Source organism: Podarcis raffonei, chromosome 5 (genome assembly GCF_027172205.1).
Source record: "Podarcis raffonei isolate rPodRaf1 chromosome 5, rPodRaf1.pri, whole genome shotgun sequence".
Lineage (NCBI taxonomy): Eukaryota > Metazoa > Chordata > Lepidosauria > Squamata > Lacertidae > Podarcis > Podarcis raffonei.
In genome coordinates this window covers 18799497-19952929 of record NC_070606.1, presented here as the reverse complement: position 1 = coordinate 19952929, position 1153433 = coordinate 18799497, and the positions used below count along the sequence as shown (strand labels likewise).

The 1153433-nt window shown below is 42.8% G+C and overlaps 7 protein-coding genes and 6 long non-coding RNA genes across 49 annotated transcripts in view; 7 read left to right on the top strand and 6 right to left on the bottom strand.

Moving 5' to 3' along the window:
• The first annotated feature begins 13456 nt into the window (after positions 1–13456).
• Positions 13457–26197, top strand: LOC128413746 (uncharacterized). Its single transcript, XR_008330429.1, has 3 exons — positions 13457–13668; positions 24722–24825; positions 25785–26197. It is a non-coding gene; the product is annotated as an uncharacterized LOC128413746 (long non-coding RNA).
• Positions 26198–37124: 10927 nt separating this feature from the next.
• On the bottom strand, positions 37125–44423 carry RPS24 (ribosomal protein S24). 2 transcript variants are annotated; one of them, XM_053388145.1, is made up of 7 exons: positions 44338–44423; positions 43652–43717; positions 42119–42328; positions 40347–40457; positions 39647–39664; positions 37733–37756; positions 37125–37295 (listed from the first exon to the last, which is right to left on the bottom strand). In XM_053388145.1, exons 1-5 carry the CDS (start codon positions 44338–44340, stop codon positions 39659–39661), a joined length of 396 nt encoding a protein of 131 aa, XP_053244120.1. In that variant the 5' UTR covers positions 44341–44423; the 3' UTR covers positions 37125–37295; positions 37733–37756; positions 39647–39658. The 2 variants fall into 2 exon arrangements, with proteins under 2 accessions (XP_053244120.1, XP_053244121.1); XM_053388146.1 differs by lacking the exon at positions 39647–39664.
• A 966-nt stretch (positions 44424–45389) lies between these two features.
• On the top strand, positions 45390–96657 carry POLR3A (RNA polymerase III subunit A). 2 transcript variants are annotated; one of them, XM_053388143.1, is made up of 32 exons: positions 45390–45561; positions 46462–46597; positions 47390–47527; positions 48113–48284; positions 48921–49075; positions 51582–51821; positions 52647–52809; positions 53924–54060; positions 54844–54947; positions 55867–56008; positions 57856–57996; positions 58647–58716; positions 59715–59842; positions 60731–60869; positions 63662–63826; positions 65134–65306; positions 65951–66062; positions 67179–67297; positions 70361–70498; positions 71805–71975; positions 72965–73078; positions 73509–73544; positions 81180–81266; positions 81771–81853; positions 85867–86037; positions 87456–87549; positions 87662–87754; positions 91325–91489; positions 93297–93461; positions 94588–94719; positions 95590–95722; positions 96045–96657. In XM_053388143.1, the coding sequence occupies exons 1-32, from the start codon at positions 45518–45520 to the stop codon at positions 96191–96193; spliced, it is 4209 nt and encodes a 1402-aa protein (XP_053244118.1). In that variant the 5' UTR covers positions 45390–45517; the 3' UTR covers positions 96194–96657. The 2 variants fall into 2 exon arrangements, with proteins under 2 accessions (XP_053244118.1, XP_053244119.1); XM_053388144.1 differs by lacking the exon at positions 73509–73544.
• Positions 96658–104115: 7458 nt separating this feature from the next.
• On the bottom strand, positions 104116–109117 carry LOC128413740 (uncharacterized). The gene is made up of 3 exons (XR_008330425.1): positions 106496–109117; positions 105722–106140; positions 104116–105343 (listed from the first exon to the last, which is right to left on the bottom strand). It is a non-coding gene; the product is annotated as an uncharacterized LOC128413740 (long non-coding RNA).
• Positions 109118–109261: 144 nt separating this feature from the next.
• Positions 109262–226516, top strand: LOC128413724 (disks large homolog 5-like). Of its 12 annotated transcripts, XR_008330414.1 has the most exons (34): positions 109262–109785; positions 153739–153807; positions 158847–159015; positions 159496–159639; positions 160490–160673; positions 172435–172694; positions 173527–173839; positions 174276–174506; positions 176215–176399; positions 177751–177921; positions 179374–179506; positions 179725–179852; positions 182014–182189; positions 182362–182465; positions 183455–183547; positions 183757–184782; positions 187334–187472; positions 187625–187769; positions 188439–188560; positions 189657–189749; positions 190756–190924; positions 193904–194066; positions 195253–195386; positions 196152–196316; positions 196918–197101; positions 197834–197982; positions 200109–200279; positions 201812–202008; positions 203164–203307; positions 204631–204758; positions 206976–207085; positions 208947–209056; positions 212068–212327; positions 212594–212737. XR_008330414.1 is itself a non-coding variant. In XM_053388102.1 (33 exons), the coding sequence occupies exons 1-33, from the start codon at positions 109431–109433 to the stop codon at positions 226205–226207; spliced, it is 6168 nt and encodes a 2055-aa protein (XP_053244077.1). In that variant the 5' UTR covers positions 109262–109430; the 3' UTR covers positions 226208–226516. The 12 variants fall into 12 exon arrangements, 10 of the variants coding, with proteins under 10 accessions (XP_053244077.1, XP_053244078.1, XP_053244076.1 ...); XR_008330415.1 differs by lacking the exon at positions 206976–207085; XM_053388102.1 differs by lacking the exons at positions 212068–212327; positions 212594–212737 and adding an exon at positions 226104–226516.
• LOC128413733 (uncharacterized) lies at positions 217150–221308 on the top strand. Of its 2 annotated transcripts, none has more exons than XR_008330417.1 (3): positions 217150–217174; positions 220272–220448; positions 221198–221308. It is a non-coding gene; the product is annotated as an uncharacterized LOC128413733 (long non-coding RNA). The 2 variants fall into 2 exon arrangements; XR_008330416.1 differs by lacking the exon at positions 217150–217174 and adding an exon at positions 218375–218470.
• A 10636-nt stretch (positions 226517–237152) lies between the features above and the next one.
• Positions 237153–254576, top strand: LOC128413730 (disks large homolog 5-like). Of its 3 annotated transcripts, none has more exons than XM_053388133.1 (9): positions 237153–237631; positions 238951–239229; positions 245252–245411; positions 246032–246208; positions 247035–247218; positions 251074–251282; positions 252004–252316; positions 252750–252815; positions 253749–254576. In XM_053388133.1, the coding sequence occupies exons 2-9, from the start codon at positions 239022–239024 to the stop codon at positions 253800–253802; spliced, it is 1371 nt and encodes a 456-aa protein (XP_053244108.1). In that variant the 5' UTR covers positions 237153–237631; positions 238951–239021; the 3' UTR covers positions 253803–254576. The 3 variants fall into 3 exon arrangements, with proteins under 3 accessions (XP_053244108.1, XP_053244109.1, XP_053244111.1); XM_053388134.1 differs by having other exon boundaries at positions 237154–237551; XM_053388136.1 differs by having other exon boundaries at positions 237159–237631; positions 253746–254576.
• Positions 254094–271537, top strand: LOC128413731 (disks large homolog 5-like). Its single transcript, XM_053388137.1, has 11 exons — positions 254094–254201; positions 254839–254932; positions 255625–255748; positions 256339–256503; positions 257936–258106; positions 259767–259963; positions 261764–261907; positions 263919–264046; positions 265990–266099; positions 267474–267583; positions 271091–271537. Exons 2-11 carry the CDS (start codon positions 254893–254895, stop codon positions 271186–271188), a joined length of 1287 nt encoding a protein of 428 aa, XP_053244112.1. The 5' UTR covers positions 254094–254201; positions 254839–254892; the 3' UTR covers positions 271189–271537.
• An 86325-nt stretch (positions 271538–357862) lies between these two features.
• KCNMA1 (potassium calcium-activated channel subfamily M alpha 1) lies at positions 357863–894536 on the top strand. Of its 19 annotated transcripts, XM_053388129.1 has the most exons (32): positions 357867–359357; positions 500125–500289; positions 598535–598596; positions 662835–662928; positions 667138–667249; positions 691305–691380; positions 698833–698908; positions 701152–701322; positions 703000–703091; positions 726042–726152; positions 729523–729628; positions 731176–731258; positions 735130–735199; positions 736384–736539; positions 745608–745717; positions 756253–756321; positions 760179–760190; positions 769157–769243; positions 770956–771032; positions 775798–775806; positions 784367–784540; positions 818609–818705; positions 838562–838685; positions 843239–843463; positions 845460–845652; positions 867801–867914; positions 870782–870912; positions 875081–875275; positions 879701–879819; positions 882086–882310; positions 884936–884964; positions 894152–894536. In XM_053388129.1, exons 1-32 carry the CDS (start codon positions 359001–359003, stop codon positions 894301–894303), a joined length of 3873 nt encoding a protein of 1290 aa, XP_053244104.1. In that variant the 5' UTR covers positions 357867–359000; the 3' UTR covers positions 894304–894536. The 19 variants fall into 19 exon arrangements, with proteins under 19 accessions (XP_053244105.1, XP_053244088.1, XP_053244091.1 ...); XM_053388113.1 differs by lacking the exons at positions 703000–703091; positions 775798–775806; positions 784367–784540 and adding exons at positions 703185–703276; positions 868911–868994 and having other exon boundaries at positions 357866–359357; positions 894149–894536; XM_053388114.1 differs by lacking the exons at positions 775798–775806; positions 784367–784540 and adding an exon at positions 868911–868994.
• LOC128413743 (uncharacterized) lies at positions 760913–763043 on the bottom strand. Its single transcript, XR_008330428.1, has 2 exons — positions 762715–763043; positions 760913–761364 (listed from the first exon to the last, which is right to left on the bottom strand). It is a non-coding gene; the product is annotated as an uncharacterized LOC128413743 (long non-coding RNA).
• Positions 837187–850612, bottom strand: LOC128413736 (uncharacterized). The gene is made up of 3 exons (XR_008330422.1): positions 850270–850612; positions 849165–849242; positions 837187–837333 (listed from the first exon to the last, which is right to left on the bottom strand). It is a non-coding gene; the product is annotated as an uncharacterized LOC128413736 (long non-coding RNA).
• LOC128413734 (uncharacterized) lies at positions 889879–948089 on the bottom strand. Its single transcript, XR_008330419.1, has 5 exons — positions 947701–948089; positions 916921–917004; positions 914429–914530; positions 910799–910873; positions 889879–890571 (listed from the first exon to the last, which is right to left on the bottom strand). It is a non-coding gene; the product is annotated as an uncharacterized LOC128413734 (long non-coding RNA).
• An 86358-nt stretch (positions 948090–1034447) lies between these two features.
• Positions 1034448–1153433, bottom strand: part of LRMDA (leucine rich melanocyte differentiation associated) — a 738096-nt gene continuing 619110 nt past the window's right edge. For 2 of the 3 annotated variants that reach the window (XM_053388138.1, XM_053388141.1), the window contains one exon: positions 1034448–1037036. In XM_053388138.1, coding sequence (XP_053244113.1) covers positions 1036957–1037036 — 80 coding nt within the window. In that variant the 3' untranslated portion in view covers positions 1034448–1036956. Of the gene's footprint in view, positions 1037037–1086339; positions 1086420–1153433 lie in introns of all 3 variants that reach the window. The other variant, XM_053388139.1, reaches the window with a different exon arrangement.

Below are 1153433 nucleotides of genomic sequence, written 5' to 3'. Positions count from 1 at the left end.
ATCTGGACGTGAACTGTTTCCCTCTGTCGGAGACCACCCTCAAGGGGGTGCCATGCAGCCTAAAAATATGTTCTACAAACAATTTCGCTGTCTCTTCCGCCGTGACTGCATGTGAGCAAGCTACAAAGTGACCCATCTTAGTTAACAAGTCTACTACGACTAGTATGGCGGTTTTCCCCTGGGATTTAGGCAGATCAGTCATAAAATCTATCGATACCGCCTCCCACGGTCGTTCTGGTGTGGGTAACGGTTCTAATAACCCCGCTAGCGCCCGCCTTTCTCCCTTGGCTCTCTGGCATTGGTCACACCCTCTCACATACTCCCGTACATCCTCCCTCACCTTGGGCCACCAAAACTCCCTGGTCACCAACCACATGGTCTTGTGTTGCCCAAAATGCCCCGCTGTGGGGTTGTCGTGCAGCTGTTTGAGTACTCTCCCCCTCAATTCCCCTTCGGGTATATATAGTGCCCCTTTGTAATACAATGCCCCGTTTCTTTCTTCAAAACCTCCGGGGTCTTCTCCCTCTCCCCTTAAACCTCTGAGCTTATTCTGGGCGTATTCATCATTTACCGTTCCCTCTACCAGTTCCCTTTGCCCCACCCAGGCTGCCCCACACACCCAGTGGTCCTCTGGGATAATATGTCTCTCTTCAGGCGCTCCCTCCCCCTCCAAATATTCAGGTTTGCGCGAGAGAGCGTCCGCTCTGATGTTTTCTGGACCTGGCACATAGCAAATTTCAAAATGGAATTTGGAGAACTCCTGGGCCCACCTCACTTGTCGTTGGTTGAGCACTCGTGCCGTTCTCCAATACTCCAGATTCTTGTGGTCAGTACACACTTGCACCTTATGCTGTGCGCCAATTAGTAAATGTCTCCATCTCCGGAACGCTTCGTGAATGGCGAGTAGTTCTCGATCATATACGGTGTAGTTCCTCTCGGATTTGTTCAGCTTACGCGAAAAGAAGGCACACGGTCTCCATTCCGCCTTATTACTCCCTGGCTGAAGCAGCACCGCCCCCACCGCCCGGTCTGAGGCATCAGTTTCCACTCTCATGGGTTTTTGTAAATCCACATGCAGGAGCTGTTCTTCCGAAGCGAATGCCCTTTTCAATTCCTCAAATGCTTGCTCCGCCTCCGCCGTCCAAACGAATTTCTTCTTGCTGCTTAGACAGTCCGTGATGGGAGCCATTAAGTGGGCAAAGTTCTTGATGAATTTACGGTAAAAGTTCCCAAACCCTAAGAACCTTTGCACATCCTTTTTCGTTTTCGGTGGCTTCCATTCCAGCACCGCCTGGACCTTGCCTGGATCCATAGCTAATCCCTTGTCTGATAAGCGGTACCCCAGGAATTCCACCTCCTTGGTGTGAAACTGACACTTCTCCAATTTCACCCACCGCTGGTTTGCTTGCAGTTGGCTCAGCACTTCCCTGACATCCTTTACATGCTGCTCCTCATTCTCTGAATATATCAGCACGTCATCGAGGAAGGCCACGCAATTCTTGTAGAGCAGAGGTCCCAGGACATGGTTCATGAGCGATTGAAAACATGCGGAGCCTGATTGCAATCCGAATGGCATAACGAGATATTCAAAAGCCCCCAAAGGGGTGAACATGGTGGTTTTCCATTCATCCCCTTTCCTCATTCGTATCAGGTTGTATGCCCCTCTCAGGTCCAATTTCGTGAATATCTTTCCCTTCCTCACCCTGGTCAAAATGTCATCAATCCTGGGCATGGGGAAAGTCACTGGTTCTGACACGGCATTTAGCCTCCGGTAGTCCACTACAAGCCTGGGTTTATCCGTGTTTTTTTTGTCCACAAAAAACACTGGGCTCCCCCCCACCGCTCTGGACTCTCTGATGAAGCCCCTCTTCAGGTTTTTATCAATAAACTCCCTTAACTCCTGCATTTCCCTGTCTGACATGGCGTACAGCTTGCCCACGGGGAGCTGGGCCCCAGGGACCAGGTTAATTTGGCAGTCAAAGGCTCTATGCGGTGGTAGTTTATCTGCTTCCATTTCGCTGAAGACTTTGCTCAGGTCAGCGTATTGTTTGGGCACCTTCCCTTTGTCCGCCACTTCCGTCCCTGCTAGAAAGGCTTTTGCCCCTTCTGGGACCTTTCCCTCCCTGCAGTGTTCCAGGCAATGTGCTGACCCAAAGGAAACCACTCTCTGATGCCAGCCCACTAGCGGATCATGCAACGCTAGCCAGCTCATTCCCAAAATGATGGGAGCCCCTCCCAGGGTGGCCACATTGAACGCTATCCTTTCTGTGTGCCTGGCCACCCTCATAACCATTGGGACGGTCTGTAGGCTAACTTCTCCTCCCAACAGCTCCCTCCCATCGATCGTGGTCACCTGCAGGGGGTTGCTTAAAGGGAGTATCTGTATCTGGTGTTCAGCTGCAAACTCCTTACTCATAAAATTACAGGAGCTGCCTGAGTCCAACAGCGCCTTTGTCTTTAGTGGGTATCCGTTTGCCAGCTCTAGCAACACCTCTATTACCAGGGCTGGCCTTGGAGGTTCCGGAGTGGGCACTTTTACTGCTCCTTGGCCTGGCTGCAGTGCCCTGACGGTGGCAGCCAGGCGTTGGCTTTTACTGGCTCCTGGACTCCCTCCTCCTTCCCCCCAACAGCTCCTGCCATCCCTTGCCATTCCTTTCTTTGCGGGCAGACTCTGGCAAAGTGACCTGGCTGCTGGCAGAGATAACATTTCTTGGCGCTCTTTCCCTCCTTCTTCCTCCCTTCACTGAGATTTGAAACTGCGCGCGCGCGCGCTGTTCCAACTTCCATCGGCTCTCCTGGCGGGAGATTTGGCTCCGGAATCTCTGGAATGCGGAAATCCCTCCAACGCTCTCCTTTCCCCTCCCGCTTCTCCAAGGCTCTTGCCTCCTGGCGCGCTCCAATGGTCAGCGCTGATTTGGTCAGCTGGTCCATAGACTCCGCCCTGGGCGCCCAGGAAAGTTCGTCTTTCACCGCCGAAGAAAGCCCCTCTTCAAAGAGCATTTGAATGGGTTCCGCCGATAGGTCCCAGCCCAATTTATGTATCAACATTGTAAACTCAGTCCAGTACTCACGCACCGATCGGCTACCCTGTTTACAAGCCATCAATTGTCTGCGCACCAGTCCTTGTTCAATCTCGCTGGAAAACATCAAATCCATGGCGCGAAAAAACTTCCTCGTGTCCTTCAGCATTTCACTATTCCCTGCCATCAGGGGTCTGACCCAGTCTCTCGCCCCCCCTTCAAGATGGCCAATCACAAACGCCACTCGCGATGCCTCGTCGGGAAAGTCATTAAACTGCAGCTCGAGAGCATACTGCATCTCTGTCCTAAAGGCTTGGTAGTTCCTGGGGTCCCCCCCAAACTTCTGCACCAATCCTGGCATCTTTCTTGCTAGTGTAGCGCCTTTTGCCTTTTCTGCATCCTGCGCCCTCCTTTCCTCTAGCCTCGCCGTTTGCAGTGCTAGCTGGACTTCCAACACCCTGTACCTTTCTTCCAGGCTTGGACCCTCTCCAGCTCCTCCTGCTCCCCCGGCTCCAGCTGGGTTGCTCATGATGCCTCTCTGCACAAGCTGCTTTCAGAGACTGTCCGATTGCTGTGAGGGGATGGTGAGCTGCTTGTGCGTAAAATCCTAGTCCCTCAGAGTTTGGCTAAGTCCACAAACCTCTGTCTGTGACGGAGCTCCTTAAGCATGGCTCCATCAGTCGCTCGTTGAATCGGACAGTGGGCGTTTACGGAACTTCTTCCAGCATAAAAGCTCCTTAACGGAAACGCGTCTTCTGGACTCTCGGCGTGACAGTTTCCGGCGAGGAGTGGGTGTCCCTATAGGAGGTCCTGAAACCTCCCCACTGTTCTCGCTTGAAGTGTCTCTGAGCCCTCCCTCCGACTCACTTTCCCTTGGAAATCCACTTCTCCCCCTGCTGGTTCCCTCCTCAGCTGAATGGTCTCTCTCACCCTCCGTGAGCCCTTTCACCTCCTGCGCCTCAGATGGCAGTTCCCTGACAATTATATATCATTTCCCAAAATGCTTTTATTGCCTTACATGACCACCACATATGATAAAAGGTACCTTCTTTTTCTTTACATTTCCAGCAGGTATTTGTACTTGTTTTATACATTTTTGCTAGCTTACTATGAGTCAAATACCACCGGTACATCATTTTCATATAATTTTCTTTCAGCGTACAACAACACATGTTCATTTATTTCAATGTGTATGTAAAACTTAGTTGAATACCACCCACTTTTTCCCAGAGGTGTAAATGGTGATTATTTACTTATTTAGAGGAAAGAAAAAGGATTCGTAGAAAATTGGGAGCTCAGAAAATAAATATAGATGTGTTTTAGTGCGGCTACTAAGGGGGAATTAAAAAAACATCAAGAAAGGAGGGACGGGAAATCAAGAAAAAAATGTTTAACAAAAAAAGAGAGGTGTGTGATTGGAGTTATGCAATAATTTGGAAGATTTAATAAAAATCATTACAAAAAAGAGAGACTACATTAAGATGGAAGCTGAGCCCACTTACTGCGCTTTTTGGCTCCAGGCACTGAAAATGAATCTTGTTCATATCTGCACACTCCTCCATTGTCTCCTGAGACAGACAGATGGCAACAACTAACCTACATAGCTCCATCCAAGGTTCTGTTTCTTGGTTATGCTAGAGTACAATGGAAAGCTGGGAGCTCACCCTTTTCCTTTTTATTTTGCAAGAGAGAGAGATTATATAGTTAAAGGGTTTAATTTGCCTCTTAAAGCAGGAATGGTTTTGAGTTATTGGCTGGGATCTGAAGAACTAACCCCTTGTTCAAAAACGGCTTTGGGTAGATCCATCACATGTTGCTTTTGAAGCTGAGTGAACTCTCCAAAGCTGCTTTTGATATACAGCAGTACCTCGGGTTACAAACACCTCGGGTTACAAACACCTCGGGTTACAAACTCCGCTAACCCGGAAGTAGTACCTCGGGTGAAGAACTTTACCTCAGGATGAGAACAGAAATTGTGCGCCAGCAGCACGGCGGCAGCAGGAGGCCCCATTAGCTAAAGTGGTAGCTCAGGTTAAGAACGGTTTCAGGTTAAGAACGGACCGCCGGAACGAATTAAGTTCGTAACCAGAGGTACCACTGTATAACATGTGGGTGACTGTTTTATAAGGGGAGATGGGTAAAAAACCCACCATGCCTGCAAGAGTCCCACGGTGCTGCTCAAGTAGCTTTTTGAATCCCAGCATCTGTGTATGTTCAATACCAATAGCAACGTAAGTCAAGAAAGTGGCAGGGACTTCTGATGCTGAGAACGTACACAGGGATCTGACTGAGACAACAGAAGCATCATTTGGAACAAATCCTCAAAATTTCCATTTTCCAGTAGCTGGGAAAGCAGGAAATTCACATGTTGAAGGGGGTGGGGGGAAGAACAGCTCTGGCCAAGCTTTCCTTGTGTTTGAGGAAAGCAGAATTGACTGGGTGGGAGGGCAGGAAGGGTTGCCAGCAGTGACATCTGTTGCCCATTGGTGCTCATTGGGTTTGGTAGGATGGAAGGCAAGGAGCCTGCCAGTAGGTGGAGCCAGAGCCAACTAATTCTGGTTTTGCCCCCATCCGCCTCCCTGACAGTTAGTGGGCCAAGATCCTATTCACCCTAACGGACAAGGCTCCATTAGTTGCCCACTTCCAACCCCAATAAAGCACTTGTGCCTTTGACAGTAGGTATTTGTGCTCAGGCGCAGACAGAATCGTAGCTCCAAAACTGCAGAGACGTTTTAATGCAATTACTGGCTGACCAAATGATTTAGCCCCTGTGAAGGCCGGGCAGGCTTTAATGCTCTCGCATGCATTCAAATCAGTCACTTCCTGGCTGTAATTTTTGCTTGTTATCCCTTGGCACTGGCCAAGTCAATCAATTCTTACATTCAGAGCCCACCACTGCCATTGCCGCTGCTGCTGCTGCCGCTGCTGCAGGATACAAAATAATGAAGAAAAATAGGTGGGGTGTTGAAGGAGGTGAACCTGACTGAAGACACCGTGATGTGGAATGAAAGTAAAAGCCGGATGAGTTGAAACCCCTCAGGGGTTTGCAAGTTAGAATGGCACAGCAATGTTCAAATCTGGATTCACATCCAAGTGTGTGTGTGTGTGTGTGTGGAGTTGGGGGAGGGTGGCAGTAGTTTTCTAACATTTACAGTAAATATGAAAAGAGGGTTATCAAGGGGTGTTTCATTTAGACTACACTAGCCAGCAAGGCTATGGGCTCCATATATGAACTGCTTTTCTGTGGAAGCACTGAGAAAGTGTGATGTGGTAAAATATCAAATTTCAGCACCGCAGAATTTATGGGCAAGATCCATTGCAAGAAGCACTCAAGTTAATCCCAAGAGGAAAGTAAAGCAGTGACATAGCGGGTGGGGGGGCACACAGGGATGGTTGCTGCAGGCACAAAATTTTAACACTCAGTGCTTCCTCAGTACAGCTGCATGCTGGGCTCTGTTGAAAAGGGTTTCTCCATGCAAACCAGGAAATGACCACTCCAGACAACAAAATGACTCTTCTTTTATTATCTCTGAGGCTGTGAATTTTGGGGTGATGTGGACACTGTTAGGCAGTTGAATGCACATGTGTGCTCTGTTTGTTTCCTTCCCCCTTCATGTGGCCCTGGGCCCTGGCAACCCATGTTCTGCCACTGTAGTTAAGCACATGATAGGCAAGGCAATCCTAGTAGCAGACAGTGTGGTGCTCACCCAGCCTCTGGTCAGTCATGGCTCTGCTGTTTACCAGAAGGTTGAAGGGGAAGGTGTGGCAGTGGTGAGTTTGATGCACTGCAGACACTTGGATGAAGCCAATCCAGGACTCCCGCTGGTGTGTTTGCACTGTACCAACCTTGCTGCAGCCTCACTCCCTCACCCTCCTCGTAAGCAGCAGCAATGCGACTGACTGGAGGTCAGGTGGGCACTGCTGTCCCACCATGTCATCCACCACTGGGCAATCCCATTGTCCCATTATGCTGGCAGCTGCCAATGTCACCAGAACAATAGCATAATGCAGTTGGGATCCTGGGCAGTCCCAGCAGCAAAGGTGGCAGCAAAATGGCACCGCTGCAAACCATGATGCAGCAAACCTTACAAACACTTTCCCAGCTTCCATGGCAATTGTCAGGAATAAGCCAGCTCCTAGTGGAATTTTACAGCCTGCTACAGAACAGAGAGGCTTAGAATTGATGCAGGCTGAGCAAAGAACACCACAGTCAGTGGTGAATCCTCTGGACATTGGAATGCCGGTTGCCAAGGGAACAAATGAGAGTGGGCTGGAACACAGCCAAAGTTCTCAGGAAGCTCAAACAGCAGCAAACAGACACAGAGACAGTCTGTCAGAACAGGAAGAGGCTGGAGCTAATCCAATAAGTCTGAAGAGTCAGCGAATGGGAGGGATGCTAGATAGGAAGCAAAACAAGAGACGTAAGGGGCAATGGTTCAATATATTCTGTAGAAAGCGGAAGGAATCTTCAGAAGGGTCATCTGGAGTGATAATGCCGGTGGCTGCGTTAGAGCCGTCTGGAGCTATATGTTTGTTTTTGCAATAAATCCTCCTTTTTAATTAACTAAGCTTACTGTGTTATCAAGCTGGGAACCTGGACTCCTGACAGCAATGCTGTTGGCTCCCACCGGTCATACTGTCCTGTGCCGAAAACATTCCCATATGGATCCCTGATACTAGAGCTCCACTGGTGCAAAGAGTCAGTCAATATCCTATCCTTATTCAACCAGTCCACATGGAGAATAGATTTGCACGGCAAGTACTTCCTGTTGTCACCAATGAGGGTTAAAGGTGCTTAAAATTGCCTGGGTTGTGCCCTTTGTGACCAAAACTGGAATTGTGGAATTTGTGTTTGTGAAATGCATCCTTTGCAGGAAACAACAACACACTACAAAATCCAAAATAGATAATTTAAAAGTTGGTAAATGGGTTGAATATTTTGTGTGATTGTCTTCGATTTATTTGTAGCTATTCAACAGACTTGTAGCAAAGCCACTGACCCCCAAATAAACACCAGGCTCAGACAGGAGCAGAGCCAGCCCAACACATTTCGCTGCCTGAAGCAAAAGAGAAGATGGAGCAATGCAACAATATTATCCACCACAGCTGGAATAATGGGGCAGCTTATGAAGTGCAGAACTGGCTAGCTAGCCCACCGGGGCAATAATAGGAACACTGTTGCCACATCACAGCCTCTGACACATGAGGCCTTCTGCTTAATGGTCGCACTGGAGGGAAGAAGAGGCCACTTGGTTTTATTCTGAGGAAGGTGCTTTTCAAGGGCTGCGGAGAGCAGCATCATTCAAAAGAGGAGCCTGAAGTATCAGTCACTTCTTTCAGAATGAGGAGAATAATGAAGAAAGAAGGGGAGGCAGATGGGGAAATGCCAGTATGAAGATTTATGCAACTCTAAGGTGATTAAGTAGCAATTATGAAAGCTGACTTGCAAATATTAGCATAAAATGTCCTTCCTGAAGTACTTAAATGCCTAAATGCACAAATCTCTTTGTGCATTCCACATTGGCCACAATATGTACACACATCTCAAATCCCAAATGTAAAATGTGGTCCCACTGCTGGTTTATAAGGACTGTCAGTCAGCCATGTTTATCTATTGGTAAGCAGATCCCTGCTCCAGCCCATTTCATAAATAATTGGGAGTAGTCAGGTCGATTTCCTGCATGCCCTCTAAATGTCGGGAAAGCAAATCTGAACGCCATATTAGTGACGACATCATTCTTGCACATCAGAGCTTGGAAGCCACAACCTTTCCTAGGCCTTAATGCCAATGTGGCTCCCTCCTTATTGCCCCATTGTGTTCCTTCTATTTTCATGGATAGCCTGTGTACTCTTGGCTCCATGTATCCTTTGGAAGGACCTCTAAAGCCACAGCTTCCCACTTCAGATGTCATGGGAAATGGCAGTATAAGAAATGGATTGTTATTATTTTTGCTGAAGCTGGATGCACAAGGAGAGGACAGGAGGGGTGAAGAGGAAACATGCAGGAATCGAGCTTGTTCCCAATGCAACAGAACAGGGTTTACTGTACTGAAATGGTTACATTTGGATTGGGCCTAGGACCGCCATAAATTATTGCTGCTTTTGCCACAGGTTGTGCCACCCATGCAGCAAGTATTCTGCTCCTATTTTGATGTCATTGCAATTGATGAGATGGATATTCCCTAACAGAAAAGCAGGGGAAATCCCACTGTAACAACATCCATGCAAAGCCCTCTGTTCACCACCTGCCTATGCACACCTGTAAGATCAAGATGTTAGGTGATGATTCTAACCACACTTATCTGGTAGCAAATTCTCTGTACAATTCAATGCTGTTCAATGTGCCGGTTCCCGTAACCAAAGTCCTTGAAGTGGCAGGGTTACTGGAAAGGATTCTCGTGGTTCGTCTCTTCAGGGAGCTGAGGGGGAGAGCTAGTAGCTCTCTCTTCCTTCCCTCGCTGAGCATTCAACAAGGAACAAAAATGAGTGGGGATGAGGAGCAGCTTCTTCCTGCTGGGCTGTACTGTGGGGAGTTGCGGTCGAACTAATCGGATCCATTGCTTGTTTGACCTACTCACGATGTGGCACATCCCAAAGCAGAAAGTGTGGGATCTGGCAGAAGCAAGCCTGTTTGGAAGCTGGAATATGAATGGTCCAAGAATACTACCTTTCCCAGGGTTCAGACTTTCTCTGAAGACGTTGTGCATGTTTGTGGGTGGGTGGGTGGCAAATGACTCTCTTCTTATGTTCCGAGAACCCATGAAGGTAACAGATGTGTCCATCTCTGGACCTTCTTGCATGTTCCTCAAGAGCATGGAGAGGGCTGTCTGATCCTCTTACAGGTAAGCTTTAGCTTCATGCATAGGTGCCAATTCTAACCAGGTCCCTTCAGGGCCGCCAATAAAATATTTGCCCCCTCCCAATGCTGAGGACAAACAAGAGCAGAGGTGGTCGAACGAGGAGCCAAGTGTGGTGTGGCCTGGCTTCCATGGCTCCTTCTCCTGCCACAAAGGGCGGGAGAAGCATCCACAGGCCAGTGGCAGGAGGAGGAGGAAGACAAGTGCCCGAGAAGAGGAGCCATCAGCCACTGAAGTTGTGCCCCCACAGCATTTGGTACCACCCCCTGACTCCTCCTAGCATCCCGACATCACATGCATCATCAGCACCCCTAATCTTCTGCTCAAATCGGTGCCTCTGGCGCATGGTTCATTCTGACTTATTCTAAGGAACCCAAATCCTAATGAATCTATTGCATGGCTTTCTGCGAGTTACAGTTCATAGCTCAAAAAACGGAGCGATCCATTGTCAATTAGAAAATTAATCCATATGGCTTTGCCGTTGATACATTAATACTGTCAAATCCCAGCGCCATATTGATCTGCATGCTTAATTATCTTTTGTAAACAGAGCATCCAGTACCGACTTTTGAGTAAAGGATTATTGGAAAAGGTGAGAGATTTGTTGATACATTCTGAAATCTGGAGCTCAGGGGCGGTCTTTAAGACATATGTCAAGCTCAAGGCATAGCTGGTCCCTAAATGTCGGGTTAGCACAACCTTTGACTGAGCATGCTGGACACAACATCCGAGCCATGAACTGAAGCCGATTTGGTGTTTCTCAGCATCCCTGTTTGTATATTAGTCTGCTGAGTGGCACTTTGGCTTAGCTGGTCCCAACTTATATTAAGACAGTTCTTAATTCTCAGTTTTATTATTCTTCTGTCATTGCTAGCGAAAGGGGACTAACATTCTTTGGAATAATCAAAACAAAAATGCAGCTGAAAATGCTTTTTTTAAAAAAAAAACCTGCATTTTGTGATCTGTTTACATTAATATTTAATTTAAAGTAGTTTGAAGATTAATGCCTGCACATCTTTCCCTTTCTTTTCTTTTTTAAGCTTTATTAACCAAAGGTGCTAGAGGATAGCATTTTGCCCGTTGCACTGCAGAAAACCGCGCCGAGGAGGAAAATGTGTTTGTGGCTGAAATCCTACAAAACCATCCCTTTCTCATCCTCCGCCCCTCTCCTCCTTCCTAAATAATAATAATAACAAAACACCAATCCATGGGGTACTAACAGGGCTCTGATTAAATATTCTGTGTCATAATTTATGCAAAAGCAAATCCCAACAGGAATCAGGAGCTCTGAAAAATCTGTTGTGAAATAATTATCCTGAATGACATTGTAGAAATGGTCCACAAGGATGTTGTCAATAATACATTACACAAAATCGGTTGGAAATAAACCTTGAAAATTACATGATATTCCTGGAACCTTGAAAGAATTATCTGTAAACAAATTTAATCAGTTTGATGTTATGCATCCCACTCAACCTCTTATTATCTGATCATCTAGGTTTTAGAACACTATGGGGAGTTGAATGACAATGAGCAGCATCTTGTGAGAGATGACTTGCCGATGCTTGTGTGTGCTGGTTACTGAGCTACCTGATCACCTTCCTGACCTGCTTTTAATTTGCATTCCTGCCTTGTTGCTTGGATGCCTTTGGTGACACCCACTAATGGGGACATGGCTGTTTGTTTTACTCCCCTGACAAGAAGGTAGCTTGTTAGCCAAGGTGTGAACTTGCTCCTTTGCCTATGATTTGCAAAAGTGGTTACCTGATTTTGTCTGTTTGGCATTCTCTCTTTGTTTGTTTGCTTGCTTGCTTGAAACATGATGTCTCCCATGATTAGTGATAGATGCTATATGGGAATGAAATTTGGTATACATGGTCAGGACTGGGGCTGGGCGATATCTGTTTTTCAACATTGCAATATACTGACATATCACAATGTCTGAAATAAGGATAGAGCTGTGTAGAGGCATTGACTGGCTTTACAGTTTTTCCTGCATCATGATTTTTGCCAGAGCCTGCTATGGTGATTCTCTGCCCCCTGCAGAGGAGAGCTAAGCCAGCAGAGTTAACAGGGGCTGCAGGAATCGAAAGCAGCATTTTCCCACATTGTGATTTTTGCATAGCATGCACACACACAAATGCATCCTGATTCACAATATATTGACAGGTCAAAAATTATGAAACTGATTATCACGATATGGAATTCAGATCAGTTTTGGATGATATATCGCCCAGCCCTAGCCAGGACCCAAATTCTACATTTCAGATTTAAATACCAGCACAACTCACCCAGCTGTTTTCAAAGGGTGGAGCAAAGTCAAGATATTGTTATAGATCTTGGGGGGGGGTAACAGAGTTTGGGGGTGCAGGGGCACTTATAATATGGTTACCAGATGTCCCCATTTCCTGGGGACAGTCCCCGGATTTACAAATCAGTCCCCTATCATTTCCACTATCATTCCGACTGAAGTTGAAAAGTGTCCCTGGATTCATTGAAAAAAATCTGGTAACCTTAACTTAAAACTGCTAGAGCAAGTGAGTGTTAGAAATTAATAAGTGGTAGAATTTGGATATTTGACGTATTGAAGGGAAGATGCTAGGCCAGGCATCTGAGGTAGAAATGGCTAAGAATGACAAAAGATTCTGGAAGCAAGTCTTTAACACATCAGTGAAAACCATAATGGGGACGAGATTCTTTGCCAGTGGACAGAATCGGGGGGGGGGGGAGTTCCCATGGTGGATGGAGAAAGTTTAGGATTTCGGCTTCTAGGACTTGGAAAACAGGGGAGGGGGCAGGCTGTGCCCAAAGAAGGTGAAAGTGTTATGTTACACAAGGCTTGGAGGCGGGGGGGTGTTGGGGTTGGGCAATGGTTCTTGAGAAGGAGAAAGGTGGAGCCAGAACTCCAGGCAAAGGCCATGCAAGGCAGAACCATATTGGCAGGCTGCGACAGACACGAAGATTGTAATGCTCTGAACTCTCTCCAAAGTAGACCCAGGTGTGGAACAATATGGAATAGTATGGGATGCGGGTGGCGCTGTGGTCTAAACCACTGAGCCTCTTGGGCTTGCCGATCAGAAGGTCGGCGGTTTGAATCTCCACGACTGGGTGAGCTCCCGTTGCTCTGTCCCAGCTCCTGCCAACCTAGAAGTTCAAAAGCATGCCAGTGCAAGTAGGTAAATAGGTACCACTGTGGCGGGAAGGTAAATGGCGTTTCCATCCGCTCTGGTTTTCATCACGTCCCGTTGCACCAGAAGTGGTTTAGTCCTGCTGGCCACATGACCCGGAAAGCTGTCTGTGCACTAACACCGGCTCCCTCATCCTGAAAATGAGATAAGCGCCGCAACCCCATAGTCACCTTTGACTGGAATTAACCATCCAGGGGTCCTTTACCTTTTTTTACCTATGTGAACAATAAACCATTTCTCTTAAAGAAACCAGTCTCCGCTGTGCCTTGATTTCCCAGTGGAAACATGACCAATCAGGGTGCCAGCTCTACTCTAGGAAGCTGCCTGTGTGACTTAGAGCCCTGATTGTGACATCACGTCAAAAACATCAGCAAGTAAAGGAGGCTTTCTACGTCAGACCTTTGCCATCACATTCATGCCAGCTGTAAACTGGGTAAAGCTCACATGCCAGAGGGGGTGGGGCTTGGCAGCACACTGCTGTTTACCCTCACATGTTTACTTACACATAAGTAAAAGGAAGACCCCAATAGGGCTCTGTGTGTATGGTGTTCCCTCTTGGGTTGCTTACCAGGCCTCCTGAGATCCCAGGAATATTTTTAGAAGGTGCGCAAAGTAAAACATGTTTTGCTCTTTTTATTTTAACTACTTCTTTAGGTGTTTATCTTGTGAACCACCCTGAGATCTTTCGAGGAAGGGTGATATATCGATCTAAATAAAATTTAAAATAATAAGTAATAAAGGAGGGCAGGGAGTGAGGAGGCAGGCTACTTTCTCAGAAAAATTAGGAGAGCAGTGCCTGTTTGCCTCATGTCTCAAGTTCTATAAACGCTAGAAACTGGCTCTTTTTAGAAGGAAAAAAAGGAAAGCTGATGATTATGATTCCATACCCTCAAACATTTCTACGATGAAAATAATTCCATTCCAGAATGATGATAATAATAATTTATTATTTATATCCTGCCCATCTGACTGGGTTGCCCCAGCCACTCTGAGTGGCTTCCAACATATATAAAAACATAATAAAACTATACAGGGCTGCCTTCAGATGTCTTCTAAAGGTTGTATCTCCTTGGCTCGGGGGTCACATAACTCCATACCCTCCAACATTTCTCTGATGAAAATAGTGACGTCCTAAGGAAAAGCGGGACATCCCGGGATCAAATCAGAAACTGGGATGGCTTCTGTAGATCTGGGACTGTCCTTGGAAAATAGGGACACTTCGGGGGGTGTCTGTGGTTCATGGGGGTGCAAGGAGGACTGCCTCCCCCATAGGTGCCCATTGGGCTGGGGAAACCCACTGAAATCCTGAAATGTCAGGTCAGTCCTAAGTCTGGCTCTCAGTCCTTTCCGTCTTCAAATGTAAGCCCCCCCCCCCAACATGGCTGTTTCGTTCAGTAGATTTGTGAGATGGGAAAGGAGTTGGGCATGCAATCATTTCTACATCAGCAGGCAGACTTGCTAATCCTTTTCTGAATATAAACTGGGGAGTTCCGCTGCAAAAAAAAAAATGCACGCATCTTAATTTAGATTTGGAGGAAATGGTGAAACACTTTCGTTGGTGGTAGGGCTGGGAAGGAATTTGGAATGGGAAGGAAAATTCCTTGTGGAATGGGCAGATACCCTCTCATACCAGGATATCTTTCAAGCGTGGGTGGCTTTTGGTAATGGGTGTTTTCACCTTTAGGCCTGGGGGCCATGTGGTGACCTCCCTAACCAGCATGATGGTGTGCCAGTGAGATAGCAGCCATCATTTAGATGTTGGCCCTGATGAGATGGGAGCTGTAGTTGTGTGGTCCTTGAACCAAAAAATTGGTTGCTGGGTTTCAAGGTGACTTTTTGTGAAATGCTACCTGTTCCAAGCCCTAGATAGGCACACCTGTGTAGCCTCAATGTGTGGGTGAGATGGTGGCATTAGGAGGAGGGTTTGAGATCTGGTTCCTTCTCTAAGGGCAACACTTGCTTTGAGTCAAGAGCAGGAGAAGTCTCTTGTCTTCATGTCCTGCTTATGGGCTTCTCATGGATATCTGGTTGGCTGCTTTGAAAACAGGATGCTAGACCAGACAGACCTTTGATCAGATCCAACAGGTTGAGTGGCAAGTTTCTGCCACCCCCCAGCAGAAATAAAGACACATGATGCAATTATTTAGGTTAATGGGCTAAAATGGCCACAACTTTATTGGTTACAGGTAATGAGCGGTATTGGCTTAGGCATTGGTCCTAATCGACTATCCAGCTTCAGCCTGTCTGCTCAAAGTCTGGGAACAGTTAACCACCAGTAGGGGGAGTCCTGCTGATGCACATCAACTAGGAACTCCCCCGAGGTCACCGCTCAGGGGTGTGCCTTAGGCCCTCACCTCCATAGGCTTCGGACAGGGCCATGCCCCCCAGAATCCTTTATCAGGCTACCCTTCAATATGTTGAGGAGGTGATAGCGCTTCCTCCCCCCCTTCCATCTACATAACAATACCCCTACCAATGCCTAACCGCCAATGCCAAGAAAGTTGTGACGCTACGAGGTAGGCGAAAAACCAAATGGCTGGTGCCAATTTGCCAAGTGGAAAAAATTCCTACCAGGCCCCTTAACGGCGACCAACCGAGGTCCATAGCAAGGTCAAAGGGAACCTTAAAGGGAGGGAGGGAGGGTGGGAAACCGGAGCAGCTGAAGCAGTCGAAAGAGGGAGATCCCCGGCCACACCAGCGCTAAATAGGGCAGGCCACACACCCCAAGCCAGCCGATTGGCTGGCCAAGGGGTGACGCGCCCGGGGATTCCCTCAATCATGCGGAGGCTGAGAGCCAGCCCCTGCGCACGTGGAGGGGGCATGAAGCCCGCAACCCCACCTCCTCTCTAGCTCGGAAGTGGCTTTCCTTTTTATGGTCTTATGTATTGAGACACAAGCCCCAGTGAGTCCCAAGGGATGCTTATAAGGCTACAGTGCAGATGCAAATCCCATTTGAAATGCAGTTCCATTCCACTGAATAATCCTTATATCTTCCATGTTTTCTATAGCGCAGTCTCCTACTTAATGTTACGGAGAAATACATCTTTCAGTTTTCTGGGGTGCTTTTTCTTTGTTTAAGGACAAAATTGCAGTTATTTGCTGGGCCACTGCCTGGTTTTGTGGTTAAAAAGAGGTCTGCAAGGGGCGCCGATATCAGATGAAGGACACTCATTATAAGGAAGGGCGACGCTGGGGCTAATTCTCATGTCATCTAGATAATGAAGGCAACTCGGCAGGCTCTGCCCTTTGCCTGCCGCATCTCCATCCCCAAGACCATGCTAGATAAAGGCAATAAAGCAAGATAATAACCCAGGAACCCGTTTGCCAACCTGCGGTCACCTACGGATTTAAGAAGAGGGAGGATGAAAGCTGGGCTAACATCAGAGGATAATGGACAAATGAAGCAGGGACATTGGTTTCCTTTCTTTCTTTTCGACATCTTTTATTACCTTTATTGGCACACACCTTTCTAACATCTGCATACACGCTGAGCCCACGAGCCCAAAGGTTAGAGGAAAAGAGTCGCGTCCATGAAACAGATTGCTGCTAGTCCTTGGGTCAGTCATGGAGTTGGGTGAATCAACTCCTTTCCAGGTGGAACCAGATGTTGGGAGTCTGGTAAATACGTTGCAGAGATGTGCGGAAAGAAAGAGTCTGATAAGACTGCTGGTTGGAAGGATGAAGAAAGCTTAAAGTGTATCACTCATAGCTGGGGGAGAAAAGCCATTCCAAGTGTAGGTTTTGCCTGCTTCTTGGGAGAAAAGCAATGACAAACCTAGACAGCATCTTAAAAAGCAGAGACATCACCTTGCCAACAAAGGTCCGTATAGTTAAAGCTATGGTTTTCCCAGTAGTGATGTATGGAGGTGAGAGCTGGACCATAAAGAAGGCTGATCGCCGAAGAATTGATGCTTTTGAATTATGGTGCTGAAGGAGACTCTTGAGAGTCCCATGGACTGCAAGAAGATCAAACCTATCCATTCTTAAGGAAATCAGCCCTGAGTGCTCACTGGAAGGACAGATCCTGAAGCTGAGACTCCGGTACTTTGGCCACCTCATGAGAAGAGAAGACTCCCTGGAAAAGACCCTGATGTTGGGAAAGATTGAGGGCACAAGGAGAAGGGGACGACAGAGGACGAGATGGTTGGACAGTGTTCTCGAAGCTATGAACATGAGTTTGACCAAGCTGTGGGAGGCAGTGGAAGACAGGAGTGCCTGGCGTGCTCTGGTCCATGGGGTCACGAAGAGTCGGACACGACTAAACAACTAAACAACAACAACAACAAGCTGGAGCAAAGAAGCCAGCACAGTTGCATGGAAACTCACACTTGGACTAACTTGGAGGGGAAGCAGGAAGGAACAGAGAAAGAATAAGAGGGGAAAATAGGTTTGAACTTTCATAAAATCATAGAGTTGGAAGAGACCACAAGGGTCATCTCATCCAACTCCCTGCAATGCAGGAATCTCTTTGCCCAACATGGGGCTTGAACCCAAGATCCTGAGATTAAGAGTCCATTGCTCTACTGACTGACCCTCTTTTATCACTGCTGCCGCTCTTGGGGGAGCTGCTTCACTGCTGGTCCCATTCATTCGTAGAGGAGATTGACAAGGACACCCTGAGCCGTAGCAATGCCTCAGTCCCTGTCACTGAGATCTTTCTGGGAGGGGTGCCCGACATGTCTCTCTTTTGCTCTGCGCTGGTGGCAGAAGGGAGGCTACGCCTTGTCATCATCGTACCCTATTTTTGAGCCTTTTCCTCTCGGCCTAATCTCACACTCACACAGCAGGAAGAACGGGAGGCGAAGTGGCTCCTTCCCTAGGAATGCAGCTCGGTTTCAAGTTGCTGATTTGGTTCTTTTCTTCTCCTTCTCAGAGTTCATGCTGAGGCTGTGCCGGTAGCACCCGCCATAGCCGTTCGAGCTCGCTGGCCCAGTGGGACTAATTACTGCATTTACAGTAAAACATGCAAGGAAATGTATCTCCCTATCTCTGCATAGCCAAGATTACTGGAGGATAACCTACTACATTACACAGATTAATACTCCAGTGAGTAAATTAATCCTCAGAATTTCACTCACTCCTTGTGGCTTATAAATTTTAATTGGCTCTAAACTGCCACATGAATTTATGTGAATGTCTATTGATGCAGTGGAAGAGATCAGAAATTACTCTATCAGCCTTCAAACCTTCAGGATAAGAGAGCAGGCTACGCTGAGACCAATTTACAAACATATATTAAATGTCCGTAAGGTGGGGATTCAAAACTTTTACATATTACATAAATCTCAGAATTAAGAGGAACAAAAGCACTGCAGAGAGGAAGACAAAGGCTGCAATTTAAATGGACATATTTGCTCATTGTAGCTATGCACGGGTGTCTCCCATCAGCACATCGCCACAACTGAGTCAATGATCTCAATTACCTCTTGATTGCTTAGATGGCTTTAAAAAAAATTAAATCAATACAGGATAAGTTTACCAACAGATATTAGTCAGGATAGCTAAACAGAGTATCTCTGTTCAGAGGCAGCATCTGGATGAGCTGAGTGAAATTTAGGGATAGAGAACTCGTGGTCCTCCAGAGCTGGCCAATGTTAGGGGTGGGGGAGCCAACAGCATGTGAGGGGCCACCAGTTCCCCATTCCTAGTGCAGTTTATCTCTCTCCAGTGGGGGCAGGTAGCTCAGATGGCCAATGCAGAGCCACACTCTCTTTTCTCTCTGGGAGAAGGGAGTGTTGTCCCATACCCAAAGGCCTGGCTGTTAAGTTGTGGGTGAACATATCAGACGACACAGCAATTCTTCAAACAGCTCTTGTTTATTCACAGGCCAGAACAGAACTGAACTGAAGGGTTCAGCCAGCCTGCTTATATAGAGCTCCAGAACAATGTAATTGTAACAACTTTCTGTAACTATCCAATCACTGAACGTCACTTTCGATCCCTTATTTGCATATGTGGACCTGAACTATCTACAGTATCCCCCTGCTGGCCCAGGGTGAGAACTTCAGTACATAACACTGGCCCTGGCACAGCTTGTCTCCCCGCAGGGCATCTATCATGGGGGCACCTGGTTGTGCCCTCTTGTGCCCTCGGAATCACGTGCCCAGGGCTGCCACCCCCACAGCCTCAGGCATGCTATGCCAGTGCTCAGAGAATCTCACTATTCCAACAAAAGAAAGTTCTTAGACTTGACGTCAGGGAGAACAGTTTGGAAACCATTCATTTCTGTTGAACATATAGGAGTCATGGTTCTCTGTACACTCTCCAAATCCATGATTTCCTTTTCCTCTCTTCATCCTCATTCTACAACTGCTCATCCGATGGCCCACCAAGCCAAACACAGTCAACCAGCTTTCTATGGTGCCCTGTCAGGTGCTCGACAATCCCCTATTCTTGCAATTCCAGGCAGACAGCAAAACCAGCAGGTTTCACAAGACCCCTGGGGGCCGCCAAAGAGCATATGGCCAGAGAACCACATTCAGCTTGAAGGGCCAGGTGTTGCGAAAGCCCATTGGAAGAGGTGAAATGCAATGGGTTGTTGTCACTGGATTTTGTGCCAAGATCTCCCTTGGAATCTATGGGGGAAGATTTCAGTTGCTACTCATCAGCTTGCTTGAGGTGTGGGGTTTTTTTATTATTTAAAAAAGCTGCTAAATTAGGGTGATTTTATGGGAAGGAGGCAGTCAGCACAGTGAAAGGAAGAAGAAGGCTCTTGGATCTGAACAATGTAACTGCTTTGGACTTTGGAAGAGAAGGAAAAGAGTGATGATGTTGATGCTTGTGTTTACTGGAATTGTGCAGACAACCAAGATTATTTGGTTCATTTCTAACTTTAAAAGCTGAGGGTCTTAATTAGTTAGATTAGAATGGCTCATTGACTCTGGTGAGCTTAAGATAGGCTATCAAGCAAACTGCTGGAGACCTTCAATTGCAAGAAAGGGGTCTTGCTTTTTCTTCTCTGCACCACTTTTCTCATCCACTCTAGAAAGATCACCCAGTGCCATCTGTCGGGGCTTGCAACAGGTTCAGATGAAATAGCCAATGCCTTGTGCGGTCATATCATGAAGGATGCCAGCTGGAAGAATGAAGAAAGCATAGCATCATTTGGGCAAGACTAACCTTTGAACGAGACCTTTGGGATACTTGATCTCATCTCATGTTTAACTAGCCCCACTCCATCCTGAGCGGTCCCCCTTTTCTCAATAAGTGTCTACCCCCATCACTGCCATGGTTTCTAGCTGCCAGGCCTACCATTGCTGCCTTTAGAGCACATCTGAAGCACACTCTTCCCTCAAACTGTAATTTGTTAAGGGTTGCAGGGAACTGTAATTCTGTCAGGGGTAAATTACAATGCCTGAAATTCATCAAGGGAGTTTGTGGTTCACCTCAGGTGTCAAAATGTCTCGGGCCGGTCCTGACTCTCACTGTCGCTGCTGGATGGATTGGTGGGAGTTAGGAGTCCCACAACCTCTGGAGGGCTGCAACCCTGCTCTAAAACATACACAAAAGGCCCTTGAACTTCAGGAGAAGTTTTAACTTTCTGTGGTTCACTGGGCGTTACAAATATGTGTAATTGAGCCTTTGTTTCCTTGTGAGTAAAATAAAATAAAATAAAAAAGCTTTGGGAAGTGGGACTTTGAGTATGAAAGTGTCAGGGGAAGAAGAAGAAGAAGAAGAAGAGTTTGGATTTGATATCCCGCCTTTCACTCCCCTTCAGGAGTCTCAAAGCGGCTAACAATCTCCTTTCCCTTCCTCCCCCACAACAAACACTCTGTGAGGTGAGTGGGGCTGAGAGACTTCAGAGAAGTGTGACTGGCCCAAGGTCACCCAGCAGCTGCATGTGGAGGAGCGGAGATGCGAACCCGGTTCCCTAGATTACATGACTACCACTCTTAACCTCTACACCACACTGGCTCCAGGGGAGGTGGTGCGTTACACTTTTCTCATACCAAAAAGGTTTCCCCAACTCAGTTAATCCAAGCACTTCTGTACTACAGACAAATGTTGTGGTCTTCAGGTTTTGATGCCAGCCAATAGAAGCTCCCAGTGCCTTGTTTTGCAGGCCTTGCATTTATTGCTTCCAAAGCAAGTAAGAACGTTTTTTACTTTTTAGTCAGAGATATATAGTCTGAACTCTTAATGTCACCTTAATGTTATTTGTCTGGGCCTAAAGAGCTGAACTCTGAATTGATGGGGTTTTCATTTCCTCTTACTGAGATATAATTAATGCTTCCTGAAACCAGTCAGGCTCAGGACATTTTAATTCAATTGTAACTATGCAAGGCTCTCTACAATTAACTCCACGAAGCAAGACCAGCCAAGTGGGTGCATTACTGCTCCATTTTGAAGTAAAGGTGCAGAGTTACTATAAAAGAGGGAGCTGCACAGACAGAACGGGTGGTGCCAGTTGACCTAGGGAAGACATGCTTAAGAAAAGCTGGGAGCCTCACAACACCACCTATCTTTACAGCTCTAGCAGTGATTAGAGATAAATGAATCTGCCAATTTTGGTTTCTCCTGGTTTCTCTTTTTTTTCCAACCATAAACTCAATTTGCCACATTTCCACATCAGTTTGCTTGAAAAAGAAAGCTGTGATGAGAAAAATTGTCAGCATTTTCTCATCCTAATACATGCAATTGTTTTCTTACTCCATGTATTTTTACCTAATACGTGCATGTTTGCAAGCTGTTTTCCCATATGTAATGCACTTCTGCATATTATTTTCACAAAGGTATGCATTTGATAAGTTTTTAAATGGTCTTCTTGCAAACTCTCCAAAGGTCAGGTTCACGTGCTTTCCCATACACCAGTCAGAAAAGTTGCATGGGCAGTAAAATTTAGCTTTGTGATAAAAATGCCTAGCTTATTGGTATAGGCGCTCAAGAATGGCTGGTGAGAGCCATGCGGCTGAGGTGGAGCAAGTAGCTCAGACCTGTTCACACGCTGAATTATAAAGTAAACTGAATACAACAATAGGCTTGATTACGTATATCCTCCCAAGGCAAGGAAAAGTGACAAAGCTAAGCCTGGTAGAACAGCTTACTCTATGGTGTTAACCCCTTCATGCATTAATTAGACTTATGTAGGTTATATGAGGCTGGTTGTCCACAGGAAGAGCGAGTGACTAGGCAGTGGCAAGAGGAAGAATGTAAGATCATAAGAATAGCCTTCTCGCTTTGGCCAATGACCCATCTAGTCTAGCATCCTGTTCTCACAGTGGCCAACCAGATGCCTGTGGAAAAGCAAGGAGCAGGAAGAAGTGGACCCACCCAGGTTTGGGGGTCCACCAAGATCATTTTGCCCAAACACCTTCACAAAAGATCCTGAAACTAACACTGACTATACATAAGCAGACCAAAGTGAGCAGGAGTCCCACCCATCCATCTGGGGGGACGGAAGTATCCTGGGCTGCTTCTGTTTCCTGCTTGACTGGTTGACCAACTCCCAGTCCATCCCTGGTGGGAGAAGAAAGCTAACATTTTTACTGGGAGGGTTTCTCACTTTCTTCCATTTTTGTGACTTATGAGGCACACAGCCGTGCGATAGAAATCTCATCGCTTACCCTTATCTAAAGGATATCCTCTAATTTGATAGGAAAGTGCAGGAGTGTTTTGAAAAATAGATCTCAGCACAATTTACTGCAGATGCCCTTCAAGCCTCTGCCGGAGGAATCATTTATCAAATATGCGAGAACATGTCACAGCAAGGATTTCTGAGCCTTATCCTAAATTGCGCTTCATATATGGATTAATGAATGAAGTAATAAATCAGGAAAGATTGCTGGTAGCTCTTGGTTCACCGGCTCTTGTGGCTTCCTTTCGCAGCATCCTCTCCTGCAAGGCAGCGAGGCAGAGGGTGCTGGGAGTGAGAGGACTGAAATGGATCGGGTTTCCTCTTTGTACTGAAGATCGCCAGTCCTGTTGGTCTTTTCTCTTTGGCTGAAGATCAAGGTAACACTTGAGAAGCCGTGAGACTGGTCAGGAGCAGGGCCGGATTTAGGTTTTATAAAGTTTTTATCCTTTTTTATCTTTTTATCCTCCAGTCAGCTTTGCCATCTCGGCACAGTCCATCAGCTTGGGTTGACATTCTTCTCTGGTAGGGACTTTGTCTTTTTTCCAGCTCTGGGCTAATAACATCTGGGCGACAGTTGTTCCATACATAGAGAGTCTTTTCTGCTCCTTTGGTATGTCAGTACCTGCAATTCCTAATAAAAAAGGCTTCTTGTTTCTTAACAAAGGTTATTTTAAGTTTTTTTTTTTTCATTTCATCATGTATGATCTCCCGGAAAGCTTTTATTACCTTACAAGTCCACACCACATATGATAAAATGTACCTTCTTTTTCTTTACCTTTCCAGCAGATATTTGAACTTGTCTTATACATTTTTACTAACTTAAAGGTAAAGGGACCCCTGACCATTAGGTCCAGTCACAGATGACTCTGGGGTTGTGGCGCTCATCTCACTTTATTGCCCGAGGGAGCTGGTGTACAGCTTCCAGGTCATGTGGCCAGAATGACCAGAGCAGCGCATGGAAACGCCGTTTACCTTCCCACCGGAGCCGTACCTATTTATCTACTTGCACTTTGATGTGCTTTCGAACTTCTAGGTTGGCAGGAGCTGGGACTGAACAACGGGAGCTCACCCCATCACGGGGATTCGAACCGCCAACCTTCTGATCGGCAAGCCCTAGGCTCTGTGGTTTAGACCACAGCGCCACCCGCGTCCCTTTTTTGCTAACTTAGTAGGAGTCAAATACCACCAGTACATTATTTTCATATAATTTTCCTTCAATGCCATAAATTCAAAGCCATAAATTTCAAATCTGATTTCCATAACCTTTCCCAATCTGCCGTCTGAACATTATGTCCCAAATCCTTTGCCCAGTGTAGCATTACCGACTTGATCTGATCAAGACGCAGTTTACTTCTGAGTGAGCAACTGGGTAGAAAACGGCCTTGACGCTTTCCCATATAAGTAAACGTGATCGCAACTTACCTTCACGAAATTGGGGAGGAGGACAGGTTCCCTTTGGCTATGGACCTGAAAAGCAGGCATCACACCGGAAGCATGAGGGTGAAGCAAGATGGACGGCTGACCCAGTGTTCGACTTCACAAATGTTATATTAATTTTGAAGATGGGGAGGAGTCAGAAGCATCCTAAGCAAAGTGGCTGCCTCAGGCAGCAATTTTCTCGACACCAAAATCTATATATGCATAAAATCACAATAATATTACCCTGCATCTAAGGTGTTCAGTGCAATTTCCTTTTTTATTTTTTTATTTTATTCTTACCATGCACCTATGTGGCAGCTTTGGTTGAGCATAGGGATGAGGTGGGAATTTGAACCGGTTTGCACTGAAAGGCAAACCTCCCTAATTCACACTTCCCAAAAGGATATGAGAACCTAAAGACAGCTGTCCCTCAAAATTTGCACTTTTCTGAATTTTGCACTGGAGTTCTCTAGCTAAGTAATACATACAAAAATACATATGTACTGCAGTGAAGTGTGCATAAAATATTGCTGAAAATATTGCACAATATCATTGTTTTGCAAAAATGTTTGTGTTGGGCAGAATTGCACACGTGTATTAGGAGAAATTCACACTGAAAAAAGCTGATTTATTGGCATGATCTTTATCTTTTCTTTTTTAAAGACTCTCAAGCTGTTGTGGAAATGTGAAGGACTGAACTTAAGTGAGGAAAAACGAGGAACTGAAGAAAACTGAGACAGAGATTCACACATTCCTAGCTGCCTGAGGTAAACTTGATGGCTGAACAGAGATACATCATTTTTATTCACTACACCACACTTTCTCAGACAATGCAGAATGACAGCTTATGCTCCAAAGGATAGGTGCCTGATTCCACTATCATACGGAATGGAACTGCTGATAAGATATTATCTGCTGGAGGCCCAGGAAGGCAGCCATGATCCAAACCCCCAGCCAGCGGTTCTCAACCTCTAGGTCCCCCGATGTTGTTGGACTACAACTCCCATCATCCCTGAGCTCTGGCCTTGCTAGCTAGGGATGATGGGAGTTGTAGTCCAACAACATCTGGGGACCCACAGGTTGAGAACCGCTGCGGGCCTTAGCCAAAACCAGGAGCCATACAAAGGAGTTTGGAAGCACTTGATGTCTCAAGAAGTTAAAACCAAAGCAGCTAAATTACTTTGATTTACTCCTCTGTGTTTATGTGGCCCCTCTTTGCGTGCAGTAATTTAGCCCTTGGAAGGAAGCAAAGGCAATGCTACAACCATAAAAAAAAATACACTGGACTTGGTAGTTGTCTGGGACTTAACTATTCCTGAGTCTAAAAACCAGTGCTTTTGTCTAAAGTTAGCTTTGCTGGTGTGGCATTGATCAAGCTGTCTAGAAATAGTAAGAACATGGAAGTCATGATGTTTTATTTATTAATTATTATTTTACCCTTCCCTTCCTCTCAAAAGAGCCCAGGGCAAAATATCATCATCATCATCATCATCATGTGGTTATTTTGAAGATGGAGAGCACTGTGGAGGCATTTCCAATAGTCAATATCAGGGGACCATATGCTGTTTCTATGGAAATTGCTTGTGAGTTGGCGGGTGGATCATTACCTAGCTGCTAGGGGTGTGCAAAATCCCACAACTCTGCCCCAAGCACCAGACAGGTTTTGTTTTCGTCTCTCCCTCTCTCTCTCATTTGCATCCCTTCTCTTTTATCCGCATGTAAACAGGAGCGCTGTGTTCTGACAGGTTGTCACCAGCCTCATCTTTATCCTGAGGGCTACTACTGTGAAGTACAACTGCTCCCGACAGTCCCTTTCATCTTGTCTACACAGAGTTAAGGAAGAGGCTGAAAGATTTCACCGCGAGAAGCATGTAAAGCCCACTTTAGCATTAATGCGACAACCCTGGAAGAAGCGGAATGAGAAAGCCCCCAAGTGTGGCATCCGTCGCGGGAGCCTTAAGTTTGTCACAAAACAGGCTGCCTCCACACTTAATGCCGCACGTCTCCAAAGGGCTTGGTTATCATATCAAGTGTTTGTTTTGTTCCCTCAGCTCGTCTGTGTTTGTTGTGAGGGAAGGAAAGGTGAAGAAGAAAACTCCTCGAACGGCAGAGGAGCCAAATAAACATCCTTTTAAAGTATTCCCACCCACCCCGCCTTGCATCGTCGAAGCTTCATAATCTGGGCTCAGGAAGGCTAGAAATCAGGATTGCCAGAGTTCCCCCACATCGGTTGCCTCCCGCAGAAGGAACACAGCTTGGTCATAATTTAAAATCAGAGATAGCATAGGTTTAGCTGCCTGGCATTTGTTCCAGGGTTGCTTTGTTAACATTATGAGAGTTCCTAGTCCTCATTGTCGTTGTGGAGCATCTGAGTATGTTTCCATCCTGGTTGTGGGCTTTCTGTCCCCAACTAGCTCGGGGCATTTTCAGAAGCGACAATGGGAGCACTTACTGTCACAGAGCGTTTGTAAAGGTGGTTAATGGCAAGATGGCACGCGAGAGAAATCCATAAATCAAATCATTCCAGTCCAGTGCGTGGCCTGAAGGACCCATGAAGCATTACCTCCTGCTGAACCTGGAGAGGAGACCAGCTTGGATCATTCATGCTCCCTGCCTTGAGCTCGATTAAGGAAAGGTGGGCTAGAATCGATAAAAAGAATAGCCAAAGTAGCTTTTTGTTTTAACCATCACATTAAATTGCTTCAGAGGAGGTTGTTGGCGGTGGGGGTCAAACCAAGGCACATTTAGCTTAGCTGGATCAACCACGAAAGGAATAAGATTATAGGAGGATCTGGAATGCAAAGGGCAACCAGACAAGGACTGTTAATAATCTGTGCATACTATCAGTGTGTAGAAGGAGACTCACACTCCCAGTGGCCCTGCACCTCCACATGCAGGTGTTACCTTCAGACAGTCTTCCATGTGTTCAGAGTAAGTGCAGAGGACGGAGTGGGTCCAGGCTTCTTCATCCCAACCCCGATATCCAGCCCTATCCATGCATTCCATGTGACATCTGCAAAGGGTTTCACACATAGGACAGGACACACACATAAACTCCTCTCTTTGCAGTGTTGTACCCAAGCAGGGCCAGATTTAGATCTAATGTGGCCCTAAGCTACTGAGGATAATGGGGCCCTTTATATGTCCAGCTGTCCTTTGTCAACAACAAATTGTCACTGTTTTTTGTGTTGGATATATGCTATATGGTAATTTATGGACCTAATCGGCATCTAAAGCCATTTGCACTTAACAAACTATGTACAGTATTTTATCAAAGCAGTTGTTGAAAAGTCCATGCAGAATGTAGGCGCCCTATATATAGAAATGAGCAAACCAGTGATATTTTAGGGAGCAGGCTAGCAGGTGGGACACATTTCTTACATCATAGGAACCTACGCAACACAAAACACGGGTGCTGTATGTAGGTTTCGTTTTATTTGTTTTTTATCTTATATTTTGGAAATGTACATCCAGGGTTTTTTCCCTTAATTTTTTAGGGGGGACTCAAGGGAGTGGGGCCCTAAGTTATAGCTTGTTTAGCTTATACATAAATCCGTCACTGTACCCAAGCATGGATGGTGAAGGGCAAGGCAGGCAGAGCTGATGGGAAGGGTAGGGGAGACGTGTTTGCATCATGTTATGTTGCTTTGCCCGACCCAAATCCAATAGATGAACCACAACACAGCAATCTTTCAAACCTAGTGCTTCTCTGGATTTCGCAAAGCAGTTCTCCATCCAAAAGATGTGAACTGGGGGGGGGGAGCACATGTAAGGTGAAAGCGCACATTAAAATGCACCTGTTAGCAAAAAGAATGAACCAAAACGAATTCCATTTAGAGAAAATTGCTTGCCAAATGTATACATTAGGCCAAGTTCACATATTATGATACACGTGGAGAAAAACGCATTTGCATTTTCCTACAGCCTTTTTTTAAAAAAAGAATTGCAAATGTATGTGGAAGTGAGGCAGACTGAATTTAAGATAGGAAAAATCTGAAACTCTTTAATACGGCTGTCCCTAGCTGAGGGTGAGGCAAGGAGACATGGTCCTTCTCCCCTATCTATAGGCATGGAAGACTGTCTGAAGTAGACTTTTGCGTGCCCAGAATCTAGGTGTCTACAAGTAGCTCACAAGTACATAAATTGTGTGTGCCTGGGGGCCCTTTTCTGGGCTGAGAGCTGAGAATGGAGAGCTAACAGATGCAATGACTGGGCACATGGAGCCAATCAATGCATAGTGACTGGGGACAGCAGGCAAGTTCTCAATCTCCACTCTATGGGTATTTCCAGACTGTCAGGGTGTTCAGGTGGGATTTGATTACATAACGCCAAATGCATGTTGTGTGCCATTCTAGTTGCTTGGAAGGCCTCACACAACAAACCTGCTTCATCCAAACATCAGACTTTTTTCAATAATGAAAGGGTTGGACGATACACTGGAAAGTGCAGGATATGACCCTCGCTTAGACACATTATCCAACTTCCCCACAAACAAATCAGAACAAATCAAATAGCCTACTGCTGTCTAATGTCCCTGCAAGCAAATCAGGATGTATGCTCAATTAGAAGGTCACAGGGATGCACCTTTTCATGTTGATAGTGTGTTGATGTATCGCACAATCGTCCTGGAGGAACAGCCCAAACACCCTAGGTGCAACTCAGGATAGGTAACCTTCTGAAAGGGTTAAAGGTAAAAGACCCCTGGACAGTTAAGTCCAGTCAAAGGTGCCTATGGGTTGCGGCGCTCATCTTGCTTTCAGGTCGAGGGAGCTGGCATTTATCCACAGACATGTTTCTGGGTCATGTGGTCAGCATGACTAAACCACTTCTGGCACAACGGGACACCGTGATGAAAACCAGAGCGCATAGAAATGCCGGTTACCTTCCCGCCACAGTGGTACCTCTTTATCTACTTGCACTGGCATGCTTTCAAACTGCTAGGTTGGCAGGAGCTGGGACATAGGATTTTAACCACTGTGGCGGGGATTTGAACCACCAACCAGCAGAAAGCACAGGGTGTTAAGGTATGGCAAAGGAACTCTGCTGTGGTGATAGCGCCAAGAATATTTCTCTGCTTTAAATGGTGGTTGGGGCCTGTTAAAATAAGCTCCTCTCAGCCTTAATGACAAATCAAAACAAAGAAAAGAAAAAAGGGACACTAGACTCTCACTGAATGCCTTTATTTACTCTCTCATCTGCCCTAGCATTTGCATATCGCAAGTTTCAGGGAGGAAGCACCGTGTGTGTGTGTGTGTGTGTGTGTGTGTGTGTGTGTGTGATAACACCCTGGTTCTAATGGCTTAATCCTCTAGGTAAGGATGGGAAAACGTGATGGTTGGGTAGGAGAGACGAGAAAACCACATATGCACATACAACTTCCGAGCAAATGGGCTTGAATATTCATTAAACAACATTTAAATTAAAAACCCCAAACTCTGAAAAGCAGCAGCATATGGCCTGCTTTATTTCGCATAAACCGAAGAGGAGGTTGTGCCATTAGTTTCTGCAGACATAACGTTCATTACAAATGAAGTATGTTTTCCTTTAGGGACTGCGCCTCCATTTCAATAAGCTACTATTCCCTGCAAAGGGAGCTCAGTAGACTTTGCATGTGAAGTACTCTCAACAAAGCTCTTCAAAATGTAAACAAAATTCCCATCAATCTGCTGCTGCCCGAGGGGGGGGGGAGAGATGGGGGAGGGGGGAAATGAACAAATGAAACTCTTTTAATAGCATTTTTTTTAATATAAAAAAGAAAGGCTTTCAATTGGCAATATTTCATCATGGATTGGTAGGTTCTGTTATCCTTCTGCTAGGCCCTCTCTCCCCAAACACACATACATCCTCCCATTGGATATTTTAGAAGCAATCGTTCCTTGTTGCAGAGTTATGGAGTCCCCTGCTGGATATATACCTGCTTTGCTCCCGCTGAAAATGTATTTTAGTCCCTTTTGTAAATCTCACAACATTTTGAGGGTACCCAGGGGCCTGAAATTTGGCATGCAAGTAGTCCAACATCAGAAGACTCCTGCTGGATCAATCCAAAGACCAATCTAGTCCAGCATCCTCTTCTCCCAGTGGCCAGCCAGAAGCCCCAGTGGGGGAAAACACAAGCAGCACTCTCCCTACCTGCAATAGCCAGCCGTCGGTATGCAGAGATAGACTGCCTCTGACAGTGGAGTCCCGATATTAAAAAGGTAAAGGGACCCCTGACCATTAGGTCCAGTCGTGAACGACTCTGGGGTTGCGGCTCTCATCTCACTTTATTGGCCGAGGGAGCCGGCGTACAGCTTCCGGGTCATGTGGCCAGCATGACTAAGCCGCTTCTGGCGAACCAGAGCAGCGCACGGAAACACTGTTTACCTTCCCGCTGGAGTGGTACCTATTTATCTACTTGCACTCTGACATGCTTTCGAGAACTGTCTAAAAATTGGGACATGTTTCATATCAGTTGATAGGTGGCCATGGCCCACAAGACCGAATGCTCCATCATGCAAAGAAAGTATGACCCTTCCTTGGTTCATGTTTGCTCCTTGAAAGGAAGCATAACTTCACACCGAGTCATTGCATTGCTTTTTAAGAGTGCTGGGGCCCTCTCAAAGCATGGGGGGAAGAAAAGGAATGCAGACAGGTCTGAAACTAGGTTTGTACTTTGCCAAGTTGGGTTTGTTGCTTGCTCTGCTGAGTGCACGCATCTCAACAAGCTAAGCTAAAATTTCCGTTGCCTCAAGCCTGTAAGCAGCACCAGGACATAATTTGCTTTCTTTACATTTTTTCTTTTCTTTTCTAGTAATCCATGTCATTTCTGTAAAATGATTGTAAATACGAAACGGACAGTGAAGATGCAGTTAACAAAGTTAAAAAAAGGTAAAGGACCCCGACAGTTAGGTCCAGTCACGAACAACTCTGGGGTTGCAGCACTCATCTTGGTCTATAGGCCAAGGGAGCCGGCGTTTGTCCACAGTTTTTCTGGGTCATGTGGCCAGCATGACTAAGCCGCTTCTGGCGAAACCCAAGCAGCGCACAGAAATGCTGTTTACTTTCCCGCTGGAGCGGTACCTATTTATCTACTTGCACTGGCATGCTTTCAAACTGCTAGGTTGGCAGGAGCTGAGACAGAGCAATGGGAGCTCACCCTGTCGCGGGGATTCAAACAGCTGACCTTCCGATCGGCAAGCCCTAGGCTCAGTGGTTTAGACCACAGCGTCACCTGCGTCCCGGAACAAAGTTAGCTGCAGGAATATTGACCACCTCGCCGTTTCTAATTGCGCTTCCTCTACAGATAATAGTCCGAAAGGAAACCTGACGTTCAAAGGCAGTCTATTAAAAATAGTAAAACGTGAAAAACAACCTTATAAGATGATAGCAAGGCCCGGCCTTAACAAAGAAGCCTGAAGTAGGGCAGCTATCACTAAGATTGCAGCCTCTGCAGATGACAGATGTAGCAAGGTCAGCAGGAGATATGAAGGTGTCTTCAACACACAGTAGGAACAGCATTAAAAGCCTCCAATTCATCAATACCTTCCACATAATTGCTTCACCTCCCACAGGAAAAAGGGTTACCCACAGTATCATCACAGCACGAAGCTTGCAAAACTCAGCATGGTTTTTGGGTTGTTGTGGGGTTTTTAAATCCAGGTTATGAAAGGCTGATACTTATTTGGGCTGTGCTTTAAACACACATTTGTTCTGAAGAACACATTTGATTTTCAAACTGGGAGAATGTGAAAAGGAGATACATAGAATTGTTTGTAATACTTTGATTTTTCCATTTCATTCTTAAAAATCTTCAAACCAAGTCCTTGGCGAACCTTTAAAAAAGTCTGTAAGGCAGGCCAGGATGAGAGGCATCCCAGAGGTTTATGGGTGAGCTGACATTTGAACCTCATAATTTACATTCCTAACCACTACACCACAACATTTCTATCCCCATAGCCACAAAATGGTTCTTAACTTGCAGATATGGGGCATCTCCAGACTGTCGCCATTTTGCAGGAGAGATTAAAGTGCACACTTGGAAATTTAGCTTTGCACTCTGGCACCCAGGCACAACAAACCCACCTTTGAATCCAACCTCTGTGTAAATTTTGTGTGAGCAAATCAGGATGAATGTTCAATAAATAAGTTCTCTTAGAGAACCCATCATCTCAGCATATAACAGTCTCTTTGGCTCATAATAGCAATCCTTTCTGATACCATTTAGAACAGCCTTCCCCAACCTGGTGCTCTCCATCTGTATTAGACTACAAATCCCATCATGTTCAGTTAGCATGGGGTAAAATCAGAATGATTTGCCTAATGGATCTTGCAGCACCATAAATTCCTCTGGTTGTTTAAAAATCAGAAAGGATGAAAGCACAAGTCTGTGCCTCACTAAGTTTACCAACTCCTCATCTGGAGAGATCATCTGGTTCTTTAACATCTCCAAGACAGGAAGGGTTTCCACAGGGGTGGCCATATTCCATTTCTTGAAATACTTCATCCTTTATTGTGAAACTCCGCTGTTAAACAGGATCATAAGGCCCATGCCTGGAGAGGACTCCTTATGTGGGAAGAATTGTGCCAGATGAAGCCCTTCCTCTTACAGTACTGAGAATGGAAAAGGCACACTGCTAGACCTCTTCACAGCAAACAGTGCACCTCAAGCATCCTCTTCAGGCATTGGTTGAATGCGGCAGAGCTATTTTGCCTGTCCTCCCAAGCTCACCCTCTCTCATGAGAGCCCTTTGCATCCAAGGAGGCTTCTCAACCACATTGGGAGCCTCCATGGCTGCAAAACACCACCCACTGCAAAAGTTCACCCTCATCGCAATAGGAGCAGGGGTTGTACCCCTCTTGACTTTTCCCTCAGATTAGGCTCAAACAGGGATTAGGTTCCACAATGCAAATGGTTATTTCTCAGGTATCTGAAGCCAAACTGCCCTTCCTTCTACCAACCAGGATAGTGGGAGAGCTCTATACTACTGGTTGTACCACAACTCTCCTCCTGTCCTAGGCCCTGTGCAAGTTTTCCCCGATCTTCAGTCTGTCTTTTAGCTCTCTGCACAGAAGCTGTGCCTGTGGGGGAATACTGCTTGCTACACTAGTACATTCCTCTGAATTGGCAGGTGCCAATAACTTATTTTCTCTACACAGCGACCAATTTGACTTTGCACCAAATCCATTGGCCCCTTTTAAATATGTTTATTCAAGCCATTAATACTGTGGAATAAGGATGAAACATTAATACATTATTTTTTTAAGAATACAACCAAGAGACCCCTCTGCTTTATTTAATACAGTGGTACCTCAGGTTACAAACACCTCAGGTTACAAACACTTCGGGTTTCAGACTCTGCTAACCCGGAAGTAGTACCTCGGGTTAAGAACTTTACCTCAGGATGGGAACAGAAATCGTGTGCCGGCGGCAGTGGGAGGCCCCATTAACTAAAGTGGTACCTCAGGTTAAGAACGGTTTCAGGTTAAGAACGGACCTCCGGAACGAATTAAGTACTTACGGTAACCCGAGATACCACTGTAGAGATTGAGAATTTGGGAGCCTCCCAGTGTTGTTGGACGGCTCTCATCATCCCTGCCCATTGGTCATGCTGGCAGGAGCTGGAATTCAGCAACATAAATTGCTGGAGAACGTGCCTTCTGCAGTATTGTTTAAAGAGAGACTGCATCTTTGGTTTCAGCTGCTGCTGTGGGGTTACACTTCCCTCTAGTGACAACTAGCAGAATACAAAATGCTACTTTTAAGTAGAACCAGCGGCGTAGCGTGGGTTGTCAGCACCTGGGGCAAGGCAAGTAATTTGCGCCCCCTAACCCTACAAATCTATGCCTATGAATGATGGTCCCTCTCTCTCTCTCTTTCTCATATTCCAATTGATTCCCATTTCCGCCGATCGATCCCCGAAGCTCTCACCCAGCGAAATTCGTGCGTAATTACGCTTCGCCATCCCTAATCCTGCCGCTTCCACCGGGAAATCATGATGGTGCGTTTCTCCTCTCCAAACTTTCCCCGGCCCTTTGCCGGCCGGCGCAGCCCTTTTGGCTACGAGCTCCCCTCCTTCTCTGCCCGCTTCCGACCCCACCTCCCCGTCCAGCCTCCCTACTTCCTGAAAAAAGGCGCCGGCGCCGAGCAGGACACCCCCGCGGCCATCGGAGAGAGGCGGGGCCGAGGGAGGCAAGCCAATGGGCGAGGCGAGGGTAGGTGGCCACGGGGGCGGGCGCTGCCGCAGTCCTCGGGTGGGCAAGGTAGGAGCAGGCGGAGGCTGGCCGGCCGCTCTGACAATAGGGGTGGGCCGAGGGCACGACGCGGCTGGGCCCTCTGGACTTGCGCCCCCCCCAGATGTTGCGCCCGGTGCGGCGGCACCCCTGGCATCCCCCACGCTACGCCACTGAGTAGAACTACATTTTACTGGATGTATGGAAGTGAGAGCTGGACCATAAAAAAGGCTGATCGCCGAAGAATTGATGCTTTTGAATTATGGTGCTGCAGGAGTCTTTTGAGAGTCCCATGGACTGCAAGATTAAACCTATCCATTCTTAAGGAAATCAGCCCTGAGTGCTCACTGGAAGGACAGATCCTGAAGCTAAGGCTCCAATACTTTGGCCACCTCATGAGAAGAGAAGCCTCCCTGGAAAAGATCCTGATGTTGGGAAAGATGGAGGGCACAAGGAGAAGGGGACGACAGAGGACGAGATGGTTGGGCAGTGTTCTCGAAGCTACCAGCATGAGTTTGACCAAACTGCAGGAGGCAGTGGAAGACAGGAGTGCCTGGAGTGCTCTGGTCCATGGGGTCATGAAGAGTTGGACATGACTAAACAGCATTTTACTGTCTTTTAAACTTTTCCTGCCTTATTCTCCAATACAGCTATTCCAAGCTGGCTTATAAATTTCATAGAAAGCTTACGAATGTGAAGTTGAGCAATGTTTCACCAAGAGCAAGTCAAAGTTTGTTTTTAATATTACTGCTAGTGGAAGCGAGTATTGGGACTCTGAACTGCATAAGAAAGACTAATCAGCCTGTCCTCATGCAATTATTCTGTGCAGTGTTACTGCTGGCATACAGTACTACTAAATGTTTACCAAGAGCACATCAAAAGGTCTTTTTTGGTGTGCAGGGGAGAAAGAGGTTAGCATCCTTGCCTCAGGAGAGAATGAACGAGGGCACCCTTGCAGGGGTAATAAACTGAATTTCCTTTTTTTTAAATCAACATCTTCCAACACTATTGCTTTGATCCCTCCTTTGGATCTTGCAAGAGGTGTAACTTGTAAGAAGTCATTTGCTGTACCAAAGGTTCCCCACAGTAGCCGTAGACCTCAGAACATCACACATCAGCAACCTTCTTGAGACCTAACCTGACAGGCCATGTTAACCCATATACAGATGCAGTAACAAGAGCAAACTTTTTTTTACGTGCGAGAAGTTGGAAACCTTTCTAAGCTGCTCTCACGGCAACATATTAAACCCAAAGCATTGTTTGACAGGAAACATGACACTACTAAATCTAGTAATTCCTGAACTCAGGAGCAAGACACCTCCATTTATGTGAACTCACAAAGTACATTGGCTTCAACAAATTTAAAACCTAAAAATACACCGGCCACATGTCAAAAAGAAGCAGTTTCTTCTATAAATAACTATTCAGTCTTTTTTTTTTTTTGCCGTTTCCTTCTCAGCAGAAAAGCTACCCCAAATATGTTGACACAAGTGAGTGAGAAACTTCAAGAGGTAGCACATTGGGAAAATCTGGTGTGAAGGGCTAATTGCCATTTTCCTAGTAATTAGGTCCCAGAGGCATCATTACCACATCAGACCCATCAACTGAAAAGCAATTTCAAAAAAAGAATGTGAAGACTCTTGCAGCTGCTGAAGAGATTGCTCCAATGCTGAGGAAGTTATAGGTTGAGTTCCCTATCGAGAATGTTTTGCTTCATGTTCCATAGGATTTTAAAAATATCCTTTCAGAAGACCCCTTTTGTATCAGCTCATCTGCAAAGGAGCACCTGAGCGTCAGCCTGAGAAACTCACTGCAGCATAGAATTTTTAAAGGCATGTTCTGTGACAGTTCAAGTTGGAGGCACTGACAAGTCTCTAGTCCTCATTGCTATAACCAAAGAATGAGACCCAGAACACACCACTCTCTTGGAATTGCACACTGCAGAAAGGTCTGCAGTACAGTGGAACCTCGGAAGCCGAACGTCTTTGGACTCTTAACATTCTGGCTCCTGAATAATTGAAAACCAGAAGTGATTTTTCCGGTTTTCGAATGGTTTTCAGAAGCCAAATGTCTGGTGTGGCTTCCGATCGGCTGCAGGAGGCTCCTGCTGCCAATCGGAAGCTGCGCCTTGGTTTTCAAACTGCTCCGGGAGTCAAACAGACTCCTGGAACGGATTAAATTCAAAAACCAAGGTACGTCTGTAGTGTGGAGGAATCTTTCAATGAAGCATGTGTACCTACCATGGATCTCTCAAAAGAACCCTGGGGTTCCTCAAACTGCTTGAAAACCACTTCTCTGCACTATCACAAAGCATTGTGGGAAACTTTTGAGGCAGGGCGAGAAGAAAAAAAAATAAGAGCATTGCCATTTATACCAGTAGTTCCTTATTATGCAGCTTACATAACTTTGAGGCTAAGGAAACTTCACAGTACTAAAGATGAGAGGAGCTGTATATTATGGGTGGGAAGGAATACTAGGAAAGCTGATTAAGAGACAAAAGTAGCAAGCAGAAACAGAACAAAATAGGGAGTTCCCTGAAAAACTAGGTCTCAGGCAGAACTACATGCAGAGTTGACACAGGTAGGGTTGTGCAGGAGATATTTGGGGGTGCAGGGCAGACAGGGAAATTCTGATGTCTTGTTGCTTGTACTGTCAATTGTACCACTGTGACCTATAAAATCTAATGAAAGCAGCATACAAGGTCAGAATTTCACATTGAGTTTTGATTCAACAAGCCAATTCTCTGGCTATATATTTCTAAGGCTAGTGTAACCGTCTTATGCATAAGGCCTAATTCCCCACTCAATCCTTACTCAAGGTACAAGACCTTCCAATCTGATTAACCGCCAGGGTAACATTAAGAGATATTTTTCTTTCTTTTCTTTTTTTAACCTACAGATCTGAATTATGCTACATTTATCAAGTAAATTCTAGGAGCCCATCATTTGAGTTTTTACAGAATTTATTTGACCGGAATGCAACACAACAGTACAATCTCCATATATTTTCTGCCAGGATAATTTAATTTCTGTAAAGGAAAGGGAAGAGAATGTCAGTCAATATCGTGCACTAAATATACATTCGTTCTATAAAGCTAAGGAATTCTCCCACCAACTGTAAGTAAATAAATTTTGACATGCATGTCTAAAAGGGATTTTTCAATTGTGTGGCAATTTCAATCCAGCCAGTTGCCCCAACTGTTAAGAAGACTCTGCAGATAATGTGGGAGGAGTTAGGCTGTGCTGAGGAGCCAGATCACTCCCCACAATACCCTTCAAGGAAGAACTACTCCCTGCTGCAGATATTTATGATAGTTACTGTGACATGCACCTAAAGGAGATTTTTAAAGAACTGCAATGAAGCAAGTTAACCATCAGTTATCAGACAGCCTTCAGGAGGAATGAACTTCTGAAGAGACTAGCAATAAGCAGATCCCTCAGCAACGAAGTATGGATGTACTTTTACCTGTTAAAATCCACTGCTGGCTCACTGTAAGAAAGGGAGAAAAAGATGTCAGTACATCTTTAATCACATCATTTTCATTTAAAAGACAAGACAACCCCTTTAGGCTATGTACCACTGTTTTTACACTACTGGATCGCACCCATTTCCATACCTTACATGTATACAGAATTAATTTTAGTTGTAGCCTTGGGCTAACTAAAGAATCAGGCCCAGAATCTTATTAGCAGGCTTCCTGTTTCAGTTATGTCAAGATCCAAGTTTGAAGCATAAATAGTACAGCGATGAAACACAAAGGATTAGGTGAGAAAAAGTCAAGTTGCAGGACGATTTTGAAGGTGAGAGAAAATAGCCACAGGTAGCTTAGGAGCCGGCTGCTTGGCAAGTGAATAGCTTAAGAAGCAGTTTGCCACGGTGAAGGGTAAGTTGTTCGCAACTTAAGGGGGATTATTGCAAACTAGACAAAAGGCGAACAATTCCTTGCCTCCCACTACTAAAAAAAAGCTTCTCACAGAAAACCAGGAGACTTACTAGATAAACACACAACAATGTACAAGCCTAAGTGGTATGATAAGATCTACTATACAAGGATTCAAATACTTTGTGTGCATTTGCAATTATATTTAGAATATGCAATTGCTAATATGCAGCAGTGAGCCACACTATGTGAGCTATGTAACAGCATCAGGCCATATTCCTTTCTACAGTGGCACCTCTGGATGCGAACGGGATCCGTTCCAGAGCCCCGTTCGCATCCTGAGTAGAACGTAACACATGTCTGCGCATGTCACCGCTTCCACACATGCGCGTGACATCATTTTGAGCATCTGTGCATACGGCGAAACCCGGAAGTAACGCGCTCCATTACTTCCAGGTCGCCACGGAGTGTAACTTGAAAACGCTCAACCTGAAGCACATTTAACCCGAGGTATGACTGTACTCCATAGCTCAGCAGCCACTAGAATACAGGAAAGTATAGATAAACTGAGGGATTTGTGGTCCTGATCCCCACTCAGTTTTCCACCTTTACAGGCACATCAGCAGCGTTCTTAAGTTTCACTTTAAGTTATACATGAATGGAACAGTTCCAAGGAAGACTTTACAAACTATGAGATAGGGAAAGTGCCTTGTGAAGGTATTGTGATGCCTAAACCTGTTATTTGTTCTCATATGGTTGTAAGCCAATATTGAAGCAGGCAAGTTCATGATGTAGCATCACAGAAAAGGAGAAACAAGGATGCTGGTGTGAAGAGCTCCAGAAGCAGATGCAGTCTTGCGCCTGAACCAGTGTGGGGGACACCTAGATAATGGGACTGTTCTGTGCTTGTGGTGAAGCAGGAGGTACATTTAACTATTTGAAAGTCTCAGATAAAAGTTAAAGCCGAGAACAATATGATTTTTTATAGTGTATGCCACTTGCATTAAAAAAAGAAAAAAGGACTAAATCCTCACCATTCAACAGAAGGGAACAGGATTTCGAGTGTTTTAGTTACCAACTTGTTCAGCTATAAGCAGTTCTCACATGTAAATTCAGCCCGCAATGTAGTGTTTTTATAAGCAGAATATTTGCCTTGGTGTGTGGTTAGCCTGAAGCATGAAACTTCATCACGCTTTCAAGAAGGTTGTTGCACACTAAGTGAGAACATGCAACATATATTTTAGACATCTAGGGCCACACTTGTTCTTAATATGGGGGATGCTACTCAATTTATACATGTTGTATATTAACTACAGCACATTTAAGCTTACAAACCTGCCTGATACTACAGCAAAGTATTTCCTACTGGAAACTAAAATCTACAGAGGCAGGAAAACTTTGTTCCAAAGCAAAAACACACAGACAAAGCAAGGGAGCATTAGGAAGTCAAGCAAGTGATGCATAATACACGCAATCACATCCATGCTTATTCTCGGTACCTGCTAGGCACTTCATTTCTGATCAACAAGAATCCCAAGAAAGTAGGAAAAAAGGTGAAAGTAAAGGATTACTACTAATCAAAAGATTGAATTTACAGTAAGTCAGTCATTTAATGAAAAGTTTGAACTCAAGGCTATTTAAAATCCAAATTTAAACCATGCTTATGTTAAAAATGCCTACTGTGTTTAAGTCTGATTTCTGCACTGTTATATGTTAAGCAAAACTTGTATTCAACTTGAATGCTCCACGTTTCAACTCCATTAAATGGCAGCAAGTGTTTTTCTATTTACCTGTACCCACTTTACTGAGGGACATTTAAAGTCTCATTTAGTTGCCATTAGTATGTGCTAATTTGGAGGGTAAGGCAGGAAAGGATGGGGTCAGGCAAGATCTACTTTAGCTACGCAAAAGGGAAAGGGTGGGAAAAAGACACTCCAAAACACTCCATCTTCAGATGAAGACTTTGGAGACTAGGTCCTGTTACCTTTTTACTTTGTTATCTACTAAGTAATGAGAGATGCACAAAAGCTAAACTACTTGAGAAGCTAAGAACTACGCAGCATCTCAGCGTTACCTTCTGCAATCCAGAAGTAAAAGTTGAAATTTGAAAGAAAAGGAAAAGGTTATTTTTGTCATGAAACATCCAATATAGTTACAACAATGACTGCGCTTATATGAGCACTGATGGGTTGAACTTACCTTCTTGCCAGCCCCAACATTTGCTTTAGCTGTTCCTCTGACTTTCTTCATCCTGTTCTTACGTTCTTTACGCTGTTTCCTTGAAGTCTTTTTCTTTTCATACAAACCATGCTGGTAAAAGAAAAGCAAAGTAAGTCACTCAAAGTACACACTGGCATTTAACCTTGGACAGTCATAGCATTGGAAAGGATCTCAAAAGACATCCAGTCCAATCCTGCTGCCAGTGCAGGAAATCCACTACAGTGGTACCTCAGGTTACAAACTTAATTCATTCCGGAAGTCCATTCTTAACCTGAAGTGTGCATTCCCTACATAGGCCTCCCGTGGCCCCGGAAGCGGATTGCGTTCATATCCCAGGGCAAAGTTCGCAACCCAGGACACCTACTTCTGGGTTTGTGGAGTTCGTAACCCGAAGCGTTCATAAGCAGGACTGCTCGTAACCTGAGGTACCACCGTAAAACATCCCTGATAGGTGGATGTTCAGCCTCTACTTAGAAAGTGTAACAAAGCAGAGCCCACCAGCTTCCTAGGCAGTTGACTCCACTACTGAACTGCTTGCAAAATGCTTTTTCTTCTCATTTGAACCCAATACAGTTGTACCTTGGTTTTTGAACAGCTTAGTTCTCGAACATTCTGGCTCCCGAACGCCACAAACCCAGAAGTGACTGTTCCGGTTTGTGAACTATTTTTGGAAGCCGAACGTCCAATGGGGCTTCCGCGGCTTCCTGCAGCCATTCAGAAGCTGCATTTTGGTTTCTGAACGTTTTGGAAATTGAACGGACTTCTGGAATGGATACTGTTCAACTTCCAAGGTATGACTGTAATTCAAGTTGTGGCCTCTGACGCGACATAAGGCAAATTCACTCTCTCATTTATATGACAACCCTTCAAAAGTTGAAGATGGCTCTCATTGTTATGTTCTAAACTCTAATCCAGGCTCAACACACCCAGATCATTTGGAGCTTTCCTCACAAGACTTGGTAGCCAGGCCTCTTATGATGTATGTAGGCACACTAAAAAGTGGCGATGTTGGCAATTTCAGTAGAAGAAGAGTTTGGATTTGATATCCCGCTTTATAACTACCCGAAGGATTCTCAAAGCGGCTAACATTCTCCTTTCCCTTCTTCCCCCACAACACTCTGTGATGTGAGTGGGGCTGAGAGACTTCAAAGAAGTGTAACTAGCCCAAGGTCACCCAGCAGCTGCATGTGGAGGAGCGGAGACGCGAACCTGGTTCACCAGATTACGAGTCTACCACTCTTAACCACTACACCACACTGGCTCCTAGTAGACTGTAATGGCAAGCATTTATAGGAACAGGAAGTTGTTACAAGTTAAACATGGGAGAATCGTGGAATTGTACACAGCTGGAAGGAATTACAAGGGTCTTCTAGTCCAATCCCCTGCAATGCAGGAATCTTTTGCCCAATGTAGAGCTCAAACCAACAGCCCTGAGATTAAGAGTCTGATGCTCAACCAACTGAGCCATCCCAACTGAGCACAGCATCTGCTTTGCATGAAAAGATTCACTGCAATGAGGGGACGGACAAGATACACATAGATATAAATAAAATACTGATGTAATTAATATCAACCTTCTTAATACCACTAAGTACAACAATAGTTTAAGATACCATTTTAAAATCAAAAATTCAACAGGAAGAGTGCAATTTTAACAGAACAAACGCTTCAAAAGGTCCCAGAAAGAGAAAACCCATTTAGCACGACCACCCCAGTCTGTCCAAACAATGTAAACAACCGAAGAAGCCTACCCTGGCTAGTCTGTGCTTTGGTTCATTTTTCTTTGCATAGTCAAGGGAATCGTAGATCATGCCAAAGCCTGTTGTCTTCCCACCTCCAAAATGAGTCCTGAAGCCAAAGACGAAAATGACATCTGGGGTTGTCTTGTACATTTTGGCCAACTTTTCACGGATTTCAGTTTTGGGAACAGTGGCCTTTCCAGGATGAAGAACATCTATCACCTATAAATGCAGAATTGGCAAAACATTAAACATTTTTAATGTATTGGGGGGGGTAAGAGACCTATGAATGCAAAGAGCTTCACAAAAGCTACTATTCGTGAGCTACTTTACTTTGTCACACACACATAGGCCCTAAACATCCTCTACGGAAATCCAGCTGTCCCCCAGCACTGATGTTATTCAGGTAGCAATAAAAAAACCTGTTTATATTTACATACTTTTTGCACATAGTGCAGATGGCAGTCCTGCAAAAATCTACTGGGTAGGTTTTACCTAATGTCAGTGGAAGAACTTTAAAAGGGCTTCTTTAATAGAGCTTTCCTCCCCTCCCCTCCCCTCAAAATTTGTTCCAAGGGGTTGGGAGAAGCCCCAAACAGCATGTGCGGCAAAATGTTCTCTCTGGCAAACCAATGTGCTGGTGCAGAGGAAACATCTAAAATAGCAAAATGAATGAATTCCACCAACTGATTGTGCTATACTGGTTTTCTTTATATGCAATGCACTTTAAGGGCTTTTCTGTCATTTAAGACTGCTTCAGTATCACAAGAAGTGTAAACCACAAGGCAAAACATGAACATCAGAGTACAAGTTGCTCCTAGCACAGTGGTAGCAATGTCCTGTGTGGGACATATATATTAGGATGCAATATAAACTTTTGAACATGGGAACGAAAAGCAGTACGGAAGCATTTGTTAGGGGAAAATTCAGGTTTCACTGCCACATTCTGGAAATAGCCAGTAATTTCTTTAGCTTCTAGTCTTCCTGTACAAAACATTCTTAAGTTCAGAGTCTATTACAGCTAGCTTCAGTTGGAAGGCGAGATCACTGGTGTTCAAATATATATTAACTTATGAACTAGAAAGTTAATACATTCAACATATAAATGAATAAAAGATTGATAAATCTGAGTAGCCCTTGTTTACCCTCACACAGAAAGATTGACAAACCGGCTGGACCATTCCAGCTTTCCAATGCACTCCTTGCTATACCACAGTATGTTATCATGCCAAAAAATAACATTAACAGTGGGGGGAGCATGACAATTTATCAGATACTTTAGTAATCTAAAAGAAAACTTCTCGATAACCATTCAAGAAACTTTGCTTATAACTGCAAATCAAGATATTAACACAGTAACAAAAACAGATCAACACACTGTAGCGTCCCAAAATATAATGCTATATTACTAGTTAATCCAGGAAAAACACTGCAGTCACTAAATTTACCAACCTCAGCTTTAACACAGACATAGACTTTATGTATGTGAAAATTAGGCTACGATTATGAATGAATCAAATAAAAGTATTAACACATCTGCCTCACCATCTGCTTACGCTGAAGCAGCCTGTTGGTCATGAACTTCCTTGTTCGGATGGTGACGGTGTCGTTCTGCAACAAAAAAACAAAATTCAGACACCGTGTGTATTAAAGTCTGCCAATGCAACGATTTGAACCTACCTTAACGTGCCAAATTTCAACTATTTTTCAAGGGAGGGGTATAAACTGCTACCTACCCCCACCCTGCCTCTGAAGTTTAGGCAGATATGAAATAAAACAATAAGATAAAATAGCGATTCATTGAACTAGCAGCCCTTCCATAAATCCGGCGCCGTCCAAGTGGTTGAGATTCCCAAATCTCACCAGCCCCGGCCAGCACGGCAAGGGATGATGGAAATTGGGGATACAGAAACAACAGCAGCAGCTTGGGAAAAAGCTGATACAGGAGAGGGCATTTTGATAACACACTCCGCCATCCCCGTTTATTGGTAGACCAGGCCGCACACTAAGCCCGAAAGCAGAGCGGTGGAGGGGGGGGTGCGCCGTTCAGAGCGCGAGCCGGACCCCTAAAACTCCTTCCTCCCGCCCAATAACCGACCCAGCACAACAAGAAAGCCCCGCTGAAGGGAGTGCAGTCACTCCGAAGGCCAGCGGGCAAAGGATGGCGCGGGGCTAATTCGGATTGAAGCCGCCTTTCCCAGGGAACTCGAGGGAGCCCGACGAGAACTCACCATGTTGGCGGCGTCTCCGGCAAAAGGAAGGAAGGAACTTTCGGCAGCCAATCATATAGCGGCGCTCGCGCGGAGGAAAAGGAGGCGGGCCTTCGCGTCCAAAGGGGAGGGCACAGAAAACGCGTCGACGGAAATCGACGGGGGACCATAGAGACTTCCGAGTGTCGGTACGGATGCCTGAGTGGCCTGTTTACTAAGAAAGAAAAGAAAACTCAATTCCAAATCGCTGACCTGCGTGTCGGCTTTTCTTTGTATCGTGAGGACAAACAGCGTCAGGCTAAGGTTGGCTGTCATAAGGCACCGCTCGCCTGCCAGCTAATCTCACAGCTTCACTAATAGATGACTGTTATATATTGAATATCTATGCCGCCTTTCGTCCGAAGAAACACAGGACGGTTTACAGTAGAAAAAGACAAAAAGTGCAGCTTGCTGTAAGAATGGACTATTAAAAGATGACATGGATATTAAACAAGATGCGGCAATAGGAAGAAGAGATGGACGTATGCTCGCAATGGGAGTGGGAAACCTGATTTTAAGAAATTGCATTAAACTAAAGTCATTTGGACGTATTTGTAATTTGGAAAACTAATAAAAATATTATTAAAAAGAAAAACACAAAAATACATACCATAAGAACAAACGAAAGCAATAAACACCTTCCCCCTGCCCAACAATGCACACACTTTAAAAGGCCACAATAGATGGTTTAATCGGCAAAGGGCTAATTAATGAAAAGGTAGGGAAGCAAAAAAATATTTTGCAATACGAAAGTACCAAAATGCGCAACATAGTTGTGGTTGCAAACCGCCCTGCGATCCTCGGGTGTTGGGAGCCGTAGAAATTCAATAATAATAATAATAATAATAATAATAATAATAATAATAATAATAATAATAATAATAATAATAATACAACTTTCTCTGATCTGGGCGGCTGGCAGGTGGGTCCTTTCCTTTTCGTTGCACCTCCGGCCATTAGGTGGCGCTGGGACGCCGGGTGGCTTCGGCTCCGAACGACCCTTCGCCGTTGGCGGCGACGCACGACGCACGCGCCCGATGCCCGTCTGCCGGCTCCGGTGTGCAGCTCGCTCAGGGGAAAGAGGAGGCGGCGGCGGCGTTGGCTCCGCACTGCTCCGCTCTCTTTTCCTGCGCCGTCCCCGGGCGAGAGGGGAACCGCCGCCATGGTGAAGGAGCAGTTCCGCGAGACGGACGTGGCCAAGAAGATGTAAGCGGGACTCGGGGGGGCGGCGAAGAACAAGCTTGCCAAGTTTGGGGGGCGAGAAAAGCGGTCCATTGAGTGGTGTGGAGGGCAATAGTCCAGCAGCACGGGAGGTACCTTACGGAGAGCCCTTTTGGAGAGCAGGAGGGATAAATCTTTTTATTTCATTTTTTATTATTTTTTTGCAAATGATTTTTATTTGATTTTACAAGCGTAGAGTTATAACAATACCAAATAAATATCCACATTTAGAGATTTCTCCGAATCTCCAGACTTCCTACCATCCCCTCCTTGGAACTAACTTAGTTGGTCTTTAAGGTGCTACTGGAAGGGAAAAATTTTTTTGTTTTGACTATGGCAGACCAACACGGCTACTTTACTACAGTGAAACGTAGAGTGAGCTCCCACCGCTTGCTTCTTGCCTCACTTCACGTTATGACAGATAGACTATAGAAGGGAAGAGGATAAGATCCAGCTATTAAACTCAAGCATCCTCGCTGTCTGTGTACATGAGCGCTTGTTTATGGTGTCGGGGTATGTGCAATACTCGGGAAAATATGTGTTTTTAATTCACTTTTTGGCTTAGTCTTGAGCTAGCCAAATAAGGCTTCGTGTCTTATGTGAATCGTACATTTAAGGGAGACTCTTGACCAATATTGGAGATTACAGTGGGATGCATAGAAAGTGGTGTTCTGTTGGGGCCAGGCCAACAGCTTTATATGCTAAAGTCAGCACACTGAATTGTGCTTAGAAGGCTGCAAGATATAAATACAGAAGTCTGGTGTGCTGGAGTCTTGGTATTGCTTACTTGTCAGAGGCAAGTCACATTCTGTATAAGCAGACTTCAAAATAGTCATCCAGGGTATCTGCATTTTGTGATATATCTGGTGCTGTTTTCTGTTCTAGAAGCCACATCTGCTTTGGGATGAAGTCTCCAGAAGAGATGCGACAGCAGGCTCACATCCAGGTGGTTAGTAAAAACCTATACAGTCAAGACAACAATCATTCACCTCTGCAGTATGGTGTACTGGACCATCGAATGGTAAGACCTTTTGTTGTTCAATCATATCCCACAATGCATCAGAAGTAGTATAAAGTATCTCTAGTTAGAAAGGATCTGGGTTGCAGGACTTTGAAAAAACTCAACCTGTGGAACTGCTGTCAGGCAGAGGAGATAGGAGAGAGATGGGTGACTTGACAATATAAAACAGCTTTGGATGCTTACATTCCAAACACGTTTCTTTACGCACCCATTACTTTCAGATCATATCAGTCTTTTCTAGTGTGCAAAATGTATGTCGACGAAAAACTTACTTGAGGTCTAGAATTGTAGGCTAAAATAAAGCTTGATTTCTGTAGTCTGGTTTTCTTTTACTGAAAAGAAGAGCACTTGGTATGCACACTTGTTTGTGGATAGATAATTGTGTATGGATGCATGTGTGTGTGGACTTGCGAGAACTAAGATCCTTGTGAGTTCTAAAATTACAAAGGAGTAATAAAGCCATATACTGCCCATGACGCATAATTAGTAGTGGGGTGTCTTAATTCATCAGAGAGCAGCTTGACAATATCTTATCTATTTAATTTGATTTATTAAATTTCTGTACTGCCCTTCATCTGAGAACCACAGTGCAGTTTACAATATAAAAACCCAAAAAATACATAACGTAGTAGCAAACAAAAATAATACACACAGAGAAAGAGTGTGTGTGTGTGTTTAAAAGATGGTTTAATTAGTCAAAGTCCTGGGAGAAGAGGAATATTTTTGCCTGCCACCTAAAGATACGTAGAGAAGGCCCCACTGTTAATTGTTTTATGCATTTCTACTCCCAAGGGTACAAGTGAGAAGGATCGTCCATGTGAAACTTGTGGAAAGAATCTGGCGGAGTGTTTGGGTCATTATGGCTACATTGACCTGGAGTTGCCTTGTTTCCATGTGGGGTACTTCAAAGCCGTGATAGGCATTTTGCAGGTAAAGTTGCATTTAATGTCAAGGACTGGAGATGACAGAGATTGAGGGACACTTGACATGCTGTTCCTGTTGTGGGCCATTGCCTGTGATGATGTCCTCTGATAGGAGACCAGGGTTCAAATTCCCACTCAGCCATGAAGATCACTGGGTGACTTTGGGTCAGTCATTCTCTCTCAGCCTATCCTACCTATCAGGGTTGTTGTCAGGGTAAAATGGAGAGGAAGAGAACTATGTATGCTGCCTTGAGCTTACTGGAGGAACGGTGGACTAGAAATTAATTACAGTACTGTGCTTACCTGATGTTCAATATATAAAGTTTCTGAGTAGTTATTATTAATGAAGTACTCAGTAGAATAGACCCCCCCCCAAAGCATTCATATAGATATTGGGGCTTTTGCCATTTCCTTAGATTTACTGCATAGCATAGCTTTGAAGAAGAATACATGAAGAAGAAGAAGAAGAATACATGAAAGGAAGCTCAACGGCTTCAACCTTCCACAGTGTCCCTGTATGTGCTTATAAACTTATGGAGTGTTCAAAGGTGTATTGGTTGATGGCAAATTGTTTTTTCCCCTTCTGCTCTAGATGATTTGTAAGACCTGTTGCCGTATCATGCTGACCTTCGAAGAACAGAAACAGTTTTTGGATTATCTGAAGAGACCTGGCTTGACCTACCTCCAGAAACGGGGTTTGAAAAAGAAGATCTCCGAAAAGTGCAGAAAAAAGAACACCTGCCCATATTGTGGGGCTTTTAATGGTGAGTGCATTAATCTGCCCTTTGGTCCTTAAGCAACTTGAGTCTGGAACCGCTTAAGAACTTGAGAGCCTTACGGATCAGGCAGGGGACCACCTGGTCTAGCATCCTGTTTTCACAGTGGCCAGCTAGATGCCTATGTGTAGCTCGCAAGCAGGGATCCAAGAGCTCTCTCTGCTCCTGCAGTCTCCAGCAGCTGGTATTCAGAAGGGTTCAGAAATACTTCATGGAGGGATAGGCAGTATAAGACTGCCTCATATTATCACGGGTATTTGATTATAGATAGTGTCTTATTTTTGTTGTTGTTGAGATTTACTATGTGCTTGTCACTCTCAGCTTTTAAAATGGTTGCTTGACTTTTAAGAGTCGCTGCAATTTCTTGGTTGCTGTTTTATAACCAAGATTATGTAATGCCTGAAAAAACAAATCTGAACCAAACATCCGTAGTCTTAGTGACTAAACCACAATACAGTAACCTTACTCTACTGAGGGTGTGGGTCGGTGTGTCTCCTGTGCTCATTTTTTCTTCTTTTTTTCTAATTCTGTTTGTAAAACATTGAGCATGACTCTGGAGTGCTGACCAATGTAAATTATTAAAATTCCAAAATGCGTGTGAAAATTTTCTGTATCTTCTTGTAGGTACTGTAAAGAAGTGTGGCTTACTGAAGATAATCCATGAGAAATACAAGACGACGAAGAAGATAGTGGACCCCATTGTGTCTAACTTCATACAGTCCTTTGACACTGCTATAGAACATAATAAAGAGATTGAATCCCTACTGGGGAAAGCCCAGGTAAATAATAAGAAACCTGTGCAGTCTTGTATTGTTTCAGTTCTCTCTTCCTTTGGGAATGGGGATTTCTCTTAGGTTGAAACAAACCAAGGATTTTTTTTGCAAAAGCATTTCTTGATGCTTAGTGCCTAGAGGATGGTAGCCTATCGTAGTCATGTTTTTGCTCTGCAGCAGGGTGGATTTGATTTAAATTGATTTAAACATTATAGCATATGTATACACTTTTGTTAACTGATAATAATATAATAAAAAAAAAATTATTTATATCCCGCCCTCCCCAGTCAAAGCTGGGCTCAGAGTGGCTAACAGCAATAAAAGTAACACAGCATTCTAAAATCAATATTCTAAAATCAATTCAAAATCAAATGGCAAGCACTGGGCCAGAGTTCTACGAGGATCGCCAAAGGAGGAGGTCAGACTGTGCCTTGGTCAAAGGCCTGGTGGAACAGCTCTGTCTGTGGTAAAACAATTTTTTTTAAATTAGCACACATGAAATTCTTAAAACAAATCCTTATTTCCTGATGGATAGCCTTTGGACTATAATGTAACTTAAATAGAAAACTATATTTAGAAAGATTTTTTCTCAAAAAGCATTGTATATTAAAAAATCCGATTTAAATTAAAAAAAATATCCAGTTATTATTTTATAAATTATTGATTTCTATCCACCCTGCTCTGCAGTGTTCAGTAGCAGACAGCACAGCAGGGTTTTGCCTTTTATTCAATCTCCCTCCCACCTAGACACTGCTGCATACAGGGAGGGATACGTTCGGTATGGAGCACACATGCCAGCAGAGCCAATCTGGTTCTTCTGCCACCAAATTTGCACCATATTAACCTCACCACTTCCCTGCCCCTCTCCACCCTATATGCAACAGTGATTTGGAGGGAGGGAGGTCAGGTAAGTGACGCAGCCCCCTCTGCCATCCGCTACTCGTAGCATTTATAAAACCAGTGAAGTGCCTTCTCTTGTCTACCCAACCTACAGATGGTTCACAACACCTTGAAAGAAGTTGGAGAGATTGTAGCGTAGCAGCTGAGTGCGTGGCTTTCTTGCAAAACCCTAGATTAAGAGCATTTCCAATTTAGTATGCAATCTTACACTTACCTGGGAGCAAGTCCCATTGAACTTACTTCTGACAGTTGCTGTGTTGCAGGGGTTTTTTAGCAGCAAGCCTGTAAGAGCTTGACTGCGTGTGATCCTTGAGAATTTGGTGTGAGATGGTCAGAGTTGGGATTCTCAGGCTCTAGGAATCACTAGTCTAAGGAGGTCCCTTATCGTTTCTGTCATCAAACTCTAATAATGGTTATTTGCCATGTGTGAGAGATGATGAGTAGGTGGTGACGAAAAGCCAGACATTCTTATTTTCTTGTCATGGAGGGAGGAAATGTAGCACAGGAGTCCGTGAAAGTACATGTGTTGTTGTACCAAAATCACTGAGTTATTGTGTGGGCTGAATCACTATAAATCTTGGCTGCCACTCTGAATGTTCACTTTGCACAGTCTCCCAACTGCTGTAATCGGCTGCCTTGAATTTTGTCAAGAAAAGTGTCTAGCCTTGTGTGTCCCCTGGTAACAGCCTGCGGTTCCATTAGATGCCCTGCCTCATACTCTTAAAACAATTGTGTCTGGGCAGCAAGTGTACTTGGCCTTCATAAGCAAATACGCAGTCTAGACTCTGGGTTCTGTCTGTGTATGAAGCCACATATATTTGAAGTGTGTGGATGCAGTAGTTCAGGGGTCAGCAAACTTTTTCAGCAGGGGGCCGGTCTACTGTCCCTCAGACCTTCTGGGGGGCCAGACTATATTTTGGAAAAAAAATATGAATGCATTCCTATGCCCTACAAATAACCCAGAGATGCATTTTAAATAAAAGCACACATTCTACTCATAGAAAAACACCAGGCAAGCCCCACAAATAATCCAGAGATGCATTTTAAATAAAAGGACACATTAAATAAAAGGACACATAATGTAAAAACACGCTGGTTCCTGGACCGTCCATGGGCTGGATTTAGAAGGCAATTGGGCCGGATCCGGCCCCTGGGCCTTAGTTTGCCTACCCATGCAGTTGTTAGCATGTTCTTTCAGCTGACTGGAATGTGCCCTTGGACTATGAGAATGCTATTCCTTGCCTGGAAGGTTCATTTGCATGTGTGTAGAAACCTCTTATTTATGTGTGGCTAGCTTATAGCCTACTGTACAAAGTACAGTACTTTATACCCTTGCTCTACCCACTTTTTTTGTATAGGGGATGGCCCAATAACTTTAGGAAATAGGCAAAGTTTGAGAAATGTCTTTTTAAGCCTTTGTGTTCTAAAGAAAGTAAAGAACACATTTGTGATCCTTAAAACATGAAATGCTGGCACGACATTTCGCCCTTCCTTGTGGTTTTAAAGCTACTTGACAAATCAGTGGACAAGGCACAGCTTGAGTCTTAGCCAAAAACTGAGTTTCCCGCTCTGCAATGATAAAAGTGTGATTGTGACCTTTTACGTTTTGTAGGAGAACTTGAATCCTTTAGTGGTTTTAAATATCCTAAAGAGAATTCCCGCAGAAGACATCCCTCTGCTTTTGATGAACCCCGAATCCGGCAAGCCTTCGGACTTGATCCTGACACGACTCTTGGTCCCCCCGCTCTGCATTAGGCCATCTGTGGTGAGCGACTTAAAATCTGGCACCAACGAGGATGACTTAACGATGAAGCTGACAGAAATAATTTTCCTCAATGATGTGATCAAAAAGGTGAGTTGCCCTTTAATTTTATATTTGTGGGTAAAGTAGGTATGGATTGTGCTTCTTAACAGTGCTTTTTAGAATGCCCTCCTAAATACAGATGCTATTAGCTTTTGAATTTGTAGTAAAATGCATGGCTAGTGTCCATAGGAGACACCTTATTTTAGGCCCTCTTCAAACTGTGAGTGCCTGAGTTTTGTTGCATTCTTATTCTAAGCATACATATTTGAGGTTGGTCTGGGCCTGGGGTTGCCATAAAGTTCCTGACCTCTTAACTCCTTTCCTACCATGCAAATCTCCTATCCCTTCTGCTTATATCTATGGTGTAATGTTATGTCTGCATCAGCCATCCTTAATGAGCTTGTGGCTGAGGCAGGGATTGAATCAGGCTCTTCCAGAATCAGCAAATTCACAAAGATATTTTTTTTTACACAGGAGTAAAACACAGCTGAGACCAGGGACAAAGCCATTTCTCAGCCCCAGAGAATTCTCTTTTTAGGCAACCTTGCAGGGGTGATTATTTTCAAGTGCAATATGTTCCTGATCAAAGATCACAACTGCAGCTATAATACATTTGGTCTGGTAAAAGTTCTTAGTTCTCAGATCTTGAGTTCACATCTGGAAATCCATATTCGGAATTGCTCAGAAATGGTTACTACCCTGGTTATTTTTGTTTCCTTGTTTTGCAATAAAACTTTGTGAAAGAAATTTGATTTGTGATTCTCATAAGAACATCGTTACATCCTTGCAGAACTTGCCGAATGTTCCCTAGAACTATGGAGTTCCTTTTGTTGAAATTTCCTTTATTTAATTGGCTGTTTTGTTGTTGGGCAGCATAGAATATCAGGAGCCAAAACTCAGATGATAATGGAGGACTGGGACTTCCTGCAGCTGCAGTGCGCTCTGTACATCAATAGTGAACTCTCTGGCATTCCTCTCAACATGGCACCCAAGAAGTGGACACGAGGCTTTGTTCAAAGACTGAAGGGAAAACAGGGTAGGTGTTTCAGCATAATCTCTGGCTCCTGCTACTATCACATTTGAACATGTGAAGTCCCCTTACGTCATGTCCATATAGCCCCAGTATTGGCTAGTCTGACAGAAGCTCTTTCTGGAGTCTGGTGGCAGAACCTTTTCCAAACGCTGTTCAGGTTTACATTTATTTCTTGGATTTTTATCTTGCTTCCCAAAGCAGTTTTCAGGGGGAAGTAATGAGAGCAAACTCATTTGTGTGTTGAGCTCTGTTACCAACTGCTGAAAGTGGGAGATAGACTATCCCTCTGGGGTCATGTATTGCAAACGGTGCTTTGTAGCTTTTGTTTGTTGGGCTTGCCAGGCAGACTCTGCAACTGATTGTCAAGGATCTTGGCAGCAGGCTACTAGTGTATTTGTGCACATTAACACTTGCTAGTGAGTTTTAACCCTTTTATTTCCTGATGTAATTGGTAAATCTAAATGAGCCTGCTATATTTTGTTCTATAGAGGCTGCTGTGCATTATACCTAATGTCCTCCGTGGTTTTGCACCCACCTTAATTTCGCATCTTTCCTATACCAATACATCTCTGCCTATGCCATTAAATCTTCCAGCTCAATCCTTAGTCATCCAAAGGTCTGTTACTTGCTAGCTTAGATAACTCCACCTTTGTTATCCGTTATACCTGTGTAAAACTCTCTTCTACGAACATCTGCACAACAACACTTCTCTCTCTCTCTCTCTCTCTCTCTCTCTCTCTCTCTCGTCCTTCAAATACCTTCTTAAAATTCACTTTCTCCATGAAGCCTTTGGTTTAACCCTCTTGCCATCATCACTTACTGAAACGGAACTGAAATATATTCAACAGAATTGAATGCATATTCTCCTGCTTCCTTCGTCCCCAGCTACCCCATTGCTTATTCCTGGGTTACATTTTCAGACTCTATCCTCCTTGCAGCAGGAACACATTGTTTTGTTTTTTAAACTGCATAAAGCACTCTGTACATTGATAACACCAAATAACAATAATAAAGAATAATAACTTTAGTTTATTTTCTCTGTGGAAGATCAGAGGTGTTTTTTTCTTGACCAGCTTCAACTTTCTCTCTTTTCTCGCCTCCCTCCACTTCCTTTAAGGTCGGTTTAGAGGAAACTTGTCTGGAAAGCGAGTGGACTTCTCAGGCAGAACAGTGATCTCGCCTGACCCAAACCTGCGCATTGATGAAGTGGCTGTGCCTGTTCATGTTGCAAAAATACTAACATTTCCTGAGAAGGTAATTGGGAGAAAATGAAATCTTCTGTTGTGTGGTGCAGTCCCTTGCTGTAGTAGCTTCCAGAGAGTCTGCACATGGTTCTATCAAGATCAGATCTCAAGCTTTGTTTGAATCACCAAGTGGAATTAAATACCCTTTTGACTTAGGCTTTACTTGGGAAAGAGATGGATGTCAGACTTGCTCCTGGTATCATTCCATGTAAGGGACAGGCCCATGTCCTGCTGACAGAAATTTAGCTGTATGTTGTCTGTTCCTTAAATTCAGAAGCTAATCTGGTATCTTCACAATAGCATCCCCCCTCCCCCCTGCTCCTTGCACTCTTACCAAGCTGAAAAGTCATTTAATATGTATATTTTTATAGATGACATCCAATAATCTTGAAAAGAGTTGTAGTATGTGCACAAGAATAGGGCTAGCCCAAACATGGAACTTAGCAAGTTCTCTAGTGCTAAAATTCCAGAAGTGTCCCCTTCTGTTTTCAAAATGCCTTGAAGAGACCACCAAGCGGAAGAAGAGAACAGAGGCATCTTGTCAGTTGTGTGATGTAAAGGGATATCCCAGGGTATTGGGGTATTATCTCTGTTACAAAGGAGTGACAGGCATTTAAAATAACAGCGAGAAAATGCTATCTTAACTCTTGATCGTTTAATATGTTGTTGTTTGTGCTGCCTAGTATATAATACAGAGAAGACTGATTTACCCAGGGCAGCAAAAATTATTGGCAAAGCTCTACACAAGAATTGTGTGAGTTTTTCACTTTTAACTAGAGCATTCCTATTACAGGTGAATAAAGCTAACATCGACTTTATGAGGAAACTTGTTCGGAATGGTCCAGAGCTTCATCCTGGTGCCAACTTCATTCAGCAGAGGCACACACAGATGAAAAGGTGCGGCCTTGTATCTGAAATAGACTCATTTTACTTCAGTCACTTGATTTGAAAGTTTAGGGCTTGTTTTAAACATACCGAGATACTACCTGGATTCCCCACCCCCCTTTTCAGTTTCACTGATTCTTGCCTAAGATGCTAGTCTTGTTTGTGTAAACATTCAAAATTTGCTCCTTATACAATTCACTAAGTACTTGCCTTGATAAGCAGTAGCACATCTGGTGGACAAAACTTAATTTTGATCTGGTTGCTGTGTGCAAAATAGGCCTTCTGCAAAAGTGTTTTGAGGGTAAGCTAAGTGCCCTGCTTTTCTCCCATGAACTGCTGATAATCATAATTATTAGCACTAGGGTCTGCAGCCTTTCAGTGGATAGGTGAAGTGTTTAAAAACACTGAATTAAAAAGGCACAAAGGAACACACCCCAAGTTAACTGAGCAACATAGGTTCAAAAGTCAAGAGTTGGATAATGTGAGTCATTATAAAACTGCAGCTAACAAGTACTGTCTTAAGATATATTCCTTCTCACACAAGAGGGAATGCCCTTTCTGAGAGTGCACATGTATGGGTTGTAGTAGGCAGCATCTAAAAATGGATGCTTTCCCCCCTTCCAAAAATCTTTATTCATACATGTGTCTTAAGCGTTCTTTAATGATCATAACTTTTGTAAATTGTTGGTGTTTTCTGCAGCCGTTTGCACAAGTAGATTCTCACCCTCCCTCTAACTTTAAAAAGTTACCTTCACTATTGTAAAATGGTACAGAAAAGCTTTCAGCTGTGATTTCCTTTCTTATCACTGAAGAAGCTCAGCAGTCCTCTGGAAGAGCAGCTGTATAACTGGAAGACAATCATTTCCTCTAAGACTGATTATTTCTTATGATAGATTTCCTTTCTTTCTCTCTTCCCCCTCCCTCCCACCAGGTTTTTGAAATACGGAAACCGTGAGAAGATGGCTCAGGAACTGAAGTATGGGGACATTGTGGAGAGACACCTCATAGATGGCGATATAGTCCTGTTCAATCGACAACCCTCTTTGCACAAGCTCAGCATCATGGCTCATATAGTAAGCATATCACTGCTGTGGTTCCCTAGGGCGTATTTATTTTTATTACCGTTCATCATCATAATTGGTCACCTAACACATACATTCTTTAGTTCTTAAGGCTTTCGTGCAAGAGTATTATTATTCTGAGAGAGAAAAGTAGCACGATCACTGATTTCTGCCTGCCAGGCTTTGGGTGTGATCTGTGTGATTTTTACATGATCCAAATAGTACATGTGGCCTGCTACCTTCTCCAACTTGAGTAGCTATTCCACAGTGTGATGGGATGATGAGCTGCTTGTGCGTAAAATCCTAATCCCTCAGAGTTTGGCTAAGTCCCCAAACCTCTGTCTGTGATGGAGCTCCTTAAACATGACTCCATCAATCGCTCGTTGAATCGGACAGTGGGCGTTTACGGAACTTCTTCCAGCATAAAAGCTCCTTAACGGAAACGCGTCTTCTGGACTCTCGGCGTGACAGTTTCCGCCGAGGAGTGGGTGTCCCTACAGGAGGTCCTGAAATCTCCCCGCTGCTCCCGCTTGAAGTGTCTCTGAGCCCTCCCTCCGACTCACTTTCCCTTGGAACTCCACTTCTCCCCCTGCTGGTCCCCTCCTCCGCTGAATGGTCTCTCTCACCCTCCATGAGCCCTTTCACCTCCTTAGTCTCAGATGGCAGTTCCCTGACACACAGCTTCTGTGTGGTATGGCTACCATTGCCCCAGATCCAAGCTAAGTAGAACATTATTCAAGCCAGATATGGCAATGATCATGACTTGGCTGCTATTGAGAGATTCAGAGGGCAACAACATGAGAACAGGCCTTTTCTGTGGTGGCTCCCCATCTGGAATGCTCTCCCCAGAAAGGCTCACCTAGCGCCATATTACATGTCTTTAGGCACCAGGTGAAAAGACTCATCTTACCCAGGCTTTTGGCCATTAAATAATCTATGGCCTGTTAGTTTGGGGGGGGGGCTGTTATTATTATTTTATTATTATGTTGTGCATTATGTTCTTAATATTGCACACTGCCTTGAGGTTTTGACTAAATAAATAAAATAACCCTAGGATCTTCTCCATTTCGCAGGAGAAGAGTTGTCATTCACAGAGGAGTTCCTTCTGTGATCACACCTCTCTTTCTGGACCATGTTAGCCAGTTAAATCTAAAATTCAAAGCTGGCTCTGTGTATGCAGCAAAGTGAGATAGTAAAATCGCCTTTGGGTTGCAGAGGAGCAGGGAGTACATTTTTAATGCTTCTCTGGTTCAGACGCCCAAACCTGTCTGCATGTATAAAACTAGCATTTTGGTAGGAGTGGGGGATGTCTCTAGGCCAGTCTGTTTTACCTTTCTACTTGCAAGAAGCCCTTTGCATAGGGGGAACATTCAAATATGTAATTCCCCACTTGCAGTCTGATGTGGTACAGCATTTTCTACCACCTCAATCTGCTGCATGTGTACACCCACCATATGCTTTACATTATTAAGATAATGCATATAGTGGGTCTTTGCTAGACTTTCCCTATACCTGATAGACGGAAGGGTGTGAGCCCAGATGTGTGCTGTAGGTACAAGCCCAGATATCCTAATGCCATCATGTTTTCTCCTGTCTAAGAGTTGGGAAAAGTTATGGCTCACAATGCCTACATCATTACATTATCTTAACCCTCCAGCAGTGCCGGGCAAAAATGAAACAAACTTGTCATTTGATGCAGCAAGTCCTCTCTCTTTTTTTGTAAAACTGAAATTATGTAAAGGCAAAAGCACAAATTTTCCAAGCGTTTTCCAAATACTGTTGATACGTTCTGAATTCCTTGTATGTTTTACACAGTATTTTTTTCTTCTGGATTTTTTCTTCTGATATGTTTTTTCCAGGCTAGAGTAAAACCGCACCGGACTTTCAGATTTAATGAATGTGTCTGTACACCATACAATGCTGACTTTGATGGTGATGAGATGAATCTTCATCTTCCTCAAACCGAAGAAGCAAAAGCAGAAGCCCTTGTTCTGATGGGGGTAAGCAAAGTATTATTACATACTACTGTCTGTTGAGATGGGGCAGGTTCACTGCCCGCTGCCTGATTTCTTTTACTGGTTGAAACCTTTTAAGAACTGCACAAAGTCTGCATTTTGCTAACTGCTTTCCTTCATGCTTCCACTTGGTGAGGGAGGGGAAGGAGTCGGCAGTGGCGTAGCGTGGGTTGTCAGCACCCGGGGCAAGGCAAGTAATTTGCGCCCCCTAACCCGTGGATTTGCGCACCCTAACCCCAACCCCCAGATGTTGCGCCCGGTGCGGCCGGCCCCCCCTGCACCCCCACGCTACGCCACTGGGAGTTGGAGATAAGTACAGAGGAAAGTTACTTAAAAGAAAACAGCAGAGAAACTGCTGAGGGCCAGATTTGGCCTGTGGGCCACAATTTGGCCCCATGCCTTTTGTAGAACAATCTCGTCAGGATGGAATCATGTCTACACTGACTAGGCAGTAAAGCCCTATCAAACCCTAAACAGATTTATTGCATTAAGAAAATGCACTGGAATCTAACTTGTGTTTATATATGTCGCAGGGAGGAGTAGAAAGATCTTGTAGTAGTATGATCATGTACATAATAAGAGTTTTTGAAATATTGTGCCGTGTTTCCCTAGTTAATATATCTTCCTTCCTCTAGACTAAAGCAAACTTGGTAACACCAAGAAATGGAGAGCCCCTTATTGCTGCAATTCAGGATTTCCTTACAGGTCTGTATTTGAAGTCAAGTATGTGTTTACCTGTGTTATGAGACTCTCATTTGTTTTCAAAATGTCTTAGATCTTCCTTCCTCATCCATGATAGAATAATACCTCCTTGCAAAAAAAGAATTATTAACATGGCATCATTGACATGGTGGTGCCTCTTCTGAAGAGCACTTTCCCTGCTGGGCATGCCACCGAGATGCATGGGTGTTGAGGTGACCAACGTTCTGCAAAGGAGGGTTCTGTATGGACTGCAAGATTGCATCAGTATTGGAACTTCTTCACTGAAGACCTGGGCCTAAGTGTGGCCACTGCTGAGATATTCTTAATCTTTGCCTTGTTGTCTCTAGGATGTGTACAAGGAGAGCCATGTGGTAAAATATTTGCCTTCATTGTTCTCTTTTTAAACACCTTTTGGCCTTTCTAGTGTCCAAAATGCAACCTGCATTTTGTATACCTGAAGGAGCGTCTCCACCCCCATCATTCTGCCCAGACGCTGAGGTCCAGCGCTGAGGGCCTTCTGGCGGTTCCCTCATTGCGAGAAGCAAAGCTACAGGGAACCAGGCAGAGGGCCTTCTCGGTAGTGGCGCCCGCCCTGTGGAACGCCCTTCCAGCAGATGTCAAAGCGATAAACAACTACCTGACATTCAGAAGACATCTTAAGGCAGCCGTGTTCAGGGAAGTTTTTAACGTGTGATATTTTACTGTATTTTTGGTTTTTATGGAAGCAGCCCAGAGTGGCTGGGGAGGCCCAGCCAGATGGGCGGGGTATAAATAATAAATTATTATTATTATTATTATTATTATTATTATTATTATTATTATTATTTTATTTATATTAATACAGATAATTAAGATGCATTTTTCTTTCACGCCACTGCAGTTCCATGTGATCCGATTACGTTTAAATGTATTGCCAGTATAGCGTATGTTACTCAATGCCCTTTCTAGCTTATCCTCTTATACGGAAGTGTTTGCGTTGTGTTCTGTATTTCTCGTTTTAGGGGCTTACCTCCTCACCCTCAAAGACACTTTCTTCGATCGAGCTAAAGCTTGTCAGATTATCGCTTCTATTCTGGTTGGCAAGGATGAGAAAATAAAAGTTCGCCTCCCGCCGCCAGCAATTCTCAAGGTATGGAATGTCTTGGAGAAAGAGTGCACACTTGAGTTTAGTCAGTAATAAATTGGTGAGGTTCTTTTGCCTGGACGTGGAGCGGGCCTCCCTGGTGTTGTGCAGTGTATCAAAAGGCAAGCTCTGAGGAAGGGCAAGAGGCCTTTCTGGAGGGTGGCAAAATCTCAAACTGGACAATAGCTGAACACATCTGTCTCCCCTGTGACACTAAATGTGTTACACTGCAGTTAATACACCATGTTGGGCTTCAAAAATGAATGTTGCCATGTCTGTTGCAGAAGAATCAGATAAAAATTTCTGTTGACTTCAGCTGAGCACACGCTGCTTCAGTTATCGATGTAATTCTTACTGGTGAAAGGATAACCATAAGGGTTTCCCCATTAAATGAACCATCTCTGCAGTGCTTGGTTGCAAATTCTGATTACAAAGAGACGGGTCTTCTTCCATTTGGTGGAAGGGAGCAGACATATTTGTGTGGCTGTATCTTTGGACCTCTGCCTCATGGATTGAACAAAGGGCAGGTTTTAATCTGTGATTAAAGCTTCAGTTGATTGGTTCAATCAATTTAATTGGTAGAGATTGAAACCGTGGCACCATCCCATTGCTTAGAATCATAGAATTGAAGAACTGGAAAGGGACCACAAAGGTCATCTATCCCAACCCGTTGCAGGGCAGGAATCTTTTGCCCAATGGGGCTCGAACCCACAACCCTGTGATTAAGAGTCTCGTCCTCTACTGGCTGAGCTACATGTTGCTCCTTGAGCTGGAATAGTTGAAAAGAAGTGGAAGAGTGGTTGGGAGTCCTAACGTATGTTTTTGCATGTTTTAGTTCTATAACTTTAGTGGAAGCTTTTCTGCTTGTCTTCATAATCCTTTGTCCTCTTCCAGCCTGTAACCCTGTGGACAGGAAAGCAGGTCTTCGGTATCATTCTGAAGCCTAGTGACAGTTGTCCTGTCAAAGCCAACCTTCGAACCAAGGGCAAGCAGTATTGTGGCAAGGGAGAAGACTTGTGCAGCAACGATTCCTGTAAGTGGAGGAGTGGGGAAGCCTGAGACTTGGCAACTGTAACTTCTGACATACTTACTGGCCACTGGGTTTATTGGAGATTTGTGCTTTCTTCTTCTTCTTCTTCAAATCTTAATAATAATAATAATAATAATAATAATAATAATAATAATAATAATTTTATTTCTACCCCGCCCTCCCCAGCCAAGACCGGGCTCAGGGCGGCTAACAACCAATAATAAAAACAAGTTGATTAAAATACAATTTAAAAAGTTTAAAATACAACATTAAAACATTAGGATGCAGCCTCTTCACAGGAGGAGAAAGGAAAAAGAAAGAGGGGGAGGGAATCAAACTGATTTTAAGCCAAAGGCCAGATGGAAAAACTCTGTCTTACAAGCCCTGCAGAAAGAAATCAGATCCTGCAGGGCCCTGGTGTCATGAGACAAAGCGTTCCACCAGGCCAGAGCCAGTGTTGAGAAGGCCCTGGCTCTGGTTGAGGCTAATCTAACTTCCTTAGGGCCCGGGACCTCTAGAGTGTTGCTCTTTATGGACCTTAAGGTCCTCCATGGGGCATATCAGGAGAGGCGGTCCCGTAGGTACGAGGGTCCTAGGCCGTGAAGGGCTTTAAAGTTCAAAACCAGCACCTTAAATCTGAGGAGCCTTAAATCTCCCTGTGAGGAGCCTCGCTGCAGCATTCTGTACCCGCTGGAGTTTCTGGGACAGCTTCAAGGGCAGCCCCGCATAGAGCAAATTACAGTAGTCAAGCCTGGAGTTGACCGAAAATACTTTTCAGATTTATACATTTCACTAATTTTACTATCATTTTGACGTTTCAAAACTTGGCTTCCTTCTCCCTGTTTCTGCGATTCCTTAAATTTATTTAATATCTCCTGCATATCCAAATTAACTTGCTCATTTATTCATCTTCTTTAAATATATACTGTTATGAAACTGCAGGTTATTACAATAATCCTGCCAGTGTTTTTATCTGTTTACAGTTTATCTGTAAATATTCAATAAACCATTTCCATTCTTTTATAAAAAGTTTGTTATCTTGATTTCTTATTCTTCTGGTAGGTTTTGCCATTTCTGCATATTCCATAAGTTGTTGTATCCATTCTTCCTTTGCTGGGATTTCTGCTTCTTTCCATTTTGGGGCAAGTAACATTCTTGCTGCTGTAGTCACATACATGAATAAATTTCTATACAGTTTGGGTAGTGCTGTCTCCATAATTCCCAAGAGAAAAGCTTCTGGGTTGGTTTCTTTGTTTGTTTTAACAAATGTTATTTTAAACATCCTTTTCCTTTCATTGTATATCATTTCCCAGTAAGCCTTAACCTTACCACAAGACCACCACATATGATAAGAAAAAAGAAAGAAGAATTGTGCTTTTAAGGTAGCAAGTGATAGTATATCTTCAAAGGACCTTTTAAAATTATTATTTTATTCGGGACAGGTGAGATGTTTTCAGCAGACCAAAGAAAGTAACTTTGTGTACATAACACAACTTAAGGAATTCGCTGGCTGATAGAGGGAAATGGATCAAACTCTTTCTGTACCACGTCAGTTTCCAAGCGTTCACAAGCCTCTGCCGTTTTGGTTTCTGCAGTTAAAAAAGAGAGAATAGTTTGCACCAAAGTGGCTCCCATACATAGTGAACGAATGGTCCTCAAGTGGTACAAGTATCTTTTGGCCTGCCTTGAAGCATCTGCAACTAGAAAAGAAATTACTTGAGAGCTGTCATTTCTAAGGAAAATTATCACTGGCAAGTGCAGTGCAGAATGTTCCTTTCATAGGAGCTGAACATTGGGCAAAACTTGAGCAATCTGACTTTGTGGGGAGGGTTGTTTTAATTTCTGAAACTAACTTAACCTCAAACCATTGTTCTAGTTGAAATCAAACTGTTAAACAGTTCCTAGATTATTTTTGGAATGAGAACAGTGTTTATGAGGTTAACTCGATTTGGGCAAATGCTTGCAGCATGTTCTACAAGGAGAGGTTTACTTGATTGGCCTTTTGTTGTAGAAAATACTGCTTAGACTCGCTTTGAAAGTCTTCTTGCTGCCCAAAAGCAGATGTTCCCAAGGAAGGTGTGGACGCCCACAGCTCAATATTGTTTGTGGCTGAAGCAGAAAGTCCTTTGAAGGATGCTGTAGACCCCAGGCGAAAATGCACATCCATCTTATAGGTGTATGTTGAATGAAGAGACAGTCCTGCTTGTCTTGTCTATTAAATTAGCAAAGCTAGCTTTAGCTTTGCAGTCCTTGACATGTCAGAGTAAGAAAAGGAATCCCCTTGTTTGAGAATTATGGCTCCCATACAGAAAGCCAGGCTCTTGTTTGACTGTGCTCAGTTATGTCTCTGTCCTTGTTTCAGTTTCTGGATTTATTCTTGTAGCTAGTTTTAATTGTAAGAGGTCCCATGACCTTCGTGGTTGAGAATTTGTGTTTGTTTATATGCCCTGGTGGCCTTAAACTGTTACAAAATATGAAATGACTGAAATATGCTTGGATTCTACCACCCACCCTCCCCGTCTTACAACTTGAGTTCTCAGCATTTCTGCATCTACCGTATAGGTTTCTGGGTGTGTTAAAGCACTGTTTTTCCCATTTGCAAACCAGGAACCACAACCAGGTAATGCCCTAATGTACACTGGGCTACATAAGTAGCCCTGCCACCATTATTTTGAGAAGAGTATCTTTAAGAGAAGGGATGAAATGTTGCTATGTTGGGGCTAAAAGTGGTCGTGAGTCTGAAAAAGCTGAAAACGGGAAGCTTAGGTTGACAAGCTTCTGCCGTTTTTTCCCAGACGTTGCAATCCACAATAGTGAGTTGATGGCTGGCAGCATGGACAAAGGAACTTTAGGGTCTGGATCCAAGAATAATATCTTCTACATTTTGCTGAGAGATTGGGGACAAGTGGAGGCAGCTGATGCGATGTCACGGCTAGCCAGACTTGCTCCCGTCTACCTCTGTAAGTACCTTGAAAAGTGGCTTTCTGGTAATTTCATTCATTTTTTATTGCACTGTGTTTCTATCCCTCACTCCTTCTGTTATGCCTATCAGTGTGGTTGCTCGAGAGCGATCAGGCAAGATCCCTCACTGGTCTTTTCAAAGGCTTTATTATTGGTGCAAAAACATTTACAATGCAGAACGCCTCTATTCCATGTCTTGCTCAATCACTAGCAGAATCTGAGAGTGGGCGGTCCTTAAACTTTCCCCAGCAGAGTAGTTTCTTGACCCCCAGCCGAAGCCTCCCCTCTCTGCGCGAAAGCCTACTGTGCAAGGAAGGCTTGGGTAAAGGGGGACCTCCCTCAGCCCCGCTTTGCTCAGGCAAGGTGTCCTGGCACTGTCTTGCATCCTCCGAGCCCTGCAGCTCTTCCCCACTAGAGGCATGGCTTCCTTCCTCCGCTGAGGAAGTGCTGCTTCCCACAATTTTTGGAGGCTCTCTGTAATCCATCTGCCCTCTCGCCTCTGAGCCGATGGCAGTTCCCTGGCACCTTCCAAAGAGCTCAGGGCAATGTGGTGCACAGTTCTTCCCCACCCTGCTTATCTATGCTCACAACAACCCAGAGAGGAAGATTAGCTGAGAAATATCGACTGAGCTATCCTCTGAGTTTTATGCCTGAATGAGGAATTGAACCCAGATCGTCCTAATTTTGACACTGTAACCAGTATACCACAATAGTTCTAAGAAGAGCCTCCACAGATGACACTTCCTAGTCAAAACTGGAGTCAATACTAAGGTCTGGAATTTGTGTCTCCCTCTTCACTGAATTCACTGGGACCATGGCATGGTGGAGCTTAGGGCTGGGTAACTTTTTTTTAAAGTGTCATTAAACGGCACAGGCATTGTGCAAAGAAGGTAGTTGTTGTTCGTCCCTAGTGATGCCACAGGCGCGTTCCAATAGATGCCACTTGTCACACACCCACACCCCAGTGACACGATAATCAATTTGAGTGCAGGAAAAGTACTGGCCTTGCAACAACAAAAATTGTCTGGGTCCTGTGCAGTGAGCACATAAGCCATAACCATGCCTGTCAATTTATTCTCTGGAAAGGCCCAAAGAGAACACACAATGTCAAAATGTACCACAAACCAGCAAGACCATTTACTAAAAAGCTTTTTAAAGCTAGTTCTGCTAGTTTTAGGAAAATCTAAACATATCTTGCATGGATAAGAAGTTAAACCCTGAGTACAAAAGCAACCTCGGATAAAATTTTCTGTGTGGCACGCAGTGAGCTGATGTGTACATTTGGCTGTTGTTTCCAAACACTTAGCTAATCGAGGATTTTCAATTGGAATTGGCGATGTGACTCCAGGACAGGGGCTGCTGAAGGCAAAGTATGAACTTCTGAATGCTGGGTACAAGAAATGTGATGAATATATTGACGCTTTGAAGACTGGCAAACTGCAGCAGCAACCTGGCTGTACAGCAGAAGAGACATTAGAGGTGAGTTGTATACCATCTGATAGAGAATTACTCATTCTTAGTAATGAATCAGAAGTCATGTTGTGTGCTGTTTGCTTATTTACCCTCTCAAGGGTGAAGCATAACTATTAAGATTCTGATTCAGCAAATTGATTTGCTGTGATTTGGCCAAACAGTCCCAAAATGTGAAGACGGGCCACATTTCAAGTGGCCAAATCACAGTAAATCAATTTGCTGAATCAGAATCTTAATCTTCCCAAGGTTGTCCCCAGGGAAAGATTGCCACTTATTCTTCTCGCTTCACTATAGGTGAACCCTCCTATCTCCTGATGGTTGAATATAGGGTTCCCCCTACCCAGGGAACAGGCACCTCCCAACAGCAATAAGTGCAAGAAAAAGAAAGAGGCAATTTCTGGCCTCCCTGAATTCTGTGTCTTCTGAGGCACCAAAGGGGCCAGGCTAGGACAAACCCCCACAGAAAGCCAGCATGTTCGTCAGTTTGACAAAATTCTTGGTCTTGTGTCTGTTGTTGCAATGATCAGCCTACAGACCTTTCATTTGGGACACTCTGCTTTTTCTTGGTCGTTAGAATTTGCTAAGATGCAACAGTCTCTTTAGGTGAATTCTTGAAATGGTCAGCTTATTAATTGTAAGTCTCCTCCCAGGCGCTGATTCTGAAAGAGCTGTCTGTGATCAGAGATCATGCTGGCAGTGCCTGCCTTCGAGAACTAGACAAGAGTAACAGCCCCCTCGTCATGGCTCTTTGTGGTTCAAAAGGTAAGCTCATAAGGACTTTAGAAAACAAATGGCTGCTGCCCACTCATTCTAATTTTTCTGTTGCCAATAAATAAAGAAGGTGGCAAAAGGTTATGGTTGTGGTTCAGACAACACTTGGATCTAGTACAGGAAGCTCAGGTTTAGATGTAATTCCAAGTGCATGCAGATGGTCTTTGAACCTGAGACAGCCCATATGACCAGCATCTATTTGAATCTGAGTTGCATTGCCTGTTGGTGCAACCAAAGATCAGTGGCGTGGGCAAAGATCGTACTGGCATGCCAATGTTAGTGCATTGTGGAGGCTGGCTTAAATGGCATGCTAGCAGCATGAACACTACACAGGTAAGTTTTGCTTCTGGTTTTTACATGGCAGCACCACATTTTAAATTGGAAACTTTCCCACGTCATTTCTGTACCTCCTACATAGCACAGTTGCTTAAAGACCAAGCAGCTGCATCTTAATTTTCCCTTCAGTTGTTTGCTCTCTGTCCAACTCTAGATAGATTGTTCTTAATTCATTGGGCTGTCATGTATGAGTGGGAATTGTGTCTGCTTTTTTTTTTGCCCATGCAACATTGCAAACTGGTTCTCCAGCTCTGGTTGAACTGGCGAGTGCCAGCCCTTCCTATGTGAGGATTCAATCAAACCCAATGCTCCCTGTTGGCATTCTGATAGGGTAAGAATTCCATTTTGGGCACTTCGTGTGTGTTTTTTTTAAAAGGTAATGAATACTAAAGCTTTTTGCACAGATCTACATTAAATGCAAGCCCAACGTGATTCATAAATAATGGGGCACTTCTACAGTGGGTTGTATCCAGTGCTGCCACTTCAATTGTGCCACAGAAATTTTGTGCGCTCTCTTGCACACCCTCGTAATCCGCTCCAGATTTTGAAAATGTGCATGCACATTCTCTTTTCTCTTTTATTTTTTTAACCAGTTTTGGTTTAGATTAGTTTGTCTTTTTTGTTGTAACATGAAAAGTTTTAATAGAACTTTGTTTTTTTAAAAAGCGAATTTGCACATACAAATAAAGTAGAGTGGGGCAGATCTCCATCACAGTATGCTGCTTTGGAACATGAGGCAAGATGTGACCTACCTCTTCTTTGTCTTTTTAGGCTCCTTCATTAACATCTCCCAGATGATTGCTTGCGTAGGACAGCAGGCTATCAGTGGCTCACGCGTGCCTGACGGCTTTGAGAACCGATCCTTGCCTCATTTTAAGAAGCATTCCAAGGTGAATAGCATTCCGGGACCTAAACAACCTTATGAAATGGGGAGGTGTGGGTTTGAATACTAAATGAAGACGGAATTTCTGGTGCGATGTAATGTCTGAACCGTTCAAATCTTGACTGCTGCGAACTCACAGACTAGTTGGCCTTGAGAAAACCTCCCTCTCTGCTCCTCCCTCCCTCCTTGCCCTTTGAGGATAATACAAATGACCTACCCCATAGGGTTGCTACAAGGACCAAGACATGATAATGTGAAATAATTTGCTCTTAATTCAATTGAACAAGCTGAGTCGTTTGCTTTAGACCACTGGAGTTTAATTCCATAAGGATGTAACAGTTCCAGTGGGCAACTTGCCCAGATCTTGGTCTTTTCTCCCTCTCGCTCCTCTTCCTTCTCCCCAGCCGCAAGTTGGCAGGCATCAAATTTAGAGCATTCTCCTCCTCTGTGTTGCCTATTATAGCTAGTTCTCTTTCCCACTCCCGGGAAGCAGAGAGGCCTGTGGCTTCTTGTACAGTGGTACCCTGCAAGACGAACGCCTCGGAAGACGAAAAACTCGCTAGACGAAGGAGTTTTTCGTTTTCTTAGCCGCTTCGCAAGACGCATTTCCCTATGGGCTTGCTTCGCAAAACGAAGCTTGCCCCGCAAGCTCCGGGGATAGCGGGGAAGCGCAGCGCGTCTTCCCCGCTGTCCCCGGACCTCTTTTGAAGCAAGGGGCGGCGGGGAGAAGATCGCTTCTCCCCGTTGCCAGCCCCGCAATCTCCGGGGACAGAGGGGAAGGCACGCGCGCCTTCCCCTCTCTCCCCGGACCCCTTTTGAACCAAGGGGCGGCAACGGGGAGAAGCGATTCTCCCCGCTGCCCCTTCCCTTGCTTTAAAACAGGTCCGGGGACAGAGGGGAAGGCGCGCGTGCCTTCCCCTCTGTCCCCGGAGATTGCGGGGCAGGCAATGGGGAGAAGCAATCTTCTCCCCGCTGCCCCTTGCTTTAAAACAGGTCCGGGGACAGAGGGGAAGGCGCGCGGCGCTTCCCCTCTGTCCCCGGACGGTCTCCATAGGAACGCATTGATTGATTTTCAATGCATTCCTGTGGGAAACCGTGCTTCGCAAGACGAAAAACTCGCAAGAAGAAAAAACTTGCGGAACGAATTAATTTCGTCTTGCGAGGCACCACTGTACTGGAATAGGAATCCTCTAGAGACAACCAGGAATTGGTGAACTAAAAGCAAGGAAGTTGGAGGGGGAGGTACTGCCAGATATTCTGGAATCCATTCATCCTTCACCCTTGGCCATGCTGGCTTGGACCGATGAGAGCTGGAATCCAGCAACATTTGGAGCGCCATCAGTTCTCCACCCTTGGTGTAAGGAGTAAATACAGGACGTAAATGTTGGGAATTGGCCTGTGGCGAAGGAATTCCAAGAAGTTCAGCAATCACGCTGGATCGTTTCTATGGAAAGCAATTCTGTGAACAACTGTTAACCTGTAGGAAATATTTTGGTAAGAGTGGAGCTTTTACTATAGGATATTTTACTGTGTGCAAAAGGGCCACCCCTCCATCCTTTCTTGACCTCGCTGGCCCTCCTAGGAGATGAGTTCTCACATTTTCTAGAGCTCATAATTTCATTTGTTCATGCAGCACTTCTTGAAGAGGTACAGATAATAGCTGTAAAGATAATAGCTATTATTATCGTACCTGTAATACTGTATTTTTCCATGTATAAGATGTTTTTTGTTTTGTTTTTTTGCTTAAAAACATTAGTCAAAAATTGGAGGTTGTCTTATACACAGATTGTGATTGCACAGGGGTTTGGGCTCTGGTGCAGGTAGTTCTGGCTCTGGCCTGATTTTTAAATTTTGGATTAAAAAAAATTAGGTAAAAGGGTAAAGGACCCCTAGACGGTTTAGTCCAGTCAAAGGCGACTACGGGGTTGTGGCGCTCAACTCGCTTCAGGCCAAGGGAGCCAGGCGTTTGTCCACAGACAGCTTTCTGGGAAACGCCGCCGAGACCATATAACACTGGTCTTGAAAGACCTACACTGGCTCCCAGTACGTTTCCGAGCACAATTCAAAGTGTTGGTGCTGACCTTTAAAGCCCTAAACAGCCTCGGTCCAGTATATCTGAAGGAGCGTCTCCACCCCCATCATTCTGCCCGGACACTGAAGTCCAGCACTGAGGGCCTTCTGGCAGTTCCCTCACTACGAGAAGCCAAGTTACAGGGAACCAGGCAGAGGGCCTTCTCAATAGTGGCACCTGCCCTATGGAACGCCCTCCCACCAGATGTGAAAGAGAAAAATAACTACCAAACTTTTAGAAGACATCTGAAGGCAGCCCTGTTTAGGGAAGCTTTTAATGTTTAATAGGTTATTGTATTTTAGTGTTCAATTGGAAGCCGCCCAGAGTGGCTGGGGAAACCCAGCAAGAAGGGCGGGGTAAAAATAATAAATTGTTGTGTTGTTGTTGTTATTCCGGGTCATGTGGCCAGCATGACTAAACCGCTTCTGGCGCAACGGAACACCATGATGGAAACCAGAGTGCACGGAAACACTGTTTACCTTCCCTGCTGCAGCAGCACCTATTTATCTACTTGCACTGGTATGCTTTCAACGTGCCAGGTTGGCAGAAGCTGGGATAGAGCAACGGGAGCTCACTCCATCGCAGGGATTCAAACCACCGACCTTCCGATGAGCAAGCCCATGAGGCTCAGTGGTTTAGACCACAACGCCACACACATCTCCCAAAAAATAGGGGTTGCCTTATACATGGAAAAATACGGTATATGAAGTCTGAAGTCAGTGTTCTCATGGTCTGCATGTTTCTTTATTATAATTTCTATATAATTAACAAGGAGCTAAAGGTGGCATGTATGGTTGTCCAGCTCTTGCTTTATTCTCACAGCAACCCTGAGAGGTAGGTTGGAGTGAGAGACTGGCCCAACATCACCCGGGATGCTTCATAGTTTTGTATCTTGGGTCTCCCTGGTCCTACTTGGACATTATTGGCTACTGCACCTCACTGACTCTGAGTGCATTTTCTACTGCAGCACATTTCAGGTCTTTTTCTCCCCTCTTGTAGCTTCCAGCAGCGAAAGGTTTTGTTGCCAACAGCTTCTATTCTGGCTTGACGCCCACGGAGTTTTTCTTCCACACCATGGCTGGTCGAGAAGGCCTGGTTGATACTGCTGTAAAAACAGCTGAAACGGGATACATGCAGGTAACCTGAGGATACTTTGCTGTGGGAGGAGACCGTGTTAGTGTAGCAGAACACTCATGAGCAATTCCTATCCGTTACATGTAAAGGTTCGTTTACCTTACCGAAGTCAAGAAAATAACTAGCATTCCTCTCCCAGTTTGTGGCCTCATTCTTCCTTGAGGTTCAATTCTGATGATGAAGAAGGAATTCTGTATCTCTAGAAATGTCTATACTACATCTATAGAAAGATTCCTGTATCTGTAGATGTATATTGCAATTGTAGGAAATTTTGTGGGTCTTCCCTTTACAGTGGTACCTCGGGTTAAGAACTTAATTCTTTCCAGAGGTCTGTTCTTAACCTGAAACTGTTCTTAACCTGAAGCACCACTTTAGCTAATGGGGCCTCCTGCTGCCGCCACGCCGCCGCTGCACGATTTCTGTTCTCATCCTGAAGCAAAGTTCTTAACCCGAGGTACTATTTCTGGGTTAGCGGAGTCTTTAACCTGAAGCGTATGTAACCTGAAGCGTATGTAACCCGAGTTACCACTGTATGTCCGATTTGTCTTTTTACCATGAGGGGGAGCCTTGCAAAAACAGCAAACATTTATTCCAAGCTGTCTACATTCACCAGTGTTAATACACATGTAACGTGTTCATGACTAGAAAGAAAGAGACCACACTCCTTTCATTTTATCCATTTTTTCTGTCTGGTTGCTTGGAGTCAATTCTTTCTATTTGCAGCTAACCAGCTAAGTGGTCATTTCAAAACCTGTGTGAGCCTGTTTCATATGAGAGGATTTTTGTCTCATCAGCTGAATTCTACATAGCAAAGGAGCTCAAAACTCCAGATTATCCCCCCCCCCCCAAAAAAACCCATCATACTTTAAAATATGACTTGTTTCTGCCTTCATCCCTTCTACAGGCTTCAATGCTTAGAAATATGGGATGGAATGCATTTTTTTCAAATAATCTGCTTTTTAAAAATTGAGACTTTGATAAAGAACATATAATGAGATTTATCCAAGCCAAACCAGGCAGTAAGACCTCAAGAATTGTACCTTGAATGCCTTTAATGCAATATTAAGTGTTTGAAATGTTCCCTTAAAAGATTCAAATGGAGGGGGACTTTCAGTGTACTGGACTGCAATGGTTCCTATTTATTACACCACGGGTTATATTTCCAGACCTGTAATGACTCTCAAAATGCAGCACAGTTGCTCATCCTGCGTTTGATAGTGCGAATTGGCCACCCCACCCACATTTTAGAAGTTTTGTAAACTGCATTACTAGATTGGTCCTGAAGGAGTTGTCTTCCCTTGCTTCCCAGAGACGGCTGGTAAAATCGCTTGAAGATCTGTGCTCACAGTATGACCTGACTGTCAGGAGTTCTACCGGTGACATCATACAGTTCATTTATGGCGGAGATGGCTTAGATCCTGCAGCTATGGAGGGAAAAGATGAACCTCTGGAGTTCAAGCGTGTCCTGGACAACATCAGAGTAAGTTTAAAATGATATCAATAAATGTCAACATACTACTGTAGCCTTATTAGACTTTACCGATTGGTGGGCTCTGCGTTGCTCCCGGACGGGAGGAAGGAAGTCAAATGACACCAAGGGTTGGTTCAGAGAAAGAGTTCTTTATTTCTGCTCTCCGGAGCAGCAGAAAGGCACTTGCATGGTCAGTCTGCAGCAAGTCCAAAGAAATGAGAAATTTCATGCAGTATATATATCCTCCAGGCACCCTCTCCCCCTTCCCCTGGAATCCAGCCACGTCAGCTTGTACACGCAGGTTGACATCACAGATGTTCCTGCTCCGGCACTCTTAACCATAAAAGGGATTTCCTTCCTGTACTCCTGACCATAAAAGGGTTTTCCTTCCTACACTCTTATCTTGGAGCAAGAGGTCACCATCTCCAGGAACACACTCTGGCCCTGTCCCCGGACTAGGTCTGTGCGTCAGAGTGTGGTCAGGACGTAAGATAAGACCTAGACATGTCATCCCTACTCCACTGGAACAGCCAAGGTCATTCCTTCACTACAAAGCTTGAAGGAAATCTTCCTGTTGGATTTTAGTGAATGGACCTTCCAGTCCTCGTTTCAGCATCTACCAATTAAATATGCTACAGAATTCTTAATCTTGTATCTGTTTTCTTCCATCTGTCTTTGAGCTTGGATGACTCAGTTGGTTAGAGTGTGGGTCTACTGACACCAGTGTTGCAGGTTCGATTCCCTGTGTAGGACGGCTGCATATTTCTGCATTTCAGGGGGGCTGATCCTCAGGGTCCCTTCCAGCTGTACAATTATACGATTCTAATGGAGACTGGGGGTCTTTGTAAGAATTGGGCTTTTTGCCCTAAATGATAGGATTTGATTAAAAAGCGGGAGGGGAGTTGGGCACATCCAGTTTGAAAGCATATTAAATTGTCTGAAGGAATTAAATTGAAAAGGCCCTTGTAATGTGTCTGTGTACTACTTTGTTGTTTAAGGCAGTGTATCCAAGCCGAAGTGAGCCAGCACTTAGTAAAAATGAATTGGTGTTAACTGCTGAATCCATCATGAAGAAGAACGAATTCCTTTGCTGCCAGGACAGCTTCCTACAGGTGATGTCTTTGCATCGTTTTCTTTTTCTCACGATCATTAGTCCTTTACAAACTGCTCTCCCCAGAACACAAAGCAGCACGATTCAGTAATCTTACCTGTTTTCTGCTTCAGTAGCACCATCTCAGTTGTTAAATAGACAGATTTTGGGTTAAAATGCAGGTGTTTGTGCACTGCCTTCTGAGGAATTGTTTTTATTTGCCAGTTAGGAACTGATGAGGTGCCTAAATATTCACTTTTAAAGGCAGCACTTTCTTGTAAATATGAGCCAGGACTCTGTTGCTTTGATTTTCCATGACTGGTATAATTATTGGTTTGCAGTAGCAGGGATTTGGTTCAGAAAGTGCATTAACGTGTGCTATCCTATGAATAGTTTATTTCAATAACAGCAAAATACCTATTACTTTGTTTTTTTCCTGTTCTTTCTTGAAGGCGTTTACTGAAACAGGTTATGCAGTGTACAATGAGGTAATTGTAGCATGTGTGTGCACTATGTAGAACTTTATAGTGGCAACGCTTCTGGAATTGAAACTGTTTTGTATTACTAACCCCCAGTTAGTAATTGTTCATTGGTGCTGGAACTTCCATCCACCACCTCCCTCTTGCCACCGTTCTTGGACAGCCCTTTGTTTTTTGTTTTTTTTTATAAAATATTTATTAAAGTTTTTTAAAGTACAAAAAGAAACATCAAAAAAAACATCCTTTTAAACAAAAAAAGATGAAATAAAAAAAGAAAAAAGATCAAAAAGAAAAAACAAAGAATTAAAATCCATTAAACAAAAAGAAAAATCAAGGAAAAAATACGGCAACTCTTCCCATTTGTTTTCTTTCATTAGCTTATTTCCCTGACCTCCTCACACCTCCCTTTTTGTATTCTAAGTCAGTTATCCATTTCAGCAAGTCCTTTCCCTCTTTTCAAATTTTTGTCCTGTAAATTTATCTTGATATTAATATAAGTTTACTTTCCCTCCTTTCACCAATTAACAGTCTGTTTTTTCTAAATCTTTGTGACATTTCTGCTAAAATCACATGAATTCATTCCAACATCATTCTAACATTCATTAATCTTATAATGCTTCTGTAAATAAACTTTGAATTTCTTCCAATCTTCCTCCACCGACTCTTCTCCCTGGTCTCGGATTCTGCGAGTCATTTCCGCCAGTTCCATATAGTCCATCACCTTCATCTGCCATTCTTCCAGCGTGGGTAAATCTTGTGTCTTCCAATGCTTTGCAATAAGTATTCTTGCTGCTGTTGTAGCATACATAAAGAAAGTTCTGTCCTTCTTTAGCACCAATTGGCCGACCATGCCCAGGAGAAAGGCCTCTGGTTTCTTCAGAAAGGTATATTTAAATACCTTTTTCATTTCGTTATAGATCATCTCCCAGAAAGCCTTGATCCTTGGGCATGTCCACCAAAGGTGAAAAAATGTACCTTCAGTCTCTTTACATTTCCAACATTTATTATCGGGCAAGTGATAAATTTTCGCAAGCTTGACTGGTGTCATGTACCACCTGTATATCATTTTCATTATATTCTCTCTTAGGGCATTACATGCCGTGAACTTCATACCTGTGGTCCATAACTGTTCCCAGTCAGCCATCATAATGTTGTGTCCAACATCTTGTGCCCATTTAATCATAACAGATTTCACCGTTTCATCCTGAGTGTTCCATTTCAACAGCAAGTTATACATTCTTGACAAATTCTTAGTTTTGGAGTCTAACAGTTCTGTTTCCAATTTTGATTTTTCCACCTGGAAGCCAAGTTTTTTGTCCAAATTATATGCCTCCATTATTTGGTAATAATGGAGCCAGTCTCGCACTCTATTTTTTAATTTTTCTTGGACAGCCCTTTGGTTCCACTGCCAACCCCTCAGTTCTCCAACCTTTGGGAATCGCCCCACAACACAAGGATCAATAAGGCACTGGACAACACACCTTCATGAACTTTCCTCCTTTCATTCAGATCTAGTAATCCCTCTCCCTGAATGCTGTTCTGCTCTGCACCACCCAAGCCACCTTCCAGAGTCCCGGGGACTCCCATCTCACCCTCAAAAGTCCTGCTGTGTCAAGAAAAGTTTTTTGTGGACTACAAGAAGTAACTTCAGAATACAGTGGTACCTCCGGTTACGAATTTGATTCGTTCCAGAGGTCTGTTCTTAAGCTGAAACCATTCTTATCATGAGGCACGCTTTCGCTAATGGGGCCTCCCGCTGCTGCCATGCCACCAGCGTGCAACTTCCACTCGCATCCCAGGGCAAAGTTCGCAACTAGGGGTATTTACTTTCGGGTTAGCAGAGTTCATTACCCGAAGCATTCGTAAGGAGGACAGTACGTAACCCGAGGTTCCACTGTAATCAGGAAAAGCAGGAGAGGTTCACTGAAGTGCAGCTGGAGAAACAGAGCCCCAGTCTAAAAGACTTCAGTTTGCTTACCTCAAGGTCCTGACAGGATTTGGGAGCCTGACTGATGAGGCTACTTCCCTGTCAATATTGATCCATCAGCTGTTTGAGTCGATTTGATTCATATTTCTATGCCGCTTTTAATTCAAGTGAACCACAAAGCAGCCTACAAACGATAAATAACAATAGCAGAACAGAACATCACAAACACATGTTTTGGAGGTTTACTATTTATTCATTTCATAAAGCTCATACACTGCTTGATTGTAGGAAAAACCTACAATGATATTATCGCAGTAAAGGTTTACAAAACAGACAAAAAGTTAAGCAACAATAGACTAAAACAAAACTCTTAAGTAACTGGGTAGGCTTGTCTTACAAAGAATGTTTTTAGCAGGCACCAAAAAGAGCACAGTGCCTCCTTGATCTCACTAGGCAGGGAGTTTCAAAGCATAGGTGTTGCCGCACTAAACCATTGAGTTCTTACACTTGTGGAACAGGCATTATGGGGTGCTTACTTGTAGGTAGTGCTAATTCTGTTGATCAAAGTGGACATATGTGGGTGCTCGGGTGATCTTGGAGATAAACTGTTCCCAAGTGGTTAAGGGCTTTATATGCTAATAGTAACACCTCGAACTCTGCCCGGTAGTGAATCAGCAACCAGCGCAGATGTTCTACGTTGACAAGTCCTCATTCGTGTCAGCAATCGTACTGCAGGATTCTGCACTAGCTCCTGGGTCAAGCGCAAGTGAAGCCACACATAGAATGTGTCGCAGCAATCCAGTCTGTTCCTTCAATGCCTCTGCTGTATATAATGTTGTATTTATGTTGTTTTACTTTTAAAATTATTCGAAAAGTCTGTACTTGTAAGGTTCCCTAACGAATCCTCACCACCTATACCTTATATTAAGGGAGCCTGTTCTTTTCATTTAGAGTTCTGTTTCCACCATTGTTTCCACCCAATACCTTACTCAATTTTTAAAAAAATCCCTCGCACACTGTTGTTGGGTATATGTATGGGACAGGCAGCTCAAGATTTCATGTCTGCGAATTAAAAAGAATTCATTAATGCTTATTTACAACATAATATAATGGATTTGCTTATTGGTAGACAGCAAAGTATTATACTATCAGATATCGCTACCGATTGGAGAAAATAGTACATTAACTATAACAGTGTTAGTGTTGCTTTAAGAAGATTCCCACGAACTTGTTCTAATCCTTACATGAAACCATTAACCAATTACCTGCTTATCTCCACCTCAGTTAACTCACAAGTTTATTCAGAGGACTTCACTGGAAGTCGTCTCTCTGGTCAGGAGTTTGCCAGTTGCTGGCTTGAGCCCTCCTGAAGGCTGCTGCTGGAGGTTTCTTCTCACTTTTGGACCTCCTTAGCTTCTGCCTTCAGTGATTTCAGCTCTTGCATGAGCTTCTCACTCTTCCTCCTCCCCAACTGTTGCTGCTATTGTTTCAGGCACTCTCTCCAGGCTTCCTCTTCCTCCTTCAGAGTCACTTCTTGACTCAGCTTCCACAACTGAACCCCCCAAAGAGTGTGACAGGGCCGGCCCGCCCATGAGGCAGGCTGAAGCAGCTGCCTTGGGCATCAGAATCCCAAGAGGTGGTGCCCACCTCGGCCACCAGTGGAGAAGCTGCTTCCGGCGAAACATCGCCGAAATCTCAGGAGATCTCGTGTGCTCCGTGAGATCTCACTGCAGCCCATCGCTGCTTCACAGGTGCCACCACACAAGCCAGGTGAGGGGCGCTTCGGCAGTGGGACACCACCATCCCGTTTTGCCTCAGGCGGCAAAACGCAACAGGTCTCACCGCCCCCCCGAGTGCTGAATCTGCTTCCACATTCCACGCCAGCTAGAACTCTCCAACCCGTGTATTTGCACTGAAATTCTGAATGCTCATTGGCCTATAACTGTGGACCGTTGTTGGGAAGGAATTTTAACAAAGGGACCAATCATAAACAGACTTATTTTGGATGCTCCTGCCTGATGCATAAAAGTTGAGGTGCACTGATTAATTGAAACCTCACATTTTACATAGTTACCGCCCCTTAGCAACACTGACAGTTCTAACTGCCACTTGGCAGACTGTCAGCTGAACTCGCATATAATGTTTACCTTTCTGGCTCTAGCCAAGAGTAAATGGCTGGTGTTTTCCCCCTCTTCGCGCATTTACAGTTTTCATACTTTGTGTGTGTCCCTATTATCACAGTATTCTTGCATTTAGACTGTACCTCATCAAAAATGTAGTTTCTTCACAACAGGTGATGGCAGAGGTACCAAAAAAAAAAAAAACCAGATGAGAGAATGAAACCCCAATAGAATAGCTGCAAACTATTCTCAGCAGTTGCTGAGGGAACCAAGTGGTGATGGCCTTATCGTGTCAGTCAGTGGGGGGCATTTCTAAGTCTCCACTGTTGCTAGGCTAACTTTAAAGTACATTTTCTGAAACTACAGTAGATGCAGCAGTTATACTTGCTCCTCTACTTTTTGAATATGTACCGTATTTTTCGCTCTATAAGACACACATTTTCCCCTCCAAAAATTAAGGGGAAATGTGTGTGTGTCTTATGGAGCGAATGCAGGCTCCTTGGCTTCAGTGATAGCAACGCGAAGCCTCCGAAGCGCAGGTATGTTTCAATATACCTTGTCAACAACCAGAAATGTTTCCCATAGGACAAAACGCTGACCTCTGCTACAATGGAGAATGTCCTCAGATTTCAATGTCAGACCCATAAGTTCACTCAATTACCGTATTTTTCGCTCTATAGGACGCACCCGACCATAGGATGCACCTTGTTTTAGAGGGGGAGAACAAGAAAAAAAATTTCTCCCCCTCTCTGCGCAGCGTCCCTTCAGCGAAGCAGCAGGAGAAACGGAGCCCCTTCCATTTCTCCTCCTGCTTAGCTGAAGGGGCGCTGCGCCTTAGCTGAAGGGGCACCTGAAAGGTAAAGGTACCCCTGCCCGTACGGGCCAGTATTGACAGACTCTGGGGTTGTGCGCCCATCTCACTCAAGAGGCCGGGGGCCAGCGCTGTCCGGAGACACTTCCAGGTCACGTGGCCAGCGTGACAAGCTGCATCTGGCGAGCCAGAGCCATACACGGAAATGCCGTTTACCTTCCCGCTAGTAAGCGGTCCCTATTTATCTACTTGCACCCGGGGGTGCTTTCGAACTGCTAGGTTGGCAGGCGCTGGGACCGAGCAACGGGAGCGCACCCCGCCGCGGGGATTCGAACCGCTGACCTTTCGATCGGCAAGCCCTAGGCGCTGAGGCTTTTACCCACAGCGCCACCCGTGTCCCATGAAGGGGCACCTACCCTTCAGCAAAAAGAACCCCAAGCCTCCAGAGCGCAGCGGGAACTCCCACCGTGCTCCAGAGGCTTCAGGTTGCCTTCACTGAAGCCTGGAGAGCGAGAGGGGTCGGTGCGCACCAACCCCTCTCACTCTCCAGGCTTCAAAGATAGCTCCGTTTCTCCTGCCGCTTCGCTGAAGGGACGCTGCGCAGAAAGGGGGAAATTTTTTTTTCTTGTTCTCCCCCTCTTAAACAAGGTGCATCCTATGGTCGGGTGCGTCCTATAGAGTGAAAAATACGTTAATTGAGTGAACTTATGGGTCTGACATTGAAATCTGAGGACATTCTCCATTGTAGCAGAGGTCAGCGTTTTGTCCTATGGGAAACATTTCTGGTTGTTGACAAGGTATAGTGAAACAATAATGAGCCAGGGAAAGCTTGCTTTTTTCTTCTTCGTGGAATGTCTGTCTTTTGCAAGAACTCCGAAACTTGGTTTCTACAAGTGCCTGGGGTTGCCACTGCCATTACGGGCAAAGCACAATATGCACATGCTCCCTTGAACTTGAGTATTACTTTGGCATAGCAGACACTGTAAACTCCTTTTCGCAGCCCTCTGGATTGCAGCCTAACTGCTGAAATGTATTTTGACCCTCTTCGGATCTTGCTCTGTTGCACTGTTACTTGTCTGTTAGCTCAGAAAATAACTCGGTGCAAAAGAACACATTTCACTGTGACTTTCACTGGCTTTGGTAGTGGCTTTTCAAAGATGATCATTTAGTATCCTGTTGACAGAAGACTTTCTGGGGTAGTCTACCTTACAACAGGGTGGTGGTTAGATTGAAAATGCATGCAAAATGCTTTGTACACTTATTGGCGGAGTGGGGGAGTATATAAATGATGGTGTACATGTTTTAATGTCCATTTTGTAACACTAACCAGTGCTGGATATTAGCAGGGATCATTAATGTAATGATAAGCTGAGAGAGAACTGGCACCATTTCATAACCCAAGTTGACTAAAAAAGCATCAGAGCTTCAGACTGGAGGTCCATGTTGTCCTGTGTCCTGCTTCCCACTGTGATTTAATCCACTGCCTCCAGAAAGCCTCCAAGCAGAGCATGAAGGCAACAGGCCAATCCTGTTACCCCTCATCAGCACTTATTCACTGACATACAACCTCTGAATTTGGAGGCGGCATATAGACAGTCTTTCTAGAAGCCACTGATGCCCTTAAAATCCATGATTTCTCCCCCCCCCTTCCCCTTTCAATTCTATCTTAAGCTAGCAGCCAAATGAATATTGCCTGGCCCAAATCAGGATGTTCCTGAGTTCTCGTAGTTTATTAAATTCATGCATTACTTCCCACAGTGGACGATCCTGAAGTATTTTAAAGGAGTAAAATACAGGGATGCGGTGGAAAATACACACAGTTGTATCCAAAGCAAGACTACGTGAACATTCCATCAGCTCAAGGATTTCTGCTTGTACAACAAAACGTCCACACTCTCTTCCCCCAGCTTGTTCTGGGATTCCCCTGGCTCTCTGGAGCGGATTTGGGGAGGGTGCAAGGTTGTGGGGTGGAGGGAAACGTGTGGGGAAAGTCCCTTTGTGCAATCTGAAATCCTTGTGCTGACAGGACACGTATGTTGATTACTGCCTATAAACATGGTAACAACATAATTAGAGCAAAATATCTTGTCATTGGTGCAACCCACATGCCCAGGAAAACAGAAATGTTGTTACCTGGCAGCGAAATAGCAACAAAGTTGGCACTAAGCAGGTCTCCCTGGGGAGAGCATGCAATAGACTGGGAGCTACTACAGAAAAAGCCTGTTCTTTGGACCCTTTATGTAGGTGGCAAACAGAGAAAAGCCTCAAAGGACAATCTTGGGGTTCAGTCAGGTTAGAGAAGCTCCTCCAAACACACCTTCTTATCTCTTGCTCCTTTCTGGTGTCCTCCCCCTCCGCCAGTCCCACTGAATTTTGTGCATCTGCTTTTTGCATGGTTCCCAGGTCTCTGTATGTTAGAGAAATCTTGGCATAAGAGAAATATTCCAGAATCTCCTCCTCCTCCTTTCCCCGCCTCTCTCAGCTTTGTGAGATGTATATAAAGTCAGAAAAGTCCCCAAAATTCTAGCAGCGAGAACATCTGTAATCACTTTATTGCTTCTTGGCAGGTAGCTACTTCAACTGCTTTCCAAAAGCAACTTGAAGTGTGCAGTTGTGGCATGAAATGCATTTTTGAGTCACTTTTATGCTTTACGGCTTTTTTACTAATGCAAAATACTGCCAGATGTTTATAAGCTAAGAGTCTCCACAGTAGCCGGGCTGCAGAATATAAGGCGGAGAAGCCTTAAAACGTGCACTTTATTATTATTTTTTTGCTGTTGTTGCAGGAAATTAAAAAATTCATCAAAGCTATGTCCGAGAAGATCAAGAAAACCAGGGACAAATATGGCATTAATGACAATGGCACAACAGAGGTAATGTCGCTTGTGGGTTGTGTGCTGATTCCATACCCTTTAACAGATGAAGATAGGGGCACTATTTTTTGCATGTAAGCTTGTGTAATACACCCTTAATTCCCATACCTGCCTGGTATCTCTGCCAGAACTGCCCATTCCCACTGTCATTTCATAATGCTGGACAAAGTGTTGCACCTTGTCTAATAATCTGCAGCAACCTGTCCTACACTTGTTTCTGAAGCAGGGAGGTTCGGAAACTCAATACAATGCTTTTATTAAAAAAAACCTAATCCTTAAAGTTTAACCTCCAATGATTCTGGATATATGTACTGAATAACAACTGCAGCTTAAACATATTCCATAACTTACTATCTTGCTTACTGCAGGGAAGGGGGGAACAGAAGTGAATATAACTGTTGGTTTTTTCCTCTGCGTTTTCATATTGTGCACTAGGGGAATGCATAATACATGCCCTGTCTATTGAATTAAATTCCTAACTGTTCTGGCTCTTTATTGCTTCAGCCGTATGTTTTGTACCAATTGGACCGGATTACTCCAACCCAGCTGGAGAAGTTTCTAGAAACCTGTAGAGAGAAGTATATGAGGTATGGATAATTCTCTCCCCCCCCCCCCCCCGGTAGGAGTGAATGTCATTTGAACTGATTTAGCCAAATCTGATTATAAGTAGGTGAGAAACTGATAGAAAGTATTCTCCTGCTTCTCGGGCAGAACTTAGGAGGTCTGAAGCGGGAAGCAAGTTTTAGCCAAAGTTCAGTTTCTTCCCTCAGATGTTTGTCTCAGTGTCAATATAGCTAAATAGTAATAGATCTGCAATTGTTACATGATTCATGCTAAAATGGCAATGGCCAACTTCCCTCAGATTGATTGTAAAGTTGCCCATCTCCCCTGATACATAGTTAAATTCCTTGCATACTTACTACAGTGGTACCTCAGGTTAAGTACTTAATTCGTTCCGGAGGTCCATACTTAACCTGAAACTGTTCTTAACCTGAAGCACCACTTTAACTAATGGGGCCTCCTGCTGCTGCCACGCTGCTGAAGCACGATTTCTGTTCTCAACCTGAAGCACTATTTCTGGGTTAGCACAGTCTGTAACCTGAAGCGTATGTAACCTGAAGCATATATAACCTAAAGCGTATGTAACCCGAGGTATCACTGTATTTCCCCAAACCTAAAAGGCATTGCAGCTTCCCAGACTAAAGGATCATCCCTTTCCTACCCACCCCCCACCCACAATTACATTGTTCTGGGGTTTCTCCCAACCCCCAGAGCCATTGGGGGGGGAGCAGAAGGGGGAAGCCCCATTGCAGAAGCCTTCACGCATGGCTTGCACTGAGGGGACTGATTAGGTCAGTGGTTCTTAAAGGGTGATGGGCAGGGCAGGATGGCAAGTGTGGCAGAAAGATTCAAGGACAATCAGTATTATATTTTGGGCATAATTCATGTTCTTGTGTAGCTAGCCACAATGATTTCTATTTTCCGGATGTCCTGTGATCATATTGTAAAGTAGTTGTGTTCTGTATTACAAATCAAGCATTGCTGGGAGTTGTTTTGTTTTGTTTCCCAATGTATTTCTTACCAGTAAAAAAATTGGGCAATTTTTTCCTCTGAAAATGCATCCCAGAGAAAAAAAGTTTGAGAACCACTGCGTTAGGTGAATCCACCTTCACCCCACCCACCCGCCGTAATTTTTTGTACTTATGATTTCTCCAGTAGTAAGAAGCACACGTTTTATTTCTTGCAGTCAAACAAAATATAAATGCAAGCACCTGAGATTTCCCAGTAATACTACTACTGAACAAAGGGTATTATATAGCAGGACATTTCCTGGATGACATTCAAATTTATTATTATTACAGTATATATTTAAGCAAATGTTATTACATTGAATTGAACAGTAATTATGAAACACAACAATTGCAGAGATGGGGGTCCTGCTGCCCTCTAGATCAGGCACCCCCAAACTCAGCCCTCCAGATGTTTTGGGACTACAATTCCCATCATCCCTGACCACTGGTCCTGTTAGCTAGGGATGATGGGAGTTGTAGTCCCAAAACATCTGGAGGGCTGAGTTTGGGGATGCCTGCCCTAGATGCTGCTGCAATGCAGCTCCCATAATCCCTGATCATTGGCGGTGTTAATGGGAGTTGAAGTCCATTAACATTTGGAGGGCCTCAGTTTCCCCATCTCTGCATTGCAGTGAAACGCTATAAGTCGTCTTGCCTTTGGATGTGCTGATTGCCTTCCACCAGGTGGTAGCAAACTCGGAAGGCTCCAGATTACGAAACGGAAGGAGATCTGAAATTATCCTAGGCCTCAAGTTCTCCAACTATGGACGGCTGCTGCATTAACTAATAATAAATCCCACTAGACAAACTATTAAGTTTAAGCATGTTGTGCCTATGGTTTCTCTGTCATTTAGGTTTTGTAATAGGAGGTATACTGTATAAGAATAATGCTTGTTTTAAATGTCTGTGCTAGCTTTTAGCCCGTAACAACATAAAAGCGACTTCTATGAGGAACAGCAGCACTAAAACCATATTGAAAATGTATTGCAGAAGCAGCAAAAGGGCACATAAAACACTGAATTGTGAATGAATTTACTTGTGTGTAAGATCACCAAAAAAAAAAAGGACTATTGGGAGAAGCAATTTCCCTTCCCAGCCCTCATGGAGTGGATATTTTGGGGTGGGTTGATTCCACACACACACACACCTAATCTAAATATTCTGTCTCGGCATCAGTGGAAAGGAAGTTACCTTTGTTTCCGAAATGCCTTTATCCTGAATCTTGACGTTGGTTTTGAGAAGGCTGAGGCTTTTTTTATACTGGAAGAAGACAGTACTAGTCTTGAGGCTGTTACTGCTCTGTGAGCTGATTTGCTTTATGTAGAGAAGGTCCATAATATGCCGTAGGATTGTTTCGCTGGGATTTAACTAAGGGTGACAGCTGTCCTCTGATCTTCTACTTGCTTCGTTGCATAAGGTCTCTCGCTAAGCATATTGCTGCTGTGACTCTGTGCATCTTGGAGCCTTAGCTTTGCCCTGCCAGATGAGGATGGTTAACAAATGGGATTTAAAATAATTGTTTGATGTTGACCTCCTTGGCTGAGATCACTTAGCCTGTGCACAAGAAAACGACAGTGCTGATAATATTCATTGGGGTATTCAGATCGAGGCTGGTCCAGTGACCTTGGTAAGGGCACCAATTGAATCTCATCTACCAAATGAACTCATGTTGATATAATAAGACACCTTTTTCATGTCATGGGGTTCATAGCCTTGATGCTTCTAGTGTTCACTGTCTCCGTATTGTTATTTGTTGTCAAATGGTTGATATGTTTTATTATAGGGTAAAAAAACATTTGGTCTGCCTTTGAAGGCATTTCAGAATAGGCTAATTATATATAGGAGACCCTGATTGTTGCTGGAGGAGCTGAAGGATGTTTACAGATTTATCTGGGCAGCCAATTTTCAGAAGGACAGTCCACAGGGCATTACGATTTACATTGTCGAAGGCCTTTGTCAGGTCAAAAAATGCCATATACAGGGGTTGGTTTTGCTCTCTGCATTTTTCTTGAAGCTGTTGAGCAGTGAAAATCATGTCCACTGTCCCCCTAGAAGGCCGAAAACCATTTTGGGATTCAGGAAGGGTAGACTTGGATATTGTTAAGAGATGGTTAGCTAAGATCCTTGCAAGAATTTTGCCGGCTGCAGCTAATAGAGAGATGCCTCAGTAGTTTCCGCAATCAGTTCTGTCACCTTTTTAAAAGAGATTGATAATTTTGGCACCCCTAAAATCTGCTGGGATCTCTTCTCTCTCCCAGATTTTTTCAATGAGCTTGTGAAGTTGTTGTGTAAATTCAATTCCACCCACTTTGGAGACTTTGGCAGGTATCCCATCAGGTCCGCTGGCTTTGTTGTTTTCCATTTGGGTAATAGCTGTACATAACTCTCCCAGATTTGGAGATACTGCAAGCTCATCTCTAACTTGTTTTTGCGGAATTTGTGAGAGGACCTCAGCAGCTACGAGGGGGTTGCGGTTAAGGAGATGTTGGTAATGTTCTTTCCAGCGCAGTGCAATAGCTTCTTTATCTTTTAGAAGTGTGGTACCGTCTGCTGAGCACAGGGGGCATATGCCATGAGGCTTATGAGGGAACAGTTTCAGGCAGCTGATCTTGGGACATTGTGATTCTGAAGGATCAGGGAGAAAAACAAAATGTGTATTAAATGCATGGCTCTCCTGAACACCTGTGCTTTCACTTTCTTAAAACAGAGTGTTTGACCATTATATAATATATAGTTGAAAGTGTGCAGCCAGTGCCTGATGAATTCTTAGAACGCAAAAAAAGGTGACGGAAAGATTTTGAGCTGTCTGTGCTCCTAGGCTGCGACACAGCTTCTTGTCTTCCACCAGGGTTTAAAGAAGTGGGTTTTATGATTTCATAGTGCCACACTGAACCTTTTGGGGTTTTTTATCCAGTACAGAGAATGGGGATCTTGGTCCTTGGAGGCCAGCTCAGCCAGGAACTCTCTAGAGTAGACACGTAGGTGTGAAAATTAATAAATACAAAAGTTTTCTTGGTTTTATAACCTAGGGCACAGATGGAACCTGGCTCTGCAGTGGGAGCTCTGTGCGCTCAGAGTATCGGAGAGCCTGGCACACAGATGACTCTGAAAACTTTCCATTTTGCTGGGGTTGCCTCAATGAACATCACGCTAGGGGTGCCGAGAATCAAAGAGATCATCAATGCCTCCAAAGCCATCAGGTACTGAAGCCAGATTTTATTCTCATCTTGATATTTGAATGGCAGATTTAATTATAACAGGGGGAGGTCTCTCTCTCTCTGTCAACTTGCTAGCTGGAGTCAGAGTCTGGGCACTATAATAAACAGAAACTGACAGGAGCAGGATAACTACAACATTTGATCTATCCAGTAATTCTTGCCTATGACACAAACATTTGTTGTAATGTCTTCTGAAAAGGAAACAAGTTTAGTAACTCAACTTCTGCTTGCAAGTTGCCTACTGTGGCGGGGGGGGGGGAATAAGCTGCAGGATGATATCCCTTATCTTGGATGGCTGCTAAATGCTCTCATTTATAGGGGTTCAATGTATCTGTTGCTCTCTTGATCCATCAAAATGAGACCTTTTTTTTTTTAAAGGTAGAGAGTTATTTGTTAGGCCTACCTGTTGATCAAAGCACAAAAATAACTGAACCTAAAAAGTTACAGTGTACCGTATTTTTCACCCTATAGGACGCACTTTTTCCCCTCCAAAAATGAAGGGGAAATTTGTGTGCATCCTATGGGGCGAATGCAGGCTTTCGCTGAAGCCTGGAGAGCGAGAGGGGTCGGTGCGCACCGACCCCTCTTGCTCTCCAGGCTTCAGGAAGCTATCCCCCCAGCCCAGCAAGCTCCAGGAGTGATGGCGAGGTTGCGCACAACCTCGCCATCGCTCTGGGACCTGTTCTGGGGGCTGGGGTCGGGGGAAGCTCGGGCTTCCCCCGCCCCCAGCCCCGCAAGCTCCAACAGCGATGGCGAAGCCCGCACTGGGCTCCCACGGCTTGCGGAGAGCTGCCTGTTCTGGGGGCTGGGGTCCGGGGAAGCTCGGGCTTCCCCCGCCCCAGCCCCGCGCCTGGGAGGGAAATAATTTTTTCCCCTTTATTTCCCCCCCAAAAAACTAGGTGTGCCTTATGGGCCGGTGCGTCCTATGGGGCGAAAAATACGGTACTTGCCATTTGCTACCTCGACCTAAGGCAGCAAGATAAAAAGGGGTCAATTTAGTAGCTGATTGCACTATAATTAGTAGACTCTTGATTAACGAAGTCAAGATACTGTGTGAACAAGGTCAGGGCTCATAAGAGGAACCTCCATTCACACAAAAGTGTTGTGCTATGTCTTCCAAGCTATGAGCAAGATTCAGTATCCTTGAAATAATTGGTTTGGGATTCTTCTTACCGAAAAGCAACAAATTTCAGCAGAGTGAGTTAATACCACAGCAGATAACTGCAGAGATGCGGTTTATGGATTTTTTTTAGATTTTAAATGTACGGGCATCATAAGTTGTTTTGTACAATGTTTAGTTCTCGATATATAAAATAGAATTATTAGTAATGTTCATGGTACGTAAAGGTAATAAACCAGTAAGCTTTTCACAACTATATGCTTTTGCTACTTATCTATAGTACGCCAATTATCACAGCCCACCTTGACACGGACGATGATCCAGACTTTGCCCGTTTGGTTAAAGGACGAATAGAGAAGACACTACTGGGAGAGGTAGACGGTCCCTTATTGTTGCTTAATATACAATATTTCCAATTATGGTTCTGCACTGCTGTGAGGCTTATTAAACAATGAGCATGGTTGAATTTCCCTTTTTTACTTTCAGATTTCGGAGTACATTGAAGAGGTTTTCCTTCCTGACGACTGTTTCATTCTTGTCAAGCTTTCGTTAGAGCGGATTAGGCTGCTGAGGCTGGAAGTGAGTGTGTCCCCCTCTCACTGATACTGTCTTCGAGAAACTGATTTGCCACAGGGGTGCCTTCAGGCAGGGCAGATACCGCAGTGAAAATTAGCGTGGCTTTTTCTGTAGTGCTTTAATTTATTCTAGTTATTGCTCTGTGGTACCTTCAATATGTTAATTGCTTCTGCAGCATGCATCTATGCACATTTTCAAAGAGAATTAATGTTCTCTGCTAGTTTCCCCCTAACCAGATTTGAAGTGAGCAGGGAGCAGATGGATCAGTCTAGCTGTCTTTCTATTTCCACCCTGCGTCAGTTTCACACACATTTATTCATAGGAACATAGGAAGTTACCTTATAGAGAGTTCGACCATTGGCCCATGTAACTCAGTAAGGTCTACATCGATCGGCAGCAGCTCTTCAGAGTTTCAGACTGGAGACATCAAAGTCCTACTTGGAGATGCTTTGGATTGAACCTGGAGCCTTTGGCAAAACAGGTGCTCTACCACAGAGCTACAAAACCCTAACTCTTCTGATCCCTTTCCATGTTAATCTGCATTTAAAAAAAAAAAAGAAGAAGAAGAAGAGTTTGGATTTGATATCCCGCCTTTCACTCCCCTTCAGGAGTCTCAAAGTGGCTAACATTCTCCTTTCCCTTCGTCCCCCACAACAAACACTCTGTGAGGTGAGTGGGGCTGAGAGACTTCAAAGAAGTGTGACAGGCCCAAGGTCACCCAGCAGCTGCATGTGGAGGAGCAGAGACGCGAACCCGGTTCACCAGATTACGAGACTACCGCTCTTAACCACTACACCACACTGGCCCATGAACAGTACAGTCGTACCTTGGATCCCAAATGCCTTGCAAGTCGAAAGTTTTGGCTCCCGAACACCGCAAACCCGCAAGTGACTGTTCCGGTTTGTGAACTATTTTTAGAAGCTGAACGTCCGACGGGGCTTCCACAGCTTCTGATTGGCTGCAGGAGCTCCCTGCAACCAATCAGAAGCCGCGCTTTGGTTTCCAAACGTTTTGGAAGTCAAACGGACTTCCAGAACGGATTCTGTTTGGCTTCCAAAGTACGACTGTAGTATCTAAATTCATATTTGGATATCTATGCAGAATATGTATCTATGTAGTTTATATCAACATGCATATTTCAGGATAAAAAATTAGAAATCTGTATGTTGGTATGCCTTTTCTTTTGAGATGAGAACTGCGTTGTAAAATTTGGAAAAATGCAAAATCCAAAGGATAATTGCACTCCGATTTGCGTGTTAGTCTGGAGGTGTGAATTAGGTCAGCTTGTTTGAAAATCCAGACTAAATGAAATTTTCCTCCATCTCTAGCTGCACCAGGATTTGTAACCCCAGAATGCCTGGTTGTTGTTTCTCATATGCAGAAGCATCCAAATGTCATTTACACCTGTGGTCCAAAGTGGTGCATCTTAACAATAATCTGCACCATGTAATTACTCTGACCATGTAAGCTGGCTCATCGAACTTGGATTGCAGCTGCTGCGCAAACAATATTTTAAATAAATTTCTGATGAAATTCTGAGCAGGCAATTCCTGGAGTGATTTGCACTGATCTCTTTAGGGCATGTAAAACAAATATTGTCTCACACCCGACTAATGCATCAATTTCTGCTCTCTTGAGGGCCCCCGCAGTTCATCCACCTCTGTAATCCCTGAGCCCATATGGCCCCAAGTAATCTCTCTTCAACAGCGTTGGGTTGCTCTTGCCACTACGCTTCTCTTGTTGGTCCAAACATGGCAACAGGCAGTGAGCAGCTGCAAATCACGGTGGTTAGGTTACGAGGTAGTGGCTAGCCAGAGATGGTCCAGTGAGTTCCGTGGCAGAGCAGGGAGGGACGAGGGTGGCGCTGTGGGTTAAACCAGAGAGCCTAGGACTTGCCGATCAGAAGGTTGGCGGTTTGAATCCCCACGACGGGGTGAGCTCCCTGCTCCTGCCAACCTAGCAGTTCGAAAGCACGTCAAAGTGCAAGTAGATAAATAGGTACCGCTCCGGCGGGAAGGTAAACGGCGCTTCCATGCGCTGCTCTGGTTTGCCAGAAGCGGCTTAGTCATGCTGGCCACATGACCCAGAAGCTGTACGCTGGCTCCCTCGGCCAATAAAGCGAGATGAGCGCTGCAACCCCAGAGTCGGCCACGACTGGACCTGATGGTCAGGGGTCCCTTTACCTTTACCTCCTCTGTTTGCATCTACCATGCCAAATGCAGTTGCCACTCACTGCTTCAGAGGGACAGGCTTGTCTTGGACTTCCTCAAGTGGGAATGGACCTCCTGGTTATTGAAAGCAATGTGGGCAAGTTCCTCCTCAACAGTGCCTAGGCCGGCTACCCGGAGACAACCTCCACCTTATCACTGGTGGTAGGCCTGAGAGCCCCACCATCTCCACCATGGCCCGCTACTCGAGGACCCCAGCCAGCACAGCATCTGACTGAGCTGGCTTAACAATAGGCATCATCTGCATGTGTGCATTTTAATGAACTGAACAGAGTGAAAGGTTATGAGTCATGGGGGTGCAGAGATTGTGTGAGTGAACTTAGTGCTTAGCTTATATTTTAATTGCTATTTTGTTAATGTTTTTAATATTGTTTTATAGATTCTAAATGCTGTGTTGATTTGTTAATCATATGACTTGCCATAATTGTGAGGTTTAGCTTATTTTTTTAGTTGCTGTTTTGTTTAGTTTTTTTATAGATTGCAACTGTTTTATTGATAATTTGTTAATTATTTTATATGATGTATGCTGTATTCACAATGTGCTATTATGTTTTATTATGTTATGGTTATTTATTGCTTGTTAGCCGCTTTGAGATTCATTTGAATGAAAAGTGGCCTAGAAATACAATCAATCAAATCAATCACCGGTGTTAGCCAGATGAAATTAGAGAGTTCTGACCTCCTGTTAATTTCCCTGTTTGAGGCTGAAGCTACACATGGCACAGAATGAGTTGGGAAAGTCCTGCAGTGGTAAAACAGCCTCTACCTCTTCAGCTGTAGGTACCACTTTCATGTGAGCGAGTAGTCAAAGGACCTCTCTTACAATACATTAGCATATAAGGAAGAAAGGTTTAGAGCAATCCTCTCTTAGTTCAGTACATCCTTTTTATCTGTACGAGGTCAATTGAAATGGCACTCAGCACAACCAGTTGCAGTCTGAAGTTGCACATCTGTGCAATATGTAGAATGACTGTAATTCATGCACCCAACTTGAGCATGGGGGGGGGGCCGTACCTGGGAGTCATTACTTCCAACATTACATTGAAAATGTAAGAAGAGGGTGTATGGGTCAGTTGTGCCGCCCAAAGCCTCCCTCAGGCTTCAGTAGCACGAGGCTGAAATGGATATTCACATATTTCAGAACTGAATATTTTTGGGGCTCCTGGGCAGTAGCGAACATCGCCTGGCCGAATAGAATAGCATCTTGCGAAGGCCGTCAAATAATCGCTTGCAGAGCTTTTGCCAGACTAGTGTTTTGGACACCGTGTAACAAATTGCATGCCCGCGGAACTGCGCCCAGTGTCGAAATAATTATGCAAATAACAAAGTGACATTTGTGACACAGGTTAATGCGGAGACTGTGCGGTATTCTATTTGTGTCTCGAAGCTGAGAGTGAAGCCTGGGGATGTAGCTGTTCACGGTGAGGCCGTTGTCTGCGTTACTCCCCGAGAGAACAGCAAGAGTTCAATGTACTATGTCTTGCAGTCTCTGAAAGAAGAACTACCAAAAGTAAGGACTTTCCACCTTCCGTGTGTGATGCTCGACAACAAATGCATGTGCTCAGAGCACAGCATTCAAAGGATTCACTGCATTAGTGTGAGAATTCTTGAAAGCCTCTGCTAAGAATACCCCCGTTTCATTTCTTACTTCTTCCGTTTTTCCCCTGAAGAAGCTTTTGTAATTTGAAAACATATTGGGCATCTTGTACCTTTATAAATTTGTGCATATTTAACAGAAGCTGATCTGGGTATTGCCCTCTTGCTGTTGGATGAGCCTATTTTACATCATGATCTATATTTTGTGTGTGTTTGTATGTATATGTAGAGAGAGATCAGACTTTATTACATACCATTTTTCAGCCCAAAGGCTCCCTAATCCATGACCTGCATTATAATATAATATATATATATACACACACAGTAAAGTACAATAAAATGCCTTCGGTCATTCAAAAAATAATACTGGAGATCACAGTGTAATTCTTTGGCGATCACTCATGGCCGAGTAAGGTTGTCTTCCATGAACACGGTATTAACAGTGAGTCCGTAAGTTACTGTGGAGGTCAGTTCTGGATCCACACAGCCTTTCATATTGGGGACATAGGTTTCTGGGCGGGAGTTGATCACGGTGAGGATTTGCCAAACGTGCCTTCCTCTTAGCTCGTTTCTCCCTTTCAGTGTAATAAATTAGGTGCTAAACCTTCAGGGTACTGAGTTAGTTTTACTGAAGCTCTTTGGGAAGTTCCTCTTAAGGATAACTTCACAAATTTGCTTGAAGGAGTGATAAGTGGTGGCTTCTCTTAATTACAGTGAGCACACTCACTATTTTGTCAAAGCAGTGAAGCCTTTGGTGCCCATTGGCTGAGTAGTAATGATGTCACAAAGAAGAATGATGTCACAAAGAAGCTGAGCAATAGATGGAAGCTTAGGGAAAGAGAGCTCAGGGCTGAGGTTTGCTGAAGGAAAGGGAGCCTGACCGGCTGAAGAGACAGGAGCTGGAGGAATGGGGTAAGGAGAGAAAGAGGGTGGACAGGAGAAGGGGACCCTTGAAGAGGATGCAGAGGAGCCAAGGAAATAATGAAGAGCAGAGAGTGGCATGCAGGAACTGGGGGAAGAGGAAGAAACCAGTGGGAGGAGGTGTTTGAAGAAACTGATTCTGTTTGGTTGCAATTGCATTGAAAACAGCTTGGCCTTTCAAAAACAGCCAGATCCCTACCAAAGCCAAACTATTTCCTTCCCTTTCCAATAAAGAAATCAAATAACTACGTAACAAAATCAGTTGAGTGCCTAATTGAAGTAGACTGATCTGTGCCAGATGCATATTCTTTGGGTTGCAAAAAGGCACACGCCAAGTGAAAAGGCTTGAAGTACAGAAGTCATTGAAGACCATCCTTTCTAGGAATTCTGTTTCTATGTTGCAGATTGTGAGCCCTAGTTATGTGGACTCCTAGCCTTCGAGTGTTCTGACTGCTTTCCTTCACAGTCACAACACACATCCGTGGAAGTCCCAAGCAAATATGAAGAGCCAGGGGTGGAAGCTAACCTGTAGTCATCCCAATGTTGCTTGATTTCAGTTCCCATTATCTCTGACCATTAGGCTATGCAGGCTTGGGACGGATGGGAGCTGGGAGTCACCTGCATCTGGAGGGCTACAGGTGTGTCACTTCCAGTTTAGGCAATATTAAACAGTCACTGTAGGAAAGAGCAAGGAGGGCAAAGAGTAGGGTTTTGATTGCGATATCTGATCTATAGCAAGAAGCATTTATCAGGGTATCTGTCTTCTAGACACTTTTTAAAATTTCCTTTCCTCCATAAAGGTGGTTGTGCAGGGTATCCCGGAAGTGTCTCGCGCTGTCATTCATATTGATGAGCAGAGTGGGAAGGAGAAGTACAAGCTGCTGGTGGAAGGTGACAACCTGCGAGCTGTCATGGCCACACATGGAGTCAAAGGAACAAGGACTACTTCGAACAACACTTACGAGGTAGCCATCAAGAGGGCATTGGTGATATGAGCTGGTGGTGTGAGGCATAGTGGTTGAGTGATGGAGCCTGTGGAAGTTCTTGGTTCAAATGTCACCTTTTCCATGAATTCCCTAGGTCATGGGGAGGCAATCCAGCCTGCAGACAGTCTGGGAATCAGCATGTTTTTACATGAGTAGAATGTGTCATTTTATTTAAAATGCATCTCTGGATTATTTGTGGGGCATAGGAATTCGTTCATTCCCCACCCCAAAAGAATATATATATAGTCTGGCCGCCCCACAAGGTCTGAGGGACAGTGGATAGGCCCCCTGCTGAAAAGGTTTGCTGACCCCTGTCCTAGGTGGTCTAAGGCAGGCCATGTTCTCTCAAGACTAACTTCTTTCCCCCCATCCCCCCACCCCCAATCTACAATATGGAGTTAATACAGATTGCAGCAATATAGTGAAACACTCCGAACACTCAGAAAGCGTTATTATTATTATTTATTGAATTTATATACTTCCTATACCCAGGGTCGTTCACAGATATAAAACCACAAAATACATAATAAAAATAAAAGCAACAACCCAATAGCTTCCCCCCCAAAAACAACACCACATTTTAAAAGGGCATAGGCTGTCAATCAGATCAACCAAAGGCCTGGTTAAAAAGGAACATTTTTGCCTGGCACTATAATGAAGGCTCCAGGCGAACTTCCCTGGGAAGAGCATCCCACAGACAGGGAGCCACTACAGAGAAGGCCCGTTCTCGTGTTGCCACCCTCCAGACCTCTCAAGGAGGAGGAGGCACGTGAAGAAGGGCCTCAGAAGATGATCTCATGGTCCAGGTAGGTTCATATGGAAAGAGACAGTCCTTGAGGTATTGCGGTCCTGAGCCGTTTAAGGCTTTATAGGTCAAAACCAGCATTCTATAGTGTGATAACGAAGAAAAATGCTACCACTGGAAGCTACTGCTTGTAACGAGGCAGGGGCAAGCTCGGGTGCAAGCCAGGGCAATTTTTAAGCCAAAATATATGGGAATGATTGTAGTTTGGGGGAAGGAGTTGCTTTGGAAAATCACAGTGCTTATGTGCCAGCAGAAACAATGTTTTGCCACTTCCCTAAACCACATAATTTAATCCACTAGGTCGAGAAAACCTTGGGCATTGAGGCTGCCCGGACCACCATCATCAATGAGATTCAGTACACTATGGTAAACCATGGTATGAGCATTGACCGGAGGCATGTGATGCTGCTGTCTGACCTGATGACATACAAGGTTTGTTTTCTCCCTTTTCATTGTTTTGCCACCAATGCACTTGGCTCTCCTTTCCTCAAATAAATGCAAATGAAGAAAATACCGGGGAAACACCTATACGAGTGTTGCTTGCTGCGATATCCACATGGTTTACTCCCTTCCTAGGCACCTGCGTAGCAAAGAGCCTCATGATGGGCATCCGTTTACTGTACTGACATACAGTATATCTTCTAAGCCCAAATTAAGGTTTAGGGTGGTTGTTTTTCTTTTGGTCCAAGTAATCAGTAATATGTGAATCATTCGGATGTGGCCTTCCAGGAAGGTCCACACATATTTTGCCCCCTCCCCCCACTGGCGTACCCCGTTTCCTTCCCCTCTGCCCAGCGCCACAAGAGTGAGCAGTGTGGGCAGAGTGAGCAGGCTGGTCTGTCAGCTGCCAGTCTGCCATACTCTTTCCACTTGCTTTGTTGACTGGGAGAGATCAGCCTCTGCTGCCAGCAATTGCAAGAGACATTGGCACTTCCCCGCACCTGATTGGCCACGAGCCTGGGAAAGGGAAGTTGGCACTCAAGAATCAGTGGCCTAATATAATAGAATGATAAGAAACTAAGCATGGTAGGTCTTAGGCTGTTGTATATGTAAAAAATATGTTATATATGTATATGTTGTATTTGAGAGGAGGCGGGCAAGACAATTGTTCCAAATCTCCTTTATTAACAACCATGCTGGACAAATTATTATGCATCCATATAGCTATCAGTGTACACTTGCCCAGGACAAGAAATGCAACTTCATCCACCGTATAGATTTGCCTTCTTTGTACAGAGTCAAAGCCTTTGTTGAGCATGAATTAGCTTATGAGGTTCCGCTGTCTTCCTTTTCTCGGACTAGGGTGAGGTTCTGGGGATTACTCGGTTTGGCCTGGCAAAAATGAAGGAGAGTGTATTGATGCTTGCTTCGTTTGAGAAGACAGCAGATCACCTCTTTGACGCTGCATATTTTGGGCAGAAGGATTCAGTGTGTGGTAAGTGTCTTGGGTGATGAATCTTGCCACTAAGCACAGCTCTCTAAATGGATCCTGGCTGAAAATGGGGGAAGTGGAGCATGGCCTTTTTTGCTGTTGCCCCATAGTAGGGAATGATCTCTCTTCCTACTCCTTTTTTCACCATGGCCTTGACGTAGTGAAGTTGTTTTGCAGGTAATAACTGCTTTAGATCAGTCTTCACGATTGTAATATGTAATATTACTGTAGCTAATCTCTTAAACAACCTTTGCTTCTTTAAGTCCATGATGCACATTGCATGGGAAATATGAGGCTTTAATTGTTTTTTCTTGATCTTCTCTAGGCGTTTCTGAGTGCATCATTATGGGTATCCCAATGAACATTGGAACTGGACTTTTCAAGCTGCTGCATAAAGCTGACAAGGAAGCAGACCCCCCGAGAAGGCCTTTAATTTTTGACAACCCCGATTTCCATATTTCCCTTACTACGTAGCAGCTGGAGAGCACCAAACAGCAAGCAGATGGCATATTTTAAACTGGAGCTGCATGCCTCTCTAAGTAGGGTTTGGAGGCTGGATAAGTGAGAGATCATGATGTGCGCAACTGATCCACCACTGCTGCAGGCGTTTATCTTTTGTGTACTTAATCCGCAGTGAACTTCAGCTGACGGCGTTTGGTTTTTAAAAGCAATAATTTTCCCTGCTACATCAAAAACCTGTAACATGGATTGTGGGACACCAAATCCCTATGAAAGGGAAGACGCTTAACGTTTTTGCCTGGATTTCTGTCAGAAGCATTAGCTATAGTAATAGGAAAGAATTCTGCTGCCTCTACCAGCTGTGATAAACATCTGTCAGAGTGTCCAAAGTAATTTCCAGTTGGATTGATGTCAAATAGGTTGTGTTTGCTGTCATATGTAGTGCATATCCTTTTCTGTTAAAGTTTGCTTCCCAAGTACACTTTGTGTGGCAACTTCTTAGAAAAAAGGGGGGGGAAGTGGCCTGAGAAATTCTTTATATTTTGGGGCCATTTCACACAACTCCATTCCACGTAGATTCCACCACAGAGTAACTACAGAAAGAGAGAGGAAGACAGAGGGGTGGGAATCAAAATTGGCTCTGAATGGTAGTGAATTGAACGGGGAGGAGCTATTGGGGGTTAGCATTGGGGTCATGGCCAACACTGATTTTATTTATTAGAAGTTTCAGAGAATGATCTTACCTGCTAAAGTTCAGGCACTGATACACTGACTATTTCTCCAGCCTAATTAATACACAATAGTGTTATGTTAATGATGAGCTAATGGGAACGACTGGGAATTTGCAAGTGGGGGCCTTTCATTCTCATAGACATTCCTTGGGTTTACTCCCCAGAGTAATTATATTCTGTAGGTAAGAAAGCTGCAAAACTCACTTTTGTAATATCTGACACTTTTTATATTGCTGAATGTTGAAGAGTTTGTGAGTAAAGTTTTTAAGTAAATGAAGGGACTTTGAACCCTTCAATACTTTTGTAGCAAGTAACATGATGGGGAAAACTAGATGAGGAAATGAAGGCAATGCCCCTCTCCCCCCCTTATTGTTTAAATTATCCCTTTTTGGTTCATATTGATTCATGCGTTTCACGTTGGTCCTAAACTACCATACATTGTTTATCAGAGCAAATGTTTAACTGATTCGCAATTATATTTGTATGTGCTTGTTAGTATTACCCCCAACATAGGAATTAAGGTCATCTTCTGGTTTGTTTGCTTTTTTGTTAAAGAAAAATGATAATGTACAGCAAATTGCATGATTCTTTTTTTGCTAGGCATAAAGAAACAAATTCTGAATACAAAGAAAGATAATACGACGAAATAGTGATAATAAAATAAACAAAATTGGTAATGCAGCCAGAATAGCATTTATGACCACTCGTTTGCTTATTTTCTGGATGCCTTTTTGAAGGTGAAGACTGTGATGGAGACAGTACTTCCAGATAAAGCCAGACTAGAGTAGAAGCCAGTCCAGAAGATGATCCAGATCTAAACGTAAACTACCAAATCTCTCCTACCACTAGAGGGAACTGAGTGTAACAACTCACATAAAAGCCGTGCTGAGCTGTTAATAGCACCATGGACTAAAAGGTATGAAGCTGGAGTACTAACGAGATGATTCCCCCCCCCCAAAAAAAAAAAAATTCACTACAAGCTACTCTGTATTTGGGAGGCTATGGAGCAAGAAACACCACTGTGTGATTGCAGTATGTGCTTTGTATGGCAGTTTGCAAACTCTTCTTGAGCCAGTAGCAGGTCTGAATATCAGATCACTATCCCCAGTTTTGTGGATAATGTTATACAAGACAAGTTGGTCCTCAGAATCCAGAAGCTTTCAAAAGGAAGTTCCCTTCCAAAATGTGAACAGTTTCATGTAGCATGGGAAAATGTTGCTTTCTTATACCGTACTGTAGATGTGAATAAAGATAATTTTTCAAGGTGTGCGTTCAGGGTCATTTACTGATGGAATTCTCTACCTAAAACTGCTGTAAATATTCTTAATAAAGCATAACTATTTGAACATTCATGCATACCTAGGGTACCCTGAGACCATTTTGTTGCATTTATGTAACTCGTTAGATCATGCAGAAAGATGAATCCTTTCCAGTAATCTAAGGGCTGATCCACACATGAACGTTATGTGGTTGTGGCGACTTTAAGTAATGACTTCCTTGTCTCAGTAACTGACACAGATACGGCACTCCGAGCGGAAACCTCCATTTGCCTTATTTACAATGTTTCTCATGAGCTGTTCCCCACAATTTTGTGTCAATTCATCATGTGATGTGCTTCGATCATGTATGAGCCAATCAAAGGATCTTTTCTTCCGGCCCTGCATGAATCAGCTGACCATACTCTGCTTGCGCGCACACACACAATATAGTGCAGAGAATGATCATTGTTTGTAGAGATGGTGGCTCCCAATTCATAATAGTATGCGCCAATAATTATTGTCATTAAATTTAATACGTTGATTGGAAATGAATCGTCATCTAGCTTGTCTCTACATTTCCATTCAGTGCTGCTGTCAGCTGGTTTGAGGTTTAAAAAGAGATTGTCGAGCCAGACCCCTCCACCTGCTAAAACAAGGGGTGGAAGAGTGGAGAACATAAATTCTGACAGGTCCAGATTTTAAGCTGCTGTCACGCACACAGAGCATATGCAGTCTTCAGAAGATCCTTCCTGCACAGAGGATTTGTTATGGGAATTGGGCCCTTGGGAAATGACAACACAAATGAAACTTCAAGTAAAGTTAGTAAGTTTTCTGCAAACTCTAAAAAAATAAAAACAACTAAAAGCAAGTCAAACACAAAACAGATTATAGAAGTTGGTCAAAAAGGATGTTAATTTCTTGAAAACCCAAAGCTCTGACAAACTCCTTTGGGGGTGGAGTGGTTTCTACACATTTCAAACACCAATTTAACTCGGTGTTCTGTAATTCAGCAAAACGATTTTGCTGCTTTGTCTTTGTAAATGTACAGAGGCTTTGCAAAGATGCTGTCTTAACTAACTGGTCTGTTGGGCTTAAATAAGGTATTTCTGGTGTGTGTAAGCTCTATGGCAGCAATGTCTACAACTTCAGCACATTTCCTTGTTTTCTGGAAACAATGGGGCAAAAAGCTTTGGGTCCACAGTATCATTCTCTAGTGATCTTTTCTGGTCTTCCCTCCCATACTGCTGCTTGTATAATCTAGCCTTGACACAATACTTCTATCTAAATCTTTGCATTCCCATCTCATACCCTACAGTTTCCTGTTATATTTAGTGTCCTCCCCTCCCCATCCTTATTCTTTACAGAGAACTTTTCTGCCCTCTGGCCTCACATTGGATGTCACTGGTAGAGACAACACTTCCCCAGAGCGGAGCTACATTAACCACATTGTGCCACTGGCTGACTTTAATTCAGCCATGCAGGTTCATGCTGAACTCTTTCCCTCCGGGGCAATTTCGCCACTAAAGGAGGGCGGGAGTCCTTTTGTGTATTGCAAGCTGGAATTTGATTGCCATCACAGCTATGACTATTGACTTGAGTGATTTCCGGCTGTAAACGACCGACTGTGCTGGGAAGCGAGCTTACACTCGGGGTGACGAGATAGAAAGAGACCCGCACGTTTGCCTCAATAGCGTGTTGCTACGTTCGCCCCATGCTTACCATAGTATCCAGGATGCTATGCTGACAGTACTATAAGGTGGCTGTTTATGCATCAGCAAAAAAAAGATGGACTTTGTCACCAAAAGGGGGACAAAGTAAAAATATCAAAATTCATATGCTTATATATCTAATTAGGGGATGTGGGTGGCACTGTGGTCTAAACCAGAGAGCCTAGGGCCTGCCGATCAGAAGGTCGGCGGTTCGAATCCCCGCGGGCTCCCGTTGCTCGGTCCCTGCTCCTGCCAACCTAGCAGTTCGAAAGCCTGTCAAAGTGCAAGTAGATAAATAGGTACCCCTGCGGTGGGAAGGTAAACGGCGTTTCCATGCGCTGCTCTGGTTTCGCCAGAAGTGGCTTAGTCATGCTGGCCACATGACCCGGAAGCTGTACGCTGGCTCCCTCAGCCAGTAAAGCGAGATGAGCACCGCAATCCGAGTCGTTCGCGACTGGATCTAACGGTGAGGGGTCCCTTTACCTTTATGTATCTAATTGCATGCAAACTCAGAATGATTGTAATTTAGATAGAGACAGGTATTATGCATGTCTGCTGTCCAGGTACTAACTTGAGGGGCAACCCCTGTTTATGTTTCCTTATGTCTATCTAAAAGAGACTTCAATTGAACAGCCTTTCAGGGAGAGGACTTTAGTCTGTAAAGTGAGAAATACGGCCATACTACAACCCTCTGAAAAGATGGGTAGGTATATTGTGTCATTCATGGCCTGGATGTTGGGGGCAAGGCCCAGATGAGGTCGTGGGTATGTATCAGGTGAGGGATGGGGGTCAATAGAGATAAATATTTGCCATCCCAGCGCTGAGGTTTATTGCCAGAGCACGACTCTACTGTTTGGGCAATAAAGTAGTGGCTGCTTAGCAACCACATTTAGCTGATACTGTATTGGGGGGCTGTTCGGTTAAATGTTGCAGGTGTCTTGTTTCTTGTTATATATTTGCTTTATATAATGTGGTTTTGAACATGATAGAACTGGCTCCAAGCCTTTGGGACAGGACAGCGTAATAAATAAGCGCCATATTGATAGGTTTTAAAAAGAACTTCGGAGAGGTGTTCCTTTTGGATGAGCAGCGATAATTTACACTTCAGACACAACTGCTTGTAGATAATCATGAATGCATTAGCATGATGTTTAAAGACTGGGCCTTGCTTCAAATTAATATATGGACCCAAAGGCATTCTGTGTGTTGCCTGCCAAAAGTTCTTGTAATCTTATGGATGCACATTTTTGAATTATTTTCTCGCCTTTATAGATGATTATCATATTTAATCATGCTGGGTTTCCTGATATGAATGCCTTTGGAGGAAAGATGCATCGCACCCAAACCCCAAAACTCTTTGCATATCAGTTGCCCTGAATTTGTGGAATATGTGCTTGTTTATTTTACATAGCAATTAAGAAAATGTCTTTATAGAGCAATAGATGCAGAAAAGGACAGTTCTCTGAAGATATCAATTCCCCCTCATGGATTGGAGGCAAACATATACAGTGAGGAGCCTTTTGGGAATTATAGGGACAGAACTACCCAAACTATAGAAACTTATTCATGTATGCGACTACAGCAGCAAGAATGTTACTTGCCCAAAAATGGAAAGAAGAAGAAGTCCCAGCAAAGGAAGAATGGATACAAAAACTTAATGGAATATGAATAAATGGCGAAACTTACCAGAGAAATAAGAAATAAATATAACAAACTTTTTATAAAAGAATGGAAACGGTTTACTGAAAATTTACAAACTGTAAACAGATAAGAACATTGGCAGGATTATAGTAATAACCTGCAGTTTTATAAGAGTATATATTTAAAGTAGATGAATAAATGAGCAAATTAAGTTAATTTGGATTTGCAGAAAATATTAAAAATTAAGGAAGCACAGAAAAGGGGGAAGGAAGTCAAGTTTTGAAATGTTAAAATGATTGTAAATTTATTGAAATGTATAAAACTGAAAATCATAAATAAAATAGAAAAAATATATAATACATTAAAAAATAGAAGCACTGTAACTATCCAACTTTACCCCTGAAGGCACACTCTTCCATTGTCTCCCGAGACGGATGCGAACAGCAACGATATGGGGGAGTGGGGTTTTTAAGTAAAAATGTTACTTCATCATATATATACATAATAGTTTACAAAGGAATTCCACTTACTGCATTAGCTTATGTAATTTATTCATAAATGCTCAGTGTGTCCAATGTGTTTCAAGGCACTTTCTCTTGTCGGGGTGAGGGGGGGCGTGATCAGGAGTTATTTCCTTGACAATGGCTTAGCTGAAGTTTGAAAGCAACAGGAAGCATCTCCTGAACTTTTTCCCTTGATGAAGATGTATTTCCTTGAAATGGGATCTCTTTGGCCACTATTAAAAAGTAGTTGTCAACAGCGCCCCACCATCACCACTCTGTGTAATGAAATTTTACACATCACTTGGGAAGACAGGCGAACTAATATCAGTGTACTGGAAGAAGCAAAGATCACCAGTGTTGAAGCACTGATTCTTCAACATCAACTTTGTTGGACTGGTCATGTTGTGCGGATGCCTGATGATCGTCTTCCAAAGCAATTACTCTATTCCGAACTTAAAAATGGAAAGCGTAATGCTGATGGTCAACAAAAGAGGTTTAAATACTGTCTCAAGGCAAATCTTAAAAAATGTAGTATAAACACTGACAACTGGGAAACACTGGCCTGTGAGCGCTCCAGCTGGAGAACAGCCTTTACCAAAGGTGTCATGGGCTTTGAAGACACTTGAACTCAAGATGCAAGGGAGAAACTTGCTAAGAGGAAGGCACACTTGGCAAAACCACACCGTGGTCAACTCCAGCCCAGAAACCAATGTCCCCACTGTGGAAGGACATGTGGATCCAGAATTGGCCTCCACAGTCACTTACGGACTAACTGTTAAAACCGTGCTTATGGAAGACAATCTTACTCGGCTATGAGTGATCGCCGAAGAAGAAGGTCCATATTCCTGGTGACCATTGGTGACCCACCATGGGACGATGACTGGTTCTGCACAATACTTCATAGCAGGTGAGGGATGGAGAACTTGCCCACCAGGCTATATTTCCATGGCAACTGTAAATGTGTTCTAAATCTCATGCCATAGCCCCTTTCTTACTGAGAGGGCAAGCCTATGTCTAGGGTTGGACTGTACCACTTCAGACCATGGAGGAGGGGTGTCACAGGATTGAATACTTACTACTTTGTACAAAAATATTTCCTCCACATGCAAAGCTAGGCGTCAGGTTGTAGCCTAGTGTCCTCCCTGACATCAGGGGATGGGTGGACGCGATCTGGTTCGCCCAAAAATTAATTGGGCTTTTTGAGTGTTCAAGTAAAACTTTTTAAAACAAAACAAAAGAAAAACAACTCTGGAATGGTTTTCTGAGCATTTGACATTAACACCCAAAAAGCTTTCCCATCTCCACCATATACACCATTTCATTCTGTAAATCATAAATCTGTCTGTCTCTTTAAAAATTGTATACCACCCTTCATCCGAAAATCTCAGGGTGGTTCACAGCATAAAAATACAAGGTAAAAACAAACACAAAATACAGAATGAAAACAAGAAGAAAAACAGAACGAAACAATAATGTCCCCCAAGTCCTAAACCAGTAATAACTACCATCCTACTCTGCAATTGCAATGATTACCCAATTAGTAAACATATATTGAAATGAAAAAGTGGGTGAGAAGACGAGATTCCACCTTTAAAAACTGTTTAACCAACTTCTCTATGGGAATGCAAAATGGCAATGATTCAGGTATGCTACGTGATCACCTACCACATCCTTAGGGTTTTAAAAAATTATATTAATCCCAACTGCTCTCCATTTAGTACCTTTAGCATCTCTGCAGTCCTTTGCAAACAGTAAAAAAGGACAAGTGCTGGTGTAACATTGTAGCTAAGAGAATGATCTGTGGTCCAGGTCAATGGTTGAAATCTTACAGCCATAAACTTATTAGGTGGTCTTAAGGAAGGCATATACAGTGGTACCTCAGGTTAAGTACTTAATTCGTTCCAGAGGTCTGTTCTTAACCTGAAACTGTTATTAACCTGAAGCACCACTTTAGTTAATGGGGTCTCCTGCTGCCCCTGCACTGCCAGAGCATGATTTCTGTTCTCATCCTGAAGCAAAGTTCTTAACCCGAGGTACTATTTCTGGGTTAGTGGAGTCTGTAACCTGAAGCGTATGTAACCTGAGGTACCACTGTATATATATTCTCAGTCTCAGCTGCCCACCCAAAATGTGGGGATAATAATACTGGCTTATTTCCAATGGTTACTGTGTTATAAGACAATTGTGATGATAATGCTTTGTGTGCTAGATAAACGTATTTCTACAAGTTACCACCAAAACATCACTTAAAGCAAAATTCAAAGACAAATGTTGAGGGTTCTCTTCAGAAGAAACAACTTGGGCAAGAAAGTTGCAGTGAGACCAGATTTCTTTTTATGTTTGTTCATCAGCACATCACAAATAATAGGAGAGGTCCTTGGGACACAGCTGGGGGACCAGCTTGAGCTGCCAATTGCTTATAATGTCCTATATTCTCAATGTTACAGATGAAGGCTGGAAAACCCATCACAGCGATACAGTTTTTTGCAGCCGCCTCCTCCTGGTTAGAACAGCTATTAGGTTGGAGTGGAAAATGGGAAGTGGGACAGAAGTTGGCAGGCAATCTAAGGCGGAGGTTGGCCGGTCTCTGGCTTCTTGGAGTTCTTGTAAAAACCCAAACCGGATCCAAGATCAGGGATAGCCAACATGTTGTCATAGAACTGTAGAGTTGGAAGGGGCCCTGATGATCATCTCATCCAACCCCCTGCAATGCCTGAAGGTTTGGACTACAGCTGCCATCAATCCCAGCTAGCAAGACCAATTGCCATGGATGATGGGAGCTGTAGTCAACAATATCTGGATGGCACTATGTTGACTATCCCTGCTCAGGATCTACCATCCAGACCAAGGCAACTACAATGAAAGAACAGGCTATCTCTGAGCACATACGGAGTCCAGGAACTTGTTGTCAGTACCAGATCTTAACTGAGCTCAGAGTCCTTTCCATGCAAAAGTCTACTCCCAATTAGCTTTCTTTATTTCACCAGCCTAATTTAGGCCCCATCTGCACTATGCATTTAAAGCAGTACCACACCACTATAAATAGCGCTTCCCCCAGAGAATCCTGAGAACTAGTTGTTAGGAGTGTTGAGAGTTGTTAGGTAACCCTTATTCCACTCTTAACAAACTACAGTCCCCATGATTCTTTGGGAGGAGCCATGCCTATTTAAAGTGGTATGGTATTGCTTTAAATTCATAGGGCAGATGGGGACTTAGGTGGGAACAGTGGTTTTTTGATTGCTATTGTTAAGCAGTTAGAATCAGATATCCTTGCCGATCTATGGCAAATCGCCTAGACATCTACCAATAAATCCTGGTCTACCTTCTGTCCGGGACGCGGGTGGCGCTGTGGGTAAAAGCCTCAGCACCTAGGGCTTGCCGATCGAAAGGTCGGCGGTTCGAATCCCCGTGGCGGGGTGCGCTCCCGCTGCTCAGTCCCAGCGCCTGCCAACCTAGCAGTTCGAAAGCACCCCCGGGTGCAAGTAGATAAATAGGGACCGCTTACTGGCGGGAAGGTAAACGGCGTTTCCGTGTGCTGCGCTGGCTCGCCAGATGCAGCTTTGTCACGCTGGCCACGTGACCCGGAAGTGTCTCCGGACAGCGCTGGCCCCCAGCCTCTTGAGTGAGATGGGCGCACAACCCCAGAGTCTGTCAAGACTGGCCCGTACGGGCAGGGGTACCTTTACCTTTACCTTTTTACCTTCTGTCCACCCCAGCATAGGTGATGAGAAGAACAAAAAGGGGACAGGAAATACTGTGGGCAGAGTGACTTGAGGGAGGCTGGTGTGCACATGCACCATACAGTGTAATTCTCTGCTGCTATCTGTGCATCTGTTGTGATTTTTAAAAGCACAACCTTGAGACTCCTTCATTTCGACAAAGTTATTTTCCACAAGATGAGCTTAAAAAGGGAACTGCTTCCAGTCATACTTCAGTCAATCTGTCAGCTCATGCAAGTTGGAACAGGATGAGACTGTGTAATATGTGGCAGAAGAAGTCATTCAAATGTCACTTGTGGGAATGCAGATGCAATTCGGTGGTCAGGCATGTGTATGACTACTTGAGACCTCTGGTCCCATGCTCAGCCTTTCCATGCCTGGAACTAAGAGATTTAGAGCCCTGTGGTAGGGATGCGGGTGGCGCTGTGGGTTAAACCACAGAGCCTAGGACTTGCTGATTAGAAGGTCGGCGGTTCGAATCCCCGCGAGGGGGTGAGCTCCCGTTGCTTGGTCCCTGCTCCTGTCAACCTAGCAGTTTGAAAGCACGTCAAAGTGCATGTAGATAAATAGGGACCGCTCTGGCGGGAAGGTAAACGGCGTTTCCGTGCGCTGCTCTGGTTCGCCAGAAGCGGTTTAGTCATGCTGGCCACATGACCTGGAAGATGTACGCCGGCTCCCTCGGCCAATAAAGTGAGATGAGCGCCACAACCCCAGAGTCAGCCACGACTGGACCTAATGGTCAGGGGTCCCTTTACCTTTATAAGGTATCTACCCTGGTTGCCCTGGGCTTCCCACAGTGACACAGAAGTGCTTGGATGATGATGATGAATAATAATTTATTTATACCCCGCCCATCCGGCTGGGTTTCCCCAGGATTTCCTTCTCTGTGACTATACCTGCTTACCTCATGTTGTGACCAGTTGAGGTTAGTTGCTCTAGGAGCTGTTCATGGGAAATGTTGGGTTCTCAGTTTGCAACCCAGAGACTCTCCCCTTGCTTTTTAAATCTCTTGAATCAGGAATGCTAGTTTTTCCTATCCATTGCCATCCTCCCATCTCAGTCTCCATGCAGGTGTTGTATGCCTGAAGCCCTCTTAATTTTAACAAGAGGGGGCACAGATGATAGGCTGGAGAGCAAACATGTGGATAAAGGCATGGTTTGACTCCAAATTGAGCAGATGATGATGAATATTAGCCCACCCTTCACTCTAAGGTCCCAGGACAGGTCACAACATTAGAACACTATTAAAAACACTTTAAAGCAACTTACAATCACAAAAATAAGGTGAGTCCTAAAAATATATAGCTCAAGTGTCAAAAGCCAGGCTAAAAAGGTGCATCTTCAGCATTTGCCAGAAGATGTATTATGAAGGTGCCACCTCAGAAGGGAAGGAGTTCCACAATTTAGGAATGCCACAGACAATGCGCTTTCCTGGACCAAACCCATCCCCTGAGCCTCTGAGGACAGAAGAACCAACAAGAGGATGCTTCTATCAATCTTAGCACCTGAGAGGGTCCATAGGGAAGGAGGCAGTTTTTCAGATATTTGGGGCCTAAGTCATTTACAGCTTTAAATACTAGCACGAGCACCTTGAATTTGGCCCTGAAACAAACTGGCAACCAGTGCAGCTGTTTTAAAACACAGGTTTTATCTGAGATCTAAATGGAACCTCAACCAGAAACCTGGCTTCTGTATGTTGGTCCAATTGAAGCTTAAGAGTCCTCTTCAAGGGCGCACGTAGAGTGCACTGCAATAACCCAGCCTGGAAGTTACCGGAGCATGGTGTACAGTGGCAAAGTCATCTCTATCTATTCCCAAAGGCGCTGCAGCTGGCAAACCAGCCAGAGCTAAAAAAGGTGATGCCTGCTATCTTACTATAGAATAAACATGCAAGTGTGTCATCATGCTGCAGCTTGCTTGGCTGCTGACAGGTGAAGCACAAAGAACAAAGCTTCACTACAAGGTAGTCGAGATGGGTAAGATGAAAGGGTGTTCGGTGCAAGACTGTCCACATGGGGAGACAGCAAAGGAGCACCAAAGCAGCATTTGTTAAATGATAACTTCCATCCCAAAGAGCTTTTTTTTTTGGCAGCGCTGCCTGTACCTATTTAAAAGGTGCAGTTGGAGGACGGTAATTAAGAGTGGGACGGGCTTCTACCACCCCACCCCCGCCCTTTCCCTTGCAACTCTTGAACAGAGCCAGGGAGCGGCTTGGAGAAAGAGGGAGCTCCTCCTCCCGTTTACCTCGCCTTACACATTTGCCAAAGCAAAGGCTCTTTTGATTGACGGCCAGGGCGAGCTATGGCGGAGGAAGCTGCGGCGGGGAGCTGGGAAGGCGAAACTTAGCCGAGCAAAGGCGCAGCAGCAGCAGCAACAACAGAAAGGATCCAAAGCATGGAGCAAACAACGGCGGCAGCAGCAGCACGAGTGGCCATCGCCCTCATCCCTTCCTCCTCCTCCTGCTAGGTGCTTGTTGCCTCCCGTTTTTGCACCCCTTTTCCCTCCTCACTTTTTCTCCCTTCCTTCCTTCCCCCCGCTTCTCCATTGCTGGGGGCGGGGCGGGCGCCCGCTTTCTTCTCTCCCGGAGCCGAGAGGAAGGCGGCCGCAGGCAACGCAGGGAAATGCATTTCCTGCACCCAGGAAAAACTGCAGGAGCGGCAGAAGCCCGGTGCAGCAAATATGGCTGCGTGCGGCTGCCGGGGCTCCTGAGCGGAGGCCCTGGGAGGAATTGAAGCCTCGCCCCCCCTCGCTTTTCCACCGCCATCTCCCCCCTCTTTTGTATAAACGGGGCCTTTGCCCTGCAAGAAAACACCCCAAGAACTCTGGGTGGGAGAGAAGTTGGTTCGAGCTTTCATTTTTTTTAGGGCCGAGATGAAGCGGGGAGCCCTTTGCCCAAAGCGGAGCCAATTCGGAGCTTGCAGCTGAACTCTCCAAGCTTTGGCAGGGAAAACAACAGAAGAGGGGGAGGGGAAATAAAAGGAGAGGGTCCCCCCCTTTTCTCTCGTAGGGGGGAGTTGGTGGGTGGCAGGAGGTGCCGAACTGTTAGGGAACGGAGGAACCACGCCAGCCTCCGCCGTCTTCAGCGCGTGATGACCCGGTGCAGGAAAGGTATTTTTTAAGAGCTACCTGTTTGATTTGGAGTTTGGGGATTCAGAGGGAAGCGAGGGGTGGGTGGGCTTGATCAAGGAGGCAGCGAAAGAGCAACAGTTGTTTTCCCTTCTGCATAACTTTGCCCTGAGTGTGTGCAAAAATAAGTCTTTTTTTTCTCACTCTTTCCCCCCTTTTCTCTGGAAATCTTCTCCCCCGGAGTGGCGACTTTGAAGGGGGGGGGTTGGAGGCGGAATGTAGCCGCTCTTTTGCGCTTGCTTTTGCGGTGGGAAAAGGAAGAGGGGTCGTTGGATCTTTGTCTGGAGGGAGGGAGGAGAGCAGGGGAAGAAATAGAAAAGTTGTCCAGCTCCCTTTGATTGCAGGGGGTGGGCGGGGCCTGTTGTGCGGGGAGGGAGGGAGGAAGGAAGGAAGGAAGGAAGGAAGGGAAAGGAAAGGCAAAGGCGCAACGCACCATAGCCAAGCATCTTCTCTTTGCCACTGTGCCTCCGGCGCGCGCACCGGGCGCGCGGCTCTTCCTCCCGGGAGCCGAGGAGTTTGGCGAGTTACTTTCGGCGGGGCTGCAGCGCCTGCCTCCCGGCTGCCATGGAGCCGAAGCACAAGGAACTGCTGGCCCAATGTCACCAGAGTCTGGCCCAGGCCATGACGGAGGTGGACAAGGTGATCGAGCTGCTGGATGCTGCGGGGACCTTGAGCCCCAACGACTTGCGGGAGCTGCAGGAAGCCGGGATGGTAACGGGAGGAGGAAGCGATGATGGAGGGAAGGAGGGAGCCTCGGCAAGCGCCTGCAAGGCCGACGTGCTCATCAAGCTGCTCCTGGCCAAGGACCGCGACCACTTCCAGGACCTGCGCGTGGCCTTGGAGAAGACGCAGCCTCACCTGCTTTCCATCCTGTACCTGAATAACGGTGTGGCGGGCGCGCAGCCTGGCGAGGCGGCTGGTGAGTGGGGCTTTGCATCACTCGTGGTGCGTGGTGGTGGTGGGGGAAGCCTGGGATACAGGGACCAAGGGAGTGTTTTGCCTGCTTGCATTGATTCAGGGAGCCAGGAGGAAATGCATGGTAGCACACTTCAGGCTGTAAAGTATTGGTGGCAGCAGTAGAAGTAAGTAGCATTACTGGCAGATCGCCCCTCTCCAGGCAGTGTGACACATACGAAGTTAAAGCAGTAGCGCCAATTGCAAATAATGCAAACCAGAGGAGAAAAATGCACCCAAGAGCAATAGAGAAAAACACAACAGATGCAAAAAGCTCCGTTTAAAATCTGTTGTTGTTATTAATAGAGGGCATCAAACGTCTGTGCAGTGGAAAAGGATGTCACATATTAGCACTGCTGGATGTGACTGATGAGAGTTGTGGTTCAAAACATCTAGGGAGCACCAGGCTGGAGAAGGCTAGGAGGGGTAGATTTAACACACGTCGCCTAAATGGTTTTCGACTTTACTGCTATTTGGTGTGCATGTGTGAAACGTAGGCATGCAGTTTTCAACATGATTGTATCAAGTTTTTAAATATATATTGATGACCATGTAGGCCAATAGATTTATAACAGTTAGGTGCTGCTAGTGCTTCCTGAAGAAGCCCAGTGCAGTGTTGAGGCAGGAAAAAAATAAATAGGGAGCTTGAGGGGAGGAAAGGCTACTGGTCTCTCATCCATTGGGCTTTGCAGAAGGTGCCAGCAGCAACAAGGCACTTCTTCTGCCTTCCACAGAAACTCAGCACGGGCAAATTTTGTTCCCTTCCCTGAGTGCTTTGCACCTGCCACAGAACTTGGCCAAAGGGTTTTGTGGAGATGGCAAACAGCAAAGCCAAAATGTGTGGACCCCTTCCACTAAAACCACACAATATGTCTCTGTGTCCAGATCCAAAGGATCCCTACAGTGATGGCGGGCAGAAGATTGACTGAAATCTGATGGTAGTTTTATCTATACTCTGATTTAGGGGTTATTGTTCTTAATCTGCTTTTTTCCTCCTATTATGTTCACGAGCCTTGCTTCTTTTCTGCAACAAGGTGCCTCTACTTGTTGAGCAAGTACAAATGTTGAAGCAGATATTGCTTCCTGATATTACATTTTTGGAGAAGCTGCATATTTGTTTAATTAATGCCTTTAACCATTACTGTGCCTGGAAGGCAGTGAATGTATTGGTAAGTGGAAAGCTGAAATTTTGCCCTCCGTCAGCAGTGCTGTTACATCCAATGTGGATGAGCCACTAAAATATTCAGGGCCAATTGCAGTGTTGAAATTATTTCTGTTGGTGGATGACTGAACTGGAGTGGTCTGGTGGAATACGACAGGACTTGACTTCATCCATGGGTAGAAAGGCAACAGAGCCTTCCTGTATGAATTGACTATTCTTGCTTGGGAAGTGAGAGGAGCTAAGAGAAGTTTGGTTTTAATTATGAGTTTGAAAGTTGTCCACATTTCCTCAATGTAGGAACCTTCCGCAAGACACCTTTGCCAAGACACTTATCTGCAGATTGTCTCAGACAAAGGCATAGTTTATTTAATGGGCTACTGTAGAGACAGTGGTCTGATGCAGATTGGGGGTGCAGGATTCTCTTTTCACTTCAGATTCCACCCCCCCCAGCCATACCCATTTCCAGTATCGGAGATTGATTGAGGGGCGAGAACAGCGTTTGAAATTCAGCAGGTGCATTGGCTATCAGCCACTTGCAACCCAGTGAAGATGCTTGCATGCTGGGATGGGTGCCTGAGGTCTCCACCATCTGGAGGTGCATGCCTGGGGATCCTTGGATCTTGCTTGTTTTCACACACTAGCAACACATCCTGTAGAATTATATCAGTGATATTTTATCTGTGACTTCCCTTCTCTTTCCATGGTTCAATTTTCATATCATAAATCCCTGCATATTTTACATAAACTAAACAATTCAGTATTCCATTAATACATCCCTCAAAACTTGTTTACACTGTTGAATTTTATTAATGCTGCCAATGTTTTCAAATGTACACAATTTCCCCCATATATTCAATAAACATTTTCCAATCTTTGAACGTATGCTCTTCTTTTTCTCTTATTCTATATGTTAGGTCCACAAGCTGCACATATTCCATCAATTTAAGTTGCCATTTTTCTTTAGTTGGGACCTCGCTCATTTTCCATTTTAGGGCTAACAAAACACAGACGTAGTGGCATACATAAATAGTCTTTTTTGACACCTGGAAATTTCCATCTGAATTATCCCCAGCAAAAAGGACTCTGGGGGTTTTTTTTGGAAAAGTACTTTTAAACATTTCTTTTCAATTCATTATGAATTATTTCCCAATACTCCGTTACCCTTTAACAGGTCCACCACATGGTGGTGGAAAAAGACGACTTTTGAGCCGTCTGGCCCCCAAATGGCAACTGGACATTCTGTTTTGACAACTGCAACCCAGGTTTAATGAACCATTTGGTGCCTAGCTTATATATCTGAGTTTCTAACACTGGGAAGTGCTTGAAGGCACAGACTGTCACCTGCTCGAAAAATCAGCCTATATAACAGAGCAGACTTAGAAACAAGTGTGTCTGCCACTATTATATCTGATTTGACCCTCAAAGCAACTTGCATCCAGTTCCTTAGGGTACACTCCATTCGCAAGGGGTAGTGAACTGAGCTCCAAAGAAAGTCCCAGATCCTGTGCCAACATTTGAGTTTCCATGAGAAACAGCCAATATGGGAAGAGTTGTGGAACAATACAACAACCATGTGAGGCAGGGTAGGTTGAGACTTGCCTAAGACTCTCTTGATTCATCTTGGGGGCAGTGAATATAGGGAGGAATCTTGAAGCCCTGTTGAGGGTGTTTGGAGCAAAGTTTCCGGACCACTTCTAACATTTTGAGGAACTTTGCTTTATTATCTGTAATATTTGAACTAGACTTGTTTGGCTAACATTCTTTATTATAGAAATGTCTTACGTAATTTACCATGTTAGATCTGGCATCTCTGCACCAGACCTAGCAAAAAATGGCAAACATGGGCATTAACCCTCTCTCAAACAAGTTGGTGAGTGTCTGAGGTAAACTGGAGCCAGTTCCCTCCTGTGGTATCTGCCATGCAAATACCTCAGAGGCGTGTTCACCCTCTAGTGGAGACACTATTTCACACAAATGTCACCTTCTTGTGAATGTGGTGGCCTCAAAATAAATATTCCTGAGGTGCTTTTAGCGATGACTTGAGTAGGATGTAGACTGCAGTTGAGACACTATGGGGCAGCTAAGTGGTAACTTCTCTCTCAAGTTAATTTCCAGTTCCAGCAATCCTTGAGGACGCTGCTGGGTTTCTTTCTCCAAAGGATTTTAAATTGCGCATTTGGGATTATAGAGCCTGTATATATATCTTTGCTGTTTTCATCTGCCTGGGTCAGAATGAGGATTGGGAATAATAATATTAATATTAATAATAATAATAATAATAATAATTTATTTATACCCCACCCATCTGTTTTTGTTGGAAACCACTTTGGGTGGCTTCCAACAAAACATTAAAAATACAATAAAACATCAGGCATTAAAAACTTCCCTAAATATTGTGGACTTTGCTGCCACAGACTAATATGGCTATGTCTCTGACAGTTATCATTCTAAATTGTCTTCTTCGTTAGTGCTGACAGAGCCATGTGTTAGATTTGGGGAGGCTCCTTCATTCTGAGGCAAAAAATTTTCGGGTAAACATTTCATATGCTTTTAACTGATGCAACTTTCTTCTAAATAACTGTGGGAGTTGTTTTCCTATGGCGGTGCTGTGGGAAATCTGCTCTGAGGGGAATATTTAGGCACCTTTACAGATCTCCACGGTTCCTTGGGGTTCCTTGCAAGTGTCTGCTTGCCTTTAATTTGGAGTTCAGGCCTACCTGAGTCCCTCACCCTGAGGACAAACCTTCGCTTTGTGACCAGTTCTCTGTGACTGGGTCACTGCAACTCCTGAAGAGGTGACTTGTCTTTTTTTTGTATGTTAGATATAAATGATTTTGAGGAGATATGGAGGGTGTTTGTAGAATATGTACTGTTAAAACAGAAAGGGGTCAAACTGCCGCAAGAGGTGTTTAAATTTTGGGAGGTTGGATAGTTACAATGGAATGGTCTCAGTGGTGGGGTGCACCTTTTTATTCTTATTTATTTATGATTATTACTTTGTCAAAATACAATTAAAAATTTAAAAAATAACTTTTTTAAAAAAGATATAAAAGCCAAGGAAAGCATTTCTGAATATCTAAAGGATAAAGAAAATGCATATATTCTGACTGTGTCACGTTTGTTTCCATTTGGCTTAGCCTAAGGCCCTTTCCCTCAGCCAGCCGTCTCCTTATTTAGAGTATAGTTAATGAAGGAATTTAGGGCAAACACAATTAAATTACAGGCTTGTTTGGCGACAGCCAATCATCTCTTTGAATGCTCTTGCTGGAGTTTAAAGTGATAAACAGTTTACTGTGCTTTGAATATGTGGACAGGAACCAAAATGTTAAGGCTTCTGCTCTTCTTTGTGAGTATTCTGTGTTTGTAACGTTTAATGCCGTGTGGTCAGAGAAGGGTTGCTATTTGCCATATCACTGTCAAGATAGCTGCATAAAATCATCGTGGTTATTTGGATAGTATTATGGCATACATAGACGAAAACATGAATATGTGTGTAGCTGGCACAAAATCTAGGATTTTGGGAGGCATGTTGATTTTAAAGAGAAATGTCATGGGCAGTCTTCTTTCTCTGTGTGTCTGATTTCCTTTGGGGCTCTGTTTGAAGTGAGAATGGGGGTGCTTTTTGAGAGGGGGGTTGGACCCTTAGCTAGCCTGGAAGCCACTTGCAGTCCTCCGGAGCTGGTGCCACAGTAGGAGGACACTTGAGAAGTTTGGCAGGACATGGCCTGTTTTTCTATCACAAGTAATACTTTTATTATATATGTTGCATTTATTATTTGTGTAGCTCTGCTAGGGCATGTTGTAGAGGGCAGTCTGCTAGTGACACATGGCTATAGCTGCCTGGGTAGCTCAGCTGATTAGAGCATGGTGCTGATAGCGCCAAGTTTGCAGGTTCAGTCCCCATATGGAACAACTGCATATTCCTACATTGCAGCGGGTTGGACTAGATGATCCTCAGGGGCCCTCCCAACTCTACAATTCTATGATATTGAGGTTGCCCAGGGTCAGTCCTACAGAAATCCAGCAAGGGTGAATGCCCCCTGGCTAGCAAGGGGAATGGCAGCACAATCTTCTTTCTGAGTTCTCCTAGAAAATTGAAGAGGAGCTAAGAAGAATCCGGGGCTTCTTAGGCTGTTCATTTCAGTTACTTACCTTTTCCAGATTCCAGTGTAATTGAGCAAAGACCCAATCTCACATCTGAGCTCCCTCTGCACCTGTCGCAGGCAACCACAAATAGTGGCTACCTAGTAAGCCAAGCTAACATTTGGGGATGCCAAATATTTTTGGCTGTGCTGCCATTCAAATCCTAGTTACTTACTTTGCACCTTTGAGTCAAATACAGAATTGCAACTAAGGAGCTGGAAGCCAGTTTTAGCTACCTAAAAAAGCCAGGTCCCTGCTCCAAGGAGAAGGTGAGGTGTAAAGGCGAGGATAAGCAAATGCAGTTTTGTTGCCCAGCAACTGTTATGACTTAAATAAGAGTTGCCAGGCAACTAGGCGCTCCTGATAAGTCTTGAGTTATGGATGACTCATCTCAGTTGTCACATTTTTTTTTATGTCTTCATTGGTAAAACATACCTCTAGTTACGAACTTAATTCGTTCCGGAGGTCCGTTCTTAACCTGAAACTATTCTTAACTAGAGGTGTGCTTTCGCTAATGGGGCCTCTTGCTGCCGCTGCGCTGCCAGCACATGATTTCTGTTCTCATCCTGGAGTGAAGTTCTCAACTCGAGGTAACTCTTCCAGGTTAGCGGAATTTGTAACCTGAAGCATTTGTAACCTGAGGCGTTTGTAACTCGAGTACCACTGTACTTCTGAATAATGTACATTAGGCTGCAAGTCCCATTTTGCTCAATGAACCTCTCTAGTAACAGACATAGGATTGCAGCTTTACTTAATTGCTTTGGCAGAGTTAAAAATAATAGTGAAGTTACTAAATTGAGGGTATTGTGTCTGACAGCTTTGTAGGTTGGCTGGGAATACCAAACGGAAATGTGTATTGGATGACAAAGCAAAACTTTTGCTCAAAACACACACACTCTGTCTTGATGATGTGGTTTTTTTCTGAGTCATAGCTCTGATGCATTGCAGTTATTAAAGCATGACCAAATAAAAAAATAACATCTTGAAGGACAAAACCTGAATCTGTGTTCTGAGCATTAGCAGTTTCTTGATGCAGATTTGGAAATAGGAGTTCTGTATATACATTTTAACAATCTTGCCTGTAGACTCCCAAACATCATCATCATTATATGAAATGCGCTAGTTTGGTTTTTTCCAGTTTAAGTAACCGAACCTTGAGATGATTGCATGTGTCACTTGCTATTGGCTTGCTGGTGCAAATAGATCAGTCACTTTCCTGCATTCATCAGCTGAATGTATAGAAGAAAACTGAGGGAGTGGGCAAGGTGTATTATCACACTGCTCTGTCACAACTTCATACAGTATAATTTACTTCCTCATTGACAACCATGGTGGGAAAAGAGAATGTCTTGGTTTGCATATAGTGTCATGAAGATGAGGTTTTTAAGCAGAGGTTGAATGGCCATCTGTCATGGATGCTTTTGTTGAGATTCCTGCAGTGCAGGGGGTTAGACTAGATGACCCTTGGGGGTCTCTTCCACCTCTACAGTTCTATGATTCTATGAGCAGCAACAAGTCTCAAGCTTATGTACTCTGCTCCCCTGTCTTAGAACGTGGCTACAGTGATATCAGAAGCTTCCAGTTCCATTTTAGTGTTACATATTAACCCTAAACTGTGGTTAATCTTAACAATAGTTGGTGAAATGAAATGGTTCAAAGATTTATTTATTTATTTATTTATTTATTTATTTATTTATTCATTCATATCCTTTTCCCAGGCCAGGATTCAAGGTGGCTTGCGCAAGTTAACGCAGATAAAATACAGAAAGCTAAAAACATATAAAAGATAATAGTTAAAAAGTGATGAAACCATAACAGAATTAAAACAACCCCAAAATTAAACTTTTTTAACAGCTTAGCAAAACTTCTGATAAAAAACTTTAAAAGTACCAGAAAAAACTGTAATGTGTTCCTACCCCCCAACTCTCAGGGCTCATTTCCCTTGCAAGTCAGTTTTAAGAGAACATTTTATAACACCACAACACAATAATATTATAAAATACAAATACAGAATTAAAAGTCTGTGGTTAACTCCCCCCACAGCAAATTAGCTAAATACGGCCAGGAATAAAAAATGTTTTCAAAGTTATTTTAAAAGCCATCAAGGATGACGCCATACCAGGAAGATTTCTGGATGTAGCAGTAGTGGCTCCTGGTAATATGTTGTGAGGAGCAAAGGAATCCCCTTCTGAAAAAGGGTGCTTCTTTGCTTGGCTGGCGCGTCTAAGGATGAATCTCCTAGGCAGGGTCAGAACATCCTTTTCTGGGATTTGCAAGGTTCTCTTCATTAGTGTGTTATGTTTTTTCGGGGGATTTCAGTATACTCCCAAATGAAACGCAGTAAGGGGTTCCATTTAGGATATTTGCAGATCAAATTATTGGAGAATGCATTTAAAAGACCACGCATTATTGACTGGCTCTGGGCCTGTTAATGACTTGTGTTCATATGTCAGGGGGAAAACAAATTTTGCACTTGGACTACACTGAAGGTGTTCAGGTTTTAGCTAAAGGTGCAAAGAGTCGGGGAACCTTAACATGTTTTTGTGGACTACATTGGAGGTATGAAGTGTTATTCTAAGTTACAGGTGTATGCATACACACACACAGCTGGAGAAAATAATAAACACCACGGTCAACGGGAAATGAAATGTGAAAAACTGTAGACAGTGACAATTCACAAAACAGTGGTTGATAACACAGACATTATGGCATTGGTCTGCCGATTAGCACACATAATGCGTTGGAAATCCACTGCCTCAGATTAGTCTGAAAGTAATAGTATTGACATCTCTTGATGTAAATTCGGCGATCTCCCTGCATCAGTGACTCCTGTCTATGAGTCCAGGTGATAAAGATGTCATCAGAATATGGGGGAAGTTTTTTTGGAACAGGAGCTGGGAAATTCCTGTTCTAAGAGAGCCATGAAGATGTTGGAGCCATGCTTGTTCCTGTGACAGTGCCACTGATTCTAAATAAACATATTCTCCATAAAGCTGAAGTTTTAGCTATGTGTTTCTAATACCTTAATTGTTCCTGTACTACCATATTTACATGAATCTCATGCGCCATCGAACCTAATGTGCACCTCAATTTTCAAAACCTTGAAACCCAAAAAATATTTGCTGGTGAATGTAAATGCATCATCAAAACTAATGCACAGTCTAATTTTTGTGACACAATTTGGCCAAAAAAGGTGTGTATTACATTCGAGTTAATATGGTAATAGCAAACTATTTCACCAAGTGTGGGTTTTTGTGTTGCCGCAATGGAAACATCCATGCACAGAAAGGAGGTATCTCCAGGATTTGTGGGAGGAGAGTTTTGCAGAAGTTCCAAACAACTATTGTAGGGATAAGGGGAGGTGGGGGGCAGTTTATTGAGGACTGAGCCTGTCTTGTTGCAGGGGTGTGTGGAAATGGAATGGAATACTTTGAAACAAGGTGTGACTGGCTTGCTGGAACTCTGAACAGGAGCGTCTTGCGCGATAACGTTTTGCTGCAGATTCTGCTCCTTTTAATTTAATCTATATTTTGTTTCTGCTGTTTTCTACTGGTGATAAAATGAATCACTATGTAATTTTGTCGTTGTAATGTTGATGGTGGGTTTAGTATAATGAATTGTTGAGAATTTGATTATTCAGATTGTTCCGTGATTTGATAGTTTTGAGTATTCACTTTTGTAACAAACTTGATTTCTCATACAATATTCCATTGTACCAGTTTGAGTGCAGTAATTGCACGGAAAGCATATATAAATAAATCTCACTTGACTTGGAATAAATTATGTAGATGATGTGGGTTTTGTCTGAATTTGCTCGATATATTATTATTATTATTCTTGCTGCATTGGTGATTATGCAGACTTTGGAGCCTTTGCAGAGAGGCAATATAAGCCATGAAGCAGCACATTCCACATTCCCTGAGTGCTGAAGGGAATAAATATATGAGGCCCCCAAAAACTTGGGTTCATTGTCACACCATGGGCTTTCCCTCCATTTTTCCAATGAAAAGATTTGGCAATATAAGGAAAAAATAAAAACATGGCATGAAATATTTTCTCCTACGATGACCAGTGTAATGCTTTTAAAGGCAAGGTTTTAAAATGTTGTTTAAGTTTGCCCATTACCCCTTTAAAATGCTTTCAAATAACTATACTTTATAAGACAATCTAGTACTACAATTCCTATATACTATAAACTTGGGCAGCTCTCAAATCATCTCACCTGATTTCTCCATCATCTGCAGCATGTTGAAGAAACAGATGTGTGTTTAGAAAAAAAACCCCACCAAAATCGAGACACAATAATTTCACGTTTCTTTCTTTCTTCAATTCAGACTGAAGAAACACGCGGGAGAATTATCTCAAATAACATGATTTGGTTTTTATGTGACTCAGTAACATGATGCAGTTTTTAGTTGTCCTGTGTTCCATTTAATGTCTGCATGTAGAAATTAAACCATGGTTTATAGTGACATGAATGAACTTCCTCCTTGACTCTTTCTCTCTCCCTCGTCTCTCTACCTCCTGCACAATTGAGGAAAGGAGTTTGGAAGCCTCCATTTATAGTTGTTCGTTGCTTCCTTTGTCCTCTAAACCCAGGACTATGGTTAACATTAACTTTGGTTTATTAAACAAAGTAACACAATACAGTGGTACCTTGGTTCTCAGACGCTTTGGTTCCCAAACACTGAAAACCGAGAAGTAAGTGTTCTGGTTTTCGAACGTTTTTCGGAAGCCGAATGTCCGTTGCAGTTGTCTGCTATTGTTTCTGAGGTGCCTGCACCAATCAGAAGCCGCACTTTAGTTTTTGAACATTTTGGAAGTCAAACGGACCTCCGGAACGGATTAAGTTTGTGAGCCAAGGTACCACTGTATTTGTTGCTTTTGTTTTTGCTATTTATTTTGCGTTTTTGTTTTTGAGGCTTTTTCGGTTAGTTTGTTTTTGTGACTGTGTGGAACCCAGTTCAGCTATTGATTGATTGATTGATTGTGTACGGAAATGGATAAAAGCCCCCCATCAAAACAATGACTATCATCAGTGCAGGTAAGATAATTATCATTTTTTAATTTTTTATCATCTACAATACTGTCTTGTTTATTTTATAGTACAGTACATTGATTATTGCTTTCATTTTATGGATCAATGGTCTTGTTTGATAGTAAGATTCATGTTAAATTGCTGTTTTGGGGTTGTTTTTAAAAGTCTGGAACGGATTAATCCGTTTTGCATTACTTTCTATGGGAAAGCGCGCCTTGGTTTTGGAACACTTTGGTTTTGGAACAGACTTCCGGAACACATTAAGTTTGAGAACCAAGGTACCACTGTATACAGTTCAAGTTCATTTGTTCAAAGCTACACATAGTTAGCATTAACCAGTTGTTAAAGCAGACGACACTGTGTAGACCATGATAGACTCTCCTTCCTTGGAGATTTTTAAGCAGAGGTTGGATGGCTATCTGCCATGCATGATCTAGTTAAGATGATCTAGTTAATGTTTTAATGTTGTATTTTAATCTTGTTTTTAAGTTGTATTTCAATCAACTTGTTTTTATTACTGGTTGTTAGCCGCGCTGAGCCCAGTCTTGGCTGGGGAGGGCGGGGTATAAATAAAATTATTATTATTATTATTATTATTATTATTATTATTATTATTCCTCCATTGCAGAGGGTTGGACTAGAGGACCTTTGGGGTCCCTTCCAACTCTACAATTCTATGATTTTATGATGCTAACTGGTCTGTATATTTTGGCTGCATTCACATAGCAATTTGTTCTGTTTTCATCACTTTTCCCTAACCCTAAGTTCTGCATTATATGTGAGCTTCCAAATGATGTAAAAGCTGTTTCTAGAACTATAGTGGAATATAGTGCATGTTTATTTGCTTCGGGGGGGACGGACTTGATGGAAATGACTGTTAAACTTGTGCTCTGTTCCACAATACTTCTGGAAGTGGCTTTTACATCATGTGAAAGCTCATATATACTGTAGAAATAGGAGGAAAGTCGCAAAAATGGAAAAAAAGCTGTCATGTGAATGCAGACTTTGTTATTTGAAGCTAGAAACCGTGTGTGTGTAGTTGGGGATTTGGATATTACTATTTATTGGGGTGGCAAATGCTCTCCTTACTCCCCTGTGGATGTCTATGGGTGACTCTATTACACATTTCAGATTCTAGAGTGTTGTATGCTCTGTGTTTTGTTTGTGTAAATTGGTCAATTCATTCACAACATGAAGGGTAGAAACTTGAGACAAAATTAGCTGTGATTTCCAGGGAGCCAAACTGTACGCTGCATAATGCATGCAGGAACACTTCAGATATGCTGCTGCTTCTTTGTTAGAAGCCATCTTGAACACTGGATGAAAGCAGGGAATGCATCTCTTTTTGAAAGAAAATAAACAAATACTCCCTTGGTTTTAGCTCTCTTAGCATTGCACTGCCTTATTTAATTAGGGCTGTTTAAGTAGAAATCTTTTTTTTGGGGGGGGGGAGGTTAAATGCCTGCAGGTGGGTTTGTAGAAGGGAGTCTTGTTTGCTATAAATTTTCTTGGTTTGGAGCAAAGTGTATTGCTAATCATTAAAGCACTCTTTTTTCTTATATGCTTCTTCTGTTTCCTCTCTCTGCGTGGGTGCTTAAAATGCCTAACAAAAAGTGGCTTGAAAATACCGGTACGTTAGGTGTGAAACCATAGAACCACCATCCATTTACTCTCTATAAATGGAATTTTAATGTGTCATTGATCCATCACACTTAGAGCAGGAGCATTGCATTGAAAAAGATACCATGCAATGTACGTTCTGTTTCAACTTAAAATATGGTCAGTACTTATTTAATGTATTTACATAAATATATTTGATTACAAGGCAGACAGTCCCCATGACCCCAGGACTGGCTCTGCTTAACTTATATAGTCACGATATGTTGCAAGTAAGAAAGAAAAACTGATAACACATATATTAACTGCTGCAAGAAAAACTATTGCCAGAACATGGAAATCATTACAGTTATTAACTATGGACCAATGATATAATGCAGTTCACAAACAGCATTATTGGAAAAACTGACATAAAAATTAAATGCAGCAAGGCCAAAAGAAACATGACAATTTTTATGCAGTCTGGTGTGATGATGATGATGGTGGTGGTGATGGTGATGGATTACACAAATAATGAGGCATTTCATAGAATTATAGAACAGTACCACAGTCTGGCATGCATGAAGTATATATTTTAATTCCCCCCCATAATTTCACATAAAAGCTAATTGTTATTGATACAAAATACTTATGCTCACAATCTAAGCAAATACACATCACTATGCATCATTTTATATTGGTAATAATTGTTGTAATTTTGCTATATAAACCTTGACACAACTTTGTGAATATATTCAGAAATGTTTGCCTGAGTGTTTTATTGTTTTTAATTTTATGTGATTGTTGCATCCCCTAATGTAAACAAAGATATATCTCAAAAGCAGCCATGTTAAACAGTTTAAAGATGAAAAGGAATACAAACTCTGCTGCCAAACATATCAGTTTTTGCTTGAGTCTCTGTTTATGGGGCATGCCATTTCTGCTCTGCCTCTGGGACTGCCAGACATCTGCATGAGCATAGATTGCTTATAGGGTCCTTCTAGACAAGCTTAAACATAGCAGTTGTTTCACTAATTCTTGAGGACTAGTGCTCATATAGTTTTGCCCGGTGTGTGTCACATGCTATGTTTAGGCCCTATAAATGCTAAGCCTTATGTGTAGATGTCTGGTGGTGGAAGAGACACATGTAATTTGGCTCCCCCTAGTATGTAGGCTGTATACACTTTGCTTCAAGTCAGATACTGCACCAAATCATTGTCTGAACTCAAACATAGCTTAGAAATGTGTGGGCAAACCTGCACGTGCTTCCATGCTTTGATTTTCTCTCTGCTTACCTGTCCAATTGATAGTGGCCTCCAAGGGCAGAGCAATGACTGTTAACTATGGTTTGTCTGTTTCAGACATCACACTAAACTGCAGTTAGGCTTTCCTTACCATAGTTTGGTGTAGTGTCTGAATTAAGCCTCCTAGCATTATCCAGACACGATGTTTTTTGCCTCCTCTGAGCAGAGTCCCAAAGGTGGAGCTTTAATATTCCTGAATGATAGCTAATAGGCTGGACACATTTGAACAATTTTGGACAGAAATCTGTGGCATCAGAAAGCCAACGTGTATTATGTGTAAGTTCTAAAACATTTTACCTCCCTTATCTCAGTAGTTAGAACACTCGCACCATTGCTAAATCCTGTAAGGTATCTTTACATCAGTAGTTCTCAAAGGGAGTGGCAGGAGAGGCTACCAAGTGTGGCAGGAAGATTCAAGGACAATCAAAGAAACATTTAAACATTTCATTGTAGTACAGAATAGTATGGAATGGGATAGCATCACATAATTTTTTTTATTTGCAGATTATGGATAGATACCTTTTCAAAATGAGAGCAAGAACATGAAGCGATACTGAGGACAATCCTAGTTGTGTTTTCCGGGGTATCAATTAAAAAATTGTGGCATGCGCATTGTTTTATTCTGAAAGTGCGGCCCAGAGAAAAAACTTTGAGAACCATTCCTTTATGTGAACTACCGCTGAAGTAGTCATTACACGGATAATAAACTACAGTGGTTATCAGCTACAACTAGAGTACAACAGTCTCCCCATTCATGCAAATCAACCCAAACAGGGCGTAATTACAGCTGGCATTAAGCCACTGATTATATATCTGTGCTGTAGTTTAAATTAGTATAGCTGGAACAGAAAGCAACTTCTGTGCAAAAAATTATGTAACCAGTATGGTGGAGGTGGAAGGAGGGAGAAAATGCTCTTCACTTAATTTACTACATTTTAAAAAAATAATTGTTATAAACTTCTTATAATGGAACAAGCATTATTTGAGTTCTAAGTGGAACACTGGCCACTATCTTGGCTGCTGTGCTTTGGATCATTTGAAGTTTCTGAGTATCCTTCAAGGGCTGCATCACAGAGTGCTTTGTAGTAATTCAGTTTGGAGTGTGGAGTGCAGTTATGCTCATTAGCCATCCCAACCTTCCACCCACCTCCAATGCTTCTAGGAAGTAGAATCCCCCAACAGAAATTAGTAGAATTACCAGGCCGTGCTACTCAGGGATGAAGATGCTAGCAAGTATCTTTCTGTGCATCTTTCTTCCCTGGCTTTTGTAGTGAGCATATCCCAAGCCCAGATCCCACCCCCAAAGGCAACATTAGTGAGAATGTGGCTCCTGCTGCCCTCCAGGCATGATAGCAAAGAGTTTCTATCTGTTGTTGAGCGGGGGAGAGGCAATAATACTGGGTTTTTCTCCCCTGTTAACTCCAATGCAAGTTAGAGCATGAGACTCTTAATCTCAGGGTCGTGGGTTCAAGCCCCACATTGGGCAAAAGAGTTCTGCATTGCAAGGGGTTGAATAAGATGATCCCTTGTGGCCCCTTCCAACTCTACAACTCTATGATTCTGTGTCCTTCCCTAATTTGAAGCACCTTCCTCCACACCTCTCAGTGACATGATAGTCCCCATTTTCAGCTCTGTCAAGGTTTACCTTGCATCTCAATCTCAAGGACATGCTGTGTGTGTGTTTTGTGCCCCCATTCCCCACCCCTTTGAAGACATGAACGGTGTGTGGAGGAAGGCTGTCATTCCCCTACCTGTCAGGGATGTAGGGAAGTATCCTCCCTCCAAATAGGTAAGAGTCCAACAGTGACAGAGAGAGACACGCTCTATCCCTAGCGCATCATGTTTACATGCCCAAACTTAAGTGATGGAGAGGGGCTGGGAGAGAAAGAAATAAAAGTGGGAGAAGATATATTGAACAGTTGTAAACTGTTGTATATGCAACTGAATAATATTCCTCCTTGAATGCATGCTTTGGAAAACTGAGCAACAGGCTGAGTTATGAGATCATTGTCTATGTCAAGTTTGGTCCATGTACTGAGGTTGCTGTTAGTATGGCCAAGTGTAGAATTCAAAATGGGACTCGAAATGACACAGGTCGTCTTCTGTGATTTCTTGCTCTTGGTGACTAAGTCACATAATTGTTATACTGTAATGAGAACTGTGAGTATTATCTTCAGACTTCAAAGCTCTCCACATGCCCATTAATCTTTCCATCTCCACTTGTGCAGGAATTCCCCTTGCACCCCTCTATTTAGATTCACCACGTGTGTCACCTGGGTTAAATTGTGCACAGTAGCCTGGTGTTGCTTTGATAACTTTGTGATTAAAGTTACCTGGGATTAAAGGACATGGAGAAGACAGAGTGAAATTGATTTACAGTGCATTCCTAACTATTACATTGCATTTAATGGGGCTTACTTCCAGGTAGGTGGGTGCAGCCTTAGTTTCATTTATTATATTTAATATATTGATGATCCTCAAAGCAAGCTCATAAGATGCTCCCCCCCCCCTTACAACAACACTGTAAGACATATTAGGCTGAGAGGTAACAATGAGTACATGATCACTGTGCAAACTGTATGGAGAAAGAAGAATTTGAGCCCAGACCTCCAAGTCCAGTACTCTAACCACTGTACCACAGCTCATGGAGCTCTAGGGACAGAATGGTGTGCCACTTTTTAGTGGGAAAAGAGGGGTAAAAACGTAAAGGACCCCTGACAGTTAAGTCCAGTTGCGAACGACTCTGGGGTTGCATTGCTCATCTCGCTTTACTGGCCGAGGGAGCCACCATTTGTCCACAGACAGTTTTTCCGGGTCATGTGGCCAGCATGACTAAGCCGCTTCTGTCGAAACCAGAGCAGCGCACAGAAACGCTGTTTACCTTCCCGCCGGAGCGGTACCTATTTATCTACTTGCACTTTGACGTGCTTTCGAACTGCTAGATTGGCAGGAGCAGGGACCGAGCAACGGGAGCGCGGTGATACCTTCCGATTGGCAAGCCCTAGTCTCAGTGGTTTAGACCACAGCGCCACCCGCATCCCAAAAGAAGGGTAAAAGGTAAAGGTACCCCTGCCTGTACAGGCCAGTCTTGCCAGACTCTAGGGTTGTGCGCTCATCTCACTCTATAGGCCGGGAGCCAGCGCTGTCCGGAGACACTTCCAGGTCACGTGGCCAGCGTGACAAGCTGCATCTGGCGAGCCAGCACAGCACACGGAACACCGTTTACCTTCCCGCTAGTAAGCGGTCCCTATTTATCTACTTGCACCCGGAGGTGCTTTCGAACTGCTAGGTTGGCAGGCGCTGGGACCGAACGACGGGAGTGCACCCCGACGCGGGGATTCGAACCGCCGACCATGCGATCGGCAAGTCCTAGGCGCTGAGGCATTTACCCACAGCGCCACCCGTGTCCCTTAAAAGAAGGGTAGGAAGCTTTTAATAAGAATCCAGATTTCTTTTGTTCCCACTCGCCCAGTAGTGACGTGATTCTCAAGCCTTTTCCATTCAGTTCTTGAAACAAGCCAATACTTCTGGGAAAACTATCTCTCTCCTTCTGCTTTGTAGGGTCAGCTGACTTGTTGGTTGAAGTTGTAGCTGAAAAACATGGTGATGGTGTCAAATGTGCGTCCTGGCACTTGCATCATTACGGAGAAGGAAATTTGAATGCAGCTGAAGGTTTTAAAAGGCATCTCTTGTTTTGAAGTTTCAGAGACGCCTAAGGAAATAGGGCATGTGTGAAGAAACGCTAATGCCAAGGTTATTTGTGGGTCATGGGATTGTGCGGCTGCCCTGTAGGCTCTGCGTGAAAAGCGTTTTGAGCTAGTGGCGGGTGTAATTTCGTTAGTTTACTGTTGCACATTTTAAGGAAGTTGTAGCAAGATGATGTTTTGCGGCAGCTTCCTCCCCTTCCCCTGTTAAGATGATAGAGCAAAGTGTGGCTTGATATTTTTAAGCTCATATTTTATTATAAATTATTTCTGTTGTAGCAATTTCCAGCGTTAAACAAATCTGTTCTTCATGAAAGACTTTATTTGATCTAAGACCCCTTTCCTCTCTCAATCCTATGGAGCAAGTAAGTTTTAAAAGGCCTGTGTTATTCCACCTTTTCAGTAACCAGTCTTATAACTGCAGACATTATGCTGGTTTTCCATGGGCAGTTAACCTTTTAGCAGAAATTATCTGAAGAACTATCTGTTCCACCTGGGGCTTATTCCAAGTTTCTTCAAGTACGCCTACAATATAATCATTGGATCCATTTGCCATCTTTCTTTGGCGCCCGCCCCCTGGGCCGCCATGGCCTCAAAAGTAGCTTGTGCAACTTCCACCAGTCCCCTGCCACTCCCAAATTACTATATTTTTCCATGTATAAGATGCCCCCTATTTTTTTAAACCGAAAATTAAGAAATTAAGTTGTTTAGCTTTTGGGGGGAGTGGAGGAGGTCACTTCCTCCAATCGCTCACCCGCCTGCCCGCCACTGCCGATCGCTTGCCACAGCCTTTGCCGATTGCAGCCCTCACCGCAGCCACCAATTGTCTGCCCGCTCCCCGCCACCAGCAGCCCACTTGTCGCAGCCGCCAATTGCCTGCCCACCTCACCACAGCCGCCAGCCGCCTTCCTAATTGCTGCAGCCACAGCCAGTCACCAGACCCAATCACTGCTGCCGGTTTCCTGCTTGCTGCTGCCATTAATCACACGTCCCCCTTCTCCGTTCACTATCAGTGTATGAGACGACACCCAATTTTTGCATTTTTTTTTAGCAAAAAGCATAGTCATACATGGAAAAATATGGTAGTTTTTGTAGAAACAGTAGCAATGAGTGTAGAAAATTAAGTTTCCCCACTGTATATTCTGTGTACGTAGGTGTCTGCCAGGAGGTGGGGATCCTGCCTACATAGCCAAAAAGGAGTGAGATCATAATGGTGTTTGGCACTGCAAACACATCAGGTAGTAAGCACTAAGCTATGGATGCCAGTCTCTGTTTGATTATGTTCCCACTTGATAATTCCCTGTTAGGGGCTTTGTGGGAAGGCGCTGTGAAAACTGTTTCTAAAGATGGCCATTGTTTTGATCCCCTGTCTGCTGCTAAGTGCAGAGTGTCTGGCACATCTTTCTCTCTAGTGTTTGCTTCCCAAATCACATCCCCATTCTAAAGCCACTCATTTATATGTTTTTCATTCATTCCTCCTTAGCTTTGCCTAGGTGTTGCTTTGCCTTTATTACAATTCTTGATTTTCATTAATCTGCTCCCTCTGTCTGTCTCACTGTGTTTGTTCGTCATCCTTTATTTTCCCTAGCAGCTGGTGTTCCTAAGGTTAACCTTTTGTTGCTGGGGCTCCCCTGAGACCTTGGCAACCATTGTTGCCTGGGATCAACAAATTGTATCTGGGCTTGATAGCCAACCACATTTCTGCTAATCAGTGGGGATATAGCAAAAGTCACCCTGAGCACATGCAGAGTGTCTTTCCTTCTCCACTGAGCAACTAAAATCTGCTCTTTCCCACCAACCCCAAAATTAAGGAAAAGAGCTTATGGGTCAAGACAGTATTGTTTCACTCTTCCCACAAAGTGTAAGTCCCTTAACCATCTCCCTCTTTAAACTGAAGCATTGAGATTGCCTCCCTAGCTAGTCTAGAGAATACAAACTCCCTCTCCCCAAGCTCTACTGCCCAACCCCAGCAGCCCTTCATAATTAACAATCCATGCTGACTGTCTTATCCCAGGCAAGCTCTTTATTCTATGCACCCAACTCCAACAATGCAGGAGTTAATTTGCTCCCAGAACAAAACTGTTCTCAGCACCAGCCTAAACAGTAGTGAACACAATCATTTGTTCCATGAGAAGAAGAAGAACAACTTGTGTGTGTTTTTTTAATGCAGCAAGAGGGTCTAGCAATCTCATGTAGTGGATGTAATGCAGGCTTTCCCAGTGCACTTCTACCTTCTGCTACTGTCAGTGTTAGAAACTCAGATAGGTGCCAAACCAGGGTTTCCTTAATGGCAGCAGGGTTACAGCTGCCAAAATGGAATGCCTGCCATTTTGGGGCCAGACAGTTCAGAAGTCGCATTTTTCAAGAAAACTTTTTGGTTCCTGAAATGTGTTCTGATTGTGTGGATAAAATATCACTGATAGAATTCTACATATAAGCATGCCCTGTCCCCCCGTATGTTGGTGATCATGTGTCAATTGGACATGACTAAGAAGGTTGCCTCCTGGCCCCTGCAGCGTTCTTAACTGCCAGAATGAAAAATATCCTCTCCTGAGAATGGCGAATGACTTTGTAGAAGTTGGTCCAGCTGCTCCTTCATGCATACGCATCATTGTCTCCTTCTCTGCTCAGCCACTTCTGCCCCAGTGCTGTTGCTTGCCCTCTAATTTCTCCATCATGTCTTTCCTCCTCTCGTATTCTCCTACTAATTTGCTCACCAGCTATTGTCTGGGCTCTATCCATACCTGCCCCGTTGTGGATCATAGGCTGCAAACTAAAGCATGCAGAAGGATAATTTAAAAAGTGCTTCTCCCTCCTTCAGAACTATTATTTAATTAATATGTGCAATTATGCAAGTGGTTAGTACAATCCTGTATATGACTGCTGCAATCCTATACGTGCTTGCCTGGAAGTCCTAGTTAACTTCTGTGTACAAATGCATAAGATAGCATTGTTAAACATCTATGAATTACTAAGATTTCTTTAATTGGGCGGCAGTATTAACGACAAAAAAGAGCATACAGGACTAAGCAGTTTATTCCACTGTATTTTTACACTGAGTACAGCCTTGTTACTAGGCCTGCAAAAGTTACAAGCCTGCAAAAAAAAATTACTTAACCTACTTTTTACTCGTAAGAGGGACCCATCTCGTGAGTAAAAACCGGGGTGGTGAAGCATATTGCGGACTAGAAGCAAATTGAGCTGGCAAGGTGTACAGTGGTACCTCGGGTTATGTTACCTTCGGGTAATGTAATTTCAAGTTACGAACGCGGCAAACCCGGAATTCTATACTTCCGGGTTTCACTGTGCACATGCGCAGAAGTGGCACCTCCGGATATGGACTTTTCGGGATAAGTACGGACCCCTGGGATGAATTAAGTTTGTATCCGGAGGGTCCACTGTAATAGTGTTCTGTTGCTCTTTGCTAGTCTACTCACTCACCTGGAGGGAATTCCATTCACTTGCCTGCATGGAATGGTTAAATGGAGGACTGCCTCAACTTTTCTGTTGGATAGGTATAATTAGCTCTTTCAGTAGCTTGTAAGTATGTCCAGCTATTTTATAGTATCTATCCCAATAAATTTGCAACCTCTAGATACAAAATTCATTTAAAAAATGCAGCGGTTCTGTGCTAGAAGGCAGGGTTAGTTGTTGTGGGAAAGGATTTCTAGCAGGTAGAGATTTTGAACTCTGGAAAGATTCCCCAATGCTCTAGAAAATTTCCCACCCACCGCCCTCAGCAAAGAGTACATTTTCTGTTCTACTACCGCTTGGCTGGCCTATTAGAAGTCTGTAATTCTACACCAATTTACTAATTTTCTGTTAAGGTCACAGCAAGTCTTTTTTGTCGCAATACAGGCCTGCATTAAAGCAGTAGGCCAACTGGTTCAACCACTGTGTCTTTGCTAATGTGGAACAAAAGGCCTTTGTTGTGTGCTTGGCTGTCCAAAGTGCATTGTCAGCAGGTTGCTATGTTTCTTTTCTCTCCCCGCCCCCTTTTTAGAGGACCTGTCAGCTGGTATCCCAGTGACTTGGGTTTCAATCTGTTGTGCTGTTTATGATAGGTTTGCGATTAGAAATCAAGCAGACCGTTAGGTGGCTTTGACTTGCACTACTTGAAGAAATACTGGTCAGATCCTTCTGCTTTTGCATGAGATCCTGTTGTGTTGTCCTTTTGCATTTACAGACTTTTGGACCAAGTTATTACACTCATTGACATTCTAGCTTCATTGATGCTGCCATAATTAGGACTAATCGAGCAAAATCTTTCGTCTTTAAAAGCTTGGGATGCGGTTTTAAAAGCATTGACGGTGTTCTGCTTTAAATTTTTATAAGACAAAAAAGCTGACCTCAAAACAGTATGAATGTTTTAAAGGACAGCTATGGCCATCTGTAGCACTCTTATTTCCAACTCCTGTATATTTTAGTGGTTCATCTATTTACCTCAGTGGATTAATTCCCTTGTCCTCTGAGTTTAGGGGAAGATTCTAAAACACTTTTGGGTGGGTATATATGAAGAGACTCCCCTGGGGTGTCGTGGATAGGGAAGGATTTGCATCAACAAGCAATGAAACTCACTAACTCTCAGCCTAACAAGCCTCAAGGGGTTGCTTTGAGGAAAATATTGGATAACCCCGTGTATCCTTTGAGTTTCCTTTGAGAGAGGATGAGATACATACAAGTAGGATGGGTAAATATGAACTAGACAGATGAGCATTCTGTATGTGGACCTTACTTCTTTTGGTTTCCTCTTTACAGCTGAGTGGCAAGCCTCATCTCCCCATACACCATGCTTCCTTTGTACTGTCTCCTGCAGAATCTGCTCCAGAATCTGCTCCAGAGCTTTAGGAGACCCTCTGGAGCAGATCTGAGGAGGGTGCGGGAGAGGAAGGGGAGACCTGCTTGACTGACATTGGATTTTGCCCAAGGTTTTCAGTGGATAGTTGCCACTTGCATGCACCTACTTCTCTTGCACCTCACCCTTTTCCTCCCATAGCTCATTTTCCATAACAAGCTCAATACTTTATGGATTGCATTGATAATCTCACAGCCTATTTCAGGGCTCAGACCCAGTGAACTGTCTAGGACTGGCCTGAACTACACATTGCAAGGGAAACAAGATACTAAGCAGGGTCTGTGGGGAGATATTTATGGATTCTCTTCTGACCATTTTAGCACAGCGGGGGGGGGGGATGTCATTGGGGGTGTTCACAAGTGAAAATCAATGGATATAGAAAGTATTGAGCATCCTCTTCTGTCTGCCTGCTTGTTCCCCCTAGAAATGGCACCTTGTTCCTGACAGGTTAGATATCATTCCACCATCCTTTGTGCTGTGGTCTTAGGGCCTTCTTCAGGCACAGAAGAAAGATTGGGTTTGCAATATCAGCCAGTTTGATTTGCAGACAGTAGGAAGCCCAACCTTAGTATTAATAGGAGTAGTCTGACCTTGCTTTATTCCGTAGAGTTACCAGCAACTGCGGCAGTGGAAGTTTATGTATGCCACTGTATGCACTTCTTACATGATGAGGCCGTGTCTGAGCCAGATCTTAATTGCACAGTTGAATGGGAAATTGCATGGGTGAGCTTCTATATATGAAGCCTTATTATGCCTTAAATACCCCATCTCCTTTTAATTTCCATTTTGCTTGAAGATAATTTCAATAAAAGTGCTAATTGCTGCAGTGCAGCAATCTAATGGAGAGGCACTTGAAGTGCATGATAATATGAAATGTAATAGTGATGCAATGTTAAGTTTTAAAAATTATGCTCCCTGATGACTGCCCTTCAATCATAATAAAAAAGCACCAGGCAGTTAACTTGAAAGGCACAGGCAATTGAGTAATCCCAATTAGGTTATATTGCATTGGAGCAAATGTGTGTGTGCTTTAAAAGTGCATTTATTGAAAACAAAACTAATTGAAGACTTTACCCGAGGTTTAAAAGCACCCTGCTTTTTTCAGTGCAGTTATTGGGGTTTTTTCTACCCCATATTTTCTGTTTCCACATTCAACGTTAAAAAAGAACAAGGACAGCATAGCTTTCTTCTTCAATACAGCCAGTTCAACAACATCAACCACCCCCTAAATAAATAAATAAATAAATATTAATCTGACTGGTGACTTAACACAAATTCAGCAAATCAAAGTGGTGCATTAATATTTTTAAATGGATCTATAGGTTGCTGTTTCCTTACCTCTAATGCTAGAAAGCATAAGGATATTTTAATCCTTCCACTCTGAATAAGCTGCGAGTTATCAAAATGTGATGCCTATAGAAATTAGACACCTAGAGTAGTTGGCTGCCTGTGTGATGAGGAATTTTTTTGCCACCATCTATCCCAGTCTGGGGAAGTAGAAGAGGCACAGTTCACATACAATTACGATCAGCTCCTCGTTGGCTGCATCCCAATGGTGGGATTTTGCTGCTCAGTCGTTAATCACCTCCCTTGATTTCTAAATTAAATGGCTCACATTCTACAAAGGAAAATTAATAAATGTTTGCCAAAAGGGAGAACCAAGATGAGGTGTGTGCCTATGTGTTTTCCCAATAGTTTGCCAAAGGTTTCCCTTGAATGCAATCTTGCATCAGAGTTTCCCAACCTCGCAGCCAGTGACAGATTGTGCTGTGAGTAGAGTTGAAAGCTAGTTGTTAAAGCTCAAATGCTTTTAAAAGACAACAGCAAGTTCTGGCCCCTTGCTAACAGAACCTTCAGTGATTGTTCTACATGGTCACTATTGGAACCAAGAACCATTTGGCTCCTCCCCTTTTCAGAGTGTTCTTCAATGACTATTTCACTTGTTCATCCCATAACAGATGAAAGAGGTTGGTACCTGCTCTCCTGTTCCTGACCCAGTCCTGTGGACTCAAGATAACTTGCAGCAGTTCTCCCCCCACCCATAAATTTGTAGTAGTTCTGTCCCAAACAGGATTGTGATCTAAGGAAATCGAATGGTTGGGGAATGAAAGAGGTCAGATAATTCAAAATCACATAAACATTAAAAAAAACCAAGAGCTGCAAAACCAATGAGTCCAGAACCAATCCAAAGGACAAGCCCTTTTTGTAGGCAACCACCTGTTGGTGGGCTCCGTGTACCTCTAATACAGTGTTAAGACCAGTGCTAACAGCTGTAGGTGCTGTTATAGAATTAATAATACTGTGGGTGGGCTGGTTGCCTGGAGGTGACAGTTTCAAATGACTAGATGTGCATTTCTCAAACTTGGGTCCCCACTAGTCCTGCCAGCTAGGGATGATGAGAGTTATAGTCCAACAACAGTGGGGGACCCAAGTTCGAGAAACACTGGGCTAGGTGTTAATAGACCAAAGACTCATATTTGAGTAGGGCTGGGATGCCCAACAAGTAAAAGAACCATGTTTTAATGGTGCTTTGTTCACATGATATATGGCTTTCAAAAGGAGGTAGGCACTGCCAGATTACACAGGCATTGCAGTAATCCAACCTTGAAATCACCAATGCCACTGAAGCTATCTGGGCCTCCAATGACAGGTAGATCAAGGTGCACCCCCCCCAAACTGTGTACCTGCTCCTTCAAGTGGAGTGTAATCCTATACAGGGCAGGTAATTGACCAGCTTTTCAGGTGCAGGAAACTGTCACCCACATTACCCCTGTCTTGCCAGAATTCCAGTTCAGCTTATTTTCCATCATCCATTCCACCACTGCTTCTAAGGCTCTGCCCCAGGTTTTGCACAGCCTCTCCTGATTCAGATGTTATGAAGAGATAGAGCTGTGTGTCATCAGCATACAGGTGGCACCTTGACCCAAAACTCTTAATCACCATTCCCAGTGGCTCTTTGTAATTGGGGATAAAGGAGATGGTGCTTTGATTGACAATAGAAATACACGTTCCTTGACACCCCCACCCCAGTCTAGCCTGCTGCTGTTTTGAGTAACCAGGTGAGCTAGGTCAAGGTCACTCTAGAAATAATAAATGGGTTTATGTTGTTCAGTCACTGTATTGCAAAGAACAATCTGAATTAACTAGAGTGAGAGAATATCCCAGGTCCTTGTGTCTAGGGCTGCAGTCTAAGCTTTGTTTTGTTAATTTGCTGGATTCCAGGAATGAGGGATCAGCTGTGAATGTATTCACCCATACTGGTACAGAACACAGGGTGAAGTTTTCTACTGAAAATGGGTCTTTGTCACAGTTTGGGATGCAATGTCACCAAAGCTACAGCAACGTGTTCAGGTGGAGGTAAATCTGTTCATTTCTTTGACAAGGAGTCACAGCAGGGACTTGATTCATGGTGTGTGCATGTTCTCCATCCACCTGCACAACCTACATAACAGACCTCACTCAGTTATGTAGAAAAGCTGGTTCATCAACCAGACCTTCAGGTGAGCTGCCCTCGTTTTTATATTTTAAGTGCTGCTTGTTTTACATGCCTATCTGTCATGCCTCTTAAAAAAAAGAAATCTAAAACCATTTAAAAACTGAGATTAGGTGCTGCATATGCCTCAGTGATGTCACAGTCAATTTTTATTCACCCATAGCTTGTTTCCGTTATATTCTATAGAACAGGGGTGGGGGACTTGGATCTGCCAAACAAATTAGATCCCTCGGTCCCCAGCCTGCCATTGGCCAGCTTTGACATGAAGGCAGGACCACTACCTGTCAATCACACAATGCCGTAAAGATGTCAGTCGATTGACATCTGTCATAGTTCAGTGGGGGGTGTCTTGCTGCAATGGTTGACCAACTCATGGGCAATTATAGCGACCCTCTTTGAAGGTGTGCTTCCAGCATCAATCAGCTGACTGGCAGAGCGAGAGAGAGAGAGAGAGTATTCCAACAGCACCAATCAGGATTTAAGCTCCTGATTATTCCTTTGTAGCCACATTTATACTTGCCCCACATCTGATGTCACATGAGATATCAGGTATGAGGCAGGTGGGCATGACTAGTGATGATATGCCTTGTGGGCCAAATTGAGACTTGTGCTGTGCCTAATCAGGCATATGGGCCAGAGGCCCCACCCCTACTAGAGAAACAGCATTTTTCTCAGAGCTTCAGCAAAGAAGAGGTGTACCCTTGTATTGAATATAGTGAGGTGTATGATGACATCATCATGCACAGGTACATCACAGGTGACCCACTGCACTACATAAGATTACAGCCTTAGTTGAATTCTTAGTTTCCTAATATAGAGGTGCACATGTGCGCATACCCTTCAGCATATAGAACTGATAAATTAGAATGTGGACATTTGATCCATATGGTTTGTTCTGGAGTACTTTGTGCCACATTTTCCTCAGTATCAGCATAAACAAAATGCTGCGTTCTTCCTTTGTGAATTAGGAAAGTTAAATTCAGCTGCCTAGTCAGTTTTGCCCTATACTTATCCTGAAAAGGGGAATTATATAAAGTTAGTGGGAAATGTTATTTTACACCAGCCGCTGTGACTAAATCCATGGAGTTCACCTTCTCTAATTCTGTGCTATCCTTTTGTAGTGTTGCTTATGTTTTGGGGATTCCTTTGTTTTCATGAACATATGTCCTGAGGAGGTACTGTTCTGTTAATCTTTTACCGTTCGATAGGGCAATAGTTGTGAGTGATACTCAGCTAAGAATATATTCATGTTACCACTTATTCCACAGCCAAGGCACTCCTGCTGCTAATTTTAGAAGCCACATTCACACGTTGTTAGCCATAATCTAAACCAGTCCTGCAGTTTCTTCACTAATACTGATGCATTGTGTGTTTTCTGTGTCTCACAAGCTTCAAGCCAATTAGAAAACTGGATGCAGAGTAAGTGGTAATGTGAACATACCCTAACAGCTGTTGTCTAGTGCAGATGAGCAAACAAGTGAATATAAAAGATAGCTTAATGAACAGGAGTTCCAGGAGGGTCACAGAGACAAGGAAACCAAAAAGTTTGTGCGCATAGAGTGAAGACGTCCCCACCTATTGGATAGTGGGTAGACATGGCAGACGACACAGCGATTTCTCCAAAGCAGCTCTTTATTTTGTAAGCTGGAACAGAAATTGAACAGCAAACAGCTCAGCCGGCCTGCTTTTATAAGCAGCCAGCTGTCAACATTGTAGCAACAACAACCCAGGGTTTCCCGCCTAAAATAACTGACGTGGACCTGAGTGAAAACTATCTACAGTATCCCCCCTGCTGGCCCAGGGTGAGAACTTCAGTACATAACACCACCCATTCTCTGATATGAAGAACTCTGCACAAATGTGGCTTGAAATGCAGCCAGGGGGGTGGAGGATGACCTTGCTGCATTTCAAGCCACCAGTGTGAACATACCCTATGTTGTACTCAAACCCATTGAAATGATTTAGCATCATCAATTTAGGTCCATTAATTTAAATAGGCTTACTCTGAGTATAATGTAGTTGAATGCCACTGTGTGTGTGTGTAGATAGGTATTGTGTTTCAGTGGGAAGATGAATCAAATGAGTATCCAAAGCTGGTTGACAAAGCTGTGAAGTTCATAGTCAGCACTTTTTTAGTGAAACTTAGTGGTTTCCTTTCTGCGTTTAGTGTTATCAAGTCTCGGTAGAAACATGTGTTGCATTTGACTTCGTTGATGGTTTTCCCCCTCTAGATTGTTTTATTTGATGTTATAATGTAGTCTAAACCGCGTTTGAGATTTCCCCCCTCTAAAAATATAAAGCAGTATAGAAATGAAATGATTAACAACAACAACAACAACACATGTAGTAAATTAGGGTCTTTAGACAATCGCAGTAGCATGCTGTGGCAGATTTACCTAATAACTAATACTCATGCAGGTCTTAAAATGGGTCTGGTTATTATACACACAAAATCAAAATATGCACATTTTAACACTCCAGTGCTCAGCAAAAACACACATTATTTATTTATTTATTTATTTATTCTGCCCTTCATCTAAAGATCACAGGGTGGTTCACAACATAAAAATATAAAATGAGAACACAAAATATATAATAATAGCAACACCAGCAATCATAACCCCCTCCCACAAATACATTTAAAAGGCTATAGAATGTTAATCAGCCAAAGGTCTGGTTATAGAGAAATGTTTTCAACTGGTGCCTAAAGCTATGTAATGAAGGTGCTAGGAAAGCCTCCCTGGGGAGAGCATTCCATAAACAGGGAGACACTACAGAAAAGGCCCGTTCTTGTGTTGCCACCCTCCAAACCTCTTGTGGAGGAGGCACACAAAGAAGGGCCTCGAGTGATGACCACAGGGTCCAGATCAGTTAAGGGTTATTATGACAGTGAGGAATAGCTCAGTAACAATATCTATATCGTTGTTTGAAGGAATTAGCTATTACCTATGACTAAAGCAACGGAAACACACACACAGAAGGCACTTGTCCGCACTTTCCCCCTGGTCTCACATTGCAGACTAGGCCTCACTCATGCACAGGACCAGAGGGTGGCTTCTGAAATACCCCTCCCCCTCCCAAAACACACACTCAAATGCAGGAAGAGGGAACAGTTATGGAGGCAGAAGAAAGGTGGATAAAAGCTTCTAAGCAAATTCCAAGATCAAGCAGGTCCCCACCCTGGTGGGATTTCCTTTTGCTTCTTTCATTGGTGTCTTCTTCCTTCTTTTTTGGTGATCACTCGTAGCCAAGTAAGATTGTCTTCCATAAACACTGTTTTAGCAATGAGTCTGTAAGTGACTGTGGAGGCAAGTTCTAGAACCACACATCCTTCCACAGTGGGGACATTGGTTTCCGGGCAGGAGTTGATCACGGTGTGGATTTGCCAAGCGTGCCTTCCTCTTAGCACGTTTCTCCCTTGTGTCCTGAGTTTGAGTGGCTTCAAAGCCCATGACACCTTTGGTAAAGGCTGTTCTCCAATTGAAGCGCTCGCAGGCAAGTGTTTCCCAATGGTTAGAGTTTATACTACATCTTTTTAGATTTGCCTTGAGACAGTCTTTAAACCTCTTTTGTTGACCACCAGCATTACACTTTCCATATTTAAGTTTGGAATAGAGTAGTTGTTTTGGGAGAAGATAATCATGCATTCGCACAACAGGAGCAGTCCAACGAAGTTGATGTTGATGAATCATTGCTTCACCACTGGTGATCTTTGCTTCTTCCAGTACACTGGTATTAGTTCGCCTGTCTTCCCAAGTGATGTGTAAAAAATTTTGGAGACACCGTTGAGGGAATCTTTCGAGGAGTTGGAGATGGCGTTTATAAGTGGTCCATGTTTCACAAGCATACAGTAAGGTTGGTAGTACAATAGCTTTGTAAACAAGCATTTTGATTTCCCTGTGAATGTCCCAATCCTCAAACACTCTGCACTTCAATCAGGAGAAAGCGGCACTCGCAGAGCTCAGGCATTGCTGGATTTCGGCATCAGTGTCAGCCCTTGTGGAAAGATAACTGCCCAGGCAGAAGAAGTGATCAACATTTTCCAGCGTTACACCATTGAGTTGGATTTGTGGTGCTGCAGAGGGTTATTTTGTACTTGTTGGTGCAGCACTTTGGTTTTTTGAATGTTCAGTGATAGGCCAAGCTTTTTGTAAGCTTCTGCGAAATATTTAGGATGGTTTGGAGGTCATCCTCTGAGCGTGCACACACCATGTTGTCATCAGCATACTGAATCTCTATGACGGAAGTTATGGTAACCTTACTCTTTGCATTCAGCCTTCTCAGATTGAAGAGCTTTCCATCTGTTCGATACATGTTTTCTACTCCGGTGGGGAGTTTCCCTTTGACAAAGTGTAGGATCATGGCGATGACAATAATGAATAGAGTTGGGGCAATAACACAACCCTATTTAACACTTGATCCCACAGTGAATAGTGAAGACAGCCATTTTTATCTGTGATTGTTGCTATCATATTATCATGGGGGAGCCGAATGATGTTTACAAATTTATCTGGGCAGTCAATTTTCAGAAGGTCAGTCCACAGGGCATTACGATTTACAGTGTCGAAAGCCTTAGTCAGGTCAATAAGCGCAATATACAGGGGGTGGTTTTGCTCTCTGCATTTTTCTGGAAGCTGTCGAGCAGTGAAAATCATGTCCACTGTCCCCCTAGAAGGCGGAAAACCATTTTGGGATTCAGGAAGGGTCACCTTGGATATTGTTAAGAGATGGTTAGCTAAGATCCTTGCAAGAATTTTGCCGGCTGCAGCTAATAGAGAGATGCCTCAGTAGTTTCCGCAATCAGTTCTGTCACCTTTTTAAAAGAGATTGATAATTTTGGCACCCCTAAAATATGCTGGGATCTCTTCTCTCTCCCAGATTTTTTCAATGAGCTTGTGAAGTTGTTGTGTAAATTCAATTCCACCCACTTTGGAGACTTTGGCAGGTATCCCATCAGGTCCGCTGGCTTTGTTGTTTTACATTTGGGTAATAGCTGTACATAACTCTCCCAGATTTGGAGATACTGCAAGCTCATCTCTAACTTGTTTTTGCGGAATTTGTGAGAGGACCTCAGCAGCTATGAGGGGGTTGCGGTTAAGGAGATGTTGGTAATGTTCTTTCCAGCGCAGTGCAATAGCTTCTTTATCTTTTAGAAGTGTGGTACCGTCTGCTGAGCACGGGGCATATGCCATGATTTATTGGCCCATACAGTGGTGCCTCGCAAGACGAAATTAATTCGTTCCGCAAGTTTTTTCTTCTTGCGAGTTTTTCGTCTTGCGAAGCACCGTTTCCCATAGGAATGCATTGAAAATCAATCAATGCGTTCCTATGGAAACCACCTTCAGACCAGGTCTGGGGACAGTCTGTTCCCCGACCTCTTCTGAAGGCTGGGGGGGGGGGGACAAGGGCTTTTCTTCCCACCGCCAGCCTTCAGAAGGCTGTTCTGAAGGCTGGCGGTGGGAAGAAAAGCCCTTCTCCCCACCTCCCACCCCGCAAGCTCCGGGGACAGGAGGGCTTTCCTCCCGACCACCAGCATTTTAAGAGCCCCCAGGACAGCGGAGACTTCTCTGCTGTCCCGGGGCTTTTAAAATGCTGGGGGTCGGCAGCGAAGGCTTCGCTGCCGCCCGCCAGCATTTAAGATCGCCCCGGGACAGCGGAGAAGTCTCCGCTGTCCCGGGAAGGCAGGCGGGGGGGAGCAAAGACTTTTGCCCCCCGCCGGCCTTCAGAAGAGGTCCAGGACCTCTTCTGAAGGCCGGCGGGGGGCAAAAGTCTTTGCTCCCGATGGCCAGCATTTTAAAAGCGGTCCGGGATAGCGGGAAAGCCCTGCTATCCCGGACCGCTTTTAAAATGCTGGCGGTGGGGAGCAAAGCCTTTCGGCCCCCGCCGGCCTTCCTGGACCTCTTCTGAAGGCCGGCGGGGGGCGAAAGGCTTTGCTACCCACCGCCAGCATTTAAAAGAGGTCCCCGGAGATTTCCCTATGGGCTTTCTTCTTGCGAAGCAAGCCCATAGGGAAATTCGTCTTGCAGAACGACTCAAAAACGGAAAACTCTTTCGTCTTGTGAGTTTTTCGTTTTGCGAGGCGTTCGTCTTGCGAGGCACCACTGTAGATGGTCTTTGTGGCTTGGTTACCATGATTTGATTTTGGATTGACACACAACATCATTTCCATTGAGGTGACCAGTGTAACTCCTTCAGCTTCTTTTCCCCTCAGGCAGGCCTCAAGCAGCTTCTTTCCTGTCATAACAAACTGAAGCCATTTCTTTTTTAAAAAAATCATATAGGGAAGTACTGGAGTGGGAGCATCTCTCAGGCTTAAGAGCTGGCAGCCTGTACAGTGGAAGGAAAGGCAACACTATATAACAAAAAGTGGAACTTCAATAGTTGAAACTCCCTGATGAAGCAGCTGTGAGGTCTGAAATGCATTGGGTTTCAAATGTTTTCTCCTACTCCTTTGCTTCCTGCTCCCCACCCCACCGACACACAATTTGCCTGGGGATTCCCCCTTTTCTGCTGCACTTACTGAAAGCATGCATTTTGACACTTCTTGTACTTCCATACACTTGTTGCGGACAAAGGGATGTGTTTTGTCTCCCTCCCTGTTTGTTCTCAAGGTTGGATATCTAAACAGGTTAATTGATGGGCTGCATTAGTCAGAGAGGTGCCTTTGGGCAATGTGGTGGCTTTCAAATTGGTCCAAGAACTTTTGTGTTCCTTGGAAGCTGATTAGGTGTTTTCCCCATGAGAAGATGGATGGATGACAGCATCACTCCTGATCTTCCCTGTGATGCTCAGCTACAGAAAAGTTCAAGGAGGGTAGTTGAGCAAGTCCTCTCTCTTGCAGGACAACATTGAGTTCCCATAGGCCTGGTCAGCACTTTGTATGAATGGACTATGAACCTTCTGGGAGTTAGCAAACACGCCCTGGGATCCTTTGGGAGGAAAGGCAGTATATTAATTCAGTAATCAAACACAATGCTAGGGGCAGTGTTATAATTTCTGCATTAATGCGTAACACTAGGCAAAGCTGCATAGTTTTTAAAAATCATAAATGGCATATGCAGTTCAAGAGATCCCACTTCACTCTTGCCTCAGTTGACTGGGCAGCAGACCATGGTGTTGCTGGCTTAGCATCACACCTGAACCAGCATTCATGGTTTGTCCCCCCCCCCAAAACAACAACAACAACAACAACCCCAAAACAAAACTACAACAGGAGGCCAGGAAAAAGTATTGCCTTCGGATTGTGGTTTGCGTTGGGAAAGCCAACCACATATGTGCTTGTTTGGATGTTATGGTAAGCTAGTTACCCCATGGTTTGCTTTCCCTGCTTAGCCAAAGGAAGAGCAAAGTGGGAGCATTCAGACAATGTATTGGTGCACGCAATATGTGTACATTATGGTAGCTTAGTGTTATATTCAGCAGGTGCAGCCAGTCGGAGCAAGGTTTGCCTTCAATCCACGTGGCCAGGCTCGTGCAGTGGAGTCCAATATATTTCTGGCCTTGAAACACACACACAGCATTACGCAGACCAAATGATCGTTGGGTCTGGCATTTTTTTTTAATATGCTAATAATAATAATGTGAAAAGTTTGTGGGTAGAAAAGTCAGGCTTAGAGTGTTTTCCTTTGATTTGACATAAATACATTTGAAGAGTTGTAATGTTGATTTTCCCTCTCCACTGTTCAAGTTTGATTTACTAGAGAATAGCTTGAGCCACACATGTGATAAACCTCCTGCTGCCAGCAGTTACAGACTTGCCCTCTGGCATGTTTTGCAGTGGGAAATACCCAGTTCCCAGCATTTAATGAAAGAGCTGGATGCAGTAACTCACTCTCTGCCTAATCTTGGAGAAGTAATGTTTGCTTTTACCTAGCGGAGGTCTGGGCCTTCTGAATACCCGTTTCGTCATTTTCAAACTGTGTATTCTAATCTCCTCCTTTGTTCTTCCGCTGTGAGTTATACAGTATCAAATGAGTTTACAGGAATGAAAGGATGAGTTCCCATTTTGATTAAATGCAGGCATTAAGAAGAGGCAAGCAGATCTCCTCGTTTAATGGTGCATTTCTTGCCCTTTGATACTTGTTCTGTGGGTGGGTGTTGTGTTGGAAATCGGAAATTCTTCTGTGGAATTAGGTTCTCTAATAGTGAGCCTCTTAACGGCCACATCACACACCATTTGTTAAGTGTAGAAATGTAACAAGCTGGAGGGCTCACTATATTTGCTACCCTGGACTGCAGCTTTCTGCTGAGCGGGCACTCAGTGTCAGTCCTGCCACAAGACGTGTGGAATAACCCTTGCAAGTAAAATAAATTTTATTGACTTTTAGCTTAGATCCAACGGCAACTGTTCACCTCGCCGTACCTGCCGGGCAGATGTCTTGGTAGTATGATCTTTGTCAAGAGGGTGGGCCCTAGGCAGGGGGGAACACACCCAGTTGGCCAATGAGCCACTACACCGCATCTCAGCGCAGTGGATTCAGAAGTGTCCTTCTGGATGCTGAAAAGACCTTGTGATTATGTAAGGTAAAAATGGCCCAGAGCAGACTTTACTAGCCTGGTCCTTCAGATGTTGTTTGGCTACAGCAGGGCTGTCTTGCTGTACTCCATCAACATCTGGACAGTACCAGTTTGACAAAGGCTCATCTAGAGCATGAAAAGAGAAAAATGCAATTAACTAAAAAATGTACCTCCATCTTTGGCAATGTGCAAAATGCACCAGTGGTTGCACAGATGCTTGTGCAACCATGTTAGTGGCATTTTCTCCATCTGGTACGCCGGCTGAGACCCTACCTGCCTGCACACTGTCTTGCCAGAGTGGTACATGTTCTGGTTATCCCGCGCTTGGACTGCTGCAACACGCTGTACATGGAGCTACTTTTGAAGGTGACTTGGAAACTATAACTAATCCAGAATGCGGTAGCTAGACTGGTGACTGGGAGTGGCCACTGGGACCATATAACAATGGTCCTAAAGGATCTTCATTGGCTCCCGGTGCGCTTCCGAGCAAAATTCAAGGTGTTGGTGTAGATCTTAAAAGCCCTAAACAGCCTCAGCCCAGTATACCTGAAGGAGCGTCTCCACCCCCATCGCTCACCTTGGACACTGAGGTCCTCTGAGGGTCTTCTGCCAGTTCCCTTACTGTGAGAAGCAAAGTTACAGGGAACCAGGCAGAGGACCTTCTCGGTAGTGGCGCCCTCCCTATGGAACACGTTTCAGATGTCAAGAAAATAAACAACTATCTGACTTTTAGAAGACATCTGAAAGCATCCCTGTTTAGGGAAGTTTTTAATGTAGCACACAATTCCCCGTATAATCCATGTTTTAAGATGGTGGGTTCAAGACAGAGAATCAGTGGTTTTGCAGCTTAAATATGCTGGAATTTAACCAGGAGCAGCCAGTATGGTGTCCATCAGCTATTTTGGACTACAACTCACTGCATCCATAGCCTGGAGGGCACCATATTGGCTATTCCAAGACTGAAGTCTCCTATGTAGTGTAGGGTTGCCATAGCTTTGTTTTTGTTTTAGTTGTTGATTCCCCCCCCCCATCTTTTTTTTTTTAATGAAGTTAACAAACTATTTTTAAGACAATGCATCGAAATCAACACTTCCGAAATGGGTTGCCATGCACCTGGATTTTCCCAGACATTTCAGCGATTTCCGCCCAGACACTGCTTCTGATTGCCGAATCATGGGTATGTCTGGGAAATTCCGGACATATGGCAACCCTAATCTAGTGAGCAAAAATGCTTTCGTTGAATCTACAGTGCAGAGATCTCAACTTTTGATTAAAGCACACTTGATGGCTCACGGCAGAAGCATGAGGTGCCTTCTATGAGAGAGATTGTGCTTGAGATGACATGCAGGGATCTGAAAGCTCTGTTATATAGGTCTAATCTGTCTCACACATGGAAATCATCACTGGATATTGCATGCATGAGTTCACTCTTGAGTTCGGAGCTCTGAGGGGAAGCCACCAAGGACTTGGAGGGCTGTCTCTCTTCCTCAGTAGAATGGTTGGAACCAGCTTGTTTTATGTAATAGGTCTTATAACTTATATTAATATACCAGTGTAGTTTAATAAAAAGATCATAGGAACCCTAAAGCTCATAGTAAAAATGGCATTTTACTTTTACCCTCCCTCTTTCTTTTTGCCTTTGGCGTATCAAGCATTATCTACCAAACGAATATAATAGTTTCTGAAAGCTTGTATAATACATGGCCTCTCTTATTTAAGCTTTGAAGAAAATGTCTTCTGCAAGTGCACGGCTGGCAAGCAACATTTACTGTTCAGATAAATTGAGCGCAAAATTCTTTGTGTTACAAGGGTTAGAAGCAAATTTTACATTGTGCAGGCAAGGACGATTAACCCTCCAGTCATTTTATATATCTATATAGGAGTAGGTAACTTTTTTTTTACTTTTTGTATATAGTTTTCATGTTTTCCAGCCCAAACATAAGGCTCAGCCATGGTTAAGTTGAATTGTGATTTGGTGCAGTGTCCGAATTGACGAAATATAGTTATGGTTTATTTCTGTAAGTCCCTGCAATGGAGACAGAGTGAAGCTGAAAGGGTGGAGAATAAGATCAAATGGTTCTGAACCATTGTTTGTTAAACATGCCATGGTTTGAGTTCTAAACCATGTCTGTTGCAAACCATAGTTCATTCAGTGTGGTGTCTGATGCCCTATGCAGATTACCTTAATTCTAGGGATAATGAACAGATGCCAGGTGTAGGAGGGAGCAATGGGATTGCACTTGTTGCTCATGCTTCCCTCCATGTGTTGATTGGGTTGTCTTCATAGAGTCTACATGCAGATAGGTTGTATGTAAAAGAAACATTCAGTGCTTGGATCAGGAATGAGAAGAGCAGGTTTGATAGTGCCCTCTCCCTTCACTGATTATCACCTGAAAAGTTTGCCTGCCTGAGTTACTGAGTTGTAATCCATTTAAGATAGAGGTAATGTTTCTTCCCTCTAATGGAGCAAAGTGGTTTTCCTGTTAATATGGGAAGCTTTCAAGCAAACCTTCAACACGTACACAGTTTAGAGATGAGTTCTTGCTCCACGTACAAATTGCAAATGAAAAATAGAATCCAGATGGTTATATTTCCTCTTTTCTATTTTAAAGATTGTTTTACCATAGTCTGAGCTTCTTGGTATGTGCCAAATTTTCATCATATGGGTGTATTGCCTTAGCTTTAATATCAAACTGTCAGGATGCAACTGACATTCAGAAATACTAAACAAACAGTTAAACCGGTTAAAGTATTGGCGTGCATGATTAATATTCTGCAGTGCATATTATCAAGAGTAGGAACCCAAATTCTGGCAAAGCAAGAACATTTACCACTGTTAATCTAGAGATTCTTACCATGGCCTTGGGCAGCAAACACGTACTACACCAGGAACTGAGAACCTGTTGTATGTTGGACTTCCAACTCCCATAATCCCCAACCAGCATGGACAGTGATTGGAGAAATTTAGTCCAAAAGTATCTGGAAGGTCACATGTTCTCCATCCCAATGCTACATTATAGCTCTGTCATGGCAGAGGTAGAAAAATTCCCAACATCTTTCATTTATTTGTTAATTAACAGCATTTATATATACACCACATAATGCAAGTTATCTGTGTCCTCTGCAGAACAAATACAGCTATTTAAAATACAATGTAAAAACCCTTACTGTAAAAATCTGTGTAAAACAGTGCATAATGACCGTGTGCCCATTTTTTTCTCATATGGCAGTGTTGAGATCCTTAATGTGGTACCAGATTTCACAATGTACACTAGCTGTCTGCCAACTATTGATGAGTCAGACACCCTTTTATACTGCCGTTGCCTTGGGAAATGCTCCCTTTCCGAGAACCAAGGTCAGTTGTCAGATTGACAATCGTTGCACTGTGAGCATTATCATCCTACATGAGGGAGGTTATTGCACAACTGCGTTGTGTTGCAGGTCATAGGTATTGGTTTCTAGCATCCATCATGTTGGGTGCGAAAAGAACAACAATGAAAAGTTTGTTTTTGTATGGCTTATAATGATGAAGGTAGTATTTACTGAGATCTGTTAAAGCAGATATACTTGGAGTGGATTTTCTTTTTGGCAACTGTTGAGAGAATGTACTTCCTCAAACTTCTGATCACCTCCCTTACCCCTATCTGTTGCTCACCAGTATACTGTGAGTCTCGTTTCTGCTTCTCCGTGGCTGATTCCATGGTTTGCAATCTGATCAGAGTACAGTGGTGCCCCGCAAGACGAATGCCTCGCAAGACGAAAAACTCGCTAGACGAAAGGGTTTTCCGTTTTTTGAGTCGTTCCGCAAGACGAATTTCCCTATGGGCTTGCTTCGCAAGACGAAACGTCTTGCGAGTTTGTTTCCTTTTTCTTTAAGCCGCTAATAGCCGTGCTTCGCAAGACGAAAAAACCGCAAGACGAAGAGACTCACGGAACGGATTAATTTCGTCTTGCGAGGCACCACTGTAGTTACCGTAATTTAATATTGACAGCAGTAGTCTGATTAAACTATTTCCACTTCCACTAGGTTCATTTTAATAAAACCAAGAGTCTAAGTTTTATTGTTTGAATTGAAAAGCACGTGCTTTATTCATGCAGTTACATAACTTCTTTCACCTGCAGTGAAATGCCAGAGTTGGATTTAAGGATTCCAGAGGTTTGCTTGCTAGCTTCTCAGTAAACTATGGCCCCATTCTGGTGAAGATTAAAAATTTCTGTAAGGATTCTATGAACCACAGTAGGTGTTTTCTTTTTGTACTGAATTTTTCTTACACCTGGCCAATAAAACTTTTAAAGGGGGAATTACAAAAGCCCAATATTTGATCTTCTGAGATTGACTCCTTATATTTGTGTGACATGGACTAACTTTCGCAGAATCCCGATGAATCCCATACTGAGCAGAGAAGCATAAAATTTGGTAACATATATTTCAATAACAAATAAGAAAGGGGGATACAAGGCTTGTAATCAATCACATGGCAAAAAATAATATTTAAAATATAAATTATGCACACAATGTTAAAATGTATCCAGTGAAATATTAAGTTTAAAATTAAGCACTCTTTTTTAAAAAGTACAAATGTGAGTTGTTGCATTCACAGTTCCTGGGAAGTAGAACAATTCTTGATATTGGAGCATAGTAACATGTCCTTATTATAAATTGTTTTGTTTGTAAATATCAGGACGTTGTCCTCGGGGTCGTTTGAGATTGTTCACTTGAAGAGTTACTAAGAATTCCAAATACTGGCATACTTCACTGGATTCATTTTAACATTGTGTGCATCATTTATATTTTAAATATTATTATTTTTTGCCATGTGGTTGATTACAAGCCTTTTGTTTGACTTACTATACCTTAATTTTTCAGCAATAGCTATGGACCAGATTTGACCCTTACAATATGCTTGTAAAGGATGAGCATAGTTTGACAGGGTACGGTACTTGCCTGCTCCTTCTGGTCATCTTTCATTTTTATTCATGGATATGCAAAAACATGCCTAGTCTCCAGTACTTTTATTTCTCTGGAAAAGGAAATTAACCCTGTAAAAGACTGCCCTGAAACTTCCTATTTTCTTGGAAAAGGGGAGACCACAAAGCAGCATACTGTTAGATTTTTATTAGCAGCAAAACACCAATGTGAAATTGATGCATATGTCAAACCGCATTTTGCAGTTGTAAATGAACATCAGTAATGCACAAATTTGGCTTTGATAACCACAGCACTTACCGCCCCCCCCAAAAAAAACACCCCTTAGCACTTGCAACTGCTGTGAGTTTTACTGCTTCTGACAAATCTGGCAACACAAGCTTTTAACAAAAGAAGATGCAGCATGGCATATCCATGTGAATTTTCATCTCCTTGGGCAGTTTTTCTGGTGATGTGAAAGGCAACGGAAGCCTTATAAACTGGATCATTTCCCATCTTAATCAAACTTCCTTTGACTCCCCAAAGCTAATTGGAGTCCTGTTTGGTGCTCAGTTTGGTGCACTGAGATGTGGATAAGCAAACATTTGCCATACTGCTGAACTCAGGCCTTTGTCAGGAGGAGTGGAGAGAAGGTGTTACCAGCAGCAATAGAAGTGGTGTGGAAGAGAAGGTGGAAGGGGAAATCTGTGCTTAATTGATAATGGAAATTCCCAGCAGGCAACTAGGAAGAGATGCTTACTGATGCTGTTTCTGAGAAGGTGCAGCGAAAAATATGTATAGAAAAATAGCTGCACCTTTTCTAAATTAATCTCAAAAATCTTAGGTAAGCAGGTCCAACTACATCTTGCATTGTACCAAAGTACTTCAGTTGGAAGCCTTATCTAATATATAAGATTAAGCACCTGCCTTAAGCATTATAGAAATGCTTGAGTTTTAAAATCTAGTTTGACCAGTGTTAGAAACTAAGATATAAAAGCTAGGAGCTAAATGGCACCTTAAACCTAGGTTATGGGCACAACAACAGAATGTCTAGGCACATTTTTTTTAATAACAAGAATACAAAGCTGAAAATGAATGAACTGCTACTAAAATGTTATGTTTGTTTTTCACATGATCTAGTCCTTCCCCTGCCCACCTCTCTAATATTCGGAAGAGGGTCTCTTCTCCTGTCTTCAGAGAGTAGCTGGAAGTGGGGAGGCAGAAAAAGGTCCTTTCCTTCCACTCTGCAGTTTTGATCTGAAATCTCAGCTGCAGTACTGTGCCCAGAGCTCAGAAACTGCTCACGCTAATGAAAGAAATTCCCTGTCACAAAATGCGCCTAGAACAATGGGAGTTTCGAACACTGAGCTTGACTAGGCTTTTATTCTTTTAAACAATCTATTTTTTGTGTGTGCAGAGGCTATACAATAGCAATTTTGTTTGGTTATCAATGTTTTGCAAGTTCCCATTAATTCACTGAAAAATTGCAGTGCAAGACTTGTAAGAAGTGCTTTATCAAAAGGAGGAATGGGAAGCTTCTAGCAGTTGTAATATGATGGGGGTGTTAATGCCGTCTAGACATAGTGAGATGCAAATGAAAGAGAGCTGATCCTTGCAGAAATTGTAATAATAGAGTATGACTCTTAGATTTTGGCCTTATGCAGCTGTTTTGATGTATGGCTTCCTGCAACAGAGAGAAGTTTCATCAACTTTGCCAATGAGGAGACGCAAAATGGCTCCTTAAACCAAGGTTGCGGTCGCCAAAACAGATTGTCTAGTTGCCAGTTGGGGGCAAGACGGCTCTAAAGTCTTATTTTTCAATTGATGGACTGACTGTGATTGATTCTCAGTTAAACATCGGGCTAGTTCAGATGACAACCTTGAGCTAGGTTAAGAGCTTTGAGAGGTTAAAGCAGAAAAGTTACCGTATTTTTTGCTCTATAAGACTCACTTTTTCTCTCCTAAAAAGTAAGGGGAAATGTGTATGCGTCTTATGGAGCGAATGCAGGCTGCACAGCTATACCAGAAGCCAGAACAGCAAGAGGGATCGCTGCTTTCGCTGCACAGCGATCCCTCTTCTTGTTCTGGCTTCTGAGATTCAGACTATTTTCTCTCTCGTTTTCCTCCTCCAAAAACTAGGTGCGTCTTGTGGTCTGGTGCATCTTATAGAGCGAAAAATACGGTACTTGATCCAGGGACAGTCCAAATATATTGTGGCCTATTCCGACCTGTTTTTCTTAATGGTGACTGCTCCTGCTCAGGCTGCACAGAAAAAGCAATTTGGTTCCAGAATTCATTCCGAATGTGCAGATAAAATATAACTGATAGAATTCCACAGGACGGGGCATTAGTGTGTGAAAGCAGTCCAGTTCCAATGCTTCCCAGGTGGTGGAGATGTCAGGCACCATCCTTGTGCCCAGGCACCTTCACTTGGTCGCAAGGGGTTGGAAGCCAGGTGCAAAATGCACCTGACACATTTCGAACACTGCTTCTCTGTCATGGCATCCAAGCTGCGCAATTTCCTGCTGTGGAAGATCTGACTGCTTCCTGCCATTGTGGCATTTACATGCCAAGTAAAGACTGTTTTATATCAGGGGTATGTGATGGGTCAGAGAGTGCCTTTAGCACAATCAGCTCTTCTTGTTTTTGTTGTCAGTCTCAATTCAGCTGTTGATTACTGAAGAGCCCAAAGTTGGCTACTTGTCCTGGAGCCAGATTCAATCCCACTGGCATTGGCAAGGGAGGGAGGGAGCTAGAGCATAGTCAACCTGAGCAGTTTGTTGGCGGAACTGGCCAGGGAAGAGGGAGGACTTGTTTTCTCTCGCTGAGAGCATTTCCCTTTGCCGCCTTAGTGTAGGATAGGCAGGAGGCGGCTCAGTAAACCGTCACTCATTACCATGACATCCTGAGCCTTTTTATGTAACACTACATTATTCTTGCCCACTGTGCCATTTGTTGGCATGTGATGGGTTACAGCCTTGCCTCATTTGGCCTTTCTGCTGAAGGATTGGTCATCCTTTCCCATTTAAGTAGTCTTGCATTGGACAAAGTACTTGTTGCTGTCTTTGTTCCAAATAATTACAGTGACCAGTGCTGTTGACTTTTTTCTTTTGCGGTACGACCATTTGAGGTTAACGAGACAGAAGGAAGGAGAGAAGCCCTTTCGTTTAATTACTTTCGGATTCGTGTGCTAATCTCTTTCCTCCGTTTTCCCTGTTGCCAGTTGATCTCCCATATGGGTATTTCTTGTTTTTGTGGCACCAGCTGCTTCTGTGGAGGTCTGCCAGGCCCCGATATGCCTGGTGGCTGTCATCTGGCTGCACTGATGAGAAAGGATACACAGTTTTAATGGTTGGCATTCCTTTTTCAGTCTGTGGTTCAAGTCAGGCATCAGGCCAGGGACCGTGGCTATATGGAGGATCTTTCCCTCTGAAGAGACCTGCAGTCCTGAGGGAAATAATGTTTAAAAAACACACACACCAAAAACCATCAAGCTTTTAACTATCCAGCAGCCTGGAGGAGTGGGAGTGGGTGAATAGACACAGCCACAATGGGGTATTGAAAATTTGGAGTTTGTGGAGGTAGTTGGGATTGCCACTGCAGTGCAATTCTGTATCTTAGGGAAAGGGGTGGGAAAAATTTACACCTTCTTAGGATACTCTCAAGCTTTTAGGGATGCTTGAGGAAAGCTGTACATGTCTTCCCTTTTTTCGCTTTATGAACAGGTACACCCTTGTATAGATTGAAAAGGAGAATGGCACTTCTGGGTTTCATTTCCTTTTGGTAAAAATGGTGTCACTCATATGCGTGGGAATATGTACAGATGGATGAATGTATTTGGGGACCAGTTGCAGACATTTTGTGTTTGGTGAGGGAGCATGGGTGAACCAGAGTCCTGTTCCAGCTAAATTCCCCTGCCTGGTTGCTGGGAGGAGAGGGTTGTAGCACATTTCTGCTCTCCCTAACCTCCTCCTTTGAGCCTGTTCGATCTCCCCAGTCCTCCAATTTCTGTAAGGAGTTACTTCCAAGAGCTGGAAAAAGACTGTTGTTCTGCACCTTGATTGCCTATCTCCAGCCTTTCTCTAGCCAAGTAGCCCATCTCTCACTCACTGCCCCTTGGTTGTTTGTAGGTCATGTCATTTTAGGGCGTGGAGCTTAATTTTTGTGAATTTCTTCAGTGAGGGGTCTTAAAATATAGTTTTGGGTGTGAGGGATTTTTGTGATTGGATAACATTTAGCTGGGTAAGTCTATGTTTGATGCTTTCTGAAAACCAAAGAATTGCAATTTTACCTTCTGAAAATGTCAGGTAATGCTAAATAAAACTTAATAATGATATATACTATAACTGCAACAGCTTGAAAATCATTTTTCATGATTTCTGTGCAATTTTACACACATTTTACTTAGCGAACAAAACTAAATTATATGAATTGTATCTGTCATGTTGCAACTTCTTAGTGCCCCTCATTTTTGAAATTTGAAAGATGAAAAATTCAATGCGCCCCAGTTTCGGCCCCCAGGACAATCACCTGACTGGCTTGTGATTGTTTTGGCACTGCCAGCTGTTAGTTAAGGCCCACCTGGATCAGAATTCTTTAAAAAGTGTGCTGTTGTCACACAAAATCCCTCAACTGACCTTTTATGCTATACATAAAGCCAAAAGACTGTAAGTAGCTATAATAGGATAGGATGTAATAGATACTTGTTTATTTTATTATTTCTCTTTTATATTTTGAATAAATGTGGCAGAATTTCACTGTTGGGGTCCTGGGTGCATTTGTATGGAAACTTGCAGGATTATTCCAGCTTCCAATGTTCCTAGTTCCTTAGTTTATGCTAAGTAGGTGCATGGGTGTATTTGTGTCCAAGGCTGGATGCTATCTCCGCTTCAGAGCTCTCTCCTGTCCAAGATTAGGAGTATAAAGGGGAGTGGTGGCAGCCGACTTAGTCTTCAGTTTGACTGGCCTACCTAAACTGGTAGTCATGGAATGAAGGGAACAAAAAGCCCTTTATCCTCACCCCATCATTTCTGCTATTTGCCATAGGTGACAAGGTGAGAAGCTGTTTTAGAGAAAGGGGGATTGGGAGATGGTAGGAAAACTTTTAAGGTTGCTTGTGCTTGCTAACTGCATATCCCATGTAAATTAAGCAACACTTTTTTTTTAATCTGTAAATTTTTATCTTCCCCACCCCCCACAGGATCGACTTACAGCGTACTGTCCATAATGCCATCAGACTCTGAAAGCAGCAGTTCTCTCAGCAGTACTGGTAAGAACCGTGCTTGTGCCTTAGGTGTTGTGGTTGTTTGCTTTGAGTGCATGTTGATTGTGAACAAATCTACCTTCTTGTTCATAATACACACAGGTGAAATAGCCGAGAACTCTGTTGGAAGTGCAGTCCTTGTTCTTGCACAACTAGGAGTGGTGATTCTGCACATTGTATTTGTTTGAGGGAGGGTAAGGGGAAGATCTGTTTTACACTTCCAGGATTGTGTTAAGGCATGACTAAACTGCTTCTGGAACAACAGAACACCATGACGGAAACCAGAGCACACAAAAACCCCGTTTACCGTCCCACCACAGCAGTACCTATTTATCTACTTGCACTGGTGTGCTTTCAAACTGTTAGGTTGGCAGAAGCTGGCACAGAGCAACAGGAGCACACCCTGTCGCGTGGATTTGAACCGCCAACTTTCTGATCGGCAAGCCCAAGAGGCTCAGTGGTTTAGACCATAGCACCACCCGCGCTATATTGTAAACCCACCCAAGCACCAAAAACATGAGGCTTTGGACGAACTTGGTAGCAGTTGAACTATGCCCTGCTGCTTAGTGGTTCACAAAGAGCATTGGCCTGGTTTACCGTGCCTTTTTCTAAGTTTTACTCTGTTGCATCATGTGCTTTTTTCAGATGCCAGTGAGATGTGAAAAGCGATTCTTTTACTTTTATGCATATATCTTCCCCCACAGTTGTGCACCTCACCCCTGACCCTTGCATAAGTAGTTTTTTAATCGCATCATTCTGATAGAAATGGCAGGAACAAGGACACTTGTTTTGCATTTAGGAGCCAAGGTCACACAAGGAGATACCTTTCTTTAGAAGCAAGAACCCCTGCAACTCTTTCCAAGGTTCTCTGATGCCCGCCAGCCCATATGGCCTTGCACTTCCTTTGCTAGCCATGTGTTGTAACTGCAGGCACCTCTCCATAGGGATACAAGGTTGAGGCAGCAGACACCGCAAATGCCCATGAACTGTAATCACAGTGGAACAGATTACAGTCACAGAAGCTCAGGTTACAAGTTGGCTGCATTTTTCCAGTGGAAGAGGGCCTTAAATACAATCTGTCACGCGGAAATTGGTCTTCCGAACAATGGTGGTCCTTTTTTCATGTGTTCCACCTCAAGCACACCTGGTGCAACTCACAAAGCCCTTGAGTTGCATCGGGTGTGCTTGAGACAACAACAGTTGTATTTGTGCTGTTGCGAGGAATTCCATCCAAGGGGTTGAATAATAGTGAGACTGGAGAAGCCAGTGCCTTTCCAGCAGAATTTGGAGAAACTACTTGAAGCATCCGTTGTGTTGAGCTATTTCAATTGCTTTGGTTTGATTTGCTCATTGCATACAGCTGAAAGTATGTAAATTTTGATAATAAAACTGCTTTGCAATGGGGGTTGAATAAATTCGATTGCAACTGTAGTTTCAGATTTGCCAGGTTTGTGACAAGGGTTGTCTTGAAAATGATGGTCCCATTGTATATGTCATGAGAGAATGCCAAATCATATAAAAGTGGCTAGAGGATCTAGTCCTTGTCGAAATTTCAAATTATGCATAATTTGCTCCATTATAGCTATACTTCAGAGTGAGTGGTACCAAGCATCCAGTGTAAAAAATGGGGCTGTTTCCCACCCAATGAGTTGCAATTACTTCCCATGCTTCCAAGATCATATATAAAGCCAGTTCTTTTGACAATATATTTATATTGGCATCATCAAAATATTTAGTAACATTAAATTTGGACAAAAAACAATAGTTTCTTCAGTAATTATCAAAATTCCAAAAATCTTGCACTAACTGACATTCCCAACATAAATGATACGTACAAAGTTTATTGCAATCCTCCACCCAAAATTAGGTGATATAGAAGAAAGCATTTTTGACATGTGCAAAGAAGTGCAGTACCATCTGTGTAGTACAGGCAACCCCTGATTTGTTTGGAGGTTGAATTTTGTGTCATTGCACGCAATGGAGGAGTGTGTATAAGCCTGCCACGCCCCCTTTTCTTGCTGCTTCTGGGTTCACAGCAATACATGCATGCACCATAACCAGCAATCTTTCCATCGATGCTGAGCTGGACAAGTGTAATGTCAAAATAGCTTTGGCAAGGGCCCACCTCCACAGAAGGGTATAGGAGAATGTGATACGAAGATGAAGGTCTACGAAGCCTGCATGTTAGGCACACTGCATTATGGAAGTGAGTCGTGGGCAACTTGCAGCCATCAGGAGAGATGCCTCAATGCCTTCCACATCTGTGTCAGGAGGACTTCCAGTAGCGCATGGCAGGATAGAATGTCAAACAAAGATGTTTCCCAAGTCCATATTCCCAGCATGTTCGCACTCCTGTCTTAGCGATGTCTATGCTGGCTTTGCCATGTCCACAGAATGGAAGATGGCAGGATTCCCAAGGATGTGCTCTATGGGGAGCTGGCTTCAGTCACCAGGCCAATTGGCAGACCATCTCTGTGTTACACAGATGTCTGCAAATGTGACACAAAGGCTAGTGACGTTAACCACACCGTGTGGGAATCCCTTGCAGATGACCGAAGTTCCTGGAGACAGGCCATCAAATTGTGCATCCATAGCAGTGACAAGGAGAAATGGCCGCTGGATGGGAGGAGAAGAAACAACACAGTGGTGCACAATCACACATCTTCATCTGCCCCAGCTGCAACAAAACATGTCTCTCCCGCATCAGTCTCTATACCTACAGCAGACGCTGCAACTGCCAACAGTTTTTTCTTGGAGGTTGCCAAGTTGGAGGACACTGCCCTCTTTGTCCCCAGCCACCATATCTATATCTCCTTTTTTATCCCCAAAGTTCATGGACATTGTGTGTATAGTACATTGGACACAATACCATGTTGATGAGACACATCCCTGTTAGATGAGTGAGCCTACTTTGGTGACTAGAGTGGAAACTGGCTACCTGGAAGCAAGCCTGAAAAAGTGACCCACATACTGATTGGTTCTCAGGGCTGAGTGTGGAAGCAAAAATTGAATTGTGAAGCACTTATTTAAGCTGACAAAACAAGCTGCACTTGGCGGCAGTTGTAATAAATATGTTATGACAAATCCAGTTTGTCTGAAAAGAGGTGCGTTACCGAAAGGTGGGGGAATAATTTAGAAAACGGAGCTTCGGTCTCCAGGCCCAAGCGTGTTGGAAGGAATTGGATTGGCTGGAGCGAAGGATGGAAATGCTGTGGCATGAAGCAGTCAGTCAGGTGGAAAAAAGAAGACGGAGCTTAAGCCCAGGTCACTTCCTTCACACTGAAGTGAGCTGTCAGATGAAATAAAAAGCCTTTTAGCATTCAGCTAGAAATGTCCTCTGTAAGGAAAGAGATGAGTGTTGCAAATCTTCCCCATCCCCTGAAGCTAGAGGGCTACTTGAAGCATATGCCAAGTCACACTTGACAATGCTAGGAAACCTTTTGTGGTAATGAAAAACTCAGGCTCCCTCTTAAATTGAGCAGAGAGAATCTGTTTCTGGGGGACATTTTAATGAAGAGAAGGGCTGTGGGACTTATTTCAGAATTTCCTCCCATGGAAAAGGCAGAATTTGAATCCCTTTGGCTCTGGTTTGTTTGTTTTATTGCTTTTGTCACCATTAGCTCTTCAGCTTGCTCCACAATGCTCCAGTTGTCAGCATTTGCTTTTTTAATAATCTCCAGATAGCCTAGGATTAAGTAGAAAATCAGTGTAAGAGGAATAGGTAGCTGAAGACAGAATACTGTGCCCAGAGAGTAGGCCCTAAGATTTTATTCTTTATAAGAAATTTAGGATGTATGACCTCTTACTGGATTGGTATACAAAAGACGAAGAGGTGAAGGAGGCCATGATAAAATGGGCCATAGATATTGGTTACAACATTGACTTTGTAAAGTGGCAAGAATTGTGGAATGTAAATATGAAATTCACGGCGTGTACGGCACTAAGGGAGAACCTCTGGAAGATGATTTATAGGTGGTATCTCACACCAGTGAAATTGGCTAAGATTTACAAACTGAAGATTAAGAAATGCTGGAAATGTGGAGAGGGGGGATGATGAGTTCTATCATATGTGGTGGACATGCAGTAAAGTAAAAGGCTTTTGGGAACTGATTTACAATGAACTTAAAAAATTTTTTAAATATACTTTCCCCAAAAAGCCTGGAGCTTTCCTGTTAGGAATAGTTGGCAAGGAAATCAAAAAAGAGGACAAAAATCTGTTTCTATATGCCACAACGGCCGCTAGAACTATGTTAGCCCAAAGCTGGAAAACGGAATTAATACCTACTATAAATGACTGGCAGATCAAGATGATAAATTATACTGAACTAGCTAGAATAACAGGAAGACTAAGATGACCAGAAGTTTCATGAAAATTGGAACAAATATCTGATGTATATAAGAGACAAATATAGAACTTGGATGACTTTGGCAGGGTTAGAATAACTCGTAACAGTGTTTGGCAAATATGTAAAGGAGATAAAACACGTAACTTCAGAAATTATCTGATACTTACCAATGAAGTGAAGGGAAGTCCGAGGCTCGGCGGAGCCCAAAATAACTGTGTACTATATATATGATTTTTGTAACAGCTATGTTATATGCAACTTATGTAATCTAGACTGTATATATGTATAATCAGTGGAAAACTAATAAAAATTTATAATGCAAAGAAATTTTACCGCTCTGTTATTTTGATAATCTTTGGGAGTCATTCAGGTGGCACTCAGTGGTATTCAAGCTACATGGCCTAGAAACTTGAATTCAGTTCTCAATACATTGTGTTTAGATAACGGATTTTAGGGGATAACAAATCAACAAAACAATTGTTGGTGGAAGCATTGTGGATAGCACCCTAGATGTGTGCACTTGATCACAAGTCTGTCTTTATTGCAGCCATGCATGGCCCTGGCAAATTTATCAGTCTTTTCCTTTGGAATAGCTTGTTCACTTGTCCACCTTTTCTGGCAAACAGATTGCTTTTTTTTTTTTTTTAATGCTCTTTTGTCTAACCCCCTAATTCTGTGCTTGTTTGTGTTTGGCAACAGGTACAACGGGTAAACCATCATCACCACCCCCTGCAGTCATTGATGTGAGGCAGATGAATGAGAAACTGGAGACCATTTTGTTTCAGCTCCGCCAGGTTACCCGTGAGAGGGATGAGTTGAGGAAGCGTCTTGCACTGTCGTCTCCTGGGTCAACCTTTGATGACTGCAGGTAAAAGACTGAACGGTCACATGAGGGTAAATTCCCAGGTCTAAAGCATGTGCACTTGAGCATGGGTCTTTGGCTCTTTTCCAAGGCACAGCTGTTTGAGTTGGGTGGGGGGCAGCTAAGGATGCCTAGTATGGCTCAGTCAGAGAGCATGAGACGCTTAATCTCAGGGTTGTGGTTTACAGCCCTGTGTTTGGCAAAAGATTCCTGCATTGCAGGGGGTTGAACTAGATGACCCTAGATGACTGTACCAGTCTTTGTTAACTAGTGATGTTATCTTTGCAAATTATTTAAACCACCAGTGGCCAACTCTGTTCCATGTGGGTACAGAGTATGCTTAATACATCATTTTTGTTTCATATAAACTAACCTTTGGGGGAGGGGTGCGTGTTTTCTTTCACCTTAATACTTAAAATGTTTGATGTGTATTCATGTGAATGTTGTGTTAAGGTCATGCTCAGCTGAAGTCTATCTTTGTGGTAGGCCTAGCCCCAAGCCAAACCATGATTATGAAAGGCTGAAGATTCAGTGCATGAAGGCAATGTCCGATCTGCAGTCTCTACAGAACCAACACACCAAAACGCTAAAAAGATGTGAAGAATCTGCTAAGGAGGCTGATTTCTATCAGTAAGTAAAGGCACACAGCATATGCACCGAGATGTATTTTGGTTTCCTCCTACCATTACTATGTGTCAGTTAAGCTGCCTTAGATTTTAATGTTCAAAGGTCCTTCATCGTAGTTTTCTTATCTCCAGCTTCAGTCAACTTTTAAAATGCCATCATTTTAACATCAATAAAGAGATAATGTTCAAAGCTTTTGGCTGCAGATTTAGGATTAGTTTAAAAAAATATCTTTGAAGATGGAGAGCCAGTTTCTGAAAATTATGGTGGGGAGTATAAGCTTAGCTTGGTGTGGATGACCTTCTCATCATACATTGATCATACTTGTCCCCTGCTTCCCCCTTTCAGAACCCTGCTTTCACTAGTTCCAAGTTGGAGTCCAGTGCAGTAAATAACACTGCTAAGGAGGATTCTCTTAAGGACAACTAGACATCAAAAAAATGCATACCACCAGGCAACAGTGCAAATCTGGTGGTTTCTAATGGTGGATATTTCTTAATTTTTTAACTTCTTTATCAAATTGGAGGAGATGACACCACACGTAGTAATTTCTGTGTTTGATAGTCTATATAATGGTGGTGACTAAACTATGATCCTCCAGAGAGTCTTGGAATACAACTGATGTTTGGCATGCTGGCTGGGCTGATGGGGAGCCCAACAACATCTAGAGAGACACAGCTGTATAGAATTAATAAACCCCTCTGAGTCCAGAGGATTTGCTGTATTTGCTGTATTTTATGGGGATGTTTACTTGATAAAGCAACGTTGCTGTTCCGTGTTTTCTGAAATTGCTTTTTAATTGTCGTTGGAGCATTTTTACGAGCGCTTCCTGTGTACGTTTCTAATATCTGAACAGTACACTGCACAGTCGTCTGCTGAGTGACCAGTCACAGCTGAAGGAGGACATGGACACTTTGAAGCGGAAGAACAGCCAGTTGGTACGAGAGCACAATCACCTCCAGCAGTCATGTGAGGAAATGAAGAGACTTCATGATGAGGATCTGAAGGAGATAACAGACCTGCGCAGTCAGCAGCAGCAGGTAGCCTCTGCCTCATTTATTTTCTATTCTCTTTCCACCCCCACTTATTTCTCAAGTGTTTGTTTGGGCACTGCAGGAGAGTGTCTCTTCCATTCCATTTCTTTAACATGCAGTGCTTATTCTTTTCCTTAATTTCGATAGATTTCCTTAATTTCCATACCCCCCCTATTACTACAAGGAGCAGTTTACTTTCGATTATAACAAAGACCTAGTTGTGTAAATTAGAAATGCTGCCATTTTCTATCTCATTAATTTCTAGTAAAGTAGGCTGCTCAAATTGCACTTCAGCTGCTCTTAATTTCAGAGATGAGAAGGATGGTGGGAGCTGTAACCCAACAATATCAAGAGCAGGGGTCCTCAAACTTTTTAAACGGGCCCGGTTCACTGTCCCTCAGACACTGTTGGGGGCCGGACTATATTTTGAAAAAAATAATAATGAACCAATTCCTAGGCACACTGCACATACCTAGGCTCCCTTGTGCTCTTGGCAAGGAGATGTATCGGTCCCTTGCATCCTTGCCAGAGGATCTGAGCCAGAATAGACAGGTGCAATTTTTGCGCTCCCATGGGTCTGCGCCTTTTACTGGGGCCAACCCCTGGGTACGCCACTGCTTTTTAGGCAATATAAAGGGGAAGGATTGGTCTCATTGGTTCCCAGAGGTAGGAGATGGGGGCATAAAGAGCTCATTGACCTGTGCAAGTCCCACAAGCTCTTCTGTCCCATTCATTCACTGTTTTTGCTAGGCATCTGAAATGTGAATGTGAACATGTTAGTAGTGTGTGAAACTGCCCAAGCTGAACGTCCTGAAAGCACATGATGGGGTTAATACTTAGGTCCAGAACCCCAAATTATCCTCCTGTATCCTATATCCTCCTGTTTAGGGAAGCTTTTAATGTTTAATAGGTTATTGTATTTTAGTGTTCTGTTGGAAGCTGCCCAGAGTGGCTGGGGAAACCCAGCCACATGGGCGGGGTATAAATAATAAATTATTATTATTATAGGAGTCAGCTCCTAGGAGCCGAGGTCCCTTTGCCACAACCTATAAAATATTTGAGGGAGCCTACCCCCATTTAATGGGCATTGACGTTCAAATGCTGTGTATGTGTGTGTGCTTGTGATCTTGTGATTGATTATGCTGGGTGTAGCTTCCCTGACACCAACCCCAATATTTCAAGTTGGCACCCCTGTTCTGAATCCAAAGGAAACCACCTTTTGCACAGGACTGAGCTCTGGCTTTGCAACCTGACCCTTGTAGAGAAAGGGGGACAAGGATAGTGAGGGGTCTCTCTAATTTGCTTCCATTGCTGAAGCGTGCAAAGTGGAGAGAACTGAACATCCTGGCCAGAGATGGGGAGCAACTCAGGCAGAGTGCATGTAGCCTCTTCCACCTGGGCAAGGAACACGGGGCGCATTAGGGCCCTGCGGGAAAGCGCTTCAAGTGGAAATGGCACTGGATCCAATGTTCATTTTCAAAAGAGACCCCAAGTATAATTGCAGGGAGGTACATTGGGTTAATTCGCAACAGATATGTTAAGACAATAATGGTGGGTGCGCACTGGAAAAACAGCTTAGTTAAAACTCCTCAGTATTTTGGATAGGAAGGTTGAGCATGGAGATCCAAGATTTGCTAGGTCATTCACCACCTGGAACAGGAAACGCACTTGGACAGCTGTTACAAAGCAGGTGAGATACTTCACTGCCTCCGCCATCATGGATCCCATCTCCTTTCTTCTTCCTTTTTGGAATTTATGCCATAATTGTTCAGCTTGGACTTTGGTGGAGAACCACTTCCACTCCAGTCACCTACCTTTTCTGTTTCAACTACCACAGGGCCTTCTGTAAACCAGGGGAAACTGTGTTCACTAAGTGGTAGGAGTGAAAATAATAATAATAATAATAATAATAATAATAATAATAATAATAATGCTTCTATCTTTGTGCATGAGCATAGGCTGCTGCTGATCCTACTCTCTATGCAGGGTGCTGGTTTTTACTCCAGGCCAGGCTTTTGCTAGTGAATGCTTCTTATGGAAAGCGTTGTGAAAAATCTTTGTTGAGAGCTTTTAAATAAAAATACTAATAAGAAACACTATGAACTAAAGGGCCAAAATCTGGTGCATCGGTTCTGGTGCTTTGGCAAAAGAGATGATAGTCAAACTTTGGTTTTCGAACATAATCCATTCTGGAAGACTGTTTGACTTCCGAAACGTTTGACAACCGAGGAGCAAAGAGCAGTCGACAAAGTCAATGGAGGGAAGAAGAAAAAAACCTCTCCAGAAGCCCTTCAGCTTTCGAAAATCGTTCAAAAAGTGGAGCAGTTACTTCTGGGTTTCCGGCATTCAGGAGCCAAAATGTATGATAACAGAGGCGTTTGGGAGCCGAAGTTTGACTGTACCAATCTTAACCTGGGGCCCCCATCATTTATTTTCCTGTTTGCTTTCATCACAGACGATAGCAAAAGAAAGAATCTGCGGCTTCTCTTCTCAGTATGTTGAAGTGAATTGCGTTGGTCTGGAACAGGAGCTATGAGTGTGCATCCATGCGTTTGTTACTGGATTAGTCTCATTCCGAATGACGTGGGGGTGGGAGGCAAACAGCAACATGTGCCAATCTTTGTAGGTGCATTGAGCTTGGTGTCTTTTCAGCTTGTTCAAAAGGCACAAGGAGCCTGATGGCTTAAAAGGACAGAAAGTTGGGATCAGATTACTTCCACTGACAGAGATGGCCACTGATTCTCCCGTGTAGCAGCTGACTAACTTGTAAGTCTCTTCCTGCTTGCTGTTGCCATGGTGGCACCCTTTGGCCCAGCTCGGATTATTTACTCTTCTTCCCATCAAGGATTTGAGTGGGAAAATTCCCTCCTTGTTAAATTTTCTCTCCTCTTCTACCACCATTATGCTCATGCCTCGACTTTTATTTATTTCCGTTAAAGGGCAAGCAGTTGAAAACGCAAACGTTTTCAGAGATGGCTTAGCCTTCGTTTTCTATTTGTTTATTAAGGAGTTTCAGCAGAATTATTTCAAAGGGGCACAAACTTTTCTGCCCCAGCTCCCAGTGGAAGCAATTGTTCCATCGCTGCAGTCTTTGCCGCTATCCCCCTTTCCAGAAGCTTCGGTTTTTAAGGGAATTTGCTGTGCCTGTTGTTACCGGAAAAATCCGAGGGCTCCCTTGGACAAAAAGTAAAGACACCAACCAGAGTAAATTGAAGCAAATCAGCAGCCTGTAGGCTTGGTCTTTATTGAAGAAAGACTGTCGCGACAGGGTGCTCCCCTCACTTGCAGGTGAGAGGAAAGACCCAGAAAGATGGTGTGCCAGACCTTATAAAAACTTTTGAAATTCCGCTCCTGTAGCTCAAGCCCACCCCCAGAAACATCATGCATACATTACAGAAAGGAGGGGTTGGGGGAGGAGTTGTGGTGGTAACCTGAGGGTCCTGTCACCTGGCTGGTTCCTCCTTTCCCCCTCCCCATGAGTCATTTTCTGATGACAAAAGGTAGTCGCAGTTTCCTGCCCCCTGAGGGAAGATCTGATCATTGTCCTTTGTTTCAGTCCATGCTGAATCCACTCCCATATGCAAGTTCTTTGTGATCTTGATTGTCTTCTGTCTAGGACCATCAGGGTTGGCATAGCAACTGGGCAGGGCTCCTGTGGATGTGCTGGGATGGTGAAGGGATTATGGCTGACCAGAACCAAGCCACCCCCCTTTGATAGTCCTTGTCATATGGAGTAAAATAAAAATGGAGCAGTGCAAATCCGATGTATGGTTGATTTTTCTATGAATTTATAACAGAAGTGTGGCGTATGTAGTGTGTGAGTGTGAGTGTGTGTGAAGTTTGTACAAACTGAATGATGGGGGGGGGGGTTTCCTGCTACACTGTATAAGGCTGAATTGCATGTTGCTTGTGCACAAATATTGACACTGTGCACAAGCACAAAGTAACCTAAGAAGGGCTGCAAAGTGTGTGTGCGTGTGTTTGTACTAAATGCATTTTATAAGCATTTGGTGTGTTTTGTTTTTTCTATATTGCTGTAGCTATGTTATCACAGATAAAGCAGCAACCGCTTATATTTGTGCCTTTTCATACATTCCTTGTGCATGATTCCAATCCTGAGTTACAACAACAGCTAGTACATAGTCCCATGAAGTTGGTGAGGGATATCGGTGATCCTGAAGAATAATATGCAGTCTGAAATGTAGAGAGGTGGAGTCCCCTCACCCTAAATTTCACCTCTGTAGGAAGCAGAAATCTACACTGGCTTTCCACACATATATGTTGGTATGAAAATATGCAGTTATTTACCGTATTTTTCGCTCTATAACACGCACTTGACCATAACACGCACATCGTTTTTAGAGGAGGAAAACAAGGGAAAAAACATTCTGAATGAAACAGTGGATGTATCATTTTTGTGCTTCATGCTGTGGCCACAGACATGTGATCTGATGGTGAATTTGGGGTGACCCAATGCAAAAATCCTGAGAATCCCTGTGGATCCATGCTTTGTAACCACGTTTTTGCACCATTGCAGCCCCAGGCAACAGTGGGTGCGTGATTTTTGGGGGGCAGGCTGTAGCCATGGACATGCTTTGTGATCTGATGGTGAATTTGGGGTGACCCAATGCAAAGATCCTGAGGATCCATGTGGATCCATGCTTTGTAACCACATTTTCAGTGGGGAGGGAAGGAAAAACACAGAAGGGACAAGGAGCACGAGAGGGGTGTGCAGAGAAGCAGCTGGCTAAGAATGCAGGAGAGGGGTATAACGGGAGGGAGGAAAGGAAGGCAAAAGTTTTCCCCCACCTAAGCCAGCCAGCTCGCTCTCGCTCTCCCACCTGCATGTTTTCCGGCTGCCTGATATATATATTTTTTAATTGCCTTGACAGAAGAAAGCATTTTAACTGCATTAAGAACTATTTAGCAGCGAAACCTAAGTTTTGCCATCCCTTAAGAGGTACAGACACTGTAATCTTCCAGATCGCATGAATTTACAGGCAAAACACTGTTTAAGGATTTCATCCTTTTAAATGGAAGAAAGCATATTTGAATGCTGTGTGTCCTCAAAAACAAAAGCAGGAAGTCAAATCAGAATTTTAAGCTGAACCTGTAATCTCTCTTCCCTTCACAAACATTGTTCCCTCCGGAGCATGGAGAGGAATTAGAAGGAAGGACGCTCTGCTTTCCCCTCTGCTTGCCTGGAGGGGAGGGGCTTTCCCTGCTCTTTGTTCCGTTTGAGCAAACACAGCAACGAAACAGAGGGGGTGGGCAGTAAGACCCTGAGGCAGAATGCAGGAAAGCAGCCGCTTCCTCTTTTCAGGTTTCCCTTCTCCGAGACACGATTTGATTTTTGCCTGATTTTTGCCTCCATTCGCGCCATTCAGCTCCAGGGACCACACATTCGCTCAATAACATGCACAGACATTTCCCCTTCCTTTTTAGGAGAAAAAAATCTGCGTGTTATAGAGAGAAAAATACGGTAGTTGGTTTTAGGCTCAAACTGGAGTAAGACCCCTTTGTTTCGGGTCTGCCCTGAAATATGTGAGTTGCCAACTTTTCTTTTTCTATAAATAAATATTTTTTATTAATTTTTCATTAATAACAATCCAGTGGTAACCACATTAATACATTTCCAAATCATGCCAAATCTCAATACTAGCCAATTAATCTGAATTAAACATTTTGCCTGACTTCCCATGTTCCTGCTCTCGGGAGTTGATGTTATTCCCCTAATCCTGTGCCAGCTCTCTTACTTAGTCCAAGTTCCACCATTCCTATCCAACCCTTTGTTCTCACAGCCGCTGATGAATGACTTTCCATCATATTTTTATAAATCCATATTCTTTAGCTTGCAGAAGGAATTTATTTCCTGTAGCTGTGCAGAATATTTGCTTTCTTCCTTTGTCCATGTTGAAATCAAAACATCTTCCTTCACATTGCCTCTCCCTCGAGAGCTCTATTTCAGGTATGCAACAGCTCTCCATCTTGCTTTGAAATCGAAAGTAGTCCAGGTTTGGCCACGACTGGATCACTTCCAATTACAGCCATACCTCAGGTTAAATATGCTTCAGGTTGAGTGCTTTCGGGTTGCACTCCGCGGCGACCCGGAAGTAATGGAATGGTCAAAATGACGTCATGCGCGGAAGATGCAAATTGCAACCCACGCATGCGCAGACACAGGTTACGTTTGCTTCAGGATGCAAACGGGGATCTGGAATGGATCCCGTTCGTATCCAGAGGTACCACTGTATTATCTTTTTGCTTTTACAGTGGTACCTCGGGTTACATATGCTTCAGGTTACATACGCTTCAGGTTACAGACTCCGCTAACCCAGAAATAGTGCTTCAGGTTAAGAACTTTGCTTCAGGATGAGAACAGAAATCGTGCTCCGGTGGTGCGGCGGCAGCAGGAGGCCCCATTAGCTAAAGTGGTGCTTCAGGTTAAGAATAGTTTCAGGTTAAGAACGGACCTCCAGAACGAATTAAGTACTTAACCCGAGGTACCACTGTAATGAGCTGGCATCTCATCCAAACTGTAATATATAGAGTTGAGCTCTCTGTAATTGACAAAGTGTGAATCCTCATAAAATTCTGCACAATCCATTCTTTCAGCATTCTGTAAATAGATCCATAAGTTCTTGTTATGTCCCCCTGCATTCCATACATATCTGTAATCCATTAGTAATTTCAGGCCCTTGATGGTTAATTAATAGTTAATTCTTTTTCAGTGAAGGCTTGCCAATTCATAGCACAACAGTAAAGTAATATAAAGAAAGAAGAAAGGCTTTCCTTCACCTACTAGCACTCCAGTTGTGATGATGAAAGTCCTCTCCAGTTCATAACATGGCACTCAGTGGCTGATTCATTTCACAGGTTATCTGTCTCTCTTTCCAGGAACACGCCTGCTTCTTAAATCCAAATTCAAATACTTCTCATGAAAAACAGATACCTCCGCTCATGGCGGCAGCATTGGGGAGTTTCCAATACGTGCAGCGCTATCCCCTGTGTCCTTGCCCCCACATTCCATCAGAGCAAGAGGCAGTTATTGGATGATCCTCGGGGGGGGGGGGGGCTTGCAAGGATAATTACTCCCAGATTATCCTTGATTGCCTGCACAGCTGGTGTCCGCTAGTGCGAACACAGCTGCTCGCAATGGTGGCTGGGCTGGAAGCCATGAGTTGCCAACTTTTCAAGAGCAAAAGGGGAGATGATTTTGTCCGTTTTCTTACTCCCTCTGCACCCCTTTCTTCTCTGTTGGTAATTCCCCAATTCCTCTCAGATGCATGTGGCAGAATCTGTTTGCCCCCCCCCCATCCATTTGTGGGTATAACCTTTCAATACAGCCTTTGTGCGCATAGACTGATTTTGTGATTGATTGTTGATTTTTGCCTGGGAAACTGACTTCATGAAATACTGTACACATTGCAGTTTTGACATGTGTGGACTGTCATTAAATATTACGCCCCATTGTAGACAGCTTGGGGAATTGGAAGCAGGGCAGGTGTGGCAGGTGGGTATGGGAGGTAGATAAGGAGTGCTCTTGTTCCCTGCCATGCATAGGGGAGCAATTAGGGCCCTATTGACTCATCTTTGATTTATAGAAAGACTTGTTTTATCATTAAGCTTTGGATGAATGAGGTGGGTTGGCGCTCCCCTATAAAAGTAGACCTACTTGGGCAGGAGTTAGATTTAAGACTGGGCACATGGTGCATCTATCTTCTTCCAGACAAGCAGTCAGTTCTTGATAAGGGACAGTTCCAGACTGTTCCTATTTTGTGGTGGGATTCAGTCACTGCCGCATACAGCCAAAGTTGTTCTTGCACAACAACCCCACCCCCCCATCAGACTTTTCGAGGTAAGAGAAGTGATTGGAAAAGGGAAGTGTGGGGTGGCTAGACACAGTGCCGTCCTCATCTTCTTGCAAACTTTGTACAGGCAAATGAGGGTGAATGCTCACTAAAGAGGTCCTCTGGAAGTCACCGAGCTCAGTTTACTGTGGAGGAAGTGAACCCTTCTCATTAGGACCACCTTAGGTCCATGTTTAGTAAGGCCTGAATGTGGCACTCTTGATTTTGTCCTCTTTTTAGAGTTTGGGTAGCTCATGGTCAGCTTTTCAGACCTTAAACATATATGTGCATACCATCCCCTTATGAAGTGTGTCACCCAATAGAAGGCAATCATCTAAATCCATCCCTCCTTGATTGTGCTGGATAAGTAGTGACATTGAAACATGGAGGTTCTGTGTAGCCATAATGGCTAATTGCCATTGATAGACCTGTGCTCCATGACTTAATTCATTTGCCTTCAACTGCATCTAAGCTAGTGGCCATCGCCACATCTTGCGCCAGTGAATGCCAAAAATTTTGTGTGAGACCTACATATATAATGTCCTCCACTCATGCAGAGGTGCTGGCAGGCAAGGAGGAGCAGATTGTTGGTTCTTGATTAGTCATTCAAAAACTCAGGACCTGGGGTCTGGTTTGGACTTGCGCTGATGCTGTCAGGGCCAGTGTGTCCCGTTTGAGGCAAAACGTGAGGTGCCACCCCACCTTGCTGCCACCCACCCTGCAGCCTCCATCACCAGCACCCGAGACAATTTCCAGCGAGATTTTGCTGAAATCTCAGAAGGCCTTGCACTATACGTGAGATCTCACAAGATTTTGGCAAGATCTCACTGGAAACAGACACCAGTGCTGGTGCCGCTTCTCTGCCGGTGGGGGCGAGCTCATGGGGGTGCCACCTTAGGGGCTTCTGCCGTCAGAGGCAACTGCTTCACCCGCCTCATGGGTGGGCCAGGCCTGGATATTGTGCAGAGGAAAGTGGTAGCAATGATGTTTGCTTCTGGGGAACAGGACTCCCCACCCCCACCACTCTAACCTGAGGCTTCTTTTCCCCATTGTGGTGTTCACCAAAAGTTTTGAACGCTGTCCTTTTCAAACCAACAAAGGGTTCTTTTTCTCTTTGAGTATTTTATGAGCACTCTCTGGAAATAGATGCATGCCTACCAATTGACCCCGATAAACGTGTATTAACATTGACAGGTTCATAAAAACAAATGTTCTGGAAACAATCCATGCTCCCTTTGTTGAGAATATATTTTAATGGTTTTAGCTTAATTTCGAGCGTTGTGCATCTATAATAGGGCTGCAATGGTCATTGTAACTGGTGTGCCACCTTGTGGTAGACTTAAACGGAACTGCAGTTGCATTTTGTCTCATAATAATCGACAGTAGATCAAAGGAGGAGGAGCTTGGGGCTGGGGGGGGGTTGATTTTGCCATTCAGACTTAGAAGGACACAGTGGGAGAAGATCCATTTTCAGGAGACACCTTTGGGCGGGGTGATATATTGGGAGAAAGCCCCGTGAAGAGACATTGGATTAAAAGGTGGAATACAGTCATCGAAGAAAACTGCCTTGAAATGCTCTACCCGTGACAAAGATGGAATCAATGTCAGCGAATCATCCTGTGTCTGTGGGGAGTCTGCTACAACCTTCCAGAATTTCTTATGATCTTTCGTTAGTATGGCTGAGAGTAGTGTATCCCAACATGCCTGATTATATCTTATCCGGCTAAGCTGGATAGTTTCCCCGAGTTGTTGGGATCTGGAGAAGTAAATGTCAGGCAATCGAGAGCTGCCTGTCTCTCTGAACTCTCTATAGATTCTCCTAACCTCAGTTTTAATTGCTATAGTTTCTTTATCGGTCCAATCATCGATCCCCCTCTCCTTGGGTGGCCAAAGGGGGTGTAAATAGGACAGATCAGTTATTAAAATGTTGATAAATTCCTCGAACCAAGTGACTCCAACAACAGGGGAAAGTTCACCTTTCTCTACCGAGAGCAAATGGATCATACGGTCAGAATTCACCAAGCTTTGGAAAAGAGATGGTGTATGCTCATTGACTCGTATCCTTGTGTGCTGGGGTCTCGGTTCTTGGGGGGATGGATTAATTAACTGTTCTGTCTTTCTCGGCGGAAAGACAAGTTTGCAGTGTAGAGGGAGATGGTCACTGAGCATAGGATCACCTATGTGGAACTCAACCACGTAGGGCGTCATTTTAGTGGGAATCAGAATATAGTCCACCACACTATTTTCCTGTAGGGAGTTGTAGATAAAATTCCCAGAGCCTTCCAGTCAGTTAGCCCATTGAGCCACGTCGGGGCCCTGGTGATGGTCAGCTTAATGAGTCGCAGACCAGCCAGATTAATTACTGGGTCCCGGGATCTACATTCTCAAAAACAGAAGTCTGGGAGAACAGAAGTATTCGAGATCTCCCATGCTTTTGTGTACACTTCCCACCCTTGGCCTAGGCGGGCATTAAAGTCTCCAGTCAAGATAATAGGTAGGGCAGGGCAGATGAAGTCCAGATTCTCAAGCACCTGAGCAATAAATTCCATTGTAGGTTCTTGGCTGTGACAGTGGGAATGGGAGGGATATACACATTGATCAGTAACATTTCCTGGCTCTCTAGCTCTACCTTTGTTACTAGTAATTTACAACTAGCATTTGTCGACAGGATATGTTCACTTTTTATATGGGGAGCCACCAGGGTTAACAATCCACCCGAAGGCGTACCTTTCTTGTGGCTTTTGGTTGCCGGAACTGAAAAGGCATTAAAACCTGCAAGTTCGATGTGACATAATAACCAGGTTTCTTGTAAACAAACTATATCATGTGCCCTTATTAACTTTGTAAAGTCAGGGAGACACAACTTTGAAAACCACCGTGCCACATTCCATGATGACAGCTTCAGAGAGGAATATTACACCAGGTTCCCAACCATGGCATGAAGTCAATCTAGGTGCATGTCTATGGGTTGGCTATCACTTGGGGCCCCAGACGGTTCCTGGTGTATTTCCTCCACTACCTCTGGGGCATCGGTTATTTGTCTGTGGACCCTGGTGTCATCACTACTTGAACTAGCAACTGTCATCTCCTTGATCGTACTCAAGTTGGTGCTTTACATACATGAGAGGTGTTCTGGGCCTTCTGGTGTCCAAAAGGTATATATAATCAATGATCATATACTAACAAATTAAGTATAAATCCCAGTGATCATGGAAGGCTAAATATGTTAAGAGCAGCCACTTGTATACATACGGAGAGATTTCTTTTCAGAATGAAATAATTTCCTCCACGCAGCAAGGTTCATCTGAAGGAGAGAGAATCTGCTGCACAAAGTCTGGGTACTGTTACTGCTGTTTGTGTTCCTTCCTGGATGTTATGGGCCTTTTTCATTCCTGGAATTCCTCTCCTATTCTGTGCTGGAGTGTTTTTTAGAAGAAAAGCAAAATTACTGTATTTTTCTGTGTATAAGACTATATTTCCCCCCAATTTTTTTTAAGATTAGGAGTCGTTTTATACACGGAATGTTGCAATTACTTATTTCTTAATTTTGGACTTAAAAAATAGGGGGTCGTCTTATACACAGAAAAATACAGTAAATCTAAAAATGTTATTCCGTTTCTTAATTCAATCTCTTATATGAGCAGAATCATGTGTTGTGCCATGAAACCAGCTTTTCAGGGCCCTGAGGATTCTGTACAATCTCTTTGGAACGCAGCACTTGCAGCTATTTTCCTTCTGCTCACAGTTCTTTGGCCCTAACCATGTTGTGATTTTTTTAAGGTGTTACCTCGTCAGCTCTTTTGAGGGCCCTAGAGAGCAGAAAATAAAATCTCCCCTGGTTTCCCCCCTCCTGTTTACAGCATGACTGAAGTTTATCTTCCAGGAATTCTTATTCAGAATATCTTCCGTTATTCCAGGTGATGAAGCAGAATGGGTCGTCAGAGATACTAAATAAACTATACGATACAGCGATGGACAAGCTGGAGGGCGTGAAGAAGGATTACGACACACTTAGGAAGCGGTACAATGAGAAGATAGCGAGTCACAATACTGATCTGAGCCGATTAGAGCAGACGGAAGAGGAGAACAGGCGACTCCAGAAGCAGATTGACATGCTGATGAAACAGCGGGACACAGCAATACACTTCCAGCAGCAGTACTCTACCTCTCTGAGAAGGTAGAAGATGCTTTTGCCACAAAGCCTTTTTATTTTTTATTAGAACAAACTTAGCACTCAAGTTACCTCTCTGAACTTGTCTGACTCTTGTCGTGTCTTGGTTTTTCTGTTTCTTTGTTCATGTTTTGGTCACTCAGGATCAAAGTAGACCTGACTGAGTAGCCATATTTTGTTCATGTGTTTGCTCCAGTCACATATTACAGTGTGTGTGTGTGTGTGTGTGTGTGTGTGTCAGGACTGTGTCCCATGATGCAAAAGACTTCTGTGCACACAATGACACGTCCTCTTTCTCTCCTGCCCTCTCTACCCCAACCTGGTGCTCCCTCAAAATCCTCTCCTGAGGGTTGGGGAGCACATTTGGGGGTTAAATGCGGAGGTAGAGAGAAAACTGAAGTCCTACTGCAGAAGTGGAATTCTGCTTGCACAGCATTCAATATAATCATATGTGTCCCATGTTGAAGTAAAAACATCATACGTAGGTAAACTATTTCTCTCCCCTGCACCATGGTTTGTGAAGTGAAGTGAGCTGAGAGAAAAGTGTCTGAAGTGATGGAGTTCAGAGAAGTAATCCAGGGGAGAGCTCATCTCCTTTCACCAACATATATTTTATAATGAGATGAGAACCACTGCTGCTCTCCCCCCTGCCACATCCACGTTGAACATGTGATCAGGGCAGTCATGTGACAAAAGAAACATGGCTGACTCTCACTTCTCGTTTAGTCCTTTACACAGTTTAGGGTGGTGTGTAAGAGGAAGGAAGCTTTCATAGGGCCCCCTTTCTCTTACAAGTGGTGAAAGGACTTGATATGACTCTCCTCCCACCTCTCTTTAGGTTTGAGACTGTGCAGCAGGAACTGAGCAAGGCCACTGCCCAAAACAAGGAGCTACAGAGAGAGATGGAGCGGTTGCAGGCAGAAGTGACAAGGTTTAAAACAATGCAGCTGAAAGCTGTGAAGGATGCAGAGAAGTACAAGGAAGAGAGGGACTCCGTTTTCAACGAGTACCGTCTCATCATGAGTGAGAGGGATCAAGTCATCAAAGAAGTGGATAAGCTGCAAACGGAGCTGGAACTTGCCGAATCCAAATTGAAAAACACATCCTCAGAGAAAAGAGTGGCTAGTGAGGAAATGGAAGCCTTAAGACAGGTGTGGTATTGTATGGCACTTGCTCTGGCCAGAAAGAGTTGTTCAAACCTAGTGGTGTTGCCTGTGTAACTCTGTGAGTTTCTAGACCAGCCTTCCTCATCCTGGTGCCCTCCAGATATTTAGAACTACAGCTGGCAAAACAAAAGTCTTAAGTATTATTGCCCTCCGTTCCAATCATCCCTTGGTCAGAATTAACTTCTCTGATTTCTCTATTATTACTTTGGGGCTGCACAGTGTTTCAACTTTTGATGCAAGCAAATATGTGTTGCAGCTCTAAAGATATTTGCTAGTTGCATCTAATGCATGCTTTGTGCTGTATTATTCCTTCTTCTTATGCATGGCACAGGCTTTCAAAAATTCAGTGTGTTTTCATTAAGAGAAAGACTTTCTTGTACACTTAATGTACCTCCAACGATGGATTTTTATTTTATTTCAGGAGCTGAACTCTGCTCTAGTGGAACGAGATCGAGCAATCTGTGAAAGGAATGAGCTCTTGGAAAAGTACTGCCATGAAGTGAAAGATAAGGCTGAAGCCCAGAAGGAGCTGGATCAAGCCTGCAAGGATATTGAGACAGTGAAGGAAGAGAGAGATGTGGCTAGAAAGGAAAGAACAGAAGCCATCATTCAGAGAGATCATCTACTGAGAGAGTACTATCAAGCTCGCCAGGTAGAGGCAAAGTTTGCACGTTTGTGCTTCCTCTTGCACTCATTGAGGACTCTTTGTGCAATCAGCTACCACAAGGAAGCCCATCAATAGAGTTTCTCATTTGGTTTCTACAGAGGCTAAAGGGAACAGAAAATAAAGGGGAAATCCTTGGTTGAAAGATGCAATAATCATTTTAAAAATTGCAGGACTGGTGGGTTTTCTCTCCCTCCCCCTTTTTCTCCACCTGCAGCCCCTATCAGTATATGCTTTTTATTTGAGTGACAATCTTGCAAATGGCAAGGATAGAAGTGGGAAAAGGATGTTCTGTGACTTAGTAGACATTGGGCTGGGTTCAATGTGAGTTGCTGTTCAAATCATTGTAGTTGCTGTTCAAATCGTTGTAGAGTTTAACTCGTAATATCATTAGGTGATGAATGAGTCCCCTAGCTCTGTTATGTGTGTACCTTTGTGAAATCCATGTTTGTCATGTGCCTGTATTACATTATTATGCACATGACTAAAAACAAAAATTTGTTAATCAGCTCCCACTCCTTGGCTACTCAAAAGTTTACATCTGGCATCAAGTTGAGATATTTAAGAGATTCTCTCTTTCCAAATTTCTCACTTGATTTGGGCATTCTGAATTACCCATCCTTGCTTCCAGAGTACATTAATAATCTCTCATTTGTCTGTTATTTATTTTGCTATTCAGCCTGCTAGGAATGCATAATTTGCCGTAGTTTTCGGTTTGTCTCCATCTGCTAGGTTGCAAAAACGTACCAGTGCATGCACATTGTGATTAAATTAGTGTACAAAAAAGAATATTGACGTGTCCCACAAATCTCACCATTTTCTACTTCACACTGATAGAATCAGTGGACATACTTTTTTTATCATTTAGATTCCAAGAAAATTAAGGTGGTGTGCAAAAAATGAAGGCAATTAAAAATCAAAACATTCAAAATAAAAAAGAAATGATGCACAAGTAAAACAAAAGCGTAATGTAGCAGGCATCTTACAAACAGTTCAGTAACAGCGATTGGTAGTAATGGATGTCAGAAACCCGAGTGACTAAGTCAGTGAACAATACACATGCACACCCTGGTGGTGTTCAGTAACCTGTAAGAAAAAATGTGCATGAAGTATGGAAAGCTGACATATTGCGCATGTGCCTATTCCGAAATTATGTTAGTTAAAGTAGGAGGTAGGTAGAGTGAGCCCATGGCATGATACAGTGGTGCCCCGCAAGACGAATGCCTCACAAGACGGAAAACCCGCTAGACGAAAGGGTTTTCCGTTTCTGAGTTGTTTCGCAAGACGATTTTCCCTATGGGCTTGCTTCGCAAGACGAAACGTCTTGCTAGTCTTGCGATTTTTCCCCCTGCTCCCCCCCCTTTTTCTAAGCCGCTAATAGCCTTTTAGCAGCTTAGCCGCTAATCCTTTAATAGCCGCTAAACCGCTAATAGCGCTAATCCGCTTAGCCGCTAATAGGGTTGCTTCACAAGACGAAAAAACCGCTAGACGAAGAGAATCGCGGAACGGATTCTTTTCGTCTTGCGAGGCACCACTGTAATAGAACACCTTCTGGGAAATCTGCTCATACCCCAAATCCAGAACTCTTGTGTCTTTTTTAAACCCCTGTAAAAAGGTTTGTTGTTTTTTTAAGCCCAAAGTGTAACTACATCCCATGAATGGTGTTTAAATGAATTGCATGATTCGACTTCCTCAGATACAAGATTCTGCTACACTGGATATAGAACGAGCAAACAAAGAAATTGAAATGCTGCGGAAGCAATACGAGGCAATGTCACAGGAGTTAAAAGAAGCTGTCCAGGAAGCAGAAGTTGCAAAATGCAGAAGAGATTGGGCCTTTCAGGAACGCGACAAGATTGTGGCAGAACGAGAGAGCATACGGTAAAAACAAACAACAGTTTGACAGTTCTCCCCAGGAGTTTATTTGCAGTGTACAGTTGAGCTGCCCAGTTATTTGCTAGGGGCTGCAGCCGTGTTGCATTCAGTTGAAACTGTTCTCAGGATGGCAGTCCTGAACTAGGGGAAGAAAATAATATGCAGTAATGTTGGCTTTGTTTTTAAGAGGGAAAATAGTACAGCTGCAATCTGAAAATAAGGGCCAAATTAGCTACTTTTGATTCATGTGTTCTCCATGCATGTGGACAACTGGGAGTGGTATGCAAGCCTTATATCAGAATATACCCTCTCTCCAGCTTATCTCTCTGCAAATATTCCAGATTAATAGTAATAAATTTGCATTTTTAAAAATAGCTCAGTTGGTAGAGCATGAGTCTCTCTCTCTCTCTCTCTCTCTCTCTCTCTCTTTCATTTTTATGAATTTTTTCTAATTTACATTTCAAAATAATTCATTTAGACAGCCTTAATTCAATGACTTCCCTTCTTCTCTTTCCATGGTTCATTTTGCATACCATACATCCCTGCATATTTTACATGAACTAAACCATTCATGAATCATTGTTATATCGCATCAAAGCTTATTTGCACTGTTGAATTTATCTTAATGCTACCAGCGTTTTTAAATGAACACAATTTCCACCCATATATTCAGTAAACATTTTCCAGTCTTTATTAAATGTATGTTCTTCTTGTTCTCTTATTCTGTATGTTAAATCTGCAAGCTGTGCATATTCCATTAGTTTAAGTTGTCATTCTTCTTAGGTTGGGACCTTGCTCGTTTTCCATTTTGGGGCTAGCAGAACACGGGCCGCAGTAGTAGCATGCATAAATAATATTTTTTGACACCTGGGAATATCCCTCCGAATTATCCCCAACTAAAAGGACTGGGTTTTTTGGGAAAGCTTCTTTTTAACATTTTTTAAAATTCATTATATATCATTTCCCAATACTCTTTTACCCTTTTACAAGTCCACGGTAGAGCACGAGACTCTTAATCTCAGGTTCATGGGTCTGAGCCCCACACTGGGCAAAAAGATTCCTGCATTTCAGAGGGTTGGACTAGATGACTCTCGTGGCCCCTTCCAACTACTATTCTATGACTCTATTAATTAATTGCACTTGATGTCTTCTTTCTAGCCCACTGCCAATGGAGTGAAGGAGAAAAGAGTCTGAAGTGTTGGGAGTACAGGCTGCTTGTTCCAGTCCAGCACCTGCATCTAATTCGTTGTCTAGCACAAGGCTGTCTGGAAAACAACACCTTGGGTGCTGGTGATTTTTTTTAAAAAAAGTATCTTAATAGATTAACATTTCCTTTCAATTTTTCTCCATTTTGAAGGACTCTGTGTGATAACCTGAGGAGGGAAAGAGACAGAGCAGTGAGCGACCTGGCTGAGGCTCTTCGCAATCTGGATGATATGAGGAAGCAAAAGAACGACGCTGTGCGTGAATTGAAAGAGCTGAAGTGCGTTCCAGAAACCCCTTCAACGTGTAACTCTGACTTGATATTGTATGTTAAGTGTTTTCTTCCCTGAGCCCTTGGGGTAGGACAACCTAGAAGGCTGAAAAGAATGTGTATGCAATTTTTTCCTCCCGCTTTAAAAAATGCTGTTAATTGGCAAACCTGAGGAGGTGTGTACCAGAATTACGTCACAAAATAATGTAGCCAGGCCTATAGCTAAGTAATCAGAGGGCGGGAGAGAGAGAAATGGGAGAAAACACTCAATTGAATAATCAGGAGGGCAGTTGTACTTGCCTTCGGAACAGGTGGGCCACACTGACCATCTCCGCAGGTAGCCAGTCTCCTCCCAGGTGAGCTTTCCTGTAGCATCTGCAGTGGGGATAGAGCAACCTCCATAACTGGTATAGTTTAGTGCCACTACCTGTGCATTTAAATACATTCACTTGTTCAATTTCTGGGGTGTCTCTCTGCCAAGATGGTATCCGTGAAACACTGCACACAGATCTCTCCCTTCTTCCAGCCTGAAGGGCTAAAAGCCCTCTAAAGCTGGAAGAGTGAAGGAGATGACTTGGTGCTGGCGGCAGCAGCAGGTTGGGCAAGCAGAACTGTAGCCTTATTGGAGTCCACCGATTGGGTCTGCGTTGCTCCCGGACAGGAGGAAGGAAGTCAAATGACACCGAGGGTTGGTTCAGAGAAAGAGTTCTTTATTTCTGCTCTCCGGAACAGCAGAAAGGCACTTGCGTGGTCAGTCCACAGCAAATCCAAAGAAATGAGAAATTTCATGCAGTATATATATCCTCCAGGCACCCTCTCCCTCCTTCCCCAGGAATCCAACCACGTCAGCCTATACACGCAGGTTGACATCACATATGTTCCTGCTCCGGTATTCTTAACCATAAAAGGGTATTCCTTCCTATACTTCTGACCATAAAAGGATCTTCCTATTCCTACTCTTATCTTGGAGCAAGAGGTCACCATCTCCAGGAACACACTCTGGCGCTGTTCCCAAACTAGGTCTGTGCGTCTTTGTGGTCTTTGTGGTCAGGACGTGTCTTCCCTGTTCTACTGGTACAGTCAAGGCCATCCTTGCCATCACAAACTGATAAAGGAGAGGGCTCTGAGCACTTATTTATACAGCTGGGTTTTGGCTCAAGAGCTCAAGTTAAAGCATTTTAGCTAAGGAAAAATAGGGATTTTGTTGCAGTTTCAAACTGCCTGCACAGTCAGTTTTGGGTTTGGGAAACCCATTCCTTCAGAACGGGGTGCAGTGGATGCCCTCTTGAATAGTATTAATGTTCCAAGTATGCGTCGGCATGATTTGTAACCGCTTTATGAAAGAGAAAGGATCCAGGTCTGCATTTGCTGCTTCAGTCCCATTTGATGTAAGGTTTTGGAATGCCGACACAACATCCACTCTCTGTTACAATATTTTTTTCTTACTGTATTCTGTTGATACCTGCTTTCCTTGCTTGAAGTACTCAGGTGTGTTTCTCCCCATAGAGAGAAGATGGAGAATCAGTTGGAAAAGGAAGCAAGGTTCCGGCAGTTGATGGCCCACAGCTCTCATGATTCAGCCATCGATACGGATTCTTTAGAGTGGGAAACAGAAGTAGTAGAGTTTGAGAAAGACAGGGTAAGACTGAGGTCCTGGTCAAATGTTACTCTCTCCTTTGTGTGTGTGAGAGAGTGTCCCATTTGTTGAAGCCTCTCTCTCATCCCCTATTCCCCCCCCCCAAGAAAAAACAGGCACAGAAAACTGGAGGTACTATATAGTCAAAATAATTCAGTTACTTACACTCTGTATGTGTACAGAATCACTGCATATAACACATAGTATTTCATATCCATTAGGAAGATATGGATTTGAAAGCCCTTGGTTTTGACGTGGCCGAAGGTGTGAATGAACCATATCTTCCTGGAGACTGCGGGATATTTGTTACCAAAGTGGACAAAGGAAGCATTGCAGACGGTCGATTAAGGTAAAGAATCAGTAGTTTGTCGTTTAGCTGCCAGTGCTAATATATAACGTGCATTGTAAATATAATATATTGGTCCTGTGAGGACAAATTGGGTTGACATGGAGGGTCAGGGGAGGTGACTGTGGTTTCAGATAATGCCTTCAGACACTATGCATGCTGACGTGTAAATTGCAATCAACCTGTGGAGGTAGGGGCTGGGTGAATAGGATCCCTTTCAATCTGTAGCTTTCTACTGGGTTTGACAGTGTGCACAGGTCTACATTGATAGGGCATATGATTTTCTCTCCCCACCCCAAAAATAGTGTTGGCAGCAAAGGAGAAGTGGTTGTCAGCATTCTGAAGGTTACTTTTTTTGAAGAGCAGAGTACACCTTTTATGACCTGTAAAAGTCAATCGGCCCATACCCTGTTAGACTTGGGCCCACCATCTGTTGTTAATACTACACCACACTTGGACCATTGTGATCAGCAGAGTATGCACAGTTTCAACAGAGCATCAAGAGTTTTCCTGCTTACCAGTAGTCAGCCTTTTCTACCGTTCCCAGTTAAGAAAACTCCTTTCCCACTCAGTTCAGCTTCGAGTGTAATGTGCTTGTTGTCTCATGGTACAAGACAAACATAAGCACACCAGCTACATAAACTTTAAGACAGGCATCCCCAAACTCTGCCCTCCAGCTGTTTTGGGACTACAACTGTTGGACTTCCTTCGCCATTTGCGCAGCAACTGGGGCGATGGAATAAAAACTTGCCCACAATATCTTTGCTTACTTTATTTTTAAATAATAATCAAACAGCTGCAACTCACCACTCTACACCAGCCAGTACCATACAAAGCATTTGGTCAACTTAAATACAGTTTTCAAAATCACATCGCTGCATTCGGTGCAGCAGGTAAACTCCCCCCTGCTAATTAGTTAAATTGTTAAGATACCTCAGATGTGCTGTATTGTCAAGAGCTCGCAGGTGTGCTGCCATGCAGGTTATATAATAATAATAATAATAATAATAATAATAATAATAATAATAATAATTAAATAATAATAATTTATTATTTATACCCTGCCCATCTGGCTGGCCACTCTTATAATTACAAACACACCTCTGAGTAGCACCACTGACCACATCAGTATGAAGAAAACCTAACAACAGCTCCCATCATCCCTAGCTAACAGGACCAGTGGTCAGGGATGGTGGGAATTGTAGTCCCAAAACAGCTGGAGGGCCGAGTTTGGGGATACCTGCTTTAAGAGACGCTGGTACATCATGAGCTAATCTACTATAATACAGTTCTTCTGGTCTTAGAAGTTAACATTGTGAAGATGCAAGTATACAGAAAGGTCCGCTAGCACTTTACCATGCTAGCTCACCATGCTATACTGAACTATGCAGCATGTAACCTTCAGCTTCTCCGCTGATACCTTGCACAGAGCAAAACCTTTTCTCAGTTAATGCCTCACACTCCTGCCAAGGCTGCTGAATGCAGCCTTGGCTTTATATCCGCCTCTGCACGGACACACGTTCCTTAGGGAAAGGGCAGGTGGATGACTCCAGGCATCTAGGCTTGGACTGTTTCTAAGCTACCCAAAGCATCTCGTGTGCTAATTCTAAACACAATCCCGACACAGTGGATGGGCTGCTCAAGACATTAGCTGTACCCCATAATCATCACAATTATAACAAATAAAGGCTTGACATATCTCGCTTTGTATGTCATGAGTCTATCTCATATATTGGTTTCACCTTTTAAGTTGAATTACTGAAACAAATGAACTTTTCCATGATATTCTAATTTTCCGAGTTTCACCTGTAGCTAAGAGACTGATCTGTAAACCAGAAATTCTCCATCCGTACAGCTTTTGGCAGAAATATTACTACTTCATGTGAGCTGTACCTAAATGCTGATTCAGAAAAAAATATGAGACATGTTCTCTCTGTCTGATGAATGTGAAAGATGCTGCAATCCTTAAGGAATCCTTAATTGATGTCATGACAAAAGTAGAGCAGTCACCAAACCGTTCTCCAGAAACCAAGAAATGAGTTAAGATATTGTTGTATCATCGTGGTATTAGAAGTGTCTGCATTTCACTTGGCATAATCATTGCTTATAAGCACATGTAGGATAAATGGAAATTGATTTCCTTGCCTTTGCTCTAATTAATCAGAGTGAATGATTGGCTGCTGAAGATAAACGATGTGGACCTTACCAACAAGGATAAGAAGCAAGTAATAAAAGCGGTACTTAATGGCGGAGGAGTTATAAATATGGTTGTTCGCAGAAGGAAGTCCTTAGGAGGGAAAGTGATAACACCACTACACATAAATCTTGCTGGCCACAAAGGTAATTCCCTTATACTTTTTTAATTTCAGTGATGAGTTCATGGTATTGTTTCACACATTCCCCAGTGAAATTTCTATACTGTCCTTCATTCAAATATCACAATATAAAAACACAAAAATATATACCATAGTAACGAACAAAGTAACCTATGCACCTATCTTCTCAATTTCAGATAGTGGAATTGGTCTAGAAAATGGAGTATTTGTTGCTACTGTAGTGCCTGGTAGCCCAGCTGCCAAAGAGGGATCCCTTGCAGTGGGAGATAGAATAATTGCCGTAAGTCACATTTTTAGTGTTTCTTAGCTCACATTTGAGAATTGAGGTATCGTATATAGAGATATCTGAAGTGAGATTCAGATATTATGACAAACTACAGTTTGTGCTAATAAAACCATGATTTGTGCTACCAAACATCCAGGCAATGCATGCTTTAAGAGTTACTAGTCTGTTTTAGAATTTCATCTGCTTAGCACTCCAGTCTATAAGACACAGTGGTTTTCACATCCCTACTTTGCATAAACCATGGTTTGCAAGACTTACTTCAAACTATGGTTTTGGGCTTTGGCTTGCTGTTTGCCAGCAAGCCATAGTTTGTCTATTCAGATATCACACCAAAACATAGTTAGATTCCTTGACCACGATTTTGTGTGCCAGTAAGAGACATACTATATGTTCCATGATATATCCAAGGCTTTGCAGAAATAAATCTGAGGGGCAGTCTAAAGTCAAGACTTTTTAAACTCGACGGTTGAACCCCATTTGTCAAATTTTCACAGTTTGTTTCTTTTCTGATGATGTAGTCTGACACAGATAATATTGGCTCCCTGAAAATCATGGCTTGTAGTTTGGGGCTCCAGCTTTGAATCCAGCACTGTCCAAGTTTTCAGTCATTGTTACACAATGTTTCCATGGTTCCCAAGGAGACATACTTAGTTTAGGCTCATATGCAAACATATGACAAGAGAAGTGTTGGAGTAATGTTCTTTAGAGGAAGTGGGAACATAAATCATCCAAGTCTAAGAACACAGAACAGCCAGAAGGCCCATGTAGCCCAGCATCCTGTTCTCACAGTGGTTATACAGATACTTGTAGGAAACCTGTCTCTGAAACCTAATTTGCAGTTTGTAGGAGCTGAGCATAGTGAATACCACATGATGGTATTGCCTTGAGGCAGCCTGGCATTTATCTTTATTGAATGTCAGCCAGCCAAGGTGTTGACCCACTGCTAGCTTTTGCATGGTTGACATGCCATACTTTCATTGCAGATAAATGGCATTGCACTAGATAATAAATCACTGACTGAATGTGAAGCTTTGCTGCGAAACTGCAGGGAATCACTTACGCTTTCATTGATGAAGGTGAGTGTTGAAGGGGGTGGGAGGTAAAAGGGAGTAAAGGACACACCTTCCATTTTAAAACATGGGCTTACTTTCATCTACTGCGTAGCTGTTAAAAATACTGCCTAACAACCTGCAAATTATACCAGCAGGAAGAAGAGGGCAGAACACAAGATGCTTCAGTCTTAGCATTCTGCTGAGAGCATGTTCTTTTTTATTTCTCCACCTAGGTTTTTCCTCAGAGCTCAAGCTCATCTTGGAGTGGTCAAAACATATTTGAAAACCTCAAGGATTCAGAGAAAATATCAAACTGCAGGGTCCATGCATCGGAGGTGCAGGCTCAGAATAAAAGAAACTTAAAACACAACAGCTCAACCCAAACAGACATTTTCAATCCAGACATAATGGACACCAAGAAGGACCAGAATGATCAGGAGAGCAACTTGTACTGCGATCTCAAACCATTCTCCAACACAGTTTTGCACACAGACACTCACCAGAGTGCAGTCCATGGGTGCCACAGTACCTCTGAACACAGCCTAGGCTCCTTTAGTCCAGATGTGTATGGGGAACCAAGCTATGGCATTGTTGGTCTGGACAGCAGGAGACTGCCTTTTGAGCCCACAGTAGCAGACTGCATGGTGATTGAGAGTGTGTTGGACAAAGGGCATGGTGAGAAGCACAGCGGTGGCACTTGGCCCAAGATAATGGTCAACATTTCAGCTGCGGAAACAGAAAAATTCTCTGTGTACAAAAAGCCAAAACAACGGAAGTCCATCTTTGATCCAGACACTTTCAAGAGGCCTCTTACTCCTCCTAAGATGGACTACCTGTCTCCCAATCAGGTGTTGGGACATTCGCCCCAGCCCTCCAAAACGGAAGCCATTTCCACCCCTCCCACCCCTCCCAAGAGAAGTGATTCTATTAAGTTCAAACACAAACAGCAAGCAAGCTCCACCTCTGACTCCACCGCCATGACCGGCTCGCCACCATCCAGTCCTGCCACAGCTCAGCCTCCTGTGTCCATTGAACTCAAGCCAGACTGTGGTATTCATAAGGGGCGAGGTAGACCTTCTGGACATTATTACAGGGAAGAGGGGGTCGACTCTGCACATTTGCCTTCAAGGAAATCCTATGAAGATGACATTGGTTTTCAAAGAATGGAAGAGCCCAAAATTAAAAGGCCAAGGCCCAAGTCTGCTCCTGCCTTGAGACATAAACTAACCCCTGTGCCTATTCCTAATCCACCTCATCAGGTAGATACCAGAACATGAAGTGTGGGTCCTGGCACATACTTTCCAAAGAGATTTGTTTGTGTTGCGTACCTTTGCTGCATCAAGGCAAAGAGCAATAGAAAAGAAAAGGGTTAACTGGTTTTCCCAGGTGTATGCTTAAGATCCCGGGAATTGGAAGTTGAAATGAAGTGGAACGTTTGTGGGGCAGTTCCACACGTGGTAGTTGCCTTTACTAAGAAGCAGAACCCCATAATGCAGGAGTGGCCCATTAGCAACCTGTAGTCAAGATCCAACCCCAAGGCAGTTTACATTTGAGCCCTTGGCTGAACTTCCAATTTGTAATCAAATTATGATAGATTAACTTACAGTTCCACTTGTAGGGTGGGATTCATCAAGCTGTAAAGAGAAGCTGTCCTCCATTTTGATATTATGTCTTGCATGTAAATATGAAATTGTATATGTTTGTATGCATTGAACTTCTCCATGACCCTTCCCCTCTGCAGGGAGGTGGGACCAATTCGGATGGTTCGCCCCTGCCATTTAATGGATCCAAATGGTTTCCAGAGAGTGGTAGGGGATGTTTTATCCCATGTTGATGGCCTTTTAGCTGATTCCCTGGTGGCCCACTGTAATGTGGAGTTAACCAGGGCTATCGACTGTCTGGCTCCAAAGTGCCCTCTGCAATTGCATGGAGCCCGGACAGCCCCATAGTTTTCTCTGGAGCTGAGGGCAATGAAAAAATAGTTGAGACAGCTAGAGTGCCGGTGGTGGAAAACTCACTCTGATCTGACCGGACACAGGTTAGAGCTCAACGTCGAGCCTACCAAGTGGTGATAGCGATGGTGAAGAGGACCTTCTTCACCGCCTCTATTGCATCTAAGGAAAACAGCAGAAGGAGACTCTTTCTGGTGGTTCAAAATTTAACAGAACCACCTTTGCCATTGGTGCCCAGTAAGGACCCCAAGATCTCCTGCAATGATTTTGCAAAGTTTTTTTGCAAATAAAGTCGCTCAGATCCAGAAAGAGGTAGACTCCACCGTGGGAGCAGGGCTCGGGCGGGAGAGTGCTAGAGTCCTGTCTAGTCAAGTTGCATGGGATCAGTTTCAATCTGTTACCTCCGTGGATGTGGACAGGCTGCTTGGATGAGTGAAACTGGCCAGCTGTCTCTTTGATCCTTACCCATCCTGGCTCCTAAAAGCTATGAGGGAGCCTTTCCAGGCCTGCTGAAAGAGGTGGTTATTAAACCGCTTCTTTAAAAAACATCTTTGGACCCGGCCAATATGGCCAACTATCGGCCAGTCTCAAATCTTCCATTCTTGGGCAAGGTGATTGAGTGGGTGGTTGCGGAACAACTCCAGGCATGCCTGGAGGATGCGGACCATTTGGATCCCTTCCAATCAGGATTCAGACCTCACCATGGGACTGAAACTGCCTTGGTCATGCTTGTCGATGATCTCCGGCGGGCTAGGGACAAAGGTGAAAGCGTGTTTCCTAGTTCTGCTGGATCTCTCAGCGCCCTTTGATACCATCGACCACAACATCCTTCTGGACTGGCTAGAGGGCCTGAGAGCTGGGGGCACTGTTATACAGTGGTTCTGCTCCTTCCTCCTGGGCTGTGTTCAGAAAGTGGTATTGGGGGATGAGTGTTCCGACCCCTGGGCTCTCACTTGTGGGGTGCCTCAGGGTTCCGTCCTCTCTCCCATGCTTTTTAACATCTTTATGAAGCTGCTGGGAGAGATCATCGGGGTTGGTGCTGGGTGTTCATCAGTTTGCAGATGATACCCAGCTCTACCTCTCTTTTAAATCAGAACCAGTGAGGGCGGCGAAGGTCCTATGTGAGTGCCTGGAGGCAGTTGGAGGATAGATGGCACTAACAGATTTAGGTTGAATCCCGACAAGACAGAAGTACTGTTTTTGGGGGACGGGGTGGGTGGGTATTGAAGGACTCCCAGGTCCTGAATGGGGTAACTGTGCCCCTGAAGGACCAGGTGCTCAGCCTGGGAGTCATTTTGGACTCACAGCTGTCCATGGAGGTGCAGGTCAATTCTGTGTCCAGGGCATCTGTCTACCAGCTCCATCTGGTAAGCAGGCTGAGACCCTACCTGCTCGCAGACTGTCATTAATGGTCACCCATCCCCCCCAATTATATATAAGGGTCTGATGACTTCTGTTTCAGTGTACCTGAAGAAGTGTGCATGCACACAAAAGCTTATACCTAAAACTATTCAGTTGGTCTCTAAGGTGCTACATTAAAAAAAAAAAATTAATTCTTTTGGAAGGATTCTTTTAAAGACTTTATTAGATCATATAACTTTCTTGAAGACTTGATTCTTTTAAGGGAGTTTTTAGGTTTTTAAGAAGAGTCTTTTTAACTTCTCTTTTTAAAGAATTATTTTAATTTATTTTGACTACAGCAGACCAACACGGCTACCTACTTGAATCTCAGGGAACTGTTAGATATCTTTTGTGCAGCAAAATATGCTGGGCTAGATGTTGGTCATCCCTGCCATGCTGGATACCAGAATAATGACTTTGAGTTGAAAGTGTGTGTGATACTGAACTTTCCCCACAGGTACAAAAATATACTCCAGCAAGTGAAGAGCATCTTTCTCCTGAGCTGCAAGAATGGCCAATGTATTCACCAAAACAGTCTGGTAGGCACAGCGATGGGTTTGTGCCTACCTCTTTATACCCTGGAAGCCTGTCATCAGGTTAGTTACAACATAAGAACTGTGTTTTCATTTGAAATTTTGAATCCTTGGTAAGGAGAGGCGCTATCATTTATGCTGTTACGGGATGCATTTTTTCTTGTTGTTGAATGAACCTTCAGCACTTAATTAATGTATTGTTCCACAACCTATAGGTACGGTACCACGAAACATTGCACCATGTCCTGCAGTAACAGCTGTTATGAGAAATCCTGTTTACACTGCTTGGAGCCATAGAGTTAACACCAGCAATTGCCCTTCTGTTGCCAGCCAATATTGTTATCAGCATATGCATCCCAGGTATGTAAAAAAAAGGAAAAAGGAAAAAAAGAAGCTTGCTGGATCTGACTAAAAGTCTAGCTGTTTTTCTGTTCTGCTTTCAGCAGTGTTTGAGCACAATTCAAAGTGTTGGTGCTGACCTTTAAAGCCCTAAACAGCCTCGGCCCAGTATACCTGAAGGAGTGTCTCCACCCCCAGCTTAAGGTCCAGCTTCGAGGGCTTTCTGGCGGTTCCCTCCCTGCAAGAAGTGAGGTTACAGGGAACCAGGCATAGGGCCTTCTTGGTAGTGGTGCCCGCTCTATGGAACGCCGTCCCATTAGATGTCAAGGAAATTAACTATCTGACTTTTAGAAGACATCTGAAGGCAACCCTGTATCAGGAAGTTTTTAATGTTCGATCTTTTATCGTGTTTTTAATATTCTGTTGGGAGTCGCCCACAATAGCTGGGGAAACCCAGCCAGATAGACACGGTATAAATAATAAATTACTATTATTATTATATCCAACCAAATGGTACATGGAGGCCACCATTTTGTTTCCATTTATTTCCCCACAAGCAAATTGGTGAATCGTCTCCATTCTGCTGTTGTGTTCTGATCACTTTCATATGTCAGGATTGTGTCTTAACCACACATAGTGGGTGATTGGTGATTCTGAACCAGTAACACCCAGCTTTTCTATGTGTTGTAGTGCTCAACACCAGGGCCGTCTGAGTTTGGACCTGAGTCACAAGCACTCTAGTGAGTGTTCTGACAACTCACGCACAAGGTCATCGCATGGTTCAAATTCACTGCCTTCTAGCGCAAGACTTGGTAAGTGGCATTTCGGATTGGGCAATGCAGACCATTTCTTTCCTTCCTAAGTTGGTGCAATTGAGGAAAAAATATTCAGCTTTCTCTCTAGCAGTTGCTGCAAGATTCAGACTCTGTTCTCTGTCTTTGGCCACTCAGAGACAGCCCATTAAAACTGCCAGGGCTGCTGCTGCAGTGCTGTCATGCAGGTTTCTAGAATTCTCCCAAGTTAGTTCATGTACCAGCCTCCTATGAGACACAGGAGTGAATCATTGGGTTTGTGCAGCCCTTGTAAGGACAGTGTCGGGCTCCATGCACTGCCCATGTCATATTACAAGCCCACTGCACAGGATTCCTTGTCTGAGTGAGTTTACATCCTTGTCTAGAATTGCAAATGCTAGAACAGAGCAACGTCTCTTTAATTGTACTTGAGGGAGTTGGCGATGACTTTCTTTGGTTTGTCCCAATTGCATTCTTCATACTGAGAAAGATGTGAGTCTCCATAGGCCCTTGCAGAATGAGTGGTGTGTGTTTGTAGCTAAAGACAGCAGTTTCTCGATAATACTGGGATGGGAACGGTCCTGTTTTTAAGAACAAAAAGGTTGTAAGGCAGGCATAGGCAAATTCGGCCCTCCAGATGGTTTGGGACTACAACTCCCATCATCCCTGACCACTGGTCCTGTTAGCTAGGGATGATGGGAGTTGTAGTCCCAAAACATCTGGAGGGCCAAGTTTGCCTATGCCTGTGTGCAGAACCCTTTCTTCAAATGTTTTTCTCCCAGCTGAGCACAATTCCATTATGTGAGCTCAGCTGAGGAGGAAAGCATTTGGGAGAAGTATAGTAGGGAGGGAACAATGGTGCCTCACTCCTAACCATACATTCCTTCTGGTTTTTTATTCTTTAAAAAAAGATGTCCCCCATGTGACTGATATATCTCCATTTAACTACCGGAGGATGCAGTTAAGATTTTTCTCTGAAATAATAAAGCTTGTTCCAGAGGACCACTTTATATTGCTACAGCAGAAATCTTGCAGATCTCTTGTGGAATTCAGGGCCTAAAGGAATTTATCTCCTCTTTCTTCTTAATCCTGACTCTTTTTCCTTTTTCCTTTAAAGTAGGTTCTTCCAGCAACTTGCAATATAGGACAGAACGAATAAAAATACCATGGACGCCAAGGTACCCGAGGTCCGTCATTGGCTCTGATAGGGGTAATTTATTTATTTATTTATTTATTTATTTATTTCATTTCTTTCTTGGGAATTACTGCATGAATGAAGACTTCTGCGTTCCAGCTAGTAGATTTTTGTCAGTGTTTAGAGCACGGAACCCTCCCACCTTTGGTGGGCCCCCGGGGTCACATTTGGAAATCTAAGAAACTGGCATGGGTACCACAACATAGCCATTTTGTAGAAGAAAAACACAGTAATTGGGATGACAAAAGCCTCCTCCCCGAAGCACCAGGTAAAACACCCATGCACGCTCCTTTCACAAATACAACACAGGGGCAAAGAGAGGCGACCCCCAAATTAAAAAAAACAAAACAAACAAGACCCTGATTTATTTATTTTTTAATTGAAAGGGTTAGGAAGGGGGGCTCAAGGGGGAGTTTGAGGTTACCATGGTGAACATTGGGCAATCCAAGTTTTGAGCAAGGGCATGACTCCCATCCCATATTTCTAGTGCATGCATATTAAAAATGTTCTTTCTACCCCCTCAACCTCTCAGTGTTAGTATGAAAAACCCCAAAAAAATTCATTAGAGCATTTATTATTTTATTTTTAATTTATTTATTTGCTTTTTCCGATTATAATTTTACAGTCACATATCCAACATACAACATAGAAACAAGATTCCAGAGAATCTCCTAGACTTCCCTCCTCCCCTTTGTGGGTCCTATTGTTAATCGTTTGCATCTTTTATGATATCCAAATCTTTTACCTCTCCATTGTGTCCAAAATTCACCTTTAAACTACAAGTGGCATTCCAATCCTATTAACTGTTTACAATGGTATTTAAGAAAAGTTATTTCCCATCATATCCTAGTGGCGGGGTAGTCATTAAATAGTGCACATAATTTAACATTTAGGTGTTGTTCTTGTTGGAAGCCCACTATTAAAAACACTTGGAAGCCAATGTAAAGTAACGGTGTGACTTCCCCGATAACTTTTGCAACACATCCAACTACCATGGCTGCTCCTGGTCTGTTCTATACAGGTTCACTGTCTCATTCCGAATGTAGCAGCCCCAGCCTGGTAACCCCACCGCAGTCGCCGCTTAACCTGGAGACCTCATCCTTCGCCAGTAGCCAGTCGCAGAACTCGCTTTCCACCCTGCCCAGAATCTCGGTGAGCCCAGTATCTGTAGGGCAACGTCGAAAAGACAAGTAAGTTATTCTGTAAATGTCTTAGGCAGGGCTAGTTAAAATAGTGGTTAAATGTTTAAATGGGGGGGGGGATAGCTAGAGAAAGGGGGGAAATGTGCTAAGAACAGAAACTGCAGCCTTCTAGACCAGTAGCCTTCAGCCCTTTCTCAATCTGGGACTTGCCTTTGACCGCAATCTGCAAAATTTGACTGATTGTCCCCCACCCCACCCCATCCCAGTCCCTACTACCTATGCTACCTTTCTGCTCCTCTCTTCCATGTCCCCTGGCTGTCCTTGTGCCCACAAACTTTCTGTTTTGCATTCTTTTTTCTTAAAAAATGGAGAAAAGCGGCAAAGGTGTGGTTTGGACCCCTGGTGCAGCCCACATTAGGGTGGCCCAGTTGTTGAGGACCAATGTTCCAGAGAGCAGTCCCTCCCAGAAAAGTTACAGGTGCCAGGTCACATAGATGCCCCCCTTCTGGCAGCAAACACAACAAGGAATGCGTTAACAGCTTACATGGGTTTGCTTCATGATTGCTCTTGGATTGACTGTTCCATTTTGGAGATCTTTTCACTTAACAGCACATGGCCAGTATGATGAGCCAAGGCATGCGCCTAAATGGAAAGAAGAGAGAGAATTACATATGTCTAAATGAAGACATATGTGTGTGCGATCTTTAATTCTTGCAGGGTTGAACAGCATGTGAAGAGGCTTCACTCTTGCGCTGTAGAAAAGAAAGGACCGCGACCAGGGCATTCCTGACTTTATTGCGGTCAAAGGAAGGGTGACCAGTGATCCATGCATAATCCATTGCAAATAAAACAATTTCTGGGTAGCAGAAGGGTGAAAGGCAGTAGTACGATCATGATGACACCCCTTTCTGTGACACATGAAACAGAAAGGTCTGGCAACTCTGATCTGCCCCATCTTTTCTGCTTGAGGGATATGTATGATAAGATGATAGTGCTGTGCTGAGTATTACCCCCCCCCTCCAATTCTGTACTTAAGGTTAAGCAGGTGCTATGTAAACTCATGGCAGTTTCACGGACTCCCAAAGGAGCTGACTGCATCTGAGCAAAGCTTTTCCAGGGAATATGAAAGATTCTTACATGACAAACTTCGGAATCGCAGAGACTCGCCTGTCATCACACTGAGCAAAGGCAGTGGTGTCCCTTTCTATGCATGACCAAATCTGTGAAGCTCCGGTTCAAAGCATTGAAAGGTGCATGGAGGGACAGAAGTAGCTTACAGATTGGTGGATTTTTGGAGCATATTCATTAATCTGTGAATGGGTTGGCTGGTGGTCTTCCCCAGCTCTCCAACCCCCCAATAATATTGGAGGAAGATGCCTTATATACCAAGGGCTGGGTCGTACATGATGTTAGAGCGCTTGGGGCTGCCAGTGGACTCACATGCAGGCCAACTGACTAGCAGAGGCTTCTATCTCCGGTCATAAGAGTATTATTATTATTATTATTATTATTATTATTATTATTATTATTATTATCATTATTCACTACAGCCCTGTCTGCTACTCTCACAAAAACAGTACTTTGGAAATAACGTTTATAAAGCACACCCCTCTTTTTTCATCTTGTTTTCCAAAGAAGCACCTATGCAAAGACTGTTTTGCCCAGAAACCAGGCCAGGTCTGGCTTCTCTGGCGTGGGCAGCTCATGCATGTGTTTAATAGAAATGTATCATGTACTCTATTCACTGTGTTTATTCTTCATACAAGAGTACCCACAAGAGTACAAGTGCCTTAGAGCGGATATCAAGAGTCTGTGGTTAATCTTGCACCTTGGGGAAAGGGGGGAATTGGAGTAAAAAGCCAAACAATTTGCTGGGAGCTGTCACCCAACCACCCACTGAGCATATACTTCCCTGTGCAAACAGCAAGATGGATGAGAAAGCTGCGGCTTCCGTCCCTACCAATAGTGGAAGTTTAGCCCAGGGTTTTGCATGCCTGAAACTACCCAAAGTCAAGAGGTTGGGGGCCTTGGTGCCATATGCAGGTGAATGGTGCATGCATCGCAGCCACTAGGAGTTGTCAGTCAGTTGACACGAACCAGGGTTGAGCTGCGTTTGGTAGGAAATTGGTACCAAGGCTTGACTTGCACTTTTCATGGGGCTTGATTTCTGGTCTCAATTTAGTCTCTGTTGTTACTATCTCTCTTTCTAAGTGTTTCTTCTTCTCTTCCTTTCTGCACCCCTCTGCATCTTTCAGATATTTGTTCCGTAATAGGTCTTTTCTGAGAATCCCTGTGGCTCCTAGGCCAAGGTTCTGTTCACTAAGGAGTTTGAGGTTGGCTTGATATAAAGGTTGTCCTTCTCAAGCAGTATTTGCGCACCTTCCCTGTGCTATTTACATGTTTGGATAATTCCCCCCAAAGGAAAAATTGCATGGTAATTGCAATCCTACCATGCAAGCTGCCATTTTTAATGGCTTGACCATTTTTAATGGTTTGATTTTTTTTACAGCTGCTTAATTTTCATTGACTAATGTTGTGTTCCCTGCATACAAATATTAAATATTGGTATTGTGCTTTCCTTGCTCTTGCCTTACCATGTTATATTTATGTTTGTTGCCTCTTAAGGATCTCACATTTCTTTGTAAATTGGCGTAAGGCTTCCTTCTAAAACATTTTCTAAAATGCATATTATATATGTTCGCTTATCTATATATAATATGGATAAAGGTGTGTTTTGTTTCAAACTCATCATTTAATTTCTACTTCTTGTGTTTTAATTTTCTTCCCTCCCTTTTTGTACCTCTCTCTAAATGCATTTAAATGTTCGTTTTAATTGATTTGGCCACCATACATTGCATGATGGTGTTAAGGCAATGCTGCTTCTTGCAGCATTTCTGTTTTTAAGGTGGTCTTCTGCTTTTAAGGGTTAGGGTGGGAATGAGTAGTGCATGTCTTTTGCGTAATTCGTTCCGTTTTGTTTGGGGTGTCCATGGTTTGATGGTTCCTCCTTCTCATTTCCTCCCAAAGGCCTTATATGGAAGAACCGCGGCATGTCAAAGTCCAGAAGGGCTCAGAGCCACTAGGAATCTCCATTGTATGTGGTGAAAATGGTGGGATCTTTGTCTCTAAAGTGACTGGGGGCAGCATCGCCCATCAGGCTGGCCTTGAATATGGTGACCAGTTACTGGAGGTAAAGGTTTTCTGACCTTTGTAAGCTGACCAATGCTGCTATTTTTACACCAGGGGCAGCTTGCTCCAAATGGTTTAGATGCCGGCATTTACAAATTGCCAATTTTATTTGCGGATCAACTTGTTTTCATAAACAGAATGGATATCACAATGTACTTAGTGTGTTGCTATTTCTACAGTAGCCTGAAATTGCCACCTACAAACACAGGAAATGAGCCAATCTGGGGAAAACAGGGATTTGGGTCTGTATCGCCCATTGGAGGAGCAGCAACCTGCTCTGGATCCCCAATGAGTATTCCTGCATGTTAACACACATTTAGAAATATGCGTTGCCACATTCACACATTGCACTTTTGAACTAAGCTGTAATGTGAGAATTCTAAAAGATGGGGTGGGAGCTTCCTTTGACTTACCCCCTTGCTAAGTTGTCTGGCATGTTTGCAATCAAATTTCACAACATTGCTGTCTTGGATGCCTAAAAGAAGTGCATGGGGGTCCCACAAAGCTGTTACTCATATTGGCGTAATCCAACAGGAGGAAACAAAGCCAGTCAAATTGTCATCAGAAGTGCTCATCCTCTTTCACTCACCTATTCAGCTTACAAATGTATGATGTTCATTGCTGGCTACTGGATCAAATTTCGGCCTGGACAAATGTTCAAAGAGCACCTATTTGGATCAGAGGGATTGTCCACAAGGCTTGTGTTTCCACGCACCCTTGAATTTACTTAAAAATTAAAGGTTAATTAGTCTTTGGTATCCCACCAGCCTCAGAAAATAGCTAATCAAATTTGAAATGCATTTACTTCATTGTATGTGTGTTTAAAATGTTTCTTATGTAAAAAGCTGGTTTTTTATTTTAAAAAAATACTATTTAGGAAAACCTTTCTGTACTTAAGTAGGTCAGTAAGTTATCCACTTACAGAGCAGTCAGGTCAAATTGTCGAGATTTTATGATGGCATTGATTTTTTCTTCAAAGTGGTAATTAAATAATATAGAATCAGTAATGGCATTCCTATCCACCCTGACTTGAACTCGACAAATATCTTGCGCTACAGATCCAATAAATCGGGGCGGGGGATCATATTTCAAAAAGCAATATGAAGTTAAATGGGGAAATCTATACTTATTTCATCAGCAGGAATGTGCTGCTGAAATCATGTGTCTCCCTCCTTCTCCTCCCACAGTTTAATGGAATAAATCTGCGGAATGCTACAGAACAGCAAGCGCGGCTCATCATCGGACAGCAGTGTGACACCATAACTATTCTAGCACAATATAACCTACACATGTTCCAACTTGGCAATCACTCACGATCAAGGTAAGATTGGTTAGCCCTTATCCAGGATGGCCTACGCCGTGTGAACTGATAGTTTTTGCTTTCTTGGATCAGGCATCTGGAGGCTGGCTGATAGCTGTAATTATTAAGCTTCCTTGGTTGTGGTTTGCTATGATGTTTGAATTGAACCACTGTGAAATAGATATTCTCCCTGAGGACGACTGGTGGGAAGAGTGCATAATGTTTTCCATGTCAACAACCCCAGGTTGAACCTCTTTATTGGGTGTCAAAACCAAGAGCCAATCACAACACTTGTCTGAAGCAGTGAAAGGGTGTGCGGGGGGATGGGATTCTTGACAGCAAATTTATATGTTACACAGGAAATACATGTATTTTTAGGTACCTCTCACCTGTTTTGGAATCCAGTTCACAGGAGCAGATTCCATCCCACCAGCATCCAGTACATTCTACAGAGCTGCTGCCATCTACACCAACCAACCCTTCCTTGTCCAGGCTACTGCAGTTGTGCCTTGCTCACTCTAGGACCGGCTGCTTTTGTCTGCTGGGGGAGAACATCTGATCCCAGAATAAGCAAGATGCCAGTCACTTCAGCTGCTAGCCAGGACCAGGATAGATCTATATTCTATAGGCAGCAGGGGCAGTCATCCTTAAGCTTTTAGAGCAGGTTGTGGATGAAAATCTAAGCACCCATTTAAATATCTAAATATCTGAAACTGTTTAGATATAATGCAGTTGATCAGCTTTTAATTTTTGTGGTATTCTTCTTCTTCCTTCTGCTAACTTGAGCTCCCGGCTAGAACCTGTGAGCAGCCATTCCACTCCACAAGGCAGCGGAGCTGCAACCCCTGACAGCCATTCCATAATTGATACTGTGAGCGAACAGGATGAAGGGACCATGACGCCTCCATCCAAGCAGACCACCCCAACCACCAGTCCCCGCAATTCAATCAGGTAACCTGCTTCCTCATTTCACTTCATGAAGATTCTCTCTTTCTCTTTCTCTGCATCTTTGGGGTTGGGCAGCTACTCTGTCTTCTAGACTTACTCAAGGGGAGTAGGGTTGAAAGCTGAGTGCCAAATTTGAAAGCAAGTGCTCCACTTCTACAAGGAGCTTGGTCCTCACATTGCCCTTCTCCGGAGCCAAGCAATTCAGCACGAGGGAGTGGGAGTTCCCAAGAGGAACGCTCAATCTGGATCCATGGTGGCAGTGCTATTTTTCTAGAAAAACAGGTGCTGGAACTCACCATGAATGCCTCCCTTATTCTTTTATAATGGCAACGGTGCCCACCTGAGAGGTGCTGGAACTGAGTTCTGGCTGGGGAAAAAAGCCCTGCATGGTGGAAAGGAGTTGGTTCATTCCTGCCAAATAATGCCACAGCAAACTCAAATGGGGGCAGCTGGGACATCTTTGGGGCCTCTCTTGCTGAGAGCTAGCAAGGGAATAGGGGTTAAAGGCTGGCTGGAGCTGAGGGTTCGGAGGAGCAGGACCTGATGAGGATCAGCTTGTCAAACAGGCCTTGGGTGTCTTCTCTTCTTCTCTTGCCATTGAAAGGAATTCTGTAGACACCAGCAAGAGGACACCTGAACCTAGAACAGTTACCATTAAGAAGTCCCAAGTGGAACTCGGAATCCAGATCTGTGGTGGAAACCTACATGGTATTTTTGTGTCCGATGTAGAAGATGACAGCCCTGCCAAAGGACCTGATGGGCTGGTGCTTGGAGACATGATACTTGAGGTAAGCAGTAGATATAAAAGGAAGGTGGTTGGTGGTTCAAACTCTTGCAGAATCTGTGGGTGCAAAACACATCCATATTTTCCCCCATGAAAGGAAAAGCAGCTTGGGTTTTTTGTTTTTAGCGGACAAAAATGGTTAGCAAGGAAAGGGGAATTCATCCCTTGTTTTCTTCCTCTTCTCATGCACCCACATGCCACCGCCACTCCAGCTGATCCTTCATTTGAGATTCCAGGATGCTGCTAGTGCCTTTGGAAAGGAAAAATAAAATACCATAAGGAAAAATAATCATACAACTACATCTGACATGTAGTCTGGCCCTCAAATATTCTAGTGTGATGAGGAAGGTTGAGATAAGCAGGAAATCTATTAGGTCTCAGTTGGAAAATGTACAAAATTTGAGGTGGAATGTCATCTGAGACCAGCAAGGATGCTTAAGATTCAGAGCAGTGATGCATGGATGAAATATGGCCTAGACATTCTCCAATGAATGACGTTTCTGAAAACTTGTGCTGCCCAGCTGTATTTTTGGACTGGGTTGCCATTTCCCCATTTTTCCATTAGCGAGGACACTGGGTTCTTAATTTACTGTGAATGTATTTCCTTTCCCCCTCTTTTGGCATAGTCAGGCTCTCTAGTCCCAAATAACATCCTTTTCACTGTTTGGTTCGTTAGACGCGTGCATCCGATTGGAGATTTCAAGTGTTTTTGTTTCTTCTGCTTCCTCCCCCCCAGTATGGATCTGTTGACATGCGGAACAAAACAGCCGAAGAAGCTTATCTTGAAATGCTCAAGCCAGGTGAAAATGTTAGAATAAAAGCTCAGTACAGAATAGAAGAATTCAACAAGATCAAAGAGTTACCTGGAGATGGATTCTATGTCAGGTATGTAAAAGTTCAATTGGTAAACTAGGAGACTATTCACCTGCTACAACTGTGGGCTAATTCACACAGATATGAGCATCTCTTGAACTTTCATCACTTGATGGCTTGCAGATGAACATGCAAATGGGCTGCATTGAAAGCATTGTATACATTGTGTTTGAACTGACTATAGGGAACAGGACAGCACTGTCTCCAGTGACTTAATCTGCAATGGTTTATTTATACATAAAAGTTGTCACTTGATGCTATAGTCAACAGAAGCGAGCATGCATCCCACTTTTATGAATACAGCTCAAGAGCACGCCTACAAAATTGGCATCAAAAGTTCAGTCACAATAAGGCAAACTGTATTTATCGTGATTCCATACTTCCTTTTCAACAAATTTAATAATCTCCCCTTAATTACCTGAAAGATGGATATCCTATGATTAGGGAAGTGGGCCTTAGACTCAGCACAGCCCTGTTAAGGATTCTTGAATGATTCCATAGGCTGTAAAATTGAATATTATTAATCTACCTCCCAGAGATTTGTGAAGATGACTAAGTATCAGAGAGAGCACTTCCTTAAAAAAGAGAAAAAGATAAGTGAGCCAGCAGTTTTCTGGTTCAAAGCTTATCTCAGTCATGAACTCCTTGAATAGCCTTAAGTAATTTAGGCACACAGTTAAATAACATATATTTAATAATATAAACTCTTGAATAAACTAAAATTCCCAGCCTCTGTGCCCCACCAGGATCTGTGATATTTTGCTGGACTGCCTCTTAACAGATGGCTCTAATGTAAAGCACATGGGTAAAATAATATAATCGTAGAATTGTGTGGAGTTGGAAGGGACCCTAAGGATCATATAGTCCAACCCCCTGCAATGCAGGAATATGCAGCTTTCTCAAATGGGGATTGAACCTGCAACCTTGATGTTATCAGCACCATGCTCTAACCAGCTGAGCCATCCAGAGCATGTATTCTTTGCCCTGAAGCATAATGATACAGTGGTGAAGCATAGCTCTAAATCCCTCTTGATGGGTTGGGTCTGGACTATGTTAGTTGAACTTGGGTCCCATTGAAATAAAAACCTTTACCCTTACTCAACTCCCATTGAAATCAATGGGAATTAAGTTCATCAAACTTAGTGTGAATCCATCCCATTAACAATATAAATATACACCTCAGGTAGATAAAGGCTGTGGGCAATCATGTCCGCATCAGCCCTGGAACTGGTCGCCTCCTATTTGGGATTCTTGAAAAGGCTGTAGAGGGAGAAGTGGGAGCTTTAAGCTACTGCTCTGTTGACCAGGCATGAGAAGAAGTATTTATTTCTCCCAGGCCTTGCCATTCCACAGGTTCCTTGCTGCCTACCTATTGCAAGGACTGACATGCCCTCTCTGTCCTGAACCTGAGGACGCCTCTGGGGCTCAAGTATGCATAGTCCCAAGGAGCTCAACTCAGCAAAGTCCCAGCTTCAAATCTGGAGGTTCCTGGTTCACACCCTGGAGTCTCTGATATAAAGCATTGTTAAAATAAAAAGCGTAAATATGTACAATTTTTTTGGCGAAGGGTTTTTAAGGAGATAACAGAAATCCCTGGGTTAAAGCTGGCTGAAACTCCAGAGATAGCATTATTATCAATTTATGATGGGGTGGAAGTTTTGCAAGCTATGAAGGACTTGCTCACAAATTTATTGACAGCTGCGCAAATTACTATAGCTAGGAAGTAGAAGGGGCAAGCAGAATATAAAATGGAAGAATGGTATAAAGAGATGAGGGATATTGCTTTTAATGATAAATTAGCACGTGTCATTAAGGTAAGACAGGAAATATGCAGGAGAAATGATTTGAGGAGATATGGAGGGTGTTTGCAGAATTTGTACTCTTAAAATGGAAAGGGGTCAAACCATTGCAAGAGGTGTTGAAATTTTGGGAGGTTGGATAGTTACAATGGAATGGTCTCGGTGGTGGGGTGCACATTTTTATTCTTATTTATTTATGATTATTATTTTTATTATTATTATGATTTATTATTATTATGATTTTATTATTATTATGATTATAAAAAAAAGAAAATAAAATTTAAAAAACAAATAATATAAAATAAAAAGGGTCTCTTCATTTCATATATTTTTTTGCAGGGCACTTTATGACCGGATGGCAGAAGTGGAGCAGGACTTGAGCTTCAAGAAGGATGACATTTTGTACGTCGATGACACTCTGCCGCAGGGGAACTTTGGCTGCTGGATGGCGTGGCAGCTGGATGAAAATGCCCAAAAGCTGGAAAGAGGACAGATTCCCAGCAAATACATGTAATTAAATGTCTGAGATACAAATGGCATTTGCCTCATTGCTAAAAGGGGGCAGTTACGATGAAGTATGAACGAAAGCCAAGTGTTTCGTTCTTCAAAGCTTTGTAGTTAATGTTGGAGGGGGTATTAAGTTTCCCAATAAAGTTACTTGAGAGAGGTGGCATGTTTTAATAACTCTCAATTAAAAGAAACTATTCCATCAAGTCATTTTTAGTGCTGCCGATGGTTGCCTACTTCCTAAAAATGGAAAGGACTTTGTTTTTGTGCTTTTATTCCGGGACAGCCTAAGTGGCTTCCCGTCGTCATGCCACAGCACTTTTAGACAGGGATGGATGGCATCCATATTTAATTTTGGTCTGTGGGTTGGAACATAAGAGAACACCACATTTCCCCCTTTAATTCACCAAATTAATGCTTGCTTTTTAATAAAGATCAAGGAGATCAAGATCAAGGGACAGAATTGGGCACTGCTGCCTCAGCTAAGATCCTGATGTCATGGTGTATATGCAGCCAATTGGTGGAGGGGGATGTCCCTCATTCTGGCTGCCAGCTTACACTTTTTTTGGTTTTCACTCACTCTCAGGTCTTTGACTTGATCATATCCTTCTCTTTCTCCCTCTTTGCAATAGCATTTCACCAACCTTCTCACTTCATTTCCCTCCATCTTATCTTGGAACTGTAGAATCATGGGGTTCTAGTGTGGCCATACCTCCTCTCCTCTTTTGTATGGGACTCCATTATTCTTACTATTTTTTAATTCTTCACTTTGTGCTTCAAGTTTCTATACCTACCCACTTAGATGACCACCACACAAGGAACAGAAGCTTATTATTTGACTTAGGTTGGGCATCTGAGGTTGGGCTCATGGTTTGGCTTCCTCCAGACAAACCATGAGTAAAGGTAAAGGTACCCCTGCCCGTACGGGCCAGTCTTGACAGACTCTGGGGTTGTGCGCCCATCTCACTCAAGAGGCCGGGGGCCAGCGCTGTCCGGAGACACTTCCGGGTCACGTGGCCAGCGTGACAAAGCTGCATCTGGCGAGCCAGCGCAGCACACGGAAACGCCGTTTACCTTCCCGCCAGTAAGCGGTCCCTATTTATCTACTTGCACCCGGGGGTGCTTTCAAACTGCTAGGTTGGCAGGCGCTGGGACCGAGCAGCGGGAGCGCACCCCGCCACGGGGATTCGAACCGCGACCTTTCGATCGGCAAGCCCTAGGCGCTGAGGCTTCCTCCAGACAAACCATGAGTAGGGAGTCTTAATTACAGCTCATGGTTTGTCTGTAGTGAGACATGCCACAAGCCTAGGTTGGGTGCAGAGGCCACAGTCTTCACCCCAGGAATCCTCGTGTTTGCTCAATCATGGTAAGTCACGGCTTGGTTTAGCTCAGAACCGCACTTTCATCCTCAAGTCAACTACAGATGACCCCATAGCGAGGCCTGTCTCAAGATCCATTGTTGGTTTTACTGCTACCTGTATTCTGTTCAAGAGCATTTCAGATTTTGCCTGATTAAGTCCACAATCTCTTTGCAGGATGGAGCAGGAGTTCTACAGGAGGCACAGCATGTCCGAAGCTAAAGATGAAAACAGCTCTGCAAAGACATCATCGGCAGCAGCTCGGAGGTCGTTCTTTAGGAGGAAGCACAAGCACAAACGCAGCGGGTCCAAAGATGGAAAGGAACTGCTAGCCCTTGACACCATCAGCACAGACTCCATCCCTTTTTTGGATGGCAAGTGTCTTAACTGAATTTGCTTAGCCCACAACAAAATTATCTAGGTTTATTTGCACATTGGTAAAGGAGGGCCTTCATAGGACGTGGGTGGTGCTGTGGTCTAAACCACAGAGCCTAGGGCTTGCCGATCAGAAGGTTGGTGGTTCGAATCCGTGCAACAGGGTCAGCTCCCATTGTTTGGTCCCAGCTCCTGCCCCCTAGCAGTTCAAAAGCACGTCAAGTGCAAGAAGATAAATAGGTACCGCTCCGGCGGGAAGGTAAACGGCATTTTTGTGCGCTGCTCTGGTTCTCCGGAAGCGGCTTAGTGATGCTGGTCACATGACCTGGAAGCTGTCTGCGTACAAACGCCGGCTCCCTTGGCCTGTAGAGTGAGATGAGCGCGCAAACCCAGAGTCGTCCACGACTGGACCTAACGGTCAAGGGTACCTTTACCTTTAAAGAAGGGGCTATGACTGGGTTTCAGAACAAAACAAAACAGAGGAGTTGAGGAAAGGGTGAGCGGGGGAGAGTCAGCCTGCCATATCCGCTGCATGTTCAAAGCTGTTTGGTGATACCCAAATGCCAGACTCGTAATCTGGGGAACAGTGTTTCTGTCTCTGCTCCTCCACATGCAGCTGCTGGGTGACCTCGGGCTAGTCACACTTCTCTGAAGTCTCTCAGCCTCACTCACCTCACAGAGTGTTTGTTGTGACGGAGGAAGGGAAAGGAGAATGTTAGCCGCTTTGAGACTCCTTCAGGTAGTGCTAAAGTGGGATATCAAATCCAAACACCTCTTCTTCTTCTTCTTCTCTCACACATTTAATCTTTTACATACAAGACTGATTAGCATGACCCATAACCCTTCTTAAAGTATATTTCCACATGTCCCCATAAATCTGCTATTCACAGTAGCTAAGAAGTATGGATTTGGATCATTAGCTATAGAATGTGGAGTTTCTCCAGCTGTTCCCAATGATCTTTTTCTGTATTACCTGTTCGGGCTTTGGTTTTTTCAATTCAGATTTTGTATTGTTAGAGAATTCAGATTCACAATTTTCAGACAGCGACTGTCCCACACCTCAGTTAGCGTCACTATCATGGGCCCTTGAGCTGTTGTATTCTTTTATTTATTTGTTTTCCTGATCATGTAAGCAACTCTCTGTTTCTCTCCAGATTCTGTAAACCTTGCTTATCAACGAGTCCAGAAAGTGGACTGCACGTCTCCCAGGCCTGTGCTTATTCTAGGGCCACTACTTGATGCTGTGAAGGACATGCTAGTCAAGGAATCTCCAGGAAAATTTTGTCGGTGTCCTCTAGGTAAATATGCCAGCACTTGAAGGTCCTCTAGTAACAAAAAGTTGGTCTCCAGAGGGAGCAGTAGAAAAACAATGGTTGCTTAGGTGTTATGGGTAATTCAGGTGACAGACATCCTCTATCGGCAAGAATTCCCTTCTAAAATGCCTCTTTTCCTTTGCCCATTTGGCCATTGTGCTGCTCTGCGTTCTCAGGTATTCTTTCCTCCTCTCCCTCTTCAGCTTATAATTCTCCCTCTGCTCTCTTTCCTCTTAAGTCTCTTCTCCTTACTGTGGTATTCATCTTCTCCCCTCCAGCACACAGAAGAAACAAACCACAATACCCGGTTTAGTGTTATCTCCGAACCAGAGATTGTTGTTGTTTTTCACTCCCAACAAACTTGGATCAGTAATCTAAGAACAAGCATGGGCTATGTATTGTTGGGATGGAAACAAACAATGATCCTTGGTTTGGGACAGAGCACTTGATCCAAGAGTCGTATTTCGTTTCTTTCCAGTGTGTATAGGGAAGACACAGACCAGAAAGACTCAATTGTGGGAAATTGCTAAATATGTGTTGTGAACAACGCCATTACCTTGTTTGCAATTCAAAAGGAAAGTAAATACAAGCCACGATGGCAATCATCAGCCAAAGTACAGGTGCTGCTTCACACTCCTGGTTAAGCAGAAGTACCAAGTGATGGTGCAGCGTTTAGCATCACGGCCTCCCTTCCCTCGTGTGCAATTTATTAAACTCTTTATCTGCTTGCTCCTTTGGGGAGAGCGCTTCCTGACAGCTATGCATGCAGCCTGGAACAGCACAGACTTATTAAACAGTTGTCCTGGCCTGGATTTATTAAAGCATGGGTTTATGAAGCAGTTGTCATGCTACAAAGCCAACAGGGCAACTGCTGCAACAGCCTCCTTGCTTTTCCCCAGGACTCTGTGTGTGGTCCTACATTGAATGAGGCAGGAGAGACGCCAACAGTGCTTCTTCCCCCCCCCCACACCTGGCAATTTTCTCTGCTTTCTCTCTGCCGTAATGTAACATCCCTCTACTCTGCCCCATTCTAGAAGGGGGGGAAAACATTATCATGGTATTAGCTTGTGCAAATATTGCATTGTAGGGAATGTGCAGCTGTGAGTGCATATTCCTTGATGATCCGTTTAAGCCCTTCAGTAGACGTAAGGCCAAATGATTGCTTTTAACTGGTTTAAATGTTAACGTGCTTTATATATATACTGTATGTGTGCAAAGGAAAACTTGGGTCTGAAGCATCCGAATGCCACCTTCCTGTGAAAGTAAAAAATGAATAAACCATTCTTTGTTTTTGTTCTTCCAAAACAGAGGTGATGAAAGCTTCTCAACAAGCCATCGAGCGGGGTGTGAAAGACTGTTTATTCATAGATTATAAACGTAGGAGTGGACATTTTGATGTGACAACTGTTGCCTCAATAAAGGAGATAACAGAGAAGGTACTTCTCTCTTTCTCTTTCTCTTTTTATGGTAGCTTTACCATCAGTTATATTTTTTCCTCTTAAAAAAGGCACCCACCCACAGTTCTCCTGTAGCTAAACTAATTTGGGCCTGCCAGCTTCTCGAGTGGGAGACAGTCTGGAACCACACAAAAACTTATCTGAACTCTTTGGAGAGGAGGCAACGCACAAGGAGATAGAAATATGACCCTTTCTCAATTACGTTTGCATTCTTATATTTAAAAACTGGATTGATGTGCTGTTTTGATTCTGTAATCCCTAGATTAAAGTGGCTAAGTAGGTGAGCCAGCAAGTCTTGTGTTTGAGTCTAACCTTGGGTGTTGTTGACTTCCAGAGCACATGGCAGTAACTTTCCATGGCACACTGGACAAAATGAAGAACTTTCTATCCTTGTTCTTCAGCTTATACTTCACGGGCCAAATTTGATGCAACATGGCAGCCAATATTATCATTATTTAACAACACTTACATAGTTCGGTCCCAGCGCCTGCCAACCTAGCAGTTCGAAAGCACCCCCGGGTGCAAGTAGATAAATAGGGACCGCTTACTAGCGGGAAGGTAAACAGTGTTTCCGTGTGCTGCGCTGGCTCGCCAGATGCAGCTTGTCACGCTGGCCACGTGACCCGGAAGTGTCTGCGGACAGCGCTGGCACCTGGCCTCTTAAGCGAGATGGGCGCACAACCCCAGAGTCGGACACGACTGGCCCGTACGGGCAGGGGTACCTTTACCTTTACATAGTGTGGGATTGTAATAAACCTCAAAGCCATTTGTTGTTCGCATGCAATTTACATGCCGCCCTTCATCGTAAGATCTCAGTGTGGTTCACGGAATAAAATACAGGATAAAAACAAGTAAATAAATAAATAAATCAAAACAGCAAAACAATACCCCCCTTCCCACAGATACAATTAAAAGGCAGTAGAATATTAATCGCAGGTGAGGAGTGGGAGGTTTCTGCTTCTATCAGGAAGAGAACACATCCAAGCTCCCCACCTCCTCTCCCCATGTCCCATTGCTACAGAAACTTTTATCTCAGGCCAGCTCTGCTACTGGCAGTAAACCAAGCTGATGAGAAAAGTGCTTTTAGGCCATTTGGAAGTTTCAGGTCTGCTCACCTGAGCACAACTTCCATGGTAAAAAAGCATGCCCTGCTCGCCCCACTAATGGAGACGTATGTTTAAATAAGAGCATGCCGCTTGCCTCCACCACAACTAGCTTGGGCCTAAGTAAATTTGCTATGGTGTTCAGGTTCTGCATTTGGACATCCCAAAGGCATCTGGCTGGTCACTGTGAGATGCTGGGCCTTTGGTCCAGCAGGCTCCCCTTCCGTTGTTAACTGGGCAGATAGGAAAGACGGCTTGGGGAGAGGCAGGTTTGAGAATATTAGGCCGGTGATGAGTTTAAAGTCAGGTGTTTGCACTTCCTGGCTCCTTCTGTTGGTATATTTAAATAGTACAGGAACTGTTAGAGAGAGAGAGAGGACACGGTGTTGGTGGTGGAGGGGTGGAAATTGAAGGATAGCCAAGCGAGAGAGTGAGAAGTCGCATGGGGGAAGCAAAAAGTACAGAAATACAGAGTGTGAATAGGAATGCAACCAGAATGGTGTCTCAGAGCAGTGCTAGAAACAGAGATGTGAAAGCTAGAAGCTAAATGGCACCTTAAACCCAGGTTATGTACCAGGTTATGTAGACGGAATGTCTAGGTGCGCTTTTTTAATAACAAGAATACAAAGCTGAAAATGAACGAACTGCAGCTAAAATATTCTGTTCATTTTTGACATGGTCTAGTCCTTCCCCTGCCCGCCCCCTAATATTCTTAAGAGGGTCTCTTCTCCAGTTTTCAGCCAGTAGCTGGAAGTGGGAAGAGTGAAAAAGGGTCCCCCTTTCCTTCCACTGCACTTTTAATCTGAAATCTGAGGTGCCCATAGCTCAGAAACTGCTCGTGATAATGAAATTGCATGTCACAAAATGTGCCTGGAACAATGGGAGTTTCGAGCACTGTCTCAGAGAGAGCAGGCAAGCTGCAGGGACACTTGTGAATTTCCTTGATAGTCTAAAGTGAGCTGTTATTCTCCAGCCCCCTCTGCAAAAGGGGGCTAATGAAACTGAGCTGCCTTGCATAGCTGTTTGTAAGGGTTGCTGAGTGAATGCACGTGAAATGCTTTGAACATATCATTAATCGATTATTTTTCATCAGGACTGTCACTGCCTCTTGGACATTGCTCCTCATGCCATCGAACGGCTCCACAGCATTCACATCTACCCAATCGTCATTTTTGTCCGTTACAAAAATGCCAAGCAGATCAAGTAAGTGTGAGATGTGGGCCGGGTGGTGGCTGTAGGGATTTGGGTAGTGCTTAGAGGATGGCGTGCTTCCGGTGCTTTCTTGTGTGCAACAGGAAATCTGCTTTCACTTAGATATGCCATTTAGGCTGCAGTCTTATATCTGCTTACCTTGGAGTAAGCCCCATTCAGGGATAACTTCCGAGTAGATGTGTGTGGGTTGCACTTCGAAATTCTATGAATTTTGAGTATGGGGCTGCACTGCATTATCAAAGGCTTGATTTTATTTAATCAGATAATATAATGTTGTTGTGCTTTTAGTTATGCATACGTTGGAAGAAATCTGCCTTCTCTACACAACTGATTTTTGTACATTGGTTATGCTATACAGAGGTACCTCGGTTTATGAACTTCATCCATTCTGGAAGTTCATTCTTAAACCGAATCTGCTCTTAAACCAAGGCACGCTTTCCCTAATGAGGCCTCCCGCCGGCAGTGCCTTTCCACCGTTCGGCCTCTATTCGTAAACCGAGGTAACGTTCGCAAACCGGAACACTACTTCCGATTTTGCGGAGTTTGTAAACCGAATAGTTTGTAAACAGGAATGTTTGTAAACCAAGGTACCACTGTATAAATAATACATGCTGGGTAAAGGGTGGTTTTTTTCCATATGAGGTCTACAGATTTGCATTGGATTATATTCATATATAGTCCTTTGTGGCTACTATTTTTTAATGCTTTTAAAATGCCTTGAGGCCAAGGTGTACTGTACAATAATTGCATTAAGAACAGGCCCCCGGGATTTGCCAAGAAAAGTAAGGCAGTTAGGAAGGGAACAGGGAGAAGCCAGGTCAGCGCCATAGAAGCTGTTTAAACCAGGGGTAGCCCATCAGATGTTCCCTGCCAGCATGATATTTAAACCCTTGCAAGGAGGGAGAGGTGCAAAAGTCAGGAGGCATTGGAGAGAGAATGAAGACGTGAAAATTGAACAAGTACCCCAAGGTTTTGGCAAGATGAAACTGCCAGTGGGGGAGAGGGAGAAGAGAGGGAAGAGATCTCCGTACAGAAGAAGTAACTTTGAAAAGTGGCTCTGATAAGAAAACAGGAATCCAGGCCCAGGTGGAGTGACAGAGGCAAGCCAGCTTTGGGAGCCAAGTGGCAACCACTGGGCTTTGTGGGGCAGCTGCACTCACACTCCATATATCCACCTTGCCCAACAATTTTCAATGCTTGCTTCCTTACAATCATGGTTCATAAAAGATAACTGAAATTTAGGATTTTAAGCAACATTTATAAATGATGTTTCCTATATATAAAGGTTTTGGACAGCCATCCAGCGCCCTAAGGGTGCTTTCTGGTCACAGTTGACAGCACTGCCTTTGTGTAGGTGCCTGTTGATTAAGGCAGATTGCCTTGCCAGTTGCAGCAGATCAAAGGTTAGCTCATGGGAAGGCAAACTAATACCTGGGGGTTGGATCCGGCCCAATTGCCTTCTAAATCCGGCCCACGGACGGTCCGGGAATCAGCATGTTTTTACATGAGTAGAATGTGTGCTTTTATTTAAAATGCATCTCTGGGTTATTTGTGGGGCATAGGAATTCATTCATCCCCCCCCAAAAAAAATATATAGTCTGGCCCCCCACAATGTATGAGGGACAGTGGACTAGCTCCCTGCTGAAAAAGCTTGCTGACCCCTGGTAGCTGCTCCTGTTGCTGCAGTTTGTGTGTCAAGCGGCCTTCCTATACTGGGCACCAGGTGGCGATCTCCACACACCATCTATGCTGATTAAAATGGGCTGCAAATCTGTTTAGCTCCCTAATGGTTTGCCTTGTGTCCCCTGAAAAATTAAGCGTTTAACGAGCTTTTTCTACATTTCTGTGTTAGAGAGCAAAAAGACCCCGTCTTCCTGAGGGACAAAGTTACGCAGAAACATTCCAAAGAACAGTTTGAGACTGCTCAGAAGATAGAACAGGAATATAACAAGTACTTCACAGGTTTGTATGCCAAAGGAAACAATAGCAAAGTGGAAGGCTGGCTTCTGATTCCTCTAGCTGGTTGTGTTTATGTGTGTTTGTGTATTTTTTTGCAACAGCATACCCCCCCCCCCGCCTTTAGCGGTCACATGTGTGTAGGTCACAGTATAGCACATGGTTCCCCATAACCAGAAGAATTATAAATCATCCCTTTTAGCACTAAACATGTTCTACTTCGAAGAAAGGGAACAATCAATAAGTCTCTGTTACGTGCTAGGATTTCCCGAATGGTCAGCTCAAGGGATAGGAAACCCAGCAATGTCGGGCACTAAAAGCTGGCAGAAGCATCTGAGAGGAGTGGGGGGCAGAGCTTGCAGCTGCCCAGTCCGATCCAGGTAAGCGGCAGTGATGCTACAGTTGGGAGAATGGTGCCATAGCTATTTCCAACTACATAGGTTGCTGCTGCAAACTGGACCTGCCCGCCCCTGCTCAGTCACTTAGGCACTTGACTATGTCCAAGGGACAGCATGTGCAACATTTTAATGCAAGGCCCTTTTCCAATACAGTCGTACCTTTGTTTTCAAGCAGCTTAGTTCCTGAACATTTTGGCTCCCAAACGCTGCACACCCGGAAGTGACTGTTCCGGTTTGCAAACTATTTTTGGAAGCCGAATGTCTGATGGGGCTTCCGATTGGCTGCAGGAGTTTCCTGCAGCCAATCAGAGGCCGCACTTTGGTTTCTGAATGTTTTGGAAGTCGAGTGGACTTCTGAAACGGATTCCGTTTGACTTCCGAGGTACAACTGTATTAGCAAGTAAGGACTGCAAGCAAATTGCGGAAGACACTGTGGAGAATGGCTAGTAGCATTTTAGTTTGTGTGTGAAGAATGAAGACATTCTGTCTGTTGGTCTGTATCCTGGTTTCTATGACTTCTTGGGACTGTGTGGTTGGTTCATAAGCACAGTACAAATCACTATTTTTTTTAAAAAAAATGCAGTCCCTGCCCTCAAGCTTACAACTTTAAAGAACAGGTCACAAAAGGAAAAGGGTTCGAGAGGGAGGTTGGGAGGAGGAAATAAGCAAGTTTGGCATCTTGGGTGTCCCATTTTATGAGAATTTTGAGGAGACGTACGAACACCCATAGACACTGGACTCCAGTTGGTCTCACAAAAGTAATACTTCACCTCCCAGAGCTCAAAACAGTTTTGCAGTTGACAAAATCAACCAATAAGTATGATTTTATTTTATTTTATTCCCTGGAGGCAGTTCCATTTTGGGTTTGCCCATCACTCCATGATCGGTCACCCCCCGTGCTTTACTGCTGTCTATTGACATGCTTCTGGAGGTTTGAGGGGAATTCCCCTCCTACTCCAAGTTTTAGGGATGGTGGCTACTCTCTTAGCCCCAAGGGCTAGCTGCCCTCCTTGCCTCAAGAAGTACAGAAAGGTCCATTTCCTGGTAGAATTAGAGATAAACTGAGGGAGAAACAGGGAACTTAATTTATGCATGCAGATCCACTGTGGCATTCTACTAGGGAGTCTCAATGACATGTTCCCTCCCAGCCTTGGGAATCAGTGGGATTTGTGCAGTGGAGACATGCTAAATAGTCAGGTTTTTTGGAGTGCAGCAAGATAATTGGTTATGGTGCTGGAGGAGACTCTTGAGAGTCCCATGGACTGCCAGAAGATCAAACCTACCCATTCTTAAGGAAATCAGCCCTGAGTGCTCACTGGAAGGACAGATCATGAAGCTGAGGCTCCAATACTTTGGCCACCTCATGAGAAGAGAAGACTCCCTGGAAAAGACCCTGATGTTGGGAAAGATGGAGGGCACAAGAAGGGGATGACAGAGGACAAGATGGTTGGACAGTGTTCTCGTAGCTACCAGCATGAGTTTGACCAAACTGTGGGAGGCAGTGGAAGACAGGAGTGCCTGGTGTGCTCTGGTCCATAGGGTCACAAAGAGTCGGACACGACTAAACAACAACAACAACAAGAAGATAATTGGATTGGAGAACCCTGCAACACTTTGCTTGAGAAGGAGGCTTTGCAATAGGCCAACATATCCTTATGATAGACTCTTGCTGTGTTGGTATTTTTCTCCACTGATACTGCTGTGGTAGAACAACAAAGCAACTATGACAGGCTTTGATCATAAATGCAGTTTTAACTGTTTAACTCTGAAACCCCCAGAGTGGGGTGGTAGGAAATTCCTGGCAATTTGCCCTTGTGCTTTGCCTTGCAAATCCAACTTGGATGTCCCTAAAAAGCATTTAATGGGCTCTAAGTGAGCACCAGTGTGTTGTATTTTCTGTTAACTTGATCCCTTGAATAAGCCTGAATAAGTTCTTTTATTATTATTACTATTATTATTATTAACCAGTCATGCCTGTTTTATTAACAAAACCCATAAACGGCCATCTTCTTATATTAGTAAATAGTGGCTTGTTGCTACGGTCATCATCTCTTTGTATATTTCTGCCTTGCTACTAAACTTAGCCTTCTGTTCAGCCATGGAGGTTTATTATGCTATAACAGGGGTCCCTCTAACCATATTTAGATTTAATATGTAAACTTTGTCACCTGATGCCTCTGAAAATAGCTTTTGGAGGGCTCAGTAACAAAACAGTTGTCTTAGAAGATCATACTTGTGTGGCCTGGCTGCTTTCTCCTCTTGCCATGTTTTTGTTAGCTGTATTGCAACAGCAAAGGCTTTCTTAGCAGGAATGAAGGTTCTCAGAAGCTTGGCTGCTTCAACACTGATTTCTTTTGCTAACCACTAAAAGAACTCTGCTTCCACAAACGGTAAAGAAAAGTGAAAGCCAGAAAGCCCAGTTCCTTTCTCCTTTCCCAAAGCTCAATGGGGGTTACAAAAAGAGATGCCTCCTTATCTTAGGCCTCTCCCTGTGTCACTCTCAAACTATTCCCCTGAAAGGAACAACACGCAGTTTCAGTCTCCTGAAAAATCTACACCTTAAATGTCTCTCTGTGTGTCTCTGCTTCACTCTTTGTCTCTATCCTTTGAGAACCATAGTTGAGCACACCTGAATGCCATTAAAGATGCCAAGAGTTGGGTCCTACAAATTCCACCATCAACACCCAAAGTCCATACAGTGAGAACACATAGAGAAGCACACTCTGTATATGCACCTCCCTTCATTATCCTGATTCCTGGGGCACATCGAGGTCTAGTTCATACACCTGGTGGTGGAGATGCTTATAAGGAAACAGGCAGGGTTGTTGTTCCTGTTGCCAAAGAGGCAGGCCACTTTTTGAACTGATAAGTGACAACAGGTGAGAAACCAAACAAAGCCCAACTGACATGCCTGGTTCTCTGCAGGTGGTTGTGAGGATAAGGGAGGGTGCCCTACATATGACCACCTTGAGCTCTTAGGAGAAAGGGTGGAACATCATCCCCACCAAAAAGGGGGGGTATTAATCCCCCTTCCTTTTTGTTGCTTCAGTGTGTTTTTATTTCTTGGCGCTAGTGCAAATTCAGCCCCCCCCCCCAGTAAACAGTCATGCTGATTGATTGGTGTGTGTGACCCTTCTTTTCACAGGGATTGTCCAGGGAGGCCCTCTTTCAATCGTTTGCACTCAGATCATGACAACAGTTGATCAAGAACAAAACAAGGTCCTGTGGATTCCAGCCGGCCCTCTATAGACATATGCAGTGAAGTGACTGAAACTCTGCCACAGATTCGTACATAAAACAGTTGCTTGCGGTGGGTGTTGTTTGGTCCACCCTTAGCTGCCTGTATGGTTGGTACAATTTGGAGTCGTCGCGGACAACATCTTTGAGGCACCCGTGGAAGGTGGTATGCCTTTCGCTTGCAGAATTCTTCTACATTTGTTCCTATACAAATGAATGAATGCAGAATTTCTTTTTCATAAGACTGTGATGCTGCAAAGAGAGAGAGAGAGAAACCCTTTAGGATACGTTTACAAAAACCTCTTCCCCCCCCCATCCCAAGTATTTGGTGGTTCATGTTTACTTGAATTTTTTAAAAACAAGCAACCTGTTCAGCTTCCCCTTCCCCAGTTACCCCCTGCTTATTTCTCCTCTGCTTCTGATACGAAGAAAACCAAACGAAAGTGTCGAGTTCCTACTCAGCTGAGTGAGCATGACTTTTTCATGAAGTGTGGTTCTGTCCTTCCATAACAGCTGTTCTACCTTCAAGAACAATCAGTTGCGTGGATTGTGAATGGGTTTTCTTCTAGGTACCCATTTGGGGAGTGAATCCAGGGGGGAGAAGCACTCTTCCGATGTATGGGTGAGGCCACTGTTTGTATCTCATAAACTCCTTTGTCTGTTCAAAAAAGTTATTGGCTTCTTTTATGCATGGGTTAATATTTAAATGTCATGGTGTATCTGATCAAACCGTGCTCATTGTGTATTCAGAATAATAATTTTGGGTTGCTGGGCCTACATTAAGCAGTAATTCATAAGGGTTAATAGCTGTGCCTAGAGACTGCTTTATTTTATCACATTTAGGTAGTCTATGTAATTGGAAGCTTACATTTCTCAAGCTTTGTTCTTTTGGTGTGTAATAGCCATAGGGATTTTTATTTAATTAGAATTACAGTCTCTGTTATAGGGATCTGACAACCTCTAGTGTGGTCCTGTAACTTGTTAGTTTTCCCACTGTCGATAAATGTAGTGTGTGTCTGTTTTGTTTATTTGTTTTTTGTTACAATATGTATCTTCTCACTGTACCAAATTCCATTCTACGTTTCTTTTTGCACTTCTGACTTCATTTCCCAACCGTGTGTTTATCTTTTTTTTCCTTCGTAAAGAATTGCATGTCATGTTTTGTAGGTAATGTAACTTTATTGTTCAAGTATCATTTAAGTAGGACTATATTTGTGATGACTGCTCCTAACATTTCATTATGTACATAGGTTTTCTTTCTTCTGATTTTTCCCCTTCCGTTTTTTTTTAGTTTTTGCTTTCTTTTTGCATTAATTAAAAAAAAAGGGATTCTTCTTGCACAGTTGTTCAAAGACAAAATTTGGTTGGAAATTTAAACCTCTGTTTTGCAGATACTATTTTATAATTCAAAATACAGGAGAGAGAGAGAGTGAGAAGGAAAAATGTAGAAAGGCTATTGATAAATTCTTAGTTAAAATACTGTTAATAAGTTGAGGGACAACATATATTTTTTTTAAAGAGGGAGGCCAGAGTTGGACTTCAACGGTACGATTGAAACAGACCGGTACTGTTGCAACATGGATTTTCTGAACTAAAAAAAAAGTCACTTTGTATGAAAACAAAAAAGTTGTGTTAAATAAAGGTCAATTTCTATAACTTGACTTGTATGGGAGTGTTGCATAATTCCCTGTCTGACTCTGTTGTTCAATTTACTACTATCAACCATACTATGAACACCAAGCAAAAGGTTACAGAATTAAAACAAATTCACAGACATTTGTAATGGTCATTTTACAGTGAGATTCCAAATTGCATTTTGTTGTAATTACCCATGAAGCATAATGACTCCAAAAGAAAATTCAGAGCAAAGCTTGCTTCAGTTTTGATACCATTGAATTTAAAAGATGCTAGCTTGGCATACCACTCTTTGTGCCCTTCCCATTTAACAAAATAATCCATTTTGAGTATCAGTGGTAAACATCTGCCTGACGGAAATTGGGCTTGGTAGATGGTCCTTTTTCTTTCCAGTGTAAGAGGCATTGGGCAAAAGGTAAAAATTCTACTACCTCCGCCCTGCAGATTTGGAGTCCTAACCCATGACCTTCCAAAGCCCAGTTTGGAAATGGGAGTGCTTTATAAGCTTTTCACAAGCTAATGTGTGTAAGGCTGAAAAATAAAAGAATTCCCCCAAGTTAAAAGAAGTCTTAAAATGGCAAAGCCACGGGGTGGGGTGGGGGATACAAATTTTGGACCATGCAAAGGCTTCATTGGACCTGATTTCAGATGTCTTGGGAGAGAAACAATGTCTTATGAATGTACGTCTTATGAAGTAAGCTAGCATTCCTTCAGCTACTGATATATTTGAATAGCTGTCTCCATCCTCTTCCTCATTAATAATCTGCATGATTTTGGTTTGGTGAGCTCACTGAAGAATGGCCATAAACTCTACATAAGGCTAAGTGAAATATTTTCTACTATTATATGGAGCATGTGGTTATCTCAAGGAATGAGGTGGTTTTTCTAATTCTACATTTTGACTTGACAAAATGACAGAACCATGGTGGACACTGGAGCGAGTTGCATAATTGTTTAGTTAAAGTGATTGTAGCTGGAGGCTCTCTGATACATTCGATGGATTAATTCATTTCTCCACAGTTTGGGGCACATAAAGATGAAAATGGTTGTTTATATGTATCTTTTGCTATTCAGGTGGGTGATTTATGCCATTACTTCTCCTGGCCTGGGCGTCCGTAGCTAGTGCACTATTCTGCTAGTGCATGATGGAACTGGGAGGGAAAGGGGTTAGCTCCAGCTCTCCATTTGATGCAAGAAAGGCTATTGCACATCTAGAAGACCAAAGGAATTGGCACTGCGAGTCTTCATCGCTTCCTAGAAGGCGCTGCCTGTTAAGGTACAAAGAATCCTGCTTTATACTGTGAGCCTTCCATTCTTACTTCCTGGCCAGGACCACCAAAACCCACTTGCGGGGACATCCCCACTTTCAGCCACGGGGAGGCAGGCTTCAAAAATCCTGGGCAAGCGTCTATTCCTATGCTTGTTACTGCAAAGCATGTTACTGTTTCCCTCTCCAGCGATAAACCCCTCCGAGTCCGGCTGTGCACTGACAGACATGCCCTCCTCTTCGTCCTATGTTGATAGCGCCTGCATAAAGCCACCATTCTACAAAAGCCCGCACAAAACAAAACACGCCTCCCTTCTCGCATCGCGAAGCAGCTGTTTGTGCAACTCCACCCTGGCCCAAGATCCGGCTCGCTGCTCTCGTTCATTTCCCCTGACCCCACGGCCTCCTTCCCTGCCCCCAGCCAAAGATTGCTTTGAGATCTGAGCCGTTATAAAGAACAACAACAATGGTGGCTAACCATCCCGGCTGGGTTTCAAGAGCAGCCTTGAATCGGCGGGGATCGTGTCCCTCTCGGGGGTGCTCGCTATGTCTCCTTACTCCTCCGATGGAGAACGAAGGAAAACAGAAAAAGAGAGAGAGAGAGAGAGAGAGAGAGAGAGAGAGAGAGAGAGAGAGAGAATGGCATGCAAAAGAGGCGAGCCGGGCGGGGGTGAAGGGAGACCGATCTCTGCTCTGCCGCCTTTCCTTCTTGCCATTTGGGGTCCTTCCTCCCCGGAGGCGTGCAAGTCTAAGCGAGGAGTAAAGGCGAGCGAGAGAAGAGAGGGACAGCCAGCGCGTCACGCCATTCAGCAAGTGCCAGGATCGCGCCGCCGCCTCCAAGCCTAAGGCGCTGCTCTCTCTCTCTCTCTGTGACGCCAGAAGGACTTGTTACTTGTTGAGGCGGCAGGTCACGTGGGCCGCCTGCCCGCCCTTCGGCTCCTCCCGCAGCTCCCTGTCAAGCGCGTGGCTCTCTCTCTCGCTCGCTCGCCTCCATCTGCTCGAGGCAGCCTCGGAGAAGCGCGCAGGGCCGCTTGGGAGGAGGCGAGGGGGAGCCTGGAGAGCCCCGAGACCAGGCAGGAGCCAGCCGGGAGGGGAGCCGAAGCCGAGCAGAGAGGAAGGGGCTGGACTTGCCGGAGAGACTGACGAGGGGTCGCTCTCCGCCTTGGCGCGCAAATCGTGAGGCGACCAAGGGAGGAATCCCGCCCGCCTTCTCCCCTCGGTGGCGGGCGTCGTGAGGGGGAAGGGGCAGCCTCTGACTGGAGCGGCGGCGTCCGCCTGCCTGGACGTGCGCTGAGGCTCGGCTTGCGCGCCTCCCCGCCCAAGAGCAGCGCTATGGCTGGGCCTGGGCTTGGCCGAAGGCGCTGGCCGGAGCAGCAGCGGGAGCTCTTAGCCATGGCCAGTGGCGGAGGCGGCTCCAGGAGATACTCCTCGGACTCCTCCTCGGCCATCATCCCCAGGACCATGGAGGTCCCCTGCGCCCGCGGGCAGCGCATGTGGTGGGCCTTCCTGGCCTCGTCCATGGTCCCCTTTTTCTTCTCCTGCTCTGGAGGACCCTCAAGTACCTGCCACTGTGGGGGCAAGGAGAAGGTAACAGTTTCTCTTCTTTCCCGGGTTCTCCCGCTTGAGGGCCGCTTCACACGTTGCCTAGGGCGGGTCACACTCGCGTGTCTAGCAGGTGCCTTCCTCTGGGAGCTGCGAATGGCCGTGGAGTGGGGGGAAGGCGAGGGTTGGACACCTGCAGAATGTCCCGTTCATGGTTGGCAACTCATTTCAGGGAAACTTACAAATAAACTGTGTGTTCCGATTGCAGCCGTGTATCTGGAGCCTTTGCGTGTGGACAGGGAAATGAGTCCCAGTGAGTTCAGAGGCTTCATTCTTAATTAATTTAATTTATTCTGTCCTATGGACTCAAGATAACTTTCAGCAGTTCTCCCCACCCCACCCCATAAATTTGTAATAGTTCTGTCCCAAACAGGCTTGCGATCTAAGGAAATCAAATGGTCGGGGAATGAAAGAGGTCAGATAAATAAAAATCACATAAACATAAAAAAAACCAAGAACTGCAAAACCAATTAGTCCAGAACCAATCCAAAGGACAAGTCCTTTTTGTAGGCAACCACATGTTGGTGGGCTCCGTGTACCTCTGATACAGTGTTAAGACCAGTGCTAATAGCTGTAGGTGCTGTTATAGAATTAATAATACCGTTGGTGGGCAGTTTGCCTGGAGATGACAGTTTCAAATGACTAGATCCGCATTTCTCAAACTTGGGGCGCCACTGGTCCTGCCAGCTAGGGATGATGGGAGTTGTAGTCCAACAACAGTTGAAGACCCAAGTTTGAGGAAACACTGGGCTGAGTAGGGCTGGGATGCCCATCAAGTAAAAGAACAATGTCCCTTGTGAACCAGTTTTAATGGCGCTGAGTTCACATGATATATGGATTTCAGCTAGGTCAAGGTCACTCTAGAAATAATAAATGGGTTTGTGTTGTTCAGTCACTGTATTGCAGAGAACAATCTGAATTAACTAGAGAGAGAGAATATCCCAGGTCCTTGTGTCTAGGACTGCAGTCTAAGCTTTGTTTTGTTCATTTGCTGGATTCCAGGAATGAAGGATCAGCTGTGAATGTATTCACCCATACTGGTACAGAACATAGGGTGAAGTTTTCTGCTGAAAATGGGTCTTTGTCCCAGTTTGAGGCGCAGTGTCACCAAAGCTACAGCAAAGCGTTCAGAGAGAGAGAAATCTGTGCATTTCTTTGATGAGGAGTCACAGCAGGAACCTGATCCATGGTGTGTGCATGGTCTCCATCCACCTGCACAACCTGCAGAACAGACCTCCACTCAGTTAAGTAGAAAGGCTGGTTCAGAAACCAGACCTTCAGGTGAGCTGCCCTCCTTTTTATATTTTAAGTGCTACTTGTTTTACATGCCCATTTGTCATGCCTCTTTAAAACAACAACAACAACTAAAACCTTTTAAAAACTGAGATTAGCTTGTTTTCATTATATTCTATAGAACAGGGGTGGGGGACTTGGATCTGCCCAACAAATTGGATCGCTTGGTCCCCAGCCTGCCATTGGCCAGCTTTGACAAGAAGGCAGGGCCACCCCCTGTCAATCACACAATGTCCTAAAGATGTCAGGCGACTGACACCTGTCAGAGTTCAAAGGTGGGGGTGTGTGTCATGGGGCAGCTCATGGGCAATTATAGCGACCCTCTTTGAAGGTGTGCTTCCAGCATCAATCAGCTCACTGGCAGAGACAGCAAGAGAGAGCACCCACTTTCAAAGGAGAGGCTCTGGGAGCAGCAGCTCAGTGCTGCCCTGGGCGCTCGGCAGACAGGCCTCGCCTTTGCCCCCAGCCTTCCCTACATGAAGCTAGGATCCCGCCCCCCTCAGCCACACACCCCAGTCTTCCCTGCATGAAGGGAAGACACACCAGCAAGTGAAGAGCATCTTTCTCTTCACTTTGAGTTGAAAGTGTGTGTGATTCTGAACTTTGCCCAGAGGTACAAGAATGCACTCCATTCTTTCAATGGGTGCTTTCTCTAGGGTTATCACCGCTTTTGAGTTTTTAAAAAAAATATGTCCTTGTGATTGATATAACTACCAGAGGATGCAGTTTGATTTTTCTCTGTAATAATAACGTGTGTTCCAGAGGACCACTCTATATTGCTTACAGCAGAAATCTTGCAGGTCTCTTGTGAAATTCAGGGCCTAAAGGACTCCCCCCCCCCTTTCTTATGAAGCCTGACTGTTTTTCCTTTTGTATTTTAAAGCAGGTTCTTCCATCACCATAAAGTATCAAAAAGGTGTAAAAATACCATGGATACCCAAATACCCCAAGACTGGCTCCAATAGGGGTAATATATATATTTATATTATTTCTTTCTTGGGAATTACTGCATGAATGGAGAGTTCTGCAATCTAGGTAGTAGATTTTTGTCAGTGTTTAGAACAGGGAACCCTCCCACCTTTGGTGGGCCCGGGATCACATTTGGAAATCTAAGAAACCCGATTGGCCAGCTGGGTTGGGGGTGGGGCAAAGGCAAGGCAAGGCCGAATCTATTCAGCCTACTCTCATTTTCTTCACATAGGCTGACTTTCCGGGCCCCTGGAGAGGCCTGTCAAGGCCACTTGCTGTCCCGCGCACCCCCTTCGGGCCTTGACCCCCCCTCCAAAAAGCGTCTGCTGCCCCCCGACAGCAGAGCGCGCAGGACAGTGGCAGCGCTTCATTTTGCCCGCACGTGGCTCTGGGAGCAGCAGCTCAGCGCCGCCCTGGGCGCTCGGCAGACAGGCCTCCCCTTTGCCCCCAGCCTTCCCTGCGTGAAGGTAGGATCCCCCGCCCTCAACCACCCTCCCCCACCAGTCCCCCCTCAGCCACACACCCCAGTTCCCCTACATGAAGCTAGGATCCCGCCCCCCTCAGCCACAGACCCCAGTTTTCCCTGCATGAAGGGAAGACACACCAGCAAGTGAAGAGCATCTTTCTCTTCACTTTGAGTTGAAAGTGTGTGTGATTCTGAACTTTCCCCATAGGTACAATAATGCACTCCATTCTTTCAATGGGTGCTTTCTCTAGGGTTATCGGTGGTTAATATAAGATATTTGGCATAAGCGCTTGCTTTAGAAGATTTCTCTCTGACCACAATCCCCTTTATTTTTTCTTCTTGCCTTAACAACAGAAGTCCGCTTTCAAGAGGCCTCTGACTCCTAAGATGGGCTTAGGAGCATTGAGATATTCGTCTCAGCCCCCCAAAATGGAAGCCATTTCCATCCCTCCCAAGAGAAGTGATTCTAATAACACAAACAGCAAGGTCCACATCAGAATCCACCACCACGGCCTTCAATGATAAGACTTGGTAAGTGGCATTTCGGATTGGACAGTGCAGGCCATTTCTTTCCTTCTGTCGTCTGTGCAATTTAGGAAGAAAATATTCTGCTTTCTCTCCAGCTGTTGCTGCAAGCCTTTGATTCAGACTCTGTTCTCTTTCTTTGGCCACTCAGAGACAGCCTTTCAGAGGCCCAGGAATAATCCTCATTTCAACTTCCAGGAATGCTGCTGCAGTGCTGTCATGCAGATTTCTAGAATTCTCCCAAGTTAGTTCATGTACCAGCCTCCTATGAGACACAGGAGTGAATCATTGGGTTTGTGCAGCCCTTGTAAGGACAGTGTCAGGCCCCATGTACTCCCCATGTTGTATCACACGCCCAGTGCACATGATTCCTTGTCTCAGTGAGTTTACATCTTTGTTTAGAACTGCCAAAGACAAAACAGAGCAATGTCTCTTAATATTGTGCTTGTGGGAGTAAATATTGTGCTTGAGGAGGAAAGCATTCAGGAGAAGGATAGCAGGGAGGGGACAATGGTGCCGCACACCTTACCCATATACTACTTTTGAGTTTTTTTAAAAAAATATGTCCTTGTGATTGATATAACTACCAGGGGATGCAGTTTGATTTTTCTCTGTAATAATAACGTGTGTTCCAGAGGACCACTCTATATTGCTTACAGCAGAAATCCTGCAGGTCTCTTGTGAAATTCAGGGCCTAAAGGACTCCCCCCCCCTTTCTTATGAAGCCTGACTGTTTTTCCTTTTGTATTTTAAAGCAGGTTCTTCCATCACCATAAAGTATCAAAAAGAAGGTGTAAAAATACCATGGACACCCAAATACCCCAAGACTGGCTCCAAGAGGGGTAATATATATATTTATATTATTTCTTTCTTGGGAATTACTGCATGAATGGAGAGTTCTGCAATCTAGGTAGTAGATTTTTGTCAATGTTTAGAACAGGGAACCCTCCCACCTTTGGTGGGCCCGGGATCACATTTGGAAATCTAAGAAACCCGATTGGCCAGCTGGGTTGGGGGTGGGGCAAAGGCAAGGCAAGGCCGAATCTATTCGGCCTACTCTCATTTTCTTCACATAAGCTGACTTTCCGGGTCTCTGGAGAGGCCTGTCAAGGCCACTTGCTGTCCCGCGCACCCCCTTCGGGCCTTGACCCCCCCCTCCAAAAAGTGTCTGCTGCCCCCCGACAGCAGAGCGCGCAGGACAGTGGCAGCACCTCATTTTGCCCGCACGTGGCTCTGGGAGCAGCAGGTCAGCGCTCGGCAGACAGGCCTCCCCTTTGCCCCCAGCCTTCCCTGCGTGAAGGTAGGATCCCCCTCCCTCAGCCACCCTCCCCCACCAATCCCCCCTCACCCACACACCCCAGTTCCCCTAATGCGTGTTCCAGAGGACCACTCTATATTGCTTACAGCAGAAATCTTGCAGATTTCTTGTGAAATTCAGGGCCTAAAGGAGTCCCCCCCCTTTCTTATGAAGCCTGACTGTTTTTCCTTTTGTATTTTAAAGCGGCTTCTTCCATCACCATAAAGTATCAAAAAGAAGGTGTAAAAATACCATGGACACCCAAATACCCCAAGACTGGCTCCAATAGGGGTAATATATATATTTATATTATTTCTTTCTTGGGAATTACTGCATGAATGGAGAGTTCTGCATTCTAGGCAGTAGATTTTTGTCAATGTTTGGAAGAGGGCACCCTCCCACCTTTGGTGGGCCCCAGGGTCACATTTGTAAATCGTAGGAAACTGTCATGGGCACCACAACATAACCCTTTTGCAGAAAAACAACCCACAGTAATGGGATGAGAAAAGCCCCTCCCCAAAGCACCAGGTAGAACACCCATGCATACCCCCTTAATAAATACAACACAGGCACAAAGAAAGGTGACCCCTAAATTAAAAACAAACCAGACCCTGATTTATTTATTTTTTAATTGAGAGGGTTAGGAAGAGGGGCTAAGGGGAGAGCGCTATTACACTCCCTCCTTTCGCAGCATCAGTTCCTGTTGCCAAAGAGGCAGGCCACTTTTTGAACTGATAAGTGACAACAGGTGAGAAACCAAACAAAGCCCAACTGACATGCCTGGTTCTCTGCAGGTTGTTGTGAGGATAAGGGAGGGTGTCCTACATATGACCACCTTGAGCTCTTAGGAGAAAGGGTGGAACATCATCACCACTAAGAAGGGGGTTAATAATCCCCCTTTTTGTTTCTTCAGTATGTTTTGATTTCTTGGCGCTAGTGCAAATTCAGCCCCCCCCCCAATAAACAATCATGCTGATTGATTGGTGTGTGTGATCCTTCTTTTCACAGGGAATGTCCAGGGAGGCCCTCTTTTGATCATTTGCACTCAGATCATGATAACAGTTGATGAAGAACAAAACAAGGTCCTGTGGATTCCTTTTTCATAAGACTGTGATGCTGCAAGCAACCTATTCAGGTTCCCCTACCCCAGTCTTTATTTTGTCACATTTAGGTAGTCTATGTAATTGGAAGCTTACATTGCTCAAGCTTTGTTCTTTTGGTGTGTAATAGCCATAGGGATTTTTATTTAATTAGAATTGCAGTCTCTGTTATAGGGATCTGACAACCTCTAGTGTGGTCCTGTAACTTGTTAGTTTTGCCACTGTCGATAAATGTAGTGTGTCTGTTTTGTTTTTTAATTTTTGTTACAATATGTATCTTCTGACTGTACCAAATTCCATTCTGTGTTTCTTTTTGCACTTCTGACACCATTTCCCAACCATGTGTTTATCTTTTTCCTTCGTAAAGAAATTGCATGTCATGTTTTGTAGGTACTGTAACTTTATTGTTCAAGTATCATTTAAGTAGGACTATATTTGTGATGACTGTTCCTAACATTTCATTATGTACATAGGTTTTCTTTCTTCTGTTTTTCCCCTTCCATTTTTTATTTTTTTTTTGCTTTCTATTTGCATTAGTTAAAAAAAAAGGGATTCTTCTTCCCGGAGATACAGTGGTACTTCTGGATGCGAATGGGATCCGTTCCGGAGCCCCTTTCACAACCTGAAGCGAACGCAACGCGTACGTGGGTCGCGATTCTCTGCGCATGCCATCATTTTGAGCGTCTGTGCAAGCGGCAAAACCTGGAAGTAACGCGTTCCGTAACTTCTGGGTCGCCACGGAGCATAACCTGAAAATGCTCAAACTGATGCATATTTAATCCGAGGTATGACTGTACTGGCTTAAGATCTCAGTCTTTGGCCTAGGGAAGGGGTTACTTCCGCACCTAAACAACGAGAGTTTATCAGCTCATAGATGAAAACTATGGTCAGAAAACCACTTGATTGGAATACAGTCATACCTCGGTTAAATATGCTTCAGGTTGAGTGTTTTCAGGTTTCGCTCCGCAGCGACCCGGAAGTAACAGAATGTGTTACTTCCGGGTTTCACCGCTCATGCATGTGCAGACGCTCAAAATGACGTCATGCGCAGAAGTGGCGACCCGCGTACGCGCAGATGCGGGTGGCGTTCTACTCAGGATGCGAACGGGGCTCTGGAATGGATCCCATTTGCATCCAGAGGTACCACTGTACCACCTTCTCTCTTGTACCATCTAGGGTATAATTTGCCCTTGAATCTCTGAGGCAAAGGCTCTGGGACATATCACAGTGACCTCCGATCTCAATCTCATGTTATCTGTGGCCCGATAGCAGTAGGAATTCATTACAGGTACGATTTTCAGATATTTGCATATCTTAGAAATCTGTCTGTACCAACTTATCGGCGTCTTTTTACCAAAGCCAGATTAAATGTATTTCCATCAGAAGTGCTAAATGGCAGACTGAGAGGCATCCCTTATCAGAATAGGCTCTGTGTATGCTCTCAGGACGTCGATTGTATGAGGCATATCCTACTGCATTGCAGACAATATGAGCAAGCTAGGGATCTGTTGATTAAACCCCAAGTGGCAAATTGGCCGGGTAAATCTGAAGCCTACTATACTAAGTATCTTCTGGACAACAAGTGTAATACAGTGGCCATGGCAAAGTTTCTTTCAGTAGTCATACATATCAAAGATCATCATACTCAAGACTAAATAAATATCGTCTCGGTCTTCCTCTCCCAGGGGGTTGTCTGTATGAATCTGTATTTTATTCTGAATCTATGTTACGGGTCTTTGGACCACAATAAAGATTTATTATTAATAATAATATTTGCGATGACTGTTCCTAACATTTCTTTATGTATAAAGGTTTTCTTTCTTCTATTTTTTCCCTTTCCTTTTTTTTTGTATTTGCTTTCTATTTGCATTAATTAAAAAAAAGGGATTCTACTTGCACAGTTGTTCAAAGCCAAAATTTGGTTGGAAATTTAAACCTCTGTTTTGCAGATACTATTTTATAGATCAAAATACAAGAGAGAAAGAGAAAGAGACGAAGAAATGTAGAAAGGCTATTGATTAATTCTTAGTTAAAATAAGATGAGGGACAACATATGTTTTTTTTAAAGAGGGAGGCCAGAGTTGGACTTCAGCAGTGTGATTGAAACAGACTGATACTGTTGCAACATGGATTTTCTTAAACTAAAAAAGTCACTTTGTATGAAAAGAAAAAAAAGTTGTTAAATAAAGGTCAATTTCTATAACTTGACTTGTATGGGAGTGTTGCATAATTACCTTTCTGACTCCATTGTTCAGTTTACTACTATCAACCAGGTTACAGAATTTAAACAAATTCACAAACATTTTCAAGTGGATAGCCGTGTTGATATGTCATAGTCATAATAAATAACAAGATGAAAAATGAAAAAATCTTTTTTAATAATTCCAGTGGCACCTTAAAGATCAACTAAATATAAGCTTTCAAGGTGTGAGCTTTTGTATGTAATACACACTTCATCAGATGCTCTGAAGCAGAGGTGGCTTCAACCTTATAACTGTTGATGACTGTTATGGCAGTTGGTTCCACAGGGAAGGGCAAGGGATTTTTAAAGGGGTAGATGACCAAAATTAGCTTTAGTATGTATAATGGGACATGAATCCAATATCTGTATTCAGACCAGGTCTCTCCATAGTTTTTAGTTAGGTAATGAGTTGCAATTCAGGAAATTCTCTTTCAAGTGTATTTCTAAAATTCTTTTGCAATAAGACAGCTACATTACGATCTTGTAAAGAATGTCCTGGGAGACTGAAGTGTTCTCCTATTGGTTTCTCTCTTTTATGATTCCTGATGTCAAATTTATGCCCATTTATCCTTTGGCGTAAAGTTTGTTCTGTTTGTCCAATATAGAGAGCTGAAGGGCACTGTTGGCATTTGATAGCATATATAATGTTGGAAGATGAACAATTAAACAGGCCTGAGATGGTATGTTTGATGTTATTGGGGCCAATAATGATCTTGTCCGGGTGTATGTGACAGCAAAGTTGGCATCTAGATTTATTGCAGGCTCTTGTGCCAGTGTCCATGTTAAATCTGGTTGTTGTTCCTGTTGCCAAAGAAGCAGGCCACTTTTTTGAACTGATGTGACAACAGGTGAGAAACCAAACAAAGCCCAACTGACTGCCTGGTTCTCTGCAGGTGGGTATTAATCCCCCTTCCTTTTAGTTGCTTCAGTGTTTTTCAATTTCTTGGCGCTAGTGCAAATTCAGCTCCCTCCGGTAAACAGTCATGCTGATTGATTGGTGTGTGTGACCCTTCTTTTCACAGGGATTGTCCAGGGAGGCCCTCTTTCGATCATTTGCACTCAGATCATGACAACAGTTGATCAAGAACAAAACAAGATCCTGTGGATTCCAGCCGGCCCTCTATAGACATATGGAGCGAAGTGACTGAAACGCTGCAACAGATTCGTACATAAAACAGTTGCTTGCGGTGGGTGTTGTTTGGTCCACCCTTAGCTGCCTGTATGGTTGGTACAACTTGGAGGTCGTTGCGGACAACATCTTTGAGGCATCTGTGGAAGGCGGTAGGCCTTTCGCTGGCAGAATTCTTGTACATTTGTTTCTATACAAATGAATGAATGCAGAATTTCTTTTTCATAAGACTCTGATGCTGCAAAGTGAGTGAGAGAGAAACCCTTTAGGATACGTTTACAAAAACCTCTCCTCCCCCCCCCCCATCCCAAGTATTTGGTGGTTCATGTTTACTTGAATTTTTTAAAAACAAGCAACCTGTTCAGCTTCCCCTTCCCCAGTAACCCCCTGCTTATTTCTCCTCTGCTTCTGATACGAAGAAAACCAAACGAAACAGTGTTGAGTTCCTACTCAGCTGAGTGAGCATGACTTTTTCATGAAGTGTGGTTCTGTCCTTCCATAACAGCTGTTCTACCTTCAAGAACAATCAGTTGCGTGGATTGTGAATGGGTTTTCTTCTAGGTACCCATTTGGGAAGTGAATCCAGGGGGGAGAAGCACTCTTCCGATAAATGGGTGAGGCCACTGTTTGTATCTCATAAACTCCTTTGTCTGTTCAAAAAAGTTATTGGCTTCTTTTATGCATGGGTTAATATTTAAATGTCATGGTGTATCTGATCAAACTGTGCTCATTGTGTATTCAGAATAATAATTTTGGGTTGCTGGGCCTACATTAAGCAGTAGATCATAAGGGTTAATAGCTGTGCCTAGAGACTGCTTTATTTTATCACATTTAGGTAGTCTATGTAATTGGAAGCTTACATTGCTCAAGCTTTGTTCTTTTGGTGTGTAATAGCCATAGGGATTTTTATTTAATTAGAATTGCAGTCTCTGTTATAGGGATCTGACAACCTCTAGTGTGGTCCTGTAACTTGTTAGTTTTCCCACTGTCGATAAATGTAGTCATAATAAATAAGATGAAAGATGAAAAAATCTTTTTTAATAATTCCAGTGGCACCTTAAAGATCAACTAAATATAAGCTTTCAAGGTATGAGCTTTCGTGTGTAATACACACTTCGTCAGATGCTCTGAAGCAGAGGTGGCTTCAGCCTTATAACTGTTGATGACTGTTATGGCAGTTGGTTCCACAGGGAAGGGCAAGGGATTTTTAAAGAGACAGATGACCAAAATTAGCTTTAGTATGTATAATTGTATGATGTGTGTCTGTTTTGTTTTGTTTTTTAATTTTTGTTACAATATATATTCTGAACTAAAAAAAGTCACTATATGAAAACAAAAAAAGTTAAAGAAACTGAGTATTGTGTTAAAATAAAGGTCAATTTCTATAACTTGACTTGTATGGAAGTGTTGCATAAATCCCTCTCTGACTCCGTTGTTCAGTTTACTACTATCAACCAGGTTACAGAATTAAAACAAATTCACAGACATTTGTAATGGTTATTTTACAGTGAGATCCAAAATCGCATTTTGTTGATACAGTTGCAATTACCTGTGAAGCATAATGACTCCAAAAGAAAATTCAGAGGAAAGCTTGCTTAAGTTTTGATACCATTGGATTTGAAAGATGCTAGCTTGGCATACCACTCTTTGTGCCCTTCCCATTTAACAAAATAATCCATTTTGAGTATCAGTGGTAAACATCTGCCTGATGGAAATTGGGCTTGGTAGATGGTCCTTTTTCTTTCCAGTGTAAGAGGCATTAGGCAAAAGGTAAAAATTCTACTACCTCAGCCCTGCAGATTTGGAGTCCTAACCCATGACCTTCCAACGCCCAGTTTGGAAATGGGAGTGCTTTATAAGCTTTTCTCAAGCTAATGTGTGTAAGGCTGAAAAAGAAAACAATTACCCCAAGTTAAGAGAAGTCTTAAAATGGCAAAGCCATGGGGTGGGGTATACAAATTTTGGACCATGCAAAGGCTTCATTGGACCACCAAAACCCACTTGCGGGGACATCCCCACTTTCAGCCACGGGGAGGCAGGCTTCACAAAATCCTGGGCAAGCGTCTATTCCTATGTTTGCTACTGCAATGCTTTCGTTCATTTCCCCAGACCCCACGGCCTCCTTCCCTGCCCGCAGCCGAAGATTGCTTTCAGATCTGAGCCGTGATAAAAAACAACAACAACGCCAACCATTCCAACCAAACGCTGGGTTTCAAGAGCAGCCTTTAATCAGCGGGGATCGTGTCCCTCTCGGGGGTGCTCGCTATGTCTCCTTACTCCTCCGATGGAGCACGAAGGAAAACAGAGACAGAGAGAGAGAATGGCATGCAAAAGAGGCGAGCCGGGCGGGGGTGAAGGGAGGCCGATCTCTGCTCTGCCGCCTTTCCTTCTTGCCTTTTGGGGTCCTTCCTCCCCGGCCCGACCATTAGGCGTGCAAGTCACTGAGATCCGCTGAGAAAAAGAGAGCGGCTGGGAAAACATCGCTGGATTGGGACTCCAACCGTATAAGCGAGCGGTAGAAGAGAGGGACAGCCAGCGCGTCACGCCATTCAGCAAGTGCCAGGATCGCGCCGCCGCCTCCAAACCTAAGGCGCTGCTCTCTCTCTCTCTCTCTCTCTCTCTCTGTGACGCCAGAAGGACTTGTTACTTGTTGAGGCGGCAGGTCACGTGGGCCGCCTGCCCGCCCTTCGGCTCCTCCCGCAGCTCCCTGTCAAGCGCGTGGCTCTCTCTCTCGCTCGCTCGCCTCCATCTGCTCGAGGCAGCCTCGGAGAAGCGCGCAGGGCCGCTTGGGAGGAGGCGAGGGGGAGCCTGGAGAGCCCCGAGACCAGGCAGGAGCCAGCCGGGAGGGGAGCCGAAGCCGAGCAGAGAGGAAGGGGCTGGACTTGCCGGAGAGACTGACGAGGGGTCGCTCTCCGCCTTGGCGCGCAAATCGTGAGGCGACCAAGGGCGGAATCCCGCCCGCCTTCTCCCCTCGGTGGCGGGCGTCGTGAGGGGGAAGGGGCAGCCTCTGACTGGAGCGGCGGCCGCCTGCCTGGACGTGCGCTGAGGCTCGGCTTGCGCGCCTCCCCGCCCAAGAGCAGCGCTATGGCTGGGCCTGGGCTTGGCCGAGGGCGCTGGCCGGAGCAGCAGCGGGAGCTCTTAGCCATGGCCAGTGGCGGAGGCGGCTCCAGGAGATACTCCTCGGACTCCTCCTCGGCCATCATCCCCAGGACCATGGAGGTCCCCTGCGCCCGCGGGCAGCGCATGTGGTGGGCCTTCCTGGCCTCGTCCATGGTCCCCTTTTTCTTCTCCTGCTCTGGAGGACCCTCAAGTACCTGCCACTGTGGGGGCAAGGAGAAGGTAACAGTTTCTCTTCTTTCCCGGGTTCTCCCGCTTGAGGGCCGCTTCACACGTTGCCTAGGGCGGGTCACACTCGCGTGTCTAGCAGGTGCCTTCCTCTGGGAGCTGCGAATGGCCGTGGAGTGGGGGGAAGGCGAGGGTTCATGGTTGGCAACTCATTTCAGGGAAACTTACAAATAAACTGTGTGTTCCGATTGCAGCCGTGTATCTGGAGCCTTTGCGTGTTGACAGGGAAATGGGTCCCAGTGAGTTCAGAGGCTTCATTCTTGAAGGCATCTGCTTAGGAGAGCAAGTGCTTTTGAATGTCACATGCAGCTCAGTCCTTGGGAACTGCAGCCTTAGTTCCATGTAAACTGCAAGGGATAGGGAGATTCATCTTCTTTCCTTCCCTTCTTTTGGTCCTTTCTAATTTTCTGTTGGGGACGCGGGTGGCGCTGTGGGTAAAACCACAGAGCCTAGGACTTGCCGACCAGAAGGTCGGCGGTTCGAATCCGCGCAATGGGGTGAGCTCCCGTTGCTCAGTCCCTGCTCCTGCCAACCTAGCAGTTCGGAAGCACGTCAAAGAGCAAGTAGATAAATAGGTACCGCTCCGGCGGGAAGGTAAATGGCATTTCCATGCTCTGCTCTGGTTCACCAGAAGCGGCTTAGTCATGCTGGCCACATGGCCCGGAAGCTGTATGCTGGCTCCCTCGGCCAATAAATCGAGATGAGCGTCGCAACCCCAGAGTCGGCCACGACTGGACCTAATGGTCAGGGGTCCCTTTACCTTTACTAATTTACTGTTACCTTTCTCCATGTTTTCCCCATGCCCCTTTGTTTACTATTTCTCTTCATTTCCCCCTTCCATTTTTCCTTTCTTCCTCTACCGATACTGTTTTCCACATACTAAGATTTAGCGTTAATAGAAGTCAGAGTAACGTCAAAGGTTTATTGCTATTTTTACACAGATGACAGTAATTTAATCCTCCTGCCTTCTAACCATCATCAGTTCCGCAAGAGTTGTTTGTTGCCTCCTGCTTCTTTGGTACTAGGAGAGCAGAGGGCCTTCGTTGTTCTTGCTGCAGGATGAAAAGTTAAAAACATCCTCAAAAGGCAATAGCCTCAGATTCTGGATAAAATTGTGTCGGCCAGCAGTTCAGTAGTGGTCATGGGTGAGCTGAGGTTCAAAGGTTGAGACTTCTTTTGTCTGAAGTGGACAGGGAGTCTTCAGAACAGTGGTGGTGGTTCCTCTTTTCCTTGTTGAATGATGGCTTCAGCTACTCCTCCCCACCTCACACAAACAGGCTGAGAAGGAAACACACCTTGGCAAGAATAAACTTGCTAGCCAAGTTGCTCTATTATTGCTGCCAGGTCTCTCTTGTACTCGCTGCCTTTCTAACAGCAATTACTGTCGATTTTGCTATGTCCAAATCACATTTTGGGTGTAGGTCTCTGCTGCCGTGAGACTAAAAGTAAAATAATAAGACTGGAAAGCCAACACCTGCGGAAAATCCATACCTCTCACAAATGTTTCATGTTTTATACCAGTGATGCAGAACCTTTGGCCCTCTGGATGTTGCTTAACTACAGCTCCCATCAGCCCCTGCAAGCATTGCCAATGGCCGGGGGTGGCCGGAGTTGTAGTTCAGCAACATGTGGAGGGCCAAAGGTTCTCCATCAAATCTGGCAAATGATGGAACATGGTATAAGCAAGATTTCTTGGTTCGTGCTGCTTCTGTTCCCCGTACACCTGAGGGCAATGGGGGCGACCACTGCTGAAAGGTGAAAAAATAGCAAAGTTGTCTCAAGGCAGCTTATTTTTCATATATATTTTTGTGAAGCTGTTGACTTGGCTAATCATTATCCTTCTGCATTGGTGACACCCTCTTGGTTGTCCCTCCCTGGGCTCATTTGCGCACGCATGCCATTGCCAGATGTGCGGCTCGGCATGTGAATGGACTCAGTTGCATTTGAGATGTGAAACGTCTCCTTTCTCATCAAGTGATGAGCAGATATGTGTGAATCAGCCCAGTGAATGTGAGCAGTGCCAACCCTGCCATCTCCCTTCCGCCTCAACCTTTAGAGGCCCACTAAAACCTGGAGCATGTCAGCTTTAACAAAAAATCCATCAAGAAAGAGCTCAAAAGGGACATCTCAGGGAAGCAAAGTGTTGCCTCTTCACTGCCAACTTCCTGTAAAGGGATGACTTGACTCTTGCTAAGGACTTTAACATCATGCCAGCTTTTTCTTTCTCACCCCCCTCCCACTCCCCCTTTGCTTAATACATAGCCTCACGAAAAGTTCTAGAGAACTCAAAACCTTGATTATTTTGTGGCATGCTATGTTATGTACCCTAATATTCCATCGACAATGGGTGGTGACTTTAATGCACATACAGCCACCAATTGGGATGGGATAATCAAGGCCAAGTGGTGGGTACCTCCCCCCTACCCAAAATCTGATTTAATCTCTTTTACATCAAGAAGATCTAAGGACATCAGAGTGAATGAGGCGGGAGTCCTTCTTTATCAATTGGCCATTCGTATGAATTTGAACATTTTGAATGGCAATTGCCCTCCGGACGTGCCAGGAGAATTCACTCATTTGGGCACAACATCAAATAGTGTCCTAGACTACCTTCTAGTTTCAGAAGACCTATTCTCAAACTTATTTTATTTTAAAGTAGACAATGTACAATCCAGTGACCACCTACCTCTAGCGGCCAAGCTAACGCTTGACTGGCACCCGGTCAGCGGTTCACACCCAATTCATGTAGGTTTAAATGCCGCAGCTCAAGTAAGAAGCATTAAATGGTCTGTGAAACAGGCCCAAAAATACGCAGAATTCTTCCAGAGGAATATCTCCGAACCCCTTATTGTTTCAGTGGCGGAGTTGTCTGAACCAAATAGGATATTGGAGTGGTTTTCCCACCTCTCTGTAGATTTAACTAGCTTCTTTACGATGCCGACTCACCTGGTTAACCGAGATCAACCCAGGTTCGGTGCACCTTGGTTTGATTCCAAATGTAAGCAAGCTAGACTCTCTCTCTGTTGTATCTACAACAGATATAAATCTTCTGGAGCTGAAACTCTTCCACCAGAGTACTTGCAGGCCAAAATTGCTTACAAACAGGCACAGAAGTCAGCCAAGCATGAATGGCAGCTAAGACGTTGGCAAACGCTGATTGCTGCCTCTAAGCTTCGCAGCTCTCGTGGTTTTTGGAATTTAGTCAACAAAAGATCGAGGAAATACCCATTGACGGTTATACCAGCCCCGACATGGGAACAATTTTTAAGAAAATATTTCTCCCAGACAGTTATCTCTAACATTCATTCTGATACTCTTTCATGTCACTTGCCCATATGGCCAGATACTGACCCGGAGGAAATAGTTGATTTAATTGCTAAACTGAAAACTGATAAAGCCCCAGGGCCCGATCTGATCCCGGCGGAAGCTATTAAACAACACCCAGCATGGTGGGCCAAAATTCTTGCAAAAATCTTTGATGCAATTAATGCCACAGGCCAGATACCTAGATCATGGAAGGAGTCCATCATAATTCCTATATATAAAAATGGACCGCCAGAGGACCCAGGAAACTATCGTAATATCAGTTTATTATCAATCATCGGAAAAATCTATACTCGCTTCCTGCTAACCAGACTAACCCAATGGGCCGAAGATTCCAATCTGATAGGCCATGAACAGGCCGGGTTTAGACCAAATCGTGCTTCTATTGACCATGCAATAATTCTATATCATTTGGCGTGGAAGTATTCTTCCCCCACTCATGGTCTTCTATGTGCCGCTTTTATAGACCTGAAGGCGGCTTTTGACAGTATCTCTAGAGAGCTGCTATGGGAAAAATTGGCAAAGTGGGGCATAGATAAAAGGCTGTTGTGGCTTATGATCAAATTACATGAAGGGACGGCCGCTAGGGTGAGGTTAACACCTGAGGGCGATCTCACAAACTCTGTACCAATAAATAAGGGGGTACGACAAGGGTGCATCCTTGCCCCCTATCTCTTTAACCTCTATATTAGTGACATGAGAACTCCCCTAGTTGAGGCCCAAACCACCATTCATGCACCCAGGCTTGCAGACTTTCGCTGCCCCTTACTATTGTACGCTGACGATGCGGTGATCCTCTCATATTCAAGAATCGGTTTGAGGAGGGCCTTTAAGATCTTCGCGTTATATTGCCAAACAAATTTACTTACTATTAACCATTCCAAATCTAAAGTCCTAATTTTTTCCAAGAGTTGTAAATTGTATAGGTGGGAACTCGAGGGGAAGCCAATTGAACAAGTCTACAAATTTCAATATCTAGGAATTTACTTCCAGCATAATATGGGATGGAAAGCGCATATCACATACTTACAAAATAAGGGCAAAGCCCTTATCTACGCTCTATTACGCTTTTTCTTTACAGAGGGGGCTATGCATGTTCCATCTGCCTTAAAAGTTTATAGTGCAAAAGTGGTTGCAACTATGGCCTATGCGGTCCCTTTATGGGGCGCTTTTGTAAACCTCATGCCTCTGGTGACATTGCAAAATCTTTTTCTCTGACGCCTTTTGAAACTACCCTCCTGTGTAAGCAACTCGGCTATTCACTTAGAACTTAAGAACCCCTCCTTAGAGATCCTGATGTGGAGACATGCCTTTAATTACTGGCTGTCCCTTTGGCATAAATTGCCCAATTACCATCTTATTCAGTGCCTTTGGAGAGATGAATTTACCAGCCCATGGGCAACAAAAATCCATTCCAGACTGTTGTTTTATGGAATCTCTCCTTCCGATATTCTAAATTTAGATCTAATTACAGCAAAAAAAGGTCATCAAACAAAGATTGGAGGAGGTTGATTTGCAACAAAATCTTACTACAGGTGGAGGTACATGTTTCCGATAAATCAGGGCATTACATTTAGGTCCCAGATACCTCGATATCTGTCTACCTTATCGGTTGCGTCGCATAGATTCGCTTTTGTTAGAGCCAGATTTAATGTGTTCCCCTCAAATGTGCTGAGCAATAGATTTTCTAACGGTAAAACCTCTGTTTTATGCGCATGTGACAACAAATCAATAGAATCCCTTTATCATATCTTGTTTAATTGTCCTTTATATATTGTTCCCCGATCAAGGATTCTGAGTTCAATCATTTTGGAAACTGTTGCTAAACCACCTGAATTACATCTAGCCTATCTACTCCAGGACATTGACTCTTATAGAACATTACAGGTTGCCAGATTCCTGAATTCAGTTCTTTCATATAAAAGACTTCATGGAATGCTGCATGACTATTAAAAATCTAGTAAACTCTATCCTCCATCTTTATATTCAAGGCCACAATATGGTACATCTAGAGATTGTATGTAACGTGAAGGAGATTATGCGTTGAAATATTTTAGTTGATAATTTAGAATGTAAAATGCTATTTTATTTATTGATTGGTTTTACCTTGTGGGCTTATAGCCGAATAAAGTATCTATCTATCTATCTATCTATCTATCTATCTATCTATCTTGGGTAGGTCCTAATAAATATATTTCCCCACTGTGGATTTGAGATTCTTGTCAAAACAAACAGTGAAGCCAACAGCCATTTCCTGCTCAGTGGGATTACTCCAAACGATGTGTACTGTAGCTTAGAGCTGCCTTCTTAGGATTTCCCCTTCCAGCTTTACGTATAGCTATCCAGAAGGTAGAATATGCTTAGAATGCCATTATGTTTTGAAGGCTAGGAAACAGAGTAAAATGAGATCCCTTCACATTCAGTTATCAGCTCTCCCTGCTTCCCCCAAGATATGGCATAACATGGCTCTGCAAACGTGGAAACCTTTATTAATTTTAATTTGAAAGTGGTAATGAAGTAGGGATGTGAGTGTATCTCCGTGTGATGACATAAATAACACTGCTATGCCGAGAATTATGAAAGCAACTTTGAGAAAGTTAGGTGCATCTAAACCCCATCAAAGTAGGTGGGAGCTCAAGTATGTTTTATGAATTGCATCTTGTGCAATTACTTCCTAATTTCTGAGTTGTTGTTTTTGAAGGGGAGGGTGTTCGGTCAGAGTCTCCTAAAAGAGCCTGTGATCTTCCAGCAGATGAATTGCCATCATTTCAAACAAGTTTTTCTCTGCAAAGGATGCTATCATAAGCTATGACTGTGGGTTAAACCACAGAGCCTAGGACTTGCCGATCAGAAGGTCGGCGGTTCGAATTCCTGCGACAGGGTGAGCTCCCGTTGCTCGGTCCCTGCTCCTGCCAACCTTGCGGTTCGAAGGCACGTCAAAGTGTAAGTAGATAAATAGGTACCACTCCAGCGGGAAGTTAAATGGCGTTTCCGCGAGCTGCTCTGGTTCGCCAGAAGCGGCTTAGTCATGTTGGCCACATGACCCGGAAGCTGTACACCGGCTCCCTCGGCCAATAAAGTGAGATGAGCACCACAACCCCAGAGTCGGTCATGACTGGACCTAATTGTCAGGGGTCCCTTTACCTTTACCTTAATCTGAAGCTTTAAAATGCAGTTTGACTTGATAAGTAAATAACAGCCATAGCCTTTTCCCGCTGAAGAGATGCTCTTCAGGCACAGGAAAAAGACTGGGTTTGCAATATCAGCCACTTTGATTTGCAGACAGTAGGAAGCCCAACCTTAGTATTAATAGTAGTAGTCTGACCTTGGTTTATTCCGTAGAGTTACCAGCAACTGCGGCAGTGGAAGTTTATGTATGCCACTGTATGCACTTCTTACGTGATGATGCCATGGCTGAGCCAGATCTTAATTGCACAGCTGAATGGGAAATTGCATGGGTGAGCTTCTATATATGAAGCCTTATTATGCCTTAAATACCCCACCTCCTTTTAATTTCCATTTTGCTTGAAGATAATTTCAATAAAAGTTCTAATTGCTGCAGTGCAGCAATCTAATGGAGAGGCATTTGAAGCGCATGATAATATGAAATGTAATAGTGATGCGATGTTAAGTTTTAAAAATTATGCTCCCTGATGACTGCCCTTCAATCATAATTAAAAAAGCACCAGGCAATTAACTTGAAAGGCACAGGCAATTGAGCGATCCCAATTAGGTTATATTGCATTGGAGTAAATGTGTGTGTGTTTTAAAGGTGCAGTTATTGTAAACAAAGCTACTTGGAGACTTTACCCAAGGTTTAAAAGTACCCTGCTTTTTTCAGTGCAGTTACTGGGGTTTTTTCTACCCCTTCTTGTCTGTTTCCACATGCAGCATTAAAAAAAGAACAAGGACAGCATAGCTTTCTTCTTCAATATAGCCAGTTCCACAACATCAACAGGGAAAAAAATAAAATAAGTCCGCCTAGTGACTTAACACAAATTCAGCAAATCAAAGTGTAGCATTATTATTTTTAAATGGAGCTACAGGTTGCTGTTTCCTCACCTCTAATGCTATAAAGCATAAGGATATTTTAATCCTTCCACTCTGAATAAGCTGGCAGGTATCAAAAAGTGATTCTGATATAAATTAGACACCTGGAGTAGTTGGCTGCCTGTGTGGTGAGGAAATTTGTTTGCCACCATCTTTCCCAATCCGGGGAAGTAAAAGAGGCACAATTCACTTACAATTAGCTCCTCATTGGCTGCATCCCAACGGTGGGATTTGCTGCTCAGTCGTTAATCACATCCCTTGATTTCTAAATTAAATGGCTCACATTCCACAAAGGAAAAATAATAAATGTTTCCCAAAAGAAGGAAGAAAGATGAGGTGTGTGCCTATGTGTTTTTCCCCCAATAGTTTGCCAAAGGTTTCCCTTGAATGCATTCTTGCTTCAGAGTTTCCCAGCCTCGCAGCCAGTGACAGATTGTGCTGTGAGTAGAATTGAAAGCTAGCTGTTAAAACTCAAATGTTTTTAAAAGACAACAGCAAGCCCTGGCCCCTTGCTAACGGAACCTTCAGTGACTGTTGGAACCAACAGCCATTTGGCTCCTCCCCTTTCCAGAGCATTCTTCAAGGACTATTTCACTTGTTCATCCCATAACAGATGAAAGAGGTTGGTACCTGCTCTCCTGTTCCTGACTCATTCCTTTCTCCCCTTTTTTGGTATTATGTCATTTAGGAGCAGCTGGCATGGTGTGCAAATGACCTGTCACATATTAATTTAATTTACTGCTCTGTCCTAGAAGACTCAAGACAACTCAGAGCAGTTCTCCCCCCCCCCCAAATTTGTAATTCTTCTGTCCCAAAGAGGCTTGTGATCTAAGGAAATTGAAAGGTTAGGGAATGAAAGAGGTGAGATAAATAAAAATCACATAAACATAAAATCTTTTTTTAAAAAACAAAAACCAAGAGCTGCAAAACCAACTAGTCCAGAACCGATCCAAAGTCCTTTTGGGAGGCAACCACATGTTGGTGGGGTCTGTGTACCTCTGATACAGTGTTAAGACCAGTGTTAAGTAACTGTAGGTGCTGTTATAGAATTAATAATACTGTGGGTGGGCTGGTTGCCTGGAGGTGACAGTTTCAAATGACTAGATGCACATTTCTCAAACTTGGGTCCCCACTAGTCCTGCCAGCTAGGGATGATGAGAGTTATAGTCCAACAACAGTGGGGGACCCAAGTTCGAGAAACACTGGGCTAGGTGTTAATAGACCAAAGACTCATATTTGAGTAGGGCTGGGGTGCCCAACAAGTAAAAGAACCATGTTTTAATGGTGCTTTGTTCACATGATATATGGCTTTCAAAAGGAGGTAGGCACTGCCAGATTACACAGGCATTGCAGTAATCCAACCTTGAAATCACCAATGCCACTGAAGCTATCTGGGCCTCCAATGACAGGTAGATCAAGGTGCACCCCCAAAAAAAAAAACTGTGTACCTGCTCCTTAATCCTATACAGGGCAGGCAATTGACCAGCTTTTCAGGTGCAGAAAACTGTCACCCACATTACCCCTGTCTTGCCAGAATTCCAGTTCAGCTTATTTTCCATCATCTATTCCACCACTGCTTCTAAGGCTCTGCCCCAGGTTTTGCACAGCCTCTCCTGATTCAGATGTTATGAAGAGATAGAGCTGTGTGTCATCAGCATACAGATGGCACCTTGACCCAAAACTCTTAATCACCATTCCCAGTGGCTCTTTGTAATTGGGGATAAAGGAGATGTTCTTTGATTGACAATAGAAATACACGTTCCTTGACACCCCCACCCCAGTCTAGCCTGCTGCTGTTTTGAGTAACCAGGTGAGCTAGGTCAAGGTCACTCTAGAAATCACAGAATCACAGAATCACACAGAACTGTAGAGTTGGAAGGGACCAATAATAAATGGGTTTATGTTGTTCAGTCACTGTATTGCAGAGAACAATCTGAATTAACTAGAGCGAGAGAATATCCCAGGTCCTTGTGTCTAGGACTGCAGCCTAAGCTTTGTTTTGTTAATTTGCTGGATTCCAGGAATGAGGGATCAGCTGTGAATGTATTCACCCATACTGGTACAGAACACAGGGTGAAGTTTTCTACAGAAAATGGGTCTTTGTCCCAGTTTGGGGCGCGGTGGCACCAAAGCTACAGCAACGTGTTCAGGGAGAGGTAAATCGGTACATTTCTTTGATGACGAGTCACAGCAGGAACTTAATCCACGGTGTGTGCATGGTCTCCATCCACCTGCACAACCTGCAGAACAGACCTCCACTCAGTTAAGTAGAAAAGCTGGTTCAGCAACCAGACCTTCAGGTGAGCTGCCCTCCTTTTCATATTTTAAGTGCTGCTTGTTTTACATGCCCATTTGTCATGCCTCTTTTTTAAAAAAACAACAACACCTAAAACCTTTTAAAAACTGAGATTAGGGGCTTCCTATGCCTCAGTGATGTCACAGTCATTTTTATCCTTCCAAAAGCTTGTTTTCATTACAGTGGTACCTCGGGTTACATACGCTTCAGGTTACATACGCTTCAGGTTACAAACTCCGCTAACCCAGAAATAGTACCTCAGGTTAAGAACTTTGCTTCAGGATGAGAACAGAAATCGTGCTCCGGCGGCGCGGCGGTAGCAGGAGGCCCCATTAGCTAAAGTGGTGCTTCAGGTTAAGAACAGTTTCAGGTTAAAAACGGACCTCTGGAACAAATTAAGTACTTAACCCAAAGTACCACTGTATAATAAATAATAATAATAATAATAATAATAATAATAATAATAATAATAAATTTTATTTATATCCCGCCCTCCCCAGCCGAAGCCAGGCTCAGGGCGGCTAACAACAATAAAACAATACAAAAGTACAACACAAACAACACTCTAAAATCATTCATTATAAAATTACCGTATTTTTCGCACCATAGGACGCACCTTGTTTTAGAGGGGGGAGAAGAAGGGGAAAAAATTCTTCCGCTCTCTGCCCAGCGCCCCTTCAGTGAAGCGGCAGGAGGCGCTGCGCAGAGAGTGGGAGAATTTTCCCCCTCTTGTTTTCCCGCTCTAAAACAAGGTGCATTTAAGGTGCGTTCAGGCGGCTACCTTGGAAGCCTGGAGAGCGAGAGGGGTCGGTGCGCACCGACCCCTCTCGCTCTCCAGGCTTCAGGTTCCTTTCGACCTGCTCTTTGGGGCTGGCGGGGGGAAGCCCACCACCAGCCCCAAAGAGCAGGTCAGGGAGCAGCGGAAAGGCGCAGCAGAGAGGCTGCTGCCATAGTCACGCGTCACTTCTCCAGCTGGGAGAGGGTCACGGGGCTATGGCTTCTTTAGCCCCGCGCGCGCTCTCCCGACTGGAGAGGTGACACGCGCCTATGGAGGCTCCTGCCATAGGCGCGCGTCACCTCTCCAGCCGGGAGAGGGTCGCGGGGGGCTGCTTTAGCCCCGCGCGCGCTCTCCCGGCTGGAGAGGTGACGCGCGCCTATGGAGGCTCCTGCCATAGGCGCGCGTCACCTCTCCAGCCGGGAGAGGGTCGCGGGGGGGCTGCTTTAGCCCCGCGCGCGCTCTCCCGGCTGGAGAGGTGACGTGTGGCTATGGAGGCTCCTGCCATAGGCGCGCATCACCTCTCCAGCCGGGAGAGGGTCGCGGGGGGCTGCTTTAGCCCTGTGCACGCTCTCCCGGCTGGAGAGGTGACACGCGGCTATAGAGGCTCCTGCCATAGGCCCGCGTTACCTCTCTAGCCGGGAGAGGGTCGCAGGGCTATGGCGTCTTCGCTCCATAGGACGCACACACATTTCCCCTTCATTTTTGAAGGGGAAAAGGTGCGTCCTATAGAGCGAAAAATACGGTAATTAAATTCAAGCCACTGGCCACCATTGGGCCAGAGCTCCGCGAAGATTGCCGAGGGAGGGAGTCAGGCTGTGCCCTGGCCAAAGGCCTGGCGGAACAGCTCTGTCTTGCAGGCCCTGCAGAAAGATGTCAAGTCCCGCAGGGCCCTAGTCTCTTGTGACAGAGTGTTCCACCAGGTCGGAGCCACAGCCGAAAAAGCCCTGGCTCTAGTTGAGGCCAGCCTAACTTCTCTGTGGCCTGGGACCTTCAAGATGTTTTTATTTGAAGACCGTAAGTTTCTCTGTGGGGCATACCAGGAGAGGCGGTCCCGTAGGTACGAGGGTCCTAGGCCGTATAGGGCTTTAAAGGTTAAAACCAGCACCTTAAACCTGATCCTGTACTCCACCAGGAGCCAGTGCAGTTGATATAGCACCGGATGAATGTGATCTCGCAGCGAAGACCCCGTAAGGAGTCTCGCTGCAGCATTCTGCACCCGCTGGAGTTTCTGGGTCAGTCTTAAGGGCAGCCCCACGTAGAGCGAGTTACAATAATCCAGTCTGGAGGTGACCGTCGCGTGGATCACAGTAGCTAGGTCAGGGCGAGAGAGGTAAGGAGCCAACTGCTTAAGGACGCGGGTGGCGCTGTGGGTAAAACCTCAGTGCCTAGGGCTTGCCGATCGCATGGTCGGCGGTTCGAATCCCCGCGGCGGGGTGAGCTCCCGTCTTTCAGTCCCAGCTCCTGCCCACCTAGCAGTTCAAAAGCACCCTTAAGTGCAAGTAGATAAATAGGTACTGCTTTATAGCGGGAAGGTAAACGGCGTTTACGTGTGCTGCACTGGTGCTGGCTCGCCAGAGCAGCTTCGTCACGCTGGCCACATGACCCGGAAGTGTCTCCGGACAGCGCTGGCCCCCGGCCTCTTAAGTGAGATGGGCGCACAACCCTAGAGTCGGACACGACTGGCCCGTACGGGCAGGGGTACCTTTACCACTGTATATTCTATAGAACAGGGGTGGGGGACTTGGATCACCTCAACAAATTGGATCCCTCGGTCCCCAGCCTGCCATGGGCCAGCTTTGACTAGAAGGCAGGGCCACCCCCTGTCAATCACACAATGTTGTAAAGATGTCAGGTGATTGACACCTATCAGAGTTCAAAGGGGTGTGTGTCTTGTTGCAACAGTTGGCCAGCTCATGGGCAATTATAGCCACCCTCTTTGAAGGTGTTCTTCCAGCATCAATCAGCTCATTGGCAGAGAGAGTGAGAGAGAGCACCCACTTTCAAAGGAGAGGGTTGCTCCGTTAGCTCAAAGTAGCTTGCTAAAATGGGGTGTGGGTGTGTGCTCTTTTAGCATAAAATTTCAATGTAAACTACTTCAAAACACAGCCCTGGTGCACTCAATCCCCATGGGTCTTCCTGTCGGTTCCAACCAGCTGATTGCTCCTTTGCAAACAGAGCTTTCCAACAGCACCAATCAGGATTTAAGCTCCTGGTTGTTCCTTTGTAGCCACATTTATTATACCTGCCCCACACCTGATGTCGAACAAGAGTGAACTTTAATTCTTAATACCCCTATTTGCATGAGGGTTGAGTTCCTGGTCATTGCGTGCATCGGCAGACTTTGTGGGCCAAATTGAGACTTGTGCTGTGCCTATGGGCCAGAGATTCCCCAGTCCTGCTATAGAACCATGGTTTTTCTCAGAGCTTCAGCAAAGAAGAGGTGTACCCTTGTATGGTATGGTAAGAAGTATGATGACATCATCATACACAGGTACATCACAGGTGACCCAGGTAGCACTGCACACGATTATAGCCTTAGTTGAATTCTTAGTTTCCTAATTTAGGAAGGCTTGCTAAGAGATGCACATGTGCACATACCCTTCAGCATACAGAACTAATAACAAGAATGCGGACATTTGATTCATATGGTTTGGTCAGAAGTACTTTGTGCAGCATTTCCCTCGGTATCAGCCTAAACAAAATGCTGCGTTCTTCCCTTGTGAATTAGGAAACTTAAATTCAGCTGCCCTGTCAGTTTTGCCCTGTACCTATCCTGAAAAAGGGAAATGTTATTTTACCAACCACTGTGACTAAATCCAAGTAGTTCACATTCTCTAATTCTGTGCAAGACCAGAGGCAAAGGTTTCCGTTACATTTGAGAGTAAAATTGTGGTTTTTTATATATTTTTATTTATCCTTTTTGTATTCAAACAAGACTGAACTTTAATTCTTAAGGCCCCAGTTTGCACGGGAGGTAAGTTCCAGGTCATTGCATGCATCGGCAGAATGCACATAAGCCCACCCCATTACGCAGCGTCCCATTCCTCCCCTCTTCATCTCTCTTCCAGGTCCGAAAGTGGCACCTGCATGCACAGTTGTGCATGCTTTGAATGTGTGGAAAATGGGAGTTTCCTGGACCTGATATCCCAAGCACCAATAGCAAGAGGCTTTGGACAAACTTGGTAGCAGTTGAGCTATGCCCTGCTGCTTAGTGGTTCACAAGGAGCCTTGGCCTGCTGTACTCTGCCTTTTTCTAAATTTTACTCTCTTGAATCATGCCCTTTTTGAGATGCCAATGAGATGCAAAGAGCAATTCTTTTACTTTTATGTATATATCTTCCCACACTGTTGTGCGCCTCACCCCTGACCCTTGCATAAGTAGTTTTTTAGTCGCATCGTTCTGACATTCTGATAGAAATGGCAGGAAGAAGGACTCTTGTTTTGCATTTAGGAGCAAAGGTCACACGGGAAGATACCTTTCTTTAGAAGCAAGAACCCCTGCAACTCTTTCCAAGGTTCTCTGATGCCCGCCAGCTCATATGGCCTTGCACTTCCCTTGCTAGCCATGTGTTGTAACTGCAGGCACCTCTCCATAGGGATGCAAGGTTGAGGCAGACACCACAAATGCCCATGAACTGTAATCACAGTGGCACAGATTACAGTCACAGAAGCTCAGGTTACAAGTTGGCTGCATTTTTCCAATGGAAGCGGGCCTTACATACAATCCGTCACACGCAAATATGTCTTCCGACAAATGGTGGTCCTTTTTTCATGTGTTCCACCTCAAGCACACCTGGTGCAACTCACAAAGCCCTTGATGAGTTGCATTGGGTTTGCTTGAGACAACACCTGTTGTATTTGTGCTGTTGCGAGGATTTCCATTCAGGGTATTGAATAATAGTGAGACTGGAGAAGCCAGTATAAGTTGCTTTTTCAGCTAAATTTGGAGAAACCGCTTGAAGCAGCCATTGTGTTGAGCTATTTCAATTGCTTTGGTTTGATTTGCTCATTGCAAACAGCTGAAAGTATGTAAATGTTGATAATACCCCTGTTTGCAAAGGGAATTGAATAATTTCGATTGCAACTGTAGTTCCAGATTTTCCAGGTTTGTGAAGAGGGTTGTCTTGGAAATGATGGTTTCCCTGCATATGTCATGAGGGAATGCCAAATCATATAAAAGTGGCTGGAGGATCTAGTCCTTGTCGAAATCTCAGGTTACATATAACTTGCTCCATTATAGCTGTATTTCAGAGTGAGTGGTACCAAGCATCCAGTGTAAGATTTCAGGCTGTTTCCCAATGAGTTGCTTGCTTTCCACGCTGCCAAGCTCATTTATCAAGCAGTTTTTTTGACAATATATTTACATTGGTGTCATCAAAATATTCAGCAACGTTAAATTTGGACAACAAACAGTAGTTTCTTCAGTAATACTCTTATCAAAATTAAATTCCAAAAATCTTGCACCAACTGACATTTCCAACATAAACGATATGTATATAGTTTATTGCAATCCTCCCCCCAAAATTAGGTGATATAGAAGAAAGCATTTTTGACATGTGCAAAGGAGTGCAGTACTGTCTGTGTAGTACAGGCAACCCCTGATTTGTTCGGGGGTTGCATTTCAGGTCATCACTCTTGCTGCTTACCAGGGTTCCTGCAATCCATGCATGCACAGTCATGCATGGTTAGAACTTGCGCAAAATAGTTGTTGCTTGTAATTTTAAGGAGTTTCCTCTAAGGAAACTGGAAACATATATTAAGGGTCACGGTTCCCAAAGTTTATTCCTTGGGAGGAATTTGTGTGCCAGTGTCAACTGATCTGGATGTCACCAGCACTCCACAAATCAGCATTGGTGAGCTTCAGTAGGTAGACTACCTACTTTTTTCACTATGTTGATGGGACACATCGCAGTTAGATGAATGAGCCTACTTTGGTGGCTAGAGTGGAAACTAGCCTAGAAACTTGACAGCAGTTCTCAATATGTTGTGTTTAGATAACTGATTTTAGGGGATAACAAATCAACAAAACCAATTGTTTGTTGAAGCATTGTGGATAGCACCCCAAATGTGTGCACTTGACCACAAGTCTGTCTTCATTGCAGACATGCATGGCTCTGGCAAATTTACCATTCATCTCCTTTGGTAGCTTGTTCACATTCCCACTTTTTCTGGCAAACAGATAGCTTGGTTTTTTGAAAATGCTCTTGTCTAACCCCCTAACTCTGTGCTTGTTTGTGTTTGGCAACAGGTACAACGGATAAACCATCATCACCACCCCCTGCAGTCACCAATGTGAGGCAGATGAATGAGAAACTGGAGACCATTTTGTTTCAGCCATGCCAGGAGCGGGATGAGTTGAGGAAGCGTCTTGCACTGTTGTCTCCTGGGTCAACCTTTGATGACTGCAGGTAAAAGACTGAATGGTCACATGAGGGTATTTTCCCAGGTCTAATGCATGTGCACTTGGGCATGGGTCTTTGGCTCTTTTCCACAGCACAGCTGTTTGAGTTGGGTGGGGGGACAGTTAAGAATGCCTAAGATGGCTCAGTCAGACAGCATGAGGGGTTGTGGGTTACAGCCCTGTGTTTGGCAAAAGATTCCTGCATTGCAGGGGGTTGAACTAGATGACCCAGTCTTTGTTAGCTAGTGATGTTATCTTTTCAAATTACTTATACCACCAGTGGCCAACTCCATGTGGGTACAGAGTATGCTTAATGTGTTCTTTTTGTTTCATATAAAGTAACCTTTATAGGAGGGTGCATGTTTTCTTTCACCTTAATACAGTGGAACCCCTATTGTCAAACGTCTCGGGAGCAACTGCTTCCATTTTCCAACATGCCTCTGAAGCCGAATGGCTTCTGAGCCGCATTTCTCTCTTTTCTCAATGGGGCTTCCAACCGCCCCATTGAGCCTCGGTTGTCGAACATTTTGGAAGCCGAACGGGCTTCTGGAATGGATTATGTTTGGCAACAGAGGTTGCACCGTACTTAAAATGTTTGATGTGTATACATGTGAATTTTATGCTAAGGTCATGCTCATCTGAAATCTATCCTGGTGGGCCGCCTAGCCACAAGCCAAACCATGAATATGAAAGGCTGAAGATTCAGTGCATGAAGGCAATGCCCGATCTGCAGTCTCTACAGAACCAACACACCAAAGCGTTAAAAAGATGTGAAGAATCTGCTAAGGAGGCTGATTTCTATCAGTAAGTAAAGGCACACAGCATATGTACACGGATGCATTTTGGTTTCCTTTTACCATTACTACGTGTCTGTTAAGCTGCCTTAGATCTTAATGTTCAAAGGTCCTTCATAGCTTTTTTCTTATCCCCAGCTTCAGTCAACTTTTAAAATGGCATCATTTTAACATCAGTAGAGAGAGAATGTTTTTGGTTGCAGATTTAGGATTAGTTTTTAAAAAAATCTTTGGAGAGCCAGTTTCTGAAAATTATGGTGGGGAGTATAAGCCTAGCTTGGTGTGGAATGAATCGAGTTTAGCAACTGTTGGGTGACCTCCTCAGTCTTCAGCGATTTGATGATACTTGTCCCCTGCTTCCCCCTTTCAGAACCCTGCTTTCACCAGTTCCAAGTTGGAGTCCAGTGCAGTAAGTGATACTGCCAAGGAGGATTCTCTTAAGGGCAATTAGGTATCAACAAAATTCACCACACCAAGCAACAGTGCAAAATCTGGCGGTTTCTAATGGTGGATATTTCTTAATTTTTTAACTTCTTTATCAAATTGGAGGAGATGACACTACACATACTAATTTCTGTGTTTTATAATGTATAATGGTGGTGACTAAACTATGATCCTCCAGAGAGTCTTGGGACACAACTGATGCATGCTGGCTGGGCTGATAGAATTAATAAACCCCTCTGAGTCCGGAGGATTTGCTGTATTTGTGGTGGTTCTTTTATGGCTTAACGGGGATACTTAGTCGATAAAGCAACGTTGCTTTTCCACGTTTTCTAAAATGGCTTTTTAATTGCCGTTGGAGCATTTTTATATGTACGTTTCTAATATCTGAGCAGTACACTGCACAGTCGTCTGCTGAGTGACCAGTCGCAGGTGGAGGAGGACGTGGACACTTTGAAGCGGAAGAACAACCAGTTGGTACGAGAGCGCGATCACCTCCAGCAGTCATGTGAGGAAATGAAGAGACTTCATGATGAGGATCTGAAGGACATAACAGACCTGCGCAGTCAGCTGCAGCAGGTAGCCTTTGCTCTGTTTTTGCCAGCTGAGTTCAGCTTCTCATTTATTTTCTATTCTCTTCCCGCTCCCTCTGATTTCTCAAGTGTTTCGGGGGGCACTTCAGAAGAGTGTCTCTTCCATTCCATTTCTTTAATACGCAGTGCTTATTTCTTTTCTTTAATTTCCATAGACCAACCCTCCCCCCAAAAAACCCCAGCATCTGTGATGTCAACTGCATGTAGAAGACCAAAAGGGAATATTGCTGGTTTCATATCAGAGATGTGAAGGATGATGGGAGCTGTAATCCAACAATATCTAGAGGGTGCCACATTGACTGCCCCTACTACATGGGGGTGTTTTCTAGGTCAGGTGTGGGCAGCTTGATTCCTTGAAATCCCTCTCCTTTCATAGCCTTGAAAACGTATTTTGAATGTAGCCTACAGGTATCTTTAAGAGAGCCTAGGCTTATTCATTTCTTCTTTAACCTTGATGTCCTTGTATAGCATCCATTTGTCAACACGTGGAGCTGTGTCTTTGTCAACCCATGTAGTTTCAAAGGCTTTTTCAGATATTACTTAGCACCAGATGCAGAAAAGGCTTTTGACAGAATATATAAAGAATTCATGGGGTTTGTGTTACGTAAATTTGGTTTCCCTATAGAATACTGTAATTGGATTAAAATGATTTATAAAAACCCAACGTCCCGGATTGTTACAAACGGAAGACCTTCGAATTTGATTAGTTTAAATCGATTATTATTTAATCTGTGCCTGGAACCATTAACAAGAGCAATAATTCAGGATGAGCATATCAAGGGGGTAAAACACAACAAAGATAATTACAAAATTGTATTATTTGCGGATGATATCCTTTTATTTATTACAGAACCAGAAGATACAATTCCAAAAATTATGGAGAAAATAAAAACCTTTGGCAGAATATTGGAATATTCTATAAATTGGACAAAATCAGAGATTTTACCAATTGAACCAAGGGCTGCATTTTATAGAAACCATCAATTTCGGATGTACAAAGACTTTATTAAATACTTGGGTATAATGATTTCATCAGATATAGATCAAATTGTAAAATTAAATGTAAATCAAATTATAAATGAGATTACTTTTGATATTGAAAGGTGGGGACCTCTAAACGTTTCCCTTTGGGGAAAGGTTAATGTCCTCAAAATGAATGTTGTTCCAAAGCTTTTATACATTCTTAGAGGATTACAAATACATATTCCCAAATTTTACTTCCAAAATATAAATCAACTATTTAGATTGTGCCTGTGGGGTACAAAGCCACCAAAAATATCACTACATAAAATGCAACTTCCAACTAAGGAAGGTGGCTTTGGTCTCCCAAATCTGGAACTATATCACCAGGCCTACCTGCTGAGTAAGAATAATGATAGGAGAGCTAGCAGGAATCCCAACTGGGCTACTCTTGAATATAGTTTCTTTGAACCTCTTGAAGGGTGGACTAAACTCGGCTCTAATTTTATGAAATATCCTATTATTCTGGAGACTATTAAAGCACCTATAAAAATTTGGATGAATATAAATAAAAATAATAAGGATGACCCCTATCAGCATGAGAAATTAACAATATGGGGAAATCAAGTAATAATTTGGCAAAATGAGATGAAAAAAGGTATTTTGACATTGAATCAATTAATTGATGAAAATTACAAATTTGTGGAATATATGACTGGAAGTAAAGTATGGATTAACTAGTGAAACACAATGGCAACACATCCAATTGAAACATATGTTGGAAAGGCAGTTTGGTCCTGACGCTATAGCAGCATTGGAAACACCCATGCTGCTACAAGATATAATTTCTGCAACAAAACCAAAAAACTCTACACTTGCACTATATAAAACCCTACTCAACAGGAAGAAATATGATTTCGAATGTTATAGACAAAAATGGAGTGAAGAGTTAGGGGTACAGATAACAGATGATATATGGGAGTCAAGTATAAAATCAACAGAAATAGCCTCTATGGATCTAAGACTAAGACTTATTCAGCAGAAAATAATCTTCAGAGTCCACTGGACTCCAGCAAAACTCTACCAGAAGAAAATAACAAGTGCAGACAACTGCTGGAGATGTGGAAGTAAAAATGCGAACTTAGTACATATGATGATTAACTGCCCGATGATAAGATCATTTTGGTGCGAGGTGAAGATATATATAGCAAGAGTAATAAAAAGAAATTGTTATTTAGGAGAATTGAATTTAATTCTAAATTATATACTCGAAATGTGGGAGATTACAAGGGGTCAAAAAAAATGTATGTAGCGTGCCATATTAGAAGCAAAAAAACTTGTTCTGATGAATTGGAAGAACCGCAACAAGATTCCATTGAGCACATGGATTGACAATATGGACAGACTAGCCACATATGAACGAATTGCATGTCGACACAAAGAAATCTGGAAGGAATATTCAAGCGATAAGGCGGATGGTGGTGGGAAGTAGGGGGATGAGAGGTGGGGAAATATTGTTAAAAAGGTGTAGTCAGAGGTATATCAGTACTCAAATCTGAAATGTTAAATTGTGTTATTAGTGTTATTGCGGTTTTTGTTGTATGTGTTTTTTGTGGTTGTTGTTTGTATTGAAAAAATGATTAAATAATTTTTTTAAAAAAACCGGCAAAGGGTTCTTTTGCTCTGAGTAGTTTATGAACACTCTCTGGAAATAGATGCATGCCTACCAATTGACCCCAATAAACATGTATTAACATTGACAGGGCCATAAAAACAGGTGTTTTGAAAGCAATCCATTCTCCCTTTGCTGAGAATATATTTTAATGGTTTTAGCTTAATTTTGAGCATTACGCATCTATAATAGGGCTGCAATGGACATTGTAACTGGTGTGCCACCTTGTGGTAGGCTTAAACAGAACTGCAGTTGCATTTTGTCTCATAATAATTGACAGTAGATCAAAGAAGGGAGGAGCTTGGGGCTGGGGGGGGGGGATGATTTTGCCATTCAGACTAGACTTAGAAGGACACAGTGGGAGAAGATCCATGTTCAGGAGACACCTTTGGGCGGGGTGATATATTGGGAGAAAGCCCCGCGAAGAGACATTGGATTAAAAGTCAGAAATCAATAGAAGGGAAGGGGCGAGTATATTATTTTCAAGGAAAAATCAGTAACTGTGTCAGGCAGGGCAGACCCTTCATCTTGCTGTCTGCTTTGATGCCCTGTATAGTTTTACATCTTAACATGTACATTGCATACATGAGAGGTGTTCTGGGCCTTCTGGTGTCCAAAGGGTATTTAATCAATGATCATATGCTAATAAATTGAGTATAAATCCCAGTGATCATGGAAAGCTAAATCTCTTAAGAGCAGCCACTTGTATACATATGGAGAGATTTCTTTTCAGAAGGGGAGGGAATATGCAGTACAAAGTCTGGGTACTGTTAACTGCTGTTTATGTTCCTTCCTGGATGTTATGGGCCCTTTTCATTCCTGGAATTCCTCCCCTTCCATTCTATACTGGAGTTTTTTTTAAGGAGAAAACTGAAATTAAATCTAAAAAGGTTACTCCATTTGTCCAAGAACTTATTCAGCTTTTTACATGAGCAGAACCATGTGTTGTGCCATGAAACCAGCTTTTCAAAGCCCTGAGGATTCTGTACAGTCTCTTTGGAACACAGCACTAGCAGCTATTTTCCTTCTGCTCACAGTTCTTTGGCTCTAAGCATGTTGTGATTTTTTAAATATGTTACCTCGTCAGCTCTTTTGAGGGCCCTAGTGAGCAGAAAATAAAATCTCCCTGTGTTTCCCCACTCCTGTTTACAATATGACTGAAGTTTATCTGCCAGGAATTATTATTCAGAATATCTTCTGTTATTCCAGGTGATGAAGCAGAATGGGTCATCGCAGACACTCAGTAAACCCTACAATAAAGCAATGGGCAAGCTGGAGGGCGTGAAGAAGGATTATGACGCACTGAGGAAGCGGTACAATGAGAAGATGGCGAGCTACAATACTGATCTGAGCCGCTTAGAGCAGAAGGAAGGCGAAAACAGGCGACTCCAGAAACAGATTGACAAGCTGAACAGAAGGTAGAAGATGCTTTTGCCAGAAAGCCATTTCATGTTTTTGTTTTTTCTAGAACAACCTTGACACCCAAGTTAACTCTCTGAACTTTCCTGGCTTTAGTCATGGTTTTTCTGCTTGCTCCCTAGTGACCAAAAATCGAACAAACAAAGTTGACCTGACTGAGTAGCCACATTTTGTTCATGTGTTTGCTCCAGCCACATATAAAGTGCTGTGTATGTGTGCCTGTGTGAGGGCTGCATCCCATGATGCAAAAAACTTTTGTGCACACAGTGACACCTCCTCTTTCTCTCCTCTGGAGCACATTTGGGGGAGAGATGTGGAGGTAGAGAGGAAACTGGAGTCCTGCTGCAGAAGTGGATTTCTGCTTTCACAGCGTTCAATATAATTTTATGTGTCCCATGTCTAAGTAAAAACATCAAACGTGGGTGAACTATTCCCCTCCCCTGCACCATGGTTTGTGAAGTGAAAGGAGCTCATCTCCTTTCACCAACATTTCTTTTATAATGAGATGAGAACCACTGTTTCTCTCCCCCCTGCCGCTCCCACATTGAAATGTGAGCAGGGCAGTAATGTGACAAAGAAAACATGGCTGACTCTCACTTCTCATTTAGTCCTTTACACAGTTTAGCGTGGTGTGTAAGAGGAAGGAAGCTTTCATAGGGCTGCCTTTTGCTTACAAGTGGTGAAAAGACTTGCTGTGACTCTCCTCCCACCTCTCTTTAGGTTTGAGACTGTGCAGCAGGAACTGAGCAAGGCCACTGCCCAAAACAAGGAGCTACAGAGAGAGATGGAGCGGATGCAGGCAGAAGTGACAAGGTTTAAAACAATGCAGCTGAAAGCAGTGAAGGATGCACAGAAGTACAAGGAAGAGAGGGACGCCGTTTTCACTGAGTATTGTCTCATCATGAGCGAGAGGGACGAAGTCCTCAATGAAATGGATAGGCTGGACACAGAGTTGGAACTTGCCGAATCCAAATTGAAAAACATGTCCTCAGAGAAAAGAGTGGCTAGTGGGGAAATGGAAGCCTTAAGACAGGTGTGGTATTGTATGGCACTTGCTCTGGCCAGAAAGCGTTGTTCAAACCTAGTGGTGTTGACTGTGTAACTCTGCAAGTTTCTAGACCAGTCTTCCTCATCCCGGTGCCCTCCAGATATTTAGAACTACAGCTGGCAAAACAAAAGTCTTAAGTATTATTGCCCTCTGTGCCAATCATTCCTTGGTCAGAATTAACTTCTCTGATTTCTCTATTATTACTTTGGGGCTGCACAGTGTTTCAATTTTTTATGCAAGCAAATATGTGTTGCAGCTTTAAAGATATTTGCTAGTTGCATCTAATGCATGCTTTGTGCTGTATTATTCCTTCTTGTGCATGGCACAGGCTTTCAAAAATTCAGTGTGTTTTCATTAAGAGAAAGACTTTCTTGTACACTTAATGTACCTCCAATGATGGATATTTATTTTATTTCAGGAGCTGAACTTGGTGAAGGAAGAGAGAGGTGTGGCTAGGAAGAAAAAAACAGAAGCCATTATCCAGGTAGGGTGGGCTCATGGAATGATAGTGTACAGTTGAGATGCCCAGTTACAGTGGTACCTCAGGTTACAGATGCTTCAGGTTACAGACTCTGCTAACCCAGAAATAGTACCTTGAGTTAAGAACTTTGCTTCAGGATGAGAACAGAAATTGCACGGCAGCGGCAGCAGGAGGCCCCATTAGCTAAAGTGGTACCTCAGGTTAAGAACAGTTTCAGGTTAAGAACGGACCTCCAGAACGAATTAAGTTCTTAACCCAAGGTACCACTGTATTTGCTAGGGGCTGCAGCCCTGTTGCATTCAGTTGAAACTGTTCTAAGGATGGCAGTCCTGAACTAGGGGAAGAAAACAATAGGCAGTAATGTTGGCTTTATTTTTAAGAGGGAAAATAGTGCAACTGCAATATGAAAATAAGGGCCACATTAGCTACTGGTGATTCGTGTGTGCTCCATGCATGTATGAGTGGTATGTGTTTGTAGCTAAAGACAGCAATTTCTCGATAATACAGGGATGGGAAGGGTCTTATTTTTAAGAACAAAAAGGCTGTATGGAGTAAGGAGTGCAGAACCCTTTCTTCAAATGTTTTCTCCCTTCCAACTGAGCACAGTTTCAATATGTGAGCTCAGCTGAGGAGGAAAGCATTCGGGAGAAGAATATCAGGGAGGGACAATGGTGCCCCACTCCTTACCCATACACCCCTTTTGGTTTTTTATTTTTTTAAAAAAAGATGTCCCCCATGTGATTGATATATCTCCATATAACTACCAGGGAATGCAGTTAGATTTTTCTCTGTCATAATAAAACTTGTTCTGGAGGAGCACTTTATATTGCTTACAGCAGAAATCTTGCAGATCTCTTGTGGAATTCGGGGCCTAAAGGAGTTTCCCCCCTCTTTCTTATTAAGCCTGACTGTTTTTCCTTTTGTACTTTAAAGTAGGTTCTTCCGATGCATGTGTGCAGTGCTCTGTGGTTAATAGGCCTGAGCCCTTGAGCCCCGAGAAGGAGTCCCAGCCGCCGCCTCCTTCTCCTCACCTTTACCCGAGGGTCTTCCTGCCCTGCCACCGTTGTTTTCTGGCCGAGCCCTTTGGAGAGGAGGAAGAGGACCGTGCCGCCGCCACCAACGCCACCTGCCATGCAGCCTGCTTCTGTGAAGTGGTATGACTGAAGAGACTACGGCTTTATTGAATTTTGTGTTGAAGACAGTAAAGATGTTAATGTAAATTTTGAGGAATCCAAACTTTCGTTCAGTTGTCTTGGAGGAAACAATAACTTCAAGCATTTAAATGAAATTGATCTTTATAATTCAATTGATCCAAATGAATCCAAGCATAAAAGAACTGACAGATCTGTCTTATGTAGTTTATGAAAAGGAGAAAGGGGTGTCTTCAGGGTATGTTCCACTAATTTTTAATGCTCTTCATTTTGTTGTTTTTAATCACTAGTTAGTGTTCAAGATATCCTAGTTAAAACTAGCAATTCCTTTTGAAACTTAAAATGAGTAAAGCCCATACATTTGTATGTTTGATCCTCAAAGCTCTTACATCTCACTAGGGAGGGATTAGAGCCTAGAGGTTGTTGCTTGTCAATCTGTACATTTAGACCAAATTGTATTTGCACTGTTAGTATGAAAGCGAGTGACAAAATGTTAATACACTATACGATCTTCTTTTGGGTGTGTTTGTTGTTGTTTTTTGACCAGTTTGTGTTCAGAGCAGTGGGGATTTTTTTAATGTCTACATTATTTCTAATAAACTGTTGAATACTCCATGGCTGTCAACTGGCTGGCCGGCTGGCTGTAACTTCATGTATTCTTACTATTTGTTGTAATGGAATACTTAATTTCTAGTTGGAATAAAAGTGGGGGATTATTTCATCTGTTTGAAGGAGGAATATTCTAATATTCCCAAGCAAGTCTTTTTTTTTTTTTTTTAAAGGATCTGTAAGTTGTGGGTACACTGACAGTTTAAAGGAAAAAAATGTTGTGATTTGACTAAAAAGCAAGTTTTGACTTCCGTTTTTTAAAAAAGGTAGGTTCTTCCAGCAACTTGCAGTATAGGACAGAAGGAATAAAAATACTATGGATGCCAAAGTACCAGAGGACCGTCATTGGCTCCAGTAGGGGTAATATATATTTATATCATTTCTTTCTTGGGAATTACTGCATGAATGAAGACTTCTGCGTTCCAGCTAGTAGATTTTTGTCAATGTTTAAAGCAGGGCACCACCCCTGCTTTGGGGGGGGGGTCACATTTGGAAATCTAAGAAACTATCATGGGCACCACAACATAGCCCTTTTGCAGAAGAAAAACACAATAATGGGATGAGAATAGCCTCCTCCTCGAAGCACCAGGTAAAACACCCATGCATACCCCCTTAACAAATACAACACAGGCACTAAGAGAAGCGACCCCCAAATTAAAAACGACAACAAGCCAGGCCCTGATTTATTTATTTTTTAATTGAGAGGGTTAGGAGGGGGGCTCAAGGGGGAGTCTGAAGGTACCACTGTGCACATTGGGCAGTCCATGTTTTGAGCAAGGACATGCCGCCATCCCATATTTCTAGTGCATGCGTATTAAAAACATTCTCTCTTGCCCCCTCAACCTATCAGTGTTAGTATGAAATTTTCCATGATATCCTAGTGGTAGGGTAGTCTTTAAATAGCGCACATAACTGAACATTTAGGTGCTGTTCTTGTTGGAAGCCCACTATTTAAAACACTTGGAAGCCAACATAAAGGGATGGTGTGACTTCCCCGATAACTTTTGCAACACACCCAACTGCCATGGCTGCTCCTGTGCTGTTCTATACAGGTTCACTGTCTCATTCTGAATGTAGCAGCCCCAGCCCGGTAACCCCACCGCAGTCGCTGCTTAACCTGGAGACCTCGTCCTTTGCCAGTAGCCAGTTGCAGAACTCACTTTCCACCCTGCCCAGGTGAGTGCAGTGTCTGTAGGGCAACATCAAAAAGACAAGTAAGTTATTCTGTAAATATCTTAGATAGGGCTAGTTGAAATAGTGGTTAAATGTGTAAATGGAAAAAATAGAAAAGGAAAGGGGGTGGGGGAAATGTGCTAAGTACAGAAACTGCTGCCTTTTAGACCAGTAGCCTTCAGCCTTTTTTCAAGCTGGGACTTGCCTTTAACCCCAATCTGCAAAATTTGACTGATTGTCCCCCACCCCACCCTACCCCAGTCCCTACTATCTGTGCTACCTTTCTGCTCCTCTCTTCCATGTCCCCTGGCTGTCCTTGTGCCCCCAATATTTCTGCTTTGCATTCTGCTTTTGTCTGCTAGGGGAGAGCAGCTGATCGCAGAATAAGCAAGATGCCAATCACTGCAGCTGCTAGCCAGAACCAGGACAGATCTATAGGCAGCAGGGGCAGCCATCCTTAAGCTTTCGGAGCAGGATGTGGATGAAAATCTAAGCACCCATTTAAGTATCTAAATATCTGAAACTGTTTAGATATAATGCAGTTGATCAGCTTTTAATTTTTCTGGTATTCTTCTTCCTTCCTCTAACTTGAGCTCCTGGCTAGAACCCGTGAGCAGCCATTCCACTCCACAAGGCAGTAGAGCTGCAACTCTTGACAGCCATTCCATAACTGATACTGTGAATGAAAAGGATGAAGGGATCACGACACCTCCATCCAAGCAGACCACCCCAACCACCAATCCCTGCAATTCAATCAGGTAACCTGCTTCCTCATTTTCCCCCTCTCTTTCTCTCTCTGCGTCTGTATCTCTGCGTCTGGGGGTGGGGGGTGGGCAGCTGCTGTAAATTCTAGGCCGAATCAAGGGGAGTAGAGTTGAAAACTGAGTGCCAGATTTTAAAGCAAGGGCTCCACTTCTACAAGGAGCTTGGTCTTCACGTTGCCCTTCTCCGGGGCCAAGGAATTCAGCACGAGGGAGTGGGAGTTCCCAAGAGGAACACTGAATTTGGATCCATGGTGGCAGTGCTATTTTTCTAGAAAAACAGGTGCTGGAACTCAGCATGAATGCCTCCCTTATTCTTTTATAATGGCAGCAGTACTCACCTGAGAGGTGCAGGTACTGAGTTCTGGCTGGGGGAAAAAGCCCTGCATGGTGGAAAGGAGTCGATTCCTTCCTGCCAAATAATGCCACAGAAAACTTAAATTGGGGCAGCTGGGACATCTTTGGAGCCTCTCTTGCTGAGAGATAGCAAGGGAACAGGGGTTAAGAGCTGGCTGGAGCTGAGGGTTTGGAGGAGCAGGACCTGATGAGGATCAGCTTGTCAAACAGGCCTTGGGTGTCTTTTCTTTGTCTCTTGCCATTGAAAGGAATTCTGTAGACACCAGCAAGAGGACACCTGAACCTAGAACAGTTACCATTAAGAAGTCCCAAGTGGAACTCGGAATCCAGATCTGCAGTGGAAACCTACATGGTATTTTTGTGTCCCATGCAGAAGATGACAGCCCTGCCAAAGGACCTGATGGGCTGGTGCTTGGAGACATGATACTTGAGGTAAGCAGTAGATATAAAAGGAAGGTGGTTGGTGGTTCAAACACTTGCAGAATATATGGATGCGAAACACATCCATATTTTCCCCCATGAAAGGGAAAGCAGCTTGGGTTTGTTTGTTTTTTAGTGGACAAAAATGGTTAATGAGGAAAGGGGAAATCATCCCCTGTTTTCTTCCTCTTCTCATGCACCCACATGCCACCACCACTCCAGCTGATCCTTCATTCAAGATTCCAGCATTCTGCTAGTTCTTTTGGAGAGGAAAAATAAAATACCACATGGAAAAATAATCATACAACTACATATGATATGTAGTCTGGCCCTCAAATATTCTAGTGTTGATGAGGAAGGTTGAGATAAGCAGGAAATCTATTAGGTCTTGGCTGGAAAATGTACAAAATTTAAGGTGGAATGTCAGCTGACACCAGCAAGGATACTTAAGATTCAGAGCAGTGATGCTTGGATGAAATATGGCCTAGACATTTTGAAATTCTGGGAGGTTGGATAGTTACAGTGGAATGGTCTCGGTGGTGGGGTGTACATTTTTATTCTTATTTATTTCTGATTATTAGTTTGTCAAAAAGAAAAAGAAAATTTAATAAAATAAAATAAAAAGGGTCTCTTCATGTCTCTTTTTTTGCAGGGCACTTTATGACCGGATGGCAGAAGTGGAGCAGGACTTGAGCTTCAAGAAGGATGACATTTTGTATGTCGATGACACTCTGCCGCAGGGGAACTTTGGTTGCTGCATGGCGTGGCAGCTGGATGAAAACGCCCAAAAGCTGGAAAGAGGACAGATTCCCAGCAAATACATGTAATTAAATCTCTGAGATACAAATGGCGTTTGCCTCATTGCTAAAAACGGGCAGTTACGATGAAGTATGAACAAAAGCCAAGCGTTTTGTTCTTCAAAGCCTTGCTGTTAATGTTGGAGGGGGTATTGAGTTTCCCAGTAAAGTTACTTGAGAGAGGTGGCATGTTTTAATAATTCTCAATTAAAGAAACTATTCTGTCAAGTCATTTTTAGTGCTGCCGATGGTTGCCTACTTCCTAAAAATGGAAAGGACTTTGTTTTTGTGCTTTTATTCTGGGACAGCCTAAGTGGCTTCCCGTCGTCATACTGCAGCACTTTTAGACAGGGATGGATGGCATCCATATTTAATTTTGGTCCATGGGTTGGAACATAAGAGAACACCACATTTTCCCCTTTAATCCACCAAATTAATGCTTGCTTTTTAATAAAGATCAAGGAGATTAAGATCAAGGGGCAGAATTGGGCACTGCTGCCTCAGCTAAGATCCTGATGTCATGGTGTATATGCAGCCAATTGGTGGCTGCCAGCTTATACTTTTTTTGGTTTTCACTCACTCTCAGGTCTTTTACTTGATCATATCCTTCTCTTCCTCCCTCTTTGCAATAGCATTTCACCAACCTTCTCACTTCATTTCCCTCCATCTTACCTTGGAACTGTAGAATCATGGGGTTCTAGTGTGGCCATACCTGCTCTCCTCTTTTGTATGGGACTCCATTATTCTTACTATTTTTTAATTCTTCACTTTGTGCTTCAAGTTTCTATACCTACCCACTTAGATGACCACCACACACATGTAAAGAAAAAGAAGGAACTTTTTATCACATGTGGTGGACCTGCCCCAAGGTGAAAGACCTCTGGGAAAAGATTTATAATGAATTGAAAAAAATGTTGAAATATACATTTATAAAGAAATCAGAGGCCTTTCTTCTTGGAATAACAGGTTTGGAATTGCCCAAGAAAGATGTTTAATTATTTTTGTATGCCACAACTGCTCGAATATTACTAGCTAAGCAGTGGAAAACGCAAGAACTACCAACTGTGGAAGAATGGCAGATGAAGATGATGGACTTTTCAGAGCTAACCGACCTGACCGGAAGAGTCCGCAACCAGAATGAGGAGGAGTATCAGGAAGAATGGAAGAAATTTAATGACTATTTAGCTAAATACATCAAGTTAAATTAATTGGAAAAAGCTTGCAATTACCAGCTAGGCCTAGGATTTAAATAAGTAATGCGAGGAATTATTATGTTTAATGCTGAATTGGGAAGAATGACTGATGTTAAGTGACTAAGTTAAGATTTTAAGAACTTTGATTTGGAAAACCGTTAAAATGATATTCATTGAAATCCAACTAGGGGGATATGAGGAAGTCACTTAATAACGTTAAGAAGATTAGTTTTAATAAGGTTATGATTTATGTTTGTTGTTTATTTGTTAGTGTGTTTTTTAATTTTGTGAAAACCAATAAATTTTTTTGGAAAAATAATAATAATAATAATAAAGTCATGGCTTGGTTTAGCTCAGAACCAAACTTACATCCTCAAGTCAACTACAGACGACCCCATAGCAAGGCCTGTCTCAAGATCCATCGTTGGTTTTACTGCTACCTGTTTGAGAGCATTTCAGATGTTGCCCGATTAAGCCCACAATCTCTTTGCAGGATGGAGCAGGAGTTCTACAGGAGGCACAGCATGTCCGAAGCTAAAGATGAAAACAGCTCTGCAAAGACATCATCGGCGGCAGCTCGGAGGTCGTTCTTTAGGAGGAAGCACAAGCACAAACGTAGCGGGTCCAAAGATGGAAAGGAACTGCTAGCCCTTGACACCATCAGCACAGACTCCATCCCTTTTTTGGATGGCAAGTGTCTTAACTGAATTTGCTTAGCCCCCAACAAAATTATCTAGGTTTATTTGCACATTGGTAAAGGAGGGCCTATGACTTTGGGTTTCAGAACAAAACAAAACAAAACAAAGGAGGCAAGGGTGAGCGGGGGAGAGTCAGCCTGCTATATCCATTGCATGTTCAAAGCTGTTTGGTGCCAGCCAAATGTCATGTATCTCATGTCTTCTTCTTCTCTCACACATTTAATCTTTTACATAGAAGACTGATTGGTATGTCCCATAACCCTTCTTAAAGTATATTTCCACATGTCCCCATAAATCTGCTATTCACGGTAGCTAAGAAGTATGGATTTGGATCTCGTTTTTTGACAGAATTACAAGCCTGGTAGATGAAGGGAACGCAGTGGATGTAGCCTACCTTGATTTCAGCAAGGCATTTGACAAGGTGCCCCATGATATTCTTGTAAAGAAGCTGGTAAAATGCGGTCTTGACTTTGCTACCACTCAGTGGATTTGTAACTGGCTGACTGACCGAACCCAAAGGGTGCTCATCAATGGTTCCTCTTCATCCTGGAGAAGAGTGACTAGTGGGGTGCCACAGGGTTCTGTCTTGGGCCCGGTCTTATTCAACATCTTTATCAACGACTTGGATGATGGACTCAAGGGCATCCTGATCAAATTTGCAGATGACACCAAACTGGGAGGGGTGGCTAACACCCCAGAGGAGAGGATCACACTTCAAAACGACCTTGACAGATTAGAGAACTGGGCCAAAACAAACAAGATGAATTTTAACAGGGAGAAATGTAAAGTATTGCACTTGGGCAAAAAAAATGAGAGGCACAAATACAAGATGGGTGACACCTGGCTTGAGAGCACTACATGTGAAAAGGATCTAGGAGTCTTGGTTGACCACAAACTTGACATGAGCCAACAGTGTGACGCGGCAGCTAAAAAAGCCAATGCAATTCTGGGCTGCATCAATAGGAGTATAGCATCTAGATCAAGGGAAGTAATAGTGCCGCTGTATTCTGCTCTGGTCAGACCTCACCTGGAGTACTGTGTCCAGTTCTGGGCACCACAGTTCAAGAAGGACATTGACAAACTGGAACGTGTCCAGAGGAGGGCAACCAAAATGGTCAAAGGCCTGGAAACGATGCCTTATGAGGAACGGCTAAGGGAGCTGGGCATGTTTAGCCTGGAGAAGAGGAGGTTAAGGGGTGATATGATAGCCATGTTCAAATATATAAAAGGATGCCACATAGAGGAGGGAGAAAGGTTGTTTTCTGCTGCTCCAGAGAAGCGGACACGGAGCAATGGATCCAAACTACAAGAAAGAAGATTCCACCTAAACATTAGGAAGAACTTCCTGACAGTAAGAGCTGTTCGACAGTGGAATTTGCTGCCAAGGAGTGTGGTGGAGTCTCCTTCTTTGGAGGTCTTTAAGCAGAGGCTTGACAACCATATGTCAGGAGTGCTCTGATGGTGTTTCCTGCTTGGCAGGGGGTTGGACTCGATGGCCCTTGTGGTCTCTTCCAACTCTATGATTCTATGATTCTATGATTCTATGGATCATTAGCTATAGAATGAGGAGTTTCTCCAGTTGTTCCCAATGATCTTTTTCTGTATTACCTGTTCGGGCTTTTATTATTATTATTATTCGGATTTTGTATTGTTAGAGAATTCAGATTCACAATATTCAGACAGCGACTGTCCCACACCTCAGTTACCTTCACTATCATGGGCCCTTGAACTGTTGCATTCTTTTATTTATTTATTTTCCTGATCATGTAAGCAACTCTCCGTTTCTCTCCAGATTCTGTAAACCTTGCTTATCAACGAGTCCAGAAAGTGGACTGCACGTCTCCCAGGCCTGTGCTTATTCTAGGGCCATTACTTGATGCTGTGAAGGACATGCTAGTCAAGGAATCTCCAGGAAAATTGTGCTGGTATCCTCTTGGTAAGTATGTCAGCACTTGAAGGTCCTCTAGTAACAAAAAGTTGGTCTCCGGAGGGAGCAGTAGAAAAACAATGGTTGCTTAGGTGTTATGGGTAATTCAGGTGACACACACCCTCTATCAGCAAGAATTCCCTTCTAAAATACCTCTTTTCCTTTGCCCATTTGGCCATTGTGCTGCTCTGCGTTCTTAGGTATTCTTTCCTCCATTCCCTCTTCAGCTTATAATTCTCCCTCTGCTCTCTTTCCTCTTAAGTCTCTTCTCCTTACTGTAGAATTCATCTTCTCCCCTCCAGCACACAGAGGAAACAAACCACAATACCTGGTTTAGTGTTATCTCTGAACCAGAGATGTTGATTTTTTTCACTCCCAAAAAACTAGGATCAAGAACAAATATGGGCTATGTATTTGCGTGGCGAGTTCCCGCCCCCCACCAAGGATAAATAAAGACACCGGGCACCAGAATTAAGGTTAAATGGGCGAATTAAGCCACAACTTTATTGAATTCAGGAATGAGAGGCATTGGCTTAGGCATTGGTCCTATCGACTATCCGGCTCCAGCCCATTTGCTGAAGACCGGGAAGGGTTTACACCATAGAGGGGGAGTCTCCTGCTGAGGCATGTCAACTAGGAGCTCCCCCGGGTCACCGCTCGGGGGTGTGCCTTTGGCCCACACCTCCATAGCCTTCGGACAGGGCCACGCCCCCCGGAGTCCTTTATCGGACCACCCTTCCCTCTCTGGGGGGAAGTGATGCCGTTCCTCCCCCCCCACATCCTCTAAACCCCTCCTTACCAATGCCTAACCGCCACTCGAGCAACTGCTCACCGCCAATACCCTCATGCCTGAAACCAATCCCTGATCCCCTTTGCTATGCTAGCCGGCAAAAGAGGGCGAGCCCCGGCTGTGCCGGCCCTAAATAGGGCAGGCCACGCCCCCCAGCAACCCGATTGGCTGGCTGGGCGGACAACGCGGCCGGGATTCCCCTGCTCTCGCGGGGGCTGAAACCAGCTCCCGCTCATGTGGGGTGAGCGTGAAGCCCGCAACCCCACCTCCTGGCCATGTCCGGAAGTGGCTTTTTGGGAGAGAAACAAACTGATCCCTGGTTTTGGATGCAATGGTTGATCCAAGAGTCGTATTTTGTTTCTTTCCAGTGTGTATAGGGAAGAGACAGGCCAGAAAGACTCAACTGTGGGAAATTGCTAAATATGAGTTGTGAACAACGCCATTACCTTGTTTTCAATTCAAAAGGAAAGTAAATACAAGCCACAATGGCAATCATCAGCCAAGGTACAGGTGCTGCTTCACACTCCTGGTTAAGCAGAAGTACCAAGTGATGGTGCAGAGTTTAGCATCATGGTCTCCCTTCCCTCCTGTGCAATTTATTAAACTCTTTATCTGCTTGCTCCTTTGGGGAGAGCGCTTCCTGACAGCTATGCATGCAGCCTGGAAATCCTCATTTGACAGCACGGACTTATTAAACAGTTGTCCCAGCATGGATTTATTAAAGCATGGGTTTATGAAGCAGTTGTCGTGCTACGAAGCCAACAGGGCAACTGCTGCAACAGCCTCCTTGCTTTTCCCCAAGACTCTGTGTGTGGTCCTACATTGAATGAGGCAGGAGAGACGCCAGCAGTGCTGCCCCCCCCCGCCATTCTCTCTCCTTTCTCCTGGCCACAATGTAACATCCCTCTACCCTCCCCATTCTAGAAGGGGGGAAAACATCATGGTATTAGCTTATGCGAATATTGCATTGTGGGGAATGTGCAGCTGTGGGTGCATATTCCTTGATGATCCAGTTAAGCCCTTCAGTAGACATAAGGCCAAATGATTGCTTTTAACTGGTTTAAATATTAGCGTGCTTATATATATATATATATATATATATATATATATATATATATATATATACTGTATGTGTGCAAAGGAAAACTTGGGTCTGAAGCATCCGAATGCCACCTTCCTGTGAAAGTAAAAATGAATAAACCATTCTTTGTTTTTGTTCTTCCAAAACAGAGGTGATGAAAGCTTCTCAACAAGCCATCGAGCGGGGTGTGAAAGACTGTTTATTCATAGATTATAAACGTAGGAGTGGACATTTCGATGTGACAACTGTTGCCTCAGTAAAGGAGATAACAGAGAAGGTGCTTCTTTTCTCTCTCTCTCTCTCTCTCTCTCTCTCTCTCTCGTAGCTTTATTTTTTTCTCTTAAAAAAGGCACCCACCCACAGTTCTGCTGTAGCTAAAATAGTTTGGGCCTGCCAGCTTCTCGAATGGGAGACAGTCTGGAACCACACAAAAACTTATCTGAACTCTTTGGAGAAGAGGCAACGCACAAGGAGATAGAAATACGGCCCTTTCCCAATTACGTTTACATTCTTATATTTAAAAACTGGATTGATGTGCTGTTTTGATTCTGTAATCCCTAGATGAAAGTGGCTAAGTAGGTGAGCCAGCAAGTTGTGTGTTCGAGTCTAACCTCGGGTGTTGTTGGCTTCAGAGCACATGGCAGTAACTTTCCATGGCACACTGGACAAACTTTCTGCCCCTGTTCTTAAGCTTACACTTCACGGGCCAAATCTGATGCAACATGGCAGCCAATATTATCATTATTTAACAACACTTACATAGTATGGGAATGTAATAAACCTCAAAGCCATTTGTTGATCGTGTGCAATTTACATGCCGCCTGTCATCGTAAGATCTCAGTGTAGTTCACTATATTAATAAGTAAATAAGTAAATCCCCCAAATTACATTGTATTTAATAAGTAAATAAGTAAATCAAAACAGTAAAACAGTACCCCAAATTAAATTGTATTTAATTTAATACAATTAAAAAGCAGCAGAATATTAATCTGAGGTGAGGAGTGGGAGGTTTCTGCTTCTTCAATCAGGAAGAGCACCCATCCAAGCTCCCCACCTCCTCTCCCCATGTCCCATTGCTACAGGAACTTTTATCTCAGGCCAGCTCTGCTACTGGCAGTAAACCGAGCTGATGAGAAAAGTGCTTTTAGGCCATTTGGAAGTTTCAGGTCTGCTCACCTGAGCACAACTTCCATGGTAAAAAAGCATGCCCTGCCCGCCCCACTAATGGAGACGTATGTTTAAATAAGAGCATGCCACTTGCCTCCATCACAACTAGCTTGGGCCTAAGTAAATTTGCTATGGTGTTCAGGTTCTGCATTTGGACATCCCAAAGGCATCTGGCTGGTCACTGTGAGATGCTGGGCCTTTGGTCCAGCAGGCTCCCCTTCCGTTCTTAACTGGGCAGATAGGAAAGACGGCTTGGGGAGAGGCAGGTTTGAGAATATTAGGCCGGTGATTAGTCAGGTGTTTGCACTTCCTGGCTCCTTCTGTTGGTATATTTAAATAGTACAGGAACTGTTAGAGAGAGATAGAGGACACGGTGTTGGTGGTGGAGGGGTGGAAATTGAAGGATAGCCAAGCGAGAGAGTGAGAAGTTGCATGGGGGAAGCAAAAAGTACAGAAATACAGAGCGTGAATAGGAATGCAACCAGAATGGTGTCTCAGAGCAGTGCTAGAAACAGAGATGTGAAAGCTAGAAGCTAAATGGCACCTTAAACCCAGGTTATGTACCAGGTTATGTAGACGGAATGTCTAGGTGCGCTTTTTGAATAACAAGAATACAAAGCTGAAAATGAACGAACTGCAGCTAAAATATTCTGCTCATTTTTGACATGGTCTAGTCCTTCCCCTGCCTGCCCCCTAATATTCTTAAGAGGGTCTCTTCTCCAGTTTTCAGCCAGTAGCTGGAAGTGGAGTTTTAATCTGAAATCTCAAGTGCAGTACTGTGCCCATAGCTCAGAAACTGCTCACGATAATGAAATTACGTGTCACAAAATACGCCTGGAACAGTGGGAGTTTCGAGCACTGTCTCAGAGAGAGCAGGCAAGCTGCAGGGACACTTGTGAATTTCCTTGATAGTCTAAAGTGAGCTGTTATTCTCCAGCCCCCTCTGCAAAAGGGGGCTAATGAAACTGAGCTACCTTGCATAGCTGTTTGTAAGGGTTGCTGAGTGAATGCACATGAAATGCTTTGAACATATCATTAATTATTCTTCATCAGGACTGTCACTGCCTCTTGGACATTGCTCCTCATGCCATCGAACGGCTCCACAGCATTCACATCTACCCAATCGTCATTTTTGTCCGTTACAAAAATGCCAAGCAGATCAAGTAAGTGTGAGATGTGGGCCGGGTGGTGGCTGTAGGGATTTGGGTAGTGCTTAGAGGATGGCGTGCTTCCGGTGCTTTCTTGTGTGCAACAGGAAATCTGCTTTCACTTAGACATGCCATTTAGGCTGCAGTCTTATATCTGCTTACCTTGGAGTAAGCCCCATTCAGGGGTAACTTCCAAGTAGACGTGTGTGGGTTGCACGTCAAAATTCTATGACTTTTGAGTATGGGGCTGCACTGCATTATCAAAGGCTTGATTTTATTTAATCAGATCATATACTGTTGTGCTTCTAGTTATGCACATGTTGCGCAAAGTGGAAGAAATCTTCTTTGCACAACTGATTTCTGTGCATTGGTTATGCTATATAAATAATATATGCTTGGTATAGGGTGGGGGTTTTTTCCATATGAGGGCTACAGATTTGCATAGGAGTAGATTCATATATAATCATTTGTGGCTACTATTTTTAAGGCTTTTAAAATGCCTCGAGGCCAAGGTGTACTGTACAATAATTGCATTAAGAACAGGCCCCTGGGATTTGCAAAGAAAAGTAAGGCAGTTAGGAAGGGAACAGGGAAAAGCCAGGTCAGCGCCATAGAAGCTGTTTAAACCAGGGGTAGCCAGCAAGGTGCCCGTCAGATGTTCCCTGCCAGCATGATATTTAAACCCTTGCAAGGAGGGAGAGGTGCAAAAGTCAGGAGGCATTGGAGAGAGAATGAAGACGTGAAAATTGGACAAGTACCCCAAGGTTTTGGCAAGATGAAACTGCCAGTGGGGGAGAGGGAGAAGAGAGGGAAGAGATCTCCGTACAGAAGAAGTAACTTTGAAAAGTGGCTCTGATAAGAAAACAGGAATCCAGGCCCAGGTGGAGTGACAGAGGCAAGCCAGCTTTGGGAGCCAAGTGGCAACTACTGGGCTTTGTGGGGCAGCTGCACTCACACTCCATATATCCACCTTGCACAACAATTTTCAATGCTTGCTTCCTTACAATTATGGTTCATAAAAGATAACTGAAATCTAGGATGTTTCCTATAGATAATGTTTCCTATATATAAATGTTTTGGACAGCCATCCAGCGCCCTAAGGGTGCTTTCCTGTCACAGTTGACAGCACTGCCACTGTGTAGGTGCCTGTTGATTAAGGCAGATTGCCTTGCCAGTTGCAGCAGATCAAAGGTTAGCTGCTGCTGCTCCTCCTGCTGCAGTGTATCAGGCAGCCTTCCTATACTGGACACGAGGTGGCGCTCTGCACACACCATTGTATATCTATGCTGATTAAAACAGGCTGCAAATCTGTTTAGCTCCCTAATGGTTTGCCTTGGGTCCCCTGAAAAATTAAGCATTTAACGAGCTTTTTCTATGTTTCTGTGTTAGAGAGCAAAAAGACTCCGTCTTCCTGAGGGACAAAGTTACGCAGAAACATTCTAAAGAACAGTTTGAGACTGCTCAGAAGATAGAACAGGAATATAACAAGTACTTCACAGGTTTGTATGCCAAAGGAAACAATAGCAAAGTGGAAGGCTGGCTTCTGATTCCTCTAGCTGGGTCGTGTTTACACTGGTACCTCGGGTTAAGTACTTAATTCGTTCTGGAGGTCCATTCTTAACCTGAAACTGTTCTTAGCCTAAAGCACCACTTTAGCTAATGGGGCCTCCTGCTGCCGCCGCGCCGCCAGAGCACAATTTCTGTTCTCATCCTGAAGCAAAGTTCTTAACCCGAGGTACTATTTTTGGGTTAGCGGAGTCTGTAACCTGAAGTGTATGTAACCTGAAGCGTATGTAACCTGAGGTACCACTGTATGTGTGTGTGTATTTTTTTGCAACAGCATTCCCCCCCCCCTTAGCAGTCTCCTGTGTGTAGATCACAGCATAGCACCTGGTTCCCCATAACAACCAGAAGAATTATAAATCATCCCTTTAGTACTAAGCAAAGTACTATTTCAAAGAAAGGGAACAACCATTAAGTCTGTATTACGTGCTAGAATTTCCTGAATGGTCAGCTCAAGGGATAGGAAACCCAGCAATGTCGAGCACTAAAAGCTGGCAGAAGCATCTGAGAGGAGTGGGGGGCAGAGCTTGCAGCTGCCCAGTCCGATTGAGGTAAGCGGCAGTGATGCTACAGTTGGGAGAATGGTGCCATAGCTGTTTCCAGCTACATAGGTTGCTGCTGCAAACTGGACCTGCCAGCCCCTGCTCAGTTACTTAGGCACTTGACTATGTCCAAGATACTGCCTGTGCAACGTTTTAATGCAAGACCCTTTTCCAATATTAGCAAGTGAGGACTGCAAGCAGACTGTGGAAGACACTGTGGAGAATGGCTAGTAGCATTTTAGTTTGTTTGAAGAATGAAGCCATTCTGTCTGTTGGTCTATATCCTGGTTTCTCTGACTGCTTGGGACTGTGAGGTCAGTTCATATGCACAGTATAAATCACTATTTTTAAAAAGAATGTAGCCCCTGCCCTCAAGCTTACAACCTTAAAGGACATGTCACCAAAGGGAGGAGGAAATAAGCAAGTTCAGGGTCTTGGGTGTCCAATTTTGCCAGAATTTTCAGTAGACGTAAGAACACCCAGAGACACTGGATGCCAGTTGGTCTCACAAAAGTAATACTTTACTTCCCAGAGCTCAAAACAATTTTGCAATGACAAAATCAACCAATAAGTATGATTTTATTTTTTTTCTCTGGAGGTGGTTCCATTTTCTGTTTGCCCATCACTCCCATGGCCCCCCCCCCTGTGCTTTACTGCTGTCTGTTGACATGCTTCTGGAGGTTTGAGGGGAATTCCCCTCCTCCTCCAAGCTTTAGGGGTTGTGGCTGCTCTCAGCCCCAAGCACTAGTTCCCCCCATTCCCTCAAGAAGTACAGAAAGTTCAGTTTCCTGGTAGAATTAGAGATAAGCTGAGGGAGAAACAGGGAACTTCATTTATGCATGCAGATCCACTGTGGGTTCCTACAAGGGTGTCTCAATGGCATGATCCCTCTCAGCCTTGGGAATCAGTGGGATTTGTGCAATGGAGACATGCTAAATAGTCAGGTTTTTTGGAGTGCAGCAAGATTATTGGATGGAGTAACCCTGCAACACTTTGCTTGAGAAGGAGGCTTTGCAATAGGCCAACATATCCTTATGAGAGACTCTTGCTGTGTTGGTATTTTTCTCCACTGATTGCTGTGGTAGAACAACAAAGCAACTATGACAGGCTTTGATCATAAATGCAGTTTTAACTGTTTAACTCTGAATCCCCCAGAATGGGGTGGTAGGAAATTCCTGGCAATTTCCCCTTGTGCTTTGCCTTGCAAATCCAACTTGAATGTCCCTAAAAGCATTTAATAGGCTCTAACTTGAGCACCAGTGTGTTGTATTTTCTGTTAACTTGATCCCTTGAATAAGCCTGCCAGTTCTTTTTTTATTACTATTATTATTATTAACCAGTCATGCCTGTTTTATTAACAAAACCCATAAACGGCCATCTTCTTATATTAGTAAATAGTGGCTTGTTGCTACGGCCATCATCTCTTTGTATATTTCTGCCTTGCTACTAAACTTAGCCTTCTGTTCAGCCATGAAGGTTTATTATGCTATAACAGGGGTCCCTCTAACCATATTTAGATTTAATATGTAAACTTTGTCACCTGATGCCACTGAAAATAGCTTTCGGAGGGCTCAGTAACAAAACAGTTGTCTTAGAGGATCATACTCGTGGGGCCTGGCTGCTTTCTCCTCTTGCCATGTTTTTGTTAGCTGTATTGCAACAGCAAAGGCTTTCTTAGCAGGAATGAAGGTTCTCAGAAGCTTGGCTGCTTCAACACTGATTTCTTTTGCTAACCACAAAAAGAACTCTGCTTCCACAAACGGTAAAGAAAAGTGAAAGCCAGAAAGCCCAGTTGCTTTCTCCTTTCCCAAAGCTCAATGGGAGTTACAAAAAGAGATGCCCCCTTATCTTAGGCCTCTCCCTGTGTCACTCTCAAACTATTCCCCTGAAAGAAACAACACGCAGTTTCAGTGTCCTGAAAAAATTACTCTGTGTGTCTCTGCCTTGCTGTTTGTCTCTCTTCTAAGAAGCCAGACACCATTGCTGAAGCCTCCCTCTTCCCCACCCACCTCCCTGATGTCCTGTTTGTGATCTCTTGTGGCTGTATCTGCATAAGTGCTTCAGTGACAAACTGATACTATTGTCTATGAGAAGCATAGCTGAGCACGCCTGAATGCCATTAAAGATGCTAAGAGTTGGGTCCTACAAATTCCACCATCAAACCCAAAGGCCATACAGTGGTACCTCGGGTTACATACGCTTCAGGTTACATACGCTTCAGGTTACAGACTCCACTAACCCAGAAATAGCGCTTCAGGTTAAGAACTTTGCTTCAGGATGAGAACAGAGATCGTGCTCTGGCGGCGCAGCAGGAGGCCCCATTAGCTAAAGTGGTGCTTTAGGTTAAGAACAGTTTCAGGTTAAGAATGGACCTCCGGAATGAATTAAGTACTTAACCCCAGATACCACTGTACAGTGAGAACGCATAGAGAGGCACACTCTGTATGCACCTTCCTTCATTTTCCTGATTCCTGGACCACATCAAGAGTGAGGTCTAGTTCATATACCTGCTAGTGGAGATGCTTATAGGGAAACAGGCCGTGCAGGCGCTATTACACTCCCTCCTTTCGCAGCATCAGTTCCTGTTGCCAAAGAGGCAGGCCACTTTTTGAACTGATAAGTGACAACAGGTGAGAAACCAAACAAAGCCCAACTGACATGCCTGGTTCTCTGCAGGTGGTTGTGAGGATAAGGGAGGGTGTCCTACATATGACCACCTTGAGCTCTTAGAAGAAAGGGTGGAACATCATCACCACTAAGAAGGGGGTTAATAATCCCCCTTTTTGTTTCTTCAGTATGTTTTGATTTCTTGGCGCTAGTGCAAATTCAGCCCCACCCCACCCCGCCCCCAGTAAACAATCATGCTGATTGATTGGTGTTGTGTGATCCTTCTTTTCACAGGGATTGTCCAGGGAGGCCCTCTTTTGATCATTTGCACTCAGATCATGATAACAGTTGATCAAGAACAAAACAAGGTCCTGTGGATTCCTTTTTCATAAGACTGATGCTGCAAGCAACCTGTTCTGATTCTCCTACCCCAGTCTTTACTTTATCACATTTAGGTAGTCTATGTAATTGGAAGCTTACATTGCTCAAGCTTTGTTCTTTTGGTGTGTAATAGCCATAGAGATTTTTATTTAATTAGAATTGCAGCCTCTATTATAGGGATATGACAACCTCTGGTGTGGTCCTGTAACTTGTTAGTTTTGCCACTGTCGAAAAATGTGTCTGTTTTGTTTTTTAATTTTTGTTACAATATATTTTATGAACTAAAAAAAGTCACTGTATGAAAACAAAAAAAGTTAAAGAAACTGAGTATTGTGTTAAAATAAAGGTCAATTTCTATAACTTGACTTGTATGGAAGTGTTGCATAAATCCCTCTCTGACTCCGTTGTTCAGTTTACTACTATCAACCAGGTTACAGAATTAAAACAAATTCACAGACATTTGTAATGGTTATTTTACAGTGAGATTCCAAATTGCATTTTCTTGCTAGAGTTGCAATTACCTGTGAAGCATAATGACTCCAAAAGAAAATTCAGAGCAAAGCTTGCTTCAGTTTTGATACCATTGGATTTAAAAGATCCAACTTGACATACCACTCTTTGTGCCCTTCCTATTTAACAAAATACTACATTTTGAGTATCAGTGGTAAACATCTGCCTGACGGAAATTGGGCTTAGTAGATGGTCCTTTTTCTTTCCAGTGTAAGAGGCATTAGGCAAAAGGTAAAAATTCTACTACCTCAGCCCTGCATATTTGGAGTCCTAACCCATGAGCTTCCAAAGCCCAGTTTGGAAATGGGAGTGCTTTATAAGCTTTTCTCAAGCTAATGTGTGTAAGGCTGAAAAATAAAACAATTTTGGTCTTTCAGATTGCTGCCTGGGAAAAATTAAGGGAAAAAATCTAAAGTTAAGAGAACACTTAAAATGGCAAAGCCGTGGGGTGGGGGATACATATTTTGGACCATGCAAGGGCTTAATTGGATCTGATTTCAGATATCTTGGGAGATAAAGAATGTCTTATGAACGCACACTTTATGAAGCAAGCTAGCATTCCTTCAGCTACTGAAATATTTGAATAGCTTTCTCATCCTCTCCCTGGTTAATAATCTGCATGATTTTGTTTTGGTGATCATACTGAAAGATGGCCATAAATTGCACATAATGGCTAAGTGAAATATTTTCTGCTGTTATATGGGGCATGTGGTTATCTCAAGGAATGAGGTGGTTTTTGTAATTCTAAAAATAATGCACTTTGACTTGACATAATGACAGAACTATGGTGGACACTGCAATGAGTTGCATAATTGTTTAGCTAAAACTAACATAGCTAGAGGCTCTCTGATACATTAGATGGATTAATTTATTTCTCCTCCACAGCTTTAGGATCAGATTAAGGGATTCACACACCCATGTTTTAATCTTCTCTATATTATATTGTTCTTTACAGGGGTATTCAAAATACTATTGAGTAAATGTCCTCTGTAATTTCATTTCTTTGTAGTCAACAGTCCTAGTGTTGGTATTATTGCCTGATTTCTTTGCAGCTCTTCTTAAATTCAGACTGAAGAAGATAATAAAGTAATTACAGTAAGTTTAGCCAATATGGTGCCTTCCAGGTATTTTTGCCCTAGAATTCCTGTCAGTCTCAGTTAGTATGGGCAATGATTGGGGATGCTTGGGGCACATAAAGATGAAAATAGTTGATTATCTGTAACTTTTGCTATTCAGGTGGGTGATTTATGCCCTTACATATCCTGGCCAGGGCGTCCCAAGTTCTGCTAGTGCATGATAGAACTGGGAGGGAAAGGGGTTAGCTCCACCCCTCCATTCAATGCAAGAAAGGCTATTGCACATCTACAAGACCAAAGGAATTGGCACTGCTAGTCTTCATCGCTTCCTAGAAGGCGCTGCCTGTTAAGGTACAAAGAATCCTGCTTTATACTGTGAGCCTTCCATTCTTACTTCCTGGCCAGGACCACCAAAACCCACTTGTGGGGACATCTCTACTTTCTGCCATGGGGAGGCAGGCTTCGCAAAATCCTGTGCAAGCATATTCCTATGCTTGCTACAGCATACCTTGTTATTTTCCTTTTAATGCTCAAGAAAAAAATTCTCTGGTCACACAGGTTACAGAATTCAGGTGATTTGGCAAACTGTGAAGTGGGTGTGTGTGTGCACGCATGCACGCACATGCAGATCAAACATCTCCCAGATTTAAGGATGATCAGTATGTATGGAACTTTGAATGCATTTGAGTATAAGACATATTGCCTGAAAATTCCTACGCAAGCCATTTCAACCTCTCCTCCCCCCCATTCAGAAGCGTTTTGAACTGCCTTTTGCTCGTGTCATGTTGAAACTATGACTCCCAAGTACTACCAGAATAAGTTACAAAAACTGCATATAGGCCTGTGTTTCTTAACAATACCAAATACCAGTGTTCAAAGCTGAATCCCAAAGACACAGTCATGTCTGCAAGCTGTCAAACCTGAACATTAGTTCAACTACTGACTTTCAAAATCAGTATGTGATGCAACCTCCTAGGGGAAAAAAGTCAATTTGACAGATGAAAGCCCCTTCCTTCCTTTTCTGTGCAAGGTTGCTATATCTCTACTCTTTATTGTTGACTCTTTGTAAACTTTCTGCAGTTTAAGCACACACTGAATTGGTTGGGGTAAATTGCATCTTCATGATAAGCAAATGGTCTGATGTTATGGTCTGGTGTTATGCTTCTTAAGATATGAGTGTGTTCTTGAGAGTGCAAGTGTGGCCAACACCACAAAATGGCCATTCTCACCGAAGTGGTAAATGTATGGGCTGCATACGTCAGAATACAGATGTAATCTCTCATAATAGGGTGACAACCTCTTCACCCTGCCCCACTTCAAAAGGATTCCTACACACAGAAAGGTAGCATGTCTGAAAGAAGGCAGGGCTAGAACCCTTCTTGTTGAAATGCTAGTTTTCTACGTGCAGATTATTATTTTTAATTTGTAGAGAGGCCTCCTTCTGAGCTCATTTTATACATTTTGAAGCGACATTAGCCTAGAGACAGCTTTGCCACCTCCCAAATAAATAGGACCATGAGGTCATGTCAGATAGCTGCAGTTATTAACAAAGATATATTTTAAAAAATTAAGGAAGCAGCCAAATTGAAAACCTAAGCCGGTCTGAAAGTTTCACTTCCACAAAGTAATCTAGGAAGTGAACAGTTCTGAGAAAGATTAGAATACTTTCTTACAAATCCCAAGCTCTTTGAGACATGGTAGCCCTTTCAGATCTGTAGTGCACACACATCAATCATATTTAATGGATGAGATGTCATTCCCCTCCATCCATGCTCACAAACCAGGCTTTTCTCACAGGCGCCATAAACTCAGAAGTGGGATATGCAGACTGCTATTGCTACTGCTAGCCATCACCAAGTAGCACACACAGGTTTCTCAAGCTTCAGCTTCCTGCTGTGATTGCTCTGCAGCTTGTGTTTCCTTTCTGGTGATGATTCATCAGGTCATCAAAAGAAAATGGCAGCTCATCGAAATGGAAAAACACCAGCCTTTGCTTGACGCTTTTGCTGTAGTGGAACCTCTTGCCTAAGGTAAACTTCCCTTTACAGCATTTAAAATACATAGCATTCAAATGCAGCATTTTATGTACATTTAAACTTTCATACATAGGGCAAACTGCTACCAGGTGATCTCTGTGCAAGAGAATAAATGGAAACAAATTATGAATTAAGAAAAGTAACACAGAAAATACTGTTTTCATCTTCCTGGCCCTTCAGCTACAGGAGTCTTGTTTCCCCTTCATTCAGAAGGGTGACTTGGCAACACAAAACGACTAATTTATAGCATAGGTCATTTATGAGTGTTTGTTGTAAAAAGCTGTTGTTTAAAGCTCAGTAGAATAAAATATTAGATAGTTAGAGGAGTAGGCTTTGGCCTAGAAAAGTTTATACCAGAATGGAAACAGTGGCTGAAGTCTCACAGACTCTTTGTTACTGTTTTCCATGGAGACTGAGAGAGACACAGAAACACCACATGGACAAAATGGATAACTCCCTGTAAAATATGTTGAATATTCTGTTTATATTTCATATTATGGAGGCTCTTGGCTTCCCTAATTCAGCCTTATTTACAGCTTTGCCCTCTGCTAGGCCCAGCTGAGGCCTTTAATGTCAGTTGCTCCAATGAGGGTAAGTGGAGCCAGAATCAAGGGCTGAAGCCACCTTTTGAGGCCTACAGGCACCTAATAAACCAAGGAATACTTGTGAATGGGAACAAAACCCCAACAAAACATGGAAATGGTAGTTATGACACAACGGGGGGAGGGGGCAGTGTTGTGTTGTGCTGCAGCTGCCTTTTAGCCCTCACGAGTACCCTCATTCTCCAGAAATTAGTGGGGTCTGATGAAGATGATTTTGACTGGGACAAGAAGGCATTTCTGAGTAGGCAGCCGATAGTCACAGATGTTCGGGGGGCACATTTCCTCTCGTGAGCCACATTCTGAGGGCCACATGCCTGTGGCAGCTGGGGCCAGAGGTAGAAATGGGTAGAGCTGTGGTTCCCACGTCCCACAGAAGGGCAATTTGATTTTTAAGGGGAGCAATTCGAGAATGAGGTAAACCAAGTTCATGGACTTTTAGGCTTCCTCCGCGAGAATAGAAGTTCACTTTTTGAATAATAAGAATTATATGTCACGGGCGGGGGGGGGGCGCATCGGGATTTTAGAGATGCTAAGGTGGGGCATGGCAAAAAAATGGGCTGGGAATGGAATCACTGGGGTAGAGCAGAAGATACAGCTTTTGCATTTCTACACTAGTTTACATTCCAGCCACGGGGGGAAAAATCACTAAATTTACAAACACATAACACACAAGCAACAAGGCAGGCAGAGAGCACAATCCCAGTCCAAGGACACCATCTAGCCAGGCAAAAACACTCAAGCAAGGAGAGATGCAGGGTCTGTGACAGGTGTTGCCTGTCACTGTATAATAAATATTGCCCCCCGCCATTGCCGTTTCACCACAGAACCAGGCCTTGCCAGCACCTGAGGTTTGACTTTAAGATAAAAAACAGAGGAATAGGTACTAAGTCCTTCAGATGCTCTGTCCACCTGTGGTGTTTGCCCCAGTTCTGCAGTCTTGGGTGCAAAGAAGCTCCCCTTCCCTGGAGGAAAAGCCTGCTTTTTGCAACTTGGGCCACTCAACAGGGATGACAAATTTCTGGTCTGCATGCTTGCTGCTAGCTCAGAGACTTACCGGAGCCACCAGCAAATTGCAGCCTTTTCAAAAAATTCAAGCCACATGGACAATTGTGGTGAGTGAGATGCTTCATAAGATATCTGGCAGTGGGGTGTGTGGGAGAGCTGGGAATGAGATTTAGAAGATGTCGGGTGGAAGGAGAGCCTGGGGTTGGGGGCAAGAGGAGGACCATACAGGAATTGGGCCAATTCAACCCTGAGCCTTGAGTTTGGGGTTAGAGTGGTCCTCCAGATGTCCACAGGGGAACTGACTTTCCTCCTCTGCTTTCTTTCAGGACATTGTGGGACAGCTGGCCTCCATCTCTGAACATTTTCCACTCCACCTCTCCAGCCTTGTGAAGCCAAAATTATCCATGCTGGTTTTACCAGGACAAGGTAGCAACAAGGCAATCAGAGTTGTGGCCAGGACGTCACATAAAGATACTGAAGATTGAACATTGTAATGCAGAACACAAGGCAGTTGTGGGAGGCAATGAGGCAAATCCTTCACTGACAAAACAAAAACATCATCCAAAGCATCGTGTTGAAACTGATAATGTGTTACGGTGCAGCACATGCATCTAGCCGCCGGAGAACCAAGTTGCTGACGACAGTCCTAGCAAACATGGTGTGTGCAGCAGATACTTTGAAAAGGAACAGAAGCTCCTGGTAAGAATACTAATGAAATTGAAATAGAGATACTTCATGGACAGAATAGTTTCTTGGGCACATCTCATTCTGCTACTGAGCCATGATACACTGAGTGATTAAACCATTATTAGATACACAAGAAGTTATGATAAACTGAGATGCTCATGTGAAGAGAGGTGGGAAGGTGGGAACCCCGAGGTTTACCAGGCAATGTGCAAATGAACGGAAGCGGCAGTGGTTGCCGTATGTTGTGGTGCAGAAAACTTCTCTAATGATAGCAATTAGGTCCAGAGGCTGTGAAGCATGGCTAAATGCATTCAGGAAGAGCACACATCACATTTGGGTGGGAAATTAATGAGCTGCTCTTCATGTGCAAGGGGGAAGGCATTAGGGAGCTGAATTAAAAGATAAAGCATTGGAGCAGCTTTCAGCTGGGTTCTGGTTGTGCTCACATCCCCTTTAATTAGAGGCAGGCAGCCGTATGAGAAATGCAGCAGCACCTTCCAAGCCTGAACTTTAATAAGCGGAGGGTCGTTGAGAAGAAACTGAAAGGGCCATGCTTGCAGGCAGCCAGGCTCCAAATTGCAGCCACTTACCATTTCGGAACCTTCAGATATTCTGCTTTACTGTTGGGGATTATCCTTGCATTGAAGCTGGTAATGACTTTAAATAACATTATTGAGAACTTTTTAAAAAAAGAAAAGGTAACAATTGGAGGAAGAAGTTTGAGAGGGTGATGATTGCCACTAAGTGTCAGAGAGGCATCTACTGAATGTTGCTATCAAGTTGGTTGTCTGTTGTTTAAGGAGAGGGTGTCCTGTGGCTGCTGAGAACTCATCTCCTCACTTGCCTAGCAGTTGGATTTACCACACACTCTGGCTGGTGGCTCCAGCATCATTTTACAGTTTTAAAAGTCCCATGCTGGTGGGCCCCAATATGAAATTTAAGGGAGCATCTGCATCATTTTAAAAGTGCTGAACTGTGCCCTGGAGATCAACAGGCACCGTTGCTCCTTTCCCAGCTTTGTGTTGTGGATTCTTAGGCCCCATCTGCAGTATATACGTAAAGCAGTATCATATCATTTTAAACAGTCAGTTACTTGCCCTTGAAAGAATTCTGAGACCTGCAGTGCCATCACAAAGCTACAGTTCTCAGAGTTTCCTAGGACTGGAGATTAGGATTAGAGATTGTTGAACCGGTCTGAAAATTGTAGCTCTGTGAGGAGAATAGGGGTCTCCTAACAGCTCACAGCAACCTTAACAAACTGCAGCTCTGGCCCCCTCCACCTCTTCCCCCCTTTTCTTCCAAATGTCTCAACAAATGAAACTGACCTATGGAAAATGTACCTTGAAAAAAGAGACATTGTGCATACATTTGTAAACCAAGAAATTTTTAATAATAATAATAAAAACAAAAACAAACTGCAGCTCCCAGAATTATCTGGAGGACACCATGGCTAGTTAAAATAGCCACAGCAGGAGTGTTCTAGGAAGCACATACAATGCTGGACAAAGCGTTTAACTACTTCAGCCAGCAGTAACTTGGTGTTTCTCATGATTATTTAAGTGCATTGCCTGTTTTTCTGAAATATACTCAGAGTCGCAAAGTGATTTCATGCTCTTTATTCAGCTCATAGTGGTGAGGAGGAATGAATGAAAGTCCCCTCAAAGTATCTGCTTTATATACATTATTTACACAATGGGCTGCACATGATTGGCTAATTCCGGAATTCTACTGTAAGCCAATCAGGTTGTGGATTCACTTCTATCTGGAGCATGATTGGGTAGTTCCTGCCAACCAATCATACTGCTGCATTGTTCTAGGACCAATCAGACTGCTGCATTCTGAATCCTATTGTTCTAGGACCAATCAGACTGCTGCCTTTTGGATCCTATTGTTCTAGGACCAATCAGACTGCTGCAGTTTGGATCCTATTCAACTCAGTACATAACATTTTCCTTGACTAGCCTAGTTAGCTATTGAGACTGTTTTCTCAAGTCTAGGAAGGCTTTGCAGTCTGAGCATTTTCCGGAGTGGGGAAGAACCATAGCTCAGTGGTAGAGCACATGCTGTACATGCAGAACGTCTCATGTTCAATCGCCTCCATAACAAGCAACTATTAAAGTTGCACCCAGCTCCATTCAAGACAAGGATTTGGCAGTCCTTTTTTCTTCCCCAGCTTATTGTTGTGATTGCTGACACACCGTCATTTTGTATTGAAATGACAAAGAGTCCTGTGGCACCTTAAAGACTAACAAATTTATTGGGATGTAATAAAAAAAATGGTAAAAGGTAAAGGACCCCTGAACGGTTATGTCCAGTCAAAGGCGACTACGGGGTTGTGGCGCTCATCTCGCTTCAGGCCAAGGGAGCCAGAAGTTTGTCCACAGACAGCTTTCCAGGTCATATGGCCAGCATGACTAAATTGCTTCTGGTGCAACAGAACCCCAGATGGAAACCAGAGCGCATGGAAACACCATTTACCTTCCCTTATCTATTTGCACTGCCGTGCTTTCGAACTGCTAAGTTGGCAGGAGCAGGGACAGAGCAACGGGGAGCTCAGCCCGTTGCGGGGTTTCAAACCACCAACCTTCTGATCAGCAAGCCCAAGAGGCTCAGTGGTTTAGACCACAGTGCCACCGTCCCATTGTGATGTAGCATTTGTGGACTACAGTCCACTATGTATCTGTGCCAGAAATGAACTGCAGAAGAGGACAGTAGTACAGACATCCTGGCATCATTAAAGCAATGAACATGTCTAGTGCAAGAAAAACCCATTGTGCCACAAGTGATAGCATTGCCTCTCTTGATGTAATACAGTGGGTTTCCCTGTATTACAAAGGTTCCCTTTGAAATGCCATTGCTCCTGGATGGTCGGTCACACAAAGTCCCGCAAGGCAAGGGGTCAACAATGGTCTGAAGGGATTGGCCTGCTTTTGAGTAGCTGTAGATCAGAAAGTACGCCAACATGCTGCAGAAGTTTAGCCAAATGGGAGTGATAGATAGAGTTAACCCACTTGGTAGAGGAAGAGGGGCCGGGGGGAGCGCACCACCCCTGGCACCACGATCCCGGTGGAGTGCCATCATGGGTGTGTCCCCCACACGCTGGGTGCCACGCCCCCGCAAGCAGTGCGTCACTCCCCCAGGACGCACGCAAGCCACGCCCCCGCCTGCTCTCCGCCCCTGGTGCCGAAGCATAAAGCTCTGCCACTGAGTTAACCTCCTGTTTTGGGCCAAAAACATAAGCCTGTGCTTATGTGGCTTCTCCTTGCCAAATGGCAGCTGTTGCCGCAATAATGCCCATTAGCAGATAGGAAACTTAATTGGCCAGTGATTCATTGTGCTTCGTGCTTGTGAGGAAAAGAGGTGGGCTTTTTTTAGAAAGAAAATAAAACATTTCCCAAAACCGGGGCTTTTTTCCAGCTAGAACTTGTTGTGAATCAGTTCCGTCACCTCTCAGGTGGGTGCCACTGCCATTCTAAGAGAACAAGGGAGCTGTTCAGGGTGAGTTTCAGCACCTCTTTTTCCAGAAAAAAACAGCACTGCCCATAATTAAGCTTGTGCTATATCTAACATTAGTTTTGAAATGTGGAAGGAGCAAAAGGAAATTTATCCTCCATAGCTTTAAAGCACATTCAGAGCACATTTTCTCCAAAGAATCCTATGAACTATAGTTTGTTGAGCTCTGTGAGGGGTAAGCTACAGTTCCCAAGATTCTTTGATGGAAAGTGTTTTGAACGTGCTTTAAAGCTCAAATCTGTGGGTGTAACACAATAATAGCTTTTATTAAGCCAACCAACATGCCACAGACCAGTGTGCAAGCTTTTAAGATCAAGATATAAATATAAAATAGAGAGGAAGCTTTTTGCCAATTTTGTGACATTTCAGTGTACCTAATAAAGGTATTGCTCTAATTTGGACTTTCGTTTTTCCCTACCTTGGGAGTCAACAAGGCTACATTTATTCCAATTCTGTGATGTGGAATATATGAACCTTTTAATGCAGAATTATAACCTGTTCTTTATATTCCCATAATTTCTACTTCAGCCAGCAGTAGCTTGGTCTGTCTCAGATTGGCTTCCTCTTAACTAGTTTAGATAGATAGTTTCTAAAAGGAACTGACAATCTCACGAAGATCGGTCTACCAACATCCATTAGCCATCATAGCTAAATGGAACCCCGTGATCAGTAGTAGTATATGTCTGAATATCATCTATTAAGGTTGGCCAACGGAGAAATGGGTTGTTACTTCTGGAACAATCACTAGCAAGGCAGGAATGTATCTGGTTGGCTGTGGTTGGATTTAGATATATTTTTGGCCCAAAACAGGAGGGGTTTAACTCATCTATATCCACTCACCCCCAATTTCTTAGCTACAGAACCCCTTCTTCTGGGATTGGAACCCACACTTACATTGACCAAGTCTGGGTTTTCTTTTCAGCTGGAACTTTTCAGCTGGAACCAAGTCTGGGTTTTCTTTTCAGCTGGAACTTGCTGGAACTCATTTCCGGTGCCTCTCAGGTAGGTGCCATTGCTATTATAAGAGAACATGGACAGTTCCGGCATCTCTTTTTCTAGAAATATAGTAAAAATATCAGTTTTAACTCAGTAAGCCAAACGTTTAGGACTTGCTGCTGCAGCAGCTACTAATCTCCAACAAATTAGTAACTGGGAAGACAAAATACTTGGGCAAAATTTGCTGTTGTGAATCAGTGCTGTAGACAACAGCAAGCTAGGTCTTGTAATGTTAATAGGTCTCAGTGACACATCTCCTGCCTGGTGCATTTGTGATGGAAAACAAATCCCCCTTCAGTCACATGAGAGTAGACTTGGTCACAAAATTCTTTCCTTTCACAGTCATACCTTTCCTTGACACCCTGCCAGCTGGTGTTGTGATCTTATGGGCTTTCTGCATTCTTTAAAAATGGCATACATCGACTTTTCTGGCCTCCGCTGTTGGCTTTTGCCTTATAAGGATTAGCACGTCTTTGCTCTCTCTCACTCTTTTGTTTAGGATCCCCAGCTTCAAAACAGTCCATATCTGGCTTTGTGTTGACCTGCGGCACTTGAACTAATGGACATTCACATAAACAGTGTACTGGGTTTTGTGTGCACATTAACAACTTGTTTGAAATTTGTTCGACCTTAAACTTTTAACCTCAGACTCAGTTTTTTAGTGTGTTTTTTAAGTCTGGAGATTCAAGGAACACTGCTTCATCCCATGTGGATGTTTAGGCTGCAATTCGAGCCCTGGTTATCTGGGAGTAAGCTCCAATGAATTCCTAGAATAGAATCACAGAATTGCAGAGTTAGAAGGGACAATGAGGGTCATCTAGTCCAACCCCATGCAGGAATCTTTTGCCCTATGTAGGACTCAAACCCATGACTCTGAGATTACGAGTCTCATGCTCTACTGACTGAGCCATGCATCTTGGGCAATTTATTTCTGAGCAGACATAGTTAGGATTGTGCTGTAAATTATCTAGTCTTCTCTGCAGGATCTTTGCATGCCGAGGTCCCCAAGACACCCCCCAATAAAACACAAGTGACACATTATTTTTGTTTAAGGTTTTTGGCATAATTTTGGCCACAACTTTATTACGGTAAATTACAAGCAATGTGAGTGGTTGCTTAGGCATGGGTTGCGACTATCTGACCCCGCACGGGGACAGTCTGACATTCGCACGCCTGCAAAGTCAGAAAAGGGTAAGACACCCGGGGAGAGAGATGGGACTGGGAACCATGCCTCACCTCTCCCCAAATGCTCCCAGGGGCTCTTGCGTGGCCCTAGCCCCTTGACAGGGTTCGGACAAAAGCATGGGTTCCTTTAGTGGAAAACCCTTGCAGCAGCAGCACTTTTGGAGGGGCAGGCACAGCCAAATCCATACCCCTCCACCAACCAATTCCCAAACCAATGCCTAACCGCAACCTTGCAAGTTGTGACAATTTGCTACGCAGTAGGCAAAAACCAAATGGCACCAGCCAATCAGCCAAATGGACAAAATTGCTACCGGGCTCCTGCCCCAAAAGCAGACGACGCCATGACAGTCATAGCAAAGTCAAGCGAACAGCCTAAAATAGGGAGGGAGGGCGGGTGATCCGATGCATGCAGCAAAAAGAGGAAGCTCAATGCTGTGTGCAGGGCATTTAAAGACTAGGGCTGTCAATCAAAAAATGGCAACATATAATTCTCCCCAGCAACAGCCAGCCCTCTGTTAATGGTGGTCAAACTCTTTCCCGCCCACCAACGGTGGGGTGTCTTGCTAGCCCCCACCGCAACACATGCTCTCCATGAAGGAGAACACACTTTATTAGGAGGACTAGCAAGTTTCTGAGATTTGTTTGCTGCTAATTGCACTCCAGGTTGTCAGTTTCTGAGTACCAACCGTTGTATGAGAAATGCAGTTTCTCCTAAGTCAGGCAGAGCTGTCCTAGCTACAGCTAAAGTTTACTCGCTGGTCCTCTTTGGAAGTTTGTAGTCCATAACCACCACGAGCAACAACAAAACGTTCCAGGATGCTGGAGGGTTAGCTTGTTGCAGGAGTGGAAATCTGGATTTACTGCATTTTAACATATATCCACATTGCTTATATTCAAAGCATGATAGCCCAGTATCTGAACTGAAGTTACAGAAGCAGCATGCTCATAAGAAAGAAAGATTTACTTCTTAAATGCATCAGTTGGACCTGTTCAAAGTAAAAGCACAATATTTGTCAATCGGCATTTGTGGGAGGATTCCTTTTTAAAAAAAAAAAAAAAATTATTGGTTTTTTCCACACATAATACAAGACAATACAACACAATACAAGACATACAAACACGTAAACACGTATAATTTCTTAACCTTTCATTTCTTAAGCCTTCTTTCAGCGACTTCCCCATACCTCCCCTTTCTGCATCCCTGTTATCAATCTTTTCAGCATCCCCTAATTTCAATATAATGCTTTCTTTAGATCTTATTTCTCATATCCAATTACTAATCGCTGCAATTCTATTTTGCATTACCCAAAACATTTTAGCATTCATTAATTTTACAACAGTTCTTAAGATAAATTTTAAACTTCTTCCAATCTTCTTCCACCGTCTCTTTCCCTTGGTCACGGATTCTGCCGGTCATCTCAGCCAGTCCCATATAGTCTATTACCTTAGTCTGCCATTCTTCCAGTGTAGGTAGTTCTTGTGTCTTCCAATACTTCGCTAATAGTACTCTTGCTGCTGTTGTAGCGTACATTAAAAACGTCCTATCTTTCCTTGACACCAATTGGCCTACCATGCCCAGGAGGAAGGCTTCTGGTTTCTTCACGAACGTGCATTTAAGCACCTTTTTCATTTCATTATAAATCATTTCCCAGAATACCTTGATCCTTGGGCACGTCCACCAAAGGTGGTAGAAAGTACCTTCAGTTTCCTTACATTTCCAACATTTATTATCGGGCATATGGTAAATTTTTGCAAGCTTGACTGGGGTCATGTACCACCTATAAATCATTTTCATAATGTTCTCTCTCAAGGCATTACATGCCGTAAACTTTATACCGGTGGTCCATAACTGTTCCCAGTCAGCAAACATAATGTTATGACCAATGTCTTGTGCCCATTTAATCATAGCTGATTTAACCGTCTCATCCTGTGTATTCCATTTCAACAGCAGGTTATACATTCTTGACAAGTTCTTAGTATTGGGTTCCATGTGGGAGGATTCCTTCCACTCTCGTTGGACTTGAGAATTGCCAGCTCTTGCAAAAGAAGCTTCTTGCCTAAGATGTTTCCTGAACTCTGCAAGAAAGAACCAGCTAAAGGATGCTTGAGTTAAGTTTAAAGTTACCTCCCTTCAAGCACAAGTGGGGCCATGCTGGCTGGTGTTGATGGGAGTTGTAGTCCAAAACATGTGAAAGACAAGAGGTGAAAGAAGCCTGCTGTCTACATTGTATAATAGTGTGTGTGTGTGTGTGTGTGTGTGTGTGTGTGTAACCTGAATGTTGCTAACTGCCTGCCTGACTAACTACCTTCCATAAGAGGGGATTTTATGCTGTGAGTTCAGTAGCCTAAAATCAGGGATGGGAAAACCATGGTTTTTAAACATTGTTGGACTCCAACTCTCATCAGCCCTAGCCAGCATGGCCAATAATCAGGATTATGGGAGTTGTAGCCTAGGAGGGCCACAGCTTCCCCATCATAGAAGATGGTGTGTTCCTGATTCCCTTCTGACAGTTTATCCTTATTCCTGTCCTCCTGCTAGAAGCTATCAGTGGGGTGTGCACACACAGATGCCTTTATATCAGGCTCCTTTGTAGATCTGAAATGTTGCATGCGGGGTCATTAAACCCTTTTGCAAATCCCAAAGTCCTAACTTCTTCAAGTATTTAGTTCATTTAGACTGGAATGAAATAGGAGGAGCTGACATATGAGAAATGTTAGATAAACAAGATTCACCCCGTGAAGAGACCCTGATGGCAACATCTTGCTATTTTTAAACTTGAGAACACGCAACTTAATTTATATATGTAGTCTTTCCTCCTTTTCAGGGGGCAGGGGGAGAGGGAGATGTCCTGGATCTATTACAAATGTCAGAGCAGAGTCAGCCAAGGTTGTCTTTTCAAAATTCTGCCATTATGGTATTTTTAGCAGTGGTTACATTCATCAGTTCACCTTGCAGCTTCTTATGTTGCACATAATTATCACTGCAGTTATTAAGACTTGTGGGGAAGGAGGTGGAAACGTCTATTTTTGAGTGTGGTTCCAAGCATACGGATAATTCGGAGGGCTGCCTCAGCAATCGTGCTCCATTCTCAGGCAAGGGAGATGTTGCTTGCTTTATTAAGTTCCTCTTAACTGGAGGTGCCAGAACGGTTGCTAGGACGTTGGATACACAAAGTACACGTTCTCCCAAAAGCCTAGCAGGGCCATCACTAGTCATCAGTTGGCGCTTTGGATGTGGAGAGTCTCATGCACAGCTGAGGGCCAAAATAGATGTGCTGTTGATGGCGTTCACGCAGTTAACATGGCACATTTCCCGTTATGTAAATAACAGCCGCAGGGAAGCCTGAGCATCTTTATGGCTCTGGGAGAGGGAAAATGCAACTCTCTCCTGGCCCAGGTCTCCACAAAAAAAATATCCTTTCTGAAGCAATCAGCATTTCCGCAGAAGCTTCCATTGGGATGAATAAGTTGCATGGGGTGGGTTGAGGGATAGGAAGAGGAATATCAGTTGTTGTGCGTTCCAGCTTGTTTTCACATGGAACAAAGACTGCAAACAAATATTTGCAATGTCCATTACATGTAACACACAGGAACTAGATAATGGATACAACCCGTTATCCAGATCTAGACTTTGACCCTTCACAGCATCATCCCTCATTTATCTATTTCTCTCTACTCCTCTCTGATAACCCAGAAGAACCAGAGCTGTCATTGTTCCACAAGCCCCATACCTTCAAATTTGGGGTAAATCTGGTAATCCCAGATTTCAATGCCATGCCAGTAAAGCAGCCTCTAGCTATTGGTTGCAGGATAACAGATTTAAATCAATAACCTTTAGTAAGCCTTTTTGTAGAACTGCTGTGCAATTCCAGCCCCCTTTTACATATCCTTCATCAGAAGGTATCTGAAGAAGTGTGCATGCACACGAAAGCTCATACCAATAACAAACTTAGTTGGTTTCTAAGGTGCTACTGGAAGGAATTTTTTTATTTTATATCCTTCATCTGTGAATCTTAGGGATCTTAGTTATAGGGTGGTGACCAAGTGCATTTGCGTTGCTCATGTATGATTGGTAATAGAGTTTATTTGCACCTGCTTAATGTTACTTAATATTAGTAATTGACATATTAGGAATTTAAAGTACAGTACTTGGTGCCAGCATTTTAAAAAGTTAAAAATAACAGCCCCAGATGCTCCGTAGAACAGGACTCCAAATAACATTTCCCAAACAAGAGGACGAAAGTTTTAGATGACTGAACTGCAGAAAATTGACTAATGAAATAGACCTAATGTGTTTAGTGGGAATTTTCTAGCACTCAAAACAATTACTTAACCATCTCTCTCTCGGCTTGTAAAAAGAAATTTATATTGATGGCATAAAAATTGCTGATACATTTTACCTCCTCCTAATCAAATAAATAGCATTTTCTCTCCAGGAAAAATGGTTAATCAGGAATAAGAGACGAATGCAGCCCACCTTGCACTGCAATCACTGATTCAATAAATTAAGTACCACTAGGACAGATTAATATTTGCATGGCAGCCTCTTTGGAAAAGACGCTGCAGAGCTTTTTAATCAGCACAGGGCCTTCCTTTCTTTATGGTGAATTGGTGCCCTGAATGGCCGCCCTGTGCTTAGGGTTGCAGTGGGGGACTTGGCAGCTCTCCAGGTCTTGCTGGGCTACAACTCCCACTATCGCTGACCATTAGACATGCTGACGGGATTTAGAGCCCCAGCAATACCTTCAGGGCCACAGGGTCCCCACCCCTGCTTTACTCGACCAGCTGCCCTGCCTGTACGCATATAAAGCAGGAGGGTGGGGATAATTGTTCTGGGTAGTTTCCTCTCAGTTGTGCTCCTCTTTTGAAGTAAAAGTTAGACAGTCACACCCTCTTATGGGAACTGGGCAGACATGTGAACCACAGGTGTGTCTGCCCCCATCACATTTAGTTTGGGCTGGCGTGATGTCTCTCTGGATTACCACCCATTCCCCCATCACATGGGAACAAACCCTCCAGTACTGTGCTTTTCAGTAGAGTTGGTTCATCCATTTGGCAGTGAGTCACAGGAGTGAAGGGTGATAAATAAATCAGAAGAATGAGCCTTCAGTTTCACAGTCATTTCTTAATATCAGCTCATTTGCATTATAGGTCTTGGAGAGTCTTGGAGATCTTTGTTTTTCCAACACACCATTTCTAAATTGAATAGATTTAATTGCAGCTCAAGACTGGGCTTGCATTCAAAATATGATTCTTCTGTCCACCCTCTCCAAATATGTGTGTCTTCAGGCCAAAAGAAATTAACTGCAATAGTGTTACGCTAGTTATTACCGCTGGTAATAACTAAATAACCCATCAGTGTTCAGGTCAGGATTGTTGGTATGCTAGCAATAATAAATTATAACTTGCACATCAGTCCAGCTTTTATCATGTGGAACAGGCTTTCTGAGTGTTTATCTCCCCCCCTTTTTTTCTTTTCTTTTAGAAAACAGCTTTGTGTACCTGCTTGGTCAAAAAGCCAGATCTTAAATCGTGAGCACAGGAAATAAGGTTTTTTCAGTGGTGGCCCCATAGCTAAGGATCTCCCTGCTTAAGTAGTATGATTCCACACACACACATACCCCGGCATTTTCTTATAAGTGAGCTCTGTCTTCTTTTGACTTCTATCTTCTTTTGACTAGATGTGTGACTTCATTACCCTTCTTCAATGGCTGGGAGTTAGGGTTTTTGTATATTTTTGGCTGACTTGAAATGAAATGGTCTTAATGTTCAAATATTTTAAATGAGAATGGTGGTGTTTGTTTTGAAACATTTTTATTGTATGTTGCTTTGGGAAGCTATATGATAGACTAGAAGATTACAAGGGAGCTCCTTAAATAAATAACTCTAGATGAATTGGGGATACTACTGATCCAGCAATATATATGTATCCAAAGCCAAAAAGTTAGATTGCACTGATCAGCTGTGTAGGAAGGGACGCAGAGGAAGGGAAACAGAAATTCAGTACCTCTCTTTGTCCTTTCTACCAAACAGGTGATTCCAGCTTTCTTGATTCACCTATTTCGTGTGCTCTGTTCTGGCTATTTGCACGCGTGCTTTGTTCAATCAGGCCACAGTGTTTACCAAATAAGCCTGATTAAATAAGATGTATTGGCATTAAACTGCATGTAAGTTAGTTAGATATTTTTATCTGACAGCTCTGGTAGTTACTTGTACCAGCTTTTCATTTTGTGACCACAAAGCCCAGCATTTGTGATGTCAGCAGGGATGTCAGCAATACAGTCTTGGAAGAAGTAGATGATTCCCGCCCCCCCCAGCTGATTTCTGTGCCTCAAGACTGCACTTCCAGGAGGTTGGCACATTCAAGAGTGGACTTTGGTGCCCTGTGTGAGGCCAAATTTTGGCACCCCCAAATGGATCTTCTCAATTGTGGGTCTTCTAAATTTTGTGCCCCATCGGCTGGGTGCCCTGTGCGGGGGAACCACCCGCACCACCCTAAATCTGGCACTGGGCACATTAGTTCATAAACATTAGAGACTTACACATATGAGATATCTGCACCATTGGAGTGACAAGAAGATAGAAATGGACACCATGAAAGGAGGAAGGAGCTGAAAAGCTAGGTAGATGATAATAGGTATCACTGTTGTGAATATGCTCATACACCACTTTCACCTGCAGGAAATGGGTTTGGCAGAAGTTCTTGACTTCAATTCCCAGCATCTCCAGGTAAGGCTGGAAGAGCCACAGTCAGTCAGCATAGAGACAATACTGAACTATATCAATCAATACTGTAATTCTGAGCCAGACCATTGATCGATAAAGCTCAGTATTGTCTTTGCGTGCTTCCAATGTTCCTTTGGAAGCGAAGGCTCTATCAAACCACGTTCAACAGCTTTAAAAACAGTGTTGTCTCCATCCCAAGCTGACATGCTGAATGAAAAGTGTTATGCGTGTCGATTATGGTGGTACCACAAGGATTATGGGCTGTTTACAGATGCTTTTCATATAGGAGCATGGGAGAGTTGTTTAGTGTCTGATGAAGCCACAGCCATGCAGTTATTAAGCTATTTGTTTAATCTGACAAAGATTGTGGCTCAACTTGCCATCGCTCAGCTGACTTTCAGAAGCTGGTAGTGATCAGGTAAACAGAGATTGAGAAATGAGGCAAGACAATAACAATGATGGGGGTAGCACAGATTCAAGAACTTTCACTTTGTAATCCACATCTTACTCTGAATTCAAAACAAGTGAATCAACTCATTGGGTGTTTGAGAGACAGGGTGGGGTGATGTCTGTTGTGTCAGTTCAGTCACCCCTTTCTGTTGAAAAGAGAATGGTGCTGAGCAGAAAATATGGAGTGAGAACTTTAGCTGTAGTGGCTTATTGTCTCATTAAACTGCAGTAAATGGCAAGCCTTTAGAAGCAAGATAGAAATGTCTTTTTCAATGTCCTGCTAGCACCGCCTCCCATCCTTGGCAGCTGGCCATTTTGACAGCCCATTGCGTTTCTTTGAGGCTCAGCAGTCCAGGTTCTGAACCTGTCACCACAGGTCTTCCCCTCCATTTATATCCTGTGTCACACAGAGTTAGAAATAAATTGTATTAAATAACTCCTGTCCCTGCATTGGGCAACACATCGATTTGCTCATGCTGGTCTCAGATAACCCCTAGACACCAAATCATCCCAGATGGGAATTGCTTGGCTAGGACAAGTCTGTACTTCCTCTGTGCCCCTGAGTTAGCTCATAGCTATCATGGATGGAACTGCTGGTTCCCCAGTAACCAAGTAATCTAAAGCACCTGCCTATTATATAATTGTAGGGCAGTGATGGGGAACCCCTTACAGTCCAAAGACCAGATCCGGGACTGGCCCACCGTATGTGGGCCATTTTTGACGCATGGGTGGAGCCAACCACCTGTCAATCACCTAATGTCATAAGATGTCAGGTGATTCAAATATCAAGCTGGGAGCAGACACAAGCTTATATTTAACCTTAGCCCTATGCTCCCATAGCACTAAGATCAAAGAGATTTTTTATAAAGCCTTCTGCATCCTCTTTGATGGTAAAAGGCAACCGACAGAGCAGACTTTAATGGGGATTGATAAATAGAAAGACAGACAGCCTGGCTGTAATGTTGTTTTTGCCTAGGCTAAATCAGAGATGGAGAACATGTAGCCCTCCAGATGTCATCAAACTACAACTCCCATCATCCCTGACCACTGGCCATGCTGACTGGGGCTGATGGAAACTGCAGTCCAGCAACATCTGGAGAGCCACATGTTGCTAATCCTTGTGCTAGAGAATAAACCTAAGCTCTTGGTTAATAGAACCTGTGGAGTTAGCTAAGGAGGAAGCAAATGGAGGCTCCTGGAAGTTTCTCACACCATTCTGTATACTGCAGGTGAGCTCCACAGCCTTAAATAAGTTGGAGTTCTTGTTATTAAATATACCAAGAAAAAAGCACACCAATAACTCAGGCCAACGTAAGTTTCAATAATTTTTGTTACTATTGACTATTGATTTGTGAGTAGGGACCACTCCCACTATTGAAACTTACATTGGCCCGAGTTCTTGGGGAGCTGCACAGCCTGGCACATGGGTTCAAACATGCACACAAACTGAGAATGGTGATGTCTAAAGGTAAAGGTAAAGGTAAAGGGACCCCTGATCATTAGGCCCAGTCGTGACCGACTCTGGGATTGCGGCTCTCATCTCGCTTTATTGGCCGAGGGAGCCGGTGTACAGCTTCCGGGTTATGTGGCCAGCATGACTAAGCCGCTTCTGGTGAACCAGAGCAGCGCATGGAAACTCCATTTACCTTCCCGCCGGAATGGTACCTATTTATCTACTTGCACTTTGGCATGCTTTCGAACTGCTAGGTTGGCAGGAGCAGGGACCAAGCAACGGGAGCTCACCCCGTCACGGGGATTCGAACCGCAACCTTCTGATTGGCAAGTCCTAGGCTCTGTGGTTTAACCCACAGTGCCACCCGCATCCCTGGTGATGTCGACTTCTGCTCAAAAAAATTCTAACATCCAGCCCCAAATTTTATGCTGATGATTGGGCTCAGGGGCAAATAATAATAATCATAAGAAATGTCCTGGTCAATTTTTCTCCCCTGATCAGTTGGCAATCTTACCTGCCCTTTTAACCAGTGTTTTGGTCCACTCTTCGATAGAACCTCTTCAGTGCATTGAGGGGTGGAGCTACCTGCCCCAGCACCCAAAGCGGTGCAGGGGTGGGGCTAGCCGCCCGCTGCCTGCATGGTGAGCGGGGGGGGGCGCTGCTAGCTGCCCGGGGCAGCATCATCCCTAGTGGCCCACCGCCCACACAGCAAGCGGGGTGGGCGGCAATGTCACCCACCCTCACGGCTGATACCAGGTGCGGAGCGCACCCCCCCTCACCAGCCTTCCTCCGCCAGTGAGTGCATCATACTATCAACATTAGCAAATAAATTAAGACATGTGAAATAAGAGCAGGTCTTGTCTATCATTTGACAGATTATGCAAGCAAAAGGAAATTTTTTATTTAGGCAATAACAATAGAATGCAAATACCTCCCAGAGGTGATTTTGTGTTTCATTAGTGATCATTATGCATGCTTACGAGACCTCTTGAAATAAGTATCTGCACAATTACCGGTAATAGAACAAAACGGCTCTTGCAGCAATATATTAAAACCTGAGAACTGCTTGCAAAAATATGTACCTTAGTCAAAACTGCAGACATGAATGTGGTTTTTAGGCAAATGCCGCACTAACATTCTGAAGAATTTTTGTGAGGATTCTTTTTAACAAATGCAACTTGATGCAGAAATGCCTATGAAATATCCTAAGCAGACTTGGGCAAGTCACTGTATCTCAACCTAGCCTCCGTTGCAGGGTAATGTTGAGGATAAAATGGAGCAAGGATCAAGCCACCCTGATTTTCCTGAATGAATGCAATCTCATAAATTTACAAAATAGTTTAGGATGTTTTTCAGAGAGACAAGCACACCATGCAAAATGCAGCAGAGGTAATAGATATGCTGATACACTGTCGGAGGCAAGAAACTGGTTCAGGATCAAGAGCCACATCAGAAATAGTATTGTGAAACAACTTGTATGCATAGTGTGACAGGTCAGAATATAAATATTGTAGAAGGAATGTGAAATGTCTACCAACTGTACCTGTAATTAATTAAGTAGTTTTGCATATATCCATTAACATGACATGTGTCAAACTATAAATGCTTTGCCTTCGTTGCACAACAATATTTTTTAAATTCGGAATGCATTAGCATTAAATAATGAGAGATGATCACCCTGAATGCTGGCTTTTAAAATACGTTTCCTGGTTTCCATCCCTTTAGCAATTATTGCTATCATATACTTTCATGCTTCCCAGTTGCTTAAGCCACGAGAAATTTCAGGGTCAGAACTCTCTGGGTTTAGGGATGCTTTGAGTAAGGAAGAGCTCTGAAGACTTCTGATGAGCATGGCAAGTATATAAGTAGAAAATATAAGTAGTGGCAGAGAGGCCCTGCACCCCCAAAATACATTCAGCTTACAGCCATTTCATAGGTTTTTCTTACATTCTGCTTCTCCCCAACAGCAGGCTGCTTATTCAAACAAGTACACACTTCTGCTGCCTCCTCATCTGAGTGTGTGTGTGTGTTGGAGGGGACTCTCTGATAGGTGATCAGAGGCAGATATAGGGCAGTGCAACTGGTTCTGCCACTAGCCTCTGAGCCTAGAGGGCACCCAAATACGACAGTGAATTGAGCAGAATGGAAGGTGAGAGGTAGGTGTTTGCCAAATTGTGACCTTGCATAGGGAGCCACAGAAATTTAAAGGTCCTTTGTCCACCCCTCAGGTTATCTTATTCCAACATATGGAGATAATCTCATCTGTTTCCTACGCACTATCTTCCATTAAAGGAACATCAGCACTCATCCCAGGATATTAAATCACAACTTGCCTAACAAAGAAAACGGTTTGCCAACTGCTGCCATGCCATTTTGAAATGTATCTCCCCAGAAGAAAAAGGCCCTTTGGGACCAACACATGAGAAATGCCTTGGAGCTTGCCGGTTCCCCAAACTAACAAGGAGATCAATGTGAAATTGACATGTTTTTGCCCTGTAATCAGCCCTGTGATGCATGTCAGTTTTCTCGACTGCAATCATTTCCACCAAAATACAATATTTTGTTCCTCACTAATTACAGAGCCCCAGGGAAATGGATTGGAAGTCTAAAGTTATGTTGATTTTCTGCAGCCACCAGTAGCTTATACAGTGGTACCTCGGGTTACATGCGCTTCAGGTTACATACGCTTCAGGTTACAGACTCCGCTAACCCAGAAATATTACCTTGGGTTAAGAACTTTGCTTCAGGATGAGAACAGAAATCGTGCAGTGGCGGCACGGCGGCAGCAGGAGGCCCCATTAGCTAAAGTGGTGCTTCAGGTTAAGAACAGTTTCAGGTTAATAACAGACCTCCAGAACGAATTAAGTTCTTAACCCGAGGTACCACTGTACACTGCAATCAGTTTCTTTGAAGAATTCAAGTTTTCTTCTTTATCCTGGGCCTTTTTTTTCCACAGAAGGCATCAACCTCACAACGACCACCATCATCATCTAGGCATGCCCACCTAGCAGCCTTTTCCCTTTCTTCCTATTTAAATGTGAAGATTTAAAAACAAAAACCTCCCTGCCTCGTTTCTAAATTACAGCTCCACATAGCTCTTGTTGCCAAGGCAACTGGTCAATGCTCACTTTTAAGAATTACAGAAAGAGTAACCTGGTTTCCCAGAATATTGAATTCCTTCACACTTCTCTATACCTTGCCAGTTTAGTTGATTAGAGGAAATTACTGCCCCTTCTCAGGTACCCGAAAGCTCCATAATAGCCTTCTTTTACTCTGACCCGTCTTACTTACATAACACCTGAGCGAAGGCTGAAAGCAGCAGTGTTGTGTATTTTGCAAATTGGCTGTACGGTATATAAAATGCACTCATTCTGTTGGAACTCACCAATACCTTGGCCATGGGTAGGGACAGGTAAAGGTAAAGGGACCCCTGACCATTAGGTCCAGTCGTGGCCAACTCTGGGGTTGCAGCGCTCATCTTGCTTTACTGGCTGACGGAGCCGGTGTTTGTCAGCAGACAGCTTCCGGGTCATGTGGCCAGCATGACTAAGCTGCTTCTGGTGAACCAGAGCAGTGCACAGAAACGCTGTTTACCTTCCCGCCGGAGTGGTACCTATTTATCTACTTTGACGTGCTTTCAAACTGCTAGGTTGGCAGGAGCAGGGACCGAGCAATAGGAGCTCACCCCGTCGCGGGGATTTGAACCGCTGACCTTCTGATCGGCAAGTCCTAGGCTCTGGGATAGTCAGTGCTTTTTCTGGGGGGACATAGGGGTACACATACCCCTAAATATTTTGTGAATCTAAGTTAGGCCTCATTGAGGGGCAGTATTTCAATATGAGTAGGAAAATGAGAGCACCCCTAAACATTTTTTTTAGAAAAAAACAACACTGGGGACAGTCTCCTTCCAACAACATCTGCAGCCAAGCTGGTTGCTCTGCTTTTCTTTGGGGCACAGCAGTAAGGCTGAGAGGTCTTGTCATCTGGGCAACCCAGGACCTCCATGCACACTTCTAGGGTTGTGCCCTGGAGAGGTCACTTTGCTGTTTCAGAAACAATTCAGGAGGCAGCAGTTACAAGTTACCAGTCTTTGAAGACACACCAGGTGCTGTGATTCTCCAGCGGTTTGACTTCACCCTTGGAGGCAGACTCCGTTGTCTCTCAAGACAGATGGATGCCAACATGAGCCAACTCTAGCTCAGTCAGTAGAGCATCAGACTCAATCCCAGAGTCGTGGGTTTGAGCCCCATGTTGGGCAAAAGATTCCTGCAATATAGGGGGTTGGACATAATGACCCTTGTGGTCCCTTCCAATTCTACAATTTTGTGACTCTATGAATGTTATTTGGGATCCCCACTCTCAGGGCAAAGTGGAGGACGCTTCTAAACAAACCGAACACTTTTCATTTTCCAAATTCAAAATCTTGCCACCAATTTTACTCCTTTGTCTTTTCCCCAAGTATTTACCGTATTTTTTGCTCTATGACTCACTTTTTCCCTCCTAAAAGCGAGGGGAAATGTGTGTGCGTCTTATGGAGTGAATGCAGGCTGCACAGCTATCCCAGAAGCCTGAACAGCAGGAGGGATTGCTGCTTTCACTGCGCAGCGATCCCTCTTGCTGTTCTGGCTTCTGAGATTCAGAATATTTTTTTTCTTGTTTTCCTCCTCCAAAAACGAGGTGCGTCTTGTGCGTCTTCTAGAGCGAAAAATACGGTATTTAACATGGAAGGCGAGGCAGTATGCATAGAATCCCCAGCTGGTCTCCTAATCCAGGCACTGACCAGTCCCCAACCTGATAAGCTTGAGCAAGGTGGCTGCATCAGGTGTCCCCAGACCATACCTTTGTAGGACACTATTCCTCATCTGAATCAACTAATTGCACCAGCCAAGGTTATATAGCACGCGGAACCAAATGCATCTTCACAACTAGAGTTTAGGTGGAACAGGAAGAATAAAAGGACTCTTAATATGAGAATTACCTGACGGTTGTGCTTCACATGGGCTCGTGTGACTACAATGGAATACTAATCCCAGGTGGCAATGACATTTTTATTTGCAGATAGCAATCTGCATTTCAGAAAGTGATATTTAATACGGTGCTTCTGGCAACAGATTGTTCTCCAGCGTTTCAAGAATATGCTTATTTTTGAGGAGTCCCGTCATGCTGTTCACATTCCTTCCAAGAATAAAGTCTTCAGAATTAGCATGGTATTTATATCTTATTCCCAGAAATAGGGGGCCCTTCTCTCTTGCATACAGCACTCCATAGTATTTGATGTGAAATTCTTAGACCTTGAGTAGCTTAGGGAATTTATAGTTCAGTGCTCCAAGGACCGGGGCAGGATACAGAAACCCAGGAGTGGGGCCTTTTCAGTCATTGGCATGAGTCTTTGGTGCAACCTTGTTGTGGGTATATTTTTCCAACCTTAAATGTTTCCACTTTCGGAAATGCATTGTTTCATAAAATTAATCAGCATCACAAGGAATTGACACAAAACAAGTCAAACTGGGCAGCTGGAATGGATGCTAGTCAAATCTAAAATCGAAGTGATAATTAACTTTGACAGACCATATAGTTATGTGCCTAGCTCTGGAGGCATGTTAAAATTAATATATTAACAGAGCCTTCATTTCCCTCCCTTAAAATCTGAATAATGTAAGGGAAGTGTATGTTATTGAGCTGTCATGTCTTAAAATATTTAAAAGTATTCTGATGAAAATAATTCCCTATTGCATTTTATTCAACCCCCCTCCCCCCAAATCTAATATTTCAGTTAAACTACTTTTGGCTATTGGAAAAAGAAATTAGATAGTTTTGCAAAAAATCTTTTAATAACTTTAGTAAACAATGATGATAATTTAAATAGAAATACCATACATTACACCCTAGTGGGGAAGCCTGACCAGGTGATCACATGCTTGCCTAGTCCTCTGTCCTGGTGCTGTCTGTCAATGGGCATCTTTAGCTGCACTCCCTTCTTTAAACAGGACTTGGATGGGATAGCAAGAAAACTTAATATACAAACAGGAGAATATGAAAGTCATGTTCCTACCATAGGACAAGCACCTGGCCAGTGAAGCATTTTCATCTACAAGCCTATGGATTTTACTTTTGAGGCAGTGGAATCAATATCTTTTAAGAATGAAAGGCATATATTAAATGGGGAAGGCCTTTCTATTTTAAAACTTTCTACTGAATCACCCAGATTTGTTAAATGAAGCTTTTATTATGAGAAAAGTCCTTAGCACCATGCACTGACAGTCAGATATGTGAATCTTGCAATAACTGAGAAGTACAGTTGCAAAGAAACTGTCATGTGTGGAAAGAGTTGAAGAGGGGAAAGTGGGTTAATTGTTTTTCTATTTCTCAATGACCTTGAAACTTTACCAGCTTCATGTGATTTGATTCACAAATTTGCCATCTATTGGGCATAGATCACAGATTGATCCAAATGAGAACGAAAGTCTTTAAGCGGCACTCCCAACACAGGGGAGCAAAAACTTAAAGTGGCTGATCGCCTCATCCAACACCCTGCTGGGTTCTTGCCCTCAAGGCAGACACAAGAGCCAATCAGCACTCTAGTTCCCCTCTGACCTTTTCTGAGTTTTTATTTTCTTAAAGGATTTAGCTGCTGCTAAATGGGAAATAAACAATGCCAGTTCCAGGATTGGAATTGGTTTTCGCACTGGTTTAGGAGTGTGTGAGAGGAATGGGAAGGCACTGGATCCTTCAGATCCAAACGTTTTTCACTGGCCTGTATCTGACACAATCTCAGTAAATTATCTGCATGGCCCCCTTGCAGTCCTACTGACAACAGAGTTTTGGTGTTGGTAGAGCAAAAGTTGCAGATGCAGCAGGAAGTGGGTTATCCTGGATCTCCCTCTCCCAAAGTCAGAATCCCCTTTCTGCCCTCAGAGAGGGAGATCCAATGCTTCCTATGGCTTCTGAGACGCCCCTCCAGGGACCACAGGACTGGCACAGGAAATTTCCCCCATAGTTTTGGTGCTCCAGTATCAGATCCCCAGGGGCTAACAAACCCAGGAATCAAAATAGCATGTAATATAGCCTCCATGGTCAAAGACAACAGGGATCATATTGTGCTATAAACTTGACTTGGATCAGTGGGTTACATTATCCAATAGCATCTAGAATAAGATTTAAATAATCAAAATGAATGTGATGCCACACTTAATTTATGTATCGATTACAAATATTCCTATTTTGCACGTATCAATAAGCTTTTTATCGCCTTTAGATGGAGCACACAACATCCCATATATTTGTTACATTGATTCCAATTTCCTGTCGAAGAAGGAGGCTTTAATTTTCCAAATTTCTTGCTTTCCAAGGTTCTCTTGTCTCCAGACTACATCCTCAGCCAGCATTCTCATATGAAACACCAGCCTGGGCAATACGAGAACACCTTTCTCCATTGAAAGGGTGGACAACCCTTAGTTTCAAACTTATTTATAATTTTACTAACTTTCTACCATCTCTACCCCTACCCGAGAGACATAGAATATCCCACACCATTAACACAACTTTAACCTGTATGCATATTTAAAAAATGAAATACTTTGGCATAAAGTCAAAGGGCATATGATGCCACCAGGTTGCTGAAACTAACCAGATTTGGGTCTGATCAATGCCTGGGTGGGTGACATTTTGGGAACCTTGGGTTCCATGAGGGAAGGGGAAAAGGTGGATATAAATGTAAGAAAATAAAAATAAACTCAACATTGTTGCATACATGTTTTTATGAAACACATGGACAGTTAATCAAATCCCTATGTTTGAGCAATGAATACACAAGCAAGTACGGTAGTTTTTGCCCCCTTTTGTTACTTTAGAGAATCATATGGACCTCTTGACACTTCCTAGTGACACCTCCCGCAATTGAAACATAAACTGGTTCTAAATGTAGTCCTTTTGCTGTCAGTGCTTCCAAAAAGTCCTCCATAGTAGAGGATCTACTTTGTTGACCAATGCTGCCCAAGCCAACTCATGATCCTGGGGTCAGAAGTAACACTAAGCTAGTTTGTTTACTTCCTTGCACTAGGGGAGGTCCAAAATCGAAGCAAACCGAGCACATGGCCTGTGCACTGTAAGGTTCTTGGCTTATCACTGCATGTGGACATGCCAACTATGTTGTACTCTTGTGTTGTGTGTCAATGCTGGACAGAATTTATTGTCTGTATCAGATTGTTTCCGGAGACAGACCTAAAACTTGCAGACAAAATAGTATGGACAATGCTTCCCATCTGTATGGAATCTTATCCTCGCCTGGGGGAAATCGATTAGTCACACCCTGTTGATTGCCCAAAATATTGTTTTACAATGCTGTAAATTCAGTCTAGCCATCGGCAAAGGGACAGAAGACCTATCATCACTTGGCATTAGTGAAATCAGGTGCTGCTTAGCTATCTCTATGACAAGCATATGCTGATTTCTATGCCTAGGTGAATGCCAAGTTATTTTGATTATGACACTCCCATAAATTAAAAAAAAAAACTTGGGGAACAAGTGCTGACCCACACCCTGTCTCTCCACCCTCAACATAAGTTTGCTTTTTTGTGGGGGGTGGGTAACACACTTAAGGCTATGTAAGTTGTGTTGATATAAATAAAAGCTTAATAAAAAGATTACTTAAAAGGTGCATAGTTACAGGTAGGTAGCTGTGTTGGTCTGCCATAGTCGAAACAAAATAAAAAAAATCCTTCCAGTAGCACCTTAGAGAGCAACTAAGTTTGTTATTGGTATGAGCTTTCGTGTGCATGCACAAGATATCTGAAGAAGTGTGCCTACTCACGAAAGCTCATACCAATAATAAACTAACGGTAGTTGCTCTCTAAGGTGCTACTGGAAGGAATTTTTTTTATTTTGTTTTTAAAAGAGTGGAGATAAATTTAAACTAATTTTTTTTGAAAACATTTATTTTTCAAACTACTGTTTGCTTTGTTCATTAAATTTATTGGTTCTATGTGATAATTCTCCTATGAAGAAAATGCCAAGAAATATAACCAAAATATACCCCTTTGTTTTAAGGGGAATAGCTTTTTAAATTTAACAAAGCCTATTCAGGCTTCAATGCTCTACCTGCTTACATGGGAGTAAGTCTCATTGAACTCAATGAATCTTCTGCATCTGTCTCACTGTTTGATAATATAGATATACTGTACAGGTTTTGTATATTTTTGGATGCATTGTATATAATGCTAAGGAGACTAATAATTCAATTGTTATGTGTATGTTTTATATTTATTAATAGTAGTTAAAGTAGTACTATTGTTGTACGCTAGAAAAATAATATTTCTTAGTCAATTTCCTAAAATTACCGTATTTTTCGCTCTATAACACGCACCCGACCATAACACGCACGTAGTTTTTAGAGGAAGAAAATCCGTAGGCATGCCACCCGTAGGCATTTCCTCCATAACACGCACAGACATTTCCCCTTACTTTCTAGGAGGAAAAAAGTGAGTGTTATGGTGCAAAAAATACGGTAAATTAACCCTCCAGGGCATCTTTGAATATCCTCTTGTTTTGTATTTCTGGACCTATCCTCAAACAGAAAAGTCATCCTTTTTAAATGGCATTTCCTACAAGAAAGTAAGAGCTGCAGCCTGATACATTGGAACAGACTATATTAAACTACAAATTGGTAATTAATAGTATGACATTTGGACATTTTTTCCAGTGGCAACTAATGAAAAATATGAACCTGAAGCCCTTTTTAAAAATATATTATCATATGCCAATTCTATTTTTGCATATAAAGGTAAAGGTAAAGGTACCCCTGCCCGTACGGGCCAGTCTTGCCAGACTCTAAGGTTGTGCGCTCATCTCACTCTATAGGCCGGGAGCCAGCGCTGTCCGCAGACACTTCCGGGTCACGTGGCCAGCGTGACAAGCTGCATCTGGCGAGCCAGCGCAGCACACGGAACGCCGTTTACCTTCCCGCTGGTATTTATCTACTTGCACCCGGGGGTGCTTTCGAACTGCTAGGTTGGCAGGCGCTGGGACCGAGCAGTGGGAGCGCACCCCGCCGCGGGGCTTCGAACCGCCGACCATGCGATCGACAAGTCCTAGCAGCTGAGGTTTTACCCACAGCGCCACCCGCGTCCCATTTTTGCAAATACTATCATAGAATTCTGGAAAAGTAACATATTTGTTGCATATTTTAAGCAAATATTTACAGTGTATAGAGTGTAGTCCTGTACATCAGAAGCAAATCCCATTGAGTTCGCTGGGGCTTATTTCCAAATAATTTGGTATATATTGCAGCCATAGTGACATTAAAGTTGCTGTTGCTTTATAATTGCAATTACAATTATTATTGTAGAAATTAACATTGTGTATTATCAGGTTACTGTACGGGAAGTTGAAGCCTTTAGCTTTGCTTGCAGAAGCAGCCAAAGAATATTAGCATTCTTAAGGAGAATATGCAATTGATTGCTTTTATGATGTATAATGCTACAGATCGTGGAAGGTAAATTTATTCTCGCAAAGCCAGAAGACTCCATGCATGCTGGCCTCACAGGATCTGGAACTGTCCTCTCTGTACTAGGCACCACTTCATGAGGAGCCTCTGGCTCTGTGGGGTGGCAGTTTTGTGCCTCTGAATATCAGCTGGTGGGAATCACAACTGGGAAGAGTGCTCTTGTTTCCTCTTTCTGGGCTTCCCATGGACATCTGGTTGGCTATGTAAGAACAGAATGCTGGACTTGAGGGGCCTTGGAACAAAACCAGCAACACTTGGGTTATTATGTTCGATGATGTAAATGATATACCTGCCAACATGCCACAGAGGAAAATCGGGATGCACGTCTTTTGGGGCCGTGCTTCCATGCAAATTGGGTGACTCAAGTAAGAGTGTAGCCCCCAAAATGCTCGTCTTTCGCTGAGCTGCCCTCTGCACACACTCAGATAACACTGTCACCTACTCCAGCACCCACTTTACTCTCCTGGACCATGTTTATAGCTGTGCTAAGAGAATCATAGACTCATAGGACTGCAGAGTTGGAAGCCCCCCCCCCCCCGTGTCATCCAGCCCAACCTGTTGCAAGGCCTGAATCTCCAGTTTGCCCTGGCAGGGCAGGTTTCCTGGAGGCTGAGAGCACATGCTCTCTCCTTAAAGCCAGCCCTAAGCTTCAGATTGGCCATTATTGAGATTTCAGATCTGTTGTCTCCCGCCCCTGCGTCCTCAGGGAGAAAATCAACTTGCTTGCAAAGAAATGACAATGCAGTACCACCCACCAGTCCTCTGCTAAATACAAAGCCTGTTGTGGCTGCTAAGTTTTCCCCAGGAGGTGGGGGGGTGCGCCCGCGCCCCCATTTAATGGAATCTCAAAACTACATGCGACGTGTCATTTTGGACTTTAATAGATCCTGCTTGTGCAATTTATTCCGATGATATGGGAAACAGGAGGTCACAGACTTTCACTGTCAAAGATCAGGTTCCAAGGGACTTCTGGAAATGGTTTCCTTGTTCATGGAAAGTGTTAAAAGGTCTTGTTCAGCTACACCCACCAGCAGCCGTTCTCTAATAACTCACCATGTACACTAGCCTCCCATGTTAAGCTTTACAAATAATAACCGTGAGCCAAGATAGCTAGCAGAAAGCCATTATGTTAGGCTTCGAGGAAGGCAGAATTTCTGATTTATTGCTGCCTTCTGGGAATCTATGGTTCAGGAGGTCTGAATTCCTGCCCTTGTGCAGGGCAAAAGTCATCATTTCTTGGCAAAGTTGCTGAGGATGTGAATTAGAATAACACAGATTCTTAATCTTGAAACTCCAGGCAGGGGAATTAATCCTCAGGGCAAGCTTATCCCTGGGGAGGCAGGCAGAAGCATTAGGATTTCCTGGCACTCTTACAGGTTTTGGTATGCCTGACCATAAAAACAGATCATCCCTGCTGGATAACCCCTAAGATCTCAGAACACTGAAAGAGATAAGGAAGAGAGAGAAAATTAGCATACAACTAACCTATAATGACTTTGCATGGCACTGTCCTAAAATTAGCAACCGCTAAGGAAGGGAGTAATGGCTTTATCCATATATAAAGTCTCCTCTGTTTACAAGTCAAGGAAGGATTTCTTTATCTCCCCCTGCAGGCTCAGCCTGAGGGCATGGAAACAGGTTCCTTTGAGGAAAAAGCTGGCAAACCTGCTAAAAATGGGAATCTGCAAGGGTTGTGCTGAATGTGTGCCTCTTTCCAATGCAGAACGATGGAAGAAAAATGTCAGTGGCAGCCCAGTTCAGAAGGTAACACATAACAAAGGCATCCTGTTAATTAATCTAGAATAAAATTTCTAACTTCTCATCACCCTTTAGCCACCCTAAGTATTCCAGGTCTCCCAAAACTCAGACCCTGCTGCGTGGACATAGCCAACAAGACATGTTTCCATCCTGGCAGATCAGTGATGGAGTCTGGCGGTGAGATTTGACAGAGTCCTGGGGTGCTTAGTGGAAGCAGCGAGTAACATAGCTGGCCAGTTAGAAGAGCCTGTCTGAGGGATGGAGCCTGAAAGACATGGTGAGATGTAGAAAATATCAAGAACACTAAAGGAAAGCAGAAAAGAAAGAACCCATCTCCTTGGTTCTAGCTTCTCACTCTGAGGCCCATTTTTCCAAACACCCTAAGAAGAACACTAGAAATTAAATCCCGAGAGTTGGCAAGCCAACTAGAAGTGTTCGCAGAAGCCCTGTACTTGGGGAACAATGAATGTGTGTAGGGGGTGGAAGCAGGTTTGTGGGGGCAGATTCCACCTCTCACTTCTCCTTGTTTAGTTGGCCACACATGACATGAGCAGACCTTACACAAGTACAAACTTAGAGGGATAGATTGATCTGCACAATGGGGCCCTGCCAGGTCCCTGGTCATGTTTACGGAGTCGACACACATATCTATGTACTATTCATGCAACCAACTGAATGTGCATAGTTTGGGTTGGAGATTGCTATTGCAATCCTGCTCCCCCACATACCGGTAAATACCATACACTAGGTTTATTCTGACTGACCAAGCAAATACAGCTAGGGGCTCTATATAGCCGATGTGTGTAATCTGATAGCACCTGGCAGGGACTTAGCCTGCGATCTCCACCTTGGAAATAGTGATGATCATGTTTCAAGGTGTGAAGTGTCCATTCTCTATTATGCCATAGTCTTAAGGTAATGGAAGTCTATTGGCTGGAGTAGCCTAGTATGGGGACTATGCTCCTTGGTCCCAAATCAATAATACCATGTGCTGCAAGGCAGGTCTGAACCTGCTGGCTTCCTCACTTCCCATTTTGCTGGCTTGGGCAGGTAAGGATTCATTTGTACCTGGCTATTTTCTCTTTCCAGTGCCTCCATGTGATTAGAAGTATGACTTGTGTCTGCTCATTCTACTCATCTCAAAGATCAATGATCTTGGCATAGGAGCAAGGAGTGCCACTATTGTTCTCTGGCAGGCTTACTGGGTTAAAGTCAAGAAATATACTGCAAGATTTAATTGTGTTAAAGTGCTGCCTATATAGGGGAGTGATTTATAGTTCTGGAATTTTTCTGGGAACATTGGTGGGGTTTTCCATCTTAAGAGTGATCAGAAAGTTTAACTAAATGCCACATACTGCCAAGCAACTCCTTTCTGGTTATAGTACCGTTGCATGAGGAGAATGAACTCAATAACCCCATTGCTGCTGCTGCTGTTTTTAAATGAAAGCCTAACAATTCTCAAGAAGGCTCTTCTGCTCTGGGGATCCCTGCCTTCTGGGCTGGATGGGCTGGGGCCTTTTTGACCGTGGTGTACCCCATCATGGGAATTCCTGCTCCAGAGATAGTAAATCACCATATACTATCTTTTAGAGACAAGAAAAGATGTTCCATATTCACCCAGGCATTTTGATGGATGATATGTGACCGGGAATTCTGCGACATGCCCAGAAGTACAGCTTTGAAACTCAAAAGCTGTGCCAAGGAGAGTTAAATTGTGCAATTCTATCATTCATGCAAAGTAGACATTTTACCTTCCTTTGCATAATTCTGCATTGCTGTGAATCGGCCAAACAAGGGGAGTAAAAATGAGTTCTGCAGGATGTTGAAACCTATTTATTTATTAGATAATAAAAATTTATATACCACTTGATTGCAGGGAAAAAAACACCACAAAGCGGTTTACAAAAAGGATAAAACAATACAGTTATCACTTAAAAATTACAGCCATAATTTAAAACATACAGAAAGCTAAAACCACAATAGAATAAACAAATTAAAACTCATACGAACTTCCTAAACATCTAGGTAGGTTTGTCTAAATAAGTATGTTTTTAGCAAGTGCTGAAAAGAACACAGGGAAGGCACCTGCCTGGTATCAGTATTCTGTTACGAAAAAGGAGCAATGCAGCAGCGAGCTCCAGATGGCTGGAAAGCCAAACAGGATGTTGATGCATGGGACTGTACCGTGGGAACAAAGGAACAGTCTATTCACTGTACTGAGCACCGGATGTTAGCTCAGAGTGTATCTGACCTGTACTGGAAGTACAGGGGAGGAGTTTCTCTCTCTCTGCTGTTGGTGTTAAGAGAGTGCAGACACGTTTCTCTGTACTGCTGGAAAGACAGAAATAAAGGCATGTAAATACATTTCTGTCTGTCTCTTTCCCCTCCCGGGGAAGAGGGGAGGAGTGGTGTGTTCTTCTCACGTTAGAGGAGGATCGCCGATTGAGATCTCGCCTGATCTTGCCGGGAGTCGCAGACGGGGAGGTCAACAAGGAACTCAAGCCGGGTGCCTGGAGAGTGGCCAATTCCTCTGACAAGGCTTGATTCCTACATATTCTACCTCCAATTATTGACCTTATTCAACAAGCATGGGCTAGATGTTTCTAAGCACTTATCTGCCACCACGATGTCTCTAAACTTCCTTTTTTTAAAAAAGAAAGAAAGTTGAAATTCACAGGAAGCTGAATTCCACATCCTAATATCACAATGGTTTTTCCATGCTCCCTCTACATCACAGCATAAACACAGTCCTGGCTAAGGGCAATAAACCAGTACAAACACACTCCTTAGCTATTTGACTAGAATTGCAGCAGATTTCAGAAATAACAACTCTTGCTATATAAGGGAGATCAGAGCAACGCAACAGATGTACTCTTTGGGAACTAGGCTAGGCTTGGGAGGAGATGGAAACAAACATCTTTTTACACCCTCCTGCCCACTTTCTGTGTTCCCTCTGCACACTGTGAGATCTAAAGCACAGCCCCTTGTGTGGGTGAGCTTTTCAGAAATCCTGAAGAAATGTCAGCATGCAAATCCCACTGAAAGAAAAAGAGGGATTTGTTTTCCTGATTCGTTCCTTTAAAACCCCCCTGTGGTATACTGGAGGTGGCACAGCTGGAAGAGTGGCAGCAGTAAACCATGGTGCAATTTCACCTCTGTGGGCTTCACAGCATTTGACCCAGCAGGAGAGTTCGGAGGAATCTGGAAGGTGATTTGCAGAGCGTTCCAATATTAATTATTGCACATCTACTCCCTGCATGTGGTTAGGATCTCAGCAGCAGTGACAATTTCTTCCTGAAGTTAATATGCCTAAATAAGCCTTTCCCCTCTTTTCAGAGCTAAAACAAATGCTCATTCATTAAGCAAATCAAACAATGACAAACAACCATTATTGCCTGCTAGCTTTTAGTTCTGCTGAAGTAGACATCTTGGCAAATGGCTCCCCTATCTCTAATCACTTCTAAATTCTTTTGAAGAGGAATTGGGATTTCATGGCATGGGCATTGCTCTCAAATGCTGACTTTTTTAGTGGGGGATGAAAAACCCAATGCATGAGAGAGGGGTACCCTTCCCCAGGATTATATAGAAAGCTGGCAGTCCCTGAAAGTACTTCAGAACACACAAGGCCAACCCAAGACATGTTGGCACCTGAGGTGAACCACAAAATGACGCACCCCCTTCCCCGCCAGAGAAGAAGGGGTATGTGAAGATCTACATCAGCAACAAGGATGGAATAAAGATCTACATTGGGGTCTGCTACCTCTGTGAAGCCTCCTGCCCAAGGCAGTCACCTAACCTTGCCTCATGGATGGGTTGGGCTTAAAGCACATATGGGCAGCCTGTGACCCTCAGATCATCTCCCCTCTGTCCAGCTGATTTGTGCTGGTGTAGCAGGAGAACGCTTGCTCTTCCTGGGTCCAGCCAATCAGACTCAAGAGACAGGAGGAGAGAGTCCAAGATTCTTTATTTCAGCTGTACAGCGAATAGACTCAGGGTGATCACTCCCTAAAGAACTAAGACTCCGCCAAGCAGCGTTTATGGGGCCTTTTTATAACAAATGTAACAAACATCTTATAACAAATCCATATCACAAAGTGCTCTTGAAAATCTATTCTGTTTGAGGAAGGGCCTCTGCCTGAGACCCTGGAGACCTGCCAATACCGACCAAAGCTTAGATCCTGCCTCCAACTCTCCTCTTGGCTTGCCTGCATTTTCCTCCTTGCCCTTTGTATTCTTCTGGTTCTTGGTTCTTTGTCAAAGTGTGCTTTTCGGTTTTGCATCGTCATGCTTTTTCTCTTGGTATTTATTCTTTTACCTTCTGATATTTGTGCAATTGATCCCCTTCCTCTTTCTGAAAGCAACTGTGGAGTCATTTATTTCAGCCAGCCCACGCCTGATTGTTTTTGGCCTTCTCTTCCTTACAATTTATTACTTTATTTCCCCTTTCATTTCTCATACTCAATTGCCTAAATTAGACTAGAGGCCCATTTGGCAGGTCAGACTGTTTCTCCATCTAACCCCATGTTGTCTACTTAAGGGGTGGGGAGCCTCAGGCCTGGGAGCTGAACGCAGCCTCCCCACCTTCTCTAGCAGGATCTCAGGACTCTTCCCAGGCTGTACCATCTCTCTCAAGGACACACTCTATTGGCCCTCCTTGAGTGTTTTTGCCTGGCTGGAATGTGTCCTAGATAACCAGTAATGCTTTCCTAGAGTGTCCCTGTGTGTAGAAACTAGCCTAGTGTATAAAGATAAAATGTGCATTCTTTGCTCCGCCTACTTTCCCCCTGGCCACACCCACCACTGTGGAAGGTTGCCCAGAAGGGAATGCAGCCTTGAGGCTGAAAAAGATTCCCCACCCCCGGTCAGCTAAGGTGTCCCCCCTCCCATGTTATTAGTATTCATTGTTAACATTATTATTGTTGTTATTTATTACACTTCTATACTGCCCTTCAGCCAATAAAATACATACAGTGGTACCTCGGGTTACATACGCTTCAGGTTACAGATTCCGCTAACCCAGAAATAGTGCTTCAGGTTAAGAACTTTGCTTCAGGATGAGAACAGAAATCATGCTCCGGCGGCGCGGCAGCAGCAGGAGGCCCCATTAGCTAAAGTGGTGCTTCAGGTTAAGAACAGTTTCAGGTTAAGTACGGACCTCCGGAACGAATTAAGTACTTAACGAGGTACCATATAACAAACAAACAATAGCCCCCCACAGTTTAAAAGGCCTTAAATTGTTTAAGCAGCCAATGGCCTGTGAAGAGGTGGTTTTTGCCCGGTGCCTAAAGATATGTAAGGCAGGCACCAGGTGAGCTTCCCTTAGTGAGAGCATTCCACAAGTGGGGAGCCACCTCAGAAAAGGCCCATTGTGGTGTTGCTGCCCCAAAGAATCTACCCATTTGCTGCTCTAGTTGTTTCATTTTGCTGCCTGTCAGCCACATGGAGCGGTAGGCAGGCAGGCAAGCAGCAGGCAGGTTGTTGTTGTTGCTGCTACTGCTGTTATTGTGTGTGTTGGGATGGGACGGGGAAAGCATGTGAATTACCTGTTTCTCATTTTGCTGCCTGCCAGTCATGTGAAAATGGTATTGGAAAATGGTCTAGATCAAGGGAAGTAATAGTGCCACTGTATTCTGCTCTGGTCAGACCTCACCTGGAGTACTGTGTCCAGTTCTGGGCACCACAGTTCAAGAAGGACACTGACAAACTGGAACGTGTCCAGAGGAGGGCAACCAAAATGGTCAAAGGCCTGGAAACGATGCCTTATGAGGAACGGCTAAGGGAGCTGGGCATGTTTAGCCTGGAGAAGAGGAGGTTAAGGGGTGATATGATAGCCATGTTCAAATATATAAAAGGATGTCACACAGAGGAGGGAGAAAGGTTATTTTCTGCTGCTCCAGAGAAGCAGACACGGAGCAATGGATCCAAACTACAAGAAAGAAGATTCCACCTAAACATTAGGAAGAACTTCCTGACAGTAAGAGCTGTTTGACAGTGGAATTTGCTGCCAAGGAGTGTGGTGGAGTCTCCTTCTTTGGAGGTCTTTAAGCAGAGGCTTGACAACCATATGTCAGGAGTGCTCTGATGGTGTTTCCTGCTTGGCAGGGGGTTGGACTCGATGGCCCTTGTGGTCTCTTCCAACTCTATGATTCTATGATTCTATGATTCTATGAGTATAGGAAGAAACGTGGGAATCTTCCTCTTCCTTTGCTGCTGCTGTGTTTGTTTTACTGCCTGCCGGCACAGAGAGCAGGCAGCTACTTGAGAGGAGCCTCAATGGAATATGAGGTTGTGGGGAAGATATCACAGCTCTTTCCTGTTTCAGCTGCATGCCATAACACAGAGATTGTTACAAAGCTGTTGGGGAGGAGCCTGGTGTAAAAGCATCTTCACCTTCATCATCTTCTTTTTCCTGATTGTTCCCAAGTTGTTGGGTTTTATTTTTGAAGGTGGGGAGCCCAGTACAATGGCATCTTCATTATGATTGCCATTCCAATTGTTTCCAAGTCGTTTGCAGGTGTGGAAGTGCAGGTGCGTAACATTGATGATTATCAGGGTTTTTCTTATTTTTCCTCAAGGTTTTGTTTGTTTGTTTGTTTGTTTTTGACATGGGGGATCAATTCAGAGGCATAATTATTACCATCACCTCTTCTTCCTGCCATGCCCACAGCTGGGATTGTTTGTTCCCAGGCTGTTTGAGGAATGCAAGGGCAGATACGTTATTATAATCTCCTCATACCCCACTAATTTTGACATAGCTATGTTTACAGAGCAAATAGCATACAGAGCAAATATAGTAGGTGAACGACTAGAGCCCCCCCCAAATGGCTGTGCACAGGGACCCACAGACCACAGATCTGCCACTGAGCACATTCAAAACACATTTCCACCCTCAAAGAGTTTTGTCCAGCGTAGTGTGTTAAGGGTTGCTGGGAATCGTAACTCTGTGAGGGGTAAGCTACAGTGCCCAGAATTCTTTGAGGGGGGAAATGTGCATTGATTGTACTTTAAAAGTTTAGTGTCTTTCTCGTCACCTCTTAATGATTCCTTGTTTTAACCAGAAATGTTAGAGATCTGAACCTGGGACCTACTACAGTCATGCCTCATGTTATGTCCGTTTCATGTTACATCCTTTCAGGTTATGTCCAGCGGTGACCCAGAAATACCGAAAAGGGTTACTTCCATGTTTCGCCACTCACACATGCACAGAAGCACAAAATGACATCACACGCATGCACAGAATCGCAACCCGCGCGTGCGCAGACACGCCACTGCAGGTTGCGCTCTTTTCATGTTGCGAACAGGCCTCCGGAACGGATCCTATTCACAACCAGAGGTACCACTGTACATATAAAGCACAGCTCTGCTATTGAAAAATGGGGTAGTACTTCGTTGCAATATAGGAAAAACACTTTTTAAGGGGTCTAAAAAATTACTACAGATTTTCAGTTACTATATATTCAGAAACAAATGCTTCCCCTCTCCATTACAATTCCACCTTTTTGTGTTTTAATAGGGTAGATGATACTAAAAAGACTTTTAGGTTTTGTTCTTGAGGTAATATTGATGATAGCATTACTCTTAACTTTGTCCTTTATTGTGGGAGATGACAGAAACAAGGATATATTATGGTGAAACGCTTGGGGACTTAAAGCCTTAAAGCCTTCCCTGAAAGCTGGAGGCTTTCCTTGTTGTTTTTTGTTTATTTGATGTAGTCCTTTTCTGGCAGGTATTGCAAGGCTGAGATTTCACCTTTTAAGGCTTTGTGAGCAGCACCTCAAGAATCCAAATTACTTAGGCTTCTTCAGCTGAAAAGAAATCTAAGGATGGCAAAGACTCCTTTGAAGGCTCTCAGTATGAAAGATGTTAGTGCCTAAAGGATAGGAGACACAAAAGTAAGGGAAAGCTACAGCTCCTTAGGCTGTGTATGCAACTTTTACAAAACGCTTCATCAAGCAGAGTGGAAAGGATGCTGAACCGACTAGATGGCTCCGATCCAAAGAGCGACCTTAGTTGTGTTATGTAGGATACAGTTATTTTAAATGTTAAACTTGAATTAGGATGGCTGGTATTCAATTTGAAGGGGATGACGACTTTCTGCTCTGTGTGGAAACAACTTGTTTTAAAGATGCACAGGCAAGATGCTTAAATGAGCGGCTGCTGCAGAACTCCAGATGCTATCTGATGACACTAGTTATGTGGATTCATTTCAATCTGGTTTCCAGCCCAGATTCTGGCTCTTGAAACAACTTTGATGGTGCAGATGATGACCAGCACTGAGAGAAGAACAGGGGAGCCCAACCGTGATCATTCTCCTGGTCCTCTCAGCAGTTTCACCTTGATACTTGTTCTTGAGCAAATGTGTGGTCAAATTGGTGGTTCCATGCCTATGTAGGTGGCTGTTTCCACAAGGTGGTGCTGGGGGGCTATTATTGTTCTGCCCATGCTATGGTGAGCCTCAAGGCTCTATCTCATCCCCCATGCTGTTTAGCATCTTCATGAAACATTTGTGTGAGGTCCTCTCGAGTGTTGGAGTGTGGGCTCATCGTTACACTAATGATACCCTACTCTATTTCTCCTTTTTCTCCTTTTTACTGCATTTTTACAGAATTCAGGCAAAACATCAGCAGTGCTAAATTTGTAAATTTACTATAGATAATTGACTACTGGAGGTCCGTTCTAATGAGAAGGAGAGTCTGCTGGTAGATGGTCTAGGTATGCCAGGAAAATGATGTGTGGCTTGCATTGGATGGGCATGTCCTCCCTCTGCAAGTCCATGTTCATAGTCTAGGGATGCTATTAGATCCAGTCCAATCTTTGGTGGCTCACAGTGTTTCCGTGTGCTCTGGTTTCCATCATGGTGTTCTGTTGCATCAGAAGCTGTTTAGTCATCCTGGCCACATGACCCAGAAAGCTGTCTATGGACAAATGCCGGCTCCCTCGGCCTGAAAGCGAGATGAGCACCGCAACCCCATCGTCGCCCTTGACAAGACTTAACCATCCAGGGGTTCTTTACCCTTTACCTTTTACCTTACCACCAACTAGGGCTAGTGAACCAACTGAAGCCTCTTCTGGACAGCCTGGCCATAGCTAACCCAGGACTGAGGGTGCCAAACACTCCCATTAAGGTGGCCTGAATTTTTTTTCCCTTGTTTTTTTTTTAAATAAAATTTTTATTGGTTTTCCCACATGAATTAAACACATTACAACTCACAATACATAGACAAACAAACATATAAACACGTATAATTTCATAACCTCTTTTTCTTAAGCCTTATTTCACCGACTTCCCCATGCCTCCCTTTTCTGCATCCCTGTTTTAAAATTTTCCAGCAACCCCTGATTTCAATTAACTTATAATTCACTTTCTTTAATCCTTCTTCTCTTACCCAATCATTTACCACTGCAATTCTGTTTTACATTACCCATGACATTTTAGCACTCATTAATTTTACAACAGTTCTTAAGATAAACTTTATATTTCTTCCAATCTTCTTCCACCGTCTCTTTTCCTTGGTCACGGATTCTGACAGTCATCTCAGCCAGTCCCATGTAGTCTATCACCTTCGTCTGCCACTCTTCCAGTGTGGGTAGTTCCTGTGTCTTCCAATACTTTGCTAAAAGAACTCTTGCTGCTGTTGTAGCATACATAAAGAACGTCCTATCTTTCCTTGACACCAATTGGCCCACCATGCCCAGGAGAAAAGCCTCTGGTTTCTTATGAAAGGTACACTTAAGGACCTTCTTAATTTCATTATAGATCATTTCCCAGAAGACCTTAATCCTTGGGCACGTCCACCAAAGGTGGTAGAAAGTACCTTCCGTTTCATTGCATTTCCAGCATTTATTATTGGGCAAATGATAGATTTTTGCAAGCTTGACTGGGGTCATGTACCACCTATAAATCATTTTCATAATATTCTCTCTTAAGGCATTACATGCCGTAAACTTTATACCGGTGGTCCATAACTGTTCCCAGTCGGCAAACATAATGTCATGACCAATGTCTTGTGCCCATTTAATCATTGCTGATTTAACCGTTTCATCTTGTGTATTCCCCTTGAGCCACACGACCTGAATTCTCCTAAGCCAAACCCCTTTTAAAAAGTGCATAAATTGGTTACAGCTAGGTTGGGCAAGTCTGAGTGCAAAATACTAATTTCATGCAAATTGCATGGAAGGGTAGAAGGAATTAAAAAAATGTCAGGAAGAGATGAATGGCAGGCAGCAGGAAGAGACAGAGAAAAAGAATAATGCCCATGTTTGGTTCTAGCACCACCCACAGCAAGATCGAAACACTCCCACAGCTTTCACTGGCCCCGCCCACAGCTAGGGTGTGCCCCCCCATATCATCCGTGAGAGAAATGTTCCCCACCCCTGGGCATCTGCATATTACTGCCAGGATATAGCCTTTTGTTTTTCTGCCACAGCCTTTCCTAGGATCTTGAAAAGCAGGAGCTTCAATTTGATAAGAGACTGATATTTAGTGTTAGGTTAGGAGCTGCCTCTCTTTGTGCCTGTAATACTTTTGGAAAGTCAAGACGCTTCTGCAACAGATGGCATTGCTTCTAACATAAACCCAGCCTAGGTAGCTTAGGGGATTTGGTAATGGGATATGGATATGCAACCTGCCTTCTTCCTGTGTCATTGGTTTACAACTGATCCAGATATATTTGTTATCTGAATGTTATTATAGGGGCAGTACAGGATTCCTTTTGGTGTACCGACCTCCCCGCTGCACCAAGGATTCCCTGTCTGAGCTGCTTCAGGTCGTGGCGGATTTTCTCCTGGAGACACCTAGTTTGGTTGTCCTAGGGGATTTTAACATCCATGCCGACACGACCTTACAAGGGGCCGCTCGGGACTTCGTGGAAAGCATGGCCTCCATGGGGCTGTCCCTGAATAAGTTTGGCCCAACTCATAGTCATGGACATGCCTTAGACCTGGTGTTCACCTCTAGTGACGTGGGTGATCTGACACTAAGTAAAAGTGAAACAAAAGAAGTGCCATGGTCAGATCACTTCCTGGTGCAACTGGACTTCTCCGCGACCCTTCCCCTCTGCAGGGAGGTGGGACCAATTCGGATGGTCCGCCCCCGCCACTTAATGGATCCAGATGGTTTCCAGAGAGTGGTAGGGGATGCTTTATCCCATGTTGATGGCCTTTCAGCTGATTCCCTGGTGGCCCGCTGGAATGCGGAGTTAACCAGGGCTATCGACTGTCTGGCTCCGAAGCGCCCTCTCCGATTGCATGGAGCCCGGACAGCCCCGTGGTTTTCTTCGGAGCTGAGGGCGATGAAACAATCGCTGAGACGGCTAGAGCGTCGGTGGCAAAAAACTCACTCCGAATCTGACCGGACACAGGTTAGAGCTCAACTTCGAGCCTACCAAGTGGCGATAGCGACGGCGAAGAAGACTTTCTTCACCGCCTCTATTGCATCTGCAGAAAATAGTAGCAGGAGACTCTTTCAGGTGGTTCGCAATTTAACGGAACCACCTTTACCACCGGGGCCTTGTAAAGACCCCAAGATCTCCTGCAACGATTTTGCAAAGTTTTTTGCAGATAAAATCACTCATATTCGGAAGGAGCTAGACACCACCGTGGGAGCAGGGCTGGGGCGGGAGAGTGCTAGAGCTCTGTCTGGTCAAGTTGCATGGAATCAATTTCAATCCGTTACCCCCGAGGATGTGGACAGGCTGCTTGGACGCGTGAAACCAACCACCTGTCTCCTTGATCCTTGCCCATCCTGGCTAATAAAAGCAAGCCGGGAAGGGCTGGGCGATGGGCTCTGCGGGGTGGTGAATGCTTCCCTCTGTGAGGGAACATTCCCAGATCCGCTGAAAGAAGCGGTCATTAAACCGCTTCTTAAAAAACCATCTTTAGACCCGGCCAATTTGGCCAACTATCGCCCAGTCTCAAATCTTCCATTCTTGGGCAAGGTGATTGAGCGCGTGGTTGCTGAACAACTCCAGGCACGCCTGGAGGATGCGGACCATTTGGATCCCTTCCAATCAGGATTCAGGCCTCATCATGGGACTGAAACTGCCTTGGTCGCGCTGGTTGATGATCTCCGGCGAGCTAGGGACAAAGGTGAGAGTTGTTTCCTGGTTCTGCTGGATCTCTCAGCGGCCTTTGATACAATCGACCATAACATCCTTCTGGACCGTCTAGAGGGGCTGGGAGCTGGGGGCACTGTTATGCAGTGGTTTCGCTCCTTCCTCCTGGGCCGTGTTCAGAAAGTGGTGGTGGGGGATGAGTGTTCAGACCCCTGGGCCCTCACTTGCGGGGTGCCTCAGGGTTCCGTCCTCTCCCCCATGCTTTTTAACATCTATATGAAGCCACTGGGAGAGATCATCAGGGGGTTTGGACTGGGTGTCCATCAATATGCAGATGATACCCAGCTCTACCTCTCTTTCAAATCAGAACCAGTGAAGGCGGTGAAGGTCCTGTGTGAGTGCCTGGAGGCAGTTGGAGGATGGATGGCGGCTAATGGATTGAGGTTGAATCCTGACAAGACAGAAGTACTGTTTTTGGGGGACAGGGGGCGGGCTGGTGTGGAGGACTCCCTGGTCCTGAATGGGGTAACTGTGCCCCTGAAGGACCAGGTGCGCAGCCTGGGAGTCATTTTGGACTCACAGCTGTCCATGGAGGCGCAGGTCAATTCTGTGTCCAGGGCAGCTGTCTACCAACTCCACCTGGTACGCAGGCTGAGACCCTACCTGCCCGCGGACTGTCTCGCCAGAGTGGTGCATGCTCTGGTTATCTCCCGCTTGGACTACTGCAATGCGCTCTACGTGGGGCTACCTTTGAAGGTGACTCGGAAACTACAACTAATCCAGAATGCGGCAGCTAGACTGGTGACTGGGGGCGGCCGCCGAGACCATATAACACCGGTCTTGAAAGACCTACATTGGCTCCCAGTACGTTTCCGAGCACAATTCAAAGTGCTGGTGTTGACCTTTAAAGCCCTAAACGGCCTCGGCCCAGTATACCTGAAGGAGCGTCTCCACCCCCATCGTTCTGCCCGGATGCTGAGGTCCAGCGCCGAGGGCCTTCTGGCGGTTCCCTCATTGCGAGAAGCAAAGCTACAGGGAACCAGGCAGAGGGCCTTCTCGGTAGTGGCGCCTGCCCTGTGGAACGCCCTCCCATCAGATGTCAAAGCGATAAATAACTACCTGACATTCAGAAGACATCTTAAGGCAGCCCTGTTCAGGGAAGTTTTTAATCTGTGATATTTTAGTGTATTTTTGGTTTCTATGGAAGCCGCCCAGAGTGGCTGGGGAAACCCAGCCAGATGGGCGGGGTACAAATAATAAATTATTATTATTATTATTATTATTATTATTATTAACATTGTAGCATTGGCACACAATAGCTTATTTACATTTACCTGGAGAATAAGGGCAACTGTTTAGCATGCTCTGGAGAGCCCTGGGCTTCCTCAGTGATAAGATCAGTAAAGAAAGAGATGCTTTCTTGAAAGACAGCTTGCATACAACTTCTATCTTTCCCTGTCCCCCCCTCCCCCCAAAAACTGACTAAAAACTGAATGCCTTTCCTTGTAGGGGAGCTGCTCCACACCTTTGATCCTTTGCTTGCATTTTTCTACGATATCCTTTTTGAGATGGGTTGATCAGAATGGTACACAGTGTTCCAAAAAGCAGCAGCACTAAAGATTCGTATAAGGACATTCTTGGGCTGCAAGTTCCTGCTGTAAAGTGTGCATCTGCATTTTTCACTTGTTGAAGTTTTTTTAGGAGCAGGCTTGGATAGAGGGCCAAGACCTGCAGCAAGGTTCTTAAATATACTCAATACTGAAATAGTACAGTATTGTACAATAGTACAGTTGTTGTTGTTGTTGTTGTTGTTGTTGTTGTTGTTGTTGTTGCTGTTGTTTGTGTATCAAATTGCTGCGAGTACTTTTTAAAAGGAGGAACAAATGTATGTGGTCAAATTCCCTCCTGGCAGCCTGGCATATATTATAATACATGGTCACTGCAAAGCCATTCAAAAAAAGTTAATGTTTGAAATTTTGCTGATTGGCACATGAACCTTTTGAGCTGATGGAGCATTGTGTCCCATGTGCAGGTGGGACTGGAGGTGATGCTAATACACAACCAAATTGCAACAGCTCCTTCTTCCTCTACCTCTTTGCACAAGCGTAACGGGGATCTCTGGAGGTCCTGCTGAGACAGTTCAGTTGGTAGAACACGAGACTCCTTAATTTCTGGGTTGTGGGTTTGAGCCCCAGGGGGCTGGACTAGATGGCCCTTGGGGGTGCATTCCAACTCTATAGTTCTATGATTCTAAAGTATATATCTGCATCAGTATGAAACCATATGGATCTAAGATGCATGCAGAGGGGGAAGCAATGCATACCCTCTCCTTCCTTGCTACTTTTATTCCTCCCTGCCTCCCTTCTCTGTCCTCTGACATTCCTGTGATGGTGCTCCTGCTAAATGCGACTTGGGTGGGCAGCAAAATTGTCCATCAGTAGAGCATGAATCACCTGGAAAGTCTATAAGGAGCATTATTGCTCTTTAAGGCCAGACACTGTCTGATCTTACCAACTGTGTGCAGCTTTTACCTGAGAAAATCTATTCCCTTTCAGCCGGTAAGTTGGTAATATGCTTGTATTGATTTTCAGTTCTTGACTGAGTTTCATTGGTCTTGCACTGATGGCTTAACACGAGTGGGAAGCTGATACTATATTCTTTTCTGCTTTGTTTCTCACAAATTAAGTTACTAATGATGAACAAATCCTGGCTAAAATCTACATGTTCACAGCGTTTCAATAAGGACATAATAAGAGCCATGCTATATTAGACGATCCATCAATGAACCCTAAAAGCAGAGCATAAAGCAACAACTTTCTTTGTGGCCTGCTCCAGCACCCAGTATACTGCCTCTGAATATGGGGTTTCCATTTTTCTGTCGTAGCTAAATTTATCTTATGCGAGCTTGAGACTCCGTTATTAGCATTAATTTTGTCAGCATGATGCATGCAACGCTCCCTGTAAAATCCAGCAGAAGCACCTGTTTGCTAAAGTGATGCATTCCAGCTTTAGCTAAACATTTGCTTTGCGCCAAAAATAAGGCCCTAACGACACGTCACTTGCAAATACAGAGTGGGAAGGGACCCTGAGGATCATGTAGTCCAACCCCCTGCAATGCAGGAATATGCAGCTATCCCAGGTGGGGATCAAACCTGCAGCCTTGGTATTATCACCACCACCACCCTCTAACCAACTGAGCTATCCAAGTTGACATGTGCAGCATATGCTTTGTGGCTGTGTTCTCCATGGGAAAGTACCTTTGGAAGGGGAAGGGGGATCAGAAAAGAAGGAAGAGAAAGGGAACACTTGGGGCTCAGTGGTTGAGCATCTGCTTGGCATGCCTGTTGCTAATTCAGCCCCCAACATTTCCAGAAAGGGCCGAGAGAAACCCCAAGGAGTTAGATGAACTAATAAGTCAGCTTCCTATGTTCCTAGCCCTTTTGCTGCTCTACCACTTCTCTGGTCAAAATGGTCTCTGACCACTTGGCCTCTCCGTCTGGTATACATTGTCCCATGGAGGATGGAGCGAGCTTGTTTTCTCCTGCTCTGGAGGGTAGGACTTGAACCAATGGCTTCAAGATACAAGAAAGAAGATTCCAACTAAACATCAGGAACAGCTTTCTGACAGTAAGAGCTGTTCAACATTGGCATGGTCTCCCTTGGAGGTTGTGGACCTCCTCCTTCCTTGGAGGTTTTTAAGCAGGGGTTGGGTGTCCGTCTGTCATGGATGCTTTAGCTAAGATTTCTGCATTGCAGGGGGTCAGACTAGATGACCCTTGGGCTTCCTTCTAACTCTACAATTATATGCATCTAAGGACTCCACCCAAAGATTCCTAGAAGCTATTGTTTCTTTAAGGAAAAGTGGAAGGAGAGGGATAATTCGTTTTTATTTCCAGGAAGGCAAATAAAGGGAGCCATAGCAAGTGGTTAATAGCTGCTTCAATGAGAGGCCCCTTCGTCGACTATGTGTTTTGCTTAGCAGTGTGCTTTTATGGCTCTCCCTGCACCCATAATGGCCAGGAACTTTTAAAATGAAAGCTGAGATTCTCCAGATCATTCTCAGTTTGGCATATTTGTATGATTGCAGGTGGCACACCGGCAGTTCTGCAGATTTTCACAGCTCTCATATATAAGTAGCCTGCGTAAGACGGGAAGCAATTTCATTCATAACCTCAAAATACTTTGGCTCCAAGACATGCGGAGCACCATTCGCTTGCTTCGTATCATGCACTGGGTTTTCCTTACTGGTTTGGGGTGTTCAGTCTTTCATCAGCATTTTCCTTTTCCACCCCTTTTTCCAACCAAAAGGAATATTCCTATTTCTCTGCAGTGAAAGTCCTGCGCCATCTGCCCTGTGGCTTTGACCCAGATATCGACTTTATCCCCTTCAAGATATGACAGTGTTGGGAAATTTATGTACCACTTTCAGCCTTGGTCTCCAACTTGCACCATAAACTATAGCAACTACAGGGTAATGTGTGCCTCGAGTTAACGACAAGCGATGCTGCTGAAAGTTTCAGACAAAGACACCTTCCCCCTTACTACTTCTTACATTTTATTAAAAGTCACTGAGAAGAACAGCAACTTCCCTTGAAGTAGGCAATGCAAAAAGAGTTTCCTTGGAATTTGAGGAGAAGCTAGGCATTATGCCATTATTTTTGCATTCGTTTTTCCTGAACTCAAAGCTGTGGTGGTGGGAGAGGTAGTGCAGGTTAGATAAATTATATGTTGGGGTGGATTTGCAGAAAAAGTTGTTCTAAGTCAGTAAAGTGAATAAAATACAGACTCAGCAACACACAAGATGCAATATGTGCTAATAGAAGAAAAGGGGAAATGTAACTTTCACAACACACCATTTTGGATGAATGGAATTTTCCTCTGAGGCTTCTCTAAGAGCCTGGCTGTAAGTAGTATACTGTACAGTACCTGTAATGTGGGACTGTTGACTTTATCCCCGTCTCTCTCTCTATTTTCAATAACATAAAAGCAACATATGGGTGGAATCCACACACATATAAAAACCATTTTGAAAATGCTTTTTTAAAATGCTTTTTAAATTTTTTTTATAATAATATTTTATTAGGTTTAACAATAATAAAGATTCACAACAATCAAACAACAAACAGTAATAACACAGGGAAAAATATAAAACACAACAATACAAAAATTTCACAACACAAAAAATACAAACATTTAGCCTAACGGGTAAAAGGAAAAAATCAATAAACACACAAAAAGGAAAAATACAATAAAAACACAAATCCCTCCTTTCTAATTGCTCATCTTTGGTTAACTTATTTTCCTGACTTCCTCACGCATCCCTTTTTTGTATCCCTCTTAAAAAGTTGGTTCAACAAATTCATCCAATTATTTTATCCTTGATTATTATACCTCCCAAATTTATAATTTCAAGTTTTTTGTCTATCTTTTTACTAGAACCCCTTCATTTCATTTCAATGTCATCAGCATTCATACATTTTACAATGTTTCTGTAAATAATTTTTAAAATTCCTCCAATCTTCTTCCACCAACTCTTCTCCCTGATCTCGAATTCTGCCAGTCATCTCAGCCATTTCCATATAGTCAATTACTTGCATCTGCCATTCTTCCAGAGTGGGTAAATCTTGTGTCTTCCAATGCTTTGCGATGAGTATTCTTGCTGCTGCTGTAGCATACATAAAGAAAGTTCTATCCTTCTTTGGCTAGAACTTTCTTTATGTATGCTACAGCCTTTTTAAAAATACATTGAATTTTCCATAAGGCTCACTATCGCCATCTAGTGTCACATTGTATATTGCACTTAAAGAGTTTTATTTGCAGCTGAAATAAATTAAAAACTTTAAAAATTGTCCAGTAGCACCTTAAAGGTAAAGGGACCCCTGACCGTTAGGTCCAGTCACTGACGACTCTGGGGTTCTGGCGCTCATCTCGCTTTACTGGCCGAGGGAGCCGGCGTACAGCTTCTGGATCATGTGGCCAGCATGACTAAGCCGCTTCTGGCGAACCAGAGCAGCCACGGAAACGCCGTTTACCTTCCTGCTGGAGCGGTACCTATTTATCTACTTGCACTTTGATGGGCTTTCGAACTGCTAGGTTAGCAGGAGCAGGGACTGAGCAACGGGAGCTCACCCCATCACAGGTATTTGAACTGCCAACCTTCTGATCAGCAAGCCCTAGGCTCTGTGGTTTAACCCACAGCGCCACCCACATCCCATAGTAGCACCTTAGAGACCAACTAAGTTTATTCTGGGTATAAGCTTTAGTGTACATGCACACTTCTTCAGATGCCACACTTAAAACATTTTATTTGCAGCTGTATAGCTGAGTCCATGGAGATGCTTGACTGGAAAAGCAGATTTCCTTTAAATATTTGGTACTTTACATATTTTGGTACTTTCCTATACTAGTGACATTCTAGCAAAGGGGTCACCAATGTCTTTGACCTTGTGGGCACATTTGCAAAATTGAGAAAGAAGAAGAAGAAGAAGAAGAAGAGTTTGGATTTGATATCCCGCCTTTCACTCCCCTTCAGGAGTCTCAAAGCGGCTAACAATCTCCTTTCCCTTCCTCCCCCACAACAAACACTCTGTGAGGTAAGTGGGGCTGAGAGACTTCAAACAAGTGTGACTGGCCCAAGGTCACCCAGCAGCTGCATGTGGAGGAGCGGAGACGCGAACCCGGTTCCCCAGATTATGTGACTACCGCTCTTAACCACTACACCACACAACTGTTGTGGGCGCACAAATCGTGACCAAGGACACAGTAGTCTGTTGCTTACAACAGAATGCTTTATTCAAGCTTAATTTCAGCAGGGGGTGGGGGAGCCTGCAGGCACCAGGGAAGGCCTCTGTGGGCACATGTGCTTCTGTGGGCACCAGGTTAGCGACTCCTGAAAAACAAGTATGTGTTCCCAGATAGCTCAGTTGGTAGAGCATGAGACTCTTAATCTCTTGTTGCAATCCTGAGCATAGTTTGCTTGAAAGCAGGAGATGGGTTAGACACAGCATATCGCTTGGTATAGCTGTTCCTGGACTGTAGAACTTCAGAATTTAGACTGGGAGAGAGATGCTCACAATCTGTGCTTTCCAGAAGACTCTATAGGACAATTTAGATTAGGGAATCTGTGGCACTCTAGACACTGATGGGCTACAAGTGCCATCAGCCCCAGCACAGCCAATGGTCAGGGATGATGGGAGTTGTAATCCAGCAACATCTGGAGTGTAATGGCTTTAGGGGTTGCTTGTGCGTAAGTTACCGCCGCTCTGGGCTAGGTTGCCTGGTTAAACCGTTTCTCCCTGGACAGCCATCCATTCCGTGGCTGTTCAGTCGCTAGCAGAATCCGTCAGTGGGCGTTTCTTGAACCTCTTCCAGCAAAGAAGTTCTTTGACGCCAAGTCACCGCCTACTTTCCCTGCGCGGAAGTCTTCTGCGCAGGGTGGGTGTGGGCAGCGGAGAACCTGTGTTCTCCTCGCTGGTCTCCTGTGAAGAGTCCTGGAGCCTGCTCTCTGCTTCCCCCATCGGCCCCCCTCTATCCCTGGTGTTGCGCTGATTTTCTTCCCCAACTGGAGACCTGCCTCTCTCCCTGTTTAGCCCCTCTCCAGCATCGCTGTGGAGCCTCGCCTCCTCCTCTAGTTCCGATGGCAGTTCCCTGACATTTAGCCATTGGAGCAGAATATGCAATCTGTTTTGCTTGCAGCCAACTAGCAGTGCTGCATTGTAAGTGACTCAAAGAAGCCAAGACTTTCAAAAACTCAGAGGCTGCAAGGAAGGCCAGAATGGAAACCTATTGTGAAAGTCATGGTGCCAAGCTCTTTGGCCAATCCGGCACCAGATTCATAAGGCTTATTGTTTGGCCAGTACCTGAAGCTGATTAAAGCCTATGTCCCCTGTCTGAAGCCCTGCAGAGCAGTTGCTGGTCAGTGTAGTTAATAGATAGATAGGCCAGTCACCTGATTTGGTGTAAGACAGGTTCTTATACTGAGCATGTTACTAAAATGACTTATCAACTGCAATGACTACTTGTCCATTTCAAGAGAACCAGGAGCGGGGAACCTGTGGCCCCTCCAGATCTTGTTTAACTACAACTCACATCATCCCATGCTTGCTGGGGCTGATAAGAGTCGGAGAAGACAGATATGACACAATAAAACAGCTCGCTTCACTGTGACTGCACTGCAAATGAGCCTTCATGCCTAAATTAGATTGGCCTGTATGCCCCCAATCCCCTTTGCTGCCGCAACCTTTGCTGCCTCCCCTCTGCTCTGGTTGGTGAAATTGACGTGGCTTCCTGCAGGTAGTTGCTTGAGACTGGAAGTTTCCTATCCTACACACTTGACTGCAGGCTGCTTTGTTAATGTTCTCCTATTGCAGAAGGAAGTAGCAGCAATGAAGGTGAAAAAAAGAGCAGGACTGACAAGTTGAGCCACTGCTTCTTTTGATGGGATGCTTCTCTGTCAGTTCAGCCGTGAAGACAGATTGGCAGTGCATCTGATGAATGCCCTTCTGAGCCTCCTTTTAATATTATGTCCGCCGATGTCTTAGACTCCGGGGCATCAGGCCGTGCAACTGGGTATCCTTGACCTCTTCTAAATTGTGGTCCAATTAAAGAACTTGGACATCATCCACAGGAACACACACTTTCCCTCTGTCACTGGGAAGCAATGCAAGAGTTCTCTGGCATTTCAGCGAGGGAACAGTTGCGCATAGCAAAGCCCTTGCTCGTCCCATAGTTTTGCCATCCACTTTAGGCATCTGGTAGTTAACAGCTGTTTCTCGGGTGGCATGGAAAGGGATATGGAGGCAAAACCTCCCCTAGCCTGAATTCTCCTTCAAGGGAAAAAGTCTTGCTCTTGAGGCAATTAACAGCTTACATGTCCTGCACAAGGCACACCAGGAATTTCGCACTCGGAGAAAGCCAAAGATGTCTTGACAGTGAAAGCTGGCTTGGACCAGTGCTTGCCTGAAACAATATGCCAGTCTGTCGCGCAGCAGCTAGAGGAATGGGTATGCCTGAAACTGACCAGCTACTGAGTGACAATATGGTATTAAATGAAGCAGTTATTGCACAAGGCAACACTGCCATTAAATGTGTTTTGTGTGCCGGTGACAAGCTCCCCATTTTCCAAGTGGTAAACCAGGGATGGAAAACCTGTGGCCAGCCAGATGTTGCTAGACTGAAACTCCATTCATCCCTGATCATTTGAGGTGCTGGCTGGGGTTGATGAGAGTTGAAGTGCAGCCATATCTAGAGGGCTACAGGTTCCCCATTCCTGAAGTACAGCCACTACACTTGTGAAAAGAGGGTACCCAGACACTTAGAATCATAGAATCATAGAGTTGGAAGAGACCACAAGGGCCACCGAGTCCAACCCCCTGCCAAGCAGGAAACACCATCAGAGCACTCCTGACATATGGTTGTCAAGCCTCTGCTTAAAGACCTCCAAAGAAGGAGACTCCACCACACTCCTTGGCAGCAAATTCCACTGTCAAACAGCTCTTACTTTCAGGAAGTTCTTCCTAATGTTTAGGTGGAATCTTCTTTCTTGTAGTTTGGATCCATTGCTCCGTGTCCGCTTCTCTGGAGCAGCAGAAAACAACCTTTCTCCCTCCTCTATGTGACATCCTTTTATATATTTGAACATGGCTATCATATCACCCCTTAACCTCCTCTTCTCCAGGCTAAACATGCCCAGCTCCCTTAGCCGTTCCTCATAAGGCATCGTTTCCAGGCCTTTGACCATTTTGGTTGCCCTCCTCTGGACACGTTCCAGTTTGTCAGTGTCCTTCTTGAACTGTGGTTTCCAGAACTGGACACAGTACTCCAGGTGAGGTCTGACCAGAGCAGAATACTTGCAGAGGTAGGTGTGTGTGTGTGTGTGTGTGTGTGTGAGAGAGAGAGAGAGAGAGAGAGAGAGAGAGAGAGAGAGGGAGGGAACTGTTTATCTGCGGATGAAGAGACTGAGCATGGGAAGCAAGGCAGGCAATAGTAGCAAAGCAGCGTTAGTTTTGTCAAGAGCACAGGGCCAACCCTTTGTTGTCTTCATATTTACCCAGGCTTTTTAAACAGTTGCTGCTGGTGCAGTTTTAGCAGACTGCATTGTTTTCCTTATTGTTTTCCTGTCATCATGAACCGTCCTAGAAACTTACACAATGAAGGGTGAAATAGATATAATATTTAATAAACTAAGGCTGCTTCCTCCTGCCCGCTTGCAAAACCCTGCCTCCTTCCCTGTCCACATTTTCTTTCTCTGTAAAGGTAAAGGTAAAGGTACCCCTGCCCGTACGGGCCAGTCTTGACAGACTCTAGGGTTGTGCGCTCATCTCACTCTAGAGGCCGGGAGCCAGCGCTGTCCGCAGACACTTCCGGATCACGTGGCCAGGGTGACAAGCTGCATCTGGCGAGCCAGCACAGCACACGGAACGCCGTTTACCTTCCCGCTAGTAAGCGGTCCCTATTTATCTACTTGCACCCGAGGGTGCTTTCGAACTGCTAGGTTGGCAGGCGCTGGGACCGAGCGACGGGAGCGCACCCCGCCGCGGGGATTCGAACCGCCGACCTTTCAATCGGCAAGTCCTAGGCACTGAGGCTTTAACCCACAGCGCCACCCGCGCTTTCTCTGTAGCCCACTCCAATACAAACATGCCAGTCCCTACAAAACAGGGGTGAGCCCAGCTTCAAAGCCATGAACCATCAATGCTCATTGCAGAACTCTGCTGGAGCCTGGAAAGCTCACTTGGTTAGAGTGTGGTGCTGATAATGCCAAGGTTGCAGGTTTTATCCCCTTATGGTACATATTCCTGCACTGCAGGGGGTTGGACTAGATGATTCTCAGGACCCTTTCCAACTCTAAAATTGTATGATTCTTCATGCATCTGACAAGGTTGGCTCTAGTCTAGTTTACGCCATTGTAAGCTGCAAAGTACCATAAGCCTCTTTGCTGTCTGAGCTCAAAGAGCAGCTGCTGAGCAACTCTGTGGAATTTCCCCACACTGGCCCACTTATTCATTTGGGTACATGGAAGAAGTTGTCCTTTTTGCTCACTGTTGATTTTATAATGGGCTTAATTAGATCCTGGAGGAAGGGAAAGCAAAATAAACATGACATAACAAAACGAATCCACAGTACAGGGCGTCTCCTCATATTTTGGCAAAGTCAATTCTTGTCACCTAAGCAGATAATCCTTTTATGCACCTCGTTGCCTATAGCATGGCAATGCCAATAAGAGTATGAGTTGGCTGGATTCTAGAAATGTTGATATCTTGGCTGGGTCACCTTTTGGCTTGTCTGATTCCACCCTTTGTAGGAATGTGACCCACCTGCATTAATTCACACCTGTTGTCATGCTGACAGCTGTTCGCTGTATGTGATTTGTCTAAAATTTGTTCAGACAGTCTTTTCCTCACCCATATAGGGTATGATCACATGTAAGCCCTTTAGATTCATGATGCACAGAACTTAATAGATACTCCATGTTGAAGCAGTATATCTTTGAATGTCAGGTCCTGAGGACAAACAACAGGGACAAACAACTGCACCATGCTCTGGCTAGACCACTGCTGAAAAGGGACTACTGAACAAGATAGATAGTGGTCTGATCCATAGCCTATATTATCTTGTAAAGTAGGTTCTGCAGTGAAGGACCATATAATAGCCTGACTCAGTGGAAAATAGTTTCAGTTTGTATAATCATAGATTTAAATATATATCTGCATCTTTATTTATTTCATAAAATGTACATACTGCTGGACTGTAGGGAAAAACCCTCAAAGCGGTTTACAGTACAACAAAGATAAAACAATAACATTATCACTAAAAAAAAAAGTTACAACCATTATTTAAAACATGTAAAAAGTTAAAACCACAATAGAATAGACTAAAAGAAACTGAAACTCATATGAAATTTCTAAACATCTGAGTAGGTAAAGGTAAAGGTACCCCTGCCCGTACGGGCCAGTCTTGACAGACTCTAGGGTTGTGCGCCCATCTCACTTAAGAGGTCGGGGCCAGCGCTGTCCGGAGACACTTCCGGGTCATGTGGCCAGCGTGACAAAGCTGAATCTGGCGAGCCAGCGCAGCACACGGAAACGCCGTTTACCTTCCCGCCAGTAAGCGGTCCCTATTTATCTACTTGCACCTGGGGGTGCTTTCGAACTGCTAGGTTGGCAGGTGCTGGGACCGAGCAACGGGAGCGCACCCCGCCACGGGGATTCGAACCGCCGACCTTTCGATCGGCAAGCCCTAGGCGCTGAGGCTTTTACCCACAGCGCCACCCGCGTCCTAGAAACATCTGAGTAGGCTTGTCTAAATAAGAATGTCTTCAGCAGGCGCCGAAAAGAATTTAATGAAGGTGCTTGCCTGCTATCAAGAAGCAGGGAGTTCCAAAGTGTCAGTGCTGTCACACTAAGAGCCAGTGTGGTGTAGTGGTTAAGAGCGGTAGTCTCGTAATCTGGGGAACCGGGTTCGCGTCTCCGCTCCTCCACATGCAGCTGCTGGGTGACCTTGGGCCAGTCACACTTTGAAGTCTCTCAGCCCCACTCACCTCACAGAGTGTTTGTTGTGGGGGAGGAAGGGAAAGGAGAATGTTAGCCGCTTTGAGACTCCTTAAAGGGAGTGAAAGGCGGGATATCAAATCCAAATCCAAACTAAACAATCAAGTTCTTACAGATGGGGTGCAGGTATTATGTGGCACCTGTAAAAGTGCCCATCCCGCTGATCGAAGCGGTGGAGTGGGCACATTGGGTAAAACAATCTCGTAGGCAAACTTAATCGATGGGTGGACTGTGAAACCTTTATTAGGTGGCCTTCAGCCCTGGGTCTCAGAGCAAGTAAATCAGTAAATCTACAAGGGATAAAAAACTGGTTTCATTTTCAATCCAAATAAGCTATGATTATTAGAATTAAGAAAACATGCCACTGAATTTAACAGCTGCTGGCACAAGTGGGAAAATCTTGTTGAACTCAGGTCCTGATTACAGGCTTCTCATGGGCACCCAGTTGACCCTTGTGAGAATAGGATGCTGGACCACATGGGCCTTTTAAGTTCTTTGAATGTCAACATACATATCTTCATGACATCCTCAAGCTTAATCCCCATTCCTAGTCTTCTTTTTGGCTTTAATGCACTTTACAGTTCAGCTAGGGACGTGGGTGGCACTGTGGGTTAAACCACAGAGCCTAGGACTTGCCGATCAGAAGGTTGGCAGTTCGAATCCCCGCGACGGGGTGAGCTGCCGTTGCTCAGTCCCTGCTCCTGCCCACCTAGCAGTTCGAAAACATGTCAAAGTGCAAGTAGATAAATAGGTACCACTCCGGCGGGAAGGTAAACAGCGTTTCCGTGCGCTGTTCTGGTTCGCCAGAAGCGGCTTAGTCATGCTGGCCACATGACCCGGAAGTTGTTCGCCGCCTCCCTCGGCCAGTAAAGCGAGATGAGCTCTGCAACCACAGAGTCGGTCACGACTGGACCTAATGGTCAGGGGTCCCTTTACCTTTACAGTTCAGCTGGTTCACTATTAACTATCAGAAGTATTAGGGTGAACCAGATTTTTAAAGAGGGGACAAGAGTCCTTATCTGGAAAGCTCTCCCTGACAGGTGTCTTCATAGCTAACAAGGGATAGATGAATGAAGCCGAGTTAAAAAAAGAGAAAAGATAGATGACTGACTTTTAGCAAATATTGGATGACTGAAGTCAAATCATAGACAAGTGAACTGGCATGCTATGCTTCCGGCAATACCTTTTGAAGCTGGCAATGGGGCAGGTGGTGGGAGAAATCTAGCTCACACTTTTCCTTTCCCATTTTCAGTCTGATTCTAAGTGTGATGTAGTACTAGTTCAAACATGAGATGAACACTTGGGTCTTTTTTCTTTAGACAGATTTACTAGCATATGTGCCGGAAAGCTTGTTTTCTTCCTTTTTCCTGCTGCCTTAAAAACCCTATAGATTATGATAGCGCCAAACAAGACACGGGAAACTATCCAAATATATTTAAATCTATACAGGGATAAGCACTGGCTTTCAACATTGCCTACATTATGTTTCTGGTTCTGTAGTAAATACCCTGTGCAATTTTGGGGCAAACCATTTATTATTTCTAATACTGTAGGAGGAAGAAGGGGGAGATTTAAACATACTGCACATTTATATAGTATATATATTTTAAACAAAACTGTGGATGCCCAAACTGGAAGTAGACAATTGATCTTTCGGTTGGGAAAGCCAGAGGTTTGAGGCTTTGGTACATATCTAATGGTTCTAGCGGACACCTCAATGGGGGGGGATTAAAACAATATATCTGCACATTCCTCCTGCAAGAAAGGGGCTCAAAGTATATTCCCGAAGTTATTTGTACATTACTCGGGTGTAGGAAGTTTATTTATTTATTTACTAAATCTATGTCCTATCCTTCTTCTCAAAGGAACTCAGGGGAGGCCAACAAATGATAAAACAACGAAAACACCAGGGCAAATGCAGACTGGGAAAGGTCTTCAGTGCCCATCTGAAGCACTGCACAGATCCACGGCTTGGTTTTTGCATGCTTGAGCCACCATGTCTTTTTGGAATGTGTCCTAGGGCCCCACACAAAGCTTATTTGGAGTGCACATATTGACTAAGCCTGCTCCAAGATGATTGGTACCCAAGTACCAGAGCTTTGTCTGTTCTTCAATAGTGAAGATGAAAAACAGCTGGTACCATGTCCCTGCAACTCTAGGAAATTTGGGTGAAGGAAAGTTCATTCCCAAAGCACACTAAATCACATTTCAGAGGCTGCATTTTTATGAGATCCAGAGATTGGCTGTTTCTGGTAAGGCTGGCTTTAATGGTCTCTGAATGACTTCTGATCCGCGGTAGTGGAAGGAAAATCACCCTAAACCTCTCTTAAGTCTGTTCCTGTGAATTCATGGGGGGATAGTTAGCTGCCTACACTTTCAAATGGTTTGAAGAATTGAAGCCCTCTCTCACTTGCAGGGTTGTGTATTATTTGCTGCATATTTCTCAGCCTGGGAGCTGACAAGTTGTATTTCATTGTGCACCATAAAATAGGAAGTCTGAACCTTTGGGGAAAGTTAATCATCACTTCAGAAACTGCAGTTCTATCTAGGCATCTAGGCAGATGGTATCTCGGCAGCTCAAAGAGATTAAAAGAGGACACTCATTGACCGCAGGCTTGCGGTTTAAGAGTAAAGATGGACAGGCATTCCCAGGCCCCTTCTGTATTATACATTTAAAGCAAGGTCCTTCCACTTTAAGCAGTCTTTGCTTTTCCCAGAAATTCCTAGGAATTTGCTGTGTGTCGCTGTGTGTTGTTAGGAGAGCCTCAAAGTGCTACAATTCCCAGGGTTCCGTGTGGAGAATTATTGATAGTTAAACTACTCTAGGAATTGTAGCTCAGAGGGAGACCCCAAAACAAGCAAGAGACCAGTAAGTATAACAGGTACCAGCTAAATCAGTCTTCCCCAACCTGGTCCCCTCCAGATATTGTTGAGCTACAACTTCTGCGAGACCTGTTAAACTTCCCAGAAAGTCCTCTAGCTTCTGGCAGCATGGCCAACAGTCATGAACAAGCACAACATTGGCAGGGCTACGATAAGACACTGCCTAATAAATAAATATCAAAGAGGAAACAGAAGCAGAGAGGGATTCCTGAGGAGTCCCCAACCAGGAAGGGGTAGGGAGAAGCATGAAAACACAACATACTTATTTGCCCTCAACCTTTCTTCCACCAACCAAACAATAGGTTGGTCAACCTGTTCTCCTGCTTCTGTACCACACTGGAACTTCAAATCCAACTTTCCATCCCTGACCAAAAGACAAGAGAGCAGACAGCAAAGGGGTGGCCAAAAGCAGTTCCTGGGGAAGGTAATGAAAAAGAAGGCAGAGAACTCTTCTGTTGAGAGTGAGTTGTCCTCCCTCCAATTCCCTGGTCCCATGATGTTCTCCTTGATGCCAAGGCTCAGATAATGGTTCAGTACCTACAGACTTGCCTCTACTTTCTCTACAGACTCTACTTTCTCTACAGACTTTCTCTACTTGAGAAAGTGTGAATAATAATAAGAAGAAGAGTTTGGATTTGATATCCCGCCTTTCACTCCCCTTAAGGAGTCTCAAAGCGGCTAACATTCTCCTTTCCCTTCCTCCCCCACAACAAACACTCTGTGAGGTGAGTGGGGCTGAGAGACTTCAGAGAAGTGTGACTGGCCCAAGGTCACCCAGCAGCTGCATGTGGAGGAGCGGAGACGTGAACCCGGTTCCCCAGATTATGAGACTACCGCTCTTAACCACTACACCACACTGGCTCTCACACTGCACCACAATACCGCTACAGCTTGGGCAGGGATTTTGACCCTTCATATTTTTCTGTATTTGTAGAGGGTTTTCATAGAATCATAGCATTGAAAATGACTCCCCCCTAGGACCATCTGGTCCAGCCCCCTGCAATACAGGAATCTCAACATGCAGTTCCCCATCCAATTTGAAACCACAACTGACCCTGCTTAGCTTTGCAAATGTGTGCTAGCATTTTTATAGCTGCCCCACTAGTTTTCTTCTCCCCAGCAGAGCCCCCTGCCCCAGCTTTGAAGTTAGAATATAAGAAAAGCCCTGCTGGATCAGGCCAAAGACCCATCTATTCTAGGATCCTCCATCGTGTCATGGATCAGCTGGAGAACGGGCCTATGTACCTGTGTGAATGTCCACCTGTGTGCGCGTGTGCATGCACACATGCAAGAGTGTGGGGGGGGGAAGAGTGGGGTTGCCACATGTACCCTGTACATGGCTGTCAACTTACAGATTTGAAAATAAGGGACCAGCAGCCTTGAAAATAAGGGACCAGCAACCAAAATAAGGGACCTGCAGCCTCACCTCTTCCAGGCACTCCAGTCTTCCTGTCCTCCTGCAGTCTGGTCAAACTCATGCTGGGTAGCTTCGAGAACACTGTCCAACCAACTTTGTAACCAGAGGTTCAACTGAATAGAATCTGAATCACATGCACCACAAGGCCTATGCAGCCTGAACTTAAGATGGCTCCCCGGCCTGGCTTTGCACTGCAAAGTTTGCAGCAGCATGCGCAACAAAATGGCGTCCAGCATTCAAAAAACCCCTCAGCTTGCATTAACTAGCCACACACAAGGCATGCAAGCTCCACCCCCCAGTCGTTCTTAGACTTCTTATTGGGTGAGCAACACAGCCAAGCAAAACAGTTGGAGCCTCCCTCCTCCCTGGCCGGCCGGGAGGGAGGGAGAGGAGCTGCTTCCTTTGAAATTTAAGGGACATCATTTAAGGGACATTTAAGGGACATCCATCAATAAGGGACAGCAGCGGGACATGGCACTGGAATAAGGGACTGTCCCTTCAAATAAGGGACACTTGACATCTATGACCGTGTAGCATGTGGTCCCCAGAAGTTTGGCCAAAGACAGAACGGATCCCAGGTTGTGCTGTGTGTGGTCTCTGTACCCTTTAGAAGTCACTTTATAGCATTCCTCATTCCCCCATTATAAATAAGGATTTGAAAATTGCTAGTTCCGTAGTGAAAAGGAGTGGGTTGGTTAGATGAGAGGTATTAAAGGAAATAATCTGTATTCCTGACAGGTTAGTAAAATGGTTCAGAACACTTTGTCCTTTTACATATATATATATATATAGAGAGAGAGAGAGAGAGAAGGAAAAACATTGCCTCTGTACCACTGCCAATGTCACCAAGACCTTGAGTACATCTGTCATTCAAGTGACGGCGAGACCTGTTAAACTTCTCCAGAAAGTCCTCTAAACTTTTGCCTTAGTGACTTGGTGTGACTTGCAGACAAGATTGTATATCCCAATATGAACCCACGCAGTAGGACATAAACATTAAAAAATAAAATGTCTTAAGAATTTCATTCTGTATAGTTCCTGTAACTTCTGAAATCACAGTTGCCGTAGTGCAGGACAAGTGGTGATGTTTGAAACCTGAGCAGGCAGAGCCTGATGAACTTGCTGTGACCAAATGTTGCACCTAGAGAAGCTGACAGATTGGAGGTGGAGCCAAGTGTGGCACATGGAAAGTTGGGGCGGAGCCTGAATAGAACCTGGTGGCTTGTGGGTGGAGACTTGCAGAAAATGGTGTGCCTGGGCCTGGCAGAACCTTGAATTCATTGGCATTTCAGAACCCAATGTTTTATAATTGCACTACTTCACTGGTCAGACAAATCAAATACTGAACTGATAAGTGGTCAGATATGGATAATCAGATTTTTTTTTGAAAGTCAAGTTTGCCTTTATGGGCATAGCCAGGGGGACAAGGGGGCAGCTGCCCCCCAATCATAAAAATGCTTAACTAAAATTAGAAATAATCAGAATATTTGGAATTGAAATACTCGCTGAGTTCACTTGGATGATATTGTGGCGCATTCTAGTGACACAACTGGAAACCTGACTGAGCAATAGGTGTGGCTTCTGAAAACTGCCCAATCGCGTCACAGGTAGCTCAGTTCTGGAACAGGACAGGTGGTGTCCTCTCCCCGGCCCCGCCGACATAAATCCTGACCGTGCCCATGTTTGTCTTCATAAGATGACATAGGGAATTCATATGTTTGGATTTTTAATGTTTTAAATATAGGACTAAAACAAAACTTGAGAGACAGCTGATGTAGCAAAACAGAGCAAATTTATTATTTATTTACATAGGGCCATCGGTGTTAATGATGCTTGGAATAGTTATTACAACACAGAGACACATCCCTGCCTAGAAGAGCTTTAGGATCAAAAACTGGCTGGCCAGTCGTCCTCCCTTGCATGACTTGCTGAACATATAGTTTGTACAGCATAGTTGGCCAGTGTGTTAGAAATCTGGCAGGTGTGACCCTGTGTGTGTCCCCCCCCCCATCCCACACACAAAGAGTGCTTGTTTGAACATCGCTACTAGGAGACGTTGTGATGGCTGGGGATGTGTGTGCAGCAATGACCCTAAAGTTGTGTTTACCACAATGTTTTCTGTGTTTACCTCTATTATCTCACACACATTTATTTGAACAAATTGCAGTTGGGGGATGTCCGCTGGACAAGACATTAAGAGGTTTGTTTTCTGGAAAGCATCTTGTTGATTTTATTTTCTTCGGAGGTTGTTTCCTAGTTGATTATAACTGCCTGAATTCTTGTGAAATGCAATTGGGTTTTACTCTCGCACTTTAATTTAGTCATTGTTTATTGTTGCATGTTTAAATTTAACGTTGACTGCTTATCTGCAAGTCTACCATTACTTTAATGTGAAGGGGGGTTGTTTATATAATAACATCAAATTGGTATGTGTGGGATATTTGGCAAGAAGTAAACTGAGGCGAGAAATGGAGGTAGGAATTGGAGTGTAGCAAGCCTGCACCCATGGAGGAATTGTATGTCTTTTGCTGGATTCTGCTTTTAAAAATCTAAATAAAACAATCCCACCACCCCCAAGATATATATTAGGAAAATTCTCTTGAATGAGACCATGATGCAGAGTATGCTGCGATAGTGTGGTAACCCTGCGGACTGCCAGTTTTTGAAGGAAAATCACTGCAAGGAAGCACTCTATGAATAATAAACTGCAGATCAGAGGGTCACATTCCCAGTAAGCAGGGAAGTGTATTTGATTGGCAAAAATGTCAATTCCACCAAACCAACCTCAATCAGGCACCAGCATTGCTATTATTCATTATATTTGTTCATCTGATACTTCATACAAATCTACAGCCTTGTTCATTGAAGATGAGGAATAGAATCATAGAATTGTAGAGTTGGAAGGGACCCTGAGGACCACCTTAGTCCAAACCTCTGCAATGCAGGAATATGCAACTGTCCCATATGGGGATCGAACCTGCAACCTTGGCATTATCAGCACTATGCTGTAACCAACTGAGCTATCAAGCTGATCACCCCAGGGTCATGACACTCCTGCACCCATCAACCACCTTCAAAACACCTCACCATCCAATCCCCTTTCCAGTGTGCCAGCCTTTCACAGTTTACATGCCAAACCGCCTTTACCAGCATTGCTGCTGCCCCTTCACCAGCTGCTCGCCTTACCAGCTTGTCTTCGCCCCACCCAAATCCCATAACCAGCTTTCCACTTGTCCCCTGGATCCTTTCCAAAATCCCACCACCTGCCAAAACAATTTCTCCCACCCTCATCCTGCCAGTCCCAAACATCCATGTAATCCAAAGATTTTTGATCCAAGGCTACCTCTTCCATTCATTGTTCCCTCCCCTTGACTGCTAATGCTGACATATTGCACATGCTGCCCCAGGTCTTTTTTAAATGAGTTTTCGTGGCAGGGGCATGATCTCAAAGGGGCCCTTTAGAATCATGGAATTGTAGAGCTGTAAGCGACTACAGGGGTCACCTAGTCCAATGCAGGAATCTTTTGTCCAATGTGGGGCTCAAGCCCACGCGTCTCATGCTCTACAAACCGAGACACCCCAACAGTTGTCTTTAAAATCAGGCAAAAGGGCATTTTTAATCTTCATTTTAAATAATTAAACACAGTTCTATATAAAAGGAAACTTCATGGAAGAAATATATTTTAATAGTAATTGATGGCAGTTTAAAGAAACTTGGCATCTAAAACTTGTTCAGAACTCCAAAAGATTTTTTTAAAAAATTATTTAACGCAATCCCACTCAGCGTAAATCTCTAGAACAGACTGATATTATCTCCTGTCTTGGGTTGGGGGCGGGAGGACAACAGCAGGCCAGGGATCTAATGCAAGACAAGGAGGGAACTAGGAATTCAGAGCTGTGCAACTCGAAATCGCAAAACCCGAAGCGTCCGTAACCCGAGGTATGACTGTAATGTCATATGTGTACCATACATTTAAAGCACATTACTTCCTCTGGAGAATCCTGGGAGCTGCGCAGGGCTATGATTCCCAGCCCCCCCATACAAACTACATTCTCAGTGTTTTTTGCAGGAAGCAACACACTTTGAATGTGTGGTGTGGACCCAAATCACGCTGATATTGGTGTTTAGGTGAGCTGTGCAATGTCAAATGCTAAAAGACGTGCAAAACTCTGAGCTTTGGACTTCCACAAAGCGTTTGATGAAGTACTTCGCCTAAGACTCCTGAGTAAGCTTAGTGTTCGTTCTGTACATTTCCACTTCTTTCTGTAGTGGCAGCAGCAATAGACAGCAAATAATTGTTTATGATGTCTGCTAATCAGACTTGACAGTCCCAGGCACCCAGCCTTGCCCGAGGTTTTGTAACAGAGTGAAGCTGCTGGTGTACTGAGCCAGTGCAGATGGGGAAGCTCTGGCACTGAAATACTCCGAGATCTAATTTCTTTGCATATCTTTATCCAGCTTGCCAATCATAAATTGGCTTCTAACGTGGCTCATGACAATTTAAAGAACAACAACAACAATACAAGTAGCAATGCATTTGGAACAAATATGCTGGGGATGGGATGGGGGTTCCTAACTGGGTGGGGTTGCATCTGCTTTGGCCCCGTGTGCCCTACCCTCTCAATAAGCACCTTGGCCACTGTCTCCCCTTGGACTCTTAATTGTTCAAGCCTGTGGTCTCTGGAATCCACTTCTGCAATCCACTGCTGCACACCTCTCAGATGCACTTGCTTTGGCTAATGTCTGGAGCCTCAGGGTTATGTTGGGAAAAGGAGGAGAAATGCCAATGGGTTTTATGTATTGGTACTTATTTATTATATCTCCATCCCACTTTCCCTCCAAGGAGGTGAACATGGTTCTCCCCAATCCAGTTTCCTCCTTAAAACAACCCTGCGAGGTGGACTCAGAGACAGTGGTCACTCAGTGAGCTTCATGGCCGAATGGGAATTTCAACCTTGGTCAAATTTCATTCTGTTCTCTGGAGAGGTTTTGAGCTACTGGTTCCTGCCTTTGGGGCAGGTTATACTTCCCAATTAATAAATAAATATCCCTTGCTGGTTTATGACCTGATTCCTTGGGTATGGCTTGATTCCTATCGGATACTTTATGGGTAGCCCATAAAGGCATCAGCTAGTCTGTAAATAGATGGATTACAGACTTTGCTATGTTTACATTCTGAAACTGTTGAGTGATTTTGAAAGAGCTACCTTTTCCCTCAGTCTAGTGAACTACTTTTAATGACATGGGCCAGTGTTGTGTTTTTTGGCATTCTGGACACTAGCAATAAATGTTAACATAGTGCATCTGCATTACCACAACCAAACACCTTCACCTGCCCCAGCTGCAACAAAACATATCTTTCATGTATCTGTCTCTACAGCCACAGCAAACACATCAACCTTCCAATGGTTCGACTTCACCTCTAAATGTGCACTCCTTCATTGTTTCCCAAGACAAATGGATGCCAACCAACTCAAGAGTGGCTGGGTATGACCTGCACAGCGATCTAACAATTGATTTTAAACAAGACTGCTGCCTGGAAGTTTGTGTGTCACAGTGGAGATTGGGAGAGAGAGGTTTTTATTTTAATTTGGCCATTAAAAAAGAAAGACATTTAAACATCTACAGCTGGCTGGCAAAATGACTTCTCAGGATATTGCTGTTTTGTTCTGTTTGTAGGGGGTAGGATTGAAGCTGATTAGCTGATGCTAATTTAGGCAGATGCTAATACTATCTGCTTTTGAATTATGGTGCTGGAGGAGACTCTTGAGAGTCCCATGGACTGCAAGAAGTTCAAAGCTATCCATTCTTAAGGAAATCAGCCCTGAGTGCTCACTGGAAGGACAGATCCGGAAGCTGAGGCTCCAATACTTTGGCCACCTCATGAGAAGAGAAGACTCCCTGGAAAAGTCCCTGATGTTGGGAAAGATTGAGGGCACAAGGGGAAGGGGACGGCAGAGGACGAGATGGTTGGACAGTGTTCTCGAAGCTACCAGCATGAGTTTGACCAAACTGCGGGAGGCAGTGGAAGACAGGAGTGCCTGACGTGCTCTGGTCCATGGGGTCACGAAGAGTCGGACATGACTAAACAACTAAATAAAAAATACTATCTGCAGGTATGCTTGCTTGCCACTTACTGAACCTGCAAATAGAATTTACTACAAATACCACCATATGTATCCAGTCCTCTTGAGCTGGTTTGTTGCAGAGAAATCCTTGATGATGAGCCTTAACTGCTTCCCAAGCATACATACATCATCAGAATGGGAGCCAGATACTGCATTGCATCTCTCTTCTATACTACTTGAAGGCTTAAGTTCAGCTGTTAGGGCAGGACCCCTACCCTAAGTTCCTACCCCAGCCCTAAGTTCTCACCATCCGACCATGCCCAAAGCCTTTCCAAATGGGTTCTAAGATCAGCTGACCAGGTCAACCACCTGATTCACAGCAGTCTCACAAGGATACCGACCATGAGGAAGACTGCCCCAAGAATGTGCTACCTTCCAGGAAAGTGATCTTCAGGTATGTTTACACAACTGTAGGTAAAAACAGATTTACACTATGAAGTCATGTTGACTTTACACCACTCTGTGGTATAAGATTTCCCCCCAACCCGAACCCCTGAAAACTGTAGCTTGGTGGGGCTGCGCTGTTAGAGATCTCTAGCTTTCTGTGCAAAGTTATAGCTCCCAGGCTTCTGCACTGGAAAGGGAATTATTATGGAACCAGTTTACATCCGTGGTGTGGATGTGTTCTAATTGTAACCAAATACAATTCTGCAAGACAAATCTTGAGGAAATGAACAATAACAGCACTTACTATGCTTACCACACTTTCCTTGCTATTTCCCCTCCATTGCAGTGTTTTGACATCGTATCAAAACCTATGTGGCTTTCCCAAACTATTCTACCTTTCTGCAAGAGAGCTGTTAAGTTACATCACAAGTCAAGGAGTTCTTCCTGAGTATGTAGAGAGGTTTTCCATTTACTGACATTCTTGCTGATTCTCTCTTTCCATGATCAAAGTGGAAAATCTTCAAGAGTTATTTTCCATGGGATCAACTCTATCGGCTGTTTGTAGCTTATTAAAATGCAATCCAATCTCTTGCTGAATGTCACTTAGCTGCTGGTTTCAGTGTAACAGAATCTAGCTGCTTCCACCATTTCTTAATCTTATGCTGGTACAGTATTCAGTCTATACTGGAAAGGTGACCTAATATCAGCCTTGCAAACATTTTGTTGATCCTGTAGTACAGGGACTGTTACTGAAGCAGCTGCTTTAGATTCAGCGATGAGGGTAGAATTTCAGTACTGGACAAACGCCATCTCAAAACAAAATCTAGAGGTCTTCCTAGAAGATGTTTGAGATCTGGTGAACCCCTAAAGCAGGGGTGGCAAACTTGGGGAGAGGATTCCACCTCACCTGCTAAGTTGCTCAAGGGCCAGATCTGTGACATGTCACTAGTTCTGACCTCACAAATGCCCTTTGTTACATAAGCACCATCCTGCTGTGCCTTTCCTTTGAGAGTTATGTTCTCCTCATCAGTCACCTGTACTAGCAAGGCTACAGCTTCTCTCTCACCCATTCCTTGGTCTGTGGCCCAGTGAAGTGTTGGTTCGTGAGATTATTGAGGTGCAAAGAGGGGGTTTCAGAGGAGCTTTGAGAGCTACCCAGCCATTGGAAAATTGGAGTTCTTGTACTATTTTAAGTCAATGTATTCTATTGGAAAGGGGAGGGGGTCTTTTTTAGATAGGTGATTTCTCATAATACCTTTATTCCTTTTTTATTGTTTATTTCCTACAAGTTCCCATCTCCTCTTTCTTTACCTTTCCTAGTTGACAGCAAAAAGGACATGGCCCTACTGAGAAATGACGAAACTGGTTGACTGCATGTTTCCTGAATCCTAGGGTTGTTGTTTTTTAAGAGGAAGATACTATTGTCTCTGCAGAACCTCAGCAGGAGGTGAAAATTACGTTTCCTGATAACCTAGGATTAGTGTGCTGATCTTTACATTAAGTATTAAGAGCTCAGAATATTTACCAATGCCTTCCTGGACTCGTTTGAGATAAGGAATTGTACCAGGGTGAAAACAGTTCATTGAGGGGTGTATTTTATATCAAGTTATGCCAACTTGACTGATCTGCAGTAATAAACTACAGGGAAAAAATCAGATTGGCATATGCTATTACAGGGGGCTGCTAATAAGTACTAGGAAAAAGTGCAGGCAGCAAGGACCATCTTAAAATAAACCTTCTCCTCTCTTACATGAAAGGAAATGCCATTTGGAAGATGATGCCTGTTCCAGCATACACATTAGGACCTGGGAGACCAGGGTTCACCACTGAGCCATGGAGCTTACTGGGTTACCTTAGTCAGGCATTGTCTCTTAACCAGGCATTGTCTCCTGGTGAGCTCCGACTGGGGAAAAAACCCTAGTTGTGAGAATAAAAATGGAGGGGGAGTTGTGGAGAGAACTATGAACACCAGTTTGAGCTCCTTGGAGGAAAGGGGGCATAGAAAGGTAGCAAATAAATAAATAAATAAATAAATAAATAAATAAATAAATAAATACTAAACACAAAGGGTGCTTTTTGCTTCAGGACTATTGTTTTGATATGTGCAAATATAACTAACTGAGTCACTGACTTGGCATGTTTAACTAGAAGTCCCATTGGGTTAAGTCGTGCCACTTACATATAATTTCACTGTGAACTCATACACTTGATTGACTAAGAGTTCTTTAATCAAGTGATAGCTCTAAGCATTTGTTGTTGCTGTTGTTTTGTACTGGCTCATGTTGTCCCCCCCCCCCATGCAGCTTTGAGGAGTAATGGACTGACAGCAGGCTCAGAAGAATAATGAACTCTCCCAAGTTCAAAATGGGTTGAGGATGGCTTCCAAAGTTCATTTATTACAGAAGCCTCTGGCAGTAGGGGAGCTCCAATGGCACAAAGGTGGAGAGATCAAGCTTCCCATTGCAGAAAGTGCCTGGCCAGAATCTGAGTTTAAGAATCTCAGGAAGCAGATTCAAACAATCTTTTGAAAAAAAAAAAAGCAGGCAAGCAAACTTCAAGATTTGCATTTGGACAACCTTGGAGAAGTGCTACTAACCATTCCTTCATTGCAGGGGGTTGGACTAGATGACCCTCAGGTCCCTTTCAACTCTACAATTCTATGATTCTAGAGTTACAATGGTCAGACCCCATAAGAAGGCAGCTTCCTATGTTCACAGTTAACTCACCTGGTTCAGGAAGAAAGTCATGACAGGAATAAACCCTGACTGTCAATAACTTTGAGGCACCATTTGGGGAACAAAATTTGAAGAACAAAACAGATATGCAATATGCAAAATGAAACCAAACAATTCAGGGGCAATGATATGCCAGCCAAATAAAAGCTCAAATAGGTCAATTCTTATAGAAATTGACTTGAGTATTCAGATCATTTGAGGCGGAACAAATATTGCTGCCCCACATGCCACCTTTCTCCCTCAGAATCGATTTTTGGTGTCAGGCAGCCGTGAATACCTCAAAAACACCTAGATGGAGAAATTAATCTATCTTGCAGAGCATATTATTACATTAAGCCCATGTCTGATATAGCTTTACGCAGATAATGCAGCACTGTAAAGCTGAGACTTCTTATAATGATTCTCTCCCTCCCTTTGTAGAAGCACTCCAGTGCAATGGTTTTATAAGAACAGTTTTATGGGTGGTTTGGTAGAGCTGAGTTTGAGAAATAGAAGTTTCCCCCTTCCACCCTGCAACCCACGTGGATCTCAGAAGCAGGACTGTACTACTGGAAAGCTCACTCAGTGGCTAAAAGGCATGGCAAAGGGGAAGTCTCACATTTTGCTTTGAGTTGTGGGGTGATAAAGGACTTATTTCACCCTTAAACAGCAAGTATTAACTGGGTCAAGATCCACCCCAGCGATTTTTGGTACTCTGAAACAGTGCAATTCTAGACATGTCTCCTCAAAAGTAGGGTTGGATGAATCAATCAATCAATCAATCAATCAATCTGTCAGTTTCAGTTTCTCTCAGCTTCTCATTTTTCCACTCTAAAGTTCAGCTTGCCACATTTCCTCATCAGTTTGCATTTAAACAAAAAACAAAAAGACCCACTGAAAACTGGCATTTGTCCTAGTATACATACAGTGGTACCTCTGGTTAAGAACTTAATTCGTTTCAGAGCTCCCATTATCCCTGGCCATTGAGTCATGCTTCCTGGGACTGATGGAAATTGAAGTTCAGCTTAGCAGGCTCTTCACAGCCTCTGCCCTCAACCCCTTCCCAACCTTCATGCTTCCTAGAACAAGCAAGAAGCCATGCAGCCATGGCTCCCTGCAAGTGAACTGAATCTCTCTAAAAGAGATTTTATAGCTTGCATATATGTTAACCCAAAGATTGCATGATCCTTCTTGTAAGGAAACCAAGTTATTTCTTTTTAAGTTGTTTGGAACCTTTTTTCATATTTATTTTACTGCCAGCAGATGGAGACTCGTTTGCTATAACTTCTGGGAAAAATCACGTATTTGGAAAGCTAAATGTCTGTGATTTATTCTAGCCTAAGTATTTCCATGGTGAATATTTGTTTAAGGTGGATGAGGGCAGATGTAAAATCTAAGCAAATTTTGATATGCTTGGATGAATTGCCATTGGAGAGTAGGAATCTCTCTTCCAAATGTGTCTCTCCAACAGAAAGCAGATGATCTCATAAAATTTCTGCACCCAGTTGAACATGCAGAATGTACTAACTTGGAGGTTTGCTAACATAAAGGTCACACTGAACAAATTAATATAACATTTTACAGTGGTACCTCGGGTTAAGAACTTAATTCGTTCTGGAGGTCCGTTCTTAACCTGAAACTGTTCTTAACCTGAGGTACCACTTTAGCTAATGAGGCCTCCTGCCACTGCCGCACCGCCACTGCACGATTTCTGTTCTCAACCTGAAGCAAAGTTCTTAACCCGAGGTACTATTTCTGGGTTAGTGGAGTCTGTAACCTGAAGCGTCTGTAACCCGAGGTACCACTGTATTGCCAAATATATGGCTCCCCAAGAGATTCTGTTGAATCTCCTCTCTCAGCTCCGCTACACAAACCCGCAAGAATCACCTCTCAACTCTCATCCCTTTGTTTGCTGTAAGAAAGTGCCTCTACATTGCAGCAATCATTGCAGCAATCACTACACAGAGAGACTGAGCAATATCTCAGATGCCAGCACTCTTCTGGCATGAAGCACAGGCCAACTTTGAAGCTGTGGTGTTATGAAAGGAAAGACAACTCATTGCAAAGAGCATTATCTGAAGCACTACAATAGCAGCTATGTAACTGCATATTGTAGAATGTAGTGAGTGAATTGTGCAACAATTAAAAATATTGTTAAAATTGGCTCACTTGCCGTATGTGTTTGGATTCTCTACCGGCTGAAGGTAGATAAACAATAGTTGGCACTATCTGTACAGCAACATTACTTCCTGCTTAAGAAGGTGGCAGTGGGAAAACATGGTGGGAGAGATAAGGTAATAGAAAATAAACCGGAGGTGGTGACTTAGGATGACATTTCGCTCAGCAAATGAGACTGCTTGGCTTGCTGTGCTGCAGCTTAATACAATTTCTTGCAATGATTCTGGAATATAAAATGTAGCCACGTCTGCTAAGATCCCATTGTGATAACCTTAATTAAAAATACATTGTAATCATACATCACAGAGATGCACGCTCGTAAGAGAATTTAATCCAAAGCTACTTGCAACCTTTCCAGCTGAGATCACCAACCATCAAAAGTGTGCTTTCAAAATTGGACCGCAGTCTACCGTGTGTGATAATTGACAGAATCATTCCCCCCCACTCTCTCCTGCTCCATTTTTCTGCCTGTGCATCAAATCAAGAAATGTAATGGGGCTGCACCCAGTGCTCTCTGACCCCAGAACAGGGGCTCTCATGCTAGCAAATGGATGAATTTTAACACTGCACAACAGAGGAATCTGGTGCAAAAGTTGTGCTAGCAGACATTTGTGGCGAAACAGATGGTGCACTCTGTTGTGCAACAAAGTCACGACGACCTGCCTATAAGTGCTCTTGCACAACAATGTTCCACTGATAAAGCATTTTGCCACTGGAACAAGTTTTCTGCTAAGTGACTTCAGCTTGGTGCTATATTGGATAGAACCCATGGGGGAAGGGTTATAATTTTTATTTCCTCATCGGTTAATGGATCCTCACAAACTGAAATACGATGTTATAGTCTCACAAGCTTCACTTTGGAAATGATTATGTCAGATACGGTGTTCTCAAACTTTCTTCTCAAACTTGATCATTTCCTCTTCCTCAAGGGAAGAGAAGCAAAAATTAGTCAAGCTTCACCAAGATCAAGAACTTAGAAAAGAATGACATCTCAGCTGTTATATTCTGCTCATACTCAGGGACAATCAGATCCAAATAGATAGAATCAGGGCTTCACAATAGTTAATCAGCATGTTCCAATATGAATGTGAATGAATGAAACAAGTGAAGTGTCTCTGGAAAACAAAAGGTCTCTTAGTCTAGTGGGCTTGAACTGCTTCAAATTGCAGGTCAGGGATTATGTTCCTCCACATAAATGATAGCATAAAGATACTTCCACATGGAAAACTAGAATGTCAAACTAGTCTAGAACCCTTCTCTCTAACATTGGTTTTATTTGGTGCAGGGGCATTTTGTATGGAGAAGCATTTTATCACATGACATTCCCACCCACTGAATTTGAAGTGGTATAAACCAGAAACAAGGGATGGGAGTGGCGCTGTGGTCTAAACCACAGAGCCTAGGGCTTGCCGATCGGACGGTCAGCAGTTCGAATCTCTGCGATGGGGTGAGCTCCCATTGTTCGGTCCCAGCTCCAGCCCACCTAGCAGTTCAAAAGCACATCAAAGTGCAAGTTGATAAATAGGTACCGCTCCAGCGGGAAGGTAAATGGCGTTTCTGTGCACTGCTCTGGTTTGCCAGAAGAGGCTTAGTCATGCTGGCCACATGTCCCAGAAAAACTGTCTGTGGACAAACTCCAGCTCCCTCGGCCAGTAAAGTAAGATGAGCACGCAACCCCAGAGTCGTCCGCGAGTGGACCTAATGGTCAGGGGTACCTTTACCTTTACACCTAAAACAGGTTGACTACTTCAGTGAGAACCCAGACACACAGCAGTACTGGACAGCACTGCAATATTTGGAATAGTTTTCTGAGAGAAAAAGGTCAGGAAGAAAATTTGTACCTTCTTCTAGCACCTCTCAATATTTCAAAGAGAGACTCGTTTCACACTTCGAGAGCCATAACTATGGTTCACCCAGAAACTAATGTCCCTCAGATGCATGGTCTGTGTGTGTCAATTTGCACCATTAATCCATGCCTTTGACTGAGAGCAAAGGTAGCCAGATGTTGTAGGCATATAGCTCTCATCATCTCTGACCACTGGCCACGCTGGTTGCGGCTGATGGGAGTTACAATCCAACACCACTTCAAAAATAAAAAAGGCTCGTTGCTGTCTGGGAGTGGGAATGAACACAAGAGATGGTACCCAGATTCCTAATCAAATCACGTGGAAGTGTTCAGTGAAGAATTGCCTGCTCTCTGTGCCACCTGGTGTTTCAGGAGGAGTGGTGATTGAGAAACAGAATGTTCTGTGAATGGGAAAGGATAGGCCAGGATCTCAGCAGCTCTACCTTCACACTTGGAGCTTGGCGAGTGAATGGTAAAGAAGGAGAGGGGGGATGGAGAAAGGAGGAGTAGATTACCCAATTGCCTTCCCATCCTTTCACTTTCTTGCACATTTCTGTTTCCTAGGCTCCCTCTAGAACCTCTTAACTCTTTTTCCTCTGTGGGAAGTGTAGAATCCCACCCAGAGAAATTATTATAGTTATTCCATTGGACTAAGTCTTCTGTGTTTGTCCCCCCAAAATAAATAAAAAATACTATTATAGATTCAGCTGTTCTTTAATAGTTCTAGTCTGGTTTTTACTATGACAAGACACAATTCCTCTGAAAAAAATCCCATGTTACAATCTTGTTTCATACTCATATTTATTCCTGTTACTGCATTTATTTCTACTGCGGCATGTGTTTCTATTGCTATGATTCTTTAGCAAATCAATACTGACAGGAGATGAAGTGAATTTCGCCCCCCCCTCCTATTAGCAGCTTTGCAGACAACCAGCTATGTTTCAGAGGTGTTCCTAGGTAAGCTAGAGGTGTATTAAACAAACAAGTTAAATGTTTGCAACATCAGGTCTCACACATTCTAAATATATTTTTTTGAATTTAAATTCTCTTAAAACATCCCCAATTGCTTCCATTTACGTTAAGTGCTTAATGCAGGGGTTCACAACCTGCAGCCATCTGACTAATTCCATGCAACCCTTGGTCTAAACTGCAAGTAAACTATCAGTTCAGACCTCTGGAAAGAGTGATATGTCCCTCTCCTGGCAGTCTGCTGAGTGGGGGTGAAGAAGGGGTGAAGAGAAAGAGGGAAAACAGGGTGGCATAGAAGGAAGAGGAGTGCCTCTGTCTACCAATGGCTTCAGCCCTATCCACCACCAACATTTAGCCCTTGGGTGGGGGGATTGTCTAGCCATATCTCAATTATTAAGCTTCAATTGACTGCAGTACTTAAAACAGTGAGTCATTACTACTCATGAAATTGTCTGAAATTGCACATCTTTTCAGTATGGTAGTCAAAACTGATTGCAGAGTTGTGCAATGTGCAGGCTAGTAGGAATAATAATAATAATAATAATAATAATAATAATAATGATGATGATGATGATATCAATCTGCAGGTAAAAAGTATACTTTGGGTTCCAAGTTTATATCTTGCCATTCCTTAATAATAATTATTGTTATGATGCATTTTTCTGGTGATCGATTTTTAAATGCAAAAATCGTCATTAGATGGGGTTCAAAACGTCCGTGAAAAACCCCTCCCTCCCACTCATTCACATTTTTCACACCCATTGTTGCCCTGGTTTCCTGCTACCTTGCTACCATTTTTAATGTGAAAGCACATTGTTCACATTCTTTTTTTATATTAGCTCTTTTACTATGTAATAATCTGTATGGTGATGCACCATAAAGTATGACTTAAATATCTGTGAGTTTTTAATTGCCTTCTGTACCTTTTGAATGCCCCACCCAAATTACCCCAGATTGGCAAAATCTGCCCCACACTCCAGTTTGATTCAGAAAAAGTCATAATATGGCACCATCCACATATATGACATTTTGCAGAGTCCTATAAGCTTCTCTTCCAAATCAGGTTATTACCTAATTGCATTATTTACTGCTGCACCTGGGTATAATTTCAGTGGCTCCACCTTCTGGCTTAGTTCAAATCTGAAATAAGAGAAAGGACTGCTACTATGTTGAAACATCATGACCATTATTTTGTTTATCAGACTTCTTCCTTCCTTTTGTATTTTTCTTTCCAACTTTTCATTTCATGGCCAGACAGTGCAATCTTATGTGTGTCTACTCAGTTAGTAAGTCAGTTAAGTGTGTGAGGGATCACGGTGCAGCTGACTTTCATGGTTTATCAGTCTAATCGCTCTATCCCTACCTTGCTAGCTATGCTCAAAAATTTCTCCTAGTTATCACATGGCTTGCAACTCTAGGGGTATCTTAGGCTTTAAACCACGGCTACTTTGGGGTTTCTGATCACCCTCTTTAACTGCTGTTTCTTTCAGGTCTCTTAGTGATTCATCTTTCCTTGTGTCTGCCTTTATCTGCTGCATTTGTGTTAGCTAATGGAAATGGCTGGGCAATTAAATCTGCATACGCTTTTGTTTCACTTTCTAAGGCCTTTTCTGACTTCACATGGCAAATTACTGCTCTAGACTATGGTAATGCCACTGCGGTATACATAAATTTATTTAGCGCATGTTGCAACCTAATTCTACAATTGTAGCTTATTCTTAACTTGCCGTTTGTTCATGCCTTTGTAAAAAATGGGTTATGGTCTATTGCCACTATCGCCATCTAGCCTTATATATTAAATACAGAACATTTATTTGCAACTGCTATGTTAAGGGCACCAGCCTTTTCTGTGATGGTGCATGGGTTGAAATCTTTATGGATGCACCTGAAGTATAAAATTTTATTATGGCTTCTTCGTTAGCTTCTCTTTTAAGGCATTCCTGCCTTCTTGAAGTGTGTTCGAATTCATTTTATTTTTGATCAGCTTTCCTGAACAGTACCATTTAGGCTGTTGTTTTCATGGTCATGTGATTTCACAGTGTAACGGAGGATGAGCTCAAATATGACAAAGGGCAGTATACAAGCAAATAGGTTGATAAATTATATTTGCTCAGATAATTGATAGCTTCTAGAAACCTTGGGCAGTCATTCATTGACTGGGATTTGGCATCCTCTTGATGGTTCAGTGCTATCCCTTTTTACTCCTCTGGGTGAAATGGTTTCTTCCCCAAATGCCATTAAGTAACTTCTCTGAATATAACATGTTGCCAAATAGGAAAAAAAAATCCCGAAAGCTGCAGCAGAGCAATATTTTTAGAACTGAAATGTCACAAAGTAGTGAGCAAGATTTCTATTTAGGCTGGATTTCAAAATACAGGTAAAGGGTGGGGCAAATGGGTAGATAGGAAACACCAGCCACAATGTCTACAAATGTTGGGGCATCAGCACCATGACTAGATTTTATCACATACACAGCCAACCTGAAGAAGTTCTGGAGCACTTGAAATCAAGCTCACCACTTGGTGACATTTCAGCTGGTCCTAATAAAGGTATTGTCCTGCTGCAGCATTTGGATTTTCTCCAAACACGTTCCTCTCGGTTTAATTTCCTAATTGGATTTCAAAACAACCTAAGCTTCTTTTATCGTGTTTCTCTTTACTGAGTTCTCCCACGGCCGGGAGGTGTTTCCCTGAGATGACATTATGTGTGTTCTCTGGGGTGGCCAGTGACCTCAACGGCACTTACTGCATCTGGTTAGCTCTGCTTTAAAATTGTCTTCTAACGCGTACGGCACCTGTCCACACGACCAATCAGCAGGAATACCACCTTGTTTCCCCAGATGATGTGCTCACATTGCTCATGTTGTGGGTCTGTGTAGGTACAAAAGCATCCAACGTACAATAGGCGGCCAGGTGGCTTAAGCTTAATTTGGTATGCTCTAACCTTCCAGGGACGTGGGTGGAGCTGTGGGTTAAACCACAGAGCCTAGGACTTGCCGATCAGAAGGTCGGCGGTTCGAATCCCCGCGATGGGGTGAGCTCCCGTTGCTCGGTCCCTGCTCCTGCCAACCTAGCAGTTCGAAAGCATGTCAAAGTGCAAGTAGATAAATAGGTACCGCTCCAGCAGGAAGGTAAATGGCGTTTCCGTGCGCTGCTCTGGTTCGCCAGAAGCAGCTTAGTCATGCTGGCCACATGACCCGGAAGCTGTCCACCGGCTCCCTCGGCCAATGTGTGCCACAACCCCAGAGTCGGTCACGACTGGACCTAATGGTCAGGGGTCCCTTTACCTTTACCTTAACCTTCCATCAGAGTGTTGATTTGCACCAGGTCATAGCAGCCAACTCCTAGAGCCCACAATAAAATATTTGAGCCCTCCTCCAAGTTAATGGCCATTACCATTCGAATGATGTGTATGCACTGTGTCTCGTGATTGATAATGCAAGTCGGGGCTTACCTGGCCCCCTCAATATTTTATTCAAGTTGGCACCGCTACACCACGTACTTCCTTTATTAGGTAAAGGAGATCAATATTGCCATGTGTGGGGAGTGGGGTGCAGGCAGAGCTTTGTGCATATATTTATTTATTACATTTATATCCTGCCTTCTCTCTTATCCTTGCAACAATCCTGTGATGTAGGTTAGCCCGAGAGATAGTGATTGGTCCAAGGTGAGTTTCATAGCTGAGTAGGGATCTAATTTACTTAGGGCTGCCCTGTGTTATGTATTTTAGCACATAAAATAATAATAATCACATTTTCTCAGCCCTAGCCTGACACTCTAACCACCAAACCACACTGCCTCTCAAGTGAGGAGGCATCAATTTGTGCCATTATGCTTTTGTTTTCAAATGATAACTGAACATTTAGGGAAGGAGCTGGCTTGGTTATGACCCTGGTTATTCAGCAAGACTAATGAATACTTACTGGACAGAAGAACAAATAAATTGATATTATGTTTCTTCATGAGGCTTCTATTTATAGAATAAATATTTATTTATAGAATAAAAATGTGTTTTAAAGCAAATATTAATGTTAATATGTGCCAGCTTAGATTGGTATTTTCTCCACAACATCCTGGAGTTTATATGATTTAAGAAACAGCTTTTGCAACTTTAAGCTTCACAGTATACAGGGCTGCATTTTGAGGAATATTTTTTAAATCCACTGTGGAATTTTTCTGTACACAGAATATCCACAAGAGGGAACTCTAAAGATGAGTTCTTTCCTAACCCTTTCAATGCATCCCAACGTGCTTTAGAATGGGCAGAATAAAATGCAAAACTCATCCTATTTTTTGAACACATGCAGCGATACTATTTTTAAAATCGTCCAGCTCTTCTAACATTCAGTAAGAGAATTAAGGTATGTAGGCTTTCAAGAACCCAGGAAACTGACCTATTTGCTCTTGTTCTCCATTGCAGAGCAGTCAGCCTGAGACAGTGCTCAGCTCCTAGTTTGAGTTCAGTATTTTTAGCCTGGATAAGAGGCAACTGAGAGGAGATATGATAGACATCTTCAAATATCTAAAGGACTGTCACGTGGAAGACAGAGCAAGCTAGTTTTTTCTCCTGCTCCGGAGGATGGGACATAAGCCAATGGATTCAAGTTACAGGAAAGGAGCTTTCTATTAAGGGTCAGGTAGAACTTTTGTGGACTCTCCTTCGTTTGAGGTTTTTAAGAAGATCTGTCATGGATTCTTTAGTTGAAAATCCTGCATTGTAGGGGGTCAGACTAGAAGTCTCTAGAGGTCCCTTCCAACTCTACTGTTCTATGGTTCATCACGTTGACAAAGATACCAACAAAGTAGGTGGCTTTGCAGTTCCCTGGCCACATTAGCACTGCTTTGCTACACTGTGAAAAGAAAAAGGAGCAACAGAGAGAAGATAACAGAGAATTTGGTGGAGGGCAGTGCATGAAAGAAAGCAGGACAAACTCACATTAGGAAGCTCTAAATTAATTCTAGCATGGCAGAGCTGTGCCCTGCACGCACATTTGACAGATGCCATATTGCACTTAGCACAGAGGAACCGTGTTCTTTGTAGCAAGGAACCAGACCATTCTTCAAACAGTGGTGTGGGGCCCACAAGCTTCCCTTCCCACTCAGTCCCTCCCCTGTAACAGCTTGTCAAGCTCTTTAAACAAAAGCTGGTGCCAGGCATTAAGAGCTAAATAAGGTATGGAGCAAACATTGCTTGGACGCTGTTGGGACATGATGCACAGCGTATCAAGGGAGAATTATTATATCGATATGAGATCTTTCAGCAGGGCTCTCAGGAGCCAGGTAACACGGCCACCCCAGATTTAGTCTAATGATGGATCCATTCAGGATATGTGGCACTTAAGACATCAGAAGAGTCTTGCTGGATCAGACGATAAAAGGTCTAGCATCTGGTCTAACATTCTTTTTTTCCCAACAGTGGCCTCTGGGAAGCCCACAAACAAGGCATTAAGGCTGTGTCCCTCCTCCAGTTGCTGGTGTTCAGAGAAATATCCATTTAATTATCATTACTAATAACAGTGGGTTCCCCTCTTAAGCCATCTGGGTCAGCGGCACCATATCTTGCAGCAGCAAATTAAATAAATAAATTGTGCCTTCTTTGTTTGCCTTGAGAATAGTTCAGCCTGAGGCCCAAAGCCCTAAATACTTGTTATAGCACCTCTGCGACATTCCCATAACTTCAGCGGCTCTGAACTTCTGCATGTGCAGTGATTTGGCTATTGCACCCTAAGGCACTTAATTGTGGAACAGCAATGATTCAGTTACATCCAGAGTATACTGTAAGTAGAAACGTGGATGCTTCTACTGGTTTTATAGTTTCTAGAGTCTAATTTATTTGAATGCTTCTGCATCTAGTTAACATTACTATTTTAAGACATCAGCCAGGTACCGTATTTGAACCCCTAGTCTGGATAGGTAATTTGAGCGTAGCCATATTAGAGTATAAAATGATTTTTCATAATATTAATGCAGAGACTCACATGAGAATAATTATTTTATTCAATTGCTGAAGGAGGGGAGGAAGAGCTGAGCAAAACACATTGGCAAACCTCCATGGGAATCTAAAAGAATGATTGAGAAACATTTTTCCATTGTTCACTGGGCTCTCAGCTGAGCCTGATCTCAATACTTCATGGTTTAAGATTTTATGTTTGTAAAAAATAAAGATGGGGAAAACTATTTTACCAATTATCAACTATATATGCCTCTTGTGCGCTTTCATGGCAGATTTAATAGGATCGTTCATCTGTAATATCTGAAGTGCTCAGATGCTACTTAATTGGCAATGAATAATTACTTTGGTTGAGCTCAACCTAGCCAAAGCTAAGCGCTTCCCAAGCTACAGTCTTTCTTGGGAGTAAGCCTCAATGAACACAGTGGGGCACGCTTCAGAGTGAGCACCAGGGTTTAAATTAGAAGGATTTAGACTAAACGCTGGGAAGAACCATGCAACTGACCGCCTCTGGACGTGGCAGACTCTCCTTCATTTGAGATCTTGAAACAGAGGCTTGATGTCCAAGCATGCGGGAGTTGTGGGTTTCCTGCATCAACAGGCGTTGGTTTAGATGAGCTTTGAGGACCCTTTCCAAGCCTACAGTTCCATGATTCAAATACTTAAAACATTAATGTGGATTGTGGCTGTCTTGAAGAAGCAGCATTGAACTGAATACAAGAGAATCAATAGAAATATGCATATAGAGGTGATGAAGTTTGCACCCCACCCTTCATCAAAGGAGCTCCATAGTGTTTGTGAGGGAGATTTCACAATGTGTGTGCTATTTCATCCCAGTTACATTTGTTTATTTAAAGAGCATAAAACCATCATTAAAATAGTCAAGTCTTTCCTTCCCCTACTGCTGCCAGTCTAAAGAAGTCTGAAACCAACACCACTTGTGAAGTTCCCCAGTCTTCCCACTGTCTTCTTTTTCTCTTGCTTCTTTTGCCCCCTTTTAAATAGCAGCTGGAGTGAGTGAGCTGCCTTTGCCTTTCAGTGGGGACCAAATCATGCACAACTGCATGGCAGATTAGATAGTGTACAGTCACTGCTGAACAGGGCTACCAGGTTACTACTATGTCAATTTAAAACAAAAATTGTCATCCCGGAAGCCACATTCAAGGATTATAAAAGCAATGCCCTTTTGTCTACTTGCTGCTAAAATGTCCTTGGAGCTGAAGGAGCAGAAGCAGAGGGGACCTAGTTTAACAGCTGGTTATTAATTCACAGTTTATCTCCTTGCATTCCTCTTTTATTGATTCTCAGTCCTAGGGCTCATTAACTGGTGCAGAGGAGAGAAATCTTGTAAGTTGGTTCAGCTTTCAGTGTATCAGGGTGGGGTGGTGCTTATTTAGAATGTTAGCCTTATTGGGATTTGCATGTTGTTGTTTTAAAAATCTTGAAATGTTTCTGAGTTGTGTCCTGCACAATCTTATGCATGTCCTGCTGTGTTTAATGGGCCAGGTGAGTATGCATAGGACTGCAGCTTTATAATGTAATCCAATGGACATCTACTCAGAAGTACACTCCCATTGAATTCAATGGAATTTGCTCTCAAGTTATTGGGTATAATATGGCAGCCATAGAGTTTGAAAATGGTGCGATCAGTTTTGAGTTTTTATGATAGAAGGGCAGAAATATCTAATAAGTGCAGCGCTTCCCAAAACGTGGACTGTGGACCACAATAATCCACAAGCTTCATTCAGGTGGTTCATGACTTGTCTGTAAAAATACAATTTAGAAGCCAAATCATAGAACATCTAGCACAGTGTGTTACAACGGCTACAACAGGCAGAAAACTCATTGGGTTATCCGTCAAGACCCTCAGCAATTTTCAAGTGGGCCATGGGCGGGGGTGGAGTTTGGGAATCATTGCAACAACATACCTAATACCAAATTAAACATTAGTTAATTTTTGGGAAAGGCTGGCCCAAACCAGAAGCCCTGCATTTTAAAGTTTACAATGGTACCTCAGGTTACATATGCTTCAGGTTACATACACTTCAGGTTACAGACTCCGCTAACCCAGAAATAGTGCTTCAGGTTAAGAACTTTGCTTCAGGATGAGAACAGCAATCGTGCTCTGGCGGCACGGCAGCAGCGGGAGGCCCCATTAGCTAAAGTGGTGCTTCAGGTTAAGAACAGTTTCAGGTTAAGAACGGACCTCCATAACGAATTAAGTACTTAACCTGAGGTACCACTGTATTTGGCTTTCCTTTTATTTTTGTATGCTCAGTCTTAAAAGTCCTCGCATTGCTGCTCCTTGTCAGCCACTGCTGCCCTACTGGTGTGTCACACTGTCCAAGAGAGCTGAATGACACCCCCACCCCCCCAAAAACCCACCAAACCAAAAGCAGAAAAATGGGGAAAAGTTTTAAAATTCTGGGATTTAAATTCAAAATCTAAACATGAATTTTAACACCAGCGTTTCACTGTTCTTTTAGACTTGTGAATATTATTCTGATTTTGACAAGCTGCTGAACACCAGATGCTATTGCATGACAGCTATCAATTCGTACCAAGGCTATTATCCACCATCTCCACACCCTCTGGGCTTGGGAGTTTACTGCTGGCAACCCAATTTCCTATCAATAGCCCTTCTAGGAGTGGTGAGCTGGACATCCTGAATGGTATACATAAAGAGCAGACTGAATAAGGCCCCAGTTATCCTTACTATTTTTTAGTAGTACCAGTAGGTTACAGTCGCAGTTTATATATCCTGCCCTTTGCCATACACCCAGTGTAAGTTGCAACATCATAACCATAATGCATACAATATGTAATGAAAAAAGAGACGTCCCCTCTCACACCAATAACCTGCTCCTTCTCTGCAAGTGCAGCCCCATTCAGAATAGGCCACCTCACCACTTCCTTGACCCAGGAACCACCACTCAGTAGGATCTATATCTTGTCAAAATTCAGCTTCAGGTTATTGACCCTCAGCCACACCATTATTATCTAAGACAGTGTTACCTGTCTTAGATGATGACAGAGAGAAAAAGAGCTGGGTGTCATCATAGTCCCGTTATAGAAAAAGGGTAGAGATGAATGGTTCGTTTTGCTAAGACAGCTCCTCTCTACCTGTTCACAATTTCGAAGGCATTATAGCATTATTAGCTCAGCAACATTATGGGTACCACTATTGGTTGTACTCTAATGAGACATGCGGGGACATGGGTACCACTATTGGTTGTACTCTAATGAGACATGCGGGGACATGGGTGGCGCTGAGCCTAGGGCTTGCTGACTGGAAGGTCGGCGGTTCAAATCCCCATGATGGGGTGAGCTCCCGTTGTTCAGTCCCAGCTCCTGCCAACCTAGCAGTTTGAAAGCATGTGAAAGTGCAAGTAGATAAATAGGTACTGCTCTGGTGGGAAGGTAAACGGCATTTCTGTGTGCTGCTCTGCTTCGCCAGAAGCAGCTTAGTCATGCTGGCCACATGACCTGGCAGCTGTCTGCAGACAAACGCTGGCTCCCTCAGCCTATAGAGCGAGATGAGCGCGCAACCCCAGAGTCGTTTGTGACTGGACCTAACAATCAGGGGTACCTTTACCTTTACCTTTAATGAGACATGCTACTGTAAAGTCATGTGACTGGCTCACGATGCAATTCCTTGGAAGTAAGTCCCCTTGAATTCAATGGACTTTACTTCTGAGTAGACCTGCATAGAAGGGAACAAAACAAACTGAGTCAGGGTTGCCGGCAGGATGTGCAATCTCATGGGCAGTTGACCCATAGAAATGAATGGGATTTCAGTGGGGATTGTGCAGGAGAACCCCTCACTGGATTGCACTCCCTGTCTGCGGGGGGGGGGGGATTAGATAATTTTATTTTATTTTGCACAATAATTCGAAAGGGAACAAGTGGCTGACAGCTTAGGCGAAAGAAAAAACAACCCGGTGACAGATGCCAAAATGGACACCACTTGTGTCATAGGTTAAGTAACGATTATTTTATAATGGTGGCTTTATGCAGGAGCTATAAACATATGACGAACAGGAGAGCATGTCCGTCAGTGCACAGCCGGACTCGGCGGTGTTTACCGCTGGAGAGAGGGAGCGAGAGGATGGATCTGCCTAGATCTTTGCGGATGGCGCGGAGGGACGCGTGTGCAAATGGTCTCCAGGCGCACTCGCTTTTGCGCCTTGGGAATTCCGCGCGAGGGGAGACTCGGGCTGAATCCAGTCGCTGTGACGTTGACAATGGGCTTTACTTTCTCCTGGAATTCTCCTCCCCTCCCCCTGCATGTCCTGTAGGTTTCATTGCCAGGCTGCTTCTGTTGCATTTTGGGATTAAGTCAGTCTCTCTCTCTCTCTCTCTGTCACTCTCTCCCCACCCTGCTATCTGTGCCATTTTAAAAACCACGAGCCATATTCGCGGAGATGGTTTTTTTTTAAAAAAATATATCCTGGTGGGTATTTCGCTTTAAAAGCGAGAGCGACAAAAGCCCGCACAAAACAAAACAACCTCCCCCCCTCGCATCGCGAAGCACCTGTTTCTGCAACTCAACCCTGGCACAAGATCCGGCTCGCTGCTTTCGTTCATTTTCCCAGAACCCACGGCCTCCTTCCCTGCCCTCAGCCAAAGATTGCTTTCAGATCTGGGCCGCGATAAAGAACAACAACAACGCCAACCATCCCAGCCGAACGCTGGGTTTCAAGAGCAGCCTTTAATCGGCGGGGATCGTGTCCCTCTCGGGCTGCTCCCTATGCCTCGTTGCTCCTCCGATGGAGAACGAAGGAAAACAGAGAAAGAATGAATGGCAAACAGGCGAGCCGAGGTGCGGGAGGCCGATTTCTCTGCTCTGCCGCCTTTCCTTCTTGCCATTTGGGGTCCTTCCTCCCCGGCCCGACCATTAGGCATGCAAGTAACTGAGATCTGCTGAGAAAAAGAGAGCGTCTCGGAAAACATCGGTGTATTGGGACTCCAACCGTATTAGCGAGGGGGGGGGGGAGTGAGCGAGAGAAGAGAGTGACAGCCAGTGCGTCACGCCATTCAGCAAGTGCCAGGATCGCGCAGGGTTTTTTGCGCGTCCCTCTTGCGCCGCCTCCTCCTCGAATTGCTCCGCGTCCAAGCAACGCGCGGAGCCCTTCGCCTTCTCTCTCTGTGTGGTGCGAGGAGGACTTGTTGAAGCGGCAGGTCACACGGGCCGCCTGCGTTTTGGCTCCTCCCGCCGCTGCTGCGCCGCTACCTGTAAAGCGCGTCGCTCTCTCGCTCGCCTCCATCTGTTCGAGGCAGCCTCCGAGAAGCGCGCAGGGCCGTTTGGGGGGAGGCGAGGGGGAGCCTGGAGAGAGCCCCGAGACCAGGCAGCAGCTTGGCCCGGCAGGAGCCGTCCGTGCTCGGCCTCCAGCCGTGAGGGGAGCCCCTTCTTCTTCTTGGGGAGCCGAAGCCGCCGCCGCCTCCTCAGCGGCCGAATCACAAGGCGCCGCTTTCCTCCCGCGCGCCCGGCGAGTCTCCTACGCCAGCTGCCCGGGAAGCTGAGGCGCGCAGCAACGGCGGGCTGGGCGCGTTGCTAACGGGCGGCGAGGAGGAGGAGGAGGAGGCGGCCGTGTAGCAGCAGCAGCAGCCGAGGATGGCAGGCGAGGCGGCGGCCGCCGCAGCGACGACGCAAGCCCGACTGGGCGAGTGGAGGAGGCTGAATTAGGAGAGAGGAAGGGGCTGGACTTGCCGGAGGGAGACGCCGAACGAGCAGGGCTGCGTGGGCTCACTCTCCGGTCGGTGGAGAGAGAGAGAGGGCGCGACTGACGAGGGGTCGCTCTCCGCCTTGGCGCTCAAATCGTGAGGCGACCAAGGGACGAATCCCGGATCTCGGCCGGGACCTGCGCGCCTCTGCCCGCCTTCTCCCCTTCGTGGCGGGCGTTGTGAGGTGCCGGCGCGAGGGGTGGCTGCTGGCTTGATTTCGGGGAGGGGGTGGGGGGAAGGGGGAGCCGCTGATTTGGCCACCGGGAGGAGGCGGCGGCGGCGGCGCCTTTATTTCCCGCTCGGTTCCCTTGCGCCGGAATCTTGGAAGGCGGCGGCGAGGGCGCCAGAGCGAGAGGTGCCGAGCGGCGGCCGCCTGCCTGGACGTGCGCTGAGGCTCGGCTTGCGCGCCTCCCCGCCGAAGAGCAGCGCTATGGCTGGGGATGGGCTTGGCCGAGGGCGCTGGCGGCGGCAGCAGCAGCAGCGGGAGCTCCCCGGGGCCCCGGCGGCGCGCCCTGCCCGCTGTTAGCCATGGCAAATGGCAGCGGCGGCGGCGGAGGAGGCGGCGGCGGCGGCGGCGGCTCCAGCGGCTCCAGTAGCTACTACTCGGGAGGAGGCGGCGGCGGCAGCGGCGGCATTAAGATGAACAGCCCCATCAGCGCCAGCAGCAACCTGAACGCGGACTCCTCCTCGGCGCCCGCCAAGGCGATCAACGCGGTCATCATCCCCATGACCATGGAGGTCCCCTGCGACAGCGGGCAGCGCATGTGGTGGGCCTTCCTGGCCTCGTCCATGGTCACCTTTTTCGGGGGACTCTTTATTATCCTGCTCTGGAGGACCCTCAAGTACCTGTGGACCGTCTGCTGCCACTGTGGGGGCAAGGAGAAGGTAACGTTTCTCTTCCCGGGTTCTCCCGCTTGAGGGCCGCTTCACACGTTGCCTAGTGCGGGGCTGGAAGCTGAGGTCGTGCAAAGCGCGCACATTCGTGTGTCTTGCAGTTGTCTTCTCCAGGGAGCTGCGAATGGCCGTGGAGTGGGAGGGGGGAAGGTGAGGGTTTACACCTGCAGAATGTGTGAAGCAGCCCTTCTATCCCTGGTGTTATTTGCAACTCATTTCAGGGTAACTTACAAATAAACTGTATGTTAAGATTGCAACCCTGCAGCTGGAGCCTTTGCGTGTTGACAGGGAAATGGGTCCCAGTGAGTTCAGAGGCTTCATTCTTGAGGGCATCTGCTTAGGAGAGCAAGTGCTTTTGAATGTCACATGCAGCTCAGTCCTTGGGAACTGCAGCCTTAGTCCCAAGTAAACTGCAAGGGATGGGAAGATTCATTTTCTTTCCTTCACTTCTTTTAGTCCTTTCTGATTTACTGTGTCCCTTCTCCATGTTTCCCCCATGCCCCTTTGTTTACTATTCTCTTCATTACCCCCTTCCATTTTCCCTTTCTTCCTCTTCTGATACTGTTTTCCATATATTGAGTTTTAGCGTTAATAGAAGTCATAGTAACATCAAAGGTTTATTGTTACTCTAGCACAATGACAGTAATTCAACCTCCTGCCTTCATCAGTTCAGCAAGAGTTGTTTGTTGTGTGTTTGCTGCCCCAGGTTGCCTCCTGCTTCTTTGGTACTAGGAGAGCAGAGGGCCTTCGTTGTTGTTGCTGCATGAAAAGTTAAAGAAATCCTCAAAAGGCAATAGCCTCAGATTCTGGATAAAATTGTGTCGGCCGGCAGTTCAGTAGTGGTCATGGGTGAGCTGAGGTTCAAAGCTTGAGACTTCTTTTGTCTGAAGTGGACAGGGAGTCTTCAGAACAGTGGTGGTGGTTCCTCTTTTCCTTGTCGAATGATGGCTTCAGCTACTCCTCCCCACCTCACACAGGCTGAGAAGGAAACATACCTTGGCAGTAATAAACTTGCTACCCAATTTGCTCTATTATTGCTGCCAGGTCTCTCTTGCACTCCGATGGGTTTGACTTTCTAATGGCAAGTACTGTCGATTTTCCTATGTCCAAATCACATTTTGTTTGGTTTAGCCATAGGTGGTAACAAATCAATGGATAAACTAGCTAACATGGATTCGGTGGCCCCCAAAGTTACAAATGGTAACTCAAAATATGTATAATCCAATTCAAGAGTTTTACTGCCCATTCATGTTAAATCTAATGACAGTGAATGCGTTTTGGTGAGGAAAGGGGGAATTCGGGATTTGCCATTTGCAATACTTGCCACAAGTGATGGCAGACTGTGAAAATGGATGTAAACAGAACACAAAGAAGACATTTAAATGGGTGAATATTCCTGAAACAATCACACACTGCCCACCCCTTCTCATTCACCCCTGTTTCTTCCCATTTAATCAAAATCTTGCTCCCTGTAAGGTCAGAATTCAAACTGAGCCATTCTGTATGGCTCTTTCCCGCCTTCTTTGTAAGCAGAATCCCTGTGGAATTGTCATCTGCCATGGAGGGAGAATCCCATAAGCACTGTAGAGGCAGAAACATTATAGCTTGCCAGAAGTATTGTTGTGGAAGAGACCTGGCCACATTGCCCCCCTTAAGGTGACTGCTGAAAACTGTCAAGTAAAATAACTGAGCAATAGGTGGTGGGAGGAAACAGGTCTGAATCTACACACAAATGTCGATGGAGCCAGGATTTTGAGTATCTCACCCTCTCTGAAATCCATGGCATCCTTGCCCATTGCATTCCATTAACTGAAGACATTGGGGATTTCGGCTGTCCGAAAACACATTTTGGGCAGAATCCTGTGAGGAGTTACTCCCATGCAAGCTCCGTTGAAAGAAGCAGAGAGCTACAGAGGAGCACACCACTGGGGTTTCTTTTGCTGGTGCTTGTGCAGGAAGACTTCCCACAGGATTGTGCTGATTGATTTCAGTGGGCCGAATATTTTGTGGTCTCTCCAGTTACTTTGGGTGCAAGCCCCCCATTGATTTCAATGGAATTTACTTCTGCATTTGTGTGTTATGCTCCCATACTTGGGCTACAGCCGACCTAGGATTGGTCTTGGAAATATTGTCCCTGATCCAGAGCAAGCTTCTCACTCCTGAGACCCACTGAAATGGCAGTTCACAACTAACTTGTGCTGTTGATTTCAGTGGGACGGAAGCACAACTAGGACTGCAGTCCTAAACCACACTTATTAGGGAGCAAGCGCATGGAACACAGTGAGAATTAGCTTTCTGTAGACTTGCAAAGGATTGCTATGTAAATTTCTCTGGACTGGGTCAGTCAGTGGCTATCCTGTGCATAGTTGGGTTACTCCTATCCCATTGACTTTGGTAGGATTTAAGCAGCCTCATTTTGTTCAGGATTGTAGCCCTAGTCCCATGATGTACAGACACCGCCTCTAGAGCCCTCTGCCCTCCACTTGAGCAAAAGAAGTCCCATACTACTTACGCAAAACAAGCCATACTGAGCCATGAGCTACACTGAGCAAGTCAGCCAGCCGCTGCGTTTTGCTGCCCGACTCCATCTCCTGCTCACTGGGTGTAGGTCTCTGCTACTGTGAGACTAGAAGTAAAAAAATAAGACTGGAAAACCAACACCCGCGGAAAATCCACACCTCTCGCCAATGTTTCATGTGTTATACCAGTGATGCAGAACCTTTGGCTCTCTGCATGTTGCTTAACTACAGCTCCCATCAGCCTCTGCAAGCATTGCCAATGGCCGGGGGTGGCCGGAGTTGTAGTTCAGCAACATGTGGAGGGCCAAAGGTTCTCCATCAAATCTGGCAAATGATGGAACATGGTATAAGCAAGATTTCTTGGTTCGTGCTGCTTCTGTTCCCTGTATACCTGAGGGCGATGGGGGCGACCACTGCTGAAAGGTGAAAAAATAGCAAAGTTGTCTCAAGGCAGCTCATTTTTCATATATATTTGTGTGAAGCTGTTGACTTGGCTAATCGTTATCCTTCTGCATTGGTGACACCCTCTTGGTTGTCCCTCCCTGGGCCCATTTGCGCACGCATGCCATTGCCAGATGTGCAGCTCGGCATGTGAATGGACTCAGTTGCATTTGAGATGTGAAACATCTCCTTTCTCATCAAGTGATGAGCAGATATGCGTGAATCAGCCCAGTGAATGTGAGCAGTGCCAACCCTGCCATCTCTCTTCCTCCTCAACCTTTAGAGGCCCACTAAAACCTGAAGCATGTCAGCTTTAACAAAAAATCCATCAAGAAAGAGCTCAAAAGGGACATCTCAGGGAAGCAAAGTGTTGCCTCTTCACTGCCAACTTCCTGTAAAGGGATGACTTGACTCTTGCTAAGGACTTTAACATCATGCCAACTTTTTCGTTCTCACCCCCCTCCCACTTCCCCTTTGCTTAATACATAGCCTGATGAAGAGTTCTGGAGAACTCAAAACCTTGATTGTTATTTTGTGATGCTTGGGTAGGTCCTAATAAATATATTTCCCCACTGTGGATTTGAGATTCTTGTCAAGTCAAACAGTGAAGCCAACAGCCATTTCCTGCTCAGTGGGATTACTCCAAACGATGTGTAATGTGGCTTACAGCTGCCTTCTTAGGATTTCCCCATCCAGTTTTACGTATAGCTACCCAGAAGGTAAAATATGCTTCAAATGCCATCCCATTTTGAAGGTTAGGAAACAGAGTATAATGAGGATCCCCACCCACCCACCCCAGTCTTTGTAAGAATGCTTTTTAGCTAAAACAGTGTTAATGCTCTATATTTGCTAACGTGGCATCTGACAGGCTATTTGGACCCTCCAAAATAGACCAGCAGCTGGAGTTTCTCCCTTCCCCTTTTCACATTTTTCAGATTACGAATGGAAGAATAGATCTGCTTCAGCTATTCCTGGCACCCAGCTACACAAAAAGCACCCAAACCTTTTAAATATATATGGTTGCTAGGTTGCTGTCATGATTTGACATTCAGCTATCGGCTTCCCCTGCTTCCCCCAAGATATGGCATAACCTGGCTGTGCAAACGTGGATTCATTTTTATTTTTAATTTGAAAGTGGTGATGAAGTAGGGATGTATGTGTGTCTGTGTGATGACAGAAATAACACTGCTATGCTGAGAATTATGAATGCAACCTTGAGAAAGTTAGGTGCATCTAAATCCCATCAAAATAGGTGGGGGCTCAAGTATGCTTTATGCATTGCATCTTGTGCAATTACTTACTAATTTCTGAGTTGTTGTTTTTTGGGGGAGGGTGTAGTTAAGTCGTAGAATGCTCAGAGTTTCCTAAAAGTGCCTGTGATCTTCCAGCAGACGAATTGCCATCATTTCAAACTGGTTTTACTCTGGAAAGGATGCTATCATAAGCTATGGGGTATTTTGAAGCTTTAAAATTCATTTTGACTTGCTAAGTAAATAACAGCAATAGCCTTTTCCTGCTGAAGAGATTCTTTTTGTGGAGGGGAAATGGAAATGTGAGTTTTTGGAAAGGAAGATTTGTTGGGGCTGTAACACTCGTCCCTATTTATATGATGACAAATGTATATTTTTGAAGAGAACTGGCTCCTCAGAAAGGAAAGCCAAATACGGTAGCTAGATAGGTCTGAAGGAGTTTCCTATCTCTCTCTCTCTCTCTCTCTCTCTCTCTCTCTCTCTCTCTCTCTCTCTGTTTAAAGGTAAAGGGATTGCGGTGCTCATCTCGCTTTATTGGCCGAGGGAGCCGGCGTACAGCTTCCGGGTCATGTGGCCAGCATGACTAAGCCGCCTCTGGCGAACCAGATTAGCACACGGAAACGCCGTTTACCTTCCCACCGCAGTGGTACCTATTTATCTACTTGCACTTTGACCTGCTTTCGAACTGCTAGGTTGGCAGGAGCAGGGACTGAGCAACGGGAGCTCACCCCGTCACGGGGATTTGAACCGCCGACCTTCTGATCGGCAAGCCCTAGGCTCTGTGGTTTAACTCACAGCGCCACCCGCGTCCCTCTCTCTATGTTTATATATATTAATAAATATATTCAAGTGCTTTCCTTTGTTTGTTTCAAGAAACATATTTAAGGAAGTCCAGAAGTCAGCAAATACCCAAAAATTGTTCGAAGATGATTACCAGCATTACCTGTATTTCCTTTGAGCACCTGATCCCAAAGTTACAGAACTGAACAAAGTAGCCATAGTTCTTCTTTGGGTTGCCAGGTCATCCTGCCAGGTCATCCTCGTGGACTCTGTTGTAGGAACAAGTTTCCACCCTTTGAATGTCCAGCAGTATTAGCAATTTCTACAGCCAGAGTGGGCTCTTAGTTATATGTCCCACTTGCCCAGGCAGTTAACCCTGCAGTGTCTCTCGAAGAGTTGTTGATAAATCTGGAGAGTCACACACCTCCACTTTATCTCATTCACCATCAGTAGTACAGGGTGGCTGAATTGTGCTTTACTGTGCTGTGCTTAAAGTCCAAGAGAAACTGCAGAGATGGCACTCCTCCTGGCATGCTGCCCTCCCTAAGCCCCTGAGCAAGTTAATAGCTGACGCTTCATAAATTATCTTTGAAAAGAAGCCTTCTCATTCAAAACTGAAAACACATATTGCACAGTCGAACATTATTTTTGAACATGCCATATATTGTTGATGTTTCCTGGCCAGGTCGTATATTGTGTAGGTTTTGTTACTGCCTTTCTCTAGCTAACATTACTGACATTGAAAGGCATATGTGTCCTTCTGGTCTGTTGTTTTAAATATACATTTCATATCATTAAAATGTGTCCCTTGGTTGAGTAATTGTAGACATTTACAAAATACATGGCCATTGGGCTGTCTTCATTTCACCAAAACTTGATTTGTTTTCTTTTTCTTCTAACTCTCCTTTGTCACTGTTCAGCTATATGAGCTTCAGACCAGTATTGGTTGGAGAATGCCTAGTATGCTTTCATGCATTCAGTTTCCTCTCTTGTGAGAGCTCTTTTTTCTAATTTTCTGAATGCTCCATCTTCTCAATATGTTAGAAAGCCCCAACCAGGGCCCTTTAACATTAGGCAAATTGAGGCATGCACCTCTGGCTGTGTTTTGGGGTGTCATTAAAAATCAGGAAATTATGTTATTTCATTTATTGTTGTTGTATTTTTTTGGCTATTAAAGGGGCTACACAGTCCCCGCTTATTTGATTTTCTGCCTTGTTACTGCCCAAATAACTTGTTTAGCGGTGCATACTTTGCACCTTAAGGTTTCTGATGCCATGGTATAATGGAAAGGGAAGAAAGGGAGAATGGGTAAGGTTTATTTCCAACAGGGGATGGAACAAAGCAAAAACTTTCACTATATTTTGGAACAGTCGGCCCTCCAATGTGCGAAAGGAAATACAAAGTAGCTGAAACAAAAAATAAAAATAAATAAGATTGCTCACTCCTGGGTGACACCCCTTGCTTTCAATCCCACACATCTTAGTTATGTGAGGGTTGGTTTCCGCCGTGTGGAGAAATGATTTTATGCCTGGGAGCAAACAAATTCAGATCTGTGAGTGTCTGTCTGGCAGAGGGCAGAGGAAAGCAAGCGGGAGATTTTCAAAGGCACCTGGATTTTCTAAACAGAGTTGTACTTTTAAGGGTATATGTTGGGGCAGGGAGCATATTCTACAATACAGACCTCTTTATAAGCTTTCTATTAATGTAACTATCGTGGCTCCCTCCACAGAATTCCCCCAACGATTTCTGGAGAGGTGCTAATAATTCTGTGGTGTTGTAGTAGTTGTACTTGTTTCCATTATTTATTTAGTTACCGTAGTTAGTTAGCTAGTTAGTTAGTTAGTTAGTTAGTTAGTTAGTGTCACCCTTCATCTTTAGATCTCAGGGGGGTTCACAGCATAAAAAAATACGTGATAAAAACAGCTCTCATAATCCTCAGGGAGTATGTGGCTAATGGTCAGGGATGATAGAAACTGCAGTCTGAAACATCTGGAGGGCCGCAGGTGGAGGAAAGCTGACTGGGATTTAAGGCACTTCTTCCATACAAGAGGGAGAAGCAGATCAGCCAAAGAAGACCCACATTATCCATTGCTGAGCTGCACCATTTCAGATTGCGAGTGTGTCTGTGGGAAGATGTCAAATGCTTGAATCTCTCCCACATAAAATCCTCCTCCTTGCAAATCATACAAATGAACATACTAGAGAGAAAAAGGAAAGAGAGAGGTTGTGGCCATTTTCCTGGCAAAGCATGCTGGTATTGTATACAGTGTGGTTTTTATTATTATTATTATTAAAGGAGGCATCATTTTGAACATAAGGGCCTAGTTCCCATGACTTTATTCTCACTCCATGCTGCATCAGGAGATTAGTAGTTGATTAATCTTCCCCTGTTTGCTTTTACTAAATGCAGCTATAGTGAGGGAAAGGAACTGCTAATTGGACTTCACATGCAACCTGGAGGCATTTTAACACTTCTCTTCCTGCACTGTTGTCCCAATCCCTTCCCTCCTCACCCTTTTCTTACATTTTGCTGGTGGGTGGAATGCAGTTGCCTGCTTTATTATTTCTTCTCAAATAGCAGCTTGGGGGTATGTGGTTTAGACTGGCACAATAGGATGGGGAAACAGAGTTGAAAATCCCTAAGCCACTTCCCTGTTCAAATTAGCAGCCTCTCCTTCCTTGTGGCTGCATTAAGTTTAAGGATAGACAGAAGATAAACCATTGGTGTGGTATAACGTGTAGTTTGGTTCTCACTGAGAGGTGATAAACCTTTGTCTAGAAGTACCACTTCAAACTGCAGGTGGGAGCGCACATAACGGAGTGTTCCTTCCTACAAAAGCAAAAAAAGAAACCCAAATTTGTCTTGAACATTTAAAAAACAACTATTAAGTCGGGGAGGGGGGGAAGAGTCTACATAGCCATTCTATGTGCAGGGGCCCCCTATCCCTTCTTGTATAGAGAAGTATTCAATTGTATGAATCCCCACTTGTAGCTGGGATAGCTCAGTCAGCAGAGCAGAGTAATATAACTAGTGATTTCTCTATTAAAGATATAAATTGAATTATTAATGTCAGTTTTTAAAAGTATAACTGTGCAATTTTAAGAAGTACTGTTTGCTTGCATGATCTAGGGAGAAATATGTATTGTGTTTGATGTTCTTCCCTTAACTTGGGTCCTGGTTTGTATCTAAAAATGGGAAAAAAATACTGGGGAATTAGATGAATTTTTATTCATGGGTTGTTGCTCATGACATTGTGATATAAAGTGTATAAATGCAAGGAATAGCACATCAGATGGCCCATAATCATTCTAATTGTGAGCTTGGGTGATCACATGATCACCCAGGCTGAAGGCAGCCCTGTTTAGGGAAGCTTTTAATGTTTAATAGATTATTGTATTTTAGTATTCTGTTGAAAGCTGCCCAGAGTGACTGGGGAAACCCAGCCAGGTGGGCAGGGTATAAATAAATTACTACCACTACTACTACTACTATTATTATTATCTGTTTGGAAGCAAAACAGGACTACCCTAAAGTAAGCAAATGGTTTCTACCTGGGTATCATTGGTATGCAGAAGTACACACACCTGTAAATTAAAAGAAAAATAAATTTTACCCCAAAGGACTTATGCACTGGCAGGATTTACAGAAAACTGATGGCGGTGGATCGAAGAGATAAGAAAACAGTAGATTAACTTGCCTCTACTGTCATGCCAGAAGCGGCTTAGTCATGCTGGCCACATGACCTGGAAGCTGTACGCCAGCTCCCTTGGCCAATAAAGCGAGATGAGCGCCGCAACCCCAGAGTCGTCCCCTTTACCCTTTACCTTTACTATCATGCCACAACTTCCCCTTACTGTGTAGTAATCAAATGCTCAGGTTCACAACTAGTTGTCAGCCCTAAATCTGATCCCACTAATATAGCACAGTAGAGGAGAGGCCTCAAGGTGGGAGGGAAAGGGGGAAAGCCCCCCCTCACATTCCAGGCATGTTGTTGAAGGTCCCATAAAACACTGCCCATTTGTACTATTATGTTCATTTTGCACTGTGGAGTTGGACGTTTGGCATTGGAAGGAAATGTCTGTGGTTACTGGTTGATTTCATAATCGTCTGAATTTCTTGTGATGTTTCCAGCAGTTCTGTTTGCACTGCACCTTCAGAACCCAGGTCAGGGTGACCTGAGGTGCACCTGACTCTGCTTGTGGCTTGGACCTGCAACGTCATGGAGTCTTTCCAGTCTTCTGGATAATGTTGGCGACATCTGGAGTTGATCCAATGTTGCCTTGCTTCAACCAGGCTGTGGGCACAATAAGGTGCTAAAGCCCCACCTGGTGCAGTTGACCCTTACCTTAAGACACTTGATAGCAGTTAACCATTGAAAAGACATGGACACAGTTTGCCCTTATGTAGTAAAGCCCAATACCTTTACTTAAATCGCAGACCCTCCAAGTGTCCCTGTTTTCCAGGGACAGTTCCTGAGTTACAGAAGATGTCTGGGTTTATGTTTTGAACTTGGAATGTCCTGCTTTTCCATAGGACGTCGTCCCTATTTTCATTGGAGAAATGTTGGAGGGTATGGAGTTATCCAACCTGCCATCCGTATATAGGGATTTGTTTTCATAGTTAATTTTTTATTATGGTTTTATATATGTTGCAAGCCGCCCAGAGTGACTGGGCAGGGTATAATAATAATTATAATAATTATAATTATTTGAACAGGACACCCTTATTTTCATTGGAGAAATGTTGGACAGCATGATATCAGGGTTGGGGGACATGTGGCCCTCCAAATGTGGCTAAACTACAACTCCCATCATAGTGAGCATTGACTGGGGATGCAGCTGATTGGAACTAGAATCCAGCTACATTTTATTTGTTTTTTGCAGGGAGGGAAAACTTTGGCTGTGTGGTAATCTTGTGGTGTTCCCCTTGCTGGATGCATGTTAGAAGAGTGCTTATCTGTGGCCCTCTTGATGTTATTGGACTACAACTCCCATCATCACCGGCAATTTGCCATTGTGGTTGGGCCTGATGAGAGTTTGAGTCCAACAATATCTGGGGGCTGGTCCATTAGGGCGAATGGGGCCCTACCCCACCAGCTTCAGTCAGGCTCCACCTGCCTGTCTTCTAGTTGGGGTTTGGGGTGGCACTGGTTGTCAGCTTCTTCCCCCTCAGTCTCTGTGTTGCCCCTTGCAGAACTCAGCAGGGAAGAGGATGGCTCTGTCTTTGGCTCTGGTGCCCCCTACGATTGGGCACCCTGCTTTCTCGTCTTAATGGGCAACAGCCACCACTGTTTGGAGGGCCCCAGATTCCCCATCCCTGGCTTATCACATCTTCCTTTTCTGTCAGCACAGGCTAAATGGTACTACAGCTGAATCAAAGAGCAAAGCAGGTGAGGATTGTGCATGCCAGTGCCCCTCTTGAATTTGGTGTGATGTGGCAACATGAGAACGGGCCTTTTCTGTGGTGGCTCCCTGACCGTGGAATGCTCTTCCCAGGGAGGCTCACCAGGCGCCATCATTACATATCTTTGGTCACCAGGCAAGAACATTTCTCTTTACCCAGGCCTTTGGCCATTAAATAACTGTTAAAGGTAAGGGGGGCAGTTATTATGATTATTTTATTATTACGCTGCCTATTACTATGCTTTTTATGCTCTGTAAAATGTTTTTAAAGTTGTACATCACCTTGGGATCTTTTGATAAAGGGTAATATATAAATTTTGTAATAATAATAATAGAAGACAGTTTATTAAATCATTTATTATATTTATGCATTTAACACATGACCTTTTTAAAAAAAAGAAATATATCAAGGACTGGGTTCTTTATTGACGTATCAGATTTTATGCTATGCCAGCCTTGTGAATTGTAGAAGACCACCTGTATTGCTATCCAAAGTAGAACAGAGAGTCTCTCCACTATGAATGTTGGAAGGTAGCCAGCAAGCTTGCAGCTAGACATTTTGGGGCACTTTGGGGAGATCCCTTGTCAGTCAATGCGAAGCAGCAAAAACCTAAATTGGATACATTTACAGTCTTTCAGAGTGCAATCCGATCTCAAAAGTAAGTCTCATGGAAGGCTCGGTATAGGATTGCAGCTTAAATGTATCGATAGAACCTGAATTAGATTTCAAGTACCAGGTGTCAAAACGCATGCTCAGGTGCCCTAGGGTGACTGATCACTGGCTGGGCACCCATTTTCTCCTCCTGTTTCTCCCCTTCCTTTACCTGAGGCAAATTCATTATTTCCAACGGACTTACAGTGCACTAATGTTGACCTAGCTCCAGATTTTCCCATCCCCTGGTCATATTTTGTTGCTGCTGAAGTTAAGGAAGAAAGGAAAACTAACACAGAAGAAGGGTAAAGACAAAGTTTATTTAACCAAGAGAGATAATTGTAGAGTTGAAAGGCCTGAGGGTCTTCTAGTCCTCCATTTCAGGAATCTCAACTAGATCATACATGACAGATGGCTATCCAACCTCTGCTTAAAAACTTCCAGGGAAGAAGCATCCACTACCTCTTGTGAGACTGATCGAACAGATATTACTGTCAGAAAGTTTGTCCTGATGTTTAGTCAGAATCTCAGTTCTTGTAACTTGAAACCATTGGTTTGGGTTCTGGTCTCTGGAGCAGGACAAAACAAGCTTGTTCCATCCTCCATATGACAGCCCTTTAGATAGGATATGTTGTCATTGGTGCATATATATATATATATATATATATATATATATATATATATAGGGGGGGGCAGAACTATCAAGAGAGCCACCTCTGCAGATCTTAACACCCGAGAGAGTCTGTAGGAAGGAAACAATATTTCAGATATTGGGGACCTAAGTTGGATATGGTAGGATAATGGGCTTTTATGAAAATAAGTTCAGCCAATGAAGGGTTAATTTTAGCCAGGCCCAGAACAAGCTCATAGAATCGAAGAGTTGGAAGTGACCCTGAGGTCATCTAGTCCAACTCCCTGCGATACAGGTATCTTTTGCTCCATGTGAGGCTCAAACCCACGACCCTGAGTTCTACTGACTGAGCTGCTCTATTGACTGATCTCTACTGACTGAGCTGGCCTTTCCTTGCAACTTCCCCTCTCCCGCCCCTTGAAAGGCATTTGGGTGTCTGCATATTTTCTCTTATATCACACTTTCATGTGGAGAGAGAGGAAGAGAGAGAGATGAAAAATTAGGAAGGCAGCCTAGTATATTTCTATTTTCTCACTGGCTTTGACTCTGGAGGCCAGCAGTACCCTTAAATGCATGACGCTTAATATAGAATCTCTCCAAGTGCCAGTGGGCATCATGCACATTTGCCCCAAACCCAACTCTGAACCACATGGCAGCTGTTTCTGTGAAAACAGATGTTTTGGGGAGTCGTCTTGACCTGCCTTTGATTCAAATTACAGATGGTCTTAGGCTGGAATAACCAAAACATGAAATGAATAACCTTCTATGTTGGTTCTCAAATGAACTAGCCTACTTATTTCGGTTAAAGCTTTCAAGAAAGCGCCAGGGTATTTAAAACATTTTAAAAATAGGTTTCTTAGGGGGTCCATGGCTCAGTGGCAGAATACGTTTTTTGCAAGCAGGAGGTCACTGGTTCAACTCTTGGCATCTTCAGTGAAAGGACTGTAAGTTGTAGGAGCAGTACAAAGGATGGTCGCTAAAATGCTTCCCAAAACAAAAAACACCAAACTTCAAGCAAACATCAAGCATAACAAACAGAGCACTAGAAATCTCAGTCCTTTGCCACCTCAGGAACTGGTCTCTAGGGCCCCTATGCAAGACCTGGGCTGGAACTGTTCCAGCCCTTTGTGAACTGGAATATATGTAAAACATGGACTTGACTCAAACACTACAATGACCTCTGCCTTAGACTTTGAGTAATTGTTGCTGAACCTTGGAGTACACAAGAGTAGACTACATGTTCCAATGTTCTGACTGTAAATTGTAGCTTCGTATAGCTTGAATGCACCAGTATGCCATCAGGAGCACAAATATGCTTACTTTCACAATACACCGGATGTCTGGAGCCCACAATGCTTGGAGATTGTTGTTGTTATTTGACAGATGCACATTTCAGAATGGTTACCTGGGCTAATTCATACATGAACGTTTCTCCATGTTTCATCTGTTGATGATTCATATTGAGAACTGCTTTCATTGGAAGGAACAGTATTGTGCTTTATATAATGAGCTGATATGATGAGATCTTTTGTCTGAGGTGTTGTGATAGGGGGTGAATGTTTTCAGCTGCCTCATCCGATATTTGGTGTTGTATCCATCAATCAACCAAGCCTTCACATATTCATTTACCTCACTAAGCTTGCCAAATGTAAACTTTAGCTGGCTGGATCTTATAAATGTATTAGAAATACTTTTAAAATTATATTTTTTAAGAAGGTTAGTATGCACTGTGTGGTCACAAAATACATATTTGCTCTAAGAGAACTCTGGCTATTCACCAAGAAAAGATGAAATCTGAACTTTGTGCAGATGATTGCAAATCTACAAATCTAGCATGTCTTACTCTGCTGATGTTAGTCACAGGAAGGAGCTATGACTTATGCAGAACATTATAACCTTGTCCCCCCTCCCAGCTACTGGAAAGTCTCTCTCTGGCTTTTGAGGTTTCACAGAGCATTGCTCTTATATGTTTGCAATTGTCTTTGAAGTTAAATGGAGTAGAATTTTTTTCTCAGCAAGCCTTTCCAGCTAAAATGACAAGCAGCACTAGAGAACAGATTTCAGTCTCGGACAGTGGTTTCTGTTCCCAGTCTTGTAGGTAAAAGTAGGGAAAGAGATCAATATATTCGTCTTCCTGTGGCTGAAAATGCTGCAGGTGGTGGCTGTCTGCAGGAAGTGAATGAGAAAAGGCAGATGTTTTGATCTGACCCCAGGTGCTGCCTTGGTTGCATGAAAAGGTTGAGAAAAGTGAGAAAGTGACAGGATCGAAGGGGATAAAGAGGGAAGAAAAGACTGGTGTAGCAGGGATATGTATCTATGGGCAGCTGGGTATGAGACCGGGCACGTTGAAGGCAAAAACCTATGACTAGTTCATACGTATGTGTACAACACTGGAGTACTCTTTATGCAGGCCATCATCATCTGATATTGCAGTCATCAAATGATGAACATTTGCGAGAGAACCATCCCACCAAATAAAGAAGAAAGACTGAGAGGGAAAGAGGCTGCCTAAGTGCTGTGGGTGATTCAGCCAGAGTGGCGGGTGGGCGGGCTTAGGATGTGCCCAGTGGAGGCTTTTCCTGAGATATGACGACATTTGGGCTTGCAAAATATTTCACCCACTTACCAAGGCTGGCTTTCCCACTCAAGCCAAGTGCCAAATGCTCTCTGCTAGGCAATCAAATAATGGATACAAATACGTAAATGTAATTGTAATGTTCTCTGATCTTTCAATGAGTCAGGTACCAGCCAGCCTGCAAGAGATGAAGCAACCGTGTTTACGCCTCTCACTCCTATCTGTGACAGTTTACAACCAGCTGCCTCCCTGTTCATTTATCTTTTCTCCTGCCTCACAGGGAATGTTGCATCTCCAATTGCTTAGCCATTTAATAGCACGCAGAGGAAAAAAAGAATACCTGAGTTACAGCCGTGAAGCATGTTGAACGAAACAAATCCATTTTATTCTCCATACTACTAGTCAAATTATGATGCAGAAAGATAATGCAAACTCCTATTTGCTGAAGGATCACAGAACATGAGCCTCATTTAGCCACTGGAGTTTTTGATTCCTGGAGCAAAATATCACAACACTAAATAGGTTTCTTAGGGGCAGGGGGAAACCATGTGAATCTGGGAGGAAAAAGTAAGGAAAGAAAAACATTGTTGCTCAGTCCAGGTAAATATATATAGCAGTAAATATATAGCAGTAAATTTACAGTGGTACCTCGGGTTAGACGTTTCAGGTTACAGACTCCGCTAACCCAGAAATAGTACCTTGGGTTAAGAACTTTGCTTCAGGATGAGAACAGAAATTGTGCAGTGGCGGCAGGGCGGTGGCGGCAGGGACGCCCCATTAGCTAAAGTTGTACCTCAGGTTAAGAACAGTTTCAGGTTAAGAACGGACCTCCAGAATGAATTAAGTTCTTAGCCTGAGGTACCACTGTAATGGAATGCAACTTCCTTACATTTTTTGTGTGCTTACGGCTGTGAAGTTAGGCCTGAAAATGTGTAGGCAAGATCTGCTAAAATTTCAGAAGCTCCAGGGGTTGCGGAACAAGGTTTTCAGTGGTTGAAGGCAGGATTTCAGTGCCCTGTGTAGTGCCTACCTGCTCCCCATGATTAGCAGAACCAAAATTACCATAATGGTGGAATATAAGATGTACATGCACTTAAGTTGCATAACTTATACAGGTTACAGAAACTGGCCTTTTGAAGCATAAGATTATTCTTATTACATTTATATCCCACCTTTCCTCCAAGGAGCTCAAGGTGGCATACACAACTTATCCTCTCTCGATCTTATCCGCACAACAACCCTGCAAAGTAGGTTTGGCTGAGAGATGTTGACTGGTCTGAAGTCATCCAGTGAGCTCCATGGCCAAGGGATTTGAACCCCAGTCCCCCAAATCCTAGTGCAGTATGCATACTGGATCTGAAGTGCAGAATTCAAAAAAAAATTCAAAGAGCCCTGCCACTACAACTTTAGCTCTGAGCAGTGCAAACAGTAATTTGTCACTAGAAGTGCCAAGCTCTACTGCTCACGTTGATCCTACTAGCTTGTTTGGAGTAGCAAGAGGATTGGTGCAGTCTCCTTGTGGCTTGCAGGGATCAGGTGCACCAATGTGAAGCTTTGCAGGAAATCTTAACAGCATCAGAGCAATACAGGGTTTGGGTGTCTCGTGGGACTGATTGGGTAGGAGATTGTAGAACTGCTCAGTTTCACTGTCTTATATATCAGTCTGGCATTTGTGTGTGTGTGTGTGTGTATAGTTGAACATTAGCACCAGTTATTATAGACAGACCAGAAACGGTGATGTTTTTCTTTTTATTTATTATGCCATGTTTCATTTAAAAAAAGAGTCATTTACAAAATATATAAACAACATCAAAACAGTGAATTCAAACCAGCAAAACAGTCCTATTAAATAGGGGCAGAACCAGCACATCAAACAGAAATTAAGACAGGCGATATCAAAAATTGAACGTCCAATAAAAAACAACAGCCTTAAACTACTGGAGAGATAGCAGGAAGAAAACTGAAAGACCCTCTCTTGGGAGAGAGTTCTAGACTAGAGCATCAGAGTCAGAGTGTGTAGTCTGTCTCCTCTGCAGGACATCCTTAGGAGACCTTGAACGCTGGACAAGGAGGAGAAATTCCCTGAAATAATCAGGACCTCAGCTGTTTAGGGTTTTAAAGATCAGGTCCGGCAGCTTGAATTGGTCCTGCAAGCCAGTGCAAGCTGCTTCAAGATAGGGGAAATAGGAGAAGACCGCGCAACACATTGTCAGTAGGATTGTAGCCTTAAGTAGTTAAACCAGGCCAATATGGTGCTCTGTGTGTATTTTGCCTAACAGATTTTCTTCCTGGTTCCTTTCCCCCCTGGCTCAGGTTTTTCTGCTCTTCTGTACTTTAATGGCCAAGCGAAATCAACCATACTCACCTACTTGTGATACAATGCTGAGTCATGCTGCGAGAGATGTGAATCTCTACCATGTCAGGTAGAATTAATGCAAATTAATTCTAGTTGGGGTGCAGATAGGGTTGGCGGGACAATGCACTTTTAACTTGGGAGGGTATCTGCAAAATTAGCTCCACTTTCCCTGAAATAAAGGAGGGTTTATTGAGGGTTGCCCATGAGACTTGGTTCTTCTAGTTCATGTTGCAATAGCAGAGCACATGCGCTGTGTGTGCAGATCAATCCGTGGTCTTTATTTATTTCTTTAATTTGCTTGTATACGACTTAATATTTAAGACAATCTCTGTGGGGCTGTCCAGTTAAAAGGATGTTGGAGAGATGGGAGAGTCCTCTGCCAAAGACTGCCAGGCAGAGTAGCAGACAGTATAAGAGATGGTGGAGCCATCACAGATACAGGGTGATGTACGCAGGGATACGTCTTATTTCTTGGCTGGACATCTATTGATGGTTCACCTAAGGACATGGGTAGGCAAACTAAGGCCCGGGGGCCAGATCCGGCTCAATCGCCTTCTAAATCCGTCCCGCAGACAGTCCAGGAATCAGCGTGTTTTTACATGAGTAGAATGTGTCCTTTTATTTAAAATGCATCTCTGGGTTATTTGTGGAGCATAGGAATTCGTTCATTATTATTATTTTTTTCAAAATATAGTCCGGCCCCCACAAGGACTGAGGGACAGTGGACCAGCCCCCCGCTGAAAAAGTTAGCTGACCCCTGCCTAAGGAGCATTCAGCCTCTGCATATTGAACATAGCTCTGGTCTGAGGCGTTCTCACCCTAAGAGCTCATCTGGTACTAATACTTCTATTACTGCTGCTACTGTTTACTGAATTTATTTGCCACTGCCCACAAATAAATCTCAGAACAACTTCAAAAAGATCCCTTGAACTGCGGTTTGATGAGGATGCTGAAAATTGTCTGTTGAAGATTCCCAGATCTGCTGTTTCAGTGCTCCCCGTGGTAAGGGGATAAAATCAATTTAAGTCTGTAGCCTAGATATGCTCAGAGTTTATCTGGGCAAGGTCCATGACATCCTAGCTGCAGAAGAAAAGCAACTGAAACAATTCCCTCGACTCCCCAGAGTTGCTGTACTTGCTCCCAGTAGTTTGGTCTGCTACATACACCCTTAAACCCTCCTGATGCATCTCTCCACACAGCTTTACTTCATCTTCCCAGAGATTCAGACAGGAAGAAAAAGGGCCCCTCAAAGTTTAGCAATGACAAAATCACAATGCAGCCAGAGGTTTCACCATCTGCAGTGCTGTAGGGCAGTGGGATTCTGTCCAGAATCACAGGGCTTGCCATCAACCGCCAGCCAATTATCTCCAGGTTTCCATTCGCAGAGGGTACCGATCGTGCTCCCAGCCAGTGGCAAAGGGCTGCTTTCCAAGAAATGATGCCAACCTAGGGCCAACATTCTATATGCCGTACAAGCTTTTTCTTAATTCAACACAGACTCCCACAAACTAGACTTTAGGGTTGAACATTTAATTCACATCTAGCTGTGAATGCATATTCCGACCCCCACCCACAAATCATGGGAACTAGAGTTTACCCCTCAGAGATCTACAGTTCCCAGCACCATTAACAAACTGCAATTCTGAGGATTCTGTGGGAGAAATGATATGGTTTCGGTGCACTTTAAATGTATGGTGTGATACACTGTATCAATTCCATTTTTAAAAAATGCATATCAGTTAGACTACAGTATGTTTCTGCAAATTCCCTAAAACCCTGCAAATCCCATACCAATGTGATATTTTTCTTCTTCAGGTTTAATGTTTTCATTTGTCATTCCCCTCTGTGTGATGCATGCCGCCTGCATCCTAAGGGGTTAAGTTTCTAAAAAAGTTTCAGCTTTGAAGTGCACAGGCCACTAAAGAACCAAATAACCTGGCTTTTGGATTTCAGAAGGATTTCAGTTTTCAACAGCAGGTCTTGTTGGCAGGGCTATTCTTAGCCCTTTTAAGCAACACATGTTCTCCCCAGCTACCATTTGTGAATGCAGTATTCTGTTCTTAAAAGGAAAATCTCTCAGAGCATCAGCTAGGCTCTCTTGCTATAACCAAGAAAGGACAACAGCAGGAGGCCTGTCCATTGGAGACTGGACCTGAGTCAACGGCTATTAATCACAAAGAATCATTCGTAAAATGTATCTTTTGCCTGGACCTTGCTGCCTTGTCATTCTAGGGGAGGGGATGGGTGAGAGAGAACAGGTGATGTGTTGGGAGCCAAAATAAACACTAAATCCGCTAGTTTTCCTTAAATGTCCTTGTGCGACAGATGGCAGGCTGATTTTGTTTAACGTGTCAAGGTAGCATCTATAAAAGCAAACGAGGTTTCTTTAACAGTCTGACGGAAGGAACTTGGTGTTGCTTCCGTTTAAGGGAGAGGTGAGGATTCTTTCCCAGTTCTGAGGGCCTCTTTCCCTCCACCACAACCTTCCAGGGGCAATATGCTGATGGTGGGCGGAGCCAGAGACAAAAAGTGGGCAGAGCAAGGATCATCTACACCCCCATTGTCCAGCCCGGATACTGAGGTCCAGCGCCGAGTGCCTTCTGGTGGTTCCCTCCCTGTGAGCAGTGAAGTTACAGGGAGCCAGGCAGAGGGCCTTCTTGGTAGTGACGCCCTCCCATCAGATGTCAAGGAAATAAACAACTACCTGACTTTTAGAAGACATCTGAAGGCAGCCCTTTTTAGGGAAGTTTTTAATGTTTGATGTTTTATCGTGTTTTTAATATTCCCTTGGGAGCCGCCCAGAGTGACTGGGGAAACCCAGACCGATGGGCGGGGTATGTATGTATGAATGAATGAATCAATCAATCAATAAATAGATTCTTACCATCACACAGTAAGCTACACATTCCAGCCAGGCAAAAGTCAGAGGTTTCTGCATGTGCACACACACAAACATCCACAAACACATTGTCTATCCAGGCAAGCAAGAAGCATTACCACAGTTCAATAAAACAGGGCAAGAACGCTTGAAGAGAGTGTGGAGCTGGGCCAATAAGCTGTGTGGGGTGAGGCAGTTTAGGATGAGAGATAGCAACCACCCAAAAGTCACCCTGTGTGGTGTAGTGGTTAAGAGCGGTAGATTTGTAATCTGGTGAACTGGGTTCGCGTCTCCACTCCTCCACATGCAGCTGCTGGGTGACCTTGGGCTAGTCACCCTTTGAAGTCTCTCAGCCCCACTCACATCACAGAGTGTTTGTTGTGGGGGAGGAAGGGAAAGGAGAATGTTAGCCACTTTGAGACTCCTTCGGGTAGTGATAAAGCGGGATATCAAATCCAAACTCCTCCTCTTCTTCTTCATGTCTAAATGTAGAATTTGAACCCAGGGCTTCCCACTCTTAGTCCGACACCAGAACCTCCACACTACACTGGGTCTCATGGTTTATGCAGTGGGGTTTTCATGCAGTTGCAACTTTAGCATTCAATTTTTATTCTAATGAACCTTTCCGTATAACTCAAACCAGCTCACCATCCCTCCCTCTCAGGAATTTTCTATGGTTTATTTGTTGAAGTAGCTGTTACAGCATATGCATATGCATAAATTGTAACATAATTGTTACACTTACTGAATTAGGAGCCCTAGGGACGTTTGCTTCTTCTGCTCGGCATTGAAATGCAAGCAAGATAAGAGCAAGATGAGAGCAATGTAGAGCAGAGAATTAGCTAGTATGCAACGCTAGAAAGAGGATGTTGAATGTAATGTAATCAGACCTGGATTAGGAATTGAATATCTCAAGTAGTGATGCTTTTCTAGGTCATCCTTTATGTACCTACCCCAACCTTCTCTCCATTCTTCCAGTCTCCAAGTGGACTTTGGATTTAGCTCTTGGGATCCTTTCTCCTCTGTACACCTTTCCCTTCTGACCTGATGCATACAGAGGCAGCTCACTCCTTAATGCTGAAAATTTCTGCTCTTCAGGTGCACGGAGTGAGGGAGGGACAAAAGGTTTTACCTTCCAAAGCAGCGAATGCCCAACTTAAATGGAAAAGGAATTTCCATGTATGAAAAGCAATTTACATGTACAAATTGGTATGGCTAATTTTACCCAACAACTCCCTCCTCCCCTCTCACACACAAACACAAACAAAACTCACTGCGCCCGCCTCACAATATCATGTGTTTGGCGAGTGAGCGTCGTTTGGGGAAAGTGGCCCCTCAAGCCAAATTGGACCACTTTGGCCCACAGGTCAGAGATTCCCCACCCCTGCTGCAAGTTATAAAGACCTCCAAGCAGTGCAGTGTACTGCCCACTACCAACTTCCCATGTTTCCTTCCTACTAAATTCTCACAATTTCATGTCTACTAAATAAATTCAGTCTTTGTCAGACTATTTTTGAGATTTGGGGTGGAGTTTTTTTTTGCTTCCTTAATTTTTTTTAATTATATACAAACTTTGGGGTCCCCCCAAGCCATGCAGTTATCTCCCTCCTGTTTTGTTGTGGCCCCATTTGGGCTTCAGTTCTGCTGGTATCCTCCACCGAATTTGCCATCAGAAAGTGATACACTTTCAGGGTACACAGAACATCTCACAGCAACACAGGCAGGTCATTGTCTAGAGCAGCCTTTCTCAACCTTGGGTCCCCAGGTGTTGTTGGACTACAACTCCCATCATCCCTAGCTAGCAGAACCAGTGGTCAGGGATGATGGGAATTGTAGCCCAACAACATTTGGAGACTCAAGGTTGAGAAAGGTTGGTCTAGAGCAGGGCTTCCCACACCTGGATCTCCAGCTTTTTTTTTGGAGGACTACAATTCCCATCATCCCTGATCACTGGTTCTGCTAGTTAGGGATGGTGGGAGTTGTAGTCAACAGCAGCTGGAGACCCAAGTTTGGGAAACACTGGTCTAGAGGATAATTACAATATACATTTGCATAGTTTTGGGGGATGAAGGCAGAAGTGGGGTGTGTGGGAGAGTACTGAGGTGTAGATGGTTGTAAATGCTGTAAGTGAGCACAGCATTGCAGCCCTATACTTTCAGAATGGGGCTGTAATTCAGGGGTTAAGCCCTTGGCATATTTGGTTTTAAATGTCCTTAGGTAGTAGGGCTAGGCAAGGTGGATCAATGGCCTGATTGTTCATATGAATCAACTTCATATGTTCAAAAGCAATTGTTGGTGAAGATTTGGGAGAAAGGTGGAAAGTGAGCAAGAGGTTACAAAATAAGCTACAGGGGATTTCTAGGCTGAAGAGGCAGTGAGGGAGAATGGGCAGAATTATTATTATTATTATTATTATTATTATTATTATTATTATTATTATTATTATTTAAAGAAGGGGACCTTTGTTCAGCTCAGGAAGGTAGAGCTGGAGGAGCAATTGTCACAGGCAAGAATATATCGGCCTGATGATGATGGTGATGATGATATAACACTATCTGGTCATCGTTAGGTGGTCAAGCGTGCTATGCCCTCCCTCTCGTTTTTTTTTAAAGTATGTAGACATAAAACATAACAGCCAACTTAATAGCAAACCATAAACTAAATCCAAAAGCTCACAGCAGCAGACAGTTTGTTAATGGTTATTTCAAGAATCGATAATGTTTCTCCAGCTTCTATTAGAAATATTGATATTCCCATATCATTCTCTGGTTTCTCTAATACAAGTTAATTTCTCCCCCTACGTCTTCAGTATACAAAATTATAGACATCCATTCTTTCTCTCTGACCCTTGTGGGATTGTGAACTCCTTCCTCTTCTTCTCTTGTGCAGGCATTTCCCATTTAACTTCAGAGGTTAGCATTATACCTGTGCTAGCTTTTTAGCCAACTAACCCAAACCACAGTTTGGAAACCTGTTTCTATCCATAAGTAGCAAAGTGCTTTGCCAGGGTTTCATGGAAGTGTGCTGCTGGATGATTTAGTGGAAGAACAACAGGCAAATCCCATTGTAGAATAAATGCATCTCACTGTTATCGATCCTGTTTGACTTGCTAAAATTGGGCTTGGCCCCTTTGTGTAGTAATAATACACACTGGCCATCTGCAGAGATCCATCATGTTACCCTCCTTTTAATATATAATTATTATTAGAAATGGGCTTAGGAAGTGAACAAGATAAAATATTATCGATTTTAAATTTTAAAAGGCTATTTAAAGCTGTTTAAAATGTTACTGATTGTGGGACTTCCCAGGGTGGCATTTTAATGCTGTTCATGAAACCACATTTCCTCACTCACTCCCCCAAGAGCTGCAAAGAGTCAAAGACAGATGGCCTTGGCTCTTTTATGGGACATGCATATCTCAGACACCAGGGTAAATGACAAGCTGCCAGCCCAACCATTGGGCAAAATGAGGTATCTGCCTTGGGCGGCAGATTTTAGGCACCATTGAAATGTGTCAAAAATGGTCAGTTATTTAATTTATCATCACTGTGTCTGGCACTGCTAAAGGGTTGGCACCTCCTTTCCCACTCTACCCTGCCATAAGATGCCTGTGTTTGTCAGCTTTTCCTGGCAGGTAGAAATTCAGTAGGTGACATTTCCCACTGCTGTACCTCCAGGGGCGACAGCTGTTTGTCACATGAACCTGGCCAGGAAAAATGGAAAAGTGGCAACCAATGGGAGGGAGACTCATTTGAATTTTTCGCCTCAGGCATAGAGATGTTTTTGGGCTGGCTTCGATAAGCAGCATTGGCTCAACCATGTGCATTAGGAACTGGGAAGATTGCAGGAGCTCGATGAGTTCAGAAACATCATTTGATATATGGCTCAACAGGATAATGTGATATAGCCCATCTAAGTTGCCTTATTAAAAAAAACAAGCAAGCATATTGCCTCTGCATATCACTTAACTAACTGCTTTAACTCTCCCCATCTTAATGGCCCAACCATTTTTTTAAAAAAAGGATTGATTCTATTTCCAATGAAATACTGAGGTTGTCAGAGCCTTAAAAGCCCTATGATTTGCGTAGCCAAGAGGCAATTAAGTTACACATCCATTTCCTCTCCCCATTTTTCTCCTTTGGTTTGCTTAAAAGTGCCATTCTCTTGATTTCATAAGGCCCAGTGGCTTGAACGGCTTACAACACCTAAGTAGTATTCAGTTGCTAGGCCACTGTCTTAAGCTGGAGTTGGTGCATTAACAGTGCAGTCTGCTGGGTGTACATGGAAGGTAATATTCCTTGTGAGGCTCTCTGGGATTCCACTGGTGGAGTGGAATCCTGGGGATCAACTCCAGTTGTGTGTGCACCTGCACGTACAAGCCCTGTTTAGGCATTCAGCTAGAAATGAGCATCGGGGTTGTGTCTGCTGCTTCCACTGCTGCCCTCCATGCATTCAAGGATCCCATGTACACAGAACCTATTGCACAATCCATACTTTGAAAAAGAGATAGAAGTGTGCAGATTGTGCACACAGAAGCCTGCACATGCCTCCTTGAGTGCATTGAAACTGGAAACAAGCAGGCAAAACACTTCTTCATTTCTAGCCAAATGGAGACCTTAATGAGTCATTGAACTTTTACTTCTCCTATGCACCCTCCTGCCGGTACAGGCATAAATTAATGGGGTAGAAATGAATGGGGCCATTTCAGTTGTCAGGAGAGCTCCTCTGTGCATGCACTAGAACCCTCATTCTTACAGCAGATAACCAGATCATGGCATCGCAAGCAGACTGCCAAGCCTTGCATAACATATCCTCTTTTGCAAGAAGATTGAAAAGAGGCGCTTATCTACCTTGTAGAGCAGAATGCCACTTATGGGAACATTCAGCCAGAAAAGGCTCAAGGTGGATTTTTACCTTGTCCCAAAATGTTCTTAGGGCAGTGCAGCCTGTACATTTTGCAATGAGTCACACATGCAGGCCGCAGGCTGCAGCTATAGTTCATAAGTTGTCTGGTGCTGAACCAAGCAGAGGATGATCAGCAGAAGGACCCAGCATCTTCCTTGCTCCTATTCTTCCCCTCCACTCTATTTTATTCCTTTCTCTAACTAAATGATCAAAGAAGGCTGGGCCAGACCTTTGGTCCAACTATAATCCAGTGGTACTCTATTCTGACCCGCAGTGGCCTTCCAGGACCATGGGCAGCCCTCTCTCCCTGCCTTGCATTCATAAGATCAATTGATTTATTTTAACTGAGAATGCAGTGGATTGACCCCAGAAGTACCCAGATGCAAAGCATATGCTCTGCCACAGAGCTATGCCCCTTCCCTTTGTCATACATTCCCCAAAGAATCCTGGGAACTGTGGTTTGTTAAAGGTGCCGAGAGTTGTTAGGAGACCCCTATTCCCCTTGCAGATCTACAATTCTTGGAGTGGTTTAACAGCCACTCCCTCTTTCCCCAGAGAATTGTAGGTCTGTGAGGGAAGTACTAACCACTCTCAGAACCTGTATCAAACTACAGTTCCCAGGATTGGTTTTTTTTTTGGGGGGGGGACCATTACTGCTTAAACTGGTGTCATACTGGTTTAATGTATAGTGCAGATGGGGCCTAAGGATGCAGGAAGAATACAGGATAAGACAAAGAGTCATAGATAATAGAATCAGAGAGTTGGAAGGGACCACAAGGGTCATCTAGTCCAACCCCCTGCAATGCAGGAATCTTTCACCCAGTGTGGGGCTCGAACCCACAGCCCTGAGATTAAGAAGTCTCATGTTCTACCAGCTGAGCTATCCCTGTAGCCTAGCATTCATCTAGACCCACCGGATGTCTTGCAAGCAGAAAGGGCTTATTTCACTTTAGGCCTTGAGTGCCAACAGTGCTATCTTCTAAGGCCACCTCTAATTCCATTTCTGCCTGAAGCATGATTCTCGACAGCATGATACAGATCCATTCAGTGTGCAGGAACTCCCTTCTCAACTCCTCTCTCAGCCCCTACTTTTCAGGGATGGGACCAGGAGATGGCGCACCGATCCCCCTTCTGCCACCAGTGTATTGCAGCCAGTTTATGGGTTCTTTTCCCCCGGCAGTAAAACTTATTTGATGCATTTCATTTCATTTATGAATCTCTTCCCGTGAAACGTTTCAATGTGATTTAGCCATGAAAACAGCAGCAGTATTAAATGTATTCAAAGTAAAGGGCTGCCATTAGGGAACACCTGGTAGCCAGAGTGTCCTAGGGCTCTCGGAGTTCTGCTGAGCAGAGGATATGCCATTTCCTCCTTGCTTAGGTCCACATGGGGTTCTAAGCTGCATGACTCCAATTAAAAAGCAGTGGAAGTCAAGCAAATAAAAACCCCAGTCCATTTTCATCATTCAAGAGGCATAAGGTGGTGGTGGCTGCTTCTGCCAGGATTGCGAGTACAGGGAAGGGAATGATTTGCTTGCTAAGGCTGCAATCCTAAGTATTCTGACTTTAAAGTAGGTCCCACTGAACTTGATGCAGTTTACTCCAGAGTAAATGTTGCAGGGGGTGGACTGTAAATGTTAGCACCTGTCCGTTGGCCCAGGTTGGTTCCTGGTTCCCCCATCACAGTAGTTTTCAAACTTCCCACTTTTAGGAAATCCTTCCACATTAACTTTACTGTCAAGGATGCCCTGCATATAAGCCACAGAACCCTCTGTTTTTGCAGAGAATTCTGGGGCAAATTCTTGTTGGCAAATTCATATTGCATTACTGCCACTGAGTGAACTGAGATCAGCAGTCTTTGAGGGAAATTTGGTCAGCAGTACTGATCTCCTTTTTGGGGAAGCCTTGATGAGGTACTCTCACAATTCTCCAGAACATACCGTATTTTTCCATGTATAAGACTGGGTTTTCTTCCTTAAATATTATGTCCAAAAATAGGGGTCTTCTTATACAAATGGGGGTGTCTTATAGATGGAAAAATACGGTAGTTTGAAAACCACTGCAATATATTAAGAACACTATGCTCTAGTCTACTGAGACTGCTCCCAGTCATTTCACTAGAAAGGCTTAGCAATGGAAATTTAATCATTACTGGAGACTAGAGGGGATGGACATGGATCTGCTTTGCTGAGGTTCTTGAACCAGACAGTTCTGACACAGTTGGCTGAAGCTCATGAAAGCATGTAAAACTACTTTTAAGGCCACAAAGATCTTTGCTGTTTTTGCAGAGAGATACAAGGGTTTCAGCATGCTGGGTTTTCTGTAGCATCTATTCGTGTGGTTATACCCTTTTCAGCATAACTACCAGTTTGAAATGAGCCCAGCCACCTTAAATGTTAATGCACGCACACACTATAAACAATGGATATGCATAAGGTGATTTTGCAGAGGTGATGCATGTATTTGTGTGCTTCCTCCAGAGAAAAACAACCTCACTTTTTCAATGGCCCAGTTTGCATGCAAGACTACACCAAATCACAGCCAAGGTTTGTTCTTGGCTTGCCAATCATGGTTTGTCTGGGGGAGACAAACCACAACCTGGGTTGGGACATGATGCTAAGCTAAACCATGGCTTCGGTTTGGGTAACACAGCAGCAGCAGGAGGACAGGGGTAAGAAGAGGAGCAATCATAATTTATGCTGTCTGTTCCCCCACATACACATATTCACACCTAGCCGTGGTTTGGCTTAGCATTACACAGAATGTCTCTGTCTTACTTTGACAAACTGTGACACTGTGAATCTTCAAGCCATCCCTGTTTGGGGGTCACTTGTGGGCCTTATTCCTGACTTAGAATTCTGATGAATTCTCTTGTTTCCCATTCATTCTTAAAACCATCACTCTCCTTCAGGCTTAGACTATAAAAAAAATTCATGATGTATTCTGGCACAAAGCCATTATTCCAGGGCCAAATTCTCCACCTTTATCATCCCCTGCATTGTAAGTCTTGTGTCACAGTGAGCTCCCAGCACTGAAGATAATCTTTTGGGATATAATATAACAGTGAATTCTGTCTATGGACTTTCCGATTCAATCTCCCACCCTCCCTGGACTTTGAACACAGATGAAAGATGCTCAGTGTTATAGATGGGAAATGCAAAATACTTTCCTTCCTTCAGCTAAATCTATGAAGAGGCAAAATACCAAACATAGGCATTTAAATGTGCCTTGAAATGGCTGTTTCACAGCCCTACAAATATTGGAACATTTTATTTTTAGCCTATAAGAAGCCTGAAGGCCAGCTAGGGGATTATAGGATGTTTAAATCCAAATTTTCGTCCCAGCATTTTGAAACTAACCTTTTTATTATTTCCCCAATGAAGTGTACCCGTTACGGAAAGCAATAATATATTTCCCCTGCAGTCTAAAAGGAAGTAGCCTGAAGCAAAATATGGCAAAATAGGGGGATAGTCTGTTGGAAATGTTTATTTTCCAAGAGATGCACTTTGTCAATGGTGGGTGGGATGGAGGGTCTTATTTGAATGTATATACCAGGAACAGGCAAACTCGGCCCTCCAGATGTTTTGGGACTACAACTCCCATCATCCCTATCTACAGGACCAGTGGTCAGGGATGATGGGAGTTGTAGTCCCAAAACATCTGGAGGGCCGGGTTTGCTATTCCTAGTATATACAGTTATTAGGGCTTTGAACACTAAAGGAAGACCATGATGAACTTACAACAATTACTATCATAGCACATTCACAGTGGATGTGGTCTATGGCCTGGATAGGCACACTATAGACTTTATTGGAACTTTATTTAGCTCAACCACACAGTGTCCCACACCTTCCTCTGTATGTAATGCAGTAACTAAACTCAGTCTAACAAGCTAATGCTTAGTTGAATTTTATTGGATGGAACTACACTTCAGTAAATAATGTGCCAAAGGTCTTACATATACTAAATGAATACAAATAATTAATTACAGGGATGAATCCAGGGATGAATTGTGTACCTATGAGAACTTTAGCTCTTCATCAACACACACACTGATTTAAGTTCCAAATGTGTTGAAGTGCGTTGTCTTCTTTTTTTAGTTGTTATGTTTACTTGGTCTCCTAAAATGTTTACGTGAATTGAATGAGGGGGTATCAGCTCCCCCCCCCCCGAGAACTGTCCCTTCCCCCAGCACTCCACTGGCCTTATGATGGAGATCTGCATGGATGTTTCCTGAAACATGTCTGTGAAATATGTGGTGTCAGCAACAGATTTTCCATTATTGCCAAACCTCTGCAGTTTAAGATTGAAATACAGGCCATGTAATATTTTGTACCTTTATGCACCGCCTTTCTTTTTACAAGAAAACCCAAGGAAGTTTACAACAAATTCAGAATTAGACTGTAACAACCATGAAATACATTCTCCAGAATGTCTCGTTTGGATTCTGTTGAAGGACAACTTTTGACTACCTCAAGAAAATAAGCTTGGAAAAGGGAGTATAAAAGCCATCAGTCCAGCTCCTCCAAATTAGTTAAATTTATTTTGACTAAAGGATGGTGAGGTCACTTGGCCCTCTCTGTGTGCCAGTGACTAATGTTGCTCGTTGCAGGAAAATTCCACTCCAGCAGTTCTGGCCACCTGAAATGAGAGCAGCACTGTAAGGAGAAACAACTTGGTTGGACGCCGCACTTTGACTTCAGTTCTTTCCCGCAACGATGACAGTATTCTGCCCAGGAAAGTAGCACTGCGCTCAGTTTTATGCGCTTCCTAGCCTCAGATTAATGACAGTTCTGCAGCACTCTTTGGAACCTCAGATATCTTACTAACAAATAGAGCTTGGGTTTTGTAAGCATGCACACAAATTTTTGGCTACTCCTAAAAGCCCCCCTCCTCAATCCAAATATGAACTTGGTTCAAGCATGTGAAGAGAAATGGAATTCCCACAGCCCCATATTCCATTCCAGGTGTAGTTTGGCTTGCTGTATACTGGATTGCTCACCTCTGCTTTGATGTAAACATAGCTCAGTTGTTGGAATATGAGGCTCTTAATCTCAGAGTTGTGGGTTCAAGCCCCACATTGGCTGAAAGATTCTTGCATTGCAGGGGGTTGGACAAAGTGACCCTTGTGGTCCCTTCCATCTCTACAATTCTGTGATTCTATGTCCTCAGTCTTAACTATGAGCCGTTAAAAAAATAGTTCTTTGTAGAATTTGGGTTGTCTTGGGCTAGGTGTGTCCATCCAATTTCACCTTTCTGGGTGGTGTTGAAATACCTTAACCATTTTGAGGGGGAGATGTATAAATGTTGAGGTGCCTTGGGCCAGACATGCTTTTATCTCATGATGACCTGCCTGCTTGAATGGGGCCATCCCAAACATCTTTGCATGTCAGGAGTTGGGAACAAGATTTGGCAGGCATTCCCCACCAGCTGCTTTGATTGGTGGGCAAGCCCTCCCACCTGTCAATCAATCACCTGACATCACAATGATGGCAGATGAGTCAGCTTAAATGGAAAGAGTGGAGACCCAATAAAGCCAAGTGTTTTCCACTCATCATCCTTGTTGCATTAAGTGCTCTGTGTAGGTGTTTTGTTGAACATCATTTTCTGCTGTGTTTTAACTGCATGGTAGCCTGCATGCGTCTTGGGCCATTTGAAATTAGAACTTAATTACTACTTGACAGTCACTTACAGATGAAGGCAGAGCGGGAGTTCAAGTGTTTTTAAAGAAGAAGCAGATTGCCTAAATTATGACATAGAGACTTGGCCTGACAAGCAGGGCCGATGAAAAGGTTGGGAACCCTTTAGATGCAAAATGCTTTCATAATTATTATTATTTTATTACACCTGTATTCCAGCTTTCCTTCAGAAGCTCAGGGCATTTTATCACATCAACTGTCTGTGATTTGGAAGATGCTGAGTTTATGTTGACTAGTCCAAGATCACTCACTGAGTTTCATGACTAAACAGGGATTACTCTGTCCACTGCACTGTGCTGATCTCTCAAGTATAGATTTTATGTAATGCTGCCACCATTTCACTAGGCAAGGGTGTGTCTTATAGTGAGTAGTGAGTAGGCAGAAATCCAGTAGGTACTGCTTTCTCCATCACTGGAGGGGAAGAAGAGTTGTACCTACTGAATTTCGACATGTGATGCCACTGTTAAAGATAAATAGCCTGTGTCAAGAACAGGGGAAAGTAACCTACCAGAAATCCATAGGAAATAGTATCTGCAATTGGCTTGTAGACTTTTAAGTCAGATTCACAAATGAAGAATTGTGGCTTCCCTTCTGTAGCTTGTTAGGATGATAAAGCTAACACTTTTAACTTTTCTTAGCCTAATTTTAAATACACTACTAGATTTTAATGGATTATTGAATATTTATTTATTTGATATAAGTTGTTTATTTTAAAGTTACTGTGAATTTTTTGTATTGTATTGGATTGTTATTATTAATTTTTGACATTTTATTATGTTTTAATATGTGTTGGGGGCTGCCCAGAGTGGCTGGGGCAACCCGGCCAGATGGGCGGGGTATAAATAAAAATATATATTATAAATAATTATTGTTATACAAAGTTGGGGAATGCTTAACTTTTAAAAATATACATCTCAAGTTTCAAGCTAGGTGGAAAGTTTAACAAGTCTGTCAGCAGATACTGTATCAGGGATTCTGTATTTTATATCTTCTCTTTGAAACAAGATGCATATTTAGCTATCTCAGGATTAGAAGAGGCTTTGGCTTGTCAACCCAGCTTTTAAACTGAGAACCATTTGAACTGGAGACTGCAAACTTTCAGCTTTGCTTCGCAATTTGTGTTGCTTGTTTGCTTTTGGTGTTAATCATGCTTGGGGCTTTGGAAGTCACTCTAGCGATAAACATTTGGTAAGGAAAGATTGCTCATTAGTTGTATATGTCTAGCTTTGGTGTGGAGAAACCTACTTGTTTATCCTAGACAAATTTCTGGAGGGTAAGACTATCAGTGGCTGGCTGTGATGTCTATGAGCTACCTCCCTGTCTGGGGCAGCCTGCTGCTGAATACCAGTTGGTGGAAATTGCAAGTTCAGTTGTGCTCAAGTTCTGATAGGGGGCTTCCCATGGACATCTAGCTGGCCACTGTGAGAGCAGGATGCTTGATGGACCATTGGTCTGATCCAGCAGGGCTCTTCTTATGTTCTTAAATATTTAATTTGAGAGGATTGGTATACTAATGCATTTCATAATGAGTGCAATACATGGAGCAGAGAATGACGAAACTCTTTCCATCTCAAGGCAAGCGAGAGACTCACTTTGGGGTGGAATTCTCATTCAAGAAGAAACTGCCCTCTCCTTCCCCACCTCCCAGAGATGTTATGCAGCTCTGCTATCAATTTTCCATAGCCTGGACCAGTACAGTGTGCTGCAAATACAGTGGTACCTCAGGTTAAGTACTTAATTCGTTCCAGAGGTCCGTTCTTAACCTGAAACTGTTCTTAACCTGAAGCACCACTTTAGCTAATTGAGCCTCCTGCTGCCGCTGCGCCACCAGAGCACAATTTCTGTTCTCATCCTGAAGCAAAGTTCTTAACCCGAGGTACTATTTCTGGGTTAGCGGAGTCTGTAACCTGAAGCATATGTAACCCGAGGTAGCACTGTACAAAACAAGAACTCAAAATAAGTGCATAGCCAGCAACTAAAGCACACAATCTCATCCACAGACTACACATCCCATCACAGAATATATACTATATCATCATGGAATTAAGCATTTGCGCTTACCCATTTAATTTAATAGTTTACCTAAGGAATGTAATTTACCTTCCACTAGGGAGGCTAAGATTAGTTCCAAGGACACTTAGTGAATCGTTCAGAAAAGTGATTCAAATCTTATACAGAACAAATTAGCCAAGGAAAGTAAAGCTATAAGATAGGTCAACTTCAGACATATAGTTTTGCTCATAGAATGAAATGTGTAAACCCAGAAGCAAGATTGTTGGGGCCTAGTGAATCTGGTCAAACTTTTCATTTCAAGGCCTGGTCATTCTAACGTAGAACTCCCATACTAGTTTTGCTGGGCTACCCATTTTCCCACACCTTGGAGAAACTGTAGCACTCTGCTGCAATATTGCTGTAAGAATAATGCACACAGGAGTGGTTTTAAATGCTGTAATTTATTGGGGTAATAGTCAGGAGCCATACAAACATAGGAAGCAAAAGTTAATGCTTAAAAAAGAAGAAGTCTGATGTGACCCTTAATCTTCCCTGGAGTTGTTATTTTCATAGAACGGGTGGCCCCTACCTCCTGTTCCTCTAAGCCTTGGTGATTATTATTATTTTTTTACAAAAAAGTAGCAAGCCTACCTAGGATCAAAGCATCAAACTTCCTTCAGTACAGGCTTTTAAAGTTGCAATTGGAGAATCCCAAAGAACAACAGACTTCTCTGAGCCAAAGCCTCCATCCTTCCAGGTCCTTGAACCTTTGCTGGGCATTTGCTTCTCACTCTTCAAAGTCAGGACTGCTGAGAAAAAGAAAGCAGAGGTTCTGATGGGAAATGCAAGTTCCTGACTCAGAGTTCTATTGCATTCTTCTTCCAACGTCTAGAAACAGCACTTACAATTTAGAAAACTCTCTCTCTCTCTCTCTCTCTCTCTCTCTCTCTCTCTCTCTCATCAGCCCACCTGTACCCACCCACCCACCCAGTATGCTGCCTTTCTCCAACAGAGAAAATACGAATTTGATAAGAGACTGAGTGAGCAGGCCTGTTTTGCCTTGCACGGCGATTGCATGTGATTAAAAGAGAGATGCAACAATAAGACCGACATACAGAGGCCTTACAGAATATTCTCTGTGGAGTTTGTTCTATATTTGGGACTCTGGTATGACAGTATGTGTTGTCAGAGCTTTCCATCCGTCTCAAGCACCATGACCGGAGTACCACGACTTTATAGTCTGACAAAACACACAAAGCAACAAGGCTTGGAAACCATGCTCTGATTGTTAGCAGAGCTCTAGAGCAAGGCTCGTTTCAGGAAGGGGCTTCATCTAGGGAAAAACGCAGCATAGGTATTTGACAGTTTTTTTGATCAGGGATCGGTAGGCGATTTGTGTTCCAGACTGTTGGCAGCAGCCATTTTGTGTGAAGGGAGACAAAGAGGCAGCTGATGTTCATGGCATAACATACAGTGAACGTCTTGTAGATCTGAGAATCCCAGATCTCCACAGATGGCCAGATGAAGATATGCCTCACGGAGAAGAACACATTATTCACTTAGAACACGAACTCCAAAATAGATGAAGGACTGTGTATACAAGTTGTTTTTTATTATTATTTAATGCGAATGGAGAAGTAGTGCTGGAACTGGTGACGACAACGAAAACACCACCAGTTTCAGTTACAAACGTTCTTCCCTTACCGTTGAACAACTTGCTTGCCTCCTCTTCATTTCAGCGAATGGACCATCAGTTCAGAAATTTAACCCAACACATTGCATCAAGTGGTGGGTTCTTGTGAGCCATAATTTAGTGCTAAGCACCCAGACCAAGAGCCTAACAAACTTATGTCATGGGTGCCTCAAGACAGTCACTAATTTCAACCACATACCAACAAATTCCAGTTGTGCAATTGGGAGTTGAACCCTCTTCCCCAAAACATTGGACTTTCCACAATAAGGAAAGTGGTAGCAAAATGCAGTGGAAAGTGTGAGATGGCTGCCCTTGGGAAAATTCAGGCAATTTTGATTTAAATGTAGGATCCCGGGGCGGGGGACTATTCTCCTGGGCTCCTGTCCGCTGCTCCTTTCCCCACCCCCAAAGTTTCCCGCTTCAGGCTTTGTACAAGAAATTCCCTGTACAGTGGTACCTCAGGTTAAGTACTTAATTCGTTTCGGAGGTCTGTACTTAACCTGAAGCTGTTCTTAACCTGAAGCACCACTTTAGCTAATGGGGCCTCCTGCTGCTGCCGCGCCGCTGGAGCCCAATTTCTGTTCTCATCTTGAAGCAAAGTTCTTAACCTGAAGCACTATTTCTGGGTTAGCGGAGTCTGTAACCTGAAGTGTATGTAACCTGAAGCATATGTAACCTGAAGTACCACTGTATTCCAGACAGAGAGGAGCTCACTAGGGGGCCAGCTAACAGGCAGGCATCAGTGGCTCACCAGAGCCTGCCTTTGATGTCAGCCCAGGCACATGAAGTAATTGAGAAGATAGTACCTTTTGAGCTTTGCAGTGATTCTCAGGAAATAAAAGGACTTACAGACTGATACCCCTTTGGCATGTGCAAAGTGCCCTTTCCTTTAATTTCTACAAAGGCCCCACACTTCTGGGATTAAGGGGAAGATCTTCCTCACTGGATAAATAGGACATTTCCCCTGGATGCCCATCCTAGGCAAATCCACCGTTCTGTGCATGTGTTGCAAATCCGCAGCTCCAGTTGAGAACCACCTTTTAAAGCCCATAGTCCCAGTTTGCCACTTTGCCCATTGCGCTTGGCAGGATTTGAGTCAGGAGGACTGGGGGAAGTGGCAGCTTAGGAAAGAGAAAGAGGTGGCATTTCCTTGGGTGGGTAGGGAAGTGAGATGGAGAGCCCACTCGGCCAATTCCAACTATACATGTACAGTATGTTGGTGCAAGGAGGGAACCCAGCTTAGAGCTATTCCCATGCAGAGCAGACAAATTCCTACAGCTTGGCCTAAATTCCCTGCATGTCAGAGGAGGAGACACATGTACTTTGATTCCGATTGCCTGCCTGAATGATGATTTTCTCTCTCGCTGAAATGAGAAGTTAAGAAATGAACAATTCTATCTCTTATTTATATATTCATAGAAAAATGTCACATCAGAATAGTGAGCCGCTGAGTGGATTATCATAAGCATCATTTGTAATGTAGCTGTCTTGACTATTAGCGGATGAAAATATCTTTGATTTTTATCTTCCCTTGAAAGCTAGACCTGTGCTCAATAACCTTATTTTGTTCAACAGAATGTAGCTTCTGTTCACCTTCAGGAAGTATGTGATTTTTGCATACCAGCTGCAGTGTTATCACGTTAAGCCAAATTTGAGAAAGCCAGGGTTTCTGTTGTTAAAGGCTCTTTCTCAGGGATCTTAGCGCTTGCTCTAGGAATTAGAAGAGGACATGTAGGGTCTGAGCAGGCCTTGTAAAGTGCAGAGATGCTGATGAAATGTAACTCTTAGGTTGCAGGGAGAACCTTTGCACCAACACTACTCAGAAGCATGGTGTGCTGGTATAACATGTATACATGACTGGAGATTTGTATATTAAATGCAAATAAATGTAAATAAGTTGTAGTTATGATTGAAGATTCATATATTACAAGTACCAAAATGACATTTGCTCTGCATATTTCCATATACTTTCATTGTGGTGACAAACCCATTTTTGTAGGTTTGAGACTGTTATGAGCTCTTGTTTTGTTTTACAACCAAGTGGCAAATGCATTTTACTAAATAAATAAATAAATAAATAAATAGAAAGCTTCCTTGTGTTGCAGCAATCAAACTGCTGGCACATTTGCAAAGCTAAGCAGGGTCTGGTATGGTTTCAAATTGTATGGGGGACCACATATTGAGATTCCTGCATCGCAGGGGGTTGGACTAGGTGACTGCTGGGGTCCCTTCCAGCTTTACAATTCTATTGAAAAAAAATACATTGGCCTATTGTCTTCACCAACTGGCTGTGTCTCTCCATGGGCGGGAGTCTTTCCCGGGAGATGCCAAGGAGTGAAACTGGGATCTTTCGCATACATAGCATGTGTTCTGTTGTCACTGGATTTCAGCCCTTCCTCCTGTTATACAAATAGTCCGGTAGGAAACCAGCTGAATTTCATGTGCTCAGCTCTCACAGTTTGGTGCCTGTCCCCAATATAACAGTGGCAGAGTGTTCTCTTCTTTCTAGATAAACAAACTCAGTGGTCAGTAGAATTCCACCTTTATGAAATCATGTACAGTTTGATGCAGACTTTCCCCTATTTTTAATATATATTTTAAAAATGCCAAGATGGAAAAAGCCACCGTGACTTGGCAACATGAGAAAAGTTAAGAATGAATGGGTGTTCACTGGTGAGTCACCAAGGGCTCCACCAACAGACTGTGTATCATCCTGTTGTCACCTCTTTGAAGTAAATGAGTTGACCTAATAAGGACCAGATCTTCAACCGGAATACATAATTTGTCTCCAGATGCTCATTTATGCAAACCCAGAATGAGATTATGCCACGTTTGCACCATACCACTTCAAACAGTCTCGCGTATACACCCATGCATATGCAGAATAATAATCAACCAGGGTAGGTGAGGTGGTGCATTGCGTGATCAAAGCAAGTCCCTGGGTAGAGCTGGGCTTGGCACAATTCTTGCCACTGGCCCCTCCTGCCCCAAAGCTCCTTGTAGCTTCCTTGGGCTTCTGGTGCTTCCTGCAGTCACCTTGCAGGTGGCCTTTCTCCCCGCACATCAAATGTTCAAACAGACATCCTTCCTTTCCCAGACTTGTCCCAGACAGGCATTTGATTTACAACACTCTCATCTGCAGCATCGGAGGAGTGAAATTGCTAACAGGCTTCCCCCAGAAATAATTCTGGGAGGTGTAGTTAAGGGTCCTCTCATAGAGCTACAGAGTTCCCTGTAAAGTAGGATTGATTGCTAAACCACTCTGTTTGTTGTAGCTCTGTGAGGGGAATAGGGCAATCCTAACAATTCTCAGCACCCTTCTACAGCTACCAGAATTAATGGGGGGAAGCCATGACTTTTTAAAGTAATATCTGAGTGCAATAAATGTATGTAGAATTTCAATTGGCTTTCCATATCCTGCCACTAGTGGGTGTGACATAGCCATGTGGGCTGGGAAGGGCACATTCTGTATATAATTTAAAAAATATTTTCCCTCGTTGACTTTTAAAATAAATCATTTAGCGTATGCTAAAGCGCTTGCTTATTTAGGTGCTAGTAAGTGATTACTTTAATAACTCTTTTTTGTTTTGTTTTTAAGTCAGCCACGTGATTTGAAAGGTTGGCAAAAATCAACATGGCATTAAAATGACCCTAGCTGTAAAAGCAGTGTGATTTTAAATTTGCAGTAGAACAAGTGCTTTTGCACAAATTTTCACACAGCATTTTTTTTTTTAAGGCAGAAATTTGAGTCGGCACCAATTTTAAAATGGCACATGGTTAAATAGAACCGGCACAAATAGTGGAGGTGTGCAAAAATAGATGCATAACAATGAGTCTACCCACCTGATACATCACTCCATGTGCCAAAGCACGGCACTGAGGTGATTTATATTTACAGACATTGCACCACTATTCTGTGTCGTCCCCTCCCCAAATAGTTGAATTTTCTGTGATCCGAAAATAGGCAAAAGGTCAAAAACATGGGAGAACGGCAATTGGATAGCAATGTCATGTAGATATATATTTCATATTGAATGGAGTGCTGATTATTTACAGGAAGAACATCAAGGGAGTAAAAAAAGAAGAAGTCATAAATATATCAGCAGGTGTCAACATCGCTCTTCCTTGGCCACCAACTAAAATGTGGCACAGTCAATTCTTGTTTACTTATTTTGCTTCCTGGGTAAGATGACGATTAGAAGGAAGCATCTCTTTTGTCTGTCCTGAATTGTCCCACCCTTCAGCTTCATTGGATGAGAGAGGAAGAAAAACATGCATATTTGCATACACACACACACAGAGGCTGGGAGCCCCTGGAGGCTTCACCTGGGGCAAAAAACCTGGCTAGCCCCCTGTAGCTATGGCTCTGACTTCTGTCCACCGTCTCTAGAGCAGGGGTAGGCAACCTAAGGCCTGGGGGCTGGATGCGGCCCAATTGCCTTCTCAATGCGGCCTACGGATGGTCTGGGAATCAGCGTGTTTTTACATGAGTAGAATGTGTCCTTTTATTTAAAATGCATCTCTGGGTTATTTGTGGGGCATAGGAATTCATTCATCCCCCCCCCAAAAAAATATAGTCTGGCCCACCACATGGTCTGAGGGATGGTGGAGCGGCCCAAGGCTGAAAAAGGTTGCTGACCTCTGCTCTAGAAGATGCTCTCGCTTCTAGAACAGGGTGTACCAATGAATATATGAGACTGTTGCTCTGGCTTTCCTTCTTGGACTAGTGTAGAATGATGCATGGAGGGTGTTGTTGATTGCCACAAAATTTAAGGCGTTGCTTTCAGAAATTGTGATTCTTGTGGCACTCCGGCCTATAAATTGTGTTATGTTTCAAACCTGAAATGGCATATTGTAAAGAAGTGTTTCAGTGCAATTAACTTAATTACCTAGTGAGGACAGACTGTACAGCCAGAAACTGATAGCAAGCAAATAAATGTAAAAGGTGTACTCAGAAAATAGAATCAGGCAGCTATCCAGTAAGTCAGCTCACCATGTTGCAAATGTCTCTAAAAGCAGTATAAGCAAAGGCTGTTAGAATATGTCTTGTAGACTTTTGCTTTGTTTGTTCTGAACTTATGCAGATCCACCAAGATTTTTATGGAAAAACAAGTCAGTATCCCTGGTAATTTGTGGAGGAAGGAATAGACAGCTCGGCATTATTGTCCACCCAACCTAGCATAGTTTTAGGACTCTGGAAGAGCTAGGACAGCTTTACTGAATATTCCTTCTCTGTTTTTGCAGGGACTGCTGTCAGTTTCAGCCTCCAACAGCTTCCAAAGAGATCACAGTGGGGATAAGGGTTTGTGGCTTTCTGCTTCCCCTTGCTGTCCTCTTCAAAAATGAGAGGCCTAGACTGCAATCTGAAAACTGATAACTTGGCAGCAAGCCCCATTGAAATCAGTGGGACATTTCTGAGTAGATATGGTTAGTAACTGTTTGTGCTTATGTAGCATTTACAGTTGGCTAATATTCCATTTTTTCCAATAAATCTTGATGGCAGAGGTGCTTGGTTGCTCTAATTCCCTCCCACTCTCCCGCCAAATCATGGCCTCTGGCTAGCATAATACATTTGTTAAATGAATGAATGAACTTGATGTATTCATACTGTGTTTTATTGAGGCGTGGGGCGAGGGTGGCGCTGTGGTCCAAACCACTGAGCCTCTTGGGCTTGCTGATTGGAAGTTTGGCAGTTTGAATCCCTGCAACAGGGTAAGCTCCCATTGCTCGGTCCCTGCTCCGGCCAACCTATCAGTTCGAAAGCACGCCAGCGCAAGTAGATAAATTGGTACCACTGCGGCAGGAAGGTAAACGGCAATTCTGTGCGCTCTGGTTTCTGTTAAGGTGTCCAGTTGTGCCAGAAGCGGTTTAGTCCTGCTGGCCACATAACCAGGAAAGCTGTCTGTGGACAAACACCGGTTCCCTCGGCCTGAGAAGTGAGATGAGCGCCGCAACCCCATAGTCACCTTTGACTGGATTTAACCATCCAGGGGGTTTACCTTTACTTTTTTTATTGAGGCACAATGAATTAATTGTGTTACCCCTTAGGATACTTCCTGCTGAAGGCCCGTGCTTAGAAACCTACCAGGCTGGGTGAATTAGCAGGTTTCCACAGATAACACACAAGTGGCCTAGCTTCATATATGAAGAACACACAGTTGCATGAGCAGGTAACCATAAAAGGAAATATATAAATAGGCTATATCTCTGAAACCCAATTAACAACCTGGGTGCTGTACTCTTTCTCTTGTTGCTAGTGGTGACAGACAGGAGTAGGTGGAGCCAGAGCCAATGAAAGGCAGAACCAGGTGAGGAGACAGGTGAGGGCTGCCTGAGGGTGATTCTCCATTTGTCCTCATAGACCAACCTCCACTGCTTGAGGCCCACATTTCAGGGATGTGGGCATGTCATTCAACACAGTGGTTTCCAAACTGTGCTGGGGTTCCTTGGGTGCTTACCTGGGGTTCCTTAGTGAGAAGTTAAGTAATGGCAGATAAGCATTCCTGGATAATTGTGTGCCTACCATTGCTGATCTTCCTCTGGTTGTCTTTTTAGTTTGCATAGCGGCACAGTGAGGCCAGCCGACCATGTGAACCTAGAACAGAAGCTCCCAAACTGTGGTCTGTGAACCATACATGATCTGCGAGCTTTATAAAAATACAGTTACAAAAAATAAATAAATCACACAGTATCTAGCACAGTGCATTTCAATTGCTACAACAGACAGAAAAAATCATCATACGGGACCCAATTTTCAAGTGGTTTGCAGGGAGGGTGCAAGATTAGTAACCACTGTCCTAGAATATAGTTAAGCAGTTGCTTTTTCTTTTAAAGAAAGTAGTTAAGTTAAACTTAGCATACATTTCATATATTAGTTTTTAATAAATTAATTGTGAGAGATAACTTTTTATATCAGATGCGTAGGTAAAAATGTGTTGGATCGTAAGGTACTCCTATAATGGTATATTTATGGTCTTAATGGCTTAGTTTTGACATCACACTAAACAAAACCATGGTTGAATGTGAGTGTGGGGGCTCTAGGAAGGAGATTGCAACTGCTTTTCTCAACCAAGGAGGAGAAAAGCATTTGCAGTCTCCTTCCTGGAATTTTCCATCTGTTTTAGCTCTCTGCAGGCTAACCAAGAGCTGTAACCAGTGCTTACTCTATGGCTTATGGCATGCTGTTTGCCCATGAGTCTGGGCTTGGATGACACACTAAACCAAAGTATGGTTTAGCTCAGGGCGATGCAGCAGCAAATGGATTAGGAAAGAGCGAAGCAACTGCAATCTCCTCTCCAGAAGCCTGCAGATTAATGCTAAGCCATTGTTTGACTCTGCATGACAGGCAAATGAGGCAAGCAGGTTTTTATTTTATTTTATGATGAGTGTATGGAGAAAGGTGTTGGGTATCTTCTGTTTGATAATAGATAACAAAGCAAGTGTCCTTCAAGATTAATAACCTGGCCATTTCGAGATCTTTAGTCTTGTTTTAAATGTATTTGTTGCATTTGTGTTTTTAACTGTTTTTAATTATCTTTTGTGTAAATAACATTGAGACAGTGGTTCAGAAGGTGTTAAAATAATAATAAAACTACGCTTTATAATACTATTTTCCTGACTTTATTCATCCCATTGAATACTACTGTTTTCTTTTTCTCTGAAGAATTTCTACCCCACTTTCCTAGCTATGATAATGAAGGTGGCTTAAAGAATAATTTCCAGAACCTAGCAAGACTAAGACAGACATGTTAGGTCCTGCTAGACAGTCACCATTAGGAGAAAAAATAAATCACTAATTAGACAATTTCCTGGCTTTGGGGAAAATAATCATTTTAAGCAAGACCACTGCGCTGGTTATTTCAGTCTGTTCTCTTTTGGGTCATCTCGCTCTAAATCGCCGTGACCCACTTGCCAGATGTGATGAGCTCCAGAAACCTTGTGCTAATTATTTTGGCCGAGTTTTCTAAGCTGGTTACAGTTTATAGCTGTGCCAACAAGAACTGGGAGATTATTATGATTATTATTTATTCAAACATGCTGTGCAGACAGGCTTTCTTCACATACTGTCTGCCAACTTCTGTTGACTTTGAAATGTCGTCATTCTCCTGCTTCCTCTTTTCTGTTCTACTCTTTCTCCAAATCCGTTTTCATTCCTTTTCACTATTTGGGTAACTTTATACCTAAACCGTATCCTCCAAAGCACAGCCGTACCTTTCTTCCCTCACTGCTCCTTACCATTGTACTTCTTAACTCCTCAGGGGTGCCAACTTGAATAAAATATTGTGGGAGCCCAGGTAAACCCCACCCCGGTTAATCGTTCACATGACACAGTGCACACGCACCATTTGAATGGGAATGCCCATCAACTTTGTGGGGGCTCGTCCCCCTCAAATATTTTTTGAAGCCCCCACGGCCCCTAGGAGTTGGCTCCTGTGTAACTCCTGGTTCCTTCCATTCATGTGTTAAGTTTACACGTGCCTGTGTAAAACTAACCTCCACTCTGTCATTCTCCAACCGCTTCCCCCACTTCACTATCTTTTGGAGGGTGGCAACACAAGAACGGGGACTTCTCTGCAGTGGCTCCCCATTTCTGGAATGCTCTCCCCAGGGAGGATTGGTTGCCTCCTTCATTATAGACCTTTAGGGAGGCTTGCCTGGCATCTTCACTACATATCTTTAGGCACCAGGCGAAAATGTTGGGTTGATTGACATCCGATGCCCCTTTAAAATGTGTTGTGGAAGGGGGGGGATTATTGGGTTGTCTTTGTTTGTATTATGTATTTCCTGTTTCTTGTGGTTTTATGTCGTGAACTGCCCTGAGATCTACAGGAATAGGGTGAACAAATTTTAATAATAATAAAATAATAAAATAAATCCCTCTGTCCTTCTTTCCTTTGACTGTCTAGCCCAGGGGCACCCTGCAAACGTTTTAGACTATGGACTTGGTTAGATATGGTAAAGAAAAAGCGATTTATATGCGTTGTATGTGCGATGTAACATTGTGCCAGCAGATGGCAACGTGGAGTCCCGTTTTTCTCTACCTGTTTTTCCCGTTTCAATTTACAGCGCTTTAAACTGGAACACTTCTTTGATGTGTCTTAGATCCAGCCTATGACTCCCAGCATCCTCTGACCATGGGTAATGCTGGCTGGGGCTGATGGGTTTTTGGAGTCTGTAACATCTTGAAGATCCCAGGTTGGCTACCCCTGGCTTAATCTCATTAGATTGTAAGACTCAGGGCTGGGGCAGCGACTTGTGCAACTCTGACAGCACTTGGCAAAAATGGCAGGTCAGTCATGCTGGAGGCAGAAGAGCCTCACATTGCCCTGACTTGCTGCAGCCATAGGGGAAAATCGGTGGGGGGGTTAAGTGGAGAGTAATCCAAACTATTTCCCCCCGCTGTTTAAATTGGAACCAAAGCCAAACGAATAGTAATTGTGTCGCACATCCTGAATCTGAAACCGAGCCAAAACAGGATTTCACTACTGTTGTAAAATAAAGACAGGTCTGCTCCCCGCTGAGAGGAAGAGCTGCAGTTCAGCAGCCGATCCCGTGTGTTGCACGCAAAAGGTCGGAGGTTTAATTCCTGGCATGGCTAGGCAGGGCTGAGCTTGCCTTCTGTCTGAAACCTTGGAGAGTCACTGCCAGTTTGTGCCGACAGTACTGAGCTAGGTGGACCAGTGGTCTGATCTGGCCATCCTGTGTTCCTAAGAGTGACACATTCCTGCCCCCTATTCACTGTCTCTCTCCCAACCCACCTGCAACTCTTTGTTTCTGAAATTGCCTCCTTAAAATCCCACAAAGCAAGCATTCTCCCTGGGCTTTCCTGCACTCTCAGCCTAACCTCATGTGTCTGGAAATAAGAAAATAATTATTATGGGGCCCCAGCATGTGGTGCCAGTTCTTCCGCTGTAAGACAGCAGAATGACAGCCTTTGTTACCAACTCATACAAACTGCAAAACAAGTGAAAGTAGAGTGACCAGAGGCAAAGGTTCCTGCACCTTTAACCATTGTGTAGAAGAGGGAATTCCAGCAGGTAGAACACCCATATGCTGAAATCCCTTTTTCTGTACAGGAGCCCTGTCCTCTTTTGCGCCAACCCCCCCCCCGCCCCACTGGAAGCCTCCATATGGGTCAAATGTGATGTTTCTATTGTCCAGATCCAGGAAACCTTGACATTCTGTTTGGCAGACTGGGTGGCCTCTATTAAGGGAATTCTAAGCAATCAAGCTTTCTGGAAAGTGTGTGTGAAATCGAGGCTATTTACAGACACCGCCAAATTTATAAGGGTGCTTTTTCAGAAGGCATTTGATTGCATCTCTCCCCCCCCCCCTGCAAAGAATGCTTTGTTTCTTCCCCTTAACTCTTGTAGTTTAATATAGCTTTATTCAGATTGTGGCCTTACTAATTATATCCCTACTATGTGCAGATATAAATAGGTTGACTGGCGCTGGAGCAGTTGCCATCCTTGCTCTTTTCCACTCTACTAATTTGGTTCACGGGGAGAATTCTCCATGCTGCAGTTTGAACCAGGAAAACAGAAGCGCTTTTTTATTATCTCTCATCTGTTTTGACTATCTACTTAACAGCTTCCAGGCTTTGCAGGGAAAACCCCTCTGTACAGAGACTCAAGAGGGAACTAGACGTGGTGTTTGACATGCAGCTGCTTCCAAAAATGTCAGCCTATGTGAAGCTTCCCCTTTCTGGTTTAGTCAGCCTTGCCTCTTGCATCTCCCTGCATTATCCAGACCTCGCTGCACATCAATAGCTATCTGTGGTTGGGAAACGAAGGGAACTCGCATGGACTGATATGGGTGCCTGGTACAGAGTGGGGATGGGTGGGATTTGACCTGGCATATTTCAGTAGCAGCTCTGAGGCAAAACAACAACAACAACAACAGCAACAACAACAACAACAACAACAACACTAATATTTATACCCTGCTCATCTGACTGGGTTGCCCCAGCCAGTCTGGGTTGCTTCCAATACAAAAAAAGCACTGCTAATCTAATATGTTGCAGAATCCAACCAACCAAAGCTTGGCTATAATGCTTCTTTGGGTTTGTGGGGAGATCTGTTTCTCTCCATATTCATATATTCCTGCCCTTCATAAAGATGGGTTTTGATCTGTCTTCTTTGCAGCTGTACAAGTGGCATCGCACAGCTTCCCGTGACGGTATAATTACACTTTTACACTCCTTGATCAGGGGCAAAACTAGGCTTTATTTAATTATCTGTGGATCTCTGTATATGTGACTATTGTTGTCCCAGCGTAGCTATGACAAGGTTCTGACGCTACTGAATTCTTCAGAATATGTCTGGGAAACATTTACAAGAAATAAAAGAAACTAGGTACAATTCCTGTGTAAACCATTTGCGATCTCATACAACTCCCTGCCTTTTGATTAGGACCTGTGCGGAATAAATTCCTAGAAGATTGTGCCTAGGCAATCCTTTTGCTCCTTGCTGGGACAATCTGCCCAGCAGTGGTGTTGGAATCAACGTGGCCTGTGTTTTTCTGCTTGACTAAGGGTGGTCCCAATAAGTCCTCCTTCAAAAGGGCTTGAGAGCCTATAAAGCTTTTCAGAGATAATTGGGAACTGAAACATGTTCAGCTAGAGATGAAACTGTTTCCAGATGGATTCTTGCACTTTGGTCAAACATCAGAAGCTTGCATGTAAAACAGTGGCGTTTAAATTTCTTAAATGCACCTCTGTCCAAAGAGTAGGACACGTGCAGCTAACAGCGCAATCCTATATTCATTTACCCATTTACTCCTAATGAGTTCAGCGGGACTTACTCCCACATAAGTGGATATAGGATTTTAGCCTGAGAGGCAGTTAGTTCATGCCATGTCTGTAATTGGCTGATATGCACATTGTGCTGCCCATGCAGATGCTCTTACAATTGTGAGCAGTGCAGTGTTGGAAAAGGGGACTTGATACCTTTCATGAACAGTGGGTCCTCCAAAACTATAAATTCTGTTCGCAGAAAACGATATGGATCTTCCGTGACCATGTAGAGCCCTGTTGTGAGTAATTAAACGCCCCTGTTGGCTCCTCCTTTGGTTTCTACTGCTAGAACTGAGAGTGTGAAACTATTTGCCCTCTTGGGAGTTTTATCTTTACAGCTCCTACTACTAAACATGCTGTGCTTATCTTGGCTGGCTTGATGCAGACAGGCAGAATATGATTGTGGGCATCCACCCCCCACTCCCGAAATGGCCTTTGCAGATGCACCCTAATGATGATTTGCTTTGTAAAGTGCTATGCACATAGAAGGTACTATAAGGGAAAAAACTCCACATACACCCATAATCGTAATGGCTACAATAATCTGAAACAACTTACAATTGTTTGCTTTTCGCACTCCCATGTCATACACCTCATATCTTACCGGAGTTTGAGTCTCCAGGAAGCAAACAGTTAAATGTCTGATGCTAGTGCTAGGATTGGGGCTCAGTGCCTCATTGCTCCCCAACCTAGATGAGGCAACTCGTACAAATGGCATGTTCTTTCCATCCGCCTTTGACTTTTCTTGCTGCTCTGTTCAAAGTGAGTACTGCTAGGAGGTGGGTAATTCTCATGGTCTCAGGACCCTGGCAAATGCCCAGCCTTGCTATCTTCTGCTTCATAGAATCATAGGAAGGAACCCCGAGGATCATCTAGCCCAACCTCCTGCAATGCAGGAATCTTAGCTAGATAATACATGACAGGTGGCTATCCAATCTCTGCTTAAAAACCACCAAGGAAGAAGAGCCCACCAACTCTTTTGGGAGTCTGTTCCTCTGTTGAACACCTCTTACTGTCAGGTAGTTATTCCTGATGTTTAATTGAAATCTCATTGCTTGTAACTTGAATCCATAGGTTCAGGTCCTAGCCTAGCAGGAGAAAACAAGCTCACTCCATCCTCCACGTGAAAGCCCTTTAGATGTTGGAAGATGGCTATTATATCTCCTCTCCTCTTACCCAGACTAAACATACTCAGCTCCTTCAACCGTTCCTCATAAGGCTTGGTTTCCAGACCCTTGATCATCTTGGTTACCCTCCTCTGCAGCTTGTCAATATCTTTCTTAAATTATGGTGTCCAGAAGTGGACACTGTATACCAGGTGTGGTCTGAAGCCGCCTTCGTATGCTGCAAATATTTTCTGAATCAGGCCGGAAAGTGGAATTAAAGTTTTCAGGGCTAGAATTCATTTGGGTCTGCCTAATATATATATATTTAACTAAGTTTTTTTGTTTTTCCACACCCATGTCACAAACAGCTTTTGAGTTCCCCTTGACTTGTTATGTGGCGACCCTGCTGCTTGAGAAGGAGACATCCATAGTCCCCTTGGACATGTGAAAGTATTTCCACAGTTCTTTGGGTCCTGAACCATGTGTTCTGCATATGACACTGTGGGAAAAACACCATTGTTTAGACAGCAAGTTCTTTTTTTAAAATGTATTTTTATTAAAGATTTTCTTGATTTACAAAAGTATGTGCAATGTCTCTCTCTCATATTTCCCGCCCCCCCCGGTAACATTTTTACAAATCACTTTCATTTGTTGAGACATTAGGAAGAAAAGGGGGAAAGAGGGGGGAGATGGGGGGAGTCAGGTGACAATGTTTCTATTTTACTTAATATATGTTGGGTTTGGTGTCAGCGTTGCTTGTGCAGGTTCTTTGCTGTTCACTTGTGTTCCTTTGGTGGTGAGAGAGGTTGGGGTTGACCTAGGGTGTGGTTGTTCATTTGGGGTTGGCTGTGGTGGTCTTTGTTTTCGTGTATGAGTGGGGGTGGGTGGGTGTTTTGGATCAGGTTAGCCATATTGATTTGTATGTTGTTGGTGGATTTTTGTCATTGTCTTGTTGGGCTGTGTGTGTTATAAAGGGGAGCCATACCGGGGCGAAGGCGTCTTCTTCTATTTGTCCCCGTGTCAGTTTCAGTTTATTGGTTAATTTTTCTAGTAAGGCTGTTTCCCGTACTATTTGGTACCATTGGTTCATGCTTACTCCTGACAGGCCTCTCCAGTGTGTCTGGTTATGATGTTTCTGGCTGCTGAAAGTAGGTGGATTATGAGTTCTTTGTGGTGTAAGTGGGCAGTATTGTCTTGGAAGATGTTTAGTACAGCAAGTTCTTTTTGATTGGCAGGAGGCTATTGCCAGGAAGTGCTCTCAAAGAGAACAGATAATGCCACCCTGGCATTTTTAACTCCCAGAGTACAATAGAGCAGAGTGTGAAAAATGCTAGGCCACAACAATGCTGGCTTTTAACATAAGGTCAAGGTGGAAGGGCTGCTTTAACCTTAAGGTTTTGGTGTCCTTAAGGGTGGCAACGTGAGTGACAGAGTAGCACTCCTATGCAAGCCATAGTGAAATGTATAGGACTGCACAAAGTTCCATTTCAACAGAGTATGTGCAGATGGAAACTCAATAGTAGACTGTCTTCCCTTGTCTGCTTTAGGGCTGAAGAGACAATAAACTCCAAATTATGCCCTTGGCATGCCAGATTTCTTTAGTGTCTGCCTTTAACCATTCAAATTTTGCCTAGCAAATCTCCTTGACTACATTAAAAAGGGCCAGTAGTTTTGAGAACCTATTGTAGGAAACTGGTTATACTACAGCTCAGTTTGGACATCATATCAAACCATGGTTTGCACTAACTATGGTTTAGAACCCAAGCCAACATTTGAGCTGCTAAATATGCTACCGTTTAGAGCTGTTTTCCTGATTTAATTTTTGCCTTCTCAGAGTTCCATCTTTGGGTTCAGTGGGCTCCGAAGGCTGAACATTTACTATAATTAAGGTTTGTCAATTCTGACATTAAACCATATTTGGCACAAATCATGCTTTGCAAACTCATTTAAAAGCCTGGTTTCTGATTGAATTTCCCAGCTGATCCCAGACTGTGCTTTGCGAGTGCAGACGTTGCAACAAGCCACAGTTTGACCTGACGTCTAAACTGAGCTAACAGTTGTTAGAGAAAGCCAAGAACCTAGATCAGTGGCCCATCCTTTTGTCAGGGACTGGACACCGGAGGAGGAATGGTGGAGTCAGCCCCCCTCCTTCTCCTGAACCTTCCTGAGAAGAGGAGGGCAGTATAGAATTACAACAGTGGTTTGCAGAAGGTCATGACTCTGAGACAGAAGAGGGGAAAAGCTAGGAGATAATGGAAGAGGAGGGAGGGGGCAGCAGAGCCAGAGTCTGGCTGGCACTTTATCATTAGAAAGCATTTCTGACCACCCCCTTCTCCTAGAACCCAGCATGCATTGAGAGTAGTAGAACAGAAAGCTCAGAGGCAGAAAGCACAGATTAGCTGGTGCAGGGAAGACGTACAATAGGAGAGGCGGAAGGGGGGTGCTTTACTTGGAGCAACGCCATTATCTAGGAGAGACGGCATTTCTACATTGTCTCTCTGTAATATTGAATAATAAAAGACTTGGTAAGAACTCTTCTTTTTTTAATCTGCTTCTTGGCTGCCACCATGGGAGGGATCGGATTCTCTGAAGCCTGACACTAGTCCAGAATCTTGCTCTTGCAGTGGCTGCCCAGATGCTCCTGGGAAGTCCACAAGCATGATTTGAGCACATGAGCACGTTCCACTCCTGTGGTTTCCAGCAACTGAAATTCAGAAGCATTGCTGCCTCCAACTGTGGAGGCTGAACATAGCCATCATGACTAGTAGCCATTGATAGCGCTCTCCTCCACTGATTTGTCTAATCCTCTTTTAAAGCCATCTAGATTGATGGCCATCATTGCTTCCTGTGGAAGTGAGTTCCATAGTGTAACTGTGTACTGCATGAAAAAGTACTTTCTTTTATCTACCCTGACTCAACATTCAGCTTCACTGGATGTCCAGTAAGTTTCCCTGTGTCATTGCATCTCAACCAACATGCACCCAGCACTACCTACCAGGCCATCTGGGTGACGGGCAATATCTACAACATTTGGGTCAGGCAGGCAATTCACATTGCGGTCCGTATGCCCACCACACCCCCAATTATCTTCTAGTGATCAAATCATCCACTACCACAATTTACCCACCCACCCACCCACCTGAGAATTATCCTCAGCACAAGAGGGCAAATGGAATTCGTCCCTCAAGGAATGTGCTTTCTAAGGGAATTTCCTCTCCCTCAATACCTAATATGTAACCTAATCCTTAGGACACTTTTGTCCTTGTTCCCATAGCAGTGTAAATGTCAAAAAGCCTAAAATTTTAAGATGAAATTATTTCTTCATTGACTTCAATTTTACAATTCCTCCCCCTTTTACAGCTTTCCTTTCCTTTCCTTGGTAACTCAAGATGCTTCTCCAGTTTGCTGGCAGTGTGGGCGTGAGAAAGACATCTGTGTACGCTAGTTAGCATGGGAGTCTGGGGAAAAAACATGCTAAGAAGGTAGGCAAAGAAAGACTGCAGCAGCATGGGGCAATCCACAGGCTGCCTGCTTAGTACGGTTCCAACATAATCTTCCGTGGGCACCTCCCTCTGTACAACTGGTGGCCACCAGGAATAAGCCAGATCACAGTTAGTAAGTCAGCTGTCATGTCCCATAGAAATGTAGGTTACATGGTGGCCAGAGGCCAATGTGGAAAGCTATGCGAGTTGCCACATAGGAAGCATTTAGGTCCAGGACAGGACCAATACACTGTGTGTGTGTGTGTGTGTGTGTGTGTGTCTGCGTGTCTGCAGTGACTCTGGAGTCTGAAAAGCATAGTACATTCCCATTGGCCTTTCCCCTCTGTGGCCCAGAAGGTACACAAACATTCAAATCTGGCTGGTTCTGAAAGATGTGAGCTTTCCTGGGTTTCCCAGGAGGGTGTGCTAAGCACAATCAGTGCCAGGTTGCAGCTGGGCAACAAGAAGCAAAAGGAACCCAGGCCAGCCAACAGACTCAGTCCTGACACCGTCCATGTTCATATAATTAGTATATTCATCAATACCTGTTTCTTTTCAGTGGCTATTTGTTGTCCACAAATTTCCCAGGGATTCTGCAGAGTCTTTGAAAATGCCTCTCAAAGAGCACACACAAAAGCAACACAAAGCTTAAAGCCACCTCTGAGGGTTACAGTGTCCACAGGGACGAGAAATGTTGTTTTCCGTTTTGTCCCCTTTTGGGAAATTTAGCATCCTGTTATTCATTTAATTAAACTGGTTCCTATAAATTAATCAGGGTCAATTGTGTTTATGTATGCCAATAATTCATTTAGAGGCCATTATACGACGAACAGCTAAATAAATATATTTATTTAGAAATCAATTATAGAAATTACATGTTGCATACAGAGATGGAGGCTGATGGCTTTAGTACAGCAGTTTATGTCAGATTAATTGTAGAGAGTTATAATAAAGCAATGGTTATTTGCAGTGAATGGCAGGGAACACCCCTGTTTCCGGGGGGTGGAGAGGGAAACAGCGTGAATTAATGATGCATTTATATGTTGCAATAGTATCCAGAGAGGATTTGAGACTCATATATGGCAGTACTCTTGTAATTTCTATTTTATGGGTGTAATATACAAAGAACATCTCCCCCTATTTTTTATTGCACATGAAGGACACGATTCAGTGAAAAGTTCTGCTGTGCAAGCCACATTGAAATGAATGCATGTCATGTTAAAGCAATATGCTTGACAGCCATCTCAGCACCTTGGAAGTCAGGCACAGGTTTACTTCTTCCTATTCAGCTAGGGAGGAGCCAGAGCCAGAGAAGCTGCCTGGATAGCTCAGTTTGTAGAGCATGAGACTCTTAATCTCAAGGTCATGGGTTTGAGCCCCACGTTGGGTAAAAGATTATTGCATTGCAGGGGTTAGACCAGAATACCCTCGTGGTCCATTCCATCTCTAAAATTCTAGGATTCTAAGATCACCCCTCCAATAGCTAGCGATTAAAGTGATCCAAGTGATCACCTCTCCTGTGTTCTGTCTTATGGTGCACCTTATGAAAGCATTCAACAATTCTTGTAAGCCTTACAGAGTAACGCATGATAGTTCTAAACTGGAGGTCTAGGCTGTTTACATCCAGTATTTCTGTCCCGCTTAAAGGCAATTCACTGAGTGCTTGAATCACCTATGCCAACAATGCTATCCCTGCATTAAGAGTGCCCTCCTCCATTCCATCTGCCAGAGAGATTAAAATGGGAATTGATGGGCATGGAGCAAGCTCTCTGAAAGTGTTTGCCCATGCTCTCTCCAGCTGGTTTCCCTAGCTCTTCCCTCATTTGCCTCCTTCATGTGCCTGTCTGCTTGCATGCAAGTGAGGAAGCAGACAGGTTTTCTGTGTGATCTCCTGTGGTTAATCCCACCCCTTCCATTTTTAGTGTATGTGGATTTTATTCATGTTTTAAATTGTTTTTATTATGTTGCTTTGTTTTCTTAGGTCCCCTTAAATGACAGGGGAGGTTGGATAAATTAGTGAAATTGAAATGAATGGGTTGTGGTGGCCCTAGGATGGCCCCTTCTTGTGGCGCAGACAGGGAGGACGAAATTTGCCTTGAGTATGATTTGTGAGAAATTAGATACATGTTAAGTATACTTTCAACCCCTCCTAAGAGGGCCTTATAGATGCATCTTTAAATTTGTGGGGCCAAAGACAAAAAGGAATGCCTAAGGTATTGCTGCAGGCCACCCCAATCCCTGCTGAGCCGTGCATGGGTTTCCCAGGGGTCTTAGCCCTCCACCAGGGTCTGTGGAGAATTAAAGACAGGGCTTTAAGAAATACGATTTATTCATGTACTTACACCTGAATTTAGATAGAGGGAGTCCAGATTTTACAGCATGGTCATCTCAAGAGAGGCTTGTTCTCCACAGCAATGCAGCACTTGCATCCAAGGCATTTCTTCCAGCCTGCCTTCAGCCAGCCTTCCCAATATGGACCCAGCCTTTTCCCAGCTATTCCAAGCCTCATGCCAAAGGCCCCAAACTCTCCTGCTTACCCTGGCAACTGTCCAAATCCCCAGTGTCTGTCCACACCTCATGGCAGTGGGAAAGGACAGTTCCCTTCATTGCCAATGGCCCTCAGTGGCCTTGCATTGTTTCTTAATGGCCCTAGCTTGGCCAGGTCCTTTTTGCACAGGCTAGCCCAGCAATTTCTCTGCAGCTTGTATTTCTCCCTTTATTAATTTCTAGGTTTTGGGGGGACCCCCCTGCAAACATATAATAGTATTAAGTTTCTTTAGGCAGAAACATTGCTAACCATCACAGTATCTGCATTTGAGAAGTTACCTTTATCTCCTTCATCCTGCTGTGTTGGATAAGAGAAGCATGCATAATTTGTACTACTTGCAACATTTTATATTTTAGCATGGGGCCAAAGGTTAAAATGTGGAAAAGTGGATTATAGATTTGGTTGCAATGGGTTCTATGCTAGTAGCTGTAGCAGCTCCAGTAAAGGCAATGCTTAATTTGTTTCAGTGTAACTGATACTAGAATTACGTGCTGTGTATTGGAAAATTCTGCCTTCACTTGCCTGCTTGTATTATTGATGCCCTCTTTTTAGAGATACAAAAGAAAGGACCCAATGCCTACTTCTAAAAACAGCTCCTAATCATTTGATTATTGCTGTTACGTTAGGCATTAGAGACATAAAGGCAAATTTCATCTTGAGAGTAAGCGCAGAAGGATCACCGGGCTTATTAGCAGCACTCACGTGTGTGTAGCTGTATCCGAGGACTGAATTTGGCTCCTTGCCTAAGGTTTCAGTAGATCATCATGTAGCTAGGGCTGTGAGCTAACAGATCCATTCTTTATTTACCGCAGGCAAACACAATGAGAGTAACGTTTCATTGAAGCTTCGTTACGTAAAGCCTCTTTGAATAATAGTGTACAAGGATTTCTCTCCGGAAGGCTAAAAATGAAGACATGCCAGAAGGATGGAATCAAGGCCTGTTTTAAAATGGAGCAGCAGTTTTTGAAAAGTAGCACCTTTCAATAGATGATGAATAAGAACATGAAAGCACATTTCCAAGAGAAGTTAGGTTCCCCCCCCTCATGGCCTTTAGTTCGTCACCTCTGCCCCCACCTCTGACCCAAGCTGAAATGAAACCTAGAAAAACAAGTTGAGATGTGCAGATATTTCCAGCCATCCAGATTATATTCCTAAATGGAAGTTACAGGCAAAGGACACCTATTGCCCATCAAGCTCTTTTCCTTTCAAGGTGAGCTAGTGCAAGAGAACTCTCTCCTTGGTTTGGGCCCCAAAGCTTTGCTTCATTGGTCCCATTTGAGCAACTGATTTAATCAAGTCTGAAATCAGCGCTTTATGGGAAATATTATCTTATATGGCTTCATAAATAGTATAGAAAACATTGATTTGGAAAGGAATAATAATTGCCAAACAAAGATGAAGTGTAAAATCAAATGTTCATAAGTAGCGGAGAAAAACAAAGGGGATGCTGTCACATCAGGACTAGTGAAATGGTTAAGGGGAAGTAATTTCAGTTAATTCAGATATAATTACCCATATACAGCCTAATGAACTGTGGAGAATTCTCTCCCCCCGCAACTCCATGATTGTCCTTGGAGAGGACTTGGACGTGGGCATTAGCTGCTCCTGGAGACAAACATACTGAGAATCGTCTTCAGGATCATATGCATCTCTAGCTCCTTCTCTGCTCCCACCTGCTCCTTTCACAAATGGAGAAGTATACAAATGAATTGAAGATCCAGTGCTTTCTTAACTTTGTGATCTTCCCTGACCGTGGAAAAGAAAACCTTCTTTAAAGCAGGGAGGGGATAACTTCTCTCAGATTACAAGAGTTCCTGTGTTCAAATAATCTCCTAGTCAGTTATTTATCTCTAAGTGCAGGAACCAAAGCATGAGTAAGGAAGCGCCATGGAGTTATTAAATTGTGGTATATCACCCCACATGTGGGTCAGCTAGTAACTGTTTGCCCGCCATCATTCAATCCCATAAGAGCAATTGTGAGAGAGAAACTAGCGCTATCATCCCTGTTGCCTTCCAGGTACCTCAATTGTTTCTCATTTTGAGGGATGCCACTCATCTTATTGCCTCTTGACAGGCCAAGTAAATCCAGGATCTCATCACTCTCACTGCTGACAATAGTTTACTTCAGAAATGAAGGCGCTTGCAGTGGAGGTGGAGGGGGGGAAATGAAAATGTGGGGTGGGGGTTCTCAAATGAAAAGATCAGCAATGGCAGAATGAAAAGATCAGCAATGGCAGAATGACTTCCCTGAAAGACAACTTGCTTTGCAGCAGATCATCTATCTCCTAATATGCACAGTTGCAGAGGCATGCCATTTTAATTCCCCATAATGCCCCAGGACGTCACCATGTTGAGGGAGATTGTGGGGACTCAAAATGACACCTCAGACTCCTCTGCCCATTGTGAAGGGTTCAGGCAATACAGCCTTGGGCACTGCCAGGTTATTATTAGAGCCCCAGCAGCTGCCTGAGGTTGGCTTATGCTGATGGCTGGACCAGCTAGCATCCTCTGCAAGAGACACTGTTATTGTGTGGAAAGTTCAAGGTTTCTTCAGGAGGCAGGTTGATGTGGAAATGGCACCTTGAAGCTAGAAGGTTTTCAGAATGTTGATATAAAGGTCAATACAGATGGCATACATTTATTCCGGTTTTGACATCCACGCCCAAGCTCCTGCCAATATAGGTTGACTTCTGAATCACTTGGTGAGGCAATAGAATACCAGAGGATGCCAATGGCTATTACTTTGAATTTCAGCATTGCAATTCATTGCACACATCATCTTGGATGAGCTTAGCATTGTCGGATTAGAGCATTTCAGCCACTGAAACGGTTTCAAGTTACAGAAACCATTCTAAAGGTATTTAGATAGAGCACTTTTCGTCCAGTGTCTTATTGCAGTCTGTACAGTCCTGTAATGTGTGTCAGTATTATTATTCCTATATAGCACATAGGGAGCTGGGGAAGTTTGGCTTACCTAAGCCCCCTAGCGCATGCATTCTGGAGGTGAATTTGAACTGTGAGCTTTCTGAATTGCAGCTCAGTCAGTCTGTGAGCCACTACACTGCACCAGCTCTGTTGGATGGTGCCAGTGTTTCTCTGGGAGATTCTGGCAGAGTTTCTGGTGATGCTTGAGGTTCATAATTGTGACTGACTGACAAATGCAGCCTTCCCTAACCTGGTGCCTTTCAGATGTTTTGAACTTAAACGCCCATCAGCCTCAACCAACTTGACTCTGTTGACTAGAGCTGATGGAAGCTGTAGCCCAAAATATCTGGAGGGCACCAGGTTGAGAAGAGTGGTCTCATGGAAATACCATGCTCCCCTCAAAAAATTGTCTTATGTGCAAATTACATGTCAGACCATTCACAACATCACAGTGGACTTTGAAATTCAAATTGGAATGTGTTTAGAGCTGATCCATAAGTATGTCTGTGGCAAATGTTTAAAGAAAAGACAACAACTGTGCAAAACACATTTCTTTCCACATTGGAGACAAACACACACACACACACACACACACACAAGAAAGAGAGAGGGGGGGGGAGAGGGAGGAGGTTGTAAAACACAGTTCTTGTTCCTGCAGTAGGTATGATAAACTTCATGAATTAAATCCTGAGCAGAAAATAGTTTTCTCCAACTCCCTTGCCATTTTGCCTCTTTCCCTACTTGGATAGTTATATAAATCTAAAAAACGGTCACAAGATCCTACCAAGATACTCATTTTCATGTAACAAAAGACCCAGAAACTTCAGTGTCCGTCATGGGCATTAGCTATTACTAATATCATTATTGTGATAATTGTGATGTGGGGAGCGGTAGTACCTCTGATAGGGGACACATCATTCTCCTTCTGGGGCAGTTTGCCCATCTTTGGTCCCCACCCTGCACTCAGCTCTCACCTGTGGCTCCGGCAGTGGCCACACCCTGGGAAATGGCTTTGACTGGATGGCTAAACCATTTGCCGGTAGCCGATGGGTCTTGGCGAGTTAGGGACTTCCCCTACAAGCTCTTCTGTGTAATGCCTGACAACAGCCCTAGGGCCAAGAGGCCTGGCCTGAGGCCTGCTTAAGCTGGGCCTGCTCACAGAATTCCTCACCATGTGCTGAGGGCGTGGTTTATCCGCAGGTGAGTCAACGTGGAAAGGTAGACAGTTTGTAAATCACATTTAACACACTTGCTACTTTTATGTAACTGTACAAGCCTTGTGTAAACACCCCACCACTAAGTCAGTATGAATTTTCCTCAGCCAGTAGCAGGTGTCCAGGGCAAGAGGTGACACATCAATAATTCCAGTTTGACAGTAATTCAGTTATCCATACAGGTCGTCCCCATCTCCCCTCACCAGAGGCACACCATTCTCTCTCTCCCAATCCTTTTTTGCTGATTCATTCGATATCTCCCTCTATCCTGCTTGCTTGTATAATAATAATAAAAAAATGCTCTGCACTAATTTGAAATTTAATATAGGCAAAGGCCTGGGATGATGCCTTGAAGAAATGCAGTGGCTGTAGCTTGTTGGCAGCAAGCCTGCACCTCAGCGCCAGTTTTATGGGTTATTGATTGGCTTACGACATGCAGTGCGGTTCCTGTTCTCAAAGTAGACTGTAAGCCAGGCAAGCATCTAGGCTTAGACTTTGTTTTTAATTAATGTTGACAAACCTATTGTGTACTTGGTGGTGGGGTTGGGCTTGAGTCAGTGGTGCTGGCTTCCCAGGTTTGGGACCATTCTTCAGTCATCGGCTTAAATTAGGTTAGTGGACTGTAATACACTGGAGTTGTTAACTTAATTATCTTCATAGGGGAAACTTAGAGGAGGGGAGTGGGGGACATGAGTCAGTAGCAGAATATTTTGCCTAATGAAAGATCCCAAGCTCAGTCCCTGGCATCTCTGAATGGGAGGGCAGGGGCACCCTGTAAAAGGCCAAAATTTGGCGACCCCGACCCCTCCGCCTCTCGCCTTTTGTTCTGCTCAATTCACTACATCATAGTTGCAACGCCCTATTGGTACCCTGTAGGCTCAGTGCCCAGTGCGGCGGAACTGGTTGTGCTGCCCAAAATCCACTTCTGGGGAGAGTGGCTAACTGGCCCTGAGGTGGATTTTGATTCACCCTCTCAAAACAAACTAGTTCCTGTGCACTGTGAAGGAGCCTAGCAGGCCACAACCCATGTCTTGTGGTTATGGGTCACAGGTTGTACACAAGAAGATATAGGAATCATAAATCGTTTCAGGGCCAAATCGAAATAACCCCCCGAGCTCTTTGCAAGAGAAAGAGAATGTGTTTAAAAAGCAAAAAACAAAACCTAGCACCCAGCCAAATTTTACTTTTAGAACCGATTCTGCAAAGGCAGTATAAAATAATACATTGGAACCAGTGTCACCAGTGAGGACAATAAGAAGCTTTCGAATGAAGCAGAACTCTTCCTCAGGGTGGATGCTCAGAACAAAATTAGAAAATGCAGGCATGAGATGTTTCTCGGTGAGAGCCCCGTTCTAAGTGTTTCCTGCAGTTTACTTCAGTCCCAATACGGTGATGGAGGATGCTGTCGCAGTCTAATTAGGTTAAAGGACAGTACATGGAGATTATTTGCAAAACAGATAAAAGTCATAGCAACTTGGGGAAGGAGTGGGGAATAAAGCCCGAAGTAAACATTGGTGATATGCGTCTGTCTGCCAGTGCATCCCTTCACTGAGCAGCCAGGGTGTTGCTAAAGCCTGGAAAGGGAAAGGGGCTGAAAGAGGGGAGGGTTGTTTCCTGTCCGTGGTCATGACTCAAGGAATAGGATCTGTGCTGAGAAGACACTTTCCATAGCAATGACTTTTCAACCCCCTCGTAGCAACATGTCGGCACATGACCTTTGGGCTCTGCAAATTTGATTGCATAACAAATATTGACTTTTTTTAGACAGTCAGATTATCCTCATGAGAAATGAAATGGCTAAAATGAAATCATGGGAGCATGTTGCACATATATTATGCATACTCGCATACATGCAAATAGGAGAACTATAAAGGATAAGGTAGAATTTCAGAAGCAGGACTTGTGGGGCATGCATGACTTTTCGCCAGTAACATGCATGCAGGTTATGCGAGGCAGAAAACTTTGCATTGAACGAAGGTCATTCAAAAGGAGTGCGGCTTCTTTTTCTGTCTTCAGCTAAATTGAATTCTTGGTGCACGAGTTCGATCATTTTTTTAGCTTCCATTTTTTATTGTGGTATATGCATGCATTCGAAGGTGCTGCATAGATAGATAGCGTACAGTTTTATTCATTTTGCAATGTATAATTTTTGGCTGATGGTGGGCTTTTTTTTTAAAAAAAAAAAAGAATATAGAAGAGCCGCTTATGTTTGGCAAGATGAACTGAACTGTACAGTATCCTTCTTCAAGCGGAATATGAATTCTTTGTATTTACAAGCAAAAATTGTTACATGTATTCCTCAACTGTTTCTACCATGGGGTGAACATCAGGGTGAAGATTATATCTCATAGGTGGTCTACCCATTTTTAACACATGCCTGACTTCTTTGGTTAGCTGAAAATGAGGAACAGTAAAAGTGGACGTGTACTACTGAGGATGGGGGAGGGAGGGAATTCCCAAACTGGTATAATCTAGTGCAACACCATAAAGCATAGTTAATTTCAAAATCAATATATTGTAGTGTTCTAGAGAATTCTCTTTTCAGTCCCCATGTATTTGATCATGTAGAGCAGTGTTCTTCAACCTAGGTCCTCAGATGTTGTTGGACTACAACTCCCATTATCTCTAGCTATGCCTAATTTTGCTGGGTATGATAGGAGTTGTAGTCCAACAACAAGGGGATCCGACCCTTCAGAATACTCATTTACAGTGTGTGTATGCAAGCTGTAGCCAGCATTTGGGGGGGGGGGCGTGAGGTCACAAAGATGACCTCATATGTTTAAAATAATTTAGTGCATTAAATGTTAAAAATGTAGGTAGGTAAATGCAATGTACATAAATACGGCCTGCATGTTTTTCTTTATATCTCTGTAAACATAAGTGCTAGAGGCTTAGGTTTTTTAAAACGGAAATTAAGAGAAGAAGCCTGGAATATGCCCATTAGAACCTAGCCCCTACAGGTCATCCCATAAAAGATATTGGATCAAGTTGGGAATTCACTTAATAATAATAAAAAAGCTTCCACACTTTTAATTACCACGTATAATTCAAAAACAACAAAATCTTGTTGATACCCTGAAAATTATCATTTATTTTGGCATAAGCTTTCAGGAACTAGAAGTCATTTCATCAGATTATTCTGAATTTGCAGACATAGAAAAATGGGCCCAGTTACAATTTGTAAACAGAATTGTCATGGACAGTATTTTTTTGCATTCAGTCCCATTTTTACCTTTCAATTAACACATCTGTACTTTCCCTGCTAGCTGAGGTGAACTTCGTTCCTTAGAAACAGTGTAATTTTAAGAAACTGTTAGTTTGTAATAAGTGAATACATGTGTATTAACCTGTGTTAATAAATAAACAACGCAGGTAAGTAAAGCAATGGGCCCAGCTTCTGGGTCATAGCTGCTTATGATTCAAACATGTATTTCTAACAAATGCCCTATTCTATACACACTTTCCTGGGAGTCAGTTCCACTGAGCTCAGGGGGAAGCACTTATGAGTAGACATGTATAAGACAGCACTGTAAGTTAGAAGGTGAGGCTTGCTTATTCTCCTGGTTAATTTTTATAACTTTGAAAGGAGGCACAGGAGTATAAGATGGGGTGCATTTGATTTTTAAAATTTTGAAATAAGTTACAGATTCCATCCCTCATACTGCATGTGGTCTGACGGTAATTGCAGAGTGGGTTAGTCATACAATCATCGCTGCAGTTTGTGCACACCCAGCAATTTCCTTCCCCAGATGCTATAGATGTGGCTATCTGTTTTGGCTTTGTGTTTGGTCAGGGTGGGGTAGAGAGAGCTATTCATTCTGCTTAAGTCAACTGTCTGGCAATGGAACCCTTGACATTTAGTTCATGTTGCATGCGGAAAGGAAAGCCACAGCATTTGAGCATGATATATGGGTGTGCCTGTCCACATAATTACTTTTGCATGGGGGCCAAGTTGTTCATTTCAGTACTGTTCATAGTTCTTTCCTTATGTACATGGGATGTGTATTACAATTAATGCTTTTCTGTTTTACGTCCGAAACCATTTACAGTATTTGCAAAATGGTGCAAATAGTTGCATTTTGTGGTTATTTTTAAAAGATTGCACATTATCTCAGTATTTTATTTATATCAATTTATATAGTTATTATCCAAACTTTCATAAGCTATATCTTGGTTTTTTAAAATCCAGGCCTTCATATATCCATTTGTGGAAGGAAGGCCCTAGTGTTGGAGTTAATGGATTATGTTTCTAGGCCCTTCCAGTCTTGCAGTACCTGTGATTTACTGAACTCAAGTTAAACCCCATGCCTTGCACTGGGAGATGGTGGGAAGACATTGTTAATTAGATTAAGGCAGCATTTCTCTCTGCCAGTCCAGTTCTGCTACATGTTGCTGACATGTCTTTGAATGCCAGATTCATTGCAATAAACAGGTCATCAAGGAAAACTATATGGAACTCACAAGACCACAAATGGTTATTAGCTGCAATTATAGCTGCTGTTTGTACGCTAAGATAATCATATGCATAATTAAGGTTTATGCAGGAGGGGCTCAGGGTGCTGCCTGAGGTAGTCGAGAGAGAAAAAGACCTCGTCTTTTCTTTGTTTGGTCTTTTATGGCAAGGTAGATTTTCTTCTGCTAAGGATTCACTTTTGCAATCAGAAGACTGTACATGGATTTAATTGATTTAATAATTCCCTTTCTTCAGGGAATGTTCTTTGAGGCTAGCTAGGGATCCATAACACATAATTCTTAGCATGCACACCAAACTATAGTTCCCAAGGAGGGGAAAACCAAGACAGTGAAACTGGCACAAGCCACGTTTGCAGGGCAGATCTGCCAACTCTGACTAAGAAGCAACTGCCCGCTGCCTCTCATGGTGACATAACATGCAGTCCAGGATAGGGCTGCCAGCTTTGTTTTTACGAGTAAAAATCCAGCAGAAATGCTTGCTGTGTCTCTTTCCACCCCATTTACTTATTACTGTATTTATTATTACATTTATACCCTGCCTTTTCCTCCCAAAGAGACTAGGGCAGCATTCCGTTTGAGTCCCATTGCTTGCCCTCCTCCCCCAGCTGTTGTGGGGGCAAAATGAAAGTCTCTTGCTTCAGCGGATGGGGAGGAGGGTCAGCAGTGGGACTCGAGACCGGCCAAGACAGTGGCTGTTGCATCATATTGTGGAAACAGCCTTGTAAAAGAAAAACCCACGAAAGATTCCATATACTTCATGCTGGTAATTTACAGCTTGGAAGTAAAAGACTCAAATGTAGAAGAAGATGATTACCAGGTGAATGAGTGGCTGTTTACAGCCCCATGTTAAAGGCAAAGGCATATCTTCTGGGTTTTAGCTATGCAACAACCTTAGGCCATATCTATTAACGTTGCTGAGAGTTTTTGATTGACTTTTGCACCCAGTCAGGGCTTGGTGGTAGAACTTCTGTTGCGCATGCAAAACACCCCAAGTTCAGTTCTCATCATCTTGGGGTGGGGGCTAACTGGGGGGGGGGACCCCTGCTTAAACCCTGGCAAGCCGCTGTCAGTCTGTGTCACACATAGCTGTCAAGTGTCCCTTATTTGAAGGGACAGTCCCTTATTCCAGCGCCATGTCCCGCTGCTATCCCTTATTGATGGATGACCCTTAAATGTCCCTTAAATGATGTCCCTTAAATTTCAAAGGAAGCAGCTCCTCTCCCTCCCTCCCGGCCGGCCAGGGCGGAGGGAGGCTCCAACTGTTTTGCTTGGCTGTGTTGCTCACCCAATAAGAAGTCTAAGAACGACTGGGGGGTGGAGCTTGCATGCCTTGTGTGTGGCTAGTTAATGCAAGCGGAGGGGTTTTTTGAATGCTGGACGCCATTTTGTTGCACGTGCTGCTGCAAACTTTGCAGCGCAAAGCCAGGGCGGGGAGCCATCTTAAGTTGAGGCTGCATAGGCCTTGTAGTGCATGTGATTCAGATTCTATTCAGTTGAACCTCTGGTTACAAAGTTGGTTGGACAGTGTTCTTGAAGCTACCCAGCATGAGTTTGACCAGACTGCAGGAGGACAGGAAGACTGGAGTGCCTGGAAGAGGTGAGGCTGCATGTCCCTTATTTTGGCTGCTGGTCCCTTATTTTCAAGGCTGCTGGCCCCTTATTTTCAAATCTGTAAGTTGACAGCTATGGACTCTGTGTAGAATACATATAATACTGAGCTAGATGAACTGATGGTCTGGCTCAGTAATAAGACAAGTTTCCCAATGCCTGGATAGCTCAGTTGGTGAGAGCATGGTGCTGATAACACCAAGGTTGCAGGTTTGATCCAGGGGGTTGGACGAGAAGGGTCCTTTCTGACTCTACAATTCTATGATTCCTTTGTTCCTACTGCAGCCAGCCATTATAGAAGGGGAATTGAAAGATCATAGTTAATACCTTTTTCCTGTATTCTTGAAAGTCTTTGCTGATCACTAGAGGTAGATGAGAGAGCAGATCCCGATGCTCAGTGGCATTACCTCAGATAAATTGAATTTAGTATTATTATGACATAATGGATTGGTTAGTCTTTAAGGTGGCACCAAACTCACTGTTTTTATTAGAAGGAAAATAATTTTGTGGTTTTGGTTTGTGTCCATCTATTGGACCCCTCCTCTCCACACACAAATGTTTAAGAGTGAGGGGTATGTTGAGTTCTCAGGTGGAAAGGCAAGGTATCTGTTCAGGACTTGCTCCCCGGTAGGGCTGTGAGAATGCTGAGTCATTTTTCTCTGTGATATGCACATGTTCTGGTTGACGAGGAGGAGCTGAAGGCCTCTTTGCAGTTAGCAGCTCTCAGAATGGTAAGTGGACCTCAGTAGCACTAGTACAGGTATTTTAGCAGGAAGCAAAATGTTAAGAGGGGATTTTCTGTAGAGAGATAGCAAAGGCAACCAGTGGGAGTGTGTGTGTGGAGAGAGTACAGAGTCCTTTACACACACCCCCCATTACTATGGTACACATACACACTTGAGAAATGTTGAGAGCTAATTCTCCTGCCCTGAAGGGTTTATTATAATCTTCAGCAAAAGCAGTTTGGAGTTGGAATATGCATAATGGGGAAGAGGAAACAAGCCTCCATCTAAAAATACCAACACGTTGTTCAAGGCTGGGAGTTTACAGTGCCTGAGACACTAGGGCTTTTCTTTTTCCTTCAGGCATGGTGCGAAAGTTCGTTCCCCCTGCCTTGGTGAGGATGAGATTTGTCACAAAACGAGCTTTTTGGACACCTGCAGCCGGCATTCAGAATACAGCTTCTGTACATCCTGTTTTCCTTAATGGCCACTGATAAGATTTGCCCTCCAGAAGATTGCCTAATGCTGCTTTGAAGTCGTCACCACGAGACGTTCCACAGAGCTAGTCTCCTCCAACCAGCTCTGTCGCTCTGTGGCGTTAGCTTTTTAAAGGCTATTTCCCTTTTATTTATGCAGTGAACTAATTAAACTGCATCTGCTGATTCTGGCACCCCGCCGTTCAGCCCTAAAAACCACCTGGATGCTTCCAAAGAACTGCTCTTGAAATATATCTTACATGCTTCCTAATTTTTTGAAAGGCACTCGCACGGTTCTGCAGAGATCAAGATGTATTATTCAGAGAGGTTTGATTCTGGAATTTAATGGCATTTGAACATTAACCGAACATGCTTCAGGCAGAAGATGGTGTAAAATGAATGGTTGGTGACTAGAGACAGCTTAATAGAGCGTATTACTGAGTATCTCAGCACCCTTCCACCATTCTTATTTGGCAGTCCTGGATGACGCAATGATACCACTGTGGGATTGCAAGTAGGGAGTCATATTCATTGGCCGTCAGATCACAGGCAGAATGGGATGGATTTCCCATAGGACATATGTGCCACCACCGAGAAGGCCCCAGCTTGTGACATAGCTAATTTCACTTGAATAAAAGAGGAAACATGGAGATGCCTCTTCTGCAGATTTGTGTGAATGAGGAGGCACAAGTAGCTACTAGTCCTGTTGGTAGGGTGCTACCTCCAGGATCAGGTTGGCTTTTGATCAGATCCAGGAGATCTTTTCGCCAGGCTTTAAATAAACTTTTCAGTATTGAAATAACATGCACCCCCTTTGAGTTGAAAGCATATTGACAGCCAGTACAGTGAGTGTGTATCAGGGCACAGTTCTCCACCCAGCTTGCCCTCTCTAAAAGGTGAGTGGCAGGACCCTGTATTAGCTCCATCTCCCTAATTATTTTCAAGGGTGGCCCCATACAGAATGTGTTACAGTAATCAAGAGGGCGGTTATCAGAGCATGATTGACTGAGGCATTATGACAACTTATCAGTAAGTGGGAATTACAGTTCATTGATTTATTGCAGGACATGGTATTCTCTTTCGTTCATTCATTCATTCATTCATTCATCTTGTCTGGTAGAGGTATCTGTGCACAATATATGTGCCTGTGGCATCGATTGAGAAGTGAGTATGCAATATATTATTGCTGCTTGCCACTTTTAAAAGGTATAATCATTTGCGTCTTGCAGTATCTGTACAACAAAGGTCAAGCAACTGAAGAGGTGATAACACAGTTGTGTACTTGGATGTCACTTACATTTGTTGCCTGGATCTGGGTGAGTTTCCCCCCAGAACTAATGGATGTCTGCCTCATATTGCTGAATCTGGTATTTTTTCCATAGGGATCAGTTCCTAAAGGAATTGGTCTCTTTTAGCAAAATCAGAAGACACACCTACTCTGGTGGCACATTGAATACACTTGTTGCTCAGCTATGCTTTTGGAATCACTCCCTGTGGAAGAAACCAGATTTAACCTTACGATGTGGCAATCCATTAGACTCCTGAAGAACATTGCCAAGATGCAGGTTTTGTGCTGCATCTTCAGGGTGCCACAAAATCCTCTCTTGGTTTTGCTCCAAGACTGCAGCAATCCTAACCTCACTTACCTGGGAGTAAGCCCCATTGAATTCAAGTATACTTATTTCTGAGTAGGTACGGCGAGGATTTCAGTGTGCACAAACAAATCTGAGAGGTTGTCGTTTTGCCATCAACAGAAACAACTTTGCTAGTGATAAACTGTGTGTCTGAGTCATTTGAGGCAGGTAGGTGTGTTGAGACCATTTCAGAAAAGGGGAGGGCAGAGAGGATCAGAATGCTCATCCTGTTCCAGCTGCATAAATTGTCTTCATCACTTAACTTGTCTCTTTGTTAAATTGCAGCATTGGCATAGGGGAAACTGTGTCATGCCAACTTGGCTTCCCCTTTCAGAAATCCCTGAATGATAATACATTATCTCAAAATAACTTCTGAGAGACATGGAGAAGATTAAAAAAATGGGTGGATGTGTTGTGGGATGGAATAGAAGAGATGCAGTCCTAGTGATTTGAATTTATAGTGTCCAGCTGAAGTAGCAGGTCATAAATAATATAGAATTTATCTCCCCCTGCAAGACTTAAGCAGCCACCTTAACAAATAAAATACATCTATTTCATTTGGTACACAAACAAGTCATAAATACTGGCTGTCAAAGTGACTTTAAATTCCCTTCCACCATTTTAGTGCCTTGTTTTATTTTATGTTTTGCCTTCAAAACCAAACTGGTGGGACAGGCTTCCCTGAGTAGCTGTAAGAGCCCTATGCTATAGATAAGTGATTGAAAGGCAAACTGCTTCATCTTACTAATGGGAGCATTAGAAAACATTTATTGGAAATGGCATACAGTGGGTGGTTTTCGTTTGTTCTTAAAAAACAGATTTATGAACTGTAAGATGTCATATGAAATTGTATTTACATCCTGGAGTTTGGCAGGTGGTACAAAAAAAATGAGGATGGATATTATCCTCTATTAAATGATATAGCCTTAGGGTCATTTATACATTAATTTTAATTTCTTCTAAGAACCTATTAATTCTATAACCACAACATTTTGTGTTAGACCCGCTGGGTCTTTAATAAAATAAAATTCTTCCCTACACAAACAGAGCAAGTTACCAATTAGTTGTAAACCTGCCAGAACTATAAAAGTCAGCCTGAATTTCACCATTCTTAGCAGGTTGCGGCAAATGAAGGGGCCAAACACTTATCAAATTAAAATTCCAGCTGAGGGATTGTTGCTGGTGCTGAGCTGTAACACTATGCACATGTTCACTAATGTGTCTCATGTGGTTGGTGGCTGCTGGTCCCTGTCAAATGTGAACACATGCTCACTACCATGTAATATAGACAGTTGTCTTTTAGGCCAGTTTTAATCAGATGCGTGTGGAGAAGAGGGACCTATCCATGTGTCATTGCACATGCGCAGTGCCTTAAACCTATAAGGCATTGCACATGCATGGCTGGCATACTAGGGCTCCATAGTCTGCTGGTGTGAGCATTGGGCTGGTGTGGCAATATGGCATCCATGAAGGCCCTCTTTAAATGAGATGCCAAGCACATATAATGTAGTGCATTCCATTGGGTGTGTTTATTGCCAGCAAAATTGGAGGTGTGTGTGGTAAAATCAAATTAACAATTTTTTTTTTTTGCTGGAGAGAAGAGAAAAGAATGCATGTGCTCAGAGGCACTTAGTCCAAAGTGCCAACATTTTCAGCAACAAAGGTTGACAAAACCCTGAGAGATATATTCTTGGAGGGAATTTTGAAAGGACTACAAAATGAGCTTTTTAGTGGTGGTTAGGCATGAAAGAAACACACCAAAGGCACAGTAGAGAGGTCTGCTATGTCATTTGGGGCTGTGCAGGAGATTATCTATTTTACTTTTGAGACTTGAGTGGGCTTCTAATGAATACACTGACACAGTCTAGATGTTCACCTTTTTTGACGCCTTTGTTTCCCTTAGTTGCTGCTTCCTCCTTGGTACAGACAGGCACATCATAGCAAATTTTCACCAGTCACGGGAATCTTCCGCAACTTGATGCCCTCCAGACATTTTGGGCAACAACTCACATCAGCCCCAGTCAGTATAGCACCAATAGGAGTTGTATTCCCAAACATCTGGAGGGTACCTGGGGAGGACTGAGAATTTTGCAGAGACATAGGGAGGCTGCAGCATGAAGAGAGAACAGGCACCGGAGAGTACGCTATAAATAGTGGACAGGGTGATGTCACAACACTATGCAGCCAATCAGACTTAGCTGCATGATGACATCACCAAGAGAGCATTTTGAATAAATAAATGGCCCCAAAGGTCAAAATACTACCCCAAAAAGCAAGGCATTTTGGGCACTGCTGAAAAGCTCAGCAAAATACAGTCATTTTTAGCTCAGGACAACTCTTGCCACATGGTTTCATTTCATTTCAGTTCTGACAACTTTTAAGAGGGGGATACTTTTACAGTCACCCCCAACTCCCTACTCCCTGTACATAAATGCTTGAGGCTCTCATGAAGATTCCTTGTACCTGGGAAGACATCCTGCCAATTATGCTAGAACAGTAAAGCATTACATTAACCTTGTTTTGCCGATGTTGCAAATTGGGTATGTACTAGGCCAGCAAAGATTTCGCAGTAACGTATTGCAATTTTGATTTAATTTCTAGATGCACTGAGGATTTTGTAAACTGCTTTCTTCTTGTAATAAACATACACTGACAAAAGCAGGAGGCATTACTCATGTTAAGTTGATTCCGTCTTGTCCTGCCTCCCTTCTGACTAATCCTGTAATTTTCCACATTCCTCCCCCCCTCCCCTTGTGGATAGTGATTATACGTTGCAAAAATGAAAAGGGCAGTTACCCTTAACAACTTCTAGCTTGGGATGAATATACTGTACATGTTTGTATATTCTGGTAAGCGATGAATGATTTTATTTTGGGCAAGTCCAATATTTATAGGTAGTTAGGCCATCTGTATACAATAGACTCACTTGATGTTTATGCACGGTGCCCTGATTTTCCTACTAACTGAGAAGTGTCGGTTATTTAGCTTTAGCACATATTAGGTGCCTGCCCTCGAGTATGCACGATCTCATGGAAAATACAATATAAAGGACACCAAATGCTTATTTCTGCCCTAATCACTGAAATCATTAGACCACAGCTGGACCCACTACTGTCTCCTTGAAACCATGCGCACATGCAGACTTGAGGGTGATCACACAAAGGGGAAAGAGGTAGTAAAGATCACGAACTCTCAGGTGTCTTGAGCAACTATCATTTATTAACTTGAAACTGATGCTTTTGAATCTCCCCCAATGCCAGAATTTAGATTGGCTGGGGAACTGGATCTGGCCACTTCTCTTACCCCATGTGGGCCCAATTCATCAAGTTGGTGGAGCTGCCCACCCGACACTCAACTGATGTCACAGTGATGTCAGGTGATGGGGTGCTCTGAAGTCTCAACAATCTTCAAAGCGCCATTCAGAGCTTGCAAAGATCCTTGCATGGTGCTTTGAAGTTCTGTCAATCAGCTGACCATTGGTACTTCAAAGCACCAAACAGTGTTCTTAGCTTGAGGCTTGCAAAGAGCCCTTCAGCTTTGAAGCATTGCCCATCAGTTGACTATTCTCTCTTCAAGGCACTGAGCAGGGCTTTTTGCAAGGTGAAATGGTTTGCAATGAGCCCAGTTTGGCTGTTTGCAAGCCCTTTAAAAGATCAGCTGGCTGCAGAGTAACACAGCAAATCCCAGGGAACTGGATATGAATGCCTATCTGTTGAGTTCAAGTTCTGCTTTCTGCTGAGATCAGCTCTGCTACAGACTTCTCCATAGGGCAGGTTGAGATCCTATTCACTCCCCTACTGTCAATAACTATAATATTCCAATTTTGAATTTGTACTGCAGAAACATAGCTTTGGAAATCATTCATTCTCCCCTTGTATTTTCAGGGTTCCCAATCATAGGGAGACTTTAAGTTTGTTCAGCCAAATTTTCGTACAAAACCCCTTTTCACCTTGCCACTTAGTGGAAGCAAGCTGGGAATGAGGCACGGGTGGGGACATGGTGGAAGTTTTATAAAAAGCTATTCACCATATGGCCACTCAAACCTAGGTTATGGGCGCCTTAAAGATTACAAAGCTGAAAATGAATTGTGTATATTATGAGCTCCAGCTAAAATCTGACTCATGCCATAGCAAAGCGGGGGGGAGGGGGAGCTTCTGTGCGCCAGCCAACCCAATGGTGGAGGTGTAAGGCACCATTGTGGCACCCAGGCATCTTCTCTTGGTCACAAGTGGCCAATAGACAGGTGCAAAATGCTCCTGGTGCCTGGCTAATTTTGAACACTGCATGGTGGGTGTTGGCAACATAAATGTCCCCATCTCACTTTATGCCCTCATGCTTTCTTTGAGGACCTGAACACTGAAAGTGTGTCTTTGTCTCTGTGTTGAATTGGGCCTATTTATCAGAACGCGTCTCCTGAGGCTAACTGGAGTAGGAACGGAATTAAATGTGGTGTTTGTTGAGGAGCTCAACCCCCTCACATCCAGTGGTCAGGCACGCATACACATTCTTTATTATAGTCTAAAGACCCACAACAACAATTTTGAAAGCAAAATACAGCAGGGATACAGGGGAAACATTGCTAGACAGTCATTGTGTTTTATCCAGAGCATGTTGATTTCTAATTCTTATTATCTTCAAGAGGAATTTTGTCACAGCCAGGGCTGCTGAGCTGCAACTCCCACCAGTCCAAAAAAGCATGGCCAGGGTTTGTGGGAGTTTTTGTTCAGTAACATCTATAAGGCCAAAGGTTTCCCACACTTGTCCTGTCTTACACTATTCCAGAGGAACCACCAAACATCCAGAGATTTTTGGAGAACGCAGGGGGCTGCAGTGTTGAAAGGGGAGCAGGCACCTGTATTCTGCAAGTGAAACTCTGTTCTCAGAAATCTGGACCCAGTCTGCTTCCTTATAGTTAAAAGAACTGGGCAAAACATCCTTGCTGTATCTTGATTTCAGATTGAAAAGGCTGCTGAGGACTGAGTTGGTTGTTGTTGTTTTAGCAGGCCTAGCTTACATAGGCTGCCAGTTTCCCATTCAAAATGTTGGTGCAGTTGGCAGGAGGTTTGATAATCAAGCTATGTATATTTTGCTCCTGTATATCTAATTCCTTTATTTTCACTCTTTGCTTTTCATAAACCCTTGACCTCAGATGTGTCTTGTGGAATAAATAAGTCACAATCAGGAAATCCTGTGCTTTGAGAAGCACTTGGATAAAGAAGATTTTTCTTCATGAGTAATTCTGCAAGATCAAGATTTATGCAAAGGATGACTCATTCCTTTTAGGTCTGGGCTTCAGTGTTTTCCTGTGCCTACTTTCTCCACACATTTCTCTTGCCTCCAAGCAGCAAGCACCACATTGCACCTCATGTGGGTTTGCCACCTTTGTGACAAATCTCAGCCACACTCAAGTAACTAAATGTCCTTGAGGCAAAGGCAGATGTCAGCTTTGTAAACTTAAGGGCTTTGATAATGCATCTTTCTGATTATTAAAGTGAATGCTGCAATTTGTAGACATTCTATGCTGAAAAAGTATTTTAAAAATTTGTTTGCCATTTGTTGTATTCTGTATTTTAACCTTTCAGCATATATGCAAGCTGCTTTATCAGTCTTTCTCCCACCACCAACCCCACATAAATTAGAATTAAAATAGCAACATCCAAAAGCTCCTAAATTACTTTCTGAGTAAGCAGTGCTAGCTTTTACCAGGAATTATGAGAAATCCTTTCAACAGCATAGGATGCACTGTGTGCTGTTTCCTCCTCTACCCTTGGACTTGTAACTCAACACCTAAGGTGCCAAGTTTGGACTGGTTTGTAATGATTCCCTCCCCCCTGTTAAAAAAGAAGAAGAAATGGCTCAGAATTTTTCTCATGCAAACCATGGGTAATGCACCCACCTCTACTTTTTAACAAATGGTTCACAAGCAGTACAACACCAGACAAGCATAAACTGGGATTTTTTAGTTGAGCAGAAAGAGTTATTTTCTGCAGTGTAAAGAAGTATGTGCCTGTGATCTGTAACAAAAGGGAGCTGAATTATTCAAGTGCTGGTGTCTCTAGGGAGCAGCAGATATTGTGATGTTAACTGATTGCTTTGCATATGGAATATCTAAAGTTAGCAATAGACAGAACTTCATTAGCATCTCCTGTGATTTACAGGGGGTTGAGACATCCTTGTAATCATAGGAGTATACTCAAGGTGGCAGTTTTGTATATATTAAGTGGCTGAGATGTGAGAGGCGAAAACGCTATAATTTTTAAGTCATTTCATCTTCATATAATAAATGGCTAGCCCAATTGAACTACCCTCTCTTGTCTTGCTCAAAAGATCTCTCAAATAGAGCTTTGGCCTAACCTTGGGAGCCTTGTAGAAACCTTTCTGCATCAGGTCACAGCCCCAGTTGTGGTCTACAAGAGAGGTGGCCATGGTTTGTTTTTTGTTTTGTTTTTTTGCAAGCACATAGAAATTGGGTCGCTAGCCGTGTCTGCTAATGGCTTTGCCTCCAGTTTACTAACCTAGTGCCAGAGAGACTGGCACGAGTTCAGGCCTGACTTTGTGCCATAACCAGATGCATAGGCCCTGTTTTCATCTGAGCATGCATTGCAGCACATCCATACTAGTATTGCTAGATGTTGACTGACTGACTGGACGTCAACACGTTGTTTCCTTCTTTCTGGGCCTTTGCTTTCTGTCTTCCTTTGCTTTTGCTCTTGATAGCCCTGACTTCCAGATGCTGACACGCATGTCATTCATTTTGTCACTTGTGTAACTACAGTGGTACCTCGGGTTAAGTACTTAATTCGTTCCGGAGGTCCGTTCTTAACCTGAAACTGTTCTTAACCTGAAGCACCACTTTAGCTAATGGGGCCTCCTGCTGCTGCTGTGCCACCAGAGCACGATTTCTGTTCTCATCCTGAAGCAAAGTTTTTAACCCGAGGTACTATTTCTGGGTTAGCGGAGTCTGTAACCTGAAGCGTCTGTAACCTGAGGCGTATGTAACCCGAGGTACCACTGTACAGTAATTCAATGTATTATTTGTATCAATGGGGATTCCACTCCACCATAGTAGGTAGGATTTTCCCTTCAGTTTATCTGTGCAGATACTTGGGTCTGGTAACCAGCCTTCAAGGTAAAAAAACTCTGTGTGTGTGTGTGTGTGTGTGTGTGTGCGCGCACACACACACACACACACACACACACATGAAATTGTGTTAAGATTTATTTCATTTGTGTCTATGTGTATAATAAATGTTTGTGCTGGTGTAATATCCCAGAAGGATGGTCCAGCAGATTAGAGGATTTCTGTGCATATTGCAGGAACTGTGCCAACAGAAGCTTGCCTCTGAATCCTAGCCAGGTTTTTTTTGGTTTTGTTATCCCTGCTGTTTCTTCACTCCCTTCCCTAGCCCCCAGTTGGCTTGGATCATATTCAACCATTTAGGACAAGCATGCCTTGTAGTATCTGCACTGTTTTGAAGATAATGGTACCTCAGATGGGTGGCTCCATTGGGTCACGATTTGCATACAATGGTTGCAGGAACAACATGGCCACTCAGCCGCCTGAAGTTGCTGTCAAATGCTGTGTTTTAATCCTGCTGGTACCCATGTCCTTCCCCTAGGGTTGTCATATTCCAAATGGGGCATTCCTAGTGTGTGTGTGAGGGAGAAATTATTTGGGTTTTCAAATGCTGGATTTTATTTGCTTTAAACAAAAAGAAAAAGAGAGAAGCTAAAAAGATACATTTCAATCTGAAAGTTCACCGTTGTTTTAAATATAAAAGTGGCCCATTATCTCTGTTACAACCCATTAATTATTATTCCTGTTATGATAGCATAGAACTATTGGCTTATTCAATGGCATATGCACTCTTTTTTGGTACCTGTTTTCTTTCTCATTTTTTTTCTAAAGGGGTTTTCAGATTATTATTGTTGTTGGATTTTGTTGGCACAATTTGCTAGAATTGCCAGTCTTGGGCTTCCAGCTTTTTTCCCTTAAGTGTAAATAAATTAAATGTTGTGGAGTAGATGGTAGATGCACCATGCATCTTGAATGCTTGGACAGGGTTATTAGCCAGCCTGGTATAGTAGTGTCAGACTTGGACCTGGAAGACCAAGGTTCAAATCGCCACTCAGCTGTGAAGCTCGTTGGGTGATCTTGGGCCAGTCACTGACTCGCTGCCTAACCTACCTCACAGGGTTGTTGTGAAGACAAAACAGGGAGGAGGAGAGCCATGTAGAACACCTTGAGTTCCTTTGATGAAAAGCCGGAACTTATTATTGGTTTTTGTTGGCATCTGTCTGTCTCGAGAGACAATGGAGAGCTGTGCCAAGGGTGAAGTCAAACCGCTGTGTTAGCAGCACCAAAGTGACCTCCTTGGGGTGCAAGTTTGGGCAGTTTGTATTGAGGTCCTGGGCTGCTCGGATGATAAGACCCCCCCTCTTGGCCTCACTGATGGGGTTCAAAGGAAAGCAGGGCAATATGTTTAGCACCAGATTGGCTGCAGGAGTTGTCAGAAGGAGGCGTACAAGGTGCCACCCAAACATCTTAAGGACTTCACTCTGGATTTGCATACAGTTTACTCCTTAGCCTTTTCTTCTCCCGAAGATATCCTGCAAGGCAGTGGAGGTTCAGAATCACAGTCTACCTTCTCCTAGATGGGCTACCTTCCCAAGTTGATGTGCCGCATCTGCCCCCTATAAAAAAGCCAGAACACAAATATAAGAATAAAACAAATAAGACACCATGCAGGGTGTGGCTTGACATTTCATATGCTGCTGTGGGAAGTGGGATTCATTTTTAACTGTTGATGGTAGGGCAATTATGCTTGGTATACCTTTACTCAGAAGATCAGGCACCCTCTTTCTTTTTCAGTTGGTGCAAGACCGGCTGATGCAAAATAAATGAATCCAGAACATAGAATTGTAGAATTGTAGAGTTGGAAGGGACCACGAGGATAATCTTGTCCAGCCCCCTGCAATGCAAGAATTTTTCACCCAATGTGGGGCTCAATCCCACAACCCTGAGATTAAGAGTCTTACACTGTACCCACTGAGCTATCCCTCAGCACCAACAGCTGGCAGTGATGGGGTAGTGAGAATGGGGGTTCAATAACTGAGGAGGGTGGTATCCTGGTTTTCATCTGTGAAATGTCGGGAGTGTGTGTGATTACTGTGTTGCTGGAGAGGTGCAATAATATTTGTGGCTGCTTTGGCCACTCCTGCAGAGAATACCATTGTGACAGCAGGAATACTTGGTTGGGCTCTAAATAGTATCCAGAATATTATGATCCACCATTGATGACGAAACTGAAGGATAAGCTGGATGATTTTGAACGCCTTCAAAAGCAGCCATGCGCCTGGCAGCTGCTAGTGTGTTAGCTGCACTGTAGGGCCTGCTTAACCTAGATAGTAATCCAGACAGCTACTTCTGTTACACCCAGCCTGATGGCTGTAGTATTCAGTGAGGCCAGTGCCATTCATAGAGCCCTTTTTAAGGAAATGTGAGACTGGAAGAGCTTGCAGTGAAACTTAATTGGGGCTCAGTCAAAACAGGCTCCCCCAGATTAGAACCATAGCTGTCAACTTTTCCCTTTTTTAAAGGGAAATTCCCTTATTCCGAATAGGATTCCTCGCAAGAAAAGGGAAAAGTTGACAGCTATGATTAGAACAAGAAATAGAACTGAGAGTAGCAGTAATCAAAACTATCTCATAATGAAAAACAAACAAACAAATTCAAGTTAAAGTATAGCTGAGACATTACATTACAGCTGAGTATTTCTTTGTTTGTTTATTTAATGTATCGTATTTTTCGCCCTATAGGGCGCACCTAGTTTTTTGGGGGGGAAATAAAGAAAAAAAATTCCCCCCAGGCGCGGGGCTGGGGCGGGGGAAGCCCGAGCTTCCCCCGACCCCAGCCCCAGAACAGGCTGCTATCTGCAAGCCTTGGGAGCCCGGCAGGAACTCCTGTGGGCTCTCCAGGCTTGCGGATATCTGCCCGAAGCCTAGAGAATGAGAGGGGTCGGTGCACACCGACCCCTCTCGCTCTCCAGGCTTCAGCGAAAGCATGCATTCGCCCCATAGGACGCACATTTCCCCTTCATTTTTGGAGGGGAAAAAGTGCGTCCTATAGGGCGAAAAATACAGTATATCCAACTCCTCCAGGGAGCCCCGAGTATTATACATGATTTTATTATTACAACAACTTGGTGGTAATAACCTTGGTGGTAGGTTAGGTTGAGAGATAGTGAGTGGCCCAGCATCGCCTAATGAGCAGAGTATTGATTTGAACCCAGATCTCGCTGGTCCTTGTCCAACACTTTCCTTGGTGTTGAAAAACATACATAGAGAATGGACACCAGGTTACATCCCTAATTGGCAGCATCACAGAGAAGGCTGTTTCGCTAATCACTGTCCCTCTTACTTCAGAGGGAACTCAGAGAAAAGTCTCTGAATACAATTTTAATGTTTGTGGACAAGTTACTACGAGAGAACGTGGTCCTTCCAGCTCTTGAGTTCTAAATGTAAGAAACAGTACCACAAATTGCGTTTTGGAATAGACTAGGAGCCATTATGCAACTGGTGAGGATATCATCCACACGACTAGTCCTAGTTAGGAATCCTAGCTGCTGTGCTTTGCACTAACTGAAGTGTCCAAATAGTTCTCAAGGGTAGTCCCATATACAGGACCTTACAGTACTCCATGGGATTTCCCCCCTCAACTGGCCGTTATTTCTCAAGCCTCAGTTTGTACGACTCCCCCTTGTATAGTCAGAATTGCCTGGGATCTTTTTCTGCTGTAAGGAAACAGGCCCAAGTTGCCACACATTAATCTCCCTAAAGTTATGCTAATCCTTATTTATAACCTAACGCAGGTCCCTGAACACACATCACACGGCACACATTAATCTATATACATACCCATGCTAAGTATTTCCTACTTTGGTGTTATACCACGGGGGAGATTAATGCCTTCGCAAGAGAAGAGCGTCTGTTGCTATCAGTGGAATGGAGAAATGTGGCGTTCAGACACCACTCAAAGGGATCTTTTATCTCTTTAAAATGCATGTTAGGTTTGTCAAGGAGAAATCGGTGTTTGATTTGCACTTTGTGGTGATGACCACAGATCAATAGGAAGGATTGACTGTCATGGGTCCACAGCATAACCATAAAGCAAAGCAGGTGAGAAGTTTCAAGTTACAACAAACATTTTCCCTGCCATTTTTGGTGCCTTCTATGGGAGTGCTTTACTGCAACTCCAAGGAATGAAGAAACAGAACAACTTGGCCACTTGTTACCCAGTGCAGGATTCTCACAACAGCCCTATGAGGTGGGCTGAGCTGCAGTTTGAATCTGGATGTTCTGCAGTGAGCATCCTGGCTGAGGATGAACTGGAGCCTTAGTCATCCTTCCCAGTTGCTTAACACCATCCATCACAACAAGCTTTCAATTACAGACTGTGCAGCAAGCACTGAATCTTCAGAGAAGCAATAGATTTCGGGTTGTTATTCAGTTAACTTTTACTCAGAGAAGCAAATTCATTGAATTTAATGGACCCTAAATTAGTCATTTAGGGACGCGGATGGCGCTGTGGTCTAAACCACAGAGCCTAGGGCTTGCCGATCAGAAGGTCGGTGGTTCGAATCCCCGTGACGGGGTGAGCTCCCGTTGCTCGGTCCCTGCTCCTGCCAACTAGCAGTTTGAAAGCACGAAGTGCGAGTAGATAAATAGGTACCACTCCAGCAGGAAGGTAAACGGCATTTCGTGTGCTGCTCTGGTTCGCTAGAAGTGGCTTAGTCATGCTGGCCACATGGCCCGGAAGCTGTACGCCGGCTCCCTTGGCCAGTAAAGCGAGATGAGCGCCGCAAGCCCAAAGTCATCTGCGACTGGACCTAATGGTCAGGGGTCCCTTTACCTTTTAAATTAGTCATGGCCATTAATTCCAATGGGTCTGTTCTGAGTATTAGCTGAATACAACCCTTTATTTTGTTCATTTGGGCATATGACACACCATTAAGTCTTGCCCAGGAATCCACACTTTCTCGTGCCCAAGTGGTCATGTGAATCTTGACAATTTTACATTAGTGTTATTGTTATTTTAGGTATTGGTATTTAAGTAAGAAATACAAAGGACCTCAGCTCCCCAAGTGCAAGGAGTGCCATTTTTGTATCCAGTCTTCTTGATCCAAAATTCTGCACAATTAAATGCTTCCAGACACCCATATTAACAGAGGTTGGCCAAATAATATTTCTCTGACACCCCTCCCTCTTCTTTTTCTTGAGTCAGTGCCAAGTTGAAACTATGGGACCCAGACCCACATTTAGACCTGGATTCAAGTTCAGGATCCCCAATGTTTAGTGGCTTGTGCTGTGCTGGAAAAAAGGAGCCTGCAGTGAAAAAGCAGGAAATATTGGCTGAAGTCCAATATTTATTCCATGTATGACCAGTAAACAAGATTCACATTTCCTGCCAGTTGCAGAGGATGGTGTTACAAGCCCCCATTCCCTTCTGTGTTTTTAATAAAACTTTCAGGTCTGTGTCCACAGACAGCCCCCATTTAGGGGTAGAAACCTAACCATGCTTCCTTAGAAGTAAGTCTTGCTGAGACTTGCTCCCAGGTAAGTGGGGTTATGGTTGCGGCCTAAGCTGGAGTCCATGCCGCCAAAACTTGAGATTTCTCATTTAGGCCCTGAAAAATCAACATGAGAGCAATATCTATATCAAACTTTAACCTCCTTGTAAGGATAAGGCAACTGAGGATAATCAAGGGTGCGTTTTCTCTTAGAAGCACAGAAACATTTCGTTGCAACGTAAGTGCTTTGGACGAAGTCTCTCTTTTCTCCCCTCCTCGACTTCTCTCACTTTACTTTATAATGCATAAGTGGGATGCTTTAAATGGGAAATGTTGTCTTTCTTTGCTTGCTTATGACCAGCTGTTGCTAAGAGATGTTCACACATATTTGTTGTGAGAGCTGAGAGTGCATCTAGGTTCCCGGGCAGATTCTGAGATCAGAGTCTTTGGTGACTGCATAGTCAGTGAGAGGGAGTGCTTGTACCTAAGGTTTTCACCCTCACAGTAGGAAAACCTATTGTTAGTTGAAGGCTTGCCCCATGGTCTTGTTTTTTTAATCCAACCTTGTAAATAAGTCCATGTAAGTTACTACCCAAAGTTTTGTTTTGTGTGACTGTGTGTGTGTTTTTTTACTACCCACCGGCTAGATACAGCCATTTATGGCACGTTGACAGTTCCGTTATCTCCCACATCTATTTCCAAGCCTGGTGTAATTCTTTGGAATTAATACTTTATACAGAGAAGGTGTGCCAAGTGTGATAATACAAACATTTCATATAGTGTTTTTGCTATGAAGATTCTATTTTACACCCACTAGCAGTACTTGAATATAGTTTATCTGGGTGTTAGGGCTGATTAATGTTGCCTTGATCACTTTAAAAGAGTGCCCAGTTGCCAAGAACAAAACTTGCTTGGAGTTTTTAAAGCAGAGGCTGGATGGTCATCCGTCATGTATGAATTCTTGTTGAGATTCCTGCATTGGACCAGATGACCAGCTCTATGAGTTTATGATTCTGAGATTCTTATTTCACATATATGCCTTTATGAGCTTCTTGGAGGAAGGTAGGATACAAACAAACAAAGTGTAAAAGAATAAGACCTGTGTTAAAGAATGAAAATGAGGTGTGTCCACATTAGTACATTAGTAGTGTGTTACATGAAAAGCCAAATCTCAGATCGACTCCCAGTTATATCTCCTTTTTGGACCACCCACCCTCACTGATAGCAGTCATGTGAATAACCAAAGAATTACAGAATCATGCAGTCCACTAGGTGTTTAGCATTTGGCTCCGGACAAGCTCTTCACATTTTAGAAGGCAAGCATACATCAATATCAAAGAGTAATTAGCAATATTGCTGCTAATGCTGTAATCGATTCATTGGAGGGTACACCATTCTGCATTGAGCAGAATCTCCACCCCCCTCATGTTCCTGGACTACAATTTCAGGCATCCATGACCATATTATTCTATTATATTAATATTAAAGTGGTAATTTTGGGCAGAAATTCATGATTCCTCTTGGGGGAAAAAATCCTAGCATATGGAAGCCTTTCTCAAGAACAGATGGCAAAATCTTTCTTTAGAATTTGGGCAAGAATCCTGTGAACAGTTTTGCATTTATGAAGCTCAGCTAAGACTGCATTTCTCTTATATGAGAGTAACCCTCAGGGAAGTCAACCACATCGGAAGGGCCACAGTTCCCCACTCCTGCTCCAAAGTTTGCAACTGAATTTCACTGAATGAGAAAAGACAAGGTGAATGTGGAGGTTTCAGCTTAGCAAACCAGTTATCAAGGCAGCAACATATTCAGATACGAGTCACGAAATTTCTTAGAAGAAGTCGCCCAGTGCTTAGGTACCTCCAGGTTTTTCCCTAAAGCAAAATGTTGATGCAGGTTCCTGCGTTGCAACAAAGAATAACTTCCATAATTCTGATTACATTTCTCAGTATGCATCTGTACTTCCCTAGGTATATTCAGGATTTGGCACTGGGAAAATGGCTCACTGAGCACAGTAATATGGCTAGGAAAAAGAATGGAGGGGAAGAAATTTGTGCCAACTTGGAAGGGGAAGCAGATAGGATAGGGGAAGTGCTGAATCAAGTTTTGAGCAGTTCCTCATAATACAGGGTCCAGCAGACTAGGGGAAAGGAAGATGAGTTATAGTTCTGGTATTTGTAGAGCCAGTCCTGAATATGCATCATACACAAAATTTATAAGCCACAATTCTCTCTCTCTACTTGTTTTCATTTCTAACTGCTTCTTACCAACCTTTTGTAAGGTCATATAAAGACAAAAGGGTAAGGAGCTCTTTTTATGATTGAATACCCGTGAGATGTACAGAAAAAAAACAAGTTTGATTCCCACCTAGAATTCAGGTTGTGTTTCAAATAACATGAAAGCTTTGCAATGGATTTTGAGTGTACCATATTTTTTGGGTCTAACAATATAGAGAGGGAGACCTATTGAAAAATGCCTTTTGCCAGAGAACAGAAATGGTCTTGTAACCTTGTCAGTGTGACTTCTAGAAGCCTGTTAAGAGGCATTATGGAAGGATGGGGGGGTAGTTAAGATGTAATATTGTACATTTAAAACTTTCCGGTGAGCATTTTTTTAGCCTTCATCTGCTGCACAATGTTAGAATCACCTGTGGTGTGCAAGGCATTTTTTTTAAATAAAAAAAAATCCACCCCCCAGGGCAAATTGTAGAATCAAAGTGACGTTTCCCAAACTTGTGTCACCAGCCATTGCTGGACTACAACTCCCATCATCCCTAGCTAGCAGGAACAGTGGTCAAGGATGATGGGAGTTGTGGTCCAACAACATTTGAGAAACAGTGTTCTGGGAAAGCCTCGCTTCTTGATACTGAGATAGAAAACCAAATGCGTAGGGAAAGGGGGGAAAAGAGAGGGGGGTGGCAATGGAGCTTGTCAGCAGTCGGAAATCAAGCTTGAATTCTAGTCTAGATGGTAGAAGACTATTGTCGGTGCTGTGAAGTCTGCTGACAGATCCCTTCCCCATGCGTTATCATTTGCTAGGGATTCAGACACCAAGCCTTTTGTCCGAAAGAGGGCTCCAAGTGGACACTGTCAACACTCGCAGGTGATAATGTGATCCCTTCCCTGTGTAACTCTTTCTATGGCATTTCCTGTCAGACAACCGAACCACTCTGATTAATGAGAGTGATGTTGCAGCTATTGATTGATGGTATCCATTACTTGATAAGCGGCAAGCCAGGCCTGTCTACCAAACCCTTTCATGTAGTACTTATGTCTAGAAAATTAAACACTATAATGTCATCAAATGCCAGTTGCACCTGCTGGGCCTATTGCTTTCTGCTTGGAAACACTTTGTAGTGAAACAACATCCTGGGTCAGCTTGCCGTGTCACCACCAACACCACAAGTTGCGATATCCAGCCAGCATTGTATACCTTATACCCCACGCTGCAATGGTTTTCATGACATCATGCTTAACAAAAGCAAGCTCTTGGGCTTAAAAAGCTCAGGTGTTGAACGCACAAGCAATTCGAATCGGATTAAAAGACAAAGGATATAATCAACGCCTTCATATAATGTATCTCTTGCTTCAGTCTGTGGGTGAAGGAGTGTAGTATTTTAAACCTCCCCAACAAAATATTACCTTAGCAAATGCGCAGCTGGCTTTGTCATGGAAATTGTTCATTTTGAGGAACAGTTACACACACACACTACCATATTTTTCGCTCTATAAGACGCACCAGACCACAAAACGCACCTAGTTTTTGGAGGAGGAAAACAAGAAAAAAAATATTCTGAATCTCAGAAGCCAGAACAGCAAGAGGGATCGCTGCGTAGTGAAAGCAGCAATCCCTCTTGCTGTTCTGGCTTCTGTGATAGCTGTGCAGCCTGCATTCGCTCCATAAGACACACACACATTTCCCCTTACTTTTTAGGAGGGAAAAAGTGAGTCTTATAGAGCAAAAAATACAGTATATGTTATGTATACAGGGCTTTTTTTTCAGCTGGAACTCGCTGGAACTCAGTCCCGGCATCTCTCAGGCGGGCACCATTGCCATTCTAAGAGAACAAGGGAGGTGAATTCATGGTGAGTTCCGGCACCTCTTTTTCTAGAAAAACTAGCACTGTAAATATATGAATAAATACATGTATTTGGGGAGCTTTCAACCATGCAAGCAGCCAATCTGAGTGATGATGTCCAAAAATGGGGCTGGGTAAAGAAATCCTCTCTCACTCCTCCATAACGTAAAGTAAAACAGACATTGGCAGCAAGCAGAGCACACGAACAGGTCCTATGGACTACTGAATCTGCAGATGGCTGTGCAGAATGAGGTGCAAGGACTGAGATGCTGGCTCAGTGGAGCCACTTGGGATACTGCAGTGATGTTGCCAGCTCACCAGAATCATTGCATTGCCACAAACAGAGGTGTGACTGCACACGTGCTGGTGGATCGCAAAAGCTGAGCACAAAGCTGTTGCGTATACCAGTAAACGAATAGAGAATTGAAGCATAGGGAAAGATTGGAGAATTCAGGCCACCACAGACCATCTATGATGAAGTATTAAAAAGGTGGCATCGTGCAGAAGGATAGTCCCGCAATCCCCTATATTTCTGGCAGTGCAATCTGTTCTTTGCTTCATAGCCACAGTTCTTTGCTTCCAGGTCCTAGTGTTAGAATGGTGTTTCATGGTTTTGGACCCCACAAAATGCATAAGACATGCTAAAGATAAGAGGAATCCCTTGCTATTCGTACTCTGAAACTGGTAATGGAGCAGTATTTTTGATCTGACATCCTCTCTCACAACTGACCTGTTTTCAAGCATATCCTTCAATGTGTCCTTAACATAATTGCTGTGGGTGGTAGCAAGGGATTGCCCCCCTCCCGCCAAAAAATGGGAAGGGAAGAGCATTATCTAACCATGCCCCCACCTCACACAGAGTCTATTTTGTAAGCATTCCCTGACGTTGTAATATTTAGAATGAACCAGTCGCCTGCATATTCCCCTGATTCCAATCTTCCCAGTCAGTGAATGGATAATTTATCTTCTAAAATTAGTTTCTCATGGGTTTTAAGGCGGGGAATCATTTGGAATTTACATTAAAAGTTGATAGAAAGGTCATTCATTGCCCTTCTTTCTCTTTCAGCAGGTGGAAATAGAGGCCTTTCCTAGATTAATTTCATTTTGTATCCATTGATTCCCAGAAACTTTGGCAGAACTTTTGCTGTATCTACCTTGAGCTCCCAATAATAAAGACATTGGGAAAGTAGCAAAAGGAAACATTGTTTTTGTTGTAATCATGAAGTTCTTATGAGAACTTATGTTCTTATAATGACTTTCTACTGAATTTGAGGCTTCTGTTGAAACTGTTAAAAGTTGTGCCGACTTTCAAATGCCTGTTGAAAACTTGTTTGTACCACCAGGTCTGTGCAGGCAGTTAAGAGTACAAGCCTCACAATGGTAAAGTGATGTTTATTTTTAATTTATTTTTTATGATTTTATTGTTTGGTTTTATTTTTTTTAGGTTGTTGTAAACTGCTGTGATAGATCTTTATGATACAGTGGTATATACATATTTTGAAATAAATAAATAATAAGCCAAAATTATTCTTATGTGGCATAAGGTGATTAGGATTTAGACAGGCATTCATACCCCACTTTTCAAGATAAACGCCTCTACATAAAGACAATTAAAACAGGTTGAGCACAATTAAAACATTTAGAAACACAACGGTTAATGTTCATGAGTCTGGTAAAAACATCTCAGTTATAAATAGCTTCCCAAAACATAGAGGCCTTCCAAGTGTGTCTGAAGGTAAGAGGAGAGAGAGCTTGGTGATTTCCTTGGGAATAAATTCCACAACCGTGGGGCCACCACTGAAAAGGCCTTTTCACTGATACCTGCCTTTCCAATGTTATTAGCCAATGGTGGGACTGGAAGCAGGGCCTTCACCATTGATATTTAAACTTGAGTAGGTTCATGTGGGCGAAGGTCCTTATGATAGCCTTTAAATTCCTACAGTTTAGCACAAAGTTAACAGCAAGTTTCATCACTGTAAGGCAGCCATTGTGAATATATTTGTGCTTGTGAGAATGGTTATAGCCTTCTTCCTAACATGCTATTGTTCTGTCTGAAGGAATTTTATTTTGTGGGGGTGTTTTTAAACATGCAGCACACACCTTCAGCCAGAAGAGATACAGTCCTGGAAAAGCTTTGGTGATTGATTCTGCTCAGTGGTATTTAGCACTGATGGCCTCCCATGGCCTCATGTATGGACACATCACAGGGATGTAGTGGGATGATGATACAGGCACAAATGTACTCTGTGTCTGCAGTTTTACACCCAGGGAGAAAACCCAATTTTACTCAGTGTGGCTTATTTTTAGTTGACACATTCAGGATTGCACTACACATTAACCATAACACTTTAAAATGCAATGTAGCATAACCATTCACTACGGTGTCCTTTGAAGTGTGTAGATCAAAATGTCCAATAAATGTAATGCTTTATTGTTTCTAGTATTGTTTAGGGACTCCTTAAAACCGCCCCCCCCAAGCTGTAACATAATTGCTTTATGTTTGAATGCTTGCATTAATGGAGATTACCTCAGATTTTTGCATTAAAATTAACAATTCCAGTTTGTGTTGATTACTTAAAGAATTAAATGTTGTCTTTCAAAACAGGGGACTTATTAATGTGGCTTACAATTAATACATATTTTTAAAAGATTGTTTGTAAAATTAAAACTAACCAGAAGTAGCAGGATAAAAATAAAATCTTAATTTCTTAAATTTCTTAATTTTAAAAAAACATAAAGCAGAACCAGTTTAAAGACCTAGCTCAATCTTATTTTTAACCAAAGAAACATAAAAAATATATATTCAAGGCTTATTTAAAAGCAAACATCGAAGGAGCCAAGCATGATTCTATTGGGAAGGAATTTCATAAGATTATGATCTGTTTGCACAAAACTTACCAGAGAGGAAGCAATAAAAGTGTATACATATAGTCACCCTTGCTTATTGCACTTTACTGTGTCCAGCTGGACAAGGACAATTATGTGGGTCATAGAAGATGATTAACGCCTTCTTGAGACTCATAATGGATCATTTGATGGAGGTGGTCATGACTCAGATGACCTTGGCAAATATTGACCGGTAGCCGGAGCTCGCCTTTTGGGTAAAGGGCTTGAGCAGTCGGTTGCCACCCAACTCTAGCTGTTTTTGTATGAAACTGAACTCTTAGGTTCATTTTGATTTGGCTTCCATCCCAGTTTTGGAAGCCTTGGTTGCCAAGATAGAAAGCCTACTCCAAATTCTTTGTGCTAGGTTCTCGAGGAGAAGGTCAGGAGGAGTGAGATTTCTAATTTTTCTGGTGTTGTCTGTGGCTTTCAGTGCCATTTACCATGTAGCAGGTATCAAGTATGAAGGGTGAGAATTGGAGGATCCACACTCTGATGGCTCCATTCCTACTTAAACAATTGATTCCAGAAGCTGCTCTGCCCTGTGGCATTTCTGCTATAGGCATCTAGGAGGCTCCGCCTTACCTTCTGTGTTTTAATCTTTAAATGACTGTCCTATAATATTATATAATAGTTGAACACTGTTCATGTGGGGTTCTAAATCATGGAGGTGCACAAGTACCACAGGCTCCCTGCTACAGATGTTCACCCTCAAGCGTGTGGAGGGTGCCAGGGAGCAGGGCTGGCGAGTGCTAATCGTATAGGGGAACTGAACACCCAAATATGGCTTCGGATTTCTAGATATGTTTAGGCCTTGCCAGTTATTAAAGACCCTCACTCAACTCCCCATTTGTTTCAAGGTGCCATTCACAGTACTGGTTCAAATTAATTAAACTCCTAAAAAGCTTAAGACCACAGTATTGGAAGGACTATCTACCTCTTTGAGATCCTGGCCTCTGATTTAAGTCAGCATTGGAGACCTGACTCTGGGGGTTCCACCTTCTGAGATAATGTGGGTAGCCTTTTTTATTGCGGTACCTCAGTACAATAGAAGGACCTGCCCTCCGACAGTTGCCCAATGATGAATTTGATTGCTTTCCAGCATCAGGCCAAGACATGGTTGTCTTCCCTGATATTTAATATATATTGAGAGCTCTTAATGTCTTTTGAATGGCTCTTAGTGGTCTGGTGGTTTCTAATAGTTATGAAATGAACCCGCTGCTGTTCTTTTAAAGTGTGTGTACACACCTGCATGTGACTGCATTTTAACTTACATTAGCTGGCAAGGTGATTTTTTTCTTTTGTTAAATAGTGTGGAATTCTACATGTCAAGGTGATTGTTCCATCAGTGGACACAGAACAATCTCCCTCCCCCCTGCTCCCCATACTGTTCTGGGTTTTCTCTTTAGCTCCAGAACTGATTGTATGTGCAGGAAGTATGCAGGGGGAAGAGGGAAAGCCTCGTTTTTCTGGCTCCCACAAGTACAACTGTCTAGTTGAATCTGACCCTTAGGGTGGTATTCAACTAAGTTTCAACAAACTTAGTTGAATACTTTCACTTTCAGGATGTTTCTAGATGTGCCTGTTAATTGGGACAACTTATTGAATTAACTAGCCACTCAGATTCATGTCCCGTTTTGAGAATCTGTGGTAGGCTAAAAATGCAGGGGACAAGGTCTTGAATAAATATGGATATAATTTGTGTGTATGGCAGTAATGATCCCAAACGAGTTTTCCCTATCCACTTTTCAGAAATAATTTAACCCGGTCTTCTATCTTCCCTCTTTTACTTCAAGTTCATGATGCTTTCTGCTCTTCCTTATTATTCTTGCTCAAATACATACCCTCCTCCCCTTCCCAGTTGGGAGATTATCCCATTTTATCCTCACAAGACTGTGAGGAAGGCTAGGCTGAGAGCATGATTGGTAGTTCTTGCAGCCTAACCAATGTATCACTTTTTATCTCAGCTGCCTGAAGCACAGAGATGACATAGTAGGTATTTTCATGCATCCCTAGGAAAGGGTGAAGCTCTGAGGGACAGCCAATCTGAGCCACAGCATGACATAATAAAGGATGAAGGAATCATTTATAAAATGCCTACTGAGACCCATGTCAACTTTCTTATTTCCTATGCCATCAGACTCTCCTACTGAGCATTGCTCTCTGACCACCCAAAAACTCATGTCTGGACATGTCCTTTTTTGCATATTGGTGCTTGTATTTGGCAAATTAGAATATATGCACCGGATGTTACATATGCAGTTGCTAGCATTATGCAACTCAGTGGGAATATGAAGATTTTGAGGGCACACATTCAAATCTATGTGTAGGTAGCGTGAAGTTTTTAATTGCTACACACAAGTACTAGCACTTTTTACATTTTCAGCACAAACGTGTGGGTGCACAAAATTAATAAAGAGATTGATTATGTGTGCACAGGGGTTCTTTTTGCTGTCACATGGGACCTTATTGGATAGCTTGAACATAATTCCAATAGTTGTGCCTTCTGAATAGTGATGCCGATACTTCAAAGAGTATTTGTATAACACCAACATTTGCAATAGGCTGATTGGCCTGGTTTGCATATCAACTATGCCAGATTATGGCTTACTGAGCTACGTTAAGGTTTGTCTTAATGTGTTATCTGATCTTGGTCTTGTGGTTAAGCCCTCTCCACACTAACCACAAACTGTAGCTATGGTTTGTACTCAGCTACAGGCCCTGGTTAGCTATGTGAGAGCTCAGTCATAAGCCTGGGTTCAGATGAGCTAACCTTGGCTTAGCTCAGTGCAGCAAGGGAGTAAAAAGGACGAGGAAGTAAAGTAGCAAAGTACCTGAGTGCTGGAATCCCACAAGTTTGAATTGAACCCATAAGCCATTTCTTGGCCTACTGTGATGTGTGAACCAGACTTTTAAAATGCATGTAGGCGTGTGTGTGTGTGTGTGTGTGTGCGCGCGCCCAAATGGAGCACCAGTAATTTTGTAGAGGGAAATAAATAGCACTTTAAATCAAGCAAAATAGGAACATTTCTCCCTTTTACATACTGTATAGTATTTCAATCTTTCACCTGTAGTTTCACTAGAGAGCAAAAACTGAGATGCCAAAGAAGGGTACTGGTAGAATCCTGTCCTAAGTGGGCATTTTATTTTATTCCACGGTCCAATGGCATTTTGCTGCCTGTTTGCTTTTGGAATAAACTCACAAGTTTATTATGTGGGGAACAAAGCCATAGTTTAAATTCCTTGTTAGCTGAATGATGCATTGAGTCTGAAGGATAAGATTGAATTAAGCTGTGTAGTTTCCTTAGTTATGCCACCAACTACTAAAGGCGGGGAACATGGTTTTAAAAGCATTCTTTATGCACCACTAATGGTGCATCCAATTAAAAATAAATTAAAATGTAAATCTCTGCTGACTGCCTGGATTTTTTTTAAGTTCCCTTCTTGGGCCTCTGCAAGTACTTGAGCAAATTAATTAAATATGTGCTGAACTGAGTACCAAGTGAAGTTCACCCATCTGAGAACACGACATCCACTTACCTCTGTCACTCCTTCATGCTTGTCAAATGATGGATCTATTTTGAGACCAACAACATAAAAAAGAGAGATGAAAAGTAAGTCTGATTTGAACTAGATAATCTTTTTGCAATTATTCCATTCTCCCTTCTCCCCTCGGTGTTACTCTCTTGGGTGTCATGATAATATTGTTAAATGACATTTACAGAAAACATAAAGGGCATTCCTACTGGATCAGAGTTGTATAAGTAGATATGTAAGAGAGCAGATAAGAAAATAACTAAGAAATTTAATTTGTTTAGATATGTACATAAACCCAGTTGTCAAAGTTCCATCATGTCACACTTTGGTCAAGACATCAAACTTGGAATTTTGCTCTGTTCTGGCCATAGCCAGGGGCTTGTAAGATGATACAAAGACCTCAATAAATTGAAATGGCCATATTTCATCCCATGAGTAGTTCATCATTCAGAATCAGTTCATCAGAGGAGGAGGAAGCAGGGCAGACTAGACAGTCAGATAGATTTGGGCTGCAGGACCTTGGACAGTTCCAAGCCCTTCAACTTGCTCCAGCAATGGCCTGCACCTAATCTAACTCTTATGTGTTGGTGCAGGTTCTGAAGTCCAGCCTGGCCATTCCTGAGTGGAATAGTGTTTTCTTAAAGGCACCATGCCTTGCACTCATGTGAAGTTTCATGCTCTCTTGATGAGTCCTTGGGTGTCTCTCACAATGGGTGGGTGCCTGGGTGCCTCTCTCTCTCTCTCTCTCTGTGTGTGTGTGTGTCTGTGTGTGCATTTCAAGAGGCTCCTCCTGGCTTTGGGGTTTGTTACTGGTGGTATGTCTTCCTTCCCTACAACATTCCTCTCTGAACTAGGCTGATGTTTTGGGTGGCTATGTGGGTCTCTTTACATGGTCCAGCTGAAGGATCCTCTATTCCTGCTGGACTCTCCATTCCAGCTGCTGGAATCAACATTCCTCTTGGAAGTGTCAGCATCACTGCCATCCCACTTTCCTCTCTTATCTTTCCCTGCAATATTCTTCACCACTGCAATAGTGCCGGCAGAGCTGTGGCTTCTCTTTGAAAAGGGGGGGGGGGAGACCTTCTGGGTCAGGGATTCTGGGCAATATGGCCAGCAGAATGCTTGTCCCGTCACCAGTTTTCTGCAGCAGCTAGACAGACTTTTTAGGGGTCCGTGTGTGTGTGTAAAATCAAAGTTTAAAGTGATGCAGGCATTTTCTGTGCCACCTCAGCAAAGCATGCATATGAAGGACCCCCATGGCTCTTTCTCAGAGCCCAGGGGAGGTTGTCATCTTCTTCTTCTTCTTCTTCTTCTTCTTCTTCTTCTTCTTCTTCTTCTTCTGCAATCACTCATAGCTGAGTAAGATTGTCTTCCATAAACATGGTTTTAACAGTGAGTCCGTAAGTCACAGTGGAGGCCAATTCTTGCAGGCAGGTGGAGGCAGGTGGCTAACTGGCCACCATGGTTGGAAGCTGAGTTTGGCTCACAAGCAGCATGCTTTCATTTCCACACAAGACCCTGTGATAAGTGAGCAGGTAGAATGTTGGGGCAGTGAGAGGATCTTCTGAGGCCTGGAACTCTTGGCCAATGCCTGACCTGGCTGGCTGCTGGTGCCAGATCTGCACAGTCACTTTGCACTGATCAGTATTAGCATCCAGATGTATTAGCATCCAGTCTCATACACTGAGTGGGGCCATGACTACTGGACCTGTGCAAATGGAGTTATGAAAATAGGAACAGGCTTGGTTCTCAGTGGCTCAGGACATCAAGGATGGAAACAGGTTTAGTCCCCAGCAGACATCTTTTTCCTCTTACATTTAGATCCCTTTCATTGCTCTGCAGAAGAGTACTTGGGAACACTGTCATGGTGAAAGGCAAATATGCCTATCATGATGTTGGGCTTTTTCTTTATTTCTGCGCATATATATATCCAGTGCTTTATTGGCATTGTGGTTAAGCACTTCTGATACGCTTTAGCTTGGGTATAATGGAAGTAGAGAACTGGCGGTGGGACAGTGTGTCTTCGTGTGAAACAACACAAAGTTCATTCATTCATTTCTTTCTTTTCGGCATTTATAGGCCACTTTTTACTATAAATGTACTCAAAGCAGTTTACAAAACAATCAGTGAAACAGTGCACCAGTCAAATGATGTGGTATTTAAAATGATAACAACCAAAATAGGCCTAACGCAACTTACTTAAAATGCTTGCTGGGATAGTCAAACACCTGAAGTTCAACAGGGAGGAGACATGTCTGGCCTCAGCTGGATTTCTGTAGAATTGCATCACTTTTGTGGACACACAACACTAGCAAGTCTACTGGCAAGTATGAAAATACTCGCATTGTTTCACGAACCCATTATTTTATGTGTATTTTCATAGGGTTCTTTTGAGAGAATGGTGAGCGTCTGAATAACTGACCCCCCCCTGGGCTGTATCCCAATCTCTTGCCCATGGAATGGATGTTTCATCATTATCTTTGAATGTAAACTATAATATAAAAGCTAAGCTTCAGCTGGGGCCTGCATTTCAGTGATCAATTGGACCAAATGTGAGCTTTATCCGATCTCAAGTGGCAGATTGACAAATAAATAACCCAGATCGTTTCAGAGGACATTCCTGTGCAGAACTAATTCTCAACTAATTAATACATTATCATGCTTTGTGGACAGAGGTGCAGTTCATCAATGAATCGCCTTAGCTAGCCAAGAAGAAATGGAAGGGGGTGGGAAGGGGGTGCATTACAGCCACTGCAAAGCTTAAAGGAAAAAAGCCCTCATGCAGGGTGCTGGTGATGTCTGGGAAGTGACATGAGATTATAGAGATAAATCGGACAGTCTGGAGCACTCCCAAGGCACAAGGCCAGAGAGGATTATGGGGCAGAAAGGCAAGGTCTAATGAGAAAAAAATATATGGGCAGAGATGCATACACAACAACGGTTGAATTTTAAAATATATTGGAAGCAGTTTTGCTTTTGAATATGTGAACTTTGCTCTCAGAATTGGGCATTTCTCAGAAACACTTAGCACAGGGCCTCTTCATGCAGCCTCGCAAACAAGAATGCAAAGCTACTAACCCACAATGTTTGTTTTTCACTGTGCTGCCTGCCTATGCATATTGTAACCATTTTCTAGCTACTGATGTTCCTCAAGAAGAACAAAAAACACTGCTCCTATCCCAAGTTACAAGGAGGCTTCCTGCCTGATTGCCCTGAGGATGTACTTACTCATAGTAAGCCAGTAGGCAACTGACTATTTACAAGCCTATACTCATGCTGCTGAATATGTATTTCTAGCAATTGGCTAGATATGCTTCCTGTGGAAATGTAAGGCTATCTCAAAACTCTAAGACACCATACTGTGAATATTAATAGTTTGTAAAAAGAAGAAGAAAAATTTAGATTTTAGATAACAGAGCCTTTAAAAAATGCAGATATAATGGGCACAAGACCGTTGAAATTAGAGAAACTTTAGTTCCAACTAAGGCTACAGTCCTATACATACTTCTATGGTAGTTGGAAGGACATGTCAACTTCAGTTCTGTCAGTTTCTCATTTAATTCAAATTGCAAATTTGTCTTTAAATATGAACTGAATTGAATTTGCCCCCCTTCCCTAGCTGGAAGTAGGTCTCGTTGACCTAAATAAGGCTTACACCTGAGCAGAGCTGCACAGAAAGTCTTATTCCACTGCTTTCAAAAGCCTCGATTAACTTTTGCTGGCTTGTCCCCCTCTACTCAGTTGACTGAGGATGGGAATCCTTCAACGTGTTGTATCACTATGGGAACAATTTTCAGAACAGATTAGCCAGACTGGAAGATATAGATCAGCAGAGCTTTATAGCGGAGCTTATTTAAGTAACCCGCCAAACACATTTTAAATGTACTTGACCCTTCCCCTGCTTCACTGGTTTGCCCTTGCAATCCCACCCAGCCAGGCTTATTGTCAGCCATGGAGCCTCATTTGTGACTATTGGCTGCAAGACTGTATGTGTGCGTGAATTGCATTTCCTCAGGCTTTTTTACCCAGAAAAACTACATACAGATAAAATAAAATGTTGCTGGGTCGCAGGAGGAGTGACAAGAGAAAAGCAGGACAAGGGTTAAGCACCCTCTTCTTGCTGATTCTCTTCTTCAATTGCTTCCAGCTCCTGCATTCACTTTATTTCATTTATTTATTTAAGAATTGCCTCCCATAAGACACCCTGAAACGATTTGCAATAATACCGTTATACACACACACAGGCACACACACACACACACACACACACAGTTAAAACCATTGCCCATACATCATGTGGAATGGACCTTCCAATAGAATTGTGTCTGTAGGTCGCCCTCTCTTGCAGAAAGCAGTGAACAGTAGTAGGGGATGAAGCAATTTCTAATATATCCTGGTCCCAAGCTGTATAGACCTTTGGGTACCAATACCAGCACCTAGAGTCTTGATTGGTAATTTCCAACCAAAAATGCTTTGGGGCATCCCAGGTTTGTTGTGGAATGTGCAGCTCTGGCTTTGCATCTTTGCCACATAGAAAAGTGAATGTCAGGCCAATGAAAGATGCCTTGCCTTTACTACAATGCAAAGCATGCTAGCTAGGTAGTCGCTTCCGTGTGGGATAATTTTTATAGCAAAAGGTTTTGTTCTAGCTGGTATCCTGGTATCTATTGGATGTTTAATAAGCTGTCACGATTTCTATAAATCACTCTGCCTACTCAGTGACCAGTTAACATAATTATTCTAATGAGGGAATAGCTTTGAGGATAATTGTAGTCTCTAGCTTTATTAATTGCTCGTGGCTAACAGAGCTCACTTTGGTTCAGTTTCAGCCCCCCTCCCTGAAGCCCCAACCAGCTAGAAAGCAGGGCTTTCTGGCATGCCGTTCCAATTTTTCTACAGCATGCAGGAACCGAAGCAATCCCCATTGTCCCCCTGCCCAAGAAAAACCCTGGCATGAGTAAGCCTCTCCCTAGATTGCAAGCAGAGGCAACCTGGACATGAGGCTCAGTTGCTTGAGGCTGCTGACTTATCCACAGCTCCATCCCATTCTGCCCTTTTTGTGTGTGCTTTTGACTGAGAGATGATTTTGCTCCATGAGAGAGCCACAACCAATTAAAATATATTGTGGTAGGTGAATCTGTGGCCTGACTCATTTTAAGGCAGCTTCATACATTTAAATACATTGAAATTGTATGTGTGCAGGGTGTGTGTGTGTGTGTTGGGGGAAATGTCAAAATCCCTGGGGAGTTGGGCATTTAGTGTCTCCTGTCTCATGCTGTGGAATGTCCGTCCAGCAGAGATTCGGCTGGCATCCTGACTTTTAACTTCCAGGTGTCTCTTGAACCCGTTTTTTTAAAATGCTGACAGGCCTGTGCAGTTGCTTAAAGCTTTATTGAGTAGCCCGTTATTTTAATGATTCTTCTGCACTGCTTTTAATGGTTTCTAACTGTTTTTTTATTGCTGAACGCCAGTCTGACAATTTATGAGTGGGTGGTACATAAATGCTTTTATTAATAAATAAAACAAATCAAGTAAAATACCAGTAAGAATTGGTATTTTGAGACTGCAGCTGCAGGGACATGGGATAGATTTTTATTTATTTATTATTAATTAAACATATTTCTCATAAAAGGTTCTAGGAACTGCAGTTTGTTGTGGGTGCTGATAATTCTGTCTTAAGAAACCCCGGTCCCATTCTCTTCCTTATATAACCACAGTTCCCATGGGAGATGGAATGACTATTGAACTAGGGTGAATCTGTAATTTTACAGATTTAAAATTAGAGATTTTACAGGTACACACAAAAAATGCATTATTTCCTCTATGACACACTCATTCAATAACCTGCTTTGTGTTAGGGATTCATGAGTAATGCCACTAATTTGCATCTAGGATAACAGATCCTAGTTGTGGGAAGGTCGTTTTGATTCAGCTTATTTATTTGTTGACATTTTTGCTCTGTGCCATTTTGAGGAATGGCAACAGTTTGATCTAATAACAATAATTGTGGAGAAATCTGTATTTAAAACAGCATCCTCTCGAACTGAAATTATGCATTCTTTCATTATTTCTAGCAGCATTCCATGTGGCATACGCAGCTAATTTTTTTTAATTTACATTTTTACGTTCCAGGTCTGACCTATCTAAATGTGTTTTAAAGGGAGGAAATTCTGCCTTACGAGGAGATAGATGCCAGAATGGCCTAGTTCTTTCACAAAGAGAATTTGAAAGTAGCTAAATGGCTTTGACAGAAGGTGAAGAGGGCAAGTAGAGGGAGCCTCATCCTGCCTTCCTTGAGGGCTTTTGGAAAAAACACCCAGAAGGTTCAGGGTGGCTGAAATTCCCCAGTTGAAGACTTGCACGTCAATCTACGCCAAACATGTAAACATTCTTATACCACCTTAACAATCATGGCTTCTCCCGCCCCCCCCCCCCAGTACTGGGAACTGTAGTTTGTTGATGGTACTGAGCTTTAATAGGAGACCCCTCTCACAGAGCTACAGTTCTCTGCACCCTTAACAAACTAACAGTATTCCAGGATACATTGGTGGGGGAAGCTATGACTGTCAAGGTTGTATAAAGACTGCTTTGCATGTACTTTATGGTGTACTGTAGATGTGGGCATCACATGAGTAAAAGTCACAAGACAAAAGATGACTTCTCCCTTTGTCTATCCCTCCCAAAACAATCCACATGTTCCCTTGTTCTTCCTACTCCCTCACTCAAGTCCTGTTCTTTTCCTTCCTTTTGCAGTGCAAGATTGTTAGCTTTCACTAGCAGGGAAAGGGAACTAGGTTCAAGTGTACGCAGAGGCAATGGAACTAGTAGTCCAACTCCACATCCTGATTTATTGAGTAGATGCTAGTTATCCTGTATTTGGGGGGGGCAGAGGAATGGAGAGAAAATGCATATATTTGGATTGTTTGGGCCCCTCCAGGCTGCTGTTTTATTGTGGGTATTCTGCAACCTGCTCTTGACACAATAATAGTGTTTCTTCTGCCTCTGGTTTGCTCTGTGATGCTTCCACTTTAACTGTTCTCTGATGGGCCCATTTGTGGCATAAAATGTGATGGCATTTCAACAGCAAGTTTCGGTATATGCCCTGGCTGGAAATGAAGCACCGTGACACCCCCCCAAAAAACCCACCCAAAAACATTTGCAGCCACAAATCATATTGAAAATGGGGTCGCATCTTGACACCCTGATACCACCATAAGCACAAATAATAAGGAATGCACAAAAAGGGATCTGAATAGAAGATACAACTGCCCTGTTTTCAGACTTTTAAAGTATTCAGGACTCCTGATGCACTAAGCTAATAATAATAATAATAATAATAATAATAATAATAATAATATATTTATACCCCACCCATCTGGCTGGGTTTTCCCAGCCACTCTGGGTGGCTTACAGGACATATAAAAACATAGTAAAACATCAAACATTAGAAATTTCCCGATACAGGCTTGCCTTCAGATGTCTTCTAAAAGCTGTATAATTCTTTATATCATCATCATCATCATCATCATCATCATCATCATTATTATTATATTAACATCTGATGGGAGGGTGTTCTACAGGGAGGGGGCCACTGCCAAGATGGCCCCTCTGCCTGGTTCCCTGTAATTTCACTTCTCACAGTGAGGGAACTGCCATAAGAGTTGGAGGAAGACCTCAGTGTCCAGGCTGAGTGATGGGGGTGGAGATGCTCCTTCAGGTATACTGGGCCGAGGCCATTTAGGGTTTTAAAGGTCAGCACCAACACTTTGAATTGTGCTTGAAAACATACCGGGAGTAAGTGAAGATCCTTTAGGACCAGTGTTAAATGGTCCCGAAGGCTGCTCCCAGTCACCAGTTTAGCTGCCACATTCTGTATTAGTTGTAGTTTCTGAGTCACCTTCAAAGGTAGCCCCACATAGAGCGCATTGCAATAGTCCAGACAGGAGATAACCAGAGCATGCACCATTTGGGTGAGACAGTCTGCAGGCAGGCAAGCCAGTCTACCAGATGGAGCTGGTAGACAGCTGCCCTGCACACTGAATTGACCTATTCCTCCATGGACAGCTGTGAGTCCAAAATGACTCACAGGCTGTGCACCTTGTCCTTCAGGGGCACAGTTACCCATTCAAGACCGGTGAGCCCCCCACACTACTTCTGTTTTGACAGGATTCAGCCTCAATCTGTTAGCCGCTATGCATCCTCCAACCGCCTCCAGACTCTCACACAGGAAATTCACTGCCTTTACTGGTTCTGATTTAAAAGAGAGGTAGAGCTGGGTATCATCCGCATACTGATGAACACCCAGCCCAAATCACCTGATGATCTCTCCCAGTGACTCCATATGTTGAAACAATTTAATATGCAACTATTTTCTAGTTAGTTGAAATGCTGTAGCCATTTCAGAGTGCAACTTGTTAAATGAAATGTGGGGACGGTTGAGGAGGAATACATTGTCCCTGTTACTCATTCCCCATGAATAAGAGAGATATTCGTAGTTTTCAGGACAGTCCAAGCTTGCACATTTCCTGGATAGGTGTCCTAAGATGGCTCAGAATAAGGCTGCTTTAATCTAGCCCTGGAGCTGTTGATACAATTGCCTGCCTGTAGCAATGTTTTCTTATTTGGCTATTATCTGTACTGGAATCTGACCACTAAACAAGCTTTTTCTGAAAGCGGAGATGTATGCAATGGGTTCATTCCTTAAAGGGTTGTTCATAGTTGAGCGGAAGAACTGCTTTCAGATATGTTCATTAATGATATACTTCCAAAAGGGTTTTTAGTCTAGTTGCATTAATAATGGTCATCAAATAGGCTTTTTGTTGCACATGTGAGTATTTGCATTTGATTTTTGATTTATTTATTTTTAAGCCTGGAAATGTATCAGAAATAGAATCAGGCATGACATTGTAAGGTGACTTAGGGCCAAGGAGTGTAATGTTCTTTTGGTGGTTTTTAATCCTATCTCCACTAGTCAATCCTCCACCTGGTTGCTTTTCTCCCGTGGACTTTTTGGATCTCCTGCCCATAAGATTATTATTATTTAAATAAACCACCAACTCATCAGAAAAATCATGGTGGTGTACAGTAGAATAATCAAAACACCGTAAAAACATTACATACAGAGCAAATGACAAGCAATGAACCAAATAAATTATCTAAAAATGCTTGGTGAAGCAAAAACATTTTCAGTAAGTGATGGAATATCAAAAGTGTAGAGGCCTGCATGATTGCTCTATAGGAACAGTATTACTGGGACAGTTACTGGTGCCATTATGCCGAAAGCTTTGATTCATGCTGAAAGTTTTTATTTATTTATTAAAAAGTGGCCAATTTGACTCTTAGAAGCAGTAATGTGCAGCGAAAAATTGCGGAAACAGTCCAGCTCCATGGGTTTTTCCCAAGTTGCTAGTACCTGGCAAGATCTGGTATTTGGATCATTTTAATATGCATGCCACCCAGAGTGAAAGATCAAAGATTCCACACTGAGTTCTCACATCAGATTTTTCATCTAAATACAATTTTTCCACATGAAAATCTGTATTAAGATGTTAATTTTTGACAGACGTCGTGATAGGGATTTTCCTCATTCACTTGCACAATTTATAAAGAATTATCTGGATTCCTAGCCAGTGGATCTGTACTCCCCCCCCTCCCCCGTCCCCCTATCTCTTTTACCTGACAGGCTATTAAAGATAAGATTGATGGGAAGATAAACTTTGTACTGAAGGTTCAATCAGTGTGATTGTTAGGACTGTCAGAAACCAGATAGTAACAAGGAATGCCATGTTTTGCTGAACTTGCTCAATAAGTGGAGATAATGCTTGAAAGGGGTTTTATAATTAATTTGTTAGTGATGCACTGTGAGAAATATATTGATTGGGCTAATTTACTCACCCTGTGAATGTGAATTTGGGTGCACAAGAGTCATTTTGAAGTGCATTGGATGGAGCCTCAAAGACAGAGAAGCTTCCAAAAGTCACATTTTTGCCAGAAGCAAGATACTGGACAGGGTGTCATGCTGTGTCAGGCTATAATTCCAATGAGTTTACTGAAAAAACGGTATATAGGCATGATTCAATACAGACAAGCAGCTTTCAGCATGCATTTTTGTAAAGAAAGGTCTATGCTACAAGCTTGGGCTGAGGCAATGACACGTTTTAACAGTCATGTGCTTTCCCCCAAAGGATCCTGGGAAGTGTAGTATGGTGAGAATTCTGTGGTTTATTCATTTATTTCCATACCACTTCCTACCAAACACCACAAACCAATTTAAGAATAAAAGCTTCAGCAAGGAGTGGGGTGGGGGGAACCCATATATAAATGCAATAAAAACAATGTGGTTAGAATATTGGGCTAGGACCTGGGAGACCAGGGTTCTCATCCCCACTTCAGCCATGAAACGCGTTGGGTGACCTTGGGTCACCATCTCATAGCCTAACCTGTTATTGAAAGGGTGGTGGTGAGGATAAAATGGGGTAAGGAAGACTGACATGTGCCCCCCCTTGAGCTCCTTGAAGGACAGGTGGGATGGAACTGTCATAAACAGACTTCCGGGTTGGCGCCTCCAGCAATGGCGGAGCTCCTCCGATCGGGAGGAACTTGCTCCGTGGAAACCAGGGTCTGACCGCCATGGCGAAGGCGGAGACCCACTGAAATCACAGGCGGGAGAAGCTTGTGAACTTGGGATTCGGCTGGCACCTTTTGCGCCTCCCCTACTCGCGGGGAGACCCTGTTTTGGGGATCCGGAGCGACGTGGGGTGAGTGGCGCGGTGCTTAGAATCGACTGCTTTTTTCATAGAATCATAGAATCATAGAGTTGGAAGAGACCACAAGGGCCATCGAGTCCAACCCCCTGCCAAGCAGGAAACACCATCAGAGCACTCCTGACATATGGTTGTCAAGCCTCTGCTTAAAGACCTCCAAAGAAGGAGACTCCACCACACTCCTTGGCAGCAAATTCCACTGTCGAACAGCTCTTACTGTCAGGAAGTTCTTCCTAATGTTTAGGTGGAATCTTCTTTCTTGTAGTTTGGATCCATTGCTCCGTGTCCACTTCTCTGGAGCAGCAGAAAACAACCTTTCTCCCTCCTCTATGTGACATCCTTTTATATATTTGAACATGGCTATCATATCACCCCTTAACCTCCTCTTCTCCAGGCTAAACATGCCCAGCTCCCTTAGCCGTTCCTCATAAGGCATCGTTTCCAGGCCTTTGACCATTTTGGTTGCCCTCCTCTGGACACGTTCCAGTTTGTCAATGTCCTTCTTGAACTGTGGTGCCCAGAACTGGACACAGTACTCCAGGTGAGGTCTGACCAGAGCAGAATACAGTGGCACTATTACTTCCCTTGATCTAGATGCTATACTCCTATTGATGCAGCCCAGAATTGCATTGGCTTTTTTAGCTGCCGCGTCACACTGTTGGCTCATGTCAAGTTTGTGGTCAACCAAGATTCCTAGATCCTTTTCACATGTAGTGCTCTCAAGCCAGGTGTCACCCATCTTGTATTTGTGCCTCTCATTTTTTTTGCCCAAGTGCAATACTTTACATTTCTCCCTGTTAAAATTCATCTTGTTTTGGCCCAGTTCTCTAATCTGTCAAGGTCGTTTTGAAGTGTGATCCTGTCCTCTGGGGTGTTAGCCACCCCTCCCTGTGAAGCCGCATTGCTGTTGCCGGAGAGCACTGACTTTTTCCTGTGGACAATTGGACTTTAAACAACTACCCGTGAGTAGAACGGAAAATTGGATCTTCAAATATCTTAATTTGGCATCGAAACAGGAAGGTTTTAAACAGGAAGTCCGCCTTCCTCTTTTGTAAATAGTTTGAAGCAAAGACGTTACAAGCTAAAGTCATGGAAAATCTTTGGTAAAGGATTAATTTCCATCGGATAAAAACACCAAACCCCCTTGGAAGCAGAAGAGGGGGGGAATTTTGAACCTAGCGAGCCTGCAGGAGAGAGCGAAAAATCAAATTACCACTGCTCTAAACCTGGAAACGGGCTGCTAGAAAAAGTGACGTTTTGGGAGAGTTCATTGACTGTGAACAGAACGTATTTGACAACTAACTAAATAAGAGAAGTATACTGTTTCCATTGTCCTCTTCTGCGTTTAAAAAGGAGGAAAAGTAACTGAAAATTGAAACTATCTTTATTGCTTGAGTTGTGTTTGAAAGGATTGATACAAGTGGAGACTGTTTCCCTCTAGAGGGAACTGTTGAAATTGTTACAGGAGTGGAACTGGGGAATCTCCAGCTGCAAGATAAGAAATTGTGAGAACCGGGAATTGACCTTGGACCATTTAAGAATGTTGACAGAAGCCATAGTGACCGTATTATGTAAGATAAGCTATTCGCTGGAACAGCTTCACAACAAGACGGATGATATGACTATTGAAATTGATAACTTGGGACAAAAAGTGATTAATCTGAGACAAAAAGTGAGCACCAACACAGAAATAATTCAGGACTTGGTACAGGAATCCATTTTGGCAGGACAAATTGTGGAGGAGAAGGAGAAAGCTGTTGTTGTTGAACCTAAAGTAATACAAGAGGGATCCTTAGTTTTACAGAAGCAAATTGAGGACTATAGGTTGAGGCCTTTTATGATTGAATCTAGAAAAAGTCAGATTTTGAGGATCGGATCCCGGCTTGGACTGAAGAAGGAAAGTTGGAAAGATCCCTCTATGCAGGGATTAACTGACTTTTGGGACATGGACTTGGGTTTGGAGAAGATCGAAGTTCTGGGGGCCTTTGGATTTGGAGGAATCTTGAAACATGTTCTGAAACACTTTATGGATCTTAGCTTCAACTATGGAGATTTGGCTGATCTGTCCAGAAGGAATAAAAGTATTGTTGGGTCGGAGTCTTCCCGAGATCTGCTCTTTAGCATTAAAGAATATGAAGAAGACCTGCAGAAGGGGCCTGGAAAAGAGTTAAGAGCCTCGGATATAAGATCGCCAGGTTGATGGACTATATGGAATTGACGGAAAGGACTGGCAGAATCCGAAACCAGGGAGAGGAGATGGTGGAAGAAGATTGGAAAATTTAAAGTTTATATATAGAAATACTGTAAAATTAATGAGTGATAGAAAAATGGTGGAATGAAATTTTATGGCCTTAGCAGAAATGTTATAAGGAGTTAAGCATATATAAGTATTTTATCTTTAATGGAAAATAAGGTTTAAAATATGTTAAGATGTTTATATTATGATAGAAAATAGAGAAAGATGGAAAGGATTTGCTGAAACAATTAATAGAAGTGGAATACAAAAAGGGAGGTGAGAGGAGGTCGAGGAAACAAGGGAATGAAAGATAGATATGGAAAAGGTGTGATGTATGTTTTTAAATGGTTTTTGTTTTGCTTTGTTTAGGGTTAGGGTGGGCTAGGGTTTTGTTTAGTTTAGTTTAATGTGTTTAGTTTAATGTGTTTAGGTTGTGTTTTGTATTGTTTATATATTGTACTGTATTGTCTTTTTTCTCTTTTGTTTTTTCTCTTTTCTCTTTTTCCTTTCCCCCCCTTTTCTGTAATCTTTAAAAGCAATAAATATTTTTTTTTTTAAAAAGGAACTGTCATAAACAAATAAAACAGAGCCGCTTCATGTTATAGGGATAATTAAAAGGATTTAATATATGAAAAAAATTTCAAACCCCATGCAGATATACTGAGGTCTTCCTTGCAGGCCTAAAGAAATCAGGCCTCAAACAGGATCCTGGCTCAGGAGGGCCCTTGGTCTCATTACACTCTGTGGATGCTGCTGCTTTGCAGCGGCTGAGTAACAACTACACATTGGCCTCCTATGTTACTTAAGCAAAATCTATGGATTTCACCATAAATCTTACGGAGACACATCTCTGCAGCCTAACGTACACGGTAGTTACTGCACACAGTTGTGTCAGTCTGCTTTCATCCATGTGGAATCAGCTGCTGAGGTCAAAGCAAAAGGTCAACCATTTCATAAAGCCCCTTTTCTTGCAAACCATTGCATTGCAAGTCCAGCATATTTTTCCAGAAAAGTAGTAGCAGCAGCAGCAGCAACCAGTGTTGCTTTGGCATGGAATCGTAGGTGGGGCCAGTTCAGGTAGCAATGATGGGTATTGTCAGTAGCTGGGGAAACTGCCAAGAGGAATGCTTATTCAGAGCTTTTCAGCCGCTGTTAAAAATAACCAGTACGTGGAAAGGCTTCCTAGGGGCCTATCTAATAGGCTTGATTCATGTGTCTGTTCACTGGGGATGAGTGGATGTCCCCAGTTCCACTTTATCACTGTTCTGTAGGTTGGCTCTGCTTCGTGTTCTGCTCTGCCTACCTTTCAGTTTAATTGTGAAAATTAATTTCAGAATTGGCTCCTTTGCTCTTTAGCTGCAGTTTTCACTTCACGTCTGTGTTTTCTTACGGCCACCAATGCACGTGAGTGCAGATGTGCATTGAACAAAATGCTGCCCAAAAGGGAATGTTGGCTATCATTTGTCATGTCAAAATTCTGCTTTTGTGCAGAGTTTTTAATCAGCACACATTAGTAAGTGGGGAGAGGGATTATTGCAGCAAACTGAGCAGTCTGAATCAAGTATGGAAATTTGCAAGTGTGAACAAATTGTATATCACTAACACAGTGCTGCTGCTCTAAAACCAAATAGATCATTCAGAACCTTAAAGGGCAGGTAGAAATTCAGATGGGAAGGATTTTGTAATATTTGTATTCCACTTTTCCAACAACAAATGTTGAGCTCAAAGCGGCTCACAATAATCACAACAGCAGTAAAAACAACAAATATTGCATTCCCTATAATATCAAACACAGTTGCATATAAAGCAAGCAAGAACAACAAATTAATCAAAACAATTAATACAGTTCAATAAACAACAACAAAATGGATTAGCTGTTGGTTATCAAATGCATTGACTTTCAACACTGCAATAGGCGGAAGCTTCATTCACTGTACATGAATTCTAGATACCATGTTTGCTTGAAACGCTGACTGTTCACTGCAAAACCCACATGCATAGCAGAGGATGATGGGTAGCATTGCAGGATGCAGTCTCAGTTACCAAATGGTGCCGGCCAGACTGCTTGGGCCTCATTGTTGCTTCTGAAAATTTGTAGCAATGTATACAAGCTGTCTTTGGGAAAGCTCCTTACCGTTATTGAATAACTATTGTTCCTATTCCAAGGAACTCGTAAGATATCCTAGGAACACAGTTGGAAAAGCACTGTTTATTATGTTGCTATTTAAGCCCTGAAAGGCCTCTGGAGCTCATATGTCAATTTATTTTTATTTTTAAGTGGGTTAAGCAGGCCATTTTATATCAAAACTCTGTAGCAACAGTTTTCCTAAGGAACATCTAAACAGGTGGATACATTTTAGATTTCTCCATTGTGTCTTAAGGGGAAGAATTAGAACTTTGGGAGATGATCCTTTTTTCAAGTTTTGTAAACTTGTGCAGTGTGAGCTCCCTCCTCCTCACTTTCCAGGAGATCTTTCTTTGCTGCTTTGCCAAGGTAGCTACTTTAAAGCCCTAAACAGCCTCGGCCCAGTATACCTGAAGGAGCGTCTCCACCCCCATTGTTCTGCCTGGACGCTGAGGTCCAGCGCCGAGGGCCTTCTGGCGGTTCCCTCATTGCGGGAAGCAAAACTACAGGGAACCAGGCAGAGGGCTTTCTCTGTGGAATGCCCTCCCATCAGGTGTCAAAGAGATAAACAACTACCTGACATTTAGAAGACACCTGAATTCAGCCCTGTTCAAGGAAGTTTTTAATGTGTGACATTTTAATGTATTTTTAATCTTTGTTGGAAGCCGCACAGAATGGCTGGGGAAACCCAGCCAGAGGGGCAGGGTACAAATAAATTATTATTATTATTATTATTATTATTATTATTATTATTATTATTATTATTATGTATTGCTTTGAAAACATGTCCCACCCTGGGAAAGATATCCTAGCTTAGGGGTGGGGCAAAATTGCAGTGCCTTGGATTTTCCTGACCAGGTGAGGGTCGTTTTTCAGAGCCTTGGGTTGGCTTGGGAAATTACCCAAGTTCTTTTTGGCTTTTCCTTGCCAAGGCCTGGGGGGCAGGAAAGCTCCCTCCCTTCTATTCCTCTCTGGGTTGAAGCCTGGGTTCTTTGTTGATCCAGGATTCAAGTACAGTTTCATCAACAAGATGCTCAAAGGAGTCTCCCTCGCATAGTTGCTAGACAAGAGCTGTGCAGCGTGACATTTTGAGTCTGTGCTTATTTCTGCGTTTAATTGGAAGGAAGTTTTTGAGATACCTGTAAAACGGAAAGGGCTTTGATCATGTCTCCCTTCAAATATTCATGGGAAAGGAAAAACCTTTTTTTTTTAATTTTGCAGTTGTGAATCATTGAATACAAGATCTCAGCAGTTTGTTAATTAAACCTCTCCTGTGCTGCTTTCCTGCCTGCCATTTGGCCTTGTTTATGTGGACAAGAAAGGCACACCTGCTACCTGGTGCCTAAGCCCTTTTCTTTTATTTATGACACTGCAGCCTAGAATAAGCTGTTCTGTGTACTAAAAGCTGGGAGAGCAAACTAGCCTAATGAAACAATTTATTCTGATTTGGACACATTGATGGTTTGGGAGCTGCGTTGCTGCTAATTCTGATGGTAACGTATTATGGATGACCGTGAAATAATCAATATTTCTGTGATTATATATATATATTACTTTAAACACGTGCACATTGCCTCTCCAGGAAAACAGAAAATAAACATTAAAACATTAAACAACAATGAAAATAAATGGGGGGGGGACATTCCATAAAATGCAGCACTAGTGGTAGCAGCAGCAACAACACAATGTTGCAGCGGCCACTCAGCAACCCTAAGCCTTTTTTGTATCCTCTCCAAAAAAGCTGTAAGAACATGACAGCCATGGAATGCATTGGGGACGTCATTCCACCTATTTTAATCAATTTCAGGAAAGGGACTGTGCCTTTCACAGATGCAGAACACACATGGCAGCTGGGTTTGCATGAGGAGAAGACACCTCTGTGGTTCATGTGAAGGCTTTTATGAATAATATCTTTTTAAAAAACCTAATTGCTGACCCATGCATTTGCTACAGGATTGCTTAACTGTGTTCCCACTTCACATGAGCTACCAGGAGGCAGGCTGCAAAATTCTGTCATCTTCAAGGCTAGCCCTACACAGAGCACATTTCAGTAGACAATCCTAGATGACATCTTTCCGCAGGGCCTGCAAGACAGAGCTGTTCCGCCAGGCCTTTGGCCAGGGCACAGCCTGACTCCCTCCCTCGGCAATCTTCGCGGAGCTCTGGCCCAATGGTGGCCAGTGGCTTGAATTTAATTAATTTTATAATGAATGATTTTAGAGTGTTGTTTGTGTTGTACTTTTGTATTGTTTTATTGTTGTTAGCCGCCCTGAGCCCGGCTTCGGCTGGGGAGGGCGGGATATAAATAAAATTTATTATTATTACAAAAACATGGACAAGTGTGCAAATGTTCCCTTTTTGCTGAAAAGGAGCATAGTCTAGGTAATGGATAAGATTACTAAAAGGTACTTCTGGTCATCACCCAGGTTGATTCATTCTAAATCAAGGAGATTTTAAATCTGGTTATATATATGGAAGGAATTTAAATCAAGTTTCCAACTTCCTAATTAATGTTTCCTAAATAATCATACATATTGATTGGTTGCTATAACAGTTAAAACATATCACTCGGCAACCAAATAAATGGGTATAATCCAAAATATCTGCTTACGGAAACAATCAGTTTCTGTATGGTTTTCTCTGTGCACAAAAAACTCCCCCACCCTTCTCAAAGACCTACTTCAAAACCTAGAGGCCCGGGATTCTAATAAAATGAATTAATGACATTCTATGTCACACAGAACACTAGATCTCAGAAGTCAGTATATTTTTGACTTTTTTTTTACTGATTATTTTTTTCAAGTTTTACTCAATTTGACAGTGGTACATGCTGCTGCAATCACAGGTGGTGCCAGGAATTAAATCATGGGCTGACTTACTGAGTTGTCTGAACCTGCACTCCCCCAGCCCCGGAGCAAAAGGGGGGTTAGGTTGCTGTGTAATTCATTTATTTATTAGCTTTACCTCCTTTTCTACCCAGTAGACTCAAAGTGGGTTGCAGAAGTGCCTTGGCACACAGTTCCAGAATCATTGATCTAAACACTGCAAATCCTGGCTTCTAGACTCTGCTGCTCACTTCCCTGAATGCAGTTCTTTGGCCAAAGTCTCACACTTAATTGAAATGCAGCAGTTTTATAACTTGTTTGCTGCAGTACACGTGAGACATACTCAGGTGCTCCCCAGCCCCTTTCTTTCAGATTATTGATTGCGTAGCCTGACTTGGTGCTACTAGGGGGAGTTGTGATATTGCCTCATTTCATCATGTATACTGTGACATATCAAAACTGTACCTTTCTAATTTTTATTTTTGTTTTCTGAAGCAAAATGTCACTAAAGCATAAAAGCTGAATGGAAGGGTAAAAAGAAACAGAGGCGCATGAATGGAATTATATGGCTTGACCTAGTTTGTCATAAAGGACTGAATGGCTGCAGTGAATGCTTTTGTAAATTGAAAAAAAAAACGGGAAGTGCCACTAATGTATGAATTTATATAATAAATGGAAGCTGAAGAAGTAAACCTTAATGCTGCGGTTTGACTTCACCCCCAGAGGCGCACTCCATTGTTTCTCGAGACAGATGGATGCCAGCAACAAGGGTGTCCAGCTGAAAAAGAGGACAGGCCTCCTTAACCTTTAACAATTGTGTAGAAGAGGGAGTTTTAGCCTGTGTAGCTGAACGACAAGCAAACTGGGCTGCACTATTGAAGCTGCCTCACACTGAGTCAGACCAGGTTGGACAGCATTGCCTGCTCTAAATAGTGTTGACACAAGCCTCCCAAGTTCCCAGGCTGAGGTTTTCCACATTGCTACCAGAGATCCTTTTAAACTGAAGATTGGACCTTTGCTTATACAAGGCTTCTGCTCCACCAAAGAGCTGAGACCCTTCTCCACTGCAGCTTGTTTTGCAATTGTAAGATTGACATTTCCCAGGCTATTTTCTTTGCAGGCTGAAGAGTTGTTTTGGTTCACAGTTGCATCTGCAGTCCTTACTTGGTAATCAGTAGGATTTACCGTACATCCAAGTAGATGTAGTTAGTATTAAGATGTAGCAGGTCAGGCACAAGCAAACTGATGGTGTTTCCTGCTTGGCAGGGGGTTGGACTCGATGGCCCTTGTGGTCTATTCCAACTCTATGATTCTATGATTCTATAAACTCGGCCCTCCAGATATTTTGGGACTACAATTCCCATCATCCCAGACCACTGGTCCTGCTAGCTAGGGATCATGGGAGTTGAAGGCCAAAAACATCTGGAGAGCCGAGTTTGCCTATGCCTGCTGTAGGTGTTCCTTTAAAAACTGACCTTGCAAAAGTATTCTCTGTCTATATCAACCTTGGGTAGTATGCTATATAAGTACACACACATACACACACCCTCATCCTCTCTCAGGTTTATATGCAGCTTCTAAGGTACCATATCATGCCGCAGTTGAAACCAAGCCATAGGCATGGTGAAGAATTACGGGAAATGGTCATCTTTCTAATTCACAAAGGGTGGAGGGAGGAAAAAGCTCTGTGGAACCAGTTCTTACAATGCAGCTGTAATACCTTTGCATGCTTCTGGCAACGCTTTCATCTTTGGACTTCAAAGTAATCTGTATGAGCCACATATCACTGGGGAGGTCTTGAAACCAGCAGCCCTCAGACACATTTTATCCCTGCGTTCTGCGTGGATATATTAAATAGTGAATATATGGATTTGCCTTATGTACTGAATCAGGACATTGGTCTGTCTAGCTCAGTATTGTGTGTTTTCACTGCACATGGCAGCCAAGTCAATAGGTGGAGGTATTTTTGTCACTTTGCTTTGTAAAGACCCTTTAAGTGGAGATGCTCTGGTTTCAGCCTGGGACCTTTTGTATGTCAATAATGTGTTCTACCTCATATTCAGCCCACTCGTCTTCAGATTGTATTCATGAAGTTCCATCATGAGGCATTTCAAAAACAAGAAGCTGTATTCATCTCACATCCTTCTCTAAATGGCATATTCAAATCTGGTTTAGCTTAGTATCAGACCGATGGTCCAGTTATTCGAACATCCTTTTTCCAACTTAGTGGGGTAGGAGAGCTGAAAATAATGTCAATATATTTCACATTTGGCAACCAATGCACCCCTTTGGTTTTAGATGAGTTTAAAAAGCCCAGGACACAAATTTTCACGGCCTTCTAGCAGCTATGGTGGCTCATTTACCAGAAGTAGTATATTAAGTGTTAACTCTGGAAGTGTATACTTGTTTCTGACCAGCTAAGCTCCTAATGTATATTTTGCTCTAGGAGGCTTTGTTTGGTCATAATTGAGTATACACTTACAGAATTAACACTAAATACTGTACAGTTGTACCTTGGAAGTCAGAATGGAATCTGCTCCGGAAGTCTGTTTGACTTCCAAAACGTTCAGAAACCAAAACACGGCATCTGATTGGCTTCAGGAAGCTCCTGCAGCCAATCAGAAGCTGCGGAAGCCCTGTCACATGTTCGGCTTCTGGAAGAATGTCTAAAAACTGGAACACTCATTTCCAGGTTTCGATCGTTCGGGAGTCAAAATGTCCAAGAACTAGGCTGTTTGAAAACCAAGGTATGACTGCACATTACTTCAGGTAAAAGAGCCATCATACCCGTTAGACAGCTGTGAAAATTTGTGTCCCGGGCTTTTGAGACTCATCTATTCATGTACGATCAGAAACCAAAGGGGCAGATTGGTTGCCAGATCCTTTTAAGGACGTGCATATCCAGAACCTGAAAACCTTCTGGAAAATCGTCTGGAATTTCAGATGCCTCAGTTTCTAGTGGGTGAATTCAGGGAAATGGTTAATATAGAATTTACTGCAGTACATACACAAGTCATCTATCATTTCTCCTCCAATCCAATTCACAAAAATAACTGAAATTATTAAGTAAAAGGGGGGAAAGATTTTTATTTTAGAAAGAGACACACACTGTCCACCGTTGCTTGTGATCCCTCTAGCAAGGTCATGAAACAAACGACAAAACAAATAGAGGGAGGGGGTTTAAAATTGCTTACATTCTCCATGGGAGGGCTGTGTTCCAGCAGTTCTCGTGGAATAAGAAACAGTGAATTAGTGCACACAAATGATCTAGATTAGGTTTCTTCCATAATTTAGAGGGACTCAGTTTACCATTCATGATGACCTCCAAATCTTATGTTGTAGCAGCAGGTCATTTAATTTGATTGATTCTTTCCATATATCTACCACGATTCCTAACAGATTACTGTTTATAAATGTCTTCACACAATATTTTGCTCTTTGTGTTAAGGCCACAAAAAGGAAGATTAACAGAAGACTATGGTCTGTTTATCTTAACTCCAGTTTTCTGCATTTTAGACACCAGCCCAAATGCCTGTTGTAAACAATTCACACAACATAACAATGGGGACACCTAATCCTCCTTTATAACCATCTAAGGCAGCAGCTATCATCACATCTGCTGTAGGTAAATTCCATGAGTAAATATGTATTATGTGACCTATAATGTTTTTTTGTCTTCTCCTGAAGCTGCTGCCAATCAATTTAAGTGGAGGAAAGGAAGAAGAGTTGGTGTTGGTGGAGGAGAGAACTTTCTCCATGTCATTCACAATGTTTATAAAGGGATCTTCACGAATGTGCTTGCCACTGATGAATTCGGTTGATTACTGTGGCAATATCTCCTGAAGGGCAGCGAGATATTTCAGATTTCCCCATGACATCGGATCAGAATGCAGCATGTAAATGGTTTTACGTGTCAGCTTCCAATTACCCGATTTTAATGGTGTTGCAAATTTTTGTTCAAAGATCAGCAGTTCCACCCTGCCAACTTGTTGATTTGTAATTTGTCAATCACATCATCTTTTTTCTATAACACCATCTTTCCCTCTCTATTTGACATTGCTCCTCTGATACCTATTCTAAAAACAATGTTCTGGTGGGTTTATGTCTCCAACATCTTCCCCAGTTAGGGCCAATGTAAATAATTCATCTATCCTCTCTGCAATGTTTGTTATTCAGTTATCTAAAAGTTGTACAGCCCTCCAGGGTGGTTTGTTTTTCTCTGATGCATTTAAAGATTTGATCTTGGGTTGTTCTTATGCCGTCAGGAATTTCCCTCTTCATCTTCCTTGCCTTATCACTGATGTGTTTGCTTTGCTAAAGCTTGTTTGTTTGTTTTCTTCATTTTGGAACAGCTTCCACTTTTGAAAGAAAGTTTTTGGGTTGTTTTTTTGAATTTGCTATTTAAACTGTGTTGGCAACCTCTTAAAGGGATCTCCTTTTTTACCTGATTGTATGCATTTCTATCTGTGCCTTTATTAGTGGTTTTGAATAGAACTGCAATATTAAATCAATTCATTAAGCAGATCCATCATTTTTAAAAACACTTCGATAGACTAAAATAATAATACCCAGATTTTTTTTGGGGGGGAGGCAATTGATATTAATAACATTCTGTTTTCTCATGTGCAATACATACCTTAAAAGTGTCTTTCTCTAGATGTGAAAGAAGGGGAAATATTTTCCCAATTCAGAGACCTCTATTTTGATTCCTGCATTGCGGGGGGGGGGGGGGGGTTGGACTAGATGACTCTTGATGTCCCTTCCAATTCTACAATTCTACGATTCTGTTTCCTATAACATATGCATGCATCTTCTAGAAGGTTTGCCTTTTAGGAGAATCATTTTTCATTAAAATAGTTTGTGCAGATTCAGTCAATTAATTAATCAAAAACTCATACAATTAAAGATTTCTATGAGTGGGTGAGCGAGCCCTGGTTTTGAATGACCTTGGAACTTTTTGGAGGGACTACAGCCTTCCTGAATCTCCTTTCAACTTCCAATTTACTAATCAGCATTTTTTTATTACCATTAACAACATTATCAGCCGCAGCATCCAATTCCTGGCTTTCAGGTCATTTTTCATTCCTGTATAAGCCTTTGGGCAGCAGTTCCATCTCTAACGAGATCCTGGCACTGCTCAGTATTAAATCAAGAGTTTTCTCCCGTCTTGTTGGTTCCATGGCTATTATATGACACAGTCATTTATCGTATGTAGAAATGTTGTCCCTTTGTTATGACCTGAATGTACATTGACCCGATCGATGTGAGGATAATTGAAGTCACCCATTACCACTGTAATTCTGCTTCTGGTTGTTTCCCTGATTTCTTTCTCTGTCTTGAGATCACCCATCACTAGAGCTGTGCTCTAAGGTAAAGGTAAAGGGACCCCTGACCATTAGGTCCAGTCGTGGCCGACTCTGGGGTTGCGGTGCTCATCTCGCTTTATTGGCCGAGGGAGCCGGCATACAGTTTCCGGGTCATGACTAAGCCGCTTCTGGCGAACCAGAGCAGCGTACGGAAATGCCGTTTACCTTCCCGCCAGAGCGGTACCTATTTATCTACTTGCACTTTGACGTGCTTTCAAACTGCTAGGTTGGCAGGAGCAGGGACCAAGCAACAGGAGCTCACCCCGTCGCAGGGATTTGAACCGCCAACCATCTGATCGGCAAGTCCTAGTCTCTGTGGCCATCTGCGTCCCAGAGCTGTTCTCTAGAGGCCCAGTATTTTATTCCCAGTACTGTATTACTTTTCTCAGCTGGTTCACGCATGCATCTAGATGACCTAGTATCTCCTGACTTAAATACTGATCACTCAGCTCCCATCTAAATGTGTGAACTGATCCCCTTGAGAGGCTTGTGTTTGGAGCAATGTGAGATCGTAGGTGGTGTGCAAGTTCTGTAGCATGTATTCTGTGATAGCTGTCAGTTACACAGGTCGTTTATCATTTGATGCTGCAGGTCTGGTTTATGCAAGCAGCAGGATGAAGTGGCAAAATGAACTGCTCTACTTCAGACTGCAGGTTTGGTGATGGTGGTCAAATCACTTTAAAAAAAATGTTAAAAACTTTGTTTAAAACTCATTGCAAGTAGAAAACAAGCACAAAGTGTTGGGCTTGAATACTTGTTTCTGATTAGCTGGCTTTCTGTTTTCAGGGAGCTGTTTTGCTTTTTAACAGGGAGCATTCAGGGGTGGCATCCCTCTCTTCAGCATTTCACTGCCCAAGACCCACCTCATTCTGCTGCCTGCCTAGACCCGTCCAAGTAGCTCCAGCAATGTGTGAAGGAGCCCTTAGATAGAATCTATGTGATGACAGCTGCAGTGTGAGAGTTGTCAGATTGCCCTCTTCTCCAGCAAAGTTATTCCCTTAGGGTATATAAGAAGCTGCATTGGTAGGTGTAAATTGCCCTTGACCTTTTCTCAACATCCAGTTCAGATTTCAAGACCTCAGATCTTTCTCTTGGGTTCTGACTGACAGTGTCATTGAACTAGCTCCCCGACCGAGGGACAGGAACGGATGCTCGCAGTCATTCTGTCTGAAAGAGACCAAAATGTACTCTTCGGAGTTCTTGCTGTCTCTTTTCTCCATTGTACTTAATCCATGAAAAGGGCTGCTTAAAAGGGAAGAACAGGAAAGTTTGTGCCCTGAGCTATTCCACTGCATTTCCTTTTAATATACCTGAAAGTGGTTAGGTTCATAGAAACATCTCCTCAGTGCTTGCATACCTATATACATAAATATCCTGGAATTAAATAGCCTTATGATAGCCATAAATAAATGTGATTGCCACCCATGGCTTTTCCATGCAGAGGAAAGAAGTTCTTTGTTCAGCCCTTTCATCCCAGGGAAAAGGTATTCCTCTGGAAAGTTAATCAGAATAATATTTCTCCATCTAAATCATTTTTGACTGGTTGAACTAGTGTGTGGAAGAAAAAAAGGTCAGCTCACCTGTTACCAGGATCATTTGTGTAACCATCCTATAGCAACAGAGAATTGTAAGTTGCTAGAACAATCTCTGAAATCCTGGAATATGGGATGGGAAATTAGGGAATTAGATTGAGGGATGGGCAAATCTGCCAGTTTTTCTCTTAGTTTCTCTGTTTTTCATTCTTAAATCTTAAATTAAATTCTCAATATTCATTTGCATTCTTTTTAAAAGTCATTGAGAAAATTTACCTGCATTTTTGTGTGAATTTATCTTAGTATACACCCAGCTTCCCAGAGTGGCTGGGGCAACCCAGTTGGATGGGTGGTACATAGATATTAAAATTCTTATTCTTATTGCACATATGTCTATGCAGTTTTGCCTAATATATACATTTTTGCAAACTGTTTTCCTCTACCCTATTATATGCAGTTTTGTACATGTCACTTGACAGGAGCACTGCACTGCAAAATCTGGAAAATGTGAATTATGCAGGTTCACAAATGATATTATAAACTTCAAACCTGGGTGATTTGAAATAAATACTGAAGCTTTACAACCCGGGAGGTTTTCAAAAGGTCTGATTTCTAAGGAGGCAAATCGTAGTTGTTCAAACTAAGGGCGAGCATCTTCCTCACATTTTCTTGCCAAGCTCCCCTGCCTTTGGTGCATAAAGCAAAACCTTGCCAGGAGTAGTTCATGTGCTGGTTATTTCAAGACTGGATTGCTGCAAGACACTATGTGTGGGACTTCCCTTGTGCTTGATTGGGAAGCTGCAGTTAGTGCAGAATGTTGCAGCACGATTTCTGGCATGAGTGAGGCCTTGTCAGCATATAACACCTGTGCTCAGAGACCTGCACTGGTTGCCAATTTGCTACCGGGCCAAGTTCAAGATGTTACTATTCGTATATAAATCCCTTAACAACTTGGGACTGCTTTACCTACAAAATCGCCTTGCCCCACATTTGTCCACTAGACCACTTCAATCAGTGGAATTGGCACGGCTACATAATACCCATTCTGTTTGTGTACTAACTCCAACATTTAGTGTGGCGGCGTCTGCACTTTGGAACTCCCTGCCACTTGAGGTCAAGAAGGTGCCTTCACTGTACTCTTTTCAGTGCCTGCTATTACTGTTAAGACAAGCCAAACCCAGATGCTTAGAAAGTTGAGGTAATTTTAACCTGCTTTAGTATTTTAGCTTTGTTATGTTTTAAACTATGGTTGTGAATTTTAATGTTCTATCTTTGAGGGTTGTTTTTTTTTTACAGTCAAGCGGTATATAAATATAATGAAACAAACAAACAAATTGCACCATAGTACTGATGGACAATTTACAGGCTAAATAGGACAAACTGGGCAAAGCTTGGATGCCTTTGTTTTCTCTAAACTGTGCTCTCCGAGGTTCTCATTCTCTCTCAAACCTAGGAAACATTACTGTGACACACTTTGAGACAGAGCTGATGTTTATATATATATATATATATATATATATATATATATATATATACATCGAAAGATGCATTTTCAGCAAAGTAGACAGCTGAGTAGAAGAAAATCGATGTTTTTGAGGGAGTTGTACAATCCATGCACTAGCCCCAAGGCGCCATCCATGCTCAAGGAGGTTTGAAATTTAAATGCATGCCTTTTCAGTCCAGTCCCATTTTGCAAACCCCTCTTTTTTTGTTTGTTTCCTCTCCACATCTCCTCCGGTGGCCCCATCCTCTGTGTCTGGAAGTGAAGTGCAAATCACTAAAAATGTGTGTGTGCGTGTGTGTGTGTGTGTGTGTGTGTGTGCAGGGCAGGGGAGGCTGGCTGTAGCAGGTGAAAGTCGCTCTGCGTTTGTATGTACACAGCTTCTTTATTCCGTGAGGAGGAGGCAGGCTGTAGTCAGTGAGGAAAAATACTTTTAATATACTCAAAGGCATTTTGGGTGCTTCCAAGCGGTGGCCTAATTTGCAGATGGGTTACTGAGATGCTGCAAGCAGATAGTTGGCAACTGTTTGTTTATCAGATTTTCCCAGGAGAGGGTAAATCTGGATTAAATGGGAGAGGGGGAAATACATACTGGCATTTTGATGCCAATGATGGGCTTGTAGATGTTGAAAAATAATAATAAATGCTTATGAGGATCATCAATACCAAAATAAGGACCTGTCTAGAAGCATTGTCAGTTTACTGTTCTGTATCTTGCCCTATGGCACATAGAATCATATGAATGGGAATGTAAGTATTTTCATCTGTGAAATGTTAGAGGCAGACATTGTTAGTCAAACAGCAATCATAGAATCATAGAAGAGTTAGAAGGGGGACCCAGAGAGTCATGTAGTCCAACCCCCTGCAATGCAGGAATCTTAACTAAAGCATCCTTGACAGATGGCCATCCAACCTTCTTAAAAACCTCCAAGGAAGGAGAGTCCACCACCTTCTGATGGAGTCCATTCTACTCTGACTAAAGCACAAAGGTGCAGGTTGAACTGAGGAGTGCTGGGGCATCATCATCATCATCATCATCATTTTATTTGTATGCCGCTTTTCCATAGTTAGAGGGACGTGGGTGGCGTTGTGGTCTAAACCACAGAGCCTAGGACTTGCCGATCAGAAGGTCGGTGGTTCGAATCCCTGCAATGGGGTGAGCTCCCGTTGCTCGGTCCCAGCTCCTGCCCACCTAGCAGTTCAAAAGCACATCAAAGTGCAACAAGATAAATAGGTACCACTCCGGTGGGAAGGTAAACGGCGTTTCCGTGCGCTGCTCTGGTTTGCCAGAAGTGGCTTAGTCATGCTGGCCACATGACCCAGAAGCTGTACGCCGGCTCCCTCAGCCATTAAAGCGAGATGAGCACCGCAACCCCAGAGTCGGTCACGACTGGACCTAATGGTCAGGGGTCCCTTTACCTTTACATTTCCATAGTTAGAACCGCACCCGAGGCAGCTTTACCTAATTACAAAAGTAGTCATAAACAACAAACAAACAAACAAACAAACAAACAAACAAACAAACAAACAAAACACATCAAAAAGTAGACAAGAAAAAGGAATGGTTTACACACAAATCATAAGATCTAAAAATAAAGATACAAGAAAATCAATTTCATTAACAGCAACAAAAACCTGCAACAAAAACCCCTAAACAATACCCCAGCACAGGCTCAGAGCCTTTAAAAAAATAATTGTTTTAGTGCATGCCATGTTCCCTCCCATCTGGGTTGCGGGAGTAAGTGGGAGGCTGGTGGCCGCAGCTACTGGCGAGTAAGACCCACTGGCAGCACTGCAGGGGTGTTATGTTGCATTTGGGTAAGGGAGGTGTTCTGAGAAGCTCTCTTGGGCGCCCCCGCCTTGTAACCTCAGCCGTGGTTGCATCATCTACAGTAGAGATGGAGAATACGGGCCCCTTCAGGTGCTAATGGACTGCAACTCCCAACACCCCCAGACAGCACGGCCGCTTGCCAGACGTGGTGATGGGGGTTGTGGTTCAGAAACATCTTGATGGTCCTCAACTCTTGAACTGCATGTTCAAGGAGTTTAAATACAAAGCATTTTAAATTCCATGGCAGCTGGTAAGTTCTAAATGCCCCCACTCCCCAAAACGAGAGCCCAGATCTTCTGTGGATTTGTCTTCTGGAGCAACCTCTGGCCCATCAAACTAAACACAACCCCCCCCCCCCCGCAAGGGCTCAGTAGGCTTATTATCGTTGCTGGCTGCCTAGGAATATTGCCATACATGGTTGAGGGATGTAATGTATCTCATTGAGTGGACCACAAGTTGTGCAGGCTGTTGTGCAGGCAGGTCAAAGCACTCAATGTCAGTGACACATTGAATTAAAAACCTTTTATTTCAGTATCTTCCTTACTAACTAAACCAGTTCTCCAAGGCAGAGGAGGACATTGTTCCCTGTCTTCCTTTTGTGTTTGGCCATGGCTGAGTGACTATTAACATATTGTTTATCTTCTCATAGTTTGCTTGGTCTCTTAGGCTCAAACTATATTTAAGGAGACTTCCATGTTCTTTTTTGTTTGCTTGCTGCCTGAGGCAGCTTAAGTGGCAATGACAGAAGGGCAAGGGGAGGTTTAACCCTTCTCTTGCTGGTCCTTTTCTTGCTTGAAATCACTCTCTGGAGTTGTTTGGGAGAAGAAAGCTGCTGCTGTGAGTGCAGATACCTTTCCTACTGAGACAAATAGCAGAATAATGCCCTTCCCTGGCTACTGGGAACCCCCATCAGGACTGATGCAAACATGTGAAGGAGGAACAGAATTCTTCCTGCCTGACAGCCTGTCCCATGTGTCCAGTGACTAGACTGTGAGGGAAACTCTATGACATGAAGTTGGACTGTTAGATGTACAAATGCACCTCTTTTCAGACATACCGACTGTTGTCTCTAACTAGGGTTGTATTCAGACAGCCCTTTATTCCGTTTTCTCTGTGTTTCCTTACCTGATCATTTTTGCATCTGATGTGATCTTTCACAGGACGTGAAAGCCGCTTCTGGAAATCTAGCGGGATAATAGTAATTCCCATGTCTGAATGTATCCTAAGTTCTACTCAAAGTAAACCCACTGACAGTAAGGGGCCCAAATTAGTTATGTCTGTTAATTTCAATGTGCCTACTCTGAGTATGATTCACTTGGACGAACAAGGAGCTCTGAGCCTTGGGCAGCCTTTTGTACCCTATTCTGCTTTCTGGAATTTTGCTGATGTGTCCTATCAATTGTGACTTCCCCATGAGTGAGTGAGGCAGTCAATAGTTTCCATAGTTATCCATCTAAATAAAATTACATTATGTATAAAATATGTGTTTGTGTGTGATAGCTATAGATTTCACAGACTTACATTTTCCCTTCAAGTACATCAGCAAATTTTTGTCTAGAGTAAATTGAACTCTATATGAAAAGAATTATGATGGATGATTGTGAAGCCATCAAAAGGCCTTTGTCTTTATAGGTATCTTGGCTTAGCCTACCACTCTCCAGAGACTCTTGTATAATCCCAGAGTATTTTTCTTTTACCTGCAGATTTGATTGCTGCCTTCTTAATATTGCCAAGTAAAGATGAGAGGCAGCTAGTGAAGCAGGATGGGAGCAAACCCTTAGAATTCAGTACCCCACCCCCACCCCCGCCATTTAAGGTATAGCCTTGCAGGAATTGCCATTTAAGGTATAGCCTTGTTTCTATCAAAGTGAATTGCTTTGTGGACTTCCAACTTTGTGTGCATAAATGGATTCAGCTGATTTCACATGTGATCAGCCATAATTCCTGAGAAGCATGTTCTTATGAACATAAATGTGTCTCATAGGATTCCATTTTACTACATTATTTTGTTGACAGTAATTCATCATTTGGTTCAAATCACTGGGCATAGTGTGGGCCTGCGCAAACACTTCTCACCATTTATTGATTTTTTTGGGGGGTGGGGAGGTCATGCAGGCCTAGCTTTACATTTCGTTTTTCTTATTTAATGTGGATTGCTAATGCAAGAAGCATTTTAGATGCTCACCTCCTTTATCCTCACAGCGTCCCTGTGAGTTAGGTCGTGTTAAGTTTCGTTTGATATTTGGGGAGCTGAAACGAAGGCCCTATCCACACTTCCTCTCTCTCCTCCCCCGCTGCTTTCCCGCAGAGGCAGCTGCTCTTTAGCGCTCAATCGGAGCAAGCAGCAATTCAGGTTTTCCACAGATTGCTGGGGAAAACCACTTGGACTTTTTAGTCACGGAACAAGCAGAAATGTGGATAAGGCCTGAGAGATGGTAGCTTGTCTAGGTCTTGTGACTCTAAGGATGCTTAATGCTCCATGCCCAAGACTCCTAAGGTGAAAGGCCAATGCTGCAGTGCCATCACTGGACCACACAGCATCTGAACTACTTGGGAAAGCATGTTGTGAACTGGTTTGGGGTAGGGGTTAAGAGTGTTGGGCAAGGATTGGAGAGGCCCAGGTTTGAATCCCCACTCAGTCATGAAGCTTAGTGCCCACTGGGTGACCTTGGGGCATTCTGTATTTCAAAGCTTTTACCCAACAGGATCCTTATGAAGATTAAATGGAGGAAGGAGGGGGAAAGGACTTTTACCTATTCACTTTCTTTGATCCATGCTTAAATTTTATAAACTTTCTGTCATGTCACTTCCATCGCCGCAACATTTCCTCACAGGGGAGCAAGTAAAATGCCCTCATTTTACCGGATCCAGGTTGCCATTATGATTCATACTAGATCAAATCCACCACAGCGAGAACAGACTTGATATAGTCTTAAGGTATTTGTTCCAGAGATTAAGTTAAATAAGATGTAATTGTTACAGAAGTCAGAAGCTTTGGGTGATTTAAATTGGGTGATTGGGGTTGAGAGAAGAGGGTTAAAGGTCCCCCCGCGCAGTGTGGTCAGCCTTGTTTATGCATCTCTCTGGTCATATCTAGCTGTTCATAAGGCAGAAGAAAAACAAAACTCCCATACATTTTCATAGTTCTGTAAACGGTGGGGAGCAGAGTTGAGCATGTCAAGCAGAGGTGGAAAAAGTCAAGCTACATACAACCTGCTAAAATCCCTTTTATGACCCAGCTGAAAATCTGCTGTACTCCTTTCCATCTGTTTAATCTGCTGAACTCTGTATTGCATGCTTCCTGCCTGCTAAATACTTTTCAACATTTCTCTAGGGAGTAGCTGGATTACAAAACAAGAATAATACCTGGTTTTCTATTCTCAAGATTGTTAGTTAGCCTGAATATATTTGTGCCTCACTTTTCTATAGAAAAATACCCCCCCCCCCGAAAGCGGTTAACAACTTCCAACCAACAACATTATGCAACACAGAACTTATTAAAATAATAATCACATTTAACAGAATCATGCAAAATAAATAGTGTCAGCGGATCAAAAATGTACATAGCAAGAGCCAAAGACCTGCAGAAACAGATAAACTTCAGCTGCCCCTTAGAAGTCAAACTAAGATTTAGGCATGCAGATCTCCCCTGATAGGCTGTTCCATAAGAGATACAATACTCCATCCTTAAAACAATCCTGTAAGATGGGACAGTGCTATGATTACCACATTTGAGGCTTAAAAGGGTGAAGGTAAAGGACCCCTGACAATTAAGTCCAGTCAGTAACGACTCTGGGGTTGCGGCGCTCATCTCGCTTTACAGGCCAAGGGAGCCGGCATTTGTCCGCTCCGCAGACAGTTTTTCCGGGTCATGTAGCCAGAATGACTAAGCCGCTTCTGGCGCAATGGAACACCGAAACCAGAGCAGCACACGGAAACTCTATTTACCTTTCCGCTGGAGCGATACCTATTTATCTACTTGCACTTTGATGTGCTTTTGAACTGCTAGGTTGGCAGGAGCTGGGACTGAACAACGGGAGCTCACCCCGTCGTGGGGATTCAAACTGCCGACCTTCTGATTGGCAAGCCCAAGAGGCTCAGTGGTTTAGACCACAGCGCCACCCGTGTCCTAAGGTAAGCTTGAGGCTTATCTAAGATAAAATAAAGCTACCTCCTTCCCTTGTTCTTTGGTGGCAAAACAGAATTAGCCAGATATGGAACTGCTTTAAGAGATGCAGATCAACACTGGCTAATATTTGTGCATACAATTAAAAAGCTAGATACTTCCTCAGTCACTATATGTTCCTAGGTGTATGTGTGTGCCTTTGATATGTGGCACTTTGATGCATGGAGTAGAGACAAGATAATGGATTTTCTGTACCTCTCAGTTGTTTTATTCCAAAGGGATTGGGTTTTTTGGTGTGAGAAAAGGTGCCTTTGTATGGCAGGGGGCAACGGTGGCCAATTATCTATCTGTCCTCCTTCTAGCTAATCCTGGCGGCTTTTTCAAGTAATGAAGTACATATATGAATGATCACTAATGGGGCAGCCCTTCTGGGGTCAGTGTAGAGCTTGAAAAACCCTGCAAATAGAGACTGTATCCTCTGTTTGTCTTCATGTTGTTAATGTTCAGAGGTTCGTTGGCAAGAATGGTGTGATAACAAAACCAAGCAGAGAGTTCTTGCGAGGATGCATCATCTGAATTGTTACCACTAAGTCCAGGAGGGTATAATTGATTGGTTAGACAATATAGTTACAAAAGAAGGGGATTTGAGGGTTTTATTTTTAGCACCCACGCGGCAGGCATAAATCTAAGCTAGTTAGCTTGATATAATTAAATACATTTATTGCCATTGGTCTTCTTATCTGGAATTCCAAATTCCACCAGTTATGAGTAATACCTAAGTTGAGTTGAGTTTGATGTTTGAGAAAACTGGGAGCTTTGCAAAAGACAGGAAAAAAAAGAGAGGCATTCTGAAGCCATGTCAGCTTCAGGACCAAATTTAGAGGCAAAGTAAATGCTTCAGCGTACTCCTTACCAGTCCTGGCTGAATAGTGGAATTTAACGTTCAAGTGTTCAAATAGCTTGACAGTGGCAGGCCGATCCATTAGTTTGGATAAATCATAAGACCTTTGACTTGCCTGCCTTTCCCCAAAACACATCTGCCTCTTATTTTAATCCCAGGACGATTCTGCCAAAGTCTCAAATCTATACATGTATATGGATCAAAATGGAGATGGGCGATTTTTAAATTCCAGGCCCACCATCACTAATTGCCCCTGGAGCACTTTCAGATAGAACGGGGGGAGGGAGGGGGAGAGGTTGAAAGCACTGGAAAGTGTTTTCTTCTGAGTGTCATTACATGCTGAAGAGCCAGGCTATTTTACAGTGCAATTTTTATTTTTATTTTATTTTAAAACTTGACCTAAAAAGCAACTTGCCTCTACAGCGACGTAAATTGATGCGGTGGAAACTTCAAAGAGTGGAAAGATGATAAATGGAATAAAGGAGAGAGAATCAAGTTCCAGGGCAGGAACAATGCCAGAGGAAGGACATTTCATGTGGTCGGCCTCTCGTGTGACAGCCATAAGTTCAGACAATGTGGCAGCCCGCAAAGAATAAGCAGGCCTGAATAATGCTAGCCAGGAATGTTCCGCCTCGTGCAGAATCAATCTTGGTGACTGGCAGACAGCATGAATTTTCTAGATTGACCAGGCCTGCTATTACTTAACTGACAAGGGTTCAGAGTAGATCTATGGATTTAGGTTAGTCATCTGACCACTTAGAGCTGTTCGACAGTGGAGGTGGACTCTCCTTCCTTGGAGGTTTTTAAGCAGAGGTTGAGTAGTCATCTGTCATGAACGCTTTAGTTTGAGATTCCTGCATAGCAGAGTGTTGGACTAGATCACCCTTCCAAATCTACAATTTTGTGATTCTGTGATTCTACTAATAGGAGTCACCCCTTGCATGGAAAAGAGGTCTTTTCATTTTGCCTGTTTCATTTCAAGCTCCTGGCACTGTCCAGGTCCAGACCCAAGAACTGACCTCAAGGACCTAGGTATGGATTTGGTCATTGTCACTTGGGTCCCAGCCAGATCCTGACAGTGATTTTCAGCATAAGTGGAGGTGTAAGAACTTTTAAAACTAACTATTCTACTTTTAAAACTAACTATTCAGGCATCAAATTTTAGTGAAAATATCAGCCGGTTGGGACGATTGGGGAATATCATGTGGGTTGTCATTTCAGGCCCAGGGGAACCTGCGCTTCAATTTGGTTTTTTTATTTTGATCAAGCGGAAGTAAAAACTGTCTGCATTCAAAACGTGCACAAGCTTTAGACGACGACGAAGAAGAAAAGACAGATCAATCAAAAAGTCTAATCTTAAGATCCCATCATTAATCTCTTGAGGCAACAACATTTGGGTATTCTAGGCAAGTGGCACCTTTTCATTGTAGTCATCTTTATGAAGGATGAACGAGACAAATGCCTAAATGCATACAGTACCTAAGAGTATACACATGGTTTAATTAGGTCTTTTACAAATACACCATGTTCCTAGCAGAGCATTTCCAAGTTTTGGGGCATATGGAGAGCCTGTCTGATATAGCATTATGGCACTGTTATTTACGATCTATATTAAGCACTGCACAGCTGCAGTAATGGTTGTGTTAAGCAATGAAAAATCTTCCTACCAAGTGCCGCCTGCAAGAGTTAACCGATTAATCAGCGCGATAAACCAGCCAAATCTTTAATTGCTGCCTGGTTTTAAGCAAACTTCTCCAGGCATTTCTCTAAGGGACCGGACATGCCCGGCAGTCCCTACACTTTGAAAAACAATTTGCCATGTGGCACTGGGCCAGTGGCTGCTGTTTGAGAAAGCCCCCTAGGCACTTGGAGCTAATTGCAGGGTTCTTGGGATCTGTTGGTTTGAAAAGCAGTCAATTTGAAAATCAACAGATCCAAGTCACTAGCCACACAGAGGACTCTTTCTAAATTTTATATCACCTGGTTGATGCAGGGAAATCACTGTGCTTGGACTCCAGCAGAAGCCATTGATTTCTGCAGAGCACAGTGGAAAATTCTGCATGGAGTAACCATGGGAGTAGCCAGGGTTTGTGTTGGGGAGGGCAGAACTGAGCTATCTGCGATGTGATTGGTCAGTTAAGTTTATTGATTTATTTACGGTACTTGATGGGGGGTGCAGCTGCCCCCTGCCCCCCCCGCCTACACCCATGGGAGTAACTGACAGTTATTCTGGCTAAAATTAATAATAATAATAATAATAATAATAAAACCCACCCAGCAGCATCTGTGATGATTCTGAGTGAGAAGGCTGCCCGGATTTAAGATTACAGATCACACAAGTGAGCCCAAAGTACAACTTAATTTGGAAAATGCAGCCTCGAAAGTACAGTGGTACCTCGGGTTACATACACTTCAGGTTACAGACTCCGCTAACCCAGAAATAATACCTCGGGTTAAGAACTTTGCTTCAGGATGAGAACAGAAATTGCTCGGTGGCGGCGCGGCAGCAGCGGAAGGCCCCATTAGCTAAAGTGGTACCTCAGGTTAAGAACAGTTTCAGGTTAAGAACGGACATCCAGAATGAATTAAGTACATAATCAGAGGTACCACTGTAGTGTCCTTGTTGCCAGTTTTGCATTTAAGGTGTTGTGGGGCAATCCTCCGATTGTTCCATTGGTATCTGATGCATAACCCATTTGTTTTATTCTGCCAGGCTGACTTTGACATACAATATATATGCGTTATGCTTTGGTGCATGCACAGAGCCTTGCGGCTGAACTCCCATCTATTCCACAGGATTGTCACCATTAATTTTTTATTATTATTATTATTATTATTATTATTATTATTATTATTATTATTATTACTATTACTCCTGTGCCTTTAGCAGCATCTTGACATGTACAAATCTCACAGGTGATGCTTTTCCCTGGTGTGGACATTTAGGTTTGGTAAAAAGCTTCATTCACAAATGTTATGTACATTAGTTCATTGTTAAAAGCACATGACCAAGGTCAATAACAATCGGGCAGCCCTACCACCCAGTCCTTCTTTCTGCACTCCAGACAGTCCTTAGCTCCTCACTTTGTCTAGTCTTCACTAATATGATAGATTTTCTGGGCACGTGGCCAGAAAGCAAATGGACACATTTTCTAAATGGGGATTTTTAAAAAATATAAAATTACCCCTTAGCTGTGGCCCCTGTTACACTGTGGTCTTATTATTTAGCATAATGGCTTATCTAGTCCTGTTTGCAGTGAGCAGTGAATGAAACCTTGGAGCCATCATCATCATAGTCTGCCTCCAGAAAATTGGCACTTAATTTTATTTGGTATTTAATTGAGTTGGCCTGTGTACAAGCTGTTTCAGGGGAGGATTCTCGAGTTCTGATTTCAGTTTTGATACAGGACACTTCGTGCTGCCTTAGTGTTTGTCTTTTCAACATTTCCATCTCAAAAAGCGAGGGACAGTTGTGCTTCAAAGCTTAGTCAGTTTCTTCTCTTCAGGTCCTTATATGGTTTCCATCTTCTGCTGCTGACTGCCTGCTTCATGTTTGCAAACTGTTTTGGATGGAATCTTTTCGTGCAGCACAGAAAAACCAAATGTCTTTTGTTCTGTTTTTCTAAAGTATAATGTTTAATGTTTACCTGGTTTAGGGATTAAATATTTAAGAACCCAAGAAATCAAATTACCTGTCCTGTTTAAGTCCATAAGTGTAGATATTTATTTTATTAACCATGTTTATAGGCCACACTTTGAAAAAATAATCGAGGGTGGTTTTCCAACATAACATCTAAAAGCATCACACAAATTATTCGAACCATGTAATTCTAAAGAAAAACCTGTAATCTGATATGAAACCATTACAGATGAAGCAGATCAAACAGATTTCAGATTTTAGTCACGGTTAAAAGCAGAATGACTTTTAAGTCTCTCCAAAAGCCTGAAAGAACAGGAGCTTCGTAATGTGGCAGCTACTCACCCCGTCAGAGGGGTGAACTTCATAGCTGGGGAGCCACTACTGAAAAGATCCTATCTAATGCACTGCAGAGTGCGCCACACCAAATGGCAATAAAGCAAGTAGGCCTTCCTTGTGGATCTTAGTGAAGGGGCATATTACAATATTGTTCTATATTATCCCAAAGGGGGGAGGTTTCTACACCAGCCAGAGGGACAGGGGTTTTTCTGTTGCTTAAATGTTAAAGTGCAAATGGGCCTTGCGTTGGAATGTCTAGCTTGGGTGTGTAGAGATAAAGAACAAGGTTGAATGGATTTTATTGTAACCCCAGGAGGAGGGAGGTTGCAGGAAGGAGAGAGGGAGACCAAGACCTTACATAGTAATAGGAACTTACTATAAGTTTCGATTTCCCAGAAATCAGGTGGTTTACAAGAAATCAGGTGGTTCACAAGAAATCAGGTGGTATTGTATTCTGCAAATCTATATAAAGGGGACGCACCCTGACTGGGTGTGCAGGTTGCAAACTTATCGCCCTGTACCTTTGTTCTGCATATATGCACTTCAAATAAAATCCTGTTAATAACCTGCAAGGACGTTTTGCCGCTTTGTGTGAATCTATTCTCCGGGGACCCAATAGCAGATGTGGTTGGTCCTTCATTAGGACCCAGACAAGCCTATAGAGAGATAGAGGTTATTTGGATAAGTATCTGGGTCCCAGTCATCACAAAGACTTTGAATTGGGCCATCCGTAGAGATGATTTGCTATCTTTTTAGTGATAGTTCATATTATGCAAAATGGTTTCATCTGATATGAAAACCTGGAAACTCAGCCAGTCAGAACCTTAGGTTGTTTCCAGAGGGCACTTTACTCCTCAGCCCAATTCATTTCTGTTACAGTGGTACCTCGGGTTACATACACTTCAGGTTACATATGCTTCAGGTTACAGACTCCGCTAACCCAGAAATAGTACCTCGGGTTAAGAACTTTGCTTCAGGATGAGAACAGAAATCGTGCTCTGGCGGCGCGGCGGCAGCAGGACGCCCCATTAGCTAAAGTGGTGCTTCAGGTTAAGAACAGTTTCAGGTTAAGAACGGACCTCTGGAACGAATTAAGTACTTAACCCGAGGTACCACTGTATTAGAGTTCAGGTGGGTGAAAAGTGTCTGCCTTGACAGAGCTTTGGGATATAAGGAAGGTGAAGTTTCTGCCGTGCACCCCTTACAAAAGAAAAATAAAGCACCCCAGCCTCCCATTTTATAGGAGAACTGGGCACATGTATAAACAACAAACCTGCTCCCATCATATCTGTTTTGGTCCTCAGGGGACCAGTATAAGAGGAATAGTCTCACATTGTCTTGCTTTTAGGGATTTCAGTATTTGAATTTATGGGATGGGTAGTCATCTGCTGAGTAGTAAAAAATGTCAATTAACTGATAATGTAGAATTGTAAAAGCCAGACGCATAACTCCCCACCCCCACCCCTCAACCATGCATACTAGACAATCTCAGGGTGTGTATATCACTGTCTCTCTGTAATAAATCTCTTTGTTACTTAAAGGCTCTAGATCTTTAGTTTCATTTTTAAACTCACTGATAAATTTGCTCTGCGGTGAGTAATTTGCAGTGACAGCAGGATAATTTGCTTGTTTTTCAGACAAATCTAAATTGCCTCACAACAGACCTGCTATCATTTTAATTCCTTCGGAAGTAGTTTAGTAGGCTAGCTACATTTTAATACCTTCACTTTGGATAGACAAATTATCAGGGCTTTTTCCCCAAGGAGAACTCCCAGGAACTCAGTTCCGGCATCTCTCGGGTAGGTACCGTTGCCATTCTCAGAGAACGAGGGAGGTGTTCACGGTGAGTTCCGGCACCTCTTTTTCTAGAAAAACAAGCACTGCAAATAGCTATGTTGCAGCACAGACAAGGTTTAAGTGAATGCATAGGCCTGGTATAACTTTAAAATTGTATATCTTAAAAAGCAATCATAGTTACAGTAGAACCAGGTGGTTATAAGCTGGTTTTAGGTCAACTCTTAGGATTCATTGTGTGCACAGTACTCGCAGACACATGTAACAGAGATCTGATGCCTTTTTTTAAAAAAAGAAGACAAGGAAAGCCATCTTGAGAGGGCTACGTTTGAAGCAGAGAAGTAGGACAAGGAAGGGAATGCTTAAGTTTTAAATTATTCACTGCTTCTGTGATCCCAATGCTCTTCTGGATGCTTCTTCCCCACACAGGAGTAAACAAACATTTAGTGTGCCACAGAGGGCCTGGCAGGATGGTTCTGGTCATTTTTGGAGTGGAGAAGTAGCAGACAGGGGGAGAGTTATTTATTTAATTTGATGAAAATGTGTATATTCCTTAATTGTCGAAATATAAAATATATGTTTAAGTCATCTTTTTGAATGCCAGTAAGTTTTTTGTGTGTGTTTTTTTTAAGTTAAACATCTCTTTGCTCTGTCACTGCTCCACTCCAAATGAATTGCCTCCAAAATCCTTTTCTCCCTTCAATGTTCTGTTACATCTGTTTGCACAGAACATGTGGTTTGTCTGTTAGGGCCATTTCATGCTTCATACACCCTCCGATTTGCCTCCCAGGCATATGCTCAACAGGAAATCACAGCTCTCTCACAACAGACAGATGTGCTTGCAGATATGTGTGTTGACACATTTGCATCGCTGTTTTAGGTGTGCCCCCTAAACTCCCCACATAATGTATGACATGGAATCCATGACTGATGCCATATAATGAACTGCAGGGAGAGGTCAGCAATTGCAAGGCATAAAGGGGAGCTCAGGATGCTGTGAGGAGCTTCTTTGGCTCATCAGCTGTTCAGCAGTGCACACCTGATGGAAATAAAGCTTGAGGCAGGCATGGAACTCCAGGCAAATGTTCTAATCTCCCTTAGGCTGCCCTATATTATCTACAGCTGTCCACACATTTTTGACTGCCCTTGATAACCAGCCTGAATTCATGGCTGCCCTGTGCAGCTCCTCAACTGACTTCACTGAGCTTTGAAGGCATTTGGAAGTCTGCCTCCGAAGGACAAACTCTTGCCCTTTGGCCAGCCAGGAAAGAGGCTCATCTTGCCGGTAAGTTGCTTTTAGGTGATGCTCAGAAGCCACTGACTTGGAGCAGCTTTGGAACTTAGTGTCACAATAGGGAAGAGCCTCCCTGCTCTTCCCTTGAGTCTGAGAATGGCAGAGGGCTCATGCACCCAATGCTGAGCCTCTCACTTTGCATTTGTCACAATTCACCCTGGCGGGTACATTTCTGAATCCCTAATTATCTTCAGCAAACTTCCTCCAGGTTTATTTGGACAGTGAGTGATTGGGAACGGTGCAGACACATTACAACTACCCTGTGCCCTATATGGATGCCTGTATTTTCTTTTCACTTCCCTTTTGGTTTATTTTGCCTCTAGTGCTCGTCACAGTCTGAAGGTCTGATGTGCAGTGCACCTGCTTAAGCCATGTGCTGACAGGCATTACAAATGCGCTCTGCAAACCTACTGCTGTTTCTTTGGGTGTATTATTGCAGTAATTAGCATGATAAATAATGCAAAACATGTGGCTTTTTATAATACCCCTTTTGTAGTAGTTTTCAAATGGTTTCATTATAATGCTTCAGGAGCAGACTCGGTGAGAAGAGCCATATGGAAACAGATTTTTGATTTCCTGCTTCCAGACTTACTAATGCTCCCTCTCGCCTTCACTAATCTACCCTTGTTTTCTTATAATAATTATTATTATTTCCCCAAGAATCAGCCTGAAAGCTCTGCATTTCAGATCAAGACATCCATTGTGACAGGAGCTCTACAAATACTTTGCATGAGGCATTTCTTTGTGGACTTAAACCTGTAGAGATCTAGAAAAGTATATGAGATCAATTTATACCCATATGCTGTTTGAATGCCTTGACTCCAGATTCTAGCCAAACCTTCTGGACTGAAGCCAGCCATCAAGGGCCCATGTTTACTGTCTCTTGACCTGCTGTTGCAGAACAGAAAGGTGTATGTGTGAACTCTTAAGCTGCCCATTTAATTGTTAATTAGGGGAAGACATACTTTAGGAAAATGGACCCATACCCTTATTGCCTTCTGATATTTTGCCCTACATGCACAATTGTATTGGGTCTTGCTCTGCAAAATGCAGAAGAGGAGAGTTGGCGCTTTGCTAAATCCAGAGTAAGCCACTTGAGGTATACAAATTAGACCACAGCGTCTCAAGGATCTCTGGCTTTGCAGCCTTGGAGAACCACAGTCTCGATAAGCAGCTAGATCAGCCCAAAGCTAATCAGTAAAAGGCAGCTGGTTGAGATTTATTATTTGGGAGTGGTCCTTATCAAAAGAACAATCAGAAAAGTCATGATATGGGTTACTTCACAGACACCCGTATGCTTCGAAAGAGAGTGGTATGCCAGCTTTCTTAAGGATGTAAAAGTGACAAAAATATCACCATTAATTATGTATCCTTACCCGTGGGAGTTTTTAAGTATTGTCAAGGCGAGCGACAATAGACATTTGCAAGAAAAATTCCTGACGTTTGTGAGACAAACTTTGCCTTCTTTATGACAGTGTTGTAGTTTGGGGCTAGAAAGATGGAGATAGTTAATCCTGTTGCTTTCATGTCATGATCATGATCAAGATGCCCTTTCCCTTGTGTGCCTGCATGGTTTCTTGGTGTTTTTTGTGTCCACGCTCAGGGAAAATAATACCAGCAGTCAAAATTCCTTGGCCAGTTGTTTAATAATAATAATAATAATAATAATAATAATAATAATAATAATGTCTGCTCCTCCCACAAGTATCACTGTTCCTTTCACATATCTCTTTGGGCACTTATATACAAAGGCTCCCTCCTCTCCATGACTCAGGCTGTCTCCATGTTTCATCTTCTCCAAGCCTACCTGTTCCCCATGTGTCTTCGGCTGCCCAAATGTTGCTCTATGAAGATGCAACACAAAGCAAGCCATCCAGGGCTGGTGTGTGTGTGTGGGGAGGGATATAGGATAAACCAGTGGAATGGGATCTTGCCAGGTCCACCAGGAAATGCAATCCAACGAGAATTCACCTGCATAAGCTTCAAGAAATTTGTGCCCATTTTATGCTGAATTAATCATTCTGGAATGAACAACTGCCACCACCTGGCTTAATATTTGCAACCCTCATTAATTAATTTCCATAATTTGTGTCCTCATCTGCCAAAGTATTCCAGACAATATAACATAACATAATGTTGAAATAATAATTAGGCTGCAAACAATCAAGCCAGCAAAAGAACAAAAGTGCATGAAAGCTACCCAGTCAGAGTTGGAAAACAACAATTAAACAGCATTTAACAGGGATCAGAGATGTTTTGAGTCGATTAAGTGCTCATATAAATTTGAAAAAGTTTTCTGGCCTTTACTAATCAGTCTGCAAAAAACTGCAGAGTACGAAGGGCAGCAACAAGAGAGCCCTGCTCCAAGTACCTTCCAACTTTACTTTCTTGTACCAAAAAGAGCCCAAGCAAGGCCGCCTTCACAATCCAGACCATAAGCAAACAGGAATGGAAATAATGGGAAGAAACCTGCCCCTTTCCCCATGCTGCAATTGTGGGTGGACACAAAAGATTTCAACATAATTTGAACCTGGTTCTATACTCGGCAGTCATAATTTGTACAAGCAGGAAGATGTAGCTATAACTTTCATAAAGTAAAGTAGCAAGCCAAGCTCTGCCTTCCTCATACAAAGCTGAGCAATCTCTTTGTGAACAGTAAACCATTGTCTTATGTAATACCGCTAAAGGCCACAGTAACTAGGTCCCTGAAACAATGATAGTTCCACCTTTGATTTAAATAGTGTCTTGACTTTGATCTAATTAAATACCTGGTTTTGACTCTTAATTCCAGCTGCAACTTTATAATTGGGTGGGAGCTTTGGGGGGATTATTTTAAGTAATGTGATCTGAATCATCTAATAAACTAGGTTATGCAGAGAGAGTGGTGCCATCTTCCTAGTTCATAAGTATCTGAACTACTTTGAGACCTGAGCCAAATTCAGATATTTGGGCACAACAATCATGAGCTTTTTCCAGATACCGACAGCAAGTTCTGGGCTGTGGCAACTGCCCTGCCTGGCGGTCTGCAAATGATGGGAGCTAGAGGATGTGAGGGCGATCTGGCTGCGACATCTGTCACCCCATTGATCGCCAGGGTTGATTCGGCTGATCTGGCTGGCTAGGCGGGTGTCCCCTTCCTCCCTCACCGCTCCATGTGCGTCCCTCCCGAAGCTGCGCGCTCGGTGGAAGAGGACGACCATCCCAGATAGAAGGAGTGTACCGTTCTTCGGTCAAGGGTATACGATAGCTGCGCTCCCCTGCTAGAACCTCCAAACAAGCTCAAGGTCCATTTGTAGGAGAACGTAGGGTAGTCAAGCTTCCAAGACTCCAGACACATCCAAGTAAGGCGCTGCATGTGGCAGTTTGCCATTCTTAAATAAAAAATAAAAAAATAATAAATAATAAAAAATGATGGGAGCTAGAGCTGCACTCTGCCAAAGCTTAGCTGTCTGAATTATGCAGAGCACATTACCAAGGAGCTGAATGTCTGACCACAGCTTTAGAGACAGCCCACAATGTCCAAACAAACAAACAAACAAACAAACAAATTGTAGACCACTTTTCGTCTACAATTCTAGTGGATTAAGGCTGCAATCCTAACCATGTCTGCTCAGAAGTGAGCCCCATTGAATTCGATGGGATTACTCCCAGGTGGTTAGGCCTAATTTGACTGCAGCCTAATTTAATTTGCATTTAACATGGGGCATTGTTGTGGTTGAATACATTTCCATGTAATGTCAAAGGATCAACAGTGTGCAAAGCACAAAATAACCTTCTCTAAGGGCATATTCTGACATGAATATGCATTCCTTGACGTGTGAAATTCCTGCTGAGCAGCATAGTGTTGGAGGGAATGGGGCTGATGGTTCATTCAGACATTCAAGTCACTACTTGAAACTGTTGCCACAGTACAATGAACACGGTGAAGTCCATGCAATGGATCACTAGGAACGAGGCTAGAAAGAGCCATCTGTACTTTTTTTCAGTGTCAGAGGCAGTGTGCCTTGATCTACCAGTTGCTGGGAATCACAAGTGGGGAGTGTGCTGTTCCACTCAGATCCTGTTTTTGGACTTCTCACAGGCATCTGGTTGGCCACTGTGAGAACAGGATTATGGACTAGATGGACCTTTGGTCTGATCCAGCAGGCCTTTTCTTGCGTTATTGAAAAGAGAAGTTCAGAGCCAGCCTACCAGAATGTTTTGCTTATTCAGGTCCAACCTGTGGAGAGACTGAGCCATTTATTCAACACCTATGTGGGTACTGCACCACATTCTGGTACACTAGAGAAAGTACAAAATATTGAGTGTACTTCTAAATGTGACATACTTTATTTTACCTGCAGTCTAAGCTGGAGTAATCAGAGCAATGGTGGTGATTTTGTTCCATTTAGTTATGAAGGACTATAGCCTTTCTCAAACAGGGACTATCATTGCATCTAGAGTTTGCTGTATCAAAATGCTTGTTTGGGGTTTCATACATTCTAAATGGCTAGCAGCTTCTTGCCCAGTCTTACTAGGGAATTCTTAAAAACCAAAATATCAGGGCAGTTTTGAAATCATTGGTTAAAATCATTGCAGTTTTGAAATGTTCAGTCTGCCATCTTGATTTAAAAATGATATCCAATCATGTCCAAGCATAGATGGAAACCTGCTCTTTGATCTCACAAACCATCATTCAAAATTTGGTTATGATATCTTAAGAGATGGCCAAATTCACAGCAAGCAGAAAAGCAACTTTCCAAATCAATGAAGTACATGGCTAAGAATTGCTATTAAAATAGAGATGGCTTCAAGCGCTTCATTTTGGTGAAATCATGCTCAAAGTGTTAAGTTTTTTCTTTTTTACCTGACAAGCAGGGATAGGCAAACTAAGGCCTGAGGGCCGGATGCGGCCCAATCGCCTTCTTAATCTGGCCCACGGGCGATCCGGGAATCAGCATGTTTTTACATGAGTAGAATGTGTGCTTTTATTTAAAATGCATCTCTGGGTTATTTGTGGGGCATAGGAATTTGTTCATTCCCCCCCCCCAAATCGTCCGGCTCACCACATGGTCTGAGAGACGGTGGACCGGCCCACGGCTGAAAAAGGTTGCTGACCCCTGCTGACAAGTGTTAAGAAAATGTTTATTCCATTCTGCCAAGAAACTATTCCATTAGGGTTTAGCAAGATTCACATCTTTCCTTGGCCATAATCCAACACAGAGTTAGGTCCATTGGTTTTAGCTTTGTTGGATTATGGCCCATATTATTTTTCGAACACCAGCATATATGCAGCACACAACGTTAACACACATTATATAAACTGCAGATTTATTAATGTATTTACAGCAGTAACAACCTTTTTCCCCCTCTGCAATTTGTGACAGAGGGCATCAGACATGTATTGGTACCTAGATATGGAATTCAAAGTCTGAGCTCTTTCGGAATGATAGAACCTCTCTATCTCTCCGGACGAACTCAAAACTGACATTAGAAGTCACAAGCAACTGCTGAGTGGGGATCCAGGAAGTTGAGTCACATTTCAAAACAAGTGTTTTGTGTTATTACATCACCAAATGGCCCTCACCACCAGTATCAACAGCAATCTTGGCAGGGTGAGGCATTGGCATGGTGATACCTGTGATGAAATCAAGGCTCTGAATTATTCCTATAACCATTTTCTTGATGACAGATAGTGAGCAGATGAGCAGGTTCTTCTCTTGCTGTGTTTGTGTGTGTGCTTGTGTGTAGTCCCCCTTCCCTCATGTGCACATTTCAAGTAAGTTTCTTTTCATGTGGAAGGATATGATATGAGCCATTTAATTCAGTTAAAGCCATAGACAGATCCTTAATATTTAGATCAAAATAAGTACCATTCATATTTTGTCCCGGAACCTTCTGCCCAACTCCTGTTACTTTGCTGGGCTGTCATGGAGCCCCCAAACATATCAAAACCTCAAATCAGCTGTCACCATATAAAAGGCAACACCCTCCCGACAATTGTTTGCCCTCAAACGATTGGGGGAAGATGGCCATTGAACTGGAGGTTCCAAATAACTGACCTTAGTTGGCTCCTTACACCCTGGGAAGTAAGACTCCTTGAAAGTGTGACTTTCCGCCAAGTGATTGTGCATGGGATGCATGAACTAAAATCTGTTTTGGGTGCAGGCTTTCTTTAGCTGCCAAATTTGCAACCATTACATAGCCTGTGAATAATTTATAGGGAAAAAACGTTCGGTTGTTTCATCAGATGTGTTTTCCACTTGGCTCTCTGTTTCCCTTTCTGCGCTGAAAAGAAGAATGTTTTTCTAGGTATCAATAATTAATCCTTTTAAACCGGGGTGTGGGGGGTGTTACAGTATGATATCTGACGTCAATGCAACCTAATAAGAACATAAGAAATTCAGAGGGAGGCTGGCGGTAACCTAGTTTGTCAGCCAGCAGCCATAGCTGTTAGGTGACATTTGTTGGTTCACTTTTGCTGCTGCTTTTTAAATCTCCATGCTAAAATGTTTTGCAAACACTTCCTTCCCCTGCCTCCTTGCACTTTTTGTGCTACCAATAGACACAGTTTTAATCTGGGTGAGCTCAGTAGACCACCCCCTCACCTGGATTGATTCCATATGTATATATTTTCTGGAACTCTCAGTGACATATGTACCTGGTGCTTTCAGCAGTGTCTTAAAAACAAATGGTTATGGTGCTATTCAAACCTGAGATCTTATTTCTCAGCTTTAGTTTAATTGGAGCTTTCAGTTTCAGGATGAGGTCATTCCCTGTGCCAAAAGATGCAATCAGACTTGGACGCTGAATTATTTAGAGTTCCGTTTAACCGTTTGCATGTGCTCAAGTGGCAATAAACATTGCCTTGCTACCCTGTAGGCAACTGCAGCTGTTATGCAAACGGCAAATAAATGTTCCCCAACCTCCTAGGCTGAGGCATTCTGAACAAAGGAAGGGTGCACTCCAGAACCATTTCCATAGAATCATAGAGTTGGAAGGGACCCTGAGGTTCTTCTAGTCCAACCCTTTGCATTGCAGGAATACACAGCTGTCCCATATGAGGATCGAACCTGCAACCTTGATGTTATCAGCACCACCCATCAGTGTGTGTTGCTGTTGCAGACTGGAAGGAGGAGTGGCATGGTGTAGGAGCTATGGCAGAGCCAATCAGATGCTCTTCTTGCCTTGCCTGCACCATAGCAAGCTGCTGTTACCTTGCCCCTCTCCTTGGCAAGTGGCCATGGCGTTTGGTGCTGAGAAGGCAAGGCAGCAGCACAGTCTCTCTCCCCTGCCCCCCTTGCTGGCTAATGACTGCTCCATTAAGGAAAGAAATCAGGGCATGGAGGTAAGTGGATTCATTGCTGAGCTTGGAACAGGAAGACCTTGGTTCAAATCTCTGCCAAGTTTACTAGCTGGCCTTGAGCAAGTTACAATCTCCCATCCTAATCTACCTCACAGGGTTGTTTTGAAGACACAATTAGACCCTCCACCCCATACCCTGGGCATTTTGCAGGAAGCTATTAAAAGAAATGCATTGGCCTTGGTCATTTTAATTCCTTTTGGATTTTGCCATGGGTGTAGAATGATAGTAGAAAACTGGAGAATTAAATAAAAATCCCTTACACCTCCCCCTCCCCCAATTAACTGGATTTTTCAGGGTCTGGCACAAGCCCCCAAATGGATTCATCACTGCTTAACCAAGTATTCTGATAAACAGGCTTTTTCTCTTTCCCCATTTATAAATGTAAGAGAGACAACATCACACCAAGCGCTAGAGATATACCACCCTCCCACTTCACTCTATTTATATGTTCCTGTCATAAAGCAATTAAAATAATGAATACTTTACAAAACAACAGGTAAGCAGCCTGCATAAAGATAGTATTAGCTTAAAATGTACCTGCCATGCCTCTAAATAAGGCACCAATTAAAACTTTATTCTAGGTTTCTTGAAATGTCTCTTCCCCTCCCCCCGGTCCTGCTTCCCGGCTCATGGAAGGGCTGCAATGCCATTTACTTACGTACTTCTCCGTCTTTATATTTAAACATTTTCAAACTGATACAACCACCACAACCAAATAGAAACCTTAAAACTTTTTTTAAAAAATAGCTGCAACCATAGAACAAATCAAACAGTAAAAAAAAAAAGTAGCTTCAACTTTGCTAAACCTTAACTGTCTGGGGGAAATTAAGAAGAAATCTATCTGGTACTTAAAACTCATTAAATTGGGTGTGAGGCAGACAGGCCTGGAGGGGAGTGTTCCAAAGGAAAAGATTCCAGGCACTGTAATGCTCTTTCCCTCTGGTGAGGCTCATAGCACGCAGGCAAATTCATGTAGAAGCAGGAGGTTTTTAAGGTACCTGGATCCCAGGTCATGCAGAGTTTTAAAGGTGAAACACAGGTGAAAAGCATCTCCTTCGTCTCAAAACCGCTAATCTTCATGGGAAGTGCCGCCCCACCCAGAACTGTCTGAACACCATCTCCCTAGTCCGATGAAAAGGTAAAAGATAAAGGACCCCTGGACGGTTAAGTCCAGTCAAAGGCAACTATGGGGTTGCGCTCATCTTGCTTTCAGACCGAGGGAGCCGCCGTTTGTCCACAGGCAGCTTTCTGGGTCATGTAGCCAGCATGACTAAACCTCTTCTGGCGCACCTAGGACTGTGACAGAAACCAGAGCGCACGGAGCGTTTACCTTCCCGTCACAGCAGTACCTATTTATCTGCTTGCACTGGCATGCTTTTGAATGGCTAGGTAGGCAGGAGCTGGGACAGAGCAATAGGAGCTCACCCCATTGCGAGGATTTGAACCGCCAGCCTTCTGATCTGCAAGCCCAAGAGGCTCAGTGGTTTAGAACCATCTGCCAACTGCACTGCTCTCTTCCCTGCATTGCACTCAAGTTTGTTTCCCTTCAATCCAATCTGTTGTGGACTATAGGCACATCTACAACTGAAATGGATGTAAAGGAGAACTAAAACTGCCTGTCTTCATCAACCTCAGCCTAAAACCCCACACAACCTCACGTAGAGACTTCATTAAACAGCAAGAGGATGGCTAATTTTTGTGTGGAATGTGTCATTCATGAATGTTGACTGCAGAATATCTGATTCATCAGATCTATATTTATCATATAATAAAGGCTATACATAATTGAAAAGGAAGCATGACTTTTATCCTTGCCACAGATGTTGATTTGTGCATGCATGCGTGTGTGTGTGCGTGCACACAGAGTTTTGATTTGAATTGTAATTCATTTACTCTGTATGGCAGAAATCTGCTTTGACCACAGTGCAAATGATAGTATATTTCACTTTATCAGTCAGATGCTGCCATTCATACTTCACAATGGAATGTGAACATGAGCAATCATTCTGAATCATAAATTTGTTCTAAATCTAAACAATTTGAATACACATTTGCTGCATTCTCAGCCATTAATTGCTTGTTATTCATTGTTTGCAATGTGCTTTGGGATTTAGTTGAATGGGAATCAACATAGAAAATCAATCTCTCTATCAATCAGTCAATCAAGCAATCAATCAAGCAGTCAGGCATTTTAAAGGCAGAAAATGCTTGTTCAAACCAAATCTTACCATGCTTAGAATGCATAGATTTCATCCATCCACAGAATGTGTATTTATTTTCACTCTAATATTCTGGATATATCCCCCCAAAAAAAAAATTTGGGGGGAAAGTTTGGGAAGGATTCCAACTGTGAATAAAATGTCAACAAATCTTCAAAATCTGAAATATTAGTGTTTTGAAACTTGCAATGTAAAATTTAAAATATGGAGAAGTCAGTAACATTTCAATGGATGCAATATTGATTTATCTGTGAAGGATGTGACAGGAATGAAGCTATGGCTTGCTGTTCTATGCTCTGAAACCTCTGGTGAGATCCAGAGCTTCCTAAAGCCCTTGGGGACATCTATAGGGGTTGATGGATGCTGCTTACTTACACCAGACAACTCAAATGTTTACTATGCTAGGATAGTTAATAAATATTACTGCTGTTTTGTCACCAACGCAGTGGGAGATTCCTCCGAGTTGCGCCTCTTTCTGTATTCTTGTCTTGTGGAAAACTTCAGGAAGCAGTAATGAGTGTTAAAAATGGCAGTGGGAGCTGAACTTCTCTTATTGACCTGAACAAACAAGCTACAGTATTTGGGTGGGTTCCCCCCCCCCCGCAACATCTTCTGTGCTGTTCATGATTGAAGCATATCGAACTTGGGTGTGGCGATGCAGTGTCCTTGCAGCAGCGCCCCGCGAGGAGGGCTGGCTGTGAATGGCAGGGGTCAGTGGTGATTCAGCCAGCATAGCACAGCAAGAATGCCTCCTCTTAATTTGCTTCTTCCTCCCTTCCTCTGGTGACTCAGTGAGGGACAGTGCTTACAGCCGGAGAGGAGTTCCTCGGATTAATCACGCAACTCCCTTTTCAGAGTGGCTCCTTGGCAACCCGGCAGCTTGCTAGAAGATTGGCAGCTCTGCATTCCCATTCTGTTTGGTGTTTAAAGCTCCACGCACTCACCCAGTGTGAGCTTCCTTGGAAAACTCATTCAGGAAACCATAAATTAAAACAACACCTGACTATCGTGCGCATTCACTGTGTGTTGCATCGTAGGTTAATTTTGTCTGTGTGCATACTTTGCATTGAGGTTTGCGTACAGGACCGTACAAATACGAGGCTGTATTGAGATTGCCGACATTCCAGGTGCCAGCTACATTGCATATGAGAACAGAGAGAGGAAACTGGCTCCTGTGGTGTCAAAAATACCTACTGCATCTCCCTAGCAACTTTTGAAAAACACCACTCACTGTATTTGCATAGAGCTTGGGAAAGAAAAATGCCAACCAGGGGAATTTTTAGGTGGGGGTCACCTTACGTTGCCCATAACTCATCATCATTTCACAGAATGGGAAGAACTCAAAGTTGAAAGCAGTGCCAGGCCTAGACAGTGCCAAATGATATCTCCCTCCCTGCTAGGACCAACACTTTAGTATTGATGCACTGTTCAGACAACAGGTCTTGCCATCATCTCCTCCCTGCCCCTATCACAGTTGCATTTCTGAACTTGCCATGACTGAAAGTGTGCTGTACCAAAGTTGGCATTTTGATGGCTTGACTTGGGCTTCATTCTCTCTCTCTCTCTCTCTCTCTCTCTCTCTCTCTCTCTCTCTCTCTCTCTTTCTTTCTTTCTTTCTTTCTTTCTTTCTTTCTTTCTTGTAAGAAAGTAAGCACTTGCCATTAACAGGAATATTCTTATTTGTGTATCCCATAGAAGGCAGGCCAGTTTTCCATTTGACAGAAGAACATAATTTACCCACTCATCGTTTGTTGTGGTGATAACTGTCTTGTGTGTGTGTGATAACTTATATTATTACTTTACCAAAATACAAGCATTATTTATAAAATAGACAAACAAAAGGGAAGGGGAGGGGGAGAAAATCCCCAGTAAAGAGGATATAAAGGCATTGGGTAACTTTACACAGAGACATTAATTGTCCATCTTAACGTCAGCAGTATCTTTTTAGCTTCTAATGCACTGAACTGGGAGACCGCAAACAGAGATGATGTGTTTATCTGGTACTCTGCTGCAGTTTAACCCCTGCTATGCTAACTGTTCGTCTCTCTCTCTCTCTCTCTCTCTCTCTCTCTCTCTCTCTCTCTCTCTCTCAATTTTACAGGAGGTCCAGAAGATAACCAGCAATGGGGAGACCCAGGCAGATGGGGACTTGAAACCCACAGACGAGAAAGAGGAAGTTGTGGCAGCAGAAGTGGGCTGGATGACCTCTGTTAAAGACTGGGCAGGGGTGATGATTTCAGCCCAGACCTTAACTGGCAGAGTCCTTGTGAGTTTCCCCATGCTTTCTTCAGATTTTCCGTCTACTTTTTTCAGATGGCTAGCCAATACCCCCCATTTAAAAATATGGTAATTTTCACATGAACAACACTTTCTCTCTATGGTGTCTGCTTGCTGATACATGCAGAAAATGGCCTCATGAGGACAGGCAACCAGGCTATTCCTTGATATTTAAAGTAATTAAGTGAAAAGGTTGGCCATGTGCATTCACTCTAACTCTTTGTTCCTAAACCTATGTATTTGAGAGTTAGTTCAAATAAGAGAAATGAGATGCATCTTCCAAGTAAATATTGTTTGTATCAGGGTGCCATATTATGGGACAAACTATCTTCAGAAAACCCTTTCCTTTCCACAGGATCCTGGTAGACTAATTTTTGCACAGGAAGTTAAAGGAGGACAGGTTTGTTCCTGTTGAAGGGAAATGTATTGTTTCTGACACCTAAGGTTATGAAAATTAACTACTAATGTCGGGGAGGTTCTGATACTCAATATAGGCATTGTTTTGTCGTAATTTTGCACCCACTTCCAGGCACAACAAGTCTTCCCCATAATGGTGCATTTTTGCCACAAAAGCTCCAAAAGTTTCTTGTATTCAGTACTCTAGATAACTGTTATTCCTGTAGAGTTGTTAAATGGTGGGCAATATCCAACATTAATCATACTTACAGTAGACCCACTGAAATTATAAACCTCATTACTTAAGTCTATTGATTCCAGTTGATCTAAGTAAGACTTAGTTCAATGGAACCTTGTGAACGGAAAGAGGGCTAGTTCTATTAGAAAATTAAAAATGTGGAACATTTTTGCTTCCCTTGAGCCTGGTTCTGAGCTCTTCGCCTCCAGGGGAAAGATTTCCCTTATTTGGGTGTAAGTAATTTGGATCCAGGCCCTGTGGGAACAAGGCTCGTTTGTTATGCAAAATGAATTTAGGTAGGCTGCCTGCTAGGACACTCTGCAGCCAACAGGCTAATTTGGGTTAATTGCCTAGATTTAATTGAGATTTAGAGCTAGTATTGTTAGGTTTGAGTCCAAAGTTCTTATATTATGGAAGTATCATTACTGTGGACTTTTAACAGGTTTTATCATTAAGTTTCATGCACCCACACCATTAATTTATTGTTATTTTTAAAGAATTGTTTGCAAGTGTTCTGGAGCCATTTTGGACCATGTATAGAACAGTGTTTTCTGTACATATAAGGAATCCAGTTGGGTCTATACTGATTAGGTAACATGGTTTTATATTTAAAATTTTATATATCAGGAACAGTCAAAGGATGTACAATAAGTTTATTGGTCTCTATACACATTGCCAGATTGTAAGTTTAGTTTGGATAAATTAAAAGTAATGGGATTTAGTCTAACAAACAACAAACACTAGATGTAATTAGAATTTTTTTGTGAACAAACACCCCAAAAAGACTTGTCAATATCTTTGCCACACAAGTCAACAAGGATCTGTTTTAAAAACAACCTAGCTCTATGAAAAGAAAAGATGAGATGACAAATGTGGTTTTGGTTTTCTTTCTTTCTTGATAGAATATATATGGCCAATATGAATATTCTGCCTTTCATGGTTTTGTCTGTTGCAATGGTTCACAGTATATTGACATTTGCACAGGTAGTTAGGAATTGTTTTTTTAAAAAAATTGGATCAACATTTGGGTTTGGTTGCTTTATGGCAGAGCAAAACTAAATGGGCATATTTTGCTTTATTAATATGCAATATAATTGAAAAAGATAGGAAGAAAATGTACTTAATGACATATTGTTTTCCTATCAGTTTAGGAATGCACCTTACTTTTAGGTAGCATTTTTGCATCCAACGTTTCTGTGGACATTTCTGCCAATGAATTTTTGGGTTGTGGCTCTTTTAAGTAAAATCCCAGCTGAAACTGAGGGCATAGTTATTGAAAATCTTTTAAAGATATTTACCCGCCTCTGCTTCTTAGTGACTTAGCACGCCATGTATTCCTGAAAGGTCTGATCATTTCCCCTTGAAAGCCAACTGCAGAAAATTCTGTTTTATTGAGTAAAAGATTATGGCTTTTTGTAGGTCAGTTGCAGATCAAAATTAGATCAGCCAGAGTGACAGATGAAGAAATTACAGTACCTTTTCATACTGTAGGCCACAGTTTAAATCAAAATCAATCTTCCAGATTCACAATTAAATAACCTTTAGGAAGTGGTTCACTGAACACTGGTGTTGAGGGAGAAGAAATAGTAGCAATTGATTTTTGGTTTGGCGTGCGCACGCAAAGAAAGCTGTTGTGCAACTGCCACCTAGATTTATTTGCTAAGCAAAGAAAAAAAGTTATTAAGGTGTGAAAATTGATCTTAAAAACAGGACTTCATTAATAGTTCTTTCTTCAAATCACCCTTTTTTCATTCTCGTATGATCAGTTATTTCCTTGGAAAGGGGCTCCAATGAGGGTGGTCAGTCTCTCAATTGTGCAGCCCAGAGCTCTCCCTGCACAACTTTCCAGATTTCGTCCTTGGCCTTTTGGGTTAAGGAAGCCCCTTGCCTGAGGCCTTAGAGACTTGCTGCCAAGTAGACAGTTCTTGGCAGGATGGGCCAATGGTCTCACCCATTTAAGGCAGTACCATATGTTCAATAAGACTCGTTGTAAAAGGGCAAGAGCTTCAAAGGCTAATATTTTCAGGACCCTTTCTCTGTTGTTTTTGTCGTTTTTTGCATATTGTTCTGTTTAGTATGGCTCTCATCTCATTCTTCATGAAATGGGTTCCTACCTTCACCAATCAAAGTGCGAAAGAGTTGGTTTGGATGGCAGCACATATCTGGCAGCTAGTGAGATCTGCCTACCTTCTCGATAGCTAGCTGTGAAAGGAGTGCTCATGGAGTGAGCTAAGACATTTCTCCATCTGTGAAACAAATAACCAGTTGCATTCGTAAATGCTAGAAGAAACCAAAAGTTACCAGATCTCTTTATATCAAGTCCAGTCAAGGAGTTTCTTTTCCATAGAAAAGAAAACTTTATAAGGCTGCAGTCCGATGCCCACTTATGCCCAATAAGAAGTTAGTGTCGCTGAATCCAGAAGGACCAACTATAATAATAATAGGAATGTACATTCTGATTATATGGGACAGATCAGAAACTGGGATGGCTTCTGTAAATCTAGGACTTTTCCTGGAAAATAGGGACAGTTGGAAGGTCTGTTAGTATACCCGGGTCAGGTTGGAGAGCCTAGTGTCCATCTCCAAACCTATGCTAGCTCAGTCTGCATCCACAAAATCCAGCTGTTTTTATATCCTTTATCCACCATTCTTCATTTTTGATTTTGCCTTGGCTCATAGTGCTGCACATGTGCAACATAAGTTTTGGTTTCCCTGCTGGTTACTAAAGCCACAGGAACGTAGGTACACATTCATTAAAGCCCTTTGCAAAAAAGAACCATGAAAGGCTCACAATTTCTTTGATTGTGCTTGCATGTCTTGGATCCCCTGCAAAGAGAAAGAAATACATGCCACAAACTAAAAACTGCACCAGTCTGTGCACGTACCAGTTCCAAAATTAATTCAATTTCTTTCTAAGTTAAGGCAGGCAGAACCAGAACATGGGTCAGAAGCAAACCATGGGACCAGAATGGGAGGGGGAAAAGGGAAACTGAGGATATCCGTCCATCCCTATTCTCTTTCATTTCCATGTTACAAAAATTAGAAAACTTGTCAGCAGCTCAATGTGTGAAAATTATTTAAAATGTGACATCCTTTGCCTGGGCAGCTGTCAAAACCAGGAACAGTTTGTGAAAGCTAATTCGGTTCTAAATTAATCCTGAACACTTCGAAAATAACGCTGTTAAAAGAAAACAACATTTGAGATGCTCCCCTCCACCACCTAATATGATGGTTGGAAAGAATATATTTTAACATTTTGTGCATATGTTTTATGCACTATAACTTTGCTTACTGTCATGGGCTTTACATATATTTTTGTGTTATGTGGGATAGATTGCAATGGACTGTGCCTGAACCATCTTCCAGGGTTCTCAGCATATGCCTAAGGTTTCTGCTGCAGAAGTTCACTGCGATCACCTGAGAATCCTAGAAGTCACATGGCTCTGAGGGTGGAGCTCGCCAGCACCTCCCTGTGCCCCGCCCTGTTAGCTCTCTAGTTTTATGTGATTCCTGCCATGCGTTGCCAACAAACCCTGGCCCTACTTCCCTTGAAATCCACCTGGTTCTTTTGAGCGTTCAGCTAGAACATTTGCAAAAAAACCGTATTCACCACATGGTCAGCTTTGTAACCTCCCAACACTGAGCAGGTGCTAAGAGGCAAAGTTTGCCAGACCCAGCTAGTGAGCTTTCAGTGCCCCCTGTTACCTTCCCTCCATCACAGAAGCTTTGGGGTGGGGTTGCTTGCAAAAGTGGAAAGATCTAGCAGGAGCAGTGATAGAGGTTGGGGGTGAACCCCCTTTTGAGATGGAGCTTGACTTGAATGAGCCTGGGCCTCCCTTATAGCTCAGACTTTCCCACCTGTCTTAGCCATAATTGTGAACTTGGTCAGCATCACTAAACAATGAATTAATATGCCTGCACATTGGAATTCCTGGGATGGTATCTTTGTTTGGCATAATTAAGAGCTGATTGTGGCATGACAGATTACATGGTGGTAGATAAGGGTTTACTGGGGAGCAGAACTGTAGCAACCAACTGTACAATATGCACTGATTTTGGCTAACATTTACTTACTTGTAAACTATTATTTTTAACACGCTCCATCACAGTAGCTTTTGAAGTAGAGCAAGACTCTCCCCTTTCCTGCTTTTCTTCCTGTCTCTTCTTGCTCCACACACTCGAAGCTCTACTCTCGCAGAAGGAAAGTAGGAAGCTACAGTCTCTGTTGGGCACACTAGTTCAGGGTCTCTACTAGTGCAATAATTACCGTATTTTTTGCACCATAACACTCACTTTTTTCCTCCTAAAAAGTAAAGGGAAATGTCTGTGCGTGTTATGGAGGGAATGGCTACGGGTTGCATGCCTACGGACTTTCCTCCTCTAAAAACTACGTGCGTGTTATGGTCAGGTGCGTGTTATAGAGCGAAAAATACGGTAGCTAAGGAGCCCCTAGTTTGAAATATAATCACCTGGGGGGACGGTGGATGAAATGGATGCTAATTATCCAATGGTAGGTAGTGGTTTGTATGGTGGGGGGGAAGTCATTTTGTGGAGCAGTTTATTTTGAGCTTTAAACCTCCTCGTGGGTTGCCATGGGGATTAGGTGCAGCCATAAATCCGCTTCCTAGGTGTTCACATGTGTTAAGCTGCCTGCAAACACTTCTTCTTTCCTTAAAATTAATTTGTAGACCGAACACCTTTGCTCGGCTTGGGTCTGTTATTGATGTGCCTGGTTTATGTGCTTTTTCTGTGTGTGTGTGTGTAAATCGGTGGTAGCTCTCAGCAGGAGAGATTGCTCATAGCTGAATTGGAAGATATTTGCTCCAGTTTGCTTTAATCTCCCGTGACTACAGTGTGGGCTGTTCCCTAGGTTTCCATAGGGACAGGAACAATGCTTCCCGTTGGGGTTCATCAGCCACAGAATGATGATGCTACAAAGTACACAGTGTTGAGTTGGTCTCATTGGTTTCTATGGTAACTGCAGCTTCCTTTAATCCACCATATCTCTCTCTCTCTCTCTCTCTCTCTCTCTCTCTCTCTCTGTGTGTGTGTGTGTGTGTGTGTGTGTTTTCCCCTTCCCCTTTTTGCTTCTGCACCAATATTACTGCCAAACCTATGGTGCATTTTTGGAAATTGATTTCGGGCTTGTAGGAGGTATATGCAAGCATAATTCTGAGGATGATGAAGCAGAAATATATTTTTGGCACATCTTGGATTTGGGTTGTGTGTGTGTTTGTGCCTTCTCCATTCTCTTACGAAATCAAAACCAAAGTGCTACCAGACCTTCAGTAGTGCCATCTGCCTCAAATTTTATGGGATGGTCTGGATTTTTATGCACCTGACTAATGCCAGGATTTGAAGACCTGTCCAACTGTGTTTGAATTTAAAGGAAAGAAAGAAAAAGATAAGAGAGGCCATGTAGATAAATAAAACTAGATGAATCATAAAATGATTCAGTATTGTCATTTCAGGATGTTATGTTGTGAAACAGAGATATAAAGCTAGAAAGATGCAATGAACGACTTATTGTACCAATCTCATCTATTAATCATACATAATACATCCATCCACATGATGTCATTTCAGGATAGCATAGTGGATGATTTATATAACTGTACTTACCAGGGGCCCACACATTTGGGCTGTCCTTGGTAGCCAAGCTAAATTTATTTTTTCCACTGGCCCTGCCTTTCTCCTGAGGATTGATGGGGAAGGGGTATCATTTATGGCTTTGACTTAAGAGACCCAACAAGACTGAGGGGGAAAGGCCCCCCCCAGTTGTGAAGAGGCTCAGGAAGTAGCAAGGCTGTAAGAGAGCTTCTCCAGATCCCATGGACCTCACAGTTATGTTATAATGAGAATCTGGCTTTGTGAAAGGTCACACCCCATAATTGCAGTGAGTAAGTTACCAAGCGCCCTGGCAAGTTCCTGGAAGGGATTATATTTCTGTTTGCCCCTCCCCAGTCATGATCCTACCCTTGGTGGTATCATTTACCATTTTAGATGATTTTATAGGGACCAAAAATGATGCACACCTGACTCACCTAATTGGCTTCCATAGGCTGTGACCATGGCTTAGATCAGCCTTCCAAGTATTGTTGGATTCTAACTCCCATAATCCCAGAACACTGACCATGATGGGACTGATGGAAATTGGGAGTCTGACAACATCTGGAGGACATTTGGCCAGGAAAGGGTGACTTAGGTGATTTTTAAAAGGGGATGGGGAATAGGCAAATTCTAGGAGCAAAGTTCTATTGATGGCTATTAACCATGAGAGCTGAATGGAAGCTCTGTGTTCAGAGAATATCAAATGTAGATGTCAATGAGTGAGGAAGGGCTGTTAATAATAATAATGATAATAATAATGATAATAATAATGATAATAATAATAATAATAATAATAATTTTATTATTTGCACCCAACCCATCTGACTTGATTTGTGCCCTGTTTCTGAGCTTATTGGAAATATTTGGTTAGTCTCTGTTGGGAACAAGGTGCTGCACTTGAGGATTCCTTAGAATGATCCAACCAAACTTTTTTTATGTTCATGCATTTTGACAAAACTTATAGCATGCAACATGCTATGATAATCTTTAATTGGTTACAGTGTTCTGTCTTTTATTTTTAACCAGGGCCACAGTGTGCAAAGCTCAGCATTAATCTCATGATTTCACCCTTTCCTTACTACTGCATATTTTCACACAGGGGAAGCTTAGCTGTGCATGCAATAACTCCACTTACCTAAATCAAGCTGGAAAAAGATGGCTGCAGTAAGACCAAACTCTCAAGACATTTTTAAAACGCTACTTAAGAAGGTGGTAGTAGGAACATTTGAAATGGGGTGTCAGCAGAAACAAAAGCATCAAGTCCAAATCCTCCTTTTTTAAAGAAAACCTTTTAAATATTTTTGTAAAAAAGAATTGTGATTTAAAAAAAAGGAATGGGAAAAACACACCTTTCTGTTGCAAGTCTCCATTACCAGTTCAACATCTATAGCAAATGACTCCCTCTAGAGTCCAAATTGCAAAAGAATGTCGTTCCATTAAAAAAAATAGTTTTGTTCTTGTGGCAGCTTTTGTCCTTGGTCACATGGTAAATCCTAGTTGCAAAAGGATCTGAATTGTTCCTTGAAGACTATGGCTGTGCCACAGGCATTATCTGAAAGACCACCTTGTCCCTTATACACTGGCCAGATCACTGTGATCACCTGGAGAATCCCTCTTGAATGTCCCACTGTGAGCTTATATTCTTTTATAGTTTCTATGGGAGCCAAGGTTTATCAGTGTAGTGGCACCAGTAATTTGGAATACTGTACTAGTTTGTATTGAAATCATACAGGCACCCTACAACTTTGTTATTTTGTCACCTGCTGAAAACATGTTTCTTTTGCTAAGCAGTTTTAATGCGATGCATTGCTGGTCATTTGTTCTCTATTTTATGTTTTTATGAATTTTTTACTCATTTTATTGTACACTGCCATTTTTTTATATTGAGTTGGCAGTTTTGTAACATTCTTATAAATATAAACATTGTCTTATGCTTTCACGTCCTGCCAGTGGGATTCCCAAAAGCATCTGTTTGTCCGCTGCTGAACTAGACAGACTTTTTGCAGGCTTCAACAGCAGGCCATCCATAGGCAGCCTTCCTCGCTGTTTCCGTTCTCCCGTTAGGAAACCTAGTGCATAATAGAAATGACTACAAGAAGATGCAGCTGTCTAATTATAGAACAGTTCAGCATTGGAATGGGTTGCCAAGGAAGGCTGTGAAATCCCTTCCTTGAAAGTCTTAAACAAAAGGTGAGAGGGGCATCTTTCAAGCTTCGGCTATAGAAATCAGCAATTTGCACAAGTATGGAATGTAGGATCAAGGTTTTAATGTTATACATGCTTCTTTACAGCAATCAAATTTTATCATGTACCTGCTGAGAATCTTCTTTACCCAGCTGCATAGGATTGCATTTAATGTTAGTCATACTCAGAACAGACCTGTTGAAATTAAAAGACTTCCCGTACCTGTGGGACTGCCTCTCCTAGTATGCCCCACAGAGGACCTTAAGGTCCATAAATAACAACACTTTGGAAGTCCCGAACCCCAAGGAGGTTAGATTGGCCTCAACCAGGGCCAGGGCCTTTTCAGCTCTGGCCCCGGCCTGGTGGAGTGCCCTAACACAGGAGATCAGGACCCTGCGGGATTTGACATCTTTCCGCAGAGTCTGCAAGACGGAGCTGTTCCACCTGGCCTTTGGGCTGGACTCAGTCTAACCCCCCTCTCATTTTTTTTTAATGGAACCCCTCATATGGGATTTTGTATATAAATTTTCCCTCGGCTCTTTTTGCTGGCCCATGTAGGACCAGCGTGGATAGTTGGCCCTGGTGAATATTTGACGTTTTCTCCCCTTATGGCTTTGATCTATAGGCTACCACTAAAAAGAGGCTGCATTTTAAGCTGCATTTTAAGCTGTATTCTAACTTATATTTTAATCAACTGTTTGTTTTGTTTTGTTTTGTTTTTAATGTTTTTACTGTATTTATATTCAGTGTTAGCCGCCCTGAGCCCGGTCTTGGCCAGGGAGAGCGGGGTATAAATAAATTATTATTATTATTATTATTATTATTATTATTATTATTATTATTATTATTACTACTACTACTACTACTTAACTAATGTCTAGAATTTAGCTGGATACAACCCATGGTGGTTTGGGAGGGACCATGTTTTCCTTTATAGATTGCCACCCTAGAGAGATGAAGAAAAGCAAACTTTTTTGGGTGGGGGACCCAGTTGAGATTGCAGTTCTGTACACCAGGCATGGGGAATTCCTGGTCCTCCAAATGTTGTTGGACTCGCATCAACCTTGGCCAGCATGGTGAATGGGTGAGGGATGATGGAAACTAGAGTCCTGCAATATCTAGAGGGCCATCGGTTCCCCATTCCTGCTGTATACGCCTACCCAAACTCCATGGGTCTCACATCTGAGTAGTTGGATTTCACTGTAAAAGTGGGCTAGAGGCATGTTCAGCTTAATATAGTTCTAATCAGATAATAATATCCTGGTCTTGTGACTTGGGCAAAAGCTTTTAAGATGTTTTTTTTTCAAAAGAGAAATACTTTCCCTACATTATTTAATCAAGAGATTAATCAGCTTTTAATTAAATATACTCTGAACTGAAATACTGCAGCCCTGACAATAATTGGTTCATTAAAACAAGGTGTGTCATCAAGACAATCTCCTGACTACAAAAAAACCCCTCCTATTTGAAAATCAGCTGTGGAACTGTTTTTCTCCTGTTGGTTCTTCATTGTTAAAAAGCAAAAGCAAAAAAAGCGAGCTCAGACCATTCACAGGTGCACTTCAGTAACTTCCATTTGGCACAATGTCTTCCTTTACAAGAGGATGAAACAGCAAAGAGAAAGAAAAAGCTTGTAGCTTCCGACATAAATTAATGAAAGTCTATTTAAAATGGGAGAAAAGACCCATGAATGCAAAAAACAAGAATGACTGTTGATGCAAGGTCATGGATAGCACCAAAAATGGTAAAAGCTGAACTGTTCCTTTAAAAACGAAGACTTTTTTGTGTTTATTTAACAGATAAATGTAGGCAGTATTCATGCCATTGGACCATCTGTATTAGAAGGATATTTTAAGAGCTTGCTTCAATAGGATGTTTTGGGTAAATACCCTGTTTTTTGCTCTATAAGACTCACTTTTTCCCTCCTAAAAAGTAAGGGGAAATGTGTGTGCGTCTTATGGAGCAAATGCAGGCTGCACAGCTATCCCAGAAGCCAGAACAGCAAGAGGGACCACTGCTTTCGCTGCACAGTGATCCCTCTTGTTGTTCTGGCTTGAGAGATTCAGAATATTTTTTTTCTTGTTTTCCTCCACCGAAAACTAGGTGTATCTTATGGTCTGGTGCATCTTATAGAGCGAAAAATACAGTAATTTGAAACAACAATATACAAGCAAGGCTTTCCACGGCCTGTCATCAGTTCAATTTAGTTTAATGTGTTGGATGGTTTTTAGATCCATTCTCATCTCAAAGCTTTGACTTAGTTCTCATGGAAATGGTAAACATGCCCCAGCTGTATCATTTGAAATTGCAGGTTGATAAAAATAAATAAATCCCTGTGTGTGGAAAGCTAGCATGTCAGGGAATAAGCCTGGCATGCACGTTTTTGGTTGAAATGTAACAATTGTCTTTGTTTGTTTGTTTCAGCAAGATTGTATATGGCTTCTAACACTTTTTGAAAAAAAATAGATTTTGTTGTCTTAATTTTTGTAATCTGTGTTTCTTTGTGCTTAAATTACGTATTTGTGTGTTGGAAGCCTGCTTTTCCTAAATGCGGCATATAAATATTAATAAATAAACTGTAACAATAGCAATACTGGGGTTGGGGGACTCTAAGTAGCTTGCAAATAGTAAACTGTCAAGGAAAGGAAAGCTTGGTAGGTTATATCACTTTATAGCTTCTGATGCCAGGTAAATGCTTTTTTTTTATTTTGCTTTTTATTCTAAAATTCATTGGTGCTGACTGGCATTGCTTTGACTGCTGCAGTTATTTTTTATAATGCCACTTTATTATTTGTGTTGTGATGTTTATTGCTCTTATTGGCATTCTTCTTGCCATGGTACACCACCCAGAGCCAATCTTAAAGCAGAATGGATTCCAATTTACAGCTTGGTGGACATGATAAACTATTTTGACGATATCATTGCTTGCAAACATTTTAGCCCTTGCAGTGTTTTGCTACACAGAGATTGAGAAATGAGTTTCAAAGCTTGGGATTTCTGGAACCTCCGTTCCTGAGATGAGAGGGTGTAGCCTGGAACATTAAGGGCGTGGCATTGTAGATAATAATAATAATTTATTATTTATACCCCGCCACTCTGGCTGGGTTTCCCCAGCCACTCTGGGTGGCTTCCAACAAAATATTAAAATACAATAGTCCTTCAGATATTAAAAGTTTCCCTAAACAGGGCTGCCTTCACATGTCTCCTAAAAGTCTGGTAGTTGTTTTTTCCTTTGACATCTGGTGGGAGGGCGTTCCATAGGGCAGGTGCTACTACCGAGAAGACCCTCTGCCTGGTTCGCTGTAACTTGGCTTCTCGCAGTGAGGGAACCGCCAGAAGGCCCTCGGTGCTGGACCTCAGTGTCCGGGCAGAAGGATGGGGGTGGAGATGCTCCTTCAGGTAACCTGGACCGAGGCCATTTAGGGCTTTAAAGGTCAGCACCAACACTTTGAATTGTGCTCGGAAACGTGGACCAGGGAAGAAGAGTTTGGCAGATGAAGTGGGGAGCCTAGCTGCTCTCCATGAGTCACAGAGCAGAACCTGATTGACATGGGAACTGAGCTAATAGCAAAAAGCTCTTACTGAGCCAAGCAGAAAATAACTTTTCCTCCATCTTAAATTCTTCTGGGGGGCCCCTGAGGAGTAGAAAACACTGAAATGTCAGGTCAAACTCAGACTTGGCAACCCAGTTCTTATACCTACTCACTTAATTTTCCCACAAAAAATCCCGGTTTATTTCTTGCTATTACCTTTTCAGACATTGTTTATGCAGTCAGAAAGGCCTAAAGGTTGTATTTGTAGCTGAAATGAGCCCATCAGCATTTCCACATCAACTGGCAGGTTGCACAAATGTTTGTGTTGCAACCATGTGTGTCACATTGCGACTTCGGTATAAATAGCTGCAAGGAAAACAGGCGGCAACAAAGGGAGTAGGGAACCCTCTCCCAATACATATGCTAAAAAAGTTTTTTTTTATAAAAAAAATCTAGACATTTTCATTTGAATCAGATCTACAGCGAAAAGCCATTTCTTGCTGCCTGCACCCTTCCCATGCCATAAACTGCCATTAATAATTAGTCTGTCTCTATGAAGGGTATACGGAATGCCCTAAACTGTTGCTTCCCATTTTACAAAGAAGCGTATTTGCAAAACCTCACAGATGGCTTTCCCTCGAGGCGCTGTGGCCTCCTCATGCAGTGAAGAGCAGTGCTCTGACCTTGCAGTTAGCAACACTTTGTTTAATTGTTACATACTATTTTTACTCCATTGAGCGACATGATGCCTGCGTTCTCCAGCACAAAAGTGACAAAGCTGTTGGCAAACTTGGGTGTTCTGCAACACCTATGTAACCGGAGTTGTCGGAGGGGGGAAGAGAGTTGTGCATGAAGGTGGTCAGCAGAATGTGTTGGCGAGCTCTCGGCTTCTGGCAACCTTAAACTCAATAGGGAGCAAACTAAAGATCGCTAGATTAAAAAAAAAAAAAACTTTATTATTTATACCCCACCCATCTTGCTGGGTTTCCCCAGCCACTCTGGGCGGCTCACAGCATATTAAAAAAATGTTAAAAATAGACATTAAAAACTTCCCTAAACAGGGTTGCCTTCAGATGTCTTCTAAATGTCAGGTGGGTTGCTTATTTCCTTGACATCTTGATGGGAGAGCGCCACTGCCGAGAAGCCCCTCTGCCTGGTTCCCTGTAACCTCACTTCTTGCAGTGAGGGAACTGCCAGAAGGCTCTTAGAGCTGGACCTCAGTGTCCAGGCTGAACGATGGGGGGTGGAGACGCTCCTTCAGGTATACAGGACCGAAGCCGTTTAGATTAAACCCATGTAAACTGTATTTATCTTTCTGCATGCTCATTGTTAGGATCTACTCTCAGGAGGTGAAGAGGGGACTGATTCCAGGCAACAACCTTAACATCTATGCGGTGTCTAGAGTTCCTTTGTTCATGAATTTATCTCCTACATTCTAGCCTAAGTCCTCAGTGTGTGTGTTGTGTGTGTGTTGTGGGGGGGTGTCACTCTAGTTGTCTATCCACAGGGAGAAGTATTATAGTGCAATATAGATATGAACACACACATACATGGTTGAGCTATATAAATAAAGCAAGGATAAGGAACCTCAGAGCATGAATGCAGCCCTCACCATCTGGCCCTCAGGACTCCCAAAGGCCACACCTCCTCTCCCAGGCCATTCACACCTGACCCTGCTTTGCACCCTCAAGTGTTTCTGCTTTGCTGGAATTTGTATTTGAACCCTGATAATGTTTCTTGCTTGCAGGGATGAAGGATGCAGAGGGTGTGTGAGTGTGTGCGTGCGCGCGCGCGCACACACACACACACAGAAACAAGTTTACTGTACAAGGGTAAAATCAGTTCTTTTCTCTGGGGGGACACAAGGGTTTGCATAACCCTAAACATTTTGTGAATCTAATGGAAGAAGAAACTAAAAATGTAAAATTTTTTAGTTTCTTCTCTAGGATGGTGAATCGTCAGTTCCATTGCTACCACCGTTGACGGCCTCATTTCCTGTCACAGTGTTTCCTGAGTCTCAGATGGAATGAGAGTACCCCTAAACACGTTTTTTAAAGAAAAAAAGCACTGAGTAAAATTGACATTCATTGATCCAACCACTTTCGCCTCTGGCCCTGACCTCCTCTGTCATGTTCGCCCCGAAAAGTTGCCTGGAAAGGAATGCAGTAGCTGTCAAGCTCTGTGGAAAAACCAGAGAGAGACCGGACATTAAGCTAACCACATAGGTGCATACTCTTCCCCTGCTTCTGTTGCTTTTGGCCAGGTCAGTGTTTCATGGGAATAGCTATGGAATAAGGTTGCTAGCTGGTTTTTGTTGTTGTTTTTAAGCGGGCTTGCTTTTGCGCCTCCCAACAGCAGAACTGCGGAAATAAGCAGGTTTTACTTCCATACTCCTGCCATTTTTGTGTATGTCTGGCTGCTGTTAAAGCCGCAGGAACAGGGCAAGTTTTGCTTTTTTAAAAATAAAAATAGTGGCATTTCTTTCTAGGCAGCTGTGAATGAGAGGTAAGTCTTTGACTGCAATATCTATCCTTCCAGCCCCTTAGGATTGGCATTACTGCAAAAGAATGCCTGCTTCTGTATGTAATTGGCCATCTAAAGTTATTTTTGGAGTGCCAGTGAGAGATGTGAGCACTTTAGAAACCATAATAATTCAGCCTAATGAATAAGTCTGCAGTCAGCACACCACACATAATATGGTATTAAGCTTACAGAACAGCTGATTCCTTTCCCCAGGTCAGCTGTTGTATGGTGTTGCCAGAGATAACTGGTGAAAGTGACAGATAGCAGAGGATATAATGATAAATTAAAAGCTAGACTCCAAATATCATTTCAGGTATGACCTGGGATTTTCGATAATTAGGACCGCTTTCACCCCAGACGTTTACTGTGGAATAGTTTAATTTTGTTCACTTTTTTACATAGTGCTGTCATCAAGTTCTTCTGCGTTTCCTCCATGAGTCCACTGTCTGTTTTCAAACTTTGCTTTTTTAAAATTAAAATTTGTGTGTGTGTGTGTGTGTGTGTGTGTGTTACAAAGCAAACAGATAAACAGGGAAAGGTACATCTGTTGTCTCCACTTTCAGTTCATAGTCTTTTCCACAGTTTGTTTACTTCATAGACATCTTGCAGTTGGGGGGGAAAGATGGGGGTATTATTATTTTGTTTCATTGTCTATCATTTGTGTAGTAGGGGTTTGTGTCAGCAAACTTTGTTTGTTTTAAGAACAGAATAGAGTCAGCAGCACGGTCTCCAGAAACACACACCTTTCTTAGCCATTGGTTAGAACAAATTCAATTGCACTCGAAGGGCAAAAATATTTGAATGATTGACTGCAAGACAACTGCATCTTTAAAAGCCACTAAAGTCCTGCCAACCACACAACAGTGTGTCTGGGCAAGGCTGCTTGGCACGCGCATGTGCACATACTGGCATCTGCGTCTGGAAGATGTGGTCGCAGGCTTGATGAGCCTGGCCACACCCCTTTGGGTCATTTCTTGCACATTGAGTGAGCAGGGTTTATTGCCTCGTCTGTGCTGAATTCAGTGGGTGTTGGTGTGTAGAGGTTGGTGGTGTTAAAAGGGTTGTTTTGGTTAATTTGGCTACATGGTTAAGTTGGTCACATTGTTCACAGGAAAGGGCAAGAAAGCTGAATGTTAGAGAAGGTGAGCAGCGGTTGAAGGTGAAGGGCATTTTTGGAGGTCAGCTGCTCTGAGTTGTGAGTCTCTTAGCCTGGACATGGGACATTCTTGAGGCTCCACTTCCACATCTCTCTGGAGTTGTGGGGCTGGGAGCGTGTGGGCCAGGCAGACCTCCCTGCTCAGCATAAGGTTGGGCCCCAGCTTTGGAGCTTTGCCTTGTCATTTGCCTTGGAATGGGCACCTTTTGGCTTGCCCATGATTGAAGTTAAATTAGGTTCCCACACATTTCCCCTGCAGATATATTTTAAATAAAATGTGGTCCTAGTTCAACCCATCACTTGCATCTAGCCTTTTTATTACCAGGTCCAGTCATAAAATGAAAATACAAAGACAAACCCTTAAATTCTCCCTTTATTGGGGACTATAGGAGCTGTAGTAGCAGTTCACTTCCAAAATATGGGAATCTTATTATAATATATGAGAGAACGGAAAGGTCAAAGAATTGATCACGAAAAATGCTATTTCATATTTGTGTCAGACTGTGACTCGCCCCCCCCACCTTTCCCTTTTAGTCATACCTGTCCTGTAGTATATATCATACAACCCTGAACACGGATTTTAAATTTAGAGGGGACAGGGCTCTGCTGTTAATTAAGGTGGAAATGAAAAATACAGACATTCTTGGAAATTAGGACTAAATTGGAGGGCTATGAGGCTTTGGGCAGAATCCAGGAAAAGTTAGTTGTAAGTCCAATGTCATTGCTTTCATTGGCGTTTAGGCATAACTATTTTTGTAAAGCCTCTGCCCATTGATCGACCAGATTCCTGCTTGTGTAGAACTGCCTAGATGCCTCATATTACTAACAAATGCGAAGCCACAGGTGTGTGTGTGTGTGTATGTGTATGTATGACTAGTGGATATGATCCCACTTCCTCCTCAGCATGGTTTCTGAATGCATGAAAGGGTGTTGGAAGTGGTCTTAGCTCGGTTGTTGCTGTTTTCTAGGTGGAGTCATTTTCTGGTGCTTTTTGTCCATAATAAACAGCCCCTTTCCCCCTTGCTAGTCTTCTGTTCTTTATGGTCACAGAACTGGTAGTGCCTGTTTTCATGGGTAGTGCTGGCAGCCAAAATACTGGATTCAGTTTTCTTCATCTGACTCTCATCTTCCCAGTGCATATATGCCAGTTTGTATGAATGGAAAAAAAGTCTTCTGGTTTTTGGGCTACGGGTTGCTTTCCTCATTTTTTTTTTAACAACCCAGTATTCTTCTTCTTATTCATTCTTGTGTCTTGCATAATTGTGTAAAAAGGTTACTTTTTAATTGTGTCAATGTCAGAAAAAAACGTTAAGGTGCTTTGTAAGTGAACCTTGGGGGGGGGGAATAAGTGAAAAAGGCTTTTCTAAACAGGTCACCTTTTAAATGTTTTATATATCGTTCAGTTTACAAAGACAATAATTTTTTGGGGCTGTTAGATGTAGCTGGGCTTGCTCTTGTTTGCCTTTCAAGGCTCCCTTTTTATTAGTTCATGCTTTAAATTGTGTGCTCAGGGGAAGAAATGATTCTCTCCCCATGAATTTTTTTCAACAGTTACAAATCCTATCAAGAGTTCTGTACATCTTTCTCGTAGTCTTTATTTCTTTGGGGTTTTTGTTTTGATGGGAAAATATGAGAGGGGAGGGTGGGAACCTGTTTCATGAGTTTAAAGATTTCAAAAAAGAACTATCTATCTAAAGAACTAAGTAGATGACCTTGGGATTGGCACAGTCTCTTGGTCTTAGCCCCACACCTACGGTATAACTGTACTACCTTACATGGTTTCAGTAATTCCAGATTGATTTATTTCATTTTTAGTTTGTAAAATTAAAATTTGCAAAAGTTTTGGAACTTTGTTGGGTTGGATCCTGAGCCTTTAGTTAAAAATTATACCCACTTCAATATGGTTCACAATACTATACAGCAGCCTTCCCTTTTCAACCTAGTGCCCTCCAGATGTTTTGACGTACAGTTAGAACTAGTTAAGTTTTTTTAAATAAAAACAACAACCCTATCATCTAAGAATATAAAGATACCACCAGCTCTAGCAATTAAACTCTGCCTTGGGGGCTGTCCAAAGCAGGGGAACTTGGGTTTTGGGATGAGGGAGTAGCTCCCTGCACTATGGGGCTACTTCCCTTTTGAATTCTCAGATAGTTTTAGGCAAAAGATCCAGGGCCCAGGACATTATGTTGGCCTGAGGCAAAGTACAATATAGTAATAAATGTGATTAATGGTCCACCCCAGCCCCCAATATTAATGTAATATTAGATCTCCTTGGTATGTCTGTTAAACTGCACAAACCTCAACATTCCCCCACTGCTGTCCAGAGGACATCCTATTGCCAGAGGTAACATTAGGGCTGCATAGAGAAGGGAGTCCGGCTTTCATTTTGTGTTCACTTGCTTGCATTCAGAATACTTGCTGCTCCTGTGAAATAATCCCATTGATGTCAAGCTGAACGGAATTGCTTGCAATATGGATGAAAGACAACAGCTTGCTCCATGTGGAAAGGATAAAAATGTAATGATATTGTTTTCCTGATTGCAAATGATGCAATTCAAAGCAAGACCTTTTATTGGACCACAATATTGATAGACTACAGTAGCAAAGTTTTGCAGAACTTTTAAAAATAAATATGTTTGGATATATGCTCGTTGTAAACTTACTTCTCACTATCAATTGGTTGTTCTTTCAGACTTTTATGCAACCACATCAATCATAAATAAGGGAGGAGGGGAACATCGAAATGAACGTGCAGTTTATTAAACCAGCATGTAGGCGCCTTGGATAATAGTGTTAATAGCGAAGCCCTACTCCAAACTTTAATTCCTCTGTGAAAGGTGTACACCGTTGAGACAATTAGGCAGAATATGCGCCTTAGCCAGCTGACCTTTCTGCTGTGCTTTCCTCTGTGCTTTGAAGATGTTCATCAGTTTCCATTTTCATGCTGTGCTTACAGGCTGGACAGCTTGAGGAGGAATTAGACCTGCATGTAAATAACATAGCTATGTGATAGGGATTTGAAACGGTCTCATAACCTTCAAGGAGAGAGATGGCAAGGTTATTCTGAAATTGCTCCAAGCAGCCATCTCAAAGTTAAATATTTAGCATACCCTTGCAAAAATGCAATTGCGTAACAGGCAGGAATGTTGCAGGCTGATTGTGAATTCACCGCCTGTCTTGGAACAACAGGCAGTCAGAGGGTATCTCTTGTGGTTCGTAGAGCAGTAACCCTTCCATTTGTCTCTTGGATTTTCTTTATGGACGGAGGTGAGAGGGCCAGAGTAGTTATGGCTTTGTGCTCGAATTCTTACATTATATAAAGCTACTCTGGCTCCGTGTAGCATTATTTAATCCGTTATTTAATCCATCATGGCACTGAGGATCACTATCTGGCTTGCTTGTCCTTTGCAGATCTCCCCATACTGTACTCTTATCTTAAAGCCACCATATGGGATATGCTTGAAAGGCTGTTTCCTTGCTGCGAACAAGGCAAACCACTTTTCATGGTAAATTTTCGAATTTGCATTGAAAAGTGAGTTGTCTCCTCAGCATGCAGTGGAAGCTCCAAAGAAATGCTTCAGTCTTCAAGTCTTTATTATTTCCATTGTGGGCTTGGAGACCATCTGAAAGTGCCTAAAACAAATGGTCCTTGAATCATAATTTTTGGAATTACTGATCTAAATAATGTAAAATCCTCTGAGTAAGAGTTAACAGTTGTCATGCAAAGCTAGCACGAGTAGGAGACACTTAATACTGTATTTACTCGAATGTAATGCACACCTTTTTTGGTTGAATGACACCACGAAAATTAGGGTGCACATGAGATTTGATGGCACATTTATGTTCTTTGCAATAATTTCCACCATCAAAAACTTTTGATTGCATCATGCCCTGACGCTGAAAATTTAGGTTTTCTAAACCTAGTTTTTCCACCAAAATAGCTACATTTATACATTTTTAAAAGGCATTTATAAAATCTTTTGAGTGCTGATGTATTTCCCCCCTGAAATCCTCATTATGTTATTGATCTCTGTATAAAATTTCAAAGAGATCTGATCATTGGTTACGGAGAAAAAAATAAAATGCACACATGGCCGAGGATCTCAAGAGGGACAGAAACACAGATTTCACGAAACTTTGAAGTGCTATAAAATTAAAACTGTTTGAGATAGAGGGGGGGGGAAATTAAGGGGGTTTCTTTCAACCATAAGGGAAGGGCGTGCACCAAGTTTCATCAAAATCCGAGATGGTGGGTGGCATGACCGCGTTGCACTGACATGACAATAAAGAAGGCTATCTAACTTGTTGGATGTGCACATTCGGAAAAAAGGACATGAACAGGATACTTTGCTAATATTTCCACTTTCTACAAATTATTTTTCGGAAAGTCTGCATCTTTCCCACAATATATGCTAAATTACATTCTTAACTCATTTGGATAGAAAGGTGGGGGGGGGGCTCATGAGAACTTGTGAGTGTGCTGTGGAAATTGGGAATGACTGTGTCTTAACCATTGTCCTGGGCCTCCTTTGAACAACCGGTTCTGCTGACAATGAAATGGTCTGCTTAGTAAATGTGTTCAATTAACATTGTCTTACAGAGGGAACCTTTTGTCTTGCACTCATTGTTACGCAGAAGCATTCCTGCTCTGCAGTTTTTATTGCAGCAGGATTTCTTAATTTGCATCTTGCCACTCCTTTGACCCTATTTCAGCTGCCAGTGCCTTGGTGCTTATCACAGATGCTCACTCTATTTTGTCTTCATATGGGGGAAAATATAACCGTAGTCTTGGATTGTGAAGCTACTCTTGGCTGGCATGAAAAAGGCCAATTTATCCGCTACTGTTTCCTTAGCTCCTCTAGTGAATTTAAATTTGGTATCTGGCATGTCACTACTGAAAAAGCCCTTTCCGTTATTGTGACTGCTCTGTTTTAAGCAGGAACTGAAAAGAGAACAGCAAAGGTGTCTTCTTGGTGTCACTAGGCAGGGGGTTCCAAAGCCTAGGTAGTTCCACACTAAAATATAAGTTTTTTTACAACTGCGAAATGAGCATTATGTGGCACCTCTCTAAGTGTCAGGGAACTGCCATCGCAGCCAGGAGTGGAGGAAAGGCTCCCAAGCGATGCCGGAGAAGGGCCCGGCAGGGAGAGAGGGGACTCATCGGCCGGGGAAGGAAATCAGCGTTACACCAGGGAGGAAGGCGGGCAGAGGCGGGCTTTGGAGAGATGGCTCCAGGACTCTTCGCCTGAGACCAGCGGGGAGAGCACAGGTCCTCCGCTGCCCACACCCACCCTGCGCAGAAGACTTCCGCACAGGGAGGCTAGGCGGAGACTATCCGTCAAGGAACTTTTATGTTGGAAGAAGTTCAGGAAACGCCCACTGACGGATTCTGCCAGTGACTGAGACAGCCGCGGAGTCAGGGCTGTCCAGCCAGGGAAAGGTTTATCCAGGTAACCTTGCCAAGAGTGGCGGCAACTTACGCACGAGCAACCCCCAATTCCCATTACACTAAGAGTGCCAGTTCCTTAGATTGGAGTGGTTGAATGGGCATATGTGGGGTAACCAGGGTGGATAAAAATCAATTATTTAAAAATAATAATAATTGGATTTTTAAAATTTAAATTGGATTTTTTAAATAATTGTGGAGGAAACATCTTTCTAAAGATAGTTTTCTATTTAAGTTACATTAAAGTCCAAAGGCTATTCATCAGGAAAAAAGGATTTGTTTTAAGTTTTTCATGTGTGCTAAAACTCAGTCTACGTTTTCTTTTTATTAAAAAAACCCCCATTTAACTGCATCAGTTAACAAACATGGATAAAGGTAAAGGGACCCCTGACTATTAGGTCCACTCATGGACGACTCTTGGGTTGCGGCGCTCATCTCGCTTTACTGGCCATGGGAGCCGGTGTACAGCTTCCGGGTCATGTGGCCAGCAAGTCTAAGCTGCTTCTGGCAAACCAGAGCAGTGCATGGAAACGCCGTTTACCTTCACGCCAGAGTGGTACCTATTTATCTACTTGCACTTTGAAATGCTTTCGGACTGCTAGGTGGGCAGGAGCTGGGACTGAAAAACAGGAGCCCACCCAGTCGCGGCGATTCGAACTGCTGACCTTCTGATCGGCAAGTCCTAGGCTCTGTGGTTTAGACCACAGTGCCACCTGTGTCCCTAACAAACATGGATACATATGCTATAATGTTATTGTTTTAGTTAAATAAATTGTTTAAATTGTTATTAAGGAAATGATTATTTTTCTCCTTCCAATAAAGTACAGCAGAAAAGTTGTCCAAATATAAACAGTTAGCTTAGTAAACCTCTCAATAATTTCATAATTATCTGTCTATGTATTTCTAATAGTATAGCCAAATCAGTAATTTTTGATATAACTGTAAAAACTACTCTGAAAATTTGTTATTCCAAAAATGAAACCTTCATCTGGTTGTAAAAATTAAGATTATACCAGCAATAATGACTCTTTCTGTAAAAATAAATAAATGATTTAAATCAAGTCTTACTGACTAGTGATTTAAATCATGATTTAAATCGATTTGATTTAAATCAAATCTACCATGACGGTTACACGATCCCACAAACAAATTGGTCCCAAGCTGTTTTGGCTTTCTATACTAACAGTAACACCTTGAACTTGGCTTGGTAGCAAATCTCAAACCAGTTCAGATTTCTGAGCAGAGGTGTTCTGTGCTGACAGGGTCTCATTCCTGTCAGCAACTGTGCTGCAGCATTCTGCACTAACTGCAGCTTCTGGCTGAAGCACAAGGGAACCCAAACATAAGAGTGGTGTTACAGTAATCCAGACTCGAAGTCACCATTGCCTGCATTACTGTGGTCAAGCTTCCCTGGCCCAGGAATGGCCACAGCTGTTGCGTCGGTTGCAGCAGGTAGAAGGTCCTTCTAGCCACAAAGGCTTCCTGGGCTTCCAGTGACAGAGATGGACTCAGAACCCTGCCCCACAAAACTGTGTATCTGCTATTTCAGAGGGAGTGCAATCCCACACAGGGTAGGCCTTACCTTAGGAAGTTTGTTATGGGAGGAGGCGTTCCTTCAAATGCTCTGGTCCCAAGCCATTTAGGGCATTAAATGTGAGCACCTGCACTTTTTAATTAGGGTTGGAAGAGAATAGAGAAGAGCAGCCAGCGAAATTTCTGGCAAGATATGACCTGTGTGAGTGGTGCCAGTAAAATCATGGCTGCTGTGTTCTGCAGTATAACTAACACTTCCAGTTTTTCAGCCCTTCGTAGTCCAAATGGGAAGCTACCAGAACACAGATAACTGTGGCCGGGGTATCTCTGTTTACAACAGGTTGCAGCTGCTGGAGTTGACACTCAGTACTATCAGTCCTCAAGAACATGAGAAGATCCTTGCTGGATCCGGCTAAAGGCCCATATCACCCAGCACTCTTTTCCCACAGTGGCCAGTCAGATGCCCATTGTCCAGCCCACAATCAGGGCCTGAGCACAGCAAGAATCTCCCCATCCAAGATTCCCAGCAGCTGGGATTCAGAGACATATGGCCTGCAACGCTGGTTGCAGAAAGTAGCCATCATGGCAAGCATGCTATTTATTAAGTCATTTGTGCTGCACTTAAAACATTTGTTTAACATACAGTGGTACCTCGGGTTAAGAACTTAATTCGTTCTGGAGGCCCGTTCTTAACCTGAAACTGTTCTTAACCTGAGGTACCACTTTAGCTAATGAGGCCTCCTGCTGCCGCCACTACACCGGAGCCTGATTTCTGTTCTCATTCTGAAGCAAAGTTCTTAACCCGAGGTACTATTTCTGGGTTAGCGGAGTCTGTAACCTGAAGCGTCTGTAACCTGAGGTACTACTGTATAAGCATCAGCCTGGAAACAAGTTTGCTACCTGCAGAGATCTCTTAACAGGTTTGTCTGCTAGGATCCCCAAGAACTAGCCAGGCTATCATTCTTCTCTTGGGCCCCAGTCTTCAACAAGTCTCATGTGATTTTGACAAGCCCAGTCAAAATCTCTGAAAAAGGCACTTGGAAAGATCTGTACAGTGGTAACCTTGGTTTAAGAACAGCTTAGTTTATTAACAACTTGGATTAAGAACGTTGCAAACCCGGAAATTGGTGGTTTGGTTTGTGAATTTTGCCTTGGAAGCAGAACATGTTTCACTTCCTGTTGAGTGCGTTCCATTTGTAAATTGGGTCCCTCGCTGCTATGGGAACTTTCCCCAAGCTTATTTTCTTTATGGTCTCACTCGCTCTGGGTGTCTTTTGTGTGTTTCCCAGAAAGTCCCCGCCAATACAATAATTTCAGATTTTTCTTCCTTGTTCAGAAAAACATTGCACTGGTTTTTCTGCAAGGAACAAACATAATCATACTCATAAAGACAAAGCAGAAAAATAAATGGATATAACAGGAACCAGTCTTGATATTGATGCAAACACAATGAATAAGTTAACAATATAGATACTAAAGGTGTTAGTATCGATCCCAAGGCAGGAGTTATATATTCCTTATGTCCAAAGAGGCAGTCGGTAATGTCTGTTGCAGTTGTTCAGCATTAACCTGTGAAATAAAGTCCCACCATATCACGTGAAAAGGAGTCCAAATTTGTGGTACCATTAGGGGCTCTAATACGGCAGGCTCTCTTTTCTGGCGATACAAGAGTCCATATATTGTTCTACCATGAAGAAATAAGATCAGAAAAAAGTTTTTTCCATTTTTGTACAATTGAGTGGCACACGGCCAACAATAAATACATTAAAAGATCTTTGGATTGTGTATCGTTCTTAGTCCATTCCAAGAATGTTAAAGATAAAAGTTGTGGGTTGAACTGAATAGGCTCCTTAATAATAACATAAATTTATTTGAAGCCACAAAGTTCTGAAACTCTTTTTTTTTTCTTTTTAAAGCAAGCAGAGGGTCACAATATGTTTTATGTGTTTGTCTCTGCATTCCAAACAAATCTTGTGTGTGCCTTTGTGTGTGCATGGGTGTAGCCAGGATTTTTTGTGGGGCAGGCCTTTTATGGGGGGGCAGAACCTCAGTTTGCTATGTATTTTACTGATTTTTATTGATTTTGGGGGGCAGCTGCGTCCCCGGCTACACCCCTGTGTGTGTGCACGTGCGCGCACGTGCTCAAACCCATCTGGGTGAAAATGTCTCCAACCACAGTCTGTACAGTTCCTTTCATCTGAGGCCCGCTTGCTGTCTTGAATTTTGCAATGCTTCATTGGATAGAACTATGCTTAACAGGTTGGTTTCATGGAACCGGCATGTTTTATGCCTTAGAATATTTTGCAAGGTGCTTGGCTATTTAGAAGAATCTGTGTTTTAACACTTTCCTGTTGTCCTAGAAAAGCCAGTGGTCCGTTTTGTCACTAGATGTCACTGTTAGTAGTTTGTTTCTTATCTTAGGAGAACAGTACTGTATGCTGTCTCTAGGTGGTCTTTTTGCTTATAAGGGCCAATGCTGTGACCCAGGGAAGTGGGGAAGACACACTAAACAATACATGGACTCCTTTCATGTGTTTCCATTCAGAGAAGTGGACTCACAATAATATATTTCAGCTGCTGGATCCTGATTTAAACTCCCTATTCCATTGAACTGACATGTATTTCAGATGTACCTGGAGTTGAGAGATGAGTGCTTTAGAATGCATGAGTATCTTGTACTTGATTTTATTTACTTTCATCCTTTAACACACAGCATAAAGGAAGATTCTGGGTACCACGTGGCAAGACAGTCTCAAATAAAGATGTGCTTTCCTAAGCCCACATTCTCAGCATGTTTGCACTTCTGTCTCAGCGATGGCAGGATACCCAAGGACATGCTGGATATAGGATTGATCTGTAAACTTGCGAAGTGATTAGCTTGGCCAGATCTGCATGTAAGGTGTTTGCCATTAAAACAGAAACAAACAAACAAACAAACAAACAAACAAAGAACTCCAGTTATGAAGATTAGAGCATCTCTTTCTAAAAACAACCTGGGAGTTCTATTAGGAGTTTCCAGCTGCAGACCATACTTCAATGAAAGAAACTAGAACTTCACTGCTTGTGGCTAGTACATGTTCATTCCAGTGGTGATTGTGCTTAAAGCATTCCCAGTAGAATGTTTTAGCTGCATTAAAAACAGCAACTATAACTGGGCAAGAGGTAATTTTGAATGAATCTGGCATCTTTCCTACCTCTTCCCTTTTATAAATATATTAGGGAGTGCCCAGCAAGCACTGTGTGGAAAATTTTAGAAACCCCCAAATACTGTGTTTTTTAAATGGAGAGTGTAGAATTGTAGAATTGGAAGGGATCCCTGAGAGACACCTAGTTTGAAACCCTGCAATTCCGAAATCTCAGCTAGATCATACATGACAGATGGCCACCCAACCTCTGCTTATTAACCTCCAAGGAAGGGGAAGCCATCACCACCTTTGAGGGAGTCTTTTGCACTGTCGAACAGCTTTTACTGTCAGGAAGTTCTTCCTGTTGTTTAGTTGGAATCTTCTTTCTTGTAACTTGAATTCATTGGAGCCCTTGCCTCGGGAGCAGGAGAAAATAAGTTTAGGCCCATCACACCAGAAATGGGGTGAAGTCACACCGAAGTAACATTTCAAAATGGTGCCTGGAATCTAATCGTTGGTGAAGATCCCCACCTTAGAAACCCTCATGCCAAGTTGGCAATGATCTATTGAGAGGAGTCTGGATCTCTGTCAAAAAACGTGCAGTCATGCCAAAGTAATGTTTCAGTCCACCATATTGATTCAAAATGGCAGCTGGTGTCCAAACTTCAGTGAAGTGTGCTGCCCTCACCTTGGGAACCTTTGTGCCAAGTTTGGTGACAGTATCTCAAGAAGCATCCAGACATTTAGGGAACAGACAAATGCGCAGATGGACAAACTATATTTCCAAAATATATAGTATATCTCCTTTTCATCATGTCTGGAAAATGTTTGCTCCAGTTGGAAGCACACTTTTGCCAAGGACCATCAGAATGATTTTTCAGCATGGCTAGAAAAGTCAAAGCCAAGGGGCACAGTGTGCAAAACTTCAGACTAAAAGTGAGGGCTCATATATGATGGAGTAGCCCTCTATACAAAAATATTTCCCATAAATAGAACATTAGCCTGTCAGGGAGAAGGCTAGGTTCTTGACACCTAGATTTCTATCCAGAGGGGTGCATGCTTTCTTACATGGAAGAGCGATCTGTAACATACCTGCTGCCACCAATTACCCCCCCCCCCAAGTGTTATTGGTTGCTTCGTGATACAGCTTTGAGTGCAGGATTTTTTTTCTTGAGTTCCCATTGCACTGAACAAGGATCAGGTTGACATCTTCTCACCTTCCCCAGTCACTGTCAGCAGCCTGCCATAGATGCCTGTGGTGATGGGAATGAATTAAGATGTTCAAGAATGACTGTCCAATCCCTAGGTATTCTGTGTCATTTTTGCAATTCACCTGTGTGCCTTTTGAATAGGGAATTTGGAAATAGTTTCTAGGAGAACGAGAGACATTCTTCAGATAAGAACCAAGAAAATTATTTGTTTAAATCTCATAATTTACATAAGCCATTTATAATCTCAATGGGATGGGAAGTTGAGAAACTCATCAGGGGATAAAGATTAATAAAATGGGGCATTTAAATGGCAGCGTTTGTTGTACTGTACATAGTTTCAGTGAGTGTGTTTTTAAAGGCGGTATATTTCACTATTAATTATTTAGAGTGTGAAAAACAGAGACCAGATGGTTGTTTTTGCTTAGGCAAGGTCATAAGCATCCCTTAATCATTGCTATTTTCTGCATTTATTTTTCTTTTACATGGTAATAGGGGGGAAAAACACCTTGGTGTGTTATCACTGTGTTACCACTATTATCTGCTGGCCAACATTTCATTGTGCAAAATACAAGCTTTGGGTCAGAGACCATAATATATGAATTACCTGTTTTGTGGCACAGTTAGTGCAAAGTATAGCCAGAGGATTTAATCTCATGCATGGCATGTAGTTGTGGTGACATAACCCACATGTGAAATAATCAAGATGGCTACCACTCTAAAAATAACAAATGCCATTATCTTCTGTTTGATTTATTGCATAAGTTTTTGCTTATTTTTGTAATTGTAAGTTGTTTTAAACTGTTTTTAATATTGTACTTTAATGTTGTAACCTGTCCTGGGACCTTTGGGTGGAGGATGGGTTATTATTATTATTATTACTACTACTACTATTAATAATAATAATAATAATATAGGAAGGCTATTTACATAAGCTGCAAAACATTCCCTTATGTGGTCGTTGTTTTTAGGCAAAAAAAATGGTGGTGGTGGGGATTGTGTTGAAAACACCATGATTTGGAGGTATTGTGACTAGAGATCTGCAAGGAAACAAAATCATTTCTGCATTTGTCGACCTCTACCCTAAGATGCATATATGGGCATGCAGATATGCCTGTTGCAGCTATTAAAACTTCATTTATTAATGTTGGGTGTGGTTGCTACAGGGCACAACTTTATGAGCTTCCAAGACATCATACTTTCCCCTATACTAGAAGAAGAATCAGAATCAGACAAGTAAACTTCCTTGCAACACTTCCTTTCTTGCAACAACAACAAAACGATTATTATTATTTCTATACTGCCCTTCATCTGAAGATCAAGGGGTGGTTCACAGTATAAAAACATAAAAATAAATACCATAATAACAAGCAAAAACAATATCCGCCCCAACATGCTGTTTAAAAGGCCATAAATAGTTTAATTAGTCAAAGGCCAGGAAAAGAGGAATGTTTTTGCTTTCAAAACTCTTGAATTTATTTAACAACTTTATTGTTCTCTATGGCCACTTGTAAAAAAAGAAAAGAAAAGCCATTTAAAGCTGTTACAAGGTTTCCCATTTTTGTTTAGTTTGAGGATAAGATAAACTTCCATGGTACACTGTCATAGCTGGTGCACTGATATCCTGGCCTTTTAGATCTCTCCACACCTGTAGTACACACTTCTGATCATTTCAGATCCTTTAAAAAGAATGCTAGAAACTGGTTTGTTAGGACAAGCCAAAAATACCCCATAAACTAACGCTAAGTGCTGATTGCCTTCTGCCCGCCTGAGAGATAAGAATAGACAAAACTGAACGCAACACAATGCAATTTGCGGATCTGTTTGAACTCGTAATTATCCTTCAGGGTTACCATTGATATTTTGATTAGATCCCATTACAGCCCAATATATAAGGAGGGAGTGAAAAGTATTGAGCAGGCATTATCAGCGAGTAAAAGAACAGCAGTAGGAAACTGTATTCTCAATAATCCACTGAGGATAAAGCACACCAAAGCTGAAAAATACATCAGTTTATTAATGTGCTTGCTGCTAACAGAGCATATGAAGCAGGATTCTGGCATGGTCTCACATATTTACTTTACACTCCATAGTTAAATTCTATCCCCCCCGCCCCCAAATTATGGGGCCCCACTGTGCATTTTTGTATGAAGTTCAGCAGATCCTGCTGCACCTCTCTTTTTACTCTTTAGCCTTCTGATATGGCATAGTGCAGGGGTTCCCAGACTGCGGCGCACCAGTGGTCCATGAATTTCATTAAGGTGGTCTGTTGCACACCTGTGGATTTGTGGTTGAAGTTGTGGATTTGTGGCTGAAGTTGGCACCCCATCACATTTAATACTCACATTGTATTTTTATTGCTCCTTCTATTTCTCACACTCTATTTTATTGTACTGTATTGCAATTTGAATTATGTAGAGCAAAGTAAAACGCAATCTATAAGAAATAAAAGAAGTGATAAAAATCAGTTCAAAACCACATATCATCCAACACAGCATGCTGCATTTGATACAGGCAGGATGAAAACAGCAACACCGTGTGCCAGGACCCTTAGCAACTCTCAAGCGGTCAGTAGGGGGGAGTAACACCAGATAGAGCAGCATTCCCCAAACAGATGTTTTGAAGCACAGCTTCCACCAGCATGACTGCACTGGTTGGGCTTGATGGAAGTTGTAATCCAAAAGCATCCAGAGGGCAGCAGATCAGGAAGGCTCAGTTAGAGGGATGGATGGACAGACTAGGGAGAGGAAGGTTTAAATCAGTATCTCTCAGCCTAATTTATCTGTGGGACCCATGTGAAGAAGCGCGGAAAGGCACAATCATATGTATGCTATCCTGAGCCCTTTAGAAGAATGCTGGGTTTATAAATAAAACCTTATGGTAAATGGGTTTTATTTTTAAAGCAAGAAAATAAGTCCAGAGCTAAGAAACTTCAACCATCTGATTTCTGAGGATCAGGACTGAGCCCAATTCAAAAAGCTTTGGAAAGTTTCTAAATGGTACTTAGGCTGCAGACGAAGAAAGATTCTCCATAATGGAACATCTATGTGAATGTTCATAATTGATGCAATATTCGTCACCATTTAATAATAATAATAATAATAATAATAATAATAATAATAATAATAACAACAACAACAACAACAACAACAACAACAACAACAACAACAACAATAATAATAGTTGTCATTAGAGAGTATTCATGGGGAGGGGTTGGGAACAGCTGCCTTGTGTGCTGAAGGTCGCAGTTTCAATTCTTGGCATTTCCAGTTAAAAACATCAGGGAATATGGAAACCTGTTGCTTGAGGTTCTGAAGAGCTGCTGTCAGTCAGAGTAAACAGCACTGGTCTGGGCAGGCAAATAGTCTCATTCAGAGTTTCCCAAACTTGGTTCTCCAGCTGTTTTTGGACCACAACTCCCATCATCCCTGACCACTGGCCCTGCTAGCTAGGGACGATGGAAGATCCTGGTCTAGTTATGAAGCAGCTCCCTATGCTTCTGGGCTTCATAAACTCTAAGAAGTGGCCCATTTTCACATCAGGCATTGGGCACCAACACTCACAATGTACCAGGAATCCCAGTAATCTAATCTGTTGCTTTCCTCACCACTGTCTGGGGCTGTCTTCCAGATTCTTTCCCACAGAGGCTTACTGGTTCTTCTGCCTACTGGTTATTTTGTTTTGTTGTGCAAGAGGAGGAGGTGATTGTTCTTGTATGCGGGCCATGTGTCTGAATAACCATTAATCAGTTTCTTTCAGTTGGCTGTTGCTGAAAGATGACTGCCCAGTCTATTGGTTTCATTTTTCAGGCAGTCCCTGGGGATGACATTGCATGCTGATTGCAGGTGATGCTACGTGCCCAGGCAGAGACAGAGAGGCAGAGGAAAAAGAGAGTCCTCAAAAGCATTGCTTTTTTCAAAACTCAGAACACTAACTGAGAAATACTAGGGTGTTTTATTATTTTTTATGTTTTAATCAACATTTAGTTGCAAGGGACGTAGCTAGAATGGAACATTAGTAAAATATTGATCTCCGCGTGCTAGATAATTGGAAACCTTTTGTTCCTGTGGCAGACGAACATTACTCTGTTTGCATGAGTGCACCTAAAAAACTGCTCAAAACGCTACATGCCCCTTTGAGCTTTTTAGCTGAGAAATCTTTCATGCCAGAAAGAACATATCAAAATCTGGGTTTCTTTAGTTCACAGTAAACTGCAGCAATCTTTTTTCTTCTTCTCATTCTGCCCCGAAAAAACATCTATTACTTGCACTGTAGGTGGAAGTAAATATCAAGTTTCATTATTAGACAGGCAGACAGATGGATGGATGGATGAAGAAAAATAAAGGCAAAGGATGATGCTGAATCAATTTGGATAACTTGAAAACTTTCCATGCTCGTGTAAATGAGTTGGGCCACTAAATGATATTCCCTAATAGTACAGTACTTGGATCAGAAAGCCAATGCAAGGAGCCTCCTCCACGTGTACTTGTGGGAAGGAGCAAGATGGGTAGGAAAGGGCTGCAGGGGCTTCCTTCTAGTCTCATCCTGACATTGCACAGCTCCTCTGTCCCTGCTTGTTGTGTCCACAGATTAGCATGGACATCAGAGATAAATAAACCTATTTGCATAGTCAATGTGCGTAGGCTTCCTTGCCTCATACATAAATATGGGGGAGCAGTGCATCATCATGGATGGGGCCAGAGGCATAGCCACCCAGCTCCTTTTTATGCTTCTGCCCCTTTCTATGTTGCAGCCCCTTTTTTCCAGCATTGCAAAACAAATAATAGATTACTGCAATGCACTTTGCATGGGGCTACCCTTGAAGACAGGCTAGAAATTGCTGCTGGTGCAAAACACTGCTCCTAGAACCCTGATGGGGTGATGATCTGGAGTCACATTGCACCACTTTTGAAGGTGTTGCATTAGCTACCTGTATGTTACTGGACCCAATTTAATATATTGACCTTAGAATTGAAAGACATGGATTACATGGGTCCTGGATACTCGAAGGAGGGTCACTTCCAATGACATGGATCCTAGATCCTTGAGGGAGTGCCTCTTCTCCTTCATTGTTAAGAGGAGACCCTTCATGTGGTTCCTTCCACTAATACGTGAGGTTCATTATGCAGTGATACCCAAGATACAAGCTCTTCCATGATCACACCCTGCCTATGGAACTTCCTCGCTTCTGAATTGGTGTTGCCTCCTGACATCTTTCTACACAAATTAAAAAGTGTTTTTAATCTAATAAATTTTTATTGGGAACTGATGGGAAATACCTAGTGGGATGTAGCTGCTATTGTAATGCTGTAGATGAAGGTTTTGGTATTATCTGCTGAAATTGTTGTTGTCTGGTGTTTTATTGTAAATGGTTTGTTTCAAGGTTGTTAAAAGTTACCTGCTCTTGAATCATGAAGGTGAGGAAGGGCAAGATATAAACCTCAGTAGAAAATAAAGGAATAATGCATGAAGGGGAGTGTGAATGGATTCGCTTGCTGCAAACTTGCAGAACTTCAGAAAAGATTGTTTACCCCACTTTTTTGTGTGTGGCCCAGTTTGCAAACAACAATTGAGCGGCAAGGTAATGGAAAGACTGGGAAATTCTCCGGCTGCCTCACAGTGATGGAACTACCTTCCCATAGATATATGGAGCCACCTTTCCATAGAGATACATCAAAGTCTGAACCTAAGCAGTTCCTATTAACCTTTACCATAAATCTGACATACAGAAATCTTGTGTCACCCTGGGGCAAGGCCCTTTAATCATAGGAGGCAGTTGCACTTTGAGCAGCACATACCCAGTGAAGTTTTTTGTTTAGCAGGCCCATGGGCAAGGCACAGTTCTGACCACAGGAAAACAGTATTGGCTGCATGGATGAAAGTAACGCAAATTGTGTTGCGTTTCAAAGGCAGAAGGTATAGGAGGTATTGGCCGGATCTTCTCACTAAGACACATGCTGCTCATATGGAAAATCAGGCTCTGGATCCAAGGTCTTCCAGAGCTTCATCGGTTCCTTTGGTCACTTGACTGGATTATGCGTCAACTGGTAGGACTTCTAACACTGTCTAGGTTTGCTCAGCCTGCAACCCTTCAGCCGACATGCTTCTTGGGTGATGCAGGAGCTGGTGACTGGCTTCTGGGAATCCAAGACCCCTGGAATGTTATCGGTGGCTTGTTCGATACTTTGGATTTTAGTGCTGATGCGCTTTGCCAGAAATTGAGGCATGTTCTTGTAAGAAGTTCCTTCCTCCTTGCAGATGGAAAGAGTAATATAAGGAAAACAAATTGCATTGCAGAGCCCAAATCTGATAGACCCCCTTTTCCTTCCCTTCTCCCTCTTCATTATTATTATTAAGCTTGCTTGTTTTTCATTAGTTTTGCTTTTTCCAGACAGAGGCATCTGGAAAGTCGCCTTAGAGTAAAATGGGGACATTAATTCAGTGGGTGATGATTTTCATGTGGTCTATTCCTTAATTTGTCCTATAGTATGTTGTGGTTGTTCATATCAGGTTAAGCCAAGAAAATAGATTATGGAATTTGTGTGTAGTATATATAAAGATGCTAGGAGTTGGAAAACATTTTTTTCTTTTTAATGCCAGGAAAGAATGGACTTATGAGAGAACTGACTAGTGAATGGATGAGGACAAAAATATCAGTCTGAGTTGGAAGTAATAGTCCTTTTGAGTAGAGAAGGTCGTTGTTCTATTAACAGGGAACTAATAGGGTGTTCCAAATGAATGGGTCTTATTTTCCGTTTGATGAGAGGTGGGGTTGCCAGGTGAAGCAGTGGAGATTGAAAAGAGCTTTAATCTATGTAACAAGAACCTTTGTCATAGAAAACACACCAAATAGATTAATTCATCTACAAGCTGGAATGAGAAATAATTGCTTTGAAACTTTACTCTTCTGTCAGTAGTATCTCTCGATTTAGGAACTGAGCTTTCTTTCACACAATTCCTACAAAGCCAAACTCTATTTTTAAATTTGACACATCAAATTAGAGACTGTTTTATCATCAGTGGTATAATGATTGCACCTGTGGATAGTAACCATGGGGAAGAAATTGAATGCTCTTAGAAAATTTCATTCACTTACTCAGTGAATACTATAGATTTCAGGAGTGTGAAAGTTGTTTGTCACTAAGTCTGAGATGGAGGCTGTACAACCTTTATTAATCACAAAAGACCTTGCACAGAAGAAGAGCCACTGTGGTGTGTTCTTGTTGTTGCTAATCCACCCTAAAGTCCCAGAGTAGGTTATAACAACATAAAATGCAACATTAAAAAATTGCAATTAAAATTAATGCAATTGTAAAAAATAGGATGGGTCCTGAAAATATACACCTCAGGTGTCAAAGGCCAGGGCAAAGAGATAGTACATAGTGTTGAACTTTGACTAGAAAACCTACAAATCTCCATTCAGCCATAAGGGTAATATTGGGTTACTCATGCTCAGCCTAGTCTCCTTGTTGTGAGGAGAAAATGGGAGAACCCCATGTTTTAGGTTTCTTGGAGGAAGGGCAAAATACTGAACAAAATACTAAATACTTTTCCATCTCTTGTAGTGTCAACAACAATAACTGGCGTGAATATGGAGAGCCCTTTTCTGGTGTAACAAGAGATTGAATTTTGGAGGGAGGCTAAAAGAATTCTGATATGATCAGTGAATTTTTTAGGTGATTTCGTCTACTCCCAGTGGAGAAGGCTGTGCTGGTAACTAAAACCAGTATGTGGAGATTCTAGTAAGTTGACCGGCATCATCTCTAGACAGGGCAAGGAGCCTGTAATCCTGGCGAGCCTCTGCCTGTCAGTGTAGGCACTCCTGAGCTAGCAGACTGGTGCAGTCCAACTCAGTAGAAAGCTACTTCCTAGCACCCAGTGAAACATTGGCTGAGCAGGCACTTGAGTCCGTGTGTGTGTTTCAGAAAGGAACAATCTAGAGATGCACATCTCTGTGGCGTAAGAAAGAGGGGGGTGGATTTCTGCGTATGTGACTATGTGGAAGCGGATGGAGCAAAAGTGGTTGAGAGTTGGGGGATTTCCTCCCGTTGCTGTTCTACTTATCCCTGCTCTTTCAAATTCCTCTCAGGTACCCGGTCCCCCCATTAAACCTGAAAAATGAGCTGTGAAACCTAATTCAGGCTTGTTTCCAGAGTGCTGTTGAGTTGAGAATTTGGTTGAACTGACTTCCACAGAATGTGATGGAGTGAAGACTTATGTGCTGAATAACTGCCATGCAATCTGCACTTGTGATGTCTGAATTGCTCACCAAATATAGGAGTCCCAGTCTGGGTTTATTATTATTATTATTATTGCTGTCAGTTAACCCACTTGATCCTTGCAGCAGGTGTCAGATGGTGGTACCACAGCTGTCCTTAGTATAGTGGAGCTTTTCACTTCTCACATACATTTTTTTAGCCTATAGATTTGCCAGATTTACATACGTAAGAAAAGACAGCCTACTGCTCCCCGCTCCAACTCTGATTTTGGCATGCTCCGTTTCAAACCTTACTTTTACATTCCTCTGCTGCATCCGTCTTGCTTGAAACAGGCACACTGAAATTCCCACAGATGAGTTCACTGGATGCAAATCTGAGAACTAAGCCACGTCTTTTGGCAATTAGTAGTAAGTGGATGGAGGCAGGAGGCACATTCTCATTTAAATAGCAAAGTTGCATTATCCCACCCCCTCCCCAGCCCCTGGGGAATTGCAGAGTGTAACTCTTTTGAGCTATGTGCATAATATCTTCCTAAATAACACATTTTTTAAAAAATGGAATGGCAACATTTTAGAAAATGTAAAAATAAAACTTGGGAGTTGCCTTAATATCTGCAAAGCTGGTTGGAAAGGTGACTTCTAAGGTTATCATCATTTGTGACAAGATCATTTGGCTACAAATAGCAAAATGGACCTAGAAGGCTTGTTTGACATCTCAGAGATAACCTTCTGATAATGGCATTTTAAAAAAAGAAAAGAAAAGAAAATCTCCTTATTTTGGAATGTGGCATATTCTTTGCACACCTCGTGAGGCAATATAAATTGTAGTTTTTGCACTTTTGGTTGAGGTAGCTATGTGAGATGAATTTGTTCACAGCACTGTCCGTGTTCACATAGGCATTTTCATCGCTCAGTTACAGAAACATCAACTGAAGACTGTGGAATGGGCCCTCACAGTTATAAAATAACTTTAATTCCACAGCAGATGCAATGCTTTTTGGTGGAGTTAGTTCACACATTCAACAACATGCTGTACTGTTTTTAACATTTGATTGGGAGCCACCCAGAGTGGCTGGAGAAACTCAGCCAGATGGGCGGGGTATAAATAATAAATTATTATTATTATTATTACCGATCAAATTCCATAGGTGCCAAAGGATTGTCACTGCAATTCATTCCTTAATTATCACATTGTTGTTTTTAAGGAAATCTTTTGTCCTACTTTCTGGGTTAGTTGTCAGTCATGGTCCATAGCTTTTAGTTGATTAATCCGGTTATTTTAACCGATCCCTATTTCAAAGGGGCTATCAACGGGATTGCCATATTGATTATATGTGAAACCTGTTTGCTTACTTGTTGTTTGGGATGAGATGTCCCTCTGTGGGTCTTTCTGCACTTTCTGGTCACAATCCAGCATTCGGTGGTAGTTATAATTGAATCCTATTAAAATCAAGTGGACTTAAATTTGTCTTATCACTGGAACGTTGAGCTTGATCACAACCATTGATCCCACTATTTCAGGTCAAGAAGGACAACACACCTTTTCTGAATGAGAGAACTCACACATACTTTAACATATGCCACAATGCTCAGCACAAAAATGAGAACAGCAAGAGCAGCAAACTGCCACTGAGACAGTGCAGGCTTAACAGTGTTTCTGTTGGTAGTTGCAGGGATGCAGTGCCATTGCGAACACATCTTGCAGTAGTTTCCTGTACTCTCTTGAAGGCCTGGTTTGGCAGAGTTTAGGGCAGTGGTGTCCAAACTTTTTCCAAAGAGGGCCAGATTTGATGAAGTGGAGAACTGTAAGGGCCAACCAAAGTTGTTAACCTTTTGTTAACCCTTTTTTCAGATTGAAGTTGTTGAGCTTTTTTTTACAATGCTGAGCCTTTTTTTAGGATTTTACCCCAGGACACGTACTGCCACACAGGTCAGATTAAATCGACCAACGGGCCGGATTAGGCCCCCAAAACGAACTTTGGACATGCCTGGTTTAGGAGGAGAGCTCATGGCTGTCTATGGATTGTGCCATCTGGCTAGCAGAAAGTTCTTGTTCAGTGTTTCTAGAGGAATAGGTAAATTCAAGAGCTCCTCTTCATTCCCTGGAACTCACCATACTTGGCCACCCAAGGGAAGGGTCGCAGGGGTAGATTTTGGAAGATCCACCCCCTGCCATAAGATAGGGGGGAAGTGTTCTGAAAGGTACAAATAGATACTTGTGGCAAAACATTGAATCTCTTGCCAGTCTTAAGCTATGGCTTTTACCCCCATGTGAATAACTTGTTCAGATGAGGTGGCAGCTCTTGTCTTGGGTTCCCTCAGCAGAAGTTGTTGTTAATACATGCTTAAGAAAAGACTTCATTTTTTTTCTTGAGAAAAAAAGTCACTCTGATCAATAGACCTGTCCCACAGAGAAAACTAAAATAGAATTAAATGAGACCATGCTATCAACTGACTTTCAGATTGCATTATGCCTGAAAATTGGGAAATTATGTTCTTGAAGCAAGGCTACAGGCCACTAATTTGACTTTTTGAGTGCTGACAGATGACATGCTCCAGAGCCTTGAAGGTTTCCTCTTCTTATACATCTATGTTGAGCAGGAGAGGAGTATGTTAGTGTTCTGCCTTTTTAAACAACAACAACAACTATTATAAATAATGGTGTTGTGTTTCCATCACCATGGTTGGCCTTTAAAACAAATATTGGTTGCATGTGTTGAATTGGCCCTTGGCATGCTTTACAGCTGTATTCTGAATGGGTCACTGCAGTATAGGGATGGTTGAATTTCACTGAAGGCAGCTCTTTTATAACTAAACGCTGATGGGCTACTGCTGTGTCATGATTCTAGGGTTTATTTTATCCTCTATTTCAAATATCAGCATACTCAATCTGATAGGATACACATTAATTCTTCTACAATCAGACGCAACAGCTGATGTTGCATCAGTTGGTTAGGAAGAGGGTAGCACCTCCTAAAACTACTCTCTAATGGTGATAAGACAGATCCTTCCAACCTTTGTTTTTCTGTCCTTGCTAAATCATGTTGTTATTGCTTCCCAATTCTGTGGGTTATTTAATATTTCAATACACTGCTTGAAAGCAGTCCTGTAGCCTGTGGTGATTATTATTTTTGACTTACTGTTTAAATGAGAAATACTGAATCTGAGTGGAAGCTGAACCTCCATCTTCTGCCTGTCTTCAACAGAGAAGGATCTCTGTCTCTCTCTGCATATAAGTGGATGTCCATATCCTGCATCTGAAAGAGAAATTGGGGATGGCTAGCAGTTAAAAACATCATGGGAAGGTACAATGTTATGAAGACGGTCCAGCAACAAGTTATCTAGGCAATATGAGAAATTGCTAAGCTCTTCATCTGTATCAATGTTTCCCCCATTGAAACTATAGCCTGTCTGACAACCATTTAAATGCTAGGAAAAGTGTTTAAATCAGAGCAATCAGGTGAGGAACCAGATAATGAAGAAAGGCCAGGGTTCTTCACTCTGTAGGGTAGTGTTTCTGGACTACAACTCACATCATCCATAGCTAGCAGGATAATGGTTACATATTTTTTTATGCAATCCATAATGCCATACCTTCCACTACCACCAAGAGGAAAGGGAATTATTTGGGTTCCCCTGAGTCTTAGATTCACCCCTTTTGCCTGCTGCTGTGGAGCTCAGTCAGTTTCCGGGTCACTATTTGTGAGCAAGCGTGCGAAACGAAAACACCCCTCGTGTTGCACACCTTCCCACAACAATTATCTTACGGTGAGCAGAACTGGGGCAGCTGTGACTGTTAAAAAGCAATGTACCACTATGCAAAGGACTGGTAGTGCAGATGAAATAGTAAGCCATGTGAAAACTGCTTTAATAAATCACAATATCCATGCACAAAACCTTCCATTTTTGTGCATACTGTGGCTCGCTCTGCATATTGTGGATGCTCTTCAGATTACTGTTTATCTCATAATGGGGAACTTGATGGGGAACAGGACCTACTTGAAGTGTTTCTGGGTCACGACCATTTTAGGGGCACTGGCTCCCAAGGAGCTGTTACACAAGGGCTAGTTCATAGAGGATTCGTTACCCCTGTAATTGCCTTTGGAGGGTTTGTGGCTCCATCTGGGTGCATTTGTGAGATGGTGTTGGTGGTTCACACACATGATGCCTCCATACAGCTCACTGCAAGCCAGTTAGGGTGGCTCCTGCTGCCGTGATGTGGGGGCCTTCGTCACATATGAACCAGGCCAGTGTTACGGATGTTCATTAGATCATAGCCTACATACAGTCTGGAAGAGGTGCCTCAGTGCCTGTGAAAGCCTTAATTTTCTTTGGAGTCCAGTAGTGTTAAATGTCTCCTCCATGCGAAGCAACCAGAACGTGTAAATCCTGTCCATCGTATAATTTATTTGTTTTTGTGTGACTCAGTTGCTTTCCTTATGCTCCAATTAATCTCCACCTTGCACAATAATCTTTCTTCTGTCAGAACTATAAAGAGGGGAAATTATAGTTGCAATTACTCTGGATTCTATATATTATCTGTCAAACTCTTTTAAAGCTGGCTGAGTTTAGAAATGACAGCTCGGTGAATGTGTAGTAGAATTTTCTATTATTAAAAAACAGCATTCTAACTTTTAATCTTGGGCGTAGACTTTTTAATAGCTTCAACTTTCACTGCAAATTGTGGATAGCACTCACAGAGATTCAATTTAAATAGTGTCAGGCAAGACTGATTTCTAGTATTGCTTGCAAGCTCCCCCACCCCCACTGCGCCCAATATGAAGATAAATTTTTATTTCAGTAACCAGTATTTTAAAATGATTTTACTGGAGGAGACAGAGACAAATGTATTTTCAGCTCTTCTTTATCAGGGGAGTGGCGGCGGCCGCATTCCTGCCCCCGCCCACCTGACACACAGAGGTGGATTAGTTTCTAGAAGTACTGATTTCATTCCATCTGGGCAACGGTTGCCTCTTAGGACAGCAGTGGGCAGAAGGGTGATTGGGATCTACTTATATGCGTCTGGCTGATTTGCAGCAGATCAGAGGTTTCTGACTCCCAATTGTCTAAAGGCAGCAGCAGCTCTTGCCTCTCACAAAAAATAAAAAATAATGTGCCCAAAGAAAATTTGAGAGTGGAAGAGTTTGTGAGCTTGGTTCTGGTACTGATCACAAATTCCTGAGGTGTGCATGTGCTGAGAAGCACTCTGTCCTGCATCAAACATCTATTCAGCTGAGCCACAGTGTTGCACCTGTCTCTGGTTGGTGGAGCTCTAGGTTGCAGCAACAAACAAACAAACAAACAAACAAACAAACAAACAAACAAACCAGCAGATCCTGCAAGCCTGACATCTGCCCATCTTCACAATGCCTTCAGCTGATTTGCTGGGTGGATGGAAAAAGTACAGAATGCCCTTTTGATGTACACATGCCTCTCTTCCGCATTAGCAGTGATCAAACATTCGCACAAATATTGTGAGAGAGGCATTTTCACACAAGAAGCTCTTGCTTTTCAGTCCCTTTCGAAATGCAAATGGGAAACTCACATTAGATAGAATGCTCATTCGCTTTACAAATGCCTCTCCGCTGCTTTCTCTTCCGCATCAGCAACAATCACAGTTTCTCATAAACAGTGTGAGAGAAACTCAAAAGGCAATTTAAGCCCCGCAAGTGAAAATGTTCTAAGATGTATGTATTCCATCCAGACTTGCTGTTTCCAAATCATGCCCGGCATAGACAATTAAGACAGCTGAATGAATAAAAATGAGCTGCCTAGTCACCTTCAAACTTAATGTCTAAGGCAAAACCCAGCAGTTGGCTGTTAGGAACAGTAATCAAACTGGACCATCTTACTGGGCAGACAGACAGTTTATATTTCCAAATATTTCTTTATTGCCTGTCAGCAGTGAGTAATAGTATATAAAGTAAACAGAATATGGAACCACCGAGGAAGACTAGATAGGGAATTACCTGGACTTTATCTGGCTTCCAAAGCTCTTCTTGGCTGTGCTGCCACCATGTGGCAACTCACCTGTAGAAGGATCTTGTAAGGGATAGGCTGCATACATACAAGCTAGTGGTCATATCTAGTCACACGCACATGCACACCTACACCCACACCCGTTAGTAGCTTCTCTTATAGGATCTAAGCAGTGCAGAAAAGACAGTTGGGAAATAATTTTTGTGTATGCGAAGGAGGAGAGAATAGGAGAATTCTTACCACAGGGAGATCTAGGCCTTAGTAAAAATGCCAGAGAGAGGGAAAAGATTAAAACAACAACGCCGGACATGCAGAAGGTACAATGAGATGAATGTTGTCCCTTTTTTAAATGGCTCAACTAAGTTAATACTGATTTGTTGAAGTCAGTTGCATGGAAATTTGCTTCAGCTTAGCGCTGCCTCATGGTGAAGTCCCAGAAGCAGTAAGTTCATCCAAAAAAATTGAGAAATTATGAATAAGTGGAAACAGAAACAAAAGCAAGCAAATGAGAAAATCTCTAGGGAAAGGCAGGTTGCCCATGCTGTATGGCCCAAACCAAACTGTACCCAACTAGGGTAGGTTTTAGTACTCTGTCAAGCTTTCAAAGCTTTGGGGGGTGGGGAACACCACCACCACCAACAACAACAACAGCAGCAGCAACAACAACAACTTTATTATTTGTAACCCACCCATCTGACTGGGTTGCCCCAGCTACCCTATGTGGCTTTCAACACATATAAAAACATAATGAAACATTAAACATTTAAAAACTTCAGATGTCTTCTAAAGGTTGTATAGTTTTTTATTTCTTTGGACGTCCGGTTGGAGGGTTTTCCACATGGAGGGTGCCACTACCAAGAAGGCCCTCTGCCAGGTTCCCTGTAATTTCAGTTCTCGCAGTGAAAGACCACCAGAAGGCCCTCAGCGCTGAAACTTGGTGTCCGGGCTGAACGATGGGGTGGAGACACACCTTCAGGTATACAGGGCCAAGGCCATTTAGGGTTTTAAAGTTCAGCACCAACACTTTGAATAGTGCTCAGAAACTTACTGGGAGCCAATGTAGGCCTTTCAGCACTGGTGTTTTATGGAAGGATCTTTCATGACTCTGATCCCAGTTTGATTAGAAACCTTATGCGTCCTTAGGCCTAATAATGACGATCAAATATTTCCCAAGTACTTTTCAGCACAAAATGTAATTTTACCATTCTTACTGCCTCTATTGGGTGTTAGATTAGGCTGAGAGACAATGATGTCCCTCAGGTAAAGCGACAGAATGAAAGGCATTTCTATCAGAGGATTGACTACCGGTAGTTTCCTTTCCTCTGGACTTTTCAGCAGCTTGAAAACATGGCACTCTGGGCAGGGTTTTAATGCGGGCTGAAAGGTTTTGGATTTCTTTTATGATGATATTTTATTTGTATTTTCCCCCCTTTCTTTTTAGATGGCTAAGTATTTGTAAGTATAGGTTCTTTTGGCAATGTTTTTTTTTTAATTCTGCCATTGTGATTGGTTTGTACAGTTTTTGTTCGTTCTGTATTGCTTTGAGTCCTGCTGCTATGACAACAGAGGAGCAGTACAGAAATGCCCAGCAAACAAATAAATCCAGTGAACTTCATGCTGAAAAGGGTTTTGGAATCAGGCTGCTCTACAATTCAAGGGGTAATCTTTATTCAGGTTTAAGTGGGGAGGAGACCATGATTTCAGCAAGATTCACAGCAAGCTTGCTCTTGGGTATGCAAGGCTAAATTACACAGAATGCAAGCATTTTAAACTGCATATGTGGTAGTAATTTTACTGTCCATTCTAATACCCAGAATCTGTTTTACCTGGAATGAATGGTCCCTCAGTGTGTTGCACATGATAGCAACATGGGGCTGCAGAGGTCAGGTCAGGGACAGGGAACCTCTGACTCTCCAGGTGTTGTTCAATACAGTTCCCATCATTCCTGACCAGGGGCCATGCTTGCTGGGGCTGATGGGACTTGTAGTTCAGCAACATCTGGAGGGTCAAAGGTTTCCCACATGTGGGTTAGGTAAAAACATTGGATGGGCCAAACACAGCTGTATTTTGCCTGCCGGTGCTTGGGAATGTTATGGTACCCTTTGGCATATGGGAGAAATAAATTTATTTTTTGCTCCCTAAGGGATGCAGTCCGATTGAAGATATCCATGATGACTTGACATTATTTACTCATTAGCACAGTTGCCTCTTCACTGTGATTAACCTTCATGCTGATCCAGTAAGTTGTAAATACTGTTGTGTCATGTTCATGCTAGCCATTCTCCACCCAGTTGGTATAACAGTATGGCTGAACTACATGGGTGGATGTTTTGCATGGTACTCTGTTAGTGCAGGAACCAACCAGAGTGAAGAGATCTGGTTATGTCCCTAAGGAACCGTGGATTCCTTGACCCTTAGTCCCATTGCTTCCAGCAGAACTTGAGTTGATGGAGGTTAAGTTCCATTTTCTAGCTTTTGATGGGATATCGTCATGCCACTAACTTCTGCTTGGACGGTGCCCAAGGGCTGCAGTGTGGCTCCATCTGCATTAATGAGCCATTTGATTAAGGTGCCATCTGGTTAATGTGCCATTTAGCCCAGCTACTAGATATGGGAATCCAGGCCAAGAGAACAGGACTGCAAATGCAGCCTGGCTCTGCCAACATCCACATTGCTAATATTTATAATCAGTGACACTTCCATCCTTTGGTTATCCTCTGTGTAGTTCAGTCTCGCCCACGTTCCTCCTCTCCCTCCCTCCTCACATGGTGTGTGTGTGTGTGCACGCGTGCACACGCACACACACACACACACACAATTTTAAATAAAATGTTATCCTTTCAAATGCAAGCTTTAAAAGAAGAAGAAAAAACCACAGACTAGTTAGAGGAAGCAGGGCAGGACTGTCAGATAATATTTTGTAAGCAGAACATTTTTCAGCAATGCATCAGTTATTACATAACTACTGAAGGGAATTCCAAGGATCTGACCCCAAGGGAAAAAGACACAAAAATTGCTGCAGTCTACTGTGTTCTAAAGATAGCCGTATTTACTGTTTAGGAACCAAAGAGGAAACACAGCGGAATAATACGCATATATGCATGTGTGCTATATACACGCTCCATTGAACTCAAAGGGATTTATTCTCAATATAGGACTGCAGCCCAATATGTTAATTTGGATCCTGGATTTGTAATGATCTCTCAACTGCATTACTTAACTCCTTTGCTTAAGTGCCACTGTTTTTCTTCTTCTAATAAAGGTGATGTTCCCCAATGTTACATCTGTCTGCCCCTGCTTTAACAGGAATTCAGGCTCCAGGGATTTAAAAACCTCATCATTGAAAGGGAACCTTTATGTGTTCAAGAATTCATTAAACACTGCCTGACCCCAGAAAAGCTTGTTTTGTTTTTGTTTAAATTTATCAGGAAACATTTACAGATGTTAACTGAGCTGTCTTTGGTTCAAATATTGTCTCTTTCTTTATGCCACTGGCTTTATGCAAGCTAACTGTCTCTCAGCCCACAGTTAGTCACTGAAGGGTATGAGTTTTAGTCAGTTTGGCTGCAATCCTTTATTTTCTGGGAGTAAGCTGCATTTAATAAGTAGACGTGTAGTATCACTGCACTGTCGAGCAATGAATGGATTTGTTAAATCTGCATGTGAATTAAATAATAGTTCTGAAACAAAGTGGGGGGAGGGAATACATAGTCAATGTTGTTTATACTGACTGGCAGCTGCTCTCCAGGAATTGAGGCAGGAGATATCCTCAGCCCCACATGGGGATGCTGGGGATTGAACCATGTACATGCCAAAGATAACAAGGCCATTCTGCATGCAAAATGTGCTCCACAATGTGCTGTGTTGTTTTCATATGAGTGTTTTAAGTGCTTTATTCTGTTGTTGGATTGGATTGTGGACATGCCATGCTGGGCTACTTCAGAGAAAGAGCAGGATAAAAAAATTATAATAAATGGCTTAGGAAGACAATGGGAAACAAAGTGAAAACTGCTATGTGTGCTCCACTTTCTAGGTTCCTCTTCTGACATGGCACAAGAAGTTCATAGGCTCTGTTGAGATGTAGCTCTCAAAGCACAGCTCCTCTTTACCATTTGTTGATGTCATGTAATTTTCAAATGAACAAAAACAGGTGTAGTAATAATAACAATAACAATAACAATAACAATAACAATAACAATAACAATAACAATAACAATAATAATAGAACTTTTCATTATACCAATTCTAGATTTCCAAATCTGGAACTCCAGATTATCTACTACTCATGCTGTTGTTTAGAGCATTCCAGTTGATCGGAGAGATTTCCATTAAGTTCATAATAATTCCATTTGGGAATTTACTAATGAGTGCTATAAAAGGATTGCCAGTTTCTAATTTCAACAGCACCGGGCCTCTTGGGCCAGGGTCAGGGCGTTGAGCCAGGGCAGTAGAACAGAGGAGCTCTGTGAGTGGAGCCTGGCAGAATCTGCAGCTTAGTGGCTGGTTGGCAGCCCTAGTGGCATATTTATGAATATATGGAAGGGGAAACTTTGCATCATCACTAAGAGGAACTATTGCTACCTGTTGTGGTCAATGCAACATCTGAAAGGCCACCATTTCCCCATCCCTGATCCAAAAGTTCCCGGCTCCCTCAAATGACTCCACCCTTCCTTCCTTCCTTCCTTCCTTCCTTCCTTCCTTCCTTCCTTCCTTCCTTCCTTCCTGTCTCTTTTGCAAGGGACCTACCTCCAGCCCTCATGCTTCTTTCACATCTCTGTTTAAAACCCACTTTTTCCTTGATGCTTTTGGCTCTGTTCTTCGATCCACTAACCATATACCGTAACTATTTCTAGGTATATGCAACTGAAATATGCTTTCTCTGATTGCACTTGCCAGTATTTCCCTATTTCCCATATGTTGGATTTTAGATTGTAAGCCAATTGGGCAGGAACTTGCCCTCTGGCACTTCGTAAGCAACAATAATAACATGGTATATATTGTCAGTGCTCTCCCCCCCGGGGGGGGTAGTCAAGGGTACGCAGTACCAACACCTCTTTTTGTTGTTGTTAAAAAGTGTGGCACTTGCTGTAACAACTTCATTGTGAGTAAAAGAACCCCTAACCATTAGGTCCAGTTGTGACCGACTCTAGGGTTGCGGCACTCATCTTGCTTTACTGGCTGAGGGAGCCGGCGTACAGCTTCCGGGTCATGTGGCCAGCATGACTAAGCCGCTTCTGGCAAACCAGAGCAGCGCACGGAAATGCCGTTTACCTTCCCGCCGGAGCGGTACCTATTTATCTACTTGCACTTTGACGTGCTTTCGAACTGCTAGGTTGGCAGGAGCAGGGACTGAGCAACGGGAGCTCACCCCGTTGTGGGGATTCGAACCGCCGACCTTCTGATCGGCAAGTCCTAGGCTCTGTGGTTTAACCCACAGCGCCACCCGCGTCCCTATACATTGTGAGTACTGGCACCTAATTTTTCTAGAAAAAAGCTCTGTATATTGTACTCCGGGCTGCAGCTCCAGCCTGAATAATGGGCAGCTAAGACCTGGGTTGGGAGAAACCCAGTCTTTGGTCTGGATATGGTGAGTAGGCAGGGCTGGCCAAATACATTTTGACACCTGAGGCAAAGAACAAAATGGCTCCCCTCTCCCCTCCAGGGAAGAAAACATGAATGAAGATCTGCATCAGGAATGGGGGGGATAAATATCTACATGGGAATCTGCTGCCCCTGTGGCGCCTGCTGCCTGAGCTGGTTGCCTCAGCTTGCCTAATGGGTAGGCCAGCTCTGTAAGTAGGGATGGAATATTCTGAAAATCTCAGTGGTTCCTCCTGCAAACTCTGATCTGCTTTGGGACTTGTGTGTTGTTCAGAGACCCTTCTTCCCCTCCCCATGGTTCTACCCTTTTAGTGTTTCGCCCAACTCTCTCCCTTATAAACAGCTCAGCCTGTGGTCTGCTGTTGCCTGGCTCCCTGCAATTTGATTCTGCATCTGCCGGGCAAACATCAGCATGTGATTGTGAGCAGAGGAAGTTGGAGGATGTGAGCAATGGAGCAGTAAATTGTCTGCTGCTGTTCTGTGCAGTATAATAAGCACCTAGAACAGAGATTGCTTTATGGCAGCAACATCTGTTGCAAGCCATGTCTGCTTTGAGAGGGTGGGGGGTGGCAACCATTGGGCACTTTCAGGCAAACAAATTATCCACAAACAAACAAAAAAGGCATGTAATGGCTTTATTGGCTTTCCAGTCTCTTGGAAGTGTACAACCGCGTCATGCATGTGTTTGATGAAAATATCACAGATGAAGATCTCTTCCCATACATAGCAATAAGGGCAATTGCTGAACATATGCTATTGCTCTCTTCTTTCATCCTGACAACAGCAGTGAATGTGTATAACATACTTTCATCTATTGGCTAACACATTTATCCTGGTTAGGCAGTTAGAAAAGAACTCACAGAACTGAGTCGCAGAACATGAGTTTTACCTAATCCAGCATTTCAGTTTTCAGCACTAGTCGGCACAATACTCTCCAGGGTTACTTTTGCCTGGAATTTCAGGAGAAGACAGCTCTCATTTTGTCCCTGGCAATTCACCAACATCACCAAGATAATTTGCCACACCAAGTTCAGATACCTAGGGGTACAAATAACCAGAAACCTCAACAAACTATACCTCCACAGTTGCAACCCCTTGTGACGATAAATCAACAAAGACTTGAGGAGATGGAACAACACCAACTTCACCCTCTCAGATGAAATAGCCGTGATCAAAATGATCACCCCCCCAAAATTAACCTACCTATTCCAAGCCCTCCCAATCTGGATTCCCCAACTCTGTAAATAGCAGAAAAAATTATACTCTTTATCTTCTCATACACAAAAAGTAAGAATAAACCTCATTTTGTCCCTGGCCCCTTCCTTTAGACCCACAGCCTCTGATTCACCTCCTGGCTAATGCAGCGCCTGTTAACAAGCAGCTTGGTAGAATCTGCCCCTAGTCCACTCTGCTTTCCCACAGCCCCATAGATGTCCAAGCTGTTGGAAGGTAAAAAGGAAAGATCCGTCCAGCCTGTAAAAGACAGGAGCAGCCTGCACAAATTGTCCCCATGAATGATGGTTCAGAACATGATCTTCCCAATGCAATTTCATGGTGTTAGAAACTGTGTGATCCTCAACTGAGTAACTGCAAGGCAAAAGCACTCATTCAGCTTTAAGGAATGAATGAATGAATGAATTCCAACAAGTTTAAACCCTATATTTTTAAAATCCTCTGTTTCTTTTAGGTGTGTAATACTGTTGAGAATGGAGCTTTAAAGATTTCTGCATTGCAGGGCGTTGGACTAGATGACCCTTGTGGTCCCTCTCAGCTCTACAATTCTACGATTCTTTGGCACGAGTCTCTATATACACCATTTTGTTTATAAGCAAAAGCATCCAACAGGACTGTCATCTGGCTGCAGCCAACCTGTAACCTGCACCAGAATCATTATTAATTACATGTTGAACCTGTCCGTCCTTGAAGTAGCTCAGGGTAGTATAAAAGGTCCCTCAAATTTTATCAACTCAACAACCCTTTGAGGCAGGTTAAGCTGAGAGGTATTAACTGGCCCCAAGTTCACCTAGTGAACAACTGGCTGTGGGTGGTATTTGTGGGTGTCTCCCAGGTCATAGACACCCTGACAACTACACCACACCAGGAGTCAAGGCAACGCCTTCCCTCTCCCAAGTTTATCTATTACATCTGAATATAATTTTGTGCTGTCCACCAAACTGGACAAGTGGGGTTGTTATACTGTGTTGTACTATGGCGGATACCAGTGAGCATTCAGGACCATTCCTGACTTTCCCCTTTTGCACCTATGCATGTATTTAGACTGCCTATTAACCCCACCCTGCAGGCAATTCACAATGAGTTTAAAACAATAAAATACACACAGCAGTCAAAAAATGTTATGAAAGCAATAAAATAAGTTCAGATTTTGACATGAAAACTAACGTGAAGGACACAGTCATTCTAAAACAGCACTTAAAACCCAGCTAAAAATAATTTGCTCCGGGGACTAAAATACATTCCATTATCGAGGCACTACTGGTGTACAACTTGTGAGCTACCAAGCTAAATGCAGTCACATATCCGTATTCCCAGTTCAGGAAGGCTGAAGCTGTTGCTTCAGCAAATGAAGAAGCATATACTAGAAGGAAATGGGGGCTTCACCCCCTTCTGGCTCTCAGCCAGGCCCTGGGCAACTTCTTCCATGTGCTTCTGCATCCCCTTAAGTAGACTCAGATCCTGCTAGCTGAGCTCTATGGCAGCTTGCTGTTTCCTTGGCTCCTGGGTCTCTGGGAGAGATGAGGGGGAATCTGAGAACTAACCAGGATGCCAGACCTAGAGCAGGAGACCCTGGGTAACAGGGGCTGAACCCTTGGGGTTGATTTGGTGGGTTGCAAGATGTGCAGTCCTGGTCTAAGGTGTGGGGAAAGCCCTCCATTGTAAATCAGACTCTCTCACTGTTAAATTAAAATTGGATATCTCCTGCTCTCCACTTCCTCACGAGCTATTTTGGTGAATAAATCAATCCCTAATACAGAACTTCTATTTTAATAGCGAATTAGTGTCAGATTTGGGACTCCCGAGCCATCCAGCTTCACTGGGCAACTCAATAACCTCTCTTAGAGAATGTACACTCCATTTGTCAAACAAGCACAGAGATGGATTAGTTTGAGTGTTCGCTGACTACTTCACTTAATCTCTAATTGAGCTCTGTATCAACTAATTAAAACCACATTTTGTTGGAACCTGATGGGTTCTCTCTCTCTCTTAAACAAACCCTGTCCTTACAGTCCAAGGTTCTTATTACGCACTTGACTTGAGTCTTGCCTTTATCCTTCTCACATCTGGTGTCAGTAAAGAAAACCTTGTGAAAAATGTCACCCAGTCTCCTAGAACTTGCAGAAATACCATTGACTGGCCTGGAGGTTTGAGAGGAGGGGGTCCCAAGAATGACAGGCAGCACGGGTCTCTTACTCTTGCTACGCCAGTGTTCCAGGAAGTTTTATGGAAAGCAAGATGTGTTGCTGCCCCTGTGACGCCTCTGAGATGCACCTGGGATCATTCCTGGGAAGCCTGCCCCAAGTGCAGATGGCCCTCCCATTTGCCCGTTGGGGGCTCTTCCAGACTGCCACTATTTTTGGATGGGATTTGGTTACATACCGGCAAATTCAGGTTGCAGAGTTGATTTGGAGCTTTTAAAATGCAATAAGAAAAATGTGCTGGAAAGTCTGGGTAACATTTGCTTGGTGCAACATCATCTATGATACTGGGATTCTCCCTTTTCACTAGGTGGCTAGAAAAAATATTGATGGGGACTAGCATTAGTTCTTCACCGATGTGTGTGGCGGTTTGCATAGTGAGGTGGCTGTACAATTTGCCTCTCAGAAAGCTCCAGGATCCATCATTTGCCCAAACTGGCTGATATTTATGCCTGGCCATGTAGGTTCCCATTGCTTGTCATTTGGATGTTTCCAGGTAGTCCATGAATGAGATCAAGGTGACCCAGGGTGGGATCTTCCAAGCCAAATGCAACCAGACAGCTGTGTATGGAGGCCCAGTTTTAACTTCCTGGGGTTGTTCAGCACTAGACAGGTAACAAACAGTATGTATATTTGGCTCAGAGTGCTGCAGATGTGAAGGACTGGATTAGACTGAAAGTGGAGCTCCCCTGAATCATTGGCCAGTTTAAACAGTGACTCATTTCATCCTCTGCTTGCATGTGTGCCCATATAGCTCCTTGCTTGGAGCTATATTATTGATATATGTCAGCTGAGGATCTGACCCATTGTTCTTGCCCCAAAACATATATGCATATAATCACATGTCATTGCATAAGGAGAGTCTGTCCTGGAAGTAAAATCTGGTTTTAGGGGGAGCTATGTAGTCATTTCAGTGGGTAGGAACTTCATTTGTGTGCATTGGCTTTTGTACAAAGTCAATAGTACTTGAGTTAATGGTGTGACAAAACTGTATAATTTGGACACTTTCCCTCTTAAAAAATAATAGAAAGGAATATTGCTTTTCTCGTCCTTTTGCTTTTCTAGGCACAGGAATAAAAAAACTATGTTATGTACACAATCTAGCCAAATTGAAGTTGTAGACTGGAAAGGTGCAGGCATGTAGCTTTATCAAGCTGCCATGATTTGTCATGTCTAGCGATACATACAAAATAATAAGATCACGTGCCATGAATATATTTTCCTTATCTGTCAGAAAGGAATCAAAAGGGTCAATGCATTGTTACTCATTTTTTTATTCCTGCACTTGCATTGTCATTTTCTCACTGGTAGCTTTAGCAGGAATGGTTTAGACTTCCACATATTTCAGAGATGCACAATGTACTAAAATGGGGCAAGGGGAAAAGGAATCTCGTAGTCTAATGTTTTTGCATTGTACGTTAATCTGTGGGGTAGGTCTGGAGCCCAGACAGGTATAATTGTAGAATCTTGGCACTGGGCTTTTTAAAACTAGCTTCCAAAGAGTTGCCAACTGGGAAGAGCTCATCATATGACATAGGCCTTGTTTGTGCCAACTGTTAACTTCAGTTTCTCAAATGCTTAATGTGCTTTAAACTCTTCTGTTGACAATAGGATGACATTTCACATTTACACATTGTGAAAAAGAGGAATCATGGGATCACAGAATTGTAGAGTTGGGAGGAACCCAAGGGTCATCTAGTCCAATCCCTTGCAATGCAGGAATCTCAACAGGAGACATGTTACTATTTTGTTTAAATCATAGGGTGGGATTGTTGCATGCGCAGAACAAGGTATGCTTGTGCAATGGGACTTTCCCCCTCCCCCATGCACCCCCCCTATAAATCTGATTTGGAGGGTTGGAGAAAACCCCTAACATATTTAGGAGTGGACATAGGAAAGGGTGGAAAAGTCTCATTTTGAGAGCAGACCTTGTTCCTAATGTACATACTTCACTTAGCACTCTGTTGAATTCCACCTTTAGATTTGCATGAAATTTGCATGTGCTAATTTATGTGTATATATACAAATTTAGGAATCATTGCTATGATTTAAATAGAAATACAGTGCATCCCACCACCATGGGAGAATACTTTGACCAGGAGGCTTAGTCTGCAGTCCAGGTGATAACTTCATGGCCAACTTAAAGGCACCTGCTCTTCCTTCTTACGGTTTTTTTATCTTCGCACAGGAAGATGGGACAACTTCTTCAAACAGAATCCTGTCCTCTTGTGAGGGAGGGCACATGGCCACCCTAGATATCACTGAGACTGGAGTTTTAATTAGCAGCTGACACAAATTTATACCGGTACTTAGAAAAATATGGTCATGAGAGGGACCATAGCTTAGTTGCAGACTGCTTATTGTGCATGAAGGAGAACCAGGTTCAATTTCTGGCATCTGAACCAAAAGGGTCAAGGAGTAGGTGATGTAAAAAACTTTATTTGCGTGAAACTCTTCAGAGCTCCTGCCAGTTCAGATTCAGATTGTTTTATTTGTACCTAATCATCAGGCCACCACAATAGTAGGTTTATAACAGTATGAAAGTAGCACTATGTGACATCAAGAGAAGTTAGCTGAGACCGAAACGAACTACAACATAAACCAACTTAAAATGCTGAATTTCCCTGGCAGATCATAACATGCCCCTTCAAAAAAAGGAAAGATTGTTCCTCTTTTAACAAATATTAAAATGAAATATTAAAGCAGTAGAGTGGGTTGAGTTTAACTGAATCTGAAAGGTATGCAAATCAGAATAAAATTATGTAAGAACTTAATGAATCAAAGCGTAAAACAAACTTAGAATACTTAATCTCCCTGGCAAGACGCAGCAGTCATCCTGAAGAATTTTGTCCTCAAGTTGGTTATTGCAGATAGAAAATGTGTAGCCTTCACAGATTTATATTTTACCTTGGCCAACCAGTATATAGATTGCAAGCTCATGGTCAGACCTCTCCCTAAAATTTGTCCCAAGTATTGCTTCCTCAATGCATTATATACAAAGCATTATATAATGATATGTATAAGGACTTTCCTCCTGCGACTTTTTGCTCATGTTGGGAAGCCTCAGGCGGAGGAAGATCCCAATGTCCTCTACTAAAGGGACTGAGAAAGGGAGTTTGTTAAATGCTACACATGACATGAAAGACTTTACAGACCATCTGGATCTTCAGGGAAACATGTGGCCCCACTTCCTCCCAAAACAGCACAGAATTGATTGATTCTTTGGGGGGGGGGGAGGAAGGTCAATGCCAGTCACAGTAAAACAATATTGGGCTAGATCAACAAATATTCAGAACTAATATAAAGCATCTAACCCAAAGCAATCTTGGCCCCTGCACCATGGGTAGCTGGGTGTGCCTACATCACAGTAAAGACACATAAGAGCAGAAGAAAAGCCTTGGTGGATCAGGCCCAAGGCCCACCCAGTCCAGCATCCTGTGGCCAATCAGATCCCTTTGGGAAGCCCATAAATAGGACTTGAGAGCAGCAGCCCTCTCCACTCTTGTGGTTTCCAGCAACAAGCACCCAGATGCCCATGCCCTCCAACAGTGGCCGTAGGGGTGGTGGCCACTGGTAGCCTTATCCTCTTTTAAAGCCATCCAAGTTGGTGGCCATCACAGCCTCTTGTGGGAGCAAATTCCATAATTTAACTATTGACACGTAGATCCCATTGTGGGGTGGTATTCGAAGGGAAGGCTGAATAGGCAGCATAAACTAGTTCATCTTGCTTGAACCCAACACCTGCTCATAGATATCCCATGGTCACCTTATGCACAAGCAGATTAAATTTCACAGTTCCTAACTACACACTTGCTTGCTTGCTTCTAAAGCAAGGGGTTGGTGATGTATTCCTTCTTGTTTTAGTGAGAAGAATTGCTTTGCAGTTTACTTTGGCTTCATTCTGAATTCCTGCTAGTAATGAAATACTATAGTGGCTACTTGGTTGCTTTTCGTTCTGGACATGATTAAGGTGTTGTGTTCAGTAGTGAAGTGTCTATGACTATTCTTCTGTTTAAAAGCAAAAGAAAACCCCGATTTCCTCCTCCTCCCTCAAGAAAGTATTTATTTTGAGCAGCAGAAATTAAGTAGTCAAAAATTAGTCATAACAACTGTGCTGTGGGAACATTAATAAGGTGCAGATGAATAACTTTGTTGTTTGATATGGTACATCCCAGTTACAGAAGACGGTAGCTTCACAGTTGATTCATTTCCCAGAAATATACTCTGCAAGGTGTTGAGAGGTAATTGACCTCAGCTCCCATGTTTGCAAATTTTTTTTATTGTTTAATTTGGTGTGTGATTTTGTCCAAGGAGCTAAAAATGTTTGAATTATGAAAAGATTATGGAAAGATACAAGGACTGTAAAAGGCCCTTGCATTTACTGATGAACAAATGAACAAACATCAAAAATTGTATACCATATAGAAGTGCCTTTTTCTCCTTAAAAATATATGTTTAGGAGTACTCTCATTAAACGTCTGAGACTCAGTAAACACTGCGACGGGAAATGAGGCCTCCATCAGGGGTAGCAACAGAACTGACGATTCACCGTGCTAGAGAAGAAACTATATATATATATTTAAAAATGTTTCTTCTCCCGTTAGCTTCACAAAATGTTTAGGGGTATGCGTACCCCTGCGTCCCCCCAGGGGAAAAAACACCGCCACATAGAGTAATGAATTCACTGTTGCCTACATTGAGTAATGAATTCACTGTTGCCTACATTGAGTCCTTGGAATGCATCAGTCAAATAAACATACACACATTATTGAAAGAGGCAGTGCATACAGGACATTGTAAAACACAATATATGAACATACTGAGGCGGGCCACTTGCCCATCTAGCCTTAGGCTTTGTGTATGCAAAACATGTGCTCTACCAATGAGCCGTGGCCCCATGGCAAAGAAGATGGCGACAATACTGAGCTTTCCCCCCTATAAAGTCTCAATTCTTTTAATTATTTTACCCATTTAAATGAGCAACACTAATGCAGATTTGCTTGGCTTTACATAAGATGCAAGGCAGTTCAGGAAGTAACATTATTTAGAGGATATTTTCAAGGTGAAGGACAGGTAGTAATGATGCAGTGGACTTGCGTTTTGGATTTGAATATGGTAGATCTGTGTTGAAAATCCCTTCTCAGCCATGTAGCTGGCCTTAGACATGACAACAGCTCTAGCCTGATTTTTTCACCCAGTGGAGACATTTTTGTACAACATACAGAATTATATGATCTGTGTTTTTTTCTTAAAAAAAAAAAAGATATCCAGAAGGTGATGCAGATCAAATTCTCAAAGCAAGTGCAGGAAGGATGAAGGGAGAGAACAGCTTTCTTTGACTCTTCGCGTTATTACAGTCATAAATAAAGGCCTGCAAGCTAAAACACCATCCAAGTATCAGAGAGCTGAGAAGTCCTTGGTCAGGGGCACAATCAGGGCAGCTAAGCCCTGCATTTGTATTCATTTTTAGGTTTATGAAAATGTACTCATCCTTATTTATCCAGGGACTGTATAGGTAACTTGGGGGTGGAGCAAATGATTAAAATTATGAAGGCAAGCTCCTACAAACAAACATTTTAAGTCCTAAAATTATTCCATTTTGCAGAAGCATCAGAACTAACACACAATCAAATAGTATACTCTAGTAAATGGGAGACCAGATACCACTGCCTAACTTATTTGAGCAGCAGTTTTTCTCTCAAAAGAGAATGATGTTTGGCAAACATGGGCAATTAAAGATGTCTATAGTGGTAATTCTGCTATTTTTTCAAAAGAATCTTGTTTTATAGCTATGGGAGAAATCAGTCTTGCATTTTGAGTAATGGGTTGCAATAAGAATCTATGTCATGCATATTCTCTTTGCTCTCCTCTGCTCCTGGCTGCCATTATAGGATGTTGTAGTGAGGATGGAATACTGTTTTCTAATCAGTGCCCCAAAGATGATATATGTCTGGTATTTTGACTCAGTTTTTAGTTGCCAGAGGCAACCAGGGGAGCCACTGCTACAAAGCCGATCGATATTGTAGGTTTTCTGCCTTCTGTTCTGAAGATGGCAAGAGACAGTTTGAACAAATAATGTAAACTGATATTTGGGCAAGCAAAGATTTACTGGGCCCTGTGATAAAACAGCAGCTCAGTCCTAGGATTTGCTGCACATGCATGCTAGCGATTTAGGAAAAGAAGTCCCAACAGCCACTCCAATGCAAATGCTAAAGCTTGGAGTGTAAGGCACTCCTGTGACAAGGGCACAGGAGCAAATGGAAATTGTTAAAGGTCAAAGTGAGCAAACACACAGCAAGAAGCTAAGGGTCATAATGAAGAATATATTTCTCAACTCTGAATGGAATGTTGATCTTTAAGGGAGTGCGGAACACTGTAACGTGCAAAATTAGTCTCGAAAAAATGCTCCCAAGACTGAATTTTGTTGGTTTACGTATGCTCAATTACTGGAACCTTACAACAGTGCAATACTTTTTTTTTAGCCAGTCCCCTGCCCCTTAATCCATTTCCAGCTTTACTTCCTCATTCATCTCAACTGCAAGGTCATTCAGTTGTGTGAAAATGTTGAACGCCTGCCATTTTGACACGCTGAATGCCAGTTCATACAGTGGGTTGCCAGTTTGCGGTGAGCCACTCATGTAGCTGGAATTGTGTGGGGAAACATCACTGCAGATGTAGCCAGGACACAGCTATAAAGTCGCAGCAATTCTTGCTCCATGTAAGGAGCTGACCCGATATAGCTAATATTGTCAATGAATCTTAAGGCAATGAAGTATCAACTTGTCAAATGGATTATTTTGAAATGCACCACCAGTTCTTATTGAAATCACTGGGGGGGGGGAGCATTGGAATACACATAGTGGTTTTTGAAATTCTGGTGTGAGATGTGTCCAGCTTCAACTTCATAGAATCCTCTTCAGCTCCACCTCCATATGACTTTTCGTCTCTGTCTCTCTCTGTGTGTGTCTCCATGGACATTACCCAAATGCACCATGTTTTTCTTTGCTGAGTCAAGACTTTTTCTCGGTTTTGTTTTTTGTTTATGCTAAAGAGAAGAGTTAAATAGCTGGTAGGAGAAGCACTGCACCAGCATCTGTTGAATTTTATATAAAGAGCGACTTAAATATTTAATGCATCAAATTACATTTGACAACACCTTCTCCTTGGTTTTGTGCAGATGTGTTTTGCCAGCATATTTGTCTTGCTGTGTAATTAGACAGAGGGAGGGACAGTATGTTTTGTTGAGTGTAAAGTGTTCCTCCCTAGTTTGGAGAATTTTAACTTGGATGGCGATGATAATGATGGTATAGAAGTGGTAAATTGCCTTACTTCCAGAATGCAGTATTTTCAAAAAGATTCATTTTATTTTTTAAAAAAAACAACAACCCATGAACCTAACCACTGAAAATGCAAATATTTGCAAAGAATTGGAAGGAGGAAGTGGGGTGGAAGAGAGAAGAGACCAACCTTTTTTCTTGGCTAGAAATCTCAAATATCTTAACCCTGGCATATATAATTTGCTTACTGATTCTTTACATTACATGTGGAAACTGTATTTCACTTGATCCTGGGCCAGTTTCTAGTGCACCCATCACCTGCCTGGTCCCCTTCCTCAAGTTTTAGACTACAACTCCCATCATCCCAGCTAGTACAGTAGCCCAAACCAAAACTACTAACAGTGTTAGTAGTCTGCTAACATTGGCTGGGGTAGTAAACACATTCTAATGACAATATTCAATGCATTTCTGAGTCTCTTTATACCGCAGCTGTTCTTTTTGTTTCTAGAAAGAAAATGTAAGTAGTAACTTTGTACAAATTACAATTAGTGACAGTGTCCTAGAAGGACCACCCTGCAGGTCTTATTGTGCATGAATTGAACATTGAAAAGTGTTCCAGGAGTAAGTTTCTTGCTCCATAGAATTGGGTGAAGGCAAGTGGAGCATTCTAAAGCTGACATTCTAGTAATGAATACTGGACTAGGGGAATGGTCAGACACTGAGAGGCATTTCTGAATCAAGCGTGCATTATCAGGGTAACTTAGAATATATTTATGATGTCTTTAAGTAAGCTTTTAACATTATGACACATAGGTGAACCATGGGGTTGCTGGTGGTGTGTTTTGCAGTAGTCCATTGCTGTCAGTCCACACCTAACCTCTAGAGCCTGTTTGAAGCACTTCTGTATATCCGGATCAAATGCATCCATATGAATCTAGCTACAGGATGAAAACGTCTCTCTTGATTTGTCAGCTTGATAGCTTGATAGCTCTGTACAAGCTTGGCATCAACATTTCTTAACAATGAACCCACTCTGTTTTCATTCCACTGCTAAACTGGGAAACAATGTCAGGTGTCAAGCTTTCACTCACATTTCCCCTTGAATTATGTCAGTTGGGTGTCCTGGGATTCTCAACTTGCCAACATTTGGATGTTCAGGAGAGGGCTATGCAGGAAAAGTTTTACGCCATAATCTTCTCAATGTACTGCAGGGTGGTTGCCGCAGATAATCCAAAGCACATTGAATTCTAAACCCCTGGGAAACAGTGTTCATTTGTTTTTAAAGACTGACCAGGTCCCTGGCTAAGATGCTTGTAATTACATTTCAACAGAGATGAAGACAAGCTGGATGAAAGAGTTATGGGGAGAATATGCACAAAAGGCATTAGGCCCCTAAGGCTTAGACTCAGCGGCGGGCGGCGGGGGGTGGTGGTTGATGACTAAAGGCACATTCCAACCTTACCCTGCTGGTGGGGTTTTGCAGAGCCATGGCTGGATCCTCAGCCCAGCCACTCATGGTAGCCATGGGGGTGTGGGTGTGGAAAGGAAACTTTATTATTGTGTCAGCTCCAGGCTAGCCTAGTAAATAGCTTTGGATCAGGCCCCAATGCTGTTGTACAATCACTTTGGATCCAGTGGATCCCAGGCCAGCTCTGACCTGCTGCCCTCCTTGGCACCCCCCATTTCAGGACTAGCACCAGCAGCCCTCCTGCTTGCAAGTTTGGTAACTGGCAGGTGGCAGCGTTGAGCAGATGGACACCATAACTCAAACCACATATCCCAAAGCCCAATGTAAGGAGGTTGGAGGGGCTGGATTGCTCTGTAAGGAACTGAGCCAGAGCCTTGACATAAAAGGTGAGTTTTGAGGAGGGATCTGAAGCAACAGGTGGAGGCAACACCACCGTGTTTTGGAAATAATTGCAAGGTGTAGGAGGCAGCATCATGGGCAGGGCATTTTGGAATTCAAGGGCAAATAGATGTCATGAGGAGTTTTAAAGGTAAAGTATATGTGGGTGCTGCTGTGGTCTAAACCACTGAGCCTCTTGGGCTTGCCAATTTGAAGGTTGGCAGTTCGAATCCCTGCGACGGGGTGAGCTCCCGTTGCTTGGTCCCACCTAGGTGGGCTCCTGCCCACCTAGCAGTTCGAAAGCATGTCAAAGTGCAAGCAGATAAATAGGTACCGCTCTGGCAGGAAGGTAAACGGCATCTCCGTGTGCTGCTCTGGTTCACCAGAAGTGGCTTAGTTATGCTGGCCACATGGCCCAGAAAAACTGTCTGCGGACAAACGTCGGCTCCCTTGGCCAGTAAAGCGAGATGAGCGCTGCAACCCCAGAGTCATCCGCGACTGGACCTAATGGTCAGGGGTACCTTTACTTTTTTATATTTGGTTTGTGCTCTCAATAGCGACCATGACACCAGTGATGATGTATGAATGGATCTCCTAGTTATGCCCACCTTGAAATTGGTCCTCCACTCACTTTCACACTTACCTGCTCTGATCCATAGGCCACAGTTCATTTAAACCCCAGCTGGAAGTTCATAACTAGCTCTGTTCATTCCCACTTCTAGCCCTCACTTACTTCTTATAGTTCAGGACCAGAATTTATAGATTTGGGATTTGGGCTCTCTGTGTAAACATTTGCCATATGCAGTCCAGTGATGCAGGCTGTGATGTATTATTTCCTAACCAAGAAGTGAAAGAATTTGGTATCCAATGAATGACAACGTGCGGTTTAAGAGTTCAACTCACACAAGACATCGCACGAGGTGGGTGAAGGAGAAGGACTGAACGAGGAAACTTTCCCATCGCAGAAATGAAAGAGGTTGACAGGGTTCAGTTTGCAGGACATTCCTGGCTTCTCGGTTTGACAGCTGTGTCCCCAGGCTCCCAGTGAGACAGCAAAAACTCCCAATATAGTAACCCTTGTCAATTTAAATACAGCACCAGGATGTTTTGTATTCCTGTTCAGCATCCGGACACAGCAGCTGACACCATGCATTTGGCTGTATAGATCTGATGTTCTGTGCCTTACAAATACAGAGCCTTTAATAGGAAGCTGGATGTTCAGCACTCATGAATAAATCTGGGCTCCTTTTCGGATTTGCACACATGGTGAATGAGTCTCTGATTATAATCAGAGGCATACAGAAGATTTCCCCCCCCCTCCTGTGGCTCACTTTATAACTAAAGCAACATGGGGGGTTAAAAATGCAGAGCTAGGCAGATAGCAGTGCTTATAGTTGGCATTTTGGAGGCAAGTGAGGGAGTGATTGAAAAGGCAGGAAGCTGTGACTCGCCTGAGAGCAGCTGGTTTGGTCTTCGCTCAGGCAACAAGTGGCAGAGACTGTGGAGCCAATAGTCAGTAGCTTTATAGGACCAAGTGGATCCCCAATGGCCCTGGCTGTCATTTGTTACTGAGCTGTTTGCTGATCTGTGCCAGCTGTGTTGAACTGCAATAGGGAATAGGCAAGAAGCTTCTAACAAGCGGTCACAGTGGCAATGGGAGTGAGGTGTCTGGGTTCTGTTAGAGAGTCTGGTGCAAAGTCCCTTTGGATATGGTTCACTCTCTTTATTTCCATATAATTTTGTGCAATGACCCTTTCCCTTACAGATTATTTAAATGTTTCTTTTGCTTTCATAAAGGTTTGCCACGTTTCTTGGGGCTCTGACAGACAACTTACTCATTGATGATTCGTCCTGACTTGCTTGCACAAACCTTAGGTGGAGCATAGATTGTATCCAGGCTTCATTGTGCATTTGCTTCTGATTGGTTTCTGGGGTGTTTATGCAGACAGCAATGGAAATTCATCCTGATTTGCTTGTGGGCTATTTATGCATTGATCGTCCTGTTAAAAGGTTGTTCGCTCCACAATTTTCAAGACATTTTCCCTATCATTTTATTAACTGCAAAAAGTCTTTTTCCTTTTAAAAAGTGGATTTGTTGTACTAGGGCAACAGAGTACTTTAGTCCACTTTACTCTGGGTATCACCCACCCTCAGAAAAGCAGGATGCAGGACTCCACATGTAGCTAATGGCCACCGGAGAAGCTAAAAGAGAGAAGACAATGCATTTTATTGTGGATTTTAACCCATCACAGCAAATAGGAATAAGTCCCCCTCCCAACTTTCTGGCAACCAAACAACCTTTCCTTGGCAAATTAGGGGAGAAAAGTTAGGTCCAACTGTACTGTAATTGATCCCTATGGGGAAATGTATCATTAAGCTGTATTCCTGCTAGAAACATTTCATCTGCTGCTAAATGTTTAATTCTAGGAGAAAGCAGCAGTCCGTATGAAAACACACTAGGAACTCTTAGATGCTTTTAAATCACAGTTAATGGCAACATCTTAAAAAACAGTTTACGCTTTATAACATGAGAAAGCAGCGCTGTGGGTACTGGAGATTTGAATAAATCAGGACCAATTAAAATGGGGGGTTGAGGAAGCCTGTGGAGTGATCTTCACTTCAGGCACTGCGGTAGCTCAGCTTTAGTCCTTCATGCCATCACCATGCTCCAAATAATAAGAAAAAGCAAAGCAAAGCTAAAATACGGTAGACACCAGGAATTAGGGAATCTCAATCCAGGGGGAGTTTCTATAATTAGAACTAAGAAGGCTGCCCCCCATCACAAAACACTGGCTCAGTTCAAACATCAGGCCAAGCCACGGTTTGTACTAACTATAGTTTAGAACTTGAACCAGGCTTCGCGATTCCTGATGTTGTATATTAAAAAAATATATCAGTGTTTAGAGCTGCTCTGGGTTTTTTATTTTCTGTCCTCTGAGCTTTTACATTTGCAAGCTTGTTTGTATCTCAAAAGTGAAGCTGGCTCTGGAGGCTGAATAATAGGCATAATTATGATTTGTTTATCAAGGGATCGCATCAAACCATAACTAGTACAAACCAAGGTTGCAAACAAACTTCAAAGCATGGTTTGTCAGTCTGCTTTGCCAGGCAATCACAAACCATATTGGGACTACCAAATTATAGTTAACTTTCCTTAACTATTGCTGAGTATGATGTCTGAATTGAGCCACAGTTTTGCTAATGTGCTCTTATAGCTCAACCCCAGTGGCGTAGCGTGGGGGGTGCAGGGGGGGCCGGCCGCACCGGGTGCAACATCTGGTGGTTATGGTTAGGGTGTGCAAATCCACGGGTTAGGGGGCGCAAATTACTTGCCTTGCCCTGGGTGCTGACAACCCACGCTACGCCACTGCTCAACCCTGCTTTGATAAAACTAGGGACCCTTCTGTTAACTCAGTGTTTCCCAAACTTTGGTCTCTAGCTGTTTTTGGACTACAACTCCCATTATCCCTGGCGTGCAGGACCATTGGTCAGGGATGATGGGAAGTGTAGTTCAAAAACAGCTGGAGTCCCAAGTTTGGAAAACACAGTGTCAACTGTTCATATAAATTACCTAGCATTCATGCTGTAGAACAAAGCAAAATCATCCAACTTTCGGTATAGTTTTGACTGTTAGCTTGTTCCCAGGTTGGTAAATATACTATTTGTATATTTAGTTTGGAAAGGATTGTTTTCTATAGTAAATAAACTATTTGAGAGAAAGCTGGACATTTACTTTTACAAAGCAGGCCCACCAAATTGGGATGCTAATTTTGCATTCAGAATCAATTATAGCTTGCAGTCCAGCAAAAAGTGCTGCCTAGTCATCTCTAGTCATTTTTAATGGGCCTGTGACTGACTCCAGTGCTTAATGGTGTGTGCTCATAGATTTCAGTGTCAAAGTCACAGCCAAGGAGGGCTGCCCTTGCTTGTCCAGAGGAAAACCATGCAAATGCAACTATAGGTAGGTTACTGGAAGTTGTTTACTTTCTGATTTGATAGAGGTGGGAATGCTGTATATTTTTTGGGGGGAAACTACTACTGAAAATCGTAGCTTATTACCAGTAAAAGAATGTCACAGTTGCATGAATTTGATGTCCACAAATATGATGTGAAGCTTATTCCACTGCCATCCAATGCAGTATTCTCCCCCCTCCTGCAAGTAGTATAGTCTAGGCAGTGACCTCTAGAAATCCACATATGGGTATAAGATTGCTACTGCTTACCTTGGAAAATGATGGCCAGTCTTGCCTTTCATTACACTTAGGAGACAAAATGAGAAAAATTACATTAGCCATCTTCAAATATTTGAATGATTGTCACACAGATGTTGGAGCAGCTTTGTTTTCTTTTTCTCCAGAAGGGAAAAGGCCTGACGCAATGGGTTCAAATCTCATGGAGAAAGGGTTTTAAACTAAACATTGGAAAGAAATTTCTGGCAAGTTGTTTGACAGTGGAAGTGATGGGCTCTTCTTCATTAGACAGTTTTAGCAGAGTTTGGATGGTGGATTTCCTACATTGACAGAGGGGGTTGGACTTACCTTTGAGGTACCTTCCAACTCTATGATACTATTGAAATGTCAAATGACTTGTTGTCGTATATAATCTCTGGTATCTAGTTAGCCAGTGAAGCCTTCTAATCATTATAGCCCCTTATCAGTTTATCGAACAAATACTCACGGCCACATTTAACCTCATCTGATCTTTGGACTGGCTGTCTCCTCTTTGAGCTCACACACAGCACTTGACTTTTGAAGTGCTGTGTTTTCTGGAGTGACCTGGAAAATTAGTAGTGAGAAATCGGGTATATGCATGGGTGAAAGGGAAGAAGCCCCTTTCAACATGCCCAGGAAGATCGACCCCCACCTGATAACTAGAAATGGACTGGTCAAGCCTAGCGATTCTGTGCCCCTTGTGGCTAAATGATCCCGGTAAATGTAAACACTGGACATTTAGTAGCAAGGAGAATTTGTTCCACATGATGAACAAAGCAAAGAGTTTGCATGCAAAATACATCTAAAGAAATAGGTTGAGGTTTTTTCAGGAGAAGCAGAGGACTTTCAGTAATAGAGGTAGTCCTATCACTGCCACTACTAAGTTTATAGGAAAGAAGTAATGGTGAACAAAGCTGCAGGACGTGATTATCCATTCGGACCTTCTTTATGTTCCTTGACATCCACAGCCTATGTAGAGCTACTGTGGTATCATCATCATCATTAGTCATTGTTGTTGTTCTTGTTGCTGCGGCTGCTGCTTTGTACTTTTCTTGGGTGGTCTACATACATTATTCCAGTTGGCTTTTTGACACTGCCTGCAAGGTTGGCCAGTATTAAAATCCCTACATAGGGAGGAAGGAGGTCAGGCCAAGAGAACAGTGGCTTGCCTTACGTTACCTAGTGATCTCTAAAACTCATGTGATTAAGAGACGGAGGTGTCCTTTCATACAGTAAGACTTTTTGTATGATATGACACTTCTTCTCTTAATCACTCAGTACAGTCACACTAACATTTTGAATCCTAATGCTTAGGACAGAGCAGGTTTACTTCTCTACTAGAATAATATCGTAGAAGCCATTTCTTTACAGAGACCTTGGCCAGTAAATAACTGGGGTTCTTTCCAAAAGGGTAAGAACTAGTAAATAATAGCTATGATGGGATGGCCCTTTTTATCTCAATGGATGGTTGAATTAGATTAGAATGAGCATTACACTGTCACAAAACTTAGCATACTAGATATTTAATGAGCTTAGACAAGGTTTTTATTAGTGGCAGGTGAGCTCTGCTTGGCTTGATTGTGGCACTGATTGTGTATGAAAGCTTTCTCGGACTATGTTCAGAGAAAAGGCTAATCTATTTCTGGGAGTTATCTCCCAGCTTATAATGTAGGTTCATGTGTACTGCTGCTGCATGTATGTATTTTACCAATTCTCTCTCTTTTTTTTTAAAGTAATATTTATTAAAGTTTTAAAGGTTACAAAAAGAAAAGAGAGAAAACACCAAATTAAGCAAAAACAAGACAACACATCACAATAAGGAAAAAGAAAAAATAGAAAAAATAGAAAAAACAATTAAAAAACACAGCGAACCTTCCCATAACTTATCTTTCATTTGCTTGCTTCCTTGACCTCCTCACACCTCCCTTTTTTGTATTCTAGTTCAGTTAGCTATTTCAGCAAATCCTTTCCATCTTTCCCAGTTTTTGTCCTATAATTTATCTTAATATAATGTAACTTTACTTTCCCTCTTTTCACCAATTAACAGTCTATTTTTACTTAATCCTTTATAACATTTCTGCTAAAGCCACATAACTTCATTCCAACATCCTTCTAACATTCCTTAATTTTACAATGTTTCTGTAAATAAACTTTAAATTTCTTCCAATCTTCTTCCACCGACTCTTCTCCCTGGTCTCGGATTCTGCCAGTCATTTCCGCGTATTATACCAATTCTCAGCACCAGTTCTGCTGAAGAGTTGCTTGGAAATTCAGCAGCCCACCTCCCTCCTCTCCAGAGCAGAAACTTATGTACCTTCCTCACATTTGACTACAAGAAGGGTGTCTGTTTGTTACAGTTCTGGTACTGTGTGTTGCTGTCGCCAACCTGGTTGAAGCCAAATATTATTGGATTGCAGCTCTCATCATCTCTGACCATTGACCATGTTTACTGAGGCTGATGGGAGCAGGGGTGCCAACTTGAATAAAATATTTGAGAGGGGGCTAGGTAAGCCCTGCTCTACATAATCAGTAACATGCCCATTTGAACGACAATGCTCATCAACTTGGGGGGCAGCTCCCTCCAATATTTTATTGGGGGGGTGAAGGGACCTTGGCCCCTAGGAGTGCCTCCTATGGAAGGGAGTTGGTGTATGTTAGCACCAGATTGTGGAAGGCTGTCATAGGAAATGAATAAGATATTTATTTTACCAGCAACAATGAGTAGGAATTTTTATGTATTAAATTGTAAGCTATCTTATGCTTCTTTCAGTATTCTAGGAACACAGAAAGCTGACTGATACTGAGTCATACCACTGGTCCATTCACCTAAGTGGCTGACACACTCTGTATGCAGCCTACACACTTCTCTCTCTCTCTGGTCCCAGAGAGGGTTTTGTACTTCAAAGTCCTTGCTGAACCAAAATTCATAAGCAAGTTGCAATTCCAGTTGCTCTCAGTCCTGCAACTGACAGAGTAGTCTGAGTTTTGAAGTCTGGCAGCTCCCCTGCTTCTTCTCAGGTGATCTCTTCAGAAAAATCTGCATATGAATCCGTAGCTCCAACAGCTAGTCTTCAACAATTCCTGTATTCTCCTACCATGACCCACACTGTACGATGTCGCTTGAGCTTTTTTATACACAAAGCTACTTGTCAAATCTGCCCAGTAACGTAGATAAGAAAGCCACCAGATTCAGCCAGGTGCATTGTGGGGCATGAGTCAGCATTACCAACCAATGAGGAATTAACCCAATTACCGCTTTCCTTAACGCACACGAGGTTTTGCTCTGTCATTGAGCTACGGCCGTTCCCATCTCTATGCCCTTTCTCCTAAAAAGATTTGTGTTTGAGGTATTGGAAATAATATGCACATTTATTTAAGTTCAGTCGATTCATGGTTGACTACTCACCTGTCTCTTAACCAATTAAGCAACAGAAGTCTCTTTCATCTGTTGATAGACTTGTTGTTAGTAAAGATGCACTGAATTTGCCCCCAAATACAGCTAAGGCTTATTAACAGTGACAAGAACTCAACATGCATTAAGAACCAAACTTGCCAAGGAGCATATCCATCCATCTTCCTGAGCACCGAAGAGGAGTGATAGATAAACAGCATGGCTTTTGCATGAGGCTCCTCAATCTGCTGAGCTCTGTGTTTTGGATTAGATGTGTTGCTTACCGGCACTGTTTATCTTGCTCAGGTACTTTCCTAAGTGAAGGTGGCATTTGCATTAGATGAAGGTCATTGCTGGGTATAAAACGTGATTACTTGTCTGCTCTAATCCACAGGCAGGTAATGCTTTTAACTCTGGCTCTTTAAGGGGCTTTCCTGCTCTCAAGATATCTAGGTCAAGATCTATTTATAAAAGCTGCCACAAAGACATTGGGGGTTTCTAGCCAGAAAGGGTAGTTGTGATTGAAGAGACAGGCTGGCTCTTTGTTTATTTGCCATGCAGCGAATTTGATTTTAAAGGGGCATGGCTGATGGCATTTCTTCAAAAACCTTTGCCTTTTAAAGGAATAATTTCATAGAGTTCCTTGTTTAGCTTTTATAAATCTCGGTAGGAGGCGGTGGAAGAGAGGGTTTAAAGTCTAAGCTTTAAAACATTCACCATTTGTAATGTAGTCTTGGCTTGTTTGTTTGTGCACTGCTATGCAAGTCCATGATAACAGCTGGCACACTCCCCATTTACTTCATTGCCACCATGAAATTTCACAAATGAGGTAGGGAATATTGGGAGAGGGTTGAGAAGGAAGGGGTGGGGAGATCTTACTTCCCACCACCATGGTGGCGATTAAAGGGGGTGATGGTAAGAAAACCATCCTGCCCAGTCCAGAGTTCCCAGCGTTCTTGTACAATATGCTTGTTTTTGGAAACGGATGGCTCCTGAACTGGACAATTGGTTAATATAAGCAGGCTGTCTTTTCCTGCAGTGGATCAATGGGAATCTTTGGTTTTTGACTGCATAAAAATCTGCCACTAAACGTGTTTGCTAATCTGGGGCTCATAATCCATGGCACATCTGGGGTTGCGATGGAATTTAGGTGCTGCATTCAAACCCTGTCTCCACAAAAGCTGGAATCCTAAGCACACCCATTAAAAAGTGAGTCACACTGAACCTCAATAGGGGTTGAAGGAAACATATGTAGGACCTGGCTATAGATTGATAGCATGGCTTGTCCCAATATTGAAGAAATTTCTAGCACTAATATATCTGGAAAAGGAAATCTGTGGCTCCCACACACTGGCAAGTTATAATGGGGGGGGGTGTCCATGGAACAGGGTCATGGGGAGGTGGTTCCACAGAGCTGTGGTCATGCATACTGATAAGCCCACACTAATGAATAATGCTTCTGTGTTCTGCACTTTCTTTGATTTTAAATTTTATTTTATAATATATTAACTTCTCACTGTAAGCTTCCCAGAGAGCAACATATAATTGTTTTAAACAAATAAGTAATGCCCAGACATGTGTGTAGCAGTTTATCAAAGCAATTCCTACACACTTTCTTGTGCTACTCACCTTAAAAGAACCATGTAAGGCACATCAGTATATATATCCTTATGTTGCAAACTGCAAGAGGCAGGCCTATATAAAGCCACCTACGTGAGTCCGTGGCAGAGGTGAAGTCTTTTGACTGGGGGGGGGGGGCTCCTCCTGCTGTCGACCACTCTCTTAGCCACTGTGCTACACTGCCAGCAATACATAACCATATCTAAATACACAGGGCTTCCTTGGTTCCCATCTGCTTCATCCTCTCCTGCCCCCGAAAACTTCCAGAAGCAGCGCCTATGAGAAGGTAGACACTAAGCTTCCAAATCTCAAATTTTGGAAGCAGAATCTTCAAATAAACTTGGGGGGGGGAGGCATCAGAGAGTGTCACAATGTAAAGGTTCACCGTTGGACATGCCAGTTTTTGTTACGCTGTTATTTGGAGTTTTGTTTTGTTGCAGTGACATTTGAAAACTAATTAAGTATCTGGCCTCCCCCTCCTTGAGCACTGAATGCTCTTTTAGCCATATGTGGCCATGTTTTTTTAATCAAGTCCACAGAATGTTCCTATAATTAAGCTGGCTTCATTGGCATAACTTTGGAAGGGGTTTTGATGGGTAGGTAATAACCTGGTTTCCTTCCAATCAGAAATGCAGATAGAAAGATAGGGTGTTTCAGGTCTTATGCTACCTGTTTGAGGAGGAATCCAGTCAAAAAATAAATAAATTCCAGCTCATGATTCACTCTAAAATAATATAATTTGTTTAACAGTTGTGGTTGCAAACGTTCTAAATCGATCCCACAGGAGACTGAAACATGCAGCTCACAATTTCTCCTTATCACCAAGAAACTTATAAACAACAACAGCAACATCCCCACTGATTTCAAAATGGCTTCCTGCCAGTGCACCCCCTTTCAGAATACTTTATCCTACAGTGTATGTATGCCATGTTGGAAAAGACTCGTTTGCCCACTTATTTTCCATAAGAGCTTTTGCAATGAAAAATAGCCTCGGTGCTGTGTCCGTCATCCATGTTTCATGTATAAATATTCTGAAGAACGAGGTCAAAAAACATCAACGTTGTTGAGTTTAGAATCCTGGAACTGGAGACATTTGAAAAAGAATCATTATAATAATTTAAAAGATTTTTAAAAGAATATGAAAACAACCCCATTAAGTAACGAAGCATTCAAATTAATTTAAACAGAGCAATATGGATTGATAATATCTTGAAATTTCAGATTCCTATAACTTATTAACAAACTTTCAGTAAAATTTTGTTATCCGCTTGCCCTGTTATCCTAGATCCTTCTTAACTTGGTTAAGAAAATGCTGTTCCAAATATTTATGTACCACTGACTGATATCTGGGCTACTTGAAGATTTCATCTTACCAACTTTACTGCTATTAATACTGCTGAAATGTGTCCTGAATCTATCTCATTAATATCTATCTTTAAAAATATGACAAAGAAGATTGAAGTAATATAATTGTGGAACAGAAAAAAGCCTTGAAAGTAATGCATTGAGTTTGGATCCTCTGCGCATCGTGATTTCCCAGTGGAGAGCTAGAGTGATCAAAGGGCATCATGCCAGAGTCCAACAAGCAAGGAATAATGCAATAAAACAATTCTAGACAGTTCAAGCTGTTTAACCAAGACATCCAATATATGGGCAGGTGACATTATGTTTGAAGGGATATTCAGTCTCTGCCTGTAATACTGTTTGAATTGATGGGCTTAGATTTGTGAAGGCCTATTTAAATATAATTTACATAATTTTCCACGGCAGAAAGTGGCAATTTTTGAGGCTGCAAGAATGTCAGAAAACAGTGCTGCTTGAAATCTTAAGAGTGTAAACTTTTTGGGCTCTCTCTGCGTTAGTGTGAAATGGTCACGTTAAAAAGCTATAATATATTATTAAGAATTTCATGGGACTGACAGTCAAGTCATAGTCAAGTGACCCAGTCGGAAAGTCTGCTAAAAATACTCTGTTTCCTATAGATCAGGAAAATAGAATAATCTTATTAGTCTCAGCCAGCATGACCAATGGCAAATGGGAATTACAGAACAAGAACATTGGAAGGACCACAGGTTGTTCAACCCCTGATGTGCAATCTTTGAAAATGTGGACCAGGGATTGCCAGCCTTTGTGGACCTGCAGGCAGATTTCAAATTCCAAGAAGTGCTGTGGGCATCAGTCATAAAATGGTCACCAATGTGGTTGTGACATGGCTGTTGTGGGGGCCATGGCATAAGACAAAATTAGAAAGCTTGTAGTCATTTCTGCTCACCCTCAATACCACATGCAGTTTCTCTTGCACACACCACACACCCTATTTTCATTGGAGAAATATGGGAGGGCATGGAGTTATCCAACCCCCCAAGCCATATGAAGGTAGCCCTGTATAGGGAAGTTTTTAAATGTTTAATGCTTTATTATGTTTTTATATATGTTGAGAGTGGCTGGAGCAACCCAGTTAGATGGTTGGGATATAAATAGTAAAGTTCTTCCTCTTCTTCTTCTTCTTCTTCTTCACTGTTGTTGTTGTTTAGTCGTTTAGTCGTGTCCGACTCTTCGTGACCCCATGGACCAGAGAACGCCAGGCACCTCTGTCCTCCACTGCCTCCTGTAGTTTGGTCAAACTCATGCTGGTAACCTCGAAAACACTATCCAACCATCTTGTCCTCTGTCTCCCCCTTCTCCTTGTGCCCTCCATCTTTCCCAACATCAGGGTCTTCTCCAGGGAGTCTTTTCTTCTCATGAGGTGGCCAAAGTACTGGAGCCTCAGCTTCACGATCTGTCCTTCCAGTGAGCACTCAGGGCTGATTTCCTTCAGAATGGAGAGGTTTGATCTTCTTGCAGTCCATGGGACTCTCACCAGGACATCCCTATTTTCATCAGATGGGACGCGGGTGGCGCTGTGGGTTAAACCACAGAGCCTAGGACTTGCCGATCAAAAGGTTGGCGGTTCGAATCCCCATGACGGGGTGAGCTCCCGTTGTTCGATCCCTGCTCCTGCCAACCTAGCAGTTCGAAAGCACGTCAAAGTGCAAGTAGATAAATAGGTGCCACTCCAGCGGGAAGGTTAACGGCGTTTCTGTGTGCTGCTCTGGTTCGCCAGAAGCGGCTTAGTCATGTTGGCCACATGACCCGGAAGCTGTACGCCGGCTCCCTCCGCCAATAAAGCGAGATGAGCGCCGCAACCCCAGAGTCGGTCACGACTGGACCTAATGGTCAGGGGTCCCTTTACCTTTTTATTTTCATCAGATAAATGTTGGAGGGTATGATACGGGCTATACACAGACATGCATCTCTCTCGTGCATATTCATACACCTCACAAATACACCTACCCCCCACACATACAGAACAACCCTCTCTCTCCACCCAAGTGTATCATTTCCTTTCTCTCACAGACCACACATAAACCTCCCTCCCTGTCTTTGTGCAAGTGCATCTCAGTCACACCTATGGAACATGCTTGAGCACATTCAGAAAAGCTCCTCGACAGGTGAAAGCAGTTCCTACTATTCCAATAATAGTAATAGTAACACATAAGGGCAAACAACCTGGTGTGTCTCTGCAAGTGCCAGGTTAGCGACCCATGATGTAGACACATCTGAGGACACAGCAAACAGTTTTCAGCTAACGGAGAACATCACCTGCTCCATAACATTTGCAGAAACCCTCACATGGTACCTCATCCAACTTGCACGGTAACTTTTATATGCATGCTGATGAATCAGTCACTATACTGAAAGCAGGCAATTGTCCTGATGCTGTGCATTATTCATCAACTCCCTTGCCGTGCTATTACACTCCATTGCGCTTGGGACAATAACTACAACCTGCTAATGTGTTCCCCGTTGTGTTGCCTTCCTGACACAACGCCTCAAGCAAATACTCCCTGTTTTCCCCTTCCTTCTCCCTTCATATGCCCCACCCAGATTCTATTCTTTCTCTGTTTTGGAAGAATGAACTAAACATTTTAGAAAGCAAATTCTAATGAGTCCCTTTGCAAAATGGAAACTCGTACAGGAAGGAGTTGCATTTATTTATTTTACTTTTCTGCTAGTTAATAAGCTTGGCTGCCCTTTGGGAGGAAGCTACTTCTGGATGACTTAACATTTTTGGTTATATAAGCAGCTATATTTTCAAACTATCCAGCATCTGTAAAAGACAGTGAGACAGTTCTTTCTTCATTTTTTAAAAATCGGAGCTAATGTCAGGCTTAGAAACTAAAATGACAGTGTCATCAGAGCTGCATAATGCAATCTTTATAAGGGCTTATGAACCTAATTCCATTTTATTTATTTTTTATTGCTATTCCAAAATGGTTTTTTTAAAAAATAAATACTTACCTATAAGCAGCCAAATGACTACTTTTAAGCACTAAATGGAGTGCACGTTGCAGCAATGGGGCACTATGTTATTCCTTTGGATGTTGTTACTCCCAGCTTTAATCATCCCCAGCCATTGTGGCTCCTTGGTCAGGGATGATGGGAGATGTAGCCCAACAGCATCTGGAGGGCACCAGGTTGACTACCCCTGTATTAAAAAGGTGCAGCCTTGCTGCTGTTGGAACGGGCTACTGTTGGAAATGGAGATAAGCTGTGTACTCACTATACCTGTGAGCACATTTGAAGCACACACTTTTCCTCAAAGAATGCTGGGTGCTGTAGTTAATTGCTGGGAATTTTAAGTCTGTGGTGGGTAAACTACATAGCCCAGAATTCTTTGTGGGAAAGAATATTGATTGATTGCATTTCATGCCCCACATTTTTTCTCCATGAGCTCAAGCTGGCATACATGGTTCTCCTCCTCCTCCTCATTTGATCCTCACCACAACCTTGTGATGTAAGTTAGAACGTGCTTCAAAGGTAAACCGTGTGCACAGAGCCCAGACCAGGTTCCGGGTAATCCAGCAGTCTGTTTTCAACAGCCGCTGTTCCGTTGCCTCTGGAAGCCCACAAAGAGAGCATTAATGAAATGGCTTTCTGTCTCTACTAGCTGGTGTTCAAAGATATTCTGCCACTGAACACAAAGATTTAAACTTTTACTGAAATAAATGGAATTTGCACAAGTGTTTAATAAGATTCAAAAGTACTTACCATTTGGCTAGCTCATGCTCAGTTTTTTTTAAAAAAATCATTTTTGATTCAATGAAGCATAAGAAACAGAAGAAGAAGGCATATTTAAAGGCTGATTCTGATAAAAAAAGTTCTTCCTCCCTTTCGAAAAACCCCATGTGCTTTTCTTCACATCTGCCATTTCCCTATGACATTGTATTCATGTGAATCACACTCGGATCTTTTAAAAGCTACAGCTGGCTAGCTGATTTGATTCCCAGCATTTCTGAGATGTATGAAAGAGTAGCAGAAGTTTCTAATGCTAAAACTTGTCTTTTCTTTTGTTCTATTCTGTTGCATTTATTAGTTGCATATAGAAAAGTGGCTTTGAGATTTTCTTTTTCCTTTTCTTTTTGACATGGTATGCCTGGTGCACTTGCTTTGCTGGCAGCTCTGTGAGACCATTTGCCTTGATGAAATAGAATCCTGTCTAATGTGCTTGCCTCAGCAGGCTGCCAGTGCTTATGTTTTATTTGGCGATAAATTAATATCATTTGGTGCCAAATATAGATAAATAAATAGACAAACTGACAGCTCTGGACAAAGAAAATGCCACTTCCTTGCTTGCAATTTTTATTTAAATATTTTAAGCACCTGGTGTTGGATTAACCCTTGCTGTTTGTTTGGCGGGGGGCTACTCCAACCAAACTGGACCCCTTGCTAGGATTATTAGGGATTTTCCTGGGCAGGAAGGTATTTTGGTCAGATGGCCTGCTAAAGCCTTGCTCTCAAGGAATAAGGTCTTCCCGAGTTCTGGTGTATCCCTGTGTCCTTGGTTGCCCTTCATTCCTGACTTCTGTCTTGCTCTTTGCTCCTGTTTCCTGGTTTGTCCTTCAGTCATGGCTTCTGATTTCAATGGCACTACTAGCCATGGAGAAAGAGGAGAGAGATAGAGAGAGATTTGGAATCCTGCATCACCAGCAGGAGGGGGCACTTTCATCCACCAGAAGTGTCCTTTCCTCTGCTTGAATGAGTGATACAGGGCAGAAAGTTTTCCCAAACAAAACATTTCCCAGTTTGCTTTGTTTTTCCGTGAATTGTTCCCCGATCCGTAAGTTCATTAGCAGCAGTGAATGGGTGTCAGGCGGCGAGCCTAGCCGTTTACTAAATGTGAGTAAAATAAGCATGCTAAATTTGAACACCCTCCAGGGCACTGAGAAATGTTCTGATGCAAAGTACCCTTGAATTTTCTAATTCAGCCCCGCCCCCCCCAGAATATCCTCATCACTGCCTCCACTCACCTGCCCCTGCCTGCTTCTCCTTGCCATAGAAAGCCAGGCTGCCTACCTGACATCCAGTGTGCTACTTTGCAGCAGGGTGCAGCTGGGCACGGAGGGGGGAAGAAAGTGGAGCCAGAGTTAGGAGCAGGGACTCCTTGGTTGCTGCTTGCATCCACTTCCCTTGTGCATGCTTATCGTGCCAGATGCCACCCTGCAGTGACCTGCCCTCATGCTGCCCCAAGGCCACAGAGGAAGCGCTGCCAGCCTGGTTTGGAGCAGAATCTGCCAGGGCCACCTTCATAAACAATCAGCACTTGGCAGTCCCCAGCCAGACTCCCAGTTCCTGCCCCCATTGCTGCCAAAACACACCACTACAATGGAGCTCTGGTGCTCTTAAGTTCCTTTGTGAGGATGGTGGCAGCAGCAGCAGACCAGTGAGAAGGTGGGAGTGATGAGCCACACAACTGGCTCATTTTAAAAAAGTGCTCTTTTAGCAGCGCAAAAGAGTGCTCTTTTAGCATTGGGCAAAAGATTCCTGCATTTGAGAGGGTGGGACCAGATGACCCTGGTGGTCCCTTAGAACTCTATGAGTCTTTGTCTACTCAGAAGTAAGCCTGAGTGCAATGGGACTTTCCCCACTAGGATAAGCATTGGAGAGGTGCAAAGAAGGCCTGGCAGAGTTGAATGGAAATGTTGCACTAGGATGGCTGGATCAAAGTCTATGAAATTAGAGACACCTTTTCTCTTTGTAATTAAGAGCCCAGCCTTCAGTGAATGGTCCCAGAGCTGGTTACATAAATACCGCCTTTAAAACAAACCAAACCCAAAACTATTAAAATCACAAAAATACAACCATAAGCTAGCTGGTAACCAAGTTAACTGGGACGCGGGTGGCGCTGTGGGTAAAAGCCTCAGCGCCTAGGGCTTGCCAATCAAAAGGTCGGCAGTTCGAATCCCCGCGGCGGGGTGCGCTCCCGTTGCTCGGTCCCAGCGCCTGCCAACCTAGCAGCTCGAAAGCACCCCCAGGTGCAAGTAGATAAATAGGGACCGCTTACTAGCAGGAAGGTAAACGGTGTTCCGTGTGTTGCGCTGGCTCGCCAGATGCAGCTTTGTCACGCTGGCCACGTGACCCGGAAGTGTCTCCGGATAGCACTGGCCCCCGGCCTCTAGAGTGAGATGAGCGCACAACCCCAGAGTCTGTCAAGACTGGCCCGTACGGGCAGGGGTACCTTTACCTTTACCTTTAACCAAGTTAACAAAACAGCACCCCAGAATAGCAGTGCAGCAAGGAGGGAAGACACCCAGTCAGGGAACCGCTGTTGATTTCATTGTGAGGGTGGATGGCAGGAACCTAGAAGAGGAGATCACATTCAGCTGTGTGGATACGGGATATTTTGAAGTAAGGAGCACTCATCCTAAAAGAAACAATTTTGCGTGCTCTCTCTCTTTCTGTTCCTCCATCTTGCTCCCTTTCAGAGTGTCAGAACAACCTGTGACAAACACTCAGAAGTGAGCTTTGATGTTTATTACTTGGGCAGTTTTTGCACTAAGAGTTCTTGTGCTCTGTGATGCTCTGCTGGCACCCCCTTGTGATCAAATGCCTCCTGAAGTGCCTCTGGTAATGAGTTTTTGTTTAGTTCCTGCCAAAGCTACATGGAACTCTCTCTCTAACACACGGAGTTACTTTGAGTGCCTGCTTTTATTTATTTTATTTGCAGTGAGTGTGTGGAGTTCTTTTCATGATGAAAGCAGAATTTCTAACCCAGAGATATACTGGATCTCAGATGTCCCTGAAAATGTCATTTTCTGAACTGGATGTTTCCCCTTTGACTCTCAGAGCAAGCGAGTCTTAAAATGGATGGCAGGAGGCAGTATCAATGTTGTTTGGATTAGGCAGCTATGTAGATTTCAGATTATTCCAAGGGTCAATGACTGAGCCCTTCATTATGTGGAAGAATAAGATGAGCAAGTTTCATAAAGAGTCCTGCAGAACTGTAATTCATAGCAGGATCCTATATTTGTCTATTCAAAAGCCACTGCCATTGAGTTCAGTGGGGCTTACTCCTAAATATGTCGGCATAGCACTTCAGTTTCAGTCTCACACAAGTAAATGCTGTGCTCACTAGTACAGAACTGAATTGACAGGCTTGCACTTAAGATTCTATTCATCTTAAAAGATTTAGTAAAATATATAAATGCAATGTGGGGTGCAGAATAGGAAGAGGCATGGAAATGGGGGTGGTCTATGTGCAATGGGTAGTTGGAAGAATTGGGAAGGGAAAAGGGGTGACGGTAAAAATAAGGAGTGCAATGGGGAGTTGCAAAAAAGGAGGAGGGAGGAGGCATGGAAATGGGGCGAAAATGAAAGGGGTTGCAGAATAGAGGGGGGTGGCTTTGTAATTTGGCATAAGGTCAAGAGGGTGCTTACTAGTTGCAATGTGGGGGGGGGAGATGCAGGTGGGTTACCATGGTTTGGGGGCAAGGGAGGGTGGTTCTGGAAAAGGAGCAGGGAGAAGGAGGCATGGATGACAGGGTGGGAGGTGGAAATGGACACAAAATAGATGGGAGAAGCTGGGGTTATTTCTTGGCTGGGCAAGTAAAGTGTCTTGTAGGGAGGTTGGCGAGCTGAGCAAGCAGTGGGCCCAAGTGCCCCCCCACCCCCACGTTGAACATATTATCAGGTTTGTCCAGCTGTTTTTTGTTTGATCAGGAATAAAGGTACCCCTGCCCGTACGGGCCAGTCTTGACAGACTCTAGGGTTGTGCGCTCATCTCACTTAAGAGGCCGGGAGCCAGCGCTGTCTGCAGACACTTCCGGGTCACGTGGCCAGCGTGACAAAGCTGCTCTGGCGAACCGGCACCAGAGCAGCACACGGAACGCCGTTTACCTTCCCGCTATAAAGCGGTACCTATTTGTCTACTTGCACTTAAGGGTGCTTTCGAACTGCTAGGTGGGCAGGAGCTGGGACCGAACGACGGGATTCGAACGCGGGGGATTCGAACCGCCGACCATGCGATCGGCAAGTCCTAGGCACTGAGGTTTTACCCACAGCGCCACCCACGTCCCTCTTTCATCAGGAATAGGGCAGCTGTAAAGCACAGTCTGAGGGTAAGAGGAATTAATTGTACACATAAAGCAAAGGAGAGTTTTTGTGTAATTGTGTATGAACGCAAGGGAGGATTCAGGCCACGTCAATAAAGGAGTGCCCACATTTTAATTAAATGTACTGGAGGGCGAGTGGGGATGGATTTGCCACACAAAGAGCTAGTACAAGTCCCTATCACATGTTCCGATTGTGTGTGCAGCCAGGAAGCAAGGTGGGGCTGCAGGAATGAGTGCTTTGCCTCTGCCCCCTTTTTGTTGTTCTGGCCCGCCTCTTGGAGCTGGAGAGCAGCTTCCCAAAGTGAGCTTCTTCTGCTCATGTGCTTTTGAACCTGTATTTCAAGGGTTCTAAAATGCATGGGGAGCCTCTAGAACTCTCCCTTTGCATATTTAGTGCACACAAAATCTGAGCAAAGCTATTGCTGTGATGAGGAGGCAGGAGCACGTGGAGAGTGAAGGATTCCCTTGAGTCAAATGTGAAAGTGGATGAGGGATGTCAAAACAGAGCTGGCACAAGTACAGCAGAAAACTGGAGCCAGGGATAGCTGTCAAAGCCAGAGAAGTGGTTAGGCTGAAACAAGAGAGCAAGGTCACTGGTACGATCTGGTCCACAGATTTCCTGCTTCCTGTTTTAGTGCTAAGCTGAAAATGTCAGTCATAAAAACCGAAGACACTAGATAAAAACCACCCCAAACTTAAGCTGCCTACCCCGTCTAGCGTAGACTTCCTGGTGGCATGTTGCTTAAGATTAATGATGTTTCAGTTTCGAGTCTACAGACCATTTGAAGGCAAATGTGTTTCTCAGCATGGAAACACAGAGCGTAGGTATCCAGTGCTGCAGAGCTGGCACTCTTTTTTCATAGTATTTTTGCTTCATCAAGGAAGGAATAACTCACCATTCCTTAAAAGCATTTGCTGCTAAATTTCTGTATTGGATCAGGCCTCTCTGTGTCCAAGGTGGAGAAGTTTCACACCCATTCCACGTGTATCAACGTGCCTATTCTTAGGGGTGTAATAGAAACAACTGCCATGGCGCCCCATTTGCAGCTATAGGTTCACATTTGCTTCAGTAAAAACTGTGCAAGTATACTGAAAGGTAGGCCAAAAAAGAGAGGAAAATACCACTATGGGGAAATCTGCTTTTCTCAAAACAAATGAAACAATTAAGTGCCAGGTGAAGGAAGCACAGACCTCTTCTTTTGCACTAGCAGACAAAAGGTGGGTTAACAGCATCAAATCCAGAGTTAGAAGAGGGTATCTCCAATTAGAGGTCAGGGCAGATACTCTTGTTTGGTTTCCAATTATGGAGGCTCTGAATGGAAGCTGGAAGCTGCCAAGCACAATGCACGTTTGCTGCTCAATGGGCTTCCTGGCTGCTGCTGAATTCCTGAATAAAATGTATAATCAGATCTTTGCACTGGCGTCAAAGGTTGTGTGTGAGTGAAGAAGCATTCCCTTAACTCCAGAGAAGGATCATGGCAACAGTGAGCTTCAGAGAAATTCACCATGGGCCACAATCTCCCTTTTAGTTTAATTAGTTTGCAAGAAAACTCACATGTTTTTGGAGTGCTCCTGTTTCTTTTAATGTGGCTTGCATCAGTGAACATGACTTGCTGGAAGATGCTGCTTTAAAATGCCAACTTAAATGCCGCTTTAATGCTTATTCTGTATTATACTAAGATGGTTCATTTGCTCATCTACAATATCTGGTGGCAGCTTTGTAGTGTTTCAGGTGGTCTTTATCCAGGCCTACCTAGAGCTGTTGGGACCTTTTGCATGCAGTGCACATGCACTGAGACACATGCACCGAGACACCATGCCTAACTTAAACCCATATATATTGCTCTATTGTAAAGAATATGGTACCAGTAATGATGATGGCAAGATACTTTTTGGACTTGATTTCCTAAAAATCCCACCTGCTGTGTTGTAATCATTATCCCTCCTCCATATACTTATATTATACTTGTATTTCGAGGTTGAAATCTCTCCTGGTATTCTGCCAAGGATGTATTTTACTGGAAAGACTAAATTCTACTAAAGCTTAATTTATGAGGCAAAAATGTCAAAGTGAAACACAAAGCACTGGGCACCTGACAGCAGAATGTGAGCATGACTCAGGGCTTTTTCTTTTCTTTTTGAGGCTGTGCCATACAATTAAAAATAAAATCGATGGAATGATTTAATCTTTTTGACACCCTGATCCTAAATGCATTGGCCGTGATCCAGAGCTCTGTGTGAGCATGGATCTCTCCCTGTTTGACAGCTTTGTACTGCACAAAAGCTTTCCCCTTCCTCTTGCCATAGACAACAGTTGGAGAGCCTGACATGTGTGCATGGGGGCTGGACCACTGCCATTTGCTCTGGAATTAGTTCGTTGGTTTCAGCAGAACTTACTCTATTTATAACCTGCCTTTCTCCTGTTAGGCACTTGAGAAACAACTTCATGAGATCCTATTGGGTTCAGTAAAAGTGCAGTCCTTTTGAGAGCTGGTGTAGCATGATGTCTCTAAGAGAATGAATTGGGAACCAAGAAGTTCTTGGTAGATTTACCTAGCAGTTAGAGAAGCCAAATTGAGTAGCTTTGCCTAGTGGTTGGTGCTGTTGTTGTTTAGTCGTTTAGTCGTGTCCGACTCTTCGTGACCCCATGGACCAGAGCACGCCAGGCACTTCTGTCTTCCACTGCCTCCCGCAGTTTGGTCAAACTCATGCTGGTAGCTTCGAGAACACTGTCCAACCATCTCGTCCTCTGTCGTCCCCTTCTCCTTGTGCCCTCCATCTTTCCCAGCATCAGGGTCTTTTCCAGGGAGTCTTCTCTTCTCATGAGGTGGCCAAAGTATTGGAGCCTCAGCTTCAGGATCTGTCCTTCCAGTGAGCACTCAGGGCTGATTTCCTTAAGAATGGATAGGTTTGATCTTCTTGCAGTCCATGGGACTCTCAAGAGTCTCTTCCAGCACCATAATTCAAAAGCATCAATTCTTCGGCGATCAGCCTTCTTTATGGTCCAGCTTTCACTTCCATACATCACTACTGGGAAAACCATAGCTTTTACTATACGGACCTTTGTTGGCAAGGTGATGTCTCTACTTTTTAAGATGCTGTCTAGGTTGTCATTGACTTTAGTTTTTACCTGGCACCACACCTAAAATATCTACCTCTGTTGAAATATATGGTTTCTCTTTGTTCCTGTTTTCAATCTATTAAAGGAACCAATCTGTTTTGCCTAAGGATAGAAGCAGAACTGAGTAACAATTGGCTGCTGTATTTGCAGACATTGGGGACTCAGCCATTGTGTGTTTCTTCTTCCCAGAAGGCCACGGTGCAGCTTGGAACCTGAAAGCACTTCCTTTGAATGTCTGCTAGCACATCCCACACTCCACCTTAAAAGTTACCAGATGCAGATATGGATGCAGTAAAAAACACCAGGAGCCTTTTCCCACCTCCATCTTGCTCAGGGTTTTAAGCATCTAGTTTTATTAAGAGTTTTAGGGAACACTAAACAGTAGGGAACAGTATTTTGTTATCTTTTGTATGGGCTAATAAAAAGAATATCTGAATATGGCCTTTTGGATTTTTTTCTTATGGCCAACATGTTTACCTTTGCTCTTTGAGATAATAAATGTGAAACAGTATGAATAACAAAACTGCTATATTATTGCTGCTGCTGTTTCATTCATAAACTTTACTACCTTTAATTTCATTTAGTAAATAGTCACAAGCTTTTGGCCACTGCCTCATTTCCTGGCCTTGGCAGTTAGTATTAGTTTTAATCTGGTGTTTCCAGTTGTCCGTGATATGCCGGGAAATTGATAACCCAAATATTTAGCAAGTGCACCATCAGTCATCCACAGTTTTGCTATTTTGGCAATTGATTTTCCTTGTTTAAAATGAAATCTGCCTTTCTTTTTCATCTTAGCTGACATAAATGTCATCAAAGACGCTGTGTTTACATTTCTTAGTAGAAATATTTTTTGGAATTTCTTGTTTAGCTAATGGCTACATTATGTAATTGGAAAAATGAATAATATTGAAGCTGATCATAGACTCTGAGGTTAAGAAGAGTCTTATGATCCACTGACTGAGCTATTCTTCTAAACTCCAGGTCACATTTAAGAACTAATATAGAGATGCTGTGCAATATATAATTTCCAGATGAATTTTATTTGACGGCTTTACTGTTGTTGCTGATGAAGGAGGAGGATTTCCTCTCAACCATTTCTTTCTATTGAAGGTTAAGGGTGAAAAGGCCAGAGAAGGAACAGAGAGGAAAAGATTCACCTGCTTTCTCTTCTTCTACTATCATAGTTTTAGGAACTTACCATTCGGCTGAAAGTTGTCAAGTGTACAGGGTACAACATTCTTCTTCCATGTCCTGTTGGACTACAAATCCCATAATCCTTGACTATTGGCCAAGCTGGCTGGGTCTGATAGAAGTTGGGGTCCAACACAATCTGGGAAGGTACCAGGTTGAGGGAGGCTGGTGTGGTAGAGAAATAAGGTGAGAATTCCTCCACTGGTGGGAACCACTGTGCCCAATGTGACTTACATTGAAATGGTTCCAGCAGCACGTCCAACTCATCATTTATTCCCAACCATTGCTGTTTGTTGTCATTGCTGGTTTGTTGCTGTAGTTTTTTAATGGAGATCACCATGGCAAATTGCATTTAAATCTCTGAACCAAGCCTGAGAAATTTCACTTGTCTTATTGGATCTCCTTTGGTTCCCACCAGAAAACAGGCTGAAAAAGAAGAAAAATCTGAAAAGCCTTTTAGAAGTCCAAGTGCTAGATATATGATTTATTCCAGGCCTAACATGTCCTGGAACAAAAATCCATCCGCTGGGGAACTATAAATAAGCAAATACAAAGTTATACAGTTATTCTACCATTATTCTACCTAGCAGCCATCCCTTTTATAAGGCAATGAATTACTGGAGAAGCAAGTCCTTAGGGATGTGCTATACAAGCACAGAATCCTCTTTTTGAAGGGAGCACAAAGCCAGATTAGGTACATTAATAGTGTTCTCTTCAAGAATGCTCCATTCAAGTAAGCATTATCTTTTCTGGCACTGTCTATTTAAACATTATCAAATGGTACATTTGTTACGTTTTGCCATTTACTTTTTCAGCTGTTAATGCAGCAAAGAATTAGAAGGTCATGGAAAGGTTGGAAATGACGAGATGCCGCCCTGGTTGCCTCTGGAACAATGCCATCTCCTGTCTTGCTATAAATGGGCCCCTTGGTCACTTCTGACACTACTATGAAGTGGAAATAAGGACTTCTGTTGATGGGACTTGGGGTGTGTGTGTGGTTAAAACTTTTTTATTATTTCATTTTATAATGCATATGAAACAGAGGAGACTATTACAACAACAGACAAAATTTAAAAGATGGAATGTTGATGATTACTGTATACTGTAATGTGTCTGATTATTATTATTGCACATATCAGTCAGCCCACGTTTTTCAAGAGTCACTAAAAAAATAAAGAAAATTGATATGAAACAGTGAGTAGAAAATTCAAGATATATTGTGAAAAGAGACTGGTACTCAACCCCTCTCCCCCTGTGATCTTAACTGGTTCATAAAGCCAGAATGATTCATATGACATAAGGAGCCATTTGAATTGTACTAATATATATAGGAGAAATTATTAATATACTGTATCCCATTAAGCAGTCAAGCAAAGGCAAGAAGCGAAAGTCTTGGGTGGAGTTAATGTGATACTGAGAGGTTCCCTGTGTATCTACGGCATATGTATATTGTGTGTGGCTGTGTTTGTGTCATTATTTCTCACGCTGATACTTTATCATCATTTCGTGAAGGTCAAAAGTCTCTTTTCTGAAGACCCAGTTACCTCATTGACTTTCTAGCCACCAGCTCACCTGTTGAGAGGATACCTTAATAATAAATGAATTGTGAACTGCAGGCAAGGGGTGCATGTCAGCAGGCCTTAAGGATTTCAATGCTGAGAGGTTATTGCTTAAGAAGGGTGGAGCCAGACAGTGTTTTTTAAGATAGTTGAAGATGGTTTGATAGCACCATTGTTACCTGTCATTATGTACCCATTTCCTTTTGTCCCACTCTAACCTTTGAAACACATCAAAAACTTGCAGAACTTGTTTGATCAGAGATATTTATGCTACAGGGGGAAATGAGCATGTGTACTACGAGCAACAATGACTGTATAATACTGTTCCCACCCCCACCCCACCCCACCCCCGTCATCTGTCATTGGCCTAGAGATTAATATAGGGCTGCCATATGTCCTGATTTTCCAGGAAATTACCAGGATTTCAAAAAAGCTCAACAACTTTTGGGGTGTCCTAGATTAATGAAAGCACAGGTGTTTGAAGACTTTTGCCACTAGTCAGGCTGATTAAGACGATTACTGATATCTTGTTGGATATCGGTGGCTGCCTATCTGTGAAATCCACCTTTTGGAGCTGCACTTCTCCATTTCTCCCCTCAAATGCAATAAAAGTGCCATCCTCAGTTTTCTTGCTGAAAACATATCAAGAATTAGGCTGGAATTCCCTCTCTCTCTCATTACATTAGAACCCTGGGTCATCTAATGAAGCTGAACATTTGGAGATTCAGAACAGGCGAAGAAAAAAAAAGAGGTGATAAGTTCAAAGTCAGAGTTAAGTAAAATAACATTAAACTGCTAAAAACTATTTTTAAAGGCCTGGTAGAAGAGAATTTTCCCCTGGTGGTGAAAATACATTATAGCAAGTGCCAGGCAATTCTATTTGGGGAGAACATTCCACAAATGGGGCCACCACCAAAAAAACCCCTCACTGTTATTGCCACCCTCTGGGCTGGGTGGATGTTCTTTGGGTCCCGAAAGAATATGTGAAACTAGGGAGAGCCTGGATCAAGATACAATACAGTGGTACCTCGGGTTAAGAACTTAATTAGTTCTGAAGGTCCGTTCTTAACCTGAAACTGTTCTTAACCTGAAGCACCACTTTAGCTAATGGGGCCTCCTGCTGCCGCTGCGCGATTTCTGTTCTCATCCTGAAGCAAGGTTCTTAACCCAAGGTACTATTTCTGGGTTAGTGGAGTCTGTAACCTGAAGTGTCTGTAACCTGAGGTACCACTCTAAATGTTAAGGCCCTGCAGATACATGACTCAGCATCCAGGGTTTGGAGAAAAGAAAGGGGGCGGGGAAGCCCCTTACCCTGAATTGTTGAGAAAAACATTTGAGGGTCTCATGCTGGAAGCTCACCTTCTTTACTAAGCCCCTGCTGTGCTTGCTGGTTTTGTAGGGAATTAGGGAGAGTGCATTCAGCCTCATGGCAGTCAGGGGAGAGCAGAACTGCTCCCATCCTCATTGGGGATTATTGCAACTCAGATTTTAGAAGAGACATGTGTGTGTGTGTGTGTGTGTGTGTGTGTGTGTGTGTAGTTGCTTGTATGACAAACATTGCAGAATGTTTGAAGACGATTAAGGTAACACACATGCACACGAAAGCTTATACCCAGAACAAACTTAGCTTGTCTCTAAGGTGCTACTGGACAATTTTTAAATTTTTAAATTAATTTCTTCATACATTTGCTTGGTATATGAAGTCTTAATTGTGAAAGGGCATGGTGGGTGGGCAAGCAAACACACACAATTCTGCACCTACTCCACAAACTGTGTATAGGTTTTCTTGTTTTCTTAGGCAAATTTATCATTTTTTCCTACAACCCTAATGAAGAGAGAAAGCTGCTTTGCAAAAAGACCTTTTAAAACTGACCTTCAGACACAGTTTATTCAACTGCCTTACCAGCAGATTTCCTACTCTTAATTAGCCCACTCTCCCTTGATTAATTCAGCAATGTAGCAATTCAGTGTTTGCTATTTCAGTTATGTGATCAACAGTACACTGTAATTATTCACGACTAATTTAACTAGGGCATAGTAAATGTATCTCCTCTAGTGTTTATTTTCGAGGAGGCTTACTTACTATAAAAAATGCTTCCCTTAAGTCAGTGAGAAAGGTTTCCCCCTTTAGTAAGAACCAATGGAGTGAGCCGGTTATGGAAGAATCATTCTGTTCATACATTTTTGTTGTTTCCTTACTGAGCCTTGCTGGCTCACAGAATATGCTCTGGCTAATGTAGAACATGAGCACCTCTCAAGACTCAGGCTTGCAGAAGGTGTTGAGTTGGTAACTGGATGGATGTCATTTGTGGATTCAGCCTGTGTGCTACTAACTCCCCTCATCCCTGATCATTGTTGTTACAGCTCAGGCTGATGGGAGTTGGAGTCCCAACAATGTCACAGTGCCACAGACTCCCCATTCCTGCCCATATGCCACACAGATTAGACTTGCTCACCTCCCTGAGTCGGGAAGGGACTTTGGTGTTTCCATTTCCTGAGATATTCATAGCTCACACAATGAGGGAACCGAAGGGGCTGGATTCCCTGGCCTTGGCCCCTCTGCTACACCTCCATTAGTCTGGTCTCTCTACTGACCATGTGGTGTGCATTGCAATGCTGTGCATTATCTCAGTCGTTCAGATGCCTTTCCAAAGTCTTGGACAAAAAGTAGGCTTTCAACCAAAGACCCATTCTGCATACGTGCCGAATCTCTCTCTCTCCCCTGAGCTGTTAAAATTCTGGGGGAAAGGACAGTTGATTCATAATTCATCTGAGCGTTACAAGCCAGGCAGATTTGTGTTCTGTATTTGTATTCTGAACCAGGCAGTGATGAAGTTCAGCATGGAGGAAGGTGGCAGAATCCATAGAAATAAAGAGACAGGTTTTGCATATCCCTTGTAGTTAATGATCTTAAATTCTGCCAGCTTTTTAGTACTTCACAGTAGTGCTGCTCATGTGATAATCAGACAAATAAAGGTTTTGGAAGGCCATCTTTACAAGTCTTGTGTAAGATTTGAGGGGTCCCTGGGCAAAGATGCCCTAAGTTGCTCAAAGTGCCCTCTGTTGATGGATTGTGGCTTTACCTGGCAGTGATGATGGATGGCAGCAGAAGCAATGCTCAGAGCAGCATTAGGTGGCTGGATCTAGCTGCCATTTAGTTCCCACAATGTTTGTAAGTGATGCGATATTTTGGGCATTGTGGGGAACAAGACCTAGCTGCCTGGTAGCCCAGGGCAAGTGTCAGGGACCTAATGCTAGGGATGGCAGAGACTGTGGTTTGGCCCACATTTTTAAGCAGACTGAACTAATTAGTACCCCCCAGACCTATATATAGATTGAAACTAATACATACGATCACCTTTCAAGTAGAGACTTTTAATCTCACGGTTGTGAGTTGTGTTGGGCAAAAGATTCCTGCATTGCAGAGGGTTGGACTAAATGACCCTCATGGTCCCTTCCAACACTACAATTCTATGAGTCTATGATCTCCAACATTTGTGATATATGTCTCAGCTCGGAACATGTTCTAAAATGCATAAAAATAACACATTCAATGTGTTTAGAAAGGAATACATTGGGTTAAAATATGTATTAAAAACAAACTTTTAAATTTAAATATGTTTTATTATGATATCACATAAAATAAAAATACTTTTAATATAAAACATTTAAATATGTAGTGTGCTAAAATACATATTTAAATGCAAATCTTTTGTATTTTTTTTTAACACAACAACAACAACAACCCAGAGTTTAAGATGGAAACAGGAGGGAATAGAAATGAATGAACACATGAGAAACAATCATGAACCAGATTCATTCATCCCAACCTACCTCAGACCATGGCAGCTTGATGCCATCTGCTGATGCCAGGCCTATATATATGGGTATTTTTTTTCTCCTCCACCATCTAGCTTTTAAACCCTACCATTGAACTTCATTTCTTTAACCGACAGTTTTAGAGGACCAACTTTCCTTCCTTGTGGTATTTCCGTTTGCAATCTTACAATGAGTTTATTTGAATGTTAGAACTGATTCTGAATATGCTTAAATCACCCAGCATCACACGGGAGGAACCCAGCATAGCTGCACTAGAGATTAGCTTTCATGCAGTTGGATTTTCCCAGCTTTCTCCCTACGCCCTTGCAAAATGCCATGCCCTTCACATATCACTTAGCTAACAAATGGCAAAAATTTGGATGGAGAGGGTGGAGCGTGGATAAAACAATCCACTATTAGTAAGGTCTCTACAAAGAATCAAAATCAAGAATTGTCTCTGAAAATATAATAGTAATTCTGAGTAAATTCCACATGCTTCCCCCCCCCCAACACATCCAACTTTAACTTGGGTATACAAGTTATGCATGACCCCCTTTGTCTTGCATTGATTTCATTGCAGCTAGTATATTTTCAGCCTCATCCTAAAACTCTGGAAGGGACCGCAAGGGTATCCCCCTACAATGCAGGAATCTTTTGCTCAATGTCGGGCTCAAACCCACGACCCTGAGATCAAGAGTCTCATACTCTACCAGCTGAGCTAAATGTGTTAAGCACGGCCTGCTGGATTTATTTCCAGATAAGTGTGCCTTGAATATCAGCCTAAACATGCATAGAATCAAGTGTGAGCCTGAGTTTTCAAGCTGAGGCCACAGCAGTGTTATTTATAACTTGTTTCGTGAATATGTTTGTTGTGAAAATTATTTTGCTTGTTTGAGTGATTGCAAAGAAGCTACTCTATCCATGTCTACAGATGATGTTTGCACAAGGAGTACAGATTCAAACTTAAATTTCTGATCATGATTATTTGCCATTTTCAAAAGCGGCAGGGTGCAGGTGGGTGTCCTATATGTAATAATTTCAGATAGCTTGAAAATTTGTTGCAGGGGGTCAGAACATTTTTTTTAGAAGCAATGTATATATCTTAAGCCAGTATATTTCCACGAACCTCTGGTTGAGTTTAGCAAGTGCTTAATATGGGCTTGTAAAAACCACTTACCTAGTTAAATAGGGTAAATATTTTCTTTAGGCAGGAAAGCTTTTTTTTTTTTTTGAGGGGGGAAATGGTTTCTTTTTAGGAAACTTAATCTGGGCATGTGACTATTATAGGCATGTTTCAGTGAATAAGCTAGTAAAATGTTATTGGACTCATTACTTTATTTATTTATAATACATAAGCTGTTGTGCTTGTTGGGGACAGCTCCCCCGCCCCCATGTGTGGAAATCTGCACAAGTTTATTCTTTCAGTGGAGTTGGGCATATTCATCTGGTCCTGTGCTGAAGGTGCTTCATTGGGTGCCTGGAAAAGAAATTTAGCATATTGTGGTCTACTCCTCTAAGAATTTACCATGGTTAAAGACCTGTTGAAGAACGAACAAAATTAGTGCAACATATTGTTTGCACATAAAGCTCATAAGAAGTAACAGCTTGTGAGAATCTTATACAGTGGTACCTCAGGATGTGAACGGGATCTGTTCCGGAGCCCCATTCGCATCCCGAAGCAAACGTAACCCGTGTCCGTTTGTCTGCGCGGGTCGCGTTTCGGTACTTCTGCGCATGCACGTGACATCATTTTGACGGTCTGCGCATGCGCACATGGCGAAACCAGGAAGTAACACGCTCCGTTACTTCCGGGTCGCTGCGGAGTGCAACCCGAATTTGCCTAACCCGAAGCATATTCATCCTGAGGTATGACTGTATGGGGAAACTGTAAGGACACAGTAAGGTATTGGATATAGTTCAGAAAATCGAAGCGCTTTCATACATAAACCTTAACTCGTACACATTAATGTACATATTACTTCTCTCTCTCTTACACACACACACACACACACACACACACACACACACACACACTGCAGAGGAGTGTTCTGACCGCTAGATGGCCAGTCTAGGAGATCAGAGTGACAAGGACCAAAGAGTGTAACTGTAGCATCAGATGTCTCATGTTTCTCCAAGTGGACGCAGAGTATTTGCTTCACATCTTCACCCTTAGATAGTATCTTCTGCCCAGGCTCTTATATTAAGGTTACCAGAAGTTTTTTCAATGAATCCAGGGACACTTTTCAAATTCAATGGATTTTGTATGGGGACTGATTTGTCAGTCCGGGGTATATCCCCGGGAAACGGGGATGTCTGGTAACCTTATCTTATATTCTTCACCCATAGCTATCAGGGGATAGGTCGCTTAGGCCTCCTTTCACACCAGTAGTTGTGGGCCATATGAGAGGATGGAACCATTGTTATGGTTACAATAGATTACAATCTGTAGAATCTTTTTCTCTCTAGCAGCAACATACTTAGAAAGAATAATATGGCTATGTGCTTCTGTACACACTATCACCAATTATACTCTGGTTGAAATGAAAGGCAGGCTAGGTCTTATTGCATTATGATACAACTGTACTTCATTGTACTCAAGCAGAAGAACTTTATGTATGATTCCCACTGTCTTTCTGAGTTTGGATTATTTAATCTAAGTGGGGGCTAGCAGATGTATGGAAGGAATTTTCTGAAAATCTCGACATGGAGCTTATCTGCATGGATTTTTCCATGAAGGGGTTTCATTGAATGGTTTTGCTAATAGTACAACAAACAACTATTCCATATTATATGCATTATTATACACATGATATGTATAATTTTATGTGCATATATACTCCATTTTAAAAAAGTATCCTGCATATAAACAGATGCCTACAACAGTTAATGTAACTGTGTAAAAATACTTAGTGTTAATACTTATAAAATTATGCTGCAGAAATTTAGTCCAGCATGGGGCTTGACTCATACATATTATACATTTTTCACATGTGAATTTGGATATATAATTTTGTATATAATTAGCTGGGCTTTTTAAAAACGAATAAATAAATCCTGATGTATCACAAGTGGCTTGGACCTAAGCAGGGGGTTGATGCGAGAGTCAGTCGAATATGGGCATGACGTAGTTGGGTTGGAACAGTTAAATCCCATGGACAAATCAGATTAAAATGGATCCCTCAGACTGCCTTCCTCCTGATCTACAGCTGAAAGCTGTGGCTATTGATGCCTTCAAGATGAGAGGGGTATTCCTCTTGTCAAACCATTGGACAGCAGAAAAACAATACTGGAGTAGCATTTCAGTCTCTCACTTTGCCAAGATAACTCAGAAGAACCATTGAAGCGAAATTCAGTCAGGCATGCAGCTGTAGAGTATGTGTCACCCCAAAACAGGGTTAAGACTCCAATGAAATGTTTTATGTCACCACACTGCAATTCCCAGGATCCTCTGCGAGAAGTGATGTCTGTTACATTGGTACAACTAAAATAAATTATGTAGGGCAGATACATTCCTCAGCCACTTGAAGAGGTATGTAACAAGCTTTTTAAACACCAAGTGGATTGGTAATTCAACATTACAGCAGAAACAAACTCATAGCAGGAGCAAACTATTCCAGAAAGATTTGTTTTGTTGCTAATTAAATTGCAACTTGCATTGGCAAAGCTCTCTGTACGTCTGTTGGTCTGCTTGCTAGGCATTCTCACACAAAAAAACCCTAATTAAATTCAAATACACAATCCAACTAACAGATGGGAGTGTCTTTCTTGTGGATTTGCCACTGACTAGAATGCTTCGAAAATGAGAAAGTAAATGGAAGGCTGGGCTGCATACACACTAACCTGATCGTAGCATAAACATGTAGTTTTTTTCAATCTGGATTCATGCATGCTCAGCCACATTTGAAAACCCTCCCCTTGATTAGATTACCCATGCCTTTTCTTCCCTGCACATGCCTCAGGTAAATGAAGGTGATTGCAATTTTGGTATATGCCCACTCGCAGTGTCACTGGGCAGGGGTAGATAACCTACCCACCATTGTCAGAACCACCTACATCTGTTTTAAAATGGACATATTGAGGGGAAACGCAGACTCAAATCTGCAATGTGCTTTTATTTTCAGAGTGAAACCAATTTCTCAAGAAGTGCTTTTCAGGGGCAAAAAAATATGCAGTAGATCTAGACTGTGTGTGGACTATGTAGGGGGGGGGACTACAAGAAGTACCTAGTCTTAATGGATTCTATAATAAAATGCTGTTTGTACACAGCCTTGACATTTTTTCTGTAGATTAGCAGGGAAAGTTGAACATATAGCAGTAGAAGTACAGCATGATCCTGTTTTTCAATTTTGCATGAAATTAAGGCCGTTGAGTTGAGTGGGCTTGCGGCCAGGAAAGCGTGCATGGAATTCCACTCTACATCAACTGTCTTATGCAAGGCATACTTACCAGAAGTGAATCCCACAATATTCAATGGGGTTTACGCCCAGGTCAGTGTGCATAAGGTGGAAGCCTTGTGCTGCAGTTCAAATTCCACTTAACCTGAGAGTAAATCCCATTGAATGCAATAGGATTTAGTTTGACCAAACATTCATAGCATCTAACCTGCTTAGGTGGGCAAGAAATGTATTGTGCAGTTTCATGTAAATATACATCCTATCACGGTTCCATTCTTTGTGTTCCTTCCTTACCTTGCCCTTCACTTTTTCTTAGTTCTCTGGGTTATGTATATAGCACACTAAAATGAAGAAGAAATTGCTTTAATTTGCTTTCCAGACGAGCAGTTGCACTGATCTGATGCACTGTTTGGGGTTACTTTTCTTTTCTTTTAATGCTCTTTTTGAGAGTAGGTGTTAAACCCAATGGGGCTTACTTCTGAGATGATAGATTCAGGACCATTTTTTATTCTGGATTAATTAATCCAGAACAAAATTGCCCCTGGCTCCATCTGTGATCAACTAGCTCAGCTCTGCACCGGCATGCAACATCCCATGCAGATTATTTCCCAAGGGAATGCCTTCCTCAACAGTTTTGCCCACCCCCTGCCTTAGCACCTCACACTCTTCCCATTTTACAATAGGTAGATTATAAAGCCTCCACCAATGTGGTTTGGCCAGGTTCTCTGACCCTGAACCACAGAGGGTCACCTTGACAATGTCAGCAGATGTTTTCTTTGTGACCTTAGTGTTGTAGGAGCAGTCGCGTGAGCTGCCTCTCCTGGGCTGCCGAAGTATCAATTAATCATTGTGATGCACCAGAATCAACAAAAGAAGAACACCATTTCTACCTGAGAAATGGCTTTCCTCTTCTTCTTTCAGTTCACCAGTCCTTTTAGATAGCACGGCTGCTTCAGATTCTGCAAGAACAGCCTGCTCTGTCAAAATGAATAGTAAAGCATTATTCAAATGGGGGCATAAAATTAGAATGAAAGGGCTCTAATGAGGATACAAATCTGGATATGAAGACGGCTGAATCTGTTGGCGATTGGGATTTTACAAGCATCTTTGTAAATCATTTCTACCCAGCTGACGTGCACAGAGCAGAAAAGTTGTACACCAAAGAACTGATGTTTTTCTTTCGTTAGACAAAAACAAAATAATGCAAGGCCTAGTTAGCTTTTCTGTGGACTGTGCCTTCATGGAGCTTCAGTGTACCATATATAATAACTGTTATCCCCACTTCAGAAAGTGTTATTACACAGCTGAATGATGGCTTGAAGAACAGAGGTTCTCTTTCCTTTGTTTTTCCCTCCATCTCTCTGGGGAGTTAACTGCTAATTATTCCCTGCCTTGTCTTGCAGTCAGTCTGCCCTCTGACAATGCATTCAGAAACTACGCAGGCCGCAATCCTGAAACACATATGCCCACGAAAGGAACTCTGCCAAAATCAAGTCTTTTCTTCTGAGGAAATGCAGTCAAGATAGCAACAGCCATTTTGTAAATGTTTTTGGCTGATAGCCAATCCAGGAGATTGTGGAAGCCATGGGACTTTTGCAGGATGAGACCCACAGGAACTGGCTAGATCGGAAGGATGGGAGGAAAGAGAGGCATGCATGAGTATTTAAATATTAAAAAAATCAGTGGGGAGCAGCAATTACCTAAACCTACTAGTTCTGGGATTCAACTGGTATCATAAGATGAATGGCAATAGCTCAGTGGTACAGAGAACATCTGGTTTACATACATAAGGCCCAGGATCAGTCCCTAGCATCTCCAGCAGGACTGGGAGAAACCCCTGTCTGAAAAATTGTAGTGTTCTTCAGCTTTGGGTCTCTGTATGTTGTTGGTCATTCCTGACTGCCGGGTTAAGCTGACTGACAATGATTGGAGCTGTAATTCAGCAACAGCTGGGACTCAAGGTCGATGAACACTGATGTAGAAGATATTGAACTGATGGACCAGTGTTTTGGCTCAGTATATGACAGCTTCCTATGTTCCTCCTTGGCCCAAGACAGGCAGAATTTACCACAATATAAGATCCCACCACACCCACACCCTGTATTGACTATCTCTAAGTATGCCGCTTAAGGGATGCGGGTGGCACTGTGGGTTAAACCACAGAGTCTAGGGCTTGTCGATCAGAAGGTCGGCGGTTTGAATCCCCGTGACGGGGTGAGCTCCCGTTGCTCGGTCCCTGCTCCTGCCAACCTAGCAGTTCGAAAGCATGTCAAAGTGCAAGTAGATAAATAGGTACCGCTCTGGCGGGAAGGTAAACGGCATTTCCGTGCGCTGCTCTGGTTTGCCAGAAGTGGCTTAGTCATGCTGGCCACATGACCCAGAAGCTGTACGCCGGCTCCCTCGGCCAATAAAGCAAGATGAGCGCCGCAACCCGAGAGTTGGTCACGACTGGATCTAATGGTCAGGGGTCCCTTTACCTTTAAGTATGCTGCACACATTTCTTAACACCCTTTGCCGTTTTAACTCATTTCCTGTTTTGTGACAACATTGCAGTCTCTTCCTCATTGCATGGCTGATTTTGTCAATGGTCCCAGATAGCACCCCACAATCCCCTGGGGCTGCTTAACCATGTTTAATGACACCTTGGGGCCTGTTTACAGCAGTTCTGAGCAGGGCAGGGGCTACAGAGCTGAAGGAGTTGGCAGGGCATCCTGAGAAGCAGGCTGGTCTAGGTATAGTTGAGGAGAAGCACACATCGCTTCCCTACTTCTGGTCTCCTGGTTGACCTGGTACGACCAAGGAGGGTGGATTTGTTTGCTTAAGGCAGGGGCGAGGAAACCTCAGGCCCAACAGTAAAATGCATCTTTCTGGAACTTTCTATCCAGTGGCTGGAACTCTCACCAGTCCATGTTCGCCACACACAATACACCCCTCATTGTCCCCGTGCCACACTCTCCTCTAAAGTTCCTGAACCATGGTCATTAATTTTGCTTGCCTCGAAGGGGGATAGAGATATGTGTCTGTTTTCATGGTGGGAATGTAGCCTCTCAAACAAAGGCACACCTATTGTTCTGCTGAAAAAGGTTCCCCACTTCAGGACTTATGGTGTGTAACTTCCAGGCTCCTCCACAGATTGTGTGCCTAAACATTTTTGTTAATGCAGAGTGTTTTGTTGACAACATTTTTTTAACCTTTTTTTCTTTTTGAAGAAGGGAAGCACCACTGAGAAATTGTCTACTACTACTTCTCCGCAGGGAAAATGACCTGAAGGGTTCTGAGTGTGGCGGTTCAATTCTCCATTCTCTGATAGGTTCAGGGTGACCACCAGATATCAGAGAACTGATACAGTGGTACCTCGGGTTACAAACACCTCGGGTTACAAATGCTTCGGGTTACAAACTCCGCTAACCCGGAAGTAGTACCTCAGGTTAAGAACTTTACCTCAGGATGAGAACAGAAATAGCGCACCGGTGGCAGCAGGAGGCCCCATTAGCGAAAGTGCGCCTCAGGTTAAGAATGGTTTTGGGTTAAGAACGGACCTCAGGAAGGAATTAAGTTCGCAACCCGAGGTACCACTGTACTGCTCTGCTGGAAACCCCTCTTCCTATTTGCACTCGGTCCCCTAAATCCTTTCCTGGTTCATTTGTAATTCTGAGAGATTTCTGTAGGGAGAAGAAAAAAGCCAAAAACTTTTGATTTTAAGCGTATTTGTTCGGGTCAATTAAGCAAAATAGAAAATGCACATCTGACTGAGTTACTTTCCTAAGTGGTTGATTTGGCTAAGCAGTTATATAAATCCAACTAATTGATTTAGGGAGTCGAGTGGAAATATTTGTTTCAGATAGGATTCTTTTTAAGCCTTTGTAAACTCATTTGCTGCTCCTCACACTGTTTCAAGTATCTTGCATTAAAAGGGGGGCTTGTTGCAAAGATTCACAAGGCCTTTGCGATTTTTAATGACCCTGGACAGTATTTCCTTTTGGGTTTGATTTCCGTTCCCTACCCGACCCACCCCCGCCACGCATAAAGTATTGATTTTTGTTAGTCTAAGGCAAAGCTATGTGTGCTTCTCAGTCTCAGCAGCAGACAAATGGCAGAGATGTACGCAGCTGTCAAATTGGCTCTGACGTCTGTGAGATATATAAACTGTAAGGAGCTGCCTTAAACCACAGTCCATTAAGTTTGTCATGCATTCTCTGCTTTGACTGGCACCATTGCTTCAAGGTCTTAAAGAAGAGTATTTTTTTCCAAGTCTGCCTACCTGAGATTTTTTTTATCTGGAGAAACTGGGGTCATTGGTCTGCTAAGCATTTGCTCTCCCGCATGAGTTATGTGCCCTTTTCAGAGAGAGGCATGTACAATTCAAGACACGCTCTGGCTTGTGAAACTGGCAATTCCATATGATGATATCTCTACACCCCTGGCACAAGTGGACAATTTAAAGATATCAGCAAGGCAAGAGACATGGAAGATGGACACTCATGTTCCAGGCCTTTGGGTGCTTCGACCTGAGGCTATGTGACTGGGCAAAGGATATATAGGCTAGTGAGAGAGACAGAGCATATTCAATTTTATAATCCACTGGTTGAGCATACATTGTTATAAACAAAACATTTCCCCTGTGGCTTTTCTATCCCCCCCCCTTGAATATTCTATAATCATAGCTCTGTTATTACCAAGCAGTTTTTAGCTCATTATCATCAAATCCCACATATTTTGCTTCCTTCCTCTACGAAAACAGTTTTTTAATCCCACTTCTACCCAATGGGGAGTTAAATCTTTAGCTACAGCCTTCTTGCATCCAGCAAGAGATTACGGACCAGTATCCTGTACTTCTCTTTTACTCGGTTGTGCAAATAATTTAGCGGCTCTGCCTGTGGTATATTGATTAATGTATATTGTGTGTGTGTGCGCGCGCGCACACACATGCACATACGCTTTCAAAATTCTTAGTTTATTTTTTATTTAATGAAATTTATACAACGCTTGATTCTAAAAGTGCTCAAAGCAGTTTACAAAAAGATGAAACAGTAAAATCAAGGGGGGAAAAAACCACAGCCCTACTTCAAAACATACAAAAGTCCAAAAGTGAAAACAGATTAAAATTACCTCATCTTTCCAAGCACCTAGGTAGAGGAATGTTTTTAACAGGTGCCAGAGTCTCAAACCCACAGGTGATCATGGTTATGTTTTGTCTGTAGTAAAATCTGTCCATGATAGTAAATGTGCTGGATAAATGTGAAACGACAAAGAAACCGTTTGTATAAAGCTTTCTTTGTATAATTACCTTTGACATTATATTATTGTGAACAAAATGAAAAACAAAAAATGTAGCTGACCACTACTCTCTCCAGGAAGTAAGGACCATAAAAAACAATCTATAGCTGCCTGTTTTGTGAACAGAGTGAAACCTATCCTATGTACTTCAGGTCTTTGCTGTATTTGATGAAATAGTGTGGATTGGTCACTTAGACGATTACCCACAAATAATATTGTTGTTTCTTATTTACCCCACAAGGTTCCATCCGCAACCTGTCATACCCTATTGTGTTCTGCCCGTAATCCAATAGGCCACAAAATGGCATACAAGCCCGAGTTGGGAATCCTCTCTCAAAATGTTTAAACGTCCTCTTGTCAACAAAGAGGTTTTCCCAAGGTGGATTAAACAGAGCAGCGAGGTGCTTTGACAGGTCTTAGTGAAAAGTGTGTTCTGCAGTTGTGGTCATATTTCTGAGAGCGCCATACCCCAGGGACCAAAAGGCTTCACTTCCTGAGAGGATACGGCCTAGAACAAAACCCCAGAGCACATGAACATAGGGGATGTCTGTATGATTCATATTAGGACGTGGTAGACTGCCTTAGGTTGCAGGTGTTAGGACACCATTAAAGACAGTAAATTGTCCGTTATCGTGTTTATTATTATATTACCACCAGTGGATGCCACTTGGATTTTCTTCCTCAGGCCCACAGATATCTTTGGCAAGCTCTGGTTGTATACATTTCCAGCATTGTCCCCAGTTTTGTCAAGCGCTGCAAGCATGATTCATATTTCTGGTAAAGCATAAGGCAATTAAAATGGAACCATGAAATTTCTTGCACTGTTTTCTCATTACTGTTTGTTTGAATAATGAATGCCTCAGCTGTAGCCCATAAAGTGATTGCATTTTCTTCTTCTTCACTTTTGCAGGTTGTCTTAGTCTTCGCTCTTAGTATTGGTGCTCTTGTAATATACTTCATAGATTCGTCAAAGTGAGTATTTTAATACATTTCCTGTTCCCTTCCGCCCTCCCCTAAAGCAATTATGAGACTTTGTATTGCTCCATTCATCTACTTCAGCTCAAAGCTTTGTACTCATCACCTGCATACAATAAGAGAAAGGGGGGGAAACACTAACACGTGACACAGTCTCCCGGGCTTAAGTTTCAAAGAGAATGGGGGAAGGTCTTGTGTAATTTTTGCCATATTTTTATTTTTCATGTTTTGCTGTGGGGTGAGAGAAAAATAATTCCTGTTTTCAGAATATGAGGAATGTAGACACATTTTATTCTTACAGTCAGCAGGTTAAATATCTGTTCACACACATGTATTTTTTAAAATGAGTATAGCATGGCATAAGACAGGAGGAGAGGGGACCTCATGGAAAATTAGATTTGTAAGAATTAAAATAATTGTATGTACTGTGGACCAAATTAGACATTCTGGGTAAATGCATGGCTACAACTCAAGAATGCCACCATTGCAACTAATCCCTCCTCCTCTGCACTACCTATTAGAACTTCCATCATATTGTGATGTTATAACATTCCACATTTTACTGCCATTGGCAGTTAATGATGCCGAGTAGGAGCCAGGAATGTGGAACACTGTGACATCGCAACACAAGGCAAGTTCAACTGACATGAGTGGGAAGGACACAGCCATTTGCAGTATCAGCGGCACACTGTGGGCATTATCGAAACCAAACTAGATACTGTGTTGGCATTGTCAGGCCAAACCACATACCGCAATAACTAGTCTGGTATTGCTAATAGAACCTAAAAGTCAAAGAATGAATTCTGCCATGTTGTTGTTTTTCCTGTCTCTTGTGGAATGCAGAATCCTGAAAACAATATAATATTTTATTTTATGGTTAGCAATCTCCATTTATGTCAATCAAGTAGGATAATACTGTAAATGTGTTTCAGAAAGTGTCACTGTTTCATCACAGTGCCTTTCTTTAGTACAGTAACTCAAAAGGAGCACTGTGTCTTTATGTACAATTATATGATTATAATTTATTTTTGATCTAGTTAATAATCACATCTGTAGTCCCACCTGCAAGATGACCTAGCATGGCTATGGTGTTTGCCCGTAACAGCCTTCCCAAACTTGATGTCCTCCTAACGTTCTCAACTAAAAGTCCCATCTACCCCAGCTAGCACAGCCTATGATTGAGGATGATCCCTTCCAACTCTACAATTCTATGACAGAAGTTGGAGTCCAAAATATCTGGAGGGTACCTGGTTGGGGAAGGCTGTTCCAGATGATTGTGTGCACCAAATATTACTCTTAGTTTTGCTTGCTTCACACACAATCCACCGAAAGCAAAGCAGCTCCAAGTGTTTTGACTTCAATGGGAGAGACTGAAGCAGGTGGCTAGTTCTTCCATTGAACTCAGTATTACTGCTTCAGTTTGGTTGGATCATGCCCGTTGTTTTGTAGGTTCACGCCTGAGATGTAAATGTAACAAACATGTCGCATACATGCCTCTCATATGGATGTATTCGTCAGAGAGTTAGGATTGGTTGCCCTATAATGTGCGGATGTCTGTGTGTGTGTGTGTGTGTGTGTGTGTGTGTGTGTGTGTGTGTGTGATATCCTGCTGTCTGCTGTGCAAGGCAAAAAGCAGGGGGAATCAGGTGCAAAAGCCATGGCACCTCCGCAGCATCATGCCTTGTAGTGTTATCCCAGAGCATTACAGCACCCCTCTATGTAGCCCTTGCATTGTATCAAATATTTTGTGATCTGGTTTTCATTTCGAAAGCAGCACATTCAATGCAGTTGAACAAATTACCCTCTTGAGTGCCCCCAAAAGGCAAAACTCTGTTGTTGGGCTAAAACATCAACACCCTCTTGTTTAGCTTGAGGCCTCCTTTCTTCTCCCTCCTTGCTGTGCTCAGCTTCATCTGTCGCCGCTGCCACTTTATTCTGTTGGCTGTGGCAACCTACCTGATTTGAATATTTGTCTGTTATGTCATCATGTCAGATGTATAGTGACATCAGCAACAGACTGATGTTGGTCACCACAGCCCACATCAAGAATGTGGACAAATGAAGCAAAAGTCACTGAGTTCAAAGGGTAGGGGGTGGCGCCAGGAAAAAAACCAGCACCTAAACAATGTGAACATGTCCACAACATATGCAAAAAAAATTCCCCCCTTCAAGAGAAGGCATGTCAACATTAACCCCCCCCCAAAAAAAAAGTAACTTGAAGGTATGTAATTAGCTATGGGGTTTCCCCACCACTATGGAGCATGAGGCTAGGCTGACCACTGGTTTAGCTGTGCCATGAAAGATTAGGCCATTAGTCATATATGGGAAGAGCAGGATTGTGACTGGAATGGAATAGTGGTGAAATTATATCCATACCATTCTGTGGGCAGGATAAGGGAATTCTCTTATAACACTGGAATGTCACAACCACCTAATACGCAGATTTAATCCATAAATGAGCATTCCAAGACCAAAAATACCAAAAAACCCTTTCTGAGTATGGGCAGATGCAGAAGTGGCAAACACCAGTGGCAATTTCAAAGACTTCCATCTCATTGACACACATGGGAAGGAGACAAAGGGAAGGAGAGAAAGATAGAAGGTTGGAAACATGCTGAACACAGGACCTCATTAGCTAAGTTGAGTCTGGCTGATTCTGCAGCACGCCTATGTGTGGCAGGAGGGGAAGTCTCCTATGACTAAATAAAATTGCACTTCTGTAGGAAAACGTACTTGCCTTTTTCCTGACTATTGTTCATTTTTTATGTCAGAGCTATTGTGAACTACAGCTACTTTCTTTTGATCAATGTTAATCTTTAGTCACTTTCTTTTTTTAAAAGCATTTTATTTTCACTTTTTAAACAGTATTCTTATACATTCACATCATTTTCAGTTTTTACACTCCTGGGATTATTTAGACCCCTCATACTTCCCCCCCACCCCTGGTTTCCAATTTTTCCCTTTTTTTTTTTTTTTGCACCTCATTACATTTTTCTAAAATCTTTAGTCACTTTCTGTTGTTGTGTTACCTGATGCTTTTGAATGGAAAGAAGCACAACATGAGGTTTTCATCTATTCCAAATTTACTGTTCCTGGGGCTTGCTCAGAGCGGAGAGCAGAGTGCCTAAATCATCATAATAATAATCATTTTGGCTGTGGAAAACCAGGCAGGTGGGCATCCCCAATGCTCAGGATGCAGTGGCTGCTGGTCCATCCTCTTAAGGCTGCTGCAGAAAGGCAGCCTCCATGTTGTTGTTGTTGTTTAGTTGTTTAGTCGTGTCCGACTCTTTGTGACCCCATGGACCAGAGCACGCCAGGCACTTCTGTCTTCCACTGCCTCCCGCAGTTTGGTCAAACTCATGCTGGTAGCTTCAAGAACACTATCCAACCATCTCATCCTCTGTCGTCCCCTTCTCCTTCTGCATCAGGGTCTTTTCCAGGGAGTCTTCTCTTCTCATGAGGTGGTCAAAGTATTGGAGCCTCAGCTTCAGGATCTGTCCTTCCAGTGAGCACTCAGGGCTGATTTCCTTAAGAATGGAGAGGTTTGTTGTTCTTCAGTCTCCATAGCATGTTGCAAAATATGTTCTCACACTGTGGATGCCAAAGACGATTGCTGTGGGCAGGTGGTGTGGGGCCCTTTGGAGAAGGGCTGCAGCTCATACAAGCGTAAGAACAGCCCTGCTGGATCACATCAATGGCCTGTCCAGCCCAACATCCTATTTCCCAAAGTATCCAATAGCCTAATTCTCCATGAATTTGTCTAAACCCCTTCTAACACTATCCAAGTTGGTGGCCGTTGCTATATGTCACGGGAGGGAATTCCATGGTCCAGCTATGGCTGTGTAAAGATATACTTTGTTTTGACTGCCCTGAATCTGCCAGCGTTCATAATACTGGGTTCTGGTATTATGAGAGAGGGAGAATATATTTTTTTAATCCACTTTCTCCACGATGCCTAATTTTATACACCTCTTACCATGTTTTCTTTTACACCCATTTTTGTTCTAAAATAACAAATCCTTAACCTTTCCTGATACGGGAGTTGCTTCAGCCTCACTATCATCCCAGTTGCCTTTGCTGAAGCCTTCTCAGCTCTACGATAGAAATGAACACCTTATTTCAAGTGTGGTTGCGCCATTGATTTGTGGTGGCGTTATGAAATTGGCAGGTTTATTTTCACTTCCTTTCTGAATGTCCCTCGGCATGGAATTCAGCTTCTTCACCAACAGAAACTCTCCCCCCCTTTTTTCCTCATCTGCTGAGAAGCCCCTGAATGTTTATCACAAGGCACCACTGCACTGCAGAAGAATTGTGTGTGTTTGTGTTCCAGGACACGCACTTGTTTTATGTGGGGCACTGGCCAGGCAAGTTAAACCTCACTATCTCCCTTTTTGGAGTGAGTGTTTGCTCTGTTCCCAATGGCAGCAGCTAGACTCAAATCAAGACACAGGGTTGGAGGTTTGTTAGAAGCATTTTGGCTGTACCACCTGGCTTCACGAATTGCTGCTGGGATGACAATTTATGCCTGCAATATGATCACACAGCAGTGAAGGGTTTGCACCCAAAGATTCCTTTTAGGTCTCCTGTTTCTGCTGCCACTTTGGAACAGCCAGAAAAGAGGATGGCTGGCCAGTTGGCTTGTGTTGTGAAAGGGTAGACTACTCCTGTGCGGGCAGCATGTCTAACTCCATTTTCAACAAACCACTTTTGTAAAATGATATGGATTCATCTCTTGTTTGGATTCTGGCCGAATCCATTGCCGATTGCACTAGAAGCTCCGGGTGTTGCTTTGTAGTACAGCAGAGTTATTGTTGATAACTGAATTGTTTTGAAGAGCCTGCTTGCTTTGGGAGCCCTAGCCTGTGGGGTTTCAGAAACTCTTTGATTAAAGCATTTAATTTCCCCTCCTTCAGATAAGGAACTTTCCCTAATAATAAGAGATGCCCCTGGGATAGCTTGAACTTTATATGGGTTTCTTACTCAGTGCTTTACATCCGCTCCTAGTCTTGCTTTTCACCTTCTGAAAATAAGAGAACAGTGAATGAACGCTCATATTAAGAAAAAGAAAAAAGCCATCTTGAAAAATGTCAAGCTAAGTTGCTATTGGTATCTACACACCCTTTCCTTTTTTTGGGGGGGGGGAATTGCCATCACTAGCAACACAGAAACACTGTGCTCAGCACTCTGGAGGGAGACAGTCCAGCTCGATTTCTCACATTAAGGGCTGTGCAGAGGTCTATTAGGCCAGTGTACAATCAAAGCGAGTGAAATATTACCCTATTAAAATTCCCAGTGAAGTCTGCTGTTTTGTAAAGTCATGCCAAAAATTTCATGCCGGCGCATTTTATCAAGTCTACATTTTTGATGGGTGAAAAACTAAAGTATGGAAAGTCAACAAGAAGGGAGAGAAAAAGCCAGGAAAAAGCAGAAAAGCCAATAAAGAAGAGCACCCGTAATGGAAAATGAAAACAGTAATGGAAAATGAAAACAATAATGACCAATAGAATCTTGTGCAGAAGAATGGAAGATGTGATAATTAAGTATGTTGCAAACACTTGGTCACGTTTAATAAACAGTAGCAAAACCATGGACTGCAAATAAAATGTTTTGAATGTGTTGCAAAGTGCATTATACAATTGTGACACTAGATGGCAACTGTGAGCTATAGCTAATTCAATGCATTTTTCAAAACAAAACAAATTTTTTTTAACAAAGTTTTAAACGTATGTAGATTCCACCTATGTGGTCTTATGTGGTACAAAAGTATCACCCGCCAATGAAAAGGCAAAAAATTATGAAATATCACAGAATGTGACAGTCTTCTTGTCCAATGACAGCAGAGGTTTCTGCCCATGGAAGGCAAGTCAGCTAACCTGTTTTCTCAGGTTGCAACCACAGGCGTGGAAAAGAAGGCTTAGAGCTATCTTGACTGGTACATATTCCTGCTTGTTGGCCCCTTTGATTGATGCTGAGTATTAGGTGGCTTCTTCCGATTTGCACTACTAATTGTGAAATAGTGGAAGCTGCAGCTCCATATCATTACGGGTTAAAATTATTTTGGAAGGGCTTTTCCTTTTTTCTGTTTCTTTGCTTTAAAATACATATTTTTATCAGTGGCTGTCTCAAGGAATCTTTTGAGTGTTTAAGAAATTTATCCATCCTTTCCAAGGCTCATTGTTGAAGTCTTTTCTTCCTTTTGTTTACCTTCCTATGGTGTTGCTCAGGTCAAAGCCAGGTTATGCATGGTACAGAATCTGATCCTACAGCTGATTAGAAGTATCATATGTCTTTTCAGCACATCTTACAGGTTATTGTAAAAAGTTACAGCTGTTCATATATGGCCCAGTGACCTCGGCCAGCAAGAACCAATCCTATTCTTTTGCCATTTATGTTTTTGTTGCAAAAGTACAGTGCTTTATATTACATCTGGGTATCCTATTAAAACGTCATGTAGCATTTGACTTTGACTGATTTATGCTACGTATGTTATCTCCAGTGTTTTGCTTTCTTTGTTTGTTTGTTTTTTACAGTATTGTGTTCTTTTCACTTTTATATCAGGAATGTGGAACCTGTGACCTCCAAGTGTTATTTTGACTCCAGCTCCCATCAGCCCCAGTCAGTATGACCAGTGGTGAGAGCTGATTGAAGTTGCAGACCAGCAGCACATGGAGGGCCACAGATTCCCCATCCCAGAGACAGGGGCATATCCCCCATATTTTATAAGTGTTCGTTACCCAACGAGCACACGGCCAGTCCTCATTTAGATGTTTTTGGGATTATCCCTAAACTTATTTTTGTAGTTCTGCAAACCCTGGGGTTCCCTCCAGCTTACTGATCTTGTGCACGATGGAGCCATTTTGACCGCCTAAAGACTGGCACTCAGAGATACGTGTTGTTTTCTTTGAGTTTCTGTGCTGCTGGAACGATGCATCCCAAAACTAGAAACACTCTGCTCTATTTCTAAGCACACCTGAAGCCTATCATGTCTGAGACTTTTTGCAACTCCTTTCTCCTCAACATTTTCTTATTTGGAATCTTGCATTTTGCTTCTAAGAGTGCCTTCACGAGCCTTCCTTATTCATTCCCTCTCCCCCCCCCCCCATGGGAAATGATTTAGTTATGCACACAGAATTAGTGGCATACTTCTTTACACATAAAATTGGTGCAGTGCAAACTGTAAAATAAGCCTGGGTGATTTCAGAAGCAAATTTTCTGTGACAAACCATTTGTCAAAACAGGAGGATTTGCAAGGATCACTGCCTTTCAATGTGACAAAGCAAAAAATAATCAGATCCCCATTATCAGCTTTCAGCAAACGTGACCTTGCTTATTTCCCGCTCTCCCCCCCCCCCCCCCGTGACAATTTGACAGATGTAGCTTTTGGGAGACCCCAGTAGTTAATGAGTCATCTCTAGTTAAAAATAGACTTCCCCACAGCAAGGACACCCATTCCATTTTTTTATGCATTTGTCACCACTGATGGAGTCATAGCACCAACTTTGCAGCATTATGGTTGGAAGTCTGAGGGGAGCCTCTCCTTGCTGTTGTTCATGATTCGAGGCAGTTCTAAAACTACTGCTTTGGCGGCTAAAGATAGACAGTGGGCAATATGCAGTACATTTAAATAAATATAATTTATCAGTAATGTTAGCTATTGAAATTCTAACTCGGGAAACCCAGAAACTGCCACCCCAAGTCAAACCGATTTGCTAATACAAAATAAAAATCATGAGCTGGGAAAATACATACAGTATGTATGCATGCATGTGTGAGAGCAAGAGAGAGAGAGAGCGCTTTTCTATCTCTGTCCCTTCGTAACAGTAATGTGAGAACATTTGCAGAGGACATTGGTTGAGCAGGCCGAGGAATACTTTGCCCTTTCCCCACTCATTGCTCCTTCCTTGCAAATCTGTTTTGTGCCAGAGTTTCCATTTCTTTCCCCCCACCCTGCCGTAGCTGACTTTGAATGACTGTGAACAAGCTGATGGTAAAAGCTTGTGGAGTAGGAACCGTGGGGAAAATCCCCCCCCCTTCCTGCTCACCTACTAATTCCACCATCTCTGCACGACATGCATAAGCATGTTGTTCTACCTTCAGAAGGTTGCTACTCTAGCAGCACAACTGCCCAACCAAAAAGGCATCTGTGATCTACTCTACTTATCTTTCCATGTAGGGCAATTCCTACTGCATATCTTCAAACTACCTTCAAGCTGACTTGGGGACAGATGGCAGCAGCCCAGGGCTAAATGCTATAAAAATACAATATATGCAAAAGCCTTTAAGGAGCACCATATGTTAGAACTCCCTTTTAATGTCATAATTAAGACTGAATAGGTTTTGCATGTTCAACAGGAAAACTGAATGTGGCTATTACGATTATATGGCTTTCAATACTGGCTACATGTTATTATGTAATAAAGGCAGTGTCCTTTATAAGCAAACAATCTTGTTCAAAATACATTGGGGAATTTAAAGTCTAAATGAATTCAATTGGGGTGGGGAGACGATCATTCTCCTGTTTGAGATGAACAATCACGCCAAAAGGTATTGAAATAATGTTTAATACATAATCAGGTTCTCTCTGCCCAGAACAGTGAAGCAGGTTTTCAAGTGGGTAGATGGAAAGCCAGATACCAGCTTGCTCAGAGGGTTATTGTCACGAGTCCCACAGCCCCATCAAGATCAGACATGGTAATGATTTTTAAAACCCTGACTGGCTTAGGTCCAGAATACCTTGAAAATCACCTCCTCACAAGCCAGCATGTTTGCTGCCTAAAAATAGGGTGAAGAGGTCCTTCTCTATGTTCTTTCTGCAGTGAAGGCTCTGTTGGGGAAGATGAGAGAAGGGGCTTCACTGTGACCTTGCCTAAATCGTGGAACAAGGCTCGGTTGCCTGCTTCTACTACAATATTTGCCGTACAGCAACCCTGTTTTTGTTTTAGGCAGGCTTTTTGTTCATCTGATAGATAATTTTATTATTCAATGCCTCTGCTGCACCTGTTTTTATTGTGTTGTATTTTCATAGCGTTGTTGTATTTTAGTGTTGGTTTTAATAGAGTTAGCCACCTTGAGTGGTGCAATTAACACTAGAAGGGCAGGGTATAAAGGTCTGTATAAATAAATAAATAAGGAGCAGTACCCTCGAAGTTCATAAACCATGGGTCATTCACCCTTGGGCAGGGTAGAATTTATAGACTAATCTCAGCATAGAAATAACTCCATACAGCTATGCATCCCTTGAAATCAACACACTTTCAAGTTACATATTTTTGCGTAGATTGCATCCATTGTTGTGCTGTGCAACTATCCTTGTCACATTATATCCCGGAACTAAATAATAATTTATGTAACTCTCGGCATATTAATATAACTCTTTGCAGGTTGTCAGTGGAACACATGGGAGACATAGACTAATGGGCATAAAGCAGTTTAGGTAAAGAAAACCTGTTGCTAAACATTATTGTTTAAATTTCAGGTCAGCTATTTCCAGGACTTAAATGCAAAAGTGTCTCTATCCTAGCTAACACTTCAAAATTTCTAATAAATCAAAAAACAAGTTCTCACATGCCTTTTTGGAGCCTGATGTTTTAATCCCAAATGTTTTACTGCGGGAAATGCAATGTGACACCAATGCTCCGTTGGTGCAAAAGCCCTTTTTTTGTACTGTACATTAAAACTGAGGCAGATCCCGGTGACCTTATTGTACCTTTAGGAATGAGCCTCCAATTACTTCTATTTAAAATCCATTTCCCTTTCTAACCTGATGTGTCCCCTGGTTTGGACAGTCATACGAATACCCTGCTTAATTAGATGCCTATCTTAATTTCGTTATAAAATGCACTTCTCTCAACAGAGGGAGAAGAGATAATAATTCATCACCTAAACATTGCAAATGCAGACGTGAAGCACCCTAATGAGTATCTAGCTGATTTTGCTTTTTAACTTCATGTGTAAGCTGCTGAGAAACATGGTAGGAAAACTCTCTTTTTTATATTTAGGCAAAGGGATACTGTCATGTTGTGGGTTTGGGTGTGTTTTCCCCTAGTTTATGACTTGACATTTCCTGCTTCGGCATTCTATAATTTCATTGTGGACCATTTCAGGTTTAACTGGATTTTGCTCATCACATGAGCAAAACCTTTGCTTGGTCTTTTCTTTCTTCCAAATAACATGGAGAGATGGGAATCCTGTGGCCCTCAGTATGCCATTAAACTCCATTCCCTATTAGCCCCAGCCACTGGGATATTGACAGCTGGGTTCCCATAACCTCTGGAGCATCACATGTTTCCGGCCCCTAGTATGGTATAGTACCCACAATATACAGACATCTGCCTACTTCCCCACAGTATACTGTAAAAGATTCTACCCAATTCAAAAGGAGAAGGTGAAAATTCAACAAAGGCATGCTGCTTTTGCAAGCAGCCCTGTGTGTTGTTGCACCCAAAGAAACTTGCTTTTAACAAGAACCGTTTGGCTTCTTTCTGAACGGCAATTGAACAAATATCTGTAGTAACCTTCCAGAACAACAACACTACCCAGAAAGGTCAATGGTTGGGAATGATGAACGATATATGGAAGTGCCTTGCAGCATAAGGTACCCATTAAGAAAAACTGTGTGAATTAGGGGTGCTGCAATAATACGCAGATTTGATATTGTTCTTCCAGGTGTGGACAACAAGCCTGAACCCCTCTCATGTCTGATTTTATCAGTGGGGGAAGGGGAAATATATCAATGCAGACGCTTAAGCAAGCTAGCTTATGAATGGGGGTGTGCATTTGAATATGGATCCCATTGGAAGTAATGGACGGCATCCACGTTTGGATACATTTCTGACCATACAGCTGATTTATGCTGTCTGCTCCTATAAGCAAGGACACTATGAGCAGTAGCCAAGACCAAAAGGGCAGAAAAGAAGAAAGCTCCATAGAGAGAAAGGGGCAGTTTTCACACATCCCTTGTAAGAAACAGTATATCGTGTTTTTGTGTCACACTTGTTTATGGGCAAGTAGTCTGCAGCTAGTCAAACAGACTGTGCCCCAAATAAACAGGGAGGTTATCAAGTAAATTGATAGGAGGAAAGAGAGAACTTTCACAGTGAGAGCTATTAACACTCATCACTTAGGTATGTATTCTTCCACTTCCTCCTCTTTTGGCAGAGGGAAACCAAACTCCTTGCCAAGTCCAACATGCTCTCTTAGTGTCCATTGCTCCTGTGTGCCAAGTGCTACTCTCTTTCAAACGGCAATTTAGGGGGTTTGGGGAGAAAAGCTGGGTGGAGTCAAGGTAATTAAAAATGTGGTGGTTTTACAGCTTTTGAAATATATTGCGTGGTGTGAATGGAGTTGAGCCAGTAGGTTGTTTATTAGGCATGCTTTGCAGTTTATTTGACTAAAAGGGCAATAAATCTGTTGGTATACTCCACATGCCCTGTAACAGTATTGATGCTAAAAAAACCCCCTGAGCCTATTATTCACTTCCTAATGAACATGTGGTGCTCCCATTAATATTAAAGGCCCCTTTGCATCTGCATAAAAAAATAAAATACACTCCTAAGGGAGCATGAGGACAAGATGATGATGTTGGTGATGATTCAGTAGTAGAAGAAGCAAAATTATTAGAGAACTCTGATCTTTACTTTTTAAAAATGATCTATTTTTGCTTTTTTGCAGTTTGAGTTGTTAATGGTGCAATTTTAGTTATGATATTTATTAATGCATTCTTCAGCGATATGTGAGGTGACCCAAGAGACTGTCAGGGACAGGAGAGAGCTATGGGCATCTCTACTTAAAACAGTACGCAGGGAGGGATGCGTTCTCAAGTCCAGCAGAGTCACTGAGCTCAGGTGCTACGATTGGAACAGGAGAGACTGAGTTGTATTTGGGAGCTGGCAACGTGGGAAACAGAAGGAATGCCTCTGTTGTGACCAGGCGGAAGTCCTATCTGGAGACTTCATATTGAAGCAAAGCTTGGGTTGGGGGAGTCCAGGAACAGACTCTGGGGAGGCAAGGCAGGAGAGGGGTCCACTCCTGTTATCTGCACAATCCCTTAGATCAAGGTTTCCAAAACTTGGGTCTTCAACTGATGTTGGTTTACAACTCCCATCATCCCTAGCTAGCAGGACCAGTGGTCAGGGATGATGGGAACTGTAGTAAAAAACAACAGCTGGAGAAAGTTTGGGAAGCTTTGCCTTTGATGCCAAAAAATTTAGGCCTGCATGCCCTGCTGTCTGTGTGAATGGGGAAAACATGTGCACATGGAATGTGACCGCCCATCAGCGTGTCTCATTTGGGGCTGAGACATCAGGGATGTTAGAAAGACTTTCATCCACCATAATTTTCACTAATCTTTATGAGTGGGGCACATTGGTTAGCAGAAACTGGGAAAGGCTTCAAGCTGCATTGCTTCCATTTATCAGCTTAAATGAGAACTTCCACTTGGTTAAGACTTTCACCTTCTTTGAAAGGAATGACTTCCATTAGGGAATAAATGTGATTAATAGTGTTTCCCCGCCTCCTCCAGCCCATTACAATGTCCTGAGTCTTTGTGCTGTGCTAAAATCTTTGTGCGAGATGAATGACCCACAGTGGTCACGTTGTGGATTTCCTCCCGTCAAGTGTCACTTTTTTCCTCCCCGGTTAAGCCATGGAAATGGAATTATTTGAGACAGGCTGCCTTCATAAATGATTTTTATAGTAAGAAATTGCTTTTCAGTCTCAATCTCAACAGATCTGACCAGACAAGTGGGTTTCACTGGCTAAGGTGTTCTCATCACAGCTACATATTGAAGGCAGCAAGAAGGCTTTGCAAAACAGCTTATAAGCAGAGTAGCTGAAGTTGTTATTCACGAGAATGATGAGAGGACTTGCAATTGGTTTTGTGCTAGTGTTCCTCAGATAATTCCACCCCCCGTTTCACAAAACTGAGTGACCTTGCTCCTTAACTGAGGAATTTCAGTTACAGAAAGGTAGCCGTGTTGGTCTGCCATAGTCAAAACAAAAAAATTTTTTTCCTTCCAGTAGCACCTTAAAGACCAACTAAGTTAGTTCTTGGTATGAGCTTTCGTGTGCATGCACACTTCTTCAGATACACTGAAACAGAAGTTGCCAGATCCCTCTATATAGTGAGAAGGTGGGGAGGGGTATTACTCAGAAGGGTGGTGGGAATGGGTGATTGGCAGATAGCTGTGAGGAATTTCAGTAAGTCATTCTGATTATTTTTATTGGGGGGGGGGTGTCCTCCCTCAAAATGGAAACCTCCCAATGCGATTTGAGTTCACTTCAGACAAATCTGGTAAAGGCCAAAGAATATATGGATTTCCCTACATACGCTGCAGGTTTTAGGAAGAATCTTCATTTTCTTATTTTTCAGTCTGCCTTGCAATTTCTTGAATGTTTCACCTGTTTCCAAACTTGGGATTATTATTATTATTTCTTCAAAATTTCAGTGGCAGCTCTAACAAGAGGGGTATTTCATATGACACATTTTCCTGTGTGAACAAAACAAGAAAATGGGGACATGTCCATCCCCAGTTATGTTATTTATATTTTCATGCCTGTTTTCTCCCTACCAGACCTACCCTGAAGTGACATCTAATCTGTAGTGAGCAAAACCCTATGTGAAGCAGGTTGCACTCTCAAACTAGATATACATACCTTAAAAGCAAAGCAGGCTTGTTCAGGGTTAGATAGAAAGGAGGGAGGGGTGGCAGCAAACAGGCAAGCCTGTCAACAATTGTCTGTGTTTCCAATGTTGTATTAGAAAATATTAGCCCATTAATTCCATTGCTGTATATTGATCCATACACAGAAAAACAACTCTCAGTATCAACAGCTCTGGAAAAGTGTCGTCTCTGATAAACTACAAAGAGAGTAGTTTGATCCTATGCAAGCTGGAATGTGTATTGATCTTTCAGCATCGCTCCACAGCCAGCTTTCATCAGTTTTAATAGCTGTCACTGTTTCGTGAAAAGATTTAATATGTAGATTTGCATTACTTGCATAGAAATTAAAATATGCTGCACAGGGTGATATGATGCCATGTGAATGTAGGGATTACAGAAGCTGTTACATTAGAAATGAAGAGGGGGAAGGAAGGAAGGAAGGAAGGAAGGAAGGAAGGAAGGAAGGTCTGACTTTTAGGCTTAGACTGCAATACTTACTGGGGTTTTTTGTTTTTGTTTTTACAAAATACATTACATTTCTAATGCCATTTTGTCTTCTATCAAGATTGATATCTAAATGCCACATAAGCTACCTAGTTATGTTTTTGAACCTGGGTCTCCACCCACTTCAGTTCCGGAACCAAACAGGGATGATACCAAGCAAGGACTTGGTTTGTGGGACTTTGGTGAGAGGAGGAAATGGCAAGAGCAGCCGGACCTAAAAGATACCCATGGACACTCAGTTGTCCAGACCAGGTCACATTATAAGGCTTTACTCTTATGAAAATCTTCCAGGTCATTGCTGCTGCTGCTGCCTTGCCAAATTTGCTGTATTCTGCCTTTGCCAGAGCCTATTCCTATAAACCCAGCATTGCCTTCCCTCGCTACCTAACCATTTTCATTAATCACAAAAATCCAGCGTCCAGCTGAGAGCCAGGAAACCTGGTCCAGCTAACTTAGCTGGTGATACTTTAGCCTCTGTGCCCTGGGCACTGCTGGATAATAAGACCATGCCAGCTCTATGGTAATTCCCTGCCAATAATGCTATTTCTATGGCTGCTAATGCTTGCAACATTGAGGTTTTCAATGAGTGCCACTACAGAGACACTGTTTCATGATCTGCCTCCCCTTTGGATAAATTAGCTTTACTCTGGAGCAGCTGCTGTATGCCCCCTACATTATATTAAAGGTAGGTTGCAGCTAGGCTTGTGGTGGATTTTCATCTGCTTCTAACAATTGCTTAGATGTAAGCTTTCATCTACCTGCAAAGATTACTGTGTGCACCCAGATCTCAAAAGCTTAATCCCCACACTGTGAACTAAGGACTTAGTGGCTGCTAATATATTAACTGTAAAATCAAAATTGAGTTTTTGACATTACAGAAATAGAAACATACATCCAGGGTTATTTCTAGTGATTTGTTGTTGTTTTTAGGTTCCCTGTATGGTTTAGTGGGGATGCCTCACCATGCTTCCAAATGAGCCATCTGCATTTAATTTGAATTCACTTCAGTGATAGAAGCAGCCATAAGTATGACGACGACACACAATAAGGTGTGTAGGTTAGAAAACCAAATATTAAAGCAGCAGATCCAGTTCTGGATTTAAAGGTTCCCCAGGCTTAGCTTCAGATAAAAATGGAAGTGTCATTCACTGCTGCGTTTTGCACACTGTCCTTAAGGCTGCTTTCTCCCACTCACGCCAGCTGCCAGATCGTCCTTTCTCCTCTCCCGCCCCATCTGATGTCAGTGTGTGTTTCCCTGCCATTCTGAGACAGTTGAAAATGCTCTGGTGTGGTTCCTTGTATATTGCAGGAAGAAGTGGCAGAGGGCAGATCCACTCCATATATCCACAGGACTTTCAGCACATATTTAAAGCACACAAATCCCCCGCCTGCCGAATCCTGGGAGCTGTACTACTGCTACTACTAGTAGTAATTTATTTCTTATACTCTACCCATCTGACTGGGTTATCCCAGCCACTCTGGGCAGCTTCCAACAAAAAGGAAAGTGGGGGGGATCAAACTTTAAAAGCTTTCCAGAACAGGGCTGCCTTCAGATGTCTACAAAGAGTAATATAGTTGTTTAACTCATTGACATCCGCTGGGAGGGTGTTCCACAGGGTGGGTGTGATCACTGAAAAGCCCTCCTGCCTGGTTCCCTGTAACTTCACTTCTCACAGTGAAGGAACTGCCAGAAGGCCCTTGGAAGTGGACTCCAGTGTCCAGGCTGAATGATGGGGGAGGAAATGCTTCTTCAGGTATACAAGGTCGAGGCTGTTTAAGGTTTTAAAGGTCAACGTCAGCACTTTGGATTCTGCTAGGAATTGTAGCTGTGTGAGGGGGAACCTATAGCTCCCAGGATTTTTAGGCCATGTGCTTTAAATGTGCTTTGAATGCACTTTAACTGTACAGTGTGGATCTGCCCAGAGACTCCTTCTGTGCCTTCTCCCCACAATGCTGTATAACAAAGAGATCTTACTGCCATTGGCTGGGGAGGAGTGGGCTTCACTGATGTGAATCTCAATGGCACATAAGGGGCGCTGTGATGCCATCTCAAGCTGACATGTGCCTGTCTCTGAGACTGTGCTTGCTGGGGTGGGGAAGAGACATATTCTATACAACTGCAATTCCCCTTTACAATTCCTTGCATAGAGACATGCAGCTGTAAGCTTGTCTTGCTGTTCTGCACCTCAACCTTTTTCCTCCAAGCTAAGATATGGATAAAGAGGTTCCCCTTTCCACTATGAACTGCCTGAGCTGTAATTGTGACTCTGGAAGGGTTTATCTTCATGCTCATTGTTTGCTCACATTCGCTTGTGCAGGCCATGATACAAATGGTTCTAACTGGGTTGTTGAGGCACTTATAAGACAGAACTTTGCAAAACCCTCTCCAAGTTCATACTTGAAAAATTAGTTGCCCCATATACTTTCGCAGCTGAGAGGAGAAAGGCTGGTTGTTGTGCAAAGACTGACCTGTTGCTTTAGCCACAAAGGGTGGAAATATACAACTCCTTTCTCCCCAAAAAATGCAGTATCCCCTCCCTCACACCACACCCAGTGAAGGGCTACCTTCTAAATAAACAAGTTGGAGATTTGGCAGTGTGCAGGCTTACTCTGTCTTATTATTATTATTTTTAGTTGGCTTTATTCTCATCAAACTTTTTTTTTAAAGACAAAGATAGTAACTGCAGAAATGAAAAGCTGAAAATAATATCGCTGTTAGCAAAAGCAGAAGAAGATAAACAACCCATTCTCCTGGGACTCTGCCACTTCCCTAAGTACTGACAGGCTTACATGAGTTCTCTACTTTTTTTTAAAAAAAAAAGCTACTACTTTAAGTGTTTGTTGCTTTCTGATCAATTTGTATGTTGTGATGGACCTATGTTCTGGCTCAGTATAAGGCAACTTCCTGAATACATAAAATAGTACTGACTGTATTCAAGGACAAAAATAAATTGCGTTTATGTGGTAGGTTGTGGAAGAATCCGAAAAGGTGGCAAAAGGTGGACATTGGATACTGAATGTCACAATCCACACTCCAGATCTATCACACATTCGCCCCACACTCCTCCAAAGTCTGAGCTAACTTATCTGGAGTTTTGGAATACATTGCCAGCAATTTGCTGATGACACACAGCTCTAATTCTCCTTTATGTCTGCAGGTGTAGCAGTGAGTGTGCTGAACTGTTTGCCTTGCCTTAGTAATGGACCAGATGAAAGCCAGCAAACTGAGGCTGCCTAGACCAGATGGATGGGAGGATAGGGCCTGCTTTTGATGGGGTTACACGCCCTAGGGACAGTCTTAACTACTGTTGCCTATGTGCTGGTAACTTCTGGGTTAGATTATTGCAATGTGGGGCTGCCTCTGAAGATGGTTCAGAAACTTCAGCTAGTGCAGAATTTGGTGACCAGGTTGCTCACTGAGGCAAGATGGTTTGAGTATATTACACCAATCCTGGCCCGACTTCGCTGGCTGCCAAACACTTTCTGGGCCCAATTCAAAGTGCTGGCTTTGACCTATAAAGCCCTAAATGGCTTAGAGCTGTAATACATCAAGGACCACGTCTGAATTGACTCAGACCCTGTGATCATCATCTAAGGCCCTTCTTTTTTTCTCCTCTCCACGAGACAACATAAGAACGGGCCTTATCTGCAGTGGCTGCTCATTTGTGGAATGCTCTCCCCAGTGGGGCTTGCCTGGCACCTTCACTACATATCTTTAGGCACCAGGCAAAAACATTCCTTGGCCTTTTAAACTGGGGGGGGGGGTATTATTTTTGTTTTTACTGTGCTATATGTTTTTGTGTTTTTATATTGTAAACCATCCTCTCATGATCCTCTCATGAAAAGTGATATAGAAATTTAATTAATAATTACACATTTTTAGGTGCCAGGTGAAAATATTGATCTATAACCAGGCCTTTGGCAGATTAAACCATCTATGGCAGTCTATGGCTCTTTGGATGAAATATTTAAATATAATAATAATAATAATAATAATAATAATAATAATAATAATTTATTATTTATACCCTGCCCATCTGGCTGGGCCTCCCCAGCCACTCTGGGCGGCTTCCATAGAAACCAAAAATACACTAAAATATCACACGTTAAAAACTTCCCTGAACAGGGCTGCCTTAAGATGTCTTCTGAATGTCAGGTAGTTGTTTATCGCTTTGACATCTGCTGGAAGGGCGTTCCACAGGGCGGGCGCCACTACCGAGAAGGCCCTCTGCCTGGTTCCCTGTAGCTTTGCTTCTCGCAATGAGGGAACCGCCAGAAGGCCCTCTGCGCTGGACCTCAGCGTCCGGGCAGAACGATGGCGGTGGAGACGCTCCTTCAGGTATACTGGACCGAGGCCATTTAGGGCTTTAAAGGTCAGCACCAACACTTTGAATTGTGCTCAGAAACGTACTGGGAGCCAATGTAGGTTTTCAAGACTGGTGTTATATGGTCTCGGCGGCCGCCCCCAGTCACCAGTCTAGCTGCCGCATTCTGGATTAGTTGTAGTTTCCGAGTCACCTTCAAAGGTAACCCCACGTAGAGCGCATTGCAGTAGTCCAAGCGGGAGATAACCAGAGCATGCACCACTCTGGCGAGACAGTCCGCAGGCAGATAGGGTCTCAGCCTACGTACCAGATGGAGCTGGTAAACAGCTGCCCTGGACACAGATTTGACCTGTGCCTCCATGGACAGCTGTGAGTCCAAAATGACTTCCAGGCTGCGCACCTGGTCCTTCAGGGGCACAGTTACCCCATTCAGGACCAGGTAGTCCTCGACACCTGCCCGCCTCCTGTCCCCCAGAAGCAGTACTTCTGTCTTGTCAGGATTCAACCTCAATCTGTTAGCTGCCATCCACCCTCCAACCGCCTCCAGACACTCACACAGGACCTTCACCACCTTCACTGGTTCTGATTTAAAAGAGAGGTAGAGCTGGGTATCATCGCATACTGATGAACGCCCAGCCCAAACCTCCTGATGATCTCTCCCAGCGGCTGCATGTAAATGTTGAAAAGCATGGGGGAGAGGACAGAACCCTGAGGCACCCCACAAGTGAGAGCCCAGGGGTCTGAACACTCATCCCCCACCACCACTTTCTGAACATGGCCCAGGAGGAAGGAGCGGAACCACTGTATGACAGTGCCCACAGCTCCTAGCCCCTCAAGACGGTCCAGAAGGATGTTATGGTCGATGGTATCAAATGCTGCTGAGAGATCCAGCAGAACTAGGAAACAGCTCTCACCTTTGTCCCTAGCCGGCTGGAGATCATCAACCAGTGTGACCAAGGCAGTTTCAGTCCCATGATGAGGCCTGAATCCCGACTGGAAGGGAATAAATAAATAAATAAATATTCATTCAGCTCAGTGAGTGACACCCTGCAAGCCACTGTCAGGGCCTCCTTGAAGTTCCCGGATTCCGCTGTGCATGTTCACAGGCTCAGCTGCAGCACTCTGTTGGTATGGAGACAAATAGTCAACACGCACCCAGGCAAACACGAGGGACAGCCCATTTCACGTAACTCCAGGGGTGTGAAAGAACTAGGATATTGCAAATAAATTTATGAGCAACATTATCACAAACTGTAATGGGGGTATTGTGCAGTGCAAATAATAGCTAACCTGGAGTGAATTTGCTGTTAATTTACACCTTTCTGACTTGCCCAGTGAACTCTGTGTTTTGTTTTTCAGTAGAATGTTTAGCAGTGCTGACATAAACAGGAGTCCTCTGAGCCAAACATTAATGCCTGTGAATCACTGCTGAATATAGTTACCATTCCCATCTGCCCCATTATTTGTGTATACCATTCCATGCATAGAAATAGCACAGCGCAAATAATGCTAATAATGTTAGCAATAATACACCGGATCAGCAGTACAGGAGGGACTGCCATTTGTGCTAAAAAAAACCCCAACCAACCAAACCTAATGGTTTGTCCTTTTCAAAGTGTACAGTGTGATTCAATTTTCACTGCTTTGATGAAGCAAACCTCAATCTTAGACATGTTGATAATACAATCAATTTTGTCTTACGCTGTGGTTTGTGAACTACTCTATATTCATGGACATCATTCATTATTCCTAGGTGACCCAGATTTTCTTTCTCTGATTTGCCCCTAACACCCCCCTTACATCCTGCTCCTTTTTCTTGGTATTGTTCCCCTTCGGGAGAGCAAAGTTGCCTCTCTTGGACATTTTACTTGAAGTGGGGCTATTCATTCAGCTTCAGTATAAGTTCAAGTCATTATCATCATTGTTCCAGATGTTCTGCTCTGATCATCACCACTAAGACTAGTAGGGGTGCAATCATGTCACAACTGCATGAGTGTACCTGTACCTAGGTATCTTCCACCATATGAAACATGTCTGATATTTAAGTTGCAGTTTATCACATGAGAACTGTACTGTACAAAAGCTATTTTGTGTGCAGTTGTTCAACTTGCACTGATGTTAATCCTCCTGCTCATCTCTGCGATGGGATTTACGACTCTGCTAAAATAACATATGAACTTGAACATATATGAACATATGATTAGCAGGAAACAGGTTTGCTCAATGGAAAATCCCTCCATGGGAAAAGTAGGAAGGGGGCACTGCTCAGTGACAGAGCATATGATTTACAGAGCTAAGGCTCCATGTTCAACTCTCAGTGGTTAAAGAGAAAGGTCACCAACCTTTTTTGGGCCAGTGGGCACATTTCAAATTTTGAGAAAGGACTCTGGGTGCCAGTCACAAAATGGATGCAGTGTGGTGTGTAGCATAACACAAAATGGCTGCCACATCTAAAAAGCACAAAATGGTGCAGACATGCCTCCATCATCCACGAGAAAAGGCACCTATATCAGTGACTGCTCTGCTTACTCACAAAGAAAAGCTCTTTGTATCTCTCCTCTGTTCAGCATGGAAGGGATGGCTGGTGTCCAGTCCATGAAATGTGGGCTTTTTTACAAGGATGTGCTCAATGCAGGAGAGGCCGAGACAGTGCATACAGAATCTAAGCAGGAAGAGCACAACAGTCTCCTGTATCTTGTGGACTTTTGAGGGGATATTTACTGAGAACTTTCATGGATGCGGTAAGAGGTGTTGGTGGGCAAAATGGCGCATGTGGGTGCCATGTTGGTGACCCCACTGACTTACTGGATCTCTGGTAGAAATATTGGTCTGAGGTCATAGACTACTGCTGCCAATTGGAGTAGACAGTTCTGAGCAATATTAATGTCAAGCCCCATAGCTCATTGGTCGAGTGCATGCTTTGCTCACATAATATTTTGTCCCTGGCATCTCCGCTTCAAATAATCTTAAGCCTGCTCGACAGTGGCACTAAAATGATGGAATTTCCTCCCAAGAGGACTCTGCCTCATGCCTTCCATAGTAATATTTAGATGCTTGCAAAATGCGGTACTGTATTACTGCAGAGGATTTTGTGGGGCCTCTGATTACATTGATTTTTACTTGCTGGTTTCTTTATCCTGCCCATTTTTTCATTTTTGTTTCCTGGCTTATTTATTTCTGATCTTTGCTATGTGGCTTTGGGCTGAGTTAGTTTTGTTTTAATGGTCTTAATATTCTAATATTTTAAACATCCCTTTGTTTTATCATTGGTGTTAATGTCACCTTGGGAATTTTGTGACTCAGAAGGCTGACTACAAACACTTTTAAACTCATGCAAATGAAGAAAGCCTCTACTAGTCATTGAAACATTACTGGGCTAGATGGAACAACAGGCTTGGTGAGGCTTTATCATGTTATATATATCATATCATATCATGCACAAAAGGGAAAGGTATCAGCAGGTTTGAGAAACCGTAAAGTTTGCAGAAAAATCAAAAAACTTCACAGGCCAGGGACAGAGACTTAGAAGTATGTGGAGGGAGGGGGAAAACAACTCAGTGAAAACTGAGCATGCTCTGTGGGCACTGACCTGCTGACTGACTGTTGATTAGGGATGGGATTTTGGTTCTCTCAGTTTCTCATTTTTTCCATTCTGAAATTCAGTTGTCCACTTTTTGCAGCAATTTGTGAATTTTTCTTCTTTTTTTAAAAAAAAGTCCTCATGAAAATCAAGCAGTATTTTGGTGTGATTTTCTCTGAATAACCACATTTTTATGTGCATATGTACAGTACACATTTTTTGCAAGCAATTTCGCAAATATGTTACATCTTTGTATGTTACTTGCACCGATGTCTTCATTCCTTCATGCACACATTTATATGCATCTTTGCAAACACTGGTTGGAAAACTGTATCCGAAAAGTCAGATAAGTGCAAATTTCAAGGGATGGCTGTGTTTCAGTTTGCATATTGTTTTTGAAAGTGCAAATTTGATAGGTTTGCTTTAAATGTGCACCAAATAATATTATCTTCCATTCCTACTGTTGAGGGGAGGGGAACTGAAATCAGGGGTGAGGAGGAGTGGAATATTGCAAAATAGAGTATGGCTGTCTAGAATCTGGAACCCAAGCATTCCACACAGTAGCATTTTATTGTAGTCCATGTGTGTATAATAGCTTGGTAGATTCTAGCTGTGTAAGGCTCTCATCATTAATAATTCTTGAGCCTGGTGATCTTCATGAGAATCATCTCTAAAGCTTGTGCCAATATCACCTAGTGTCCTTTGACTTTTTATCATTTTTGGCAGACCTCTTTGCTCTCCTGCACCACTGCTGTCAACCTTAGATTTTATAGCAGTTGCAGCTGATGACAGAGGACTGCAGTTATCTACCTGGCACCTCAAGTATCATTATGAATTCCCACCAGGGTCCTACTGTCACAGGGTTTGTTGTTTTCCTCTGAGAGCTCCTGCAGTTTTAAGAATTGCATTTGAAGGAAAATGGTTGCAGTTCTGAAGTGACAGGAGAAACTGCTCCTGGTGGAATTTAACTTTCTGTGCAAACCACGTAGTGGGGATTTGGTACATTATGCATAATGCAGGAAATCTGGTGTGTGTGTGTGTGTGTGTGTTAAACAAACCAGGCTAAATAAACTGACAGAAAAGCTAACCTTGTATTATTGTCCATGGTGGTTTCACTGTGGTTACCAGGCAGACATGATGTTTACCAATTTGAATGTTTTTCGCCAAGTAAACTTTGTAATTTTCTTTAAATATCCTGGTAGTGTGTGTTAAAGCTGCGCCCACAGTACAAAATTTATGTTCTGTGGAGGAGGCTTTTCACATTGCTAGGAGAAAAATAGCTGGCCAGTTTGCTGACAAATGTGCCATATTTCCGTTTGCTTCGCTCTGTACCCCTCCTTGAATATTTCACAGCCAGGCTCTAAAACAGCTGTGACAATAGGTAGTTCACTGTCCTGAAATGCACAGAGCAACTCTAGAAATAAATAAATAAATCACAGTATGGAATGAGAATGAACTTTCAGCAAAATCCCCCCCCCCCATGTAACTGAAATGATCCTAGTGGTGTTCAGGGAGGTATTGTGGGAAAGACATAGCCTCTGGCTATTTAGGGAAGCACTGCCACCACAGCAAAAACATACAAGATCCTCAGGTTTTAAGGAAGGTAAGAATGGGAAGGAAACTGCTGTCAGTTTTTGAGGAACAACTATCCCTCAGAAATTGGCTTTATTCTTCTGCTGCCCTGCTCTGGAAGCTGCATAAAATCCCCTCCTGTTTTGCAACCTGTGAATGGGCCTACAAAAGTGAGAGGGCATTTTTCCAGCACAACAGTACAAAATATCTAGATGTTGATGTAAACAATCCGAGGCATACACTGGAGGGGCCTGATGCAGTCATGACTAACCAGGAAAGAGATCGTAGAGCTGCTGTAGAAAGTTCGGTGAAAATGTCAGCTCAGTGTGAGACAGCAGTGGGAAAGACAAATGCCAGGTTGGAGATTCTCTAGGAAAAGGGCCTGAAAATAAATTTTACAGTGTCTGACAATGTCCTCATTTAAATCTCTGGTGCGGCAGCATTTGGAATGCTGAGTGCAATCCGTGTTGTTGAGCTGGAAAAGGTGAAGGAAAGGCAGGAAGCAGAATGATCAGGACATTAATGTACCTCAGCTACCAATGATGAAAGGCCAGAACAAATTTGTTTGTTTTTGGTTAGAAAAGACATGACGAAGGGGATAGATGGTACATAGTACAGAGCATGGGGAGCAGCTCTTGTTCTGATGAGGGCTGCATTCCCTTGGGGCTTACTTGTCACATGCCAAGTGTTGACTGTGGGTGGGGCTGAAGCCTGAAGTCAGCCGAAACAAAACATAAATGTGGGTGGGGACCCTTCTCTCTCCCCCCTCCCCCCCTCTCACACACACTTCCCTGACCAGCAGACTTCCAGAGGGGGAAGAGGTCGTTCCTACCAGACGTCTGAAAGGATTGCTTGAAGTGGGCCTTTGAAATTGGGCTGAGGGGCACATAAAATTAGACTGAAGGCCCCAGGTTCTCCACCTGTTATGCAGAGAAAGTGGACTCTCTTTCCCCCCAATCTCTAGAGCACTAGAACTCAGAGCCATACAGTTGCACTACTGGGCATTAGATAAGAGGACAGACAAAATAAAAGCCCTCCCTCCAGAGGTGGTGTGCCTTTGAATGCCAGCTGCCGGGAATCAGAAGTGGGAAGAGGGCTCTTGCACTCATGTCTTGCTACTGGGCTTCTAATAGGCATCTGGCTGGCCTGTCGGAAAACAAGACTCTGGACTAGATGGGCATTTGGCCTGATCCAGCAGCGCCTTTTCTGTTCTTGAAATGCTTCCTCATGATACATAATTGAGTTATGGGTTCCAGTGTTTCAATATCTGGGTATGCCACTGCCTTAGATGGCTTGAAAAGAGGATTGAGAGGGGGAATCAGACTTCCTTTCTGCCCTGCTGAGGCAGGTGTTCTGGCCATTAAGAGAACCAGTCAGACTGCATGGCAGGGAGACTGCGCTGAGGATGCCGCTCCATTCATTGGATAAAGGTTGGCATAAGATACAATGGGTGTGGGTGTTTGGAGGAGGCTGATCACTGAAATTCATCTGTATAATATTTTCCTCTTTTCTGTTGCTGTTATTGTTGTTGTAGCGTGGATGACTGACTACTGAATAAAGTGTTCACATCCCCACACACCCTACCTATTTCAATGAATCAATGAAGAGGTGGGAGCAGAGTGGCTAGAGACAAACACCAAATAGATTATCTTTCACAAGGGTGTTTCCACTATGTCTTGCTTTATTGTCATTCTCCACTAGCAAGTGAAGCTTTCTTTCCACAAGTACAGATACGTCTTTGTTGTTGCAAGTGGAAATGTCCTCTCCCCAAAATCTGGAAATGGGACTCCCACAACCCAGTCTTTTTCTCTGGATCTGGCTTGGTTTGCTCTTGGTCTCTACTATAAAGCAAATCTCATACCCCCATGTTTGTCAGGCTTTTCAAATTATCTGATTGGGGCTTTCAGTTTGACCTGAAAATAGCTTAATCGTTTTCGGACGTGGTACATATGCCCTAAAGAGACAGACAAATGTCTCCCTTTTAGACTTTACTAGTAAACAAAATATCTTGGTATAGATATGTGCTGAGTTTACTCTATCTCAGTTTGGGGGTGTACATTTCCACTGGTCTGATACATCGCTGGGCACAATTCAAAGTGCCGGTTATTATCTATAAAGCCATGAGACTGAGTTATCTCAAAAAGTGCCTCCTTCCAGAGGAACTTCTCCATGCACTGCATGCATCACCTGAGGCCCTGCTCCATGGTCCAGCGCTTTCAGAGGATGTGCTGTTTAGGTTCTGAGATGGAGCCCGTGGGGCAAGGCAGGTTTGCTGTTGCAGCACCAAGGAGAGCTCCTGGTGTGCAAATGGGACCCCACGAGGGCTGAAGATGGCTTTTGAGCCTATTGAGCCTCCAGCCCACCTCTCCTGTGTTCTGCCACCCTCTGGGGTCTTTTAAAGGCCTGAAGAGAGGTACTTCTCCTTGGTTCTATGGCCTGCCACCCGGTATACTTCCTGTGCCATTAAATGAGCAAGGTAGTGTGGAAGGACCTTGGACCCAGAGGAATTTGTCTGTGAGGGTCCTAGCTCTACGGGCCCTAGGGGTTTGGCAGAGGCTCCTTTTTTGCCAGCCTCAGATTCAGTGGGATCCTTTTCACCAGCACCAGGCTCAGGGCCAGGAACTTAGTCCAGTCCTTCAGCTGATGACACTGCAGCCTCCAACTTGGTGCACAGGTCACTGCTGAACTCTGGAGACATGGCAGACATTTTAGAATGGCAGGAAAGAGCATAAGAAGGTAAGAAGAGCCTTGCTGAATCAGACCAAAGAACCACCTAGTTCGGATCCTGTTCCCACAGTGGCAAAAAAAATGCTTATGGGAAGCACACAAGCAGTTGCCTATGCTGTGTCTTTTATCTGTTTTAACTTCCTGATATGTTTTATACTTCCCTTGTGTTGCACTTGTTTTAATAATTTAATTCACACGTATTTAGTTTTTAAAAATCTATTTTTATTGTATTATTATCTTTTAAATCTGGAAACGGCCTTGAGAACCCTTTTAGGTAGGACACATTTTCTAACAAGCCCCCACAAAGAAAACAACAACAGTGAGAGCTGGAACTGCTGAATTCTGGCAAATAACATGACAAATGTGTATGTGTGTGTACACACACACACACACACACACACACACACACATATTTGGGAGTAAGCCCTATTGAACTCAGTTTACTTCACTTAAAATAATAGGGTTTATATAATAATAATAATAATAATAATAATAATAATAATAATAATTTATTATTTGTACCCCGCCCATCTGGCTGGGTTTCCCCAGCCACTCTGAGTGGCTTCCAACAAAGATGAAAGATACACTAAAATGTCACATATTAAAAACTTCCCTGAACAGGGCTGCCTTCAGATGTCTTCTGAATGTCAGGTAGATGTTTATCGCTTTGACATCTGATGGGAGGGCATTCCACAGGGCGGGCGCCACTACCGAGAAGGCCCTCTGCCTGGTTCCCTGTAACTTGGCCTCTCGCAGTGAGGGAACCGCCAGAAGGCCCTTGGAGCTGGACCTCAGTGTCCGGGCAGAACGATGGGGGAGGAGACGCTCCTTCAGATATACTGGACCGAGGCCGTTTAGGGCTTTAAAGGTCAGCAGCAACACTTTGAATTGTGCTCGGAAACGTACTGGGAGCCAATGTAGGTCTTTCAAGACCGGTGTTATATGGTCTCGGCGGCCACTCCCAGTCACCAGTCTAGCTGCCGCATTCTGGATTAGTTGTAGTTTCCAGGTCACCTTCAAAGGTAGCCCCACGTAGAGCGCATTGCAGTAGTCCAAGCGGGAGATAACCAGAGCATGTACCACTCTGGCGAGACAGTCTGCAGGCAGATAGGGTCTCAGCCTACGTACAAGATGGAGCTGTTAAACAGCTGCCCTGGACACAGATTTGACCTGTGCCTCCATGGACAGCTGTGAGTCCAAAATGACTCCCAGGCTGCGCACCTGGTCCTTCAGGGGCACAGTTACCCCATTCCGGACCAGGCAATCCTCCACACCTGCCCACCTCCTGTCCCCCCAAAACAGTACTTCTGTCTTGTCAGGATTCAACCTCAATCTGTTAGCCGCCATCCATCCTCCAACCGCTTCCAGACACTCACACAGGACCTTCACCGCCTTCACTGGTTCTGATTTAAAAGAGAGGTAGAGCTGGGTATCATCCGCATACTGATGAACACCCAGCCCAAACCTCCTGATGTTCTCTCCCAGTGGCTGCATGTAAATGTTGAAAAGCATGGGGGAGAGGACAGAACTCTGAGGCACCACACAAGTGAGAGCCCAGGGGTCTTAACACTCATCCCCCACCACCACTTTCTGAACACGGCCCAGGAGGAAGGAGCGGAACCACTGTATGACAGTGCCCCCAGCACCCAGCCCCTCAAGACGGTCCAGAAGGATGTTATGGTCGATGGTATCAAATGCTGCTGAGAGATCCAGCAGAACTAGGAAACAGCTCTCACCTTTGTCCCTAGCCCGCCGGAGATCATCAACCAGTGCGACCAAGGCAGTTTCAGTCCCATGATGAGGCCTGAATCCCGACTGGAAGGGATCCAAATGGTCCGCTTCTTCCAGGCGTGCCTGGAGTTGTTCGGCAACCGCTCGCTCAATCACCTTGCCCAAGAATGGAAGATTTGAGACTGGGCGATAATTGGCCATCGTGGCCGCATCTAAAGATGGTTTTTTAAGAATCGGTTTAATAACCACCTCTTTCAGCGGGTCTGGGAAGGATCCCTCATGGAGGGAAGCATTCACCACGCCACGAAGCCCATCGCCCAGTCCGTCCCGGCTAGCTTTTATAAGCCAGGATGGGCAAGGATCCAGGAGACAGGTGGTTGGCTTCACTCGTCCAAGCAGCCTGTCCACATCCTCGGAGGTAACAGATTGGAATTGATCCCACACAACTTGACTAGACAGGACTCTAGCACTCTCCCGCCCTGGCCCGGCTCCCACGGTGGAGTCTACTTCTTCCCGAATCTGAGCGATTTTATCTGCAAAAAACTTTGCAAAATCATTGCAGGAAATCATGTGGCCCGTACTGGGCCCCGATGTCGCAGGTGGTTCCGCTACATTGTGAACCACCTGAAAAAGTCTCCTGCTGCTGTTTTCTGCAGATGCAATAGAGGCAGCGAAGAAAGTCTTCTTCGTCGTCGCTATCACCACTTGGTAGGCTCGACGTTGAGCTCTAACCTGTGTCCGGTCAGATTCAGAATGAGTTATCCGCCACCGGCGCTCTAGCCGTCTCAACGATTGTTTCATTGCCCTCAGATCTGTGGAAAACCACGGGGCTCTCCGGGCTCCATGCAATTGGAGAGGGCACTTCGGAGCCAAACAGTCAATAGCCCTGGTTAACTCCACATTCCAGCGGGCCACCAGGGAATCAGCTGAAAGGCCATCAACATGGGATAAGGCATCCCCTACCACTCTCTGGAAACCATTTGGATCCATTCAGTGGCGGGGGAGGACCATCCGAATCGGTCCCACCTCCCTGCAGAGGGGAAGGGTCGCAGAGAAGTCCAGTTGCACCAGGAAGTGATCTGACCATGGCACTTCTTTCGTTTCGTTTTTACTTAGTGTCAGATCACCAACATCCATAGAGGTAAACACCAGGTCCAAGGCATGTCCGCGGCTATGGGTTGGGCCAGTCTTATTCAGGGACAGCCCCATGGAGGCCATGCTTTCCACGAAGTCCCGAGCGGCCCCTTGTAAGGTCGTGTCGGCATGGATGTTAAAATCCCCTAGGACAACCAAGCTAGGTGTCTCCAGGAGAACATCCGCCACAACCTGAAGCAGCTCGGGCAGGGAATCCTTGGTGCAGCGGGGAGGTCGGTACACCAAAAGGAATCCTGTACTGCCCCTATTGCCCAACTTCCAGAACATGCACTCGGAAAACTGGGTCTTCCCAATAGGACGCCTGGTGCAAACTAATGACTTCCTAAAAATCACTGCAACCCCCCCCTCCCCGCCCACATGACCTGGGTTGCTGTGCGTAAGAGAAACCTGGTGGACAAGCAGCGGCAAGGACAGGCCCATCTGCTTCATCCAACCAAGTCTCTGTTACACATGCCAGGTCAAGTCCTCCATCCATGATCAAGTCATGGATGGCAGTGGTCTTATGAATCATTGACCTGGCATTGCACAGCAACACTTTCAGGTCATGTGGGTATCCCTTGCTGATTCTAGTATCCATCCGGTCAGGACCAGACCTGGAGGCAGGGATAGTCCTCAGACAACGACTAAACCTGCCTCCTCTGTAATGACATGGTCTGGTCTTAGTGTAACTCCTCCTCCTACCCGTGATCACTGAGATCGGTTGTCCCAGTGCATCCCCCCCTGTGGAACATGCCCCAGCCATTTTGTGGGCTGGGACCCACTCCCCAGCAGCCCTGACCCCTCCCCTTAAGAACAAAATAACACCTTAAAAAAAAACCCAATACAAACAAAAAACAATAAAAATTACAAAAACATAAAATCAAACAAATTCCCAGGCCCAATAAACATCCATCCCACCCCCACCCCCACCCCACATACAAAAAATTCAAAAGAAAAATTTTAAAACATTTTAAAAGCACTCTGCACCCCTCCAGCAGTAACAGCAACTGTCCTAGTGAGGCCCGTCAGGCCCTGCCCTGGGCCAGGTGGTAAGTGGCAGGAAGGAGCAGGGCCCCCAGACACTCATACAGGAGAGTCCTCCTGGGCAGCAGAGCGCAGCAGTCCCTGTGAGGCTTCAGGCCCCACCCTGGGCCAGGTAGGTAGTAAGCGGCAAGAGCAGGGCCCTCAGACACTCACACAGGAGAGTCCTCCTGGGCAGCAGAGCGCAGCAGTCCCTCTGAGGCTTCCCCCACCCCGGGCCAGGTGGTCAGTGGCAGGAAGGAGCAGGGCCCTCAGACACTCACACAGGAGAGTCCTCCTTATCTGTAACACTGCAATCCTAAGTATATTGACTAGTGAGTAACTTCTAATTAACTTATTCACTTAGCTTGTTAGAATTGTAGGATACAAATTCAAACCGGCTGCAATCCTGTATGTTCTTGGGACTCATCCAAACTTCCTTTCACACTGCCCTTTCTAGGCACTTTCTAGGTCCATGTCTGAGCAGTTTTCCCCCTTTTTCTTTTCGTCCCACTACTTTCCCCTGGAAAACCTGCTGTTTACTGTTGAATTGGAACAAACAACAGTCAGGTTTTTCACGGATTGTTTTTTGTTCAGATTCAATGGTAAAGCAAATGGGAGTCTGGACAAACCCTTTTTTGGAAGTAAGTCCAATTAAAATGAATAGGCAGTACTCCTAAGCACATATAGTTAAGATGAAAAAGTTCGTTTCAGATCAGACTACAGTATGTATCGTCAGCACTCCACTTGGTGTCTAAAGATGTATTTGCAAGGCATGTTCTCGCTTCAGAAAATGATAGACTTCCTGTTATGTCCTGTTTAGGACCTCTGGGAATCACCCTAAATGCCACTAAAGCCAATCAAGAGTCCAGTAACATACTTCCAAGGGACAATAGTGTTTTGAAATATATTAGTTGATTATAGCTATTAGCAGTCTCATAATGAGGGCCGAAGTGTGTGTTAGTAATATTAATAAGCTTTCACAGTGCACAAATCAGTCTGTTTATCAACTGCCTGTCTACTCTCAAGCTCCAAAAGGTCCAGATGAGCGGAAAACATCGCCATCTTGTGGTCTTGTGTTTTGAATAAAGAGGACCCCCCCCCCCGTATTGTCTCAATTATTAGGCTATGTTAAACATTTATCTCCTGTGTTTTTCAGGATGAATGAGGTGCTCCTATACCCTTTTACATAGCTACATTTTTAAGATGACCATGTATTAAGAGTGCATCACTTAGACTGGAAATCATATATACACACTTAACTGGGATTAAATCCCATTGAACTCAATTATTGCTGAGAAGACATGCGCAGAGGATTGCACTGTTAATCCACCAGGACTCGATTTGGCCAGTGAGGATTTGTTGTGGACTGAATCTGTGACAACATGACAGAAATCTTGTTCATTATTTTAGCTTTAAAGCGTTTATCTTCTCTAGGGACACTGTGAATGTAGTCATCAAAACTGATGTTTGGAACAGGGAACATTTGTTTCTTCATCAACATTCTTCAAAGTAGTCTTCAGTGTCATTGTTTTTGCTTGGTTTGATGTTGACGGAGGGCTTTGAGGACACGGCAAGACTAAGGCACTGTTAGTGGGCATTTCCCTGGACTGGATGGTTGGAAGGTCGCCTGCTTTTGATGGGATTATGCTCCCTCTGAAGGAGTGGGTACACAGCTTGGGGATACTTGTGGATCCATGGATGTTTCTTGAAGCTCAGGTGGCCTCAGTGGCATGGAGTGCCTTCCATCAGCTTCAGCTGGTGGCCCAGCTGCACCCCTATCTGGACAGGGACAGCCTAACTACTGTTGTCTATGCTCTGGTAGCCTCTAGGTTAGATTGCTGCAATGTGTTATACATAGGGATGTCTCTGAAGACTGTTAGGAAACTTCAGCTAGTGCATAATTTGGCAGTCAGGTTGGTCACTGGGGCATGATGGTTTGAGCATATTACACCGATCCTGGCCTGACTGCACTGTCAGTTAGTTTTGGCCAATTCAAAGTGCTGGGTTTGACCTATTAAGCCCAATGCATTGCTCAGGATTGCAATACCTCAAGGACGCATAAGCTCAAGGACTCACAGTGCGATGCAGTAGCAAAAAAAGCTAATGCTACTCCAGGCAGCATCAACAGAAGTATACTGTCCAGATCAAGGAAGTAATAGTACCACTCTATTCTGCCTTGGTCAGACCACACCTGGAGTACTGTGTCAAGTTCTGGGCACCACAGTTTAAGAAGGATATTGACAAGCTGGAATGTATGCAGAGGAGGGAAACGAAGATGATAAAGGGTCTGGAAACAATGGTTAAAGGAGCTGGGTATGTTTAGCCTGGAAAAGAGGAGACCGATAAGAAATATGATAGCCAACTTCAAATATCTAAAGGGATTACTACTACTACTATTACTATTATTAACGCAGTGTAATGCAAGAGAAGGTACCCATGCTGAAAGATGGCAGCAGGAACACAAGAAGCCCTACCAATGTTGCTGGAGCACATGCCTTGGAAGCAGAGCATTAACCCTTTTAATAAGGGCTCATTTTTTCCAGGGAAGCAGAAATGAACAGATAACTCTCTGCCTATATAAAAAAAAGCTCCTGATTAGAGCTTGCTAGAGCAACATTCTAGCTACTCGGTTGCCTGTTCGCTTTGCCTTCATTCCCCAATGTTCTGTCCAGGGTCCTGATATTTAATGTGTTCTCTTAGCGTATGAGAATTGCACAGCATTCCTTGTTGTTGCTGGCCTGCTTACTGACCACTGAACCTACTTAGTGATGGTACTTAGTGATGGTAGGCTTCAGATGCTATCTACAGCTACTTTCATATGGCAGTGGCTTTTCAGTTCAGCAGTGGATTGATAATTGCCTGCTGCACAAAGGCTCTGAGAAGTTTCTCCATTTCAAAAGCTCTTTTCTCTCACCCTGTTGCTGCCTAAATTGTGCAGTCTCTTCACCACCATTTTCAGAATGCTTTGTTCATTTTCCATTTAAGTGTCATGTTCACGATGTGCAACGTGGAGCTTTGTGCCAGAAATGGGAGATTTAATAACAGCAACAGGTGTGACATTTGTTATCCTGCAAGCTACCTGTAGTGTGCTTCTCTAGATCCATTGAAGGAGTCTCACAAATGGGGGTTGTCTTAGGGGCATCTAGAAATCATAACCACTGAAGGGCTGGTAGTAGGGCATAGGATGGCTAGGCATAATTTGTAGGGGTGGGCAAGTTTCCAAAAGCATTCTTTGGACTGATTTGGAAGTAAACAGAGCTCATTCAGGGAAAATATAATTAACCTGTCAAGCACTCAGACATTCAGCATGTATGACTTGAACCCAGCCTGACCACCATTCTGCACCTGTGTGTTTTCATTTTACACTTTGGGATTTGAAGTATAGGAATTCAGTGCTGAATTGGGGGCACATGGAATTTTCACAGGGTTGCTACATTAACATTTATTATTATTATTATTTTACAAGTCAAGACATGATTGGATGTGTCCCTGGTGGCCTTATGACAATCTGCATAGGATTGGGGTGTTTCAAGAACTTGCATATTGGCTGGTGGTCACTAGAATTTCCCTGTCTCAAATGGTTAAAGTCCAAATTTTGCAATGCCTTCATTACGGTGCGTTGGGTGTTTCATGTTTTTATCTTGTTCCCTGCTATGCCTTCAGGATACACAGAGACAAATATTGACAGTTCAGCCCAGCAAGCCATACAGCGTGCACTCTGGAAAATGATGGTGCACACTGAGTGTGTGCGAGATTAGAACACATACATAATACAGATATCCAGATAATGAATAGATGTGCATATGCACTGAACCAAAATGTGTAGCTGTCCAATTTGGAATATATAATTTCTGTACTGCCTTTCTGCCAAAGCACCCAATACACTTTACAATTTAAAATACTAAAACAAACACATTGTATGAAATGTAGTGTGATGCAGTCACCTTGGGCCAATTGGTAGGCAATGGTATGTGCCTGAACTGGGTACCTGATAAACGAAGTAGAGAATGCCTTTTCTAAACAAACAAACAAACAAACAAACAAACAAACAAACAAACAAACAAACACCTTTATTGTTAGTTTGTTACATAAATTTCTTTTTTTATTTTTATTTAGAACACACAGCTAGTATTACGTTGAACCCATAATAATTTCACAGGGTGATGGAGAAAGCTCCATTTTCTGTCAAGGAAGGGAGATATGCAATCAATTCTAAAAGCTGCACAGAAGAGCTTTTTGACACACATTCAGTGTTCTTTGTAGCAGTCTTTCTGATTATGCTGAGGAGATACTTTTTGCCTTTTCAGTTGTGGAAAGCTGCTGATAGTGGTTGCTTGAACTATTAATATTAAAATCTGATCTCTTAGTTGGTTGAGGAACTCAGCACCAGAGCTGCTGCTAATCAGCTTGATGAACTCTTCATAAGAAGGAGAATTGTGTAGGCTGTCTTGCAATGCTTGTTCACCTGTCCTTTGTACTCCATCTGAACAAGCAGCAACCTTTTGTTGATATAGTTGGGATCACTCAGAAGTTCTACCATTGGTTTCAGTACTTTTAACACAAACATTTCTGCAAGGACTATGTACAAGCAAGGCAGCTAAGCTTTCATCAGGCATTGAGGGTTATGTCTAAATTTCACTTGCTGAGTTTCCCAACTAAGTGAGTTCATTCCCGAGCGAAGTTCAGGAGAAACCCTGCACATCCCCACCATTGCCAAGAATTTGGCCATATTAGTTGCATGTACCCTTTTTATAAAAGCATGTTTGTTTCATATAATTTACCGTAAAGTCTGGAATGTATGCCAATGTATGATAACAATGCATCACTGGTAGCTGATTCATTAAGCCCTCTGGTCTGGTGGTGCTATTATTGAATGCCAGGTCAACCCATAGTAAACCATGCTCATCCATGACTTGATTGTGGATGAAGAGGCTGACTTGGCAGGCATTTCTGAGGCTTGAATGGGGATGACCTAACAATGATAGCACTGGGAGACTTCAGCATTATATAGGGGTGGCCGCGGTACTGCGGCAGGAGGAGGCCCCATTAGCTAAAGTGGTGCTTCAGGTTAAGAACAGTTTCAGGTTAGGAACGGACCTCTGCAACGAATTAAGTACGTAACCAGAGGTACCACTGTATAGTGTAAACTGCTCATTGTGTTCTAGCAATACATTTTGTTTAAAAATGAAACAAAGAAACAGCTCCCCAAAGTTCTGATTTTTGCTGCACTCTTTTCTTTTCACATACTTAATCCATCGAGCATCCATGATGGACTTTTCTTTATTACTGAGCTGCAGTGACAATTTTTTATGCTTTAAATGTTTCCTAAAGAGAAAGTGTAGTTTGTTTATCATAAACCCCATTATATTTTGAGAGCCTCCTGCAGTTCCGCACAGATAAGAGCTAATGTAACATTTTTATTGCACATCTCACCCAAGATTGCATTGAAGAAAACAGTGGCGGAGGTGTCGTTTATTAGTCATTTGTCTTGCAAACTGCATTTTTCACTATTTTTTAGTGGAAAAGAAAAGTAAACTGCAGTTGTCAAATGACTAAGGTCCATTCTCCTAAACCACCTCTGAATTTTGTGGAATTCTTACCAGCTGGATTCAGAAATGGGGGTTATGCCACACTCATAACAGGGTCTCCCTTGCAATGTAACAAAAATCATGACATTTGAAATGGATTATTTCCTACAACTTGTGACCTTTCCAAACAGTTTTGGCTTAAAGAATTCCACCAGTACAGGAAGAAATGGAGAGGTCCGTGCTGTAAATATCTGTAAACCTCTCTGATAACCTGATTACTTGTTTGACACAGTCAATTTCCATGAAGGTAATTCACAGTTTATCCTCATGGTAAAGAAAGCCCACTAACCTGACTTAATTACAGACAACCTTTCTTCACTATTACTATCCCATTTACTCCTAAATACCTGACAATTAGCATCTTTGTTATTTATTTGGTCACTTAGCAAGAAACAAATGGCAGCCAGGAGTCCATGATTAACAAGGGCATCTTGTTCTGTATTTCAGCTTACGCTCATTCTGATTGTGAGTGCAAATTACTGAGAAGAAGGGTGGTGACAGGTGGGAGCAACAGCGAGGAGATTGCAGTGATCTAACAATGCAATCCAAACCCATTAAAATCAATGAGACTTTGGTCATGGGAGGTTGACGGTGCTTTAACCATAGACGAAATGATACATAAAGAAAAATACAGATCCTAGGGATGAAAAAGGAGAAGATGCTGAAACTGGTCCAGGGTTGGGTCTGGGGAGGAAGATGACCCCTAGACAGGGTAGCAGAGCAGACTGACAAGAATAGGATGCTTCTGGGCCAACTTAGTGGGATGGTTATCAGCAGCACAGTTTCACAGTGGCTCCATTCTTCCCTACTGGCTCCTGTCCAGAGAGTAGCATTGGAAAAGTGCTCTTCAGCCCCCTGGTGTTCAACATATGAGGTCCCATTGGACATTATTTTGTCTACAAAGTATTCTGCATCTGTATGAAGCCATTGGAACCAGTCACTATGAATTTTGCAGCAAGATGTGTCAGTATGATGTCTAGCTCTGTTTTTTCCCTTTTTTATACAAATATTTAAATATTTTTTATTCATTTTTATCTTTAGCAATTATCATCACAGATAAATCATAATCATGTATACATAGGATTCTCTGAATCCCCGGACTTCCCTCCATCCCTCTACGGTTTCCATAGTTATTCTTTTCCAACTGCATCTTATAATGTTTTCCATATTTTCTTAATACTCAGTTCTCACCATAGTTCTCACTACGTTGCAAGTGTTTTTTAGAATCCTGCCAGTGTTTTTAATTATTTACAATGTTCTTTTAAGTAAATTATAAATTTCCCCCATTCTTTATCAAATTTATTATCTTCTTGATCTCTTCCCGGTCATTTTTGCCATTTCGGCATAGTCCATCATCTTTATCAGCCATTCTTCTTTTGTAGGTGGTTTATGTTCCTTCCATCTTTGGGCAAGAGGCCCAGCTCTGTTTTCCCATTGCTTCTGAGTCAGGAGTAGCAGTGCTAATCAACTTGGGAAGGTAGACCATCTAAGAGAAGGAAAACTCTGATCCTAAACCTCTGTTGCCTTGCAGCTATACTCATTTGTGAGAAAGGCTTAAGGAGAAGCCCCACAGAAAAATCCATACCCACTGCTTTGTGGGACATCTTCAGGAGAAGGAAAAGGCTAAGGAGTAAACCCCGCACAAATCCAGAGTGGAGTCCTTAACACAGTTGGATGGCTCCTTGTACTCCTCCATCTGGGCTAGCAGAATCTGGAAAAGCTTTGAGTATCATAGAAGCATTTTATATTTGAAAATGCTGGTCCTTTAACACTCTGGGCAATGTGGGAGGGCAGTATGATTTGCAGTCACTACACCCTTAGAAAAGCTCGGTTTGTATGCAGCCTCCTCAACTGGAGGCCTCTTGGAGAGAGGGCAGGGATGGTTGATGTAGCAGTTCTTCCAGACTTCTTCCAGCTGAAGTATCTGAAGTTCCAGCCTCCAGGTTCAACTGCTGATAATGTTTCTTCATTGGCCCCCAGTGTGTCTCAGGTATGTTTTGGTGGTGTAGCACTTTCCAATATAGATCCCTTTGTCTTGTGTTCACTATCAACACTGGAGAGCTCAGTTGGCTAGAGCGTGGTGCTGACCATGGCAAGGTTGCAGGTTTGATCCTGGATGACTGCTTATTTCTGCATTGCAGGGGATGATCCTCAGGGTCTCTTCCAACTCTACAATTCTGTGATTTTATCAGAGGAATCCATGAAGTCCATGGGTGCCTGGGAGGCAATAAATAGTATGTTACATAAACTAGTAAAACAGTATATAAGAAGCTTTCCTGAAGATGTCTCATTACAGATGATTTCATCCTTTCTGTCCAAGAAAACAAGTGCAGAAAGTGAGATGGTGAATTATGCTGCAAAAGTTCATAACTATATTCATTGAGCTATGTCAGTAGTGTAGTTGGAGAACAGCCTTTACCAAAGGTGTCATAGGCTTTGAAGACACTCAAACTCAGGACGCAAGGGAGAAACATGCTAAGAGGAAGGCACGCTTGGCAAATCCACACTGTGACCAACTCCTGTCCAGAAACCAATGTCCCCACTGTGGAAGGACGCATGGATCCAGAATTGGCCTCCACAGTCACTTACGGACTCATTGTTAAAACCATGTTTATGGAAGACAATCTTACTCGGCTACAAGTGATCGCCAAAGAAATATCGTTCCTGTCCTGCTTGAAAGTGTGTGTGTGTGTGTGTGTGTGTGTGTGTGTGGTGAGGAGGAAGGTTGTTGCACCTAGATTGGAACATGAAAAGTCAAATGATGTGCTGAATGTGCTTAACAGGTTACAGTGTCTCACATTTCGCGGCAGATGCTGCATTACAGCAATCAGTAGCAGTTGAGAGCCAGTGTGGTGTAGTGGTTAAGAGCGGTAGACTCCTAATCTGGGGAACCAGATTCGCGTCTCCGCTCCTCCACATGCAGCTGCTGGGTGACCTTGGGCTAGTCACACTTCTCTGAAGTCTCTCAGCCCCACTCACCTCACAGAGTGTTTGTTGTGGGGGAGGAAGGGAAAGGAGAATGTTAGCTGCTTTGAGACTCCTTAAAGGGAGTGAAAGGTGGGATATCAAATCCAAACTCTTCTTCTTCTTCTTCTTCTTCTTCTAAACGTGGCTCCCTCCAGATCTTCTGGGACTACAGTTCCCATCATCCTTGAACACTGGGCATGTTGACTGGGACTGAAAGAAGTTGGAGTCATCAACATTTGGAGGGCACCACTGTCCTTGCAATATATTTTGGGATTTCCCCTCACATCTCTGAAAAATGGAAGTGGACGTTGGGTAGGCATTTCAGTGTCAGTGAATTATGCTATAAATCTGCATACCAAGTTTCTCTGTGATCTCACAGTCATCAAGTCAGATATCAATCTGCAGTGGGTTTTTGTTTTTTTCTGCCCTCCTGCTCCCTTCCATGGGTTTCAGTCTGAGGTTCAAACCAGTATGGTGTCCCAATTGTCTTTCCAAAATTTCAAACTTCAGCTATTGTATTATTATGTATTTCTCTCCCACCCACCCACACTTGAAAATAGGTGAGTTTGTATTTGGACTATTGACATCAAATTGTGTCCTGACCATGTATACCAAATTCATTCCAGCATCACACTATTCAACATAGATGTTGGGTTACACACAAGCAAATTATGCCAAGGGCTTCACTTAGCCTTAACCAGTAGACTGAAGGATTAAATGAACTACCAAACGGCACCTGTCTGCCAGTCCTTGTTCTGTTCATAAGAAGGAACTTTTAAAGAGAAAATAGTTGCCTGGCATCTTAAAGAACAAATAAGTCCCAAGGCTCTTAAATATAAGAGACATGTGCATACAAGCCTTTTTCCAGTGTACAGATGACAGTGAATTGAAAGGAATGGGTAATGGCTTGATCAAGGCCACATTGTGAAATGAGGATTAACATTCATGCTTGCCCTTAGCTATTGTGAGACCAAACTGCTCCAGTTGCATTTCTCCATTCCAATCTTTTAAAATTTTAATTAAAAGAAAGAAAGAAAGAAAGAAAGAAAGAGAAAAAAACACTTCCTTTTGTCTGGACTCCAGAAGGCTGGGAAAACAAAAGCAATAATCTATTTTTGATTGAGTACATCATTACTGGACTCATTCAAATAATTCATCACTACCTGCCACTTAGTTAAATGGCAACAGAACAGATGTGAAAAATGCAAGGACAATTTTTACATCCTTTATATGCGGTATGTACTATGACAGATTATTCTCAGAACTGCTTCAACAGTCTTTTGTTGCTTGTCAAATGTATTGGCAATCCCAGCTCCAAAGAAAAACAGTCTTTTTCCTAAAAAGAACAAAACCCCCACTATTTTAAAGAGATACATTAAATCCTTTACTCCTCATTAAGGATAGTGAGGGCATTAAAGTCCAAAACGGGGGAACTGGGTACCAGATTCTAATTACCTGCTCTCTCAAGATCCCCCACCCCATATCTACTAGTGCCTTCCAGATGTTTTAGACTACAACTCACACCAGCCCCAGCCAGCATGGCCAGTAGTCTGGGATGATGGGATCTGTAGTCCAACAATATCTGGAAGGCACCAGGCTGGGGGAGTCTTCTTTGGATTTTCTGGTGTCTGCTCCAGCACAACACAGGTTCAGCTCATCAAGCTGAGGGTTGGCCACTCCCTCGCATTTCCTTTTCTCACTTTTTGGAAGCAGGCCAGCGCGCTGTCCTCTGGCGTTAACACTACAAAGCATGTGTAAGTTATGCCTACATACATAATGCCACCAAATCAATCAGATGAAGTGCTATGATGGCATGGAATGTTCACAAACATTCCAGCAACTCAAGGAGCAAACTGCTAGAATGTTGTCTACAAGTCTCTCTGGGTTTAATGGGTCTCAGTCCCAAGTAAACAGGACTGCAGCCTTAGTCACATCCTATAACACACCATATCACCATCGCCACCATCATAATTTTATTTGTATGCCACCTTTCCATAGTTAAAACCATACTCAAGGCTGCTTACAAAGTGAAATATGAGCACAGAACACAACTGCCAAGTAACATACAGTATATTACACTGAATTTATAATAATGGCATGACTCCCAAGTGGTTTCCTGGCCTGAAAGATTGCTGGTGCTGACCTTCAAAGCCTTAAATCTGGGGTGGCCCACATGGTGCCCTCCAGTTTTCCTGAACTGCAGCTTTCAATACCTCTGACCATTGGCCATGCTGGCTGGAGCTGATGGGAGTTGGAGCCCAGCCAACATCAGGATGGCACCACGTTGGTTCCCATTGCTGTAAATTGTCCTGTCTTGTATTAATCTACCTATAGATTAAGATATGCCTTCTCTGTGTGAATTGCAATGGGTGGTAACACAAGACACAGGGCAATTGTGGAACTCCCTTGGAGGGTGAAACTCATTGGAGGGTGAGATGGCAGGGTGAAAAGAGGACACAGTGAGAAAGGCAGGATTGGGAAGTGTCGAAGCTCAGTGGTAGAGCATGCAGAAATCCCAAGTTCCAGCCCCGGCATCTCCAGGTAGAGTTGGGAATGGCCCTTTTCTGAAACTCTGAAGAGCCTCTTACTATTCAATGAAGACAATGCTGAGCTAGATGCACCAATGGTCTGATCCAGTATAAGGCACCTTACAGAGTCCCCACCCCTGCTCCACAATATCGGGTTTTGGCCGCATTACGATTGAGGCCATAACTGAGATGCTACTTACAAAGAAATATTGCAAAAGTACATATCCCAGGTTCACTTTTTTGCACTTAGTATCTTTATAACTGGTCTTATCCATCCAAACCAGCCCAAAGCAATAGAACATAGAATTATGGTTACTCTAAGTCACTAATGGTGCACGGTGCACTGCCATAAATGTGTTTGCGTGTGAGAGCAAGAGAGAGAATGCCAATTTTGCTTGCTAGCAGCATAGTGTGTTCAAAGCACTATACAAACACTGCCACTGTTATTATCATTTGCCAATACATTTCAGTGGGGCTTGTGCATTATTATTATTATTAGTAGTAGTAGTAGTAGTGGTAGTAATAGTAACAGTAATGTTGATGATGATGGGATTACTTCACTGTCTATGGAAATGGTGCATTGCAGATTCTTATCCAAAGGCCTTTAAGTCTAAAAACAGACGTAAGGGAGACAACAGAAGAAGGGAAGGAGAAAGAAAATGCAATTATACATGATCTGAATAGATAATGTGCAGCTGTGCTTGGTGAATATATGAATACTTACTGATATTAGAGCCACAGCAGTAATGAGGTTCAAAATTCCACCTATGAGAAAATCACTATTTCTCAGTCTACATACCTCAAGGGGTTGTTGTGAGGGACTCCCATATATGACACCCTGAGCTGCCTGGTGATTTGTGTATTCATTATGGTAGAAAGATTCCCATCTCCCAGAAGGACTCCAGGAGAGTAAGATATAGCACAAGATAAACCAGTGAGCTCAGTTGGTTAGAGCATGGTACTGATAACAGCAAGGCTGCGGGTTCAATGCATTGCAGGGTTTGATGCATTAAGTGACCCTTGAGGTCCCTAGGACTCTATGATTCTATAAAGATTCTTACGTCCCAAGAACTCTGTCTTAACTGAGGAAAGGAAGGGAAAGGAAATAAAGAACGTGAAATTCCATGGTAAATGATATACACCTAGTGCTAATATTGACAGACTCTTCTTCCCCACCCACCCACTTTCTTTCACCCTCTTTTCGTTATTTTGTGGCTAATGTGCATCCGTTTGTGAGTGGCTGAAGCTGTGATTATGTATTTAGGATTACTGCTGCACTCTAATACAGAAAGCTAAAATAAAATTTGTTAGCAATCAGAGAGTACCTAAGTTTCTAGTGATGTGAGATGCAAGCATCCAGACTGCCGGGATGTTACATACCATATGACTCGAGGCTGGCAAACAGCCATCAGTCCCATATTTTCTTGTAGTCTACCAAAGTGGTGCTTATTTTTCTGGAAGAGGTTCTGCTGCAATTCTAATACTATTAGATCAAGTCCAGAAGTACAAACCGCAACTACATGTCTCATCTATTCTCCCCCTTAACTATTCTCCCAACTTAGCTGTGCCCTGACATCACGGTGTTCTCTCCACCACCGAAAAATAATGTACATTTCCCTATCTCTGCCCACAGCACTATGATGTAAGGACATGATATATATGTTGTACTGGATGTTAGCTAGTCCAACAACATCCGGGGGACCCAATACTGGAAAAAAGACTGGTTTAAACAAACAATTGACAAAAGGGTTCCTCGAGTACAAGAGGTTATTAACATATAGCCTATGATTTTATTCTGGATAGTACATTATGGGTATTATGTGCATGTAAGCATTCAGCATAGTTTTAAAGCCATGGGGTTGAGTACTAAAGTGAGTCAACTACTTCTGCTTTTGGAGTGCTAGTCAAACTCCCACAGAGAACTTTTGTATATTTCCCAAAGGAGTGGGTGGAATAAAATGCCTGTTTCACAGAATAGCAGAAGTATATTATGTTCTTGTTTTCATCTGTATGGTGGGGGGGATAGCTTATCAAGAATGGAGGGAAAGGGGCATTGTTTGGATCATATTATAGCATTTTAATGATACCATATCTGGCATGAAAGAGTGCAATGTCACTCACACTTTGAATTTAATTGGTGTTCTGGGGCTTCATGCAAGTCTGCCAGGTTCTAATAGGCTGGAGCGTAGATGGCTTTTGCAGGACTGGGGTTGTGGGGAAAGCAGAACCAGGTTTGAACCAGAAGGCATGATAAAAGAGGAATAATTGGCAGGAGGGAGAGCAACTGGGTTGAGAAGCTGGATGGGGAAACAGACTGATAGGAGCTCCTCAGGGCCAGCCACCAGACTTTGTAGGTAACCATATAGGATACTGAACTTACAAAAACCTAGTGGCAGAAAAGCTTTGCAGGAGAACATGTCTATAGCACTGTGGAAGAGATCAAATTATTCTTTTCTGAACTTTTGATACTTGGGTTGCAGACTAAATTATTCTTGTTCAGCTCCTGAAATAGTGGGTGGATATCCTAGCAGCCAGACAGCTCAGTTGATATGACCTCCTGATGGTTTGTCCTCCTCTTTGCCCAATCGCTATGGTACCATACTTACTGGGTAATGGTGATGCCTCTGTAATTCCTTAACATGTACCAGTTGCAGGGACAAGCTTCATCAGGAAATTCTGGCATATCTTGCTGTCCCTTTTCCTCTGATCTCTATATGGTGACTTCCATGTTTATCAGTGACTTTGCTGCCCTTTTGCAGTGTTGCACTTAATATTTATAGCTTACCCTTATGCATCTTTTTCTTAAAAAAAAAATCCCACTGGCTCCTGATTTTAATTAATCAGCATTTCATTTTGAAGAGAAGCATAACCTGAGGATGCAGGTGCTCTTAATTCAAAGCTGCAGCAGACCAACAGTTTTACTGATGTTAATGTCTTGTTAATACCTTAGAAACCACCCCTTTGCTTGCTTGAAATTAGAACATTGGAAGCAGTGGTTCTTTTCCAGGACCTTTGCAAGATATTTGGTTTTATTGCCGCTTGCTTCAGACCTCTTGATGTGCTAACAACATACAAAAAGCACCCACCATTTTTAAATCGATGAGTAGAAATTATTTAACGTCATCATCAACAAAGAGGGCACCTCTTAATTTACTTGTGTTTCTTGAGAGCATCAATTTCTATCAGAATCTCTCTTTCTCTCTCTCTCTCTCTCTCTGTGTGTGTGTGTGTGTGTATGGTGGAAAACCATGTCTGCGGGTGAATCTGCAATAATTTATAGCCTTCAATTTGTTACTGCTGCTGTGAGAGATAAATGCATCCAATCTTAAAGCCTCGGGGAAATCTGCAGGTCTGCCAGAAGACACTGAATGAATAACAGAAAATTGCCCATTGTGTATGTATTTCATCTAAACAAGAAGCAATATGGAAATATATTTATATTCCTTCTCCATCCCTCTCTGTGCGGCTGATGGCCATTTTTCATGATATGGCCGTTGCATGAAGGCTGATCGAAACTACTTTCATGGTTGTTCCTCCATTTGGTAAGATGGTCATATTGCCTTGGCTTGTTGGTCTCCTCGACATGGTTGTCTTTGTTCTGCTACAAGTTGCCACCAGAAGCATTCGATTACAAACCACAAGGTGGGGAGTTGACTGAATGAAGCAGCTGCTAGACATGGGTGGTTTAAAAAGCTCCCCCGGGGCTCCCATATCCTGAGAAGCAAGAGTTAATTCATTTAAACCTACATGCCTTGGATTAATTGAATGGTGAGTTGGACTGTAAGTGCAGACTCTTGCAAGTGGTTAAGGTGCTGTCCCAAAACTTATTCCTTTCGACTGGCCCCTCTGAAGTCATTTGGACTAATGGAGAAATATCAGATTTGTAAGTCACTGACAGTTGAACTCATTCATTCTAGTGCCTTTTATACATTTTATACACATGTTTAAAAAGGAGAAATAAACACCGGTCTCATGTTTTAAAGCCTAATTTTCAATCCATCTGGTTTCCCTACCACCTCAAAAAGTATATTCCTGCATTGCAGGAAGTTGGGCTAGATGATTTTCAGGGTCCCTTCCAGCTCTACAATTCTATGATTCTACATCCTAAAAATGGAGAAGGTGCAGAAAAGAACACCTAAAGTGGGTCAAGTGGGGTTACCATTCATATGATGTTTACTTTAGAGTTTAGAGACATAAGAAGACACATGCAACAATATTAGCAACTCAGCTTAATCAGATAAAACTGATTTGGCAGTAGGTTGAAGCACTGACAGGAGGAAGTTTGTCTTCACACAATGCATAATCAACTTATGGGATCCCTGACATATGATTTGGTGATGATTGTTAGCTTAAAGGTAAAGGGACCCCTGACTATTAGGTCCAGTCGTGGCCGACTCTGGGGTTGCGGCGCTCATCTCGCTTTATTGGCCGAGGGAGCCGGCGTACAGCTTCCAGGTCATGTGGCCAGCATGACTAAGCTGCTTCTGGCGAACCAGAGCAGCATATGGAAACGCTGTTTACCTTCCCACTGGAGTGGTACCTATTTATCTACTTGCACTTTGATGTGCTTTCGAACTGCTAGGTTGGCAGGAGCAGGGACCAAGCAACGGGAGCTCACCCCATCGCGGGGATTCGAACCGCTGACCTTCTGATCGGCATGCCCTAGGCTCTGTGGTTTAACCCACAGTGCCACCCGCGTCTCTGTTGTTAGCTTAGATGGCTTTAAAAAGAAGTTTGACATGGAAGGTTGATCTATCAACACTAGCCATAAGAGCCAAATTGAACTGCTAAGCTAGACTGCAATATACCTCTGAATGCCAGGGGCAAACAGTGTCTTGCTTGTGGGTTTCCTGGAGGCATCTGGCTGACCGCAGTTGGATGTAGAAGATAGGTGCCAAGTCTGTTTCGAATTAAAACGTTTGGCTGTTGATATAGCACAGATCAAAGCTCTTGTGGATTTTATGCCATTTGGAATTCTTCGGGCGTTGTTCTCTGAAATGACAGCAGTAACCCCTAATTGTTGTAAGTCCCCTGGTTACACCAGTTCCAGATCCTAGAATTCTTCCTAGCAACAAAGGACAACACACCCAAGAGCAGTGAAAGCAGAAAAAAGCACTATTTGCCAGGTACAGTCATATCAGAACAGCTCATTTCCTGTATGTTTCTGAGCCCAATTCACTAGTGTTTAAAGCCCTAAATGACATGGACCCCAAATATCTGAAAAGGCCACCTTTTAGGTGTTACAACCATTAGAGCAGACCTTCTTGGTAGTTCCACCGCTCTCAGAAGCTTTGGTTTGTGGTGACCTGGGAGAAGGCATTCTCTGTGGCAGCCCATAAGTTGTGGAATTCTCTCCCCAAAGAGATATACAGCTTTCACCATATGCTGGAGACGCATCTCTTTACCTTAGCCTAAAGTTTTGTTTTAAATTCTTGTGACCTGCTCTGGGACCTTAGGGAGATGGGCAAATGATAAACAAATAACAACGAAAACTTGGGGAATAGCTATTCTAGTTCTCATTCTCTAGATATTCTCTAGATAACACACTTAACCCATCACAGATAGAGATGAACATTCCATTTCATTCTTTCTTTCTAGAGCTTATTTAGCATTCTGCTTCCCTTGTTAGCATAAGAACAGTGTGTTGTTATGCAGTCAGTGTTCAGCCTGAGCCAGAACTGCCTGGTAAAGTCCAGAGAACATAGCAATGAACAAATACACCAAAGCAAGAATGTTTTAAATTAAAGCTGGTTTTTAGATGGTATCATCCACTGTGTCTGTTTATGCTTGCTGTGTTTTTTTTTATTGTTTTGTTGTTATTCTGGTATTGTCTCTCTCTCTCTCTCTCTCTCTCTCTCTCTGGTTTTAAAATGTTTTAAGTACTTTGGACGCAGTGGAAAGGCAGAATATACATTTTCTGAAATTGGTAAATTTGACCGAAGGTCATGTATTTTCTGGCATATTTAAATCATATTTATCATCTAATATAGCATTCACATAACTGCATAGGTGACCCTTCCAATATCAGCCGAAATGCACTTAGATCGCTCTAAGTTTGTTTGCAATTCACTTACAACTTTTTAATAATAAGATTGCTAATTAAAATAAAATAAATATTAGAAAACTGGCATTACAGGGAAGGCCAGAATATAGACCACAATCCACTGTGGAATGATTGGCCGTTTTTTGTTTTTGTTTTGGTAGTGCAGATATTGCTTGCTGTTAGTTATTGCTGGAGTTCTTGCAAATAATATTGGACTAAGTAGACCTTTGGTACAAAAAGACAGTTCTTATGTAAGCATTTTTACTCAGGAGGGTCAGCTAACATAGATTATTTAGGGCTTACTTGTTAAGAGAGCCAAAGTATGCACTGTTGCGTTTTAATTGAATATGCATTGGTAGACTGTGGGGATTCTATGAGGAAAAAGTAGGCTATGCAAATTTGAAGTCAAGCCACTTCTGGTGTAGCATATAACTTACTAGATTGTGTCATTGTTCTGTTCTAAATTATGGTCATAGCAGTAGGAGGGCTCCATTCTAAGCAGGGCTTCATGACAAAGGTTCTGATTCCAACAAATCAGAGCAAGAGTTCAGGATCCAAATATCAGCCTGGACAGTTCCATCTGTTGCTCAGGGTAGAGGACTCATAAGAACATGCCTTTCTGAGATCCTTGGAAGATGGGTGGGGAATACAAACGTGAAAGCAGAGACATTGGTTGTTTTTCCTATAACTTTGTGCTGCTGTGATACCCAGCTTAAAGACACCTGTGAGCATATTCATTAAAATTATAATAACAAACAAGTAATACTCTAGCAGAACTTTAGTATACAGTAATGAATATGAAAGCTGGATTTCAGCTGGCCTTGAAACAAAACCTGGGGTGGCCTGCTCCTGTACCTTTGCTAGAGGTTTGATAGAAATCAGCAGATGGATCTTTTTATGGACTGCAGATAAGTATAATTACCTGCTCATTGCTGTGGATCAAGCTGCAGTTAAAAGGACAGCTACAGGGAACAGTTCAAAAGTTGGCAATCTAGATTCTGGCCATGCATTTTATCAGACTGTGTTTCTGTGCAATCCATGGGGCTTGGATATGATACAGCTTGATGGATTGTGCCCAGTGGGTTACCATTAGTATAAGAGAAATACAATGTGCATTCAACAATTATTATGACAAATGGATGTTTTGTACTTTAGAGTGGAGATTTCTCATTTACCATCATGGCAAAGCTTCATTTTCGCTGTCAGCCTTGTGCATTTTAACCAGTGAAATAAGTTATTAATAAGCTAGATGTTTGTGCTTGTATCATTTATCAGAATATGCAAGGGAAAGGAAATCCATTTTTCCTTACCCCATGCATTTAAATCTCTGTTAATGGCTTATCAGACTTGGATCTCTGTTAATGACTTTGTTAATAAAAGAGATGATTATTAGCTGTATGGCATGCATTTTTCCAACAGCAGAGAATATTTGTCACCCAAAAACTATCAATAAACACACATTAACTGCTGTTCCGGCTCCTCCTTTAGATGGACTTAATGATGGAGTTTGTAACACCCAAATCATTTGCTTAAGCACATATGTGAGAACTCTGTTTTGTGTGGTGACTTTTTTGAGCATTTTCAGAAACAATGGACCTTGCTTTGTTCTCTCTCATACACAGTTCACACTATAATGCATAAGGAAGTTGGACTGTGACCTATGTTTGTGTTTGAATCCTTTGGCTTTACATTAGGCTTCCCCGACCTTCTCCTCTCCAGATGTTTTGGACTACAACTGCTATCAGCCTGAGCCAGTTTGGCCAATTGTCTGGGATTATGGGAACTGTAGTCCCAAACATTTGGAGGGCAATGGGTTGGGGAAAGTCTGCTCTGGACAACAGGGTGCATTACAAGGAAGAAGCGAGACATAATGCTTGATACATAATGGAAGTGGTTAGGACATACATTCCTGAAAGCATTTTCAGTTTCTGGAATGTGTTTCCAGGGTGTAGTGAATATGTACTTAAATCTGCATATATATTATTTTTTAAAAACCTGTTTAAATAGCAAGCTGAATCAGGAAATGTTACTATTTTTTAATGGGCATTATCCTTCTCCTCTGCCCCCTGCAACTGAAAATTGGCAGATACAACCCATATGCTTTCTTCACTGGATTCATGTTTACAGAATTGGAAAGTACCTAATCTTAGGACTCTTTGTTTCCCCCCAACCCCAGATGTGTGAAATAATATTCTAAGCAATGTGTAGTTACATATATAATGCCTATGAATAGTTTATATTATACATGTGTAGCTCGTATTATGTATATACTGAATGCACTCAACTATTTGGCTTGCGCACCTTAGAAGTTCACAAGCATGACTTCTAAGTTACTTTGCCCCATAGCTCCTTGCCTTGCACAGCTTCAACCAGAACTGCTGGCTTTGTCAGCAGAGCTTATAATTTTATTGAATCAACTAGTGAGCACTAAGCTAACTGTATGCATGCATAGGGCTTGTAGACATACCTGTTCATGTTTGAAAGTGCTTGTATGTGTGTGTGTGGACTTGATCAAATTCAAAAGTTGTTTCTTAGTTACATGGAGATCCTTTTAAATACTGAATGGATATCCTAGTTCTTGTTGAAGGTCATCTGTGATTTAACTGTGCTACAAGGGAAAGAGTTTCAAGCTGCAGGGTTCCATTGAACCGGCTGTCTAAAAATTTAATAGGTTTTTGTAACATTTTCCTGCTGGGCAAATGCAGTCCACAGACACCACTGAACTGTATGGGGCAGGTTTGGGAAACATTTGGCCATCCAGATGTTGCTATGCTACAACTCACACTGTCCCTGTCCATTGGTCATTCTTGCTAGGGCTGATGGGAGCTTTAGTCCAGTGACCTACGGGATCGCCTCTCTTGGTATGTCCCACAGAGGAACTTACAATCTTCAAACAAAAACATCTTGGAGGTCCCAGGCCACAGAGAGGTTAGGCTGGCCTCAACCAGAGCCAGGGCTTTTTCGGCTGTGGCTTCGATCTGGTGGAACGCTCTGTCACAAGAGACTAGGGCCCTGCAGGACTTGACATCTTTCCGCAGGGCCTGCAAGACAGAGCTGTTCCACCAGGCCTTTCGTCAGGGCACAGCCTGACTCCCTCCTTTGGCAATCTTCACAGAACTCTAGCCCAATGGTTGCCATTAATTTGATTTGAATTAATTTTACAATGAAATGATTTTAGAATGTTGTATTATTTTATTGTTGTTAGCCGCCCTGAGCCCGGCTTCGGGATATAAATAAAAATTTATTATTTTTTATTATTGTTATTATTAAGATGAGAGGGCCAAATATCTCCCACATCTCGTATGAAGTATAGAGTTTAGGAACCACTGAACTGTATGTAGTGTTGTATTCAGCATGCTTGGTTTGCAGCCCTCAGAATTAATTTGCTAAAATTCTATCATAGCCTTTCTCCAAGGATTTTTCAGTCTCACAACGAACCCATGAGGTATAAGGTTGAGAGATAGTGATTTGTCCAAGGAAAACCTGGTTTTCCACATCACAGCCTAGGACTCTAGCCCAGGTCTACAGACTTTGTAACAGATACACATATGCTCAGGTCAAACACCATGTGCTGTGGTTTGTCAGGTATACAACCTGTTGTTTTCCCCCCTCGAAGTCCTAGGCAGACAGCTAAAACAGGAGATTTATTGTGCCCCAGTGAGCCTCCATACATAGTTAATTCACTACTTTGACCTTAGTAGGTCATCAGTTGTGCAAGCCTGCCCTCGGAACATGGTATCACTTGTGCTGCCTTGCGCACTTCTCAGTATTTGGCTCAGGTCCAAAGACCTGCACTGTCAAGGATCATATAATATGGGCAGACTGTTATGAACAAAGAAGGAAAGGTGAGTTTCTGCTAGGAAGTGAGAGTAAATAAGACAAAGTGGGGATAGACAGAGACAGTCTTTTGTATGTGTGCACATGCACACAAATACACTTGGAAATGTATTGTACACTGTTGACTGACTCTCTGATAGCACAGGAATGGCACATGATTTAAAGAAATGTACAGTGCCTTCTGAAGGGCATGCATTGTACAGATGTTCATGTGGGATTTCTTCTTTCAGTTAAGAAAAAAACATTCTGTTCCCGCTGCCTCAATATAAGTTTAAGGATTCCTGTAAGGATGGGTTGCTGTTGTTCTCTTGCCCTTGCGAGAGAGAGAGAGAGAGGGAGAGAGAAAATCTGCTCAAGGGATTTCTGCATTTTCAAAGCAGTTGTGAAAAAACCAAGTGCTAAATAAAATAAGCTCAGAATTCAGGTCTATGTGGGGCAGAGGGAAATTCTAATTCAGAAGTGCAACTGTGAAAATGAAGCCTGTGAAATATTGAAGACACGTGTTTAGGCATGTGGCTTCCAGCAACCTGTTTAGTACTGGGAACCTTCCACTAAAGGGATTGTTTTCATGGCCTAGCCTGGGTGGCACCAGGGCCATGACTTGCTATGCCAGGAACCAAGTGTGAAGTGCATGTTTAGCAACCGGGTTCCCTGCAGTTGGAGAACCAGTGCCTGGAATGCGGCAAGCAAGTGATGTTGCCCTTGTTAACCAATGAAGACTTGCTAGCATTTATACCAACCCAGAGCCAGCAGTCAGCCTGCTAAGCATTGGGGAAGTGAAATTAGGCACAGATTTCCTTGTTGAAGCTATAGACATTTCAAAGATTTATAAGCAAAATGTTTCTTCCCTTGAACGTCTTGCTGGGGGCATAATGATCTACCAAACTTTCCCATGTGATGTTTTCTACGTGTCATGTTTTCCACATAGGAGAGCTTTCGTATCATAACAGATCACCACGTGAAGTGGTTTCTGGTATGGGCACTGGGTTCTAGATGAGATCGCACTGGGATAGTTCTCACTATATTTAATGCTATTTCAATGGGGCTTACGCAGGAGAACTCCACTGTGTGTGTGTGTGTGTGTGTGTGTGTGTGTGTGTGTGTGTGTGTGTGTGCTGGTGGGATGGGGAGCCCATAGATTCTGTTTTTGTGCAAGGAGTGCGCTTTGAAGTAACTTGGGAAGTACCGAGATTACACTGCTGTTATTCATTCAGGGATAAATGACTTGTGACTGCCTTTTCCAGTGTGCCCAATTTTAATTGACGTTTAAAGCTCTTCTGAGAAAGGGCTCCCGAAATACTTGCCTCTTGTGAATGGTCCTAACATTTACATAGAGTGACCACCTTTTTATAGAGTACAGTCATAGAGCGCAACATTACTGGTACTATTTACTCGTAAATACCATTCAGTATTTCAGTCATTGAGTGCAACTCCATTGACATAGCCTCACATATTTTTGCTGCTAGGCTATCCCACTTCAGATGGGGGAATGTTTGAATATTTCACCCATATAAAACTCATTCAAAACTAATATGATGGAGGGAAAGGTTTTAGCACTCATGATGCAAACTTTTAAAAATTGGGTTGGGCATTCAAACATGAAATAACCACTCCTCCAACCATCAGTGTGAAATGGCACAACCTTGTAAAAGCTGCAGTGTATGATATTGGATAATGCGCTTCTGCACTAAGCTGTGGGATTCTGGAGATATACTGATGAGGTGGTCAAGCAAATAACATTATCTGTGGCTTCTTGGAGTTAGTGCTGATTCTTTTCAAGCTGCAGAAAGGTCATTCATCTGCTAAGGAGCAAGGAAAGCTTGAGCACCCTCTAGCTTACCTTCCAGTTGGTTCAATACATTGCACATTGATACCTGCGGAAAGTAAAATGCTTTCAGATTTGGCAGGCCCTGTGCTGGGAAGCCACCTTGAAATTTATTTGTTTTAACAATTGGAGCTGTTTTTCAATTGCTTCGTAAGGTGGACGTTTTAAGAATGGGTGTGTGCTGATACCTAATCAATGCCTTGTGGTTTTTTCCTGGATTTTCAAAATGCCGTAAAAAACAACAACAAGGTCTGCTTTTGTGCTATGTACAGTGTATTTTTACATCAGTATAAACTTTACAGCCTATGTCTTCATTGCTGAAATAACCCACCTCTTTCATATCAACTCTTACCTAGGAGCCGCTCTGCAGACTCATTGATGTAGGTTCCCCCTCCCCCCGCATGGCAGCCAAAACCAAGCTGTTGGTTTCACTGCATGATGCAACCTCATATGTTGGGGGTCTTCTAAGACCAATGTAAACTTTGTCCGCATAGTGCTTGGTGCATGCCAACATGCTTATTCTAACAGCCAGTACACTGAATGCGATCTAAGCATTAAGTGCATGAACCCAATTTGAGACCATGGATCTGTGATAACTTGAGTTTAAATTATGGCTATGATGTTTCATATTTTGATGGGACTAATGAGGCAGTCTGTCTTTCAAGTTAGACCCCTCGTTGGCCCCGCTCTCACTTGATGACTTCCCATTACTGTTGGCTAGATAGTGAATGACATAAGGAACTATTTGAGATTTCGCAGGGGGGGCAGGTGGAAGAGGAAGCATAGAAATCTTGACTCACACTAGCCCTATCTCTTCTGTACTTCATGTCTTTATATTAATCCAAATTTCATTTGCTTAGTTAGAGCCCCTTCCTAAACATCTCTGTTGCACTGAAAGTGAGATGGCTTAAAGGGAATAAATACACATCTTTGGGATGGAGTTCTGTCTTTTTCTTTTGTTCCTCTGTAAAAAGCACTGTGTTCATTGCTGGCACTATAATAAGTAAACATATGTAACATGATAAAGGTCAAATATTTCTGCCAGTTGCCGGACCTGTTATAGGCACCATGCATTCAGCTGCTGGAACTGGGAGGAGGCAAAGTATGCTGTTTGGAGGTACAATGATACGAAAGGGATAAAATAGGGAAAGAGACAGTATTGTGGTCTTTGGAATGAGAAGCAATATAGGTCCTGATATATAGGACCTATATAGGTCCTGAACCTGATATAGGATCAGGTTCCATCAGAAACATGTTGAGTCCCTGAAAAAAGATGGCTTTGCCATTGGTTTACTGGCCTTGCTCTTGTACAAGCCTGATGTACAGAATGCAGCAGTAAGAATTTCCCATCACTCACATCTCAGTGCCAAGGAAAGCTTCACCTGCAACAATTCTGCCTGTCAGGCTGCTGTTAAAGGCATTGGAGGAAAGCCTGTAAAAAAAATTAGCAACTGGACCCAGTTCTTAAATCATCTCTGGCCACTGACCTTGCCAGCTATAGCTGCTGAGAGTTTGAATATGCTTGAAAAGTTGTCATAGTTTGCTTGTTACAAGAACTTGAGCAAAAACACAGAGTCCAGTCCTTACTAAAAAAAAAGGAGGGGGGAGTCTTACTCCTTTGAATGGAATGTTTCCAGGTAAGTATACTTAAGACTGCAACCTCAATCAGCAAAACAGTGTGTGAGATTTGAAATGAAGGATTCACCACACAATCTGGTATGTGTTTACTTACAAGTATGTCCTATTGTGTTCAATGAGGCTTACTGTCTAGTCACTATGTTTAAGACTGCAGTCTTCATCTCTCAACCATCCTAAAGAGCACTACATTAATTTTCTTTTTGAAAAGCCTTAGTGAAAATGCATTCTAAAAATCAGGAGGAAATGAAAAATTTAGCAGCACTTTAGCAAAATGGTTCTTGATTGACTGCTGTCACTGGCTACTTTCAGATCATTGTAAGCCTCCATTTGGTACTAGAGATTGGTCACACAGCTTTTGTCTGCATTCTCTCTTGCAATGTAATAATCTGCCTGTTTTCATTTCAAGATTGATTGCTATTCTGTACAAACCCATGACAAATGGGAGGGAGAAAAGTGCATGTTTTAAACTTGCGAAAAGAGCTTTGAATGATGCCAGTATTTTATTGCTATCTTGAGCATGAAAATGAAAATTATGTAGATGAAAAAGATTGCAAAGGTGCAAAGAAAAACATCTTAGTCATTTGTCTTTTACAGAGGTTAGTGGAAATATTTGTTTGTTTATTTAAACATTTATACACCTCATTCTCTGTCACAAAGGCAGTCTATAATCTGCCCTAAAACCATCTAAAAGCCATCTCTCTCTCTCTCTCTCTCTCTCTCTCTCTCTCTCTCTCACACACACACACACACACCAATAAAGCAAATACAAAAAAATAAACAAGAAATGCAGTCTGTAGAAATTCAAGTAAAATATAAATAGAACAGCATCATCTAATAGCCAGCCAGCTGAAAGTCTGATTCTGACCTTATGGTTGAAGGACAACAATGATGGAATCGATGTGCATTTCAGAGTGTGGATGCCAACATAGCAAAGGCATTGTCCTGTTCTTACACAGGTAATGGGTATAGTCCCATTTCACTGAACGGGAAGGAAGTGGTTTTATGCAGGATGGAGTTAGTAAAGTATAAAGGCCATTTCTTTGCTTTAAAATGTTTTCTCTTGCTTTTATTAGACAGCAGGAGAGATGGTGCTTTCTCAGTCCTCATTTAGGACAGGACCAACTAGCCTGTGGCCCAACAGATGTTGTTGGACCAGCTCTCATCACCCCAACCATTAGCCTTGGTGTCTCGATGGGAGCTGCAGCCTAAAACAGCTAAAGGGTGTCATGTTGGGGAAGGCTGCCCTATGAAATGTTTTCACCTGAGTCTCATAGCTTTCCTTTGGATAATGTGTGGAATGATGAAACCTTGCCCCCTCCATATGATTCCTTCGGGCAGGGGAAGATTACTAGTGTTATGTGGCTACTATTTTAAAGGCACTGTTTTTCACATGGCTTTCCATGGAAGCCTGGAATTCCTTGAAAACTTACCAAGGGCTCTCCAGTGAAAAGAACAGTGATAGCACATTGCCAAGAGATAGATTATCACCACTGCCAATGTTCTGCAATAGGCAGATAATGGAGCATTTTGAGTGCATTGTAGGCCATGCTTTCAGAACAAACAGGGATTCCTTGCTGGACCTCAAACTGGGAAACATTCCGTTTTGAAAGTAGAAGACTGGAAAGATGTGTCAGATCCCTGTTTTAGTCAATGGGATCACTACAGTGAGCCTCTGTGGTTAGCAAGTAGCTTTGCCTGAGGCACACCTTGAAGGATCTATTTGCCACAAGTTCTGCCCCCTCGCACCCCTTTCTGCATTTTAACAGCCAACAGGGATGGGCAGATCTTGCTGATGAGCTCCAGGTTAAATGACTAGTAACTCATCCTATATGTTCTGACAGCAGAAAGAGAGTAGAGGGTTACAAGAGTTGAGCCTGAGCAAGTGCATCCGCAGCACCATACATTTAGACTTCATAGTGTTAAAGTTCAGGATTTCCACTAAATTCAAGCCCAAAGAGTAAGAGATTTGGCAAGTGCATCTTTTTGGTCTTACTGTTGCACCACTGAAGACCTTAGTGCAAAATGCAGTAGCAGATGACAAAATTACATTTCCGTGGAAGGCTGATATATCGTCACACACTTGCATGGTGAAAACAGTAAATCACTGTTCTGCTCCCAAGAACAATATACTGTTCTGAATCAGCAGATGAGACAGAAGTCTATAATCAATATTTGTTTTGTTATAGCTGAGTTTTTCATGTCAGCCCCAAATTTAGTCTGGTATTGATAATAAACTGACTACCAAGAAAAGAAAATATAAAATATTATTAATCAAGTTTGGCAGGCATAGCCTTTGGCACTCAATCTATAAGAGGTCACCAAGCCTTATTGTTCAGACTCATTAGTCACTTATCTTCTCTACAGAATTAGATATATCTTGTGCAACCTACATGAATCACTCTCTCTTTGTGTTCTATATATCTAATCAATCACCTAGCTTCTGGGACATTGGGTAGATTTCAATTGATGGTGCTGTGCTCATGGGAGGACTTTTGATCAAGCAGATCAGAAGAGAAGAGTAGACATATTTTTGTCAATCTGCTCCTGGGGGGGGGGGGACAAAGTGGAAGGTGGTGTGGGAAGGAGGGAATCTGCATAAATGTCCTCATCCATTTGTGAAGAAGAAGAGTTTGGATTTGATATCCCACTTTATCACTACCCTAAGGAGTCTCAAAGCTGCTAACAATCTCCTTTGCACTTCCTCCCCCACAACAAACACTCTGTGAGGTGAGTGAGACTGAGAGACTTCAGAGAGAAGTGTGACTAGCCCAAGGTCACCCAGCAGTTGCATGTGGAGGAGCGGGGAATCGAACCTGGTTCACCAGATTACGAGTCCACTGCTCTTAACCACTACACCACACAGGCAGATCAAAAGCCCTTTTGGGCATGCAAGGGCACCAAGTGGATTGCACCCGTTCATTCTACAATTTTTAGAGATTTGTCAGAAGTTGCACACCCTGCAGTATTGCCAACTGTTGATTCAGGCTGAGGTCCAAAGGATCATGCGACTAGTTCTGTGTGCCCAGGTGAGCTTCCCATGCCGCATGGAAACTGAAATGACTTTCTATGGCAAAGGGAGCGTACAGTGGCACCTCGGTTTACGAACTTAATCCGTTCTGGAAGCCTGTCCTTAAACTGAAACTGTTCTTAAATTGAGGTGCTCTTTCCCTAATGAGGCCTCCCGCCGTCAGTGTCCTTCCACCGTTCAGATTCCATTCTTAGACCAAGGTAAAGTTCACAAACCAGGACACTACTTCTGGTTTTGCGGAGTTTGTAAACTGAATAGTTCATAAACAGGGCTGTTCTTAACCTGAGGTACCACTGTAGTTGCTACTCAAAGCCAGACATTTCATTGTGGTGTGTCTGTTGGGTAGGGCTCATGGATTGTTCATCTTTGAACTAAACAGTATTGTGATAGGTTTTGTCATGGCCCTTCAGTGATGGAGGAGGAAGGAAAATGGCAGCATTTATAATTAATAAGGATCATTGTGATCAACAGGCAACTAGTGGACTCATCCTGCTGTAGCCACATTTGTTCAAAATAGTCCCAGCCTTACACCTCTCTCTCTCTCTCTCTTACACACACACACACCTCTTAATTCTGTAGACAGATACATCCATGTACTTTATAGAGGTAAAAGGAAGAAATATCAATCACTTCCCACTCCCTACATTACAGACATGTGTCCTGAAATACTGGGTTGGGGCAATTGACTGCTATCTGTGTTCTGTTATTATTATTATTATTACTATTATTAGTGTTATTGCTGTTATTTGAACTTCTTAGTAACTTTTTTTAATACAAAAAAAAAACCACCTGAAAGCAACTTACAAATGTACATTAAAACCAGGATACAACTAAAACAGTGTAAAAGCCAAAAAGCATCAGTTGGCTTAAGTGCATGGCTTTGGGTAAACAAGTAGCAGAAACCATAGTAGTAATAGCAGAACACTGTATTACTCATACCATGCAAATGAATGGGCTCCAAGAGATAAACTTGCAGTCAATTACTTTGCTCTTCCATGTGTTTTGTTTGTTATTCCCACAGCCCCACTGACAAATGCTTTGGCATAACATGTTGTCTAAATCTAGGCTTATGGTCAAGCCATAGCCAAGGTTTATACTGGCCATTGCTTTTCACTGGGCAGCTAGATGGGTGTCTCAGATTTGGAGACATCCATAGATTCATCACTGACTTGCAAAGTAACACATCCAGTTCCCCAATGTGTCTCTCTCTTGCACGATAGAATTAGAACAGAAGCAAGGAATTGAGGATAATTTGGGACCAAGACTTGTTGGAACCCAGTGGTGGCTCAGTTATGAGGCAAGGAGAAGTAGCACATTTTGGACACCACTGGATTTTGGATTCTTTAATGTGGAGCTGAGAGGAGGAAATGTTTAGGAATATAATGGTGATGAAAAGGAAAAGCATGTTGGAGGTTTATTATATATTTATGCTATCATTATTGTTGTATACTGCTTGTTATACTGCTGCTGCTACTGCTGTTTCTGCTGCTGCTACTCATAAATTTATTGTAGCCAAAGACCATGACAAACATATGTTAAGTGATAGTATTAATAAAATAATACAAAGCATACCTCCATAATACAGGCATACCCTGTTTTACTGTGCTTCGATTTGTTGCTCTTCACAGATATTGCTGCTTATAAGGGCATGGGCGCAGCTGCAGGCAGCCAAACTGCTTCTGTTATGCTTTGTTCTCAAGAGTGGCTACCAAGGGGAAAATTTGGTGTTTCTAATTAGTTGCAGGTCCCTTCAGGATTCTATTCAGAAGAGCTAATACCTTAGCTAACTCTTCTTCAAGGTCAAAGCACATACCTCACAAGTGTCCTGGGAAAACTGGGACATCCAACGTTTGGGGGGGGGGGTTAGAGAGAGAGAGAATGGCAGTCATTTTGATTACTATGATCTTGTGTGATTTCACGGCACTATTCCCCACCACCACCAAAAAAGGGCTGTAGTCTAGGGCTGTGTCCCAGCATAGATTTCTGGATGAAATATGGCAAAGGAGTTCTGGATGCTTTATCTAAGGTACTGCCGGTTTGTGCTTATGTAATAACCATGTTAAAACTTCAGAGTATCCATATTCAGTCAATATGGTCTTCTAAGCATTTCTTATCAGTTAAAAAAACACCTAGCCTGAACAGCTGCTCTCCCAACACCTGCTCCACACCTGCCCTCCAGTTAAAATATATGGTTTTGAAGCCCATGTAGAAGTAAAATAGATAAAACATGTATGTTCTTTGCCTGTTTGTAGCAATTAACATTAACTGCTGAGCCAACTGGCTTTAAGACAGTTCAGATAGAAACAATCGACTGGCAAGCTCCCGCTATGCAGCAGCGAAATGAACAGAAATTGTTCAACAACATTATTATTTCACATGGTGCTTGCATAGCAAAGCTTCCTAGTGGAACATAGACCTTGAGGAACTTTTACTCAAGGTTGATGCACTGAAATTAGTAGACCAAGTTTAGTTGTGTTCATACATTTCAATGGGCTTACTCTAAATATATATATATATTTAAGTTGTCTACAACCCAGTGACTTGGGTCGGATCTGGCTAGGCCTGTGTGGCATCTCATACCATGGTGTTAACTGGGCATATATGTATATGTCTTTGAATTTCAGGCATCTATGCGGACAAAACCATTTGGGCTCCCATTTGCAGTTAATCTTTCCCTTGATTATATATTAATGTGCTGGTGATATATCAGTGATAGAAGCTTCTCCTTCTTTCGCATTTGCTGTTTATCAATGCCACCTTCTGCAGTCGCCCCAATTTTCATGTTTCATTTAAGTTTTAATGACAACCCGCCCAGTCAGCACTCTTTCTAATTGTTAATTGGAATGCTGTAGAGGTTTTCAAGACTTCTCCAGCGCACTGCTAATTACTTCCCAGCAAGTTTGTAGGACGGCAGGAAGAAACTACAGAAAACCGCTGTATAGGGCCTTCTGTTTTGTGCATCTTGTCTGGGATACTGTGGTTCATTTAATAGCCCTGTTGATGCATAAATAAACAACTTATTATGGGTTATTCATGTTATGAGTTGGGCAGGGTGGGATAGAAGGAAAAGTGATCGATTGATGTAGCTGAATTGGCCTAAAGTGGAACAAAACAAAACAAAAATACATATTTTTTAATTCTGCTATTCAGTCAGCATTCTGTCCTCAGCTGCCTGTGAGAAACCAGGGAGCAGAACGAGAGCACAAGAGCGCACTGCCCTCCTGTGGTTTCCAGCAACTGCTATTCAGAAGCATTGCTTCCCCCAACTGTAGAGGTAGAGCATAGCCATTATGGCTAGTAGCCATTGATAGAACATCAATTTGCCCAATCTTTCAAAGCCATCCAAGTTGGTTGCCTCCACTGCCTCCTGGGCGAGCGAGCTCCATAGTTTTCGACTATGCACTGTGCAAATAAGTATTTTCTTTTAACTGCCCTAAATCTCCCAGCATTCATCTTTATTGGATGTGCACAAGTTCTAGTGCTATGGAAGAGGGATGCATAGTTTTATAAACTTCTAGCATGTCACGCCATACCTGCCTTTTCTGTAAACTTAAGAAGTTACAGGTGCTGAAACCTTTTCTCATGGAGGGAGCCACTACATCCCCTCGACCTTTTCCAAGTCTACAATATCTGTACTGAGGTGAAGCAACCTACTGTCAGGATCTTAAAGGCTAAGCTTGTGTTTAAGAGGTGTTTGGTATGTGACGATTGTATTTGTGGCGTCACAGCTTAGCTTTGTGTAACAGCAATCCCACATCAGGGGTTTGCTGCAACTCAGCGCTTGTCATGGTGAATATGTACAATTAGTTTTTTGGGTTTTTTAAGAGGAAATGTATGGAAGGCTCATTACTCCACCCTCATTGCCAAGTAATTTCCTGAAGGGAAAAGAGAGAGTGATGGCTCATGGCAGCCATTTCACTATCCACTCTTGCCATGTGATAATTTCTACCATCGCTTCATAAACACAGGGCTGGATCCAGACTGGTAGTTATGCCTAAACCCCATTGAATTCAGTGGACCCTAACAGTCTGGATTCAGCCCGTAGTCTGGGAACTTGACAATAGTTACTTCCACTGCAACTAATCCTTTGCAGAAGGGTTCCATACAACTGTGCTTTTTCATGTGTTGTCTGTTTACCTTCGGTTGACTGCAGATTTCTGTGATGATGATTGTCTGGAATGTAATCAGTATTTGAAAATAAGCCCCTACCCAGTGTCTCTGACAATCTTGGACTACTAGTAGTGCACCATTTTAGACTGCACAATATTGGACTACAGTACTGGGGCACTTTAGACTGCAGGTGAGGGGAGGGGGAAACATGTCTGAATCATCTTCATTGACAATTCCCCACACATATCTGAAAGGAGGCTAGCTAGAACTCATCTCCTTACTAGTTTTTGCATTGGAGAAGCTTCTGTTGGAAGGGTTGCTTTGTGGACTTCAGAAGAAGCTTACAACGCAGATGCATCAATGTCTCACACTTCTGCTTTTCCCGTTTCGGTTGCAATGACAATGTGGGAGCTTGCACATTTCATCCCTTGCCAGGTCCATGGTTTTCAGATACTTTGAGGATCTGGAAGTGGGCGAGATGCCTGACTCTCATTCTGCATACTCCGGGAAAAGTGTGTGTGTGGGGGGGGGAACAGGACTGAAAGCAGAAGTTTTTCCCTGTTCTGGTTTCCTCACTTTTCTCTAACGTATTAAAGCAAGATTTATTTTCGGTTGCTTTGCTACCAAGACAATGTGAGATACCAACAACAATACCACAAATATACCGTTTTGTCCTTTATTTATTGCAATTGACACTCTTTCTATAAGACTTGCGTGTTTAATCATTTTGATGCAACATTTGCAAGTAGTATTTCAAAACACTGTGAATATGGCGTTGGTTGCTACCGAGTCTTCTTAGAACTGTGCGTCACTGCCCTTCAGGGAAATGTTGGCAACTATAATCGTGCCTGAGGATAAAGTGGGGGCATGCTGTTATCGGACTTGTTTGAGCTGCGATGTTTGCAAGTAAATGGGAACCTGGCTGCATGTGTAATACCCTCAAAATCCAGCTAATTTCCTTCCCTGCCTTCAGTTAGGTCAGCAACATTCAGAATGCACAGAACCTTGCTTGTTTAGCAATTTAGCCTTGCACCTTCAGATGTAGCGCTATACTAACTGGTATGATATATGTAGTGATTTATTTGTAAAAAGAAGAGTCATGGAATTTCTCCGTAATTGTCATTTTCCTTCCCGTTACCTCAAGTGTGTATTTTTTACATCTCCTTCCCAGAATTAAGTAACTTCTAAGCATCATTCCTGACCTCTGTATGGTTATGCTGACTGAATGGTAACTTGTCACAAATCTTGGGACATGCTACTTAACCCGGGGACTGTGATCTGCAGTCTTTCCAACCATCTCATAGGACCATCACAAATAAATCACAACACACACACACACACACACACACATGCATATTTTTCAATTTGCTGCAATCTGTTTTATTGAAGCATGCCACAGTACCAGTTTGTATAGAGTATGCTAGAGAGTTGGATGTGCCCCTTTTAAAAAAAGCAAAACTAGATTTTGCAAGGCTGCCTGGGAAAGAGAGGGGAATCTGAAATCTGCATGTGAAAATTAACCCTTAGAGTCCTGCTTCTACTCCTTTAATTTATGTTGTTCTGCATTCATTCTAACAGCGGGCTATGCTCTTCTTTCTACTAGATTCATGGTACTGTATTTGTAAAGAAGCAAACAAGTATCTCCCCCAAGTTGCTAATATCCATAAGCAACTCTTCTTATATTACATTAACCAGAAAGGGGAGTGTGTAATATAAGATGACATTAATTTGGTGGGGGCTCTTTTTAGAAAACTTTCTGAAATTGTTGGTGTTACTGATTTACAAGATGCTGTTTCATCCAAAATACACAAAACATTTTATAATGAAATCAAGTTTGCTAGATTTTGGGTTGCCAACTAATGGGGGGGGGGAATGGCATGCTCTTGTACCTTTAACAGCAGCTGAATCTGCAGGAATTAGCAGATGAAGCTTTTCGCATGCATAGGCACCTACTGTTGCCTGTAGAGCCACCTGCTGTAACAGGCAGAGGAACAAGACCTGCTAAAAAGTTGGCAACCCAAATTTGACGATTGAACTGTTATAGCTTTACGTACCTGGTAGAAAGAAGCCAGTTCTTTAAGGGTTAATGTGGGATTGAGGAATCCTAAGAGATTTTCCTGCTTGTCATTCCTTAAAAGTGCCTGCATGTTTCTGCTCACCTGTTGCAACTAACAGGTGAACAGTAAGAATGGCTGACAATACAAAAATAATGTTCCAAATATTATAATTTCTTTCAATGCCTGCTTGCTTTAGAAATAATGGAAGAGCCAGAAGCAGCGTATAATGACTGAATCCTGTCCATTCTCTAATCGAAATGATAACAGTGGCCAGCTGACGTTACTTTTGCAATACTTCTGATATGCAAACTTCATTCCCTCTAGTTTACTCTGGTCTTTTTTTCTTTTCTCAAATAGCCCAATAGAATCTTGCCAGAATTTCTACAAAGATTTCACGTTACAGATAGACATGGCTTTCAACGTGTTCTTCCTGCTCTACTTCGGCTTGCGGGTAAGTGCAAATCTCCATATTGCTTGGTTTGAGGGGAGGGTGAGGTGCCACAGTGTTTTTCCCCCAGAGGCACTTGTGGGGATAACCGGGGGGGGGGGGGAGAGCCAGTGGCCTAAAAGTGTCAAGCAGCAACATACTGCTATGGATGCGCAAAAGTGTACGAAGGCCATCATAGTTGCCAGTACCTTTTGAGTAAATTGGTTTTCATGTGTGGTAGGTGGGTTTGTTTTTTATTTTTTGTTTATATTTGGGAAGCCAAGTTTGTCAAATTAAAATACAGTGGTACCTCGGTTTTTGAACGTCTCGGAAGTCGAACATTTTGGTTTCCGAACGCGAAAACCCATAAGTAAATGCTTCGGTTTTCAAAAGCTTTTCGTTTGAATGTGCCACACGGCTTCCATATTGAGTTTTCCGTAAGTAAATGCTTCTGGAAGTAAATGCTTCGGTTTTCGAACGTTTCGGAAGTCGAACGGTCTTCCAAATGCATTATGTTCGAAAACCAAGGTACCACCGTACCACATCCATAAAGGTTTTAAAAAATAAAATAAAATAAAATAAAATAAAATAAAATAGGCTATTGCCCTTGAATGGGAAGACTTTTCTCTAGCCGTGTTGAGAACAGGAATTGCTTCAATAAACCTTTGCTCCATGATAAAGAGGTTTATGGATTTACTGTGCAACAGCAGTGTGCGCTCTCTCTCTCTCTCTCTCTCTCTCTCTCTCTCTCTCACACACACACACACACACACTGTGTTTGTGGCAGATCTTACTCCATCCACCATCAGTTGCTTATAAGAATGATAATTTATACACTGCCCATCTGGCTGCATTGCCCCAGCCACTCTGGGCGGCTTCCAACACATATAAAAGCAAAATAAAACATTGAACATTAAAACTTCCCAAAGGTGCTTGCTGCACGCACCACAATCTCAGAGCAGCGAGATGCTCCTGAGGTTCCAAAGTTTGGTTTTCTTGGAATGAATGTTGATGAATACAGTGGTGATACAGTGGGAAGTATGGTTTTGTTTACACATATCTACAACCACAGCATGGGATGGAGGGGCTCACTGCACTAACATTCCCAAGAGCTCATTGGGTTTCCTGGGAGGCCCTAAGCCTGCAATAAAGTGAAACAAGCCTTTGTGTCTCCACTTTCCAGCAGTGGCGGAGCTTCCAGCAGGGGGGCGGGGCTGGAACACGTTCCAGGGGCGGGGCGTGTGTCCTGAAGCGGGGCGCGCTGCCTGCAGGGGGGCAGCCACAATCTCACCCTGGGGATCACGCTGCCGGGGGCGGTGTGCTCCCCCTGCACTCTTCTTCCTCCGCCAGTGCTTTCCAGCATCAGCTAATAGCAACAGGGAGCATTCTTCAGTACTAGGAAAAAATATACCAGGTGAACACACTATACTTGCTCTCACTTCACATCTAGAAGGTACCTGCACATTTTGTCCCATAACTTTCTTCCTAGGTGGGCTGGAAACTCCCACCCCCCACCCTCCATGAAAGCTCAGAGTCCAGGGCACCTTCCCAGGGGAACCATTGAAAGCCTTTATGGGTTGGTGGCACCTGCTACAGAGTAGACAAATTAATCCCATTGTCTGGATAAGGAGCTGCCTGGTTTCTTGATACATTCTCCCCACCCACCCACCCACCCACCCATTCCTTTGGGTTCCCCCTAGAAAGCAATGGAGTAATCCAATATTTTGGTGTAACAGTTGTTTGCCAAAGCATATTGTTATTATCATTGTCATTAAAATCTGTATGCCACCTTGCATCTGTAGATTTCAGGGCGATTCACACACACACACACAAACAAGACAAAAAAATACATAATAAAAATAAGAACAAAAACAAAGCAAACCAATAACCCCCTACCCCTCCCACAAACACATTTAAAAGGTTATAGGATGTTAGTCAGCCAAAGGCCTGGTCCCTGGCGCTTAAAGGTGTATAATGAAGGTGTGAAGTGAGCCTCCCTGGGCAGAACATTCCACAAGTGGAGAGCCATTGCAGAAGAAGCCCATTTTCATCTTGCCACCCTCCAGACCTCTCATGGAGGAGGCACACGAAGAAGGGCCTCAGCTGACGATCACAGGATCCGGGTAGGCTCTGAGGTCTCTGAGGTTCTGTGGTCCTGAGCAGTAAAGAGTTGGTGCTCAGCTCAAGTCTTATTCATGTGAAGAGTGCAATTTTAACCATTTTATTTTGTTAGCTTTTAAACATTTAAAAATTGCAAGCCAATGGAGCGTAAAGGCTTCCATGTTCATTTGAACACTGAATTTGAACTGGAGTAAAATGTGAGAAGGCGATTTAAGTAGTACCCCCAAAGGGTGATTTTTTGTTTGTTTGCATTTGACCAAAAATCCAAACCAGTTTTCACTTTCAACCCAAGGATAGAGGGCTGGGGGTCTAAAGGCACCAGACAGGACCAGTCCACCCAATAGTCAGGGTGAGGGTGAGCCCCTTGCCACAGACAACAGATCTTACAGTTGCATGGGGCCCCAGAAGCAGATCCTGCTACCTCAGTATAGCTTTTGTGTTTCCCTAAACCCCAGTCAGACTAGTCTGTGGCAGTTCTGCCTTCTGGTTCTTCCTTTACCTTGGTGCTGCTGGATGCCTGAGGCAACCCTGATTTACTACAATCCTGTATATCTGTTTGTTTGTTTTATAATCTTTTTACCCTGCTTAATAATAATAATAATAATAATAATAATAATAATAATAATAATGAATTCAGTGGTTTACAGTATGAAAACAGAAACTCAACAACATTCAATAAAATTTCCTGGAGAAAAATAGATTAAAAATGAGATAAAATGATTATATCCCAAATAAATCAGTGTGGAGAACAAAAGAAATCAGGAGTCAGGCATCCAGGAAAGCTTGGGTAAACATTTTAGGAGGTGTTGAAAGGTTGCTAATGTCTCTGCCTCACATCTGAGAAAGAACATTCCAGAGGATGGACTTATCACTGGGAAAGTCCACTGCCACATTGTCACCAAACCAGAGAACCACCAACAAAGGTGGAAAGATTGGTTTGGTCTGTGTAGGGGAAGGCGGACTGCTAGATTTCCTTCTCCTAGATTGCTTAGGGCTTTAAACGTCAGTTGCAAAGCCTTCATCTTGACTCAGTAGCTATTAGGCCTCCAGCGCAGACCTTTCGACGCTTGTGATGCAAGATGTGTAAAGCTGGGTGAACTTAATTTTATGCTCATTTGCAGTTTCTGCACATTATATTAGTCTAATGGTGAGGTTACCAATGTATGGACCACCCTTTTCAGCTGCTGTGGCCTTTCCCCCTCTCCCACCTGAAAAACTCCCAGAAAGAATATATACTGTATTGGGAATTGTAGTTTGAGGAGTGGAGTTTGTCCTGGGAATATCAAGAGATCTTTAATATTCTCCTTCTTCACGTTAACCACTGCTCCCTTAGAGGGAATTATTATTTAACTGCTTTAACTCTGTGGCACAAATAATGCTCTAGAAGCTTCTCAGTCTTTTCTCCCCTCATACCAGCTCCTACAAACTCCAACACTTGCAGACTGTCCATAGAGAAGGTTTTCAGTGGTCCCTTTGCCTTGTTTTTTTAAATGCTGAAGTAGATTTGCTTGTAGGACCATGTACACAAGGTTGAAGTGATCTCAAGCATCACTAGCCCTCCAGGAAAAGTTGTTAGGCTGGTGGTGACAAGGGACAGGGCCTGCTCAGTCATGGCCCCACCACACCTTTGGAACCCCATCCCCAGAGAGATAAGTGTTGTCTCATAACTGCTAGCTGTTAAATAAAAACTCATTTATTCAAGACACATTTCTTTGTAAAATCCGTATTCTGATTTATTGTTGAAATCTCCCAAGTGGTTTACATAGATTGGGGGGCGGGGTAACCTTTCGCTGCTGGGGTTTTTTGGGTGTGTGTTTGCAATTGTATCTTCATATATTTTACATGAAAATGTATTTTACAAAGGGTTCTTCGGGTGGGAAGAGTGCACCCTTAAAAAACAGGTTTAAAACATTTTTTAAATGAATTAGTCAATTAATGAATGAATTAAAATGAATAAGCAGGTGTATTTTAATTAGAGGTCGCGAAACAATGCCTTAATTATTTCCAAGGGACAAACAGAAAATCTGTTGTATCTTTCATAAGGAATCCCCACCCCCCACCCCACCCCCCTACAACAACCAGTATCCTTATCCTCTTCATTTCCCTCCCCAGTTCATAGCAGCCAACGACAAGCTATGGTTCTGGCTGGAAGTAAACTCGGTGGTAGATTTCTTCACAGTCCCTCCAGTGTTCGTTTCAGTGTATTTAAACAGAAGTTGGCTGGGTAAGTAAACAGCATTTTTCTTAATTGTGTGTGGGTTTGCAAGATGCTGGCTACTGGTACTGCGTTCTCGAAGACTTGTAATTGGCACTGAGAGAAATGTACTGAGTCTGCCCCCTCCCTCCGAAAGAAACACAAACCGAGGCAGACTGGTGGCAACTTGAGGGGGGGGGTGTTGCGCAATTTCCCCAACACACTGGAGCAAAGGGAGAGAAGCTGTAGCTGGCCCTGGTGTAAGAGAACTTGTATGAGGGATGGCCTCCTCTCCTGCAGGGGTGGCTCACAGCAGTCTCCCCTGCCCCTCAAAAGTTCTGCTAGACTGACCAGACCGTGATCACTGGCTGCTCCTGCCTAAGCACATATAAGCAAGTCTCACTGAGTTCCAGAGGTTTTGCAAGACAACCAGTCTAGTGAGCCGTCCATGCTTCACACAAGCAAGAAAAGGGCAGGATCAGGCCCCAGGCAGCTGAAACCTTCTCCACTGTGAGGAGCTGCAATCCTAAGCATCCTTTCTTCATCTGGAAAAGGGAATGGGCTTCCTGTGCAAGAAAGGAGAGGGGGGGAAACTTTATTAGGAAATCAGTTTGCTGCCCATTATGATTCTGCATGTTGACACTTGGAGGTTTGTTGCTGTTATCAGAGGAGTTTCTCAGGTGCTTCCAAGAAGCTTGCCTTCAAGAGATTTCAGAGTACAACTTCCATCAAAACCATTGCCTCTCTGCTGCGCCCCAACAATATCTTGGTATGGCAGCATGTTGGAAAATGGTAACCGGTTCCACACCAGCTTCATCACCACCACTGCGGCAGGCCTCTTTGGCTCTCAGGAGAGCGCTGAAGCAGGCCCCACTGTGTCTCTAAGACCCATTTAGGAGGTTTTGCTCCATTGGGATAAAACGGTGTCATTGACTCTGCATTCTGGAAAATGCAGACTGCTGAACTGGCCGTTGCTGACTCTTCCTTCCACCACCAGCACCATTGTTTGATGCCTTTTGAATTTTATTGCCCTTCAGATGTGGCTGCACTAAAAACTTAGCTTCCCTAGGCTGACACATAGCGTGCCCCTATGGTTAAACTGGCTCTGTATCTTGAACTTTAGTAGGTGAATCTCTCCCCCCCCCCATCCCCATCATTCTATATATCTGTTTCACCTGCTAAATTTCTCTGTTAGTAAAGGTAAAGGGACCACTGACTGTTAGGTCCAGTCGCAGACGACTCTGGGGTTGTGGCGCTCATCTCACTTTATTGGCCGAGGGAGCCAGCGTACAGCTTCTGGGCCATGTGGCCAGCATGACTAAGCCGCTTCTGGCAAACCAGAGCAGCGCACAGAAACACCATTTACCTTCCCGCCAGAGCGGTACCTATTTATCTACTTGCACTTTGACATGCTTTCGAACTGCTAGGTGGGCAGGAGCAGGGACTGAGCAACGGGAACTCACCCTGTCATGGGGATTCAAACTGCTGACCTTCTGATCAGGAAGCCCTAGGCTCTGTGGTTTAGATCACAGTGCCATCCTGTCAGGTTGCTATTTAAGAGAGAGCAATGTTGAGGGGCGGGGGAGATAATTTTATTCACTGAGCACAGAATTTTTAGCAGCTTTTTTTTTTTGGTAGCATCCAGTTTTGTAGTAGTAACACTGACATACAATAATAATTATGAGCTTCATAACATTAATGTTGTATTCACTAGCTTGAGGATCCGTCTGATTCTGTTCTGCTGCTTCCATAGCTGCAGATGTTAGAAGTGGCCACAAAACTTGCTCTTTCCCTTCCATCTTTATGTGGCTTAAAGAATTGTGTGCTTCTGCCATCCAGTGGTCATGCTGAGGCATGACATTGCCACCAGAAACAAACTGCTTTTATCTTTATTAAGTTGTGTAAAGCATGGAGTAGTTGCACTGACACAGCTAATTGCTTGAGACAAAGGGAATAATACTAGCAAGTTGGAAAATGAGAAAGCATCTTCAGTGTACAAGGTTCATCGTAGGCTTATAAAGGGCCCGGAAAAGCCTGTGACCTACAAAACAGATTTCAGCTGACAGGTTTCTATTTCTTTTGTTATGCTGTATTCTCAAATCCCGGTGCAAAAAGATAAAATCCCACACAATTCTCTGCCCAGGCCTCCTGTCTATGCACATCCTGTAGCTCAGGGGTCTAAAGCAAACATATTCCCAGTGTGTCTTAAAGTTAGGTAGGAAATGAAGAATGTTTGCTGGGCTCAGGGCCAGCTTCCCACGTCAGGAGGCAGAATCTAATGGGGTGGTGCCTCCATGGGCACCCTACATGCTACTGCTGCCACTGCCAGGGCCACACAGCTGTGGCTGCTGCTTCCACAAGATCTTGTGAGATCTCACTGAACTCTCGCGAGATCTCACCAGGAGACCCTGCAGCATAACCCTGATAAGTGAGGCTTAGGCAGGGAGAATTAGCACCTTCCCATGTTGCCTCAGGTGTTGAAATGAGACAGGCGCATGCTTTAGAGAAGGGACACGGTTAACTTTGCAGTGGTGCTATCCAATATTGTCCTTGTAACCCCCCAGAGTTTATGAGCGCAATTTCTGAAGCAGCTTTGCAAAGCCTGGTTAGGAACCAATATTGGGATAACGCGGTTAGCGTCAATGCACACCTACCAAGCTGAACTCTGGTTAAAGCCAACCATCTAAGTAAAGGGGAAATCATATCCATAAGTAGTGCCAGATCCAGGGTGGCGTGAGCAGTTTCCCCGCACAGGGTACCGAGCCAAGGGGTGCAAAATAATAACAATAACAACAACAATAATTAATTAATAATAATAAAAACAACAGGTTGTTGTTGGCATCCATCTGTCTTGAGAGACAATGGAGTGTGCCTCTGGATATGAAGTCAAACCACTGGAGAATCACAGCGCCTGCTGCGGCTGCAGACATGGGTAACTTGTAACTGATGCCTCCTGTGTTGTGACCTCTCTAAGGCACAAGCCAGGACAGCATGTATGGAGGCCCTGGGCTGCCCAAATGACAAGACACCCCCCTCTCTAGGCTGCACTGATGTGGTCAAAATGAAAGCAAAACAATACATTTGACACCAGCTTGGCTGCAGCCGTTGCCAGAAGGAGGCGTACTAGGCACCACTCAATCGTTTCAGGGACTCCACTCCAGATTTGCATGGGGTTTACTCATTTGCCTTTTCTTCTCCCAGAGATGTGCCTCAAGGCAGTGGGTATATGGGTACCTACTCAATATTTTTTGGGGGGGCATGGGCGTAGCCAGGGGCCAGCTGCACCCCTTAATAAAAACCAATACAAATCTGAGGTTCTGCCCCCCTAAACAAAAATCCTAGCTACGCCCAGGGGGGTGGTAATCATATTTTGCCCTCTCTCAGGATGCCATAATGTCCTGAGAGACCATAATGAGGGAGCCCAAGTTGTAATAAAAAAGGTAAAGGTAAAGGATCCCTGGACAGTTAAGTCCAGTCAAAGGCGACTATGGGATTGTGGTGCTCATCTTGCTTTCAGACCGAGGGAACCAGCGTTTGTCCACAGACAGCTTTCCGGGTCATGTGGTCAGCATGATTAAACTACTTCTAGCGCAACAGGACGGTAACCAGAGTGCACAGAAATGCTGTTTACCTTCCCACCACAGTGGTACCTATTTATCTACTGCACTGGTGTGCTTTCGAACTGCCAGGTTGGCAGGAGCTGGGGCAGAGCTAGTCTCCTAGCAACATTTTAGGGAACAGGGAACTTTATATCTTATACCATTAATTATGAGTAGCAAGCTGTTGTCTGGGTTTAAAAACAAACAACTGATATGCTTTATGCCATGTTCTACTTAAATTTTTTACTCTTTAAACATGGAGGAATTTTGCCATTAATAATAATAATAATAATAATAAGAATAATAATAATTTTTATTATTTATACCCTGCCCTCCCCAGCCAAGACCGGGCTCAGGACGGCTAACAACCAATAATAAAAACAAGTTGATTAAAATACAATTTAAAAGATTAAGATACAACATTAAAACATTAGGATGCAGTCTCTTCATAGGAGGAGAAATGAAAAAGGAAGAGGGGGAGGGAATCAAACTGATTCTAAGCCAAAGGCCAGATGCAACAACTCTGTCTTACAGGCCCTGTGGAAAGAAATCAGATCCCGTAGGGCCCTGGTCTCATGAGACAGAGCGTTCCACCAGGCCGGAGCCAGTGTTGAGAAGGCCCTGGCTCTGGTTGAGGCTAATCTAACTTCCTTAGGGCCTGGGACCACTAGGGCGTTGCTATATATGGACCTTAAGGTCCTCCGTGGGGCATACCAGGAGAGGCGGTCCCGTAGGCACGAGGGTCCTATGCCGTGAAGGGCTTTAAAGGTTAAAACCAGCACCTTAAATCTGACCCTGTACTCCACCGGGAGCCAATGCAGCTGGAAAAGCACTGGGTGAATATGCTCCCATGGCAGAGACCCTGTGAGGAGCCTCACTGCAGCATTCTGCACTTGCTGGAGTTTCTGGGACAGCTTCAAGGGTTATAAGGCTTATAGCCTTCAGTAAAATTAAGTGAATTATGTGTTCAGAACAAATGCATTCATGAGTCACTTGTGGACCTAGAATAGAAGGACTCTGGACTAATCCTAAACTCCAAAACACTTAGGCCAGCTGGCCTGGGATATTGAAACAGTTAGGATACTTCCTAATGAGCTAGAACAATGACAAGTGGCTACATGTAGCTCAGGACATCTTGCTTACTGGATAAATCTGAGAATGAAACATTGTTGTACCTCTTCTTCAAAGCAGGATACTCAAAAGTCGGCCTCCAAAGTGGTTCAGATCTTTCCATATGACCCAGAAAACTGAAACTCAGCACACACAGCTTAGGTCGACATGCTGTGCTTATTCTGGCATCATCACACTCTTGCTCCAGCAAACCATGGGAATGCTCCCCCCCCACTTCTTTCCCCCCATATTGTGTCTTTGACGAGGAAGTCCGTAGCAGCCACATACATAAAAAAAAGGCATCAGGCTTGTTTACACATTTTTGTCTACTTGAAGAAGCCATGGTCCGATCTGAAAAATACAAATATTTAGGTTATAAAACTGTAAAAATAAAGAAAATTAAGTTTGCAAAACAATAATTATCATGTGGTTAGGGTAGATCAACGTGTCAGTGTCCACTTATCCCCAGTGTAAATATGACATATCTGCAAAAGTCGGAAATTGAAAATTAACTATGGCATGTACACAAAAATCGATTTCATATTTGAAATCAGCATTGAAAGAACATATAAGAACAGTTGAAAAAATCTCATGCAAAATAAAATGGAAAAAAAGATGTTCCCCAGTATACTGTGTATCCTAAGGGAATGTACATTTTTTTGCATACCTCCAACTGTACATAGATATACATGTCATTTTCAGTGTAATACATGTCATGTTCAATGCTATATAAGTCACTTACATTTATACTCATATTGTACTACTTTGGCTATGTGTTTAATAAAATATTGAATTCTTGCATTGTGAAAAACAAAGATTATGGTGAAAAGTGAAAAACGTGAATTGCAAAATTCAGCTTCCAAAAATCATTCGAAAATCAGAACAATCACTTCCGGTTTTCTATCGTTCGGAAGCCGAAACGTTCGAGTTCAAAGGTGTTCCGCTTCCAAGGTTCCACTGTATAGATATGTGGCTATTTCATGACCATCTACAATCTAGATATTATTTTAAAGAGTTTTTAAGAACACCTCCTATCATTAGTCTTTGTAATAAGTAATATGGTATTTTGTTTTATATTTATTTCACCTGAAAATATATTAAATTGTCCCAGTGGAAGGGTAATCCTGAAACAGGTCAGGTCTGAATAATAATAATAATAATTATTATTATTATTATTATTTATACTCCATCCATCTGGTTGGGTTTCCCCAACCTCTCTGGGTGGCTCTCAACAGAAAATAATAATAATAATAATAATAATAATAATAATAATAATAATAATAATGCGGTAAAAGATAAAACATTAAAAACCTCCCTATACAGCGCTGCCTTCCAATTTCTTCTAAAAGTCAGATAGTTGTTTATTTCCTTGACATCTGTTGGGAGAGCGTTCCACAGGGCAGGGGCCACTACCGAGAAGGCCCTCTGCCTGGTTCCCTGTAGCTTCACTTCTCGTAGTGAGGGAACCACCAGAAGGCTCTCAGAGAGGGACCTCAGTGTCTGGGCACAATGAGACGCTGGGTGGAGACGCTCCTTCAAGTATACTGGGCCAAGGCCATTTAGGGCTTTAAAGGTCAGCACCAACACTTTGAAAACACAGGAGTTGCTCTTCTTTCCCCTCCCCCGTCAATATTTTAAAAAATCTAAACTGAACTAATAGAGGGTGAGTTTTATGAATTACCCCTCCTCCCAGTTTATTTTGAGAATGCACATATCAAAGAGCACAGATCTAGCTCACTGGAACCTAAGCAAACAATTTCAGTGGGTGAGGGACATTAGCAAGGGGAATTAGATGCTACAATAGCACTGTGCCAGGCTGCTCTGATTCATGGAATCATAGAATTGTAGAGCTGGAAGGGACCCTGAGGGTCATCTAGTCCAACCCGCTGCAATGCAGGAATCTCAGCTAAATCACACACAAAAGACTACTCCTGATTAGGTTTCTTCACTTCATGAGCTTAATTTAGATAGCAGGTGTTGATTTGTTATTGCAATTGTTAAACAATTGGGTATCAGAAATCCTTGACAATCTACGGTAAATCTCCAAAAGATTTAGATTTAGAGTGTAGATCATGATCTGCATTCTGGTTGACTCCATGCCCTGTGCATTTCACTCCACAAACTATCTAGGAAGATCTGGGTAGATTGAGAGGAATCAAATAGTAGTCATGCATTCAGGTCCCCTGTTCATGTTTCTGCAGCAGTAGTTTCAAAATACGGTACTTACCACATTTTTTGCTCTATAAGACTCACTTTTTCCCTCCTAAAAAGTAAGGGGAAATGTGTGTGCGTCTTATGGAGCGAATGCAGGCTGCGCAGCTATCCCAGAAGCCAGAACAGCAAGAGGGATTGCTGCTTTCACTGCGCAGCAATCCCTCTTGCTGTTCTGGCTTCTGAGATTCAGATTTTTTCTTCTTCTTGTTTTCCCCCTCAAAAAACTAGGTGCGTCTTGTGGTCTGCTGCGTCTTATAGAGTGAAAAATACAGTACATCTTTAAGATGAGATCTCTGTGTATAGGGTGGTATATAAATTCAATCAATCAATCAAATCAAATTTAAACGTTTGTGTGAGAACCTCTGCATATGTTTCATTTCTGTTTTGCTGTTCTTAAGACTTTGCTTGCTTTTGGCATTTGTGCTCCATACAGAAAGCACCCTTCAGAAAGAAGAGCAATGGAATGTTCTTTCTGAATACTTTTTCATAATTTTACCCCAAGAGAGAGTATTAGTGGGAATAAATACAAGGAAAGATTAGAGAGCAGTTAGGCAAACTCTCTCTCTCTTTTGAAAAAAAAAAAAAAGATTATGCAATGCTATAATCCATGAAAGTGCAGACAGCGGATTTTTGTTGTCACCAAACAGCTGAACAACCACTTGAATCCTTTAGGTGATTTAAAAAAGCTATAATGGAGAGAAAGGGACAGAGATGAATGAGAATGAAATGTCTTTTTCAAACTGTCACATATGGCACAAAAGCAGACCCTTTTCATGGAGACAAGAAGGGGCATTATAATAATCAAAAGGGAAAGAGTAGCTAGCCAGAGAAATGCACTCCCTTTTCTTTTTGTAGCTGATCTTGATTGTGTGCAAATTGGTGTCTTCCTCAATGTAAAGGTAAAGGGACCCCTGACCATTAGGTCCAGTCGCAGATGACTCGGGGGTTGCGGCGCTCATCTCACTTTATTGGCCGAGGGAGCCGGCGTACAGCTTCCGGGTCATGTGGCCAGCATGACTAAGCTGTTTCTGGCGAACCAGAGCAGCGCACGGAAACGCCGTTTACCTTCCTGCCGGAGTGGTACCTATTTATCTACTTGCACTTTGATGTGCTTTTGAACTGCTAGGTTGGCAGGAGCAGGGACCGAGCAACGGGAGCTCACCCCGTCGCAGGGATTCAAACCGCCAAACTTCTGATCAGCAAGTCCTAAGCTCTGTGGTTTAACCCACAGCGCCACCCGCATCCCTTCCTCAATGTAGTGCCCTCCAAATATTGTTGGACTGCAGCTGCCTTCATCCCTGACCAATGCCCATGTTGGCTGATCCAGGTGGGAGTTGTGGTACATCTGGGTTGGGCAGATGTTCTATGATGGGTCTTACAGTGGGAGGATCCGCAAGGACACTGTGGCCATTGATGTTTCCCAGATTCCAGCACAATTCCATCCACTCAAGCCAGCCATTAGTTCCCTCCTAAGGATCATCTGATCCCTGGATCAGCCCTGTGCCTTTGGGCAAAGGCCACATTTTGACCTTGTCTGTTTGGTTATCTGGACACCTTCAGAATACTTCTGCTACCCAACACCCATATTTTCCAGCCTCTTTGTTTGCTTACCTTTCCCATCACGCCTGTTTTCCCCATTGGTGTTCACCTCTATTCCCATTCTTCTGAGATTCGTCCCTCTATCACCTTGCCTGCTTATGAACCAGCAGTAAGAAAAGCTGGGTAGTAATTAGTCTCTCTCTTGTATCAGTAACAGAGCACAGTACAATATGTGTTCAGCTGTGAGTAATCAGTCAGTAGTCTGACCTGAGATGGCATGTGACATGCCCCGTTTGTGACATCAGACCAGCAAAGATTGTGATGTCAGCAGAGCTAAACCAATGGCAGCCAGAAAAACTGCGGCTGCAGCTGAATCTCTGAGGTCACAAAGAGTTTTGCAGACCTCAAGCCAGGCAGAAGTCATAAAGTGACTAATAGCATTGAGAGGCAGGGTCTTGGAGGAATTTTTCTCTGAGTCAGACAGTGCTGGTGTCGCTCGAAATTGCCACAAGTTTTGATTTTTTAAGAGTGAACGCTGCAGAGCTTTTGTTTTTGTTTCATTTTGATGGGGAGGGAGTCCAGAACCTTTATGAATCTCCTCCTGTCCTCAGTAATATTGGTGTGCATCCTGGCATTGCTTTCCTGTCCTCTGGTTACTGAGGTACCCTATTTTTCTGTGTATAAGACTAGGTTTTTCCCCTAAAAATAATGTCAAAAATTAGGGGGCGTCTTATACTCTGGGCCATCTCCCTTCATTTTCTTAAATCTGAGTCCCCCAAAATAAGGGGCATCTTATACATGGGGGCATCTTATAGACGGAAAAATATGGTAATTCGAGAGAAAACACAGCTCCATTCCTCAGCTATCTAGCATATCCCTGCCACAATGCACAGGCAGTTTCATTGCTCACCAGGACTGCCTAGATTCAACTCTAGACCTATGTAGTAGCTTCTGTATGACTAGTTGTGGGAAGAATGTGGATGAGAGTATGTGTTCAGAATGTGTGTGGCAATGGAATTAACGTAAGGTGTATAGACAACATCTGCAGCCACACACATACACACACAGGCATTCTGTCTCCCTTTCTTTTTTAACTACAGTGGTACCTCGGGTTACAAACGCTAAGGGTTATGTGTTTTCAGATAGTGGACCGCGGGAAACTCGGAAGTACCGGAAAGGATTACTTCTGGGTTTCACCGCTCGCACATGTGCAGAAGCGCAAAAATCACGCTTCCCGCATGCGCAGAAGACCAAATTGCATCACGTGCATGCGCAGACGCGGCACTGCAGGTTATAAATGCTGCGGGTTGCAGACATGCCTCCGTCACGGATTACGTCCACAACCCGAGGTTCCACTGTACCTTCTCCAACAGCCTGGAGCTCTCTACACTGATCACAACTGAGTTGTGATCATCTCCAGCAAAATGTTCAGCAAAGTTGCTGAATACAAGCATCTGCCTGAGGCCAGCCCTCAGAGCTAACTAGACATGAGAGGGCAATCCTGACCACTGGTCCTGCTAGCTAGGGGTGATGGGAGTTCTAGTCCATCAACAGCTGGGGAACCCAAGTTTGAAAAACACAGGAGGAACCCGTGTATGTATGCATACATTTCAAACATTTCTATACCACCATTCATCAGATATTTCGAGGCAGTTTGCAAAATCCAAAACAAGTAAAACAACACAAATATATGCAAGGCAAGAGAGTAGTGAGGAGAAGATAGGACCATACAGGTGAGAGAAGCCAAACCTTCCTCTCCATTCTGTCTTACCTTGCTGTGGTCTGTTGCTTTTTAAAGTACTTCTTCCCCTGCTTATCACCGCTACTGCAAGTAAGCTGGACTAGGCAGTGAAAACTGTTGAAGCAACTGAGTGCACATAGATAGGGACGGGGGCTCAGGTCCCCTCACTCACACTGCTCCTTTTTATTTTTATTTTAAAAAAGACACGTGGATGAATTCATGTAGTTGCCCCCATCATGTCTAGTTTGGCCCTTAAATGCTTTTGACACTGAATAGTTAACTTAGCAGGCTCTAATCTAAAATGATTAAGAGTGACAGCTAGCGAACCTTCAAGTCATCTCACATGATGCTATTGAGGAAGCAGGAGCTAAATAACTGGCCCCATTTCCACCCCTTGCTGCTTCTTGCCTCCAAACAATTCGCTCTGACGGCTGCACACTGTCATCTCCTGCTCATCCTAGGGGTGGGCCTCTGGATACACTGCGTTAATTTTTTACAGCAAAAGTGGGGAGGTCTGAGAAGTTAAGCACCAGGATAGACCCTTTCTTTATTTGTTCCTGCCCCCTTGCATCTTTTGCATGCAGCCCCTATTTACGTGGACAGGCGGAGTCCCCCCAACCCCAGGCGACTCCCGAGTAGACTCAAGACAATGTGCTATGGGATTAAAATTGGCCACAACTTTATTAAGATTCAGATGTGGAGAGACCTTGGCTTAGGCACTGGGCGTTTATCTTGAGGGATATCAGGGTTATCCAGAATGTGTGGGGATTGGGCTGGCTCTGGAGAACATATGTTCAAGCAGAGAGCCCGCCCCCCCGTTTCACCACCGTCGCAGGGGAGAGCAATGACAACCTCTCAGCATATGGCCAATGCCTCCCCTCAAAACCCCTTTAACGGGGAACCCTGGGATCGCTGCCGCAGGGGAGGTCACCGCTTCACGGCCCCCCCCCATTTAGGGAAGACAGACTACGCATTCTGCCAAAGGCCTGAAACCATCAAAGTTGTGACGTTTTGCTACTGGGAAGGCAAAACCTGCCAATGCAGGAAAATTCCTTTCTGGCCCTTCAACAGCGACCCTGACGTAGCAGTACCCACGTTCTTGTGGAGAAGAGGTTAACCAGCAAAAGAAGGCTTAACTGAGGGAGGGCAGGGTGGGAGAAGCTCTGGAGCCAACTGACAATTCCCAGGTAAGATCCACCCTCTACTGTGTGGGCAGGGCGGTCCCTCCCCTTACCTGGCCCGATCCCCTGGCAACGCCTCCCCAGGTGGGATTGGGCAATTGGCTGAGGTAGGCGGAGACCTCCAGGTATCCAGCCTGGGGAGGGCGAAGCCAGGCTGTACTGCTGGGAGCCGCATAGGGCTTCCAAAGAAAAAACACATAGGTTTGTGGATCAGAACAAGTCTCATTTTCTTTCACTCGTCAGAAACTGGAGGGACTCCCATTCCTACCATCCTGTCAATGGTCTTCGGCACTAGCTGGGTGTTAGCAGTCAGACACTCTGTTCATAATAAAAAAAGTTGGTTTTCATTTGCCCCTCTGCTTTTTCTTCATGCCCTATCTGTCGCTGCTTTCCTCTTTCTTCAGCTGCTTCACTACATCAGTAACCAACCGACTTCCACCTCCCTTCAGTTTTCCCTTCACATCCTATGCCCTTCTCTGGATATTGTGATATGGGTAGTGTGTCCTTCAGGACACAAAAATTGTGCCACAACTTCACACTCCAGAAAATCCTTTAAGAGGGTGGTATTTACCGAAAAAGACATTTGTAGCTTGGAGATCATACAATATGCAGACACAGAAGGAATATTTTCTCAGTTGTACGTATGGAAGGGCTTTGGGGCAGGGGGCATCAATGACCTTAGAGGGCAGAACTACTTCACAGTGCCAGATTTGTTTGTAAAAATAAAATAAAATTTTGTGTGTGTGTGTGTGTGCGCACACACACACGCACACACACACACACACACACACAAATTCCTGCAACCACCAAGCATATTGCTTCTTTTCTGAGCCCGGACAGAACTGTGCTTTAAGGAAATTGGTCATTTCATATGGGTAGGAGAATGACCAGTTCTCCAGGAACACAGTTTTGCCCAAGTACGAAAGACACATATTTGGAGCCACGAGAAAGCAGGAATTTAAACAGTTGTTCAACCATAATGAATGTTCCTTTTCATAGGAAGTTTTGATAAAGTACAAAAAAGATTTACTGGTATTTGATTTGTGTATGCTGCTGCAAATGCTTCTAAAGTTGAGCTGAGTGTTGCTATGCCAAATGCTGCTTAAAAATAAATAATTTAGGCAATTATTAAGTTGATTTGAAAAGAAGAAGAAGCCACCTGTTCAGTTTTACATAAGAGGGAGGAACTTCTTGAAAAGTAGTTCTTGATTCTAATGAATAATCCCTGCAACTAATGGTTAGAGGCAGGCTTCCAGCCCTGTTTAGAAAATATATAAATTGTACTGTGTATGTGTCCTGAAAGTTTGGAAGGACAAGACATAATTATTATTTTGTTGAATTCAGATTCCAGTTGTGTGCATGTGTACTTGTGATAAATTCCATTGAACTCAGTGTGAATGAACTTCAGAATAAATATGAAACTGTGTGGGCAGTTTTAAGATGTGGGAGAGCAATCATGAACCCTTAGTGATGAGGGGAGGGTTGCTGGGGGGTTTTTTTGGGGGGGGACACACACACGTTGAATTAGAAAATGGCTATTCAGATTGCATGGATTACATTTGAATTTGAAAAAGGCCAATTCACACTTGATTATTTTTTTTTAATGCCCTGGAACATTTGCTCCTCAGCTGTTGTTGGACTGCAACTTCCATCACCCCTAACTAGCAGGCCCGGTACTCAGGGATGATGGGAGTTGTAGTTCAAAAACCTCTGGCGACCCAAGGATGAGAAAGGCTGCCCTAGAGGGTGATCTGAAATAATAGCGTGTTTGCTTTACATGAATTCAGTAAATAATACTGAAAACTGCCCAGCTTGCGAAATACTGTATTTACATCTGGCCTCTGTTAAATGTTACTAATAGCCTTTGTGAAATGGAAAATGTTACACATAACATTTACTGCCCCACTTCATTGCTTAGACCAATAGTATTTTACCTCTTCAGATCCAAGGTTATTGTGGGTTGCTTTATCTATTTCTCTCTCTCTCTCTCTCTCTCTCTCTCTCTCTCTCTCTCTCTCACACACACACACACACACACCCCTAACAAAAAGGGAAAAGGTGATAGTGGCACTAGTGTGATTCACCAGAAGCTTGAAGGTATGGCTCTCTTGTGGGCAATGGCCCACTAACTGAAGAGGAATGCCTTAGGCCACTCATCTGAGTCCGTTGTAGAAGTAGGATTGGAACTCCATTTTGATTAGAGCCCAGTTTCCCAAGGTATAAATCGAACCGACCCAACCACATTGCTCTAATTTGTATATCCATCCATCCATCCATCCACCCTCTCCTTGTGACTAGTTCTCTGTGATTTACAGGAGATGCCTCTGGTCATCTTCATCCGAATGGTGCCTTGTAGCATAATCCAGGCTTTGCCCCTGACCTTTGTCCTCCTTTACTTTCCTTCTTGACATTCTGTCCTGTCCATAGGTTAAAACCTCTCTGAAGAGCCTGGTCCTGGTTTAGGGCTATGTTGCTGGCAGCAGCCAGATAAAAATAGAAAAGTCATGCTGACGTATGACTTTCTGTGAAGCAAATGTGCTTTCCAGAAAGTTGTACTAGCGGGTGGGTGGTTTTTTGTTTTTAAAAAGGACCCACCTCTGTTGCAAGGTTAGCTTGCTGAGAAGGAACACCTCGTTTTCCTTTACTTCCTAGCAGGGGCAGCCTTCCAGATGACATTGGACTCCAACTCCCATCATCCCCAGTCAAAAGAACCAGTGGTCAGGGATGCTGAGAGTTGCAATCCAACAACTGAGAGGCACCATGTTGGCAATTCCTGCAATTGGAACTGCATTAAAGAAAGAAGCGGGTGTTGGTTGTCTCCACCCAGCATATCCCGTGCCTGGCTTCACCGCCCTTCATGTGCTAAACGGTGAATTTTAGTGGTGGGGAGCCTTAGAGCCCTGATCGGGGGGGGGGGGAGCTGCAGGAGTACAGAAGGCTCCCAGCTGCTGATGTTCGTAGTGTAGTGTATGGAGGTCAGCGGGGCTGGGCAAGAGATACGCAATGGAGGGGGCATGGATAACAGACATGCACTTGCTCTCCCGCAAACAATTCTAATCACATGGGGGAGACAGAATGCCCGAGCTGTCTCTGAACAAGGATGTTTCGTTTAGCTAGAATGTTAAATAGCCACTGATAGACCTCTTTTGCTTTTGCTAACGGAAACAGATGTAAGGATAAGCAATCCTCTGAATTAGCCCAGCTTTTGGGGGTTGGGATGACAGCTTTTATGTGAAAGTGGAGATTAAGAAGAAAAAAACCCCACTGTGTTTGAATTCATAATGGATTGCATAAGCATCTGACAGCTGTGGGGAGCCTTGGTTCTTTTCTTTTGTGCAAAACAAGCATTCATTAAAAAAAATAAATTTTCACTATCATTTTCTTAACGTGAATGGGTTGGGTAAGGCCTTAGGTGGAAACAAGAGATTTGCAAATACCATCTATCAAAACTTAATTGAATACTGTTTATTTCTAGCCACTCCTTGTTATAGCTTAAAATATTTGGTATTCCAGTTGTCGTTAACTGAGGATTAGTTGAAGGGTTCCCCCCACAACACACACACAACACACACACATCCCTCCCCAATTCATAAGGACTAAATCCTGTAAGAGTTGGCTGATTACATGACCTCTCTGCAGTGTGCAGGCTTTAACCTGAGATAGGGCATGTAATGCTGTCAAACGAACAATTTCCGTGACAACCAAATACATTTTGTGGCATTGTGGGTGGGCCTGTGGATTTGTGGATCAAAGCATCTCCTTTTTGCAGGAACTGTAATCTGTTCTGTTTTCTCCTCCTGGGGAGGACGCAGGTTGGAGGGGGAACGAAAGAAGCTTATATGGCAATATCCGGATAGGAGATGCCTTTTAAGCCCTGGGGTAGCACACAAACAAGAGGAGCATCTGCACAGCAAGTCTCTGCCATAGCAGTTTGGTCCCTGTTTGCGTGATGTTCTCTGCGTTTTAGAGAGCACAGTTTGGGATAGAAATTTGTTCTATTTCTCCCTCTTCCAGTCACTACCTCCCCCCTCCTTTCTTTGCTAATGCCATTTTAAAATTATTTTTGGTAACAATATCAAATACAGAATATGCAGTCTTCCTAATTATTTCACAACTTAAAATATTCCAGCATGAGTGGCTGATTCTCAGCAACCTCTCTTCCTTTACGCTCTTTACTTTTTAGTGTGTAGTGGGGGGGAAGAGACTTTACACTCCGGCAAATTTTGCCCACACCTTGGAGGAAACACCTTTTCGGGTAAATTTTGATTTCCCCTCCCTTAACCCTGAAGCTCTGCTGCGATGATTCCCAGCAAGATTTTGGTCTATCACAACCCCACAGGGGGTACACGGACGGAAACATACAAAACTACCCGGCGTCGTAAGAAGTCTCATGGAGATTTATTCAAAAATGGATACAGAGTCAAACCTGGGCATAGTGCCTCTGAAAAGGAAGAACAAAATACGTATCGACAGACCTTGGTGTCTTGTTACAAAGTTGGCTCATACTGGGGTAAGGTATAAATTACTGAAATAGTTGATTTACTTCCTTGCCCTGCGTGATTTTGTCTGTGGTTGAATGCATGATGCAAATATTATTGTTTCCCAAGTCAGATCCCCCCCCACTATTTGTGTTTGTAATGCTTTTGCAAGGCTGAAGTGCTTTCATCTGTATGCCTAGAGACATTTTCTTAAACAGAGTCATTATCCCGCCCCCCTCCTCGTAATGTATCTCCAGATAGATGGCGTTTATGTTTTTGTTCTGTAAAATGGGGTGTGTGGTTTTATTGGAAGACCGGGTTTAATGGCGGAAGGGGGGTTTGGTTGAGGGCTTGATTAATATATTTTCACAAGTATAGATCCATGAACGTTTCCCACAGTTCTTGTGTTATACATTTCCTGTCATGCACCTGCTTCCTTTGTACTATAAATTAAATGCAGTGTTCTTTTGACTTTTAAGTTTTGCCTTTCACAAAGCGTTTCATGTTCTGTCCTCTATGTTGTACAAACATGCAGTCAAACGATAGAGTCCTGGCAGAAATGGAATCAAGTTGGGCCTCCTAGTGGTGCGGCAATAAAACTGCTAGCACCTTTGCAAAGCTAAACAGAGTACGGTACATTTTCAAATTGGGTGAGGGATCCTACATTTCAGGGGGTTGGATGATGTAACCCTTGGGTCCCTTCCAACTTTACAATTCTATGAATCTATGAAACAATAGGTAGGTGTTGGTGTGATCAGGGAAACTTTAAGGTTTACAGCAGCAGCAGCAGCAGCAGCAGCAGCAGAAGAAGAAGAAGAAGAAGAAGAAGAAGAAGAAGAAGAAGAAGTTGTTCCTAGTAAACCCTAAGGAGCCTACCACTTCTTCCCCAGTGTTTGAAACTCCCCTTGTTCTACGCGCATTTTGCGACAGGCAATTTTATTAGCGTGAGCAGTTCCTGAGCTCTGGACGCAGTACTGCGCCTAAGATTTCAGATTAAAACTGCAGAGTGGAAGGAAAGGGGGACCTTTTCTACCTCCCCACTTCCAGCTACTGTCTGAAGACTGGAGAAGAGACCCTCTTAAGAATATTACAGGGGTGGGCAGGGGAAGGACTAGACCCTGTGAAAAATGAACACAATATTTTAGCTGCCATTCATTCATTTCCAGCTTTGTATTGTTTTTTTTAAAAAAGTACGCTAAACATTCCGTTGTTGCCCCCATAACCTAGGTTGAAGGTGCTATTTAGCTCCTAGCTTTCATATCTCAGTTTCTAACACTGTTCTCCACCCCCCCCCAAAAAAAACCCAGTCCTATGAGGGCTGAATGCCCAGCACCCATTGAATGTTGAGTGTCAGTTGGAAAGAAGAACAGAAAAGTGCAGTGAGGGGGTTGGGGAGAGAGGAAGTTGAATCTCCTGCTTCTTCCTCACAATTTTTAGAGTCCTAGAGGAAGAGGAGCTGGTTGGCTGGCAGGGACTCTGGACAGGGGCACTCCTACTAAGCGGAGGAGGAAATAACTCTACAAATGGAATGGTTGCAGGTCTTGTGTGTGTATGGGACCTGCCTCCTTCAACAATAACGTTCAGAGAGCCAGCCTTTTCAGGATACCATAAGATGCAAAGAACTCGAATGTATCAATTCATTCCTCCCGCCTCTTCCACTGTTTTCTGTTTTTGTTTTCCAGCTGATAAGCAGTATTTTGTGACTCATAGAAGCTGCTCAGCAGGCTTAGTCTTCACTGGGTTGCGGGGGGCACTGAGATTTTGCTCTTTTGCATACCATGGGGCTCACTTAAGTGTGCTGAGGCCTCCCCTTGTCCTGTGGCTACTCGAGTTTTCTGTTAAGAGAAAACAATGCAATTTCCATGTACTGGTGGTCCTAGTAACATGAGAATTAGATTGTAGCTAGGAAGGCGGTGAATATATGTCATCTTCCCATTCTCAAAGTAAAAACCAGGTATTTGCTGTGGTGGATATAAGTCCTGAAGTACCTTTCAGCATATCTGAGTATCTTCAGGAAAGTTTTTTTTTAAAAAGCAGTGGTGTGATTGTGCATGCTTTTGAGTGATTAAGCCCCATTCCCTTGTCCTCTTCAGATGGAATACAACAACAGAGTATTCATCACTATGCCTAGGAGCAAACTCCTAGGGGCCGAGGATCACATCTGCAAGCTCCTTTAGTACCCTTGGGTGCAGCTCATTAGGCCCTGGAGATTTGAATTCATTTAAAGTAGCTAGGTGTTCCCTTACCACATCTTTTCCTATCTTGGGCTGCAACTCCCTCCTTGCATCGTTTATTCTGTTATCACCAGGTAGGACACTGCTTTTCTTTTGGGAGAAGACAGTCACAAAATAGGTGTTACGTAGTTCCACCTTCTCTCTGTCACCCAACAGCATTTCTCCATCTTCTCCACGTAGAGGACTACTCCTTGCTTGTTTTTCCTCTAGCTTTGAACATAGCCAAATAAACCTTTGAAAGTTATATTTAAATAATATAATATATTTCTTGCAAGCCTGAGCTCATTCTGAGCTTTGGCCTGCCTGACCTCCCTGAAGCTGTTGGCTACTCATGTATACTCTTCCTTTGTGATTTCCTCTTTCTTCCATTTATTATACAAGTCCTCCTTAAATCTCAGCTCATCTGTAAGCTCCTTATGCAGCCACACCAGGTTCTTTAGAAGCCTCCCACTTCTCTCTCTTGTTGGAATTGTTTGTATTTGTGCCTTCAGTATTCCTCCTTTTAGAAACTCCCATCCATCTTGGACTCCTGTCTCTCTGAGTTTTTCTGGCCATGGGATCTCACCCAATAGTTGCTTAAGCTTTTTGAAATCAGCTTTCTTAGCGTCCAGAGTGCATGTCCGACTACACCCAGCCTTCCCTTGCCTCTGTATCACAAAACTCAAGAGGACATGATCACTTCCTCCCCAAGTTCCCAGTACTTCCACTTTGTCCATCAGTTCCTCCCTGTTGCATTCTTGGCAGAGTTTGAGTTCCAACAGACACCAGGGTGGTTGAAGTCTCCCATGACTACCATATTTCTCCTTTCTGAATGTTCAGTAATCAGCTCTAGGAAGGCATCACCCAAATAGTCAGTCTGGCTTGGTGGTCTATAGCAGGCACCCACAGTAAGGTCACTGCTTCTCCTACAGTTTCTACCCATATACTTTCAATTCGCCTTCTGTGCTCAGGTCATGGATCTCTTCACAAGTGTACACATCCTTTACATATAATTCTGCTCCTCTTCCCTTCCTGTTTGGTCTATTCATTTGAATAGGTTATACCCCTCAATTTTTACATTCAATTCACGAGTCTCATCCCATCAGCTTTCAGTAATGCCTATTAGGTAATATTTGCTATCCTGTGTATGAGGCAGGGAGAGGTGTATTTAGGGATGCCATGAGGCTGCGAATTTAAACCTGTCCTGTGTTTACTGCAGTCATCGCTGTTTCTCTTCCACTACAGTTTGGCTTCTGCTAAAACTTAGGTTATTCATCTGACTATCCACTAATATAATTCATTACATAGCTAACTTCAATGCATTTCAGGGGAAACATAATAATAATAATAATAATAATAATAATAATAATAATAATAATGCCAGTGGCAATGTCAATGCTGAAAATAACATTTGTGGACTAAAAAACCCCCTGACATTAGCAAATATGACTTGCATTCACTTGCATGATTTCCGTTCCTGACTTTGGGCAAGCACATAATTTGTGGCAACTCCTAACTCCTATCTCTGTTTCCAGTGGAATTCTCCAACATCCCTAGGTGTATCCCCTCAAAAATATTTTCCCATTTGCAGCTCCATTGCACTGGTCTGATACTGAGAAAATGAAATAGCATATCTGCTTTAGCAGCAAAGCATTCCGAATAGGAATAGAGCTAAAGGCTGCAGAAAGATGTGTTATCTGCATTTCTGGATCAGGGCTTAGGAAAAGATGAAAAGGTGGGGAGGATTCTCCAGACCCACTCTTCACAGGGGACAAAACAGTTGCTTTGGTCTGAAAGGAGGAGCCTGGAACAGTTTTTCACTGGTGGATTACATCTGGCAGGCAAAGCCCCTGCTAAATTTTCCCTCTTCTTCTTAAGTTGGAAGAGGAAACTCTCTAATAAAAGTTTGGTCTGAGGCTGTGGGGGCATTAGCTTGTGTTGTTTTGGACTGAACACTCTCCCCAAAGATCTGTTCAAGTTAATGCCATAAAGCTATGATCTCAAAAGGAATTTTTCTTTGCACTTCTAAGCATTCAGAGATACACTAGTCTTTTTTCTCAAGCTGGAGAGAATTAAAATGATCTTCTCCAAAATGCTTTGGAGTTAATAAAACCCTCACCACCACCACCCCAAATGATAGTGTTGGAATTTTGTTCTCTTTCATATTTTGATTATTTCATCAGGACTTTCAGCTGCTGGTACAACATTTTCCTACCAACCGGGACATAGCCAAATAAAAAGTTACTGTCCGGTATTTTCAGTTTTGTAGTTGTTGTTGCATATGCACAGTTCAAACATGGCGATTTCTATTTTGCCTTTATTATAATAAAATATACCTTCTCTAAGGGATGGTAGGTTGCACTTACATGACAGTAATTGGAATTGGTATAAACATGGAAAACATCAATGAAACATTGTTGTTTTTATTAAGCAGCTAATTTGAATGTTCTGAGCACATTTATAATAAAACTGTTTTTCATGCATACAATTATGTAAGCTTACCAGGACCCCTTTCATCTCCACTGTTAAATAGAGGAATTAATTACAGCGAAATCAACTAATTATTCAAGACTAGGCTGGAAGCTTTTTCAAATATGCTTTAGGTAAAATAATGGGAATACCTTAGGGCCTTTCTAGCTTTAGGATTAAGGATATGCTAGCTTTTTGCACACAAAACTATATCCTCTGATATAGACATCTCCTGCCCACAGTTAAGCTGAGAGGAGTTTCAAAAGCAGCTGTGAGAATAACATTGGGAGGGTGTCTGCTGCTCAAAAGTTAAAATAAAAAGTTTTATTCTTAAATATCCACTGGGCACTTGGGCCTATCTGTTGCAATGCTTTAGATCTCACTCTAGATCCACCAAGTGTTAGTGGATTATGGGATGCCAGGTCCTCCCCATAATTTCTGAAATAAGTAAATGTGGGATTTGATCGATGGCTTCAGCAAGGCTGAAGAAGAAGAAGAAGTCAAGTAAGCATTATCTGGAGACTGGCTGAGATAGGCGCCAGCAAAGAACTAAACAGGTGATGCAAAAGTCATTACCCTGGCAAAAGCCAACACATCAGGACACTCAGTGTCCTGATTCCCTCCCCCAGCAGTGTTTGATAACAAAAGACAATAGGAGAGTTGGGAGGGGGGAAGTTGCCAGGGCTTATGTCACCACAGGAAAAAAATGTTCTTTTTGCATGAGGCTTGGGTTACGTTTTTAGCAAGGGTTTTGGCGAAGAAGGAGGTTGCGGCCAATGCCATGTGTGTTGGCGGGCAGACAAGTTGTGTGGAAGAGACACAGAAATGGCATTTGGGCTGTCTTTGAATCCAGTGCTGCGCTGCTGTCGAAGCATGCCACTCTCGAGACGTGATGCCCGAAACCCTCGCTCTTTATCCAGACTCAGGTGTAAATATGTGCAAATATTTAGCTCCTCATTTTTCCGAAAAGAGACGCATGGTTAAGTGCCAAGACCCCTGGAATCTTGTATTGCTCTGCAGAAATTGGAGTGGCCTTTAAAAATACATTGCATGTGGGATCTGCAGCAAAATGTTGCAGAAGGCAGGCTCTCCTATTTGGGGTCTCTGGCCAAGCTGGACCCAGAAACTGCAAGTGAATGGGGTGGGTAGCAGCAGTGTGTTGTAACCCCTGTGCTGCAAGGTGTGGTGGTACTGAAAGAGCCCCACCACCTCCAGTTATCCAGTGTGATGCAGGGGAGGAGCAGTGCCACATCCTTAGGTTGAATCAGGGGCATTGGTCCAGCAGGGTCATCTGAGAGCACCCTGTCATGCTCTCTCTTTCTGTTTCAAAGTCCTCCCCTTCAGCCCTTGAAGTTGAGGAGTCTGACACTAGGGTCATGGCACAGCGGTGCCCGCTTGGCAGTGGAACTCTGTTGAGATAGAGAAGGGGTCGGCAAGGTTTTACCTGCCTGGGCTGGTCAAGTCCCGCAGAGATCTCCCCAAGGGCTGGGTTGTGTGCGTGTGTTTTCTGGCATCTGGGCATGTACAGACACGATTTCCGGCGTCTGGGCATGTGCAGATGTGATTTCCTCTGCCGCACCGGTTCAGCACAGCACGCGGGAACTCGCCAAGCGGGTGACTCGGTTTGGGGGTGGCTCATGAGCTGGTTAAACTGCCCCCGTGGGCCGCTTGTTGAGGTGGGGAGCCCAAGGCTTGCAGCATCAGTGCCCTGCAGGAGCACACACACACACACCTGCAGGGGGAAATGCTCTCTTCGCTGCCCTGTCCCCATCCCAGCAAACAGCAGTGGAAGGCCACTGCAACTGTCCCACCTGTTTCACATGCCACTGCAGCCTTGAACTGAATCCTTGCGTGCTGTTCAGGCGTCTCTCCATGAGGAAAAGGTGGTAGTCTTTTTTTTTGGGGGGGGGAGAATGGAAGACAGATACCTTTTTATTTTCCACCGCCATGCTGTCTCCCAAAGACTTTCCTGTGCTATGATATATATATATATATATATATATATATATATATATATATATATATATATATATAGTACTAGAAAAGGTCACAAATTGCTATACAGTGGTACCTTGGGTTAAGAACTTAATTTGTTCTGGAGGTCTGTTCTTAACCTGAAACTGTTCTTAACCTGAGGTACCACTTTAGCTAATGGGGCCTCCTGCTGTCACCGCGCCACCGGCATGCAATTTCTGTTCTCATTCTGAAGCAAAGTTCTTAATCCGAGGTAATATTTCTGGGTTAGTGGAGTCTGTAACCTGAAGCGTATGTAACCTGAAGCGGATGTAACCCAAGGTACCACTGTATAGTTGGAAGGTCTACGGAGTTAAAAAGAGAAAAGGTTCCCTTTTCACTTATCTTGCTCCTCTATAGTGCAGGGATGCTCAGCTTCACCGTCTCCAGGATGCCTGCCGTAAGCTGTAAGAGTCTTAGTTTTGTACCTTCAGAAAGTTCACGGGACATTGTTTTCTTTCTCTCTCTTTTTTTGTAGACAAACAAAACTTTTCTTTCTTTCTTAATTTAAAACTTCCATATGTATGCATACCTGGAAAGTCCCCCAAGTATATTGGAACTAGTACCTTATTTGTTGATTTTAACTTCCAAACTGATAATGAACTTAGATGACTGTGTTTCTGCTGGAGCGAATGGTGGTGATACATAGGGAAAATATAAAGCACCGTGACTTTCAGCAAAAGCGACACTGAGCACATAATTATGCAGTGCTCTGCCCAACTGCACAAAGACACAAATTTGTCCTCTAAACTTCCTTCCTTCCTTTATAAGCTGTATAATACCCAATGTACCTTTAACTCCTGTGAGAGAGATTTGCAGCAGAATTGTTTCCTATCACCATAAGTCTCCCTTAATAATTTAAGCCTTTAATCTTTTACAGTATTTCTCTGTCCCTGTGCAGTCATCCGTAGAGTTGCTATCCATACAACCTGGCTTCACTAATAAAAATGTAATTTCTTAGAAAAATTGCATTGGCTAAAAAGTGGTAGTATAGTTTAACCTATAGTAAATTAAGCCATGGTCTATTGGAGAGCCGTTAGAACTTAGGGAGTTTGTTGTGATCATGCAGAATGTGTCAACCAGAGATTTTTACGTCATAAAGTATTATCTTAATCATGAATATGTACTTCCTGGTTCTCTTTAAAAACAGGTTTCCTGATCACTTGCCCATAATCACTCATTTTTTTCAGGAAGCTTTGGGTGGGTGGGAGTTAAGAGCTTTCAGGAATATATCATTGGAAGAAGACATTATCCTTTATTCATTTTATAGTTAAAATAATTTTAATGCATTAAGTGTTTGTATGGTTCATACTCACTTTTCTCAAGAGAAATCTATACTTCTCTGAAAACAGCTGGCTAAGTTTTGGGGCTGATCAATATGGAGCAACATTTCAGAGGTATTTGATATTCACCATGTTAGTGACTTTTGATTTCATAGCTGCCTTTGGAATTCATATAGGGATAAAAATAACCTGATTATTTTTCTCTCTCTTTCTTTCTCTTCCCCTCTACCCTTTTGAAATTGCAGGTTTAAGATTTTTACGAGCTCTTAGGCTGATACAGTTCTCAGAAATTTTGCAGTTTCTGAATATCCTTAAAACAAGGTAAGACATTAATGTATTTTCCCTTAACCTTTTGCACAGTGATTAATTTCACAGTTTCTCAGGGCACCAAAAGGACAAGATTTAGACTCCTGTCTAATTATCAAATATTAACAAAAGTTATGCTTAAATTTCTTCAGCTGCTGCTATTCAGGTAATGGCTAGTTAATTGCTTTATCCAGAGCAGCAATCCTGGGAGTCATCCTTTCTCTACTTCACAGAAAATCCAGGGATTTACAGGACAGTCCTATGCATGTTTACTCAGAAGGGCCTTACTTTCAGGTAAACATGCATAGGATTGAATCATGAATAAATGTGGCAATTAATTGCTCTTGCTAAATTCTGTGAAATACTCTTTTTTTCCACTCAGTTTCACAGCTAGTTCTGCCTTGCCAAACTTAATACTGAACGGCATTCATTCATTGATTCAATTTAAGTGTTTGGTGCACTTTTACATTTGTAGAGCGCAGTTCAAAGCAAACATAGCTGAAAAGCAGTGTGGCATCACCCCTCTTTCCACAGTTTCAAGGACCATTTTGTTTGTTAGATAAGCCAACAGTGCAGTCTTACTCCAAATGTCCCAAGGAGAGATTTATGGAACCTTGAGAGTAGGTTAGAACTAGGGTGATACCCATTTGTTGCAGACCAGTCATGCAACAGCCATTCTGCCTCATTAACATGGCACAACAAGCCTTGTGCTTGTGGTAGATGTCGCACAGGAACAATTATTATTAACTGGTAGCAGCTGAGCCTCTGTGCTTATGCTTGCAGAAGTGTTGGCATTCAGACTTCTTGCACTGATTTAACAATGGGTCTCACCCTAAATGAATTGAACTTAGATTCCCCCTGGAAATTTATTCATGACTTAAATCCCACTGAGGTACAAATAACTTAGTCCGGTTCCAGCCCTGTGTGTTTGTTGAAACAATATTTGCCTCTGAATTATAATGACAAACATACTTTCTCATTTGATTCTGGAGTAGATGGTTTCTCAGAGCTCTAAATAACTTAGTCTCTCCTATGTTTGTCTTAAAAGCCCTTACTGCACAACAAGTCTGACAGCAAGATTAAAACCTGGAGATTGTCTATGTACCTTTAAATTCCCTGATACAGTGGGAGAATTCACACCTTCCTCTAGCCACTTCTTGTCCTTTTGTCTGTCCTGTCCTCTGCCTGTTTGTAACACACCTAGAGTGCTGCTCCTAGAAGGGAATAATAATAATAATAATAATTTAAATTATTTATACCCCACCCATTTGAATATATAAAAAAGCGACAAAACACCAAACATTAAAAACTTCCCCAAAGAGGACTGCCTTCAGATGTCTTCTAAAAGTCAGATAGTTGTTTATTTCATTGACATCAAATGGGAGGGCATTCCACAGGGTGGGTGCCACTACCGAGAAGGCCCTCTGCCTGGTTCCCTGTAGCTTCACTTCTTGCAGTGAGGGAACTGCAGAAGGCCCTTGGAGCTGGACCTCATTGTCCAGGCTGAACGATGCGGGTGAGTCGCTCCTTCAGGTATACTGGGCCAAGGCCTTTAGCAGACAAATAGACATTGGGCAGGGCAGAAAGATGGAAATAGCTGCAGTTGCTAAGTTTACCACTCCAGCAGGGGTTTAAAACTATAGTAATGATTTTCAGAGTGCGACCTGTGATGCAGGGTAGAACTTTTCCCAGTGCTTTTTCCGTCCTTGGAATTTTCTCTCCATTTCATGAGTTCATTAGTAACAATGAATGGGTGCCCTGGCATGTACAAGCTTGGCAGTTTCATAGTTTCTGCTTGGTTTACTAAATAGAAGTAAAATAGGCATGCTAAAGTAGATCACTTGCTAAGGCTGCATTCTTTTTTGGTCAATCTGATGTGGGTGAAGGTAGAGGGTGGAGCCAGATGCAAACATAGGTGGAGCAATGTATGCAAATTTTACCTTTGTCCAGTAGGCAAGATTCTACACACAATCACACACTCTCTATCCTTGCATCCAGAAAAAAAAATCACAAGAGTCAGTAGTACAAGGAGTGGCCTGAAGAGAGAGGATGTGGTCTGGGAAAAGTCCCAAGAGCCAGGAAGAAGCCAGGAGGGTTACATTTCACCCTTTGCCTCAGGTTCCCCACCCCTGCTACAGACAGTGTGCTTCTAAGGAGAAGATTTTGCCCCTAGTTGCCACCTATTCTGTCTCCAGTGAAGGGAGCAGATCCTCTAATGAAGACAGTCAGGTTCCTAAGAGAGGTGGTGATCCCTTTAGATAACTTGGTTTTTTGCCTAGTAATAGGCTGGAAGCCATATTGTAGTTTGTAGTTGCCATAAAGCTATTTCTCTAGTATTTAATCCATCCCAATCCAACCACCCTCAAATAATTAAATAATCTAGGTATTGTACTTTTGCCAAATAACAAGCATGTAGGTGTGTCTTAAAGTGTATCAGTTTTCTTTTTGAATAAGAGAAGACTTCCCTCCATTTTTGGAAAAAAAAGAGCGGGGGGGGGGGATCCACTGATAAGTTATGTAATAATGATTCTCCTCCCCCAAGTCCTCTAAGAACCAAATAGTGGAGCATAAGAATTTTAATGCAAAAATGTAGGTGGCATTCAACTAAGTTTACTAAGAGTAGGCTTACTAAAATTAATTAACATAGCTACTTTAATTCCATAAATTTTCATAGGTCCACACTGTGTGAAACCTACGGTAATTGAATATGACCCTATATTTCTAACGTATTACTGACCCTATATTTCTAATGTAGCTCTGTTCGGTTTCTTTTCTTTATAGTAAGGGGACACAAAAATTAGGAAGTATCTACCGGTAGTTGATCGGTCCTGTAAACCTCTGCTTTTGACAGCAGTTACAATCTGATGTGGGGAGGCTGATGGAACCTAAAATAAAAACCTGAGAACATAGCGCAACAGCAGTCCGCGCACACATCCTGGACAGTGTAATGACATGGGGACATGAAATTGTGCTGCACTAGGGGTTGCCAGTGTGATGCCCACAGGCAGACAGGCAGGCACCCCAGACGCTCCCACTGGTTCCCACCAGGCACCCTGCCCACTGAAAGTAGATTCAGAAGAAGCATTCTGTCGCAGGCAATTGAATAGGTTGCAGCATGTGCACAATCGTGATGTGTGCATAGTGCAAATGGTTTGCAAATGTTCCCACCAGCCCAAAAAGGTTGGTGGCCCCCTTAAACCACACAATATGGAAGGGGAGAAGGAATGTTGCTTGGGCCTTCTGTTTTCAGCTATAGGTGCCTGTCCTGTATCCTGGGGGGGATTCCACCCATCAGGAACTGCTCTAAGGTGACAAACTGAAAAGTGCAAAACTTGGTGAAATTTCTACCCCTGCCCAAATTCCTGGACTCTTAAAGGCTTTTAAATAAAACCATTGATTTCCCTTCATATAGAAAAGTGTGTTTTGATCGTGGCTAGTGTAACTGAAGAGAGAGGGGCATCATTTCCTGGGGTGCCCTTTTCTCCTGTGGCTCCTCCTCCTCTTTGCTTGCACTCCAGATCACTCTTCACAAGACTCTGTTTTGTAGTGTGTAGAGCCAAAGAGAGAAGCTGTGTGCATCCAGTCTATTGAAGGATTGCTGGGGCAAACAAATTTATTTCCTGCAATCAGTGATCAGTGCAGGGGCCATTCATATTGCTCTGTTGCTTAGAAAATCAGTTAAGCAAATCATTAAGCAAAGGGGGAGGGGGGAGACATATTATCAGCTGGTCATTAGATTTCATATAATTATTTTAAACATTTCCCCCCATGCTCAGATATTTCTTTAACAGATCCTTCAGGTGCCTTGCTGCTGCTAGGGATGGATGAACCAGTCAGTTGCAGGTTCTCACAGACTGCATTCACAGAGCAGTTTACAGGTGTTCCCCACTTGCGTAGGGGTTCCATTCCTGCCACCACGTGTGTCATTGGGACACACGTGAGTGGGGATTCCCCTGTTCTGTCCCGCCCCCTTTTGGCGCCAAAAGCAGCACTCGGGTTGGCTGGAGTGTGTGCGCGTTGTTAAGGGGAGTTCAAGGACTGCCAGCTGAGCGCTTGAGGCCAGAGACTCCCCTCAAAGCCCCTCTTAACGGAGAACCCTGATATCACCGCCGCACAGGGGGTGAGTCACCACTTCACCCCCTTATTGATAGTCAGACTAAAAGATTTCACCCAAAGCCTAAAACTGGCACCCGCGACACTGCGGTCTCGCCACCCAGACTACCTACAGCTGAAAAAGCACCCCCCAGGAGCTTCAAGGCCCTAGAGAGGGCATTCCCTGTTAATGCCTTATATTTTTGCTTTCACATCATGTACTAGGCAGAGGGCCTTCTCGGTAGTGGCGCCCGCCCTGTGGAACGCCCTCCCATCAGATGTCAAAGAAATAAGCAACTATCTGACGTTTAGAAGACATCTCCTGTGTAGGGAGACCCAGCCAGATGGGCAGGGTATAAATAAATTATTATTATTATTATTATTATTATTATTATTATTATTAGTGTTGATGCTGACCTTTAAAGCCCTAAACAGCCTCGGTCCTGTATACGTGAAGGAGCGCCTCCACCCCTATCATCCAGCCCAGACACTGAGGTCCAGCGCTGAGGGCCTTCTGGTGGTTCCCTCGCTACGAAAAGTATGGTTACAGGGAACCAGGCAGAGGGCCTTCTCAGTAGTGGTGCCTGCCCTGGGGAACACCCTCCCAGCAGACGTCAAGGCAATAAACAACTATTTTACTTTTAAAAGACAACTGAAGGTGGCCCTCTTTAGGGAAGTTTTTAATGTCTAACGCTGTATTATTTTTAATCAGTTGGAAGCCACCCAGAGTGGCTGGGGAAACCCAGCCAGATGGGCGTGGTATAAATAATAAATTATTATTATTATAAATTATTGTTGTTGTTGTTGTTGTTGTTATTTAAAAAGCCACTTCTGGAAATATAGCGGAAGTTCAGTGCTTATTTCCATGTTAATTGCTTCCAGGGGAAAAAAATCCATTTGCCACCCTATTCACCCAGAAAATCGTGAACATAAAGTGATGAAATGTGGAACAGTAGACAACCATAGAGTTCTTTCCTGCTGTTTTTGTGGGTGAATCATAGTGATACAGAAGGACGCATGTGCAGAAAGCATGAGGGCATGTCAATGTTGTCCAGTGATGTTTATGCTTGTGGCATACCACGCTCAGTGTTTTGAATGAAATTTAGTGCAACATGGCAACATACTGATCACAGAGCCACAGTTCCATCACACAACAGATACTACAGTGTGAAAGGAACATACAGTGGTACCTCGGTTTTCGAACGCCTCTGTAGTCGAACGTTTTGTAACTCAAACGTCGAAAACTCGGAAGTAAGTGCCTCAGTTTTCGAATGCACCTTGGAAGTCGAACAGGAAACACAGCTTCCATTTAGAGTTTTCCGTATTGAGGCTTGTGTTTTGAGGCTTCCACTTCCGTTTTTTGGTTTTTGAATGTTTCGGAACTCAAACGGACTTCCGGAATGGATTATGTTTGAAAGCTGAGGTACCGCTGTAATAAAATTAGACAGAAGCTCTAGTATTAGAATCAGGAAATTATAACACAATATTCCCCAGGTTAAAACGAACTCTCTGTTACTCATTGTTTCCAGCGTTAAATCCAGTTGTCCACCTTTTTGCAGCAGTTTCAATTAAAAAAAATAAATCCTCATGAACGTTTGCCAGCACTGTAGTGCAAATTACTCCTAGTAGGTAGTTTTAACTAATGCACACATTTTTTGCAATCAGTTTCCCCATTCATTATAATTTCTGTATGGTATTTCCACAAATATGTGCATTTTTATTTGCACTTTCCACCAACAGATGCATGCTCATGCGTCACAACATTTGGGAAAGTGAAAATTTCAAAGTATAATTGTGTTTCAGTTTATATATATATGTGGTGCATTCATTTTCTCATTGAAATGCAAACAAAATCAAATATCTCTCCCACCCTTACTTTCCCCCTACCTGGTCAGATAGCTGAGGTGACAGCATTAATCAGCTGAGTGGTACAGGGAGGGAATGCAGAGGCTTAATCTGAATTCCCTGCTCCCATTTTTGAATTGCTGATCGGTGTCTCACAGTACAGTCACTGGATCAGACTAGGATTCTTTTGTTCAGCAGTCATTTGCACACAATTTATCATCCAGTGAAGGATATACATCTGTGGGTGCCTGCTTCAGTGTTCAAATGTCTTCTAGCTGGATCTCAGCAAGGAACAGTTGACAACATCCCAGTAATTCACCCGGTGCTAGAAAGAACAAATCCATTACTTATTGGCACTTAAGACAGTCACCTCTGCAATTTCACCTAGTTGCACAACTGTTTTTCAGAGGTTGTTGACCCCCCCCCAAAAAACATGACGTATTAAACTGAATAACGTGAACAAATTTGAATTGATTATTTATGTCTCCTGCTGGTTTAAATGAGGTTTTTAGTACAACTTCAGGGGCTTAGACTGGACTCAGTCAGAATCAGAGATTGCACAGATGTCTCAAAGAGCTTAAAGAGCAGGGAAATGTTGGTGACTAATCCGTCCATCTATATTTAGAACCCTGACTGAAAAGAGAAAAGGCATCTACAGGCAGGAAACAGTTTTGCGTAAAACAGGATCTTTGCTGCCCCAAAGTGAGCTATGAGAAGGATGCAAATGTCTGAAGCATTAGGCTGGTTCACACACCTATTCTCTTAATATGAACAACTGAAAAATCCATTGGTGGTTTTCACATGTATGAATGAACCATTAGAGAACTTCCATATCACACCAGGGAGGGATTTTTTTGGTGGAGTTCACTATAAAAAAAAGGTAAAGGGACCCCTGACCATTAGATCCAGTCGTGACCGACTCTGGGGTTGCGGCACACATCTTGCTTTATTGGCCAAGGGAGCCAGCGTACGGCTTCCGGGTCATGTGGCCAGTATGACTAAGCCGCTTCTGGCGAGTCAGAGCAGCACACGGAAACGGCGTTTACCTTGCCGCCAGAGCGGTACCTATTTATCTACTTGCACTTTGAGATGCTTTCAAACTATACACATTTGTTAACTTTTCCACAGAATATAAGGCAGCTCTGGGGGCTGCGGCTGGGCTCAAATGTTCATCACCCCAGCTTAACCAGTGGTCAGGGAAAATGGAATTTGTAGTTCAACAGCATCTTTCTTCTTCTTCTTCTTCTTCTTCTTCTTCTTCTTCTTCTTCTTCTTCTTCTTCTTCTTCTTCTTCATATACTGCCCTCAGGGAGTCTCAGGGAGGTTCACAGAATAAAATCAAAATATAAAACCACAAAATACATAATCAAAATAAAAACAACAACACCCCCTCAAACAACAACAGCACCACATTTAAAAAGGGGGCTCAAGATTGAAGAACACTGAAGTAAAGGATGCTCAGCTAAAACATAAAATCTGAAAACGTCTTGTTTGTTTCTGTCTCCCTCCCCTTTCCTTTCTTTAAACCAGTAATTCCATCAAGTTGGTGAATCTGTGCTCAATATTTATTAGCACATGGCTGACAGCAGCTGGATTTATACATTTGGTAAGTATTTGGGGATTTACTTGGGGATTTTCACATTGCTATTGCCATTTATGTGAAACTTGGCATGCCCAGGCCAAAGCACTGACATAAATATAAATTAAATAATTTTAAGAGGCATCAGGAAGCCATTTCACACTTTCTGTGATGGCTCAGGTACACCGCTGGCTGTAAAGGAGAGCTGTGTCCCCATCCCCCCCCCAGATGTGTTGTGAGCATGTGCCAATAATCCACAGCCATTTGAAGATTCCTGATACATACCTCCAGATATTTTCAGGAACCTTTTTTCCTCTTGGTGAGAAAAGCTGCTTGGGAGGGGCAGAGGAAAGGATTAAACCTTCGCTCCCACCCTGCGGGTCGTCTCTTGGAAGCCATTATTCACTTGCACAACATCAGTCCATGGGGGGTGGGGTGGGAAGCCATCACAGAGCAACTAGTACTGTGCTGTTTGGTCCTAGAGGTTGAAATAATTCTATAATCACAGGAGTCCTTTACTGAGATTGCCATTAACAAAACATAACCACTAGATGGTAGTGTTTCCTTAATAACAGCAAGAAGGGGAAAAATGTCACCAAAGGCAATGCATGAAAAAAACACTGTTCTAACAAACACTTTATATGTTACTAATATTTAAGAGAGAGGGAGAGAAAATATTTAAATGATACTTTAATTGTTATATAAATAATGCTTTAGTTTCTTCCTTAAGTCAGCATTCAGCAATTCTTTCTGAGGCCAAGGCACAAATCACTTGAGGCACATTACTTTAACAAACATATTCCCTTGGTAAGGGCTAAATAAATCTCTGGAATCCTAACGCTCTGTTGAGTCATACATGGCTGAAACTCACATATAGGGAAACCTTTTCCAGCTAACAAGTTGGTGGGAATTGATTCATACGGACCATTTCCGTTCACTGAAACGCATCCCTGAGTGACAGTCACTGAATCTTTGTTGCAGCAGTGGCCCGAATGTTTCAAATCCTTCTCTGCCTCTGCAGCCCCAGAAAATCAACACCTGCTACTGCTGTGGGTGGTCAGAACTCTGGCACTGGCTCCCAGGACATGAGAGCTGCTGCCACCCTGTTCCTGCTCAGGAATTTGTGCAACTGCTCTGGTCAGTTGTGAGCAGCACAGTGGTCGATTATTATTGCACAAACGGTGGACACAGGTGTGCCAAAGTTTGCTATGGCTTGGGAAGCCCTGCAGCTCAGTGATAGAGCATTTGCCGTGTATGCGGAAGGTCTCAATTTCCGTCCACAGCATCTCCAGGTAGAGCTTGGAGGGGCGTCTGCCCCAAAAATTGGGGAGCTGTTGCCCATCAGTATAAACAGCAATGAGCAGGATGGATTAATGGTCTGACTCAGTAATAAGGCAGCTTCTTATGGGGAAAAGTGCCTTATATTGCAGTAATGGCTTCCCCAGTTGTCTTGTGCGTTAGTCATTGCACTTCCATCCTGCCCTCCCCCAGAGTTTTGGGGGTAGGGCTTGAGCCTTTTATCCTTACAGGCATCCTGTGAGATCAATTTGCCTTAGAAATAGGGATTGGCTCATAGATATTCAGTGATCTTTGTGGCTGAATAGGGATTTGTGCCTTGGTCTCCCCAGTGTAAATCCCAAACTCACAACTGCTACACTTCCCTGCCTATACACACCGGTCCTGCTTTCTGAACGCCTGCTATGTGAAAATTCACTTATCCAAACTCAGGGAATTAGTACCCAAACCTCGCTATACACACACAGTGGATTCAGATATCTGGACAGAGCATTACTTTCTTTCCTCCTTGTTTGCCTTTTGCAGGTTCACTGAAGAACAGAGGGAGGGAGAGGAGAGGGGAGCAATCAGACAAATCAGAGGGTTGTTTTTTGCTTTGGGGGGCCAAAATTCCATAGTCGGAAACACATTAGAAATTTCCCCATAGGAATCAATAGAATTTGTCAACTCATTATGCAAACGCTTGCTTAACAAATGATTTCCAGGGAACACATTGTGTTCAGATAGCAGGACCTGTGTATACGTAAAATCAGGGGAACACTCTTATAGTGTTTTACTGTATTTCATTCAACATCCCAACAGCCCCCTGTAATGCTGCTATTAATTGCTAGCTAGAAATAAAAGAATTTGCCTTCAGTCCCCCAATGACTGCTTACCTTCATGCAACAAAGCTTTGTAAAGGGCTACTCTGTTCTTCGGCCTTGTGGGCGTCTGTAAACCTGAATCATTCATCTGCTGTTATTCTTTCATTGTAGGTGGAGAACTCAGGGGATCCATGGGAAAACTTCCAAAATAACCAAGCGCTTACATATTGGGAATGTGTTTATTTACTAATGGTTACTATGTCCACTGTTGGTTATGGAGACGTTTATGCAAAAACAACCCTTGGTCGCCTTTTCATGGTTTTCTTCATCCTCGGGGGACTGGTAAAATTCTTGTTATTTTCTGCTGGATTTTTTCTCCTTAGTGTAGTGATTATAATAAATTGATGAGTAACAACACATTCTTATTTTTAAATAATAATAATAATGTATGCACAATTATCATTATGCAGAGCTGTTGACTTATAACTAAACTATGACTGCGGTGGTGTGCTTAAGTTTATAATGCATGCAGGTACACAAAGTGCCTTAGGAGTTCTCAGTATGAACTTTCCAGTTAGCAGTGCACTGGCAGTGCATTAATTTGGTGATTATGATAGCAATAATGTTAACGTTAGCTGCGGTTTCAAGAACCCTCCCCACCCTCTGTGTTCCTTCCCAATATTCCAACAAACACTGTGGCTTAGGACCACCTTTAAAGAGCCGCTTGCCCGTTCCAGACAATGGCAAAACTGTGTTCTCTTTCATTTCGACACACGGCAACCATACAAGGAGTAACATGGTACTAACTCAGGCAGTCATTGCCAATTACCTAAGAGGAGTCAGTCAAGTATGTCTCTGCTGTGCTTGAGGAGCTGAGTAAGTACACGCTGAACTACGAGAAGGAAAATATTTGCATAGATAGGTAGATGTACATATCTTGTATCTAATCAAATTGCCTCTTTATTTTTCTGTCAATGCTAAAGACAATGCGGCAACTCTTGCAATTTTTTGTCTTAAATTGTCTTAAACAGCACCCTTAGCATTAAGCTTTTCATTCCTTAAGGTAAGTAACTTATCGACTTCAATCCACAATATATGTAATGTACATATATGCAGTCACTGAAGTATTTTTTTAAATCCTCTCACATATTTTTGTATATCTTGTAAACATCTCTTTCTTGGGGATGTTGCATCTGCTAAGTGCATCATAAATGCAGTATTTCATATGCATTTATTTCCAAAAGAGGTGCCGTATTTGTGTGCCAAAAAATGAGGCCAAGTTCACTGGCAGCAGCTCTTAGAAGTATCCAGCCACAAGCAAAATGTTTGTTGGACAAAACATGGCAGATTCCATTCCCCACCATCACTCCCCTGCTTTTACATCTTTACATGTTCTTATCAACTTTTTTAAAAGACAAACTTTTAAAAATACGTTTTAGTTACATCTTGTTCATTCTCATGTGTGTGGAGGAAAGCCTCTGCTACCATCCTGTTTTCTTTGGTAACGGGGAGGAACCCCTCGTCTTTCTTTTATAAATTAGCACCATCAGCTTAGCAATAATACATATTTTGGTTCGTTTTGTCTTGGTGGAGGTTTTTGGTTTTTTTTTAGCGGTGTATAATGTTTGAATATCCCCGCTTGCCCCCTTTCAGAAAGTGTTAGCCATGCAGCTGCACTTTATCACTCAGATGCCACTCTGACCTCATTTTGCTCTTGGCTTCTTTTTTTTTTGGTTTTGGTTTTGTGTGCCTTTCTCCCTCTTTTGACCATTTTCTTTAGTTGACCAGACATGCATTTCTTTTGAGACCCAACATTTATGTCAAAACTTATTTGTTTTAATTTTATGGGGGAAAAAACCCTTTTTAAAACCTTTTTGACGGGGATAAAAACACCTTTTATAGATCTAAGTCTTTTGCATTTTCAGATCTTAAAGATGATATATCTTAAAATATTCATCATCCCCCTTTCTTTGGCCTCTCTTTTTAGTCTTTTCTTCTGTCTCCTATCTTCTTCCTTAGGCCATGTTTGCCAGCTACGTCCCTGAAATCATAGAGTTAATAGGAAACCGCAAGAAATATGGTGGTTCCTATAGTGCGGTTAGTGGAAGAAAGTAAGTATTCCAAGAGGCTCTGCTGCCTCTGGTGCAGTAGAACACTCTCTGCATGCCATTTTCTTTTTTTGTGCTTTTGTTTCACGCATGTAGGCAATGTTTGCGCGCTACGTGCCAGAAATTGCTGCTCTCATCCTTAACCGGAAGAAATACGGAGGGACTTTTAACTCAACCCGAGGCAGAAAGTAAGTCCAAAAAGAGACGAAGACCAGGTGTGCTTGTGTGACGTTAAAAGAACCTGCCATGGTGGTGACATCTGACTCACGGACACACCCTGATATGCACTCTCTGTCTCTCTCTCTCTCTCTCTCCCCCCACGTGCCATTTTTGTGTGTGTGTCCTGTTGACATCAAATGTCGTTTCCTCCCTAAGTTGTCACACTGCATATTAAGAGACCTGGGCCATGCTAAGGTACAAGTCAAAGTGGTTTCCCCTGTTCTCTAAAGGAACTACTGGTAATGCTAGAACTCAGTTAACACAGTCTGGAAGATGACCCTGCTATTATTAATTTGAAGTCAGCGTATAGGACTAAGATGTTTATTGTGTCAAATATCTCCATGTCAGTGAGGGGTTACTGCTGTGGCTGCTTTTTTCTGAACACTCGCATCCAAGCTACTTGCATGGGGAACCTTGTAAGTGAACCAGCTCCCATGTTAATGTCACAAGAGACCATATGGATTCATTTCCATTCAAGGCATTTGACAAACTAGCTTACATTTTCTATCTCTCCCTGAAAATGGTGACAGTGGGACATACCTAAATATTTTCAAGTGACTCTGACATTGATGTTGAGATAACTCATGCCAAAAGTACTGTCAGATGCAGCCCTTCACTGATCTGATTTTCTGCTGATAATCTAATTTTTATTTTAGTTGGGTTTTTAAAATGACCCTTATTAACAACAAGCAGAGTTTCTGAAGATTTGTCAACAGTTCAGCCAGGAAACCAGACCACAACTTGTGTCCGTCTCCAAAACAGAATCAGTGTTATCTGTAAATAGAGAATAAATACACATATAACATCAGTACTAAAGTCCCTTTTGGGTGGCAGAAACATTTAATGATGTAATGATGTGAGTTCTGCCAATTTTCAGAAATTAATTGCACTAAATTCACATCTAAAAACTACTGGTTACCTTAAGCATACTATTAACAAGAATTTGCCTCAGAAAATCTGAACAGGGCCTTAACCCTTCCCAGTTGCACCCTGTTGTATCTTCATTCGGTCTCCTTGTTTCCTTTCTTCTTCAGTCCAGTATATGTTCTGCCATTCCATAGTAAAAGATGGAAAGAGCTCGTCTGCTAACCCAACATTCAACTCACTAGTCAACAAACTAAATTCCCATTTGCTGTAGCAGATAGACCATAGAAAAGTGAACTTTCAAACTATTTCCTTTTAATGAACCTTGTTGCCGCTACTCTCAACCCACAAACCACATTTTCCCATTGTGTGGTGTCTTTTTGAGGGGGGCGGACAGGAGGTGAGAACTACTAGCTCTGTGTCGCTTTTTGATGTGATGTGAGCATGATGATATTGGATCCATCCCTCTTTGCCTCCACATCTGACAAACTCCAAAAGACCTATAATCTTATCCTAACTCATTCCAAACTAGTACTTCTTTGCATTGTCTATGGCATCCCATGATTTTGGAATGTCCTTCTTTAGAAGCAATTTATTTAAATAGTTAAATACTGTGAGATTTTTCTCTCTCCTTTCCCTGTTGAAGCTCATGTGATGAGCCCAATCCATTGAAAAAATGTTGAATCCTAATGCTGTGAAGGAACTATTCACAAGTACAAACCCTGTTAAATTCAGACATTATTTGAGCCCTGAAGTGCATGCTCACCAATTCTAAACATGAAATTTAACTTTGGGATGGAAATGCCTCTGATAGAACTTAAAAACAGTAGGTAGAATCCTGCATAACTCAGTTACAATAACTTCAGGCTGTTAATCAGAGACTGGGTTTTTGAATGCTCTACTGCATTAAAACAAAAGCCTCCGCATGTGTAAAATAACATTTTCTATTACTATATAGAATTGTAGAATTGTTGAGTTGGAAGGACCCCAAGGGTCATCTAGTCCAACCTTCTGCAATGCAGAAATTTATTACATATTGGAAACATAGGAGAATATTCAGAAATATGACATTCCTTGCCTGCAATCTGAAGTAGTACAGGCCAGAATTCTATCAACTTATTCGGCACTATGAGAAGAAAAGCTATAAAGTCAAATGGAATGCCATGAAAGGATTATTTCATTGGTTACTTCGAAGTCCAATTCATTTCAACAGGACTTAATCATTCTGAACGTCTCTTCTAGTGTGTTTTTGGTGTGTGTCTCACCTCTCATTTTTACAGGATTTCTTGACCCAGTTTGCTCGTAATGCTAAGCCAAACTGTGGTTTAGGGCAAATGAGCAAACATAGGTTCCCAGAGACGGCACCATGTCCTCTATCTTCCTCCTATGGTCCTGCTGCTGCTGTGTTGCTGTAACGCAAGTTAGCCTTACATCCAAACCTGGAGCCATGGCTTTTCTTGCTGCAGACAAGTCATGAAGTTGTAGCCACAGGTTACATGGTTTGTCTGGGGGAGCTAAACCATGATTCCAGGTTCAGAAGTAATGCTAATCAAACCATGGCTTAGCTGACAGTAGCGCTAGAGGAAGAACATAATGGTTGTGATCTTCTCCTTAGGAACCCACACATTTGCTTGCTTACACTAATGTGGTTTGGCTTAGTGTTACATGTGAAGAGGGCCAGTGTTAAAGGTTGAAGGTGTTTCATTTTTAATCTAGTTTCCCTCAGTGTTAAAGGTAAAGGGACCCCTGACCATTAGGTCCAGTCGCGGACGACTCTGGGGTTGCGGCGCTCATCTCGCTTTACTGGCCGAGGGAGCTGGCGTACAGTTTCCAGGTCATGTGGCCAACATGAATAAGCTGCTTCTGGCAAACCAGAGCAGCACATAGAAACACCGTTTACCTTCCCGCCGGAGCGGTACCTATTTATCTACTTGCACTTTGACGTGCTTTTGAACTGCTAGGTTAGCAGGAGCAGGGACCGAGCAACGGGAGCTCGCCCCATTGTGGGGAAATGCTGACTTTTCTTTACTCTTGAACAAGTTCAGGTCTTCATAATGCATCCAGTTAGAAATAAGCCCCTCTCAGTTTAGTAGGCCTTGTTCCCAGGGAGGAATGAATAGGATTGCAGTTGAAGTTTAAATGTTGAACCAACTACTTTGATGTAACAGGATTATAGCGATATCTCATCCATTTACATTTTGCCCTGATAAATAGAGTTTTCAAGAAGCTAGTCTGTAAGATAAGCTATTTTGTCACTGGTACCCAGCAGTGCCCTGTTGTCTCTAAACAGAGACAACCTGATCTTCAAATTCCCACTTCCTGCTGATTCTTAACAACTAGCTCATAGGCTTCACTGCTAGCTTGGGGGCTTGCTTAAGTCTGTTTTGCCTCTGGGGGCTTTTGCTTTCTTTTAAACATACTCTATGTTTGTCTCTGTTCATCTGCTTCTATTTGCTTGTATATTTTGTTGACTGAAGCTGAACTCTGTCATCAGTGCACAGACTGTTCAATTTAACTTTATGCATTGTTTCCTGGTTCAAAAAGCTAATTTCTAAATACTTTGGAGAAGCCCTTTGCTCACGTACATCTTTCATCAGAGCACATAAGCTTGGGAACGGCGCAGTAAAAAACCATTAGCATCTTACGTTTGATATTGGTTTTGCAGTCAGTAGAACAAGATTGATGAAATGTTATGTTTGGCCAAAAATTTTAGTTTTCCTTTGGAATTCAACATTGAGAGAATGGGTTGTCAGAACCAATAAGTTTTCCATTGCATGGGATAGGAGGCATGTGGTAATAATTAGCAATATAAGTCTTTAGCTGAGCAGCTCAGCAAAGATTCTGGCAGCAAACGTAATGAGAAACTACAGTTCTGCAATTTCTAATGTCAAAAAGTTTCCAGATAAAATTGAATGCATTTGGAGCCGCTAAACTTTGTTGAAAGATGTTGCTCAGAGTCCTAAAATTATGTGTGCATTTCCTTCTCCCAGGAAGAAACATACATTAAGCTCTTTTGTTTATACATATTATTTAAGTACATATATTTTTTTAAAAATTGCCATGCAGAGTTTAAAGCATAAAACAGGCTTATATGGCAGCAGGCTGCCATTCTAAAGACAGTATAGTTTTGATCCATAATGCTTTAAGGCTGTAATACCATGCACACTTACTAGAGAATCTTCAGTGGGGTTTTACTTCTGAGTCAACAGGCATAGGTTCATTCTGCATGTTGGCATAAAAGCAGAGCTTTCCAAACTTTTTATGTCGGTGACAGACTTTTTAGACATGCATCATTTCATGACACAGTAATCCAGTTTTACTAATAAACCAGAGGTTAAACTAACCCCTTTCCAGCCCCAGAAGCAGCACAGGGAGCATTCATACGACACACCTACACACTGCAACCGACACACTAACATGTCATGGCACACAGTTTGGAAAACTCTGGCATAAAGGCTTAGAGGAGGCCTTCACAACTCAATTACCTACCAAGCCAAATGTAGTTCAGCAGTATTGTTTGACCTGCCTGGTGCTTGACAAGCACTCACTTTCTGCAGGCCATAAAATTAGAGACTCACTGAGCCTCTGGTGGACCATCCCACATGGCTTGTGGATTGCATTCCGTCTGGTGGGACTCAAATAATGCAGACCTATGTTAGAGACTATTTTTGTCCCTATCACCAACATGATCTACAATTTGTGCTGAGAGTACTTAACAGAAATCTGTTGTGAGTGAAGAAGTCTCTGATTCAAACTTTGCCTGAGCCATGAATTCACTTAGTGATCCTCAGTAAGCTGCTATCTTCCAGACTTAGTCCACTCTCACCTACAGGATAATAATACTATCCAACCATATCAGCGTTGTTTTAAGAGTTATGGAAGATTATATATGAAGTACTCTGGATACACTAAAGGTTCTTCAATCAGTCAACAAGAATAATAAAGGATAAGCAGGAATCCCTCTAAGTGCTTGAATGGTTAAAACCAGCAACAGGGCCCAACTTGCCCTTTAGAACTTGGTCTTTTCAAATATGGAGAGAGTGAGGTGATTGGTTCACTGGCCATTGATGTCACAATGTTCCACCTCTCTGTATCCAAGGAGTCTGTTTCTTACCTAGGGGATGGGCTGTTTGTGCAGCTCTCCCAGGTGAAAGGGTTGCATTTCTGTACCTCTCCTGCCAATGTGGTGTAGCTATTTAGAAGGAGGAGATGGTTGGGGCAGATTCACTGCCTGTGGACATTTAGGTTCATATATAAACTACTCCACACTTTTCAGACCTCCTTCTTGTTGGATATTGTGAAAGACTAGGTATCTTCTTGGAACAATTTGGGCAAAGTTGTGTTTGATTTGGTAGGGATTCTTTTGGTTGATTCTACTCCCTGTTTTATATCCTCATACTGTTATCTATTAGGCTTTTGTTGCCTGCTGTGAATGTTCATGATAGGGCACAATGCAGTTGTTATTGATTATATGGAGTTTATGGGTTGTCAGTAGTTCTTATGAAGCGAGATATATATTAAGTCTTTGCAACTCCCTCTCAATAAATCTGAAATTTGTGACTTTTCCATCAGTGTTTTCATTGGCTCCTGAAGTGAAGCAGGGCCCCAGTCATGTTTTTGGTTAATGCAGTTTCTTTCAGCTTCCAAGGCAGTTCATGTAGGAATAATGAATCCCACAGTGGTGTGGCTTGAAGCATAGGATACCAGCTTGAGTGAAGCCACTACAAGTGGAGATCATGGTGATGATGGAAAATATTTTGGTCATAGGCAAATGTTCAGTATGTGCTTTGCTTTTATAAGATTATAGGTTCTGCTTTTGATATCTCCTATTAAAATATGTGGTAACAAGTTCGGAAGAGTCACTGCATGAGTTCTTGGAAAGCAAGTCAGAACAGATAATCTAGCCCTAGGTGGACAACAACAGGTCTATCTGACAGCCACTGAGGCCTACCACAGTCTGTGTCCCAGATGCAGCCCAGTGGCTAAAATTGTAGCTCTTGCTTTTGCCATCTATCAGGAGAGGAGGATGCAAAGGGTATAATTGATTACCTCATTGACTGGCATATGTGGAGGATCCTGTTCAACTCGCTAAATCATAACTAGTGCATCCCTGATGCAGGGAAAGGGGGAGAGGGAGAGGGAAGAGTAGAGTTTGGAGTTGGTAACCTAAGACTGAAGAAAATTCTGAGAAATTCATTCAGTCTAGTCTACTTTGCAGGTTTGTTAGGATAACATATAATTATCCCAAGTACTTGCTCCTGTAAGACATAATTAATGAAATAGTATCCTGATTCAAGGTGAAGCAGCACTTTATATCCTGTCAGCCCAATGTGGAAGTAGCCCCAATAGTTTTGAAACCAGCCATTTTCTTGAGGTGGAATGTAACTGCCTCTAGTAACATTGCCAAATGGGCCCTTCTGGAATGTTTGTTTAGTTAAAGCAGGAGGTTGGAATTTCCACTGGAGAAATTATGGGACGGCATGTGTCAGAATTATACCAGACCACATTTAAGTAACAGTTTAGTTAGAAGATGCACAAGTCTGCACACTAATCCAGGTACCCATAGAGAGGCAACCACATAACCTGATAATGCAAATTCACCCTGACACATGTTCCCCATCTTTGAAGTGTAATAAGAGTAGCCCATCTCAGAGAGTTGCTATGAGGATGAATGAGATTAGGGATATGCAACACTTTTGCACTCTTAAGGGCTTCTCAATAAAAACATTTCTAAACACTACAGTCACTAGTGCTAAATGACAACCATGCTTCTCATTTCAGTTTTTATTTGTACAGCCAGTCAATGGATTTGAGTAACATGGCTGTATCTTTTCCCTTTCTTAAACCATGCCAACAATGTGGAATGTTCGGCAACGTTTTGCTCTCTCCTTTGGTCAATTTTTCCGTCAAAATGTGTCCCTTGCATGATAAATCTTGTAAAAGGAGCTTAAGGAAGAATCAAATAAGAGCACATGCATGCAGTCAATCAAACATGAATATGTGAGCCACACCATTGTAAATGATCCCCCCCCCCGGTACATCATCCGAAAAACCTGAGTGAGTTTATTATTGAGTGAGGTGTTGAGGCCTATTTAGACCTTTGCTTCAGAGGAAAACCCTTGGTCAAAGCACACTGGGCAGTCTTCCCATAATAAGTGGCTGCTTTCAAGGACTAGCTTGAGGGCTGCCTCTCCCTTGACTCTTTTTGTTGCTGAAAATTCTTTTAAAAGCACTAAGTAATATCAGCATTTATCCTGAGACCTCTTAAGTTTCAGTCATATGTCTGAATGCCTTTTATTTTTAAGCTAGCTTTGGTTCTCTGCTGTGTAGCACTATGAAGACCTCTTGTTTCTCTCACGGTCCATTATTGCTTCTCAGATATTTATTCTGATTCATCTATGAGCCATAACTTATCAAATCACCAGCCTATCATGAAGAAGAAGAACAATCTGTGAGATTCCTTCAGGAAGGAAACGTAGGGACTTAATAGCAGCATTTCTCAGACATAAAAAAGAACTGAGGAGAGACAGTCAGTGTAAACGAACAGACAAACAGATAATTTAAGTTGACAAGACACCTTGGATAGATTAGACGTAGTATGTTGATTCTGAGCTATAACATGGTTTTATTTTTCTTCTACTTAGCAATTTGCCTCTAGATTTCCCATAGCTGAGGGGAAGAACTCTGTCTGAAAAGGAATAATATCATTTCCTATTAAACTGACTTGGAAGAACAGGCAAATGAAATACATTTTTATTGGAAGAGCATATGACCTAGACTACTGTCCTGTCTTGTGATCTTTTTAAATTTTCTAATAATTCCTCTGATTTTCCTAGGCTTCAAATGACGTTCCACTAAGCAGTACTGTATATTGTAGTGGTGAAGACCTTGAGCTATGTGCTGTAGGTTCCCGTGCCCCAGCATAACTATGATATTCACATTTTATCTTAAAAATGCATATATTTACATGCATTTCAGTGTTGTTGTTTTTTGAGCTGAGATGCATATTATAAAATTCAGAGAAGTACAAAAACTGAGGAATAGTTGTGCTTCGGTCCACATATTAGGTCAGGAAGTGCCATTCAGGCCGCTTTACTTAAAAATGCAGACAAACGAAAACCTCACCTGTCTGTAGTATCAGTTGCTTTTTGGTAAAAGTTCACTCAAAGCACTGTACACAACATTAAAACATTGCAAAACAAAAACAATATGATCAAACTAGAATAGCAACAAATCAAATACTTAAACATCAGCAGCATGGGCAAAATTAAATAAATAATATAGTCACAGTGGATGTGAAGGTCTCTTATATATAAACATGCTTTCACCTGTTGGTAGAATGTATACACAAAGAAGCAGAGTGCTGCAGAGTACTGGGGACACCACATGGAGAGTCCTGTTTTCCTTGCTGTGCTTGATTTACTTCACTAAAATGAGGGACACAGAGCAAGCCCATACAATATTGATTTCAAAGGCCTGGGAGAAACATATCTCAGTGGCAAAGTTCCACTGAAATTAACCTCTTCAAAACCATGTGCATTCATCCACATGTTGCTTAAAGTAAAGAAGAGCCATGCTAATTTAATGTGAATACAGTTACTTTTTAAATTATAGAAAGCTAAATTTGGATCCCTACTTATTCATGATGCTCAGTGGGTTGTCATCTCTTAGTCTCCATAGTTGTGAGGTAAAATGAAATAGCTCTATGGGTTTTATCCAGTTGTGGCAACCCACTTGCGCAACTACCACTATGCTAGTTCTTAGTGTAACACTAATGTTCTTTGTGCTGCACAGCAACTGGTTGCAACTGCACAGCAACCAGTACTTTGCATTTGTGAAAGATGTTGTACAACTCCTAGCACAATAGTTTTTATTAAGCTTTTGCACTATGACTTGCACAACCCATGTGAACGCTCACATTTATTGCATTAGCATTATGGTGGGCATTTATTTCCTTCACCTCAAAGAGGACAGAAATATGATACATAAATATATGGCACTTGAACAAACTGTATTTTACTTTGTCAGTATATTGTGATTCTTGACAATGCAGAATAATATATTCAGCAACTTTCAACAGCCACTTGGACCTTCTCCTGGTGATTTAACTGCTTACTGCAGTCTCTTTTCCTCTGAAATTCTCAAGATAAAAGTTAGAAAACATGGGAAGGCTCTGTTTTCAACCACTCCAAGGCTTCATCTGAAGTGTTTCAGCAATAAATGCCCTTTGCATAGTTATTTCCCAGTTGCTTTACTTAACTCTGGATAAAACACTGATTAAAATAATAGTCTGCTCTCAATCCCCCACCCTCCTTCCCTGTACGTCTCTCTCTTAACTACTAAATATACATCTACTGTCAAGCCTATAGACAACTTTCTCAAAATACCATACTGTGAACTTCCACTCTGATTTCTTATTATGATTCTACATCCTGCAACTGAGAATTCCATTTATAGGCTCTCTTCTCCCCTCCTCTCCTCTCAGAAATTGAGGGCGAATATAATGGACCTGGTGTATTGACCCTTAGATTAAACACCTCTTAAGAGGTGAAGTTAATACCAGTCGTTTCTCATACTGTTAATGTTTACACCCCACCCACCCACCCCAATCATCTTGCAGCAGGAGCCATGCGCAACTGCTGTCCCAGCATCTGTTGAGTTAATGGGGTTCAGTAAACCCAAGGGTGCCATTTCAAATTTTGATATATGTGGCTTGTCAGGACAAAAAAAAACAGCCTTTAAAAAAACAAAACATTTGTCATTACTCCAACTGATTAAAATGGACCCATACCAAATCATAAATTAATGGTAATAGATAAAAGGTAGCTCTTCAGATGTTGTTGAACCACAGCTCCCATCAACCCTGAACACGGGCCATGCTGGCTGCGGCTGATGGGGGTTGGAGTCCAGTGGTATCTGAAGGGCACCACATTGACAACTTCTTGATTAATGTACCAGTTAAAATGGTAACCCTAGAAAAGGGTAGTCATCAGTGGTGGAAAGCTTAGTTATAACTTCAAATCATATTGCAAGCTATGCAAAGATTATAAGGCCATTTAAAGAGGGAAAAAACACTGTAAAATGAGGAGCAGGAGCAAAAACATTGATTGCTTAATAATAGCAGGGTGTCTCTTGTGTGTCCTAACTGTTTCTTCTGGAAGCTCAAGAACTGCCGGGATTTCAAAGGATTAGAGCAGTAGACAGAAGTCTGGTTGATGCTGAAACTGCTGGTGCTGGAAGTGTGGTTTAATCCTGCGGTGTCCTATGAATCTGCTGGCTAGCATGCCGTCCTAACTGCATGTTCACAGCTGTTAACGTTTTCTTTTGGGGTTTTGGTCTCAGTTCTTAATGACTAAAGATCTAGACTCTGCTTGTCCACTTCATCACAGTATGTCATGCAAAAGAAAGACAGCTCACAGTTGAGACAGTGTTTGTATGTCTCAGAGCAAATGAAAGAGTATTTATCCTGGACTGAGTTTGAATTATACTGTTAAGTTTTATTGCTATAGCCTCGGTCACAAGGGGATTCCAGAAAAAAACTAGTTTGGGAAGTAGTCTGGGCTGCATAGGACCTTGAGACTGAAAGCTGGGGAAGCCAATGGAGTAGTGGGAAATTATTTTGGGGGCACGCCTACTACCCCTTACTATCCCTTAGAGTCATCCCTGCTTGGTTAGTGCAAAAGTAGAGCTGCTACTAGAATTTTGGCTAAAGTGAAATCTGAGGTGAATGGTGGGGTTTCCGAATACATCCCTAAGGTTTTGTCTAAAACAAAATGTTACTCAGGCAAAACATCTGGGATTGTTTTTTTTTTTTTTTGGGGGGGGGTGCGAACAAAGAAATAACCCTTGCAGTTAGATCAATGACATTTCTCAGCAACCTTGATTTAATTGTACGGTAGCAAATGTCATGGTACTTCCTGCTTCTTCCTGCTTCAATAAGGCCACGTTTTAAGTGCCAGTAAATGGCTCTCACATTTCTCAAGATGGTGAAATATCCTCACTGAGCAACCCTCCTTCTGTCCCAGGGCTCTGCAGGTAATAGTCAGGATACTTGGTGATTCTCCTGCCTCTTGGTGCTAGAACTTGCTACAGGGTCAAGGTCAGTAGAGACCAGTGAATCAGCCCAGGTGGGGCCCTGTTGGCTGCCCCAGCTTTCCAAAACTTTGGATCAGTGGCATTTATTGAGACGGGAAGGGTGAGGCACAGGGAGTTTGGCACTGCACATTGAGTTGCAGTGGAGCCAATCCTGCCACACAGTGCTGAGCTCTCCACACCTCCCCTCTCCCCTCTCCCTCTCTGTAAGGGCCAGTGACCTGCTATTTTGGGAAGGTGGGAGAGCAGCCTCACAGGCTGCTAGAGGTCAAGGGGCAGGCCTAGAACTCAAACCTGAGAGCAAACTCAAATGTGGAATATGCACACCAGCTCAGGTTCAAACTTAGGGTTTAAAATTAGAACCAAGAAATAGATTAGGACACAAAAGGAGAAGGGCTCTTGGAGAGACAAGGCTGAATAAAAGAAAGCTTTCTCAGAGCTAATGTAGCTCTCTCAAGTGGGCTGCTTCTACACATGGCTGGTGATATGGTAGATGTGATCAGAAGTCCTGCAGATCTTAGGTAGGGTAAATACTTCATTATTCTTCTAAATATCCTTGTGCAGCAGGCCTTCACAAATGGTGACTGAATTGAAAACAGCCCACCAACCTTACCAGGGCTGTTTTGTTATCAGCGATAGGCTGCAAAACAAGGTTGACACTAAGCTCCCTGGTGGGCCACTGTTGCCCTTTTTGAGCGTGAGATACCAATGCAGTCATCTAGCGCCATGTATTTGTGGGCAAAGCAGGCTTAAATTAATCCCTGTGTTTAAAAATCAAGTGTTACAACCTTTGTCCCCTTCCCTCACTGTTCCTTTAGAAATCCTAGGCAGGTAAACAGCTTGTGTTTTTGTTTTTTTAACAAGATCTTCAATGCAGTTATCTTCTGCGGTTTCTTTTGAGTATTACTTTCTGTGACCTCTTACATAGGATTTGGGTTCTATTAGTCCTGTTGAAGCAATAGTCTGATCTAACTTCGGTTCAAAAATATAGAACTGTTGAAAGAATGCTGTTTCTAAGAACTTTCTTGAACCAGGTCTGACCCCCCCTCCCCTCCCCACCTTAACCACCATGTAATAGAATCTAGGTCCAAGATGGTTAATCTGCCCAAACTCAATCATACACAGCTTTTATTTATGTGAAAGAGTGTTCCATTATAGCTTTAATGAGGAAAGCAGTTATTAAGAATATTGTTCCACGCACTTAAAAAAAAGTAATAATGATCTACGTGTGGATTTGGCCTTACGTCAGCTATGTTATACCTTGAGTTTTCTTCAAGCTTGCCAGCTCCTGGAGTGGAGAGAGAAAGAGCAGGGGAGAACCAGAGAGTGGGAGCAGAGATGTTGGACGGCCAGTAGACAAATGCACAATTAGAAAGTTAAGAAGGAAGATCCGGGGGGTGGGGGTGTGTGGAGAGACTCAGACACATGTATTTGATATAAATATTATAGTTATACAGAGACATCTAGATCAATATATGTCATATTTCATTTACTTACTTGACAAAATGAATGCAATGTGGTCAGTGGATGTTGAACAGAATCTTCAATTTACTGCCTGTGATTTAAAATGATGGGATGGCAAGGGTGACTTTTTAAGAGGCTCTTTATATTTGTTCCAAGAGAATGGATGTAATTTTCCTTGAAAATAAACAGCCAGGGGAGCTTTGCATTTTGCATTGTTTGCCTGTGAGTGCACAGAAAGGGAATATCCCACCTCAAGGCTTATGCTGAGCTTCCCATTGTTTTAATTTCGGGAGTAGCTTACGTGGGCCCAACTGGTCTTTACTGTACTTCCCATAGGGTACCTTTGGGCTTGTCACACATCTTGTTGGGGAGGGAACTGATTTGCTAATTGTGGTTGGCAAAGCTACGTACGTAGGGGAAAGAAACAAAAACAATGTCCTATTTTGTTCATACGGATTCATGCTCACTTATTCTAAAATTATACTTTCCAAACTGTGCACTGGGTTACACAAGTCTGCAGTGAAAGAAGTATGGGCAGCATGCAATGGAAATTAAATGAATTTAAAAGTGCAAAGCCCCCGTGCCCTTAATATCTACTCAGCAGCCCACTGTATCTCCGCATGATGCATTGATCAGGGCTTGCAGCCACTGCAAGAATTATTGCTCTGGGAATTGCCTCCTAGAAATTGGGGCGGGGGGGCGTATACACAAGCAAAAGATGAAAGTGGGCTCCTATGAGGACTGGTGAGTCTTACTTGTGCATATTCTAAAAATAAACATTTGATATAATGAGTGAAATGTACCTCTATTTTTAACTCGGGGGTGTATTGTCTATTAGAAGTTTGGGAAACCTGGATGTGCTAAATCATAGTGGTGCATTTGTTGTATTAACAGTTTTAGTTTACTTCGGAGGATGGGAATTGGAATTAGTGGCATTTGACTTTGTAGACCATGTGTGCAAGCCTGATATAAAATCAGCACCCACATCACCAAACAGCTATAAACTAAACTAAACTAAACTAAACTAAACTAAACTAAAAACTAAACTAAACTAAACTCTGCTGGTCTGGGCTAGAAGTAACTGTGGATATTCTAGTATTGGCTGAATTCCTGCTGAGAGATGGGGAACATGTGGTCCTCCAGATGTTATTGGACTAGTTTCCATTCTGGGTCTGAGTTTTAGCAGTATGGTATTATGGGAAAACCCCAGACTTTGCAGCTTTGCCTTACTTAAGTGCTAATACCAAAGGGAAAGGGGGAAGCCCAGCAGTAATAGCAGTCAATTCCAGAGGAATTTGGAGTAAGTTTAAAAAAGAAAAACAATAATTAACTAAAGGTCTAATACTAATAAAGTGTTCTGAGTTAGCTTTCCCCCTGCTCCACATATAACAACATTACCTCAAACCAATAACTAAGAATTATAATAAATTTATAATTAATTATTCCGTGCTAAAGAGATGCAGTGTTAAGGTCCAGCATGGAGCAGTGATTTTGGCTCCAGAATTGCATGTTAATCATAGTTGAATAAATATATTTATTTGCTTGTTCTTCTCAAGCAACTCTTAGTGACCAGCTAGGTTTCTAACCTATTTGAGTCCATGTCTCCCTTGTCCAACTACCACCGCCTTGCCGACGTGGGGATCCAGGGCACAGTCCTTCAATGGCTGCGCTCGTTTCTCTCTGGTCGGGGACAGAGGGTGGCGCTTGGGGGGGAATTGTCATCGCGCCACTCCTTGGTGTGTGGAGTACCTCAGGGTGCGATACTCTCCCCAATGCTTTTCAACATCTTTATGCGCCCCCTCGCCCAGCTTGTCCGGAGTTTTGGGCTGGGTTGCCATCAGTATGCCGATGACACCCAACTCTATCTGTTGATGGATGGCCATCCTGACTCGGCCCCAGACACACTGACCAGATGTCTGGAAGCTGTGGCTGGATGGTTACGTGGGAGCCGGTTGAAGCTAAATCCTTCGAAGACAGAGGTCCTGTGGCTGGGACGGGACGATATGGGATTGGGGGGGCAACTCCCATCTCTTGCGGGGGCGCAGTTAGTGCCAGCACCGTCCGTTAAGAGTTTGGGTGTAATCTTCGACACCTCCCTTTCCATGGAGGCGCAGATTGCAGCTATAACAAAGGCGGCATTTTTCCATCTCCGCCAAGCTAAGCAGTTGGCTCCTTACCTCTCTCGCCCTGACCTAGCCACTGTGATCCACGCGACGGTCACCTCCAGACTGGATTATTGTAACTCGCTCTACGTGGGGCTGCCCTTAAGACTGACCCAGAAACTCCAGCGGGTGCAGAATGCTGCAGCGAGACTCCTTACGGGGTCTTCGCTGCGAGATCACATTCATCCGGTGCTATATCAACTGCACTGGCTCCCGGTGGAGTACAGGATCAGGTTTAAGGTGCTGGTTTTAACCTTTAAAGCCCTATACGGCCTTGGACCCTCGTACCTACGGGACCGCCTCTCCTGGTATGCCCCACAGAGAAACTTACGGTCTTCAAATAAAAATATCTTGAAGGTCCCAGGCCACAGAGAAGTTAGGCTGGCCTCAACTAGAGCCAGGGCTTTTTCGGCTGTGGCTCCGACCTGGTGGAACACTCTGTCACAAGAGACTAGGGCCCTGCGGGACTTGACATCTTTCCGCAGGGCCTGCAAGACAGAGCTGTTCCGCCAGGCCTTTGGCCAGGGCACAGCCTGACTCCCTCCCTCGGCAATCTTCGCGGAGCTCTGGCCCAATAGTGGCCAGTGGCTTGAATTTAATTAATTTTATAATGAATGATTTTAGAGTGTTGTTTGTGTTGTACTTTTGTATTGTTTATTGTTGTTAGCCGCCCTGAGCCCAGCTTCGGCTGGGGAGGGCGGGATATAAATAAAATTTATTATTATTATTATTATTATTCTTTCTGCAGCACCCCTGTGGGACTCAGGAGCCCTTTTCAACTTTTAAACTATCAGGGCAGCGGTGCTGGTGGCAACAGCTGCAGTGAGAGGGATAGTGGAGTCTCTTCCTTGGCTCAGTGCTGGATTTAGGGCAGTGCAGTACCTTGCACAGGGCACCAAGCCAAGGGGGTGCAAACTATAGTAGTGTTACTAGTAATAATAAAACATACAAATGGGTAAACTGTACCTAAATGAATTGTTGTGAAAATAAGAAATGTTTAGAGGGGATGCACCAAATTTTGTCCTCACTCAGGGTGCCATATTACCAAAGTCCGCTCCTCTTTGGTTGACATGCTCTGTAGGCCCTGGTGACCCTTGGGAAATAGAGTTTTCTCAAGGGCTGCTAGCATTGCAGTAAGCCAGGAATTCTTCTTTGACTTGGGTTTTAATCTGAACTGAGAAGAATTCAGAGGTATCCTGATGCTCAGTTATCCTTTGAGGTGAAGGTCTGAGCCCCTGAAGCTCGTTTATGGGCCTTGTCTTAATGAGCTTTGTCAGCATCTCTAATTTCATTAAGTTGGCTTCTAGAAACATTTTGTTTTAATGAAGCTGAAGTAAGAAACACTTAAGACATGAATTTTGGCATGGAACTGGGGAGTCTGTAACTCTTCAGATCAGATGATTGGAACAATATGGGTTCTCCAGGGTTTCTGAAATAGTGTCCCTAATAACAATCTTTAAGCATGCAGACAATCTGGTTTTGATCTTATCTGTAGAATAAATTTCACTTATTCTAGCAGGAGAAAAGTGATTCTTTTCGATTCAAGATGACAGTCTAGAACCAGCTGATTTCTTCTTACCATTCTACTGAGCAGCTAAAGTTTGAAGTGAAGCTATTGCACACTAAGAGAGCAATCTTAGCTTGAAGATCGGATGGCTGGAAAGAGTTTTTATGGGTTGGAAGCACCTTTCTGTTGGGGTGGAGTAGAATGATCACAGAGGAGATGGGAAGCTGCATAGGTGTAGATATGCACAGGCATAAGCAGCATGGGCTATTTCTAAGGCAGTTTGTATTTTATTCCCTTGAGAGGCCCCAGTAGCATCCCCATCAACTACTTCAGGCTGGTGCTAGAGTAGTTAGTTATTCCAGTTCATTTCAGTGGGGGGAATGTTAGATAGATGAAAGACAGAGAGAGAGAGAGAGAGAGAGAGAGAGAGAGGGGAGACTCCATGTTCCACCTCCTGCTTTATCCAACATGAGCTGGTAAGCTTTTGGAAGTGGTGGGTTGTATTCAGGAATCCCTGGCCAATATTTCGCTTTTGAGGCAAGCTGCTCAAAAGCTACTGGATTGGTGTACATCAGCCGCTGGCACTCCTAGATGAATCTAATCATCTGGATGAATTGGGTCGGAAATAAGTGCAGTGCTTGAGAAGGTCGTAGGAAATTCAACAAGTAGGGCTTAACAAGGTTATTATGGCAATTAAGTCATGGGTTGTTCAAAGGAAACCAGTTTTGGACTGAAGCATATGATGCAGGCAGATGGCAGTGGATTGTAGGAGAGGTAAAATAAGCCAAGGATAGAATGGTAACAGAGGTCATTCACCATAGACTATAGGTTGTGTTGCTTACAGACAAGAAAATATAGAAGGCATGTATTGGAGACAGGAGGACAGCTGGAGAATGGAGGCAGTCAGGCAAACAAGTTTTTCCTTAATGGCTACATTGACCTGCTGTGCACATCTTTGAATCGTGCCAAGTGGCATGTGGAGATCAATAGATGCTTGCTGTTAAAATGTTGTATTCTCTTCCATCATTTCCTTTTGGCAATTGAGCAGCACATGGCAAAGAGTAGTCTTCATGGTGGTGACATGGCCACATGGAGAGATTATTGTAGATTTGGTTGCATAAATCAGAAACTGCTGTAAGAAGGAGCTTTTAAAAAAGTAAGCCAAAACTCTGTGAGAGAGAGAGGGAGGGAGGGAGACTGGTTATAGCCAATAGGCCAGGTTTTCAGTTTCATGCTCCTTTAGGTATGGATTTGGTTTTGTGATGCAACAGCTGAAGAAAATTGGCAATCGTATGGGAATAAGAGAAGGGTGGGGCTGCTGGACGATGTCAACAGCATGCAGTGGCGTAGCATGGGGGTGCAGGGGGGCCGGGCGCACCGGGCGCAACATCTGGGGGGGCGCTCACACTCGCAGCTCTCTGCCCCTACCTGGCTCACTCACTCTCTCACTGCAGTGCTGGCTGTGCGAATCCGATCCGAGCCACCAGGTCGCCGGCCACTGTGGAGGGGGGGTGCCAGGCGTGCGGTGCAGTGCGGTTAGGGGGCGCAAATTACTTGCCTTGCCCGGGGTGCTGACAACCCACGCTACGCCACTGACAGCATGTAGGGGTTTTTAGTGCCATCCCTGTGCCTGCCTTTCTTATTCAGAATGTGAATGATAAGCCTTCATTGACAACTAATTTTTAACTGGGGTGATATTTTGAACCAAGCAAGGGCTGAAAGGCTTAGCAGCTTTGGTTCTGCCCACTTAACTCATTCACAAACCAGGAACTACTCATGGTGAACAGCAACAGAGGCTTGGGCAGAGCCCTGCTCACCTTGAAACACTAGCAAATTCATATACCGCCCTTCACCCATAGATGACGGGGCGGTTCACAACATAAAAATACAAACAGAGAACACTAAATATTTAATAAAATGAGAACAAAAACAAACCAATAAAACAAGAACAAAAACCAACTCTCCCTGTGTTGGTGGAGGAAGAAGACACCCCCACCAGAGAGTAAGGAATTTTCCCCTGCAGGAAAATAGAGGTGGCCTCGGAAATAAATAGGACACCCTCCTCCCCAAGTGACATGCACTGCTCCACAAAGGAGGTGCTAGCTCAGGGTTCCTCAAACTTCACCCTCCAGATGTTTTGAGACTACAGTTCCCATCATCCCTGACCACTGGTCCTGCTAGCTAGGGATCATGGGAGTTGTAGGCCAAAAACATCTGGAGGGCTGAGTTTGAGGAAGCCTGTGCTAGCTCAATTTATCCTCTGCCAGTCTGCTCACTAACACTGGTCCCTCCTCCTTCCACCCTGTTGTTTCTTCCCTCCATCCTGTCCCAACCCTGCTCTTCCTTTCCACCATGTTTCTGCCATCTGTCCATCTCTGTGCTCTTCTTCAGAGTCTTCCTGTGCTCTGTTTCCCCCTACTGACTCACAATCCCTCTGTGCACCCTAACACATCCTCTGTATTAGTTAGTGGAGAAACACAAATTCTGAGAGTTAATAATAAAAGCCTTGGATTTAGGCATATAGACAGAATCACTATAATAATTTTATTTTTTGAAAAAGAAACCTTCATTGGGCTAGAAAGAACTTGTTAAATACGCAGGGTTTTGTTTTAACTCGTTCTTTCTGGTCCACTGAAGAAAGCAATGCTATATAAGATGTACTGTGCTATATAATGGTGTAATTTCACTGTCACTAATGACGCCACTCCAAGTAGAACCATGTTGGGTGGTGATGTTAATGAAGCCTTTGTGCTTGTTCTCGATTTATCCATTGTTCTGCATTATTATCCTCCCACCAACAAGACCCCCACAATTATTTCTCACATTCTTAGTCAAGCATTGAATTATGAAACAAGGGCAGGAGCTCATAAAGGCCCCTAATGGTAAATTACATGGATGGTGATTGCTTGCTGCCTATCTCTCATAGCCTACAGTCAGTGGTTCCCCACCACCACACAGACACATTTACTGGAATGTGTTCAGAACAATTACAAAGCAGGAGTGACCTGGATGGTCTAAATGTTACCTCTGAAAGTGCTTTGCTCATTATCTGCCACCTGCTGCCAGTTCAGCAGCCAGCTGATGAATACAGTCTTACATTGTGCACAACAAAAGGGTGAGGCTTGGTGACCCTCCATGAGACTGGTGTATTGAACAGTGTGGTGCCATTGTCTTAACAAAATGAACTTTAGCCACGTTCTTTTCTGTAAATGAATACAGATTACCATTTAGGAGGTGGTAGGTTTCCAAGGGAGGGAAGTCCCAACTTTGCAAACTGGTCGCTGGCATTGTTTGGCCAAGCAGTGAGGATAATTCCCCCGTACTTCGCACCTGTTGCAGAATTGGGGAAAAGATGATAGTAGTCAAACTCTCCACACCAGTTAGCATGATGACACAGATGACTGGTTCACCTGTGGGTTATATGCACACTGTAGTAGGATATCAGCAAGAGATTGTCTCTACTCATTCCCATAGATCACCAATGAATATCGGGAGACACGTGGGAAATTAATGGCAGGAAGCATGGGAGTACAATAATTCATATGCAGCAACCTTCTGAAAACTTGTGAAGAATAAAAACGTTAGTTTAATCTGTGTTGTGATGGAAATGTCCATCCCTCAGTTGGCCATTTCAGCTCAGTCTTTGAACCAGTTTACACACTAAATAGCCAGCAAAAACTCAACACTCTGCAAAGATCATAGGCTATTGTATTACTTGGAAATCAATCTCATTGATGTCAATTGGAGTTGCCGGCCTCCCCTCCCCACTGTGATCTGCAGTATACTTTCTTGAAAAGAAGTTCAGCTGAAATCAAAGAAGCTTACTTCTAAGTAAAAATAATTAGGATTGAGATGTAAGGCACTGGAGGCTGTGTCATGGAACATTATAAAATGCTGTCATATTCGCTACTGTCAAATCTGATTCTTTGGTTGCTCATTTGCAATGGTATGTTAAGACTGCAATCCTAATTATAGTTACCAGGAAATGACTCCCAATGCACTCAGTGGAAATCACTTTTGTGAAAACATGTGTAAATTAAGGGTTAAGCTGCAAACTATGCAGTGAATGCTTATACTGCATTTAGGAACCCCTTTTTATGTTATTTAAAAGAAGAAAAAAAAGGCTTTGTAATGGAAGCCCAAAGCCCTCATTACTCATTCCCGTCTGTCATATTCTCTGCCTTTGGAGAAAAAATATTTGGGTATAACTTAACATCTTACTTATTTGCATGTAAAACAAAATACAGTGGTACCTCAGGTTACAAACGCTTCAGGTTACAAACTCAGCTAACCTGGAAGAGTTACCTCAAGTTGAGAACTTTTCCACAGGATGAGAACAGAAATCGTGTGCCTGCAGTGCAGCAGCAGCAAGCGGCCCCATTAGCGAAAGCACGCCTCTGGTTAAGAACAGTTTCAGGTTAAGAACAGACCTCCAGAACGAATTAGGTACCACTGTACCACTAGAGGTACCACTGTATTTGCAAGGAGATCTGTAGTCTTGCTGCGTTAGCTGTTATGTAAAGGTAAAGATAAAGGTAAAGGGACCCCTGACCATTAGGTCCAGTCGTGGCCGACTCTGGGGTTGCGGCGCTCATCTTGCTTTACTGGCCGAGGGAACCGGCGTACAGCTTCCAGGTCATGTGGCCAGCATGACTAAGCCGCTTCTGGCAAACCGGAGCAGTACCTATTTATCTACTTGCACTTTGATGTGCTTTCGAACTGCTAGGTTGGCAGGAGCAGGGACCAAGCAACGGGAGCTCACCCCGTTGCAGGGATTCGAACCGCTGACCTCCTGATCAGCAAGTCCTAGGCTCTGTGGTTTAACTCACAGCGCCACCCGCGTCCCTAGCTGTTATGTAGGATAGGTTAAAGGGCTTATCTGCATGTAGAGGTGAGGAATATGTGATTCTCAAAGGACATAGCAGATTTCTATGTCTATGGAGCATAGTGACTAAGGATGGTTACCTGAGAGCTAGAAAGTCTCCAGTTCAAAGTTCACCACCTGGGGAGGGGGGCTTCCTGCCGCCTGGGGAGGTGGCCTTACCTTGCCCCTGCTAATGGGACTGCTCACAGGGCACTGGGCCCTTCCTTATGGCAAATGAAACTCACAGGAAGAAATTGAGACAGACACTGTCAGGGCTACACCTTCACGTGTTGTTGGATTCCAATTCCCTCAACCCTAACCAGCGTGGCCGTTGGTCAGGGCTGATGGGAGTTGTAGTTCAGCAACATCTGGAGAGTCAATGGGTTTCCAATCCCTGATCGAGATCACCAGTGCTTCCTTTTTCTAGAAAAATAGGTGCAAGTACTCACCATGAAGTTGTTCCAGTAAGTGTTACACATTATTATTATTGTTATTAAAAACAGAAAAGATAGGTGCCGGTACTGCATACCCATGAGTAGCCCCTGAAAGAAAGAAAAAGCACCGATCCCAAAATTCCAGAAGATACACAGTTATATAGTAAAATTAAGTGCTGGGTGGGAAAAAAAATCAAAGGGAAAGAGGAAGGATACTTTTAAACAAGAAGCTCGAATCATGTTTTCCTTGGATAGGCGTATTTTGGTATTGAGGATATGGTTAAGGAATAATCAGTTATTAGCTAAATAAATTTATAGTTTTAGGAAAATAGACTTTTTACATGGTGCATACCCCAAGCATACCTTTGATCAGTGCGTGATCTAGGTTAAGTCTTCAGTTCTTTTACAACTTTAGCTCTTACAATATACTATAATGTAGAATAATCTATTTTTAGCAAACAGTTATGACAAAGGAACCTTTGATTATAATGGGCAATAAACCTGGTGATTGAAAGAAACCACCAGCATCATGTCTTCTTCTTCTTTCTTCTTCTTTGGCGATCACTCATAGCCGAGTAAGATTGTCTTCCATAAACATGGTTTTAACAATGAGTCCGTAAGTGACTGTGGAGGCCAATTCTGGACCCACACGTCCTTCCACAATGGGGACATTGGTTTCCGGACAGGAGTTGATCACGGTGTGGATTTGCCAAGCGTGCCTTCCTCTTAGCACGTTTCTCCCATGCGTTCTGAGTTTGAGTGTCTTCAAAGTCCACGACACCTTTGGTAAAGCATCATGTAACCCTTTCAGCAAGCAACACTAGAAACTACTAGTTGTAGGCCAAACTCAGATCTGGTTTAAGATCAGGCTAGGTCAAAAGGCATTAAACCAGAGTTCCCCTTTTTTGTATGTAAAGAGGGATTCCTAGTTTAAACAGACCAGGTTTGAAGCACTTAAGCAAAGAGGAAAGAGGTGAGGGATGAGTGAATGCCCATAGTTAAGCAAGCAGAATTGTTACACCGAAAAGGGCCTGTGTCCCATTATTATGTACACATAACCAGTTGGCCATTTGCTCGTAATAATCCTTTGCTAAATTAGACCGCTGGAGTATTTTGGTGTCTCTGGGCTTCTCAATGTGTCAGTATTTTCCTTTCTCTCTTTCAGGAATGAACTGGAGGCACACACCAGTAGATTGGTGCTTCTTTCCTTTCCCCTTTTCACATTTCTTTCTTTCCACAACAAAGGAGTGATTTTCCAAATTCTCTTGAGCTTGCTTGTGTTCCTGCCTGGTTGTTCCTCTCAGCAGACTTTTAACTGTGCCCTCCCTTTTTTTCTCCCTGTCCCAGGCACATAGTTGTCTGTGGCCACATAACTTTGGAAAGCGTGTCCAACTTCCTGAAGGACTTCCTGCACAAGGACAGGGATGATGTGAACGTAGAAATTGTCTTTCTGCATAAGTAAGTACAAAATTCAAACCTTCAATTACCAGCTTCAACATGCTTTTTTTAATTATTTTTTTTAAAAAAGGAAATAAATAATATAAAGTAAAGTTTGTCTGTCAGTTCATGTGGGACAGGAGTGAGAACCAACAGTCATGGCCAGCAACCCGATGGAACTGTGTGTTTGTCTTGTACCTAGAAAGATGCTCATGAATCTTCAATAAGAAGCAAAAGTTCTGTCTGTTGTGAATGTGCATTGACTCTTCAGTAGACAAGTTAAGATAGACAGGATTGTTAGAAAGTAGGAAGTTTGGAAACCACTAGCCTGCATAAAATAGGGTAATACCCAACTTTCATTCCACTTGCACAACGACCATTCCATTAGCAGGAGTCTATTTCTTAGTGTACCACAAGAGCTGAATCCAGTGGGTGTCTCCTGCTTGCAAAATTTGTTTCGCAACCCATACTGCAGAACAATGCTATAATACTTTGTAACAGTTAAGCTTACCCATTGTCCCCCCGCTTTTTCAAAATAACTATAAATGTTATAATGCTTATCAAAGAGGAAATCATTCACTGTAAGAAAACATGATTATGGCCTCAAATATACTCTATAGCTTGTCATCCTATAACTCCCAAGACTTGGAACCAAAAATCCATCACTCTGTATTATGAAGTCAAAAAAACAGTCCAGACCTAGTCATTAACAAGAGGATGACCACAAAAGGTTTTATATATTTTGCATGTATGGAAGGAATGTCAAAATTCAATCAACAGATGCAAAACTGGCTCAAATTAGTTTGTCATTCCTTATTTCAGATTATGAATTGGCCCCGGTAGTAATGCTTGAATGCATTATGAATCCAAGCATAAATTTCCCTGAGAAGTTATTCTACAACTTGGAATGTAAAATGAGATTTTGCACATGTTCAGAATGTTGTTGTTTTTTAGCATAAGCCTACTTTTTGTCCACGCACGTCTTGGAAACTAATCATTGCTCAGACGGTGCTAAACCAACAGGCTGGCTGGCCCTTAAATAACATTTTGGAAAAGTGCAGGGAATTGCTGGGGTGCTAGAAACAATAAGCTGTACAGTCTCTAAGACAATCTGGCAAAGCCCCAGAAATCGTCCCAACCCAAATAACTTCTGGCTTATACAAGAACCTGTTACATGCCCTCTGTTAGCCCTTCCCCCAGGTACTATTGTTTTGATATTTGGGGCTTAGGTTGAGGCTGAAACAATCTTCTGAAAAAATAAATTTTAAATGAAAATTGGATACTTCTGTGGAGAGCAGGTTCATACATGCATGTGCATGACTTTATTTCTCTATACTTTATTACTGTGTATAAAAATGGCTGGCAATTGAATATAAGAACAGCAGAAGCATTGTACTTGAGATGATGCATTATGCTATTCAAGTTCTGTCTCTGAGTGTATCCAGCTTTGCAAGTCAATCCACAAGTTTCTAGTCCACAATATTTCTTACTAGCCCACTTGCTTACACTTAAAGATAAAGGGGACCCCTGACCATTAGGTCCAGTCGTGACTGACTCTGGGGTTGCAGCGCTCATCTCGCTTTATTGGCCGAGGGAGCCGGCGTACAGCTTCCGGGTCATGTGGCCAGCATGACTAAGCCACTTCTGGCGAACCAGAGCAGCACACGGAAACGCTGTTTGCCTTCCCGCTGGAGCGGTACCTATTTATCTACTTGCACTTTGACGTGCTTTTGAACTGCTAGGTTGGCAGGAGCAGGGACTGAGCAATGGGAGCTCACCCCGTCTCAGGGATTCCAACCGCCGACCTTTTGATCGGCAAGTCCTAGGCTCTGTGGTTTAACCCACAGCGCCACCCGTGTCCCCTTGCTTACACTTACTTAATGTTAAATCATATTGATAGATAGGAAGGCTTCCTTCCTTCCTCTCTTCCAGTTTATGAAAGTGTCTCTTCCTGGTTCCCTGCTTGGAGCCTATCCATGATTGCCGCAGGTGGTTAGATCAGTAACTAACTATTTACAAATTTCCAGAGAGGCAGAAGTGTTCCTCTCTTGCAAATATTCATAACTATGAAACAATACACACATAAAAAAGAGAGGCTGGATCTCGGATTCTCTAGACAGATTTTAATAATTCCCCATAAATGTCCTTGCCAATAGTCACGAATGCTCTAAAGTAGTTGCTGTTTGTAATGATCCTGCCATTACAATAAAATCCAACATCAGATCTGACATGTCTTCCAGAACTGACAGGGTTGTTGTTTTTCCTTTTCCTTTTTTTCAAAGCTGCTTGTAATGCAGTTTTGACCTTTCTCTTATCAGTTAAATGCTGGGAGCAATTTTGAAACGAGTGATATCAGTGCCCTTAACAGCAGGCTACATTAAACGGGGTATAATTATCTGAGAAGTGTGGGATAAAGCAAAGTGCAAATGGCACAGTGGTGCTTTTGTTTTGTTTTTAACAGATTAGCTCAGTTCTCATGTAACATTAAGCCAAACTTTGGCTTGACTCAAAGGAGAAAACATCTTAGCGCTTAGGGGGAAGGATCACGGCTGTTGTCTCAAACTGGGCTCATGGTTTATATTTCCCAGAGAAATCACAAGCAGTAAGCCATTACACAATCCACATACGAGTAACACCACATGCTAAACCAAACCATGGCTAAACTCACAGCAGGAGGAGCCAAACTGCCCTGATATTCTCACTGGGAGTCCATGTGATTGCTCAAGTCATACAAAGCCACAGTTTGCTTAGTATGGTCACTGTGTTACTCAAAGTGGGGAATGACTATAGAAAGGATTGCCTCAAAGCTCTGATCGTTTTAGGTTGTTTCTGTCTAGCAAGTCACCAAGGATGGCAAAATGGAAGTGGTGAGGCATTAGAGTTTCCAACTTTTGCATAAGACAATGTTGACACCTTAAACTGTGTGTTTCAGCATAAGTAGATTGTCTCCTGTCTCGTGCTTTTAAAAAAAGGATCTAAATGCAAAGTGAGGGCACCCACAGTATCTCTCCAAATGATTGGAATTGGCCTCCTAATGAAATAAATAGTATGGACAGTCTCTTGTCCTCTGATGAACACCATCTTAAAAACAATAAATGCTTTTTATAGAATGTAGGGAAATTACAATGACAACAATTCTTCTCCTATTCTTCTTCCTTTTTAAATGTTTCTGTTCTGATGACTTGCCAGACTGGGCCAGTAAAATTATGGATTGTTGACAACCTTAATAGAGATAGAAAGGAAGAGAAAATTAGAACATAAACCACTCATGGTTCCTACAGAATTGACTCCATACCTATTAAATAATTTTGTAAAATTAAGAAAAAAAACAGGAGTAATGCTCACAAACTGACTTTATTCTGCTTGTTTTGTCCTTTCTTTTTCAATTTAGTATCTCCCCTAACCTTGAGTTGGAAGCTCTTTTTAAACGACACTTCACTCAGGTGGAATTTTTTCAGGGTTCAGTTCTCAATCCGCATGACCTGGCTAGAGTAAAGGTATTGGTTTCCTTCCTTTTTTTCTACTTTTCTGTTTGGTGTCTGCATTTAACTAAGGGTCCTACTGTATAGTTACAGTTATTTTCTTTCCCCATGGAAATATGGGATGTGTAGTTTTGTGAGGAAGGCAAGAAAATCTTAGCATCTTTACCAAACTAAACTACAGTTCCCATGATCCTTTGGGAATAGCTATGGGAGTAAAAGTGATACTGGTTTGTAGTACAGATACAACCTCAAAACAATCTGTTGGTTATTCCAACTTCAGAGAGGATCGAAAGGAACCTTTCAATTAATTATCAGCAGGAAAAGAGGCGGGGGACTTGATGTGCTAGTAAACTAGCTAGTAAAAGGTGTGAAAGCATTTGTTATTTTCAGAATGGGTGGTTATTCCATGGGCCCCACATGGAATAACATCAAAATATGCCTGCAGATGCCCACAGTTGAGGCAGTGTCTGAGCCAGGATGGCAATGTGAGAGGAAGCTATGGAAGCTAAAACTCTGATTGCATAGAGTTCCAGCTCCCATGGAAACCTTCATGCATAGAGGTCTGAATGTATAGATTTCCTCAGCTGTCACATCCATGTCTAATATGTGGATGTCGGAGGTGAGACCAATAACATGACCCTGCTGCTTCTTTCTGTGTGTGGATTCTCTTAACGCAGATAATGTGTGAAGGAGAACCCTGTACCTCATCTATGAAAAGGTTCAGGGTTTGATGTTATGTTACCCATTCTTTTCAGTTGCTTTCACTCCTTGGGGGCAACTGTGTTTCCACACTTTCAATTGTAGAGATTGTCCTGGCCTGCAATAGTTTGAAAGTCCCTCTATCCCTGGACTTTTCACAACTCTTCTTCCAATTTGTTGAAAACCTCGAAGAGGATTCTTTTACCTCTCCCCACAACCCATGGAGGTGTGTCACCCCTCCCAGCTTCCTCCCACCTGTGTTTATGGAGTTTACATCATTGGCAGAAGCGACTTGCGTGGTGGGGCAGGACCACAACACTAGCTTCCTGGCAGTGGTGTTGCTGTTGTGTACCAAGAGTGGGAGTTGCATTGGGGAATAGCCAATCTGGCATTTGTGCCCAATGTGTCCACACAGACCTCCCCACCATCTCTTGGTAAACGGCAGTGACACTCCTATGGTTAAATTGGTGTTGTGGCTCCACCTCACTAGGCAAGCCGTTTCTAATCCTCAGGAGTCTTCCACTTTCTGGAATGCTGTTGTTGTGGAATGGCCAGGCTTTTGAGGCCTAGTCTCCTCTGCGTGAGCCAATATGGTGTTAAGGATAGAGGAGTGGAGGATTAGAGATACCTTCTGGCCACTGTGAGCACAGGATGCTGGACTAGATCAGCCTTTGGACTGATCCAGAAAGCTCTTCTTATGTGACTCATGTAGCTCACGGCATGGTACACCACACACACACACATACATGATTCCACAGTCTAGTGCAGGAATGAGGAGATTCCATGAAAGCTGATAAGGGTTGGAGAAAATTATTGTAAACATCAGATTGCTCTTTATGTTTGTTTTCTCCTTTGGTGTCCAGATAGAGTCAGCAGACGCGTGCCTAATCCTTGCCAACAAATACTGCGCTGACCCAGATGCTGAAGATGCCTCCAATATTATGAGGTAATTTAGAAGAGGACATTTTGATTCAGTTTTACTCCATGAAACAAACATGGAAAGAACGGAACCAGGCCTATTATTGGGCAAGCGAGGCAACTGCCTCAGACAGCAAAATGCTGAGGACAGCAAATGCTGTTCCTTTCCATGCCCCTTGGACCATTCCTCTCCCTTGAAGGACAGAGCTATGTTTGCTACGTGGCATGTCCTGCACCCCTTCCCCTTAAATTAGCCTGCCGCCTCATGTCTGGTGGAGGACTTAGAGGTAAGATTCGACTGTTAGTCCAGTCAGCTTCTTCATGTTGAATGAAGCTTCTTGCCTGCCTCAGGCAGCAAAATATCAGAGAAGAAACATTGGGTCATGAACACAGAACTCATACTGTTTCCTTTTATATTTTCCATCTGTTTCTGAGCTCTTGGGATACGTTAGGTTAAAAGTAAGGATAATGATGGTGTTTCTCATAGCATCCTCTTCCTCTCTCTCCTTTTCAGGAATTTGTTTGTTTGTTTGTTTCATAAAATTTATATACCGCTTGATTGGAGGAAAAAGCCACAAAGCAGTTTACAAAAAATAGATAACCTTATCACTAAAAAAAATTGCTACCATAATTAAAAAACAAAACAAAACCTACAATAGAGTATGCTAAAACAAATTAAAACTCACAAAGCTTTCTAAACATTTTGGTAAGGTAAAGGGTAAAGGGACCGCTGACCTTCCCGCCGGAGTGGTACCTGTTTATCTACTTGCACTTTGACATGCTTTTGAACTGCTAGGTTGGCAGGAGCAGGGACCAAGCAACGGGAGCTCACCCCGTCATGGGGATTCGAACCGCTGACCTTCTGATCGGCAGGTCCTAGGCTCTGTGGTTTAACCCACAGCGCCACCCGCATCCCATCTTGGTAGACTTGTCTAAATAAGAATGTTTTCCGCAGATGCTGAACAAAATTTATCGAAGGCGCTAGCCTGATATCAAAAGACAGGGAGTTCCAAAGTGTCAGTGCTGCCACACTAAACAATTGAGTTTTCACATAGAAAAATGGGATCTAGGCAGAACAGGAACTGCTCAGATTCCAAGTCCAACACCATAGGCAGGAAGTGCTGAGACATTCCTCTCCCTTTCCCTCTCAACATTTCGTTCACTGAGGCTGCATGCTCCCAAATCTAGCATTTGCCATAGGATCACACTTTTAAAATCTACCCTTCCCTCGCAAGTATCTTAGCTAATGTACTTGCAGTTGCCTTCTTTATTGCTATCACACATTCCTAGAATCTATTATGCTCCCACTAAGTGGTTCCTTCAGCATATCATAAAAATAGCACATAGACTCTTGGGAGATGCATCATTTGTGTGGTAAGCAAATCTCCCTGTCATATGAGTCTTGTAAGAAAGGTTTTTTTTAAAAAAAAATTCAGAATCCAGTTAGCTATGTAACAATCTGGCTGGTTGGGGCCATGTAACACCAGTCTCCTTCTCATAGGAAGTTAGTTCCTATCTTGCTTCTAACCTGTTGGATTTAAGCTTTATTCACAACTGAAAAATACAGCTCCCGATCTGGGTGGTACTGATTTCTAAAGGAAAAAAATATGTTATGGTTCATCTCAATGGCAGAAAGGTAGCAAAGCAATCACAAATGTAGGGTTATAATAAGACAGCTTTCCTTATTATTTGCATTGTGCTCATACTGATCTTATTTAATGGAACCAATCTGCCCCCCGTTTAAAAAAAAAACCCACAACAACACTAAAATGTCAGAGTGCCATTAAAAATGAACTAATGCAGTGAATTGGCCCATGTTCAGAACCAATTTTATTGGGCTGTCACACAGACACACATCCTGCAAAATGAAGGCAGAGCTATGAGAAGCAATTTAAATTCAAGGAGCGCTGCATGGGGTGGTGCCCATTCTTTTTTATTTTATTTTTTCCTGAGTGCCATTTTGAGAGGAAGTTCTTAAGGCAGCAGTACAATAGGTAAGAGCAGCTGCTGTTCTGATGGGGCTTGCACAGGACTCTTGTAAGAGCCCCAGTGTGAAAACCAGTGTGAAACATTGTGCTCATTGTGCTTCAGGCTCCAACCCCTACTCAAGCACTCGACCTCCAGGGACTGTGGGTCGGAGATCACAGTCTGGATTTGTGTATAGCCATATGTAGTTCTGGCATGGTGTGATTGATAGCTCATGCCTTCTCTTCTCCCATAAGGCAGTGTGGGGAGGTAAACCCCAGACCAGCTACAGAAGTACCACAGGTGCTTCCCTGTTCCTATTTGGGCAGTTTTGCAAATAACTTGATTTAACAGCACCAACTAGGAAATAGGTGACCAAATACCTATGGCAGGGTTGGGAAACCAGCAGGGCACTCACTCAGGCGTCCAATGCACAAAGAAAGTTGGCTTTGGTTTTACTGCTGGCTCACACTTCCCAGCAGAAAGCAAGCTTTGACTGTACCGCACACCAGTTGAAGCCTACTGGATCGAGTTTACCTACAGAAAGCAGGCTTTGGCTCTTAGGCCAAATCCATATTTGCTTTAAAGTACCATGCAGGGCTCTCTGCAAGCCTTGTGTGGTGCTTTGAAGTCCCAACTTTGGGATTTCAAAGTGTCCAATCATCTGACATAATTGGCAGGTGGCTAGCCCCTCTCCCCCTTCAAATCTGTCTTGCAAGACTAGGATCTGACAAGAACCTCTGTTACTACATATAGCAACAAAGTTGTGGAATATCCCTTTCCGTGCCCCCCCCACCAAAAAACACAACTCTGGCTTCTTTAATTTTCCAAAGGCACATTTTAATCTGGTGGGAGAACTCTTGCTTTGATTTTAAATTATATACATAGATTAAAGAGAAATCCAGATGCAGATTAGTGAGCTTTTAAATAGATTCCATGTGTTTAATTAAAAAAAAAAGTTATTGGGTGAACAGAATCCTCCTGCGTATTTGCAGAACAAACGAGTTTGATTCAATAAAATTGAATGCTTAATTAAATGCTTCAGCTAAAAAAGAGTTTAAGAAGGAGAATTAAGAGTGGGATAAATATCTTTGCAAATTGCTTCTTGCTTGTCAGAGCAAGCTATGCAACCAATTTTGTCAAGTCCATGCTTGGCTGTGGAATATAGGAGCAATACATTCCCCTCCACTCCCAGTAGCTGACTGGAAATCTTTGCTTGCGGTATTGTTACCATAACATTTGTTTGTTTGGTGAAGGCTTTGGAGATCTATTTTGTGGGCGGGGAAAAGAAGCAAGGCAAGAGCATTCATATTCACTGCACCCCTTGGGAGCTGAACCACATTGTGAAATCATTTGTTCCTGTTCTGCCCTACATCTGGGACATTGTCCCTTAGCCATTATCTGCACTGTCACAAAATGGTCAATTCAAGGACAGGTCACAAGTCTCCTCCCCCCACCCTATGAGTGACCCAGGCTAGTCAACAAGGGAATGGGGCCCAAACATAATGATTTTTTTTTGCTAACAATGTAGACAAGACCCAACAGAGCAATAAGTTGTTACAATTCAGAGATGCTGGGGCGCAGTGTTTGACCTGGAGCCTAGCAAGATAGCAAGTTCGAATTTGGACTACACAGTCTATAGAGTTTTCTGCGTGGAAATGGTGGGCATAAAGTCCTGTGTTAACAGTTCACAGTAGGCTGTGCAACATTTGCCCCTTTTGATCAAACCCTGGTTTCATACCATGGTTGGGAGGGAGCCCGTAAGCCATAGTTTCCTGGTTTAGGCATTATGGAAAGCTGCATTTTAAGTAGCCGCTGAAGTACGTGAAGGAGTTATTGAACTGAGAAATATGACATCCTATTTGGCCATGGAATCATATTTGTGGAATTGCTGTTGAGTGAAAATAAAAAATGTTGGTGTATTTTCTTTTCAGAGTAATTTCCATCAAGAATTATCATCCGAAAATAAGAATAATCACCCAGATGCTGCAGTATCACAACAAGGTAATGGAAAGTCTGTGGGATGCTCATCTCCAAACTTTCTCTTGTTAACACCTCACTCATAAGCCTTTCTTGTAAGTTTCAGTAATGTGCAGGAAATTATGAATAAAGCTAATCTGTAACACAGTTACATTCTGATTAAGATACAACCTTTAAGGGTGGTTACAGCCATTTTATTGCACATATTACTACCATCTACACTAAATAAGTGGTAAAATCATCCTCACCACTTGGAAGAATTCTATGAATGACCAAGTTTACTCCAGGATCTCATCCCGAAGTTACTTGGTCATTTGTATGGGTTCTCTGCAACAGTCTAACCAGTTAAAGCTTGAGGGCCTTCTCGGTTGTGGCACCCGCCCTGTGGAACACCCTCCCATCAGATGTCAAGGAAGACGTAGAAGATATCTGAAGGCAACCCTGCTTAGGGAAGGTTTTAATGTTTGATGTTTTATCGTGTTTTTAATATTCTGTTGGGAGCTGCCCAGAGTGGCTGGGGAAGCCCAGCCAGATGGGCAGTGTGTGTGTGTGTGTGTGTGTGTGTGTGGTAAAAAAACCAAGACAAAAGAGGTAACCAAACTATTGGTCGAACTTTTTTTGCTGCTAAGCAGTGTGCTGAGTGTTTCCACTCATCAGTTGTGAACATGTGGTTAAATATGTGGCAAAATTGTAAGTACTTTTTAATATGGTAAACCTTGATTTATCCAGCTATGACAACACAGAGGATGAGAGGTGAAGGGGCTGGAGCAGTACATTTCTGGTATCCAACATTTCTCTGGGGGACAGCTAGGTGTACCAGCCAGCCAGAATATCATCCTCCTGGCCAGTTGCCTGTTAAAAAGACATCAACCAGCAATACCCTGTGTGTTCAGTGTTCTTTTTCTGTACAGTCAATAAAATTCATTTCTTGTGCACAAAATATGGCACCATTTGGGCAGGACCCTGCACTCGGGGCCATTCTGCCCTTAGGGCAACTATTTTCATATAAGAAAAGGCACTCTGCACATGCTCTGATACACTCATTTAGGAGTAGGGTAGAAGTGATTTTTTAACTGAACAACTAGCAACCCTAGAGCAGTTGCCTGTACCCCCCCCTCTCCCATCCTTTGTTAGCAAAATGCAGATGCAAATGTTTGGTTAGGGTTTTTCCCCCCCCTTTTTCTTTAACCTGTGTTTTTCCTTTGCAGGCCCATCTGCTAAATATCCCAAGCTGGAATTGGAAAGAAGGGGATGATGCAATATGCCTTGCAGAACTCAAGCTGGGCTTCATCGCCCAGAGCTGCCTGGCACCAGGCCTATCGACAATGCTGGCCAACCTCTTCTCCATGAGGTCATTTATAAAGGTAATGTCTCATCTTATTACAGGACATTAGCATGGGATTCAATTTGTCATGGGGCTGAGTAGAGTGCATGGCCTAAACTCAAAACAGAGAGAAATACATCAGTTCTGATGGTTAAAACATTAAACAACATATTCCAAAGGAAAATAAAACCCATAGCCTATTACAAATTGGGCAGTGGGCCAGGTTCCTTCAAAATTATGCTTTTGTTTTTGTTTGGCACATCCATGGGCATTAAAGATTGTTCAAAGTGCATATTTAATACTTTATTTCTTTCAGATAAACCACATGTTTATCAATGTAGAAAGCCCCCACAGGTTTGTTTTTTAAATATATATATATATTTATATATATATACATATATAAAAAGTGATCTCTATCCAATCCATATGGCAACAAAGTGCCGAGAGGAAAAAAGACACAAAAGTTTTCCTTTCTTGGCTTTTCCACACACCCCATTTCCAACCCATCAAGTGGCCAGTGGATCCCTTGCCTCAAGTATAAAATACAGAACATGTGTCTGTACAAAAGCCCAAGTCTCCAACAATAATAATTCATTTATCCTCTTCAGTCAACGAGGCCCTCGAGGTTTACGTGAAAATAGTAATAAATTATAAAGCCCAATGATTCTCAAGCATTTGGAGGCGATTACAGTAGGGACTTCTCGGCTAAAACCCCACTAGTTCCCTCAGAGTTAATTTGCTCCCATTTGGTTTTTGGCTGCTCTCCCCGGATTGGGAACTTGGGCTGATTCATTTGGACAAACGGAATGCAAGGAAACAGGACCGCAATCATGAAAGAAAGGGGATGGAATACTCTAGTAATTGTTCTGCACAGCAAACATGGAGAAGCTGCCTAGAGTGTAGCAGAGGTAGACAACCTTGTAGGGGCTGAGGGCCACATTCCAATGGAGGAAAGTAGCCGAGGGCTACATACCTGTGGTAGCCAAGGCCAAAGTGAACAGGAAAATCCATTCTCCTCCCTCTTCTCTTTCTTTCCCTCCTTCCCTCTCTCATTCATCTGTTCACTCAATCTCTGTCACACATACATGGAGGTTTCCACACCCCTAGACAATCAATTTTATTAAAGCTTTTCAACCTAATATACCATAAAATTCAAACTAAAGAGAACTATATATATATATATATATATATATATATATTTAAAAACCCAATATAACAGGAAAACTAAAGAAAACTAAACTTAAACTAAAGGGGGGAGCAAAATACATTAATAATAACCCTCATATGATCCACATAAAACACAAAATTATAAATATATCTATGTAGTGCTCAGTCACCATTTTATCTTAATCTCCACACACAGAGAGCTGAAACCTCCCACCTGGCAGACCTTCCTCTTCCTCAGTCTCCCACCCTAAATAGTGGTTATATACATAATTGGCAGAGAAGGAAACAGAAGTATCTCTTTTTAATCTTCCTGTTCTTTCTCTAACACTACAGATTTTTCAAAGCAGAGGGGAGGGAGGAAGCGGGGATATTCGGGCTGTAGCAGGTACCTCCAAAGGGCCTCCTATGGATGGCCTTGATGTGATGTTTAGGAATGCCATAAATATATGTCCCCAAGACACACACACACACACACACACACACACACACAGAGAGAGAGAGAGAGAGAGAGAGAGAGAGAGAGAGAGAGAGAGAGTATATCCTGCTTAGCAAACAGGAACGCTATTATATAGAATGTTTGTTTTAAGCTAGGATTGCTTTAAATTCTGTAAGTTAAGAAACGGGAGTCATTCCCAGAAGATTCTCACTGGGGAATTCATATTTTTCTCCTCTTTTGTTAAAATGAAAGAAGAAGGGCAAAATTATTGTTGGAGGAAAGTGGCTTACAATTCTGGTATTAAACAGAGTTTGAGATAGTAAGCAGAAGAAAGCCATTTTGGACCAATCTGAAACCGAAGATAATTCTCTTGGCGAAGAAGTTCAGCATCATTCTGAAGTACCAAAATAATCAGATACCGGGGGAAGGAAGCAGGAGAGTAATCCTGGGAGAACCCTGAAGTCCATCTGTACCCTTTGAGATCCCTACGCCACTTTGCACCTCTCCTTCTCAAATCACTGAAAATAACAGGATATTTTTTCATGGGAGATAGATATTTTTTCAGGGGTAGAGAGGAAAAGTCACAAAGAAAGTAGAAAATATGCTCATGAGCGTATGGGTATCATATATTCCAAAGGGGAAGCTAACAAAACAGGTGCATCTAACTACATGCCACCACAATTCCAAAGTTTATCAGATTTATTTGTGCACATATATTTTGTTGGACCTCAATCTCATCCTGACCAAGCCCCTCTTCCACAAAGTCCAGCACTTTGTTCTCAGGGTGCACACGCTCTACGTGGGGCTGCCTTTGAAGGTGACCCGGAAACTACAACTAATCCAGAATGCGGCAGCTAGACTGGTGACTGGGGGCGGCCGCCGAGACCACATAACACCAGTCTTGAAAGACCTACATTGGCTCCCAGTACGTTTCCGAGCACAATTCAAAGTGTTGGTGTTGACCTTTAAAGCCCTAAACAGCCTCAGCCCAGTATACCTGAAGGAGCGTCTCCACCCCCATCATTCTGCTCGGACGCTGCCCGGACGCTGCACCGAGAGCCTTCTGACGGTTTCCTCATTGCGAGAAGCAAAGCTACAGGGAACCAGGCAGAGGGCCTTCACAGTGGTGGCGCCTGCCCTGTGGAATGCCCTCCCACCAGATGTCAAAGAGATAACCAACTACCTGACATTCAGAAGACATATGAAGACATATGAAGGCAGCCATGTTCAGGGAAGTTTTTAATGCGTGACATTTTAGTGTATTTTTGGTCTTTGTTGAAAGCCGGGGTACAAATAAATTATTATTATTATTATTATTATTATTATTATTATTATTATTATTATGTTGCAGGATGTGTGCGCCTGCAACAAAGAGTGATAAAACATGCAGCACAGTTACTGTTGATGGTGGTTGTGCTCCTGGGTTCTGCTCAGTGCCAATTCCCTGTCCTGTTCTGCATTTGTTTCAAACCTCCTGGCCTTACTCTGGATTCTTATCAGTTTGTTTTTTTTAAAAAAAAGCCTGTGGGTTTTTGGGTTTTGTTTTGTTTTTAAAGGTGCCCGGCAGCAGTCAAGAATGTGATTACAATCACGAACAGGACCACAAAAACAAGAAGCAAATTTTTTTAGCATTGAAGCTTGCATGTGTTACCTCTTGATTTTGCTGGCTAAGTGCATTGCCCCCACCCTACTCCAGCTCTGTGGAGATAGGGGAATGGCGAGGTAGTCTCAGTTGCTCCCAGGCCATATAGAAAATGCTTCAGGTAAATAACGTTAGTGGAAATATACAATGTTAGAAGCTTGCCAGCAAAATCTGAGCAGAAGTCCTGTCATTTTTGGAAAAATAGATTGAAGTGGAGAGTTTCTCCCCCCACTCTCACTAGCCTGATTGCAAAGCAGGATAATACATCATAAATGTTTGATCCATCACTGACAACGGTGCATGATCAGTGGTGACATTGCACATACTTAACTGATTATGGCTTAACTTTGCAGCCAAATTATTTGTCTAAACTCTCCACAGTAAAACAAACTTAGAAAACCAAAAATGCTATTTTGCATCTGAATATTTTTCTTTTGCTTTTTTTTAAAAGCAGCATTCTTCATATGGAAACTCTTATTTTGCATCTAACCTGACCAAAGGAAAACAAAGCCAAGACAACCAAAGTACATAACATTCAATTGTGCATGATCTGAGCAATTTCTGAAAATACTTAGTGTATGTATGTGTACACACACACACACACACACACACACAGAGAGAGAGAGAGAGAGAGAGAGAGAGAGAGAGAGAGAGAGTAATGTGGATTTTAACAGCAAAAGAAGAAAGAATTAAAGCAGAAGTAATTTATAGGATATAGCCACATCAGAGTTCTATTACTGGTAAAATAATAAAATACTGATGAGTACATAAATATGTACATATACTCAGGACTAGACAGAATTGTTGCTGTATGCGGAAATAGTATAGCAAATTAAATGCTTATCTACACTTACGTTTTGCCCCTTTCAGACAGAGGTCCACACACCAACGCTCCGTGTCTTTTTCTTTTCTTTTGCTTTGTTTGTTTGCTGCCTTGCTCTGAGCTTTCCTCATGAAAACCCAGTCTTTAAAGCCGAATCGGAGCAAATGTCAATTCGGGAGTTCCACAGATTGACATTTGTGCTGATTGAGCTTTAAATAGCAGGTTTTTGTGGGGAAAGCTCCATAGGGCCCCCCTCCCAAAAGGTGCTTGGATACAGAACAAGCACAGGAAAGAATGTGGGGGGGGGGTAGCCTGTTTGGTGCCAACTGTGAGGTTTTGCTTAGCTGGCTTCACATGTCATATCAGCTGTGCAGGTCAGAATGCCCATTGTTGGGTCATCAACAATCAGGCATCATCTACCAGTGCCTGTGCACTGACAGGGGGCCCATTGCCAGCCCCTGGACCTCCCTGGCTCTTCTGCTGCTGGTCCACCTGGTCGTGTCTGCATTCACATTTGCCCTTTTGAGTGAGAAATCAGTGACAGAAGAATAGTCCTTGATAGCCAGGGTAAGTGAATGGGCAGCACTGACCATCTCAGTGAGGAGGTAGATGAACTCAGGGAGAGAGTCCTCCAAATTCTGGGGGAAGCGCTGCAGGCAAGTTCCTGAAATCAGCATGTGAGCCCACATGAATGGCAGTTAAGGCCATGTGTACTGCAACTCATGGCCACACTGAACAGCTGCTCTCCCAAGGTGTTGGAGTTAACAAAATCATTATCTTCTGAACCACCCTGAGATCTTTTGATGAAGTGTGGTGTACAGTGCTACCTCAGGTTAAGAACTTAATTCGTTCTGGAGGTCCGTTCTTAACCTGAAGCTGTTCTTAACCTGAGGTACCACTTTAGCTAATGGGGCCTCCCGCTACCGCTGCACTGCCGCCGTGCGATTTCTCTTCTCATTCTGAAGCAAAGTTCTTAACCTGAGGTACTATTTCTGTGTTAGCGGAGTCTGTAACCTGAAGCGTCTGTAACCCAAGGTACCACTGTATATATAAATGAAATAAATTTGATTGCAAGTTGCACCTCAGAAATACCTGCTCTGTCTGCACAAACATTTATCTTCTCTGTACTCCAAAGGAAATTCACTATTGGAACTTCCTATTGTATTGGGAAGGGCCTGAGGGTAGAAACCTGCCAAGGTGTTTAATTTCACAAGTGACAAGGATATGAAACACATCAGCTCCTTATAATGTACACAGGCCAGATTTGTGTCTAGTCGTGCTCTGTACTTTGTACTCATCTTTTCCGGAGCGGTACCTGTTTATCTACTTGCACTTCAACGTGCTTTCGAACTACTAGGTGGGCAGGAGCTGGGACCGAGCAATGGGAGCTCACCCCAACAGAGGCCCATGGATGTGTGTGGTGGAGTTATCACTTTGAAGAAGGGAGGAGATAAAGACAGGGAGGGACTATGCACTGTTTGTAAGAAGGAAGGAGACATGCTGTATACAGAGTGGGTTTGACGGGCTGAGGACTGGGTGTTTGGCCTAGAGGTAGAAAAGGGAAACCTGTGGCCTTTCCAATGATGCTAGACAACAACTGGTCAACATCCCTGACCATGCTGCATGCGGCTGGTGAGAGTTGGAGCCCACAGGTTTGATAGCTGCAGGTCCACCACCTCTGTTTTAGAACTACCTGAGCTGCTGTTCCTTCAATAATTACATAGAAGTAGAACTGAGCTAGTTGTGGCTTATGATGTCACTGCTGCACTGTGACCTGACAACCCTGACCAGGCAACAGAAAGACAGGAAGCAGCAGAAAGACTAGGGGCTGAGTTTCACATATTAATATGAACTCATTCGCCAATTCTTAGGCTGCAGACTTTTAGCCCTGGCGTATTTACAACTGATTTGGTTAAAAGACAGAATGTAGGCTCCAGTGGTTGTCCTTGGATCTCCAAAAGTCTCATGAGACATCACCACAAAGTTTAACTGAACTGGAAAGGTTCATAAACAAATCATACATCCCTTGTGAAAAAGCACTTGGAGTACCGTGAGAATCAGACCTTCCCTTTCCTTTTATAAAGACACAATTCTGTCATTGAAGACACAAAGTCTATATTGCTTTAGCTCCATGACAGCTGATTTTCAGTACCTGAGATCTCCAATCTCTGTACAACATGGGCTAATAAAGTTGAGCCAGCAACAATGGATTTCATTTCAGAGCACAGGTTTCAGCTGTAAAACCTTAAGTTTGTTTTGCCGAATAAACTATTCAGGCACTGGGTATAAATCTCTCTTTATTAAGTACTGAAGAGCCTAAGAAAATAGATGTGCTTGTTTCTTTCAGATATCATGTGCTGCAGAACCAGGCTTTATCGCCATTTCATTGTTGTTTCTGTGGATGTGCTAGCTATTTTAGGGTTTGATAGTTGATATATTCCTCAAAGGTTTTCATACACTTTGGAAGACGTATGACTTCAGCTTGTGAAATGATGAAGTTGAAAAAGCACTTCAGAGTAAAATTCAGCTTAAAAAAAAAAATGACAGTATGGGACAGTTTTTATGTTTCTGATGGTGGTTTTGGTGATGAAAGTGAGTAACAATCCTTCAGAAATCTTTGTAATGCTAAACTAGTTGTTCCAGTTCCGTCCTTCGCAGGAAAAGCTACTCTGCTGGGCCTCTTGGAAGCACCAGCAGATACCACCATTTTCTCCTGACCCAAAAGGCTTTGGAGAAAGGGAACATAGTGGTGGTTTTGATGGTTCACACAACCAGCTTGAGTAGCACTGTGCTCACTTTAAGAACATTAGAAGAGCCTTGCAGGATCAGACCAAAGGCCCATCTAGTCCTGTATCCTGTTTGCTCTCAAGCACTCAAACAAGGGTGCTTGCTTTTGTGAGTGTCCCTGCTCTAGCAACATATATGAAATGATGAAATCTTCTAGGACAGCATTTGCCAATCTGATGCCCACCAGATGTTTTGGACTATAACTCATCGTCATCCCATGCTGGCTGGGCTGATGAGAGTTATAGTCTAAAACATCTGGAGGGCACCAGATTGGCAAAGGCTTGTCTAGGAAGTGTGCACACCCCAATTTTTGGCTAGTGGCATGTCCCCTCCTTTCTTGTGATCCCTCCCCTGATCCCCCCCCAAACCACCAGGACTACACTCGCCTTTTAGGAAAGGATTAGTGTTCAGCTCCAGCTGCAGTGGGATATGTTGTGCTGCAGCCTAAGCCAGGCTATAAGTTCAAGGTATTAAAATGTGAGATAGTGGCAAGCAAGGCCAGTGTTACTCTAATGAACTCATATCAGTGACTAGAGCTGAAGGACCTGATCAGTGCATTGGAGGGAGCACAGGGCCAGAATGGTGCCCATCATAAGTTGTTGGACTACAGCTCCCAGCATCCCTGACTACTGACCTTCCTGGCTTGTGGCTCATGGGTATTGTTGTCCAACATCATGTGGAGGGCATGATGTTCACTATTCCTGGCACTTCTAGTCCTTGATTGCTAGCTGTCTGACCCGTTTCGTAACCAATTACACACATGCATATCCACCACTCTGCTTTCTTTAGAACATGGAGGAAATCAGTTGTTGGGGGGGGGCATTTTCCAGCCTATATTTGGACATGCCTGATCGTTGAAGCATTTCATTGAAATCATTGAACTGCTTCCCATAGCAAACAGTGCTCACTTTACAAGTGGTTTAGCTCTATGACCTGAAATGCATTTGTATCTGTAGTAAGAAACCATCGTTGAAAGAGTCTTGTGTTTTGTGGAGACACACTGGCTATCACTGATGCTTTTCTGAAGCAGCTTGCCCTTGAACATGACAGTCAGATATAAGTCATTGCCTCGGGATGTTTTCAATTGATTACTGAATGGCTGCAGAATTAATTTGGGTATCTTTCAGCAAGTTGCTCCAGTTCAGTGTTTTAATATCTTTGCTTGACTACTGCTGGAGACATGCATTCATATTTCATTATAAGGAATTTATATGTCACATACATATACTTAACAGATAGATTATTATTGGTTGATTGTTTTTAATTTATTGCCTGCCATTCACCCTAGGGTCCCAGGGTGGGTTACAGCCATTTAAAATGCAACATGAAAATAATATTTAAAATGTACAATTACAAAAAAAATACAGTGACAAAAAATAGGGTGGGTCTATAAAATATACATCTTGCACTGGATTAAAAAAAATCAGGAAAAGGGAGATAGATAAAACTGCTATAAATTGTTGGGCTGATTGAGACGTTTAATCTGAAACCAAGCTGGATTGGAGTTTGTTGGTGTCTCTTGCAGCCTCTGTTTACATCATGGATGTTGGCTCATATGATGTATATATGATTTGTATTGTTTTTTGGTGCCGTTGTTGCAGGTTTGTCATGGCCTTTGGCTAGAATAATAAAATTATATTATTAATTATTATTATTATAAAAAACAAAATTACACACTGCTTACATGGCTTAGTCATTCCTTCATAAGACTAAACATCAATTTGCTGTTAAAAAATAAATAAATACATGGGTAATCCAAAAGGGGGCAGATATTTTCTTGTACTAGAAAACTGAAATAGATGGAAATTTGTGTATATCTATATCTGTATCAATAGCTGGCAGCCCAATCCTATGTTGGTTTGTTTAGAAACGCATCTAATTTTACTGGGAGAAAGCACTATGTAGTACTGTAGCCTTTGTATACAAGACACATCTGAATATTTTTCTAACTAAACTTTCCAGGTTCCTCCTGCAATTCATAGGACTTAGCTTACTTTAATCGAAGGCCATTGTTCTCCAAAAGTTGCCTATATTATTATTATTATTTTTCCTCCTTGCTGACAATTATAGAGAGAACATGCAATGGAAACTTAACAGACATAATTAATTGGTAAAGCAAATAACTGAGATACCATGTTTAATTACCTCAAAATTGATTTGTTTTTAATCACCTCCATTTGTTTTTGCGGAATGTGGTTGCAAATTCTAAAAGCGTCTCTCCCCACCCCCTTTTTTCTCTCTCCTTCTTTCTAGATTGAGGAGGATACGTGGCAGAAATACTACTTGGAAGGAGTTGCTAATGAAATGTATACAGAGTATCTTTCTAGTGCCTTTGTCGGTTTGTCATTCCCTGCTGTTTGTGAGTAAGTATTTATACAACCATTTATTTGTAAGCCGCCTTCTTCCTCTCAAATGGCACCAGAAGCTCCTTGTTCCAAACCCCAATACAGTTGTACCTTGGTTTTCGAACAGCTTAGTTCTTGCAAGGTTCTGGCTGCCGAACGCCGCAAACCTGGAAGTGACTGTTCCGGTTTGCGAACTATTTTTGGAAGCCTAACATCCGACAGGGCTTCCGCGGCTTCCCATTGGCTTCAGGAGCTTCCTGCAGCCAATCAGAAGCCACGCTTTGGCTTCCGAACGTTTTGGAAGTCGAACGGACTTCTGGAGCGGGTTTCGTTCAACTTCCAAGGTACAACTGTACCATGGTTCAGTGTTAATGCAATAGCATTGTAGGACATCTTCAAATACTAAGGCTTTTTTCATGTACTGTAAATGCATTTAGAATTGATGTGAAGTGGGAGTGGGGTTTTTTGGAAACAGACTAAAGGTAAAGGGACCCCTGACCATTAGGTCCAGTCGTGATTGACTCTGGGGTTGTGGTGCTCATCTCACTTTACTGGCCGAGGGAGCCGGCATACAGCTTCCGGGTCATGTGGCCAGCATGACTAAGCCACTTCGGGCGAACCAGAGCAGCACACAGAAACGCTGTTTACCTTCCTGCTAGAGTGGTACCTATTTATCTACTTGCACTTTGATGTGCTTTCGAACTGCTAGGTTGGCAGGAGCAGGGACTGAGCAACAGGAGCTCACCCCGTCACAGGGATTCGAACCGCCGACCTTCTGATTGGCAAGTCCTAGGCTCTGTGGTTTAACCCACAGCGACTACTTGTGATCTATTTCTTAGAGCTATCTTCCAAGAAGTAGGACATTGCACATTTTGTAGACATACCATGAAAGCACAGAAATTGGTATGAAATACTGCTCCCCATTTTTGCTTTTTAAAAAAGGCAGGTATGTAGCTCCTATCGCTGTGAAAATGAGCTTGGAAGTGTCTGTGCACGTTTGTATGAGGCTTGTGAGCTGAATAGGATTTCCATGGGTCAGGTGGGGTTTGGGTCCTTCATAACTCCCTAGCACCTCCTCCCATCAATAGCTGAAGCAGAATAAATTAAGCAAATCCAGGCAGAGGGGTATTATTTTGCAATATACACGCAGGTCACAGAATCATTCTTTTATTTTTCCAGAATGCTGATATCTACTTACTTTAAGTCAAAGTACACAGAGGACTGGTCATTGCAGGATGGGATTACATGACACATTGCTTCCATTATGAACAATAATAAAAACTGACCAAAATAAGAATAATTAGTGCCAACCTCAAGTTCAGGCTTATTTTAATTTTCATATAGGTACATTTCACAAAGAAGAGAGCTGTGTTGACTGAGACATATTTAGGATACTGACATATTATAGGCTTTGCATTGCATATATTTTCATACCTATAATAGAGCTGGACCAAAATAATCATCTACGGAATGAAAACAGCCACATAAGCTGTTGTGCAAACACTTGAATGCTCTAGTAGGTAAATTCTATAGTGGGTCTCATGCTTGCATAAGATATTGTACAAGGTCTTCTGCAAGTAGAACATCAGCCTTGGGTTTAATTTCAAACATGCAGCTATCTAGGTATAAATGTCTCTTCCGTGAGTGGAAGTTGGTTCTGATTGTGGCTGGGCACTTACAGTCTTCCAAGAACTTGCAGACAAGCTTCCTGGTTTAATCAAAAGTTGGGGAATTTAACTGTTGAGTAGCTACAACCAGGTGACTGAGCTGTACACATGGTAAAAACGAAGGGTTATGATGGCAGGGGGGGGGAAGAGAATTGTTTATAACAATTATGTCAATAGTTGTCTTGCATGCCAGAGAGTTTATTACTATACATCATTCACAATGCCTTCAATAAAAGTGACAAACTGCATCTGTCATCTCCATCATATAATATGTGCAGTGAAAAATTTCAGGATTGTCCAATACAGTAAATCAGCTTAACATGATTAGAACTGAACTTCATTAAAAGAGCCAAATACATTTCAACCAAAGACTTCCTCTGTGACTGTTCTTAAACTAGTCTATGACCTCTTGATTCATATTAAGATACAAGAAATGGCCTCTAGCTAGTACAATAAACTTATTGAATATAAACTTTATTGATTAATAATATACATACAGATACTATCAATATATATATTGGAAGACTTTGGTCAAAACTATTTTTGTGTTTTTAATGAAATTCAGTTAAATCAGTTTTTTGCTTTTCTTTTTCTTAAACGTAGTAAAGTTTAAACCATTAAGAAATATAACAGCTGTGGGTAAAAGCCTCAGCGCCTAGGGCTTGCCGATCGAAAGGTCGGCGGTTCGAATCCCTGCGGCGGGGTGCGCTCCCGTTGTTCGGTCCCAGCGCCTGCCAACCTAGCAGTTCGAAAGCACCCCCGGGTGCAAGTAGATAAATAGGGACCGCTTACTAGCGGGAAGGTAAACGGCGTTTCCGTGTGCGGCTCTGGCTCGCCAGATGCAGCTTGTCACGCTGGCCACGTGACCCGGAAGTGTCTCCGGACAGCGCTGGCCCCCGGCCTCTTGAGTGAGATGGGCGCACAACCCTAGAGTCTGTCAAGACTGGCCCGTACGGGCAGGGGTACCTTTACCTTTACCTTTAACCAAACAAAGCCAACACCACAGTCATATTAAGTATTGGACAAATCTGAAACGTCACTGGAGATTTCAAAGATGATGACCTGTTTGTTTTTTTGGAGACACCCAACTTACCCTTGGATCCCAACGGGACAGTAGGTCTGGTGGCCAAATGACCAACTGATATTCAGATCCAGGGGGGCAAACATTGTGTGTGATGTGCCATAATGTCAAAGCTGTGTCATAATCAGGTTACCATAGAGGCAGATGTGAGGGCATCAGGCCATATGTGTGTGTTGGGAGCAGGAAGGAAGTGCCCAGACTGAAAGGTGTTGCCTAAAATAGGTTGCCAGGAAGGAACCTGCTGTCCTAGTAAGGTAAATAGGTAGAGGTGCCTATTTTGAGCGATCAGATTTTCATGGAGAGAAATTGAGGCTAGAACCCAAGGAAACAGTGAATTGAACAGCGAATCAGTAATGGCTCATGTCCACAATAGTGGCTGGCTGAATAATCCTTAGTTGGACAACTACTGGACAACTGTTTTCCATTCTCCTCCTGCATGCTATTTATTGATCATAAGCAGTCAGGGTTGCCTCTGTCTGGCTGTAGTAATAGCAGGGCCACACATAGTTTCCAGGCTTGAGCAGTTTGATCGTAGCATGCTGATTTTAGCTATGCTAGTGCTAACGTAGTTTGAATATGTAGCTCAAATCATGTTCTTACTTGCAATGAAAATAAAGCACCATCTATTTCACACTGCAAGTCTTCATTCCATTTACCCTTCAACCTACACAGACTGTGACAAACTTTGGATAAAGCATTTTTATTTCCACATAAAACTGCTCTGTGTTTCTGTTTTTTCAAAATTAGTAAGATGTTTCAAATACATTTCCATTTCTGATGATTTGGCCATATTTTTTTATATTAAAAAAGAGGTGTTTAATTCCTGTATTAGTAACTATTTCACTATGAGATACAGATTATCACATAAAAATATAATTTATACATAATAAGGTTACCAGATTTTTTTCAATGAATCCGGGGACACTTTTCAACTTCAATGGATTTTGTATGGGGACTGATTTGTAAATCCGGGAACTGTCTCTGGGAAACGGGGATGTCTGGTAACCTTAAATTATACCATATATTTAAATTCTCATCACATAATCAAGTGAATCTCAGCAATTATATGAGGATTAAAATTTTACTCTTTTTTAAAGGGGGGGTACTTTTGGACTCTTTGAGTTGCATGTTAACTTCATTTCCATGTAGCATCATTTCGGAGGCCTGATTCTTGCATCGTTATGAAGGGGGATGAAGATGTGAGGTATAGAAATACACAAGATGCTTTCCTACTCATCCTTTTTCTAATCACCCCTGCCAGTGTATAAAACTGATTTGTGAGTTTATGTGCTCACCATAAGCAGGGTTTGCAGTAGTTTGCAAAGCTTGGTGCTTGGCTTATTAACTTGGTGAGCAGTCCCCGTGGCTTCATATGAATCTGAACAGAAAATGTCACCTGCTAAACATAAAATCTCAAATGATTCTTGCAACATTTTGCAGTGCAGCTAATCATGCCCCCGTGGGCATGGTTCACGTGAAGCAAACCCACTGGGAGCAAAAGCTCAAAGCATTTTTCATTGTCAAGGCAGCTGTGTTTCCATATGGTTCTTGAAAACATGCCTACGCTATGCCTGTGTTCAGTCTACGGCTATCATTTGTACCAAGTGCTGAGGTAGAATAATCGATAAAGAAAGAGGCCTTTAATGAATTTTAGGAGCACCCCCAAAACATTGGCACGCTCCTGAAGTATTTGATTATCTGGAAACTTAATTATCTATTTTCTGATTTAAATTAAAGAGAGGCAGTAACTCAAACTTAACCAACATTTTAATGATAACATGATTCCTCACTTCGGGTTAATTAAAGCTCAGCGGCAATTAGGATGTGGTGTTGTATATCACCAAGCTTGGAGCATGAATATTTTCATTACAGCAAGGAATTTGTGTTTTGTTTCATGGTAACATGGAATACATTAAAATGTGCTTGTACTTGGTTCTTGAAAACAAACATAAATTGCTTGTACCTATTGTTTAGTCACATGGTGGCACACCTATAATAAGCTGTTTTGATATAATATACAGAGATGGAACACTTTAAATAGCCTTTTGTGCTTTAAAACAGTTTGTAATGGATATTGCTCTTTTATAGGGATTGATAATCCGGTTCTTAAATTGCCACCCAAAATGGTGCCTGAAGAGAAATGCAAAGCAAAATGTGCATGTGTGTTTCTTAGGCAAAAAGTCTGAGGAATTCGAAAGGAAGGGTTCTGATTAAGCTAGCACAGTTCTCAGAAGGCTTTTCACAGGTCTCAACCTTAAAAAAAAGACAAGCAAAGAAAAGATCAGGGCCAACATGTAAATTGCAATTCAGAGCAACTCCAAGTGAAAAAGAAGTGGGGGGAAGTTCAGAGGTTTGAGCTGGCCAAACATGAAAGTGATTAAAATACTGTAGTTTTTCTCTTTGCTTTGTGAACTTTATTTAGGGACATGGGCTGATGCGGCTTGTTCCTCCCTCTACTTTCCAGCAGCTCAGTGTATCCCTATATCACAATGTTTGGCTGGTAATACATCACAATGTTGAAAAGCTGATATCGCCCAGCCCATGTCTCCTCTTTTCCAGGCTAAACGCACGCAACTCCCTCAACCATTCCTCATATGGCTTGATTTCCAGACCCTTGATAATCTTGGTTGCCCTTCTCTGCATCAGTTTTTTCAGTATCCTTACATTGTGGTGCCCAGAACTGAACACAGTATTCCAGGTGTGCTCTGACCAAGGGAGAGCAGAGATGTTAGTACTATTACTTCCCTTGATCGGGATGCTATACTTCTGTTGATGCAGCCTAGAATAACATTAGCTTTTTTCTTACTGCTGCATCACACTGTTGACTCATGCTAAGCTTATGGTCAATTAAGACCCCTAGATCCTTTTAACACATACAACTGGTAACACATACTACTGGTAGATCTTGTGCAGCTGGTTCTTCCTGGCCATAGAAAAGCAGCATTTCTGAGGGCACTGTTGCATCATGTAACATTGATCATTCGGGATAAAGGAGATAATTTTTCCTAGGGGGCTGGATAGTAAATTCTTTCAGGAAGCTCAAGATAAAGGAATAAAAAGTGTTCCTATTCAGAGCTGTCTTAGACTGAGGATCATCACATTGTCCCTGTTGCTCAAGCCTTGTTCTTCTCCATCAACCTCATGCTGAAATTAATTACTTCCAATTTATAAAGCTTAATTATATTTCATTTACTTAGTCAAGTGGGATATCTATGGTATCTTCTTGGAATTGAGAGGGCAGAAAATAGAAGGAGGTCTTATTATTATTTTACCCTTTCCGGTTTCCTGCTCTGAGTGGTGGTTAGGAATGGGAACTGGAATCACTTCAGAGTTTTTGTTGATGGTTTGGCGCATCTGATAAAAGGTTGCTGCCACACACAGAGTCAGAGAGGTCATTTGGCTGGCTACTAACAAGGCAAAACGATACAGATAAATGATTTGCTACTTGCTGCAAGTCTTTTGCTTATCAGTTCTTCTTCACAGAACCATCCTGGGGCTTCAGTGATTTCCAATTATTTAGGTCCCTAATAAAGGCCTGCTTCACAGGGCCACACACGCTGCCTACCTGCAATCTGCTTGAGGTGAAATCAACCGGGGCTCAGCTGAATGAATGCCTGTCTACCTACAGATATAGAGTTGCAGTATTGCACAACTAGATTTTTTCATAACCCATGAAAATGTTGCATGGCCACAGCCAGTTTTCCACCATGCAAATTGGCTCTGAGTAGGAGCAAAAATTAATGTAGAAAGTCAAACTCATGGAATCATTGAATTGGAAGGACCCTGCTCCTTTCCCCTGCCAATCAAATCATATTAGCGTTTTGGCAGTGGCAGAGGGTGTCCAGAGAGTTTTACTGTGTGTGTGTGTATGCGCGCACGTGCATGCATGCATGCAGAAGGGTTCAGCAGTCTCTTGGGTAGTCACACTGACTTTTAGTTAGCATTAGCAATGGAGGAAGCAGAACCAATGAGGGTTTTACCTGCTACTGTTGCCTCTGCCAGTGCTTCCTCCTAACCCTTTCACAATGCAGAGAGAGAGAGAGAAGAAATGAGAGGTGTCACTGGGTTCTGCCATAGACATTATTCCCACTGAGGTCACATATGTCTATACGTGCACCTGTTCCTACAATAAATGGCACACGGACTAAATTTCCCCACTAGTAATCCTGGGATTTGCAGTCAAATCTGAGTCTGTAGTGGGAAAATATTGTGTTCCATGTGCCTTTGGGAAAGCCCGCCTCCACTGCTGTCGCCTCCTCCACCTCCCTTGTAAGGTTCATATTTTATCTTAAGGCAAGCAGAGGAGGAGGAGATAGCAGTGGTAGCCACTTCACAGTAATTATTTGAATGTTCAAACAGAACACCATGAAAACTCCGAGATCTTTTGCGATTAGTAGAAAGGCAATCACCCATTCCTAATACCAGCACTTTTAAAATTGTACTGGGTGGGGGTGGAATTGGCAAGAAAAAGACCTGTTACTAACCCCTGGCTATTTTGAACCAATTGAATTTTCTCCTAGTAGAATATAGAGTTCATTAAAGTTCATGAGCTTCAAAGTTACTCTTACTAACTTCCTGTATGGGTTGTCAAGATTGAAAAAACAATTTACTCTAGGAAAAGGCACTTGTTGGCTACTGTCTCTACCTGTGAACCCAAGATAAGTGCTGGGACTTGCAACATACCCAGACCACATGCTCTGTCTGTGTTTTTTTTTTTGGGGGGGGGTGATGTCCAAATAAGGGGAACTGCCAAATCCCCTACCAACTGGGCCTCCCACAACGAACATCTCCATCATGCCTGGCTTGAGTTTTAATTCATTCACCCATATCGTGATGTGAAGCATCTGTTGAGCGCTTCTTTTGCCTCATCTGGCTCCACTGAAAAGGAGAAACGGGAGAAAAGGAGTAACAGAACAGAGCTTTCCGATAGCACTTCTCACCAAATCTCCAGACAGTTTCTCAGAGCAGTTTCATGTTGATATTAAACACAAAATTAAAAAGAGATGTTTAACATTGCAATGTGAAATATTTTTTATTTCTTACAACTTGGAAACATTATTTCCCTTTCCTTAGAGAACATGAGCCAGGACCAAAATGGGTTCCAAGTGTGCTTAATGAGGTTGAATGTGATTCTTCTTCTTCTTCTTTTATTTTACAAGATCTGTACCTCAGTAGTTGGAATATAGGTGGTAACCATGAAGTCATCATTGTCTTTAAAAAATGAATAAATGAAGTTGGTTCTCAGTTCCTTATTGAACAAAAAGCTGTGTGAATAGCCTAAATGGTTTATTTGACCCAGCACCACAAAATATGTATCATAATACCCCAGATCATGCACTTCCATCATCTGAGAACTCTCTCCTTTGAGATGCGTCATCGTTCTGTGGGACATCATTCTATTTTCAAACTACTGACGTATAGATCGTGTCAAAAAACAACAACACACTTACTCAACACAACTGGTACCAATTCACCATTTGGGGTGGCACGACTCAGGAATTATTAAAAGTGAGTGCAAGGAATCATTGATTAAAATTTTGATAGTACAATTTGAAAAATAGTTTCAAGGCCCAAATTCAGTCCACCACCCCTGTTCTAATTGGTTGATTGAAAATTCACTCCCTTTATACACCAGCACCTATCCTTAATTCTAACCACCAAGTGTAAAAAGTGTGGGGGGTGCTTACTTAATTGAGCTAATATCCATGTGCTGTAAATTAATATTTTGTAGGTTCATAGGATTGGAAGGGACCACAAAGGTCAGCTGACCCAGGGGTCAGGGTAGATGGAGGTCAGTCCTGCACAAACATAGTCCCCCTCCCCCCCCAAAAAGCACTTCAGTTTTGCTTCCCTTTTTTGATTGTAGCACCTGAGCTTGATGAGGCACATGACCCTCACCTGTTCTGAGCCTACTCAGGCTTGAGGAATCACACACCTCCTCCCAGAGTTAATGAACCCCACCTGGCCAGCTGGTGAGCTGGGCTGTGGGCCCTTGTTTGCCTCAGCCTCCTAAAGTGTCCCTTCGGCTGCTTCCTATGCATCAGAGCCTGCTGTGTTCATGGAGCCAGGGGCCCCTCTGGCTCTGGTGATGGGTCCTGCTCCTCGGGTTCCTGTGCCCTGACCCCCATCCCCTCGCCATCGCCTGTTACTCTGTGAGTACTCCCTACACCAACTTCTGCTTCCCCATCCTCAGCTTGTGTGCTACGCCCCTTGCTAGGATCCTCTTCCTCCTCTCTATCGTTCTGCCAGTTCATGACATTTCATCACTTTGGATATTTTCCCCTTTGGTGTCAAATTAGTGAAAGGTGTGTGTTGTTGTTTTTTATGGGAACTTCTGTCTACTGCCACATGCTAAAGTGGAGTTTTAATGCTATTGTGGTGGCAGGAATGGTTGGATTCTCCGTTTTGTTTCCTTTTCACAGTTTCTTAATCTGTGCACTGTAGGTGGAAAGGGGTGACTAGCCTTTTCTTTTTCTAGTAGCCTTCTATTTTCTATATGCGTTGAAGTTTCCAAAATACCGATACCAGTCCATGTTTATATCTGTGTGTTCCGTGATAATAGCAGATTTTGGGGTGGGGTTAGTGAACTAGGTATATAAAAAGGTACCCCTGCCCGTACGGGCCAGTCTTGACAGACTCTAGGGTTGTGCGCCCATCTCACTCAAGAGGCCGGGGGCCAGCGTTGTCCGGAGACACTTCCGGGTCACGTGGCCAGCGTGACATCGCTGCTCTGGCGAGCCAGAGCCGCACACGGAAACGCCGTTTACCTTCCCGCTAGAAAGCGGCCCCCTTTTTATCTACTTGCACCCGGAGGTGCTTTCGAACTGCTAGGTTGGCAGGCGCTGGGACCGAGCAACGGGAGCGCACCCCACCGCGGGGATCAGCAAGCCCTAGGCGCTGAGGCTTTTACCCACAGCGCCACCCGCGTCCCATAACTAGGTATATAGAATGTTTCAAATCTATTTTATGTGAGTGGTAAGTTCAATACCCCCCCAACACCCCCCCCAGAATAATAAATTAGAATAATTTATTTCTTTCTAGGCAGGTGGAACCAGTTGGTCCTCTGTGTTCATCCTGCTGTCATTAATAAAATGTTAGCATTTCAAAAAATAGGAAAGAGTAATGTCTTTTTAAAAAAACTTTTTGTGAATCTTGCTATAGTACTTACACGGTGAAAAGCATTTATTAGAATCAATATGTTTGCTATTGTTGGTTCCTACCTTCAAGAAGGTCCCTATTGCAGCTGCCATTAGAACAGTAAGCTGCGGAAGAGGGTGTAAAAAAACTGGGATTTTTTCATTTATGTAAACCCCCTTCATCGTGTTCCCCTAACTTTGAAACATTGTTTTCTAAAACTGGCTTCATGGGAAATGGTTGGTCTCATATATATGAAATCAGCTGGCTTGAAACAACATAAAGATTCTTGCTTATGCATTATGTAAAGCAAGGGTAGCCAATATGGCACTCTCCAGGTGATGCTGACTGCAACTCCCATCATCCCTCACCACTGACTGGGGCTAGCAGGAGCTGAAGTACAGCCTCATCTAAAGGAACCAAGTTGGCTACCCCTGAACTAAATTGTGCTTGTATCAGCCATGTGGAATAATCCTCCCTTGGAAATAAGACATGCACTGACAGCTTAGTGTTTGGCACAATGTTGTTTTGCTTACCCAACGCAGGTTTAGCCTCAACAGTGCTGTCACCTTTTATTTCCAGCTGAAATTGTGTCTTGGTAACGTTTATAATGAAGAAGTGTTCATTTTTACCCATGATAGGGTGACTGTTTTCTTCCTTCCTTCTGGCAGGCTGGTGTTTGCGAAGCTAAAGCTCTTAATGATAGCCATAGAGTACAAGTCGGAACAACGGGAAAGCAGGTAAGTCATTGTTGATAAAACCATTTTTCCTAATGCACCTTTGATAACTTGGCCCGCTTATATTTCTTCCTTCCTTCCCTTGAATGGATCTTTATACCTATGGAAACATTCTAAATCTCACTCATTGTGGCATCGCTGCACCAGCTCACATAACCCAACCAAATGGCTGCACCATCTCTCTTCTGACCGAGACTCCCATGAGGATGGTTGAAAGGAACAGTGTTTTAATTTCTGTTGCTAAACGCGCTCTCTCTCTCTCTCTCTCTCTTTTTCCCTGCCCCAAATGCACTGCATATTTAGGAACCAAGGGTAGCAACTTAGCACCCTTCAGATGTTGTTGAACTACAGTTCCCATCATCCCTCACCATTGGCCATGCTGTAATCCACAACATCTGGAGGGATCAATTTTTCTACCCCTGCATAAAATGCTGCAAAAAAGAACCCCAATCTTGATGCAATCGTACATATAATTGCATCAACTTCGTTTTTTGTTTTGGTTTGCGGTGTTTGTCCGTGTTTATCAGTATTGCAAAAGGTTCCTTTCTTTGAACTAATTCTACAGTTGGTTCCGATTAGTCCTTGTAAATACACAGCTACTATAGATGTGTGTATAGTTATCAGTGAAAATAATTTCTTGTAAAGATTACATGTAGCTCCATGCTAACTCTTGCATAATTCACTTTGAAAGTGTCTCTTCCGACACAGTTAAACAGATTATTAAGGCCGGGGGGGACCTTGCCAAACATTTGTTTCTTAATGCTATCCAGTGATCATTTGTTCCATTGGCTCAGCTTCGTTTTTTCCATCTTCACCTTTGCAGTCCTCTTGCCTTTTTTGCCCATAAGGCTTTTCAATTCCACTGTCTGTGGGGGACTGTAGATGCCAGTGAGTTTCTTCCAAGCCAGGCTCAGAGAAGAACATCAAGGGCTTATAGAAGCCCACCTCAGATGAGAGGCAAGCTTTTAAGACCCCTTGATTCTTTCTCTGCTTGAACTGATATCCAGATGGGAGAAGAATTGCCAGCTTTCCTGACTGGCAAATGCTGTTTACAGCCTAAGCAAAGCCTTTACCAAACAAGGATTATGGGTGTGTTGGTCTCCAAAGGCTGCACACACCTCTTAAAAGTTGCCCCCCTGCCACTGTGGGCACATTTATATGGAGAAGAGGCATACAAATAGAATGATGGAATAAATACATAATGGAGCTAGGTTGCTCCACTACCTTTCACAGGGCCAGTTTTAAGAGTTGCAGGGGTGAAATCAGAGGGTGGTAACCTAAAGCTGTCCCCACATGGACAACTGCAGCATTTCCACACACCCCAAGCCCCAGGAAAAAATACCTACGTTATCCCCCTTGGAATTTGAATAATTTCCTAGTTAAGCTGGGAGGGGGGGATGCTATGGAAAGCTCACCTGTCTTGACCCACAATATATTGTATACAAAAGATTGTGGTATAATCATGTCAGGTGTAGTGTTGGGATTGGCAAAATCATGGGTTTCCACATTGCTTACAGCAGTGTAAACAAATAAAGATGAGGGCAACACAGAAGAAAGGAAAGAACAGGACTGAAACTATGATAATGTGTTTGCCGCACTTGTTGGAAATGAATGTGAATGGAAGGTGACTTTTCAAACATTTATAAAGCTAAAGATGAGTGCAAAGTAAGGGAAATCGGTTTTCTAAACAGCCCTGATTAGGTCTGATAAAGACAGCTTACCAGTTGAACTAAACTGAGCTTTCTGATAAGGTTTTACAGTGGAAATTTATTGCACTCTTTGTTATTTCACCTGTGCACCAACCTCTCCTAGGTTCAGGGTGAACCTAAGCCAGTCATTCATTGGAAAGGAACGTTCCAAAATTTGTCACACTTCCTTGGCATTTTAAATGGACAACACCCCCCCCCCCGAAATTATTGATCTCCTACTTGGTGTCTTATCAGTTTTGCTTTTTGGTGACCTAAGTACTCTCCGAAAACACAGATTCAGCACTCTTTGTTATACTAATGTTTGGAGCAAAAACATGCACGTTTGGTCCTACGTATCTCCTGTAACACTGCCGACAAGTGATATGTAGAAAGGGTGTATGTGATCCCAGATGTTTGTTTTATGTTGTCAAATACTAATCTCTGTTTATTTCAAAGGGATCCTATTTTCAAAAATTCACAAACTTGAAAGTTGTTCCAGTTTCAAAATAAATATTGCCATTGAGAAGCCCCACAATGTATTTGCGAACATAAAGTCTATGCTTGATTTTGAACAGAGTTGTTCATTAGTAGTCGAGCTGACTGTGGCTTCCCTCCCAATAACGGCATTGCTGCATCTTTCCTGCACAATGCGGTGATGAAGTTGGTGCTGTGTGGGTGCACCAGCAGAGTCAATCTGACGCTTCTGCTGGAGAACCTGCACAGCTTTGCTCCTGTCCTGTCCAGGTAAGCTGCTGTGATGCTGGTGGCAGGATTATGCCTCTGCCCTACCACCCCAGCTGCTACAATATCCAATACCACATTCTCAACAATTGATGTCATACATTACATTGCACATCATTCAATAATTCCTGCTCTGAATATTCACAGTAATTTCCTTTGTTGCCATTTACTAACATGTGCATCAAATGTACATTTTCCCCATCCTTTCTGGGCAATCTCTTCTTTTGAGTTAACCAGAGTGGTTTTCATGATTTTCAAAGGAAACTGGAACAAATCTTTCATCACAAAAGACAAAAAATATATATATCAAGAGCATCCTCTTAGAAATTAAGGCTAGGGTACAAAGAGCTACCTGAAGGTACACCCAAGGATTTGGGCATGTCGTTGACCTTTTAAGCTTGTTTTTAAGGGAGTATTGTGAGAATTTTAGCAAGGAATTCTTGCATAGGTGAGCATCCTGAGTTCGGGTGAATGGAACTGAGGATGGCACAGCCTGAAAGGAGCAGGCTATACCCCCAGTTTCTCCTGCCCCAAAGTTCCCAAAACATACATTGGAGGTGGCTGCAGCAGCAGGCATTCCCAACCCATGGCGAAGCTTCTTTTCCCATTCTAGTTAGTAGCCTAGGAAATGCCAACAATAATTTATGGCCAGTTGTGTGAACCATTAAACTAGCCTTGGCATACCCCAACATTTATCAGCTGAGTAATAATAATAGAATCATTATCTGTGGTATACATATTGATTCTCCCCCTGCTTCCAATCCCACCACAGTCACTAGTATTGTGCTTCTGGACCAGAGTGTGTCACCTTCTGGTATCTCACAAGCTAAATTCAGTGGAACTTGATTGCAGGAGTATACATTTAGGGATGAGTGTTAGTATTTGATTGAAAAGGGGGCTTCCAGGTGACTCTTCAGTTTAGGTCATCTGGACCCACACTGCTGAGCTTCCCAAGTGGATGGGTTCAGTTTGCTTCTTGTCTTCCTTGAGGCTCAAGGGCACCATCATTTGCAACCCAATGCAGAACCGAAACATCTAATCTAAGAGCCCTGCAGACGGAAAGTTAATCAAGTAACTAGCTATTTCAGTACCCTACTAAAAACACGGTTTCCTTCCTCAAATACAACTTTGACAGTGTCTCCCCCAACACACTTTTCCTCTTTTTTTGCAAAAGAAAGTAAGAATGGAAAGAGAATCAACACCCTTCTCTCATGCACCCCATGTTTACTCCTCCGTTGAACTTTCTCCCTGTCTCTCCATTTTGTCCTCATTCTCAGCAGAAAAACCTTTTTTTCATTGAAAAAAGAAGTGCAAAACATGTTGCAGCCTGTGGAGGACTTGAAATAAAAGGGTTTTTTTGCCTTTGTTTTGGTGTCAGTTGATTTCTTACCAAAGTGTTTGATTTGCATTTTTTTTTCTTGTCGTTTGCAGAAGCCGAAAGCGGTATGCCCTCTTCGTTACCTTTCCTTCCAACCTCAGCCCTACCTTCACTCCTCCTAACTTCAGGACTAACCCCTTGCCAAGAGTACAGGAAGATAACACCTTTGTCTATCTTTCTCTCCATATATATACACGTAAATATATGTATATACACGTCCAAGTGTGCATACATATATATATATATGTATCTCTATATATGAGCCCCCCCCCCCCAGTTTCAAAGAGGAGAGAGAACTTTATAGCAACAGTTTGTTTCTTCGTTGGTTCTTGTGACTCTCGCATTAACTTCTTTGCAGGAATATACCTATATCTATATATATATACATGCACACATGTGGGTATATATACAAATGAAATTTTGATTCCAGGCTTCTATATTAAGATGCCAGAGGTGCCTAAGATTATTACAGTAGGAGAACTGCCTCTCCTGTTCCGTACTCTCCCCACCCCGTTTTATGTACTTCCCTTATGTTGCCACAGTGTCTGCTCCCTGTCTATTAACCTCTGCACTGCCCCATTGTCTTTGTTGTATTCACACCTTTGCTGAGAGATCCCTTGAGTCCTCCTTCAGCATACCTGTTGTACACAGTATTATTTCCATGTCCTAAAGTTTCACCTTCCATTAACAAAGTACAAATGTGTTGATTTTTATTTTTGTTTACATTTTAAAGTTTGGGATATATACATTCAGTCGGATTAATTGAGAACACGGCATCCCACAGAGAAACAACTATATTGTTTTATCCATGCACAGTGGGTGGCTCTTTGTCCTACATGTTCATATTCATACCAACATGGGAGAGGCCATTTACTGGGACCTTTGAATGAGTTGGCTAATTTCTCCACACTTTGCACTGGCATGTTTTGCATACTACTTTTGTGGGCTGATATTCAGCGCCCCATCTCGAGCTTACATGCCATCCTGCTGTTTTGGATTTGAAATAAGTAAGGCATGAACTACCAAATCCCTTTTACTTCTCTATTGCTTCACTAGCCTGCACTTCCGAGGGTGCCCACTGGGACCTCCTCAACCTTGACATATTTTCATTGCTTCTTGCACTGCATACCCCAACCTTAGTTCTTCCTCCTTCTTCTTCCCTTCCTCTCCCTCCTGCTCCTGTTTTCGTTACATCATTCTGTGTAGTTTGTAACATTCTTTCTTTTTAGTTCTTATATCCTGTGGATTTGGAGTAGATATGCGAAAAAGAGAGGTGGCTTCCTGTCAGTTTGGCATTATTCATATGATCCAACTGCAGAGAAGTTACTGCAACACTTGGCATCTTCAAGGATCTGCAGTTGTTGCACCTCTTAATATGGCTTCTTGTTTACCAGTAATGTTAACCTCGTGGTAAAGGCATGCTTGGCAGTGTGAGAAAAGTGTGTGTGGTTTAATAAGTGCACCGACTTGCTCCCAGAATAAAACAGCTTTGTGCTGCCTTAACGTTCATTTGTTCGCATTATGTGGCTAACCCAGTTAATGACCATGAACAATTTGAATGTTTGAGAACACATTGTGTTCAACACCGTTTTACTTGAAACAAGTTTGGACACATTTTTGCTAAAGGAGCAGGTGATCTAGTCTATTGGCAGTTGACATTCTTACCAAGGACTTTAACTCCCTGGGAGCAACTCTTGCGATTGTCTGCTTTGGTGTTAATGGAGCTTCAGTAATCTGTAACTTTATGGAGCTGCCTTGTTGTCTGCATTCTCTACAGTGTCTACAGTGAATTTCCCCCCCTGTGTATATATAAAGATGTGGAATCTGTATTAAAATTAGTCAGAGAAGCCCCAAAGAAAGAAGCAGTAGGTGGGAGACACACAGCTCCCCAAAGAGATGTGTGTGCATGCCTCCCATACTGTTCTGCAAAAAGCCGCGAGGGTAAGGGTAAAAACGAAAACGAAAGCACACCTATAATCCCTAATTGCTTTAAGGACCACAGTTTAAGGAGCTGTTTGCCACATTACAAGCAGGCCTTATCATGGACCAATAGGCACAGCCCATGGACCAACAAATATTTAAAAAGACAACCAATAGCAGCTGTGTTTTGACCTTGTGATAAACCTAATCAAGAACATCCCATGTCTATTAAATTAAATACAGCAATTGCAATATGATGGTGAATAATATATTTTGTTGTGATCTTAAATTGCCTGGGGAATGGTACAGCACATCTACCTTATAATGGAAGTTACTTGTACTTTTTGTTTGTTTGTTTGTTACCCATCCCATCAAAAGTTTGCTAGTTGTTCTATACATGAGCTCAGAATATATGCACACAGGAATTGTGTGTCTTGGTGTGCATTTGGGCGTACTAGACATTTTCTACTGACAAGGAGCCAGGAGTTGGTCTTTAGCTGGAGATGCCAACTCTTGATGCAAATATATTTACTACTACTACTACTACTACTACTACTACTACTAGCTGTGTGATATCCAGAAGTTTGGCAGGAATTGCTTTCCCCAACACTCTTTTTTTTTTTTTTAATGATACATACGATCTTGCTCTAGAAAACTTGAGAAACTTACGTGGGACTCCCTGTGGTCTCTTGTCCTGGCACCATTCAGGGCTACATGCTCTTAGCTTTCCTGCTCTTCGGTGCCAAATTGATATTGGTGGTTTTATATTTCATGGGAAGCTGCATTTGTCAGCAGCAGATTTAGAACCTAATATATAGTTTCGAATTTGAATAGTCTGATGTAAAGACTGAGCAGATATTTCAGTATTTAATATTTTCCAAGTTCTCGATCAGTTTCCTGCCCACTTCCAGTATATAGTACACTTAGGCATAAATCCTATGCAACAGACCTGGTAGTATGTTTGATTCAGGGCTTATGTCTGAGAAGGCATGCATAGGATCACACTTTCTAAGGCTCGTACACGCATAATTGGCAATAAATCTCAGTAGACAAAATGGGCACTTCTTCTGATTACACATAGATACAAATGCTTTAGTTCAGGGGTAACCAACGTCATGCCTGTCAGATGTTAGTGGGCCACACCTTCTAGAACACACCTTCTGCCAAATGTTCTAAAAAAGAACATTTACAGTCTAGTGGAAGGCCCAGCGACAATGGGGCAAGCAGATGAGGATGTTCCACAAGTCTGACAAGGTGACTGAAAAAGCCAGTTCATTATAATTGCTTACAGTATGGTAGAAGAATGGAGAGAAGGGCCTCCAAGGTTGACCTAAGTATTTGGCTAGGTAAATATAAGTGGGTATCTCTGTCCCAGACCATTTAAAGTCTTAAAGAATATGACTAATGCTTTGAATTAGGCTCAGCAAAAAAATGGCAACTAGTGGAGATGATATAACACCAAAGTAATATGCGCTTTACACTTTGCTCGGTCAAAATGCTCCAGTCCAATTGATGTATCGGAGCACTTCTGAGTGCCCTCCTGTCAGATGTACAAGAACCTCAGCCCTGTATAACTGAAGGAGCGTGTCCACTCCCATTGCTCAGCCTGGACACATATCTAGCTCACTACGAGAAGTGAAGTTACAGGGAACCAGCCAGCCATTGCTGTCGTGGTGCCTACCTTGTGGAACACCCTCCAATCAGATTTCAAGGAGGTAAATAATTATACAACTTTTAGAAGACATATCAAGGGAGTCCTGTATAGGGAAGTTTTTAATGTTTGATATTTTATTATGCTTGTTGGAAGCCTCCCAGAGTGGCTGGGACAACCCAGTCAGATGGGCAGGGCATAAATTTAATATTATTATTACTATTACTATTACTATTATTATTATTATTATTATTATTATTATTATTATTATTATTTTATTTACTACTTTCTCAAAAGCAGGCTTTCATAGAGCATGTTACAGTAATATAACCTGGATGTTATTAGAACATAAATGACCATGCTTAGGCCTGTTGGTGAACAAATTTAAGCTGGTAAAAATACTTATGGCCATTAATGCATCCTGAGTATCCAACCATGCTAACAGACTCATGATTCTCCACACCTCCAAACTATGAAGCTGATTCTTAAAGGAAAGTGCAAACTCCAACCAAAACAGGCTGAACATCCTAATCTGGACCAGCAGAACCCCCAACAAACCATGCAATCTTATCTGGAATAAGGCTTCTTCTTTTCTCTTGGAGAGCCATTGATAACCTCTCCATATTGTTGTTGTTGTTGTTTAGTCGTGTCCGACTCTTCGTGACCCCATGGACCAGAGCACACCAGGCACTCCTGTCTTCCACTACCTCCCGCAGTTTGGTCAAACTCATGTTGATAGCTTTGAGAACACTGTCCAACCATCTCATCCTCTGTTGTCCCCTTCTCCTTGTGCCCTCAATCTTTCCCAACATCAGGATCTTTTCCAGGGAGTCTTCTCTTCTCATGAGGTGGCCAAAGTATTGGAGCCTCAGCTTCAGGATCTGTCCTTCAAGTGAGCACTCAGGGCTGATTTCCTTCAGAATGGATAGGTTTGATCATCTTGCAGTCCATGGGACTCCTCCAGCACCATAAATTCAAAAGCATCCATTCTTCGGCGATCAGCCTTCTTTATGGTCCAGCTCTCACTTCCATACATCACTATTGGGAAAACCATGGCTTTAAGTATACGGACCTTTGTCGGCAAGATGACGTCTCTGCTTTTTAAGATGCTGTCTAGGTTTGTCATTGCTTTTCTCCCAAGAAAAGCGTCTTTTAATTTCGTGACTGCTGTCACCATCTGCAGTGATCATGGAGCCCAAGAAAGTAAAATCTCTCACTGCCTCCATTTCATCCCCTTCTATTTGCCAGGAGGTGATGGGACCAGTGGCCATGATCTTAGTTTTTTTGTTGAGCTTCAGACCATATTTTGCACTCTCCTCTTTCACCCTCGTTAAAAGTTTCTTTAATTCCCCCTCACTTTCTGCCATCAAGGATGTGTCATCTGCCTATCATAGAATCATAGAGTTAGAAGAGACCACAAGGGCCATCGAGTCCAACCCCCTGCCAAGCAGGAAACGAGGTTGTTGATATCTGAGGTTGTTGATATTTCTTCGGGCAATCTTAATTCTGGCTTGGGATTCATCCAGTCCAGCCTTTCGCATGATGAATTCTGCATATAAGTTAAATAAGCAGGGAGACAATATACAGCCTTGTTGTACTCCTTTCCCAGTTTTGAACCAATCAGTTGTTCCATATCCTGTTGTAACTGTAGCTTCTTGTCCCACATAGAGATTTCTCAGAAGACAGATGAGGTGATCAGGCACTCCCATTTCTTTAAGAACTTGCCATAGTTTGCAGTGGTCAACACAAAGGCTTTTGTGTAGTCAATGAAGCAGAAGTAGATGTTTTTCTGGAACTCTCCAGCTTTCTCCATAATCCAGTGCATATTAGACAAGATCAAATAAGCCAGGAATAGTAAGGATCAGGCAGGCCCATAGTAAGCCTCACTTTGCTAAGAATTCTCAGGCTTTGTAAACTGAAAAGAATCTGCCAAAATATGATACCTAAGTAATTTGTGGTTTATAGCAAGATTCTTTAGAGAGCTTTAATATCTGCCTAGAATTGTCTAAATTGATATATTAGTTTTTTCTGGCTCAAGACATGCCTGTGTATGGTGAAAATATCAAGAATTGATATTTCTCAACTTCAATCCCATATTTTAGAATTCCACATCCAGCTTTGCTTTCACAATAGATATACTGAGTGTCAACTCTCCTTGTGAGCTACTTTAGTATCGCTTTGGATCCAACATAAGTTTATCATCTCCAATAGACTTTTTAAAAAACCCCAACAACATCTCCCTTCATGAATACTTATTCAAATGTAGTCAATGTTAATCGCTCATATACCTGAATATAGCAGAGGTCTGCATGTGGGGCCATAACTCACTATGGATATTCAAGCCTCCTTCCCCTGAATTTTCAGCCGTTTTTCTTTTTTAAAAGGATCTGTAGCTCTTTTAAATGTGAGGCTATCAGGAGAAACCTGCTGGAGACATTCCTACTGTGCTTAATGCCCTTTCCTAGAGAAAGTTCTCTAGCTGCATTTAAAATTCATTCTTGCTTCCTTTGAAATACCTTGGGCAAGAGCCTCCAAAAGTCATTCTGGAATTTCACTTTTGGCAAACTCTATCCCTGAGTTAAATCAAGTTTTGTATTTTTTACCAGCTCCACCAGGATATCCAGTACTGCTGAGTGACAGACAAGCTTATATAACAACCTGCACTCACATTTTCTGTTTGGGTACAAAGGACCTCTCCTTTGTGGAAAAACCACTCGGGGCATTTTGCTTGTCTTATTTAAATAGTAAAAAATAAGTAGCAAAAATAAGGTAAAAATCTCTTTTGGTTCCCCCAAAATTTCTTGGATGTTTTGCCCGAGTAGGAACTTCCAGATTTGATGTTTGCTTCAGGTGAAATTGAGTGGCAACTCTAATTCTACTCATTTGTTTTGTAAGAAGTTAAACCTCTTCCTGTCTTCCAGGGTTCTGACCAATTAGTGCAAGTGCAATGATATGATTGGCATGTGACTGAAGCAATGATGTCATCCTTCACGGCTTTCTCTTGCACGTATTGATCGGTAAAGGAGAAGAGGCTGGATGGCTGTGCTTCCCTCCCTTGTCAATTATATTAGTCAGTTCGGTCCTGGTTAGAAAAGAGAAAAGACAGTGCAGATGCTAGATACTGCAGATATAGCAGTAAATACGAACCTAAATCTCTGCTTCCCAACTTTGGGTGGTATCAGTTCTCCTGGCACAATGACTTTTAGCTGCACAATGAAACTCCACCGTCCCCCCAAAATATGTTCTGGATTTCCACTCCAACAACACTCCAGAGCAGATTTAAGACGGAGGTTGGGGCATGCAGGGAAAGGAGAAGGTGGGAAGGCTCCATTTCACAGCTAAAAGTCCTTGCACTGGTGGAACTGTCTAGTTAGATACCTCCCATTATTTCTAGTGATCCAATGTGCTACAGAATCTCTTCCATGTACTTCAAGGTTTTCCAAGTATACAATTTATAGCAGTATTTCTTGAGGGTGGGGGACAACAACTCTGACAGGACAATGCCAGGAAACTGTACCCTTTGTGACCTGCACTGTTTGTGCCATGTGTTCATATGTATGTGCTTTAACTGTCCTATCAGCTTCATCCCTTTAAAAACATGGTTTTCTGCCAAGTTGTATTGCATGGATGTCGACTCTCCTCTCACCTTACACAGACAAAGCAAAAGAATTAACACTCTTCTCACACTACTTGGAAAAATCTGAGGCTTTGCCATGAACAAAGGATAGAGTCCTAAATAGCTTAGATGGTCCAGTTTATTTATAGGGCAAGTTTCACAGACTTTCCTTAAAATGGATGAGGTGGAGTTATTGGAGGGAACCAGCTATTCTAGGAACACAAAAGTGTCAGAGTGATGATGATAATAATAGTAATAGTAAATAACAACAACAACAACAACAATAATATCTTACCCATTGCCTCCTATGTTCTGCCCTAGAAGAATTTGGGGTTGCCTGATACTTCACAGAGCAAGCTGCTCTCCTGAATACAGAAAAAAACTTAAGAGAAAAATGATCACTGGTGTTAACACAACCCAGTGTTATATTAATATCCAAGCTCTCCGCTGCTGTTTATGCAAAAGTTAATGCTGGGGACCTCCTGACCCCACCCCCTGCCATCACCAAATAAATTCCTAGTGAACTTTGCATTGGAATAAGAGAACCTGGTTTCTCATGGGTGGAATTTGGGGCAGATCAGAAGGGGGATTCATGAGCACCCATTCTCATCAGGATATTAGGATGCAACACCAGAGAAATTCATCCAGTCTTTAGTGTTAATAATATGCTAAAGCCCCCACTTAACATCCTTTAACACAAAGAAGCAGTTATTCCTACAATATATTTCACACTAAAAAGACATGACCATTTATCAAGTGGTAAGTTACCACAGCCTGTGTGTATCTAGCTAGTAAGTCAGTTCTCTGTGCTGTCCTGCAGTGAAGAGACGTTTACTCTGGCTCCATATTTCTAAGCTGATGTTGAAAGTGAGATAAAATTAAACATTGATTTGGCTTTCCAAATGTTTATATACCTACACATGATGATGAGTTACATACTCGGTAAATGGACTTCTATATTTACCCAACATCCCACCAAACCTCATGTAGTTGCAAGACCCCTGAGCTGGCATTGTTTTATGCTGATTACTGCCTGAAACCCAAAATAATTCATTTTGATGACCATACCTGAAATTCACAGAGGTTAGCAAGGAACAATGTGATTAGATATTATCCCCTTTCTTCAAATCTAGCTGATTTCACCCCCGCCCTGAAAGGATGAGTAATTTATTTTTATCCATTGGCAACACATTGAAAAGGAGCTTTGGGATGGAGAAATTATTAACCATTATACTCATTTTATGTTTTCTTTAGCTACAGTAACTGGTTGTCTTGTACCATTCCCCTTGAGTATATATGTGTATTGTACTGTAAGTAATGTGATATATAGAGATAGGGGGCCCATTAATAACGTCCCTATTTCAACAGAAATTGACATGAAGAGGTAAAATGCCTGAGAAATAGAGCCTTTTCCAAGCAACTCTTTCCTTGGGAATCACTTCCTTTCACATCAATCATTATGATTTTGTCAGCCTTTAATGCAGAGCAAAAAAATCAAAGCTTTTCTGAGAGGCTCCATAGACTTTTCCTCTCCGAATTTAAGACACACAACTCCTCTAAGGCAAGTGTTGGGAGTTAGTTGTAGGATTACTGCCATTGTTTATCCTTTGAATTTTAGGTATATTTAAAATATGCTTTAGATTGGAGCCCTGGTCAGATTCGAGACCTTCAATAAAAGTGGCTTCCAGGTTTCTTATTTTGATTTTTCTCAACTAATGGGCCCCCTATCACAGAACAAAGATAAAGCAATTGGTTTGATTTCACAACTGAAAAGCAGTATGACCTCATGATGTTGTCTTCTTGGCTTTTGTTTGTTTTTTGTTTTGTTTGGTTTCGTCGGACAGTATATTAATCAATCCTGGAAACCATGTGAAGATTCAAGAGGGTACTTTAGGATTCTTCATTGCAAGCGATGCCAAAGAAGTAAAAAGGTAATACGTTGTCAGATTTTATGTTGTTCTCTAGATCTCCTCCCCCTCCTCCTCCTCCTCCTCCTCCTTCTTCAATGTGGTATATGGTGCAACTTTAAACTGTCTTAGTAAACCGTGCTGGCAACTGTCCAAGGCATGTTTCAGAAACTGGTCCAACATAAATTTCCTTCATCTGGTGAGGAATGGAGCAAACCCTCAGCAGTGCAGATAAAAGATAGAGAAGGCCTTGCTGGTTCTGACCAAAGGCCCATGTAGTCCAGTGTTCTGTTTCTGCTGGCAGGTAATCAGATGACTCTGAAAAGCCCACAAACAGATACTGTAGTTCCAACTCAGTGGTGGCCTGTGTGGTGTGGTGGAACCATGCTCCCGACACCAGCATCACTGCATCAACTCCACACCCAAATGGGGCTGGTGTGAGGCAGGACTGTGCAGGTGCCACCTGTCACCCATCCATCCCCAGTTTTATTGTCACTTTGCTTCACCCTAACTCCCAAGGTGGACCTCAAGGCAGCTTACGCTTACATAAAAAAACCTAAAGATTTGAAATCAGCACTAAAACAGCATACCAATTGAATGAAAATCACCAACATTGCATCATAAGACTAATCTGTATCATCAGGTGACACCAGCCACATGAGTCTTGAAGGGCCTTTCAGAAGAACACCACCTTTTGTCAACCTCCTAAAGAGCGTAAGGGAGCCGGCCTAATGGGTTTCACTTGGTAGAGATCTCCATAAAGAGGGTGCTGCAACCACAAAGCCTTGCCTGTTGTAGGACTATGTCTTAGAAGTCAGAGACCCTCAAAACATGATCTCACCACATGCTCAAAGTATATGGGTGAGGAGAACCTTTAAAAAAGGCAGTTCATTAAGCCCTAAGCCCCTGCTATCTGTCACAATATCATTTAGAAATACATTGATAAATAATAGTATGTTGGATCAGAAGTCCCCACAGCAAGCAGGAAGTTGCCAGTTCTCCCCTCCCTGTTTATACTTTCCTACAGTAAGGTGCGTGCATGGGGCCCTGACCTCATGCCAGTTCGGTGGGGTACATGGAGGGCTACAGAAAAAGGATAAATAAGTGACCCCCCCTTTGTATGAGCAGAAGTACCTTTCACAGAGGAGTCCTTAAGCCAAGCCAAATATTCGTAAAGCATCAGAGGTAATTGCAAGAATAATTGCTATTGTCCTGCATTTGTTTCATGACAGCAACTGAATTCCTCTAAAACATTAAGCTATGTGAAACTAAGTGGAACAAATGGCCTTATATATCTTCAGCTGTCTGCTTTTTTCAAAAAAATAAAATAAAAATAAAAACCAGGGGGCTTTGAGCCAGCAATTCCCCTGCCAAGAACAGTGTTTTCATCTCTTGTGTGTTTGGATAATAAAGTCACTTTGGATGCTACTTTCCAAGATGAAAGCTGGATGATCTGATCCACTGTGTCATATTTATTAACCGTTCCCCCAATTATTTTCAAGTTAAATTTATTAAAAGAAGCACGAACTTGAATCACCCGGCCTTGTGTTTGAAATTAATTGTCTTGTAGCAAACATTTCCTTTTTTAAATGTCTAAACCTTTCAAAAGATTAAAGGAAATTAGTGCTGGCATGTTTCATTAATTTGGCACTTGTAGCAAGGAGGAAATGTGGGACTAATTTCATTTGTATGGATTAAGAAATGTGTCAGTTTTTCCATTCTCCCTCCCTCTCTAGGGCATTTTTTTACTGCAAGGCCTGTCATGATGACATCACAGATCCCAAAAGGATAAAAAAATGCGGCTGCAAACGACGTAAGTAATCTTCCTCCCCCCCCTAGCTTTTCTATTCTACAGAAACTGTTAAGCATTAAGGGATCTCTTAAATATATTTCTACGTTTTGAATAGTGCTAGAGAGAGGCTAGGAAATCTGTACATACCAACACAGTTAATAACTGTCTCCTGCAATATCTGCTTGCATATTTTGAGATTTTAATTTCCCACCGTTTGGTTATACTTGCGCCATTATTAGAACTTATTTGGCATTAAGTTAACAAAATTTAGAGAATGATTACATTATGTATAGGTGTCAAAATTATGTACGTATATAGGCTTAGTGTTTTCTCCCCCCACCCCTCCCCCAAAAAAACATTAATAAGGGTTTCCACAGATCAGTACGCTTATTGCCTGTTTGAAGCAAACCCCACCATGATTTACATGAAGGAAAATACCCTAATTTTAAAATACCTGAACATTGCAAGTATATGTTTTGTTTTGTTTTGCATATACAAATCGTGGACATCAAGCACTGATCAGGAGGAGCTGTGCAGGAAATTTAAAGAGGCTGTGTCCAGCCTTGGGAAGCAAAGCAGATCTATAATCCCGAAGCTGCTCCACAGGGACCAAACTTTGGGAAGCTCCCTAAACAAACTGTGCAAAAGCTCACTGGCGCATTGAAATCTCAGCCAGAGTCCATTTATTTATTCTAGGTTAGCAGGAATAGCTGACTTGTGTCCCTGCCGATGCTGTTGGATTCCAGCTTGCATCGATTCCAGCCAGCCAGAGTGTTGTAGTCCAACAAAATCTGAAGGGGCACAATTTAGCCACCCCTGCAGTAAACGAGTTAATATTAGGGCCAGTTTATATAATCAGCAGAATCAAGTGATAACACTTTATGTGGACTGCAACTACGTGGGCTTGTGTTTGAGAGCTGTGGGTTGCATGTTTGAATGCTTCTCACCAATAACAAAACCATGATATCCTTCCTATTCATGTGCTATTTTTTCATGTACAGGTTGGGAGGTTGGGGGTTGGAAGGGGGAAAGAACATAGTCCTTCTCAAAGGTGGACAAAGTGGTCTAGTCCAAGGGAAGAGACAAAGTTTTATCGCAGTTCTGCTGATCGTATAAACTCCTCCTTTATATGAATACTGCAGATCATATATTTTCGTCACTGCCCATACAGAAATATTATGACAGGCAGACAGATAACAGAATGACAAAGGAGAATAAACATTTTGGAGGCCAATGAGAGGAAATTAAAGAAGTGGAAATTAATCCTCCCAAATGCCTTCCAGCAAAAGGTAACTCTAAAACTACAGGGAAGCTCTCAGAGGACCAAACTGTCAGCCCTCGGTATATAAGAAATAGTCTAGTGATTGCAAGCATCAGTCACTCTGGCGAATGAAAAACTGTTGGGCAGATGCTGAAATAAAATGAAGGATGGCATAGAAGGAAGATGTCAGAAACGTTGTCCTGAGCATGGAATCAACCAGACAGGTTGGGAAGAAGGCATGGATAGCAAAATTGGACACACACCCCTTTGAGTATTTCTCACAGCACAATCCTATGCAGTCCACTCAGAAGTTAGTCCCATTGAGTTCAACAAGACTTATGTCCAAGCAACTATATATAGCATTGCAGACTAAGAGTGGAGTTCAGCATTGCACTGGTGTGAATGTTGTGTCTGTGCGAGCAGTTCAGCTTACCAGATGGAACAATCCCACTTTCCTTCCTCCATGGGCTGTTCTGAGGCTTCTGCCAAGGGAATATGCACAAGCAGAAGTTCTTGAGCAGCCTTTATGCTGATAGGGCTACTTTGCTGCATCCCATCCTAAGTCTCCTTATTTCTGTGTGAGTCCATCTGCGCATGAGTCCACACATTGGCCAGAATTGCATACAGTGCACCATGTTGCATTGTTGCAATGCAAATCTAGGTCTGAAACCTGGAGGGGGGAGTTGCAGGAGGAAAGCATCCAATTCACCTTCTACTGACTGCATCTACCCTGCAAATTTTCCCTACGAAAAACCACTTTGTGGCAGTAGGGTTTGCTCACATAACTGTGGTTCCGGGCACAAACCTAGTATGCAGTTGGCATCTCAACACATACGGAATATAAGTGATCCCTCATTAGAGAGCAACCTGTGCCTAATTATGCATGGCCAAATCCAATTGATTCCAATGGATGTCCCCTAGAGCTGGATGTAACTGGGCCGTTACTTGTAATTTGATTAAGGCCCTGCCAGTGAACCATGATACCTAAGACTGTTGAGAGTCGCCGGCAGTTTTTTGCGTGCCCAGTCGCAATGCATGATTATCCCTCAGGGAAGAGACATGTGCTGGAGTTCTAAATCCCCCCAGTGATGAGAGAGAGTGCTTGTGAATGCACTAGCTCCAACACCTGTCATCTTCTTGCCATCCCTGTCTGCCTCTGTAATGGAATGGGGATTCTGTTCCACTCATGTAGGCTACCTGCGCGATTTTGAACCCTGAAGCGGGGGTGAATGTGCTTGATTCCACTCTTGTCACATGAGGACTTTAGAATGCATGGGAACCCTCTGCATGTTTGCCACAATAGCTTTGCATGCTCTAGAGCAGTGGTTCTCAACCTGTGGGTCCCCAGATGATGTTGGACTACAACTCCCATCATCCCTGAGCTCTGGTCTTGCTAGCTGGGGGTGATGGGAGTTGTAGTTCAACAACATCTGGGGACCGACAGGTTGAGAAAGGCTGCTCTAGAGGAATTGGGGGGGGGGCACTTCAATCATTTCACGCTGCTCTGTGTAAACAGAGAAGGCTCCCTATAGCAGGCCAAGAATTCTCTTGCAGGGAAGATCAGTATCCGTGGGCAAGGTATTTTTGAAGGCTGCTTATCTGCCCTTCATGTTCTTCTCACTGAAGGACCCCTGGTAAGCTTTAAAGCAACCCCAGGGTTCACAAGAAAGCCAATGACGACACAGCTCAGTCATACTGGTGACAGCTCTTCAATCCAGCCCTCCAGCAGTGAGGCAGAGGTCTTTGTAGTCTTGCTACCCAAGACTCCAACCCTCACCCCAAGAATTTCTGAGTCTGGGGACTGCCTATTCTGCCGCTTTCACCTGTAAATTGGCAGAGGCATAGAGAAGTGTAGCACCACTTGGTGAAATCTAGGTAAATAGTGCACGTAAATAGACAGAAGGAATATGATTCATTTCAGTTGAATTTCAGGAGACTAGCAGTACAGAATTGCAGGCCATGTTAGGAGAGAAGCATGTCAACAGAGACAGGAGGAATGTTGCCTACTTCTCTTTTCCCTCTCCTCTCCACTCCCCATGTCTTTCTGTGCAGCAGAATTTGACTAATCTGCTGTAAAATGTCAAATAGCTACATTAGTACTGACAATGGTCTTTGTAAAGCTGCAAGATTTGGAGTTCTACACTCTCCACTCAGTTTGTCAGCTTCATTTATGGATGGCCGTGAGAGCGAACCTTTTCTCTCTCTGCCCTCCCTCTCCCACCCCACCCCCGCCACACTTTTGCTTTTCGTAATTGATGAGCTTTATAATAAAAATTAGAAACCTTAAATGGAAATTATGCATTAGATGAAAGGGAGGCACGAGAATAAACCTGTGTGTACAGGTGAATGGAATTTGATAGAATATCTTTTTTTACATGGAAATCTTAATTATTGTGGCATTAATTACATGCAGTTTCCTGGGATAGTTGAAAGCCATGTTCTTTAATAATGCATCAGAGGTTTCACGTCCCTTCAGATGCTGTCTGAACATTAGCTTCAGTATTGTCAGGGTCTAAAAGTGAGTCTGACCTACATAGCTGTTTGTCCAAACCTGTTAAGCCTAGTATTAATAATTCAGCACAGAGCTCTGCAGTTCCACAAAGCCAGAGATAATTAGAGTAACCATGCTTTCCTTTCACAGATATTTTTCCACCTTCTTACAGCCCTCTTCTCCCTATTCCTTGAATAATCTGTAGATTTTCATGTAATGTTGTCCAAAAAGAAATTCTGCTGTGAAAATCCTGTGCTCTGGATTACTGTGGTAGCCTTGCGGTATAATCTGCTTTCAGTTGTGTTCTTGCTTTAATTTCATTATAACTTTCCAGCAGAGAGCCAGTATTAATGCATGTGTACATATTGTGGTTAGAGAAACAAACCTTCATTGAGGCTGCAGTATTTAGTCGATTAAGTGTGTTAGACATCTTTTAAACTATATATATATATATAATGCAGGCTTTTAGAAAAATTGCAGGTGGCACTTTAGCAGAGATGCTTCCCCCTTCTCTTGCAAGGAGGAGAACCCTCTTCTAAGATGGTGCCTGCCTGCTGAGATGCTATGAAATGTTTGCATGGATCATCTAAAAATGAACATTGTTTTCCCCCCCCAAGCAGAACAATCGTTTGATTCATATTCAGATAATTTGGTTGACTTTCTTATTTAACAGAATGATCAATGAAAACTTAACACGACTGATTCATGTAACTGAATGACAGCTCTAATGTTTATATTTGCCACAGCCAGCCTGAGATGAAAGTTGCAAGAGGGGAGATACCTACTCTTGTTTTTTCTTGTTGTATTAACCAGTTTAGTATAAATATGCAATGCTTTTCTTCCCCTCCTCCAGCCGCGATGCTTCCTTCCAAAAGGGGGCCATTGAACCCCCGAGGTACAGGTCATGTGTGTGTACACTGATAATGTTTGAAGGAAATTGCATTAACCTGTGATAATTGACAATGTTTTGATTTATTTTTCCTCTTGCTGCCTTGGAACACGGCCCCTACTATATTTTAACTACACACTGATAGTGATCTATTGTGAGTAAAAACGGGCTCCCTGTAGCCCAGAGTGCAATCCAACCTGTCTTTCTTCCAGTAGAGAGTATTCATTTGTTCAGTATTCCGGTTCTTTTCTTTACACTTTTATGTTGCATGTAGCGGTGGCGTCTCATACCCACACCTTTCCTCATTCTTTATTGACCTTGTGGGTCAGGGCGACGTTGAAGAAAATACAGCAGTCTTTCAACTTGCTTTCCCCTGGCCTCTTCTCATTCCCAACTGTATTCCCCCCCCCCATTGTAAATCAAACAATTTTTTCTCAAGCTTTCCTAATTCCTTATGTATTACAAGGCTGAGAGAAATTGCCATCCCTGTTTGCAGCATGTCAACATCACAGATTAGGTTAATACTCATCCCCTCAGCCCAGGAGAACCCTCGGAACTGTTGTCCTACAAGGGTCTCCAACAGAAAACCCACCAGTTCTTAGGAGTCTTTTGTGGAGGGTTGAGGGAAGCCATGTATACTGGTTTTAAACTGGTTTTAAACCAGTATACATTTGTACTGCAGAAATGCCCTTTCCTCTGTTGTTCAGTTCTAGGTCCCAGTCAAAGATGCACAGAACGTTCGATATAAAATACCCAATGAATGACTTCCGGCATCAAACATTCAAACTTGGCAAATACTCATCTGTGCACCAGTTAAGGCACCCTGATATGCTGCTAATACAGTTGTGGTACTTGTACTGATTAGGCACCAGTTCTTCAGTAGAAAGAGGTGGTTCTAAAGTACTAATTATAAATTATTGTTGCTAAGTATTTCCCTCAGTCTGTAGACTTTGCTGAAGAAATGACAACAATCATGTGTTCATGGCCTAAGTATATTTTTAGTGGCATCCACTCTCTCCAATTTTGTTTATCACTCCCCATTGAAATGCTTTTCATATGCCCTCCAAAACACATGAGGACCACTTCCCTGTGAGTAGCACCCACAAAGCAGGGAAGGCATTTAAATGATCCTGATCACATAGGTAGGGGCTGACTGTACCACTCCTTCCATGGGAACCAAGACTTCGCCTCAAGCAAAGTACCAATTCCATGGCCAGAAACCATCGCAATAAGCCACCATCTATGTGGTTGCTTAAATGTTGCTCTCAGCTATAAACCACTCATAGATAAGCAGTTCCCATGCAGATATAGAAATGTGTAAAAGAACATCACATTGTGAAATTTATCTGGTTTCAAATATTAGCAAAAGTGAGTCCAGGTCAGTCTAGTGTACAGCATCATGTGTGCATAGAGTGTAGCATTGAGTGGGAGGCAAGGGGGTGGGCAGAGAGTTTGGCCTAGTGAACTTAGTCTCCTTCTTCCTGCATTTTTGTTACGTTTCAGAAAGAAAGACTAAAGAATACCTCTGTCAGAAAAAGAATGCTAGCATTGTGGAAATCCTAAATACTACATTTTCTGTAATGTATCAGAGCATAGGGCTGCTTAATTGGTTTGTAACCAATTATGTGTTAAGCAGAGAGCTGCAGCTAATCCAGGATATCAATAACAACAACAACAACAACAACAACAACAACAACAACAACAACAACAACAACATATTTATACCAGGCATAGGCAAACTTGGCCCTCCAGATGTTTTGAGACCACAACTCCCATGATCCCTAGCTAACAGGACCAGTGGTCAGGGATGATGGGAATTGTAGTCCCAAAGCATCTGGAGGGCCGAGTTTGCCTATGCCTGATTTATACCCCACCCATCTGGCTGGGTTTCCCCAGCCACTCTGGGCGGCTGCCAACAGAATATTAAAAACACGATAAAAGATGAAACATTAAAAACTTCCCTAAACAGGGCTGCTTTCCGATGTCTTCTAAAAGTCAGATAGTTGTTTATTTCCTTAACATCTGATGGGAGGGCGTTCCACAGGGTAGGCACCACTACCGAGAAGGCCCTCTGCCTTCTGTGAAACTGTACGCTTATTAAATGCCCTCCACCCCCTAATTGTGCCTTGGCCTCATTCACACATTAATACTTTTTTTAGGTCTGCACCTAAAAAAATATGGGCTCGTATCCAGTGCTGCTGTAGAGTTCTACTTCTGCAATGGGAATTTCCCATCCTCTTTCTTTGTAACCCTCCATGCACTGTCCATATGGGCTCCACGGGGTTGACGGGCTGCCCACCCACCCCGAGCAGATTTTGAGAGCATGCAGGGAGAGGAAAGGCAAGGGAAGCCCATTTGCACAAGTGGAACTCCATGGGCACAATGTTGGATGCAAGCCGTGAAGTGTAAATCAGTCCCCTGGGGCACTGCTATTCATTTACCTTTGGGCTATGTTTAGTTTAACATCTGGGAGCGGGGGGGGGGGGAGAAAGTGTACCCAAGCTACACAATGATTTAAATGTGTTGTTGCATTTGTGCACCTTCTTCATTGTTCCCATTTTTTAAAAAATAAAAGAGTCTGCACTGAATGCTTCCAAGCTAAACTTCTAATTAGTCTTGCGCACTTGAGGGGGAAGTTAAGTAGCGGCAGGACATGGTGTGGAATATTCTTTTAAGAAATAAAAACACCCAAGAGCCTTGTAGCACTTTAAAGGACTAACAAATGCATTATGGCACAAGCTTTCAGGGAATCAAGTCCACTATGTCATAGGTGGGGCCTCTGTCCTCCAGAGGATGTTGTGGGGTGCTCAGTCTAAGGAGCGGAGCCATCCTGCTGGCTTTCCTGAAATGCAACCCCTGCCCCCATTTGCAACAGGGTTGATAAGTCTCCTGATAAGCCACTTAAAAATATTTTAAAGTAGTGGAAGGGAACTGCAGTTTCAAAAGGGGACACGTGTATGGACAAGAAGCCCCAGTAATATGGCACTTTGCCTGGTGGGCCTCCCACCCAGCTTGAGTGCATCTTTGGCACCTCTCAGAAAGCTATTATCACAGGGGGTTACTTTGTGTACTCCTGCACTTCAGTAGCCTTTAGTGATAGTGATTATGATACCCATTGTGAGGCAAGGAGGAACATAAAATTTCTGTGGTGTTAGTTCATATTCATGGCTCGGCATCCGTGAGCAACTCAGGGATCACATTAACTAGCCAGCTTGTTCAAGATGATCAGTGATGGCTGAATAGAGCCAAGATCAGGCATGGCCAGACTTGGCCCTCCAAATGTTTTGGGACTACAATTCCTACAATCCCTGACCACTGGTTCTGTTAGCTAGGGATGATGGGAGTTGTAGTCCCAAAACATCTGGAGGGCCAAGTTTGGCCATGCCTAGCCAAGATCATTGCCTTGCACAGAGTTCACAAAGAATTCACTAGTATGACTTTCTGGGGTTAAATTTCCCTTGTTGATTTAATCTGGGATCAGTTGCTCAGAACTTAGCACTGTTGGATTTTGCACCACTTGAAAGATTTCCTTCTCACACATACATTTCCCCGGAGTTATATTATTTTATAGCTTTATGACTTTATAGTTTTATGGCAGCCTTGATATTTATAATGAGCTGGCAGTTTATCAACATTCTTATTAAAAAAATGCAGAAATAAGACTTAACCATGGTTAGCAGGAATCATGGATCGTTTCCTGCCCCAGCTCTGGTTAAGACCCAGGTGTATTTTAAAACTTTGGGTTAGCTTGGCACACTAAACTCTGTCCCCAGATGGCATGTATATGTCGACTAGCAAGCACAGAGACTAGAGCACTGGGAGAGCTTACCATGTTTAAGGAGAACAAACCATATGCCATATTAGAGTTCATTTTACTTTATTAAATTATAATTATTAAATTATAATCCTAGTTTTACTCTTAAAATTAGTTGGTTTTCTTTAGAAACACTAGTTCTGTAAAACATCATCCCAGTGAGAATCCTGATACTTGTGAATATATTTAACTCTTAATTAATGTTCAGCAAAATCATTTAGTTACTGGCAGGGAAATAAATCCATAGTCTTTGAAAGGCATAAATTGTGTCAACTGAAATGTCAGTCCCAGTCAACAGACAAGGTCTGAATAATCAATCAATGAATGCACAATTTGGGTATCAAATTTTAGTATATTCAAACATTGTTATTTGAAATTCAAACTTGTTACCTGAATATTTGGAGGAGTCAGATTTCGGCAGTCAAAATAAGATCCGTTGTGGGGCTGGCACATACCTTATTTTCAGAGGCGAGTCAAGGTGGGTAGATTTTTCTTGCCAATTCTGGTTTCAAAATCCACACCCACAGCTGTTGGTGTGAGTTTATAGGGTGTTATTTTGCCAATGTTTAGATAAAGCAGGAGTGAACAGCCTTAGAGACACATGTGTCCCTCAGCCTAATATTATGTGCCCCCCCAGTTGATTCCTAAAGCCCCTTGCAAGTGGCTAGTTCAGAACTTTGGTAAAACTGAACAGCAAATCAGAAGGAAGAGGGAGAAAAAGAGGGTGGAAGCAGGTGTCAGAAAGGGAGAGAAAGTTATGCTTCCTTTGACTCTGGCCTTGCCCACTGCTGGTTTTTAGCCCAGGGGTCAGCAAGGCTTACCTCGCCTGGGCCAGTTCACTCTAGCGGAGATCCCTCCACAGGCCGGATTGTGCGCACCTGCGTCTGGGCAGACACGATTTCTGGTGCCGCGGAAGTGAGTCCCCGCGGTGCACTGGCGGCTTGGTTCGGGGGCCGGTTAAATGACCCCTATGGGCCACTTGTGCCCCATAAGACTTAGGTTGCTGACCCCTGTTTTAGCCCCATTCACAGTCAGCATGCAGCACTCAACAGATTATCCCTAAAGGAATGCGGCACTCGACAGAAAATAATACTGCCCAACTTGCCCTAAATGATCTAAAAGTAAAGTTTTGTTCATTCTTTCTTCCTTGCACATCAACACTCAAACTCTGATCTCGGCTAGAACCAGTACTGGCAGGCAATACGTTGCTGATGCTTACTGAGTGTGGGAAAGGCAAGACTGTGGCTTGCAGAGGATTTTCAGTGGTATTTAGATTTGCAGTTTATAATATAATTTTAGTGTAGATACTTATTAAGAAGCATGCTCCTTTCCCATGTTGTATGCTGAAGGAATATAAAAGGCAAGGAATATAAAAAAGTTGATTGCTTTCTTAGACACCATTAATCCAAACATGCTATGAAACATTAGGAAAAGTACTATATAGTAGAATGATCAAACTGCTTCCTTTAATAACATATATATAGCTAAGCAATTTTTGACTGCTAAGCCCTGGCAATCTGTAAAATCGGAAACAGCTAACACTCCCCCTTTAATATTCTTTAAAAGCCAGAACTTTAAAAAAAAAAAAAAAAATGCAGAAGGCTCAGGAAGGCTGTGGTTTCCCTGGCGTACTATGGAGTAAGGGAGAAAAAGCTTTGCCTGTTGAGCACAGAGAAAAATCAATTGTCACAACCAGTTTTAAGACACGCTGCTGTATTTTTAAATTTTTAAAATATTTTTTACACAGCTGAAACTGCTGTGGGGGGAACCCTTTGCTATTCTTCAGGTTGGTGATCTTTTCCAACATCGCCACAAGGCAAATTAAATCAATCTAGCTGTTCCTGTAACACTACAGTTCCTTTGTGACCGTAATTTCTTTGTGAAGTTTTCCTTTGTTGTCATTTACCTCTTGCTGTGGATCATAAGAGAAGTTGAATTGAAATGACATTGTATCCATTTCAATTCATAATGGTAGTCTGGCTCTTTTCCCCCTTTCCTTTTTTTTTTTTTTTTTTTACTCAACCCCAGTTGACTGACACGGAGTCCAGGTTTTCTTTAGCCAGCTGTTGTTTGGTGCAGTTCCACTAGATGTCCTCATAGATCTACTTTTTGTTACCATTGGTGATGTAAAAGCCAGGCAGAGGAGTGGTAGCAGTTGGATAGACAATGGTAACAAAAACCAGGTAATCAGCAGAGAAGACCTTTATCCCTGTTTGCTTTGCTTGTCAAAGTGAAAATATTGTTTAGTGGGCAGATACCTTCTTCCGAGGGTATATGATTGAAACTGGTTGGCTTTTGTAGAATTTTTAGAGGTGCTCCAAGTACCATGACACCAAAATTAATGAAGTTGTACAGAAGAGTCTCCTGTCTTTCTGCTGATTGCCATATTTAATTAACATTTATGGTGGTTTAATGGGAAACAGTATGTGTCTGGATGTACCAGCTTTAATCACTCCATCATGTCTTTAATCTGCTCAGCAACCATTATTCCTAATACTCCATCTTGTTATATGTTTGCGGGTGTATTTAAAAATATTTATTTTCCTCTTCTATTTGGTATGAATGCAAAATGACTGTGTAACAGGAATGAAGAGTAATAAGCATGTTGCCTTATAAACTGTGCTGCTCTGATATGTGATTGCTCATATGATGATTGATTAAAACCTTCATAGCAAGTCCTTTTGAGAAGTTTGCTATCAGATTTGAGACTGTTTCCTGCATGTTAACAGAATGTATTATAAAATGATGCATGGTCTCCAGAATAATTGATATTAATAATTAAAAACAGTCCCTGAAATGCATTGGGTCTTGAAATGTGCCTTGCACCAGTTCCATTATTGAACAGAAGAATACAAATTATTGTTGAAGAAAATGGTTCTTAAATATTTTCCTCTTCTGTACCCTCCCTCCCCCAGTGTCTTATTCTATTATTGCATTTTGACAAAATACAACTTAGATGGAAATGAAAACCAGGGACTGTTACTAACCAATATCAAAACATTATACAACTGGCAGTTACTTGGGTTTCGCTACAGCATTTGATTAGTAGAAGCTTCTTCAAAGCAGCTGTATATTATGCATGGAAGAACTTTCATTTTTCTTTCACCAAATCAGTGCATTTCAGATCTTAATTTTCCTTTAAACAAGAAGAAAAAGCCAAATATTGTTATGTTTTGGGGTTTTTTAATGTAGGAATATTTGGACAAACATAATCTTTGTTGAATGAAGAAATGTTTCCCCTCATTTTTCTGAATAACCCTTAAATGAGATATGGAGATGCAAAGAAAAGACAGGGGAAACTGATGAACTAACTATAAGTTGTCCCGAATAATTTTTAGTAATCTAAACTGTTACCTATCAAAAGCTGTAGTGGAATTCCAGCTTTCTCTTAAAAATCAAGTTCTGGGGAATGATGTATGGCGTGCTGACCGAGCCTGATGTTGCATGTTGACATATTCAAACAGCTGCAAGATAACTCAAAGAGAATGCTAAGAACACATGCCACAGGAAATGCAAGCAAAGTTTTAGAGGAGCAGAATCACTGCTGAAGAGATCACTCATCCATCTCCCTCAATGCCTGTTTTCCCACAACCATGGCGTTACCCCTTGCTTGTCAGATATACTGTGTATGGCAAGTCATAGAGGCCTTAGAATAGGACTTGACCCATTTTGGGAGATTTTTATCCTCCTTTCTCAGTTTAAAAACAACAGCAACCCCCAAGTCAATGGCAAATGTTTTAGATTAACATGGGAATTGTGACTGCTTCTTTGTCAGGTTACAAGCCTTTTATTTTTATTTTTAAAAAATGTTTGGGTGCCCATTTGCTCTTATGGGTTGTGCTTTTTGACTACCAGCGACATGCTTCAATGTCACTAAAATTAAATTAGTTCATGCTAAGCCATTGCCAATAAAATATGGCCCAGTGCAACATGAGAAACAATTATAAGATGTCCTTTGGTTTCACCTTCATGTGTTATTTGTGAATGAAGTCACGTTAGTAGAATTGAACAAATTGGGCTTTCTCAAAGACAGCACATTTGAAGCGCTGAAACCTGAAACCATTCCAAGTTGAAGAACTGTCAATTTGCATTGAGCTTCAGCAGCCTCACTGAAAAAGGGGGAAATCATTGACTTTATGACATTTGATGGCTTTTCAAATTTATTTCTTGTGGTGGCTACAATACTGAAATCCTGCAATAGATACAGAAGAGAAAATATGATGATGATGATTATGATGATGATTGGTTCAACATGTTCCAGTGGACCCATATTTGATGCACTCTGGTGATGCCTTACATGTGAACTGCCCTTAATGTTGAACTTAGAACCACAGAATTGTAGAATTGGAGGGCACCCTGGGTGTCATCTAGTCCAGCCCCCTGCAATGCAGGAATCCCAGCTAGTAGCAGCATCTCTTGCAATGGACATAATTTGGTATTTTGTCAAAATGGCTTTATGTCCTCTGAGATGCATGCTCAACGAATGGGATTGTGATCTCCTTAGTACTGAGGAGAGGAAATGGCCAAAGCCAAATTTAGCTTAAGAAGCAATGGCTTTGCACTATTCACCTTTTCAATTTAAAGATTACAGTGGCAACAAGGGTGTGAGGGAAAACCTTTATATGTTTCTGCCTCTCTATTACCCCCATGCAAAAAAAAAAGTCTTTGTCTTGTGTCACCCCCTAGACAGAACAGAAAGAATCACTTATCTTTCCTTTACATTTGACGTACAACCACAGTGCTATTAATAATCAGAATGATTATATCCCTGGGTCAAGACTGCCATAAACTAAGGCCTGTATCTTAAATCCCTTAAATGACCTTCCAGCTGCATTGTTATATTTAACCTTTCCATTAACCTGCTACTCTTCCTCTCCTCCCATCCAACCCATGGTTATAGCCAAGATGTCCATCTACAAGAGAATCAAACTGGCATGTTGTTTTGATTGCGGACGCTCTGAGCGTGACTGCTCTTGCATGTCAGGCAGTGTGCATAGTAACATGGACACCCTTGAGAGAGCCTTCCCACTTTCTTCTGTCTCTGTTAATGATTGCTCCACCAGTTTACGTGCCTGTAAGTTTTAACACCAGCACATGCTGTTCCATGTCTGTGGTGTCTGTGGTATCATCCCCGTCCTGTGTCGTACATTGTGGTTTTATTGTTTTGGCTTTCTCCCCTCCCCTCCCCTTTTCCTTTTCTTGTTCCTTTTTTTTATATATACCGTGAGTCAGCACGTTTCCTCCCCCCCTTATAACTACTTTAATTTATACAGATCTATATTTATATATTCTTCAATGTACTTCATTAAAAGAAACAATATTTTGTGTAATTGTTGCTCTCCCTTCCTCTTGTGAGCTTTTCAGGGGAAATGCATCTTGGCAACAGTGTAGTTTCGTGACATTTTGTTTCTGATTCATATACACAGTATAATGGTGGTTAAATGCTTTCTTAATGGCTGTGGTAGACATGCTATGCTCTGAATTAGGCATAGGGACAATGACTTAGGGAACAAATGCTGTAGCTATTTTGGGCAGATTTGGAACAGTTTGCCATTTGGAACAGGTGTACCTTTGGAGATCTGCAAATGACCCATCTTTTGTCTGAACTAACATAATTTGATTATCATTTAGCACTGCCGGTATCAGTTCATGGTTGGAGGGTGTTTCACAAATTGTTTGCTCTGTATAACTTATCTAATTACATGTTTTGATCTGGTGGTCCATGCAAGCCTTTGAGGTTAACACTTGAGTAGTCAGTGAAACATATTGGGGACAGGTAACCAGCACTGAGAACTGAAAAGTCAGTAAACTTTAGAGTAGAAATAGCAAACTCCTGGAGTTACAGTATTCCATACATGGTGCGCTAACTTCTCCCATGCTTCTCCCATGAGTTGCTAGCTGCTGCCTTACTCTGAATCAGACCATTGATCCATGTAGACCAGTATTGTCTACTCAGACTGGCAATAGGTCTCCAAAGTCTTGGCTACTACTTTCCCATGCTGTCTACCTGAAATCCATTAACTGGAAATGCCCCTGATTGACGCCTCCACCTTGGCCTACCAGCTTTGCCTAATACCTATTTCTAGCCCATCTAGGGATCAGTATTTTGAAATAAAAATGAGCCATCCAAAATGGCACAGGTCAAAGCTCAATCTTTCTGGTGAACACCCAAAGTATATCTGTCTGGAGGAACCCTGGCCTGGAGGAACTTGCAGGTTCCAAGGCAAGGGCTTTAATGATGGCTTGATGTCAGTGGGCTAGATCCAGGGTAAGTTGACTTTAGGTGCCATTTAAATCCATAAAGCAAGTTACTCATGACTTTAAGTCCCATTGATTTAACCAACTTAATCTACCTTGAACCCAGTCTCCCCCCAATACCCACCTAGCACTTCTTGTATCCGTTGTACTTACCAGTCATTACTGAATTGTGGCTAGCACATCACTGGAGTATCCACAACAACTAGATTTACCCATAATTTTTTTTTTCATAGTAGCATCTGCAAGCAAAAAAGAAACTATAACTTGGAAATGTGGTGCAACTTTCTATTTTTTACTGCTGCCTTTAGAAGGAAAGGAGCATTAAGGTTTGGGCTGCATAACCTAATCCCCCCTCCCCCAACAAACCAAAACACGCTACATGTGATATCATTGACACCTCCCAAAGTACAGCTTTTGAAAAATGCATTAGCCACATATTGCATTCAGTCATAAAAGTGATGTTGATGGCTTAGAAGGTCTCTAGTTCCTCTGCTTTCCTCTCTCACCTTCCACCCGTCGTTCACACTGTCACACAAAAACAAGGTTTCATTCTTCTCTCTGTGTGTGAGATCGCCCACCTTTGCTGGTTAATAATAAGAAACAAGCATCAATACCAGTCCATGCTCTTTGTAAACCAATGCTAGTTTATTAGCTGATGTTGTCCCCGATTGTAATATCTGCATCTCCATACACCCACACCCACACACCCTTGAAATCCGATTGGCAAGGCTTCAATAGAAATCAGCATTTTCCTTCCAGTGAGGAGAGGTCAGACAATGCCCATTTTGACAAGAGCTGGTTAGCTCAAAGAACAGTGGTGAGAGTTGGCTTTTCATTAAATATGAGCAGATGTGAAATGTAGAGTGCTTGACAATTAGAAATGGCAGCAGTAAGGCCCTGGAATCAAAGTGAGGTCAGATTGGCGGATCAGATTACCTCCCTTACATTCTTCAGTTGTTCGGGAAATCATTTTGAATTAGTGTCAGCAAAACCTTGATCGGTTTTGCCCTTTGTCTTTCATGCTAGCACTGTATTGTTTCCCAAGACACTCATTAAAGGTCATTATACTATTACAGGGCTGGCTTTGGTCACAGCCTCCCCCTCTCCCCATTGAGTCAGTGTGTGCTTCTAAGATGGCTTAATGTGCTTTTCATTTCTCCCTTTTTCTCTCTCCCACCAATCTCTCTCCCGGCTTTTCATTTTGAAGAGAAACAATCGTACAATAATAATAATAATAAACGGGGGGGGGGGGACTGGTGAAAAAAATCCTTAAAGAAAAAGTGGCTACCACAGTATTTTGGTCACAATCCTGTGGGAAATTCTTCCATGTAATGAATGGAAACTGCAAAACCTTTACTCCTCCGCAGCCCCCATCCATTTTAATTTATCTGGCAAAGGAGAACTTCTTGCTAGACTGTGCCCTGTGAAAACATCTATTTTACACATCCATTTAAACTTGCAGTGTTGTGAATTGCCTACCCTCCTGTAGCTAAAGGCATGGGCCTTGCAGATATCTTTCTTTGCAGTAGCTGAAAGGTTCATTCGGTGACTCACAACACCATTCAAAATAGTGACTTTCCCCCCAGGGAAAAAATAGTCAAAGAGGTACTGGGTGCTTACCCAATGGAATTTTTTACCCATGCACCCTTTGCAAAACCCACCAGTTTCGAAAGAGATTTTCCATGTAGAATGGAAAGCTACTGCGAGAAGAAGAAAAATTCCAAAGCTCTTTTAGGTGGGCAGGACTAATTGTAGTGTTCTTCAGATCAAGGGCACTATGGTTATACAGCACAGATTAAAATGGGCTTGTTAAACAAACAAACAAATGGGGAAGCAGTTCCTTCATTCTGCTTATCTCTGCTTCTCCTCCTCCATAACCAGCACCCCCCCACTGCTGCTTCTTCTACTCCCCCCCCCCCGCCCGCAGTCTATGTAGTTACAATCAGACAAATCACTTATCTGCAAGGCTCAGTATCCTTTCTCCAGTAGTGGTAAAATTTAGAAGCTCCAGGAAGTTGCAACCACAGACTGTGCCAAACTCTTCTCTCTCTCTCTCTCTGATTATGGGGAAATGTGTTACATGCTCCTTGTAAAAACTAGTGGATGTGACCTCTGTGATGGTTTATGCCCATCACTACCATTTCTGGGAGTTTGCTGATAATACCATGGGAACTCTCTTTGCCTGCCAACCACCAATATGATGTCACAGTGAACCACTATGACCTCAGTGGATGTCCTGTTTGCATGGAGGATAAAACTATCTACTGCTCCAGTTTAAAGACAGGATGCCTCTTAATAATGACTGCCGGGGAATATGAGATGGAGAGTGCTATTCTATTCCTGTCCTGCTTACGAGCTTCCCTTAGGCATCTGAAGAGCCACTGTGAGAACAGACTACAGTGCTAGATGGGCCTTTGGTCTGATCTAGAAGGGCTGCTTTTATGTCACACGGACATTAGTTTTTGCCATCATAATGCACTCCTGCTTTGAATCTCTGTGTAGGTAAGGCATTGGGAATGCTCTGATATTAGCATTGGTGACTGGGTTGTCCAAATAACTGTTGTGGAGATGGGATAAATTGGATAGAGAGAGAAAAAGGGGGAAAGAGGCAAGTAGAGGGTTTTGGGGAGCAATCGTAGCTCATGAACTTATTGGCTGACTTTACAAGTGGGTTGAAAGAATTACTGAGATAGCATACGTGAGATTGCACTGTACCAATGTTAAAAGTATTATTTTTGTGAATGTTTAACCTTTGAAGCACAGGATGAGTTGGATAGGAAAACAATTTCTTAAACTATTTCCTCTGCTGCACATGACTTTCAATAGCTGCAACAGAACAGAAATATGTTGCAAAGAAATAATATAATTTAAATTTGTGCTTATTGTTTACTTTTTTTAAAAAAATGTCACTGTTAGAGTATATCCTTTTCAGCATCCTGTGATCCTGTAGTTATTAGTATCTTGGGGTGGGGTACGGCACCAACGGAAGAAGCAAGAAACCAAGGTTTCTTTGAAAAACTGGAACTTACGAAACCCTGCAAAGAAAAATGAGATGATTTCAAGCCCTGCAGGAAAATCTTATTAGGGCTACACAAGAGATTGCAATCAGGCAGCTGTGTTTTCCTAACCCAAATTTTTATGAAACAAGCAAACTGGTCTCTGTTGGAGAGCATTAAGCATTACTTTGGCCTGACATTCTCTTAACGAGACTAATATAAAAAGACAATTAAATCAAGGGCAGAGTGACACAATAAAAAAATGTATTAATTCAAGCCCACAGAGATGAGAAATCACACACTATATATGTCACAAATATCTGACCTTTGTAAAGAAAGCCAGTGTGGTGTACAAGGGATGGTCTAATGGCCTCATCCACAGATTTGCTAAACTAGAAAATAGAAGCTTGGGGAGAGGAATGTCAGCTGTTTTGTTGCTTGCAGAGCAAGGTATAATACCAGCATTGTTGGGACATTTCCAGTATATTATACAGCATGGACCAAATTAGGAGGGATACCTTGCCCTGTTTGGTCCACGGGCTGGAACTTCCCCACTCCTGCTGTATAGGAAACTCTTAATGAATATAGATGCTTAGGTTGCTTTCTTCCAAAAAACATAAAAGGTTTCCTTCCTCTTCTGTGACATTCTATTCCATTAGCCATCACTAATCAAGTCAAGGGGTTTCATCTGCCTTGTAGCACAGCCCTACCTGTATGTACTTGAAAGTAAAATCCAATGAGCTGCAAGTAAAAAATGCATTGGGCATGTGGTCTTCAGGATTTTGTTTGTCTTTTCCATACAAACCTCTTCCTTCTAAAGTATTTCATCGGCATGGGCAATGAAGAAACAAAAAGCTGAAAGTGAGGGGCTTTATTTATGTGAGTTGACTCTCTCTGGAGAAGAACTTCCAGGAAACGAAAGCCTCTCGCAATGATAATAATAATAATTTATTATTTGTACCCCACCAATCTGGCTGGGTTTCCCCAGCCACTCTGGGCGGCTTCCAACAAAGATTAAAAATACATTGAAATGTACATAAAAATGGAATAAGGATTGTTGTAGACGACTTGCCTTTCATTCTTTTCTCCTCTTTGTGATGTTTGATGATAATCCTGAATGCCCAAATAACAAGTTTCAACTATGGTAGTTTTCAAGGCTTCCCGTCGCAATTATCTAATGTACAGTTCTTGCATGTTGCGAACTCCATGTATTTAAAGGGATATTTTCATCAGGGATATACTTTGGTAATCTTTCATAATATGGTGTCCTGTTTGAGGCCACAATTTGGTGCCTCCAAATGGATATTCTCAATTACGTGGGCTCTCGGCTCAGTGCCCTGTGCAGCAGAACTGCCTGCACAGCTCTGAATGCGCCGCTGCTTTCAGTATACTTTGTGTAAAGAAAAAGAAAAAAAACACAGGCAAAAGGGAAGGTATGTGAATAATAAACCCTTCCAATAATGCAAAAGCTTGACTTGGGTAGGAACACCAGTGGGATTTTGCTTTTGTCTGAGACCCACATGTTGCTTTATTAGTTAACCCCATGACCTGACTGTCATCCCTCTTCAAATTCCTGTGTTGTTATAATCCCAGTACAAACTGCTGGCAGTGTGATGGACCACCCACAAGGCTCCAGCAACCCAGTGGCGGATGCTTTATCCACTATTTAGGAATCACTGGCTTCACTATAAATATCATGCTGTAGATAGAATAATGAACAAGAAGTCATTGCTTCAGAATGAATTACTGTCAATACTTTATAGTATGCCAACTAGGCAATCACTTAGCAGCGCTTCTGCAATATGAAAAATATTATTATTATTATTAGTAGTAGTAGTAGTAGTAGTAGTAATATAAAATTTTTTTTTGTTAACTTTATGTTAAATATGTATCCTGTAGTTGATCTCCTTTGTAATGTTTTATTTTGAAATCTTTAAGATAATATTTTACTTTTCTGTTAATTATGTTGCTTTGACTTTCTTCAGATTGTTTTATTGATTTAATATGCTGTAAACCGTGGGACACAGGTGGCGCTGTGGGTTAAACCACAGAGCCTAGGACTTGCCGATCAGAAGGTCTGCAATTCGAATCCCCACGACGGGGTGAGTTCCCGTTGCTTGGTCCCTGCTCCTGCCCACCTAGCAGTTCAAAAGCACGTCAAAGTGCAAGTAGATAAATAGGTACCTCTCCGGCAGGAAGGTAAACGGCGTTTCCGTGCGCTGCTCTGGTTCGCCAGAAGCGGCTTAGTCATGCTGGCCAATGACCCGGAAGCTGTATGCCGGCTCCCTTGGCCAATAAAGTGAGATGAGCGCCGCAACCCCAGAGTCGGACACAACTGGACCTAATGGTCAGGGGTCCCTTTACCTTTACCTTATGCTGTAAACCGCTTTGAGATTTTTCTTAAAAATATAAAGCGGTATAGAAAATAAATAAATAACATATAAATTCCCTGCCCGGAACAATGTGCAGTCTGACTAACAGCAATACTCATTGCTTTTAGTAAGTTTTTTCCTAGCAGTAGAGTTTGCGTGTTTGGGGAAAGAAAAGTTATTTGTGTTACTTTATATCTTTATATCACTTGTCTTTCTTAACAAATGAGGAGGTAGAACAGTGGCTTACAAATAGCTAAGTATTGTGGACTCCCTGTTTTTTAAAAGCCAAGCCATGGACCCCTTACTTCTGCAAATGTGATACCTCCGTGGTAATGTTTGTATGTGAATGGTGCCACCCAGGGCTTTTTTTCCCCCAGCCAGAACTCACTGGAACTCAGTTCTGGCACCTCTCAGGTGGGCATCATTGCCATGAGAACAAGGGAGGCGTTCCTAGTGAGTTACGACACCTCTCTGCCCCCCCCCCGAAAAATAGCACTGGTGCCACCGTACCCTCCAACGTGTCCCAGCACAAAACCGGAACACACATCTTCCAGACCATGGTTCCACGCAAGTCACATGACCCACATGAGAGCACGGTGCCCAAAAACAAGATGTCCCTGACAGCTGGTGGGTATGTGCCATAGATCCATGGACCACTAACGGGGGACCACTGAGGTAGAGAATTGGAACCTTTGCTGGACATTTTAATTGCTAGGTGAAGGGTGGGGAACCTGTAGCCCTCCAAATTCTGTTGGACTGCGATTCCAACTAGCCCCATTAATTTGGCTATTAGCCAAAGATGCTGTGAGTTGCCAGTCAACATCTGTAGGTCCACAGACTCCTCATCCCTGTGCTCAATTGCTCTGCTTAAGACCGGCCATATAAAAACTGGTGGGTTTTTTTCTTGCCACAGTCATTTTTCATTCACATTTCCCCCCTAAAATATTAATTTCCAAGACCATTAGTATGTGTAGTTTTATATTTAGGTATTTAACATGGATATTTCAGTGGATTGTTGTACTTGCTTGAGGATGATATAGATTTGAAGGATTGATAGCTGGAGAAATACAAGGAGTGTGTAGCAGAGAAAGGGGGTACACTCTCCCATTCAAAGCCGGTTGCTGCAATAGAAGAACAAACGCAAGACAGCCTGACTAGTTTATTATAAATAGGTAGAATGTATGAAATAGATGGGTTTTGTTGTTCAGTGCAGTGGGTTAGCTCAGATGCTCATTGTTGGGGTTAGTGCAAAGGAATTTGTTTGGCGATGTCCTCAACCCTTTGAATATTACATGTACCAGCTTCTGTGCAGGCACCAGATGCTCCCAGGTTTAGCAGCAAATATTTCCGAAGAGTTAGATGGAAAAGGCGGGGAGCACGGAAGAGGCAGAGAGAAGTCTTTTTGAGAAATCGCTTCGGGCCTCTACTTTGGGTAGTGTTTCTTACCAGGGTCACAGGAAAGTGACTAGTGAATGGATTGCCTTGATGGGGACAGGCTAGGGGAAGAAAAGCTGTCTCCAGCCTGTGGAGCCGGTTTCAGAGAGGGCCTTATGAAAGGTGACATGGAAATTATGTTTGCATTTTTATTTCCTGAGTGTGGCTGGTTGTCATGAAACTCACCCTGACAGTTTCTTACCACCAGGCAACAGATTCTCCCTGTTACCTCCTCGGTGTAGGACAGATGCTAGCCAGTTAGCTCTCCGTCTCTCCTTCTCCTGAGCTATCTCAAGCGACAGATGCCAGGACTAGCTCAGTTTCCTCTTGAACGTTTCTGTCGTAGCCCTGCCTTGAGCCCAAATCCTGACCTTTACTTATATGAAATAAAGTACTTATGAACAAGCAAAGCCTTGATCCAGAGCAGGCTTAGAGCAAATGTCAAGCCAGACTTCTGCCTCCTTCTTCCACCTGCATTAGGGAGCCCAGATTAGACCTTAGAGTAGAGCGTTGGACTGCCTTAGGCTTTACAGGTCTGGAGAGACATAACTTATTAACAAAGAGCTATTAAATTTTTATCCATTTTTACAACACAATATAAATGCTTCCTATGAATCTACATTGTGTTCATTATCATTTAAAATGTTAATTAAGTCAAAGTTACATTTAATTTAGTCCTAAATGTGCCTTTGGGAGGAAGCGTTTAGAAACAGCTGCAGGATTGAGAAAGTACATCAAGTGTTCTGGGAAGTTCCCTGCACCAATTTCAGGACAGATTATCCCTCCCCGTCCCACCACCCCACCCGCTTCCTTCCAATCCTAAATTGAATGCTGTTTGGTGTCTGAAGCTAATTTGTAGCGATACGATTGGGCACTGCTTCAAATTGGTGTCATACCAATAACTCCAGGGTTATTAACTCTTAGGAGAATACGGAAAGAGTAATGCACAAAAGAAGAGCTAAAGTGCTCATTCGAATTTTGACAACTGTTTGAAAGTGGGATGCAGTCACGTTCTAAAGCGGCTTGCATTCTGCATTTTACAGAGGAGTTTCCCAGGCTGAGATTCCCATAGCACCAGGTTTCTTGATAGGGTCCAGTGCATGAGTGTCTGCATAGACAGCAGTGGCATAGAAATGTTTGTGGTAGATTCAGAGCTCAAGATGTCACAGGAATTGGATATCTGAATCAACTTTGGGGGTGCTTTATTAGCAGCAGGGAGGAGCCTGAGGCCCTCAAGAAGCTGTTGGACTCCAACTCCCATCAGCCCCGGCCACTATAGCCATTAGCCAGGGATGATGGGAGTTGGAGTCCAGCAACATCTGGCAGGTCACAGGCTTCTCACCCCTGATCTATAGTTAAAAGCTGCTTCTTTATACAGAACTGCTTCTCTGTGTGTTCTTTGCCTTGTCTGAACCCTTTACTCCACTAGAGGAAATGGCAAAAGATGATTTCCATATATTTCCATTCTGGAAGAAAGTTTTACTCTCAGGGTTATTGCTGGGAAACTCAGTTTGAAGAAAACAAACGGCAAATCCTATGTAATTTCCAACAACTTTTAATCTCTAGTTTTAATATAAGCCACAAAAGAGGGGTGCATGGGGGGTGGAAGAAGGGAGATGGAACTGCCACATAAAATCTTAGAAATCATACAGCATCTCTGGGCTTTGTTGTGCAATTTTCCTTGCTTGCTCTTGCGTAAAAGACATTGGTTGCATTAGATGTCACTGTCTCCACGGTGTGCACAGCATTATCCTTATTTTTCTAAACTCAAATTGCTTCGCATTGTCACTGCAGCACAGCAAAGCATTTTCCCATCACTGCCTGTGTGGTAGCACAGCTGCTCAGGGATTTTAGTACCAGTCAGAACTGAGCAGCAACTTTGTCTTCCGTCAGAAATTCAAGAAAAGGGCTGTTGTTGTTCTTGTTGTTTTAAATAAAACTGTTGCTTCTAGCCAGTGATATAACTACAGGTTGTAAGAAACTTGGAGCTGCTATTAAAAAATGCCAGCCCCCAAGCACTGCCATTTGCAGTGGCCCACCTTGCCTCATGCTCTCTGGCCAACGTGTTTTATGGTTCTCTGCCCTCAGTTGTATCAGAGTAAATCTGCAACATTCCCCTCTTTCAGCAAATGTACTGCTTATCACCAAGTTTAGATACTCTCACAACTTAGTTGCTGCATTGTCAAATCAAGTTTGTTTTGTTTTCGTTTCAGATGTATGGATGCTTTTACAGAGTTAATTACAAAGCCCCTCCATTTCAATGGGAGTGTGTCTTCGCATGCAGGGAAAGTCCCTATCTCACTGAGGGCTTGAGACCCATTGGCTACACTCACTTGCTTTAGCCAGCCAGTCAAAGCCATTCCCAGGGTGTAGCATTCTGGGAACCACAGGGGAGAGTTGAGTGTAGGGTGGTGTCCAAAGGTAGAGGCAGTACACCTCTGAAGAAGAGACACTTGTGAGCATTGAGTGAAAGAGGACTGTTGCTTAATGTGCCCTGCAGTTTGTGGGCTTACTGGAAGTTGATCACTGTTGGGAACGGACTACTGGGCAAGGAAATGAAGTAGGCAGAAGGTACTCTGGCTCTGTTGACGGATCTCTTGAGTGATTTGCAGTTGATTATCAAGCATTTTGACTCCTAATTGTTTAGCAAAAAAGCTGCTATAAATTATGATGCTGAAATGGAGGAAGCCGGGGGTAACCATCAGTTGATGTTTGCATGGGTATTCAGCTCTGTTCAGCTCTGGTGCTCAAAACAAAATCCTGGACTTAGAGTGTATGCCTTTTGCACCAGGTGTATGCCTTTTGCACCAGAAGTCTGCCCACAGAGGTGGCTCTAGGGTAATGCTATTGGTTCAGCCACACTGCAGGTTGTCGAAAGGAAAGCCTCACAAAAATGCTGTCGAATGGAACATGAGAAGCAGTGGGGCACCAAATCTTAGCATCACACAGGGTGTCGCTGAAATTTGAGAGCCCAAAGTCTGCCCCTGCTGCTGACTAATAGTCTTTTGTTGCTATCCAAGTATGCTGTTCTAATATTTTCAAAATTCATGCTGTAGTTAAGCTAACATACAGACAATATGTGACATCAGGTGTGGGACAGGTAAATATGTGACTGCCAAAGAACAACCAGGAGCTTAAATTGTGTTCCTGGTGGTTCCTTGGCAAGCTGTCCTTTGAGGCTGCCTGTTTGAAGGTGCATTTTGGATTTACACTCTACCTGCAAATGTGCATTTTTCCTCTGCATGCCGACTTTGCAGATAGCTTTGCTTGTTGGCAGAGGAAACATGTTTGTAGACATTGTTTTGAAGCCAAAAAAGTGTCTGCAAATGGACTTCAAAGGGGCTTGCTGCTGTCAGTGCCAATCAGCATGCCTTCAAAGGGGCTTGCTGTCAGCCCTGATCAGCTGATCATTGCTGACAGCAAGCCCCTCTGAAATTGTCACTAGACATCAGAATGACGTCACATGATTGACAGGTGGATATGATGGCCCTGCCCACCTCTCAGATTGGTCTGCAGGGTCAGGGTGGGAAGAGTCCATTTCCCGACTCCTGCCGTATACGCTGTGGTTTTAAGGTAATCAAGTTAATCAAGTCAATCTGCTTGCAAGTGATAGCATTAGCAAAACCTTTCAACAGGCATCCCAAACCCATTGCCCGGAATCGAGGCAAAAACATATTTCATGCAGATCTTATGGATTTCTCTTTCTTCATAAGCTTTGAATGTTGACTGATTTTATTAGTAATTGCCTTTTCTGGTGTGTTTTTTGCCTCTGCAATCCCCCCCCCCCCCGCCCCGAGATTCCTTCTTTTGAGACGGGTCAATAGAAAGCATCACAACTTTTGCAAAGATAGCTTGAGGAATTGCCTGAGAACCCCTTCAGGCTTTTAGTCAGCCCCCAGGCTTACGTCTCACATGTCCCTCCAGAGACTGTCCATTGCCTTAACATTTTATCCAGGAGGAATTCAGAAGTCTCTTCACAGTAGGGGGGGCGGGTGGGTGTTGTTCCTTTTTGTATCTTCGGTAAACAAGCCAGCTGTTTTTGCTGTCATTGTTCTCCTGTGCCTCCATTTCAAAGAACAAATAAATTAGTTGGAGGTAGATGACCCAAAATATGATCACATGAAATTAAAATTCTTTTAAAAGAAGGCTTAAAGACGAACCTGTATATCCTTCAGGATAATTCAAAGTACACTAACAGTTCATCCAACAAACCCCCAATGCAGCACAATCCAGTAGTTGCCTCATAGCTTTTGCAGAGGGAATGCCCATTATGTTCCATGCACACCCGTAATAACCAGACTTTGTACTTCAACTCATTTGAAGAATGAAGTTTTAGGTGATTGTTCTGACATAGGTGTTTGTTTGTTTTTAAAAAAGAGGGAGGGAGGAAAGAATCATTTCCATAAGTTTTAAAGCACATCATCACATTTCACAGATATATGTGAAATGACACTCTCCTTCCTTCATGTCACAATCATAAGTAGTCTGCTGCTACCCTCTGGAGCCATTCTTGTGTTATCGGTGTAATATTTTTGTTAGCGATTGAATCAGTGGAAACGTATAGCAACCGTTTGTTATTTCGCAGAAGTGCCTTGATCCTATTTTGTTTTTATATGGAAAAATGACCTGGGCTGCATACATCCATCCTTTAGAGTACTTTTTCTGTTAGAGATCAAATCGCCGTTGTAAGTATCACTGCCATTAGTTATCACTGCTAGATTTCTTAGCTTACAGTTTATTTTCCACTCATGAAATTGCCAGTCTGGGCTCCCCCATAACAATCAATTCTAGCCAAAGTACTATGTACTTTGGTGGATGTTTTAGAATATATTCTTTATGGAAGAGCTCTCTCTCTCTCTCTTTTGCAAATGTAATCAGATTTAGCTATCACATACCCATAGCTCCATTTTATTGTGTTACTTTGCCTTTTCTCTCTTGCCGTCATTTACCAAAAATGATAGGCCACACATGTTCTGCTACTCTATATTGCTGAAATATGCTTCAGTTCTGCCTTCCTCTATTGCCACTTTTTACTATTATTTTACAGATTTAATCTTCAGTATTTATAACTGGGGTTATTTGTTGCATTAATACATTCACTGACAAATCTGGAGTTGGTGGGTTTATTTAGAAGAAAATGGAACTGTGTTGCCCCGAAGCCTGTAATGGTGTATGTCAGGAATCAATATAAATATATAGAGAAGATGGATCCCAATGTTTCGTCACACTGTAGTGTCAAACCAAGAAATGTAACTGGGACAATGATAAGGAGATGAAGGAGTGAGGCTGTGCAGGTAGTGGGTGGTTGAGTTGTCAATGAATTTAATGGGATATAAAGGAAAAGCCTGCATTCTGGGACACAGTTGAATGTGGGCAAATCCTGGCCTTCAGGTGTTGGAGGTGCAGTGTGTTTCTGTAAAATGAAAGCCATCTCTTCTGACTTCCTCCTTCCACCATCTTGTAATCATGAAAAAGAAATGTTCATATTTCGTAACGTATTTCCGGAGCCTCTGTGTCATGAGAAGGGGTGGGGTTTACAGTTCTGTATATGCTGGTCTTTTGACAGCGCTGATGTAACTCAAACTTGGACCGCTGCAGTTCGGCTTTTGTTAACCTTATATGACCTCGGCCCAATTGGGTGGTTTGTGAGAATAACATTATTGTTTTCTATCCTCCTGACAGCTGTAATGGATATCATGACCTACAGTACTGCTACAGTTATTCAATGCCCATCGTCAAGTAGCCATTTGCATGCCCCTGAGGTATTGTAATTGGTCTGTCTTGTAGTATCACATTAATTTTGATGTGTCCCTTTCTTCTTTCTATATATATATATATTTAGGAGTTCAGTGAATCTTGTGTTTGCAGCTGAACAAAGCATATTGTTTTGCTGTTTTTTATGCAATTATTGATCTTCAATTGTGTTGTTGGCTCTAACCGTTTTTGGAATTTTTTTGTTTTTTGTGTTACTGAGGAGCAATGTGTCTGTTTAGTTCTACTTTAAACATTGCAATGCTGTGTTCTTCTTCCGTTGACCTTTAGTTGCATAGTGTAATAGTAAAGTGCGACCCAGCCTAAAACTGATAATGCTGGGCCCACCACATAACATGGTTATTTGTGGTATAGATAGTATTTTACTTTCCATCTGCCATGCATGTAATCATGATACTTTTGGTCCCAGGGCACAGACTCCTAAGCAACACTGATTGCGTAAATTAGTGAGGTATTTCATTGATAGGATTACCCAGTGCTATTTTTCCTAGAAAAAGGGGCACCAGAGCTCACCATGAACTTCTCCCTTATTCTCTTAAAATGGACATTGTGCCCACCTGACAGGTGCTAAAACTGAGCTCTGGCTGGGGGGGGGAAAGCCCTGGGGTTACTTCACATACCTCTGAGAGATGTTCGGAGAATAGTTTTTCCTTTAAAATGTATTTGCCTGTGTATTTACTGTACAATCTATTAGTACTATTAAGCATGGCCTTCTCTTCCCTACCCTACCATGTAATATAGAGCTATATTGGTAGGGAGACAGGATGAGAAATCTAACAATGAATCTAACCATCTTTACCTCGCTAAAGCACAGTTCAAGGGAATACACATTTTAGCACATCAGATCAGACCATAACTCCAAAACAATTACCCCCCCAAACCCCAGAGTATCACTGATATAATGGCCTGGGTTCAAAAGCCTTGTTGTTAAGTGTGTTAAATATTGCTGATACTCGCAAGAAACCTGACTGGCTTGAGAATTTGGAAAAATGAGTGAAGAATATTGTAGAGTTTGCAATAGAGCTCAATTAATGTGAAATTCCCCACCATCTCTACTCAGGAGGAGCTGTATTTAATTTCAGTATCCAATCCAATGGCATCTATAATTGCAAGCTTTTACTGAAATGGGATAATTCATTTATCTACTTGTTTGCATGCTTAATTGTTGTGACTTCCAGTCTTTCCATACCAGTATTAAGTTTCGGAGCTATTAAGATTTCCTTCCTTTCGTGGAAGACGTAACTGAGGTAATGGAGTAAGCTATATTTTCTGTGTTTGAAAGCTGTTAATGAAAGTCCTATCGTTGATGGTGGCCAAGAAATGTGCCTGTTTTAGGGTATATTTCATGAAAGAAGTTAAGGGGAAAGTAAAGAAAAAAGATTGTAGGGGTAGCTTCAGACTACAATATAATACCAGCAGATGGTGCTGCCACCCTAAGAATCAGAGAGAGAGAGAGAGAGAGAGGAAGAATTACTTTTCCCCCAATTAAAACACATTTGAAAACTTAGACATGCCTATCACTTGTCTATACATCCTATAAAGGATGTATAAATATAATTTATATATTAAGATTTGTAGGTGAAAATTGCCAGATCCGCTGAACCTCAATGGCCAGTAACAACCAACAACAGCCTGTATTTCACACCAGTGCTTGCTTTAGAGATGGGCTAACTTCATTGGCCCCACTCTGTAAATAATCCAAACCCTCCAGATTTGTCTACAGTACATCAAAAACTCTTTGCTAAATCAGTGTGCTGATGCTAGCTGATAATATCCTTGGGAGCTGGCTATAGTATCCATTGTCAGAATCCATTTTGTGCATGGTGGGCTGGGCTTTTGAGTGGTTTGCCTCATATTTTTGTGCGAATCTGCTTTTCTTTTCTCTTTCTTTTTTAAAGTTCTGAATTGTTTTCACATATAAAATTGCAAAACATAAATAGCAAGGATACATCCCACCGCCTGATAAACTGCTTATCCATCATAGTTTTTGTTTGAAATTCGATTGATCAACAATCACTGTTGGATTCACAAACTGTGGGGCAGGCTTCCTCAACCTCTGCCCTCCAGATGTTTTTGGCCTACAACTCCCATGATCCCTTGCTATCAGGACCAGTGGTCAGGGATGATGGGAATTGTAATCTCAAAACATCTGGAGGGTTGAGGTTGAGGAAGCCTGCTGTAGGGTTTTGTTTTTAATTGCTAACCTACTCCATACTGCTGGCTCAAGTCAGAACGTCACACAGCCAAATGTATGTGACACAATCTTAGCATTGGTTTCAGTTCCCACACCCCCATTCCATAATCCTGTATTTTTAAAACAAAGAAACATATCAAATAGGTAATGTAACATGGGGTAGAGGCTGTAATCTTCATCAGTGCTTTTTTCTGGGGGGATGCAGGGGTACGCATACCCCTAAACATTTTGTGAATCTAAGTTTGGCCTCATTGATGGGCAGCATTTCAATATGAGTAGGAAAATGAGAGCACCCCTAAACATTTTTTTAGAACAAAAGCACTGATCATCATCATGATAAAAATAGAAAACAACCTGACCCTATCTCCTTAATTTTGGGTTCCAGGAGCCGACACATATATAAAGGAGAAGTGCATTGGTTCTAGAATGTGCTGAGGCAAACATCAATGCTACTTCACCGGAAGCTGCTTCAAATAAAGTACTTTAACAACACTTTTCAGAAGATGCTCAGACTTTGAGGAACATATGTGGGAAGAAATTCCCATAACCACGGGGGAGGGGGGAGATCATGGATACCTCTACTTATGGCACACAGATGACATATAATTTGGTCTTGGAGATCATGAAAGGATGCTGTGAATAGTGGCAAATAAAAAGTAGCAGAATTGAAAAAAGGGTATTAAAAGCCTAGATGCTCACCTGGGAAGAATAATAGAATTGCAGAGTTGGAAGGGACTATGAGAGCCATCTAGTCCACCCCCTGCAATGCAGGAATATTTTTGCCCAATGTGGGGCTCAAACTCACAACCCTGAGATAAAAAGTCTTATGCTCTACCAACTGAGCTATCCCAGACAAGAGATGCGGGTTATTACATATCACACATTGTGCAACAAACCCAGGTTTGTCCCAATGCATTCTTGATAGACAGCCGCAGATTCCAGCTCATGTACCCTGTTCGGTGTACATATTTGCAAAGACCTGCTTACAGCATTCACATTTTACAGGTTTGGGTGTGCATCCAATATGGCTTTTTAAAAAATGTATGAAGTGGCCCTTAGCTTTTTTAGCATAAAACTACACACAATGCCAAAACAATAAGGAATGATTTTGCGAAGCTAAATAAATAAAGTCAGTAAGATATAGATTGCCCCCAAGAGCTGATACAGTAATATAATTGGATTGTCTCACAGGTCTTCATAATGGTGAAGTTTTGGTAGTCTCATTTTCCTGCTAAAAAGATCCAGACATTTCATTACTGGTTTGAAATGAAAACTCTGGAGTTGTAGATTGAAACCCATAAGTGAATCACACCCAATGTAACAGGGGTGGCCCATTCTGTTTTGCCGCCTGATGCAAAACAAGAAGGTGCCATCCCTGCCACTGAAGCATCATGTACTGGGGTTTGCGTGGCAGCAGCTTCTGGTGAGATCTTGTGAGCAATTGTGAGAGTTCCACAAGCTCTTGCTGGAAGACACTGCTGCCACTTCTTCAGCGGCAGGCAGAGGCGCCACCCCTCAGGATTCTATCACCTGAGACAGCTGCATCAGTCCACCTCATGCATGGGCCGGCCCTGCACTCTTAAGGTGGATTTTTCTGTTTTTTCAGTTTCTTAGATTGTTGTTAAAGAGAGGGAGAAAGGCAAGGAGAAAGACAGAAAGCAATAAAAGAGAGCATGGGGAGAAAAAAGAAAGGCAGGCAGGTGTTCATAGTAAAAAATGAAAATCAATCGTATGTGTCCTGTTTCAGGCAAGGATTAAAGGCAGCTCCCAAGTCTGAAAGGTTAAGAGGGGGTACATCTTAAAATATGCATCAAAAATTTGTCTACATCTGTGGTCTCAATGCCTACTGGTATGTTCTCCCAAGCTAGTCGCACATCCTGCACAGTAAGTTAACTCCATTGTCCAGGGTAGAATTATTTCAGTCTCTGATAGTAAGAAAGGAGTTTTGAGCTGGACTCCAGATTTATAGCTAAGTGCTATAGAGAAGTATCCATGTGTGTATTGCTGGACCCTTTCCCTCTCTACTAAATAACTTTAGTTTCCTGTCAAATACATTGTATACAATAAACAGAAGGCTTCTAAATCCAGGCGAACAGAACAATCACCAAGGGCCCTATTCTTTCTCTCCCTCTTTCCCCTCTTTCTTTTTTCTTTTTGGCAACAAGGTACTTGTATATATCTTCATTTATACTCGCCCACATAAACTTGGTTAGGCTGGGTGAGCATAAATAGTTAACGACACCAGGTACAAGTAACTGGTGGATTGTAGGTGATTCCATTTTAAATATGATCCACCTGTGAGCTCCACATTTTGAGCGTGTTGGAGGCTTCGCTGACCTTAACGTGATTGATCGTTGTGCAGACTATTTAGCCACAAAGGTGCAACCTCCATTAGTGTCTAGCAGACAACAGCAGCAGGACAGATCACTAGTACAGTTTGACAGAACTACATAATCGCAGCCCGTTCCCACTAATGCTTCTGACGCTGCAACTCCTTGCTTCCATGTCTCCTCTAGCTGGTGTCAAAACCTTCTCTCAGGCAACAAGACAAAGGACAGAGGATGTCTTTCTTAGCTATATATTAAGAGAAGGACACTTTGTGTATCTCAGTTCAAAAAACCCAAATATGTAGGTGCAAATAATCTTAACCCTACAGCTTAGCCTGAGACTGTTAAGCTTTATGGGATGAATAATAATAATAGCAATAATTTTGTTATTAAATAAATACATTAAAGACAGGTTTGAAAACTTACATTTACAAAAAAGTCTTGGGAAAGAGTCATGGTGCTATTCATTTTAAAAAAATCTATTCTAGATTAAGAAAAAATATTTGCCTGAATTTAAGGATATGATTTAGATATGCACACACTTAATGAGAAATACTCCTGCCCACCTAGCAGTTCGAAAGCACCCTTAAGTGCAAGTAGATAAATAGGTACCACTTTATAGCGGGAAGGTAAACGGCGTTCCGTGTGCTGCTCTGGTGCCGGTTCGCCAGAGCAGCTTCGTCATGCTGGCCACGTGACCCGGAAGTGTCTGCGGACAGTGCTGGCTCCCGGCCTCTAGAGTGAGATGAGCGCACAACCCTAGAGTCTGTCAAGACTGGCCCGTACGGGCAGGGGTACCTTTACCTTTACCTTTTAATGAGAAATACGGTATTGTTAAGTCTTATTGAAATGCTCTTGATGACCTTGGAAAGCCTTCATATATTTTCTCTGGGGAAATATATATTTTCTCCCAGTATTGGCTGTGAATTTGTGTATCGTAGAGAACCTTAAGAAATGTAGCTAACCCTCTTGAAATACAGAACTGCGTATCTCAAATTCCACCCAAAAGACAAACCTTTCCATACTACAAATTTAGGGAAGGGCAGAGAGGAAAATACTTTATAGTAGGTTTATTAATTCCTTCTTGAGGGTCCCTGCTTCTAGTCATATTTGTGACCTTCAGATTTTCCTTCAGATGGACAATCAAGGAAAAACCTTTTAACTGATTGCTATATAGATGCCTATTGAGAGACTGGAAACTCATTGTGGAATCAATTTTATTTTATTTTATTTTTTAGTTTACTGGTTGGTTTTTATGAAAATACCTTGTGCTTTTGGGGAAATCAGAAATTGGATTTGATTTACGGCCCAGCTAAACTGTAGGGTGCACAGCAGTGCTTTCATTCCTCTAGGGCTGTTTTCATCCTTTGCCATCTGAAGAAGAAGGGGGGAAAGGGTGTAATGAATTTAAAACATAGGGTAACTTAGGGTAGGCTTTTTCCAGATCACTAAGTTTTCTCTTTATTTCACCCTTAGCAGTAAGCATCCAGTCCTGCTCTTCCCTTCATAATAACTGCAGAAAAAACTAATTTGGCAACCCAGAATGCTTCTTTGTTGGTGACTGCGCAGAGAACAGAACTGAAACTGAACAGTAGAACAAGCGAAAGTCCAATGGGTGGAGTCTAACTGTAGCTCATAATACAAAGTTCTAATATTTAACTTTTCAGGTTAAATATTATGTTACAAGGCAGGCAGCCCCCCTCCCCAGTAATTATAGGGTGATTGTTGTCATGGAAAGTCAAATAAAGTCCTGAGTGTGCAGATGTTTTTGGGCTCTTCCAAATTAGGCTGTTATTGCAGACCCTCCAGGTGTCCCTATTTTCCAGGAACACTCCTGGATTTACAGAAGCCATCTTAGTTTCTGATTTGATCCCACCATGTCCTGCTTTCCCTTAGGACATTCCTATTTGGAGAAATGTTGGAGGGTATGATAGGATGTGCTTATTTTTATCGGAGAAATGTTGGAGGGTATGTTATTGTACACTTGCCCTGCCTTTGCTGCCTGAGGCAGTCGGCATATTCTGCCTAATAGTAGAGCTGGCCTTGTTCAAAACAACTTTCTGTTCCATTTTAATAGTACTAATGTGTGAGTGGGTGGATGGCTGTAGAATTTTCATCCACAGAATTTAATCATAACATTTTTATACCACGGCGGCATGGACATGTATGGATTGTCAAGCTGACAGAGAAAAATGCCCCCTGATATCTTTGAAAGCTTTCATTGGACAGTTTGCCAATAGCACTTTAATGACTTGAATAAACAGACAGTGATTCATAAACTCGGAAGTCAGCACTGTAGAAAGGCCTGAAAAGGCAAAATGAAGGAATCAGAGGACAAAAGTCCCAAAATATGCATGGTTCAATAAGGCCATAAAAGTGCCAGAGTGGAAATTGTGCTTGATTCTAATTTCCCACAAATTAGCAGTTAATGTTTAGTGTGGGCATATGTGAGTTAGAAAGCAGAGTGATGGCTGCATTCTTGAGCACCCAGATTTATGTCTCTACCTATAGGGGCATAACATGTAGGCCAAGTATGCTGCAAAATGTCATTTGTGTACATTTTCAGCAACCTGCAACTGGTGCTCTGCTACTGGCACCCTCATTTCTGCATGTGCACAACTGTTTCTCACATTTTAGATCATTTGCTGGAGTACTGGGGAAAGAGAATTTTGGCTGCTTAGTCCATGAGTAGGCAAACTAAGGCCCAGGGGCTGGATCCGGCCCAATTGCCTTCCAAATCTGGCCCACGGACGGTCTGTAGAATGTGTCCTTTTACTTAAAATGCATCTCTGGGTTATTTGTGGGGCATAGGAATTTGTTCTCTTTTTTCTCTCTCTCCAAAATATAGCCCGGCTCCCCACAAGGTCTGAGGGACAGTGAACCAGCCCCCTGCTGAAAACGTTTGCTGACCCCTGGCCTAGTCATTGATATAATGAACATTGTGGGGAAAAGGTCATTTTATTGTTTAACTGATTGCAACAGCCAACCCTGCGTATGAGCAGAAAGGTCTTCCTTCCCTTGGGGAAAGAGCACACAGGGTTTACAAGGACCTACCACTGGAAGAGGGACTAAAAATGGAATAATGTGCAGCATTTGGGATCCTGATCAGGGCTGCTTCAGGTTTGAGGGGGCCCTCAACAAGGTGCTGCCTATGGGGCCCCTATTAAGTTGGTGGAAACTATGGCTTTGGGCTTACCTGGTGGCTATGCGCCACCATTTAAAATTTCCCACAGTGCCCTGAGAGCACCACTTGAGGAAGCTCATGGTACTTATCAGTGCCCATGGGCTTTTCTAGGGCACAGATCCCCTAGAGGTCTCCAAGGATTCTGGGGCTGATACCAGACCCAGCCCTGAGCCAGCAGTATACATTATGCTTTGCAAAATTTCAGCAGTGAGACACCAGGTGAAGAGGTGAGGAATGAGGTGAGCCAGACATAGAAATGCAGCAAGAGAAAGTGGAACTGAGGCAGATTATGGCAATGAGAGATGAAGTTAGAGGCCTAAAGGCAAAATAAAAACTGACAAATTACTGTGGCCAGATGGCATCTACCTGATAGTTCTCAAATAACTCAGATGTGGCTAGAAATTAGTCAACGTAGCACCATTTTTTAAATTGGGGGTGGGGGGGAGGATCCTGGAAATTACAGACTGGTTAGCTTAATATTTATCACAGGGAAATTTGAGTATTGTTAAAGATAAAATAACCAAGTATATGGAAGAACAAGCGTTACTGAAGTAAAGCCAGTATGGCTTCTGCAAGGGCAGGATCTGTCTCAGGAAGCAATTAGAGTTCTTTGACAGTGTCAACAAACATATAGACAGAAGTGATTGGGTTGACATTGTGTGCTTGGACTTTCAAAAACGTTTCAACAAAGTACCTCATCAGTAAGCTTAGTAGTCAAGGAACAAGATTAGAGATGAATCAGGAATTGGATAAGTTTCAGGAAGCACAGAGCAGGAATAAATGGACAGATGAAGAAAGTGGAATCCCCCCAAGGGACATATGCTTTTTTAATTTGACCATAAATGATCTACAGTTAGGAGTGAACAGTGAGGCGGCAAAGTTTCCTGATGATACTAAATTGCTCAGGACAATTAACACAAAAAAGGGATTTTGAAGAGCTCCAAAAGGACCTCTCCAAACTGAATGAATGGGTGGTCAATTGACAAGTGCAATTCAACGAAAAATAGTGTAAAGTGATGCATGTTGGGACATTTTATTATTATTATTATTATTATTATTATTATTATTATTATTATTATTATTTTACATATATGCTCATGGGATCTGGTGACTGACCAGGAGCAAGACCTTGGGTGTCATAGTGGATAGCTTGATGAAGATGTTCGCTCAGTATGTGGCAGCTGTGAAAAGGGCAAATTCCATGTTAGGAATCCTTAGGAAAGGAGTTGACAATAAAACTGCCAATATAATAATGCTGTTCTGCAAAACTATGGTGCGACTACATTTGGGGTTTTTTTTAAAAAAATGATATTTATTCAAAGTTTCAGAAATACATAAGTATAAAAAAGAGCAGAAAAATACAACAGAAAAAAAAAGAAAAAGAAAAAGAAAAAGCAAAAAAGAAGAATACAAATCCCATATTGCATCTTTTCATTTGCTTGTTTCTTGGACCTCCTCACACCTCCCTTTTTGTATTCTAGCTTAATTCGTTATTTCAGCAAATTCTTCCCATATTTCTCAATTTTTGTTTAATTAATTTATCTTAACAGTCTATCTTATTTATTTAACTCAACATATCCTTCCCATCTTTTACTATATTCTATTATTCAATTTACCTTAATTTCTTTAACCTTATCTTACCTTAAAAACCTTAAAATTCAAAATTCAAACCATATTTCTACATAATTCCTTAAATCCTTTCTACTAAAGCCAATTTAGTTCCTTTCCAACATAATCCCTGATATTTCATTAGTGCTACACTAATTCCCAAAATAGAAAGAAAGTTTTCTTTTTATAAACTTTTCCTCTTTCTCTAGTTTTTATCCAACGTCCCTTCTTCCTGGTCTCGGGTTATGTCAGACCTTTCTGACCATTGCATCCAGTCCATCAATCTGGTGATCTTATGTCCGAGGCCCTTAAGTCTCTTCTATGCCCCTTCTGCAGATTTTCTTGTTCTTGTTTGTGTTTACGCTCTTCTTTATCCTTTGTTGGTTTCTTTCGTAGTTTCTTTGCTTTCTCCTTAAGGAGTGGGTCTCCGGGGAATTCCAACCAGTGATAATCTCCGTTTTCCTTCATCAAGCTAGCCCATCCCCCTGAGTCCCACTCCCCGTCATCGTCATTGTAATCCAAAAAGTAGTTATCCAAAAAGTAATTGTCAACCTGTTTCATAGTCCCACCAGAATTGAGAGCTTCCTTGACTCCAGACACTTCCAGACACACCCCAAGTTCAATCTTCCAATGCAGCAGCTTTTGTTCCTGCAGGACTTTAGGTCTCACCATTTGTATTGCTTGGGATGCAGTCGCAACCTCTTCCGTCTTCATCTGCCCTTGGACTTGCCCTGTCAAACCAGTTTCCTGAATTGGTCTCTGTATAGTTTCTTTATCCTTGTTTCCTGTTAAATCATATTCACTGGCTACAGCAGTCATCAAGTCCAACTTTTCATTCATCAAGTTCATTTTCTCATGCAACTGCTCCAACAAAGCACTTGTCTTGCCAAGGGCAGACACCAAAACTTTCTCCCAACACATTTCTGTTCAAGGTCGAACGACTGGTCCCACGATCTCAATCTCGCAGCTGTGAAGTCTCCAAGTAAACTGCAACAACAAACTGACAAGCTCCCTCTAGGGGACACAATTTCCATTTGTATCCATCTTTAAAAAACGTATCCAACAAAGGAAAATTACTTTGTTTCTTTAAAATGCAGATATGCAGAAAGCAGCATTGAAGTTAATTTGTTTCTCTTTTTTAACTATCTGTCAAAGTGCTCCACTTTTAATCAATGGACGTCTCCAACGATTTCTGTCCTGACACCCCGTTCCCAGGTTTGGGACGATGGAAACTTATATTCCTTTACTCTCTCTCCTGCAGGCTTAAACAGTCAAATCCCCCCCCCCCTTTTCTCCTGCTTCCAAGGGGGTTTTGTTGGTTGTGGATGCAGGAAATTTCAATCTTTAAAACAACTTTCCAGGCTATTAGGTTGCAGGGTTTTTGCTTCAGTCTATTTACAAAAAGTGGAAGGCAGACTTCCTGTTTAAACCTTCCCGCTTCGGTGCCTAATTCACAAATTTCTTAATCCAATTTTCCATTCTTACTCACGGGTACTTTGTTTAGAGTCCAATTGTCGTCAGGAAAAAGTCAGCGGTCTCCGGCGATGGCTGTGCGGCTTCCCTCCGTGAAAGTAGCAATCGGTTCGCTGCACCGCGCTGCTCACCCCACTTCACTCCGGGGCCCCAAAAAGGGGGTTCCCTGCGAGTAGGGGAGGCGCTCTTGGTGTTCTGCCGTACCCCACGTTCCCAGGCTCCTCTGCCTGGGATTTCTAGCGGGTCCCCGCCTTCACCGCGGCGGGAAGACCCAATTTCCACGGAGCCCGTTCCTCCGGTCGGAGGAACTCCGCCATTCGCCGCTGGCGCTGACCCAGAAGTCCTATGGTGCGACTACATTTGGAATACTGTGTACAGTTCTGGTCTCCTCACCTTGTTTTCCTTTCACAGATCTGAGAGTGATATTTTCAAACCTTCTGACATTTAAGTGCAACAACCAATGTTCCTAGTTTTTCTCATTGGGAAAAGAAATTCACAGATTCTTGCATCAATCCTAAACAAGTCTGCAAACCTTCCCTTTCATTCAGATTGACTGTTTTAGAGAATAAACACTTTAAACCATGACCCTGTATTTCTGATAATCAATGATTTGCTACATATCTTGCTTGGGAAATGGAAAGAAACTGAAGTATTAATGGCCAATGTATGAACAAAAAACTGGAAGGGTTTGTTTTTGTTGTTTTTTAAGGAACTTGCAAGGAATTTTTATCTCTCCGAACAAAAAAGTAAATGTTTTGATTTAACTCTCTTTGAGTATATGATAAACTCCAACCCAGACCGACTGAGTGCATTTTTTTTAACTACCTTTGATAAGAAATGCATTACAAACTCATCAGCTCAACTTCCTGTTAACAAAGAGACAGCGGCCGTCTGGATTATTCTAGATCCGCAGTGAAACTGCCATACCACGTATATTCAAAGTAAGGCTGTGTGAGTTTGACAAGGGGCAGATGAATCCAGGAGTTATTGTGCAGGGGTTTAAGTCTATGCGGCAGCTGACGGTTGAAATAATCATCCATACATCGCTCTGAGCTAGCTGGGGAAAGGTTGAAGCTGTATATTTTCAACATATCTAGTCTAATGGTTAATCTGTTGTCTTGTACAGAGGGTGCTGGGTAAAATCACAGCAATAGCTGACAGTTTGGAGGAACTGTTGTGAGTCTTTTCAGATGCCTGATTCACAGAGTCATAAGTAGATAAGTCTAAATAGGCATTGTCATTGAAAAATGGGAAGACATGCATTGTTTTCCCACACCTGAATCAAACCGAACTTTGGTCACCAGAAATCTTGATCATTTGTGTGTGTGTGTTTCAGAATTCGTAGCTCATCGTAACCCAGCAAGGCACATTCTCTAAGCATGTTAAATAAGATTTGGTGTTTGTGTGTGTGTGTGTGTGTGTGTGTGTGTGTGTGTTAAAGGGGATTAGTGTGCTAGCTCTGTACCTGTTATTGTTCTTATTACCCTCCACAAATCAGAGGTGGATGATTACCGGGGGGGGGGGCTCCCCACTTCAGTCAGTCTCTGTGCATCTAATGGAGGTCAATGAGAATAGCGGGTGGAGCTAAGGCACGGATTCTCACTGACCCACCCTCCACCCTTGCATGTTTGTTTAACATGCTCAGAGAATAGCTGAAAGGGGATTTTATGTAAACTGCCAGAAAATAGAAGCCTAGTATTTGCTCTTGTTGGTTCCTTAAGAAGAGGTAAGAAACTGTAAATTAAGGGGAGGGAACAAAATAGTGTCTATGATTAGGGTGTGGCAAGAAATAGTGGGAAACACAGCTATGCTATGCTATGCTTCATGGCTCATAATGCTTGAGTAGGATGAGAAATAAATATGAGGTTTTTGCCATTAATGCAGATTAATACTCCACAGGCATCTGGAGACACAGTGATTATTGGATGTTGAACAATTCCAAAGAATATTGATGCTGGCAGTGGGCGAGTTCCTTTTTCTTCCTTTTTTAATCATTTTATTTTAAATGCATTCTTGGCGCTGCTTCCAGGCAAATCATGCAGGAGCTAGTTTCAGCCATTTGTTTCAAAATGTTGCACTGGTATTCTGCCTTGTTACATTTAAATTAAAGCTACATAAAGCCCCCTTTTTTTTAGTTGTGGCAAGTGCACATTCAAAGGGAATATAGCAGAGGGTGCCACAGGCATGGAAATACCCAATTATCTACATTGGTTACTTTTTAAAAAATGCTTCGGGACTTGATTATCATTAAAATTAACTTGAATGTAGCAAATAAATATTAAGGAAAGAAAATTCCAACGAAAGTCCAGAGTTGTCTTTACATAACTCAAGCTTTAATGACATCTTTCCCTGGGTGCCTCTGGAACAAGACTTCTGCAGGCCTTATGTAGCCAAAATTAGTTATAACCAAAATTATGTCCCTCTACATGCATGGATTAGACACCTAGATTAGGACTAGTTTCTTTAGACGTGGGCTGCCGCCAAAGACATTGGCCTTGCATCTTGTTCTCCCTCTCTTCCTGGTAATGGCTAGCGACCCAAAATGTGTGACATGAACTATTTGTGCTCTTGAGTTTCCTTGCCAAGTGGCAGCCAGTGAAATGGAGGAGGGGCGGAGAAACGTGCTGGGTGATGAGGTCACATCATGCGTTTTGTCCAGGGTTTAATGTAGCTGTGATCGAACAGCTGCTGTGCATCTCATAAGGTAAAGGGACCCCTGATTGTTAGGTCCAGTCGTGACCGACTCTGCAGTGGTACCTATTTATCTACTTGCACTTTGACGTGCTTTTGAACTGCTAGGTTGGCAGGAGCAGGGACCGAGCAACGGGAGCTCACCCCGTCATGGGGATTCGAACCACTGACCTTCTGATCGGCAAGTCCTAGGCTCTGTGGTTTAACCCACAGTGCCACCCGCATCCCTGTGCATCTCATACTCCACACCAATAAAAGGCAGTGGTGCGGAGTTGTTGCTACCTCTATAGACTCAACAGCCATCAGCGCCAGCCGGCATGACCAGTGGTCAGGCATGATGAAATTTGTACTCCCAACAACATTTGGAGGGGACCAGATCAGCAACCACTGTGAAAAGGCAAATAGAACGTGTGTATTTCTCTATATGGCTAGTAGCTATTTATTTTCAAGCCTTGCTCATGGGCTTCCCAGAGGCATTTAGTTTGCCACTGGCGGAAACAGGGTGTTAGATAAAGTGTAAATTTGTTCTGACCCAGCTGAGCTCTCCTTATAGTCTTCTTGAACCTAGAGAGGGCCGTATCTGGTAGGGATGTTCAGTCCTCCTTTGACTGTTCCTGGAAAAGATTACCTTGGTTTTTCAGCGTTGTTGGGTTCTGCAGCTCCACCAACTCCACCTCTTACTCTTTTCACACCTAGCCCACCTGTGCACACTGTCTTTTCACAGTTAGCTTTGCCTCTCTGTCCAAGGGTTTTGTATAAACTAGAAAGGGTACATGATAGTAGGTATCATTTTCATTGCATTTTAGGTCTTATGCTAGTTGTAGCTCCTGGAGTGATCCCTGTTGGTACACTCATATGAAACCAAGATGCCATCTGCGTTATTAACTCTTTGCTAGAAATAAAGGTCATGGCTGGCATCCTTGATACTGCCATTCATAAGAATAACGCACAAGCAAGTCTTTCAGATAACCTTTTAGATGAAACATGTTCACATGCATGCACCCTGAGGAATTACTCCTGGAGCAAGGCTGCAGATGCAAAATGTTAATGTTGAAAACGTTGATTCCCCCCCCCCCTCTCCTGAATTTGGCGGGCACAGGATTAAGCCATTCATATGGAATTTGTTAAAAAGCAAACCGGAATAACTCTTTCAAGCTTTAATGTATCTGGTGTAGATAGCATGTGATAAGCTTTCTGTGATAGAGACATGTTTCCTGTTTCTAGAAAGCAACTGGTTGACATCTGGGTTCTATGTATACATCCCAATCGGCAATTTACTTGTGAGCTACTTATTTGATTGCAGAACTCGGCATACCTTCCTGTGCATACAAAGATACGTGCTTATCAGCACACAAGTTCCCTGCGCTCCCTTTTATTTACCAGTATTATAATATATTTATAAGCATAAAAGTTTGCTTTCATTGCTCTGAAATTTCTTCATGTGCTTTATTCACTTTTTGATGTAGTTGGGATCACTAGTGTAGCATGGCTTTGTACAGGGCTGCCCCACCCATGGGGCAAGGTGAGGAGATTGCCTCAGGCATCAGGAACCAAAGGGGCAGCAGATTCAGACACCAAGGAATAACCTGCTCACTCCTGCCACAGCCTGATCTGTTGGATCTTCTGTCTCCACATCCCTTCCCCTTGCTACCTCTACAGAGGTCTCTTTGCAAATAGGAGGGCTGCTAGTCTCCCACCCTTGTTCCTGATGTGTATTATTATTCACCTGCCCCATAAACCCGATACATCAATGTAGTTTGGGCAGTCTTTTTAATGCACAAAGCATTAATTTGCACTTTTTCCTTATTGTTTAGAGGTAAAGAATGAAGCTAAACCGAGTTACTCAAACCGCTCAGTTCAGTCCAAGAGCTCATGTACCCATGCAGTAGTTGGCATCAAGTCCACTGATGGAGTCCCGGAACCAATTACGCTTGTTAATAATCGCAAAGGAGCCCTCCTTCTACCCAGCAATCCCTCGCTGCTGCCCCTTAACTCTGCTGAGCATGGAAAAACTTCCTACTGTAGACTGCAAAGGGCACGCAGCCTACCTTCCAAATGCTGCCATTACCAGAACAAAAAGCCGGGGTTGAACCGAGAGCTCTGTAGGTAGCCCCATAAGCCGGATGCATCAGGCAACTGATACTGCTTTGTGCATGGGTTGTGCAATCTGAACATTTTCAATGTGAAAATGACATTACTAATGCTCAGCTAAGTCCTTGCAGATGTGAGTTTTTCCAGATGTAGTGATTAATACCTTAATCGAGATAGCTAGTCAACTAATGGTTTCTGGTTGGTTTTGTGTTTCCTGTTTGGCTGGCTTTGAAATCTTTACCTTTTTCATCAATAAGCTTGGCAAGTGTACAAGTTTGCATTAATGTTTGATTAATCTTGTTAGCTGTTACAACTTACTTTGGGATCAGCAAAGTTGGGTTTTGTTAAAAGCCCCTGTTAACTGTGATGTTGGTGACATAGATGAGACAATGAAGGTGACAGATTTATTTTTATAAGCGTATTAAAATAACTTAAATAGCTAAAGACCTTGACCACTGCTGCTTTGAAGTCATTTTCTTGAATGTGCTTAAAGTAAGAATTGAGGATAAAAGCCAAGTAAGATGTTGTTTCAGATGTTCGCCTTTGCACAAAGGCCATTAAAATTACCAGCACATCTTAAATCACTTCATGAAACATTGTCTGGAGGTTATGTCATTGGAATAATGAATATATATATATATATATATGAATAATCAAAGATTTTAAAACATCCTTGTGACTTTAAAGCTAAACTGCAGTCTAATCATAGTATCTGAAGCCTCATTAGCCATTGTCTGATGCTTCTCCTACACCAAGTATTCCTCAAAAGATAAAACAGTTTAATGCTGTGCCTATTAGGCAAAAGTAAGCTCTAGGTTGTTGCGAGGATGGTACTGTATATTATGTATTACAATCAAAGATATCTAGAAAACCGAGGTCTTGGATTTTACGGGATGGGAGTTCAGATCCTACAATATTCTGTGTCAAATTCCTGAACCTCTGTATTTCAGAATTGATAAAAGGAAGCCTGCATAATTCTGTACATGCATTGATGTTGGTTTATTTTCCATAATAGTTAAACAAACAAACGAACAATAATAATTTTATCAGTTCAGCAAAAAGGAACACATTTCTATTAAAAGGTAGTTCAATAAATATGCAGTGTTAACAATTAATTGGGCCATCCGAAGCATAGAAAGCTGGTGTAAATTATGTCAGCTTAGGTTAAGCTGGCACAATGGATGCCTGATCCAGAGCTAGTTTATGAAGCCCAGGGAGGGGGAAACACCAGAATGAGACCTGCTTGCCTTCAGTGTTTTGCATTCTTCTCAGCTTTGTTCTTGGGACCAGTTTTCTGAACAAGTCCCATTACTCATGACCAATTAAGAGTTCTCCAGACTTCGGAGGTGTGAGAAACTTGAGGTGTGTGTGTGTGGGGGGGGGAATCTATAGAGCAGGCTTCCTCAACCTCGGCCCTACAGATGTTTTGAGACTACAATCCCCATCATCCCTGACCACTGGTCCTGCTAGCTAGGGATCATGGGAGTTGTAGGCCAAAAACATCTGGAAGCCGAGGCGGAGGAAGCCTGCTATAGAGGAATCCCGATGCCTACCTTTCCAGGGAGGCCAGGCCAAGTGGTTGAGAGCAAGATCTAGTTCATGTAAATTAAAATTTGGTTGTTATTACCCTTTTTGTTTGAAACCATCTCTGTGTTATTTTAACCACCAATTTCTATTTTGTCTTGGGATTGACATACTTTAGGAAGCATCCTCTCCCATATACCCCCCCAAATGATTTACCTAAATAACTATTATCTCACCTTTCTAGTCTTAAGTATCTAAGGTGGCAAATAAATAAATAAATAAATAAATAAATAAATAAATCTACTGCTCAATGTGTAAAGTGAATTACTTTGGGATAAGAGGATCAAGAAGAAATCGAGGGAGTTTGCATTCCCCCCTCCCTTCAAACGCTTGCCCAATTCAAACAGATTTAACTCGATGCCCAAACAAGAGAGGAGTTGGAGCAAAGTTCTTGCCTGCAAATGCTTTGTCCTACGCCAAGCAAATCGCAGCACTCTTAACTTAGAGGTTTTTGTATCCTGAATAGTGGTGATGAGATCTCGTTGGATAAAGCTCTGCTCCAAGTCCCATCTGAAAGTCAGGGGCAGGTGGCGAAGGCGTGGGGCAAGATGTTTTCAGCGGCGGTGGACTTAGTTCCTAGGGCAGGCCACACATCATCTTTGTAAGCCACCGGAAGTGCATCTGCTTCACCAGGCATTTGAGAGTGCCTGAGGTCAAGGAACAGGTTGCACAGTGCCCTGGGCAAGCTGCCCAGCAGGCCCTTCCCCAGAGCATCTCCCACAAGTACATCCCATAAGCCCACCAGATGGTGAGGGTGCTGGTATCGCCTGTCCCTGCTTTCTTTTTCTTCCTTTAAAACTTGGTGGAGGAGCACCAGGCCAAGCAGCTGTAGTGACCAGCCTCTGCTTCCCTCTATAACACCTCCCCCCCCACTTAGCATTAGGCCCAGCTTTTAAAGGTGCAAAAATGGGGCTGGGCATTGCAGTGCCACTGACTCTACCTGCCACTTGCTCCCACTTCTGCCATCTGATAAACCTGCAGTGGGGCAGCAAGGAAAGTGCCCCTGATGCCCCTGTCCCCCCCTTCTTTTTTAAAAAAGGTAGGTCCTTCACTAAGTAGAGAACAGACATATTGTGCAAAAAGGAAAGTACAGGTGCTTCAGCTGCCTGGTTTGGCTCTTCTCCAATCAGCACCAGCCCTTCAAAACTGTAATAAAAAGATTTTTGTGTGTGTGTAATGGTGGTGTTTTTAAAATGGTGCCAGCTGCAGTGGGCTCTGCTGTTGGCTTTTCATGGTCTGTAGTAACGTTTAGAAACGGTTGTTTTTATTTTATTTTTAATTCATTTGCAATCCATATGTGCTGCTCATTGCTTCAGTCAGTAAGCAGTTAATTGGGGGATCAGTTAATACAGTGGCTCCCAAACCTTCCCCCTTTCCCTGCCGTGGGCCAGTTGAAAATTGCTGAAGGTCTTGATGGACCACTTATTTTTCTGCCTGTTGTAGCAATTGTAATGTGCCGTGCTAGATGCTGTATGAATTTTAGCCGCATTTTTATTTCTTCTTCAGTTTCTTATGTATTGCGTTGCAATTAGAATTCCCTAGCAGCAGTGAAAATGCAACTGAAGTCAAGTGCTGTTATATACTATTGATTTCAGTGCCAACATAAAACACATGCCTAACTCTCTCCCAATCAAGCTGATGGTGGTGATGTTTCCTATGTGATCCCTTTTGGCGGGGATCATTTCGGGAAATTAAGCAATGTGACTTTTGCAGTGCTTGTGCCATGCAGAATGGCATTTCCTTGTTTTTGTTTTTTGAAATGTGCATTTTATAATTCTGAGGAAATGGATTAGTATTTTAAATCAGATCTACCTTTTAAGTGGGTCATTGTAATATCCACATAGTCCTTTGTTTCTTTTGTTAATTTTCGTCCTGCTCTTTGGCCACAGTTCTCATAGTGATTCATAACATCACTCTCGCTGATGTACTTTTTGCTCTTTTTCTTTTAACTTGGAAGCAACTGCTACCTAAGGCTCAGCCACTTTAGTCATATTTAGTCTTATTTTTATTTTTTAGTTAGAGGATGGAAATAAACTTGCTTTATTTTGTTAGTGTAAATTTCTCATATGGGACATTGATAGAAAGAAACTCTTTAAACTGGCAGAGCTCTGATCTGCTAAGAATGATAAATGGTAGAGCCTTAAACATTAACAATAGTGGTTAAATACCATATTTACTCGAATCTAATGCTCCCTTTTGGCCAAATTACGTTGCGAAAATTAAGGTGTGCATTAGATTTGATGTCACATTTACATTCGCCAGCAAATACTTTTTTTGGGGTTTCAAGGTTCTGAAAATTGAGGTGCATATTAGATTCGATGACTTGAGTAAGTATGGTACTTACTGCTGGCTTGTAAGGAAACTTGCTGTAATTTTGGGTGAGGTGAAGACCCTCGTGCAGTAGTGTTAGCCAAAGGCGGTTTTGTTTTTAATAATATTAAGGTGGTTGGCTGTTATTGTTTTACTATTCAGAAGATGATCTTCCACTCAAAGTGCACTTCATCCCCATCAAAAGAACCTCTGCCACAATTCCCATCCTTCGTTATACAGGAAGTTCTCCCGTCATTTGGTCTCGTTCCACCTGCTCCTGTGATAACATCCCCTTTTATGATAAAGGGTGAAGCGATGAGTTCTGAGTTGTGCTGGAGATCAATGCGCAGCCGCAGAGTTTTTATTTATTGCAAGCATTGAATATCAAGGCATTGAATGCTGCACATCTCTTCACAAAGACTCTGTGGTCTGGCATTCAAGGAGTCAGAACCGATGGGTATTGGGTTCTTTAATAAAGTGTAGTCTGGTAACGTTCAGTGTTCGGATTCCAAATAGACTTCATCTTTTGGTGTATTGCTGCAGGACACTAATTTCCATTTTCCAAAAACGCAGCTTAACTAAAAGAAAAAAGGATGATCCTTTATGAAAGCATGTCATAACTTCTTCAGTCAATACCTTGCTTCTCTTTCCTCCTCCTCTTCCTCGTCTTTCAAACTGATCTATTTTGACTAACACCAGTTTGGTCTTTATTGAACATAGACAAGATAGCAGTGAAGTATCAGTGTGTGAATGGAATTGTGTGTGTGTGTTCTTTGGCTATTTCGCCTGTATGACGTGTGGCGATCTGAGCTGATCCTAACCTCATCATGGGTTGCCTGTATTTCCAGTTGAAGATGAGCAGCAGCTGACGACACTCTCGCCCAAAAAGAAGCAGCGAAACGGAGGCATGAGAAATTCGCCCAACTCCTCACCCAAGCTGATGAGGTAAGACCCTAAGCAACTCGCATCTTTATCTCCTCTCCCAACATATCCTCCTCACCAATAAAAATGGTGGTGGACAGGGTGGGGGTGTCATGGCAGGGTGGTGGGGAAAGGAGAAGATTGTTAGATGGTTTCTGAAAGGCTGAAGTATTTATTCTGTCAGCTTGTCAGCAGTTAATGATAGAGCTGGAAAAAAAAATCTGTCATGAAAAACAGTTTGAAAAGCTGTTTGAAAAATACATAGGCTTTAAAGTCTTAGCTGTCACCCTGTCCTGTCCATGTGTAGTTCTTAAACAGCAGTGGCACTAATGATAGCACTAACCAATCAGAAGAACTCATGTGGTTAGTTTGCCTTGGGCAATTCTCTTTTTGTCGGAATCCCTCTGAGTACTGTTTTCTGTACTTAAGGCCATATGTGAGATGTATCATCACAATCAAAAATGAACCTGAATATTACCTTCCTTTTATCCTGTCGATTGAAATCAAATTTCCCCTAATTGATTTTGACTGTGGTTTTTTTTTAAGGTCTAGTAATCTTTGTACTTGCCAAAGCAAAGTTCGAAACTAATGCAGTTTTACTGAGGCTAAAAGCAATATTAATTATGAAATAAGGGGACTTTTGCTTTTTTTAAAAAAGGACATTATGAAGGCAGGTGGTGAAAACATATTATGGATGTTAGTGGTTTTCCCCTCCCGTGTGTTTTCAGATGTGCAGCATTTGTTTCCAGTAGAGCTCCCCTATAGATTATTTTCGTGGGATGAGCCCTAAGCAAAGGTTTTCTGGAGCTGATATTGCAAGCAAGCCCACCTTAGGCTGTATACTAAGCCTCTGGGAAACCGCTGCCCCTTAGCAGGCTTGTCTTGAAATCTCCCCATGTTACACCCCATCCCCAGTGAAGCCCTCTCTCCTCAGACCACATCCTTCATGGGCCTCTAATCACTTGAGTGTTTCTTCCAGGCTAGAGTGTGCATCCTCACACTCAGATAGTAACTCTTGCTTGTCTGGATGGATGTTAGGATGGAGTGTCTGAGTGTGTATAGAAACTAATCTACTGTACAAAGCTAAAATTCGCCATTGTTGTCCCACCCATATTTGCCCCTGACTCCACCCACCACTGTCATGTGACTCCTGGGAAGATGACCAGAAGGGAATGAGGCCCTTGAGCTGACAGAGATTCTTCACCCCTTCCAGTATAGTGTTAGGAGCAGTGATAAGTTCTGACACAGTTTTCACTCGTCTTATTAAAACTTTCTTGTCCTGAGAAAAAGCTCCACATTACCCTGAGTTTTGCTTTAGGCAAAATCCCGTGGCACAATAGAGATATCTGGGATACCCACTGCCAAAAAACAAATTGGTAGCCTTACTAAAACCCTCGCAATTCCTCAGATATTTTGCTCTAGTAGGAGGCCCCAAATTCACTTTAGATTTTGCTGTTGGCCAAATTCTATTAATGATTCTGTAAGGGCCATCCCACTAAATTTGTAAAAATAAATTCCCCTTTGAAGTCTGTTTCACTTGCCAAGAATCCCCTACCAATGGTGGTGGTGGTGATTTTACAACCACATTTTAAGAAATGTTACACATACAAGCAGAGGAGTACCACAGCTACACCACTGCAACACTCCAAAGCCATGTTATGTGGACATTGTGATGGCACTGTTGCATAAATATTGGGACACGATGTTAGTCCCTTTTTCCTGCATGTATTTTCATGTAAAGTTGAACTTTGGGTACAAATTATGACCGATTTAGATCCAAATTATTGTACCTAAATCAGCAGAAAGGCAAGTGGATGCATTTGATTAAAGGAGAACATAAGAAGAGCCTTGCCAGATCATGCCAGGGACCAGTTTAGTCCAGAACCCACTTCTCACAATGGCCAACCAGATGGTTATGGGAGATCCAGAAGCAGGACCTGAGTGCAACATCACTCTCCCTGCTTTTGCTTCCCAGCAACTGGTATTCAAAGGCAAGCCTCCTCTGATGAATACACAAATATTTGCAATTATTTGATATTTCAGCTAGCTGCTATCTTATTTCAGTGGCAATATTGGATGGACAGAGCAGCCTGTTTTTGGTCTGTGAGCCATTTGCATGTGTTCATAGCTCTGCTCTGCCTGTTTTGGTAAAAATGTACAATTTTTTAAAATCTGCATTTAAATTCATATTTTTAACAGAATACACAATTTAAAAAATATTTTCCTCCAAATAATATTTAAAAAACCCCCTGAGAACCACATCTGAAGAATCCAACATCAGGATAACTATGTTTTGATCTTCACATTAGCTTGAGAGGTGCAAGTCGGATTGTATTGTATTGGAACTTACAAAGGTTGAATTCCTACAGGCATCACTACCTGGCAGCGGTCAATGTTTCTCTGATGGCTGTCAACAAATCCATATCTTATTTCCCCTCCCCACACTTTCTATCACTAAATGCAGCTTAGAGAAACATGCATTCAATTGCTCCTGCAGTAAGTCACTCTGAGACCACCATTGAACATCCAAGTTGTTTCCATTGGAATAATTTAGATTCCAGGACCTGGGTTGATTCTTAGAGGGGAAACGCACCTAGTTCTGTCCTTTTTGCCCACTACAGGCCATGGATCGCTGTTAAATTGCTGTGCTAAATGCTCCCTGAGTTTCTGTTAACTAAGCCTATGTAAACTACAGTAATTGCCTGTGCAATACTGGTTTGCATGCATGTTTATGGGAGGTGGGGGAGAACTTTCTCACTTGTATGGTGCATGTTGTCATTCCATCATTTCCAATCCACTTATCTCTAACTCATCTTATCTCCATTAATTTTACCCACTTGAAATTTTAAAAGGGGGGGGGGAGCTCCCCACCTCCCATTTCTTCTATCATCTAACAAATGTAGGGGCATCAATGTGAAATAAAAAGAGAGAGAGAGAAGGGGGCAGAGCAACATTTGGAGTGAAGTGCACTGTCCCTGTTTGCTATGTAAAGTATGCCTCATTTCTTTGATCTTGAGTCATAATAATTCTAGGGAGTTATACTGTTTTCATATGCTTCAAAGCTGTGTCAAAGTTTTGCTGCTTTAGGGTACTTCTTTATTCTACCGGCTCTTGGGTACTGAGATGACAGGTCCTCGGCACTAGGTGCAGGCTTTTTCAAGTCATAGCCTTCAGCAAAACATCAAATTACCAAATACAGGCTAACACACTTCTACACAAATGCCTTTCCTGTAGATATATTATACCATATATATTAAATACTTTAGTGTTACACGGTACATTTTATGTGCAATAGAAAGTGATGGTTTGAGGTAGCCTTAGGGGGACTTCCCCCCTCCCCTTCTACAAGCCGAAAAAGCTAGTGTATACCATATCAAGTATGGTTTTTACAGGACTTTCTGCCCGAAGGCCTTTGTAAATAAGTAATGATCAACAGATTGGCTGTGGGTTTTTGAAAAGCATGCCTGTGTCAGCTTGCATGATGGGGGAAGAATTTTCAAAGTGGAACCTGCTTTCATTGCCTGCTGAAGAGGGACTAAGGGAGATTACTCATCCCAAGCTTGAGCTGTCTGCTCAGTAACACATCAGAATTGCTAAACATAGGTCAGGCAATGAGTGGGGAGCTTGCCAAAACTGAACTTGTTTTTGCTTCCTCCCCGGTCTTCTCTGCTGGACTCTAGTCACCTGTCCTTAGTGGCTGATCCCTGCCCTGTCCCTACACCCCGCGTCTTGTGCCCTTGACCAAGAGAAGCATCCTTTGCGGGCTCCATGTTTACGAAGCCCCAAAGATGATAAATCAGAATATTGAAAAAGGCCGTTTTGCAAATTTGTATGAACCAGAAATATATTTATCTTAAACATCTGCAAATAAATTATTAGACTAACCCCAGCTGATTTTCTCTGCCTAGTTCATTGAGTTTATATGCAAAAGCCCCATGAGAAATTTAACTAGTCTTATCGAAACTTTTTCTAATCCCTATTGAAATATTGTATGCAAGTGTCTTGTGAATGGGAGCTTCCAGATTTAGCTTGAATTTCATTTTAGGTTGGTAACTTTCAGGATTGACTAAAATCCACAATGGGAAATGATTCTAGTCTAATATGTGACCCTTTTTGGCTTCAGGAAACTTCTACAATCCATGCACTTAAGTGGAGGGGGGTTCTCAAACAGTAGCCCCACCCTGAAATGCCTCATGTCAAAGTGCTTTAGAAACTGACAGGACTTCAAAAGTTGTTTGTGATATGGCACGGAAGTCTGCCAATAAAACAGGAAAAAAATTGTTGAGAATCCCCCTGGTCATTTCACACAGCCTTGGGCACACCTAAAATAGTACTTGGGATCCTGACTGTGGAGATTTATATATGGAACAATTTGACTACCATAAAAATGGAACCACTTATGGTTACTGTATTTATTTATTTGGAAAGTTTCTATTTTTTCAGTTAATGAGACTATTACCAACCTCTTGACAGATTACTGATTTATCTTTACACCCATAAGCAGCTGTATACTTGGAGCACTCCCCCCTTTAATTCATTTAAAACTGATACATTGATAAGATTCACCAGTAAACGTACATTGGTGCATAGTGTGTTTTCTTCTGGGGAGGTCTTAAACTGGCTGTTAGGGAGGACTCTGCTCTTGAATAACAAAATTGAATGGAATCCCCTTTCCCTGTCTTAATTCATGGCATTCGTAGGATAGGGGCCCCATTCACACGCAATGATCCAATAAACCATGGAGCCAGCGTAGTGTCATGGTTAAAAGCAATCGGGCTCAGATGGTGGAGACTTAGGTTCAAATCCCCATTCAGCTAGTCATGATCTCTCAACCCTACCTACCTCGTAGGGTGGTGGTTTTTTTGTGCAGATTAAAAGGGAGGAAGAGCATGTATGCTATCCTGAGCTCTTTAAAAGAAGAGTGGGATAACAGTGGATTGAATAAGCAGATCAGAAATCAGCCTTGTTTCCATGTGCTCCCTCTTCTCTCCTTCCCACACATGCACCAACCTTCAAGGAAGACTATGTGGTTGGTTAAAAAACTGTTTCCTGTGACATTTCAGCTGAGAAATTGTAGTTTAACTACTGCTTATTCTATGAGGTTGTTTTGGTGCTTATTATCACTAATGGCATGCAACGTTTATTTTGAGTACAACTTTGGGATTAACATTAGGATTGATAGTCCTCAGAAACCCCAAATGCCCCTCCCTCCCATCCATTTCCCTGGTAGCTATTGCTGCTGTTCTGACTCTTCCTCAGAGCAGTTTACCTATTATATTTCTTTATTTTAAAATTCCAGGAAATATAAGGGGGTCAGATTGAATTACCTCCGGGGGCCCTGGAGTTTTAACTTGGGTTTTTTTGTCACTGTTTCTTGGGGAAATTACATTTCCTTGGTCTACTTGTGCTTGACCGATTCATTGCCTAGTAACATGCCAGGCACTGGAAGGAAGAGGGAAATCTCCTTTGCGTTCCCTTTCCTTTCTTTACACTCTGTTGCTTGCTGCCACCACGGAGCAGCAGTCACATATATGTGGGTTGGCTGGAGGTGGTTTGTCATCTGACTGGGTAGGAGGGCAAATGAATGAAATTCTTCACCAGATCTGAGTAAAATCTAAGCTCCCTCTCACCCATTCTCTCTCTCTCCAACTCCCTCCTTTCCCCTTTAAATGAATATATGGGGACAGCACTGTGGGGACACTCAGGGAACACAAGTAGAGCACCTGTGTGGTGTAGTGGTTAGGAGTGGTAGACTCGTAATCTGGTGAACCGGGTTCGCGTCCCCACTCCTCCACATGCAGCTGCTGGGTGACCTTAGGCTAGTCGCACTTCTCTGAAGTCTCTCAGCCTCACTCACCTCACAGTGTGTTTGTTGTTGGGGAGGAAGGGAAAGGAGATTGTTAGCCTCTTTGAGACTCGGGATATCAAATCCAAACTCAAACTCCTCCTCCTCCTCTCTCCTCCTCCAGAAGCTGCCATGCTTCTGTGGCAATACACCAGGACACAAGACCCTGGGGCCCCAAAACTGGATTTCCTAAAATAGGTTGGGGCATTCTGGTGGGTGGGGCGAGGGACCTGCCAGCTGGTGGCTGTTGATAAAAAGTAGGGGGGAATTATGTTTAAAGCATTAGGGGGGAGGTCCACCATGGCACTCAGTTCTTTCACACAAAATGGAAGAGTCATGGAAGTGAGCCTGAGGATCATCTAGTCCAACTCCCTGCACGGCAGGAATATGCAGCTGTCCCTTACGGGAACTGAACCTGCAACCTTGGCATTATCAGCACCACGCTCTAACCAACTGAGCTATCCATAATGAAAGAGGAAAGAGATGTTGTCAAAGACATTTATTTCCAACTTTAGGCAGTAAGTAAACAGTTACAGACGTATAACACAGTTGACATGCAAAGCGTTAATTTTTTTATTAATGAGCACAAAACAGTGGTAGAACATAAACTGCAACAGATCTGTGGTGTTGATCTGTAGTTAGCATCACCATCAGAAGAGGTTTAGGTCTCATTCAGGGAGCCTGAAGTCTAAACCTGTGTTAGAAATCTTGAAATAATGTAGGGTTTGTACAGAGAGGATATTAATATTTCCTTGGATCCCAGTGGAGGGTTGGAAATAAATGTCACATGCCATTACTGACAATAATATCCCACCAAATCAATTTGTATAGAAATGCATTGATTAATGGGGTAATCTTTGTAGCAATTGTATGGTTGTATTTAATGTGACCCCTGTTGTATGTGACCGGAAAGAAACAGGGGGCAACTTAAGGAAAACTATGGAACCCACCAGACCCAGACAAGGTGTGTAAACAGTTGCTGGCGACATAATCCAACTTCTCATGCATAAAGCCCATTTAATTGAATGGGGTTTTTATAGGAGCATGTTTTGTTCTTGTGTTATATCCTATTTGTTGCAATGGGCTTGCACTGGGGGAAATTCCTGGTGGACTGCGCCTCTAGTCCTCAGTGCTTCAGTTGCTGCAGTTTCATGAGTCTGGCGTACACAGGAAATGTCAGACCTGCTGAGACAATGCCTCTTAATGCAGAAGCAAATAGCATGTGACAGGGCCCAAGGGCCCGAAGAGAAAACAAATAGTTTGTCCCTGTCCACTCCAAACTGAATGGTATACTTGACATTGGCCTCTAGACAAGCAGCATTCTCAGCAAAGGGTCATTCTCATTAGTGTCCCTGATCACACACCAGAATCACAGAGGCTCTGGGTCTGCTGGGTTTCCAGTTTGTTGCCAAGGAGAATTTCATAACCCTGAGGATTTTCCTTGATTTTTCTAACCCCCACCCCCCACCGCCTTCACTCCCTGCCAACCGAACCAGGACACACTAAACTTGCTCAGAGATTGCCAAGGTCCAGCAAAGTGACTGCCAAAAGGACAGCGCTTCTGCATTGTTTGTGAAAATATAATGAGACAGGCTTATGAATAAATATAAAACACAGCCACAATGTGTATATTTAAATGATGCTCCCCCATGTTAGACTAGTTGTAGTTTGTTGGATGAGGACTACTAGACGTTCCCCCCTTTTCACAGACGCATGCTATATTCTGTTCAGTCAATGCAGTGCTGAATTGCATCTTTCTCTTTCCGACACATAATGCTCTAAGCCAGATTCCCAAACTTGGGTCTCCAGCTGTTTTTGAACTACAGCTCCCATCAGCACTAGCTAGCAGGACCAGTGCTCAGGGATAATGAAAATTGTAGTCCAGAAACAGCTGGAGATCCAAGTTTGGGAAACCATACTCTAAGATGTTCTTAACTTATGGGATTGGGAAGGATTAGGCACATTAGTGAGCAGGATTTATTGCTTATTTAAACCAAAGCTTTCCTTCAAGTTGATGGCATACGTTTTGGACATGCATCATTTCACAACACAGTAATTCAGTTTTGCATCATTTTGCAACACACAGTAATTCAGTTTTACTAGCAAACCAGAGGTTAAACGAACCCCTTTCCAGCCCCAGGAGGAGCGCGGGGAGCGTTCATGCAACACACCTACACACTGCAGCCACCACACTAACGTGTCGTGATGCACAGTTTGGAAAGCTCTGGTTTACATGGACGCCATCCCAGGGGCTTGGGGCTGCTAACGGTATTGTTATGGGAGATAGTATGGTGTAGTGGTTAAAGCAGGCACCCCAAACTCGGCCCTCCAGCTGTTTTTGGATTACAACTCCCATCATCCCTAGCTAACAGGACCAGTGGTCAGGTATGATGGGAATTGTAGTCCCAAAATGCTGGAGGGCCAAGTTTGGGGGTGCCTGGGTTAAAGTGTTGGACTAGGACTTGGGAGACCAGGGTTCAAATCCCCACTCAGCCATGAAGCACACTGGGTGACTTTAGGCCTGCTGCTATCCTCCAGCTTAACCTATCTCACAGGATTGCTGTGATGATGAAATGGGGAGAGGATAAACGATGTACTCAACCGTAAGCTTCTTGGAGAAAAGCTGGGGTATATAAGTAATAAACAAAATAACAAACTATTCCATATCCCTCTTTGTATCTGGCCACAGATTGTTTGAATAAAAACTTAGGCCACCACTTCTGGGATATACACAAGCTTGTCTCCAGGGAAACAGAAATAGAAAGGAAAGGGGCAGCCATCAAGGATCCCAAGTGATGAGAAAAATAAGTCAATTGCCACATGTTGATAATGCTCTGACCACATAAAATCCCAGCTACCTCATTCATATACACTTCGCTGCTATAATAATTATTATGTTACACTTGTCTATTATTATTATTATTATTATTATTATTATCATCATCATCATCATCATCATTATTTAATTAAATTTTATAACCACGGAAAAAATAAAGAGAAACTCCCATAGATCTCCTACTTGCACTGTTATAACCCTACATCTGCAGGTCTTACAATCAAGCACAAAGTCTGCCATGTATGCAGAGTAAATCTGGATGCTTCCAAATTCATCCAGTTTTTAAACTTCCAGTGCTCCATGGTGCTCCATGATATTTGTTTTTAGAATATCCCAATAAAAAATACATTCAGCTATTGTATGAAATAGGTATCTAAGCTAATCCTTCCTTTCCATGCAAAGCAAACACCGATAGACAAACTAAACTCTTCAAACACTGATCACTCAGACAAGAGGCTCTCATGTTTTATTCTTTCCTGCCTGTTGACGATGGCTTTGGTCATTTAATGCAATATGGGAGTACTTAGCAGTAGAGGATGAAGGCTTTGGAGAACCAATGTGCCCTATTAAGCCTCTGCTAGCTACCCAGAAACTATGATTATTAGAAGCATCAGTGATTACAGTGTGGGATGTACAAAACAAGCCCCATCCTCCCAAAGTTTAGATGCAAATTTCCATAGGGTAAGTCAAAGTCATAATACCATAGGATTATCCTTTGGTTCTAGGCTGGATATTGCTAACATACTGACCTAATTTGGACATGAAAGCTATTATGGTTTAATATTACCTGACTGAGCTTTGCAGTCATGCACTTCCCTCTCCTCTTGCACGACTATGAGAAGAAGACAGAAAACTTTGACTTCTGTTGTTAATTAACTATAGCTTAATGTTATATCAACCCCAAACTGTGCTTAGTTTTAGCCACAGTGTGTTGAAACATGCCCACTTAAAACCATGGTTTCTGAAGCAGGCTTATTTTCAATAAACCATAGTTAAGATGAACCACAGTTTAGGGTTTGGCCATAACCATAAGCTCTGGTTGATAGATAGTGGAACTAGCAGCTTCCAGTCTTCTCAAGGCCATGCCACAGGAGGAGAGGGGAGTAGGAAGTATACAACCCTAAGGCTCATTCACATATCACTAAGCCATACTTTAACATTATGTCTGATCCAGGCCAACTTGAGCAGCTGAACACTTTTCAGTTCTCATTGTCATAGGTAAAGGTAAAGGGATCCCTGACCATTAGGTCCAGTCGTGAACGATTCTGGGGTTGCAGTGCTCATCTCGCTTTATTGGCCGAGGGAGCCGGCGTACAGCTTCCGGGTCATGTGGCCAGCATGACTAAGCCACTTCTGGCGAACCAGAGCAGCGCACGGAAATGCTGTTTACCTTCCCGCCGGAGCGGTACCTATTTATCTACTTGCACTTTGACGTGCTTTCAAACTGCTGGGTTGGCAGGAGCAGGGACCGAGCAATGGGAGCTCACCCCGTTGCGGGAATTCGAACCGCCGACCTTCTGATCGGCAAGTCCTAGGCTCTGTGGTTTAACCCACAGCATCACCTGCGTCCCTCTCATTGTCATATATGGGTTTTAAATCCAGGCAAGCATGGATTGCAGCCTTATAGGGATTAGGTTAAGACTCTTAATAGCTAGTTGCCAACTACATTTGCAGATAACTGCCATTATAATTGTTATCTTTTATGTACTTAGTACTTTTAACATGCAAATTACTTGATGGTATTTCCTGTTTTAAAGAGGTCAATGGAAAGAGATAGTGGGTTGGTTAAGAGATAACATGAAACAATTGTAGTTCTGACTCTCAGCTGCAATTTGTGTTCCAGGCATACAGGCAAACCATGGTTTGTGTGGTTTCTGTCTTTTCTCATGTTCCCTGAAAATCCCCAAATGCTTTCCCAAATTGTGGCTTCCAAGGGAGGAGCAACATCCCAAACCATGGTTTGTCTGTTTGGATGTAATGCTGGCTGGCTTTTCTCCAGGGTTAACAAAGGCTGGATTATGTAAACTGGGATTCCATTTAGAGTAAAATACGAATTTTATTTTTTTCCAGATAGAACATCAAATAGTCGGGCAACTAGAAGACCCTTTCACTGAATAATGATTCTTAGGCACTCCGTTGTACAAATTCTTCTGGCTGGATGTTAGGTGCCCCCTCCCCATGCCAAATTACGGTACCTAAATTCTGAAAACAGCAGCTGGTAAAAGAAAATGGAGAGGGGCTAAAGGTTGAGTAAACTCATGACATCCTCTTAGAATCCTCATATAAAATGTTCTAAGTGGGAGCCATGAGAACAAATCTTACTTATGTCGTAAACCTTGCTAACCAAATGCAGGCTGCATTTAAGATACCATAATGTTTCAGATACAATGTACAGTGGTGCCCCGCAAGACGAATGCCTCGCAAGATGAAAAACCCGCTAGACGAAAGGGTTTTCCATTTTTCGATGCGCTTCGCAAGACGAATTTCCCTATGGGCTTGCTTCGCAAGACGAAAACGTCTTGCGAGTCTTGCGATTTTTTCCCTTTCCCCCCCTTTTTCTAAGCCGCTAAGCCGCTAATAGCCTTTTAGCCGCTAAGCCGCTAATAGCCGCTAAGCCGCTAATAGCGCTAATCCGCTAAGCTGCTAATAGGGTTGCTTCGCAAGACGAAAAAACCGCTAGACGAAGAGACTCGCGGAATGGATTATTTTCGTCTTGCGAGGCACCACTGTACTCAGGTTTGAAACACAAATATAAAACTGAATCAAAAGCCTGTTAGGTGCAGCAGATAAAATGTTGAAGAGAAATCTGGGGGAATAGTCCACGACACATTAAACCTTTTCAGGACTTGAATGAAAAGCCTCTCATTTGGTGATCCACTCATGGCAGTTCTCTGGGGCTAAACTCTGAACGTCAGAGCAGGAGGAGAAAGGTACATTTCTTTACTCATCACTGTGACCCTTTTTTTGCCTGACAGAGCTGCTTTCACATGTGCTCTGAATCCTTGGAAATTTCATCGCTGATTAAGCTTGTGAAAGTAAAGGTCAGCCAGAAAGTGTCATTAGTGCGACACACACTCACACACAGGGGCTACAAATTCTCATTACAACTTAATGCCATTGGTGCAGACTGGAGAGGGTCACGGGCGCTGGCTAATGCTAGCTGACAAATGTTGGGTGTATTAGTCACAAAACATTTGCCAAGTTCCATCAGAGCGGCGTGACAACCTCTGCAGCCAGTCCCAGCGAGCTGCCGCAGTAGTCAGTGGAGTTTGCCTGTGACAAGCCGTCAGTCTTGGCTTGGTGGAGCTTTGGAGCGCCAGTCAAAGCAGTCAGGGAAGATTGAAGTGACAGAGACCCACTGAGCAAATAGCGAAACATGCAGCACATTATGAAATATTCAGCTGGGGTGTAAAACCTCTAAACGCTTTTTCAATTATTAGCACCTGCATTCTCTGCCTACATCTAACACTAACAGCATGCTAATTGCCACAATTTGTTAGGGTGGCTGTAAGGGGAACCGTGAAAGGCAGGAGATGTTACTCGCTGCATTTAAACATGGTACATTTGCAAGGTGCCTGTTCCCATTTACACCTTTCCAAAATATCCCAAGCCAACCAAATCACTACATTGCTGCATGCAGACAGAAAGCTGCACATTTGTAGAATCAATGTGTGTCCACCTGCTCCCACAGGACATACAGTAAATTACTCTCTGGGAGAGCAACTGCTGCTAAATATTTCCCATGCTAATAAGACACAGGCCTGTGCCATCTTCTTGTGTGGCAGAGAATGATGCACTACCTCTCCTGTATAAACCTAGTTACATCAGACAATAGCCATGCACGCATAGCCCTGTGACTATTATTTCCCTTTGAGGAAGAATCATGCTAAGCAGCTCCACCCAAATACCTTCCATGGACCCCTCACATCAAATAATTTCCTTTCTGTGTTGTATGAAGGAGGCATTCCTCTCCAGCATGAATTGCCTATCCATTATGCAGTGTAACAAAAACCCGAAGCAGCTTTGGAAGTGGGTTTTGGGCAGAGAAAAGCAGTGAGCTTGAGCTGATAGTATTTTATCCTTTTCCTGCCTGCTCTTTTTCCTCTCTGGATTATCCCTGTGGAATATGAGGAGGAACAGTATCCAGTCATCCAATTTATGCAGTACTTGCCCCTCCAAAACTGGGGAAGGTAACCCTGTGAATTGGTTGAACATTCATACCATATAAAATGCTGCCTCCTTATTTCTCACAGCAAATAAAGAAGAATCCCTGGCTGTTTCACAAAACAAATTATTACAGAATAAATAAACAAGCCACTTTTTAGAACTACACCCTCACAAAGCAAAGTATAGAGGAGAGACAAGTTGCATTAGAAAAATGGGCATAGCATGAGGTGCAGATTAAGATGGCGAATTTTTATAGAGAGACGAAGCCGTTGTGAAGAGGAAGGCTTTCAAGGCCTGCCTAAATGCTAGAGTTCAAAGGTCAACACATAAGGCCATTGGAAGGGAGCTCCATAGTTTTGAGGCCACCACTAAAAGTCTGCCAGCCTAACAGATCTTAACAGCAGGCACTCAGGACGGACCCCTGAGGTGGAACTTAGTGTATATGCAGGAGTATATGGGTGATGGCAGCCCTTTGGGTAACTTCGCCCCATGCCATTTAGGGCTTCTAAGATTAAGACCAGCTCTTTGAATTGGGCCTGGAAATCTACTGGCAGCCAGTGCAACTTGTGCAAAATTGATGTTGTGTATTCAGGTTTTCTGGCTCCCAGCAGTACAGTGGTATCTCGGGTTACAGACGCTTCAGGTTACAGGCTCCGCTAACCCAGAAATAGTACCTCGGGTTAAGAACTTTGCTTCAGGATGAGAACAGAAATCGTGTGGCAGCTGCACGGCGGCAGTGGGAGGCCCCATTAGCTAAAGTGGAACCTCAGGTTAAGAACAGTTTCAGGTTAAGAACGGACCTCCAAAACGAAAAGTTCTTAACCCGAGGTACCACTGTATTCATGCAGCTGCATTTTGCCCAGAGTGTAGCTTGAAGACCGTCTTCAGAGATAGCCCCATGTAAGCATGTTGCAGCAATCTTGTTTGGAGGTAACCAAAGCACGAATAATCAAGTCATTGAAAGCTTTTAATCTGCTTGTCATATTAAGAGTTTTTCCCCAATAAGCAAAGCCAATATTGCCTAACGGTGTTATATTGAGTATGATCGTAGCGACTGTCTCTTGGTCTGTTATCCATATGTGAAATGGGAGCCTGGAGTGAATGAGGATTAAATGCAATCTTTGCATTCCAAAAGTTCTCTTAGTATGGTGATTATGATTCTCAGTAACTATGATTATTGGGTAGGAGGGTTTTTTTTAGGTGATAGCCAAAAGAAACCATGACATTTTACTTGCTAACTTGAATGGCTACAAATATTTTTATCCCATCTTTTCCCCATGAGAGTAGGATGCATAGGATTCCTAGATAGCCAAATACTAGTCAAATCCCACCCCTGCTTAGCATCAGAAAGATACATATATATTTACAAAACTATTGGCTCATTTGGAAATATAGGAGATGGTTTCCGAGGTGAGGTTATTCTCTGTAGCAACTCCCAAAATGTGGATCTGCCTCCCTGTAGAGTTTCATCAAGAATCCTCATTATATAGTCTTCATCAGATAAACTTTTTTACCCTGGTCTTTGACAGTTAATATTTGTGTCATTTATGTGGGATATATTGCCTGATGTACATTCTTTAGTTTGTTTTAAGCTGTGTTACTGGATTATAATATTGTATGGTTAAATGAGTATAACCCACCCTGGGACCTGGTGGTGAAGGGCGGATACAATAAATAAGTAAAAAAGCTCATGAATAAATAAATACTGGCACTTCAGTATACACGAAAGGCATCAGCGTATAGGGTGGGATTCCCTTAATGAGCCCCATCAAGAGGAAATCTGCACAAGGACTGTTGCCTATGCTATGTGGTTTCCCCCCGTCCCTCCCCACTCCTCCAACCTGTACCCACAAAATTGGCCCAGTGGGCCAGGACAACCCTCAGAACAGCACACAGGGGGAAGTGTGGGGGAATCATTTTGTCTGGTAACCTGAAAAGCTTTTGTTGACAAAACACTCAACATAGCACAATGTTGGGAATGGCTAACTTTTGTGGCCGTTCACTCCATTCTTCCCTAATAATAATAATAATTTATAATAATAATTTATTATTTGTACCCCACCCATCTGGCTGGGTTTCCCACTAATTCACTAGATGTGAGAATCTCTAGGTGGAGGATAATAACAACTCCAAATGGCTGGCACAACACAAACTCATTGTTGTCAGGCTCTATTAATACTGTCATTTTGCAAGTTGTGCATTTGGTATGAACTTACTGAGAGGGGGGCTGCAGAGTGAAAGATCTTCTTAAGAAGCAGGTGGGTGGTTGTTGTACAATAAAGTAGCTGTACAATAAAGTTTATAAGACAAACACAATATGTATATAGTAGCTTAAGACTGGATGGGAGAGCCTAGGGTAACCAGAGGTGAAACTTGTGCAGCGTCAGATAACATAATAGGCATTTGCTAGCTATGTAGCAACTTAAATATTTTTATTTAGGCAAGCCTATGTAGATCTTGATGTGTTTTAAGTTCTTTTATTGGCAATTGTTGATGTGTTTTTAAATGAGAACTTTAATATCTCTTGTAACCTGCCTTAGAGGTTTTACAACAGTCAAGTGACATATAACTTTCTTTAAATATACTGTCCTACCAGAGGCTTTAATGCAGGCATAGGCAAATTCGGCCCTCCAGATGTTTTTGGGACTATAATTCCCATCATCCCTGACCACTGGTCCTGTTAGCTAGGGATGATGGGAGTTGTAGTCCCAAAATATCTGGAGGGCCAAGTTTGCCTATGTCTGCTTTAATGAAAGAAATCCCCAGCAGATCTTCAAGCAGAGACTGGCTGTTGATCTGTTGAGGATGTTCTAGGTCTTGATTTCCTGCATAGAGCAGGGGAGTTGGAGTAGATCAGGCATCCCCAACCTGTGGCCCTCCAGATGTTTTGGCCCAACTCCCATGATCCCTAGCTAACAGGACCAGTGGTCAGGAATGATGGGAATTGTAGTCCAAAACATCTGGAGGGCCGAAGGTTGGGGATGCCTGGACTAGATGATTGACTCTCCAACTCTGATTCCATGAGCAAAACTAGACCTTTGACTCATAAAGTGTGAACTGTCACCCGAAATTTCAGTGGCATAAGAACACTGGACCATCCTTTGATTTATCCCTTCTGTTTATTCAGCAACAAGTCTTGCTGAGTTGGGGCCACAACTCTTAATAGCTAATTGACAGCAGAATTACAAAAGCACACTGTTGATTCCTTATCGTTTTGCATAGTAATTTCATTCACTGTTTTTATGCAAATGAAATTGCGATAATTCCCCACACACACCATACTGCTGCATGCCACACCAATCTCCAAGCAGATCCTTACCCTGGGTTCAGTTTCCTGAGATTGTGGTGTCTTTAGGATATGTGGTTTATTTACATTTAAATACAACCTGAGCCTATGATGGAGGGGCTCATAGCATTAACACTCCAATGAGGTCTTGCTTTTCCCATAGCCACAATCTTGGATTCAAACAGAAATCAAGCATCTCTCTCCTTCTCTGACTTCTGCCTGCCGCCTGCTTCTAGCTTTCACACACAACTCTGGCCTTTGTCCTTCTAAACAACAGCCTGTTGAGGGAAGCAGTCCCACCCATTTGACCTCTGGCACAGAGCCACTTCCTTTGTTACCTTAATGACCCACATTTAAGCCATTAGCCCACCAAGAAGCTGCCTTTGCTATTCCAGCAATTAAATCCTTGCTGGATCCAGGAATTAGAGGGGATGCAGGCATACAGCCCCCCCTTCCAACAATACCGTGATTACAATGTTGTAGGCTGTCTTTCCCCCCCTTAAAAAAATGTTTAGAGGTACTCTCATTTTCCTATTCATATTGAAATACTGCCCCTCAATGAGGCCAAACTTAGATTCACAACATGTTTAGGGGTATGCGTCCCCCTAGGAAAAAAAGGACTGGTTGTGGGGCCATTTGGCAATTCTCATCTTAAACTAACAGGACCCCCATAATTATTATTAGTATTTATTACATTTCTATTGAGCCATTCGCCTGAAGATCACAGGGCGGTTTACAATATAAAGACACTGAAATACATACCATAATAACAGAGTGCCAGAATTGTGGAGAGCGTGAAAGGAATGAAACGGAATTTGAACTGGGAGCGGGGCAGTGAATCCTTTTCATTCTTTTGACTTTTTCCTCCATTTCCAGGTCAGTTCAGAAGAAAAGTTCCAGAGTTGAAAACGCCAATTGAATGTGTTTAGAGTACTTGTAAATGGCTGCAAGGGGAGCACTGCTCTTTAAAATATAATGCCGGCTATCTCACAGCAGGTTTGCTGGAAAAGGGATTTGCGGTTTTGCTTTAGGCTGTTGTCTTCCAGGCAGGCTTTTTGGGTTTGCAGCTGTAGCATGGCATTTAGTGTCGCTCTTGAGTTTAATTGATGATAAGTGGCATTATATGCTCCGCAAAACCCTGAAAAGATTGTACTTTCCTCTACGCTTTAACTCAGGCGCACATAATTTTTGCCATAAGAACAGAGAAGCTATTTATATGGCTAGAGATATAGATGTGAGAAAAGTAGCTTGGTAGCTTTTCTGAAGCGTGTACAATTGATTTCTGTTTATTTCCTTGCAAGAAATTGTGGATGTTGCAGTGCGTTGAAAACGTACAGCCTCTGGCCATTGGGGTTAAAATAATGATCTTAATTGCTTACAAGTGGGGTCTCCTTCCCGCACCACCAGTAGAGATATTCACAAACTCCCACTTTGCAACTTTGCAGCAATGCAAGTTTTACGCTAAGCTGTACTCATTGATGAGCGCACTTGGCTTGAGGATGAACACATTCATTTTATTTGGTCACAATCCGGAGCAAGCATGCAGGGGGTGCAGGGGGGAGATAAAGAGGAATTAAGAGGAACTCCCCAAATGTTATGCGATTACACATTAACCCAGTGGCTTTCATACTTTCCAGCTAGGTTCAGAAACACTTTTCGCATCAATATGTCTACTAAGAAACTTAAAACGATCTGCCACAGAACCTGTGTGTGTTATAGAGCATTTTGTAATAAGTTCTAGGGTGTACACTCAGTTTGCATGGGCCATTGACCAAGCTTATGGGACCACTGTATTCCTGCAGATGAACTTGGAGTATATCATTAAGTGCACCCACCCAATCCCCCCACCCCATGACTCTGCATTGCAGGAGGGAATTTGTCATGGCAGACAATGCATTTTCCAAATAAGTTTTTCCACCATTATAGTTCTTCTCATTGAAAAATCCTTGCTATGTTTCCAAGGAACCTCGGGACTCCAGAACGCAGTTTGAAAACTATTATGCTAGTCCAATAAGATTCAACTCTACAGAAGGAACTGGTGACTATAGAATTAAGTGACTTGGGCTCAGAGCCATCCCTGGGGGAGTGGGGCAAATTGGTTTCCACAGCCCCCCCCCATTTTTCAAGTGGGGAGTGCATTAATGTGGTGCCGGTGGCCACAAATAGCAGCCCTACTGCCTGGGAGGTAATCCCAAACACCCAACCAACATCTGGGCAGGACCCACACATTCACCTGGAAGTCCTTTTGCAACTCTTGAAAAAGCAGACATGGGAGGAGGGGCAGGGACCCTCTACAAAGTGCATTGAAAAGGTAACTTGCAGCACTGCAGAAGGAAGAGAATGGACTAAAACTGTAAGAACCTGTGGTCGACTACAGCTCCAACCATCCTCATTGACCACGCTGCCTGGAGCTGATGAGTGCTGGTGTCTAAGAACCAAGAGGGCTGCAGCTTCACCATCCCAGCTATACAATTTACAAATCCAATTAGCTCTTCAGAAATCAAAATTAGAATGCATCCTGCAAAACAGAAATGTTATGAATAATGGATGGAACTTAATTTACTCAAACTTGCATTGGTTAACCCCTCTTGTTCATGGATCTAAGAAGTTGGATTAAAGATGTGAGGGATCACTTTATGTGATGCATAACGTGCATTCATTGTAAAGTTGATGCCTCAGAATTTGCCTAAGGGGTGACGTGGAAGCAGGTGGAAGAGCAACATTGTGCCAGAACACAACTGAAAAACTCATTAGCACATATGAATATGGTTCATATGGCAGGGTAGGAAGGGTACACAGTGTGATTCACCCTGGAGCCCACAACCCCATAGCCACAGCCCTCTGTGGGGTAAGAGGTACACTTCAACAGTTTTCTCATCTTCCTTCTGAGCTGGATTGGAGAAGGGGAGGGCTGTCAGGGTGGTAGAATTCTAGAAACTAGCATTAAATCATTAAAGCTGGAGACTCAAGAGGGCATGATCAGTGTGGCATGTTGAGAGTGGACATTGTGGCAGATGTAGCCTGATTTTACAGGCATTTTTTTCCTGGCCTCTTTTAAATATGTGAGGATGAAACACATTATTATTATTATTATTATTATTATTATTATTATTACTATTATTATTTGGTTTTGTTTTAGTACACGAAATGCTTTGAAGGTTGTTACAAATGCTGTAGCTGTCACAGAAAATGGGCATTGTTGTTTAGTATTAAAATCATGTATTCTAGATGTGGGCATTTGTTAGTCAGTTTGCTGTAAAATGACATACTGCTGAATCTTTAAAGGGCTTCAGTTTGGAGAAGCAAAATATGATTGGGCAAATTGCTAAAATATTTAAAGTGCAGCCTGTTAAAGCTTTTACTTCGAAGAGCGTCACGTCAAAAGTTGTATGCGGTAAAAGCAAGCAATTGGCTTCCCATCCTCATGCTAGTCAGTTAGCATGGGGGTTCTGTAGCTATCCCTTCTACTCCACTGCAGATGCTAATAGAGACTCTTGTGATGTTTATTTGGAGGAAGGAATGAGGACTGGGGTGGGGCATTCATGGGCCATAAGGTGAGGGAAAGACTTGTATTTCACAAAAGGTTATTGTGAGGTTCTTTCTTCCCCTCTCAATTCCCCAAATTTAAATATAACCTCATCTTTCTGTTACTGTCTTTAAAGCAGGTGTGTCAAACCGTATTACAGGCACTGCTCCTAGTTATGGCTTCCATTGATATTAACCTTGGCATTTTTCTTCTTCCTCAGACACGACCCCTTATTAATACCTGGCAATGAACAAGTTGACAACATGGATTGCAATGTGAAAAAATACGACTCCACGGGAATGTTTCATTGGTGTCCAGCCAAGGAGATTGACAAGGTCATTTTGGTGGGTATCTGCAAGGAAGGAGCACTTCCCAAGTCGTATCATACTATCAGACTGCACTCTGTTTTGTTTATTTCCTTGCATATAACCAATCCAGTGAAAAATGAACTCCAGGATGAAGGATTTATGGACTGTAGGCTGTGTGTGCCTTAGCCAACCCATTTTCCTGACTGTTGGTAGGTCCACAGATTTTTGGGCGGCCTAGACTCCTGAGGTTTCCTGTTCCTTGTGAATATCCAACAGCCATTAGTCCCACTTTGCTGCCAGGTTCTGCTTTTCAGACTGCCTGGTGTCATAATTTACCACAGGGTTAGATTGTGCTTATCTTTAGTCCTCTACCTTCATTGCTGGGAGTAAAGAGAGAGAGGGAATTGTAAGTGCAGGTAGGAAATCAAATCTTTAGTTGTCCACATGATAATTTGAGACCATTCAATTATAGGTTTCTTAATTAAATACAAATAAGTCATTTGTTCTATGGAAAACCCATAAGGTCAAGAGATCCTTTAACGCCCATGTTTTGCCACGGGCGCTTTATAACTATGCCACTAACATGATTGAGCAACGTTGGCAATATTAAAGCCCAATTCAGAATCAACATTTTAAATGTGATTTATGAGTTAGCTGATTCATCTACAGCTAATCTGATCAATGCTGCAGCCTTGATTACCATAATGCGAACGATTATGTTACACTCAGAAATATCTGTGGGGGCCTTTGAGCTATTCTTCTGCTAAATGCTAGTTGATTGTGAAAGGAAGTTTCCATAGATACAGTGCTGAAATTCTCTTTTCAGTCCAGTCCAAGAGCAAAGGTCAAGAACTTTCGTTAGATTAAAATAAACAGGCAAAGCCTAGATGTAACAGCCGGCCTTTCAGAATCAGGTGAGAATGCAGAAGAAAATATTTCTGCCTTGCATCTCACAACAGCCAGCATGTTTATTCAGTTTTGGTAAGCTGTGTCCACAGTTTCTCACACTTGCAGGGCCATTTTAGACATTACAAGAAACATGAGGTTGCTGCTGAAAGCAGCATTTCCATGTTGAGCGCTACTCCTCTTTATGTTGTGATGTTGTGACATTATTTGCTTGCCTGTCCCTTGGGTGACTTGGAACAAGCGATTCTATACAGGTTACAGAGGCAGAAAATTCCAACACAAGAGTGCCATTTTTGGAAAGAGCCCTGTGTCTTCCGTAACATCAACTTCTGTCCTCAGCCCAACAAGCTGAAGTGTAAAGCTGCTGCTCTTGCTATCTGAGTCCTTAATTTGGGCTCTCTCCATCTTCCTTTTATTCCTTGTGGGGCCAGCCATCAAACTGACTCAACTAATTAAATATAATCAAAAGGCCTCTTCTAGTTTGTTAGGTTCAGTGAAAGTTTGTGCCGTTTATGTTCATGTGCTTGAATCAAAGAGTAGCAGCTCCACATCTCATAGACAAAACTGATGATATGTGAAATGAACTCCCTGGTGTGTCTTCACTTTGTTGTAGTTGATGCAGCTTTTTCCAGCGTCTGCTTCCTCAAGATTTCCCTGTACCACTAAATGGTGCAACCAATAATGGTGACAGCTCTGGTTTAGTCTAACGATTGGGAGACAAAACCTTGTTCCTCGGGCTCCTCAGGGAGTTTGTATAATAACCATGACATTGTCTGGAACTGCAATATTGGCATTTAAGCAATCGATAAAGCAGTCAATTCCACTGAGTAAATTGTTACGAATTTGATTCAAAACTGTTTAAATTGATATGCATTCCACAGTGTTCATTAGACCACCAGAGACAACTTTTCCTTGCGTTCTTAAATAACTGAGGGCGACAGATGTCAGCTAGAATATTTTAAATATATTTCAAACAGATATGACGCTAATGACCTTAATGTTCCACTTCAGAAAGTTTGCATGTAAAAAAAATATATGACATTGGGGGTGGCCTCCTGATCAGGATGTGACTTAACATTTATTCATTCTATTTGCACATGGAAAAGGGGTGTGTGAGTGTGAGAGAGTCTTTTCATAGCAACTCGACAAATAACAAGTTCAGCTTACTATAGTCAGCATCAGCAGTGCTAAGAACTTCCATGGACAAATATATCGACACAGGAAAAAATGTTAAAACAATGTGTGCTCATACTACACGTGATGATGGCTCTCTCATTCTGCTTTCAATCTTCTAAAGAAAAGGGAAAAAATGTTTGCCTCAATCCCTAGTTATTTCAGTTTAATTCTATAGTCTGATTATCTTTTTGGCAAGGGGTTCACATTAGAAGAGAGTGCTGCTATACCTGATTATCTTGTACGGAGTCAAAAGAATTGGTCCTTGGGGTTGGGGCTATGATCCCAATGGGAGATCCACGTCTGCCAGAGAATGGCTACAAGGAATAACCGCATGTGTAGCCAGGATTACATTTTTGTTGTTGTTGTTGCTGCAACAATTCCATCTAAGACCCAGGTTGTGTGCAACCCAGTTGCACACAATGGATGTGCATATACAATTCTATCTTGTGCATCACTTATATTTCCCAGGTCTTATTTTATATAATAAGCCTTTAAGTTAACAAAAAAAAAATATCCCTCTAAGCGGTCTACATAAAATAGTATAAAATATTGATAAGGAAATGCCAATAAAGCAAGCAGTCATTAAAAACAAGTAGACATAACAAAATTATAAAGATATAAATGAAATGAACCGTTTTAAAAGGAAATATACATAATGAATTTGCATTTCCAAGTAGGTTTGCTGAAGTAAAAAGGTTTTTAAGCAGGCTTCGTAAAAATATAACAAAGGCAGCTGCTTAATAGTAAGTGGTGGCGAGTAGGTGGTACCACACTAGAAGTCTGATTCCTCACAAATGCAAAATAAACGTTCCAAATCCCATATCCACAAATCTAAGTGATTGAATGGGCCTGCGTGGGGTAAGCCAAGCCTTTAAGTTAACTGGCCCCAAGCTGCCGAGGACTTTATATGCAGGCAACTCCCCATTTACGCAGGGGTTGTGTTCCAAGGCACCATGTGCAAGTAAGCCTGCCCCACCCGCTTCCAGTTCCGAAAGGGGGCTCCCCTGGGGTTTCAGGAATGGTTCTCTCCAAGATGCCAGGGATTTTCTGCATGCATAAAGGTAAAGGACCCCTGACAGTTAAATCCAGTCACGAACGACTCTTGGGTTGCGGCGCTCATATCGCTTTACTGGCTGAGGAAGCTTGACGTTTGTCCGCAGATAGTTTTTCCGGGTCATGTGGCCAGCATGACTAAGCTGCGTCTGGCGAAACCAGAGCAGTGCACGGAAATGCTGTTTATCTTCGCACCGGAGCGGTACCTATTTATCTACTTGCACTTTGACATGCTTTCGAACTGCTAGGTTGGCAGGAGCAGGGACCGAGCAACGGGAGCTCACCCCATCCCGGGGATTTGAACCGCCGACCTTCCGATCGGCAAGCCCTAGGCTCAGTGATTTACACCACAGCGCCACCCGCTGTATCACAAAGCTTCTAAAGGATGAGATAAAGGTGGCAAGTGCCCCATAACTGTCATTACAGCTGTAGCAGTGTTAAGCCAGGGCTTCACTGAAAATGTTTTTAGGGTAGATTTGAAGAGGGGAAGTGAGAGAGAAAGAATGCCACATAGCCCCTCCAAGAGATGGAGGAACAGAGTTACTTAATATTCAAACAGTCATATATAGCTTTGGGATAGGATTTATCTATCCTAGCCAGGCAGGAGCCACTATTACCAAGTTTTGGGACTGCCCTGTAATTGAAATCATTATCTGTACAATTTTGCGGCTGCTGATTGAGATTGAAATCATCTATTTAGTTTTGCTCTGTGTGTCTGCCAACAATGCAAATATGCGAACTGCAGTAAATAATACATAGAAATGCGGGTGCTCATGCACACACATTCCCTGGCTGGTTGCTCATTAAACTGACTAAGGCAGAAGACATGGGCTAAGGCTACTGTTTGCTGTTCTTTGCTGCCTATGCCACTCTTGTAAGGAACAAGATAACGGTGATCAATGTGGTGTTTTAGTACAGCAGCAATGGTCCATCAATTCCCATTGAATATCAGTTTGCTAGCAATAAATCATGCATTAAACCCTAAGTAATCCCACTCAATTCATAAGATTTATATTAGGGCTGATTTAGACATTTCCTTTTCTGTTGAGGGATCACACTCCTGTGAATGATTCCTATGTCTGGATATGCTTGAGAATATACTGCATGCTTGGAGTTTGTTCATCCAAAGGTGGACCCTAAAATATGTGTTTTGTAGAGCATCAACTATTGCTTGTCACATATGTCAAAGTACCCCACCCTCATCTTGCTATTCTGATGAGCCCTATTCATGTAGGCCCCCTTGAACTGAATGAGGCTTACCACCAGCAAAATAAGTATAGGAGGCCTAAATATTAAATTCGGAAAGCACGTCTCAGCTCCCAAGGCCAGACTTTACACACACACAAACACACACACACACACACTCACACTTCTTTGTTTGTTTGTTTGTTTACCCCTCCTCCTAATTGTTGTTCTTTATTGTCCTCCTTACTGACTTTGTTTTGCTTTTCCAGACTCGAAGCGAAGCAGCCATGACAGTGTTAAGTGGCCATGTGGTGGTTTGCATATTTGGTGATATGACATCAGCGCTGATTGGACTAAGGAATTTTGTGATGCCATTAAGAGCCAGCAATTTCCACTACCATGAGCTTAAGCACATTGTGTTTGTGGGCTCCCTTGAATACTTGAAGAGGGAATGGGAAACAATGCATAACTTCCCCAAACTCTCAATCTTGCCTGTAAGTCCAAAGCAGCCCATCTCTCTCTCTCTCTTTCTTTCTTTCTTTCTTTCTTTCTTTCTTTCTTTCTTTCTTTCTTTCTTTCTTTCTTTCTTTCTTATGCAGCAACTGAACAGAACCACACTGGCTTTGATCTTGGGCTTCCTCTTCTTTTAAAACTCCTATTCGGTTATAGGCCTCAGGACTTGGCCTTTCCCCTGTTTGTTGTATCTGTGAAAACTAAGCCCTGGGAGACCTTATTAGAAGAAATTTGCCGACGTGCTCAGTCCCTCGTCAAGGATGAATTTCAGCTGCTATCAAATATGTTAGCTATGTTATCTATTGAACACTTGCTTGAGTGCCCTGCATGCAGCCAATTTTGATGTTATGATTTTTTTCTGACAGCGTGACAGTCATTACTTATGGCATTATTTATGCCTATGAAACCTTTGGAAACATTTTTGTATTATTTGTCTATCTACCTAATCTATCTGCATCCATAAAGACCTTTGAAAGGCTGGCCTGCTGGCTCTGCTTTATTTAACAGCCTGACAGTGGCATTTCATCTTTTTAAGGAGGCATACAGTCAGAAGATATGAATTTCTTTTTAACACAATGAGTCCTGAACTGAAAGGGCCCCAATTCTTCACTACTGGGTGTTGCCATTTATGCCTGACTGCTAACGATAGTGCAAATTTCTATTAGGTTGCTGTTTACACCCGGCAAACAAGGTGCAAAGCAGCAAGAGAATTGCAATGATTTCCACATCAAATGCTTTACATTAATATTGTCTGTTTTCTTTTATTTCTTCTTTTGTGCCTAAAAGTAACAAGGCTTTAAACCCAGCTTGTCTATCCAAGTTGCTTGTTACTTTTCAAAGCTGCAGCTGTCATGAGTGACCTCGCTGTCCAAAAACACAAGGCAACTAATAATTACTAATGTATCGCTCTATCATGCCTCGTTTCTCCAAAGTGCTGGGCATGTCTAAATGCACATTCCTGTGCTGCATCCAGGGCGAATCGTGTCACATTTTCAGATCTGTGTTGGCCATCGACCCTCATCCATGCAACATTTGCACACCACTGTGGCTAAGAAGGAAATCATGCTAGACTGTAAACACTATACACTGGCATACATTGTGGCCTGCTGAGTGGCAGCCCCCTCAAAAACACTAACATTTGATCATGCATCAAGTGGCTCGCATTTGGCCCTTTGCTGTGGTTCATATGCATGCATATGTCATTGCATCAGGAAAGGCCCATCAAAAAATGGATGTCTGCCACTTGGAACAATAAATGCATTTCAGGGGCCGTCTCACAGGAGCCACAATGGTTTTGCGCATCCCTTATTCCCAAGTAAACATCAGTCCAAAACTTATACACATCCATAAGACAATTACATTACAAAATGTTGCTACATTCTGATGGGTAATTTTGCTCCCAGATGAGTAAGCACTGAGGCAATTCCTTTTTCTTTTTAAATGGTTCAATCACACCATTTTAAATGACAGTGTGTTGAAGTACGTGGGGTGGGGGCTGACTAGAATTACACTTTGCTGGGTATTGCTTCACCTAGTGTGTGTTTTCCTTGCATTTGTGTGTGCAGAGCATTCTTCCCCCCAGGTTTAGCATGGCCCAATATTCCAGATACTTGAACACACCCCTTGCTATGCTTGGAAGGCAAGAACTTGCCACACAAGGCTGACTGAAATCAAGGCAATTCTGAGATGCAGACAAGATGCAGAGCTCTGGCAACGTTCCTGCTTCTTGTTTGTTAGTAATAGCTTGACTGAGTATTGAGACTTAACGCTAAAATGCTGCCATCAGCAGCAACTACCCTTTAGATTAGCACATTCCTTCTATTCCCTGGCACATAGTTAGACCAGCTTAATGTCAGAGCATAAAAAAGATACTTGTTAAATAATTTCCCAAAGCTCCTTCTCAGTATTTAATTTGTTTTTTCCATTTCTTCCTCCACCTCCCTCCCCTTTTCCTCTCTCTCTCTCTCTCTGCCGAAGGGTACACCATTAAGTCGAGCTGATTTAAGGGCTGTCAACATCAACCTCTGCGACATGTGCGTAATCCTGTCAGCCAATCAGAATAATATTGATGATACTTCGCTGCAGGACAAGGAATGCATCTTGGCGTCACTCAACATCAAGTCTATGCAGTTTGATGACAGCATTGGGGTCTTGCAGGCTAATTCCCAAGGTAAGAACTGCCCTATAATACTTCTCTATAGTGCCTACAGGGGACAGGACCTGGCAGGAAGAATATCCCTCACTCAGTAATTCAAAGGGACCTTACATCAGCTTGCTTGACAGTTAAACCTGCTGATTGGTATGATGGGTTTTTAAGGGACGGTCGCAACACCACACTGTTTGCACACATACACAAAGGCAAGTTTTGGCAATCCTAGCAAGGGAACGAAAATTGACTGAGTGGTAGAATTTTATTTCATTTCACTCTCAGATGGGTGATTGCTAAATCTGTAGCATTCTGCAGCCTCCAAGTTTATAGCAATGAAGTCACATTGCTACACATCACATAGCCAGAGGTGGCTTGTCCTCACGCTGGATGCAAAATGGGATAATTGCAAATGTTCTCTGACAAGGGTGTTTGCTTTGTCCGCAAGATAGCAGCCAAGTGCCACACGGCACAATAATAACACCTTTTAAATAATGATAATACTTTTTAAAGGCAGGGGGAAAGAGAGAAAAAAAGGAGGAAAGAATGGAAAGTTTGGCTTCACAGAATGCACATGAAGATTCTCACAATTTATTTACAATTCTGCATGATTTCTACATGAATGCAGTCCTTTGTTTTTGACCCCCACACTATTCACCAATGCTTTCCCAAGGTTGGATAAAAACACTTATGAAAGCAAAACAAACACCCTATAAAATTATAATGCACAAATAAGACTGGGCATTTCCTGTGCGCTTCCTATCAGATCCCATTATTACAACACAGAAAAAAGCAAACCAATAAGAATTATGCAAAACAAGTAGAAATCTCTGTATTTTGTGCATTTCTTTTATATGTGTTTTTGTTATTACCAACCCTGCCTTGAGGTTGCCTCTGTTTTCCATCCTATGAAATGATATATATATATATTTTAAAATCTCCACCCTCTGCTAACACTCCAGAAGCAAACCCAAATATATAAGGCTCAGACTGATGTAATATATCAGAAGTGGATATAATAATTGAAGTTTTGATGAGACACCAACAATAGTAATCGTACGTAGTAATTGTTATTGTTTTCAACATCCCACTTTTATATTCAAAACAAAGTTGCTTATGGAGAGACTATCTATGCAGCACAGTAGCAAAGGCCAATACTGCTCTGTGCAACCTTATTTATTCTACTTCCTGGTTCCTATATCCTGCAGTCCCACTGAGAGGCTGTTCACAATGTAGTTGTATAGAAGGAACCACACCCTGTATGAGGCGTGGGCAGATTAGAACCCTTCCCCACCACCCAGAGGAATTTGCATTGGTATATTGAAAACCTGCCAAAACCACATAAGGAAAACTTCCTATGTGTTCTTACCCATTCTGCTGTGTTATGAGCAGCCACCAACATATCTATAAAAGGGCCCTAGGAGAAAATATAATTGCAGAGGCATAGAGGGGCATAGTCCGTCCATAATTGCGACATCCTCATAATGTGTGGGGGAGAAACGTATGTTTTGAAAAGATACCAACATCACCATCCACATGGGGATGCTTGCATTTCAGGAGGCATGAGAAGCTTTTAATGTAGTAGTAGTAGTAATAATAATAATAATAATAATAATAATAATAATAATAATAATAATAATAATTTATTATTATTTATAACCTGCCCATCTGGCTGGGTTTCCCCAGCCACTCTGGGCGGCTTCCAACAAAGTATTAAAATACAGTAGTCTGTTAAACATTAAAAGCTTCCCTAAAGAGGGCTGCCTTCAGATGTCTTCTAAAAGTCTGGTAATTGTTCTTCTCTTTGACATCTGATGGGAGGGCATTCCACAGGGCGGGAGATTTTAAACATTTTTTTTTTTTAATTTCCTCATATATATTATTCCAGAATTGTTTGATAAGTCCACACTCCCACCACATATGATACATTGTTCCAGTTTCTTTCTTATATCTCCAACAAATGTTGGTTTTAAATTTGTAAATATTTGCCAATTTGGCCAGCGTTATGTACCACTGGTATAACATTTTCATTAAATTCTCTGATTGTATAACATGCCGTAGATTTGATATCATATTTCCATAGCTTCTCCCATTGTTCCAGCTGAATTGTATAACCTATATCACGTGCCCACTTAATCATGACCTCCTTCACCCCTTCGCCCTTTAAATCCTACTCTAATAACAGATTACACATTTTTGATATATTCTTTTTAGAATTTTGTAATAATTATTTCTGTAATTTTGATTCTTCTTTTTCAAATCCTATTATTTTGTCCTGATTGAATATATGGGTGATTTGGTGATATTGCAGCCATGCCCTATTATCTGTACATACCACTTCAACATTAGGAATGCTTGAGGAATTGATTCTTTGTGACTAGCCTGATTTGCACCTCTGAGGCTAACGTGCCAATCAGAACACAGTTAATTTTTGGATTTCGCATTTTGATGCAGTTCTCCACTTAAACCAATGTACAAAACTACATATCTTACAATAAACAGTTAAGAAATATTGACTTTGGGAGAAAACAAATTCAGGACAGTGCGTTGAGTGAAAAGATATATTTAAATATGAATTTTCATACAGATCCTTTGAATTTATAAACTTCACTGTAATACCTAAGATTTATATGTGGAACTGAGAGAGGCCAGAAACAGACTGTTCTGTTGATCTACAGACAATCTGTTCCTAGGTCACAGTTTTTAAGAGGGCCTAGGCAACAGTTCATGCTCAAAATTGGGAACAAGCAGTAAGCCATTTGGCTCTGAGTGGGAATGGTGCTGAGATACTTACTCTTTAAAATTCCAAAGTACCCAGTAAGGAAACACTTAGCTTCATGGAGGTTTGTGCCACTTACGTGTGCACTACTTCTGATCTCGTTATTGTGCTTTCACAACAGAACAGTAGATTTTCTTGAAGGATCTTAAATACCACGGTTCACATTGTCAAAAGCAATTAGATCAAAGGGGTGGCATAAACTTTGCTGCAAATTGTATTTGGAGTGACAGTTTTCTCTGTGAGATGCAGTTTTAGTGTAGAACCCAGCAAAAAGCCCTTCTGCGCAAGCCCTGGTTTAATATTAATGTCAATGGGGGGCTTGCTCAGAAGAGCTCCCCCCCTCCCCACAGATCCTGTCCTTAATATACAGGAAGCACAGTGGCTGCGGCAGCAGCAATATATATATGGTGATCCGATTTCTGCTGATCAGCAAAGAGTGCCTCCACTTTGCAGCTCCTTACTGGCGACTAAGTGCTTTTATTTACAGAGCCGGCTGTCACTTTCCTTTTGCTTAAAAGTTTGTGCATTATTTATCCTGGGAAAACATTTCAATTCACATCATTTGGTACAAACCCTGACCCATCGCTAGGCATAGCTTTCTGCTTTGAAATGCAGGGAAGCTGAAATTGCACCAAAAGCAGTGGCAGTGACCATTGTAGGGCCACCTCCTCCTTATTCTTTCTCTCCAAGCTTCTATGCTTTTAACAGCAGATTGACACCCATAAATATTTTTAGACAGAACCTGGAAAAGCCTCACCTGCTTGTTTTCTGTAGAGAATAACATTGGTGGCAGTCCTCTGGCCATATGAACCTGAGGGTTTACTCACGTGTACATCTACAAATAGAGAAAGAGAGATCAAACTCAAATGAGTTGATGAGCCAAGCAGTCCACCTGATAGGTTATACCACAAGCCAATTTTTCACTGACAGTACATCAGTTTTGTTGAAAGGTATCAGGAGGAAGCAGCAGAGCTAGTGGTTAATTTCTGTCCCTCGCTATCGAATCTCAATGTGCTGTCCTTGATAGTTTTGATTCCTCAAATCCTATTGCAGCCGGCCTTCCCTCTAGCTTTTCACCACTTTTTCTAAGGGACAAACTCAATGTTACATCGGAGATACATCAACAGTCTCCCAAGCGTTTTTCTTTTATGGAACAGCTGCCCTGGGAGGCTGCCGTTTTAAGCAGAATAAAGGGGGGGGGGCGGCGAGAGTCTCCTAGTCTACAGAAGACAGTTCCTATCTGCCTGGTCCAAAGCCACATAAAAGATAAAGACCCCTAAGAAGTTGAGAACAGGGACATTGAAGTTTGCCCAGTTAGCACCTAGCCAGCAAAGTGAGCTGCCATACCTGCTCACCTGGTCACAGCCCTCCCCACTATTGTATTGAAATGTATCCTATTTCAATTACAGCTATCATTTAATAATATGCACTTTTTTGTTTATATATTTATTTATAAATTAGCATATGTAAAGCTGTATACTTTTTTGCAGGGGTTTTTTTTGGGGGGGAGCATGTCTCCTGCCACTTATCTATTCCAAATCACCTGCCCCAGCTGTAGGAGAGAAGGATATGGAAATACAGGATCCCACCCCAGCCTTCTAATGAGCAAGAAGGACATAGGGAGAGATGGATTTTGACTGAGCAAGGAGCTGAATGGTTAATCAACCTCTCCACTCCTGCCCTCAGTCATATCTTCAAAGGCTGCTTTTCAATAAAACAAAACACCTGTCTGGAGATTGTTCACTTGGGTGTCACACAGGGTCGAGGACCCTTAGACTCATGGGCCAAATGCAATTCCAAGCTGCTCTGCCTGGCCCTGGGGCTTCTCCCCACACCACCCACTCCCTAGTCTGTACCCCTACCGGTATTCTTCTTGAGTGTTTTCGCCTGGCTGGAATGTGTCCTTGAGCTCTGATAATAACTCTTGCTTGCCTGGCTGCAGGATTAAAATAGTTCTGATGCTGTTCTGAATACCATTTCCTTCCTCCTCCTTTGCCTGCATATTTTTTGCCAATTACATCACAACACGTCATTGTGATGTGAGGTCACCTGATGTGAGGACTCCATAGCAACTTGTAAACAAAGAGTAGTGGGCAAACTAAGCTGAAGACTGTGAGGGCAAAGGAGGAGGGAGATGGTGCCCAGAAGTAGCCACTAAGAGAGGGAACAAATGGGTGCCAAATAGCATTCAAATAACGCTGATGTTAAGTGTGAGTATTTTGCAGTAAGTTGGCAGCACTAAATGTGCTATTTTCAATGAAATATCAAAATCTGAGAATATTTGCTCCCAAGTATTTATAAGATTTTCTCTAGGTTTGAAGCATTTAATGATTCTAAAAAGCATTGCATAGACTGAACTGGTGAACTGGTATCAGAGTTCTTTGGCTTCCATGGATATTCTTTAGATGTTTCACTGAGGAATTTCAAAGAAATTTTCTTCTTGCTTTGACTTTATTTAAAATTCCAGTAGAAACAGTTTTCCTGCCCCTGCTGGGTTACTCACCCTCCTCTGCTTGTTTATATCCCCCCTTTTTTTGGCTAAATGAAGGCAGAGGTGTGCCTATACGTGCACCCTGACAAGTTAAACTGCTTTTATATGGATTGCTGGGTACATTATATTCTTTCATGATAGTGAGGGAATCTGTCCCAACCATAATTTGTCAGTTTCACCTCTGTTAAACCAGCCCAAAGTTAGCTGGGTTGCCATCAACTGTTTCAACAGCTGTTTATAATCTTAACAGTTTATTCTGAGGCGGTAAATCATTGTCAAAGCCAAACAGTCATTTCAAAGACGTTTTATAAAGAACAACAGGGTTTCTTCAGGCTTTTCAAATGAGCATTAAGGAACGAACACCTTTGAAACTGAGAAGATCAACTAAGCAAACTTAAAACATACAGTCCCATCTCCTATTTAAAATCACTTCACCCTTGGTAAAAATCACCCTTTGTAACATGTTTGAGAAGCGGGGTCCCAAAGACTAATAAATAGGTTGTGTGTGTTTTTAAGTGGCTAATTATTTCAAAAGTTAATGAGCAACATTCAACAGAAGAGCTGAGTATCCACAGATTGGACTGTTGAAGCATTTTCTTTGCTGATTTATGAGGGACAGCAGAACATCAGGAACTGCGAGGATTGCTGGTGGCCTTCGACATTTGCTCCAAATAGTTATCTGCTTTAACTATAGATTTTGTAGATAGAAAACATGGCCCAGAATCAGTCAGTTACCAAGATAATAATAATAATAATAATAATAATAATAATAATAATAATAATGTATGAATTGCCTTTTAAATGTCTCTCAAGATGATTTTCAAACATAATACAAACAGCAAATAATAGTTTTTAAAACTGGAAAAAACCTGAAAATAGGTTTTTAAACAATACACAATAAACAATGTAGCTTTCCAACAGGTTCTAGTTTGAGCAATCTTGAGAAAAAGGCAACGATCCAATAAAGATAATTGCACTTAAACTGAAAATACACATGCCACACAGTTGCATGTTTGTTTTACACAGGATTTTTAAAAATGAAACACAGCTATGGCAGGTCACAGTCATTAGCATAGCTGTCAACGTTTCCCTTTTTTAAAGGGAAATTCCCTTATTCCGAATAGGATTCCTCACAAGAAAAGGGAAAAGTTGACAGCTATGGTCATTGGGGAGGGGGAGGATTTACTTAACCCTTTTCCCTTGGCTGGTTTTTCCCCCTGCTCAAAAGCATACAAATACCCCAACTGCAAACATTTGTCCACAATGGAAGTTTATTTTGATTCAAACTGCATGCAAGTGTGTGAGTCCTTTCCACAGAATCAGCATCCTTGAGGTGCCATTTCTTAAGTGGGCAAGGCCAGGCCTTTTACTCTGCTCTAAATTTTCACAGCCAAACGGAGGCTTAGGCCTGATTCACACTTGTCCCTTAGTTGATTCCTGTATACTTAATTGCCGGCAACAGCATGTGTGAACTGACTCTTTGTGAAGATAACTGAGTTTGAAGGGACATACGCATTCCATCTATATTGTAAATATGCCTGGTGGCCCATTCATATGTGCAAGTATCATTTGATACATTGCTGTCAATTGGTGCTGGCCATGCCTGCATGGTCAACAATTTTTAGGGGAAGGGGTTATCAATATATGATAAAATTTCTTGTTTATCAGATGGTGCAATATTAGGAAACTGAAAGTTTGAAGTATATTGTATGCACTGCAGAATAATGTTGTCAAAAATATAGTGCTTACCACTTTTCTTTTTTTAGTAGTCCCTCTTTAAATTTCTTGTGTGTCTTTGCTTCTTCTCGAACCTGCTGATACTTGCCGCAACGGACCAAATCCAAAACATCACACAAACACCTCAATTAAAACAGAATATGCATGGTAGCTTCTTGTCAAACACATAAAGGCAATTATTATACATAACTGTTTAGGAATTTATATGTATAAATAAGAATAAATTTATATGTATAAATTCCTAAACAGTTAAGTATAATAATTGCCTTTATGTGGTGGATTTGCCTCTGAGTCGTAACTCTGAATATTCAGTCCAATAATTTTATTTTATCATCTAATGATTTAAGCTGTGATTTTGAATACTGCATAATAAGAACAATGCATGTCATTAAAAACTGATTCTCAGACAATAAAAACACCTTATGGCTTTGAACAGTTCTGAAGCTGAGTGGGAGGAGAAAGAGAGACAGAGCAGTAACATTTTTTTCCAAAGGCATTATAAGACAGATTGCAACATAACAGTTCATGTGTAGTTCAGCCTTGCAATGTTCAGAGAATGGTTTTCTGAATTGACTTCAACTTATGGGATTTTCTCCTGGGAACTGTATTTTAGCCACATAGGTGATCTTGTTGCGAGGTCCATTTTCAATTTTTGTAATGGGACCTGGGACAAGATGGTGTAAAATAGAGAAATAAATAGAGAAAAATAGAAAATGAATTTGGGGTTAGACAAACCTATGCCAGCAGTGACTCTAGCACCAGCAGTGTAATATTGGCATAATGTAGTTGAGATCCTATGAGGTCCCAGCAGTGAGGTTGACAATAAAATTATACCAGTTTAAACAGATAACACAGCAACCCTGACATCATTTCCATAGCATATCACACACACTCCTCCCAATCCTAGGTGCTGTTGTAGAAAGGTGCTGGGAATTGCAGCTTTGTGAGGGGTAAACTACAGTTCCCTATATTCTTTGGTGGGGGATGTGCTTTAATTGTGATCTAAAGGTTTGGTTTGTGGGCACCTTGTGGAAGGTGTCGGGTTTTTTTTATAGATTATTTGACCTCATGGCATCACTACCACAGTTACTGCAGAACTCTTGGCATAAATGCATGATAGGTGGTGTGCCAAACACAAGTGAATTAGCCATGCCTCTGCTAGCTTACAACACAGAATTGAACAACGCAGTGGTACCTCGGGTTACATACGCTTCAGGTTACATATGCTTCAGGTTACAGACTCCGCTAACCCAGAAATATTGCCTCGGGTCAAGAACTTTGCTTCAGGATGAGAACAGAAATTGTGCAGCAGCAGCGCAGCGGCAGCAGAAGGCCCTATTAGCTAAAGTGGTGCTTCAGGTTAAGAACAGTTTCAGGTTAAGAACAGACCTCCAAAACGAATTAAGTACTTAACCCGAGATACCACTGTAAGCCAGGGAAAGCCTTGTAAGCAGTAACAAGGCAGAGTTATCTTCAGCAAAAGTAGCCAGGGGTGGGGGGACATAGTGCCGAGATGCCTTTCTTTAAGGCCTTTAAGGCCTAGCTTTTGAAAAAGTAGATAGAGGGGAGAGCTGCTCCCAACATGGCAGAATGGGCCACTTCATGCTAGCTTCCAGACTGGGATCCAACCACCAGACTCCTGGGGAATCCACCTTCCCCATTTAACAGTGGATTGGTCTTTAGCCAGCATTTACGTTAAGCCGAGTTTCTGTTAACCAAGAATCTAAAATGGCAGTATGAAGCGAGTTTCATACCCTGTGTAAAGAGAAACAAAAATGTCGGAGGGAAGGGAATGTGCATGGCTGCAGCTGGCTCCTCGGCTAACAGGGTGGCCACACGGTTTCTGCACTGCTTTAGTTGTGTGGAGGAGAAGAGAACCAAGGGTCCTGAAAACAGATGGGCTTGTATGAAAATAGCTGGTTCAGTTAGAGGCACCTTTCTCATCTGCCACCACAGCTTCTCTGCTCCTAATTAAAGTCAAGCCAGCTCTGGCCAAATGAACGAGCTGAAAATGGGTAGAGGAGGGATATAATCTACTGCTAAGCATATGGTGGTATACATTAACTGCAAACATAAATAATTGTAGCAGAGAAACAAATTATGGCTCCTTTGTATTATTATTTGTTGTTCTGCATCTCAAAAGGAAAGCAAAACCTTTTAATATGCAGGTGTGTGCATATATGTATATGTATATATATATATATGTGTGTGTGTATATATATATATATATATATATATATATATATATATATATATATAACCTGATACTGAGAAATAAAATTTACACACACACACACACACACACACACACACACACACACCCTCTCTTTATGAGCATTAATTATATACCAGGCAAGGAAGCAATTGCCTCTGTGTTATGAAATATTAAATCAAAATGCTTCCTGTTTCCCAGATGTCCCAGAGATAAATACAGCAGTATTTTGAAGCCCCTCCCGGAGCTGTTTTGCCTGCAAATTTATAGTTTTGTCTCCATTTTCCGAAAACCCTGTTTTATGTGAAGTATAGCACTCTTGGTAGTTTTTAAGGAGCAAATTCCTCTGGAGTGCCCTGTGCAGGCAACAATTCTCATGCAGATGGCTCACAAGGGAACCGAAGTCGAGAGGCTCCTTTAAGATGACAAATGGGTTGAAAGTGTTATTGTCTTTGATTGCATGCCTTACATCATCTGTATGTCGGAATAAGAGGGCTATGCTTTATCTTTAGCCATTTTATAAATATTTAAGCCCTTATAGTTGCCTAAAGATATTAAAGCATATTTTTACAGGATTTGGAATATAAATATTATATGTAGTACCAAAGATACCAAAGTGGTTTTAATGAATTCATAATTTTCTGTTCACTTTTTATTGGAATGTGGTTTATGTTCCAAAAGATCCATTTAAAGAACAGGACACTGCTCAGTTCCCAGACAACATATTAACTGATGGTAAATGTTATTGGAGCTGTTTTAAAATTATGGTAGGAAAGTTATAATAAAAGGAGGACCGGGAATTCCAAGACGTTCTCTCTCAATCTCCTTGTTTTAACAAATGCAGCTAAATCACACAGAGGCATAAACTCTCCATCTAATACTACTAAATACCTTGACTTGGAAGTAAGAGTGCTGCATCTGATGGAATTTACTTCTATGTGAATATAGGGAACAGCTTTGTGCTGTTCAATACAGTGAGACCTCTGAATAAGTCATTTTTTTGGGGGGGTGTCGATCTATAACCTGCCTGTGTTGAGGCAGACAAGTCAAATTTAGACCTGATTCATCAGCATTATCTTTATACAACTAAAATTGACACACATTTCATTAATGCTGGGCTTTAGCACAGAACCAAATCATATTTTCAGATGTCTAGCTATTGTCACAGCCGGCTGCAAATCTTTTCAGTTTTCAATAAAATGTAGAGAGTTTCCTCTTTAATATTTCACAAAGTTTCACTGGTTCCCAGTGGGAGCCTATTCTGGGTAATGCTTGCTAATTATCAACAACAAAACTAGACCTACAAAGCTGGCAAATTACCTGACCCTTTACATTTTAATGAGACAACAAGGGTTTCACGAAGTGATGTTGTTTCAGTGGTTAATGGTGTCAGCAATGTTGTAATTGTAGGTTGAGGCACATTAGCTGAACAACCCCCGAGTAAGAAGAGGGTTCTCTCAACAGGCCCTTTAGAGAATAGGACTAGGTATTATCATTAAGCCTGTGTCGTTTGCATGCCGCTAATCACTTACTTTATTATCTTGTGTATCCATTGTCTTTCTTTAATTGCTCTTTAAATTAAAATTAAAAATAGTTCCAATGCCCACAGCGGCTGTGATAGTATCTTGATTATGAAGATAGCTTCGACAAAATGGAACATATCGATAATATATTACAGGATTATGAGAGAAGTTTGATGTTATGGCTGATATCCGGCAGCCCCCCGAGCATAATTCCAGGATATTTCCTTGCTTTGGCACATATTGTTTGTTTAATAAATGGTTATTTATGTGCATTTAGGCAATTACTTTAGGAAAGTTCATGAATTTAAAAATACAGTGTTTTCTCTTTGGCTTAGAAGGTTGTGCCTCCAAAGGAATGTTAACTTCAAGATGTTCCCAATGTATAATGGGAGGAACAAAGGGCTAGAGTTTTGTTGTGTCCATGTTAATATTTTAGTGCACAACTGGCAGTGATGCTGCATGGCATCCCATCCATGTGGCATTCATTTAGTGCACTGACCAAATGCTGGTCAATTCTGAATTCTTTTATAGCTGGCATGGGGAATATCTGGCCCACTGTTGTCTGCTAGGCCTCCCCATTTGGCCCACAAGGCCATTTTGGCAAAGCAACATGCATCTGCCCTAGACCTGACGTTGCACTGATACCAGGTGTGGGCAGGGGTGCCAAAAGGCTTTACTGGGCCCACTATACTGTATGTACAGTGGTGCCTCGCAAGACGAAAAGAATCCGTTCCGCGAGTCTCTTCGTCTTGCAGTTTTTTCGCCTTGCGAAGCAAGCCCATTAGCGGCTTAGCGCTATTAGCGGCTTAGCGGATCAGCTGATAAGCGGCTTAGCGGATCAGCTGATAAGCGGCTTAGCAATCAGCTGTTAAGCGGCTTAGCGGATCAGCTGTTAAGCGGCTTAGCGGATCAGCTGTTAAGCAGCTTAGCGGATCAGCTGATAAGCAGCTTAGCAGCTTGGGAAAAAGGCGGGAAAAGGAAAAAAACCCGCAGGAACTCGCAAGACATTTTCGTCTTGCGAAGCAAGCCCATAGGAAATTCGTTTTGCGAAGCACCTCCAAAACGGAAAACCCTTTCGTCTAGCGGGTTTTCCATCTTGCGAGACATTCGTCTTGCGGGGCACCACTGTAGATTGGGTCTTCTGCTGCATTCGCCAAAGAGGACACATATTTGCCTAACATTTATGTATACTTTATGTGGCATGCAAGTCTGTACCTTCTTTCTCAGGTGGCAGTGGAACACTCAAAAATAAACCAGGGGTCACACGCAAGTAATAAGAAGCCCAACAGACAGAATATCAACAGGTGGAGCATTCCCTAAAATTGTGGTTGCATACTGCAAAAGGCACATATCTCGTAAGGGCACGAGAGCCCTGCTCTCCTCCAACGCCTACCCTAAGCCATAAAAATAATCCCAAGTTTCATGCATTGTAAGCAAGTTGTGTTGTTGTAGGTCTGACTATGCTACATTCACTGTAAGACCAGGTGTGACATTTCAGATGGAGGGGATCAAAAGTAATTTACGATTTATGGCAGTTCTGTTCAGATGATCATGATTGGGATAAATTCAAGATTTAATTAAAGCAAGCACAGAATAGATTTGTTGTGGTTATTTATTAATACTTAATAATAACTCCAACATCCCTCCCATTTTTGAGCAAAAATATTGAAATCCCTACTCAGCCATGAAGCTATTTTGGTGTTCCTGGGGCCATCACTATCTGTAAGCCTCATCTAACTCACAAGGTTGTGCAGATATAATAGCAAGGCGGAGAAACCTGTGTATGCAGAAGTAGCATCAATTGCAGTGGTACTTACTCTTGAGTAAGTGTGCCTAGGATTGCAGCCTAAGAGAGTTACTCAAAGCTAGTTCAAGATGCTTCTTTACTGACTTTTAATGGCCAGAATTTAATTACGGAGCATAGTTGTTTTGTATTAAATACACCTTCCATCTTTGGGTGAGTTTTGGAGAGGGCACTTGTAAATTGCAACTTGGCCAGTAAAGGGAACCCAAGTCCGAGCTTTGCAGCTAGTTAACAAAAAGGCAACGTGGTGGGGAGGGATGCTTTTTATTTTTCAAGAAATGCGTATTATTACTTAGGAGGGAAATGTTGCATTTTTAGTAACATTAAAACAAATTGATTTATTCCCATCATCTGTGGCCATAGTAAATCAACTGTGAAGCATATTTCGGTTTAAAGAGAGACTTACATTTCCCCAAGTGGCTTCAGTTTACATTTACTTTTGCAATAGCAATCAGTGTGGAGAAACCTACTGCAAAATTATGCTGTTTCTGGCTTGCCTTAAAAATTTCTCCCGAGGATGACTCTCCAGATTCACTTCGAAATTCATTTTAGGTGATAGTGAAATCTAATGACAGTCTAAGGATGTTCAGAACCCTCCTGGGTTCTTTCACTAGGTGAAGATAAACTCTTGTATCTTCCTTGGAAATTTCTTAGATGATCTCCTTAATCAGCTGTGACCTTCATCTTAGATGGAATTCCAGAGCTGTTTTAGCTGACTGATTCTAGTTCCACTGAATTTTTCAATGGTTCTGTTTTATTGAATGGAAGACAACTGTGTCTTTTGCACACGTCTGTGTGTGTGTGTGTGTGTGTGTGTGTGTGTGTGTATCATCACATCTCACAGGCTTGAGCTTCCCCAGCACACCTTTGCTTACTCTGAAAGTGACTGAGGCTAGTGGCTCCTCCCTGCCCCCCAATTGCCTCTTACCACAAAAACAATTGCCCTTATGCTTACTTATAATGGGTAAAATATATATTTCAAAGATCTTACACTACAGTTTAGATTATCACGATGCGTGATTAGCTTTGAGTCATTCTTTTGTATTTTAAATGCTGCATTTCATGGTTATCAAAGGTGCATAATTTGTAGTTATTAGAGGGAATACAGAAAATTTGTAGTGTGTGTGTGTATTTTCCAAGAATCTTAAGACAGACTCAGAATCACAGGATCATCTAGTCCAACCCCCTGCAATGCAGGAATCTCAAGTAAAGTATCCATGGCAGATGGCCATCCAACCTCTGCTTAAAAACCTCCAAGGACAGACCACCACCTTCCAACAGAGTCCATTCCACTGTCGAACACCTCTTACATTCACGCTAGGAATGTTATCAGGAAGAAAAGCAAGACATGATTTTTAGCATTACTTTGCTCCATGTCCAGCTGCAGCGCTCTGATCCTTTACTGCCATTCTTGCTGCATGGAGATGTTCTGGATGCTTGCTTCACAAGATTTATATACCACTTGATTGCAATAAAACCTCAAAGTGGTTTTCGGAAAGAATGAAACTATCAGTAAAAAGCATTTGAAAACATCTGTTTGAAATGTAGGGGGTGGGATATTTAAAATGGTAAGCTGAAGACCATATTAAAATGCTTGTCTGGTCTGGATAGGCTTGCCTAAACAAACATGCTTTTAGCAGGCACCGAAAAGAGTACGGTACATTGAAGGTGCCTTCCTGATTTCCAAAGAGCCCGGCCTCCCTCCCCCAAGCCTGAAATGTTGCCATAGGAACACGGGGAGCTGCCTTATACCATGGGTCCAGCTACATTGACAGGCAGCGGTTTTCCAGGATTTCAGACTGGGATCTCCCCCTGCCTTACCTGGAGATGCTAGGGATTCGGCTGGGCCTGCTGTGTTCAAAGCAGGTGCCTTACCACTGAGCTGAAGTCCTTCTCCACAGCCCAGGGTGCTATGTCTCCCCTGTTCATTACACTGACTATGCACAAATGAGTCCTTCCTTCTGGTAGGCTTTGTCATCTTAACAGCATAACTGGAAAAGCACTGCCAACTACAGATCTACAGAGATACCGTATTTTTCACTCTATAGGACGCACTTTTCCCCCTCCAAAAATTAAGGGGAAATGTGTGTGCATCCTATGGAGCGAATGCAGGCTCCTTGGCTTCAGTGATAGCAACGCAAAGCCTCCAAAGTGCAGAGGAAGCGCTCCCTCTGTGCGCCGGAGGCTTCGCGTTGCTTTCGCTGAAGCCTGGAGAGCGAGAGGGGTCGGGGCGCACCGACCCCTCTCGCTCTCCAGGCTTCAGGGATAGCCGCCTGAAGCCTTTGGAGCGCAGCAGGAACTCGCGCTGCACTCCGAAGGCTTTGGGTTCCTTTTGCTGAAGCCGGGAGAGCAAGACTCTCCTGGCTTCAGCAGAGAGGGAGAGCTGCGCAGCGCCCCTTCAGCGAAGCGGGAGGAGAAATGGAAGGGGCTCCGTTTCTCCTGCCGCTTCGCTGAATGGGCACTGAGCAGAGAGGGGGAGATTTTTTTTTCCTGTTCTCCCCCTCCTATGGTCCGGTGCATCCTATGGTCCGGTGCATCCTATAGAGTGAAAAATACGGTAATATGTGTATGGGAAAAAGAGGCTTCCGTTGTTTGGTGCTAGTGGAACAATGCCGTTAACTGCATAAAGAAATTGATGATTAGCCATCATATATAGCATAAAACTCTTGTTCAATAATAACAGTCATTGTTATCCATCAGTCTGTACCGATTATCAGGTAACATAAATCCATACTCCCTGTAATACATTATTGTAAAAGGTATTTATTTTAATGGAAGGCAGTGGTATAATAGGTATTTCAGCAAGGGGCAGTGTAGCATAATGTTTCTGATGTGTTTTGTATTTCAACATAGCATCATTTCTGCGCAATCTGAACGTTCTCTTGCAGACTGTAAGAGATTTTATTAGCTCTTTTCATTCCAATTATTATTACTTATTTATTCTTAAATTTAAATACAGCACATAAAAAGTGTTTCTTTATAATAAAAAAGTGAAGAAGGAAAAATAAATACAAGGGTACAATTAACAACTGCAATTTTTAACCTACTGTATTTTGTGTAAATGAGTTCCAAATTTAATTCTATTTGTCCAGGCAAAGTTTATGTCTATAAGCAGTCCATTCATCGGTTGGCATGTGTAGTCAGGTCTTCAATCCACTGAATAAATGGAGCTGCACATTTATCTTTCCAATGTATCTATATCAGAATCCATTTTTGTTGCCCAGTTGTCAAATTCCATATAGTAGGTATGTCATTCAAAAGAATATTATCCTCTTAAATTTCTGTTCCAATTTACTTCCAATTATGAGGAAGTACTTTTGTTTGTTTGTTTATCACACAGCACCTGGTTAATATGTTTTGCTTCCTTGTGGCCACTGCGAAGGAATATAACTTTAGGCACTTGCATTGACCAAAGGAAAAACTGGGATGCAGCATGCAAGGTTCAGCCTGTGTTCTGCATGCTTTCTCTCTCTCTCAGGGCTGGACCAAGGTCTTACTGGATTGGTCTGCACAGTTGTTGTTTTTTTTACTGTTTTTTTTTTTTTAAGAGAAGCTTATCTCTCTAGTATGTTTGCTTCCCCATAAAACCAAAAGCAAAGCATCTATTGTATTCTGGTTACTCTTACTTTGAGATATCGGCTCATTCTTTCGGTATCTTCTTTGTCCTGTGTAACTACAAAGACTTCTTGCCCGTCACACAAGTTTAGGGCCCATACAAATGTGATGTTTAAATACACAAACGCCTTCAGCACGCCTGTTTTCCGCATTGTAATAGGAGCAGCTGCAAGAAGGGTTTGTGGAAGAAAGCGGGATCGGGACCGCAGGGAGAGCAATAATCCTTCCCCCTCCCCATGGCATTCTCGTTTAAAATGATGCCCACCCCCACCCCCCACTGAAGCTGTTATTAGCCTCAGAGCTCTTGGATTAATAGCAGCTTTGAGGGTGGACAATTTCATAGCTCTAAAACCACATTTCATTCCAATATAGGCTGTCTGCAGTATCCTTACAGCCACATTGGCTGGCCACTGTAGCTAAGTAGTGAGTAAGGAGAGGGCTTATCAGCACCCCAATACATTCCCCCCTCCCTCTGTTGCCACTTAACATCACAGCAGCTCCCTCTTCCTGCTTCACTTAATGCTCAGCAATGGCTACTTAACAGCATTTGGAATGTCATATTCCAGTTCCTCAAATATAGGCAGCCGCAATTTACATATTGTACAAATGGTTTGCTAATTATACCAATTTTGCTCTGAGTTTTGTGTGGGGAAAGCATACTTTTTTGGAGGCTTTATGAACAAGTGCAAGGATAGGTACACACGTCGATGAATCACAAGGCTCCTGCAGGCCATTGAACATTAGATTTGCTCTGAAAGGGCAAAATATTGGCCCAGGCTATTTTGGGCTGGAAATCCCTACCACCCCCATTGACAGAAAATGACCAGGTGGGGCATTTTTTAGTTTTGTCTGCCCCTTTGGCTTGCCCCACTCCCTGGTTCTGTACATTTGGTGCTCGGAAGATTTGCCGAGCACCGGAAAAAGTGCCCCACGATTTGATCACAACACAGAACCCAGAAAGTGGCTCCAGTAGCAGACACCATCCCATTGCAAGGTGGCGAGGTGAGAGTGCAGCGGGCAGGCCTTTTCTCCATGGAGACCTGGCCTGGCACAAGGGTGTGCTTTGCATTGGTTTTAATTGTGCCTCATTGCGGTTTTATTCATGTACACATCTGCAGGCCCTACCAAACACACAAAGCTGGTCAAAAACAAGAAAGGGGAGATGGTAGCACCAGAAAACGTGATGAATGTTGAGGTCCATAAAAATGCCGTTGAAGCACATTTTAAGGCTCCATTTGCCTTACCCTGTACACCTGACATTTTCATACTAGTTAAAAAGTAATTGTACTCAGAGACCTGGAATTTCCGTTAACATCGTCTGCTAAAGAAATTGTTGAAATACGTATTGCAGAAGCAGGGAGGGAAGACTGCTGTGGTTATTACAGCTGCTGCTCAGGGGAGCTATTCAGATGCCTCATTTATTGGAGCTTAATAGATTAAAAGTCCAAATTGAGTCTCATGAAATAAGCCTAATCAAATTCTAATCTGCATAATTTCCCCATAAGTGGCAATGGGAATTTTTTTTTATATAATTTATGTTTGAGCAGTTGCTAGTCATGTGTTAAACAGCATTGTTGTGTTTACTTAACAAAATATGTTTTGTTCTTTGTTTGCACTGTTTTTATTTTTGCTTTGCTTTTTTCTCACTTAAAAAGCCAGGTGCCTAAGTTGCATTTAAAATTCCCTTTCTGAAACAGTGAGCTTCCGTTTACAACTCATTGAGAACCTGCCTTAGCAAACATAAGGATTAATGCAGTTTAATTAATTTGAGCACAGGTCACAATTTCTTAATACCAAGACTAAATTTAACACTGGTTTGTACCAGAAAGCAAACAGAGGTTGGATAAGAATTTCAAAATCATGATAATTACACTCAGATCTTGTGAAATGGTTCATTCATGCCAAGTGGAACATACCAGTAGTCAAATAACATAATCAGTATTCAAGTCTGCTGCTTGTTGCGTTTGTCCAGGTGAATGTATTTAGGCATGTATGTGACTTTCCCAAGAAATTTCTTGCTGAAATTTCTTACCACCTCTGAAAATCCCTTGGATGTTTGACCAAAGCAGGAACCACCAATTTTATCCTGAAATTTCACTGTAATCCTATTTCAATGACAACACTTTTTTTAAAAGTGAAGGAACAACTAGATGTGATACTAAGAAAGCTATGGTAGGATTTCCCACTGTTCTAAAAAGTTTAAGAGCAGTCTTGCATCCTTCCATCCCTTCATTTTCCTTATAAAAATCCCTTGTGTATCTGCTATTTGTCCTGTGGGAGAAACATAGAAGGACATTGTTGTATCTGCCCCCCTCCACCCCAGAAATAACAGGGGTGGGGTTTTTTTTGGGGGGGGGGGTTATATGGAAATTGGGAGGGAAATTAAGCACCTGCTCCTTAAACACTGTAGTTCAGATTAGATTTGAAGCTCCCATAGCAATTATTAAACTTTTTAAAAGAAGCAAGGCTATTAAACTTTTTAACAATTAGCCACACACAATCGCTTTGTCAAATGTGAAATAGCTCTGAATGACACATTTTGTGGGACAAATATATGAAAACCAGGGAGAAACTGGGTCAAATTTGTGTTCGCATGCACATCTGTGTATATACCGGGGGGGGGGTGTCTTTGGATAGCACTGTGCAAAAAAACTGACCTTCCCCTTAACGTTTCAGAAGTCTTTAACCTGAACGTATCTGCTAACTGGATTCCCCCACTCCTTCCATTACACATTGGGTATATGTGTGAGGGTGCCAGCTAAAATATAGCTATTAGCCCCAACTGTCTGGTTAACTTTAGTTTGGGAAGCGGTAATTTCCACACTGGCTAAATACACGACTTGCTTTTGTCTCTCCTCGAAAATACTGTTAGTCTACTGTGCAGAGTTTAATACCTAAGGAGCACTCTGCCCTGGGGTCTGTTCCCCTTGGTGGTGGGTTAAGCGTTTCCCTGTTTGTAGCCTATGAAATTGGCTTATAAAACTTAGTTTTCCTGCTCTCTTGATGATAGGTGTATCATGTCAGGGTGAACCCTTTCTAAAGGGGTGTTCAGAGGGGTGCCCATAGAGGTAGCAGAAGCCATAGAGCAGAGGGCCCAGAAGTCAAGCAAGGCAGAAACATGATTCCTTTTGAGCATAAATGCCCTTTCAGTGAAGGAAAAGAATATATTCCTTTAAGACTACAAGAAATAATTGTATGTGTGGTTTTTTGTTTTCGTAAGCAGCTTTAGTTTAGTGTGTTGTGTAACTGGGATTAAGAGAAAATAATAAAGATGTGCTTTAATATTAAGAGGTTAGATCCAATCAGCCTTTTTTGCTTGTGTCTGCGGAAGTCACTGCTTTCGTCTGTTGCTCTGCAGCTTCTGATCACCAGGACTGGCTTTTTAGAGGCTGCAGCCGGAAGCGGCCAGGAATCCCCATATCCTGACTGGAACATAGACTAAGGGTCCAAGCCAATATCCTCGATACTATTTAAATATAATAAATATGGCAACTCCTTCCAACACTGGGTGGTAGCTATCAAACTGCAAGATGTCTCACACTGCCTTCAGTAGCTCAAATAAGCTTTTGGCACAATTAAAAATTAAATTGGATAAATAGATATAAATTTAATGTAATTATCCCCCCTAGCAACCTACCAATTAAAGCTGCCCTTTTCTCAGGCCCAGGTCATGTAATTTCCATAACATATGATGATGATTTTGAAGATGATGGTGGTGCTGAAGAAGGAAAAAAAGTTTATTTAATGGTCCACTGAGAGACTCCCCAGCCATTTTCAAGTGATTAGCAGAGGAAGGGCTTGGAGTGTGAGAATGACTGTTCTAGACAATAAACTGAAGCAACTGCTAGCATTGTGGCTCCTAATTAATGTGGGGTTGTTTTATGAACCAAAGGAAAATCAACAATAACAGTCACCCCTCTTCAGTTTTATGGGCCCTAATATTTAAGCTTGGATGACTGAAAACATGAGAAGGCAAATGAAAATGGATATTTTGAGTAAAGCGTGTCATTTCTGAATGAAGGAGGGCTCTGTGAAGTAGAAGAGAATCTCTTCACATCCCCAAACAGCACTTACATCTCATGACTTAGCCTGTTTCTGGTGCTGTAATGAAATACTGCTTTCCTAATACCCTGTGACCTGAATTCCTTCCTGCTTTGTGGGTGCTATTCCTTGACGTACAAATCTGTATTTTCTCAAGTCAGCATTTGATGATGGATGTCAAAATACAGGCCATGTATTATGCATATATAGCATTACCGATTTAAGGTGTTTACTTGTCAAGTTGAAGAAATTCAAAAACTTCACATCCACTGAATTCGCACAGCTGTCACTTGCAGTTTTTCATACTTTCAAATAAAAGTTGTGATAAAACAGTTTATGTTTCCTTCACTTTTTATTTTTTTTGAAGGAAGAAAATAGGCAGCATCTAAAATTTATGCTTTGGGCTGGCTAGAAAAGACTGCAAAGAGGATGTTCCTGGAGGAGGGAAGGAGGACCTACTGCCTACCTCTCTTCTCCCTGCCAGCTCTCTAAGAGAATGGAAATAATAACACTTAACATTTATATGAATAAGCAAATCATTTCCCCTGGCAACCCTGGAGTGGACTTGTTTCATTCCTGTTGCTCTAAAGGCGCATTTATTTTATTGAAATATGGCACCCCCAGACTGGCAAACCAGACGACCTTTATTAATTTATTTTGTTGAGGAAATGCCAACCAGCCATTTAATTCCATGCACTGAGTGCTATCTTTCCGAGTGAAAAGATTACTCGCAAATGTTTTAAATAAATACATTTGTATACAGTTGTGTAGAACTAGCTTTCCATTCAGGGAGAAAGTGCAAGCCATTTAGTACTTTTTTCTTCTGTGCATTTGCTTTGTGTATACAATTTGAAATTATAAAGCTGCTGACAGTCTCACAGAAATGTCATATGCGTTTCAAACAAACACTGGAGAGGGGATAGTGGGGGTGGGTGGGTTGAGGCTAAAAGCTGGCTTGCTGCGGTGAGTAGGAAGAGTCCATGTATTTATATTGCAGCCATATTTTGCTTAGAGAAGAATGCAAAGGACTACCAGCTCCACTTTGGAGAAGCTCTGAATAATGCAGCCAACTATAGCCTGATTTTCTCCTGTTTCCAAAAACTCTTTTCAAACACTGCTGGTCAGATACACCTAATAGACAGCAATAGAGCACAAAGTCGAAGTGTTTCACTTCTTGGCCTTGACTGGTGACGTATAGATTTCCTCCCTGGGGCAGCATACGGATATTCAGGGGGTGGAGCCTTGTAGAGCAAGTAAGGACAAGGGTAAGGATAGCAGCACAGCCCTGTTCCTTGTTTTAATTACCTTTTAAACCGATTAACCATTCTGTCGTATGATAAGGTCTGTAAGATAGCATGGCATGGAAAGGCATAGGTCACTACAGAGATTTCAGTCCACTAACCTGAAATAACAATTCCAAGCTCGGTCGATGGTCTGCAGGTGCCATTATTATGTCTGATGTTAATTAGGTCCTGTCAATGCTGCAACTCAGCTAGGTATCCCTTACATACCATTCTGAGCTTCTTGGAGCAATCAAAACCAGCATGGTTCTGATTTTTTTATTGATAAGGAATACATGGGGGGGGGGAGGGAATCCAACCAGGATTGTAATCAGTATCACTTGATGTTCTTGCTCTCATTTTGAAAATATATTTATCCACATTCTGTAAATAAAAAGAATTCTGTTGATACTGCACTATACTACACCATACTGAACTGTTTCATTGTTTCTTGGATTGTCCTTGAGACGCCTGCCACACCATTGCCACACCCTCTGAGAACCCCTAGCCTAAGAAGATGATAATGGAGATCTGGACAGGCACATGTAGAGACATGCAATCCTTCAGATAAGCTGGTCCCATGCCAAAGAAGGGTTTTGAAAGCAAAGTAAATAAAATAAAACTGAAAGCTGTTAAATAAGTGGTAACCCAGTGTAACGCCTAAATTTTGGCATGATGTTTTCTCCGCAGGGTTTTCACCACCAGGAATGGACAGATCATCACCAGACAACAGCCCGGTGCATGGCCTTCTACGTCAGCACTCCATCACAACAGGAATTGATATCCCTATTATAACAGAATTAGGTAAGAGAAATTGAAGGTGATCTGTTCTTGTTTGCTCATTTCTTTACCCTCCTTCTCTCCCTCTTTGCCAGCCTAAGGAAATGAACACAGGTCATATGTAGTACCTTTCATTTAATGTACTGATGTTTAATTGTTCTTGTGAAGGAAGGGGCGGGGGGAAACAATGATTAAGCAAGCTCTTTCACTGAAGCCTGAACATAATTTTATTTCTTCCCTTATTTGGTGACAGATCTTCAGAATCTGCTCCATAAAACAAAGCTTGGATGCACCACCAGAGGGGGAACAAAAATCAGTGCCAAGAGTGGGGCTGATCCCTACATTCAGACAGAAGTATGGGTGGGAAACCTGCCACAGCTGGAAGGTCCACAGGCTACTGCCTACCATTACACTCTGTTGTTTGCCCCTTGCCTTTCAACAAAACCACCTTAACACTTCCCCCCATCCCTTGCGGGTGGTTGTGGTAGTAAGAGCCATTGCACTGAGTGCAATCATCCCCCAGTTTATACTTGCCCGCTGGATTACAGCACCCCTGTGGGCAAATGCAGAATTGCACATCTGTTTATTAGGACCGATGTGCCAGAGTAGGTGTGGCTCTTTGGTTGCAGAGGAAATGCAACCATTTGCCCCGTGTGCTACCTGCATCTTAACCAAAAATAAATATTTGCTTGTTCATTCCTCTGCTCTTATGCTGACAAATTAATAACTAATTTGTTCCGTAATGGCATTGGGAGTGTTATCATGGAGAATGTGGCGACCGTTTGCTTGTTTCCCATTTCTGCTGTGGCATTAGACTAGTGAGTGTTGTCAAGCAGTGTGAAGCGTGAAAGCCATTCTGTTTCTCATAGTAAAGGCAAGCTTGATTTGTAGTCCTTTTGTCCTGTTCACTTTCTTTCCATTTAGTTTCAGACCTTACCTGTCTTATCCCTTACTTTATTCTCTTTCTGTGCCTTCTTTCCCCTTCCACCCCAATCCCCTCCTAAACACTTTACTTATTAGCTAAGCCTGGCAAACTTCTGCCTTTGGTTTCAATCAGTCAGGAAAAAAACAGTGGAACTCACATTCTAATGATAACTGAACTGGGTAAGAAGTGCCTTTTTCCTTCACATCAACTGTCTTTTGTTTTATTGTTGTTCCTACTGTCATCAGCTTTCTCTTTTATTTATCTGGCTGTATCAGAGGGGGCTACCCTCAGAGCACCGCTTTGAATGTGTTTTATTTGTGATTCCAGTTGAAATCGACTGTCTTGTTCTGGCTTTTCTTAATGATTTTCTCCCCCTCCATACGCAGCATCAGTAAATCTTTGATCACACTCATCTGACCTGCCGGCTGCTCCCATAGTATCTTCACACCAGTTCATTTTTCTTTGGTCTAGACATTTTCGCTCTCTCTCTCTTGCTTTGCTTTCCTTTTAAAAAAAAAATCTAGCCACCTGTCAATTTGACTGACATGTCTTAACAGCTCTCAGAGGAGTCAAAGAAGAAATAAGAGACATTTTAGGTGGGGGAGAAAGAAACTCCAGCATCAGCTCTTCCCTTAAGCTGTTGGTTTGTTTTGGGGGCCCACTTTCCACACAAAAGCTAAGGGTTCTGATGTCCTGAAACCAGCTAAGCTTCTAAACAGGCTTCTCTGGGAAAGTGAAATTTTGATTAGCACTTCCTGTGGCAAAGTCCTGCACTCTTAAACCAATCCTACCTCTAGTCCCATCTTAGCTCAGAGACATTTCATACTAATCCTAGCAGGAGAATGTAGGCCAGGACGATAAAGCTATTGAGGCTTAGCCTTGCAACGTTCACATTAGATTTTGCTGCGATTTGGAAATTGTCACCATGTAAAAGGTGGGAAAGCTTTTGTGTCAGGTATTAGCCTTGTGTGAGTTATTAGTCTTTCAAGTCTGCCAGTAGGAAGTGGTATATACAATGCTGCTGAAGATTGTGCCTTGGTTTAATTTGGCATTTGAAAACAGACTCTTGTCTTCCCCAAAGGTCCATTTTTGAAGCGGAATGTACTCTCTCAAATAGACATTTGCTTCGAAAAGAATGTTAAACAAAGCAATTTTGTTATTCATTGACTATAAGACACAGAGGGATTTTTATAAATGGAGAGTGTCAATTCCCAACTGCAGCCTCACGTTCATCCTTTTAGTGTGAACTAGGCTCATACATGTTGTGGCCAAAATTTGCCTGGGATAAGGGAGTGCTCATAATAAGGCATGTAAAACAGATCGTAGTGTTTCTGCTGTATAATATTAGGATCAGAGAATATGGGTCCAGGACACTGTCTCCATTCCTTTCTGACCATCTTTTTTAAAAAAACAAAAACGAACCACTTGTAGTCTGCTTTGATGGCCTCTGGTCATGAAGCAGTTTAAAAAGCTATGAAATAAATAAAGCAAATCTTCATCACACTGATCCTATTTTTTCAGATACGGTTTAATTTCAGGTGAAATTCCTCAAATGTGCCACACCAGGTCTATTATAAGAAGCCATCTGGGCCTTTACTTGTCTTTGAGCTGAAACAGTATTTTGTGTGATCTCTATTGTGTAATGTAAAGCTGGAGTTGTTCCCTCCTACTGACAAGGCAATCTTGGCTGTGCTCCTGATGATACCAAGAAACTCCTCATATGAGAAAGTTATTTCACCTTTTGGGACATTCACATTTCATAACAATCAGCTGGTGTTTGTTTCTTTGTTTCCTCTCCCAACACTCATTTCAAACACCCATTTAAACTCCATTCTCACCAACCCACCTATGTTTCTGGGGACACACACACACACACACACACACACACACACACACACTCCCCCCCCCATGTAGCATGACACGGTCTTCTGCTGGTTTATTTATTTGTTAATCATTATCTTTTTAGTGAATGATTCAAATGTTCAGTTTCTGGACCAAGATGATGATGACGACCCTGATACAGAACTGTATCTCACGCAGCCTTTTGCGTGTGGAACTGCATTCGCAGTCAGCGTGCTGGATTCTCTCATGAGCGCAGTAAGTATCCAGTGTTTTCTATTTCCTCATTACACAGATGGTTGAAACCTGCCATTTCAACCTGCCATTTCAACCACATCTCTGCTGGAAAACAGGCTGCTCCTTTTACCTAACCTTGTATGTCTCACTCTGCCTTTACATCCTTAACTTTTCGATCAGCGCTGGTAGAAGTAGTACAGTCAGAAACCAGTGGCTCATAGGTTGTAGAGAACACACAGCTTTTCAGCTGGGGAAACACCTCCCAGTGCCTCATTTGCCTTAAGAACTACAGTGGGGACAAACAAGCAAGGTGGTCTGAGAATAGGTTGCTCAAGTGCCCTTGTGACATTAAGCTAAGCCTCTGTCCTTCAGCCCACAACTAGTTGCATGGTTGAAAACACCCACCTCTAATTTTGCTCCATGCTGTGTAATTCAAATGTTGCCTCAGCTCACGTGTGCTGCCTACATCCAGGATGGAGAATAAATGTTGCATGCACAACAGGCCTGGAACTGCTACTGTAGGAACAAATGGCTGCAGGAGTGGTAAGACACAGGGACTCATTCTGTACGCTATTTTGGACCTCCCCCACCCCTTTAAAGAATCCTGTCCAAAATGCAAGGATGTTCCCATATGGCTACAGATAAAGTCACCTAAAATGAATGCAGGTAAGAAGCAGGTAACTGAGGAAGGAGGCAGTGGATAATTTGGGGGGTCTCAAGAGAAAGACAATATGCAGAAGCCAGCCATCCAGCCAAGGAGTTGTGCAGGGATATGGCCAAGTACGGGCCTCACAAGAAACATAGCTGAGGAAGTAAGCAGTTCCCTAATGAGGTAAGTTATCATATTTAAGAGTAAAGCTATCCTTTCATTCACAGTCCTTGAAGTAGTGGGTGTTTAGATTTTGCAATAATTGGCTTTACTGTGCAACGAGCACCTTTTTTGACCAAATTACGCAGCGAAAATAAGGGTGCGCATTAGATTTGATGGCGCATTTACATTCAGCAGCAAATACGTCTTTGGTTTCAAGGTTTTGAAAATCGAGGTGCGCATTAGATTCGTTTAAATACAGTGTTTTACTTTAGTCAATTAGTCAAAAACAAGGCAATCCATCTAATAAAATTTTCTTTTTTTAACATTGGTTGACAGCCACGATTATTTTTGTAAAGCGCTTAGAGGTTTCCTTAGAATCAAGTGGTATGCAATTTTTGTTAAATAAAATATAACACAAGTCTTATACTTTCCTGCTGTTCAGAAATATTATCAGGTGATAAACTACTCTCTTGGTTTATCTTATGATTAAATCATGCAATGCTGTACAAATCTGTGTGGTAGATTTATCAGATAAATACATTAGATTATTTCTGCTCTGTTTAGAGTTCACTCCCTGTAACATCACTAGCTTTAAGATAATGACTTCAATTCAAGACTGTCAGCATTTGGAGATCCATTATATTTTAAATAAACTATACAAATAAAAATGCATTTCTGTAATACTGACAAAAAACAAATACTCCAGCACTGGAGTTTCTCTTTAAGCTACTCTATGCAAACTAGCAAATATTTTAAATGTGGCAGCCTTGACACAGAAAATGATAGTTTTAGAATAATTATAAATGAAAGGCAAAATGCTATTAGAATGTATTAAAGAGCTCTGTTAATTTTCAGTTAAATTTTCTGTAAGAGACCAATTAGTTTAAGAAGCATGACAGCATTAATGGTGAACCATAAGATCTTGTGATTATTTTACTTTTAAAAGGGAGGGGGGATTTTACAAAGCAGGCCCCAAATAGTTGTGCTCTTTCAAAAGAGTTTTGATGGAATGCAGAAAAAAGGGCTAGGTGGCACTGCAAGCTCAAATATAGAGACCTATCTTTTGCCCAGGTTATAGTAAGCCAGGGTTGTGCTTACCTTTGTCCCTCATGCTGGAACAATTGCAGATAGACTCACATGATTATCTAGTTAGCAACTGTGGCTGCAAATTAAAAGGTCTTTACTCTTGATTGCTACACAGCCAACAGCAGGAATTTGGCCTAAAAGGATTCTGCTAAACTTAATCACCTTTCTAAATGCATTCAGATTTTTTTCCTACTGCGAGTAGCAGATTCAGATTGCATCACCTCTTTCATGGATCGATCAGAAAATAGTTTTCTAGTTAATTTTTCCTTATGTGTCATGTCCAAAGACCTTACTACATAGTAAAATGTTATTTAGAATGTTTGAAGCTGGCACAAGATTTTCCTCCGTTATTTTAGTAGTAGCTGTTGTAATCTAAGAGCTAAAGATTAGCTCCTACACCCTCAAAGAAAAAACAGGGTTATCAAACATTGAAATTCAGTCAATGGAATTCCAGGAATTTCAACAGATGCACCTTTTCCTACTTCTACCAACTGTGAAATATGCAGGAGTCCAAGCCACAGTAGGATAAGTAGCAGGCACAGCTCTCTGGATATTAAAATACTCAACCTGGTTCTGGAAAGAGCATCTTTTCAGAACAGTGTGAGGTCTCTAATCCCTTCCTGTTGAAACTCAAACCAGCAACCATCTTCTTATCCGAAAGCAGCAGCCTTGCTGTCCATAGTGTGACCAGAGACCAAGAGGGACGGGGCTTCTGTACCTTTTACAGCGGGGGGGGGGGGGTCTGGCAGGGATGCACTTGCCAGAACTCCCTATTCTACACGGCCATTCAAAGGTGCAAGCGCCCCCCCTCTGTTGAATCTGGTTTCCCTAGCAACCACAGAAAGTGCTGAAACAAAAGCCATAGGACTGCAACAACAATATATTGATAAGCAGGAGTTCACAATCAAGTAGACAAATATCACAATTGCAAAATGAACATTTCAGCAAGGCTTAAAAAAACCCCAAAACTATATATCACAAAATTAATTATTATTTCACTGAAGAATGCTCTAAGCAGCTGACAACAGACAGGCTTCTAGATAAGGTCCTGTTTCAAAGATCTTTCTCAGATGGTAACACATCAAAAATGTTTCAATGCCCTGAATGGAGTTTTTGTAACTGGGAGGATTCAGAAATGTTTATATCTCTAAAGATGTTATTTGAATCTAAAAGGGTGGTATTATCCAAGCCAGTGGAGTAGAGCTGTTAACAAAAATGTGCCTGCTAAGCACAATTGGAGGATTCTTCCCATACGAATAATTTGAGGGATGCTAAGGCACCATTGATTTGCTTACTACTGAGCAGACATGTATAGGATTGTGCTGTAGAAGTTTTTCCTGGGTTGTCATCCAATTTTTCCTGAAGCAATTGCCACATATGTGACCAATACAGCAGTCCTTGTTAGGATTAGAGATAATCCTCTTTAAAAATAAAATAAAATACTGTCCTCCACCAGCCATAGATTGCAGCTACTTAAGGAAGCCTCTTGCAACCCGACATGTGCACTTTTAAATGAACTTCCTTCCGCTGGCGTCTAATTAATATTTAAAATGCCCATTGTTTTGCCTGAGAGACCAGAGCAGCTACTGATGCTGGCAAAATGTCACTGTGGAGAAAATCTTCCCTAATAAACTACACTTACCCCATACCCTAGAGTTTTTTAAAAGGACCAGCAGGACCCTAAACTCATCATACATTTATCTGGAATGAACTCAAAATGTTTAATTGATACATGCTTGTGTCTGAACACTGTCAAGTCTCGTAATAAGATGTTTAGTACAATACAGCGGGAAGACAGCTCGAGTCCAGCAACAGTAATAAGTAATGACACCCGAAGCACAGAGGCGGCTCCCCAATGGATTGGTGACAAGTATAAAAAGGCAATCTAGCCTGTGTAAGCTTTAAATGTGGTCTGGATTTTTACAATTACATGTCCTAAAGGCTGTTATTAGACATGAAGGCAATGAGAAGGAAGGCAGTCATTGCTTCACCACTAACACCAATTATAGGAAACATAAATGATTTACATTTTTGTTCTTTAATAAAAATCAGTCCTGAGTTGGATTTTTAAAAAATAAAATAAAAAGAAGGGGGGGGTTCGAGCAGAAGCCTAATGGGACAGAAGAAAATAGAGTAATTGGGGGCTGCTGTCTTTTCACTTCCGATGAGAAATTATTTGAAGAGACAAGCCAAGAACTTTAAACAGCAGAAACCCAGAAAAGTTGTAATTTGGATGTCTTCAGTTGTGACTTTAATGGTGTTTGCTTGAAGAGCTTTCTTTTATCTCCGCAGACATACTTCAATGACAATATTCTCACGCTGATACGTACGCTGGTAACAGGAGGAGCCACGCCAGAGCTGGAGTCGCTGATTGCGGAGGAGAACGCGCTGAGAGGCGGCTACAGCACACCCCAGACGCTTGCAAACAGGGACAGGTGTCGGGTGGCGCAGCTGGCATTGCTAGATGGGCCTTTTGCAGACCTCGGGGTAAGACCAGGACAGCAAAAGGAAAAGTCCGGGAGCTATTCTGTAGCTGCCTTTGTCTTGACCTCAACAGAGAAGATGCGTAATCTCTAAAGGCAGTGTTTCTTTGAGTATCAAATTTTGGGGTTCTTTGCTGCAGTGATCTGAGAATTGGCAGCTGGAAGACTTAACCCATCTCCCAGATATTTTCCAGCTGTCCCCTGACAAAATCACCATTCCTCCTCCCCCACCCCTGGCAAACCCTCTTCTGCATTAGATCTGCATTGCACTCTGCCCCTCATACCAGTCCTGGGTGATATATTGATAATATTGGCCAGTACTGGTATGAGGGGGCTGAGTGCAATGGCAGTTTCACTCAGGGATATATTGCTCGTGAAACCGCCACTGCGTCCCGCTGCCTCCAGCGCCCAGCTGAGGGAGAAACAAGGGGAGCCAGGCGCTGGAGGCAAAGGAATTCAGGAATGGTGGTGGTTTCACCAGCGATATACCACTGAGTGAAACTGCCACCGCACTCTGCCCTCATACCACCGCAGTGGACCCGCCACTGGCTCACATGAGCCAGCAGCGCAGTGGGGTCTCCATTAATGTGCAGGCTCTGTCACACTTTTCCATTGGGGGGGGCGCAGCTGCACACCCCTCAATGGAAATGTTTACGCCTCCAGCTCGTGCAGAGGCAGCCTAACTTGGCTACGGCCTGACTGGCTTTGTCTGGGAAGGTGGGCTGCATCTTTCCTCCCAGAAGAACGGAGCCCACCATCCTGCGCTAAGACAGCCCTGCCTTGCAGACTTCACCCCGGAGGATGGACTTCGTCTTTCCTCCTGGGCTGAACAACCACCCCGGGGAAAGAGGCAGCATGCTTGTATGGGTGAAGGCAGTTAAACACTACTGTCGCCTGGTCCATATTTGGGGAGTGGAAGGCGAGCGGGCAGCCCCCCCATGCCAAGGAGGCCCTGCCACTAACACACAAGTGGCAGGGACCTCAGGCTGGCTCGGCGGGGGGTAGGAGCCTTTCTGCCCCCCCCCAACTCAGCTGGGGGCAGCTGCATTGGCCCCAGCCCACAAGGCACTTGAGTGAAAGCGCCTCAGCTCCCGCAGTGAGAGCTGAGGCAGTTTCACCCCGTGCCTCGCCAGCTGGGGCCAATGCAGCTTGAAAGTGAATCGCCATTGCAGTGATTTGCCCAAACATCACGGTTTGGCAGTATATCGCGATGTTGAAAAAAACAAGCTGCATTGGCCCACGAGGCACCAGGTGAAATTGCTGCAGCTCTCACTGCGGGAGTGGAGGCGCTTTCATCCAGGCGCTCACGGGCTGGGAAAACGCAGCCTCTTTGCGCAGCTTAGCTGAGGAAGAGGAAGGTTCTAACATATAGAATAAGAGAACAAGAAGAACATATATTTAAAGGAGATTGGAAAATATTTATTGAATATATGAAGGAAAATTGTTTTTGAACACGTGGGCAGCATTAAGATAAATTCAACAGTGTAAATATGCAGGGATTTATATTGTACAAAATGAGCCATGGAAAGAGAGGAAGAGAAGTCATTGATATCTTAAGGTTGGTTAAAACAGAAATTTAATAAAATTGTATTTTAAACAAAGGAAGGTTCCCCCTCACTAGGTGAGACAGCCCTGGTGCTCTCCCAGGAGCATCAGGGCTCCTTTAACTGCTCGGCTGAGGCAAGGCAGCTGCACACTCCTCAGTCGAGCAGTTTAAAGACGCAGAGGGAAGAACAAGCTGTATCAGCACCTCACCATTACAGCTTGTTTCTCCCTCAGCGTCATATGAGGACAGAGTGGGATGTCGGTATCTCTCAGTGGTATATCGCTGGTGAAACCGCCACCACTCCTGAGTCCCTCTGATAGGAGAGCCTGCTGGAGGAGGGAACTCTTGACTCCCTCCAGTGGACACTGCTAGCAGAGGGACTCAGTCAGGAGCAGTGGTGGTTTCACCAGCGATATACCACTGAGAGATACCGACATCGTGGTCTGCTCCTCATACCAGTCCTGGGTGATATATTGCCCAGGCCTACTGGTGATACACCACAATGCTGAAAACCCAACCACCCAGCCTTATTCTGCATCACAGGAAATGTTGTCCAGATTAGCTGGAACCTTGGCAAAATACCCAAACAACCCTCTTCCAACTGTTAATGGCAGCAAAGAAGAGCTTTTTACTTATGTACCTTGGCTGCTGGCTTCCGAGTGCAACCGAAGACATAGCAAGGGAATAGTGGAGTAGCCCAGGGACCTTTTTAGATGTGGCACCATCATTAGGCAATGTCCTCCACAAGGTAGCACACACACTCCCCAGCCCTGTTTTACCTTCCTTGTAAGTCACCTTATTAAAACATGGTTCTGTGGGGAGGTTTCTAGTTGTCCCATCTGCTCTGGCTTTGGTAAATTCATATTTTTCTATTGCTGTTTGCTATATTGCTGCTGTTACAATTTGCCATATCCAAGTGGGAGATTTTTATAGAGTTGGAAGGGACCACGATGGTCATATATTCCAACCCCCGCAGTACTGGAATCTTTTGCCCAATGTGGGGCTCAAACCTACAACCCTCAGATTAAGAGTCTTGTCCTCTACTGACTGAGCTATTATTTTCTTCCTAGAATGGATGCCTCCTACTGGAGGCATCAGGCAGGTTCCCCTCCATCCTTCAAGGGGAAGGAGTCATCCCTCTAACCAGACTAGCCCACCCCGTGGTCAAAGAAATTTAAACTGGAACTAGAGTTGGCAGTGATAAACTTGAACTGGGTTGTAAACGTGCCAGTAGCTCAATGTGACTGAATGGCCCTTTATATAAAAAACAGAAAACAAATGTTGAGGAGAAAGGACTCACTGACCTGTCAATGCTTTATGTGCTTCATACATGGCTTTACATTCTTCCATAAGAGCTCCCGATCTGTATCTGATGTGGTTCAAACCTGACCTCCGTGAGAATTAGGCATCTCCATCTTCTTCAAGATTTCTTTACCCAGGCAGGTTGTAAATATAAACAAGCACAGCCTAAACATAGACACAGGGTTTCTCCATCAGTTCAAACCTTGAACTACCAGCCATCAAGTGTAGAAATTGAAGTCATGTACATATAGAGTAACATGAAACAGATTAAGTATGTCTAACCCCAATGGGCATACACTTGATTCTCCCTCCCCTTATTGTTCTGACCCATCTTAATCAGGTACCCACAGGGACAAGGCAGGTCAGTGGCTGGAGCATCACAAGTCACTCCATACTTGGTTCAACAAAGGCCAGAGGTGAACTTAGGCCTGCTAGGTCTCTTCCACCACCAGTTGGACAGATAAGGTAGCATAGGAAGTGGCACTGAAACCCCAACATCAGGAGCCTGATCAAATTCCCCAGTTGGTAGCATAGCAGCTCTGGACTTGGCTGACTCCTCCTCTGAGCTTGAGGCGATGACACCTAATTTGTAGAAGGGATAATCCCACAAATGGGAATACACAAATGCCCATGTACTTACTTAAACAAAGGTTACATTCTATGTGAGATGGGAAGCACATGCGCAACCCTGCTGCCCCTTTGCACAAATTGGATCCTTGTGAAATACCAGTTTTGACTACCCCCATGGTTCTCGCAGTATGTGGGGGTCACATACTGCTGTTACTTATACAGATGATACTGAAGCTGGAAGTTTGATTCGTCATATATATGAACTAGTTTCTGTATCTGCCATACTGAATGCCAGTTGAGTCCCCTAATCAAAACAAATGCTTGGCTTGGAGACAAAAGACAATTTTGATAGGTGGCAAACTTCAGTTACAGACAAACACATCCTCCCCTTCTCTAATTTCCATTTTTTTCAGGGCTAAAGAAAGGGGGGGATTCTTACCTACTAAGTGTTAATCTCCCCAGTGAAATCCAAACTATCTTGGTGAAAATTGACAACATAGTTAAATAAACTGAGCCATATGACACAGTAATTTGCAAGACCGGAGCAAGTTAGGAAAAGTCACACCTTCTTAATCATCCTGTAGTTCAGACTACATTGCTCTTAATTTGTGGAATAGCTGTTCTCTGGGCCCCAAGCTTACATGTTCAATTAAAATAAGAGTCAGTCACTGTTCCCAGTCCAGGTTGGGGTTTTTGTGAGGGTTTTTTTTTGGGGGGGGGGGGAATACAGTCACTGGGATCGGACACATTCCCATGCACACATTTATTAGCTGGTTTCAAGATTAAATATTTAAATTAGACAGCTCCTTGACTAATTGTTTCTCACTCGTGACAAGTAAACAACAGATTGCCTCACACCTTGTCCCCTTGGCACAGAACTACGGACTTAAAAAATATCCCCCTCCATACATCCTTTCATTATCACTGTTGCAACGGAGGCTGAAGGGTGGGGGGTGGGAAGGAAGTGGAGAACAACCTCTTAATTCCTTTCTTCTCCTTTTTGTCTCCTAGGATGGTGGTTGTTATGGAGATTTGTTTTGTAAAGCTTTGAAAACATACAATATGCTTTGCTTTGGAATATACCGATTGAGAGATTTCAACCAAAGCACGCCTAGCCAATGCACTAAGCGGTATGTACAAAACTTAAGCCTCTTGGCCAGCCATTATCGTTATTGCTGTTTTTCACTGTCCTTGTAAACTTCACCACAGCACCAAGTGTTGGTTAATGGTAGTAAGGCAGGTGCAAGCATTCACATTTCCCCAGAAAATCTATGGGAGGCTGGATGTTGAAGGAAAATGTTTTGAACACAACGGCCTTGCTCTGGAATATAGCTTTGCCTTATATCTCTGGGTTTTGTTTTCAGATAAGGTGGTAGAAGTATTTGTGCATATGCTACTGCATGCTTCTTTGGAAGTAGTAAGCTTCACTGAGTTTAAGCCCATTTTGTAAGTATAAAGCATCCCATGGTTTTTTCGCTATGTGGGTTCACTACCACTGATCATTTCCTGAATATAGTGAACTTCCATGTTTATCAGGAGACCCCTAATGCATACTCCTTCAGTCGTCTTAAGAGTGAAAAAAATATATGGGCAAAGATTAAACCATTCTTGGGTTCACACACTTTCTCCCTCCCCCCCCCATCAAACCTGAGGAAGTACACTGTATAACTTGAAAGCCTAAAGGGTATTATTTTAGCAGCTTCATTTTTTCCTTATGTACTAGTAGAACAAGCTGATTTTGAACTACAAATAAATAACTAAAGAACTGTCACCAGTTGATCACAATGTACCAGAATACTTCACTAGTGAGTTAACTGTTAATAAGCCATGTGTTTTTTTTATAAGATGTAGAAAATATATTCACTTCCTTGCTCCAAATAACCCCAAGCTATTAGTCCAAAGTTGCAAAGGTAACTGATATCTGAAGTGGTACCTTCTCTCATTTGAACCTGTCTGTGTGCTGAGAGTGTCATCAAAAGCCCAGCTTTAGATGCCCCCATTGTCAGAGGTGAGGCAAGTAGGGACCAGGGGCAAGCATTTTCTGTGGTGATGCCCTATCTCTAGAATTCCCTCTCCCCCCTCCCCGAAGCTCATGTGTTTCTCCTTTTCCAGCAACAGGTAAAACTTTTGTTTCTCTGGGCTTTTGAAATGGGAGGATAACTTTTTAAAAAAACTACACAGTTATTACTGTTAAATTCATGACATGGCTGTATCTGATATTCTCAACATTTGAATGTTGTACGTTTGTTGGGTAGAAACACGAGATATGGGTAGTTTAAATAGATAAAGTAAATGAACAAACACCACCGGTGAGCAAACACATACAAGATTTCCCCATTCTGTTTCCCTCTTAACAATTGTTTTGCCTCCAAAGTAGGCACAGGATTTAAAGCCCCTGCAATTCTCAGGTTAGCAAATGAGATACAGCAATAGGTTAAAACTCACAGTATGGAAAGAGGGTCAAGGAAGAGAAACGGGCTAAGGAAATTAGGGAGAAGGGAAGACTGAAGGTATGACTTACAGCAGATAGGGTTCAGAGGCAAACAACAAAAAATATCTGAACTGAACTGATCAAATGAGTCACAGATTGCAGGACAAGCTGTCTTCCCCAACCTGTCTACTGTGGCAGAGCATATTCCAGGAAGGGGGGCTGCCACAAACGTTAGTGTATTACAGGTGACTGCTTCCAAGACAAAATGACTTGCTCAGCCCACTTTTCTTACTTTATAACACTCTCCTCACCTGCCTATCAGCTTTTGGATCTGTTTCCTACAGACATGGCTGCAGGGATAGTAAGACACCTTTTCCCAAACCTGGCACCCTCCAGATGTTTAAGCCACCTCAGTGATGCTCACCTTTTGAACTACAAATGGCCTCAGCTGTTTTCTGTCTCTTGTGCTGATGCAAATATCCTTTCCCTGAATGCATTAAGATGGGAGGATGTTGCATTATTTTGGTGGTGAGAGATGCGCGGAAGGCTACAGAGAAATTACAACAGGTTTATTGAAAATCTAGGGGCATCTCTTGAAGTACCTTGGATGTCTTGCTTCAAATTCCGACTGACAAATATAACTTAGAGATTTGCTGAACCACCACCACCACCACTACCCTGAAAACGCTTGTTTCTTCTATGGATTCCACCAGCAGTACATTTCAAAGTCAAGGCCCTCACACATGTTGTTGGGAACCATTACTGTAGTGCTGTGGGATGGATGCATGAAAAAGCAGCTCCCCACAACACTACTGCAACCTTTATCAGATACCTATGCAATGACTGTACAATAGAAGCTCACTCCCTTCCTTTCAGCGTGAAAATATCAAGCTGATGATATTATTTGTGTAGAGCATGGAAACCTCATGGAAAGGAAGTAAGACGGCTGTTCTTTTCTTTTTCAGTTTTGTTATAGCCAACCCACCTTATGAGTTTGAGCTTGTGCCGACAGACTGGATCTTCTGTTTGATGCAGTACGACCACAATGCTGGCCAGTCCCGGGCTAGTCTCTCCCATTCTTCCCATTCCTCCTATACGTCTAGCAAGAAAAGCTCATCGGTTCATTCTATCCCAGCAACCGCAAACCGACAGAATCGAACTAAGACCAGGGACTCCCGGGAAAAGCAGAAGTACGTGCAGGAAGATAGACTTTGATACGTGTACCCACTCCCACCGTGTGTGAAGCTGTATCCACCACCCATACCCTCCCAATTGGTGTGTCCAATAGTAGCTTTCCCTCTTCTCCCCAGCCCTCCCCTGTGGAGTTCCCATTTTTATACACATATTTTGCATATGTATAACAGTGTGCATGTGGTTGTCATTTTTTATTTCAATACCATAAAACCCTTAAGCACAACAGCAACGAAACAGACAGACCAAACATTATTTATGACGCAGAGCAGGTGGGGGGGAAAGTTAAGAGCAGATGCGAAGAACCCCCCACCATAACTGTTCTAACAGAGATTAAACCACACGTAGTGTGACTACTGACTTTGTGGTGTCAGCTACAGAAAGTTATCTAATGCAAGCCTGGTGTGGCAAAAGGGGCACTTGCGTAAAATAATTCACACACATGAAATTCAACCCCAAAGCGGTTACTTTTCTAAGCGTCAGATAAATGTGCTGTAGGGGTGGGGGGTGGGTCAGTCTTTTGTGCTGAAACAGCCTCACACTATTTTATAGAGTTTTGCTGCACCTGCTTTTATACCAAAGTAATATCAGGATGTTTCTTGCACATAGGACTGTTAAAATATATATATAGAGAGAGTGCCTTTTTCACATTAATACAAAAATACTAAAAAAATAACTAGGCCTGTAGTTCTTCAGTTCTAATTATTTAACCTCCCCCACTTTTTAAAACAATGTTCTAATTGCATATTAATTTTTGTCTATACTGCCACATGAATAACTCTATTTCCTCTTACTTTTGACATTTGGGAAGAAAAGCCATGTGTATCATAAATATTGAATACAGCTTATTAAGAATCTTCCTCCCCGAGACTTTTATATCTATTAAAAGGTGAATTAGTCACCTTATGTACAGAATAAATGGGGTATAAATCCTCCCCGCTATGGCAAACGCTCATGCTCATTTTATTCAGAAAAGAGCAAGTAACTTTACGTATCAATAAACTCTTATTATCAGCGCACTCCCTTCCCATTCTGATACCTTAATTGTGTGCTATTAAAACCTCCAGAAAGAACTTGCATACACATGAACAGGAAAATCTGGGGTCATGCTTTAGGTTGATGTGTTTAGCCAAGGTAAATAATAATATAGCTGTTGCATAGCACCTGCTGAACTTAATGGCAACATACCCTTTAAATCCTTGAAAGTATTTAAAGAACGCACAAAACAGATTGCCCTGCATTAGTGCCTATTGCTAACTCCTTCAATCGGGGTTGCAAGATTCCACTGCCTTAGAACTAATAAGACAGAGTTTCGCAAAGTAGTGAGGAACAACTGAAACTAGAAATTTGCTTCTCTCTGTCTCTCTCTCTCTCTCGCACTCCCTCAAAAATATATGCATTTTTTTTTATAAACAACAACAACAATCTGCTCCTAGAGCAGCAGACATGCTTATAACTGGGAATAGCCCTGTTAACATGGCCTTCCAGTAGCAAAAAAATTCTTTTGTCCATTCAGGGAAGGCTCCATGATGGTATCATCCCCATACTTTCTGGGCCCTGCTGAGGCGTCAGGGATTTCTTCTCACTTACCAGCTATAATGCAGGCAGGGCTATGTGAGGGATTTGCGGTGTGTTCTCGCTTATGCCGCTGCCCATAAATTGGCAGGTTGTATGTGGAGAAACAATCCTGCACAGAGCCGCTCCAATATACTAAGTCTGCTTCTGTACTCAGTGAACATTTTTGGGGAATCGCTGTACAGTCAGGAAGTTCTCTGAAATGACATCTTACAACCCTCTGTGCTAATCAGTAGCTCATATCTTATCAGTAAGACCTAGTCATTAGTTTCAGGAAAAAAGTGCTTAAATAATGTAGTTCAGCAAGACACTGGCCAAGCTAACAACATTGCAGAGAATTAAATGTGGTTCACAGGAATGGAGTCAGGATTGAATGTTCACAGAACATGTTTCTAAACTATCAGGCTTGCACCTTGGAGCCCTGCACCACCTTATTTATCCATTGCAGAAGACTAGTTCCTTGCAATTGCACCTCCTTGCTCCCTATTCCTCTGTCCTACCCCTTCCCTTTATAGAAATATTAGCTAGCTGGTTGCCTGGCATGTGCTTTATGTTTTAGAAAGTATATTGGGGATGCGGGGAGTTGCTATATAGATATTTCCCCTCCCCTCCCCTCCTCCAGAAAGCATGATGATTATAGAAGCTTGCTGTGTGGATTGACAATGAAGCCAAGCACTTTTACTGACAACCTCTGGTTTGGTGCAATGCCTAAAGCCTTTCGGCCTTACTTGTAATCCTGATTGGGAGTTCCCAGTCTTACATACTGAGGGGTGACTGCAAGTTGGCATTACTGGAAAACGTTTCAGACTATTATTGTCCCTACCCCCATCAACCACTTGCCCTCTGCCCTGTAAGACCAAAGCAGTACTGCCAACCCATTGTGCTGGACCCTGAAGATAAATTTGCGCAGTTTTGCAAAAGAAGGTCCTGATCTTTGTCACCAGGCATTCTCTAACACACACCAAGGATGTGCCAGTTAAAGTGCTCAATGGGACGCGTGACAGTTTAAAGGCGTTGTAAAACTTACATAGCTTACTTCTCTTTCAAAGTGCGACAAGGATGAATAGAATGGGCCAAGGTATGACAATTGATGGTTCTGCATGAGCTAGAAAACTGCTGTGGGGTTTCCTTCTATAACTTTGTCCTTGTGGAAACTTGTGACACATTAAAAACCACGTTACCAAACTTGATTCAGTTTTTTTTTTTAATTTCAGATTTGTTGTAATGTCTATTTTAATTTTATTTATTTATTTATTTGGCTTTGTTTCTAAACCCAAAGTAAACTGGCTGTTGTTGCTGCTGCTGTTGCTCAACTCTCATTTGCGATTTCTTTTTTCTACCCTATCACCTGCTTGCATTTCATTTCCAACTGCACGTGTCCCCCCAACTGAACAACTAGGTGCTCACTTGGTGAAACTGTTTTTTTGTTTTTTGTTTTTCCTGTGGTGCCATCTTGTCTTGTCACTCTATCTCCCCACTTCTGTCACCCGGTATACATTCACCACCATACTTCCCCCTCTCCCCCATTTCTAGTGGTGAATATTGACTTGATATTATGTTACTAATTGATTTAGGGATTGCGGGTGGGGATTCCATATGCTGCTTTGCCATCAGACCTGCTTTTCTGTTAATGCTACAACCTGGTTCCTCCAACAATGGAAGGGATGTCAATATGAAAGCAGTTGTCACATGAATTTGACGCAGCAAAGAATGTGTCTGAGGAAATGCATAACTGTATATCTAAAATGGAGACCATTGTAGATTATGTGTTTGTATTAGAGAAAGAAAGAAAAGGGAAAAAAGACGAGAAAATGTCCTGCTTGACACAAAATTATCAATGAAAGCCTTGCTTAAATTGGGCCTCTAAGGAGCTCAATTCAGCAAATACTGCTGCTGTAGGGCCTTTCCATGCTTTTAACAAGATCCAGCACAGGAACACCATACATTCACTGGAATAGTATTCGCCCACTTTGCTTGCTGAATTGTGCCCTATATCACTAACCATTTTTACACTGCTTTCAATATACAAGTAGATTCACTTAGTAGAGATAGTGTGCATGGGGTTGGTTGTTTGTTGGTTTGTTTACTCATTTGGAAAACATTGTCTTTGAATAAAGGCCCAGGTGTTTATAAAGTGTTGAAGCACATAAGGCTTTGTAACATAAAAACAGATGTGAAAATTATATGAGAAACACACACCAAATAATGTGCTTATTATTCCCTCCTGTCCCTGCCACCTCCCATTTGAAATGGTACTACATCCTACAGGTATCCCTTCAATTAATTTAGACTATAATTCCAGGTGCCTTGGCTTAGCAAATTTGCAGGTTAGGTGTACAAATTACAAAGGGTATTAAGAATCTGCAGTGATACAGAGATGGGATTTGTGGCTGAGAGGGGGCATTTATTGAACCCCAGGTCACACTCTTTCCCATGACGTTAACCAAAACAGTTTAGCACAGTCCCTGGTATCCTCCATAGTTATTTTTGGGGCTCAAAGGGGACAAAAACCACTTTCCATATAGGCTCCTCTCTCCAGGGAGGGTGGCAACTGGAAGCATCTTCACAGCCTTGATTAGCTCCTTCTACTGCAGCACCATTAAAAACTCCCATCACCAGCGAGCAAGCTTCGAAGCATTGCCTTCACCCTGAATTAACTCTTGTTTGCCCTCACTGATGTTGACTTGCTTCTTTTGGTGATGGCGAGGAGAGAAAGATTTTTTAAAAAATGAGTGGCACTGCAGCAGCAGCCAGCTGACTCTATGAAGCTGCTCCAGACCAGTGGAAAAATAAAAATAAAAGGAACAGTAAGCATGCAAGAACATTTGGGGAACATTTTGGAAGTCCTCAAGCCTTTTTTCATACCGAAAATGTTATGTGAATGTGCCTAATTTCTAATACTAGACACATTACATACAACCCCCCCCCCGGGCTTTATTCATGCTAGTAGGCAAGTGCAAGTGGTGGCCAAGGGCAGGGATGGAGATGTGCTGAAAGATGGGACATCCACAATGAAAGTTGCATCCAGCAATGTTCACTGAGGCCAGACAATCAGTCCAGTGTGGTTGCAGGCACTGGCAGAGGAAGGGGGTGCGGTGGGTGCAGTCCTCTCCGGTTGTCATCCCTGAGGGGGGGTGACATTGCCGCCCCGCCCCCCGGGACACTCGCCACAGGTAGCACCCCCCCAGATGCTCACTACTCGCTGCAGGTGGTGACCCCCCGGGATGCTCCCCTGCCCCTCTGGGAGGCTAGCCCTGCCCCCGGGTGCACAGCATGTGCACTGCTCCGGATGCCGGCACAGCTAGCTCCGCCTCTGGTTGCAGGTGCACATCCAGGTCATTGTCCACTGCCTGCTTATGCACATACATCTCCCTTGCTGGATTGGGTGGGCATTTATGCTGAGATCAGAGATGGGCAACTTGTTCCCCACTGAAGGCAGAACTCTTTATGAGCCTGATGAGCACAGCTGTTTTGCATATTTTAGTAACACGAACATCTATTCCCACAATTTTTCTTTACATGAATGATGGCTAAACTGCGACTGGCAGATGTGTCGCCCAACTGCTTTTATTTTGAAACCACAATGGCACAAAATGCTAAGGCACCAAACATCTCCGAACTAAAACAGTAAGGGCTGGACACGTACTTGGTTTTAAGATACAAAAGCAGGGATCCTATTGAGCTATTACATGCTTAAGTTATCCCCCTCTGAATTTAGAGGATTTAGGCGATGAATTGACTTTAATACATCACAAACAAGTGACGTCCTTTCACACTTTGTGCAAGTTGCTATTTCAACAAATATGTACACAAGTGAGCCCTGCAACATAATGTTGCTGTACGGAATGCTGCTGTTCAGAGGGTTGAGCCATCAACCCGGCTCCTGGTTTCCCTCTGCACTGCAACAGTTAGTGAGCGTTTTGTGTCCCCTGAGTATGCATAGACCTCCCCAGCCTGTTTTGGTGGGGAGGAACACACTTGCGCTTTGTTTCAGCTAGATTAAAATTTCTGCTTTCCCTATTGATTTCATGAGCAGCTCTCACTTCCATCCCTCAGGACATTTTAAAATGGCTTTTCAGTGTGAACCAGAAATTGATCTGTCCGGACAATGAGATGATTCTTTTTATCCTTTTTATAGCTAGGTCCACACATTCTACCCCAGACTCCCTTCCATCCAGTTCTGTTTCTCTCTCTCTCATTTCATTCATTCAACATTTCATGCCACTGAGTTATCATGGGGCTGTTTGACAGGGATGGGTTCAACCTCTTAGGTTTTTCTGTAAAGTTTTTGGGGGTATCAGCAAACCTTGGCGTTAACAAAGTCTGATACCTCTCTTGTGTAAGTGGTAGGTATAGCTCTGGCTCCAGCGCCACGATTGCAGGAAGACTAGAACTGATGTTAAAATGCAAGGTGGTAGAAAGAAAGTGTCCATTTGTAAGCTGCGTTTGGAAAACTTGTGAAGACAAAAAGTTGGTAAGGAGGGGATAACATTATTGGGCTGCACTGTTCACCTGACCTCTGGCCAGCCGAGTAGCTGCAGCAGACCAGGATAGGTGGGTGGTGGCGACTGCATGGCAGGTGCGATGCAAACCCACCAGTGGAGCCAATGTTGTGCTCATGCCAGCGCATTTACACTGCCCCAACACTACTGCTGCCATGCCCCTCTATATCCTGGTATACTGCAGTACCTCTGGCAGGTCAGGTAAAAGGCACAGTCCCAGTACACCAGTGGTTCTCAAATGGTGTGGCACGCCACACTTGTGTGACAGGAGAGGATGGCAAGTGTGTTGGGAAGATTCAAGCACAATCAAAGGAACATTTGAACAGTTAAGCATAGTATAGTATCTATCTATATTATTTGCAGATTATGGATAGGTATCTTTTCAAAATGAGAGCAAGAGCATCAAGTGATGCTGAGGACAAGCCTAGTTGTGTTTTCCAATGCATTTATTATCAATAAAAAAAATCAGTGTGGCACAAGTAAATTTTTATTCTGAAAGTGTGGAAAAAGTTTGAGAAGCATTACACCATCCACTACTGAAGGTGGTGGATGTGGATCCTGAGCTGACTGAGGCACCTTTACCTATACGGCCCTAATCTTGGGTCAGAAAGTCCCCCAATTACAACTTGATGGTTGTTCCCAAATTCAGGGCTAGACTAGTGGTGATGGTGGCAATCATGTCTGTTTACTTTGTAAAGCAGGACAGTTAAAGATGTGATTTGAACATCCAAATGAGTGACCGGGGAGGGGTTTTGAAACCCTCATCCCCTCCTTCTGTGTGGGACCAGCAAAGCATTCATTTTTTCTCAACCAGGATCACTTCCTATATGGAAGCTGGGTAAAGGGGAAGGTTTCAGCTCTCCTCACCCACACAATTCTTTAATACTGAAGCTACACACCCTGCCTTATGCATGTATTAAGACGGACACATAGAATTCAGGCAATGTGGCTTGCATGTTCACCTCATCTGGCCCACAGAAAACTCAAGAACATAAAACCTTACAAGTGAGATTGGAGTGCAGGAGGAGAAACAACCTAGAGCTGTGAAGCAATGTAGATGACAACCTTAGCTGGGCATCTTCATTTATTTCAGCCCCTCATTGTTCATGCCATGAAACATGTTTGCAGGGAAAACCAAGTCAGGAATTGTGAAAGCAGTTCAGATATAATGAGAGCACTTTGCCTTCCCAGCAAGCTGATTGGCACCTACTGCATATAAAATACTCCCTGCCAAACAAACAAGCATGGGGGGCGGCAGAACTTTTAATATGCCATTTAGAGGGAGTGAAAAAAAGGCATGCAAGGTAATCCACCCCACCACAAACACACACATTGCTTTTATCATTGTAAATATTCTGCTCTGAAACTTGTTACTTGCAAGGTATTTGTAGCAGATTATATATTTCTCTCTCCCACACGAAAGTTTGTGCATCCAGCGGCATTCTGTACACACGTCCCCTTCATTCCTTTTTTTGAGGAGGGGGGGGGGTTACGTAGTTTTACTTAGGTCATGTTTATCAATACTAGTTGATCTACTCTATTAGGTCCATTAATTTCAATAGGTCTACTTAAGAGTAAAAGTTGAATACCACCCCAAGAGTACAATCTAGTCACAGTTAAGCACAGTAAAGTTCCAATGGTAGCCCATAATTAAATCTCCTCCCGTGACATCGAGGACTGAAGTGGGGGGACATATTTGGTTGTGTTTTGCTATGGGTTGTACCCAGACTAAGACTGCAATCCTATACCAATTTACTTGAGAGAGAGCTCTGCTGAACTCAGTGGGGTTTATTTCTGTGTAGACATGTATAGGATTGTACTGTAAGTTCATCAAGTTTTAACCCCATTGAAATCAGTGAGGCAAATTAGTCATGATCACAACTAACTCAAGTCCCTTTGATTGCTGTGGGAATAAAGTGTAATTTACTCCAACCAATATCAGAAGCCTGAAAAGAAAGTTGCATGTAGGTTTTATATGAACCACATTTGAACCCCAAACTAATGGGCAATTTCACAGCACAAGTCTAGAATGCAAAGCCTTCCAAAATAATCTAAGCTTGCCTACCTGAGCTTGATTATCTGTGCCCTTCTTCTTGCAGAACTCTTGGAAATGTAGTAGTGCTACTTCCAAACTTCGCTTCAACCAAAATGTGAGGTCAGGCTCTGGGAGAATATTTGAAGAACTGCAAAGGAAACAAACAGGAGTTTGACACAACCATCAAAATGTCTCAGGAAAATTATGCATACATATCATATTTAGACCATGAGAGCAATGACTCCTCTGTTTCCGGGCAGCTCATGATGCACCAGTACATGGAAACACATGCCCAAATAGATGCTTCATACAAATTTCAAATTCCAGGAACTGATTGCCCCTTTGTGGGGAGCAAGTGGGAGCACACTCAGATGACCAGACCAATTGCCCCAGCTTTTCTCCCATCTGCAAAGTTTGTAAAGCAGCAGATCTGACGAAAAGTAATGACAAACGAGGGAGATAAAAAGTACACACACTTAACTTCTCTCAATATCATTTTAAATACCAAGTATTTGAAAAACTGTTAGTTTGAAATTGTTTATGTGATCTTGCAAGGCTTTTAAAACATGAGAACCAGTGCATTTTAACACCTCTCTGAAAGGTTAGTTTAATCGTAGATCATACAAAATTGGTTTCCACAAATGCATAATGGTTCATGTGTCACACTTGAACTAAATGGTTTTTAAATGGAGCTGAAATTATTTTGATGTGTACGCATTTCCCAGAATTCCACCCCCTACAACCTTTCTGAAGCCAGCCCGTCAGAAAGCCTTCCCTTAGAGCCTCATTAACAATTCAGATATTCTGATGACTTTAAAAGATCTATGGCTATATGTGTGTGTATAAAATCCAGCTTGACAAAAAAGATAAATGAATATAGAAAGAAGCTGTAGGAGTCTGGCAAGCTGTAGATCATCTGAGAACAGACTGTAACTTTATCATTTTGTCAGGAAGAATAATTTAAGGCACTCAATCAGTTAGCTTCACTGTGCAGGATTTAACATTATGAATTCCTATCAGCCAATCTGTTCACATCAGAGCAAACTTAATTAGAGAGTGAAGAACCTGGTTCAGAATCATACATGCTTCTTTTTTTAAAAAAGAAGAAGGAAGCATACCCTACTCTTGAACACATATATGACTGAAAAGGCAAAATGTGCCTTTCTTTAAATAACAGGATATTTTCCGTTTTTAATGTGTTAAGTAAAAAAATTCTACAAGCAACATAAAGTTATACATAACAAGCCACTAGGCGAATAAAACCTCAGCGTGTCAGCTAATTTTCTAGCACATAAATTTAAGCTGGACACCTAACAAATATAACACACATTCTCTAGAAACTATGCTCAGTTCCAAAGTAATATCAATATGTATCTGCAGCAGTGTTCAGGAGTGACTTCTGTGGGTCTCACATACATAAATCACTAAACCGGGCTGACTACCATCATGGCAATTTATTCATGCACAATTCTTTGTGTAAAGTTTCCAAAGGAACCCAACAGGGGTTCCTCTAAATGGGAACAGTGTGGATACTCCCATATGGGTTAAATTTTGTTCTGGGGTTGGGTGCATTGGCAAGGACCATTGCGGCAACAATCCCCTCATAGTGGAGGGGATAGAGGCACCCACCTCCTCACCAAAGTAGGGCTCACTTCCATCCTCCCACAGATTCTTAGCCATGCCATCAAATAGTTGCTCCTACCGTAACCACCCATTTCCCCAATTCCAGGAATTGAGAAAGCAGCCTATTTTTGCCTTTGCCACTTGTGCATCTCACAAACCCATTCCATTCCTTTTCCCACAGTAATCTGCCTCCCCCACTGACCCATAATGAAAAAAATTATTTTCTCACAAAATATTCATTTTAACAGCCCAGTCTTTAGGGGTGTGGATGAATGACGTATGGCAGCTGAGCCAACACCCTCTGCTGGACTCAAGCTGGCAGGGGGGAGGAAGGCTTTTTTAAAAAATTCCTCCATCCGTCTCCAGGCTTCGAATAAAGTCTTCCTTAACTTCCTCTCTTTCCCTCCCACTGGAAACAATGGGAGGCAAAGGGAGCAGAGAGGAGACAGTCTCAGAAGCGTTTCTCGATTTCCTCCTGGTTTGGGGGCGTGTTAAGGGGCAGGAAACATTTGGGAATCTTCAGATCCAAGCTGCTTCCCAAATCGCCTCCAGAACATCCCCATTAGTTCTCCTCTGCTAATCTCCTTTTTCAATGTCAGAGCTTTCCAGAGTAGGGGTCGTAAGATTGCACCCTAAAATGGGTTTGACTACCTTTTTGAGCCAATAATTTCAACAGAACATTCACAAAGTGGGTAGCTAAGTTCCAAGCTGCACATCAGCATTTAGTAAAATATGAAGCTGCAATATTATACAAAAGAGACTGTTGAAAAAGCAGAATTCCATATTGCATGGAATGAGCCCTCTGTATGCATCACTGTATGAGCAGAATCTCCTTCAAACCTGACAGAGATTTTAGAAACTTGTACTTATTTAGAGAATAGGTTATTTGACCGGGGTGGGGGAGGGTGTATCCTGATGGGTTTTGTCAGTGCTGAACAAGCTACTCATGACTGTATTCAGGGTAAACAAAGCCTGGGATGACTACCGAGGAGGTCATGTAGGAACAGACAGCTGCAACTATTTGTCAATAAACGCTGGGAAATACAGTAGCCCCAGCCCTGATTCAATTTAAATTTTGCATTTTCCAGTTTTGCCATTCAGATTCTGAGTTTGACATTTCGCATTTGAAATATAAACCGCATTTTGAATGCCAATTTTTAATCTCAAAATTCAAAATGTATGTGATTTGGACATGTTGGTGTCTCTTAATTTGACTTTGGCAGACATGAAATACAAGTTTCATGAATTGTCATCTATCTATTAAATTCCACTATACATTCTCTACCAGATGCTGTCAGATACTGATATTGTTGCACATCATCACTGTACTATGTCAGCTATCGGATATAGCCACCATGTGTTAATTCCCCAATAAACACTACATATTTTTCTAATGCCATTGAATAACGTGTGTTGTCTAATACCGTATTTACTCGAATCTAATGCTCACCTTTATTGGCCAAATTACATTGTGAAAATTAAGATTAGATTCAATGCACATTCACATTCACCAGCAAATACTTTTTTTGTTTTGTTTCAAGGTTCAAAAAACTGAGGTGGTGCGTTAGATTTGGTGGTGCATTAGTCTCGAGTAAATACGGTACTAAAAATCACCTGTGAAATATTAAACACTGTTCAGATAATCAAGCACTCATAAAGTATCTGACAAAGTAAGTCACAATGGGGACTCTTTGAGAGAAATGTATTGCGGCAAATTCATTTCAGTTCAAATTTAAACCAGGTAGTGCTTTTCTAAAAGCCAATCACTAATCATTTCACTAATCACATTAAAACAGAGGGCAGCACTTCTGACACCAAGTTGAAGGCTCTGGTCACCTTCCACAAATGAGTCAGTCACCTGCCAGTTCTTTTTAACCCTTTGCTTTCAAGCCTGCAAACGTTCCACCCTCTCTTCTAATCAGTGTTCTTGGGTTTATAAAATCTACAGCACTTCACTGCTAGCCATTATTCAAAGTCACTTTCTATTGATTGCTCCCCCGCCCGCACCCTGCACTTTTCTCAACTGCTTTTGGCATGGCACTAATTAAACTTTTCCTTTTCCTCCTCCCTTGTTCTGTCTCTCTATCCATTTTGCTCTTTAGCAGAAAAGAAATGGTTTACAGATGAGCCGGATAATGCCTATCCCAGAAACATTCAAATCAAGCCCATGAGTACACACATGGCCAATCAGATCAATCAGTATAAGTCTACAAGCAGCTTGATACCACCAATCAGAGAAGTTGAAGATGAATGTTGACTCACAGAAGGCCAGAACTATTTTTTTTTAAAACAACGACTTGACAGACTTCATGAATGGTGATGTGACATTTGTTCCTCTTTCATGCCGAACCACTGGTGGGAAAAGTTAAAGAAAGGCAAGTGTTTGCCAGAAAGCAAAGTAGACAGATCTTTGTTTGTCTGCCTTTAATATTTGCTTCCATGTATTTTGGAAACTATTTCATTTATAAAACAACATAATCAAAGCAGTCATGTATAGCCTCTAGCGTTCTAAATTATTTTTATTTATTAGAAAGAAAATATATTTTTTTCTTTATTTCACTGTCAAGTATTTTCCCTTAACAAAACAGCTACAAATGTGGCCAGACTCCAGCAAAATATATATATTATATTCCTGCTCCTTTTCATGTCTTTCAGGAGAATGATGGTCACAAAACAAAGAAAAAAAATGTAATTAGAGAGAAAAATTATGTATTTTAAAAAGGTCCAACTTGTATTTTAGTAATTCAAAGAAGAAGTAACAAAGAAGAGCATACTAGAATGTTTCTTTCCTGGAAGATGTGTATTTTGTTTAGCATTGACACCAGCTCTTAATAAACTGAAGCATATTTATTTTGGAAAAAAAAGTGGAAACGTCATATTTTTGTAAAATTAACTTCATTCTGAAATTATCCATTAGATTACTACCATATGGCGCAGTCCTGTGCACACTCACCTGGAAGTGATCCCCGCTGAACACAATGGGTCTTACTTCTGAGTAAATATGCATGGGATTGCTCCAATAGTTACTACAGATGTTCATACAGAGCATCTTCCTCACAGGTAAATAGAAAGTCCAATATCACATAAATGGCTAATAGTGGCAATGAAGTAGCAGACGTTAGCATAGCATAAAACAAAAATGCAGCAAATAAATGAGAGTCTTATGGGGACTCCCCAGAAAGCGGTAGAAGAAACGCTGCTTCCCTTCATTGCTTCTTGTTGACTATGATTAACACATCTCGGTGCAAAGGGGTCAAGCATGGAAATTTCAAGTTTATCACCAAGATTCAGAGGCCTTTAATCCCAACCTATTTTGTTTTGATTTTTAAGGGGAGGGAGACAAGGAATCAGATTGTAATATATGCCAGGAACTGTCTTTAGCAAAAGATAAGCTGGAGTCTTGCAGCCCGAAAGGTGACAAAACTAATTTCCATACCACAACTTGCCAATGGCCTCTCGTGCTTGCAAAAGCCGGACCCAGCCTCCCAATCGCAATACATCCAGATATTAGGTGAGCTCTAATTGTGATGTAAACATTGTAGTTCAGGCACTGCTCATGCTATGCTGCAGCCACCTAATTTCTGTCTTCCTTTGTTAGGTGATAGAAATAAAACTTTTAATTTCCAAGCTTTTGGGACTCTGCCCCTAAAGGTAACAACAAAACAAGCATAACTGTAGTAACAAAAAATAATGAATGTATTCAATAGAATATTTTAAAAAAAGGCCTGTAGGAAAGGTCGCCAGGAGTTTTTTCTACAAAACGGCCAACAAGCTTTCTAGCCATCAGGCAAAATGGTGATGTTTCATATCTGCGCTGCAATATATGGTCACTCCAGCATTTGAGGCTCTAAATAATTTAGCAACTCTCTCCGGTTTAAATTACGAACTGCTGATCTAGGCTGAGCTGGGGCAGATGATCTCCTGAAGTGAAGGGGGACACAATCAGGCAGAGGCAAGAGATTGGCATCAGGTTCCACTACACAAGCTGATTTTAGGCTTTGTAATTGTGCAAAGTTGTAAAAAAAAAACCAACGCTGAGATTAAACATTCTGTGATATTGTTATCATTAGAGTAATATCAGTGAATCAAACAAGTACTGAGCAGATAAAGTTGTCCACTATATAACCCACTATTTTAAGCTAAAAACTATCTCAGCTTTAATGTTTGTCTACTGGCTGCAGTACAAATATATTCATACTCACACCTAATAGACTTAATTCCGGAGTGACTTCTTGGACTGTGACTACTTTGTCATTATGTTTTGTAGAATTAGCTTTTCAAAAGAGAGGGGAAATTAAGAACTGTGAATATAATGTATGGGGAATTGGATTGCTTATCAAAAGTACTTATATCACCACTTTCCTCACAAAGAGCAAACGAACAGCAGTTTGTTTTATACCCATATCACAATACCCAAAACCAAGGTGGGTTTTAGCTTTGAGAAGTATAAGTCTACAGGCAGGCTGCAATTTGTATTCTGGATTTTGCTTTAGGTCATTAAAAAATCCCCCCCCAAAGGGCACAATCCACCCAGACGGTTTGCAAAGGCCAAACTGCAGCCTGTGTAGGTTGTGCAAACGCATGTGGATTGTGCCTGAGTCTGTACTCCTTTTTCATTCATGAACTGCAAGACACAAAAAAGCGAAATATGCCTCAATGCCAAGAGAATTCACTCAATTTGGGTCCAAGTGGTTGTCTGCTTTGAGAGCAAAGAACAGGAATTAAATCAGTTTAAATTACCTGTAAAGAAAAAAAGCTCACCGTTCTATTTCTTTGGCCATGTTACATAAAGCAGAAAGTTTTATAACAATGAAGTTGAAATAATAAAGAGTGGCACTCATAGCTCAGCTGTGCAATGCATCTTTATTAAGAACTGGGCAGGTCCAGGTGTAGACTGTAAATAAATACAACACACGGATAAGCCCATGCAAAGATGATCACAGATTGGAATTATAGTGGAAGCTTTCTTACGATTTCCTTCTTGTGACTGCTAATAGCTTTGAATGACTGGATATGGATAGGCAAGGACTTGTGTATGCACTCCAATTCAGTGGGTTGAGAAAAAGTACAAAATGTGGCCTTAGGTATAGATAGAATTTCTTGAGAATCTCAGCTCACTTTCTAGTATGTATGTATGTATGTATGTATGTATGTATGTATGTATGTATTATTTTAAACAAGTTTCTAGCCCTTATTGTTATGAAGGTATATTTGAAAGTCTCTGAGTATAGGTAAGTCTGTTTAAATCTCACTCAACAGGGAGAATGGCTGAAACAGATTTTCAGAAATCAACATGGGGCAGGGGGACTTTATTGGCCTTTAAAGCACAGTTCCTTGCTCTTCTCCAGATCTTGCAAAATTAGAATGCATGACTCAATATAAGAAACATTGCAAAGTAACATACAGAATGAGGGAAACTGTGGAAAAAGTACTGTACTTAGTTTGCACAATTTGTAAGAAGTTCAGGTTTTTGGTGCAGAATATGGACTGTCTTCAAAACTTTAATACATTTCATATAGCAGACACACAGACAGCCCTGGGGAAGAGGCAATTCAGCCTTCATTGGTAACAGTTTCCATGAAAGCAGTAGCATTCCCAGTTGGCCATGCCTGCCTGGATTACACACTACATTGTTCCACATTAATATGCAGCCTCAGAGAATTGGAACTTTTCATATGAGGGCAGTTTCATGTGTGAACCAATCAGTTCCACAAGTGATATTTTGCATCTATATTCCACCTTCCTTCCGTAACAGAAATGAAGGCAGGGTACAAGCGGTTTCCAGGCAGTCACTCATAGAGGCATTGACAAGAGCCTGCTTAGCTTCAGCAAAACTGCATCATCAAGTGCCTTCAGACTCTGCCCCAGGATAGTATTCCCCCCCCCCCACCCAAACATACACATCAAATACATCAGGCAATGATGACTTCTGTGTGACTGCAACCAGTTATACATGCAACACCTAGCCAATCCAGGGCCAAGCCTTTTTTGGAGGGGTCATCATTATGTCTGAACTCAAGCTCATGGCGTGCTTCACTCCCGACAAACCATGAGCTGTAATCAAGGTTTATTCTTAGCATTACACGCAAACTGGGCCTACAAATCTAGATACAGTGGAGGCTGGTCCCTCAGCCATCCCGCATCTGCCTGCCTTTCTTGTTCACAACTGGTCCAAGAGGCAGCACTTGCCGTCATCCTCATCCTCCTTAGTCTCAGTGATGCTTTTGTAGAACTCACCAGGGAGCAAGATGGAAATGACAGTTGTTGCCATTGGCTCTGCTGCACCTATTGCTGGGCGCCCTGCCTTCCACCCCCACCAGCCCCTGTCTAGGCAACAGAGAAATTAAACAAAGTCAGATAAGTAGGGTCTGGCTAAACAGATGTCCACAAATTTATATTCAACAGAAGGTGGTTTTTCTGCAGTTACCTTGTGGTGGCTCTCATACACGCAGAGCCTACAAGCATTGGCTATTGCACAGGCAGGACCACAAACACATGGCTATCCTGCAAACATGGTCCCAGTTTCTTATCCCCCTGTGCCATCAGTCACACACTGAATATTTGCACATGCTAGCTCATGGGCTGCTTAGTGATAATAATTAGAGAGGAATAAAGCCAAGTCTAAAGATGTTTTTTCTGTGCTTTGAATTGAGGATGAAATGAAATGCTAAATTTTGGAACTGAAAAATATTGGGAAAGGGTTTGCACATAGGTGAATTGCCTCTAGACAGTCAATCCTCCAGTTCTGGTGGTAGAAAACGACAATTAATGAAGGTAGAGCTGCAAGCCTCCCCCAATCCCATTGAATTATGCATCTGTAATTTCAGAAGTTGTCTGGATTAGCAGCCACATAGCAAAATTCAAGAGACAACCTCTTAATGGTCTTGCACCATAAGGTGTGATGACTCCAAGAGCCACACATTCTATAATTCTATAATTCAACATTATACCAATGCATATAAGACAAGTCTGTCAGTGGCTGATAACCCATGATAGCTAAAACATGGAAGATCTATATTCAGATACAGCATACTTCTAATTAGTAGATGCCAGAGATGAAACAACAATGTCAGATGGTTTTCTTCACTGTGCCCTGCTTGTTTTTGTATTGTGTATATCGTAGGGGTTTGGTAACTGTTGGAGACAGAAGGCTGGATTAAATGGACTACAAAGAGATTCTTACATTCTTAAGTACATACTGTGTAATTAGCCGCTTCTTTCACTTTAATTGTTTCACTGTGTCATTCACAGCTGAGTTGAATTGAATTGAATTGAAGAAGAGTCTTTTCTTCATTTGTTTCAGCTCCCTCTAAGCACTACTTAGTAAGAATCACTGGGGAAGAAACTGCTATGGGATCTCTCTCCATCCAGGGTATATCAAAGAGTTAGCCCTTTTAGATCTAGAGAAAGAGGCCACAGTAACAGGGAACCAAGTCGCCAGTTGCCTTGAGGAACTAGTAGGAACAACACAAGTAAGGGGGCAGTTATGTCGTTTCCCCTCAGCCCCTGCCAATGCAGACTTTTTCTTTGTGCATTTTTCTTTCTTTCTTGAGACTCAGCTAAGGATAAAGAGTTAAGCAAGCAGAAGCAGGTGAGAATGCAAGGATGAAAGGTATTTCCTCAAGCACACTATTTAGCAGTGATGCAGAAGGCAACCACAGAAAGCTTTCACTATATTTTTAAAGGAAATTCAGAAAACAGTATTAGCGTCTAACTATTAATCTGATGTGGTGGGGATGCCACTGAGAGGCAAGCAAAATGGGTAAACTTGAGGGCTTTATTTGCAGAAACAAGTGCTTAAGGTACTTTGCAATAATAAGCTGCAGAACTCGCCACATAACAACAGCAATAACTTACAAGTGGGTTAATGATCCATGCTTTCAAAATTGAGCATTCATGACACTGTCCACAGCCAGGTCGGCCACCTCCTCCTTTTAAATACCTTATAGGGTCTTCAAATATTTAAGTACACCACACATAAGTAGCAGCAGTTTAAGGGCTCCATTTGCGGCATGCACCTGCCAGGGTCACCAGTTGTCCTACACTTTAAAGCATCGCCCCCTTTTGCAGAATCCTACCATTCCATCTACATGGGGAAGAAAGACCAATCTCACCCGGGACCAACGTGGCCAGATGTGCATGATGCAGCTGTGCAAGGGGCAGTCTGCTTCCATGCTGCATCAGGGTAACTGGTTTTCCTTACTTCCATGCATCCCATTTCTACACTCCACAAAGAAATACCCTTGTCTCAGATACTACTAGTCCCATGCACGCCTTGTTTCCTGAAAAATTGACCTGGCCAACCTACATGAATATGACCCTCGAGATCTGACCAGTGAAGCACTCTTCAGCCTGCCTAGTTGCATTCACTTTGGCAGGCTCCCTCTCTCTCGAGTGCTATACCCAGGCTAAAGTGCCTCCCAAGAGCAGGCATAAGCATAAAACCCTGGCAGCAATGCGCTCTCTATGCACTGATCACCCAAACATGCTTCCCAGTGGGTTTGTGAGGCAAGCAAATTTTTGTATTGTTTTGTGGCAGCTATTGTTGCATGTTCCATTTCACCCAGGTTCATTCCCAATTAATTTATGGTCTGGAGGCCTTCAAATGAGAAAAGAAAACTGCACAAATGCATCTAATTGAAATTTAAGGAGAAACACTAGTTTGGTACCTTAATGCAGTTTAGGAAGACTAGAACAAGAAAAAAAAAATCATGAGAGAAAAGTCATCAGATGTTTCCAAGGTGAGGTTTAGTAGACTTGTGTTACATTTTCAAAGCAATCTTTTTGAAAAATTAACTTCTTTTGGGATACTGTCCATGACATACATGTGTAGTAGAAGTGGCAAATTTTAAATGGCTTGTCATGAAAACCTTGCAGTCAAGATTTAAAAATCTTGTGAATTATCAAAGGTGGCCTACCCATTCTCCCCACGGCCCAGCAATGAAGCAAATATGGGACTATGACTTACAGAGGCATCTGTCTTAGCCAGCTGTTTCTCCCAAAGGGACAACAGGGGGGGGACAGGGGTGTTAACTCAAAGTTCATCAAGAAAAAGGAGTGTGGCTTCATCATTTGTTTTGTTTGTTTGTTTGAGTAAGGATTGGAGGGAGAGAAAGAGAGTGCGCAACTGCTGGTGCTCAGAAATGATCTACCTGACTTTGTCATATGTAATATCCAGTGATAAATATATTGTCTTGTAAAAAGGGTTTGTACATAACTTGTACATGGTTTCATTTTGTATTTTTCTCAGATTAAAAATTTATGTATTTGTGTTCTAAAAACCAAGGAGCTATACTTGTGTGGCTTTTTTCTTCCTTCTTTCCCCCATGATATAATGCATATTTAGGTTGGGGGTCATATGTGTGCACACACCGCCACAGCTTGCCAGGGAATTATGTGTGCAAACAAGTAGCACACGTGATTTCCAGCCCAATCTACCAGCAGGAGCTTGTGCACATAACCATGTAAAACAAGGTACAATTGTGCTAATCATCTATTTAGAAGCTGTAGCAGGGAGCTAAGTGGAATTGCACCTTATTTTATAGGGCTACATGAACATAGATCTGACTGTTCTGCGTTTGTTCAGTGTTAAACCAGAACCCTAAACCATCATCTTGTAATTGAGCAATTCCTGGCATCTCAGTCAACTAAAAGTCTCACCCAAAAGTAACCCTTTGAGAGTTTGAAGTACAGTACTCACATATATTGCCCCAGTAATCCTTACAATAACCTTGGAAAGTGAATCGGCAGTATTATTGTCTCTTGCACCTTTGGAAACCCTTTTTCTTTTCTGCCCCAGAGGAAATGAATTAGGAAGAGAAGGCATGAGTTTCAACTTGCCAACAGGTACATTCACCAGAGATCCCTTAAATGCTGAAGTGCCTCATCTAATTCAAGGATCCCTAGACTCCTACTGCCAAGCATCTTGAGACACAACTTGAAAGAATGTGTATTTAGCATGGTGGGATTATAGGAAATGAAATTTAGGGAGATTATGTACCTCACTCAATGAAAAGCCAGCCAGTCTCAATGCTATGTGCTACAAACCAGCTTTTTGTGGGTGTTGGCTTTTTTTAACACCACCACCACAATGTTCCTGGGCTGAAGGGACAATGGAACAAATCTGTTTCCTTTAATCTTCCAAGCTAATATCTAATACCTTCTAATATCAGCTTGTTCCAGGAATCTTGGAGGTGGACCCTGACTGACCAAAACCAACTGTCCGTTGGCCACAATGCACATGGCCAGGTCTTGGAGAGTCTGTTCCCTGATCGGCTTTCTTAATCGGGTTCTGGATTTCAGGTTCAGAACTTTAAGACTCCAGAGATGGAGTCTAGTGGGATAGGGGCAGAGGATGGTGCTTAGTGGATTATGGGAGAACCCTGCTGATCTTTGCACCTCCAAGAACAATCCCAATGTCGATGATGCAACTGAAATGTCCTGATACAGCTAAAATGGCTCCAAAGGGTCAGACAGGCTGTTTGTTGACTCTTTATACCAATTACAATAGCTGCATGTTATAACAGACAAAACTATTAGCATATTCCTCTGCAGGGTTACTCTGGTGCATTCATAAAAAACAATGTATTGCAATGTGCCCTACAAATAGTCAAGGCACATAGACCATTCAAGACCAGATCTTCTGATCCACCACAGACTTATTTTCCCTTTAGGGAGTGAGAGGCCCAGTCGCCAAGAAACATCAGCTGAAGGCAACAGAAATTTGACACAGCATGGCTGCTCTTTTCAGCTTCCTGCCTTGATATGATCAGTTTCTCACATAATCCACTTTGTCAAGGACTTTTTTAATATTTCAAAAACAGGAACAACACCATGTCTGTTACACACTTCCCCTATCAAAACAAGGGCACTTCCAGACTATCACTATTTTGGGTGGGATTCAGTCACATACTGGCAAATTCAGGATGTGCAATTATAGTCCATTGGGAGGTGCTGTGCAACAAATCCATCCCACTGCCCCAAAACAGACGTTTTGTGATAATGGATAGGGAAATGCACTGGAAAGTGTGGGATAATGATTGCTTGACCCAATGTCATAACATCCTTCAACTGCATCAGAATGAATGCTCAGTAAATACCTGACATTGCCTAAGTCCCCTGCAAACAAATCAGGATGGATGCTCAATAAAGGGGCCATCTGGAAGCAACCTAACCTGCCTACTTCATTTTCAGGGGTAAATGGTTTATTGGAATACTGGCACAAAAATAATAAATGCTTGCAGAAAGATGATCAATTCTGTGTTTTAAAGATCACCTGCATGAAATATGTTTAGAATAAGAAAGGAGCTCGAGGTGGCCTACTTGTGATGATTCTCTCACAGTAACTCAAGTCGGTTAGGCTGAGAGGCAGTGATGTGTCCGAGGCCAGCTTCACAGCTTAGCAGAAGTTTGACTCTCTTCATCAGACTGCTTTTCACACCGCAGTGTAATAAGGTGTGCATTTGTGTGTGTTCCCTGCACCCTGCCTTGTGCTGCTTGAATAAAGGGCAGGATTTAAATATAATAATAAATATTATATCCCTGATTTGTATTTTTTAGAATGAAAGTTGAATATTTCCTGAAGTGAGCCTTTGCTACCAAGAACCCTTGTAAATTCACTAAGCTGGTTTGCATAACGCAGTCCGCCAAACCATTGCTTTCTGAAACAATGTGGACAGTTAGGCTTCGGTGATTAGTTCTCACCTACTTTGGCATTTTTTGCTACCACATTGCACTGACTGAAGCCAAGTACTGTACTGGTGAGTACTGTAATAAAAGAAAAATCCTGGGCTCCCCAGACCGCCATCAAATTAGAGTATCTATAGACTGCACAGTAAAGATTAAAGACCCATCACTTCACACGGCTGCCATTGGACATAAAAATGGATCCAGGGCATAGCTTCTTATGGGACCCCAGGATTTTTGGTTTGTGGTGGTGCCCATGGCACCTTCTCAAAAATCCAAATCAGCCAGTGGGCCTCAAGATGCTGGGAGACCAGGGGCAGTTCTGAAATCTCTTGATATTGCTTTGTGGCCGGCACTTGCCTGAGGCAGAATCCTTTTCTCTTTCAACTTCACATAATCATCCGGACTTCCAAGAATCAATTTTTATCAACATGCACTTGAAAGCCAAGTTGGTGGGCATTTTGCCCGGAAATCTGCAGGGTTAGCAGCATAAATGTCCCTTTATATTTCCAGACCTCGCTATGCTATGATAGCCGTCCTGGAAAAAAGAGCACTGTCCATTCTTCCCCTTTTGGTGCTCCAGAAGCGGCCTCTTTTGAAGACAGAATAAGCCCCAAACTGGATTTACCATAATGACCCATACCCATGAAAATAGAGGGTCATTCATCTCTTTCATTCAGAATGGTTACATTTGAAGCCCAAAGACTAGTCAGAGGCATGCAGAAAGAATTAAAACTCTAAGAAGAGAACTGATGCAGATCCCAGACGGCATGTTTTAAAGCTGAGCAATCACGTTCCATCTGTCAGATGATGTGGCTGACACAAGGCACAGTCCATGTGTGAACTCAAACAGGCGCTTTCTGAGCCAAGTTATACGGGGAATTTACCAAACAAAACTACGAAAGAACCAGATGAAATGGTAACACAGTTTCTATTACAATGCCATGGTTGTGGTGTGTCCAGAAATACGGACTTATTGTTAAAACTGTATTTATGGAAGACAATCTTATTTGGCTACGAGTGTTCACCAAAGAAGAAGTGTGTCATTGCATGAAAGTGCTTTAAGTGAGCAAATACTGATCAGACATGGTTCCGACTAAAACATCAACAACAACACACAAATGCAATCTTAAATAGTGTGTGGTTCTGGGTGGCAGCTGAAATTGCACCATATGCAAATTACACTGAACCAGAGACCTGCAACCCAACTTTTGTAAAGACAGGTAAAGGTAAAGGACCCCAGACAGTTAAGTCCAGTTGTGAACGACTCTGGGGTTGCGGTGCTCATCTCGCTTTACTGGCCGGGGGGGCCGACATTTGTCTGCAGACAGTTTTTCCGGGTCATGTGGCCAGCATGACTAAATTGCTTCTGGCGAAACCAGAGCAGCGCACGGAAACGCCGTTTACCTTCCCGCTGGAGCAGTGCCTATTTATCTACTTGCACTTTGACGTGCTTTCGAACTGCTAGGTTGGCAGGAGCTGGGACTGAGCAATGGGAGCTCACCCCGTCGCAGGGATTTGAACCGCAGACCTTCTGATCGGCAAGCCCAAGCCTCTGTGGTTTAGACCACAGTGCCACCCGTGTCCCCTTACAGTACATTAGACCAGCACAATTCATACATGAAATGCAGCACATTCCACTTTTTTTCTTCTGTGGTTCACAAAGTTCCAAATGGCTGGTCTTATCATCATAACTGCCCATCACACTCTTTGAAGAGTTCAGAGTGGTATATGTGGTTTTCTGCCATGTTATCTGCACAACCACCCTAGGTTAGGTAGAGAAACGTAACTAGTCCAAGGTCATCTAGGGAGCTTGATTTGAACCTTCCTCCAAGTCCAGGACTCTATTCACTAAACCACACTAACTCTCTTGCCAACAATCCACTCTACCTTCCATCCCAAGACCCTGTGCAAGCTGTCATCTAACGGCATTTTCTAGCCCCTCCTCAGTCTCTGGGCAAGAATATAAAAGAGCAGGGGAAGATAAACACAGCACAACTCCTGGCTGCTCTAAATTCACTTTTCCTGAGCCTTCAGTGGACACTGCCCACCAATTCTGAAGTTTTATATTGCAAATGAAAGGGCTGGGGATTTATCTATGTGTTAAAAAAAGGTACAAAAACAGATGGCAGAAGTCCCCCTCCTCTACTTCTGATACACAGCAACTATCAGAGGTTAACATGCACACCACTGATAAATTGATCTCATCCGCAACCAGTTCACTGTGTGTGTGTGGGGGGGGTGCATTTTCCATCTGCTACTTACATTTATAAAGTTATGTCTAAGTCAGCTGTCAGAGAGATGCCTCATTCTGCATGAACTTGCAGCTCCACAGAATACAGACAGCCCTTTATAATCTATTATGTATGCCTTTGGACAGATTAATGCAAAGACATGTTGGAGCAGCTGGACTGGGCCCCAGATCAGAATGGGCTTCCTGTGCCAACACTGCTAATATAGTAAGAAGGAGAAGCAGATACTAAAATATCAGCCCAGAGAGACCCAAACACAAACTTTAGCAGGCCAGAGCTGCAGCAAAAGGACTTGCTTTGAGAGCCAGGGCTCAACTCTGGAACTTTCGAAGCCTGAGCTCAGCTTTTAATAACAAATGAGAGAATATATCTTCATTTGTGCAGGGTACATTTTCTTCACCAGAGAGTAATAGCAAACATTAGTCAAGAAGCACAGAGTATGAATCAGAAATCCAGAGGTGTTGCTTTCAACAGGTGAAGCTTTCATCAGAATGCAAAGGTGGCAACAGAGGTGGGGAAGTTTTGCTTGCTGTTTAAAAGTAGGAGCCCTGCCAGAAAGAAAGAAGGCAGGCCAATCTTGCTATATAAATAGGACTTCAAGGCCACACCATCTGTTTTGGCTCCTGAGCTGAAACGGGAATGTGCCACCCCTGTGCCACTGCCCCTGCCTGGAAAGGCAAAGATATGGTGCCCCACCTGCCCCATCACAACAGAGAAGTGCCAATGCTGCCAGTCATGGAGAGGGTGGGGTGAGAACAGGGGCTCTGCCTCTTCAGCTTCTGCCGCCCAAGGCAGTTCCTTCATCCTGCCTCATAAGCGGGTTGGCCATGAAAAAACCGCTTCAACTGAGATACTTCAAGCACAGAAGGAAGTAGGATTATGCTGTATTGGGCCCTGCGATTGGCAAACTATCCAGAGCTCCTTGATTGGTCAGGTCTGCTCAGAATACTCGGCAACAGAAGAATGCCTGGTGCACTTCTGGCTCATACCAAGTGCCCTCAGGAACCCTGGAATGGAGAAGACACCTTCCACATCTAGATCTGGAGAAAGCTGCCCTGGACTCCAGCTTGGCATCCACACCAGATTCAACACATCTGAGATTTCAGTGAAGGGTTTCTATATCACTGGGTGTGCCATCTAGCCAGATCCAACAGTTGACACCTCTTCTCACACATTAACTACTGTGAGGTAGAATGCCTTTCAACAGATGACTTTGCCTATTTAGGCTTTTGTTTCCTATTTATAATGGTCTTGTAATGCAAGGGAGGTATCACTGACCCTAAATCAATGGTTTCAACTCCAGTATTTTTAAACTATTCAAATGTATTATAGGGACGTGGGTGGCGCTGTGGGTAAAAGCCTCAGCGCCTAGGGCTTGCCGATCGAAGGTCGGCGGTTTGAATCCCCGCGGCGGGGTGCGCTCCCGTTGCTTGGTCCCAGCGCCTGCCAACCTAGCAGTTCGAAAGCACCCTCGGGTGCAAGTAGATAAATAGGGACCGCTTACTGGCTGGAAGGTAAACGGCGTTCCGTGTGCTGCGCTGGCTCGCCAGATGCAGCTTTGTCACGCTGGCCACGTGACCCGGAAGTGTGTCCGGACAGCGCTGGCCCCCGGCCTCTTAAGTGAGATGGGCGCACAACCCCAGAGTCTGTCAAGACTGGCCCGTACGGGCAGGGGTACCTTTACCTTTACCTTTTAATGCAAGGGAGGTATCACTGACCCTAAATCAATGGTTTTAACTCGAGTATTTTTAAACTATTCAAATGTATTATAGCTAGTTGCTGGAGAAGATTCTCTTTGAGTATCATTTAACACTGGAGTAGCTAAAGTGTTTAATATTGCTATGAAATTTTGAGTCTTCACAGTGTGGATAACAGAATTAATATTGCTTGATGAAGCTTCCAAGATGTACAATTCTGATTTGGGAAGCATTACATAAAATGATAAACATGTCCCTTATAAAGACAGATTGAAACCATCAGTTCTAATTTTAAAGTGAGGGATGCAGATGAGACAAATCAGCAGACACAAGCCATTTTGTTTTTCATATTGTATAGATTGAAAAATATTGCATTTCCCTCCCAAAAGAAATACAACTTTTCTAGTATCTCTCCTCCATGAATAGAAATTCTGGACATTCCTGCTCTTTGGCCAACCACCCTCTGCTTAAGAACCTCTGCTGAAGGAGAGTCCCTCAAAAATGGAAGACTTGTCCAAATGAAGAGAGCGAAAAGGAACAAAACTTTGGCAAAGTAAGTGCAGGCATATAGTAAGGGAAACCAAAGGAGCAGCACATAGCTAAAAATATTACCAACAACAAGGAGTTATTTGAAGACCTCAGCAGCAAGAAACTAGCTAGAGAAGCTGTTGGTCCCTTGGATGACAAGGGTATGACCCTCCGCAACAGCAAGTCCTGTCTCATTAACTTATCTGGGTTCTTTGAGAGTGTCAATGAGCATGTGCAGAGACGTGATCCCATTGGCAGAGTGTAGCTTCAAAAAGCTTTCAACTAGGCATCTCACCAAAGATTCCTGAGTAAGCTTAGCAGTCATGGAATAAGATGAGAGGTCCTCTTGTTGATCAGGAACTTAGTTAGGAATTTTTTCTTAATGTTCTTAAAAACAAAACACTATTTATTATTTGAACAAACTTGCTCCTTCAAACTTGGCTGTTATATCACCTCTTAATCATCTCTTCTCCAGTCCAGCCTAAGCATACCTGACTCCTTCAACCTCTCTCCTTAGGACTTGGTAACCTCCAGGCTGGTCCTTTAGGGCAAATGGGGCATTGCACCACCAACCTCAGGTAGACCCCATTTACTTGCCTTCTACAGTTTTGGTGTGGAACTCTTATCTTTCTCCTCCTTAGTCTCAGTGTTGCCATTACAGAAACCAGCAGGGAGGAGAGTGGGGGTAAAAATAGAATTAATGGCTCTGGCTCCACCTACTGTTGGCCTCTCTGGTCTTTGTCTCTACCAATTTCAATAGGTACCAGCTGCCTGTGGTGGCTCCTCACTACCTTTGTTGCACTCCTTCCTCTTCATCGATCAGATTCTTAAACTGTGGTGCACAGAACAGGATACAGTACTCCAGGTAAAGTCACAGCAAAGCCAAATAGAGTGGGACCAATTACTTTTCATGATACGGACACTCACTATGTTGATGCAGTCTACAATTGCATTAGCTATGCAATACAGCAGCTAAAAATGCTAACTGGTGATTAGCTTGTGGTCTACCAAACCTCTTAAGATTGGGGTGGCTAAACCAAATTGCATCAAGGGTTGGCCAACCCACCAAGGTTCCTATTCTAGTAGGAATCTATTCCACATAGGACATTGGCCCAAGTAGCCAATGTCCACACTGTATATACAGCATTGCACACACAAACATATTCAGAGAGCCCCCCTCTCCTGCTGATCCACAGTGGGGTCTATCTTACTGCATCACTGGGCTGGGCTAGGGTTGGTGGAGATTGTAGTTCAGCAATGTCTGGGAACCCATGGTTGTTCTAAGAGAAGTAGCTGCACCTTCCAGTTTGGTGTCCTCTGCAAATCTAATCAGCATCTCCTCTAATCCATCATCCAAGTGATTAAGAAACAGGTTGAGCAGCGTTGGGCTGTTCAGAGCTTACTATCAGAACTAGCTGGTAATTCTGCCATTTTTCAAGGTTGTGCACTACCCACAGTGTATAATCTAATGGATATTATAAGGAAAGGTGGGCTGGGCTTGCTATGGCTATTCTGACACGGCCCTTAATGGCTAAGACACTCAGAAGAACACAATAAAAAATAATACTGGTGCCCAAAATGCCAGAAAGCAAACCTGACTGGCCCAAGGTCATCCAAAGAGAGAGAAAGTCACACCTTAAATACAGCTTAGAAAGAACAGCACAAGAAATATAGGGGGACAGAACCGACTCTCAAATCTAATATGCCTTTATCAGCCTGGTGTGTTTTGTTTATTTTATTTTTTTAAAAAAATACCCAAATAAATAAAATCAACAGATCTACCACATTTCTGCAATGAATGGAGGTTCCCCCACCCTCCCTCTCTTCCCTCCCAGCAAGCCGGATGACTTCTTATCAGATGTGTCACTTGGCGAAATAATTGCCAGCAATAATGGTTGCAATAGCAGCATACTCTGAGCACAATTTATCTATGTCTGTTCTATCTTTCAACTTCAAAGCTTCGGCTGCCTCACAGATCACATCAAAATGACACCCCTGTCGTTAATGACAGTGGTCTAATGCAATACAGAGAAGTCAAATCACTCCTCCGGATAGGCGAGAAATGCTCATACGAAAAACTAAGCATGTGCAGGGTCCTGACATTCATATTCAGATCGGTATTTGAAGCAGTAAGGGGGAGCTCGGTTTGACATTCAGATTTATTCATATTTGGAAACAGCCTGCTCTTAGGGGAACAAGGAGCTAGAGAGAAGGGAAGAATATGAGAGGACAGGATACAGCTATAATTAATGTAAGGCTAACTCACGGACACAAAGGAAGGCCAGAGTCCACTCAATACATCAAGCTTCAGCCACAAAGCTGAGAAATCCGACAAAGGCCAACAGGATTGCATGAAGCAAATGAGCAACACACAAATCTCCACGTTTCTCAAAGCTGATGCATACTACTGGATTGTCCAAGCTCTTGTCAGCTATTCAAGAAAGCGTTGTTGCGGGAGGATGCCAAACTGCAAAACATACTCACATCCTCCGTCTTTATCTAACATCTATCAAGTTTTGTTCTGTCTGTCAGTGTGTGTGTATCAAATCGATACAATGAACCTACCCAAACAAAACACTTATCCACATACCTATATTGGCTTGTTTGGTTGATGCAATGCAGTCTGTCAGGTGGGAAGTGGTTCTTGCCAGTTTGCTAGGGAGCACTGAAAATAATGATGGGGGTGGTGATGATGATGATACATATCACACTAGGCAGAAGGAAAACTTGAAGGCAGATTGAAATACATGCAACTTTACCGAGAACACCTCACATTTAGCAATGCAGAAAGAAGGCAGTACACAGGCAAACACTTGTAAGTTATCACCTCCTGGCACAGCTGGCTCCATGGACAGCCAGCCTGGACAATCCAACTGGTACACCCTCTTTGTGCGGGAAGCCTTTGTCCCCTAAGCAGAACTTTTGTTCAGCACCTCTTCTTCCATGGGAAAGTTGTGAGGCAGTGTGCTTCTGACTAGGTCACCCTGTGCACTGTTGGTTAGCCATGTCAGTCATAACTGATGCCTACTTCTCCCAGGGATTTACTAGAGCTAGGCAATCCACCCGTTACCTAATTTCAGGGCATTGTTCACCATCAAATGAGGTGGCATCCTGGTCATGAGGTGGATTTTTGAGAGGGTGGAGCAAAACTTACTGAAGCTCCTCAAAACTGGTGGTTGTCATTTATAGTTTTCCAGAATGCCCTAATCTATTCAGGGGTGGAGAGAGGTAGCCCTCCCATCCAATTTTTTGGGGCAGTTATCGTTCCTCAATCCAGGAACCTCAGGGCATTCAGAGAAATCCAAAATGGTGGCCACCAGCCTGATTAACCATTAAAGAGATCTAGCAAGTTTCATCTCCTTCGAAAATTGAACCCCAAGTTTCAAAAAAGAAAGAAAGAAAGAAAAGAAGATGCTTCACCCCCTCCTCTGTCACCAAATTCACCCCAAAAATTCAGGTAAACCTGATGGTCCTTCAACTTGGTTCAAGTCAGCTTGTTTTTCTATGTGGAATAGATTTTTTGTTGATTTATGTGACACATTCATTTAATGTAAGCCCCCACCGGCAATCTGAAACTCATACACAGGTCTGCCACCTCAATGAGAGAATGCCTTTCACATACCCTCCAACAGGCCAGGTCACGGGGAGAAAACGGGGATGTACGTATTCCAGGACATGCTCCCCCAGGAGTCATGCGACCTGCGCAAGATCATGGCGCCTCAAAACGTCAAGTCAAACCATTGGAAGGTTACAGCACCTGCTACGGCTGTAGCTGCTGCATTTGCAGAACTGAAGTGACATGAAGTAAACATTTATAGTCAAACTATAGTGTGAGAGCAATTGGCCTCTCACCAATGCTGAATGTCCTTGTTGAGGGTTCAGAGATGATGGGGGGGACCCTCCTGATGCAGTGGAGAAAGCTGGTTTTGGTTGGGACTAAAGTTGCCACTTACCGGTACTTGAAGTGAAATCTTAATATGAATTTGGCACTTCCTACTATAAAGTTTTGTCGAGAAAAATCAATTTCCTCAAAGCGCCTTTGCACCTTCTTATAGTTAGCTCATCAATTTTTGTCTGGGCAAACTCCCCCCCCCCCCCGCATACGTCTCTTGCCCTAAGGAACCCCCTCACAAAAGTAAAAATTTTAAAAAAGCAATTGCTTTTCTTAAACCTCTGTCCAAATACTCCTTGGAGACTGAACTATTAAATAATCTAGATATTCCAGAAATAACAGTCCCTGGATGAGCTTGTCCCTGTAATTCCATATGAGCCATATGGGAACTTATCACTGAAGCCACATTAGTCTTGATTTAAGGTCTTTTGACACATTATTACAGCACTCCAGCATCACTTCACACCTGCCATCCTGTCAATCAGATGGGGAGGGGGGGAACCCATTTCGATGTCAATCAAGAAATCCTGAGGGAAGTGTAACCTGTTAAGAAGTATTACCCTTTGCCCGCGACGATTCTTCAGCTTTGAATTTAAAGGACATATGCCAGAAATAATTAAAGACCATTCTTTTGTATCCTCATATATAAATGAAGGCATTTAGCGCCAGCAGATTTCTATTGTCTGGGCTGAGAAGCTAGTTCATGTTCCACAGCTGTTTTTGCTGCAATTAATAGACTGTGCTTGTCCACGACAATGTCCTGCCAATTTGCCCTTGTAGTCACTCTCGAGGCTATCTTCTCAGTTTACTGATGTACAAGGAGTGTTGTTTTTGCAGTAGGAAGAAGAGGTTGTGTCAACCTCAAAGAACATGACAATGAAAGCACAAACCTGGCTTATACCCTTCATGGCTGAAACAGCAATCTCCCTCTAGAATTACAGTTTACACAGCTTAGCTACTGTTTCTTAGGGGAGAGGGTGGGTGTAGACCAGGGGTTGTCAACCTGGTCCCTACCACCCACTAGTGGGCGTTTCTAGGTGGGTGGTAGGGGGTTCTACGGCACAAGCTGAATCCTACTTCTATCGAGAACTGGTGGGTGGTAAGGAAATTTTACCATCAAGAAAGATGCATTAGTGGGCAGTAGGCATAAAAAGGTTGACTACCCCTGGTGTAGACAGACAGACAGACAGACAGACAGACAGACAGTCCCTCTGGTGAGAGACACAACATCCTCCTTGTGTGGTAGTTTGCCCACCTTTGGCTCCACCCTGCATTCAGCTCTCTCCTGTGCCCCCTAGAAGCTGCCAGCACGAGACAGAGGTCACACCCCAGAAACAGCTTTGGCCAGCCATACCGTGCGACGGTAGTCAATGTGTCTCAAACCCTTGTTGAATTTGGAACTTCCCCTACATGCAAAGACAGGCTCCAGCGGATTGAGCAGACGGGACCAATAATGGGTCCAATGGTCAAGAAGGCTGTTTCTGCACATGCTGTAGAGGGAAGCGAGGGGCAGATGGGGCTCATCCACCTAGGAAGGTAGCCCAACTAGAAGGAAAACTCTGATGCTAAACTTCTGCTGCCTTGCAGGATATCTTTGGAAAAACAAAAGCCTAAGGAGAAACCCTACACACGCCTTGCAGAGTGGAGTTCCTAAGACGGCAGGATGGTACATTGTACACCTCCTTCCAGTAACACTTGCACCCAAGTCAGTGTCAAATGTATTGCCCTGCTTTCCTTTGGGGCCAAGAGAGGGGTATTTTTGTCTAGGCAGCCCAGGTCACTTTGGTGCTGCTAACACAGCAGTTTGACCTCACCCCTGGAGGTGCATTCCATCATCTCTCGAGGCAGATGGATGCCAACAACAAATCATGTATTAGTATTCAGTTTAGAATTCAAAATGCTAAAAAAATGTAGTTTTGGTGTTCTCTCTTTTTCTTTTACATACGTAATTTCATTTCAGCGTATTTTAATACCAGGAAAGGGGGACTTGGTGGTGGACTCCAACTCCTGTCAGCCCCAGCCCTAATGCAACAAGACCTGGAGAGCCACCGCTTTCCCATCTGTATGCCCTTATTACAGCAAGAGTCATTGTCAATTTCCACTGAGCGCTGGAGAACTAGGATGGGACTGAGAAAATTCTGCATGAAGGGACAATGAAACGACCACAACTGGCTGCTGCTCACTACTCCAAGAAAACTACCTACCCTCCAATTTACTTAAAATTTTCTTCCAAAGTGGGCTTAAAATTTGGCTCCTGTTTTATGACCTATTCACAGTATTGCCTTAAAATTTATTTTAGAAGCTTGATAGGTGCTGAGTTGAGCTTACCTTAGCCTTGCAAGGTGCCTGAAGGTCACTTGTGTGTTTTTATGTCCATTGAATATTTCTCCAGCACTCTCCTGGCTCCCCCAGCTGCTCACACTTCCCCACCTGAAAAATATCAATGGGAGGAGCTACCTCATGACCTATTCCCTTTCAGCTTTAATTGAAATACAGGAGGCTGGAGAAGCTGGTTAATGAGCACCTGAGACTGAAGAGAGCTTGCTGATTTCCTTTTAAAGGAAAATCCTTCCTTTTGAATTAAAACAAAAACAAAACTGTACTTATTTAAAAGAAGTAATGAACTATAACTATAACATCATGGGGCTTTCAGGAAGTGTGGGCACCCAGGAGGTCTGCAGAAAGCAGACCACAAAAATACAGGGCTCTCAGAAAACCCCTTGGCCACCTTGAAGGTAAGGCAAGTGCAACAAAAAAACTCTATACCCCACCCATAAAAATGTCACTGCAATTTCTCTTCCCTTTGATCGTTTCTGAATGGAATTTCTTTTCTCATTAACTGATGATGGATACGTGAAAAACCGCAGAAGTCATTTTTGAGAGCAGGGGTGATGAAAAGCCTATGGGGTAATTATTACTAGCAGAAAGTCCACAAATGCATGTGGATATGTAGTAGTAGTTTTGGCTGTGTTCCTTCCCAACTAGCTTCGCTCTTGTATTTTGTTTCATCTTGTTTCTGCCTTACCTTCTTAAGCCTAATCCTCCTTCCTCTCATGTTTTCCTGCATTAAGAAATTCTGAGTCAAGTTGGGGGCAGCCTGATGATCTAAGAAAACAGCACAAAGGCTTAGTAAAGTCAGGCTGGAATGGAATGGAATATGCAGCAATAACTGCAGTGTTTCCCCAACCATCTCTTCCAGCTTCCTCCTACAGAGCTTTTAGGAGGCTGGGGTTTATTCTGAGTAAGTGTGTTGGTTACTAGGCTTGTGGAAGAAGTGCCTTTGTGACATCAGTAGCCATTTTACCAATCCCATGTCTTGTTTCATACCTCTTGGTAGGCATTCACCTAGATGACAGTGGATTGGTGTAACAGCTACTGATGTAACAGTGGAAGACGAAAACTACTCATTCCCTCTACTTTCTAATGGTGAAGGAACATTTCATTGGCTATGCTGAACAGACCAATACTTGCTCTTCCTTGATAGTGATTACAGTGAAGGGATGGGGGAAAGAACTTTTGCTTGCCTCTCCTCAAGTTGCATTTCCTTGATTATCATATACTCAGAGTAACCCTAACTGATATATTTGTTTTTTGCCTATTCAAATTTCCTTTCTCTTTCCTCTTTGGTAGAAGTAGGTAACTAGAATGTGAGCTCTTCAGCTTTTTGGACCAGACTAAACATAACATGGATTGCATTAATGTGTTTTTGTCCAAAAGACAAGTATCAAATGAGATCAGTTTACACAGCATATGCTTTACTAAAAGAACCAAAAGTTCAATCTCCAGCTACATCCACTTAGTGCTATACAAGCCAGTTCAAAATGCCAACAACAACCTCCCAAATGTCTGCCCTAGCGTTTTATCTGTTTCAGCTCTGGTCAGCAATTACTTTTGCGGGAGGGCTGCATTGAGAAGGGACTGAAAAATGGTAAGAGGGCAAGGCCCATCTTCAAAGCAGCATCCCTGCAAGTGTCATTCCCAAAGCTGTGCCTTGAGCGTAGATTGCAACTTGCAACTGTGCCTTCAACAGCAGCTTGGCCCACACGCAGCAGGTAGCAAGTGAGGACAAGGCTTGCCATCAGAATCTGCTGAAGGTCAGTTGCTACAGCAGGTGTTGAGATGGGGGGGGGGGCAAGTGCATGGGTGCATTGCGCTGAGGAATCCGCAGAGGAGCCCTTGGATATTTCTTGCCTAAGCTGGGCATAAAACTTTCTGCTATTGGATGCCATACAGGACCTTGAAGGTTTCCAATATGTGAGTACATATGCAAGATACCAACCACACAGGGCACCTCCTGGAGAGGAATTTGAAAGCTCCCACTAACCAAACCTTCTTCCTAGTTACTGCCACTTTGTCTGCAGGATTATTATTTTTAGAACATATCTGTTTTTCGGGGATGGATCCCTTTCTGTTGCACTAGAGGAAGTGGAAAGAGTGACTGAGAGGAAGGCCAGGGGGGATTTAAGCAGATCCTAGAAGGTCTCCAATGTTTTTGAACCCTCTCTGATGTATCAATGTGCTGCTGCTTTTATTGTATATTAACTGTGATCATAAGGTGTTATTTTTTAAACTTTTTGTTTAGTGGTTGTTATTTACTTTTTTAATATAGCCCCGGGACCTCTGGGTGAAGAGTGGGCAATACATGTAATTAATAAATGCATAAAATTAACTTCAGCCTGCATTTCAGTGGCAGCTGTAACATAAGAAGAGTGCAGGGTCGGGTTCTTCTTGTGCAGACAGAATGAAATAAATCCCACCACAGTCTAGGAAATGGCCCAATGCACTGTGACATTTAATCAACTGTTTGACTGGGGCCTCACCTCCTGTATCTTTTTTCTGAAGAGAACATGATTCTCTGCACATCACTTTTCCGGCGCACAGTTTCTCAACGCCAGGTTATAGGCCTTTAAAAAAGAAAGAGAGAGGAGCCCAGTGAGAGAGGTCAGCTACAATCATGAATTTTATGAAAGGTTTGCTGGGAAACCACATTAAATGGCAACATCAGTGCACATCAGTTCTGCTGTGCTTCTGCAGCCCAAATGATTTGTGATATGCTTGCACTTCAGAGACATCATTGCAAAGCAGTGTCGCTCGCCTCAGTATCAGGACACTCCTTCAAATGCTTCACAATGCACCAGCCTCTTCCTATGATAAACTACCAGTCAGGGACATGTTTGGGCCAGATATGGGCCAGAGAAAGTTAATTCCTCAATAAAACTCTCCAAAGCCAAACAGCCTTCATCCCTGACTCTGAAGCTTGCAGCTCTGGAGTTAGCTTTAAAGCTATGTGCCATGCACCTTTGCTCTAAGAGGCTGGGGAAGCTTGATGCATCTGAAATTCTATCCATTTGAATACCTCACCAAATATTGGATATTATCTTTTCCTTCTTTCTTTTTTCCCTCAGTACAGCAGATGCATTAGAGACCCTCTATCATTATATATAATTTAAAAATTGTACAAAGCATAGCACATGATCAATTTCCATTGTTCCTCTCAGATTTCAGTTCCTCCCACCCGCATAAACAGAGTGTCACTGCTCCTTGAGTTTGTTTGGGTTTGGGGTTTTTTTTTGTTCTCATAATGCAAAACTTCTATCTTGAAATGCTTCTACTTATTATCAATATTCTTCTTGTGCAGTGCTTTACCAGCATGCATATGCAGCTGTGCATAGTGATCAGATGCTATAAGAAAGCAGACTGTCTCGCCAGAGTGGTGCATGCTCTGGTTATCTCCCGCTTGGACTACTGCAATGCACTCTACGTGGGGCTACCTTTGAAGGTGACTCGGAAACTACAACTAATCCAGAATGCGGCAGCTAGACTGGTGACTGGGGGCAGCCACCGAGACCATATAACACCGGTCTTGAAAGACCTACATTGGCTCCCAGTACGTTTCCGAGCACAATTCAAAGTGTTGGTGCTGACCTTTAAAGCCCTAAACGGCCTCGGTCCAGTATACCTGAAGGAGCGTCTCCACCCCCATCATTCTGCCCGGACGCTGAGGTCCAGCGCCGAGGGCCTTCTGGCGGTTCCCTCATTGCGAGAAGCAAAGCTACAGGGAACCAGGCAGAGGGCCTTCTCGGTAGTGGCGCCCGCCCTGTGGAACGCCCTTCCAGCAGATGTCAAAGCGATAAACAACTACCTGACATTCAGAAGACGTCTTAAGGCAGCCCTGTTCAGGGAAGTTTTTAACGTGTGATATTTTACTGTATTTTTGGTTTTTATGGAAGCTGCCCAGAGTGGCTGGGGAGGCCCAGCCAGATGGGCGGGGTATAAATAATAATATATTATTATTATTATTATTATTATTATTATTATTATTATTATTATTAAAGCAAATTACAGTCCAGGTTTTATCACTATCATTTTGAATGGGGCACAGGAACATATGTGTGTGTGTTAGTGAAACACTGCACAAAAAGAACATACACATGATTGCATCTAAAATCAGCCACATCAAGATAAATTGTAACAGTATTTTTACTATTTTCCATTGGCAATGTGGCAGGGAGCAGAATATGCAAAACAACTGAAGGACTTAAAGCAGTAACAAACTATGCATCTTCAATTCTGAAATTAATTGTACAAATCCTGTTAATGAAGTGGGTGGGGGAATCATCCTATCTCTAATTGAGTATACTTAGGTAAGGTGAAGTAAAGCAATGTGGAATATTATAGCTCATTCAAATATGGAAGTCATCACTTGATATTGCAGCTATAAAGTGTTGACCCATCCAAAGTGGTGAAAATGACCCCCCCCCTTTTTTCTGCTACAGGTGGTGGCCATTTTGCATGGGGGCTCCACTCCTGGCCCCTGTGCACATTGGCAGAGCATGCATAAGCCTGCCCTGCCCCGTTATGCCCTATTCCGAAAGAATGCACACAAAATGCTCACCGCCATTATTTATCTCATCTATGCCTATCAACTTTATAGCTGTTTTCCGTATCTGGCATGACTGGGAATACACATATACACACACAGAGAGAGTGAGAGAGTGAGAGAGAGAAGAACAGCTGAAACTGTTGAGAAACAATTATTAAGCATTTGCATTTATGTAATTTAAGGAGTAACATAGGCAGAAAAAAAGAACTGACAATGAATTCATTGTTATGAACTTAGAGGCAGGGGAGCAGGCTGTATGCCGAGACCCTTGTAACCTCTGGATCCAGCAAGTGTTAAAAATTAAGCCAGGCTAGCATCCTGATGGGGCAATAGCCTAGGTCAGGCACGTCCAACTCCCAAGGGACTGTGATCTACTCACAGTATAAAAAGACTGGCTGTGATCTACCCATTGTAGATGGGGGAAGATTGACCAAAGTTGTAGAGCTTTGGGGGGGGGGGCGTTGACCAAAGTTGATACCGCAATCGACCTGGGACACCCCCGCGATCAATCAGTCAATAGCGATCGACCTGTTGGACATGCCTGGCCTAGGTAATGGGTCATTAAAGGAACAAATGAAGTGGATCTGTGCCAGGCAGCAAACTGGTTGGTAGTTAGAAAGAAAAATGGTGAGAGTTGAGAGATTTGAACTAGAAGCTAGAAATGGAAAAGCGACAGGCTAGGAAGCCAGAGAGACAGAGTGATGCTTGATTTCTGGTTGAATCCAAGGCTGTGGCTACAGGGGAAGCAAGGCCCCTCTGGTGTGTCAATGCTGCAAACCCCTCCATTGTAGGCTCAGGTTGTATATATGTGTAAATAAACCATATATCATAAAGACACCACAGTCTCCTCTGTGCCTCATTCCAAAGGAAACATGAACCCTGGCCTGGAACCCCCGTAACCTTGCACTGCTCAGAGACTGGGGTGGCGTGCAACAATATTTTTAAAGCACAAAGTATGTCCAGCCATAGCATGGGGCATCTTCTTCTTGCACAAAATAAAATACAGCCCTGAAGAGTCATGTCTCTCCCTGCCCCCTGCCCCCCACCTTTTGGTTGCTTGATGTATGACTCGGCCCTGCCTCATCATTCTAGTATGATTCAAACAAACAGAGGGAATTTTTCTACTTAAATTCTTCACTGCAAGAGAAGTAAATATCTTACTTTTCTAAAATACCATTTCTTAAAGATAAAATAGAATTCTACAACACTCTCTCAGATAGATTTGCCATAAGTCAGATACCCTTGTTCAAATAATGAACTATGAACACCATCCATCTTGTGCCTTCAGCTCGTTGTGAACTAGCTCTTGTTAAGGTGCTCCTGTAGGAGACTCTGTTGACTGATAACAATGAATGGTTTTTTTTGCACCACACTGCAGTTGCCGCTATACGTCTCTGGCTTGAATGGAAAGGCAATTAAGGAGGAAAGTATCGAGCAAGGAGGGACCAATGACAGGGTACTGTTTTTTAAGACAAAGCAGGATTATAAAGCTGCAACAAAAGTAACCTGCTTAACTGACTGAAGAGAAAGGGGTAGAAATGGGGGGGAAGTGTTCTTGTTCCAAAATCGTTGGATCAAAGATGTCTTTAATGTAAAGGCACACGTCACACTGCTACCACCCAAAAGCTGAACAGGAAGCCTGCACAGAAAACTACCAGCCTGGTTCTTGAGAAGCCTGAGGTCAATTCCACCCGCTGATATAGGCTTTCTGTGATGTTGCACGTTACTTGCAGAACAACCCTAAGCACATTTACACAGAAGTCTTACTTATTTCAGTGCAACTTACTTCCTAGCAAGCTTATCCACCAGAGGTGGCTCACCCAAAAACACAGACTGGGCAGCTTGTTTCTTTTCCACGTGGCCCAATACAGTGGTACCTTGGGTTACATACGCTTCAGGTTACACACTCCGCTAACCCAGAAATAGTGCTTCAGGTTAAGAACTTTGCTTCAGGATAAGAACAGAAATCAGGCTCCGGCGGTGCGGCGGCAACAGGAGGCCCCATTAGCTAAAGTGGTGCTTCAGGTTAAGAACAGTTTCAGGTTAAGAACAGACCTCCGGAACAAATTAAGTACTTAACCCGAGGTACCACTGTACTGTATTTTTAATGGAAATTGCATAAACATATCTTAGCCAATCTCTGTTCTTGTAGTTTAGGGCCAAGTGCAATATGGATCAGAGCTAGTTGGGCAGTGTAACATATTTGGCTAACTCCCTACTGTGCTGTGACCCCATGTTAACTTGATGTAAAGCGAATACTTCCTCTGCCAATGGTCAGAGAAAGTGAGCTATCACGGACATGCTATTTTTCATGCTGGCAGAAGTTTTTATATTTGAGACTGACATTTGCATGCTGCTGGCCATAGCATTTGGACAGGTTGTCATGGGCATCCTGGGTTGCCCGCCAGTGGAAATAACTCTATAGGTATGACAAAAACTCTGTGTAAGTACCAATCCACCCACCCCCACATCGTAAATGTTTATGTGATTGATGTTGTTTCCTATAGCTGATCAATATTTAAGGACATGTGACAGCTCCCCACACCCACCCACCCACCCTCTGCAGCAAATATTTTTTGGATCAAATGGGTAGCATAAGCATAGAATGCTTTTTATGTGCCCTTATTAACAAAAGGATAAATTTGTAATGAGTTTAATTATTGAAAGGACATAACACGTTGATATGGTGATCTTTTTTTAAAGCTTAAACCGTTAAATGGCAGAAGCCAAAATGCAACTCAGAGTTTCCAAAGCAATCCTACTGCTTGCAGGATTCATAAACCAAGTAAACCTTCTGACATAACTATAAAATGTGGCATAAACCCTTGGAAAAAATAGCCTTCTTGGAAAGGGTAACAGCACTTTTACGAGGATTTCAACTGCACCATGGCAACATCAACCTGTCAAAGCAAATGAAGGGCAGTAAAACTAAAATTAAAAATGATGAAGGGGACCCCAGCTTGCTAACAGCTTTCCAAGCTGTAAAGCTTTCAAATGTTATCTCTTCATTGGTTTGTTCAATCACACATGTCTTTGCTACCAAGCTTTATCATATTATGTATCTTTCCCATCACAGCAGGCTGCTGAATTTGATCGACTTATGCATGAAAAATATATTTTCCCCAACTTCCTCATCTTGCTAAATTCCTTTCCCTATCCTTATTGGTTCATTTTTATTGGTGCTTGCATTGACACCTGCAGGCTACAAGAATAGCAGTGACATGGACTGGCAATCATGCCGCGTTCTGGGATGTCTGAGGCCTCTGGCATCAAAGTCTCTGCTAGGGCCCTCCTACCAGGATTGGAGAGGAAATCCATTTTAAGTGGATTTGTACACAGAATTTGGTGCTTCTGGCATGAACAAGCTTTCACTGCATTGCACAGCCTCTTGCATTTGAAACCACATGCAGAAGCCATTCATGCATCACCAATGTTCCCCCACTCCCTTAAGACTAATTACAGTGGCACCTTGGTTTACGAACTTAATCCGTTCTGGAAGTCCATTCTTAAACCAAAGCGTTCTTAAACCAAGACATGCTTTCCCATAGCAGTGGGGGACTCAATTTACAAACAGAACACACTCAAAAGGAAGCGGAACATGTTCTGCTTCCAAGGCAAAGTTCACAAACCAAAGCACCTACTTCCAAGTTTGCAGCGTTCTTAATCCAAGTTGTTCATAAACTGAGCTGTTCTTAGGTACCACTGTATATGCTACTTTCTGAGATTGTTTGAGAGATGTCACGACGATTAAAGTGGCATGTAACAGCTGCTTTAAATGCATGGTGTGGGTGCAACTTGGGAATCCGAAGCAGATTCGGGCCTACCTCTGATCTGCATTAACAACAGCGCAGGATTTCTGTATCTCAGCACAGCCCTCCAAACTGAGTAAAATAGAAGAAGATTCAATTTGTAACCCTCTTGGCTTCAGCATATCCCTTAACTTGCAGGAACTCTTTTCTTTGCTGCTCTATTTTTGGTATTTTCATTAGGTTAGGATGTACTAATGCCCAATCCTAACTTAATTTCTCCATTGGTTTCTATAGGCAACTCTCACTTCCTTCTATGGAGATGATTAAAAATGGCATCTCAAAGTAAACCAGGGAATGACATATCAAAACAATGAGAAGGTTCTTACACTTACACACACACACGTCTCTTCCTCTGTTCTCTTTTCACTTGGAGAAAAAGACAGAGATGGAGTAAAGGGCAAAGGAGGAATAAATATACAGAACTTCCCGGTTCCCACTCTCCTCTTTACACGCTCTGCACTCCTTGCCTTCTCTAGGGGCTGGTCCACTGGTCTTCAGCTGGTGGGTAGGGACACACGTGGGTCTCGGCCAGATCCAAGGTGGGTCGCAACAGGAACATTACCACCATGCAAATGTATGGTAAAAGAATAAGAAATGGGTTCCCCAATGTGTGTGTGTTAAAAATGGGTCCTGGCCTGAAAAGGTTGAAGATACCTGAGCTAGTCCTATCCTGCCAACTTGTTTTGAAGCCTCCTGCACCACTGGAGCCATACCTTCCCCTTCACCAGCCAATTCCATTTCCCCTTCTCCACGGGCCCCACCGGTTTTTACTAGCAATTCCAGTGGCTATTTAGCATGCTTTGTTTCCAATGGGTTCTCTTTGGTGTATGACCATTTAGTGGGTGGTATTCAGAGTAGACCCATTGAAATGGATTATGTTCATTAATGTCATGGGTCTAGTCTAAGTAAAACTTAGTTGACTACCACCCTCTGGATTTCCCCCTCCCCGCTAAATAATGTTTGTATTTTCGTAACATGAATGGTGCTATTTTGGCTACATAAGATTCAACACTCACCCCATATATTGCAAATTCAGAACTCCAACAAAGAATTCACTGGACTAACAATGCTAAAATCAAACTCAGCCTCTTATATGGACAGGATTGGAAGTTAACTGGCAAGGGGTGCGTGTGTGTCCCAATATGCTACTTTTAAGACACTACACACCTAATCCTGCCACCATCCCATGATGCAGTCCTTGGAGCTTCATTTTAACACCAATTCCTTTCAACATCTCTATTTTACTGTTTTGAGACCTTGTCGGAGCATGTCATCTGGGCTCTCACTGTGTCACAGATAATAACTAGGTCTATTTGTCCTTTATGTCAGTATATGGCAAGGCAGTCTCCATGCTGTCTAGATGCATGAATAAAAACCACAGTCTGGTGTCCAGAAATTGGCTTTAATTTCCCTAGGACTGATGTGCGGCTGCTAGATGTTAGACGCCAGTGCCAGTGCCTAGGGGCTAGTCTTTGAAGGACACCCTTGCTGCTGGTTAGGGTGGCCATCTCATGGTTATGGTGGCAAGATTAAACTGGACAGACTCTGAAATATTTCCCCCAACAAGCAAAGTACGTCCTCTTGCTGTTTCAAATTTTAAAACTAATATCCATGGTAAATGTATGGAAATGAAAAGGAAAAAAAGTCTCACAAAAAATATAATCAAATATGACAGTTTTCATGGTATCGCAGCATGCATGCAAACTCCAGAGAAAATGCATCAAATAAGGAAGAGCACTGATAAGAATTCAGAGCTGGTTTGAAGTACATCCGTTAATGACTATCAAGTAACAGTTTGCATGTGTAAACTGGGTATCTCAAGTCAGACACTAGAAACAAGAGAATTCATCTCTCACACACACATTTTTCAGCTGAGGTCACTCACACATAAGCACGGGATGATAATACTGAATCTCAAGAGGGGGTGAGGCTAAGGCTGGGGCTGGTGGACGAGCTTGGGTGGAGTTGGAATCCTGAGCACTCTGATTTTCATGGGTACCAGCTGCCACTCGTGACTCGAACCCTGAGCTGGGCTACAATTATGGCTGGGGTGGTGTGTGGGTGGGTGTGTGTGTGAGAGAGAGTGTGTGTGTGTGTGTGTGTGTGTGTGTGTGAGAGAGAGAGAGAGAGAGAGAGAGAGAGAGAGAGAATTCATGGTGTATTAATATATGTCTGGGGGTGGTATTTATCATTGTCACAGAATGACTACAGTTAGGAAAATCGTCAGGCTGCCCACTACAGCTTAACCATCACTGGGAGTGGCAGCAAAGATTTTGTTGCTGTTCAAGAAAGGAAGAAAAAGTAGAAATCCTTATAAACAATTGCAAGCCTCCCTCCCCATAAGGAATAGAAGACACCAAGCTCCATTAAATGTCCCCCTTTCATGGGGGACAAATGACTTTCAAAAGAGGAAAGGGATATTCTGGATGTTTGTTTGATTGATAAAGAAATAAAAGAAATAACTCTCCCTCTCCTCCTTCTTCTCTCCATCTCAAGCTGATAATATGCCATTCAGGGTTCAACTCGAGAGTGCATTCGACTCCCGAAACCATTCGAAAACCAAGGCACGGCTTCTGATTGGCTGCAGGAGCTTCCTGCACTCAATTGGAAGCTGTGAAAGCTGCGCCGGACATTCGGCTTCCGAAAAACATTCACAAACCAAAATACTTCCAGGTTTGCAGCGTTTGGGAGCAGATTTGTTCGACAACTAAGCCGTTCGGGAACCAAGGTGCCACTGTAGCTCCTTACACAAAGCTTCTCCCATTAGTCTAAGCCAACTCTCCCAAGTCTCGTTAGTTAGCCCTTTGCATATTATTTGTATTCCCTTCCTTTCTCTTTGTCCATCACTAGGGTTCTGTGGCGATTGTTCTTCCTCCTTGGCACACAACAAGAAAATATAACAAAGCTGTGTATCTCTCTGCTATCCATTCTATGGATAAAAATTCTGTACCAAGGAAAGCCACATCCTGGAATAAAGCATGTTAGAACTGTCGGAATTAAATGCAAAATTATCAGCGATTCATAGGCTGCCATTACTGAATAACGTCTGAGGTAAAACAGAAATCCTTCTTCAGAGTGCAGAAAAAAAAGAGAAGCAAAATAATGGCAAGTATGTGCACATGCACACAAAACTATGGGGAAGAAACTGCTCTGATATCACAATGCAAGTTGACATGTGAAGATTTTGTCAAGGACCATCTGGCTGCAGACACAACTCCGGAGCATTTATTGAAACACTGGCAGCTGGTGGGGGACTTGCAGATCATTTTGGCTGGGAATATAGCGGCTTGATATGGGATAGTGGGATCCAGTTGGATTTTTTAAATTTTTAACAGGACAGGCTCAAGAAATAGACTTGGCATATGAAGAATTATGGCTCCATGACAGTCCTAAAGACCTACAGAAGACTGCCTTCTAAGAAATGCATGGATTTCAATTTGCAAGCCCTTGAGACCCTCACATTCCAGAATGTGTACCTTAGCATGATAATAGCTTCTGTATAGTGCAAGTCAAGCTCTCCAGTATTCTTTACAGTAGTCGTGTAACAGAGGCCAGTTTTATTGATCTCATATTGCAGGGGATGGAGGGGGCAGAAACTGGAAGAACACCTGCCTGTCTAAGGTCCCCTAATGAATTCATAGTTGAGATTACACTTGAACTGAGGGGCTTTTCACTTTTTAGCCTCTATACAACATCTGCTGGTCACAAAACCCTCAAAAACACATGAAACCCGCCCCCAAAGGAAGTAGCAATCCCATTTTCTGCTTGCCAATGGTCATAGACCCTTCCTAGCTCTGAGTGCAGTAAGTAGAAATTACCAGACAATTGCCTCTTCAGGTTTGATACTATGCTATAGTTAGCTAGGAAGAAAACAAGGTCATTTTTTACCTTCCATGAACTAAATGGAAGATCAGATCTCTTCCTCAGTAGACATGAAGCTACGCATTATCTGGTGCCAAGGTGATACCTGAGGACATGACAGAGTGAGGAATAGGATGCAGGAGAAGGAACATGGATCCAGAAAGACAGACAGCTTCCAATGGTTCCATATAGAAAGCATAGGAAGCACAGACTGGATCCTTGTGGATCCCCACAGCCCAAAAGCTATTTTCTAGTACAGTTGTACCTTGGTTTTCAAACAGCTTAGTTTTCGAACATTTTTGCTCCCAAACGCCACAAACCCAGAAGTGACTGTTCCAGTTTGCGAACTATTTTTGGAAGCCAAATGTCAGTTGGGGCTTCTGCAGCTTCTGATTGGCTGCAGGAGCTTCCTGTAGCCAATCAGAAGCTGGGCTTTGGTTTCCAAATATTTTGGAAGTCGAACGGACTTCTGGAATAGATTCCGTTTGACTTCCAAGGTACGACTGTACGACTTTCTGGTAGTGACACTGCAGGTAGGAGCAGAACTGCTGTAGTACAGTGCCTCCTTGAGTCGCTGCAGAAGAACACCATGGTCTATGGTGTCAAGAGCTACTTGGAGATTAAGGGGAACCAAAAGGCTCACATTTCCCTTTCTCCCAAAACCACGTATGAAACCAGACTGGATATTTTATCATCATCATACTTACTTTACTTGTGGAAATGACTCAAAGCGACTTACAGATACCGTAAACATTCTACAACCCATATGTCTATGTTTACTCTGATGTAAGTCCCACTGAAACAGTTCAGATCCCTCAGCCAAAAAATAAACAGGGCTTGGGTTCCGTTTGAGCCTGTGAATTCTTCTCTGTCCTATCGAGGACTCTGCCTACATCTCTTTCCTTACAAACGGAGGGTGAAAGTTATTGAGAAAGAAAATACAAAGCATTTGGTGTCGCTTTTCAGCACTGAGCCTCCATAATTCCAGCCTAGAATGAAAGTGAGTTATAGCAAAAGGCATTCCAAGGATCAGTTGGCAGGACAAGTATAGGCTAAAGAAACCATTTATTTTTTTCGCTGGACTTTCAGCATTTCTGAAGAATGGGCTGTCAGGGAACTGCCATCAGGGCCGGAGGGAGACAGCGGGCTGATTCCAGAGAGCGTTCCGGGATGGGGAGAGGCAGCCCATCTTCTGGGGAAGGGAATCAGCGTAGCACCAGTGGAGAAGGGGGGCAGATGGGGGAATCGGCGAGGCGGTCCCATGACTCCTTGCCGGGGACCAGCGGGGAGAGTAAGGGTCCTCCGCTGCCCACACCCTCCTTGCGCAGAAGGCTTCCGCGCAGGGAGAGTAGGCGGAGACTAGGCGTCAAAGAGCTTCTTTGCTGGAAGAAGTTCAAGAAACGCCCACTGACGGATTCTGCCAGCGATTGAGACAGCCACGGGTGAGAGGCTGTCCGGACAGAAAAGGTTCACTCAGGCAACCCAGCCAGGTGTGGCGCCAGTTTACGCACGAGCAACCCCTAGAACCATTACATGGGCTGACTACAGTGGTAATAGAGTAGAACCAAGAGAGGGGACATGAGAAGGACTGTCAAGTTCTTGCTTCAGTTTCTGGGAGCGGAGGAAAGGCATGTAATGTAATGGGTGGTGTTCTCTTTCACATTTTGAGCAGCAGCAATTATAAATTAAGTTATCCTGGTAAATGTGGACATTCTTACTTTATTATGTGACAATCTTCTTTGGCTTTTGTATTTCAAGAGATGGAGAAATCAGCCACTGTATGCCTCTCCTTCCCAAAAGGGCTTGGTGAAACTTGCATTGCAACCACAGATCCTCATAGACCTGTATTGTGCCTCCTCTATTCCCACATCCCCTCTTAAGAGCCTTACAAGATGCAAAGTCTGCTGGCTTTCCCCTCACACCTGTTTTGTTATATTAGTAATAGCAGACAAACTTGTGTGAAAGACAGAATATCCATACCCTTTCAATCCTCTCCAGCTACACAAGAATGTTGGACATGTTCTGGGTCATGTTCTCAGACTTATCCATCTGTTGAGCAAATGAGTGCGCAATTCACCCTGGAACATCACAGAATCATCTGCAATGCACTGGGGTTCTGTGACACATGTGGAGGAGGTCTTTAGCAAATGCATTGATTTGGAAAGAGTTCTGTGATGGTAGGATGTTTTAAAGTCACCAAGTTCTTCCTAAAGAACTCCTTCACACAGGACATAGTTATACTATGGAACTTGCTCTCACAGGAGACAATGATGGGCACCAACTTAAAGGTAAAGGGACCCCTGACCATTAGGTCTAGTTGTGACCGACTCTGGGGTTGCGGCACTCATCTCACTTTATTAGCCAAGGGAGCCGGCGTACAGTTTCCGGGTCATGTGGCCAGCATGACTAAGCCGCTTCTGGCGAACCAGAGCAGCGCACAGAAATGCCGTTTACCTTCCCGCTGAAGCGGTACCTATTTATCTACTTGCACTTTGACGTGCTTTTGAACTGCTAGGTTGGCAGGAGCAGGGACCGAGCAACAGGAGCTCACCCCGTCGCGGGGATTCGAACCGCCGACCTTCTGATCGGCAAGCCCAAGGCTCTGTGGTTTAACCCACAGCGCCACCCGCATCCCTTTTGGACACCAACTTAGATGGCTTTAAAAGAGGGTTCATGAAAAGGAGGCTATCTATAGATGGCTACTAGCCATGATGACTACGCTCTGCCTCCACAGTCAGAGGCAGTACGGTTTCCAAATACCAGTTGCTGGAGACAACAGGAGAAAAGATTCAACTTGGCGGTTTCCCACAGGCATCTGGTTGGCCACAGGATGCTGAACGAGATGGTCATTGGCCTGATCCAACAGGCTCTTCTTATGCTTTTAAGTTAGGGTTTGAATGAAATATTTTCCCTAGCCTTTTTCCTTCTTCTTGAGCTGTGGTGTTATGCAGCTTGTATGACAGAGTATCACATTTTTATAGCCAACCATAACCTGTCTCGAAAAGCACACTTTGGCAATGCAATCGCATTATCTCAGCTAGCATACCCAGCCTGGCATCAGAGTTTAAGGCAGTACATATCCCCGCACCCATCCCTCCTGCATCTATTTGGAAGAGTCTTACACTCTTGAGATACTAAACACGACACAGAGCTTCCAAACATTATTCTCACACTTCTGTGTTGCCATAAATGAAATGCCCAGACACGCCAATTAAAAAAGAAAGAAAGAAAAAGAAAGAAAGGGCAGAAAACTAGAACATATCTTTTTCATTCTCTTTTATTTAGGATAGTTTGAACTATCTTAAAGGAAAAGTTGAAAGACCAAACCATATATCTGTGCATCCCTCCTAAGGCAGATTCTCCAACCACTGCCAGTTGGATGAGCCACTATCCCGCAAGGCCAAAATTTAGCAATTCATCATGTCAAAGAAAGAGGAGAACTTCTCTGACTTCTAGGATTGATCTTTATACCCTAGGGGATCAAGGGCAGGACATAAAGCATCTGAGTTCCTGCTAACATTGGCTTTTAGTAATAAAGGCTAACTGCCCCATCTGTTTGTTAAAATTCTGAACATGTTTTCTTTCTCATGCACATACCAAAAGCCCTTTCTATTGTGATATTTGGGGAGGGGGCAATTTCCAGCTAAGATTTTAAAAAGCAAACATGATACAGCAACATATATTGCTACAGGTGCCTCTTAAGAAGAGGAAAAATAAACTGTGTAAACTTGCCCATAATTTTTGAATAAATGTTTGTTGCACTCCTAATTGGCAGTGTGCTCCAGACAGACAGGTCAAATTGATGGCTTGTTAGTGAGGACTGGCCCCTTTGTGAGTTGTTTTCAGAATGATTGATTTACAATAAAGTGGCTCCTGGTGGGAGCATGCAGGTGGAACTGATTCAGATCGATTCCACAGAAGCTGACTAATCAGCTGTTTAAACTGGCAGAGTGCTCAATGACGGAAACAGTCGAGCCATCATTTTCTATCTGGGATTACAAATTAGCTTGTTCTATTTATCCTGTTCCCCATCAATATGGATGCAAGCAGCTGAAGGCGAGAAGTGGGATTCTGGAATGACAAGATAAAAAGAAAAGAAAAAGAGACCCTCCCTTCTTGCAGATCTTTCTGTTGTGATGCTGACAATGGAGGCACCAGGAGGGAGGAGGGACAGCTGCTTTACAGGTTTGTAAAACTTCGCTGACAGTGCAATCCTACACATAGCTCCTCAGTAACAAGCCCCATTGAGTGCAGTGAGGCTTATTCCCAGGGAGGTGGGTATAGGACTCCAGTCGAAACATCGCTTCTGAGGCTGTGACCTGAAGCACACTTAACAGAGGGTAAGTCACAGGGGAGATGTACTTCTGCATAAACATGAGTAAGATTGTGGTGCATTTTAACGAAGTATAAGGGATGTCGGCACTGTGACCAGTTCAGATAGGTTAAACCAATGGCAACAGAAGCCAGAAATAACCATACCCAGCCCTTCTTTACACTCTACCCATGCTCTTCACACACACACACACACACACACACACAATATATAGAATGCTGAATATATGTGCTTCTTTCAGTGATTAAGGTTACATTTGTGGCTGGCCACTACAGCCTTTGAAATGTCACCCAGGAAGGATTTGGTGAAATACACCCATACGTCACAATTTTATGGGCTTCATTCTGATGTGCAGCTGTCAGGCCATAAACAGAACAAAACATGTGTGTGTGTGTGTGGGTGGGTGTGTGTGTGTAGGAGCCATTTGAAAACAAGGGCCTTGCCTAACCTATATTGACTTTGGTGTCCAAAAATGCAGGTGCAAGTTGTCTTGTAATATTTTGTGTTTACTTACAAATAGATAGGTTGCATGGAGCATAGCTATATGCTTCAACAGACTATTAAGAGGACGTCAAGGTATTTCCCTAGGCAACTTACACCAACAGTCCTATTCACAGAAATCTGAAACAGAAGCCCATAACAACATATACTTATCACAGTGTTTTGGTTTATTTGATTATAAAAGCTGACACCTCTGGACAGATTTTGTTATGGGGTGGGTAGAAGGGTTCCCCCTAAATAACCAGGGACCAACTAAGAGGAGGAATTGCAAATCAACAAACCAAAGGAGGGAAGGGATAATACAAGTTCAAAAAAGTTGAGGTGGAGGGCCAAGGACCTACGCAGGCCATGGAAGCCCCAGTGGAAATGCATTTTAACCAATTCTCAGGCTTCTATGTTTTCAGAAATCATTGTCCACAATTTCAACATGCATGTGTTCCTGACCATAAGGGCTAGAAACTTGCTTTAAAAATTTTTGAAACACAATTTTGTTTTCAGTTCTGTGCTGTTTCTACATTCTCATGGAATTATGGCAAAACACAGTCCTGAGCATTGATAGTGATGTGCCTGGCAATTCTTAGGCTTGGCATATAAATGGTCAGTGTGTTTAAACTAACTTTAGCTATGAAGGATTTTTGAGCAGTTTCTTACCATTTTTAGGAATGAATATAAGAATTGTTTCCCCTAACAATGATCACATTGAATATAAAGATCAATCAATACAGCTGCTTCCTGTGTTGAATTATAAATTTAACTGATAACATATGTATTGTATTTAATTGCTTCTGCAAAATTTTGTCAAATGTTAACCTCAGCCTCCATTATAGTTTGGTCTGCATTGAGCATCCACATTTCAAAATATTTGTTGTTACAAATACAAGCTTAAGCTTCCTTTAGTGTCCTCAAATCCTGACCTGCAGGGCTCAGATTCTGTCTCAAGTTGATATAATTCAGCGTCCCTGGCAGTGTGATTCTAGCCTTCCTTTTAGCAATCTGCCAAAACCAACTGAATTATGTGTTGGTATCGAGATGTGGGCTGCTCACTGCAAATTGAGCCGATAGCTGGCGAAGTCATTTCACTTCACACCCTCACGTTGATGGGCAGCCTCTGGAGGTGAGATAAGCAACCTGGTTCGGATACAGAACAAGATGTGTTTCTTCAAGATAAGATGGGTGATTTAAAAGAAGCAATGGCTCAGGCAAGCGGGGTGTGAGGGTTAGGAGCCATTCGTCATGCAGAACTCTGACTTGTACACACACAGCTTTCTGCAACTGCCTTAGATGCATCAGAAAAGGTTGTAACAAGTGCAGAGGTCGCATCTTTGACAGGTGCCACTCTCAGGCAGTTGCTCCCCGGAAGACGCTTCTGGGGCACACCTAGCTTGAACAAAGGGATGGAGGCGGGCCCTGTGTGCTTTGGATCAAGTTTCCATCTCTGCTGTAGTCACACTGAATGACCTTCCTTAGCCTTGATTTCTCCTCTGCAAACAGGAACAGCAGCCTACCTTCTCATAGGGTGGTTGTGCAAATAAATGCTTTGTGTTTGTAACAAACTGTAGTCCATTGGAAGACCAACTCTGCATTACAAAGATGTCTGCAAACTTGACAGAAAGGCTGTCAACGTTAACCCCACCATGCGGGAATTCCTTGCAGACGACTGCAGTGCCTGGAGACAGACAGACAGGTCATATATCCACAACAGTGACCAGAGAAGGAATGACCACTGGGAGGAGTGCAGAGAAGAAACGCCTTGGTGCATTTGCAGCAGAACAACCCTTCATCTGTCCTATTTGCAGCCAAATATGTCAAAGTGAAAGTAGATAAATAGGTACCGCTTCAGCAGGAAGGTAAACAGTGTTTCCATGCGTTGCTCTGGTTCATCAGAAGTGGCTTAGTCATGCTGGTCACATGAGCCGGAAGCTGTACGCTGGCTCCCTCAGCCAATAAAGTGATATGAGCGCCGCAACCCCAGAGTCATCCACGACTGGACCTAATGGTCAGGGGCCCCTTTACTTTACCTTTATGTCTTCCAAATTGGTCTCTACAGCCACAGCAGGCGCTGTAACTTTCCAACAGTTTGACTTCACCCCCAAAGGCACACTTCTTCCATTGTCTCCCGAGACAGACGGATGCCAACAACAGAGAGTTTATAACAAACTGTAGTCCATAGGATGGGAAACATGCAACAGGGTTTTGAAGAATAATTCTTGACTCCAATGTTGGGTTTTACAAGCCCTATTATCTAGCAATGTGAAGGTTTAGAGTTAACCCTTACTCCCGCCCATTTTTTTGGTCTTTTCCCTTTATCCCAGCAGAAATATTGGTACATTGCATTTTTCTAAAAGAAGAAAAACCTTTTAGAATGATGATTGAAATACTTTTAGAAGTAGCACGTTGAAATAAATTACTGCCAGTTTCACAGATGCAAAACTCCTATATCCTGTATTGAAAGGTAATAAGGCTGGTAATTATAGCATTGCTACCGTATCTGTCTGCATCAGTAAATACATAAGCCTCTTAGCACTAAACTAGGAATCTGCCAGTCATCCTTCTTTTGCCGCATGGTGACAAGGCCTTTGGACAACTGGGCCTCTGACATTTCTGCTTTCTCATTCCTCAGGTCACTGCATCAAACAAAACAATTTGATAGAACTTTGAAAATATATACCTACACACAAGGAACAAGCAAGCATGTACAAGAATTGAGGAGCTTCACTGAATTCATGCAAGCTCAAAGCGAAAGTTCAGGACCAGAAAATATGTATCTTTAGGACACCAATTTGAGAACTCAGAAATATACATTAGTATTTTTAAGGATATTTCATTTACTGGGATGGAGCAATATATGACTATATGGGTTCAGGATAGTTATGTTTCTCTGCAGTTAGTATGATGCTTGCAGCCTACTCGTGTCCACGCTTACTCAAGAAGCCAACTCTACTACGTTCAACCCGGTTCCCTTCCCATTTCATGTGAATGGGACTGTAGCCTTGTGATGCATATTAATGATGATATGCTATACTATTACAAAGTTTTACTGGGTATCTAAACATATTGCCATTCCTTAACAACAGTATACAAATGTTTATTTTCTGAACTTGTCTTAAAAAGGTGAGGGGTTTTTCTGTTTCTGCATGATTAATGCAGAGGTCTATACAGGGCATTCAGGTGGCAAAAGTTGGGGAGGACCTTTGAGGGGGGTTGAGGGGAAAGTCACTGGCCTCATCAATGGTTTTCTTGGCAGTCACCTTTTTAAAATATATACATACATATATATCATAAGACTACTGTGAGAAGCACTGATGATACTAGTAAGTTCCACCCTAACCCCAATTTTGTTTCCCCCCCCCAGAAAAAAACCCAACAACACTTGATAGGGGTTTTGGCTCCCTTTGGCCCTGTGAACACCCTCAAATGTAAGGCAAAAGTTATTAAAAGAGAATTTTTATATCAACATATTGTTTCTAAGCCCAGATAATAAAACTTTCCTCCTTTTACTACAATATTTATGGTTTCAATTTTCACTGTATTTTTTTCTTATTTTCCCAACTGGCAAAATCTAAGATATACTTAGGTACCCTTATGGTGCAACAGCTTGCATCTCCGTATCTAACAAAACGTATATTGTAACTGAATTGAATTAAAGCATTTATACTTCATGTTTTTATAAATATATCTTAAGAATGGAGGTTGCAAAAGGAAAGGGTTAATGCACCCAGGAGGAGGAGTTGAAACTTATGGAATAGTCAGTGGCAAAGCTGTGATGCACATCTTTTGTTAGGATACTTGCAGGCAAATGGCCCACAAAGACCAGGAAATAGGTACACATGTTGGCAAAGGACATACAATTCTCTCCTCTCCATCTAATGATGATATAAGCAAGGTGGTGTCTATGGGCACCTCAAGACAGGTCTTTTACTGCAGGTATATGAAGCAGCAACCCACAGATGTGATCAAAGTGTATTCATAATGGATTTGAAGTAGACTGCATTACCTCCCACTTCATAAATTGCTCTGCAATGTTCCCACATCATTGCCTCCACACTAGTATTGCTTCCCCCACAACTCAAGACAATATTTGCAACTTCCACCACTGTCACCAACACTGACTCCTGCCAGTGCTTCCCTACCTTGCCAGAGTTGGGGAGCGGAAGGGGTGGCTAGGTGAGGAGAAAATTGTTATGCATTACTCTTACTGTCTTGGCAGTATTTACTGCTGGCAGGGAAGGATGCCTCACAATACTCACCCCCCCCAAAAAAATAGGAAGCACCAGGACAGGAAGAAGGAAGGCACACAGGAACTACCTACAGGTTGGGTGGCTGCTAGAACTGAAGGGTGAAGGAAGAGAGTATTGAGGAAGCCTGCCTAGCAATACACTAGGAAAGAAGGTGGGGTGAGTGGAACAATACCAATCAGTACTACTTTATGTGCTAAGTTATACACAAAACATTCCACAATCCTAAACTGGTAAGTTTACATTTAGCAAGAAAATTGTAGTAAGTATAGTAAGAAAGTAAGGTTTTCACGTATGTTTGATTTTGGGAGGTGCTGGTTGTTGTTGTTTTTAGATGGGGAAACAAGGTTTTCATGGCTTCAAAAACTATAAATTGAATTTTACCTGAAGCCAAATTTTGTGGTCAGTTAGGTGGGTCCTAATCAGATGAAACCTGTGTAGAATTTTCAAATAAAGTTGAGATAGGAGATCACATTGAAGAATGCTTCCCCATATGAGGAAATCCATGCACATACAACACTTATGAGGACATGGAGAAGGCAAGGCTAAAACCCCTCACCTCGAGTCTGAAGTGGTATTGCCCAGGAACTGTTCTGATGAGCCTCTAGTGGAAGCTCTCCCATTATTTAAAACTAGCAGCACCCCAATTATATTCCAGGGTTTCATGGCATCACTATTCTTCTAATATTTATGGCCTGTGAAGCTATGATTGTACAAGGGAAGCCATGCTAATATGGTGTGTGGATGTCAGAGCTTATCTGCCATCAATATTTTGAAAGCTCATTTGAGGAATTAATCACTTAACAACTGAGGCAAATTGATCTCTGCCCATCCAAGATGGAAAGCTTTTGAGTGAATACTATGAAAACATTTTAACAGGGTAAAAAGATCATTATAAAGTCACTGTGGATACAATTCTTTCCCCCCGCATGTGTAGAAGATGAGAAGCAGACAAAGCAAAGGCCAAGGTTTGGGTGGCATGGAAGGTTTGGCGGTGGGAAGATTGGCCAGCCCAGATTATTGTTCTCCAGGCATTCTATTCTCTCTCTTTCTCTCCTTTTGTCCAGGCATCAGATGAGAGCTCTGAATGAGAAGTAGGAGGAAGAATAAGCTGGACTAGCCAATCCTCTTCCTCCCTGAATCATCACCTCTCCATTATCTTGCATCTTGCTCTGTCAGCAAGGGATGGATTGAAACCTATTTATGGAACAAAAGATAAATTCTTTCATCAACAGTATCTGGCTGTCTTGGCAAAAGCTCTTCCTGTTTTCTGCTTGATTAGAAGAGTGTTTAGAAGTCATACTGCATTTCAACTTCCAGAGCCCCCTTTTTAGATTCTTCCCCACACTGATGAAAATCCTGTCAGGTGGATTCAAGAAGCCATAGAATCCTAAACCATTTCCTGTAGCGATGCAATGAAGAACAGAATTATGGGGTGAGAATCCTCTAAGGGCTAATATAGTAGGGCCCTTCTGATCATGGGTGGCTTGGGTGTGCAGCACACACACACAAACAGAACTCAGTTGTTAGCATCGTTGACAGCAGTGTGGGCAATATATGCTGGATGACTGAATCATGCCCTGTAAATGGTGATGCACATGCTTGCATCGTTCCTCATCTTAATTAAGGGTCAGCACTGACAAGTATTCCCCCCCCAAAGTACTTATTAAATTGCTTTATTTTCAACTTCACCTAATGTATATTTGTTATTTACCACAAATAAAGCACCCTCAAAGAGTGATAAATTTTTATAAGACCTTGCACAGCTAGGCGAAGGACCAACCTTACCTGCATATCTTTACAGAAAACTTTCATAGTGTCTTCCAAATCAAATTAATAGTCTGGACAGGTAAAACCACCATGGAGTGCAAGAACGCATTTAGCCCAGGGAAGAATGATCTGACTTGCAATAACAGTAGCTGGACACATGTGGAAGAAGCATACAGAACCAGAGGTTGCCAATCTTATTTCTAGTGACTCCTGAGATGTGCCTGGCTAGCATTCATCTGATTTGGTATCAGAGGCTGTGTACGCACTCCTGTTAACTCTGCGTCCAGTGTACTCCCCTCACCCCCAGTTTATGAAGTGGAGTACACACACCACTAGCCACAATCCAGATCTATCCTGTACCCATCTTGTCGTTCCTTGTGAAATAATGCATTTTGATCCGTTCCCCCTCAAACCAGCTCCTATCCAAACTGAGAAAAAGAACAACGTAGCTGTGTTTTAAGACGATAAACGCTAGGCGGACCTATTGTTTGGAAGCAGTTTGGAAGCGTATTTTGGTACCTGAAAACCTTTCCATAAATACATCCCAAGCAGAACTGCTCTAAAAAGATCTAATCTGAGCAAATGGGTAACAAAAAGGCAGGTGAAATACACTAAGCGTAAAGTGATGCACATTGTGGGAAAATGTTAGGTTCAACTATAGCTCCAGAAATGGAAACTAAAGAGGTACTGTGGAACAAATAATAAGCAGCAGGTAACATACTGGTGCTGGGGAGAATTCATCCTTGCACTGTTATAAACGGTCCATCTACACAAACATTGCATTTTGCAAGATGGAGCTATCCTCCTTCCTGCCCACTGTGTGCTGTTCAGATGGTTCTCATGACCTCTCCAGAGCCATTTTGGGGGGAGGCAGGGGAGGGGAAAAGAGGCAAAAAGTCCCACTGCACAAGTAGAAATCTACTGGCTCTAATTGGAGATGCCGGAGGTTGAATTTGGGATTTTCTGCATGTAGAGCAGATTCTCTACCACTAAGGCCTAAGCCAACAGACAATGAGCCGATGTTCTCTAAAAATCGCTGTCAAATACATTCAGGGAGCTTGTAAATATGCCTGTGCCACTTATGGCCATTTCCAGGTAATGAAGATGTACACCTTAATTAAAGTAACTGAAAATCAGTGCTCTTTCCATTGATATTTATTAACATACAATAAATGTCTCACTGCACTCACCATGTGAAAAGCATCCTGGCTTTGATTCTTCAGAATTCTGAAGGCTCCCACCTGAGGAATGTTGGAGGGCCTTACTTTGAAGTTGAGGAGGGGAATGCCAGGGACCCATTCTGTTATCCTAGTAAGCTTACTCAACTCATCTTCCCTAGCAGTTAGGACGGACAGGGTGGATGATTACTTCAAAAAGATAACTAGAGAAATAACAGGGCAAATAAACCAGAGTTGTGGACCTATGACACCTCATTTATTCTCTGTAGGATGTCAAGCTCCTCTGGCTTTCCCCACACCACTTGGGAGTAAGCCTCCAGAAGCCCAAGATCAAAGCTCGGGCAGAGCAGGATTCTTCCGCCATATTCTAATATGTAGAATAAATCTAAGAGCCACTGAATTCAATGAGACTTACTTCTGATAAAACTTATTTAGGAGCTGTCTGTATGAGCTGCTCATCTACTCCTCTTAAAACAAACTTAGATGGTTTGAAAGTAAACCAGGACTATTCAAAATCAATATGGCGGCTTCTGGATGCAACCGGGATGCATCACCCCAGCTTTACAGAACTATCTGTAAATTAACAGGAAAAAGTATGTTTCTCTCTCACACACACAGTCTGACAAGTACTTTTGAGCTTCTAGGCTGTACGCAATGTGAAGGTAACAGCTGAGAGAAAGGAAAAAGAAAGGAGGTGAAAGGTGTTAAAAGAAAGAGGGCCTTGGCCTGTTCAAGTCCGTTCTAGAAAGTATCTTGAAAAGGAGGGGGGATTAGGATTGGGGAGAATTTTTTTCCCTGATGCCCCTCTCACAAAAGCAGTTTACATAAGATTATTATAACAGAAAGTATTGCAAATATGTCACAACGAAAGGAAAATACTCGTGTCTCACTCCCCTCAGATTCAGATGGTCCTTTGGGCACCTCTGAGGTGGCCGTTGGGGGAAGGAGGGACCACTCTGGGAGCTGGGATGTTTACAGGAATGTTTCAGGAGGAAGGCAAGGGACAAAGGATACCCACTCTCAACCACCCCATCCCACTGCACAGCTATAAAACACTCAGATTTGTGGGCTAGCAGCCCCTATCCTAAGCTCTCTAGCACTAAATATCACAGAAAGGGAAGCTCTCAAGGGATGGGAAAGGGGGGAAATGATAATTTCCCACTCCTCACACTTCCATGCCTCCACACGACTATAAGGCTCCAGTTCCTGGCTAGAGTTGTAAACAGAGAGCTCCTCTGAAGGAGTGGGGCTACACTGCAACACTTTGTTGCAGTGCCACTTATGACTATATGACCAGCCCCATTCTTTCAAAGACTATGTATTTTTATGGATATGAATCATGAATTATTTCATTAGGTTCTTGCTGTAATTTTCACACGATCTTGAAACCACATAATATAATACTTTCCCCCATCTTGTTGTAATGAAGCACAGCAGTTTTTTTTTTAGTTTAACTAAGAGCCTTGTCACTCCAAAAGATCTTGAATCTTATTGTTTCACTAGCAATTATTTCAAATCATTTCCAGCAATATAGTCTAAATAATTGACATGAATCATAGAGTTGCCAGAATGTGGTGATTAATTCATCAGTTAAACTACTTATCAATATTATTATCCACTATAGTGGGGTGGGGCACATACTTGTGAGTGTGTGTGGGGAAAACATGCTATAATAATTTTTTAACTGAACTTGAGGGAAAATATATTTCCTAAAAACACTTCCCCCCTCTAATCAGTCAAACTTTAGCCTTATTATCTGTGTATTTTTATATAGTCATACAGCAATGACAGACCCATATTATTATTATTATTATTATTATTATTATTATTATTTATACCCCACCATCTGGCTGGGTTTCCCCAGCCACCCAATGAAACAATATTATTTCCACATTAAAAAATACACATTTTGTTTACAGAAACCCAGACTACTTTTAAAGTACATTGTAGTCTATCAGGATTGTCTAAAAGCTCAACCAAAGCATATGGCAATGTCCTTTTTGAGTGTATAGCTTCAGAATGAAAGTCAGCTATTCTTTATTCTTAATGGTTTCCCACACAAAACCAAAACAAAACAAACCAAAACAAAGCAAAAAACCTCTGGATATAGAAAAGTAACATATCAGGGTGGAGGGTAGATTAGAGAATATTTTGGAGCATTTCTGAAGAACTTTTAATATGCACATTGTGGCCGGCATCTAATGTTGCCATAGTGAAAGGTTTCAAAGAGAGCCAGTGTGGTGTAGTGGTTAAGAGCGGTAGACTCATAATCTGGTGAACCAGGTTCGCGTCTCCACTCCTCCACATGCAGCTGCTGGGTGACCTTGGGCTAGTCACACTTCTCTGAAGTCTCTCAGCCCCCTCACCTCACAGACAAAACAAAAAAATTTTTTCCTTCCAGTAGCACCTTAAAGACCAACTAAGTTAGTTCTTGGTATGAGCTTTCGTGTGCATGCACACTTCTTCAGATACACTGAAACAGAAGTTGCCAGATCCTTCTATATAGTGAGAAGGTGGGGAGGGGTATTACTCAGAAGGGTGGTGGGAATGGGTGATTGGCAGATAGCTGTGATGAGCCTGTTGACGACTCTTAACGACTGCAATAGGTCTTACAGGAAAAAGCAAGGGGTGAGAAGGTGAAAAATGGCTTTGTCATGTATAATGAGATAAGAATCCAATGTCTTTGTTCAGACCAGGTCTCTCCATGGTTTTAAGTTTGGTAATGAGTTGCAATTCAGCAGCTTCTCTTTCACCTCACAGAGTGTTAGTTGGGAGGGAGGAAGGGAAAGGAGATTGTTAGCCGCTTTGAGACTCCTTAAGGGGAGTGAAAGGCGGGATATCAAGTCCAAACTCCTCCTCCTCCTCTTCTTCTTTAAATCTCATGCACTTTCAGCATAGTGCCGTGTTTCTCAAACTTGAGTCTCCAGTTGTTCTTGGACTACAACTCCCATCATCCCTAGCTAGGAGGACCGACAACATGGTGAGCGTTGTAGTGCAACAACAGCTGGAGACCCAAGTTTGAGAAACACTGGCATAGTGGTTACCGCAGGGCAATTTTCAACACTCTTGCTGCAGCACTTTGATTTGGCCCAGTTATTGCAGCCTCACTGCAATTGTTGCTACCCTAAAACATCAATACCTTGTCATCTTGCTGCCTATCTTGTGGTTCACCATTCAGAGTTCCTGCCCTCCAAGTATGGTACCCGACACATAATGGGCATAGAAGTGGCAACGTTGAAACCCTCATTTCTCACACGTATCCTAAACATGAATGTATTATCCATCCAACAAATGGTAAGGTATATTTACCCCACTTCCCCACGCGATGAGAAGCTCCAGGGGCTGTACTACATTGTTTAGTTTCTACTGCATGAAATAGCACTGGACACTCATGGCATTTTTGCAATGTTTGCTTTAATTACAAATATAGAAGCAGAATCTATTGGAAGGAAATCAACTGTCTTACTGCAGGCAGCAGATCCACCAACCCAGCATTGGGCCTCCGAAATGAGCACTTGAACCTAATATATACCCCCATTTTGAGCCCACAGCTATTTGCTTCTCTGTCTCCATCTCCGTCCGAATTGCAATTCTAATTCCAACTCACAACAGGATTTTAGAAGAATTCCCCACCATCTGAATCCTCACCACAATTCCTTGTGTTTTGACGCTGTGAGATCCTTCTGTATTGCAGCCACTGCTGGTTTAAGGAAATAGATGCAGATAGTTTCACGTTTTTAACTTAAACATTATGATTAATGTGTTTGAGAGGGGATGATATTTCAGGTGAAGGTTTTAAAATAGGAGCCGTTTTAATTTATACAATTCCCACTTTGTTAAAGTGTTTCCAGGTTGTTGGTTTGTCTGTCAAAAGATAGTGCCACTTGACTACTAGGTAACAAATACCCCTTGCAATAAATAAGCAGCAGTCACATTTAATTGGGCCACAATGTATTATTCATAAAGTATGTTTTCGTGATGATTTTGGCACTCATTAAGGGAGAAGAAGGGCAGTAAACTTTCTTGGTCGAAGGAAACTGAGTTTTAAAACTTAAGACACAACCACCTTCTAAAAGTGAGCAATTAAGAGCTGTACTGATAAAAGCAGAGGAATTAGAAGGAAGGGAAATAAATTATTTTTGGCCACCTAAAGAAATAAACATGTTGGAAAAGGACAGCAGTATCTGTTCAAAATTAACCCTATTGTCTGCGGGTGGCTTGGGGGTGGGTGGGATAAATACAAGGTTTTCATTATAGATATTATCAAACACTACCCTGGGATCTGCTTGGAAGAAAGACAGTATATAAATTTAAAAACAAACAAACCAACAAGTTTAACTCTAAGGGCTGCTACCTACATTCTTAGACCTACACACGAGCCACAGGGCTTTTTCAGGGAATGAACACTGGCAAGCCCAGGCTTCCTATTGCATGTACAGAAATGTAGGCAACTGTGACTCCTTGACGAGGGTATCTGTACAAAACTCCCCCCCCAATACCCTGGTCAATTTAGTTAGTAAATCTTGCTAATCTAATACCATTTAAATGGGACGATGCGGGCGACGCTGTGGTCTAAACCACTGAGCCTCTTGGGCTTGCTGATCGGAAGGTTGGCAGTTCGAATCCCTGCAATGGGGTGAGCTCCCATTGCTCAATCCCAGCTCCTGCCAACCTAGCAGTTCTAAAGCATGCCAAAAAGTGCAAGTAGATAAATAGGTACCGCTCCGGCGGGAAGGTAATTCTCCTCCGGCAACTTCTTCCACATGTCCAATCTTACTACAATATTTCACTCCCACTTTTTCACTTACATTTTTTATGTTTTATACTTCCACTCCATTCTTTCTCCCCCATCAATTTACATATGGTTGCAGGTAGTTTCCCACTCTGGCAGCTTACATAGTGAGACCTTCTTAGCAGCTTTAGCAGAAGAACTGCATTGTGTGCCTTTGAACCATTATCTGGGATAAACATCTGCATGGGAAACACAGAGGACTAAATGGTCTCTGGTTCACCTCAAAACATATATGCAGAATAAAGACTGCTGACATTTCCATAATAGTGCAATTTATTGTTTAAATAGCATTTTTTCTTTGCAAAAGGTTGCATTGCCATTAGCAGTTGTCTTTTTTCTTCCACTAAACAACCAAAGATGACATTTGTGTCCAAAACCAATTAAATAAAAAAATTACTTTTCGTATTTCCTCGGGCTGTCATTATTCATTCTTGCTCTTATAAAAAGAAACTACTGAAAGTGTGTGTAAGTAAGAGAGAAATTAGAGGTGAAACAAATATAGCCCGGGGCTCTCTCTGCTGCAGCTGATTTCGGCAGAACTGCTAAACAACATATTCAATAGAGCTAAATTTAATCTGGTTCTGAAAATCAGATTTCCAATTCTAAAACTCCTAATCTAAATTTAGAGATTGGAAATGATAATATTTGGCAATTTTCAGTACAAATTATAGCTCCTGGTAGGGTGTGAAGGACGTCTTTCCCAACACAAGCCAATACTTGTCCACTCTATTACTACCATCACATAAGTTCCATTGACTTCGGTGGTGCTTACTCCCAGGTAAGTGTGTATAGAACTGCACCCTGGCTGAGTACCCTTACAGGGGTTGATGGTGGGAAGAGTCTGTGATGAAGGAGCCACCACTTCAAAAGCCCTGCTGGACACACAGCACCTGACAGGCGTTGTTTGAGTTGGGGCAAGTGGCTCTTTACCCGTGTTTAACCCATTTTTCCTTACCAGTTCCTCTTTCTTAAAAAATGAAAATCTAACAATTGCAGGGCTGATTTAGTCCTCTCCTCCGATTTGAAGGTATGTCTGGAGAATGAGGCTTCTTTGAATCCGGCTGATCCAAAGCTTTCCCCGGTCTACCTTCTTTTTGCCGTGCTGCCCTCAGAACACTGACAATGATGGTGAAGCTCTCTGCTAAGGAGACGTGAGGGAGGCCTCCAACCTTGGAACTCTCCCTCCAACTGTGAATGGAAGAGGAAACTCTACAGTATCCAAGTGTGTCCCATCCACTCTTAGAACTGCTCTCTTCACAAGCTTCATCTTGAAGAGCAGAAGGGATTTCAGGGTGGGTGAAGTTGTAAGTCAAAGCAAATTGCCAATACAGTGGTACCTCGAGTTACATACGCTTCAGGTTACATACGCTTCAGGTTACAGACTCCGCTAACCCAGAAGTAGTACCTCAGGTTAAGAACTTTGCTTCAGGATGAGAACAGAAATCGTGCAGTGGCAGCGGGAGGCCCCATTAAAAGTGGTACCTCAGGTTAAGAACAGTTTCAGGTTAAGAATGGACCTCCGGAACGAATTAAGTACTTAACCCGAGGTACCACTGTACGTTTAAAGTATGCAAAATGCTAATAAAAGTAAAAATTAGTAAGATTTAAAAGTGTCAAGTGCCCAACAGCTTGTCAGTCATCTCAGTCAACCTCAGTGACAATTCCAACCGGTCATTAAATACTTTTATATCTTCATGAAGTCAGTGTGGGGATTGGCTTACATTCCTGTTTCATCCCGTCTTTTTTAAAAAACAACAGCAAACATTGTCTATATGTTTATTAAACCATGAGCTGCAGACAGGGATCGACTTGGAGATATATATATATATATATATATATATCTTCGCTTAATGCAAAGAAATCTTGAGGTGGAAATACTTTTTTTTCCTTACAAGGAATTTGTAATTTGGCCCAGTTGTGACTATAACCTAATTAAGCCTGCAATAATAAAGGCATTTATTGAGCAAGCCCCATTGAACAAAATTGTGCTTGCTTTTGAGTAGAAATGCACATTAGTAAATCAAATATATGAGTTTTAATCAATTAGTTATTTGATGAAATCTGATGAATAAAATAGTTTTGAAGGAAAAGGCATTGTTATTCACATCATTATTACATGTACTTCTAAAAACAGGGTACCAGAGAAGGTATCTAAATTGAAAAGGTACTACCTCCTGGGTGAGAGAGAGTTTGGAATCAGACCTGGGCCAAACCTTTGAAAGGCAAATGTTCACACTAATAATTTTTTTGGGGGGGGGGCTCGGTGGCAAAAAAGGGGAGATTTCTTCTCCTTTTTCATGATTTGCAGGGGCATAATTTTCACAAGGGGTGGACACAATTTACCAGAGCTCTTTGAAGCACTGTCCAACTGACAGTTGCCATTTCTAATTTCCCAGAATGTTTTGTACCATGGTGCATTTGGGTAAACAAATGGCAGCACTCACAAAAAACGGTTCCATTATTTTCTAGTGGCTGTTATTGGCCCCTTCCAATATCTACTGGAATGAGGCCTTCTAGGAAATAAAAAACGTTAGTTGCCTGGTTGACATAGTTCCTGAGACCTCTGTTAAATTACATTTGCACCCTGAAAACTGCTGAAATGCCTGCCTCCCCAATTTTATAGTGAATAGAGCTAGGGAACTGGGGTTGGAGGATTTTGACCTGGCCTTGGGTGGGATGCTTTATCTATGTTGATGTCTGTGTTTCTGATCACAAATTTATATTATAAAAAAGGTCTGCTGACCAATTAAGTGGGCCATGTTTTTAACTGATGAAGCAAAATGAGCATTCCACTCAGAATCACTACTGGAAGATGCAGTAAGTGGGAATTTGAGTCTGTTGGTGACAACTGAACATCAACTTTAAGAATGCCGGTAACTGAACAATTAAGCATTTTGTGAGAGAACGGAGAGTCACAGATTGAACCACACACAAATTTCTGGGACCGATGGGGAAAATATAGAAGAGTGATACATGACTGATGATAGTCTATGGGGAAGAATTATAAACCATATGAACAGAAAAAGGGAATACAGGGCATAATTATTAAAAGGAGTAAAGATGAAAACATTGTACATCCACAGAAAGAAGGGAATATAATAAGGAAGTTAGAATGCCATAGACAGATCTCCGAGTTAGGAAAGCAGCATTTTTTAAAGATAGAACGTGAACTGTAGGAACACAAGAAAGGACAAATGAAAGATGAATGGGCACAAAAATAGAAATTTATGAGGAGAAAATGTTTACAGTAGTGCCTATAATTAAAAAAGGCACCACCAATTTAGAAAGCTAATAGAATATACTCAAGGAAGTGGGTGCAGGGAGAGAATTATATAAAAAGGTGCTTGCATAAAAGGGGTAACTTATATTAAAAAGTGGAAGTACAAAGAGGGGGGGGGTCAATTTTATGTGCCAGACACTAGTAACCTTTTTAAAAAACCCAGCAAGATAAAGAAGTATGGAAAAAACACAGGTGGGGGGGGGGAGAGAATATTTCTAGAACAGAATGGCAGCTGGGTTGTAACTGTCAATACTGTATTGCCCAGCCAGAAATTTCCAAGGCGATCATTACATATTATAATAGAAAGGTCACTTTAGTACATCCTTTCCCAACCTGGGGCTCTCAAAACAATGCTGTACTACAACTCCCCAAATCCCTGCCCGTTGGTCATGCTGGCTGAAGATGATGGGTGCTGTAGTCCCAAAAATCTGGAGGATACCAGGGTGGAAACAGATCTTTTAGTAGAATAGCCAAATTCTAGTAACTGGTGAGCAGAGAATTATGTTTTGCTGAATTCCTAGATAATATTCATCAGCTTAACAGCACTTTCTTTAAAAGTTAAAACTGACAGTGCCAGCCTATGAACAATTATGTATTTTAGATACTTCAAAAACAACTGAATTATGACTGTAGTTAGAAAGTTCAAGTCTAAGTCAATAATTGCTATACAATTTAACCTTGCAAATAAAATAAAAAATCTCATACACAGACATTTATAGGCATCAATGAGTTCAGTATTACATTTAGGGGGAAACCTAGCAAAAAAAGGATACCTAATAAGGTTTTACCACGATCTCAACGAAGTCATGTTCTAACAAAGGACAAGTGAGAAAAAGAGTATGATGGCTCAGGTCTTCCATAGCATCTCATGGAAGAGATAATGGTGGACATCATTCTGCACACTGATGACACTGCATTCCCAGTCTCCCAGTGGGTTTGTGTAGATGTTGAACTGCACCTTTGTCGTTCCTTGTTTCCTGCTTCCTCGCTCTCTCCATCCTGTGGGACTCTTGTGCCCACAACTCCTGTTTCCTTCCCCTCTTCCTCTTCAACTGTAGCCCATCTCTGTTTCTGTGTTACTAGGCGATGACATCAGCACCTTTGTGATGCCAGCAGCCTTGGCAACAATCCCCACTGTTGGCTCAGACATCTGCCTCTTTCCTTAGGTGTGTTGGTTTCTACCCACATCCAGGTCTGGGCTGAAGGTTGGGTTGGGGATGGGTACTGATGAAAGTCACATGGGGCCATCTTTCAAAGTGGGGCAGACCCAGTTTGAACATGCCCCTGCTGCATTCTGAGACATTTGTTCTCAGAGCATTAAATGTAGATTCTAACCACTTCTACAATACTTAGAATGTCTGGCTTCCCTTCATGTATTGCCCACGTGAACAGAATCCACAGAGAAAAGAGCAGTAGAACACATTGCAGTTAAGGTTGCCCTTAAGGTTGCACAGCTTAATCTGACTGACACCAATATTAGGCATGGGATGTCTGAGCTGGGGAAACCAGTGCGTGAAGGCTCCAACAACTTAGCCATTCATGTCTAATGCATGGGCATCTGTGGAGAGGGAAACTGCCCCACTGCCTCTTTTCTATGCATGGGCACCCTTCATACAAGCAACACATGAATAGTGAGAACACAAAATACATAATAAGAACAAGAACAAACCAATAAACCCCCTCCTACAAACACATTTAAAAGCGCATGGAATGTTAATCAGCCAAAGGCCTGGTTATAGAGAAACATTTTCACCTGGCATCTAAAGATATGCAGTGGTACCTCAGGTAAAGAACTTAATTCGTTCTGGAGGTCGGTTCTAAACCTAAAACTGTTCTTAACTTGAGGTAACACTTTAGCTAATGGGGCTTCCCGCTGCTGCCGCTGCGTGATTTCTGTTCTCATCCTGAAGCAAAGTTCTTAACCCAAGGTACTATTTCTGGGTTAGCAGAGTCTGTAACATGAAGCGTCTGTAACCTGAAGCGTATATAACCCGAGATACCACTGTATAATGAAGTCACCAGGTGAGCTTCACTGGGAAGAGCATTCCACAAACAGGGAGCCAATTTAGAAAAGGCCCATTGTTGTGTTGCCAATCTCCAGACGTCTTGTGGAGGAGGCACACAAAGCAGGGCATCAGATCATCAGATGATGAATGTAGGGTCCAGACCTACATTTGAGTTTGACCAAACTGCGGGAGGCAGTGGAAGACAGGAGTACCTGGTGTGCTCTGGTCCATGGGGTCACGAAGAGTCGGACACGACTAAACAACAACAGGGTCCAGACCAGTTCATATAGGGAGAGGCAGTCCTTGTGGTACTGTGACCCTGAGCCATTTCAGCACTCATTCGCTGACTTAAAAACAAATGCCTCTGATGTAATGATGATGATGATGATGATGATTTCTATACCACTTTATATTTTTAGGGGGGGTCTCAAAGCGGTTTACAATACATTAAATGTAGAAGGTGTAAGTTCAAATCACTTCCAGCACACTTTTGAATGTTGGACTGTCTTCAGGCAAAAACTAGCACTTTTACTGAAAAGCTAGGGAAACTGGCCCTATATCCTCAAGGAGTTTCGCATGTGAAAAAGTTTCAGGCTCCCTAAACACAGTCCAGTGCTTTCAACAGTGTCCTCAACACTGAACACTGTATTCCTCTGAGGATAACAGGTTGAAGACACAAAAGTGTGTGTGACCTCTCTCTCCGTGCTTCCCCCATCTCTCTGACATGTTGGTATGAGGAATGTATTATTCTCCGAAAGCATACCGAGAGAGAAAGAGAGAAAGCATACCGGGCTCCAGTTTTCTAGGGTGTTCGCTCATGTTTCTTCTCTAAGGAGAACCTGTTACTCAGCTATTTGACCAGGGCTTCCTGCCCAGTGCTCAGATCATGACACCCCCCAAAAAAATGCAGATGGCAAAAAAAATGGATACCTAATATCTACCCATTGACCTAGCTTCTGATACCACTGACTATATCCTGAAAATCACAATGTGAAACTTCGGAAATACCATTGGACATATGGTTGCATAAGCATGCCTTGAGTAGATTCCATTTTAGAAGAACCAGGCAAAGTTCAATTTAAATAGAAGGCAAGTAGCAAACAGAAAAGGACAGAACAAGGCAAGTAAAGGCTGTAGCGTGCATATTCCATGCTAGCCCTGAGGGCCTTCATTCAAGGAGCTAGTCAGGAGCTAGTCCCCTCCTAATTTGGATGCCATTTATTACTATTTTTCTCTGTGTGCTGCATTTCTCGTGGCTAAATGTATTATAACAATAACATGCTGATGCTAGATAGGTAATCTTCCATTATCCCCATGTACATTGCCAAAATGCATTTCGATTTAAAGTGACGCACCATAATCCGGCATTGCTCCCTCCTTAATTTGAATCACTGGTAATGTACTATGGAAACAACAGACAACATACTGTCTATTAGCAGTTTTAGAGTGCATCGTGGTTGGAGTCTTGTCATCTTAATATAAATTTAGCCAAGTCCCTATATGATCTATTTGAACATAGCACATATTCCTGTCATTTCCTTTCTAGCATCATGCGTATCAGCACACATCTTGTGCTGTATATGAAATATGCACGCAAAACATATTTTTAAATGCATGAGGTTAACCCCAGAAGAATCAGATGAATGCCACACAGTATTAATAATATTTATTTATGCATATTATTTTCCCCTTTGGCAACCCAAGGGCTGTATTTTTAATAAGCTGTTAAGTGCATAACGACAAAAGAGAAGCAAGGAACAGCAGCGTGGATTGGGGCAGCAGAGGTTACTTGTTTTTCATCAACTCAAAGCTTGAACCAGCACCATATAGTACTGGTGCCCAGCAGCAATAACTAGGCTGAAATTAATGATGGCCATGACTTTATTGATTAAAGCCCACTGAGTTTAGCATTGTGTAAATCAACAATCCTCTCAATGGACAGCCTAAATGCTGGTCAATATCACCGCCACAGTCCATATGATCCCAGTCTGTATGTATAGTGTAATGTGATCATGTGGGTCTATCCTGAAACCAGTACATTGGCTGATTGGCTCTTGGGACCTGAAATCTGTGCCCCACACAGTTCGGCAAGCCAGCCACTCATGGAAACAATGATCTTCCACAACACATAGAATTATAAAAGTGTTCTAGCCCAATAAAGCTGATGATGCCATATCAGGTTGTGGCCTTGGATCCCCCTACCCAACAGTGTGCTATAACAAGACCTGATAATGTCACCCACAATTTCAGGGCTTCATTCACCTGCTCAGCTTCCAATGGGACATATGATACAATCTGCCAGCAGTGGCATTTTGCATTCTACATAGCACAAGCAGACCAGTCTTTATGCAAAATAATGAATGGATAGAAATCTGGGATCAGAAATGGCATTATAGAAAATCCAGTGGGGGGACATTTCAGCCTCCCAGACACTACGTAATGAATAGAGTGGAGACTACAGCCATGTACAGATTGCTGACTTAAAACACTGCTAGGTTGTGGCTTGATGGGAAATGTATCAAAATGCAGTATTTCTAAGAAATGACAGGATAGATGCAGGGTAGATGTGTGTTGTCACTACCGTGTGTACAACTGCTTTCCAAAACAGTGGTGGGTGCACACTGGATGCAGAGCAAATGGGAGTGTGCACACTGTCTATGATGTGAAACAGTTGCAATGCACAAAAATATTAAATGCTTTCACAGGTATGCTGAATCAGCACAGCGAATTTTTCTCACTTTACTTGTGCTAATTGGCTAGCTAATGTCAGGATGTCTTTGTTATCAGCTACTGTGTGTGTGAGTGAATGGTGACTGTTGATAAGGTAATTATTACCATTTGTAGTTTTCTGTGTTTTATTTCCTTCCGACATCAATGTTTACAATCCCCACACCATCCCAAGCCGTGTATATATGCTCCTACAACTCAGGATAACACTTCATGCATCTGATGAAGTAAGCTATGGTCCACGAAAGCTTCTTCCATAATAAATTTGGTACCCTATAAGACTCTTTTGCTGTATTATCTATATTCACTTATTAGCTGCAAAGAAGAAATCCATGCTTAAACTGAATGCATGTTCTAATCAATGACTCCTTTTATAATTCAATTTGGAGATGAATATAAAAAATGAACGTTAAGGATCATTCGTGAAAATAAACCACCAAATAGCATTTATATGCCTCCTCCTGGTTCAGCCACGGGGAAAACTCCTTGTGGATTGTGTAAAGCCTGATTAATGGGGAGAGATTAGTGTTATTGAAGTGGCCTGAACTCCATTGAAATATTCAGTGTCTCATATCAATGTCACACACCATGGCGTTAATGGGATTGAGATGCAACAATAATAGTTTCCATGACAATGCGGTGCATTTAGTCCCAGGCACCTCCCTGGGTAAACAGTAATCCTTCAGAAAGAAGGGGGGGTGGGGAAGCAAGAAGGTCATTACAGCAACTTGTCAAATCAATGCAGAGAGTGTCTGAGGCGATTAAGGCATCTACTCTCAGCCCTGACATGGTGTCAATAGTACTGGACCGCTAGAGCTCAGTCAGATGATTGAAATGAAATGCCCATCAGTCAGGGAGCCGAGGTGGACTAATGATTCCCTGTGCTGCCTATTAGGACTACATGACAACTCAATCCTGTTTGCTAAAAAAAAAGAGGGGGGTAGTGACCTTGTTGCTTTGTTTGAAGCTGAATTAAATTGACAACAGCAGCTAATCTTTACCTAGGGCGATTAACAGAATTAAAGCGCAACAACAAAGACACACAAGGCATTGTTTTATCTTCTGGGTTTGATGTACGGCTTCCCAACCTAGGGAGAGTGTATTTCTTTCTAATCAGGTGCGAGGTAAAATGTATATTCAGCCAAGGGATCTATGCAAATATGAATGATTTTGGAAGCTATAAAAACCAAAATGAATGGTAAATTTAGGTTTGGGGAGCAATAATAGGAGAGACTGAAGTTCTTCCAGAAATACTCCAAATCTGTGGGGTGGGGGTGGGGTTAGAAATAAACTCTGGTTTATTTATTTATTTTAATAGTTTGGTGAAAACTGCAGCTGTTTCTTTAGTAATTACTCGGGAATATGATGCATTCAACCCCATTAATACAAAATTCTACCCTGGGTATATCAAGACCCAGTGGTGCTATGGCAACATCAAAGTTATAGCAATAGGTTTCAAATCAATATAGACATTCAGGGTCTCCCCATTGGATTTCACTCTGGGGCCAACACAGATGGTAAACCCCGGTCTGAGCTGCATCATTTTAGACTGCAATGTTATACATGGAGAATTAATCCCATTGTACTCAGTGAGGCTTACTTCCAACCAGACACACATAGGATTGTGTTGCTAGTGGTTAGAGCCACTAGCTCATAAGATGGGATGTTCATATACAGTGGAACCTTGATTGTCAATGCTTCGGAAGCCAAACAATTCAGAACCCGAACGCCGACAACCCGGAAGTGAATGCTTCCATTTTTGAATGTGCCTTGGAAGTCAAACTGCTTCCGAGGTGTGTTTCTCCATTTTTCAATGGATTTTGCCAATTGCGCCTCAGTTGTTGAACGTTTCAGAAGTCAAACTGTCTTCCGGAACAGATTACAATAGAGAACCGAGGTTCTATTGTATAGAAACTATCATGGCAGGGGGAAGACTGTGCTTGAATCTTTCTCCTCCATATTGAATTTTCTATGTGTGCAAACTGAGTTTCACTTAAATCCACATATAGTGCATGCAGATGTTTCTGTTCTGGAAAAACTTACGTAAGAATTTTAGCATATCTGAAAAGGATTAGGAGATTTTTTTTCTCCTAGAGGTTTACTGATGCTGTACACTTTTTCAGAACAAAATGCAACTTTTAGACTAAAGCAAGCATTCAAGTTCAGACATCTATGAATATCTCTCTTAACTTCCCCCGCCGTTTTCCCTTTTTAACTTGAGGGCTATTCTAAAACGATGTGCTTGATTAAAGTCTTCATGTCCAGATCATGTTTCCCTACTGTTTATCAGTTTACATTACTGACCTACTCAATCAAAAAAAGCAAAAGGGGGGCACAGAAAGAGAAAGGAATCAGAAGTGGAATGTTTTTCATCTTTACAGCAGCTAATAAGAAATGGCTGAGATGGTAGAAAAAAGTAAATATCCTGCCCCGCCCCTCACCATTCCAATCATGAATATATTGCTTTAAGATGTGCCTTCATCTCTGAAATTGTCAGGAGGTCATTCTGGCATCCCTACATATAAAGCCCAAAGTAACACATTACTCTGAATTGCTCAGTTGCAAAAAAAAGATGAAAGATTAAGGAAAATTTTCAGGGGCAAGAAAATATGTGACACCCTACGTTTATCTCATGAAGTGGACAACTCCCCCTTTCCTTATTAGTAATTGGGGAAGGTTATTCAGAACTGGTTTGATTACATTTGGGTACCAAAACCCCAATTTAATACAGGACAGTTCTATCTATAGAGGTGGCAGAGGGCACATTTGTCTACAATGTATGGTAAGGATGGCCTGTATTTAATGTTCCACTATTCAGTTTGTTGCACACCCTGAGTGCCATATATGAACAAAAGCTGGCGTATTTTAAACACATCATTCCTTCCTGTGGGCATTGCAGAAACATCTATATGGCCACTGCTGGGAGCAGGTTGCTCATCTAGATGAATCCTTGGATGACCCAGTTGTGCTCCTTATTTCCTTTTTGACAGCAACACTAGCTATTACAAAGTACATCACCATAATGATGATCTGAAAATAAATGGCACCTCAGTCTCAGGTTTCCCTCTCATTTTAGTCCTTTCCCTGCTATCAAAATAATGTGTGGTTCCTCAGCCCTGCTTTACAGCTGATAAGGATGGGAACATAGGCGGCTGCCATTGGTTCATCTAGCTCAGTATTATCAACAGTGACTGCCAATGGCTTTCCAGGGTTTCAGAAAGAGGTTTCCCTAGCAGGAGATACCAGAGATTGACCCTCAGATTTTTGCCTGCAAAGTATGTGCTCTGCCCCAGGAAATTCACAGCATCAAGACAGCAAAATGGGGAAGCAGGGACGAGACACACAACTCAACACAGAGCCACCATTTTTCTCAGCAGCCTTGAGACTTTTGTACTCATAGGTTCATTAACATTTCAGAGTTCTTTCAAAAGAGAAAGGTGCTGCTTTTTGGAATTGCATTTGTGCTTAATGATAAATATTTAGTGTACGAAAGTATGCAGTAGTGTGCGCGCACGCGCACACACATATATATACATACATACAAACACACACACACAGAAGTCTATGTATGTGGTCATACAGTCACAGTCTGCTGCATTTCCCCTGCTTTGACCTTGCACAGGTGGATTGCGTGGCGAGTCCCCTCCCCCAAGAGAAATGAAGACACTGGGGGCCACCAGGTGGCGCGTTGGAAGATGGCCGACAATAACATCTCTCTGACCCATACGAGGTAATTAAGGGGCTGCTATGGGAAGTAGGCAGCCTTCCCTTCTCCCTAGGATGTAGGGGGATTCTGTCCTGCCAGCGGTGTTCATAATGCACCCCCTGATCTGAGAGATGGGGGTGCTGAACACTTGGCATGAGCCCTCGGTGAAGTCAGCTCTTCCTGACGCCGATTCCAATCAGCGCGTGCTGGTTGCTTCAGCTCAGAATTATAATTGGAAACATGCGATTGGAAATGAAGCTGGAGCACATATATCAAGTAAAGCTCGACAGATAAGGCTGCTGAGTAATGGATCTCTGTGACCGGGAGCGACGGATGGATAAGTAAATCTTTTGATGAGTCACCACCAGGAGACCGTATGTTTGGAACGAAGGGGGGGTGGAGGAAAAACCCTTTTTCTTCTTTGTACGATGTGATAATATTAACCCTCCACCCCAGAAAGAAACAAGATCGTCACGTTTTTAATAATCATAAGCAGGATTTTAAGAACTGTGTGGGGATGGATTACAACAGGAGAGAAGATTGGTGAACGGTGAGAAAGTGGAAAAATTTTTATGACGCAGTTAAAAAATGGCGTCTCGCCAAGACAGGCTTGCCGGAGAAAGAAGGACAGGGGGGAGGAGAATCAGGATTGTTCGAAAGAGAAGGAGTGTTGGAATTGAAAGTTTGACCTGACAGAGCCCCCTGATCTATTTGATTTATTTGGCTAGCCTGGAAAAAATAAAAGACAGACCGAAGATTAACTTTGTTTATGAAAGCGTTGAACAGAGGCTGTCCCGGAGTGATATAGCTTTTGAAGAGTACAAAACCCACACAGAGACGCCAGCTTTCAGTCTGCTTGTGAGAATCATCAGAGATCGCAAAGAAAGGAATATATGACTACAACAAGATGAGAAAGAAAGTAATAAAGGACTATCCGGATCGAACTGGATAGAACTGACTAATTAATGCAGTAAAATGAGTGATGTCTGGAGTTATCTGGAATTTTGGACTTGTGCGGAGCTTGATGTATGGGTACCCTCAAAAAAAATTAAAATTTGGCTGTATAATTTGGAACTAATGTGATTTGAATAATGTGATGTGATTGGCCTGTTAATAAAAATTATTTTTTTTAAAAAAAGAGAGAAATGAAGACACTGGACACATTATTTAAGGTTAATGGGCATAAAAAGGCCACAACTTTATTGATTACAGGAATTGGAAGGTATTGGCTTTAGGCATTGGCTCCTATCGACTACCCGGCATGGAGACCGGGAAGGGTTGTCCACAAGCCGTGGAAGTCCTGTTGAAGTACGCCAACTAGGATCCCACGGGTGTCACCGCTCGGGGGTGTGCCGGGGGCCCTCATCTCCCTAGGTTTCGGACAGGGCAACGCCCCCCGGAGTCCTCTACCGGACTACCCTTTTCATTGGGGGAAGGTGATGGCACTTCCTTCCCCCTTCATTTGCATAACAATTTCCCCTGCCAATGCCTAACCGCCAATACCGAAGAAGTTGTGACGTTTGCTACGAGGTAGGCGAAAAAACCAAAAGGCTGGAAGTGTGCCAAGTTGGAAAAATTCCTACCAGGCCCCTTGCGGCGACCAACCGGAGTCCATAGCAAGGTCAGAGCTAGCTAAACCTAAAGGGTGGGTGGGATGGGAAAACTGGGCAGCTGGAACGGGGCAAAGAGGGCAGTCCCCGGGTGTGCCGGCCTTAAAAGGGCTAGGCCACGCCTCCCCTGCCCGCCGATTGGCGGGCCGGGTCGCAGACACGCCTGGGGATTCCCTCTTCTCGCAGGGGCTAAAACCAGCCCCCACGTGTGTGGGAGGGGGTGGCCCGCAACCCCCCCTCCTCTCGAGCTCGGAAGGGGCTTTGCTGGAGAGTATTTTCCCCTAGGTGGGAGGGACAGATGGGAACACCCTCAACGTGAAGGAGGGGGTCATCATATACTACATGGGACATTGACGCCACTGCCACGGCTCCTCAAAGCGCGAGTTTTGGAAGCAGGAGGCACAATTCCCTTGCCAAAGAAGAGGGAATTCAGGTTTTTCCACCTAGCCCTGATACATGGGAATGAGTTTCACAGATATCCTTAGCTCAAGCAGCCTCAGTGACATTTTCACCCAGAAGAAGGCAAAGAATCCACTCTGGAGCTTTGCCTCTCTGGAGTTGGTTCTTATTAATCCATTCCAAAGAGTAAGAGGCACTTTAGAAGAACTGCGATCCCTTGGAAGTAGAAGGATACCCTACCCTATTTCACTTGCAAAATATGGTGATGAGCATCCTTAAGTATGAAGAGCATCCTTCCCACTTGGTGAATTCGGCTTATTGCTTTCAAAATAATGGGCAAATTTATGATCCCTCTGATCATAAATTTAGTGAGTTGAGGCTGTTTGGGCCTGTGCTCTCAAGCTGCCATAGTGGGGAAAGGGAAGACTGGGACAGATGAAGGATGGAATAACTGGCACCAGGCCCTGAATTTAACCTGTACTTCACTGGGGATGCGCTGCACTGCTTATTCACAGGTCCCGCTCGCGCAGTTTCATATCAACACCTTGGTGGTACAACTGCACACGGCGCTTGCTTTAGCATAATTCTTTTAACATTAGCGAGGTTCTGCAGTATCTATTTTTCAACAGCATGTGACAACTGTGCTGTTACCTTGGCTAGTTTACATTGTACAGGAGGTTCACATCCCCATGTCTGTGATTTTTACATAATTGGGCAGAACAGACACACATGAGTAAATGTGTGTGCTTTGCTTACAAGCCAAGCTTAAAATTTACATTTCCTCTGTGAGATTATCGTTGTAGCATGAAATTCCCATTAATATAAGTAATCACATGTTGTTATTTTTGATATATGCAGTTTAAACGTTCCCTCATAAATTACTTAAAAGGTTGTGCAGACAGATCCACACTTTAAAAAAAAGAAACACCAGATATATTGTTAACTGTGTCCCACAGTGCCTGCTGGGAGGCTGACAAAGTACAAGCCACACATTCTGGGTCCCCATTGGCCAACTGTGTAATAGGTATTGAGATCTGTGCTGTCCAATAGAAAGAATTAAAAAGTGTTAAGTTCCTTCATTTGGGGATTAACTTAATTGGGGGCAGTTAATCAACCTGACCAGTTTCCACCAATCTTGATTTACTTTCCATTCTGACGTGGAGAGCAGGGTAGGAATAATGCATACTTATGCACACATATTCATATTAATCTTTAGAGATATATATGGAGAACAACAGTATAAACCTAAAGTACAAAAGAAAAAGGGGGGAAATGAGCTGGCTTGTATTTCAAAGTTGAGGCAGTATAATTCTGGAGGTGAGCAAATCATAGGGTTGCTTGCTATGTTTCATTATCTATTCACTGCTTTATTATAGGTTGTTTTTTGAGGCTCACATTTTCAGGCTCAGAAAGATGGCTCTTGGGGGCAAACAACGTTCAATTCAAACATGAATCCAGACCCGTAGTAAAGAATGCCTATTGCAATGGCGCTGTTACCTCCACCTTGATAGCATGATATTGGTTATTGGCTGAAGGTATATGATAGCCCATTCAATGTGGCTGACCAAGATGCTCCCACCTTGATGCTTGAAGGATGCTGCTTGTCAACAGTGATGACCTACTACCCCATGGATGCTCAACCCTATCTTGTCCAATCATTTCTTCACCATACTCCACATTTTTTGCCAGGGTCCAGCTATCTACCCAACAACAACCCCACACAGTTGTGGAATCTGGATTTGAGTAAGGGTTTCAATAAGCCTTGAGATATTTGCTTAAGTGAGTTTCATATATCTTTCGAAACCCACTTAAAAGTAGGGTTGCCAGGTCAGGAGCATCCTAGAGCCTGAGATTTCAGGGTCCAGACCTGAGACCTAGGTCTGTTAACAGAGTCCATTTTGGAGACACCTGCCTCAGCAAAATGTGAGGAACTCTAGTGCAGCTGCAAAAGTTTCACCAGGAGTAACGTGTGTTGCGCACATCCCAGGGTAAATATATCGGGAGTCTATGCTCATTAATATGAAAACAAATTAAAGAATACAGTAGAAGTGCTGGATTGGGGGGGGGGGATTATGCCAAACCCTGAAATCTAGATGCAACCATTCCCAAAGTAAACAGGCACATTGCAGATAGAAAACAACAAGAGCTAAAGGCAAGTTAGCTCGTTTAGTTTAGGTTCTGATGTATGTTAACAACAGTACTTTACCAAATGAAGTAAACAGAGTAATGAGGGACAATTAAGAAAATATTCAGAGTAATATTTTAATTTTAAAAGTGGGGGGAATATCTTGCATGAAAGGGTGGTCTACAGTAGCTGTAGCTTTGAGCCATTGAAACCTCTGGAGAAATTTTCGTAATGATAGTATACAAATATAATTTATTTACAATTTGAGAAAACTTGCCATCCACTCCCTTGTGACAATTTGCTGCTTACATTAAAAGTGGAGCTGTTTCTCATAAAGACATGAAGTCAATAGCAACAAGCCAACCCAAAGTCAGCCTGCAAATAAATTAAAAATGGTTGCCATTTGCAACACCATAGGAAAGCTAAGCAGCTATCTGAAACTCTTCTTATTTTTCAGTCTCACAAATGCTTGCAAGCCTTCAAAAAGCCCAAGTCACTTCTGTTGCCCAAGAAATAAGATTGAGCTCTATGATTGTGCTCCCCAAATCACACATGTGAAAGGCCTGCCCAGATTCAGATTTCCACCTCATAGTTCACTGGCAGTATCAAAGCTAATGGAGGGGTCCTGGTATTATGGGGAAGTACAGAAGAAAAAGAAGTATGAGTGGGTAGAGGTGCTTGTTCTGCTTCAGGGATGGGGAACTGGTGGCTCCTGAAATGTTGACGGGCCATTTGTCATCTGGCTGAGGCTGATGGGAGTTGAAGTTCAACAATAACTGGAGGGTTACGGTTTTCCCTTCCCTGCTCTATGTAGAAATATTCTGCCAGTATGACAGGGTTGTTGGCATCTGTCTGTTTCAAGAGCCAACGGGATGCGACTCCAAGGGTGAAGTCAAAACGCTGCATTAGCAGCACCGAAGCGACCTCCCCAGAATGCAAGCTTGCATGGAGGTCCTGGGCTGCCCAGATGACAAGACCCTTCTCTCAGCCCCACTGATGTGATCCAAAGGAAAGCAGACCAACAGGTTAGGCACCAGCTTGACTGCAGAAGTTCCCAGAACCGTTCAACTGTCTTAGGGATTCCACTCTTAGCCATTTCTTCTCCTGAAGATATCCCGCATAGCAGTGAAGGTTTAGGATCAGTTTTCCTTCTCCTAGATGAGCTACTTTCCCAGGTTGACGGCCCTCATCTGCCCCTGTACTACACTGTCATCTTCTCTTTGGCAGCCTGCAGGCCATGACAATAGTAGAAGCCCTTTATGGTTCATAAAGTGAATGCTGCTTTCCTTGCTTCTGTTTTACCAGAAATGCTTACCATTACCACCTATGTAACCTGCAGTTACAGCGTAACCTCCGAGCCCATACAGAGCACTCTCTTTGGAGTACCCACTTCTCCAAGTGGCAGAAGAGCTCATAGAAAGCAGGTTTCTTAACAAGGAGAAAAGTTTGCCTTTGGTAATCAGCTGTTTATTTACAAATGTACCAGTTTAGCAGATGGGAAACAGACTATGAACACAAGTAGCAATAGACCGAAAAAGCATCAATCACCGAAAGGCGACAGCAGTCCCCTATGCTATTTTTTGGTCAGGCAGCTGTGAAAATCTGCATTATTTATTTTCCTCTGCCCATGTTCAATATTGCCTCTTTATCCATTTGGTACAGATAGGGGGCAGCTCAGAGGCCTCAGTACCCATCCTGACATGTAAGTTAAGTTTGCATTTCTAAGTGACTGCAGCTGCCCATCTATCAATCAGCATTCATTGTCATTAGCCAAGGCACTAAGTAAGATGGCATACAGCTTACAAGGATGCATATATATTTCCTTGTTTTATTTCAATGATAAAAATGCATTTTATTTGTTTGTTCGAAGTCTGCCCCCCCACCCATCATATCAGTATATCATAGGATTTAGACAAAACTTTTGCAATCTATCAGATTAATGTTCATAGTTTTGCCATCTCTGTGATCACTATGATGCTTGTATTGTTCATTTGATGCTTTTCGGTTTAGGTGCAGATAATACATTTTTCCTTTGGGTTCCTTATTTTTCTTCTTCTTGGTTTCTATCAAAGGTGATGATTCCTCAGGCTTTTATCCTTCCATCTATTATATGCATTACTCTGCACATAAAAGCAACAATGGATGTACATTCTGCACTACACCCTTATGGGAATTCAATACCAAGGGTTATGGCAGACTGCCAGAGGTGCAAGAAAATAATAATTCACACTGTTTGAAAGAAACAGACGAAAATAGTAATAGACAAGAGGTGAAAAGTAGGTTTCTTTTAGCTTTGCAAAATATATCTTGGTTAATTTACGAATGTGCTGAATACAGGTGCCCCTCAAAAAAGTAAGGGTACAAATTCCTTTTTTTTTACTTCACCAAACATCCTGATTACACACACACACACACACACACACTACTTTTTGGGACAAAAATGTAACCTGAGCTTGTGGAATCTCCAAAGGCCTGAGAACATGTAACATTTAACACAAGACGCAAGATCTAGCCAAAGTTAAATGACTTTTCAGGCCTAATTTCCATAACAGGGGCTTACCACACAATCTTATCAAGTAGAAATGTGTAACTTTTTCCTGCCAAAGACCTGCATTCTCTTCTGGGCAACCTTCTGGGGGCCACAGGCCAATATCCGGTGAGGCCAAAGGCAGAAGTGGGTTTGGTCGGGCAAAAATGGGCAGAGCAATGGACACAAATTTTACTTTTGTACAACTGTTGTAGAGAGACTAAGGTCCCCTTTCAGTCCAGGCAAGCAAGATGAGTTGTCAAGAGTTCAATGAGACATTCTAGCCAGGCAAGAACACTAAAGAAGGGTGCAAAGCAGGTATGGAGTGAAGTGTGGCTTAGGGAGACTCCCCAGGGACTAGACCGAGAGGCTTGGAGAGTTGCATCCAACCCTGTGGTTCCCCATTTCTGCTACAAAGAATTAAGCACATTAAAGTCAATTACTTTTGTTTTTGTTTTTAAAATATTTTTTTATAAATATTTCATTACTAACAATTCAATGGAGGCGACATTAATACAATGCCAATCATGCCAAATCATAATACAATCAAAAGAGCCAATTAAACAGTTCCAAATTAAACATTTTTGGATGACTTCCCATGTTCCAGCTATCAGGAGTTGATGTTATTCCTTGATCCTGCACCAATTCTCTTAATTAGTCCAAGTTCCACAATTCCGATCTTAATCTTTTGTTCTAGCAGCTACTGATGTCATAACTTTCTACTGTGTTTAATAAATCTAAATCCATTAACTTGCAGAGGGAATTTATATCCTGTAGCTGTGTGAAATATTTGTTTACCTTCTTTTCCTTCATGTTGTAATCAGTCAGTTTTCTTCAACATTGCCCCTCCTTCGAAAACTCATTTGTAGGTATGTCACAGTTCCATTTTGCCTCTCTGAAACCGAAAGCAATCCAGCGTCCAGCTGCAACTTCTGGTTAACTTCCAGTGTTTATCTCCTTGCTTCTTCTAACAAGCAGGCGTCTCACCAAAACTGTAATAAATCAGAACTAGAGCTCTCTTTAGTTGGCAATGTTACAAATCATCACAGTATTTCACACAGTCTATTCTTTCAAGCACTCCATAAAGAAAATTCTAAGTTCTTGTTGAATCCCTCTTGAAATCCATATATAGTCGTAATCCATTAGTAATTTCATTCCATTAATAATAGATTCTTTTTCAGTGAAGGCTTGCCAATTCATAGCACAGCAAAAATAATGTAAAAAAAAGAACAAAGGCTCCCCTTCACTTACGCAGCATTCCAATCACGACAACCAGAGTCCTCTCCAGATCAAAACCTTGGCACTCAGTGGCTGATTCATTTAGAAGGTTATCTTTCTCCTTCTTCCAAAACATGTCTGTTTCTTAAGTCCAAATTCAGATAAAACTTAAAAGAAACAGAGATACCCCCGCTCAGGGCAACCACATTGGGGAGTTTCCAATACGTGCAGTGCTATGCCCTCTGTGTCCCTGCCCCTGCATTCCATCGGAGCGAGAAGCAGTTATCGGATGATTCGTGAGAGAAAGCTCTCACCCCCTGACCCGGTGCTTGCAAGGATAATTACTCCCAAATTATCCTTAATTAACTGCATGGCTGGCATCCGCTACCATGGGGTTGGCAGTTCGCCATGGAAGAAGAGGAGGAGTTTGGATTTGATATCCCGCTTTATCACTACCCGAAGGAGTCTCAAAACAGGTAGCATTCTCCTTTCCCTTCCTCTCCCACAACAAACACTCTGTAAGGTGAGTGGGGCTGAGAGACTTCAGAGAAGTGTGACTAGCCCAAGGTCACCCAGCAACTGCATGTGGAGGAGCGGAGACGCGAACCCAGTTCACCAGATTACAAGTCCACCCCTCCTAAACACTACAACACACTGGCTCTGGAGGTTGTGCCGGAAGTCAATTACTTTTGGGTCCTCCCTGCTGGTGTCAGGCAGCCAGAAAGTAAGAGGATAAAAAATTAGGCAGGTTTTTTGGGGTGGGATGGGGGAAAGTTTTGCTTCGATGTCTCCCCAAACATACTGGCAACTATATGCACCGATGAAGGAGATGCGGGAGAAAAGTGAAAGAAGTGTATATTATATATCTGCAGCTGATTATACAATCAAAGACATAAAATGGTAATAAAGCTTTTGAGCAAGAATATATATAGATATTGATCTAAGCCCTATCCTTTGGGCAAAGAAAATGGATCATTAAGTTGAAATAAATAAATAATTTTACTCTTTCAAATAGACTATGGGACAAATAGGGATCTATCAATTCCAGCTAAAGCTCCAACAGCATCTGTAGTTGATAATATGGAATTTAATTCTATGCGGAGGCTAGATAACTTTGATAAATGGGAAAAAACATGGAACATAAAGATATGAAGATCTCATCAGAAATTCTGAATTGTATCATTTTATGTGATTAAAACAAAAATATTTTTGAGATTCCCCTTTGGTTTAAAAATCTTCAAGAAAGAACATGTTTGTAAAGCTGGATAGCGAAAGGAGAGAGAAATGGATTTTGAAAAAATTGATCTCTAGTACTACCGAACACAAGTGATCAAAAGTACATATTATCTTGTTTAAATTAAAATATCAGTCAAAAAAGTAAAAGAAACTATTAATGCACACAGGATTTGAATGCTGTCATATCTTTTACAACCTGGGAATATTTATTGTTAAAAGGCCACTACTTCTCAAAAAGTATATAAAAAAGTTTTACCTCAGTGACACACACACAAACACATATATAAAATCACTCACCGAACTTTACAAAAATAATAGGAATTATAGCAAGATGTGCTGGAAATATATATTTTTCCTCCTGAACATTTTATTGTTTCCACTTATTTATACAAAGAGCAACAGTCAACATTCAACAATCCAACCCACCCCCAGCAAAAGAAAACATCTGTTTAAGTAAATTAAACGTTAAAGCCATTTCAGTTTTTAAACAAATGTATGAGTTCACAATTTGTTATATGTCCTAGTGATTCTGCATATGTAATAAAACTATGCAAGGTTGATTGAAAAGTAGTGGTTATGTTTTCTGTTCAACTATCTTGGACATGGACTGTCAGTTTGCCCAGTAAGTCCCAAAGTTGTGAGATCCAGATCTCAAATACTGTAGGTCTGCATTTGGAATCTTCCAACACCTTGCACAGTATGCCGTGAGAAAGTTGTGAACAGTTTCTGAATAGGAGTGCTATTTTAGGATCCAAAGAGATACATCACTCTTACACTGGTACATTGATTCGTTTATTCCTCTCCAGGTGTTGCTAGACCCACCATCACTGACCACTGGCCATGTTGGATGGGGCTGATGGGAGATGGAATCCAACAACACCTGAAGGGTCAGTTTCCCCACCCCTGTTATTTTAGAACTGTTAGCACATTGCTTTGGGAAGTTATGCTTTTAAAATTAGATGATGACATTAGGTGTGCTTCACATGGTACAATTTCTTAAAGATTACTTGGGTTGTGTATGGAGAACTCACCATGGGGAATTCCATTTGAGTGTCATCCACATGGCAAAAATGGTGTGTTCTCCTGCTTCAACAATGCCTTGTACCAGTTCCAAGTAGGACTGAGCCAACAGGGGACACCTCTCATTAAAAAGTCTATGATTCGATGAAAAGGTTGACAATTTGTGCTCATTCAATGGGCAATGCTGATCGAGGGAGTATTGCCTTCAGCCTCAGTCAGCTTTCTTTGTCCTCAATGCTATCCAATGTTATTTCCGGGCTACATAGTGAATATGATGATGTCCTAGCACTATGTGATCACTGGTTGACTGGGACCAGTACAAGAAAGAAAAAGAAACCCCGAGCATAAACAAGTATAAAAAGGTAAAGGGGCCCCTGACCATTAGGTCCAGTCGTGACCGACTCTGGGGTTGGGGCGCTCATCTCCCTTTATTGGCCGAGGGAGCCAGCGTACAGCTTCCGGGTCAAGTGGCCAGCATGACTAAGCTGCTTCTGGCGAACCAGAGCACCACACGGAAACGCCTTCCTAGCGGAGCGGTACCTACTTATCTACTTGCACTTTGACGTGCTTTCGAACCGCTAGGTTGGCAGGAGCTGGGACCGAGCAACGGGAGCTCACCCCGCCGCAGGGATTCGAACTGCCGATCTTCTGATCAGCAAGCCCTAGGCTCTGTGGTTTAACCCACAGCGGCACCCACGTCCCTTATAAACAAGTATAGTGAAGGGCAAAAAGGACGGATGAAATGAAGAAACATATGGAAAGGACTTGACTACTAAAGGGACATTCACAAATACCCTCAAAGTTGTATTTCTGGTCCAAAAAAATTAAAAAAGAAAACATTCAGTGCAGCCTTAATTCAACTGCACCTGTTTAGACAAAGGGCAAAACTAGCAATCCCAGCAAAACTTAAAGAAAAGGTCTGTGATGGTTCATAAAAGGGTTCCTGGCTGAAGTGGATGTCGCCTCCAGGAGCAGCAAGTCAACAAGAAACAAGTGGAAATTTTTATTTGAAGCTATAAAAAGTGAAAATAAGAAATACTGTAATCTTGCCCATCCATCAGAAGATAATTGTTGTTTTTCCGCTTAGTGGCACAGTATGGCTTTCTAAGGGTCGCTGGAAGAGCTGTAGTTTCTCAAGGACAGCTCTGATTATGAAGGATGGTCCCAATGTCCCAGTAAGATGCTTTAATATCTTTTTCTTCCACTTCACTCTTTCCTTTTCCATGCCATGCTGGCAGCTGTATAAAAGCTTGCACTAATCCCCAGAGCCCCTAAAGAAAGTGAATGAGGCAGAGAGAGGGCAAGGTGAACACTGACACTGGCAGCTGATGTGAATGGAAGAAAAGGTCATAGCATGAACCCTATTTGGGGCACTGGCAACTGTTCCCTGTTTCTTTTGGCTTTGCGGAACGTAAGGTTAAGAGGTGTGAAAAGGCCAGAAGTAGTTGCTTGCTCTCCTTATCCACTGTTCAGTCTGGATTAAGGGAATCTCAAGGTTACATAAACTGGATGTCAGAAAGAAAGAACACCTTGATACATAGCTGAAGTTCCTCTAAACAAAATGGAAGCTTCTGTTGCTGTGTTTTTTCCTAAACGTAGGTGGTGAAATGTCCTCCTGCCTGCAACGTGGAGGAGGTGGAGAAAGGCACTCAATCTGCTTCCTAACGCATGTTAAAATGCTTAAAAATATGGCAACCACTTTTGTTTATATATAGTTATATAATTCAGAAGAAATAAGAAACACCAAGTTGAAGCAAGACTTGTGCTTCACTCAAAGGACGCTGTCAACAAGGGAAAGGCAACCATTGTTGATTCCCCGGATTTGGAGGGTTGGAGGACACCCAAAATAGTGTGGGACAGAAAAGGGGGAGGTGGAATTGGCAAAAAAAAATGCCCCCTATATCTGCCAGTGGCATCTTTCCATTGGCTTAAAAGCCTTCTACAGAGGAAGGAGCTTTCCAATCCACAGAAACCAAAGACTGGATCCATCCCGCTGAGATTTATATCAGCGCTAACCAAATTGTGTTTAGTAGTGCTGAGAGTGGGTCACTTTTTGGTACTTCCACTTGTGGCGAGTTGTTCTGTTCAGCGGGAAAGTGGTATATAAAGTTTGAAATAAATGAACAAAGTGAACACACAACAGGACAGTTGCCTGCAGAGGTAAAAGTCATTGTTGTTAATCCACCATCGCACTTCGCATACATAAAAGGAGATGGTCTAAGAAACCTCTCATTACAGGGGATCAAAACCTTGCATATGTACCTGCTCAAAGCAGGCATTTCCCCATTGATTTCCTCCTTTCACATATGGCAAAAGAGCATCCATCAAGCAGGCACAACTGAAAGCACTGGATGGGATACTGAAAGACTGTAATCCATCAGCAGACACGTCTGAGAGGGTTTTTAAATGTTGAAGAAATCAAAGTGCTACACACGGCCACAACGTTCATTTGGTGTATTTGAATGGTTACCATATGCAATGCTACAAAGTCAACATCAATCTATAAGCAGAACAAAAGTGCAATCTATTCTTAGGAAGTGATTTATTACATGTGAAATAACTTTTATCTGCAATGCTGTCCTGGATATGTTCTATGTAAAATTATCAACCCTTCTTCTAGTGACAATGATGCCGGTGGTGTAACCAAAATGGCTATATATCCACAAATGACCAAATCTGGTAGCTCATTAATCCTGTCAGTACAGTCCTGTGATTTAGTGGGAATGTTAATGTGTCAGAACATGCTCTGGCTTCTCTTTCTTTCTTTCTTTCTTATTAAGAGAAAGATGTTAATCCTTATAGAAAAATCCTACACATTTTATGGGTTAGTCAATATAAATTCATTAACTTCATGTCATGGGTACAATATAGTCTGCCCCAACCCCACCAAACACATAGTATAGCATTAATTAAATGTATGCAGAAACAAATGCACATAAAACAAATTTACCCTTGCCTTCAGCCAACCAAGTGGATGTAACTTAGCCTCAAATTGTAATCTGTTCTAGAACAGCTGGTGCAGCTGGTATTGCAGCCGGCTAACCCATTACTCACCCTAGGTGACTAGCTGTTTACAAGCCTGTTCTGGGCAATTTCTGCCCTCAAATCTTGGCTGAAGCCAAATTTCAGGTGAATTTGGAGATTCCTTATTGTGCGGAACATCCAATACATTCTGAAAGAAGCACATAGTAATAAAACTAGATAAATTTCTCAGGAGGCATTCTACATTTCTTTAACTTGCCACACAATTTGACCTATAGTGAAATTTAAGAGAGAACTTTATTTCTGCTGATGCTAAACATCGGAGTTATTTTGAGGACGCACAAAGGGTTTAGTTATGTCTAGCAAACTTTCTCAGAGGGCTCCTGCATTTCCTTAGGACCACTCTGTTTAACAGTAGATGAATAAATGTTTTAAAATGTATCAAAATGGTTCCCATATGCAATGTTATGTAGTCAACAACAATCCACAGGCAGAACTAAAGTGCAATCAATGATTGGGAAGTGATTTATTACATGTGAAATAACTTTCTCCAGTGCTGTTTTGGACTCCTTGTGTGTAATATTAGCAGACATTTTCCCATTGACAGCTATTATCCTGAAAGTGTAACCCAAATTGCCATATATTTGTTTATTATTCTATGACAATGACTTTAATTAGTGGGGCTAAGTGTTAAGGGTACATGTCTACTTTTTGTGGAGGAAAATCGGAGGAGTCAAAAACTTCACAGTTCATGCTTGGCCACAACAACACACAAAGGTTGTTCTCAACATCCATTATGAACATATAAAATTATTGTAATGCACAAAGGAAACCAGCACTCAAACTGGTAAAACAGCATGTCACTATGCTATGGGAAAATATTAACTTCACTGTATGATACCTAGTTATTTTTGGTGTTTTAGAAATCTAAGTCTATCTAATACCTATTCTGGAAAGTTGTTTTTTCATTGCGCATTTGAACACCTCCTAAAATATCATAACCAAATTTTGCATGATTGTTCCTGCAATCAAAGAGCTTTTGTCCATGTTTGGATACAACTGGATGCCATTTTAAATCAAGAAGGTAGACTGAACTTGTGAAAGCTGCACTGATTTTAACCACTGATTACAAACCAGCCTGATGTTTTGGGTTTCTTAGGATTTCTAAGCACAGCTGGCCATAAGGCTGCTAGTGTACAATATGAACAAGTGAATACTTAACATTCCACCCCATACTAAGAACACAAGGAAGGAAGGAAAGAGAAACAGGCCAGGATTATACGGAAAGATCACGGCTTGGTTCCCAATGGGCCCCTTTGAGTTTTATGGGACAAAGTACATGGGTAGCAATCTGGGGCGCAGCTGAAAGAAAGCAAAACTGGATTGCCACTTTAGATACTGGTAACCAAGGGATGTCTTAGCCAAATGCAGCTTTCTTATTTCTTCCATATAAGTGAATTGTTGTCCATTACTACCAGAAAAAGTGAAGAGCAACATTTGGGGGCAATACTGAAGTGGAAGAGCACCCACACGACCCAGATGCCAAGTGGCTGGCTTCCATCCATGGTTGCTGGGCCTCAAAGAGTTTGACCTAAAGTTTCAGGGTTTAATCCTCTTCTCAGGGTCTCGGGGGGGGGGGAGCTAAATCTTAGGGTGAAAGTGAAGAGCAAACAATAATATTTTCTGCTTGGTTTGAGAACTTTTGCTATGTGCTCCACCAGCACACCCATCAGATGCTACACTTAGGCACCACACACAGCAAGGATCTTCCTCAGACATGCCAAGAGCAAGCTTCTGCCTTTATCAGGCACCATTAAGCTTTTCTACCAAGCGTCATCCAAGCTCTGCCCCCTAAATCTGATAGTCTAAGCCCCCCCCCTACACACACTGATTGTCATCATGGCAAACATTTTGTAAGTCATAAATAAAAATAATTGCTTGTGGAGATGTTGCTTACAACCATGTGTTGCAATATTGTTTCATTAAGTTCTTGGTTATCACACTTTATCAAAACTCATGTTTTCAGCGAATTATGTTTAGCTTTGCCCTTTTAGCAGTTCTGGGAAACTCCTGGGATGATTCCCTCCCCCCTACACACATAAACACACTCCACCCCTGCTCCTTGATCCTTCCATCTTGCTCAGTTCATTTTTATTTGTTTTCATCTTCCTTTGCAAAGTTTTAAAGCAGCCCCGTGCTGTCTATATGGCTGTTTATAGATTATATTTCTAGCTGACGGCTGTGCTTCTAATGTAATTTCTATAACTTTTCACTTGTTTAGCAGTTTCCCTTTCAGATGAATGTCTTAATCCCCCAAGTGCATTGTTTTCCACAAATATTTTGTGGTTTATATTGGCACTCTACGCACTGTTCTGTTTTAAACTGTGATTCATGTGGAGTTTTGCCTGCGAGGGTTGAAATATTACGAGGATTGAAACTTTCATCTTATTTCAAGGTTTGTTTTGCCTTCAGAAAAGGGCTGAACCCAAAGAAATCCAAGCAATACTGAAATCCAAGAAAATTTAATTCTTCCACAATCATTAGCCTGGTTATTTAGTTCCATATGCATCCTTACATGATTATAGTCATATTAATCACTGCATATGCATTAGCTTCAGATAGCAGCACATTAGCCCAAAGGTTAGCTATGAAGCAAGTTCCCTAATAAACATGAAAGCTGTCCAACAGAAGAAAATGGCGTCATTGGGAGTGTTGTTTGGATGTTGGACACATTCAGAAAAGGGTCTGCTGGGCAGGAAGTCACAGAGGCCAGCAATGCAGAGCAAATTTTGGGCAGATAACTATATACATAAACAAAACTAAATAATTTTATTCTGCAGTGCCATTGTATCAGAATGCATCTGACTCAAGGGGTTAAATGAAAGCAGGAATGAATTATTAGCTTGGGGGTATTACGTTTTGTTATATGTTTTGTTGTAGCTGTTATGACATAATTCTTCAAGGGAAAAGGCTCACATTTTGAATGTTTTTCAAAGAATCAAAAGAAATATATATGAAGTTTTGCAACATTTACATATATGAACACTTGATTTGTTAAGATATTAAGTCTGTGTTCTCATGATACTGTAGTATTTAAAACAAAAAAAAGTAAGCTCATTTAAGATTTTGTTTTGTTGTTCTACCTCAATCAATTTAGGAACTTGGCATCCTTATGTTCAGAAAACACAAGGGAATGTTGAAATATACAGATTCTTCTTTGCTTATGTGGAATGTGTCAACTAGCTTATTAATATTTACACATTCATAGGTCTGACATCTGTCAGCATTAAACATTATTTTGTTTTTAATGAGATAATTGATAGATTTATCATTCTGTCCTCAAAACAGCAGGGACAAATTCTTGGGAGGGATTTTTTAAAAAAAAGTCTCTGAAAAGTTGCAGCAGATTGTAAAGTAGCAGGATTCCCCTTGTTTCTGAAAAGGTTGTATTTGTAGTCTGAGAATACTCTAAGCAAATAAGACTATCCTTATGTTCTGTTGGATCAGACCATAGACCCATCTAGTTTAGCATCCTGTTCTCACAGTGGCCAACCAGATGTCTGTTGGGAACTCACAAATAGGACCTGAAACAGCCACCAATATACAGAGGCACACTGCCTCTAATTCTGGAGATATCACACAATCATCCTGGCTAATAGCCACCGATACCTTGTCCTCCATGAATTGATCTATCCCCCTGTGTAAGGCCATCCAAGTTGCTGGCCATTGCTACATTTCGTGCTTCATTCTAGTAGTGCAAAACAACATTACTGACCTGCTTAAGGCACGATCCATGATTCAGCAAATAATTTTTAAAACATACAAATGCTATCAGCTGTTTCTGGTTTATGTTAATTTAATGTAAAATAGCAAAGAGAAGGCTCCAAAATTTCCCACTGATATAGTAAATGGTTTGAAATGAACTATTTTGCGCTATGCTCTACATTTCCCCAAGGGATAAGAAATTAATCTAAGAGGAGACTTTCCCTTGGAAGGTGGGAATACTAGAGTCTTATGGTGCCTTTGTAGTATCTGTTTATTTGCAGCTATAGAAATTCAAAAGCATGTCAAAGTGCAAGTAGATAAATAGGTACCGCTCTGGCGGGAAGCTGAACGGCGTTTCCGTGCGCTGCTCTGGTTCGCCAGAAGCGGCTTAGTCATGCTTGCCACATGACCCGGAAGCTGTACGCCGGCTCCCTTGGCCAATAAAGCGAGATGAGTGCGGCAACCCCAGAGTCATCCACGACTGGACCTAATGGTCAGGGGTCCCTTTACCTTTACACTGAGCAGGACATGGGGATGGAGTAGGGATACATTCAAAACCAGGAAAACAGTGCTCATTTCAAAAATAGCCTAATTTCCTAATAGCTCCTTGAGACTCCTTGCTAGATACCTACAAAACTCAAACTTTTGCATGCTGTACTGGTTACATTCCTAAAAAGAACTCTTTATCTCCAGCCCCACCTAAACATGGAGGTGGGGTGTTCGGTACCTAAAAGGGTAAGAGCCATAAATGCTCATTTATGCAAATTTTATTCCATCCTTCAGTGACCATTAATGAGTCAACAGCAGCTATTAACTTAACAAAAGTCTTGGGATAAAAGGTTGTCCTCTCATTTGATGGTTGTAACAACATACAGGAATTGGGAATATTTAGCATGAAAGAAGACGACTTGCAGTTGTGTTCAGGTACTTGAGAGAAATTAGAAACAAGCTTATTGTGGCTGAGCTTTTGTGGGTAGATTCATCAGGCTGTTGAGGGCCAGTGAAGATGATGAATGCACAAATACTGGTCTGCAAGCTGTGAGTAAACATATCCACAGATTTAATAAATTCATCAATCCAATTAAATTAATGAGTTCAGTCACTAGGGGTCAATAAACTTATGGGTGTAGATCAGACAAGGTACACCAAAGCTTAGAAGCCTACTGCTCACTTTTCACAACATGACAGGGTGTTCCAGACATGTGCTTCTCCATGTATACTAAATGTGTGGAGGTCAAAGTGGAACCAAATCTCGTGATCAATTAGCACAACATGACAGGGTCACATGGAAATCTGCCTCCACATTAATACTGAAGCTATTGTTTACTCCTTATCCAGAGCACTCCCACTGTGGATTTGGAGAGAGGTGTATGCAAGACATTAGTGCCAACCCATCTGCATCCTGAGTGGTCACCTCATTTTACCTGATTGTAGGGCTGACACTGGATGGACCAGTCTTGCACATTGAAAATATAATCAGTGCTTTCTGTAGTGCTTTTAATATGCTCATTTGATATTGTGGAATTTTATCTCTTGTGTAACACAAGTCCAGTAATTAAGTGTTTACTCAGTCTAAAATACAGCATTCACAGTTAGGCTAACTAAACAAAATTGGAAGTGATTTCCAGTACACAGTCCAAGGCTCCAGTTCTGGATATGAAAACAAAACCAGGGTCCTAGGCTAAATTCTCCTTTCCAGGCCTTCAAACATTTGCACATGTCCAATTACTATACCATTTGTAACAGCCACATCATTTCTCAGTAACAGTTTAGACCCTGAGCTTAGAGAAGGTTTTATGGCACTCAATCAAAAGGAGTGTTTATTGTTTATGAGCAACTAATGTGTTTCTGCTATTCACACTTTCTTCTTGGCAAGAGAAAAGTACTTTGTACTAAATATACAATTAGGATAACGTGTTTTGCTAGCTTGCAGTAAGTCACGTAGCATGAAGAATCCTAAGGTATCTAAAGCAATCCATTATACCCCCTCCCTTTAAGAATATGGGCCTCCTAGAAGCACATTCTAAGAAAGAAATGATATTTACCCATATAAGACTGAGAGAGCATAAGAATGATATTGTTGAAGCAAACCAAGCTCCTTCAAGTTCAGCACTGTTTCCAAGAGTAGACAACAAGTTTTGACCCACTGGAAAGCCCACACATGCCATGGGGCACAATTCTATTTATTTACATGGCCGATTTCTGCTTAAACAATGGATGGGCAAACTAAGGCCCAATCGCCTTCTCAATCCAGCCCGCGGATGGTCCGGGAATCAGCGTGTTTGTACATGAGTAGAATGTGTGCTTTTATTTAAAATGAATCTCTGGGTTATTTGTGGGGCATAGGAATTTGTTGTTTTCCCCAAAAAATATAGTCCAGCCCCCCACAAGGTCTGAGGGATAGCAGACCGGCCCCCTGCTGAAAAAGTTTGCTGACCCCTGGTTTAAACAGTGAAGGCTCAATTCACTCCCTCCCCAGTTCAGCCACATTTGCTACCAGATGAATTCAGGAAATCATAGTTCCTGCCAGTCACACTGACTGGCAAATCCATCCTGGCTCAGAGCACTGGATCCAGGGCTGGTGGAAGCAGGTGGCCAGCCAGGTGGAACACTGGCCAAGGACCCAGGAGGTCATGGGGCTCCTCACTATAGATAAGGTAGGGGACTGTGTGTGAGAGAGAGACAAAGGAGAGAATGCAAGAGAGATATGAGCGTTAGAATGGAAAGAAACTATTCCTGGGTTTGTCAAGCGCACAGCATACTGCTACTGCCTTTCCTCTATTCTTTGCCTCTCTTCCTTCTATCCATTGTCTGGTTACCTTCCTTGCCCCCTTCTTTTTTCTCTATCCTCAGCTTCCCTTCTTCTTCCCTTAAGCTCATTTCCCTCCATCTGTTCACTTTCTCCCCCCCCCCCATTTCCATTTGTCCCTTCCTTCCTTTTTTATAGTTACATTACTTCTATTTCCTCCACTGTATAAATCAGAGGGGCTTGCTCCCTTTCGTGTTTGTGGGTCCTCTTTATTTAGCAAGGGGTTATTTTATCCAGACATCAGGTGTGTGGGTATGGGTGTGCTTAAACTCCACTCACTATCTTACATGTTTGCTTCTAATTGCCTCAGTAAGCAGCCACAGTTAAAAAGGGAATATAAAGAACATGGGCAGGGGGTGGGGGGGGACAAACCCTGGACAAAACAGCTTTTTAACACCTTTCCTCCTTTGGCCTCTTCCAGCAACTTCAAATCACCTGTTTAAGATTTGATTTTGGATCCCCCTGAGAGGCTTCTGGTCCTTTCAATACATTTGTTTGAGGATGTTTTTCCCCTTTTGTAATTACTATACTGCAGTCTTAATTATTCTAAATGCTTTGAGTAGCTCTCTCCGCCACTGAGCAATACAATAAATGGGAGAAAAATTTGGAAGGCTGGGGATAGCAAAGTGATTTATAGAATTTTCAAAGAATTGTAGAGTTGGAAGGGACCCTGAGGATCATCTAGTCCAGGGGTCAGCAACCTTTTTCAGCCGTGGGCCGGTCCACCGTCCCTCAGACCATGTGGTAGGCCGGACTATATTTTTTGGGGGGGGGGGGAATGAACAAATTCCTATGCCCCACAAGTAACTCAGAGATGCATTTTAAATAAAAGGACACATTCTACTCATGTAAAAACACGCTGATTCCCAGACCATCTGCAGGCCAGATTGAGAAGGTGATTGGGCCGCATCTGGCCCCCGGGCCTTAGGTTGCCTACCCCATATCTAGTCCAACCACCTGCAATTCAGGAATATGCAGCTGTACCATAAGGGGATGGAACCTGAAAACCTTGGCATTATCAGCACCACACTCAAACCAACTGAGCTAGGTTTTGTGGAAACAAAGTTAACTTTGGCTAACTTTGTTTGGCTTGGCCGCAATCAGGCCCTTCAACTGGGGCCCAGAAGAAAGGTTTTCATGTTGTCTGGATAGATCAAGGCTGGGCATTACCCCTCTCCCTCCCCCCGTCAGTTGGGCAACACCTAGAGAAATGTTTATACAGTACTTAAGTACTATTTCTGGATTGGTGGAGTCTGTAACCTGAAGCGTATGTAACCTGAGGTACCACTGTAAAGTTATACATTGAATTTCTACCACAATTTGTCTGTGGCTGGTAGAAAGGATTGGGAGGGACCAGGAATGAAGCACATAGAAGATGAAGCCAGACATGCTTGCAATCAGTGGCATAGAAAGCATGTAGGAACCACCCAGCAGAGTTTGTGGAATTCCTGGAAATGGGAATACTTAGCCAAGTTCCAAAACACAGGACGTCACTGGGGCAGAAAGCTCAGAATACGCTTGGATCCAAAACTGGTACGGACACCCAGACCACTACCGACATGATGGTAAAATTCTGCCCATAAATAAATAAAGTTGCGCCCTAGCTGTACTCCAAGACTCTAGCAGCTCTGTTACATTGCAACAGTTTTCAGGATTGTGGAGTTTGCCATCTTTCCTCTGCTAATGGTTTAATAGTTTCCACTGGGGTTATTATTTGCTGAAAGGAGATTCTGTATTTATTTAGCCTTTGCTTTATAAGACTGCTTTATATATTAGATAGATAGATATTGTATAATTCCATTTTAATTGTAAGTTGCGTTTTGCATTAGGTGGTGAATAAATTTAAGAAGCGGAGGAGGAAGCGCTAGTTCCCACCCCTTTCTTGCAGATCACAAACTCTAATTTTTCTGTGATTCTGTTTGACTGAAACATAAAGGTTAAATCAGTACTAATGGGCCAATATAGATCTATCTGGAAAAGAAATGCTAATTAGATCCATATTGACTATGAGTGCTTTGCTGAGTGAAAGCCATTAAGAGCAATGCTAAAGGGCAAGAGTTGCATGCACCAAATTGAGAACACTTAGCTACTGCATGCAAGATACTCAGCGTGCCTGTGTGATCTGATAATCAATTTTGTTGCACACAACAGTCACAGTGAAGGGTTTTTTTAGGGTGGGATGCAGGGAGTAGTTTGAAAATGTATTGTCAAACAGCATTGAAGGTGATACCTTCATATATACACATAATAGCAATATTCAGGTGAAAATAGTAAAACCGGAGACAACTGCAGCAGTTTTCATTGTGTGCAATACAAAACCTAAAGACATATATACCAAGTACTCGGTCAATGATGTTTCAGTCTCTATGAGAAAAAGCAATCAGGTCTCAAATAAGCAATAGTTTTGTGTACTTGTAGTTTTGGATCCTACAAGTACTAGTAAATTTCACATACACCTCCAAAATAGTCCAAATGGCTTCCCCATGCTTTCTGGGGGGCAATGGTAAGACAGTCCATCACTGAAGCCAATAGGTCAAAGTGGCAGCCACAAACAACTCAGCTTAGTAATAGCTCACTAACTTCCTATGAGCTGGCAGTAATACAGCACTGGCCTACATCCTTCATTCCAGTTGGAACTTAAATTGTCTGCAACAAATGGTAAGAACCTTGAGTTTGCTGCCGTGTTGCCTTATTTGCTCTGGTCACTATCAGGGCAGCATTAGCTAGGCAATAGAGGAGAAGGAGATCAATGGTGGATAATGGAAAGGGGGGCTGAATCGCATAGGGCTGTGCTGTATGGATCATTCCACTCTGAGACAGCCACTAGGCACCACCATCATCCCTTCTGTCCATTGATTGGCCCAGCCTCTGCCCTTATAAGCCCAAGGTCTACCTAGTCCTCCCAGTCCAATGACTGCTGCCACACATCAACCAGATGAACAGCCGTGTTCATTTAGGTTGAAAACAAGAGAATGTTAAGGAGGGTAAAAAATCACACTAGAGGCAGGATGGTCAAACTGAAGAACCCAGCCAAACGTGAATTCATCAGAGAATGTGAAGCACTATAGTTTCCTTCCACCACTTGATAATCTGCATCATCATCAGTAGGGTTATCCTAATGCATCAGAGATCCTGTCAACTCAGGGAGGTAGTGGCTGTGATAAGAGGGTAGGAACTGAAACAATGAGTTGGTGCTGATCTAGAACAGAAAAGATTCAGGAAATTGGGCAGGACAACAGCTCCTGGCCAAGGGATTGTTGGCATGAGATCAGTACCACACCTTGCAATTCTGCTGCTAGAGTAGGAGGCGAGTTACCTAAGTACCAGCCAGAAACAACTATCAGGGTTTATAGACTGGCCAAGGGTTTGTGTCTACACGGTTCCATCCCCCACTCCCACTCACCTTGCCCCACACAGATGCTGCATCTGACTGTTTTCAAGAGTCCATATCTTGCTTTGCAGTCTTGGGATCATTTTAGAAAGTGAATGCCAGGGCAGTGGTGGCTTGATTGGGAAATGTTTTCCAGGGACTCCTTTGAAGGCCCTACTTGGAAAGGACTAGGGAGATGGTCTGGCTCCTCCTCTGAACCAGAGAACTCTGTCTCTGAAGATTCTTGGGCCAGGCCACAACAGGACTATAATACATCCTGGCCAGCTGCATCAGTGTTATCCAAGATACTGAGTGTCACCCTCATAGCTGTGCAGGGAATCAGATGCTGGAGCTGACGGACTTCCTTGATTGAGAACCATAGTGCATATCAGTAGAGACAGAGGTCAAACATAAAATGTTGCTATCACAGTAAGTCCTGCAGAATATAAGTAGTTCATTGCTTTTGGCTTTGTGGACTGTGGTAGTCATTTAGGGCCATCATTACTATTAGGAAATTTCTTCTACTCTGTAATGATAGCTAGCTTTTTGCTTGTGCATAAAATTGCACTCAATCCCTCAACCTTCGCTCATATAAGGCTATCTCCATTTAAGTAATACATCTTCAGTGCAGTTCACTTCATTGATGTATTACAGTAACATGTCATTAGTGCAACAGCACTACAAGGTGCTTTGATGATGTATTAATAGAATACATCATCAGAATGAGTCACTCTGTTGATGTACTTACTTATTCAAACCTTTATTAGGCATTATACAAATAAAACGATAAAAGAGAAAGAAACATATAAAAGCCTTGAGATATAAACAGAAAGGCAGCAGTTGGCTACATACATATATATATATATACATATAAAATCAGTGGTTTTCCTTGTTAACCTGCTCCTTGGAGGACTGCTACCAAAAACTCGGCTACCCCCGCCGTTACCCTTTGGTCAACGTCGGATAGGCAGAATCCCACACATTCACCTTGTTGGGGCTCCAGACCACCCAGAAGAGGGGACAGCACGCGTTGACGGAGCGTACTGTACAATGGGCACTGAAAGAGAATGTGCTCTACCGTGTCCGGGACATTCATAGAACATCTGCAGAATCTCTTATTTCTCGGGATGTTTTGATATCTTCCCCTGACAAATGCTGAGGGAAAAACATTCAAACGGGCCAGCATAAAAGCCCTACGTTGGGCTGGAATTATTAATTTGGTGACGTAATTGGCTCTGCTATCTAAGATATTTAAATCATAGAATATGGGCGAACAAATTTTGTTTACAGCTGCCATAATATTTTGCCTCTCGACATCCTTTAGTCTAGTTAGGATATTATGGAAAATGTATTGCTCATTAGAATTGTACAGGGGCTCCAGCTCGATGCCTAAAGATTCAATCTTTTTTTCGAGGTACTGATACCATCTTGATTTGTAGGAGTCTTTGAGCAAATCAGCGAGCAGACTTGATGGAGGGCAGCGAAAATGGCAGCGTAACCAGTACTTTATTGAGGTGGACCAGGCCCAATATTCCATTGTGTGTATGCCTATTTCTGCACACATTGTTTCATATTTGATCACAGCTGGGAGTCCAAGAATACGTCTCAGAAAGCTGGAGTGAATCTTTTTTAAATCACTATTATATGCTTGGACCCATAGCGGGATTCCATAGAGTATCTGGGATTGCACTTTTGTTTGGAATATCTGATTGGCCGCAGGAATAAATTGATTGCCTTTCTGATAATAAAAACGGGCAACAGCTGATGAGGTGCACTTTGCCTGTTTTATGGCATTTGTGCAATGATTTGCCCACCCTAAATTGCTCTGGAATAAGATTCCCAGATACCTATAGATTTTCACTTGTTGAATTTCCTGCCCTCTTATTTTCCATTTCTCTAATTTCCAACCATTCGAGAAGACCAAAATTTTTGTCTTCTCGTAATTTATAGAGAGCTTGTTACATTCGCAGTAAAGGATCAGAGAAGATATAAGGCGTTTCAGACCCAAGCTCGTTAATGATAGTAGAACAGCATCGTCTGCGTATAATAATAGAGAAACTGGTTTCTGATTAAGTTTAGGGGCATGTGATTCTATTTTTTGAAGGTGATCTGGCAAATCTGATAAAGATAAATTAAATAGGAAGGGGGCAAGAATACACCCTTGTTTTACCCCTTTCGAGTTTGGGATGTCTGATGAAAGGTGACCTTTGGTGTTAAGTTTGACTTGACAGATATTGGAAGAGTATAAATTTTTTATTAGGATCAATAAGCGCTGATCAATTTTTAATTCTGCGAGTTTCCTCCACAGCTTTGGGCGGTCAATTGAGTCAAATGCACCACGAAAATCTACAAAAGCAGCATATATCTTAGATTGCCTTTGAGATCTGTATTTTTCAACCAAATGCATAAGTATAAGGCAATGGTCTAATGTAGAGCAACCTTTGGAGAAACCTATTTGTTCTTTCCCTGGTAAATTTAGATTTTTCATCCAGGTAAGGAGTTTAGATAAAAGGTGCTTAGCGTAGACTTTCCCTATCACTGATAATAGGCTTATCGGTCTATAATTCCTTGGTTCTTTTGGGTCGCCATTTTTAAAGATTGGGATAATTATTGATCTTAACCATATCTCAGGTATGATCCCATATTTATCTATGAGAGTAAACAATTGAGCTAAGGGTTCTGCCCACCAATCTATATAGGTCTTAAATAATTCTATTGGTAGACCGTCTGGCCCAGGAGATTTCCCCGATTTGAAATTTTTAACTATCTCTCTAATTTCCTCTTCTTCTACCCTTGGCCACTCCTGGAGTTTATTGATTTTATTTTTAGTGGTTTCATTTCCTTTAAGTTCACTGTGTAGATTGTTAAATACCGATGTAAAATATTGGGACCATTTGGATTCTGCAATTGGTGGTAGAGTTAGTTGATTTTCGGGTTTCAATCCTCCGTACACTAGGTTCCAGAACGCTTTGTTATTTTTACTCTGAATTGAGTCGAGTAATTGTAGCCATTTTTGGGTTGCATATTTCTGTTTCTTTTCGGCCAGAATGTAATGATATTTTCTTTTTTCATCAAGATAAGAGGGCTCTAGTTTAGTGCGATTATTTTTAAATGTTTGGCGCAGTTTTCTTTTTAGCTGGAAACATTCATCGTCAAACCAAGGGCTAGCGCTATGTTTAAGTACCCAAACTTTAGGTGGAGTACTAAGTTCTACGAACATTTGGAAGATCTCATTATAAATTTTCGGAATATCGCTGTAGGAATTAGTGGTCTTTAAGTTGGATAATACTTGTTTTCTCAGGTTGGCTGTAAGTTTTTGCCCCACTACTGCACTCATTTCCTGGGACCATTTTAATTGGGTCATTTGTTTGTATTGAGAGGGTTCTATAATATTGTGCTTGGTTATCTTGGTTTCATCCTTTAAGTTAATAGACAACAATAATGGCTGATGGTCGCTTTCAGTACGCGTTCCAATTTTGAGGTCCATGATCGAATTTATAATATTATAAGGGACAAGAATATAGTCGATGACACTGCATCCTCGGGGGGAGAAGTATGTAAACTCCCCGCTTCTATCGCCTTTTGTTGAACCGTTCACAATCTGCAAATTAAAGTTGTTACATAATTCAAGTAGGCGTAAGCCTTCGTTGTTTACAACCCTATCTCTGGAGAATCGTCCTATTTTCAAGGCATGTGCGATATCATTATCAGTATTCCAATTTAGTTTGCTACATAGTTGTTCATTGTTGGTTCCCACTCTGGCATTAAAATCACCTGCTATAATCAATGAGGCATTTGGGTATTTATCGGTCAAATTTTCTATATAAAAGGTTAGTTGTGACCAATTTTCACTGTTGCTGTTGTTTTTGGATGGGGGGATATAGACATTTACAAGTAGCAAAGTATCGTCTTTTTGGGTTAAAAGTAGGGCTTGTGCAAGTGGCAAGCATTTTTCTAACTGCTTGATTTCAAACCCTAAGTTGTCTTTGATCATACAACAGAACCCTGCTTTCGGCCGGCCCTTCGTGTTTATTTTCAATGCGGGTTTCGTATAGGAGGAGAATCCATTGATTTTAATATCTCTAGTTGACCATGTTTCTTGTAGAAGTATTAATTCAAAATCTTTAAAGAAGTTCATTAGGTCTGGGTCTCCGTCTTTGTTTCCCCACCCTGCAATATTCCAGGACAGCAAGCGTAGGATCCGTTTTTGAGTTGGTGGCTGGTTGACAGCATTTAGTCATTCTAATTCTGTTATTGAGTCCAGCGAGGGATTTTGTCTTGTGCCGATACAGCCATTTGTCGCTACTTTCGGTGGGGAACATAATGGTGGATCTTTTAGATTCTTTTTTAAAGTGCGGGAAATTAGAATTTCCTCCCTTTCTTGATTTTCTTCCTTAGCTGTTCCTTGTTCCTGAGAGATTTCTGTGGTTGGTGGGCTATTATGGACAGTAGGATTGTTTTCGGTCTCTACTTCCATTTCTTTGGTTTCATTTGGTGTTGAGCTCAGTGTGTCAGGTCTGTTGGAGGTCATCTTTTGTTCGGCAATGTTAGAATCCTTTGTAGTACTTAAATAAGGGGTACCTATTTCGTTTGGAGCTAGTATTTGATATCTCAGCCAGGAATTTGTGGTCTCATTGCTGGAGTTTTTCCTTGTCATTTCATATTTTAAAGGAGGCTGGATTTGAAGCTCTGCATCTATACATTTGAAAGTTCCATTAGTAGCTCTCTTTTTGACTATGCATTTTGGGGAGAGGGCTGGTAGGTATGAGGTTTGATTGTGTATTGTTTCTACTGCATTTTGTTGGCCTTGTTGGTGAATTTCGGTCAATCTGGCCTGTAGTTTCGTCAGTTTACTGAGTATGCTTGTTTGTTCTTTATCTGGTAAGTTGGTAAAGTTATTCAGCAGATCTTCTTCTTCTGGGACTGTCCAGTCTGTTGTGTCAAGGGCGAGGCTGTTAATTGATGCTACAATCGCATGATTTGGGAGCTTAGATTTTTCTTGCGTGATTTCTCGGGTAGCTGGCAGCGGTTTCTCCCATCTACTGGGTTCTTCCACGGGAGTAGGGCAGATATCGGCTTCTGTTGGAATGGCCTTGTTCAACTTGTTCTGTCTTTTAGATGCAATCAATGGTCTGAGCGATATATCTTCAAAGTGTCGACGTGGAATAATTCCTTTCTGGGCTAAATGAGCCTTTTCCCTTAAGATTTTGGTTGGGATTCTATGACTACCAAATCTTAGTAGTACTTTTTTGGAATATCCATCGTTAGTGAGCCTCTTGACTGCTTTTAAGTCAATCCTTCCCCCCTCAAGGCCTAGGAGCAGATTTAGATGATGTCTGGCCCAGAAGGATGACTCCCAGTAAGGTAGGGGCCCTCTGTATGGAAAAATGTGGAGAACAATCTCACATGGCCTCAGTATCAAGTTGACTGAGTGAGGGGGGCTTCCTCTGATTTTTGGTTGGTTTAGAGGTATAAATTTGTATTTGTTCTGTTTATCTCCAGGGCTTGTTAAGGATGGCAAAAAGGGAGTGAGTTGCCTCCTTTCATCTGGGTTATCCAGCTTCTTGAAGATGTTTTGTAATTGTTCAAAGATTTTTTGAACTGTTTGAGCAGTCAGTAGGCAGCATTCCTCCAGCAGCTCCACCTTTCTATCAATTAGTACTTGTGCCTCGGTTATGGGAGTAGTAGCCTTGTCCTCGTTTATTCCTAGGGATATCTCTTCAACTGTCTTTCCATGTAAAGAGTTGAGAGAGTTTTTGGGAGGAGATATGTGCTGTTTTTGAAGTAGCAGATACTTATCTAGATTACTCTGTTTGAAACCAGAGGGCTCTGCGTCAGTTTCTGTGTCAGGACACCTGAGTCTTTTGGCTCTTCTCATTGCAGATTCTTCTTAAATCAATGAGATCAGACTTCTTCCCCAGTGTCGAAGCAATGATTCTTCAACATCCTCTTAGTTATAGACCAACATCTGGAGAGCACCATGTTGACTGTCGCTACTCAGTACACCAGTGTGGAAGCAATGGTTCTTCAACATCCACTTCGTTGGACTGGTCATGTTGTGCGGATGCCGAACTGCTGAATTTCTGCTTGTCAGAAGAATGGTAAATCCAGAAGCTGTACAGTGATGCACCTCTGTGGGGAGCAAGTCCCACAGCAGAGGGGCTGCCACAGAGAAGGCCCTCTCCCTTGGGGCCAGCCACTGAGGGCAGTGGTATTGCCAATAAGGTCCCCTCTGTTGATCTCATCACCCAAGATCACTCTGTTGATGTATAACTCAAAAGATGGTACTATCTAGGGTAATGTGCACATTTAATTTATCAGAAAAACATTAGGATCCAAGATCAAAGACACCCTTTAAGGGGAATCAGTGGGTTGGAAAAGCCTGAGATTCCTATGGATTAAGACTTGGGATTGCTATGGTTTTATTTAAGGAATTATTTGAAAATGTATTAAGCATGGAGTGGATTTTTTTTTAAAGGAAACAACCTTAACAACAGCAATCAAGTCAAACAAACACCACAGCCAGACCAAGTTCATAGCAATTATCTTTCATTTTTTGTTCTTTAGTGTCCAGGGCAGAGCCCATAACCCCCCACTTGCCATACAGGGTGATAGGTTGTTTGTTTCTTTACATTTAGAACCTGCCATTTCCATGATGTCTCAGGGCAGATCACAACCATTATGAAGCAGAATATATTTCGGGTAGGGTTTAATGGCTGCCACCTAAGCATACTTACCCATTAAAGTCTTATTTAACTCAGTGGCAACTTAATAGGACTTGCTTCTGGGGAAACACACACAGAGCTGTGCTATATATCATGCTTAATTTATTGCTAGACTGTGACTATTATGGATTTTAAAAGAAACAAAAAAGAGATGGTGCTGATTGAGAGAGATCATTTTATTTATTAAGCCACCTCTGTTAGTTATCATTCAATTCTTTGTCATTGTAACTGTTTGATCTTCTGTTTGACTGTATTTGAATCAAATACATTTTGATAAAAGTGGGAAAGAAACCAGTTGGTTTTTTTTAAAGTACTCTTGCCCACATAAAAAGGTCTTATATTGCCTCCAGAAGATGGCCTTATTGTTCTAGCGTGGGTGGTATGCTCAAAATGACATTACCAATTAACTTTAGAGATCTGTAATCAACTAGAATAGCTAGTATAATCTATCTTGATTATATCATCTCTTTCCGATAGGAATAAATGTGAACACCAAGTAATACAAAACAAAGAGTTTCTGTAACCCACAAACCCATTGTCTGATGTAGATATTTTAAAATTGCTGTATGAACAGAGATATTTAACTCACCTATCCTATGCAGTTGCCATTGGGAAAAATAAGCAACAGCTGGATGTGCAAACCGTTACACAGCCTAGCTGGAGGTTTAAGAACTAATGTGCTTCCATATGTATATTACATGAAAGCAACAAATTTAGATGCTGTTTCCAATGTCCACAGTTTCTGCAGATATCTAAGACTGTAAGGCAGAAAAATGTGAAACTCCTTTGAAATAAAGAGAGGTTTTCCATATCCCTGATGATCATAAATTATTGGAGGAATTATTTCCTTTGCCAGTAGTCTTAAAAGCCGGAGAAATTTATTTGTCATCCCCCCAAAAAAACATGTGTCTGGTGGGTTGTGTTTAACATAATATTTCAATTCATTCCCACCTTCGTTTGCCTGCTTTTGGTTGCAGAATATGCAGAAGTCTGTAAGCGTTTCAGATAAAGATGTCGGATGATGTTGGACATCACTTTGAAACAGATGGTCTTTTTGTTGACATTGGCCTATATTTGTAAAACTTGAAGAGCTGTGAATCTTCTGTAACATGAACTGTGGTATCCTGAATCATTTGGAATTACAGCATGTAGGCCATTACACAGCATGAAGGATTTCAAAGTCTTTCAGTTTGCTGTCTTAAGTCATTTACAAGTGGCAATTGTGACATTGTTCCATTTTTGTGGGCTGAATTCCTTGACAGTTTCGGGTGAGGAGTGATTATCAGTGTAGAGAATTGCCTCCATATTCAGACTATCCGTTTTTACAAGCATCTTCAGTTACCCAAGACAAACTTCTTTTTTAACTACTTTTTTGTTGTTGAAAACCCTTATAATTTGGTTATAATCATAAAAGACACTTAGAATGTTTCTTATAAGGTTCCAGAGAGTGCTCTTTCAATAATCTGGATATTATTATTATTATTATTATTATTATTATTATTATTATTATTAAAAGCATATTGAATTTGAAAACAATGATTGTGTTCTACTACCAAAGATACTTAAGAAACACATTTTCAAAAATCCTATCAGGGGACTGGTGTTTCAAACTTCGCTCACCAGACAAATGATAATTTTCAACATATAAATCACCCCGTCTCTCCTGTATTATGTGAGGAGTCTCAGTTGAAGAGATTCTATGGGAAGTACTCATCGCAATTGCATGTAGGGTCTTCCTTAGGCTCAAAGTCCTCCTCGTAGCTCAGTCCTATACCCTTTGACCCAGCTTGTTTGTGCTCTCTGCAAATGAGCTGCTTCTTTTCAATGGTATGGATCAGGGGTGGTCAATGGGCCCACAAACTGGAATCCATTTTGATATCCTTTTGATCTAGCAGTCGTACAAGTTTCCAGTCAAGAAAAAAAAACTTTCACTAAAAAGAATAAGGATATGTTCACAACTTGTAGGAATCAGAGATATTGCCCACTTTAAATCAGGGGTGGTTAATTCCCATCCAGCAAGGCCAAAGGCTAGACATGACAAAAATTGTAGTTCAGCAACATCTGGGCAGCCACAGTTTAGCCATGCCTCCTTTAAATGTTATCTATCTTGTTAAAGTCTTTGTAAACCACAGAGTCTAGGACTTGCCAATCAGAAGGTCGGCCGTTCGAATCCCCGCGATGGGGTGAGCTCCCGTTGCTCGGTCCCTGCTCCTGCCAACCTAGCAGTTAGAAAGCACATCAAAGTGAAGTAGATAACTAGGTACTGCTCTGGCGGGAAGGTAAACAGCGTTTCCGTGTGCTTCTGTGGTTCGCCAGAAGCGGCTTATTCATGCTGGCCACATGACCCGGAAGCTATACGCCGGCTCCCTCGGCCAATAAAGCGAGATGAGTGCCACAACCCCAGAGTCGGTCACGACTGGACCTAATGGTCAGGGGTCCCTTTACCTTTATCTATGGAACACAAATGCAGTGTGTGTGTGTGTGTGTGTGTGTGTGTGTGCCACAGCTCTCAAATGGGAAGAACAAGGGGTGCCTCACGAGATCCTGCACCAAACCCCAAAGAAACTATTGGCTGAATTGGGGCAGCCCACAGCTGCCCTTCATAATCATGGCAGTCCAAAATGTCTTGTCAGGAGCCCCAACAAATTTCCTGCAAACGAAATAATTGGGTGGCTGTTCCCCACTGCTGCTGGGTAAGGAACAGAGGAGGACTCTGAGTGAAGCAAACCCCGCTTGCTCCAAATCCAAGGCTGTTCGAGAACATAAGATGATACAACCTCCTCGCTCCCGCTATTTCCTGAGAAATGTTGCCCCTACAGATGTTGGCCAGCCATCCTTGGTCTAGCCATCGCTATCAGAAGCATTACCACTATCGCTACATCAGCCATTAACAGAGAGGCGTCCTGCAACATCTGAGTAATCCCAGCCACCCTGTGTAAATGCATCACACTGCTGAATGCCTTTTAATTAACTTCAAGCAGTACTGACTCGGAAGCACTTTTAAAGCCTGTTTGGAGACTTGTAAAAAGAAAGAAGCAAAAAATGAGGCTATCTGGGGAAGGGGTGCATGCAGTGTCTTTTAAATGGAACATTGCTACTTGCTGCTTAATTCAGCTCACGGCCGTCAATTCATGATCATACGGCCACATGCTCCTTCCCCCCCACCCCCACCCCAAGTAAAAGCTATAGGTGCTCTTCGACTGGCAAATATCATAGAACAGTTTCCGTCAGGTGGGTTCCATTACAGAAGCTACATCTACCTCCAGGGGGCCTCCCCCGCTCCTTCTGCAGTTAAAAGAGAAAGCACTTTCTTTCTTTGTGACCCCTCTGTCTGGTGATAATAATATGAATAAATGTCATTGTTTTCAGTGAGCTTTAGTTTTGCTGCTTGTGTTTAAAGTCAAAGCATATAGGTTCAGAGCTCCGGGCCACTTTTGTATTAAGTACTGAGCAGTGGGGTTAGAGAAGTGTACACTCCATCAATAACACACAATGGGGGAGAGGGAGGGAGGGAGGGGAGAGGGAAAATGTGTAGGGCTCTTAGCCGTCTCAAAGAGAGAATAAGCGGCCTCACTGTTTTGAAGCACCCATGCTTTCCTGTGTCCTTTTGTGGCTTAAGAAGAATATTAAAACAGAACTGGTGCATTAATTTTAAAAGGGAACTGGAAAAAGCAACCAGATTTCTGTAGCAGTTATTTCAGAAGTGGGGTATATACTCGTTCATTATGTTTAACAAACTGCCAATTTGCTTATGCGGTGCTTTTCCTTTTAAGTCATGCTACCAAAAAATAAATAAAAACCCAGAGATGTCTTCCTTCATCTCAACAACAAATGTACATGCAGAGTGAATAAACAGTTTCAGACAAACATGGGTATGCCAAAAATACACAACTTCCTCGGTGAACCAAAGAACTAGTTGACCGGGAGAAACAGCAGGCAAACACCATCATTCATGTAACCTCAAGCCGGAGACTTATCCTGCCCAAATTCATTCTGTAATTCACAGGACAGCAACCTCCAGCCCAGGGACTATATACAACACCCCATTTCCTCATACATCTGGGAAGGAGGCAGAAAGAATGTTTCATAGAATCAGATCATATAACTGTAGAGTTAGAAGGGACCCCAAGAGCCATCTAGTTCAACCCTCTGCAATGTAGGAAATCTCAACACGGGGTCCCCCAACCAATTTGAAACCTTACTGGACCCTGCTTAGCTTTGCAAAAGTGCTAGCAGTTTTATTTTCCCATGGGTGGATGGGGAGGAGGAAAGAAGGGGCATCACACCCACTTTTTGCTTTGGCCCCATCCACCACCCTGGCCACTTTACTCCAAGGGAATGTAGCCATCTACTCTGAAAGTGTTGCCACCTCTGTTCAAATTACAGTGATACCTCGGGTTAAGAACTTAATTCGTTCTGGCGGTCCGTTCTTAACGTGAAACTGTTCTTAACCTGAGGTACCACTTTAGCTAATAGGGCCTCCCGCTGCCGCCATCGCATGATTTCTGTTCTCATCCTGAAGCAAAATTCTTAACCCGAGGTACTATATCTGGGTTAGCAGAGTCTGTAACCTGAAGCGTCTGTAACCCAAGGTACCACTGATTTAATCCATCGTGTTCAATGTGCAAATCCAGTGCACAAATTGATCTGAGGCCAACGGTATAGTGGCAGGTCTATCTCTCAGCTATCATAAATCAGAAATAGTCTACGTTCTACATTCACATTGGTTCCAGAAGTCATCAAGGATCAAAAGTTGGAGCCCCCCATAGGCTTTGCCTTTAAGTATGGAAGACTGGCTGGAAGCAACAAGGATTCTGCTGGTCCGGTGCCCCTTCGAGACTTGGGGTTTAACATTAAGGACCATCAAAGAGACCGGCAGAAAGGAACTGAGAGAGATAAAAGGGCCTCAGATGTGAGGTCTCCAGGTTAAATAAATAACACAAAGACTGATGGACATTGGTCGGGGATTGGAACCGGGAAAAGGGTGGGTAGAGGTTGGGAATCCAAAGGGCACATAAGGATAATTTGTTTTCTTTTTTTTACTTTTAATTAATGGTAAGGAAATTGGGTAAATCGTGGAAGGGAAATTTTGGTCGACTTTAGGAAAAAGGTCTAAGAATAGTTAATGAGGTATAAGTATTGATGTGTGTTTTAAATAAGGTAAAATTGGTTTCTTCTTTTTTAAATTAATTGAAAATAAGATTGTTAAAAATAAATGGAGGAAATGGAAAAAAGGAAGTAAAGTAAAAAATGGTATGTTAGAATAAATGTATAAGTTAAGGTAAAGAAATAAGTTAAGGACTTGCTGAACTGACAACTTAAATTGGAATACAAGAAGGGGAGGTGTGAGGAAGTCTGAGAAATAAGGTTAAGAACGATAACTTTATGTGTTTTCTCTATTTTTCTTTTGTTGTTTAATTTTGTTATGTATTTTTGTATTTTTCTTTTGTTCTGTTTATTTTTTGTTCTTGTTTGTTTTTTGAAAATGCTAATAAATATTATTTTAAAAAAAACAAAAAAAAACAGAAGTCATCAAGGATCAAGTGGCCCATCGGGCAGCCCCTTACCATAAGATTATTAAATAATTAGGTGTTTGGATCCCAAATAACCTACACAGATTTCAGGAAAGTAACTTTAACCTTGCGGTCCAGGAAGCCAAATTAGATATTAAAAGTGGTTTCCTGAAATAATGTATCTTTGTGGGAACTCATTGGATCAAACTGATGTCAATACATCTACTTTCTTAGTAATGGGGAAGATGAACAATGGGGGACCATAGAACAGGACAACAGAACATTGGATACATTTCTGCTTCTATCTTTGACAGGAAAACAATTTGACTTAGTGAAGAATCCTCATTTAAATTGAACCATGCAAATCTGGTCTAGATGGCAAATCCCACTGTCTCTTCCACTCACCCCTCTTCTTCCCCTGATGTCATCCACTCTTTAACAACAGAGATAGAGCCCAACAACTGTCCACCTGGAGGAAGTGGGGACAATATCGCACAAGAGATTTCCATAACCGTGGGCTACCAGTGACACAGGATTACATTAAAGCAACTTTGCAGCATCCTCAAATCCTTGGGCTACTGTTACATCAGGTTACTCGCTTTTAAAAAGGTCCTGTTGTTAAATAGCAGGACTGGGGCTCAGTTTGAGGGACTGGGGCCAACTGCCCAGAGTTCCTGGAACGGCCTAGTTTCAAACATATATGATAGCCTATTAAATACCAGGCCTACCAGTCCATCTGGTGTTAGTATAAGCTTGGGAATAAGACACTGGTTAAGTGCTGGGAGCCAGAAACTGGAATATATTATGGCAGGGAAATAATTTCCACATTGTATCTGCTGAGAATCAGAAAAAAAGATTTAAAAACACTGCATCACAGGCAATATACCTGGCCTAATACATTTCATGAAGGACAACGGAGGGGTGGAGCTAATGTGTTTGGAATTCCCTCACTAAGTGGTGGGGTGGGTGGGCAAAACCAGCCCCAAGGGGATGCTTTGACATGGAAAACATCTGGTAAATAGATTGTCTTCTGAGAAGCCACACAACTTTTATTCTGATTACGGGAGAATGTCTTTCAATCGCTTCACAATGGTCTACATACATCTTATAAGCGGATGAGCACTTTTTTCTGTGTGCAGGGTGGGGGTCAATGCTAATTCAAATATAAGTGGAGGGAAAAGACTGATCTCTGAAGGGATACCACATTCTAGAAAATGCCTAATTTCCTTATTAATATGCAAAATCATGAAGGCTGGGCCAGAATTGTTCCGCTTATATATTGTGAGGAATTCAGTATTTGAGAAATATGTATACTCACCTGATCTGCACCTGTCAAACTGATGTGCAGATCAGAATGCAGTTATGCACCAGTATTTAGAACACCCCCAATTCCTGCACTGCAGGGGGCTGGACTAGATGACCCTTAGGGTGCCTTCCAACTCTATGACTCCATGAAAAGTCCCAACAGGGCTCATCGGCAGCTCCTCAAGGCGCAGGGTGCAATCCATCCCAGAGCCCAGCGGAGCGGGGCCTTCTGCTGCTGCTGTCTTGGCATTTAGTAAAATAACTAAGTATCTACTCAGAAGAAACCCATACTGAGTTCAGTGGGCCTTACTGCCATGCAAGAGTATGTGGGACTGTAGTGTTTTATCTAGGCAGCCAAGGCTTCTCTGGATGACAAGATCTTTTTGCTTTTTAAAAATCCGCCCATATACACAGAACTCCCTGTGCACCTTTTGGACTGTATCTGTAGGTTCCCCCTATGTGTCAAATAACTGGGGACAAACAAGTGTTGTTTACTTTTTATAATACATGGAAGATGGATCTCCATCGGGAGGTTGTGGACTCTCCTTCCTTGGAGGTTTCTAAGCAGAGGTTGGATGGTCAACTGTCATAGATGCTTTAGCTGAGTTTCCTACATTGCAGGGGGTTGCACTAGAAAGATGACCTTTCTACCAGTAGGACAGGAAGAAAACAAGGTGGGAAGGGGGCCACGTTCGGAAAAAAGTTGAGAAACACTGGTTTAGGGAATGCAGGGCATAGCTCTGTCCTTCAGCACCCCAGGGTCTTCTGCCTGAGGTGGCCGTCTCACTCCCCTTAATGATATGGCTGGCCACATCTCTACTCATATATGTAGCTACTCCGGATGGTCAGATTATGGGCTTAAAAGTAACATTTGAATCTTAGTGTGTCATGAAGCCGCTTTCAATCATTCCCACCCGCACGCCCGCCAGTGAAAATTGTGACACTAAGTAGCTGGAAATGGAAATGGCTTCCAAATCCAGCCATCCTCCAACAGTAATGGGACCCTGCCCTATGCAGAAACCTCTAAGGTTGTTGGTTCCCCTATGATTTGCTTTCTTGCTCTCTGGTGCCATCTGTTGGCTGAGAGTAGCCCATCATTCCTGGAAAATATTAAGGAAAAAAATCAAGCTGCATGCAGTTTCTCTGGCTCTGACTCTAACATAAATAAAGACCTCCCTATTTCCACCCCCCCCCGAAGAGCAGTGTATACTTTTGCAAGATGGAAGTGCAAGAACTAATAAAATATATGGTTTAATTAACTAAACTTATGCTGCAGTATACACTAGAAGTAAGTGATTTACTGAGCGTTATCCTCTTCAGGACAGAATAATGTAAACAGCATAATTAAAAGTTGATGAGAAGTATATTTATTGAGCGCAAAGGATGAACAGACACTTAGATTTATGGTACACAAAGTGTACCTTTAGTTTACAATATTATTAACGTTTTAAAGTCCAAAGCCTGTGCGTAATGAATTCAAAGTGCTTTGTTCCATGTAGAGATTATTTCAGCCGTGCTAATACCTCACACTTTGGATAGTAAATTACATCTCCGGTCATATCCTAATGCAATATGATCTATTATGATCAAGTGATTACATTCATTGAGACATCTATGGCTACAATATATCAAGTTGTCTATAAAGTCACATGGAATAGATGAAGAACCATTTATTCATTTGTGACGTGGGTTTCAGAGCTATTCATCATTGACTGCACCACAAAATGAATACCCACTGTTTAATTTTAATTAATCTGTAGATTCATCTTAGTTAACACTAAAGTCTTTTTAAAAAACAGCCAAAAGGATAGTGTGAACAGTACCTTTGTGTTTAATGCTTGGGATCACACATTATATTATGCAGATATGTATGATACTTGGGAAGCAAATGTGTAAACCAGCACACTTATACACACAAAAACAAACTCTGGTTAAGTTCTGTTGTTGTTGCTGTTGCTGCTGCTTAGATAGCCAGTAAGAACAACATTATCATTTACTTCTCTGATATGGACCATCTGGTATGAGGTGCTAAGCCAAGATGGTGGATAAGTTTTCAGGGATCATTATGAAAGGGTTGAGAAGTAACTCAGTTCTGAGAATCAGTCCTATTTAAGCTAGGGCTAGTCATGTGACCGGTATAGAAAATGTTGCCCTCTCTGCATGAGCTTCATTTGTCCTCAATGACATCTGGACATTGCTAAATCTGATTGGCTATATGACATTGTGGTGTCATCATGTTCAGAATGTGATCCTGATCAGTTGGAACTTTCCACTACTTTCTTTACACTACGCATAATTTTACTCGCCTCTGTTATGTCCCCACTTATTCACCTTTGCCTCCAAAACTAAAAAGGCTAAGCTACTGCAACCTTTCCTCAGAATATAGTTGTTCCATTATTCTGATTATTTCAGTTGCTCCTTTCTGCACCAACTCCACAACACACATTTTTAAGGTGAGGTGATCAGAATGATACATAATATTCTAAAGGTGGTTGCACCACAGATTATTATTAGTTGTAACATGGAATTTGCCTTTTTTCACAGCTGCTGCACAATGGTTCCAACGTTATCCACTGTGACCCCCAAGATCATATTCCTCATCATTCACTGTAGGCCTGGGTGATGTATTGAGAGCCAGAGTGCAATGGCGCCTTCACCTGGCAGTATACTGTGGGTGAAATCGCCATCACTCCTGAGTGATCACGCCATCACTCCGCGCAGAGGTGGGAATAACAACAATTTATTATTTATACCCCGCCCATCTGGCTGAGTTTCCCCAGCCACTCTGGACGGCTCCCAATTGAGTGTTAAAAACAGTCCAGCATTAAATATTAAAAATTTCCCTAAACAGGGCTGCCTTCAGATGTCTTTTAAAAATAGGATAGCTGCTTATTTCCCTGACATCTGATGGGAGGGTGTTCCACAGGGCGGGTGCCACTACCGAGAAGGCCCTCTGTCTGGTTCCCTGTAACTTCACTTCTCACAATGAGGGAACCGCTAGAAAGCCCTCTGCACTGGATCTCAGTGTCCGGGCTGAACGATGGGGGCGGGATGGAAATGGGACCAAGGCCGTTTACAAGCTGCAGCGACCCCAGCCCTGGCAAAGGGCCGGGGTGAAATTGTCACCTCTCCTGCCGAGGGTGCAAGGGACCCTAGTTACACTTCACGCCTCCGCAAACAAGATCTGGTTTCAAGGGAGTCAGGAATAATGACATAATAGAGTGAAATTTGATGTGTATGTTCAGAACACTACTCTACACTTGAAGGCCAGCTTCAACCCCACAACTATTTTTAAGGGTGGGAGAAGGTACAAGTAGTAAGGGAACATCTCAAGTGCATCCCCTCCAATGTTGTACTTTGCCTTTATTTTTGATGGCCACACCATTATTCTCCTGAGACAAAATTTCAGTCCATATATGTGTGGGGTTTTTCACCTGTTCTCGTGGCTTAGATGAATCAGGAATGTGCAAAATAAAGGAGAAAGGGCCTAACCCAATGGGATGTTCTCCTCTGGAAGCTCCAATGAAAGGAGGACTGCACAGTAGTTTGTGCACAAAGTGGGAAAATAAAATACGAGCGCCTATTCATTACCCAGTTCATTACACTTTTTAGTGCTTATTAAATCATTGTTAAATGATTTAATTTGTATTTGAAAAAGTGGAGGGTAGAGATTAAAGGGATAAAACGCTGAGCTTTCTGTTTAGGAACTAGCTGCAGACTACATGTTAAAGTCTTGAAAATTAATTTGTCTGTCTCTTGTAAGGGTTAGCCTCCATCAGAATCCACATTACACAGTTTGGCTTATTTTTGCTTAATTGGAAAGGCTTTCTCTGGGGAGGACCAGGTCTAGGCAATGGATAAAATAAATCAGCTAATCTGCCAGTTCATTCAGGTTAAGATTCATCTTTCTTTTTCTTTTCTTTTTCAACAGAGGAATAATAACAAAATGTAGAGAAATTAACATCAAAATATTGAGATTAGTATTATATTACACATGCATATTAATAAGATACAACACACACACACATATACGCAGGTATACATGTGCATGCAGATAACTGTTAGGCTCCATAGCCTGCCCTCTATTAAGACAGAAGCCGGGATTCTTATAATACGTGATCCAACATAATAATGGACATATTATGTTATGTTGGTAGTATATTATGGGATGGGGAAGCTTATGTTAGCACCTAAGCATGAAACAAAACAAGGCAAACATTTTCAGATTTTAGTTGTGCACATCCATTGCTTAATGGTACGTTGTTCTTTACATCTATAGTAGTCCAGATGTTGATGGAATCCAACTCCCATCAGCCCCATCTAGCATGGCCAACAATCTGGCATTATGGAAGTTGGGCTCCAGCAACACCTGCAGGGCCACAGGATGCCTGTCCTTGACATAACTGTTAAGCACATTTTCATCAGGTGCAATGGGGTTTGAACCAAGAACTTTGCTGGTTGGGCACCAGTTCCCTACTTCTCCCATCGGTGGAGTCACCAGTCAGAGAAGATAGTTTCAGGCAGCTGAAACCATGCTGCTAAAAATGAAGGCGAGAGTACTCCTCCTACTAGGTGATTTTCCCAGAGAACAAATCCCAAGCCACTGCCTCCTATGGAACCCCGCTGTTGGGGAATAATGAGTCTGATCACCGAGGGAGGCCATTCTCCACACCCTTTCCTGGCCTGCTCCTCCTCTTGCTCCTGGTACCACTTCTACAGTCAAGGAGCTGAAGAGCTAATGTAGCCTTTGGCTAGGCTCAGACCAGACTATGGCACCTGACAAAAGAGAATACATCTATTTTTGCAATATATTTCTTCTTGCTAACTGGAAACCAGTGTCTTCATTTTGGTTTTACGGTTTTATTTTTTTCCTTTCTAATTATAGGTTCTAGAGAAGCCACCTCCAGTCCCAAAGAGTGGAATCATAGGCGGTGGCAAACTAACTTGCAAGAAAGTCCCATTGAAATAAATGGAAGTTATTTCCATGCAAATATGTAGAGTCTGTAAAATACAACGAAGAGTCAAAGCAATATTTATATGTTTGCTCTTTGTCTTTTTTTTTTTTGTAAGAACCATATCTGTGTTTAGCAGCAGGATACAAAAAATAACAATATGTATATGTACACCACTCTGAGCTTCTTGAACCAAGGGTAAAATTAGATCAATTGATCGATCAATAGATAGAGAGACTCACCAGTGTGGCTAGTTGGATGTGTCAATCTTGCAAGTAACTCAAGATACTATAGGAGATAATTAAAGAACAAGAGAGATATTATCAGGGCAATGCGATGGAGTCAGATTCTTACAGTCTATTCAGATCGTGTAGTCAAAAGTAATCACAGCTGAAGAGAGGTCTAGACAGTAAAAAAAAAGGGGGGGACCACACATTATTCCCAAGCCAAAGGATGCAATGGTTCACTGATTATCCAGATTAGATCCAGGTAGTTTGGCATTTCCACGGATAGATATAAGGTTTACTGGTCTGCTACTACTGAAGTTTGCCACATGGCACAAATATCCTCTTGCAGTATTAGTACTGAGGGGGTAATCTATGAATTGAACCATACAGAGCAATTCCAGCAAAGAACAGTTCTCAAATAAGATTACTTATGCAGGTAATCATCTAGCATGAAGCAACTGAAATCTGCATCCTTTTAAGACTCAATGAGTTCTTTCAGCTTTCTAGGGAGCACTTGGTAATCTGCAGAATTTTTTAGTAGGTTTCATTATAGGTTTTGGATACTGTTCTCTAGACTAGAGTAACACTAAACAACGTATCACACAGCTTCAAACCCCAAGAAGCATACATCTGAAGGTAGCTATAGAATGAGTGAGTCATCTTCAGCCTTTGTTTTAAAAGCAACAGGACTGCAAGAGAAATTAGGAATTATGTCCACAAGAAGAGCCAGAGGCTCATCCCATCCACTACAGTTTTGGACAGCACTGTACTCCACCAGAAGTAATAGACTTGTAGTTTGGGAGTTTTTTTTCTGGATATAGCTTTGCTCCTGGATAAGCAGGTTGTTGTGGTGGTGGCCAAGAGCATCTGATGTCCCAACCACAATCTTTTACAGACAGAGCTGATCTTGCCAGAGTTATACATACCCTGGCCACTTCAAAATAAGATTACTGCAATGGCTCTATGTGGGGCTGTCCTTGAAATCATGTCCAGGAGCTTCAGCAGGTGCAGGATGCAGTGACAAAGCTACTGACAGGAACCTGACCATGTAGCAAGTTTTATCTCAATTGCACTGGCTCCTGGTTCCAGTTCAAAATGATGGTTATCACATGTGAAGCCCTAACAGTTTGGGACTAAGTGATCTGAAGGACCCTTTCCTTCTGCACATAGGAACACAGAAAGCTGCCTTATCAGAGCAATGGTCCATCTAGCAGAGTATTTTCTACACTGACTGGCAGTGGCTCAAAAGGATTTCAGGCAGGAGTCTCTATCCGGAAATGCTGAAGACTGAACCTAGTACTTTCAGCATGGAAAGCAGGTGTTGTACTACTGAGCTACAGACCTTTCTCTTCCTGTACACTGTGATAATCAGAAGTGGCCCTGCTGCTTGTGAAGATGTGCAGGATAGGGGCACAGGACCAGGCCTTCTCTACAGCAGTACATAGGAAATGGAATTCATTGCTCCAGGAACTTTGGCAGGCCTTCCTCGCTGTGTGGATATAGGTGACAAGTGAAAACAGCTTTGTTTAGGCACACATTTTCTCTCTAATGCACTTTCTCGTTTTTGAAGGTTGTCGTCATCTGTGGCTGCTGCCATGTGTGCTGCAGTGGAATTAGTTTTGTGCTTCATTTGATACTGTTCATTTTACTCTTAACGTGATTTGGTGTTTTCATATGCTCTGTTGGCTACTCCGAGAGCCCTTTCTAGGGCTGATGATGCAGGCTATCCATGATCATATAAACAGATAAATAAAACTTCTATAAAAAAGGACTAAGTGCTTCCTTTCCAACTTCTGGGATAGTTTCAGAGAATAGCAAAAGTGAGGTGCAGGGTTCATGTGGTTAAACTGGATCTAAACATACTTTGTTTCCCACATAGAAGTAATCATGCATTTGCCATTCAGGGCCCTGGCAGTAACTGTGCTGCAAGGAATATGAATTGGGCCCCAGGGAACAATGCTTGCATACTCCTCATTTGGGACAAGAAATAAAATACAAGGCATATGTTAAGATAAAATAAATCTGTTGGATTTATTTTTTGTCTCAGGCAACAGGTAACACACAGAAAAGCAAGAAATTAAAAATGCAACCATCAACAATTAATGACACAATATCCACCAGGAAGAATATAAGCATCGCCCCCTGTCTCAAGGACAACTGTACTCCAGCCACTTTCCTACAAGCAAGGCAAAGGGCTCTCAGTCCTTTCTCCCTAAATGTAAACAGTAGGAGACAATGGCAGTGTGTCTCAGCTGTTCATACCCACGGACAAGTGGAATGGAAGTGAACAGCTAAACTTCATCATAAGAGGAGGGCTCTGCTAAATCCTTTGCTGTGCTCATGGTGACAAAGAGGGATTCAGGAGCCTTTTGCCTCTGCCATACTTCATATGGGAGTGTGTCCATAGGTACAGCCTTATTTTGCTGGCCCTTTGGCTCCTGCCCTGTCACAGATATGACACCTAGTAAAATAAGTTGCTGACTAGGGACTGAAAACAATCTCACCGCCTCACATGAAGGTCCCCTACATAACCTACCTCGGTCTGGTTTAGGAAACCTATATTTTCAAATCAATGTTTCCTTTCACTGTATTATTAAGGGCACCTTGGGAAGCCTTTGGGAAAAGGGGCAAGTGCGTTCCCCTTTGTTTTCTCCAAGCAAGCTCTTCCAGCTCTACTCTTAACAGATGGTAGCCTACCAGAATTTCCCCCCTTTCCTGCCTGTGATGTTAAGTATGATTTACAGGCCTGAGTTATTATTTATCATTATTCATTTCCTGTCACCAGTGCATTGAAGGTTAATAGAAATGCCAGCATGCTCACTGATTTACTTAGTAAAATATTTGTTCCAAGGTTTTAGGTCAGATGATTGGTGTCTGAGAGAGCTTCAGGTTTATGCATTATGAAAAGCAAGCTGACTTGACCTTGAGCCACCAATACTGGCACTATATATTACTTTAGCAGAGTGACCTTCAGAGACCTAAGACACTCGAGATGTATTCAACACATGCTTTTTCCATCCATATTGCTGCCAGCATTGTATACATAAGCAGCTTAACTTATGCCATGAAAGCCAATACTGGTTTTCCCACCTAATGAATCTGAGCAGGGTGATTTAAAATAAAAAATAAAAAAATACAGCAATCTTGCTTCTGGGTCTACAATTCTGGGTCTTAGAATTCTAGAACCCCCACACGCACTGAACTTCAGCAAATGCTTTAGACTAATTGAGACTCATTTATCAAGTAAGAATGATCTATGTAGCAGATTGGGAGAGGAGGGGTCTTACTCAAAAACTCACTTTGCACAGCTGTAAATCATATCTAATGTCAATGGGGAAAGTAAGAGGACAAGTGAGGATGTAAGTTGATCTTTGAAGAAAGCTTCTCACCTCAGCTGGGTGTTCAAAGCTAAAAGTTCCACTACCTATTTATCAGTGTAACTCTTCGGACCAATTCGGATGGTCCGCCCCCGCCACTTAATGGATCCAGATGGTTTCCAGAGAGTGGTAGGGGATGCTTTATCCCATGTTGATGGCCTTTCAGCTGATTCCCTGGTGGCCCGCTGGAATGCGGAGTTAACCAGGGCTATCGACTGTCTGGCTCCGAAGCGCCCTCTCCGATTGCATGGAGCCCGGACAGCCCCGTGGTTTTCTTCGGAGCTGAGGGCGATGAAACAATCGCTGAGACGGCTAGAGCGTCGGTGGCAAAAAACTCACTCCGAATCTGACCGGACACAGGTTAGAGCTCAACTTCGAGCCTACCAAGTGGCGATAGCGACGGCGAAGAAGACTTTCTTCACCGCCTCTATTGCATCTGCAGAAAATAGTAGCAGGAGACTCTTTCAGGTGGTTCGCAATTTAACGGAACCACCTTTACCACCGGGGCCTTGTAAAGACCCCAAGATCTCCTGCAACGATTTTGCAAAGTTTTTTGCAGATAAAATCACTCATATTCGGAAGGAGCTAGACACCACCGTGGGAGCAGGGCTGGGGCGGGAGAGTGCTAGAGCTCTGTCTGGTCAAGTTGCATGGAATCAGTTTCAATCCGTTACCCCCGAGGATGTGGACAGGCTGCTTGGACGCGTGAAACCAACCACCTGTCTCCTTGATCCTTGCCCATCCTGGCTAATAAAAGCAAGCCGGGAAGGGCTGGGCGATGGGCTCTGCGGGGTGGTGAATGCTTCCCTCTGTGAGGGAACATTCCCAGATCCGCTGAAAGAAGCGGTCATTAAACCGCTTCTTAAAAAACCATCTTTAGACCCGGCCAGTATGGCCAACTATCGCCCAGTCTCAAATCTTCCATTCTTGGGCAAGGTGATTGAGCGCGTGGTTGCTGAACAACTCCAGGCACGCCTGGAGGATGCGGACCATTTGGATCCCTTCCAATCAGGATTCAGGCCTCATCATGGGACTGAAACTGCCTTGGTCGCGCTGGTTGATGATCTCCGGCGAGCTAGGGACAAAGGTGAGAGTTGTTTCCTGGTTCTGCTGGATCTCTCAGCGGCCTTTGATACAATCGACCATAACATCCTTCTGGACCGTCTAGAGGGGCTGGGAGCTGGGGGCACTGTTATGCAGTGGTTTCGCTCCTTCCTCCTGGGCCGTGTTCAGAAAGTGGTGGTGGGGGATGAGTGTTCAGACCCCTGGGCCCTCACTTGCGGGGTGCCTCAGGGTTCTGTCCTCTCCCCCATGCTTTTTAACATCTATATGAAGCCACTGGGAGAGATCATCAGGGGGTTTGGACTGGGTGTCCATCAATATGCAGATGATACCCAGCTCTACCTCTCTTTCAAATCAGAACCAGTGAAGGCGGTGAAGGTCCTGTGTGAGTGCCTGGAGGCAGTTGGAGGATGGATGGCGGCTAATGGATTGAGGCTGAATCCTGACAAGACAGAAGTACTGTTTTTGGGGGACAGGGGGCGGGCTGGTGTGGAGGACTCCCTGGTCCTGAATGGGGTAACTGTGCCCCTGAAGGACCAGGTGCGCAGCCTGGGAGTCATTTTGGACTCACAGCTGTCCATGGAGGCGCAGGTCAATTCTGTGTCCAGGGCAGCTGTCTACCAACTCCACCTGGTACGCAGGCTGAGACCCTACCTGCCCGCGGACTGTCTCGCCAGAGTGGTGCATGCTCTGGTTATCTCCCGCTTGGACTACTGCAATGCGCTCTACGTGGGGCTACCTTTGAAGGTGACTCGGAAACTACAACTAATCCAGAATGCGGCAGCTAGACTGGTGACTGGGGGCGGCCGCCGAGACCATATAACACCGGTCTTGAAAGACCTACATTGGCTCCCAGTACGTTTCCGAGCACAATTCAAAGTGCTGGTGTTGACCTTTAAAGCCCTAAACGGCCTCGGCCCAGTATACCTGAAGGAGCGTCTCCACCCCCATCGTTCTGCCCGGATGCTGAGGTCCAGCGCCGAGGGCCTTCTGGCGGTTCCCTCATTGCGAGAAGCAAAGCTACAGGGAACCAGGCAGAGGGCCTTCTCGGTAGTGGCGCCTGCCCTGTGGAACGCCCTCCCATCAGATGTCAAAGCGATAAATAACTACCTGACATTCAGAAGGCATCTTAAGGCAGCCCTGTTCAGGGAAGTTTTTAATCTGTGATATTTTAGTGTATTTTTGGTTTCTATGGAAGCCGCCCAGAGTGGCTGGGGAAACCCAGCCAGATGGGCGGGGTACAAATAATAAATTATTATTATTATTATTAACAACTGCTGCCAATCTCTTGGAGGCAAATATGCAGGCAGCCCACTAAGTGATGCACCTCACCAAAAGAAGTTGCCCAAATTATTATTTTTATTTATTTATACAAGCAATTGTATACCACTTTTCATAAAGGAAAATGATCACCAAAGGGTTTCCAAAAACCCAACAATAATAAACAATGTCAATATAAACGATACATTTTGAACAGGTGCAATAGAAATTATGAAATGGAATAAAACACCAAATAATATAAGAATACCATAAAACCTACAGAATAGGGCATCAAAGCTTTAAAATCCATAAATAACAGCCAACTAGATCTACCATAGGTCTATGTGGATAAAAACTTCTTTAGGTAGTGACAAAGGCTCATCCATGCCACTAGGGGAAGTTCCATTTAATGGAGTGCCACCACCGAGAAGGCCCCATCTTGGGTTCTCATACAGTGAGAAACATTTGCTGGGAGTGCTGATATAATAGCCCAGACAGGTTGGTATTTGCAGATGTGTTCTCTCAGATATTCAGGTCCCAAGTGATTCAGGCTTTATACGTCGCCATAAGAACCTTAACTTGGGACTGATAATATATGGGCAGGTAATGCAGATTCCACAAAACTAGTGTTATGTGACTATTCACTGAGATGTCAGTATTCAGCTCTAGCTGAAGTTTACTGGCTATTTTCAAGGGCAGCCCCATACAGAGTGTATTACAGTAGTCAGGATGAGAGGTTAGTGGAGAATCAAAACTGTGGCCAGGCTATCCCAGAAAAGGCCAAAGCTGACAAAGCAGACTTAGCTAGAAAAAGGTGCTCCTAGGCACAGAGGCCACCTGGCTCCCTAATGACAAACACAGATCAAGGAGAATAATCAGGCTATGCACATGGTACTTTAGGAGGCACATGACTCCATCCACAACAGGTTGAATAGTGTGTTTCTTGATGCAAGAACCACCCATCAACAGTGTTTCCATCTTACTGGGATTCGGCTTCAGCTTACAGGCCCCCACCTTGCCCACCTCCAGGTTCTGATTCAGCAGCAACAAAGCTACATCTGGTTCTGATGTAATGGACATACAGAATTGGATGACATCAGCATACTGATGATGACTGCACCCAGCAGCTTCAGTAGGGGCAAGATGGAACCCTGCAACCCAATCGGCCCTGGGCTGTGGAGAAATCAACCAGTGCTACTCTCTGGAGAAAGCTCTGCATAAAAAAGGAAGAAACTTTGTGGCTCCTACCACCGTTTCAAAATGGGTAACCCCAGAAGACTGTCTTTGTTGAGAACCTCTCTCAAGTCACCATGTCAGCAGAGCAGGCCAGCACCTTGTTTGAACAGAGAGTATATCCTAGAACATAACCCCAGAATCCTGTGCAAGTCATAGACTTCTATGGTAGACAACGAGGCGGTCAACTTGACATACATGGGGGTGGGCAGAGAGAGAACATTTGGGAACATGTACATATATAGATTGCTGTGATAAAGTGCATGTTCCAGTCTGGATGAGAAGATCTGCCTGTATACTCCTAAAAATGAAGGCCCTGGCCGATTTAGAATCATAACAAAGTTCCCCATCCTGTGCTTAAGAACTCTGAAAGAGAAGTCTTTCTCAAAGACTGTTCTGATTTTCCCCGTTACATTGCTGTGGCAAGGTGAGAAGCCTCGCTCGCCAATCTTCTCCCACCTCTTTCCTTTTAACGCAGAGTGTCCCACTCAGTCTGTGGCCTGGCAATCTGAATGTATTGCCTGCATACCTGTATGACTGTGGCCATGTTTCTTTGCCATTCTGAGCTTCTCAGGAACCCAGCACCAATAAATATAAGAAAGCTATCTACGTGAGTGTTGTGTACTCATGTGTTGTGATATTAAACAGGCCAGATGCAGCTAAAGGTAAAGGTAAAGGAACCCCTGACCATCAGGTCCAGTCGTGACCGACTCTGGGGTTGCGGCGCTCATCTCGCTTTATTGGCCGAGGGAGCCAGCATACAGCTTCCGGGTCATGTGGCCAGCATGACTAAGCCGCTTCTGGCGAACCAGAGCAGCACACGGAAATGCCATTTACTTTCCTGCCGGAACGGTACCTATTTATCTACTTGCACTTTGACGTGCTTTCGAACTGCTAGGTTGGCAGGAGCAGGGACCGAGCAACGGGAGCTTACCCTATCGCAGGAATTCGAACCACCAACCTTCTGATCGGCAAGGTTTAACTCACAGCGCCACCTGCGTCCCTAGCACCCTACAAAAACAACAACAGCATAACAACAACTAGTGCTCTTAGATGATGTTGTGCACTCCCAGCTGCCTCAAAGGACACATTCAGCATGTCCAATTGAGACTGCATGATATGGATCGACACAGCGATGTGCAGCCCCTATCTGTATCCACTGCAGGAGTGGAAGCCAACTTCTATGCATGGAATCCCCCCCCAAAAAAACAACAATAACAACAACAACACACATTCTTATTGGATTAAGGCAATAAAACACAGCAGAATGAATGCACACATTGCTTGCAAGATTAAAATATTCATTTGGTTATTCAAATTCAAATTCAACTGTCATAAAGCAGTGAAATCAACCAAATTTGAAAGTACTTGCAGCCCTTGCCTCGAGCTTTAACACTAATGCTAAAAAAGCTCAAACCAGTCCTGAATCACATGAATAGCTGGGATGGCTAGGAAATAACCAGTTTAACTGAACAGGGCCTGCAATGAGGCACTGGTGAACTAGGAAGTTCCCAATGAGTCAAATAGCCCAAACGTGTGTGTGTGTGTGTGTGTGTGTGTGTGTATAGAGTTAACAGACCAGTAACATCCTAGTGACAACCGCAACAATAATAGAATCATAGTTAGAAGCAACCATGAGGGTCATCTAGTCTAGCCTCCTGCAATGCAGAAATATTTTGCCCAACGTGGGGCTCAAACCCATGACCCTGAGGTTAAGAGTCTCGTGCTCTACTGACTAAGCTACAACAACTTAATAGTGCTTGTCCCAAGACTATGGTAACTTCAATTGGGGAACTCCTCACCCAAATCACTCCAGCATCTCAAGGCTTCCATGAAAGCAAAGGAGATCAGAATCTACTTGAAAATGTGATTTGCAGAGCCCTTTAATTTTTCAGAAACAATACGATTTACTCCTTCAAAAGGGTTAAAAAAAATTCTGTCTCCAATTAAGGTAAAAGCACCTGCTCACTTATTCTCCTCCCCTTCATCCTTATACACAAGCCTTCCTGGAGAGATGAGATTTATTCACCTGGATTTGACAGCCTTTTCTTATTTATTTATACTAAGAGATAAATCAAACCTAGGCCACTCTGTCCAAGAATAAGTTATTCATTATCTGCCTAGTAAGTATGTTCACGGATCAGATGTGGTAAAGGTATGTCGGTTAGAAAGTGCATTGTTCAGGCATGATTTACAACCACAGAAGTTATGACTTTTCATTGCTGATTACTCACTATGTTCTTATTGTTTTTTATGTATTTGATCACAACTGACTTTGGGGTTTTGTTAAATGGAGAGGGAGAGAGAAAGGAAGAATACTAGATGGTAATTGTTGGATGATGAAATGAAGAAGGAAACTCATATTTTTCTATGCGGGAGGAACAAATGCGGTCATTTGGAATCTGTCAAGGAAGAGGTGTTGTCTTCAGATATCTACGAAAAATTGCTGAAAGGTAGGCTGGGGAGTGTGTAGAATTACAATATTCTACTGAAAATAATTTGAAATAAAATAGCAAACGTGATTTTTGGATTTTTATTTTTTTTTAAAGTAAGCCTAAGGTGATTTTTCCAAAATTAGGATGGATCTGGAGAAAGCACCCCAAAGGGAGAATAGGGCACCCAAGCCTTTTAAATGATACATATACCACAAACCCCGAATCACAGCGTGATCAAGTATAAATAATCTTAAGCCCCACAAGCCTCAGTTGCCTAGGTAAGCCCTGAAAAATGGTGCCAACCATCCACAGCACTGAAGAAAAACAGAAAAATCAATCAACAGGCTCAGGAGAAGACTCTGCGTCTCCTCAGGGCTCACCCTTCTCTCAAAAGCAATGTAGGTGTTGGTGCCCTGAAGCTCACTAAATCTAAAACCAATGAAGAGCCCAGCAGTGCAATCCTACATATGTCTATTCAGAGGTGAGATCTGCTGAGTTTAATGGGACTCACTCCCAGGTAAAAGTATTTCCCAATACAGAAGGGCCACCAGCCTGTTACCCATGAGTGCTGGGTTGGTGATCCCTGTGATTCCCCTGCTTATAATCCAAGTGGTACAGTGCTTTGAGGGTGTATAAATTTTGTGAAATAAATAACAGCGCCAGAAGGATTTATACATGATTTTGCTATGCATGCACACATATTTTACTTGTATGCCGCCTTTCCATAGTTCAAGCCGTGTGCAAGGCAGCTTATAACATGGGGGGGGGGGGAATATATGTAGCTTCAACGTAACAAAAGTAGCTGTAAATAAATAAAACATTAAGAAATACACAACCAAACTGAACAAATTCCACATAAATCACAAGATCTAAAATGAAGATTCAAAACAACCAAAACCCAACAGCAACAACCCCCAGCGAACAACACTGCAGCCCAAGAGTCTGTTCAGCAGCCTTAGCTGCTGTAGCTGTAGTCAATCAGGGTCCCACACTCCCAGGCCAGGTGAATAAAGGCCTGCAAGGCCAGGAGTAGGTCTTCCAGGCCTCATAGTGAAGCGCTGGCAGGAATCACGAGCAGGGATGGTCCCCAGATGGTTCATGTCCCAGAGGTACCCAATTTGCTAAGAATATTAATTATTCTCATCGACAATAATGTAGCTTCTAGGTCAACACACCCAGCAAAAATTGCCTTTCCATTTATTCTTCACCAGCACTCATCATCACATATCCCTTCAGTGACTAGACAAATTTCCATTCCTTATAGAAACAAATAGCTTTTATTACTACATGGGGAGATAAGCAAAATTTGGCTAATTGTTCTGAACTGACATTGAATTTGTATGCCGTGTTGCAGTTCCACTTAGGCTGGCTGGCTTGCCAGGTATTCACAGCAATTTCAGCCACTAAAGTAACATTAAAATGTGCAGAGTTTGCAAGAAGAAAAAGCAAGTAAATTGGGGGAATATATAGACAGCAAAACAGAATTTTTAAGCTCTCCTATTTACTAAATCCATAATATGTGACAGCTGCTGTGAAGCTAAATGCATGTCAGACTGATTGTAGGAGACACTCCTTGGCAGATAAAACAATATTCCCATCTCTAATAAAGGCAGTGAGAGAAGCAGCCTAAATTGGTCTAGGCCTGTTGCAATCCCCCCCCCACACACACACACCAACCTCCTCTATCCTGTTGTTAACTTACTATATCCCTGGAAGTGAAACTTAAAAGCCACTACGCTAAGTTGTGCACAAATACTCAAAAGCAGTTGGTTCTGGCCTATGAAAGGTGCCCTAAAACTTTTCTGCAACAGATCCAACACAGCGTACCCTCTGGAATAAATTTTCAAATGAGAAACTCCCAGGACATGCCAAATTTGATCCACTATATAGAGAGCTTTTTAAAAAACAACAACCCAGGACTCCCCCAAAGCATATCCAGTACCAGGGCTGCCTTTTAAACAGTATTTCATCTGGTACAAAATGCAGTGGTCATATTACAGGGTGAGGTTCAATTTAGAACTGATATAATTTATGTTTTTAAACAGCAGTGCTGGTTGCCAGTTTGTGGGACTCATTCCAGGTGTCAAGGCATTAGTGTTTCACGCCCTAAATGACTGAGGACCTAGATAAATGAAAGACTACCTCCTTCCCTTCAGACCCTCTCAGGTGTTAAGCAAAGGGGTTCTTCTTGGTAATTCCACTTCCATCTGAGAATTGGTCTCATTTACCCATTTCCTCCCAAGGTAAAGGGAAGTGACCAAGCTAAGCCTGGCAGGAGAGCTTACTCCAGGGGTCCTCAAACTTTTAAAACTGGAGGCTGGTTCACTGTCCCTCAGACACTGTTGGGGGGCGGACTATATTTTGAAAAAAATATGAACCAATTCCTATGCAACCCAGCGCAGAGTTTCATTGGCAGAGCTGCCGCCGCTTGAGGAGCTTGTTCCCATTCAGAGCCTCAGTCAGTCCCCACTTGCTGAGGTAAACCCAGCGCGGCCTTTCTGTTGAAAAGAATGCTCACATGCGCTCTTTTCAATGGAAACTCCTTGCTGTGCCAGATTTACATCAGCCGCGGAAGCCTCGCTGCCGACTCAGTCAGTCCCTGCACACTGAGGTAAACCTGGCATGGTGTTTCGGCCGGTGGGCCAGATTTACAAGCCTAGCGGGCCAGATCTGGCCTGGGGGCCATAGTTTGAGGACCCCTGGCTTACTCTATAGCATTAACGCAGGGGTCGGCAACCTAAGGCCCATGGGCCACAAACAGCCTACGGGGGTCATTTAACTGGCCCACGAGCCACCCCTGAACCTAGCTACCCACTCGGCGAGTCCCTACACACTGTGCTAAACTGGCACAGTGCGGGGCAAGGACTCACTTCCGCGGCACTGGAAATGGCATCTGCGCAGACGTCGGAAATTGCGGGCGCACGATCTCCACTGGAGTGAACCGGTCCAGGCAAGGTAAACCTTGCCAACCCCTGCATTAACCCTTTCATACATTAATTAAACTTAAGCACATTGGTTGTATGAAGCTGGTTATTCTACAGCCCTGGATCAAACAAACTCAAAAAGCTCTTCTGCAGCAGGAAGAAAAGGAAGGCTCATAGCTCAGTGATAGAGCATCTGCTCTGGATGCAGAAGTCCCATGTTTAATCCCCAGCATCTCCAGGTAGGACTGGGAGAGAACTTTGTCCGAAATCCTGGAGAGCAGCTGCCATTCAGTGCAAACAATGCTGAGCTACTTGGACCAACTGTCTGACTCACTATAAGGCATCTTTCTATGTTCCTATGGGGGGGGGGGTAAAGGAAATCACAAGACCAGAGACTTATGGGGACCCAACATTCCAGCCATTCTAGAAAATAACTAGAGAACATTCTTCCATGGATTACCAAAATTGGAATCCTCTCCAGAAATTCTAGTCCAGCCTAATCAACACCAAGGAACACCTGCCTTCTGATGTTCATAGATGCTACAATAAATCCCTTTGACTCCTGGCATTATGCCTTCATACGTTCACATTGCCCAGAGGTACTGTACCCAGAGGCAGGGGGCTAAACTGACCTACAATGGCTATCCAGGAAAGAGAATGCTTAAATGTGATGGTGTCATGCCGTATCTGTAGAAAGTAAGCATGCTTTCTCTTTTTTAAAATATGAACTAGGAATATGGTGTTTTCAGCATATCCATATAAGTGAGCCTCAAAGCCTCCACTCTTCAGAGCCTGTGCTTTATTTGCAAAAGAATTCCCACTCCTCAAACCTCCTGACAGAGCAATGGTCTGTATTATAAAATAAAAATATGGAAACACTTTGCTCCTTTGCAAGCTTGATTAAAGCAGTTGTGCCTCTTGCTGCAGCCAGAGACAAGGCGCAGACACGGCAGACATGGTTTTGCATTTGAAAATATGGTCATTTTAAGCGTCTAAAGCATTTGCCCGTTTGGCCAAATGATCCTGCCTCCATCCTCTGCAACCATCTACTGTAATTATCAGTCATGGCAGTGACACCTCCTGCTACAGAGAGGGGCTGATCAGGTTACAGGGTCTTTCTCTGCTTCAGAACCCAACAGCCAAAACAGAGTGCAATGCCAGCAGATGTTTCCAGTTTGAAAACAGTGGGAACTTCATGAACTGTTTTCCCCAACCTCCCAGGAGTAAATGCCACCATGGCTGTGAAACTGGAAACATTTGTCAGGCTATAGGAAGCAAAAGGTTGTGAAAGAACGCTGCAGTAATTTGCTGCTTCCACAATGCTTTTTTATTGATTGATTTTTTTTTTAAAAAAAGCCAACACCAGCTACATCCATACAAAACAGGTGGAGGATGAGGCCTGTGTCAGAGGCAGCCTCCACCATCCAATTGTTTGATATATTGCAGGAATGACTAGGGGACGGTAGCGATGTTACTGCTATCCTCCCACCGGCTGCCTTGCTAGATGCCATGGCCACTGTTCTGTAGGATGACCCTCCCAAAGATGCTGAAGGGACATGAGCTGGTGCAGGCAGCCGGCAACACAATTGGGCACAGGACTCATCGCAAGGGCCAGTCTGCTCATACCAGTGCACAGACTGCTGCAACTGTGAGTCCCTCTGCCTGTGGTACTGGAGTAGAGCACCGGTGGCACACCTGAAGGGTCCTCCCTTGACATTTGTTGTGCCTGATCTTTGCACCAGTGGGCCTGGTCTTTCTCACTCTCTCTCACTGCCCCCTGTGCTCTTCTTTGTTGCTGGGTCAACTCATGTGGCCTAGGGATGAACAGACATACCCCAGCCTGCTCCAACATTCATTTGCATTTTCATCTGGTACTTTCCATTTTGCTGCAATTCGTTTATTTTGCAGAAGCCTTTCTTTCATTCCATTGTCCGCTGATGAATAAATATATGCAATTTCAAACATCTGTTGTAACGCATAACAGAGGGATGCATTTCTCATCCACTGATAGATATTTACAAATCAGTTGCCTCCTTGTATGTTCCCCTTCAAAGTTGATGAATTTCCAGAGGAGTACCTCTCTTAGTATTTTGCAGCAAAAGTAAAGAGCCTGGCAGCACCTTAAAGACAAAGTTAATGAAGTGGCTAATAGGTCATCAAAAAGCTATCTATTCTAACCATGTCTCTGAGAAGTAAATTCCACTGAATTCAACTTGGGTTACTCCCAGGTAAGTGGGACTAGGATTGAAGTCTCACTATCTGGATTTTACAGTGTGGTATAAACTTAACCCTGCCTCTTTTCCCTCATTCAGGCATCAAGGAAGGATAGGTTCGCACCCTGCTGGTATTTTGCTGTGTGTGTCCTGGACTGTAAGAATTCCTGTGGGCATATTAAACATTGTGCACTTACACAAGCCTTTTCTGTAGTGCATGATTTTATTCCATAAATGTGTATTTTCTTCAGAAAATGACCGTATGTGTGCATCTCCTGAAACATAATGTTCAAGCTAATTTGTTTTCAATGTTTGTAGTAAACACAATTTGTATCTGACTGCTTCAAATCCTCAGACTTTTAACTGAGGAACACAAATAAAGTCAACAGATGACAAAAGAAACTACCGTACTTCTTTCCGTAACAAAGAACAAGAATAAATGATGCATTTCATTGGTTTTTAAAATTCACAGTGGGAAGCAGGTAAAGGCTACAATCAAAACCCCACTTACGTGGAAGTAATTCAGTGAGACTTACTTCTGAGTAGACATGGTTAGGATTGCAGCCTCAGTGACTATAGGCTGTGTATGTATGTGACAAAGTCAGCATGCAGTATTTCAGAAAAAAAGAAAACCTGCAAGACACATGTCAGGACAGTGACAATTGTACATCAATGAATATGTAAATAACATAAATTGCTAAGCAATTTACGTATCTATTATGTATAACGTGTACATGATTTTTAAAAACAAACAAACAAAAAACCAAGATGAAAATCTTTCTTAGCAAGAGACTGTTACATGATGGGAGTTGAACAGGTGGACAGAAGGAAATTTCCTCTGTCATTCCTAGTGTGGCTCCACCTTCCCATCACTTGCCAGCTCCTTGCTATGTCTATCTGTGATCATGGGGTGCTCAGTTTGGGGTGTTTTTGCTGCTGTGAAAGCTTTCCCTGCCTGTTTGGGCTGTGTACTCTTTTCCATCATGACAATAAATGGCCACTGCTCTCTCTGGCTCTGTGTCTTGGGTGTGTGGGTGTGGGTGTATACAGAGATGGGGTGAAGACCCTAAGGGCCTGAGTGGTAATGAGGGTGCATGCTGATGATTAATACTGATTTATCAACACCTTCTAAGCCACCATCTCAAGACAATTTGGGTGGTGTGGGATATAGCCATGCATGCTGCATCCAAATTTCCTATGGATACCATGGGTATGCCTACATTCTTTCTGCTGCAATTGCTTTCCTCTTCCCAACACACCGAACCCCTCATTGCCGAAGGAGGCTAGAGTGCAGCAAACTCAGCACAAGTGGATTACCGGTGTATCTTCCCCCTAGAAGACTTCCTCATTTTGAATTGTTCTATATTAATTAACAACATTGAATTTTGGCCAAAAATATCATTTAGTTGTAAATAGCTAGGTTTCTTTCAGGGGTGGGGTGCTTGTGGAGGACTGAGGAACTAAACTATATGTTGCCGACTAAGCAAATGACCTGTGAACCAGGAGACCCCCACCACTTCAACCCCTGGCAAAACTGATCCTGATCAGACTCTCCCCAATTGTCAGGATTCTCAGATCATTATATATTAAGCACTTCAGTTCACACATTCTGAACTGCTGTCGCTGTTGTCACCTTAAAGTACGAAGCTGATCCCAGCCACAACTTCTCAAAATGCACATCAGGACAAAACTACAAACGGGCCTGGCTGTTCTCCCAAACCTCATTTTAAAGTTCTCTCTTTTAAAAGTGCAGTCAGCCCAACAAAAATACGCCATCATTCATATTGTTTTCTCCGTCATAGGCAGGAGATACTAGAAAGGGTTACAAGACCATTGTTAAGCTTGTAGTAAATTGTGTTTGCGGCACAGAGGGAATAGCTTGGCTCACATTCTCCGGTTGCAACTGTAGTGGAGAAGGAGGAGGCCAACAAAAATCGATAAGTTCAGTGTAAGCAAAGTCAGAACAACCTTTAAAATAATAAGACAAATCAATTTATTTCACAAATGTCTTCATTTCCAAATGCCATTGTTTTGGTGTTCTCCGCTGTCATTGCTCATGACATTTGAGAAAACTGGGCTCTTAATCATTTCGGTGCAGAGGGAGTTATCATGTAAACAGCCAGGCTCAAAGATTATGTGCTCACCCAAAGATATCCTGTAACAACCGAGTCCTGGGGGAGCAGGAGGGCGGAAAGGGACACGGTGGGGGCTGGGGAGAGAAACTGGGGTGGAAGGGAGTTTAAAAATATGGACAGAAGAAAAAGACCCTACTTTATGGCTATATACAATGAAAAGTAATTACAGAGAAAAATGAAAGCTGGGGCTTGCTGTTAGCGAAGGAGGAGGAGGAGGAGAAGGGAATTCTGATCTTTTTTTAAGCTCAGAGTCCATTTTGATATAATTGGTTCCAGAATTATTTATGACATTAATTGCTGCATTATCGACTACCTGTCAGCGGCTCTGGCAGTTAGTCCATCTTTCTTAGCGCAGAAAGCCAGCTCAGCCCAAACGAGACTGACAAGCTAATTATACCCATCTCCCCTTCAATGACAAATGCTGCTCATCGGAAGCCTTTTCTAGAAATAAGCTTTCATTCTTTCCCCCTTTTTCCCTGAGCCAGACACAGCCGATATCTCAAGGTACAGATCACAGCTAAAACTCCGCTCACCAGGGCTATTAGCTCTGAACATCTCACTTGAGCCAAAAAAACCCTAAGCATCTTATGTTATCAAACTGTATGTCATTCCCTGATACTAGTTTTCAGTGAATGTGCACTGGGCCATGCACGTCACTCAAAGCGGTGGCAGAAAGAGCAGACCTGACTGAATTAGCCGGCCCCATCTTTAGCAACACAGCCAGGATGCTGACAGCAATTCCGGGACTTGGCACCCAGGCTTTTGCATCTGATGCAGTTAAGCATCCAGAATCAATAGTGTTGTGGTTTTGTGTTGTGGCTCCTGCTGAGCAAATACATGGAGGTGGAGGCCTGGTGTGGGGGAAGGGGGCAATGCTGGGTAGATGCATGATGTCTAGATGGCATGAGACAGCTGGGATACCTGACAGGTGAAGGGCTGTATTAAAAGCTAGGCTTCTTGAAGCAGAATGCCCAGAAACAGCCCTACGGGTGTTGCCATTTTCATTGGAATCCTAACATGTCTTCTGCCTGCCTGTAGTCCCTCAGCAGAGAGGCACCTCTTCAGTGACCCATCTGTCCATGTGGTTTGTCAGTCTTCTGTCAGACCCTTGCAGTACACACAGACACACACTCTGTAACCCCACATTCTCTTGCTCCCAGCCCAGTTCCCCAACCGTTCTCAGGAGGAGGACCTGTTATAGGTGAGCATTTACCCTCGTATTTGACCACAGGTTTTGATGTTCACCCTAACCCAGGGGTCAGCAACCTTTTTTAGTCATGGACCAGTCCACTGTCCCTCAGACCATGTGGTGGGCCAGACTATATTTTTGGGGGGGTCGGGGGAATGAACCAACTTTTATGCCCCACAAATAACCCAGAGATGCATTTTAAATAAAAACACTCATTCTACTCATGTAAAAAGAGCAGGCAGGCCCCACAAATAACCGAGAGATGCATTTTGAATAAAAGTTTTTAATGTGTGACATTTTAGTGTATTTTTGGTCTCTGTGGAAGCCGCTCACAGTGGCTGGGGAAACCCAGCCAGATAGGCGGGGTACAAATAATAAATTATTATTATATTATTATTAAAAGGACACATTCTACTCATGTAAAAGCACACTGATTCCCAGGCTGTCCGCAGACCAGATTGAGAAGGCAACTGGGCAGCATCTGGGCCATGGGCCTTAGGTTGCCTACCCCTGCCCTAACCCTATTCAGGAGCTTGTCAGAATGTATTTGCACTAAAAATGGGGAGAAGGCAAGGGTACGTACACACAAAAAACATCCTCAATCTCCCAGGGTAACAAAGGCCCCTTGTGCTCCAGAAGCCGACAACACCAAGTACACATCTAGGGTTCCTCTTTGGCAGGGACAGTTATACATGTGACACTCCCAAACCCCAGTTGCCTTTCTGTCTTTGTAGCTGTTATTGTTTATCAAGCTTATTTTCTTATGAATCCAGGGTTTGTGGGATCAAAAGGAGAAAGAGTTGACCACCCTGGCCTCCACTCCACTGCTGAATTCACCCTGCCTGTCTGCTTAACTTCAGTTTATCTTGACACTTCTCCACTGGCACTGAGGTGCTTCATCAGCTGGGTGCTTCGTCTCCCTCTTGTAATCCAGGAATTGTTACATCACTCATAACTGAAAGTGATTGGCTACATACTGTGATTGGTCACTACAAGATCCGTGAATGGCTGGAATCATCCATGTGAATGAGAAAAGTAGCAGCCATTGGAGAAATTGTGGGAAAATGTGATGCCAAACGGTGTGTGTGTGTGTGTGTGTGTGTGTGTGTGTGTGTGTGTGAGAGAGAGAGAGAGAGAGAGAGAGAGAGAGAGACCCCAAAAGTATTTTCCAGGAAAGAGAGGAATCTATCTCCATCTATTTATTTATTTTTTAGGTAGCTTCAATCTATGGTTTAAGAATATTTTTGCATTTGTTATTTTCAATGACAAATGGACTTGGAACTGTGTTGAACAGGCCCCTCTCTCTTTGGTTAGTTGATAAGGTGCAAGAGGAGTAAACAGAATTGAAGCTTGGCACATTTTACACTTTTATCAACATAAATGCCGGGGGGAGGGGAAACCTAGCACATAAATTGAGTCTGAAGCTTTTACAAATTGGCTATTTAAACCACTCCACACCTATAAACTGTACAGTGCTGGAGGCCATCTTTCTATGGCTATTGTTCTTCATGAAGCAAGACAACAAAACCTGGCAGGAGAGAACTAAGCCCCCATTATATTGGAAAATGTATTAAACTGAATATTAAAATATTGCGAGGAGACAGAGGAGCAGGACCAAAAAAAAAAAACAGAGGAGACTGCAAGATACAAAGATGATTTTGATTTGCATACAAGCTAAACCCATGGATATGGTGCATTTTCAGAAACTCTTCAAAACAGGCAATAAAAACACACAGCATATCTATAGACCTATCATAGTCTATTAAAATCAGCCAAGTTAGGACAAACACTGAGGATCAGGAAAGAGGCATAAAGAGAAGTCAGGGCTTTGAACACATCTACAAAGCAAAGCTAGACTTATTGCTTACCTGATCACGTAGGCCTTTAGACTGCCTCATTACTGGCTAAAAACCCCAAAGTTGATCAGTAAGAGATTGTACATAGACATGAAAGAGACTAAATGGGGAGCCGTTTAAAGCAGCTATTTTTATCCACTGCCTCTCAACCAATCAAGCATCAGGTGGGTGGAAGGCCTAAAATTAAGTGCTGCTGGGGAAACTCAAAACAGGCTGATTTGGGGCCTTGTGCAGCTGTGCAGATTCATGTGGCAAAAAGCAGCCCAAGGCGCCTTGGACGTCGAACAGCGGCAGCCTACATAAAACTACAAACTTTCCCCAAATTACTTTGCTGTTTTCTAACTTTGGTAGACAAATTATGTATACCTCAATATTTTATTGGTCTGAAGCCTCAGAGATTTGTTAAAATGAGCCTGTTCCATCATCCGATGTTGCAGTGCCCTGAGAATAATGCACATTTGGCTGTTAGTTACCGATACACCCCGCGTATAATTTAGCATTTGTCTAACCTCTTCAGAAGGAAAATATTGTTCTCATTAATTTACATTAGCAGCTGAAGAGAGTAGGGAAGGGGCTGGTATCCCTAGTGCTCTAGAATGTGTTGGAGAGAGGTTTGCAAGAGAGATTCCTGACTCTCTCGTAGTTAGCACAATGAGCCAAGCACATTAAAATTTGGTTAGATTTTACATGTGACCCCCATGGCCACCTTAAACCAACTTCCTCCACAAAAAACCACTTAGGCTAGAGTAAATCACAGATACCAAAATGTAGATCTTACTCACAGACGTTTCAGCAGACAAGTATCCATCTGTTGGCAGTAAAATAAAGAAAGTGATTCCAAACGACTTGAAAAGAAAGAGCTTTGCTTCCTTCCTAAAGAACCGGGCCATAAAAATCTCCTTTTGGAGAGATTTCCCACTCACCTGCTTTTCCTCACAGGTGGGAGCCTTTAATTGGCTGCAGCTTCTTTGAGGAAGCAGAAGGAAAGAGGGAGCAAAGGCTTCTGGGAAATTGCTAAATCTCACCCACAGTAACTTGAGGGAGGGGCTCAGATGAACGCTTTGATGCATGCAAGTGTGAGTCAGCAACTGTATACAGTGGTACCTACCTCGGGTTACATACGCTTCAGGTTACAGACTCCGCTAACCCAGAAATAGTGCTTAAGGTTAAGAACTTTGCTTCAATGAGAACAGAAATCGTGCTCTTGCGGTGCAGCGGCAGCAGGAGGCCCCATTAGCTAAAGTGGTGCTTCAGGTTAAGAGCAGTTTCAGGTTAAGAACAGACCTCCAGAATGAATTAAGTACTTAACCCAAGGTACCACTGTATTTACCAGCAGGAATGTTCTTGGGAAAGCGATTTGCACGGCAGAGCTGAGTTAAAACTGCTCACGGTTGTTTGCAAACATTTCTTGCTGGTGCTGAACAACCCATTTCAGTGATTTAGGCGCTCATTGAGAAAATGCTAAATTATTTCTGATGCCCTCATTCCCCCATAGTAACATCGCCATGAATCTGAATCTGATTGGCTAGGTCCTTTTTTTGTACAATAAGCTCCACAACCTATGTACATTTATCTTATGTGTATTCAGCTTTATGTATGTGGCTTTTAAAAAAAACAACTAATAAAAGGGCAGAAAAGGACGAGGTTCTGGGAAAGATGACTCTGGCAACTGCACTCACCATTGAACCCAGTGTGTTTTGGCTATACGTGATTTTGGCTTTAGGCGCAATCCCAGGAACGTAAACCCCACGTAAATTGTGGGCTTATTGTATTCCGTTCACTGGGTGATCCCTGATTGAGTGGGACCATCTGTGAGTCTCATCCAGAAAAGCAGCAGCAGCAGCCGCCAGGACAAAAATGACCCTGTACCCAAATAAAATAATGGGTTGTATCCAATGTGTCACACTCAGAGTAAATGCTGCAATTCCCAGCACTTTTAACAAACTATAGCTACTGAGTTTCTCAATAACAGTTAAAGTGGTATAAGAGTGTTTTAAATGTTTGGTGTGGATATGACCTAAGGGTCCATATTTAGTTTTTGCTCCTTTGATAGTCTTCGAAAGATATATGATGATATGGCAACAATATGCTGAATGTGATTAGGCAATCCTGAGCACCGTAGTATTCCTGGAGGAGAAAACAAATGAGGTACTGATATGGATAGTATTGATACCAGTGCTCTTTTTCTAGAAAAAGAGGTGCCGGAACTCACCACAAACGCCTCTCTTGTTCTCTTATACAGTGGTACCTCAGGTTAAGTACTTAATTCGTTCCGGAGGTCCATACTTAACCTGAAACTGTTCTTAACATGAAGAACCACTTTGGCTAATGGGGCCTCCCGCTGCCGCCGCGCCGCTGGAGCACAGTTTCTGTTCTCATCCTGAAGCAAAGTTCTTAACCCAAGGTAATATTTCTGGGTTAGTGGAGTCTGTAACCTGAAGCGTATGTAACCTGAGGTACCACTGTAATGGCAATGGCACCCACCTGAGAGGTGACGGAACTGAGTTCCGGCGAGTTCCAGCTGGGGAAAAAAGCCTAGTTTATCCTATTAGCGAAAGCTAAGCAAGAGAGATGCTGGCAAGAGGTTCAGTGTTTATCAGCAAGATGATTGTATCCTGGATTTAAGAACATAGGAAGATTGATCAGAACAAAAGGCCTTTATTGTCCAGAATCCTTTCCCACAATGGCCAACCAGATGTCTATGGGCTTCCCATAAGCAGTAGCTGAGCACAGCAGCTATCTCTTCACTTGTGATTCCCAGAAACTGTTATTAAGAGGAGAGCTGCTCTTGTAATGGGGACAGGACATTTCTGCAGCAGGGTCTTTGCTCCTACATAGCAATTTCCCTACTTTTGCAGACATTTGGAGGGACAGTATTATGAAGGGATGAAGTTGAATAGGTACTGAACTGGTTTTGACATTTGAAATTGTTCATAAAAATATGTGAGTGGCTTCAGCTCAGCCCTGTCAAAAAATGTTGAACTACTTTAGAAATGTCTGCATGTACTTCACCTCCAAATTTGTCTCAAAATTCAGCTGTAATTCAGTTATCAGGCAGAGTCTGTTATTCTGAGGTGTGGTTTTTGTTCACAATCGTAAGAAAGAAACCCTACCTGGGGAAATAAGGTGAGGAAGGTGAACATTTACAGCAAGGCGAACATTATCGTGGCACTTGGTTCATCTCCTTCTTGTCGAGAGTGATCCTTATTTGAAATATAATAAAGGATGAAATGGTTAAATACATCACTATTTTGCCAATAATAGGTGTTCGTATATAAGTCTAAATGGCAGTCAGGCTGCCCAGCCTATTGATTTTACTGTCTAATGGCTGAAAGAGATGTTATCTTGATTAATTAGAAGCCAAAAACAAATGCATCTTAGTTCTGTTAAATCTTCTCACATTTTCTCTCTCCCCCCTTTTTCTGTACTAGTGGTATTGTGTGGTAGACCTGCAGATGCCTAAACTGAAATAGGAAATTAACTTCAACACGGTAGGAGCTAGCTTGGTGACTTTATTTCAGCTGTCAGTAAAACTCACCCTGACAATATTATTTAACCCCATAATGCTATGGTCCTAGGGAGGATGTAAAATCTTTCCCGACACAATTAACATATAAGGCAGGGTGGCTAAATGTTGTTGGACTCCAATATGTTGTTGGGCTCCAATTCCCATCAGCCCAAGCCAATGGTAAGGATGATGGAATCTGTAGTCCAACAATACCTGAAGGCCACAAGTTAACCACCCCTGATGTAAGGGAAATGTCAGGATGTGGACAGGCATGGAGTGCAGTTTTGTGGCCGACAGGTTGCCAAGGATCTCCAGCCACAGTGCTTTGGAGAAGGGATGTTGACTTATCACCTTATGCTTGTCTGCTCTGTATTTGTTCCCTGTCCTGCTAAGTGGTGCATGCTTGGGAATTGCTGGACATTCAAGTCCTGCTGCCTCTCTGCCACATGCCCACACGTCCATTCCTGTCAAATCAGCTTTGCACTTAGTTTCTTTGCCTTGGTGTCAATTCAGCAGAACACAAGCCTGAAGCTGTTCTTTTCATTTATCTTAACTCTCTAGCCCATTCACCTACCCTTCTGAAATTTTACAGCTTACTTTCCTAGGGGCATCTCTGCAATGTATGCCGCATTCATATTAAAATCATTACGCACAAAAACTACAGGGAGGGAAGTCAATCGCTTTTAGTTCTCCCTCAAAAAATCTATTTTAAAACTGCCTAGCAACAACAACATCAAAATCCACCCTACATCTATCCTTCTGAATTTTGGCAGGTTTCTTGCCAAAGGGCACCTCTATGATATGTACTATTTTCACACAAATTGCCCAGAAGAAAAAAATAGGGGAGATGAAGTAATCCTTCGTTTAGTCACTCACAAATTGCAAAGCCCTTGCAGTACATCCACTGCAGCTGATCCTTCTGAAGGGAATACCATGCCTGCACATTTCTCAAAGTCTGCCAGAAAAATAAAGAAATAAAGAAACAAAAAGTTACATGGATACCCCCCTCTTTTTTGTCAAAACGTACACCAGCCAATACTGCAGCTGGCAAGGGATGGAGCTCTTCCAGTGGGATTAATCCACTGAGAGGGGGTGCAGAAAAGGGCCTTCTTATGGTGTCCATACTGTGAAACCTCCCCCCCCGCCCCAACTTGAGATGGTGTCAACCAAACTGAGCTTCCATCACTAAGTTAACATATATCGGGGGTGGGGGGACGTTCAGAATTCTGTATTTTAGTGTGGAAATACACATAAAATGCATGCAAAATGTGTACAATTTAAGTGCAAAATTCTAATGTGCTTTAAACAATATAGTCCACAAAGCATGGGGCAGAATAGACCTATGATTGCACATATGGGAAACATACACAGAACAGAAATAGGCTAATTTCCCCATTCCCAATTCAAACCAGATTGGTGAAAGGTGTCATAATACTGTCTCCTAATGAGTCACTCCATTAAGGAAACAAATATCTACCATCTAGGAACGGAGGAAGAATTTGTTCCAGTCCAACGCTTCTGGACTTGCTTATGGGGATCAAATCACAACTTCTCTGAATTTTAGAATGTGACTTCGGTGAACGAAAAGTGCTTGCAAATTGTATATCTTATGGGAAAGGCATTGAAACACTTTGAAATATGCGTGCTTTCATGGAGAAAATGAGTATTTTGGCTACAACTGTGTACAAAATGCATACCATTTCATTGTGGACTCTTTGGGCGTCGTTTCAAAAAGTCTACACAAAATGGGGCAGACCTGGGCTTGAGCACCAGTGAGACTGAAACTGGATCGAATAAAGCTGCTCTTTCCATCCCTACAACCAACCACTCTGGAATATTTACGAACAGTTTCCTTAACAAAGGACTGCTAATGCAACAGCCTTTAATACCAGCTTCACAGAAGCACTGTATTCAAAGGTAATATACTAATTGCGAGAGAGGGATGATGCTGTCCTACTTCGCTGCAGACTTCTTGGAAGTTCCTTGGTAGAACAGGATGCTTGACTTTACACACACTGATCTGATCCAGCCAGGGTCTTCCTTTGTCCATTTGGGCTGGGTGGGATGGATCAAAAGAAGTCTACAGTGATTTTGTGTAATAACATATCCAGCAATTGCTTCTCCTTGCCAAGTACTGAGACTTTCAATAGCAGCCATCCCTGAGAGCCCATTGCTGCGTATCTGCAGAGCTGCCTATTCTTTTACCCTTAAACGAAACATTTTGCTCAAAATGTTAATTCTGCCAAGTGTGGGGGACACACCTACCATGTTGTCTGTGTTTTGTATACCAAATTGTTCCACGTTAGTGTATGGGTAGGAGGGAGAGTGTCCAGAAATGTTAAGGAATTCATGTGTAGCCGAGTTCTGCACATCAGTTTTGAATGCAGCACATAACAAAGGTCAGAGATAGCCTGGCGCTGTGTTTTGTGTGGTGCATCTGTTCTATGAGAAAATGTGCCCAAGTTTCTTTTTTTTAAAAAACCAAACAAAACAAAAACATTGCTGTAAAAGCCTGGTTACTGCTGAATATATTTCTAAATGACAAGGTTTATTTGGCTGCCTTTTGATATGTTTAGGGGAAACTTGGGCTGACAGTTAGAGGAGGCAGGAAGAGGGGACCGCAGCAACTTCCACCCAAACAGAAAATGTCAGCTCTTCCCTCGCAAGGATGCAGAAGCATCCTGATGAAAAAAAGAGCAGACGTTTAAAAGTTTCTGACATGTGTCACGAACGCAGCCATTGAGCCAGTCCTGCTGATGTGGCTCAAGATGACAGCATCCGAGCCACTGAAGCTGGCTGCGGGACATTCAAAGTTTGGTGTGTGTCACATCGAATCCTTGTCATGTCACACTGGAAAGATGGGGGGGGGGAAGAGAAAAGACAAATGGACGCAGGCAACAGCAATAGTTCAGAAACTTAAAACAACACGCTCCCCACTCGTCTAATTGATATTATGAAGCAGCCATAACATTGGACCAGCCACCCAACATCTGAGTTCATAGAAGGTCAGGGTGGATTTTTCTTTTCGGATTAATTCCTGCAAGACACAGACAGTAATTTGTCAAGTTCTTGACCCAAGCACATCTCCTCTGCATTCCAGAAAGGATATTTTCAAGCAAGAGATGGTCCTTGAAACCATTGCCCCAGCTGCTCCCGAGGTGTCTCTAAGGAAACCACATGTGTTCACTCCAGATGGTCACCTGACCCCTAGTGACCTAGACTGGATGTCAGTCATACAAAGGATTTGGATTGTTTTGTTTGAGTATCTTCTCTTCCTCCACAGCAGTTGTGATCGGGATGCAGCCTTAATACTTGGGAACTTTTGTTGCAGTAGATTGGGGAGACCTGTGCTTTCCCAGAGCTGACTTTGTGCCCAGATTTATAAACAGTAGCTGTGAGAGACCAGTGGAAGCCAACTCTTAGGGGTTGAGGTCCCTTTGCCCCTCCATAAAATATTTGAGGGGCTCAGGACCCCCACAAGGGTGCTGGGCGTTGCCATTCAAATGGGGTGTGTGTGTTATGCAGGGCAGGGCTTACTCCCCCCCCCAATATTTTATTAAAGTTGGCACCCCGCTTAGGACCAAAGAGCAGGGTGTGATTTGCAAACAACAACACACCAATCGGGGATCCCAGAAAAGCACAGATGGAAGTGAGAGTACCTGTCAGAGACCCCAAAAGGCTGCCATTGCTGTGAAAATGGGGTGAAGAGTGAGGGTAATATAGATCTGCATCATACTCTAACAATCTGCAGAGCTAAAGGAAGGGGAAAGAGGGGACATGGGACTAAAAACATCAAGGTCACTGTTGGAAGGGATCACAAGGGTCATCTAGTCCAACCGCCACCCCCCCGCAAATCAGGAATCTTTTTGCCCAATGTGGGGCTCAAACCGTGACCCTGAGATTTAGAGTCTCATGCTCAACCGACTGAGCTATCCAGTTGCCCAGTTGCTCAAGGAGACTTGGAAGAAGCAGAGAGGTATCAATGTGAAATTAGGAAGAGTGATAAAATGCCTGAGGCAGCATAGAAATGCAACAATCTACAAGTAATGCAAAGGTGTGCATGTACTGCAGCTTCTGACTCTGATGAAACATTTCCAATTTCCAACAGGTTAGACCATGTGCCAAGAGAAATGTAGCTAGAGAAGGGGAGCCTGAAAGAAAAAAGTTTGGCAGGAGAAGGTTCATGTGAAGCAAACGTCATGTGTTCTTTTTGCTGTGCCAACATCATGACAGTACTTTATAGAAAATAATTTTGTATGCCATAAACAGATCTAAATAGCTCCCTCCCCAATAAATTGCTTTCATTGCACATATTACTGAAAAGCCCCAATTCAGAAGAGGTGATGGGGTATCCAAAGAATTATAGTTAATAGTTATTCACTTGTCATTGATTTCTGCAATCGAGGGTGTGCTCTCTGTCTACCTTCCAGTTTAATATGAGCAGCACATTTTTTTTAAATCTAATGGCCTTGGAGGTGAAATTCTGTGGATTTAATTTTAGCATTTTCCAAATACAATCAGACTGTGATAATGTGACTCCTCTGGCAAGTGGCATTTTTACAAAAATCCCTCTTATTAAAAAGTCAGTAGCACCTACAGGCTATGAGGCTGGTTTCCACTTAAATCATTTGGCTACCTAGACAGAGTGATAAATCAAGCACAAGGCAGGGTCTTATAGATTTGCCTTATATGTGCTAAACCAAGCTTTGAGAGAAGGGCACAGGGACATGACAGTGGGATGGTGTAAATGGGGAGAGAGAGTGTACAGAAAACAGAAATCTCCCCCTCAAACGCAGATAAATGTTTTAGTTTGTTCCTTTTCTTTCCTTATTTGCTGTTGAACATTTTTACTAGCGCAGTTAAAGACACAGCCCCCCTCTCAGCCTTAAATGTGTTGCCATTTAGCAGAGGAGACCCTGAAGGAAAATTATTTTCAGATCCAAGAGAATAGGAATTGTTCATGATAAAAGCTTTGGGGATTATTATTTAAGCAAGGAACACAAGTATTTCCCCCTTCCCAAACTAAGTGCAGGCTTTGTTTCATTTGCACCCGGTATCCTGTCCCTAATTCTGTGTTACAAGTAGACTTATTTTGGGATCTGACCCCAACCTAATGAAGTCAGCTTCCTGCAAGCCAAACATCCAGCTGCTCCTAAACAGTGGACTAAGAAACAGTGCTAAATTCCATCAAAAATAAAATGTAATCTGAGATGGATTCCTCAGATTTGTGGGATTGACTTCCATATCAAAGGCTGGATGAATCTACTGGTTGCTGGTGAGTTATGTGGCCTGCCTAGTAATAATAAGCAAGTTGAGTCATGGAGCAGCTTAGAGATGTCTCCATGTCATGCTAGGCCTCATCAGCCATGGACTTTAGCATTCATTGTGGTGCCAGATTAGCAATGTCATTACCAACCCAGTCCCTTTGAGTGGTATGCCTAGAGAGTCTCCTGTAGCCTAGGAGTACCCCTCAGCTGCTGCACGCACAGATGCCCCCAGTACTGATCATATCATTGCTTCTCAGGTAGGGTTGCCATATGTCCAGAATTTCCCGGACATATCTGGAATACTGCAGCTGCAAGCAGTGTCCAGGCGGAAATTGGTGAAATCTCCAGGATAATCTGGACGTATGGCAGCCCATGTTGGCAGCGTCCTTTTTGCTGATTTCCCTCAGAAATAGCTCAGAAACGTCCAGTGTCCCTGTGCTGTGCTAGGTAGGCTTCTTTGTGCCTGCCCAATGGCTTGCGGAATCCATTCTGCTTTCAAGATCCAGTCCAATTTATTCTGGAGCAAAATAATCTGAAGTGAAACTAGGGAGTGGGGTGTCCTCTGTCTCTTCTGTGAACTAGTGGAGGCTTGACTATTATCATGGCAGGTTGCTACAACTCAACATGGACCTACCCTGCAACACTGGGTGGCGGCGGGGGGCGGGGAGACTCACATAACTTGTTTCAACAAATGACCACCCCACCACACACACAAAAATAGCTGATCAGTTTTATAGCATTTCTTCATTAGCTACCACTGAAACCTGCTGGTGATGACAATGACCACACACACATACCCCCACCAATTATGCATATGCTTTTTGTGCTCTGGATTAGAATGTTTATGATGGTTGTACAGCTACTTGTATTTCCAAATGGGACAAGGGTTTGCACTGCAGACAACGAAGCTAAGAGATTCTCTGTGTAATGCGAACAGAAAATGTAAGATGGTGTCAGGTCTATATGCCAATGGACGGAGACATGGGCAACTGACAAGCATGCCTGTTTGGCAATGTAAGGCTAAGTCCCTAGCACAAAATCCTTTCTGACACCAACTGTATGGGGCTGAAGGTAGCTCAGTCCCCCCAAAGTATGTGGGAATGGGGCTAAGCTCCTCCCCACCCCAATCATGAGGGGCCGGGTCCCACCAGGCCTCCAATCATAGTCCCTAGTGCCCCATAGTGCTTCCTGTTCTCTTCATAATAATTTACCTAAGCCCAAGGAATTGAGGCCATGACACCCCTTGTGTCTAGATGACCAGGCTGGTGCCAATACCTGAGCAAACTTAGGGTTAATCCCTGCCTGCTTGGTGGACAAAATAAAACCCAAGGGAGGAGGAGTGAAAGTGCGCAAACCAAGTGTGAGTGGCTGCCTAGCAACTACTACATAGCTTCCAGTGTTAGCTTCACTCGCAGGATGGAATGTTCTGGAAGGTATGACTAGGACAGTGGCTGACAGTGATGCTGCCAGATCCTTGATGTCATAATCTGGCCTCAGAATTGTCCTCAGCACTGTTCCCGCAAGGCCGGTGACAACGTTCCCGCACTCAAAAGAAGGGTCTGTTTTAGGACACAGAGGCCACAAACTCATCAGGCATCACATATTACTTTAGAACTCAGGTGCCCTCATTTTTTATCCTCCCTTGCCATCGTATAAATGGAAGAAAAGCACTGGCTGGCAAAAAAAGAAGAGCGCCACAACTGAAAGAAATACGGCTCCACACAAGGCAGACCCAGAATTCACTGCAGCGGGGGGTCAGAGGGCTAAATAAAGCAGCTAGGTTATTAAAGAAGGCTAGGGTGAATTTATGATCCCTCACTAGCATGTGCAGCTCTGGGCAATAGGATAAGGACAACCGGATCACCAAAGCTTCAAGGGTTCTACCTCCCTCATCTCATGAATCAGAGTGAGCAGCCTGGAGGCAGGAGATGAGAAATGGCAAGAGCAATAATCTCAGGGAATGGAAGAAAATCCTTGAGTTTGTCATTCTTGATGCGCATTACATCACACCAGCAAACTGCTTATTTCTTATGGGCATGGGGTCATTTCGTGATCTCTCATACGCCTGCCTAGTGCCTTGATGACAGGAAGAAAGGAGCCACCGCGCAGACTGTTTACAAAAGGAATACATGAATATAAACACAAAGACGACCTGTATGTCTACACATGTGTACACACACACACACACACACACACACACACACTGCTTTGACCTCTAGGCACCCATCCTCCCCCCCCAAAAAAACCCACACTCATGAAAACACACACATTTTTAAAAAATAGTGGGTAGAAAGGGAAATGATGCTATAAACGTGGAAAAATCCCAAAGCTCATGCAACCCCAAATGTGTATTTCGTTATTTGTTTTGCTTATGTCCCATCTGTCTGTATCTGTACTAGATCTGAAATTGTTTTACATATGAAATTGCTTTAATTGTTCTGATTAGTGAAATTGTATTTTTGTATTGTTTTTGCATATGAAAGTGTTTCTCTCTCCTCATTGTTTTTATATATGAAATTTTGTAAAAACATAAATTGGTGATTATGTTTTCTATTGTGAAATCGCTTCAGGATATATTATGGGAAGTGATTCATAAACAGAATTCAGGAAATAAGCATACTGAAAGTGACTTAGAAAATAATAATAAAAAAAACAAAAAACTGATTTGAAGCTGTGTACCCACAACATTATGCACAATGCAAAGCTATCCTAAAGTTTCTAGATAAACAGTGATGTTCAGTGTGGTAGCATTGGAACTAGAGATGCTAGAGAAATAGTGATGTTCAGTGTGCCAGCATCAGTTCAAACTAGCATCAATCCAAAAGGAAAACTAAACCACATTTACTTCACAGTTAATCAGGGGTGTGTGTATTGAAGGAGCCATTGTGCATGTGTGGATATCAGCCTCACGAACAGGACTTGAAGGGTGTGTTTTCCTGTTGGGAAACCAGACAGGTAATGTGCATTGGGTAAAGACATCCTAGCCCCTTTCTGGTGCATACAACAGCATGCAAATGCAACTTGAAACATGGGGAGTGGCCTTACTGCATTCTAAGCTGCTAAGGTGTCCAAGCATCAAAAATGACAGAGGGAAGAGGCATGGCCAAGCAGGGAGCTACTTGAAAACAAATTTGGGGGAGTGGGGACTCAGTAAAGACCCTCTGGGGAGATGGAGTCCATCTGCAATCTACCACTCAAAGGGGGCCAATTCTATTTACGTTAGCCAGTCAGGATAACCAGAGAGTGTGGACAGGGAAGGGCCAGTGCCAGCATCCGCCCCGCCCCAATATTGGGAGTTTCCCCTGAAACCATAGGAACTTAGGGGCTCCATTAGTTTCTGTGGGTGTGTAGTGGGGGGGGGAGCTTTGGGGACAAAACCAGAAGCTGGAGGCTGAAAGCCTTCATCCTACAATTTCACCTCTTCCCAAGGACCCTTTCCCACCCAATAAGACTCCATTAGTTCTCACAGTGGCATAAAAAAGAAGTAGTTTGGGAGAAAAATCTGCTGATACAGATGCAGTTGCAGAAGTAAATGCACCTCTAATTCTGCATGAGGACTCTCAAGTCAGTTTGTTCAGTTTGTATCTTTTTTCTTTCTTTTTATAGGGCTGGCCGGATTTGCATTTCCTGAACTAACACACAGATCACACCACTGTTCTCCTTCAGTAATTGTACATTTTCCAAATTTTGGAGCATTGTTTTCAAATGGAAATTATATGTATACCAAAATACATATAAAATGTGTATTTTTAATGTTATAATGTGTACAGAAATGCATCCTTTGGCACAACGTGCATATAATGATGCTATTTTAGGATACGGTGGTTGGCTCCTTGCGATCAGGAGTCTAAGAGTTCGTGTGTTAAACTCTCCTTCCACAGGGAAAGGCTGATCTTTCAGCTTTAACTGTGAGCTACTTTGTGGATGTAACAGGAAGAAGCTCTAAGTCCACAAATGGCTGACTCAGGTTTAGAGTTTCCAGTTGCACCTCGAAGTCATCACTATGGTAAAGGGATTTATTTTGTGTGAATAAACAGCTTGCCTCCTTTTGGTGCACCATGGAGACCAGCCGACTATATATGTCCTCATTGTAAAGGGAGGTGTTGTTCCAAGCTAGGCCCTTACATCTCGGCTATTTCCCTGAGGTGTTGTAAAAATAATTGTGTTAGAGCACAGAGGAAGGGGTGGGGAGGGGGGACACTCCAAGCTAATGAAAGCAGGTCTTTCCAAAGGTGTCTGTGCTTTTTAAAAAATTTTTGTTGCCCTCCTCACCAGCCATGATCATCTCAAGTCAGTTAAAGAATGAGAAACATCCAGGCCCTGCTTCACTGGGGCAGGAGTGTGGAATATTAGGTAGAGATTTAAAAAATAACAAGTGAGGTGGAAGGTGATCTCTCTCTCTCCTCCTATCAAACTCAAGATGGGTGAGCTGAATGCATCTGCCTTGCAGATAAGCCTGCCTTACAGAAGAAGGAACAAAAACACATTTTCCTCAAACAATTTTGCCTTGGTCACATTTTGACAAAGCCCATGGAGGGAGGGGAGGGGCCAGGGGGAAGTATATTGTTCATTTATTATTAGATTTGTATCCTGCCTTTCTTCCCAAAGGAACCCAGGTTCAGCAAACAACCACTGATAAAACACATTAAGAACATCTTCAAAAATTCCAATACAGATGCAGACTGGGGGAAATCTCAACTTAGAAGGCTTGTTGAAAGAGGAAAGGTCTTCAGTAGGTTCCAAAAAGACAACAGAGATGGCACCTGTTGGATATTCAAGGGGAGGGAATTCCTACATTGTGTGGATAAGATGGTGTCTTCAAAAGGCCCTCACTTTCAGAGTGCAATGATCAACGGGGTATTTAAAGGGTGAAATTATATTTTCAGGTATCCTGGCAGTACAAGGTTGTATACACCAAAATTGGCACCTTGAACTTAGCCTGGTAGCTAACTGGTAGCAAGTGTAATTATTTCAAACAGTGGGGTAATTTGCCAGCAGTATCCTACCCAGGGAGCATTTGGGTGGCAGCTTCTGGGCCAACATCAAGGGCAGCCCCACACAGAGCACATTGCAGTAATCCATCCCAGAGGTTACCAGCTCATGCACAACAGTGTTCAGGCTATCCCAGTCCAAAAACAAGTGTAGCTGCCTCACCAGTCCAAGCTGGTGTCTAAAAGTTTTTGGTATCACTTTTATAAGGGTGAGGATTATGGCAAAAGGATCGTGGAGAGCTTGCATGGTGGTGTACACAAGGGCATGCATATTGCATCCTTGGGCAGATGCTGGGACCCACTGCTGCTGACCACAGCATCTTCCCAGTTTATGGATCCTGGGCATGCTAAAATGAAGCACTGAACATGTGGGAACTACCCATGGTTAAGTTCCCCTCTCCCAAATGCCTGATGTTTTCAAGCCTTGTAGAACAGCTGTTAGTCTCAGCTAACACTGCGGGGGCTAATAGCCAGTGATGCTTTTGTTTTGTTTTGTTTTTAGAGCGGGGGGTTGGAAATGTCCACTCAAGCCAGGATTTGGGAATCAGAAAGGCATTCCATTATGATGTAATTCTTCTGATTCACTTGGACTTGTATGTGACATTGGAAGGGCCCCAATTAAGACGACAGTGTCTCCAAGCAAGGTTGAGAGGTATCAGCTTGAAGGTTTGCATAGTCTGTTGGGGTGGGAGGTGGGGGTTGGCCAAAAGCACATTTTTTTCTACTTAGAAGTGTGGTGGGTGAAGCTGCTTGCCTCAGCGTCTTGGAGTTTAATTTCAACCCTTAAAAGTGTGCCAAGAGTTAATAGCCTTAAAAGTCACAAAGTATAACTGGCCATCCTTTTGTGAAAACGCCATAAATGCCGCAGCAGTCAGAATGACTTCACAGCAGTACAATAGGTGCCTTCATGGCGATCTGAATCCTGCTGCTTTATAGTTTGCAGCAGCCACACTCAGGCTCTTATTCCTTGGCAATTTCCCTAAGCTAAATAAGTCTGTGTTCTGCCAAGGAGCTGACACTTGGTGTAGCTGAGACATCCAGCTCTTTCAGGAGAAAGATTAGGCTACAAATCAAAGTCAGAGCCAGCCACCTAAAAGGGCTGCAGAAAATGACCAACTTTGTATGCAAAAATGTGGCTTGGGGGTGTTGTTGTTATTGCACTCATGTGCCAAGTACCCTGGGCTGCGTGCACAGCATTGGGAATGTTGCAGCACGGGGCAACTAAAAATGATCAAGAGTTTGAAGCACCTCTATAAGGAAGGACAATATTAAAAATAATAGGCCCAATTCTAGTCCACTTTACTCTGCTCCAGAGTTTCAGGTTCCCTTTCTCTTTTGTGATCTTGCTGTCCTGTAACAATAACTGCGTGGAACTGTTTCGAGATACTTTGCTAGCTTTCTTGAAACCATTTTGACTTACCTTGAATTTCCATTTTCTTTTTTGATGTTTCACCTGAAGAGAAACCTCTGAATTCAGCCTCAGGCATGGTACTTGGCCCTGATGCTTTGTGACTTAAAAAGAAAAGCAAAAAAAGATAAAGAAACATACACAGAGACTGCACAGAGTCTAATGCCTTAGCATAGGGTGGAATATATATCAGAAGGTTTTTTTTGTTTTGTTTTAAGTCCTCAGAGCAGATTATTTAACCAGTTTCATTTTGTTAATGACTCAGTGGCCGCCAAGGCAAGGCTTTGAATGGGACAAATGGCCTGCTATAGCGATACTACTAGCCTTCCCTGAGAGACCAGGCATAATTGGTTATGCAGAGGTCCTGGGAACACAATCTAAGAATAATTCTCCATGGGCCAGCTGAATCTGAAAGAATTGAGGAAGTGACAGTTTCACAGGGAAGCAAAGGCTATAAACACTGCCACTCTTTCACAAACCAGATAAGTGTCAGAAATATTCCCCTCACCCTTCAGCACAGGAATGTGCTAAGTACACAACAGGGAACCAAAGGGAAACGGGGAGGGGAAGTGGGGGTAGGAGGGCATTTTTCCAATGGAAAATTGTGGGTAAAAAGGAAGGGGGGCACGTTCAGGGTTTAGAAAAAAAGCCTTATTCTGGGATTGAAATGTATCATCCAAACTGACCATGACGGGATGAATCACCTTCTCTGGTGTACTTTACCTGCACAATTTGTTTTGGCAGTGAAAAGCACTACCACCTAACCACTGGAACCCCAATCCAGACAGTCAGTGTTTTGCCATTTAAAGAAATAGAATTAAACACACAGAGTGTTGTGCAAGCTGTTGGCATTCACGTGGTTTCACCACTCCTCTCCAATTTCTCATCTACCATTGGGATAATATTATTCACCAAAGCAATTCACAATTAAACAGAAACAGCCCCATGCATACACTGAAAAACCCTGCAATTGGAGTTTCCAATGGCACTAGCAGAGGTCACAACAGAAACATCAAATGCGTGACACAAGGGAAGCATGATTCCTAATTGGTCCGTTAAGAATTGATTAAGTGGGTGTCCAAGGTTAATTGTTATTAAACTGGTCGATTATGATTTGGCAAGGAAGGCCTGGAGGTTCCAGTGTGCTTCTCATTTCTACAGGAGAAGAACGGGGGCCTGAGAGGGCCCCACAGCAACTGGGGCTCCTCCTGACCTAGATGGGCACGCTCCCTGCTCTGCCACATTCCAGGGCAGCACAAGAGAGTCTTGTCTGGGTTGGAAAGGATGCAAGTTGTAGGGAGGCTTCTTATGCTTCTACATAAAACACAGGCATCCAAGGGTCGTAGAGGACATGTGTGAAATATCTGAGGCCTCTCAGCCACCTGCGCTCCTCCTCCAAGCCTGAAAATACTTACTCCTCCAAGTAAGTAATGCAAAGTGTGTGGGGGGGAGCAGGGGGTCCTGCTCAGATTGGGAAGAGTTGCTACTGCTGCCTCCCAGTGGCATGCCCACAGCAAAATTCTTCCTTTTCCTGCCAACAGCGCCTGCTGGGCTGGATGCAGCTTTACCCAGCTATGCCCACAAAAGACAGTTGGAACAATGCTGTCGCAAGCTAGTTTGGTGTTGACTCAAAGAATCATGGGGCATAAAAATGAAGGCTGCCCAGCTCTGGCAGCCACTTGGTCTCTTCCAGCAAGTGAAGGTAGAGGCAGGGGGGCTACAACCAGTGGCAGAGGAAGGGAGTGCGGGCCGCCCCAGGTGTCATCACTGAGGGGGGTGACAAAATGACAAAAATATGAGGGTTTTTTAAAAAAGGGCTCACGAAACTTTTTAGTTCAGTCAAAAAACGTAACGAAACATGACTGGCACTGGGCGCCACACTGCGGGGGCTGGCAGATACTGCGGGGCCTGCAGTGTGCCCAAGCCACACGTCTCTCCTGGGAATGACATGGTAGCTTGGGCGCCTGCAGGCTCAGCACTGCCTGAAACGGCAGCGTGGGACTTGCGTCTGCCCTCCGCCTCTCCCTCAGCCGCCCTACAGCTAAGGGGGAGGCAGTGGAAATGCTCCATGCAGTATGCCCTGCCCCCATGGGCGGCTCACCCCACTCCCGGCTGCAGGACGCGCGCGCCGCCCCTGGCACCCGAGCAGCTAGCTACGCTGCTGGCTACAACAGGCAGAGAGGCAGGATCCTGCAGGCATCAGCCTCAGTGGGCCCTGCCATTTACCCACCATGCCGGGGGCTGAGAACAGGCTTGAATAGCAACAGAACCTTTGCATGCTATTTTATTGTTTCTTAGCAAGGAAACTGTATATATGTACTGATTTTTAGTCTACTGCAGCCAAACAAAATAAAATAAAAAGGTATGCCAGACTTTGTGTAGCTGAAGCGTTATATAATTATGCTGATTTTAATTAAAGTTGCTATATGAAACATTGAAAAAGCAAACAAACAAACCTCAAAACAAATTAGGCTGGGAATAATACCACGCTCTGGTCACAATGCATTCTCAAAATACTTCTGCCTCCAAAGGGTGAAAAGGCATTTCTGAGAATGATACATATGGTTTTGACATAACAACATACCATTGCAGTGGGAGAGGGGGAAAAACACCAAAGTCATGTGGTCAGTTTGCAAGTGCATTTTATTGTTTGAGGCAGGGTTAAAAAGTCCTTGATGTAGACAAGAAGAGATATCCAACCAGACTGAATGTGACACAAGGTGATTTCAAACACCCCTGCTTTGAACTCCACTGCCATGGTCAAAACATGTACTTACGATTCAAAACAGCCAGTCAAATGTAAATCTGTACAGCTCGCGGTTGTTTTGGGAAAATGGGTTCAAGTTCCCCAAAAAACTTTTTTTTTTGCATGTGTTAATGTCATACCAATTACCCTCAGGCCTCTAATTTTAAGCCTTTTGGGTCACGATTCAGTTTAATAAACAATTAATAGTTCCTGAAAATGGATTCCTCTTTTTGACCCACTGTAAAGCAATTCCTTTGCAGTCAACTCGTGGTGTAGAATTCTCACGTTGATATTCTTCTACATTTTCATATATACATATATGTATGTATTAAAATGCAGACAGAACATGATACCGGAATGGTCACAATCCTGATATACACTCAGGAATGTAACTGCAGGACTCACACACTTGCACCCAAAATATAGGACTTTTTAAAAACTTAAATTGGCTCCCAATGTTAAACCTGGATTCAGTCTTTCTCTTGACCTATTGCTATGTGAACGTGGAAATGGAGCTCAACGGCACTTTCTGTATGTATGCAGATATAGATAGATAGGTCTGGTTAGTTAAGGTGTAGCCAAAATGCTGCCCTGTGGAAATGGTTGGATTTGAACTCCTGACTATTTGTCAGGGATTATGAGAACTGGAGTCCAACAAACATCTGGAATAAGTCAAGATCTGCTGACTATCCTGGGTGAGATGCTCTATGACTTTGTGTGGTATAAATGACTGCTATTGAAAATATGGTAATCAGCTAGTGACCTGGTTTAGTATTTGCAAACACTGCTTCCCCCCTCCACATACAAAAGTTAATATATGGGTGGATAAGACCACCCTTCTCATAAGGCCATGTGATCTGCCTTTCCACACTGTGAGCATGTCCTCAACCTAGAATGTGAATGGGGTTCGGAACCAGATGTTACAAGGCTGCCACTGAAAACAGCAGCCCAAGACCTTATCTGCCTCTCCTCTCCACTAGTAATGTCAAGACATACGAAGCATACAATGTGAACGTCCGTCATACTTCCCTGCAAGGAGCACTGGTGGAGAAGGGAAACCCAAAACATGATCACGGTTTGTACTGCTAGGGGTTACAGAGGCAGGAGAAAGGGGCAAGAGATCTGACCTGGCTGTTTTCAGTTTCAAACACATGTCTACTGTAATGGCTACTTTCAGCCTGAGACCGCTAACCCATTTCACAGAAGACTTTGTGGTCCCTCAGATGGTAATAGCTTTCATTACACAAACATGAGTTGGTTTTATATTTAGGGGATTTTATATCTATCCAAAAAAACAGAATATGAAACAATCCTTTCAGAAAACACGTTAAAAAGTTTTAGTTCACAAAAAGGCAAGAGGTGTGGTTTGCTCCATTTGGATCTATGCTGATGAGTAGTTAATAAAAGGGCTGTCAATACTGCTTAAGGACATACAGATACATCTTTTGTGGTTCTGATTTCCACAAGTTAAGGTTAGGGGAGAGGACTTTGGCTCTTTTGTCCCTTCTCCTTTCCCAAAATTAATCCGGATCAGCAGTTTTTGTTGCTGTTTCCCTGCTCTTTCCATTCCTGCACTTTTACCTCCAAACCTCCTCTTTGCAAAAAAACACACACAACAACTATGAAACCAACTCCTGCCCAAGGAGCTTGTAATTAATATTAACACTTCCGCATGTTATCAAGTAATTTCCACCACCCCTCCAGCATTTGAAATTAAATCACATTTCTGACAGCTTTTGTTATTTCCCCCAATAAAGAAACACAAAGCCACATACGGCATGGCTGCATTGTTTGTGCATCTACCATAAACACTTAATTCCTGAGAAAAAATAAAGGCAGGTAAGGAGGGGGTGCTCTTTGAAATTTCAAGCAGCAGCCAGGTTAACTGTTGTGGTTTATGTGTATGTGTGTGTGTGTGCACGCGCACTCTCTCTCTCACACACACGCACAGTCACACACAGAGCTTTCTTACTCAACAGGCAAGCTGTAGATAAAACAGGGCTGGTTTTGTTAAAAGCAGCTGAGCATGCTCAGTGAGGCCCCAGGTGTGACCTTTGCTCTTCTGCAAGCAGCAATTGGGCCAGGCAATCCATCATGGTGTTCTTCCTGTCAGGCCTGGTGCTTCGCTGCAGCTGTCTGTCACACTGGTGGATGGGACCAGCTTAGAGGCAATCATGTCAATCTCTATGTGACTACTCAAGCTAAAGCAGAAGGATGATTTTGACAGGTCTGGCAAAGTCAGCAGAAGGTACTGGAGGACTTTGGTTTACACAAGCTTTTTTTTTTTAACCCCTTTTAAAGATGTGGATGAAGTTTGTGCTTTTGTGTGTGTATGTGTGTGTGATGTGTGTGGCTAACGTGGATGGTTTTGCTGATGCGGAGTTCGCCTCAGAGCTGGTCGTCACGGATGAACCGGTTGCCTTCAGATTGCTTCCCGTAGTAGACATAGCGGCATTTCCCTAGGACACCTGCAGCAGAAGAGAAACGAAAAGGTTAGCGCTTAGTGCATTGGTGTAATGGTTGCATGTGCAAGGAGATGGGGGCAGGAAAAGGTAAAGCTAGGAATTCCGTTCCGTAAAAAGTACTGTATAAAAATAAGACACCCATCCATGTGACGATGAGAACAAAAAACTCCACTCATATATTATGCAAAGAAAGTTTAATGCCTCCCTCATCTCCCCCCTCATTTTGTCTTCCTCTCCTTCCCTCTCTCCCCCCGCCCCTCATTAACTACAACCAAAAATGTCTCAAACTGACTGTAATTGATTGATATTAAAGATGCCAAGACTTAAAAACAGAGATACTGAATGTACTTTTGTTACCTATGGAGAATCTTTCAGTAAACTGCTATATGCTTAACAGCTCTCAAGGTGGAGGAAGAAGCTATTGGCCTGGATTGGACTAAACTCCCCAAACTTTTATATATATGTGGGTTGGGGAGCAAAACTGGGTCTTTCTGCCCTGCCCACTGTGGATATCTGTCCTGCAGGGAGTTCGAAAGCTTAGGATCAACAGCCCCTGACCCCCCCCCCAAAGGCTCCCTTCAAATATACTTAGCACACATGGCTTGAACTTACACCATTGAACTCAATGGGAGACTTACTATTGAGTCAACATGTGTAGGTGCACACTAGAAATACATTTTAAAATAAGTATTTTTGGAAGAGTATGATTTGAAATGCAAATTTTTATTTTACAATTACACTTATCTACTTATTTAACTGCATTTAAAAAAAATAAATAAATCATATTAATGCATGAAATTGGAAAAGACGTATGGGTGAATGGAGTAAAAGTGTCAGGACCAAGAAAAAGACTGATTTACCCATTCCTCAGCCATTTCCTAGGAGTCAGCATCTACGGAAAACCAGGCTTTTATCTTCTAGAATGTCATTTTCCCATGAACACTGTGGATATCATTACCCCTTTTCATAAGGCTGAATGTGCTTTCAGATTCTAAGTATCAAAATTTAAAGACCACGAAGTGTGTTTTTTATTAGCAATAGTTTTGTTTTGTTTAATTAGCAACATTCCTCAGACTCCTTTGGCAGACGGCACTGATAAAAGCCCTCTGCGAGGGCTGCCATGTTTCTCAGAAATTGGGACTAAGGCTGTTTATGGAAATCCTGGTGAGAGAGTGCTCTTTGATGAATGCCGGAGACTGCAGCTAGGTGTCAGCGCTTAGAAAATGAGGCAAGGACATGAGGTATTAATATTGTCAATGATCTCTTGACAGGAAAACAGATACTGCATTCACCATCAGATTTTAAATAGACATCAAGTGCGTTAATGACAAAAGGGCAGGCTTCAAACAAAGGGGGCTATCTGGCGGTGTGCTGAGCGAGTCTTTGGGCTGGCAATAACCTGATCTGAAAAGACACTGTCATGGCTACAGACAGGCCTGGAATTGTGTGCGGTGACAGAAAACAGAGATGCTGACAGAGATACCGGTGCCATATTATGCCACGTATATTCTAACACTGTCTCCAGCCCTAACGAAACCTGACATCCTTTCCTATCACTTATAGTATTCTCTGTGGTTCCTGCAGAAGATTTCTCCCCAGACATCATTACAAACTCCACTGTAGTTTTAAAGTTCCTGGCAGGCCTGTTCTGTCATGGAGGTTGGGTCCTAGAGGCCTAAGGATAACCTCAGTCAATCTAAATTTGGAGTTTGCCGCAGAAGTGCTCTCATTTTCACTGAGATCTCAGCTACTTGAGGTGATCTGAACGCTAAAGTGTGAGGAGCTGTCACCTTGAATAAAATCCTTAAAGTAAAGGGGCTCAGTTCCTGGGATGTTCAGCAAAGATGTCGGACAGTCTGGCAGCAAGAAATGAAATCCAGCTGCTGCTGCTCGCCTGGGGATAAAGGTGCTTGGGCTAGTGACAGTTAAAGTCAGCTGATTTTGTTTTATTTTGTTTTATTTTTTGAACTCCTGCAGCCTACAATTGTTTAAATTAACGAAGTGTTGTCTCCACCGAGAGTCCCTACCAAGACGCACAGCTGCGATTCGATTGCCGGGCGTATTGTGTACACACTTCTGCTCAGAGGGTCCTGATAAAAGCACAGTTGAAAATGGTGCCACGAGACTTTATTTTTATCATGAAGGTTATTTGTAAAACAATAGGCGTCCTTATAATTTAAATGAGGTGACAGTGATTCACCCCTTCTTCCCACATACACATACAAAAGCATTTTTCTCTCTCTCCCCTCCCTTAAACACACACACACACACACACACACACACACACACACACAGCAACTGCAGAGAACTGTGAAAATTATAGGGGGCTGTGGGCTATAGTCAGAGCATTTCATGATCAGATACAGCATATGTGGATTAGGGAAGCCAACCGCTTCTGTCTCTGTAGGGGATATAGCTCCCCTACCCCAGCATGCTGTGTACGTGTTTGTGCGCCCACAATTTGTTCATTTGGTTGCACCTTCAGAAAATAATTCCAAAAACACGTGTTTAAAAAAAGAGAGGGAATGAGACCCCCACCCTATTTAGTGGCATTTTTAATTAAAGTATCCAGCGCTGGTCATAATAAGCTAAGGATATTTCCAATGCATCAGGAGCCGTGAGCTCCCTGATCAGGCTCTTGAAAAATGACAACATGAGGTCTCTTGAGGGATCATCTTCCCCCAAATGAGGCTCCTAATTTTTCTTAAGTAGCCGCTTCCACCATCACCATAAGATGTTAAAACTATAATTATGAAAAAATTGCATTGGGAAGATTCATTTTTAAATACACCCTTTATCTTTTAAATGTTTTCCCTCTGCGGAATGGATGTTCTAATTATAACGGCTAAGTAACAATCTTGCAATCGCTCGCATGCACTGAGAGATCGGTCTCACTTGAACACTACATTGTAATGTCAGCACGATAGACCTTCCAGAGCTGGGGTTGGGAGGAGGGAGGTCCAATTATCACCATAAATAAAGACACACATGCATACTAAAGCAAGTTTTTTTTTTTAAAAAGCATTGGGTGTGATTTGCTCAGAACTCTTGGATAGCTAGGTTACAATATACACATTTTTCAAGATGTGAGACTCAATTTTGTAAATTTATTTTCTTGACTAGTTGGGAGTGAAAAGGTCATGGTATACAGATACTCGTTTATGTGTATGTATATATATGTGTGTGTGTGTGTGTGTGTGTGTGTGTGTAATGTTTAGGAGGGGATTCCGCCTTACCTTACTTAAACTTATAAAGCAGTTAAGGGTTTTTCATTCCTCCTCACCAGCAAATTGTTAACTTTAACAATGTCACAGTGATGCAAGGCTCTCTCCTCAGCTTACCACAGTCTGTGCACTGCATTACAAGACTCTTTCCACAGCTTCCCACCAGCCACACTTCCTGGTGAGCTCTGCTAAGGTAAGTGGCAACCCCTTCCCACCAAAATCAAATAGATTTCGCTCTCCACCCACCTTGGGTGGAAGTAGGTTGGTGATTTTGCGAAAAGACACCTGCATTCCGCAACAGAGCAGAGTAAAATACCCAAGTTGCTGCTTATTTCCGAGGAACTGGGAGGGAAATTTCAGCCAAGTTCTTCCCTTCTGCCAAGGATAATCTAGTGAAATAGAACATTTTAGAGCATGGCAACATCGCCTCCTGTACAGACAAGAGCAAGCGCCTCAGTGCAAGCAGCTGGTACAGACAAGAACAGCAGCAAATCACACCTCACCACCATGGCTGCAAGAGAGGCCTAGAGGTGGGGTGGGTGGCGGGAAGAAAGAGGTGAGATTGGAGTCAGCAGGGAACGCATGTTGGTAAAATCTGCAATGAAGATTATAGGAGGAGAAACATGTGAAGTTTCCAAACCAGGCCAGGAGAAGCTGCAATAATGCTCAGTTTAAACTATCAGTCAAGCTGATGTGTGATTAAATTCGGTCTGGTGTAAATGTACTTCAGAGTTCCCACTGCAACTGTGGATGAAATGTGTGTTCTTTTTCAAAAGAGAGGAAATAAAGGAGCAGGAGGGGGCAGAGATGCACTGCAAGCCTATTTTTAAATAACTAAAATTCTCACAGAATCTTTTCCCGGGTTGGGGGTGGAGGTGGGGAGTGGATTTGCCCAAATCCTTGGGAATAAGCAGACAAGCTGATATGCAATAATAAGCTGTATTGTTCCAAGGTTGTATTATGTCACTATGATCTAGTCAGGCCACAATCTAGAGGTTGCTTTATACGACCCAGGCTGATATATAGTTTAAAGCTCTCTAACACGTTAAGGAGCTGAGCCATTAGGTTGACAGATTTTAAAAAAAAAAAAGAAAAAAGATTTCAGAGCTAATGTTTCCATTATGCATATCCTGGCAGTGGAACAAACAACACATTGTTCCTTAGATGTCATACTTCGTTTGTGTAAAAAAAAAAAAGGGGGGGGAGACAGGGAGAATCTCTTCCTCCTTGAATGACAGTGACATGATGACCTTTGATCTAGGCATATGCTATCTACAGATCCACTCCCTCTGGTGAAAATGAGCCCATTTACAGCATATTACCTTAAATCATTCAAAGTAGCTGTGACCCTTGGGTGTGAGTAGGTTGGTGATTTTGCAGAAAGACATGATGACAAACTGCAATGTGGAAGGCCTTACTTACTTACTTACTTACTTACTTATTTTCTTATTAAGAAGAGAGCTTGGGATGTTTGGTTTTATAGGCTAACAGAGCTGGAAGAGAAACAACAGCTGAATACGGATGACCATTTGCCAAGTGGACAGTTGCTGTTTGGGGAATGCTCGTCTGCATTTACTCAGAGTCACATGTAATGTGCATGGAATCACTGAGTTAGCCCATTGTCATTACCAATTCTGCCAAGCAACGAGGATCATTTTTTTGTACTTCCCTCCCCGCTCCCCAATTTCTAACTGGATGTGGATGTGTCTTAAGAGTATTAAAATGGGCACCTTACCAAGAGATGCAAATTACACTGTGGTAAATGTCAGTTGGGACAGTGGTCACCCAATAGGTCAGCAAATCCAGCACCTACTCACTGAAGAACAACAGCTTGCTGTATCTACTGAAAGCAAATTAGCAACGGCAGTTGAAGGAGGACTTTGAATGTTAGAAAGAAAACACTCTCCTAATTACATCAAGATGACTAGACATGATCATGGAATTTTCCCTCCTGGTAGCTTTCAGGAAAATTTTGAGCAGGCATTGTTTGAAGGGTGTGTTTGAAGGGTGCTTTAGGCACAGAGTACAATGCATTAAAGTACTGCTTAAGTAGTGCCAACTCCAAAATGTTCTAGGAAACCACCAAGAGGAGAAATTCCATGACCATGTCTAGCTATCTTGATGCAATTAGGAGAGTGTTTTCTTTCCCTAATGTTCACTCTCAGTTCAACTTCCAGCTCCATTACCTCGAGTTTGCCTTCTTGAGTAGATGCATTAAAGCCATTGTTTTTCAATGGGTGGATTCTGATTCCATAACTGGACTGTGCCCCAACATTAGTTAGGTCACATCAATGGTACCACCACTCTTTTCTTTGGTATAAGAGAGAGAAGAAGAAAAAAAGGAAAGAGAAACACAGAACAGAGGAAGAAGGGTAGGAAAAGACATTAGAAAATGGACAAAGAGCCACTTAGGATATAATTTCTTATGCACCTAGAGGCTGCCCTAGGGTTACCCCTTTGACACTGGGGGGAGAGAGAGGGAGGGAGAGGGAGAGGGAGAGAGAGAGAGAGAGAGAGAGAGAGAGAGAGAGAGAGAGAGAAGGAGCTCTGCTGTCCAAGAGGGAGACCTGGCTAAGTTCCAAAAAGGGGGCGTTCCAGGAAGCAGATGGGATCCAATGGACCCTGAGCCCTTACAGTTCTTTGTTTATGCACATTTCTTAGCATGTTTAATTCCCCATTCTCCTTTCCTTTCCATTGTTTCTGGTGGGTAAAAAATGTTGGTGAGGAGCTTAAACATTTTGTTGGTAGACTGGAAATAGATGGCAAAATGCAGAGCATTTCAAGTCAACCTTGCTAGTAGAGCTATGCACTGTGTCAGCTGAAGCAGTTAAACTGCCATAGCCACCCCTATCCCACATGGCCCAGTTTAGGATTCCAGCCTAATTTAGTAACAAATAAATAAATTTAAAAGTGAGCTCCCAGACCTGTTTTGTTCTTGACCTTCACTACAGTATTTTAAAATTGCCAGCCATGCCCAACCCTGATATGGTGGCCATTGTAAGCATGAAAAGAAAATTGGCTAGGCATAGCAATTGTGATTAATATTGAATTGTTTTGTAGATGGATGAAAAAGAAAATTAGGATACATTTAATCAATAGGAAAATTAGTCAAAATCTTAATAAAGACTCTGAAATATTGGTTATAGGTAATCACATGATATTATGAGGAGGGCTGATTTGAAGAGCCAAATGATTTTGATTGGTTCAAGATATTGACACTGGGTTACATCTATTAAGATTGCTGTGATCTTTTGACTGGTGAATAAAAACCATGTGTGTAATATGGAAGTATATTAAAAAACATTGCTTTGGATATGGTTCTTTACAGCCTCCTTATTTTTGAGGCTGTCCCTATGCTCATTTGGAGAATGCACCATTTTCTTTTGGGTTTCTGGGAGGTATACCTCCAGTCTAGGAACCTCTTTATTAAATTCTCCAACAGTGCTATGCTGTTGTTTTTCCTCAATAACAATATACAAACGGGGGGGGGGGCATTGCACCATTTAGGGCTGGGGAGCATGTGCACTGCATGCAAAAGATCTGGCATCTCCAGCCCAAAACAATCTCAAAAATATGCATTGTGAATAAATGAAAGAGTAGCCCAACTGGAAGGGGACGCGGGTGGTGCTGTGGTCTAAACCACTGAGCCAAGGGATTGCTGATCGGAAGGTCGGCAGTTCGGATCCCCACGATGGGGTGAGCTCCCGTTGCTCAGTCCCAGCTCCTGCCAACCTAGCAGTTTGAAAGCATATCAAAGTGCAAGTAGATAAATAGGTACTGCTCTGGCGGGAAGGTAAACGTTGTTTCCATGCACTGCTCTGGTTTCGCCAGAAGCAACTTAGTCATGCTGGCCACATGACCCGGAAAAACTGTCTGCAGACAAACGTCGGCTCCCTTGGCAAGTAAAGCGAAATGAGCGCCACAACCCCAGAGTTGTTCGCAACTGGACTTAACTGTCAGGGGTCCTTTATCTTTAACTTTTAGCCCAACTGGAGTGTAATGGGAGTTCAGAAATACTAAAAAATTCTCAGGATGACACCCAAAAGAGGCCCATAGGTACATGCAAGCACATTCTTATGTTCCCATATGTCCTTCCCCAAACACAGCTCTCCGCCCCCCCCCTCCATTGGATACCTCTCCTCAATTGCCTTCAGCCTTTTTGAATTTTATGTGGCCTGGGCTGTTTTAGGAAAAGAATCCTCAGAAACACCTCTACATGTGGCCGCTTGGATCCCAAGTAAGGGCTGAGTTTCTGCAATACAGGTAGGGGTCACTAGAGCATACAGCTGACAGATGGCATAATGTGCAACTGAAAGAAACGGTACATGAAAGGGTACCCCAGCACATCATATCTCATTGGCAATGCAAATAGATAGTGGGCAGAACCAGGCCAGGTTTTGAAACACACAGCACCAAAGATGAAACACAATTGTATTCACATTTGACTGATGTTACTATGTAAGTTTACGGTTAGCATTAATAATTATAGCACAAGACATGTTGCCTTGTTGTTTCCAGTGAGATGGAGAGCGAGTTTCCAAAGCTAAGAAATCTATTCCCACGTTAGCTGCTTTGCCTCTGAAGTGAAGGTCTTGACCACTAGAGGGCAGCATTAATTTGTCAAACGAAGAGGCCAAAGCCAGCAAGCGAAGTATTCTTTGAGGACAATTAAAGCAATCCTGTTTACTTCCTTCGCAGTCCACTTTATGTTTTGTAAGGATCAGTGGTTTGAATTTATAAGTGCAATGCTTTCAGCCTTCTGCATTGAAACTTGACTTCTGTGAGGCTGAAAAAAATCCCACTTACCATCAATATGCGGGCAAAGCTGACAGTAACAAAAATATGACCGTATCTTATGTAGTCCAAGGAGAAAGATCAAAGGGGTGTGTGTGTGTGTGTGTGTGTGTGTGTGTGTGTGTGTTTTAACATAGCCACCAAATTGTAGCTGAATAAAATGCAGAGGGCAACATTTGGGTCAGCAATTACTACTGAATTTCACCGAAAGCCGTATTTTGAAGCAAAATTTGAAGCTCACGATTAAAAGAAACACCTGGTAATTTTGAGGGAAGCAAAGTAAGTATTTTGATAAGACTTAATACCATTTCTCAGGTAGGTTCTGCCCATGCCCACCTGACATTTGTTTAAAAGGGAGATAGCTGCCATAGAAATGCAAGCAATTGCTTTGATGTTCATGTTATTTCCTCCATGTGTGATAGGACATGGTATTTTATTGCGGAGGAATTCCAGAAGATCAACCCTGTTAGTCTGTTGTAACAAAAACAATGAAGTGTCTTGTGGCACATTAAAAGCGAACCAAGTTTCAGAGGCAAAAGCACACTTTATCAAGCAACATCTTTCTTTTTTTTTAATTTTTGAAAGCTCATGCCAAGATTAATCAGTTAGTCTTTAAGGTAAGATGCCGCAAGACACCTGGATAAAATGTAAACCGATTTGTGTGCTTCTCCTTGTTTGTGTCATTTTTGCATGTGAACATTATGAAACCTGTTCTGGTTCTGCATTTAGAAAAATATATGCACAAAATACTTATCCGGAAATATATCTATTTACACTGCATTCTTTACACTGATTGCCCTTTAAAACTTAAAAAAACAGCAACAATAAGCAATAGCTACTCCAATTTAGGTCATCCGATAAATGACTGCAAAATCTTACGTTTATTAGAAAGTAAGCCCACTGCATTCAATAGGATCTACTCCCTAGTCAGAGTGTTTAAGATTGCAACACAATTTTAATTCTAAATACAGTGGTTCCTCGGGTTAAGTATTTAATTCGTTCCGGAGGTCCGTTCTTAACCTGAAACTGTTCTTAACCTGAAGCACCACTTTAGCTAATGGGGCCTCCTGCTGCCGCTGCGCCGCCACTGCACGATTTCTGTTCTCATCCTGAAGCAAAGTTCTTAACCTGAGGTACTATTTCTGGGTTAGCGGAGTCTGTAACCTGAAGCGTATGTAACCTGAAGCGTATGTAACCTGAGGTACCACTGTACTGGGTTCTGAATTAGTTGTGAACTCTCAGGAAAGCGTTTTTTGGAATGTGGTGAGCAGCTCACTGAAAAATTAATTCGCTGTGTACCTGAAGTGGGGAAAGCAACATCTATAGCCCCTTCCATGCATTAATCACATGAAGGAGACCTACACATTGAAAGTGGAAAGTGGGGTGGGGGGCACATGCTGGTCCATCCCCAAATGCCACATGGCTTTCTTGTCCCTGATGAGTTCTGCATGCTTGTGCATGCAGTTGAAATCCCACATAATAGGTGTGAATACTGAAGAGGGGAAGTTATTCATGTAGAAAGCTAGCATAGAGGCAGTGGACTTGGCAAAGCTATGTGATGTTGCCCGATGAGCAAGAGCTTTCAGTGGACCCTCTTCACACAATTAGCATGTGAAGGTGGGGTTACATTAAGGGTAATTGGGAAGGGGATGAACATAACATGTCCAGTGTTCTGAATTTCATTGAACCTGAATTTTATTACTGCTGTATCTTTATACTTATGACAAATGCTGTTGTTCTGTTCTGCTTATTGAAAAGTTATGTGGAACTAGATTTGCATAAGTCTAAGGTGAAATTAGGGGTGAAAGAGAATTTTATTTGGCCCCCATTTCTAAGTGAAGTGACTACTAACACACTTTATTACACAGTGTGTAATTATTCTTTGGATTTCACACTTCTCTGTATTTCACAATACAGTTCTGAACTAAAGAAACGTGTAAAACAAATACATACTTTAGGGTAAAAGACATCTTAAAATGTACACAGAGATAAAATACAGTTAAATGTTTATTTATTGAATCAATCAGATAAATGTAAAAATGTCATGAAACAGACTTATCAACATGTGCAAAATTAACACAATCTGGAAATAGACATATTTGTCCTTCCCTAGCTGAGATAGCGGCACTTGTGTAGTTTTCTTACAAACCATCACAGCTACTTCAGACTTTCCTTGTTTGTGGCACCTACCTAGGGTTCCCATATTTCAAAAAGTAAAAAACCAGGACAATAAGCCCAATCCGACCCACCACCTTCTGGTGGGGCAGAGAGAGGAAAGGCTGCTGTTCTGTATTTAGTGGGTGTGGGTAGCCAGGGACTTTGTCAGGGGGCTGGTGGTTGATGGGGCCCCATGGCTCAGGTCTTTTGTACTAGGCCCTGATCTCCTGTCCAAACTCCCCTCTTTAAAATTACCCTCAAAGCTTGCTTACAGAGCCAGTGGGCATGATGCCAGTGAGACCCCCCGCCCCACTTGATGTGAATAACTCAATCTATGTACACTATACTGGGTCCAGAATATTCTGTGGTATCCCATAAGCCCTGACAGCAAGAGGCACAAGTTTTAGGTGACTTTGAAAGTCCGTAGATATAAATCAGAACACCAAGATTTGTTTCATGAGTCTGTGACCACAGTCTTTGCTGTTACCCTGACGGCTGGTGGTTCAAACCTACCCAGGGACAGTTGTGGGCAGGGTTCCTGTATTCCAAGGGGTTGGGCTAGATGAACCTTGGTATCCCTTCCAACTCTACAATTCTCTGATACTATGACCACCACCAGCTACCCCATCCTTCCTTACAAGAGAAGACCATGAACATCAACACACCAATATAATTATTACATGCAGGTTACCTTAAGCCAAAGCAATCCACTTGCTAACTGTTCATTTTTATGGAGTGTTCATATGTTAGGGTCCCTGTCCACTATAATTAGAAAAGTTAGAAAGCTTTACCCATTTTATTTAATTGTCAGAGGGTTGTTTTTTCCTCCTAAGAAATTAAATCCCAATGGAAAATAAAATATTTCACACAGACCACAGATAGTGGTGTCTTTGCCACTTTGTATTAATCAATGTGTCCTCCATCAATAATAGCACCACATTAGTGACCTGGGGCAGGATCTCAAGACCCATAAGACTAGTTTCATGAGCCAAACAGGCTCCAGGCATGTTCTTTTCAAACAGAAGCCTGCCATCCTGCATGATAAATTTCTTCTGAAACTGAAAGGCATTTCAAAAAAAGGAGTTTGTGATACGGCATGGGTCTGTTTGTGTGCACCTGCTGTGTGTGCTAAAACAACCACAAAGCAACCCATTAGATTAGCACAATTGCATGAGACTTAGTAACTTTTGGATCCTAGACCTATATTTCAACCCTATTTTTAATATTTAAAATGATGTAAATAGACGCTGAACAACATACTATATTCACACTAAATCTCTTGACATCTTAATGGTTTGGCCTTCCTGGTGCAACAGATTACTAGGATGTCCATATTTTGCCAGGTTAAAAAAGCACACGTGGGGTGTGGGTGTGTTTGTTCTACTGACACTTTTCCCTTCTAACAATTAAAGTGTGTTTCAAACAAGATGCTGGAACTGAGCTATGAAATGTACCACAAGAAAGCACACACCCTATGGCATGTTCTTCCAAGGCCTCATTGGCGCATGGTTATGTATGCAAAATACTCAATATGCATGGTGTTCTAGCCAGGCATATGCTGTGTGTGAGAGAGACTCATGACTTGCAGTTGCCACCAATACAAATTTGGCACAGTGGCAGCTGCTCATGGATTCATGTGCTAATTGGTAAGAGTAATTGCTACCTTGATTGTGTTCCTACAAAAAAAAACTTAATTAAAACAAATGCCTGCGTAGCGAAGACAGTGCACATATACATGCATCTCCAACGGCAAACAAACAAATTACTCAGTTTGTCCAACAGCAACTGCTTTAAGAAGTTTATATTTACAGAAGTAAGCTTATGGGACACTGCTGCCATAAGTCCACCAACTTGAAGCCTGCCTGGACTGGACTGGACACTTTCTCAAATGCATGTGCCAACATGGTATCACCAAAATAGGCTGACCTCACCATGCTCAGTCAGGAGTAAAAAAGCCTATGTTGTGTGACTGACCACAGTACAAACTTGAAAGCAGACTTTGGGTGCAAAAAGTGTAACAGATTAAACAGGAGCACCGATTCTCTGCATTAGCCCCTTTTGAAAAAGCTACCAGTAGGTAACCATGCCCCACTGAAGCAACCAAATACTCCAACACTCCAAGATGGAACTTCAGTAGGATGTTATTGTAGGCAGAATTCTAACTGTAGCCAGAATAAAACATTTTTGTCAGATTTTCCTAACCTAAATTAAAGGGGGCTTCTCACCTAACATTACTGGTAAAGAAATGGTTGGGGATAATAATGTAAGAACCTTAATACATGTGCCACGCAGAAATCTGTATGAGAGAGGCCACAAGAAAAGTAAGATTCTGGAAGCAGCATAGTTGTGTAGGTCTTCTCATGTAAGATACTTGTGTGTTTGGTGAATCTCACAGTATATTTTTGGTTCACCTCCATGTACTCTTTCTTTTTCCAGCACAAAAGTAAACCTGATATAAGGAAAACCCTACCATGAGGCATGCTGAGGTAGAAGCCTCAAGGTAGCAGATTTTTGGCACCATTAAGGGTGACTGAGTGGGAGTCAGACAGAGAATACTACTGTATGCTTGAATGGGTTCACTCTTTAGTCCCAACTAAATTTGCACTGGTGGATTGTGCCCCTGCTATTAAGTGGAGGTGGGAGATGACATTTGGATTGTTCACACCACAATATTTCGGCCAGTTCATGACATGAGAAATAGCCCCTAACACATCACTCACACACACACACACACACACACACATATATATCCTTTCTACCATGAGAGGGTTAAAGAGTACTCTGATAGCTGGGAAACGGCTGCTGTTGATACCAGTGAGGTCTTCTCTTTAACTAGATCCTTCAGGGAAAAAAAACAAATTAATCAAGAGCTAGCTGAAGTGGGTTTAATGATTGCATTCTGCATACAATCAGCTTTTCCCTTTTCAAGGGCCATCAATATGTCAAGGGAAGACATATCTGAAGGATATAGCTCTTAACATCAAGGTTATCTATTCTCCGCAAGGCTCCCACTCCTTACCGGGGCTGATACTTTACGCTGCCTGTGTCTAACATTTTCATCAACTCGGCAATCAATCAAGGTAATAATGTTGTGCAAAAAATCAATTAACAACGCAATTAAACTTTCCTTATTATCTCAAAGGGCTGAAATAATACCTGAAGGGGAGATAGACTCACTGAATGCAGACATCCATAACCCAATGTGAAAGTGAATTATGAGGTTAGACAGATGTAGGCATGTACCGGCGCGGTTATTTTCAATGGGGTATAGCTCATCCAGGCAGCCTATCAGTCACTGCAAATCCTATATCCTAAAATTCCAAATTACTTTTAAGAAATATATGATGTGCAATACCCAATTCATATTCCCTTTTAAAGATAACACACACATCTACAGCAGCAGTGCGTGCACGCACACACACACACACACACACACACACACACACAGCCTACCCAACCCCCAGAAACCTGAACAAGAATATTATTCAAAGACAAAATGATATTTCAGAGAGAACATAAAATATAAAAGCTATAATAACATTTACATCTGTATACCACCCATGTCAGTAAATGCAGGCCATCAATTATACATAATCTGGAGCATATATAAAGGAGCTAAAAACGATGTGGTACAGCGTTTTAAAACCTAGAGGCTTAAATTCGCAAACACCTACATCTGTGGTGCCATCAAACACCATGAAGGAATAGCCCCAGTTTAGACATAATACGGCAGCATCAGTTACGATTCAAGTATTACTCATTTAAAATAAGACAGAGCGACTGTATTATTTAGCAATTACACTCAGCTCTCGCTGAAATACCGTTCCCCAGAGGCGGGATTTTAAAAGTGCATCAAAATAAGAACTATTAACCCATTGCAGAGGGGAAGATAATTCGAGATCTCATAGAATTAAAGACTGAAATTTTTTGATGCATGTTGGATATATCAGGGGGAAAGGGAGCCAGCATTCAAACGCACCTAATTGTAAACTGGCATGTGAACGCTCCTTCAAAACTCAAAGGAGACGTTAAAAATGAAAGGGTGTAATACAAACAGAATTAGGCGGCTTTGTCTGAAAGTGGCTCTTGTTTCCCTGTATTCTACAGATGCTCATAGCTACAGTGACACTTCTTGATTAGGAATAAAAATTAACAAAGCAGCCTAGAAAACTATCTGAAGATGAATAAATCCATCTTTCCGATAATCATCTGGGGTACCAAATACTGGCAAACAAGCCCAAACAATAAAACCACCACACATGCCCTCTGACATTGCCCTCTTGATTCTCTTTATTAAGCATCTCTTGATGTCTTCCATAACAGAAGAGCACTACAAAGCAATTCTCCCAGCTGCGGTTCTTTAAGTACATAGCAGCTGCATTTTCAAAATGGTCTGTTTTTACAATTAGCACATGTAGGGCAAAGATACTTATTTGAACGAACAACCCCTTCCTCACCCCCCCCCCACTCATCCTTGGTTTGCAATTCTTCCTGGTTTTGTCCTCTGTTACCACCACGAGTTGTTGACTCTGCCAGGAAGCATGTTACAATTGCAGGATTAGTCCAAGACAATCCTTGCCATTTTCCACCATTTCTGAAGCACCATACATGCACACCTCCCACAACAACTTGGATTTTTAAATCACCAGCATCACAGGACAATTAGGGAATTCCTATATTAGTCTTAAATGAACATAATTAATATGTTTTTGTCTGCAATGACTTCATTGTGCGCCTATCAACTGGAACCATTCCTGCTGTGTACTTGATTCCACAGACGATGGCGGGGGGCATGTAGGATTTTAAATGATGTGCTGGTGTGTCTGCTCTTTATATGCTGTGGTTTATGTGTTATTCATGGGTTACATTTCGAAGCATGGACGAAACACAGATGTAAATGTTATTAAAGCTTTATGCGACTTAGGCCTTTTGTGAGATATGTCTTTGTTTCCAAATAATTCTTTTAACTATCACAAATAACCAGCAGTACATGACAATGTCTTGAGAGGGGGGCTTTTTTATTGCCTTACTAAGCCTTTGTGATGAAAAGTGACTCCCCCCCCCCTCTAATGCTCTATCTTTGTCAAAATAAAATGCAGTATGATTTGGCAGACAACAGAGTTATGTCTGCAGGGTAATACTGAAGAAGACCCCGTTTTTAAAACATGCTTGTTATACAGTATCAGAACCAAAAGTTACTTGATTTCTGACTTAGCTGTCAAAGATAGGGGTTCAAACACCAGAGGCCTAAGACTGGCATGTTTCTCAACTTGATTTCTCTCCATACTGTCATTAACATTTTTATTCCAGGAATTCGAGATGGACGTGGCAGTAGGACAATGCCCTGCCAGATCACAGCACATCACTTTGCCATTCTCTACGTCAGTGTGTATTCCGACAATTTTCAAATTAAACAACTTGTCCATTGGCTGCTCTGTCCAGATCTGAACTAAAGGCAGAGACTCTTAACCAAAGTCACAGAATCTTCAGTGTTGCTCTGCAAGAATGAACAAAGAAACAGAAATACTGCCATGTGATAACATCACCAGTCTTGCACCAATAGGCCCACAAGACTTATTTCTGGACCATGAACTATGGCCCCTGCAGGATAAGTTTGTATCACAGTGACACAGTCCCTGCTTGGATGCCAAAGCGGACTTGCCTAATCAGATCCAAGTGGCCCAGACTAGATCAGTGATTCATTTTTTAATCCACAGTCTGGTGCATGCCACTACGAGGTTGTCTAAGGGTTGTGCAAAGCATATGTTGGCTCTCCCATGTCCCCCCCCCCCATAAAATTCTCCACACAAGTGATGTGACCTCAAGTCCCATTGCTCCTAGGGGGAGCCCCACACGTTAACTGCTCAGGCAGGTGGCTGGCTGAATACACAGTTTCCAAAGCCTTACGGGGGGGGGGGGAGGTAGCAGCAGTACTTTTAATATGCTTTCCCAGGCAGACTTAGGGCTCATCCCACTTGTCCAGTACTTTCTAGGCACGACTCCAAGACGTTTTCCTTTTGTGCCTCCGCTTTCCTCCAGGAAAGCCCGCCATTTACAGCTGATTTCTTAACAAACAAATCTTTGCGGAGGCGCAAAAGAAAAACCTTCTGGACCCAAAAAGGGAAACGTTGACAGCTATGGGTAAGCGCAAGTGTGAATGAACCTTCAGTCCTGCCCCCTTTGAAAACTGGGATGGGCCAGACTTCAACGGGTTTATATTGTAAAATTGCTTTGAGATGTTTCATAGGAAACAATTCATAAATGGAATTAACTGATTACTTAGTGTTGCAGCGAAAGGATGTGCTGCCTTCTTTTGTTAGTGCTTTTGGATGCAGGGGTCAAATTCACACTGGATGCTGGCCTCGAGTTACCACCTCTCAACCTGACAAATCATGAACACTCCAGCCATTCTCAGCAGCAGCCCTGTGCAAAATGAGAGTAAAGTACAGGGGGCCCAGTGTAACTGGAGAAAACTTTTTGCACCATTTTACTTTAATTGCCTTTAATTTTAAGCCTATAATATTTGGCACTTGAAGAGCAAACAAACTTTTCTCAACACAGTGCAACACTTTATCGTTGGCTCACAGTGGCTGCCACCCTGGGTTTCAATTCTCCGCAGGTCATCTCCACAACTACTCCCCCCCCCCAATGAACCCACTTTCATTACATCTGCTATCATTACAGTGTCCCTTATTAGCTATTGCAGCAATCACATAATAAGGTGATCAAGCAAAGCAACTTATGGAAAACAATTTTTGCTTTAAATGGTGTTGCTCTTTGCTGACTTCTCTCAAAAAACAACAATGAACCAACACTTGTTTCTGATTAAATTAAAAGCACAACTTTGAAATGGTTATGACGCACAATTCGGCCTTAACTAAAAATATGGACGCTCTCCATCCACAATACATTTTCCTACTTATTACAGACAAAGCTCCCTCAAATATGAAGACCTTCTAAAAGTTAAGAACCAGTAGCAGCAGCAATCCTTAACCTAGAGAAAAGAAGGGAATTGTAAGTGGTCAGTTTGAGCAAGTAAGCCCTTCGAAACAGCAGCAGGCCAGAGCAAGTCGTGTGATAAGATTTCCAGGTTCTTGGTCAAGGCTGTCTTCTCGTCAGCTCACCAGAGAGGACATTACAGATACTTGTTCTTACTGCAAACTGGCCTCGTATGCAACAACAGCAGCAAGAATACTTATCGCGAAGTATTGGAAGACACAAGATTTACCCACACAGGAAGAATGGCAGATGAAGTTGATGGACTACATGGAATTGGCGGAAATGACTGGCAGAATCCGAGACCAGGGAGAAGAATCGGTGGAAGACGATTGGAAAAAGTTTAAAGACTACTTACAGAAATACTGTAAAATTAATGAATGTTAGGAAAATGTTGGAATGAAGTTATATGGCTTTAGTAGAAATGTTATAAAGAATTAGGTATAGATAGATTAATAGGGTATTAAAGGGAAAAATAAGGTTAGAATGTGTTAAGATAATTATAGGATAGAAAACAGAGGAAGATGGAGAGGAATTGCTGAAACAATTAATAGAAGTGGAAGACAAAAAGGGAGGTGTGAGGAGGTCGTGGAAACAAGTGAATGAAAGTTAAGATATTGAAATTGGATTGTGTTTTGAATGGTTTTTGTTTTGTTTTGTTAATTGTTTGTGTTAGTGTTGTGTAGTGTTTTTTGTACGGTATTGTATTGTTGTATTGTTTTTTCTTGGTTTTTTGTAGTGTTGTGTTTAAATTGTTGAAAATTAATAAATATTATACAAACTGGCCTCACTGCCCTTTGCCGTTGTGACTTGGGCCAGATCTGACCTTTTATAGTTGATTTCATGTCTTGCCAAAGTGGAGCACAGCTGCATAGAAGTGGATGGCTACCACAATTTTTAGCTTTATTTCACCTTTAAAAGTATTTCCTCCCCCCCCAGCCAGCTGTGTTATACAGTGGTACCTCGGGTTAAGTACTTAATTCATTCCAGAGGTCCGTTCTTAACCTGAAACTGTTCTTAACCTGAAGCATCACTTTAGCTAATGGGGCCTCTTGCTGCCGCCGCGCCGCCGGAGCACGATTTCTGTTCTCATCCTGAAGCAAAGTTCTTAACCTGAAGCACTATTTCTGCCTTAGCAGAGTTTGTAACCTGAAGCGTATGTAACCCGAGGTACCACTGTAAACTGATAAGCAAGGATGATCCCCCTCCTGCAACCTACACACACACACACACAGAGAGAGAGAGAGAGAGAGAGAGAGAGAGAGAGAGAGAGAGAGAGAGAGAGGCATTTCTGTTTATAGCAAAGATGAATAGCATGATGGCTCTAAAATTTATGGACTCGAAGTGCAATTAATATCAGAGTGTTTGGAAAGCATATACACAGCTATTACTCTACTCCAAAGGAAAAAGCCTGTGGAAACGCAGGTTCCAAAAGTCATTTCCTTGTTTCTACTTGTCTCACCAAGTGGCCGGGTGGGGGTTTCAGGGTAGAAGGGGCTAATTATAAATCTTCCCAAACTGAAACTTGCAAAAGGACACTGGAAATAATATGCTCACAGGAAAAAGAATATCTGGCAGCGGTTGGTTCTTGTTTTTCCCTAATACCCATTAAAAGCCTCCCCCAGTAAACCGGTTTACAGCAATGCTAGAAATGGAGTCAACATTTTTATTTAATGAATGGTTGTGGAGCATTAAAAAGAGCACGGTGTGCTTGCAAATGTGGCTCCTTATCCTTGGCTTTGTCTCTATTGGCATCCCTCCCCCTTTCATTTTCAATGACATGTCAGCCGTCTCTCACCAACCACAAAGGAAAGTTGAATGCAGGGCTTACAAAGTTAGGCTGACATTTGCTCTCTTCCAATAAAAAATATTTAGTCCATTAAACATAAATACCTGTCATTATGATACATGGACTGGGTACAAGCCTCCCGTTTCCCTCTGATGTTTATTACATCCAAACAACTGCAGTGCCTGCATGTTTTCAACTTTAGTGTATTGATTAAACTTTTAAATGGCTGCCATATAACCCAGGGACATCAGGAAGATTAATTTGCGTCAATGTTCATCTGTAATTCATTAGCCATTTATTCTTTACAACCACATGGGCTATCAAGAAAATGCAGGCCATTTTTCACTCTGCACAGGCTTGGGAACAGATCCTGAAATTGCTGCTGCATACCAATCAGTTCCCCAGGCCCGGCCTCTTAAACTGCTTGGCTTTTCAAAAGTTAAAAGTTGGGAATAGCGGCGGCAGGAGGGGAGGGGAGGGAAAGGGACATAAAGAACCAGAAAAATGGACAAAATATATGTCCTCGGGGTACTCGAGATTTAACTGAGTTTGTCCACTGTCTTTTCATCCATGGATTATGGTTTCTTATTTCAGTCAGATTAAAATAACTGAAACTTGTTTCGGAGCAGGGGCCGTAAATAAAACGAGTCACACACATCCCCCACCCGCCCGCCACTGCCCCCCAGTAATTTTTTCCTAGACGTAGTTACTGGGGGAAAGCAGCCGAGAGTGGCAGAGAAGACTTTTTTTTATTTTAAAAAAAACCCCACAACACCATGCTAGTGCCTTAAGAAAGTCATAGCTGCAAATGCGAGGATACACATTTTTAAACCAGCTCTTGCATTTACTCTGGATTCTGGTCCGGGCTTTATTTGGTTCAATACCCAGCTAAGAATCACTACGTTTCCTTAGGGGAGAGGTAATACATCTGGCTCCTGGATTCGCCCTGCTGACCCTCTGACATGATAGGAAGTGAATATTAACGCAGGAAAGGGAACAAATGCAGCTGCAAAGCAAACATCCCATGCATATAGTTCTTGCACAGAGCATGGAAAGATAAATGGCATGCAACCTGCATTTCCCCCCCTGCTTCCTAAATACCCATTAATCAATTACTGTCACTGATCTTCCTGCACTTAACTCACCCGTTTATGGGTGCATTTCACTATTGAAGCCTCAAGGGGGCATACCTTGTTGTAACCTCTCACAACAAAGGGGTAACATGAGCCCATTTATGTCAATAGTAATTCAAAGTTTTGTTGTTTTGTTGTTTTTATTTTGCAGTACAGTGTCCTGCCAGGCCTGCCACCCTCACTTAGTTTCTAGGGAAGCAGTTATCTGGCTTCTGGTGTACCATATTGAGAATATATTTAACAAGTGAGACCTACAACAAAATGTTGCAGCGTTGAATGCGCCATCCAGCCATGCTTATTCCACTATAGTTCATTCAATCCCCACTTCCCACCCCAGCACATGGCCACTGTAGATTGTTTATTGAGTGGTTTGGGGTCCTCTCCCCGTACTTCTGGAAACCTTAAGATTTTTCTGAACATGCTTACTGCATGAAAAGCTATTGTCCCTATTATCCTACCATTGTTAAATTTGCAAAGTAGCAGCATAGCAAAACCTTCAAATTCTAGTCCAGGAACTAATACAATTAAAAACACAATTAAAAAAACAACAACCTTTACTTTGTATTAAAATTGGGGAAAATTATGCTTTGAATGCATAATTTGTTTCAACACAGAAAACAACGGAAGGCTGCATTAACAGAACACCAGTTTTCAAAACAAGATGCAAGGTGTTTTAAAACACATTTTGGTTTTATAAAAGCACAAAACAAAATAGGTAACAATGAACTAAGAAAAGAGACTGTGTTAATACTTTTTGTTATTTACACACACACACACACACAGTTCCGGGTTTTATAAAAGCACAAAACAAAATAGGTAACAATGAACTAATACTGTCTGTTTTATATACAATGTCATCACGCATGACATTGGAGCATGTATAAGGCAAGGCAAGCCTGCCCCATTTTCCTGCCACTTCCAGGTTTGCGGCGATGCACACGTGCACAGTCGTGCAGTCTTTGAACGCATGCAAAATGGTCATTGCCTGGATAGATAGATAGATGATAGATAGATTTCATTCTGTTAATGTTTAGTTGCTTTTTAATGATTGGTCTCTCCTCTCCCCGTGTGGCCTTTCCTGCCCCCCGAAATTGGCTTGGCAGGTTGGGGGAAACCCCAGAACAGCATATGGAGGAAGAGGAAGGCTCATTCAGTCGGGCAAGCCGATATGCTTGTGCAGACAGGATGCTTGTAACAGTGTGACACTGCCGGTGAATTCCACTCACACAACTTATTTAATACGCACTGATCACATGAAAACACTGTAAGTAACATGGGAAGCTGTGCAAAAGAGCAGGTTCATGTTGCAAGTTCTGATTTTTATTTTTACTGTATTTAATGGCAAGCTGAAGAATAAGAATACTCAAGCGGTGCGGCTACAGCCTGTTCCAGCAGAGGCCATGTTTATGACCTAAAGTTTAAGACCACTTCACCGCTGGGCACGCACAGCTGCATCTTTCTCACTATCTTGTCTGCAAAGCGCTTTTGTGATGAAAGACACAGTAACACATGTAAAATATTACCGCTACAATTGCAAAATGAAACTTCTATGAGGAAAAAAAGCAGACCCCGCCAAGAACAATAAAGCAATCAGTGACGAAGGAACACAATAATGGGTTCTCTCTGCTTTGCTCCGCAGACATGGATTAAATTGTTTCAGCACCAGTCACCCAATCCAACTTAACAAACAAAGGGGGGAAAGGCGGGGGGGGGGGGAGGAGAAATGAGAAACATTTGCTTAGAAAGCTCATAACTGCCGGTGTGTTCACAACACCAGCATGTCCTGTTACACCTAATACCTTTGTCAAGGTGGCCTCGTCTGGAACTACTCACTCACAATCTCTGCAGACGTTCATTGCAGAATTCCCCCCCCCCCACAGGCCCGCAATGTATTTGACAGCCCTAGATCTCTGCTTGGGGTCTCTATTTGAGACAATCCAGATCCACCCAATCTCTCCCACCCCCAAATATCACTCATCACGGCTTAAGCTTGTCTGGTTTGCACTAGCTGTGACCTGGATGTTGCACACGCTACAAAGCAATAAGGGAACAATACCAGAAAGAGGACTGTTTGTACAATGCCGGCTTTTCATAAAGATGTGCTTAACCTTCTTCCAACAAAATTATTGTTATAATATTTTTTCCGCACAATGGTTCTACAAATCAGCCTTAAATTATAGTGTATAAAGGGCACGCATGGTCTTATTTCCTAGTACTAAACATCCCCTTTGAACTATGGCTTTAAGAGCCTTAGTTCGCTATCCCCCCCCCAAATCTTTTAATAAATCAGTGTTCCACTTCTTAATACTCTTCTCCTCCCCAATAAACACATGAAATTGCAACCTTCCCTTCCTTGCCTAGTTTTCTATTTTGTTTAAGGAATATTATGTCTGTGCCTCAGAATCATAGGATCAATGATAAATTTTAAAATACACTGTGTTATTCCCCTCAGAATCTTTTCCCCTTGTAAATATGTATGTTTTATAATAATTTCCTACACCCCTGGCAAGTCTGTCTGTCTCCTGCCTTCCCCTAAACTGCTTTACCAATGTGGGTAGAAGAGATACTTGTTAAAAGAGCTTACACTGAGATAATAGACTGCAAACTCCCACCTGAGGTAGAACCCCTCCCCACAATGTCCCCCACACCAAAGTACTACAGAGGGAATGCTAACAACAACAACAAGAACAACAACAACTTATTATTATTCATACCCCGCCCATCTGGCTGAGTTTCCCCAGCCACTCTGGGCGGCTTCCAGCCTAAGATTAAAAATACATTAAAACATCAGTCATTAAAAACTTCTCTAAACAGGGCTGCCTTCAGATGTCTTCTAAACGTCAGATAGTTGTTTATTTCTTTGACATCTGATGGGAGGGCGTTCCACAGGGTGGGTGCCACTACCGAGAAGGCCCTCTGCCTGGTTCCCTGTAACTTTGCTTCTCGCAGTGAGGGAACCGCCAGAAGGCCCTTGGCGCTGGACCTCAGTGTCCGGGCTGAACAATGGGGGTGGAGAAGCTCCTTTAGGTATACTGGGCCTGTTTTGCCTGTGTTGTGTACCATTTATAAAGCACCTAAATGTGCTGCATGAAGATTTTTCAAAATCCAAGATAATCCAACAAAGGGAAAAATGGGTGAGAGGGAGCAGAAAAACCATCTTAACTCAGTAGCCAATGGTCAAAGTTATTGGGGCCAAACAGGGTGTCAGTCCTAGTGGAAAAGAGGCTGAGATGCATACATGTGGAGTACTTGGAGCTGTGTTGAAGACCACATGGCAGGAATCTGTGGCCCTCTAGATGTTGTTGAACTCCATCTCCTATCAGCCCCAGCCAGTATGTCCAAAGGTCATGGATTATGGGAATTGTAGTCCAAAACATATAGAGGACCACAGGTTCCCATCCCTGCCATCTGGGAAGTTCAAGCTGGATGGATTGCAGCCACAAAGTGCATATCACAATCATACATTTATTTGTACAGTGGTACCTCGGGTTAAGTACTTAATTTGTTCTGGAGGTGCATATTTAACTTGAAACTGTTCTTAACCTGAAGCACCACTTTAGCTAATGGGGCCTCCTGCTGCCGCCGCGCCGCAGGAGCACAATTTCTGTTCTCATCCTGAAGCAAAGTTCTTAACCCGAGGTAATATTTCTGGGTTAGCAGAGTCTATAACCTGAAGCATATGTAACCTGAAGCGTATGTAACCCGAGGTACCACTGTATACCACTTTTTCACAAAATTGTGCTTAAAGTGGCTTACAACATATCAATAACAGTTCAAAAACATATACTGTTTCCCGTGTATCCCTATCATATATAAAGTTTTCTTATCTTACTGAAAAGTATTAATGAAGAGAACCAACAGAATACATTTCTAGCTTGAAGTTTGGAGAATTAACTTACAGTAGAATTCAGCAAGAGGGGGTTGCCCTGTTGATTTCTCCCCTCACTATAGGCTGAACACCATGAACATCATTTTAGCTAGGATTTGACAGGACAAATTTACACCTTGAATTCAAAGGTTTAAGCTCTCAGCAATCTTTTTAAATAGGATAACTGATGCATTAACTACATAGGAAGATTACTTAAGAGTAGCATACAGTGCATTTTACCTTCACTGCAACAAAGCCGCACTACCATCGCCCAGAGGCATTAAAGTGCAACTCTCAAGCTATGTTACTAAAGAGCATGTTTTTGAGTACATGGAAACTGTCACCCTGTAAAATGCAGAGAGACAAGCGACCTGGTGTAGCCAGAGACCCCACACTTTCATTAGCTTCACAGAAGCAAGTGTTGTGACTGACAGGAAACAGAGAGTAGGGGAAGCAGTTTCCTCCATATCCTGTTTGCCGCCGTTGGAAGATGATGGAAGAGGGCCAGAAGGATGACCACCAATGGTCTGTGGGGGTGAAAAGGGCAAGTTGCAGAGTTTGTAAGATGTGGAAGCAAAGGTGCAAGGCAAATAGCACAGTTTGTTAAAAACATGCCACACTTTGCAAACAAATAATTTAGAAAATAGAATATATTTTTGATGGGGGAATTTGAGATTCTCTAGACATGTGTTCAAAAAGCAGCATGTGAATAATATAATTATATTAGATCCACGTGGGCTGCAGGGAGGGGGTCCTAAAAGATGCCCCAATGAGGAATTTTTTGCACATTTCTTGGTCTGAGGACCAGTGGCGGAGCTTCATGCTCTGGCACCGGGGGGTGGAGAGCAGGCGGGGGCAGGGCTGGCACGCATCCTGGGGGCATCTCCACTCAGCCAAGCTGATAAAGCTCATCTTCTGGCCGAGTCCTTCAGAATCGCCCTCCGACGAATAATTAACGACCTGAGCCTCTGATAAGGCTCCAAGGCACGTCCCCCCATTCAGCAGAGTTTCCAAAGCAGCAGAAGTGATGAGATTTATGGCTACATCGCTATGCTTTATTTCTTACTATGCAGACAGCAAAGAAATATACATCCTCTCTCTATGAAAGCAGAGAGCGACTGCACAACAAAGGAAACAGGAAAACCAGTATGTCACATCCGTCTCCCTTCTCCTGTGAGACTTACAATAGTCTGGACTGTCTCTGGAATGTAAACAGAGCCTTGTGACTCTAAGCAGCTGCTCAGTGGCAAACAGAAACTAACATGGTGCACATCCTGGGGGCATGGTGCACTGCCCGCAGGGGCGTGGTGCGCGACCTGGGGGCGTGGGGTGCTGCCTGCGGGGGTGTGGCGCCCAGCGTGGGCAGGGGACGTAGCCGCGATGGCACCCCACTGGGATCACGCCGCTGGGGGCGGTATGCTCCCCCTGCACTCCTCTTCCTCCGCCAGTGCTGAGGACAGGCTTACATGTCAGATTCCTCCTTGCGTTCATGCAACTGCATTGAGAACTGCATTGAATATCACTTCATCCAGAGAGCTGGCAGATATCACTGTAATCATAGCTTTTCAGGGCAAGTCAGGATGTGGATGGCACAACAAGACTGAAGGAAAGCGAAGGACAAATTGGAAAGGAACAGGCAACATGACTGGAGCAGGATTCAGGGAGAGGTAGGACACAGCAACTCACTCTAACTTCCACCATGGGATACAAAGAAGAAGAAGAAATAAAAGGAAACGGGTGTTGAGCAGATTTGTGTCAATCTAGTACAGTGGTACCTCGGGTTACAGACGCTTCAGGTTACAGACTCTGCTAACCCAGAAATAGTACCTCGGGTTAAGAACTTTGCTTCAGGATGAGAACAGAAATCGTGCGGCGGTGGCAGTGCAACGGTAGCAGGAGGCCCCATTAGCTAAAGTGGTACCTCAGGTTAAGAACAGTTTCAGGCTAAGAACGGACCTCCGGAACGAATTAAGTTCTTAACCCGAGGTACCACTGTATCTAGATTTACGCACTCTGCCTGAGTTCAAGTTCTAGTTCCTTTCAGTGCAGTTGAGCCATGCAATGTTGAAACTGTGAGTCAAAAGGGGCCTGCTTATCGTTATCATGGAGCTGAGTATTAGAGCCCAGGGCAGGGGAATGCACGCTGTGAGGTTAAAAAGAGTATTCTCTTCTCCCCTTTGCTGTATAGCAGTATAGCACCCAAGTTAAGAGTTGAAAGCTGGTCCTCATTAGCTAATCTTTTAGTACTATATAGCACAACTAGGGAAGGGTATGGAAAAGAGGTCTCTTGAAACCCAAGGAGCACTAAAAGCTGTGGTTCCACACTGGTTGGAGCACTCAACAGGAATACTACATCATTTGTATGTGAACATATTTCTGTTGATTATTGCGTTAATGATGCAATCAGGGTTGTCTCAAACAATTCTGTTTTCAATACTGTTTGTGCCTGCAAAAGTTTTGGGGCAGTCACACTGCTTCATTTTCAATCAGGGTATGTCGTATAACGTGCTGAAATCCCATAACTTTTTGTACTACCAATGTTTTAGTTTATTTTCATCCTGCTTGTGTTGCGCTGTAACTCTTCCAGACAGCAGCAATGTGCTAGCATTGGGGAAGCATTACAAAACAAACTAAAGAAGAATAAATTCACCACATTCACTATTATTTTCTTAAGAATATATTGAATGCAATAAAACAACCAGATACAAAATACAATTGAGTATAATAAAATAATAGCCTAGAGAGGCCCAGATTGGGGATAAACTGCAACGTTTTGTTGAAAGGCCCCACTTACACAGTATGGAATTTACTCAAATAGGTGAATCTTAGGTTCAGACAGGTAAATCCTTAGGTTCTCAGGGAAATCAAAGGAGTCTTGATGACTAGCAAATTTTGTAATCTAATACCAGTTCCACACACTTCTGCGTTGCCACTGGATTTTACCTCAACTGGATTTAGAGGTTCTTCCTTAGGCAAACATCTGGAAAATTTCAGGAGAAGCTAACAGTTTCAATAGCATTAGCAACATTTCTCAGGAGTGTTTCACATAAAACTGAAAGACATTCTGCTTTGTTACTTTGAAATACGTGTAGATTGTTCTAGAAGTACTCATAATGCAAGTTTTTTCACCATCAGAAATAAAAATATATAATAATAAACTTTACAAAACAAAATGCTATTCTCCGTATTATAGAAACAAGAAACTAAATTGCCATATTACTTTTTAAGAACGGGGTGGTAGGATGCAGAGCTGCTGGTTGTTTGGGCTTGCATTTTCATGTAATTTGTTTTCATTTTAACTAAGTTTTGTGGTGGGGGAAAAAGGGCAACAGTCCCGAGACTTACTGGCCAAGAATAAAGAAGAGTATGTGTCTGGTAAAAATTATGACAAGAAGGATCTCACAAAAACCTGAGAGAGATAACAGAGAGATGTGATGAGCTGATTGCTGCTAAGGTTGTCAGGCTATTGGAAACAGAGGACGGCCAATTTTGAATTTAAGAGTGTCAGCACTGATGTTGCCATCATCCCACACCCCCCCAATATTTTTCTAATTAATGTAGCGATATTGCTCATTGCTTCTGGGAACTACAAATATAAGTGGTTGTGAGGGTGGCTAGTTAGATTAAGAGATTAATGTGAGGGTCTGAAAAAATGAATATTAAATAAAATGGAGAGAAGCTGCTATGACGCATACAAGCAAGTCTCTGACACCTAAGGTGGACTGCCACAAATGGATAATCATAATCATGTTTAAAATTTGAATAATGGAGCTTTTTTTGTTTTTTGTTTAAAAAGAAAGACAGGGAGGAAAAAGTCCTCATTAAAGTTTAGCTGACAATTTTAGTAGAACCATTTTCTAGCTTCAAATCCAGGCAAATTTCAGCTTAGTTACAAATATTTTAGGATTTCAAAAAATGTAACCCAACATTCTACACGGAGGAACACAAACTACTAAACCTCAGTTTTTGGAATCCTGATTATTGTTTGCATTTTCAGCACTTCCTGTAGATTTTTTAAAAAAACTTTTCTCATTCTAAGAGCAATTTACAATATTATACTTCTTGCATGAACAATTTATCCACGCTAGGAAGATACTGCCAACGAGTGGAAGTGAAGGGGATCAATATGAAATATATGGTTATAATCCATTTTATGCTGTTAATGGAGTGTACAAATTATATATATATGCAACTAGAGGACAAAATCTGTGTACAGTTGAATTCTATGCACACTTATTGGGAAGTAAGTTCCACTGAATCCAATGTGACCTACTTTTAAGTAAAGATACATAGGATGGGGCTACTCATGCAATTTACAGATCAGAGTTACACGGGATTATTTTCTCTGTACATACTAATGTGATAATATACACATCATCACACCCAGTCACAATTTTTGCAGCAGATTTTTAGGGCTTCTCATTACTCTTCAGTATGATGACTGATGGGTTTTCATCCTTGATATTTGGGTTTCCAATTATAAATTTTGGTACCGGGGAGGATGTGTCGAAGGAGCTACCTAGGTTTAAGGACGCAGCAGGAGGTGTCAATCCCAGTGGTTTTCCGCGGATTGGGGAGGTAGAATGGAGCAATTTTTAGCCAGTCTAGGGGCAGAACCTAGGTGTGCTCAGCAAATCAGGGGATGAAGCTTAGGTTATAAAGTTTCTGCTAACCAAAGTCATGCAGCTAAAAAATATCAGTTGTCTTGATTTTCTGGCAATTGATAGAGAAGCATCATAACTAATCAAGTTGTTTTATTTCCTGGATTGTTGGCAATCTTTTAAAGAAGTTTTCATGAACTGGACACCCCAACATTTGAGCTTGCTTATATCTTGGTGGATATAATCCAGACTTTACTATCTATTTGTAAATATTAATGGCTAATAAGCGGAATAAATTTGCCCACACAGGAACTGAGGGATGCATAACAACAAACCAAAGGGTCTTTCTCCACCTGTCAAAAAGGCCGTATTTAGAAGCTAAGGTTAAACTCCAAAGAAGACTGAGATCAATAAATTTATTTATTTTTTTTTAAATGTAACCTGCTTTTCAGCATTATGCTTTCAAGACAGTGCAATGAGTTAACTGATGCAATCAAACAAATGAATGTGATGGAATAAATTGGATGGAATCCTCACCATCACATCTGCCCCCTTCCCCTAAAGCAGCCTTTCTCAACCTGTGGGTCCCCAGATGTTGTTGAACTACAATGCCCATCACCCCTAGCTAGCAAGGCCAGAGCTCAGGGATGATGGGAGTTGTAGTCCAACAACATCTGGGGACTCACAGGTTGAGAACCGCTGCCTAAAGCTTAGGTGCATCTCCTAGTGATAATGTGAAGGCCTTACCGTCCTGGCATCTTGAAGGCTGAAATGCCAGTATTCCAGAGGTCAGGGACCCTGAGCAATGAAACTTTTCAAGGCTCTTGACTACTTAGTGAAGAAGTCAGGAGGCCTGAAAATTACATGTTCCAGAGTTTCTGTATGAGTCAAAATACACATGATTCCCTGTGGCACAGGTTTGCCATGCCCGAGTATGTTCTTTCATTTTAAAACATTTACATGTCACATTTCCAGGCAAAGCGTAAATAAAGCAAACAAAAGTATCCCTGGTTGTAGTTCATTTACTTTGTTCCATAGCACTTGGTGAGATCCATTAAGTACCAAAGCAGTCCTTGTCTGTATAGCTTAACGCCGGGTCCTTTCTTGGTCATGCTAAAGTGTGACAGAGTGTATGCAACAGAATGTTGAGAACTAGGGAGAGAGAGATTAGATCAAGACTACAGAGCACTTACTCAGTATGTCAGGATAGAAATGGAAAATAGTTAATGCATTGTGTGCATCATTTATTAATTTCTTACACACAACCAGAGATGGGAGGACTGTTCAAAAACTGGAAGACATTAAGGAAAAATGAGGACTGAACCAATTCCTCACAATTTCACCTGATATTGCTGATTTTATTCATCTACAATAAGAATTTTCCACATTCATTGGAATGACATAGCTTTTTAGCAGCAGATCATACAAAGAAGCAGTTCCATTTTATACTCAGCCATTTCTGTGGGAGGATTCTATGCCCCATTGTGATGATAGCTTCCTATCTCAAAAAGTACAGAACTAAAAAGAAAAGGAAATTGCAAACAGGATGGTTTGTTCTGGTTGGAATTCCCTAATAGGTATCTGGAAAATGTGTTTCATACCCTGAAGGAGAAATTTGCCTACAGAGCCTGTGGTTTCTTTACGGTTCTCTTCAGCAATATTTCTGGAGTAATAAGCTCTTTTCATTGGTAATGAAGTATATTTCTGCTCCCCTAACACAGTTCCCAGTTATACTATGACTTTAAAGGTATATTTTTCTGTATCTGATTAAAAACTTGTAAAGGCAGCCACATTGCCTAAAGCAGTATACCCTGGCTCATCCCTGAGATGGGGAACTTAGCATTTTTAGGGCTAACCTTCAGCATTCCTTGTGAGCAACATTTCTTACAACTCTCATTTATGGCACATCATGCTTCCAGGGAAACACATGTGCAAGGAACTGACAGCAAGGTTGTGGAAGGAGGAAATCCATGATGTTCAACAATGACAAGCACAAAGAGAGGCAAAAGGCATTGAAAGATGGCTTGCACATGAGGTGAAAACACGAGCAGAACTGCTGTTCAAACCATGTGAATGTTGTGCCATTAAAGGGCCTTGACAAGGGTCTGTTTGGGGCTGTGGACTGATCCCTGGTTCAGCTTGTAGTTTTACCTCAACAGGTCCTCCATAAGTAGGGACAGGGGAGCATGAAGTCTTACATGGTCCCAAGAAGAATGTAACACATATGTCACACTGGATTAATAAAATATTCCTTTTTTATGTGGGAGAAGTGTCCTGTGGATCGTTCAAGAGAATGAAAATACTGACACATTCTGCATCATCATACATATATATATATATTCTATATCATACGGTACAGCCCACAATCTGAAATTCAACACAGCAGTGGCAAAAGAAGGAGAGGAAGATGGTGGCTGAGGTCTATAGGGAAAATATGTCTATATTTCAACTGCACACACTTATTGGGGGTGGACTTTTGAGGAGGAATTTGAAGGAAATGAGAGACAGCATCACATAGGTGTTCTGAGAGGCAGTTCCAGGCATAATGGACAAAAAAAGAAAGTGGTCAGGTTTTAAAAGGCAGGGAGTGAACACACTGTCAGAGGTTTGATCTTCTGTAAGAAATTTTTATGCTGGAATTTGAGAGGCTCTCCCGTGAAACAAGGAGGACTCATATTTCTCCAAAGCTATAAAGTTCAGCAATGGTAGCCCTTAATGGGGCATTACTAAGACAAAAACAAAAAACAGAAGGTTTGGGGTCCTTTGAGTGTTGCACTTTTATTATTATAACAAAAATATATTGGTAAATGACAGTAATAATAAAGATGACTATTAGCCAGCTATCAAAAATAGTCATTTCCTCTTTCTAATCATATTTTCCCCCAAACTGTTCCCCGCTTCTCTCATCAACACAAACTAAAACTCTTATTCCCTACAAGTTCATCTCCAAGACTCCCCAGCACCTCATCTTCACTTGGTTTATGTGACTCTGATGCCAAAAAGGCAGCAAGGGATGAAGTCACAAGTGAGAGGCCTGTTGTTCCAAGGCAGTGTAGAAAGTAATATGGAAGCAGGGCTGGACCAAAACATGTTGGCACCTGAGGCAAACCAAAAAATGGAACAACAGGAGAAGACGTCTACATCAGGAACAAGGGTGGGAGGAGACCAGCAGTGCCTCCTATTTGCCAAGAGGACACCGTAGAGGTGGCGTGGAGGAGGGAGGCTGCTGAGGAGGTAGCAGACCTGGCCTCCAAGGATCTGTTGCTCCAACTGTGGCAGCAACAGCAGCACTTGGTGATGTATTCCTTGGAGGGCAGATCTGTTGCCCCTGTGGATTCTGCCGCCCAATGCAGTTGCCTCACCTTGCCTCATGGGTGGGCTGGCCCTGTATTCAAGGTATTTCAGCAATAGTGGGAAAGGCTAGGTATTAAACTTGGTAACCCTGTGCTTTGTAGGAGGAACGAAGAAGTTAAAGTAAGCAATAGTTACCAATCAGAGTATCCTTGGCAAGACTAAACTAGAATAGTAAAGCTGCCAGACTTCATACAAGGCTCATTCACTTACAACAATGAATAACAATTAGCATTTGCATAGCACTTTTAGAATGCTTAGAGCACTTCACATATGTCTTCTTGTAATCTTTTCAACAGCAGTGTATTATCTCCATATTGCCAATGAAGGACTGATGCAGTGAGAGTACTTCGCCTAAGGCAACCTAGTGAATTTATGGCAGAGATGAGATTTGAAAAGGAGATTTCCTGATTTGTAGTTCAGTTAATTAGCTGCTTTTCTATTAGCAGTTGAGCAGAAAGAAGAATTGCAGTGGGTTCACTTTTTCATACCATAAACCCACCTGAGCAGCTATTATGGGCATGGGAACCGATGTCTCAAATTTAATTTGAAAGCCCCAAGAGTCACTGAGGGAAGGAGAATGAAGTGTACACTCCAGATGTGAGGATAAATGTATCCAAAGGAGATCTTGCCAAAACTTGGCAAACAGGGCCAGGAGGAAGAATAGAGATGGGGGCAAGAGCTGATGCATACCCAGGTGAGGAACCAGGGTGCCAAAAGTCGCAGGTTGAGACAAAGCTCCCTAGCAACTCTGATGCACATACAGACCTCCTGGAAAGCAAGTGTCTTCCTATTCATGTCACTATTGTGGACAGTTCCGTATCCAGGAATATTGGTCTGGAGCAGTCTCCTGATTGTAAGAAATGGACTAACCACTTCATGGGAATACAGTATATACCCGCTCACATACACATGCCTTTCCCCAGATAATTCAGAGTGACCATGCCATTCTGGGTGCACATCTCAATTCATAGCTTATAGTGGCTGGATTTGTATCTATTGAACGTTCCTGTTCTTGCACCGTCTATTCTTTAAGAAGAATAAAAGTTCAAAGCTACTCAAAGAACGAATTAAACAGCATTTGTTCCTTAATGTTCTCCTCACCCCTCCCCTCAACTCCCTCTTGCAAATAAAAGAGATTACGAAGGAAATTTAATTCTGGTGGGAAATAAATTTTTGACTGAAGTGAGAAATCACACTAAGAAGCTAATTTAAGAGAGATGAAATTAATTTGGGTGACATTTATTCTATTTAGCAAAAATGGCGACAAAACATATAGTGGCTCTGTTACCAGCAGATAAGAGGCTAGTAATTTAAGGCTGGGCACAGCTACCGTCTCCAACGATTTAATCCTTCTGATACAACATCCCTTGTGACCTATCGTTAAAGGTTTAGAGTAAAACTGACAATTATTATTAGCTGGTAATTGGATTTTAGAGATTCAGTACAAAGTTAGGATAATTTAAATGACTGCTGACATTGGAAAGATTATGTAAACGTTCTGAATCAGCGGTATTTATCAATATATTAGAACTGGGAAAAAATGCAAGCATTATCACTGATGTGTGCAACGAAAAGGGTGGAAGTTACAAGGTTCACCAGAGAATCGCTAACAAAACAAAGACAAAAATTATGTATTTGAAGGGCTAAGTGGAACATTATCCTTAACTGGCACATTTGCCTCAGAAGAAGAACACTCACATCAAGTTAATGCAATGCCATGCAGAGTTAACACAGCTGTTGGTATTTCCTATCCTAAGTTTTTTGCGGCTGCAACAATCACATGGTCATTTCCCTTTTTTTTTTATTACTATTTTTAGAGGCATCTTTGTTAGAGTATTTATTATGGTCATAGAGAAACCAATGGGGTACCAGTTTGAAGCACAGAATACTTACTAATTTTGCCAATTTACCTTGCAAATAAAATATACTTGCCAAAGTAAAACAACAACAACAACAACAACAACAACAACAACAACAACAACAACAAGGTAAAAGAAGGCAGGCTGCAGTGTTGTTGGGAAAGATATACAGTATATATTATATTATCCCACCCAACCAAAAGATTAACGCCACAAATAGTTAGAAAAAGATTCCAACCACATCAAGTGCCTGAGAGTGTTATGTACTGAAGTTCTCACCCTGGGCCAGCAGGGGGATACTGTAGATAGTTATGCAAATACGGGATTGAAAGTGACGTTCAGTGATTGGATAGTTTTAGAAAATTGTTACAGTTACATTGTACTGGAGCTCTATATAAGCAGGCTGACTGAACCCTTCAGTTCAGTTCTGTCCTAGCCTGTGACTAAACAAGAGCTGTTTGAAGAATTGCTGTGTTGTCTGATATGTTCACCCACAATTTAACAGAGAGAATGCCTAGTGCCACATTGGCACTAGGTGAACTTTCCTGTGGAGACTCTTCCACAACTGAGGGGCCACCAATGAAAAGCCACAATATGCAGTGAATCCCTTCCCATTTGTATCTTGCCATGACCTGCATTACCCATCCATTTCCAGCCTGGTAGCATTGACGTTTCCATCTCTCTCTCTGCCCTTTCATATGCATCTTCTAGACTTAATAGAATTTATCAGTAGACACGCACACATTATGACAACATGTTTCCACATGTAACTCCCAGTGGTCTCCCATCCAAGACAGTGATATACAGATATATCAGTTTCAGTGCTGTTGCATCATTAACCAGGACCAGAATCATGCTCATAAAATGTTTGCATTGGCATGTCTGCCAGAGAGTCCTAAGTGCCAGAAGTATAAATTATGGTTGAAGAGGTTATGCTGGCACAGCAGTCAGAATAACCCCATATTGTGCTTTTATTTTCTAGGGCACCTAATCTACAAATTAGTCTGCTATGATACCAGGTGCACAGTGTTGAAGAAACCTTGATTTGATGCATGGATACTCATAGACATGTGCACAAAGATTCACATAATCTCATCAATTCCTTTTGTTCCTTTTATCACCACAGACTCCCCACTCTGAAGCTCCTTCCCCTATATGTTCTCGTTTCTGTTTTCTGCCTGTCTCCTCTTCTTACATTACTAGCTAGCATCTTTTCTTCATATACGGAAATTAAAATGGACCAAGTTGCTGGGGTGCCATAAATCATATCTGTCCTCCCGGTAGCAAGTGCACCGTTGAAAGAATGCCTCCCGTGTGTAAAAATTGTCAAGGCTGAAGATTCCAAGTCCAACCACTGCACAATTCTGAGTGCATGTCAGCTGCATGAAGTCACTGCACAAATCCTAGTTAATCTCTTTAACATTTTTGCTTTTGGAAATCATTGTTCTTTTGTTCTTGTTACACAACGACAGGGCAGTGGAAAAGTGCGTCCATGGCTGACACACTACCAATTACCCACAGGTATCATGTGGCAGGGGGAGGAGTGGGGGTGCAGGGCAGAGCAAATGCATGGAACAAGAATGGAATGGAACAGGAAATCTGCCCATTTCCAGTCACATGTAAGGTTCCAGTCACTCAGCAGGTTTCCTGCATATCCAACATGGGAATTGCCGCATGTGGGTCTGGAAATTTTAACTTGCAAGTTAACCCTTACAGTCACTTACAGATCAATGAAAATTGGCTTCTGAATATGATGAAAGTCAAAATAATTACATTATAATAATGCTTACGGTGACATATATATCAATATAGCTATTTAGAGGTCAAGGAGCTTAGCTCACAAATACACAGCCTTTTCCAACCTTGTGCCCTCCAGAGGTTGTTGGATGCAAATTCTCATCAGTCTCAGCCAGCATGTCCAGTGGTGAGGATGATGGTTGAGTTGTTGTTCAGCAACATCAGGAGGGCACCAGGTTTGGGAATGTGAAAGTACTCTATCTCTGTGATATCCACGCTATACATAAAACATATTCAATGCACATTTAAAGCACATTATTTCTGCCAAAGAATGCTGGGAACTGTGATTTCCCCCTCACAGAACTACCATTTCCAGTACACTTAACAAACTGCAGCTCTTTTACTGTGGTATTATTGTTATTTTATTTTACATACTTGTATTTATGGGACGGGGACGCGGGTGGCGCTGTGGGTAAAACCTCTGCACCTAGGACTTGCCGATCGCATGGTCGGCAGTTCAAATCCCCGCGGCGGGGTGCACTCCCGTCGCTCGGTCCCAGCGCCTGCCAACCTAGCAGTTCGAAAGCACCCCCGGGTGCAAGTAGATAAATAGGGACCGCTTACTAGCGGGAAGGTAAACGGCGTTTCCGTGTGCTGCATTGGCTCACCAGAGCAGCTTCGTCACGCTGGCCACGTGACCCGGAAGTGTCTGCGGACAGCGCTGGCTCCCGGCCTCTAGAGTGAGATGAGCGCACAACCCTAGAGTCTGTCAAGACTGGCCCGTACGGGCAGGGGTACCTTTACCTTTATTTATGGGACGCGGGTGGCGCTGTGGCCTAAACCACTGAGCCTCTTGGGCTTGCTGATCAGAAGGTCGGCGGTTCAAATCCCCACGACGGGGTGAGCTCCCGTTGCTCGGTCCCTGCTCCTGACAACCTAGCAGTTCGAAAGCACGTCAAAGTGCAAGTAGTTAAATAGGTACTGCTCCGGCGGGAAGGTAAACGGTGTTTCCGTGTGCTGCTCTGGTTCGCCAGAAGCGGCTTAGTCATGCTGGCCACATGACCCGGAAGCTGTCTGTGGACAAACGCCGGCTTCCTCGGCCAGTAAAGCGAGATGAGCACTGCAACCCCAGAATTGTCCACAACTGGACTTAACAGTCAGGGGTCCCTTTACCCTTACCTATTTATCTTTTAATCTGTCTTGTAAACTTAGAAGATACAAACATTCTAAGCAAGTAAACATTCTGTATGTGCATTTGTTTGTTTTAAAAACTAGGGTTTTTAAAATTCACATTATCCCCTTAAGGTTCAGAGGTTATTTACTTTTCAAAATTATCCTGCGTTTCTCTTATGAGGATTTTTTTTTTTTTTTTTTTTTTGCTACAGAACCCAAAAAGCTCCCTTGTGTGGAGGCCTGTAGAGAAAATATACAGGCTTCCATGGAAAACAGGTTCAAGATGCCTGGGGAGTGGGGGTGGCTAGGACCCTTTGGGGGCGACCATACCCAGTGGTAGAGGACCTGATTTTTATGCCGAAGGACCCAGGATCAGTCTAGGGACATGTGAGTCTGTTTCTGATCCAAATTACTTTTTGCATGTGTTCACCCAGAAATCCATTCCATCCTGCTTTTGCATGTGATAATTACTTGTTTGAACTGCATGGAAATGTTTGTTTCATTATATATTTAAATACATATTTTAAATGTATTATTTATCCAAATACACATTTCTAAGCATACAGTGGTACCTCGCAAGACGAATGCCTCGGAAGACGAAAAACTCGCAAGACGAAAGAGTTTTTCATTTTTTGAGTTGCTTCGCAAAACGATTTTCCCTATGGGCTTGCTTTGCAAGACGAAAATGTCTTGCAAGTTTGTTTCCTTTTTTAAAAAAACCGCTTGAAGAGGTGCAGTTGCGACTGACCGTGCTTCGCAAGACGAAAAACCGCGCAAGACAAAAAGACTCGCGGAACGAATTAATTTCGTCTTGCGAGGCACCACTGTATTTAGAAATGTGGTGGCCCCACATCAGTAGAACACCCCTCAAGAGGTACAATTAGCACCCTCTATTTTCTTTTAAGTGAGCCCTAGAGATTTCTTTTTCTTTTTCTTTCAATCTGTTTTTTAATTAAGAGGGTAGGCTTAACTTTCTTTCTTTGCTGTATGCCTCGTCAATGATCGAGTTATAGTTTTAGACTGGGTAGCTTGAAATGCTCTCTCTCTCTGTTAATTATGAACTCCCAGGTTTGTTTTAAAATGTGTTTATTACATTTTGTACACTGCTTTGGAAAGATAATTATACTTTGAAAGCTGTCTTAGAAGTCTGTTAAATAAATTAAACAAATGATATGCTAGATATTCCTATAGCAACTCAACTATAACTGAAGCCCTGGCAACATCAGCATTCTTGGTGATGATAGTAATCAGAACACTGTTGCCAAAAAAAGAAGCAGCAGATGACAGCAGCAGAAAAGCTGTAGGGGGTGGGTGGGTCACATACATTCCATACTTAAAGTAAGGCAGAATCTCCGAGTGCCAAGCAGTCTTAAAGTTAAAAGGAGGAAATTTAAGTCAACATTTACAAATGTTCTTCCCTTAGCAAATGCAATTAGTGTCACTTTGATTTTATAACCAAAACATTTATCAGCAAAACATTCACACAGTGTCTGGGACATTAAGGATGCCCTGAGATACTGCTTGCTTTTCATTACATCATAACCAGAGACGGCACCTGGAGCAAGGCCCCATTAGAAGATCTCAGTGCTCAAACGTGTTACTTGACATGTACACTATCACACAGAGCAAACTGATTCCACTGAGCACATGGTAGGACACCCAAAATGAACCATGGGTGATGGCAAGACTCCACAATATTGTTGCCCATAGCCAGGGAACAAATGCTTTTAATGAGCTGCCAGCAGCCTCAGGGTTGATAACCAACCCAGAACCTTAGGGTAGATATGCCAGTCTAAACTCCATCTGAAACATAACCAGAATATTTCTACAGGCCATTATGGATGCCTGGCTCCTAAACAAAAATTATTAGTGCTCAACCTTTTCCCACCATGCTATTTCTGATTTAAATCATCCTCCTGAAGCTCCTTTTAGCCCCACTAAGAAAAATAAATAGATCCCTCTATCATCCTGCCCTCAGCAGGTCTAATAACAGTTTTTGGGGGCCAAATGAGGAAATGATGTGGATGTAGGTTTTAATCCCCCCCCCCACTTAAAAATGCTTTGACTGAAACGTCCACAGCAGCTGCTAGGAAGGATGGAAGAGTGATGAGATACCATCACAGATTTTCCATCTCATATTTCCCTTGATCCGCAGACTGTGCCACTTGTGTCATTCACTTCTCCTCATCATAGACCATTTCTTGCTACCATGCTACTCTTTCTTGCCACCCACCAAACCCTTCAAGCAATTATTTATAAAAAACTTACTGGTTGTTTTTTTTGGGGGGTGGGGGGAGCATGTAGCAGAAATTCAGCATCTTTGAATCTACCATTATTCATGCATTTGTTTTTACAACAGAAAATAGCCCCCCTTTGCCTTATTATCTACCGTTATTATTTTCCCACTCTAAACAAATCAATGGAGCTATTAAGAAGGACGAATATTATGAAATCTGACAAAAGTATCAATAAACCATTCTGTGTATAGACTATCAATAAGTTAGTTTATATTCAACTAAATGTTTACATGTAACTAAAAAAGAGAGAGGATTCTTTAACACTGATCTGTATTGGTAATGTTGACAATATTAAATATCTGATATTGGGGCAAGGAAGCTGAGATTTATTTCATCTGTCAGAACTTTAACCTGGAACTCAATAAAATCTATTCCAACTTCTCTCAAAGATACAGCCGACCAAAACAACAACCAACACATTTCACAGCATTCATATTTCAGATAGGTCATGATCATGATACAAATTGTGGAAACAAACAAAATATATTTATTTTATGATGAGAAACTGTCAAGAAAGTGCAAGATCTGCGCGCATGCATGCACGCACGTGCGCGCGCATGCACACACACACACGTCAGCACTGTTGTAAATAAAATGCTGAACTGGGAATGCTGGATTTGAAATCTTAGCTTAGTCATGAAGGCCAACATAACATTGGGCCAATCACACACTCTCTCTAGTGACAAACAACAGGGTTTGTTGTTGTGACGATAAAGAAGAAGTATGCTAGATGAACAGCATTTCCTCCTTGGTAGTATTTATACTCAAGAGAAAAATAACAGATTATGTCCTTATGTTGTGATGGGCCCCATGAGTGTCTCCTGTGTTGGAGAAAGATGATTCTTTGGAGGATCACAGAACTGAGTTTAGTGCATTTTCTGTATAAAATACCCAGAGCAGTGGACAATAAAATGACAAGGGCAAAATATAAAATAATCATAAAAAACAAAAAAGAAAGGAAGATACAATGGAAGGGTTTGCTGATCCTCCAGCTCCAGTGAAACTGGGTAGCCCATTGGAAGCACAGTTGGAAACACATTCATAGGCCCCACTCACATGTTGCAGTAACCCACAGTCTAAAGCAAACATATCCAGCTTCACAAGCTGTAAGGAAACACACCACACGACACTGGTTTAGCAACTTTGGTCAATGAAGAAGTGTTTGCTAGCCAGCCAACTGCCACCCACCCCTGCTGTCCAGCTGACAACCTTCTTGCCATCTCTGGAAGACATGTCTGCTCCCCCAACCTCCTGAACTCCCTTACCTGTTCTGATATGCTGTAACCCAGACATGGCCAAACTTGGCCCTCCAGCTGTTTTGGGACTACAACTCCCATCATCCCTAGCTAACAGGACCAGTGGTCAGGGGTGATGGGAATTGTAGTCCCCAAACAGCTGGAGGGCCAAGTTTGGGAGTGCCTGCTGTAACCCCTCTCATCTCTCTCTAATGGGCCCTTCTTCAGCACTCCTCCACCTGCCAGGTTGTGATTAGATTGCTTGTAACTCTCTCTTTCCCAGTTTGCCCTCTCAAATTACCCCATTCCCCAAACAGCAGCTCTCCTCCCAGAGGGATAAGAGATTCAAAGAACAACCACACACAATCGGATTTATTGGACGGGTGAGGGTGGGAGTTGCTCTCTCTTTCTCTAATTTACAAAAATTACCTCTTGTTTAAATATTGATGTGCTCACCCTTCTGCATCTCGTAATGAAATAACTTTGGAGAAAATGCAGAGATGCTTAATCAGTTCCCCTTAGCTTCAAGGAGGGAATGGTGGTGGGTGACCAAGTATGGCTGACTGCCACCAGGAGTGAGGACAGTGCAGGCTTTGGGTTATGAGAAGATGGCAAGAACAGCGAGGCATCTGGAATGAGTTGCTCCTATGCCAACTGAGGGTTTAGAACAAGGGTGATTAGAAAAGTTATTTATGGGAGTGGGGGTGGGGGAGATGAGAAAAGATTCACATAATGTTGTTGTTGTTGCTGCTGCTGTTTTAAAGTGGGGGAAAAAATACAATTGCAAAAATACTGTATTTTGAGAAGTAACCCAGTTGTCACATTATGGCTCTGAAAAATCTGTGTCTGATGAGAACGTTCCTCTCCAGCTCTGAAATGGACTTGTTCCAATGCAGCATGCTCTCTTTGCCTCTTCTGTATCTCTCCATTGTCTTGGAGTAACTGACAACCATGGCACTGATGTGCCATAAAGAATACCAAATGTTATCTCTAAATAGGAGCTATTCAGTTGTAGGTAAAATGTGCTTATTGTGCTCATAAACCTCATAAAGCAGAAAGGGAATAAAAGAAACCAAAATCATTTCTTTTCTTTTCATCTTTAAAGGCAAACTCAGTATGCCTGAATACACTTGTAAAGGAAAAATATATATATGAGGAAATAACAGAGGAATGTCACAATTTATGTTCTTATGTACTTTATGTATCTCAAATACTTCCCTGACCTCGGCACCAAAATCACCTGCAATATTTTTAAAAAATGAAATTTCACAAATGATTGATTCTATGGAGAAAGTCTTATTTTATCACTGTTTTAGCTTTCCTCCTTCCTTTTTTTCTTTTTGCAAAGCGAAGATAAATAATGTTAAAAAATAAAGGTGGATGGGCCATGAACATTGATCACTAATTTAATAAGGGTTATTATTATTATTCCTGTAGCTTGACTTTCCCAATAAATTTTCCTCAGCATTTATGTACGAGAGAAGATATTATTTTATTTCCATTAAGCAAAAACTCCTCCCTAATCATTTTAGCAGCCTCAGCTATGCTACTTCAGAAGAGTGTGATGATAGTGCTTTTCTGTAGCTCCTGTTTGTTTTGTTGAGGGTTGCACAGGAGAACTTCCTAGTGGTTTGTATCCTGGTCAGTTTCCAGGAAAACTGTATGTTGGGAGGGTGTCCATTACATGACTTGTATCTTTGGCTTAAGAAACATTTTTTCTTGAAAAGTCATTAGCTGACCGAGAAGAGCAGGGGGAGAGATCATTGGAAACATCTGTCATTGAATCTGTTCTAGAAATGGAATCTGTGACCTCTGTAGTATTATTGCTTTTTAATGGTGGGACCATTAGGTCCATATGCTTCAACCAATATTTTAATTTACTGCAAACAACAAGTATCCCTAATTCAGCTATAATGTTCCACCAGACGTAATAACACCTAAAGTAGTCACAAATAACTTGTTCTGTTGGTTTCAGTATGATACAGGCAGCTATCCTATACACACTTACCTGGGCGTGCATAGGATTCCACTGCCAGTCATTTATTTGTTTGGGAGATGGTGACTGGCCCAAGTAAACCCAGTGACTTTAGTTGAATCTGGGCCAACTATGTTTAATCTGATTGTTTTTAATTAAATATGGAGTGCGTGTTTGCAATGGAATAGAGCAAGTGCTTGTTATCAGCACTACATGAAAACTCCACTGGTTTGGGTCACTGGTAGATGATTCCTATTTCAAGGCTTCCGTAATCAACAACAACAACAACAACAACAACAACAACAACAACAACAACAACAACATTTATACCCTGCCCTCCCCAGCCAAGACTGGGCTCACGGCGGCTTACAATTGATAATAAAAACAAGTTGATTGAAATACAACTTAAAAAAAGATTAAAATACAACATTAAAACATTAAAATGCAGCCTCATCACAGGAGGAGAAAGGAAAAAAAGAAAGGGGGGGGACAACATTTATAAATGTAAATGATAAAAAAAGAGCAGGCAAGCAATATGGATTCAAAAGGGAGAACTATGGTCTCTAGCACATTGCTTTTTCTAACTTCTCACTTACCAAGTGTGACATGTTCTGAGCTTCTGCCTATTGCAGTGGTAAGGAACCTTTGGTCCAGACATCATTGTGATGTCAGACAATTAGAAGGTGGGCAGCCATGAACACCTGTCAAAGCGGCTCACGAGAGGAGGGATGGTAGGAAACTTAGCTTCATGATTCAGGAAAAGTGAGATTTGTGAGGAGGCAGCTGCCACCTGTAGCATCTGCCTTGCATTGATAGCATCTTCAGATCAGAACTAAAGCCTGAAAAATAGCCAAATCTGTGTGTATTGCAGGGCAGCCATACTCCAAGCAAGTGGAGTTTAGCTTCAGGAACATCTAAATACATCCTGAACCAGGAGTAGAGAAAGTATTCTGAAAGCCAAATATGATGCATGAAACTGTCAAGTGACAGTCTGCATCAAAAGTAGATGGTCAAAGGCAAGGCTGTTCACACATAGAAAAGTTCATAGTAGATTCATCACATCTCATTATATGGTTAAAGGCTGTACCTTGACTCACATATTTTTCACTCTGATCCAACAGGAGGAAATGGATGTGCCAATCGGAAGTGTGTGTGTAATTTTTTATTTATTTAGACATTTATGGAACTAAGCACCCTTCAACATTTCCTGGGCTGTATTCTCATTTACTGGGGAACAAGCACAGCCACAAGCAAATTGTCCTAAAATAGCATTATTCATTAACATGTTCATGAGATGAGCTACAGAGAGGAGTTCAGTGGTACCTTGGGTTACAGATGCTTCAGGTTAAAGACAGTTTACAGACTCCGCTAACCCAGAAATAGTACCTCAGGTTAAGAACTTTGCTTCAGGATGAAAACAGAAATTGTGCTCCGGCGGCACGGCGGCAGTGGGAGGCCCCATCAGCTAAAGTGGTACCTCAGGTTAAGAACAGTTTCAGGTTAAGAACGGACCTCCAGAATGAATTAAGGTCTTAACCCAAGGTACCACTGTACTGAGGATTTGATCCAGTCTTTCTCCAAAATGAACTATCAGCATTACTGGAGAATGTGACTGGGACACACATGTATAGTGGTGTGGGCCTTTCAGTTAAAAGAAATGTATGTATAGAACCTGATTGTGCACCTTTTGAACTGGGGCATTTGTATACTTAAAGAGATTTTCCTCCACAGTAAATGCACATTACATATGCACTACCTTGACTGGGGCCACTTGTTTAATATACAGTATAGCTAGTTCTGGAATCTGTAAACCGGAAGTGTGTTGAAACACACTGGTTCTTTTTTAAATGTAGTCTTAAATTTAGGGTAACACCAACATTTTTGATGTTAACTAAGTTTGAAACATGCTAATATGGTTGATAGTGCTGATCCAACCTTTATGATTTATTCGTGAAACAGCACAAGTCTAGATAATCCATAACTCCACAAATGAATGTGGTCTGGTTTAATTCATACCTTCCATGGAAACAGATGCTCATCATAGTTTCGTCAAAATGAAACAGATGTTCCACAGTTAAAATCCTGGGCATAAAGATTATTTTGAAAATCCATCTTGCAGCATGTGACATAATGGGGGGAAAGACTGAAGGTACTTAAAAGCATCAGTGATAATCAAGCTGGAATTAGTTTTGTTTTTCCCCCCATGTAAAGATTATCCATTATTTTTGTTCACAGGCATGACAACTGTGGGTTGAGAAATACTCCTAGCCTTCTTTTTTATAAAAAAAAGAAAAGAAAAAGTTAAAGGGACTTAAGGAAAAGCGATTAGAAAATTACAGACCCGAAAAGATAAAACCCAATTAGTTGAAAATCTATACCCTATACTGCTGTTTCTGAACTACATCAATTTGTGTGTGGATGGTCAAGAGCAGGAGTGTTTACCATTGATAGAAACTAGTGATGTTGCAAAACTTCTTAAACCTGGCTCTGTCTGTATAAAAATTGGTTCAACTACATAATGCTCGGCTGCATAATGAACAGAACAACATTTGTCCCAGACATCCTTCCCCACATGCCTCCTTCCATTGATGGCTTCACAAACACCGCAAAGGCAGAATTGCAGGGCTCCTTGTACCAAGGATGCTGTTATAAGCATATTCACAACATTACAGGTGCAAGGTGCTCTGGAACATGCAGTTTCTAGGACAGCTGATTCATGGGCCCTGGAAAACCACATTTCCAAAGGCACCTGGAACAGGGTTGTTCAAAGCAGGCAGGCAGGCAGGCAGGGAGGGAGGGAGGGAGGGAGGGAGGGAGACGGAAGGAAGGGAGGGAGGGAGGGAGGGAGGGAGGGAGGGAGGGAGGGAGGAAGGAAGGAAGGGAGGGAGGGAGGGAGGGAGGAAGGAAGGAGGATGTTCCCTTGTTGCTGTCAAGTAAGTGAGAAGGGCAGAAAGGCAGGGTGGAAGGTATGAAGGCTGTTTGGACCCTGGCATGCTACCAACCACATTGGGATCACAGTGGGAATTTGGGAGTTGGGATTCGTTGAGTCTAATTCCAAACTGAACTAGAGTTGTCGACTCACCAGTAAGGTGAACCACTTGTTCTTGCAGAAAAAAGTGGGTAGTTCAATTGATTTCTCTGTCCACTCAATAAATGCCCTGGCAACATTTCTGCCTTGGCTGCAAATATGGTTCTAAAATCCTCTTTCCCTCTACAGTAAATGACTGTGTGCCCCCAGTTATAGTAACTGAATCATGAAACCTACCATTGAATTTGGAAGTCATTTTCAAATTTCCCCCACCATAGTGGCATTGATCCAAACCCTTGATCATTTGGTTGCCCTTTTCTGAATCTTTCCCAGCTCTACAATAACCTTTTTGAGGTGAGGTGGTCCTATTGAAAAACTCTATTGAAATAAGCAGGTAACAACACTATGCACTCACAATTTAACGTTTAAAGAATTAAAATAAAAGTTGATGTAACGCTCACATTTTTACATGTTTGGTAACTTACTAGGCCTAGCTCAAATGTGAGAAACAAAGAGCACAAATATAACCAAATATTTATTGTAAGCTCTACAAAAAAATAAGGCAAAGTCTTCATTTCAGACCATCACACTAAAAGAAGCAAGCAAGTAAAGTACAAGTATTTATTATTTAAGAGTCCATGGTAATTTTGTCACAATTCAAAGCAGAAACCTTTCACAGAAGCGGTAGAGATGCTCAACATCTGCTGTGTGTTTAACTCAGGGGGGAAAGTTCATTTCCTCCAAAGTTTGTGTGCTGAGCACTGCTGAAGCAGTTAACTTACTACAGTGGTACCTCGGGTTCCATACGTTTCAGGTTCCATACACTTCAGGTTACAGACTCCGCTAACCCAGAAATAGTACCTCGGGTTAAGAACTTTGCTTCAGGATGAGAACAGAAATTGCGTGGCGGCGGCGGAGCAGCAGCGGGAGGCCCCATTAGCTAAAGTGGTGCTTCAGGTTAAGAACAGTTTCAGGTTAAGAATGGACCTCCGGAACAAATTAAGTACTTAACCCAAGGTACCACTGTAGTTAACTTACTAGCAAACTACAGGTAGACATATATCTGTCATCCAAGTCTTGTCACATATATAAATAGAACTGGGATTTTAAAAAACTGTATCCACTATGCAAGCACAAGATGTACCAAATCTGATTCTTATACCAAATCTGATTCTTTGTCCGCCAATACCAGTATTCTACGCTAATTGACAGTGATCCTCCAAAGTCTGAGGCAGAAAATCTGACCATAATCTGCTACCTGACATATTTTAACCTTAACCGGAGATGCCAGGGATGGAAAGTCAGACTTTCTGCATGCATTATGTCTCCCAATTAAATAAAAAAATATTTAAACACACCCACACACACCCACACAAATGCAAAGTATAAAAATGAGACTATGAACATATGAGAGCCAGTGTGGTGTAGTGGTTAAGAGTGGTAGTCTCGTAATCTGGGGAACCGGGTTCGCGTCTCCGCTCCTCCACGTGCAGCTGCTGGGTGACCTTGGGCCAGTCATACTTCTTTGAAGTCTCTCAGCCCCATTCACCTCACAGAGTGTTTGTTGTGGGGGAGGAAGGGAAAGGAGAATGTTAGCCGCTTTGAGACTCCTTAAAGGGAGTGAAAGGCGGGATATCAAATCCAAACTCTTCTTCTTCTTCTTCATGAGTTTTCCATACTGAGTCAGGCCACTGTTCAAGGGCTTGTCCACACTTCCACTCGTCCAATGCCTAGAAAGCAGAGGTCTGAGTGATTTCCTGCTTGTCCCATGCTTTCTAGAAATGGGTCTGTGCAGTTTTGTCTTTGCCGCACTGCCTTCTCCCACAAAGCTTTCCCTCGTTCTTTAGTGCTCAATCGATGCAAACGTCTGTCGGCCGAAACCCCAACTGACATTTGCTCCAATTCAGCGGTAAAGATTGGGTTACCCTGGGGGGGACTGCAAGTCTGGATGAGCCCCAAGATAGTCCACAGCCATGGCTGATGAGTGCAGTTGGAGAGGTGGATGTTCCGCTGTGGCTGTCTGTTGAGACAGTACTGCCCACATGGAGCTGCCTTTATCCTTTCCCTGAGTACCCTCCATCAACCCATGGCACATGGTTGGATATCCTCCTTGCCACTCTCTAAGGCCAATCTACCAGGTAACCCATTCCTGTCTACTCTGATACCGGCTTTCCAGAGTCTTGGGGAGAGGTGTTTGCTAGACAGTGTTAACTGGAGATACCTGAAATTCATATCCTCCAACATTTCTCTGATGGAAATAGAGCCATCCCCTCCAACATTTCTCCAATGAAAATAGGGACGTCCTAAGGAAAAGTGAGAAATCTCTATGTGGGACAAGAAGCTACAGTTAGAACTGGATATGGAACAATGGATTGGTTCAAAATTGGGAAAGGAGTACGACAAGGCTTTATATTGTCTCCCTGCTTATTTAACTTATATGCAGAATTCATCATGCGAAAGGCTGGGCTGGGTGAATCCCAAGCCGGAATTAAGCCGGAAGAAATAGCAACAACCTCAGATATGCAGATGACACAACCTTGATGGCAGAAAGTGAGGAGGAATTAAAGAACCTTTTAATGAGGGTGAAAGAGGAGAGTGCAAAATATGATCTGAAGCTCAACATCAAAAAAATGAAGATCATGGCCACTGGTCCCATCACCTCCTGGCAAATAGAAGGGGAAGAAATGGAGGCAGTGAGAGATTTTACTTTCTTGGGCTCCATGATCACTGCAGATGGTGACAGCAGTCACGAAATTAAAAGACGCCTGCTTCTTGGGAGAAAAGCAATGACAAACCTAGACAGCATCTTAAAAAGCAGAGACATCACCTTGCCAACAAAGGTCCGTATAGTTAAAGCTATGGTTTTCCCAGTAGAGATGTATGGAAGTGAGAGCTGGACCATAAAGAAGGCTGATTGCCAAAGAATCGATGCTTTGAATTATGGTGCCGGAGGAGACTCTTGAGAGTCCCATGGACTGCAAGAAGATCAAACCTCTCCATTCTTAAGGAAATCAGCCCTGAGTGCTCACTAGAAGGACAGATCGTGAAGCTGAGGCTCCAATACTTTGGCCACCTCATGAGAAGAGAAGACTCCCTGGAAAAGACCCTGATGTTGGGAAAGATGGAGGGCACAAGGAGAAGGGGACGACAGAGGACGAGATGGTTGGACAGTGTTCTCGAAGCTACCAGCATGAGTTTGACCAAACTGCGGGAGGCAGTGGAAGACAGGAGTGCCTGGCGTGCTCTGCTCCATGGGGTCACGAAGAGTCGGACACGACTAAACGACTAAACAAGGAAAAGTGGGAGATTGTGGGATCAAATCAGAAACCAGGGTTGGCTTCTGTAAATCCACTATGGTCCCTGGAAAATAGGGACACTAGGAGGCTCTGAAAACTTGTGATCTTCTGTATGCTATGTAAGTGCCCTATTGCTGATCTGTGGCCGCTCTTTCATACCTGCCTTAACAACAGCTGAGCAGTTTTGCTTTTTTATATATTTTTTTACAAATGCTTAGCAGTGTTGGAAAATGCATCCTCTTTTCTGGAATTTTGGCAACTCTTGCAAAAATGTTTGTTTGTTTATAAATCACACTCTTCCTGAATAAATGCAAGGTGATGTACAAGCTTTAAAAGCACAATAAATGCTTCCTTGTAAGAAGGCAATAAATAACGCTTATTCATTTGCATTGCTTTCAGTGACGTCATCTTATAGCCAAACCTGCCAACATAACATTGTGAAGCCTTTCCTGGAAGCTGTAGTATATCGCATAAACAATGGTGTCAAAAAGGATAGGGGAAAAAGATGAATATTCACACAATTTGTGTTGAGGGTAAGAACAGATTTGTACCCTACAAAAATGCTTTGTTTCTACCTGCAAAACATTCAGCACACCTCTAGCTTTAACCCTGGAAAACATGTAAGAAAAGAAATATCTTGTGGAAAGTGGCCCTAAGTGTGACTTTGGCACTGCAAGAGATGTTTCAAAACAAGTCTGAAAATGTGAAGTGCAAAAGGATTGAAGGCTTGATCAAGACGACTAGTCAATTACAGGTCCCACAATTGAACATTCTTGTAAATAATACACACCTGTCTGGAACTGTAGATTTAACATTTGGCAGATTCCTTTAGACATGTGTGATGAAAGGCAGGCACTGAAGGGCATATTCCTAAGAACAATAAAGTCAGCAAATCTTAATGCATTTGAATTGCAGTGCTGTACAGCATATTTAGCAGAACTTGAAAGGCTATGAAGTGTCTCCTTTTATTACCTTCTTACAAGGAAGTGTTTACTGAAATACATTCAAAGGCAATAAGGCATATTTAAAGTTGTGTCAGGAACTAACATCGACGGAGAGAATCGCTTGACTTGAGGCTGGCAATAAAGGTTTCAACACCCTCTCACCAGAGGCTCAGGTTGGAGGGAGGGGAGGGAGGAGAAGACCCAAAGAAATACAAAAGAAATGAGCAAATGTCATGAGCCAAATTGCAAATCACTGCAGCACAACAACACACAAGATGGGCTAGTTTGGGTATGGCTGAACTCATCTCAGAGCATTCACAAACAGTGGAATGCTCAGGACAGTGGAAGAGCCATTACACTGACTGCAGGCACAGAGGAACATCATTTATGTAACTATCCTGTTTCCCCAGGGTTCCATCCTTACATGGCCCTCACACTTTTCTTTTGAGCCATCCACTCCTGAGCTCAGTTAAAGCTATTTCTTTTTCATTTCATCAGCTATGGTGGGGTTTTGGAGAACCCTAGGACTACTGTATTGGGGCCTTCAATATCCATGCTGAGGCTGCTCTCACTGGTCTAATTCCTTGGTTTGCTGCATCAGTTTCAGTTTTTGCATCCTGATGATGCTGGCAAGATGGTTGTGAGTATGCACCCAATGATGTGCCTTCTCAACTCTTGACAACTGTGGTTGATTAAAGCTAGCCAATTACTGGGTGAGTCCAGGGTTACATCAAGGTTGGACCACTGAAAGGTTGGACTACCCTTGAGGTTGGTCTGAAAGCAGCAGCTAGTACAGTCCATGCATCAAGGGCACTTCAGAGCCAAAGGAATGCACACGGTGGATCGTTTACTCATTAGATAACACTTACAATTGCTTCTACATGCACTGATCTAGCATCTAGGCAGATATTCACAGGTCTGTACTCTATGGAGCAGTTGTCACAAAATATGATCACTCCCCCTCCACCAGTTTATGTACCTTCCCCTGACAGGCTGCACGCACACAGCCGGAGGCTGTGCCTGCACAGAAACTTCCTCTGCTCATCCCTTTTCAATCCCCTCCTGGTTCTGGGAGATCGTGGTGCAGGAAAGCATGGAGAAGCACCTGGCCCTTCACTTGCCTCACTTCGCTTTTTCCTCCTCTTCTTCCAATCCACCCTGTGTCCCACCCTCCAGCTCTGAACCCCTGACTCCGACTCTTGCCTCCTAGCTGGTACAGTTCCTCACAAATCACTGACCCCCTTTCCAGAATCAGACTCTAGCTCCCCTGCCCCCAGTGCACACTCATCAGTGTCCTGCTGGTCCCTGACATTGCAGGGGCTCAGTTGCTTGTGTGGGCAACTACAACCAGCATATAACATCTTATCTGTGGCATCTCCACTGGCTGCCAATCTTCTGCTGGGCCGCACTCAAGATTTTGGTACTAACATACAAGACCCTAAAATATCAGATAGCTGTTCCACAGAAACTCAGAGCAGGGTTTTCTGTGTGGCCTCTCCTATAGCATCACTGTAGAGATGTGACAGGTAGCCACTATTTCTTATTTCCAGAAACAAGTGAATACATTTTTGTTTCAACAAGCTTTTCCAGCTGGTTGCAGAGTTCTCTGCCTCAGGTGTTTATTCTGTATTGTTTTTTAAACCTGTCTTTAGTTGTTGATTTTGGATTGTTCTAAAGCTATTTTAGTTGCTTTTATGTAAATCACCTCGAGACTCCTTTGCAAGGCGATTCACAAATTAATAAACAATATACAGTGGTACCTCGGGTTCTGGAGGTCCATTCTTAACCTGAAACTGTTCTTAACCTGAAGCACTACTCTAGCTAATGGGGCCTCCTGCTGCCGCCGCGCCACTGCAGCACAATTTCTATTCTCATCCGGAAGCAAAGTTCTTAACCCAAGGTAATATTTCTGGGTTAGCGGAGTCTGTAACCTGAAGCGTATGTAACCTGAAGCGTATGTAACCGAGGTACCACTGTAAAGCTAAAATTTGGTATACACACATAACCCGACATCCCAATTACTTAGACAGAGTAGGTGTTTAGTTTCCCCCCCTCCATCTAACAGTGAAAACGCATTGCATAACAGAGGCCAGTACCCTAATAGAGGGCAAGAAAATAATATATGGGAGAAATATGTTGGGTTTAAGTGGGAGTTCTGTTGCCCCCTTCGCCATTTGCATTGGCCTTAATAGCAGCTAGAAAGCTGAAGTATTCAGTACATCTGTAAGAATATAAAACTCCCAATCCTCAACTTTTAAAAACAAAAATACAGGAATAGGGGGATTAACAAAAAGGAGAGAGGGCAAATAGAAATGTATGAATATTTATATTCCATTACTATCACGGCTGCTTATTCCAGGTCTTTTGTGCTTCTTCCCAAAGTTAATTTGCTAACCCCACCAAACGCATCAGCCTTGGAATATTCAAAGCAAAAGCATAGGGTCATTCTTTGTTTCTGAGCACATCTGTGCTGGGTTTTGTTTTGTTTTTGTCAGTCTAACCTTGCTTGGAAAACACTGCTGGTACTTTTCAAACTCCCCAGGAGATGTACCCCATCAGCAATTGCCAAAAACACTGCATGCACGTTTTGTTTCAAGTTGCATACCTGTTAATTTACACAGCAGGGAGAGAGGTTATGTTTTTTTTCTTGTGTAATAAATTCCAGTTTCTATATCATGTAACTTGACAATTATTTGTCGTAAGGAGTTTTATTAGTGAAAGGTGGATTCAAAGCAAATCACACTCCTACACAACCACTGATTCCTTTTGAAACAATTCAAGGTTTCTTCCTTAATGAGCCGACATAATTATACAGCTAGTGCTCACACTTGCCTTGGTTTTGCACAGAACTACAGGGTGAATTAAATGGAGAGGAACTTTTGAAGAGGTGATCACAGTAGCATATCCTGTGAATATAATTTGATAGTGGTGGGGGCATTTACATTAGGAACAGTCTGCCTGGATTACAGACATCGCAGAGTAACCATCATTGCAACCCCCCACAGCATCCCCACTACTATGTCTCAAAGCCAGTAATTTCAAAACTGTGTGCCACGAGAGACCCATTAAAATGCCATGAGAAATGCATTACATCCCTGTGAACCTGAAGTATACATTTGCAGAGTAGGCTTCCTGCTGCATCTCTGAATGATTCACTGCCCTGGCTTTGCATTCTTCTAGACAAAGAATTTCCCGCTCCCTTCTGCTGGGGAAACGCAACCCTGTCACAACTCCACATTGTATGCAAATGACAGGTTAAATTACTTTGATTATAGAGATGCAGCAGAACTAGTAAAGGAGGTTGACAATGGCAGCTCTGCATGAGTTGTTTCTCTGACTCATCTCCTTCCACTCAGGAAGGATGCCCAGAGCAACGCCTCAAGCAGAAACATGAGGGGTTTAGGGCGGCCCAGCAGTTTAGGGTGGGTCAACGGGCAGAGTCCAGTGCAAAAGTTATGTATTTACCTAAGTTGTGAAGAAAAAACACAAAAAAGCAATGGGGGTAGGAAAAGGTCAAGAGACAGGGGAACATGCCCTTGCTTTTCTGTACACTAAGTTTAAAGCAAAACCAAAATGGTTGTTGTTTTTCCTGGTTGGTTGGCAATCCTACCAAAGAGACACCTAGATTAATTTTGCTGAAGCCTTTGGAAACATCCTGCACAATCTCAAGATCATCTTTACTGCAGCTTTCCAAAACCCTCCTTTTACATTTAACATTTCCAAAACAAACACAATGTATGCACAGGTATCAACTGACTAATAAAAGTGATTCTTTTCATTAAAAATTGCATAGGAAATCAAAGCAATCTGATTTCATGTTAAAATGGATACTTTCGAGTCAAGATTTCACATAATAGCCTGAGAAATTGCTTCCTTAACTCTGCTGTAATGAAAAATCAAGAAGCAGATATTTTTCTCAATTTCTATTACATTTTATGTCTACCTTCGGATGTATCGGGCAAAATCTTAAACGTGACACCAATATGAACATCACAAATATAATTTCCTCGCCAACTGAATCCAGAAGAGAAATAGGGAAAGTGTGAACTGTTATAAATTTGAGCTAATCTCTTCATGCTGTAGTCTAAAACTGATCTTCAGGAGGCCAGGTAATCTTCCAGTTTTCAACAGTTTAACAAGCACTCACCTCCCTCAAACTCAGAGGCAAGTAAGAGAAGAAAGCGTGTTGGCATCTTCCAAAACTCATGTACACAAAACTGGCTTTTCTGCATTTCAATTCCACTGCTTAAAAGTAATTTACTGTAGTATTATGGAACTTCTCACGTTTTAAATCGATCATCAGAAACAACTGCCCTGGGAATTTATTTGAAAGGCAGTATATTAGGTAATTCCTGGGATGCGGGTGGCGCTGTGGTCTAAACCACAAAACCTAGGGCCTGCCGATCAGAAGATCAGCCGTTCAAATCCCAGTGACAGGGTGAGCTCCCGTTGCTCGGTCCCTGCTCCTGCCCACCTAGCAGTTTGAAAGCATGTCAAGTGCAAGTAGATAACTAGGTACCGCTCCGGTGGGAAAGTAAATGGCGTTTCCGTGGACTGCTCTGGTTTTGCCAGAAGCGGCTTAGTCATACTGGCCACATGACCCAGAAAAACGGCCTGTGGACAAATGTTGGCTCCCCTGGTCAGTAAAGCGAGATGAGCACAGCAACCCTAGAGTCATCCATGACTGGACCTAATGATCAGGGGTATACCTTTACATATATTAATTCCTATAAAAAGCAAGCAAACAAAAAAATATCCTTAACATAATTTCAGCATGGAAATAGAGGGAGAACAGGGATGGGACTGCTAAATTTAACTTTGGCCACCTGAAGGTGTTTCTCAGGAAAAGAAAATCACTAGATGCATTACCTTTAACTATGACTTTTTATTCAGGAAAGTGCCTTGGGACATATACAGAGCGCATTTCCCCCATTACTGCAAAACCAAGGTGCCCACCATGCCCATTCAGGCATCATGTGTACTAAACCATCATGTGTACTAAAATACAGCTGCTCTGAATAGTGAGAATAATTCACTCTCTCTCATTATTTAACTGCCTCAGCTATAAGTTGAGAAGATGGTTAAGAGACAATACCTATAGCTGACACACGGAATATGACTACCTCAAATTAGGTGTTAAAGCAATCAATGTGAACTTTTTTTGTTATGCAAAAAGCAGCTCAGGGGGAGGATTGCCGGGGATGGTGAATGTAAACCTATCTCCATCACTGTGGTTCCAGTTAAAACAGACCCCTTGTAGCTGCTGTTTGCATTGGGAGGGGAGTCTCCATTTTATCCAAATACCTAGCATCATGCCTAGGTTGGTGCTGGTATTATATCTGAAGAACAGAAAAGGGGTACAGAACCAGCAAAATAATACCTTTATCAATGGGAAAAAATGTTTACAATGCCCTACGTGTGCTTTAGAGTTACCTATAACTCTTTCCTCAGCCTGCAAACAATTTTAAAAGGGGAATTAAAAGCCAGGGAACTAACTTCAGGTTAGAACTTTACAGGGTAGAGGGTATGAAAAATGAGATGCTTCAGATTCAAAGCCTGATCTGCCCAAATCCCCTCACCTGTGGAGCATGTCCCTGTGACAAGGGCTGTCACAGGCTACATTCTCAGCCAAGAAAGTTACAGTGCAGTAGCTACCATCCTGCAGATAAGGGACGCATTGGATGACTGGGAAACAGAGCGTTTCTATGTCTTTTAGCGACAGGTACTTAACTCAGTAAATATAACTGCAGTATCATAATCTGTCAAACTTGAATAAGCCGGGCCCTTAGAGGGTGTTTTGTCATTTTAATATGCAAGAGGATAAGCAAAGCCTCAAAAGAAACAGTCTAATGGAGCTAAATAAAAAATAACATTACAATAATGATATCCCAATATAAGATTTACTGTGAAATGATGTGCAAAAATAAACATAGGAAGGAACAGAGGAGGAAGTAATGGCACACTTTTATGGAGTAAAAATAAGATTTAATTTTTAGTTCATTATATCCTGCATGGCTTACAACCTTGAAAAACAGCACACCCTTTGCCACCATTTTACCATTGTATTTTACTGCAGAGGGCAGAAAAAGTCTAAATCTTATGGGGAACCTCCACAGACAGAGGTGGCTCCTTGCTCCAGACCACCCGCACCCTTGTAGAAGTCAAAGTGACACAATGGATGGGGGGGCGGAGCTTGCCAACACGCTCCTTCTTCCTCTTCTCATGTTTATTTCAACCAGAGTACATTGAATTCCCAAACACAGCTAACTACATGTTGAAAACAGATAACGAATGGAGATCAGTGGCAATAAAGAGAGAGCGTATGTATAGGGGAGGGGGGACCACCCAGGGGCTACATTCCTATGCATAGTGTGGATCTCTCCCTCCATGAGTGGAGCAGGTGATCCCTCCCCTATTCCAATTCATTGTCTGCTTTGCCAGGGGGCAAGGGAACACACAACTTAACAACATCACATAATGTGATTCATTCCAATTCATTACGGGAAAGGAGGTGGAATTAGAGCCGGAAACACTGTTTTGGTTGGCAACCCAATGTTCTGAGTAATATTTAGTTCTATGCTCACTTGCACGCTGGACTCAAAGACATGTGGAATGGAGACAGCCCTGCATATGTGGTCTACACTTTACTCAACACACTGCTTTAAGTATAAAACGCTTTGTAATTATTTGGTCATGAACAGCAGCAACTGATTTTCCTCTTATGTGCACTAAACTAATAAGCAATCCAGTGCTTTCATATTGCAACTTGTTATAGGCTCATGAGTTCTGCCTCATTATATAGATTACATCCAAGAGTTGTTGCAATGGCTAATAGACTGACTGCCCTTCTCTCGGAGTATGACATTCGTCAATTGACTACTTCCCTGTACAAAATAACGAATGTTGATGAGAGCTGGTGGAATGAAGGAACCTGGAAAGGGCATCAGTATATATATTTGGGGAATTGTTGATCCTTTTAAGGAAGGTAACTCAATACATATATATTAAAACCTTTGATGTTGTTCCTGCTTTGTTTTTGGCAATTATAAAGGTTACAACAAGATACTTGGAATACTCCAAAATATTATGTAATTGCTGTTCCGTGTTAGTATTCAACATTTTACGTTCTTGTGCAGGTGTTGGCCTGACCTTTAAAATTCCACCCTAGTTTATAATAGCAAAATTTATCTCTTCCATTCCTGCATAACAAAGGGATGCCTCCTCCCATACAACCCCTGGCCGCCTGGTCTGATTGCCTGCCAAAAACCTTAAGTTCAAGTGGGCCAATCAGACGCCCTTATTCCTGGCCCGCACCTCACTGGTTGGCCAGGCATTGTCTGCTTTCATGCCCGGCTGGCCAGCAATGCATTTAAGACACCAACGCTGAGTGTAGTACCAAGTACTACACTGTACATTGAATGTACCAAGGTCTTTCCTACATCTGAAGGAGTTAATGAAGTTGTGGCCAATTTAATCCCATAACATGTTGTCATGAGTTATTCTTTCCTTCTGGTGGTCTCTTGGGGGTCTCCGCCTGGGCACGTAATGCATTTAAGACACCTACACTGAATGTGGTCAGCAGAAGAAGCAAAAGTAGAGGAAGAATGTATAGATCAGTGCTGCGAGTACTTCACAGAGGGCTTTGCTAAGTCTTTGTCTGGTGAGTTAATTTCTTACATGCAAGAAGATGACTTTCTCCTGTACATAGGAAAATATGACCCCCACCTTAAGTCTAAGATGGTGCAAGTCAACATTCTACACCTCATTCTGCTACTTCATTTTCAATGAGACATTACAACAAGGAGTTTCTCTCTTTAATTGCAATTTAATTGTTCCAAGTGCTTTAAGCATTAAACTTCCTCTTGAGATCTATGCCCACAGTATTTTCACCTCTGCTCCACTACTGGTAGTGGGAGATGCTGTTGTAACATAGCATTACTACTGAAATTTCACATAAGAAAAAGCATACTTGGGTTTGAATGCTATAACAGATGCAATTAATATACACCAGACATTTTGTTTCAGAAATAGCCTGAGTTGTGTTAACACTGACAGGCTCAAAAGTAAGTCCAAATTAAATCTGACCTTTGTTGGTCTAGATAAAAAAATAGATTACCCTTCCAAGCACTAAAAAGGCGCTGGAGAGAAACAGATGGTTCTGAGAAACACATTGGTAAGCCACCAATCACTTTTATTTTCAGTTACAAACTAATTATGTTAAATTAAAGACCAAAATTCAAGGCAGTCTGTCAGTTGATGGGAAGAAAAATAGACAGAAGGGAACTGGAGAACAGCAGTTAAGCTAATGAAGAAGAGACAAATAGGTTTGCATCCTATTAAATTAATACAAGGACAGTATAGCATTCCATACTGCATGTGCTCTTGCTCACACACAGACGAAAAGAGGCATACCTGGTAGCGGTGGCTGATATTCCCATGTATTGTTCAGGAATGAAAGCCAACGTCTAAATTTTTAGGCATATCCACAGCCTATGAATGATGGAGAAATTCAATCGGTCCATATTCTGGTCACTGACCAACCAGAATGCAACACCCAGCTGGATTATTTCCACTTCTCTAGATTTTGTGAGGAACTTTTGATGTGCAAAATGTTCACACAAAAGTATGTATTTTACGTAGAAAATGCCTATTTTATGGGGAAATTTTTGAGAAATGCATATATTATGTTAAAAGTGTAGGCAAACTGCTTAAAAATTAAATGCAGTTTTTCATGCATCCTTTCAAAAAGCCAACATACAACAAGACAGAACAAAGCTCTGATTCAGCACCAGCAAAACAGAAATGAGATGGAATTAGGCTGCTTGGTCCATCTCTAATCTGCCCTGCTGTCAAAAGCCATGAAGTGGTAACAAAAACGTAAGTGCACCCCCCTGTACACTCTCAAAAACCCTTCTGGAGCATATCTGGGGAATGCATGGAAGTGAGGAGAGGAAACGGAAGTCTCACTGTACCAGCAGAACCTTGCTGGTGCAGCATTGTACACAACCCTAAGACAGCAGTATGCAAGTCACTAGCACCATCCTCTCTTGGTGGAAGCAGAGATGGCTCTTCTACTTTCCTTGCCAGGTTGCCTTGGAACTAGAGGCTGAGAATTATGCATTTTGCTTCTGCAGTCAGCAGGTTTGAGTCTCTTATGTGTTCTCTCTCCTAGAGCAGTAAGTGAGGCTACACCTTTGGAGAGGGGAAGAAGCAAATAATACATTTTACATGTCGAAGGTCCTGGGTTCAGTGTATGGCAACTGTAGTTGAAAAGGTTATATGGCAAAAATGTATGTTTTATATAAAGCTGTAGAGAGAGTGAGAGAGAGATCACCAAACATTCTCCATATTGTGTGCAGGCAAATTTTACAGATTAATTGGCAGTACTAGGATAGCAATCCTGATCTACAAGGGATAAGCATGTTGCCCAAAAAATAATCTTCATGCACATGGAATTTTCTTTTTAGAAAAGGTCAGAATTTTTGTTGTGTTTAACACTGAGAAAAAACTGTTCTAAGATCCAGAAGTGTCTATTTCCTTGGAAAATCCATAAGCTTTATAACATCAGCAGGGGAAACTGTTGATACAGTCATGAGATAAAAGGCAATTATGTGCATATATTGGGGAAATGTGTAAGAGCTTAAAAGTTTTGTAGCAAATTCAATTTATACAGTACTGCATATTCATTTGTATCTGGTTTCTACAGTATGCAATATCTGAAGACTATCACAATTTAGCTGGGGTTGGGGTTTTTTTTTTTGTTAGCTGTTGCTAGATATTCATATTGTAAACATTTAAAGTCACATACAGAACATTTCAAGCAGGAATCATTGAAATAATGGAACTGAAAATCTTCATGTAAGCCACAAAAAAATAATCAAATGTGTCAACCAATACAAGAATAGGAACTTGATGACAAAATCCTATTATGGACTCATTTGTGGGTAACTGTTCAATTTGTGAATGTTTTGATTAGTTATATATATTCTGTACTATATATAAAACTATTCATCTAGCCTCTAATATACTACAAAAACTACTGAAGCGTGACACCCAGGAAGTGCTGTATTCCTTTTATTTACAGTTTTATTTACAGTCAAGTACTATACAAATTTTGTAAACTAATATTAAAAAATTTAAGAGCCAGGGATCAAGAGTTGTGCTTAGAGTGGAGAGACCTGGGTTCCAGGGACTGCAAAGTTAACCTGGTAACACTTTATCTTAGCCTAATGTTTCTCAAACCGAGGATCTCAACCCACAAAAAGTCCCAACTTGTTTCTGGGTGGATCACACAATGGAGGGGGAGCCCCATGCCCAATTTTCAGGGGTTTGCTTTCTTCCACTAGGCCAACAGCACACACCGTTGCTATGGCGAAGCTCCTTTAAGATACAGGATCACTTTTCCTTCCTTATATATTATGTTTAAGTTCTATTTAAACACATTGCATGGCATATTTTATTCAAATACAAGCATCCTTCAAGAACTGGTACCTTAATATGCTTGCTTTCTTCTTACTACCCTAGCCTTTCCCCCCTTTTGTAACAGCAGGGGTTGAGTTATCTTTTAACCTTTGTAAACAGCTTAGAGAATTTTAGGTGAATAGTAGTAGTAGTAGTAGTAGTAGTAGTAGTAGTAATAGTAGTAGTAGTAGTATTTGCTGTTGTGGAGTGGGGAAATAGAGCTTGAAAGATAAGAGTTATTTCACAAGTGAGTTACAGAAGGCTGATAAAGTTTACAGATGGGCTCCACTTCAAAATGTCTGAGACACTTTAACCCAAACTGTCTTTTAGGGTTGAACAGCAATAATAACAATACTAATAAGTGGTACCCTATAAATGCAATTAAGTATATGTGCATGCATGTCTGTCTATCTGACTGTCTCTCTTTCACTCTCTATATTTTTGCTCATACATATACAGACACATATACACAAACATCTGTATATCTATAGCAACACCCGCCCCCTATCATACAGGAAGCACCAACAGTTACCTGCTTCAGAAGATGCTTTTTCTCCCAAACTTTCCCTGATCTGTTGTTGTCGTTTATTTTTTACCACATTTTATCTCTTTTTTACCATTGTTTTGATGGTTTTACTATATAGTGGTACCTTGGGTTAAGTACTTAATTCGTTCTGGAGGTCCGTTCTTAACCTGAAACTGTTCTTAACCTGAGGTACTACTTCAGCTAATGGGGCCTCCTGCTGCTGCCACACCGCCGGAGCACAGTTTCTGTTCTCATCCTGAAGCAAAGTTCTTAACCCAAGGTACTATATCTGGGTTAGCAGAGTCTGTAATCTGAAGCGTCTGTAACCTGAAGAGTCTGTAACCCGAGGTACCACTGTATATTTCTAATATTGTGTTTTTACTTGTTGTATACTGCTTAATATTTTTTATACATTAAGTGGCAGAGAAATTATCTTAAATGCAGTAAATAAACTAAACTGTAAATGAATAGTAAGCATTTGTAACTGGAGATAGCCCAATATATGTTTGTGACCATTTCCGTAAGACTAAAGGTCACATCCACACCTTACATTTCAAACAAATTTAAAGCACATAGCTTCTCCCAAAGAACCATGGGAACTGCTGTTTCCACTCAGTGGGCTACAGCTGTGTCTTACTTGTATTTTGAATACATGGTGTGAGTATGACCTGGGCTTTTGCTCTTTTGCAAAATGTAACTTTAAGCTCCTGGTGGGATAACGTTTAACAACAAAGAAGTCTCTTATAATCATGAACTGAATAGATAAAGAAGGTATAAAATATACAGATAAAAGGATCACAAAAATAATTCTAGTTAAAGTTTTTTATAGGCATATATGCTAGGCTTGTTCAAAGGGAGAAAACAAAAATTCAGAATGTACTGAGGAGGAATACACAGCAGAATGGGCTAAGGGCAACACCTAGAAACCCCCAGGAAATAGTATTTCCATACCTTCCTTCCCCTTTCTGAGGAGGGTTGATTACTGGATAGGATAACCACTGCCTTTACCATTTTCTCAAATAAACAGCTTGACAGGCTCAACGTGACAGACATCAATACTAATCTTCCCAGCCTGCCTGTAACCGGACCCTGAGACAAGGCAAACTGCACCTGCCTGTCCACAGGATGTACTTCTAACTTTACCCTCACAGAAACCACTAACAACACTTATTAGCGGCTTCCTTCCATGATAAGTGGTTTGTGCTACTTTTCTGGTTCCCATTATTATATTCATTTCATTGCAGCTCTGTGACGCCTGATACCTCCCTCCAAGTACTTTAGGGGTCCCACATCTGCCACCACACAGTGATTTGACATGACACAGTGACAGAAAACAGGGGAAAGGGATAGAAATAAAAGAACAAGGGATCAAAACAGCCTCATTTGGCTCTCTGTGCAGAGTGCGCCTATCAACACCAATAACTGTTAACAAAGAGCAAGGTGTCACACTAATGGAGGAGACGGATCACTCATGTCAAGGCCCCATTTGACTGGAAGGGATCAATCTTCTTTCCTGATGTAAAAGGACATATCAAATATTTAATGGGCTACTAACTTTGGCTTTTGCATAACCATTCAAGTATTCGTACCTTGGAAAGATTCATTTTGTATTGTTTTGTTGTTGTTAGCTGCCCTGAGCCCGGCTTCGGCTGGGGAGGGCGGGATATAAATAAAATTTATTATTATTATTATTATTATTATTATTATTATTATTATTATTATTGCTATATTTTTTTCCCTAAGCCACATTGTGATAACTGTATTTTTCTCTTTCTTTCCGCAGCTCCAAAGCCTCCCACAGCTGTCTGCTAAATCCAAATAAGTGAGCAAGATATGCTATCTCTTAGATGAATTCCTACGGGAAGCTAACTTAATTTCACCATCACCTACCTAAAGGAGATTTGGGGGGGAAATGATATCAATGAAATAAATCACATCACTCTAGCATTTTTTGAGGAACACTATGGTTCAGTATTTTCAACACACATCTTAGGTGTGTCACTGCCAGGACCAGGCTGGAATGGAGGGCAGTTGCACGTACCCAAACAAGAGGTTTCAACTGGAAACTGACATCTCTACATCAGTAGGCACTGCTCTGTTGAATGGGCAATGGGGAGACTCTAGGCACTTAGCTTTTAAATTAGGCTGACCATTCCCGAGGCCTCCTACTGCCTGTCTGTCAAAAGGTCTGATGGGGAACATCCCATTCCTTCTGAGTAGACTGTATGGTACACAAATAGGCAGTGACCCTGCATATCATGTTCTAATTATGATGCAATAGTCAGAGAACAAGATGTTGCCTATCACTATTCTAGAATGCACTGGCTTGATGCTGTACTTTTCCCATTGCTTGTGCCAAAGGAGCCATTCGTATCACCAGCCAGTCTTGAAAAGATGCTGCTGCTAATTTCATATAATAAATTGCCACCTTAACGTGTATGCTCAAAAGTGATATGATAGGCTTTTTCTGCTTCAAGGCTGTTATATCTCAGTCAGTTACTTAACCATGAAGATTTAAAGACTTCTAAGGCCAGTTCCTTATGAGAGATGTACTTCCAATTAAAATGTTCTACTCCCTAAATGAACAATAAGCTCCTTTATATAATAACCCAAGCTCCCCTTGTATATTAAATATTTTCACCATATAGAACTGCAAATAGAATAAGCATTTTTTTAAAGTCCAGTGAACAGATAAAACATGCCACAATTTTTAAACTAAATGATGCTATGAATTATTTCCCTTAATTTATATTGCAAAGCATTGTCGGTGTGGCATGCAACAAAATAAGAACAGCTTACGCTGACATAAAGAAATATACTGCATTTGCACATATTTAAAGCTGTTTAAACATGAAACTATGCTTTGTCAGTGAACATGTTTCCAGCTGTTATGACATCCTATGGCAAATTTACAAGAAGAAAATACCATTTTGTGAGGTAGGAATAAGTGGAAATATCAGAATGGGCTTGTCCTGTAAGAACTGCGCAACAGTGGAGCAGACTCCCTCAGAAGGTGGTGGTGGACTCTTCTTCATTGGAGGCCTTTAAGCAGAGGTTGGATGGCCATGGGTCACAGATGCTTTCACGCCCATGGGGGAGCAGCTGGGTACACTTACCCTGGGCCTCGGAGGGTTAAACTGGGGGGGGGGGGGGACACCAACGGCCTGCAAGACTTACTCTGTTTATGACTTTATTTTAACAAGACTCCTGCCCTGGGCCTGAGACAAGCTCTGCACAGGCCTAGCTGTTTTTGCTGAGATTCCTGCATTGCAGGGGGTTGGAGTAGATCAGTGATGGCCAAACTTGGCCCTCCAACTGTTTTAGGACTACAATTCCCATCACCCCTGACCACTGGTCCTGTTAGCTAGGGATGATGGGAGTTTTAGTCCCAAAACAGCTGGAGGGCCACGTTTGGCCATCACTGGAATAGATGATCCTCAGGGTACCTTCCAACTCTACAATTCTGTGAGCTACGATTCCATAAATGTATCAAGTACTACAAGTGTCTAGTCAAATCAGTGCAAGCAGAAATAGTTTAGCCCACCAATACCAATTGGTGCTCCATTCTTGTTTATTGAAACTGTTTAAACATTTCGGCAAAATATAGCTTTGAAGCTAGTAGGCTGGAACATCATACATATTTAAATTGAATCATTAAAAATACACCTCTGGGCTTAGACAATCTATTAACAAAAGCCAGGCTCCACCCCAATTTCTTCTCCCCTTGATCCATTTTGGGATCACACTAGTTCACACATCACAACACCACGGCACAAACAGAGAGCTGCAGCCAGGTTAGCCGGGGGGGGGGGGGCATGGCTTGCAGTATTTAAACAGCTGCATGGCCAGGGGTTCTTTCTCTGGCTTCCTGGCTTCTCTGGATCTCCTGCCCTTCTGCCCTTTTTTTATGGGTTTGCTATATTGGCCTTGCTATGGAATATGGTTGGTCACCTGTTGAGGGGGCCTGGTAGGAATTTTTCCACTTGGCAAATTGGCACTAGCCGTATGGTTTTCGCCTTCCTCATAGCAATCGTCACAACTTTGTAAGGTTTGGCAGTTAGGCATTGGTAAAACCTGGTTTATGGGAGGGGAGGTTGTGGCCATCACCTGCCTCTCCTCTTTAAGGGTATTCCATTAAAGGGATCCGGGGGTGTGGATCTCATCCGAAGCCCGGGTATGGGCTAGGGTCATGCAGTGACCCCATCGGGGACCCTGGGGGAGCTCTCAGATCATGTACATCAACAGGGTTCCCCCTACTGGTGGTTGACCCTTACTGGACTACCTGCATGGTGGGTAGGAGTCAGATATAGTCAGTTCAATACCAGTGCCTAAGCCAGTACCACTCACATTCTGTAACCAATAAAGTTGTGGCCTTAATTATCCCATTAACCAAAAATACTGGTGTCCATGTGTTTTATTATTCAACACATGGGGGGGGGGAGGACTCAGGGCCTTGACATGTAGAAAGAGGGCATTTGTCCTTTTGGTTAAAGATCATTGATGTCTCCATGTGTGTTTATTTGCATGCATGTGCACCATGTAGATCTTGTGCACCATGTTGATATCAATTGGCAAACATTAAGTTCTTGGATCCCTTTCAGTCCATCTAAGCTAGTCTGCACCACACCATCTTGTGGCAGTGATTTACATCAGTTAATTTTGCATTATGTAAAGTACTTTCTTTCATCTGCCCTGAACCCACGGCTCATCAGTTTCGCAAGGTTTATTCCATGCTGCAGTATTATGCTTTACCTTGCTCCACTTGATTTCTGCTCCTCCTCACGTTGACTTTGCCCCTTTCCCCAACCTTTCTTGGTCCCAACAACCTGTCCCTCCCCCTGCAACACGGCAGGAGATCTATGCCTGACAGGTTCCCTTCCCAATTCAAACCTTCACCCACAAGCACAAATCCATAATTCTTTAAGATGGTACTTGACACGAATACGGATTCTTGGCATTAAACAACTCCCCGCATCTCAGTTTAAAAAATAAATAGCGGTCCTGATCCAGGTTCACCAAACTAGATGACTTGCAGTACCACTGGCTTTGAAAAACCCCTGTGTCTGAATTCCCTTCCAGGGCTAAAATGAAAAGGAGTTTCTTTTCTCAGTGACTTTGAAAAGAATGGAGTGGTGATTAACAGCAATATTTTTTTTTTAATGAAACACAACCCTTCATCCTTGCCATCTTCTGACCATCCTCGCTCGTATGCAGCTCCCTGACAAGTAGAATAATAACGGTCATACATCACTGCCCTGAAAGTCCAATCATCTAAATCTTCACTCGCTCCAGCCTCTGAGACTCAATTACTTTATTGACATGCAATCTTCATAAGGGGAGAAATATTGTGCATGTAAGGTCACTTGGTTATGAAGACATATTATCATATTATCTGCATGAGGGTTGCAGGGCTAAGACCTGACAGAGCTAATTATAATGGTACATGATAGAGTGCTCAGTACATATTATTTGCTTGGCTGCAGCTAAAGGTGAGCTAAGACCCAACATCACACTGGCTCACATGAGAGTAACGCGCTTCTGCCTCAAAGGCCGTAACTTTTCAGAGCTTAACATTTTGCGCGCAGTATATCCTGGCATTTTGTTTCTTTGTGTAATGTGTACAATACAGGAGGCACGAAATAAACTACTCCTAGCATTTTGAATAAGCAGTTTGCCAAGGTATAATATGCACTAGAACCCCACATGTGCTATAATCTGAGCATACCCACTGTATAGTGAATGTCCCTGTATGATTCACAAGGAAATGGATGAGGGGCAAATGTGAATGCTGTAGCCAATACAAGGAAGAGCAATAACTGCTTCCTAGGTACTCAGACAGGTAAGTGAGCAAGCTCTACCTGAAAGCCCTTACTAGGGTAACACAGAATGCCCTGGCCTATCCTTGATGAGGCTTATGTTTTACCACAGCTAACTTCCCTGCTGTATCCTGCTTTCATCAGAGTCAAATTGTGGCACACAAGCTGCATCCCTTTTGGCTAAATTTCTTCAGGTACCTGGTTCAGGATTAAGCACTGAATCCTATGAGGTGTACTCTATTGTATTATGGCTTTGATGCGAGGACAATGTTTTTGTGGATGGGCCTACCAAAAGATGGGTCCTGAATAGAGACTTTCATTATTTATAAATTCCTAAGCTCCTGCAAAGTACAAAGTTTATAACTCTGAGCTCAGTAATTTATGTACCTTTTGTGTAGATTAAGATAAGGCAGAATTACATCATCATCATAATTATATCACCCTTCATCCGAAGATCACAGGGTGGTTCACAGCATAAAAATACAAAATGAGAAAACAAAATACATTTTAAAAACCCATTAACCTCCCTCCCACAAACACATTTAAAAGGTCATAGTGTTAATCAGCCAAAGGCCTGGTTATAGAAAATTGTTTTTGCCTGGCACCTAAATACCTGTAATGAAGGCGCCAGGTGAGCCTCCCTGGAAAGAGCATTGCACAAATTACAGTTACTTGGTCAGCCTTCCACCAAGCTCCTTGACTGAATATGGATCTGAACCTCACCTCCAGATGCAACACTGCATTCACAACAGTAGTAGTAGTAGTAGTTTATCAACTGTGTTCCAAGGAATCCCAGGTTCCATTGGAAGTTTATCAGTGAAGATCACAAAAGGCTTCCATACCACAACTGATTCTCTCTCCTGCAATTTGCCGCTATAAGGGAATTGACTGGGTGTTCTGCAACATGCACTCAGTCCAAACTAGAGAAGAATAATGCTCAAGAGACCATATCTATGTCTCACTGTAGAACATACTGCACTGGGTAGGGGTTACGTGGCTGACAATGTAGACATCATGTCCTTAAAGTTCAAAGTCTAAGAACAGCAAAATGGTATGAAAACATTAATGGATGCATTTCTTCTCCCTGTGACTGTAATCCCCAATTGCCCCCTACAATGTTTAACCTAAAATCTGTAACTCACTGACTTCTTCCAATTCAAGTTTCCAATGCACAGTTTTCCTTCTTTCAGCTTCGTTCAGTACCCACATTTTTGTTTTTCCATTGTACTGATGCTACTGCTTAAACTGACAGTCAAACTGTGTCTTTTTGAACTACTGGCATAACATAGAACATATTATTCTTTGATGTTCTTCTTTTCATTTTCCCCTCAGCAAGGAGCAGCAGCCATAGGAAACAAAGATAATGGAAGGGATACTGTAAAAAAAAATAGGCAGTTAACTGGCAATGATATTGTCTCAGTTTCACTGTGGAATGCTCAGAAAGTGTGAATTAACAGTCCAATACGTGTTAACCTATTTCCTTACATTCAAGTTTTTCTTTTTTCTTGTTCCATTTGAAAATCTAAGTCATCTTAAAGAACATAATTATTAGTCCTGCATATACATTTTTATAGTAACCTTAAAAACTCACAGACAATATATACTCCAATGCTCCATGTTTACCAAGGACAGCTATAGATGCTCTCAAATTTCCCTTGAACTACAACAAAATTATATTGTCTACCTCACAGTGTCTCCATGGCAGAATGGATCCACATGCAAATGCCATCATCGATTTCTTATGTGTTTTTGCCAGTGAAATAAGCATTTCTGTATGCTATTGTATTTGATTACCAGTCCATTTATACATCAACCCAAGTCCTGTCTGTGTGATCTGGCTAGCTGAGTTCAGGGCTCGGCTTCAGATGCAGTTATAACAAAATGAGAAGAGTATTGCTAGATTAGGCCAATGGCCCATCCAGCCTAGCATCTTGTTCTCACTGATGCCAACCAGGTGTCTAAGGGAAGTCCAAGAGCAGGACCTGGCTGCTACAGCATTCTCCCTACCTGCAGTTCCTAGCAACTGATATTCAAGGTCATAGTGCCTCTAATACAGGACATAGAATATAGCCATCACGGCTAAAAACCATTGAGAACCAGTCTGAGGTGAGACCAGGCAGTTCTGGTCAACCACCTGTAAGACTGCTAGCTGAGTTGGGGAAGTTGTGTCAGCAAAGGTATAAAATCATCTGAAGCCTTTAAGAACCTGGCAGGACTTGATCTTCCTGTGGTTCTGTCCCCTCCCACCAAGAGCTGCTTGCAATATTTAAAGGACCTGTGGCCTATTCTGCAGCTGCATGCTCCTGTGTGGCTGTGGAGCAGGAAAGGCTGCAGGGAAATCATCTTCGGTGTAGGAGGAGGTAGTTGGTGCATCCTCTGAACCAGAGTCCTGCTAGGGCCAGTGCTGGGACCCTGAGGCAGGGGACATAGGGCCAGTGGTGTAGCGTGGGGTGTGCAGGGGGGGCCGGCCGCACCGGGCGCAACATCTGGGGGTTAGGGTTAGGGGGCACAAATCCACGGGTTAGGGGGCGCAAATCCATGGGTTAGGGGGCGCAAATTACTTGCCTTGCCCCGGGTGCTGACAACCCACGCTACGCCACAGCATAGGGCAGTTCTTAAATTGGTTGCAGAGAGATTTGGTGCTGGATAAATTAAGGTTAAGCATATTTCAAATGAAGACACAATACCGTAATTCAAATTTTGTTCTGCTAATTGTTGTCATTCCTTCAAACTGTAATTGCACGTTGTTTTATAAACAGATTTAATACTAATGTGGTTACATTCATCTCCCGCCAATGGCCTCCTCACCCTGCTTTGAACATGTGTTTTGCCAGTGAAAAAAGCGGCCTGAAGGCAAAGTGGAGTACATAGTAGATAACACCACACCAGGGAAGCCAGAGAGAGATCCAGATGCTGGAGTAGAGGTAAGGTAGAGTGCCCAGTCAGGGGTGACGAGAAGAAAGGGGAACAGATCCTTGCCAGAGTGGGAGAGGAGGGAAAAATGACTCCTGAGGAATCTGGAGGAGGAAAGGGTCTGTGAGAGAACCCATGGTCAGAAGAGTGTCTTCCTAATATCTGGAGGAACTGATGCTCAGAGTGAAGAGATGCTTGAAGGTCTGGCTCATCAAGGAGTGGTGGATGTGCCAGTCAGCAACAATAAGCCCTATGACCATTTACTGTAAGTCTTCTCCCTGCCCAAGTGCCCAACCCTTAACCCACAGTAAACACGGATGCTCCCCCACAGGAAATCAGTACTGTATGAAGTCTGAGTTCCGCTTCCCAAGTTGGACACCAAACGTGGGAAGCACTGGTGCTTACTATCAGAAGTTGACAGTGACACCAGAAGACATCTTTGAAATGCTGCTGAATGTGTGGGAAAGGTGTGAGTGACCGCAACATTGGTAGGAGGAAATCATCCATCCTCCCTGGAATGCCTGCAAGCTGACAAAGTTTGGTCAGACTTGTTGTGCTCTGCAGTGTGGTTTCCCAATTATGATTTCACCCAAACAGCAAGCCTACCACTGTCACTAGGTGTTGGGGCTTGCCATTTAAAAAATCGCATTCCAATGTGAATATAATGAAATTTTATTCCTGCTGTCAGCTTTGGGAGTGAGGCAAAGGAAACTGAGGGGTACATGTGGAGTTCAAAGGGTTTTTGAAATTTCCATCTCTTCCTTCTAGAGACAAAGTGTTGTGCTTTGAACTCACGAGTGGGGTGTGTTACCTACGTTTGTTTATCTTAAATAATGACCTGTTTTAGAAATCTATATATATCTTTTAAAACACTAAATAATGCATGTCATTTCAGCTTAGTTGCAACTGTTTTAATTAATCATAGTCCTTGGTTTAATTTGTTACATTTTTAAATTATATAATTTGAAGGGATGTCTTCATCATAAATGCATCATAAATGCCTGTCTCTTACAAAAGCGGAATTTTTTTTGTGTGTGTATCTCCTTCTGATGCTGAGCTGAGGAAGAAGAGGCAAACAACCCGGCCAAATGTAACAATTTGGGGGAGAAAGGTTTTGCAAATTGTGTCCCCGTACTGGCTGATTAGACAAGCAGCAAAACCAGCCAGTCAGTTATTGCAACAACAAAACCCTTGAAAGCCATAAATCTCTGTCTAATAAAATGAGCTGTTTATTTAAACTTTGCTGTGCAGTGATGGCCTCTTGGAACGAAGGAAAGAGCCTTCACAGCACAGACCTTGGCAAGCAAACAGGCAGAACAAAGCCAATGAACGACAGCAACAGTAGAGAGAACAAGATGTGGAATGTGAACAGGAAAAAGCTACATATGTAGTTTTTAAAGTGACTACATGAAATTTTGTTGATGGGAACACAAAGGAAAAGGTCACCCCCTCAGGCCTCAAAGCCATTTTATTAAGGAAATATGAGGACTAAAAAGGAAACAAATGCTAATGGCATGCCCCAAACCATGAAACCATATATATATATATATATATATATATATATATATATATATATATATAGTCAAAGTAACTTTGAAGCTAACAAGGCCAGGCATGCAATTTCAGGTCCCTGTGTTTTAGATGAACTATGGAATGTAAGGCATTCAATACATTTGGCTGAATTGTGAAGTGTACGTGACTAGGTGTCACCCACCTAGCTATAATGCATGTGGACAACATGACAATGCTGATATCACCCATAGTGCAGACACAGCTGGGACGATCTCCAGAGAATGGGTGCTGGGCAAAAATAAAATGGAAATGAGCAGCAACAGCCTTTGGGAAAACAAGAAACCTGTGCCAAAAAGGCCACAACCAAAAGGGGATGACACAAAATACTTGGGAGGCCAAAGCGGGACTTTTTTGTCCATATTAAGGTGCAGGCTAAGCAGAAAAGGTATATAACATTTTTAAAAGGTTCCCCCGACCCCACAATCATACTCAGTATGTTTGGCTATAATGAGTATTATGTGTAACAAAGGCATTTTGTCATGTTCTTTTATGAAGGGCAGAACAGATGTCACTGACTGGGGCAAGAAAAATATGTCAAGAAAATGTATCCCACTGGTTTCAAATGCTGAATATATTACTTCATGAGGAATGTAGGAAGCAAGCACTAAAACTATCCCTTTTGATAAGAATAGTATGCACATATATTCTTGTTAAGGCAATATGTAAGAACCAATGAGCACCTATTCAGAAAGGTGCACTGGTGCGGTCTGCTCCTGTAACTTGCCACAAAACTTGAGCTAGTGTCTACCTTTGGCCAGGTGTTGGAGGCAAGTGAGTCAAAAGAATTAATTCAAGAAAGAAGTTACAAGAAATGGGCACCATTGAGAAGGAAAGAGAAGGAGAATTCTCATTAAGAAGAACTTGACCTTCTCATCACCAATTACCATTATAGTGGTACCTCGGGTTACAGATGCTTCAGGTTACAGACGCTTCAGGTTACAGACTCCGCTAACCCAGAAGTAGTACCTCAGGTTAAGAACTTTACCTCAGGATGAGAACAGAAATCGCACAGAAGCGGCGCGGTGGGAGGCCCCATTAGCTAAAGTGGCACCTCAGGTTAAGAACAGTTTCAGGTTAATAATGGACCTCCAGAATGAATTAAGTTCTTAACCCGAGGTACCACTGTACATTATTCTGGGACTCGTTGGTCCAGCTTGGGGCCCAAGTTGATGTGAGAGGAAAGAGTGCTTTTCACAGTCTCATTAGGTCTTGTTTTTAAATTGAACCCACTTTTCAATCTAAGATTCCCAAAACATGTTTTTTCTTCAGATTCACATACTTAGTTGCAGTCATTCGTTCATGTATTTGTAAGTCCAATGACAGATTGTTGCAAGAAGTTCTATGCTGCCTAGAGACGTGCTTAAAGACTTCTCAGAATCTTTAGCTTGCTTATAATGTGGTGACATTTTGCTGATGGAAATTGTTTGCGAATCTCTAGCATGCAGGTCACACACTGAGGAAAAACCTGGAGAGGATTCCTCATGTGCCTGGAATTCTGAGGCGAGGAGGGACCTCCCTACTGTCACCTTTCCCAACAGGATAGGCTTCAGGGACTGTCTTGCCATTGCCTCAACCAACATTCTCTGATGTGAAATATTATTTATTTATTAAATTTCTATAGAGCCCTTCATCCGAAAACCACAGGATGGTTTACAATATAAATACACAAAATACATACCGTAATAACAAACAAAAGCAATATCCCCATCCCTACCATACACAATTTAAAAGGCCAGAGATTGTTTAGTTAGCCAAAGGCCTGGGAGAAGAGGAATGTTTTTGCTTGGTGCCTAAATATATGTAATGAAGGTGCCAGGTGGGCCTCCCTGGGGTGAGCATTCCACAAGAGGGGAGCTACCGCTGGAAAGTCCTGTTCTTACACTGCTGACCTCTGGACATCTCAAAGAGGTGGCACATGAAGAAGTGCCTCAGATGATGGTTGTAGGGTCTGGGTCGGTTTATATGGAAGAGTAGAAGGAGCCATCACTGTCCCAAGAGAAGGAAGGGGAACCTGTGGCTCTTCAAATGGTAGGCTCCCATCAGCCCCAGACAGCATGGCCTATCAAGATTGATGACAGGGGTTGTAGCCCAACCCATCTGGGGGGCCACAGGCACCTAATTTCTGCTCTAGAGCTTTATTTTGCTTTATGTTCCCTGGAAAAATCTGCAAGGCGAGCAGTACATTATAAAAGCAATGATGAACCCAGCTGATGAAACATGTTTTTCATCCACTGGTAAATCATCTGTCATCATGCTAAGGCCAAGCATCACTGACCACTTCAGTCTCCAAAGTATCCTGCTCTAAATATAGTTTAATAATGAAAGCATTCAGCTTCCCAGTGGAACAGATGACTACTGTCAATAAATCAAATGAGCACTAGTAAAATGCAGGGTCTGAAAGGTCTTGTTTCACTTTATAATCTTGTTTGCATCTTTCATCTTTGCCCCCAGTAAAACAGATGAGTGTGTACAGGTGGGGTGGGTGGCCAAGCAAGTATCCCAACTGCCAATGAAAATTAGGTCTTAAAACGACACAGTCAAGAATATCAAATATGGCTGTAGTCTCTTATTCATCAAGTCATACATTGCACTGAGGAGCATTTTACATTTGTCCCAGCTCCCTTGAAAATAGACTGTATGGGTCCGTGGGGAGTTCAAACATGAAACACAGAATGGTATCCTGACTGTGTGAATGAGCAAAAATCTCATTTCAATGTCTTCATCTTCAAGGAAGAGGGCACATGGAATTGTGTTTTATATTTTTTCTGGCCTCCTTGAATCGGGTGTCAAATTGGCTATCATCCTTGAAATTCAGAAGGTTGTCCAGGATTTGCATTGGTGCCTCATTATTCAACACAGGTGTTCACATTCAGTTGTATTTTGCATCCCCGCCTTGAAAATGGGTGAAGAGTAGGAGAGAGCATCAGCTCGGGGGGCTCAATAACGTTGTACTGGGATGATTCTGGAGAGTGAAAGCGCCATCTTAATGTTGTTGTTGTTTAGTCGTTTAGTCGTGTCCAACTCTTCGTGACCCCATGGACCAGAGCACACCAGGCACTTCTGTCTTCCACTGCCTCCCACAGTTTGGTCAAACTCATGCTGATAGCTTCGAGAACACTATCCAACCATCTCATCCTCTGTCATCCCCTTCTCCTTGTGCCCTCCATCTTTCCCAACGTCAGGGTCTTTTCCAGGGAGTCTTCTCTTCTCATGAGGTGGCCAAAGTATTGGAGCCTCAGCTTCAGGATCTGTCCTTCCAGTGAGCACTCAGGGCTGATTTCCTTAAGAATGGATAGGTTTGATCTTCTTGCAGTCCATGGGACTCTCAAGAGTCTCCTCCAGCACCAGTCATTTTATTAACACCCCCCTTTAACAAATCAGATCAGAGCCCTCCCAAAGCCTCATTGTGCTGTTGTTTCTGCAGCTTACAGCTGATTTTTAAAAGGCTATTAACGTAGCAAGAGGACTGAAATGAAACGAAACTGTTCAGGGAAAAATTATTTTAAAACAACATGCTCAGAATTGTCCCTTCCCTACCCACTCGGGTATGTCACGTCAACAAATGTGGATATGTTTGTACTTAAGATGGCTATGTCTCTGGTTGTGTGAGAATTCAACTGGAATTCCACATGTAGCTTACAACAGAAAAGCAGCAGTGTTTGTTTCCTGGGAAATGATTCAGAAATGAAACAAACATATAACTGGATTAAGTTCACAACTCAAAAAAGCAGCAAAAAGTCTGATCATAAGCCTGAGGCACAGAGACAGTTACTTAACAGCATTCATAAGGTGGCATTATTTAGTTGCAGAGCAGGATGAAAATGCTTAAATGGTCCATAATGGGGTACAAATATGGATGAGGCAGCTGAAAATTTATATATTTTTTGTGTTTTTATATTGTAAACCATCCTGTGATTCTCAGAGGAAGGGAGGTATAGAAATTTAATCAATAGTAATAAATATAATAATATGGATGATGGGGTTATAGCTCAACATATGGAGGGCATCAGGTTGGGGAAGGCGCCTAATGAATAATTAAAACCAGAAAACCTCAAATATTAACAATGTTCAAGAGTACCTGCATTACAGATGGCCCAATGATAGTCTTTTTCAAAACTGTGTTCTTATATCTGAACTACTTTGGGGTTCATTATATGAAATCAGGAATTCCTTAATAAAATGAGAAAGGGGGACAAATATCTCTGAAAGACTCTGTGCTCACCAGTACTGATTTGTCCCTTGCCAGGGGCATCCTGCAAGAGGATGGAAAGCAGATCTGATGCCACAGTGTCCATTTAAGCAAGAAGACAGTGAAGGCCAACAAGCCCAAATGCACTCCATGAGTGTGTCCTAGTATATGCCAGAGAAAGAAGCCTTTATGACATGGGTTCTATGGTTGACGTGTGTGGGTCCTCAGCACATGAATCAATGTAGAAAGGGCTCCCCAAAGGAAAAGGGTTTGCAAGTCACCCCTCCATTAATTTAAGCACTGAACAGAATACACATAAAAGGTACACACAGTTGGTGGTAACATATAGCGCATTATGAAGTACGCTATGGAGTAGCATTCCCAGACCTTTTCTGTTATTATTAACATTTATTTAAACAGTGCCATCAATGTACATGGCTCTGTACACAATTAAAATAAGAAAGTATAACTCAAATCTAAAATACTTTCTCTTCTGATAGAACTGATGGTTAGTCTATTTCAAACCGTTAAGTCAAAGCAGGCTCCCTTTCAGCATGTCAAATTAATGCAAGTGAATGCAAAGCATTAAGGACTCCCCACCCTCCTAAAACGACACCAATATTTCTTAACCCACAGAGTCAGCAGTTCTCCAAAACCATCCAAATTTTAAATAAATAACATATGTGAATATAAACTAACTCTACCCAGCTTCATTTTATTATTTTTGCCTTGTAATTTATTGAGTTCCATCATTAAACAGATTTTGGGGGGGGGGGGTTATACAGGAGATAAAAGAAAAACGTAAAGCTTTTTGGCTGTTTTGATCACCTTCTTATATTACAAGTTTTTCAAAGCCTTCCCCCTTCACTTAAATACTAAGGTTAGCCACATAATTGCAGATCTTTTTTTTCTTCTGGTTAACATCAGTCCATTACTAGGCTATGTAACAGGATCTTGGAATCAGCTGCTGGGTCTGACCGCTACAGCTCACTCATTTGAATGTTCTTGAAGTGACATTGCCTGTCACAACTCATCAACTGATCACATTCTTAAAGTGAGTTATCTTCTTAAATTGCCATGATATTTCCCCCCTCCACCCTATTTAAATATATGGTTGTACACTTTGCCTTTCCTAGACCAGATTCATACTTTGCCCTGGAAAGAGTAACAGATTCTACTATTTTTGCAAACCATTTCCACTCACAATATAAATCAAACTCTGCTTCAAGTTGCTAAAGGGTTTGGCATCGGCTATAAAAAGGTGAGAATGTTTCTAACGCATCCAATGATTGTTTTGAAGCCAGTTTAAACATAGAGAAGAAACTAAACTTAAGTATTTGATGACATTTTGGAAACTCATGATGAGTGTATGTTGGGGAGTTAAGGAAAGTTCTGGTCCAGTAAAATGTATAACCTTAATCTGTTTTTTAATCTTATTCTGTGGGACTGTGGCACTCAGCCACTGACTACTTTTCCATGGTGTATCACTCCACTGAGCCCTGTCCTGCCACTTACCTCTTCAGAGTTTTCTGCCACCCCTCAGAGTCTTGGTTTACCTTCACCTCTGACTGTGCAATTTCTAGTTCGCTAAGTTTTCTCATAAATATGTGCAATAGCAACTTGCTTTCTGTCACCTCTTTAGGTTGGTGATAAATTATTAGGTGTGAGGGTTATCAAGATATTCTGAGTTTTTACCCCTTAAAAACAAATTATTAAGCTTTTTTAAAAAAATAACCCATAAGCAAAACACTCCTTAAATTTGCCTCAATAATAAGAGCATTGAGATTAAAGAAACCAGTTAGAAGTCATCTATTTCAAATTCATCAGGTTTTGTTACACTAATTGGTTCTATATTCTTTACTGTAGCCAATCCGATTTTTATCTTGCAAGTTCCAAAAGTGGCAATATGTTGAAATCACTATTGTGGAAAAAACCTCAGGGCAAAGAGGAATTTTCAACACTCTTTTCAGATATCAGTTTGAAATTATCGAAGTTTTCTTGGATTCACAATAGATTCTTGCTATGACCATTTTTGTTGTTGTTGCTAAATGTAAGGTAACTTTCAAGTCAACAGCTGTGGAAAGGAATTGAAGCATGTGCATCGTAAAACTGCCAGTGGAATCAGACGGGTAAGGGATACATCTTGATTTAAATCTTGGAATAAGAACTTTAATCTTTGGAACTGGTAGAAGATTATCATTTCTAAATTATGAGGAATTATTCTATTTGCGGGATACCTAAAACCTTCTGGGGAAAATGGGGGTGGCTGTGCCAGTTCATAGTATGAGTCAATGTCTGAATGTTAGGGGGATAGTTTGTTTCATCTAGGGTTTGTACTTCTTGTGCTGGCCAACTTATCCCCTCCCCCGTCCCCAATTTCTCCTTGGTCACAGGAAACACTAACAGGCACTGAGACATCAGGTCTTACAGACAAAAGCCTGTCTAATGTATAATAAGGTTCATCTCCAAGAATGAAAATGGGTAAATATTAGTAAAAAAAATTACACAAATCACTTTCCCAACTTACATAGCCTTTGGATCCAGAAATAATAAAATGTGTATCTGTTTACCTGGGGCAAACTTGCAACAATTCTCAGACACAGTGATTTTAGAATATGAATTCATAACACGCTGGCTTTTAGTGAACTGAAGTCAGCTGAAAATTATGTTGATCTCAGGTCATGCTGGCTGCAGGCCGGCCCTTATTGTACAGTGACTGGCTGGTGTGAAACACAGACTCATATTCAAACAGTGAAGATTGTCCCAAAAGTCTGGCAGCAATGAGGACATTCTTGGATTTGCACACCCCTCTGACTAGCAAACACCAGGACTACTCTGAGTACTGAAGGAACATCATTCTTTGCAAAGGATGAACAAAGGATGTTTCCTTCCATAAAGACTTGAGAAATTGGAAAATAACACTGCATAGGTAGATAATATTTTCTAAGTATTGTCTTTTCAGGAAACATTAGGCACTACTGGGGAGCGGGGAGGTTGCCTCTGGGCTTTTGCTAGCACTAGATATGTCAAAGGAGGTTTTCACTAGTAATTTGGGAAGCTTACGCCTCTGGGAGTCACTGCTGTGATTTCAAAATAGAATTATCCGATGCTGTGTGATTTCTTGAATCATTAGTTTCCCATCTCATCCACCTTATTTCTTCATTTCCCCTTTTATTTTGCACGATCCAGCAGCAAAGGAGATGTAAGAAGAAAGGCACCTTAGGGAACAAAGGGAGTAGTGTACTTATCCTCCCCATTAATACATAAACAAATTTACATATAATTATCTGATTAAGCTGCCAAGTGATTAACTCTGTGGAACATTCTGTATCTATGAATTTATGCAGGTCTATCTATGTAGTGGCATATCTGGGAAAGTTATCTACATTTTTAAAAACCTGTGTTTTAACTTGTACTACGTCCTTCACCTAGTCAAGCTAATACTAATATACATTTTTAAAGCATGCAGGCTAGTCTTGTATAAAGTGAAAGTTGCTCCCAAACTAACCCTCCCCGGGAAACTTTATCTTCATCAATAGAGGAATGATAATACTGATCAACCCTACAGTGCTATCATAAAAAATTCTCCTTTTTCTGCAATTTCTGAGATAATCCATAAGAAACAATTAGAAGATTTATTCTGAAGTACTTCTTCATGCTAAGTATTAAGTAATTTTGCTATTGCTCACTCAAGAAAAAATGCAGCATTGCAAGTAGTTGTCAGCCGAAAGGCCCTGAATTTCCACTCCACAGGCTTTCCTGTCCCACATTCAGTGCTATTTTTCTAGAAAAAGAGGTGTCGGAACTCACTATGAACACCTCCCTTGTTCTCTTATAATGGCCAAAGTGCCAGGACAGAGTTCCAGTGAGTTCCGGCTGAAAAAAAAAGTCCTGCTTATTATTGAAGGATGAAGGTCCCTTTGCAGGCCAGTCAACGTGTACTTTGTAGAGGACTAGTCTCCATGTGTTTTAGATTCATTTAAGTATTTTACTGTGTCACTGCATTAAAAGCACACAATAATGGTGTGACATGTGGGACAGGGAAGAGGTCAACATACATCTTCATAAGGATCAAGCAATAGTGGGAAAGGGGCACCTGAAAAATCTGCCAGATCTTTATTAAGGTTTTCTGGAGGCACGCAGACTGCAGAAAGAACATGGGCATCTAACCATGGTGCTTACAGTATCTGATCACAGAGCTGCTCTGTAATCACAAAAAGAGATTGCTAATATTATCTGCCATTCTATCTTTCCATTCTTAAGGAAATCAGCCCTGAGTGCTCACTGGAAGGACAGATCCTGAAGCTGAGACTCCAATACTTTGGCCACCTCATGAGAAGAGAGGATTCCTTGGGAAAGACCCTGATGTTGGGAAAGATGGAGGGCACAAGGAGAAGGGGACGGCGGAGGACAAGATGGTTGGACAGTGTTCTCAAAGCTGCTCTGTAATCACAAAAAGAGATTGCTAATATTATCTGCCATTCTATCTTTCCATTCTTAAGGAAATCAGCCCTGAGTGCTCACTGGAAGGACAGATCCTGAAGCTGAGACTCCAATACTTTGGCCACCTCATGAGAAGAGAGGATTTCTTGGAAAAGACCCTGATGTTGGGAAAGATGGAGGGCACAAGGAGAAGGGGACGGTGGAGGACAAGATGGTTGGACAGTATTCTCAAAGCTACTAGCATGAGTTTGACCAAACTGCGGGAGGCAGTGGAAGACAGAAGTGCCTGGCGTGCTCTGGTCCAGGGGGTCACGAAGAGTCGGACACGACTAAACAACTAAACAACTAAACAACAATAACAATATTATCTGCTAAGCGAGAAGCAACAGAGTACATAGGTGGTTTTGCCAATGCACCATGCACTTGATCTTCCCCTACTTTCTCCTACCCTGCTTGCCTTGCTTGGCAGGTTTTAGCCCAGAATGTTTATGTGGCTGCTGTCACTCCATAACTTAACGCAGTGGTGGTTGTGGAAGTGCCAAGGACGCCACACTTCTCATTACCACCCCCTGTTTGGGCAAGCTGGAGAACTTCCTCTGGCTGGATTCTTCCCAATGGCTGCAAGTTTCTGGTCCTACTTTAAAGGGATTTATATCTCCTAAATTCTTCACACCTTGGAACTGTGAGCAGCAGAACTTAAAGGAAATTCTTGTTTAACAATGCACTTTAACTTAAAGTAGAAACTTACACTGATCAGCACACTGTGGCATGAGTTCAACATACTGAAAGTCTGAGCAAGCTCTTCCAAAGAAATCCAAAGCGTGCTGTGTGCGTTTGGAAAGTATTCCTTCCAGCTGAATTTGAGCAGGCCTGGCAGAATAAAAGCCTTTGATTTGAGGGGAGAAAATATATTTAGGATTTTGCAATGGGCCCTTTGAGGGTCATTTATTGTGCATACTTTTCAGCAGTACGTCTGAAATTAACATTGCCTCTTTGCAAAGCAACAGGAGGTCATGTTATTATGAGAACACAATCAGTAGAATTGGTTATGACTAGGCTTACTTTCTGAAAATGACAGTCTATGCTACAGCAGCCGTTATATTAATATTTTCTATTTTACTTAAAAACAAAACAAAACAAACCCTGGAAATTTTACTGTGCAGCTGATGGAGTTGTTGTAAACTAAAAGATCGCATGATCTGATCAAGACCCAAAGAACCCACTTTTAAAATACCCAAACCATCTGGCTGGCTGTCCCATGATAAATCTCTATGATAAATGTCTTCGTTTTGATGTTACAAAGGAACCACAAACCTGCTCAGTTTTTGGCACAGCTGAACACTCACTGGCAACAGTAGAATAGAACTCACATGTCCAAAAATAGAGAAATAAATCATTTTGACCTGTGGGGGTGTAATAGATTTAGAAAAAAGCTGATTGTAATTAAAGGGAAAAAAGGGTTAGCCATTATAATTCATCTCTGGAGGGAAGGTGTATTTTTAAAGTTCATTCACTGCATTATTCTGACACATAGTTTCATATCAGTATATTTCAGCATAACTGTATATTTACAGTTTGATTCATATAATCACATGCAGGATATTTGGTGGGGGGAAACACAAATTAATTGCATTCCCATCCCCCAATATGCTGAATGCACATGCACTATTCTATTAGTGGCTGAATTTATATTCAGGGCCATTTCACATATTACCCAAAGACAAGCTTGTGTTTGAAATTGAGTGTGCATTCAACAGGAGTTTGTAAATAGCCTTAATGAGTGTATCTGCATCTATACATTTTGCAATCATAATTTACATTTTTAGGTGTAGCACAGCTGCAAATGTAATGTATAAAGTGGTCAGTTCCAGGGGAGTTTCTTTGGATGCCTGGGAACACCCCACTCTGCCACTGTTACTTTCCCCTTCCCCAAAGGTAAGATATTGCAGACAAATAGTAGTGGCTTGCAAGACTGAAGAGAGCAGCGCTGCTTGCATCAGCAACCTTGCAATGCATCCTAGTCCGGAATCCAAAGAACCACAACCAGGATCTCAAGAACCTTGTAAATATTCCCGCCTCTCCACCACTTGCTATACAGTGGCACCTTGGTTCCCGAATGGCTAAGTTGCCGAACAAATCAACTCCTGAACTCTGCAAACCCAAAAGTAAGTGTTCTAGTTTGCGAACATTTTTCGGAAGCCAAACATCTGACACAGGCTTCCACTTGAGTGCAGGAAGCTCCTGCAGGCAATTGGAAGCTGCACCTTGGTTTTCGAACGCTTTCATGAGTCGAATGGATTCCCGGAATGGATTAAGTTTGAGAACCAAGGTACCACTGTATTGCAATCCACTTCTGAAACAAAAGGGAGTCCTAACAGCACCTTGTATCAAGTGTAATTGTAGGAGTCTACTTTGGCGCTGTGGGTTAAACCACAGAGCCTAGGACTTGCTGATCAGAAGGTCGGCGGTTCGAATCCCCGCGACGGAGTGAGCTCCCATTGTTCGGTCCCAGCTCCTGCCAACCTAGCAGTTCGAAAGCACATCAAAGTGCAAGTTGATAAATAGGTATCGCTCCGGCGGGAAGGTAAACGGCGTTTCCGTGCGCTGCTCTGGTTAACCAGAAGTGGCTTAGTCATGCTGGCCACATGACTGTACGCCAGCTCCCTTGGCCAATAAAGCGAGATGAGCGCCGCAACCCCAAAGTCGGCCACGACTGGACCTAATGGTCAGGGGTCCCTTTACATTTACCTTACTGTTCAAAAACATACAAAAAGCCCCACAAACAAAATCCAACTAGACAAACTGACAATACCCCTCATCAGAATAGAGGAGGGGGGAAATGTGCCCCAATGGGCCAGTCAAGGGACATCCAAATTCCTTTTCAGCCCTCATAAAGTGTGACTGGTTAATCTCATACTACTACAGAGCAGGTGGGCAGGATTCCACAAACGCAACAGATGCCGAGGGTGCTACTGCCCCTTGTTCCCCTAATGTGCTTCTTCCTAATGGGATACAGGGCAAACTCATGGGATTCCTGCTGTAAATGTGGGACAATCCTTGTGGGAACTGTTGGCTGCTTCAGTAAATTGATTTGATTACATCTCACCTAGATTGCAAAAAACAGGTTGCGCTATGGCATACCCCACACCATTTCACAGATGAAAATAGGGATATTCTTGTGCACTTCTACTCCCACAAGTCTTACTCACGACCATTTGCACTAGAAACACATTGCTGAAGGCTCTTTTCCACCTGGTGTACTGATTGCCCAGAGTGTGTTATTTTAGCCAAAACAACACAAGAAAAACAAATTTGTGTTTTGTGAAATGGCAAATGGCAAATTATATGGGCTTTGTTATTAATTACTCCCATGTGTACTAGAAACAAGATATATCTGAAAGGCTCGACCCTAAATGACCACTTTCATCACCTTATTTGAAGGTTGGAGGACTGCTGTTTTTATTTCCCACAATTCTTCTGTATATTTCTATGTCAATCTAGCATTGTTTCCAGGAGACTAATGGGAAATAAAAATGGTGACCAGCTGCCACCACTGGGTTACAGCAGTAAATCAGATGAGCACCCAAATGCACATCCAAGTGTCAATGTTGTGCACCCACCCTGCATTGCTTTTAATGGGGTGTGAATTGCAATGCAGTTCTCCAGTCTCATTCTGGCACATGAATGTCTGTTTTTAAGTACAACTAAAGCCATGTAGGGCAAAGTACAGGAATCTAAATAGCTTGGGAATCAGGTGCAGAGACAGCTAGGTTCATTGATTTGTGAATGCATATTAGAAAGTCAGGAATTAAATACAGTTGTAGACTCATAATAGCCATCATTTTACCGACACATAAATCTACCGATAAAATCATAAAATACCAAATATGTATAGATTACATGCTAAAATGATCTATATAGCCTGGACTCTTCACAAAAGAGCAAGGAAAGTGTTTTAAATTACCGTACAACTTTCAATTACACATATTGAATCAACTCTTGATGAATTATAATGTGAACTTCTTAGAAAATGACTGCTAAGAAAACAATTTGATTATATCCCCTTCTTTAGCCCACAAATAAAAGCAAACTATTCTCCACTCAATAAGTGGATAATTTTTGTTTATCAACATACCTTTCTCTCAAAATTCTGCAATGCTAAAACCTGTTTCTTTTCTCTGAATTTCTCTGTGCATGGAAATATTTTAGTGGGCTGGTTCACTTTGCTCATGTACACACATCAAATAATTTGAATAGGAGGATGAATAATCACAGATTAAATACTGCAGGAAGACCTGTCTTCACTCTGGTGCACCATGAGGTATAGAAGCCAGTCAGAGAAGGGATCTGAAGATGGTCCAGAATGCAACAGAAGGCATCTAAGAGGGGCCCAGCACAAAGGAAATGCAGATAAGCAAGGGTTAAAAGCAAAAACCACTCAATGGGTACAAAATGGAAGAGACAAAATGAACTGTGGGGAGGAGGAAGCCCAGAGAGAAATGAGATGGGAAGCCCAAAAAGCAGGAAAGAGAGTGGAATCCACCTTGGACTGGAGTGCTGAGACCAAGTCCAACTGGGCCCATGGATGGAGGCAAAGGGTGTGGTAACAAGATACTGCTATATTGTTCTTACTGGGAATCCCAGATAAAAGAAAATAATGCTTAGCGGCAACAAGTGCAACAAGCAAGGAGGCTTCTGGTACAACTCTGTGCCCTAAGAAGCTGGAAGGCAACCAGGGACAAACCTGGTATGTGTTACTCCATAATAAATCCCAGGTTTTGTTTGAAGTACTTGTCATGCAAGGTTCTACTTACCACAAATTCTTATTACTTCACACACAGTGCAATTCAATAGTTCACACTCTTGGCTCCCCCTCAGCAAAGACTGGTTCATGTAGAGGCACATCAGTTAATTCCTCTGTATTTGATTAATGTAGTTTTGATAGCTGGGCAGTCGAATATGTGAACCAACCCCATGGAATAACATATGCAACACAGACAGATATGAAAGTTCTGGCTTTATCTTTAGATCTGTGATGGTCGGTTCGTTGACATAAAGTTAGCATTTTGTATTCCAGTTGTCAAGTAAGGAACATGCATGTGTAACTCAGACCAGTCAATCAACACATCTGGAAGTAGGGGACTGGTTTAGACAGTGACTTTTTTTTTTTACATGATGCTCTCAATGAGGTAGTGATGGCATGTAGAAACATAATGTATATACTCAGACACACTTGGAAATAGGGGATGGGGATAAATTTGATTCAGTTCACATTTAAGTGAACTTAATTAATTCACACTTTCTGAAACAATACACTAACTGAAGGAGTGTCATTCTTCAAAAATGGCATTTCTCTGAATATTGCAATGCAGCTATCCAGTCAAATAACTTGTACAAAAATGCTTATACCAGGGGAATGTGCAAAGAAATGCAGCTGTTAGTGAAAATAGTGTACAGAAATCCATTACACAGCTGTACCTTGGTTGCCAAACGCCCTGGAACTCGAACGTTTTGGCTCCTAAACAACTGAAACCTGGAAGTGACTCTTCCGGTTTTCTAACTTTTTTTGGAAGCCGAACATCCGGCACGGCTTCTACAGCTTCTGATTCAGAAGCTGCAATTTGGAAGTCAAACACTATGGAAGTCAAACGGACTTCCGGAACGGATTCCATTCAACTTCCAAGGTACGACTGTATTAGGTAAGAATGCTTTGCAAAATTGTGCATATTTGGTAAAATGGCATACAAAATGTGCTTATTAGGAGAAATTCACACATCACATACTGATGCAGAAATGTGGAGAGATGAATTTAACATTATTCAAATTAGAAATTGAGTGAAATCAAAATTCAGATTTACCCATCCCTACTTAGAAGATACTTCTGTGATCAAAGGTGTCCCCCAAGTGTTCTGCTCTGATTGTGAAAATTCTACCCAACTGTACCAGTCATACTGAAGCTTCATGTGGCATTGTTTTTACTTGATTGGGGGCTTGCACATACAGTGGTACCTCAGGATGCGAACGGGATCTGTTCCGGAGCCCCGTTTGCATTCCGAACGGAACGCAAGACGCGATAGTGCGTCTGCGTGTGTGCGGGTCGTGTTTTGCCACTTCCGTGCATGCGCGTGATGTCATTTTGACCATATGTGCATGTGCGAGTGGAGAAACCCAGAAGTAACATGCTCCGTTACTTCCGTGTCGCCGCAGAGCGCAGCCTGAAAGTGCTCAACCTGAAGAGTATTTATCCCGAGGTATGACTGTACTCAAGGATGATCGCATGGAGAAAATTCAGTAGCGAAACACAAAATGTGAGCAGGTCTATAACAACATCTGTGAATTGAAAACACAAAAAACACAGGCCTCTCAGTCTGGAAGAGTAAAATGGGGAGGGGGGCAGGAGATCATGTGTGTTGCCCTGAGGTCTTTGAGCAAAGGGAAAGATAAAAATGTTTTAAAAGTGTGAAACAATGATCTGTGATGACCCATTCATTCAGAGTCATCACTCGATATTGCAGGAACAGAGTAATAATGGACATTTGTCTGAGAAGGCACTTAAAGTGATGAAATAGTCTTCAATTGATTTAAATCAATTCCAGCTATTTATGCAACATGAGCTTTACTTTTTAAAGTGTATATACACTCCTTTCTATTATTCTTTTCGAAATTTTGTTCAGAAATGTATTCCTTTTTTAGGGTAAAACACCCAGTGCTATGTCAAACAAAATTAAAGAACAAAAGTAATTTGTTTTAACAACAAAAATATATTTTAAACTCTTGAGTTAAATTTTATTTTGCCACAGAATACAATATGTGATTTTTGCTGTCCTTTGTCCCTATGATTCCTTGTTGATTTTTCCTCTTTTTGTGTGTGTAATGCTGTTTGTTTCTATTAAAATCAATAAAAATACAAAACGGGGAAAATGTGAGAAACAATGATTCATCATCCACTTAGAGAAAGATCAATAAACTACATTAAAAATTCAGTTGGAAATATTTAAATATTATGGGCTCAATCCAGAGGGAACTTCTCATGCGCAAGCTCCTTTAAAATGAACAGGAGCTGCACAAAGGTTCTACCACACAGAGCTCATTTTAATGCAGCTTGTACAGGAATGCTCTCCACTGACTGTGGCCCATTTTTAATTACTTCCACTTGTTTCTTGCACGTTCCTCAAAGTTGTGGACACTTAGTAACATGACCCACAGGTCAATCCTATACATGTCTGCTCAGAACAACGACCTGCTGAGTTAAAGGGGGATCACTCCCAGGTAAGCAACTATAGGATTAAAGCCTTAAAAACAGATAAACATGAAGCTGTCTTAGTCAGACCCCTTGATTCACCTAGCCCTGTATTGTCTTCCATGACCACCAAGGACTCTCCATGGCTACAAGTTGGAGACCAGACCAGCTTGTCTACCAGGGAATCTTTGTAAACAGAGCAGAAGACTGAACTTGGGACCTTCTGCATTTAAACCATGTGTCTCTTCCTGAACAAAATACAACAATAACCTCACGTATATGTCTAACAAGCCAACACCAGCCTCAGAATAAAGATCTTATAATGTTTCAGGAAGTTTTCAAAGGATGGTCACGCTCCCCCCTCCCCTTGTGTGTGTTTTATTGTATTAATGTATTTTGATTTGTTCTTAGCAGTTTCCGGTTTTCTTCCCCGAAATAAAAGTGGAAAAATTAAAAATATATAAATAAATATCCATGCTGGTTCCCCACCCAGCATCCTGGCTGCTGACAACAGCCTGAGGAGCAGCCATGTGTTCAGAAAGCCCACATGATTTAGCCTCCAAATGTTATTGGAGTATTGTGGTCATGGGAAAGTGGCAAGCACATCCTTTCCAGTAACATATGAACCATGCTTCAACATTTACCTCAGAAGTATGCAAATGGTTTGGAAATGTTATTAGTGAATACGAACTTGATTACGAAAACTGATTCCCTGCCCCTTTTTTCTTATCCTAACAAATTTATGATATTTCCACCCCTAACATCCCACTGAAAAACAATGATGAGTTTCTCCCTCTCCATGGTACTTCCATGGATAATTCAGAACAGGTGTGCAGAGACTGCGGTATTATCACACATACGTGTGTGTGCGTGTGTGTGTGTGCGCGCGCGCATATCTTTGCTCTAGGCTCTGGGAATGAAGCCCAGCAGAAGGCAACAGAGAAATGAATTACATCTCTCTTCGTGTTATTTGAATTTCATGGTGTATACCGTGTGGGAAAATGGCTAGCATCCCTCAGAAAACCACAACAGGGTGACTCCATAGGGAGATTAAGTCATTACACTGTTTCAGTGATTACGGCACGGCTGCTTAAACGGCAATGCAAATTGGAAAACACTTCCCTGTTAACATTCATTGTAGGGAGATGGAAGCCAAGTGTTTCTATTGATGCTCTGTTTAATCAAATCTTATCTCCATTTTCATCACACTGTAAAGTGCCAGTATCTGTCAGAGCCCAATCAAGCACCAAGTACCGCTAACATGTTTTGCTTTGGAATAAAGGCATTTAAGCAGATTGTAGAATTGTTTTAAAGTTTTCAATAAACTGAGCAAAATACAAGACTTAGGAAGGAGGGAGGATGCCTTAGTCTAAAGGATTGTTCAGTTCATCAATGGCCCACCCATACTGGAGTGTGATGTGGCTCTAAAGCTGCTTGTGTCTCCATTGTTTGTTTGACTGCATATTTATTTATTTAATAAAATTTGTACTCTGCTTGATTGCACAAAACCTCAAAGCAGTTTACAAAAAGATAAAACAATAAAATTGAGGGGGGGGGATCACAGCCATACTTTAAAACAAAAATGAAAATACTAAAACATGCACACAGCTTAAGTCCATATGATTTGAAAGCGAATGAAATTATTCAGTAATATGATGGTCTTGGTTACATATATACTGATGGCAAGTATACTGATGGCAGAGCAAAGAGTGCAATGGGTTCATTTCTTTCCCTAGGCCTGCTACAAGGAACTATGTCATGGTTTGGTTTAGTGCTACTGGAGAACTCATGTATGTGGTTTCTTTTCCTTTAAAGAAACCACAAGAGGTAAACCAAGAACAAACCTTGGCTACAGTGCTTGGGATATTTGGAGTGAGAAAAACCAGGAGTCCTGGTTCACACGCAATCCTAGGCCAAACCATGGCTTAGCTCCTTATAATGTGGCAGCAGTATTATCAGGGGAGGAGCGGAGCGGCCATGATTTTTGCTGCATGCAACAGCATGCTTGCTTGTTTACACTAAACCACAGGTTGATTTACGTAGGGCTTGCCATCCTTTTTGGGCCTGTGGACGTAATTGCAAACTGGAGAAACCACTGTGGGCACCACACATGCTACAACCAAGTTCACACCATAACCTCATCTGAAGGTGACAATGTAATGCTTCTTTTAGTGGGGGAAGGGGCCCTTCTGAGTGAAAGAGAAATCAGCACCCACAGGCACCATATTGGTGACCCCACCTTGTGTTACATTTGAACCAGGCCAACTTTGCACGTGGCAACGTCATTAAGAAAAAGGGTTATAGATGCTACTGAATTTAAACCTAAGACAAAATTTCAACTGAAATTTTAATGAGCTTGCTTTTGAGAAAAATCCCCCAAACTACCATGTAAGCAAAAGCAGCACCAATAACACTTCAAAAAATTCTCAGAAGGCAACCTGGGTACTTATACCTGGATCCCAAGTCAGAACCTGCATGTTTTCCCATTGGCACTTAATGTGATTGAGAATCTCCTTCAGGTAATCAAACAGCTAACTGAGCCGTCCAAGTACCGGGAGGACAAAACAATTTTTTTTTGCTTTCTGCATTGCAATGGACTGATGAAAACAAAACCAGGAAAGAATGTAGATGGACTACTGCATTGCTTTAAAATTACCCGAGAAAGACACTAAGGATGCATTACATTTGCCAACAGAAAGAAAGAGTTGTGTTATGAATTGCCAGCACTGGCAAACAGTACAAGATGATAGAGCACATATATTCTATATTATATTGACTGGGGGTGGGAGTGGTTTTAGGTCAGTACTCTATCCTTTATTTCTACTCATGATACATTCTGCAAGGTCTGGATAAGCAAGCCTTTCTCCTGGCAACAATACACAGTCGTGGAAGGAAGGCCTGCTTCCAGAATTTCAGGCATAAATGCATAGCTTTAAAGGATGGGATGCCATCACTTCCTATTGCAAACTGTTGGCTATGGTAAAGGAGCAACCCCATTAGCTCTCTCTGCTTTGGCCAGCTAATGGTTGCCTTCATGCTATCATTACAGAAACAACATTTTGACTGCCCTGAATTTATTGCCCTGAAGGTTTCTTCCAAGAGTGGTTTATAATTTGTTGAAGCCAGGATGTCTCATGAAATTAGATATATTCAGACACAGCAGAAAGTGATACAGGAACACACTTCAGTGGTTGGCTGCCCAAGAGCTCAACCCTTCAGGTTAACTTACATAGGCTGATGAAGAAAAACATGTGGCTGTCACAGATGAACAAAACTTTCATCTCTAAAACACTGGAGGCATGCCAAAACCAGGTGGATGAGGAAATTGGGGATGGGAGGAAGTATAACCCCAATGGTAGATACTGGTGCAGTCATTGTAACCTTTTGTCAATAGAAAAATCAACCAATGCCACCTGCAAAATAATGTGTTTTACATTTACCTGCTGTAATGCTCTCCACCATTATACTTAGGTAAGATAGGTCAACAATAGTCCGTTACTCCAAGTCTGGGATGAATATTGGCTGACTGAAATCTTAGTAGAATTTAGAGCAGCATCATATATGTCTAACATGTTCTAGAATAACCTCAGATTTGGCAAATGCATCTAACAGCTGGAGAGAGACACCTCCTTTTGCCCATGGTAGTATTCCCTCTGGATCAGAGGTTGTAAGACAAGGGAGTCTCAGAAAAGTACTAAGATCTCCATAAAGTGACATTTTTGAGAAGCCAGAAGCCACAAACCCCCAGTCTTAAGTACTTTTTAAATAACACTTAGACCTATTTATATGTACTTCACCTCTCTTGAAAACTATATATGATGCACAATCCCATCAACAAAGCCTCTCTCAGGGAGGCAGCATCATCATGAGGTCACAGTGGCTTCTTTCTCTCCTTCTGGGAGGCAGCATCATCGTGAGGTCACAATGGCCAGCCTCTCTCTTTCAGGGAGGCAGCATCATTGTGAGGTCATAGTGGCCAGCCTCTCTCTCCTTCAGGGAGGCAGCATCATCATGAGGTCACAATGGCCAGCCTCTCTCCTTCAGGGAGGCAGCATCATCATGAGGTCACAGTGGCCAGCCTCTCTTCTTCCGGGAGGCAGCATCATCATGAGGTCACAGTGGCCAGCCTCTCTTCTTCCGGGAGGCAGCATCATCATGAGGTCACAGTGGCCAGCCTCTCTATCCTTCAGGGAGGCAGCATCATCATGAGGTCACAATGGCCAGCCTCTCTCTCCTTCATGGAGGCAGCATAATCATGAGGTCACAATGTCCAGCCTCTCTATCCTTCAGGGAGGCAGCATCATCGTGAGGTCACAGTGGCCAGCCTCTCTTCTTCCGGGAGGCAGCATCATCATGAGGTCACAATGGCCAGCCTCTCTCCTTCAGGGAGGCAGCATCATCGTGAGGTCACAATGGCCAGCCTCTCTCCTTCAGGGAGGCAGCATCATCGTGAGGTCACAGTGGCCAGCCTCTCTCCTTCATGGAGGCAGCATAATCATGAGGTCACAATGGCCAGCCTCTCTCTCCTTCAGGGAGGCAGCATCATCGTGAGGTCACAGTGGCCAGCCTCTCTTCTTCCGGGAGGCAGCATCATCATGAGGTCACAATGGCCAGCCTCTCTCCTTCAGGGAGGCAGCATCATCGTGAGGTCACAATGGCCAGCCTCTATCCTTCAGGGAGGCAGCATAATCATGAGGTCACAATGGCCAGCCTCTCTCCTTCAGGGAGGCATCATCATCATGAGGTCACAATGGCCAGCCTCTCTCCTTCAGGGAGGCATCATCATCATGAGGTCACAATGGCCAGCCTCTCTCCTTCAGGGAGGCAGCATCATCATGAGGTCACAATGGCCAGCCTCTCTCCTTCAGGGAGGCAGCATAATCATGAGGTCACAATGGCCAGCCTCTCTATCCTTCAGGGAGGCAGCATCATCGTGAGGTCACAATGGCCAGCCTCTCTTCTTCCGGGAGGCAGCATCATCATGAGGTCACAATGGCCAGCCTCTCTCCTTCAGGGAGGCAGCATCATCGTGAGGTCACAATGGCCAGCCTCTCTCTTTCAGGGAGGCAGCATCATTGTGAGGTCACAGTGGCCAGCCTCTCTCCTTCAGGGAGGCAGCATCATCGTGAGGTCACAGTGGCCAGCCTCTCTCTTTCAGGGAGGCAGCATCATCGTGAGGTCACAATGGCCAGCCTCTCTCTTTCAGGGAGGCAGCATCATTGTGAGGTCACAGTGGCCAGCCTCTCTCCTTCAGGGAGGCAGCATCATCATGAGGTCACAATGGCCAGCCTCTCTCTCCTTCAGGGAGGCAGCATAATCATGAGGTCACAGTGGCCAGCCTCTCTCCTTTGCTTTTGGGACTCCACACTTTTCCTTCCCCGTGTGGTTACTGCTGCCGCCTCTATAGTTTGCTCCCACATCTGTCCAGTTATGTGTAAAGGATTCTTACCTATGCAATTTCTCTTCCATACATGTTTTCATAATATAGAAGCCATGCATGTCTCAAGGGGCTGGGTACCATGTGTATTTTGTAAGTACACATGGAAGAAGAAGAAGAAGAAGAAGAAGAAGAAGAGGAAGAAGAAGAAAAGAAGGAGGAGGTGGAGGAGAAGTTGTTTGGACTTGCTATCCTGCCTTTCACTCCCCTTAAATAGTCTCAAAGCAGCTAACAATCTCCTTTCCCTTCCTCCCCCACAACAAACACTCTGTGAGCTGAGTCAGGCTGAGAGACTTCAGAGAAGTGTGACTAGCCCAAGGTCACGCAGTAGCTGCATGTGGAGGAGCGGGCTGCGAATCTGGTTCACCAGATTACAAATCCACCCCATCTTAACCACTACACCATGCTGGAAAATACCTGGTACCTCGGGTTACAGAAGCTTCAGGTTACAGACTCCGCTAACTCAGAAATAGTACCTCGGGTTAAGAACTTTGCTTCAGGATGGGAACAGAGATCGTGCTCCTGCAACGCGGTGGTAGAGGGAGGCCCCATTAGCTAAAGTGGTGCTTCAGGTTAAGAAAAGTTTCAGGTTAAGAATGGACCTCCAGAATGAATTAAGTTCTTAACCCGAGGTACCACTGTAAACCATATGGGTGGAAACAGTCACTATGTAAGCAACTGTGGAGGAGGTGGTAGCTGTGCAACCGAAGTGCATATGCAAAGGGCTGGGACAGATTGTTAGAGGCAAGCTACAGTGGCATTGCCATTCTGCCACCCTATTTGTAGGTAGCAAAATCATTGGTGGGATGGACACATTTTGGGATGGACACAAAATTCATTGTTGCTCTCAAACTGCTCCCTGGAGTTCTTCCACGTGACCACCATTTCCTCCAAAAGCCCTCTGACACAAATGCTACACAATGATGTAGTGCTGCTCTGAAGGGGGCTTCTGGAGTAACAGCACATCCCTCCTCCCTCCCCAAAAGATTACATCATCATGCAGCATTATGTTAGTGGGCAGTGCCGAATTTACATATAAGCTAAACAAGCTATAGCTTAGGGCCCCACTCTCTTGGGGCCCCACAAAAAAAAATAAAGGGGGGGGACTGGATGTACATTTCCAAAATATAAGATAAGTTCAGCAATTACTTTTATAAAATACATATTTTGTTATGTGCAAATGGCTTTAGATACCTATTTGGTTCATAAATTACCATATAGCATATATTCAACACACCTTGCAATAATACTTGACTGACATCTGAATTGAGGGCCATTTATCTACAGTTTGGAATGCTAAACAAGCTTCTGTGCATGTATGGTCTGCTTTAGGTATGGCACTTAAACATCAGCTGCTTGGCAGCTCCATGCATGCCACTCTCCTCCACTCTCACTCCAACCTCAGCCTTAAATGAAACCCTCACTAATTGCTGTGAAAGTAAACTGTTTGAAATAGACAGATGTGTGTGCTTCCTCACTGGGTTCTTAAGCTAGGCAAGCAGTTGCAAAACAGCGGCATCCATGGGTGCTATAAGTTCAAGCACTTGTTTATTTAAATGTTTATACCCTGCCTTCCTGCCTGAAAGGGCAACAAAATGGCCATTATTGTGTGCTGCAATGCCAGTAAGGAGAAGATCCACTGGGTCTCTTGAGGCAGGGATCACCACAAGCCACAAATGTAAAAGCCTTGTCCCGGGACTCCTCTGTGAATGGGCAAATTCAATGTGGGGAAAGGTAGTCCATTAAATATTCTGATCCCAACCATTATTATTATTATTATTATTATTATTATTATTAATAATAAATTTTTATTTATATCCCGCCCTCCCCAGCCGAAGTCAGGCTCAGGGCGGCTAACAACAATAAAATAAATAAAACATTCTATAAATAAATAAATAAATAAAAAATGCAACATTCTAAAATCATTTCATTATAAAATTAATTCAAATCAAATTAATGGCAACCATTGGGCTAGAGTTCTGTGAAGATTGCCAAAGGAGGGAGTCAGGCTGTGCCCTGGCCAAAGGCCTGGTGGAACATCTCTGTCTTGCAGGCCCTGCGGAAAGAGGTCAAGTCCCACATTAAGAGCTTTGAATTAAGCTCAGGAAACAAACAAACAAACTGGAAGCCAGTGCAGACTGAATGGACTCTAGCTCAAACCCTGTCAGCAGCATTTGCACCAGCTGAAGTACAAGCAAGGCACCAGCAGCATGCATGCACCAACACTAGGAATCAAGAGAATTCTGGGATGGTAGGGACGATGGAAGTTTTCTCTAAGAACTCATCAAGCAAGTTCAGAAACATGGACAATTAATAATTGAGCTGGTGGGGTATGTGTTTCACATCTATAATATATTCTTGTTGAAGAGTATTATTTTAAAATAGATTGTAGATTTGAAAGGTTTGTGTCTCCTCCCATATATTATAAAAGACAGGTACTTTTCCATTTTGCTTAACAAAGTTTCTGTGAAACTAGAAAGTCTGCACACATTTTCATCTGTATAAATTGGTCCAATAAAGATGTCATGCACCCAAGTCCATACTACTTGATTACAATTGGCAATTTATAAAAACAGCATAAAAGAATCCCTAAAAGGTACAGTAAGTCTTTACAATCATTCACGTAAGATAATGGATTCCATTTCGAAAGTAAAAATAAAGAACTGAAATAAGATCTCTGGATATTTTATTGTTCTCCTTGTGCATTAATGGTGTAGTTTAATATTTCCTGCACTTATCGATGGAACCTTGCATCTTCGAAATATAGGAAAGTTTAAACTCATGATTTCCTTTAATATCTCAAATTAGTTGGCTACCATTGCTTTATGGGGATTATTAATGCATCTGTTCTTGGCATTTTGCCCTACACCATTTGTCTTTGAGATCTTGCTCCAAATTCAATTTTTGCTGGATTTTAGTTACATAAAACTTCCAAAGAGCATTAACTCTTATTCTTCTTATAGGTTCCTGTTTCGGCATACAAAGGGCTTTGAAAAATGCACCCCTATTCATCAAACGACATACTTAATTTTAAATCCTGCTGGATGTAAGCACATCTTAAATTATTTAGTCATATGGTGGTAGTGGCCAGTTTGCATAAGTTACATACTGTTGGGATGTTATGGAAAAGTCTTTCAGTTACTCATAAATGATGCAGAACTACACTGCCAAATTGTTGTGTGTCTGAATGCACATTTGGGGTAAATTTCAATATCCAATTGTATAAATTTAAATTGCCAAGCTACCATTGCCAATGAAAATTCATTAGTCATATTTTTCTTCTTTTTTTATTTAATAAAAACCCTCAGAATCTTCTAAGCACTAACTTCCATTTTTTTCTACAAAATCCCATTGTTTTCCCTCCAGGATGACCTACATGTGCTTTCCCATCAACCCTTTGAGGTAGATGATGTCTTTCACCCACCAAGATCATATAGTTAGCTGCATGGCTTAATTGGGTTTGAATCTAGCTCTCCCTGATCCAAGTCCAAAACTTAGCATTAAATTCTAACTGTTACCATCATGATACCTCATGATGACTTTACCGCAACAAAAACCAATCGTTGGATCCTACTTTGCTGGCTGAAATATATTCCAGAATGGTACATGTGTGAGTCTTCTGAATCTTGCTTCCATCTTTTGTGTCATGCTTCAGCTCTGCTCAGTTCTGTGCCACATCTAGCCCTGGACTAGCTGCTGGCAGAATGGAGTGTCTTTCCCTGTAGCAGCTGTGTGACACACTGCCTTGGCTTGTAAGTGCAGTGCATCATAATTGGTTGTTAGGAACACATTCTCTCTCTCTCTCTCTCTCTCTCTCTCTCTCTCTCTCTCTCCCCCCCCCCCAAGCCTTCTTTGGGCACATGCAAAAGGGATGTTGTTGAACATTTTTCTTCTTGTCTGCGCCTGGCTCTGCAGTGTATGCACAGTCCCTCACAGATCGCCCAATGAAGCCTTTTATTAGAGGTTCTAGAATCTTTAACAATCAGAATCATGGATGATACACTTCTCTTATGAGCCAAGCCGTGATGTCACACAGGTACTTCAGGGAAGGAAAACTCCACTCTGTCAGCAATAGGAAGAAGTGAACAGAGATGGAACATAACATGAAAGATGGAGACAAGCCTTTGGAAGACAAAATCTGTCCTTATGAAAGCTTCTTAGCAACATGTAGCCTCCAGATTGGCCAGTCCTGGGGTGAAGAATAGAAGCTTGGCCTTCTGCTCAACAGCACTATCTTCTAATTGCTACACTCCAGTTTTACTAGCTCAAGCCATTATCAGGGGCCAAGTGTGTGAACCCACACTCCACGGTGCTGCTTCCCCAGCTGTCCCCAACAGTGAATTTGCACAGAGGTAAGTATCATAGAACTCTATCCTGTACATTGATTGTAGGCACAAAGAACCCATAGTTCAACTTTAATGGATGGTTCAAAGAGGTGAAATAACTGTCTTGGGGAGGAGGGAATCCCTCTACCATAAAACAAAGCAGGAACAACATTCCTTCCAGATGTGCAATAAGAAGTGAAAGTCACAGTATTCCCTAAGGATGTAAGAACGCTTAGAATTTCAAAGACCAATGCCAAGGAACGCCGCCAGATTCACTCCACAAAAAATGTTTGATGAATTACCACCACGAGCACTGACTTTGCAGATAAATGACTATGAGTAGACTACTTTTATGCCTCAGTGGAGGGGGATAAATTTCCCTTTTGTTTGAGAAGGGGAATGTTGTTGGCTATTCCTCTTTTCACCAAACTTAAAACACATTATTAGAATTTGTAGCATTCTAAATGCAATTTGAGGATATTTGAACAGCTTTAGATAAACAAAATGTATCATGACTTGTCCACTCTCTTGGGCTTGGAGCAGTAAATTACAAACAAAACAAAACTTATGCTTTCCTTGCCTGTGTGAGAAACTTCAATATTTTAAACTGGGAATCCCCAGAACCTAAGGTTAAGATTTAAGAAGTGAATTGAGGGGCCCTGCTCTCTTCAGGGTGTCTCGGGACTTCAGAAGGCCACAAATAACACAGAAGACCGTAAGAGGAGTATACAACTGTGATTGGTAGGCAAGATGAAAATGAAGACCTTTTATTTCAGTCCTTGCCTGGTCAACCAAGCAGTATCATCTGCCTGCTACTTCCATCCATAGCTCAAGTTTCAGCAACTGATCTCATGGACCCTGGGGCTGGAGAACAGGGCTGTGAACATCAGCTTAAAATGTAGCCACGTTGTGCTTTTTCTCAGTTCAGATCTAAGCTGGCTTGGGGAAAAACATCAAAACACAGTATTTCATAAGAAAGAACAGGATAGATACAGACTGTAGCTATCGTGTGTATACTACTTCCCAAACCAGTGGTAGAGTGCACTGGATACAGAGTAAACAGGAGTGTGTACATAGCTTAGGTGTAGCTAGACTCATGAATAATTCCCCACAGCCCTGACATGGCTCTAATATCCAGTTCAGTAAATGAATCCCCTACAAAAAACAAACAAACCCAAACAATATACTGTATTTTTCGCCCTATAGGACACACTTTTCCCCCTCCAAAAATGAAGGGGAAATGTGTGTGCGTCCTATGGGGTGAATGCAGGCTTTCGCTGAAGCCTGGAGAGTGAGAGGGGTCGGTGTGCACTGACCCCTCTCGCTCTCCAGGCTTCAGGAAGCTCTGTGCAACCCTCGGGAGACCGGCGCGACTTCGCGCCGGTCTCCTGAGGGTTGTGCAGAGCTGCCTGCAGTCCTGGGCTTTGCGCAGCTCTGCGCAGCCCTAGGGAGCCCAGTGTGAAGTCATGCCGGGCTCCTGAGGGCTGCGCAGAGCTGCCTGCATTCCGAAGCCTGGGGCGCGCTGAAGAGCGTGCCCGGGCTTCCCACAGGTCTCCGCAAGCCTGGGGAGACCGGCGCAACTTCCTGCCGGGCTCCCTAGGCTTGCGGATAGCAGGCTGTTCTCGGGGCTGGGGTTGGGGGAAGCTTGGGCTTCCCCCGCGCCAGCCCCGTGCCTGGGGGGGGGGAATAAAATCTTTTTTCTTTATTCCCCCCCAAAAAAACTAGGTGCGTCCTATGTGGCGGTGCGCCCTATGGGGCGAAAGATACGGTATGTTTTCTTAAATCCTCCAAAGGCCAAAATGCTTTCGTTAAAAATGTTTGCTGGGCATTCAGAAGTGCTTACCTAGTTGTGCGAAAAGAATCCTCCTCTAAAACCTGCATGTGACTTGGAGGTCACCTTCCTCTGTGTTACGACTACTAATATATGGATCAAATGGTGCCCCCTATACCACTAATGTCGAATGGATTTGTTTTGGAGAAACAGAAGAGCCAGGAGCATAAAGAACAGAGGCATTAGATGCATGCACAGCCCAACAAAGAGCATGTTGTCCCAAGGGCTGCTCAATCCATCACACTCTGTAGTTTGGGTAGCATGTGCACCTGCCTGCCAGCTCTTCTCTTTCTCCTTGCAGTAGTGGTGCATGGGAGCATAAAGGTACAGGATCGTCAGGGGCTGCACAGAGGGAGCCCATGTGCATCATGGGATACAGTAGATGCTTTAAGCCACAGCCTCTGGGAATGAGAAGCACACATGTGGAGACATGGAACAAATGGCTCTTATCCATGTGGCAAAAAAGTACTCAGAAAAGCAGCAGTAACATTGTTTTGCCTACATGCGATTAAAAAATATATGCTTGTATATTACACTCAGCAGAGATTACAAGATGACCACAGCTACCTCAGCTCTGAAGTATCTCCAATCCATAACTGATCAGTGTGTGGAGAATTGCCTCAAACTGGGAATCAGACTCTTTAATGATGCCTGCCCCTTATTCCCTTTGTGAATATTTTCTGGAAGCCTAAACCCCTTCAAAACAAATGAATTTTTATGTTTAAGAAATTCTCTTGGCAAAACCTGCATATGCTTATTACCACATTTCTTAACTGGCACAAAATCCAAGCAAAGTCTTGAGGTGCAAATGATATGCAGTCTATTTAACATCATGGCTATTTATTTTTATGGGCTCTCATTATTGCTCTTTACCCTAAATTATAGGTACATTCCTAGCTGCAGTTTCTCTGCTCTGCAAACTCCACAGTGCTTTCTTATTTAATTTCAAAATCATCCTTAATACCTAATTAGTCAAAAATGCAGTGCCACATATCCAAATGCTTAGAATGAAATGAAGAGACCATACTGGATTTCCCACCCCCTACCACAAAATGGTGCTCACTAAGGTCAGCTCTAGCGTAAATGCAAACTGCAAAATAGCCTCAATCTATTTTGTCAAACTCCTGATAAGACTAAAAAAAACAGAAATCAAGATGGGGCTATGCAAACTCGTGAGCCATCTTGACTCTTATTTGTTGGCATAAGCTGAGGCAATAAAGAGGTTTAGACATCACCCTAATAGTTTCCTGTGCATTATTCACTTTCTTCTAAGTAAGTTAGGGTTGCCATATTTCAAAAAGTAAAAACCAGGACACCCCAAAAGTTGTTGAGCTTTTTGTACAAAAACACCAAAACACCATGATTTTTCGATTAACTTGCCTAAGATCCAGGACAAAGTGCCACCTTTCGGAAATTCCCCCCGGATGTCAATTCCACATTTGAAAGTCCGGTACAATGGTACCTCGGGTTACAGACACTTCAGGTTACAGACGCTTCAGGTTACAGACTCCGCTAACCCAGAAATAGTACCTCGGGTTAAGAACTTTGCTTCAGGATGAGAACAGAAATCATGCAGCAGCGGCACGGCGGCAGCAGGAGGCCCCATTAGTTAAAGTGGTGCTTCAGGTTAAGAACAGTTTCAGGTTAAGAACGGACCTCCGGAACGAATTCAGTTCTTAACCTGAGGTACCACTGTAATGTCTGGGAAAATCCAGACGTATGGCAGCTCTAAAGTAAGTAGTGGGCTGTCATTACATAAAGAACATACTTTCGCACCTTGCTGGATCAGACCAAAGGTCTACCCAGTTTAGTATTCTGTTCTCACACTGATCACCCAGACGCCTATGGGAAGCCTACAAGCAGGACATGAGCAAAATAGCTTTCTCCTGCAGATTGCCCCTCAGCAGCTGGTATTCAGTGGCACAACACTGCAATAATTGAGGTAGTACATGGCCATTGATAGCCTTACTCTCCATGAATTTGTCTAATCCCATTTTAAACCTGTCCAAGTTGATGGTCATCACTACTTCCTGTGGAATCCCACAGTTTAACTATATGCTGCATGAAGAGCCAAGATTAAGATTAAGCCATCAGAAGTGGCTATGTGGTGATTGTTATGTACTGAAGTTCTCGCTCTGGGCCATCAGGGGGATACTGTAGATAGTTTTCACTCAGGTCCACATATGCAAATAAGGGATTGAAAGTGACGTTCAGTGATTGGATAGTTACAGAAAGTGGTTACTGTTGCGTTGTAGTGGAGCTCTATATAAGCAGGCTGGCTGAACCCTTCAGTTCAGTTCTGTTCTGGCCTGTGAATAAACAAGAGCTGTTTGAAGAATCGCTGTGTTGTCTGATATGTTCACCCACAACTTAACACTGATATCACAATGCTAAATCAGAGCAAGGTCACTGCTTCCTGCTATCATTCTAAAAGGCAGCTTGTTTGGAGGCACCCTTCCCGCAAAACTGAAAACAACAATAATGCGATATATCTGTACACTTTTCCACAGAACATTGCCCCTTCATGCAAAGGGATGGGGAAGGAGATACAGCTCACCCACCTGTGAAGTTTCACGGGTCTTTTAACTACTTTGTAATATCTTTTAAAAAGCATCTTTGCCTACAAACTGGCATGTTTAAATACCACAATTCACATTTTATCATGGATTATGTGCTGAACTAGTTCTGTCAAGTTTACAACTGAATGTCATAATTTTGAGCAAAATCTAAGCACATGCATCTTTTTCTCCTCCATGGAAACAGTTTGACACACATGCCTATATCTCCTGTCACAGGAAATATCTGTGAATATTCTGATAAACAGCCATTATGTTGCAGCACTTTGGAGCTATAACAAGCTTGAAAAAAAGAAATGACAGAACATCATAAACAATCGTGCAAAGCTTAATTGTTTTTTTAAAGAACTCTGCAAAAGTTTAATATGGACAATCTGAGCTTCAGCAAAAATGGAGGGAAAGGAAGAGTGAAACTTGCACTGATTCCACACTTGCACTGATTCCACATTATCTCTCATACTGTCACTGTATTTTGGAATGAGTCTGATAGGAAAGCCAATGTTGCAGAGCTGGAAAAAAGAGTCTTACAATATCTAATATTTACTCCTCAACAAGGGAGTTTCATTAGCCTAGCTCAAGCCTTGGGATGGGAGAAGCCGAGTTCTAAGTCACTTTTGCTTGAGTTTTAAAGTTTGTGCCGTATTGTTGTGATGATGTTTCATGATACTTCTTGTCCTTTTATGCATATGTTTTTAGCCACTTTGAGACTGAGGAATGGGAAGCAAAACATACATTTGTGAATGAATGAATGAATATTTTATTTCACTGATCCTCTATAGATAACCTTTCCAAAACCATCAGCATAACAACATTCTACACTTCCAAGAGCCTCATCCAACTCCTGCTGCCATTCACTAAAGTCCCTCCCTTTTACCTCTCTGTGATTCCTCAACACCTATCTCCACTTTGTTCCCACAAATATCCCATTTATTTCCGGACATGAAATTCACACAATTGCCCGTGTTCCTGCATTACGAATGATTTCTGCAATCACTCCTATGGGGATGGCCACATGGAGGCAGCCTTGGGGATGGGTCCACAACATTTCCCATTCCTGGTCCACTGTGCAAACAGCATCTAGCTGTAGGTGTTGTCGTTGTTTCTTTTTAAATGCATCTTGTCATTTGGTGGGGATAACAACTTGGAGAGCAACTAGCTCTAATGTCCAATTTACTGTGATGAGCTGCATGGGTGTACAAGGAAGAAGCAGGACTCAAATAAGGCACTAAGCTGGATTTTCAGACACCCAAGGTGCACAATGGAACATTAGAGCCCTGTTGGATCTGTTATCCGATTGGCCAAACAAGCCCACAGGAAGCCCACAAACAGCTTTTGAGTACAAAAGTGCTCTCTCCACTTGTGATGCATAACAACTGGTATTCAGAGGCAGACTGCTCCAAAAGTAGAGGCAAAGCATATACATGGTGGCTAATAGCCATTGGTAGCCTTGTCCTCTGTGAATTTGTCCAATCCCCCTTTAAAGCCTCCAAGCTTGTGGCCATCACTACGTCTTCTGGAAGCAAACTCCATAGTACTTCCTGTCCTGAATCTTCCAACATTCCGTTTCATTGGATGACCCCATGTTACAGTCTGACAAAGTCCGCATCATGCACAATTTTATACAACATTATCATGCACCCTCTACCCTTCCTCGCCTTTTCTCTAAACAACCTTGCTTCACAGGGGAGTTGATCCAATTCCATGACCATTTTGGTTGTCTTTTCTGAACCTTTTCCAACTCTGAATTAACTGCAGATTAACTTTCTTTGTAAGAGTCCTCTTTAAAAACTAAGATTTTAATGCTGTTCACAAACCGCCCCGTAACTCATTACAAAATGGGGTAACTTGGAAATTGGCACAAACATGTCTCCATACAGTGTGAACTAGGGCCCAAAAACTGATTGAGCTGAACGAAGCGGGGGGGGGGGGGAATAGAGGCTGCTTCTCACAGGGTTATTTTTGGCATTATTTTTTTAATATAAAAGTGCTGCTTCATACAACCAACCAGTGGGCTGCTGTCAATCCCAAGTAGGAATTACACTGCTAGGATAATGTATGAAATAAGCCTATGACAGACTCATGAATTGTTAAGTTATTGTTACTTGTTTTTGTATTACAGGATTTTGGGGTAGATATTAGATACATTAGCTCCTGGTGGAACAATTCTCTGTGGATTTGTATAATATCACAGCTATGAATTCTACAGGTTAAATATGTGCAGTAGTACAGAAGTACTTTTCTTTGAAGTAAAATCATTTCCCTCTCTCATTTTTCATCTGGAACTGTTAAAAACAAGCTATTTGTTTCCCTTTTTCACATACTTGAGTTAGCCTAAAACTCAAAGAGCAATTCAGAACTGTTTCATTCACCTTCACATTCGCTGTGTGGATTCACAATTTTCATGGGGGTGGGATTATAGGCTACTACCAAGCTGCTTAAGGGATTGCTCCACATCTACCGTATTTGCCTGGCTCCCGGGTTACCAGGACACACACAAACTACCAAGGAAATGTTGTTGCATGAAGCCTCTAGAAAAGGGGAACCTTGAAATAGCTATAAAGGACTTCGTCTCTTACTAGTGAACTAACAGCTGTCATGGACTTACTTGCATTCCATCTGGAAAAGAACCTTTAGGACAAGGGTGTGGAACAACACTTGTATATAAAGATGTATGTGCATTCTAAATGTTGTGCTCTGAATGTTTAGAATGACTTAAGTTTTCTTTTAAGACTGAGCAAGTACCATCATGGAACTGATGGAGCATGGGACTTTTTGATGTATCACCCACCACTGCAAATATCCTAAGTGGGGTGTAAATGTTTTAAACAAAGAAAGAAAGAAAGATGTGTCCCTTTCCATAATCTCTCCGCTCTTTGAACAAAACAGAAAGGAGCTTTTCTATACCGTTGGGCTGGGTTTACAATACATCTATTCGCCTGTTTCTTTTATGTAATAAATGTATCAGAGAAAATGGTTTTCTTTCATTAATACTGTGGTTTAAAAACAAAAGGCATTGTGAAGTGGACACTAAACAAAAATCCAGAATTTTTCCCCCTTAAATGAAATTCTCGGCTCTGGAACTGAACATTATGCAGGTTTTGGAGAGAATGTATAAATACCTCCATTTGGCTTCATTGAAGTTTCCCACTATATATTTCTTATCCTCGGCAGATCCTATTTCTTACATCAGTCATTAGGCTGCACTAAATTGCCCTTGACTGAACCTGATGATCGGATGGGTACCATATTTATCTCTCTTCCTTTTTAAAACTCTTAATGCAAATTCCTATTGTTGCTCCATCCAATCCTCTAGCACTTATAAATATTTCTATTTAAAGGCAAAGGGACCCCTGACAGTTAAGTCCAGTCGCGAATGACTCTGGGGTTGCTGCGCTCATCTCGCTTTACTGGCCGAGGGAGCCGATGTTTGTCCGCAGACAGTTTTTCCGGGTCATGTGGCCAGCATGACTAAGCCACTTCTGGCAAAGCCAGAGCAGCACTCAGAAACGCCATTTACCGTCTCATCGGAGCAGTCCCTATTTATCTGCTTGCACTGAGTGCTTTCAAACTGCTAGGTTGGCAGGAGCTGGGACCAAACAATGGGAGCTCACCCCATCGCGGGGCCTCGAACCACCGACCTTCCGATCGGCAAGTCCAAGTGGCACAGTGGTTTAAACCACAGCGCCACCCGTGTCCCATCCTTAATTCAGGTAAAGCTAAATAATTTAGATCCTAACTTCCAAATTTGCATGCAAAATAATGCAAGTTGAGAAATTTGAGATATGTATTTTAATTTTTTTGAGTTTTCTGTTTGAAAGTTCAAGTTAAGCTTTATGTACAAGATTTGAAAGGTTAACACTAAAACATTTGGATTACTTTTCATCAAACACAGACTACTGCTCAAAAATCGTATTGGATTTTGGACTTTCAACATCGATAGCATTAAATGTCAAAATTCTTGAGAGAGTGCAAAATGTATGCATACTTCTGTCTCAGCTTCACTTCCACCTCAAAGTGCCCTGCTTCTGCATCAAGTACAAAGTAATGAAATAAATCTCTTCTTGTTCATCCCTATCATTGCATGAACCTCAGAAGGGAACAGTTTTCATAGTAGTTGGATCTTGTTCAGTTTTCTTGGTTTATCCAGCTAATTATACAAGGTGGATAAAAACTACAAAATCTCTTTAACTCGAGAAGTAACTCTAGCATTCTTGAGTTTCAAAATAGAGAGCTTAAACAACTAATATACGGATTCTTCCCCCTAGTGCTCACTAATGTGACGGAAAGTGTCTGTTTTCCCTAGTGGCACGTAAGTACTAAAATTGCACTGCATTGCATTTTGCTCTCAGCAGGCAGCAAAGTGCAGAGTCAATGAGTTATTTTCCATCCTTTCTTTCAGGTTTCTCCTGCCATGGGCTGGGGGTGGGGGTGCAGAGAATGAGGGTCTCAAGCGATTCCTCAAACCTGGCAGATACTTAAGAACCACCCCTGAGTTTAAAAACACTCTAAAAGATACCAATATCACCAGTTGTGCAAGAAAAGTGTGCTTCATTACAACGTCAATAGAGGCTTATTTTCCACACAAAATCAATACTATCTGCAGCTCTCAAACTTCATAAGATGACATTTCTTGAGAGTAACAAGAAGGGATCAAGTCCCCCCACCCCACCCGCTACTTCTGCAGTTTGTGGAAGTAAACTATCATTCTCCAGCAGAAAATAAGGGTCTCTTTCTTGGCTTTTTGTGTGTGTGTGTGTGTGTGTGTTTCTTTCAGAACAGACAATTTGAGCACTCCTACCTACCACAGGAAGCATGAAACCAAAGGAGAATTGTCAGGGCCACTGGCCACAATCAATCCTGCTGTCTAACACAGCAAAATGCACAGGATGGGGGAAAAGAAAAAGATGAAAGATGCTTTGGAGGAAACTTTGATAAGCAAACGTATCATTAGATCATGAATACAACCATTTATATTGCATAACATGTAAGCAAGACTCCACAACCACTCACTTTCTAGTATTAGAGGAGAATCAGAGATACCTCTCCCTCTCCAAAGACAGAAACAGAAACACGCGCACACACACCATGAAATGAATAACCTCTTTTGCCTTTTCGGAAGAAATGGCCACAGACTCAGGAATAGGGTTGCCAAGCTGCCCAGACTAGTATTGTAATGTAGTGTATTTAATCTACATTTAAAGTGGGACCTGCAACTAGAGGTGAATGGATTAGCCTTTCTCTAGTCCACATCATTTTTACATGCGCTCAGTCATATATTCAACCCATTTTTTGTGGATTAAAAAAATGCACAGAAAATGTATTTAATTTGTACACATTTCACATACATTCCTCATTCAGAATACTCATTTTAAAAGTGCTATCCCCTATAAAATGTGCATTTTTCTACAATGTACACATTTGGTGCCATTTTCTTTTTTTACCGAAACTGCACCGTAAAATTTGGAGAAGTGCGTAGTCTGCACTTCTGCTGCGTGTCGACCCATATACAAGTCTAGGACCAACCAATTAGGTAGGTTTGTTTTAAAATGTAGGCTAAATAAAAAATTCCTCTACCTCTACCTGTAACAAAATGTGCAGAATGGAATACCCCTATTCAGATCTCCAGTCCACTCCCAAACAGCCTGTCGCCATTCCATGCCAACTGAGCATGCTCAGTCCCTAGGGCTTCTCTTCTAAAGGGGTGGTTTTTTTTGTAGTTCTACAAACATTGGGGTTTTCTCCAGCCCACTTATACAGAAAACTCCCAATTTATGCCAGGTTACATTCTGAGTGAATCACATACATCTGAAACAACATAGAAAAAGCCTGTAAACACCCTGTTCTGCCCCTACCCCATGCCACCCTTCCCGTTTTTGTGATGTTTTTGGATCACTTCCTGGTTCAGCATGATGTGTATATCCGGTCACGTACATATTGAACCCACCTAAATGGGAGGGTTGCCTGTATCTCTTGTTAGTGGATGGTGCCATCTTGACTACATAAGGATAGGCATTCTAAGGCCTCAGGTAGATGGCACTGTAGAGTCCTGTTTTTGCCTACTGGATTTCCCTGTTTAAATTTACAACGCATTTAACTGAAATACTTCTTTGATGTGTCTAGATCCAGCCTAGGAATGTACTATGTAATAAATGTCTTCCAAACACTTTGGAAGACAGTGAAGGAGAGAAGATTGCAGAGTAAACAGATATAGCATTCAGAAGGCAGAAAAGAGTATTTGTCAATCAGTAATGGTTGTGGGGAGGAAGAAGGCTCAGATCAGGAAGTTATCCTTGTGAGAATCAAGGTGGCACTTGCTATTTTTTATTATTATTATTATTATTATTATTATTATTAATTAATTAATTAAATTTGTATACCACCCTATACCCATAGATCTCAGGGCAGTTCACAACCAAGCATAGTGCCTTTATTTTCATTTGTGAAATGTTGGTATATATGCAGACTTTATCCCTGACCTACCAAGTTCCTGCCTCTGCCACCTGGCCTTGCCCAAGAGGCTAGTAGTTTGTCATCAATTGTTGGCAACCATACATAGGGGACCATTTAGGGAGGGCTGGTAGGGTAGTCACTCCATGGGTTTCAGAACACAGGACATTATTCTTTAGTGACACCTGTTGTGGCGATCACACAGGGTCCCCGGACGTTTCACCATCTATTGATCCCTGTGCCACCACTTTATTTCTCGCTGCCACCTCCCAGGCCCTACCTGGTAAAATACTGAGTCCAGCCAGGGTTAAATTGGAACATAATCTTCTGTTTATTTATTGCAGTTTAACAAACGTGTGGTTTCATAAACAGTATCAATCAATTACAATCATGGGGTGCATATCCAGACCTATAACTTCCGCTACCTGCTCTCACTCAATAAACCACCTCTCAGATATTTACTTGTCTTCCTAGCTCCTGTTTCTGACTCAGCTTATTTCGCTACACTAACTCAACTACCCACAGACTCTATCCCAATTCACTCCCACTCCAACCAACCAACGAACTCTCCCTTCGCGCTTCCCAGAGCTGGTTTTATAGTCCCTCTGACTCCACCCCCTGGGTTCTGATTGGGTAACCAGTTTAACTATTTCACCTCCAGCACTCTCATATGTTAACGTCACACCTGTATCTCTGCCAAGTTCATTGTGTTCAATTCAGACATCACACCCAACCATGGTTTGTGCTAATCACAATTTATAATGCAAAGATGATTGACGCTTCCAAGCATACAATAGTATCTCTTCATTTTATCTCAATACACCATTTGATACATTCATTCCTATCTCTATGGTATAGAATCTTACAGAATCTCTTGAGGCAGAATCTTAGCTGTAATCATGGCTTGACCATACACACGGGACACCAAAGCATAGTTAGTGCAAATCATGGTTTGCAAAAACACATAAAACAATAGTTTTACTTAAAACCATAATTTCCAGCTGTTTGTCAATTTAAACATCACACCAAACAATCCTTAATCAGTTGTGTAGACCCCACTGGGAGAAGATTGGTATTGAACTTGACCTAAGTTAGAATTTTCTGCAGTAGAAGCTTTATGTTCTAAAAATGAACTATCCCCCTTCATTCCTGGGTACAAATGTAATTCCTGTGTGCACACACGCATGCATGCATGCAAGCACACACACAAACAAATACCAGAACAACCACACCATTAGAAGTTGCTGTCAAGAAATCACAAGCAATATTAATTGTAACAGCTGTTTTTGAACTTTGAGGATGGATATTCAGATTCTAGGAATTATACCAGTCAGCTGTGAATTTTTTGTGTGATTGGCTATACTATCTTGTTATTTCATTCACACACATGTACACGCGCACACAGAGCCATTGGGTGGGTGTGGAAATGGAACCTGAATCTAGGTGGAAACCAGCTTTTGATGTTAGCTGGATTCTAGGAATAAAAGTTGCTCACAAATGACAATCAGAAATAAAAAATAAAAGGGCTAGTAAACTGGTCCTGTGGATTAATAATCCCAATCTTCCATTAAAGCTTAAATTTATGTGCATCCATGCTCCTTCACCTAAGTATAGAACCACTGTCCACTGAGAGAGTCAACTTTAGAACATAAATCCAGAGACAGACTCCTGGGAATGTCCATGCTTTTAAAAATATTTCAGTCCCAACTTCTCCTCCTCTTTTTTCTTTTTCAAAAATCACCAATCTGATCATGCAGTTATTTTATAGCATCATTGGAACAAATACACAAACATCTGGAATCATGGGGTATATTTAATTTTAAAGGGTTCATTTGGCTGAAATGGTAAAATCATGAAAAATTGCCTGTCTACAAGCTTTGAAAAACCAGATGATGAAGCTGTTTGGCTACAGACATTTACAGTCAATTGAAATTTATTGAGGTGCACACCTGCTACAGTCTCCCTACACACTCATATAACACCCATCAGCCTTAATGATTAATTTTTTTGTGTACTAACTGCAGCTATTGTTTCAGTAAAAGGTACAGATTGCTCACCAGAGTTTAATTCCATGTATAGAGGCATGCTGTGGTTACTTAAGACTCCCCTATATGACGGCTGTTCTTGGAAAGAAAGACTAGTTTAGCCTAAATATTCTCAAACTGAGTGTTACTGAACAACCCCACTATTAGTCAAGAGACATTTTTAGCATAAGGTTACTTGGTGTCCCCGTTTCCCAGGGACAGTCCCTGGATTTACAAATCAGACCCCATACAGAATCCATTGAAGTTGAAAAGTGTCGCTGGATTAATTGAATTTTTTTTTGTAACCTTATTTTAGCAGCCCTGCAGATGTTGTTGTACCGCAGTTCCCATCAGCCCCAGCCAGCATAGGTAACAGCCAGGGATGATGGGAGTTGTAGTCCTGGAACAACTGGTCAAAGGTTCTAAAATATGTTTATTCACTAATAGCTGCTCACCCCGGTTTCAGAGCCTCCCCAAGAATTAACAATATGAACCAAGAGCAGCAGCAAAAAATTCTGAAAGAGCAAGGAACAATCCACACCCCCACTCTACACACACCAAGAAGATACCGTATTTTTTGCACCATAACACTCACTTTTTTCCACCTAGAAAGTAAGGGGAAATGTCTGTGCGTGTTATGGAGGAAATGCCTACGGGTGGCATGCCTACGGATTTTCCTCCTCTAAAAACTACATGCGTGTTATGGTCGGGTGCGTGTTATAGAGCGAAAAATACGGTAACATTTATCCCACAGCAACGCTGTGGACTAAATCACTGAGCCTAGGGCTTGTTGATCAGAAGATCGGCGGTTCGAATCCCCGCGACAGGGTGAGCTCCCGTTGCTTGGTCCCAGCTCCTGCCAACCTAGCAGTTCGAAAGCACGTCAAAGTGCAAGTAGATAAATAGGTACCGATCTGGCGGGAAGGTAAATGGTGTTTCCGTGCACTGCTCTGGTTTTGCCAGAAGCTGCTTAGTCATGCTGGCTATATGACCCAGAAAAACTGTCTGCGGACAAACGTTGGCTCCCTCGGCCAGTAAAGCAAGATGAGTGCTGAAACCCCAAAGTTGTTCACGACTGGACTTAACTGTCAGGGGTCCTTTACTTTACTTTAGCAATGGTTCACTACATAAACTATGGTCCTTCCTGGCAATCACCCAAACTTGGAGAGACTCATCTCACTTCAGGACAGACCAGTCATGGGGGAATCAGAGTGGGTGAGTGCTGTTGAATTCATCTTCTGCTTTGGGGCTTTGAATGGTATGCCACCATGAGAAGCAGAATGATGGACTAAATGGGCCTTTGGCTTGATCCAGAAGGGCTCTTATACATGTGTGGACTAATAGCAAAATTACCATCTGAAGTGACATTCCTTACAGCATGTTTTGCCCTGTATCCAGTGTGAGGCTTCCAAAAATCCACTTTCAACCAACAAAAGTGAAAACACCAAAAATATTAAGGTGGGACATTGCTGGGGAAGGCATGGCATCTCTTTTTGTTCCAATGCATCTGTTGACTTGACCAAAAGATTGATTTCCAACCTTTCCCTTCCTTGCCAATGCTGTTTATTTAGCTTTGCAACTCATGTGATGAACTCATGCTAGAGGCAGCTTTCTGCTTTAATATGCCTTCCTCGTGGTCTAGATACTTCCCCCACTCTTCTTCATCAGCAGGGCTACACAACAGTGACAGCGTCCTGAGCTTCTATGGCTGTCAGAAAGGGTTTCAAGAGGCCTAAAATGTTTTCCAAAATACACCTGAAACCATTATGTTTTGCATTGTTTCACCTGAAACCATTATGTTTTGCATTGTTTCACCTGAAACCATTATGTTTTGCATTGTTTCAACAACAACAACAACAACAAAACACAGTGTTGTTCTTGCTGGCTATTATGATCCAGGAAAAGTAGAGAGCACATGATCAATATGGCATCATGACACCATGCAGCCTTTCAGATGTGACTACATGGTGGCACCAATTTTAGGAGCACATAGGAATGAGGGGAATGCTTCTTGCTTTCATTCTGAATGTGAAAATCCTTTCATAATCTGCCTGGAACTGTCACCAAAAAGGTACATATTTCACCAGAAGAGGAGAGGGTGGTGTTTGTTTGTTTGTTTGTTTGTTTGTTTGTTTGCTAACTGCACTCACTCATGTCACCTCAACTTGAAACCTTACCCACTACACTTCTGCAGCATGGAAGAAATCCTGCAAGTCAGTCACTAATCTAAACATGTCGTATGAATTAAGACCTGGAAGAAGGTACTAACTCTAGCAAACCGCTTCAAGAACCTTGGCATTCCTGTGTCATTCATAGATAGTAACATGTGTTCACGTCTTTCCCCTATAATAGATAAGACACTGGAGTCATGAGCAGAGGGGAAATTCCTGTGCTGTAAAAACTCAGGGGCTATTCAAATGATACTTTCCCAGTCTCACTTCTGTGTTGAGTGAGATAAGAAGCACAACATGTCAAGTTCCTGCACTTCCCCACAAACTTATAACAATCCTATAACAATCCACTGCAATAATGGAGAGTGGCAATACGAGAATGGGCCTCTTCTGCGGTAGCTCCCCGTTTATCGAATGCCCACCCCAGGGAGGCTCGCCTGGCACCCTCATTACATAGCTTTAGGTGCCAGGCAAAAACGCTTCTCTATAACTAGGCCTTTGGCTGATTAAACAATCTAAGGCCTTTTAAATGTGTTGTGGGAGGTGGGGTATTGGTTTGCTCTTGTATTTTGTGTTCTCATCTTGTATTTTTATATTGTAAATCACGCTGTGATCTTCAGATGAAAGTGGTATACAAAGTTAATTAATGATAATAACAATAATTTGCAATTCCTGCTTTTTCCTTATGCAGTACCAAGTCCTTCAACACGTCTGTATACCACTAAATATAACTGTTAATCTTGTCATCTCCCACTACTTTATCAAATTGCTCTTGCACCTTAATCCTAATCTTTTGTTAGCATTGCGTTCATTTTGTGGCAGTATGCACAATCTTGCACACTTAATTGTAAGTCTCAGGAAAGGTCCATTAACTTGCTTGGCAAGCAAATGCGGATCATCTCTTCCTTTTCTCAAAATGTCAAGACTCATGGCTGAAATTCAGGAAGGTAGATGACTTCACCAATTGAAAGCATTTTCCCACTTCAAATCTATTAACTGGTTTTCTTTCCCGAGTGCCTAAAGAAACATTTCATCCAAGCTCTCAGCAAAGCCTCTGAGAGAGTTTATGTACAATTCCAAGCTCGTTCACCCATCCCTCATTCCACATGACTTCCTGCTCCCATCATTATTATACACAAGACAGTGGTACATTTCTATGCCAAAGTTTTAACAGCCTACAGTATCCTGATAGAAATCCAACATTCCTTTGAAGCACAGACGAGAAATTGTTGAGCTTAGAAAGTGACAGCAACATGAATTCAGTGACCCAGATAAATGTATGTTTTGAACCATATTAAGTCAAGGGTCAGAATCAAAACTAACAGCAATGTATTAAACATTCAGTAACATCTGTGTGGTTCCTAGAAAAATGCAGGCACAGAAAACGACTCACACCATTGTTGTACAAGTAAAGGAAGCTCAGTTAAAGCTGGGTTCAAGCTAACAATTCATCCTGAGCAAAGCATACTTACTACATGATATGCAATATACGGCCAGGTGACTCAGCAGGAAAAGAGGAGAGAGGGAGGTGTGAATTGGCTGGATTTCATAAGTCACCTAGTTTTTTAACTAGCTCTTTTTTGCCTCTAGGTAAAATTCTTGTTTTCAGATACTTAAATGCTTTGTTATGTTTGGAGTGGCCTAATTTTGCTAAGGAAGTAATTCATGGAGGCTCATGTGACTGTCAAGCTGAAAGTTTGCACTAGATTTGTCAAAAGAAGGGTTAAAGTGATAAGATCTGATTGCAAGACAGGAGAAACAGACCATAGAAAAGGAAATAGTTAGAACAAGTTGTACTGGCCAGAGTAGCAGCACAACGTGACATCTACACCTGGAGACATTGTGCAGTTTTCCACAGAGCTTTTTAAAGTCAAGATTATCTAAGCTCTTTTTAAAAAGTAGGAGATGATAAGGGAAAACACAGGAGGAGATGGGCATGTTTGGATCATGACATTATGTAGATGCCCCATAAAAAGTGAGTGAACAAAGAACTCATTTTCTATTCCATAGCAAATACCCAATGGGAAACTTCCTTGATGACTTCATGCCAATTTGTCTGCCATTTTGCAAGGTATTATTTTAGTGCACACAAAAATGTTGAAGTTTGGTAAATACAGTGGTACCTCAGGTTACAGATGCTTCAGGTTACAGACTCTGCTAACCCAGAAATAGTACCTCGGGTTAAGAACTTTGCTTCAGGATGAGAACAGAAATTGTGCGGCGGCGCAGCAGCAGCAGTGGGAGGCCTCATTAGCTAAAGTGGTACCTCAGGTTAAGAACATAGCTGTCAAGTGTCCCTTATTTGAAGGGACAGTCCCTTATTCCAGGGTCATGTCCCGCTGCTGTCCCTTATTGATGGATGTCCCTTAAATGTCCCTTAAATGATGTCCCTTAAATTTCAAAGGAAGCAGCTCCTCTCCCTCCCTCCCAGCCGGCCAGGGAGGAGGGAGGCTCCAACTGTTTTGCTTGGCTGTGTTGCTCACCCAATAAGAAGTCTAAGAACGACTGGGGGGTGGAGCTTGCATGCCTTGTGTGTGGCTAGTTAATGCAAGCTGAGGGGGTTTTGAATGCTGGATGCCATTTTGTTGCACATGCTGCTGCAAACTTTGCAGTGCAAAGCCAGGCCGGGGAGCCATCTTAAGTTGAGGCTGCATAGGCCTTGTGGTGCATGTGATTCAGATTCTATTCAGTTGAACCTCTGGTTACAAAGTTGGTTGGACGGTGTTCTCGGAGCTACCAGCATGAGTTTGACCAGACTGCAGGAGGACAGGAAGACTGGAGTGCCTGGAACAGGTGAGGCTGCAGGTCCCTTATTTTCAAGGCTTCTGGCCCCTTATTTTCAAATCTGTAAGTTGACAGCTATGGTTAAGAACAGTTTCAGGTTAAGAACGGACCTCCAGAACGAATTAAGTTCTTAACCCGAGGTACCATTGTATACAAAAGTAATATGTAGGAAGAAATAGTCTGGTAGGACTGCTGCTTGAATGGATAAAGAAAATGCAAAGTTTATAACCTATGGCAAGCAAGCCATTCTAAGTACAGTGGTACCTCGGTTTAAGAACAGTCCTGTTTACAAACGATTCGGTTTATGAACTCCACAAAACCAGAAGTAGTGTCCCGGTTTGTGAACTTTACCTTGGTCTAAGAATGGAATCCGAACGGTGGAAGGGCACCGGCGGTGGGAGGCCTCATTAGGGAAAGCATGTTTCAGTTTAAGAACAGTTTTGGTTTAAGAACTGACTTCCGGAATGAATTAAGTTTGTAAACTGAGGTACCGCTGTATATGTTTTACATTGGCCAAGGTGGAGCCAAGAAGTTAACACAAGCACATTCTGACTCATACTGAAAGCTTCTGAACTTGGAGAAGAAGTAGGAAAGAAGTAAAGCTTGGAAGGAAGCGGTCTCCTTTACTAACAAGTAGTTACTGAACAGAGAAGGAATCCTTGAGGAATAAGAACAGGCTACTCTTCCTGTCAATCAACCCTCACATGTTTAGTTTGTTGCAAGCTCTATTGCTTTACTCCCAACAAAAATGGGTTTGCTTGCTCGTGGGGATGGGTCGAAGCTCTCTGAAGTGTTGCAAAGACACTATGGAAACCAACAAAACGAAAAACCTTGATATTCATAACCACTTCTGCCTGAAATGGAACTCCAATATATTTTAACCACTTACATTTCCCCCCTTATTCATCTCATTGCACCATATTAAATGCGTTAAAGCAAGCACTTCCTATTTATAGTCCATGATTAAACATATTTTATGATTCCTCAGGTTAACTAAATGATAAAAAAACTACCCACAGGGTTTTTTTTTTTAGATGGTTCACATTAAGAAGCTTCACACAGATATACAGAAAAATCAATTGCTAAGCATAAAGTGCAGCTCACATTAAGGAAACTACAAACTCTGACTAATTATGATAAGTTGCTATGTAAATTACTCTGTGACATTCCCAGCAATCAATTTCAAGTTTAAATAGATGAAGCCTCCGGCTGTAAACTAGGATAGGAACCTAACAACTGTATCAACCACCATCACCACAGTAAAGATTTGCAGTGATAGCGTGAGCCAAATAATTACCTTTTGGGAAGCAAAAACTTATCTCTTTTTTATGCCAACATTTTTTAAAAAAGGAATACAGTTTTTTGTACCCAATGCACATCCTTTGAGTCTAGTCCATCCATACCCCCCCATTTTAGCAGTGATGGGGACTTCTGCCACCCCGCCCCCCTGTGCTATCAAAAGTTTCTTTGAAACAAGATGGGGATCCCATTAGTCACCTTTCCCCATACAAGTCCCTGCAAAGATGTCACATCATCATTCCACTTGTGGCTGCATTTGGAAAGCTTGGAACTTCTGCTACTTGTTGAGGATGGGGGACTGCTTTTAAACTTCAAAGGTTTCGAAAACTTTAATTTACACCTGTGACAGAAAAATCCTACAAAACCATGTTCTGTTCCACACAATGAACCAGGAGGCATGGATCAACTCAGTTTGCTGCATATCACAGAGCAAACACATCCTCCCCGCATCTCTTGACCCTGTTCATGTATAGGGGAAGTTACAGTTGTGTCATTTATTTACACTAAATCTCATTTGCCTTTTTATTGCTCATTTCCCCAGTTTAGAGAGATCCTTTTGTGTTGTTGCGTGCTTTTATCACCTGCAAATGTGGACTCACTTCTTACTCCTCAATTAGGAACAGATCCAACTGGAAACAGGTTAGATGGCATTTATTTTTGCCATCCACTTCTTGCTGCCCTGCATTGTGAATAGTCATTGTCCTTCTAACCACTGCCTGTTCTTTAACCAGCTTATCAGGACACACACTCTTTATCTCATAACAGCTAAGCGAGGGGCTTTATCAAAAGCTTTTTGAAAGTCTGTCCAAGTACATAGTATCTAGTGGAAGATCCCATCCACATGTTTTTGACAGACTAGGGAACAACTCTAGGACTAGTGACGCAC

Bases quoted from the DNA above. Each gene is read 5' to 3' on its own strand.
- RPS24 (XM_053388145.1), bottom strand. The intron at 42,329-43,651 runs GTGAGGCAGATG...CTGCATTTATAG, and splicing joins TGCTTCAGCGTAAGCAGATG to GTGATAGATGTTCTTCATCC. The intron at 40,458-42,118 runs GTAGGCTTCTTC...TTCTTTTACCAG, and splicing joins CAAAGCACAGACTAGCCAGG to CATGGTTTGTATGAAAAGAA.
- POLR3A (XM_053388143.1), top strand. From the start codon at position 45,518: ATGGTGAAGGAGCAGTTCCGCGAGACGGACGTGGCCAAGAAGAT. The intron at 47,528-48,112 runs GTAAAGTTGCAT...CTTCTGCTCTAG, and splicing joins CCGTGATAGGCATTTTGCAG to ATGATTTGTAAGACCTGTTG. The intron at 54,061-54,843 runs GTAATTGGGAGA...TTCCTATTACAG, and splicing joins TACTAACATTTCCTGAGAAG to GTGAATAAAGCTAACATCGA.
- LOC128413724 (XM_053388102.1), top strand. From the start codon at position 109,431: ATGGAGCCGAAGCACAAGGAACTGCTGGCCCAATGTCACCAGAGTCTG. The intron at 173,840-174,275 runs GTGTGGTATTGT...ATTTTATTTCAG, and splicing joins AAATGGAAGCCTTAAGACAG to GAGCTGAACTCTGCTCTAGT. The intron at 188,561-189,656 runs GTAAGTGGCATT...TTTCCTTTAAAG, and splicing joins GCCTTCTAGCGCAAGACTTG to TAGGTTCTTCCAGCAACTTG.
- LOC128413730 (XM_053388133.1), top strand. From the start codon at position 239,022: ATGGGTCTTTGTCCCAGTTTGGGGCGCGGTGGCACCAAAGCTACAGCA. The intron at 245,412-246,031 runs GTAAAAGACTGA...TTTTATGCTAAG, and splicing joins TCAACCTTTGATGACTGCAG to GTCATGCTCATCTGAAATCT. The intron at 252,816-253,748 runs GTAGGGTGGGCT...ACTTTAAAGTAG, and splicing joins AAACAGAAGCCATTATCCAG to GTTCTTCCGATGCATGTGTG.
- LOC128413731 (XM_053388137.1), top strand. From the start codon at position 254,893: ATGCCAAAGTACCAGAGGACCGTCATTGGCTCCAGTAGGG. The intron at 258,107-259,766 runs GTAATTAAATCT...ATCTCTTTGCAG, and splicing joins CAGATTCCCAGCAAATACAT to GATGGAGCAGGAGTTCTACA. The intron at 264,047-265,989 runs GTGCTTCTTTTC...ATTCTTCATCAG, and splicing joins TAAAGGAGATAACAGAGAAG to GACTGTCACTGCCTCTTGGA.
- KCNMA1 (XM_053388129.1), top strand. From the start codon at position 359,001: ATGGCAAATGGCAGCGGCGGCGGCGGAGGAGGCGGCGGCGGCGGCGGC. The intron at 736,540-745,607 runs GTAATGTCTCAT...CCTTCTTTCTAG, and splicing joins CCATGAGGTCATTTATAAAG to ATTGAGGAGGATACGTGGCA. The intron at 769,244-770,955 runs GTAATACGTTGT...CTCCCTCTCTAG, and splicing joins GATGCCAAAGAAGTAAAAAG to GGCATTTTTTTACTGCAAGG.